This window comes from Vicugna pacos, chromosome 19 (assembly GCF_048564905.1).
Source record: "Vicugna pacos chromosome 19, VicPac4, whole genome shotgun sequence".
NCBI classification, from domain to species: Eukaryota; Metazoa; Chordata; class Mammalia; order Artiodactyla; family Camelidae; genus Vicugna; species Vicugna pacos.
In genome coordinates, this window is record NC_133005.1 from 18,791,527 (window position 1) to 19,944,959 (window position 1,153,433).

A 1,153,433-nucleotide genomic window follows, 5' to 3' on the forward strand; every position below is an offset into this window, starting at 1 on the left:
GTTAAATCTCAGCCCTTTGGTTTTCAAAGATCTTTAGAAACCATTAGGCAATTAATCACTTCAAGGACCCCTGAGGAAATAAAATCCAGTCTTTCTTATTTCAGAAACTGAGAGATGAAGGTAAAGACAGTGGCGTTTGCTCAGTTTAACAAAGAAAGTCTGGTCAATCCTGGGATTAAAATCACCTTCTTAGGTTTTCTGAGACTCTAGTTTGACTTTGAAATGGTATCATTTCTGCTTATTTGGCTTTTTCTTACCCAGGAGGATAACTGATTGACATTATTTACATCCTCCTTTATTGTATCTTTTCCCAAATTCTTTTTTGGGAGTTTTCCAGCACTTTCATAAAAGCTTTCTAACCATATAACACTTTCCTTTGATGCATTGTATCCTGGGATAGATACCACTTCCCAAAGAACTAAGATACTGTTAAATATTTACTCTCCCTCTCATAAAAGTAATAATCCCCCATGATACTCTGTGTCTGTTATATCAACATATCTTAGGGAGAACTGGATACTTAATGGAAGATTTAAAAATTATTAGCTACAACAACATCAAGTTGAGTTTACTGTTTAATGTGCTGTGTAACTATTTTGCCTCTTCACTCATTTTAGTTATGATTAAAAGTAGATTTTGGCATTGAGGGAAGACTACATTCCAATACTTTTTTAACTGAAGTATAGTCAGTTACAACGTGTCAATTTCTGGTGTACAGCATGATGTTTCAGTCATACATGTACATACATACAGTTGTTTTCATATTCTTTTTCATTATAGGTTGCTATAAGATATTGAATATAGTTTCCTGTGCTATACAGTATCCCAATACTTCTAACATGGAGAAAATCTAGGTTTTGGGGTTTTTGGGGTTTTTTTTGTTTGTTTTTTTGAGTATACACACATACACACATACACACACACGAGGTTTAATAAATACATATTTTAGGTAAAAATGTCTTTGAAATGTTTTGTTATCTCACTGACTTGCTGCTTATATTCTACCCTCTAAAATCTTCTTAGGATAGGAAAGCCATCTTTTTTCAATTAAACTTGACCCAGCAGGATGTTTGAAAGCCAAATGTTAGAACAAACAGTTTAGTCAATTAAAGAGCTAGCCCTTGATGGCTTGGTCTGGGAATTCAACTAGCTGTTAAATAATCATCTAATTGAGGCTGTGGAGAGGACATTGGGAAGTCAAGCAGGAATAACTCTCCTGCATCTGGAATTGAGATGAATTATGTGCCCATAAAATATGAGGCGGGTATCAAGTTACTCATTATGTTGCACAAAGAATCAAGGAAACAGAGCAAGCAGTGCAGCTAGTTAAGAAAATCCATAAAATTAAAGCTTATCTGTTTGAAAATCAACTTTGACTAGACAGAGAACACCTATCATTATAAGTACAGTAGGTAAATTGTGATTTGAGTGGAATGTATTTGTATATATAACTTTAGCCGATAAAATGTATTTTCGTAAATTTTCACAGATTAGGCTCTCTAAACAAAGCTGATTAGGTTTCTTCTCTATCATTATCTTAGTGACTCAAAAACATGAGATAATTTTTTTTAAATGTGGCAGGGTGGGGTGGGATGGCAGGAGGCCACTGGTGAAGGGAGACACGGAGTGGACAGGGAAGAAGACTGAAGGTGGCCTTGGATTGGAGATCTGGGACATGTCAGTTATGAAGAATGAGGAAAATACATGTCTTTCTATTCCAAACTAGTCCCTGACACCCTCATGATCTTATTTCTTCAGAACTCCTAGTTTAAAAGAGGAAACATTTGATTAACTTCCTTTTACTGTGAGCCTGTCTTTCCATCTCTGTTCAGAGGAGTTTTTTACATTAAGAGCTGATTGGGTCTGGTTCATGTAACATCAGTTGTTCTAGACGTTTTACAGAAATTTAATGTCAGCACTTCTCACAGGACTGGAATTTCCCCCCAGCTTCTAATGACTGGTAAAGGAAATTTAAAGTTGGAGAAACATTCTCTTTCAAGGATGAGCTTCATATAGAATCTTTCCTAGGCTAGCTACATTCATATCCAGCCTTTCTAAGCCAACAGGAAGGTAATCTAGAGAAACAGAAGAATGTGTAAATTACACCTACACACATCTACCCATATATACACATTTGAAAACAGGAATAAGTGGCATTGTAGTTGAGTCGTTAGGGGCACTTTAACGTAATAACAAACAACATGTATTCTAAGATGACAATGAAGATGAGGATAATGATAGCAACAACAAAATGCAGTAGTAATATACGACGCAATACAACAATAACAAATTCATACAACGCATAATACAGTAATAACAAAGTCGTATGATACACAATACAATGATAACAAATGTATGCAATACATAATACAATAACAAATTCATACGATACACAATACAATACTAGCAAATTCATATGATACACAATATAATAATAACGAATTCAGTGTCCTACTGAGATACATAGACATTTCTAGACCAAAGCACCGTAATAATTGTTTGTAGCTTCAATAGCTTTCATTCCCACACAATCTTCTCTACCAACCCCGAAGACATTATGAGAGCTGTGTCTGAAATTCTCTTTCAAAACTCCTGTTAGAGGCTCTAATTGGAGAAAGGTTTATTACGTCCTTTAATAAGGAATAAGAAAAAAGGAAATATAATGACTTTTCTGAGGATTAAAATAACAGTCACACAGTCCAAAGACTATTTCACAACCATTGTGATCCTTTTACTTCTGAGGAGTAAGACAGACTACAACCATTTGACAGATAAGAAAATATTAGGAGCTAAGTAGAAAGTGAGTGAGAAACACCACATGCTTGTGACTCTTGAACCGTCAGGATTCTTACAATTTTCCAATGCTATTCCAGTAGCTTTGCTGTGGGAAGCCGGAGGAAGCATGGGTCAGGTCTTACTTTGTCATCATCCACAGAAGAGAGAAAGCCTCCATTTCTGAGACCCATCCTTACAGGACAGATAAAACCATCTCGATGTTTCCCCTCCACCACTGTCAGAAACAGAAACAGGCGAGTGTGACGTCAGCCCTGAATGGGAAAAAAATGGTAAGAGCAACCCATTGATTAATACAATTCCTTGGAATTCAGAGCAAAAGAAATTCACAGTCTCTTGGTAATTTCTTCAGCAAATCACTTATCATGTTGAAAGGAGATATGGCTGATTGGGAAAAGAAACATATTGTCTTTATTTAGATACTGCATAATTGTTATTAACAAGTGAATTGATCGTGACTTTCAGGTATAAGATCAACTTACAAAAATAAAATGTTTTCCATTTATCAGCAACAAATTGATAAAATGAAGTTCATAAAAGATACCACTTATTATGGCCTTAAAAATCAAATAAATTAGAATAAAGGTAATAAAAAATACGCAGCTCCTATTCACAGTAAAATAATATTGAGGAGATAAAAGTAAATGGGGAAATATGCCATATTTATATATTAGACCATTCAAATTATTCTACAGATTCAATTCAATCCTAATCAAAATCCCATCAAATGGTTTGTGTGAACTTAGTGTATATGTGTGAGAGTGTGTATGTGTGTAAGAAATATTCTAAAATGTATATCAAAAGCAAAAGTTCAAGAGTATGTAAGACAGCCTGAAAGAACAAATTTGCAATCTTACACTACTGGATATAGTATAGTATAGAATGGTATCAGTACAAGGATATGAAAATAGACTAATGCAACACAACAAACCATCCAGAAAAAGGCATCCCTGTATTTATATGAACACTTGATTAAGACAAAGGCCAAAGAGTGGGAAAATAATGGTCTTTTCACTTAGTTTTGTTGGATTAACTGGATATTTATGTGGAAGAAAATGAATTTTGGCTTCTATTCCATGCTATTTAACAAATGAATTCCAGATAGATTTTTATTCATTTTATTTATTTTTTAAAAAATTTAAAATTTATTATATATATATTTATTGAAGTATAGTCAGTTTAAAATGTTGTGTCAGTTTCTGTTGTACAGCATAATGCTTGAATCATACATGAACATACATATATTCATTTTCATATTCTCTTTCATCATAAGTAGCTACAAGATACTGGATATAGTTCCCTGTGCTATACAGTTTGAACTTGTTTATCTATTTTATATATATTAGTATTGGCAAATCTCGAACTTCCTGCTCTGGTGGAGTTTACGAAGATGTGTTCACTGTGTGGAAATTCATGGAGCTATACACTTATAATTTGGAGATCATATATACATATATAATTACAATTCCAGATACTATCAAGGAATCAATGCAGTTGGAATACTGATGTATTGCTGGTAGGAACGCAAAATGTTACAAACAATTTGTAAAACAGTTTGGTAGATACTTATAAAGTTAAACAGGTAGGTAGAGGGATGGATGGATGGATAGACAGATAGATAGACAGATATACAGGTATAAAATGTATCATTCTGTAACGAATGGCTCCAAAGCTTAAAATAACACATATTTATTATCTTATAAAGTTCCTGGGGGTCTGCATTCTGAAAGCCATTTAGCTGGTGACCAGAATCACTCTTGGAGTCACAGTCAAGGTGAGAGCTTGTGGTTACAGTCATCTAAAGGCTTGACTGAGATTGGAAACTCTGCTTTGGAGATGACTTATTGGCATGGCAAACAGAAAAGAAATAAAAGACATCCAAATTGAAAAGGAAGAAGTAAAACTGTTACTATTTGTGGTTGACAGTGCTGTGTATAGAAAACCCAAAACTCTCTACTAAAATGCTTTAGAACTAATAAATGAGTTCAGTAAAGTTGCAGGGTACAAGGTATAGTCAAAAACAAAAACAAAAACAAAAAACCTCCCATTTAAAATCACATCAAAAGAATAAAACACCCAGGAATAGAATTAACCAAGGAAGTGAAAGACCTATATGCTGAAAAATATAAAACATCAATGAAAGAAATTTAAGATAATACAAAGAAATGAAAAGATATCTCCTGTTCATGGATTAGAAGAATTAATATTGTTAAAAAGCCCATAGTACTCAATCATCTACAGATTTAATGCCATCCTTATCAAAATACCCATTAACATTTTTTCGCAGATGTAAAATAATCCTAAAATTCATATAGAGCTACAAAAGACCCCAAACTGTCAAAGTAGTCTTTAGAAAAAATAACAAGGCTGGAGATATCATCTTCCCTGACTTCAGACTATACTACAAAGTTGCAGTAATCAAAACAGCATGGTGCTGGCACAAAATAAACACATAGATCGATGGAGCAGAATAGAGAGCCCAGAAATAAACCCAGGCACTTAGGGTCAATTAATCTATGACAAAGGAGGCAGGAATATAAAATGGAGAGAAGAGAGTCTCTTCAATAAATGGTACTGGGAAAACTGGACAGCAATATGTAAAAGAAAGAAATTAGAACATTCTCAAACACCTTATACAAAAGTAAACTAATAATGGATTAAAGACCTAAATATAAGACTGGATAACCATAAAATTTCTAGAGGAAAACAGGCAGAACACTCTTTGACATAAATTGTAGCAACATTTTTTGAATCTCTTTCCCAAATCAAAAGAAATAAAGTCAAAAATAAATAAGTGTGACCTAATTAAACTTAAAAACATTTTTACAACAAAGGAAGTCATCAACAATACTAAAAAAGACACTCTATGGAATGGAAGAAAATATTTGCAAATGATATGATCCATAAGGGGTTAATATCCAAAAGTATCTAAACAGTTCATACAAGTCAATACCAAAAAAAAAAAAATCAAAAAATAGACAGAAGTCCCAAACAGACATTTTTCCAAAGATGTACAGTCAGTCAACAGGCACATGAAAAAAATGCTCAACATCACTAACTATCAGAGAAATGAAAATCAAAACCACAATTAGATATCACCTCACACCCATCAGAATGGCCATCACCAAAAAGAACACAAATGCTGATGTGGATAAAGGGAAACCCTAATACACTGTTCATGGGATGTAAATTGGTGCAGCCACTATGAAAAACAGTATGGAGATTCCTCAAAAAAACTAAAAATAGAACTACCATATGATCCAACAATTCCATTCCTAAGGAATGGAAAATAGGAGCACAAATTGGGAAAGTACATGCACCCCAGTGTTCACAGCAGCATTAGTTACAATAGCCAAGAAATAGAAGCAACTTAAGTGTCCATCAACAGATGAATGTATAAAGAACATATGAGATATATATACATGTGTATGTGTATATATATTATATATATAAAATATATATGATAGAATATTACTCAGCCATAAAATATGAAATTCTGCCATTTGGTACAACATGGATGAATCTGGAGAATATTATACTTAGTGAAATAAGTCAGACAAAGACAAACACTGTATGATATAACATATGTGGAATCTGAAAAATGAAACAAAGGAGTGTATATAACAAAACAGAAGTAGACTAACAGATAAAGAAATAAACTAGTGGTTGCCAGTGAGGAGAGGGAAAGGGGAAAAGTGAAATAGGGGTATTTGATTGGGGGTCACAAATTTCTATGTGTAAAATAAATAAGCCACAGGGATATATAGTACAGCATATGGAAATATAACCATTATTTTGTAATAACTTTAAATGGAATATAATCTATAAAAATATTGAATCACTATGTTGTACACCTGAAAGTAATATAATATTGTGCATCAACTATACTTCAATAAAAATAATTTAAAAAATAAATAAGAAAGAAAAGGTAAAATTAAACTTATCCATTTTAAACATTCACTTAATACTTCAGCAGGTCATTGAAAATAAGTTCTCTTCGACATTTCTGGAATATAATGTGCACTATTTTAAATAAACCCCAGAATGGCAGCCCACATCTATCCAGAGAAAAGAAACACACACACACATACACACACACACCCCTTATGAACTGATGGTTAACAAACAATTCCATGTAGGATTTCTTCACACAGCAGACTCCACTCATCACTCTAAAATGTGGTTTTATTTATGAATATATAATTTGACCACAACTTCTTCAGAATCTGGTAATTACACAAAGTTAGAGATACCTGCTCAGTCATCCAATCTCACCTAGAAATGGAAATATTGGCTTGTGTCTAGCATGCCATTAAGCATTCAAAACTGCTCCAGACTTTTTAATTATGTTTACCACAAGCTTCAATGACGAAGCCAAGTTATAGGAGGAAATATGCTATTTTTTTTATAAGACTGAGTGCTATATTAAAAGTCTTTTGAGAAAATATTAATATGTTATGTGTGGCTTGGCAAAATAATTCTTTGGAGATATTTTATGTAATACTCAAGTCAAAACCGTTTTAGCTGATTCCTCTAAGGAAGCAGCAAAAACATACTGCAAAAACAGAAAGGTTAGGAGTTCAGTTTTCAAAACTTCAAAGATTGGCTCCTGCTAATTTGCATTTATTGGCTTTCTGCTACCATGTCATGCTCTTCTTGGTTTGCATGGGGTGTGTTTGTTACTCATTAGCCTCCATAAGTGGAAATATTCCATTATATATTATATATATTATGTTGTATATTATACCCAATAGAAAGGGACTGAAACAAAAGAGAGATAGAGAAATGCTGAGAGAGATGGACAAAAAGAGTGAGGAAGGATGAGAAAATACATGATAAATTGTATATACATGGACCATAGCCCACATACCCATATACATGCACACAAACATAGTCTATGTATTAGTTTACTCTTGCTATGATGAGAAGCATCACAAACTCAGTGGCCTAAAACAAAGCAGAACAAAACAAACTAACTAACTAACTAACTAACAAAATAAATAAATAAACAAATATTACTTTATGTTTCAGTAGATTGGAAGTCTGACAAGGTGTAACCAGGCTAAAATCAAGGTGTTGGCAAGGCTGTGATCACCTATGGAGGCCCTGGGGAAGAATCTGTTTCCTTGTCATTCATGATTTGGCAGAAATCTCTTTCTTGTGGTTTTAGGGCTAAGGTGACTGTTTCCTCATTGGCTGTCAACTGAAGGCTGTTTCCAGCTTCTTACAGGCCACCCACATTCCTTGGCTCGTAGCCTCCTTCATCTTCAAAAGCAGCAACCGCGAGTTGATTCCTTCTCATGCCTCGTCTGTCTCAGTCTCTTTAGCCTTCTCCTCTTCTGTTCTCAAAGGCCCATAAGATTACATCAGGCTCATCCATATAATCTGGAACAATCTTCCTTTTTGGGGATGAGCTGATTAGCATATTTAATCCCATCTGCAAACTCTCTGTTGCCATGTAATGTTAACATATTTCCAAGTTTAGGATATGAGTACACGGACATCTATGAGAGACACTATCCTGTCTAACAGAGTCTATTTTAATAGGAGAATAGAATATGCATCTAAAGTCTATGTGTTGTTGTCTACATTTGCATTGTGAATTGATCTATTTCTTCATTCACCTAAATTGACCTTGCTCCCCAGTGTCTAATAATGACAGTTTAATGCAAAGCATATGATTTCACAATGATTTCAAGAGGAAACTCATCAAATGATCTAGGATAATTTGAACATCAAAGGAAGTAATGATAATCACAAATCATAAAACATATCATAAGATGACATGCCCCCAAGGAAGGGCAGAGAGAGCTCTGCTGGGATTCCCACAACGGCCTCACATGCCCTCCAACCCGAGCTGAAGAAACGCTCCCTCCCCACTCACTCCACATCACAGTGCGGCACTGGAATAAACTTAGCCAAGGAGGTGAAAGACCTACACTCTGAAAAATATAAAATATCAGTGAAAGAAACTGAAGATGATACAGAGAAATGAAAAGATATTCCATGCTATTGGATTGAAACAATTAATAGTCTTAATGTGTCCATACTACCCAAAGCAATCTGCATATTTAATGCAATCCTTATCAAAATACCCGTAACATTTTTCACAGAACTAGAACAAATGATTCTAAAATTCACGTAGAATGACAAAAGACCCCAAACTATCAAAGTTATCTTGAGAAAAAAATAACAAAACTGGAGGTATCACCCACCCAGGCTTCACACTCTACTATAAAGCTATAATAATCAAAACAGTATGGTAATGGCACAGAAACAGACACATAGATCAATGGAACAGAAGAAAGGCAAGAAATAAACCCACACATCTATGGTCAATGAATCTATAACAAAGGAGGCAAGAATATATCATGGAGAAAACGTAGTCTCTTCAATATGTGGTCCAGGGAGAATTGAACTGCAACATGTAAAACAATGAGAGTAGAACATTTCCTCACACCTTATACAAAAATAAACTCAAAATGGATTAAAGACCTAAATGTAAGGCCTGAAACCATAAAACTCCTAGAACAGAACGTAGGCAGACCATTCTTGGACACAAACAGTAACAGTATTTTTTGGATCTGTCTCCTAAGGCAAAAGAAATAAAAGCAAAAGAAACAAATGGGACCTAATTAAACTTCAAAGCATTTTTACAACAAAGGAAACCATCAACCAAACAGGAGTGTACACATGTCAAAATTCATCAAGTTGTACACTTACGATTTATTCATTTCACTGAGTGTAAATTAAATGTCCATAAAGTATTGTTAGCATGAGTAAAAACCTAGGGATATCTAACCACATGCCCTTCACACCTTAGACTCACTGGTCTTCATGATACTTAGCAAACAAGAGCTGTCATCTCTTCAACCACTTACCTAGTGAATTAAGGAAATCCTATCTTTATAAGAAGCTTCCAGGGGCAAACAGTCTTTATTTCTTAAAGAAGAAGAACCAGCACATGGGCTGGCTGCAAAGTCACCCAATCATATCAGTTCTTTATTGGAAGAGTTTGTAGAGCTGTGACTCTTCTCAAAACTGGGACTACAAATCCCCAAGTTCCCCTTAAACATCACCTGGCCTGCGTGGCAACGGGCTGCATGGATCTCCAGAACAAGTGCCCGACAGGTGAATTTCTTAAGAAGATAAAGAATATAAGTGCTCTCACTGAAGTATTCACCTAGAGATATTTCTGTTCCTGAGAATGAAATGCAAATTTGTTTCCAGTAGCCTGAGGTGGGATAGTGGTTTTTATGGTTTTGCTTCAAAACCTGATGAAAATGGGGAGTGAGTTCATCTCTTTTTATAAGGTTCTTTGGTGAGGTTTCCAACATGATCTAATCTTGCCGTGGAAAATGAACTGAAAGGAGTTGACTGGTTATTAGAAATGAGTTCACTAGCCCCATTTTACAGCCATCCAGTGGGTGTCTTCATGGAAGTCTCAAGGCTGCTCCTGTCCCAGCTGGGTTCAGGGACCTCCCTGTGACTTCAGAGGGACTTCCCAGGGCAGAACAGGGAAGAATCACATCCAAGACCTTTCACAGTACAAGTGTGCTTGTCTTTCCATTACCTACCCCAATTTTCAGATCTGTGTAATTTCACTCCCCAAGTTAAAACCAGGTTAAAAACCAATAACCTCTGCTCACTCCCAGACACAATCTATTATGCCTGAGCTAAAACAACACCAACACATCCATTTTCCTCTATTGAAATGACATAGGTAGACTGGACTCATATCAGACCTTTCCTAAGCACACCAGATTGGAATGAAAAGGAGCCAAACTAGTCTAACAAGATTAACCAACTGCCACAGTTAAAGGGAAGAAATCTTTCTGGATAATATTTGGTATGCTGATTTCTAACTTCACACTCAATAAGATGAGCAAAGATCTTTTGTGGGTGTTTTCACATTTGGTTTTGCTAGTCCCATAAATACTTCAGCGCCTACCTTCGTCACGATATTAGATAAACCAAATTTTTAGTAGTCTTGACCCTCAAAATGTTAGAAGGTCATTAAGGTAAATCATATAACATATTAAAACAACAGCAATGGCAACAGAAATCTGAGATGTGCTTACATAATTGCAAACAAAGGTTTAAAAATGCTAAATAGATAAAAAAGGAAATAACAATGTGTTCGATAGAATTTATCGAAAAAGTCATATGGGAAAAGGCCAAGTTTTGAGCTGGACTTTGACAGAGGAAAAGAACTTTCACTTTTGATTCTCAAGCTAGTTTTTTGGAGAAGAATATACTTTAGGACCATGGTTATCAATGGGGGACAGTTTGCTGCTACCACCACCGATTCTGAGGACGTTGACAATGTCTGAGTACCTTTTTGGTTGTCAAAATGAGGGAGGTGCTACTGGAATCCAGCGGGTCAAGGAAGATGCTAAACATGTAACGTTGTTCTGGACAGTCCTCTTCATCCCCATGCCCCCAAACCCAACAAAAAATGATCAGATTCAAATTATCAGTCATTGAAAAATACTATTCAGGATTATTCAGAACTTCCACATCCATAACCTAGGCTATATACCTTAGCTATACTAAGTTGCCTATGTTAACTCAAGAGAGACGGGAGACCAAAACAGTATTGAAGACGTTTCAAATGCAGATTTAAACACATTTTTTAAAGGAAGCAAACTGCACTTAATTCAAATCCATCGTTCTTTTTTTCTCCGCCCAGCATCATGGAGATGTAATTGACATACAACATTGTGTTTAAGGTGTACAACATCATTTGAGACACATATTGCAAAATGATTATCATAATAAGAATAGTTCACACATCCATAATCTTACTTGGTTACCCTTTTGTGTGTGTGTATATGATAAGAAGTTTAGGATCTATTCTCAGGATCTTAGGATCTTAGCAACTTTCAAGTGTACAGTACAATAGAGTATTGTTAACTACAGTCACCATGCTATACATTAGATCTACAAAATTTATTCATCTTATAACTGAAAGTTTGTATACTTTGACCACTGTCACCCATTTCCCCCATCCCCAACCCCACCCTTAGTAACCACCAAACTACTATCTCTTTCCAGGAGTTCAATTTTTTTTTTAAGATTCTACATGTACATGGGAGCAGAGAGTGGGTCAGGGAATGTCCTTGGGGTGGGTCAGCAGAGACTGGGCTCAAAGAACAAGACCCGGTTGGTGGATGGAGGGGAAAAGAAGAGCATATCAAAGTGGGTACAGACTGAATGGAGCACTGGGCTTGTTATGAGGATGGGAATGTAAATCTAGGTCAAAGTGACTTCCCAGGGAAGTTTGGGAAGGGGGTCAAAATATATCACCCCCAAATATGCCATTTTAGCAATAAGGATTATTTTGAGCTAAAGGCAACTGAGAAACAGCAGACACAGTAAAGTTCTCCACCGTCCCGTCTCCACCCACAAGCAAGGCAGAAACTTCCCTTTGTGGAGGAATCTCCCTTCCCCTTCCCACACCAGGAGGCGAATGACTTATCACCAGAGACCGCATGGACTTGAAACTCATTAGCAAACCTGACTGAAACAACCCTTATCTTCCATTAATTTCCCCCGTATCACCTTATCACAATTTACTTCTTTTAGAAGCCCAACCTCCTTTCCTTTGTACTGTCCCTTCTCCACAAATGTATCTTTCCTTGGTAAAATGGTGTGTAAGAACCCAGGCTTAACTGCTTCTTTGGGTTTTACACTTTCTTTTCTGTGACAGCCTCGTGTAAATGTGAAAATCAAAATAGCAAAATCAAATGCAATGTGTATGCTTCTTCTCCTGTTAATCTGTTTTTAGTTTAATTTGCCCAGCCCCAGGTATTGAACCAAGAGGATAAAGTTTTTCTCTCTCTTACACTTGGAGTGTATGTGATTATGGAGGAAAAGCCGAGAGAAGGCCAGATATGAAGCACGCTTGATAAGCCCCTTAAAGGAAGATTCTAGAAGTAGTCACAGAAACACTGGGAAGACTTCTGGGATGGTCAGTCCCTTAGGCTCCTGCAGGAGTGAGAGAATATGAGAGTGAATACCAACCATCCCTCTGGGGTAAAGTCTAGCAATTTCCTTAGAAGTTGTGTATCAAAAGACAAATACCTTGATGGAAGCCCTAGACTTTTTCCAGATGCTTGAGCATTCTTGAGCTAAAACCCTTAACTAGAATCTGATTATTTGATAACAACAATTTAGTAGGGTGATGAACATCTTTATCCCTCATCTGGAAGGCAAATAAAAGTTCTAAATGAGGACTTTGGCCAAAAGGTTGTCAGGAAAGAAATAGTAAAGTCCTTCAAAGAGTTAGAACTGAAAGCTTGAGTCTCTTTATCTGCATATCCTTGTGGAAGATTTATTTCATTATTCAATGAATAGAAGGTAATTTTCTTTCTCTTTCTGTTTACCTTTGGTGCACTTGGCATTTGACTAGACATTTTGGGATTCTGAATCACAGCTTTTCAGGGATTTGACGTTAACCACTAAAAGGCTAAGAAATGGTAGGCTAATTACAATTATGCTCTTTAATCCAGATATTAATGCTGTAGATAAAGAGGATAGAAGGAGAAATAAGATCTGAGTAATTATTCAGTGAATTCTTCCTGAAGAAAGGACACAATGTATATACTCTGTATGCACCAACTACTTGAGTACCTTTTGAAATTTCAATTATTTTCTAATTCTATTCCAATCAGAGAAAAGCTTCTTGAGATGGACAAAACATTTTCTAATTTCTAATTTCCAAGTATTTTCTAATTTAAACGATGTCTAAGTAAATACCTTCGTCACTCTCTTAATTTAAACTTTAGAATAACTCTTATTAATAATACCTATTGTTCTTTAGAAAATTAATCTCCTTCTTAATTACTGTCATTGAGCTGTAAGTTTTTAAATACAGAGGATAAAAATTTGAGGGAAGTAGTAGACATAAAATTCTGCAGGGAAAGAAATTATTATTACTCACAGATCTCCTTTGATAAAAGCATGTCAATTGCCCATATTTGAAAATAATCCGTCCCTCCCTGAGAAAAGTCTTGCAACTTCCCTTGGGTGGACTCCTACTTAGCTTTGGCTGAGGCAGTTCCACTTGTGATTCTGGGATCAGATATTGGATTTACCTGGTATGGGAAGTGTTCATTTCATTTTCTTGGTAAGAAGGGCGATAGGGGTTGGCAGGGAGGACACTACTTATTTTTTTAAAAATCCCCCTTGCTTGCTAATTCATGAGGGGACAATTGTTGTTAGCCTCAGAGTCTGTCACTTAAGGGCTTTAGAGAGCCTTGCATAGGTCATACAAGTGTTCGATATATTTATATATCTAAAAATGATCGCCTAGATAACATGAATTATTAGAAACAGTTTCCTGCAAATCCACTTATACCACATCAGTCCCATTGGGCCAAGAAAAGGCAGACAAAGGCCATGACACAGCTAGTCAAAACACCTGATTATCTCCTCACTTGACACCACTCAGAATAGATCTCAGCATTTCCCTTTTCCTTTTTGAAAACTAGCTTATCTGTCTATCTGTAGAATTCCAACTTTTCTCCAATTCTCCATGATTTAGCAAAGTTTACTAACAATATCTCTGCAATCTTGCATCTATGTTCTCTTAATATCATTGGTCTTTCCTCACCTGGAACAGCCATGTCTTTATTCTTTCCCTGAATGACAATTTTCTCACCCTGAAACAGGAAAGCTTAGCTGAGCATCATGTCTGAAACTAACAGCACTCATCCCAAAGGAAAAGAAAGATGCGCTCCTTTACTGTCTGGCTCTGAACCAGGGTTTCTCAGTCTTAGCCCTGTTGACATTTACAATCAGATCATTCTTTGTGGGGAGATGTCTTGTGCGATGCAAGAGGTTAGCAATATTCCTGGTCTATACCTACCTAGATATGAGTAACAACACCCCTCTCCCAAATCGTGACAATCAAATATGTCCCCAGTTGTTGCCATGTGTCCTACAGCTGAGGGTGGTGTGGAGGGGGTGGAGTTGCCCTTGGTGAAAACTACTGATCTGAACACAAATAAATGTAAAAGAATAACCTTTTTGTCTATGTTTTTTTCTCCCTAATGTGTACTGTTTTTATTTAACTCCATTCAAACTCACTCAGTCAATGAACAACATATAATTAAACTAGGGAAATATGCCTAGAATTCTTGGTTTTTAAAAAGAAAACTGGTTATGGCTTTAGAGCAAAAAATTGGAAGGCAAGTGTTACATACCCAAATTAAGGATAGAAAAACTTAGGGGCTAAGAAATACCAGTCATGTCTTAGTTCAAGGTTGCTGTAACAGATACCATAGACTGGGTAGCGTGAACAACAAACATTTATTTCTCACAGTTCTGGAAGCGGGATATCCAAGACCAAGGTACCAGTCAATTGGGTTCATGTGAGAACTCTGTGGTTTGTACACGGATATCCTCTCGCTGTTTCCCCTTATGGCAGAGTGAGATCATCTCCCTCAGCTGTCTTCTTATAAAGGCACTAATCCCACTCATTAGTGCCCCACCATCATGGCCTCCCAAATGCCCCACCTCCATATACCTCCAAATACCGTAATGGAGTTTAGGGCTTCAACATGTGAACTTTGGGAGGGAACACACGTGTTTAGTACACAGCAAACAGTAAACACAAGAATCATGAATACAAAGGGACTGAAAGTGTTCTTCTTGATATGCATGTAAGTTTCACACATGGCTTTCAAAAATGGCAGAATTCAAACTGGTTAAAAATTGGTCCCCGTCACTGGGACCGACAGCCTTCAACCTCTTCCCCCCCTTTCAATCCTGAAGGCTTTTTTGTCATTTTTGTTTCTCTTACAATACCATTCCACGAGAAAGGGCAGTGCTTTTCCACGGATACAAATTGTCCCAAGGACACATGCAAGAAAGAATATGAGAGAAATGGCAGGATGCCCAGTCCCTTTCATTGGGGGATATCTCGACTGGAGCATCTAACGCCACCTGGTATCAAGATGACCCATTTCTTTCAGCTTGTATTTCAAGCTTACACTTAGGGCTAGAACTTGTTTTCAGGGCTGTTTTATATCAGTTCTGTCAAGGAGACAGCAGGAGGAGATCTTTTTTCCCCCCATGGAAAAGATCAGGTCAGAGTAAAGTGAGGCATTGCTTGTTTTGGCAAACGGTCGCTCTGATTTTCTTCAGTTAGAAAGGTGACGAGTTTGACATGTTTGTGTCTTTGAATCAAGAATAAAGTTAAGGTCAACTTTTGATCTAATATCTATGATCTCATTTTTTATTTAAAAAAAATTAAAAGTAAAAATACACTCACAAGAACAGACAGGAAATTCATGGGTCTCATTAGATCAACTCTATTCTCTTTCTTTAAAAAACAAAAAGTTCTAGTAAATTAAGAAAAAAATCAAAAGCCACTGTTGCAATTGTGTTAAAGTTGTACCAAGCCTATCAAATGTTAGATTCAGTGAAAAATTATGTAAGTGCTGACAGCAAACTGACTCATCTGATACTGTGCTCGGTTAATGGGAAAACAAAACCCTTGATTTCTAAAATTTTAATTTGTATGGCTTCTAGTCATTTTAATATAAACTTGGCAAAAGAAAGGAAATTTTAAAAATCAGGGAAAACAACTTTTCTGAATTAAATCTGTTGGTCTGGGTCAGTGTGTTTCAGTCCCTGCCAAAACTGATTTTCAGTGGCAAGCAGCATTTTCAGTGAAGAGAGGGTGGTGTTACTGAATAGACTGAGCATCGTTTGAAAGTTTATTTCAGATAAAGTTGGACCATAACTTTGACTCCTTGTGCTTTAATACGCTGATCTATAAAATAATGCATCAGTCTTAAATCTGTTGTGTCCAAGGCTGCAAGTTAGGCATTGGGAAATAACCTCAACCACCACCCCTCCCTTCAGAAATATAACAAAGGCTCTTGTTACAAATGACAAATGTTCCTCTTCAAGGAATAAGTTCTTCTTGGAAGCAAATCCATCCCATTGGGAGGTGGCCTAAGAGGTGAACTTTGCATTGACCTAAAAGAGTTAATTGACTATAATTCTAGATTGTCCAAGAAGCACTTTGGCAACGTGGAAGAAAGACAGAGGATAAATCCAAATAATGAATATGATTATGAACCAGATCAGAACTAAACAAACATTCCTCTTTCACAAAGGCAGAGTTTTGATGTATCAATCCCCATCTGTTTCTTTGCCAGCAGATAATTCAATGAATACTGACACCAGAAGTCTCTGATTGTGTGTGCATGAGACCTTGGTTTTAAAATCCCTTAAATAAATGCCACACCCTTGCACATGTGTTGGCTGGCTTTGAGGCACCAAGGTCTAACTGAATTCAAGGTGCAATGGACACCCTGCCCTGCAAGGTGCATTGGAACTCCATAAACCGCTTGCCTCGCCTGGCTCAGGAGTTTGGAGGAAAATCAGCAAGCATCAAAACAGGTACAATTCTATCCTCTGATGTCTATGGGGTGGGGCAACAATGCTCTAGAATATTCTTTTGTGTAAATTTTGTGGGTCTGGAAGTACCCTTTGCAAGCATCTTTCCCATCCCACGGCAGATACAGGTTCACACCCTAAGCAGTGGTCCTATTCAGTCTCCTGTCTTCCACTCTGTATCTTCTGGGTATATTTCAGCTGTAGGAGGAACCTACATGACAGAGAGATGTAGACTAGAAATGATGACATCCAGGGTTGGAGTCTTAAAGTCAATGCTAAAGAAATGAATACCTGGAGACTCCGAAGACCATCTGCCTTTAGAAAGCAGCCTATTCAGGAAAGAGGGTGGGTGTTGAGTTCAAGGGACTCATTCGACTTTTTTAAGGTTATCAGGCAAGCATTGAGTCCATTTTGGGTACCACTTTTTGCACAAACTGGTCCAAAATAAACAACCAGCACAGCTGTGGTGCAGAAAACCTCCTGTGTAAATTATTTTCATGTGTGTGGCTTTTTAAAATGAAGTTCCGTCAATCTTTCCATGGGTTTTGGTCCACATTAGTCCTGACTATAACTGTACTTTTTCCGAAAAGTTAAGGGAGGTGACTGTCTATCAGGGACCATGTCTATTATGGCCACTTCTGTTATCGTTTGATTTTCTTTATTTGTTGTCAGATTGGGCATGAGGCTCAGCAGGTATTTTCTGAATACTCCAAATGTGCTGTGGAAGTTGGTTTGGATTGAAGCAATGCAACTGATGAAATGTGGGTCCTTTCCCACCTCTCCCGTCCTATCTCCCTCTCCCTTCCCCTCCTAAACACTCAGATTCTTGGCTTCACTAATTATAGTTCCAGGGCAGCTCTTGCCTCTGTCACCCACCAGTGCTCCAATTTGAAACACATGCAGAGAATGAGAGGAAGGGGAGTTTGTGGGAGGAGAGATTGGGGAGCCACACCCACTGGGAAGCCACCATCCCATCCTGTTTGCATGTGGTTAAACACCCAGAAAGAGAGGGAGTTTGCCAGGATTTTTTGCAGTACATCCATACTCACTGGTCCAAATACTCTCTGGTTTCTTATTGTCTGACTCATTCTGACTTTGGCATAGATCAGTTTCTTGATCATGATGGAGGAAAAACCAATGAAGGGAAATGTCTCCAGGCATAACCCCCCATATTTAAAATAAAGGGGGGAGGAAGGAAAAAATAAAGCCCCTCATTATTTTCTCAGGACTTAGCACATTCTGAACGTCCTTCACCTGACCCTATGAAAACCTGATTCCAACATAGCAAACACCACACACACACACACACACACACACAAACACACACACACAAACACACACACACACAGGCACACAAAGAAGAGGGAAGAAGTTCAGGTGGTTCATACATTAAGACCACTTAAACATTTCTCTGGAAGGTGAGAAGCTAAGAAATCAGAGAAAAAGTTCATAATAGCCTTTTGGCAATCTCTCTACTCTATAAACTCTACCCATAGGCAGTTGTTGGCTTGTGCCAATTTTGTTTAACAAAAAGTGACTCAGATTAAATATTAGGGGTGGATATTTGGCCACAGCGAAGCCTATATTCTTTCTACCTTTTAACAGAGGATAAAGATGTCTCTCAGATGGCCTTTGTGATGTATACATTCAGCAGTTGCCCTGGCTTCCTTCGTGTCTTTTGTTTCCTAGAAACTTTGAGGTTTTGCACTTACATCTATGACTTTTCTTCTATGTAAATAAGCAACTGAAGTCAGAATCATTTGTGCAAAAGCTAAAGAAAAAAATCAAATAATTGGTGAGCATTACTGCCACTGACAGCAGGTGAAAAACTGGGGAGGATGATAATGTGTGACATCAAAATGAGAGGCAGAAATCTGGGGTCAAGTGGACCTGGGTTTAAATTCTGACTCTTCTCACTTCTAGCTGTACACCCTCGGGCCAGTTATTTCTCTTCCTAAGGCTCAGTTTCATCACCTGCAGAATTATATTGATAAGAGTGTGTGCTTCACAGAATCAGTGTAGAAATTAAATCATATACAGACCTCCCCCCAAATTTGTTATTTACTTTTAAATTTAGGGAGAAAATCAACCACAAGACTCTAAACTGATTGTAAACCATTTCTCCGAACCTACTTTTTTAAATCAAAATGTTCTTAAATTTCACGCGGTGATTTAGTGATGGAATAAATTTCCATATTGTACTCCACTCTCAAAATCTGCTATGTGAAACAAAATCTAACAAATACTAGTAAATACTGTATATTCTGGTATACTGTTTAGGAGCGGACATAGTTACAAACATATTTCCAACCAACTAACCTTATCCAAGAATAAGAAAGATAAAAATACCATGTGTATTTCTGTTTATTAGTAACTATTACTGAGACAAAGGTTCTTCCTCTAGGGTTTGGCTGATTTTTTACAAGAAAACCAGGCCAGTCCTCAAAAATGTCAAACTCCTAGGAAATTTCCAGAGTTGATTGATAACAGCTGATCACACATCTTTCCCATCCGTCCCTTCCCTCCCCAACTCATACATAAAAAAGAAAGAAAGAAAAAGTAAACAAGAAACAAATTCTATCACTGGACTCACATTTTGTCAATGTCACCATGCTATCTTCTCTTTCTCCAGGACCTATTTGGGATGCTATTAGATCTGTTAACACTCCAAGCACCCCCGCAATGCAAAGTCCAGGAACATATCACATTGAAAAGCTGAAGGACTGAAATATATTTTCTTGGGAGTAAGTGAGAAATTGAATCATAATCTTCAAATTAGTTTTAATTGTCCATGAAAATTGCTTCTTGAAATTGTGTTGTCATACTTACTTTTTTTTTTTGAGGTATGGCCAATAATACACCATCTAGAGTTTTATTTCATAAATAAAGACAATTATGTCCTGGGGAAAAGTTAAATTCATAGAGGTATAGCCATTTTTAATCAGTATTCAATATTCTTAAGAAAAACTGCCATTTTAGACTCTTTAGTAAAAGTCATGATATTTTGGTCCTGAGGTGACAGGTTTAAAATGTGACATATGATCATATTTCTATATTTATTTCCACATTTAACTGTTTCCTTCAGTATTAAATCAAGATCAAGAAACCTATTACTGAAAGTGATGGATTGATCAGAAGTCAGGTACAGGTTTTGTTTTTGCTTAGTTTTTCCACTTAATTAAGGCACCATCCTCACTTCACCCATCACCATTGGCAAGATATCTACCAATACAACATGGCGCTTCTAAAGGATCCTGTAAGGACCGTTTAAAAATCCCTTCTCCCATACAATGAATTTTCAGTGGAACACTTTGCCTTCAACTTTTACCTCATGTATTTTCCAACCCTGCATATTTGAGCATGCTTAATTGTTCATGGATCTCCCATATTTGGGCTGTTGGTTTGGTGTGATGTCCTCTAGAACCATTTGATAAAATAATGCTTTCCAATTGCTTTTTGGGATAGACCACCCAGGACCCTCTTCTCACACCAAGAACTACTGCCATTGAAGACTTGTCTAGCCTAACAGAGTTCTGGAATAGATTTCTCTCAACTATTTGCAAGTTTAAAAACAACACCAGTCAGCTACTTTTAACTTTTTTACTAGACTTACTTTATATTCTATACATGTCTGCACTCTTTGAAATTTTTAAAGTATGCAATCTAAATTAATATAGTATTTAATAAAAAGCATGTAAAATTATTATAAATACGATTATTATATGATCGATGTAGGTACACGTTATCTAATTTAAAAATATAAAGTATCAATGACAGGTGTATGTGTGAATGTCGGAAATACCTTGGGGAGGGGAGGGATCTGACTCCAAGCTAGTTCACTTTCTGCGTATGTGATCCCTTGCAAATTAATTAAAGCGAGTGCATTTTACTCTCTGTTCATAAAATGAATCTGGTAACGGGTCACCCTGTTAAAAGGATTAGTGCAGGTCAAAAGCAATGCAGTTGTGCAATCAATGGTAGACAGTATTATTGCTATTATAAAGCCCCACTCTTCCTAGTGGCCTCTGATGTCCCTAACAGTCATTCTGCAGAGTGATTGCCTTTTCAACTCAATGTAAAATTTGCTAATCCATCGATCAGAACTACAGTGCAGACTCTCCTCAGTCATTCGCTACCTTTCCTTTGCTTGGCAACTCTCCAGATTGCTAACAGCTATTGAGTGGCATGGTCCACAGGTACGGTCAGCAGCCTTGTACATCGCTTTTCTTGGACAGGAAAAGCTTTATTACCGTTACTTGTTTTTATGTCTGGTTCATAAATAGAATAAAAGCTGTTCAACCCTGGAGAACTGTTTGAGTACACTCTTGTCTTTCTAAATAAATTAAAGACAAAAAAATAATGAACAAAAATACCTATCAGTTGAGTTCTAAATGGCTGATTTCTAATAATATTCACTAGTAAAAACTCAACATAACCTATGTCTTGGAAGAGTCACCCAGTCATGGTTTATATTAATATCCAGAGAGCCTAATCAATGTCTATTTTTCAACAGTATTTTCCCTTTGTGGTCACACTCTAAGTTATTTTCTTGACTAGTGCTAGACCTCAACATATAGTTCAGATAGATAGGTTAAAGTGTTGTCTGAAATATATCATTAGGCAAAAGGTTCTGGGGAAACAATTAATTAAATGGAATATCTTGGCAGGTGGCTGTGTCTCTTCACTGAAGGATATGCAGCGGCATGTCTAGATGAATGAATAAGCTTCACCCAATGGACGAGAGTTCACACACACTTTAATACTTAATTTGAAAGGGTGCAATTAAGCTGGGAACATGTCTGGAGCTTTGATATGCATTCACTTGGAGAAAAGGAGGAAAATCCCCAGAAACTTGAAGAGGAAAAACAAAAATTGGAAGAATACGACAGGACAACAGGGATCCCATCAAGAAAAAATAATAAGATATTTGTCCTCATACGCATCTCAGAGGAAAGAGCCTTCGATATGAAAAATTGGAATAATTACATGGTCCTATCAATAGGCACTTTCAAAGGAGCCAAACTCTTTAGAAGGTGCCAAATTATTCATGCATCATTTTTTGTTTTATTTGCAGCATAATTATCATCTAAGCACTGTCCTAGCTACCTGTCGGGCAAATTGATATTTTGCCTAATGCAACATTTCCTCTTTTTTAAAAAACTTCTTTAAATATAAGAAGAACATACAAACTGTGCAGCAAAATCAATGCTTAAACTCTGAGGAGGAAATTCTTTTGGAAGTGTGACTGCAGGGCAAGTCATCAAGGAGAATCTCGTCCTCAAGATTGTACTCAAAGTCTAAAGCCGACATTGACCCCTAGTTATGAATTGGCAGCTTATTAGCTAATATTATGAATTTACACTTGTAATTTGTGCCCTCCAAATCCTCTCTCATAATATATATGCATGTGTGTTAGCATGTTACGTAATGTATGTATATACACACATACATAAATATATCCTATAATGCACTTGTGAGTTTGTTCTGGTGCTTGAAACTTTGAAAATAATGCACATAATTAATATTTTATATATAAGCTCTCAACTTCCCCATACATAAGTTATGCTTATGACAGATGACAAAAATTAATAAAGATTAAAATTATTTCAATTGTTAGCCATTATTTATGTGGCATAAAGTGCAGCATATCACATGGGTCCACTGAGTCCTCTATGAAGTAAGTGGTACTTTCCAGAATCCATTCCAGCTGCCAAAGTGCATTAAACGTTGCACACACAACGCTGAAATGCAGTTACATTCCTAATGGAGTGGGATTTAGGAGCTGAGAAGAACCAAGTGGTTGGCCAATGTCTCTGATTCTAAAATAATTGAAGCTGTTAATGTTCATTTCTGAGCTTAAGTGGTGGTTCTTTGATCCTGGGGAGAGGAGGCTGATTTAATTCTCATATTTTACATAGGTTAGTTCAGTCCTCATCAGATTGATGGGAGAGACTTTCCATCAGGATTGCCTTCTGGTCAACGAGATCAGTTCTCCTCCAACACACTCATCACACATAGCCACAATTTTCTAGCATTTGCAAGATTGCAAACAAATTATTCTAGATGAGATAAAAATGAATAAGCTGGAGTTTGCTTAATGAGCTCCTTTTTTTCTCACTCTCCCCACAGAGTTCTGTAAGGCCAGGCAATTGTTCTCTGGGTGGATGTCTCTGCAAAGTGAAAAGTTGAAAGTAGATCGGATAAATGTGAATGCAGATGTTTAGAACAAGGGCTGAGGGGTGAGCCTCAGAAATCTCTTGATCTTAGGAAGGTAGTGGCAACAATTTTGTTAGTATCAAACATGAGACTATGACCCAGGAAAAGAAATCATCCTTAAAAGATGAGTCCAGAAAGCTTACACTCAGCAGAACACGTCCCGTTGTGTGCTGGTGCTCCATGCCTGTTCCAGCCCAAACTCACTCGTTCATATGATCTGACACAGAAAAGTGTTCGCACGTAATGAAAGTGCTAGAGGATGGAAACTTTTGTAAATGTAGTTTTGTTATGTTTTTAAGTAGTACTAATAACTAAATTCAAATAACCAAAAAAAATTGCCTAGTAATTATTCTAATTTAGTAGTTACTAATTATTCTAATATGTAAACTGGTGCCTTAAAGTATGTGAATGTATTTGAAAATGGCTTGTTGTCATTCCCTGGTTCATTAGCCCTTGAATCCTGTTTCATCCTTTTTTTTTTTCAATTTGGGGGTAATTAGGTTTATTTATTCATTTATTTATTATTTTTTAAATTGAGATATTGGAGATTGAACCCAGGACCTTGTCCACGCTAAGCCTGTGTTCTGCCACCGAGCTCTACCTTCCCCTCCACCCATTCTTTAAAATAATAAAAGAAAAAGTTAATGGAAAGTCAATATCTTACTAGATATTACAGGCAGAGGGATTTAAAATGACCCCTCTAACCTTCTTTTTTGTATAGTTAGTTAGTTCATGTAATTGAAAATGTTTCAGAGCCCAATTGTTACACATTTAAAATTAGAATCATTTGAATGCATCAGATTGGTTACACCTTCAAAAAGAGCAGAGGAGTCTGAGTCAGGGAGTGAAAGTCTGCCCTCGGCAAGGGTTTGACTCTTTAGCTGTGGTCCCTGAGTCTGTTCTACTGAAAAGCAATCCACCAGCCTAGGAGTATCTGAGACATCCCTACAGTGATGCACATTCATGCATTTATTTATTCAACAAATATATGTGAAGTACATACCATGAGGCCAGAACTAGTTAGACAATGGGATTTCAAAAAAGAATAAGTGTTTAAAGTGTGTGTGTGTGTAGGATGGTGGGGGTGCAGACATATAAACCCTGCCTACAATGTGACAAGTACACGAATAGATGCATTTCAGGGGCTCAGCAAAGGCAACTATAATTCTCTGAATTAACAGCGTCAAGTTTTCCTACAAGAACCACCATGACACATATGGGGCTGTGTATTCCCAGTGTGTATTCCCACTCCTTCATCTCTCATTTACCAGTCACTCAACTGGGGAGGGGTGTGGGGGATGAGCGAGATAGAAACCACTTTTATTATTATTTATTTTGAGTCATAAATGAGACAGGAGAACAAGGGCAAGCAAGACCAGGAGGACCCAGCCCTTCTAAGTAACACACTGGGAGTTGGCTTTCCACTTGGCCTACCCTAAGTGAACCCTTCATGGGTGAATTCTGAGACCTGATCTCTCTTCAACCTTAATCTCTGAAAAGCAGTCAGTCTTGTTCCTACATAAGGCATTGGACTGGAGTATAAAAAACCAGCACATCCTTGGCAGGGAATCAGGAATTGGGAAAAACCCTAAGAGTCCAAGGTCATGCCAAGAGGTCAACTGATAGATCCTGTGTGGTGGGAACCACTGGCAGGGGATGGCATGCCTGTAGGTAGAGATGACCTTTGAGACGGGCTGAATTCTTTGTAACAGTTAGGAAAACCTCTATATACCAAGTGCTTATGCCCCAAGAGCAAAGCGCATCAGTAATGAACCGTAATGCAACCTCTGCTTGTAACATCATTAACAGTTTCTATGTAAGATCTCTGTAGTTCAGGAATTCTTTGACTTGGAGGAGATGAAATTTAAGAGAAACATTTCCAAAGCCAAAATGAGTTACGATAGACATTGTTGGCCACTGAGAAGAAAAAGTCTGTTAAAGTAAATGGCCTAAGAAATATTGCTTTTTCATAATAATCAATTGCTTAAGTTAAATAGAGTTTAATGTTATTTTTTAACTTAAAAAGTGATTGGTCTTGTGAGAGTACCATCAGGAGATAACATCATGCAGAGGTGATCACTTGCCTTTGGCTTTTATATCTAGTTAGGCTGCAAATGCTTTTTTTTTTTTTTACATTAGAAAAATAATTCCATCCAACTTGTACTCAGTACATTATTCCACTTGTCATAGACATGGATGATTGGGGAAACTTTCTTTGCAATGGGAAAGTCAGACTTTCAGAGCCAGTTAATAAATCAATGCCAATTTGTTATTTCTATGATGACAGGGAACATGGAAATGAATACAGTGATCAGGAAAGAAAAGGAAACATCTTTTTGACTAGGCTGCAAATATATATTTCAATCGACCCATCAACAAAGTGGGTGAGGAGGACCCAAAGCATAAAGCATGGGAAGTGAAGGATTGGGACAGGAGAGTTGCTCTTGAAGTAATAAAATGTGAAGGATCTTGCCTCATGCTGTTGACCTATGGATAGTTTGAGGTGTAGGTAATGAGTACTCTGAACTCCGTAGTGTTAAGTGTAAACAATCCCTTGGGCTCTTATCATCAGCTATTTAAAAAAAAAAACATAGGAAGTGATGTCTGTGGGCTAGAGGTCTGGACCACGGGTACACAGATCCCCAAATGGAAAACTGATACAATGGGAAGAAAACCAGGGGGAATAGCATGGGATAAACTTGAGGGGAGGGGTTCGAAATCCTGAAATCTAGTTCTGTGGAAGAAAAATAAATAGAACTTTATCCATTTGAGACCAAATTGATGAGGCTTATCTTTAAAAGTTAGCATATCATTGTTTACCTGAGATGGCTAAAAAAATCTATTTTTTTGCAAGAAACTTTTATTTTTCCAAGTCACAGCCAATTTTTATTTATCTGTGTAAATAACAGAAAGTTATGTTAAAAATTTGTCCTAATAATAAAATTTAAAAAATAATTTACCTTTTAAACATTAAAAATATTACATATGTTTATATTTGTTATGTCATACTAAATTTCATATAAAATTATCGACAGTTTAAGAAAAAGTTGTGTAAATATCTTAGTTTTGAGCGACCTGGACTAGAATTCAAATATGTTGTTAATTTCCTAAGTAAACAAATACTGAAACATAAATGCATATTATTAGTACAAGAACCAATCAGAAAAGACTACACTTTGATTCCAACTCTATGACATTCTGGAAAAGACAAAAATATGGAGACAGTACAAAGATCAGTTTTTGTCAGGGGTGGGGTCGAAGGGGAGGGACAAACAGGCAAAGCACAGAGGATTTTAGGACAATGAAAATACTCTGTATGATATTATAATGATGGATACATATCATTCATTATATATTTCTCCAAACCCATAGAATAAACACCACCAAGAGTGAATCTTAAGATAAACCATGGACTTCGGGTGATTGGGATGTGTCAGTGTAGGTTCATCCTTGCTAAAAACAGTATCCTATTGGTGAGTGATGCTGGGGAAGGTGATGCAAGTGTCGAGGTAGGGAGTATATGAGAAATCTCTCCACCTTCCTCTCAACTTTTCTGTAAGCTTAAAATTCTCTGAAAATAAAATCTCTAAGTAAAAAAATAAAGTATCTAAATAAATAAAAACTCTAAACAAACAAATAAATAAATGCAAAGGAGGTAGATGGAAACGAGCAAGAACTGGGTTTGTGTAAGAGCTAATGGTTTCAATCCCTGAAGAAACATGTCGGATTTGCAGGGGAAGACTAAAAATACATCCATTCATAATACTGAGATGAAGGACGAAGGCTTCATTGGCCTCATCAATGATCCTAAATGGTATATGTAATTTGGGACTTCATTCTTGCCATTTGTATAATACAAATTGTAGTTATGGCCCTCTGATTTCTAAATGGGGGTGCTAATTATGTATGTTTATATTTGTTATATCATACTAAATTCAACACAGAATTATCAGTAGTTTAAGAAAACGTCTTTTCACAGGCAGGCTCTGAAATATACTCTTACCCCTGATTGAAAAACTTGAGGTCTGAGAGCTGAGGTAACTAAAGCTCTATTTCTAATCAGATTTGGTCTCTTCCACTCTCTCTCTACATGTCCAGTTCCTCAGCATCCCCATTTCCCATCAGGTCAGATTCGACACCATTATCATGTAAATCACCGTCTTCCCCTGCACCACAGCCACCTCTCCCCCTGGGACTGCCCTGCTTCTGCAGTGAATGCTAGCATTCTCCTTTCCTAAGTCTGCCCCGCACCCCCACCCCCACCCCTGGCCAGCTAGCACTGATACACACACTGACAAATATTCTACCAAGTTCTATTTAGTCTTGTTTTCCTACATCAAACTATATTCGCTCTTTGTATCCCGTTGCCAATGCCATCAGTCTATTGTTAATAGCCATACAACTGGTCGCCTTGTCTCTCATCTCTCCAGCTCTTGTTCTCTCTGGGATTCTCTTAGCAAATCACTCTTCCTAAATCATTGTTGGGATATGCCAGTCGTGTGATCTGATACTCCATCGCCTACAGATGAAACTTCAAAGCCTTTAACTACTCTTTCCCACCCAGTTCTCTATTATCACCTCTTTTTTACCCCCACTCTCTAGATTGCTGACCCTTTCCTTCCCCCAAACACTATTTGTATTTTCCCTCCCCTGTGCTGGGACTTCACCTACAGCTACCTCCGCCTGAAATGCATCTGTCACAGGTTCTACTTAATGAAATCCAGGCCATGTTTAAGCCCCAGTTCCATGGAATTCTAGTATCCCCCTCTCCATGGAATTCTGCTCCGGTTACCCAGGCTGACCTCCCTTCTCAAGACTCTCACTTAGTATTTTATCTGTATCTTTCCTACGGGATTTACCATGTGCCTCCCCGAATTACGTTTGCTTGTGAATGCAGTTTATCACCCCTTCTCTTTAACCAAGTTGTGAGATTAGATCTTGTCTGATTCATTCACCTTGAAAGCCCCCCACAGTGTTTTACACATAGTAGGAACACAGTAAATATTTGTTGAGCAAAGAGCCAACAGCTCTGTGGAAACCTAGAGTTTCAAGACCTTTCATAAATTTTCCATTTCCGACGCGTCACTGGAAGTTTGACCCCTACTCATGAGATTTTTAAAGAATCACATGATGAAATGTCCCACTCATTCCTAGTTATTATTATTGTTCTTTAGAAATAGAAATTCCTTTTAGGAATACGTTTGGTAGATGTGGTTAAGAGCAACTTTTAAAAGTGTGACACGTAATCAAAATTCACTGTATGATGAAAAGCCACCAAAATTAAAAATGATCTCATTTTCTCACAACTTCAAACTGAATCTCAAAAAGGAAGAAAAAAATCCGCGTTTGCATTGGTGCCTATAATTAAGCCTGAATACCTAAACACTGCTTATTGAATAGGTCACATCGATCAGAAAATCTGTGCTGAGTTAATTAAGTTTAAACTGCATATTTCTTCAGTCATACAAACACTTTTCATAAAAAAAATAATAACTCCCAAACAGATTTTCAAAACTTACAATTGGAGAAAAGTTCATTTTCAAGAAATTCTCTTTTGATTTCAAAGAAAATATGAATGACTTCAGCAGACCACTAACCAGCTGCTTTTGAAGGAAACAGAACCATGTTTTTTTTGTTGTTGTTTTGTTTTGTTTTGTTTTTTTGGGGTCTATTTTTTCTCATTTTTTATTGAAGTGTAATCAATTTATAATGTAAGTTTCAGGGGTACAGAACCATGTTTTTGGTTAATCATCTTAAGGCTTTTTTTTTCTGGAAATTAGAATAGAAAGGTTTGAAAGTATGTTTTAGTGAGGATAGTGCTGTCATTTATATCAGTTTTTCTTTTCTTTTTAAATCTCCCAGTGAAAGAACAATTCAGTTTAGATAAACTACTTATTTTAAAAAATGCACTCTAAAAATAAAATTGCTGTCTAAGGTTTTCCAGAGGCTTGATCGAGGTTCAGGGGCAGGTTAACATAAGTGTCAGACTTCCATTAAGTTGTCAACCTAACAAGTCCACCCTGCACGTGGGGAAAGACAAGCTCAGTGTGGTCTACAAACCTGTATCTCTGTTTATCTTCCATGGGCGCCGCCTTCTGTTTCTATGGTCCTAATATTGGATAAATGGCTCAGGAGGTAATGATGCTTCAGTCTTTACAAATGTATTCCTAAGTAGAGGTTTAAATATCCATATTTCAATTGTGGCAAAAGTTCCACAAATAGTAAATAACTGTTTTAGAGGTTTTGTTTTATTTTGTTTTGGTTTATTTTGTTTGAAGTCAGTGCCTAGACTTCCATCTCGGTTCTACTACTTATTAGTTATGTGATATTCGGCAAGTCACCTGACATCTCTGCAGCACTGCAGACTAAGGATAAGACTGGTTCTTCCTGTGTAAGCTGTGATAAGGGTTGTACGAAAAAATTCACACCACAAGACACAGAAGCAATCCAAATGTCCATCTACAGATGACAGGAAAAGGAGGTGTGGTGTGTGTATGTGTATATATATATATATACCACACAATGGAATACTACTCAGCCATAAACAAGAATGAAATAATGCCATTTGCAGCAACAAGGATAGACTTGGAGATTGTCATTCTAAGTGAAGTAAGCCAGAAAGAGAAAAAATACCAAATGATGTCACTAATATGTGGAATCTAAAAAAAAAGAAGAAAAATGCATACCAAATGCATGGCACAAATTTTGATCCACAGTAAGCACTCAGTCAATTTCACTTGCTGGTGCTGGCACATTTACTGTTCTGTTACTGTTGTATTATGATCGTTGTTGCTGTATGATCGAACTCCTTTATTTTACAGAAGAATGAGCAGTCGTAGAAGCAACAGGTAGCTGTAGCTTAATGACCCAGAGAGCACGTTCTGATGTTACACTGCCTATGTTTGAAACCCAGCCCCTCTATCTACAAGCTGTGTGACCTTGGTCAACTTGATTAATACCACTGTCTCAGTTTCCCAATTTATAAAATAGGCATAATAATAGTTACCACCTCTTAACGTTGTTGGGCAGATAAATGAGTTAATTCATAAAAAGCAATTGGAATAGCATAAACGCTCAGTAAACACTGTTAGTGCAATGTCATCATGGTCTGTATTCCACGATTCAACTATTATTATTATTAGCAGACCTACATGGCATGCTAGACTGTGGTTAGAACTCTGGCTAACCTGTGACAGGCGCTCAGTGAACATTACCTATCTACAGGTGGCCAGGAGGGAAAAGGCCATTCTGAGTCCAGCCCAAGGACATGGTGACAATGATCTAAACTTTCATTTACATTCTGGTACTTAAACAAACAAATCAGACCTTTGACTTTGTGTTCTAGAAAGAATGAAGGCTTCAACTTTGTCCTATAAAGTAGGGTTGTAAAGTCCGTGGCATTTCCTGACCTGCAGGGCCGCTGGTCTCATAGCAAGCTGACAGCCATGCAGCTGGCTGCAGCCCATTCTCACCTGGCCCTGTCTGCATCCTCTCTCAGGAAACACGCTGACTTCTGGAACTCTTCCTGATAAGACCCTGCTGTCCTGAGATTAGCAGGATCAGGAAATGGAGATGAGAGACACTGCAACAAAGAAGGGATCAAAATGGGACAACTGTGTGTTGCTGGTTGTGGGCTTTGTCGGTGTGGCTGGAAGTTTGCCTTTCAGTCCATGTAGACTGTGAGAAACATCACCTCCACATTTACATCTTGGAAAAAAGAAGGAGGAGGTAATAGGAAGGAGACCATTACAGGGAATTTTGTTTCTCTTTCATTTCCCTCTTTTCAAAGGTGGTATCATGACTTCTGTGTCAACTGGGAGAGAAGTGGATATGTATTGGATGTGTAAAACTGCTGAATATTCAAAAGAGCTTCAATATTGTTTGCCACATCTTTTCATTTAGAAGTGACCCTATCTAAAGAAAAGTTAGAAAGACACTTCTAATATAAAACAATGAAATAGCCATAGAGAATATTTGAGTAGGGAATGCTTTTGTATTCCACTTAAGATATTACAGCAAATACTGACACTGTTCTGGTCTGGACAAGATGAGATAGACTTGTTTCTACTTGTTCCTTCCTGCTAGATGCAGGTATAAACCCTGAAGGTAATGCAAGGCAACATAAGGAAAACCCTGAGAGATGAAACAAGGAAGACTGGCTAGAGACACAATCACTGAAGGAGCAGCCCAGCAGCAAGGCATCTCTGAGGTCCACCTGCCCCACTCACCCAACAGAAGAAGGTAACCAAAGTCCAACGTAGTAACAGAAGGTCACCCACGTAGGTTCATCCCTTCATCAGGCTGAACAGGAATCCCTCCAATAAAATGATGTCAGGCCAGCACCACTGGTAAGAGGAGTAAATAGAGAGCCCTGCTGAAAGCAATGGCCCAGAAAGCATGCTTCTTCTCCACTGGACTGGAGAGCCCATCCTCTACACAGAGAGTTCCAGCAAGGAAATCCTACTACAAAAAGTATCTGGCCTGGAAGCCGCTTAGTCCCTTGAAATTCCCCTCATTCACCCAGAGACATTGGGAGGTCAGGTACACTAGCAAGGGGAATCCAACCTCAAGTGGTCTAGCTGAGCAACAGCTTCATCCCATGGGCCCGAGACTTCCCTGCCCCACGGGGAGACAGTGGGGTAATAGGACTTCAGCAGTAAGGAAGACCTCACAAGTGCCTGGCCAGGAAACCTCTTGCTCCCCCAGGCCTAATTTCCCTCCCATACCCAGGGAACCAAGTGTCCTACACTGGGTATCACCCTGAGGCACCAGCAGAGACAGTTCCCCAGAAACACCAGGTAAAGCAACCAGATCAGAATAGCATTGCATAGACTCTGAAACTTAAATTGTTATTGCAACCAAAGCCCACAAAAGTAGATCAAGACCTATATGTAAAACCTAAACAGGATGACTGCCTACTAAAATAAAAAATGTAAATAGGGCCCAGATTCTCCAAACATAACAGCCAAAATGTCCAGATCACAATAAAAATTTCATCTGTCATATCAATAAACAGGAAAGTCACAACTTAAATTAGAAAAGACAACCAGCTAATGCCAACACCGAGATGAATCCCATGTTGGGATTATCTGACAAGCCTGCATAAAAATGCTTCAACAAACACAAGTTCTCCTCAAATAAACTTAAAAAAAAATCGAAAATGTCAGCAAAGAAAAAAGTTTAAAAAAAAAGCCAAATGGAAGTAACTTATAGAGCTAAAAAACAAAATAACTGAAATTAAAACAACAACTTGCTGGATTGGTTCAATAGGAGAAGAGATAATCCATGAACATGAGGACAAATCAATAAAGTTTATCCAGTCCAAAGAACTGAGGGGAAAAATAGATCAAAAGAAACAAACAAGCAAACAAGCAAAAACCAAAAGAACAGAGTATAAAGGACCATGGGACAACAACAAAAGATACATCATCCATCTCATCAGAGCTGCAGGATGAGAAGAAAATGATAGTAGGGCTGAAAGAGGATTTGAAGAAATAGTGGCTGAAAACTTCCAAATTTGGTGAAAGACACAAGTAGAGACTTAAGAAGCTGAGTGGAACACCAAAGAACACCAAGTCACAAAAGAATTTAACTTGTGAAAATTAAGAGAAAGAAAAGAATCTTGAAAGTAGCCAGAGAGAAACAATGTATTTCCTATGGGAAACATCAGTTTGCATGACAGTGTATTCCTCATATGAAATCACGGAATCCAGGAAGAAGTGGTGTAACATTTTTTCAAGCACTGAAAGGAAAAAACAATCAACCACAAATGCTACACCCAGTGAATTTTTTCTTTTTCAGAAACAAAGATAAAATAAAAGCATTCACAGGTGAAGGAAAGCTAAAATCATTCGTCACTGGCAGCCACATCCTTAATGATGGGAATTACAGAAGTTCTTCAAGAAGAAATCTTGGAGATGAAGAAGGAAGAAAGATGGACAGAGAGAGTGGAAGCATGCATGGGCCCATAGAATACACTATCTTGCTTAAGTGTTTTACAAATCATATTTGATCATTGAATCAAAATCTGTAATATCATTTAATACTCAAGACAATATTGAAAATAGAAAAAGAAGAGGGAATTATATGCAAGAAAGATTTCTATACTTTACTCTAAGTAGTAAAACATTGATATCAATAGATTGTGGTGTCACATATCTTGTAATTCCCAGAACAATCATTAAAAATAGTATTCAAAAAGATACATCCAAACTCAAAAGCCCCATAAATAAATCAAAATGGAATGCTGAAATAACTCATAAGAAGGCAAGAATTGTGAGCAGAGGAGCAAGAAGCAGAAAGAAGCAAACAGAGAAAAAAACAATAAGGTGACAGGCTTAAACTTCAACATGTCAACAATTACCTTAAATATTAATAGTCTAAAAAGACCAATTAAAAGGCAGAGATTGGCAGTGTGGATTAAAGAAAAATCATGATCCAACAATTTATTGTCTTAAAAAACTCACTGCAAAAATGATGACATATGTAGACTTTAGTAAAAGGATGGGAAAAGATATGCCATGCAGATACCAATCAAATATTTTTAAAGTAGAAGCAGCTATATTAATACCAAATAAATTATATTTTAGAGCCAAAAAAAATCACTAGTGACACAAAAGGACATTATATAATGATAAAAGAATCAATCCACCAGGAAAAAACATCCTAAGTATGAACCCATCAAATAACAGAGTTTTAAAATACATGAAGGAAAAACTGACACAGCTGAAAAAGAAATCGACAGAGCCACAGTTATGGCTGGGGACTTCACCCTCATTGTTAGCAACTGACAGAACTACTAGACAAAAAATCAGCAAAGATAGAAAAGAAATGAATAACATAATCAATTAGCAAGATCTAAGGGAAACATAACAATCCACCAAACAACAGCAGACTATGCATTTTTTTAAAGCACGGACAGACCATTCACCAAGACAGTTCATATCCCAGGCCATTAACTACTCCTCAACAAATTAAAAGAAATTAAAATCATACAGAGTACATTGTCAGAGGATAATGGAATCAAGCTCGAAATAACAGAAAGACGAGAGAAAAAAAATCTATAAACACTTACACACTAAATAACCTACTTCTAAAGAAACCATGGGTCAAGGTGGAAGTCTCCAAGGAAATTAAAAGACAGAGAACTGAGTTAACATGAAAATAAAACATATGAAAATGTGAGATACTGTTAGTCCAGTGCTGTGAGGCAAATGGGTAGCACTAAATGCTCATACGACCAAAGAGAAAAGAGCTCAGATTGTAAATCTGAGTTTCTACATTAAGAAACTAAAGAGATGATAAACAATATTCACAAAGCAAGCAGAAGAAAGGAGATAATGAAGATAAGAACCAAAGTCAATGAAATTGGAAACAAAAACAATAATAAAGATGAAACAAACAAACAAAATGGTTCTTCAAAACCATTTTTTAAATTGATATACCTTTAGGAGGACTGCCAAAAATCAAAAGGGAGAAGACACAAGCTACCAATGTCAAGATGAAGATCACTGCAGATCCCATAGTGAGCTGTAGTCATTAGAAGGGTAATGAGAGACTATTGTAAGGAACTTTAATAAATTTGACACCTTAGGAGAAATTAATCAGTTCCTCAGAAACTACTAAGCACAGAAAACATAACAAAAAGAAAGTAGATCTCAATAGTATGACAACCACAAAAGAAATTAAATTTGTTATTTGAAGCCCCTGAAGAAAATCTTCAGACCCAGGTGGTTTCCCTGGAGAATGTTGTTATTTCAAAGAACTAACATCAATTTTATAAAATCTCTCTTTCAGAAACTACAAGAAGAAACTTGTTTCAAGTCATTTTAGGAGACATTATGAACCAAGTTGATATCAAATCTAGACAAAAACAATACAAAAAACAAAAGCCACACAAAACAAGCAAACAAAAACCCCACAGACCAATATCTTTCATGAATATAGATGTGAAAATCCTCGACAAAATATTAGAAAATTAAACCCAATAAAATGCATGGAAAGAACGATGCCTCATGATGAAGTGGAATTTAGATATGCAAGGCTGTATCAACATTCATTTGAAAGCCAATGTGGTCCACAGGATGAGCAGGCAAAAGAAGAAAAATGATACAGAATGTAATGTATCCAATGATGCAGAAAATAAATTTTATGAATTCTAATACCCACTCATGTAAAAATTCTCAGCAAGTTAGGAATGGAGAGGAATTACCTCAACTTGGAAAAAAAGCATCTACAAAACTATCTACAGTCAATATGGTATTTAAGGGAGGAAGATTGAAGTTTTTCTTCCTAAAATCAGGAACAGGCAGAGATGTCAGTCCTCACCAGTCTTAGTCAACAGAGTACTGGAAGTTCTAGCCAGCGAAATAAGGCTAACTAACTAAATAACTAAATAAATAAAAGCACATAGATCGGAAAAGAAGAAATATAACACTTCCTATATACAGAGGATATGATTACCTACATAGAAAATCAGAAAGAATTTACAAAAGTATTCTTGGACTAATAGGTGACTTCAGCAAGATCACTGACCACAAGATCAAAGCACAAAAATCCAAAATCAATCGTATTTTTGTATAGTACCAATGAATACATGGAGACAGGAATTAAAAACACAATACTATTTGCAGTCACTCCAAAGAAAATTAACTGCTTATTTATAAAGTTGACAAAACATATACAGGACCAGCATGCTGAAAATTATAAATGCTGATAAAAGAAATCAAACACAGTGTGAATAAATGTTCATGGATTTGATGACTCAATGTAGTAAAAATTGTAATTCTTCCCATCTGATCTGTAGATTTAATGTAATTCCTAACAAAATCCCAGCCAGATTTTTCTGTAGACATAGGCAAGATTATGCTAAAATGTGTATGAAACTGGCACTAAGAAACAGACTGAGAAACCAGCACAGATCCTCAAGGAGCTATGACAATCTTGACAAAGGAGTTATGTGGAAGCAACCACAGGACCCAGTGTTTACTCAGTAGCCACACTAATCAAGATAATGTGTCATTAGCAGAGTGACAAGCATGTGGATTGAAAAAACAAAATAGTGGATTGAAAAAACAAAATATAGAACCCAGAAACAGAGTCTAAACTTTGACAACATATAAGAACAATTTATAGAATAGTGTTTATAACAAACAGTGATGGAGCAATTAGACATCTGTTGGCAATAAATGAACTTCAGCCTAAACTTCCGATCTCACACAAAAATTAACTAAAAATGCATCATAGACTTAATGTAAAACATAAAACTATAAAAAAACAAAACTTTAAGAAAAGGACATAGGAAAAAAATCTTCAGGATCCAGGATTAGGCAAAGATTACACCAAAATGTGCCAAGTGTCTAGATACAGCACACAGAAGCTAAAAGATAACCAAATTCAATTTCTTTCCTAACAGATAACGGAGTGGGTAGGCTGTCAGCTCACTAACAATTGAGTGAAAGGCAAAAACTAAACAAATGAAATGAAGTAAACAGATGGGTAGAGAGATGATCTCTAGCCAAAGGGACTGGCGGAAAGCTTCAAGAAAGAAAGACAATTTAAATTGGACATTTAATGAAGGATAGGACTCCAGGAAGCAGAAAGGGTGAAGATGTTCCTGAAAGAGAGGAAGAAGCAAATCAAGCCAGCCCTGGAAAGGGCAAATTCATTAAACTCATCCTGGAAGAGAGTGTGTTTGAAGGACACACACAATAGGCACAAAGAGAAGAAAGACTAAGTATACTTGAGATACGGCATTAAACATCCTTCTCTATCATGCCAAGGAGTTTGCATTTTAAGAGACTATAAGGGAATGATCAGATGCATTCTCTAAAGAACTTCAGCTTGCAATGTTATTGCAGAGATGGTAGAGTTAAAAATGACTGAGAGGTTTTGGGTCTGCATGATGAGAAGATAGGGTGTTTTTAGTGTATGTAAAGAGCAAATTTGGGACAAAAGTGATTTGGGGGCATAAATTATCTGAATTATCTTTGTCTAAGAATCAAGTTCTCTTACTTTTCCCCAAGAAATGCTGCCTTAAACCCCGAACTTAAACTACAGTTAGTCACTCAAGCTGGTGTGAACTCTTCCAAAAATGCCCTTGGACATCTTGGGGTAGGGAAGGCAGCCACCAGTAAGATCTCCCTGGCAGAGAATGCTGATTTCCCTATGCCATCACTCTTGCCCTTGACTTGGGGAGGACCCAGGACTGGCTAGGTGGAATTCTTGCTTTTGCTGGTAGTCCTAAGGGTTCTGTGACACATGTGATGTGTGAACTGAGTTAAACTTTATTGGGACAGGAGCGAGGAATTAGCTGGCTACCACATCAACATGGTTAAATTTATCTATTAATCTTTGATGAACCCATTGTCACCAGGAAGGTCAGGGCCCTGGAAAATAAAAGCTAAGTAAATGTTGAATTGGAAGAAAGAGAAAGAAGCTTAATGGGCTTCCCAAATTTTGCTGAGTAGCAGGTTTCAGTTTTATCCAAGTGGTCTCCCAGCGGAGGCTGGAAGTTCTGAGCCAAACGTCCTTCAGAAGAATTCTCCGCATGCATGGCCTTTTCACTGGCTCGGGCTAGAAACTGACTGATGCTAGTTAGGGTATGAAATTGGAGAACATGCCATAAAAATCTTTGCCTAACATCAAGTTCATATTTATATTTTTTAAAAAGAATAATGATGAGAATTAAGAAGAAAGGAAGATATGAAAACAAATATCTGTATGTATATGCATGACTGGGACATTATGCTGCACACCAGAAATTGACCTGTTGTAACTGGCTGGACTTCAATTAAAAAAATTAAATAAAATGAAATGAAATGAAAGAAAAGAAAGGAAGAAAGCTAGCTTTCCATTTTCTGTGAAGGTTCAGAAGGTGCCCTGAAGGAACTGCCGGTGAAGCAGCTCCTCTCTAGGCCACATTGGCTCACAATGTCACTCACAGGGGGTCACCTGCAGCAGCAGAGACTCCCTTCTACCCTGAGTCCAGAACCAAATAAACACATAGCACACCAGCTTTGGAGAGAAACACATCAGCGCTAAACATGCAATTTGGAAAATTGCATGTGACTAATTGCCCGGAAAAAACCTCTTAGCTCTTCACAGAGATTCATAAGGAAGACGTTGGAAGCCTCATCAGAATGGCTTAGAACATTTGTCTTCCCAGGAAAAGGGCAAGAAAAAAATCATTCTGGGGAACATAGGAAAGAGTGGGGACACAGAAGTGTTCATGCTTGCCCCAGGGGAGCAGCACCAAAGAATAAAGAAGAAATGCTGCTTTAAACCCCGAACTTAAACTACATGAGCAGCTCACAGGCCTCCTGAGGCAACATCCTTCTTTTAATCTTAGACTTCCTTGAGATGCATCTGTATGTGTATCCATAGCTATTGATGTATATAGTCGCTTAACTTCAGGTTATTCACAGATTAATATCTATGTATTATAAATGTTGTATTGTTCTGGCTGAGAAAATTATTTCTGTAGACGTCAAGTACATTCTTAATATATATTCAGAACGTTAGACTTACAGGTTTGAGCCCTGAGGTTCGTATCTCCATCCTACCAGTAGGCATGAAGATTTCCAGAGACCTTCCTGTTAATTCAAGTTTCTTCACCTTCGCTCTGACTCCCTCAGCTTAAGGTGATGACACTGTTTTGAGCGTCAAATCAATGATTGGTTATCCTTTTCTTCTTTTCTGGCATGTTTACTTCAATAAAAGGAAAGGTACCCAACAGCTGCCCACCCCCAACCCCCACCCCCACCCCCAAAAAAGAGATTTATGCAGCAAGAGTGGTTTCTAGCCTGCTTTCAAGAAATGCAGGTTAAAAATAACTGCAAATTTGCAAAGGCTTCAAATCAAACCTGAAAAGCTACCCTCAGCCAGGCACCAGCCTCTGCTGGCCACTCATCAGAGTTACTGTTTTTAATTCATTTGTCTCATTAGGGCTCTAGCAAAACATGTAGGTAGAGAGGCAGGTAGGTTGGTAGAGAGAGAGAGGCAGAGACAAAACCAAGTACACCCACCTTCTTGATGACAGGCCTTGACAAAAACAAATAGAACAAAACTGTATACATAAAATTATGAAAAGCATGCTGGGATGTTAGACAAATTCTTCTTGTCCTGATGATTTTCTTTTGCCCGCCTCTGCCATGACAAAAATAAATGCATGAATAAAATACTCTCATCTTTTGATCCCTCTGGAAGTTCTCCACATTCTCATTGCTGAGGTATAAGCTAGAAAACATTTGTGTATTCATGAATCAAGAGCTCAAAGCCTGTCCAACAGAACATTCTGTAAAGATGGAAACATCTCGTCAACCTTGTTGCCCAATATGGCGGCCATCTGCGACTACTGAGTAGGTGGAATGTGGCTGGTCTATCTGAAACGTTCTTCGTATAATTTAATTTTATTCACTGAAATTAGAATAGCTGCACGTGGCTAGGAGTACTGCATGGGACAGTGCGGCATGTCGAGGACACCAGCTGGCTTTCCTTGCTAACAGCAACTCCAAAGATACCGATGCCCGTCAGCCCCATTTTAAACACCTCTGGGTTAGTCTGAAGGGGCTCTCCAGTAGTAGGTGAAAGAATTAGTTAGAATTGCAATAGATTTTCTAAAACAATATAATCCTCTTTTAGATGTATGATAACTGACATAAAGTAGCCAGTTTGCTAAAGGTCCAATCCTGCTTTGATCACAGCAGCATTATTATATGCAATCAGCCTTTTAAACACCCCAAATCATACGTGCCTTGCTTCCCTTGCAGTTTCAGTGTCTATGAGTGAATGGTATTTCATGCTGCTTTTATCTCCTTTTAAGCCAGTGTCTCTTATACTACACATTTCTTCAAGTGAATGCTTTGCCCACTAATTGCCAAACATTCATCTGGACCACTTGTCTTCTTTCTTCTTTCTTGTTTCTTGTCTTCTTTCTTGGATAATTTGTATGAGCTCTTAGCAGCGTACAGTATTGTTAGTGGCTTTTACTTTTTCATTTGTTGCTTCCTGAACTTGTAGCAACTTCTTTGATTCCAACCTTTTAAACTAACTTTCTTTACCTCTTAACGTCTATTCTTGACTCATGGAAGTGCTACTTCACAAAGTTACCTAGAATGAAGGTTCTCATACTTTAGGGCAACTGGAATTACCTGGAGGGCTTGTTAAACACAGATTCCTGAGTCCTAATCCCAGGGTTTCTAATTTAGTAGGTCTGGGGTGAGGCCAGAAAATTTGCATTTGTGACAAGTTCCCAGGTGCCAAGGATGCAGCTTGCCTGGGGACCACACTTTGAGAACCACTAACCTAGACTTTAGGAACTCTTCTGCTGAGCTACCTGAACCTCACAGTTGGTCGTTTCAGCGTGGACCTCAAAAACGCTCTTTATAAAATTTGGTGTGCACATGAATCAGTTGGGATATTGTTCAAATAAAGAGTGTGAATCAACGGGTCTGGAGCAGAGCTTGAGAATCAGCATTTCTAACAAGCCCTCGGGTGATGCCCACACTGCTGGTCCACACTGAGTAACATCCCTCTAGTCTTCCTCACCTTCACTCTCCCCTTTGCTCATTTCCAACCCTGTGTCATTCTGAGAAGCAAAATCTGCCAAGGAACTGGACTTGTCACACTCACTGTTATCTTCCTGCTAGCTGGCTCCGAGCTGCCGCTCCCCAGTCCTGTGTTCCAAGCAGACATCATTGATTCGTCATGGGAATCCTGAAGGCTGAGTCTGCATGTAGCCTCAAAACCTTTCTCAAACCGATGTATGCCAGGCAGCTATTAACAAATCCCAGTAGAGAGGAAACTGGTTGTCTCTCCTTGTTCAAACGCATCTCCCAAGACGATAATGTAGCAAACTTCACCAGGGATTAAGTTTTTTCCACCTTTGGGTGCCAACAAATAATCATGCTTTCAGATTCCTGAGAGTATTTAGTTCCCACAGTTACTCGGTTTCTTCTTCCAAATAACCTTGTTAATTTTTGATCATGTATTTTTCCTGTAGTTTTCAACCATCTCTGATTAGCTCCTGTCTTGGTAGAAGTCATATTCTACTTTATTAATATTAGAGACTTTACCTTCTAAGATGACACTTACACTGTTTAATATCTTTGACAATTTCTTCTTTTAAATTTCTTTCTCCCTTATCTAAAATTAAGTTCATGTCTCTTATCTCAAAACCAGTTACCCCTTATGCTTCTATGACAACAAAGTACCTATCATTTCTCTCTTTGACTTTCATTCCTTAAAAATGGAGTTTATATTCATTCCATAATCAAAGCACCACTCACTCCTTAACCTCCAGAAATGGGTTCCTTTCCCCATCATTCTAGCAATGGTGCCCCAGAGATGTTTTCTCCAGAAATTCAATGACTTTCTCAGTTCTCAGTGCAGTAGTTTCTATTGATTAGATGCTCTGAAGCAAAACCTTTGGTTTTTCCCCCTGGTTCCTGTCCCACCCCTTGTCTATATCCCTGGCTTCACTTCTCTTTCCCCCAGTAAATATCTTGAAACCAAAAATGAATTCTCCTTCTTATATGCTACAGCTTTCTCCCTCGTCTTCCTCAGAAATCTCACCTAGTTTCACAGCTTCAGCAAATACACGTGAAGTAGTGTGCGCTTTTCCTCCCTTGCCCCTGCCCTACCGACTCCTGAGCTTCCTGAAGGTCCTCACAGTTTGCAGATCGCTCAGGCCACCTCCAAACCCAACCTAGGTTTTATAAGTTATATCATATGTATTTTGTGTATTTTTAAAATTCAGCTCTGATGGGTTAGTTCATCAATGTGGTGCGAGGCTGGGACACCACAAAAAACAAAAATTAAAAAACGAAAACAAAACAAACAAAAATTAAAAACAAAAATTATAGTTATTTGTTTGTGGGTTTAAAAAAAAGTGGCTAAAGACACCCAAATCTATTTTTCTTCTAAGTTTCAGTCCGCTTTCCCAAAAGCCTACTAGAAATCTCCACATGGATTTTCTCAACATGTCTGAAATCGATCTCATCTTTTCCTCACCTAAGTCAGTTTCCTCTTTGGGTTTCTTACATTGTTCTTCAAATGTAGGCTCAAAGTCTTGGAATCGGCCTGGACCTGCCCACGTGTCACTCTCTGCACCCAGTAAGCTCTCAGGTCCTATAAATACTTCCTTCAAAATGTTTCTCTAAACATTCCGTTCCTTTTCATTATTGCTGATTCCAATCCAGTGTAGGTCTTTCATTACTAAATCTTCTAAGCATACTTAACATTTTTCAATTCTCTTCATGTCAGTTAATCTAAGAGGCTACTATAATAGAATTTCCCAAAACTCTTTCTTCTTAAGTCACCTTCATGTTCCCAAAGCCCTCATCATACCATCATATCCTACAGCCCCCCAAAATAATAACAATAATAAAATTTTATTTAAAAAATCTATAATCCCATTCAAGAGACTGTAATCAGAATCATTCAGTCTATCCAAACTTACTTCCTTCTACCCACCTCCATGAACTCTCCACTTCAACCATGCTGGCCATGTTCTCTCAAAAGGTACCATCATTGTGTGCAAAGATCCATCCCCCACCCCCCACACCCACAGGATGCGCATTTCCTATGCCCTGAGCTCCTCCATTGCCCATCCCAAACTCCAGCTTCTGGATAGACTTCCTTGACCACTTTGTCCCCAGTATGCTTTGTACGCCTAAAATCTTCCTTGAACAACACAGTTAGCACTTAGCTTTCCTTTTCTTGTATGGCTTGGCCTTTTCCTGTGAATCCTGAATTCCTGCACAGATTCAAAGCTCCCTGAGTGTGGACCTCTGTCTTACATCTGTTATGCCTAGAATGGCAGCCGATAATAGATCAGCAGTGTCACCAGACGGCTGAGTTCAAAAGCACAGATTGCATTCGAATTTCGTCCATTTTATGAATTGGCATTAGAATGTCTATGCAGTTTGAACTTAGCATGGGTTGTCCTCAGGGTGATAATTTTATATTGTGCCCAGAAAAAATATACAGGTAGCGTTTCCTCTAATAATGAGGCCTCCACACAGTCAAAGGCTGTGGTTGAACTAAGTCTTGTTTCATAGTCTAGCTAATAAATGCTTCTAAATATTTTCGAGCTTCCCCACCGTCGCTAAGGCTTAGAGAGGCTATTTGTCATACTTGCAAAGGCTTCAAATGAGGCATGATTTCCAGAAGAAAGCAGCTGTGTAAAATTGGCCTGCAAACAGAAAGACGGCATGGCTGTGGGACACCTAGCCTGCTGTCAACAACCAGAACCTTCGCTGGCATTGGTAAATGGTTTATTGGTTTAATACTAAATTAACTGCCCCTGCATACGGAGCGCATTATGTTTAACAGCAGCCTGGTGTTTGGAACTGCAGTTTACTCCTATGCACCTGTAAAATTAGTATTTCATACAGGTCCACTAAGTTTGTAAAGTTTCATTTGTTTTATGTGCAGTTTTCAAATCTTGACATGGACAGTGGGAACTTGGACTTGAAGAAGATCCGATGGGCAAATTCTTATTCACCACCAAAGAGGGATTCTTTTGTTTTCTATCTACAGCATACACAATTTGAGAGAAAGATTATAAGGTTTTGGTTTATCTTGAGTCATCAGTGAGCGATTAATGCACTTTGGTTGCCCTTTGCTCTGCCCAGGGAAAGTCTAGCTGGGGAGATGAGTAATTGCAGGTTTACTAAGATCAAACCCAAGGACGATTCTTCAGGCTGCTCCTGTTAAAATACCTTAGCTGTTACTAAACCTTGGGTAGGGAGTCATTTTTGGTTTTGCCCAGACATTTTAAGCCTACAATTAGAGAGGATTATTTACAAATAGTATTCATTTAGGGGAAAAATTTCCCCGATTATAAAACATTTTAAAGGAAAACCTGAAAACAACGAAGCTTGGAGTCTGTGCCTCCCTTCTTAAAAGCCACTCCAGGGCTAACCCAGAACTCACCTTTCCCATTCGTTCGGCTCATTTACAGAAACCATTGTCATCCTCTGATTCTGTTTTTGGCACTGAGAGCAGTTTGAACTAAAGTGTATAATAAAAACCAGGCTTAATAAATTCACCTGGAACCGTAGCCTCTCCGTTTTTATCCTTCTAGGACTGATTTTTCTGAGGTGAATTGCCTAGAGGCTGACCTCCTTCAAAGGTGCCTGTTCAAAACCAGATCTTCATTTACATACAAGGTATTTGAATCTCTGTTTTCAGTTCCTCCAGGTACGTCACCTGGATAAATTCGTAGGGAAGGAAGACAGTTTGGAGCTTCCCCAGTACTGGGAGGAGGGAAGAATGAGGTTGACTGCTTCATGGGGTTGCTTTTTGGGGAGATGAACCTTCTGGGGTGATGAAAATGTTTTGGAACTAGACCCAACATTCCAAGTGTACCGAGTAAATACTAATGAGTTGTTCGTTTTAAAATGGTCAGTTTCGTGTATGTGAATTTCATCTCACTCAAAAAGAGAAAAAACTGGATCGTCACCATGGACTTGCTGAACACATGGCTTGCAAACATCCCTCAGGGCACGTCTACCTGTGGTTTTGAGCTCTTCTGAAAGATAGCCGGAGCCTCGCTTTTGGAGGAAACAGAGGGATTCCAACAACTTCTTTCACGTTACAGTGTTATCAAAATTGTCTACTTCTATTTGAAACTTTTGCATCTGTCTCTATTAACAGAATCAAAATTGCCTTCTTTAATTTAGATCTCTTGGATCGTCTCTATCGGAGCCCATTATAAAAAATAGCTGACCTTCACATAGTTTTCCAAAAAACCTTTAGAAAGTGCTCTCATAGACACTGTCCCTTTAAATCTTCACAGCATCTTTGTGAGGTAAGTAATATCCCTTCCTGCCCATCCGTCCCGCCTCCTTTTGCAGCTAAGGAGGCTGAAGCTCATGGAAGTGAGGTGCTCCACGTCGCCGAGTTGATAAATTGCAAAGACGTCCACTGTTCCCTTTCTCAGGGGCCCACAGCATGAGAGGGATGTCTTTACGTCTCTCTGAGAATAGTTCCCTCTCCTACTTGTGCAAATTGTCTTTACAACGTCACTCTTTCTGCACCCAGGCCCCCGAAACTAGTCATCCAAGTCATTCTCCACTCTTTTCTCTCTCACTGCCAACATCCTACCAAGATTCATTGTGAATTTTTTCTGCATCCAGGGCCACACTCATCCTCTCTTTTCACCAGACTACTTCCAGCTTCTCTTAGCTGACTTCCTGGTCCCCAGTTCTATCTGTACAGGGCCCATATAATTGTCTCCCATCATCCACCTCGAGCCCAGAAAGCCTTGGTTGATCAGCACTGTCTATCAGACCACGTCCAGGGCTTTACTTTATGTTCAAGGTCTCTTCACATCTCACTTTCCAGGTCCATCCATCAGGATCCCTTTCAATGTCTCCAACCTAGGGATGCTCAGCTCCCTTCTGTTCCCTGAGATCACTGCATTTCGCTCTCCTGTGCCTTTACTTGTGCTGTTTCTTCTTCTTGAATTCCTTCTTATTTATTTTCCAACCAATAAAAGCATTCAGAATTCAACTGGAGCATTACTAGCTTTGCAAAATATTTCCTGAGTCCCACAGCTGGCCCAGAATTAGTCAATCCTTATTTGGTAGTCAATTAAAAACTACCTTGCATATCACATATGTCCATTTCCTAGGGTGGCCACAATGAATGACCACAATCTTGGTCGTTGCTTAAAATAGCAGAAATTTACTCTCTCACAGGTCTTGAGGCCAGACTTACAAATCTAAGGCAATTCAGAAGTTGCCTATTCCTTTAACTGATTTTCAAACAAATCCTATTCTTTCCAGCTCACCGTTCACACTACCTTCTTCCCTCCTACCAACTCCTTGGCCATTTTCTGATGTGCAAACAAATGGGACTGGGTGACATCAGCTTCCATACAATCATCTCCCAGTTCTGGCCCCAAAGTCATCTTGGTTTAACTTTCCTCTTTCCTAAGTCATTTCCATCTACTTCATACACTTACTATCTGTATACAAATATTTGCCCTTTTCTCTGCCTACTATGTATTTAGGGCTCCAGAAGTCTCCCAGTTTAATCAATGATTGAGTTTTTCACCCTCCATTTTTATTTTATTTTTATTTTTTGAGACCCTCTAGAGGAGAAGATGCCAGAAAATGCCTTCCTCATTCCACTGTTGAAAATAAAAGCTCTCCTCTACCCAGGCTCAGGCTCTTTCTCATTGATTGTTCAAGATTATCATCTTAAATTCTTTACTTTCTTCCAAAAAGATAACCTTGTCCATTACCATCCTCAAACTTTTACAGACCCAGTTTTTTTTTCCCTCTAATTCCATCTTTGACCTGTCATTTTCATATTGAAACAATATTTGATTCCTTATTTCCTTATACTTCAAATAAGATTAAGTTGGATTTTTTTTCTCTTTGCTCTAAATTGTCTCTTATCCCTTCCCCCAGCTTTTGAAATCATGTATATTCCTTTATTTCTGAGGATAAATAACATCACTATAGATTTCAAAAAATGAAGATTAACAAGACACAACTAACAACAAATTACTCAAAGGAGAGATTCCTGGAGACGCAGGCCTGCCAGTCACTCATTAAAAACCAAACTGATTCCCGCAGATTTTCCCTTGCCATTTTAGACTTCTAGAAATGGAAAATGGAACACCACAGTTTGGATGCTCAATGAATTCTGGCATACCAAGCAGGCCTCAACTGGTCTGAGTACAATTTTCTGGGATAAGTTTAATAACAAAAATAGAATTCATTCCCAGCTATCATAATTATGCATTTTATCCATTGCTTTGAAAATTGTACAAGGCAAATTACAAGTCCCATAGTGTCATTCATAAATTAAAATCAATTAAAATATAGATTATGTTATTAAATACATCTGACAGTAGCTTTCATTACTTCATAGATTTATAATTAGCCCTTAGAATACCACTGTGGAGTCATTTTATTTTTTTTCTTCATATGGATGAAGTGATGTATGAGGTAATAAAGTATGGTTTTTTTTTAAAATTGTTTGTTGAAAGAACCAGGAGAATTAAGAAGCTAATCTGGGTTTGGCTAAACCTCTTATTTATCAGCCATGTGATCTCCCATATAAAAATTTTTCATGGTATTGTTGAAAACTTCAAGATATTTTTCACATTAAACCAGATACTTAAATGTAAAAATCATCAATTTCCTTGTATCTATAAATCCCACTCTATAACATTAAACATATTTTAATGAAAGCAAATTTAATTGTAAAAAATGCCTGGTAGCTTGAATGCTATATTTTATACTCTTTGAAATTATTACATTGGTGGGGTAAAAGTAATTATATTTGGTTAAACATTTAAACCAAATAAATTGGTTGTGTATTTTACTTTAAATGTGAACCTATTTAAAAGAATACTTAACAATTGGTGATTCAAATCCAAAGAATAACTTGTTGAATGTAAGACTATACCATGAACTTCATAGCTGGATAAAAATCACTGGATCCAAAATCATTCAATTGCCTGCACGAGCCAGAATTTGGATCAGATTTTTGGAAAATGTGGTCTACTATTAAAGTTCTGAATTGAAACTCTGTAAAGAAAATATAGAGAAACTGAAAATTCAACATGAAGAAGAGAGGAAGAAGAATGCTTTAAAATTATAAAGGAGTTGTGTTACAATGGAAATGTTTATTCCTTAAGGATGGGGAGTTCTTGATTGTACCATAAACCATCTCTTTCTAAACCTAACAGCCACACAGTGATGGCGACCCCAGCATGTTGCCAGCAACAGGGAACAACCCTGTGGCTTCAGAAAGTCTCACACAGAAGATCGGGAATACCGGCCACATTGTTTTCACACCTGCTTGTCCCAGCCTGAGACCTGTGTTTTATTCTACAGCTCAGGCTAAAGGGGCAGCTGTGACTTGGGGGATGTGCTTCTCCTAACAATGTAAGAAGCGTAGAAAGAAGACAAGTGTCCTGGGCCTGAAGGCTGAGGCTAGAGGTGGTATTGTGTCTTCCAACTGCAGGACATTGGACAAAGCCAGGGCTGAGTCCCAGAATCAAAGGGAGAAATGTAGTGTCCTCAGTGAGGTGACTTCAAGGTGAAGATGCAAGACAGGTAGAGAAATAGAGCCAGAAATTCATTCTGCTCTCAAAGAGGTTGCTTTCCAAAGAAGCTCTGATCTGAAAACTCCGAGCTGAGGTCCATGCTTTGACAGTGAAAATAAATTCACTTCCTTCCTTCCATCCATCCTCCCATTCATCCATCAGTCTTCAGGCAAATGTAGACCCTACTGGGAAAGAGAGTGTTACAGGCATCGGAAATGCAAAATGAGTGCAAAATGTTCTCTGCCCTCCAGGTAAAACAGAAGCAGAAACAACATCTTCATGACACATGAGAACCTTCATACACTAAAGGGAGAGTAAATTAGAACAGCTTTTCTGGACGTGAGTTTGAAATATCAATCAGAACATTAGAAAAAAAAAAAAAGGTCACAATCACTTTTCATCTCAACATTTGCTTAAGAAAATAACTGAGGAAGTACAGCCGGGTGTACCTACAACGATATTGATCAAATATTGTTTAAAAGAGCAAATATATGAAAACAGCCTAAATTCACTAGTATCAGATAGATTTCTGGAAGGAAATACACACCGTATTGTAAGTAGCTACCTCCTCTTGGAGGATTACAGGTGATACTTTTCTTCTTGTTGGTTTCTATTTTGTCTACAGTGAACAAGGACTACTTACATAAAATAAATTAAATTAAGATGTGACTAATCAAATAGAACTTGATGTCAGAGTTTGATTATAACTAAAACAGAAAAGTTAAGGTTGCCAACTGACACATAGGCAAATAATTCGACTACAACGCGACTCGGTTCATAACAGCTTGCCAAATGTCAAGTACAAAGAAGCTAACTCTGTCCTGGGGTGGGAGAGTCAGAGGGAAACTTGACAGAAGAGATTTCATTCGATCTAAATCCAGAAGGATGCGTGGGAGCTTGCCAGGAGGAGGAAGGTCAGGGAGAATGTGATTCTGGTGGAGGGGAACCCTTTGCAGGGATCACGTAAAGTTAAAGGTGTAGAAAGGACGCCAACTTGCATTTCCATCACTATGCAAAAAAACTTTAGTGAGATTGAGGAACCCAGAAGACGTGAATACATTTATGAATTCTCACTACCAACGTCATGACATCAAGATGTTTTTGTCATGGAGGAGACATTGCTGAAAGAAAGGATGGCGTGTTTTATTCAGTGGACATGGGGGATCCTAGATTTGTGCTATTGAAGAAATAGCTGTAAACCATGTTCACTTTCTCACGGCCCTTAATTAAATGTTTGACTCAGCACTGAAAAGCTGAGGTAGCCACTGAAAAGACTGTTGAATAACATTTTAGATTTGAAAATGATAGATGTCTCATAATCAAGACATTTCTTCTTGGGAAAAGCAGGATAGAGTTTTTCAAAACCATTGGGAGGATGTGGTCCATTTACTGATTTCCATTTCTGGACTTGATTTATAACCATATAATTTCATCACATTTGGGCTTGAGAGGAGAATTTCTGCCAGGCAGATATTTTAGACAGGACCAACTTGCTGGACATCATCAAATTTCAGAATCGTTACATTTTCCAACAACTATCTTATTCATCCATGCTTTGCATCTGCCCACTGTTTTGTTTCTTTTTTTTCTTTTCCTAGAGATTTTCCATGGTGATTATTTTTTTATGTTAACATAAATTTGAATTTTCTGAACTTCCAATTTTTCATAGAGTCAAGCATATTTTGCTTCCCTCCTCATTTAGTAGCACTAACGGAAAGAAAATGAACTCAAGGACAAATTTAAAATTGTGTTGTAAATTTTGTCACAGGTTCATTTCGATTCTAGAGGATTTATATTTGATTTCTGTCTCATTATTTCATGTATATATCTTATCTCCTCCTTGCAAAAGTTTACTCATTTCATTCAATGCAGCATTGGAGAGCATACTTGTTTGGTATTTTTGTCCCATTCCTCACCCCTGTTAACAGACATATATATAGCACCAAGCTATGTAATTTGGTGAAGTTGGTGAATTTAGAGAAACTCATGTACACTCAATTCTGCTCTTCTAAAATGTTTCTATCCACACATCTTACATTTTCAACTTGTTAAGAATTAGAAGAAACTTTCTACTTCTTTTTTTTAACATTTTTTATTGATTTATAATCATTTTACAATGTTGTGTCAAATTCCAGTGTAGAGCACAATTTTTCAATTATACATGAACATATATATATTCATTGTCACATTTTTTCTCTGTGAGCTACCATAAGATCTTGTGTATATTTCCTTGTGCTATACAGTATAATCTTGTTTATCTATTCTACAATTTTGAAATCCTAGTCTATCTCTTCCTACCCCCCCCACCCCCTTGGCAACCACAAGTCTGTATTTTATGTCTATGAGTCTATTTCTGTTCTGTATTTATGCTTTGCTTTTTGTTTGTTTGTTTGTTTAGAAACTTTCTACTTCTTAATAAAATTTTCAACTCATATTTCTATAGGAAAGATCATTTGCCAGGTACATTTGCACCTAAACCTTAGGCTATCTTCTTGACAGAAAGGTGACTTTTAGGGGGAAGGATGTATAAGGAAGCTAAAATAAAATTTTAGAGTACACACATGCAAGTTAAAGCTCTGTTTAAATAGTCTTTCAACTATATTTGTATTTCAGTTGTTTCTGATTCTTTTTAGGCAAGAAATTTCTGACATTTTCTGGACACTGCAATCATCTGAGAAGCTATTAAAATACTCATAACTCAAGTCTCACCCCAAAGCAGTTAAATCTGAATCTCTGGGGGTGGAGACCAGCATGGATATTACATACACCTCCTCAGGCAATCCTAGGATCAAAGTCATCCTTACTGAATCAGACCTCTCCAAAATTAGTAAAGGTTTTGATTTATTCAAAGAAACCTAATTGATAGTCAAATTAATTTTAGGGTCAACATAATCCAACAGATAAGACGAGGCTGCCAATTAGGCACAAGCTATGGAGTGAACAAACAGGAGGCTTTTAAAACATTTATTTATTTGTTGTTGAATTATTTAATTATTTTATTTGTGAGAGGAAGTAATTAAGTTTATTTGTTTTTGGAGGAGGTACTGGGGATTGAATCTGTTACCAAACGCAAGTTCGTGTGCCCGCTGCACCACGAGGCCAAACAAACTGATACATCAAAGTTCGGAGCAGAGAGAAGTTTACTGCAGGGCCAAGCAAGGAGGATGGGGTGACTCGTGCCTAAGAAAACCCTGAACTCCTCAAAGGGTTTCAGCAAAACATATTTAAAGGCCAGGTGAGGGAGGAGGGTCGCAGGGTGTGTGATCAGCTCGTGCACGATCCTCTGATTGGCTGATGTGGAGGGAACAGGACGGTCAACACTATCAACCCCTAGGCACCAGAAGGTCTGGGGGCAATGTGCCCTCGATCATCAAATGGTTAATTTCTTCCCTTTGGTGGTGGTTTTAAGCATCTGAAAAACTCAGGAAATATACATGAGATGCTATTATCTGGGTGCCTCAGAGAGGAGCCACAGCAGAAGATAGGGGGAGGGGTCTGACCCTGGAAGGTCCCCCAGGGTCCTGCTCAGTTACAGCTCCAGGACTTTGTGCATGCTAAGCATGAGCTCTACCACTGGAGCTATACCTTCTCTCCACAACCAGCAGAAATTTTAAGACCAAGAATCAAAAATTATTATTCCAAAGAGTTTCTAAGTCCAGACATCTGAGTCCACTATTCTTTCAACTTAAGGACATAATGCCCAGACTTCCTCTGCTGCCCGTGCATTTTCTGCTCCTTGACATCTGAACAAAATGGCTAAATTCATCAGATGTCTTGTTCTCAGATGAACCAGGTGATCCAGTATTAGATCCATTAAAATGGATGGACACTGGTAGCCTGCCAAAACATCTCCCCAGCCTAGAGTCTTATTCCAAAGGTTAACCTCGTAGCAGACCTGCAAGGATGCTGCTAACTCCAGCAACACAGGTCAGAAATAAATCCAAGAAGGACAAAGGAGCCCCAACTTGAGATCTTGACCTCTATGCCATTCTCTTCAGTATGAACACTTACTTGTGTTTTTCCTTCTCTCACGTTCCCTCTTCTGAGATGGTATGCCCTCTGACTTCAGATTACAAAAAATGTGGGGTGTTTTTCTTGTGTCTTTTTGTTTGCTTGTTTTTCTTGACCCACTGTTTTCCATAACAGTTTTATCTATTTCTTTGAACTGTTTTAAAAAAAACGCTATGGTCATTCCAACTAGCAATTGTGTTTGCATCATCTTTGAGAATGGCACATAGTTCAGAGAAAAACAGCCAGAGCTGTTCAGTGTTCCTGGCTTATTGTCTGAATCTCTAAAAGCACTGCAGCTGGAAAGAATTCCATTAGTTTGTGGCTAGCATCCATACATCAGCCTCAAGAGCTTCCAAGTAAACAGAGGGGATTTGGCATCGCTATCTTGTGGCAAGCAGCAAAGAACAGAGTGGTACAGAGTTCTTCAAGAAGGAAACATTACCCCAGATGCGAACAAGACAATGAATGAATTGTTCATCGGAACTTTTCAACCTTTCAGCTGCGAGTGGCAATTATAATCACCAATGCATCCAAACACTCAAAGGAGACTTAAACCTGAAAATTACCCATCGTGGCCCAGGCACAATTATGTCTCATTGGTCCGTGAAGTACAGGCATCCCAATTTAACTCAGACACTTAACTATGTTAAACTTCTCTTTTGGGGAAACCCAGAAGATCATGTGGTCCTTTAACACACACATACACACACACACACACACACACACTACACACACATACCCTACACTAAAAAACAACTGGCATTTATCTTCAGAGTCAACTCTTTATACTTATTTCATAACACTCCTTTCACCTCTAATCAGAAAGACCATCTTTCTTCTAATATGGTAAATATGATTTATTTGCAAACCTGCCAAAAAGGATTACAGCTGACTATTTTAAGCCTCTGACTTCACAAAGTTTTGTAGTCCCATAGCTTATTTTGCCCTGCCAAGGGACAGAAGTGTTTGTATGTTCTTTGCTTAGATGCTAAAGTTCTGATGCATGTGTGTTATTAAATAGTTTAAATCATTTCACACAGTGACCAGATCATCAGACAGTCTCCTCTGTTTTAGGTGTGCAATTACACTTCGGTGCTCTTGGAATTTCTCTATCCTGTAAGCTCCACATCACATTGTTGGAAAGTTCTTCCTCTTAATTGGTTGTGTTTCTGTATCACTCATAGTTCAGCCAAAGTGTTCCCTCCCGTGAGCCAGAAAGAAAGTTCCTTCTGGTAGCATTTAGTTTAACCAGCCAATAGTGAATGAAACTGTTTTAATATCACTTGTGTGCGTACCCTATGGGAATCTCTTGATGTCACCTTGCTATATATAATGCAAAAAAACCTTGACCATATTATCTATCTATCTTCTGGAAACTGTTCTAAAGTTAGTAACTGTTAAAAAAGATCAAGTGTATAAAACATCTCTACTGACTTTGACCAATTGAAAAATATGTCTAAATTATTTTAGGAATGATTTTAGATATGTTTAAGGACATAAGAAAAGTACCTTCGTGTATATTAATACAGAATGTTCACCAAAACAAAAGCAATAAGCTTTTTAGGAAAGGAAAGAAAATGACTTTTGCAAATGTTAAAGCTTAGGGAACAGGAGGTGAATCTTAATTAATGTAACTTAGAGCATAATGCCTGATTCTAATAGTACCTAATATATGATTGCTTTATTTTTGAAAACAACTTTTTATGCACAAGCTGATAGGTAAAAACATATATACATATCAGCTCTTGGCCCGTAAATATTTCTATACAATTGCTCTTCTAAAGATAACAGAATGAAAAGTTGAGTAAATTGCATATCTTAGGACATTCTGATATAAGAATTAAGAGCTTAAGTTATTCCACTTAATTCCATTCTCACTATGATAAAAGGGAATTATCTGCACTGGTCTCTACACATTTTGACTTGGAAAAAAAATACAAAATACCTCATGCCATTAAATGTGGCAAGTCCATGTGAATTTGATGGTAAATCAAATAAGTATGTTTTCAATCCTTTTATGCTCAATTAATAAAATGTTGACTTGTAGAAGAGATTTCATGCCCAAGAGGTTTTATGAGGAAAGTCTTAAATCTGACTTTCTTCTTATAAATTGAACATGACACTTTTGTCAGAAGAATGTCCAAATAACAGATGGCCTTTGCAATTCAGGAATCATGAGCACCAATGTTTCCAAAATTCTATTTCATATTCAAAATCCCATATTTCCAAAAACTAAACCAGGCACCCATGGCCTGAGGAAACATGCTAATAGTGGATTTCCTTTAATGATCCTTGTATAAATTGTGAATATTAGTTCTTGTGTAGAAATCATAACATATAATATTATGGATTTTCATCTCAAATTTTTAATATGAAATATAGCCTATGACTATTGGAAATTTAGACATTTTTCCTCTTGACATTTCACAGGGAGTGAACCTCCCTTGTGTGTCTTTCCATAAGAGTGTATTCCAAGGCGTATTCTAAAGCAATGATTTTTCAAACTTTTGACTAGTGGCCAATGCAAAAATAACCTGCATTTTACATTGAGGCTTGGTACACTCATACATGTATCTATATAACTGAAACAGAAGTTGAACAAAAAAAAATTTCCCTTTATTATATTTTTATTTTTTTATTTTTAATTTTTTTGGAGTGGGTAATTAGGTTTATTCAATTTTTTTTTAGTGGAGGCACTGGGGATTGAACCCAGGACTTCGTGCATGCTAAGCACGTGCTCTACCACTGAGCTATACCTTTCATGACCCCTTTACTATAAGTATTATATTTTCTATTCCACTCTGTTTATTTCTGTTCTCAGATGTATGGTTTGATTTTTGTATGCTGGCTATGACCCACTATATTAATTTTATGAACCATCTGTGGTTTCCCATCCAGACTTTGGGAAACATTACTCTAAGAAGAACTGTGGCCGTTCCTCCCTCTGGGCTGAAGGTGGAAAGGCCCTCTTTACACAGTCACATCCCCATTAGACTCCCCATCATAGTCAGGACCCCTCAAAAGTGTGAGTACAATCCAGGCCCTTGAAAGAAAAAGCAGGTGGAAAATCACTATTGTTCAACATATAAAATCTTGCCTGTGAGAAGCTGTGTTTGTGGAGATTGTCTGAAGGACTGGCAGATCATTTCTATAAATGGTTAAGGCAATCTACAGATCTAATGCAACCCCAATCAAATTACCCAGGACATATTTCACAGAACTAGAACAAATCATAATAAAATTTATATGCAACCGTCAAAGACCTAGAATTGCCAAAGCATTATTGAAGAGAAAGAAAGATACTGGAGGAATAACTCTCCCAGATTTCAGACAGTACTACAGAGCTACAGTCATCAAGACAGCATGGTATTGGTACAAAAACAGATATATACACCAATGGAACAAAATAGAGAGCCCAGAAATGAACCCACAAACTTTTGGTCAACTAATCAAAGGAGTCAAGATAAATAAAGACAGTCGCTTCAGCAAATGGTGTTGGGAAAACTGGACAGCAGCATGTAAAACAATGAAGCTAGAACACTCCCTTACACCATACACAAAAATCAACTCAAAATGGATCAAAGACTTAAACATAAGACAAGATACAATAAACCTCCTAGAAGAAAGTCTAGGCAAAACATCATCTGACATACATCTCAAAAATGTTCTCCTAGAACAGTCTACTCAAGCAATAAAAATAAAAGCAATAAACAAATGGGACCTAATGAAACTTACAAGCTTCTGCACAGCAAAGAAAACCATAAGTAAAACAAAAAGACAACCTACGGAATGGGAGAAAATTTTTGCAAATGAAACTGACAAAGGCTTGATCTCCAGAATATATAAGCAGCTCATACGACTTAATAAGAAACAACCAAACAACCCAATCCAAAAATGGGCAAATAATCTTTGACACCTACTTCTGGATTAAGGCACACATTTACAAAATGTGTAAAGTGGGTTTCATCAAGGTTCTGACGGAACCTTTATCCCTTTACCCTCTGAAAGTTGGTCAGAGAATTAAGCCTTAGGAAGAAGTATGTCTAATCCAGGGATGCTCTGGTCCAGCGCATCTCACACTTTTATGGGATGTGTGTGAATCCCCAAAGGATCAGCGTTCAGTGGTGATTCTGGTTCAGGAGGGCTGGGGTGAAGCCTGAGACTCTTCATTTTTAAGAAGCTCTGAGTTGACATTAGTGCTGTTGGTACAGGAAGCATATTTGGGGCGACAAGGGTCTATGTATAGTGATGCCGTTCCTGGAAGTGGCATTTAAATTTTTTGAGGGATCTTGAGATAATTTGCTTTGAATATGTATCAAGAACTGTCATAAAAGATAAAGAAGTTGCTACTGTGTAGCACAGGGAACTATGTTCAATGGCTTGTAGGAACCTGAAATGAAAAAGAATATGAAAAAGAATACACATATATATGTAACTGAGTCACTATGCAGTAAACCAGAAAGTAATGCAGCATGGTAAATCAACTATACTTCAATTTAAAAAAATGGGAAGAAGAAGGGAAAAAAAGTCTTATTTTCTTGGTGAATTTGATTTGCATTCAGAAAAAAATAACTGCATTTTATTCAGTTAGGGTCATTCCTGGATCTGTTACATACACACCATTGATTTCACACTAATTTCTTTTCTTTTTCATTTTTTGCTTTCTCAGTTATGACTAACTTACATTCTGATTCTGTCCCTCACTTGTACCTACTGTTAAGAAATATTTCATATTTTTTAAAAAGAAAACAGGAATGAGAAAGCACCGCTCAAGGCGCCAGGATCTACAGGAGAGCTGAATCAGTGTCCACAGACCTGTTCTGCAGTGAATTGCCCAGTGGGGCCTCTCACCAGCACCTAGTCCTACTGAACTTCTCACAGATGCCACATGAGAACTCCCCTTTAACAGAGGCCAGCGTGCCACGTGGTCTGTACCCCGATACTAGAGACTTGAGCTTCTGCAGTGAGAGAGGGAACACGCAAGGAAAAGCTTCACTTCACCCTCATTTTGTTACTGAGTCCAAACTCTTTCTGTCTGATGCACAACAGGCCAGTAAATCAGGAGACGAGGTGTTGGGGCAAGGAATAATGGCTTTATTCGGAAAGCCAGCGGACTGAGAAGATGGCAGGCTAATAATGTCCTGGAGAACCATCTTCGCCAAGTCAGAAATTAGGCTCTTTATACTAAAAGGGGGAGGGAGTATGATTGGTTGTTGCAAACTTCGTAATGTCGGAATCCTTAGTTCTCGCAGCTGTCCACATGGGTCAGGTCATGGTGTCCCTTGAACCTCCAACAAGACAAGTGTTCTTTTCTATTCTGCAACTTTTCATTTTTATATGAATGGGAAAGTGTTATTCCCTTAAAGGTGGGAGCCTTGAGAATGGACTACCCTGTATATTTCAGGTCTAGGCAATATTCTTTTACAAAAGGTGCAGAACCAGCCTGACTCAGCTCAGGAAACAGAGCACAGGGTTAGAGTTAAAGGAACAGATCTCATATGAAGTCAAATTTGTTCTTCCCTACTACAGTTGGAGGATACTGGGCACTTGGTGAAACTAGCTTGAGATCTTTATTTCCCAACCACCGTCATGGGACAACACCTGTCTAGGTTTTTAAATGGAAGCATGATTACAGCTAGGCAAAAATTACACATCCCAAATGGGCCCAGGACATGAAAAAAAAAATCAATGTGTTTATTACAGCGGTAATTGCTTTGTTTATAATTCTCTGCTGTGGTTAAATCATCATCTGCACAAAGAATTAAATTTAACGTGACTTTTTTAAATGAGCCTGAATTAATGGTACACATCAAAAGCTCATAAATTTTGATTGTTAACAATAACTAAGATGTATAGTTGTGAACAGAGAAAACAATTATTTGTAGACACAAATCTCAGTGATGTCTTAAATTCACTAACTTATCTTTTAGTTACAAAGTAAAAGTGAGATGTATGTCGGGCATGTTTCTGCTCTTTATAAAGAAACAGCCTATTAGACCATGTATACGGGGATTATGAAACAGTCCTTTGAGTGTACTTGGTGTAAGTGAGATTCGTCTCCAATTCTTGCTGATCCTCACACAGATCAATGTTGAAGAGATGCGACCAGGCATGTGACTGTAAGAAAAAGGAAAGAATAACATGATCAGCTTGTCCTTTCCAGCCTGGAAAAGGGAATATTTAAAGAAAACAGAAGTGCTTTTATTACCTGAAGGGCTGTCCCCATAGTTATCAGCAAGCGGCTGATCCTGTTCCCCATGGAAGAGAAAATGAGAAACAAGGTTAGAAACAAAAGAATAATTCATCTCAGTAGAAGCAGGTGAAAACTGGAGCCGCTGAACTTTGGTATCTTCTGTGAATGGGCAGTCTGTAGGCTGGACTCTCCCACTGGGTAGCATGATGGAGCAAAGGCATTAGGAGCCAAGGATGCCCTTGGGGATAACTCTACCATTTCCTCTTTGCCAAAGAAGGAAGTTAGACTCAATATCTAAGACTTGCCATTTCTAGAGAAAATAACGCCTGATGTTCCACAAAATTCAGGATAGGCTAGAAGGTCAGCATCTCTCAGAGGATTAGGGTTCTGTTTGCACCTGTTTTAATCTAGCCACACCTCAGAGTTCATAACACTCATCCACGCACACGCACTCACATGCAATGTGCACGTGCATCCACCCAGCCAGAATAAAACAACACTTTCCACGTGAACTTAAGAAAACGTTAAGAACGTTTACAAACGTTCTCCATCTATGTCCTCATCTGTAAAATGAGGGTGTTGGATTAGATTAGATCACCTTTATGATCTCTTCCAGCTCTAATGATATATCAACCAAGTGACCTCAGAACAGGAAGTGAACATGTGGGGAAAAGCACATGTGGTTTTTAAGATAGGATTCCATGAGCCCCGAAGAAATGTCTTCATGGCCCTATTTTGACATCTCTAAGTTTCTCCCTGGCCCTTAAGCCCAATGAATACCTCACTGTAATCCTTCATTTTGTGAAAGTGCACAAGGTCTTGAAGGCCTGGACTTGGCACACCGTTCCTTCCTCTGCATTCTTTTTGTCCAAAGCACATCACAGAGTCAATCCAGACTCACAGGGTGGGAAAATAAACTCCTCTCTTGGTGGCTGGAGCTACACAGACACTTTGCAAAGGGCTTCGCCATCAGGGACAGTGGAGAATCAGGGATATTTTTGCAATCCATCTAACCCTTGCATCCTATCACCATTATTTTAAAAATCTGCATCCATTTCAAATACTGAGGTAAGTATGGTGGTAAATTATGCCCACAGTCAAACTCATGGACTCACTTCCTTGTATTGTCCAACCTTTGTAAGCCAACCGTAATATTCTCCACCCCTGAGTGTTCTTGACTTTTGGGGATGATGGAATAAAAGTCACCAAATCTTAGTGTCCAATATATCTTTCTGCAATCTAGAGAAGAAGCTCTGTATCTTAACCATTTCAAGATCTCTCTCCTATAAAATTAATGGAGAGCCAAGGGATGGGAGCAGGAGTGGTGAGGGAATTGTTCTAAGCCCCACTTCGATTTCTGTAAGGAGTCTTATGCTTTCCTTAACCTCACACGTTCATTGGCATCTGTATGACAAATCTTCCATTTTTCTTTTTGAATTAAAAATTAAAGTTCCTAAGGGAAATGATGCAACGGGAAATCAACACTTCAATAAACTTGGCTCACACATTTTATTGAAGATGGTAAATCTAATTGTTGCAATAAAGCCTGGGAAAACCAAAAAAAATTATCCTTTCATGCTCCAGTGGTATATATTTCTCTCTATTAGTGTAATACCTGTCTGATTAGTGTCTACTTCCTCAAAAGTAGTAAATTAATCAGGGAGTCATTCCAAACTGAGTTTGCCCTAAATGTCTTGCAAAACTCCTGATGACTTTTTAACCAGTTTTGTGGACTGATGGACACTAACTATAATACTTTTAAGTACTCACTCAAGCAAACATTAAACTTAAAATATAATGTATAAGTTTTAAATTGAAAAAAATTAAATTACATTCTTGGCACTACTTAGAGCTCTGCATTCCAGCCTCTTTTTTTTCTTCTGCTGTTTTTGTTTTTTTTTTTTTAATTAAAAATATTTACATTGTGCCTGATGCGAATTTTGTTTTCCATATGGCAATTACCCTGGGCTCGGTGACCTGTAAAAAGGCAGACCCTTGGACTCTGAAGGCGCCATTTCACTCCATGTCCTGGGACTGACTGGTGTATGATTTCTCTGCCCTCTGGCCCGTCACCCCCCATCTTTACTGGGTCACATCAAGAGGCCATGCCCTGAGGTTGGGAAATAAGGCTGACAAACAAGGTCCACCAGAGGTGAGGAGACCTCTTTCCTTCACCAGTGTTGGAGAGTTAATCTGCTCTAAGCAACAGGATTGCTTGTTTTTGTTTCTCAAAGAGACTTTTTTTAATATGATGAGTAATAAAAAATAAGGGAGAGCAAGCTGAAGTAGCAATAAGGTGTAGAGTGCATTTGTGTTACGTGCATGCAAAGAGGTGTAGTAAAAAGTCCAAAAGCATACATCTAGTCCATGCCTAGGTCCACTGCTTATTAATTGTGACTCTTTAGTTACTTAGCTTTTTTGAACCTCAGTGGACTCATCCCTAAGAAAGAGATAATAAACATGAGTAAAAAATAAGATACTGAGAAAAACATCTTGCATTTCTTTTTTTTTTGCTACTGTGGTAAAGCAGTATAAAATTGGTATTTGCTGGAACTGTAAGGTATTGTGAGCCCACCAGTGAAGCCCTGACAGTGAAAGCTAATTTAAAATGTCACAACAGCAACTCAGCCCACAGAGGCACACTTCACTCTTTGAAGCCAAAACAAAACAGATTCGTCTTGTGTCTTTCATGGAAATATTGGATTCTGCAAGTATATTATAGGAGTCTCTCAATACTCAGTTTAATTACGGAGTAACCCTAGTGGTAAAGAAGTAGATCTCGGTCTTTATCATTCTAGTTAAGGAAAAAAATCAGTGCAGTAATCACATTTCACCATGTATTGGTAATTTAGGCTGCAGTTCTCAACTATTGCTTTTTGATTATTTTTGTTTGGCATCTATCATCTGATACAGTCAAAAAGATCCTTAATAAATATTTTGGACAAATTAAAATCCAATTCTAAATGCACTGTGGTTTTTAATAGTAATTTCTATTAATCCGAGTTTTCCCTTTTTTTCTGTCTCTGTCTCTTCCACTTTCTGTCTTGACATTCTTAAGGCAGGGCCATATTTGAGACTCTCCTAATTCCCACAGGTTCAAAGTTTTGCCAGATTTATTCCTTTTAAGGGTGCTACAAACATAACTATAGAAAACTGTCTGCACAACTCAAAATTCCGCAATAATTTACTGGATATGGTGCAGTTGCCAATGAAACATTCTGCAGTTGTCAGAATTGGATATTTCCTTTTCCTTTGAAAAGGAAATTGAACGTCCCTCTGAAATTTAAGGTAAGATGATGGTCAAAAGTCAACGTCAAATGTGTTGTTTTTAATTCCTTACATCCAACATAAATGGAAAAGAGACGTTCCATTAATTTTCTTTGAGATTCAAATGGAAAAGAAAACAAATTTGAGATGACATTTAAAATCAGGATGAGCCTGCCTGAGTCTTTGCTGGGAAGAAATTATTTTCTAGAATACAGGTTTGTCAACGTCGATATCTGTGAATCTTTTCCCTCCATTGCCTTGCTAACCACAGACACTGCTAATGCTCTTTGAATTATATATTTCTCTTCTCAAGAAGTCTTCGTTACCACTGTGTTTGTCCTACTGCTTGGACAATTAGTCATTGCAGCAAATCTCACTGCTCCTCATTGCTTGTCAACAGAAGAAATGAAACTAATGAAAAAAAATTCCTTCTCCGTCTCAGCAAGCCAATGGCTGATTCTACTACTGGGACCTGGAGTACCAGGACACAAGTCTAAATCTGGAGCACTGGAATCCCTTCCTTCCCTACCTAAGACCCTGTCCATGTTTCCAAAAGACGCCATGAAAACCCATCCACTCATTTATTATGAAGCATATAACCCAGACATGAGCAGCACACAAACCCAGACTGAAATATACCCTGGCAACTGGTTCACGGAACCACCAGTGGTCACTCTGTGGTTCCTTCTGTATGAATCCTGTTGCTTATTTCTTGGAACTAACCAACCAAGATAAAATGACTTAATGAAATCTTCATGGAAGAAACAGGACAAAATAGTAGCCAAAGCATTTCAACTAGATTACTCTAATGCATCACTGACAGAAACTGTTACTGTTCAAATCCAATTTATGTGTTCAAATCCAGTTGCTTCTCTTTCTGCAGAGTTCTTTTTGCAGTTCTTCAGAGGTGTCAGACCAGAGGAAATCAGCAGGACACGGAGGAGTAGGGCAATCACTGTTTAAATAACCAATTACGTCTCTGGCGTTGTTGAAGTAAATTCTTTCCTGACGAAGACTTAAACCTTATGTCAAGTGACAGTGCTAATAAGAAGTTTCTGTCTGTGAAACCACGCAGAAGGACATGCACAGCTGGCAGACTCTTGACCTTGGCACTCAGCTTCAATGCCATTTTGGTGAAGGTCTTCTCTTTCAGTTCTGTGGTTTTGCTTCCACATTAAGAGTTTTGGCCATAGAGCAAGATGGGAAAAAACAAAGCCTTCAGACTCCGTGTCATGACATCTCTGTGTGTGTGGTGTTCACTGCCTCCAGCTGGTATGTCAGGTTGGCCATCGGCCACTTGGTGCTTCCACTACGCACCAGGAAATGATGATTTTTTTTTTCCTCAGGAATTGTTTTGGTTGAGAAAACAGAGTCCATGACCTCCTCATTAATTCATTCCAAGACCTTGAATGTGATTATTTAGCGTCTCAGGGTCTTAATTCTAGCTCTGAAAAATTAAATCAAACATGTTTCCTCCAGCCCATGTGCTGGACAACTCTGAAGTTTGATTGAGTTATGTAAAGTGTTTTAGAAATGATAAAGATTTATGGAAGTGTAAGAAATGATTGCATCACCTGGCCATATTCACTTCCTATCAATAGTTTATTATTTAATCTTCTTACAAGGAGTTAGCCTTATTCTATGTGATGTGAAAATCCTGTTAGAATTCACTATCTGAAAGCAGCAAGCCCTTGCCTGACATGATGACATTTCAGCTCATTTTGTATAGTTTCCACCCACACTTAAATCAGTCTCTGCAATACAAGGACCGTTCATTTTCCGCAGATTAGAACCCCTTTCAACTGCTCATATTCTAATGAAAATTCAGTAGGTGATATTTCTATATCCCATTTCTCGTTATCTATTCATGATCCTACTTCCTCATTTTCCCTCATATTCTCACAGGTTGGCGGGCTGGGTACAGCATTTTCTCACTCACCTCTAGGAGCTCATTTCCTGGCAAGAGGCTCTGGGTCTCAGTTCAGATTGTACACCTCAAACCTTCAGCCCCTAAACAGTTCCTGGTCCCAGATGCAAAATTAATCTCTGTAGTCACATATAACATAGAATACTCACTGCTTCATATGGGAGACCTCCTTTGAGTCATATTCCTTATTCATTCTTGAAATAAAAGGAGACATACATCCTAGAGAAGGGACGGAAGTGGAGGATCAGGTACAAACATTGCCCTGGGTATGAGAGAACAGGTGGGCACATTTCTCCTCTCACCACATCAAAAGGGCATATATTTCAAGAATGGTTATTTCAGGTGTAATCTGCCTCTCAAGTTCTCCAATACATAAGAATGCTTGACACATGCATTATATTAGTTACTTCTGCTACCTCCAGCAAGAGGCAATTCGGGGAGCAGGTTAACTAAACACGCGGCATCTTCTATACACCTTGGAGAGGAAACAGGATTGAGTCATCCAAGCTGCTTGATTTTGCAGTGTAGAGGTGTCGGCTACTAAACTGCTGTGATAACAAACACGTGCAAGGGGAGCATTACTGTTAAGTATTTTTATAAGGAATTAGTCAATGTAATTGCCGGCTGTAAAGAGATTGTTACACAACCTCATTACATGCTGTAAACACTTCATCACACGACATCTTTCCATGTCATAAATACATCATCAGGGTCCATTATGTTCTCTAATGATGACTTCTCACATCCATTCATCATACAAAAAATGAGTAAATGCTCAAGGAGAGCATCCCCTGTGCCATGTTCCCTGCCATGACAACTCCATCTGTAGACGCTCTAATGACGCTGTTGTATGTTTACACGTGCTGTTACACAGCGTGGAGATAAGTGCACTTACTCTTTGCTCTGTATTCTTACAGCCATCTCTAGCTAACCGTAATCAAATCTGACCTGACTTGTATAGTTCATAAAAGAATATTTAAAGAAAGAGGAGACAAAGGAAAAGAAAAAAAGAAAAGGGGAAGAAGGGAAGTAGGAGGAGAAAGAGAAGGGGATGGAAAAGAACAATTTAAAACTATTTAAAATAATTGTACGTTATAAAAAATTAAATAACTAAATGAAAATAAAATAATTGTGTATTACATGCCTATCTGTGTTGGTTAGTGTATGTGTTAGTTTTTTCAGACATGTTTGACTTTAAGTGTTTTTTAATATATATTTTTATTGAAGTATAGTCAGTTTACAATGTTGTGTCAATTTCTGGTGCACAGCACAATGCTTCAGTCACACACTGACATGTTTGACTGTAAATGTGCTTTATAATTAATTTACTTAAAGCAAAGGAACTGGTCACTATGCATAGTGTTGTAATTTAATTTCAATTTATTCTCCAGGGACACATGCTGTGTATTGTCATCAGTTCATAATTTCTACCTTTTTGCATTCCACTGCTTCCCAACACCCATTCCTTAGCATGTGGGACGGAGGAGGACAGCTATAAAATAAGATCAGGCCAAAGCAGTGGTTTCCAGGCTTGTTCTATGAAGCCCTGCGTTATTTCTGGGTCTCCAGAGCTTCCTAGAGAAAGATTAGTGGGCAATGGAGTCTCAACGGCCCCCTCCTACCCCAGCCATACAAACTCCGCTTTCATCTGTCTTCAGATTGGGAATCAGAGTGTAGAATCCACTGAACTAACATTCATGTTTCTTTGGACTTTAAACTCTCAGGATTTTTATTTTTGTGTGATTACCAGGGATCCCTGTGGGATGGAGGTAGCAGACATGAGGAGCTTTCAAGGAGGGCCCTTGGCCTGTGCCTCCCATTTACTGATGCCAATAATTTTAGACTTCTGAAGTTAGCACCAAGCGAAGTCATATACAGCCATTGTGTTTGTGTGTGCCCATGTATATGTGTGTGTTAAGTATTAGTCTGTTAAACACAAACATTTAAAGATCCCAAAGTTTTTGTGACCCTGAATCAGCATTGCCTCATTTTTAAATGTACCAGAGATCTCAAAACCACAGAAACTGCTTACTCATTTCTTGACCACTGTGGGGTTCAAATGATCAACCAGTAAAACACCCTGGTAAAATCCAAGCTAAGGTGAAACAACCCAAATGTCCATCAACAGATGAGTGGACTTAAAAATATGGTGTATGTGTATGGTGGAATATTATATAGCCATGAAAAGAAATGAAGTTCTGATACATGGTACAGCATAGATGAACCTTGAAAATATCGTGAGAGGTGAAATAAGCCAAACACAAAAGAACAAATACTATCAATTCCACTTATATGAGGTAACTAGAATGGGAAAATATAAAGAGAAAAAGTAGATGAATGGTTGCCAGGGGCTGGGCGGATGGGAATAGAAGGGGCTATTATTTAATGGGTGAAGAGTTTCTTTTTAGAAATGATGAAAGAGTTATGGAAATGGATAATGGTGAATGTCATTTAACACTACTGAATTGCATGCTTCAAAATGATTAAAATGGAAAATTTTATATTACCAATTTTATATTATATCATAATAAAGATAAATAAAGAATTAATAGTGAATATTGGTTCAAAGATTCCTTTTAAAATCATCAGAATTGTGTCCTCTAATTCATAATCTCATTATTTTTTAAAATTCTGGCCATACAAAGGGCCAAGATACTTCCAGCTGAGGAGTTCAGCTCTTCACTAAATAAAGAAGTTTTGAGTTACCTCATACCGTTTACTTGCTTGTTCTCTGTACATTTAGATTATAATGTTGCCATGAAGAGGAAAAATTATACCCTAAAAATAGAAGCATTCAGTATGCACTGTGTATAATACATTTATAGCTAGGTTCTTCCCTCGCTGTATATTGGAGAGAGAGAAAGAGGGCGAGGAAGATTGGAAAAACTTAGAAATGAATCACATTGAAAGTAAACAGCCTTTCTTATTTTCCATGCATCCTTCAATTTGAAGAGCTAAACCCCAAGGACTGTATCATCACTTTATACCGACTTCCTAGCGGTGACAGACGAAAATAAAGCTTGACTCAGCCAAGCAGGAAAAGCCTGACTCACTAAACTCAAAAGCCTGCCTCTTGTAGAAGGTGTTCAGAGGCAAATCCTTGCTGAGTTGATCCCTAGAAGAGGAGACTAGATGGGGAATGACCTCCGACACGCATCATGTCATGAAAGGAAAAGATGACTGACTTCATCACTATGTTGATGTTGGGGGAGCTGAAAATATGCACAGTGATATTTAATAGATTCTTGAATAATCTCCCAGCAGAATTTATAAGACCCAAAGGTAATTCCACTCATACCAAAGTTTTAGCTTGCTTTGTCTAAATAACACTGGCCACGGGCCTTGACTAACGGCGTGTCTCTTGGCTGGGTTTGGCTGTACCATGCAGATCATGGTGGGAGAGAATAATTTGCCAAAACGGATCCATGTACTGTTTTATCTCCTAGCGCATTTTTGTGTCCACAGTAAGGGGAACAGGAATTACGCGTTTCCTGGGGCTTCTCTCACAAAATGGGAAAGAGAAAGAGGGGTGTAGATAGAAAGTTTTGCTCTCTGTGGATATGATTTGACAGGATTTGCTTCAGAGTCGGTTTTGGTACCTTAACTCTGGCGAATGGACAGAGGCAATAAACCAGCACAGGGCAAAGCCCGGACCCACCACACACACACACACACACACACACACACACATTCACACACATACTCTCTCTCTCTCTCTGTCTCTCTCACTTTTTTCCTTTCTACTTGCTGTGCAGTTTTTCTGTCCCAATCCATTGATTGCCTGCTATCGTGTGCAGGGAAATACACCCTCTCATAAAACCGCCTCATCCATTCACACAAAGAATCCTCACCAAAGCATTAGGAAATCTCACCAAAGTTTTTGAAGGCATATAAAGAGGACAGTGACCACGGAGACCACCATAAGAAGGCATCAGCTCTGAGCTTCGGTTCCAGGTAAAAGAGGAGATGTGGACAGGGCCCCAGGCTAACTTCTCGCCCTCTGCTTTCCTTTCCACCCCTACTCTCAAATCAGAGGGTGGCCGAAGGGGCCTCCCTCACCGGGAAGCAGGGATGGCGTTGGTGCGGGCCTTGTGGGAATGTTTCAGGAGGAGGAAGGGGTTGGGGACAGGGCGAAGGGACTCTCCGGGGAGGAGGAGGGGGTGGCTGTGCGTGTTTAATAAGTTCAAACCTCTTCCACAAATTAAGTGAAATATTTTAAAAGGAAACAATATTACTTACATTTTATTTGTTTCGGCTACCTGGTTACAACTCCACCCGGGCACAATTAATGGAGGAAATAGAGTATTTTATAAGCCCAGGTCTCTCCGTCAATCTGTGACCAAGAAAAATTCTTTGCCTTAATCACTATACATTCCTTTCAATAGCTTGTAGGTTGCCAAAATAATTATCCTAGACTTAAGAAAAGATTTTGTCTAGTCACTCCCCCAAAAGTTTTGACGGTTGGGAAGTAGAATGCCCCTGTTCGTAAATTAATAGTGAACTTTGTCCTCTTTCACAATATTTGTATGTGTATTTTTAAGTCACTATTTTGGGTATATTTACATGTGCACACATGCATGGGCCATTGAAAACCAAGTTTTCTGTAAATTTGAGAATTGAAGGTAGCACAAAATGCCTTGAAAGTTCTGTTTTCTGGAAATGACTTCCCTTGCTCAACCCAGATGCTGGGCTCATCAAAAAAAGAAGTGGGGGAAACAGCTTTTAATTGATCATGCAAATAACAAAATGGCCTGGAAACTAGGTGTGTTAAAAAGGAAAGGAAAAAAATCCAAAAAAGCACACACACACACACACAAATCACTTGATTTGTCCAAATTTTCAGGAAAAGAAAACTAACTCTAAAAATCTCTGAATGGAAGCATTAACAGAATGCTGGAGATTTCAATTCACAAAGACTTTCTGTTCTCTTCCATCAGATGGAATAATGACAGACACTTTACTAAATTCCTAAAATAATTTTTTTCAGAGCTTTCACAATTCTAATTTTTGAAAATAAACCGAAGGCTTTGTTCTTTTGGGGGAAAATATCCTTAAATATTTGTCCTTTATTTTCCTTCTGCCACATGCAAAAAAAAAAAAAACACAGAAAGAGAGATCTCAAGTTAGAGCATCAGGAGGGTGAAGTGTCAGCATCCCTGAGTGATGGAGACAAGGTGGGGGGGGGGTATCAGAGTATTGCCCTCAAACGTAATTCCATCAATAAATTAAAAAATAAAAATAAATAAATAAAATATTTTTTAGTGCTTTCTGACTATAGTTTTTAGAAACGCCATTCCGTCTTAACTTTCTATTCCAACACCATTAAGAGGCAGCCAGTCCAAGTTCACCAGCTGAAGGGTATGTAGACTGTGTGAACATTCCTAATCTCTGAAGAGCATGGCAAAATAAATAATCACTCGACCCACTTTGTTTCTGCTTTTCCCTTCCCTCCACACCTATAAATATAGTTTATTGTATACATAGCTTTTAGGGTCAAGTATTAATGGTGAGAACCATTAAGAGGCCAAAGGTCAGTGGCTCCTGACTTCAGTGACCCTTAAATTTAATCTAGCGTGGTAGGAATAGAATTAAAAGTGATGAACTTATGAAGTGTGATGAAACTTGCTTTACTCACACAATTGGGCAGCAACAGAGGAATGAAAGAAATTTAAACAATAAAAATGAACTTTGTGATCTAATTACAGCCCCAGAGTTAAAGGTGAACAGCCAACTGCCATGCGTGAAGGCCAAACTCTGACATCTTTAAAATATCGTGTGGTTCTGGGATCCAGCAGCCGCTTTGGAATTTCATCAAACAAACACTGGCCTTTATTTTTATTTAGCTTTATGTCCACTTCAATAAGAGAGATGACAAGACAGCATTTTGGAAAATACAGAAACGCATTTCTTCAGCCCTGCTGAATTTTATCTTTCAAAATAAATCCTTCAAATCAGTCACATTTACACCTATTTTTTATCCCTTTCAACTTGAGAACTTAGTATTATCGCCTTTTCATTTGCTCTCCTTTCTGCCACCTGTTTTTATTTAAATATATCGGTTATTTTCCTTTATGATTTGATAGTTTCAGTTTATCCATTTTTTAAAATACCAGCATAGTGATTTTATATTATCATTTCTCATCAATGATTCCTTTCCTGACTTTTGAAACCTAGTCTAAGAAACCAGCTTCCAAGGGGCTGATTCGTTTGGGGGTGGTTTTCAACTTATTTTAAAGTTTAAAAGTTGCAAAACTAGCGCAGTTAGTTCTTACATACGCTTCACACAGCTTTCCTAAACCTTCATAACTTCCCTCACTGTAGTGTAATTATCAAAATGAGGATATTAATACCGTTCATACTATTAAATAAGCTACAAATGTATTCAAATTTCACCAAGTTTTCCACTGTGATTCGTTTTCTGTCCAGGATCCAATCCAGGTGCATTTATTTGTTATGTGTCCTTTGGCATCTCAGGCCTTTGACAGTTCCTTCCTCTTTCCTTATCTTTCATGACTGACGTTTTTTAAAGTCAGGTATTCCATGGAACGTCTCTCAAAGCAGATTGATCTTCTGTCTTCTAATGATTAGGTTAAAGCTATACATTTTTAGCAAGAGTGTCACAGAAGTGACATTGTGCCCTGCTCAGTGCATTGCATCAGGAAGTAAATGATGTCAATACATCTGATAGCTGGTCATGTAAACCTTAGTCCTTGGCTACCATGGTGGCCGCCAAATCGCTCCATTGTGAAGTTAATGATTTCCTCCTTGTAATGAGTAAATACCTTGTGGGATGATACTTTGAAACTATGCGAATATCTTGTTTTTCATCATATTTTTGCTTCCTAATGTTTGCAGGTTCCTGCCTGCAGTCATTCTTTTTGTGGTTTCTTAACAGTGGTTTTCTATTTCCCACCCTCCTTCTTTGTTAATTGGTTAATTGGAATTCTACTTATAAGAAAGAGCCATCCCTTCTGCCCTATATTTATTACTCAATTATTTACCTATATCAGATGCAAAGATATTTATTTTATTCTGTGCCGTATAATTCGATATTATCATGTTTGGGCTCAAATTAGCCGCAGCTGTGGCCAAGAGCTCCTACCAGGTAGATCCTGTGTCTTCTTGACCTGCTGCCATTTTTTTTTCCAGCACTGCCTCATTTACTGGCAACAGAAGAGATTGCACGTTCTTCTTCTGTTTTCTCTACCCTAAATCTAGAATTCCATCAAGGAGACTCTCTTCCTTTATTGGAGAATGATATTTAGAAACTAAAATCTTGATGAAAGATATGCTTATTGCTACTTAGGAAAAATATATATGTATACTAACCCACATGGACGTAAACATGTATACTTATTTCTCTATCCATCCATCTGTATATGTTTATGTAAGATTGGGAGCTCTCACCGATGCCTCTAACTTTATCCACCACCGCTGTGTTCATTCCAGGCTTCCCTCTCTCCTTTTGTAGTTCTTTCCCTGCCAATGAGAAACCTGGCTCTCAACATCTACAATTTATTTACTTATCTATTCAATTTCAGTGTACACATAGAGTAATTCCAGAGATGCTCGCCTGCACGTATGTTAGAAACGAATTTACTAACTAGAGCAGAATATTGATGGATAGTCCTTTTTGTCTTTTACCTAAACTATGCACACGAAATATTGTCTTTTCTGAGTTACTTAGCTCTTTCCTTCTGCACTCCTTCTGCATGAATGTGTTATTCATTTGTAATTCAGTTAAGTTCATTTATCTTTTTTTATTCCAGTACACGCACACACACATTCACACGCACACTCATACACATACCTGGTGATTTTAATTATTGATTTCTTTTTTGGTCATGCAGGCATTATCATGGTTCAGAGTCAGAGCTACTCAACAAAGTAAACTCAGAGAAGTATCACTCACTCAACAGCCATCCCATTTTCTCCACTCCTTACACACACACACACACACACACACACACACACACATTAGGTAACCAGCCCTTTTATTGTCTGGTTTATCCTTCTTATGTCTCTTTTGGACACAAAGGAGTAGATATTACATGTTTTATAATATCCCATCCTTTCTTACGTGAAGGGTAATATACTACAAGTATCCTTCGTACTTTGCCTTTTTCCCTTAACAGCATGTCCTGGAAATCACTCCATATACGTGTTTAGAAATCTTCCTCATTCCTCTTTACAGCTACACAGTACTCCATTCTGTGGCTGTACCATAATTTATTCAACTACTGTAAGCGAAACATCAAGTTGTTTCTAATATTTTAAAATTATAAAGTGCAGGAATGAATAACCCTGCTTGCAATTATTATTAATTTTTTATTGTTGGAAGTATATCCTCAAGGTAGATTTCTTGTGCTAGGATTGCTGGGTCCAGAGATGAGGGCACACTTAGTTTCGTTAAGCACTGCCAAGGTTCCCTCTAGAATTTCCTCTTCCAGTTTGCATTCGATGGGGATGCCTGTTTCCCACAGCCTTGCCAACAGCATGTGCTGTCCTAATTTGCCGTTTCATCAGTCCAATCGGTGAAAAGAGGTATTGTTTTCATTTGCATTTTTCTCGTTATGGGTGAGGGTGAACATCTTTGAAATTCGTTTAACAGCCATTTTTATTTTCATGTTTTTGGTGACTTGTCTGTTTACATCCATTTCCTATTTTTTCTATCAGGTTTTTAACCCTCTGTCCTTCCATTTTTAAGATCTCTTCGTATACCAGCAATATAAAATCTTCGTGGTATATATTACAAGTATTGTCTTCAATTTTCACCTGTCTTTTAACTAGTTTATGATTTTTATGTACATCTTATGTGGTTAAATTGATGAATCTTTTCTTGTATTTCCTCCAGATTTTGAGTCATAGATAGAAAACCTTTCCCTAAACTGTGGTTAAAAGGAAATCCATCCATGTTTTTTTCCCAGTCCACGTGTGGTTTCATTATTTTATGCTTAGGTACCTCTAACCTATTTGGAGTTTATCCTTGTGTGTGGTGTGAGGTTTGAATATAACTTCTTTTTTCAAATGGCTGACCAGGTGTACCTGTACCATATGTTAATAAGTTAATTTCCACCCCAGTGGTTCAAGATACCACTTATATCAGGTACTAAATTTCCAATAGGTACTTGGGTCTACTGCATGCTTAATATTCTATTCCACTGGATAACTTGTCTATCCATGCTTCAGTACCACACTATTTTAATTTTATAGGTTTCACAGTCTGTTTTTAATTCCTGGCAGGACTAATCCCCCCTTTGTGTCCAGATTCTTCTTTTAATCCAGGTGCTGTAAACTTAGGGTGAATAAAGGGCTAAGAAAAAAGAACACAAGTGAATGATACTGACAGGGTTTAAGCAATAGGGAATGGTGGAGACTGTGGAAAAGAAGACAGTTTTCTGCATTTCCAAACTAAAGGAAACAGCTGATCTTCACCCCCAAGCCAGTTTTCCCAGTGGAACTATAGATCCAGTATGATAAACTTTAATTCTTCAAGATAAGAGAAAACAACAGATTTTTATGAGAAATCTCTGAATTTTAAAATGTTAGCTCTTGGCAATGAATTACAATTTCTTTTAGTTTTATGTTGAGCACTGAGCAGAGCCAAAAAGTAGAGCCATATGTGAGCTACATATGGTCCAAAGATTTCTGGTTTGCACACTCTGCTATGCACAAGAAGCTGCTGATGTAAACAGAATGTTCTGATTAATTTCACCTCAAACTGTTGAAGAAATCAGTTTTTCACAAGACACATATACTCATCTCAAAGATGAGCCAAGGAAACAAAATTGTCCATAGATTAGAATCCAAATATGCAGATAGTTCCTATCCTCAAATTTCTGGAAGGAAAATGTATTAATTATCCTTATGAATATTGTCCAATTGCCAGCTCAGAGTGTTTATTATACAAAGTGACAGTGGTAAGCTGCAAAATAGCTTTGAATGGAGTTTTAGTATACTATTTCTAATTTTACATGAAATGTGTATCTATCTCAAGCCATCAATACATGGGAAGAGAAAGACTAACTGTATTTTTTATTTCAGATTATTCTTCAAATGTAGTTTAAAAGCTTTCTATTATAAGCCATGAAAATAAAAACTAAATTTTACAATACCGTATGGTACAAAATATACAGTATAAAATCTCTTTACCTCATTCTCACCAAAAATAAATCCTTATGAATCCTTCCATGTATACATATGTAAGACAAATAAATTAATTCAATACATCATCATGAATATATTGTTCTATATCTTGCTTTCTTTCACTTTCATATCAGTTTATATAGAACTGCTCATTCACTGTATTGCTGCAAAATATTCCACTATATGGCTTGTATTTAATTCATCCCTTAATCAATGGATATTTATAATGTTTTTATATTTTGCGATTTCAAACAATGCTGAAGTGTTCATCATAATATCCAAGAAATTATGGAAACAACCTAAGTGTCCATTGACAGATGAATGGATAAATATATATATGTATGTACACCATTATATGTGCATATATATAATGGTATGTGTGTGTGTATATATATATGTGTGTGTGTGTGTGTGTTTGCATATATATACGTCAAATGATATGTGTAATGAAATGTTATTTAGCTGTAGAAAAGAACATTCTTCTATTTACAACAGGTCTGAAGTTAGAAGACATTCTATTAAGTGAAATAAGCCAGACAGAAAGAAAAGAATTGCATGATAAATTTTATATGTGGAATCTACAAAAGTCAAATACACAAAAGCAGAGAGCAGAACAGTGGTTACTAGGGTTGGGTGGTGGGGAGGTGGGGGAAATGGGGAGATATTGATCAAATGGCACAAAGTTGCAGTTACGTGGGATGAACAAGTCTACAGACCTAACTATAGCATGATAACCATAGTTAATAACGCTGTACCGAATCCTGGACATTAGCTAAAGAGTAAATTTCAGGTACTGTCATCACACACACACACACAAATGGTAACTATGTGAGGCAATGATATGCTGTCTTGACTATAGTAATTACTTCACTATATATATGTATGTGTGTGTATATATATATATATATATATATATATACATATATATATACAAAATCATCGTGTTGTACACTTTAAACACAGAATTTTTATGAAAGAAAATTAAATTAAAAATTAAGTTACATCTTTTGCAGTAAAAAAATACTTAATAGAATAACTTCTATTTAATTTTATACAATTTGTATCAATAAAAACTGCTTAATTTGGGAAAAAACAATGCTGAAATGAAGATTATTTGTGCGCATGTGCAAGTGTATTTGTTGGGTAAATCCTTAGATATGTAATTACTGGGTGGAAGGATGTGTATCATTCAAAGTTTTTATACTTATTGCCCCAAAATAAAATAAGCTGATTAAATATTCAATTTGTATGGCAAATATTAAATTGTGCATTTCTCTGAAAATTGGTTCCGTAAGTTTAAAATTATTATTTAAACATGAAATGTGGCTATTATTAATTGCAGATATTTTCTGCTTAAAAATCATATGCTATGGTAATTCTGTATTAAATTTTGAAAATGTATTTACTATTATAACATTTATGCTTATTATTGAAGAAACTAGGAAACATAAGTATAAATAAAGCCCAGAAATTTTACAACATCCTACCAGATAATCCCCAATAACATCGTTTCTACACACACCTTAGTGAACACACTAGTAAATATATCAGTAGATGTGCTAAGTTGACCAGAATGGTAACAATATAGAAACTATTTTGTAGAATTCACTAGAAAAGTCATTATAAACATCTTTAAAATGGTATATTTATAAAATTATTTTAAATGGCAAAATTATTTTCCAGTATATAGAATCATGATGTAATAAACCAACCAATTATTGTTCGGTATTTTCATGGTTTCCGAGTCACAATTTCCTTGTTATAAATATGACATAAACTTTCTGAGAGCTGGGACTGACTTTCCATGGACACAGTAGATGCTCAGTAAATATTTGCTGAAAGGGGAAAAGAAACATCAACTAAAACACAATGAAAACTTTTGTTTCTCCTAAATATTTATTATTTCCTTAGGATAAAGGCCTCATATAGGGGAATTAAGGCTTTCATTATTTCCTCTGCCAAGATAGACTCTCTCTCAAAGGGTATGGGTGACCCTAGCTTCCTTCACTTAATATTGAATGTTATGTTATCTTTGTGTGTATGTGTGTGTGTGTGTGTGCGTGTGTGTGCAGCAGTACACACATATGTACGTTTGCACACACACACACACACTGTTACCCTGCAGTATGGTAACTGATATCTCAATTTTGTTATAACTGCTGTACCTTTTAATACCAAGAACAAGTACAGAAAATGACAAATGATGACAAAACGTATAACAAATTCTGTTTACCTGCCACCCCAAAATGAACAAAATTGCATCGTAAGTGCTTTAGATATTTTAAAAAGAAAACATTACATACAGTCAAAAGTGAATTCCTTTATACTCCCTTCCTCAGTTCTCTTCTCCACTTGCCCCTTTCCAGGTGCAAGTATTGTAAATGTATGTGTATTTGATGTATGTTTTCCTATTTTTAAATTGTGTATATGAATTCAAAATGATATATTGCCTTAGTTTATGTTTTCAACTTTTATGTAAATGGCTCTTACGCCGCAGCAAACTTTTAACAATCTCGACGTTGCTTTTCTTTCTTTCATGCTATAAAGTAGTTTGCATACTACAGTTTATTTATTTTAAGTTCTTTGGTTATTATAAAGTAATGATAGATCTATCTTTATAATTTTACATTCTTCTTGTGTAAGCTCTCCATTGCCTACAGTTATCAGCTAAAACCACCTTGAGATTTATGATTTTATATCAAGTGTCCTTTTATACCTTTTCCATGTCTGGATGCTTACAGAGTTCTTTAAAGTCTTCTCACATTTTCAGGATCAAATGAATATGTGCCCTCTTTGCACTGATTTTTCCCAGAATATGAGAATTATTCAGGAGAAGAAAAATGATTTCTATTACTCTGCAAACCCCCGTCCTCAGTTTATATCCTCTTTGATTATCGTTTCTGATCTGATTTGTTTTGACTTGTAACCTTACCTTATCATACCTTCCCTTCCTTGTAAGAATCACCTTTTAATTATCAAGCTATATGACAGCTTCATGGAAAGGATATCTTCTTAGATTCTCCAGAGGATGCAAATTTCCTGAGATGTAATCGTATATGTAAAACTTGCTTACTTTTCCATATCTGGAAACACAGGACTATCGCAAGATTATCGTAAGATTTCTACTATACAAAATATATGAAAGATTCAGCTGGAAGCCTTAGGTCTTGGGTTCTGGGATGTACTCAGTTATCCAGCCCTAAGTATTTCAAATTTCAGCCATGCTTTTACCATGTTCACCTGCACATGTCAACAGCCCTTCTGGAAACAAAAACATTTTCAATTTCCTGGTCTTGAGTCGTTCTTCAAGGAGAATGCATACTCAGTCTGCAGTTTCTGTTTCTACAGTCATTTGGACCATTCCTGCAAGCCAATCAAAAGTGCCCTGCAGACTCTGAAGGTCTGGTTGTGCAACATGAAAAAGTAGGGAGCCACAAAAGTGAAATTCATGGACAGGAGGAGTCCTTGCCCTATAGGTTTATTAGTGATCTGAGTTTATGGATGTGCAACAAATTCTTAAGGGAACGTTTCTTCTTCCATACGTACTGAGCCCTATACTCACACAACCATCTAACGTTTGGTCAGAACCATTAGAAGTCATCAGTACTAATAAGTAGAGACCTAGAGGGATAAGTGACTTCCCCAAGGTCACCCAGCTGATTGGAGACAGAGAGGAAGAGAGAGATGACCCTCCCCATACCTACACTCAGTACATTTTTGTTATACTCCGGCGATTATAGTCTACAGTTTCTTCTAATGCTGGAATTTGATACCCAAGGTCTGAGGACTATCAGATGTCAAAGACTGCAACGCTCGGCCAACGAGGACTCAAGGAGAATGAAACTCCGATGTGCATACAGATCGCTCGGAAGTCTTGTGAAATACAGATTCTGATTCAGGAATGGGGTGGGAGGGGGTGGGAGTGGGTGGGGCCTGAGATCCTGCACTTCCAACCAGCTCCCCGGAGGTGACGTCCAGGTCAAACACAGTTTGATTAGTTGTCGTAGTGTGTTGCTGGTGATTATCAGACAGGATGAGAGCAGTATTTGGGAGGAAGAGAGAGAATGGAATAAAAATCCTGGGAGATAAACAGAGCCGGACACTCAGGGAGCATAGAAGTGACTATAGAAACTCCACACTGACTTTGGATTTATAGTTTGTGTGTTTGAAAAGAACTGATTTACCGTCACCCTCCAAAATCTATGCACAATACCATGATGTGAAACATGGTTGTGGGGGGAAGTTCATTTTAAATCTGCTTCCCACTAAGCACTTCGGTTAGCAACTCTTCATGTTGTTTAGTGTTTTCTCACAAAGAGCCCCCCCCCCGTCTCCCCCTAAGATCATGCCTTCTACACTTTCTGCCCTGCCTCCCCACACACCCAGGGCCGTGCACACAAGGGAAAGACCACTAGGTGGGCATTTAAAGCTACCATCAGCCTTGTCACCGAAAGGCCCAGAGGTGAGAGAAAGATAGAGATCACTTAACTTCAGAGGCAGACACAGAGCCCTCGGTCCATCACCAAGAGCTGCAAAGATAAAACCTGGAAGAATCAGAGCTGGCTTGAGACTGACTCATTCTCTTTCCCCTTACCTGACCAGCTTATCTTGGCCCATTGAGGAATTTATCTTCATTTTGTCTCTTGTAGTTAAACTGTTTGAATAGGAAATGAACTGCTTGAATCTCAGGGGGCTGAGTGTTTAACCACATGGATTAACTGCAAATACTGAAAAGCTGATGGTGACTCAAAACAGGAGATTCTTGATTCCTGCAGTTGTAGCTAAAGGCAGAAATACTGTTTATACCAAATCAGCTGGTTTAAAAAGATGTAAATTATCCACATGAATTAAAATGAGAAAAACTCACCATTGTCCCTTAAGGAAACTGGACAATGTGCTTAAAAGAGTCTTTAACAACCTTGATCTCATTTATAAATGTGTTTTCTTTCCTGGGTATTTGGGTTTTGGAGGGAAGTTCTTCCTGTGTTGGCTGTGACACGCTATGTCCCTGCAGAGTCAGGCCATAGGGGAACAGAAGAAGGGCATTTTTGACAGGTAACAGGAATATCAACTGTGTTTTTACCCCATAACAAGAGGCTTTTTTGTAAAGGGAGTTTGGCTCCATCCATCCTCACAGCGTCAAGGTTTGAAGCTCAAGGTCTTTCTCAAGATGGCTGCCCTAATCAGAGTAGCGACAGACAGCAGGACCGAGAACTTGTGTACGAAAGTCACACGGCAGGCAGAAGGGAACTTTCTCTTCTTCAAAGAAGGAAAGAACAATTTGCTCTGTGGGTAGAAGACAGGGGAGTCAGTGGCCTAATGGATTGTTCAATTGTATCCCCAGAGCGTAATCAATTACATTGATTGATTATAGTCAGACAACGAGAAACTAAAATAATCCTTGTGAAAACACGGGGCATATGTTACTTGCACTGCAAGACACAGGCAACGGGCAGGGCTCAAAAGAGTCACCCAGCCCAGGAGGGGCAGCCATCCGATCTACTGCTCTGTATTTCCAGGTGGTTCTCTCCTTTTCCGTAAACAAAAGAACAAAACAAAGGATGCTGCTACCGTATCAGAGGACAAGGATATGTTCTTGCATCTGATGATGAAAAATGACCTGTTTGAACAATCTGTTGTATTTTTATTTATGCATTTATTTTTTAACGGAAGTACAGTCAGTTACAATGTGTCAGTTTCTGGTGTGCAGCTCACTGCCCCAGTCATGCATATACATATGTATATTCTGAACAATCCATTTTTAAACCCTTGTGAAAACTAATCATCGCTTCTCCTCTCCATGACCCCCAGACAAGGGAGAACTAACAACCTCCCAAGCAGGTTAGCACAGGGCAGAGACCCACCACCTCCTCTGCCCACTACGTAGACACCTCTTCCTCTCTATAGCCTTTCTTCTGAACTCTTGCTTAAACAGTCAACACTATTGTGCAACACCCCTTGTTTCCAAAGTCTGATGAGCAAAACTCGTATTCACATTTCAAAACACAGTGGTTTTTAATTCGATCAAGATTCTAGCTCATAGAATCACAGAATTCCAGAGTTAAGCCAACCTCTATCATTTGACTGTTAAGGAAACTGAGGTCTGATAGTCAGGTGATTTGCTTAAAATCCTATCATCCTAGGGACAGAAATACCAGTTGCTGTGTGTTTACCACGGCACTGTTCTAGGCACTTTTGTGGGGATAAGCTCATCCCTCCTGACAACCATGGATTGAGGTACTGTTATTATACCCATTTTTCAGATTAAAAAAAAAAACTGGAGCACAAAAAGTAACATGCCCAAGGTTCTCCAGTGAGTGAAGAATGGAGCCAGACCCGAAACTCAGTCAGTCTGAAAGCAGATCGGAGCCCAATCCCAGCGTGAAGTGTAGCAGCGGAACTGGGACCGGAAATGAACTTCTCTTTCTCCCTGCTCAGTCTGTCTCGCCTCTGCCCTGTCCCAGCCCAGATCACTTAGCTCCACTCAAACAGGAACATTTCTGTGAGGAGCTGAAGAGACCTGAGGCCTCATTAACGTCCCGAGTCCCTCTCTCAAATGGCCTTCTGGGGCCTCCATCAGTATTATTTTATTTCTGGCTCATAAACTTTCCACCGGGACAGGACACCACATTGGTGAGGTCATTAAAATCTTTATAATAACAATATTATGCTAATGGAAATTATTAGTCCAGTCCTTGTTCCTCCCCCCTCTAAAACCATCTGGTGGGTTTACCTGGCAATTACTTCGAGATGTCATGGTGGATCTTAAAGCATAAAGAATATAAGGATTCATAACTTTCTCTGAGCAATGGAGTTTTCCATGCGGTAACAAGCTGGCATGGCTGGACTATTGGATTTAGACATAAACAGGATACTGGAAAAGACTTGGGGAGAGCACACGGCAGCACTTAGATTAGAATTCAGGTGGTAGAGTAGAAAGTATAGGTATTTCCAAGCCCAAGCTTTTTACTGAGATTTCCTTGCCAATATTTTGATTGCATTATGGATTTCTTTTTAAAAGGGTTTGCTCTTTAATACCAAATAATAAAACACAGGCATTAGAGCCAATTTAAGTAATTTAGAATAATTAGAGTCTTAAGTAGGCAGCACACGATCTGAGCAGAACAATCTCTCCAAACAACAGTGATGTCAGAGGGTTTTGGTTTGGGTCTGTTTTCTCTCTCTCCTCCCTGTGGCTCAAACACGTGGTGGTTTCTCTTCCCGGAGCCCAGTTACCCAGTAACTCCTAAAATGGCTGGAGAAACGCTGGCTGCCCTGCACATTCAACCTTGAAAGCACAACAATCTGGGATTTTAACTCAAACAAATGTGAAAATGGATTATAAATAGGATCCAGCTGTATTTCAAATAGTGAAGAGGGAGAAAAAAAAAATCACTGAGACCAAAAAGTAAGAAAAAGGCAAATAAATGAAAGCATCTTGCCCCTCTTTTCCTTAGGAACCCCCTCCCCGGCCCCCATCCGCATCCCAATCTGCAATCACCATCCTGCTGAAGGAGTCCTCAAGAAGGGTGACAATGTTTTAATTAGATTTAATTAAGTTGTCATTTGTTACCTGGCTTCCTGAAAGTCCTGCCTAATTACACCAGGCCCCATTTTCAGATCTATGCATTTACCTGGAGCCCAGCATTTGGTAAAGGGGAAAAAAAAATGGTTAGCAGCTGCTGTCTTCCCGGAGACGTCCCATCCCACTGCCAACACTGCAGTTTATGTGTTATGGGCACAGATGTCGGCCAGCGCAATCCAAGGTTTCTGCCAGGGTGTTGACAAAGACGACCCGTCCCCGACCCCCAATAATCCTTTACTGTGTCCCACCGTCGTTTTCATATAAGTCAATATTTGAATATGGAAAAATTATGAGCAATTTGTCTCAACTCATTAGCACCACAAAAAATGGAATGAGGTCACCTACCGGCTGGAACCATGGGGCAACCCAGCCCTCTCAATTCAAAATTCCTAGCAATAGACAGTGTTACTGTCAAACTATTTCTTGAGCGTCAGCCTCTACCAGATGATTTAATTAAGCCTGAAAATATCCTCTCCAGGGCTACCATGTATGATCGTGCAAGTTATGCTTTGCACAACCACAGAGGGCGCCATGTATGACAGAGTCATCTTTGGTTTGCATTTTTGCTCCGATGATTTTCCGGCAGATGGCAGTCAAGGGTCCTGAGGAAAAGGCCCCAGTTTCTAATCCATGCATTTGACCTGGGGCAGAGCCGACCCATAAATTTCTCACTGGCCTGAATTGTAAGCAAAGAACAAGCTATTAGGTACTTTAAGACTTTTCACTCCTATCTTAAGAATTAAGTCTATTTTCCTGTCCAATGAAAACACTGTTTATAAATCCCACTCTATAATTGCAAGAAGCATTGGGGGTCATCACACTGCCACACAACTTCTGCCTTTATTAAAGAAAAAAGAAAAAAAAAAACTTTACCTTGGAATTAAATAATTAATTTGGAAGGAATCCATTACACGTGTGCAGCTCCACAGAGGCCAGACCTCCTCTTCCCGTTTCTTTGACTTAGCATTTAGAAGCCTCTGCCCTTCCCCTATCTGCTCACAAGAATCAACAACCCAGGTCAGACGCTGCATTTGCCTACAATGGCAAACGCTCTCCAAACATTTCAGCAAACAATCCCTAAGTTTGTCTACTCCCATCCGAGGATTGTTTGTTTCACCTGCAAACATTGCCAATGTGAAAATGTTTATCCCATTCTTTGTGGAGACGCAATAATTTGTTTGAGAGGAAGCTTAGCCAGATAGCAGACAATTTTGCAAACATGCCGACAGGCCAACTGTGTGACTCAAAATCCTCCCGCGCTTCACTCTTATCTCCTTGAAATGTTCCTCTCTGGGCTCTTAGCAAATATTCTCGTGGGGTCTCTAAGATGCATTCATGTATCTTTTGCACAAGCAGGGTCGTCCAGTGCTTCGTCAAAAATATGTGTGTGGCCTACAAAACTGTACCCTCTCGGGATCGGTTGGAAGAGCACAACCCAAGTCCATGGCTACGGCGTTGAGAACCCGCAGCCACCAAGGTCCCCGAGACATTGCCGCTCAAAGGCACCCACGCTTCATTGTCAACAGGAAGTAAATTAGGAGAGACAAAAATCAAGACAAAGACCAAAAAATGTTTTTGGGCCAGGGGCATCCATAGATAGGTTGAATGTATGTTACATTTATTATTAAATTTAATCTTATTAAAATGTCTTCTAATGAAGACTAGAAGACAAAGATGATGAAGGAGAGGAAGAAAGAATTAGAAGGGAAAGAGGGAAAGAGGGAGGGAGGGAGGGAAGGAAGGTAAAATTAAATTTGGATAAAAGTTCTGGGAGCTCCAGGGCATCAGAGTCATAAAAAAGGCAAGCTCTTTGGCTCATCAGTTTCATGTCCAGTAACTTATGCTATAGAAATAAGAGTATGTAGGAAAGACATGCATAACGTCTGTACAGTAATGCTTCCTGCAGCCTTGTTAAATCACGGACTAACTAGAAACAACTTGGATGTCCAACAAGACTGAGCGATGGCATCAGCCCCTGCTGACTCCTCCTCCCTTGCTGTAGCTGCCCTGCACTTCACTTCCAGCCGCTTCCCTGGTCTGCTTGAGAACCTTCAAGGCTCTGCCCCGTACCTGCAAGTGCTGATTCCCCCTCAGTCATCAATCTCAGCTTTCTGTCACCGGATGCTTTCCCCATTAATTACACAACCCAGCATTCAGTGCACTCACTTCCCAATATTTTTGCCCCTTTGTAACTGCTTATTTGTGCTTTTGTTTGAGGGTTTATTGCCCAATTCCTCGTAACAGCTAACACCTCCGTGATGGCCAAGACCATATCCACTAAAAATGTACCTTGTGTTCCTACTACCACCTTCCCCATAGAAAGGGCTCAAAAATGTTTATTCAAAGAAGAAATCTGTGAGAGTATTAAATATAGTGTTGTCATTATAGGACCTACATAAACACGAATAGCCATTACACTTGATATTGTAGGAAATTATTGAAGATCAGAGAAATAGTAAGTGAGGTAATCACAATACAGACTGGTTTCTATAATATTGTCCAAATTTAAATTTTTAAAAAAATTTCCTTGTGTACATTTCTGAATTTTTCATGCCTTCTACACTGAATATGCACTGTTTTTAGAACCAAGAGGGAAAGCTTTCCAAATGTCTCTTATTTAATTCTATAATCTACTTACATGCTCTCTCTTTACCAGAGTCCCTAATGGTAGGAGGATCTTATTAGAGCAGCTTCTCAGTTGATCGATGCAAGCATCGGTACTGAAGATTTTGATCTCTGAGTCAGTTACGCATTGATGTGTAACAAATACCCCAAACCTAGTAGCAGAAAACAACACAAATCATTTTGTTATCCTCTCACAGTTCTGAGGGTTGACAGTTCTCAGCGGGAAGTTCTCACTCAGGGTTTCCCACACGGTTGCAATGGCAGCTGGACTCCAAGCGCAAGCATCCCAGGGGAGCCAGGAGGAAGTTCTATCACCTTTAAAATCTAGCCTTAAAAGTCACAGACGATCACTTCTGCCATCGTCAAATATTCACAGATTGACAAGGAGGAAACAGATGCCATCGCTTAATGGGAAGAGTAGCTGAGTTACATTACAAGAGCAGCATACAACGGGAGCCATATTTAGAAATGTAATTAACCGCAATCTCTTTACTTCGTAATTCCCCACAACTTTCCTAAATCCTCACACTATACAAGGAAAACCCAGTTGAATGTTTTAAAATAAGCTTATGTTTCCATGTCATAGATTCAATAAATATTGTTGATAAGCATTAGGCAGCATAAGTGGCACTTAGTTAACTTAGTCTGAAGCCTTCGATGTTCATTCGAGGACTTTCGTTGTCTAAGCTTTCATCTTTCACCCTCATTTTTATAATTTGTCTGCAAATAGCAGCTTGCCTTTTCAATATCACAGGATGGTTTTGAGAATAGAAAGAATGGAGGAAACATAGCGTTTCCAAAAGTGAGTTCTTTAAAGTACTAGATTAGGGGAATGTTACAGATTTTTTTAAAAAATTAGTAAATTTTGGGGTTGTTGCACTTAATGTCCTGGAGTAGGTCCGAAATCTACAAAGGAGGGGTCAGAATTCAGAAAGTCAAACAAATACTGTAGTTTCAGCTTTCCCGTACTTTTTTTTTTTTGAACAGGGGATCATTTTTCTTTTATACATCATCTTATAGAATTCCTATTTTGTAGAAATTCAGTTGGATAATGCCAAAGTAAAACAATGTGTGACAAATTTTTACTTAAAATGATGTGACATATTGTTTTCATTGCTCTGTCCTTTTTCTGGGAGAAGTGAGCCAAATATATGAACATAGGAATGGTATATGTCCTTCTGAATTTTAATTTTTTTCATCTGTTAAATGGGGAGAAATATAACCATCTTGAGTACATGATATAAAGGTGAACATCAATACATTTAATGTCCCCAGAGTAATATCTGAAACAAAATACATCCTCAGTTGGTGATAATTCTTTATACACAAAGGAAATAAGATTTTGTCCCTGACCTCAGGGAGCATACAGCCAATAAATAAATATTATATAAATATAAGATATTCATCAAATGGTCTGTCACTTATTTCCATACCTGCCCTCTTAAGCACACCATGATAAGTGACACTCCATTATCATTCTTTTTAAATGAACAGAATACTAAAAAATTTCTGTCTACTAGCCTAGAAAAATGGTAATAAAAGTTTTTCATCTGTCTTGGGCTCTTGGTGGAAATAGAGGCTCAAAGTGACTTAAAAACCATGTATGATGTGAGATTTCAATTTATATCCCAGGCAAATTGGTAGAATCCCAGTCAGTGGTATTGACCCAAACCATGAAGCCACTGGGCCCCTAGTGGACATAGCGACACATCTATATCCCATAGTATCTCTCAAACATGAACTCACTATTAAAAATTATAAAGCATAAGGGGAAATTGACCATTATCTGGGAGAGTCACGATTAACAAACAGGATAATTAGCACCCTAGAAATCAGAAATTATAAAGCAATCTAAAAGTGTACAATATAAATATGTTTAAAGAGCTTAAAGTAGAAATGGTAAATCAACATACTGAAAAAAAAGAGAGCTTCTATGAATAAGGAGTACACGTACTTGCAAAGGCATGAGGTGGAAACTCAAGAAATAAAAAAAAATGAACTCAGATAAAAAGCAGGAAAATCGGTAAACATACAACATGCAAAAAATAATAACTGCACACTGACTAACTTAAATGCACTTGAACTCAAGGAGAAACTAAACAGCAAAGGCAGGAAGGATGGGAATGTGTTGATCAGTATTGTTTTTAGCTCCTTGTATGGTTCTGGGTGACAACTGAGGTATTGGTTGCCTCTAGATTTATCACATGAATAAAACTTCCAAAATACAAAGGTAACCACAGCAAAATGAAAAAAAAGTATAACATCCAAACTAAAGGAAGAAAAAAATAAAATAATCAATTTTAAAAATGAAATCTCAGTGATCCTGATAGAAATCAAGAAATAACAAAAAATATTCAAGATTAAAAACTTAACATCAGTTGGTAGAAGTTAACCAAAATATATCAATGATCACTATAAATGAAACATCCTTGTAAAATGGCAAATATTTCAGAATGCATGTTGTCACATTTCAATTGTAAGTTTTGTTTTCAAGGGATACCCCCAAAGATATTACTAATTTTCATCAACTTTATTTTTATTCTTAATCATTTACTTTTCAGTCTGTTGCATCCAGTTAATTCTGGACTTTCTCTGCTAAATCAAACACTAGAATGTGAATGAATTCCCTATATAACAGAATCCCCTTTTAACTCATTACATCACAATTTTTAGATACATAAAGATGGTTTATTGGAGCTTAATCTATTTAAAATATGGGGACAGAAATTCTTGCTCATTTTACAGAGTGGTTGAACTTATGATAAAGAAGGAAAATGGACACAAACTATGGTGAAGTTATAACAAAATACATTTTGAAGTAAAATATTCAAAACCAAACAATCCAGTTAGAAAATGGACAGAAGACATGAGCAGGCTTTTCATAGCAAAGGATATACAGAAAACAAACATACACATGGAAAGAATATTCAACATCATTAACCATTAGATAAATGCAAATTAAAACTATAATGAGATATCAGTAATAACTATTAGGAACTAAAAATGGTCTTACCATACACCCTAGAAATTGCAGTCTTGTGTTTATCCCAGAGTAATGAAAAAATAATGTGCATTCAAAACCCTGTACATGAAATTTCATAGCAACTTTAGTCATAAGAGTTAACCTATAGGAGCACCTAAGTACATACAAAAATTACTAACAGAGATAAAGGGCGATATTGATGGGAATACAATCATAGTTGGAGATTTTAACACTGCATTAACATCACTAGACAGATCTTCCAGACAGAAAATAAACAAGGCAACAGAGAAATTAAATACTACAATAGAAAAACTAGATTTGGTGGATATTTTCAGAGCATTACACCCCCCAAAAATAGAATATACATTCTTTTCAAGTGCACATGGAACATTTTCCAGGATCAATCATGTACTTGGACACAAAAGAAACCTCACTAAATTTAAGAAGATAGAAATTATCTCAAGCATCTTTACTGACCACAATGCCATGAAACTGGAAATCAACAACAGAGAAACAAAGGAGAAAAAATGGAAAGAATGGAGATTAAACAATATGTTATTGAAAAAACAATGGATCAATGAGGAAATCAAAGCTGAAATTAAAAAATACCTTGAGACAAATGATAATGAAAGCACAACCACTCAAAACCTATGGGACACAGCAAAGGCAGTGCTAAGAGGGAAGTTTATAGCAATACAGGCCTTCCTCAAAAAAGAAGAACAATCTCAAATAAACAAGTTAACCCACCACCTGAATCAATTAGAAAAAGAACAACAAAAAGCCCCAAAAAGCAGCAGAAGGGAGGAAATAATAAAGATCAGAGAGGAATTAAATACAATAGAGATTAACAAGACCATAGAAATATCAACCAAACCAAAAGCTGGTTTTTTGAAAAAGTAAATAAAATCGACAAACCTCTGGCCAAACTCACAAAGAAGAAAAAAGAGAGAGCACAAATTAGCAAAATAAGAAAGGAAAATGGAGAAATTACAACAAACAAAATAGAAATACAGAATATCATATGAGAATATTATGAAAAACTATATGGAAACAAACTGGATAACCTAGAGGAGATGGACAAGTTTCTGGAAACATACTGTCCACCAAAACTGAATCAAGAAGAAACTGAACACTTGAACAATCCGATCACTAGAAAGGAAATAGAAATAGCAATTAAAAACCTCCCTACAAATAAAAGTCCAGGACCGGACGGCTTCACCGGGGAATTCTACCAAACATACAAAGAAGAACTCATACCAGTCCTTCTCAAACTCTTCCAGACGATTAAAAAGGAGGGAATACTCCCAAACTCATTCTACGAAGCCACCATCACCCTGATACCAAAACCAGGCAAAGACACTACAATAAAAGAGAATTATAGGCCAATATCACTGATGAACATAGACACCAAAATCCTCACCAAAATTTTAGCAAATAGAATCCAACAACACATAAAAAAGATTATTCATCATGACCAAGTGGGGTTCATCCCAGGGACACAAGGCTGGTTCAACATACGCAAATCAATCAATGTAATACATCACATCAACAAGAGAAAGGACAAAAACCACATGATCATCTCAATCGATGCAGAAAAAGCATTTGATAAAATTCAACACCCACTTATGATAAAAACTCTCGCCAAAGTGGGTATAGAGGGAACATATCTCAACATAATAAAAGCTATATATGACAAACCTACAGCCAGCATAGTTCTCAACGGTGAAAAACTCAAAAGCTTCCCACTAAAATCTGGGACAAGACAAGGATGCCCACTATCACCACTCCTATTCAACATAGTCCTGGAAGTCCTAGCCACAGCAATCAGGCAAGAGAAGGAAATAAAAGGGATCCAAATTGGAAAAGAAGAGGTAAAAGTGTCATTATATGCTGATGACATGTTACTATATAGAGAAAACCCTAAAAGGTCCACACAAAAGCTACTAGAGCTGATTGAAGAATTCAGCAAGGTAGCAGGTTACAAAATTAATGTTCAAAAATCAGTTGCCTTTCTTTACACTAATGATAAATCAACAGAAAAAGAAAGTAAAGAAACAATCCCCTTTAAAATAGCACCCAAAGTAATAAAATATCTGGGAATAAATCTAACCAAGGAGGTGAAAGAATTATACACAGAAAACTATAAACCATTGATGAAGGAAATTAAAGAAGACTTTAAAAAATGGAAAGATATTCCATGCTCTTGGATTGGAAGAATCAATACTGTTAAAATGGTCACACTGCCCAAGGCAATCTACAGATTTAATGCAATCCCTATCCAATTACCCAGGACATATTTCACAGAACTAGAACAAATCATAATAAAATTTATATGGAACCATCAAAGACCTAGAATTGCTAAAGCATTACTGAAGAGAAAGAAAGAGGCTGGAGGAATAACTCTCCCAGACTTCAGACAATACTATAGAGCTACAGTCATCAAGACAGCATGGTATTGGTATCAAGACAGCATGGTATTGGTACCAAAACAGACATATGGACCAATGGAAAAGAATAGAGAACCCAGAAATGAACCCACAAACCTTTGGTCAACTCATCTTCGATAAAGAAGGCAAGAATATACAATGGAATAAAGACAGTCTCTTCAGCAAATGGTGTTGGGAAAACTGGACAGCAGCATGTATGAACAATGAACAAAGAACAAATGAACAATGAACAAACAATGAAGCTAGAACACACCCTTACACCATATACAAAAATCAACTCAAAATGGATTGAAGACTTAAACATAAGACAAGATACAATAAACCTCCTAGAGGAAAACATAGGCAAAACATTATCTGACATACATTTCAAAAATTTTCTCCTAGAAGAAATAAAAGCAAGAATAAACAAATGGGACCTAATGAAACTTACAAGCTTCTGCAGAGCAAAGGAAACCAGAAATAAAACAAGAAGAAAACCTACGGAATGGGAGAAAATTTTTGCAAGTGAAACCGACAAAGGCTTGATCTCCAAAATATATAAGCAGCTCATATGACTCAATAAGAAAAAAATAAACAAACCAATCCAAAAATGGGCAGAAGACCTAAACAAGCAATTCTCCAAGGAAGACATACAAATGATCAAAAAGCACATGAAAAAATGCTCAATATCACTAATTATCAGAGAAATGCAAATCAAAACTACAATGAGGTATCACCTCACACCAGTCAGAATGGCCGTCATTCAAAAATCCAAAAATGACAAATGCTGGAGAGGCTGTGGAGAAAGGGGAACCCTCCTACACTGCTGGTGGGAATGCGGTTTGGTGCAGCCACTATGGAAAACAGTGTGGAGATTCCTCAAAAGACTAGGAATAGATTTACCATATGACCCAGGAATCCCACTCCTGGGCTTGTATCCAGAAGGAAATCTACTTCAGGATGACACCTGCACTCCAATGTTCATAGCAGCACTATTTACAATAGCCAAAACATGGAAACAGCCTAAATGTCCATCAACAGGTGACTGGATAAAGAAGAGGTGGTATATTTATACAATGGAATACTACTCAGCCATTAAAACCGACAACATAACGCCATTTGCAGCAACATGGATGCTCCTAGAGAATGTCATTCTAAGTGAAGTAAGCCAGAAAGAGAAAGAATAATACCACATGAGATCGCTCATATGTGGAATCTAAAGACTCATGGACAGAGAATACAGACTTGTGGTTACCAGGGGGGTAGAGGGTGGGAAGGGATAGACTGGGATTTCAAAATTGTAGAATAGATAAACAAGATTACACTGTATAGCACAGGGAAATATACACAAAATGTTATGATAAGTCACAGAGAAAAAAAATGTGACAATGAGTGTGTATATGTCCATGAATGACTGAAAAATTGTGCTGAACACTGGAATTTGACACAACATTGTAAAATGATTATAAATCAATAAAAAATGTTAAAAATAAAAAAAACAGATGAATAAATAAAGAAGCTGTGGTATACTTATACAATAAATACTCTCAGCCATGAAAAAGAAGAAAAAAAAAAAGAGTTAACAACCTAGACCTAGATATCTTCGAATGGGTGAATGGTTAAACAAAGTGCGGTACACCCATACTGTGGAATACTACTTAGCAATAAAAAAAGCCACATGCTACTGACACAACCAACGACTTGGATCCACCTTGGGAAACTATACTGAATGAAAACAGCCAATCACATAGAAGTTAGTTACTATACGATTCCAAGTATATAACATTCTTGAAACAAAAAAATTATAGAAGTGAAGAACAGATTAGTGGTTGCCAGGAGTTTGGAATGGGGGTTACAAATGAGATGGTTATAAAGGGGAGGTGGGAGGAAGAAAGCCCTGTGTATCTTGATTCTGGTGGTGATTACAAGAAGCTACACATTTGTTAAAACTGCATAGAAATATATACATACAAACACACACACACACACACACACACACACACACGAGTGCATGTACAACAGGTGAGATGTCAGTTTCCTGGTTTTGATATTCACCATAGTTACGTAAGATGTTGACATTGGGAGAGGCTGGGTAAAGGGTGCACAGGAACCTTCCTGCACATTTCCTTGCAACTTCATGTGACTATATACTCCCACCAAAATGAAAATTAAAAATTAAAAAAAGGAAATTATTGTTTCCTCCTCTTCCTCTTAAGATACTGTAAGGTTGGCTATGTCATTGAGCGAACTGGTATCAGTTACCAAAAATAGTCTTTGTCACTCTCTCTTCTTTTCCTCTCTCCACCCTCCTCTGGTAACAGACCAATAGCTTCTATTCCTCTCTCCACCCTCCTCTGGTAAGAGACCAATAGCTTCTATTCATTAGAAGCTCCTTAATTTAGTTCCTTTTGAAAGTTTTTTTTTTAATCTATTTGTGTATTTGAAAGGAAAAAAATCTATAAAATGTTGTTTGGAAAATGTTTGAAAAAAAATTTAAATTCCAAAGGGAGGTGTTGCGGAAGGGGTCTGGGATAGGCAAAAGCAAAGGAAGAGCTAACAAAGAAAAAAAATCTTTCATGGTCAACTCGGTTTTGGAAAGTTCTATTAACCAACTTCCAGTAACCAAGGAGGTTCTTGGATTTTTCTCTGCCTTCCTCACATCCCTGTCCTTTTCCTTTCCTTTCCCCAGATGTCATTCAATTTTTACTTACTTAATTCAAGCATTGTTGATCTTCAGGTGAATCCCCTTGTGATGACAGGCTTGCTCCTAATTTTCCCCCATCACTGATCTTGAAAAAGCCATTGCCTGGAGGCCCCCATCATTTCTTCGCAATCATTTGTGATACTCACTGAACTGATAACTTCCATTTAGCACCAGAACTGCTCCGGCCCCACACTGGCTGAACAATGGTTTGCCCTTCTCAAGTCTATCCTCTGAACTCCTTCTTTTGAATACCCCTCCTCCATTAGGCCAAGAATGTAAGCATCTGTTTAAAAACCAAAAATAAAAACACAAAACTCCAAACGCTGCACAATCCTACCCCTTGTAAAAAGTGAAAACCAGGAACTGGAAGACCCCAGATATGAGACTCTAGGGGACCTCGGGGTTCCCCTTTGCATCTTTAGCCCACTTTCAACTTAGGCTCTAAGAATAGAAATTAGTCCCTCTTTTCAAAGCACAGTTAGCTTTTTTTCTCCATTATATTCCAATTTTATGCATAGATCATCCCTTTTCCTATCACAGCTTAATTTCCTCACCTCCTGGTCCAATTCCTTCAGATCCTGGCTTCTTCCCCATTAAGTCCTCAGCATGGACGCTTTGTGACACCCTGGACATTCCACGTAGGGATGGCATCCAGCATTTCCTCACAAACACCTTTTCCTGACCCTGCATCTTCCCGCATAGTTGATCATTGACCTCTGTCCCAGTCAGAAATATTTAGATAGCAAGAAACAGATATGCATGCCTCAAGGTATCTCAAGAAAAGGATGGTATTTAGAATCTCACAGAACTCAAATGTTAGCAGGTTATCAGGCAGTCCGGCTGGCTGCCTGGCAGGCTCGCTCCTTTTTATTGTCCACTTACTTATTGTCTCATCTCTGCCTTTGCTCATCTCTCCAGGCTCTGCTATGCAAACTAGTTTGGGAGTTTTTTTGTTATTTTTTTTTTCCTCCTCGGAATTCAACTTGAACATATGTGACTTGGGGCTGCTATGATCCAACACTGACCTCAGTCTGACTCTGAGGCTTCCATCTTAATGTAGGTTTCTGCAGAAGCGGGCTCTGAGGCACTATGTTATTTGAGAGGTGATCCCCAAAAATATAGATAAGGGGGGAGGAAAGAGAGACAGGGAAGGGAAGACAACCTTGGCAGGTGTCTCATCAAGCCCGTTCCCACTGTGGATGCTGGGAAACTCTGGGAATCACGTAAAGCATGCATCTCAGAGCTGCTCCAGCCCACGGGCCAAAAAGCTGGGATGTCTCTACATCAACTCCCTTAAGTCATTGGGCAAGAGCGCTTCCTCAGGGCATCAATTGTCTGATGCTTCTGGCCTGCTGTGACCATGGACCAAGCTGCCTTTGCCTATCAGAAAAACCCTCAAACTTTGGGACATGTGGTCAGAATGCTCTACGATGGTGAGGTCCCAGGGCTTTGGGGAGCACACGACAGAATCTAGTATTTACTGCTGGTAGTTTCTGTGTGTCTTCTTTCAAATTTGAGCAAAATGTGATTGGCTCAGCTTGGCCTAGAGGTCCCTTTGGGCCCAATAAATGTGAGCCATTGGAGCAAGGTTATCTGATATCAGCATGTCTGCATAGGTGTCTCCCGGCAGCTCTGGCTTTGGGGCATCTCCAAAGAAGGTGACAAACCCTGGGAACGTCCCAGTGTGTCTAAGACTACAACACCCTCTGCCATCGTTAACTAGCCCATGTCTTATCCCCACTTCATCTCTTTGGTTGCCAAGTTACCGCAGTGAACATCCATTCCTGCCTTCACAAACAAGGCAATATTCTCATGAAACGATCTGCCCACGCTCTGCACAGCCTGTGTAATTACCCGCGTGCCTGGCCACACACTCTCCTGTGATGCTCTCATAGTCGGCATTCCCTTGGGCAGGGTTTCTCTTTTCTCCCTTTTGCTACAAAGATCATCTTCAAGAAAAACAGCACCTTCACATGAAGAGTCCTCTAAAAGAAAATAATAACAGTTTGACCAGGGTCTTTGAGCCAAACCGTAAGTCCATTCCTGTCCAACATGCACATGGACCTTCCCCCTGCCCTTGGATATTTCAAAGTGCCTGAGGTTAACGTCATTCCTGTCCGCAGCGGTTGACGTGCCTGATGGAAAGAAAGATTGGATATCTCCCTAGTGCAGAAGGAGGATCAGATAAGCTAAGTGGAGATGGTTTCCATAGTTTACCTCTGTTATGGGTAAAAACACAAGCAGGTCTCAGTATCCACAGAAACCAACAGTCTTGCCATGTGGCACAGCTCCTTGTGGACAAATGAGAATGATGATCCGAGGCAATGACCTGCCAAAGAAGCCCGAAGTTTGTACTGAGACAAAGGAGTCCCCTTGGGAGTGCTTGCAGTTCTGAAAAGTAGAGTAACATCCTTCTTGACCCTGTCCTGTTAGGACAATCATCTTGACAATATTGAGCTTCTCCTGGGCAACGATGCAGATCATGTAATTTCACTGATTCCATTTTTAAGATATTCATCCAAAGCTTACTGCTGAGTAGTAAGCTAGAAAGTAGTTTATGCAGGTAGAAGTTCTAATCATCTTAACAGACCCTGTAGGCTTCAAAATGTCATTGTAGTTTCAGAAAAGTTGACAATTCAATACCATCTGAGCAAAATACTTCATTTCAAAACAATTTTCATTTTCTTGTCATATAGACAATTTTACGCCTCTTAAAATTTCCCCTATGTCTATAGGTTACTCAATTTGTTTTGAATTTTTTTTCTTGTTTTATTCTTTTAAATTTTTTTATTGAAAGTATAGTTGACTTACAATATTGTGTTAATTTCTGATGTACAGCATCGTGACTTAGTTCTTTATAAGTTTCTTCTCATCTTCTTTTTCATTTATAAGCTATTACAAGGTATTGGGTATAGCTCCCTGTGCTAGACAGAAGGACATTGTCACTTATCTCTATTGTGCATAGTTGTTAGTATCTGCAAATCCCAAACTCCCAATTTGTCCCTCCCCACCCCCCCTCCTCCTGGTAACCGTAAGTTTGTTTTCTTTGTCTGTGGGTCTGTTTCTGTTTTGTAAATAAGTTCATTTGTGTCTTTTTTTTAGATTCTACATATGAGTGGTATCACACGGTATTTTTCTTTCTCTTTCTGGCTGTTTTGAAGTTTTTATAACCAATACTTTCACCCAACTGAACTTCTCACCACTCCTATGTATGTCTCTTTTATGCAGTTCATTTTCTGAGGAATATATTGGAGGTAAACAATGCCAACACAAATGAAACAAACTAAGATTTAGGTTTCAATTCTCTGAAATAAAACAAGATTTTGTTTTCAATTCTCAGATCTTAAAGAAAAATCATATAAGACCCTGGCACCATCATAATTTTTCTGCTATACTACCTAGAATAATAAACTTAAAAAAAAAAACTCACTTTTAAAAGAAACAATAAAATCACTGTATTATTGGAATTCTACACTGTAACCCAGCACAAAATTTACATATAAATTTTTTACCAATAAATAGTAAGATTTTAGGTTAAATTCCATATTCTTTCATAATTGTTACACTTTTGGAGTCTAAGAGTTTGAAAACTGAGATTAAGAAATAGTATATAAATAGCTACATTGCTTATTCTTGTTTTTCTAATTTGGGGAGAGGAGCCATTGATTCAAACTTTCTCGTGCATGCCTTTCTTGATATGTTTCCTTTCACTGGAGATTAGTCACACCGTCCCACGTGGTGTGGATGCACTTTGTGTTCATTTGTTCTTGAGTGACTGCTTTGCACCAGGGGCTTGTCCAATAACCAAGAATATAGAACATGACACGTAAGACTCCTGTCTCATGAAGTTTATGTTTTCATGGAGAGAAATAAATAACAAATAAATGCAGAAGCAGCATAATTTCAGATTAGTGAAATGAAAAAAAGTAAATATAGATAGAGCGTAATTTGTAGTCAAGGGGGAGGGGCAGCTTTAAGAGTGTGATTAGGAAGGACCCCTATTAGTCAGGATAGCGATCCCTAAAATGCTGATGGCTAAAATCAATAAACCCTTGAAATTTCTCACTTAGGCAGAGTCTCCCATGGTTCTGGGAGACTCCAAAGTGACTTGTTCCCTATGTGATGGTTCAGCGGTGTTCCTCCATTTCAGAACAGACCTCCCATGTCCCGACCTCAGAACAAGACATGGTAGAGTTTCACGCTGGAAAGTAAATGACTCTGCCTGGAAGTCACATGCGTTGCTTTCACTTCCTCCACCGCATTCACTAAAGCCAGTCATCCAGCGTTTGTGCAGCTCCAGGGGCCAGCAGGTTATGATCGACCCCTCGCAATCAGAAGAAGGGAAACTGGAAAGGTTGACAAGATGCTGCTGCATTTATTCTGACACGGGAGTATGAGGAAGAGTCATCACTGAAGACTCTGAGGGACAAGCATTTCAGCCAGAGGGAACAGCAAAGGCAGAATCCAGAGATGGGAATGAGCATGGAGTGTTGAGGAGCAGAGATGAGAGGATAAGAAGCCTGGAGGACATGAGGAGCAGCATCTGAGGAGGACACGGGTCCCCATCATGATTGCCTTGTAGCTCTACTAATGGGCTTGGCTCTTATTCTAGGTACCTTGGAAAGCACTCGCAATATTGCAGGGAGAGGACTAACAGATCTGAGTTAAATCCTACATGCCTGCCTGTACAACCCTCTCTACCTGCCTGGTCCAGCTCAGAGGCCTCCTTCTCTTTGAAGCTTCCTCTTGCTCTCAGTAAGACTTGAGCAACCAGTCCTCTGTTCTCTCTCTTCCTGGTGTAAGCGTCCATTTAATCAGATTTTCCTGCCTTCTCTTTATTCAATGGCAAAATCCTTGAGGGCAGGTTATCGTATCTTTTTGTGTCCTTTAACCATAGATCCACCTGTAATACTCATAACATTGGATGTTCTTCTGAGAATGAATAGACTCTGAGCCCGATTCTGATGCTCCAGGTCAAGAAGGACCACAGAGCAAGAGGGGAGTCTTGGGGCCAGTTAGTGCCCTGGCTTCCAAATGGTTAAGGACACCAGCGGTGCAGCGCCATCCACAACACCCCTAAGGAGAAAGAATTCTAGTGAAGGGGGTGTTGAAGGGAGTGGAGCCCTTCTCGCCCACCCTACATGCCTGCCAAATCTGTGGGGGCCACTGAGGTCTTCTGAGGTATCTCAGGACCATGATGTTAAAGCTGCTGATGTGCATATCTACATATACATCACCTATATTTCTTCAAATGAAAAAAAAAAAAAAACCCAGAGAGAAAGATGGGACAAATGAATTCCTGGAGTCACAAAAATAGTAGCATGGTGGGGCCATGTCACTCTGCCTAAGAACCTCAAAACAGCTGAGGGCTGAGCCACCTTTCTCTCTGTTTAAGCAGATCTCTCGGGAGGAAGGCACTGCTCTCCTTCCAGATCCTCAGAACTCACCTTGACACGTGGGAGGCAGGCTGCTCTCCGGGCAAGGCCATAACCGGGGAACTCCTCTGGTTTCGTGTTCTGACAGCTCGCCTGCCTGCTGCCACCTGGGGCCCCCGTCTAGTCACACAGGATTTTGCCAGCGGGAGGTGCCCGCCTCTGTGTTCTGGGCGTTTTATTGTTCCCAACCCTGCGTATTCGCTCAGATCTTCACGCTGCAGTGGAGCAACCCTCCTACCCTCAGAATGGAAGAGGAGAAGGAGACTTACACAAATATAGCAAGAGTTCCTTCCTCTTCACAACCCAGGAAAACTAGGCACAGGCCTTAAATCTAATCGTCTCCACACTCAAATTAGAATGAAGGATCGTGCCTCCACGTGTCTGGAAGCACCCCTCCCATGCAATTATCTTCAAGTCGGGCTCACCTCGTTTGAAAAGTGCCTTATAAACAGAATTACATTCGTGCATGAACTGTATTATACATGTTACCCCGGCCGTCCCCTACATGATCACTCACAAACTGTTATGTGGTAGAACAGAGACGTGACAAATTCTGAGAAGATATTTTTCACTCTTCGTTTTCTTGAGTGGGAGGAGACTAGCCAATATTTGCACCCTGTGTGATGTAGAATTTCAAAATCAAATTAAACAGCTTCTTATTAAATGCCTGCATCAGTTGATACCTACGTGTACCATATGTGACTGAAATCATCCTCTGGTCAGAAGGAGGCACCTGTATGATGTTCTACTCATTTCAAAACTAATTGGAACATCATTCATATTAGAAACAAATCAGAAGATTGAAACTTTCAGTAACACACAGCTCTCAGTGCCAGAAAACTCAGTTGGCCTTTTGTTACATTAACTTGTTTAAAATATTTTACATTATTACTATATTTATAGCCTTGCAGTTTTAAAATTATATGATTTGATAACAAGGAGGTATAAATTCAGATTGTGGTGGATTAGAGTATTGTCCTCTAAATATTCGCTCCTTTCTCCCCACCTCCATGGAAGGTGCCTTTCCCCACTTTGATGTTGGAGTTGATCAAATTACTTGTTTTGGCCAATATGATGTTAGGAAACAGGACATAAGCAGAGGCTTGACCTGTGCTTGTGTGGTTGGGACTGCTACCTGGCATTTCTAGCAGTCTCCTTGAAAAGAGCAATATGCTCCAAACAGCCACTTTTTCAAAGAGGGTAAGAGATTCACGGGGTAGAATTGACCCAGCTGAGCTTGGAAATAAGCCTGGCTGAACCTAGCTTAGACGAACCCAATTCCCACTAACTCACAAATACATAAGAAGGAAAGAAATGACTGTTGTGGGATGCCTCTGAGTTTTTGGTATTTTGTTACGCAGCATTATTATGGCAATGGCTGACTGATACGTAGGCTCTATAAAAGATAGTATACTCTTCAGAGCCCTGCCCATTGCAAGTAATGGAAACCTAACTCAAATTTTCCTATGTGAAAATAGATTAATGAGTTACACCTGCAGCTGTAGGCAAAGCTGGACTTAGATCCTCATTTAGTATGATTCAAATGGTACACCTGTCCCTGTCTCTCCATGCTGCTTCCCTCTGGGTTGGCTTCATTCTCAGACAAGCTCCCTCCCTATGGTAACAAAGATGCTCTCCAGGAGTGCAAGGGTTGCATTCTACCAGGACGTCTACACTATTTTTAAAATCTCTAACCAAAGACCTAGGGCTGTCTCTCCCTGACTGGACGGTAGATCATGATTGATATGATTATTAGTCTAAGGGGTCAGGTATGGGCTATGTAACCATCGCTGGAGCCAGTGGACGTGGGGAGAAAGCGAGTCAGTCCCACTCAAACCTCAGGGACTGAAAGTGAGGAAGGAATAGGTCCCCAGGGAAAAATTAAGACAGTTTCCAAAATGGCACACAGAGGCCAAAATCAGCCACAATCGTAAGAAACAGAGCCATACAGTACTTGAATACTTTCTTACTTCGCGTCAAGCAGCCCTGCTTTGGAGCTTCACAGGCAAAGTGCCTCGGGCCTCCGGGGAGACGGCCCAGACGTGCCCCAGCTCGGTGTGCGCTCCAGGCCTCAGCCGGGCTGCCCTCGGGGGCACTTCTCATCTCCCTGGTATTTTCCTAGTGTCTTGGCCTATTTGGGTTGCGGTTATTGGGTCAGAAGAGAAGGATTTCATTCTCGCCACACTAACCAGAGGGAAATGATCAAACCTGGCACTAAAATAAAACTAGACTTCCCTCTCTGCCAGTTTTGCATAAAGTAACCTAAACGTATAGCCAAATCTTGGACTGAGAAACAGCAAGCTGTAACTCAGCATCTCTGAGCTGTTCTGGTCCAAGCACAAGAAGCGAGGCTCCCTCAGAGCACGGTTTTCAAACGAAGCCTGGATACTGGCCACCAATTTGCCTTCGTGATTTCTTGAGAGTTACTCTGCCAGTAAGTTATCACTCTGAACTATTTTTAAAGCAAACACGACATCACTTTGAATCAAGCCTCATCAAAGCAAACTAGCCTCGCACTGTTACTGATACCCGGTCTGGAAGTAGCGCTGGGTGACTCCCCAGCAGGTGTGGATATGTTCGCCAGGCTGATACTCAGAGGCCAGTACAGATGCAGGCAAGGGAAGGTGATGTAGTTAGCAGCCAGTTCATTTCTTCACTGCTTTCAGGAGGTACTGACAGCCTTTTTGACAATAGTAATCATTTTATTCCCAAAGACAGAATCATGTCTTAATCCCCTTTGTTTTCCCTCCAGTATCTCAGTCAGTTTGTACTGACAATGTGATGGCAAACCTCTCCTTATGAGGTTTCTATTCTGCAATCAAACCAAATGAATGGCTCAGTCCAACAGTAGATGAGCTACATCTTTTGCTGATAATTCTTTTAATAAATAAGGAACAGCTTTGTGAAGCTATAAATAATAACATGCATAAAATATATTTGTTGGTTTAAATAAACGTGCAGGGAATTAGAGGCAAGGCAGCCTTGATTTTCAAGCTATTCCAAGTCCAAACGTACCACTGTAGGAGGTGAGAGACCATTATGGGGGTTTATAACCACTCTCAGAACTTTTCTAAAAAGCGTAACTAAGGTATGAATAGATTTAAGAAAGCTGTTATTTTGTGAATGAGATTTAGATCATCAATTATTGGAAGAAGCAAGGAGTATTTGCAGGACCACCCAAAATTTCGTCTCCCATGTTTTCCATCAGCCACTTTTTAGCATCATACCCCAAAAATGATTATTAAGAAGGCTGAACATAGATCAAATGCAAGATATTTTTACCCATAGAAGAACAAGATGGCACTCTAAATCATTCAGGAATCTCCCTGGTTCCCTAGTGATCAAGCCTGGGGTAAAGCTTACAGATCTCATATCCTCTGAAGGACTTCAGTTCGCCCCTGACAGTGGGCTAAAGAATTCCAGAGGGCAATTTCCCAATGACCACATTATTTTCATTTTGAGCAACAATAATAAAAATTACAAAGTGTTGGCTTAAATAATGCTTGCTGTTTACAAAGACTTTCACATGACTTATCTTATTTATCAGTTAAATGCTTATCCCAGTTAAAACATTAACTAGGTTGTCTACTGGGAAAAAAAAAAGGCTCAGGCACAGATATACATCTATATACACATTTACCTCAGTGCTCACACCCTCATTACCGGACTAGTGGAGTCACCATCTTGACTTTGAAAAATACCATGACTTCACATGTGCACTAGTTCATCCTGCTTGTGAGATAGGTAGATATTAACTATCATTAAGGCCCTGATTTTTAAGTTAGAAAAACTGAGACAAGCCAGTAATTCAATAGGGAGACTAAGATTGTTAAGAGCAAAGGAAGGAAGCCAGGTTACTGGGGGCCCAGTAAAGAGGACCCCCCCCTTCCTCAGTGGAACAGGACTGGCTGGCTGATTGCAGACAAATCCAGCAGATGGGTCATGATACAGCAGCTGCTCATTCGCTTGTCTCTTCTTCCCACTGACATCCTCACCTACTCTCCACCCCTGCAGGAGCTATCCTCTGTTAAGTTCTCACTGCCAGGTCTGTGCCAAACATCTTGTGTATCCTATGTCTTCACATTCTCACAGTAACTCTAGAAGCTGGGGCTTTAATTGTGCCTGTTTGATAGATGTAGAACTGAAGCTCAGAGAAGCTAAGCAACACGCCCTAGGTCACACAGCCAGGCAAGTTGCAGAGCCAGGGTTTGAACCTAGCTCTGTTTGACTGCGAAGTCTCTTCCTGCCCCTTAGCACCCATAAACTTCACGGCGCTCCTTTGCTGCCCACTCTCCTCCTTCCTTCTTCTCTCCTTTCCATCACTTTCCAGAATCAGAATCACAGAAGCAAAAAAAAAAAAAAAAAAAGCTTTTCCTGACAAGGGCTCCTCTTCTCGATGTCATTCTGATGAGAGTATTTTTATCAGAAACTCTGGGGAAACATTACATCTCATTAGACTCCCTTTATGTCAACCATTAACTCTGAGTTAATTTCACACTTCCAATGGCTATCAGCTTACATCCCTAGCCCCTGCTGATGTAGGTCTTGCAAATAAACCAGCCTAATGCCCACAGATAATACTAAATCTCGTTGCAAGCTGGCCTTTTGTTACTCCTGCAACATTAGTAAAGAGTCAGGCAGGCCACCTTGTGAGTATGTGAAAGTTCTGGGAAAGGGTTTAATCAATGGCACAGCTGCTCTGCCCACAAATGATTTTGCAAAGTAACGTCGAAAGGGCTGTGTATTTCTAGCATGTATCTAAAACTACTTGAAAAGGGGGAGTTTGGCCATTAATACCAGGGGAAATATGTACAAAAACAGGAAAGAAATGATAAGAGACCCTTTGTGCTGGGAGACTTTCGGTGGCATTTTTTTATTTTGTTTTGCTTTGTTTTCTTATTTTCCCTACACGCTACTGCCTAGCACGGGATGTTTTCTTTTTCTCTACATTTTGGGAGGGTTATTCAGATGTTTCACTCTGGACACAGACCCAACAGAGGCAAGCAACAGGTCTACGAGGTCCAAGACAAACTCTGAGTTCCCCTGTCTCCTTTCTACACCCCTCCTTGTCCCCCCTAAATCAAGAACCACAAAATATCTAGCTGGAAGAATCATTTACTCTCCAAACCAGGATTCTTAACCTTGATTGTGCCAGGGATTCATCTGACAATCCGGTGAAGCCCACTGATCGCTTCTCAGAACAATGATTTTTAATGCATGGACTAAAATAAGGAGGATTGTTAAGGAAAAGACTTCTATTGAAATAGCCATAATAATATTTTTAATTGTGTTAAAGTAACGTACAAGTTCTTTGATTTAAAATGTTAACTAGAAAGATCTAGTGGTGGGTCGCATATTTACCACAATTTCAAAGCAGTCATATAAGCATAAGGAACATTTTGAGAAATCTACAACTGTCACGTGACCTGTGACAGTGTGCCGATATCAACGTGGGTTTTCGTCCATATTTATCATTGATGGAAAAGCCACGGTTCAACTAAAGCATTGGCAATGCAAAGAAGTATCGTTTTCCCTCTCTAAGTTCACGGACACCTTAACTTCTACCCAGAGACCCTTTGATGAATACCAAGGTAAGAATTCCTTTCGTAAAGATCTATGCCCTGGTTATAAATCTTCTTTAAGTGTTTTCACCCCTTGGGTTCTGCACCCGCTCCACCTTGCACCTTGACCAGGAGCGCAGCCCTCTCTAAGTGAGGAGCATGTGCTTTACACCTGGATTTTTCACACCTGTCAGGAAGATTGTTTTAAAAGGCACCTTGAGTACGACTGAGTCTCTAGGAAACCTGAAATGAGAGAGATTTTTGCTAGTCTTCTCCGGCTATTAAATTTCGAGCTTTGGAAACAGAAGTCCGCCTCCAAAGGGCTTTGATGGTGCAAAAAGTCCACCTGCAGGCAGCTGGAATAAACTGAGCCGAGGCTTTGCCTACAAAAGGTGAGGTGTTGGTGCAATGTAAACTTTTAAAATGAAAAAGATGCAGAAAAATAGTTTTCATAAAAAAAGGAAAAAGGAAAAGGCCAAGATAATAGCAAAGAAAAAACAAGAGTGAAAAAAAAGGTAGAAATATAAAAGAAAAATGAGGAAACAAGATTTTCATAAGGATCTTAAAGGTGTGACAATCCAGCATTTCCTAGATAGCCCCCCTGTCTTCACTGTCACTGTTACTTGAGTCAGCATGAGCTTTCCAGCGGGACGGGATGGGAGATCAGTCTCAGTACCAGGAGGACTGTGCAGAAAATCAACCATCACTCAAGTGAAAATTACACTCCTTATCTCAGAAGAGTCCATGAAATCCGGGCAGCGGCAAGTGAAGGGCCAGCTCTCAAACACAGTGTTTTTGAAAACGACTATCCTAAACATATATATAGCTATGCAAATCCCACGTTTCCTTTCATGCTATTTTCGGATTGTTTTTCAAATTAAACATTAGACTCTGCTGCACACAGAGGATGTTAGATTAGAGGGCCGGGTGAGTTCCACAAGGTTTGGGTTTTCCGCGTCTGCCTAGAAATAGCTTTCCTCTGGGTGGGCCAGGTGAAATGCAACGTTATTGTTACCTCACTTCCCTTGGCTTTCTGGGTGGAGAAGCCAGATGAAAGAGAAGAAGAGAAGGAGCAAAACAAAGGAGCGGCCGGAGAGACGGAAGGAGGGAGGGACGTGTGCTGTTTTGGACTCAGTGAGGTCAGAGGGATCTACCACCAGATCGTTGTTGTTGTTGAAAGAGCAAATAGAGACGGAGGCTTTGAAAAAAGAAAAAACAAAACAACTGGGCTTATAACAATGATGACAGCAGAAATGGCCGCCTCTCACTTTGAACGTCAGTGCTGGTTTGCCTAAGATGTATCAGACGAGAGCAAATAGACCCCACGCACTCAGGTTACCACTGACTCCGTCCTGTCAACCAGCTGGGGCTTTTGGCTGCACTGAATTCCTTTACACAAGGGCCATGAGCCTTGGCTGGGAATTAAAACAGAAAGGTTCTGCTTGAGTGCTTAATATTGTACCCAAAGTGACTGCGCCATCCCGCTTTTTAAAGGGCTACTTCTGCAGCGTCTTCATTCAATTTTATAACCTGGCGTCACTAGTCAGTTTTCTTTCATTTCGAGTGTAGCAGCCGATTTCTTCCCAGCCAGAGGAGAACGCTTCTAATTATGTGACCAGTTCCTTCACGGAAGTGCACCGTATTATTAGCAAGGTGATTGAAGCAAGAGCAGTTTTGAGAAGCTCCAAGCAGGTCGAGGACAGCAACAGAAGGTCTTAGACCAAAATCTGACCCCTTGCTGCCCAGCGAGAGCTGGTATCTGAATAATTCATAGTTTCTGTACTGGAGGTGGGTGATATTCACACATTTCATAGAACTTACTTTTAGCAAATCTAACAATAGCTGGAAAAGAAGCGAGGGCTTTGCACTTCTGCAGAAAAGCATGGCTTCCAAAAAGCCATTCCCTTCGTCTCCTGTTATAATTTATGTTTTATGACGAAGCTATAAATCAGTCATCGTACCGGTTAATTTTCTTTTTCAGCCGCGATTACGTCTGCTACTTTTGCTTCAGGACATGAAGTAACAAATACAATTGTTATCAAGGAATGAGTTGTGTGGGGTAACAGCTTTGCCCGCTGCTTTCTCCAGGAAGATGGTGATGGAAGGTGATTCCCCGTGGCTCACACCACCTCCTCCCAGCAGCGCACCTGGACAAAGTCCGCACTGGCTCACAACTCTCCTAACAGTCAGGTATGGATGTTACGGAAGGCAGGCTCATGCGCCTGCCGCACCAGGAGGCCAAATGAACTGAAACACGAGTTTAGAACAGAGAAAAGTTTACTGCAGGGCCGAGCAAGGAGGATGGGGTGGCTCATGCCCAAGAAAACCCCAAACTCCCAGAAGGGTTTCAGCAAAGTGTATTTAAAGACCGGGGAAGGGAGGGAGGGTCGCAGGGTGTGTGATCAGCTCGTGCACAATCCTCTGGCTGATGTGGAGGTAATAGGGCGGTCAACACTATCAACCCCTAGGCGCCAGAAGGTCTGGGGGCCACATGCTCTTGATCATCAAGTAGTTAATTTCTTCCCTTTGGTGGTGGTTTTAAGCATCTGAAAATCTCAGGAAATACACATGAGATACTGTTATCTGGGTGCTTCAGAAAGGAGCTGCAGCAGAGGATATGGGGTGTGGTCTGACCCTGGACGGCCCCACAGGGTCCTGGCCGGTTACATAGATGTTTGAAATCACATCCTTCAGAGACGCCCAACAAGGACATTTTCCTAATCCTCTGGCAGCCCCCCGCTTCCCCTGCGTTGTTGCTGTTTCTGTAACGAGTTTTATGAAGCTTCAGAGACTGGAGCTTGTCTCCTCTGCCTTCCCCACGATCCCCTCCCAGGGCCAAAGCTTGCTTCTTTCCCTGTGGTCCCCACCGCCTAACTTCGAAATTCTGAATTTCAGATTAGATGCATGCTTGGTTTATTCCTGTTTTTCTGTCCGACACACATTTTTGAATTCCTTTTATTCCATCTACCATCTGGATCTGCACAGCCTGGGGTCAGGGTGGCAATCGGCTCTAGATGCGGTCATTAGCGTTCACCACGTTTATGGCCAAATGAAAAGAACTGGTCCGTCTCTCAGCAAAGTCAAACAAGTTGTGGGATCGCCTGGGGAGATAAGGAGTCAAGCTACCTGTGCATATTTATGCCCCCAGGGGTGACAGCAGCTTCCCAGCTCCTCCACCTCCCGTCCTAACCCCAAAAGGCCTTCACGGGAAACAGAGCCCACGGCATCCAGCGCCCAGTCCTGTGTGTGAACGTGGCAGGACCTCGCCTGGGGCCCTGTGCTCTCTGCTCAGAGAACATCAGCAGCCCAGCTGCTCCGGTTCCCTCCCGAGCAGCGGCCGAGAGGGGGCTTCATTTCCGTGAGCACCTGTTTTCTCATCTGCAAATCAGGAGATTGAACTCCTGGATCCACAAGGCCCCTCCTTTACTAACTCTCATCATACGTAATGAGACCTACAGGATAGATTGAACAGACGTGTTTGTTCTTTCTCTCTCTTTTTTTTTTTTTGACAATATTTGAAATGATTTTTTCAAAACAATTTTCTTTATCTATTACATGCTCTGAAAGGGTGAGACAAATTTCGAATGTGCCTACTTTAAAAAAAGAAAAAAATGTTAGTTCCAACAATAAGTTGAGCTATAGAGGTAAATTTAATTATTTATTGAGTTCTTAGTAGGTGCCAGATATGTGCTAAATACTGCACAGTTGCCATCACTGGATTACTTGCATGTATTCTTAACCAACCTTGCCAACCAATTCTTTTCTACCTTACCACCCAATCAGAGCAAGCAACTTGGCCCTGATGTGGACTAGGGTCCCTGGTGCAAACATCACTGGATGGGGATTTACGAGACCTGAGTTCAGGGCAAAGTGCCTCTCTCTCTCTCTCTCTCTCTCTCACTGGGACCTGACTCTCATCCAAATACATTAATTTTGGGCTCAATCATTGAAATGGATCTGCCTAATTCTTTCCAGCTTTTAAATTACACCATCTGCAAAAGACTGCTGCAAAAGAATATTCAGCATATTAGCTATTGAGGAAATGCATGTTAAAACCATAATGAGCTATCACTCCACACCTGTCAGAATAGCCAAAATGAAAAACAATAAACACTGGAGAAAAACAAAAAGACTAGGTCTTTTATACATTGTTGGTAGAATATGACATGGTACAGTCACTCTGGAAAACACTTTGTCAGTTTCTTATAAAAGTAAACATATTATGTCCAATATCTTGTAATAACCTATAATGAGAAAGAATATGAAAAGGAATATACATAACTGAATCACTATGCTATAACCAAAAACTGACCCAACATTGTAAACCAACTACACTTCAATAACAATCATTTTAAAAAACCTAAATATGCAAATAAGATACAACCCTGCAATTGGACATTTATTGCAGAAAAATGAAAACTAAAGTTCACAGAAAAGTTATATATGGCTATTCATAGATTTATTCATATTAGCTTAAAACTGGAAACAACCCAGGTGTCCTTCAACAGGTGAATGATTAAACAAACCATGATATGTTCGTACCAGGGAATACTACTCAGCAATGGAAAGGAACAACGCACTGATGCCCACAGCCTCCTGGATGAACCTGCAGGGCGTTCAGCTGAATGGACCAGGACAATGCCAAGCTGTTATACACTGTGTGATTCTGCTCACAGGATATTCTTGAACTGACAAAATTATAGAAATAGAAACAACATGAATGGTCACCAGAGGTCAGGGATGGAGGACGGGTGAATGGGATGTGATGATGGAATTTTTCTGTATCTTGACTGTATCAATGTCCGTATTCTGCCCATTGTACTTTAGTTTTTCAAGATGTTACCACTGGGGGAAACTGACTGAAAGTTACAAGTTATACAATACACAGGAGTTCTCTCTATTATTTCTTATGACAGCGTGCGAATCTGCAACCACCTACAATAAAAGGTTTACTTAAACAAACACTACAGTGTACTCTGGTTGTGTTGTGCTTCCTGGTTTCAACTTGAGCCCTAATGAAAATCTGGGGAAAAAGAGGCAAGGGGCTCCCTTTGTGATGCCAAATGCCAGGAATGTGTGTCTGCCTTCAGCAGCTGTGTGGAAGGGGACTGAGCAGAGAGGCCCCCTCAACTTACAAGAGGCAGGTGGCCGCTCCAGGGAGAAAGTGTCCCTTGGAGACAATACAAAATATCCCCCAGCTGAATGGAACTTCTACTGTCCTGACCACTTGAAAAGCTACTTCCAGGGCTGTGCTGGTGAAGTTAAAGTGGTCTGCTTCTGTGCACAGAAGCAGCGAATCTAATTCTAAAGGTTTTTTCTTCTGAGAAATCCTGGTTTCTGTGTCCAGGACCCTCACACCAGCAAATGTAGATTTATTGAAGCAAACTCTCCACCCTCCACCCCTTTCTAACAATAATATTGCAGTAAGAGGTGTAAAGGCTTCAAAGGCTGACCAAGAAAACTCACTCAAAGTCCACGGAAGGAATACTGGAAGCAACAGAAGTTAGGTTTATCCCACACTCACGATGTATTTTCCTGCAATGTCTCATTTAATCTACAGGGGAGTCCGAAAAATTGGGTGCAGTTATCCTTATGGTTTACAGATGCAGAAGCTAAATTTCAGAGCGGTTAAATGACATGCCCAAGGTAATAAGGGACAGATTAGGATTTCGCCTGAGACAGAACTGAGGTCTTCATGCCCACAGAGGACGGGAGGGCTTCCTAACGGTGTGCAGGAGAACAGATGTGCTCGCATGCGGACAAGGTGTGCCCAGAGACACGATCAGTTACCTTCTATAGAGAAAAGAAGTTAGAACCTATTTTTCAGCACCATTCAAAAATATCCAACAGCTCAAGTTATAACAGCATAGAATTGGAATGGTTCCTTCTACCAATTTCCAGAATTTAATCATTCTTTTGGGGTGCACAGCTTGAATACCCAACACTCACCTCTGGAGAAGTTTCCAGTGTAGCTGCAACATGTCATGACCTGAAGCCTCTGATCCTCACACTGGAATTCCTGTTATTATGACCTTAGTGCCGATCTCGGGTTAGCATCTGGAAAGTTCTTTATTTAGCACACACATGTAGACCCTATACCTCGGCTTCAGATAGAATTTGGTCTTATTTCACATTTTTTCCTTCTGCCTACAGAAGGCATGTGCGATTATTACCTTTATTATTATTATTATCTATAAATAGTTGCTCCTCAATTCAAAAACTCCTTAAATTTCTCAATCATAGCTTAATGATGATAAAGTCTGACCCTTGATAAAACTACAGTAAATTACAATCTGCTTCAAGAAATGAAAAAAAAAACTGTGTTTCTAAAAACAAAAGTTTAACACTATTTAGTTTAATTAGTTAATTAACAAGAACTACAGCTTCCCATGTCCTTTGAAAATGACTATTCAAAATAGTTACTTGTATTGTAATACATGAAAAAGAATATGAAAAGAAACATATGTATACGCATCACTGGGGGACATCGGGCTGTGCACCAGGAATGGACACAACGTAACTGACTGGACTTCGTAAAATAAAAAAAGTTGTTGATTACAGATAAGTGTAAATATTTTATGACTTTTGAATAATTTTAATTATTAAATTCAGTAAAATTCATGTACTTCAATAATTTCTTAGATGCTCACTCCATGGTTAACTTTTCAAATTTGTTGAGACTTGTTTCAAATTTTCTGAAGAAAGCAGACATTTATGTTTTTAAACTCAAATTGTCGGACTCTTTCAAAGCCTATATTTTCTTTAAGTAATTTGTTTAATTTGGCTTTAGTTTGTACAAACATTTACTGTGGACTTGTAAAATCAGGAGTTTTGCGGGATACACCTTTCCTCCAGAAAAGGATTTAACTCACTAACCGGGAAATCAAATGTCAAATATCTCAAACTTAGATTAGTGTAGCCTGGTAATCCTTCTCATCTTCAACCTAAATGTCCTGCTTGCTGGGAAAAGTTATCAAATTAAGCCATGGTGCCCAAGCAAACTACGTCAACTGCTACCACAAAGCACCCAGTTTACCTAGGGGGAAAAATACTGGAACATTTTAAAAGATCTGCAAGCACAAAATAAGAAAGTATCAGATCAAAGAGAGGAAGCTGGTTACAAGGTCAGCTGAGCAATTAATAGGCAGAGACAAAAAGTCTCATCCAAGTCCAGAAGCATTCATCTTCCCTTCCCGCATGAAAATTGTCAAGTTCATGTTTGGGAACAGTAACAAAGGAACCAGAAAAGGTGCCATTTTTGAATAACAGAGTTAGTAGATTGGTGTCATGCCAGATAAATAAAGACAATTGATTCCAAAGATTACTCCTGAAGGGTGGGTGACTCTTTGGAAATCAGTAACCCCGGACAGTTAATGGCTTTGTTGAGAGTCTCTGACAAGAACTCTTGAGACAACATTGTTCTGCAGAATGATAACAATTAGAGTCATGTTAGTAAGTTAACCAAGATTAAAAAAAAAAAAAGTATCCAGGAAGAACTACTCAAAGTAGTAAATGAATAATTCGAAACACATTTGAAGAATTACAGAACAGCTGGAACGTTTGCAGCTGCAATAACAAAAGTGTAAAGGTTTACATCAAGAGTTTGTTTTGAAAACGCCAAGATTCCAGTAACTTATTGTTTTATTCACAGAGAAACTCACTGTTTTGAGAATTCAGATCACATGCAAATGACAAGTTACCAAACTCATTTCCCCACCAATTTCCTGATCCAGATGTTGAGTGATGCTTCAGCTTACAAACCCCAGGCAACAAGAGTAGATTTAACTTCCAGTTAAGTAACTAAGGAATCCACATACATTGATTGAGCACCTACTGTGTGCATCTACTGAGTCAAGCACCAAGAATAGAGTGATGAATAAGACCAGTGGGTTCCTGCCCTCATGGGAGTTAGTTTTTTTTAGCAGCAGAGACAACATTAAAGATAATTAATTACAATTGTAATAAATGCTAGGAAGGGATAATATTGGATGATACGAAAATGTGCAATGTGGCTCACATATGGTCTAGGGTATCAGCAAAGGTATCCTTAAAAAAGACGTTGGAATTGAGGTCTGAATAAAATCTCAGGGAGCTCAACCAGTTGTTGAGCAGACCAGGGTGGCCAGGGAGTAAAGTCGGGGAGCATCAGGGTGTTTCAAGAGAAAATAGTTTTTAAATCTGACAGAGCTGCTCATTGAATGTCATTTATGAGAGTACCAGATATGAAGAATTCAGCTAACTTAATGAAACCATTTTACCAAATAGAAGTTAATGTATTTTAAAGTCATTAAAAAAAAATGGATTCCCTAATTTTTGCCCGACTAGTAATAAGTGCAAAGGCCCCATCCTTATCCTAGAAGAGATAGTAAAAACAATAACAATGATGATTAACATGAAATGAACACTTAATATGGGCCAGGCTCTTTGTATTTTTCAGCTTGTTTAATCATCACAGTAATCGCATGAGGTGGGCACTGTAATACTGAAGTGTAAGCACTCATCAAATACCAAAGTCAAGGTATTTTAATGGGACCAGCAGAGATCAAATTTTCATGCATAAACTGATCAACAGAACATTGATTCAACTATTTAGTTGGGCGATAAAACTAGAAATGATTCAGGACTTCTGTGGAGGCAAACTTCCCTGTGGGCCAAACTACTTGGGAAGCAGAATTTTTAAGAGTATTTTTCAAAAGAAAATATTCTTGTATTCAAAAATCATTTATTGACCATTTATTGTGTACTGGGCATTAGACAATAGGGCTAGAGATAAAAAGCTGAATAAGATGAAATATAAACCCTGCATGCACCCAAAAGGAAAAGGCAGAGGAAGGGAAAAAAAATGTCTGGATAGAGTTGTGTCACAAAGGATTCTCAAAACAGTTGTGTAACTTATCCTCAGTCTCTCTCACCTTCCGTCTCTTACTCTTTTTTCCTCTTCTTCTCTCTGTGTCTCTGTGCCCTTGTCTCTCTCTCTCATTTCTACTTCTAGATACTTCTACATAGTTCTAGAAAGATATGTGTTCTACATCTTTAATGAGGTCATCAGTGCAACCATACGTCTTCATTTGTCTGATAGTCTCAGTTTACGTTTGCTGATCAGGTATAATTATAAACACTGCTTCCTCTTACTGTCAAAAGTATCTTGATTTGAATGATAAATAATTTGATCGCCCTGCAAATAATGTTTTCTTCTGTAGAAACTGAAAACGAAAAACAGAGAGCCTTGTCAACATACCTCCAGTTGATCATCTCCTAGAAAAAAATTTCAAAATTTTGACTTTCTTTTACTGGGAGGAATTTTAGGCAGGAAACTGCTTTCCACTAGGTCAGAGCAACCAGTGCTTAGGCAAAGGTGTGGAATCAGAATTAGGAGAGGAAGAGGGCCCACCTGGGAGACAGCAGCTTCCACAAATGTCCTGTTCAAAAGATCGAGGTTGAAGTTTCCTAAACTTTCTCTGGAAAACCTCCTCCAAATCAGACACCGTCAGACAGATGGCTGGTGCTCACCCCCGGTCCTCCTACAGAGGTCATCTCACTGAGGACATTTGACCACTCTCCTTCCTGTCTGCTTTGACGTTTCACTTATCTAGTAATTAATTCAATAAATGGTCCGCATTTTAATGTACTTTAAGCTGCCTGTGCTCTTCTTAACTGTAAGGCAGCAAACGAACTATGGAATTCAGAGAAAGGTAGACATTTTTGTCAGTTCCCAAGAGAGGAATCCTGGGCAAGTTACTGTCCAATCTCAGTTTCCTCAACTGCTAAGGACAGTGGTTGTGGTAAATTAAATGAGCCAAGGTGTGATCAGCACCAGAGCCACATGGCCCAGGGCAGATGTCACAGGTCAGACTTCTGAGGAAATTCACTCTAAAATGGATAACTGTGTAAAAACTGTTGCAGAAAATTCTTGGTATTAACACACGAGGGCAACCCTGAGGGCAGCTCTGAAGTTGTCCTACTTGGAGGCAAAAAGACCCAAAAGGTACACAGCTGAGAGATGTCAGCTGCCAACAGTCATGTCAGCTGCCAACAGTCCCGGCAGCTGGGGGATGAGGCCTGGGTCCTGGAGAGGCGTCCAGGCAGGACAACACATTGTCCTGGGCAGCCAGCGTTTGGTAAATGACCGCCGGCCACCCCCACCATCTCTTCCAATGTGCATCTCTTCAGGAGTGTGAGGACAGGATGACTTTGGGGAGCACCAGTATCACTTGGGATAACCAGATAAAATGGTCTTTTCACACAGCGATTTCTCAAAATCTGATCTGCAAGGCTGGAGTTAAAAGCCATCGGCAATTGAAGAGATTTTCAGAGCACGCTTCTCAGGGCGGGGCAGGGAGAGATGGGAGGAGAGACGGGAGGACAGTGTCACAGCTGGAAGAGTGCCCGGTTCCTGTTTCTTGCTTGACTTCATTCTATGTATGATTTTGCTAAAGATCTGTCTTTGAAAGCACACCCTCGGAGCGCACATGTGTTACGCAAGAGAGGAGGAAAGGCCCTCCCCTCCCTTCAGGCTGTGGCTACTGAGGGGGATGCTAACAGGCCCGGACAACTTGGCTGCGTGAGCAGCAGGCTCTCTGCCCCTGCACGTTCATCGATGCCCCAGGCAGCAGGATGCTGGGGCTGGAGAACTGGGGTGCCCATGTGCAGGAAGCCTGAATAGAAGAGCTTCCGGTATTCCTTGCTCACAGGGTCTAATGTCTCAGATCCCCGCTGCTCACAAAGTGACAGCAGAATTCACAGACTCAGGGCCCCTCCCAGAACCTTGCATGGAAGCAGTAGCCATTCTCGAAGGCCAACATACAGGACTGACTCAGAAGGAGGATCTCACCAGTCCTGGCATCCTGGATTCCCTTGGACAAGCCTCCCACTCAGGATGGAAGGAGACCATGGGAAACAGCACCAGCCCAGGGAGGGGAAATGCTCAAGGAATTTCCAGGCAGAGAATGCAGGTGTACAGCTGGTTTACCACCTACACAGGCACCCTGTGCTCTTTCCAGAAAAACAGCAGAATCAGGAGTGACAACTCACCTCCAGGACTTTAAAAGGAAAATGAAGGGGAAGCAGGATGGGTAGTTCACCTAAAACTCTAAACACAAGCAACACTGTAAATCCACATTATTGTCCACTTTTAGGCTATTTGCTTCTGTTCTGCTCCATCCAGGAACTCCGTCCTACCCCTGCTTTTTATTTTTCTTTCAAAATCTGCCGTCTTCTAAGTTCCAGCTGAAAACTTCACCATTAAATCTCTTCCAACTACTCCCACCCACAGCTGCCTTTCCCGCCTCAACTCTCTCACTGGATTTGGGTCATAGGATGATCAGAGTCATCCTTACAAACATAGCTGACATTTATGAAGTGTTAATTATATGCCTGCACTGTGCTAAATGCTTTGCGTGGATTATCTCATTTAATCGGCAAAACAAGTCTACGAGGGAGGTCATTTTATTAATTCTATGTTACGTACAAGGCAATTGAATTATTGGCCCCCCTTCTGCCCTCTCTCTCCGCATCTTTGGCTGTATGAGTTCTTTTTATTTGAAGTGAAAAGTGTTTCCTTCTCCTTGTCCTGAGGCTCAGCCCTGTGACTTGTTTTGGTCAATGGGATGTTCAAAGCCATAAGTGAGCAAAGCCTTGAAATGGATGCGCCCAGGGAGTTTTTCTCTTATGCTGTCACCATTGTCATAAGAATAATATGTCATAATAAGAATATTATACTCCAGCCAGACTGCTAATCCAAGGGGGATGACAGACAAGGAAAGCAGACCAGAGCCCAAATGTCAGCATATGACCCAGGCCAGCTAGATCAACCCCTTGGAGCACAACTGCTCAGCCTACATCAGCTGAGTCCTGTGTGGTCCTGCAGGCAAAATAGGTGAGAGTCATTTTAAGTCACTGAGTTTGGGGTGAGTTTGTTACTCAGTGATAGCTAACTGATACAGGCACAAAGAGGTTAAGTTATGCACCCAAGTTCTCATAGGTCGTGGTGGTGAGAAGTTTCCAGCACAGATTGGTTTCGACTCAGCTCTCATCTTTTTATCAACTCTAGCTTCCATCATTATTACTGCCACCATTTCCTGCTCTTCCCCCTCCTTCTCCTCCACATCCTCCTCCTCTTCGTCTTTTTTATCCACATCAAATTACATTTACTGAATGTTACCCAAGAAGCACCATTTGTGTATTATTATCTCACTGAACCCCTCAGTAACCCTCTGATGTAAGTACCATCACAAGTTTTATAGGTGGTCCCATGATGTAAGTTTCTTGCCCAGGATCATACAACTAATAGAACACAGAGCCCACATTCATGTCATGTCCTCCCACCTCACAGTGTTCCAAGCCGCCACACTTTGCCTGACACTGCTACCTTTTGATAAAAATAAAAAATTAGATAAAAATATTCATGATGAGAGAGTCCAAGAACTTCTTTTGTCCAAAATTTTCTAAAAAGTACCTCAAACTCTATGATGATTACTTTCAAAACTTCTTGTCTCCCTTTGGAACAGCTTTATAAATATTAAACTTAGTTTTTATGTACCTTAGAAATTTGTGTTAGACTATTATATTAGAAATTAGCAATCTGGAGTGTAGAGGAAAAAATCACCAATTTATTTATGCAGCAAATGAGTAGGATACCAAAAGCCTTTAGTTCTGAATGCTCACCTTGGGTCTTCTGCTTGGAAGGGCCAGGCATGGCAGCCTAACAGTACGGAGTGGATGGAAATGTGGTGTCTAACTTCTCCTGAAACACACATGTAGTTAAAATTCCTATTTCTAACCTGACTTTTATTCCCACATCTAGAAATATCTGAAGGCAGAGCCAATTTCATGGGTGTGTAACCTGTACAGAGACATAAGGCTTCACATTGAGAAGGTCCCCATGTGTGGTTTAATGCTTTACTGTCATCATCTTTAAATTCTTCATAATTTGTTAACAAAAAGCTCTACTCTTGCATTTTTCACTGAAGGCTGAAAACCACATAGCCCATCGTGTACAGGTGTCTAGTGCCTCCAATAGTCCACAAGCCCAGGAAGCAAAAGATTAAGACGAGAATTGAAGCATAGTCATGAGTCAAACCGCTCTGGGGGCTCTTCCATGCAAATCTAGCCCCACTAACTCTGGGTTGAGGTTGAGGCTGATGAATGGAAGAATTGGTAGAAAACCTCTGAAGCAGTGAACCTCCTTGAGGGGCTTACTTCCCCTCTCTTGGACTGTGCCATGCCCTTAAAGAATAGAAAGCGTGAACTGTAAAATGTCTGCAGTTGGGTTTCGACCATTTGCTTCTTAATTTGGATATTCCTTCTCCCATGCTTACATCATGCTGCCCACGAGTCTTTCTTGCCATGACATCATGGCGAGTTCTCACCATCCCTGAAGCATCCTATCTACATAGGAAGTCCTTTTGAATGAATAACAGTTCTTTTTTTCCTCCCAAACATTTTTTTATTGAGTTATAGTCATTTTACAATGTTGTGTCAAATTCCAGTGTAGAGCACAATTCTTCAGTTATACATGAACATACATATATTCATTGTCACATGTTTTTCCGCTGTGAGCTACCACAAGATCTTGTATATATTTCCCGGTGCTATACAGTATAATCTTGTTTATCTATTCTACATATGCCTGTCAGTATCTACAAATTTTGAACTCCCAGTCTGTCCCTTCTCAACCACCTCCCCCTTGTGAATAACACTGTTTTGACCCTGAGGATAACACAGAATAATCATGCAGTTATTCTGAAACAAACAAATCGCGAATTAGCTCCTGCCTCCACTTTCTTCACTGTTATAAACAACAGACTCAATATAGGGGCTTATAATGAAACTATCAGGGCTTAGTAAGATTCACATTAAATACCCAATCTTAATATCACATGGGTATAAGCTCCCCCTGCCCCAGTCTTATTTTTATATGTGAAACACTAAGAAATGGAGAGATTCAATCAACAGAAATACATGTTGGTTATGAAAAAAAAAAAGGTGACTTTTTTACCCCATGAGATAGGACAGACGAAAGCCTCTATAAAGGTGAGCTAATAGGAAACACCAGATGAATTGTGTTGCACACGGAGTCATCTGAAAAAGTGTTACTAAAAATACCCCCAAAGTATATTGCATTTTATATTGTACCAGGTGGAGCTCAGGTGAGGGAGGCAGTTTATAGAGGAACTGTTGAACACAATTTTATTAGAATGGTTGTTCCCTTGATTATAATAAGTAGAGACATAGGACTTTTTGGTTGGGTTACTTGAAACACACACGTGTCCACCGTCTCCCACAACAGCTTGGAGCAGGCTGCAGGTTCCTTTCTTCAGCTGAGAATGAGGCCTGGACATGTTTTATGACTATTACAGGAAATCCGATTTAAGTGTCACCTTGGATGAAATGCCCTCATTGTTAAGAGGCATTCTCGGCTCCATTTTCTGCTATTATGACGGTAAACACGGATTAAACATAAGGGATAGTGTAGGCTTCCAGTGATTTAAAATCAGATGGAGATAAGACAGTTTTAAAATGTCAAGGTATTTTACCAAATACAACATGGAGTGAGGGGGAAGAAAAAAGACATGTTCTTTTATGTCTCATTCCTTAAGTGGGGGGAGTATCTAAAACATGTATCGATTAAACACGGCTGGAAAATTAAAGTCATGGTATCAATAACATGTACCTAACCACATGTTAGAAAGAAGAAAGATTGTATCGTGCAATACAGGCGTCTTCCTTGTGCAAATCCCATTAGAACCAATAGGGAGTTATTCATGTACTCAAATCCCTCTCGTCCGCCCCCCTCCACCCCCAGACACAGACACCCTTGTTCTGAATGATCTCTATATTTATCTATTTCACATAAATCAAGAATTTAATAAAAAAAAATCCACCAACATGGCCATTTGAGACATGAATCATGAGTGCTGTATGTATAAATCATGTAGACCTTAAAAGCATTTATGATACAGTCCCTTTCATGCAAACCGCCCAAATGTTTGAGAGAGCTAAATCACGGAGAAAAAGGAAAATGTGGTAAATAAAATGGAAAACCAATGGTTAACCAAGCTAATGAACAAAACGTCTAGATACCTCTCATCTCTGAATAGATTCCTTAGAAATCTTAACTAGAACAGGACTTTCAAGGGGCCATTAGATTTGGTAAGGCAACTGAATATGTTTGTCATCAAAGATTTCTTTGAGAAATGCTTCTGGAAAAAAATTTAAAACGTCTAATAAGAAAATAAAGGCCAATGGATTCAGAAGGATACATCAGAAATGAAAAGAGAGATTCAGTGAAGGAAGGCAAAAATAATCACTTGATGTTACTGCTATGTTACACAGAAATGCATCGTTTCCAATCCCACTAATTCCAAATCTTCTTTTTAAAAGAGATGTTAGTTTCTCTGAGTAATAATTTTTAATTCACTCCCTTTGCAACAAGGCCGATTGCTCTAGAGAAATAAGTTTTCAATTATTTACCGTAAGTTTCAAACATGCCTCAATTTTGTAACCTCCTGAATTATGGGGGATCTGCATATCTTATTAAATTACCAAAAAGAAGAACTTTGATCTCACTGGATGAGAGTGAAAGTGTTTCCCATCTTTGTCCCTTCAACAACATACACACATATGGTTTTTTTAAACATTTTTTATTGAGTTATAGTCATTTTACAATGTTGTGTCAAATTGCAGTGTAGAGCACAATTTTTCAGTTATACATGAACATACATATCTTCATTGTCACTTTTTCTCTCTGTGAGCTACCACAAGATCTTGTATATATTTCCCTGTGCTATACAGTATAATCTTGTTTATCTATTCTGCATATGTCTGTCAGTACCTACAAATTTTGAAATCCCAGTCTGTCCCTTCCCACCCCCCGCCCCCTTGGCAACCACAAGTTTGTATTCTACGTCTATGAGTCTGTTTCTGTTTTGTATTTATGTTCTTTTTTTTTTTAGATTCCATATATGCATATGAGTGATTTCATATGGTGTTTTTCTTTCTCTTTCTGGCTTACTTCACTTAGAATGACATTCTCCAGGAGCATCCATGTTGCTGCAAATGGCGTTATGTTGTCAGTTTTTATGGCTGAACTGTATTACATTGTATAAATATACATACGTGCATATGTTTATTTTTTGGTACTTCCTTTCTATTTGATTCTCTTATTTCCTGAAGCATTTAGCTATTTCTGAGCTGATTTTGTTTCTATGTTCCTCTATTACCTTTGTGTCTCCCTCACTAGATTGAGGGCTTCCTGAGCACAGGACTTGTCTATCTTTTGTCAGTATGGCACCTAATTTCATTTCCAGCTTCATGGGTGCTATGGGTAAGACAGATAGATAGGTAGACAGATTGACAGACAGGCAGACAGACAGATAGAAGAGGGGGAGAGAGAGAGAAAGACAGAAAGATAGAAAGAAAGGAAGAAAGGAAGAAAGAAAAAGAAAGAAAGGGAGAGAAAGAAAGAAAGAAAGAAAGAAAGAAAGAAAGAAAGAAAGAAAGAAAGAAAGAAAGAAAGAAAGAAAGAAAGAAAGAAAGAAAGAAAGAAAGAAAGGAAAAGAAAAGAAAAGAAAAGAAAAGAAAAGAAAGGAAAGAAAGGAAAGAAAGAAGGAAAGAAAGAAAGAAGGAAGGAGGGAAGGAAGGAAGGAAGGAAGGAAGGAAAGATAAGGAAGAAAAGGAAGAAAGGAAGAAGGAAAGGCAAGCTAATAGAGTGGAATGAATCAATAGCTGGGCGACAGCTGTAACTGCTGGAGAATGTCTTTGGGGATGCATCAAGGACCATCTTTGGGGACGCGTCTAGTTTAGCAAGGAGAAGATGAGGTTCTTGATGTGTACAGCCTTCAGCCATCAGCCTCTAGCTGCAGCCCTCCCCAGGTAGCCACATCCAATGACTGATTAGTGTGGAAGTACAAAGACCCAGTCATTGTAACTGACTTAGGAGCATTCACAAAGGCCATTGTAGCTCCAGAGCCCCCAGGAAGGTTAACCAAAGCTGCTGATGGGCCGGGATCACAGCCCCACTCTTTCACGTGCCCACTCCTGCTATGCAGTAAGCACCCTGCATGTGAAACCAAGGTTGCTTCTTTTGGGCAAACACTCTCACCTTTTGACTGTTGTGACTGCTAGTCACCCACAAGGACAAAGCATCCGAAAGTGTGAGGCTCAGCTGGAGAAAGGAAGATGTGGAGATGAATAATGATGTGCTACGAGGCCCAAGGCAGCCAGGTCTAAGGTCAGAGACTGTGGCCACTGTAGTAAATAATCAGCCTGCCTCATCCTGCCTGGTTAAGAGAACTTGCTGGAGGACCTCTGCTTGCAAACATCTGGCTTCATCAGAGAGACAGGGGCCTCCTATGAGGGTCTCTCCAAATGCTGCACCTGCCCTCGTATGTCCTCAGGCTCTCCTTCCAGTTCCCGGGGCCTCAGTTTACCCACCTGTACATATTTCCTCCACTACTTCAAAGACATGCTGGGAGATTTAATTAATGTTTGTCAAGCATGTCTTATATAAAAGGAGTCATGTGCCGTGAGTTCAAAGTCATCTTGGCTCTGCTGTTTCTTTCATGTGTGCTTAGAAGATTTTTCAGCCTTGATAAGAACTCAAACACACACACACACACACACACACACACACGCCACTTGCTCAAGTGCTTGGATTTGGGTATTCACATTATGATGCTGTCAGCATTCTCTTCGAGTATCACAGGAAAATGAATAAAAATCAGTCAAAACACTTGCTTCCATGAATTGCACCACCATTCTCTCCAGGGTTAAGGTTTAAAAGCCTGAGGATCATTCTAATGTCCCCTTATTTTGTCACTGCTTCCCCTGCCACATGCAGCCACACCCACGCATGGCCAAGGTTTAGCAATGATTTCTACTGTTTCATTGTTTCCCTGTCCCCTCTCTTTAGTTCCCCTGAAGCCTCCAGTCTGGCAAATTTCGGGTCAGGCAAACCCCCTACAGAGATGAGAGAGCATTCCTTCAACAGATATATCTGCTGGGTCCATCTAATGCCAAATCCATATGGGATTCCCAGTGCTTCAGTTGAGAATCCAAAATTTTAGGGTGACCTTCAACATATGTCATAACATGGTCTCTATCTACCTCCCCAATCATCGCCCAGCACCATCCCCTCCAACCCACACAGCTCTGCTTTTAGTTATACGTACATTAGTTACAATGTACTCTTTCAGTTATAAGTACTCCAAGGGTATAATGGCATCACCCCTCCAGCTGTAGACACAGTGTTTCAGTCCTCCTTCATCATCTAACTCTTTCTCTTTCTTCATCAGGATTTATCATCCCTTCAACCCAACATAAACTTCAACGTTCCTAATCTATGAATCCTTTCACCATACCTGGATTGTAGAAGAATCACTTTCTTATTCAACTTACCCACTAGTCTGTAAATTTCATTTAAAAAAAAAAAGATGATATCTTTCATCTCTGTATCCCCAGTGTTCCTAGCAAACTAGAAATGTCCGAAATCTGTTTATTGAATAATAAAGATGGATTTCAGAAGCACACTGTGTCTAACCAAAAATGAACAAGCAAACCAACCAAAGGGACTCTTGGTTTGTCTGTGGATAGACAATTCCAGAACAGTTGAGATAGAGCAGGATAAGAAATCTTCCCATTATTTTAATTTACAGGTTTCTAAGAAAAATTCTTACAAACATCGTCCAGTTTCACTGGCAACACACAAAGAGGGCAGGCAGAGGAATTAGCTAGTTTGAGGAGGAAGGGACTAAGAACTGATTCATCTGGGGCTAGAGTCAGTGTGGGGCCCCCATTCAGAGCAGGAATAAGGGGAAACAGAATCCAGATTATAGCTGTGCTCCAGGCTTTGGGATCCCAAACCTGGCTGACCACTGGAATCTTGGGAAATAGCTGAAAAATACAGATACCTAATGAATCAGAATCACTGGGAAGGGGGGACAGCCCAGGGATTTGTATTATAAAAAGGGCGACCAGTTGATTCTGAAGATGAGCCAGATTTAGGAGGCACTGACCTATGACTCATTCATTCATTTATTCATTCAAAACATGGACGCATTCACTGGTTCTTTCTCCACGTATTCATTTATCTACTGAAGAGTGTTACTAAATAGAAGGGAAAGAAGGAGTCTAGAAAGAGAGAGGGCTGGCCCCTCACCCTCTCCTCTGATGCGCTATTTTGTCCAGATCTGTTCTTCAAGTTGCTTCTGGTTTTCATTGTTTTTTTAACCCTTTTTCTATATCTGAAAACAGAGATGCTTCAAAATGACAATCCCTCCTTTCTTCTTCCAGGATGACCTTCCCTAAACACCAGTCTGAAGGTCTGTGCACCTTTTTCAAGGGTCAGCATCCTCCACAGAAAAATATGAAAACTATGAGCAATTATATCCACCTCTACCCTTTCCTTTCCCTTCCTTGCCTTGCCCCAGGCTGGCATCGAGGTGCTGCAGCCGGAGGGGGTCTGGCAAGGAGGAGGGTTATTACTCCTGGCAGAGGAAGCCTTAAATTACAGTGAGTGAATAAATGAACACTTTGCAGGCTGGTCCCGAGAGGATGCCAACCCTTGCTTTAATCATTTCGATAGAAATGCAATGAATGAGTCATGACATTCATGGGAGGTTCGACCTAAAGGGAGAGGAGCTGGAGCAAAGAGGGAGAGAGCTTTTCAAATAATTAAGGGGAACGAGTAGGGCAATGTCTAGTTACCAAGACTCGTAAGGGTCTCTGCTTCCAACTCCTCATGAAGGGTTTCCTCCTCGCCACCAAGAAGCTGGGATTCAACCTCCGTGGAATTCCAACACGCGTGTCTTATGTAGTTGGGCACCTAAATTCTTGTTAAAAATCTGTCCAAGAGAATGGAGGGTAACAGCCCCAGAAGCAGGTGACATGAGGCCATGGACGTTTACCATGAGGAACATTCGGGTGAAGGATCACCTGGCCTCCAACTTCACTGTGGAGTTGCTTGGCTTCCTTTAAAAAAGAGACGTACAACCTAGCAGTTCTTCTCACATGGGTGGGAGTAATAATCGTTCAGCTTAAATGAGAATAATTTAGCTTCATCTTAACATTTTTCTAAGGGAGGAAGTTTGGTATTTAATCAATAGAATCCACTCCATTTCCAGAGGGATAAGAGGTCCACAGAAGGTAAAAACATGCCCAAATTCACACAGCCAGTTAGAAATAGTCCCCATACATACAAAACTTGAATAGCAAGATGCCCAGTTCAATGGAAGGTGGTGCCTGTCACCTGCTATGTGAGCCATCCATGTAAGAAACCGTAAGTAGCTAAAACTCGTTTCTAATTGGGTTTGGAGATTTCACTTGAACTTAAACCTTTTTGGTTCAGAAGGTAACTTGGCAGCCTGCAGCTTCTAAGCACTGAGTCTAACTCATTGAGTGGGGCTATAAAACTCATACAAAAGGGCTCTCAGATTCTTTGGCCCTTACAGAATCCAGACAAAGACATCACAAAACTAGAAAATTATAAGCCAATATGTCTGATCAACAGAGATGAAAAAACCCTCAAAAAATTACCAAACCAAATTCAACAATACATTGAAAGGATCATACACACTTACCAAGTAAGATTTATTGCAGGTATATAAAGATGATTCAGCATCTGCAGATAAATCAATGTGATACTCCACATCAACAAAATGAAGGATAAAAACCGTATGATCATCTCAACAGATGCAGAAAAAAATGTGAAAAATTCAACGTCCATTTATGACAAAAACTCTCAACAAAGTGGGTATATATGGAATACACCTCAGTATTATAAAGCCAAGATATGTTAAACCCACAGCTAACATCATATCTAATGGCAAAAAGCTGAAAGCTTTTCCCTTAAGATTAGGAGCAAGACAAGGATGGACACTCTCGCCACTTTCATTCAACATAGTATTGGCTGTCTTAGACAGAGCAATCAAGCAGGAAAAATAGATAAAAGCCATCCATATTGGAAAGGAAGAAGTAAAACTGGCTATTTGCAGAAGACATGATTATACATATACAAAAACCCTAAAGACTTCCACAAAAAGCTGTTAGAACTAATAAACAAATTCAGTAATGTTGCAGAGTACAAAATCAATATACAAAAATCTTCTGGGTTTTTATACACCAACAGTGAAGTGTCAGAAAGACCAATTAAGAAAACAATCCCATTTGCAATTGCATCAAAAAGAATAAAATAGGAGTCAATTCAGCCAAGGAGTTGCAAGATCTGTACACTAAAAACTATAAGACATTGATAAAAGAAATTGAAGAAGACACCAATAAATAGAAAGATATACCATGCTCATGAATTAGAAGAACTATTATTGTTTAAGTGTCCACATTACCCAAAATAATCTACAGATTCAGTACAATCCTGTTCAAAATTCTAATACCATTGTTCACAGAAATAAAGCAAACAAAATAATTCAGAAAATATTTGCACCCCAGAGTTCACTGTAAAATTACTTACAATAGCCAAGATATAGAAGCAAACTAAGTGTCTATCAAATGGATGAATGGATAAAGATGGATAAATAAGATGTAATAGAATAGTACTCAGTCATTAAAAATAATAAAATATTGCCATTTGCCACAACACTTGTAGACCTTGAGGTTATTATGTTAAGTGAAACAAGTTAAAGAAAGACAAACACCTTATGATTTCACCTATATGAGGAATTAAAAAAAAACAGAACAAATAAACAAACAAAACAAAACAAAATTGAAACTCATGGATACAGTGAGTAGAGTGGAGGGGGTTTTGGGACCTGGACAAAATGGATAAAGGGGATCAAGGGGTAAAAACTTCCAGTCATAAAATAAGTAAGTCATGGGGGTGTAACGTACAGCATGGTGACTGTAGTCAATAATACCGTATTGCAAATTTGAAAGTTGAAACTTTTAAAAATTAAAAGTTCTCATCACAAGAAAAAAAATTCTGTTACTTTATATGTTGACAGATGGCAAACGAGGCTTATTGTGGTGATCGCTTCACAGTGCATCCACATGTCAAATCATTATGTGTACACTTGAAATTAACATAATGTGGTATGTCAATTATACCTCAATAATTTAAAAAAGATTCTGTGGGCCGCAAATAGTCCACACAAAACAACGTTATGCAAGGAAAGGACTCAGACTTGGGGATGCAATTCTCTAGCTGTAGTGCTGCCTCCTGTTCGCTATCAGACCCTGTCCTGGAGGACAGATCATCGAAGGAGAAAAAGGGTTGAAAGATTTTCTGAGCATGGTGGGCTCGGGTTTCCTTTGAGCCCCAGATGTTTATGAAAACCACTAGGAAGAGTAGACAATATGAAAACACGTTCATGATACCTCGCTTTAGACAAAAACACGCATTTCTAAATTTAGCCACATGAATCCCAAAAGTACCTCTTCGTAATCACTAACCCCGGCTGACTAACCCCAGTGAAGTTAGCAACCAAATGACGGATTTACACTGATGTTCTTAGCACCCGGTTGTTCAGTCTTCAACTTTGTATCTTAGTAGATGTACGTGTGAGCCTGGGAAACAACTGGACTTTTTCAGTGCCTGTGATGTGAGCCCTCTGAAATAGGGGCTTTCCCAGGAAATTCGATTCAATTTTGTAACCATCCCTTGAGGCAGCCTGGCTCAGTGGTCATGCTATGGACTGGGGAGTTGCTCTGTCCTGATTCGCTCCCAGACCCTCCACCCACAACTGAGTGACCTAGTTTAACCTCCTGGTGCCTCAGTTTCCTGATCTGTAAAGGGTGTATAATAATAAAAGCTACTTCTTGGGTTATAATGAGGATTAAATGTGTTACTACAAGTGAAAAGGCTCAGGATAATTGGTGCAAAGTAAAGACTTAATACTTATAAGGAAGATCTTTATAGTCCTTTTACTGTTAAGGAAATTGAAGCTCAGGGTTGATAACTTGCTCAAGACTTTATTAAGTTGCAAATCCCTTTGTAGGACTGGAGATTGTTTGGCCAGGGGAGCGGTAAGGGGGTGGATCTCTCTTTTTCAATTCACACATTCATTTACATCTAGGTGTATAAGAAGTGATATAGCGAATCATATTATAGAAAATATGAAAATATGTGAAAATTATCCTATTGTAGCCTTAGCTGAAATTTATATTGTTTCCTTTTCCTTTTCCCCATACATTGTTTTGCAAAGCTGTAAACTCAGTATGCCAACAATCTTAACGTTTGACGTTTTATTTAGCATTATATCATGTTAATCTTTGCATTACATCGATAACCATCATTTTCATTATTCTGTCTGGTGACGGCACCACGACGGGCGTAATCATTTTGGAGGTGAGTGCACTGCTGCCCCCACCCCACCCCCAGCACTCCCAGTTTACAGACAAGTTCATGGAAAAGAAAAGTGAGATTCGCCTTGAATGACACTCGAACTATTGCCAGAAGCAGAACGGAAACCTTAATTTCCTGAGTCCTGCTAAGTCTTTTAGCTCCACTCTTGAAATGTGCGGTAGGACGCCCCGGCCCACCACGCCAGGTCGATCTTAATGCCACTAAAACTTAAAAAGTGTCATTGGTATCTATTTACTTTTTTGGTGTATTTTCTATGCCGGTGTCCTTGAGGGACACATAAAGGTTTAAACGGTGCTTAGCGCTGACGTGCTATGTAGCAGACAACGTAGAATGTGCTATTGCCCATTCAGAGCCCAGAATATCCCCTCATCAGCTAACTGGGTTGTCTTAGAGCATCAGCTGAAGCTCTGAGAAACCACGTGAACCATCAAAAAAAAATCCCAACAGCTGTTTTTCTTGGTGAATGTCGGTTCAAATGCCTGCCGTTGCCTGCTCCATGTCCCCCGTTTTCCCACTAAAACTGCTCTTCTGATTGGAGCTAACAACCACGCTGGCCTCGCCGGGGTGGCCCTGGCTGTGGACTTCCCCGTGGGGATCACAACAACGCTTTTATACCTCCTCCGCCCCATCACGAAGGAGCACCCTGCTACCCACTCAGCCTGGTCTGGCACGAGCACCCACTCCCAGTCTAGACGGCAGCCTGAGAGGGGCTAATGCTGGGTTTCACCAGACTGAGCCTCGCATTTGTCATGGCTCTGCCCACGGTGAGTCCTTTGATCTTGATCCTCGCAAACCACAGTCATCGACAAAGGTGGGATGGATTCCTGCTTCTGCAAAGCTCTGATGGAAATTCCCTGGACTGCCAATTCCCTCTCCAGCCCCTTTCTGCTCCTTCAGATTTACCTCCAACATTGAGCCCTAAATCCAGCCGTAAATCCAGCATTAGGAAGGAGGCTCTCAAGCCAGCGTGAATCATCCACTGCCCTGTTGCAAAGACCCGGGGCCACCGCTGACCCACTTGGGAAAGTACATTTATCATCCTTCCTTAGCCGGGCGTCCTAATCACAGATTCCATGCTCAGCATTCTTCATTTAATTTTCTCTGAGAACTGAGTAGGCTGTGATCAGATCCTCAGAGAGGGGCAATCATTTCTAAAGGGCAGATTGTTAAAAAAAAGTTTGCAATTAAAAACAACAACAAATATATGGAGGCTCTTTGTGGTTCCGGGGAAGGAATGTGCCCGGCATGCACGCCACTGTCATCTCCAGCCTCTCTTCTGAAAACAAGACCTATTCCCTGGGCTCTTTGCCACACCGCGTGCTTTTTGTTTCCTGCGTGAATAAAGAAACTCACTTGAAATAGGTTTGCTGGGTTCGCGGGCTTCAGGTCAGGGCTGCTGGCTCCACAAAGTTAAGTATGGCCAAATTCATGAAAATCATAGCATTTTGAAGGTGATGTCAAACCGTCTCATTTTACAAATGACAGCACTGAAATCCAGCAAAGGAAAAGGCGTGCTGGAGGCTCAAATGAGTTAGCAACAGAGTTGATCTTGAACTTAGTTCTTTTGATCTCCTAAGCCAGGGCCTATGTCCCAAAGCCGAAGGGCCAGTCCGGTGGGCCGCGTTTCCAGAGGCAGGCAGGCCAGAGTGCTGATAAGCCTTTCATTCCGGGTCCTGCAAAACACCCACTCCAAGTCACACCCAGAGCTTTGGGGTCTGTTTTCCAGTGCTTTCTCCCTGGGGTCAGCCTGGACCCAGCACACCCAGAAAGGAGGGAATCAGTATGGGAATATTTTAACTCAGGACTAAGGATGGAAGGGGGCCACTCCTTCTGCCTGCAGATTTCAAGTTTCTCAAGACCCAGGGGACAGATAAATATACACATCCACCTCACACACCAGGTCCACACCAGGTCCCTTCCTTCCTTCACAAAACAAAAGAGCAGGCGTGCTGTGTTTAACAGCCTCACTGAAGAAGCAAATAAAGACATTATCACTTTTCTTTTTTTTTTTTTTTTGGCCAAAAAAAAAAAAAAGAGAGAGAGAGAAATAAACTTGATTAGGGATCAAAATATTTGCTGGACAAGGCACTCGGGGGAGGGGGGGCGCTGGCAGCTGGCTTTCTGCGGAGGGAGAAGGTGGTGGTGGTAGGAAGACCATTCTCGCAACAGGCACGCCAGGAAGTGTACACCTGACAGGTGCCTGGCTCGGCCTCCCACCAGCCAAGGTGATCCAATGTCAGCTCTGCTCTGCTTGGCTCCCTTGGACAACAGGTTGGGAGCCAGCTGCCTTCTGCACTTGGCTCGGAAAGCGGCAGGTCACTCTGCTCTGTTCAGCTGAGGCATCCCCAGCAGAGAGCCAGCTGAGGTGGTGGCTTACTCTTCATGCCTCAGAGTAAGAGCTTACAGAGGAAGCAGCTTTACAGCTGGAGCTGGGAAGGCCCTTTGTCAGAAGGAAAGATGATCTTGTCTCTCAGTGCTTTTAGAAACAGTGATCTCCATGCCTGGCAAAGGGAAGCATCTTAATATGAGTGGTGCTCTGCACGGGTTCCCCTCGTCTCCTGCTCTCATCATGCAGTTGTGAAATCAGCACGGGAAGGCTTGTCTAACAGACTCCAAGATCAGCGTTGCCCCCTGCCAGCCCCCCAGTTCCGCCTTGATCACTATCCACAATTCTCTATCTTGGCATTGCGCTTGTTAGTTGCTTCTCTCTCCTTGGATATCCTTCCTTCGCAGTGTTTACACTCTAGAGCTACTGATTATGGCGGCCTTTCCACAATGCCTCCACTGTAATCAGATCCCTCTGGAGGCCAGTGTTACTACAGGGCAGGTGGGAGGGCAGTGAATCCTGGTCTTTGACTTTCCCCAACCACGACCCACACCGGAATGTGTTACCCCTGTAAGAAGGCTGGTCCCTCTTCCCTTGAAGACCCCCGCTCAGAGATTTCTAGTGCCAGAGTTAACCTGCCAATCAGAAGGGGCACACTGCAAGTTTCAATTGTATTTTGCAATGGATAGCCCCTCCAGAACTTCACCCACTCAAAGCACCGGGATTTTATCGTTTAAGGAGTCAGGGTGAACTCATAAAAGTGCCACTAATTTTTCTGACTTCTTGCAAGCTCAGCGATTGGCAAGATTCTCTTTAGCCTCAGAAAACTTTCTTTAAACAAAAGCTTACTCTCAAGAGATAAACTGCGGATCACCCTGGCTGAGAAAGTCCATACTTTTTACCTTATGTCCCACGAAGCCCAATTTGAGAAATGAAACTGTCCTAGTGTCTCCCTCTTTGGGACTTCTTCCTCTCCTGCCCCGCTCTTTAGATTGCTTTGTTAATTTCCTTAAACTGTAATTTATTATGACGTTTTAGAAAACTACATCAAAAATTTGACTTCTTCTCCAATCTTTAAAAAAGTAGTAATAATTATCTGCTGGTTAACCAGTGCAGAATGAACCCTCCTCATCAGGTTCCTCACGTTTTCATTCAAAGTTTTCTCCTCCTTTGCCAGTCTTTCCTGGGTGGTGTGATTCCTCTTATTTGACACTCCCGCCATCCAGCTGGGTCTAAACCATCAGTCTGGGGCACTCTTATCCCACAGAAGTGGTTAATGTCATACTTTGTGGTTGAAATAATCCAAAGACGATCAGAGAAGGGAAATGACTTGCCCAAGTCATTTCATTACCACTCGTTAGTAGCAAAGTCAGAACTGAAGTCTTTGGAAATCTGCTTGGTTCATTCCATCTTCCTTCTGACTCCCCCATAGGCTCTCTGGACTTCACTCTGGTCCACATCTGGGTAGGTTCAGTCACAAGCCCCCTTGAGATATCCTGAATTCCTCTATAAAATAAGTGGATTGCCCTAGGAATGTTTAGTATCACCTTCTAGGTCCCTCTTTCTACAAGGGATGGAAATGTTAGATCACTGACCCTGTTCCAAACCATTCAGGTTTGATTCTGTTAGAGGTAAACCTTTTCTGACAATTCTCAAGTATCCAGGTAAGTTTCTATTAAATGGTTTCCTCTTGCTCATACTTCTGTGTCTGGCCCTGGCCAAAACCCAGGCATGCAGAGGCGGCAAACTTCTTGGAGGAAGGCCTTCCCAAGATCTTGGAAGTTTCAAGAAAGACTTTTGCGGTATTTCTGGCCCAGCCAGAATCAGGAAGTACCGGCTCACTCAGAAGGAAACTCGTTCTTGCCCAACTTCCAACAGCGAACCCCCCCTTCCACCCCCCGCAAGCCTTCTGCACCACACACCCCCTCCCCTTCCCTAAACATGGGGTTTTGCAGAGTCAAGACTTTTGATAGTTCAGATAAGGTTCAAATGAGCTGCTGAACTCCTGAGAGCTGGAAGTGAACCTAGCATTTTATTCTTTGCTCGAGCCTAGTAATGAGCATGGCAGCCTGTCGCTGTCAAGGTGGTTTGGGTCACACAGTGAAAACGGACGTAATTGAAAGCATTAATCAATGAACAATTACATATAATGGTACAGAATGACCACTTGTGAGACCTTACATGATTCTGACCAAGTCCGTGGTAATCACAGGAGGCAACTGCATCACAGTTTTTTAAGAAATAAATGGTGTCTTTTTTTTTTTTAAGATACTTTCGAAGGTGGGGACAAGGAGAACAAGATGAACACTTAGGAAGCCAGTGAACTTCAAATGATCTCCCAGCTGAAAAGTGCATTCTAGTCATTTTTCTAGGTGGGGGTGAATAACAGTTTTAATATATTTCCTCTGAGTGATGCTTCTTGGGTTATTCTTTAAAACGCTTCCTCTAGAAGACAGACTTCATTATCCTTCAGTTATTTCCAATCATCACAAATTTCGGGTCGGTTTCAAAATACTTATTTTTCTCATGAACTTGGGGAAATAGGGGAAGCAATTAGATCTTGTGATTTTTAAGGCCGTACAGAGGATAAGGTAAGAAAATATCATAAATTTTATTTCATGCTTTCTTGCCAATGGACAGAAATGTGCAGTCCATATGAATTCATATAACGAGGGTGGAATGTTGGAAAAACCAATAAAGATTTTGTGGTCTGACCTATAATAAATGTAGTTTGATTTAGAGTCTGTTTTTCACAACATGGCAAAATGAATCATAAAATAATGGGCCCTGAAACTCCTGCATTTTTTAACAATAGCCTGGGGACAGTTTACGGTGTAATGAATTGTAATTAACCCACCTTCAAAATCTTTTATGAGTATTTTGCCAATTAGCTCCGCATGCTTGCTAATGACTCATGGCCAGTGCATGTCTTTACAGAACCGGGTTTTACAGCACACATCTCCGTGTGAACTGAGCACAAGTGTGCAGCGCGGGAAGGATGACACAGGTAGATTGGAATATTCTCAACAGCATCCCGACTTTGCCAAACCAATGGACTCAGCCATCATCTCTCCAAGCCCAAGGTAAACTGTAATGGCTTGTGGTGTCCGAGGGCTTTGGTTTCTGATGGATTGCAAGGAATGCTTCACTCCCCATAGACACATCTGTTGTTACTTACCACTAACATATATAATGCTGCTAATTGTGCAGCCATCTTTGTTTTCTTTACTTAGCGCTCTGGTTAGCATTATTTTCTCTCCGTGGTTCACGGCTTTCTGCCATTGACAACGTGAGTCCACTCTAGAGAAAATAAAACAGCTACCAAGCTGTCTCCTCACACTGCTTTGCTTTGAAATTAGAGAGAGCGTGTGCAGCCAAACTTGCTTGCCATGATCCTAGCTCTGATCTTGCTCGGTCAAGAGTTGGCCTTTACCTTGCAAACCTTGGAGCTTCCACTGGTCTGTGAGCTGTGCAAAGGGACTGCTGTGAGAAGCAGGGGTCTGGCTTTAAACGTCCTGCCCCGAGAAAGTTCATTGTAAGCAAGGTCAAACTTTCCCAACTCTCCATTCTTCAGAGGCCAAGCCAACTAGTTCTAAAGCCAACTTGAGAAGGCTAACCGAGAGTGGCAAAGGAGTGACTGCATGATTTCCTCAACTACATAGAAAGAATGTTGAAGATCTATAACGTTTACCAGTATTTTTCTGCCAGCAAGACCATAGGCCAGAATGAAGAGATAGAGGCTGATTTCTGGAACTGTAACACAATAATGTTATACTTGGGGAACTGAGGCTACATGGAATGATTTTCTCATGATGCCAGGAAAAGTTAACGGTAGCTTTTAAGGAAATGGTCATTCTAGAATAACAGAACTTTGGGTAATTGGAAAAGGCTTCTCTGAAGAAGAGCAGGGACAAGGAAGAAGCGTGAATCCTCCTGAGGGACCCCCGGGAGAGGTGTTGTGTTAGCACAAAAGTGCGTGAATCCCCTCGGAAAGGGGCAGGGAATAGAGTTAAGAGCAGAAGAGACCTCATTGCAATACTTGGATCCTTTAGCATCCCTAGGGATGAACCCAACGTCAAGTTTCTTCTCTCATTAAAGAGTTTAAAAGCTCTTCTTTCCACTTCCCACTCACCCTCTAGGGCCAGCTTTCTCACCCAAATATAAAGGACCAACCCTGGAACATGACTTCTCTCTTGCCAAGACTAAATAAATGAAAGTGACTGTAGTTCCAGGCGATATAACATGTCACAAGCCCCCATTGTACACAAAGACAAGCACTGAGGACTTAGCTCCTTCCTCGGCTTTGATCCTTACACAGGTGATGGGGGCAACCCCCAGGCTGCAAAGAACCAAAGCAGCAGGAGCCGACGGAAGGTCCAAAGGGAAGAGAGTGGCTGCATGCCTGCAGGGTCTCCATCCTCAGCCTGGTCCTTGCCTGCTCTAATCTGGCTGATGCGTCTTTTGCCTCCTCTCATTTACGGATCGACATTGGATCTTAACAAGGCATGTCATTGTCTGTCTAGCAACTTATGAGTGATGAGCTGAATCAACTGGCTCTTGAGAATTTTAATTAAGAAACGTGTAGACGGTGGTGAGCTAGAGCTGGACCACATGGAAATTTGAAAGCAGAGAAAAGCAACTGAAGGAAGTAAGAAAGAAGAAAGAGCTGGAGAGAGAGACACCTGACATGATGAAAGATATGTGGGCTCCTAACAGCTTTCCAGCCCTCTATTTTGGTTTTCAGTTAACCCCAGCTGGGTTTTCTGCCCTTGTGTAAGGCAGTGTACATTCCATCGCTTGGAAATAAAGTCGCTGTTACTGGAACACCTCTACCTAAGGAAAAGGCTCTGGAGTCAGACAGCTTGGGTCTGAATCCCATCTCTGCCACGCACTAGTTCTGCAGACGTGTGATTGTACCAGTTTCTTCCTCCGCAAAATGGGGCATCCGCTGGTCCTCAGCCACAAGGGTGTGAGGATGCAGCCACGTAGAGCACAGTAATGAAAGCAGGTGAAAGCTAAATAAATGTTGCTTATTGTTAAAGGCTTCCTTTTCTCCCTCAAAACTTGTTCTTCCCCCACTACAGCTCATTAAACTGAGAAAGCGACCTCCACAATAGATAAGGGGCATTCTTTTTACCCCAGGGTCCGTATTCTGTGTTTCGCACACACACAGCTCCATCACCAGCCTGTGGAATCAGCTGACTGATCAGTAATCACATAAAGAAATTACCTAAACTGTTAAATCTGTATGAACTCTACTGTTTCATGTCGTAGACTTTAACGTTTCAAGGGCAAGACTGATCATGGTGGATTTGCACACTTCGTTGTTTCAAATGAACGTTTGCAAAGACCAAGTCTGGAGATTCACTCTGCGGTTTGAGAATAGAGTGACTTTAACTGCCATGTTGTAAATGGACTCTGCCCTGAGCATCGTCTCATTAATATCATCTCAGAGGGCGTAAGGAATTAACTTGAGCTCGGTATTGTTTTAATTTAGTCTCAGAAGAGCAGATCTGCAATAAATAGTCTTTCCGTGAGCATCAGCTTTCCATGTTCAGAGGGGTTAACACGGTTCTTACAGCGGGATAGCTGGTCAGTTTCACGTGAGTGGGAGCTGTCTCTACTATGTTCTAGGTAATTAGTCCAGATTAGTTTCAATGCAGTTTTTATACAAATTAGTTGATTTTTTTTAAAAAAAACCTCATATTGATAGACCCTAAAGTGGAAAATATATCATCCACTAATTCCCACCCAACATTCAAAGAATAGTGTCAGGGTTGAGAATTACCCAGCTTCAATTTAAATAGTTGCCTCTGGTTTGAGTTAACATTCAATAGTTAGCACTTCAGGATTTCAAAGCATTCAACTCTTAAATTCAGAATACCAGCATCTCCAATGGACTGCTTAAACCCTTGAAGTTTCTCATTCATTTCAATAGTCTGACAAATATAAGGAGGCTTTACATAGTTGTAGCCTAACTCCTTTATGTAATTCAATTATATTTTGTTTCACCGCATTTTGCCCTAAAGGGAAATGGAAGAGGAGACAGCACACTTCATATCACAGCTGGTCTTCCTAAAATACCCCAGAACAATTCAGAGAGGTCTGTTGGACAAAGAGAGAAAAACTGATGAATACTGCGAATGAACAGTCTTGCTGCTATGGGAGTAAAAGCTAAAAGATTAAACCAATCTCAAAAAATGTTATTTATAGTTCTGAAGTATTTAAAAACTCTAATAAAACACACAGAGACCTCTCCAATTTGAAATGGAAGACTAGTTTCAGGAATGAGATTTAAGAGTCAGCTTTTTCTCAGCATGCAAAAATCTTCCTGTCCGAGTTAAAATTTTGCTTTGATTCAGTATTGTTATGGATTTTTACGTATACAGTTTATAAAAAGAGGAATAATTTGTTTTGCCTTTCAAAATATTAAAGTGCATTTAAATATTTGCTGTTTTAGTGTTCTCTGTGCTTCTGCTCTTTTGCATAAGGTTCAAATTAATACAGTTTTTTTAAGGTGCATTCCTTGATATTATGTACTTCCACTTTAAGTGACTTTGTTCAGAGCCACACTATATAACCACACCATATAAATAATAAATAACCACATAATCATAAACCAATTTTTATGATCCTTATTGGGCTTAATATCATGCTAGGTAATATTATGACTCAAAGGAAATAGACTTTGACACAGCCCTCCAAGAGCTTACAGAGAAAAGAAAAGAAAAAAAAAAAAACTCTCAATGCATTAGATTTGCAAACGGGAAAGAAACTTAAAACCAGTTCAGCAAAGGTCAGCGAGGTATTCCCATCATTTACAGGTCAAGAGGGGGTGTAATTAGAGGGAAGAGATAAGGCTGAGTATGTAATTTGGATGGAGATGAGAGAGTAGATAGGAGACACTTATGTAGGTAGTGATTGTGTTGGAGCAAATTTTTCCATTCCAGTGAAATATTTTTATTCCTTGTATTTAATGGGTTTTTATTTAGCATGTGCTGTGTACACAAAATAAAAGGTGCTGAGAGCAAGGATCTATCAGATTCACTCCTTACACACACTTTTAACCTAACAGGAAGGAGAAGGCTAACATGTCAAATCATCATGTAAAACACTGTGCCAGATCACGTCTTGTTCTAATAACACCACAGAGATGGGTAGTAAATATCCTAAAACTAGAAGTAAGATATACAGAAAGTAAGAGCAATGTGATTTGTTTCATGATATGATTTGGTAAGACCAAGAAAGGGCCCTTGAAGTGGTGGGATTTCCCAGCGAAGGAAGAATTGAACACTCAAAGTCAGAGAAGGAAGAGTTTTCCAAGTCAAAGAACAAGTTATTCTCACCCCAGTAACATTTTAATAAAGGTTTTGAAGAGCAAACCACCTACTGGATATTTGTTTCAGAAGGAGGAGATATGGTCTTGGCCAATGTGGTGTACTTCCTGCTTTGAGAGAATGCAAATAAATCTTGAACCATGAACTTGTCTTCACAGGGACCAGTCTCTTCCCTTTGCCTCGTGTCGGTAGCAGCCAAGAGGTTTGGGAACCACTGACTGCCATTACAATCCCAGAGTAAACCCAGGTGATCCTTCCCAAAAACAAAGAGTGACTCAGGGGTGGTAGAAGTAGAGCAGAGCTTAAGACATTTTTTCAAGGATTTGACAGAACAACCCTTTCTTTCTGCATGACTTAATGTTCAGAATTTAATACACAGAATTTCCAATATTACAGAAGCAAGTCTGAGAACAAGAAGTAAACACAGGTGAGGGAGAAGTCAAAGAGAATCACAGAGAAATAGAACCAGGGTGAAATTTCACTGGACACCCATCCTAACTTTGACCTTTCATTAATGAGAACCAATAAGCCATTGTATTATTTATGAAGTCTATCTTCCACTATTTGCAATGGAAGCTATCAGAGTTTCTATTATTACATATATTAAAACACATATTTCTGTGTGTTTTAAAGGCTCCTGGGAGTCCAATTTATAAACAAAACAGTTATACAATTACACATGCTGAAGAATAATTGTTTCAGTTTGGCCTCAAAATATTTGAGAAGACAGTTGAAAGTATGACGACTCTCAAAGACATTCGTAAAGACAATTGATGAGCAGCCTGGGGCTAGAATGTGAAAGGAATTGTCACTAACTGGAATGTTGGTGACATTGGTCAGATGAAAGCAATAAGTCACCTGTTTACCTGGAAAAAAAAAGGTAGGGATAAATCTTACCCAGATAAATTAGGTACTATCTGTACCTAGTTTAAATATACCCGAGCTCTCTTTACTAACAAGAAACGTGGGCCACTAACTGGATAACGTGAGGCATTTGCTACAATGTTGAACACACATCAAGTGTTCAACGAATGTTACTGTTATTGTTATTGTTATATGGTTTCTGGTATTTAAGGAAGCTAAACTAAGTTTAGGACAACTCTTATATTTCTGCATTTATTTCTGGTTCCCAAAAAAACAAAACCAAAGTTGGTATAAAGGTGTGGAAGGCAGAAGGATAACTCACCAAGTAAGTTATCAGAGGCAATGGAAGGACTACATGCTGGGGCTGTAATTTCTTCTGTAACCAGAAAAGGATGGTATAGTAGAGCCTGGACTGTGGGGAAAGGAAACAGAACAGCTTGGCCTAGACCATGTTCATATATCCTCCATCTTTGTATCTGAGACAGGATTGTACCCAAACAGACAATGGGTGAAGTCAAGGGAAACCCACATCCCTTGCCTTTGGTGAAAGCAAACATTAATTGCGCCTCTCAAGAATGAATAAAAGGAATAAACATGGTCTAAGACAATGAGTACCTGATAATATTTGTGTTGAATCTTAAGGAAATTTGGATATTTCACTATGTTTGGGTCCTAACAAGGATTATTTTCCATGATTCATGCTAATAGAAAAGGAACATCAGGCTGGCATTTCAAAAGATACCGTTCCTGAGAATTACTTACTATAAAAACTAAAACAGCATTTAAACAAAACCGGTGGGCATCTCTATTAGATAGAAGAAAAGAATGTTAAAAAAAATGAGCAGAAAGATAAACAATCTTCTACTGTATAGCACAAGCAACCATATTCAATATCTTGTGGTAACCTATAATGAAAAAGACCATGAAAAGGAATGTATGTATGTACATGCCTGACTGAAACATTACACTGTACCCCAGAAACTGACACAACTTTGTAAACCGACCATACTTCAATTTAAAAAAAAATGAGCAGAAGATTGTACAGCGCAAGAAACTATATTCAATTTCTTATAATAATATACAATGGAAAAGAATCTGAAGTATATATATGTATGTACATATATGTATCATTGAATCACTTTGCTGTGCACCTGAAACTAACATTGTAAATCAACTATATTTTGATAAAAAATAACATTTAAAAAAAAGAGCAGGAGACAAAAAGAATTTGTCAGACTGGCGTCAAAAACTATAGGACAAGATGAAAAGGGAGGACATGGAGGGCAAGAAGGAAAAGAAATTAAAAATAAAGGAATGAAAATCGAACCAACAACTTAAGTATATTCTCAATAGAAAAACTGATAAAATTAAAACATAGCAATCACACACACAAAAAAATTTTTTTAAATGTGTGGGTTTAATTAAGGGGGAAACTAAGCAAGTACGTTGAAGCTGTTAACCAAGTTTAGCAGAGACTGATTCGTGCATAGACAAATCCTGGCAAAAGAGTCAAACAAATGCCTAGATGGGAGGAAAAAAAACTCCTCTGTTAGTGAGCTAGAAAATAGAAAAAAAAAATTGTAGAATTTATTTCTTTTTAATTCTAAGAACTCTTAATAAATGTTATACATTAAAGATATGAAAACATAGATATACCTAAGAGAATATTTTTAAATTTCAGAAAGAATTCACATGGTCATGTGTAAAATTTGAAAATATTTACAAGATAAATGATGTTGGGGAAGGTAAACATGTTGGCAAAGGAAAAATCAAAACTAAGAGTAAAACTGAGGACTTTTAATTAAAATACTTGCTTCTAAGTTGGGGCTCTGATGACTTATTTTACTATGGAGTTCTGTTAAACAATTATAGGAAAAGCTAATTCCTACACTGTATCCTCTAATCCAAAAATATGCAAAGCTAGCTAATTAATTAATGGCATCTTGCTTGCATAGCATGGATATCCAAATCTTACAAATATGGCCTAAAGTAGGCTGATCTCACTTAAGAATAATACACATTTAAAAACCCTAAAGAAGGTATTGACTAACTGAAATCTACAGACAGAAAAGTGTGGGGCGTACACCCGCCATGTGCCACTCCTTCCTCAGAAATGGAATCCACAGGGAATTAAGTGCCAGGCTGCCATACTGGTATGATCCTGAGCAATGGGATGAAGGCAAAGACTTGAAACAAATTAGATTCTCTCTCTTGAAAATCAGACTGATGGAGCTCCGTGACTTTGAATTTGGGGCTCAAAGTTATTCACAGAGGGGCCTCCGAAGAAATTGCCTCCCTCTAAGGTCCTTGAACTTCGGTTATTCAGCTATTCCTTGAGCTATACCAGTCCTAGGCTCGTCTTCAGATCCATTCCTTGGCCCTGTCTGCTCTTTGTCTGCTCTGCCTCCTGGTGGGGCTGACCTCTGTGGAATCTGCATCCTAGCCTTCCGTATTGGCAATTTTCCTCCTGGGCTCAGCCGACAGGAGGCACTGGTGAAAGAATGGAGGGGAAGTGCGATGGAAAAACTGTCCCCATGCCCACTCCTCCTGCCTCAGGTGACATCTGTGGCAGTGGCTGTACCTCCACTACCACTCCAGCCCCTAGAAGGTAAGCCCACTATGGTTCCAGCTTCTCCTGGGTCAACCTGATCCCGGAATTCTGGTAATGCCATTCTGTCTCTTTGTTCTTCCAGCCTTTGGGGTGGTAATGGCTTCCTGTTGTTGGTATTATCTGGGTTATTTCAATATCCAATGTTTAGCTTCTTGGCTCTTCCATGATCTGTAGAACTAGTTTTTTCACTGATATGTTCATTTGGATTGTAAGCAATAGTCAATGATGGATGTTAGGTTTTTTTAAACTTCTGGAATAATGATGTCTTCTGAATGCCATAGGTTTTATGATATATGGCTTCCTAAGGTATTAACTTACACACAATTCATCATCCTGTCTTTCTTCTACTTGAGACTCAAGTGGTTTTGATTTGACTTTCTTCATTGATGGACTTGTCCATCAGCATGGACCGCAGGTGATTCAGAATCAGCAGCTAGCACCCAGCTCACCGTAACATTAATAAAGCATCTGCAATGCAAAGGTAATGCTTTGAGTGAGATATTTATAAGATCCAATAGTTGGAGTGGATATAATAGAAGGCAGACAGAAGAAAAATGAGTAGGAAATAGATTCCCAACCTTCTGAACAATTAATTTGAAATATTTGGGCTCAATGTTATCAAAAATGGTTTATACTTCCTAATATTTTTTCCCTTTAAGCCTATTATGTTCTAATTTAATTATCAGTTTCTATCCTCAACTTTCTACTGTTAACTCTATGCATTAACTAAGTTATCATGTTGAAAGTAAGATTCCAACTTGTAACATTTTTGCTGGTGGAAGGTCTTGCTTTGATGTTGATGGCTGCTGACTCATCAGGGTGGTGGTTGCTGAAGGCTGGGGTGGCTATGGTAATTTCTTAAAATATGACAATGAAATTTGCCACATGGATTGACTTTTCCTTTCACCAGAGATTTCTCTGCAGCAAACAATTATTTGATAGCCATTTACCCACAGCAGAACTTCTTTCAAAATTGGAGTCAGTCCTCTCAAAACCTGCGACTGCTTTACCAACTAATATGCAATACATTTATGTAATTTCCAAACATGAACAGCGGTTGAGAATTTCTCTCCGGCTTCTAAGACAGAATAACCTACAGGGGAGAGTCAGATGGGAAAGACAGATATTTTGGAGAAGACATCTTTTGAGGGAAGACATTATAAACTCTTTAAAAATACTTTATTTTTACACTTATTTTTTCTCTTTTCTTCTGCACGTAAATGGTCTCTTCCTGAATTATCATTACTGATAACGGATTATCTCACACCCGTGAAGATGTGACACCTTCTTGATGAGAAGGTTCTAGCTTTAAACTGTAGAAGGGAAAAGCAAACCAGGATTGTCAGGCTCTTATTCTGAAATCTTTCATCGCGTATGTCAAGTATTCCAATAAATCGATGAAATTACTGGAGGCTATTGAAATAAGACAGAAACAATAATACCGTATTTACAGAGGACAGACTTCAAAATGGAGGCAACACATGGAGCCATGATCCATCTGTAAGGAAGAAAAACAATGTTTTAGATCAACAATTAAAAGTTCACACATTAAAAAAAAAAAAGGCGAGGCGATTATTCGTCCACTTTGGATTGTGTGATAAATTAAAAGTCCCATGACATGGAAACCTGTGAATGTATCCACCCTGTGGCCTCACACAGAGGCCCCTGAATCAAAGTCCATCTGTCTTAAGACTACAGACTTCAGCCTGTGAAGATGGGTTTCTTCAAAATCTGAGGACTTAGTTTTTCTTTTCCTTCCTTTCCTTTCTATTCTTTTATCTTCTTTCCTTTCCTTTTTGTCCTTTCCTTTTCTTTTTTTCTATTTTATTTAAGCTTCAAATTAAGAAATAACTTGTCCCCATCAGGACTGTCAAGAGGACCAGAGGAAGCTGAACACTTGTTGATTTCTGACTTAACCCCAAAAACAAAGCCCCACCCCTGGAACACCTCATCACCCTGAGTACCACAACTTTGAAATGAGCTTCCAAGAAGGTCTTTTAAACATTTTCCCAATTAGAAGGACTCCAGAAATATCGAATTTGACTATTTTAAAGGGTCATGTGAAGGCAAGATATGAAGGGTCAGAGAGCCAAAAGCCAGTCAATTTCCATTCATTCCTTAACTAAAACTATTCCATCAAGGACATCAGCCTTTCTTCTCCTTTGTGGTGACAATAATAATAAAAACCTACCTAAGCCTGAGGAAAAGCCAAAAAAAAAATTATTTTAAAATCCCCAAAGTGGTTCTCTGAGGCTTCGCAATGGGTGCTTTACAGGCAGAAGGGCAATACACTAAGCTACAAGGAAAATTATGCTTGACGTCAAGGAGAGGGTGGCATGTGGGCACCAAATGACCTCAAATTGGAGCTCTCTAATTAGGTAAATCTTGCATAACCAAAAACCAATTTATTTCATGAATAGTTGAATTCACAAATAAGAGCCTCCTAAGACACTTAGGGAATCGTAAGAGAAACATGTGCATGCTGTGCACGCGAGGGTGAAAGCAGCCAGGCACTGCTTTAAGGACTTCCTTCCTGTAGATTGATTTGTTTCATCCGCATCCCCTGAGATAAATGGAATTATTATCCCACTTTGTAGAGGAGCCAACTGGGGCTCTAGCGGTTCAAATAACTCGCCTCAGGTCATGGAGGTCCTCAGTGGTACCGCAGGAATCCGAGCTCGGGCAGTTGAGTTTCAGAGCTCATCCCTTCACCACAACATTGTGTACTGCCTTTCCGGCGGCTCCATGCACAGTCAGTTGCAGACACTTTGTTTTTATGCAAATTGAGGGGAGGATGGCCAGTTGGGGAAATGCTTCCTTTTTCTCTTTTTGTTCTTCGTTGCATAACACGGATTCTGAAAGGCTGATGCTGAAACTTAATGTCTAGAGTGCTTGGTAGGTGGGTGGATGAATACTGTCTGTGCATATGAGGTAAGGAAGGCAATTGAGTAGGAAATTCTAAACACTATTTTGCAACGGCAATGAGAGCCTTACATTTCATTTTGTTTCCCTTGGAGATCATCAAATGCTCACTAAATACGTATACAAAGAGACAGTAAACTTAAGTTTCTTTGCAGACAGACAATTCCTATTTTGAAATCACTTGAAATATGCAATAAATACTATACTCAATTTTTTTAATCTATTTTTTAACACGCTGGTAGATAGAACTGAAAAATTGTTTCCCAGTTCAGGCACTTAATTTTAACTGGATCAGAATAAATACCAGATACCAGAGTGTGTATCCATCTTATTGACTCCTTACCTACGCTTATTAAATTTGTTTTCCAACTGTTCATTCACTTGACTTTTTACCCCAATCTCAGAATGGAGCAGATGTTTAATCATCTTAGAAGTAAAACTCACCCCAAGTTGGAGACTTTCAAAACACCCACTTTAGTGGTTTCCATCCACAATGTAACACAATTAGTGTTCTTGAAAAGACTCACATACTCACGAGTTTTAATCAGCTTGGGCTAAGTTTCAAGGTCTTGGTGAAGTTTAAAGCCAGGCTCCTCTTGCCTTCCCAGGTCTTTCCAGGTCAAGTTACAAAAATTTCACTTACCCCTCTCACCCCCTATCTCCCATGTAAGAACTGGGAAGAGGTATCAGCTCTTAAGAGGTGGGACTGGCATTCCCTCCCAGAAGTCAGGAAACAGCTCTCCTAACCCATCCATGATTTACAAGGGTAATAGAGCAGGAATTCTGTGACAAGGATGGATTTGTACAGCCTCCTTTAGCTCATATTATGGACACTATTGACAGTATCATTGTGTTCAGATAGAGAATGCAGCCAGGTCCTCCAATCCACAACCTGCAGCTAAACCAAATCTTCATTTTACGAAGACAATAGCAAATTCAATTAGAAACTCTAAGCACTCCGTGAATCAATCAGGTCACATACAATTAACTTTAATTGGTACCTCTCCAGAAAAGTACATTCTTTACCTGCAGTCAAGGGATACTCAGAGAGGTGTAAAATTCTTTCTTGACTTTGAAAAACATCAAAGCAATTCCTTCTACTCTAAGCCTCATAGCCAGCCCTGAGCGATGGCAAAAGCTCTGACAACCAACACAGAAGCACGGAGGATTTGAAAGAAAGAAATTCCATCTAAATTTTCTAAAAGAGCAAATGGGATATTGAACAAGAAATGAATAGACACTTAACTTGCAGAGTTTAATTCCCAACTGCTCCCTGTCCCCCAAGAAACACCAAGCTTGCAGCCCAGATTGCAATGGTGATTTTGCAGGCATTTCAAGGAAGAGACCATGAGGAGTAACCCAATATAACATTTCAATCATTGTCTTTCAGGGAGATACTTTGTAAAGATAAGTAACTAAAAGCGAATTAATGATAACCCCTGCTGCCTCGCAGCTGGAATGAAAATGTGGCTGCATGGTCCTTTGGGATAATCAGACCCATAAATTAGACTCTTTAAGAAATAATAACTTATTATAATATCAATAATAATTAGACTTACTGTGGCGATCATTTAACAAAAAGAAAAATGAAAGAATAGGTGATGAAGAGACAGGTTTTAAAGATACTATATATATTTTCGGGGAAGACGGAAGTGATAAATTGAAGTCCTTTCAGTAGCAGAATGTCTAGTAAAGCCATTGGTGTATGACCTGGAAATCAGATCTCGTTTCTGGTTCCAGGTAGGTAGCCGGGCAGGACGTGAACAATCATCAGTTACACTGAGACTTGCTGTTTGCCTCTGTAAATGAAGACGTTGGAACAAGAGCAATCTCCAGGGGCCCCTCCAGTTCAGGGACTGATGTTCGACCATTCGAACGCACCATAGGAAGCTCACACTGGGCCAAGCTTTCTGCAGTACCTCTTCCTTGCCATGCCAGAAACAAAATATGAAATCGAATGTTTCTATTTTTATGCTAAAATGGAAACAGAGGTGGGAAGGATAAAAGGAATCCATCATGCAAAAGAAACAGTTTTTGTTTTAAATTTCAAACCCAACAGACATCCTAGCCCTCCAAGGATATTCCGAGGCTGTAATCTTAGCCCTCTACTTACCTGACCTTTAGCAGCAGGGAGAAGGCAGCAGCACACAGGGCTCGGAAGTCCGCTTCCTGAATCAGTCTCCCTCCCTCCAACTCCTGCCCTTTCTTGTGAATTATTACACCTCCTGGCACCGGGAATATTATTAACTCTGGAGCAGGGAGCTTAATTTTGCAATAAATTTTACAGATTGCTAACTGAAAAACAAGAACAAAAATGAACTACGAGGTAGTGGAAACCGCTGACTCTCTCGGCTCCTTCCTGCCCCCGGGTAATTTACGGCGGCAGAGCCGGGCTCCCACACCGCGGCTGCCACTTCGGCTTGGCTGCTCCGCTCGCCCCGCGCGCGTGGGGCAGCGGGCCAAGGAAGGAAGCCGTGCTCCGCCGTCTGTGGATGTCAGACCACACTGTGCATGCTGGAATTCCCACAGCCACCCCTCCGGTCTCAGCTCCTGGGATCCCAGAGGTAAAAGTAAGTGAGAAAGTTGGGGCAGAGTCATGATGCTTGGTAGAAAGAGAGGAAAGACAAAAATGCTTGGCAATAGATTGGAATTTTTGTTCCACTTCTTCTCTGCTTTTCAGCTCAGCGTATATTCACGGATCGCTCACTGCATGTTAAGGACTTGGTTTATGTGCTGGAGTAAACAGTTGCGTAAGAAATGACTTCTAATTGTATTGGGTGTTGCTGAGTAAAAATCACTCCGAAACAGCACATGTGAGGTCAGCTATGAGGTCAGCCAGGGGCTGGATGGTATAGGGTGGCTTTGGTTAGGATGGCTTGGTTCTGCTCCAAGAGATCTCTTTTCCTCCAGCAGGTTAGCCTGGACTCATCACCCTGCAGGAATCTAAAAAAGAAAGTGAAGTGGGGGAGGGGATAGCTCAGTAGCAGAGTGCATGACAGGCATGCATCAGATCCTGGGTTCAATCCCCTGCACTTCCACTTAAATACATAAATAGCCTAATTACCCACCCCCCCAAAAAAGAAAAAAATAAAATTAAAATAAGCCTCTGCTTACATTCAGTTTGTTACTATTGCTTTGGCCCAAATAAGACGCATGAAGACACAGAGTCAAGTCCATGTGTGGGAGGGCTTGAAAAAGTGCGGCCCTAGTGCAAATCAGATAACCTTGAAGAGCGTGCAGTACAGAGAGGGAAGTGAGCACATAGGTATTGTGCACGCAGTGACCGAGGTCAAGTGGACAGTCACCTCCTATAGCTTAGATGGGCGGAGCATCAAGTTAGGAAAGGTGGCCTGCCTCTAAGGGGGTGACACCTGTAAATTGAGTTCTGAAGAATGCAGAGGAGACTATGCAGTGGTCCAGGCTGGAGAGGAGTCAGAACAAGAGGAACAGTCAGCAGAGGGGGTAGGCGCTTATCACGTGTGGCATGTCTACAGTCTTGGTCGCTCCTTCTTCAATTTAACCATGTTGGCTTTCTAGGAACTACTTCTTTCCTGTCCCTGATACTAAACTCCTGTTTGTCCTTCTCCCCTCCCTGTTCCTTCTCTGTGCCCTTCATAGGCTCCCTCTTCTCTGACTTCTTCTACAAGATGGTTCTTAGCCCATCATTGCACGTATACAGGTGATTTGGCAGAATGCTGATTTTTTTCTTACTCTTTCCTACCCAGACAGCTTCTCTAGCCTCAACTTACATTATTTCCCAGCCTTCTGGATAGTTTCTGGAGGATATATTTCAAGGGCACATCAAGGCCAGTGTCTTTCCTTCAGTCTGGTTTATTGCCTACAGTTGACAGATCTGTTGTTGGCATCCATGTCTGCCCCATTGCCCACATTAGAACACTGAATCCACTTTTACCACCCCTTTTCCTCCCACTGCACCTCACCCTCACATCCAGTCAATCGCCAGGTCCTGCTGACCCTGGCTCAGGGAGATTTCCCAGCTGGCTCTCCTCCTTCCCGCCAGCACACCGCCTCGTTGCGGCTCTCCCCAGCTCTTCACCATTACTCACCTGCACTCACCACAGCAGCTCCCTTCCTCAAATTCATCATCTGCCCAGCTTTCAGCATGACTTACCTGAAATCCGAATCATACATGCAGCTCCTCTGCCTAAAGCTTGCATGCGTCCCCATGGGCTACAAGCATCTTAGGAAGACCTGGGATGCCCTCCCAAAATTACCCCCACCGATACTGAAGTTCTGTTTCCCACCTCTCCCTGCGAGGTGCTCTGCATTCTCCTAGTCCTGAATTTCGTATTCCTTGCAAGGTGTTTCTTACCTCTGTTCTATGCTCTTGAGGTTTCCTCTGTCTTACATGCCTTTCTCCCTCCCTACTTCCCTTTGGTCAATTCTTAAGCATCCTGAGAAACTCAGTAGAAACAATGCTTTCTCCAGAGTCTCTCTGGTCTGCGTTCTCTGTTTTCACCTCCTCCTGCGCCACATCCCTGCTCACTCTCCTCCTCTCATCTGTGTGTGTCTTTCTTGTCACACTTAACATTTTCCATCATCCGTATGCTTCCCCTTCTCACCCACTGGAGGCAGCAGAGTGGAGGGATGAACTGGGGTGTGACGATACCTTCGCTTTTCAATGAGAGCATCTTCCACACACCAGGGGCCCTGTCACTTGTGGACCCACTCACAAGGCAAACACTTGACATGGCCCTTCAGCCCATTTACTGACATGGCAAGCTCCCACCAGCCTTTTCTCTAGTGACTAAAATAACAGAAATGCATTGGTTTGGTTTCAGGGAGTGCTAACTAGCTCCCCCTCAAATCTATGAAATATTTTCTCCATTCTCTGTGTCATTTGTTACAGCCTGACTTTTTCCCTTCAAACAGCATCTGCCACCCATTGGTACCACCTCTTCTTTTTTTTTTTTTTCTTCAGCAAAATATAGAGGTTACACCCAGTGGATTTCAAAAGGCAATAAGCATTGGCCCTCAGGTCCTTAAAGCAGTCTTGTATTTTTGACTTTTGACAATATTCAACAGAACTGCTGCCTGGCACAGCCTGTCAAGCCGTGTAGCTAGTTTCCCAGTTTGGACGGACTCCACTCCACAGAAGGAGAGTCTTACATCAATCCTAACTCCACTGGTTGCTGTGTTCATGCTTCTCTGAGGCCAGAGACAGACGTGACCACCAGGGGTGCCTGGAAGTGAAAAGTCTGGACACCGCTGTGAACCACGGAAAGAATGCAAAGGTACATAGGAGCCTGTAACTGATGGTTGTGAGTCCCTAAGTGATCAAATCAGCTATTTTATTTTCCTTCATTCTTAGCTTTTGACTCCAGAGTAATAACACCCTGGCTGGTAGAGATGATCCTTACATCATCGAATTCATAATGTAGATTTACTTTTGCATCCTGCCATTTAGCATTTCCAAAGTCCACAGGTTTTTGACAAAAACTGGGGAGAAGATCAAGTTTGCAATGAAGAGGGATGGTCCCAAGCTGTCGTGCCTTCTGTGGGTCCAAGCACCCCCTTCCCCATCTGCTCTTAGAATCGTGGAATCACCAAGCTAAACAAAGTCTTGGGAGAGAATGTGCTCTCTTGCCTCCAGATGCATGAGCCAGCCTAGGGACAAGACGGTCTGCTCTCTCTGAGGCTGCTGGGATGAAGGCTGTAAGTGGCAGACCACCTGCAGGACACCGGCTTAGCTCCAGCGGGACAGCCGCTCCGTCTGAGAAGTCCCGCCACCGGCTGACTCCAAAGGAAAGGAGAAGATGAAACAGTTGTCTAGCCCGCTGCTCTTCCAAGTGTGGGTATGAAGCTCCTTGGGATCTCGCTGAAATGAAGATTCTAACTCATTAGTTCTAGCCTGGGGTCTGAGGTCCTGCATCTCGAACAAGCTCAATGGTAATAATGAGGCTACTGGTCTGCGGACCACACTTTAAACAGCAAGGTCCTAGAGGACAGTGACAATCATTGAACTACATTAGAGTTAAAAGAAACATCTTTATAGCGTTTTCGGTCAATGTCCAAACCTTACAGAAGAGGACTCTGAGGCCCGGGGGTATGAAGTGGTTTGTCCAAGGCCACCAGTCAGGAGTGAATGGCAGCACTGATCTCAAGTATGGCCAAGGACCATTAACCCAACAAGACTCTTCTTTGGACTTTTTGGACCCCTCCCTTCCCATGTAGCAAATGATGCTTTTGTTCCACCTACGTTCTTCAGCGTTATCAGTGCATGGTGCATCTGCTTCTTTCTAACTGCAGTATTTGCATCGCTTGCTTGCAAGCATTTTCAGAGCCATAGAAGACCCCTCTGCTCTTGAGTTGCCCTTAATTGTGGTACTTGGCAAATTAGCAGACTGGGAAGCGGTGCTCAGCAGTGATAAGCAAGGGCTGGTGGATGAATACCTCGGCTTCCTCGCGTTTCAGATGGGACGACTTTGAGGCATATTCCACACAGTTTCCGAGATGATCCAGCAGGAAGGGGCTCCAGTTGCCCACAGTGGGTACCTGCTTGTCACCTTGCCTTGTATTCATTTTCTTTCCCTTGTCACTTCCCCACCCCCTACCAGTGACTCCTGCACTTCCTAAATAAACTACTTTCACCTAATCTCCAAGTACCTAAAATTCTGTGATCAATGACTTTTGCAAGTATTCCTATTGCATTATTATTATTAAAAGAATACTTAAGAAGATGACTTTAAATTTGTTTAGTAAATTTAAAATTTTAAAGGTAGATAGATAAAATTGATCTCACATCAAATGATTTAACAGACACCTGGACAACTGAGGAATGAGGAAACTTGTTACAAAGTCCAGTGTTCTTTTATACCTATGTACACACACTGGAAATCATGTTTGAACAATGATTTCCCAAGAAAAAAGAGCATAGCCATATGACAAAGTAGGTTCATTAATGAAATCCGTTTCAGGAAGTCAAACTTAATTTATTGCAGGTAAATTTGCTCACAGACATTTGATATCTCTTAACCTCTCTGCCTCGTGTCACTTTTTATTATATTCTGAGCCTTATGGTAAAATCACGACACAGATCGTGCTCCTTGGTGACTGCTAGTTTACATGTTTAAAAGTTCCTCATTTGGGAATAGGTGTTGGTGCTCACATACAAGCAAAAGCTTAGCTCTTCCTAGAGCTGTGGCGCAAAGCCAGCTACAAAATATTCTTCTGAGAACAATTTCGTACACTCTTGCCGCCTCTTTGCGATTTAACAGAAAACATGCACCAAGCATCAAAACATAAAGATTTATGGACATCACATCCATAAATCTTGCCACATAAGCTTTCTGCTGAGATAGTTTGGGAGAAGAAAGAGCAAGAGGCTTCCCGGTTAACACCTGACCTGATGTCAGGTCACATCAGAATAACTTAGATGTGTTGCAAAGAGGAAGAAAATCCCCAAGATCTACGTGATAGATGTTTTTTCTCAAATTGTGCATTTCTGTTTGAATGTTTTAGAAAGCGGCATTGAGATTCCTTTCTTTATGTAATCAAGGGCTTTTCCCTAAAGCCACCAGGGTCCTATGAAATCTTACTTAAGCTGAATTCTGGAAAATGTCGACATTTACTTGAATGTTTTTCACCTGTGATATTATTTAGGAAGTGCTGGTGAGGGCTGTTTTCCCCAAGTCAGTCCTCACTGGGGAAATTATTTAAGCTCTACTCTAGGGATGCGCTGTCCAGAGCAGCTGCCACTAGCCACATCTATATTTAAACTACTTAAAATTGCATAAAATTTAAAATGCAATTTTTTTTTAATTCACACTAGCCACATTTCAAGTGCTCAGTAATCACACGTGGGGCCACTGGTCACCACGTTGGAGCAGATTAGAACATTTGCACCATCGCAGACAGCTCTGCTCTAGGACCAATGTCTGATCAAATGGAGAGGGAAAAGAAGGGAATGGATTATCTTCTTACCTCTATTCCAAGTCTACAAGGACGTGCTCCCTTTACTAAATAACGATTCGAGACAGTAAAGCCACAAGCTGTGGGAGAAAGGTAAGCTGTTAGCAAGAGGTTGTGAACCTACTACAGGAAATGGGAGTCCCTACCAGCCACCTCCTGAAAGCAAACTGGGCTTCGATGCCTCATTTCTATCCAGTGTAAAAACCCCTTTCATTGCTCTGCATTTTTATAAACACCTTATTAAGGAAATAATGTACAAGCTACACCACTACCTTCGTCTATGCTTTTCCTCCATCTGTAATTATTATGATCAGCCCCCACTGATATTCTAGTACTAACTAATGTACTCTGAATACTTGCAGAGGAAGCAAACAGATTTCAGCAATATAATATTAAGTCTGCCCAGTGACCGACAGAACGTGGATTTTCAAGGTTTGAAAATGTTAGAATGCCACTGATTCAGACTTGTGTTCATTTTCCAAAGTGTACAATACTGAAACATCACTTGGTAATGCACCTCTGATCACAGTCATGCATGAGAGCCCACATATTTGGTTAAAATCAGTCAGAAACAAAGCATCAAATTGTAACCATTGTTTCACTTAATTGCAAGAAATGAAAGGAAAAGAAAAAAGTGTAAATAATCATAGTGTGCATTTACAGTGTTTGGAGTTTGTTTCTTGTAAAATCTATGTCTAGAACAGGAAAATTTGCCTACAGAGTTCAGTTTCCAAGAGCCCATTTCAGTTCAAACCATCTCTTCCTTTCCTTAAACTTCCTAGTTACTAATTTGCCCCCACTGAATATCTCTCTCTCTCTCTCTCATTTTGTCTTCAATTCGGACTCAGAAGTTAAGTTAGTTAGTTTCCGAGTCCATCAGAAATGACAATCTCCCTAAATTGGAAAGGAAACATCGCCCTAGGCGTGTGTATCAGCAGATTACCCCGGGATATGTAACAAGCCTTTCACAATGCATACTGCGCTCTGATGAAACTTTTGCATCCTTCCCCCAGGCAAACACTCTTCAAGTTCTCACAGGACTCAGAAGTCCAGCCATCAGAGAGGAGAGACAAACCAGAGAACTGCAGTTGTCACCGGGGACTCTGTGACCCTTCCTGCCAGGCACCTCTTGCCGAGGGGCCCAGCCAGCCCTCAGGCTCCCAAGCTTGTGCCGCAGTCATCAGTGACAGAAACCACTCCAGGAGCAGCAGCCAGCTCACATCCAAACTTACCCCAGACTTCCTAACGGTATCCCATCACAAAACCATCGTGCATGTGGCACCCATTTAAGGCCAAGTTGGCAGTATTGGATATGAAAAAGAAACCCAAGACCGAATTAGCATCCCACAAGGTTGTTTTTGTAAGTCATGGATCTTAGTGCAGAGGGCTATGGAGTGAAGCCCACAAGACGCCCACGAACCTTTCCTTAAATGAAAGCTGGGCTGCCTAGATCCAATGAACTCCTGGGGGAGAAAAAGCCAGCAAACAAACAAAATGCACAGAAACAACAATCGCCACCCCGAACTCTGTTGCCTTAACTTGTTCTTGTCCCCGGGAAGGTCTTGTTACCTGCGTAATAGGGAGACGCAAACCTGATGCCATATTGGATCTGTTCCTTCAGCTCTGACCCCGAGCTCTGTGTCCTGTGCTGAGTCAGGCTGGTTCTGCACCTTCTGCAAAAGAATGTTGCCTAGAGCCCGAAATAGACAGGGTAGCCCATTCTCAAGGCTCTGATCTTTAAGGGTATGACACATTTCCATTCATATAGAGATAAAATGTTGCAGAACAGAGAATAACATTTGTCCTGTAGGAGGTTTACAGGGACACCATGACCTGACCTAGGTGGACAGCTGCGAGAACAAAGGATTCCGACCCCAAGAAGTTTGCAGTGACCAACCAACCCCTCTTCCATTTTCAGTAGAAAAGGAGCCTGAATTCTGACTTGGGGAAGATGGTCCCCAGGACATAAGTCTTCCATGCTCTCAATCTGCTGGCTTTCTGGATAAAGTCGTTATTCCTTGCTCCAACACCTCGTCTCCCAATTTATTAGTCTGTTGGGCTGCGATCAGAATGAGTTTGGACTCAGTAACACCTGGACCCCCAGAGGTTTTTTTAGAGGGGTTTTCTGGCTTATTGGAACAAAGATCTGAGCCATCTTTCAGATGGGAACCTAAGTTAGGAACCTGTGATTCTAAGTCACTCCTACTTCCAGTTTTGAGAGTAATCTAGGTCTCGTCTCTGCCAGTCTGGAATACCAAAGGGAAGCCTGGTTTTCAGGAAACTTCTGTTTGTGTGAAAATACAAATTCATCATTTACAGATGGGATTCAAGCTGCACTCCTACTCCAGAGAGTCACCTTCCAGAAAACTGAAATAGTGATTGGAAAGTTGTTTTGGGAACGCAAGTCAGGAAGCAGCGGAAGGAACAAGCCTAAACAGTTTTGAGGGATGCTTAATTAATGCAGACCATGACATAGCTCTGTTGTAGTAACAGGAGTTATTGGCAATAGTTATTCTTTTTCCTAAATTTAATTCTAGTGGAACAGCAATGATGATAAGATCGAATATTTATAATCAGAGCTTTCCTGGAATAACAGGGATATACGTGCTTCTTTGAAAGTAAACGAGGAAATCCTAGAAATTTTACAAGAAAATAAGGATGAATTTTTAATAATTTTGGAGTGGGAAAAGTCATTCTAAGTCAGACAAGGAATACAGATGCCATAACAAAAAAATAATACTAAATCTGACAAGCCAGTAAAAAATTATTTACAAAATTAACAAAAAATTGTATCACATTAAAAATTAAAATCAAACTGCAAAAAAGAAAAAACTCTATGTAAGCTGTGACAGAGTTGCAAAATTACTTTCACCATGCTAACATTTTATCCATGCTCCTTACACCCACTGAATGCCTGTAAAACACATGACAAATAGCTAATTTCTAGAACTTACACAGTTCGCCCACAAATCGGTAAGAATGCATTAAGCAGTGATCTTTAAAGGATACCCAAAAAAGCAACTTTTGTAGAAAAAGAAATACAAAAAGCAAACACAGCTATAAGAAGATGCTCAAAAGCACTTATTTTTTTAAGTCACAAAAAAGCTAAAATTTTTTACCAATAAGACTGGCGAAAAATTAAAATTCCTGAGTTCCGGTAGTGTCGAGGCAGTGTTCCGCACTGCTGGGGTCCCTGTAAATGGTACGGCATTTCTGGAAGGAAATGGGACAAAATTCCTTCCAAATGTGCATTCTCTTCAACCTAGAAATTCTCCTACTAAGAGCTCATCAAACAGATACAGTCACAAAAGTATCCATATATTCATATATTTTCATTTTAGCATTGTAAAAATAGCACCCCCTCAAAATAAAATGTTAGACAAACTGAATATCCAGCAACTGGGAATGACTTGATACCTTGCTGTATATTGTTGTATAAGGACCACTGCAGCACTGTTCCAAAAAATGAGTGACATCTATATCCTAAGATAGATCATATCCCCAAATCAGCAAATTCATATGGTTCAACCTAATGGAAAAGGTGTCCCAGATGTATTACTGGAGCGGGGGTAGTAGAATGTATTATAGAAAATGCAGTGTAAAGTACTGTATACAGTAAGAGCTGCATAGAGGCATGTGTGTTTATCCTTTCCCCCCAGAAGTATACAAGAAAGAGTTAAGAATGATGATGAGGTTAGGGGTGCAGGGAGTGGGTATAATTACTATTTTTCATCTTGTACCTTTCTGTACAGTTTGATGTTTTTAACATTCGTCTATACTACTTCGACTGGAAAAAAAAATAACAAAAATAAAATTCCCCGGGCAACCTTGTTGAAATGCTGTTCAGTGAGAAAGAATTAAATCAGCCTTCAGCTTGAAAGAGCTGTCTTCTGGTGACTGGCAGGGCCACAAAAGAGGCTCATTACCATCTCCTTCAAACCCAATGAAAGGGGTAAATTTGGTCCTTGAGTATAAACAGTAATTACCCATGCATTTCCCTTGCAACTTCTTTATAAAGATTTCAAGAGAATGAATTACAGTGGATTGAGTTTCATGTAGCAGTGTTTGCCCAATGCAGGTGACATTCTTTGATCCAGGTGGCATAGATATACAAAAACCACAACAGCCAGGACATAGAGCTCCTTACTTCATAAACCTGCCAAAATAAGGAATTTACCAAGGGAGGTAAACTTTCCAGGTGATAAAATTCCCTCTCTTTTCCATGTCGGGGAAGAATGCCCTGACTTAAACAAGAGATGTTACGAATCCAAATGCATATGCAGGTCTTTTGATTTTTAAACTTATTCTCAGGGTGGAGCTTTGCTTTTAAAAAAACTTTCAGGATATTTTTAAACTTTTATTTAAAAATAAGTTTACACTTCTAGGAAAGTTGCAGGAAGAGTTAAAGAAAACCCGTATAATCTTTATCCAGTTTATATATAGTTTGTATTTTGTTTCACTTGCTTAATCACGTCCTCTTTTATGTACGTGCTTTCTTAATTCCCCTCTTTGTCTTTTCTAAAACACTTCAGTGTAAGTTGCAAACATCATGGCCCTTACCTCCTAAATATATTTCAATGTGTATTTTCTAAGAATGAAAATATAAAAATATTCTCTGACATAACCACAGTCAATTACCAATTCTAGTAAATTTAACATTGATACAATCCTCTTCCTCTTTGATCACCTGTGTTCCAATTTTGTCAACTGACCCAGCCATGTCCTTTGTAGTATATTTTTCCGTCCAGTTCAGGATCCAGTCTTGGATCACATATGTTGTGCTTAGTGGTCAAGCCTTCAGTGCCGTGCTGGTAAATATTTAACAATCAGCACTCCAAAGAAGGTAGGTAAATACCTCCATTTGTAACAATTGCCATTTCTGTGATGTTAACACTCTCACCGTAACCAATCTCAAGCTGTCAAAAATGGTATCACTGAACATATAGTTGGAAAGAAATTTGCAAAACTGGCCCTTTCAAAGTAGTGCCGGCTGACTGGAAGTCCCTTCAGTCTGCTTTAATCTGGAACAGTTCCTCTTCAGTCTTTATCTTTAGGACAGACATTTTTGAAGAATATGGTCCTTTTAAAAAACAATTAATGTTCCTCCTTTGGGGCTTCTCTGTTTCCTTGGTGTTGCCATTCAGTTTCCACATCCCCGGGTACAATATTGCAGCTGATGTGAATCTTTTTTAGGATGTCACACCTGGAGGACGTACAATGTCCACCTGCCTACAATATTATTTTTGATCCCTGGACCAAGATGTTCACTGATTTCTCCCCTTCGTACTCAGTATTTTTCTCCTTATCTAAAGGAGAGACACTTTAAGAACATTACTATCCTCCTCCTCCTCATTAACTTTTCCCACTAGCTTTTGTGCTTAAGTATTTAAATAGAAACATCTTAGAATCCAAGAGAATTTTTTGATCAGAATTACATGGTGTAAAGTGTAAAAATTGGTAAAGGTTTCCTCTGAAGAGAAACTGATGGATATAGATTAATATCCTAGTAAGAATCAGAGTTGAAAAATGGCAAAACCCAAAGCAACAGATTTTCAGTATGTTTGTGTTTTCCTTTAAATACTAAGCTGTAATATCACTTTTTAAAGTGAAATCTGGTTTATTTAGAGAGATTCACACTCCATAGACAGTTAAGTTCTGTGCATTTTATTCTTGGTAAAACATACTTCAATAAAACCTGTTTAAAGGGAGAAAATAACAGAGAAGAAGCAACAGCCATGCTGGAGGGTAAGGTTAATATCAAGCTTGTTAATTGTTGGAAATTTCATATCAATAATAATCTTTTGTTGGCTTGATTTATCAGTTTCTGAACAAAGTGTGTAAAAATGTCCTTCTATCATCACATGTTTGTCTGTTTTCTCCTTGTAGCCTCCAGGGAATGTTTTTCTATTTCTGTTTTTCCATCTGTTTTATCATTTCATTTTATGTTTGTCTCTCATAATATATATTACTAACTTAGTCGACTTTTATTGTTGTTATATACTTGTTTTAAACAGTGAAGCTAATAATTTTATGTACAAGAGTTTAGTCTCCTTACATTTATTCTGGATCTTTAGTTTGTTCCTCTGTCAAAAAGATGATAGCACAACCTACCTCAAAATTATGGGAGGAAAGACAAATACTGTATGATATCACTTATAGGTGGAATCTAACTAAACAAAACAAAAAACCCCAAACTGATAGAAAGAGAGATCAGATTTGTGGTTACCAGAAGCAAGGGGTTGGGGAAAGGGGAACTGGATGAAGGTGGTCAAGAGATACAAATTTCCAGTTATAAATGTACCGTATGACGACTATAGTTAAACCTGCTGTATGTTATATCTGAAAGTTAAGAGAATAATGCTGGGGGGAGAGTAGAGCTCAGTGGTAGAGTGCACGCCTAGCATGCACAGATCTTGGGTTTAATCCCCAGTACCTCCATTAAAATAAATAAACAAACCTAATTACCACCACCCTCCCCCCCAAAAAAAAACAATAAAAATGCTTTAAAAATAAAAAAAGAGAGAGAGAGAATAAATCCTGAGTTCCCATCACAATGAAAAAAACTTCTTTTTCTTTTCTTTTTTTGTATATATGTGAGAGAATGGATAGTAACTAAACTTATTGTGTTATTTCACAATATATGTAAGTCAAATAATTACCCTGTTCACCTTAAACCTATACAGTGCTGTATGGGAATTCTATCTCAATAAAGCTAGAAAAAATAAGACTTAAAAAAAAAGTAAATACATACGTTCAATGCTGCCATGATGTACAGCTTCTGTCTGACATATTGCCTATAAAGACCCCAGAGTTTGTAAAAGCAGTTTACGAGAATACGGTTGTTGAAGACTAGCCATTGAAAGCGTCACTGAAATTACAACCCAGCAGGGCTTTACCATCAGTGGACCACCTTCCCCCACCACCCCGAATCCAGTCATGGCCATCAGCACAATTACAGTAGTGTAAACAAATGAATACATTTTAAGAGTTAATCTTTTGGTAATAACTACTACAAATCAGTGACTCATAACCAGCACTATAGCACTGTTCATTTATTGACCTTTCACAATGACTATGATATGGAGCCATAGAGCAATAAGACAAACCCTATAAGCTACCATTATTCAGTTTAAATATTCAAGGGAGTGCTGTCCTTCAAATTAGCTGCTTGGAATTATGTGAAATAGAAAATGAATAATAATTACATGGTATATGATATTAAATAAAATATATTATGATTAGTTCTAATATTAGTTCTCTTTCCACTTGTTCCAAAGCCTTGAGAGACACTATCTTTGAAAATTATCAGAACAATTCTAAAATCGAGTAACTACCACCTTGGGACAGCATAAAATAAACTGAATAGAGTAATAATGGATTATGTTATCATTTTGGCCATTCATTCTGCCGTATGTTTTGTGCCTATTTTATGCAAGGTCCTATTGCAGGGACTTTAGTTAATTATCAGTACAGCCCTGAACAACAGTAATGATTATCCATATCTTACAGAGACTCGGAAAAATAAACCTACCCTCCGAAACCTCATAATTTATAAGTGACAGGACTAAAATTTTTCTTATTGTTTAACTTAGCTTATGGAACTTATTTCAGTGATACTGTCTCTGAGTCAGATATTTTCAGTATTGCCTGATCCAGCTACAGAATAAAATTTGCTTTCTTACTGTCAAACTCTTCTTTGGGCCTCTCTTTCTTCGTTCTCTTACACATTGACTCTTTGCAAGGGCGCATGGTGGTCTCTCTACCATCCATTTCATGCCTCCCAGAGGCACAGACTGAGGGTGGAGAAAATACGCTCTATTGCTCTGAGCACAGGATTGATCTGGGGGTGGGAGCAGAACTTAAGTCTATCTAATCATAGGGAACTTCTGGGACTTCTCTGAGAATTCTGGGACAGTGCCTCTTCTGCTCCGGGTGATGATGCAGGTTGTGAATGTGGTGCCATGGTAGCTCTTTTAGCACCAAGAGTACAGAAGCAACACACAGACGAGGACTGAAATGAGAGAATCACTGAGGCGAAGAGCTTGAACACTGAACAAACCAGGCTTGCAGCTGATGAACTTTCCAGATGTGAAAACCAATACCATATTGTTAAAGCCAGCTTGGGTTGGGTCTTCTCTTAATTGTAACCAAAAGCATCCTGATCAACTCTCTTGCTCTTCCGTTCTGCATGTAATCATCTTCTCTTTCTTCTTTGTTATAAAAGAGAAGCTTAAACCACATTCCTGGCGACCCCAAGAAAAACGTTATGTAAAAGCTGTGGTCCCAGGAAGGAGGGGCTGTGGGTTATGACAGTCAGACAAGCACCACTAAAGCTTCAGGATGTTGTGTGTCCTACAAGCAATACAGGCTGAAACTCAGATAGAAATTTCAGCTGCCAGGAGTCCAAGGACTCCAAGTTAAAGTTCGCTGGCACTTGTTTGTTTCTTTGAATATCTTTCAAAAAATTCTTACTCAAAGCAACCCTTCTTCCACCTCGCCCTACCCCCAAATTCTCACCATTGGAAAGCAATGCTGAAGCTCAAAATTCAAGTCTTGAACTTTGTAATTCCCCTGAAACCTGTTGACCAAAGATTGAAAAGGAAAATGAGGTCAAAATCTAGGTCAGGGTAGAATACTGCTCCCAGTCCCATATTCTAAAACCCGGGGCTTTCTGCAGGTCAGTAGTCAAGAATTAAAAAATAAAATCGAGAAGATTTCTGTCAAACATTTTAATAAGTTGGAAAGAAAGCATTGCTAGAAACCCTATTGTTCCATTCCAGAAGTATCTATGGCAACCATTTTGAGCCGCTAACTTTACGGATAGTTATTTGTGTCACCAACTGACGGCGTTGTCCAGCCACTCCTTAAGATTGTCTAGACACCTTTCCCTTGGATTTCCTTCAGAATGTTCCCTGGCATACTTGCCTCGTAAATTTCCACTCTTCCAACTTCGATTGTGCTACTTTCATTAGTTAAAGTACAGCTTTCCCAGCAAAGGGATCAGCATGGCATTTGAGTCCACTTCCCCCGATCATTCCAAACAGCCCAAGCGCCAGTATGATTTCACGTGGCCACCTAACTTGATTGTAACCTAGTTCTCTGTGGCCTCAGTCGTTTCTTCATTTTGGGAAAACATGCTCTAATGCCAACGTGGTGCATCTTCTGAGGCACAAAGGAGTGGACAGACCCCCACGAGGACCAGAGTGGAAGTGTCTCAAGGGCAGAGATGGCTTCGCCAATGGGTGGCCTGAGTAGGAGACTGAAAGGAGTAATTATCCCTGCAATCTCCTGGTGACTTATTTTGGGCCAGCTGTGTCATTTGCTGTGTCAAATTGTGTCACTTGATCCTTTTCACGCAGCCCTCTCTCCTCCATTCTGATAGCTGTATCTTTTTTTGCTTCTAGAGTCCTGGATTAACAACATAGACCAAAGAGTATTGCACAAATCCGACTGCCTTTATACCCTGCCTATACCTTTATAAATAACTCTTTCACCAGACTCTCCTCAAATGAGCCTAAACTGAGTGTATCACTTGTTTCTCTCTGGGGAAATAGTAACTACTTTTTATGCAGCATGATTATGCAAGGAAGTCCTAGCCATAGTAATCATGCAAGAAAAAGAAATACAAGGGATCCAAATAGGAAGAGAAGAGGTAAAATTGTCATTATATGCAGATCACATGATACTATATAAAGATAGTTCCAAATAGTGACTTACATTCTGAATATAGGTATCTGGGTAAAATATACATTTTAATGCAGAAAATAAATAAAGCAATATGCAGTGCAATGTGTTCTGGCATCTAACAGAAAACAGTGTATTCAGTGGATCCACATTCTTAACTGGTATTTCTTGATGGTCAGTTTTGTGAATTGCATTGATCTGGGCTCAGGCAGGAATGGGCTGCAACCAGCTTGCATCTGGGGAGCTGGTGGCACAGATCTCATAGACTCTGAGTTTAGGGATAGCATGTTGGTGGCTAGAAATTGGCCATGATGGAAATATTTACACTACAGAACTCAGCAAATGCTAAAAATCAGGGGATTTGGGGAGGGGGAGCTGAGAATGAGCAAACCACTGCCTGTGTGATTCATATAAAAGTTACAATACTATCCATGCCCTTGCTTGTGACCATCTGTCTTAGTTTTGGTTCTCCCAAAACTACAGCCTGAGATACAGACTTGAGTACAGGTAGCTTATTAGAGAGGTGATCCCATAGGAAGTAGGAATGATCCCAGGAGACAGAAATAAGGAATGAAGGAAAGTGAGTTAAAAGCTGGTGAACTGATCTGTTTACACCGATGCAATGAGGTTGCATCTTGTGGGGACCCTCTAAGGAATGGCAGAGAATGTGCCGCAGCTGAAACCCAAGGTCTTCAGAGGGAACGTGGGCACAAAACTAACTCCTACACATTAGCATCTTCCTGGACCAGAGACAACATGAGTTTCCTAAAAGGACACCCATCCCTGGAATATGGAAGCACAAGGCCAGGATGGCTTCATCCAAGAAGATGACCTGTGAATATTCCACGTGAGACCATGTGAAGCAGGGGATGCTGGGCCTCATTTTAATGCCTTGCTCTTTCTCCTGAAATTGTGCCTGCTTGGAATTTCACAATATATCTGTTAGTGAGGAGAGGAAACCCACCTCCTAGGGCCTCAAAGGAGAAAGGAAAAGTGGTAAGTGGATGTCACCAAGGTCAACCATCTGCTTATCAAAGAGAGAGTCAGGTTTCCTTTGTCCCCGGGAAGCTGTAACCTGGCCACGTCCACAGATCTCGCCAGTGAATTAAGTTCTGCTTTTCCTTATTTAAGGGGGTGAGGGGTGGGGCAGGTCTCTAGTCTTTGGACATTTGAAACAAGAGGAAGAAGCCTCCCCAACAGAGGTTAAGGATCTCAAAAGAACAGTGCCTGGTTATAATCTACATTACTCTAAGCGGGAAATATGGGAGAGGCAGGGGGCTGGGAACATTTTGCTTGATTTTTATGCCTTAGAATGCATAGTTTTTACCCACTGCCTTGGGAAGATCCAATTTATCAATTAGAGAATGACTAAAAGAGTGTATTCTTCCCTGATATATTCACAAGAATTTCTGATAAAGAGAGTTCTTATTCTGCGGTCATCACTAATAATTTTAAAGAAAGAAACAAAAGAGATGTCGGAAGATGGTTGCAGGGACTGAAAACTTACGGCCAAGGGCCTGGTTTACCCCAGCGATGTGCTGGGGATGCAGTAGGGCTAGTATATCTTCCTTTCTTCCAGTAAATATTTTTGAATATTTACTACATGCCAGGCATTGCCCAGTTTCTTGAGATGCAACAGTAACTAAATATGTACGTGAACTTTTTTCATCTTTTATTTTCTTCTGCCGGGATACCAAACAGACCCGGATTGCGCTTAGGGCTGTTTTTGCATTTGCCTGGTGTTCTCAGACCCCCTTCCTGTGCCTCTTCCTGCAGTAAAATCACCAGGTAACCCTCTCTGTTGCTCACCTGCCTCTAGCCTCCTTCCTCCCTCCACCCACTTCTGCACACTGGCAGAAGGATCCATTTCCCCAAAGGATGGCCTCTGTCAAGTCTTGTGGATCTATAATTAATATGAGCCCATGCAATTTTCAGGGACAAATCAATGAGTGATTGAGAGCTTCTGTTGACATCAGAAGAGCATTAAGAAAAGAATGACAGCCAAGGCAAACACCTTGGGAAAGAGCTGACAGTATTATGGACCAATATACTTTTCCATTTTGCTTTTGGGAGCCTGAAAAATATTTTGAAGACTATCGTGAAATAAATAGAGCAACAGTAATGACACAAATTAGCCCCCTTGGGGGAAGTGCGTTCTAGCTGGCTTCCTCACGGGCTGGCCATTCATGTCTCCTTCCGGTTGGGATGCTGTTCTGAACCACAGCTCAGACAGGCTCCTGATCCTGACTGGTCTCTGGCCCAGGAAGGCTGGACTGCAAACGCTGGGGGAGAGCTTTCCCTCCACATGGATGGACTTTGCTTATGGTGGCCTGGCCTTGAGAACTGCCTCTGCCCATAGGTTCCTAAACCTAGAACGTCTCCTAACAGATTGGCTCCTTGGGCTACTGAGGACTGTCAGGATGGTTAATATACCACCCTTCTCTCAACCTAGATGCCCTCCAAGTTCTTTGGGGACCAGCCCTGAAGAGCAGCTGTCTTGCTATCTTTCATCGTACCCTCCCTGAAGACTCGTTCCCTTCTTTGAGGAACTTCTTGCCTCTTGACAACGTTAAAGCCTCCCGGAGGATGGCTGTGATTGAACTTGGAATTCACACTTGCTGCTTTCATCCCTGATGCGAAGTCTCGCAGGGGCCATCCATCATTTCTTCTAGGAGTCTGAAATGGGCCTAAGCACAGTAGTGCGTCATTTCCTTATGTGGTAAGTTATTAGAAAGTTAATCTAATCCTGGGCAGAGTTCCAGAGATTTTTGCTTTCAAATTCTGGCTCTGGGACAAAGCAGATGCTTCAGAAAAAGTGAGACAATGGCTATTCTCTGTGGGCGGTTTTAAAATCAGTGGGTTGCACTATTTGATTGTTAAGTGTTTTTCAAACTCTTTGGCTAAATCCAAAGATGAATTTCTAACATATATGTATAAAAAATAAATATATATATATGTTTTTGATCAGTTGCCTATTTCTGAGATGTCACCCTAAAATTTAGTAGCTTAAGACAATAACAATTATTTATTTTGTTCCTGAATACACAATTGGAGATGGTTTGGTGTGGACTGTTCATGTCTGCTCAATGAGACTCCACTGTGGGGCTGGAGGAGGCCCTGGGGGGGATGCTGACCCCCATGGCTCACTCAGTTTGTGCAAGCTGGTGACTGGGATCTTAGCTCGGGGCTGGGGGCCATGGTTCATCTCAACATGGGCTGCTTGGGCTTCCTCACAGCACGGACATCCCAGATGCTCTGAAGTACACATTTTTATGCCATAGCCTCAGAAATCACAAAGTGGTTGCTTGCATGTTATTTATTCCTTGAGATGATTACAATGGCCCATCCAGATACCAAGGAGAGACGATGTCAACTTCACCTCTTGATGATACATTGTCAAGATTCCAGAACATGCGGGATGAGAAATATCTTTGTTAACATTGGTGAAAAAATACAACCTGCACAAATCTCAAGTGATTTTTTTTTTTATGAAACCTGATTGCAAAAACTTTGACCTATGATATCAGTCACAGACAGGTATTTCCAGACGAACTAAATGAGTAGCATTGCTCAAACACGGTTGAAGATTCAGAGCAGAGATGTGGGTTTTCCTCTTTCGAGATCCATTAAATTGTTGCAGAAAAATTCTTGCTCTTTGAGTGCTAGGGGATATCTAGAAAGATGAACAAATAACTCAAATTATCATTAAGATAAGAAAAGGAATACGAGGACATTTGAATATAGTCAGCAATTCAAAGTATGCTTCAGTTCTCAAAGGAACCTGAGGAAGGTATGAAGGGAAACAGAGAAGAAAAAGGAAGAAAAGAAGGAAGGAAGGAAAAGAAGAGAAAAGAAAGAAAGAAAGGAAGGAAGGAAGGAAGGAAGGAAGGAAGAAAGAAGGAAAGAAAGAAAGAAAGAAAGAAAGAAAGAAAGAAAGAAAGAAAGAAAGAAAGAAAGAAAGAGGAAAAGAAAGGGAAAAAGAAAAGAAAGAAAAACTGTATAGCAAGAGGGAAGGGCAAGAAGTACAATTTTATCAGCCTCACACAAGGATTCCCCAGGTGGTTTTTTAAACAACTGACCAATTCCAGGCACCAGACATCCAAGACATTCTCACTGTCTTTAACATGTGCCACCCAATTTCCCAGAATCCTGAGAAAGGAGAACTGGGCAGCCAGTAGCAATTCCTTCTCTTGCTCAATGAGGGAAACTCAGTGACACACACACTAATAGTTTCCAAGATTTAGGAAAGTGAAAAGTAGCTCTGTATTAAAGTACGACTAAGGAAGTGGGCACCACGTGATGTCCAATAGCCACTCACTCCAGGAAGACGCCACATGATTCTAAGAATGTGCGTTGACATGAGACATTCCAGCAGACCACATCTGCATGTAACAGTAGCTTTTACTCTGAGTGGCATGAGGAGACAATGGAAGGTTTTAGGCAGAGAGGGATAGATCTAACTCAAGTTTTCAAAGAATTGCTCTGCAGGGGGAAAATCGATTTTGATCAGAATAAGGGTGAAACAGGAAGAGTACTTAAGAAGCTCTTGCAATAATCTAGGCAAGAGGTGATGGGGGCTTAAAAAAAAGATGGTAGGATGGCCCTGGTGAGATGCGATTGGATTCAGGATTTTTTTGATGTTGCTCTGGATCCATATTATATTGACTTTTTTTTTTTAGCATCATTTGATTTGCTCTCTCTAGGAATTTTGCCCCCTAAATATCAACAATGGAAGCAGAATTTAATAGCAGCTTAAGGAGAATGAACTAATTCATGTTTCTCAAGCATCACTGTGTCTACAAATCATCCGAGGATCTTGTTAAAATGTAGATTCTAATCTTGCAGACCTGGGGTGGGGCCTGAGCAGCTACATTTCTAAGTTCCCAGGTGATGTGATGGTCCAGAGACCACAAAATAAACGACTAACTTACTAAATGGCCATTGGCCACATACAGTCTGGGACCTCCGGGGTAGATACTAAAAATCTCATATTCGCTTGTGACTTCATCCAAAGTCTCTGAGGATAAATCATGAGGACGTTCTATTTGTGCTCTTTACATTTTCTGGAGTAGGCAGATTTCTGTGGATTCCTATTTTTCTCCTATTAAAGGCTGATTTTCAATCTACAGAGGCTGACCCACGCAAAGATTTCTTACACAAATTAGTAGCAGCAAGTGACGTGAGTTGAGTGCGCAGACTGTTGTACGACATGGCAAACTCCAAGCTGTGCGTATTTAACCCTGAAAGATCACAACACGAATGTGAAGTCAGAGCTCATTAAATTAGAGACTGATTTAACCAAACGATTTGTGCAGCCATTACACAGGTGTTCCGTTTCAGAAAGTATTGGAGCACAGAGCCGGGGGGCCTCAAAGCTAATTTCTAACCTAGACTAATCATGCCAGAAATAATGACCCGCTGTTACTGCCTTGTGAATCAGACCCTATGATATTTAAAATAATTAAGATCAAAGCCTCAGTAGAAGGTCACTGAATTCAGCAGTCATAAAATGTTAGCACAAAACTCTAGGCTGTGCTTGTTTGCTTAACAATCTTTAATGCTGAGGTTATAAAATGGCACAAAGAGGGACACTAGTGTCATCTTCCAAATTGTTGCTCTGCCCAGAGGAACTGCCCACAAGCAAGGGAAGCGATGAAATTGTTATTCAAAGCAAAGGTGTGACTCAAAAGCCATTACAAGCATGAAGAGACCTGGTCACTGAAGAGATGGATCTATCTGCTTCGCTGGCTGTGTTCCCAACAGACGAGGTGTGATAAAGATTTGCTTCCCAGCGGTAGTAAGTTGGGGGGAAAAAAAGTGTGAAATGAATTGGTCTGCCTGGGCTGAGTTCCCAGGAAAAGGGTGTCTTTCATACCACAAGCTCCCACCCAAACGGGCTGGGGTGCTTCAAGCCAAAGATTTAGACAGTCAGATAAGTGCTAATTGTGTTAGAGGTTTGGTTAGGAAGTGGGTTGACAATTAAGAGCAGCTCAGGACCTTCAATGGCCCAACCACTAGGCTTGGGAGGCTGTGGGATGGCACACCAGAGCAGAGGAAGGCTTCCTAATCCACTGCTCAGACGTTGACGGACTTTGGCTGGAACAAGTGTGAGACGGCAGAGAGATAGTGGCCCTCGGTGGCAGAGGCAGAGGAAGCTATAAGGCTGATAACTGAGGTTGCATTTATTCACAAGATTGTGCTGGAGATACACAGAGCTGCAGAGCCACAGCAGGGAGCTCCAAGAAAAAGAAGCCCTGCATCTTTAACAGAGGGCGGCATTCGTCAACAACGTTATGCTACTGTTTTCCGTGGGCAAGTTCCCAGCAAGTTGCACTCCTAACACAGTATTTTCATTTAAGCGACACTTTTCCTCAGGCTGATTATTGCCGGACCCTGTTCTCATCGCTTTGCAAATGTTACACCACTTACAACTCATAACCACCCTCTGGGGTGGATAACACGATTATCATCAATTTAAAAACAAGGAAACAGGCTCAGAGAAGCTTGAGGACTCATCAGTGGTGCCCCTTGAGTTCAGGAACAGTGCAGGGGGAGCATCTGGGTGAAATGGATGAAGAGGACGTTACCGGAGAAGAAAGGAAGCCTATTCTTCTTTTTTTTTTTTTAAAGTAACTGTATGTTTTATGTATTATTATATTATTTAATTATTTTATTTTGGTAGGGGGTAGGTAACTAGGTTTATTTGTTTTCAGAGGGGTTACTGGGGATCGAACCCAGGACCTCATGCATGCTAAGCAAGCGTTCTACTGCTTGAGCTGTACCCTCCTCACATTTTTTATTTTTCTATTTGGAAGATGTATTAAAAACCCAAGAGAAAATTTAAGAGGCCTCTTCCCTGCCCTCTTCCCACAAGTGCCGAAATCAAAGCCCATTAATGAAGCTTAAAACTGAAACTTAGTACAGATAAAAGCAACCCTCATTACCCAACGTGCAATTACTGGAGAATTCACAGCTGGGGGACATTTCTGGGGAAGGATGAGGCTTGCCGACTCCGGCTGCTGATTTCCAACCAGGCGTTAAAACCGAGCCCCCATATCTCTCCCTTTAACAGGTTGTAGCGTTGACCGCTCTGCCATAGACACTGGAAAGAAGTCTGAATGTGGAAAACAGACCCTAAGAGTCTTAAGGATGAAGGAAAGTGGAGATCAAACGTGTGTCCCCCTACTAAGCAACAGCTGTCCTTCACAAGTTCACTCCTTTCCCCTTTGCCACTTTCCCAAGGGAAGACCAGTCTCCAGCCACTTGTGGGCAAATTCAACAGCAACATCCTTCTTGGTCCTCAGCGCCTTCCAACCTCCTGCGAAACTCCCTCCCCACAAAGCCTCATGACACCTAACTCCATCACTCCTCATCCCCCAGCAGGGTGGATACTTATTGGCTCCCAGGATACTCTCTCTATCCACTGAAGTCTTTAGTACCCGGACCGCAGTCTTCTTAAATCAGCTGGCAACATGCAAGTAAATGACGCAGCCATTATCAGACACCCACGATGCTCCACCTGCTTGAATCCCGTGACTTAAAGTTCTGCTGCATTTGCCAATCTATTTCCATGACCAGAGCCTGAATTTCAAGATTGCTCCACTTCTGAAATTTTACTTCCAAATACCCTTTCTTCTGAACCCATTCTTCCATCTTCCTCAGTCTTTCCTCCAGCCTGGTTTCTCCCCGTTCCCTGCCTTCCAAGAGCCTCCTCCTGGCTTTCTTTTCCAAGCAGCCTAGCCATCCTGGTTTGGCTTTTCAGCTTCCACTTTACCTATTAACTCCTTTCTTGCCTTGTCCTTTTTTCTGCACCTCCAAACCCTAGATCAATCCAACCAGACGTTCCTCTCCTTTGACACCCAGACAGTCAAATACTGGTGGAAAAATACCATGTAACTTTGCAGATGGGTGACACAGATGAGAGGTACAAGACTTTGAAAACAGATCTATGGAATTATACAGTTTCTTGGAAACTTGATTTAATCCCTGGCCTCCTGCAAGAAGTGACTAATTAGCTCAAGACCCCCTACCTCAGTGCCAAAGCTCATGGGAAGTTAGGCTCAATCCAGGTGGATAACAGTATTACACTTCAGATAACTTGGGCACAGTCCAAATTCTCTTATACAATAAACTCTCAGGTTTAACCAAGTTATTTTATCGTTCTGAAATTTTATTGTATGCAATGCCGTGTAAAATCAGTGACACTTGGGAATCTTTGTGCATTTTAGTGGCATTTGTTTGAAAAGAATTTGACCTATACTGCTAAATAATGTGTTTAATGATGGGGTCCAGAAGTGGTAATGAAATGGAGGTAAAAGACATGCATCACATAGCCGCGAGCCTAAATCACAACTTCAAAGGGCTGGGGCACATTCTCAAGGCTTACGTTCAAATGTCCTTTTACTTAACAATATTACTTTAAAAAAAAAAACAAAAACAAAAACCCTAGGCCTCTATTAATCACTGTCCCTTTCCAAATTTGTCTTCAATTTCAAATCCAAATTCTTCATGCTCCACTAAATAGCTCATAGTAATAGCTCAGGTACCCAATGTCATTCTATTTAGTAATTTTTCCACCTAACTGAAGATTTCTCTCTATTAGCATCATTGAAAGATATACCTGTTAGCCATCTTTCTAAAACTGGTTAAATTATTCTCTTCCATCTTAAGGATAATGCATAAACATGTAGCTATTTCTTGAATTTGCAAAATCCTCTTGTTAAAACTCAATTATAGAACTTGTAACATCTGTTTGGCTGCTGCAAGAGTTTTTATGATTCCCTCCGGGTTTTTGTTTTTGTTCCCAATGTTGAGGTGGCGAGAAAATATCCTACAGATAAATTTGATGCTAAATTATAATAAATATGTGCTGTGATCTCAGAAGTATCAGGAAGTTTAATAATGGCCTCAAAGCATTTCCCTAAGAGATGTCCCTCTCTAGTTAATACCAGAAAGAGTCTCTAAGCCCTATGGAGAGTGACATAGTCTATCAAATATATGAGGAATAACTTATTTGTGATTCTTAAACCGCCTCCCATCACTTTTGGATTCAAAGTCACCAGCTGTTAGCAGAGCTAAATGGCTTTATTATTCTGGGGTTCAAGTACCTCAGCTCTCAACCGAGACCCCATCTTCTCTGCTCCACCAGAGTCCGTGGTTCAAATACCACAGTGTACATGAAAGCACTTTGAACGGAGTAATGGGTGGTATCAGTGGCAGAGCAAAACCATCTGAAATCGGGAGAGCTTTTGGTGACTGGCAGGCACTTCCTTCATCTTTTACCATTTTCTCACCCGCAGCGTGTATCATGCACTCAGTAAATGTTTAACGAACAAACGAACGAAGGAGTAGGCTTTGAGAATTCTCTGCTGTAAGAGAATTAATAACACAAAACAAGTTTGTCCCAAAAGCTAGAAATTCCTTTTTCATAAAATCTGAAGCATGTCCAAATCTGACTTGGTCACCAGCTACCTCTTCGGAAAGCAGAGGGACAAACCCTCCGAATTGTGCCAAAGCACTTTTCCTTAAGAAAGTCTTCAAGTTCATTGAAATTATCAGCTCCACATGTCAACACATTCATTTTCAGAGGGAAACTAACTTTTTAAAATTATTTGCTCATCTATGTGTAAGCCTAGAATACCTATTAAGATAGATTATCCTGAAGACATAGCACTAGACTGTGACCGATAGACCAGACTTCAGGTGTTTGAAAGAGAAAAGAGAAAACAGTTGTGACCACGTCACATGAGAATTTACTAAAGAGACTAGGGTAGGATTAGCTCGTAAAAGAAAAACCAAAAGGAAAAATATGGAAACAACGTAGTCCAAGTCAATTCTCTCTTAATACTTAAGAGAGAAGAGATTCATTCTGATTAGCTCCAGGGGTAACAAGCAAATATTAAACAGACACAGATATTAAGAAAGAGCGTGGTAGCCACTGGAATTCCCTATGGATGAGACAGGTCCTTGGGAGCACTGAGCTTCCTTTACATGGTACCAAATCACGAGGAAAACGAAGCAGCCAGGTGGGATTCCATAATACAGCCAACCTGAGGATTTTCCTTCAGAGCATTTGAAAAACTTTCTCCTCATTTATGACCCAGGAAACGAAGACGACCCATGTGACATGCCACATGACCGGTGTTCTCAGAGTCCATGGTGCAGACATTTCTTCATTTTTTAAAACTGACCAGGTGAGAACCAGTCGGCAGACACATCAGGAACTAATGGGGGAGGGCTCCAGATTTGCGGTTCCATAGCCTGCAAAACTAAAGCCCTTCTCTGCTCTAAGCACAATATATACTTATTGCATTAAAACATAAGCATAAGCCAAAGGCAGGCAGAGGGAAATTGTGAGAAGTGCCCTCCCGGACATTTCTAAATATGCCAGAGATACTTTCAACCGCATGTTACAACTTTACAAACTGTGTGTAAACTTGACCTCTGAAAAAATGCCAAGGTCGATGATGCTGAGAGGGACTTCTTCAGTGAATCATAGCTGGGACAGTCATTTTCCAACTCTGCATGCAATTTTCCACATCTTTTCCGAAATAAGCCATGTAGTGAGTCCACACACAGGGCAGGTTTCCTCCGCCGGCTTCCTGTCCCCCAATCACACATCATTTCCCTGGTGATAGTTCTCTCCCTTGGCTCAGGATGTCCCACCCTAGCATTCTTGTTCTTTCTTTGTACTCTCTTTCCTTCACCACCAGAACTTCTCTAAACCATCCAGGCAAGTCTATAGGCAATTTACAAATGGGGAAACAAGGCAAAATCCTACCCACTATTTCATGCTGATTTTAATTTCTACCTCTGATATGCTGACCCCAACAAATAGAACAGTCTTGGGCAGCTCGGTGAGAATACCTAGGCTTTCTTGCCAGAAATATTTTCCTAGTAACGTAACTACAATTTTTAGATCACAGATTTGTTTAAGCAACTCTATAATATGGATTCTATTAGGATTTTTATTTTAAAAAATAAGGAAACTTTCCCAAAGTTCCTCTGTTTCTAAAAGGAAACAGAGGAAAGTGAGGTTTATCCCATTTCATGGTCCCTTCCGTATAAATGATTGGAAAGTTTTGTTTTTTCCTGTGAATTTCTTAGGGACTGTCTCATCTTTGACAATTCCACCATCATGCCTACTCAAAACATTTTAATAATTCCCTGTGGACTCCAGAATCGAAGTCTACATTTTTTTTTCACTGTTGCTTAAGATGCTCAACATTACAGTCTCTCCACAATTTAAGAGTTACTTCCTGCCATTTTTCTTGGGTTCGGGTGAACCAACTTTGTCAGCCCAGAGTGGAGATGCAAGGGCTTTTCCTTTTTATTGATTCACGAATTAATTTGGATGAAAAGACAACGAAAGGGAATATTTGAAATTAAGACTGGCCCCACACATCTGGGATCTGAAGCAATCTACTCACTCTCTGTAGAACATGCCTCACCCTCAGCCTTCCCACTCATCATCTCTCTCACTGATGACGCTGGAATCATACCATCATTCAAAGTCTGGCCCCTTTCTCTGCTCACGTGACACCATTGCTGATCTTCTAAGCAGAAATTATTCCTTCTTCTCACACTCACTAAGGGTCAAACACACTACTTGCTCAGAGCTTTATATGTATTAAAATTATTAGCAAACGCTGTGTTTCTCATTCTGGGTGGTAAGCATAGAGGGGAGTTAGATCAGGCCTGTTAGACTTTGGTTGCCCTTTTTTCACATACCATGGGCATTCAGTGGGTGTCCCTGAATTAATAATTTAAAGTATAACATACTGCTTTCAGGTTTGGAGTCATATTAGAAATAGCTAGACGTTTTAAAGAAACACATCTAATTTTCAATTTTATTTTTCAGAAGCTGCACTTTATTGATTTTTCAAGTCAGTACCAATTTTGATTAGAATACTCACTTCCACAAATCCCATGAAATAGTGAAAAGGTCTTGGATATTTCAACGTGTGGCATTAGTCACAGTGGCTAATGAAAACTCCTGGTCAGAACACATCCCTTGACTTTGGGTTCAGGACTGAGGGCCCAAGTAGCAGGGTGTGCTTCCCAGGTGGTCATTCAGTTCATGAGCCACATTTCCTGCCTCTGTATAGACAGAGGCCCCCAGACAACAAGCAGAAACCCTCACGATTTTCAAGGCCTTTATCCAATATAACCAGCTTTCTGCCTAACTAGGCATTGATCGGCACCAGACCAGGAGCTGCCCCATCAAGGCATTCACAGTCTAACCTCTCATAAGGACCTATCCCTGAGTGTGGGGCCATCCTACCTGAGACTAGAGTAGAACACCCGTCTGCCATCAGCCCAGAGGGTCCTGGAGGATGACACATCCCCGCCCACCCCTCCACCTGCCTCTCCACTCCCCCTTCCTTCCTCTCTTCCCAGAGATGCTCCCAGCTTCCAGTAAGGAATAATTTTTGGTGAGTGAGTAGCAGAAACAGCATGGGATAAGATAAGAGTCAGAGAAACAGTCTTAGGCCCAGAAAATCACAGGGAGCACAGAACGTACCCTGAGCACAATCTGCAGACTTCCCACTCAGAGGACTGAAAATAAAACCTGAAGACAAATATGCTACTTAAGTATTTAATATTCATTTTATTTTTTAATATTTTTATTTTTATTCATTATTATATTATTTAATTATTTTATTTGGGCAGGGGGAGGTAATTAGGTTTATTTATTTTTAGAGGAGGCGCTGGGGATTGAACCTAGGACCTGGTGCATGCTAAGCATGCACTCTTCCACTTGAGCTATACCCTCCCCTTTCTATCTAATTTTTAAATATGGGAAAAGAAGAAATAACACTTGAATAAATTTGATATGCCAAGGTGGTAGCTTCCACTCCAAAGGTTTATGCTTGTACAGAGCAAGGTTCTATGACATCCTGGATTTTATTTAATTTCTTTTCTTCTTTGCACATTTGCAGAGAAATGGTGATCAGAGATGGCCTTCTGTCTGCGGGCACTATATTCTGTGGTTTGGCATTAAGGGAATGTGTGCACCTGCTTTGTATCGCATCTAATTATAGTCAGGTTTGGTAAAATTCTCTAATTCATCCAGGAATATACGTAATGAATCAGTGTTCCTGGATATTGCTCCAAAAGTCTGATGATGAGTATATAACACACTAATAATAAAAGCTATCATTCATTGAACGCTTTGTCTAAGGCAGGCACGAGTGAAGCCTATCATGTACATCATTTGTCTCATCGCCCTATGATGTAGTCAAGACTATGATGTAGTGGAATCATTACCATCCATCCTGCAGATGAGGAAACGGAGGCGCTGGGAGATGGAGTGAATTGCCAGAGGTTGCTGAGCAGTAAGTGGCAGAGCCAGCCCTCTCACCCAATCAGAATTCAGAGCCAGCGTAAGTAACTAGCACGTTATGTATCCTTCTCAAATGAAAATTACCAAGTGTTTAAAAATACCAGCTGTTAAAACAAACAAAGAAACCCTGTTCCTGGTGGGGATTGGAGCCAAAAAAAAGTACTCACATCGCTCACGGAAATGTCCCTTGATGGAGATATCTTTAAAAGCCATGCGACAATGCTTATTAAAATTAGTAGTGCACATAGCCTTTGACCTTGCAGCCCTTCTCCTAGGAATTACTCCTGTAGGTGTAAAAGCATCGTATGCACAAGGGTATAATGCAAATTCTACTCCGCATGGGGGAATGTTGAATAAACCAGGGCAGAGTCATCCCATGAAAAACAACACAGCCATTAACAGGGGTGAGACAGAGCCACCCAGCCAGGTGACTCAAAGCTACTGAGAGAAAAGCAAGATGCAACATAGATCCAATTTTTGTCAACACATGATCAGAGAGTTTAAGGCAGTGAGACTCTTCGATATGCTACCATTGTAGTAGATACATGTCATTCCATATTTGTCAAACCCCAAAGAATGTACAGCACAAGAGAGAAACTAACCATGGATTTCAGTTAGTAACAATGTATAATGATGTACTGGAGCCGACTCCTTATTTTAACAAATGAACTGCACTCATACAAGATGTTACCCACAGGGGAAAGGAGCTGAAGGATATATAGAATCTCTGTACTTTCCACTCAATATGTATGGAAACCTAAAACTACTCAAAAAAGTGTATTAATTAAAACAATATTAGAAACCACTATTTATTTAAATATACATTCAAATATAATAATGAGTATAGTGAATACTGTATGTTGTTAACCTCAGTTGCAGGGTTAAGGGGCAGAAAAGACATGGATAAGGGAGTTAAGCCGAAGAAAGAGGCAGGTTTTTTAAAATTTTTATACTTACAAGATAAAAACAATAAGCACTCTATTCTACAACTGAATTCATGTCAAATTGTGTTTGTGTGTGTGTGTTTGTGCAGAAGGGGAGACACACAGCTGGACAGACCCAGCTGGGATTTTTTTCTCCAAGTACCTTTAGATGCCTGCATTCTATGATTTCATAAGTGGTTCTTTCTTCATCTCACCTTCAAACCATGACATGGGAATAATAATCGGTAAGAAACTTATCATCCCATGAAGAGATGGATCTTCAAACTGTGCTTTGCCTCAAACAGAATCAAATGTGAATTTGAAGTTGGTAGTAACTTAAATCATGTTTTTGTTTTCTTTTTCTTCCTCATTCCAAAGCCAACACAAAATAATAATAACTACAAGGCAGCCTTAGAGCTTCTTCCCGTGTTCACTCAGCAGAGAGTTCTTCACTTTAGATTTCTTTCAAAAAAGATTTTAAGATCTTTGTTGGAGAGTCTGTATCGTGCACACACATATACACATACACAGCAAGACACCAATGCACTAAAGCAAAACCCCCACCAAAATAAAAACTTCCCCTGTATAGATCTACAGTAATTCACATATTTGAAGAGTGAAACGCTGAAATCTTCTAGCTGAATAATCAAACAGAAGCCCCAGAGCTCCCGAGTGTAGCCTTCTCACTAGGGTTGTAGCAGGAGGTTTCACATACCTCAAGGGACAATTTCCAACCATATCCTTCAAGGCATATTTTCCTCTAATTAAACCTAATCCCTATTACCTCCTGGTGGCCTCTAAGGGTTCAGTTTTCAAGAGCCACTGTGTCGTCTGGTTTGCCTTCCGAGATGGTTACAAATGCTGCTGGCCCCACCCAGGCTCGGCCTGCTGAACCCTGAAAACACCTGAGCAGGAAACAGCCAGGGCCCCCTCTGCAGGGGTTACGTGATGAAATGCAGCTCACAATTAGTTGCCCCTGCAATTTTCACACCTGGAGCTCTTGAGCTTTGAGGGTGCAGGTGGCCTAATGCAGGAGTAATTAGTTCCATGTCATTAATTATTTATATGGAGCTTATCACCCTGGGTTGGCGATTTTTGTTGACTCAGAACTGCAGGTGCACAAAGGAAAAGTGCATTTTGAATGCTTGGCCTCTTAAAAGGCAGAGGGAAAAAACGATGCTCTTTGGGGCAGACTATCTCCGGGGCATGCTCCAGGAAAGGCGCTGTCATTCATAGCAACCACAGGGTTCTGAGAGTTGACAAGTCATTTAAAATGGTGACTCACCACACCATTGCTCCAGTTGCAAGGGTGATTCTACTTGCACAGAATTCTGTTTTTAACATGTATTTTCCCATTTTGTTGTTGTTAAAGAAAAGCAGGGAATAAGAATCTCCTGTCTTATCATTTGGATCTAATTATTCCTGGAAAGCTCGAAGTACGTGAAATCACACTCCCAGAAATTCTTATTAACTCCAACTTCAGAAGGTCCTGGTGAGTCTAATTTCAGTGGTGCTTATCAATGCATAACTTCATTCTCACCAACTGGATTCCTCCAACCTTGGCTTAAGCAGTTGTTGAGACAAAATTTTCCTTGACTGACATGATGCATTCCTTATGATTTTAAACTCATTGACCTTCCTCTATTTTCTTACCCTGTTGTTAGTTTCCCATTTATTTCCAGCTAGGTATTTTTTTCCAATGAAAGAGGGTGGTGCAGGTCATCCCTCCCCGGAAGATTTCTGGTTCAGGTTTTGATTGTGTGATTAAACTGCAGAACTAGTTCCGATCAATTGCTTGTAAACTTTAATCTTCCTTCATAGTGGCTTGAAAACAGAGACTCTCTGAAGTTAATACCTCAGTAGGAAAGGCTTTCTTGATGCCTCCTCCATATCATGGTAAACTTTAGATGCCACCTTCCATCTCAGTTTCTTCTGCACTCACTCACTGTAGCAAATTAAACAGGATCGAGTTTGGATGCTCTCATAGGAGCTCTGGCATCTCCGGACTGTGTTTCCAGCAATCTCCAGATGACGCTGATGGCGAACGGCATCAGTGTGACAAGTTTAACCCTGGTCGGGAAGTTAGAAGGATTCATCTCTAAACTTTGTCATAAACTTAGTTTGATCTCATTAAAAACTTGTGCAGCTCTTTCAAAACTTAAGGTTTAGTTCTCTCATTATTATATAATTTATCATTTAAACCAGGAACTCTGAGAGTAAGAGGAGGTGCTGTTATAATTACATAGGGATGACAGGCATCCATTGGGACTGACCTAGGCAAACTGACACATGGTCCTAAGCAAACTGAGACTTTACTCTTAGGAAAATAAAGATTGGTTTGGACAAGACAGAGGTGGCTCAGGCATCTTCCAGGTCTGAAATGTTTATATCAGAAACTAAAATTTCCAGGCAGGAACCCACGTCTATTGTCTTTTCTCAAAACTCTGAAATAGAGGAATTAATGCACCTCTCGATTGGGTCAGCACCTTTTTAATCATCTCAAAAGTGTATTTGAAGCTTCAGGATAGCAACCTATGGAACAAAGTGGTCAGGATAATGTCTGCAAATCCAAAAGTCTCAAAGTCCTGGGTGCAAAAACATGCCATTTCCGCAGCTAAAACATCCCATTAACCGTGTGTTACTTTGGCTTATTTAGAAATAGCAAAGAGGAACATTTGGTCTAAGTATGCTGTGTTGATGTCTCGTTAGAGGGTTTTGTATTTTGGTTTAGCTTTTCCCTGTTACACAGCAAGGGTATGTGATACCTTGTTAATCATTGCTAAGTGTTCAGCTATTTCTCAAAGCAATCCAGGATCTGGAGGTCAAATGAGGATCAAAGACGTTGCCAAGGTAGCGAACTTCCTCTGCATCCCCTTGCTTTTGATCAGTTTTAAAAAGTTGAGGCATCCCAACTAAGGGTGAAAGTCATCACCACTGACAGTCATGCAGTCCTCTGGTGCAGGCACACACACTCCACTTGCCTTCCCTTGCAGTTGTCCATGTAGATACAAAGATTTGGGCTTGGTTCTTGGCTAGATGTGCATAGTATTTGAATAGGTTCTTGGTCAATCTGTACTTCAGAATTCTCCTCCATAGAACAGTAGAAGCAATGATCAGGCTGAGGGATGTTTTGAGGACCAATGAGGTCAGTAAGAATGTCTAGAATCTGACCTGAAAGGGGAAACAGCAGTAACCGGGTGCCCGCATAGATTTCACCATGAGATAGTCTTGTGCCTCATTGTACAGATGATGGGTGTCCCTGAGAAGCTGCCTGGACAAAAACCTCTGCAAAGCAAATTCCTCTTCCTTTTCCCTTTGATTTTTTACCAACTAGAGAATTTTTCTTGCCAGAGGCATGAAGTACAAAATCACATGTAAGAAAGAGGTAAACCACCAAAAAATGATGACATGAACTATTGTGTGTGTGTGTGTGTGTGCATATAACTAGTCACTTTCTTTTTCTTTCAAATAATAGCTGATTTACAGTGTTGTGTTAGTTTCAGGTGTACAGCAAAGTAATTCAGAATATATAGATTCTTTTTCAGATTCTTTTCCATTATAGGTTATTTAAGTTAGTTCCTTGTGCTATAAAGCAGGTCCTTATTGTTTATCTAATTTTTATAGAGTAGTGTGAATCTTTAAATCGCATACTCCTAATTTATCCCTTTCCCCTTCTCCCTTTGGCAGCCATAAGTTTGTATCCTGTGCCTGTGAGTCTGTTTCTGGTTTTTAAATAAGTTTGTTTGTATCGTTTTTTTAGATTCTACATATAAGTGACATGATATTTGTCTTTGTCTGACTTACTTCACTTAGTATGATAATCTCTGTTCATGTTGCTGCAAATGGTATCATTTCATTCTTTTTATGGCTGAGTAGTATTCCATTATATATCTATCTTCTTTATCCATTCATCTCTCGATAGCCATTCAGGTGGCTTCCCTGTCTTGGCTACTGTAAATAGTGAAGAATATATGAACATCAGCGTGCATGTATCTTTTCAAAATAGGGTTTTTGTCTCTTTTGGATGTATGCCCAGGAGTGGGCTTGCTGGATCATATGGTAAGCCTAGTTTTAGAGTTTTAAGGACCCTCCATACTGTTCTCCATAGTGGCTGCACCAATTTACACTCTACCAACATTGTAGGATGGTTCCCTTTTCTCCACATCCTCTCCAGCATTTATTATTTGTAGACTTTTTTAATGATGGCCATCCTGACTGGTGTGAGATGACACCTCATTGTAGTTTTGATTTGCATTTCTCTGATAATTAGCAATGTTGGGCCTGTTGGCCATCTGTATGTCTTGTTTGTAAAAATGTATATTTAGGTCTTCTGACCATTGTTTCATTGGGTTGTTTGTTTATTTTGGTATTGAGTGGTATGAGCTGTTTTTATATTTTGAAGATTAAGCCCTTGTCAGTTGCATTATTTGCAAATATTTTCTCCTATTCCATAGGTTTTTTTTTTTTTCATTTTGTTTATGGTTTCTTTTGCTGTGTAAGACCTAATAAGTTTAATTAGGTCCTGTTTGTTTATTTTTGCTTTTATTTCTTTTGCCTTGGGAGACTGACCTCAGGAAACATTATTACAATTTACATCAGAGAATGTTTTGCCTATGTTCTCTTCTAGCAGTTTTAGGGTGTGATGTTTTATATTTAAGTCTTCAAGCCATTTTGAGTTGATTTTTGTGTATTGCGTGAGGAAGTATTCTAACATCATTGATTTACATGCCGCTATCCAGTTTTCCCAACACCACTTGCTGAAGAGATGGTCTTTTCTTTATTGTGTATTCTTGCCTTCTTCGCTGATGATTGACCATAGGTGTGTGGGTTTATTTCTGTGCAATGGCCATATTTTTAGAAACATATTGATGGAATGGATATATTTAGTTGGGGGAAGAAAAACCTAAGGAATAATGTCACTCTTACTTTATTGAGAAAAGGATCTTGACATGTGGGGAAAGAAAGAGGTAGATAGGACCTTATTACATCATTAGGTAGATGAACCACCAATGGGGGCAACCCCAGGGAGTTAGATGTTAGCTGTAGGTGAGGAAGAACTTTCTAGCACCTGTACATAGGCAATTGTGTAATGCCCTGTCTGGCCAAATAGGCCTTGCGAGAGTGATCCAGCCAGGGCCAGACGGCCACCCTGAGGCAGCTGCAGAAGACACAGGAAACTCTAGAACCTTTCTCTCCAAGCAGGGGAAGGGGCAAAGCACCCAGCGAAAGTAGCTGGGCTTCTTAGACACAATGCCCAGCTACAAACCGAGAAAACCAAGCCAGGTATCGGGTGAACTCAGTAGAGCTGACAAGTCCTCCCTCACTTCTGTCACCATTGCAGACAAAACAAAACCTACATTTTTGTGGCTCAGTCATTTTCTGAATGCCGTATTTGGAAGGATTCTGGATAAAAGACGTGTGAATATGAATAGGGCAAAAGTGACCACCAAAGCAAAACACCTGAGATTTGTATTATGAACTAACACGTTTTCAGGAGAAAAACAATATCATTAATTAAGATCCTTGTGATTTATGATTTGTGGCAATTCACAGACAACTTTGTCTGTTGTCTGTGTCTCTACAATGTACCTTTCTATTACCTTTCTATCATTCCTATAAAAACAGGGTGTTTAAACAAATGAATAATGCAAGCGAAAGTGGAGTGGGAGGTGTTCAGATTTCCTTAAGATAGCAAATTGTTTTCCAATACACTTATAACTACCCAACTGCATACAGTATGTTAATTATAGTTGACCTTTATGTATCCATTCAGAGTTTTGATTTGGAATAGCTTAATAGCCTGCTTACTATTACTTTGTATACTGAAAGCATTAAAAAACCATATTTATCTTGTGAAATAGCCCTATATTTTGATTTTTCATAGTCATACTGACAATCTCATAGTCATTTCATATTAGAAAGGTAATACTCTCCAAAAATACTTGCATTAAGTAGTGCACTTCTTCTGTAATACAAAAGTATTTCCTTTTACAAAAATAGTTACAGGGAGAAAAACCTAGCCACCTCACCTAAATGCATATTTAAGTAGTTTTATTTGTGCTACCTTTACAGTGGGAATACAAAATAAGTTATTTGCCAACTTCATCAAGATCTAAAACAAATCTAAGTCTTTTATGGAAGTGTGTGTGAGTGTGTATAAGTGTGTGTGGTGTGTGTGTAACTCACTGCAGGACTGCTGTATTGTCATCTACTTACCAAATATTAAATTGAATCCCTTTGTATGTGGGACACCTTTAAGTTACTTGGAATATTCCATTGAGAAAAAAATCAAACAAAAATTCTTGCACTCATAGAACTTAGATTCTAGCTGGGGAAGACAGACAATAATCATAATTAAGAAGTAAACATAGAACCAGACATGGGTTATCAGTAACGTTAGGAGTTTGAGTAAGGGCAGGATGCAATTTTTTAAAGTGTGGCCCAGGTAGACTTTTCTGAGAAGATAGCATTTGAGCACATAATGGGAAGTGGTGAGAAATTTCACCACATGCACATGTGGGGGAAGAGCGGTCCAGGTAGAGAGACCCCAGCAGACTCAAGACATAGCAAGAAGCCCAGTGTGGTGACATGTGACACGAACACGTGAAAGGAGAGTCAGAGGTCAGAGGTCAGGAAGCGAGATGGTACAGGACCCTGGAGGTGATGGTGGTGGTGGTACGCTGGCTCCTCTCCAAGAGAGATGGGTGAAGTGCCAAGCCACATGGTCCAACAATTAGCACATGAATAGGTAATGATCATAATTAGTTACGGTTATGTATTCTGTAGTGTGTCCAAGACAGAGTCATTACCTTGATATTTACTACTTGACAGATGACTAAATGGAAATGCAGAAATGTGATTTATAAGCAGTTTAAATGTCAGTTACAGGAAAACCGAAGCCATAGCTCCACCTCCTCTAATGAGTTTCTTCAGGTAGCACAGTAAGTACAGCCCCCACCTCCTTAAAAACATGACAAGTTGTTGGTCTTCAAGAGCAAGTGAAGTGGAAAGAGCCTTCCTGGGGGACTCGATTTGCATCTCAGGAAGCTACTGACGGTTCAGATTTGAAGTGGGATGGAGGCAAGAGGTTTCTACAAAATTGTCACACATCTGCTTTCAGGGAAACATGAAATGTCCTTTTTAGAGTTGCCCTGATAAGGCTGTGCCTGCAACCACATTCTCACATTTCTGTATCTGTTTCCCTTGATGCATTAGGATGGTTGAGGTCTCACTAACTTAGTAAGTTTATCACAATTTGGAGCTCACAGTAGGCTCAAGCACAGGGTGAGCACGCCCTTACTCATTATGGGTGGTCCCACCCACAGCCTGCAAAGGATGCCCTTCCCAGGATCTGCATCCTTATAGAACAGATGTTCCCTCGAGAACACTCACCCCCAGTTGACCTTTACTCAAATTACCTTGCTCCTTGGACCTGAGAGAGACCTTGAGCCCAATAATGTCCATTCTGCCATATTGGCTGTCATGACAATAGCTCTGAACTCAGAGAGGCCACTGCAGGGGTACAGTTCCCCCTCTCCGAGATGGTACCCATAAAAAAGTGGGAGCCAACGCCAGTGAACCCCACTGACCACAGCTGCTGCCAGCCTTAAAAACCAATGGATTCTGCTGTTCTTACGTATCGGCAATAACCCAGTCATCCCTTCCTAGCTCTCTGATACTTCACTTAACAGGGTCAAATTGGTTAGCGTTTGCTAAGTCTTCTAACTAGTACATTATTCTTTGCCCCTTGCTTTCAAAGTTGTTTTAAGAGGCCCATAGGGGCAGGCAAGTCAGAAAATGAGAACTCTAACAAATGCTGGCAAAGCACCCTTCCCTTGACATAAAGGGAAAGATCTACAGGCTGTTAAAAGAACCTTCCTCTGGTTAATAGAATAACCGAGCTGTGGTACAAATCTATGTTGATGGAAGAAAGAAAAATGGGCTTTTTGAGAGGAGGGATAGAGTGCTAAAACACATTTCTTACTAAATAAATAGCAGTCTTTTGTCTTCAGCATACAATGGCATGCCCCCCTCCCGGTTATCTGCAGAGATCTTGACCTGGCGTGGTTTTTCTGTTGTTGCTCTATTGCACTCGCTGTTGCCACCTGCTGGTGGCATATCATGGTTGACACACAGGGCATGGTGGTGGGGGTATTCAAATGGCAAGCTTAAGATGGAATCAGGAATCTTTGTACCCCGGGAACTCCTTCTTCCCTGAGATAGGAAAAGAACAGTCCTGAAAGCAAAGGGGGAAAAAATCCTATTCACACTTGACTTTCAAGAAGCCCTGGTATGTTTCAGTCCCATTACTTCACCAACACAAGGGACTCAGTCACCAGCCATCATCTTTCTCTCTGTGGGGTCTGATGGACATGCCTCCTTCTGACCTCCTTCTGACCTCCTTCTGATTCCTGGAGATATAATTTTGTATCTTGCTATATTAATTTTGCATCTTGAAGACTAAACGTTTTCAGTGCAATGGAACTTGACCGCAAATGAGATTGCATTTAGTTTTCCATAATAAGTAAACCCTCAAGGCAAAGGATAACCTCTTCTGCCTGTTTCCAAGGAGCCTGAGGGTGACAGGGTTCTGGAACACCGCATCATTTATAAAAAGAGTCCTCAGAAGTATATATGTATGTGAAAATACATCCAGAAAACTCAGAACAAGCAAGTTGTTTGACGTAAAGCAAATCTATTTTTAAAGGCCCATACCGAGCTATAATGTGCTGTATAATATGAAATGGAAGTCCCTTTCCTTAGATTCCTCCACACTCATAAAAAGCCAATACTATGGGACATGTTTCCTTGGAAATTCAGACCCACTGGAAGCCGCCAGGCACAGCTACACGTGTCTAACTTGTAAATTTATGGTCACACAATAGGAAGGCCGCAAATGAGAGTATGGCCAGTGTCAGGAAGCTGAAGAGTTAAGATCCCATAATAATCTTAAGACACCCCCACCGTGTACAAAAGCCACATCATAAAGAGAGTTAAAAGCTTTCTTCAGTAGGAATGCCCAATACTGAATAGGGCCCAGCATGGACAACTTAACACTTAACGTGTATTCTGAGTTTTAATTTGTTAAGGCGAGCTGTGTTTTAATAGAGATACTCACTTTTCATTCCCTGGTCAATGTTCACAATAAGAACAGCAATGTTGAGGGGTCCAAGGCCACGCCCTGCACCCTTCTCTTCTCTGTGCACTGGGTCTAAGTTACCGCATCCAGTTCCACAGCCTTTAAATGCCACCTATAGTCTAGAGATGCTTCAGTCTATTTCCCCATTTCCGATTTCTCCCCAGAACTCTAGATTCATAGCCAACTGCCCATCCGAGAAATAATCAGCATCCTTAACATAACATGACTCGAGCCGAAGTCTTAATTATGTTCCCCAAACCTACTCTTCTCTCTAAATTTCCTCTTCTCAGTAAACAGCATTAAAATCCCCACTGTTGCTCAAGGGAAAATTCTGGAAGCTAACTTGGATCGGACTCTTTACTCTCACTCTTCATATAGGAATTCTTGGCATTGATACAGGGAGAAAATGGGGCGTAAGAGGATGTCCGTGTCCCAGGTCTTGGTCGAGACCCTGACATGTGCCTCACCAAGAGAGGGTCCTTGGCTTCATGCAGGACAGAATTCAAGAGTGAACCATAGTTGAGTAAAGGTAGATGTATTCAAAGAGATACATACTCCATAGACAGAATGCGGGCCATCTTACTCAGAAGGGAGAGCAGCAGCCTCAGAGCAGAGTCAGCTAGGAAAGGGGAGATGGGCCATGAGGTGTGGGGGGTTGTTTTATGGGCTCGGTAACTTCATAAGCTAACAAGTGGGAGGATTATTCCAACTACTTTGGGAAAGGGGCTAGGATTCCCAGGAATTGGACCATCACCCACTTTTTGACCTTTTATGGGCAGCCTTAAAACTGTCAGGGAACCTGTGGGAGTGCCAGTGAGCAGCTGTTGTATTTCAGTGAGTGTTTACTGCAAGTCAAGGTCTACTGGGAGTTGAATCTTCCACCATCTTGGTGCTAATTGCTGTGTCGTTCTTTTAATGATTGTGCCCCGCCCCCCTTTCCTCCTGTCTCAGCATCAAATTCTCTAAAATCCTAATTCTCTCCACCTCCACTGATACCACCTTTATTTATCATCTGTGTGGCATAATAAATGATTTCAGAACATACTAAAATAAGCATTTATTATCTCACGTGGTTTCTGAGGATCAGGAATCCGGGATGGACTTTGCCGGATGGTTCTAGCTCAGGGTCTCTCATGAGGTTGCAAATTGTGGGCCAGGTGATAGTCACATCCGCTGGGGAAGAATGAGCTTCCGAGGTCCCTCAGGTAGTTGCTGGCGTGCCTCAGTTCCTCACTGGCTGCTGGCTGGAGGTTTCAGTACCTCGCTGCACAGGCTTCCCTTTAGGGAAGCTCACGACATGGTAGCCTGTTTCCCTCAGAGGGAGACATCCAAGAGAGACCAAGATGGAAGCCACTGTCTTTTATAACCTAATCTCAGAAGCAACAGAATATTACTTATATACTACATTCTACTGGTCACATTGACTAACTCTGATGAAATGTGGGAGGTGACCGCAAAAGGGTGTCAATACAAGCTTACCTGGAAGATTTTGTGGGTTTGGTTCCAGACCACCACAATAAAGTGACTCTCACAATGAGTCATGCAAACTTTTTGGTTTCCCAAAAATACAAGTTATGTTTACACTGTACTGTAGTCTATTAAGTATGTGATAGCATTAGATCTAAAAAGGAAACAATGTCCATATCTTAATTTAAATGCTCTATTTGCTGAAAAATGCTAACCATCATCTGAAGCTTCAGTTAGTTGTAATGTTTTTTGCTGGTGAAGGGTCTTGCCTTGATGTTCATGGCTGCTGACTGATCAGGATGGTGGCTGCTGAGCTTTGCGGTAACTGTGACAATTTCTTAAAATAAGACAATGAAGATTGCTGCGTGGATTGACTCTTCCTTTCACAAACAGATCCTCTGTAGCACACAGTGCTGTTTGATAGCATTTTACCCACAGCAGACCTCTTTCAAAAGTGGAGTTAATCCTCTCAAAGCCCATCCCTGCTGTATCAACTATGTCTATATAATATTCTAGACCATTTGTTGTCACTTCAACAGTCTTCACAGCATCTTCAGCAGGAGTAAATTCCATCTCAAGAAACCGCTTTCTTTGCTCATCCATGAGAAGCAACTCCTCATCCATTCAAGTTTCATCATGAAATTTCAGCAACTCAGTCACATTTTCAGGCTCTGTGTCTAATCCCACTTCTCTTGCTTTTTCCACTATATCTGCAGAGACTTCCTCCACCAACGTCTTGAACCCCACAGAGTCATCCATGAGTGTTGGAATCAACTTCTTCCAAACTCCTGTGAAGGTTAATGTTTTGACGTTTTTCCCATGAATCACAAATGTTCTTCACGGCACCCAGAATGGTGAATCATTTCCAGAAGGTTTTCAATTGACGCCCAGATCCAACAGAGGAATCACTGTCTTTGGCAGCTATAATCTTACAAAATGTATTTCTCAAATAATAAAACTTGAAAGTTGAAATGAGTCCTTGACTCACAGGCTGCAGAATAGATGTGGTGTTAGCAGACATGAAAACAGCATGAATCTCATTGTCCATCTCCATCAAAGCTCTTGGGGGAACAGGTCCATTGTCCATGAACAGTGCTATTTTGAAAATAATCTTGTTTTCTGAGCAATAGTTCTCAACAATGGGCTTGAAATATTAAGTAAACCACGTTTTCAACCAGCAGGTTTAAAATAGTCAGTAAACCACTCTATGAACCAGATGTGCTGTCATCCAGGCTTTTCATAGAGCACAGGCCGGGTAGATTTAGCATAATTCTAAAGGGCTTAGGGTTTTCAGAATGTTAAATGGGCACTGGTTTCAACCTAAAGTCACTGGCTATGTTAACCTCTAACAAGAGATTTCATCCCGTCCTTTGAAATTTGGAATCTAGGCATTGACTTCTCCTCTCTAGCTATGAAAATCCCACATGGTCTCTCTTCTAATAGAAGGCTGTTGTGTCTGAATTGAAAATATCTCCTGTGGAGTAGCCATCTTCATGAATGACCTGAGCTAGATCTTCTGGATAACTTGCTGCAACTTCTGCATCATCACTTGCTCTTCACCTTTAATGTCATGGAGATGGCTTCCTTCCTTAAACCTCATGAACCAACCTCTGCCAGCTTTGGACTTTTCTTCTGCAGCTTCCTCACCATCCTCAGCCTTCATAGAATTGAAGAGATCTAGGACATGAAAACAGCATGAATCTGGGTTAGGCTGTTGTGGGAATGTTGTGGCTGATTTGAGCTTCCAACCAGACTTCTAAAACTTTCTCTATGTCAGCAATAAAGCTGCCTCCCTTTCTTACCATTCATGTGTTCACTGAGTAGCACAGTTCATTTCCTTCAATAACATTTCCTTTGCATTCACAGCTTGGCTAACTGTTTGGGGCAAGAAGCCTCGCATTTGGCCTGTCTTGCCTTTTGATGTGTCTTCCTCACTAAGCTCAGTCATTTCTGGCTTTTGTTTTAAAGTGAGAGACATGCTACTCTTCCTTCTCCTTGAACACTTATAGGCCATGGTAGGGTCATTAATTGGCCTAGTCTTAATATTGCTGTGTCTCAGGGAATAGAGAGGCCTGAGGAGAGGGACAGATATGGGAAACAGATGACTGGTGGAGCCGTCAGAACACACACACATTTATTGATGAAGTTCTCTGTCTTATTTGGGTGTGGTTCGTGGGTGCCCCCAAACAGCTACAATAGTAACATCAAAGAGGACAATCACAGATCGCCATAACAGATGTAATAACAATGAAAAATGTTGAAATATTGCAAGAATTACCAAAATGTAACACTGAGACACAGAGTGAGCAAAAGCTGTTAGAAAAATGGTCCTGATATACTCACTTGATGCAGGGCTGCCCCAAACTTTGAGCTTGTTAAAATGCAATATCTGCAAAGGACAATAAAGTGCAGTAAAAGGAGAGATGCCTGTCCCCGGAGGAGGGGCTCACTGGGGGCAAATGTGGAGGCTGGCTACCATGTCATTCTAGCCCGCACCTCCACCCTCGACGGCCTAGGGGCCTGGAATAGCTTCCTAATCCATCTCCCTGCTTCTCCTGCCATCTCCATTCATTAACCACTCAGAAGCCAGAAGTATCTTTTTGAAAACCTAAATCAGACCTTGTCATTCTCGTGCTTAAAACCCCCCAACGGCTTCCCGTTTTACTGAGAGTGAGATCTAAACTCTTACCGTGGCCCTGCCGACCTGTCAACCTCATTTACCATCGTCCCCAGCCACCCTGGATACAATCCTGTTCCTCTGACATATCAGGTTGGAGGGATTCAGATCACCGCTTAAATGTCCCTTCCAGGAAAGCTAGCCAACACTATCCTATCCAAAGTCTTCATTCAGGCCCTCCATTGCCTAACTGCCAGCCCTGCTGTGGCTCCACGCACAAACACAGGTGCTCTTCCTACCTGCTAAAAGAACCCTGGCTGCGTGTTTAAGAGCAAACAAGGAGATCTTGATCTCCGGGAATGCAGGCTGCTCTCCTCTACAGGGATGCCATGTGATTGCTCTATAGTCAGCGTGGTGATCATTCCCTTTAAGGATGAAGCAAAAGGGTCTAGAAGTGTCATGTGGTCCTATACTGATTAGTGAGACGTGAAGGATGTCTACCGGGGGCTTCCCTTCTGAGATATATAGAGCAAGCTTGGTGAACACAGCATCTTTTTCTCCTACCACATCTTTTCTGAATGTGATTACCATAAGGATGTAATGTCCCAGAGCTACGAGATAAGCAACCACCTTGTGACTATGTGATAAGCAGCATAATACTGAGAACCTAGCACACTAATAGGAAGATGCGAATTGCCCCAGGACTCTGATCTTTGAACCATAACACCATTCTTGGTCTACCAACCTCTAGACTTCTCGGCATGTAAAATAATTCCACATCCTTATCACTAAGACCCTGCTGGTCGCATCTTTCTGTTACTTACAGATGAAAGCATTCCTAATTGATCAATTCATTCACTAAGAACCCTCCTGCTAAGTGAGATGGCTCACATATTAACATTCTTAGACTCTATGATGTAGCGTGCCCTGATGACAAAGTGTAGTATTTTGATGACAAAATATCTAATGACAAAGAACCGACAGAATTACTGAGGCCTATAATTTTCTTGCTAAACTTTCTTGAAGATCTTAAGCAGTAACAAATGAAGGCTGAAGTACAAAAGTAACTTGTTTTATAAGCCTTTCCATGGAAAAGCTTCCTTTGATAAACTTAAGAATTATAAGAATGGATCTTTAATGAGTCTGGTTACTCCTGAAATATAGTAGTAAGTGTTTCACCTCAGTGATCTGAGCTTGTAAATGATCTGACCTAATGAAAGACCCAGTATTATTAACCCCATTTCACAGATGAAGAAACTGAGGCTCTGGGAGGTGAATTTGCCTGAGGTCATCCAGCTTGCTAGACAGAGCTGGGATTTGAACCCAGGTTCACTGATCTGGTGTCTACCTTCCAGCCTCCAGCAGGGATGCTCAGCCCATCATCAACTCCCTTCCTTCATCTCTCTTTTGATCTACAGAGTCAGTATCTTGGAAAGTGTCTCACCTGAGTGACCTGTCCATCCACGCCTGAGGTGCACCTTCCCCCTTGATCATCTATTAGCATCTGTATCTTAAAGAGCACACAATGGAGAAAATTTAGATACAGTTGCTATTATTCACCCAGATGGAATATTTTAAACCTTCTAGAGCTTATTAAATACCCGGCATGACCAGGAGAAAGTCTTGTGCCTTGAAGTTGAAATTTAATGCCATAGCTCTTTAGTTCATGATAGCCTTTCCCATTCCTTGCCATTTGTCTTGGTCAGCATTCAGTTTGAGCACAATTCCTTGCCCATTTAGCCGACCTCCCTATTTGCACTCTCCACCCTCCCACCCCCCATCCCCACATGCCTCGACTCTTCACATAACAAACAGAATGATCCTTCTCAAATGGAGGACCTCATTCCTCTGCCCAAATTGTCCCCTGGCTCCATGTGCCAGTCAAGGTAAAAGCTGAAATCCTTACCATGGGCAACCAGGTCCTCTCAGATACTGCCCCTTACACCTTCAGACCTCATTGCCCAAGACTCTGCCCGTTGCTGGCTTCCGTTGGATAAACGGGCCTCCTCACTGTCTCTCAAATGAGCCACGTGTTCTTCTACCTCAGGACTTCTGCATATGCCTTTCTCTCTGCTTGGAGAGCTGTTTCTCCCACAATCCACACCTCTACTCGAATGCCTTAATATCAGTGAGACCCTCATTGCCCACCATATGTAAATTATCAACAACTCCCCTCCAACACACACACACACACACACACTTTTCTTCCCTTGTGTGGCCTTTTTACACTTATTATAACATGATACACTATAGAATTTATTTGTCTACTTGCTTTATTGACTGTCTTCCTCCCACTGTCACATAAGTTGCTCAAGAGCGGGGATTTTGTCTTGTTCAGTGTGTTTCCGGAATTCAAGCATGCCTGACATGTGGCAGGTGCTCAGTGAATACTTGCTGAATGAATACATGAAGAGTGAATGAATGAATTCCAACAAATGCATCTTGGGTAGTGAAGTCACATGACTGCTATTATTGTTCTGTGACTTAGTTTCCTCATCTATAAAGCAAAAGAGTGAAGACTTGAGGATCTCCATGCTTTTTCTTTGTTCTTTTGTACCACATAAACCTGCTTCCAGCTTGAGAACCAAGGAGACGGGCATCGGCCCAGAGCCAAGAATTCTGGGTCTTCTGCCTGTTGGCTTCCTGGGTGGCCCTGGACAAGTCACTTAACTCTGTTCTTTATGTTTTCCATTTATAAAACAAGGCTAACCCTTTACCTCCCACAGCGTAGAGCTTGGAGCATTAATTAATGCTTATAAAGTCATCTGGCCTTTCTCAATTCAAAGATTCAATTAGAGTAAATTGTTACTATTAGCTAAATGAAAACAAAATAATGAGACTGTTCTGGGCACTGGAATTCATACATGAAGTCCAGCTTTAAAAAATAAGAAGAAAACATTATTTTCACTTTAAAACAACCCACAAAATGTTCTACTCAAAAGACAGTTTTTCCAAAATTTTAATGGTCTAAAAAGAAATTCAGTTCCAAAGAGGTAACATGCCCACTTTTCCTAACCTACAATGCTTCCAGTTGTCAAAACTCATTCTATATATATGATTAAGATTACAGTTCAAAAATTTATCATTAAAGAAAAAAGGAATATATTTTAGCCCATTGACTAGTTCATGTATCTTATCATTAGAGGCTGAAGGGAAAATAAATATTTTAAGGCACAAAATAGTTCAAAGAAAATTTATTATACCTGTTCATATTTATGACAATATCCAAGATCATTCAAGAAATAAAAGAGCATTTTGAAATACCAACACTGTGAAATAGAGCTTAAACTCTACTAACTGGTTAATTTCAGGCAAGCTGAGGCTCTTTATTAAAAGAGCTGTATTAAATTCAACTTCAAATCATTTTAAATTTCCCCTGCCCAAAGAGAAAGCTTGCCCACGTCTTAGCTGCACTTTAAGCAAACATCCTTTTTTCCAGTGTTACTATCTTAGCATTCTCCATGCAAGAAAGCATCATGGCATTGCATGACCTTCCTTCACTCCTTCCTTCTAAGCTAACTTCCTTCCTCCCCTTCTCCTTTTCCTTTCTTCCTTTTCTTCGTGGACATGAAGGTCCGCCTGCCCACTGCAGGAAATCTGGGAGACGGCTTCCCATTTAAGGACCCAGTTGGCTTCCCCCAGGGAACAGTCATGAACATGGTGGATGTGAGGTTTGGAGGAGAAGGCCCCTCAAGTGTTTACCAGCTCAATAGGCAGGGAATGATGATGGACTGTGAAGCTAACTTACTCACATTTTCTTTAGACCTCACCTCTGAATCTCCGGTTTCCCCATTCTTCAGAGGTGCTAAGGAGAACACATGTGAAGAATTTTCTAAGTAGTAAAAAAATCTTCATAAGCCTTCAAAATGATTATCTACTAGGCCTGATTTTGGGGAAATGGACTTCTTTGGTATGCAGATTAATATTGTGGTCTCTCTTCCCAGAAAAATATGCACAGAAATGAAGAATTTTATATAGGATTTTGGAGTTTGGGGACGTCTCTAAGATTCATGAATCCCAGTCATGGTGGACAAAGTGAACCAGATTAGGAAAACTATCTGAGGAAGTCCACAGATGGGCTCAGTGGTACCATGACTTCTCCATGTTAGAAGAAAATTTTCTATAGAATATTTGGTGATCCAGGAAGCTTTTTTCCCAGCAATTCATGATGTGGGCAGCAACCAATGTAGATACAGAAAGGAGCTCCAAAGAGCTGTACAAAGTGAAAGATCTTTACTGACCAAAGTGAGCAGAATAAAGGAAGTTACAGTGGGCATGCGCCGACTGGTTAAAGCAGGGTTGTTTTTCCTCATACAGAGAAAAGGGAACCAGGTCAGGAGACTTGTGTTAATCAAGCAAGTGCTGATTGGTTGAACTGGGCAGTCCTTTTCTGGGGAACCCAATATAGAAACTTAGGTAAGTTTTGGTTTGCAAACATAAGGCTTAGCATGAGCATCTCCATCTCTGTCCTAATCTAGTTACTTTAACATCCAAAAGTGTGGACATTTTCCTTGACTTCCATCATGCTCTCAGTGGGGTTGGTAACCCACTCGACGTTAAGAATGTCTGATCTTGGGCTACTTGAAACCCTAACTTTCTCCCCGATCAGAGTCTGAATTTCTCAAGGAGAAGGACATGTGATCATCTTTTTATTATGCTTGGTATGTAGAGTGCTTAGTATAGATTTATGGAATGAATTAAGTCAATTAACCAACCAAAAGTCAAGCTGATTCAGTAGAATAGTTGTTGGCATAAAATAGAGGGAAAAGAAACATCAAACAGAGACGAAAAATACATGCAAATAATCTTTTCATTTTATTTCCTAGAAATATGCAGATATTTCCCAGAGTAGGCATTTAAGTCATGCGAAGTATATTTCAGACTTTATCAGCTCCATAAATCAATATTTCCATGTGCAGAAGTGCTACACCCTTCTCAGACATTAATGTGCGTACAGTTCACTCAAGCATCTTTTTCAAATGTTGGTTCCGATTCAGCCCTTTGGGGTGAGGGCCTGAGATTTGCATTTCAAGCAATCTTCCGGGTGATGCTGATGTGAGCGGCTTGCAGAAATCCCACCTGGAGGAGCAAACACATTGTGAACCAGGGAAGTGGATGCTAAGCGTTCTATTTTCCACTCACCTATTACTGTCTTTAACACCAGGCTATAATGACCACTTATGAACGGATTTAAGGCGAGGAAAAGATCCAGGACTGGGTAACTGAACAGACTCTCATGCAGAAATGCCGAGAATCTCCTCTATAATCCAGCTGAAAGCAAGACTGGATTGAATGCAAAGTGAGACGTGGATTGGGTTTTCCCACCATAAACAGGTGGGCTATTTATCTTGATCTAGAATAAGCAAAGATATTTCACTTGTATTTAGGTTTTCATTGACCGGAAACACAAAAGTCAGTCATTTGAACATTTTCTCAAACTGTTCAAGCTGATCAGATTGTCAAGTAAGGTAAACGTTCTTACCCAAAATAAGAATTCCAGGGCAGAATCATTTTATACATAATTTGGCAATGAATTGCCCTTCTTTTTCTTTTTCTTTTGAGCCCTGAGCCACTTACCCTGTCTCCTCCCCCTGGAAAATTACTAGCTGAGGTTCTATTACCCTCAACTTTCTCTTTATGGTTTCTCAATCTCCTGAAATGCGTTTACCAAGGCAAGGTGTTCCTTTTCATCTTATGTCCTCGTAACTCCCTAACATAACTTTTCAAAGTTCTTGAAAGGGCAGATTTTAAGAGCTTTCATGCTCTCTCTCCAAGTACACATGTTAACGGGCATCAATAAAATCAGAGTTCCAGGGGTTTTCTTCTACTTGCAGGATCTTTTATTGAAAATAAATTCCAAAGTTTCTCCTTCCTCCTCACCTATGGTGAATTAGTTTTCTACTGCATTTTAAACTGACAGTATTTTATTTCAAGCAGAAGGAAATTTTTAATTTTCCCATTGACAATGTTAGCCCAGTGGCATTCTTACGTATTGACCCTTTTTCCTCCAAAGGAGGTTTGGAGTGGGTCAGGTTTCCATGTTAGAGAAGGGAAATAAAAAAGTCAGAAATTCTAAGATCTTATCCCAGCCCTGCTTCAGAGCAGTCACGTAGAGGTGGTCAGAGCGCAGCTTCCGAGTCGACATGAACTCTGGCTGGGACCTTGGTCCCAGCTCCTACTCTGGCCCATGGGACTGTGGGAGGGTCGGTTTCTCCTCTGCAACTTCAGCTTCTTCCTCTGTAGAAAGAGGGAACTGTGCTAGTCAGTCTCTATTGATGACTACAGCTCTAAAAGTTGCTTCTATTAGAATCTGCCTGGGAACAATTCCAGAATCCGGAGCAGCAAAACCAGCTCAGTGCTCCTAACAAAGCTGTGGGGAGCTCAGTTTTGCCACCCTGTTTTATCAATTATTGGATGACAGTGCCCTTGGTAAATTTTGCAGCACACGTTCCAATGCCTTTCCAATGGTTACAGAAAATTAAAAACAAACGAACAAACAAAACGCTCTTGAATCGAACTTAAACTGAGTTTTCATCAAGGTAGAGGATCCAAGATTATTCAGAATTTATACTGCTGCTTTATCTCTGGCAGACCAAGTGCAATGTCTGTTGTTTTTCTCTGCAGCCATGTGTAAATGTCTGGTAACAGCACATCAAGAATGGAAGGCTACCATCCTGATGTATTGTCTAACTTGTGTCCATTTTGTCTCAAAAAAGGTATCTTTATAAAATAAACTATAAGGTAGATTATAAGATAAACAGTAATAAAGTGATGTTCACAGCTTTTCATGGTTTGTTTTAGTGCAAAAAAAATTATTCAATTCCTGTTAAGTCTATCAGAAAGACTCTGATCTTTACTCTCTTTTTAATAAATATTAACATGATGTCCACACAAACCAAATGAACATTTTATTTTCACAAAACCCTCTCAAATTCCTAATGATCAAATTTGTTTGGAAGCTGTAATCTAAGTTCATAGCTTGGTAGGTTGGAGGGGAATTAACAGATATTTTTAAAAATCACACCATGCATAAATTTAATGAACAAGAAAACCCTCCTAAACTAAATGTAATTAAAATATATTAATTTTGATGCAAAAAATCTCCTATCATAATAAAACAAGCCTGAACATTATGACTTTTTGTTCCTATGTCATGAAGATATTTTTTTTTTCTTTTTGCTTTTCTAGTAGCTAAAACTACACATTGCTACACTGTAACTGCATTGGAATAAGCTTTTCAACTAGTATCTATCTAGTGTTTAATTTTATTATCCTGTTACAGTATATTGGGCACAAGGGGGCACTGAAGGAGTGAACAATTCCGTCTACCATACTGGAACTGCGACACCTAAGTGTTCACTCACCTTACCCTCTGCCACATTGTAGCAGTAACTTTTTTTTATTTCTTTTTTCTCTCTTTCTCTTTTTAAATACTTATAAGGAATGCATCCACCTACTCTGGTTACATGAGGGAAAATGCAGACATGGACATTTTCTAGCCCATGGACAACACCATTGTAGGTGGCCTTTTTGAAGAGTATACGTGTCATGTCAAGAAACAGCATCATATTTCACTAAAATGCACACATTATGGCAAGAGTCTACCATTTGTACCCTTCCTTCTTACTACTTCTTACTATTGCTGGAAGCAGCTACAAACAACATTTCTCAGCTTCCCCTAGAAGATCAGTGTGGATAATGAGATGGAAGAGGAAGTGGCCATTGCGTGAGACATCTGGGAGAGTTATCCCAAGGGGGCTGGCTGAACCGGAAGGAGTCTTTTTCCTTTTCCTTCTTCTTCCTACCCAGAGAGTAAATGTCATAGCTGACGATGTAGCAGCCATCTTTCAACTCTAAAAAAGATGGCAGAACAGAAAGGAAGAACAAGCTGAAGACCATGGTAGAGCTATGGAATTTCCACTTCAACCCTGCACTGTCTCCTTCCAAACTGCATGTTACATGAAAGGGAAAAAAAAATCTTATCTGGTTTAATTCCCTATGATTTTTAAATAAAAGTATTTGAAAACTGCAATTCTCAAAGGATACATCTGAAAGTATCACGGTTTTGCAATGGAGATTCTTTAAGTATAAATAGAAAAGGAATTGAACCAAAGGAAATATTTTGCTGAGCTTCCATCCAGTCCCTTAAGAGATAACGCATGAATGTGAGAAAGCACGAGCTAAAAAATGTATTTTTAAACATTTTTAATTGGATAAATATAAAATATCAACTCATACTCCATATCAGAATCACAATAAATTCCAATTCTTCTCTAAATTACTGCTGTTTAATCTGCAAAGGCAACTGCCCCTGTTCTAATACCCACTCGACTCCACACTGGAGTTAATGCAAAGCTTTGTCCGTCTCCATTGCTCACTAGAATGGGCAGGCAATTGAGCTTTTAAAAATTTCCCCTCTCAGCACCCTGGTCAGCGGTCACACCCTGAACTCGCACCACTCCCAAAACCCTTAGCTCTCACCCTACACTTACCAGGGACCCTGTCTCCATCCTTCTGGTAAAAGAAGACTAGAGAAGTCAAATATCCAAAAGCAGCTCCTTTTAGAGAAATGTCCCATGTTTCTGAGTCTATTTTGCCCATGAAAGATAAAACTGTTTATTTTTATGACATTGGTAAACTGAAATTTTAAACTTCCTTACCATTTGTACTATTCTGTTATCTCCGTGAGTAGAAAATTTAATCTAGAATTTTTAAGAATGAGTATAAATATTTTTAAAATGTGAAACTTCAAATTATCAGAGTTTGATGATATGACTTTAGAGAGCCTGAAGGACAATGTTAATCCAAAATATTAGTTATTGTTTTACAGAATAAAGGAGGAGGATAAAGCTCTAATTATTAGATGTGTTCCAACAGAAGGCTGCCCTATTCTACATGAAAATGACAGTGCTTAGAATTATAAGCCAGAATATTTTTGATACAGAATTTGCACTATTTAAAAAAAATCCATTTGCAATCCCAAAATGCCTTGATATGTTGCAAGAAAATGATGTGGCTTATGGGAAATAAATCATATTCTACTTTGATTTCTTTAAATAGATTGTGGATTTATATACTATCTAACTCAGCTGAGTCTAGGGACAGACCGTTTTAAATTGCAGAGTAAATTAGACACAAAGAATTGGCTTTTAATCAAAAGAGCAATTAAGTACTGAACAGGCTATATTAAATAAAGTTATACAATTTCAGGTTGGGGGAGCTCTTGTAAAGTAGCAGCAACAGCCATCAGTCATAAACAAATAGCCAGGTGGAAGTTGGTTTCCTCACTGCAAATACTTCCACCTCTGTGTGTTTGTTTAGTCTTCTAAACCTGCAACTGAGATCTCAAATCTTGACATGAACAGTTTCAGTGCTGTGGGTTTTGTTAATGTTAAACAGGAAATATACATGTATCATTGTAAGAAATCACATAAATATCTCCTTCACATTAAAAGTACTTTGTACATCTGTTCCAACTAGCTTGTTGAAGAAATCTATTAACATAAAATCCACCCCCGCCCGCTCCACTGGCATTTGGTTTTTCAGGTGAAGAATCTAGAATAAAGGCATTTTCAGCTATTAGTACAAAAAGGCAGAGATGAAATTCCATGTCATGAGCACTCTTTTCTCTGTTCCGGTATCGACCCATTACATTCTGGCTTCTCATTGTATAATTTGCAGGCCAACAGCAGCAGTGTAACTTGGAAACTTAGGCTCCACCTCAGACCTACTAAATCTATAGGACCCCCCCCCATGGGGTTTATAGGCTCACTGAAGTTTGAGACGCACTCCTGCAGACTGCACCACCACCTGATTGAGTCACCACGTTTTCCTAGAAGCTGGGTGATAATGCGATCAGAATGTGTCACCTCTCCAAGTACGGATGCTACAACAATGCAAGCTAATGCCAGAAGTGCAAGTTTATACACCACACGCGAATTTTTTAACTCAGGCGCTGACTTTTAAACTTCACTCTCTGTAAGCTGACACTTGACCATTTATTTCTCTTAATCCTCATGAGCAAGCAGTTAACACAAATTAAAATTGAAGGTGCTTAATACTAAAACAGAAAGAAGTAAACCAGCAGACAAGAGCACATGAGCCCCCTCTACCCATCCTCCCTTCACTGCTAGAGATGTGTTAGAACACAGGTTTGACTGTGTTCTTTAAATTTGATTCTTTAATTTTAGCTGTAGCAAAGATTATTGTGTATTAAATACACACGTACACATATTCTTAAATAATGGAAGAGATTTTCCAATGGCCATTGTAGCCATTCTCTATTTTGACTTTAAGCACAAACTTGAGAACCTAATTCCATGTAAGGTGTTACCCACTTATCTTTTTGGAAAAGTTTACCAATGCTTTCCTATTACATGTCCTGTCCTAGATTGACTTGTGTCACACTGAGCGATAGTTTGGAAACATTTAAGCAATAATTAAGCCCCATGAAAGATGACACTAATGCATTATGAACTAATCATACAACTAAAGTGTGAAAGGAGAGTATGCATGTTTAAATAGCTTTGATCAGGGTTGGAGAGGAGGTGGGGATGCTGAGGAAGAAACACAGAATAAAAAAAAAGAAACTGGTGTGAGAAACGAAATATCAATGGAATGTTGAAATGGCAAATGAAACCCACAGAAGTCAGGAAATTCAAGAGTTAAGGCTCCCACTGCTCCCTTAATTCTGCCCCTGGTGTTGGGCAAATGCGTTGTATATGTATCTTTCATTACCAGATTCTGTAACACTTCGCAACAGAGCCCATTTAGGACGGTGATGAAGAGGCATGTGGCTCCTTATGAAATGGGCTTTAAATACACTGAAAGGTTAACAACTAGTATAACAAGGCAGTTTTTCCCATAAAAGTTTAATGTTAATTATAAAATCGGATAACATCGTTATGGTGTGAAATATGAAATAAGCAAGGCAGCCCTCCCCTGGGGCACAGCTGATGTGCACTGTGTTCACAGTGGAATTTCCCCACCTTCAGAGTATACAAGTGGTAATAATTCTTTCTCCCTGCAAAACGTATGAAAATTAGCTAATGTAGCAAAATTGCAGAATCTCTACTTTGCTTTACATAGTATAGTAAAGATAACTATGTTAATAAACCAATGTGGGGCAGGAGATAGGGGATAACAAGTAATTCCTTCCCCATCACCAAAAAATATATATATATTTCTGGTTGATTTGGGAAGGCTGTGTTAGGTGGTATGCCCCTTTAGATTTATCTTCCTAATAATGTTTATTCTTGCCAAATGAAGGCCTCTCAGAATGTGTTCAAGGTGGGAAAAGTGTCCCAGGAGTGTGTCTACTTGGAGATTGAAGACAAAGCAGTATAGGAAAAAAATTTGCACAAATTATTTGCAAACTGCCCCTCTCTCACGAAAGTAAACAGTGAGTGTAGAGTGAATTGTGGAGATGTAGCAGTTTCGTGGTTATTAAAGGAATTGCAGAAGCTTTTGAAGAGTAAATTAACCCTTCCAGGAGTAGCTATGTCATTTCTGGAGCTCAGTGCCAAGTAAAAATATCAAACCTATACAAAAAAGAAATTATTGAGAACTTCAAGCATCACCTTTTAGTTGTATGGACTTGACCACATTACTTAATTTCTCTGAGACTCGGTTTTCTCATCTGTAAAATGAGATGGGACAGGATTGCTGTGAGGATAAAATAAGATGATTCACGGTGTTTGGCCCATAGTGACTACTTAGGAATCATGGTTGTTCATAGCATTGCATCATTATAAGGTTGTCGTGAGCACCACAATGAGATAACAGCGAGAACGTCATGCTGTCCAGTGAAGGGTTGGTTGAAAATAGTATGGTAAGTTCATGCAATGATGTGCCCGTGGTTCTCAACCAATGGGGCACCCGCTGGCAACATCAACAGCACATGAGAGCTAGTTAGAAATGCAACTTCCTGGACCCCGGCCCAGACCTACTAAATCAGGAACTCTGTGGGTGGTGCCTGGTCATCTGAGGGGGTGGGGGGCAATCCCTCCAGGCGGTTCTGATAGTCTCTCAAGCTTGAGAACCACTGATTCACTACATGAGTTGGGTCTGAAAGCTGATGAAGAAAGTCTTCCACACTATATTCTTATTAAACTACAAAGCAAGGTGCTGAAGAGTTCCCAAATGGATTTCAGGCTTAGAGATTTTCCAAACCTGAGGCCCGTTTCACCACCCGGCTAGACACTCATGAAGGTGTTCCTCTGGCCAGCCTTGGATGAGCTGGTCTCACTCCTAAGACTTCTACCCATTTTCCCTTTTTTGGCTTTCTATACTGTTAGAATTGTTTTAACCATTTATATACATACATACGTGCATATATACACATATAAATCATGTCATATGGTTTTTAAAAAATATTACCTCTTTATTTTTTAACAAATATTTTCAAGTAAATAAACACATGCATCCTAAATGTGAAAAAAAAAATGCATGGCTCTGGTTAACTAGAATGAGGCCAGAATAAAAAGTGTTTGAAAGTCAGGCCAACTCGTGAGGGCTGTTTCTCTAGAAACAGAGAACCAGCCCCAATCTGTGGACCTCTAACCCACGGAGCTGAGCAAACCCTCCCTGACTGGGGAAATCCTGACAGCAGGGCCTCTAATTTCATGAAAGAAGCCAGGTTGACCTCAAAAACCGTTGGCAAGGAAATTACACGGGAGCCAGGGCACTTCACACGATTCTCTCTTTGGGTTTTCATTCTTTTAGGTTTGGTTTCCATGGAAATCTGCACCTGCTACTTCCCTGGGGTCTCTAAGCCTGAGGACTCTGAGGAAACAACGGGAAGAAAAGTGGGGACAGGGAAGATTTCAGAGGCTTCGCTCACTTAGTGTTTTTGCTTATGGTGTTCTCTGAAGCCTAAGTTGTGAGGCTGCAGAGAAATTCCATTTGCAGTATCCCCATTATTTACCACTTTCTTGCTTTCTGGAACCTTGAAAACGTAAGATAGTAAGGCTTCAGCACGTAGTTATTTTGTGTACAGATATGAAATTGGGTCAAAAGCCAGGAACAATACTGTTTTCCGAGTGTTCTGATAGCAATAAGAATCCTTTATATTTACAAACAAAAATCCTTCCCCAAAGAACCCAGGGCCCTTTAAATCTTTGAAATTTGCCTTGAGCCAGAGAAGTGAGAGCACATATTTCTACTACTTTGAATCCAGAGTGTTAAAGTCACTTCAGCAGGTGGTCACCAGCTGGGAAGCGGTGCGCTCAGCCAGGTGACCTCTCAAAGCCCCTTCTGAAGTAAGAATGTGTGACAATTGCACTTACAGACCAGAATCACCTCTGCTGACCCGTATGTGGAGCTTAGCCCTGATCAGCTACCTGGCTCTGTGCCCTCCCTCTTCCCCCCATAAGAATTTAGGTTGACAAAGGATTACATGAAGTTCTGCTCCCACTGGGAGGGGACAACAGGCTTTTTCAGGGATGTCAGTCAATATCCACTCAGTTCTGTTTGTGGATTCCTGGTGGGGGTGGTGGGGGGGAGCTGTAAGAAGGTGATAGCAAAGGAATAGAAGAAATTACCTGAAGAAGCTTACTACTGTTTAGGAAAACAATATATAATGCGTCTAGTATTTTCAAAGAGCAGGGTACGTGTGTTAATTTAACTCAGCAAATTTAGCCTTGTTTTCTGGGACACTATTTCTAAGTTGACCAAGAGATTCAAGGTAAGGTTGGTATTAAAAAAATTGATGGTATAATATCTATTTTTTGTTTCTGATTTGCTTGCCTGATGGATGATTGGTTTTACCTAGAATACCTTTTTAAAATTTTTTTTGAGCTATTGCTTACATGCCATAAATTGTCTATTTTAAGTAATTCAGTGAATTTTAGTGAATTTATAGAGTTGTGGTACCATCACCACAATCCAGTGTTAGCATACTGCCATCACCCCGGAAAGATCCCTCAGGCCCATTTGCAGTCAGTGTGGACCTCAAAGAACCAATGAACTCCTTTCTGTCCGTAGAGATTTGCCTTTACTGGGCATTTCATATAAAGGGACTCATACAATATATATTGTCTTTTGGCTGTGGCGTCTATCATTTAGCATAATACCTTTTTAAATTTACCCCTGCTGTAGCATGTATGAGTAGTTTTTATTGCTGAATAGTATTCCAGTGTATAACATACTACATTTTGTTATCCATTTAACAATTGATGGGCACTTGGGTGGTTTCCACTTTGGGGCTATTATGCGTAAAGAGCTACTGTGGGAGAACGTCTGTTTTCATTGCTCTTGAGCAGATAGTTAGGGGTGGAATTACTGTGTTGTGTGATACATTTATGTTTAACTTTTTAAGAAAGTGTCAAATTGGTTTCCAAAGTGGCTGCACCAGTTTAAATTTTCATCAGCAGTGTATGAGGATTCTAGCTTGTCTCCATCCTTAACAGTATTTGCTATAGCCTGATTTTTTTTTTAATTAACTTTTCCAGTGTTATCTCACTGTGGTTTTGATTTGAATGTGCTTAATGATTAATGATAGTGAACATCTTTTATGTGCTTATCAGCTATTTGTACATCTTTTTGGTAAAATAATTAGTTCAATTTTAAATTAGGTTGCTACTCCTAGTATTAAATTATAAGAATGCTCTTAATGTTATGGATACAAACCTTTTATCAGATATGTGATTTGCAAATATTTCTATCAAGTTGTGGCTTCTTTTTTCATTTTCTTAATTGTGTCTTTGAGGTGCAAAAGTTTTTAGTTCAAAGTCCACTACGAAATTTTTATTTTATGGATCTTAATTTTGGGGTCATATCTAAGAACTCTTTGCCTATCTCAAAGTCAAAAGTATTTTCTCCTTTTTTTTCTTCTAGAATTTTTATAGTTTTTTGCCTTTAGATGATATGTTACATTAATTGATTTCCAGGTAATAAACAAACCTTGCTTTCTTAGGAAAAATGCCACTTGGTCATGATGTATAATCCTTTATATATGATGCTGGATTTGGTTTGCAAATATTTTGGAACTTTTCATCTATATTCTCAAAGGCCATCAGTCTGTAGATTTCTTTCCTTGTAATGCCTTTGTCTGGTTTTAGCATCAGAGTAATAATGGCCTGATAGAATGAGTATTTTCTGGAAGAGTTTATGAAGGTTTGATAACATTTGTTCTTTAAATATTTGATAGAATTCACCAGTGAAGCCATTTGGATCTGGGCTTTTCTATGTAGGGTGAGTTTTAACTACTAAATTAAATTTAGTACTACTTAGTACTAACATCCTCTCTTTCATTCTTGATTTTGCTAAGTTGTGTCTTCTCTCTTTTTCTCTTGGTCAGGCTAGCTAAGTCAATTTTGTTGATTCTTCTCAACTTTGGGCTTCATTAATTGTCTCTATTGCTTTTCTGGTTTCTATTTTATTCATTTTTACTTCCGCTTTTACTGTTTCCATTATTCTGCTTGCTTTGCATTTAGTCTGCTCTTCTTTTCCTAGTTTCTTAAGGTAGAAGCCTAGGTTATTGATTTGAGATCTTTCTTCCCCTCTGAGCACTGGTGGGGCTGCATCCCACAACGTTTTGGTTTTCATTCAAGTCAAAGTAGTTTCTAATTTCCATGTGATGTCTTTTTTGACCCATGTATTATTTGAAAATGTGTTAATTTCCAAACTGGTGATTTCTAAAACTTGTTTCTGTTGTTGGTTTTAATTTAACTGTGTTCTAGTCAAAGAAAATAATTTGTATGGTTACAATCTTTCTAAATTTAATGAGTCTTGTCTTACAACATAACATATGGTCTATCCTGGAAAATGTTCCATGTGTGCCATCGTTGTGTGCAGTATCTACAGACTGTTACTTGAAGTCGATTGATAGTGTTACTTAAGTCTTCTTCACGTTTGTTGATTTTCTGTCCTATAGAATAACATTTTGTAAATTATTGAAAGCAGAATATTGAAGTTTCCAACTATTATTGGAAGGTCCGTATCTCCTTTCAAGTCTTTCAATTTTTGCTTAATGTACTTCGTGGATCTATTAATTAGTGTTTATACATTGATAGGTGTTATATTTTTGTAATAAATTTACCCTTTTATGTTACAAAATGTAAAATTTTGTCTCTAGCAACGCCTTGTTGTAAAGTCTATTTTTTTCTGATATTAGTAGATCCATTTGAATTAATCTTAAGGTTATTGTTTGCATAGAATATCATTGCCATGCTTTTAATTTTAATCTATGTGGGTCAAAGGGTATGTTTTATAGATAGCATATAGTTGAGATTGAAGTTTTATCCAGTCTGACAATCTCTGCTTTTGATTAGTGTTTTTAATTCATTCACATTTAATGTAATTATTGATATGGTTTGATTTACATCTATCATTTTGCTTTCTGTTTTCTGTCTTATGTCTTTTTTGTTCCTCTGTTTCTGCATCACTACCTTCTTTTGTGATGGTTATTTTCTAGTGCACCATTTTAATTCCTTTGTTACTTTTTTCTTGAATATTTTGGGTTTTTTTTAAATAGTTGGTTTAGGACTTGCACCACAGATCTTAGCTTATTGCAACTTCCTTCAGATTAATACTAAATTAATTCTTATAAAATATATGCACTTAGTCCAATGTATCCATTTCTTCCTCCTTTTTGCTATTATTTTCATATATCATTATATGTTATAAGCTCAGTAATGTAGTTTTGTAAGTATTGTTTTGTGAAATCTTATATATTGTCAACTAGTTAAAAGGAAAAAAGAGAAGAAACTGTATTTATATATCCTCATATATTTTCCTATATATTTAATTTTGCAGTGCTCTTTATTTTTTCACATGGATTCTAGCTGCCATCTAGTGTAATTTCCTTTCAGCCTGAAAGAATTCCTTTAGTATTTGTTCTAAGACAAGTCTGATAGCAACAAATTGACTCATTCTTTATTTATCTGGGAATGTCTTTAATTTTGGAACATCAATTTTGAAGTATAATTGTAATGGATTTAAAATTCTTAGTTGACAATCATATTCTTTCAGCATGTTGAAAACATCATCCCATTGCCTTCTGGCTTCCTATGTTTTGAATGAGAAGTCAGCTGTTAATCATACTGTTTTCTGTCTGCAAGTGATGAGTCATTATTCTCTTGTTCTTTTCAAGATTCTCTTTGTCATTGGTTTTCAACAGTTTGACTATGATGTCTCTAGGCGCGGCTCTCTTTGTATTTATCTTACTTGGAAGTCATCGAGTTTGTTGGATCTGTGAACTAGTTTTTAATAAAGTTTGGAATGTGATGTGGGCCATTGCTTCTTCAATTTTTTTTTTCTGACCTTTTCTTTCTCCTCTTTTTCTGAGACTCCCAGTCTACATATGCTAGTGTGATCGATAGTATCCCATAGATCCCTGAGGCTCTCCTCATTTTTCTTGATTTTTTTTCTTTCTGTTCTCCACTTAAACAATTCTTACTCATTCATCTTCAAATTTACTAATGCTTTTTACCAAAGTCTGAAATCTGTTACAGAATCCCTTTAATTTTTCCCTTCAGTTATTTTACTTTTCAACTGTAGAATTTCCACTTAGTTGTTTTGTATACAATATCTCAATATTTATTAAGATTCTCTCTTTTATTAATCATTGTTATCATACTGTTCTTTAATTCATTGAAAGTTACTTTTAGTTGTTTGAATGTATTTATTATAGATATTTTGAAGTCTTTGCAGAGTCCAGTGACTGGACTCCTCAGAGATGATAAGCATTCTTTTTTTTTTTTAACTGAGAATGGGTCATAATTTGTATGTCTTTGAATTTTTTTGTCAAAAAGGGAGCAATTTGTTAAAAACTAGACATTTTAGATAATGAAATGTAGCAACTCAGGATCTCTATTTTTCCTTTCTGGGGGTTATTATTGTTCCTATTTTTTTTTTTTTTAATTTGTTTAGTAATTTGCCTGAACTAATTCTGTGGAGTCTGCCTCCCATATGGTGTTTGACCACTCATGTCTTTGCTCAGATTGTTTTTCACTCTTTCTTTTATTTGTTGAGCCTGGCTTCCTTGGGTTTGCTCTTGTGTTCGCATAACTTAGTGGTGAGCCAATTATTGGTCAGAGGTTGTCCTCAAACACCTTGAGCCGTTCTACTACTTGACAACAGAGCTATGTGTAGACTGGGAAATGTATTTAAAGTTCAGGTGATCTCTAAAACTTCCCTCACTTACTTTCTGTGTAGGCAAAGCCTCAACATCAGCCAGGATATATAGCTAGGACCTCTTCATTCTCTTCTGAGTACGTGTAGAGCAAAACCATGTAGACAGCCTTCCAGATGACCAGAGATATCTTGGAGCTTATCAAGGCCCACTGTGGCTCTGTCCTTACTGGCTATCCCTTAAATTTTTCCCTCAACCAGGATCACAGCTTCAGGCTAGCTGAACTATTGGCCTTCCTTCTTTGTTTGCTGCCGAGATCACACTATTTTCAATAATACTTAAGGATGTGTTGTTTTCTGCACTCTGTTCCCAATCAAGTCATTCCCTCCAGCAGTGAAGCTGCTGGTCTTCTTAACTCACCACCCTCTAAAAGAACTTCTGAAATGTATCTTACAGAGGGGGTGAAGCCTCCCCAGGCTAAAATGCCATCATGTCATCAATTTCCTCAGTTCTACCCCCAAGGTGCAGTAGATTAAAAACAAATAAATAAATGCTTCTATATTTGTTTTTATATCTTTGATGGACTTATTTCAAGAGTTCTAAATGGTTGTTTTTGCAGTTTTGCTCTTTTATATTACTGATTTCTGTGAAGGTTTCCCATGCCCACCACTTCTATCTGGAAGCCGTGCCCTCTAAAATAAAGTTGTGTATCTTTGGAATCCCAGAAAAGAGATTACTGAGGGGAAGAAATCTAGAAAATGCCACTTTATTACAAAATAAAATAAAAATCAACAATTAACCTGGAGTTTGGACATTTTGATTAAGTGGCATCACAAAGGAATACTCAAAAAAAATACCTTCATCTGGGGATTAAGATAGCTGGGTTCCTATTCTGATGTTGCTGCCTATGAGCTGCAAATTCTAGTGCCTTGTCTCACCTAGCTGAGCCTTCAATTCCTCAGCTGTCAAAAAAGAAGTCCATTTTCTAGGTCTAATATCTGCATTGCAGATGAAAACAACAAAACATGGCTGAAAAAGGCTTAAAGGCCCTCAGTAACAATGAAAGTGAAACAAGTCTCCTGCACCGAAACACCCAGAGCCGCTCCCTTGATAGACCTACTGGGGAGCCTGCACTTGGCTCAGCACACACTCAGAAGATGCAGATGTGTCACTAGACCCAGGCACCCATAGCCCTTTGACATGCTCACATAATCAAAACCTACAGTAACTGTGGGTAAGAATCCTTAATCATTCTAGGCTTCAACTTCTTCATCTGAAAAAAAAAATGAGTACAAAATCATATATTGCTTTGACAGCCAAGAGGAATGAAACAGATATGGCATTTCAAGTTCACAACACAGAGTATGGCACTTAAATGCTCCATATATGGTGGTAGAAATAATTATTTCACATCTCCAGGGACAGTCCTCTGTTGGCAGTGGAGATGGCTGTGTGCATAAAGGTGGGACTCCCCACTAGACCTCTCTCCCCTTTGCTACATTGATGCTAGGATAAATCAAGCTAAGAAAGCCCTTCTTAAAACAAAAACCAGCGCCCGTTACAGCCTCACAATCCCATAATGGGGGATGGGGGGTGTAATGGGATGAGGTAGGAGGGGAAATAAGAAAATGATTAAAAAGGTGGGGGGCACTAAACAGAAGGCCACTGAAGGCCATTAATTTGCTTTGGATGGCAGAAGAAACAAGGTGAGAATACCTGAGGGTAACAAGAAGCAGGCAGGGAGCACAGAAGACTGATTCTGCCTAAGGCCACCTCATAGAACCCGTTTCAGGAAAACAAGGGCTTCTCCCCCCTCTCTTTCACAACAACCCTAAACATCTGCATATCTCCATGACTCACAGTTCTCTCATCTCTATCAGCAAAATATGCAGTTTCACTCCTCCACCTTGCCTCTCAAATTGGTCCCAAGCCCAGAGATTCCCAAAACTATGTCTCATTTATCCCCTTTGACAGGTGGCACTGAGGGTTCTTCACAGACTGACGTGTTGCCAAATTTACCCACTCTGGTGTATGTTGTTTTCTGATATATGAGCCTTCCACAAAGGCTAGAGGAAATATCCTCTCCAGGTGAATCAGTTTGGATGTTAGGGGATATACAGCTCTGATAACTGACAAGGGCAGGGTGAGGATCAGGGATGATTCAATCAGGCCATGTTCCTCTGTCACTCTTGCCCCTGCCCATCCTCACCTTCATCATCAGGCTGCAGCAAGTTCAAGAATCATACCTGGAGCACATAGCAGAAATTAGTCCCTTGTCAGTCACGTTATTTGCAAATATTTTCTGGCATTCTGTAGATTGTCTTTTCATTTCATTTATGGTTTCCTTTGCTGTGCAAAAGCTTTTGAGTTTAATTAGGTCTCATTTGTTTATTTTTGCTTTTACTTCCATGACTGTAGAGGATGGATCTAAAAAAACATTGCTGTGATTTATGTCAAAGAGTGTTCTGCCTGTGCATTCCTCTAGGAATTTCATAGTATACAATCTTACATTTAGGTCTTTAACCCATTTTGAGTTTATTTTTGTATATGGTGTTAGCAGATGTTCTAATTTCATTCTTTTACATATAGCTGTCCAGTTTTCCCAGCACCATGTATCAAACAGACTTGTCTTTTCCCAATTCTACATTCTTGCCTCCTTTGTTGTCTGTTGACTGACCATTAAGTGTGTGAATTTATTCTGGCCTCTCAGTTCTGTTGCATTGATCTACGTGTCTGATTTTGTGTCAGTACCATTCTGTTTTGACTACTGTAGCTTTGTAGTATAACCTAAAGTCAAGGAGTGTGATTCCTCAAGCTCTGTTTTTCCTCAAGATTGTCTTGGCTATTCAGGGTCTTATCTTTTCCACACAAAGTTGAAAGTATTTGTTCTCTTGAACTGTGGGTTCTCAATAATAGGGTTCTTTTTAATTTGTTTGTTTGTTTGTTTTTAAATATTTGCTCTAGTTCAGTGAAAAAATGCCATTGGTATTTTGGCAGGGATTGCACTGAATCTGTAGATTGCCTTGAGAAGTATGGTCATTTTAACATTAATTCTTCCAATCCAAGAATGCAGTATATATTTCCATCTGTTTGTGTCTTCAGTTTATTTCATCAGTGTCATAGTTGTCTAGGTACAGGTCTTTTACCTCCTCAGGTAGGTTTATTCCTAGGTTTTTTTTTTATGTAATAGAAAATGGATTGTTTCTTTAATTTCTCTTTCTGATAGTGTGCTGTTAGTGTACAGAAATGCAACAGATTTCTGTACATTAATTTTGTATCCTGCAACTTCACTAAATTCATTGGTGAGCTCTAGTAGTTTTCTGATGGTGTCCTTAGGATTTTCTATGTTTGGTATCATGTCATCTGCAAACAGTGACAGTTTTGCCTCTTCCTTGGGATTCCTTTTAATTCTTTTTCTTCTCTGATTGCTGTGGCTAGGATTTCCAAAACTATGTTGCAGAAAAGTGGCAAGAGTGTGATTCTTTTCCCTATTCCTAATCTTACAGGAAATGTTTTCAGCTTTTCACCATTGAGTATAAGTTAGCTGTGGGTTTGTCATAAATGGCCATTATTCTTTTGAGGTGTGTTCCATGCCCACTTTCTGGAGAGTTTTACTGTAAATGGGTGTTGAATTTTGTCAAAAGCTTTTTCTGCATCTATTTAATCATATGGCTTTTATTTTTCAATTTGTTGACGTGGTATATCGTACTGATTGATTTGCAGACTTTGAAAAATCCTTGCATCCCTGAGATAAATCCCACTTGATCACGGTGTATGATTTTTTAAAATGTATTGTTGGATTTGGTTTGCTAATATTTTGCTGAGGGTTTTTGCATCTATATTCATCAGTGATACTGGCTTGTAATTTTATTTTTTTGTGATATGTCTGGCTTTGGTATCAGGGTGATGTTGGCCTTGTAGAATGAGTTTGGAAATGTTCCCTTCTCTGCAATTTTCTGTAATAGTTTGAGAAGGATAAGGAAAGTGGCCTTCTGTAGGAGACGTCCTATGTGTCCCAGCTGTGCACTCTCCTCTCATAACCCCAAACTACGTGCTCTAGAGGTTCCCCCTAAGAAAGCTTTGTGCTGTGGTGGGCTGACTATGTGGGTGGTCTGGTAGGCATGGTTGGACCCTAGCCCAGTTGGGTTGCCGGGCCCTAACTTACGCGGATGCTTCTGGCTGCTGGTTAGGAAAGCCTGGTCATGTGGCTGCTAATTGCAGAACACTAGGGGGCCGTGGGGCTAGTGCTGGCTCACTGGTGGGTGGGGTCAGTGTCCAGAAGATTCCAGGGCTGTTGTCCACCCACTGGTGGGTGAAGCCAGGTCCTGGGATTAGTGCTGGACCACTGGCTGGCAGAGCTGTTTCCTGGAGTCTGGCTGCATGGCCCAAGGGTCCTAGGGCTGGTGTCAAATCATCACTGGTGGGGGGAGTACCCTTCCTGACACAGTTGGGTACGGGGTTCGAGGGGTCCTGAAGCTTGTGTTGGCCTGCTAGTGGGCAGGGCTGGGGCCCGGTTGATCCCAGGGTAGGGGTTGGTCTTCTGTGTGTGGTCTGAGTACACAGGATGCAGGACTGTAGCTCTCTTGCATCTGCCATCTGTCCCCTGGTGGGTAAAGCTGGCATAGAGGCCAGTGTAGGCTTCCTGGAGAGCAGGGCCAGTGCCAGCCCACTGGTGGGTGGAGCTGGGTCTAGGGGTGTGTCTAGAGGTGGACGTGGGCTTAGGAAGTCTTTAGACAGCCTGTCCGCTCTTGGACAGTTCTGTGTCCCTGCCAGTTAGCTGTCTGGCCTGAGGCATCCCAACACTGGAGCCTACAGGCTGTTGGGTGGGGCCGAGTCTAATGAGCTAGAGGGAGGATCCAAGGATGGCTCCCAAAGATGTCTGTCACCAGTGTCTATGTCCTCAGAGAAAGTCACAGCCACAGTCCAACACCCACCCCAACCGCGGTGTCTCTGAGAGACTCTCTAAGACCAGCAGGTAGGTCTGGCCCAGTTTCCTATCAAATTACCCCTTTTGCCTTGGGTCCTGGTAAGCATGAGATTTTGTGTGTGCCCTTTAAGAGTCAAGTCTCTAATACTCGAGTCCTTTGGGACTCCTGAAATGAAGCCCCGCTGGCCTTCCAAGCCAAATGTTCTTCCCGGTGCAGAATCCCCAGGCTTAGAATTCTCACTCCTGTGGGAGAACATTATTATTCTCTGCAGTATAATTCTCCAGTTTGTCAGTCACCCATCCAAGGGGTACAGGGCTTGATACACGAGTCAGCCTCTCCAGCCCATCTTGCTGTGGTTCCTTCTTTGTCTTTCGTTGTAGAAAATCTTTTCTGGTAGATTCCAATCATTTTGCCAATGGTTGCTTCGCAGATGGTTGTGATGTTTGTGTGCTCAGGAGAGATGAGCTTATGGCCTTTCTACTCTGCCATCTTGGCCAGTCTCTTTGCAAACCTTTTGTTATGCCTTCTGGTATAGAACAAGGGTAAATAGTATGGGGAAATGACACAAATTATCCAAATTTAGACTAAATACTAAAACGAATGTTGAAATGAGATATTCTTTTGTTAACACAGTACCTCCTGATTCATTAGACAATACAAGAGCACACGATTTAGATTTGAAAGGACTTGTAATTCTTTTTAAGAAGTTTTTCTGAAGTATGTTTGCATCTTTCTAAATGTGTCTTGCCCTTTGCAGCACTCAGCAATGGCTCTGCATTCTGGAGAGGGAGTGAAGACACTTGGTTAGATGCCTTTCTGAATTCCACACATTCACCCCCAGATTGATGGCTCTTGAGAGAAACTGTTATCTCCAAAAGAAAAACTTCAAATGGAAGACTTTAAAACATTAAAAAAAAAATACTCAGACATGTGACCCCTGGCATTTGCCAATTCTAATGCCTTAAAGAAGCAACATTTTTGAAGTTAGAAGGACTAAAAGCCAATCTCACAGCAGTCAATGCCAGTGTAAAGTCTTCGTGGAAAAACCCCCACCCCCGCCCTCCCAGCTATTTATCTGCTGGATAGCAGACCTCAGATGGCTGTCAGAGTCTCAGTGAGTTCCTGTGACAGGGCTAATTCCCAGCCCTCATTTTTCCATCCCCCTTCTCTTATCAGGCAGAAATACATTTATTCCTTCTGGGGCCCGATTTCTGGAGATGACAATTAGCCTTATGGAAGCAAATGCAAACTAGTAACTGAGATTTCTCAGTTGCCCCTAAACTCCAAACCTGCCTCTGGCCAAGCTCACAGGACAGAATATTCCTCTCTGGCCAGGAAGTTTATGTGTGGCTGCCTTTTTTTATGAGAGAAGGATACTTCAGAAGAAGAACAGAGAAAGCAGGAGACAAGCATTCTCACCCATCTTTCCTTTCTCCAAGCAGAAAGTGACGTGTGCTTCACATAAAGGAAGCCCATGGAGCAAGACCTATTGCTCTTTCCCTGGTGATGAAAGTCACAAGAGTGTGTTTCGCCACCTGAGACAACTTTGAAAGCATCAGTGCCGCCAGTGATGTAGCTGAGTGGCCAGAACACACCATGAACAACTTAGGAAAAAAACAAAAACTCTGCAGCTAAAATGTCCACAAAAGCCTAGAAACTGTTGCCTTCCAAGAGACATTTTCCCCACCAAGTTCGGTGGGAGGATTAGGAGAAAGCTCAAAGACAGGCATTCTAGAAGATTCCAGAACAGTAAGTACCGGAAGTGGGACCCCCAAATCGCTGGGTAAAATCAGAACTGTGATGACTTTTGATATTCATGGAAGCAAAGAGAATTTTCCATAGGAATAACTCTACCTTTCCCTCATTCTTCCCTGCCAACCACCCTCTGCTGGGCCCCGTATTCTTTTGAAGAATGTACGCAGTTTTGTCCTCCCTCAATTCCTGCCATACATGCCAGTCTGAACTCATAAGTACTGGATGAACCAAGATGGCTACAAAAGGACCAAGTGAATAGGCCAGTTCACTGTTCCTGAAAGGTCTTTCCCATCTCTCATCCCCTCTTGATTTTAGACTCAAGAAGTTTTGAAGAAGAGGGGAGGGTATAGCTCAGTGGTAGAGCATATGCTTAGCATGCACGAGGTCCTGGGTTCAATCCTCAGTACCTCCACTAAAGTAAATAATTAAATAACCTTAATTACCACCCCCCCCCAAAAAGTTTTGAAGAACGGTGTTAGTGGTCAGAACTACAATGGGGAAAGAGGGCTTGTGAATGCTGTATCTCTTAGGAAATATATTCAAATTAGGAAGCGTTGCTTAGGAAAGTTAATTCTCTGAGTTCATCATTGCCTTTTCAGTGTCTCAAGAACTCTAGATAATGGTTTAACAGAGTAGTCCCAAATCTTTTTTGAAATACCAAGCAATCTAGAGAATTTGCAGAACCAGGAGTGTTCAGAAGAAAGTATTACAAACTTTCATCACTGCAAAGTGATGAAGATTTTCCACATCCTTCCCATTTCTATGCAAATCTTTAATCAAGGAAGCGGCAGTGGTTACTAAATGTCTCTTAAGCTGCAGGACACAGTATGAATAATCGAAGTCATTCATTTCTAAGATGAGACATAAATGAGTAACTGAAGATCAGGTAGTCAATCTGTCAAAATTAACAACATTTCAAAGTTCAATAAAATCCCCCTGAAAAATCCTAGCTTTGTGATTTTAAACAGTTGCTGCTTCCAAGCCAAACAGTAATCCCTTAGTCTTCCCCTTGGTAACTGCTACTTCCTCCCCAACCCTACCACCCTTACTCCCAGTGTTTTTCTTTCTAACAAACAGAGAAAGAAAAGGAAAAGCAAAATAATAACTGTTTAAAATTCCAAGGTTTTACTTCAAGCCAAGGCCACATTTCTAAGCAACTTTGATCAGGTAAATTACCTCTAAGTGTCTCAATTTTTCCCTCCAGAAAACTGAAATAGTGTTTCACCTTTGATCTGCAAATTCGTAAGTGCATTCAGAGATTGAATGATGCCTACCTGCTGGGGTTTCTGTTTCCAGGAGGATGGAGCAGACATACTTCTCCCCACTCCTCCTGCGAAGTTCAAGTAAAAACAACTAAGCTAAAAACAAACATAAGAAGATCTGAAAGGTGGTAAAAGGAAGGCAGGTCAGGGGACCTTGGGATCTGAAGAACATAGGTGGTGAGTTCCCTGAGGTTTCTTTGCACATCATATATCCCAGACTGGAGACTGGAGAAGTGGTACCCCACCAGCATCAATGGTCATAGATGAAAAAAAAAAAAAAACCCAAAGGAAAGCCTATTCTCTCTGGCAGAAGAACAAGGAAAGGGGTAATCTAGAAAGGTTAAAAATATATACATATAAACCCAAAAAACCCGAACTTTCAGATAACAATCAGTCTATTTCAGCCAAGCAGCATAGGAAAAAAAGAAAAGATTGCAGTCCATCCCCTACCTCTACCAGCAAAGGCCAAGTGGAGAGCCCAGACATTCACCCTTGGCAGGTTGAAATGAGCTGCTCCACCCTTCTCTCCCCCAGGGTTTGTCTGAGGAAGCCTCATGGACAGTCAAGATTTGCACCAATATTCAATAGTAACAAGAACCAACCCACCATGTCAGCGGAAGCCACATGGGGACCATGAAATCCCACCCCATCCAGCAGTAACAAGGAGGTCCTCCCCCCTTGGGTGTCAGCGGAGGCAGAGTGGGGAACATGGACTTCCAATCTCACATGTCAGTAAGGTGGTGGCACCCCACACCTTCACCTACCAGGGCACCATCAGGGGAGGCCTGCTACAACACGAGATTTAAATAAGATCTAGAATCTTATAATACCCAAACTATCTGTGTTTCGATAAAAAAATTATCACTTACTATACCAATAACCAGGAGAAACTCAAATGAAATGGGAAGGGAACCGTCAGGTGCTGCCCCAAGATGATACAGATGTTAGAATTACCTGACAAAGATTTTAAAACAACCACAATAAGACTGCCCAATAAACACTGATAAACATACCTTCAATAAATGATTAAATAGAAAATCTCAGCAAAGAAATAGAAGACGTGAGGAAAAAACAAGTGGAAGTTAGAGAACTGAAAAACAAAAATAACTGATATGAAAAACTCAACAACAGAAGGAACAAGGCAGAGGAAAGAATCAATGAACTTGAATAGGACAATAGAAATGACCCAGTCCAAACGATGGAGAGAAAATAGACTGGAAGCAATGAGTAGTCTCAGGGATATGTGGAACTATAACCAAAGACCCTGTTGTCAAAGTTCTAGAAGGAAGGGAGAAAGAGGATGAGGCTGAAAAACTATCCAAACAAATAATGGCAAAAATATTCCCTAAATTTGGCAAAAAAAAAAAAAAACAAGCAAGTTTGATGGGGTCCAACAGATTCAAGAAGCTGAACAAACCTCAAACAGAAAGAAAAGCCAAAAAAAAAAAATCTATTCCAAGACACATCATAGTCGAACTTCTGAAAACTAAAGACAAAATCTTGAAAGCAGCCAGAGAGAAACGGTGCATCACTTACAGGGGAAAAGCAAATCAAACGGCAGTGTGTTTTTCACCAGGAACTATGGAAGCCACAAGAAAGGGTCAAAATACTTTTTAAGTGCTGAAAGAAAAGAACTCTCAACCCAGAATCCTATACCCAGGGAAAATATCCCACAAGAATAAAGGGGAAACTTTAGACAGTCTCAGATGAAGAAAAACTAAAAATGTGTTGCCAGCAGACCTCCTTTAAAAGAACTGCTGAAGAAGAGGGCAGGTTGCTCACAGGTGCAGGGTGAGCGCTGGCCTGGCTGCCCTGCCTCTGGTGGAGTTGCAGCCATTGCCAAGGCCAATGGGGATCTTCCCATCCCCTCCCTGTGGGCAGGGGGTGCCCCAGGAGGAGTGCAAAGCCCCCTCCCCAGCCAATGCTGTAAATAGAAGGGAAATGATACAAGGACTCTTGGAACATCAGTAAGGAAAAAAACTCCATAGAAAGAGCAAATATCTGGGTTAAACACAATAGACTTTCCTTCTCCTCTTGACTTTTCTGAACTATGTTTGATAATTGAAGAACATAGCATAGCACTGTCTAATGTGATCGTCAATGAATGTAGAGGAAATATTTAGAATATCTGTATTATAAGTGGGGATGAGTAAAGAGACATTCAGGGAGGTCAGACTTCATGTTAGTTTGGGATGGAAAAAGATACATGATGTAATATATTTTTGCATATGATTTATACATGAAGCAAAAATTGATAGACTTGAAAGGAAAAATTGACAAATCCACAATTATAGTTGACTATTTCAACACCCCTCTCTCAATAATTCTAGAAAAACTAGACAGGAAGTCGAAGGTAGAGAAGAATTCAACACCACCATCAACAACAAGGTATTTAAGATCTAAAGATCATGGAACACTCCACACAACAACAGCAAAATTCACATTTTCTTCAAGTACCTACATAGCAAATACCAAGATAGACCAAACCTTGGCAATAGAACAAATACCAACAAATGTATAACATGTGAAATCAAATAGAGTGTTCTATGACCATGCTGCAATCAAGCTAGAAATCAGTAGTAGAAAGGTAAAAAGAAAATATTCAAACACTTGGGAACTAAACAGCACACTTCTAAACAATCCAAGGGTCGAAAAGGAGATCTCATTGAAAACAAAAATGCAAATTAAAGTACAACATGTCAAAATTTGTGAGATGCAGATAAAGCAGAGTTGAGAGGGAAATTTGTAGCACTGGGTGCTTATGTGAAGAAAGAAGAAATGTCTCAAATCAATGAACTAAGTTCTCACCTCAAGAGCACAGAAAATGAAGAACAAAAACCCAAATAAGAAGAAGGAAAGACATAACAAAGAGCAGAAATTAATGAACTTGAAAATAGAAAGAAAAATAAAAAGGAGAATCAATGAACAAAGTTTGGTTCTTTGAAAAGATCAATAAACTCTACAAATCTCTAGCAAGATTAACAAAAAAATAAAAAAGAGAAGACACAATTCTGGAAGCAGAAGCCATCACTGCAGACCCGGCAGACATCAAAAGGATAATTAAGGAGTATTACAAACAACCCTACACATAAAGTTGACAACTTAAGTGGACCGATTCCTTGAGAAGCATAAACTAGCATGGATCACAAATATGTAAATTAGATCATGTGACTAGCTTTATAATTATTTAGAAATTGAAATTGAATTCATAATTAAAAACTTCTCCAAAAAGGAAATCTTCAACCCAGATGGTTTCACTGAAGAATTCAACCAACTGCTCAAAGAAGAATTGATGCTAATTTTATACAATCTCCTCTAGAAAACTCAAAAAGAGGGAATACTTCCTAAATCATTCTGTGAAGCCAGTATTACCCTTATAATGAAATCAGAAAAACTGGAACCAAAAATGAAAAACTGCAGACCAATATTCCTAGTGAATATGGACGCACACATCCTTAATAATATATTAAGAGAGAGAATTCAGCAATGTATAAAAGTATTTCACCAAGAAGGGATTATTGCATTGATGCAAGCCTGGCTGAATATTTGAAAATCAATCAATGTCATCTACCACATTAACAGACCAAAGGAAAAACATCATATGATCACAGCAATTGAAGCATCAAATGCATGTGAAAAACCCTCAAAACACAGTGGGGGAATTTCTCCAACTTGATAAAGAAGCATCTTTTTAAAAATACCTACAGTAACATCCCACATCGTGGTGAAAGGAATTCAAGATAAGAGAAACATTAAGATGAAACAGGCTGCCTAACTCTTGGTCAGCATTAGTGAGAAGATGAGCTGGGGTGGGGGCACAGGGGTAGGACAAATGCCTCCTTGTCCTTTTTCTTTTAATTATTTTAATGAAGCATTTGTTCACCTGTTTCAGAGCAGAAAAGTGTATTCCACCTGGTGAATGTTTTAATTCCTAAAAAGTATTAAATAACTGTTTCAGCCTCTGAAATTCCATATGAAATTAACAATGAGTCACGAGAAAAATGCTAACGTCAAAATGAAAAGCAAATGAATCATGGCTTCTGGCTGCAAAGCAGAAGCACTTCGCTCTGGGCTGACAGTCTGCTGAAGGCCAATTGTCTGCCACCCCTTTCCACCTCCTGCCACCCCCACCTGCTGGAGTGGCCCTTCTCCCAGCATCGCAGAGGCTGGGTATGGACAGGAGGAAGCAGGTTCTCCCCTACAGTGAGCATTTTTCTCTAAGGAAGTCCGTGGATTACACATTTCCCTAAATTCAGACCTTCAGCAGAGTTACAGCTGGTCCAGCGAGCTCTCAGATTGGTGACAGCCTGGGACCAATTCCCTCTCCTGTTGTACCAAATCGGGTTGGCTTTTCTAGCTCCTCTTTCGCAAATGCACTTCCTTGCCTCCACAGAAGGTCCTGATACCCAGAGGAACGGAGAAAGAGACAGAGGGACACAGAGAGAGAGAGAGAGAGTACTGAATGTAAAACAGAAGTCTAGGAAAATTCTAATTGTTGTTGGAAGATTAGGTAAGTGATGAGGAAAAAATAAATGTATCAGTTTCCACTTCTGCCAAACAAGGACCACGACTCAACTTACCTCGTTACTGGACAGCCTATGGTGTCCTTTGGGACCCAGAAGTCAGAACCCCACAGATCCACTAGGAAGGAACCTTCTAGAGAGTTCTGTTTTGGCAACAGCTGCTATGGAGGGAGATTAATATTTTTACACCAATGGGGTTGAATCACCACCATCTCCCAGAACATTCTAGAAATGGTCCATAACACACGGACTTGTTCCCATCCCCCAAGGCCCCCATCCCCTTAAGGAAATGTATTAAGGACAGCAGTGCTAACACTTCCAATGTCCTAACTTTAATGATTCTAGGAACAGGGGCTCCTTGAGACACTGCCCACCTTGTGTGAGAACGCACCTGTGTTTGAGGAATATCTAGCCACCCCCTCTCTGCTCCTTCATGCCATGTACTGAAAAGCACCTTAGCGAATTCATGAGGACACCAAGGTAAAGGGGACGTGCAGGCCTCAACGTGGCCCAGTCAGTGAACGTGATATTCCGGCATTAAAGGTGCTCGCAAAAGAGAAAGATAACCTGGAGTTCGCTTAGACATCATTTCATAGGGCATCTTTCCAGAGGTATATTCCCCAGGAATACATTTTCCTTTGGGTTCCCATTGCTGGTAAGAGGATTCTAGAATTCTTAGCCTTCAGTTGCTTTTTTCGGTCAAGTTCTTTCTCCATAGTTCAATAAAAAGAGCTATCAAGAGTAACGTCAGTGCCCTTCTACACAGGTAAAATATCCTGCAGCATCACCAAGGAAGGAGACACTGTGCCATGGCGGTATTTAAAAATAACCCCTCTGCTCATGAAAGCTGCACTGATCTCACATGTGTATTTTTTATACCACAAACAGCCCTTCACTTCTCCAGTTCTCCCCATTTTCTTTTATTTAGCCAAGTGATCTGCAGGTGGGAAATACACGCCAAATCCTTTGAGATGAAGAAATATTGACTGGGATGTTCCCCTGGGCCTATTTTCCTAGTTCTACTTAGCGCATCTGTTGTCATGAGATCTGCAGCCTGAGTCATTTCAGGGCCTTGATGCTTTAGCATCATGATTGTCGTGCCTCATAATATTGACAAGTATGCTGGTGAGGTAGGTAGGTTTGCTGGTTAAAGCAAGTGGTTGAGCAGCATTTAAGTCAGAAGTAAGGTCTCTTTATAGGAGAATGTTTTGTCACATGTAATAGGTACAGGCCAGATGGGCTTCAGAGGAGCCTAATTTCCAAGACAGTCTGCAGTGAACACACCTCAGGGCTCCCTGTTTGATCCCCATGCCAGGAAATCCTGTGTGTAAATGATTCAGTCAAGTTGGTCAAGTTTTCCATGGATGTGACCGAACTGCAGCAGAGAGAACCCTGCAAAGAGGAGACACTGAAAGGCAGCATCTCAGAGGAGGAAGGAGGGGAAAGGGCAGACCTGAAGTCAGGAAAGCGCGTCAGCTACAATTGTGTACACTTGCAAGATGAACTTGTGAACACACGTCCAACTTGGCAGACGTATAAAGATGGGGTATTTAGAACGCGCTCCTGAAACATCACTGAAAGGATGATGATTTCAGTGACTTTGATTTAAAATTAGACTTTTAAGAATGTTTTTTAAACATTTCCAGTACTATCTACCAAAACACCAATGCGGCTTCCTGGAGACAGCATTCTCCATAAACTGAAATCTTGTGTTTCTGAACGTTGCCTTGAACAGCGATCTTTTCTCTACCTCTTTGCCTTGCAACAAACGAAGCAGCTGGGAGCTGGAGCTGACTTTATTAGTGATTTAAAACACACCCTTGGAAACGAAGCTGGCTTTTTTTGTCCATCCAGGTGGGAAGTATGTTCCAGCAAATGGGAACAACACTTAAGAAAATTCTCAAACAGATAATGCTTTAAAGAGCTCGACTTCAGCAAACCTTTCCCCAGCCACCTCTGCAACAAAAGACCAGGGTCTCCTGGTAAAAGAGCTAAGCCTTCCATATAAAGACGAAGATAAAATAGTCCTGCAGCCAAGCTTCGACATCTTTAAAAATGCCTTTTCAAATCTTTAACTTTTGTCTGCTCGGTTGTCTAGCAACCAAGCGACCAAAGAAACTCCACCCAAAACAAAGCGAAACAATGCAGACACTTAACTTCATGAGTGTGTGTGTGTGTGTGTGTGTGTGAAGATTCACAGCGTGCAAAGACAGAAACTTGCTTTCAGACAATTAAACCGAAAAGGTCCTGATTGTAGATGGCAGGAAGGGAAGCTGGCAGTGAGTAAAAAGCAACTTGAAAATGCGTAATGTGGAATGAGGGTATAGTTTCCACACACCGGGGCGAGAGCAAGGTTTACACTCTTAAGTAATAAAAACAAACCATTAAGCTCGGCCCAGCGCTGTCAGGAAGTATAAAACAGTTCTTGAAACTTTGCAGTTACTATACAAAAGCTTTTCATAAACTCTGTTTCCTGATCTTCATTAAACGCTCACATCGAGTTGCCATGGGGCAATTAGCTTGCCTCCTGAAATCAATAAAAAGTCAACAATTTGGAAATAGTTGTACAGTAAGATAGTTCAATAATTATTCTCTCATAGTGTTGTGGCCAAGCGGTTCCAGGGTAAATGCAGTCCAGACGAGAAGCTTTAAGCAATCGGAGGTTTGCAGAGAGGTCCCCTCACAGGACGCACCGCGGCGGGAATGCAGCCCTGGCGCTGCTGGGAGTGGGGCCCGGGAGCGCGGGGCAAACGCGGGCTCCAAGTGGCCGTCAGGTCAGTGCCTGGGGCACCTCGGAGGGACCCAGCCCAAAATGTGGAGGCTGAAACCAGATGATAAACCCAACGGATAAAAATTAGTGATTTACACACAGCATTTGGACCCCAGACAGGAATAAATCAAAAAATTATGTCCCTGGGATGGAGATATACATACATATATATAAATATATGTGTGTGTGTGTATATATTATAGAGAAAAAAGAGAAAAAGAATATATATGTGTGTGTGTATGTCTATATTTATAAAGTGTGTATTTGAAATTAGAGATTCATTCATTCCAGCATTTCTTCAACAAATACTCAAATCTGAGTTGCTTGTAAGAAACCTTCAAAGTGCTTCCCTGAAACAGGAAAATGAGGCTATTAAACAGATGACCTTGTCTAGGACATTTTGCTAAAAAGGAGAGACCAAGACAAAGTGATTTCTTTGCTGAGCCCCTTTGAGGGAAATCAGGTCTTTTTGCTTTTCCTAGCCTGAGCCCATTCATTTCAGCACCTTATTCGAAGCCATCCTTGGCATCACGAATTCCAATATCCACTAAATCCAACCTCAAATACCAGCTGGGGAAGCTATATATTACCCTCTAGGCTCAATGGTGCTGTGCAGTGAACTGTCTTAGAACTTGGGGGGAAAAAATCAAGCATCATTTTTAGCATAAACAAATGCTTCAAATGTATGACATCTTTTTGCTGCCTTCAAAGGGAAAATTTTTAACTCAGACGCTTGGCACTCAGATCACACGGATCAACTCAGTGGACTGACTTAAGCGTTAAACTTTTTAAAAGTACGTTAAGGGCTTGCACCTGCTCCCCCATCCACACAGATGTACTGACACGCATTTGACTGAACTGACTGCGTACGTGCCCAAGCAAGCCAGCCGAGCAGATTTTACAAGATAGGCAACCAAGTGTTTTCATGTCTGAGGGTGGCTCGAACACAAAATTGCCAGTCATCTTGTGGGGGGAAAAGAATGCCTTTGAAAAAAGTATTGAGGACATCGTTTCAGAGAAAATGTGTCCAAAATGTCACCCCATGCACAGGATTTGTTTTTCTTTTCCGTGCTCCTCCTTAGAGAGGGACCTAAACTCTGTCCAACTTTCTCCTGCTGTGATTGGGAAGAGTTCTTAGAGCCTTTCTCTCAACATGTAAGACCTTGGGCTGGTGGTTTAAGGACAGCTTCACCTGGTAGCGTGTCAGAAATGCAGAATCCCAGGCCCCGGCTCTGGACTCCTCGAACAGAACCCATGTCATAACATGATCCCCGGGGCTCTGTGTGCACGTTAACGTCGCATCCTCCCGCAGGCAGTCCTGGTGATTTCGGACGCACGTCAAAATCTAGGAAGTTTTATTTAGAGCATCGGTTCCCTAGTGAGGTAGCAGTTCACTTTGAAGTTTGCAGGGCAGGGAGATGGTCAGAAAACTCTGCCCCAGAGAATACCATAAGGCTGTAATTTATGTCAGTGGGGTGGAGGAAAGAGGAAAAGCAATTTACCTGAGTGAAACAGACCTACATTTATCTCCCATTTTACTCTACCCGCCCCCTGCAAAAAATAAAACAGAAAAGGAACAGAATAGCGCCGGGGCATTCTTGCTTCTTTGTGACTGCCCATCCATGTCACACTTATTCTACATTTAAATTGCTCTTTACTGCAAGGCTATGTTTTTTTTGCTTTATAATAGATTGGTGGTGGGGGTGGGGGTGGTTAGTGGCATCTAACATTCAGTGACCTGATATCTTAACACTAATATGACTCTAAATAGAAATATACTATTTTTAAAAGCGCTTTGAATTGCACAAACGATTTTTCTACCTCCAGTGAAAAATTGAGGAAAACAATATGGGACACTTCCGATTAGCTAGTATTACGTCCCTTGCTCCACAGACCAGCTTGAGAGATCACCTCTCCACTCTTGGCCTCTTAAGGTACAATTTAAAGCAGCAATTCGGGAGTCTGAGATTAACAAAAGTTAGCCACTATATATATACATATAAATAAAATATATATAATACTATAATATATATTATATATACTATATATATATATATTTTAAAAATAAAGCAGCAATTGGAGTAGAAATTATGAAAAACTGGAAACAGACAAATTTGTAAACCACTCATCTTCCTCCTCCCCAGTTTTGAAGACAAAAAAAAAAAAAAAAGTGAACAGAGCAACCTGGGCCCGCGATACAGGGTAAATCCATGACAGGGAGGCACACGCAGCCCAGACAGGCACCAAACCAGATGACACAATTCAAATCAACGAAAGGTGATGTCCCCAAATTCAGAAACTTTCTACATTTTGTTTTTAAAAAACCAACTCTAAAAGGATCCAAAGGTTCCTACAGAATAGTGACTGAAGATTCAAGAAGATAGTCAGTCAGTGTCATGGGGTTAGTTAAGACACTTTCTTCTGCAGAATGAAGGACGTGAGCAAAAATGCAAGAAATGGAGAATATATGTCAGATATTCTGTTTCTCAAATGAGCTGCCAAGAGCTCAGAGTCCTCAACTCTTGCAAATTTCTGAAACCAAACGGAAAATGCCATCATCTATATATGTAATACATATATGTGTATCTTCATATGCTTCATATGTATATTTATATATATTACATGTCTCTATATTTACAGATATATTTGTGTATATATTTCTGTATTTACACATTTGTATATATATTTACACATATATTTGTATATATATTTATATATATTACACATATATGTCTATATAGATTTATACACGTGTATATATCATGCAAGAGAACCCATTTGAGAACCATTTTAACCAAGACAATCAGAACCAATGAAGCAGAGATGTAGAAGGGATGAAACTGCCATTGTAGGGAAATTCTTGTGCTGTTCTTTCACATTCTCATCTACAGGCTTTGGAGGTGAGAAAACATAATTTTTTAAGATGCGAAGACTGTGTGGGGGACAGAGGCGATCTCACCCTCCACACATGGGTGTGGTACCAATGATACACAAGAACAACAGGACAGGGATAAAAAGAAACAAAAAGACTTTAAAAGTGGAAGGTGTAAAAGAGAACTGGTCTGAATTTAAAAGTGTGATCTACATCATCTCAAAATAAACGCTAACCCTATCACACCCAAAATGTAACCCAAAATGTAACATGGTCGTCACAAGTTAATTCCTGGGAAGAACTGATGATAACAGTCTGGTCCTTTACCAAACACTTTTTTGGGGCGGAGGGTAATTCTAAGGCAGTGCTAGGAAAGGAAGTTAGAACGAGGCCTCACCAATCACAGAAGGATCAGAGGTGACACAACGTCCCAGGAATTGACCTTAAGACACTTCCACTAAAATAGCGGGGGGCGTTCTGGGTTCCCTGGCCACGCAAACAGACCCACCAAACCCTTTCTTGGGTCTGATTCCAACCTGAGCACAGAAGCCCTGCCACCGCGAAGTGCTCATTCTGAGCGGCCTAATTTGGCTTCATTCTGTTTGGGCTTTCGTCCAGTTGGCAGATGTCCTTGCAGAGGCTGATCTCAGACACTTTCCCTTTCTAATTTTTTGGCACGGTCGCCCCTGTTACATGGCATATCATCTCTGAAACTTTATCTTGGCTTCCCCAGGTTCTGCTTGTTTTGGAGCTTCAGTTTTTCTCTTAAATCTTTCTGCCCTGAAGAGGTTCGTGTGAAACGCTAAACCACTGATATTCCCAGGAATGATCCAAGGACTTGCCTGCAAATTTCCAACCATTCCTCGCTCGTCCCTACTTTTCTCCATGAACGAGTAACCTCAGAAGCAAAACACACAAACACAAGGTAATCTTTGTGAACGCTGTACAAATGCACCATTTTCTCTTACGGTTGGACTTTATAGAATGAGATGCCAGAGCTTTGATATTTATTATCTGAAATAGGTTTAACATTTGGAGAAATGTGTTCAAACACACAACCTTGGGAAGAAAAGCAAGCTGATCCAACAGAGGACAGGGGTGGGAGGAAAACACTGATGGGCACAGGTTTCCTGTGTGTTGGGCAAAGTGAGAAAACCGTCTTTCTAAGCATAAAGGGCGCCCAAGTGAGGCAAAAGGTAACTAGAAATTAATTTCAAATTCTTCATGAGGGCCACTAGATACCAATTTTAAATATACATGACCACAATATCATTAATGATGAAATCTTACGTTTTATTTAATACTTTGGCCAGACCAGCCCCTTTGAAGGGGTCACTATAGTTTAGGAAAGAAGAACAAACCATCATTCACTTCCCTGCAGGTTCATTGTTTGCCTAATTATTTCTATCGGTCCTGCTTTATTCTTTCTTCAAATTAAGGGGTGGGGGAAGGGTTTCTAGATCAGATCAGCAATGTCTGGTTCTTATCCAAATATTCCACCTAATAAGGACGTAAGTTCTCATGGACTGGACAATCACTCTGCAACATTCCTGAGAATTGAATAATATAATAATCTTGAAAGTCAGCAGAGTGGATTATCCACTTTTGTTTTTTTCTGGACTTGAACTTGTGACCTTAACAGTAGCACTGCAAAAAAAAAAAAAAAAAAAAAAAAAAAGCAAATGTGCTAAGCACTTTGCCAGAGTAACCTTCCATGTAGACTTTTCATCTTAAATACACACAACTGAAAACAACTACAATTTTTTTGGAAAATTATGTACAAACCCAATACTTCTTTTGATTACATATAAATACAAATTAGCTATTTTTCCTAAAAAGTGGTTATAATAGTAAATAAATACAAAATAAATCTGACCATTATACTTCATGTGCTGGGGTTGAACCCATATAAAATGTACAACTAAATACATTTTAAAAATCTTTAAGGAATAATTCTCTGATTAAAATATTTGTTTTCCCAACTTCTTTTTGTAGATATAAATATATTTTCAAAATAGCTGTGTTTTTTTTTTTCTCCATTCCATTCCATAAATAAAGTCTTCATTGGGAAATATTAAAGTGTCAACTTGGTTTTGTTTTTTTTTTGTTTTTTTGTTTCTTTTTTTTTTACTTTTTTCTAAAATATATATATATATGTATATATACATATACATATATATATATATATATATATTTTCTTTTGCTGCGCTAACGACACCCACAACCCTCCACAACCATGTCCTGATAGTTCTTTAATACCACCTTTTCATTTTCGTCAAGGTACAGCATGGAGATGGCGCTGAGCTCCGTGGGGACACAGCATGCCTTGGGAATCTTAGAGTTCACTGAGTTGACCAACGTCTGGACGATGGCGTGGTTAGTGGAGTTCAGGTGATCGGCCAGGGGAAAGGGACACTCCCCGTGGCAGTAAAAGGCATGATACCCCGGGGGAGCCACGATCCAGTCATTCCAGCCCACGTCACTGAAGTCCACGTACAAAGGATGTCTCTTACAGCTGGACTTAAGGCGTTTCCGCTGTTTGTGCTTCGCTTGGCGCTTTTCTCTCTTGTGGAGGGGGTGTCCCTTCCCATCGTGGCCGAAAGTTACTAGCAGGGGCCTGATCTGTGACCAGCTGTGCTCATCTGGGTGCAAAGACCTGCTAATCCGAACGTGCCTCCTGGAGGCCCCGTGGCCCTCCTCTGGGTGGGCCACTTCCACGACAAAGCCGTGGTTGGCCAGCCCCTGCGCGGTCCACCTCATCACCGCGGGGGTGACGTCAAAACTCTCCCACCTGCTGGCGTTCGGGGTCACCAGCCTGGTGTCCAAGAGTCTGGTCACTGGGAACTTCGAGTTGGCTGTCGCAGGTTTTAGAATTTCATAAATATTAATTCGATGATGGAAACTGCTATTGTTTTCCAAAGTTTCCTGCATCTGTTCCCGAAAGACTTGAAGTTCTGCCGAGGTGACAAACTCTTCAGTGGGGATAGAAGTCAAATTAAAGAAGAATCGCCGGGTTGTTTTTCCACTCACTTCTGGTAGTTCTTCCAAAGATTCTAATTTGAGATGAAGAAGGGGGAAAAAAAAAGAGTCATTCAGTAAGACAAGTAAAGATAATCTGACGGAACACGAGGATTTACGAACCTCACTTCGGGATTTGATTTAACCCACGTAAAAGTCTGCAACCAGAAAATTTAAATTCCCCCTTTAGATAAAAAAGGATTCTCCCTTTTCTGTACATTTATGCCAACATGCCTACCAGGAAACAAAATTTCACAATTCATTGTTATGCTTTTAATCCAACACATGAATACTGCTTCCAGGTGGCTGTAATAATGGGGGAGATGGTGAAGCATTTCTTTGGAATTCACAGACTTTAGGGCAAAAAAAAAAAAGAAAAAAAAGTCAGCACTATAGTTAGTCGAGGTCTAATGAGTGAGGATTTGAGGAAATTATTGCATTTCTTAAAAAGAAAAAGGCTTTAATGTCAATCCCTTAAGCGGTATTCTAAAACATTACTCTGCAATTTAGATGATTTACAAATCTCGATATACAGATTTCAGTTTCCTAATTAAAGACTCTGAAACTCAACATCAGCGATGACATTTTGCAAAGTACACCCTACTATTTTACTCAAAAGTCCAGAGACAAAGGCATTTATAGGGATCTACTTCTTTGGGAACGTAAGGGTGGTACCAGGACACTGTAGTAATTAAGGCTAGACAATTTCAAGAGAAGTAACTTCCCAACTCTGTTCTCTCACCTCCTTATGACCTCAAAAATCAAAATCTCATTTCAGATGCTTCTGGAAGAAAAAAGTGACTCCCCTTTGCTTGTAATTCCTTTATCTTTAAAAAAAAATAAACCTTATTAAAAATATACACCTACTCAATAATAGGCTGTAGGATAGAAATAAAACCCAAAAAAAGTATAAAAATCTTCAGAAATACCATTATGATATTCACAATCCAAGGGTTAATCTATTACAGAATAATCATTTTATATCTATTATCATTATTTCAAAATAGTCATTCAGTGGGCTATACAAAAAAGTTCTTTCTGATTTAAAATACTAGAATTTCAATTTTAAGGAGTACTGTTTTTGAAGTAAACAATAAAACATAACATATCACACTGAATGTTGCGCGGTCCGCAGATCATCAAAGGTACACATTACCATTAAATTGAGAGTAAACAGCACTAGAATCTGACCTATCTGGGTTTATTTTCTTCTAGCTTTACCATATCCTGTCATCTCGCTGTCCACAGATTTCACCTGCTTCATTCAGGATCCAACCTGAGTGCGAACAAAGTCTAGCTGGCCATATTTCCATGTCATCACCCTAAGAGGAAACCCTATTTTCATTCATTTTATGATGGTATTTCTCCTAAACCCAGTAGTTATGCCTTGTTCACAGAACTGAGATGCCTCAGCAGAGGACAATCACATCAGATCACTCGCTCAAAGGTTCTACCGGTGTGAACCTTCACCGTCAAAGCTACAGTCACCACTGCAAGCTAAGTGAAAAGCCAGAGGTCAACAGGGACAGTTTATACCGAATTATGGAGGAATGCTTTAATGCGACGCTTCTCCAACTCTAACCTTCAAGCACAACACCTCGGACGCCTTAAATCTTCAAAAGCAGATTCTGATTCAGTGGGTGAGTCAAGGGTGGGGCCAAGATTCAGCATTTCTAGCCAGCTCGCAGGCAAGGGGATGCTGTGTGCTGCCGAAGCGCCCTTTGAGCGTAAAGGCTTTAAAGGGCGTTTTCACATTCAAGTATCCGTTGCCAGAAATTTTTTGTTAAATAATACAAAAATGAATAGATGAACCATTAGCGTCGGCCAAAAAATACGAGTTGAGGCCATAGGTGAGCAGCAGACTCAGAACAGGAAGATCTAAACCTCAGGTATTTGGACAGGGAGCCATCAGGCTTGGGAGCGGGTTCTCCACCAGCCTCTGGTGCCCGCACACCTGCACCTGGAGGGGTACCTTTCGGGAGCCGAGCACACTCTAAACCCCACTGTCAGCTAATGGTACTCGGGGCCAGGCACTATTTTTAAAATAATCCTCCCACCAATCTAACCAGGGCTTTCCTTCGTGGCTTTGAGTATCAAGCACCGTGTTTAGCCCTTTCTTTCCCCTCCTCCCTGCAACTCAGGAGCCCTCTGATGTTTCTGCTGAAGGCTTTCTTGCAGCAGAGAAGCCACCAGCTAGCAGAGGAAAAAGAAGTGTACGAAAATCAGCGGCGTCCTCTAGACATGATGACACAAAGCCTGACTGGGACCCGGGCGACGGACTTCGCTGATACCAGCACACCTAAAAGCATACTCTTTTCTTTGAAAGAAGGGGAAGAAAGGCACATTATGCGGGGCATTTGCTGAACAGCAGGGTTAACAAAGGTGCCCAAAGAAATCACGAATACAACAAAACTGAATTCAAATCCATAAAAACAGAAATTATAAACACACACACACACACACACACACACAGCCAGGATAAAGATGAAGAAACAATCTCCAATGCAAGCCTGAGAGACAAGTAAAGTAAAGAAGATGGGTATAAAAGTGGCATAAAATGGAGCAATAATCCTCCAAAAAGACCAATTAAAGACGGAATTATATAAAACTGCCGCCATTCAACTGGATTTAACATAAAAAAGCAATTTCACGTGCTTCAAAATCTCATTGGAGGTAAGTGGCAAAAAGGATAATCACTTGCAAAGGAAAAAAATTACACTATTAAAATATTAACGAGTAAAGTGAAGATCCTTCTCCAATTTTGCAGCTTCTTCTCAGTCAACCTAATCCCTGAAGGACCCGTGTCCCTCCTTAATACAAAAAGGCCTCCATGACAACACCCCTGACTGCAGACTTAGGTCACAAGAGATAAGTCAGAAGGTCCCCCCAAACCCAAGAGAACAGCTGGCCAAGGTTAGGGCACGTACCACCCTTTCCTTTGATCTGCAAGGGAGCATGACTTGTCTCTTGAAGAGAGAAAAGAATCAGAACCTATCTGCAAGGAAGTAAAGAAAAAAAGCTGCAAACCATCACATCAAGCCGGGGAATTCTGAAAATACAGCCATTTACCTAAATAGGTAATGTATGCTTTTTTGGAGGCTTATACAGTTATTAATTCTCTGTAAATAACCTTTGTTGAATAAGCTGCACTTGCCAAGGGATTTGAGGATTCCAGCCTGTCTTAGACCTGGGTTCCTGAACTTCTAAGTCCTTATCCAAATAGACGGAACTTTGGCTGCAAAAATGAGAGAAAGTAAAGAAAAATAAGGTAACAATGACATTCGACCTCTCCTCCAAAAGTGAAGTTCTAACTTAATCATCCACACTGCCAATTATTCATCTGCAGCTAACTAATCCAAAAGATGGACTGATTCCCTTCGTAGCATGGGTCCGCCTAGCCTCTCATCCCTAGATCAAGGGAGAATAGGACATAAGGAAGGAAGTCACCATGACCATGACTGAATGTTTGTGCCAAGTGTGGCACTAAGAATTTTATATCAATTATCTTACGATGAATCGATTAGAGAGGAACTATGACTAGCTCCATCTCGGAAATGAAATAGTTGGAGCTCAGAGAGGTTTGGTGACTTTCCTAAGGTCACAGAGCTAGTAAGCGAAGAGCATAGCTATGAACTTGAGTCTACAGCAGGTCCCAAGTTTCTGGCCACTAGACGGCACCATCTAACATAGGGGAGGAGTCAAAAACTCAAGCAAAAGCCAAAACTATTAGAGGTAGATTTATATTTAATACAATGATAACCAGAGTGTGAGTTCTGTCCCAACTAAAGGGATAGAAATATACTCCCAAGAATGGTGGAGAGAGCAGAGAAAATTAAGTAAGCAGAAAAGTAGGGTGGCAGGGACCCCTGGGACACACAGATCTTGCCTGGAACCAAGATCTTGATATTTTGTGGCTGACTTTAGTCCAACAGCGTAACGAGTTTTAGCAAAAAGTGAGCTGTCATTATATTTTGAGAACTTGGAAACACTCTCTGGACCAAAACATGCCCGTTAAGGAAGCAACAACAGAAACCTGGGAATGTTCTAGCAAATCAGTAAGGCTGGAAATCGCTACCCTGAAATAAAAGTAGCAGAGGATAATAAAGAATATCTTCCACAATATAAAATAATGATAACAGAATGGATATATCAAGGCGGGGAAAAAAGATAAATTACAAAAGGTTAAAATGAATCAGCTAAAAAACAAAGACAACAAAGGTGGCAGCTAAAAGAGCAAGGTCACAGTCATTAACCCTGATTTGGCCTCTGCCCACCCTTAGCTCCAGCACCTCTGGAATGATCCAGTACCCTCTTGCTGTTGTCTACTTAGTGAAATACACAAAGAGCAACTCTAGAACGAGACAAAACAGCCCAATGAGTAGGGGTCAAGAGGGAAGAGAAAGGAAACATTTAAAAAAAAAGTAGCAGAGAAAACGTTAGTCCAAGAACTATCACTGGGCACAAAGCTTCCATCTCTATGAGCATTTCCAAACAGAATGCCTGTTCTACCTAATGGGGCCCTTTGTAATTACGCTGAGATACCTGAGGATACCAGGGAAGCACCCCAGGTGAGCACTTGGTGGCTTCCGAGGTGTATGCGTCCAAATCCTTTAGCTGCACTGGGAATCTGTGATACAAGTGCTCCTTCACAGGACAATGGTTGTTTCTTGAACTTTCCTTTTAAGTGGATATGGTCACGAAAATTACACTTATGGGAACAGGATTAATTTCTATTTCAAAGCTTTATTCATACATGCAAATAATTCAGTTATTTCATGCAAAACAAGAACTGCGTCCTTCAGAGTCTGGAGAGTGGTCCTTCCATATTCCAATCCGACAAGAAAGCATAAACAATTTTTTTTTTGTGGGGCCAATGAAGCCAACCAATTTCAATGTGTTTTTAACTGCAAGTGAAGCACAAAATGCTCTTTCCAGTTGGAGAAGTGACTTTTCTGCCCTCAGTGGCAGCTTTGAAAGGCCTACACAGCTGAAGCACTCTGTAACAACTTTGGAAAATAATTTTTGCAGCCCTTAAGCTCTTCTGAATAAAAGCCACTGGAGAAAGGACTAGACAAAATTTAATAGGAGAAATGAGAACAGGTAATTTCTGTGTCAGGCCACCTACCACATGTGGTCCCAACTATCTTCACACATTGGTTGAGAAAACTCTATTATGGTATCTCTTGTCTTGTATTTCACCAAATCGCCCAGATCCCACCCACAGATAACACCAACAGGTAATTCTTATAATCAGGTCCTTTGATCCTTTACCAAAGAAATGCCCATGAAGGCTCTATGAACCAAATTCTGCTCTTAAGCCTTCAGCCTTAATCACATGGTTTATTAAAAGATTTTTTTTTTTTTAGTGCCATGCATGGCACAGGATGTTTATAAAAACCAAATCCTGGGTTACACAAAAACGACATGGTCTTCAAAAAAGGGCAATTTGTAGCCTAATGATAGTCATAATAAGAAAAGAAGTAGACTCGTTGAAATTTGGGACAATTATTATGTAGCTTTTCTCTAAGCCATCTAAATGCATCAAGATCTGAAGTTACTGGCAAGTTGATTTTAAGCGGTTGCTAACTTCAGTAGTATTCTGTACATAACATTTACACTTTTAAAGATATAAATTCTGACATAAACTCAAGCATGCTACTTAAGTTTAAAGAGCACACGTATTTAATTTCTAGGCTGTTTAGCGATCAAGCCACTTTTAGAGGAAGGAGAAATATATATGCAGACTTCACTGATGGAATCCTCATGCAACTGACTGTTTTTGGTGTCAGATGACTTGAATGGTCTTTAAAGTTCTAAGAAACACACAGTACCTTCTCGGCCTTAAAAATAAAGACTGGTTTCCATGCTATATCTCCAGGAGAGGTAGCTGAAATAGCTATTCTTACTACTTTTCTATCCAGAAAAACAGTTCTAATCAGCATTGGCTCGGGATGACGAACGGAATCTATAATCACCCCAAGGTTATGAGGATAGAATGTACATAAACAAAAACATTCCTACATGACAACAGACAACTTCTGCTTCCAGTGGACGAATCCTGAAGTTGTAAAATGAGATCTTATTTTATTTCAAATCTGATTTCTGCTAGCAGAGGGCAGCCCACTTAGAAATGTGCTGGAAAATGAACTGATCATCAATTCAGTGTCGCCCTTCGCTGAAGAAGTACCTTTTGTTATGTGACCCGCCTTTGGGACTCCTTCCCACTATCAAGTGCTGTTCTCACAAATATGTCATCCTTCACACTGGGAGAAAATCCCTGGCTGTGACATTCCTGATTTGTTCATATCAAAGAGTAGATTGCCACTTGAAATTGACCACCTCAGCCCGGCAAGGCAAGAAAAAGGGAACTACACACCCAGTTCCCCAATATGCTACAGGTAGTTTATGATACACAACTTTGGACCCTTCTCTAGAACTCAAAGGAACCCGGGCTCTGTTTAGAATGTGTTAAGCCAGAGGGACATTTAAAATTGTAGAAAAAGAATCGAGTGGAACATATTTTTGACTAATTGCCCTAAGAACTCAGGTACAACAGATCTCAAAAGCTGCTCTAAGATATTTCAAATCTACTAAATGCCTTTCTGATGAAACAAGCAGAAATATCCTACCTTAGAAAAACCACATCCAGTATCATAAAAGAAAAAAAAAAAAGTCCACATTTCAATGCACATGAAGGAAAGCAGGCAGCTGCCGCAAAAGCTTTTATCTGAAGGCTGCTAGCCTTGTCTCTCCTCCGGAGTTCATCTCAGATTTAAGCACAAGACAAGAAAGTCATTGTGGACACAGTAAGATTGATTGTGGAATTGATCTCCCACGAGGATTAGATAGGGATTTGAAATCTTGCAAACCAGGCCCAGATCTACTGTAAATTAGAAAGACTTTGGGGCCCTGGGCTTTGATTTTTCAATACTATCTCTGAAAATTCTGCCCTTGGCCCTGTCTAGCCTGAAACCCTGGCTTAAGCAAGAGAAGCAGATTTATAGAGCAAAGGCTTCCCAACAGACGTAAAGGGATCCCAGTCTGCCCCCCTCCTTCTCATTCCTCCCCTATGGAATTCTTGCACGTTTAGCTGACTAGGGGCATGCCTTTTGCCCTCATCTTCCCCATCACTTGATTTCTCTCCAGTTCCTGGAGGAGGAGTCTCTCTTCTGGCTGCAAGCCAGGAAAAGGGTGCGGATTTACCAAAGGGGAATCCCTGGCTCCCCTCTGCCAACAGGCAGTGCATTAAAGCCAGGTTCCGAAAGGTTCTTCCAGAGGCAGAAATGGAAACTTCTGCAGCGCCCTGGCCAAGCTGCCCTTCCAGGGACGCCCGCAGTTTGCCCACGGTGGGGCGCTTTGCGGGAGGACTCCCCGCCTCCGTCTCCGCCCCCAGCACCCGGGCTCCACGCCTCACCTTCGTGGTGGAAGCTGCGCACGGTGTTGGCGAGGCTGGCGGCCCTCTCCAACCGATGGTCCGGGGCGGGCGCTCCCGGCTGGCCCGAGTGCCGGCGGTATAGGTCCAGCATGTAGGGGGGCACTACGGCGTCCCTGCTGGGGGTGGGTCTCTGCTTTAGGCCGAACATGCTGAGCAGCCGCAACTCGAACTCACTCAGAACGTCGTCTGACGGCTGGGACGAGGAGGGGCCAGCAGACGCCGCGAACTTCCTCCGGCCCAGCTCGGGAATGAGGCCGGCCGCGCCGCCCAGGAGGACCTGGGGAAGCAGCAACGCTAGAAGACAGCGGGTCCCGGCCACCATGGTCGACCTGCGGACAGGGCCGACGTGAGTCACGGAGTTCCCCGCCCAGCCCTCCCCTCTTCCGCCCCCGCGGCCCCGGTTCCCGCGTGGTCCACTTTGCCTCCTCCTCCAGGGTGCCCACCTGACTTACAACACTCACAGGGATGCTTCAGAGGAGCTGAAGCTCGGACGTTTGGGAGAATGGAAAACCCCTAGTTCCAGGGCCAGGTGGCTTTTCCTCTCCCGTGCTACTCTCAATCTGTCTGACAAGATTTGTCCGCGCCCCACCCCCACCCCCACCCCCACCCCTCGTCAATGACTGTCACCTTTTTGTGTGTGTGTGTGTGACACTCGCGCTGACAGCCAATGCAGGAGACCTGGGGAAACCACCGCTTGGTCTGACACCTCTCTGTCCCCTAAACTAACCCAAACACACACTGCCCAGCGCTCGCTTGCATATAAACACGCACAAATGGTGCATGTGACTTCCTTAGAAGCGCCGTATAGGACTTCCTGGTACACACGGTCTATAACTTCCAGAGCCAGTAAACTCAAGGGCACAACTTCCGAAGTCACTTGCCACCTGTGGCCCACGCCTCTAACTTCAGAGGTGTCAGGGCAAGCACTCCATTCCCAACCTCCCCCACCCCATGCAGTCAAGAAACACATGTGTCTTCCTAGGATTACGTAGATGACTAATATCTATTAATTCACGTGTCAGTACAAGGTGGCACTTAAGAACTGCCCCCTCGCATCCCTGGAAACAAACAGGGAGAATCACAACTTCTAATATTTCCCAAATGGGACGCGACTCTGAGTTCAAAGATCAGGTCTCCCGGAAAACTTCAAGTTAGAAAGGATCAGAATGGCAAGGCGTACAGGTTGGCCGCTAACGGGTGGAATCCAGGGGCCACCCTCTCGAAGTGATTTCTTTGAGACTTTAAAAAAAAATCATCTAAGTGTTAACTGCCCTAATAAACTGAAGGGGGGGAGGGAGGAGGGGCGGAGGAGTGCGAGCCAGGAGGGCAAAGCCGACGGTCGCCAGGGGCGGTAGGATGGGGGCATCCCCGCAGGGGCTCGGCTGCACGTGGACCAGCCCTATTTACCTCCGGCCGGGCCTGGACCTGGGGAAGGGCTCAGCCGCCGAGGCTGCCCGGGCCCCGCGCCCACCCCCAAGCCCTGGGTCCTGGCCCACGTCGTCTACCTTTAGGAGACCGCAGACCGTCTAAGAAGCACGCGGGGACACGTCCATTGAAAGAGCCTCCACATGGAAAAAGCTCTGGCTGAAGGACCTGGCGCAGGGACCGGGTTCCCTTCCTTCGCCGCCGCCTTCTCCTCCCGGGTGCCGGCCGGGCTGTCCCTGTCCTCACGCGGGGAACGGCGTCTCCGGGTCGGGCCCAGCGGAGGAGTGGACGGGCGGCGGGGTTCGCAGGCGGTGAGGCTGGGTCCGCTGGGGCAGAGGCACCGGCGCGAAGTAGGGAGCGCAAGTTATTCTCCCTGCAAGTTCAAGACGTCTCCAGCCAAGTGCTGACACACAACAACAGCGCGCAGGGGGAGGAGTGCGGGGCAAGGAAGGGAAGGGAGAAAGGAAAAGCTGGTGCTGTCGTTGTCCTTAGGCACCAGCGCCCGCAGGACGCGTGGCCCCGCGCGGGGCCGGCTCCGGGACTCGGGGGTCGAGGGTCGGGCGCTCGGCGCTAGCTCCGCCGCGGCCCATGGCTCGGGCCAGCCATCCTGGGCGACGCCGGGTCCGGGGAAGGGCGCAGCGGCGATCTCGGGGCCGGGCGAGCTGCCCCCCCGCATCACTCTGCCTTCCTCCAGCGCACCCCCATTAGCGCTAGCCAGTTGAAACCACCGCGGGTCCGGCGCTCCGTCGTCCTCCGGCGCATTCTTCGGCGAGTCGAGCCGAGTCCCGGGCCGCCGAGGCGGGTGGCTGTGCTCTCCCCTCGCTCTCCTCGCCCTGGGGCCAAGCCGCTGTGCCCTTTGTGGCCAGCCTGGGGTCCGATCACACCTCGGCCGGCGCGTCTCAGGCCCCCGAGCTCCGGCGGGAGGTGATCGGCATCGCGGCGCTCGGGCTCGGCTCCCGGCTCCCCAGCGCTCAGCGCGCCGGTCTTCGGCTCTGGCGCGGCCGGGGCAGCCGAGGCCACGGCGCAGTGGCGCGCACGGCCGGGCGCTCTAACCCGCGGGGTCTGCGGGCGCGGGTGCCTCGGAGCCCCCAGTAATCCGCGAGGCGCTCGCCCCGAGGTCGTTCCGGTGGGCGGCGGAGCCTGCGGCGGCTGGTGTCCGGCGGAGGCTGCCAATCCCCGGCGGGGTGTGGGAAGCGGAGCGGCGGGCGCAGCGCGAGCCGGGCGCAGCGCTGCGCGGCGGGGCGAGGACTCCGGCGGCGGCGGCGGCGGCGGCGCCGTGGCGCGGCGCTCGCGGCTTTTAAAGGGGACGCCGCCTGCCGCCTGCCGTCTCCCTCCCGGCCCAGGCCGGACACCTCCCCCTCGGTGGCGCGGCTCGCCGGGGATCCCCGAGCGGGCGGGAGCAGCGCGCAGGGGTGTGGACGGCGCGCCGGGGCCGCCGCGGCGGGGTGGGGCCGAGGGCGGGAACCCGCGGCCGCCGAGGGGGCGCTCGCGCCTCCAGCCCCTGCCCTCCAAGGGGAGAGCCGCTGGAGCGCCGGCCCTGCGCTGGGACTCCCGGGGCGAAATCTGAGACAAAGTCGGGCCTTATTTCCCCACCCGGCCCGTTATTCAACTTTCAGTTTGAAGGTTTTCGGTAATAGATGGTTAAAAAAGAAAAGAAAGAAGAGAAGAACTCAACCAAGTTACAAGGCATCTTGGCATAGGCTTGGGGTACACACTTGTGTGTTTCCCCGGGGTGGGAGGTGAATTAAAGAAAGACTAGAGACTGGATACTGGGTGTTACTTCAACTTTAACGCACACAGACCTATGTATCTACATATGTAAATGTATTTATATAAATGTGCACGTATTTTATTCCAATAAGTATAGCAGTAATATACAAATATACACGTGTATGTCTCTATAAATGTATTCATATATGTAAATATATTCTAACGGAAGCACACATATCTATAAATCTGGGTGTATATGTGAAACGAATGTCATTCTGCTATACGTGACATGGGCAACGTGGACTCTGTGTGCCTGGGTGTGGGTGTGTGTGAGTGCGTGTGTGTGGAGAGAGGATGAGAAGAGTTTTATTTCTTTTTACAGTAGCAATCACTCCATGCCTTGTGATATTTATCTCGCCCAGCTCAGAAGCAGGCAATTAGCAGCTCAAAAGAAAGTAAAATAATGCACAATGTGAGCCAAGCATACAAGACAATTCTGGCTGGAGCCCTTCGAACCCTCTGTCCCACCCACTTCCACCTGCCCCAGCAGCAGGTCTGAGACATGTGGTCAAGTGACTTGTCTTCCTCAGCTGAGGTAGTCCCCAAATTTGTTGCACCCGCAGGTTTCGAGGCCAAGGCTTTCTGTCCTTCCCAGGATTCCAGGATCCTCCATGCATAGCTCAGCAGGGTTTACCCAAATGATCCCAGAAAAGGCAGAAAAATTTTGGAAAAAATCAAGTTTGCCCGCACACAACTTTCAGCCTGCAAAGCAGAAAGAGAAAAAACCTAAAGCAGGAGCTCATACCATTCTATTATCCATGTGTCTTATTTTTTCAGTTGGGAAGCTAAAATAATTCTAGGTTCCGCTCACGTAAATCGGATTAGCAACCCACAGAGGGGAATTAGGCACTCGCTGTTTCTGAAAGTATAAAGGTCAAATAAGGTATTTCTGAGGAAGCCTGCCTCCTAGGAAAATAAATGGGGGAGAAGAGGAACAAAATATTCAGGAACATGGTACTTTAATTTTTTTCCCCTGAATATGAAACACTGTGGAAGCTGATTGTCACTCTGAATCACTGGACACCAAACAAGCTGGCGAGAGAACATATTCTACTTACAGACACTCGAAGTCAAAAAGTATTGACTGTGTTTCCAAAACTCTTTCTTTCCCTATCAAGTTTAACTGCGGAGTTCACAATTGTTTCTGTCATCAGTGAGATTTAGAAAACAAAACAAAGCTTATATGAAACCCAAATAGGTGTCTAGCTTTTAAAGAGGAGGACGAAGTTGACAGCTGTTGGTTGCACCTCAAGTAAAGATGAAAAAATCAGTCTCTGGTCAAGACATCAAGGATGTCTCATAGCTTTAGGCCTGCGTGACTTGGGAGCCTTGTCACTTTATGACATAATCTTTGATACTCAAGGATTGGAGGGAAAATTGGCACCTCTGGACACCATCCCATTTCAGTGTTGCCTATCACAGAATCTCCTTTATGTGTGAGTTGTGATTTCATGGGGGCTGCTTAAGGCGGTTCCCAATCACAACTTTCTAAACTCTGGCCCTATTTTCTCTGAAGAGCCAGGCTCTTTCTGGTTGTTATTTGGAGATGGCTGCCCTCTTGTGGTGGAAGTGAGTTTGAATGCTTGGGAGAAAGAAGGCAATAAATAAGTAAATCAGTAAGTAAACAAAGAAATAATCTCCAAAGACGGATTTGGGGATACAAAGTACAGGATGACCATACCTACCCATTTCCCAGGCAATAGGAACAGTTAAAAATGATAACTTTTTTAAACTTTTCTATTCTCTTCGCTAATAGCTGCCTTTCCACCTGCGACCCAGAATGCAGGACTATTCCCTTGAGGTGACCGTGTCTGTTTGCCTTGAAAATGTCACTTACTGCCAGCCCTGGTCAACTCTACCTTTTTCAAAGGTTCATGACAAGTTCTTCAGCTCAGAGGTGAGATTTATTCTTTCTGGGTATATCAAATTTGGTGTATCTGACAGATGTGGGGCGTGGCGAAAGTCAGGGGTCAGTTGTTCGCGGGGAGGGTGATGGTCGTTGCAAATTCAACTATCCCAGAGGGGACAGGCAAGTTCTGTAAAAAAGCAAAGTCTACCAGGTTAGGATCCTATATAAAGGAAGTTGCTGCTTTCCCCTTCCAGTCATTCCTTGCCAGTTTTTCAAGAGATACTAGAAATCGCTTTTGATTGTATGTGGACATGAGCCGGGATGAAATTAAGTGCTTAAAGAGTCATGCTTTGGCAACCTTTCCTTTAGCAGTTGGGCCCAGATGATGTTTAATTTTATTGCATCCTGCAGCTATTAGCATTCACCATTGTTCTTGCCGGCCAACTATTATGCAAATGAACGTTAAAATAATGAGGCTCACATATTGTAAAGGTTCACAGCAGGCAAGAAATGATCCATCTGCCTTGTAATTGTCATTCCACTGAAACCTGTGGCAACTCCCCAGAGAAACATCTTGGCTTAGTAGCATCCCTGTCACTTTGTCACTAGGGTGACACCTGACAGCAATTTTATTTAAGGTCCCCTGGTTGAAGTTCTTTCACGGGAACCAGGAGCCACGGCACAGAGCAACATCGAGGCAATCAAACTTTTACCTGTTTGATGTGTGATTAGATATGGTGGAAGGATGGGTGGCTAAAGTGACTTATTTGCCAACGAGTAGGCCAAGGATCCCTGGTCAGGGTTACTACTCTCAGGCAAATACTGACTATGTCTTAAAAATGAAGAGATAAGGAATTTTGCCCATTTAAGTAGACTCTGTTTTAGGATACACACAGTGGGTGCTCTATAAACATACTGCTTTACAGCCCAAGACGTAATTAGGTGACTTACATTCTAATTCTGGTTTGGCTATGGATGGCTGATCTCTTGGCCCCATCTGTTGATCGGGGTAAATAAATATGTTCTCCCTGCCTCAGATGGCATGATAAAGGTCAAGTGCATAACATGTGTGGGCTGGGAGAATTAAAAAATGCCATGCAAACACAAGATTCTGATTGCTGCTTTATATATCTTTAAATGTATTTTTTGGCCCTCTGCCTGAAATATTATGGCCTGATTTTGAGAGATAGGACTTTACACGCCTTTCTTCTTTCCGCCCCCTCCCCCGCCCCCTCCTTCTTCATTTCATCAGAAATGTTACTACTTGGGTTGATTAAGCCAATAACAAAATTTTACAGTCTGAGTCCCCTCATGAATAATATGTAGCGATGAATAGCTTATCTCCTCACAGAGCTGCTGTGAAAAATAGATGAGACGATGTATCTCAAGGCAACAAAAAGCTGCCGAATTTGAATTACTATACGCGTGCAAATTAAGATTCTTGCTTCTTGGAAGACTGAATTTGTTTCATGTTATTTTCTTTTGTACTCGGTAGATACCGAAAATCAGTGTTAAATGAACACACGCTTCTGAAAAATAATTATAAGCTTCCTAATAGGTTTTCAATATCCATTAAATATTACTTCGTGACATTCACAGCAATATATTTGCATATCTTGACGATGATATTAAAGTGCTTTGATCTGTGTTAATTTATAGTGTGAAGATTCAGTGATAGTATTTCTCTCTGCATATCCAGTCTCCAAATATTTCTTAGGTAGCCATCATGGCAGTGACACCATCACTTAGGAAATATAAAGACACAAAGTGTCTGCCCACGATGCATTTAGAATTCAGCAGAAGAGATGGGACATGTCTGCAGGTAAATAAATACAAGACATACGAAGCAAGAACTTTACAAGAAGTGAGAAGGAAGGGCTGCAGATTTAATGGAGAGCAATCTCGCTTCTGAAACGTGGACTCACTAAATTCACAGAAGCAAGAGCATGTGAGAGAGAAATTCCGGGTGAGCAGAATTTCAGCAGGATCAGCAGGTGCCTTCAAGAATGTCAGCATTAGCAGCAGCAGAATTTCCACCAACACCTTTAGTTACTCAGTTTGATGTGCTAGGTCCTTTCCACTTTTTTTTTTCATTTAATCATCACAAGAACATTGCTCAGTGGATATGATTCTCCATCTTACAGGTGAAGAAACTGTGCGTAAAGAGGCTGAGCATTTTCCCAAGGTCACACAGGCGGCAAGGAGCACAATCAGCAGTCTCTTCTAGAACTCCTGTGTTTGTTTGTGTGGGTTTTCTTCCCCCCACCCTGCCAATGGTCTCTAGATTCTAGACAATATAAATAACCCAAAGCCAAGCCGGGAAAGTGTAGGATTGTGTTCTAAGGAGCATGGCTGGTAGTTCAGCTTTGGAGGTGGGTTTGGATAAGGATAAGGTCATACTAGGAGATAAGTTTAGTCTTCAAGTAGGGAAGGTAATAGAACATTTTTTAGCAAAGAATTTAGCAAAGTTTAACACAGGGACATTGTACCAAGATATGAGCATCATTGAGGAAAAATAATGAGAGATAGTGAAATACTCTGGCTCTACATTAGGAATCCAGACCAGGAGGCTTTACCAAACTTAGGTCTGTGGGGGAACAAGAGGATCATTTACTGGATCCCTGAAATGACTGCAGCTAAAGACAAGCCATTGGCAGAAGTTGGGAGGCCGGGGGTTTGGGTATAGTGTCAACTGGGAAGCAGCTGGCAGGGAGAAGAAGTACCTCAACCTATCTTTTCTCCTACTCTCTGAACAATCTGTGGATATCTCCAATTGGCTGAACTTGGCCAGAAGGAAAAATGTATTAGTTAGCTGTTGCTGTGTAACAGATTACCACAAACTTAGTGGCTTAATGCCCATTTATTATCTCACAGTTTCTGTGGGTCAGGAATGCAGGAGTGGCTTGGCTGGTTCTCTACTCAGGATCTCACATGACTACAGTCAAGGTGTTGGCCAGGCCTGCAGTCTCATTTAAGGCTCAGGGTACTCATCTAAGCTTATGGGGTGGTTGACAGAACTCACTTCCTTGCAGCTGTAGAACTCACTCATGATCGTTTCTTTCATCAAGACCATCAGGAGAACGTCTCTGATGACTAGACTCTCTTCTGCAAGACTTACCTGATTATACTAGGCCGACCCAGTGTAATCTCCCTTTTGATTAACTCATATTAAATTGGTTAGGGATCTTAATTACATATGCAAAAAATCCCATCACTCATTGCCAGATGATATAACCCAGTATCCTTCCATCCTGTCCATAGATTCACATCCTACTCAAGGGGAGGGAATTAAGCAGAGGCTGGGGATCTCAGTCTATGCAGCCACAGAGATCAACTTCTCAGGCACAGACCAAGGTGGATCTGGGGTACAAAGATTATCCAATATAGTAAATTTTTAAACATGAGCCAACTTTAGGTCCTCAAGACTCTTGACTGCTCTAAGGAGTTTGGACTGTGTAAATGGATCACTATGAAATAAATGTACCAGAGGAATGCTATGCTTGGAGATGCATGTTAGGAAAACACAGCTCATGTCTGGTAGACTGTAGTGGTGGGAAAAGGGAAAGACTGCAGATAAAGGAACTAGATAGTAGCTTTTATAATTGTACATTCAAGTGGTAATGGGAGCCTACAGTCCACGTGAGAAACAAAACGATGTCTTTGGGCACAGGAGGAATCAACAGTATCTGTAGGGTCGGAGGAGGGGGTAGCTCAAGTGGTAGAGTGCATGCTTAGCATGCATGAGGTTCTGGGTTCAATCCCCAGTACCTCCAATAAAAATAAATAAACCTGATTACCTCCCTCCATTCCCCCCAAAATAAAATAATTGAATAATATGATCATAAATAAAATCTTTTTCTTAAAAAAACAATATCTGTAGGGTTTGGAGCCCACGTGACAAAAAAGCTAATGGTGCCTTTAAGAGAGAGGAAAGTGGGCAGACGCAGAATGAGAGATGCAGGAGTGGTTCTTTTTGGAATTACCTATGAGACACTGGTTAAAGAGCCTCATGTAAGCATAGGGCAGGTCATTAGACATTGGCCTGGAGCTCCGGAAAAGGATTAGGTGATTGAGCTGCAGATTTCTGAGCTAAGCCTTAACCATTTGGAGAGGAAAAGATTGCCAGGGAAGGGCACTGATGTTGCAGAAAATGTTTTAGCGAAGTGAAAAGTAGACAATGGCAATTTGTCTTAGAGTTCAGAAGAGGGGAGCTCTCAGAAGAAGAGTCAGGTCCACGGTCTTACATGCTGGTGGGGACTGGGGACCAATTGATAGACAGAATTGACAGCAGCTCCTTAGTGACGTCTCTAGATGACAGGTATAAAAGAAGGAGGTGGAGGGGGGCTACGTGTGGCTGAGGCAGGGGTGAACTGGGGAGGCAGTGTCAGTGAGTGAAAGCACGGAAAGGAGGGGAATCATCAGTACGTGAAAAGTATCTCCAGATTGTTCATGACATGTTCATTACCTGGGGGCCTTAACCAAATCAATAGTTAGTACATTGGCTTTGTTGGAGAATTTCCGTATGGTCATTTCCTTTTCACAGGAAGAAATCTCCCAGGGGAATAGCATATTTTAAAATTCTCACAAACACCCGGAGATGCTTCACCTACATCATACTTTATTTGCGTGTTTCTGCGCTTTTCAGAATTTATCAGAGCACGTGAGATCTCATGAGCCTGGCATAGTTACCTCCAAGCTGTCAGTCATGTGTCTCTCTCCGCAGGGGCCACATGGGCCTGGCTGCAAATTCTTTTCATCTCTTGGTTATCTATGAATTCAGTAAGAGAATTTCACAAAGGCAAATGGGATTTGAGGGCAGTGGCTTTAGAATTATGATAAAATACTCAGATTACAACAATGGACATCCAAGAAAGTCCCTCCGACCAGTGACCCTGAAAGGGTAGTCTCGTCCCGGGGCCTGTGGTTCAAATTGTCTTAATGAGACACAAACAATTTTCTCTCCTGCCCTAACTAAGGTAGAACTTGTTTGCTGAGCGAACAATGTGAGATATATGTGGCCTAAGAGATTTTGAGGAATATCATATTTCATCCTCTCCTATTTACTCTATAGTGACTACTCAGTGTCACCAAAGACCAGATGCAGCCTATATGTCGATGTCCACTGCAACCCCTTAGCCCCGACCAGCCCAGCACACACCTGATTGCCAGTGTTCCCGATGGAGCTTGCTTTGCCCACGTGTGGTGCTGGCCAGATGTGCTAGGGAATTAATAGCTCCCAGGAGCAGCCCTCAGCCAGTGACCAATGGGACTCAACCAATGACCAGTGGGATTTAGTATATCAATACCTCACCTCCCTCACACCTCTGGGGGGATAACTCTGAGTTGCGTGATCTAAACCCCCGTGGTAACTGGCTTGATAATGTGCCCTTTACTGGCTGCCTCTCCTTCCCTCCCTTTCTTCTCTATTCCTCTAATTGTGTTTTCTCCACCTCCCTGTACTCAAATTCTTGTCTTAGCATCAGTTTCTGGAGGAGCTTCAAGTAAACCCTGGGTATTCTACCAACCTAAGATAATGTTTCACGTTCAAATTTCACTCTCCCAAGAATGAAATAAAGTGGTTGGCTTTAGCGACCTACCTCCTGCACTTTGTTCATTTATTCATTGAATAACTCTTACTTTTCCAGACACTGCTAAGTTTCTGGGGCTACAAAGATGAATACAGCAAATTAGATAAGTCGATCAAATAGACGTTTACACTTGGTTCAGAGTGTGAACCAAGAACTGGGTTACCACCTTCTCTTGTTGGTCAGAGGTTTCCTGGGAGGACATAACGCTTGAATTGAATCATGAAAACCAAGCAGGTACTGAGCAGATAGGAAAGGAGGAAGGAAGTTCCAGGCAGGAGGAACAGCAGGGGTAAAGGCAAGAAAGCATGAAATATCAAGGTGCATTAAAGGAATGATCAGTGATTTATTGGGACTGGACAGAAGAGGAGAGAAGGGTGCAGCATTCTGCTGGGCAAAGGAATTTGGACTTTCCCCCATACGATATACTTTGAGAAAAATCTCTTTGGTAGAAGTGTGCCTGATAGCTTGGAGTAGTGCCAGGTTGAAGGTAGAAGAACAAATTAAAAGACTGCTATAATTATTTAAGCAAGAAATAAGGAGTCCTTGAACTGAGCAGAAGCCTGAGGTGAAGGAGCAGGCTATAGGAGATTGAAAAGATAGGGTCTGATGGCAGTTAATGGCCCATGAGAAATGAAAAAGGAATTGCAGTGACATTAACCAGCATAGAAAGAGCTCAATTTACAAGTACATAGACTGAGAAAGTTCTCGAAAAAACTTATGTGGCTTCCAGAATCCAAAATTTCAATTTCAAACTATCAATCCTTAAGATTATTTTCCCCAAGGTCATTCATGCCAGTAAGTATATATCCAGCAGTAAACTAAGTCTACCTGCAATGTGAAACTAGTCATTTTAAGCTAGTAGGGTACCACTTTTGTGTTTGAACAATAAATTAATAAAAGACCAATCTGCATGTGTAATGTACCTAAAAGATGGGCTGTGTTTTTGGTCTAATCCAGAGTAGAAGAAGTTATAAGACAATTAAGGAAAACAGCTATGATTACATTCCATGCCTTGAAAATTAACACTAACAGTAGTCATCCTGCTTTCCTAACAATTAGTTTTTGCCAAATCAGAAATTACTGTTTAAACATCTTGTTAGACAAGTAAACAGCAAATGTATAGAAAAAATGGGAACTTTGGGGAAATTAGTTATTTTAATATGCCAACAAATGAGCCTATCATACGTAACGTTTCAAAAGTAAAATCAAAATGCAGTTTTACCTTTTACTTACTTATATGTTACATATAATTGTAAGAAAATGTCACTGAACACAATTTAATCTGTTTTTGAAATTTTTAAATTTGGCTCGTTTCCTATAATGAAAAAACGTCATGATCATAAAACTTGATGTTGACCAAGTATTATCCTTGTACCAGCTGTTAATCTAAAAGTAACACATAGAAGTTATATCACATTTGTCCTGATCACTGGAGAGACCCTTATGGAGTGGTTGTTGCAAGGAAAGAAAGAAGAAAAGGAAGGAAGGGAGAGAGGAAGAAATTAGTTCTACCTGGTACTTGTTCATTTGTCAGACAAGTTGTATAAAGGGGTAAAGACCTCTGGTTATTTGAGCGTTCTTGTTATTTGAATTTAAAGTAAGTTTAAGTTTTTTTAACTTTAGGTAGAGAGTTAATACAGTGTCACAAAGTGCGAAACATAGAATCAGACAGACCCAAAACTATTTTGCTATTTTCAGTGTAAGTGCATTTGCTACCATTTATTTCAGTTATGCATGTTAGGTGATTTTTCATTATGACACTTCCAAGAGATGTCTTAATTGCATTCCCACACGTCCTCCTTCATTTTCAGCAATAAACAAATTAAGCAGTTTTAGATGGGGAGAAACTTTCAGATCAGTTGACTCTTGTTTTATGTCCTATGTCAGTAATAAAAAGTCAAAACTGGGGGCTTCCCTCATTTTGTTAATTTGGTTTCTGCCTTCCATTAAGTCACCAAAGAAGTTGAATGGTAATAGCAGCTCTTCTTCAGTTGTCTTTCGGTCTCTTTTGAAATAACTTGAGTGAGATGGCAACAAATAGCAAATTAAATAATACAGAAGAACAAATAAATTACCTGAGAGACAGAATAATGAAACTCACCCAATTAGAACAGTAGAGAAAGACAAATGAAAAAAAGAACCCAGTATACAAGATCTATGGGATAATATAAAGCATCCCAGTTTATGCATAATGGGGATCCCAGAGGAGGAGAGAAAAGGGGGTTGAAATGTGCTGGGGAAAAAGAATGGCTGAAAACTTCCTAAACTTAAAGAAGGAAACAGATACCCAGGAACAAGAAGCATACAGGGCTCCAAGCAAGAGGGACCCAAACAGATCTAGGCCAAGATGTTTTATAATTAAAGTGGCAAAAGTCAATAAAGAGAGGCTCCTAAAGGCAGCAAGGGAGAAACAAAGAGTTGATCACAAGGAAACTTCCATAGGGCTGTCAGCTGACTTTTCTGCAGAAACGTTGCAGGCCGGAGGGGAGGGGCAAGATATATTCAAAGTTCTGAAAGGTAGAAACTTGCAACCTAGGCTACTCTACCCAGCAAGATTAGCATTTAGAATAAAAGGAGAGAGAAAGAATTTCTCAGACAGGCAAAAACTAAAAGGATACAGCAGTGCTAAACCTATCCTAAAAGAATGCTGAAAGGTCTTGTCTAAATTGAAAAGAAGCAAGAATCTATAGAAAATAGAAAAGCACAAATAGAGATGTGATGACAACTATAATGAACAGCAAAAGAATAAACACGAAGATGTGAAATAGGACATCAAGATCAGAAAATGTGGCAGAGGGGAGTAAGGCAGCCCTAACTAACTAATATAAGCTTGTGTCCTGCCAATTTGCTAATCTCCCTTTACTGGTAACTTTTTATAATGTAGGATTTTCTACATGGACAATTTTATCATCTGCTAATAAAGGCCATTTTAATTCTTCTTTTCAAAAAAAAAATCCACAAATAATAAATACTGTAGAGGGTGCAGAGAAAAGGGAACCCTCCTACACTGTTGGTGGGAATGTAATTTGGTGCAGCCACTATGGAAAATAGTGTGGAGATTTCTTGAATATGTGTAAGCACATTTGACTTTCCTTTATGATTGGATTACCACATTCTGTTGATTCTTATTTTGTAGTTGGCTTTATTCCTTTGATAACTATGTAAGTTTAAAAAGCTAAAGATCTAATCTGTGCTTAGAAACAATAATTAGTACACATATGAAAACTGAAAAAAGAAGTGCAGTATATTGTTTATAGGTATTTACATGAATACAGTGTGTACATGCGGTTGAACTGTAATAATTCTACATAATAAAACTGGAAAAAAAAACCAAAAACTAAATATAGAGTTACCATATGATCCAGCAATCCCACTTCTGGGCATATATCCAGAAAAGACAAAAGCTCTAATTTGAAAAGACACATGCACCCCAACATTCATAGCAGCTCTGTTTACAATAGCCAAGACACAGAAGCAACCTAAATGTCTATCAGCAGATGATTGGATAAAGAAGTTGTGATATATATACATATATATCATGGAATACTACTCAGCCATAAAAAAGAATGAAATAATGCCATTTTGCAGCAAAGTGAATGGACTTAGGGATTATCATACTAAGTGAAGTAAATCAGACAGAGAAAGACAAATATATGATACCACTTACATGTGGACTCTCAAAAACTGATACAAATGAACCTGTTTAGAAAACAGAAAAAGACTCACAGACATAGAAAACGAACTTATGATTACCCAAAGGGAAAGGGTGGGGAGGGATAAATTAGGAGTTTGAGATTAGCAGATACAAACTACTATATATAAAATAAATCAACAACAGGGTCCTATTGTATGGCACAGGGAACTAGATTCAATATCTTGAATAACCTATAATGAAAAAGAAATATACATGTAAATATATATATACACCAGAAATTAACACAACATTGTAAGTCAACTCTACTTCAAAAAAAGAAAACAACTAGTTTAACACATGAATGATAAAAAGCTCTATTTCTTGAATGATCAACTTTAGATACAATCTATTGACTATCTATGTAAAAATGGAAAGATTAATACATTGAAACATCTCCTTAGCTCTACTCCTCACCTCCTGATTTCCTTTTGTTCTGTTATTGGAGATAGATGTCCACTCACCATCCGTCTTCCATTTGTTTGAGGTTGGGTAGAAGTGAGGGGTCCATTTGGGGGGTGGGAGGGGACCCAGGTCCTCTAGTGTCTTTCTGACTCTTACATTTCAAAGGTATTCATGCAAGTAGTGTGTCTTTTCTGGGTCCCCAGTGGTATATTTCTTTCTTTCCTTCTTTTTCTTCTCTTTTTTTTTTTTCCAACTTATTATTGTTCTGTTTCACTCTGCCATTTTACTTTGGACATTGCATATCAGCTCTTTCTTTACCACTTGGTATTCATGTGCTTTAGACTGCTGGATTTAAAAGCAGAGGCCCCTATATAAGAATAGCTTTAAAATCCCATCTATTGACAATAGATGACTTTGCCATGGCCACCAGATGATTATGCTGCAGGTAGGTCTTATCCAACTTTCTCAGTTGCAGTGGCTAGAGAAAGTACGGTTGATACATCGGTAAGAATCTGAGAAGCAGACAGTAGCATAAATGCCAGCCATGCTTAGTGAGCACACACGATGTGCCAGGTACTCTTTTGAGCACTGAGCATGAATGAACTCATTTGATCCTCACATCAGCACTATAACATATGCACTTGAATTATCCTCATTTTACAGAGGAGAACTCAGAAGCACAGGATGGTTAAGTAATTTGTCCAAAGCCACCCAGCTCCAAGTAGTAGAAAGAGGACTCAAATCTTGGAGGTCCAATCCCAGAAGTGATGGTTTTAACCCTTTCCTTACACTGCCAAGGCCAAGTCACATGAGCTTTGCTGTATTGCACATGTAGACCTTTAGAAGAAGTTTGGCTTTCCTAGGAAGACTGAGATAGCTTTCAGACTAAGCCAACTCTGTCAGCTCCAGCCATTCACTTAGTTGTTCCATCTGCAGTACTCTGGTGACTGGGTTTTCTAAGCTCTTGTTGAATTGATTGGAAAATTCAGTTTCTTTTTGTTTTTAATTTACCCAGCTGAATTTCATTTTTTAACAGGACTTACAGTCTATTTTAAGATTACATTTTGCAAAAAAAAAAAAGGTTACATTTTGTGTTTAAGAGATTATTACAAGGTCAGTTAGGTTCATTTTTTGCTGTGTAGCAAACTGTCACAAAACTGATTGGTTTAAAACAATTCTTTATTATTCTCTCTTCTAGTTTTGTGGTTTGCCTGGGCTCAGCTCAGTAATTATTTTTTTTAACACCTTTATTGTGGCATGGTTCCTGTACAGTAAACTACACATAATTTGGATATACAAGTTGATGAATTTTGATAGATGTATATACTTACGAAATCACTATGATATCACTCATATGTGGAATCTGAAAAAAAAAAAAAAAGGACACAAACGCACTTATCTACAAAACAGAAACAAACTCACAGACATAGAGCACAAACTCATGGTGACCAGAGGTTCAAGGGAGTGGGAAGGGATAAATTGGGAATTTGAAAATTGCACATTGTGGGGAGTGATGGAAATGTTAGCTATCTTGATTGTGGTAGTGGTTTCATTGGTGGATAATTCAGTTTCATACTGGTTCTTCCTTAATCACTAAAAAAAATTTATTTTTTTTCTTTCAGTTTTATTGAAATATACTTGACATATAGTACTGTATACCTTTTTGGAGGGGAAGGTAGTGGATTTTATTTGCTTCTTTTTCAAATGGGGACTGAGCCCAGGACCTTACGCTTGCTAGGCAAGCAGTCTACCACTGAGCTATACCCTCCCCACCTTAAAAAGAATTTTATTGATAGTTCCTTTAACACTTTTTGTCTGCACATTTAGAGGTTGTCAAAGAAAATGTAGCAGTGAACTGTTATGCTGCATTGGGTCACCTTTTGTCTACTTAGGCCTTAGTGAGGGAGGAAAGGGCAAATTTGGCAGGCAGCCATGGAATTAGAATGAACATTGGCCATGAAGGTGCAACAGGTCATCCAGCCAGATCACTCCAATATTTGCCTGTCTGTATGTGCAATTCCTGTCTTAGACCAACGCACAGAAGGAAATGTTCCTCTTTTGAAAATTTTCTCTATATACCGATCAAATTGTTCCCTCAGGACACATCATAAAGAAATGTCATTGAATACTCTAATTGTGGCATTCACCAGAGCTATTTTTTAAAAAGCAATACTTGGTCACAAACTCCAATTTTAATCAAAAACAGAATTCTGGTGAGTCGAGTGGTTTTTCCAATAGTTTTCAGCTTAAAATTTTTGATAGTCACTGGCCTCATAAATCGAACCTGTTTTCAAAAGATTTGAGCTAAATTACTTCAGCATTTTACAGTTAAGTTAAAATAGAAAAAAAATCTACACTTTTCTCTGAATACAACACCCTGCACACACACCCTCCCCCTCACACCAACATCACCTTACCAAAATGCTTTTTTTCTCTTCACTGAGTATTACTCAAAAGTATCTGAAAGTTTAAAATTCAGACTTGGCAGCTGTATGATCCTCCCATGGGAGGAAACTCAAGAGAATTTAAAGAAAATTGGCTTAGCAATGTGTTTTGAATATAGGCAACAGAACGTTTTCTATTTGGGTACAACTACATCAATGAAACTTGAGTCAGTGGAAGTCTTGTCCGATGCCTTTTAGAAGGTTGTCACAGCTCAGGGAGGCGTTAGAGGAATACCGATTGGAACAGAGAACTGCCTTAAGGAAAGACTCTATTTCCTTCCATTTCCTGCTGTAGATAAATGAGGACCAAATATAGGAAACCATAAGGTCATTTCAGCAAATAAAAACCAACCCACCATCATACATTGTGGTCATTGCTGCTGGTACATTGCTCGCTGTAATGGCTTCAAAGCGTGTCTGCAGATGCTCTGATGCTTGGGCACTCCTCCCGCCCTGCTGGGTCTGAGTGGGCTTGTCACTGCTCCGAACAAAGGAGAGGGAGGAATGCCAGGTGACTTCTGATACACTCACTCCTGGAGCCCCGAATTACCAAGCAATCACTCTGAAAATCTTGGCTTTACCAGGCTGTTTAACCTCGGGGCAGTTACTTAATCTCTCTGTGCCTCAGTTTCCTCATTTATAAGTTAAGGGGAGATAATAGTCTGGTACACACCACCTGTCCTCGTACCTGTAACTTATACAATCGTTTAAAGAGACAGATGTGTTAATACTTAGAATAGCGCTGGCAGATAACAGACAAAAAATGGAACTACTTGTTAAATAAAACATGCATGTCCTTCCGAACGTGCCTTACAGGTTTAGAAGCAGACTGCCCTCAATGCAATTCAAAAGCAAATCATTCTGCATTTTGGATTTCAGAGAACAGACCCCCATGGTAGCAAGTAAAAAGATTGTCTAAAGCACTAAAGAGCTTGAGCAATTCAGCTCCCCGCTCCCACAACAACAAAAAAGCTAGTGTCGAAAAAGAAGGGATGTTTCCGAAAAAACTCCTTTGCTTGTATTTCCCTTCCTACCTTCTAGGCTGATGTTTGCTGTGTGTACATCATTGAACCAGGCACTTCCCTGCTCATGTTCTAGCACTAAGGTATTTGAACTTGTAAACTTTACAAGTCTAAAATGGTTACCATCACATACTCCCCCACTCTGCAGCTTGCCTCATCCTGTGAGGGATTAGGTTATAAAAATGAATGAAATCATCATTCCTGTTTAGTGGACAATCCCAACGCTAAAGTGAAAAATGAACCGGGGAGAGAGCAAAGAACAGTTAAGGGAAAAGGAAGACATATGGGTACAGAGAGACCACACCAGATATCTCGCAGGGTAAATTACTGGCAAGCACATCACACAGCCTGATGGTCTGTGGTTTTCCTTCACTCATATTTTACGCGAATATGAATGAAAAGGGAGCTAAAATCTGCTCATCAAAGCCCACTTAAGACACAGGTCAATTAACTAAGGCCAATATACAAATATACATGTCTTCAGAGATGCCAAATGTGCTACTCACTTGCCATTCTGCAATGTTTCCCACATTCTGCTCTGGAAACTACATTTCCCAGGCTCTCTTGCACCCTGGCTTCCCGGTTGATTCAGCCAAAGGGAGGCTCCGATGGAAGATCGGGGGATGGAAGGTGGGAGAAGCCAGGATATTTCTCCCCTGCTCCCTCTGCTTTAGACTACATCAGCTCTTCTGTGAATTCAGCTTTCACTGGGAAGACCTCACCATGAATTCTAGCATCCAGTAGATGCACCCAGATTCTGGTCCTGGGAACCACTTTTCCTTCCATTAACCTTAAGGAACCTTAACTTCTTGCTATTAATAATCTCTGATTGCTTCACTATCCCCTGTGAGGGGGCGTCTTACCTCCTCATCTCTGTCCTCAAGTCCTTCTATTAAATCCCTTCTGCTTGAAACACCTAGAGCGATTCCAGTTTTCCTGACTCACAGATACTCATAAAATTGTTTCTGATCTAAAATATATAGGAATAGTGTTGTTTTATTGCCCTGAAATTTTATAGACAGACTGTACCAGTTACCTATATTAAGGCCGTTATGACATTTATGCTAATTTTTTATTTTCTCCTGAGCTAACTGAGCTATGTTTTGATATACATGGGAGTAAATCTAGTCGCATATTTAGAAGACTTGAGAGTTGAGTTGCTCAGGAGAGTGAATGCAATCAGATTCTCTTTAATTCACCTTCCTAAGGGCTCCTCACTGGACCTTCTCTGTTTTTGTCACACCAAATATGCAGTATGTCAAACTCATGCATGGCATATGATACATAAAAACTCACTACCCATTAGGAAAAGCTATTCTCATACCATGACTTTTAACAGATATTAAATCTTTAACATTGATGATTCTTTTCTTCAAGTAATATTTTTATTGACCTCAGGACCACCAAGACTGGTAGGAATACTTCCCCCCAAAAAATTTTATTTTCTTGCAAGGTGTCCATTTGGGGGCCTGGATATAGAATTTTGGTGCTGGGCTCCATCAGGAAATGCCACTGAACCCCCAGGGATCTGAACCTCAGCAGAGAGGCTATGATCTGCAGTCAGAGCTGACTGTTTGACGGAGGCTTTACTGCAGCTGCAGACTTAGCACATATGAAAAGCTTTTCTGTGCTCAGTTTCTGGATGAGGCAGATTGCATCACCGGGAATTCCGGTCCTGTAACACAGAGTGACCAACATGCCTTAATAAGCATTTGCCTTTTTTATTTTCAGGTCAATAACGTCATGCTTTCTGTTCATTATGGAACCAGTTTTTTTTTTAATCTCTTTTTTAAACCAAAGGGAAAGACGTAAAATAAGAATTCCAAAGCTGTGACTCTGATGTGCCCTGCGCATAAGTAGTCAGCCAGCGTAACTCAGTGCAAACGAGGGGCGATGTTCAGGTTTAAATAAAGCAGGGTTTCCAAGGCATGGAGTCTGGCAAGAGGGGTTGTTGTCAGGGGAAAAAATGTGTGTATCCTTCCATGAGGTAGGCACTCTTGGAGGGGGTGGGAAATTGGCCCCATGGACAGCATCCTCTTAGCAAAGAAGTCAAGGGTTCAAAGTTAATGCACTTTGGTTGGAAACATTGACAGCAGAACCTGAGGAAAGCAAATGCAGCAAACAGGACACAGAGCATCTCAGAAAGCCAGAGGATGTAAGCCCAGCCAGCAGGCCAATGCTAGAACCATAACAGCCCCAATCAGGCAGTGCAGAGATGGAAGGAGGGGAGGTGGAGGCAGCACGCTGGTTCACGGGCTAGAAGTGGATTAGACCAAGAGGGAGCTTAGCTCAGCGGAGGGCTGCCCCTTGAGGCGCTTCCTTCATCCCTTGACCCTGGCCTAATTTCAGAGTCAACCTGTCTCCTTAAGGCACTCAGATACTGTAGTGTTGTGAAATGTCCCTCCCAGGTACAGGAGCCACAGGGTTGCTCTGGAATGCCTCAAAGTACTGAAGAATGTCTTCTGACATACCTAGTCTCTTATGCTGAGCCCTTGAGGAGTCCTTATCTGCACAGTGACAAAGAATAATTTAGATGGGTTTTCTTACCAGACGATTGCACAATCCCAGGATTCTCCTTAGCGTTTAGCACACATTATGTTGTTGTGTGTGCGATCCAGGTGGGGGCTTACAAATCAGCAATCGACTTATACTGCTAGTAAAAAGGAGCCTGGGAAATACTTAAAGATCACATGAGCCGGACTTTTTCAGTGGCTCTGCCTAGTGGACTTCGAGTCAAAGATAAATTAGAATTTGACAAAGTGAGAATACAGTTCTGGGGTTATTTTCCCAATGTAATGGCAAAATGCACAAGAAGAGAGTTAGCTGTGTTGACACAGACTGGATGTCAATAAAGGTTATCCTTAGATAATCATGCTGATTAGATTTGTGTGTGTGTGTGTATGTGTGTGTGTAAGAGTGGAGTGTTTGTGCATGAGGATGATGGGGAAGGAGAGGTGACCCTGAGGCATAGGAAGAAGGTGATCAGGAGCCAGGATTGCCCTGGAAAGCAGTTGAGAACCTTCTTAGTGGCTTCTAGAACATTCTACACAGTTTTGTGCTTTTATCATTGTAGAGGGAATTGCAGCAGCTGTCCCTCTACTCCTTACCCCATGTAAACTCTGCCCAGTGGCCTTTCATTCATGGACTCGTTGAGTCTAATAGCTGCTAACTTGTGGCTCGTAGGGGATATCTAGCTCAAAAAGTGTTAGATTTGGCCTATCAAGGACTTTTTAACTTTTGTGAATGTGCTGCTAATATCTAACATTTGGAAAAATTCTCAGAAAAACCTAGAATTCCTGCTTTTCAAAAGAGAGAGATTTGAAAACACCCAGTCTTCATTCCCACATAGCCCCAGTGTGCTGGGCCAGTGCAGTGGGGTAACTCACTGGGCATATGTGTTCCCCAGTTTTCCACAGACCCCACTGCTCCCTATTGTTCCTTGGCCTCTGTTGCCATATATCTTCACACTCACAATATTGCTTTTATTCTAAGGTAGAATGAGATACAGGTAAAATATGTCTTGTGTGAACGTCTCTAGCAAATATAGGAAAAAGAGAGGGACCTAGAGAGTTTACGCATGGCAAGGGATGCTCTCTTATACCTGTGTTACTTCAGTCATGGCTGCTGTAGGCATTTGAGCTTGAGAGCCTGAATTATACTTACTTATAACAGAAAGGTGCAAATGACAGTGACTTCGACAGCAATTGATCCATGATACAAACATGATCACTTGTGGAGAATGTCATTGCTTCTGTCTGTTCTGCAGACAGCCATGTGGATCTAGGTTATAAAATGTATGAGATGACTGGGCTCAAGAGTTTATCTGCTCAGATCATTAGGATTTATTTCAACCATCAAGCCCCCTCTTTCATTTTTGTAAAAACCAGTTCCTGGAAATAGCTTTTAAAGGCTAAACGAACCTATCCTTAGTGATTGTGTGAATAACGACAGAATTTTGTATAAACAGTGAGGTGAGGAAAGAGTCAATGACCTCTTAGGATGTGACAGGTTTAGAGAGAGCCAGGTGACAGAGGAACTGTTCTTGTCTGTCAAGACTTCTTAGCACGTGGGGGCACATGCTGCTTCTGTAGATGAGATTTTTAAGTGGCTCTCCCAGAGCTATGAAACTCCTCTTTTAAAAAAAAAAACAGACAGAAATATTGTACTAGGGAAGTCTGAAGACTTTAATACATTTCAGGTCCTGCAGATTTTTTTAATAGACTACAGAGGTAGTTCAAAGGGGAGGGGAATGCTATTAGAATGGAACAACTGAAGATCCCAAAATATGAAACACACACGTGCATAGACAACAACAATGACATTTACCAAAAGATACATTTTCAAAAAAAAAGATAATAAAGGCAAGTCCTAGATAAGACCAAATTCTGAATGGGATCATAGAAATCAGTTAGATAACACAGGGCCTTTTCCCTGAAGGGCTTGAGGGAGCTCTAAAAATCACAGGATGCCAGGCGTTCTGCCAATCCCAGGTTTAGATCCACCCCCCACCCTGGTGAATCACATCAATAATTAAGCTTAAGAATCAAACATACTTCCTCACACTAGATCTGGCCTCACTCTTGACAATTAGATTTTTCTATAATTTTTAGTCTGGATCTTCAACAGGAAAAAGAAGTGAATTCAATAGACTGAATGTAAGATTGAGGGTTGCAGTGTTGGTCGGTTGCTCTGTTTATTTCCACCCCATCCCACCCCAAATGCACATTCCTCCTTGCTCTCTCCTGCCTCATGCCCCATGAGGTGAGATCTATGGGTGGAATCCCATCTCTTGTGTCCTCTGACTTCTGGCTTCTGGGTGGTCCTGGCAGGAGACTGGAGGGCAAGAGAGAGATGGACAAGTCACAGTCTTCATGCTTGTATGTACTGTCTTCCCACTGAGCCTCATGTTTGAGAGTGGGTATGATCCTACGCCATGCTGCAGCTCCTGTGTAGCTGCTGCCCCTCTTAGCATTGCTTCTCCCTTTCCTTGCATCTTCAGAATTGGGGTAGGGGGGAAGGGTATAGCTCAGTGGTAGAGCACATGCTTAGCATCAGCAAGGTCCTGGGTTCAATCCCCAGTACCTCCTCGAAAAATAAATAAGTAAACCTAATTAACCTCCCCACCAAAAAATTTTTTAAATTGAAAAAAAAAAAGAATTGGGGTAGTAAAAAATTCTTCCTATTGGTGGGTTCTAGGTATCTCAATATCCCTTACTAGTTCCCTTAACTATCTTCACCCTTCTGCACATGTTCTAGGCATTAAACTCTGTAATCAAACTCTTTGTATGAGCTACCTGCTCCTGTGGAGACCCTGACAAGTATAATTTCATTTCCTAGAAATCCTGAGTAACTCTTTCTATATTTGTGGCATTCTGATTAATAATAATAACCATTCTGACAGCAGAGTTAATTGAAAGGTTTCTGCAGATCAGGCAGTGTATTTTATATGCATTGTCTCATTTAAGCCTCATATTCACCCCAGAGGTAAAAAAAATTTTTATTATTCCTATTTGGCACATAGGGAAATTGAAGCTTAGAAAAATTAAATAATTTGTTTAGAGTTCCACAGCAACCAAGACACAGACCTGAGACTCAAACTCAGGTCTCCCTGAAGCTGTCATAGAAAAACAGAGTGGACAAAAAAAAAAAAAAACTGTTCTGAAATCTCTGAGAGGCTGCGGTGGGTGACTTTGGACTTTTTAATACACAGATACAGAGCAGTATCACCCTCAAAGGGTAAAAGCATTAGTGTGCTGATAAATATTTAATAGTGGACTCAGCATGGAGGGTGGGGAGAAAAGCCCTGATTTGTGGCTTTTAGCAATTTCTGTGGTGTAAACACATCCACCATAGCCGATTTCAAAGTGCCAACCTGAAGTCACAAAGTGTGGAGCTGGGAACAGAGGTGCACAGTCGGCTCTTGAGTTGGGGTGAGTAAGTATAGACCCGCTCTAGTGTACCATTGGGTAGAAGTCTCAAGAAAGTGGATCTTAGCTAAATAAAAGGAAGAACCATTCCCAGTGGCTATCAGCTGCCCTGTGAAGGAATGAGGTAGTCATTATCATACGCCACCTGAAGCACAATGGGCTGTTACAGACCTGAAAGAGGGAATTCTTGTACTTGATAGGACCCAAGTTGACCTCTTAGGTCATGTCTAACTCTGATACTGAAAGATTTGTGTCAAGGTTTCATGGATTCTAGGTGAGAAAGGAGAGAAGAAAGAGTTCAAGGCTTTGGAACAAGACAAACCCAAGATTCTGATCCCAACTTAACAAGATATTGACCTTGAACAAAATATTAAACCTCTCTGAGCCTTTGTTTTCTCATCTCTGTAAAGCGGTGATGATAATAACTCTTCCTCTTGGTACATGATTAAGTCATCAAATGCATTTTCCATGTCTCACCTTCATTCTCATTCATCCCTCTCCTACACAAGGCAAAAACATGCATCTATATGGGAATCTCTTTAAGCAAATCTGCTTATAGGATTAACATGCAAGATTCCTACTTCATGGTTTGACCTGTGGTATTAAAAATGTGTATAATACATTGAGCTGTATTACAATGTAGTTCTATTGAAATTGGCTGGAAATTAAAAAGAAAAAGGAAAGGGAATTCTCCTGGAATCTTGACCACCAAATCTAACTGATGGCCATGGAACCTTTCTGAGATACTCATATCAGAAGTCCAGCCAGCTGGAATGTGTTTTGTAACCCTGCCTCCAGTGTAGCATTATCAGAGGAAACAAATGAATGACCTGCCAAATTGGTTTTGGACACACCAACCCACCCTGGCACAGCATGGTAATGTTTGAAAAGAAGAAAAATAGAGCCCACCATTCCAAGCCCTGAGTCACTTTAAGGGGCCAACTCAGTGTGTGACTCCAGATATTCCCTGCCCGTTGAAAAAGGCTGCCAAAACCTCCAGGGAAGAGTGAGGAAGCCCTAAGACAAATCCTTCCTTACTCACTTTTCTAAAAGCCCTTCTAGAAATAGAGATGTCTGAACTTTAATCACATGCTTAAGATGTGGATGACAGAGATGGATGGCAATTGCACCATTTGCACTTAAGGTACCACTATCTAGTGGGCTGAGCAGATACAAAGTTGGAGACTATGGAGAAAGCTGTTAAGCTGCCTTGTCTCAAAGAAGATTTTGCTGTAAAGGGACGTAGTAAGACTTCAGAAAAGATATTCTCCTTGATTTAGTTCCAAAAAAAATTTTTTTCGGAAAAAGTTATTTACGTTTATTCACCACCTAATTTAGGATACTGCTTGATTTCAGAGGAAGATCTGGCCAATCTCAGACCAAACTAAAAGTCTACAAATCTGTTTGAGTTTCATCCTCTTACAAGAACTGAGAGTTTGAGACCTCTCCAGAGAAGAAGAGGATGGAGAAAGGAAGGGAATTTTTCAGCTCCTGCATCATCCCAGGCACTTAGTTATCTCTTCTTGTTAAGTCCTCACTTCAACTCTGTTCTTCTCTTTCTGTACACGTGGGGACTGAGGTTCAGAATCATAAAACAAGATTACAAAGAACCAAATTGGGGTGTGAGATTCAAGTCCAGCTCTAACTCCAAAACCCTTTTTTTTTAAACCATATTACACAACTTCCTGCCCTATTTAACTTCCTGAGTCTTGAGTGATTTTAATCAGCATCAGGCATCTAGGCTACAGCTCTTGGGCATCATAATGACTGGGCAAAAAGTGTAAAGTTCAGTCCAGTCGGGACATAATCCACAGCCATCTGAACTCAGCCTGATGGGTTTGTATGGGTACACATGGCCTGCTGAGCTGGACTCTGTCCTCAAGGGACTCTGCCTCCAATGGAAAGACAGAATAACACAGGAGGAACCTGCAGAGCATAGCACTGCCCAGTGGCTAATCAAGTATTAATGGGGTGGGTCCACGTGTAAGTTCAACAAGCGCTCAACAAAATGAAAAGCCCATCTTAGTGCTGGGCGGGAGAGGTGATGTGGGGATATCATTATAGCAAAGATAGTCTTTGTAGAGGGGAGACTTGATGGTCAAGTTGGCTCTTGCTGGGTTAAGGGATGACTGAAAATTAACTGAAGCACAGAAATGAAAATTAATGGGTGTGGAATGGGCAGTGTTAAAATTGCTATGGAATAGCACTACATGCCTTCCAGAAGAACTAAAATAAAACACTGAACATAATCAAGTACTGATGAAGATGTGGAGCAACCGGAACTCTCATGCATTGCTGATGGGAGTATCGGTCGGTTACAGCCAGTGTGGAAACTGATTGGTGGCTTCTACTAAAACGAATCACATTTACACTCAACATACAACTATTCCTCTTCTAGGAATAAACCCAGCAAAGATGTAGATGTCTGTTCACCAAAAGATATGTACTAGAGTAACTTTCATTACAGCACTATTCATAATAGCCCAACTGGAAATTGCCCTAATATCTATCAGCAGCAGAATGGATATAGAATTTTTGGTGTACTCACCACAATGAGATTTCAACAGCAAAGAGTGTGAACAACCAGCAACTACGCACAATTACAAGGATGAATTTCTCAAACATAACATTGAGCGAAATGAGCCAGACATAAAAGAATAAATTATATATATATTCCACTTATAAATATTTCCCCCAAAAAAGATTAAGTTATGGTAATAGAATTTAGGATAGTGGTTACTTACTTGGTGAGACAGTGATGGGTGAGGGTATGGAGGGGGTGGCTTCCAAGGTGCTGGTGATGTTTCATTTCATAATCTGGACACTTGGTTCCAATGGCGTCCAGATTCTGTTTGTAAAAATTCTCCAGAATGTACACTTATAATGAGGATCATTCTTCCCATGTAGATGGTATGTCAATACAAGTTTAAAAAAATGTATATATGTGTTGGTGACAATCCAGACTAGAATGTGTAATCCCCAGCAGTGTTTAGTTGCTCTTGTTAAATGGGAAGGGAGGGGGACCCTACAGGTATTTCTCCATCTTCACAGTCCCCACATCATGGTGAAGTTCATGGTAGGTTACTGAAAATCCAGCACTGCCTGCTGATAAGTGTGTATATGCACATAGAAGAAGAAAAGCCACTTCTCTTTCCCCATGCCTTCTGCCTCCCACATTTCCAGCCCCCAATCAGCCTCCTGCTAAGTATTAGCTAACCTCCTAAATCAATACCTCTTGATTTAAACGTAATAGGAAAGAATGTTTACTTTTGTATCTGGGTTCAAAGTACAGACTACAGCAGTTGGCTTTCAAGTTTATGTTATAGGCTTAATTTTCTTGCTCAAAATGAAATGAGGAATACATTAAGACTGTAAAAGGGAAAAAAAAAACACATGATTGATGAACTGGCTTATATGACAATAGTTCCTCTAGCAACGAAAATATTTATTACGTTCTCTTCTTATGGAGATCAAGCAATGTGCCTGGATCTAAATGACACAAAAATGGTTTGAATTAGAGTCAAATAATTGCCATTCCGAGTGAACGTAAACTTTTTGGAGGGGGGTGGTGAATGGAGATAAAAAAAATAACTAATAAACTCTGAAGCAAAAGCTCACATCTGAGACTTAAGCTTCAAAGCGCTTAAAAGGGAGGCTTCCCCCTCCCGGAGAGAGAGAGAGATGCACGCAGCAGGAGGAGTGGTTTTCCCAAGCTGATTTTTCTTACGGGGTGACCCAGCCTGGGTCGGAATGTTACCATGTGATCAGCCCAGACTGTGGCAGCACCACAGTCGCAGCACAGAAGTCAGGACTTTCTGCAGCATGATGAAAATAATTGGGGGAGAAAAAAAATGTTAAGCTCCACAAGATTGAATCACAAGCCTCTTGGAAAGGTTAATAAGCTCGCTGCTCCGCTCTCCCCTCCCTTCTCTTCAATGCCTTGCCACCCCCACCCTTCCCACTTGCAGCGACAGCCTGGTTATCAGTTGGGGAAGGAGGATTCAGAATACAGCCTTTGTTCTGAGGCTGAATGGCACCCCTTTCCACTACTGATGCTGCCGAGTCCTTGTTTATGACGATGCCCTGGAGATCCAAAAGGCAGTCTCTGCTTTTGTTCTCACGACTGGAAGCTCCCAAGCTAGCAGACACTTGGGGTCCAAAAGGAAGTCAGTCCCGCAGTATAAAGGTGGACAGGAAGTGGGTGGGTTGGGTGGAGACAACGCTCAGGCTGAGGTCGGACACTATTAGTGCAAGGTGAGCAGTGTAGATCAGCAAGGGAGCAGGAAAGTTCTTTAACCAGAGAAGCAGAAGCAATTGTAGTGAAGCTCACAGACAGAGTGTTGAAGCGTGGAATAAATTCAGCTGCCGTGGGTGGCATGCCAGCTGGGGGGTGGGCAGCAATGGGGTAACTGGATTAGTGCCGGGAAAAAGAGTGAGAAAAGAGAGAGAGATGGAGTCAGAGAACTGCAAGGGATGGGGCTTTCTTCTCCCTAACTTCTATTTGGCCTCAGAATACCCTGCCGTTGAAGGTGGACTTCCTTCAGTGGAGACACCTGGCTCAGGCTACCATCCCCACCCATCACCTCCTAGGGACAGTCCCGGTCTTGAGACTGGAGTCAAGGTATGATCAGTAATGAGGGCACAGGTCCCCCTCCTCCCCCTCATCAGTATCTTTAGTAAGAATAGTTGGTGCCAATGCTGGTTATTAATGGAAGCTGAGAAGGAAGTGTACCTTCCCCAGAGACAATGGATTTTCAAATTTTGTTAAAACCGATTCACATGAGTGAGCACATCCTTACCCTTAGTCTTTAAGAAAGATATTTCAGAAACCGTAGCCAGGGGAGCAATAGGCTCACAAAGCAAGCCCTGACTCCCCTGTGTTGAGTGAAAGCTGTCCTCAGTGAGTGGTAAGATGTGGACAACTGTTTGGATTTGGAACGCATCCGTCACAAAGGCCATCCTCCCTGACAGTTACCATTGGCTCCTTATTGATCTCAGTCTCCCCAGGTGAGTGTGTATCAGTGAAGACACCCAAGGCCATCCCACTGTGAACATTCTGGCCTCTCCAACTGAAGTATTTAGTTAGTTGTTTAGCCTTTTATGTTTTGCTCCATTCCATACCCTCATCCCCATGACCACCATGCCATCAGCCCCTTTGTAGGGACAACTGTTCTCTTCCAACCCTGCAGAATGAACAGTCTCTTTTAACTGATATAAAAACAACCCCAAACTGTTAACCCTTAAATGTTTATTTCTTACTCACAAGAAGCCTTCCACATGATCAGTCTGTGACCCAGGCTCTTTCCATCTTGTGGCTCTGCCACTTTTAAGGGGTCTTGGCATCCTCACTGTTCAAGTACTGAATAGGAAATTCGACAGTAGAAAAGTCATTAGTGTTTTAACCCTTTTGTTTGGAAGTGATACACAGAATCTCTGCTTATTTTCCATTGGGGAAACTTAGTCACATGGCCCAACACAGACTCAAGAGGGGCTGAGAGTTGTGGCCCTTCCCTAAGGAGGGACTTCCTAGCCTAACAAAAGCTTTATTCTAAAAGCATGACTCCCTGATGGACAACTAGTCACGCCTCCCAGGAGGAGTTATGTTACGTATGACTTCCCATCAGCCATGGCTGATTAAACCAAAGGTATGCAACTGTCCTGGTCATAGACTGGCCACTGGCACAAGATGTGGCCCATTGTAAAAATAAATGCCCCAGTTGGCACAATGACTTTTAGCTAAGTCAAACTGATGACTTATTTGAGGAATTTGAACTGCCAAATATGGAAAGCAGACAGTTAAGTGAAAAAAACAAACAAGCAAAAAGAAACGAAGTCTCATTCATGGCAGAGGACAGGGAGAGCCATCTACGAAGTCCTGCTGATGAACACTTTTCCAGCTCTAGCATTTGCAGGACTTGCCTGTTGTTGAAGTCCCACAGGCAGAAAAGAATGGAGCCAGGATTTGAAACTCAGATCTTCCTGGTCTTTAAAGCCTGACTGTCTTAACCTCACTATAATACTGTTCCACTTGATATTTCAGATGGGACTTTTTGATATCTTTTGTAAATTGGCTCATTGTCTAAATTCCCATTCCCTTCCTGTTTTGGAATTATATATTCAAACCCTTTGCCACTTAACTGTGCATTTTATCCCCTAGAAGTAGAATTAATTTCTTTATCCATTGATGGTGGAGCTGGCCATATGATAAATTTTAATCAATCAAATGCAAGTGGAAATGACTTTGTGCCAGTTTACAGAAAAGGTGGTTTGATTCACTTGCTTCTACTCCTGTGATCACAATAAGAAAAGCACTACCCAGATAGCAACAGCCTCATATAACTGAGCCCCCAGTAAGTGACACATGGAGTAAATGTGAACCCAAATCAAAGCCCAAGCCAAACCTAGTCAATCCCCAGCCTGAAGCAAAACAGTTCCAGCTGATCTGTAGACCCATGAGTGAGAAACATAAATGCAGTTGTAAGCCCGTGAGATATGGCATGTTTTGTTATGCAGCTTTATTGAGGCAAGAGCTGACTAATACAGTGCTGAAAAGCAAATATTTTGCTATTTAGCATAGTTGTATATATCTGCACTTTTTGAGCATCTACTATCAACATTAAATATAGCATATTATTAGTTTTTGATCCCAGTGTAAGTCAGTAATCCCTGTTTTAGCCCAAAGGATAATCTACATCACTAACGGTTAGCAAAATTGAAGTTCTTATCATATATGAAAATAGTTATTTTTTTAAGTTACCAAAAAGTTATTTTTTTAGATCAATAACCACCTTTAGTAAAGTTTAAAGATTTAACACTTGTTTAAGGATTTTTCATCCAGATCTTTCACAGCCAACCAGGGGCCACCATTCCTCTTTTGACTCACTAACTAGACCTGGTTTCTCAGTCCTGGCTAAGACCAAAGATCTCTTTGCTCAGTGCTCTATCTGGTTTCTAGGTAAACAAGAGAAGCAAATCAACAATTAAAAAAGAATGACACCATCATTTTCTCATTTAAATGCCTCTTTCTCTGAGCATCAGTCACACAACTTCTGTTTGGGACACACAAGGAGCATGGAACAAGAAAGATGCTGAAAGGTGTGGGGGGGTAGGGAGATGTTGAATGTGTTTACATGAAAAGGCCTTGGGATTTCAGGAAGAAATTATAAATATGTTTCCACTGCTTATGCTTTAAACTAGAAGACAGTCTTCAAGTCCCTTACTTCTGTGTTCAGGGTGAAAATAGGGTTACTTAGATGAGGAATCTTTGGGTTAGAAGTGCCCTGGGATGTATTTTGATCCAGTACTTAGTCAAAATGAAATGCTCAGGTCTTTACTCAATTTAATCAGTTACTACAGAACTCCACATGATATGTCAGTTGCTTGAATGAACATTTTGCCAAGACCAGAAACAGCAAATACCTATTGTCTGTGCTGACACGCTATTGCCCATCTCCTTCCCCACTCATCACAAAGGCACTGCTGTGGCAGACATTACTAATCAACTCCGGGCCCTCTTTCCTCCTAAGCCTAGAAGTGGCCTGAATTTGCTTCTTAGGAGCAGTCATGACTAATCGATGAAGTTGGCACCGGAGATCATAACTAGTTACCTTGCTTGACCTAGATATTTTGTGCATTTCTGATATCATCCTTCTATGCACATTCTCCCTTCTGTCAATTTCCAGTTTGTCAAATCACTTCTAAAATAAAATCAATGCAATGATAAAAGGACAGGGGAGAAAACAGATAATAATCTGAATATCATTTCCTTTCTTTCTCGTTTTTTGTTTTTTATTTTTCTTTGACCTGAGATTGTCTAAAGATGGCAATAAAACATGATAAACAAAGGTTCAGGGAGAGTCAAAATTTTGATTAAAGAGAGTCAAGAAAATTAATAAGGCGCAGCTCTCCTTGGTCTGTTAGAAAAATTCCTTAGGAAGCAGGTACAGTCACTGCAGCTTCACAGAAAGCAGTGGAGAGGCCTTACCTGTGGCAGAAATATCTCCCTGACTTAGCTACACATTGGAGGAAGCTGGTCCAAAAACAAGTGGCTGCTCGTTGGGCAGAAAAGCAAATTTTGTGTTGTGACTGTGTGAGATTACTCATAGTAGACACAGTATAGTTTCAGACCAACTAGGGAAAATGTGTTAAAGAGAAAATACATATTAGCATAAGTGAGTCATCGGTGTTCTCAGACTGAGTGAAATACACAAATCTGAATTGATCAGCTCAGGGCTCCCTACGCTGTCCTTCCCCTCTCCTTCTCCTGCCCCGCATCCCCTCCAGTGTCCCCTTTTCTCCTGTTCTGAATGCATCAGTGTCCCCGGAATTCTGGCAGCCCTCCTAGGCCAGCTGCTGCCTCTGACCTGGACATTCCCAGCCTGCTACAAGGTCATGGGACATGCTGTATTCTGGGAGTCTTCTAGTGGAAGATGTGAAAAGCTTGAGACTACATGTCCCCACTGTCCCTGTGACCCTGTGAGTCCCTGGCTGGTAGGTCCAGTTTTAAAGGCAGGCTTTGACTTTCGGCACTGAGATCCAGGCCCTATGGATTTGGAGTAAATATAATCCCTAATTTATAAATTCACTACTTCACTCAGCCCCTTAACTGACAAAACAGCTCATGGAACACATTTTAACACTCCTGTTTTCTAAAGGCGAAAAATACAGACAGGACTCATTGATAGGATTGCTTGAGTTAAGATGTAATGAATTCAATGCATTATTCTTACATTCTAGAAACAGACATTGTTGCCTCAAAGGAAGAATGTTCACATACTTTTTGCCACTTCTTAACTCTCTCTTTTCAGCTTTCCTATGGCCTTGGCTACTGAGTCCTCGGGCTACTGTTGTGAGGGTGATGCTGGCAGGCCTCTGTTAATCACACCTCTTGATCTTCTGAGGAAAGGCCTCTTTCCTTACTCGCCCACAAATTCACTGGGCACCCCCAGAAGTGTGGTTGTGGGCACACAGCCGGTGTCTGGGCATTCTTTCCTGGCTGCGCCAATAATTGGGGCCTGATTATAATTCTGTTTGGCACAGGGCACATCAGTTGAGAGAGATGGTCTGCTTGCCAGGTGGGACACTGGCAGGGGACTCATACCACCTGCCTCATTTCCTTCCCTTTTTACTTTCTGGGGTGAAAAATAGGTAAAGGGTTGGAGAGAGGGCCCAGGTCAATGAGAAGGAACCAAAAAAGGATGACAATTAATTAATTAATTACCTGGGAGATGCTGAGGGAGATCTGAAGTTGTCCATAAGGAGGAATTCCTGACACAGACTCAAACCTGGAAACCCAGTGAGATCTGCCCATTACTCATGGGCGCATAATAATGTATTCCCAGGGGAGGGGCTGAGAACAGCTATTAAAATGCCACAGCGTTGTCCTCTATGGGAGGGGAGCTCTCTGACATGTGGTCTTTGTCAGGTTTCCCCTGAGAGTCAAAGGGAAAAGAAATGACTGGAGTTTGGCTCCTGCAACGTGAAGTGTTGGGGAACCTAGCCGAGGAAGCTTCTCTCCTCAGTCCAGTGCTGGACGCACCTTCATTCTCCTTGTGTATTTATTTTAAACATGGTGATGGGCCAGCTTGTTAAGCGTGCCGGCTGGCTGGCTGGCTGGCTGGCTGGGGGACTGGCAGGCAGCCGTAAGTGAGCGGAAACAAAAGCTTTGTGGGGTCTGAGGTGGCCACAGGAGCCAGAACCAGGTCTGGAACCAGAACCACCAAAACAGTTGTTTCCAAAGGTGTTGGCAACTCTGCACTTCCTTCTAGGGAGATATGACTTTCCATCGGGGTACATGTGGGGCTTTGGGCATCCTGATTGGTCACTATGACCAAAGAAAAGCCCTAATTGACCGTATTCTATGATGACACATGGTAGGGCTCAGCAAAAGTTTTCTTTTTAATCAAATTTATGGATATATAATTTAATACAATTAAATTACCCATTTTAAGTGTACAAGGAGTTCTGACAAATGTATACATCCATCCAACTAACCACTACTGAAGTCAAGACAGGACATTTCCATCACCCTAAAATGTTCCCTCCTGCCCTCTTCCAGTCAATACTGTCTTCCAACCCCAGAAGACCACCGATCTGCTTTCTGTCACTGTAAATTAATATTGTCTCTTCTAGACCGTCATGCCAATAGAGCCATACGGTACGTATTCTTTTGTATCTGGCTTCTTTGGCTTAGGGCAATATTTTTGAGTTTCATTGATGTTATGAGTATCGAGATATCATTTATTTTTATCGATGGGTGGTATTTCAGTGTATGAACATGCCACAGTATTTATTTGCCATTTAGCTTCTGTTGGACATTTGAGGTTTTTTTTAAATAGAAATAAGATACAGTCCTACAAGGGGTGAAGAGGGTAGAGAAGACAGAAGAAGAGGTTAACAGAAATATGGGCACAACACTCAAACTGGCACTTCGCAAAGACAGCGTCCGAATATCCAACACCTGCAAATTAAAGCCAAGATGAATTACCATCACACCCTCACTAGAATGGCCGAGATGAGAAACACTGGCAATGTAGAGCAAACAAAACTCTCATGTTGTGCTAAGAGTGGTGGAAACTGACCCCGCCTTTTTCGAAAACCGTTTGGCAGAAGGCGCCACACATAACACAGGCAAACGGGCGATCTGCCAATTCCATTCCCAGGTTTACGCACCATAGAAACACATACGTGTGGCACCGAGGGACATACACTCAAATGCTCATAGCAGTGCTATTCATAATAACCCCAAGCAGAGAGTTATCTAACCATCCATCAACAGTAAGATGGATAAATGAGTTGTAGTTTGTTAACAACACAGAGTACTACACAGCAATGACAGTGGACGTATATATATATAACATAAATAAATACATGTGTGTGTATGTTTTATAGTATGTATATATAATACATACACACACATATATAAACACATACAGCTCATAAAATTATGACCCTTTCAGAGACATTATATGGAGCAAAAATGCCAGATACAAAAAAAGTTCATGCCATAGGATACCTTTTCATACACGTCTAAAACTCATCTGCGGTGTTAGAAGTTAGGACAGTGAGGTTGCCCTCGTGCAGGTCGTGACAGAAAAAAAATACAGCAGGAGCTTCCATGGGGCTCGTAATCTCCTGTTTCTGGATCTGGTTACTCAGGTGTGTTCAGCTGGTGGAAATGTATCAATGTCTGCCCTTCATAATGTGTGTATGTTTTCTCTAAGTATGTTATCATCCAATCAAGTATAAAAAATCAGGAAAGCTTCTGTAGTCTCAATCCTCCACCCTCATTTACACACGCACACATTCACATAAAGATGCGCGCACACACACGGCAGGAACTGAGAAACTGTCGGCCACAGGTGCTGCTGACTGTGGCTCATAACATGCGGTCCTGGGGCAGGAGCAGGTGCCTAGTGGTCCAAGTCATTGCCAAGAAGGCCAAAATAATTGTGGCACTAGATCGAGGTGGGCTAGATAATGTATCAAGACCTACTGATAAGTGGGGATGCCTGTGATAACCAAATAATCATGTGTCATACAAACTGGTGTGAATCTGGTCCTCCTTTTAGCAGTGTGAGAAAAAAGAGATGGAAAACCGAACCCATCAGCTCACAGTCTCCGTGCATTTTGGTCCTGGTTTTACAAAAAGTAAATTAAATGGGATCAGGAGAATGAATGGTGAGTTTGCGGTCATGGTTGCAAACCAAGTGGAGCAATATAAAGGGTGACATAAAGTACTTATCCCTTAAAACATCTCCCCCAGTATTGTCTGAAATAGCACTATGGTAGATTGATTCATTTTGGTTAAGGATTTTCAGGGTTTTTTTTTTTTAAACAAAAAATGGCTCATTTTTGAAAAGAATTCTCAATCATAACTAGCCAACACTCCCACTCTGTATTTCAATGGCACCAAATTTTACCTAGTCTTCAGGCAAGATCGTGGCTGTTACCACCACCATGGCTGTTTCAGAAGCACTCAACTCTGCTAGATCTGCTGGTCTAGGTGGAGATAAAACAAACACACAAGCTTTCCTTGCCCTCTTTTTTCTCAACATATGCAAGACACTTTGAAATCTTTCAAAGGGAACTGTAAAATTTGTTCAAGAAATTACCAAAAACATGAATAATAAGTATACAAAATACTCATCTCTGATTTTTAATGCCTAAAGCATGCCTGGGTTTCTCTCTTTGTTTTGCTTCTATTCCAGTCAACAGCTACAGGTCAGTGAAGAGAATTTTTGAGTTGGTGTGAAAAGATTTGGATTTGAAGCCTCAGTCTTGGGTTTACGTGATATGAGCTTAACCGAGACCCTCAGTCCTCGCCAGCCTCAGTTCCCTCCTCCGTCAGTGATGAGTGACGTGCTAAGCTGTGTGCTGGGGTCTCCTGAACCACAAAATACACTGTGTCAGGGCTCTCTTGCTGGACCAAGAGTATCAGCATTACCTGGAATTTGTTAGAAATGCAGCTTCTCGGCCCCCATCTCAGACCTACTGAATTGGAAACTCACGTGGTGGGGCCCCCAAATCTGTGTTTTAACAAAGCCCCCCCGCCAGGTGGTTCTGATGTTCAATCAAGTTTAAGAGCCACTGTACTATTCAGACACGTGTCTGCTTGTAGTTAGAAAACAGCTCTTGTCTCCCAAGATCTTGTTTCAGACTGTAGCTGGGACACTTTGCCTTCTCAGAATGCATGGAGAGGATGCTTCGGACTTTCTGCCCTGAGTGGCTTGACTGGGGCGGAAGATGCTCTCTCAAGATGATTCACTCACATGGTTGGCAAGTTAGGGCTGGCTGTCAGCTGGAAGCCCAGCCGAGGAGATGGGTACAGACTTTTTGTTCCTCTCCGCATGAGCCTTTCCATGAACTGCTTTAATTTCATCACAGCATGGTGGCTGTGAGCATTTTAAGAGAACACGCATTTTTCAACACAGGGCATTTTTCAGACCTGTCTTTGGAAATCATGCACCATCACTTCCACCATACTCCGTTGGTCAAGGCACTTACGAAAGCTTCCCAGATACAGCGGGAGGGTACATATACTCTCCCTCATGGTGGAGGGTGGTGAAGTTTTAGAAAAGTCTTCAGGATGGGAGACATTGCTGGTGTCGGGGGACAGGCACCTCCCCTAAAGAATCTGCCGCTCTCACAGCATCTTTAATACAATTTCAGTAAAATGCAAATCTTCCTGGAGAGATAATGTGATCAACTCCCATTAAACACATCAGTCATGTGTTTACTAGGCATTCAGCTAAGAGGAAAAGAGATACATACTAATTAAAGGTAATAGTAGCTTCCAGTTGTGAGTACTTACCGCGTGCCCAGCACTGCTCTCCACAACTTACACGTGTTGTCTTATTTGATGCTTGTAACAGACCTACGAGGGGGTTCTCATTAGACCAATTTGACAGCTGAGAATTTCAAGCTTCGAGAATTCTGAAGAACTTTGAGATCACACGGTTTGGAAGCAGTGGAGCTAAGATTCCAACGTAAGCAGCCTGGTTTTAACTCCTCGGTCCGATTTTGAGCCCTTTATCTACCAAGTAAAACTTAAAAAAAAAAAACCCAACTTTTTGATCATACAATGATCAAAACAGGGGAATTAACATTATAATATTAATTCAACTACAGGTGTTTTTCAATTTCACTCCTTTTCCCAGTAATGCCCCCTTTATGTTCTGGGGTCTAATCTAGGACCCCGCATTGCACTTAGTCACTATGTCTCTTCACTTTCCCCCAGTCGGTGACAATTCTTCAGTTTTCCCTTGTCTCTCATGATATTTCCACCTTTGAGGAGCCTGCCCATTTGTTTTGTAGAATGTCTCTCCATCTGTGTTTGTCTGATTTATTCCCCCCATGATTGGATTGAAGTTGCAAATATTTTGTCAACAATACCAGAAGAGTGATGTTGGGACCCCCTCAGTGCATCATGTCTGAAGGTACAGTATGATGATGTTTTATGAAAACTGTTCACTTTGAGCCCTCACCAGACAGCATTTTTAGAGAAAGAGATGAGGGGGAAAGGACCACATGGAACTGACACGGCAGTAGGTAATCTAGGCAGAAATGCTGTTAAGAACAGGATGATGAATAATTACAATGAACCTTCATGTATGTGCCAGGCATGAAATTTATCACTTTGTTAAAATGTACTAATTGGACATTCAGAAGACCTGTCTGTGAGGTGGATGCTTTCTCAGGACACTTGGACAGAGCCCATGTGGTGGTGTCAACACCCATTCTTGTGGGGCTCGGGGAAGTCAGAGTGGAAAGAAAGTTTGCCGAGAGGGTATCTGGGTCTTGTAAGAGCAGATCATTGTTTCAGGCCACTTGCTGAACCCTAGCAGCTGAAATTTCAGTCCTTAGTGCACGGAGCTTCTCTTCCATTTTCTGTTGAGAGACAGCCTGGCTGGACAGGGAAGAGGCCAGGGCTTGTGTCCTGGACACTTGGCTCTTATGCTAGCATCCTCACTTACTCACATGAAAGGGATCCCTCCGGCTTCACCTCCATGTACCCAATAGTGCAAGGACAGTGCTGAGCACTTCCTACTCTGCAGGTGCTCAACATGTGAAAGCTGGTTCTCAGGGTATGAAAAAGAAAAGCTTAGAATTTTAGATTTGGGCGCTCCTATCTTTCAGTCTCAGCTCTGCCACTTTCTAGCTGGGTGTCTTCGAGTAAGTTTTGAAACTCACCACATCAATTTCTGGAAAATGTTGTCTGTGTGACTGAATCACTTTGCTGTATACCAAAAACTAACACAACACTGTAAATCAATGGTACTTCAATTAAAAAAAAAACATTTTCTGGAAAATGCTGCGAAGCATCGCGAGTGGGTAAGGTATGGCAAAAATAATGTATAGAATGTTCCTGGCATAATAGGTGTCTCAAACCAGTAACCTATATTTTTTTATTACTGTTGATGACATCTTTAGCTTGTTAGTTCTAATCTTGGCCTCTTTCCAAGCAAAATCCTCTTTTTAGGATGGTGTCATAACCATGAACCCAACTATGTGGGTTGTTGGCTCTTGAACTGGGTTCTTGAGTAGAACCGAAAGATTCAAGGGAAATCCATGGATTCCATGATACCAGGATAGAGCAGCCATGAAAAAAAAAATTTTTAATGGCCGAACCCTTGGCATTAGGGCAAGGAAGGGAGCTTTATTATGACTCAGCAGGGATTGTCTCCAAATTTTCGAAGTGTTTGCAAACTTCTCCTCTCTCTATGGATACACAGGTCTTGGTACGTTTCTAAAGGAAGTACTGATGCAGAACGTAGGCAGCTTGGAAATGGCTACTTGCCGAGATGATTAAGGTTTTATGACAGCAGTTGAACTGGAATGGATTTTCCTTCTAGTCATATAATTGTTGGTTGGCATTTCCAAGTAGAAGAAAAATCCTGGCTTAAAATAAAACAAAGCTGTTATGAGAACGTCTTGGGCTGACCAGAGTCTGGGTTGAGTCTTACTCCAGTGAGAGCAACAGGGTACCAGTTGTGCGGAATGATGTGTCTTTTGCACAAATGTATATGAAAATGAACCATGGTGTTGATGTTTTTTGATTGTAGGGTAAGCGTATGCCACTAGGAAGGGGGAGACTTGGGTCCCAGAGCCCCGTCTGCCATTTACTTGTTATGTGACACTGGAAAGGTAACAGTACCTGTCTTGGACTTGCTTATCTCATCTAGAAATTTGTGAGAATGATACCTATGTACTCAAATGCTATGGATGTATCATATGTAACCTCCATGTGACTGTGGTCAAGAGGCACGTAGCGGGTGCTTAAAAGGCACTTGATGAGTTCAGTAGAATTCATACGTAGTCCATGCTTGGTCTGGTTGCCCTTGGGCACATCTCTGGGATTTCCCTGTAAGATAAAGGCTTTGAACATTAATGGCTGCCAGGGTTATTCTTCTTCCAGACATCTCTGTATCTTGATCTCCCTCCGTGACTGTGCCCACGTACATACTTGTATGAGCCTTCCACCGCACCTGCCAGGTACACATTCTGCAGCACCAATCACCCATCTCAAAAACATGCCCTTTCGATCAGATTGAAAGCCCAATGTCCTTTGTTTCGTAACCTCTAGAAGCCAAATGCTTCTCAAGAAAATGAATATACTGAAATATAACATTTCTACCGCAGCTGCATTTAACATAACGAGCAAACATATTTTATTTAATCAAATGAGAATCTGTAGTTTCCCCCTCTCCTTAAAGCAGTTACAACTACTAAACATCACATGGGAATTTTCAAACTAGAACTCAGACCTTCAAAACAAGTAAGATTTACAATGTACACACCAGCCAGAACAATTCTTCAAAGTTAAGTTTCATAGAGAGCATTCTTAGAGGAATGTTATTCCTTCATGATAAGTCAGAGGAAATCCTGCATCTTCTCATGGGTGGTAGAATTCCATCAACCTCTCATCCTGAGGGAGGTTTGCAGCTTCAAGAAAAAGAATTCTACTCTAAGTCAAATCAATTACAACAAAGTCATCAGCAGACATTTCAAAAGATACTTTGCTGCTTTCTGAAATGTGTTTCCGTGTATTCACTTCCTGGGGCTGCTGTAATAAGGTACCACAAATTGGGTGGCTTAAAACAACAGAAATTTATTCTCTCAGAGGCTGGAGCTAGAAGTCCAAAACCAAGATGTTGGCAGGGCCTTGAGCTCCCTCTGAGACCTGTAGGGGAGAACCCTTTGTTTCTTCCCAGCCTCTGATAGACCCTAGCAACTCTTGACATTCCTTGTCTTGCAGCTGCTGCATTTTAATCACATGACCTTCTCTCTCTGTGTGTCTCTTCTCTTCTCTTAAGGATGCAAATCATATTGGATTAAGGGCCAAGGTGACTCCAGTATGACCTCTTCTTAACTACATCCGGAAAAACCCTATTTCCCAATAAGTTCATGTTCTGAGGTTGCTGGGGATTAGGAGTTCAACATAACATTTTTGAGTATACAATTCAAACCATACCATTCAGATACCTGAAAACACCTGTTCAATAGGGGAAATAGAGCTGAGCACATTTGCAAGGAGTTGGAGGAGCAAAAAAAAGTCAATGGTGGATATACACTAGCCAACACATTTCATACGATGATCATAAAACTATACAGTAATTGCATTAAAAGGACAGCAAAGATCTATTGGCCTCACTTTTTATCCAGTGCATCATGCACTTTTCCACAGCATCTTTGTTGTGTGATCATTTAAATTCTGCTTGAAAATTCCAATGGTGTTGAAAGGTCATTGTTTCATGAAGGCTACCATTTCCCTGTTGGACTTTCTAGGCTATAGAAGATTGGTTTCTTCACTGAGCAAAAATCTGCCTCCTAGGATAATCCAGCACCCGTCAGGAATCTTGCTCTCTAGACTAAACCAGGGCCTGAAAGTGTCACCCCACCTGCTTGTGACAATCTTCCCAGCATTTGATGAGAATTGGGAGTGCTATGTTGTATGCTCTTAGTTTCTTGTCTTCTAATCCACACAACTGAGCTGCCTTGGGACCTTAGTGTCCAAAACCATTCTAGGCCATCTCCTGTGAGTGCCAGCCCACACCTGGATTAGCCAACCTGGGCTCAGCATAGGAAATGTGTCCCTTCTATCCATGGTCCCCATGTTCCTCCTCACAGCCATGGGGCATCCTCGTTTCCATTGACACTTGCAGTATTGGACAATGTGTCTACTTCTTCTTGGGCTATTTTCTCCTTTGACTTGTATTATGACTGATTATTCTGATTTTCCTCTTTATCCCTCTGACTCCCTTGAAGCTACTTCCTTTCTTCCTTTCTTGGTTCTTCTTTCCCCTCCAGTTATGATCTGATCTACCTACATAATCCCAGCTAGCCCCACTGTGCTGGAGTGCATTATTTGTTTACAATATCTTATTCCCTCCTATGCCTTTGCTATGCTTCCCCACATCATTGACTTTAGGCTTAGCCATGTGACTTGCTTTGGCCAATGGAACATGAGTGGGTATTATATATGTCACATCCAAGCATAGTTTTCTTTAAATCATTATTTATTTTTTAGAATTTTCTTTTTTTTTTTTAATTGAGGTACTGGAGATTGAACCCAGGACTTCGTGCATGCTAGGCACACACTCTACCACTGAACTACACCCTCCTTCCTGAGCATAAGTTTTAAATGCCCTTGTGTGGTTAACTCTGTGCCCTATTACTCTGACCTTTCACCATGAGAACAGTTTGTACCAAATCCACATGCAGCCTGGAACAGAGCAACAGAACCACAGAGCTGCAGCTGATTTACAGGTGACATGTTAGGTGAGCAATAAGAGGATTCTATTGTTATAAGCCACTGAGATTTGGGGGCATGTTTGTTATGCAGCACAATCTAATGAAATACGACAAATACAATCACTCTCAAATCGACCATGGCTTCCTTCCAGTACCATACATCCCATATTTCTAACTGTTTTGTTAGCATCTCAAACCTAGTTTGTTTAAAAATTAACTCATTGGGTTTTTCTTTCTTTTTCTTTTCTAAGAAGTTCCTCCTTCCAACTTCCCTATTTCTATAAATATGGGACAGATTCTTATGGTAACTTGGACTTCAAACCTTGGAGCCAGCTTCCAACCTGTCTCTTTCTTGCTACTTCCACATTTAGTTAACTGCCAAGCCTGCTGAATTTTTTCCCTTTATTTCAATTAATATTTATGAAAACCTACTGTAAATCTAGCATGGCCCTTCCTTCTTTCTGTGGAATTTAAAATTGAATAAGACACAGCCCCTGCCCTCAAGAAGTCTTCAGTCTGACCTGGGAGTAGGACCATAAAGATGACTTCAGCACTATAGAATCCACGCTGTGATAAAATTATCATGTAGGTGGAGAGGAGAGGCACAGAGCTCAAGCTGGGCATTCTCGGAAGGCTGTCTGGGGGAAATGAGGCCTGAGCTGGCATTTCAGGAATGAGTAAGCAGTATCGTGGAAAGGGCGATGGGACATGCCTAGCAGATATTCTGAGGAGAACCAGGAAGACATGATCGAGTATGGTGGATTTGGGCAACTCCATGTGGTTCACTATTATGTGGGCTTCCATTGTGAAGTTAGGGGTGGTAGGAGATGAGATGGGAAAATTAAGCAGGGTCCAGGCCATGGAAACGTTTGTATACCATGTCACACAACCTAGCATTTAGCCTACAGAAGACAGGCATGGATAGTTTTTGCCTCCCTAGTGGGGGGGGTGGATTTTTTAAATTTTTAATTAAAACAGAAAACATTATATAGCACCTATTACATACCTAATGCCCTTCTAAGTGCTATGCAAGCATTAGCTCATTTAGTTCTCTTAACAGCCTTGGCAGATAGGCTACTATGATTTACAATTTTCCATATGAAGCAAGAGAGGCAGAAAGAAATGAAGACACTTGTTGCTGGTCATATAGCTAAGAAGTGTGACAGCCCAGACAATTTGATACCAAAGTCGAAATGTTGACCCACTATACTATTTGTTATGGCTGGATGTCGAGAGACCAATCAGAAGTTAGTGGCAAATGTTAGATGAGCTAGGGAGGGCTAGTGGGGTTGTCACAAGGATTAGGTTTAGAAATATTTTTATGTGGTGGAGAATGAGACCTTGAGGTTGACTGGATAAAGGAAGGCTCAGCAGAGGAAGGAGTCAGGATTAACTTGGAAGTTTCTGGTTGCTGGCACTGTAGATGGTGTCATAAGTGAGATGCGGACAATAAGGGGAGGAGTAGGTTTTGTGAGAAAGACAATTAATTCAGTTTGGGACATGTTGAGTATGACAAGTAGGTTGACAGTAGGTTGAGAACTGACCTAGAGGCAAGGCGGAGATGGCAAGCTCCCATTATCACCATGGTAGTGGAGGTACTTTAATCTCATAGCCTCCTAACGGACTTGCTTAGTCACTGCCCCTCCCTCCTCCAAAAAAAATCTGCACTCCACATCAGAGTAGTCTTCTGTATGTATGTTTGACTACATCTTTCTCCACATCACACCTTTCCAAGCCTCCCCACTACTCACTCAGTGACTTTCACCTCCCCAGCCTGCCTTCAAAGTCCCCCCCAAATCAACCTCCACCTACTTGTAATGTTTTTCTCCTTCCATTGTTCCATGCAAAGCATAGCTTCTAACTTCTTGTTCCCAGATGTTCCTCCATGGTTTGGTCAGTCTTTGTGCATGTCACCTTCCTCTCCCAAAGTCTAACCAATAAAACCCTGCCTTATTTCAAGGCTCATACAAAATTCCCTTCCTCCATTAGCCTTCCCTAATTACTCCATCTGGAAGTGGTCTTTCCTGATCCTCAGCCCCTACCATGGTCTATAGTGAACACCTCCCCTTGCACAGATTCATGCACAAGGGCTATTTTACCTGAGGGATTCATTTCCTATTACAAGGTTGAAGTGCTTTGGGCACATTTTGTATTCTCTCTATCTACAAATGTGTCTCAAACGAATAGATACATTAAGGTCAAAGTGAAAAAAAAAATCATGTCTTTGGGTGCGCCAAACTTAAAAAGAGCTTACCTTGACAATTTTATAGACCAATGGCTCTCTTTTCCCTATTCAATCTTATTGAAAGCTGTATCAATTAACATTGCCAATACTTTTATTATCTCAGACATGACACAGGAGGACTGGAGGAGAGGAGGGAATCAAGCCTTTTGAGCATTTTATCCAAAAGTTCTATCAAATTTAACATAGTATGTCACATGATGGTTGTTTAATTAATGAAGATGTCAGAAAAGGCAATATGACAGCAGATGTAAGAAGGCACGAGGAAGGGCATTAACTTCCACCCAAGCTTTTCAGCTCTGATGTCTGTAGCCATATCCTTTCCAAGTCCCCTCCTTTCTACAAAATCATAGAACATATTTTGGTAACACCAGTCAGTGGAAACTAAGATGCACATTGCTTGAAATGTTGCACACATGTTTTTTGCAAGCTTATTACAATTTTCAAATGTGTGTGTATAGTTTCCCAGAAGTAGATCAGAGATTTATCTCTGGGCTGTGAGTGTCCTGTAGGATCTGGAGAAGGAAGACCTGAAAGGGATGTTTTATGGATTTTCGCTCTATGAACCACGCAGGGTCATCCCTAAAATCCCAGGCATGTTTCTTGAGCTCAGAACCTTCGGTGAGAAGAAAACAGTACTCTTGATGAGATAATTATCTATCAGTTATCTATTTTAAGGAACTTGTTAGACAGGAGAAGAGTGAGTCAATCCATGTTTAGACAAAATAATGCATTATTTATTTTTATCCTGGGGCAATCATGCGTGTGCGTGTGCGTGTGCGTGTGCATGTGTGTGTGTAAGAGAGAGTGTGATTCAGTTCCAGTTTCCTACACAACCATGTATGCTTGGTCTACAGCAGTGCTGAAGAAATTCCTTTTTCCACATCTGTATTTAAATGAGGCACTGGCTAAAATTGGATATCATTGTCCTAAGCCTCCGCTCGCACTTAATGAAAAAGCCAGTATGAATTATTTACCAAATGTCATACTTCAGGTTTTAAATTCAATATATTGAGATACATATGCTGCATAATTTAAGAGGTAGACAAATTACAACATGGCACCTGCCCATGCTTCTCCATTCGGTCATTTCTGCTGCTGGGTGAAAATCTCCTTCACATCAATAATTTAGCAGAGACCCTCCCATGCTCTCCTTAAAAAATAAGCCAGCGTCCACTTACAAGGGGAAGCAATCCATTTAACTTGGGACAAATCTCATCTGCTGAATGATTTAGCAGCCCAATGAGAAGCTTCAATAAGTCACTGAAATGTTGTGAGCAGAGGGATCAGCTGTGAGAACAGAAAGTTTCCCCAACAAGCTTTACTCTGTCTCTTGCTGTCTTTGGGTCACTGCTCTTTGGTGTGTGTTCGATTTTTTCAATTGCACTTAACCCCGAGTCTGTTCCCCCTTTATGGGCCAGGAGCTACTCAGCCCATCTTGCCTGTTACCTTGCTTTTTCTCTTTCCTCTGCTTTCTTTCCCATTAGTAATTATTTATTAGTCTCTGAGGTGCAGCCCAGGAGTTTTCACGGTATGTCTCCCACTTCCTCCAGCCCATTTGGTCACTGCTGCATGTTGAGAGGGGAAAGTCGGCTTTGACATGGCCGTTACATGGATCTGGAGCAGCGCACTGGAAAAGCTATACAATTGCCGGTTCCCTGGCATCGTTTCTTCCCAGCTCTTTGGCCAGGATTGGCTAAGGAGGAAGTGTGGTTCGATGCTTTGAATGCACAGTGGTGGAGCAGTCTGAGCCCTGGCCCTGACTCCTGGCTCCCCGACCAGCTCCAGATCTGAAAGCAATGTACCCCTTAGGAAATGTCTATTTGTTGTCCTTTCGCTCTCTCTGAAGTCAAGGTAAGAAACCTATTGGTCGCTGACACTCTTTCAATGGGCATAAATACTTGTGAGACAGGAATCAATTCACTGAGCCTACGAGGAATGAACACTGGTATTTTTACGGTGCTCTGCATTGAAAGTACCATTTTATTATTCCCTGGAGAAGTTTAATTTCTCATGTGAGCATGGACGTTGATCCTCAGAAACAATTTATGTTCACCCTTCATCTGTAATCGTCAGTAATCATCCTGCTTATTTTCAGAGCAGTGCTTCTGGAATTTTAGGTGGCACCCAAATGACCGGAAGAGCTTGTTAATATGCAGTAGGTCTGGGCTGGGGCCTGAGATCTGCATTTCTAGCATGTTCCCAGGCGATGCTGATGCTGCCAGTCTTAGCCTACACTTGGGGTAGCCAGGTGTTCCAGAACTTTCCAGCCCCAAGCTGTTTCCTTCCCCACCACATCTAGACTGTCTTCTCTGATCAGTGCTCCCCTCTCTCCTCTCCCCATCAAAACTTACCAATCCTATGTCCCATTGTCTCAGATCCCCTGTTCTATGTCATCATGATGGAGCCTCTTCATGGTTCTATCACTTCTTTTTCATCCTTGCTCATCCCACTTTGATGTTCAGGCCACACGACTATATCACCATCTCCCTGCCCTTGTCATTGTCATCTACAATCTGACACAACCCATCGTTTGGTGGAGATTGGAACTGGAGGCATAATCATGATCTCTGATCTACCTCTTGTGATCAGGCTACCATGTCCATACAGCTAGCCCATCCAATCCCTGCCTTCCCCATTTCTTCCTTATTTTTTAAAAAATGTAAACTTTACTTCCACTCCACGGCAGCTACCCATTGCAAGAGCCAACCCCTAGACTTGGCTACTACCCAGAACTAAGCATCAGAGAACTTGAACCCTGATCGCCCACTCCCTGACCTCCTGTCCCTCCAAGTCCCTCTGCCCTCCCTAGAGTGATCCCTGATCTCTCAACACCTCCATCCTTGCCGTCTCCACCATCTCCTGACCTCTTGTCCTTGTGTGTGTAGCCTGGGTCTTCTATGCGATCATCTCACCTCCTTTCTCATAAGCACTCAAGTTCCTTGAATTCCTATTTTTTTTTTCATGCTACTATAATGTGTCCTTATTTTTCCTAAACCTGGAAACTTGAACACGGCTAGAGAAAATTACCCAAGTGTGCCAACCGGTGCCACCACAGCTGGGTTCTTGCCCAAATGAATGATTTGACAGACAGTTCATTCACTTATAGTGGGTCAGTTCCTTGAGCCCCTCTTCCAGACTTGCACCCCCCTTCCTCAAGTATGCAATTCAGTTCATGCCCACACTCCTAATCTCAATGAATCACCTTGTTTCTATTACATTAAACTTAGAGAAGATCTCTGAAGCAAACTCCTTCTGTGGTCCACCATCTATGAGCTTATCTTGGCCCACACCCGTCTTTACTTCCTTCTTCCTCTACATTCTCAGGTGATGAGGTGTCTCTCCTTCTGCCAAGTCCCAGACCCAGCACGGATCACTTCTCCCCATCCCATCCCATTTCTTCCAGGCTCCCAGCGATGACCCCACCAGCATCTTCATCTTCAAACTCTGCCTCCTTCCTCCCTCCTTTCGCCATGCCTGCAAATCATTATACGCTAATTATCCTATGAAATTTTCTAGCATCATTTCCCACAATCCCCCGTGTGAGTGGAATTCTAGTGATTTCCACTCTTCTCACATACTTCGTGCTTTGATAGTTTTGCTGACGCTGTCCCTTTAACTGGAATATTCTTTCTCTGTTTTGTAGTCTGGAAAACTTCCACTCATCTTACAAGACTGAAATTGGGTGCTGCCTCCAAGCAGGCTTCCATGACTCCAACAATCCGAATTAGTGGCTCTGCGTCCAGGTTGACGTCCACACTTTAAAGTTTGCTATAACAGCTTTATTTCACTTTCCATATTTTATCCGAATTAATTGCAGGCTGTCTCCTTCGTAAACTAGGTGCTCTTTGAGGGCAAGAAGTCTCGCTTGATTCATTTTTGTATTCCGAATGCCTGGAGCAGCTCCTGGAATAATGAATGTGCTTGAGAAATAAATACTAGTTAAACAAATGAATTAATAAATAAAAATTCCTCATAAAGTGAACACTTTGCATCATGTCCCATTGGTTCCAAATGGCTTCATTTCACAGACCTTTAGATGGGGGTGCATATACGTATTTAATTCACAGGACTAGCTTTGAAAGCTCACTCTAATAGTAATAATACGATTTTTGACATTATACCAACAGTTTACTGAGTTTGTTTTAGGCACTTTGCTAAATGATGCACATACTTTATACAATTAAACCTTTATGACTGCCTTCTGAGGGCAATCCTATTATATTTTAGAGATGGGAAGCTGAGAATCAGAGAGGTTGAGTAACACACCCAATGTCACAGAACTAGGGGCTTGCAAAGCTACTTTATGAACCTCATCCAGGCTGGCTGAGAGATTCGTGCCCTGAGGAACATGTTACTTCCTTTCTAGCCCCCAGCTGCTCTTCCCTAGTCCCTGGTCTCTGCCCTTCCCTTGTCACATGCATTGCTTTTCCTTGGCCTGACTTGCCTGTGCAGTGGAAGCACCCTCCTCCCTCCATCCGTCTCAGAGCACTGGTGACGTTCTGATTTACAGCCGTCCATCTAATCTACAAGCCGTAATGACTGTTTCAAGGAAGCCCAAGGGTTGAGAAAATTCGTCTCTTAATAATCATTAAGTAAGGAAGTGTTCATTAGCATTATTGCCTTAGATAACTAGGACTTTACAGAAGCCAGGAGTTCTGTGGGTTTGCGCTAAAATGCAGTTTGGGATAGTTGGAAATGTTGAAGTTTAATTGGCCATCACTTTCCTTCTTTTGCCACGAGCGACACCCTAGTGTAGAATAAATTCTGCATACTCACTTTTAACAGGGAATGAATGGAAAACCAGGACCAGAGCTGATTAGAAAGCCAAGGAGATTAGAAGCCCTGCTTACATAACCCTGTTGGAAAGTCCTCTGTGCGTGTCTAAGGTACGGGGAATGAAAGTCTCCTTTAGCTAGTAACAGGTGGATGGCTTACTTTATATATCTGCCTTATACACAGACTGCTTCTAGACTCTGGAGCGGGGAGGAAATGGGTTTTAAAAGACTTCTGTAATTAATTACCCAGTAACTCTCATTTTTCACATTATAAGTTAAATTGAGTAATATTTGCTTAATGCATAGAATTACAGTCTAATTCTTAATAGAAGTCTGCATGTCTCGATGCTAAAGATTTATCATGTTCTTTTTTAAGACCAACACTATTTCCATGCTTTGTCAAGCTTTCCTTGATCTTCAGTGTTAAGGTATTTTTGGTGTCTGTTGTAGCGCTAATAAGATGATGCTTGAGGGGTTAGTTCTTAAATCTGATTTTTATTTCCCTCTCATCCCATAAGTGAAGCCCGCATTCATTTGTCACAAGTATCTCACCCATTTAAATTGAAAAAAAAAAACTCTGTAACTAATAAATAACATGCTTTGCATGCATGTATGTGTGTATTTTAATAGTAATAAAACCTTAACAGAGACGATGACTTTGAATTGCCTGAACATTTATTGGGGATCTAGATTAAATTACTTTCAAGTGTGTGTCTTCTGCATATACTACTACAAATGTTACAGTTATAGCTCATTGGTAGAGGTTTTCTTAATCTCTAATACGAGATTGAATCATACTGTGGAATTTTATATGGCCTGGCAAAGGGCTATTTTATCACTTAGAAACATCCTTTGGTTAAATGCCAAGGATGTAACTGAGACCATCTCAGTTTATGATTCCCTTTTAAACCTTTTGACTTTAACCTTCTCATTTCCTGAAATAAAATTGTACATAAAGCAACACCTTTTTTTTATTTGCTCATTTCAGAGAGTAATCACCTTCTCATGAACACATATAAAACAGGCCATGTGATCCAGCAATTCCACTCCTGGGCCTTTATCTGAAGAAAATAAAATGGTTAATTTGGAAAGATGGATGCACCTTGATGTTCAGAGCAGCATTATTTACAATAACCAAGATATGAAGTAACTCAAGTGTTCATCAATAGATGAACAGGTGAAAAAGATGCATATACATACACACAGTGGAATATTACTCAGCCATAGAAAAGGATGGAATTCTGCCATTTGCAATACCATGGATAGACTTGGAGGGTATTATGCTAAGCGAAATAAGTCAGACAGAGAACGACAGGTTATCACTTGCATGTGGAATCTAAAAAAATAAAACGAACAAATGTATATAACAAAATGGAAACAGATTCATAGATCTTGAAAAGAAACTAGTGGGTACAAGCGAGCGTAGAGATGGAAGGGAAGAGGGGCAAGACAGGGGTAGGGGATTAAGAGATACAAACTACTATGTGTAAAACAGATAAGCAACAAGGGTATAATACATAGAATGGGGGATTCTAGCTGCTATCTCCTAATACCTTTAAAAGGAAAATCATCTATAAAATTATCAGATCACTATGCTCCACCTGTGAAACTCATATAGTATAGTAAACTATATTTAAAAAAATATTAAAAAAGTAAACAGGTTTTGCACACCATGCTAAGCAGAGCCTTCCTTGGCACCTGCAGCTGCTCACTGGAGTTATTCTAGACCGGGGGTTCTCGGCTTCCGTGGAGGACAGAGCAGCAAGCAACTCTGCAGACCACAGGACCCCTCGATGTGTGTCTCTCTGATAACACGCCAACAACGGTCAGTGTCGGAGTTAAATCTAGAATAGAATGCTTTACTCATTACCCCTATTGCTAAACCTTTCTCCGTGTAAACAGGATCTGTCGGCCAGTGTTCTTTTGTCCATCTGAGGCAAAAATATTCCCATTGTGACATCACCGGTGGTTGTTGAGGAAAGGACTCGGTATTACAAATAAAGGCATATCGCCCTGGAATGAAACGATGGCGCCAATAGAGGCACAAAGGGCAAAAAATGCTGGTTTCCTTCATAAATTCTTAGCCTTCCCTGTGCAGTGCAATAAAGATGACCTATGGAGAAGGAGGCTTGGGTTCCAGTCCTCTGGGAGAGGTTAGAAAAGTAGCAGATTAACTTGCCTGATACCTTATCAGTCAGTTTTGAGTAAGCAACTAAGTTAACATTCTTGCCTTCCACAAATCATTAAATCATACACCTTGGACCTGGAAATCTCCTAGTTCCTCCAGCGAAGGTATGCCTGGAATGTGAGGAAACGTCAGATGCGGAGGACTTCTCCCAACAAAAGAGAGTTAGCGATTCCCTTGGAACTTTAACCTCTTTTAATCTGAGTGAAGTCCATCCCAGTGGGACCAGGAAGGCGGATTGTTCCCAATCCATGGCTCTGTTTGATGGGTTAAATTGGGACCTAATGGAATTGCACTAAGAGGTCTGGAAGAAACAATGGTGCACCCAATGCTAACACCTTTATAACCCCAGGGCGTCACGCACACAAACACACACCATACAGGACGTGGAAGTGTGTTAAGCTTCGGTTCATTCTTCATGGTTTCAGTTAAGGAGTAGCGGGAGGGATTGGCTTGTAAATAATTTACTTCCCCCCTTTCCTCTCCTCTCTTACCAAGATCCTGCTATTTAGGGATTGAGTTGATGATATAAATTTTAACTCTTGCCTCAGTTTCGCCACACCTCGGAGAAATTCAACATAAAGCATCGAGATACCAAAACCTATCAGAATTAGCAGAAACAGCAAATGAAGAACCATCCTACTGCACCCAGGTCAAAAAGAATTCTTTCTCTATTCTTCCACCAATTGACTCAGCTTGGGGCTTATATAAAATAGACTGAATAAATTCTTGCTGGATATTTAAGTACTTCCCTATTCACTGAGTCACTGAGGATAAATCTCCTGCTTGTAAAAAAAAAATAAAAAATAAAAAATAAGATGTATAGGTATCAGAATAACATAAAAAGCCATGCAGCTCTGCACCCTCTCATGCCGGGAAACAGCTGTCGAGTCTGCGCTCCAGCTGGAGGTCCTGTTCCACCAGCCAGCAGAGTTTGAAATGGTTCTCCCAGGACATTCCCATCTCCCTGGCATGCTTTGGTTAGAGGAGCTCTGATTAACAATTAAATACCAAGGGCAGCTTTGAAAAGAAGCTAAATAATGAAGTACAACCCAAGATGGTGGACTTTTTGCAAAGAGGAATGAGGTTTTATTCATCTTTTTGTCTCTTTTAAGATGATAGCCAAATGTCTGGCACAAAACCTCCCTCAGGGTCTGCTTGACAAGGCTGGGCTCCTCTTCTGTGTTCACTGGGCAGTGGGCGTGTGGGCTGGCGGTCTGAGCAGCACCAGGTGGTTGAAATAAGCCCACCAGCCACTCCAGCATCCAGCCGACAAAGCCATCCACACCAATCTGACCAGGACAGTGGCCTATTAGAAGCCTCATGAGCAGCAAAGAGGTGCAGGGATTGGCATCCTTATCTTCTACGCAGTCTGTCATGAGCATTTGTATCTTTACACTCTCAGTCTCGCCAGCCTTTTTCTCAAAGAGCTGTACTTTGGGAACCCTAGAGTTTCACTCCAAACCAGAAAAGACCCCCAAAGCTGGTACTTTTCTGCCTAAATTTCCCACGTCCAGACCTCAAGTGAACACATTTGAGAGGTTACAGTCTTGAACCCTGCCTCAGTTGCCCAAGGCCGTTCAGTTATCTACAGCTGTGTGTCACATATCACCTTGGTGCACAGTGGTTTAACACAGTCATGATTTTATTACTCATGATTCTGTGTGTCAGGAATTCAGGCAGGGCTGAGTGGTACGGCCTGTCTCTGCTTCATGTGGGGCTGCCTGAACTCGCTCATGCAGATTCACTCAGCTGTCAGCTGGGCTGGAGGATGCGAGATGGCCCCGGTGCTGGCTGTCTGCTAGAACACCTTGGTTTTCCTCCTGGTGGCCTCTTCTCAAGAGGCCTCCATATGGTCTGTCATCTCCAGGGCCTCTCTCTCCACCTAGCCTTTCCCTCCAGCAGGAGAACCTGGGCTTTTTAAGGTGGTATTGCAGAACTGCAAAAGTTACAAGGATTCTTAAGGCCTGAGTTTAGAAGCCCCAGAATGTTCCCTTCTACAGCATCCAGGTGGTCAGAGAAAATTCCTAGTTCAGCCCATATTCAAGAGATGAGGAAACAAAACCCCCTCTTGATGGGAGGATGATGACCATACAGACCTGGCAGGGGGATTGAGGAATGTCACCTCTGGAGGCGGTCTACCAGAAACCCTGTGGTTTGGATTGCTGGCAACAGCTGTTCTCAGTATCCAGCCTGATACGTAAGGTGGCCCTTAAATTCATGCCTTGCCCAATCTGTTTCTCTCTTCACCAGACCATGTACCCAACATGCCTTGGCTAGCCCTAACCCACTGGCGGCATGCCCTGAGGCAGACTCTGGGTGGGCACTCCTCGTCCACGTGTTGGAAGGGGAGCTCGGAGCTTCTGCCATCCAGCCCATTTCCTAAAAGAACTGTACTGGGGAGTCATCCCCACTCTTCCTCCCTGTCTGCAGCCCTGATCTTCAGTCTGACTCACCTGGCAACATCTGGGTCTTTCTCAAACTAATGCCCTCGACTCAAAGTTGAGCTGTCTTTTTACCTGCTCTGGGTATCCCTGCCCAGTTCCGGGATTTACAGTATTAGCCTGTATTACCCTGTCTCTTGGTTAAAACACCTGTGTGGCGTGATATGTGGGGCAGAAAATGGGAAAAGGAAACTGATTTGAATGTATGGATTCAGCCCCACCTTGACATTGACCTTTTGTTCCTCCTCCCTCCCCCTTCAACCTTAGGCCAAATTCCGAGAGATGATATTTGCTCTCTATTGAGAAGGGCTGTGAACAACACACCCCTTAGGATGCTTTTTTCGTTCATGCAAGTGGATAAAAGGTCACATACTTTGTATGCAATTAAGACTTCGGGTGTGCAGTTACAATCAGATGAGGATCACAGGACAATAAATAATCAGGATGTGGCATCAAAGAAAACACAATTAAATATTATCTGAAAAGAATATGCCTAATCTGCATGTAGAGACAAATCTATTCTGTATATAAATTTCACTCACATTTTTGCTCAAATACCCATGATTCCTCTACACCAGTTCACATGACACAGGGGTCCCTAAGGGTCACAGAACGTGTTAAAATATACAGTGAAAGGAGGATTAAACTATCCTTCCAGAAAAAAAATGCACAGGTGGATAATGGTTGGCATTCATTTCAAGACATTTGTCAATCCCCTGAGTATTGCCATCCGTGGACTTCTTGTAAAGAAGATAGGATGAGATACGGGTTTTTGGAAATCTCAAGGAACGTGAAGGTCAACTTAGAATAATTTTATTGGGAATTATGCAGTCAGGACACACGTATGGTCCTTCAGCATTCCATTTTAATTGTCTCACGTGGATCTCATTACATAGATGACCTCCTGACCTTCAGTCATCCTCACCTTCCTTTCGAAAGATCTGATGGAAGTATCCTGTGATAGCCACGCAAGCTTTCAGGCCAGTGTCCCTTCCCTGCTGGCGGAGAGGAGCCCTCTTAATCTACGCCTCATATGCATCATAGTTCTGAGTTTTGTGAAGACGAGGATCCTATCCTGGAGAGTTTTGGCAACTACCCAATTTTCACATGAGTGTAATAAACTGAAATTACCAGCTGCTATATTATCTTGTCTTTTGTCCAAAGGGAAACACCATCTTCTAGAGAACAGAAACAAATCTGCAAAAGGTCTTGTACAGTTTGGGCATTTCTGAAGCTGGACACTAAGTCTGTTTTGATGGATAATGTGCGTAGGAGCCCTGCTCTTAACGATTCACCATAACTGAGAAGGTCTAAGTAGTCATGAAATGTAACCTGACGGTCGAATCTAAAAGCAATTGCAATTTCCCAAGCATAGTGCAGCACCTCTTCTGATGTGTGTAGCTCAAGGGCAGTGCCCAATTCCACAGAAATGCACCTGTTAAGGTGACCTTCACACTACACATTTTACAAATTTGTCTCATTTCTAAATTATCACTAGCTTGATCCTGACTATGAAGAGGAAAATAAAATAATGTAGTAACACCCTGGGCGGGTAGAGTGTATTTTATCAGTGATCTCAAAACACCACATAAGCATTAATTACTTCTCCAAACATGCTGGGAGGGAGATGTGGTTATGACCATCGTGCTGATGAGGGAGCGGATGCTGGGTTAGGGCTCAGTGACTTAGGATAAACCAGCCGATCTTGACCAGGTCTGGAACAGAAAGGAGGAAAACTGGCCGGCTCCAAGACCGAGCGTTGAAGCTACTTGCCCAGCTTTGCTCATCAATTGCCAGTCAAATCCTACGCTGGCCCCATCCCTCAGCACCACCCCCCATTTCTCCCTTGTGCAGTCATCCTTAGGCTCATCCCAGGTAACCAAGCACCTCCCTGAAGCAGGTGTCATCCCAGCTGAGATTTACAAGCCTAGCTTGCTGCAAACCAAAGAAAAAGGAATATCAGGGGAGAACTGATCAAAGCACACTTTTCAGGGCTTCCAGAGGATTCTTAGTTGTAAATATCAGACTATAATCAAACTCACTGTAGCCCTTGAAGATTCAGTTTTGAATGAGCTGCTCTTCCCAGGGGCACTAACAATTTGATGCCGTCTGGCCCCATAATGTTCCAATACAGTAGGTGAAATGCAACTAATTGTAGCTTTTCTTGTTGGACATTTCATACCAAAAACCTGGGAAGGTTAAGAAAGTAACTTCTGCCCATAGAGCTGCCCGCTAGAGTTTGCCCCCATTTTTTTCCTTCCTCCTCATCAATCTTCTTCTAGTTTTCCAAACTTTCTCAATGCAACGTTCTCAAGCCTCAGATCGTGATGAACATCAGAGCCAGACAAAGCCAGGTCAATGCTCACAAAGACCATTTTATCGAGGAATATTCCAGAAGTTCCCCAACCTATCAGAGCCCCTCGGTGGACAACAACACCCCCACTTTTTTGGAGGTTAATTTTGATAAAACAAAAAGTGTATATTATTTGGGATATTTCTATTTCCTGCGCTTCTTCTTTGCCTTCTCCAAAACAGGCAACAGGCAAGAGATTAGGATGTAAACAAAGATGGCCACTGTGGAATGCGTGGGGACAACAAAATAAAATCATGATAAGTTAGTTCCATGTCACGTCACTAGAGAGAAAGGTTATACATAACTGGGGGAAAAAAAATCTTTTTTTCCATTGACCCACTCAAAACAAGCCATGACTTCACCAGGGCTGGATATCTGGTAAGTTCCACTGGGATAGCATGCTCTGGAATTTAGAAATTAGAGGAAGGGGCCAGAGGAAATTTGAAAATAGCCCTAGAGGGTGGTCAAGCCCGGTTCGCAGCTCCGCTGCACTGCGTAACCCCCAGCCCTCTGGGAGCTGTAGCAGCAATGTGTTTTACTTTTCTATTTTGAGCCTGTGACTCACATTACAAATATTGACTTCTATTTCTCTATTAGCATCAGATTTTTTCTTGAATCCTCCAAATTGACTTTGACTATAACTTTGGTTAATATTAAACCTCTTGGGTCAACACATTTTTATAGCTGTGAGCTGCTCCAACCACATGGAGAGGGGATTGGCAAAGAAACCTCACAACCAGGAGCAGGGCACAGAGGAGGCTCCTTCCAGGCAGCCCCCTTCCCGTCCCCCATCCACACGCTACCCCCAACCCTCCTGCCAGATTCGTCTTCCCCAAGTACCAGGGGGATCATGGTTTCCTGGCATAGAAGCCGTTCACGACCCCCTATTCCCAGGAGAGGAAGGTTTGAACTCCATACCTGGGATCTCAAGACTATGGAAAGACTTCACTCTGGCAAACCCCAAAGACGCCGCCCAACACATCACCTCCACACACAGACGTAATCTCTTCCTTGTTTTAATCCTCCAAGCACTCTGGGTCTTTCTTAAGGCACAAAAGTAAACTCGCACATAAGTAATTTCTCCCTCAGCTTCTCCTGCCTCCTCCTCCTTAGGCGCTGACATACCATCTTTGCACCCTCTAGTCACCTCGCTCCAGAGCTGGACACATGGGAGATAATGAATAAACATTTGCTAAGCTGAATTCTGTCTCAAGGTTTATCTGTTTCCTTTAGGCACATGATTAATGGTCACATGAAGCAGCTAAAATAGCCACACTGCAAGGTGGCTGGAGCAGTATGTCTCAGGGAAAATCGGGTGGTTTTGGCTAACGCCCAGCTAAAATAACATGCATTACTATTCTTTTTTCACTTTGTCTAGGATAGTAAAAGAAATTACAGCCAAAGTTGCAATAAACATGAAAACACAAGTCAGAGAGAGAGAGAGCAATAAAAATGGAAACCCGCAGGGACACAGCATCCTAATAGCCTTTCTCTGATGAGGTCTTGTTAGGGAGACACTAAAGAACAGAATTAAGGCATGAGATGTAGTTTCCCTTGCCTTTGCATTTGTTTGGATGGGCGACTGTAAGGAGAAAACAGTGGCAGAGCAGGAGGAGGAAGCAGAATACAGGAAGAACAGGGGGGAAATTTTAAATTAAAAAGAAATTAAAAGCTAAAAGCCAGGTATCTCACACCGAAGGAAAGGAATCTCTTGACAATGTATGGTGACTTTGACCTCTCTCCTTCCCTGAGCTGGAAATAACCAGATAAAAGTCCAGTCCCTTTGTTTATAGAGGAGGAAGTGGGGGGCCAGAGGGGCCAAATTATTTTACTTCCTCAAAGTACAGGACTTCAGCTGAAGGGGGCATCTTGGCCATGATGACTAAAGCATCCTCATTAGGTTCGTTAAAAAATAACTGGGCACTTATATGTGGAATCCAGAAAAGAAAAATGACACAAATGAACTTATTTACAAAACAGAAACAGACTCACAGACATAGAAAACGAACTTATGGTGACCAGGGGGAAAGGGGGTGGGGAGGGACAAACTGGGAGTTTGGGACTTGCAGATACTAACTACTATATATAAAATAGGTAAACAATAAGGTCGTACTATATAGCACAAGGAACTATATTCAATAATTTGTAATACGGAAAAGGATTTTAAAAGGAATATATGTACATTTATAACCGAATCACTATGCCATACACCAGAAACTAACACAACATTGTAAATCAACTCTATTTCAATTAAAAACAAAATGGGGCACCTGGGTTGCTGATGGAGCCCGTCTGGCCCACAAGTGTTTATCATGTCCGTCCCTTCTCAACATCTGGTGATGCTATAGGTGCTGAAGATGCAGGGGAGAATTTTTGATTTTGTCAAAACATATCCAAAGGTTAATATATGCCCTTTCTATGCTAAAGAGCTGAAGACAAAGCTGAGTGGTTGTAAAAGCTGGTCCCTATGCAGCGTTCCTGGCAATGTTGGACAAGAACCTTGATTTTCTAAAGGTTTGAGAAAAAAATCTTTAACTCAAATGCCATCGCTCATGCCCATTCATGAATTTGCTTTTGCACAAACATGGCCGTGGTTGATGAAATTTTCCATCAGTTGCCGGCGTATTGGCCTCTTTGGCGGGTGCAGGCAGGCTGTGTGCACACCAATCCCCCCCCTCATTCACTCTCCAGGGTTTCTGTAATAAAAATACTTGACCTTTATGCAATCTGGACCTTCTATCAGCTGCTTTTTATCAACCTCACTTTTCTGAAACCCTAACACCCATTTGGTTTTAGAAAAATAAAGGTAACAGGAGGCTATTTGACAATGAACCTTTCTGAAAGGCTCTGAGTGATTTGTGAGTTTTCTTATGGTTTATAGTAATAGACAAACAAGGGACACATACTTCCATTTTATCATATCCCTGCGGATGGTGAAAGTCCGTATTTTCCTGTTGCTAAAACTTCATGGAAAAAAAAGAAACCCTAAAAAAATCCCTCAAAAGGAAAGCAGCAACATTTCTTTTATGACTCACTTTCAGTGTCAATAGAAAGATTTGTTTCCTCGGAAGGTGCACTTTAAAAAGGAAAAACAACTGAACATTCTAAAACAAAAATAATAAAAATTCTTGCCACACATTTTAAGAGCCAGAGAATATCATTATAGGACCCAGAGAAAATGCTGCTCACCAAAATAGATTCATTCATTCACTTGTAAATTCTCACCAATTTCTTCCTTCTCTCAAAGCAAACAACTGTTCCATCCTCCCTCTTTTAAAAATAGGCATGTGTGGTAGGCCTGTGATAAAACTAAAAACTGCATATTCACTTAAGTTTGTTGGAAATCTAGGCTGAAGTATGAACAGGCCTGTCTACCAGGGTTTAGCAAATCTTGCTAGAAAGAGTCCACCTTTCTTCAGAAATCCAACAAGATGCATATCAACTTTGTCCCCGACTGTGTTAATACACAGTCCATGGGCCAGTAGCCAATGCAGTGTTGGTCAGTGTTAAATAATATCAACAACAATAATAATAGCTAACATTTAATGAGTGTTTGCCAAGCGCCATGCACTATATACGCCATACACTATATACACCATACACTATATAAATACCTTATATGCATCACTCCACTGACTCCTCTCATCATCTCACTGGGCATAAACCACAAGCTTTCACCATTTTACAAATGAGAAAATAATATTTCCTGGGTGTTGATTCAAAGTGGAGTGGGTGGCGGGCCAAATTTCGAGGCCAAAAATAGTGTAAATCCTTAGAAAAAAATCTCCTATGCGCAGTGCCTTGGATCTTAATTTACTTTGCTCCCTGGAGCTTGGAAGAGAAAGACAGAAGGTGGTGAGTTCAGGGAGTTGTGATGACCAGCTCTGAAGTCTTCTGGGAAAGCTAGATGGACAGTAATACAGAGGGGAGGGCCTCCTGCAGGCCCCGCCCCTCATCGCTGCCTCCCCTGCACAAGGCAGGCGACTGGCATTTAGTGTGTTCCATATACATTTACTGGATGGAGGAAAGGTTGCCTTTCGCCCACCTGCTGAAATGATTTCTGGAAGATTCAACCCCTCTGCTCCTAATGGCAGATGCCCCACAAGACGAAAGGAAGAGAGAGACTGAGAGGCTGAGAGCGGAGGGAGAAACGGAGAGGACATGGGCTAAATCACAGCCCTCTGGCTAGCACTTGTGCTTAACCCGCTCCTTCTTTGGAATATCAAAGAGCTGCAGCAGCATTCAAGGCAGCGCCGGGGACGGATGTCCTCCCTCTCGGCTCAGGCCATCTATCTACTGATGCCTGCAGCTTCAAGGCTGTCGAAAAGCCTTGACAACTTCTCACTTACAAGCACTAAATCAGGTGTGATTAGCCCATGGATTAAATGCTCAGCTTCCCTTTCCTGATTTCTCTCAGCTCGGGACATGATGGCCCCAAAAATACACTCTCCCTGCTGCCGACCAGGCTGCAGAGTCTGCCCTTCCCATTTCTGACCCCTTTTGCTATCAGAACTTTTATTCCTGTTGAGCTTTCTAACCCATCAGCTGGCACAAGCAGAGAGGCCAGCGAGCATCTGTGGGCCTCATGCTTCCTGCGGGCCCCACCCCTGACCCCCTGAACGCAAGGTCCCACCTCGCCCGCAGGCCAGGCTCCTGCCTCCCTCGGCTCCCCCGGCGCCCAGCACCCTGTTCCCAAGGGAACACATCCCCTCTGGTTTCTCAAGGTCTCTTCTGGGGCTGCTCATTCGCCCAAAAGTCTCCCTCAAATCAGGTCTTCTCCCATTTTCATCACAAGCATATTTCATGTAAAGGAATTAAGGCCACCCAGTGTGCCCTTTCTGGATCTCGCTTCCAGATACGGGACCGCAGATTGAAACTGATCAGATAGGAGCAATTGTGCTGACATGATATTTGTCTTTTAGGCAACTTTGCCTTATCTCTGTGGGAAAGCACATGTTTCCAAAGGTTCTTCAAGACCTAACACAGCAGTGGGAATTGCGGCACAGTGAAAATCTTGTGAATGCCTCCCGATCGCATCAGCAGGTAAGGGTTAGTGCTCTGAACTCGGAGTATATTTCCCGCAGCCTCAGCCTTCCCTGCTGTCTCTCTGCACTTAGAAGCCTGGCCTCCCTGTGGCCCTCAGGGACAACTTGATAAACCATTGACCTCAATTATTAAGTGTGGAGCAGAAACAGTATTAAACCTGACTCTCCCTTCCCAGTTGAGCTATCATGTGTCTCTCAGTCACTTGGCAGGAACCTCTTCCTCACCCCATGTCCTTCCTATTACCCTGCGGTATGTCCTGATCCCTCCTGAGTAACCCCAGAAACTCAGCTCCTGCTTCTCAAGAGTGAAATTGTTGGACACCTATGCGGGTGGTTTTTGCAGGTCAGCACTTAATCAGCGAGCTCCTTCCTTCTCCAGGAGTCTGATAATAACCCCGGGGTCAAGAGGGTCATTCCCTCTCTCACCAATCACTGCTGATTCCCGGGAAGCCGAGCTGTGCTCCCCAGGAAGGAAGATGAGTTATTCCCAAGCAAAGAGTTACTTTTTGTGTTTTGCTTTGTTTTAGGAAACTGAGTCTTAGAGGAGTCAAGATAGGAATCTGGAAAGGACGTCGTCTCTATTGACCAGCCCAGCCTGCAGTTTCTAGAATACCTGGTTGCTGCATCGTCAGCCAAAAGAATGCCCGGGAGAAACTCCACTGGCTAGGACAGCAATCACAGTAGCAGATGATGCGTATTTAGCAAGCACCACATGACACCCATGTCTTCAGGATCATTTAATCCTTACAGCGACCCAATGCAGTAGGTATGGTTTAGTTTCATTCTAGAGGCAAAATAGAGGGGAAGAGGCAGTAGTTGGCTGATAAATGTTAACAACTGAACTTCCAGGCAAAAAAAGGCCCGGCGTGTAACATTTGCCAGTGTCTGTGGGCTCAGTCGTCACCAGGTCATGGGAGATTTTAAAGCACCAACCTGACGTCAGTGAATGCACAGCTAGGAAGAGTTATGCACCATCAGGCTTCTCGAGCTGGCCCCAGTGCACACCGGACAGAGAGGTGAAACTGCTCCTCAAAGTCACCAAGCAAAGACGTGGGAGAGCTGACTTCCGAAATCCAAAACCCAGACCGTTAACCACTCATGAAGCATAGTCAGAACCAAGCAGAAGGTCCCTGTCTGATTAGCAGGTTGTTTGCAATGTCTATGCTAATTCATCGGGCAGTTTCACAGATCATCAGAATGGTATTCGCTGGCACAGACGAAATGGCCATCGACATGTCTTGACTGTCTCTGTCTCTCCTGCACATGAGATAACACCTGCCTGCTCCAGGCACCGCCAGATGCCAATGGATTGTACTGACTGGCATCAAGGGGCGTGGGGTGAACTTCGGAAGTCCTTGGAGGACCGAAGGTCGGTATTCTGGGTTGGGGGGTGGGAGGGAAGAGTGGGAGCATCACGGGTGGCAGGTGGAGATTGGCAGAGCCGGGTGAGGACTGTGGGGCAGGGCCCTAGAGTAGACTTTCTCCATGTATCTTTTCTCCAAGGCTGGTCCCAGCTCCTGTGCTCAGAACTCTAAGTGGAGCGTGGTTGGGACACCCCAATGGTTGAGAATTGTTTCCCTTCTTGGCTGCATGAGGCCACCAGTGAGTCATTCTGGTCTGGCTTTCAAGTAAAAGGTGGAGGCAGGAGAGGCCGGGCATCCTTTGCAGACCAATGCAGGCAGCCGCCTGAGGTGTCAAGCCAGAAGGTGGGGCGTCTCACTGCTTCACAGCCAGATCAAGGCACTGGATTGCAATTTCACTGCCTTCCAAATGCAGACTGGAAGACTCTGCCGTGAGCTGCCAATTTAGCTGAGCCGAGAGGTGGAGGAGGATGGTTGGGGCTCTTCTGTCATGTGTCAATGTGAAACTGAGTTAAGGTATAAGCTGTGGGTGGGCCAAACCCTGGCATGACTGCTGGCTTAATAAAGCGTTCATCTGGGCCAGACGTAGCCTGTTGACACGTGTGACCTTAGCTGACCCTCACTGGAATCGAGTAGACAGTTATATCCCCATTTCTCAAAGGAAGAAACCTTCCCCAAGTGTGCCCCCTGGCCTGGCAGGGAGCCCCTGGCCCACTCCGATGGTTTAGCTGGGAAGACTTTGTACAGAAGCGTGGACAGGGTTAAGGGGCAGAGCTGGTGGGCCTCCGGGGCCAGCAAGAGTGGGGAGGCTTTGCTACCCCCAGACTTAGGGCAGAAGGGAGGGAGCCACATGGCTGGAATCCGTTAAGGGCTGCAGCCATCAGAGGGGAGTCACTTCACTGGGGTCATAGCCGTCCCTAAAGAGCACAGCCACTGGGAAATCCACGACCTGACCTGAAAGAACGCAGAGAATAAATCTCCCAGTTTTCCTCCGGCATCAGCTGGAAGCTAGGGGGCAAAGGAAGTGGTCCCAGCTTCCTGGACACACAGAGCAGGGCAAGGAAGAGCAGAGGATGTGTCTGAGGGGACACGAAGACTAACCAGCACATTGTGTGACTTCCCCAGGCTCACAGAGGGAGTCTGCTGGCAGCCTGAGAGAGAACACAGCATCCCGGAACAGAAGAGAGACCCCAGCAGACAGAGAGACCAGAGTCTGTGTGACTGTGATCAAGCCACTTTGGTTACCCAGGCCTCTGTTTTGTCACCTCTAAAATGAGACATTGGACTTGACCATAAGACACTGCCACTCAAATATTTATAATCTGTAGCTTTCCCCGAATGATGCTGTTCAGACCAGTGCCTTGCTGAAACTGGATTTGATTTCTCTCTGAATGCAAAATTCTTGGGGCACATCCACATGAAACAACAAAAAAGCACCAGAGCATGGAAGCTTCTAAGTCAGCATTTGGCAGCCCGGAGAACAGAGCCGGTGAGAGGCAGAGAATTCCGGAGTCCTCGGCGCGGCCACCACAGCCACTGCAGGGCTGCAGGGTCCTTCCAGGACTTTAGTGTCCACTGCAGGGAACGGGGGCTGCCACGGGGTTCAGTAGGGCTGGCAAGTTACGCAGTGCTGGTGGGCGAATGGTACACACACACACAGCCGTCACCACTACACGCACGGACCGTTTCCAGGCGTATTTTAGGATGATCCACATGTGCAGGTTGTGACTCCTTAATATGACAGAACAGGACAGTGTGGACGCATCTGAGGAGCATCCCTGTAACTCTTGAAGTTCTTGTCTTCAGGTCACCACGAGCCAACCTACTCCACGTTGAAGAAATTCAGGGAGATGGAAGAGGCTCGTAAGGCATTTTGTTGTTTAGTCTACTCATATTCTAAAAGGAATTATCCATTACTGAGAATTCATGTAAAGGATATAAAATGATGACCCCGTGTCTGGAACATGGTTGGACACCCAGCTTTGTGGAATTAACCCTTTGCCATTACTCTCCTTTCATATAATTGGCACTTTGATGATATTTTTATTTCCTGTAAGAGGATCAGTTGAAGGACAGCTGACCAGTGAACAAGTCTGTATGCAGGTAACTGCTTCTCTGAGTTTTCTGACTGTCCAGCCAGACTACCAGCCCTGCCCACCTGAGGTCTCCTGTCGGCAGTTCCCAAACCCACAGGTGGGCTCCCGTGTGCCTCTCTGCCTGAGTTCCGTCTCTGGCTCCAGACTGTGCTTCACCCCTGTTCAAGGTATTCATGCCCCGGGAGCAACCCTTACCTAGAGAGGGATGAGAGTTGGTGAAGATATACCCCAGGTTCTTTGCCCCCCATCTGGACAATTCTGAAGCACAGTCCACGTCTCTCAGAGGACACGTGGTGGGATTAAACCCTGGTTGTTCCTAAAGGTAACCACTCATTGACTCACCCTTCCTAGACTTCCTCCCTTCCCTCTATCACCTCACTTACTCCCCAATGCTTCCTGGAATTACTTCTCAATAAAGTTCCTGCATCCAAAGTCTTACCCAAGGTCTGCTTTGGTGGAAGCCAAACTAATGTAATGCTTTTGTGACAATCAGAGAAGGATACCCTCTCCTCCGGTGTGTTGGGCGGAACACAGGCTGGGTTCCAACAGATCTGGCTCCTCTTCATGCCCCTTGTGCAGTGAACAACCTGCACCACAGCACATGGGTCTCTGGTCTCGCAGACTCGCAGGGTTATTGTAAAAATTGAGGAAGACAAGCTTGCGGGAATGAAGGATGCACAGTAGGTGCACTACGTGTGGTAGCTTCCTTCGTCTGTTTTTGATATTTTCTTTTGAAACACTGGTTTCCTCAATATTCTATTACTTTTTAACATTCTCTTCAGTCCTGCCCTTCACACGCTACAGCCAAGTGTCCCTGTATATTTTGGGGGCTTTTTTTTTTTTTTTTTTTTTTTTGGTTTTAAAAGATCACATATTACAAAGAAAAGAAACAAGAAAGAGCTCAGGTCTTACTTGTTTCTTTCTGACATTCAAACGTGATAAGCAAAAACTTGCTAGTGGCTGGGCTGCAGGTGGCCTGAGAGGTGGGTTGAATCACTGGAAATGGTGCAGAACAAGCAGCCGACAGAAAATGTTGCCTTGAGCCCAAAGCAGTCCCGCAGTGTCGCCCTGAGAGCCCGAAGCCTGAAACGAAGGAGAGGGATCACCCCAGGACACAGGGCTTTGCCTGCTCAGGGCTACCTGCTTGCCTGCTTTACCCAAATTGATTCATTAATTCAGTGAAACAAATAGTTTGACTAATATTTTTTCTTCTGAATCAACCCTTATTTGGGCATCTTGCAAACACAGGCTTTCTGTGCAGTAAGATCAGGTAACGTCAGCTCGGCGCTGGCGGTCACACTCAGCCTGGGCATGACGCGCATTTTGAGAGTAATGAGAAGGAGGTAATTTAAAGTTCATTATTGTTTTGGACAAGAAAAAGATAATTAAGCATTTATTATTTGACCTTGGGAAAAGGACTGCTCCGCTTGCCCCGGGAGGGGATGTCACTCACTGAAATTCCTGGTTATTTGTGTATCTGTTTAAAACCTCAAAAGATCTGAGTACCAGTCACAGGATGCTGGAGCGCATGCTCACTTTTTATCTAGCTGTTTCAAACGTGTATGGTTAAGAGATGTACCTGCTGGAGTTCTGTCTCCACCGGGATTGCCTGTCACAGAGTCTAAACAACAGAAGGGCAAGTAGCTGGATGTGATTGTTGGCTGGGTACCAAGGTCTGTGCAGAAGGGAGACCCTGAAAGCAGCAGGGGAGCCTCCGGGGTGGCACTGCTGCGCTCCCGCCCTCCCCGAGCCTGGGAGCGCTGGGGGATGGGTGATTGACGGGCGAGAGCTTAGAGGCCCAGGAGTGAATGAGTCAGCAGCGGAGCGGGAGCAGTGGAACAGGGGTTTTCTCTTGAATTCTTGCTTATTTTGGGACAGCACGATGCTCTTCTCAGAGGGAGCAAACAAAGTGTTAGTGGAGGGAGCCGGGCTTATGTAACTCACTTCTAAAACAAGTGGGCGACGTCACCGAAGGGATCAACACCTTCATTAAAGAGGTTAAACAGAATTGATGCAAACACAGCTGGCCTTCTTTCAATGTACACTGATACTATCCTTAGCTCTGCCACTAATTAGCTGTGTGAATTTGGGCGAGCATTCTGGGCCTCAGTTTCCTCGAATATAAAATGATGGGGTTGTCTTTGGCAGTGGCGCAGGTACTTTCTAGATCTGACCTCCCACAATTCTACTGAATATTAATAATGCTAGCACTCTCAGTGACAACAGTAGCTAATATTTATTGAGGGCCTTCTGTGTGTCCGGCACCATGCTAGAGGCTTTAAAAATATTCTATCAAAACATATGATCTCACCATTTCCTCCAAACAACTTAAGAAGCAGAGAACATTATTATCCTGATTTTGCATATGGAGAATCTTCGCTTCCAAGAGGTTAAGGTCCTTGGACAAAGTCATGTACAACCAGTACAGAGGTGATTGGACCAAGGTCCCAGCAGAAAAGGGATGCCATGTTCAGAAGGGTTTAACTGAGAATAATTTAGTAAAGGGGTCCTTTAGAGGGAGTGAGGGTGTGGGCAGAGCTAAAGGAACTGACAGGGGGTGACCTAGCACGGGGACTGGCAGCAGCAGGGAGCTGAAGGGAGCAGAGGGAGGAAACAGATTTCCCTGGGGATGCAGAGAAGACGGGTCACTGAGGGATAAGAGAAGACGGGTAGCCACAGAGGACCGTAGAGAAGCTGGGAAGGTGAGAGAAGAATAAATACCCCAGCTTCCCTCTCTCTTCTTGCCTTCCCACATCCTGCTAGACTCTCCCATTACCAGAACACAACCAAAGCCAGAGGGTGGCAGAGCCTGAGACTGCAGTCTGTAGGGTTGGCCTCCTGATGCAGGAGCAGAGCAGACAAGAGGAGAGGATGGGTCTGGGGATCCAACAGAGAAACAGGAGCAGACCAGAGCCAGGAATACAGCCCAGCTCTCTCTGAGTCTGGAGACTGAACTTCCTCCCTAGGTCCAGCTGAGTGACAGGTGCATAGGAAGAAGCATGGCGTGTTCTAGACCACATGATAGGACCACTGGAGCTTGGGGAGCCCTAAACTCATGGCGGCTGCCTAGGTGGTCCTGGTTTTCAGTGCTAATGGCATCACAGCAACTGTAGGAGCCTGACTGCATTTAGGGTCTTTCCCCTTAAGGCTTACCCGTGGGTTATGTTACAGGAATGGGCATGTGGAGGGGGGTGATCCTATAAGTCTTCTCATAAATAAAGTAATAATGGTCAACTTTGGAATGTAGTTCCCAGAAAGAAGCAGGCTCAGACATCCACAAACAGATGGAGACGTTCACTCTTTGATCTCTGCCACTCTTGGTGTGAAACCATCCATGCCTTCAACCCTCCCCCCATCTCATCCCCTTCCACCCACCGCGCAGCGGACCCTGTGGGCACATCGCCACCGGACTGTTTTTGTGCACAGGCTGCTCCCTCTGCCTGCAGTGACTTCTCCTCTCTTCGCCTGTTGAAACCAGATTTCTTCTCCAGGAAGTGGACCAAAGTTCACCTTGCCTCTGTGAAGCCTTCCTCACCTCCCTGTTCACTCTCTTATCTGCATTTCTTTGCACTCATTTCTATTGCAGCACTTAGCATTATGTTGTAAAGATTTCTTGTTTGTTCCTGCACTGGACTGTGAACCCTCAAGGAAGCATCTTAGTTAAAAACAAAGCAAAGCAACACAAAAAAAGATGAACACTGGCTAATGCGTATTTAGCACCTGCTATACTTCAAGAGAGCGTGTGTTAGCTCCGTTAAGCCCCACGACAACTGTCCAAGATAGCTGGGATTTTCGCTCCCATTTCATTCATGAGGAAACAGGCCTAGAAAGATTAATTTGCCTCAAAAGTCACAAGGCTTTATGTGAGCTTAGAGGTGCTTCTGGAAGTCATGGAAGTCTAGACTTCTTCTCTCAAAAAACTTAAAGTCTGACCCATTCCCTATAAAGACATAAGAAGTGAAGGATATTTACCTCCACCATCAATGTTTATGTATAACATTGCACTGACACATTCATTACTTATCTTAACATTTGTTAATTCTGGAACCTTACTACTGTATAGGGTGCTTGTTATATTGGCCTCTGTGTTTTTCTGAATTAAAAAGTTTTCTAAATTGAGCACATGCATAGAATACTTACATGTTTTATATGTAGTAGATATTAAATAAAGATTTGTCAGTAATGATGAAAATGAGAAGGTAACCTGTTAACACTCACAAAAGGCTAACACAAGGCAAATGTAAGTTCAGACAATAAAAGCTATGTGAATTTCTAAGTGAGCTGTCATAGAATATGAAAGGATGTCTGGGGTCTGAAGTAAGCCTTGGATCAAGTTCTGGAGGGTACCAAAAAGTGCTCCTGGCTCTTGAAAAATATTTACTGATTAAATCATAATTCCATTAAAAAATTCAAGGCTGTTCAACTGAGAATCATTAAAGATGGCATGACAGTACTGTGGCAAAGGATAATTGTAACAGCAATCACACTGAATCACACACACACAGTGGGTTGCTGGTAGCTTCTACCTAGTCCTGAAAGCTTTCAGTGACCACACCCCCTGGAATCTGATTTCACTCTTGTTTTGTAAGCATGCATGTATCTATGCGTGCATGTGTCTGACTTAGCAAACAAACATGGGGTGAAAACTGAAATAGAAATTCTAGATATCAAAAACAAGCAGAGGTTTGGCTCCAAACTAAGGTGAGATTGCAACATTCCTAGCGCGTGCATCTGGGAGCAGAAGGCTGACTCAACAGTCTCGTAGCAGCACGTGCCCGTGAAGAGTGGGCGGCTCCCGCCCTCACCTGCAGACCTGGTCTCGTGAGGGCCTGGCTGTGGGCTTCAAAGGGAATTAAAAGGAGCTTAGCAGATACTAACTAATATATATTAAATAGAAATACAAGAAGTTTCTACTGTATAGCACAGGGCACTATATTCAATATCTTGTAGTAACCTATAATGAAAAAGAACATGAAAAGGAATGTATGTATGTATATGCCTGACTGAAACATTATGCTGTACCCCAGAAATTGACACAACATTGCAAACTGACTATACTTCAATATATATATATATATATATTTTTTTTTCAGAAGAGCTAAGCTTTTGGTTTTAGACTGGGGAAGTTACATAGGGGTTGACATGAGTGTAAAATGGCCATTTAGACTATTTGTACACATTCTGTGATTTTATTATATTAGTGGGAGAGGATGAAGTGAAACCTGACAAGTGTGAGGGGACAGGAAAAAAGAAGGGTAAAGGGGTAATGTTTTAACAGCTTCCTAACAAGTTCTGTCTCTGGATTCTTTTCATTCCATCTCCTCATTGGATTTTCCAACCCGTTCCCAACCCCAGCCTCCTAAGAGCCAAGGACAGTTGTGTATTTATAAAAGGCTTCTCGGGGAGTTTGATATCTCACTGACACCTCCCGTTCCCACAGGGAACTACCACTGAAATTCATTCGCCCCAAGGTCCCCACAGTTAGCTTTACATGTCACTCAACCAGCATGAAATTTTTCACCAAATTTTACCTGCTCAACTCTCTCAAAGCTTCAAAAGACCAGCCTTTGACAGTCTGGCCCCTGCCTACATTCGAATCTTCACCTTCCAAAATGGCCAACCACTCTATCCATAGGTCCCTGGATGACCCCACAAGGAGATTCGGCATGCTTAGCAACAATAACAAAAGCATCAATCTGTTGAAGAAATTTGAGGTTTAATGTTTCTAAATAAAGCACCCAAGCCAGTTGTTAAAGGTCAACCGAAAGGTAGCTCATTAGGGTTTAACACTGATGGGATCACGTGACTTTTGGAAGGAGCTTCGTACCTTGGTCCCGTCACTCCTTAGGTCCCCCAAGGGTCTTACTCTGGTTTTAACCTGAACATTTCTGGCTCTTTCCCACCTTCTTCCATTTCCTTCTCTCCCTGTTTAAAACATCCTCCCAGCCACACAAGCTGGTACTCTGTGTCTACACGACAGCCTCGTCTCTTCCCATGAAATCACAATCACGACTAACACTTAGGACCACTTATTACCTGCTAGGCACTGTTCAAAGTTCTTTGCATAAATACCTCATTTAATCCTCAGACACATTTCTGGGTGGTGCTATTGCTATCTCTACCTGGCAGAGGAAGAACCTGAGGCTCAGAGAGGTTAAGTAGCTTGCCCAAAGGCACACAGCTAGCAGGTAACAGCGCCAAAGGCAAACAGGAAGAGTCTATCCCCACTGTAGTCGGCTTCCTGGCCTCTCCACCCCTCGGTGGCAGCCCTCATCTCACTCTGTTGTGACCTTTGGTTTACCTGTCCATTGATCTGCCTGTCTGTCTGTCTGTTTCCCACTAGACTGTAAGCTTTCTGGGTGCAGGACCCATCGATGATTCATTGTAGCATCATGGCTCGGGGATCCTGAAAGTTAGCTGGGGGAATGAGGCGAAAAGCAAAGGAGTTCTTTCAGCAACCCTGGGACCATTGTCAGACCCCAGGCTGACGCTTGCCAGGGCTCTTCACATTTTCCATGGGAGCCTAACCCAGTTTCCCACTTTTCCTCATAGTGTTCAGTTCCATGGCAAGGAAACATCCTGACCCCATGCCTGAGAAGGCTGCATGCGTTACAGTACATTAAAAAAAAAAGAAGCCTTAGAAATAGCAAGTGTTTTGAAAACCCTTTACTATATTCCCATTTCCCCTACCTACCTCCACCCAAAAAAAGCTGGAGTTATGAAACGCATGCTAAATATTGAGCCATTAAACTTAGGAATATTGAGAGAACTGTTTTCTTAAAAGCTTATTTTTTCTCCTTGTTTTGCCCTGAGTGTTTTTAGCAGTTCAAACAGGTTGGGTTGCCCACAAGGAGCAGGGCACAGGTTTTTTCCACCCGTAGGTTGAGGTATTCATTCCCACTTTAAACCTCTCTAAATTTATGTGCCAGTATTTTCCAGGGAGATGTATTTGTAGGTATGTTCGGGGTAGAATTGGACATTCACAGTATTGACTGAGACTGGGAGATGACAGCTGGACAAATTCGAGGTTTCAAGCTTCATCCTCAGCCTGACCTTTGGCAGCAATGGAAATGTTTGCACTTTGCAAAGCTTGTCACTCTCTCTGTGTGTGAGTGTGTGTGAGCGCATTTGTGTGTGTGAGAGAGAGATTGCACTTTTGAGAAAACCTGATAGTATTGTAATAATGGCCAGAATGGGTCAAGCCCAAGGGTTCTGGGCTCCCGCTGTCCACAGTTTTGTCTCTGAAAGAGACATCACGACATGTTATTATATTGTCATCAGTGCCCTTACGGCTCTCAGGAGGCCGCTCTCTCCAACGCCCTCCCTATGTCACTAGCATCTTTGCGACCTCCACTGAAATACCATTTTTCCTTTCTTATTTAGTGGGTGGGGCATGTCAGGTTTACTGAGGTATAATTTATTTACTCTCTTTAGTATATAATTTTATGAATTTTGACAAACACATATAGTCATGTAACCATCACGATGATCAAGATATAGAACAGTTTTCTCACCAAAAATAAAAATCCTTTGTGTGGCTTCCTTTGCAGCCAGCTTCTTCTGTAATGCCCAGGCCCTGGCAGTCTATCCGTTTTCTGACTTCAAATTTTTTATTTTTCTAGACTATCATATAAATAAGATCATACAGCACATAGTCCCTTGTGTCTGGCTTCTTTCACACAATATAATGTATGGAAAATTTGCACACGCCATGGCACATAGCAGTAGTTCAGTTGTTTTGTTTTATTTTTTTCTGAGTAGCATCCTTTAGCATGGATGCACCACAGTATATCATGGTGAACCAGTTATTCATTCACCAGTTGATCGTCTCTAGATTTCAGCATTTATGAGTAAAGCTATAAACACTTGCTTCTAGTTGTGTGGCCAAAACTAAGTTTTCATTTCTCTTGCCTAAATACCCAGGTGTGGGATTTCTGGGTTATCTAGTAAGTGTCCAAATATATAAGGAATTATAAGAAACTGCCAAATGTTTCCAGAGTTAATCTGCCATTTCTTCACTCATCTAAACATTTCAAGAGACTTCAACAGGGTTCCTGACCCTGTTCATGAATGCCAAAACATTATGGCAGGAAATATGCCAATGACTTAAGTATAAAATGGGTCAGTAACTCATGATCCCAGTCCAGTCAACACGACTGCCATTTTCCAGGGCTTTGGGGCTGACCTTCGCCATAGAATTATGGCCTGAAAGAATTAACGCACCTCCCTTGGATGACTCTGTTCCCAGGTTGAGAGTAAGTCATTCTGGCTCCTGGGAGGACTGGACCTATTATTAACACCCATTTCCGGGAGATGCTGGTGAGGCCTGGGGAGCTGAAGAAAGCCCTGGAATTTAGACATTCTAGCAACTAAGTCCCACTGTGACCGTGACTCACGGGGTGATTCGGGTACATCAGTTTGATGTTCTAGACTCAGTTTCCTCAAGTCAGAGATAGGACTGCCCTGTTGACTCAACACATTGCTTGGGGGTAAAGGGGATTCCAAAGAGGAAGAGTGTCATACAGGGAGACTGAAACTGCTTGTCTCGCGGCTTCCTGGTCCTGGGCTCCCCTCTCCCCCAGGACGATAAAGCCCATTGTTACACCATCCCCTTGATGGAGACTCCCTCATGAAGAGGAGTCACATGACCAGTCCTATGAGACAGTGAGTCAGAGGAGTTTAAAGAGTCCTCAGGGCTCCTCACCATCTTTCTGAAGGTGCCCACTGACTCACTGATTCCCTTCCTTCTGGAATAATTTTACAAGTTGAAAACACTGTTGGGCATGCTGTTCACAGATGGAGTCACCTCCAAGTTGGCCATTCACCTTTAGGTGTCCCCTTCCCCACCAATCAGAATTCTCTACAAAACTGGTCCAGGATGGCCTTAAGGAGATGAAATTGATAGGGGGTCCTGAGATACAGCTACAGCTAACTTTGTCCACCGACAATCTCTTGACGGCTCGACCACTGCCCTGAGTGCCAGCTTGACTTCCCATGGCCAACACCTGCTTGTCGGTCACGGGTCCCCCTTTGGGCTGCCAGAACCCACTTTGCCCTGCACGCTGCCAACAGAGGTGCCCAGAGGCGGTCCTGGCCAATGACTGATGAGCACTGGGGCCTTTTGGCGGGGATAATACTGAAGCGTGCATTTGCAGCATTTTTCAGAGTTCTCCACAAACTTAAGCTTCCATTGCTCTCATGGAGAGTGCCTTAATAATACACCCTTTATTGCCTGCCTGTTCTCCCCCAGGTCAATCTCAGTGCAGTTCCTTGTTCTTTCCAAATAAACTGCTTGCCCTCCAATTCCTGTCTTGGCTCTGGTTCTAGGGAATCCAAACTAAGATGGTCATCAACGTTTGATATTTACATAGTGCACGTGCACTCTTTTTCTGAGGAAGGAATCTGTAGTCTTTTTCGGATTCTAAGAGGAGTCTGTGACTCTTCTTAAGTGATTAAGAGCGCTGCTTTTTCACCTTGGACAATCTCTTCTCCCTTCCTCCTTGCAATGTGCTCCACCCACCCACAAGCTTCAGTGTTATTACTCCCTCGCTTAACCAATCCACAAAAAAGAATCTTAAACTTATGCACATTAATATTTAACTGATAACCACTAGGGGCAAATAAGTTCCAGAGACATTTTCACTTGAAGTGTCCCTGAAGCACAGAACAGAAGTGACAGGTTTTGTATCTGTAAGGAATCCAAATAATTCTGAATACTTTAGCAGAAAATTTTAACAAAGCAGTAAGGGAAAAGACTCAGGGCAATTGTTGAGCATTCTGCTAATAAAACATTGTTTAATATGTTTTCATCACACAGAAGAGGCTCTGACAATTGAATTTATGTATTAACACCTAGTCTCATATGTACACTAAAGATAATTATAAATCTTAGAAGCATGTAGGACAAACACAATTGCTTTTAACTGTCTATAAAAGTAAAGGTGTGTACCTTTCTAGAAAAGGTTAGCAGCTGAGGGATGTCATTCAAATATTTTTACTTGCTGACTTATGCTCTGTGATTCTTTCAGTGGTTCTTTGTCCTCAAGTTATTCCTAATGTGCTGGCCACACACATGTGAATGCGCGCACGCACACACACACTCACATTGCTTTCAAACCAAATACACAATTTTTTTCTTCATATCCAGTATCAACATCAAGGAATCTCAAACACAGCGGCTGACAGTCTGAGGCTTACTTTCTGATTTCAAGGAGCTGCCAAAATGTACAAAATGAAACACTCTGGTTCACAGCAGGGCTCTTTGTCAGTTTACCTGATCTGAAATTCAACACTATCATAACTCCTAAAATTCTCACTTACTTGCCTTAGGAAAAAGGGGGAAAAAAAGTCATTTTCCTCAGCAGAGGGCTATCGTCTGTTTGACAAAGTTTGCCTTTGATCTTCCTGTGTCTACCCTAGCCAACAAACACAGATCAAATCCCACTTCTGTGACGTGGGGAAGAAATACCACCTCAGGACTTATTAAAGAACGGTATGAATTCGGCCACTGCAATGCGAGCGTTGTCAGACCGAGCCACGGGCTTGTGAATAGAATCCAGTCACTGCGAATTAGTAGGAGGTGTTTCCACTTCTCACTGCCACCATCTGCAGAAGGAGAAATGCCTTCACCGAGTCACACCCACTGCCTGCAAGCACAAGGGACAATTAGGAATCCCCTGGCAAGATAAATAGAACTGTCTTTTTTTTTTTTTAACTGAAGTATAGTCAGTTACAATGTGTCAATTTCTGGTGTACAGTACAATGTTTCAGTCATACATATGCATGCATATACTCGTTTTCATACCCTTTTTTATTATGTTACAACAAGATATTGAATATAGCTCCTTGTGCTATACAGAAGAAATTTGTTATCTATTTTATATACAGTAGTTAATATTTGCAAATCTCAAACTCCCAATTTATCCCTTCCCACCCACTTTCCTTCCAGTAATCATAAATTTGTTGTCTACATCTGTGAGTCTTAAATAAAACTATGTTTTAAGCTGAATGAGCTAGAACTTTCAAAAATTAACTTCACTTTTTCATAAATTTCCTCCCTCCCTCTCTCTCTCCTTCCCTCATTCCTTCTTCCTCCTTTGCTCTTATATTCTCTGCTTCTGCTTTGATCGAACTACTAAATGGACACAGAAAAGCGTGACAGCTTGAGTAATTTTCAGAGCATGAACTTAGTTTTATAGACCAGCTCCCAGGTTAAGAACAAGAGGTTTCCAGCACCCAAGAAACCCCCGTGTCCCTTTTCTGTTATTATGTCTTATCACTAATGGTAACGACTCTCTGGACCTCCCACCCCAGAGATTCACTTTGCCAGTTTTTAAACTCTTATCAGTGGAGTCATCCAGACGTGCCTGGCTTGTCATTACTGTCGTTCAATGTTATGTTTGCAATATTCATCCATGTTATCCAAATTCTAGTTTGTTCATACTCAATGCTGTATAGTATTCCTTTGTATATATATCTCACTATTTATGCATTCTACTATTTAATGGCTAATTGGGTGATTTCCAGCCATGTAATATATAGGCTATTACAGATAGTGCAATAATAAATTTTCTTGAGCAAATCTTTTGATAATAAACACCCATTTCTTTAGTGTCCACATTCAGGAGTAGAATTGCTGAGTAACATCGGATCAACTTCAAGGGCCAAACCATCTTCTGAAGAACTTGTGTGCTTGGTGTTTTTCAGAACATGTTAGTTCTTCTGGTGTGTGCAGTCTTTTATTTTTAGCAAGATTTTTATTTTTTGCTTTTTGTTTGTTTTTGAGAATATAGCATGTTCCAAGGCATGTCCCAAGCACTGGGACAGGTACAAAGAACTGGACCCTGATCTTAGAAATGTGTCTGATAAGAGAGACAGAGAGAGAAAATAAATCCTAGAATTCACGGAGATGAAAGATTTAATAAAGATAACTGTCAGATGCAGTGGATGCATCAAGGAAGGCTCAACTAGCTCTTTAGAGGAGGTGATAAAGAGTTAGTGAGCTGGTACTAAACGGCTGAGTAGAACCCAGGCGAGACAGGGAACTGAGATTTATTTGTTAGGTTTTCATGAGGTCAGAGAGCATTTTAAAAAGAGGAGTAACCTAATCAGATTTTTTAAGTAAAATATTGGCCACCATATTGTGTCTGCAAGGGCAGAAAAAACATGCTGGTGACATTTACATCAAATTGGCTGTAAGGTTAACAATAATAAAGCCTCTGCCGTCGGTGACTGGGTTCAGATCCTGCTCCAGCGTTTAATGACTGTGTGATGGTGGGTAATTCAGCCACAGTGTGCAGTAATTGTTCCAACACTTCCTACCTTCTGGAGTAGTTATGAAGGAGATTAGCCAAGCAAAGGCCTCAGCCGAGCCTGCCAAAGCAGAAGCGCTCTAAAGGTATTAATTACCAGGTTAGATAAAGAGATTAAAAAAAAAAAAAAGAACCAGGCTGATGACTTAAGCCATTCCCGTGGAGCATCATGGATGCTTTATGTACAACATGGAAAGCTACAAAAGCTGACCTGTCTGAAAACATCCTCCTATTCTAATTATGCCACCACGTGTTCAACAAGTAGGTCTAGTGAATGTTTTATGTACGGCATGGAATGGTGATAAAGCTGATATTTTTGGAAACATTCTAATTACACAGTTACATATGCAATAAATGGGCATTAAGACTCTGCAGGAGGTACTCTTTGTGCTGGACACTCTGAGTCCAAAAGGAAATAGAGCTGCCTCTGCTTCCGGGAGACGGCATGACCTAGTGTGACTCTAACGTGTAGAAGAGGAAGTCCTCCACCCTTTCTGAGATGACAAAGAGGGATGATGGAGATGGTAAGTAAGTGGAGTTCTGAGAGGCAAGCTGGACACAGGGCAGAAATGTGTGGGCACAGCAGGGGACAGGGGACGGCATGACAAACAAAGAGAATAGAATTTATTAGAAGAAGAGGTAAAAAGAGGCTATCTGAGGCCACTCATTCTGCCTACGGCATGCTAATATTATGACAGGAATAATTCATCTGCTATTTCATTCCATGCAGCCATTTATATCAGAGGATCCTGCCATCTTGGAGTTCATATTCTGCTTTGTTGAAAGAGACAACGAAGAAGTAAATGAATAAATGAATAAAATGACAGACAGTATACTAAATGCTGGAGAGGAAACAGAACAGGTGATATGATGATGTGGACGGTTTAGGTAAGAGGGATGGGGACCAGAAAGTGTTTTCGAAGAGATGACATTGGAGCTGAGGTTTTAAAAGACTGTGGAAAGAATACTCCAAGGAGAAGGGGCTTGAAACCCAAGGTCTCCAGGTGGGATTCAGCTGGAGAAACTGAGTTTGGTGACACAGACAAGGGCCAGCTCACATGGAATCTCGGAGGACAACGTTAGGTGTGGATTTTATTCTAACTTGCAGTGGGAAGCCACTGAGTGAAATGGATGTAGAACGGTTACGCAGAGAAGTGGCACAACCAGAAAAGCACACTGTGTGGCATGTGACATTGGAAAAAAAGCAGAGGAAAAGGGAAGTCTGTCCACTTGCTTGAAGAGCCCTTCAAGGTCGAGTCCAAGGTCTTTCTTTTACATCAGAAAGTCTAGACATGGATACCTCAGACATAAGTTTCATTTCCCTTAGTCACTTTTATCTGGGAAGATACCACATCACACTGACAACCTCCTAGGAATATGCTGACTGGCCAACCCCTGAACAAAGCTGCATCCAATCAAAAATATAGATTGTTCCTTCCCTGACAGCCTCTAGGGTGGGACTGATGTCTCTACTTTAAAAAAAGAAAATCCAAAATAAATAGAAGAATGCAAAATGTTAATCAAAAGTAAACAAAAGGATTGGATTAAAAAAAAAGCCCCCCCATCTCCCCCTCTTCTACTGACTTTTATTGTCTTTGCCGTGGGGCCCGCAAGGGAATTTTAGGTGAAACTCCCCCCTTCAGCCTCCAGGAAACGGTGCTTTGTTCAAGCAAAGCAGTTGCCCTGCCGTGCGGCTCTTTGTAGTCCACCGTGACCAGGCCGTGGCTTGTTCACGTCCAGCTAGAAGAGTGTCAGAACACCTAACCCTCTTCCTGCCTCCCTGATTTCTCAGTAGAAGAGACAGTCACATGAACGCTCCATATTATGGGCCCCAAGAAGCAGGCACAGGAGGCATGACTCAGGAACACGGGTTAGTTTGGAAAATGGAGGTTTTCACCACACAGGTGGTTTAAGTGATGTGTATTAGCTGGATCTACAATGGACCAAGACAGCACACTGAAGAGAGATGGCCAGGGATGGGAGTCATTGCAAAATAGTAATGTAACCTTCTTTCCTTGGATTTTTTTATTATGAATCTTTGGCTGTACAGAGGAAGTCAATAATTCCTAGCTTGAGCATCTTTTAGAATGGTGGTAGCTAGATAGCTGGGTATGAAAGATAAAATGAGGCTCAAGTCGAATCTTGGTCTTAGAACCCACACATGGCTTCCGGCCTTGGGCGTTTCCAGGACCCAGTCATTGAAATCCAGAACATTTAATTAGTTATTACCTCTGAGCACACTGTTTAGCAACGTCATGCTACTTGTCCTCTGTCCCTGAAGATAATTCTGGAAACTCGCCTTACTAAGGCTTGAAAACAAATTTAAGCATTAGATTAATAAAAGAAAATTTGACTGAAAAAAAAGAAACAATAAATTCCAAAGCCAAAACTAGAGTTGTAGAATCCTTTCACTGCTCATCCACCACTGGCACAGCTTAATAGAATTTTCATTTATTTCTAAGAACCAGCGCTGTGGAAATATCTATTCAAGTTTCTAAAGCACATCCCCTTTCAACATACATGTTGATGGAGTTAAAGGTACCTTTCTTCTCCGTAATGTTCTTATTCAGAAAGATGATTTGTTTCCACCAGACCTAACAAAACCTCAGGTCAGGGCTTCTACTCAAAGTAATCATAGAGTCTTTTCTGTTTCAAACATTTTATCACCTTTTTGTTCCACGAAGTGATGCATTTGGAGCTACAAAATATTGATCAACAGACTAGCCCTCAACATTCGTGTCTGTAATAATTAAAATTAGTTAAACGCCTAGAGGAATAAATCTCATCCTCTTTGTCCGGAAGCAGTCTTCCTTAGTTGATTTAGAAATTTCAGTTGTGATTGTTGCAATTGTAAATTTCATTTTGTGCTTAAAGCTTGATTATCCCAATCACTTAGAAGTAACATCAAGCTGGGGTCAGACATCAAAGGCAAAGCTCTGTTTGCTTCTCTACCTTCCAATGACCTTAATTTATGCCTCCCTATTTTTCTTTTATAGCAATTCTGCATTTTTACTCTAGTATTCTTTAAAAAAAATTTAGGTCTATATTCAGAGGTAATAGATCATGAGGCTAAATGTAACTGAAATTAAACTAATAAAAGGTGAGACATGTGCTTCAAGTTGCTATGAGAACAGTTCAGAAAGTTACCAGCTCTGCAGCCCCCAGTAACTGCTTAATAATGTCCATTCTTAGTATTGCTAATAAATCATTAGGTGACGCTTCTCCTCTCCATTGTCTTCACCTCCCATTTCCCTCCCCACCGCTACCCACGTAAAAAAAAAAAAAATACCATCAAGAAAAACCAAATTCTTCCTTTTGTGAAGTTTCCTGTATTGGCTGTCAAAGAAAAGTACCATATGAGATAGCTCATATGTGGAATCTTAAAAAAAAAGAAAATAAAGAAAGAAAGAAAAGAAAAAGACAAATGAACATAAATACAAAACAGAAACAGACTCATAGACATAGAATACAAACTTGTGGTTGCCAAGGGGGCAGGGGGGTGGGAAGGGATAGACTGGGATTTCAAAATGCAGAATAGATAAACAAGATTATACTGTATAGCACAGGGAAATATATACAAGATCTTGTGGTAGCTCACAGCGAAAAAAAAGTGACAATGAATATATGTATGTTCATGTATAACTGAAAACTGTGCCCTACACTGGAAATTGACACAAAATTGTAAACTGACTATAACTCAATAAAATAAAATTTTTAAAAAATGACAATAGAGAATGATACAAGCCTGGAACACCCTGTAGGTTCTTGTTGTTTGTCAGTGAGAAATAAACACACATCATTTTTTTCTGTAAGATGATATGCTTGATATGGTCAATAAAACTTTAAAACTGCCAGTGATTAAAAAGAACTTCTCCAACTGAAATATTTTATTGGTTATTTTGATGTCCTGCAATAAGTACTTTTGATAAATTTGATGTATCATACACACACACACACACACCACATAAGGGTATTTTAAATTTAAGTGCATTTATTTATTTATTTATGTGTTTATATGCTCAGCCATTCTTAAAACTGAACAAATGCCCTGCTTTGAGAATTTCTAGCTTGAAGGAAGTGTATACAATTGAGACCTACTAATATAGTCACTTGTTTATGATTTTAAATCAAGTTATTTATGCTCTTACATATGAAATATCTATATCTACTGCTTCTGAGCATGGACTGAATTTATCAGCTCTTCATTCTTGGACAACTTGCCTTCATTCATGTAATCTTAAAGCATTAGCATCAAGAGAAAATAAACTCAGTTCCACTTAACCCAAGCCCTTCATTTTCTAATTGAGAAAACCGAGAGGTGGGGAAGATAAATGACTTTCTTCTATTCTTCATTTAACAGTTATTCATTGCGTGTCTCGTAACTAAGGACTTAAGGTAACCTATAGATAAAAGACAAGAGGATAGAAAATAAATACAGTCGGATCTAAACAGTGGCTGAATGTAGCCACATATATGGTTCTAGGTGCCCAAGTGGCAAAAACAGTGCAATCTTCACAAAATACAGAACACCTCTGAGCTGCCATCAGTCATTTACTCAGGGGAGGCACCGGGTTCCTGCAGAAGGCTGCGACCTGTGCTTCAATACACTGTACTGGTAACTAGAAAGCAAGCAACTGACTCCCAACCTTATCTCTCCCCACCATGCCTCCCAAATGAATTTTTAACGGTATCTGAGAAAGATTATTGACAATGAAACATCCCTCCCACATTTTGCAATTTCTCTTTCTCTGGAAGTGATTGCTTGGTTACTCATTCGTCCTTTTTGACAGTCTCGCCTGTCTGGTCAGCACACACCTGCATCTCATTGCTTCATCCAGACTCTGAGCAACAAGACGGCAGGGGATGACTTTCCTTCTACTTGTCTGCCATGGGGACAGCAGAGTGTCCCACAAGTAGTAACTGTCAAAAGACTAAACATGGAGAATGAGAAGAATTATATGTATGTGTGTGTGTGTGTGTGTGTATATTCATGATACTGTATAGTGATTACCTATGGGTAATTACTGTTAGCAGACACTATGCAAATGATTTTTCATTCATCACCTAATGTAATTTTTACAACTTGGAAATGTTAGTTCTAACAACAGTGAAATGTAGGGGATATTGATCCACCTCACTGTAAAGTTCAAAAACTGAGGCTGAACAAAGTAACTTGGTTAGTGTGTGGAGAAGCCTGAATTTAAATTCAGTTCTGTATGATTCCAAAGTATGTGCTGTTATTTCCATATACATTACCTCTGATTTTACTTAAAGTCCTCTGCCACTGGTCCCAACCACCCTATCCAACACCATTCATCACTCCCTTCCCTCCTGCTCAATAATGTCTAAACAGGTCCCATTTATAGTTTATCATTTGTCTAAAAGAAACTTCAAACTCTATCTCCTGAATTCCATTGGGAAAAATCTTTCTTACTTCTGATCTACTATAGCTGTGCTCTGTAACCATCCTTAAGACATGTTACCATATTCTTATTTGATGTTTAATGGACTCTGCCAGCTGACAAGCTCCTTGAAGAAAGGAAACCAATCTTTATATTTTTTCCTAGCACCGACATTGCAATCAGTAATTTTTAAATTAATTAATTAATTAATTAATTAATAGACATCAATTTCCTCCTTCCAAATTTGGACTGAGCACCAAATAGTTCATGGAGAAGACGTCTGAACTCAGAAAGTAATTTCATCTTATGCATAACATCCTTTCAAAATGGGAAGATGATTGCTAGAAAATTAATTTGTAGAGGAAGCTTCTTGCTTATAAAGGGTAGTTTATAACCAAGGGGAGAAGAAAAAGGGAAACAATGAGAAGGAAAAAAGACTGAATAAAACAGAGGATAGACCACAGTGGGAGAAGGAAGTGAAGAGAGAGGGAGTGACAAGGACAGTCAGCCCTGTACCACGGATATACCACGGATATGAAACCTGTAGATACAGAGGACTGACAATGGGCCTGGAGCATCCACAGCAGAGGGTCCTGGAACCAACCCCTGTGCACACTGAGGAACGACTGTATAAGCAAAAAAGGAAGGAGGAAGAAGAAGAGGACAAGGAGAAGGAGGGAAAAAACCAACAAGAAAGCAGGGAGTAGGAAATTAGAATAGAGAGTGACGTGAAACTAGGATGCTGAAATAAGTCATTCAGAGCTGATCCAGAGAGGGCAAAAGTTTCAACGTTTGGTTAGGTTTTCTAACTAATGTTTGAAAACTTACAAGTCTTATTAAGATCCTGATTGCAGTGAAGATTTGCCCAAATCTGAAAATTTTGCCTAAACATAGATAGCTTTGGTTTAATACATTCTGTTCTTTCAACACGTTTTTTTCCCCCTTATTCCTTCTTCTTTCCTATGAAAGAAGAAAGAACACCACTGAACAATCCTTTTGCTATTAAATGACATACGGTATCTCTTCTTTTCCAAGCTTCCTTGCCAGGGTCAGGAAGGATTCATGGCTTTTGAAAGATCATCAAACACTCTGGTCCTGAAGCTAATCTGAAGTGTCTAGAGACAGGATGTGTCCACGGTGTCCATGAGACGCCTCGGGTAAAGTTTAAGGCATCTTGGAGAGGAGTGTCTTCTTGGTCTCTGGCTGAAATTCTACACTCTCCAAGAGCAAGTCTCCTTCCTTCTTTGGCTGTTTCAATCTTCATATACTTGTGGCAGGAACATTTCCCTTGGAATCTTCCAGAGGTTTCATAGTCTTCCTAAATGTGTCCTAAGGCAATCATTGGGAAGTAAGATGCCCAGAAGTCCAGAAAGATTTGCTTCATTCCATCAGTGTATTCAGGCTCAAAAGCATTCTTCTGGCTCTTGTTGAAATTTTAGTGGGGTCATTTACTCCCCTACTGCAGCAAGGTGCCAAATTCAAAGATGGCATTCCAGGTGAGGCCTCACCAGGATCCCAAGAGAGGAAATGTTCCTGTGGAATGGAGACTTTCCTCCTGCTGCTGAAAGCAAACCAAGCTCCTTTCCACTCAAATATCACGTTGCGAATTCCTCTGAAATTTGCCCTCTCTCATGTCCCCCTAGGTCTTTTCTTGGTCTCGCTGATTTTTGGGGTCTGAACTCCCCTGGAATACCTGTGTTTCTCATTAATTTTGACAGATGTGTTTCCCTTCTCTCTGAATGGAATCTTGGCATCCTCAAGTCGGTCTAGATTTCTAACCTCCACTCCTCATGTTTGTTTCTGTGGTCTTGGAGGACATTCTCCTCCACCTCATCTCATCCCTCGCAGGTAATGCCCTTGGTCCAATGAGGCAGAGTGAAGCTGAGCGCAGTCAACAGCACAGGCCGGTTCCTTACTCACTGGCTTGGCTTCCCACCGTTGAGCACATCCTGAGTCATTCGTAGTTGAACCAGCCTTTCCCCCTGCAAGGTTACATCAGTGGCAATCCTTTGCGGCGCTCATGCTAATGGGCTCTGGTTTTGAATTCTGGCATACCAGAAACAACGTATTCATTGGACGCGCGCAGCTTAAGCCATTTCATTCAAGTGCCATAGGGTACCACATTCCACCAACCAGAGTTGAAAAACAGACATTACATTCCTTCCACCGCTTCAGCCTGCAAGAGAAGAATTTTTCCATCCCCTCAGAAACCCATGAAAAGCCCCACTCTGTAGGTCTACTCTAAGCTCTCTTAGGAAAAATTGGCTAAATGGAATTTCCTAAACAGTTCCATGAGCTGTTCAAGGGCTGCACACAGAAAGAGCTCTGGGGGCAAACAAGATGGGGAAAACGTCCTAATGGCTACGTATGTATATTAGAGAACGTGCAGATACACATTAAAGTTTCTTAGAAGATAGGAAATAAAAAAAATGATTTTACTTTCTCTAAACAGAAGTTTTCTAAACTTATTAGACAGTGACTCATTTTAATTAAATACCCATCGCAGATACACAGGACAAAGGTTACAGATACATGAGTCTGCTGCCTGGTCACCCATGAGGATTTGGGTTTCCCCACTCAGTTTCCTTTTTTCTCTCTTTGAAGGGGGTGGGTAATCAGGTTTTATTCACTTATTTATTTTATTTTTCAGAGGAGGTACTGGGGATTGAACCCAGGACCTCGTGCATGCTAAGCATGCACTCTACCACTTGAGCTATACCCTCCCCCTTCCACTCAGTTTCTTTTATTTCTTCACTCTCTGCAGTTGCCCAAGGTGCTCTTCAGGCTTCAGCCATCAAGAAACAAGAGAAAAGTTGGAGGAATAGAAGGATAAGAACCTCAAAGAACAGAACTTTATGGAAGATTATGTTTTCCAAAGATGGTTGCACTGACGTATTCCATCCATGTGCTTTCCTTACACTGTGACTTCAGCTGAGAGGTGGATCTATGCTGCTTTCCCTTGAACCTGGACAGGCCCTATTACCGCTGTGACAGATGGAGTGTTGCTGGAGGGATGTGCTCTGTCTTCTGAAGCTAGGTTGTCCTAAGTGATGCAGCTTTCACTGGGCACTCCCTGTCGGCAGGCTCACCAGCCTCCCTGTTGTGAGACATCCCAGGTCACATGGAGAGGAGACACACAGGTTTTTTGCCCAACGGCATCAGCTAAGGTCTCAGTTAAGAGCTAGTACCAGCTGTCAGACATGTAATGATAAACCTTTTGGATGATTTCAGGCCCCCTCTTTTGAGCTTCCCCAGTTGACGGCAAGTGGAACAGAGATGAGTTATTCCCAGAGAGCCCTGCTCCAATGAAAGAATCAGAGGAAAATAAGTGTTGCGTTGGTTAAAGTCACTAAGCTCTAGGTTAATTTGTTATGTAGCCATAGAGGCTGGAATGAGCTGGGAGAGCCCTTGGGGGGCGGAGATGGGTCAATATGTTTAGTTCAGTTTTTGAGATGCATTATGATGGTGACAATTACCAATCAATGACAAGTAACTGCTAACAAGACAGCAGTTCTTTCCTAGAGTTTGGGGGACCCATAAATACAACTTAAAGTTCTGAGTTCCTTTTCCCTTATCAAAAAAATCACTCAAACACTTATCATATTTCCTCTTGAGACACTGTTTATTCAGTAGTTTCACTAGTTCTGGAGGGGCTGTCGGCTGAACCTCCAAGTTTCCCCATGGCTGTCTCCCTGTCCTCTTCAGAATTAACCAAACTGTCACCCCTTGAGAGAAGCCCTCTCTCTGTCCCCTTCACAGCATTTCCCGTGATATGAATATTTCACTGCTTTGATGGCGTGTTGACGGGTTGTCTCTTCCCACTAGAATAGAATTTTCTTTCTTGCTTTAGTCACCACCATATCTTCAATACAGTGCCTGTCTAGAGAAGGTATTTGCTAAGTGAGTGGGTAAAAGTAAAAGGTTGAGAGGTCCCTGTCCTGGCTTCCAGGGTTGCCTTGCCGCTCCATAAGCATGGAAGCCAGACCCCCGTGCCCAGTGCGTCGGCCACAGTGATGGCGGTATGCGGATTGCCTCCAAGAGCCCCTGCTCCACTCCTCTGGGGTTCAAGTCTTGAGGGTCTCCCTTGACCTGAGGTTCAACTCTGGCAAATCCTTATGTTATTTAAGCTGATTTTTTTTTAACCACAGAAATTGCATTCAATCATTTGAAGATCTAGGTTATAGTTTCATCTGATAAAGCCATTTGTTTTGGGAACATTAGGTCCTTGCAGACACACCTTTGTCCTCAGTCTGGTCTATCTGTTCCAGACATTGTCCAAACAGACTAATTGGGGTAAATATGACCAGACCCCATTCATAGCACTTTGCAACTCCTCTCCCAAGAAAAGGCTTAGAGGGATAATAATGTAATTTAATTGTCTAAACGAGGACACTTTGGAGAGTAAAATGGAATTCTGTTAATAATTACATCCAGGAAAAGACGTCATACTTTGTTTTCTAAAGTCCAGATGGTGTCAAGAAAACAAAGATACATATGTATACCTGTAAAATTTTCAGCATTGGCAGAATGAAGACCCATCAGTATTTTGGCTTCTAACATGCATTTTATGATCAAAAAGGGTTTGTTGTGTTTTGAGGGGGAGGGAGGTAATTAAGTTTACTTATTTATATATTTTTAATGGAGGTACTGGGGATTGAACCCAGGACCTTGTGCATGTAAAGCACGCACTCTACCACTGAGCTATACGCTCCCCCATAAAAGGTTTTGATGTCATCATTTTATTCATTTTCTTTATTTTCACAGTGCCTTTTTGATGCAAGTGACAATAGTCAGGGACAGGAAACAGAATTTCTCTGGAAAACATTTAACTGCAAAGAAATTAATATGGGGCTATGCACAGAGATGTGTGTAGGGTGTTTTTTTTTACATTGTTTGCATACATATACACACACACATATCTGTAAATATCACTTTAGCTACATTCACTTCATTATATATACATATATGTCTGTATATGTACACATATTAATTAATATATGTTTAACTAATAGACTTCACTTCTTAGAGCAGTCTTAGGTTTACAGAAAAATTGAAATTATAGAGAATTCCCAGATACTTCCTCTACCTGGAACTGTTTCCCCTGTTATTAACATCTTGCAATAACGTGGTCCATTTGTTACAACTGATGAACCAATACTGATGCAACATTACCAGCTAAAGTTCAAAGTGAACGTTAGAGATCACCTTTTGTGTTTCACCTTCTATGGATTTTAACACATGCATAATTACATGCATCTACCATTGCAGTATCGCAGAAAAGTGCAGAATGCTCTGGAAGTCTCCTGGGCTCCACCTCCTCGCCCCTCCCTCTCCCCAGTACCTCTAGCAAACACTGATCTTTTTCTTGTCGGTATCGTTTTGCTTTTTCCAGAATGTGCCATAATCAGAACCATAGAGGATGTAACCTTTTCAGATTGGCTTCTTTCACTTAATTAATATGGACTTTTTCCCCATTCCTTTCTGTGACTTGATAGCTCAATTTTTTTTATTACTGAATAATACTTCATTGTCTGGAGGTACCAGTTTATTTACCTACTCACTTAGAAAGGACATCATGGTGGCTTCCAATTTTTGGAATAAAGTTGCTGTAAACATCCATGTGAAGGTTTTTGTGTGAACATTAGCTTTCAACTAATTTGAGTAAGCAGCTAGGAGCATGATTTCTGAAGTGTACAGATTCTGTAAGATTATGTTGAATTTTGTGAGACACTGACAGTCTTCCAAAGTACCCTTTTGTATTCCCACCAACAACAAACGAGGGTTCCTGCTGCTCTTTGAGACATGGATAGCTTTAATGGAAGCAACAGAAGATGTTGAAGAACTCAGACTAGCAACAGCTGGAAGCCGTTAGCACTCCTAGACCTGAAGGGGAGGGGAAGGGAAGCCAGGTTGGAGGAGCCCAGGGAGAACTGGAACCAGGAAGGAGCCATAATCACAGAGGTCTGGAGACACCACCAGGGAAGCAGTGCCAAGGCCAGGTGGGGCCAGGGGATACGTACCCCGATTTTTTCTCCTCCAACAGCCTTCTCCTGCCAGCACTCCCATTAGCTGAGCCGGGTAGAAACTAGAGAACAAGAGAATTCCCCTGACTTTGTCAGTAAATGTCAGCCCCCAGGGATGCAGAGCAGGGCAGAAAGAGTGGCTGACGGCTCTGCAAGATGGGGGGAGTACACACAGCACCACACAACTACGGTCAAGATAGTAACATGGATGGCCGTGGAGATCGTCATTCTAAATGAAGTAAGCCAGAAAGAGAAAGAAAAATACCATATGATATCACTCATAAGTGGAATCTTTAAAAAAAAAAAAAGACAAACAAACTTAGATACAAAACAGAAGCAGTCTCACAGACATAGAAAACAAACTTATGGTTACCAGGCTGGATGGGGGATGGGAAGGGACAAACTGGGAGTTTGAGATTTGCAGATACTAACTACTATATATAAAATAGATAAACAGGAAGTTTATACTGTACAGCACAGGGAACTATATTCACTATCTTGTAGCAACTTGTGGTTAAAAAAATTTGAAAACGAATATATGTATGGTCCTATGTGACTGAAGTGTCATACTGTACACCAGAAATTGACACAACATTGTAAAATGACTATACTTCAATAAAAATATATTTTAAAAAAGACAGTATAGTGAGCAACAATGTCATGAGCAGTGTTGTTTTTTGAAGGTTTTTTAAATGATGTATGACTATTTTTTTTTTTTTGGTAGAGTGTGTTACTGAGTCATTTCTAAAATGTCTTGAAACAGAATCTGGAGCTAAAATCACCAGTGGTGTGGAGTATGTCCCTCCAGGACTTCCTGTCCAACCTGTTCCCCCTGGTGAGCGTCCCCCTAACCATCCTGGCAGGTGGGTGTCCACGCGACTTCAGATCTTCAGAATGAAGGAGTCCTGTCCTTGTCTATCAGTTATGGTGCTAAATAATACTGCTTTCGCGTGATTGCTCCCAGGTGAAATTCCCTCAAAACCTAATGTCTGTTCTCGGAATCTACACAGCAGTGTTATGGTCAACAGCGCTGTTGGCTGTCTCTTGGTAGCGTCCCTTGTCTATGAAGTCCCTTTTGTTCAATCAGACAAAGAACTTTCCTATGAATGTGGAAAAAAACAAAACCAAAAACATTCACTGTTTTTGCTTTTGAACCTTTGATATGCAGGGTCCCCTGGAGCACAGGCAGAGGGAGGGACAGCAGGGAGGGGGCATTTCTTTTCTGGTTCAGAGTTTCCCAACCTCAGCACCAATCGACATTTGGGGTCAGACAGCTCCCTGATGTCAGGAGCTGTCCTGTGCATTGTGGGATGTCTGGCAGCAATCTCCCTAGTTGTGACAATCACAAATATCTCCAGATATTGCTAAGTGGCCCCCATTGGGCAAAGTCTCTTCCAGTTGAAAACTACTATCCCAGTAGAAAGGAGGAGCTACTTTCGACCTGCATTGTTGCCATAGTAACTTAATGGTGATCTCCACTTCTTGACAGTTATGGTTCCGTTCTTTGTAACCAAAACCTAGGGCCCAAACTGTTACGAAATGCCACCTTCCAGAAAATTCTGTCAGGAGTAGATGCCTTTTCTGACCCAAACCGTCATTCCTAATTCACTCCCTTTTCACTCACACTCACATAATTCCTGGTTGGATCCTAGCTCTCCTTAGCAAATCTCAGCATCTCTTGTGGCCATATGGTTGGGTCACTGATGATACATACAGATGCAGTGGAATTTCAAACGACAGTTGGAATAAAGACTGGGTGCTCTAGAATTTCTATGCTGCACACAGTTAGAAGTACTGATGTGTGCCTTCACCCAATCATGTCACTGAATAGTGACCCCTCATAATTAACCATATTTACCCGATGGTCCTTATTAATTCAGTGCTCTCATTTCTATCTAGAATATTAGCAGCTTTTCTCTTTTCTGCCTTTATCTCCCTTCAAGTGTTTGAAGAGGAAGAAATTCTCAAACTACCCAACCTCTTCTTACATTGGAGGCAGTTTTATTTATTTATGTTTTTATATCCTGCCTCATTCCAAAAAAAGGTTTCGAGGAGAATGAAGACATTGGATGGCATGGGTCAGTGAGAGAGCAACTGGAAACGACATTCCCCAATTCAACACTATTTTCTGAAACAATGTCAAGCCCTTACAAGGATGGGAAAATAACGAAGTCACATACCGTGAAAGTCAAGGATTCTCTCTTAGGGAATAAGTGTCCTCAAGCTACTGTCCTCCCAGTCCATGTGTGAGCTTAACAGTTTGGAATGTCAACAAGAAGGGAGGCTGGGGGCAGAGGGCTGCAAGAGGCTTCACAGGCCACACATTGATCAATGCAAGGAAAGGAGTCAAAGCTGGATGCTCTTTGGAAAGGGTGCACAAACTAACCATGCTGAATCAATATGCAAGAGAGATTTATCTTCCCTAGACATGGACAGACTACAACCAAGAATCCTGAGCCAGCAGATCTCCTGAATATAATACTTTATAGCGGATGGGGCTGAAAATCTGTTCAATAAATGGTGATACCTTGTGTTGTCTGTCTTTCAACATCCCTCACTGACAAACCTTCCAAATGTTCAGTCCAGCCAGGGAGATGCAATTGTTCACTTTATTTACAATAGTCTTCAGGACCAAATCTGGGTTTGAATTTTTCTATGCTGACTCATAGTTTAAAGAAAAAAGAAAGAAAAAAAGGAGTGAAAGAACAGAATGCAATGGGTCCAGCTGAGGACACTTAGTCTGCCTGCTGTGGTCTTTCAAAAGAAGGACTAGATGTTTGAAAGCCAGCTTTTGAGTGACAGCCCAATCATCAGAGACAGTTCAAGCTCATCAAACCAGAGATGTCATCTGAAACCCTTGCCACGAGTTGTTCAGGACACCCTCAGTCATTAGCATGCTTCAAAAGAGCAGACATCAAGTCACATGTACTCATTCACTCTGCAGAGTCAGCAGTCACTTCAGCTGGGACAGCAGGGAACTTGGACCCAAGCATCTTGGCCAGAAACAGGACTGGAAGCATAGGCACAACTCTGATAGAACAAAGACACGGAGGATGAGGATGTCGGTTTGGCTAGTGTAGAGCAGCACTGTGCAAAAGAAGTATGATGCAAACCATGTATGTACCTTCAAATATTCTAGTAACCACATTTTAAAAAGTAAAAACAAGCAGGGAAAATGAACTTTAGTAATACATATCATGTAACCCAATATGTCTAAAATATCATTTCAACATGAAATCAATATAGAAATATTTAATGAAATAGTTCACATTTTTTTATTCATACTGTCTTAGAAATCCGATGTGTATTTTACACCACGTGCTGCTGACAACACATGTGGCCATTGGTATGTTATTCGGTGCAAGTCTAAGGAAACGGCATACAAGTTCTAACTTCTCAGTTCCCTATGACATCAGGACATGCCACAGTCTATCAATGGAGTGACTTCGTCAGCATGACTTGGAAACACGGTACAGTTGCACATAGCAACAGTAGGAGAGCTGGATCCCGTCTCAGTGGCTAGTTAGTTGTGTGATTGTCAACAAGTCACTTGAACTTCCCTTTCCTCATCGTCTGATTGAGGAAGTTGCACTAGTTGATCTGCCAAGTACACCTAAAGGCTCAGACGTCTGGAATTATGAAGGACATCAGTGGTGGTTTTAAAGATATGTTCACAATGTTTTTTGATACTTGTCCCCACAAGAGAGGAAGCCTAACCCTCCACCTTTTCAGTATATGTTGGACTTGGTGACATGCTCCTAGTAGATGGAAGCAGATCACCCTCTGGTCAAGCCTTGAAATGAGTGCAAGCAAGAGGGCAGCTTGATTATGACCTCATGAGAGACCCAGAGCCATAAGCATCCAGTTAAGCTACTCTGGGATTTCTGACCTACAAAAACTGTGACATAAATATCTGTGTTGCTTTAAGGTGCTAAATTTGGGGAAATTTGTTACACAGACAGAGCTAGCTAATATAATACTGCTGGAATATGAAAGACAAGTTGAATGAGCTAAAAAAAAAAAACAGGTTGACTACAAGCAAGATGGCACAAGGCCACTCTTTCCATCAGGCATGGACACTTCCAGGAAGCAGCAGTGGAGAGCAGACCCGCCAACTGTAATAAGTCATGTTAATTGAGCACTTTTGTTTGCTCCACACTGTTTGTCCAGGATTATATAGGTTGTAAAAGACAAAATTATGATTTAAACATTGTCTACAATGCTTCATGAAATTAGGTGGATGTTCTCCCCAAGGCCTGGTTGACAGAAAAGATGTACAGACACTCAGTGAAAAGCCCTAAAATAATGATGACCCCTAGGAAAGTGTGCAAGTCCTGGGCTAAGCCATCTACATTAAGTAATTTTGGTTACTAGCAGCCACAATTACACATCTGGGGTGCTCTGAGATAAGAAGGCTGACTATGACAGTGGCTCAAATTTTCTTAAAAACTAAGAATTTCTAATATTATAAATGATGATGTAGCAGTTAGTGAAGGAGAACTGATGGCATCTGGATTTGGAAGACTTGTTATTTTGGGGAATCAGTTTTTCAGGGAGCAACAATGGGGAGGTGAGACGTTTTAAGTACATGATATACAAGGGACAGTGAACAGAGTGGCTCTTTTAACTGGGAACGAAAAACATGTTAAACCATGGTAGATGACCCTGAAGTTCAAGGTTAGTGAGAATTTCCTATCAGGGAAGACTGTGAACTTTAAGCCTGTGGAGTCTCCTTTCCCAGAATCTCCCCTCTAAGCTTTCTAGACTATAACACTGAAGAAGGGGAAAGATGGACTCTGTTGGAGAGGCATGACTTTGGGATCAGAGGTGATTTGCAGCCCTTGAGCTTGGGCATGTGTGGGTTTCAAAAACTCAGAAGACCACCATGCCTATACTCTAAATTCCTCAACTATAAAATAAAAATTTATAGCAGTATCTGCGTGTTATGAATGCTATTGATGATTGATACCTCAAACTGACCTAAGTCAACTGGATCTTTCACAATGATTCATCCTTTTTTTATTAATATGGATAGCTTTCAATAATTAGGTATAAGTGAGGCCACCTCCCCCTAAACCTCCCCACCAGTTACTATATAACAATAAAAGCAATTCTCAGAGAGAAATTTGCCCCCCAGTACAAATATCTATTTGCAAGCAGGTACCAAGTGGTAGGAATTCTTGACTTCGTTCTTTGTTCTGCTGGATATTTCTACAGAGCCTTGGCCAGAAGGTTCACTTGAAACAGATGAAAAAATATTCCAGTGGCAGAATTCATGCCAAGTAACAAAATCCTTCCATAGACAGTTAGAGTCAGGACCATTTCAAATTCCTAAGCTGAAGATTTTATTCAAAGGTGTGTGGACTCTTGGACTCATCCACCCAGTTCGTGCAAGGGGGTAAGAGCATCTCCCCCACAACTTACATGGCGGGTACAACCCCAAATCCACTAATGAGAAACTAACTCTAAAAGCCATTGTGCTAATGTCCCAGGTTCTGATGGTCACTAAAAACAAGGAGCATTTCAGAGCTTATAGGAGGGCTTTTGAAGTAGAGTGGAATGCTAGTAAACCGCAACTCAACATGGCGGTGTTTGTTGATTGACATTGAATAAATACTGCCGCCATAATGATTTTAAGTTATTACCATGACATCCCTGAATGCAGTTAGAAAAAGATGCATAGGACTGGTTTAAGCTGGCTCCTGGACACCACTGAATACAGTCTTATGATTTGAGTTTTCCAAATGCTGACTACCCTAAGAAACATTCCATGTGAACAAATAGCTTTGTGTAGTTTATCTCATGTTGCGTAAAAAATTACCTCAAAACTTAGCAGCTTAAAGCCAAACATATTTATTTCAGTTTTTGTGGCTCAGGAATCTCGGTATGACTCAGTTGATATTCCTTTGCCTCAGGGTCTCTTAAAAGGCTGTGATCAAGGTATTGGCTTCATTTATGGTCTCACTGGAAGGCTTGACAGGGGAAGGATCTACTTCTAAGCTTAATGTAGAGGGTGTGGCCTCAGTTCCTGCTCGCAGTTAGCTAGTGTCTGCCATGTGGATCCCTCCTGCCCCCTGAGCACAGTCAGCATGGACAAAACACCAAAGAGAGAGAGAGTGAAAGCAAGATGGAGATCACAATGCTTTTATAATCTCATCTCAGAAGTGACTCCCATCACTTTCCCATATTCCACGTGTTGGAAGCCCACGGTGAAAGGTAAGGTTTTACACAAAGGTGTGAATTCCAGGAGGTGGGACTCATTGGGAGCTGTTTTAAAAACAACATACCACAAACTCCTAGAGTTCAGACAAAAATTAACTCCCAAGAATATGTCCCATTGTTCATGCTGAAAGTATTTCAAATTAGATTATAAACAACAAAAACTAAGGAATGTAAATTGAATAATAAGCCCAGTGAATGTTCAATAACTCTTCCTCCTCCTTCTTGTCCCTACAGCATGGGAGAACTGAAAAGGCAGTTAGAGACTGCAGACTGGTAGCTGAAAAGCTCTTATTTTGCCAACAAAACCTTGAAGAGAAGAAGACACTTGCCCTCATCACCATTTCCCATTGCCTTACGTACAACAGATTCATGCTGTTGTGTTGCCAGTCTGGTCCCTGCATGATTTGCATCAGGGAACCCTTGACATTGATGACTGTAATGTGCAGATATACCTCTTTTTAAAACTATTCTAAATGTCTTCCCTTCCACTAAGCACGTTTGCCACTCAACAAACACCTCTCCAGTGTTTCTTGTGCTTAAGAAACAGTACTAGGCAAGCCTCACAACACAGAGCTGGGTGAAATACAGCATCTTGGCCTGACCGCATGAGCCATGTCTCACTTTATTTTCTCATTTCAAACTTTGGTGTTCCAAAGATGGTCAACCTGGTGGGAGAAACCACAGCAAAGGGTGGGGAAAATTCAGAAAACAAAACCTCATTCATTCCTGGAGCAAAGGAGTCCTCATCAGACCACACTGAAGCTATGGATGGGGGCCCAGGAAGATCCCCAGAGCAGAGCAGGCATCGTAGACACAACAGTGGTTCTCCAAGTGCGGTCCCCAAACCAGCCGCTTAGCCATTCCTGGGAACTTATTAGACATGCAAATCTTGGGCCCCACCCCAGACTTTCTGAATCAGTAACTCTTGGGGTGGGGCCTAGCAATTTGTGTTTTATCAAGTCTGCAAAGTGATTCTGATGATTCCTCTGGTTTGAGAATCACGGCGCTAGGGCAGTCAGAGCTGAAAGCTATCTGACGGCTCATGTGCTCAAACCCCTGACTATACAGATGAGGAAACGGAGGTGCGAAAAGGTGACACAACTGGTTAATTTCGCCGAGCTAATGAGCAGCTACCTCCCTCGAGCACAGGTAACTTGAGTCCTGAGGTTTCAAGCAGGGCCAGGGGCCGGGCTCCCTGTCACCCCGGGGCTCCCGCCTAAACCCATTCCTTGGCTCCGAGTGTAGCCAGCGCCTCCGTCCAGTCATGCACGGCACGTCCTGCCAGGTCTGCAGGTGTGGTCCATGTACTCAGAGGTGTGCCACTGGAAGAGTTAAACAATTACCAACCCTTGCCGGCCTTGCTGCTCTTTAATGCCACATACCTGCCCCATTACCTGCAAAGGTGAGCTCAGACAGAGGCTATGCTCACACACCTCCCTGGACCCGTGCCAACGCGGAGGGGCCTGGGACTGGGCTCCTGGGGCTGCCACCTTGTTTACACAATTAACGTTTGGACAAGAAACTCGAACCTCCCCGACGTACCACACCCTGGAGCACAGGATGGTGAAGGGCACAGAATTCCTGGTATATTCCAGGTATAACCCTCTGAATCACCATGTGGAATGAACAGACCTCGCAAAGGCACATTATGTGAGTCGGAGAATAGGTTGCAGATGAAATAACAGGAAGAAGTATTTATCAGAGCAAACGATCCCTTATTAAGTAAGAAGAAGGAGAGACTTTTAGCTCCATCCTTCCACGCACATGGAGGCTGGAGAGCAAGAGACGAGAAATTAGTCCTCTAGAATTTTTCTAGGTTATCATTTCTATGAATAGGACTAGAGAACAATAATAATAAAACTGTAAAGCTCATGTCCATACCCAAGTTATTGGATACTTTTTAGGTTTTTTTTTTTAAATCCTCATGTCAATTTCCAAACATTTATTTTTAAAAATTTTTAAACATTTTTTATTGAGTTATAGTCATTTTACAATGTTGTGTCAAATTCCATTGTAGAGCACAGTTTTTCAATTATACATGAACATACATATATTCATTGTCACATTTTTTTTTGCTGTGAGCTACCACAAGATCTTGTATATATTTCCCTGTGCTACACAGTACAATCTTGTTTATCTATTCTACATATGCCTGTCAGTATCTACTAATTTTGAGCTCCCCGTCTGTCCCTTCCCAACCCCTCTACCTTGGCAACCACAAGTTTGTATTCTATGTCTATGAGTCTGTTTCTGTTTTGTATTTATGTTCATTTGTCTTTTTCTTTCTTTCTTTCTTTCTTTCTTTTTTAAGATTCCACATATGAGCGATATCAATATTGTATTTTTCTTTCTCTTTCTGGCTTACTTCACTTAGAATGACATTCTCCAGGGACATCCATGTTGCTGCAAATGGCATTATGTTGTTGTTTTTTATGGCTGAATAGTATTCCATTGTATAAATATACCACATTTTCTTTATCCAGTCATCTGTTGATGGACATTTAGTCTGTTTCCATGTCTTGGCTGTTGTAAATAGTGCTCCTGTGAACAGTGGGGTGTTATAATGTCCAAACATATTTAGAAAGACCTGATCATGAGGAATGGAGGGAGGGAAGAATGGGTTACCCTGGGTCTAAAGCTAACATGTTTACAAGCAAATAAAGAATTTAGATGACATTTTGTAGGGACGATCTCTGAATTCATACCCACTGATTGCAATGCAGAAGTCTGTTCTAAATAGCGCTTCTCAGTGGTGGAGGGTGGGGTGGGAGGAAGCTCAGGGTCCTGAACTGCAAAAGCATTTTAAAAAATGCCAATGTTCCTCCTTGGGATACAGCATTAGCCTCCTGGGGCTGGGAATGGGGGACCCATGTTCCCAGATGTTCTGATATACCATCTCAGCACACCCCAAACAACCCCCTCCAGCTCCAACAAGGATGCAAAAATGTGAATGCATAATTCATAGAAATTCTAAAAATCCACAGTACTAGATTGTGTTCCTGAAGGAGAGAAGCCAAATAATCATCTCTGAATTCTTACACACTCAAAGCAGAAATCCAAAACTAGTGGCCCCTGTATTGTCTAACCTACAGACACAATTTTTACGGTGTTGTACACACAGTGTTCAATTCATTTTAAAAAATAAAGTTTTGAACTAGCTACTGCAACAGGTTATATTTTTCAAAGATGATTGCAACACTATTTCCTGGCCATGTGTTTTTTTTAGAATGCACCCCATTAAAAGGCAAAGCCTTGACTCTGGCGGGCTTTTGACTGCTTTGCCCAGCAATAGTACAGCTGAAGCGATGCTGTATGATGTCTAAGACCAGGTCATAAAAGGCCACGCAGCTTTCTCCTTGTCTGTAGGGATGCTGGTGCTTGACGCTCTGCCGGGGAGAAGTCCCACGCCTCTGGGGCTGCCATGATGTGAGGAAGTTGGGCCACATGGGGAAGCGACACATGGTTGATCCAAGTAGCAGTTTGGCTCACTGAGTCTTCCCAGCCCAAGAACTAGACACGAGTAAATGGCCCTTTCGATGATTCCAGCCCCCAGCCTTCGAGTCCTCCCAGCTGAGGCTTCAGACATGGTGGAGCCGAAACAAGACAAGCCCACTTTGCCTGTGAATTGCGAGCCAAAGAATCCATGAGAATAATAAAATGGTTGTTTGTGAGCGGATAAGTTTTAAGTTAATTTGTTGTGCAGAAATAGTAACCGGAACAGTTTCCAACATACAGTCATAAAGAGATTTCCCATAACATTTCCAAGTTTCTTGAAAAATTGGAGGATATGGCAGATGGACACCAGGTGTGCCCAAAACGAGGAGTGAGGTCGCTGACCTAGGAGCTCGCAGTTGGGAACGTACCGATGGACACGGATTCTGCAGAGTCACCATCTCGGCCACTGTGACCTAAGTTTTGATGACAGGAGTTCTTACACTCATCCCATTGTTTTTCTTACACGGCAGAACTGCGTACTTCAAAGCGGGTAAATAAGACCGAGGGGGCCCTGAGTCTTTTATATCGGCACCTCCTTGCCTGGTTCCTGGATGTGCTTTGAGTTTGCAACCCCTGCCTTGGAATCCAGTAAGCACATAATAAATATTTGTTCAGTTTCGAAATCACTCCATCCTTCTTGTTGATTCTATAGTCATCTTTAGATTCTGCTGATAAAAATTTCTTTCTCCATAGGTTCAATGCCATTTAAGACATATTTCTCTTCCTTCTTCCTTTTCTTTCTTTCCTCCCTCCCTCCTTTCTTTCTTCTTTCTTCCTCCCTTCCTTCCCTCCTTCTTCTCTCCTCCTCTTTCTCTCACTCACTCTCATTCTCTTCCTCTCCTTCCTTCTCTTCTTCCTCCCTTCCTTCCTTCCACACTTTCACAGCTGCATCCCTGTTTATAAATCCTAACACTACCCCCTGGCTGTCCATTTGCCTTCCAGTCAGAGTGTAGAAAAATAAAATAATAGCGTTCAAACCGAAAAAGTCTTGTTCCTTAGCAGAAGTACCATTTTGTTCAAGGAGCGCTTGCCTTAGGGCATTTAGGGAATTCTTTAAAATATCGAATTAGGTATAGAGTATACCCACCTTACACCCAGCAGCTCAGATTGAGGGCGCCAAGACACAAGTCTGGGCCTCAGCCAGCACGTCCGTCACAGGATTCTGGTGCAGATGCAGCTTTAGAAATCAGTCCAGCTTTCTTTAAGTGGCTGCCATGGAAGGTAGGCTCTGACGTCAAACCCTGGGATTGGAAAAACGGATCTGATGGGACCAGAGTGACGGTACCGCAGGAAGGTCAGTGAACAAGCACGTGGAGGTGGCGCTGGAGATGATGGTGAAAATGAGGTGGCAAGACAATGAGAAGCTGGGACCAGGGCCTCCAAGGGCACAGAGACGAGGGGGTCAGCTAAGCAAGGTGGGCTGAAGCAGGGCTTCCATCATGGGGTCTGTGGACCTGGACAGGGAGAAAATTCCACCTTGTCTGTACCACTCTCTGAATGGAACAGAGCCCTTCCCGTGGCACTAAATGTAGGCAACAAACCAAGGCAGGCTTCGCAGGACACATGCTTTGCCCTAAAAGAAATCGCAGATATTTTTCTATCACAGAGATATCTCATCATGACATATTCAGTCATCACTTACTTCAAAATATGATCGTTTTTAGGCCCTCTGCTAGATCTTGCTGTAATAGACTACTTCAGAAATACATCTGTTACTACGTCACAATTGAAAAAAAAGTTTTGATATCTAATTAGTTTCCTTTGGAATCCCCCAAATTGTATTTTACAAATTTAAAACTTTCCTCAGGAAGGAGCTCAGAGGCTTCACCAGAGTGTCAAAGACCATGTACCTGAATTAAACCACGGAGAGGCCAGCCTGGCCCCTACAAGCCTGCGAGAGGATCCAGGCTGCCACTTTCCACCCACACCTCTCCCCGAGGCAGGAGGGGGCTAAGGAAGGTGACAGAGAGAGGAGCCCCCCATCCTAGGTGCGCTCAGCATCCGGGCCACTCCTCCTAGGACTTGCTGCAACAGACTGTCCCCTGGTCTGCTGGGGGGATCCATGGTACCAGGCCTGGACTGGGACATCCGAGGATAAGGGTCCGTCTTCTCCTGGAGTCTGGGCTGGCCCCTGTGTGTCCCCAGGCCCGCAACCTGCCATCCACTTAGGCAGCCTTGGAAGTACCATGTTTCCACAGGCTGGAACAAGGCAGCCGTTCTTGCTGACAAGCAAAGGATGTCTCTCTTCATACGGGGCCTGAGAAGGACACACAAACCTCGCATCTGAAACAGCGATCCTTTGTCACAAGCTGCTGGGCCAGTGCCGCGCAAAGCCGTTTCCTCTTCTTCACAAAAAAACTATGAAGCAGGGTCTTTTCCCAACGTTCATAGCTAATATCTTCATTTTCCAGAGGAAGAAAAAGCGGTTCTGCAAGATCAAACACCAGATAATCCAAGTATCTATTGTTATTATTAAATATAAATATATTTTAATATAAAATAAAATACAGTAAATATAAACATCATTATTTACTATTAAAATAAACAAGCAATACTATATTATTAACATTATTAGTAATAATATCACTGATTAATCATTCAATATAGATTATACTTATTAATGTGGGCTCATTTTAACATCCATACTAATTTATTTTGTATTGATGAATTAATTATGACTAATTACTTATTGCAAATAACATTCATAAGAGCTAACAGTGATAATAACAATATTGCAACTAATAGTTATAATTAACAATATTTTATCTTGCCATTACCCAACCATGGACTATGTGTTGTGCTTTAATTTTCTCATATAAGCTTTATACAACCTTCTAAGATGGAGACCACTGTCACTGCTATTTTGTGGACGAAGTCCTCAAGGGCTAAGAACTTACCCCACGTCCCACAGCAAGGAGCTCGCTAGGTCCTCGGAGGACTGGAATTGGGATCCAGGCTTCTCTGACAGAAAGGTCACGTTTTCTCCTTGGTTTCAGGGCTCTGGGTCCTCACTGTGCCGCTCACATTAACACCCCCGAAAACCTACACATTCTTGGCGAGCTGGCTTTATGGAACCCTCCAAGGATAGTGAGAGATGGGCGGTTTCAATGTCTCAGAAGCGTGGAGCCACTGGGGCCGTTTCTTCAGGCCAGAATCTTGCCAACGTCCCCCACTCTCCCCCATGTCTTCTGAAACTTGAGTCAGCAGCTGAGCAAAGCCACAAAGACGGTCCCAGGAGGTGTGGTGTGACCAGGAATAAACACAGGCAGGGAACATTCGAACCAAAACGCACTGAAACTTGACAGCCAGGACATGCCAGGACACGCCAGCTCCTGGCTCATAAAGGTTGCAGCTTTTATTGTGTGTGTTCAGTCCCTTGGTTAAAATACTACTACGAAAATTATACCACCTGCTGACATGACTGGGGTTCCCTGCCGTTTGGGGGTACCGCACTACACAGGCTTGACTGAGGGAAAGGGCTAGGAAACCACAGGCAAATGGACATTTTCTTGCCCTTGAAGGGAGGAGATGCAGGGTAGGGTTAAGGGGTGGAATTTCCCTGGCTCATTCCATGACGCCAAGACCAAGGTTAGAAATGAACTGAACCACCTTGTAAAAAGCATTATATATAAAGTCATCTGTTTACCCCGGCCGCTGCTGTCACAGGCCCGCGTTCCTATCAAGGGTTTAAAGCAAACACTGTGAGCAGCTAAAAGAACAACACGGTTTCTGATTCTCTCCTAAGACCCGATTCACTTACAAAATGGGCTTATGAACTTAAAATTATGGGAGGTGGGGAGGGAGCGGGAAGACAAGAACCCTTTTATTTAGCATATTATTCACAATGAAAATTGGCACAGAAGCCAACCACATACATTAACATAGCTTGGGCAAGTTTAAAGCTTATGAATACATTTCTGTGGAAAAATGTGAATATGGAAAATCCCCTCTCTTATTTTGCCCTTTCCAAAAAAGCAATGAGTTCTGGGCTCCATGTGTATCTGTAACCTCACTTAGAAACTGGGGAATGCCAAGTGGGACTGACTGGGGGAGCCTGGGCTGCAGGGAGCCCAGGGTCTGCTACCTTGGAAACCAGAGGAGAGGAAGCGGGGAGGCCCAGGACTCTCTTGCAAGTCAGATTTCCTCCCGAGTCACAGCGGGGAAGCCCAAGAGAAGAAGCTGAGGTTCTCAGTGTCTCTCTGGTGATACGGGTGTCTGCTGGAGGAGAGGCATTATAATCAGAAGAAGAGAGGGACTGAGATCTGTTTCTAATCATGCTCAAAATACACCAATTCAAAGGGAAGTTGTAGTTAGAGAATTGTACACAGCAGTAACCAGGAGTCTGGCGTGGCGATCTTGTAGTGGAATTTTATTCATAGAGTGTTTCCTTAAGGACCCTGTTAAGTATTAAGAAACAAGGTAATTCATCCTCCTCAAAACTGTCCTGAGGATAGAGGCGTCTGCTGATAGTTCTTGTTTCAGTTATTTTGTAGGCTCCCATGGACGCTTTGCTTGACAGCTTTCCTGGGGAGTGAGGGATTTAACTACTCACTCACAAACAGGGGAAACAGTTGAGAAATAAACAGGCTAAGGAAATTGTCCACAACTGCAGAGCAACATCTGTCAGTACATCTATCTGCTTGCCATCCATCCATCCATCCGACCCATCCACCCATCCAGTCATCCACCCACCCATCCATCCACCCATCTATCCAACAAATAATTTATTGAAGGTCCAAAGGGCCCTTGCCGATGCACATGTGAAGGTCTACAGAAGCCCTGGGTAAAAACTTACAATTTCTGAAACTCTTTAGCTTAGCCTGGAGAGCTAGAGCAGAGTTGGTTCTGGTGGAAGAGGCAGAGTGTGCAAAGGCCATGAAGTAGGGAAGAAATAATTTATGAACCAAGTGAAATGCAAAGTAGACAGACAGACAGACAGACAGACAGATATTATATATGCAACCGCTTTGCTGGAAATGTTCATATAAGGAAATCTAACAATCAGAGCAGAGTTGGTTCTGGTGGAAGAGGCAGAGCGTGCAAAGGCCGTGAAGTAGGGAAGAAATAATTTATGAACCAAGTGAAATGCAAAGTAGACAGATAGACAGACAGACAGACAGATATTATATATGCAACCACTTTGCTGGAAATGTTCATATAAGGAAATCTAACAATCAGAAAACGATTGATACATTTCTAGGAAGCACTCAGCAGGTAATTATTGAGCACCTACTCTGTGGCAGACTCTGTACCAGGCCCTGGGAACACAGATAAGCTCTTTTTATTCTCACATCTGCTTCCAGTCCAGCTATGAAGGAGACACGTAACATTGTATCCTCATTGCGGTAAGCGCTGCAAGCTCTATGAGAGCTGTTGGCAGAGAACACGGCTGGTCTGCAGGCTCAGAGCGGAAGAGGCACGTACAAAGGCCCTGTGGTAGGACCCGGCTTCTGAGGAAACATCTGAAGGCCAGTATGGCTGGAGAGGTCGGTCATCTAAGGACTCAAAGGCTATGCTGAAGGCAATGTAAAGTCACTTACAGCTTAAAACAAGGAAGACTCTCTCATATTTGCTTTGTAACCTATGCTTCTGGTTTCTGGGAGTAGAAAGGCAGCCATTCAGGCAAGGTGGTGGTGGCATATGAATTAGGACCTTGCAGGTAGAGAAGGAAAATCTGAGAGATGGGCTTAAAAGCTGTATGGAGAAGAAAGTGCTGCAGAAGGGAAAGAAAGCGGACCCTCTCCCTGGGAAGCAAAGGAAGCAGATGCCTCCCCCCGAGGCTGCTGGAGGCAGGGTGAGCATGGCAGGGGTCAGGGTGGGAACAGGACAGAGGGAGGCCCCTGCCAGCAGGGGGCGTGGGTGTGGCTGGGCTTTTTTTCTAAGACCAGCTCCCCAGCCAACCAAGAGGAGAGATTTAAACTAGCTTCCAGAATGTCAGATATGTCCGTGTGCATTCTTATCTTTCCCGCAGACTAGACTTTTTCCATTCTTTTTGTGCTGTGACATTTTTAGTCCTTAAATTCAAAAATGGAAGAAAGAAATGGGAAGTCATTGATACTGGGAATTATGGTTTTTCAGGTCCATTTGTAATGAAATTCTGCAAAGACACTGATTAATATTTAAAAATTACATCTCAAAGATAATATTAAAATTATTTTCAACTTAATTTTTGAAAATCACAAAAAATAAGAGTTCTGGTGGCCTGAAATCATAGTGCTGTTCCCTTTGGCCCAATCACAGACGCCATAGCTTTTCAGAGAGTGCAAACTTCTTGCACGCACACGGGAATATGATGTGACGGCCACCACTGCCCGTACTTGAGGTGTCACTCTGCCTGTGGGTCACCCATCACTGCCTTTATTGTAGGAAATCAGCAATTACTTTGGATTTTTTGTTATTGAGTTTCAAAAATGGCTAATCAGCATCCTTTAAATGATTAAGAAGTTGGGTCTGGATATCATATCGTATGAATCCGTCACAATTTTACTCAATTTAGTGTACAAATTTGGCAAGTGATTTTCTTTTAAAGTAGAGCCAATATCATGTTGTCAATCTTTACTCAAAGATTAATTCTGACCATCACTTCTTAGAGCAAAATGGACCAAGATCTCTAAAAGGAAATAATAAGATAATGATAAGTTTATGGATCTCATAACCACCTCCAAATATCCCAGGTTGCTTGTGCGTGCGTGTGTGTGTGTGGAGGGGCAGTTATAGGAAGAAGGTAGGTAGGCAGAGAACAGAAGGTGGTTCTTGTTATTTTTCAAAACCAGTTCATCTTTTCTAATGAGTCATATCCCTGTGTCTAAGCCAAGTTCTTCCATGTCCCCACTGGCCTCGGCTTTGGGAATCCTGGCTATGACTCATGGGTCACGATCCTGAAGACAGAGTCCTGTATTTCTCCAAAAACAATTTACGCCCCTCAGCCTGTGATGCAATGATACAACTCCGTATAAATCAGTGGGAGCTTTTATGGGTTGACTAATATGTTAACACCCTGTGATCCAGGAACAAAGTTACCTAAGTTTTTTTTTTTTTTTTGTCCGGGGCATGTAAATTGTGTCTTAAGCAGCGTTCAAGAGTTTTCAGTGTCTTTTAAGATGGTGTGGCAGAATGGGACAACACATGAATGATTAATACACTTGACTTTGTGCAACGCTTAACCATGTGTTGGAAAAAGATCGATTTCTGTGCATTTATGTCAGCTCTCAACTTTCTGCCATCATTCTTGGAACTGCAAAGCACCATCCCCACCTCCCGGGACAGGAACTAGAAATTATAAATCTCTGAACTTCATGACTTGTGAACACAACGTCAATCACCTTCAGTTTCATTTGAAGGAATGAGTGAAATCCTTATAATACTTTTTTTCCTAACACTAAAATTTCAGCTTTGCAATGTTTGTTACCCGGTCTATAGGCTGCAAGAACCACTTCTCGGCATCTTAATAAGTTCTTTTTTTATATTTATTTTTTGGGGGGTTCATTAGGTTTATTTACTTATTATTAGTTTTTTTTTTAAATTTTAATGTAGGTACTGGGAATTGAATCCAGGACCTAGTGTACGCTAAGCATGTGTTCTACCAGTGAGCTATACACTCCCTGCCTCTTAATGAGTTCTTAACAGAGGCCAACCGATATCTTCCAGTATTATGAAGACAGATAGGGAAACACCATTTCTAGGGGAAAAAAATGCAAAGAAACAAAATCTTAAGACAAACTCTTTTCAATTCAATATATCTCTTATTAAATGGTTAGAGCTTTGAAACGAACCCTGAATGGCAAATGTGTGTTCTACAGTAAATTACAGTGCTGGGGCCACTGGGTTGAAAAAGGTACTAGTTCTGAGAAGAAAATGACCAGATGGATTTAGTAGCATCTGACACAGGCCAGATTTGGAGAGTAGTGGTTTTAGCGCCATTCACCTGCCATCCATGTCCAAATTCCCAAACCAAAATACTAAAAATTATTGTACTGTAAATAAGATGAAATGAAATGCAATACTAAGATAACACATTATCTAATGTATTCCCATTGCCGTAAGTACTTTGTATTCTTCCTTGTTTAAGAAAGCTTCAATACCAAAAATCAGAGGAGCTGACCGGTGAAGGTCATCTTGACACCAGACACTTAAGTTCTCTCACCCGGAAGCCCTGTGGCTTCAACATTCAGCGCATGTCAGTGACTTCCTAATGTTTATTCCTTCAGACCCAGAATCCTTCCTGAGCTTTGGATTACATTTTTCTACTGTTTATTAGACATCTTCATCCCCAAAATGGCAAACTCAAGAAAAAATTAATACTCTGAAAAGATTCATCTTTGGACATTTTCTAGTCCATTCATGGCCTCATCGTGAATCTAAGCTGGAACCTTACAGTTATTCTTCTATTTCTTTCAACTATTTCACACAATCAGTCACCAAATCCTACCAATTTTAACACTTGACATCTATCTGTGTATTAAATCTAACACCTTTTCATTTGGCACTAGTTTTCTATGATTGCATGACCAATTATCCAAAAATTAGCAGTTTAAAATACCCCAGTTTATTATGTCACAATTTTCCTTGGTAAGAAGTCCAGGAATGGGTTAGCTGAGTCCTCTGGGTAGGGTTTCACCAGCTGCGTTCTCATCTGAAGGCTCTGGGCAGGTATCTGTCTCCAGATTCTTTCAGGTTGATGACAGAATCCCATTCTTTGTGGTTATGGAACTGAGATCCCACTTCCCTGCTGGTGGTCAGCTGGGGACTTGCTCTCAACAATTTGAGGCCCACGCTTCATGCTTCATCTTCAAAGCCAGCAGCAGAGAATCCCTCTATATCAAACTTCTCTCACATTTGGACTCTGTCTCACTAGGAAGACCCCAGTCCCTTTTTATGACTCAGCTGATTAAGTCAGGCTCACTAGAGACAATCTCCCTTTCTTAAAGTCAGCCAATTTGGGACCTTAATTATTTCTGCAAAATCCCTTCAGAGCAACACTGAGATAAATGCTTGATTGAATACCTGGGAGAAGGTGGGTGTACACCAAGGCATGTGGATTTGGAGGGATTATGGGGGTAATTCTGCCCTCCACATTTTCCAAGGTCACTGCTTTAGTTGTGGCCCTGACAATTTCTGTGTCGACTATTACTATGACCATCTGACTCTGCCTTGGACTGGATTCTCTCCAAAGCAGAACGTGAGATAATGTGACAAGTTTGGGTGGCTTATTTGCAAGGTAATCCCGGGAAACACTCATGAGGAAGCAAGGGAGTGAAACAGAAAAGGAAGAAAACCAACACAAGGTATTGTTGTGGGGCTGTGTTACCGCTGTGAGTGACTGGGGTTCAGCACCACTGCTAAGTGTGAGGAAGCTGGGGCATCCATCTCCCAACTTCCATCATGATGGCTTGAGAGTTGCTCCCACTTGCTCAATAAATGCTCTCTGAAATTTTTTCTTCTTGTCTAACTAAAAAAAAACAAAAACAAAAAAGATCTGATCCTGTCACTCCTCTTTCTAAAAATATCTGTTTATACAGCCAACCAATATTTATCTTGTTTGTTGCAAAATATGACATGCAGTGCCTTATGATGGTCACTGTGGATTCGATAGTGAAAAGACAGCCATGTAGGGAGCTTATATTGGAATGATCCAAAAAAAAAAATTCCAAATACTGGGTCTTTCACAATCTGATGTCAAACTGTTTTGGCAGCATCTTCTCCAATCTGCTTCATTTAAATTAGCCTCCATTCAGGCTACCCAAAGTTCTCAGTGTTCTTGGAAAATTTTGTGCTCTTTCATGGTTTCATCAACTTTGCTCAACCTAAAATGTTTTTCCCTTCCTCCCTTCCAGGGAAACTCCTATAAAATACCTGAATCAAAATCTGCTTCCTCTGTGCACCGTTCTAATACCTCGGCCTCAGTAACATCTATCGCTCGTATTACTTACAACTTGGGGCCTGTTGCACAGGAGGGACTTCTGGAATAAATGCATCAAAAACCATGAACAAGTAAAGTAATATTAGATTGTATTCTTTCCAACATGAAGAATTGTTTAAAGATTACTTTTTGTTTTAGATTTCCATATATGTCATTGTTCTTAGTTTCATTTCATTTTTATCTATCTAGATAGATTATGTAGATAGGTAGATAAAAGATTAGATAGATAGATAGATAGATAGATAGATAGATAGATAGATAGACAGACAGATAGATAGATACAGAGATAGATACAGAGATACAGAGATAAATAGGTAAGAGATGGATAGACATACATCTATGAATAGGGAGTTAGCTATACAAAGAAACCAAGTAGTAATTTTAAGGAATAATTTTTACTTGGCTTTTGATATTCTAGGATTCAACCCAAGAGCCAGCAGGTCAATGTGTCCTTAGGGCTGTTTTTGTGGCTGTTGTTGTGTTTGGTTTTTGTCCTATTGAGGTATAATTGACAAATAAAATTATATGTATTTAAGATGAACACCTGAATGTTTTAATATACCTATACGTTGTTAAATGACCCCTACAATCAAGCTAATTAACATATCCATCATCTCACATAGTTATCTTTGTGTATGTGGTTATGTGTGGTGAGAACATTTAAGATCCACCCTCTTAGCAAATTTCAAGTGCATATTATAGTATTGTTAACTGGAGCCACCATGCTGCACATTAGATCTCCAGAACTTGCATCTTGCATAACTGAAACTTTGTACCCTTTGACCCACATTCCATCTCTCTCATCCACCAACCCCTGGCCACAACAGTTCTACTCTGTTGCTTCTATAGTTATTTTAAATTCCACGTATAAGTGAGATCATGCGTTATTTGTCCGTCTGTGACTGGCTTACTTCACTTAGCATAGTGTCCTACAGGTTTATTTATGTTGTTGCAAATAGAAGGATTTCCTTCTTTTTTAAGGCTGATAATAATCCATTGTATATACCACATTCTCTTTGTCCCTTACTTTGTGATGACACTTGGGTTGTTTCCATAGCTTGGTTATTTATTGTGGATAACACTGCAGTGACCATAAAGGTGAGGAGATCTCTTTGAGATACTGATTTCATTTCCTTTGAATAGAAAACAAATTCAATACTGGATCATATGGTAGTTCTATTTTTAATTTTTTGAGGACTGTCCATACTGTTTTCTCCATCCTGTTTTCCAAATTGGCTGTACCAATTTACATTCCCACCAGCAGTGTACAAAGGTTTCATTTTCTCCACACTCTCATCAACTCTTGTGATCCCTTATCTTTTTGAGAATAGCATCCTAACAGGTGGGAGGTGCTATCTCATTGTGGTTTTGACTTGTGTTTCCTCAATGACCAGTGATGTGGAGCACTGTCTCCAAGTCTGTTGGTGCATCGAAAAATCAATTCTTTCCTATTTTCAAATCAGGTTATTTGTCCTCTAGTTACTGAGTTCAGTGCCTTATATATTTTGGATATTCACCCTCACCAGATATATGGTTTGCACATGTTTTTCTCCCATTCCATAGTTGCCTTTTCACTCTGTTCCTTGTTCCTTTGCTGCATAGGAGCTTTTTAGTTTGATGCCATCCCATTTGTACTTTTTTGCTTTTGTCACTTGTGCTTTTGGGGTCCTATCCAAAAAAAATGATTTCCCAGACCACTATCAAGAAGCTTCTTCTGTGTTTTCTTCTAGTAATTTTACTGTTTCAGGTCTTATACTGAAGTCTTTCGTCCATTTTGAGTTTATTTTTGTATGCAGTGTGAGATAGGAGTCCAGTTTTATTCTTCTGTGTGTTGATATCAAATTTTCCCAGCATCATTTATTGAAATGACCGTCATCTCCTATTGTCTGTTCTTGGCAGCCTTGTTGAACATCAATTGATCATAAATGGATGGATTTATTTCTGAACTCCCTATTCCGTTCCATTGGCCTATATGTCTATTTTATGCCAGCACCATCTTTTTTGATGTAATATAATTTGAAATCAGGAAGTGTGATGTTTCCAGCTTTGTTCTTCTTGCTCAAGATTGCTTTGACTATTTGCAGTCTTTTGTGGTTCTATATGAATGTTAGAATGTGTTTTTCTATTTGCTGTAAAGAAGGCCAGTGGGATTTTGATAGGGTTGAACTGAATCTATAGTTCACTTTGGGTTGTGTGGATATTTTAACAATGTTAATTCTTCCAAACCATGAACAGGGAATGTTTTTCCATTTATCTGTGTCTTCTTTCATTTCCTTCATCAATGTTTTATAATTTTCAGTGTCCAAGTCTTCTATTTCTTTGGCTGAGTGCATTTCTAAGTATGTTTTTGTGGCTTTTGCTATTGTAAATGGGGTTGTTTTCTTGATTTCCTTTTTAAATAGTTTGCTGTTTGTGTATAGAAACATCACTGATTTCTGTATGTTGATTTTGTCTCCTGCAACTTGGGTCTGGTTTTAAAGCTGAAGGTCTTGTAGACATTGGGGGTGGATAAGCTCTGCCAAGTTTTAAATTTTATGCCAATAATATCCCCTTTCTTTTGACAAATAATCTTTTCAACATATCTTTGCATGTTTTCTTTGTTTTTTTTTTTCTTTTCTTCCTAGACAAAGTATTTGGGAGCATGTTGATAAGTATCCCTGACTTAAAAGGCTATATATTTTTTTAAAACTAGCTTTATTCCTGTGAAGCCTCCAGCACACTGCAGACATAAGTAATTTCTGTTAAGCGATATGAAGCCATTTAAAATCACAGTGGGCCCATATACCAAAAGATGCATTTTAACCAAAAATGCCCCACATTCACTCTACCACTGCAAATAAACTTGAGGACTCAGAAATTTGAGGTACATAGTTGGGATTCCTTTTGTTTCCCTTGAGTCCCTCTTGGTTCAAGAAAACTGCCAATTCTAGAAATATTTCTCTTACTTGAAACTTTCCTTTTAATAACTGTTATTGAGTGCCTATTATAAGCTAAGCACTGTGCTGTGCATTGAAGTTTCAACGATAAGAAGATTGAAAGAAATGCATTGAGGAAGAAATGTTGATTAATTTGCCTCAATAAATATTCTACCCAACAGGCCTGACTAATTTTCTAAATTCAGCTAGGAAAGGCCTGACTTAATGAGGCTTTACACTTACCTGGTAATAGCTAATTTTTAGATTTCAGATAATTCGGGGGCCTATGTTCCCAATACTGAAAGAATACTTTCCTGGGTTACGCAGGCAAGCTCCAGGTCTCCCAGAGGTCAAGAAAAGCTTAAGATACTTTCTTTTTTTTTTTTAAAGTCCCTATAATACTAAAAAAAAAAAAAAAAAAAATTAAATGTTATCATTTCATTTGAAAAACCTGCAAAATATTTTAGGTATTTACCTTGAATTGGTAACACTTTTAATTAAAAATACAATACAATATGATAGTGACAGTCACAAAATTGGTATACATATTCATAAATAATATTACTTCACAGTTCATTAGAGGTTAAATGGTTCTGAGGAAAGGACACATGTTAAAGCTGTAGAATGAAGATCTTTGGATTCACCTTTGACCTCTACAGCAGTACTCCTGTGTGCACAACCTCCTTTGGAGAAAATGGCAAAAGATTTATTTATGCACTCACTTGAACACCAAAAGCAGGAATGTGAGGTCTCACCAAAGGGCCCAGTGACGTCCCCTTTGAGAAAAGAGACGAGTGACCGAGGTCCTGGAGTCACCGTCACCCAGGACCCTGGCACACATGAGGAAGGATGCTTTGCTTCAGAACTACTCCCTGTCCTTGAGAACTAAGGCAGACTTTCCTTTCCTCAGCCACAGACCCGAATCCTTCCTGCCATTAATCACGACAACCACTTTTGATGTGAATAGAAAGTATTCTATTACCACTTAAAAAGCCAGTACTCTGGGCTTGTGATACATAAAGGTGATTCCCTATCAGAGGAGACTGTAATACCAGGGTTAGTGGACACGAGACAGATATGTGGGAGTGAAATAAGGAAGGAAAGGAGGGGGAGAAGGAAAAAGGGGGAAGAGAGGAAGGGGGGGAGGAAGGAAGGAAGGAAAGGAGGGGAGGAGAGATGGGGAAGGAGAGATGGGGGAGGAGAGATGGGGGAGGAAGAAGAAGTCAAGAACGTGATTCCTCAAGGAAGAAGGGACAGGAGACCTTGCCTCCCAGACAGAAGCAGAAAGGTGCAAAATCTCCAAGGGCCTTTCCAACACAGACGTTGAATCTCTGGCTTTAGTCCTTCCCAACAATGAAACGATAGGAGAATTCAGGGACCGGGCACTGCTCCGGCATAACTGTGGACAGATTTTCCCCCATATGTTTACAGAATTCCGAAAGGACAGAAATAGCCATTGAGCTCTAAGCAGTTTTTGTAAAATTACCCTCGCTCTGAGAGGTTTTCATTCTACCCTGGGGACTCTTTGGTGAAATCTAAATAAGTGGAAAGATTCAGCTATTTTGGAGTTTTCCTTGTGCTAAATAATATTCTGTAGATTGGATTAAAAGCAGAAAAAAAATGTAGATATTTTCACATTCACATAAATCAAAATGGCTGAATGTTGAAAAACAAACAAAAAAGGGCCCTCAGGCTGAAACCAATTATGGAAATTCTTAGCCGAAAGGGATAATTTATTAGATCATTTATAATGAGCACAACGAGCAAGTGAAAACTGGTGTCCCTGACCTCAGCTACCACAAACACTACGATGTTTTCTATTTATAAAAATGATCACAATAAGGTTTGTGGAGGCTCCTGGTGGGAGGAGCTGGCCGAAGGGTCCACAAGGGCCCTGCCTGACCCGCCCTGATCCCAGAGACGGTAGCTACACGGTCTCCGTGGTGACAACTGTGGATGGCTTTTCTTTTTTCCTTGACTCCATTCATTGATTTCATGGGCTTTTAGGAGATTATTTTTTAAACTAATTAATTTGCAAAAGTAGAATGAGAAAACCTTCTTGACCTGGATGGTTCCGCCTTGTTCTCCAGATAGCAGCTCAAACATCACTTCCTCACAGAAGCCATCTCTAAGCATAAACGCCCAGCAAAATCAAGCTAAATATTATGCATGATGGCCCCCAATCACTTTCTGTCTCTCTCTTAGACTGGAATCCCCAGAAGCCCAGAAACAATTTCTATTCCACTCAGCATGATAGCCCCACGCCTAACCTTTAGTGGGTACTCAGCTAACATTTGTTGAATGACTGAGTAAAGGAAAGCAAACCAACCCTAAACATCTACATAATATAATTGCTTCATTAGAAAGATTTTGATGGCAAGTTACAGAATGCCCAATTGAACTCAATAAGATGCCCAGAGGTAGACGTTTCTAGAGTGGGAACTCACCCATGTCAGGGCACTGAATCAACTTCACTGGGTTTTTCCCTCATTGTCACAAAATGGCTGCCACAATGATGAGCACTCATCCTCAAATAACTGGGGTTAAAGCCACTAAATAGAGAGAGAAGAGATCACTTCTCAAACATCAGTCTCTTATTAAGAAAGAAAATCTTTCTTCAGAGATCTTCTGACCAGACTTCTTCTTCAGTCCCCTTTGGCCAGTACACGATCACATATCCTTAGCCTATCTGCAAGAAAGCCTGAGAAAACAAGAGTCTGGCATTTTCCATATCCAGGATCTGGAGAAGTAGTGTACCCTGCCCTTGTTAGATTTTTTCATTCCCAATAAATGTAAAAGTTGCTTTCAAGGACCTGCCAGATCAACCAAAACCCTCAGGGAGCACCATTAAGTAGATGTTTGGAGAACCAAGAGGAATATGGGCTTTTATTTATGTGCAGATGCTGGAGACAGATCTCACGTCTTTTACTTCCTCTGTCCTTTTAGCTCTATTTCTAAGCCTGGTTTAAAAATTCCTCAATTAGCTGCAAAGTGCTGAGAGATCCTGTTACAGCTTTGTTGCAGGAATTGGACAGAGCTGGGAATAGAAGGCAGCCCATACCATTGACTTGGAGATGAAGGATGAGTTCCTTCTCCAACTCAGAAAGATAGGAACATGAAAGCTCCACTCAGGTTTTCCCAGACCCAGAAGATTAGTTAGTCCATTGTTCCTTGGAACCATTAGTCAGATCGGTGAATTCATTCCTTGGTGGGAGCTCAAACCAGCCTTGGCCAATCGCTGCAATCCTGAGCTCTCCTCAGCAGGGGACATCCTAACTTACTGTGTTCCCCAGGATCACCTGACATTCTGAGCAACCCTCTGGATAATCTACCTGGTGGTTTGGTATTATAGGAAATTCTTGGTCTCTTTTGTGACTCTTTCACAGGAAAAACACGTCCACTGTACTGTTAAGGCTTTTTTCCTAGTCGCATCATGACCTACCATACATTATCTTCTCTTCAACTCATTTCCTATATTTACAAACCTTGCTAGTTTCAAAAGTTTAAAACCCTATGTCTCGAAGAACACCCCTCCCTTTTCCTTCCCTCCTGCCAGGCCCCATACACCAGGCCTCTCTTGCCTTTGCAGTGATCTGCACGTTGCTCTATGACTGATACAATCAGCCTCTCATGACACTTCCATGAGTATCAGCCGAGGATGCTTTGTTCACGTGCGTAAATATTAGAGATGGCAGCAGTCCTTTTGAAAATTTGAAAAAGGTTCCATTTTGAGAACTTGGCATTTCCCAAAGTCGCTGAAAATGTTTGATAGAACTAAAGCATATTAAACGTTAAGAAAAAAAAGGAAAAGGTAGGCAGTGCATTCCCTTGTGTAGTCCAAAGTCCATCTGCCACAAAATTAACTGAGGAGCTGGTTATGAAATTGCAAACTCTTGGTCTTCTTAAGTGTACTAAGTCAGGCTCACAAGCAGTGGGGTTTCAAAAAGTGTGTTTCTGGAATCTTTCTTTTTGTCTTCTTCTCAAGGTGATTCACATACATCCTTGAAGAACTGTTAGCATAGGGCATTTCGCATCTATCAATTTCCCCAATTCATCAATCAGCCTGAAACAGAGGAGGTGAATGGGTCATCAAAATGTGGCAAAGGGAAGGTGTTAGTTTCGAGACACAGTGTAGGTCATGGCTGTCACTGAAAGCATCCTTGTACCATGGACCTCGCTGGCAGACTGGGGAAGCCATGATACATCCCTTCTCAGATTAATGTTGTCAAAAGCATGAAACAAAACACATGCGATTATAAAGAAAATTAATTATATTAAAGTGTAATCCTATCTATGGACCCCTTGGGGACTCTGTGAACACCAGATGAAGGATCCTCACGCCAAGGGACAAAGTAATTCAACTGCTAAGTGGAAACGACAGATCAGATTGGGTTAGAAGCTATCTGAGGCTTGCAGCCTAAGTTAGGATTCGTCTCGGCAGGAGAATCTAAAAGCGCTTCACAGAGAAGAGGTGTTGAAGATGAGAACAAGAGTGTTTAGGGATGGAACCCTCCGCAAAGGGGTAAAACACATACACCATCTCCTCTGTCTTCTCTTTCTCCCTTAACCTGCATACAAACAAAAAATACTCTTCCATTTTAAAAGTCGTACCTTGGTCCTACATCTCCCTCTAGCTATCGTGCTCATTCTCTCTTTTTTCTTAGTGAAATATCTAGAAGCCATCTACACTTCACTCCCCTCTCGCCGAGGATCTGCCTTCTGTCCCCATGTCACCATTCTTGTTGTTTCTGCCAAAGTCACCAACCTCCAATGCTGCTGACCACCCGCTCTGTTTACAGTCTACTAATTTAACTTCCCAGCTCCCCTCTCCCTGGCTTTCTCATCAGCCAGATGTTTCTTTCTGGGCTCCTATTTTTCCATCATCTCGAAAATGCCTCTCATCACCAATCTGTCCTCAATCCTCTTTCCTTCACTTTCTTTCCACCGTCATCTGGCCTCGTCACCCCCGCCCCGCCCCGCCCTGCCCGGGTTAGGTCTTCACCTTTATCACTGGTTTACTGCAGAGTTTGCCCTAACTCACCTCCCTGGCTTCTGCTTCCTCATCCATCTGCTCTCTACCTGCTCTCTAGGTGAAAGCATCTCTCCTTCTTTGGAGCTGACCCTTCTCTGGTTTCATAACATTGTTTGCCTTACTTTTTCCCCCCAAATGCCCTCTTGGAAGCCACTGCTGTCTAGCTGACGTATCTTTCTGTGTGTCCCGGTCAATTATCTCCCCTTCTAGACTATAAGTTCCTGGAGAGTTCACAGGACTTAGCCTGCCTGGGTCCTTTCTGTCCATCCTCCCATCACACATACAGAAGAACTCAAACATTCTTCATCAAATTAGGGAAGTTGCCTTAAGGAAGAAAAGGACTGATTTGAAAAATGAAAGCATTGAGCAATCTATCTACTAATCTGTGGATAGCCACAAACTACTACCACACATTCTCTGCCTCTTTAGACAATAAATACCATGAGGATGTTTATACAATGATACAGAGTAATAAAGGACCTGGTAGAGAGAAAAAGATGTTCAGCTAATCATGTCTTGCATTTCAGCATGGTAAAATAGAAAACCCCCGAATCCCCTAACAGCTGCTAAGAGCCAGGGTTTGTCTCATTCATTTACCATTTTATTCATTCATTCAACACATAATTTTGAGTGTCCCCCACATGCCAGTATGCCAGGCACTGGGAATTCAGCAGTAAACAAATATCCACAGATCCATCCTCACAAAACCAAGAGTGTGATGGGAGAGGCAGAGAGGCAGACAGTAAATAAATACATGCTTATAAGCTGTGAGAAATGCAAGAAGGAAAACTTTCTTGAAGGATCGATGGAACAAAGGACAAATACACACTCTATTTCTACAGGGTCTTTGGGTCACTGGAGAGCTGAACTTGCCCTTGTCTGAATCTTGAAGATTTCATTCACCCTCTTTACTGAAGGTTTAAGCTAGAATTAACCCAAGAAGTTAACTCCTTCTTTTCCCTCCAAGTTGGCCTTGACCCTCCAGGGAGAGCACTCCCATGGCATGAGGGGTGCCCATCTCCCCTGGTCTGGAGTGAGCCTGTCTTTCTTCACACCAACATGACCTTTCATGATCAAACCCGCTCACTGACAACATGGCGGGGAAACAAAAAAGGGCTCCTTCTAGCAAAAGACTTTTTCATTGCCCAACATTATTCCCATCCCTTTTCGCATCTCTCTGGAAAACGTCATCACCTCCTCCAGGCAAGTGGCCTAGGGGGGGTTCAGCCCGGTTTTCTTGAGATCCACGGCTATGCTCCTTTTCTTAGAGGTGGGCATGACAGCAGAAGAGAAAGAGTGGTGCTTCCCTGGTCGGTCCCTGGACAGACAGCCAAGGACACTAGGACAGTGTTCTTGCTCTTCTCTTTCCTCCTTCCTTCCATGCGTCTTACTTTCATCCCAACCTCCCAGAATTAGCATATATCACACCAAGGAAAGGACAGAGAAAAAGCAGCAGAAAGAACAAGAAAGGAAGGAAGAAAAATTCAAATAGCAAAAGAGAGGTAAGCAGGAGGGGTGATTTTTTCACAGGAAAGAATAAATTGAAGCACTGATGTTCAGATGGAAGGTGTGACCAGCCCACTTCACCCCCGACTATCACTCAACTGAATAAATGGTGAACACCTGCTGTGTATCAGGCAATGCGCACAAGTCCTAATATAATAAATGCAAAGAACTCTGGAACTGTTAAGCACATTCTGTGAGCTTGAGAGTGGGTTATTGGCATAGATTCCCCATAGTTGCCCCGATTGATCTGGGCCAGTGGTTTTCCACCTTGGTAGCATATTAAAGTTTTTTTTTATTTTAATAGAAATTCCCAGGCCCCACCTCAGAGATTCTGATTTACTGATCTTGGGTGGGCTCAAGGCAATAGTAATTTTTCAAAAGTTGATTTTAATATGCAGCCAGGGCTGAAAGCCATTGGCCGAGGCAATAGGTCAGATCATTCTGAAAGCTATCCAGTCTAGTCTTCCAGAGCACAAAGAAGGACCTCTTTTCTTATACTCAACTCACATTCTGGAGAACACTCTTTGATACGCTGGAAGGAATTTTTCTCCCTCCGACAAGAACTAATCTTGACTCCCAGCATCCCCATACGTCTAAGCTCTCCTGTGGATGCAACGCGTGGACAGTGTCTTCTGTTCAATAACGGGGCTCTCCTTGGGCTGGGTTCCCAGTCAATATCCCTGCACGTCTTCTCCAAGCCCCTCCCTTCACAAACCGTGTCTTTGTAGGACAGCGTGAAATGTCAGTTTCTGTTGGTAATCTACATAATTGCATTACTCAGCCACCAAACCTACTCCTGTGAAAAAAAAGACTTAAGAGATACTTTTTCTCTGAGCCAGAAAGGTGGGACAGTGGCACTCCCTTGGTTGCAGCTGGTTTTGGAAGGAGCCTTTATTTACATGACAAATGTCTCTGAAGATAATCGTCCCACCTCCTTGCTGGGCCTTCCTTCTTGGCGGAGCAGGTGCTCGTCAGGAAACAAAATCTCGTCCTTGACGGTGGAATTGGCACTGCCTTCTAAGTAGGCCAAGGAATTTGGAGCTTGTCTAACCAGAAATTCTTACCCACTCCTGAAAAATGTGTATCCTGTTCGTCCAAAGGCTGTTAATTAGCACCTGCTTCTACTTCTGAACTCCTGTGGGATCTGGCATGATGCGCTCGTAGTTCCTCTGATCTGTACCGGCCACTGCCCCCTCGTGAACCAGGGCAGTCACATGATGTGTCACCTGAATGACCAGAGAGGGTGTTACATCCTTGAACCTAGGTGTGACTGCCCAACAAAACCATTAGAGAGTGCGTAAGAAAGGATGCAGCTGGAACTTGGCCAGGAACTGAATCCAATTAACCTGACAGCCATAGATTCCTTCCCTGAAAAACTAGAGCATCATAGACTATTAAAGCTGAAGAAGACCTTAGAAATCACCTAATCCGGATGTTGTTTACATTAGAGGGCTCACTGCCTCTGATTAGAATCAAAAGCAACAGGACTTCTTTCTAGAAAAATGTGTGTACAGAGTTTTCACAAGACTTCAAGAGGCTGGGTCACAAACTCCATCAACTGGGCCTATGACTCCCTATTGAAGAACCCTGATGTAATCTTAACTCCCACCTCACCTCCCACCAAACACACATTTTATAGATGAGGACGCTGTCCAGAGACACATGCGGTTCTCCTAAGAGCTCATAGTTTAGTGGCAGAGACACAAGCTCTAAATTCTCATTCTGGTCCCTCAGGACCTACCCAAGACCCCTGTCCCAGCACCTCCTTAGAAAACATTTGGGGGCTTACTTTTTCTGAGACCACTGTCCTTTGTCTTAGGATTTCTATTCATGGGCCTTCCTCTGTCTGTAGGCTGTGCCCATTGGCAAAATGGGCAACCATATCCCTTTGACTGGCAGACTATTTCTCAGGAGTAACCACTTAACCTACTCAAAATTCTTCCAAGCTTAAAGCCTTGGGGTTGGAGAGCTTTAGAGCCACGTCTTCACTAGAGCACCACCTGGTGGAGCATTGCAATAAATCCTGCCTAAGCAAGCAGGAGATGCCAATCACGCAGGGAATAAATAGCCTTTATCATTCCTTCCATATTTGATGTCAAGAGACCAGTTTTACCCACTTTTTTTGCTTAAGAGCATTTTAAAATATCACCAAATAAAACTGTATTCAAAAATTAACTGATTACTCCAAAAAATCAAATTTTTATTTCCTAGCTCTTTACATAAAGTTGATCATCTTGTTCGTCCCTTTAACTACAGATAAATTCCAAAAGCAGGGGCAAGAAGTTTTTCTCTTGGAGTCATGATCGCCAGCTTCATTCGGCAAACAGACATGACCTCGAGTTGGTGAGGTTTTCCTACATCACCATGATCGAGAGACAATGGATTCCATTTCTATCTCCACCACGTAGGAGCTGCGGCCTCTCAGGTAGACCATTTACTTGTTCTCTTCTGTGATATAATCCGAGGCATTGACGGTGGCACTTACTAGCTCGATGGCTTGGACACGTTATCACTCAAACTTCCTGGATTCCAGTTTCCTCTTTTCTAAAGTAGGAAGACAATAATGTCACTCATCTCTTAAGATTGTTGTAAGGATTTAATTGCATACTTTGTTCAGTTTTGTGACATCTTATGTCCAGAACATGATAGTGGCTTTGTAGAAAGAGCTTATCACAGTAACTGAGACATCTGAAGCGACCGACACACTTTCCCAAAGACACTGGTTGTTGGGGAATGTATGATATTATACATATCAAGCACTCAGTATAGTGCTTTTGTTTATTAAAATTCAATGGAAATAACTTAATGGTTAAAACATAACTTCACAGATTGCAGTATCACGCATCAAATGGGCATAATATTAAGACCTAGAAAATTAGATGTCAGTGAAGGATGGGAACCAAGCAAGAACTATCAAGTTCACCCACTTCCTTTATAGATGATGAAACTGAGGCTTAGAGTTACTAAGGAACCGTTCAAAGACACACGGCTATGACATGTAGCCCAGAGCACAAGTCCAGGGTTCAAGCTCTCAGCTCTCTCTCTCTTAGCAAGACAGTCAAATGAGAAAGGAAAAGGAAAGATTTTGAAGAGTTAAGTGCACAGGACAAGCCTTTTTATTAGTCAATTTAAATGGGTCTCTAATCTTTGCATGCTGGGCACTACATCTCAGGCTCCAACGATGGGCTAAAAATACCAAATTCTCAAAGCCCTGACCTCAGCGGCCATCAGTCAGACTTCTCCTTCTGGAAGGCCCAGAACCAATACGCATCTCTGCGTGTGGTTGGACCTGTCTGCCCTGGCAACACCGGGGCTCCAGGCCACCCAGCACCATCCCATCGGGGAGCTGGGACCTTCTCAGTGATTGGAAGCGTCACAATCCTAAGACTGGAAGAGCGGCAGACGGAACAGCAAGCCTGGCGCTGACACCAGGCAGTTCACGTGTCGAAGCCCTCACACCGACCAGCCCTTCCCAGCCCTGGGACAGAGCTCAAGAACAGGGGGAGGGTGCAGCTCAGAGGGAGGGTGTGTGCTTAGCGTGCAGGAGGTCCTAGGTTCAATCCCCAGTACCGCCACTTTAAACATAAATCATTAATTAAATAAGCCTAATTCTCCCCCTTCCCCAAAAGGAAATACATTAAAATGTTCTTTTAAGTTTTATATAGTCTTTTGATTTTGTAAATTTTTCAAAAGAAAAAAATATGTTAAATCAAGACCAAGTAGGATTCCTGTCTTTTCACTCTGACTCCTGCTCCATACCCCTTCCCTTGGTGTTAGGTGATGCTGAGTGAGAGTGTGTGTCTTGGCGATCTACGTAAGGGAAACCTGAGCTGAGGATGTATTTAGTGTCAGTTTAGTGGGAAATAGTGAAGTGGGTTGCAGTCCCTTTCAGGATTTAAGTACGTTACTGTTTTCTACCCTGGTGTGGGAATGGCCCCCTCAGGGCCTCCCACTGCCCACTGCGCAAACTCATCGGGTGTCATGACAAGCAGGTGCAGGACCCAGGATGTGCACATCATTTCATAGCATAAAAGAGTCCTGTGGTACATGGCACATGACACAGTGGCTTTATGGACAGTGGAAGAGACACAGGCCTTGAATGCAGGGGGTCAGAAGGCAGTCTGTGGACTTGTGAGGTTGTAAGCGAAGGACTCCATTTTCACTGAGCATTTGTCAAAACGCAAGTTCTCTCCTACCAGAAGACACTCAGTTTTCCAGCACATACAATGATATATGCACCTATATAAATTTTCTTTCCTTTTGGATGGGAAGCAAGTAAAATAGAATTTATCAGAATTTCTGTGTTTGCAGGGCACAACCTAGTGGTAGCACTAAAAAGAATGGGGCTACCTATGCATGACGTGGCAAGTTCTATGCATTTCATCAATAATAGTGAATAAATTTTGATCAACCGTGCTACCCTAAAGATTAAATGATCCTTCTACTCTCCGTACAAAAAAAATTACCAAATCCGTTGCCATATGAAGGGGCAATAGATGGAATGTAGCCAAATGTGCATGAAAAAAAAAAGTTAAAGCAGTTAATTCAAAACCTTTTGTGTCATTTTGTGTCATTGTACACAAGACATCTCCAGCTTTCTAGCATTTGTCATTTCTGGTGATTTATGTTTTTATTTTAAATAAAATAATAAAATACTTTAAATATTTTTATGATCATTTCTTCCTCTCCTTTGACCCCTGGGAAAAAAAAAAGTTTACATGAACTTCAGCTCCACAAAACCTGTATCTGTATTCTGATCGGGGGCAAAGAGAAAGAAAGAGGGTAGGAAGGGGATGTGGGGAGGAACAAAGACAGTTAGAAGGAGGGCAAAGAAGTCTCAGAGGGACAAGAATCGGCCTTGATGGATCAACCAGGTCGAATGTGCTTTGCCCTGTGAGTAGGCCTCTTACCCCGCAAAAGACAAACGACCATCCATTTTTCCAGTCTTTTCTTTACATGTGATTTTCCCAAGAAGGAAAGGCAGGGGATTCTGGTTGCGAGTTCATTTTGCCAATTTGTGCCTGGACACTTGAAGACACAGAATAACATCCATTTTGTTTGGCCCACGGGCTGGATGGTCCACAATTAGCCTGCTCCAGGCATTTTCTTTGGTTGACTTTCTCAGAGTAAACAACCTCAAATGCTCCATTAGCTAAGGTTAAGAAAATGTCCCCACCGCTGGACAAGTCAGTAGGATTACAAGGCATCCCATGAGAAGAGCGGCAACAGGACAACAGCGATGAAGCTGGCAAATTAACAAGCAGACCTTCAAGGCCGTCACTCTATACAATATCAAGAAAAACATGTAGAGGGGTGATCATGCCTCAGTTTCTCCTGGCTTTGGTCATGTCAACCCATCTCTCAGATTTACTCTGAAGAATAATTTACTTAGTGTTTTTTTTTTTTGAAATTATGCAATGTTCCCTTCCTGAACTCCCCTGTGCTCTTTGAGATGTTACTGGGAAAACAGGATGTAGTTACATAATAAAAGTCTGCACCACCCACACTATTCCACTCTTACTAAGCAAAATTATACATCTGAAGGCTCTTATCTTACGGGAGGAATCTTGTCCATATCATATCGGCTTCACCTGGTCTCTTATCTCAGCTCAAATTTCTCAACTAATTATGAAAAGAAACAAAAGTCACCTTGATTCTACAAAGTGACCACAAGTCTGGAAACGCTGGCAAAGATGTAATAAATGGTTTGTTAATATTACATGAAGATACATGGTATAATAAAAGATTGTGTTTCTCCCAAATTTATGGCTTTAGTGCTTTAGGGTACTGCAAGAAAATAATTCTGCAGCTCCACACTGCAGCATACAAAGCGTTAACACCGCATGGCATCGGGCTGATGGCAGATTGCAAAGTGTAAGATTTTTCAGATATGAGCAGTCACAGGGTAAAGAAATATGAAAGGGGAGAGGAACTGTCATCCTTTGGCCTGGTGCCAGCATCCCAGACAGTTGCCATATGGGGCTCTGAGTCCACTCAGCAAAGCTCAGTGTTGCTCTGAAGTTCACTGGAGATGAAAGGAATGTCCCGGCTTGATGAGGGAAGGACAGGGAGGCGTCCTTGGGGACTTCTCATTCCATGCCTGTGGCTTCTCTGGAAAGGACAGTTTCACGCTTCATTATCTTCCTTAGTCATGGCTCGTGTGATTGCAAGAAATGGAAATCCATTCAAACAAGTCAAAGCAAGGGAGTCCTGCTGGGCAAAGCGAATGAATGAGCCATGGCTGTACACAACTCCATGGTGAATTCCATGAGCATAACGTTAAGCAAAAGATGCCAGAGACAAGTATTGTTTGGACTTGAGGATTTTATTTGTATAAAAACACAAAACTAATCTACAGTGTGACTACTGCAAGGAGGCCTTGGACAAGATTGGAAGCAATTAGAGATGGAAACAAGTTGTTGGTTCTGGCACTTCTTAAAAGAGAGGTCGTGGGCCAGGAAGGCAGTGCAAGAGCCCTTCCCCGCACCTTCAGGTTTCCTTCCCGAGCCACAGTAGGAAGTGGGGGTAGTGCAAGGTCGTACCTGCCGCTGTGGGGTGGAGACATTTATTACCAGCACTAACTCCTGCCACTCTTGCCCACCTCCTCTCATTTGTCAATCAAGTCATGAGCTCTGAAAAGGTTCTTTTGTCTTGTGGCCCCTCAAATGCAGTGTTCTTGTTCTGTGAATTTCTCAGAGAAATTCACAATCCAATTAGAGGAAGCAGAAAGTGAAAAAGACAACAAACAGAAGCAAAAGAAGCATAATGGAATAACCCCCTCTTAAGTAAGACAGACTCAATCTGGGAAATTTACACCAGATTGAAGGAAGTGAAGGTTACACACTCAGAGAGAGAGAGATGCAGATAAACAGGTGCTAAGGATCTAGCAAAGATGTCATAATTCATAAACATTTAATAAGCTTTCAGAGAACACATAAATCACTTACGTAGCCGTATCTTCTCTTCACACATGCCTTAGAACCAGTGAGGACATGTAAAGGACTCCATGAAGGCAAATAATGGAAAAGAAAAAGGGATCCTGGAGGATACATGTGGAAGGCAAGAGGTGTCTACAGCTGTGGGGTCCACAGGACCCCAGTGGGCCAGTCAGTGATGGAAAATGAAAGGTACACCAATAATTACATAATCTTCACTGTCAATTGCGCGCATGCACTGATGACAGTCAACATTTGCACCAATGCACCCTCCCACATATTATGACCGTAAGTACTTAGTTATATTTGGGTGGGGAATGGTAGACCAGGCGTAAGGGTTGGAGGGTAGAATTTACAGCAGATTGTTTAAATAGCAGCTTAACCTTGGATGAAACACCAGATCAAGGCTCTAGACCCAGTCCTCTGATATTTCACATCTGGAGGTTTTTAAAATCACTAACAGAAAGAGGCTGGGGTGTTAAGAATAGACTTTTCAGAAAAAATAAAGGTTTGGGGGCAGAGAGCAAAAAGTGTAAAGCTTAAGAATGAATATTATAATGAGTAAACTGGGTTATTTAGTTACTTGCTCTTAAATCCTCTCCCCATCCTTTCTCTGTAAACTTTATTTCCTGGACTCTCTTATCAACTGCCTTCTAACTTGGTTTAGTCAATAAAAAGCACTGGGGAGATTAAAGAGCAGAAGGAAAGGGGAAGACAGGGTGTTTCTTCCCTTTTTTCCTCAGTTTCAGCCAGGGTTTCTGGCTGTGGCTGTGTCTCCCCCTTGTCTCTGCTTCTATCACGAAGCCTCTTCTATCAATTAGCTCCTGCGGGAGGCTCTGATTCTTGGGCTCCAGTAAGTCTAGTTCTTCCCTTTATCCTTCTGGTCCTACCAGTAATAGCAGCTTCAAGCTGTTGCCTTTGTTTGGGTTTTCAGTTCTTCCAACACCATTGTAACTAGTTCCCCACATTAAATTCCTTCGGCAGGAGTACCTTGCATGGCCTCCATGCTCATGACTCAACCATGACTGGTACACCAGAAAGTCCTTCTTCTGCTATAGAATGCAGGCTCTTCCCCTACAAGAACTTCCACCAGGAGTCGCTGGAGGAAGGGGGCCATGGATGAAGGCTTAGAATTCCACAGGAACTGTTTTCCAATTTTTAAAGAAAGTTATACAGTGACAGGAGAGGCATCAAAGATCACCAGGGAAAATGACAGACGAGCTGGTAAGAGGACCAAAGGATTCTGCATTCTGCTGTCCACACCCAGAAGAGGGACAGGTACCCAGAAGAGGGACAGATACCCAATAAGAAAAACCTTTGGGGGACACTATTAGGTACCAAAAGTACATGGTTTTGTAAGATGTGTAATGGCAAATGGTACAGGAAAGGAATAAACTAAACTGTGACTTGGAGCACACTGGGCAAGTGTGGTGAGGGTAGAATGTCTGATGTGGGAAACACAGGAGGATTACAGACACCTCAGAGGTCCTTTTTCTTGAAGTCACCCAAAAGGAAGGGCTGCTGTGAAGCTCGTCCGAACTGTGTAAGTCTCTCTCATGGCCGCCATTGTAGCCACTGTAGATGACAGACAGAGGACTTCCCAACCTGATTACAGAGCTTCCATTACAGGGAGAAAGAATCCAAAAATCAGGCCCAGTAGCCCCTTTATTTGTGGTCATTCTCAGGCAGACGGGCTGGTCCTAGACCTTTTTTTCCCACAAATCTATTCCTTACCCTATCCTTGATCTGCTCTTTGTCTTGGAAGGAAGGGGTTGAGCGTATCAAGCTGTTTACCCAGCAGCTGGTTTCTAGATGGATTTGGGCAATGAGCACCATTACTAGGAGATTAAAGGCAAGAGAAAGAGAGGAACTAGGGAGCTTCTCCTCCTCCTTCGCTGCCACGGGCAGCATCCCTGCCAAGGGCTAACTTTTCCTGGTGGACACAGGTCATTTGATGTGGCCTTCTATGGTTCTATTTCCCACCATATGATCCCAGTCCTTGGGTGCCAGTAAAACCACCTCTTCCCTCTGCTCTTCCAGCCTCGGGGTGGTAGAAGATTCCAAATATTGTTGATTTCTGGGTTGCCTCCCTGTACTTTGTTTGACTTTCCCAGGGTCCATAACTTGTGTAACTGACTTCTTGCATTGTATTACTTCTGTTTAAAATACTCAAGTGGTTTCTGATCTCTAGTTAGACCCTGACTGATACACTGACCCTGCAAAGATGCTACACAGGATAAAGCTAATTAAGACAAGCAGAGTGGTACCAAGCAACTACAGCTCTTGGTCCCAGATCCAAAAAGCAAAGTTCATATAGTTCCCTGAGGTCAATTGCATGGTTAATTCTTCTCTTGCAGCTCTCTAAACCAGAGAGCATCAAAACAAGTTGTTAAAAAAAATTTCACATTTTAGTGATTTTTTTTCCTATATCTGAGAACCCCAAATTGTTGCCTTGAAAAAAAAAATCTTGTATTACTCTTCTTCCTCTATTTTATGAGTAAGGGCTTGGAATTTCAAGGCTTAGAACACTTAGGCAGCTGTGGGGTTTGCACGGCCCAGCAGGTCAGATTATGAATGAACTTTTAATTTATATTTCTAAAATTTAAATCTTTTTTTTGATAATTTCATATAAATGTAACAATACGTGATTTCTTTCACTCAGAAAAATATCTCTGAGATACATCCATGTTGTCGCACATACAAGAGCGCGTTCCTTTTTATTCCTGGGTAGCATCCCATCGCGAGGATGTAGTGCAGTTTCTTTATCCATTCATTTGCTGAGGCTATTTGAGTTGCTTACAGTTTGGGACAACTATAAATACAGCCACTATAAATATTCACATACAGATTTTTTGTGTGAATATTAGCTTTTATCTCTCTAGAGCAGACACTGAGGAGTAGGATTGCTGAGTCAGTAAGTGTATGCTTAATTACACAAGAAAACACCAATTTTCTAGAGCTGCTGTACTATTTTGCAATCCCACCAGCCATGTGTGAGATTTTTCAGTTGCTCTGCATCTTTGTCATCATCTGACAGTGTCAGTATTTCTTAAATTTGGGCCATTCTATTCGGTAGGGTAGGTAGAAGTATCTCCTCGTAGCTTTATTTTTCATTTCCCCAATGGCTAATCGTGTTGAACATCTTTTCACGTGTTTATCTGCCATCCCTATATGCTCTTAGGTGAAGTGTCTACATTTTTAATCCATTTTTTAATGCAGTATTTGTTTTATTGCTGTTGAGCTTTGAGAGTTCTCTCTATATTCTGGAATGTATGATTTGCATACATTTTCCCAGTCCATGGTTTACCCTTTCATTTTTGTACAGGTGTCTTTTGATAAATTTTTTTTTTCATTTTGAAAAAGTTCAATTTAATTTTTACTTTTATGAATTGTGCTTTTGGTCTCAGGTCTAAAAATTCTTTGCCTAAATGTCCACTTTGCTCCAGGTCACAGAGATTTTCTTCTGTTTTCTTCTAAAAGTTTATAGTTGGTTAAGGTATGAGTTTGGCAAAAATGAGTAAAAAGTGTTCTGTGATGGTCAGTTGGCTATACGGAATTTGTAATAAAGATCATTATATATTTTAATTATTTTAGCTTGTGTGCTATATATCCTGTATATCAGTAACATTATAATAAACGTGTCTGTGTGTACTTTTTTTTTTCTGAAAGGCTGGTTGTTACACACCAGCACAGCACAGCCCTGGGAGCACTGTTACATAGTACAAACTGGTGGTTTTTTATCATGGATTTTGCATTTTGGTACACCTGGATTCCAACTCTGTGGATACCATTTACTGGTTAACTTCATGTGAGTCACTTAAACTTCCTAGACCTCAGTTTAAATATATGTAAAATATCTAAGTGAGTTTAACACTGACTTTGTAAGGCGTTTCACAGATTAAATCCTCTAGTTTTGCATAGTGCTTAACAAGAAACTTTCAACAAATAGTAATTATTGTATATTGGCCAATTTTTCAAATCCTAATGTTCATAATGATCCCACTGGATGATTTAAGAAAGATTCGGTTTCACTCAATATATGTTATTTTGAAAGACAAGAAAATAAGCAATTTGTTTTAGATTGGTTTTCATCCAAAGTGGTGAAAATAAAAATTCAACTGCTTAGGCACTTGAAAAAGGACATGGTATGTGGACATTGATTCCCTTGGCTAACAATCACAGATTATTTCTGCAGAGCTTTATGTCTCCCAAAGCACATCCTAACACACCAGCCTCGTCAGGCCTTCACAACCAGAAGATCCCTGTTGACCAGAAGCATTTCTGCAGCTGTTGTCTGGTGCAGTTAGAAGCTCTTTTTGTTTGATGGCAAACCAGAAACACTTTTCCTCGTCTTGAAAAATCAATTAAAGCTTCCCTTAGAGTTTTTGACCTCAGGCCAAGCTGACCAGCCTGAGGGCAGTTTAAGAAACTCCTCTGCTGTCCTTACTAACCTGTCACCAGCAGGCTGGCTGCTTTTCCTGTTTGCCAATTGTCTTGGTACCAGAAAAACGTTCCCTCCCTTCAGCCAGCCTCCGAGCCTCACTCTAAAGTGACAGCAAGATAACAGGAAGTGAGGGAAACTGGTTTGTGCTGTGGTCGACAGTCCGGAGGTTAATGTGTCACTAAAGGAAGGTTCAGAAAGAGAACATTTAAGATAACACAGTCCTTCCCCACAGTTTAAAACAGTCCCAGTGCTTGTGTGCAAGTTATTCTTATGCAGAAATGCTTTCCTGACAGTTCTGCGAAACAAACGCACAAGTGTATTCATTTGTATTCGTGTTTGTATTTGATATATTTGTATATGTATTCACAGCCACACTCATCCACATACATATAACATGCAAGTCTTTGTTAAAAAAAAACATGTAAGGACTAGTTTCTTCTGCATCAAGGCCAAAAGAATTCTCTATTTGATACGCGCACTTAATAGAGTACATATTTAAAGTCTTGCTTTGCCCCTAGGCAGTAAAGACTTAGCCAAGGTACACTTTGCTTTTTCTTATACCAAATCTCTGAGAAGAAACTAGATACACCACCAGATAATGTATATGATAACACTCTAGATGTGACATGGTCCACTTACTCGTATGTGTAATAAACAGAACGTGAATTATAGAGAAATTGACTTTGGAATACATTATGTGAGTAACTTCCTTGGCAATAAATGATCCCACCTTCCTCTGGGCATCTTCCTCTGGTTGTGTAGTTTGTCACTGTCAATGCCCAAAATTAAACATAAGACACTCAGAAAGGACCCAAGTGGCGCATGATACAGCGGGATCAAAATCACTGGGGAAGTTCAGCTTTTACACAGCAGGCTAGAATTGCATTAGATTTTTAGATAACTTAATTAAGGAATAATTGACTGTGTAGACAACTAAGACTTGCATGGTTCATCACTGAAGCAAATTACCCAATCTTTACTTATGTAACTCGTATTTTGGTGCCAAGGTTGGATTTTCCATCTATTCTAATTAAATTAAATTTTGTTAGTTTAAGCCTACTTCACCAGCTTATTGAAATCTTTTGAGGGGGGATGGTGTAGCTCAAGCGGTAGCGTGCATGCTTAGCATGCACAAGGTCCTGGGTTCAACCCCCGGCACCACCTTTAAAAATAAATAAGTAAACCTAATTACGTCCCTCTGCCAAAGGGGAAAAAAAAAGAAAGAAATCTTTTGAACTTCCATTCTATTAATATTTCTCTCAATTTTGTGCTTTAAACGATGCTTGGGTTTTAAAAGCTGGTCATTAATTTTGCCTGCTCAGAATCCCCCCTCTTTACTTGTAACAAAATCTCTCTCTCTTTTTTCTTTCCTCTTCTTTTCTTCTTTCTGTTTTTTAATTTTTTTTTTTAAATTCTTTATCCAGGTAGTTTGAGTGGAGCTGATCCGATGCCTGGGCTCCACAGGTGGGGATGTGATTTTGACCTGGCTTATTGGAATATTCCATCACCCTGGCCACTGTTATTGATTCAAGATTAGGTGCATGACTAAGTCGGGCCATCAGAGCGATCTCAGGGCTGCTGGGAATTACTCTCTCCTGAAGTTGCTAACCTGATAGGATGTAAGAATGGCGGGATGCAGGTCATCTTTAATATCATACTGAGAAGTTTATATAACATGAAGCCAACAGAGAAGAAGCAGAGCCAAGAGACTGTGAGGAAAAGACAGTATTTTTTATCACATCAGTCAAGTTTCATAACCCAAGTTGTGCTAATAGCCCTGCTCCTGAAGTTTTCTGGTTGAGTTTCTGTCATTTGCGACTAAGAGAGCCTTGTCTCTTTTCTCCCCCACACAAATGCCTCATTAGCATGTTGAACTAGACAACAGTATAGCACTGTCTGTCAAGAGCTCAATCTGTGTTGAGGTTCAATTCAGTGTTGGTTTTCATATTATTCCACCAGTTCTGAACACATCATCCATCAGCTTCCATTTTCCTCTCTTATCCCAAGGATACCGTGAGACTCTCACAAGGACCTTGATGAATAAATCATCTACATAATATCTACTTGTCCAAAAACACTTTTAAAAAATGAAAGAGGCAAGTATGTCCTGAATCCAATCTGCTTTTCAGCTGTAGAGGACAACTGCCAGTTTTTTGTGTTTGGAATCCTGTTTTCTTTCCAAAAAGCACACTGATTTCCTTTTAGAGAATGAACTATAACCCTCTGTGTCTGTAGCCTTGGCAGACAGGCAGACCTAGCTTCCTGTCTCAGCCTGTGATCTCGCCCAAGGCTCCAGATAATTTCTTTATCTGCCTTTACCGGGCAAAGGGGCAGACATGTGACTATGCTTGGCCAATCAGAGCTTTCCTTCCGAGACGCTGAATTTTGAGTATTTTACACTGGGATGTTATGGTTGTTTGTTCTTTTTAACTATGGAGCACAGACCAGACTTTTTTTTTTTTCTCTGTAAGATGAGCCTCCAACTTTCTGTTACCTACAAACTGATACATGAACAATAATTGTTTTTCTAAGAGCTCACCAGCCTTCTATTTAATGATCAAACCTACACATTTCTCCAGAAATGTCTTTAATTGCTCTAACTGATCTTTTTCTCTCCTTGAAAATGTGTAGACGTTTGATCTTTCCTGTAGAAAATGTCTTTCATGCGGGAACCTCTTTCATTACCCATGACCTCCCAAAAGAAGGTGAGAGAGATTGTGCACACTACATGCTGCCTTAATACCCCTGAATGGATTTCACTTGAAGATTTGAGCTTGTGTAAAGAAATGTGGTAATTTCTTCCTAGATTCTTCTCTAACTTGGCTTCAACGGACTCAGCATAATTTTCTAAACCCTTTACACTTTAGAAGTTATAATTTTTGTCAAGAAAATGGAGGAGGGGGAGGAGAAAGAAGAGTAGAAATGTTAGCTCTTGCTCCAATCTGAAATAAAAGTTTTTGCCTCCATCACTTTGAATTTACCACTTATTTGTTGCTTAATCTTGAGTATATTGTCTTAATCATCATAAGGCTCAAGTAATTAATCTATGAATTGGAGATTGTGAACACTACTTTTATGGTTTGCTAAAGGAATTGCAAATAGTAGATATTCACTAAAGGCAAGTTCTACCCTCCTGTCTTGCAAGCAGAGCATCTGCAATTTCTGCCCTCTTGTTCTTGCTGCACACATAATTCTGAGAGCCTTTCTCTTGTATGCGGCATTTCCTTCAAGACGTGGGACATCCCAAGATTCAGGTTTCCCTTATTCAATCAAGCCTAGGCTGGAAACAGGTCTTATCTCCTTGGTATTTGCTCTCAGTTATGAGTTCTGATTTCAGTGAGGAGTTCCCTAAAAACCTGGACAGAAGAGGAAGAAGCTTGCCATTGAGAGTTTACGCTATATAAATTTACCAATGATAGACCAACGCAAAGATCAGCAAAGTCACTTTACAATGCTATAATGTTGCCTGGGTCCGTGGTTCCCACATATTGGGATTTCATAGACAAGTCCAATTTTAAAATGAATTAAAAGCCAGGATTGTCATATTATAAATTTGCCAAGGAAGGGCAAATTCAGAACTACAAATAATGAAATATCATGAGGCGTGAAATCCTTCCCTCAAGAAACTAGGGAGTAAAATGGTCCCCATGCTAAATATTTAATCAAATCCTAACAAGCCGTTATGTCAGAGTTCTGCCTAGTCTTTGTGTTTCTGGAAGAGCAAAAATGGGCTATAGCTAAGCATGGCCAGTTTCTTATTTAAGGAAGTCCAGGTGGCGACAGTTTGAAGATGGGTGTGGGCAGGAGGCTGAGGTGCTGGTGACAGAAAGGAAATGACCCTGTTTCACATAACAAAGGGAAGCTCTAGTGATCAGGTTTGTTTGTAGAGAGGCAGCCCTGCCCATTATGGGGGTGGTGGACGAATGCTTTTCTTTGTCCTCATGAACTTAGTTCATATGTTGTAAACTGGTTGGTTGATGATAGGTCTAATCTGGTGTGAAATTGTATTTTCTTGGCCCACATCTTATTTTAAAAATTGAATGCTTGCAGACAGGTATGTACTTTTCAGCCCAACAACAATTATATTGCTCTGTATATTATAGCTGCTTCACTGTACTTGTTGACCTTGACTTTTCAGCTCTTTTTTAGGCATATGACTCTTCCACCTATAATTTACACCAGGGATTGATAAACGACATCCGTAAAGGATCAGACAATAAATATATTAAATTTTGTGGGCCACATGGTCTTTGTTGCAAATTCTCAACTTTGCCCTTGTAGTATGAAAGCAGATGAAGCAATAGGTGAATAAAGAGGTATGGTTGTGTTCAAATAAAACTTTCTGTACAAAAGGAGGCAGAGAGCTGCATTAGGCTCCAGGCTCATAGTTTACCAAATCCCTGATCATGTTTTTGATAACTAATATTTGATCTTGGAAGATGTTATGTATTTTCGAAGACATAGGTGAGTATGTGTACAGCCAGTCTGATTGGTCAGTCAGGAAGAATGAATGGATGTATCTCTAAGTCATTTGACTAGGCTTTTTTCTGGACTTGGAGTTTCAAAGACTACCTTGAGCACTTTCCTATGGCCCTTACCTCGAGGTGGTGTTCTAAACTGAATAAATAAGACTTATGAAAGTGTGACACTATTGGTGGAGATCATGTGGAGAAAAATCCATTAAAAGTTGAATTTAGAAAAAGTAGTATTTTGAAGAAAACCCTCAACATGAAATATGGAGAGTAACATTATTCAATGCATGTGTCCATCCAAGAGATTCCACAAAGAATTTAATTTACCAATAGCTTTTACCTTGAGTCCAACAGATAATCATATTTGGTAGGCAATTTTAGGAGTTTTTTAATCTGTTCCTATTTTTTAAATCTCTGATCCTTACAAAATCTCAGTTGGATTTATCAATATTCATTTTTCTCCTCTTTTGGCACACAGCTAAATTACAATCCCCTTAGAGTAAAGATCCCCTTGTAGTCAGGTGAAGGCCATATGATTGAGCTTATATCAGTGGAATGTGGGTGAAGTAGGTTTGTCCTTTCCAGGACAGGCTAATAAAACATTAGTGTATTTCTAGGTCTGTTGATCATCAGTCCTGTTGCAGCCATCTTGCAGCCATGAGGATAAAGCCAACACAGAGGACAGGAAAGAAAGCTCCAGCCAACCTCCTGTTGTTCTGACCACCTAAGCTGAGTGAAGTCACTTTCAGACACGTGAGTGAATCCATCTTGGACGTTCTAGTCCCAGTCAAGCTCATCCTTGAGTTTATTTGCGTGAAGGATCCCAGGTGATGTCATATGGAGCACAAGAATCAAAGAGACAAGCAAAGTCAATACCCAGAATTGCAAGAAATAATAAATGTTGATTTTTAAGCTATTAAGTTCGGGTGTGTTTTTTTCACATAGTAGTAAGTAACTGTTTTCATGCATTGCAGATGCTATAGCAAAATACCACGGACTAGTGGCTTATAAACAACAGAAATTTACTTCTCACAGTTTGGAGGCTGAAAGTCCAAGATCAGAGTGCCAGCGTGGTCAGGTGATGGCCCTCTTCTGGGCTGCAGACTTCTCTTTGTTTTCTCAAATGCAAAGGGAGCAAGGGAACTCTTTTTCATAAGGGCACTAATTCCACTCTTTAAGATTCCACCCCCATGACCTAATCACCTCTCAAAGGCCCCACCTCCTAAAACTATCCCCTTGGAGTTTAGGTGTCAACATACGAATCAGGACACACTCAAACCATAGCAGTAACCTTGTAACCATCTCTCGTGTTTCTGTATTCATAGGGAACTCACCTGTGCTACCACTGTTTAATATATGTAGGGCTTCTGTCTTATTTTAAAGGTCATATCACTAAGAACATTTAGTTATAGATTTTAAAATGTTCGTTAACGTCTTTCATTTCTCTTAGCCATGTTCTTTTAGATTTGTGCATATTTTCAGCCTTAGAGAAGGAAAAAAATTATGTCTTTTTTGGGATATACATCTCTGGGGACCCTTTGCATTTGAGAAGAACTCTGCTATGTTCCTTGGGAAGGAATCTGAGTCAACCACAGCCCTGACCAAAAGCAACCAGTAACACATCTGCACACAAGAGGCACTCATTCAGGCCAAAAATGCCAGTTGAATTGAAATGACCAGGATACACTACTATCTCCATGTCAGTGCCCCTATCTCACCTCCGGTGGGCATTAAGGTGATAGAGACCCTTACGCTATCCTTGGGCCATGTAATAGATATATAAACTTTTAAAAAAGCATTTTGATATTTGGGATCCATTCCTAATGATAAACAGCAATGGCCTGTAAATTTAGGATAAGTAAGGAAAGATAAGTTTATGCAAATTTAGAGGCTAGTCAGGTTCCTGCCTCACTTTACAGAAAGTTGCAGAATGAAAGATGACCAGATAGGCCTGGTTTAGAGGACTAGAGAGAGCCTGGGGATACCATCCTCTTTACAATTAGCCTCTTTACAGTTAGGCAGTTCAAAATCTAAACCACACGGACAAATAGCAGTCTCTCCTTTGGAGAATTCCAAAGAAGGAGATACCACCATTTCTCCATGCAATACAACGATTTGTGAAAGAAGACCCTATTCCACTCCATCCCCATCTTTCCAAACTCCCAGTGTGAATCCAAGCACACACAGCACACCTAAGTGCACGCACACACACACAGAGATTCAGACAAATTTAGCCCAAATTTTTAATGCCATAATTTCAACCCATTTTATCTTTCTCTGGACTTCATCAACAAGCAAGCAGTCCTCCCCACCTTCTTGGACTGCCCATAATGAGGTCAGGGATGATGATGGAACTTTACTGCAGTGGAAATGGCTGCAGCTTAATGTTGGAGACTTACTATACAATCTTTTGCAAAATGCAAAGTGTAAAACGGGAAAAGATTACCCGCAGACTCAGTTCTCTTCTAAATCATTGAATTAATATGTGATTTATAATCCCTCTGAAGTTCCTTTCCCTAGGGCAGTGATAAGGCTCAGTTTAGCAGTGAGTGTTTGAAAGGTAAAAACATACAAGAAGCAGAAACAGTAGGGAGTGAGGGCAGTTCTAGAATGGTTTCGCTCTTGTGCCATCCTGGGCACAAGAAAAGCAACATAGCATAAGTGAAATTCTTTCACAAAATTCATTATATCTACTGTCCTAGCAAAGAGGGGGTCCTTTTGATAAAAGGCATTAATATATTTAGTTGAAACACTAAGTTAGTTATTAAATCATTTTTCCTATCCCTGGTTGAGATAAGGACACTCTAAATGATAACATTGGATTATGACTATCAAAAAGGCTTATGCCATTTTGGTTATGTGAATCCATGTAATTCAGGAAGGCAATTTCATTTCTCTTGCTTTGGGGCATGATCATGGAGCTCTGAAGAAGTGCGTGTGCCCCTAAGCCCATAGGTGTGTCACCCCCTGAAACTGACAGTTCTCTGCAACTGTGAACGTTGGCTTAAAATACGTATAATTATTTATTTGACGGTTATGTAATGCAATATGAGCCAAAGTCGTGCCTCTCACACTTTAACATGCACACAGATCTCCTGCAGATCTTGTCAAAAAGCAGATTCTGATTCAACAGGTCTGGAATAGGGCCCACAAGGAGTCTTGCTAATAAGCTCCCACCGAAATGTACTAGGCTCTCTCTGGAACACACCAGCTATTCTATTGAAAAGTGAAACCTTTAGTCAACCGCTTACAGGTGGACCATCTTTTTCATGACTTCAAATTTCACTATCCCATTTATCTGGGCCTACAGAATTAATACCCATTTCTTCATTACTCTTTCATATTTCATCGCCTAAGAATTTGGAGCAGCAAGAAGTAATTATAATGATGCAATAGTAAGTGGAATAAAATCTCAGAAACAAATACTGTCTGAAGTACACAGACAACATTTTTAGAACACGTATGTACAAATAAAACGAAGGAAAATTCAGCTAAATGTGATAATGGCTGCATGTGGATGGTTGCATGGTGTGTGCACATGCTTTTGTGTGTCTATTCTTATTTTTTTTTCATTTTCTTCTAATTTCATTGTATTTTTGAAAAAAATTTTAGATAGGCCATTTTCCATATCACAAAAATCCTCCCTTTCTAGAAAGATAGATCAAACCAGGTTTATGACAGAGGGGCTGTGGTTCTGATAATGTTGCAGTAATGGATAAAGTTGTTTGGATATTGTTGCCTAAAAGGCTACAGACCCAAAAGCCAAAATAGAGAAAAAAATGTAAAAATAAACTTCCAAGAATTTAAAAAATTATTGGAGTCTTTGTTCCCTTAAATCCGGAAAGCTTTCCTTGAATGACTTGGGAAGAAACTGCAGGCGTAAAGGAAAATTAACTGAATTGGCTTGGTTTTTTTATTATTCTCTTTGGAGAAAAATCATCCGTCGCCATGACCTTCAACATCAATGCCAGAGCCCAGGCAGGTGGTGGGGGAGGGGCAGGGAGAGGGCAGCCTTTGGGGACTGCTGGCCTCAGTGTGTTCCCAGCTCTGCTACTTCCAAGCTTTTGACTATGTTCAAGACACTTTATCTCCTCTGAGGTACAGTTTCCTCACCTGTTAATAAGGCAGTTATAGCGTTTGCCTCTGAACCTTGTGAGAATTATCAATGTACATAAAGAACTTAGTGCGATTTCTGCTTCATAACTGTTACCGTTAAAACAAACATTTGAGTTTTAACAATGTTCATTGATAAATAGAATGCTGTTTGCAGAGAATAAATTGCAGGAGGGAAAAAAGACATGTGGTTGAGTAGCGTATTTCAGAGAGTTCTAGAACACATGCAACTTAAACCTTCCAAGGATAAACATAATAAATGTTTAATGCCATACCTAGCTTGTGAATTTCCTGGCAAATTTAAAATATTATAGAGTCATCTTTTTTATGGTCACTGTGAGCACTTCACAATGTTTTGAGGTCCCCTGGTAACAAACAATTTTATGTTTCTCTTGTTTTCCAGACAGATTTTAAAGATCTTACTGAGGCTCTGGTAAATATTTTACAACTGGCTCTTCAAGGCAAAATAAAGCCCTGATTTGAAGTGTTTGCCAGATTCTATGGAATAAATACTCCAATCACGGCCAATTTCAACTCGCCCAGGTGATGTCACGGAGCTGGGAGTTGGGAAGAAACGCACCATAGAACAGCATTTCTACAGTATTTCTATCACACAGACACAATAGACAGAATTCATCTCAATAGCACAGATTATGGTCAAATGTAGTAAGTGACAAACAAGAGAAGGTTTTTGAGAATTCATGACTTTAGTTTTTAATAAAAGTGATTAAAGTGTAAGTTTATATGGTTTGGTTTTTAATAATGGCTGTGTTTAACAACCAGCTCTCCTAAAATTCCAAAAAATTTAGCAATGGGCTCTCTTGAGCCACTATGGGCTGGCTATAGCTCACTGTCCTGTGCTAATTCTAGTACAGGATACGAGGATGAACAACTAGGTCAGAACTATCCAAGCATTTACTGAGTGTCCCTTCTCTGTACAAGTCTTGTTCACAAAATTTACTTCACTTGTATATATGTGTGAGGTTGAATCAGGTCATTATTCCATTTTACTGAAGACAAAACTGAGGCCCAGAGTTGTTAGCAAACCAACCAGAGTTAGAATGAGGAAGGGGTACAGCAGGAATCACAAACTGAGTTTCCAAAAGGGAGCAAGCAGGTAACTGAGCCAGGTTGGGTGTAAGAAAAATCTGAATCTGAGTATCAGGGGGTGGGTGGAGCCTATGACATGAAATATTAACATCTGGCATATTTAAACCACTTTCTAAGTTCCAAGTACTTGATACTGGATCTCTGCATATATTAACTCATTTAATCTTCAGAACAACCATGAGGTGGGTATCTTACTATCCCCACTGTCTAGAGGAGGAAATTGAGATGCAGAAGGTAGTCTAGACTCGCACAGCAGATGTGGGAGAGCTGGAATAGTTCCACCAACCCGCCCCCAGAGCCCCCACACTAGCCTTCTACAAAGGTCTCATTTAAAAGCAGCCACTGGTCAGCATGGGTGTATCGTTACGTAAATACATAAGCCAGGGGTGCCAGGTCTTCCAATTTATTGAGAAAAAGATGAAAATCTGGATTTTTACATGAAATAGGCCAATCTTTACTTAATTCTGGAAGTCTTGGTTGGCAGGTTTTTGCCTATTTTCCTCCACTATTTCTCCTTCCCCTTGGGATACTATTATACGGATGTTGAAACCCACTTCTCTCCACCATGGCTGTTAACATTTACATACATAATTCTACCTCCTTATTCATTCTTGTTATCTCCTGACAGAAATTTTCTACTTTCTCTTCTGGCTCAATTAATCATCCTTTGCCTCTCAATCCAGTCAATCAGTTTGATTCTCTAGAGCAGTGGTTCTCACACTTGAATGCCTCAGAATCACCTAGGGGTGTGTCTTAAAACAGAGATGCCTGGACGCTACAACCAGAGTTTCTGCTCCAGCAGATCTCAGGTGGATACAAGAGTGTGTATTTCTAACATGTGTCCAGGTGATATTGATGCTGTTGTTCTGGGGCTCACACGTGGGAACCACTGCTTTACTACAACTCTTCTGTCTCTCTCGTCTCCCATTTCCATTCCCATTTTCCTTATAACTGCTTGTTTCTCTTCCACGTTATCAAACCCTGACAAATTGCTTTGAACATATTCATTCTACTTATTTTATTTTATTTCTTCTAATTTTATTGAGCTACAACTGGCATATAGCACTGTATAAGTTTAAGGTGTACAGCACAATGATTTGACTTACATGCATCATAAAATGATTACAAGTTTAGTGAACATCTAACATCTCATGTAGATTAAAGTTTAGAAAATCAAAGAATAGAAGAAAATTCCTTTATGATAAGAACTCAATAACTTTCTCTTATTTACTCTCTTAATAACTTTCAGATATAACATACAGCACTGTTCATTTTATTTATCATGTTGTACATTACATCCCTCATACTTATTTATCTTGTAACTGGAAGTTTCTATCTTGTGACTGCCTTCATCCAGCTCCCCTCTTTCCCCATTCACTTCATTTTATTTATATTAAATTCTTTTTCTGTCTAATATGTTAATTCTATTTTGTCTGCTGTAAGCTATTCAGGAGTTTTGCTTTCCTGCTTTTCTTTTGTCATACGTATAGTCTCTGTATATTAATACATATTAAGTATGTATATTTCACTATGTTTCATATATTCATATATGCATATATGTATGTGTATATACATGTGTATATATAAATATGTGTGGGTGTGTGTGTATAAATACATATCCCGTCTTCTGTGACCATTTCCCTGGGCAATATTAATGGTGTGTGCCAAGGCAAGGGAATAAGGGCATGCCCTAGCTTGTACCCCTCCTAAGAATTTTGGAGAATGGTTTGGGTCATGCAGCTCAGAAAGGAGCCTGAAGCCATGGGATAGACCACTCTTCACTTGCCACCACACCACCAGGTGATCCTGACACTGGGATCTGTGCTCTCTTTTCCAAGGTGCTTATGAATACTTTTCACCCAGGTGTTGTGGTTGGGGGTGGAGTGGGGCAGGAGGAGAGAATGCTCAGTGTCTGTAGGTCAGACGGATCTGGTGTTAGTCACCTCCCATTTTAGCCCAGCTGAAGTCAATCTAGATTGTAATGATGAGTTGTCTGTCAATTTAAAAATATGTTTTTTTGGAAGTCAAGATTTTGGGTTTTTTGGTCAAGTGCTAATATCTTAGTAGGAAACTTGGAGAGTTCGCTTGGGGTGATGTAATCAGAAACTAGAAGTCTAGATACTTAGGATTTTCAAGCGCCTTTTAAAATTTTGAAATCTGTACAATACTTTTGCATATCTAAGTTAAGGTCAGATCTTAGACCCTAGGAAAGCACTGGCTGTTTGCTTCTTTTCCACTAGAAAAAAAATGTATTGGAGTTAAAACATTTTCGAGACCTGTCAATTATTGCTCATAAATATAAATTTCTTATACATGTCCAGAACAAGGAAATCCGTAAATGGGGAATTCCTGTTCATGGACGTGACAGGATGGAGTGGTGGTTATCAGAACAATCCAAGAATACAGATATGGTGGCATAATTCCCAGATCTATTCCACAATTATAGGGCTGGTCAGTTAACACCACTTTCTCTAACAGTGAAGCAAGACAGATGTAATTTGCCACCTTAAGGCTCAGGCTGTTGCAGTAGTTTTGATGACTTCTGGGAAGGCACTGGAAATTGCTCAACATTGTTAGTAAAAATCTGATGCACATTTGATTTCCACATATGCTTGGAACTTAGAAAGCACAGAAATCCAAGTAGCACAATCTTCTAATGGAGAACTGTGAAATGTCACCAAACACAAAGACCACAATCATCAACGCCAGGGTGAATTCTCTGGGACAATTGCTCATGGCACCATGTTCTCTCTGTTTAAACTGTTTCCTGATACAATGTTTTCTCTATCACATTAGGGCTGTGTATGGTGTGTTTGTGGTAGATTGCAAAGCCCTCTTTCACTTTGTGGTTAAGTTGCAAAAATAACCACAGATTCCTCCCTGCTCCATGCCCACATCTTTTGCAATGTGACTTTTGCCGCTCCAGTTATCAAAGAATAGGACTCATCGCTCAGTCTTGAAACTGGGGTGGCCACGTGACTTGTTCTGACCAGTGGAACAGTGGCAAACATGATACAGGTTGGGGCTTGAAAACCACTTGTGCATTGAAGGTCTCTCTCTAGGGTGTCTTGGAAACCCAGCTGCCATGGAAACAAGGCAGAGCTAGCCTGCTGGAGAACAAATGGGCACCTGGTGGAGAACTGAGGCACTCTAGCCCACAATCAACAAGGCAGTTAATGGATAAATGAGCCCAGTCAAGATCAGCCAATCTCATCCAGATCAACAGAACCACCCAGCTGAGCCCATCACAAAGTTAAGACCTGCAGAATCGGCTAAAAATTACTTAGAAGTCACTGAATCTGGAGTTACCTATTATGCAGCAAAAACTAACTAGGGACAAAGAAGCTAACGTGCAGACAGAAATGTGCCTGTTTGAGACTTTTATCCTTAGGCGACCCTGAGAGCTCTTAGGTCTCTGAGGATATTGTATGTAACATTCAAAAAACGCATGTCAACTAGAATGACATCTCTATGAGGGCAAGGACTAGGTGCTTCCTTAATATTTAGTGCAAGGCCTATGAGGGTCTTCTAAAGTATTTATTGAATGTGTATTCATGCACGAATCTGTGTAGGTATTGTGTCTTCCTCTAAACTGTGTAGAAGTTTCTTCGGTTAACCCTGCCCCCATATCTCCTTGTAATTTAGTAGTCTGGGCACACCAACCAAACTTGCAGCTGTCAACACTGGCAACTCTTTGCCTTAAGCTCCCTCTTGCCTCCAAAACCTGTTCTGCCCATGTTCAGAAAAGGCTAGAACTGCTGGGTAATCAGGGCCCCCCAAAAGCACCCCTCAGTGAATGATTAATGAGTGTTGGCAGGTAAATAGTCCATTTCCCTCAGAGGATGACTTTGAGTTTCACCTTCTACACTGGCTCCCAGAATTCCCCAGGGTTTTCATTTCCGGCTGCCCGATGTATATCTTGTTTGATAATGTTTCCTTTACTGTCTTTTTTTTCCCCTACCGGTGTTTCCAGAAATCACTTTCCAAATAAATTACTTTGCTTCTGGGAAAAACTAAACTAGAAACATGGAGACTCCTGGGTCTCCAGGTTTGTTCTTACCTATATTGAGGAGAACAGAAGGATAAAGAAGACTCTTACCTTTCGGAGATGGATGGTACCTTAGGCATTTGCTATATATGGAAATGACACATGTCACAAGCATAATAAAGACATGTAGAAATGCCCTTCTGTGACCACACAAAACCAACAATGTCAAGACTATTTTGTAATTGTCAAAAGTTGAAAAGGATCTTCAGGGAAAAAAAAAAAAGAAATGTTGATGCTACTTTTAAAAAATCTAGATTTTTGGAAAACATTGATATTTTCCAAAGAATATGGATCTCATGAGAAAATAAGAGGAAAGAATATAACTTTGCTGTGCACTAAGGCCAATGCAATAAAAGGCAACCAATTTTTTTCCTTTCAAAAAATGCTTGTAAGTTTCTTCATTTTAAAATACACCGAATTTCAGCACTTTTGTTTGGTGGTAGAAATTTCAGATTAGATCTTTGAGGACACACAGAGAGATGATAAGATACACCTACCATATGCAATAAGAACTAAAGCCAATTATAAATTTTAATTTTCTATAAACAAATTTGATGTAAGAGCTACTTTTTCCTTATCTCCCCATAAAATATGATCAACCTGCCTTCTAACAGCTCTAGTTTGTCCTATAAAACTAAAATCCTCATATCTTTTAATGAACCAGCTTCTGAGATTGATTCAATATTTAGATAAATTTTCAGTTATTAAAGGAAAAAAAAAGAATAAACAAATGGGACCTAATGAAACTTACAAGCTTCTGCACAGCAAAGGAAACCAGAAGTAAAACAAGAAGAAAACCTACGGAATGGGAGAAAATTTTTGCAAGTGAAACTGACAAAGGCTTGATCTCCAGAATATATAAGCAGCTCATACAACTCAATAAGAAAAAAATAAACAACCTAATCCAAAAATGGGCAGAAGACCTAAACAAGCAATTCTCCAAGGAAGACATACAAATGATCAAAAAGCACATGAAAAAATGTTCAATATCACTAATTATCAGAGAAATGCAAATCAAAACTACAATGAGGTATCACCTCACACCAGTCAGAATGGCCGTCATTCAAAAATCCACAAATGACAAATGCTGGAGAGGCTGTGGAGAAAGGGGAACCCTCCTACACTGCTGGTGGGAATGCAGTTTGGTGCAGCCACTGTGGAAAACAGTGTGGAGATTCCTCAAAAGACTAGGAATAGACTTACCATATGACCCAGGAATCCCACTCCTGAGCTTGTATCCAGAAGGAAATCTACTTCAGGATGACACCTGCACCCCAGTGTTCATAGTAGCACTATTTACAATAGCCAAAACATGGAAACAGCCTAAATGTCCATCAACAGGTGACTGGATAAAGAAGAGGTGGTATATTTATACAATGGAATACTACTCAGCCATAAAAACCGACAACATAATGCCATTTGCAGCAACATGGATGCTCCTGGAGAATGTCATTCTAAGTGAAGTAAGCCAGAAAGAGAAAGAAAAATACCATATGAGATCGCTCATATGTGGAATCTAAAAAAAAAAAACAAAAACAAACAAACAAACAAAAACAAAGCATAAATACAGGACAGAAATAGACTCATGGACAGAGAATACAGACTTGTGGTTACCAGGGGGGTAGAGGGTGGGAAGGGATAGACTGGGATTTCAAAATTGTAGAATAGATAAACAAGATTACACTGTATAACACAGGGAAATATACACAAAATGTTATGATAAATCACAGAGAAAAAAAAAAGAAAAAAAAAAACCCAGATTACTTTAACTTCAGTGCAATTACCAAATCTTATGTTCTCTAAACTTCATGCACAAATAGGGAAGCCAAGCTGAATTTCACCATGGATCTACCCATGTTGGTTATGATGTATGGGGCTGGAATCAATAGCCAAACTTTTGAAAGATCTTAATTCCCAGGTCTCTATTCTCGAATGGCTTATTTTTCACCTAATTGGCTATAATGAATGATTACGAAGATGTGGCATGAATACACTTTTCTTCCAAGCTATAATCTCTTTGAAAGTATAACTGATCTTTGTATTTTCCAGCCTTCCCATCCTCAGGCCCCAACAGAATTCATTTTTGACACACTCATCTGAGAACATAATCACTCATTATTTTAATTATTATATAACTATTGCAATGTCTAACCTTACCCAATGACATTTAAGGAACTTCATGGAACAATTATATTATATATGTTTTTAAAAGTATCCCTTAGTTGCACCATGAACGAGGTCAAATGTACTGTAGGAATTCAAACTTTTATCGACCGATTTAATGTTTTCCATAATTCCCTGGCCAAATGTGAAATATATATTAGGAGAAAATTTGCATTGATATTAAAATATTGACAGCATCCATTAGCCTCATCATAATTTATCCCAGTGGCATTTATTCTCATTAGTTTTGACACCTTGCTAGTTTTGACACAATTTCAACATAGCTCCATCAACTATTGCTCCTTTAAAGCATGCCAAAGTTTGTGCTGATCAAAAGAGAATGGCCCACGGTGACACAACAAAGCAGCATGAAAATTATATTGAGAAACTCAAGTCAGTTACCAAATATTAGAAATGTTGAGTGGAGGGAAAAAATGTTAATGATGATATATACATATATTATTTTATATATAGAATTTTGACTTGTCTATCAATTTCCTTTTCAAACTCCCCTGTAAAGCATTGAACATAGAATGGAAAAGGAATTCGAGAGGTGAGATGGAAGGACTAGATGGCAGCCTACTTCTGAAATCTTTTGGAATTTCAAACTGCAAAAAAAAATTAATAAATTGGCATCAGTATACATAAGCATTAAGTCTCCTTAAAAATATATATACAAACTTACCACCTTCATGAGAATGGTGGCACTCAGAATCAGAAGGTAATATTTCTCTTTTAAACAAAAAACAAAATTATTATCTAAACATTCAAACAAATAATAACCTGATACATACACATTCTTAAACAACTGATTATTTAAGTAATTATAAATCAATTTAGCCTTTCCAGGTGAAGAACTGTCCAATAGCAGTCCTTTTATTCCCTGTACTAATATTCTCTTTACTCAAACCATTAAATGTTTGTTTTATAGTATTCTAACAATATGAACAAATATTTATTGTACACTTATGAGGTACCAAGCTTTCTTGTAAGTATTCTATAATGTATTTTAAATGAACATATAGAGATGAAACACCCCAGGGAGGTAAATACTGTCATTTTTTTTTCATTTTATATATGAAGAAATTAAGGCACAGAGAGGTTGAGTGATAGGCTCAAAGTCACTCAGCTGGTAGATGATGGAGCCTTAGAGACAACAATGGTTGGAAATCTGATTCACACATCAGGTCTACAGTACTGCACAATTCAGAAACCAAGGTCTGAGATCTAGTTAAAGGCACTGACGAGGAAAAGTTAACAACCTCCATGAAATTCACTCAACCTGCATCTACAAATGGAGAGGGGGATGAGCTGAACTTCAGGGCCCGTCTAGCACTAACGTAAGCTAGATCTCCCTGTACATCATCTGTGCACACTGCAAGCATGACCAGCTTCACCAACTACAGCTGTCACTCAGCCTTGGCATCCCTGAACAGACCTGCACTGTCCGACGTGGTAGCCGTGAACCACCTATGCTGTTGAGCACTTGAAATGTGGCTAGTCTGCTTCAGATGTGCTGTCGCTGTAAACTATGCACCAGATTTCAAAGATATGCTACCAAAAAAGGTAAAACACCTCACTAATACTTTTATATTTATTTTAGGTCAAAATGATCATTTCTGGAAAAAGTGAGTTTAAATAAAATATATGACTAAAACTAGTATCTCCTGTTCCTTTTGACTTTATTTTTAATTACTAGCAAATTTTAAATTGTATATGGGCCCCACAATGCCCTTCTGTGGGCAACAGTGGCTTAGATGGTAAGTGATAAAGTGGAGGAGGGTATGATGTGTGTTACGGTCAAGTCCAGAGTTTACTTGTGCTAATTTAGTTCAAGGCAAAATAAAGAGAGTTCCTGAACTAAGGGATTCTGAATACTTTCTTTTTTTAAAATGGCTTTATTTGTAATAAACTGATCTTTAAAAGATTTGTGACAATATTAAGATGGTATAAAATATTGAGAAAGTATGACAGTCACCTGGACAGTATTTCTCTTTCATTCTTTTCTTCTTCCTTCCTTTCTCTCCCTTCCCCTCTCCCTCCCCTTTCTCTTCCTCCATCTTCTTTTCCTCCTCTTTCTCCCTCACTCTATCCCTCTCTCTCCAAGGCCCCCCATATCTTTCTCTGACCTCTCTCATTTTCTTTCTTCCATGTGGATGTGGTAATAAATACTTTAACACTTGGCTCCAGGAAAAACCTGATTTATAGAGTCTGCCAATTTCCATGGTGTAAATACTCCCACCATGACAGATTTCAAACAGCCAATGCAATGTTGCTAAATGCACAATTAGGAAGAGATATGCAGTATTGCATTAGACACCATTTCTACCATGCAGACACAATAGGTAGAAATAACCTCAAGACCATATATAAAATTTAAATGTGCTAAAATAATTATGAAGTGGTGACTTATATGTATTTCTTACCTTTTTTTTAATAGAACTTATTTAATTGTAAGTCAACCTGATTTAATTTTTAATAACAGCTGTGTTGAACATTGACTTGCTAAAAAAAACAAAATTCTAAGCATTCGACAATTGATTATCTTGGGAGGCAATGCCAGCTAACTCCAGCCCATCCCTGATGTGGCATTTATTTGAAAATCAGATGCAGAGGAACAACACTTTTTTCAAGACTCAAAAAAAAAAAAAACCACCAAAATTTTCTTACTCCCAATCACTCAACTACCCACAAAGGCACAACCTGGTTAATGCTTATCATTTAGAAAGATATGGTATAGAAAGAAACAAAAGTTAAGTTGTTTAGCTGAGACTAATTGTGTTAATCTGGGTCTCATATAATCCATCCCTGAGAGAAACAACAGGATACTCTTTAAAAGCCCTCCAGACCAAAGAGCCCCATCTCTCCTTGGGAACTCTCTGCGGAAGTTCCTTCTTACAACTAGCCCAAATCCCTTTTGCTGCAGCAGAGGTTCATTCCTGTCTGCTCCGTCTTTAGTGAAGGTGAAAACAGCTGGTTACCATCCCCTGTGTTATAACTCTTCATGTAAGGAAATGAAACACCCCAAACCGGCTTCCAAATCTGTTCAGCTGTAAAAACAGGCTCTTCTTGAGCAAAAACAAACAATAAATTAAATGGAATTGGGAGTTGAGAAGTGCTGCGTATTTCACTCCAGGGAAACACCTCGAGCCAGGTTATACCCTCGTCAGCACCTAGTGATCAAAGGCGCCTTTTCCCTGGAAACAAATTCAAGGAGTGAAACAGATGGGATTATTAATCACGTTGCTGTTAACCTTTTGGGCCATCTTAAAGAACATCCTTAAGCAGGAGGCGCCCTGGGCTTTATCTTGTAATAAGACTGTAAGATTCTAAGATCTTGGCAAGATGCACACTGCGTTCTATGCTGAGGCCTTGTTTGGTATGTCCAAGACATTTTTTTTTAACGAAGAGAATTCAATAAATCAGAGTAGCTGCAGGAGCTACATCTTAGGCGGGACAAGTAGGCCAGCAGAAGCTGAAATTCCAATTAATATTCAAAGCTGTGCCACCTACATTTTAATGCTAGGATTCTTATCTCTCTGGAAGGAAACAAGAAGGAGAGGCTGAAGAATTGATCCCACAGTGTAGAGCTGGCCTAAGCAAGGAGCAGGGAGCATTTGGAAAAGAAAGAAACAATAGCCCTCGTTCATGTTCGTTCATGGGAGAGTCATAGGATCAGGGAGAGAACAGAATCGTGAAGTCCTGAAACCAAGGACATTCAGGAGATGATTTCATTGCGTTGATTTGCACTCTACTCTCTTTTTGATTGCTGCTTTTGATTTTTTTGTTGTTTTTTGGGGTTTTTTTTTTTTTGAAGTATAGTCAGTTATAATGTGTCAATTTCTGGTGTACAGTAATTATGCATTTATATACATATAGTCGTTTTCATATTCTTTTTCATTAAAGGTTATTACAAGATATTGAATATAGTTTCCTGTGCTATACAAAATAATTTGTTTTTATCTATTTTTATATATGATGGTTAACATTTGCAAATCTCAAACTCCCAAACTTACTCCTTCCCATCCCCTTTCCCCTGGTAACCATAAGACTGTTTACTATCACTGTGAGTCTGTTTTGTAGATGAGTTCATTAGTGTCCTCTTTTTCTTTTTTTTTTTTTTTTAGATTCCACATATGAGTGATATCATAGCAATTTAAAGCCATGGTTACGATGTTAGTGCCTGATTGACTTGCGTGTTCTCAGGCAGACATGGACTTCTTTATTTATGTAGCTCAAAGGGAGCATTCCTTCTCCACCTCCACCTCTTACCCAGTGCATCATTCCTTTTCTGCTTTGAGTCCAGATTTCAAAGCCAAATTCAGTCCAGATCAGCCACATTTGTCCCTGGACTGTGTCAAATCCCCAGAAAGGAAGGACAGATTGAATTTCTTTTGGTTGGATTCCCAAACTAGACAGTGTGGGGAGTTGTTTCTTGCAACTGAAGTTCAGTCCTGCTACATTCCCACCAGCAGTGTGGGAGGGTTCCCTTTTCTCCACACCCTCTCCAGCATTTGTCGTTTGTGGACTTTTTGATGATGGCCATTCTGACTGATGTGAGGTGATACTTCATTGTAGTTTTGACATGCCTTTCTCAGATAATTAGCAGTACTGAGCATCTTTTTCATGTGCTTGTTGGCCATCTGTATGTCTTCTTTGGAGAAATGTCTATTTAGGTCTTCTGCCTATGTTTGGATTGGGTTGCTTGGTTTTGCTATTGAGTAGTATGAGCTGTTTGTATATTCTGGAAATTAAGCCCTTGTCAGTTGCATTGTTTGCAAATATTTTCTTCCAGTGCGTAGGTTGTTTTTTTCATTTTGTTTATGGTTTCCTTTGCTGTGCAAAAGCTTATAAGTTTGATTAGGTCCCATTTGTTTATTTTTTCTTTTATTTCCATTGCCTTGGAAGACCAACCTAGGAAAACATTGCAACGATTTATGTCAGACAATGCTTTGCCTATGTTCTCTTGTAGGAGGTTCATGGTGTCCTGTCTTACGTCTAAGTCTTTAAGCCCTTTTGAGTTTATTTTTGTGTATGGTGTGAGGGAGTGTTCTAACTTCACTGATTTACATGCAGCTGTCCAGTTTTCCCAACACCACTTGCCAAAGAGACTGTCTTTTCTCCATTGTATACTCTTGCCTTCTTTGTTGAAGGTGACACACCTATGGCCACAGTATCTTTTCTTTTTAATTTGAATTCATTGACCAACACTTTAAATCTGGGGAATTCAACTTATAAATCTCCACTTCTAGCTGCCCTAGAGGATCATGCCACAACATGCCACCTTTCCCACATAGCCGCAAGTGGTCACAGCTGAGTTGGATTGCCCCCTCTAGACAGGATGCACCTTTGGTCTGCTGCAGTCCCCACTGCTCCCTGGCAGCAAAGCTTCCATTGCTATTTATCATTGTGTTTGTTCTGCCAGGTCCCTGTTTCCAGGCTTTCTTTCGTCTCATTTCTTTCCTACATGCGACTGGCTTGAACTATTTTAAGAAATGAGAGGCAAAGCCACGACCCACATAAGGTGTTAATACAAATAAGAACTTGATTTTGTGACAAAAGAGATTTTATAAGAAAGACAAAGAAAGGGAATGTCCTGGAAATAGTGCTATTGCTTGGCCATTGACTTTCTTGTTACCTCTGGCACCTAGCTGGCAGCATCTACTGATTATGGAGGTTTGAGGACTATGCAAGGAAATGAACTAAGACACTTGTCAATAGTCTCCCAATGCCGGTCCAAAGATGGCCTTTAGCAGTTTTTTTCTTCTATTATTTCTTTTCCATCATTATTACAATATAAGTATGTTACAGAGTTTGAGAAAGAGACAAGAAAGAAGTCTCTCTCATTACAGTCCCACTACCCTCTCCCCTCGTCTTATTAAACACTGTTACCTGTTAATTATGAATCCTTCCGGAAAATGTCTGGTCATCTGTGCACATCCACTGTTTTACACAAATGGGGCTATACTGTGCTCATTTTTACTTAACAATATTAGCACATATATTTCTTCATCATTCTCCTTGAAAATTATCCTTATTGTTTTTGTAAAAAATGATACCCATCTGTAGGAATTCATTCAAGCAGTAAAAAAAGAACAAATGAAATTTAAAATTACTTGACATTATTTCACGCAGAAGCAGTGGTTACTAACATTTGAAGATCTTTATTATAGGCATTTTTCTATGTATGTATTCAGGCTGAAGGACGGATGGATGGATGGATGGATAGATAGATGGATGAACACAGGAGTGAGGGAAAAAAAAGAAGGGAGGGAGGGGGAGGAAGGAAGGGCATCAGATTGGCAAATCAGTCAATAGATAGGAAAATGGGATCATGTTATGATGGCATTTTGAAATAAAACCTTTAACTATGATTTTTCTTGAATTTTAAAATGAAGAAAGAGAAAGCCAAGGAGCTCTTTAACTTCAGAAAAGAATGTTTCTTCACAAAACAGATCAGTTCCTGAATTCTCTCTTTAAAAGAAACCATGTGAAAAACATTGTCTTTGATAGTATCTACTGACTTTATCTTGTGAAAAAATGTGGAAACCAACATTCCTAATGTTAACATGTATGTTCCCTTTTATATTTGAGTTGTATGAAACTTATCGTCTGTTCTGTAACAGTCATTTCAATAGTTGTTTAGTTTTATTTTTATGTTTACATAGCACCTGTGCTCATCACTGCCAACCTTTTATTGTGGCTTTCTCCATTTCTGATGTTTTGATTGATTCTTTGATTTATTGACTGGATTAAACAGTCTAATACTTGATCTTTTTTTTCCCCCAAGAAGGGCTCTTGGGTGTTCTATTACATGAATTATTGCATATTGGAAAATGCTTGTGTATTGACTTTATACTTGAAGGACAACTTGCTGGACCTGTAATTCTCAGCTCGCATTTTTTTCTCAGAATCTTGTAGACTTTATTCTGCTGTCTTCTGGCATTGAGGATTTCCTGTATAGATTTTTGAGAACAATCTGACATCTCCCCAATTAGTGATTGCTTTTTCTGTCTAGTTACTCATGAAAGCCTTTCCCTACATTTGTATTTTAATAACTTCCTAATGATTGATCTTGTCGATTATTATATCACTAATGTTTTGGACAACATGTCCCCATTACATCTGAAGATTTAAGCCTAGTGGGAAAATTTTAGGAAACTGAAGATACACGGGGGTTCAGTAACTTGCTCAAGATCACATAACCAATTAACAGTAGGGTCTAGATGTAAATCCTGCTGTCTGATTCCAGAACCCAGTCCCCCAGCTCCTACAGTACAGTTTATCCTGATGAAGAAGTATCCTGGATACCTCCCCTCTAAGCCAGTCAGCAATTTACTCCAAGGACGTTTGCACGGGCAGGTACTGGACAATGTAGTCAGTGCCCCACCATTTGGAAGTCACCGTCTAGAGAGAGGACGACACAGTAGTTTTCAGTCACAGTGGTACTGCTTCCTCCCCCTTCCCTCGTTTCTCCCACCCCCAGCTTGGGCAACGACCATACTGCTCTCTATTTCCATGAGTTTTTCTTTTTAAAAAAAGTGTTAATTTTTATACCAGTGACTCATTTACTTTGCAACTGGGAAGTCTGTACCTCTGAATTTCTCTCACCTATTTCTTCCCTCCCCCAACCCCCCTCCACTCTGGCAATCACCTGTTTGTCCTCTGCATCTATAATTCTGCTTCTATGTTGATATATTTGTTCATTTATTTTTTTCCTTCTGGATGAAGAGAAAAGAAGTAAAGGGAAGAGATGGAGGAACAAGGGTAACAGACCAAAAGCAGAGAGAAATAAGCAGAGGGGGCCGATGGAGACTGATGAAAGTGGATTGGTTCCTGCTACTACACACGCCCAGGGCAGCAGAACAAAACTGGGTCCTCTTCTGACATCCCCTCTCCTGATAACAACTTTCCCTAACGGTACTAGGTTTCCTTAATTTCTGGACTCAGTACGGCAGCACTAAGAAGAGAGCAGATGGAGCCCAGGTACCTGATGAGGTCTGCCCTCCAGACAATCAGCCTCGGTGGCAATGCACACAGTGTGGCAAGGTTCCTCACCCCGACTCTCCCCCAGCCTAACTGGTTGGATGCCCTGAGACCTCCAGCATGAGAATCACTCATTTGGGTTTACATTCTCTCTACAAAAGGCCTTTGTTATCAGGGAAGGATTAACTTTTGCCAGCCTTTGACATATTAAGAGAACACAGTAGCTTCACAAATTTGGAAGAGGCTTTCGAAAGCAGCAAGTCTCGTCTCTCGTTTCGGAGGCCGGGCAGTTGGTGCTTGAGTTTTAGATCAGTGAACTGTGAAACTGGAAAACAACGAATGTAGAGGCACGGAACACGGGGGCCTGAAAGATCTGTGCACAACTAGATGGGTAACTGGAGCAAGGTAGTGGGTGCTGTGGGTGCCTTGCCCGGATCCCTTATACTGGGCGGGTGCACTTACCTCCCAGCTGTGGGAGCCATTGGCAGATAATGGCTCACCCTCTACCCACCCCCCATTCGCCCTCTCTAGAGAACTGACATGGACCACAAGGAGCCTCCTTGCCTAGCACACTGCATCCCTTTCCTAGGGCAGCCCACAGCCAATGGCTGATGAGACAGGAGTACAAAAGAACAGCTTCCACACCTTGCGGTGGGAGTTTCTGCAGCGTGATTCATGATGCCGTGCTCCCCATGGGTCAGGCCGAGGATGGATCAAAGCCAGTTGATATCTGCCTGCCTCCTACTGAAGCCAGCCTGCTTCCCTTCCCTTCTTTCTCTTCAGAACACTCTCTCAGTAAGTCATACGTAGCTGAATCTTTGTCTTGGACTCTGCGCTTAGGGAAGCCAACCAAAGACAAACAGGACACCGACTGGGGAAAGGAGTGACTAAATCCTGACCTACTTAACAACTGGCCTGAAGGAGACTCTGTTCCCCTAGTAACCAAGGATTTCCCTCTTGTTTCCTCTGTCTAGCATTTCAGGTGGAAAAAGATGGACAGACTCTGAAATTCATCCTTTAATATACTAGGTGTGCACTTTGGTCCGAAGAAGGGTTTGCACCTCTCTTTGGTGACACAATGACTGTTCCCTGAGTCTCCAGGACAATAGGATTTAGTGATGTCTCTAGTGTGAGGCATCCCAGGACTAAACATACAGCCCAATGACCCACACTGCTCCTTCCAGTTTAGAGTAAAATGATTCATTCATCTTCTGCTTTATCAATTAATGCCCTGGATGGAAACTCTCCTCCAAGGTGAGATGAGACATAGGAATTGAAATACTTAAGAGACAATGAGTATTTTATTTGGAAGTAAAACAGTTAACAGGACCAGCCATGTTTGGGAGCTGCTGCCTGGAATTTCTCTCTGTAAGCAAGAGGTGTCATCTCAAAACTCTGCACTTGTCCTGCCAAGTGACTGAATTAGCTTAAAGCTTTTTTACTTTTTGCCTGGGGACATCGCACTAGGATTATCACCTTCCTCCTGCACCTCAGTCAGGCCTCTTCATCCAGGACACCTCCAGAATGGTGCTACATCCTTGTGAAATCAGCTCGGCGAGGTAAGGCAGGAAGGACTATCAGTTCTCAAAAACAGTGGCTGAAGGGAATCAGATGGTCGTACAAACATCGATTGGTGCCAGCCAAGAATATTACACAGAGTCTTTTAGCAAGTGTGCTTCATTTTCAGTTGCCTCCTTTGCTCGAAGGGGAAGCTGCCTGGAGCAGGTGGATTGACACTCTTCACTCACTACTATTAAAGATTCAATTAATGTTCAAATTGCAGATATTCTGACTCCAGATATTGTAACCCAAGATCACCACCGATCTAAGAGGAAAGTGTGATACTGATTTTCTTTCTATTTTACTTTTTATTTTTTTATGTCACCGAGAATAAACATTAGTAAAATATAGGGTTTACAAAGCTAGAGCCATGTCTTGAAAACCAGTCTGTAGTCAAAGAGACACACCCTTACAGTCAGCAGGAGCAAGTGGGCAGAATGTCTCGCTGCCGTGACAAAGAATCCCCAACCTCGGTGGCTGAGAACCATGAAGGATTATTTGTTGCTCAGGCTACTTGTCTACTGTAGGTCAGCTGGGAACCCAAGCTAACAGGAGAGTCTCTATATGGAAGATAATGAATTGCTTTGATAGGTCACCCTGGAAATTCATTGCTAAGCTCAGACATGACACATGACACTTACTCTCAACTCATTGTCCAGAAATGGTCTCAAGCACAGCTAGACGTACTCAGTCAGGAGATTTAGTGGCTATACCAAACCTGCATTCTGACCCTTAGAATAGCCCCAAAGGAAACCTGTCCGTCCAGAAGATGCCCTGCCATTGAGTTGCACTCCACTAACAAGCATTGGTTGAATCCCCATCATGTGCCTAGTACTGGGCTCGCTGTTATGTGAGTCACAGAAATGCTTAAAACATTTTATTTGTCTTCTAGCTGTCCCGGTATAACTGTAAGATGAATCCAGAAATGAGAAAATATATATGTATATAATAATACAAAATCGGGCAAAACCATATGCCAAATCAAGTGATAACCCAAATAAAACCTCTCACATTGGCCTTTTTCTCTACCTGTATGTGGAAAACTTGATCTGCCACACCAGCTCTGGCCAACAGAAATACAATGTGAGCCACATTTGTCATTTTAAATTCTCAAATAACTAATTCATAGAAATCAGAAAGAACAAATAAAACTGAATTTAACTGTATCTTTTGTTAAACACAATGTATTAAAAATAATTATTATTTCAACATATAATGAACGTAAAAATCACTAAGGAGATATCATTTTCTTCTCATTAAACCTTCCAAATCTGGTGTGTATTTTACCCTTTCATATTCATATTCATATTTTACCCAGCATATCTCAGTTCAGACTCTCAGTCACTCATGTAACTAATGGCTAATGTGTTGGACAGAGAAGTTCTAGACAATAACCAAAATTAAAATAAGGACTGCTCACCTGCTTGGCCAAGATTTTTTTTTTTTTTAACTGCTGGTACATGCTTGAAGATTTTCTGGATGGTTAAAATGATGCTCTTTCTTTATGGCCCATATTTAGCTTACTTTTACTCTACAAAGCGATACAGTTGTATGAACTTAAAGCAGCTAAGACTGAGGAGAGTGTGGTGCAAAGGGAGCACGAATCCACCCAAAGTTAAGGAATTCAAGCAACAAACCAAAAGCATGTCCTACCACGGCTGCAGGTGGGGGAAGGGGTGAAGAAGAGGGGCAGGCACGTTGAGGGCGTGTTAATAAAAGCCTGCTTGTTGAGACTGGTGGGAGGGGAGCCCTTTTCTTAAAAGGTTAACCAGAAAGCAGAGCCACTGTATTTCAGCAGGCTAATTACCAAGGGTGACTTTGACCTTTTCCGTTTCTGGAGATTTACGATAGAACATTTTCCTTTGACATGGCGCAGGCTCTTTGAATCCAGGTTGAGTGTGATCAGGTGTGCTTCTAGTGGAACCCTTCCTGTGCATAAAGGCATGTCTGTGTTCCCAGGCGCGCTCCGAGCGTCCGCTCGGGAAGACCTGACACCAGGGAGCTGTCGGTCCGTTCCTTCGCGACAAACCTCACCCATCTTGAGACCACGTTTGCCTTTGCAGTTGAAGAAACACAGAAATAGACCATTTTCACAACGGAAACTTTTGTTGACAGTCAGGGCTGTGGAAGCTGAGCCTTGAAAATTCAGTTAATCTAATAAAGCTCTTGACATTCATGGGCTTAGCTAGTGGGAGAGTTTGAAATTCCTTCTCAGGGCCAACAGGGTCCCTTGGTGAGCTGGAGTCTTTCAGGTGGTTTTTGCTTTGGGCCCCAACATGCCAATTTCACACCGAGGTTCCAATGCTTCAGGACAGACTTTTACATTTGAGTTTGGGTTCATTCTGATCAGGTCACTCTTCTAAGCCAGGTGTCCAAACTCACTGACCTTCGCTGTTGACTGGCTTGGTTTCTTACTGCTAATGAAGTAAAAGGTATCTTTATAACCCAGTCACCCTATAAAGCTTGTGAAACTAGCAAAGGAGGAGAATCTGGTAAAGAGGTCAATTGACCCAAATGGTTTTCTGCTCCCAAAAATAAAACCTGAATGGTAAATACTATTTTGTGAATGAGCTATGGGTACATCTTTATAACCAAAAGGTAGCACTATTAAATGTAAAGTCTTGCTTGCATCTGACGCTACAGATGCCAGATTTTCTTTTCTCTGAAAATCGCCCCTTTCAGATCTTATTTCACCCTCATGTACCCACAAGCCACTGATCAGTCTGGTCCCTTCTAGCCACATTCTGAAACCTGGCCTCAGGTGAGTTGGTTTGTATTAATAACCCTGCTGAACCATAATGAGAAAGATGAAAAATGCTTATTTGGAAAATCAGCTGGTGTTGGAGGTCACCAATGGTTGAGGTGACGGAGGCATCAGTGATTTTTGGATTCTTTTGATCCTCCTGACTTTTATTTTACTGAAATTGTGGGGGAAACATAGAACATGAAATAGAGCTGACTTCTTTGTTAATTACTCATTGATAAAGGGCAATCAACCCTGGTGATAGGAAAGAAAAAGGAGCTTCTTTCTCTGATTTTGACTTTCAACATGCCCGAGCTTTCGGAAAGATAAATAGAAGTAATGTTACTTTGCTACTAGTTCCATTTTTCAGACCCACTTTTCAAAAGCTATTGAAAAGAAACTCAATCCAAACAAGAAGTGCGCAATGACGCTTACATCCCCCCCGGGGGAAGCAGGGCATACGGCTATTTATAATAATGACAACTGACAGCAAGGGCTTTAAAAAAAAATGCCTTTCCTTCTGTTGTCAGTTTTGGAATGGCGTTGGAGGCAAACAAAGTCCTGATAACATTGGTGTATTGTTCCTGTAGGTCCTAACCTCAGCAGGCTGCATCAGTATCTTCTGTCTGAAGAAGTCACTTTCTTTTCATCAAACACATTCCAGAAGTCAGTGGTAAAAGCACTGCCGGGGGAGAGCAGATTGATCCATTAACTCTCACCCAGTTCCTTGGCTGAACCCTCACTCTGCATTCCAGTTATAAAGACTTGGTAAGTTATCAAACAGGAAACAAACTCTGAAAGGAATTGCGTCTTTGGAGCTTCTCGCCAAAGCTCCTGCTTGTTGCCTGTGCATCCCGGAGAGGGCGAGAGCCCCACTTCCCCAGCAGGTCTCTGGACTTCTCAAATGTCGTGTGCCTCAATGACGTGGGGACCTGGTTCAAATGCATGGCTGCCTGTGGAGTGGTGGCATCTGAGAGTCTGCATTTCTGTGCTTCTAATAAACTCCCAGGTGATGCTCATGCTCCCAGTACATGGACCACGTTTTGAGTAGCAAGGAGCTAAAAATCACTTTGGGCATCTCAAGTGTCAGAAGTCAGGATACCATGTTTCCACTCATTTGAGCTCTGGCTTCAAAAGTTATCCAATAAGGCATTGTATGTGCTTTGCCCAGTGACAGCGGGGGGGGGGGGGTGCAGTAGGAATAAATATACAATAAACTACAAAGAGGGTGGTTTATTGAGACACCGACCACTCAAATGCTGTGATGAAAAACACACTATAGCTCTACACCCACAGGTCTAATGAGAAGGTCGAATCCAGGCAAGGAAAGTGCGTGTCTCCCAGGTGAGAAAAGAGACAGAACATAACTGTCACATTAGCTGTACTCAAAGTCAAAGCTTAAGGAGGAACACTGGTTATCTCCTCTTTGCTAAGCTCAGCTTCTGGGTGACGGAACAGCTCACGAGGCACGACCGGTCCATCTAAGGGGACACCTCCACCTGGAGTGTGACCTTTTAGGTGCTACTCCGTGCGACTGAAATGAAGATCAAGGGTGAGATTTAAAGTCCAACAAGATTCTGCCTTAACTGGTCTGGATTTGTGGCAAGTCGTAGCTCCTCACAGCAGCCTGGGTTTCACTTCTCTCTCCTTTGAGGGGCCTGGGGTGACTGCTGAGTTTAGTTTTAGTTTTCTCCAAGTGGGCCTCCTTACCTTAAACTCCAAACTCGCTGAGGAGGTTTGACGTCAGACCTCCCTGGCCCCAGTACCCTGTGCACCAGCCGTGTCATCTTGGGACATTACACTTACCTTCCACAGAGGTTATTTTCTCTTTCTGCAAAATTGGAATGATGAAAACCTACCCCATAACACTGCTGCGAATCCTAAATAAACTAATGTACAGAGCAAGTATGTCTAGTATAAATAAATGTGAATAAACCAACAAATGCACCTGTCCTGGCAATTGTTAAAAAAAAAAAAGTGAACAATCTTTGTCTCCAGAAGGGGTTGAAATTCTATTTGTAGTCCATTGCTACTCAGAGTAGAGCAAACAGTAGAAACGCTGAAGGATTTCCTTCAGTGGCTAATTTGACGGCTGGGAAATATTTTTGGAGCGGGAAGACCATAATTTAAAGTAAACTGACATCAATAAATATTTCCTTAGCATTTAGCTGTAAGAGCTCTGAATCCTCCATCTGTTCAGAAATTTCTAATTTCAAAATAATATGGTGCTTTGGGAGTTCGTGAGTCCACACAAACGTCAGAAGGACCAGGTGCCACCGTAGTTTTCCACACTTAGGGAGGAGTGTACACGGATCTTATTTCTTTGTGAAATGAGAACACTGATCTCCATTACCCCTTCATTCCTGTGTCCCCTCTGATGATATTTGGAAGAGGCTCTGATGGGACATTAGTTCTGACTATGGGGTGAGACTGGCATTAGGATGGCCCACTGCCCAGCGACCCAGATGACACCTTCCCTATTCACGTGGCTGCATTTCTAAGCAGCTGCAACATGCATCCATCTCAACCAATTGTTTTCAAGCTCAGATGATTCTGAGATTACAGCATTGGATGAAGAGTTTCTTGCCAAATATTTGTTGAAGTGGCTAATAATGCCTCCAAATAGGTTCCAGGCAAGTGCTTGATTTAAAGTCAATCTTCTCTTTTCTGTTCACATCTAGAATGGTCCAAATACAAATACTGTAGAAAGATCCACAGTCCTCGCCCTGCTGTCCTACATCCGCTGTAGATGGCACCCACCGAGATGACCAGGAGGACACCTGACTGTCTAGCACGAAGCCCACTGAGATGATTTGCAAATAAACATCTTAAAATGACAGTAGCCTTGCTTCTCTTCCACCTGAGAATCCTCCTTACCTCTCCATCTCATTCCATCCTCCACCCTGTGGCCCGAATAATATTTTCAAGAAGCAATGCTGACTGTGCCACTTTCCTGCTTAAAACCCTTCCTCGGCCGGCCCCTGGGAATGACGTCTGAACGGCGCATGAAGTTCTTCATGATCTGACTCCTGCTTCTCTTTCCAGTCGAGTCCCTCAGACACTGCCCATCCTTCCCTCCCCGCCTTCCCAGTGCCTGATTCTGCACCTCTAAGCCCAGATGCACTCTGGACTGCCCTCCACACACACCTGGTCTTCTGCCTGACATACTCTCTCCCGTCCTGCCCCTCGCCCCCGACAAGGACCTAACCCGCGGTTAATTCTGACTCCTCCTTAAGCTGAACATCATTTCCTGGGACCGGTGCCTCAACTCTGTATTTTTGAACGTGTCCAAGTCCTACCTGCTTACTAGCCGTGCATGCCCTTTCCAAGCTACTAAGGATCCCATCTTATTCATGGCTATATAGTCCCAAAGTCTAGAATGGGAACTCACTGCCAATTCCCAGCATCTGGAATGCGGTGTGCCACACAGAAAGGGCTCTGCCAATATGCGCCCAATTACTAAACGAATGTGTCAATGAGCGACATCCTTTTTCTGTACCAGCGCACACATACTAGAGCGGCGATGCTCCAAGTATGAGTCACAGACCAGCAGCATCAGTGTCCCTCGGGTCCTTGTTAGAAACGCAAACTCTCAGGCCTCTCTGCAGATCTGGTGAATCAGAGATGTGGGGGATGGCGTTCAGCCGTCTTTATTTTAACAAGCCCTCTGGCTGATGCTGAAGTGCGCTAACACGAGAGAACCGCTGTTGTAGAGCAGTTGTACTGCACGGTCTGGCTGCACATTAAATTACCTGGGATGTTTTTAAAAATGCTTCCACTGTCCTCCCAAAGTTTTTTACTCACTGAGGTTGATGTGGATTCTGGAATAGCTTTTCAAAGCTCATCAAGTGATTCTGACATGCAGCTGGCATTGAGATGATCACTGTCCTAGATTTTCCATTGCCTCTTCTTTACATGAACGTTAAAATTACCTATAAAAATGGGGCATCAGTTGAGTACCACTCTGCCACTGTCTCTGGCCTCCACCGAAACAATGCAGTTGGATTCTGCATCAGATCCAGCCCAGCAGCCCAAATCTCGGGATTCAAAGTGTAGTGCGTGGAACAATGATTGCATCCCCAGTAGCTTGTTAGAAATACAGAATCTGAACCTCCACCCAGACCTGCTGCGTCAGAATCTGCATTTTAACGGGCTCCCAGGTGATTTGTGTCTACATTAAAATCTGAGAGGCACCAGCCCGAGAGACAAGAGTATTGGGCATGGATGCTAGAGCACAGAGGGAAAATCTCTTTCTGCAAGTCTTTATAATGAGGGTATATAGCACATAGTTAAAGGTACTTTGTCACAGACTTCCAATAAATCTTCTGATCAGGGCCAGCCATGGAACTCTCAAGGTCAGATGGCTTCACCACTTAATAGCACGGAATGGACTTCATGAGTCACGGCTTTTGTTGACAATTGTTGGGTAGAGAAGGTCATTTCCGCGTGAGTGTTTGAAAAACTGGGCCATTCAGGAAGACCCACACATACACAGTTCAAAATAATGAATTATGGGTGCTCCCAAACCAGTCATATTTACTGAGTGCGTACCATGTACCAGGCATCATACTAAGTACTCAAAACATATCAATTTATTTACTCTTTCCCAAAGCCCCATGAAGTAGGTGCTGGTAATTATCCCCATCACAGAAATGAAAGAAGCAGAGGCATGGAGAACTCAGGCACAGCTTACGAGTGTAACCGAGAACTGAAATCCAAACCCATCTTTCTCTGGAATCTGCATTATTAACCACAACACTATGTTCAACAATTACTCTAAAGGAGACAGAACAATGACCCCAAACAACTGGTTTTTTAAAACATTAGTTGAAAGGCTCCTGACTGTTCCTCCAACAATTAGAAGAGCCAGAATTAAATAGGATGGCTGCTGTGCCAACCCACAGAAGTCAAATATAACCAGGCAGCAAATTAGAGTAAACATTTAGGAATCCCTTGCATGTGGCACACGACTCCACCCACCCTTCTTGGCACCAGCAGGACGTTGATTATACGGATCCTGCTGGCATTTCTTGTCCTCATGCGAGTCATGCAGTGTCCTCCTTACTGCTGAATGCGAACATGACCAGACTTATTTGGGTAATTTGGCACATACGGTGATGACTCAGTAGTAGAGACCAAGGCACAGGCTCCAGCTTATGCATTCATTCCTTCATCCCTCCCTCCCCTTACCCTTTTCATCCAATCACCTGCTGTAAATGGATAGGGACAAGATGTTTGTCATGAGAGAGCTGAAGGTAATTTTCCAAAAACTGGGATTTCTTGAGGAAGTAACCAACTGGCCTGGAGCCATTAACTGCAACCAGTTAATAAGCTCTGGGAAATACATCTCATCTAAACAGTTTTTGCCATGGAAGATAAGGCAGGGAAGGGCGGAGCAGGCACCTAGGTGCCTATATTTGGAGCAGAATGTATACCCTACAGATGCCAGCCAATCAGTTTGGCTCATCTCTCCTGGCATTCCATTCTACTGACTCTCCCCTACTAACACAGTGGAGTTTTCACACGTTAACTCAATTTGTAAGCATGGGAGTTTTCATGGGAAACTCCCTGAGCTCAGGTCAGAGGTGAGATCCCTGAACATGTGCATAGATTTTCTTTGTCTTGGGTCACAAACACTGAGGTTACCAGAGAGCCTCTGATGAGTCTATGGTCACAGAACCTCGACTGATGGACATGGACAGAGTAACTCAGACCTTTCATGCCAGAGTTTGTGGCCCTGGCAGCATACTCTTAACTGAAAACATTTCCCGTGTCTCTAATTCATGTCACAACTTTCTTTGGAATAACTGAAAAGATCACTTATAAAATCACAAACATTACTACTGAAAGAAACTTAGAATCTTGTCTAAGCCCTTTGTTTTGTAGATGGGGAAGCAGAGGTCCAAATTACTTGGCCATTTTCCAATATCATGTCATAAATGGCAGACCCCAGGGTAGAATTTGGAGTTGCTGATTTCCATGCCAAGTGCCAGCTCTGCTACTGAGTTAGAGTTAGACCGAATCTGGCTGTTCAGAATCATCTAGGGATCACTGAAGGGTACAGATCTCCTGGCTCCACTTTCAGATTTGTTGATTTAGTAGACATTTAGAAAGGGGTCCAGGAATCTGTACTTTAGCATCCTGAATATTTTGGTGCACAATCAGGAATGAGCTAGACTGTGCAAAATAAATCTCAAAATCAGACTTTTCCTAAATATATGAACAAAAATGATGAAGTATTCTTAGACCTTCAGGTTGTCCGCAGCCCTTTGGATTGGGTTTCCAAGCAAAGCTTCACAGAAGTTGACTTTCCCAAAAGTGATTTTTTCTCTTTTTATCAGAACATCAAAATAGGGCCATTATTGTGCCCACAATCTCAGAAAAGGAAAACATAATCTAAAATCCCATAGTTAATCAACAATAAACCTAAATTTGAACCAAAATCTTCTGTGCATGTTTTTACCCTGGCCCAAGCTAATTTACAGACACGATCTTGGAGATTATGATGCAAACACAAAACTGATGATAGAAGAAATCTCTCAAAGCCCCAGTGAATGAATGCCCTCCAGTATTAGGGACTTTCTTCCATCCCCTCTTTCTCTTTCCTCTCCCCTTCCCTCACAGGATGATGAGAACTGCAGAAAACATTCATGATATTTATTTACCGGGAGGCCATCGCTGAGCCTTTAAATGACCCCACTGGTCAACAAGTAGGTGGGTTAGAAAGGAGACCATCACCACTCCTGGCAAAAAAGATGTAATCTCAGTCAGTTTTCAAGGTCTGGATATAATACTCCTTTAAGAAATATAAGATCTTTAGTCATTTATATTTGTTTTATGTGATAAAATAAGCAGAGCTGGATTTTTAATAATGAAAGCATCATACTTAAAACCAGGAGATTACACAATTAGTTTAGTAGTGTTTGCTGTAGGAAAATATCTTAGAAAAGACTGTGGGATGTATAAAGCCTGTCTTTGAGAGGACGGGGTCCAAATTCCCATTTCTGTACAGGGAACTACCTGTGCTCCATCTCCTTGGTCTTTAAGAGCTTTTTCAACAACAAGGAGTTAGTGACTGACAGCAGATTGGAAGGTAGAAGCGCTTAAAGGAGGTTTGAGTTGTGGATTATGAATATTCCATGACCCTTTCTTTTCGGATTTCGTTATTTTTTTGTCCACTTTAGACCCTACCACTATTTACTAGCATCTTACTAAGAAGTTAAAACCCAATCTAGCTCATTTTTCCCCTCTTTTTTTCTGGTTTGGGGATCCAGGCGGTTCTGCAGACCCGAACTATTCATGCAGAGCTCTCAGATCAGAGTACATGCATGAAGCTCACCCAATTAGTTCGTTCCCTTCCCTGGTCACGGTGATTGGTTCAGAGGTAGCCAGGTGACTAGGACTGGCCAATCACAGTGAACCACAGGACTTTTCTTCTGGAGGGGAGAGAAATGTGGAATTCTGGAGCAAAACGCTCTCTCTTTTGTGCTGGACGTGAACAAGGAAGCATGTAGGGCTGAGAGAATCCATGTTGGAAGATGCAGAGGAGAGGAATACACTGGAATACAGATTGGTTTAGGAATTTTAACTTTAAAAAACTCTTTCAGCCCATTTGTATTATTATTTTTACTCTCAGCCTGCCTTTCCCTGTCTCTCTCCATCTCTCTTTCTCTTGTCATCAATCATGTATCTATCTATCTATCTAAACTATTTGAAAGTAACTTATAGTCATGATGCTTCTTTTACCTTAAAAATACTTCAGCAGGTATCACCTAAGAAAAAGGGCATGGTCGTATCCCCTTATATAACAGCCGTGCAATTAATAAAATCAGGAAGTTTAACATTAATACAATACTAATATCTAAATTCACAGTTAATAATCAAATTTTGCCAGTTGTCCCAATAATATCTTTCATAGATATTTTTATTTTTCCTGCTTTAGGACCCAATCCAAGGTCATTGCACTTAATTGTCATTTGCTTTTACACTCTAATTTGAAATCGTTTCTTCTTGTTGTTGTTGGCTTTTATGACATTGACATTCTTAAAGATTCTAGGTCAGTTTTTATTAGAATATTCCTCCACTGGCATTTGAGGTAGGGATTATTTTAAACACGCTTATGTTTAAGGGACCTCAGTGCATTTGTGTATACTGCATGCAAGTTACAGATACCGGCGTATTCTTCACGCATACTTTGATTATCGGCAGGGTATAATACAGTTTGAATAAGTAGGCGTACATTTGTAACGTATCAGGTGAAGAAGAGGCAGAAGAACAATTTTGCGATTTTGAAAACCATGCAATTTGACAGCCTAGTCCCTACATTTTCTCCTAAGTACCAACAATCTGAGGAAGATCGGGAATTACTCAACTCCTATATTAAGTGTGACACATATTTACATGCAAGTAACTAAGCAGCAGCCCTATTTCGCTGTACTCTCCAATGAAAGGGACAGGATTAAAATGTTAGAAAAAGGGGCTTTTAGAAAAAGGGGCTTTTACAACCAAGAGGAGAGATCAGCGAGAAATATGAAACACAAGCGACAACATAACATCTGGGTGGTGAAGTGGGAAGAGCTGTAGACTAGGCATCAAGAAGCCAGGACACTAGTCCTAGCTTGGCCATTCACTCTGAGTGATCTCTGGCGAGATGCCGTCGCCCTGCAGTACAGCTTCTTTATCTATAAAACAAGGGGGCTAGACTGGATGCTCTGTTATGCCCCTTCCACCTCTGTGGGTCTCTGAAAGGTTCATATCTGCATTACTCAAAAGTCTGATCCAATGCCAGACTGGGCAGCAGTTCAGAGAAAGGAACTATCAATGTGAGGGGCAGTGATGGGAGGTTCCTGGGAGGGGTAGAGGCAGGAGCGGGGGCGGGGGTGCAGAGGCTCCTGGAGCATGGGAAGGCATTTGATGAGCGGAGGGAGAAAGAAGACATGCTAAAATGGAGAGCAATCCAAGTGAATGCACAGTCCAAGAAATGAGCACGGAATGTTCTTGAAACAGACTTGCCTGATTCAGGTGTGAACTGGGGACCTGAATGGACAGACAACTCCCATGCAGCAGGCAGCCTCTCTACTGTGGCCACTTTTAGGACCACAGAACGTTCACTGGTGCACTTTGTAATGATGCCTATGGATGTGGAAGAGTCAGTGGAGTCTACGTAACTATTAGCTTGCAGTGGCTTCATGAGACATACTTTCACTCCATTTTGTGCCTATGTCTATGCAGCAAGTTCTCTTATGTGCAGATGGCAACGTTTACCCCCACCCCCACCTGAATTATCTGTCGTTTCACGGATAAGAAATACAGCACCGCCCAGACAATTTTGTCTCCTGCGCTGTCATTGCTGCTGGCGGTTGGTTAACTCAGCAGTGGAGATGGTGCCCTTTGTTGAAAACTAATCATAGGTGCATTAGCTCCTAGAGTCGTCATTAATTCTTGGGGAGGGGCTATTATTTCCCCAATTTCACACATGCTACAGTTAGGCTCAAAAAGAGTTTATGAACTTGCTAAGAGCTGAGATATGAATCTAAAATTATGCTTTTAATCTCTGTGTTGATTTACATACAGTCTTTCCCTTGATCCTTGTAAAGATGCTTTTCTTTGCTGAAACCTTGATTGGGCTTGGGAGCTGAGGAAAGGATCAGCTGATCTTGGAGATGCCCCATTCCCCTCAAGCAGATCTGTCCAGCATTCACCCGATTGTTGGTGGCAACTTCAGCCAAATACTTAGGAGGGTGATTTATACAGGCAAGAGTGTGATCGTTAGAAAATGTCAATGGACTGGTTACAAATGTTGCCATCTAAACAATATTACTAAAACCATTATTGAAAACTATTGCAGGTAGTTTGAGATGCCTTGACATGTATTTGGGATCAGAAAGGTTATTTTAACATATCTTGGTTAGGAAAAAAAAAAGTTAATTCTATTTTACATGGAGATCATGAACCAAGGTTATGGACAGGCAGCAGAAAAAAATGAAGAAAAGGAAATTACTTAAAAGGGATACGTGATAAATCCCCCATGCCCCCTGGGGTGGTTTTTGAATGAGTATTATTTAATGGTAGCAGTGGCTATGGGCATGTGCGTACTTGGATGTGCATGCATGTGCATACACTCAGAGGGCTTTTTTTAATTTAATGTTTCATATCCTTTGTAGTGTTTTAACCTTCTATAGACTTAATGGAAGAAGATTATAAGTCTCCATATATTTCAGGGCAGAGTTGTAAATTGTTGGTGATGGTTGTAAAGTTTGTTCTTACTTGTAAACTGAGTTCCTGTTCTTTCTCTTTCTTTCTTTTCTTTCTCTCATTCTAACTCTCTTCCCTTTTTTCCTTCTTTTTCTTTCTTCCTTCCTTCCTCCTTCCCTCCCTCCCTCTCTCCCTTCCTTCCTTCTTTCCTTTCTTCTGGTTTCACAGTTTCAATTCTCAAGGTGGTGAATTCTACTCAGCGGAAGATAAAAATGATCAGAAAGTATTCTGCAGTAATGCACAAAAGTGAAGTGCCATTCAGAAGCATCATATCAAATCCTGTGATGAAAAAAGGATTCAAAGATTTGATTTCATTTTTAACTAAATTAATAATCTTCCCAATGGAATATTCTATTGTACTCAGAAGACGTGGGAATCCTATACTTATGTCTTCAATATTAAAAAGTCAACTTCAAAATACACATTTCAGGGTTTTTCAAATAGTGATTTCTATTCACCAGAAACAGGATTTTTTTTAAAAAAAATGTATTTCAAACTGAATTTTTGTAAGTGGAGTTGTATCTTTCTCCTGGTTTTTATGGTAATATTGGAGATCTGTTCTTCCAGAATAATTTTGCCTGTTATCAGATGAACTTCACCAAAATCTGTATCTGTTTTCTATAGCTGCCATAACAAGTTCTACAAATTTAGTGACTTAAAACAACATACATTTATTTTCTTACAGTCCTGGCGGCCAGGATACCAGAAAGTCTCCCCAGGCTGAAGCTAAGGTATCAGCAGGGTGGCTTCCTTTTGAGGCTCCAGGGAGGGTCTGTTTCCTTTCCTTTCTTGCTATAACCTGCACATATCCCAACCCATCTAATGCTCCCAACACCTCGGAGAGGTTGGTCCATTGATTTCCAGTTTTACAGATGAGGAAAATGCAGCACAAATGGCAAAGTGACTTGTCCACAGACATGCAGAGGTGGGGCAGAGGTGGAATTTGAATCCATGCAGTCAAGGTCTCAGAGTCTGTGCTGTGATGCCAGTACTTCCTTTTCATCACAAAATATCATCAAATTTAAGACCATAGGAAACATTAAGCTCATACGACTTAATAATAATAAAACAAAAAACAAGCTATCCAATCCCAAAATGAGCAAAGACCTAAACAAGCAATTCTCCAATGAAAACATGCAAATGGACAATAAGCACATGAAAAAATGCTTAAAATTGCTAATTATTAGAGAAATGCAAATCAACACTACAATGAGGTATCACCTCACACCAGTCAGAATGGCCATCATTCAAAAGTCCACAAATGACAAATGCTGGAGAGGCTGTGGAGAAAAGGGAACCCTCCTTACACAGTTGGTGGGAATGCAGTTTGGTGCAGCCATTGAGGAAAACAGTATGGAGATTCCTCAAAAGACTAAAAATAGACTTACCATGTGACCCAGCAATCCCAGTCCTGGGCATAGATCCAGAGAGAACCTTGATTCCAAAAGACACCTGCACCCCCATAGTAGCACTATTTACAATAGACAAGACATGGAAGCAACCAAAATGTCCATCAACAGATGACTGGATAAAGAAGATGTGGTATATTTATACAATGGAATACTACTCAACCATAAAAAGATAAAATAATGCCATTTGCAGGAACATGGATGGACCTGGAGAATATCATTCTAAGTGAAGTAAGCCAGAAAGAGAAAGAAAAATGCCATATGATATCACTCATACATGGAATCTTAAAAAAAAAAAAAAGACAGACAAATGAACATATATATAAAACAGAAACAGACTCACAGAATGGAATACAGACTTGTGGTTGCCAGGAGGGAGAGAGGTGGGAAGGGATAAACTGGGAGTTCAAGATCTGCAGATACTGACGGTTACATACTGTATAGCACAGGGAAATATATTCAATATCTTGTAGTAGCTTACAGTGAAAAAGAATATGAAAATGAATATATGTATATCCATGTATGACATTGTGCTGTACACCAGAAATTGACACATTGTAAACTGACTATACCTCAATTAAAAAAAAGAAAAAAAATTCTGGTTGAATTATCATGTATGCTAAATTCATGGGTTGTAATATTCTTGGTTACACCAAGGCCCTATTTGCTCACTGGGTGTGAAAGGAACTCTGACAAGGTCATTACAAGCAACTACAAAACCATGTCATCTCTTTGTTATTAAGCAGGTGACATTCAGTGTTTTGGTTAACTATATCTGTGTATAGTTCTTTGTGAGGCAACAGTGGTGTATTTGACCAAGTCTTCTGAAATAAATTTCTAAATCATCCCTTAGCTTCTCTGTGTATGGGACTGTCTGATCTCCGAAAAGTACAGCTCAGCACCAGATACCTCCCGCTGTTCACTGACTCGGCACAGTGAGACCTGCTCTTGGATCAGACACTCTGTTTGATGCCAAGGCTGACGAGACACACTCTCTGTTCTCAAGCAAGTCACTAACAAGGGAGGAAGGCGGTAAGAAGATGGGCACTGTGATATGGACGGTCACAGCATTACGTCCAAAATGCTACGGATGTTTTCCAGGAGTATCGCTTAAAGAAGCCATACTTTCCAGAATGAGTAGGGATGTTGAGGGGCATGGCATCTTCAAGGATATGCCAGGAGCACAATGTGTCTTCCAGGGTTTGAGGGGTCCCAAGGGGACAGATTGAGAAGCTCTTTTATCTATGCTCACAAGTCAAAAATTTCCTCTGCACCTCCATTATACTCTCCCTGAAAAATCTTCCCAGGGCAGTTGAAGAAAATCAGGTATTAGGGATCCCAGAATTCCTCCATTAACATAGGTGAGAGAGGAACATTTGCAGCTTCAAAGGCCCTTTGACAGGGCTGTTGCTTCCTCTATCTTGGGGGTTTTATCTGCTCTTGCCAGTCTTGGGGGATGAGAGGGCACAAGACTCTACCCTCCTTCAACCAGGGCAACTTGCTTTGATCTGTTAAACATATTGTTTTTCCACCACAGGATTTCTTCTGGGAAGAAAAGAAACTTACATGCTGAAACAGACTTTCTCGCGGCATCCCCAGTCAGTGGCAAGTGGAGGCACCTGCCAGACACCTGGCTTCTAGTCCTCACCCCACCAACAACTAACAGTGTGTCCCTTGTCACTGGGTTTGAAAGCTGCAATGGTAGATCTTTTTTTTTTTTTTACATGAATTCATAGAATCCTGGAGTGTGGAGGACCTCAGACGCCCTGAGAAACAGAATCTTGCCAGAGGTCAGTGCATAGCAGTGTGGGAGGAGAGACTTAGAGTGTGTCGACCTCTCCCCATCCCCACACCACGTCCTCCCACCCCCACTCCCTCCCCCACCCCACTGTCACCACCACCATCTCTCACCTAGACCCCTGCAAGCAGCCTCCTAACCGGTCTTTCTGTTTCCAACCCTGAATCTTCTCAACAATGGTGGCCAGAGTCATCTGACAACTTCTGAGATCAAGCCCTGGGATAAGTGAGATCTGTTCTATCAACCTCACAGAGTCAAAGGATCAAACAAGTTGTAACAATTCTTTGAAATACGGAAGATAGTTGCTGTTTTATCTCTAACATCGAAGTTAAATGTAATAAAATAAACCTGCATGAGGAGCAAGGTGAAGCAAGTAGCCTCCCCAAATGTTTCAGAGGGGGCCCTCTCATCACTCATTGCTTTCTTCCTTGATTTCCTCTTCCATAATCACTTCCAGGGAAACAAGGACACAGCTTTGCAGGAAGGGCAGCAGGCTGAGTTCCTCCAAGCAGGGGAGACAAGTACCACAGGGAAACAAAACTGAACACTGCCATCTGCTGGGAGAAAAAGGCACACGGTGGAGAAAGCGCATGAAGCAAGAGAGAATGAGAAGAAACCAGAACAGACCAAAGGTATTGCTTCAGCTGGGCTACTGCAGGGGGACAGGCTAGAGAGATGAGAGAAAGTAACAAAGGCAGAGATGGAAGCAGAAAGCACAAGGGAGAAACTCAAATGGTCCTTAGGGCGCACCCTTATATCATTTCACAGGGGACAAAGGAGAAACCTAAGAGATTTGAGTGACTTCCTTGCAGTGACCTAACTACTCAGTAACACCACCAAGACTGGACCCTTTGCTCAGCCCCTGGTGCACACTGTTTTAATCTTACACCCGCAAGCCAGCAGGCACACAAGCAAAGACAGGAACTGCTGTTGTTACATTTTTGGTTACTTGGGAAATATGCATCTCTCTCTCCGTCTGGGAATGTATGTAATTAATTACTCACATTCCAATTTGTTGCAGAAGGCATTCACAGAGGATAAATCAGGAGGCGGTGATGGGTACCAAACTCATTTATGGATGAGATGAATGGACAGGAACTGGGCGTCTACAGAGAGCATGAGTCCTGAGAGGGAAGGGCCACCTCAGGCTGGGAGGAGGAGGAGGAGATAAGGAGCTGGTCCTCTCACTAACCTCCTAGAAAAGAGCATTGCCTGGAGGAAGCAGTTTCCACCAGTTACTCTTTTTCCTTTGATGAGTTCTAGTGACAAAGCTAAACTATCCAAGAAATTATTTTATCAAGCCCTTTTATTTTGTAGCGAAGAAAACAGAGGCTCGGGAGGACGAAATGATTTGGTGACATGTCTTCTGACCCAACCCCAGTTGTTCTCCCAACCATTTTCCTTGTCTCACCAATGATGTTATCAACTTATGAGAGCAAAGATCACATATTTTGCCTTTGGTCCTCCGTGGTATACCAAATTCAATCACCTGGTCACTAACAAGCTTTGGTTGGCAGACACTCAGAAAAGTTTAAACTGTCTGCTTTATGTAATACTCCCAGAGTCCAAAGGAAATACACCAGCGAAGTTCTCAGTATTGATCCCCCAGACACTTGTCTCCCCCCTCAGAGGAAGTGCTTCCTTCTTCAAACCAAAATTATTTAAATTCCAACCCAAACTCACAGGGTTGCTCTAGCCCCAGATGTGGTCCTCCCCATCTCAGGTCATCTGGGGTGCACTGCAATCTTCAGCAGGACATTCCTCAGGGTCTGAGTTACTCAATCAGGGGCCAGGTGGAGGAGGTGGTGAGGCTGGAGATGCAAGGTCGAGGGTGCACTGGGTTTCCACCTCTGGTCACTTTCAAGATCTCTCCAGCAGTCGGAGAAGCAAATAAGAATCCCTTCCGATCATTCAGGGATAAAATGAAACATCTTCCAAACCAAGAGCTCAGAGATACTAAAGTTAGCTCTACATTAAGGAAGAAATATATTTCCCGAAATATAATATCGTTGGTCCAAATGCTGCCCACAGTGGAAAGAAGCCTCCACCTGAGATAAGTGGATTCCATTTGTGCAGCCGCAGGCTTCTGAGCTGTGGTCTGCAGCCTAGAATAGTTTTAAAAGTGATCTCTCCAGAGTCAGACTGCCTGGGGTTCAGCCCTGTCCTTCAATCTTATATCTAAGTGACCTTGGGCAGCGTATTTAATTCCTCTGTGTTTCAGCACTTCATTCTTATGTGAGAGCAATGGTGGCAGCCACCGCAGAGTTGTTGGGTAGATGAAATGAATTAATGCCTGTCAAGTTCTTATGAAAGCAACTGGCCACTACTGAGTTCTCAGTAAATGTCTCCATCGTTACAACTTGCACTGAGAAATGGCAGCCCATTTCAGCACTGCTCCTCCGATCCTTTGGCTGAGCCTTCTAAATGACTGGTTTTCTGCATTGTAGGCATAATCGTATTCTAAGTGAAGCCTTTCCCTCATTAGTCTTTGTCAGAAGTGAGCCCATATGAGGATTCATGATTCTGTCTCATGAAAGGCAATTTTCTCTTTCTCTTCCATTAATAATCATTTGAATAACAAAGAAGACAATAATGCATCCAGCATGCTTTGAACACTTACCATGTATCAGGCCCTTGGCTAAAGGCATTACATTATCTCGTGGCCTGCGATACGGAGCTTTATTATCCCCATTCCACAGAAAGGAAGACCGAGGCCCACAAAGGTGATTCGCCTGGCTGCTGAGCAGTGGGGCTGTCACTCCTGGAGCCTGAGGGCCTCAGCTTCACGGGTACACTTTAGTGACGAAGCTTCAGAAACACTCTTCTAGCTCTCACCCCTTCTCCTAGGTCAGATGGAGGAGACTTCACTCTAATCCTAATGATCGTCAGCATTTTGATATATGTCTAGAACTGATAAGAGGCCATTAATGCACGTGTACTTGGAATTCCGCTAATACCCCAACAATCAGCGATGGTTTTAGAGAGAAGCCAGGAGCTGGTGTTCCCCGGGAAAGCAAGAGAAAGGAGAGGGAAGACCTTAAGGCAAAGATCTTTATTGAAGAAGCAAACTAAGGCCAGTGCTGCTGAAACCTGGGTGAGAACTCGGGGGACTGACAGAGAGCAGGGTTCTGAGGGGTTCCCCGAGGGCTATCTCTGCCTGTGGGGAACAAGAGGACAACAGAACTTTCTGGTCCCTGCTGACTGCATGGGGAGAGAGGACTGTGGCCCGGAAAAGTCAGTTCCTCCCCTAGACATGGTGACAGCTGAGATGTATGAAGACAGCTCAGGGGGGGGTTCATGTTGGTCAAAGAGATGAGTTTCAGCCTCAGGCAAGCAACAAACTCAGGCTCTCAGTTGAGAAATGGATGGGTGAGTAAAAGGAAAAAGGGTAAGACTTTCACCATCCTGGGCTGTTTTTTTCGGTGTGTAAAGTTCTATGAAGGACTGAGTGTGTGCCATTAGTGGAGGGGGCTGTTCCCTGGGTGGACTGAGCGTGGTTAGGGAGCAGTGATCGATCTGTCAAGGAGGCTACGAGCAGCAACAACACCCTCCTCCAAGGCATGGAGGGACCGGGAGCTACTGAAATTATCTAGGAGAGCGAGGCAGGGCAGCTGCTCCGGCTGGGGAAATTTTATGGGCGTTGGCCCATTGTCCTGGGGGAACTAACTCAGCCTTACCTGTGGCCAAAGCCTTCAGAGCCAGGGGGCCACAGGTCTTGCAGCAAAAATGTCAGCAAGGAGGGAACAAATCCCTGTAGGCTTGGAGGTCTGCACCTCCAAGACGGCTAATGTGCCCCGGGCACGGAGGCAGAGATCAGATAAACGCCATGACTGTCAGGAAAGACAGCCATGTCTCCAGCAAGACAGATAAGACAAAGTGGCTTCGACTTGCCACACAGTCTCCTCCATCCAAATTCCACGCACAACCTGGAGCGAAACCAGGAAAGTTGAAGACTAGGAAGGATGGCAGGTGACCGCCCCGTTCTCAGAAGATGCAGCACCCACTGTATGCAAGCCCCTTTGTTTCCTGAGTCTTCTCTTTCAAGGTCCCACTTGCTGGTCCCAGAATGCTTGGGAATGAGAAGGAAAGGATTTCGGAAAGCAGGTTGGGTTCAGATGGCAGATGGCCTGGAGGAGAAGCTGTGTTTATGTCAGAGGACAGTGGGAGCCATGAACACTTGCGGCTGAGTCCAGTACAGACGACTTCAGAGGACACGGAAGCCAGGGGCCCCTTAGTGAGCTGGTGGCCGTACCAAGCCTTGAGCAGGTGGTGGGTGCCTCTCCCCGCCGCCCCACTTAAAGAGTTCAACTCTGGCCTTTCCCTGGCTGCACCCCTCCCCACGGGGCAAACAACCTGCAGGGCCAAGTGGATGTACCCTCCGGGGGCCCACACCCCTCCTTCTAGACCACACCCTGAGAGAAGTCATGGGACCGGAGAATTCCTGCCCGGATAGCTGGGAGCCTGGCTTCAGGACCTGCAGGGGTCTCTTTCCTGCTTCTGTCCCCCTGAGGGGTGACTGGTGTGCACAGATCAGGCCTGAGGGCTGGCACAGGGCTGCTGTTGGTAGGCCGATGGAAAAGTGGGTGGGGTGTGTATACACGTCTGTGGGCCCTCGTGTGATGACAGAGCCAGGGAAGACAGGAAACCAGACCCCAGACTGGAGGCTCCATTTTATTACCCTTGCTCTGGGCCCAAAAGTGTGAGGGACAAGCCTGGCTGGCTCCGCCCCCTGGTGGGAGGTAGTGAGTGACCGATGGAGGACGGCCAATGGGAAGAACTGTTATAGAAAGAAACCCTTCCAGCTTAGCTGTCTGCTGGGGGCTGCCCTGCCCCTCTGTGGTATCTCTGAGGCTGCTCTTCAGGTCCCGTAATTACAGGTCTGGCCAAGGGATGGGATGGGGTGGGGCGGAGGTAAAGTGGGTGAGGTACTTTCGGAAAAGGTGGTTAAGTGTCTGAGGCTGCAAAACCCGGGCACTGGCCAGGTACAAGGAACAATGTTTGGCAGAGAACAAGGGGTGGGGCCTCTCCTGGCTGCCAGGCCTGGCCAGGCGCTGGGTCTGCTGCAGACATGTGGGCATGGGTTCCCGCACTTTCCATTCTTCGGTTCTCGGTGGGTGAGGGCTGAGGTAAGAGCACATCTGGGGATGCAGCTGACCTTCAGGGAGATGACCTCATCTCTGCCTTCTGTTACTTGTGTTCAGAGTGGCTTTGGGAATCGCGGCCTTTTGCTCAGTAGCTATTTTAATAATATGATTCTTAGAAACATCCCTGGAGGTTTGCAACCCACACCACCACAGGCAAAGATTCCCCTGCCTTTTAGGAGACAAAATGCTTTACAGCAGGGAGTGAATGTTGAACGATACACGATATGCCCCTGAGGTCCCTTCTAAGGCTAAGATGCCAGGACATCGCTCTCCTGGCCTTTCGTGCCCCGCTGGTCAACATCTGTATCAGTGTCTCTGTGCTGGTTGGGCATGCCTGGAGAGAGGAAGTCAGACTCTAGCAGGCATTGTGTTGCTACTGAATAAGCACCCTGATCAATTCTGTGATCGGTGATGAGTGTTGATAAAGTAAGGCTTGAGGCATGTTGTGATGTCCAATTAGGCTAATTAGTACCTTTAGCTCATTCTTTTTATTCATAACGGTGGATAATTATAAGCCGTCTTCTTTCTAATTTGTGTTAGGATGCTTCACAAGGAGAAAACAGTTAAATCCTGAAAAAATCACAAAGCAGGAGATTCTCTCTTCTGGAGAGATTATTATAGATCTGGCATAAAGCCAGGTACTGAAGCATCCCACTGTCGGCATGAGTGAATTCCTTGGGAACCCTCTGGTTCGACAGGTGGCCCAGGATCCAAAAGCAAACGGGCTAACTCTGTTGACCAAGAAAGACACCCTGATGAAGAGGGAGCAGTAAGAGTATGCAGGTCCAGCGTGGAGAAGTCCAACTTTAGGGGCAAGTCGAGGGGGAACAAAACAGCTCAGAAGAGGTGAGTAGGGACAGGAGCTAACAACAAGTGGATGCGAGGCGTTTCGGCCAAGCGCAGAGTTGCAGGGAGAAACAGCAGGAGGCCTTAATCCCAGGAAGACGGCAAGATTGTTTCTTTCTGGCTCCACTAGATCCTCACGGTACAAACAAAAGGAGTAAAGAGGTGGGGCCACCATCTAGGTAGCAAAGGAACGGCTGTCCCACTCCTGACACCTGGCACAGGGAAGGGGAAGGGGCTGCACTGTGGACCTGGGAAGTGGCCAACAGAAGTCTTTTTCGGAGCAGCGGGGCCCAGTGCAGCCTCCCTAGCAGCGCGGTGGGAATTACAGCGGCCACAGTGTGCTGGCTGACAAAGCTCCCAGAAGAAACAGCTGTGAGTTGTGCAAGGGCAGAGACTGGGTTTAGATTCCCTCAGAGGCTGGTTTTGAGAAAAGGTTTTGAGTACGAGTCATTTATTTGGAAGGTGATCTCAGACAACACTGGTTTAAAGAAGAGGAAAAGGGTGCAGGAAGGGAGGTTCGTCCATTTGCATGTGCTGTCAAGTGGATTACCCTGCAGGCAACTGGGGCCCAGTTCCACCGGGTATCTCTGGGAGACAGTGTAGATAACCAGTTTCATGGTTATCTTGCTCAAGGGGCAAGGAGTATCCACCAACTGCTGTCGGTTTCTGGCTGAAGGACTCTCCAGAGAGGTTTAATTTCTCAGCACTTTGGCCTGCCTCACACGGGTGATATTTTTGTCAAGGTCCTAGGACCCTAGGCCATCCATCAGACAGAGTTCCTAGTCTTGGTGGCATGCCCTCTTTTTCACCCAACTCTCTCTCTCTAGCTCCCTCTCTCTATCCATCCAAGAAACATTGAATTTGATTTCTTGGGGATATCCACTCTGCCAAATGAGAAACCACAAAATTTCTCTTACTCAAAAGAGGTGCAGACACAGAGACAGGGGTCTTAGAAAGGCCATTTTCAATTTATCTTAGATACACACCTTTATTCTTGGCCAGCAGGCCACCCTGCCTCCACCAGAACTCACAGTTATGGGCTAAGTACTTCGGATGGAGTCCGTCCTTTAATTCTCACTCAGTTCTACAAGTTAGCTGCTGCTGTAATGATCACCCTCACTTCAGAGATGGGGGAAAAAGCCACACAGCAATTCACCTTCAGGCCTGTCTACTCCCTGATCTGAGATTCTTAATGACCACATCCATCCTCCTGCCTCCAGCTACTCCAAGATAACTCATGGTGCCTTCGTGGCACACACACAACTGAGGGACTCACTCCCAAAAAAGATGACAGAGAAACCATACAAGAAATATTCTTCTGAATATATCTTTTAAATTAAGAGTGTTTTTTATAAAACTGTAAAATACATAAAGAAAACTGCCCGAATCACGAGTATCCAGCAAGCTGAATCCAGCAAGCTACAAAGCAAACACAGGGGTCAGGCTTCAGCAGTGAAGACATGATCGGAACCCAGTAGGGCCCCTCCGTCCCCCTCCCATTTTCCATCGCCCTCAGAGGTAACCACTCTCTCGACTTCTGACATCGAAAATTATCTTTGCATGATTTTGAACTTTACACAGATGGGATCTATCACACTCTATGTGTGAGGTTCATCGGTATTGCTGTGCGCAGCTATAACTCATTCATTCTCATTGCCTCATATGTGAATATGCCACAAATGTACTCATCCACTCCATGGCTTGTGGACAAGTGGGTAGTTCTCAGTTTGGGACTCCTGCAGATAGTAAATGTATGAAATTCCTTGTACACATCTTGGTGCACCTATGTCTGCACTGCTATTGGGTATGCGAAGAGTGAAGTTGGTGGGTCACGGGTAGGTTCACTTTCAAGGGAAACTTGGTTGTGAAAATTAGGCTTCCTTCAAAAAGCTCCCTTCTTTCCAGGATCAGACTGCTGAGGCAGTCCTTGGAGGCCTTCAAACACTTTTTTTGGTTTTTTTTGCATTTTATACAGCTTTTCTGGTTTTTCCCAGCAGGGCATTTGTCCACTACAAGTTGCTCTTATTCAGGGAGCAAAAGTGTACTCTTAATATATTTTAATAATCTATTTATATGCATTTATTTAGATTCATCTCCTGTCTATTAATGTGAAAATAACTGTATAGACTAAGACTTACAAGAAAAAAAATGTGAATACAAGTGACATTATCATTATTGTCACTCTCACATCTTCCCTAACTCTGGCTTGTTTTATTTGGCTCGTATTTTCCACTGTCCTTAGAAGCTGTTTATAGTCTGTCCTTAACTTTTAGATGTAGCAACAGATGCATGTTGGAGCATTAGGTGCTAAACACCTGATTAGCACCTTTCATGGTCGCTTTTGATTACTAACTGTCCCCGGATCACGCCTCTCTGGCCTCTGGCTTTTCAAGGTGCCCTCTGTCTTGCTGCTCTTTCTCATTGCATAGGTCTCGTGTCTAGCCCCTTCCTGTGGGTCAGAATCCTTGGGAGGGGGCTGTCAAAAACACAGATTGCTTGGGCCCTACCCCGGGAATTTCTGATTCAGTAGGTCAAGTGAGGCCCAAGAATTTGCATTTCGAACACGTGCCCAGGCAATGCCGATGCCGCTGGTCCAGAAACCACTTTTTGAGATAGGCTGTTCTCGTGCCGTCTCTATTTTTCCTCAAGTAATTGTGAACTGTCTTTTCAAAAGAAGTTATTGTATCTGCCCCAGCTGTTTCTAATTTCCTCCTGCTGGATCGCACCCATCGACTGGAGAGTGATAAAACACAGGATTTTAAAGGAACTGGACCCATGATCCTCCGGCATCCATTTTAAGAAAACAAAGCAATGGTATAAATAGTTAAACAGGTCTTTCGCCCCAATAACTAGGAATCAAAAGCTCCTTTTCAACTGAGCGTTACATTTGGAGGAGCTTTCTTAAAATTTTGGACATATTTGGGAGGAGGGGAGTTAAACGGAAGGTTCCTGTCCGACTCAAATCTCCCCCCTTCCATCATTTAAAAAAATGTCATTTATGACTGCAGGCCTGTGAAGCCAAATTTATTTATAATTCTCAGTAGCCCTCAGGCTCTGGGGCAATCTAAAGACACAGACCTTTCTTTGTCTTTCAGTGAAATATCTGTTGAATATATATTTTATGCATATTTGTCCAGCTTGAGGCAAAACAACAGCAACTCTCAGCTATCAGGAAGTGTGCTGTGATGTTCAGTAGGTAAAACAAACATGAGGTTGACTTCACACAACGGCATTCATGGCATTTTGTCCACTTTAAACCTCTCTCGGACGGGGTGGACAACAGCAGCCCGAGGTTTTCACATGCTGCTCTGTAATCAAAGCGCCATCTACCCGCAGTGGAAGGGGAGGGTGGAGGGACTGGTCCCTTGTGTCTGAGATGAACCAGGCAAGACTGTTCCTCCGTCTCACTGTGCACACTCAGGGCACGGCAGTTTCCATGTAAGGGAAAACGACTGCTTTTAACAGAAGATAAATTAAGCCCTAGGGTTAGACTGGGACCTTTAAGGTCAGGATTCAGATGATAAAAGAAAACGGAGGTTTGCCCAGTTGTGGCAGAGGGCTGAGTAAGAGGTGAGGTTTATCGGCTTTCCTGCAGCGGTGCTAATGAGTGCTAAGGGGTCTCAGTGAAGATACCCCGTGGCTGTTAAAGTGTGTATGCAATGCAGACAGTTCATCAGCAGAGCAGGCATCTTCCCCTCACACAAACGGAAAAGCCATTTTGGTGTCTTTGGATTTCTGATGAAAGCCTGAGGGGGAAAAGAACAGGAAGGGGAAACAAAATTTTAGAACACCTACTATACACCAGGCGATACTCTAGTTCTTTATCAAGGGTCATTCATCTGGTATAATCCCCATGATAACTTTCAAAACACGGTGCCACGTTTTCCGGTGAGGAAACTGAGTCACAGAGTAGTTGGATGACGCAAAGTCTGTGCCTTGGTTTCCTTTTCTGTAAACAAGGCTGATCAGTGAAGAAACAGATGTTCAAGTCCATGGTTGCCTGACCCTAAGCCCCATTCTTCCTCGACTAGCATTGGTAGCTTTTCTCAGGGAGTGCATTTCAGAATTTCTACGCCAAGCATACGTAGATTCAAAAAAACTCCACGTTATTCTGAACCAATCCCTAATCCAGAGCATGTCCTATTGTTTTCTTCTCCTTTGGACAAATCTTTTAAAAACCACCAAAATGACGAAAGTGCTTTTTAGTCTAGTGAAAAAACACTGGAGTGGGAATTTGGAAATGTGGGTCATTTCTGCCACTGGTAACTGTCATTTTTAGGCAAATGACTGAACATATGTCCTTCATTTAATCAACATTCATTTATTAAGCAAAAATTTCGTAATATTTCCAATGGCGTGGGCGCCGTACAGATGAAGTGTGTGTAAGCCATGCCCTCCACTTGCAAGTTGCCCTAGGTCTAGTGAGGAATCCAGGCATGGAAACATGTTCGACATCCATAATGAGATCCGATGGCATAAGTTCCACTCAGTGGTTGTGAGACTATGGCTCCCAAACTCTCACATGTGCCTGGATGGTCAGAGGGGTCAGGAAAGCTTCAGAAAGAAAGGAGACGATTGAAGGGGTTTGTCAGGTTGATATACAGAAGCAGAGAGGGGAGATTTCAGGGTAAAGGAACAATATGTGCAAACATATGAGGGTCACGTTCATAGACCTGAATATCTAGAGAGAGCTGAATCACAGAGGACGTGACATGCTGTGCGTAAGAGTAAACTTTCTCTTGTAAGTGATGGTGAGACATGGAAGGTTTTGTGGGGCCATCAGGTGGTTAAATTTGTGTTTCAGGGAAAAGGCTAGTACTGTGACAAATGAATTCAAGCGAGTGAGATGAAACTAGAGGCGAGGAAACCAACTAGCTGTCACAAAAGTTCGGGGAAGAGATAACGCAGGCTTGATCTAGAGAAGAGGTGAGAGAAAGAGAGAGGGCGAGGTAGGTGCTGGTTCAAGAGACATTCTTAACGGACAAATCTTGGCAGTCAACATAATTAGAGTTGTGAGAAAGATGATAGAATCAACTCCATGAAGACATGGATTATGTGTGTTTTGTTCACCATCATGTATGCTGTGATACAGTGAGGAGTCGCTCTACAAATAAATGAAAGCACAAGTAAATTAATGATGACTTACAAGTCTTGGGCTTGGTTGGTTTTGGTGAATGCTGGGACCATTATAACCAAAATAAGTGGGCAATAATAGAGAAATTTGGAACGTAAAAGAAACAGAGTTTAGTTTTGGGATATTTGAGGTACATTTGTGAAATACACTTGGAAATTAGAATCTTGAGTTCCAGGGATGAAAATTCAAGACTGGAGATCATGGTTTGGAAGTCAGAAATATAGATATGGTATTTTCAATCCACCAGAAAGAAGTACAATTACTCAGGCAAAACTACAATTACTCATTCATTTGCTGATCCACTCATTTATTCTATGTATATTTATTGAGAGCCTACCTAGCATCAGGCTTTGGGCAAGGCTCAGGAAATAAATAGGTCTCAGTTGGTCTCTGCCTTCAGAAGCATATTATAGCTGGGGAGACACATACAAAGTAAGAAAACAGACAAATCAGAAAATGTCTGTTTGTCATAAGTACTATGAAAGAAAACAAGTGGTTGAGACAGAGAATAAAGACAGAAAGGCTTCTTAGAGGAGTGGCATTTAAATTGAGCCTGTGTTATTCTGGGTTCTCCAGAAACAAACAAACAACAGAACCAATAGGAAGATAGGAAGATAGATAGATAGATAGATAGATAGATAGATAGATAGATAGATAGATAGATAGATAGATTATAAGGAATTGACTCTCACATGGGTATATAGATGCTGAGAGATCCTAAGATCTGCAGCTGGCAAGCTGGAGACCCAGGAGAGCAGATGGTGTATTTCCAGTCCAAGTATGAGATCAAAGGCAGGGAAAAGACCAATGTCCCAGTTTGAAGGCCCTCAGGCAGAAAGTGCAAATTCCTGGTTCCTCAGCCTTATCATTTGATTTATGCCATCAACAGATTAGAGGCAGCCCACCCACGCTGGGAAGGGCAATCTGCTTCCCTCAGTCTACTGATTCAAAGGTCAGTCTCATCCAGGAACACTTTCACAGCTATACTCAGCAATGATGTTTAACCAAGTATCTGGGCATCCCTGGCCCAGCGAAGATGACACATAAAATTAACCATCTCCAGCCTAAAGAAAGAGAACAGTTCAACCATGAAAATTCTGCAGGAAAGAGTGTTTTAGGCAGATGAGAGTGGGTGTAAAGGCCTTGGGTGAAGAAGCATTTGCTGTGAAAAGCATTGCCCAAAAACTGAAAGGCAATGCACATGGCCTGACATTAGAGAGTGAGGTGGAAAACAAAGTGTAGAGAAATTGATCAGACAGGGCGCAGATTATCCACAAACCTTAAGGCATGGGAAGAATTTGGGGCATTATTTTAAAAGCAATGGAAAACCAATGAAGGGTTTTAAGTAGAGATAATTAGATTTTGTCCTAAGGTTACATTTTTACAACATTAATAGATTGTATGAGTCAGGAATAAGAAGAGATAAGACTGAAGATCTTGCTACCTTCTAGGAAGCTTTGGAGAGTTAAGATAATCTGGAAGGTGTGACTATATTCTGAAAAACAAAGCAAAACATGACAAGTGTGTACAAGTTAAAAAGTTAAACACATAGAGAATATTATTTTAAGAAGTTACAGTCATTCCATAGAATTCAGTTCAAGTGAGTTCAGGGAGTAAAGAAATAAAGCTAATCTTATAAATATTGAATTACTTTATATTTTAGGATTTTTAAAATGATTATCTATCTTGTTAATATCTAACCCCTAGATTTGTCAGCTTTTCCAAGTTGTATTCTGAGTGTGTCTTTTAAGTAGCTTGCATTTTACAAATACTACCTGTAAATCACAGCCTTTTAAGAAGTAGATTTAATCTGCTTATATTTATGTCAATTACTGATGTATTTTGGTCTTATTCAACCTCTTACATTGTTTTATATTTACTAAGATTTGTCTGCCTGTTTGCTCTCTTTTCATGCTTTCTGTTTGAACATATTTGCTTTCAGTTTCTCCTATATAGTTTGGAAGCTACACTTATATAGCTTACCTGTTCACTAACATACACACTTAGCTTTGTATTTTCTTAACAAATTCTATAGCTAATCAATATCCTTGTGCTTCTCCTAACAAGATAAGAAATGAATACATCCATGTCATAGTCTACATTGATATCAACTATAAAGCACTGCTGAATAATGGAACATTCTGACCAAACTCTAAGTAGAGACCACTGACATCTCTCCTTTGTCTTTCATGTTGATACTGTATAGTATTTTAGTTCCACTTGATGCTAAGCACAAACCAAATCAGTTACTACTGTTATCACTAATATTACTAATTGCTCATGGATTTACCAAAACATTCCATAATTTCTATGTTTATAACTATGTCTTGCATTCAACTTCTTCGGAATGGAATTTTTGTTTTTCACCAAAACGTATCCTTTCAAGTTTGTTCCACAAGGGCCGTGGATCTTTATGAATGTTAGTCTCTGTTTCATCCCCATCTTGAGTGAGACTTGTGGTCCAAGCAGAACCAAGGTTAACAGTTAACGTTCTTGAATATTTTGACTTATATTACCCCATTATCCTCTAGCGTCATTTGTTGCTGATAAGAAATGCCCCTTATTTCCCTTTTACTTTCAAAACTAAACATGAAAGTAAATACCTGTTTTTGAAGAAGCTGTGTCTTCTCTGAGTAAGGGAAGAGTGATAATGAGTTTCAAAACTTATGGACTGCTTGGTTCAATCCACCTGCTCAGGGAAGCCCCGTGATGGTCTTAGATGCCTCTCCACTCCACTTGAAAGTCATGGCAGGTGGCGGAATATGGACCTGGAGGTTCCCTCTGTATCACCTTCTGAATTGGCAGCAAAGGATACAGTGTTCTCCCATGTTAGTGAAAACAGCCAGTCTCTATAGTTTTCCAGATTCCAATAGAACCAGGGAAAGAAAATCAGCAAGTCACCAAAAGGTAGAATTGTAAGGAATTCTGCAGTTATTTTGTAGACATTCAGTGATGCTTTTAGTTGATGATAGAGCCAGCAATACGGCCCAGTCTCTTGGCCTCCAATTATGTATTTTTTTCTAAGACCCCACAGAGCTCCTCAAGATGGAGAAAGAATGGCTAAAGGAGGCACCCCTCCTGCTATGAATAGAGCTTTGCTCTTCTGGAATCGCCAGGTTCCTACACTCTTCCTCTGTCTCCCTGCTTTAGCAGCAGTATTCGGAGTGGGTACATTATATCTGCTTTCCCAATTATAAGAATTCAGTAAAAGTGTCTGATTTTTTAATTAAAATTGATCTTTACAATAGGTGAATCTTCACTGCTAATGCCAATAGTTACCACAGTTTAATCCAACGCAAGTGATCTGGCACAGACCAAGCACTGGACTTCAAGCACCCTCAAAGGCTCTCATTTCCACCTTCTTTACATTTGAGATGTTGTCAACAAGTCACCACAATAGCCAGGTAGAAGGCGAAAAAGCTCAAGAGTAGGCATGTATAGGGGCAAAGGGTGTGCTGGAAATCTCTATACCTTTCTCTCAGTTTTGCTGTGAATATAAAACTACTCTTAAAAAAAATAAAGGCTTTAAATTAAAATTTTTTTAAAGGTTCAAGGATGCAGACCAATTTTTGAGATACATTAGAAAAGATAAAAATATCTTGCCAAAGCATTTAAGGCTATTTGGTGTCCCATATGCAGAACATTCATATCCGTGGCATTTCCTGTGGAATTTCCAGCACGAAAGAGGCAGTTTACACAGTACTATCAAAAATCATTGATATAATACCAAAACTACTACTATATCAAGTAGATATTGTTATTTATTATCAAAAATAAAATTATGATTTACATATCTTGTATTTTTGTCAAACCCTAATTAATTACTTCTTATCCAGAATCTAACCACCTGTCACAAACTTCATCGGCACCTCCCCAGTTTTAGCCATGGTCCTCTCCCGTATTATTGCACTAGCTTGCAAATTGGGTTCTTTCCTCGTTTCACCCTATTTTCAACCAACAGCCAGAGTGATGCTGTAACATGTTGATCGACTGCACAAAAGATTCCAGTGATGTCCCATCTCATCAGAGTAAAAGCTACTTTAATGGCCCACAGGACTCTACTTGATCAAGCCCCCATCAGCTGGCTCTTCTACTCTCTTCTCCTCCCTGCTAAGCCCTCTGCAATCATCCTGAGCTTCAGAGTGTTTACTAAACTCATTAAATATGCTCCAACGATAGGGCCTTTGCATTTGCTATTTACTCTCCTTCCTCATCTTTACACATAGCTAATTCCCTTGCCCCCTTAGGTTTTTTTTTTTAATCACATTTACTATCAGTGAGGTCTGCACAAAAAAAATCCCATTCCAGAATTTCCCATCCCCTCCCCAGCTTTAGTCTTCACCACAGAACACGAAAAACACAAACTCCAAATACATACAATGACACAAATTCATACTAATCACCTTAGAATTATACCACTTATAGTGTGTGTTATGCATGCACTTTATAGTTACTTCCTTAGAAAATAACCACAAGACTTAGCCATAAAAAAGAATGAAATGCCATTTGCAACAACATGGCAGGACCTAGAGATGATCATAACAAGTGAAGTGAGACAGAGGAAGACAAGTATCATATGACAGCACTTAGATGTGGAATCTTAAAAAACGATACAAATAAACATATTTACAAGATCTATTTACCAGAAGCAGATTCACAGAGACAGAAAACAAAGGGTTTTGTTACCAAAGGGATGGGTGGGAGGGATAAATTAGGAGTTTAGAATTAACATATATACACTACTGTATATAAAACAGATAAACAACAAGGACCCACTACATTCAATTTCTTGTAATAAGCTAGGATGAAAAAGAATCTGAAAAATATTTATATGTATAATGGAGTCACTTTACCGTACCCTGGAAACTAACACAACATTGTAAATCAACTAGACTTCAATAAAAGAAGAAACTAACCACGAGAGAAACCTATCAAGTATACACATGACCCGTCTGGAACAGCATGCAGCCCTGTCTGTGGGTATCTTCTTCCAGACACTATCTGTTTTGCAATTGGCACTTAATGGGGTCTTGCTCCTTTTTGAGGGAAAGATATCACAGACCTCTTCTAAGGTAGGAATGACCTTCCCATCTGACCTGATTATAGACATTCTCTTGCCAACAATGTCTAAAGCCAGCTGTAGGCAGGATGTGTTGGGAGAAGGGGGCAAGGGAGAGAATTCCTTTCCGCACTCGGCTGTACAACACCTTTGGGTCATATTGGGTCAAGGAAGTGAGCGGAGGGAGCGTATGGCATTCCTGACCCCCTTTCATCTCAGAGACCCAGGAATGATGGCATCGAGGAATATGAGATGTGTGTGTTTGTTCACATGTTCAACCATATATCGAGTACCTTTGCATGCTCTGCTGTGTACTAGACACAGGGAGGGTCACATGATCTATAAGCTCACGCAGTATGCTGTCAGAGAGAGGGTATAAGCCAGACAAGTTTGTCAACCTGTAACAGACAGAAATGAAGTGATAACTTGAATCTAATCCAATAAGAGACTGCACAACCAAGATACACTTCAAAGGAAATAACACATTTGCAGAGACTTTGGAAAAGTCTTCATGGTGAAAGTTTGGCTGGAAGGACAGAAAAGCATGTGGATTGGCAAAATGGAGGAGTCAAGTTATTTCAAGAGAAGAAATAGTTTAAATTAGATAGGCAAAAATTAGAATAATTTGATTCAGAGAGAGAAATCCATTAGCCTGCTGATGGAGAGATTATAGGGATGTGTGAACATCTGCATGAGAAGCTGAGCTCCCACATTTACACGTTAATCTAGAAAATTCTCAGACTTTGATTGGCAGTGGAGGCAAAAGACTCATTATCCTTTGCCATCAGGTAGTTCTAAAATGTGTTTCTAAGTGTTTCACCGCAAGAAATATTTCCATGCAGATGACAGCCGCAGGAATCAATCAGAACACACCAATGATGTCATGTCTGATTCTTATTAAATACATTGATGAAGCATCAATTCATTCCAGAACCTAAAGTGTTCTCACTGTCATAAGCCAAGCATGAACATCATTAAAAAACAAAAGTTCCTTGCTGACAGCACCCTAGAGTGATCCCTGTAGCAAATCTGGGGGACATTTAAACCAAATTGATGGCATCCCAAATTGCTGTGGTGGGGAGTCACAATTTGAAGTTGACTCTGATGTTTTAAATCTTACTTCTGAGAAATGGGGCCAACCATGTGCTCTCCTTCCCTGTCTCAGGGGTTTAAGAAAACAAAAAAGTCATGGTGGAAATACTTCAGAATGAAAGTCAGGAGAACAAGAACAAATTGTTATGACCTCTTTGCTATGACCTGGACACTGCTAACCTGCTGCACCAATTCAGGATCTATCTGATCCTCAGTTCACCTTGCGCTAACTGCTCATGGCTGGGATGCTATGGCTCATTCATATTTTTCACTTAAGGAGGCTCCCCTGATGGTTAAAATGTGAAAATATTTGCCCACCTCCTTCCTGCTTAGTATATGGAAGAAGAAAACCTTCCTCTGACAATGGAGGAGCACGAAAGGGTCGATGGTTATTCTCAGTGTAAAGTCCTGAAATGTGGATGTTGAATAAATTAAGAAGAATATTCAATGATGTGGGGACAACTCTGGAATTTGATTTTTTGAAATTGCAGTTAGGGCCCTATTTTCTAAAGGCATGCCTCATTCCTGAAAAAGTGCAATGCAGCAGAAGGGAATGCATGAAGGTTACTGACAGCCTCTCAATGCTAGAAAGCAAGATGCTCTTACTTTACTGACTTCTAGAAAGCGCTTTCTCACTTTTACTTACTTTCTAGAAAGCCCATGCTCTTAGATCTGATTCTCAAGAAGCAGAACCTACTGCAGGGATCCCAGTGCACAGGGTTTCTTGCAGGGCTGGGGAGGAAACCAGGAGAACCAGGATGGGGCAAGGCAAGAGTCGAGGTGGAGTTGAATCCCAGCCTAAGCCCAAGGGGAGCTCCGGACTGTGGACCACAGACTTGAGCCCACCTTGGGAATGGCCTCTTTTAGTTACATGTATGTCAGTCATTGGCTTTCAGCTGTCCCCAGGGTCTGGGGAACGTCATGTAACTTCCAAGGCAAGGCATCTCCATTTGGCCGAGGGCAGTTCCAGAGAAGGGAGTAGCAATCAGCCTTTCACTGCCGGCATTCACAGTGGCCGGGGGATGGGTGCAGCCTGGTGGGGTGATCTGAGGGGGGAACCCACAGCATCCACAGCTTCACTGTTCCCTAACAGGCAGGATGGGACATACTTGATGGGGGCGAGGGAAGGCTCCGTGGAAATAGGAACACTTAAAACTGAGTCGTGAAGGATAAATAAAACTTCAAGGGGCAGAGATCTACTTGGAAAGTCTCTTCCTTGGTCTTCTGATAATAGATGGTAAACCCCACAGACACCATGCAAGATATTCTGGTATTTGCAGTCCCTCCTGCGGCCCTGGCTAGGTGCCCACTGCCATCTTTTCTCCTTTCCCATAGAACACAGTTGTAACCCAGAGGAGGCTGCCCAGCTGCAGGCCACATCCCTTACCCTTCTTGCCGCTGGGCGGGGCTATGTGACGAACTCTGGTCACTGAGGAATAAGTGGAAGTGGTGAGGGACACTTCCAGGCTAAGTCATTTAGGAAAAAATGTGCTTCCTCCACCCTCTCTTTGCCATTTCCATCAACTGCTCTATGGGATGGCAGTCCCAGGGGAGCCTGGTTCCCCGTTCTCTGTGTTGAGAACCATCTGCTAATTAGAACCTTCTACATGAGCCATTATACCTTTTATTGAATTCAAGCCTCTATTCATCACACCAATATCTTAACTAATATTCCTCATTCTTAAGAAATTAATAAAAACCCTTCAGCCAGATGAAACTAGAAAACAATTTCTCTTCTGATGCAAGAGGCATTTCTTTTCCAGTCAGATCTTGGGTTCTGCTATCTTTCTTCTGTGCATTTCATAGAGTTTTGTCATGGACTGGTCACTTCCTTGTATCAGGACATATTTTAAGTTGCAGAAAATTCTGTTCCCTCTGTATGGTTGTTCAAGTTTTGTGATAAAAAGAGTGGTTACATCTATGGCGTGTTAAAAAAGGCTCCACTTGCTCTGATGCTCTGCATCCTGTTGCCAGCACTGGAGTTAGCCAGGCATGCATCACTGTGCTGGTGTAGACCGGTAGTGCTTTGGGATATCGAGATAGCAGCTTCTACATTCTGACTCCAAGTTCTCTTGAATAAGGAGACGATACTGGGAGACTGTCAAGGGGGAGGGAGAGTGTTATCCTCTAGCATTTTGGCAAGAAGTGTTACTTCCTATTTGTGGATCCTACTAAAAATGCATGCCCACTTAGAGAGATGCATTAGGTCCGTGATACTTGTGGAGGAAGAAGGAGCTCAGGGATTTGACAGTTTATCAATTTCACACTCAATGTTGAATTGACCACGTTGACAGGCAGCGAATACTATCATTCCCTCAGACTTGATACAGAGCTTTAAAATTCCTTTTAAATTCACAGCAATTCATCACTATTGTCAGAGAAAGGAATGTGACAGATGAGGTTGCCTGCAAGCTCAGGTACAAGCTAAGTACACTGCATGTGTGAAAAATAATTAGAAACAGCTTTTCTATTGACAAATCGTTCGCATTTATAAAGCTTGGGAGTAATTAAATGATAATATCAACATATCCATAAATATTAATTTTAAAAAGCAGTCTATACCTGTAACACATACTCACTCTAATAAAACAGCATTTGATAGAGGCAGCATCTGTTTCCAGATTTAGCTCAGATAGAAATGCAGTCAGCACATACTACATGACACTTAGTTTCTTTGGAGATATAATTTCATATTTTATATTCAATCCTTATGTGAATTTAATATTTCATCCAGAAAGAAGCAGGCACAGAGAAAGGACATAAATCAGAAACCAGGTCAAAAATCCATATAGCTGGAGTATGAAATATGACATGAAAAATTGGAGAGCCTCAGCCCAGTGGATCTCCAATATCTACATTATTTTTTAATATTTCTATTGGATTCTAATATTTATCAATAAAATAAGTTACTACAGTTTTAACCTTTGAACAATGCAAGGGTTGGGACGCACATCTGCCATGCAGTCCAAAATCCACATAAAACTCTACAGTGGGACCTCCCTCCATACGCATGGTTCCTCATCCTCATATTCAACCAACCAAGGATTGCGGAGTCCTGTAATATCTACTATTGAAAAAAAAAATCTGCCAATAAGGGGATCTTTGCCATTCAAACCTATGTTGTTCAAGGATCAACTGGATCACCAAATATGAGTGAGGGGGAAAAAAATCCCAAATCTTTTAGTCTCCCAGGTTAGAAATTCTCTGCAAAACTAACTAAATTAGAGTGACTTCTTTTGAAGCTCTGAAAAAGAATTCTTTGATTGGAAGCAGGTACTATATTTTCTGCATCCCATGAAGGATGTTTTTATAATAACAGTTTGCATTTCATAAGACACTAGAGTCTGGTCATGGTTTAACTTATCCATGAATCACTGAAAACAAGTTAACGATCTTCCCCCTCAGCTTCCACCCCTGCTTGTCACACAAACTATTCCTTCAGACCTGTTTTAACTGTGAAAAGCATGTTTCCTGACACAGAGCTTGTCTTTACGAAAGTCTATCTGAGTAATCCGCAGCGTCTGAGAAACGTCCTATGACCGCTTTTTGACCCATTGACACAGCTGTTGGTTTTCCCATTTTCCTTACTACAATGCCCTGGATAGCATTTCAGATGCACACAGTCACGACCTTTATTGTTGGCCAGATGGGCTGTGAAATGTATGCTAATGTTCATAATAGGATTACACAAGGTTGTTTATTCTCTGAAAAATAATATGAGCATTATCCTCTATTTTTTTTCCCCCAGTGGGTTTGCCCTTTGATAGGAATTAGGAAGTCTAATTTTGATTAAGTAAATATCGGCTTTCAGCTTTGCCAACGATGGTTCATTTAGGCAAATACTTTAATGGTATTAAGGGTGGAAAACAGGAAGAATTAGCCAGGTAAACTGAAGTACAAAGAACACATTATAATACAGGACCATGCATGGCAACTTGCAACATATATGTATTTTATGCTAGAATTATGTATAGTGATTCACCTTAATTCAAATATGGGACAAAGGACTGTATGTGGGCTGTGAAAGTGACACTTAAAAATACAGAATGCAGGGCGTAACTACAGTGCCACTGTCCTTCAAACCTTTTGCTTTGTATATTCTTGCCCAGGTATGACTCTGGGTCTCCACCAAATACAGATGCTCAGTTTAGAATTTTGGTTCAGGCAGTTTGTTTGGGAGAGCATCCCGGGTCGCACAGTGAAGGCGGGGAGGCAGATGGATAGGAAGGAATGCCAGCAAAGGTGTGTGATAGAGTGGACACAGCTGTGGGCACCTGGGGTACAAGTTCACTGTGGATCATGGGAGAGGCTCTGTGCCTCCAACGCCTCCAAAGAGGGGCAAGGGAAGGCAGGTATTTGGTTGTCCATCACCTTCCTCATTGGTTGAGGGCCACATGCCATCCAAACATGGCCAAGCTGCCAGAGAGGCACAGGGCCAAGAAATTCAGGAAGACACAGGCCTGCCTAGAAACTCATTGAAGAGAACTCTCTTATGGGTTGAGGGGATGTGGGCAGGGAATCCACAGATTCCACTACGTATGCAAAAGCCAGTGTGTCCCTGTGAATGAGGGGGGCTACATCTGAGCTCAGATGCTGGAAGGAGGGTTTGGGGTCTTGTTCTACCATTCATTTGTGGTGAGTAGTTTTTGCGTGCTTGGAGGTTTGGGCCACAGTTTAACAGTTTGACCTCTTGGGGGCTACACCCTGGAAATCCATTTCCTCTTCAGAAAGAGAGATAAGAGAGATTTATTGCAAAGATTAAATCATAATAATAATGGTTGCATGAAAAGCATCTAGAAAAGTGCCTGGCTTATAATAAATGCACCGCAGATTCTAGGCCCCAGCCTCATTCTCCCGCTCCTATTTCTGTGCCCCTCCTTCATCCGTAGCATTGCTGTTGCATAATAGACAGCAAATCCCTTTGGGAATTAGGAATGTGTGTCAGGGGTCCCCGGTCACTCTCAAGTTTGATAAATTCACTCTAAGGATCTACAGAACTCAGGAAAGCTGCTATACTCATGGTAGGGCTTATTATGGTGAAATAATATAGATTATAATAAGAACAGAAGAAGGCACGTAGGGCAGAGGCCAGAAGAAGCCAGGCACAAGCTCCTTGTTGTCCTCTCTCCAGCGGAGGCATGTGGACAGCATCTAATTCTCCCAGTAGTGATGTGTGGCAACACGTGAGAAAGCTGTCACCAGAAAACAAACATGTTAGCAAGACCCAGATGCACTGCGCTGTTTGTACTCTACCTGGTGCCACTGTTTCGCTAGTAAAATTAGATTGTTGCCATCCTGGCTGCAGTCGCCTGAATCCCACCCAGACACAGAACCAATCCCTCTCCCTCCATCCAATAAATTGCAGATAGTATGTCAAATGATCCAGGGAACAATCAAGCATCTTTAAAAAGTGACCAGTGAAAGAAGAAAAAAAAATGGAGACGACTCTGCCTTGTAAAATCTGGCAATTATATGGTTCACCATAAAGAGGAGTTTCATTTTGTGAAAGACCCATGATGGGCTTTACTCAAGGATGTTTAATTTCTAAAAGCCCCAAATCAACACAATTACAAGACGGAAGAAGTCCAAGAGCAGGATCTCACATCCTGGTGTCATAAGGGCAAACGTACGCAAAAAGCAGAAGACAGTGGTTTCCAGATAAACGTAATCATTAGGAAGTTTGATTTTTCCTATTAAATTGTATTTGTTCAAGGTGGAGGTCTAGAACAGCGCTGTCAAACTACAACCCGAGGCCCGAAAGTGAGATACGTACGTGATTGTAAGTTTCCTATTGGCCACACTTTGTTTAAAAAAATAAAAAGAAATGTTAAATTTGTTTTAACAATATATTCCATTTGATCCTGTAGGTCCAAAATAAATCATGTAATCAATATAAAATTATTAATGAGCTAGTGAAATCCACACTCCTTGAAATCCAGTGTGTATCCACCTACAGTACATATCATTCAGCCTAGTCCCTTTTGTGGAGTGTGACTTCCACATTGCACAGAACCGGAAAACAAGCACCTCTGTATCCTCCAGTCAGTGGGTCTGGTAACGACCTCCTATTTGTGCATATTTTACTAAACACTATCAACCTTTAGTTGAACAGAGAATTAGAAAAACTTTAGTTATCCTACTTAGCATCATGATTCTCTTTCCCTTAATTGTGTTGGCTGAATATTTTATCAATTATTTTATACATAACTTCTTGAGTATATGGCACCTTACTGAACATTTTAATGCTAGATCATCCTTATATTAAACATGAGGAAATGTGTTCAGAAAAATATGGCAATTTGCTTGGAGTCTCAGAACTAAGAACAGGCGTGGGGGTCAAAATCTTAGTCTGTTTCTCCACTGAGCTTTCCTGCGCGTCATCCTCCATAGTACAGGGGCGGGAAGAGTAATGGCTTGTAGCCAAGGTGAATTGTGGGACCTCAAGTGACTCAGAAAGGCCTGGAAATAAAGGAGCAGAGCTATATACGCCTTTCAGAGCTCGCTCCTCCAGAGGGAAAAGAATGAAAGCCTTTGGAAAGATTTGCAATTGCATCTGTGTCTTAGATCTTATGATAAGATGTAAGGCCACCACCTTATACCAGCGAAGAATGAAACTATTATTTCACAGTCATTTACAAACACATTTCAATTCACGAAGTCACATTTCATGTTAATTTCTAGGAACTTCAACCAAGTCTGGAGTCATTTGGGGGAAACTGCAGTGCTGGAATCCAGAACATCTCCTGAATCAGCCTAGTGTTTCCAGATATTTAAGGCCATCAACCCCAGGGAATTTTTTTCACCCTTCATCAACCTAGAGTTGTGAGGCAAACTACTGAGGAAAGTAACTTGGCCACAGGCTTTGATCTCTGAAAGATCTGAGCAATTAATTGACTCCTTTGTCAACCTAGAAATAATAATTAAATCCTCCTCTAATTTACCACACAGCATATCGGTGTTAATCACTCCTGGGCCTCCTTTGCTGACTTCAGTTATTTAATCAATTTCCATACCACTAGCATTTTACATAGTTACTGGTATATTATTTGATGGCAACTCAGTACGTTATCAAAAATTCCACTGAGAGAAAAAATGATATTTAAAAAGGGCAGACTAATGAACACAGGAACTACTCGGTCCTTTGTATCAGCAGTTTTCAACCTTGACTTCACATTGGAATCACCCAGGGAGCTTTAAGAAAATGCCTGGTGTCCCAGCAGAAATCCTGATTTAATTGGTCCAGGATGTGGTGTGGGTACCAGGAATTTTAAAGCTCCCCGGTGATGCTAACATACAGCAGGGTTGAGAATCACTGCTCTACACTCCCTAAACATTATCCCTCAGTTATGTTAGCAGTGTAAGCTTAAGCTACGCAAATGGACCGTATTTCCTAAGATTCACATAAAAATGCCTTTAGAGAATAAATAGGCAACAGTGTGTCCTCAGGTTTAATGGAGAGTAAATAAAAACATCCAGTCAAACAATATTTCTGCTGTAGATTTTTTGTAACACCTTAAAGATATGAAATAACACACAGGATAAATTTTTCCTTGGATTAAATTTCCTCCTCCAAATAAACTTCTTTCCAGAAAATGGTATACTTTATTAATGAGATGAGATAAAGTGAGTTTTAATTTCAGGTACTGGAAATATCTATACTTTTGCTTCTTGAAAAAATTTTTTTTCTTTAGAAAGAATTGTTTTTGCCATGAATTGTGCTCAAATTCATAAGCCACATCCACTTAGTTTTGGAAGTGGCTGGAGTACCATAAAGAATGATAATACATGTTTCTCTCCATTGAATAAATCATCGACGAACTTTTTGCATTCATTTTCTTCCCACAGCTTTTCCTGTGACCATATCTTTACAACATCTTCTCCATTGTGCTCAAAGGTCACATGGCTCAGTCCTTCTTAGATAGAAGGCCATGCTCTGAATCCTTTTCTCTTTATCTCCCCCACCACCCATTAGAGTTTTCCTCTCCTAGATACCAATTTCCTCCCTAGTAACACGCTACACACTAAACTTCATGCCAGTCTGCTTCCTGTGCTGCTCCATCCAGGGCACACCCCAGAGGTCGCTGCACACACCATCCCCATTTTACAGACGAGTAAACTAACATCGAGTGAGATTAAGTTACCTCCCAAACTCCTATAGTGAATAGATGAGAGAGAACCGGGATCTGAAGCTGAGAAGTTTGACACCTGAGCCTACAGCCGCAAAAGCGTGGCTACCAAACCAAGGCTACTAGATAGGGTGTTGTTAGAACACTTTACAAAGAAGCATTGTTGTTTTGTTTCCATCTTTAGGAAACCTTTGGATGGCTCTTGGGATCCACACCTGGAGGAGGAGGAAAAGGAAGCAGGAATGGACAGAAGGAGAAACTGAGCTGCAATGAAGCTTTAACAGAGGCCTCAGCCTTTGGGGATCTCAGGAGCTAAGGTGACCCCTTAGTTGGGGATAGGGGTCTGGGCTCTTATTCCCCTCACAGTGATCCGTCATTGATCACTTGGAAGTGCATCAGACCTTGGGAGAGATACCTAAGGCCCCTTTCTGGCTATATCCCAGCAGCCAATGAATATGGTCCCCATTCCTGAAGGGGGATCTTTGGGGAGCATCACAGCATTCACTCCAGGGTTGTTCTAAGGTGACCACATCCAAGTGGTTAACCTAGAGATGTTTTTCCCAAAGACAACTGGCCAGCCTCAACATGTTCAAGCCAAGTAAATAGATTTATAAAAAAAATAGATCAATTCTTTTTCATAGGAGTGAGCTTGGTAGCAGTGATTCAAAGTGCCTGGGCATGCTGAAGAGATCTCAGAGAACATGCTCTGCCCTGCCACCTGACTGCCCAAGGGCTGCTCAGCCCTCGGGAGACACCTGCTACCAAAGTACAGCCTAACAATTTGTGATCTAGCCTCTCCCTAAATAACACCCAATTATTCAAATAAGCAAAATATTCAAATGAAAAGTAATGTTAAAAATAGATACAACTTTTTTTTTTTTTTTTTTACCACTGGCTCTCAGTTAGTCTCACTAATGAGCTATAAATTGATTCACTGTATACTTCGGAGGTTCAGCCTCAGGACACATCTCTCAGGCTCCCCGATTCCCTTTTATAAATAAAGAAGTCGCCGTATCCACATATATCCTGATATCTGAAATAGTGGTTGAAATATGAAATAAATTTTTACTTAAATATTTAGTTTTCTTATTTTCCAGGAATCTTTTCAACATCCGGCTCTCGTTGCTACTGGGAATTAAGAGTTCCGGCTAACAGAGGAGCATTCTGTGGACAGACACTTCATTTTTTGTGAAGGCATCCTTGGGGTTCCTGGAAGATCGTATCCGAGTGGGCAACTTCTCCATTTTACCACCCGATATTTGGACCACTGTGACAGAGACGGAATGCTCCCTGACAAGTTGAAAGTGATACCCCTGACACTTTCAGCCCTCATGACCTGTTCTTCCTCTTGCCGTAATAAAGAACAAGTTGGATTTTGCTTCCAAGCAACACTTCCTCACACTTCCTGTGTAGGACTTTCAATCTAAATGTCTCCATATCTTTTAACTTTTTCTCAGAGGTCAAGCTTTGAAAATCTTTTTTTTGTAATTGATTTATTTTATTTTGTTTTATTGAGTTATAGTCAGTTTACCATGTTGTGTCAATTTCCAGCGTAGAGCAAAATTTTTCAGTTATTCATAAATAAACATATATTCATTGTCACATTCTTTTTCACCATTAGCTACCACAAGATCCTGAATATATTTCCCTGTGCTATACAGTATAATCTTGTTTATCTATTCTATATATACCTGTCAGTATCTACAAATTTTGAACTCCCCATTTGTCCCTTCTCAATCATCTACCCCTGGCAACCATAAGTTTTTATTCTATGTCTATGAGTCTGTTTCTGTTTTGTATTTATGTTCATTTGTCTTTTTCTTTTTAGATTCCACATATGAGCGATCTCACATGGTATTTTTCTTTCTCTTTCTGACTTACTTCACTTAGAATGACATTCTCCAGGGACATCCATGTTGCTGCAAATGGCATTATGTTGTCGGTTTTTATGGCTGAATAGTATTCCATTGTATAAATATACCACCTCTTCTTTATCCAGTCATCTATTGATGGACATTTAGGCTGTTTCCATGTCTTGACTATTGCAGATAGTGCTGCTATGAACATTGGGGTGCGGGTGTCATTTTGAAGTAGGATTCCTTCTGGATATATGCCCAGGAATGGCATTCCTGGGTCATACAGTAAGTCTATTCCTAGTCTTTTGAGGAATCTCCATACTGTTTTCCACAGTGGCTGCACCAAACTGCATTCCCACCGGCAGTGTAGGAGGGTTCCCTTTTCTCCACAGCCTCTCCAGCATTTGTCATTTGTGGATTTTTGAATGATGGCCATTCTGACTGGTGTGAGGTGATACCTCATTGTAGTTTTGATTTGCATTTCTCTGATAATTAGTGATACTGAGCATTTTTTCATATGCCTATTGATCATTCGTATGTCTTCATTGGAGAATGCCTGTTTAGGTCTTCTGCCCATTTTAAGCTCAGAAAATCTTTTAACATCCTGATATTCTTTCCTGAACACACTCTGGTCATTCAAACCTTTCACACGACATACTGCTCAACACAGAGATTAATTTCTCTCTGGAAGGTCAGAGCATCACAGAGAGGAGTGGGCCTGTCACTCACTCTGTAATAATTCTCTTAAGTGTGGATGCTTTGAACAGCATTAGCTATTTTAGCAACCACATCAAAATATTTACTCATCTTGGCTCATGAAATTTTAAGAGTAAAGGAAAAATTAATAAATGAGACTACACTAAAATTTAAAACATCTGCTTGTCAAAAGGCTATGAAGAAAATGAAAAAGCAAATTACAGAATGGGGCAAAACACAAATTATATATATACATATATCATATGTATATATAAATTATATATATATATACAGACACACCTATGTAAACATGTAAATTTCATATACTGCTGGCATGGTTCATGGTACACTCTCTCAGGAAAGCCGAACGTACATATGTCTGTATCTAGCAATGCTACCACAGGTATATATTCAACAGAAATGCACACACAGTTTCATCAAAAGACACATGTAAGAATATTTATACAAGTACCATTCACAGTAGCCAGAACAGGAAATAGAATAAATAAATAACTGTATAATCATACCACAGAATACATGACAGTAATGAAAATGAGCAAACAATTGCTACCTAGGACCACATGGATGAATCTTATAAGCATAAGACTGAAGGAGAGAAGCCATATTTTTGAGTACATACTGCATGAGTCCGATTACATAAAATTCAAAAACAGACAAAACTAATTTATAGTGTGAGAAGGCAGGGTGCCCCTTGGGAGGCAGTAGTTCTTAGAAGAAAGTGCAAGAGGAATTTCTGGGATATTAATTACAGTCTGTCTCTTGACCTGGGTGCTAGTTACACAAGTGTGCTCTCTTGATGAAAATTCAGTGAGATGCATTTATTATTATTTGTGCACTGTTTTGTAATACTTTGACAGAAAGGGTTACTTCGAAATGAACTTGTAAGGTAAATAATTGATGTTTCACTGCAGTGAATCTAGGTTCATCTTAGAAAGTGATTGCTACTTCATAGCAATGGCTTCACCAGGCTGTTTGTTTCATCTAAAGAGCTGGTTTCCACAACAGTCAGATGCTATGCCAAAAAGAGTAAATAAAATAGAGGGCCACTAGTCATAAAGAAATTCTGACACTTTTAGCTACGGAGTTACCATTTCTGGTGCTCGTTATTGCTTCGTGTAGATTCAGATATCTATCTGTATCATTTTCCTTCTCATTGAAAGACTTCCACCATTTCTCTCAGGGATGGGTCTGTTGTGTTGAATAATTTTCAGCTTTTACATGTCTGAAAAAGTCTCCAATTCACCTTCATCTTTGGAAATAATCTCCTTTCTCTTCCATACCATTTTACCCCAAGTTTCTGAATAAAACAGAAACACTGGGTAATGTTTAAAATGCCTTCTTTAAATGAGAGAGAATTATACAATGAGTGACCGAGCATCTCCCCAGGGGTTCATACTTGCTTACTGACTAGGAAGGAATTGCACGACACATTTATAACTCGGGAAGATGCAGCGGCTGTGCCTCCAGACCCAGGTCTAGCTCATCTTAACCCCCAGCCGCTGGATCGTGGAAGCAGCATGCGTGCAGCTCCGAGAAAATGAGACAGCTTCAGCTAAGAGTGTATGCAGCTGTCCATCCTCGGCTGTGGGCAGGAATGACTCGACATTATTCCAGGCAGAAAGGATGCAAAATATAATGAAGGAGATGCTGGGCTCTGACTGTAGCCTGGGAAAGAGTACGATCATCTAGGAGACCAAGTCCGAACCTCATGCCCAAACTGCAGGTGACCACCAGCAGAAGTTTTCATCAGGAAAACAGGGTGTAAGGGCAAATTACAGAGTGGGATTCACAGGATATTTTTATACAAATGAAATACAGTTAAAATCAACAGCGATGACAGTCTTTATAGGAAAAAAGGCATAATGCAAAACAAGCCTGAGAGATGTCTTTTATCTGATTTCAGGGAAAGCAGTGTGTCTGTTCCTAACCAAGAATAAACCCTCTGTCCTTTGGATCGCAGCCCATCCTTTACATTTCTCCTCTAGTCTCTCTAGTCTATATTTTTCCTTTTAACAGCTTTGAAATATAATTCACATACCATAAATGTCATCCATTCCAAGTATGCAATTAAATGTTTTCCGTATATTCGCGGACTTGTGCAAATAGCGGTACAATCTGATCTTAGAACACTTCATCACTCCAAAAAAGAAACCCCATATCCATTGGCCATCACTCCCCAAACCCCCTTCCCAAGCCTCTGGCAGCTGAACTAATCAGCTTTCTGTCTCTCTTGATTTGCCTATTGTGGGATTTCAGAGAAATAGAATCATACAATATGTGGTGTTTGGTGACTGGCTTCTTTCCTTTAACCTGATGTTTTCAAGATTCATCCATGTTGTATATATGAATTCATTTATCCCACTCTTTATGGATGCATGTATATGCATACTTTATAATGATGCATATGTGATTTTTATATGTACTTCATACGTGTGATGACATATGCTACATAGATGACACCTATAACAATGAATTTACATACATCACATGTATACATGAAGGGTGTACATGTAACTATTAGATATAGATGTAGATGTATACATCTCATGCTTAGCTGATAGGATGTATTCTATGTGTACGTATGTAAATACAGTTTGCCCTTGAACAAGTTGGCGGTTAGAGGTGCTGACCCTCCATGCAGTAAAAAAATCCATGTATGACTTTACAGTAGGCTTTCTCTATCCAAGGGTCTGCATCAACAAAGTCAGTCAGGTGCAGATCATGTAGGACTGTAATACCTATTTAGTGGGGGAAAAAAAATCCATGCATATAAGTGGATCCACACATCTCAAACCCATGTGTTCAAGAGTCAACTATATAGATATTTACCCTGCCATACCATATTCTGATAGGATGACAGGCTGGGTATATATATTTACCTCTCATCACTCCCAAGTCTTCAGAGAAATAACAATGTAGACATGTAATGTAGAATAAATCTAAAAGAATAAGGAGAAAGGAAGAAAATGTGAGTGGAGCAGTCATTGAAAGATAGATTTCAATCAATTTGTGGAAGGAAAGCACAGGAAAACAAGCTTAAGACAAATTAGAAAGGGCACATCTTAATCCAGGAAGTAAAAAACTTACACACTGAAAACTACGAAACATTGCTGAAAGAAATTAAAAAAGACACAAATAAATGTAAAGGCACCTGTGTTCATGAAGTTGGAAGGCTTAATATTGTTAAGATGTCAATACTATTCAAAGTGAACTACAGATTTAATACAATTTCTTTCAAAATCCCAATGGCAGAAACAGAAAGTCCATTGCAAAATGTGTGTGGAATCTCAAGAGACACCAAATAGCAAAAATAGTCTTGAAAAAGAGGGACAAAATGGAGCTCTCACATTTCTTGATTTCAAAATTTATTAAGAAGTTACAGTAATCAAAACAGTGTGGTCCTGGCCCAGAGACACATACAGACAATGGAATAAAGTAGAGAGCCCAGAAATAAACCTTCATATATATGACAAATGATTTTTGGCAAGGATTCCAAGATCATTCAATGGAGAAAGAACAGACTCTTCAACAAATGGTGTTGGGAAAACTGGATATACAGATGCAAAAGAATGAAGTTGGATCCTTATCTTATGCCATGTACAAAAATTAACTCAAATTAGATTAAGAACCTACATGTAAAACCTAAAGCTATCAAATTCTCAGAAGAAAACACAGGGTAAAAGCTTTATGACACTGGATTTGGTAATGATTTCTTGCATATGAGACCAAAAGCACAAGCAACAAAAGAAAAAAATAGATACACTGAATCACATCAAAATTTAAAACTTCTGGTTATCAAATGGCAAGAGGGAAAAGGTAGCCTAGAGAATGGGAGAAAATATTTGAAAATCATATATCTGGTAAGGGAGTAATAGCCAGAATATATAAAGAGCTCTACAACTGAACAACAACAACAACAAAAATAACTCTATTTAAAAATGGGCAAAAACTTCTTTAATAGACATTTCTTGGAAGATGATATACAAATGGCAAAAAAACACACGAAAAGATGCTCAGCATCACTAATCATCAGTAAAATGCAAATCAAAACCACAATGAGATATCACTTTATACTCATTAGGGTAAGAGAAGAGAAAGAAAGAGAGAGAAGGCAGTGGGTGGGGAAAGAGAGAGAGAAAGTAGAGGGTAAGGGTGGGGAGAAGAAAAGTATTGGCAAGGATGTGGAAAAATTAGAAGCCTTGTGTACCATTGGTTGGAATATAAAATGGTACAACAGCTATAGAAAAAAGTATGGCAGTTCCTCAAAAAAGAAAAAAATGGAATTAACATGATTCAGTAATTCCACCTCTGCATATATATTCAAAAGAATTAAAAGCAAAGTCTCAAAGAGATATTTGCACAACCCACATTTATAGCAGCATTATTCACAGCAGCCAAAAGCTGAAAGCAACCTAAGTCTCCATCAACAGATGAATGAATATACAAATTGTGGTACATAAATACAAGGGAATATTATTAAGCCTTGAAAAAGGAGGAGATCCTGACATATGCTACAATATTGATGAATCTTGAGGACATTATGCTAAGTGAAATAAGCCAGTCACAAAAAGACAACTACTGTATGATTCCACAGATATGAGATATCTAAAGTAATCAATTTCCTAGAAACAGAAAGTAGAATGGTGGTTTCCAGAGGTTGAGGGGAGGGGAGAGTGAGGAGTTGTTTTATGGGTATAGAGTTTTAGTTTTGCAAGATGGAAAAGTTCTGGAAACTGGTTACACAACAATGTGAAAGCACTTGATACCACTGAGTTGTATACTTAAAAATGGTTTAGATGATAAATTTTATATCATGTGTATTTTACCATAATTTTTAAAAATTAGGATGGGAACAAATGGCACAGAACAGGCTTATGAAGGGGCTGCATGGGAGTGGAAACTAATCCGTCAAGGGATCCCAGAGAAACATCAAAGGTAGAATCAGTACATGGGTCAAGAAGTCAACTGAAAACAAAGAAATTAACATAATTGATATCAATGTGTATGCCTAAAGCCACCCATATTGTCAGCCTATTATAAGCAGGAGTCTAAGTATTTAGTCCCACTCAAATTTAAGGGGAAGGTTTCTCTGTAGAAAGAAACTGAATGGAACCCCTGAGAAGAACTTGGCCTTCTCTTGTGGATGCTCTTGCCCAAGGGGAAAAAAAATCTCCCATGCACATTTATTCCGGCATTTTGGTTGCTGAGAGCTTGAGAGCTGCCTGACTCCCTCACAGCTAACATACTCTTATAGATATAAAATGCTACTATTCAGTCTCACCACTCAAGAAAGAGGCCTATTGGAAACAAAGATATCTATACAACAGCAGAGGAAACTTATATTCACAGGCCAGTATCATAAATCCAGGCTTTCACTTTTCAAAGTAAAAACCAACATCACGAATAACAAAGTCCATGACAACATACAGAAAACCCAACCGTGGAGAGCAGATGTTACTCTAAGAACAAAGGAGAATTTATCAACAACATTTGAATTGATATGGACAGACAGATAATTCAGCCATAAGATAAGAACAAAATATTATGAAGGAGAAACAATAAACAAGAATGTTTAGGGATAAAATTGTGACTTTAAAAAATAAAATCAGCAGAAGAAGTTGAACATAAGGTTGAGAAGATTTCAAAGAATGAAGAGCAAAATAAAAGTGGAAGTTATGAGTGAAAAAAAAATGAGATATAGAGGTTGAATAGCCAATGAGTCCCATAGAAATAGGATAGAGAAAATGGGAAAAGGAAATTTTCAAATAACAATGGGAAAATCCCTGAGGTTGAAAAAAATATTAAAATATTCCAATGAGTCCCGAGAAAAGCAAATGAGCAAAAACTCACACAACAAGCCCTGACTCAGATATAGCTTCAAGAAATTTCAGCATATCAATGAAAAAGAGATGATCCTAGAAGCTTCCAAGTAGGAAGAAATACCCAGGTCACCCATAATAGAAATAAACATCCTGAGCAATAAAAAATAGGGGGGCAATGCCTTCCAGCCACAAGGCAAAATGACTATTGAGCTGTCATTCTACAGCTCAACTTACTATCCATTGAGTGTGAGATCAGGACAAGGACATTTTAAACATGCAAAGACTCAAGAAGCAAGTAGTTTCTATAATTCCTTTCTTAGGGAGTTACTTAAGGACTGCAAAACCTAGCAAGAGAAACTATGGGATCCAAAAAACTGTGGGACAATCCTGGAGAGAAGAGAGGTAACATGATGAATTCTCTGAGCAGACCCAGAAAGAAAATCAAAAAAAAAAAAAAAAAGAGAGAGAGAGAGAAAGGAAAAGGGAATGAAAAAAATAAAAAGGGAGACAAGAAAGACAAAAGAAAGAAGAGAGATAATATTCAGATACCCTCTCTGATTAAAAGCTTACATTAACTTGAAGATATAAAGACACATTCTTCTCATCTCAAAAAATTATAAAGGAATTTAGAAACCACAAGGAAAACAAAACACCCACTAAAACAATTATCATAGTATTGAAAAATTTTAAGTGGGTGATTTTAATTAATTAAATAAAATATATTTGATCTTTCTGTTCAAAATATTCTCCTTAAAGTGGCCCAATAGTAACACAATTTCTGAGATCTTGAATACAATGGAATTGTACTTGCTGTCACACCTGAATTATAGTTTAGTTATATAGTCTATATCCAAAAAGCAGTTTTTCTTAAATGTTTGAGGACACTTAAAATTTTTCTCTTAAGTTCTCATCTATTTCATGTTTTATTTTTGCTTCATCCAGAGTCAGTTGTCTTATTCAACTATTTTTTTCAGAATCCCCACCACCAGCTACCATTTTGTATTTTGTTTGTCACCTTTATCTGCAGCTGAGGTGGTAAAACATAGCACTTTCTGGGTACATTGCCACCCTCAATAATATAAGGATTCTATTAGTAAAAAGGAAAGGGGAAACTAACATTGTTTGGGCAGCTGGAAGCCCTCCCATTTATACACAACCAAATTAACTACAGATGTAGAAATAAAACTTATTGTGTTACTTCATAGTTTTTGAAAATTCTGTATGCCAATATATATCTTCTCTGCTAGGATCAGGATCAATTAACATTCAGTGACTTGTCTTTATTCAGTGGCTTTTACATACCTTATCTCACATAATCTTTAAAATAATTCTGTGAGCTTGATATTGTTACTTTCAATTTACAGATCAAAACACAGAGGTTTGGGGTGATAAAAGAGCTTATCCAAGGCCGTAAGGCCAGGAAATAATAGATTTAGAACCCAAGCAAGTCACCTGATTCTGCTTTGAGGGCTATTTCCATGATACCACCCCCTCCAAGTAATTTAACTGGGTTAAATTTCCTTCTTAGGGTCAGTCTTGCAATGGGGATTATACACATTTATGTCCAACAGCCATCTCGTCCACCTGCCTTAGTTAGTTCAAGCCCATTAGCTAAAAAAGAAAGGGTTCATCAATTTTATCCAATATTAAGACAAGCAACCAAAAGGTCCATGTACCAAAATGGCGAACAATATCCAAACATAAGTAGGAACTTGAAGTTATGGCCTATGGTGCTGAGAAATGCAGGAAGTGAGCACTTAACTTTTATTGACTTAAACAGCCTATGCAATTCATTTACCATTTTTCATTCATTTATTCAACACGTACTACTGGTAAGGTGAATTCCTATGAAGAAGCAGCCAGATATAAAGCCACATGTCTCAAAAGTTTCTAGATACATCCTGAATGAATAGAGATTGAACTCCTTGTTCTTTAGTATCCAGAAGCATCTGAGGACTCAGATTTCATGAGCATAACTTTCTTTGAAGCATTCCAATTTCTAACTAAAAAAGTCAAAAAAGTCATGAGTAGTTAGCCTGGTGCAGTTGGTGGGGGTCACTAATTTTAAAAGCATATTAGATGCAGTAGAATCCAATCTCAGAACAGCTGTCTGTGAGGTTTGCTCCAAGACAAATCTAGATCTTAACTAAAAGATGATTGTAACAAAATATGGAAGGCAGGGTAAGACCTTAAGAGGGGAAAATAATAATGGAAGATTGCTAGAGGACTTGTCTCTTCAGAGAGGTAATTAATACTGACTAACAGTAAGATCAACAGAGAAGTATTAAGCAATTTAAGAGTAATGTCTAAGACAAAAGAAACAGATAGATAAATCTCAAACACTAAATACTGCATCAGTTCTCTTAAAGAAAGTATATAAAAAGGAACAAGGAAATATCAGGAAATAAGAACAAATTTTAAAACTATAAACAAAATGTTAGAAAAGTAATCAAATATTTGTTATCAAAATAGATGTGATATCTGTTGATAATCTGATTAAATATGGAGGATAAAAGGCATTTTTATTTCTTGACATATGCTAAAAAGAACAACAAAAATTTTTCAAAAAAACCTTATCTTTAATATAATAAGAAAAAGACACTACCAGAACAAAAGCTACAGATCAGATATACCCTCAAACATTGATATTCAGGTTTTAAGGCAGAATATTAGGGAGGCGGCCACAGAATCCCTCAGACACTGAGCAAGAAACACGTTTCTTGCTTAATAAGGCAAATATTGAAAGGCCTGTCTAGTGATTCTTGGTTAGCAACGAAATCAAAGTCTGTGGACTGGGCATGGGAAAAGGCAGAGAATATCCCTCAAGAGACCCAACCTGACACCAAAGTACAGCAGGAGAAGCAAAGTTGAAGGAGAAACGAACATGCCACTTCTAATTGTGTATAATCTATCCTGGGAGTCTAGAGAGACTTTTGGAGGTGAGGCACAATCAAGAAAGAGAAGAGAAAGTTATCCCCAGGTTACAGGACAGGGAATGTGACTAGATGGACACTGCTCTGAGCTACACAGAAAATGAGAGAGATATGCTCCCCAGAAAAAGATTTAAAAAAAAAAAAGATTCAGCAAAGAGATGTTCAAGAAAATAAATCCAAATATAAATCAAAGGCTCTTCTACCTTCCTGCCTATCCTCAAAACATACTTGAAAATAGTTTCACTCTTTGAAAGAGAAGTAACAAGGAGAAAAGAACCAGGTATGGTCTTGTAAATTAAAAATGCAATGCAAAAAAAAAAAAAAAAGTAAAGGAGTATATGTAAAAGATTCAGCACACACAGCCTAAGAGGAACTATTTAATCAAGCAGATCCCCATACTGAAGCAGATTATAAACATAATTTCAAAAAATTAAGAAAGGCACATATTACAGATACAGGTATTCAAATAATACAAGGAAGTAAAAAGTGAACTTTCTAAATAGAAGATAAAAAGAAAAGAAACAGAAGAAAATAAAATGGAGCTGCTCCCCAGCTCTATATAACTAAAACTATGAAAAAATGTTTAATTAAATTCTTTGGACATTATCCTACAGGCATACAGCCAATGGCAAAACATTTATTCAAGCAAATCTAAATATTGGTAAGAACAGTGAGAATTTGTGACACCTGAGCCATGACCTGCTACCTCCCTGCCCACCCACAGTTCAATGTGACTGAAGCTCCACTCCAGCTCACAATCAAGGGCTATAGTATGTCCCCACTAGGGCTAGGCCATCAATATTTATTATCCCCTCCCAATTTCACATTTCAGAGACTAAACTGCAGATAAGTTCAGCCAAGGAGTTAGTGGATCCTCTTCTCTAACAAAGCCACCAATCACAGGAGAGAGCCTCTAAGCCAGGCACAGCACACTGAGTACCGGGGCCTGGATCACTCTCTCCCAAATCATTCACAGAGCAGAGGTTCCAGATCAGGAGAAGCAACCTAAGAAGACTAGCGACTTCCACCTAGTGTCCAGCTAATAAATCAGGAATGTCACTGTAAGAAAATAAAGACACTGTTTCCACCACCTGCTCTGGAGCAGTGGCCCAGAGATTTTGCCCAGGGGACAGGCAGGCCCTCAGAATAGAGAGGTTCTAAGCTCAAAGAATCTGACCTTATTTGAAACAGAGTACAGGGAAGTTCAAGCCCAACAGCACTCTCAAAAACAGTGGAGATTTTAGTGTAGAAAATTCAGAGGAGGATGATAGCTTCTTGGGAGCAACAAGCCAAACTGTAGGTCAGGTAGATCACCAGAGAAAACCAAGGAAACAGACAACTAAGAAAAGCCCTCCTGCAGTCAGAACAGACTTCAAAGACTGACTAAAAACTACTCCTGAAAGGAAGTCCAAAATTAATTGGATGAGACTGTGTGCAATTTACACCTCAGGGCATTACTGAAAGCAATATAGCAATCCATCAGCAATTAGAGGATCCTAACAGCTTTCTGTGCATGACAGCAATAGAGGCAGGTGGTTTAAACAGATCAGATTTCAAAAGTTATTATAAATGTGTTTAAAATGTACATATATAAGCATTAGCATATTAAATATATTTAAATATATGTTGCATAATATATAAATATAATGTTGAAAGCCACATTTGAGACCAAAAAATATCAACAAATCATAATTTTTAAAATACTTTGGACATACAGGACAACTCGATGAAATTATATTACATGGAGACAAAAAGAACAAAGATTAAAAATTAATAGAAGACAGGTTAGAGGTCTATCACACATACATAATTGAATTCTCTGAAGAAGATAATAGAAAGAAATCAAATAAAAAATGAGCAGAGATATAATAGAAGAAAACTTGACTGAAAGAAAGCAGATTTGAATTTGCTGCTTAAAAAAGACATGTCATGTTCCAGAAAAAACTGATACAAGCAACAACAGTCAGACCTGGAACAGTTAATGAACTTCAAGGAAAACAAAATGTGTGGACATCCACATTCTCCAAACTCAGTGAAAGAAAAATATAGTTACCAATACAGGCATTATTCATAAAACGCTTCAATTTAAATTTTTCAAAATAATTTCTAAAAAACCTAGGATAAGAAGGAACTCATAACTGAATTTCTAGGTACTAGCATAAGGATAGAAAATGATCAATGGCATGGAATTGAGATTCCAGAAATAAACACACACATCTGTGATGAACTGATTTTCTACAAGGGTGCCAAGACCATTCACTGAGGGGAAAGAATATTCTTTTCAACAAATAGTGCTGGGACAAATGCAGAAGAACAAAGTCCTTACTTCAAAGTATGTACAAAAATTAACTCAAAATGGATCAAAGACCTATACATTAAAGCTAAAATTATAAAATTCTTAGAAGAAAATATAGAGTCAAATCTTCAAGACTTTGGATTTGGCAATGGCTTCTTAGATATGACACCAAAAGCACAGGCAAAAAAAAAAAAAAAAAGAAACTTCATCAAAATTAAAAATTTTTGTGCATCAAAAGACATTATCAAGAAAGTAAAAAGACACAGAATTAGGGAAAATATTTTACATTAATATATGTGGTAAGAGTCTAGTATTCAGAGAGTATAAAGAACTCTTACAACTCAAGGATAACAAAAAAAGTCAAAGAACCTAATTTTAAAATGGGCAAAGGACTTGAGTAGACATTTCTTCAGAGAAATATACAAATGGCCAATAACACATGAAAAGATGTTCAACATTATTAGCCATGAGGAAAATGCAAATCAAACTCACAATAAGATATGATCTCCTATACATCAGAATGGCTAGAATAAAAAAAAAGACAGACAATAACAAGTGTTGGTGAGAATATGGGGAATCTGCAACCCTCAAACATTTGCTCTTGAGAATGTAAAATGGTGTGTCTACAGTGAAAACAGTTTGGTGGTTCATCAATAAGTTAAACATACAATTATCATATGATCCAGCGATTCGACTTCAAAAGAATTGAAAATAGATGTTCAAACAAAATCTTGTATATGAATATTAACAGCACTATCCACAATAGCCAAAAGGTGGAAACAACCCAAATGTCCATCAACCAATGGATGGATAAACAAAATGTAATATTCATACAATGGAATATCATTCAGCCATAAACTGAAATGAGGTTCAAATACCTGCTACAACGGGGATGACCCCTGAAAACATTATGCTAAGTGAAAGAAGCCAGTCACAAAAGGCCAACTGTATGATTCTGTTTCTATGAAATGGCCAGAATTAAGGGATAACCACTGAGGTCAGAAGGAAAGTGACAGAAGCCTAGGCAACTTTCCTTGTTCATTTCATTTGTCTACAAAATCAGACCCTTGGAGTAGTATGTACAAAAGGTCCCTTCCAGGTCTTGTATTTGTCATCATTGTATAAGTTACACCATTGCCATTAACAACAGTCTTTTTTATCTTTCTTTCAAGAAAGTAAGATTGCTTCATACAGGAATTCCACTTCATGTTCTCAACCTCTAAGAAACACTGGAGGTGTAGGCAGATTGGAAAGACTAATCTCTTCCATTATTAAGTAAATCACTAGGCAGAGCAGTTAGTAATTTTTCTCATGTAGTTTCCTCTTTTTCTCTTATGCAAGTGCTTCAAAAATCCCTCTAAAATAGATAGATAGATAGATAGATAGATAGATAGATAGATAGATAGCTAGCTAGCTAGCTAGCTAGCTATGTATGTATATATATATATATCTACATGCTCTAAGCACTAAGTCAACACCATATAATACCTAAATTAAGAACCTTAGATTATATATAAGAAATTTGCTTTTTTTCTCTTCTTAATATTACTCCTTACTCTCTGAATTGCTTGAATGTAAAGAGAACACAAGCTCTGGCTTGAACGGTGAAGAAAAAAAATGACTACTGTCTGGTTTATACAATAACAGCATAGAAGGGCAAAAGGGGAGACTGATAAGGTAACGCATTTTCGCTAAATCAGAAAGTCCATTTTCACCAATTCCACTTTCACAAAGTTTCTCCCCAAGGGCTGCAGATCTTTTAATCCAACAAATACCTACCCCAGGACAAAGACAGCTCTAGATTGAAGCAAAGGAGACTGTGTGCCTCTATTTCATCCCCAAATTATCAGAATCTCAACCAAAAAAGTTGGCTTTGGTCAAACACAGAATGTTCACTTTTGCTGCTTCCTGGGAAGATGATCTGGTTTGTATTTGTGATGAAGCCGTGGAAAGAGCCTGTGGCTTGCCCACTTTCAGTTTTCAAAGGCTCTCTGATATTCACCAAGCTCCACAATAGCTCTCAGTTCCAACCCATTAGTTCTGAGACAACTCTACAAAGCCGCATGCGGAAGACAGAAAACGGTCCAACTTCCCCCTTCGCTCTGCAGACAAAATAGAATCATCTCAGAGGGTAGAAAAACCACATGGACTCAGACTGCTCAACTGATCCAGTGCATCCCAGACAACCTGAAACCAACAAGCATCATGCAACACTGGTTATTTACAAGACGTCAGGAAACAAGCAACCCAGAGCTCTTGAAGAAAGCCGGCATGCCCCCACTGCTCCCAGCCCCATGCCTCGCTCCACAATGTTCTCCCTCTATTGTTTGGTGCTGAATACACCCAGCTCGCCCAGCTTTTCATCAGCTCTTAAATCCACTGCTGCTCAAGCATGAAATATCTTTGGGTTCCATTAAAAAAAAAATAAATGTGCTAACAAGCTGTTAAACCACATTTTACAACAAACGCATCAAGCTGATGACTTAGCTTCAAAAATATGAACTAACCGGAATAATAAAGGCTTTTGTAGAACTTGGATAAATGAAGTGATTACCTCACAGGGAGGGAAATCTGTGAGGCACATCCATGTAATCAAAAAAATCAGTTCCTGGTCCTCAGAGGAGAATTCCAAATGCTCTGCCTTGCCTCCCAACAGTCCTGAGCCCAAAGGGTTTGGACAGGAGGAAAAACAACACAGGTACAAAAAAAAGCAGCGGGCGGGAGTGGGAGAGAGAAAGAAATTCAGTCAGTTCTTTGATTAACAAGACTTCTTGCTGGACTTAAGTACAAACAGCTGCCTGGACTCCAACAGCCAAGCCTAAATCTAAACACTCCACTGTTTACATAACCTAAACTTAATCAAGCGACCATATAATCCACCAATTTAAAGTATCCCTAAGAGTTTCAATGTAATGTTGGTTTTCTAATAAGCCAGCCCGTCAACAAGCTGTTTAAAAATGCCAGCTATTCCAGCTCAATCTCCAGTCTTGCAGCATCTCCTGCCTGGTCACCCTGCAAGGCTCTTCAGGGAAGAATGCTTAGATGATTTGGCCTTGTAAACCATTTCCTGTTATTCTTCTGTTGGTATAGTACACCATATCCATTTAATAAATCCAGAATCCAGATTGTGTTTTTTTTAAGTTTGGTTTGATAGGGTTTAATACTACAGCAATATTATTACTAATAAGGAAATTTATTTCTTTATTCTTCTATGGGATTATGTACTGTAGAAGAAGTGTTCTGAGATGGACAGGTAAAGGTAATTTTCATGAGAAACAGAATGAGAGAAGGGAACTTCTCATGAGAAGGATACTAGAAAAAGGAAAATGCTCATGAGGTTAAACGGAGGCTGAAAAGTCAGATGTCAACAGAGGCCAATGATGTAACCTAAATGCGAGAAGCTGGCTGGGCCCTAGGGTGGTGGAAGCAACACAAAGTGCTGGGGACTGTGTGCAAACTGGAGTTCATACTCCCCATTTAAAGAAGGCCTGTGCTATCCAGCTCCAACCCATCTTGAAAACTAACATGTGTATTAAGATAGTCACGCACTATGTAATTCACATACTATGTAATTCACATATTTGAAGTGGACAATTGGATGGTTTTTCAATACCATCACAGATTATGCAGCCATTACTATAATAGCTTTTAGAACATTTTCATCCCCCCAAAGAAACCCTGTACCCTTTAAAATCACTCCCCATTTCCTTCCAGCTCCCCTAGCCCTGGACAACCACTAGCCTACTGTCTATCTATAAATTTGCCCATTCTGGATTTTCCATATAAATGGGATCATATAATACGTGGTCTTCTGTGACTGGTTTCTTTCATTTAGCATAATGTTTTCAAGGACTCCAATCCATTTTTTGCCACCAATATGGGCCCAATGTGGCCAGATCTTCCAAATATTAAGAGAAGTTGGAAATCTGGATTCTAAACATGAATATTCCCAATGTTTCCTAGTAATCCACTACAAACACAAGCTGTAAAATGTTTTCCTCATAGTGCAGACCAAATAAATACGTCTGCAGGCTGAATTCACAAATGGGATACCGTTTTGGTTTAGGGGGAGGGGGTTCTTGGGACAGAGGGAGGGAAAAATTAAGAGTGAGCCAAGATTAAAGAAAGCAAGAAAGGGTCAGACTCACCTAGGCAAGGAGTGAAGACAGAAAGGTCTGGAGAGGAGAAATCTGAGACTTCCCACAGGGCAGAGATTGTGGTTCTGAATCTGGTCAGCATCCCAGGAAAAGCTCAAGAGATTCCTCAACCTTCCACAACCTCAGCCAGACTTCTCCGGCTCTGCCTGGAGACAGGGCTGACCAGGCTTCAGACAGTGAGCTCCCTGTGTCCGTAGCACTCATGGGCCCTGAAAGAACTAATTCAGATTGTTTCTTGAGCGAATCTATCATCTCTAACAGGATAATTCATTAAGATACTCATTTGAGTTTCCCATCCTCTCTCTCTTTCTCAATGCGTGCATGCGCATGTGCGTGCACACACACACACACATACACACAACCCCCTCTAGTTGGCTAAGCCCTTTTCTGCTCTCCTGCCTTCAGGGATGTTTGGGTTTATATGGCAACTGAAAGGGAAGTTCTTCGAGATCATCTTTCTAATTGTCCTTATAAGACCTAAACTCTTGAGGTAATAATGCTAGATGTTCAGTACACAGGGAACAAGAGAGAAGAGAGAATTCCTAAATAAAGGAGAAGCCAAAGGAGTGGAGGAGGAAAGCCTTCCCCAGACCGGGAAAGGTGGGCGGTTGGTGGGTCACAGGAGCATCCATCTCACCCACATACTGGGAGCATCCTGGGAGAATGTCAGGGGAGAATGGTTGCTCATTTAGAAGAGCTGAAGCTGGATACTGGGGGTTACTCATGTGGGCAAAGAATTCTATGCTTAAATTATTACAGAAGGAGCAGAAGTGTGTCTTTCAAGTTCCGTGAGGGCTTGGGCAGATGAGGACATCAGCAGTGATCATTATGGCCAGGAGCTGAGAGGGCTCTTGGCTCTACTTCTAGGTTAATGCACTGTTTCCTCAGAAGGTTATTTCAATTAAAAGTACTAGCATTGATCTGACAAACATCTATTTTTCTAGGAACAGAAATCTCATACCAATGCCCACAAAATTCAACCCATTGTCAAGGTTTAGTTATTCATAGACAACCTTAGGAGAGTAGACAGAATATCTGTGTGTGGGGAGAGAAACAGTGACCAGAACCATCTCTGAAGGCCTGTCTCTTTCTACTCAATGACCATATGTCTGGCATTGAGGACACAGTCATTTTCTTAACTATTCCTGGGTTTTACTCTCATTAGGGATTCCCTCTTGCAGGTCTGCACTGAGTTTAACTTGGGTAAAATTCAACTGCATTTTAAAAGTGTTTATTGTCTACAAATAATGTACTAGGATAAGGTCAAGGAAAGCATGTATTTTGCCCCCAGAAACGTCACAGCGAGGCAAGAATTGTACACATCTCACTTCAATTCGATTAGTGGAGACCATTAACACTAGCCAAGTGCTAATAAGGTACATTGCACTAGAAGGAACCTGGGATCCTATCCCCAGACAAAAATCTTACCAAGTAATTTTTTAAAGTTTATGAAACTTAACCATCAAAATTCCTTTAGTAGGGAAGGATTGGAATTATTATTACAGATGAGTTAAACAATAAAATAAATAGAATTGAATGAATAGTTGTGTATGTTTATAAGTCTGTAAGACTTACGTCCCAATATTTTCTCAATTACCAATAATTTCATCTTTTTCTCACCTGTTTGAGCAGTGCTAGGTTCAGTTGTGATGATTTCTGTTGTGCCTTTAAGGCCCACATTCTCCCAATTAGTAGTGAGAGCCCAGGAATTCTATTAGAAATTTCCGTTCCCGTGGTTTATTAACTACTTCAGTGATGTTAATTTACCTCTGCTTGCACTTGACTTGTAGTTTGCCAAACTGGATCTAAATATTCCCCTTAGTCAACCTTAGGTGATCTACACCTGTTAGGTCAATTTCTCCTCCAAGCAGGTCCTTCTTAGTTGAATATAATACAAGTTAATCAAGCAAGAATAGTTCTTTGTACATGAATGTCTCCTGAGGGACAATTCTTAGCTTGTCTATAAGAGATTTCCACTTATGCATAAGTTTCAAAGTAAATTTAAAGAGATGCTGACCAATATTTACAGCTTTTGAAAAATGAAATGGTATGGAATAGAACAGAACAGAAAACATCAGTTGTATCCAAGGAGTAAGATGAACATTTAATTCAAGAAACTTGTTTACACACACACACACACACACAGAGGTATATATACAGACATATACATACACACATATATATAAAGTGCATTACATAATATAAATAAATAATGCATTTTAAAATTATACATCACAATTGCAGAAATTTTGAAAATCATCGATCTATAATACTTTTTTATTTTCTCCTACACTATATCACAATACTATGACATCTGATACATTTCCCCACATTTTCGGCTAAAAACAGCTTCATCCAATAAACATGCACCCCATCCTTGATGTTCTCCAGAATATGGTCTGCACATACTGTATATGCTCAATAAATATTAAAGAATTCGCAGTTGGGTAGAAGTTGCAAATCTAGTCAAGTACAGATTTGGGGGAAATTCTTGACTTTCAAAGGTTAGTATTTTACTGACATGGAACATTTTCTGGATATTCCTAGTCTTGGATGAAAAGAGAATAAACTAATAATAGTAAAACCTAGGTTAACTAGTACCCAGTTGATTCTGGTCCCTCTACCAGAATTCTAGTTTATTACGTGCTTTCTTCAGAAGCAGGCAACACATAAGAATAAAAAGCCCTATTGAAATTTTAGTTTAGAAATATTTCACGGTTTTGGAATATAAGAGTCGTTAGAGATTTGTGCCCAATAATCCACATCTACAGCATTATAAGGATTATCATCTGCTTCTCAAAGTAATCACGCTGGGGCACAGCAAGATACCCTAACTCATCAAAGAGATTTTTGTTAGTGTTCACCATGCTCAACTGTAAGGCAAGAAGGCGGACCAACAAACTCTATGAAGGTTTCCAACAAAAAATGTCAAAACACAAAGGGTTGTTCATTTAACATTAAGTTAAGAAGAAGATGTCATTCCTCCAGTGGCAAGGATTAGATGCCCGTGTAGATAATATGTTCACGGAAGACCTCTCCTGGGAACAGGCAGGAGCTTTTTTAGGAGCTCTCCATATTTCATTTTAATTTAATCTTCCAATAAACTATAAAACATAGGTATTTGCATACTCACAGTAAAGAATGGGATAATGACTTTCAGTGAATTTAGGTAATAGCCTAGGGTCACCCACTCAATTATTGATACCCTGAATTTAAACTTTCTCTCAAGCTCATTTTCTTTAAACCATACCATGACACCCACAGATATAAGAAAACTGGCTGGTCCAAGCATTACTGTCAGAGAGTTAGAAGCTATGGCCATGCTCTCCAAACACCTTTTCATTCATTTGTACCTTGGCTTTGCTATTCCCTCTGCCTTAGAAGACTGCCTGTTTCTGAATTTCCTCTATTCCACCTCCTCCTGTGACATTAAAATCAACCCATACAGAACCTTCCTTAATTGGCCATGTAAAATTAATTATTGTACATGCCAAGACTTCCTTGATTGCAAGCAATCAAAAACTCAACTCATGCTAATGTAAGCATAAAGACGTTAATAGCTGGAAATTTCAGTGTCATCAGGACCTGGTCTCTCCGTCTATTTGTTCCATAGTCTTCTGTATTATTTCCATTGACAAACAAGGTCTTTCCTCCTCATGGCAATATGGCAGCCAATAGTGCCAGACTCCCACCCTCACAATTCCAAGCCCAGGAAAGAATAAAAGGAATCTCTCCAAGAAGCTTAAACCAAGTTTTGCACCTGGTTTTCACATCATGTGCCCTTCTCTGAAACAGTTACTGTGGTGACCAGGACACAATGCTCTGATCGGCCAGGCCAGGTTAGGTATCCAGCTATGTAGTCAAGGTTGAAGTCAAGATCCTCAGTGGAACATATGGGCACTATACCCCAAAACAAGTCTCAAAAATGATAGATACACACGGTAATCACAGGGCACCCCAGCCATTTGTTCATATCCCTGAGATACTCCTTATCCATTAAACTGTAATGTTTAATGTGTTTGTCTCTCCTCCATTGGCTATAATTATCTTTATATATAAAATAGTAACTGAAAACCATTTTTCCTTGGGTTAATTTATAAGCATTTGAACTTTAATTCAATTACCTTCTATCATAGTGAATAAATTTCAATAATTAGTTCTATTGAATAACCCTGCGCTCCTTTATCAACAATAGTATTAGCTATTATAATAATTATTATTATTATTATTGTTATTATTACAGGTAGTATATTTAGCAGTTATTATATGCCAGATATTACACTAGGTGTTTTGCATGTAGTCTTTTTTTCTAATCTTAATGACAATCTATGAGATAACTATTACCATTACCTCCAAGATACGGATCGGATAACAGACTTTAAAACTTCAACATACCCAAGGTCACTGAGCCAATTTGTGGTGAAGTCAGATTCTAACTTAAGTCTGAGTCCAGGGAGACCCTTTGCTAACTAGCATGTGGCACTGCCTTAACTAGCATGTGAACTTCATTTGACCCATTCCTTTGATACTGTTGTCAGTTAAAACCTAAATAGTTCTTTCTTCTCAAAGATACCACCACAGGCATCATGCTTTTAATTTCACAACGTCAGTAAAGAGCTACCTTCTTTGACTTTAAATGGTGATAATGAGGCTTCCAGAGAAAGAACTTTATAATGCCCTGATTAGACTTTATCTGAACCAAATCTCATGTTTTCTGCCTCTCATTTCTGTCCTCTTCTTTGGAACATTAAACATACAGTGTTTATTTATTTGTATGTTTAATGGAAATATTATAAATATTATGTTATAGAGAATAAAATACTACTGAGGTAAAAGTGCATTTAATATATTAACTTTAAAAAAGTTTTGACTTCCAGGCCTCTATAAAGCATTTCCCACAGTGAAACCTCACTCCTTTAGAAGACCAAATGCTAGTAATGGAAAAAATGATTCTATTAAAATAAGAACATTGTACAGGAGAAAATAAATCTGTGATCAGTAGGTTGAGGTTTTTCGACAGTATTTCAGAGATCCCTGGTAATTCCCAAGTGTTTCAGTAGCAACAGAAGTTAAGTAAACAAAGGATAGAAGTATACATCACTCTCAAAATAATCTGAACAATTATGACTCAGGAAAGAGTCATACTGCAGACTTTCAGAAATCAGCACAATGTGCTCTTGTGGCCGAGAAGGCTACAGAATCCTGAGCATCATCAGAAAGAGTATTGGAAACAGAGCAGAAAATTTTATCTGTCTCATCTATGGAAACGTGGTTTACCCACACCTGGCATCATAAGTATTGTTTGGTCATTGTAGCTCAAGAAAACTGAGAATTGGCATAGAGACAACGAGAGAAGAGCTATTAAATTGGAGAAGGAGCTTCTTTATGAGAACAGACTAAGAAATAGTATTCTTCAGTTTGGAAAGACAAAACTCTGAAAGAACATAGCAAAGAGCCTAAAAGCATAATGTGTTTGGCTCGCAAGAAAACAGTTTAACCTCAACATCAGGGGAAAAACAGTCAAATTTAAGAGTAATAGAGAAAAATTCTCTGTGATTAATAAGCCTATCAAGTTTATTATCCCAAGAGATGCCGCAGGTAACAAAAATAAGGAATTTCACAAGATCACTTCATTGATAACACCATGAATTTAGTCAGAAGGACAAAAAGCAGTTAATTTGTGGATAGTAAATTTACAATAGTTTACTAGGTGGACAAGAGATTATGGCCCAGGTTTTTAGTTCTTATATTAACATGAAAAGGAATCATGAAAATGCTTTCAAGAAACATTCTTTCTTACTACTGATAAAAACAGAAACTACACTCTTGGATTATAAAATTAAGTCAATTAAATTAACAAGCCCTAAGACTCTGTCAGGATCCCTCTAAGGACTTAAGTCCCTCCACCATACCAGTAAGACCTCTCTGTAACTAGACTCAGTTAGCTCTGGATGCTCCCTTTCCAACTGTTACTCAGAATTATATGAATGGAGCCTGGACCTCCTTCACTGTAGTGTGAAGCTTGATGGACAGTCATACAGAAGGCTCAGTGAAAAGCCATATGACTAGTTGACTGGGTTGGAAGGACTCATGGTTCCCAACGATGTCTCCTCACTTCTGCTCATGTTGTCCTCATTCCACTGCTCATCTCTCAGTGGAAGTATGAGAACCATAACAAGTATATTCAAAGTATAATGCTTTTTTGCCCCAATGTTCACAGCAGCACTATATACAATGGCCAAGACATGGAAACAAACTAAATGTCCATCAACAGATGACTGGATGAAGAAGTTATGGTATATTTACACAATGGAATACTACTCAGTGATAAAGAAAAGAATAAAATAATGCCATTTGCAGCAACATGGAAGGATCTGGAGATCATCATTCTAAGTGAAGTAAGCCAGAAAGAGAAAGAAAAATATCATATAGTATCACTCATAATGTGGAATCTAAAAAAAGAAAAAAATGAAAAAAAGAGGATACTAATGAACTCATCAACAAAACAGAAACAGCCTTGCAGACATAGTAAACAATTTTATGATTACCTGGGGGAAAGGGGGTAGGAAGGGATAAATTTGGGAGTTTGAGATTTGCAAAGGTTAACCACTATATATAAAAATAGATTTAAAATTTTTTCTTCTGTATAGCACAGAGAGCAAGCAATATGCAATATCTTGTAATAACTGCTGAGAAAAATAATATGAAAACAAATATATGTATATATATACATGACTGGGATGTGATGCTGTACACCAGAAACTGACACATTGTAACTTACTATACTTCAATTTTTTTAAAGTATAATGCTTTGACTGCATTGTAAAAGTTATCTCCAAAGAAAACTTATTAAAGAGGGTCTTGGGTTATGGGTTAATACTTCTTTTCACAGCCCAGAGAGAGGAGTGAGAATCTTGAAAGGCAGATCCAATGATCAATTTATATTTGGCTTCCTCTATAGCCTGAAATGCTATGGTTCCAACAGACATTTGGTGAATTGAATTTTAAAAAGTTAGAAGTCAAGTTAGCCAGAAGGTGTGGAAGGGGAAGAATCACAGAAAAGTTGTGATAAAGGATCAGCACAGATAGAAGCAAGACTAGAATGGACTTACAGAAGAGCATGAATTGTTTAGCTTCACATGCTCTTTTATTTTAATTGAGTCCCCTTGTCTTTTGAAGATCACTTGCTGGCAATTTAAGGAAATAATCACCCATTTAGTTCCAAGCATTCCTCAATAAAACAAACTCCTGGTTTTTGGGCTGTGTGTTAGCCACTGCTATCAAACAGAAGGAACAAGCCTGCTTGAGAAGAAATCATGTGTTTGGCTAATGCCTACATGTTCGCTTCAGTGAGCTGTGATTCAAATGACATCTCCAGAGGTGGACTTGTTTGTTTGTAAGATTGTTGCTTTAATTTGGTCATTACTTCTAAAGTTTCCAGGGAAAAACCCCAAAGGGTAGTTTTTCCCTTAAATATAATGTGTTTCATTCTTTTAAACATTTATTACTACTAGACCTGGAATCTGGTTTCTCTATTATTTGGGGGATGTCTGGCTGTTTCCCAAGAAGGCAGTTTGATGACTCCAGGACACCAAGTACCCAGAATGGTTCCACTGGGTAATTCAGTAAGTGCCAGGCACTCTCCCTCAAGACTATTAAACATGAGCCTTGCATTCTAATATAAATGGACAGAAAGTATTTTAATAGTGGACCCTTAATAGTGAAAATTGCAGCCACACAAATGGAAGAGACTGACAATCCAATAACCAATTACATTTAGTTCTGAAACAAGTTACATATTCATTTGAAGTAAATTGGCCTTTCTGATTATGATTATTTGGGAAGGGGGATATAGGAGGGGCAGGAAGTAAAAGACCTCAGGAGGATTTCAGGCAATGAAACTGGCTTCCAATCCACTAATCATGCTTTTAGGGGAACGGAGCAGTAGCTTACACTCCCAGATATTTCAATCCTTGTGTGACTGTATATGCCCATTATTTCCTGTGTTTTTGCCCAGCAACTTACCATGAGAAGTTCTTGCTAAGGAACAATACTGATTAGACTTTCCATTTGTCAACCTACCTTACAAAGTAATGATGCTTCTAAAGAGGAACTAGCCCATCCAAAGAAAGTCAAGACAGCCATCTTGCTTTAATAAAGCTCAGGGACCTTGAAATAATATCATCTGGAAAATTCAGAATTTACTCTAAACCCTTTGTCAGACTTTCCTTAAGACTCTGGGTAAATTATCCCAAACTTCAAGTAAAAATACAAAAAAAAAAAATTAAAACATAAGTAATTTACAATATATATGTCTAACTTTCATTTCAACTTTAGCTCAAGGTCGCAGCTAAGATTTGTCTTTACTTCATCATAAACAACTCTATGAGGTAAATTTTATTCATAATTTTATGAATATATATGAAGCAGTTGAGGATCAGAGACATTAAATAATTTGGCCAGTGTCACACAGCTAACGAGAAACAGGGCTGGGATTTGATTCCACAGTCAGAAGAAGAACCATTGATTCTTGTCAGTAAAGACCTTGGTATGAAGTACATTCTCAACATTTTAGAGCTTCTTATGAAAAATGGTTGCCTATCCAAAGTCAATCACATTTGAGTGTCGTTGACAATAATAAACAATATTTCTAAAAATTTTTCAGATGTCTATTGAATGCCTGCTATATTTAAGGCACTATTCTAGGCACTGAGTTGACTGTTGTATAGAACACTCTCCAGGTATTAAAACTTAAAGGGACTATGAAAATGATCAAATCCGAACATCATTTTTTTATATTAGGATATTTAAAACTCAAGACACTAGATTGCTGGCTTGTAGTATTAAGCCTAGAATTAAGACTAGAACTTAAATTCCTGAAACCTACAATACTGTTTCATCTTTGATACAATTCTGAGAGATTCAAGTCTTTGCCCTGAAGGAACTTGCAGTCACCTGGGAAGATAAAATGCAAAACCGTGAAAGGATAAATAATGGCACAAATTCAAATTCCAACGAAGATTCTAAGGCAAGTTCCCACAAGAGTACATTACAGCCAAACCAGGGTTAGGATTCATGAGTGAGAGCTAAGTGTAAGCTGGAAGTCATCCTCAAGGAGAAGATAAACTTGACCATGTGAAAGTCACTGGTGGAAGATACATGGGGAATTGCTTACCTGGTAGGAATTATACATTAATAATAAATGTATAGCAGAGGGAGAATAAGACAGAATGGGACTCCAAGTAGAGCTTCTGTGAGCCTCCTACCCTTGATAATCACATATACCGCTCTGATGTGTGTGGGTTTCTATAGGGCTCCATCCACCAGTGAACTCTAACTCATTATAGTGCCTGGTACATAGTAGGAGTTCTGCAATACCTTTGATGAAGGAAAGAAGGAAGGAAGGAAGGGAGGGAGGGAGGAAGGAAGGAAAGAAGGAAGGAAGGGAAGAAGGAAGGAAGGAAAGAAAGGAACAAGGAAGGAAAAGAGGGAGAGAGAGAGGAATAGAGGCTATAATTAGAATTACAGAATGAATCACACCAGGAAAGATTAAAAAAAATAGTCCCATTGGGATTAAAAAAAACATAAAGGGCTTCACTCACTCTCTATGCACATCCAAAGTTATCAACAGTCCAAAATAAGCTTAGCTAGAGCCTGCTATCAGCACAGTACTAGGAACAGCCCACTTACCAGCCCACTAACATCATCTAGTAATGGTAAATTGCTCCAGATTGCAGAGGGCACCCACCAGCTAAAAGATCCTTTCCAATCTGAGGTAGGGAAGAGGTGTTGAAGAGAAAAGAAAGAGGAAGGAGTTTGAGGATGTGTGTTAATAAGGGTTTTTTTTTCAAACATCCAAACTTTGTGATAAAATGCTTCTAGCTTAGAAGCACAGACAATGCACAGACAATGCAACTTTTCTCAGACCCAGACCAAATGGCTGACTGGCTGAATATCTAAGCTAATCTAAGGCTGCGTCCCCTCAGCAGGTGAGAGACAAGCTGAATGATAGCTGATTGGGCATCATGGAAGGATGAGCCTCTGAACCATGATCAACAGTGTGGTGCTGTCCTGCCAAGGCCAGGATGCTGGGATGCTGCAACTCACTGGAAAGTGCTCAAAGCTGGACTATGCTGAAAAGACAGTCTTGAGGCTGAGCTGTGCTGAACAGTCGATGAAGTTTGGTATTAACTGACCCGTTTTATTTTACATGGGAAGACCAAGATAATCACCTTCCTTTTAACAAGAATATTTCACAGCTCACATGCTGATGGTTTGAGAACCCTTCATGCTCTGCTAGCTAAAGTGGGGATGGGACAGAGAGTCCCTCTGAAGCTTTTGGTTACAAAGGTATTAGAGGAAGCAACACCTAGATGTTCTACCTGTGTGGGGACACTTATTCAGTCTCTTAACAAGCCCTGGCAGCTCTGACCTGTAGCTCAGCAGTAACACTTGGCCAAGTGTATCTCAGTGTATGCTATCAGTAGCCCAGGGGACCAGACAGGAGAGTGTGAATGTTGGCAGCAAATGTTGGCCAGGCCAAGGCAATCATAAAGTGGAGAATGAACCACTCTGAGGCAGCAGGAATGATTGTACATGAGGATAACTGCGGGTTTTTTCTTAAAAGTGAGCTTGCAGACTCCAGATGGATGAAGCAGGTCAAAATACTGACTCCGAAATCCAGGAAAATCCAGCAGTGCCCTGGAAATGTGGGAGTATTTGCTGGAAAATTATTTTAGTGGGGGAGGGGTGTAATTAGGTTTATTTAATTTATTTATTTTTAAGGTGTCGGTACTGGGGATTGAACCCAGGACCTTGTGCATGCTAAGCATGTGCTCTACCACTGAGCTATACCTTCTCCCTGGAAATGTTTTTTATGAAATTGTTTTCTTAATGAAATTCTTAAAAGGGTTGTGGGGAGGAGTCATTTATTTTAGGATACTGCTTTTTGTCTACAAAGACTCCTCGTTTATTTCTCTGAGAGGGGCCAGGGGTTTGTGTTATGTGGACAGTTTCCCTGGGGAAATGTGGAGTAGCCACTTGAAAGCTCTCAGGTAGAACCAGCCAGCGATGTGTGAGAAGAAAGTGTGTGTGGCCTCAGTTGAAGAGCCCTCCTGTGACCTGTGCACACGACCTCCCCAGCCTTACTGGTTGGTGGTTCTCTGTCCCAGGAACTCCAATCTTCCCACTATCCCCCAATTCATTGTGTTGTTTTTTTTCTTTTGTGCATAGAAATCACCTTTATCTTCAAAACTGGATACAGTCATCAACCCCTGGCTCAGGAAATGAATGTCATTCCAGCTACAGGGGTCCTCCCTCCCCTCCCATATCCTTAGAATGCAGAAGGTATTGTAAAATATTTTTTAAATGTGTCTCCTCTTTACACAAGGATTTGACCTGAGTACCTACTAATGACATCTGCTGAGTCAGCATGTGGTCTGTGAGGATGCTCTGTGTCCTCGTAAGAGGCTGGACTTCACATACAGGGAGGAGACAAGTGCGTGGGGCATAAAAGTAGTCCAGAGGTGACAGACCTCTGAGCGAGGGAGCTTAGTTAGAATAAATTCTTATGGACATCATTATAACCCCTTAGCTATAATTAATACCAACCCCTCTTCTTCTCCTGGGGTGACTTCCTCTGGAGTGACACACACCTATAGCCACCACCAGAGGGGCCCCACACCAGCCTCATATGTGGAGCAAAACCCCATCAAGACTTCCTTTTAACTCAACAAGAAAAATACTGCATCAGAAAAATTTTCAGCAAATACCACCAGGTATCCAAGAGATTACTTAAAACACTTTCCTTTTTTAGATTGTAAACCCAAAGCAGAGAATTATTTCTCCTCTTTAGTAATTCTCCACAAGTCTCTGACATCAGGGGTGGTCCCTGGGCGTCTACTGAACTTCCAAGTTAATGACCCAGATTCATGCTGGCCGTGGGAGTTGACTAACAAAGGCACTCTTTTTTGGAAGTGGGGGGGAAGTAATCTATCTTTCTATATTTTTTCTTTTTCAACATTTTAAATTTTTAATTAATTTCGAATTTACAGAAAAATTGCAAAGCAGTACCAGGAAGTTCTACATCCAGGTATTTTACCCAGATATTCCATTATCAATATTTTGCTACATTTGCTTTGTAATTCTCTCTCTCAGTGCATGATGCACCCAGAAACATAAATTTTTTCTGAATCATTTGACAATAAGCTATGGACATCATGCACTTTGACCCCTAAATACTTCAGCGTGTATCTCCTAAGAATAGGGACGTGCTCTTACACAAGGCACAGCGTAATTACCCAAATTAGGACATTTAATATTGACAAAAATAGTCTGTAATCCATATTCCATCTAATCCATAATCCATATTCAAATTTCACCAACTGACCCAAGATGTCCTTTATCTCTGGTCTCCTCCTCCACCCCCTGCCCCAACACAACACAGAATCCAGTCCTGGCTCACCTGTGGCATTTGGTTGTCATATTACTTTAGTTTCCATTAAGAGGCTAACTAGGCAGAGTCCCTAAGTCTTTCTTTGCCTACATAATATTTACATCCTGGATGAATAGAGGACTGTCATTTTATAGCTTGCCTCTTAGTTTGAGTTGATCTGATGTCTCCCAGGATTAGTTAGGTCCGTTTATGAAAATTTGGCAGGAATACTGCACAAGTGATGTGTTCTTCTCATTAGCGCCCATCTAGACATGTCTAATGTGAGTTTGTTCCATTGCTAGTGATGTCAGCTTCGAGCACATAGTTACCACGGTGTTTACCAGGTTTTTTCCACTGATAACTTACTACGTTTCCGTTTGAAATTGGTATGTAAAACTAAGGGAGATAATTTGAGACCACATCCTCTGTCTCATCAAGATTTTACCCTTTTTAAAATGCATCCATTGATGAGTCTTACAAAACTGTGATTGTCAAACTCCATTCTGGAGAAGAGAAAGCTCTTCCTTATGATCAAATGCTAACTAGCAAATTCACTTTTACATGTTGGGGTTGGCGAACTACCTGGCATCTGCATAGTAGCTAACCTGTTAGACCAGGGTTTTCTGGCTGGCCTCAGTTATTTTTCTAGAGTAACAATTGGGCCTTTTATTGAGGATTCCCCAGGGTATAGCAGGGGACTTCTGTGCTATAATGGGGATACTACTATATTCACTTATCTATTTATTTAATTTAACACTTACGTAGTATATATTAATGCTAGGCACTCTTTTAAATGCTTTATAAATATTAACTATTTAAGACATTATTATAACCCAATAAGGTAGATACTACTATTTTCCCATTTTACAGATGAGGAAATGGAGGCAGTGGACTCGAGTAATATGTTCTAGTTTGAGTAGCTTATAAGATCAATGTATTGGACCAGTCTGGCTCCAGAAATGTGTATTCTTAAGCCATTATAATATAATCATCTCAGCACACATGCAGAAATTCTTTCTCCAATTCTAAGATGCTTTGACTTAATACCAGTAAAAAGAAACTACTGTTTTCAACAGCAAACAAATAGCTTGCCTTTTTTTTTAAACTAAATGATCAGATATTGTTGCTAAAGTTCCCCAAAAGGGACGGATCATAAAGACAGAGCTACCCAGAAAATCCAGTTGGAGGAGGGGTTAAGGATTGATCGTGAAGCTGGACGGGGATGGTGAAATTGAACCTGTCCTGGAGATGTGGGGAGGGACAGCTTCCATATGGCCGTGGAGCACCTGTCTTGATGTCTCCTAAAGTGGAAGGAGAATCTGAGTCCTTGAGGGAGTCTTTTAGTGCACCAAGGCCTGGGGAAGAGACAACGCCAACTTGGGCAGCTCATCTGGGGAGACAGGAAAAATGTATGGTTGAGGAAGGTGGCAGTGGGCGGGGTGAGGTCTGGGACATGAGGCAAGAATGTCAGCGAGAGAATCAGTGTGCTGTCTGGGTCACCAGTAACCTGATGCTCAAGTCACCGCCTTGTCAGCCAAGTGACTGCTGAGGGCAACTGGGATTCCAGCAATTCTGCTCATACGACTCCAGGAGCAACTAGACCTCTCCAGCCTATGGGGAGGGATGCTCACATACATATTCCCACTGCCTTTCTCCAAGCAGCACAGCAGCTGTTACAGCCAGATCAGATGGTTCTAGCAAGTGTCTTAAAATGTTGTAGGTTACAGTTTGCTAACTGTGGTCCCTTCATGCATTGTGAGTTTGGAGGCCAAGGAGAGCAAGGTACCGTTCCCACTTCAACCATTCAGCTCAACTGTTAATTGCTTTATATTCTGGGGTCTTCGGGGGTATTTCATTTGAAGAAAAAGGGGTGTACTAGGACTTTTAAAAAAGACTGTAATGCAACTAAAATATCACCATGATGACTTGCATTAGCACTTATTTAATAAAGAATTTTTTCAAAAGCACACAGAAGAATCTGTTCTAGTTATTAGTGACCTCTCTCAAGGTGTAAGATAAATGGAAAACTCCATCTGAACTTCTACCATATGCAGGCAATCCTCCAAGTTGTAAGTGTTTGGTGTGGTAAATAATGCTCACCAAAGCATCCATATGCCTCCTGATATTCCCCAGGCCCCTTGCAGTTGGGAAGAGCCATGTGACTAGATCTCATCCTGATCTGTGGATATAAGAGAGGTACATTGCATCTGGGCCAAAGCGTATAAGAGCTGGTGTGAAATTTTTGTGTGTTTTCTAAATACGTCACCATGATCATAGAGGCCTTGTGTTGTGATGAGGAAACTTAAATAGAAGGAACCTGGGCCATTTAATCACTACCTAGAAGACAGCTGCCTTGGAGCAAGAAATAAATGTGTTCCATTAAGCCACTGACATGTGGAGTTTGTCACTACAACCCTACTTTTCCTATCCTGACTAATACAACTGAAAAATACATTGATTTAGGGCAGAGAGAAGCTTTCTATTCAAATAACCACATAAATGTGTTTAAAGCAGTGGTTTCCAGCCAAGGGGTGGTTGGATCCTCTGTCTCCAGGATGTTGGACAATTATCTGGAGATGCTGGTCATTGTTACAACCGGGGAAGAGAAATGTGCTACGGGTACTGAGTGGACAGAGGAGAGGAATCCTGCCAACTGTCCTGCAATGCACAGGACAACATCTGGCCCAAAATCTCAACAGTGCTGATGCTGAGAACTCCTGGCCTCAAGGAAAGGGCTGGCATCTTCATTTTATAAGGAAAGTATTTACTTGCTACACAAAAATCTACCCCCCCAAAAAAGATATACTTATACCTATTCTATTTTTAAAGGTTGGCCAGAAATCATATATTTAATAGAATTTTGAGATTTATCCCAATAGAAGAAATTTCTATTTGTTTAAAAATTTCACTACACTGCCCTTTTTCTCCATCTTCATAAAACAAGGAAATACCAAACAGCAGTTTAAATGGATCTACAGTGTATCCTTAGCATGTCTTCACTTCTTCCTTTTCTAGACTCAGAGATTCTCGTTCAAGAGAGATTTCTTAATCCATTCTCTTCCTTTTTTAAGAAAAATAAACTGTTGAGTGTCTATTCCAGAACTCGAAACTACGGTTCTCAGTTCTTTCCACTACTTCACAGTGTTTTCCTTCATTTAAAAAAAAACAAAACAAAACACGAGGTGGAGGTCTGAGGAAAGTGAATAAGCCTCTCGAGCCACAGGTAGGGTTGGATGGGTGGCAGAGCATCGTGTTCGAGGCCGATGCATAGTTTCCAGGTGAGAGTGTTTGGTTTCGACAGGACAAGCAGAATCAGAGAGGCAGAAAGAAAGGCTCCCCAGTGAGCTCACCAATACAGCATGTCCCCATTCATTTGCTGCTCTACAGACCCATTTGGCCACGTCTGTCCGCATCATCTTGTCTCCCAGGTAAGCATACAGACGTGCAAGGTAGAAGAACTCAATCACAGCTTGGCAAGAGCTGTGAGAAATTCCACAAAGTAATGGAATGAAAGCTGGACTCAGGATTGGGATAGCCAACGCCAGCCAACTGACTAACTAATTAGCTATGTGCCCTTGGTCAAGCTACGTGGGCCTAAATTTTCTCACCTTGACGTGAAGGGCGTGAATTAAATCAGAATAATCACATTATCAACAATAAAATAACAGCTACTATTGTTGAAGGCTTTCTGTAAGTCAGGATCCGTGCCAAAGGCATTTCATTACATTCTCAAGACCAACCTGGGCATTATCACCCCCTTTACAGATGAGGAAACCGGGACTCAGAGAGGTTAAGCAACATACTGAACACAATCAGTAAGAACCAGGATTTGAACCATGATCTACCTGACTACAAAGCTAACATTCCAAATGTCTACATTTGCTATTCCCAGCTCCCAGTTTCCAAACCCTGCATCCTTAGGATCCCTCCCTGAATTGTTTAAGTTTCTGAGTGATTTGTGGCATCTCAATCCAGCAGAAGCAGAAGTCAGGGTCCTTTGGCTGGAATTAATTAGCCTAGACATTGTTATTACTCATCCACAAAACCCAAAGTTGAAACAGGTTGTTTGTAAACGTCACTAGGTTTGATTCTCACTCTAATGAAAAAAAAAAGTGCAAATAAAAAAATTGAGAAGCCAGAAGCCCACAGAATCCAAACTTCAATTGACATTTTGCAGAACATACAGGTAAGCTGGAAATATACAAGGTAAATGATTACCAAAAATAGCTTTATTAGATGGTCTTTGCAGGCATAGACAATACGGTTTATTTTCTATTGTGCTATGTGCATGCATTCTCTGTCTCTAAAAATCAACTATGGCTTAGCACAGAAATAAAGCAGATATCACCTCTTGGATATCCCCTAACTTTGCCAGACTGCAGGACTCGGCCTTTAAAAAGATGTCCAAACCACAACTTTTAAAAGGATGTCCCTAACTCGAATTCTTCACCCTCACCTTTCATATATTTGAGGAGTCCTGTCTGGCTATGGGAGAGGAGGAGGAGGAGGAGGTGGTTTAGGGTATCTTTCTCCTTGTCATCTTTTGTCCCAGTGTTCTTCTTCTAATGTGTTTGTAAACACTCTCACCTCATGACCCTTGGCTGCCATTCACTCCTCTCCATCCCGTGTAACATTAACACCCAAATGTTAATCTACTTAGTCAATTTCCTCAGTATGTCACTCATACAAGACAGGATTTGTGTAATGGAATTGTATTAAAGAGTGAGGATAATGGTGAGGGAGCGAGGACAATTAGAAAAACCCATAGGTGTTCTTAAAAATATATAAGCCATTTTCACAGCTTGAATTGTCCATTTCTCATCCTTGGGGCCCCAAACCCCTTGAATAACCCTAGCTTTGCCTCATTTCATGAACCCTGCCCCTTCTTCCCTCATGGGCTTCCTATGAAAACTGTAAAAATTCTTTTTATTTTATTACATGGTGCAATTTTGTTCTTTCAGCCTCAATGTAACCTATCTTGAGCAAGCCTGACGTTGTGAACTTTGTTTAGAAGGTTCAAGGTTGTGAAATCGGTCACCTTCCTTGGGAAAAGTCTGGCTTCTTGGCTGGAGGATGTTTGTGGTTAAAGTGACAGTTGTTATTACAAAGCCTCCCAGAGATAGGTGCGACAGAGGGGGCTATTTGGGAAACCAGGCAGCCTCTCCCTGCTCGGGAAGATCCCTGTTTTCATCACTTCTCTGGTGTTCAAATGCCATAAAGCATCGCCCACCATTAGATTCCTGTGGGAGGGATCTGAGTTCAGCGATTAAAAGCAGTCCAATAATAAGAACATACATGGTTTATTACCAAACACTAACTGGGTTCACTTTCATCATTTAGCAGAGTGCACATTTTGGTTTTTACTTACTGAGTCATAAATATAATTGGAAGTAGATAAGAAGCAAAGTCACATACATGCTTAAATAAATAAGACAAAGCAATTATAGAAATTACTTTGTGCTGAATTAAAGTAAATTAAAAAGTAGACACATACACATGTATATATACAGATGGGATCTGTGCCTGAGTCAGAAAATCCTACATTTCAGACAAGAATTGTTTGGCTGAGGTACGTGATCATGCACACAATACCCTTTCATCCATTCTACTTATGATGACTTCCAAACTGTGCCATCTTACGCTGTGAGCAAAAATAGGAAGAAAAAGAAACCATACTTCTGGTGAGGGGCCAAGCCTTTCGGAGGGGTGGAAAAGAAGAGACCCTGAGAGACACTGGGTTATCTGGTGCCATCTCCCCCAGGGATGCTCTTGATAACTCTCCTTTTGATCTACTCCCCCTTTTCCAGCCAGCTTCTGACACACAGGCTCAATGATAAGCACAGGGGAAGCCAGCCAACTTTCTTTTTATCCAAGTCAGTGACTATGAGGCACTCATCATTTACAGTAGTTCTCTTGAGACCTGAGAGCTGACCTCATGCTTGTAATCTATTGGGAGGTTCCTGAACTCATCTTGCTCTCCATCCCAGCATGGGTTCTCCAGTGATAACTAGCAGTGGATGAGATAACTTTTTTATTCTGAAGCTGATAAAGGCTAAGTGGTAAAGTCAGTGGGTTTCTCTTCTCTAGTCTATCTTCAGTCCCCATTGCCCAAACTCTGGCTTCTTTCTCTTAGTTAGGGGTTCCAACCAGGCCCTCAATGCCCATTCAGATATCACTTGTAGAAGGTATTTTGGGAACCAAGTGCAAGAATGACCCACCCTCATTAGGAGATCAAGATGGTGGAGTGGGAGGACACTGAGCTCACCTCCCCAGTAAACTCATCAAAATTATTCTATATATGGAGCAATTCCCACTGAAAACTAACTGGAGACTGGCAGAAAGACTCTTGTACAACCAAGGGTGTAAGAAATAGCCACATGGAATCTGGTAGGAAGGGAAGATAAGTGATCAGGTCAGGACCTGTGCCCCTAGGAGGGTACTTAGAAGAGGAGGGAGGTTACACAGGTGGAGATCTTCTCTGGGAAGAACAGGATTTTGGTTCCTCAAAAAACTAAAAATAGAACTACCATATGATCCAGCTATCCCACTCCTGATTATATATCTGAAGAAAATAAAAACATTAATTCAAAAAGATATATGCACCTTAATGTTCACAGAAGCATTATTTATAATAGCCAAGAGATGGAAGCAACCTACATGTACATCAACATGAGTGGATAAAGATGTGGTATATCCATACCATGGTGGAATATTAATATCCATTAATATTAATTATACTCATACAATGGAATATTAATCAGTCATAAAAACGAATGAACTTCTGCCATTTGCAACAATGTGGATGGGCCCAGAGGGTATTATGCTTAGTGAAATAAGTCAGACAGAGAAAGACAAATACTCTATGTTATCACTTAAATGTACAATCTAAAAAATAAGACAAAGGAATGCATATTTCAAAAACCAAAAAACCAAAACAGACTCACCAATTCATAGAACAAACTAGTGATTACCAGTGGGGAGAGGGGAGAGGATTAAGAGATGCAAATTAATATGTATAAAATCGATCTGCAACAAGGATATATGGTACAGCAGAGGAAAATATAACCATCATTTTACAATAACTTTAAATGGAGTATAATCTATAAAAATACTGAATCACTATGTTGTACACCTGAAATTAGTAATCACATTGTAAATCAACTATACTTCAATTTGAAAAAAAAAAGAGTGGCCCATCCTCACTTTCTGTTCCAGTTCCAAACAAACACACCATCTAGTGCGTCAAGAGTCCTGTAAGTGTGACATGGGGCTTGAATTCCAGGACAGACCCTGTCACTTATTTGCTGTACAGCTGCGACCTGGTCACTTAACTCTAGACTGATTCAGATTCTTAATCTTAAAAATAAAAAAATCAGAGAAGAAGACCTAGAAAGGGCTGACCAGGGCCACAAGTACACATAGTAAGAGCATCCACATCTTTTATTTAAACAACTACCTGTACACTGAGTCAGATCCAATCCTTATCACAAGCAGTGGGAAGCACCTACATGGTCTCAGGTCTAAATTAGTATAAATAACCATGATTCACCAGAAGACTCCACTAAATCCTCAAAGTCCTCATCCATGGACAACTGGAAAGACTGTTGGACTTTGGATATGAAAAGCAATGGTTTATTGATTCTCTGTGACTTTACTCACACTGTGAATCACTGAACCATGCTTCACTTGGGCCTGGGAGTTTGGCAAAGAATGGCAGGACAGAGAAGGATTTTTCTTTTCCTCTGTGCCCTAAGATTCTGAATCATCAGGTGTCTTTCCAGGTCCATTTGTCTCCTGCAAATGACTGTGCTCTCTGATGTATGAAGCCCTATTGTTTAGAGCATGTTAATAAAATTTGGTCTTTCAAAGACCAATTATTGAACCCATCTGAAAAGTTCAGGATGAGCTAAGTTATGCTGCAGTAACAAAAACAAAGAAAACTCAGTCGCTTAAAACATCAAAGGATTAATTTATTGTTCATGCTACATGTCCATCATGGGTCAACTGGGGGCTATGTTCAGCAATGCCCTCATGCTGGGAACCAGGCTGACAAAAGAGCCTCTATTTGGAATATTACTGATCACCGTGGCAAATGGAAAGAGAGAGCATGATGAATTACACAGTGACTCTTAAAGCTTTCTCCAAGAGGTAACGTGCACTCACTTCTGCTCCTGTCATTGGCAAAAGCAAATAACATGACTATACCTGACACCGAGATCTAAATGGAAAATGAGAGGTATTTATAAATAGCATTCATGATGACCTCAGGGTTTTTTTCTGTTTCATCATACTCAGGAACCCTGATCTTGTGATAATGGACCTGTGTAGACAGTGCCCACATATGCCCATGTTAACCAGCTGAAAAGACCCAAGAGATCTTCCTTCTCCTTGCATATTTATCCACTGCCCTCAGTAGAGCTAGAGGCCTCCTGACAAACAGAAGGAATAAGCTAAGGGATCACTCTTGAATTCTTAAAAAAGTACACCTAGAAACAACTTGGGGGAAACAAATTTGCTTAGCCAAAGAGGGACAATCACAAATCTCAAGTAGAACTTTCTGTCACCTTTGAAAATCAATTTCCTAGAAGCCTACGCATAAAGATGGAGGATTTCACCTATTAGCAATACACCAGACACTGACAGGTTCTACATTTATTATTTATCGGTATGTTCATTTTGGTTTTTGCTTACTGAACCATAAATATAATTGAAAGTAGGTAGGTAGGGATGTGATGTAAATAATTAAGACAAGAATTGGAATTACTTTATTCTGAATTAAGGTAAATTAAAAAGTAGATACATAAAGACACACAAATGAAAAATAATTAACTAAATGAATGCATCAGGAGTGTATGAGAGTTTCAGTTGCTTCACCTCACTGGCACCACGATGTTGTCAGCCTTTACGTTTTAATCATTTTGGTTTTAACTGGTATTTCTTTGGTGGCTAAAAAATTTCAGTAATCATTTGTTGAATGAACTAAAGAAGGAATATAGCAGAAGACTCCTAAAGAATGAAAGAGACAGCAACGTCCTCTCAAGGGTAGGGGATGACATTTGAATTTGAGACTCTCAGAGCTGCCTTCAGATTTCACTTCAGAGCAGGGAGGCTCTTTTTTATGCTGAAGTTTTTCCGAATCAGGAAAGAGGTAGAGAGCAGTGGGGAGAATGTGACTATCCCAAGCCCCATGTGTAGACTCCTGGGAATGGCCTGATTCCTGCCACCATCATGAAAACACAGAAACCCTGATAATAAGAGTAAAGGTTATGTCGGCAGCTGAAACAGCTGGTGGTGCTAGCATCGTCCTTTTGTCCTTCTCTCACCTGCTGGTCTGCCTCCCTACCTGGTCACAGCTGAAGGAGGACAGCCTGGTTCAAATGAAGAATCAGAACTTATTTGGGAAGCCTGCCCTATGAGAAGACCATGATTTTCAAATGTGACCTCAGAATTCTGACGTCAAAGGAATTTTCCTAAAACAGTAGCAGAAAATCTATTTTTAGAGTAACGATTCCTCCTAGAGATGATAGAGTTGGGTAATGTTCACTAACAAAATTAATACTCAATTTTTTATGAGTAATAGGTATAGAATTTTTAAAATAAGGTTGAAATGTATGTGAATGACTTATTAACATGACTACTGGGGGAACGGCAAATCAAGAGAGATGTAAAGAAAACTGTGGATACCGTTTTATAGATGCTCTAATGATTGTCTGTTTATTTCCATTGTGAATGACTCCAAAATTTATAGAACTAGGGCAGCTTATAAAGAATTTCCTTGTTACGTAAATATCAAAGGTCCCCAAAGCTCTTCTCTTGCAACTTGAGTGACAAGGTTAACATAACAATTGAAAAAGGAGTCACATCTCTGTAAGCTTCATGTAGGAAAAGTTATCTCTATTCATTCTGAAACAAATGCAAAGTTGTCATTCCTTTGGGGACAGTAAGTTGGAACAACATTTGAGAAATTCTAAAAGCCAAGACGACCTCATTTTTCAGTTGGCAACTAAAGAATTCTTAAAGATAGATCTAATCAACTCATCTACGAAAATTAAATATTCAAGGAAGAAGACATTGTATTATAGAAATAATAATTGAGCAAGCATTTGTATTTTAAAATAAAAGTAATCTAATGCAAGTTTAGACACAGACATAACTATGGTTGTGGCTACAGACACATTGCTGCTTCATTAAATCATAAGAAAAACAAAACATCAACTGAGAAATCTATGTATTAAATGAAGGTGCATTACATTTATGAAATTAGAAAAGTGTCTAATAATAATGTATATTTACTGTAAATGGACTACTACTAAGACATTATTTTAATTAAAAGGCTTTTAATTAAAATTAATAAATATTTGCACATTATTTTTAAAAAGTAATTTTTTATATCCCCCATCCATTCTGGCCTCTGATTGAGTTCTAAAATATTTTATTCATTTGCATTTTCCAGTGTTGTTTACTAATAATGGTTGGTGGACAAGATGTCTCATTATTTAATGACCAACAAATGTAAAGTAGTAGACAAAGATTAAGGTCAACTAAAACTGAAATGAGTACTAATGGTGAGAGAGGAAGGCAGAAGGTAGAAAAGGACAACGGGCCCTTAAGAAGGTCAGGTGCCTCTGCCCATATCCAGGAGCAAGCCCCAGAGGGCAGAGAAAGGCCAAGTGGTCCTTCAAACACTCTTTAAAGTGCCACTTTCTAGGTTGACCCATTCATCCAAAGGGCAAGGTACTGCTGAGCATTATCTGCTGAGATGCCCTCCTCAAGGAGCTGTGTGTCAGGAAATATCAGCAGGCAGTTTCTAAACTAGTCCATAATCACCATTCCCTTGAACTCGGAGGTCCAAGCAACCTACGTCATTGAACAATGTTAAGCATCACTGAACATAAGATACGGAACAAGAAAACACAGCAATGCCTTCTGAGGCGCTGGGTGAGGGAGTGGCCTCTGGAACTGGGAACATGTAGGCGAGGCGTGGTGGGGAATTCTCTTGGTTTGGGCCCTGATGGCTACCCAAGGTCTCTTGGTTTGGGCCCTGATGGCTACCCAAGGTATGTTTCAGTATTTAGGAAAATTTGGACTTCAGAGACTCAAGTTGTAGAGATGATTATTCCAAGAAGTGGAAGTGAGATAGGGCAGGAGGCAAAGGCAGAGAAGAAATGGGATGACATTGGAGTCTCAAGTGAGCAGGGTGAGGGTCAAGCTATCAGAATTTAGCAAATCGAGTCCAACTTTTCTTCGCTCTCCTGTAGAGTATGGAAGAGTAGATGTACTTGGTAAGAAGCAGGAACAATGAAACACATACCTTCTTAATGATTGCCTTAGCACGTCATAATAAGGAATGGTTGATTCGCAAGGTATTTTCAATTAATTTAAAGGTGCTACCCTAGCAGTGAATTTCTGGAGCTTGATAATATCTATAGTGGAGAATGGAGCAAAGGGAATGGAAAGCCAAGTCCGACCAAAGTTCTTTCTAAGATGGAAAAGTAGGTGCTGCAAGGGTTTTGTTTGGTGTGTGTAGATGAGGATCCAGGCAAGAAAGATTGGGAACAATCGCTTTGAGGAATGGAGATTCAGGTGCAAGTGAATAAAGGGGATTTAGAGAGCACAGCTCAAAATAACATGCATTGTAATACTGTGCAGAATCTCTTTTAGGGACTCAAGTAAATATTATGTGTTGTTGGGGTTATGTGAAACTTTAAACACACTTGGCACTTTATCTTGGTCACTTACTAACAGAATTACCTTGAGTAAGTCTCCTGGTCCATTTAAGCCCCCATTTCATTATCTGTAAGTTGGACCAATAATAGGGCCAGCCCCACAGGATTTTTCTGAGGATTATGTGTGATACTATGTTAAAGGCTTTGCATATGTGGTCCTTTGAAAAACTGTTCTTATTTCTTCACCCTTTTCTGTATCCAGACCTTTTCCTATGTGACTTGGCAGTTCTTTCCACTAAAGGAAAATTTATATCCCTGTACTATTTAGGTTGGCCATGTGATTTATGTGACTAAAGGACTGCCTTCAGAGGAATCCCCTATGGGATTTTGCAGCCCCTGACATGAGAAGAATGTGCACCCAGTGGCTGCTGCCTCGTTGGTCTGGGTCTCAGAATGAACACACGGAGCACAACTGAGCCAAACCTGCATAACTCTGAGTGTGTGAATAAATGCCTATTGTATACCATTGAGTTTTGAGCTGGTTTGTCATGCAGCAGTAGGTGACTGATACAACACAGTCCTTGAGTGTGGCTGAGTAATCTGCATTTCCTAGGTCATGCATAATAAATGAATTTGTAAATAACTGCAGTATCCTTACTGTTCTAAAGTCATAACATTTTAAAAACAACCACCTGACATTTACCTTTGAGAGGTGCACATTCACTGCTGGTTGGCTTTGTGGGAAACCTGTTCTTTCTTTTGAGAGTTCTCAAATTTCCTCTTCTAGGCTTTTGCTCAAAGATTATCTTATCCTCTCTTTCTCCACAGACCTCTTCTAAATAGACTTCCCTTCTTCCCCTTGCCTAGATTTTTCTGCATCTTTCAGTACCAGCCTTAAACCTGACTTCTTCACCAGTCTCTCTTGGATTCTCCAGCCCAGTTGATAGCCTTTTCTGCACACTTGCTGCTCTAGTAATCAATGCCATATAGTTAAGACTAACTCCTTAAACATTTCATGGGTTTCTTTCCTCCTCCAGGCTACACTGACAACTCCTGGAGGCAGGGGCTGTCTTCACTCCTGTATCTCCCACGATCTCTAACATAAAGAGAGATGTACAGTCAAGGCTTTCGCATCATGTCAAAGGATATTACTCTATTGACTTCATGGATTTTTAAAAGCTAGCTCTAGTGAAATTGAATATTTCATTACAAGATAAGATTTTCCTTGGGACAAAAGACATGAAACTACATTTCAAAACAGGAGAAGAGCACTTTTTCCTTTCTTTTTTTTAAGGTGTTCCAACATCAAGCTTTGCATTGTTCTTATTTGGGGGCAGGGTTTGTGAGTTTCACAGAAACATGGTCATTGTTTCCAAATTGGAAAAAGATTTCTGTTTCCAAAGTCTCACTTATCCCAACTAAATCTGCCCCACCCTCCTTTTCTTTATCTTGAAACATGTAAAGTAACAAGATCTTTAGCAGGGTTTCAACCTGCGGTTTCAGGGAGTACTAGCAGAATTTCACACCTTTGCCCACAGCTTAAAATGCACGGAGATAATTAAACAGTAAGACGTGCAGCTGACTATGATTCATACACAACTTCTTTCTCCTTTATCTTTCTTTTAATCAGACGGACAATTACTTATGAAAAATGGCACTCAGTAATCATGTAATTTGCTAACCATGATTTTTGAGATTGGGAATAAACATCAATCGAGTGGAATTTTCCTCTAGTCTGATATTGTGATTTAGATTTACTTTACTTAAATAACATCTTAAAAGAACACTGAACTGCTAGACAGCATTCCCTAAAGCTAAGCATGTGTCTACCCCACAACTCAGCACTTCTGAAACTCTTCGGTATATCCAACAGAAATCACAGTGTATATCCACCAACAGACGTGTATAAGAATTCTCAATGAAGCTCCAAACTGGAAACGATCCAATGTCTGTCAACAGTAGAATGGGTCAATAAATTGTAGTCAGGTAATATATTCATTCAACAAAATGTTATATAACCATAAAAAAAGAATCCAACATCAAGGATGAATGATATAGACAAGATTGTGAATTAAAAAAAAATAGATGCAAAGGAATAAATTCTGTATTATTCCATGTGTGCCAAGTTCAAGAGAAGGCAACATTTATCTATGGGAATGGAAGTTAGAATTGTGTTTCTTGAGGCAGGGTAGGTATTGCCTGGGAAGGGGCAGAAGGAAGCCTTTTGGACTTGCTAGAAATGTTCTACATCTTAATCTGCATGGTGGTTATGTTACCAGCTCAGACCAAGGGCTGGGCTACTTCCTAGGGATCTTGTCAGTGGGAAGGGGGCAGGGTTCTCATGGGGCAGGTGCAGCTGGGCTGTCCGGGGCTCCAGGTCACGGTGCCCGGCGCAGCATCTCTGCACATGGCCCAGTGAACGGAAGTGTCAGCGCAGCCGTTCTGCACCAGGGGCTCTGGTCTGAAGCGCCAGGTGCAAAGCCTCTGCTGGTGGCACCCTGTGAGCAAGTGAAACTGGACTAAGCACAAAGGAAAAGAAAAAAAGAAATGATTAGACTCTATCTTTTCCTTTTTTAAATCTGTTTTTATACATAGTGGCCAACATTTGTAATTGTCAAACTCCCCAATTTATTCCCTCCCTCCCCCTTTCCCTGGTAAATTACCTAGATTCTATTGTTAATGGGCTCTGCTGGTGACAGTTTCATAGCTGTGTATATTATAAAAACTCATCAAGCTATAAACTATAAATATATGCACAATATAATAGAAATATATCATACCTCAGTTTTTTAAAAAATATTTTAAAAAAAGAAAATTTCACCTAGAATTAGAGAAAAATGAATATTTTAAATGCCGGTGTTTATAACTTACCAAGCTTAATTTGGCAAGCCTCTAGGTTTCAACATAGCATGATATTAAGACAGACAGACGTAACTAGTCGGTGAAGCGTTAAACTGGACATCATGAAACGTGTGTCTGGTGAAAGTTTCAGTGACTTATATACCTCGCCTGGGAGTGGACAAAGGTACCTACAGACCAACAAGGACAAGCCGTTTGACACACTGACTGGCTAAACACCCATCAGTGGTTTGTCTTATGCCATCCTGTCTCCAGATTGACAAGATAGGGTTAGTGCTGCGGCAGGGGAAGCAGGAACAAAGGCAGGCGCTGATGCTGCCGTAACAATGGGTGCCTATTCTCCCCCTGCACCTGAGAACACCAGTGAACTTGGTCATTGTTCAGCAGCAGAAACCTCGGGGTTTCTCTCACCCTTAAATGTTTGTCATGTGACCCCATCACTCCCTTACCAAGTGATCCTGCCCTGTGTCCCTTGACAATGGAATCCTCCAAACCCATAAACTGTGTCATCGTGACTGACCAACCAGAGGTCACCGCTCCTCACCACCCTCCTTTATCCCAAGCTGTTTGCTCTTATTGTTCATGGAGGAAAAAGAAAAAAAAAGAATGAAAGGGAGGAAAGACAGCAATCCAAATGCAGTAATAAGTAGCACAAAAGATTCATTTGTGTAAGGGTAAAGATTACCAGGACTAATAGCTCCAGGGGTTTGGGGAAAGCGGGTCTGATTCACGGAGCCAACAGGGAAAAGTTGAGCACAGACAAATTGCTTGCTACAAAGGGAATACTGTGTGGGAGGGTGTGGAAATAACTATGTTACTTTCTGTGGTGTTTCACCAAGAACCAGGAGGACAGCCAGATGTGGCAGAATAATACACCTGTCTCCTTGCCTCTAGACATTGAAAGTTTAGCTTTGGTTCAGGACTAAATACGGTGAAGTGTCACTGTACCAGATTTATCAAATTTATTCAATTTATCAGATTTTACTTCTTGTTGTACTTTTTCATCTCAATGGGAAGGAAAAAACGCTTTCTCGAGAGGTCACACAAACATTTTCTTCAGCTATTTTCTTGAGTCCTAGCATCTTATGAGAATTTATTCTCCGAAAAGTGACCTGGAGACATTATCAGATCTTTACTAAGTTTTCTAGATTAATGCTCTGGAGAAATGCTTAAGAGCAAGGGTTAAAACAAGAAGGGTATGCTGGTTAATGTTTAGTTAATATTCATATCTCCCTTGACATAAACCCTCTGGATAAAAAAGAGGAAATTATTTTTTCTACCATTCTTTTTACATTGTTATTGTATTTAAAATACTAAATGAATAGAATTGCATGGAAAGAAAGGTAAACAACACATGAAATGAGAACATGGTCCAGTGATCTTTTCAAACTGGTTTGAAACTAAACCTCTGCAAACTAAATCTTTTTTTTTAACTGAAGAATAGTCTAGTTGACAATGTTGCATCAATTTCTGGTGTACAGCATAATGTTTCAGTCATATGTATCCATACATGTATTCCTTTTCATATTCTTTTTTATTATAGGTTACTATAAGATATTGAATATGGTTCCCTGTACTATACGGTAGAAACTTGTTATTTATCTATTTTTATATAGTAGTTAGCATCTGCAAATCCTAAACTTCCCAATTTATCCCTTCCCACCCTCTTCCTCCCCACCCTGCTCACAATACCCTTAAGATTGTTTTCTATGTCTGTGGGACCTAATTAATCTCATAAGCTTTTGCACAGCAAAGGAAACTATAACCAAAACAAAAAGACAACCTACGAAACAGGAGAAAATTATTGCAATGATGCAACTGACAAGGGCTTAATTGCTAAGTCTTCGTCCCAACATCATTTATTTTAACAGTTCTACAATTAAGATAGACGTTTGAAAACTGCCAGACACATGAGCCTTGTCCCATTGTTTCTAACACTAAGCTAAGAAACGTTTCAGTGCACAGAAAGGGATGTGCTGACCTTATCATCAGAAGGTCACTCACATAAATTACTGTCTTACCTGCTGACGGGAATCAGCATGAATCTTACCCAGCCTCTCTTAGTAACTATCTGATCAAGAACAAGCAAGTAACTTAAGTACACAGGAATCGTGAAAGCATTTAAGAATTATCAAAGAAAGCTGAGAATCATTTATTTTCCCCAGTGCATTTTGCCCCAGAGTTGGAAGCATCCCATAAACAGCCACATGTTTAACAGAAGAAGTTAAATGTTCAAGGGCACCATCATCTGACTTAGAACATTCCATCTTCGCAGCAAGGAATGGGTTTCCACAATCCACCTTTGCTTTGTACCAAAGAAAGTCCACTTCTGCAGCGAGCGCTCTCCAGATGGAAATGTGGAACCATGGCCCAGGGAAGAAGCTCACATCGCTAAGGGCCTGATCAAGGTATCAATGAAACTGTACTGAACTGAATGCAGCCATTTTGTTTGGTTTTTCCCTCCAGCTCTCCTACCTGTCCTGCACAAATTGTTCAACAGCCTTCCCCAGTGACAGGAACAGGAGCTGTCTTCAGGAGAGGAAGAGAGGAGTGGTGACACACTGGCCCACAGCGCACAAAAGCCCACTGACAGATGGGAAGGAAGAAAGGAAAGCGCCGAGAGGATTAAACACAGAAGGATTTTATAAGCAGTAAAGGCAATAATGATTCCCTCTGGAAGGAGGCCACCACATATTAACTGGGGCCATTCTATCTGCTGGAGGGCACGAGGGACAATGTGAGGGGTGAACAAAATGCCCAGGACGCATCTGGGTACATAGGATAGCTGGTGGTCAGATGAACAGCCAAGCGCGGGCGCCGTCAGCTCAGCTCGTCTAGGCCTCTGGAGGCCAGATTTTGAAAGCCTAAGAGGGTTATGCCGATTTCAGCGTACACTCTTATCCCTGGGATCTGGAAGGCAATTATAAAGTCGTCTGTCACGAGCGAGCTACCCCACAAACACTACTCGGCTGCTATTACGCCTGGCAGTGGGGCCAACTTCTGGTTCAAAAATAGTCCGTTTGTCAGTTTCCTCTGCTCCCTGCTATTGTGAAAGAGGCGGAATTAGAAGGCATTGCCGGGATGCCGGTTGAATCACTTTGGAATTGTGGCATTGGTTTGTCAGAGGAAAGAGGGGACAGGAGAGGACAGTGGATCGTGCGAGAGGAAATGTCCACTGTGGGACACTGTCTGTGTGGAATTCCCTGAGCTGAGCTGCACGCCAGACCTACACAAACCTACACAAACCCTTTCGAGATCTTTCACAGTCCCAGCCCCCACACACGGCCTTGTTTTGCCAGTCCTCACCGCAAAATAGAAGTTTTGCACCACAGCCCACGGAGAAGCACAATGGCCATTGACAAATGCCTGTGGAGCCTTCACGTGGCTGTTCTGAGCACTCCCTGTACCTTGACTGAGACTGACTCAACGGCCTCTGAATCACTCCCCATAAAGAAAACTCAAACATACCTTTCCCCTTTTAGACTAAGGGAGCCCAGCCCAAAAGTGCACACAGGTATCTAAACAGACAAACAGCTGCCTTCTCAAAAGACAGCAAGTCTACGCTCAAACGTCATGACAGCCCCACAGTAGCAACAATTGTTAAGGGGATTCAACAATCCTTAAAGGAACTGCTCAGAAAGTCTGTGTTTCCTCTCCTAATCTAGATATAGAGGAGTCTTTGAGTCAAGCATTTGTTTCTGGAACGTGCTTACTGTGGACCCTTGAAGGCTCATTAGGTCACGATCGAAGCGGTAGGATGATGAATCAATGATGCATCCAAGATGGAACAACACTGCCGTGGTAAAAGGCATTGTACAAAAGCATGCCAGCATAATGATCTCAGAGGTCCAAGATAAATGCCCCTTATTTGTAGGTTCAGAACATCTGTGTCTATATACGTACATTCTGTCTCATTCAGAGAAAGGCACCTGCTTCTTCTGACATGATTAAGTATATAAATAGCTCCCTTCACATTAAACATCTGTTTGATTGTATGTGTATATGTACGTGCATCTATAAGGTGCAAATGTTTATGAACATGAAATATATTTTAACTATATACGGTATAATGTGTATATGCTTGTATCCATTTAAACCATATGAAATTGCCTTTTTTGTGGATTAAAAAATATTTCAGTTGAACATCTGCAATTTCACATGGTTCAACCCAATAAATACACAAGGTGGTCATTAAGCCCCTGTTGTCTCCTCACCAAGCTTACCTTCTGAACACTGATTTGGAGGCTGGGGCTGGGGCTGGGCTTCTGCAGACAGCGTTCCTGTGTTGCCACCTGCTGAATACTGAAGCGGGCCAGTCAAGGGCACGAGGGAGAGCCTGCAGGATGACAGAGGGAAAAAGCCCTGCCTTCTCCTGTTGGCTTGCTGCTCCAGTGAACATCCCTCTAGCTTCGCTTCTTCACCTGGCCCTGGCTTTTGAGTCCAGCCCCCAGTCCTATGGTTTCATGTATTTATTTTTGTCCCCCCGTCCAATAACTAGTCTCTTTGCATCCCCTCAACTGCTGCTTCCCAGAGCCCTTTTCCAAGCTTCTCGTAACCCCGGCTCCTTCTAATTCCTGTAGCCTACTATGGAGAAGCTGTTTACAACATCTATTTCTTTGGCAAATTTTAGTCTTCTAGTATCTGTTTAACAAGTTTCATATATTAAATGTTCTCCATTAGACTCACTGGTATGGTTTCTGCTTTCCTGATTGAATCTCGTCTGATACAGTATGTGTACATATTTAAAATAAAATGTCTCTTTTACGCATGTATGCTTATATATCATGTATACGGAAAGAAACATACAGACATAGAGAAACAGAAAAGCTTAAAATGACAATGAGATCATGCACATTTTAATATACTCAGACAATACTGGCCTATTAGAATTATATATCTTCTCCAGCCTAGCCTCCCCAGAAGCTCATAGAAAATGCATCCAAGTGTCAAGAAAACCATGTGTAGCCTCTATACCAGCACATTTTAAAAATTATTATGCTGCCAACCTGCCAAACCAGGAAGACTTTGATGACAAATAGTAAAAAATGAAGAGTCCATTTTTTGTCTATGGGTCATTTGAAAATATGGATTTGATGGCTGATTCATTCTGATATTTCACACATATTTTTTAAAAATCTGCCCCATTTTGACACAAATGGCTTTCTAAGATGCCTGCCCTGATTAATGGGTCTGCTGCCTTCAACACTGTGCTCTCTGGGGTGTCTGCCCTACCATCAGGGTCACGTGGGGAAGAGGGGATGACTTTTAACACAACTGTCCGCATCAGCTCTGACTGTTACAAGGGCCTCAAATTTCCACAATGCAGGAAGGTCTTTGGTGTGGTCAACTTTTCTGTTCCTAATTTTAACACACAGACCACTCAGGAAGAAAGAGGGTTTTTAAAAAGTCCCAAGAAAAGCACATGGTTTCCATCCAGCAGTTACTGACTTCAGATCCATTTCAAAAAAAAAATATTTCGTATAACACACATCACGTTGGGTAGAAGGGCAATTTTCTAATCAAGATGTTTTGTCATTTCCTCTTGAGTTCACATGCTCACAATAAGCGTGGTATTTTAGATCATCTATGCATTGACATATACAACTGGTCGTCTTTCAGGAACTAAGACGCATGCATACCCTCAAGAATGCAAGTGCACCCACACACAACCCACACACCACAGCCTCTCAACATGCAAACCAACGTTAGAGTATTAAACAAGCTTAAGGATTTTTTTTAATTAACAGATTAAAAAATTTCCAATGCCAAGATCATCTGTTGCTAAGGACAGCCATCAGCAATGTACAAATATTTGGGCACCATCTTCAACTCTGCAATAAGCAAAGTAACTAAGCAACCTGCCTGGCATGTCACAGGCACATCTGGGGTTACGGTCTCTGCCCTGAGAACTTTCCAGTGACATCCTTAGCAGATGCCTCCAGCCCACTCTGGAAGGCACCTGAAGCTCCCTCACCTCTCATACATGCGATAGCATGTGCATCTCTCTGCCAGAGGGTGAATAATGAGACTTGGAAGTTAAGGGACGCAACTTCTCTGCCCTTTGGTTCAGCAATTCAGAGAGTTCACAGTGGGAACGAAGCCCACTGCTCAGGGTAATAACCTACTGGTGAATAGACCCTTTATTGACTTTCCTCTCACTCCTCTACTCCAGCCATCCTTCCTGGTACAATCACCTCCCAAAGAAATATTCGGACCCAAATTCTTGTCTCAGAGCCTACCTGTGGGAAGTGCAAACTGAGAAAGCCACTCAGCTGCTCAGGGCTGTCTTGGCCCCTCACTGCAGCATCACACGTTAACCGTTCATCCTCCTCAGGCCAGGATGGCAAAATCCTGAAGGTCTCCTCTTTCCTGAGAGGATGGTTTCTCGACTCCCTCACAATCACCTCATCCTCTGTGTGAAGGAGATTAGGTTCCTAGTGTGCTCCTTGCTTGTAAGTTCCGTGGATGTAAGTACAACGTGGTGACCATAGTACAATATTGTACTGCATATATGAAAGTTGCTAAGAGGGAAGGTCTTAAAAGCTCCCATCACAAGGGAAAAAACTGTAACTATGCAAATAAGAGGTGATGACTGTTAACTCCTCTTACTGTGATAACCTTGATATAGAAACAGACATATGGATCAATGGAACAGAATAGAGAGCCCAGAAATGAACCCACAAACTTTTGGTCAATTTATCTTTGACAAAGGAGGCAAGAACATACAATGGAAAAAAGACAGTCTCTTCAGCAAATGATGCTGGGAGAACTGGACAGCAGCATGTAAATCAATGAAGTTAGAACACTGCCTTACACCCTACACAAAAATAAACTCAAAATGGATCAAAGATTTAAACATAAGACAAGACAATACACTATCAACCTCTTAAAAGAAAACATAGGCAAAACATTATCTCACATACATCTCAGCAATATTCTCCTAGGGAAGTCTACTCAAGCAATAGATATAAAAATAAAAATAAACAAATGAGACCTAATTAAACTTACAGGTTTTACACAGCAGAGGAAACCATAAGCAACAAAATGACAACCTATGGAATGGGAGAAAATATTTGCAGAAGATGAGACTGACAAAGGCTTCATCTCCATAATACATAAACAGCTCATACAACTTAATAAGAAAAAAACAAACAACCCAATCCAAAAATGGGCAAAAGAACTTACTGTGGTAACCATTTTGCAATATACACATATATCAAATCACTATGTTGTACAATGTTATATGTAAATTATATCTCAATAAAACTGGGAAATGTTTTTAAATTATTTTTTTAAAATACATAGCTATGACAAAACAAAGAAAGAAAAAATAGGTGATGGTAATGCCTGCAAGAACATTTGCTTCCCTATCATACTGAGAATCAAATGTAGATTCCTTGGCCCCAGCCCAAGGAAAATGCCCAAGTGACAGAGAGAAACTTGATACCATCTTTCTCATAAAATGAACAAAATACCCACAAAATATTATGCATGGTGTACACACACCACCCAAGTCACTGCAAGCATTAACCAGACTTTGACCTACCTTCCTTATTTCCAAATTGTGGGATAAAATAATGCAGTTGGAGTTCAGGGAGTGTCAACATGTTTCCTACACTTTGTAACAAAGTTCATCAAGCTTCTACATAAAGAGTGACAGGAGGTACTATAATCTCCATCTGAAACAGGCCAATGGCCTCTATCTTGTGTTGGTATTGACATATTTCCTAGAAGAGCTGCTAACTTAAAGTGTCATTTTTTTGTCACTTCCAAATATATCAAAGAGTGTTACAGTCCTCCTATTACCTTGCAGGTGACAGTGAACATCTGCTTCTCACAGGACTGATTTTAAACTCTGTCTTCCGGGATCATTCTTATCTGTGTGGCCAAGCTAGTGTTACGGCTCTTAATAAGGTAAATTTGACAGTGTGCTGCCCAGTTATGACAAATGAAGCCCCGTCAATGGGATACGCTTTGGGGAGGGGGTTCTCAACCTTGAGTACACATAAGAGAATCCCAGTTGCCCAAATTTTACTCAGGGCTCAACACTGGAGAATCTCTGGATGTTCAGCTGACCCTGTGATTTTAAGACTTTTGAAAACTCTTCATAGGAAATCCTTCATGCATCATAACTTCCACACATGCAGAGAACTATAGAAAAGAGACCAGTTAACTGAACTGCAATCTTGGTTCTGACAGAAACCACTCATATGCCTTTAGATAAATCTGTGTCACTATCCCGCAGATTCTTTACCTATAAAATGGATATAATACCCCACAGCTTACCTTCATAAGAAAGAGTGGGGGAAATCTTACACAACCATGTTTAAGAAACAGAAAAAAAAATGAAAAAGAAAGAAATCATTGTTAGGGTACAAGGATCCTGTGGTGCAGAAATGCCAAATTGCTTAAATAAAACATTTTTAGAGGCTCTTTCCAGAAGAGCAAACATTTAAGGGGGAAAAGAAAGATAAGGAAGGAAGAAAAGAAAAAAAGACAAGATAGAATAAGATTGATAGTGTGAGTGTATTTTGTTTAAGAAAAAGAGAAAAGTTTGAATAGGAGGTTTTCTTTTTTTTTAAACATTTTTTAATGAGTTATAGTCATTTTACAATGTGTCAAATTCCAGTGTAGAGCACAATTTTTCAATTATACATAAACAAACATATATTCATTGTCACATTTCGTTTTTGCTGTGAGCTACCACAAGATCTTGTATATATTTCCCTGTGTAATACAGTATAATCTTGTTTATCTATGCTGCATATGCCTGTCAGTATCTATAAATTTTGAACTCCCAGTCTGTCCCTTCCCACCCCCCACCCCCTTGGCAACCACAAGTTTGTATTCTATGTCTATTTAGTCTGTTTCTGTTTTGTATTTATGTTCTTTTTCTTTTCTTTTTTTTTTTTTAGATTCCACATATGAGTGATCTCATATGATATTTTTCTTTCTCTTTCTGGCTTACTTCACTTAGAATGACATTCTCCAGGAACATTGGTATTGCTGCAAATGGTGTTATGTTGTCATTTTTATGGCTGAATAGTATTCCATTGTATAAATATACCACATTTTCTTTATCCAGTCATCTGTTGATGGACATTTAGGCTGTTTCCATGTCTTGGCTGTTGTAAATAGTGCTGCTATGAACATTGGGGTGCAGGTGTCTTTTTGAAGTAGGGTTCCTTCTGGATATATGCCCAGGAGCCAGATTACTGGGTCATATGGTAAGTCTATTCCTTGAATAGGAGGTTTTCAATCTTTTTCTGTAATTAGGAAATAACTGAAATTCTGTAAAGCTCAGTGAAATAGAAATAAAGTAATGGACATAATCCTACAAGTACGCTTAGAAACATGAAAAATACTATGAAGACATCACATTGCACTACAAAACTGATACTGTTTGACATTTGCTGGCACTTCTATTAAATTGTTCTTGGGAACACTGGACTATTTATGGGGCAATATCAACAGAATCAGAAATATCAGTTGAGCACATTCATTCTATTTTGGTCTTTATATTGATTCTTGACATTACTCAATTAAAGAGGTGGGCACTAGGCATTTAGTTCAGTGTAAACTGATGACTGTAAATTTCTCGGATGTAATCATGGAACCCATCTCAAAGTTGAGTCCCTCCACTAGTGCCGGGGCCAAATCTGGTTGTAGATTTTTTTGGGTAGAGAGGCCTCAGTCCTATAGTAAGGATTGTTAGTCTGCTACTTGGCTTTCTTGCCCTTGTTCTACAAGTACCTGCCACTGTTTTACTTCCAGTAGTGCTGGGCTCAGGACTGCTGCCTCAGCTATCTGTCCCATCCCTTCCCAGATCTGGAATTTCAAGCTTTAAACCCAATCCTCACAGCTTGCATCTCATCACCTGACCCCAGGTCTTTCTGATGAGGACAAGCTTTCTGTCAGCCCCCATTGCTGGAACAATCTTCTTGGTCTGACCCACGCCTCCCTCTGCCATTGTGTCCACCTGCTGACCTGCCACCAAGCCACCTGCATGCCACCTGCTGCCTCGATTTCCTCTGTCACCTTCCTCATTGCTGCACAGGTATCTGGAATACTGAGCCCAGTCCTGCTCAGAAGGACTTTCAGCGCTGACTTGGAAAACACAGTGGGCATCGAAATCACCAGATTTCTATTAGGGACACCAGCAACCCCTTTGTAGGACCACTAACCTTTATTTTCCCAGTCTAGACACAGCAAGATTGAAGCCAAATCTTTATTCCAGTGTCTGCAAACATTCAGTGACAGAGGATTTTGTCCAGAGCATAGCAACCAAGTTCCTAGGTGAGATTCATGTAAACTTTTGAGTATAACCACAGACACGAGTCCACATGTGAATGCCATCTGACATATTCTCTTATTTTAAAAAATAGTTGAGAAAAATTACACTAGACAACTGGTAACCCTTGAAATTTAAAGCTGAGCAACAGCTCCCTCCCGCAAAAATCATCTTCTCGCTCTAAGGCTTTACTACTCAGACCCTAAACGACATTGCTTCATTGCTTCCTGGAGTCAAAACCCACTTACATGATCAAGCTCCATCCCAGCATTTTAATATTCATAAAGCTCCCGGGCCACCAGCTTTCCTTTCTGGTCTACCAGGACACTTACATTTGGGGACCAGCCCTAGACCACCATGTGTGACAAGTCTATCCCTAAAATAATTCAGTAGACTATCAAATAAGTAGTTAAAGAACAAAAACCTTTTCTGTGGCCAAATATCTTAGGGGAACTCGGTTAAACAATATTAAACCAATTTATTTATTGTAAACTTCCGATACATTTTCAGATGATTAGACGGCTCCCCATGAGAAACTGAAATGCGACTCTTTATTTTCTAAGGGGGCAGTTCACAAAATTAGTCCCCCTGCGAAACACAGTTTATGGATTTTCCTTCTGAGCCAATAGTTTGTCTGTTCATCTTTGGGCCCCTCCACTATGCCTGTTGCAGCCCTGAAGAGAAACTAAACGAATTAAAATAGAATGATGTGGAGGGGAGTAGGGTGGAATACAACTGAGTGGAGTGGCGTGGAATGCCTGAAAGCTCTGGTTCTCACCAGAAGAACACAACAGAATCGCAGCTAAATGTATTTTCACAAAAATTGTACACAAAGTAAATCTGGTCCTAGTCGTTGCTATCAAAGAAGATGGCTGAGCAGATAAATGTTTAACAAGCATATACGCTAATAGAACAGATACCCAACAAATGAAATATTCTGCACAAGACACCCAACAGGTGGACATTGCTAGAGTCAGGAGGCCTTCAGAGATCTGCTTCCATAGAAAGTTGAAGACCTGGTCTTGCTTTCTTCTCAATTTCTCCAGGTTTTCCTTAGTTTCCCTGGAGTGATGAAATCCTGTGCCAATCCTCTCTGAAGCCTGACCATACCCTCCAAACCAGTCAGTACTGCCTCTTCAGAGCCCTGGCTGCTGCCCTAATAGGTCCTCTTCATCCTTGGATTCCTACTCTTTTGTTCTCCTGGGGCTAATACTAAGGGGCCCTCAGTGAAGCCCAGGTTCTAGAAACTTCTCCCTCACCAACTGTATCTAGTTTCAGCCAGTCCTCCAAGTGGTCCAAGGCTCGATGCAGCTCTGCCTTCTAGACAAAGCCTAAGCCAACCACTTCCACTCTACTAAATGAACTTCTGCTTGCCTATTCCAGAAAGCAGGAGAAAACTGCCTCAGAAGAAGAGGCAAATCTTCCTAATCCAAGATAGTTCTTCACTAAGGTAAGTCTCCTTGAGGCTACTCCATGTCCTTGCAACTTCCCAGGACAGTAGGTCTGAGCCAATTTGTTTCCAATGCCCTCAAAATTAGATACACTTACTAGAATCCAAGAATCAAGGCTGTGCTGCAAGAATCCATGATTGGATCTAGCTGCATCCTCCAAGTTCAAAAGGTCTTTTATAGCAGCTTTCCCCTATCTTTAATAACAAATAAACAAAAACAAAACAAAACAAAACAAAAATACAAAAATAACAGTACCTGCCATATGCCTGATTATTTAGAAGACCACCTAAAATGACATTTCCCTCAGACCTAACGGATGGAAAAACACATATTGAGATTCTTGAGTTCCTACTTGCAATTAGTTCTGGTCACTTGGCTTTAGTCCTTTCTGATCTAACCCCTCCCATCTTATTTCACAATTGTAGTAAGTAGAAATTTCTCTAGCCCCCATATCTGAGTCCCAGAGTTGGCTGGTGTCTCTTGTCTTTTACCAACTTCCAGTGTTTCTCAGAAATAATAGTTCTACCTACATAGTCTATCAAGTCCCTGTAGAAAGTAGATCTACCTAATGTCTTTATTCCAGGCTCTGCTATCATCTGAGATCTCAGAATTCATCTGCCAGATGCTTCTGGAAGCTCCAGTGGCACAATGGGTTAGTGCACAGTACTTATACAGATGCTCCTGGTTCTCATATCATCAATTTTCTTGGATCCACCAGTACTTTCAGGTGCCGGTAGGTCCTCCCTAGACAGTCTCCCGAGGCTGCTGCTCAGCCTGGACCCAAGCCTTGGGCTACTGAACTTTTGATTACATCCTGCTTTTCCCACATCTGACTTCACTCTCATATGTGCAGCAAAGTAGGTAGATTTCGAAAGGGAAGACGATTAAACCCAGATTCTAGAAAATCCAGCTTATATTCTATAGAAGCACCATTTCTAAAGGGGTCAGTTCTTCAAAATCAGAGACACAACTACCAACTATCCAACAGATTCCAGCTCCAGAGAATTTGGTTTCACAAGAAAGGCTTTTCAGGGGAATGATTTACGTTCACATGGCACGAGCACTCTCTGTTGACATCTGAATTTCCAGGATGAAATGTGTCTCTTGGCTGCATAGAAGTCTCCATGTCTCTAATTATGCTCCTGGCTTGGAAGCTGCCAGGGTGCTTGGACCAGCAGAGAATTCCTGATGTGTGATGCTTCCATGGGAAGTACTCGTTCAGCAGCAGAAGGCTAACACATCTGATGGGCAGGCTGCCCACTGGGCCATCTTGTCTGCCAACACTCCCACATTTATTAAGGTTCTTTTGTGAGATAAAGAGGTTGGACACCTGGATCCTTCCAAAAACAAAACAAAATTAAAGCTGCAATTACCTGTCTGCCCTGTGCAAGGCAATCTACCCTGCTATCCTTTTGGTTTTACTGGTGACAGGCAGATGTCACCCAGTGCAATTTGGAAACCTGAGCAAAGAGAATTCAGATAAGATTCAAAAGAAGAACTTAATCCAAAAGTACAACCTATCTGCCAGAGAGTGAATATAAGAGCTAATACACAGGGAACTGAAAACAAGCAAAGAGACTCATTATAATGATCCTGGCCAGGCTCCACCCTCCAGCACTCTTTCTCCTCTTAGCTGAGACTGACTGGGCCCCAAGCTGCAGGCTAGTCCTGCTCCAGATTTGGGGGCCTTCATGGGAATTTAAGGTACTCTATGAACTCCTGGAATTAAATTCCAGGTAAAATTTGCTGTTTCAAGTTTAACAGTTGATCTGTTTCATGTGTACAATCAAGCCATCATCTCGGGTCCCTGTCTGAAGGCCCATGCTTGATTTTTCTGTTTTGCTGAAGACACAGAGACCTGAAACCAATTTGTGGTTACCTCCCCTAAGAAAGTGCCACTACATCTCCTTGATGTGAGCAGATAATTTGCCTGCTTGGAGCCCCACATAATGACCTTCTCCTTGTCAGCCAATCTCTGGGCTCTGCTTACTTGATAAGCTGCATCCTTTATCTCCAGAGACTTCACTGTATTTAACCATAAAACATAATTATTGCCCAATCCATGGACATTCCTTCGGACCCGCTAATGATCCCCTGTCACCTACATCTAGTTTTGCTCCTAAAGGTCTCCCCGATCCCTTGTTCAATCTTCTCCCAGATTCCTTCTTCTATTTTCAGCATTTATAGTTTTCATCTTCCTGAGAGTCACAGTTCTCCACTCTATCCTGCAGTCCAGTGTGTTATTTACAAGGCTATCTTGTCTGCTCTAAGATCCTTGAAGATGGGGGCAAAATCTTACTCTTAATTACAGTTCCTACAGTGTTTCATAGTTTTTGTTCACTTGTTTTGTTGTTTTGTTTGTTTTCTAACATAGTACATGCTTAATGAGAGTCTGATGAATCAGAGTTTGATGAATCAGAACCTCTCATCTTAAAAAAAAAAAAAGAGGTACCCAGCCATGGCTTTTAATATGATCAAGAAAACTAAGATATGGAATAGATGCAGTACCATAGCCACATGTCCAACGGAGTAGGGGGCCATCAATACTGGCTCAAGTAAACAAAGAAACACAGGTCATCCACAATGGCCCAGACTCTTCGCCAACTTTCTAAAGGAACCTAATGGGTCCAAATGTATTTTGTAAAGAAAGAGAATGAATGCTAACTTGGAAAGAAGGAGATTTAAGTCCAGGAAGAATACAATTTGATAGTCAAATTGCTGTGATAATGACTCCATGGTAACACCTGGCCCCTCTACCTTCTATAGGAGACTGGTCGTCTACACTAGAGAAAGTAAAATGGTTAACAGCATCAGGTACAGTTGTAAGCGATTTACATGGGATAACTCATTTTACCCTCATGAACTGCCACATGAGATTCCTATTACTCTAAACTCAATTTACAGCCCGGAAGTTGATGCATAACAACAGCAACAACAAACAGTGGGGTGAATTACAGTTAAAGAGTCGAAAATTTATGTCATAAAACTTGACCTTAAAAATGACGTAATTCACCAGAATCTGGAGGAGAGAGGGGAGTGGAATTAGAGGAAGTGTAAGCATGGTAATTCTTTAAAATATTCCATGGTAGGTATGGATAGAGTCTCAAATTGAAATATTAGATTAAAATTTTTTTAAACTTCAACCCCTGAATGCTTTTCATATTTATTTCTTCTGATTATTAATTTAGGAATGAATACTTGTTATTAAAAATGTTTTTTCTAAGGCTTAGTAACTTTTTCAGTGGCATCCAAGTTTTACCTTAATTACTATTTCTTATGGTAAATGGAATAGTTTTAGTTCAAATAATATGTATTACATTAACTCCTCTCTCTCTCACTCTCTCGCTCTTTTTCTCCTTCCATCTCTAACTCTCCTCCTGAAATCAAGAACATTAAATATTTTTCCATTTCTATCACTCTATCTATCTATCTATCTATCTATCTATCTATCTATCTATCTATAGATAGATAGATAAATATTCCACACTAGCTGAGGTGGGGAATTCAAAAGAAATATTTGATAGTTGCACTTATAGATAAGACACATATCTGGAGAAAAAGTCATGCCTCACATTTTATTGTCTAAAGTTGGCAACTATAGAAATGGTCTCACAGTTGTTACCAATATAGCAAAGTAGGAAAACTCTGAGCTCACCTCCCACAAAGGGCACACCAAAATTACAGCCATTAACAGAGCAGCTATCTATGAGAATGGCCTGAAGACTAGTAGAAAAGATTTTCCACAACTCAAGATGTAAAGAAGGATCTATAATGAGATGAGTGGGAAGGGCAGGGATGTGGTCTAGTCAAGGCCCACACCCACAGGTAAGTGACTCAGAAACAGGAAGATAATCACAAATGCAGAGGTTCTCCCCAAGGAACAAGGGGTCCAAGCCCCCCTTGGGGTTCCCCATCCTAGGAGTCCTGCACCAGGAAGATGAGCCCCAAGAATGTCTGACTTGAAGACAAGTGGAGCTTGTGCATGGGAGAACTGGAGGGTTGTAAGAAACAGAAACTATGCTCTTATAGGGCATGCACAAAAATCTCACACATTCTGAGACCCAGTGCCATGGCACTAATTAGAAAAGAGCCTACATCAGATGCACTTGCTGGTCTTTGAGATCCTCCTGGAGAGGCAGGAGCAACTGGGACTCCCCCTGGGGACACAAATACTGGCAGCAGTCATTTTTAGAAGCTCACTGATTTCAAACTGCACTAAAAAGCTATAGTCATCAAAACAATATGGTACTGGCACAAAAACAAGATACATAGATCAATGGAACCACATAGAGAGTCCAGAAATGAACCCACACTTATACGGACAATAAATCTATGGCAAAAGAGGCAAGAATATACAATGGGGAAAAAATACCCTCTTCAATGCATGATGTTAGGAAAACTGAACAGCTACACACACAAGAATCAAACTGGACTACTTAGTCACACTATAAACAAAAATAAAATCAAAATGAGTTACAGACTTAAATATAAAACATGAAACCATAAAACTCCTAGAAGAAAACTTAGTCAATATGCCCTTTGACATAAATCATAGCAGTATTTTTTGGATCTATCTCCTAAGCCAAAAGAAACAGAAGGGTCACGTGTGTTTCTAAGTTTATAAACAGAAGCTTGATGCAGCCCACCTTTGGGGTCATTTACTTCTACAGTATTCTAACATCTTCCTTAGCCTAAGTTTATTTTTTTCTATTTCAAGGAAATGTAGAAAGAAAATCAAATTAGGTTTTAAAACATTGTGCTAAAGGAAAAAAGCCAGACACAAAGGACCACGTGTTGTATGACTCCATTTATATTAAATGTCCAGAATAGGCAAACCTACAGAGTCGGGAAGTAGATTAGTGTTTGTTAAGGTGAGGGTTAGGGGACAAGGGAGTTGGGGTGGGGGGCAGGATTTGAAAGCTAAGAGGTGCAGAGTTTCTTTTGGGGATAATGGGAAGATTTTAAAATAGATTGTATTTATAGATGTGTAACTCTGAATATGCCAGAAACCAATGAACTGTATACTTTAAATGAGTGAACTGTATGGTATGTGTATTGTCTCTCAGTAAAGGTGTTTTAAAAGTTCAGTTAGCTTGACTTCATGTATACCCTTTCTAGAGAAAGACGTTCTAAATAGCGCAGGAAATGACTCAGTGTATTATTTCCTATAATACTTCTTTAGCATTCTGCTTCCCTGGGCAGAGAGCTTACATAAATGTGGTAGTAAGTAATGGCCATATCATTCAACAAATTATCAGTTCCTGCAAGCAAGTGTGGACAGATGTCTACAAATAAACACTCAAATGAAAATGTGAACACAACATTGTGAAGAATGATCACGACTCAGATGAATTATTGGCCATATGGCAAACTCTGCTTCTTCCTACTGAATTTGCACTCAATATATTCCTCTGTGGCCACCCTTGTTCTGTTTTATCATTGAGATTCCAAGTGCTTTGAGGGTTGAAACTGCCTTATCCATCTCTGGTAAAGTGTTCAGAACAGCAGCGTGCACATAACAAATTCTTAATATACATTATTGACTGAATAATCCAACTTTTAAAAAATCTATCATTACCAGAAATACAGACTTTGGCTGAAAATAGTGAAAAGTGCTGCCTCAACTAATTGACTATATGTACCAAGACAGAGAATATGTACTTCTTCAACAGGTTGGTTTAAAAAAAATTTGTTGGCTATTATAATTGTGGGTGTCTATGACTTCTGAAATATTCTTTTTCCTCTCCATATAAGTAGACTTAAATCAGAGCTGCTGCATTGAGAGTCTGATTCTTCTCTTTCTCAAAAGGCAAACTCAAGAAATGTTTCTTCAATATTAATGTGTATATGAATCACCTAGGGATCTATGTATGAAGCAGGTTCTGATTCAGTGGGTCTGGGTGGGACCTAGGAATCTGTGTCTCTAAGGAGCTCCAAGGCGATGCTGATACAGCTGGCCAGGGACCACCTTTAAACAGCAAGGGGCTATGACGCACGGGCTCAGCAGAGAAGCTCTGATGGTGCTTCCATGACAAAGGAGTCCTTTCTTTTATTATGATATAGATGTGAGTCTATAAAATAGAGGTTGGAAACTAGTGACCAAGGTGGGAAATTGAGCTCCAGGATGGAGATGTCTTTTTCTCACACAATGATTTGAAAATATTGCCACATTAAATATGGGGAAATTTCACATGAAAATCTAGATTCTCGGTTTCTCCTAAAATGTCAGAAATACTTCTTCACTGCTTCCATGCTCCCATAAGACTCCATAAACATATACACCCTTGTCGTCTACAGTCCCCCTCTAACCCACTGGCCACTGCGGATGCTGGGGTTTTAGCCCCCCCTCTAAATATGAAGGAAATAAGACACTGGTTCAAAAGCCCCCAATCTCTCTGTATAACAAGATTAACAAGAGGAGACAAAATGATGGGGATTGTTTACAGCCCAGGTGTTGGTCATGCTAATAGTGGGTGACTGTACAGAAATGTGGCTCTGAAGTTTAAATCTGAATTCTTGGAAATTCCATTTGATATGTTACATTCCCAAAAAGAAAATATTTTGAATTTCAGACAGAAGAGTAAAGGGTAACCCAGACTCTTCTGAGAAACACTGAGCAACTTCTAGAAAGACCACAATGTATTCAAATTCCTCTGGCTCATACTCTCCTGGTTGGGAATCTAATTCCTCATACTCTAGGGGCTTTATCCAGCTCTGTTGACTTACCCATGGTTTCACATTGAAAAAAGTAAATTCCAGTGTGGTTGGAATCATGGTAAACAAATTCCTTTTCCTTGTATTGCTTCTTCTTTTCCTTTTGCTTAGGATATTGCTCTTTGTTTATGGAAGGTTCTGAAATATTCTGACTCTAATGATGCATTCTGTTTCCCTTTCATGGTGGAACTTCACCCAGAGACCTTCTCCACCATCACTCCTGGTCAGCAGACCTAAAGGCTACATCAAAAATATCTCCTCTCGACAGCAGCATGTAAATCAGTGAAGCTAGAACACTCCCTTACACCATACACAAAAATAAACTCAAAATGGATCAAAGACTTAAACATAAGACAAGGTACAATAAACCTCCTAGAAGAAAATATAGGTGAAACATTATCTCACATACATCTCAAAAATGTTCTCCTAGGGCGGTCTACCCAAGCAATAGAAATAAAAGCAACAATAAACAAATGGGACCTAATTAAACTTACAAGCTTCTCCACCGCAAAGGAAACCATAAAAAAAAAAAAAAAGACAACCTACGGAATGGGACAAAATTTTTGCAAATGAAACCGACAAAGGCTTGATCTCCAGAATATATAAGCAGCCCATATGACTTAATAAGAAAGAAACAAACAACCCAATCCAAAAATGGGAAAAAGACCTAAACAAGCAATTCTCCAAGGAAGACATACAAATGATCAGTAGGCACATGAAAAAAAATCCTCAGTATTACTAATTATCAGAGAAATGCAAATCAAAACTACAATCAGGTATCACCTCACACCAGTCACAACGGCCATCATACAAAAGTCCACAAATGGCAAACGCTGGAGAGGCTGTGGAGAAAAGGGAACCCTCCTACACTGCTGCTGGGAATGCAGATTGGTGCAGCCACTGTGGAAAACAGTATGGAGATTCCTCAAAAGACTAGGAATAGACTTACCATATGACCCAGGAACCCTGATCCTGGGCATATATCCAGAAGGAACCCTACTTCAAAATGACACCTGCACCCCAATGTTCATAGCAGCATTATTTACAATAGCGAAGACATGGAAACAGCCTAAATATCCATCAGCAGATGACTAGATAAAGAAGAAGTGGTATATTTATACAATGGAATACTATTCAGCCATAAAAATGACAACATAACGCCATTTGCAGCAACATGGATGTCCCTGGAGAATGTCATTCTAAGTGAAGTAAGCCAGAAAGAGAAAGAAAAATACCATATGAGATTGTTTATATGTGGAATCTAAAAAAAAAACAAAACATAAATACGAAACAGAAACCAACTCAATAGACACAGAATACAAACTTGTGGTTGCCAAGGGGGCCGGGGGTGGGAGGCACAAACTGGGATTTAAAAATGTAGAATAGATAAACAAGATTATACTGTATAGCACAGGGAAATATATACAAGATCTTGTGGTAGCTCACAGTGAAAAAAATGTGATAATGAATATATGTATGTTCATGTATAACTGAAAATTGTGTCTACACTGGAATTTGACACAACATTGTAAAATGACTACCAATAAAAAAAAGTAAAAAAAAATTAACAATTTACTCAAATGTTCGAATTAACAAGTAATGACTTCTTACTGTGATCATTATTTAAACACCCACAACATATGTTACTGTATCTTTTCCCTGCAAGGGTTAGAATTACATAAAAACTATATTGATATAATATGTAATATGTGGGGCTAGGGAGAGGGGGTGGGTGGACTATGACACTATCCATCAAGGCAGTAAACTCCTGGGTGTCTTCCAAACTTCCTGAAAGAAACAGGCTTCTCAGCACAACTTGGACCCAAGAGAAAATCCAGCCCTTCATCTCAGAACCCAAGGTTCAGTAGTCCCCTCTTAACTGTGGAGTATAAGTACCAAGACCCCCTCCCAGTGGATGCTGAAACCACGGATAGCACTGAACCCTTTATATACTATATTTTTCCTGCACGTGCACACCTGTGATAAAGTTTAATTTATAAATTAAGCACAGTAAGATATTAACAACTAATAATAAAATAGAACAATTATAACAACATACTGTAGTAAAATTAATGTGAATGTGGTCTCTCTCTCTCAAAATATGTCTTTGTACAAATTTAATGCCTTTTCCAACTTAACTAAGCACTCACACCCTGTGGCCATAACTTCTACGGCTTGGGGTGCAACAGCAAAACTAGCATGAATTTCTTTTCCCTTCTTCACAATTTCAAGGATAGAAGATTTGTTCTTACCATAGATCTTAACAATCTCAGCATAGGACTTTTTTTCTTTCTTTATTAATTTGAGAACTTTCACCTTTTCACTTTTCCCTTTGGCATATTCATATTGCCAGCATCACTACTCCTGTGCTTTGGGGCCATTATTACATGAAAGTTATGTGAACACCGACACTGTGATCCACTGTGACAGTTGATCTGATAGCCAGGACAACTACGAAGTGACTAAACAGCGGGACACACTGGAAAGAGAGGCGATTCACATCCCAGGCAGAACAGAGAGGATGGTCTGAGATTTCTTCACACCACTCAGAATGGTGGGCAATTTAAAACTTACAAATTGTTTATTTCTGGAAATTTCCACTTGATATTTTCAGACCATGGTTGAACACAAGCAACTGAAATCTTAGAAAGCAAAAGCAAAACCAGGGGTAAGGGGGTCTACTGTCTGCAAGGAGCACACAGGCTACAGCTGGTCCTAAGGCACTTGGGCTGCCCACCCTGAACACTGCCATCCAGAAAGCAAGAGTGAGTCAATTTAGTGCACTTCACAAAGTGAGATTTAGAAAAGAAAGAAACACATGAAAACATACATACACACCCACACTCCTAGAAAGACCCAAGCACTCACCCACAGCCTCGTGGCCAGGTATTTCTCCCAGCAGCTTTGAGGCATCTTGAACTTGTCCCTGAGACCATTGCTGCCTGTTCCTGGAGCACTTCCCCCACCAAGAAAACAGTATCAACACATTGGTTTCTCTTTTGACCCAGGCCAGCTACCAATACTTCACCATGGAAAAGCTGGCGCCTTCTCCCAAACCCCTCCATCAGGGACTCTCCTGTTTGAACATCACAAGGGACTGCCAGGTCCGGAGGCAGGCCTGATGTGTATGTAGGTGAAGTGCAGCTTCCCAAGGAGGCGAACAGGAGCCCGCAGGGTGTGCTGCTGTGGTTTTGGCTGTGCGTGGGAAGTAAGTGTGGGTCCTTAGTTGGAGGGCAGGGAGAGGATGGGCTGGGACTCACTGAATGTCAGGGGTGGTGGGTTCAGCCCAAGGTGCTGCTGCCATGACAACCCTTCCCAGAAGAAGAAGATCTCATGGGATCTTGAGAGATCTACAGGGACCAGCATGGGAGTCCTGGGAAGAGAAACACCTGTTGCCCTGGGTGCTGGAGGCCCCTTATCCAGACTCCTCTTAAAAAGTCTGCCTCATCCCAGCTATCAACCAAACCCCAATTCATAAGGACACTTCACCTGCCCCCTCACCCACTCAGAGTCACAGAGCAGTGGTGCCTTGTTCAGGAGTCCAGCCAGGTGCAAGCAAAGGGCTTGGGCCAAAAAATCTGCAGAGGGGGACTACCAGATGCCAAAACAGGAGTGACCTGTGTGTGCACAGCTGCAAATCTAGAGCCTCCCAGAAAAGTTAAGGCCCAGGGACAATGATGCAAGTTTCTAGTGCAGAACCATGGGGTCCAATATGACATCTGCCAAGATTCAAGGAACAACCATCCAAATATGCCTTTCCATTCTAAAGTCAGAAGATAAGGTGTGTCAGACCAGCAGAGGGACTGAACAGGAGCCCACCTGACAGTACCCAGTGCGGTCCAACCCATGTCCACCGCCATCCTTCTCTTTCTCCTCTTTCTGCAGACCTGAGTATGGTGCCCTCCAAACAACCCTCTCCCATGTCCTCACTTGTCCAAGTGAAGAGGACTTCCACTGTGGCTTCAACAGTTGATTCTAATTCATTGCTGGCTGTTGCTTGAATGGCATAAAATATGTTCCTCCGAAAGCAGAGCCCGAGATAAATCCCTTAAAGAGAAACGAGGAAGTCAGGAGAGTGAAGCAGGGAAGGAGGACACACCGATACAAGGGGTATTACTGAGGTCACCATTGTAAGCAGTGGAGGCTTGATTTTGACACTCTGAGTAGGTGAATGAATGGACCCAAAGAATTGGCAATGGAGATAGAAGTCTTTGACCTTCCTAATCAAGTCCTTGCTCAAGTTCAGAGGTCACAGGATGACAGGTAAAGCCAAAGGAAGAGAGTGAGACCAACTAGACCGCATATTAGTTTATGGGAAACCCAAGCGTGAGTGGCTTTGGGTGGACAAGGATTCCGCCATCTGAGACGGATGTTAGCAGTTTCCAGCTTTCAGGGATTTATGCTGATGAATGTCGAGGTGGTGAAAAGGAGCAGCTACCGCAGCTGTTGTCGTTGGACATCCTGCTGAAAGAAACATCTCCACGTGGATGTTTCTCAGATATCTTAAACCTATATCCAAAACCAAACTCCTAATTTCCACCCCACCCTTCAAAAAGTCTTCCTTCAGGCTTTTCCATCTCAGCTAATGAAGACCTCCTTGACTCCCCGTTCACATGCATCACTAAATCCTGTCATCTCTCTCCTCAAACTGCACTGAAGTCAAAACACTTCTACCCTCCCTGAGACCCTCGGTTCTCCACTTCAGGATACCATCATCACTAGCCTAGATTCTTGCAATAGCTTTCTGCTATTCCCATCAGAATAATTATATCCCACCAGGATCACTTACTTTCCTGGAAGCCTTCTCTGACCTGCATCTTTATGACACTATCAAAGGTCATGATTCCGCATGGCGGCTCTCCAATAAAGGCACAAACTCTATTTATAGCAACATTTGGGCCCTTCTTCATTTTACTCCAAGCTTTGTTCTTAGCTTCTTGGCTTCTGCTTGGCTCTGAGTTTCACCTTCTATTCCAGATTTGCTCATGCCTCTTAGATGTGTTGACTGAACCTAGTTTCCTTTGCCATTTTTTAAAAAAATACTAAATATAGCTCACACTGAGCCTCCTGGGCCATCATTCCTTAAGTCCCCTAGAGTAGACTAGTCCATCTTTGCTCCTGTTCTCTGTACGCAAACCAGACACCACCCAGAATAACATACATCCAGGAACATCTTAATTATCTTAATTCCCTGGGAAAAAACTACATGCAAATGAATAAAGACTAGGTGAGGATTTTCTTAAGACAAAAGGGGATCAAGGGACTGGGTAGTTATGCCATATATGGGAATTCTGGCATATCAGGAACCAAATGTTTGGGCATTGAATACCCTAGAAGATCCCTCTAGCTACCTGGATTTATTAGAATTATCAATATTTTTGAAGAAGACTACTACCACAAAAATTGGGAAATCAAGCATCAACAATTGGAAAATCTTAAACCTGCTAAAGTCATACATGTTCTGAAGTACCTGCCATTATAATATTGCATTATTCCCAGTTGAAAGAATCTAAATTTCCTAAATCCATCTAAATGAGATGTTGGGCTCTAAAAATCAGCAGTAGGGCATACATTTCTACTTTTTAAGAATTTTGCATCCAAAATTAAGGTAGGAAGAACTGGGTATTTTTGTATGGATACCTGATGGTACCCAGTCTTCTATATCATGGAAAACTACATTCCAAATTTTCAATGTCCGAAGTTCTTTGTAATAATAAAGAGAACCATAAGTCCTTGCATATTTGAAACCATTTTTCTCATTTTTTATACTCAAGATGGGTATAGATGGCTATATAGAATTCTTTGTCAAATTTCTTTTCTTTGAAGGTTTTGTAGGCTTTATTCTCTTGACTTACACTGTATTTCTCATGATTTATTTCTTTGTTCAATATTATGTTTGAAAGGCTTATCCATTCTGCTGTAAGTAGCTAGAATTCATTCACATTCATGCTCTAGAGTACTCCAATATATCAACAGTCAAAGTTGATTTATCCTTTTTAAAAATTAATGGACATTTGGGATAGTTTTCTTTGGTGGCCAATGCAATTCAAACATTGCTGCTGTGTATGTCTAGGTCACAGCATGTGCCAATTTTGGACTACATTAGATAATGCCAAACTGCTCTCCACAGTGGGTATAAAAATTCCTATTCCCACCAGCCATGTAAAAGAGTTTCCATTGCCCCATTTTCTTTTTTTTATTAAAGTATAGTTGATTTACAATATTATATTAGTTTCAGGTGTACAACAAAGTGATTCAATATTTTCATAGGTTATACCCCATTTGAAGCTATTACAAAATAATGGCTATATGTCCCTGTGCTTTATTATATATCCTTATTGCTTTATTTTATACATAGTAATTTTTGTCTCTTAATCACATACCCCTATCTTGAGATGCTCCTCTGTCTTCCTTCTCCTCTCTAGTAACCACTAGCTTGCTCTCTGTATCTGTGAGTCTGTTTCTGTTTGTTACATTCATTCAGTTTATTTTTCAGATTCCACATACAAGTGATAACAGACTATCTGTCTTTCTTTGTCTGACTTATTTCACTAAACATAATACTCTCTAAGTCCATCCACATTGTTACAAATGGCAGAATTTCATTTTTATGGCCAAGTAATATTCCATTGTGTGTTTGTGTGTCTGTTTGTTTATATATACTGCATTTCCTTATCCATTCATCTGTTGATGGGCACTTAGGTTGCTTTCATACCTTGGCTATTGTAAATAATGTTGCTATGAATATTGGGGTGTATGTATCTTTTCAAATTAGTGGGTTTTTCCTTCAGATATATACTCAGTGGTGAAACTGCTGGATCATATGGTAGTTCTATTTTTAGTTTTTTGAGAAACCTCTGTACTGTTGTCCATAGTGGCTGCACAAATTTGCAATCCCAAAAAGGAACTAGGGCTCCTTTTTATCCACATCCTTGCCAGCAACTGTTATTTTTAGACATTTTGTTGATAGCCATTTTGACAGATCTGAAGTCATATCTCATTGTGGTTTTGATTTGCATTTCTCTGATGATTAGTGATGTCAAGCATCTTTTCATGTCCCTGTTAGCCATCTGGATATCTTCTTTGGAAAAATGTCTAATCAGATATTCTTCTCATTTTTTAATTACATTCTTGGTTTTTGATATTGAGTCATATGAGCTATTTATAAATTTTGGATATTAACCCTTTAACTGTCACATCATTTGCAAACATTTTCTCCTGTTCAGTTGGTCGCCTTCCATTGCCTTCCATGCTTATATGCTGGCTGGTTCTTTTGCTGTCTTTATCTTTCAGTCATTTTAATTTGGCATATGTATCTGTTTTATGACCAGTATGGCATAGGTCACTAGCAATCACTCTCTGTCCTTCTTCTTGGGAGCAGACTTAGACTGCAATTTCCCAGACTACCTTGCCATTAGGTCAGTCATGTGACTAAGCTCTTTCCAGTGGGATGTGAATGGAAGTAATTTTGTCTTTCTCAGGCATGACCTATGAAACCTGCGGTATGAACTCCACTGTGTTCTTTTTTTTTTTCACTCTGGTGACCTGTAGTGGCCACATCCAAAGTATCCTTGGAAAATTGCTGTTGAAGAAAGAAGTATGACCTCCAGTTTATAAAGTAAGTGATGGAAAGTTCTCTTGTTGATTCAAACACTACTCTTTCATTGTTTCAAGAAGAGAAATGAACTTATTTTTCTGTAAGCAGCTAAAATTTTAATAAAAATATTCTCCACTTAACCATCTAAAAATATTACTGTCTTGTCTTTTATATTCAGATCGTTAAACTGGAATTTATTTTTGTGATGGGTGCAAAGTTGAAATATTTTTCTCTTTTTTCCAGTATGGATATCCAGTTTACCCAGCACAATTTATTGACAGATCTATTATTTTATCATTAATCTGAAATACTACCTCAGCCACATTTCACATATCCACATACGTATGGGTCTGTGGGAGGACTCTCTGTGCGTGGCGTATTTAGTATGACAGATCTGTTTATGTCCTGCCAAACCACACTACCTGAATGTCCACAGCTTTATGACCTTGATACCTTGTTGTTTTCATCAAAAGTACATTATATATTCCTATCTTTTTGCCTTTCTGAATAAATATTAGAGTCATATTGCAAAATTCCATGTCTTTAAAATTGGACTACAATGATTTTTTAAGACTTCATTTTTAGAGCAATTTTAGGTTTACAGAAAAATGAAAAGGAAGGTACAGACATTTCCCGTATGCCCTCTGCCTGCACACATGTGTGCCTCCCCCGTTATCCAATATTCCCCACCACAGTAGTACATTTGTTCCAGTTAATAAACTTACACTGGCACATCATTATCATCCTAAGTCTATACTTCACATTAAGGTTCACTCTTGCTATTGTACATTTTATGGGTTTGGACAAACGTATAATGACATGTATTCATCATTACAATACCATACAGAGGATTTTCACTGCCCTAAAAATCTTCTGTGCTCTGACTATGTCCCTCTCCCACTCCTCTCAACTCCTAGCAACCACTTATCTTTTTCACTATCTCCATAGTTTTGTCATTTCCAGGATGTCACATAGTTACAATAATAAGATTGTCTTCTTTCACTCAGTAATATGAATTTAAGTTCCTCTTTCCCTGGTTTGATAGATCATTTCTTTTTAGTGCTGAATAATATTCCATTGTCTAAATGTACCACAGTTTATCCTTTCACCTGTTGAAAGATATCTTGGTTGCTTTCAAGTTTTGGATATTATGGAAAAAAGATGTGATAAAGATTCATGTTTAGGCTTTTGTGTAGAAATAAGTATTCATCTCCTTTAGATAAATACCAAGGAGCAGAATTGCTGGAACATACAATAAGAAAATACTTAGTTTTGTTAAAAAAAAAAAAACAAAAAACCTGCCAAGCTGTCTTCCAAAGTGGCTGTACCATTTTGCATTCACACCAGCAATGAATGAGCATTCCTATTGCTCCACATCCTTGTCAGCATTTGGTGTTGTCAGTGTTCTAGATTTTGGCCATTCTAATAGGCATGTAGTGGTGTCTTATTGATTTAATTTGCATTTCTTTGATGCCATATAACATGAAACATCTTTTCATATGCTTGTTTACCATCTGTAAATCTTCTTTAATGAGATGTCTGTTAAGAACTTTGGCTCATTTTTTAAATTGGGTTGTTTGTTTTCTTATTGCTGAGTTTTAAGAGTTCTTTGTATATTTTGAATAACAGTCCTTTATCAGATGTGTCTTTTGCAAATATCTTCTCCCACTCTGTGGCTTGTTTTCTCATTCTCTTGACATTGTCTTTCACAGAGAAGTTTTTAATTTTAATGAAGTCCAGCCTATCAATTTTTCCTTTCATGGATTGCACCCTTGCTGTTATATCTACCACAATAAATTTTTAGATTAATTTGGAAGGAATTTATGCATATATCTAGTCAGTCACCCAATCCATGAATATGGGATAGCTCTTTATTTAGTCTTTAATGACTCTGAATTAATTTTTATAGCTTTATCCACCAAAGGTTTTCACATCTTTTGTTAGATCTTGTCCGTTACTTTATATTTTAAATATATTGTCTAATTTTTTTTAATTATAACTGATTTTTATGTTATTTTGTGTCCAGCAAATTTGTTACTCTTACTGGAACATGGTTGTGTATTTGAAAACAGCTTTTTCCCACTGTCAACTTCAACAATTTAGTTTCTATTAACCTCCGTAGTGAAACTGCCAAATACTTGTTGGAAATTACAGAAGAAGTTCTCCCACTGCTCAGGCAGGAAGCTCTGTTCAAAAGTACATAAAGAGCTGCCTACTCCAGTTAACAAGAACTTAATTAGAAATTAATATGCAGACTGCTAGCCTTCATTTAGATCAGAATTCTCAGTCTTTAATGGACATCAGAATCACCTAGTAAGGGGCCCATTAAAACATTATTGCTGAATCCCACACTCGTAATTTTTGGTTCAGCAGATCTGGGGTGGGGATTTGCATTTCTAACAAGTCCCAGGTAAGACTGATACCCCCATTCCAGGGAACCACACTTTGATGCTGTTGTTTTGGGGTTTTGTTTGTTGTTTGTTGTTTGTTTGGAAGGAGGATAATTAGGTTTATTTGCTTGTTTGTTTATTTTTAATGGAAGTACCGGGGATTGAACCCAGGACCTGGTGCATGCTAAGCACGTGCTCTACCACTGAGCTATATATCCTCCCCTCAAGGCGACCACACTTTGAGAATCACTGTTGTCAACTGTCAGCTGAACAAGGATCCACATCAAACTGAATTAAAGGGAACATTCACTATCAAGGTTGGCGAAAGTAGGATGTTTTGCCGCTCAGGGCTTTGGTTTTTTTTTTTAATTTTTTATTGATTTATAATCATTTTACAATGTTGTGTCAAATTCTGGTGTCAAGCACAATTTTTCAGTCATACATGAACATACATATATTCATTGCCACATTTTTTTCTCTGTGAGCTACCATAAGATCTTGTGCATATTTCCCTATGCTATACAGTATAATCTTGTTTATCTACTCTACAATTTTGAAATCTCGTCTATCCCTTCCCACCCTCCGCCCCCTTGGCGACCACAAGTTTGTATTCTGTGCCTATGAGTCTATTTCTGTTTTGTATTTATGCTGTTTTTGTTTTTTAGATTCCACATATGAGCGATCTCATATGATATTTTTCTTTTTCTTTCTAGCTTACTTCACTTAGGATGACATTCTCCAGGGACATCCATGTTGCTGCAAATGGCATTATGTTGTCGTTTTTAATGGCTGAATAGTATTCCATTGTATAAATATACCACCTCTTCTTTATCCAGTCATCTGTTGATGGACATTTAGGCTGTTTCCATGTCTTCGCTATTGTAAATAATGCTGCTATGAACATTGGGGTGCAGGTGTCATTTTGAAGTAGGGTTCCTTCTGGATATAAGCCCAGGAGCGGGATTCCTGGGTCATATGGTAAGTCTATTCCTAGTCTTTTGAGGAATCTCCATACTGTTTTCCATAGTGGCTGCACCAAACTGCATTCCCACCAGCAGTGTAGGAGGGTTCCCCTTCAGGGCTTGGTTTTTATCCTCACCTGTTAGGACCAGTTTATGTCACATGGATATGTGTTGAGCAAGCAGGGAAGGAAGATATTTTACACTCTTCTGTTATGTTTCCTGGAACTGGAAAAGGTTTGGCAGAATAATTTCATGACTAGCTTTACAAAAGGATGTAGAGAGACCGAAAAATCCAGGACATCATAGGTCAACAGGAAATCAGTCACTGGGGAGATTCACTTTATGATCCGAGGGCATTAAAGAAGATCCAGAGAACTATCAGATATGAGAGAAGGTGACCAGACAAGTCAGTGATTTAAGTCCAACAAGGTACTAAGTAAGAGATGAGAAAAAAAAAGATTGGCTTCACACAGAATTTTTCTCAACTGGGGCTGCTGTTAGCAAGCTGTCCACACACCTGGCAAGAGAAGCTCCTTATCTGTTCCAAGGAAACATATCAGAAAAGGCTCCATGGAGAAAGGTGGGCCCCAGGTATCTCTTGAAGAATCAGAAGGATTTTCCTGGGCAGAGAGCTCTGGGTAAGGTGGAATGGAAATTAATGGCTGGCAGACAATCCATACTCAACATGACCAAGGGACATTTTGGCTGGAAAAGACTATTTGATTGGGGACTTCGTAGGTGATGAGACAGGAGTATATAGGCTGAGCTTGTATCTTGGATGGCCTTAAATGTTATGAGCTTTGAAATTATCTTACATCTTGGCAGCACTAAAAGTTTTTGAATAATGAGCAAAACAACCAAAAGGGTAACACCTGAAGTCCACTCTGGCAGAACTGTGTACACCGTTGAAAAGGGAAAGCCCGTGAAGCGGCTCCTGAAACAGCCTCAGGATTTAAGCATTTCATTTTTATCAGATATTTGTTGAAGGAATAGACACTGACGACAGACATGGGGCACTTGCTGGGTAGTGTCGCTGGTGGAGAGAAACTCCGGAGAAGAAACAGGCAAGACACTATGTCCTAGACAATGAGCAGCACACAAAAGAAACACCTTGGGAGTAATACCTTTATGGAATCTCTACTTTTTTTTTCTGGCAGGCTTAACATTGACAAGGAAGGTTTGATTTATTTCAGAAGCTGCTCTCGTTCAAGAACACTTTAGTTGATTTTTGCTTCTTGAGTATCTATCTCCCCTAATAGCTCTCTTGAATTCCTGATGACTGTAATGCAGATTGGATTCTTCCTTATAATACTCAAGTCCTACTTCTTGAAAATATCCTAGGGAAATATATAATTTTTGTTAGTCAACTCAATAGATTTTATATATATATATATATATATATATATATATATATATATATATATATATATATATATTGACTAATATATATATTAGTTGACTAACAAAGATCCACAGAGAACAGAGAACTGTAAGTCAATGTAAGTTCTTTTAAAATGACACAGTGACACATCACATTTTTATTTGTGAGTGGCATAGAGGCTCCTGGGTTCATTAAGAGAATTAGAACCAGCAATTCTGTTTCAGTGGGTAAGTTAAAATATATTAACACGACAAATGCAGACTGAGGAACTGCCAGATGGGAGCCATCTGAGCTTCAGCTAACAATCCATGAGCCAAACTATGGGTTCTTAACAACATCCCCCACTGTATACTTGCTCTATTACTCCCGGGCTCAGGCCAGTCTGATGTCATACTGTAGCACAGTGCAGAGGGGAGGCGTATGGATGGCATAGCACTGAGTTAACAGACCTGAACTCCAGAACATTTTAATAAGCTGAGTTACCTAAAGGCTTAGGCAGGGAATGAACCACTTAACAGGAGATTAAATGGGTTCTTCTTACCTCCTGGTTTCCTGAAAAAGCCAAACCTAATCAAATTCCAGTGGCACAAACAGGGCCACATGGATAATTGAGGGGGTTAAAGAATGCTTTTTATATTAAAAGCAGTGTTTGTCTCTAGCATTCTATTACCTACAAACCAACATGGTTTCAATTTAAGCTTCTGTTAATCCTGACCATTTCTTTCAAGTGTTTCTTATTTAAAATAGAAATTCCATGTTGAAGATTTTAATAACATTAACTGTCAAAGGCAGCTGTGAGCGGTTTTCTTTTCAGTGCTCAGCCAGATGTTGATATTTGTGATCACTGGATGCCCTTTGTTTTCCTCCCTTTCCCTTATTAAATGTATCATTAGTAAAATGCAAGTCCAAGGGAAATCACTTTTCACTGAGACTCCACTCTAAAGGGGCGAGGAAAACAGTGCCCAGAGAAGCCAAAGGATCACCACAGACAGCCACCCTCCATGGAGACGGATGCCAAGAGGGTTACATTATTGCACTAGTGACTTAATGAAGAGTTATTACTTTATAGTTTCTTCCATTGTCAGAGCAGATGTTTTTGTCACACAAGCCACAAAAGACAGGACAAGAAAAGTGAATGTCAGCTGTCTCAAAATAAACCATATGCTTAGAGGCAGGTTTAAAGCATATTGAAATACGCTGACTTCAAAGTGTTCCCAGAGAAAGGCCAGTAACACGTGGGCCATGTTTGGAGGGACACTGGAGAAGCCATATTCAATGAGAAACGGGCACATCTTCCAAAAGAAATCCTAAGATTGTCTTAGCATAAGAGAAAGCCAGATGTTTCCAAACAGTATGGCAGGAGGTACAACCACTGGCTCATGTGTGTGATGGATAATTTAGTACAACTAAAACTGATGAAGACACATCTGGAGACAGCTAGCATGCAGGAACCTTCAGCCTCTTCACTTGTTAAGTGTGGGCAGAGTAATTGGCCAGAGAACAGTTGTTCCTTGTAAGAACACTAGCTCTAATATTACCATCACAGAAGGTACACGGATCCACATTTCTGATCGCATCATCAACACTCTCCTACACACAAACTTTGTTCCTGGGAGTTCATCTATGTCCCATAGCCTAATATGACTCTGCTGTTTCTGCCACATCAGCACAGACTTCACGACCCTCTCAAATGCATGCTCGTCTTCCCTCTTCCCACCCAACTCTAACCAAACTTCCAGGCCTGCCTGGCTCAAATGCACCACTTCTGTGAAGACTTCACCAACCACCAACCTCTGGGAATGTGGGTCACGTATTGTCTGAACTCTTCATGGCACATGTAAAGCACATCCTTCAGATACTGTCTATTTTTTTCTTATTCACATTTGGAAAGATTTTTATGACTTCCAGATTGGTTTCAGATGGAGATACTGAAGTCAAACATCACATGGACAACATGTGTGATAGTGGCATGGCTTCCAAATTAGTAAATGATTTACCAACTGACTGGCAGTGTAACATTATTCTTGGACCTTCTGTAGCTAAGTCTGGTTATCTACTGATTCATGGTATGATTTCATTGTTCTAACTAATACTAATAGTAAAATAGATTGGTTGTAAGAAAAAAGGCCACCAAAAGCTAAAATATTGAGTCAAATCTGAGAAGATTAAATTCCATATGAACCTCCCTTCCCCCCATGGTAACTATATTCCATATCTTGTAGTAACTTATGGTGAAAAAGAATATGAAAATGAATATATGTATGTTCATGTATGACTGAAGCTTTATGCTGTACACCAGAAATTTATACAACATTGTAAACTGACTATACATCAACAAAAATACACATATACAAAAAATTCCCTATGAACAATGTTTAGTCCTATGATTAGTTTAAAAAAGCAACTGTAAATTATATGTGTTAATATCAGCATGGGTGAAAAAGACTTAAAGATCACAGATTACTGTAAACTCATTACAAGTCAACCAATGGTGAGGCTGTCAAAGTCTTTGAATCTCGGATTGCATTAAAAGAAGTATGTCCAAAACAGAGGAAACTGTCACATCCTCTTGAGCCCTATCCCATTCCACATTGTTCACATTTTGAGTATGGAGTTTGGTTCTTAAAAAGTATCAGAAGCATGTCTGTAGTACAGTCACCACAATAATAATGAAGAACAGTGAGGGGCTGGAGGAGCTTTGAAATTTCAGTCACATTAAAAGAGGCCTTGAGATAAAACCAACTTCAAATACTTCAAGCATTGTCATGGGAGAGAAAGACTAGGCTTGTTTCAACTGGTCTTATATGAAAGAACTATAAACAGTTGTAGAATACATGATTAAGTCGGATCGAGGTTCAAAATAAAAACTTTTGTAACTATTAAATCATCTCCAAACTAAGTTATATGAAGTTCCTCTTTGCTGAAGGCCATCAAGACGGAGGCGTCTAGCCCTAAGATGAGGATATTACAGACAGCATGCAGATGGGAGATCTCATCCAACCTTGAAGTTCTCCTCTGTGAGTACACATGGGGGAAAACTACGTAGAAAATTGCTATGATCTGAACGTGTGCCCCCCAAGTTCATATGTTGAAATCCCAATCCCCATAGATGATGGAATTAAGGGTGGGGACTGTGGGAGGTACTTAAGTTATGAGAGTGGAGCCCTCATAAGAGGGATTAGTGCCCTTATAAAAGAAGTTCCAAAGCAACCCCCAGCACCTTCCACCATATTAACTCACGGCAAAAGGACAGCAACCGCAAACCAGGACGAGCGCTTTTACCAAAACATGACCATCCTGGTGCCTTGCTCTCGGACTTCCAGCCTCTAGAACTATAAGCAATAAATGTCTGTCATTTATAAGCTACCCAGTCTGTGGCATTTTGTTAGAGCATCCCAAATGGACCATGACAAAAGTGAAGTTCATTTCTTCTGACTCAGCTTCTCACAGAAGCCATGTTTCTGGGTTTCTACGACCATCAAATCACATTTTATACCTAGAATGACCCTCATCTAAGAACTGAGTAGTTGTTCAATGAAAGGATGTTTACCCTGAAAATGGTGCCATGGGACCATTGCTACCACCAGTTTTCAATAATTCTGTCCCCGAAAAACATGGTCTATTTTATTTGTTTTGACAAGACTGGCCAAAGTACTGCATTTTGGAGCAAGTTCGCGCCTTCCTTCCTGCCAGGCTCACTCTTCTGCATCTTTCCTGTCCGTGTGGAAAGGCCTAGAGGCCCCATTCCCACCCACTCTACCTAACTCAGCCACATAGACATTACAGCCCCATGCCTCTTCGACAGACAACAATGGAGGGTAACTACACCTTTCTCCTGCAGCATACTCAGGCTTACTGAACATAATTAAATTGTTTACCATACATATGAACAATAACAGTAAAAATGAATAGTCTTACTTCATAGATGGAGAAACTGAGTATCTAAAGAGAGACGAAAATCTGCTATCAGAAAAGGGTGACACACTATTCAGTAATCACCCAGGAGATGGGTTGATTTTGTTTGTTCACTTCCTTTTCTTGCTTAATTTCAGAGACTTCCAACATCACTTTGAGAATAGTTGTCTGAACACCTAGAATGAAATTTGTAGTGGAATTTTTTTAAACACTCAATCTATTAGGAAAATGAGGGCTCAGAACATAAGCCTATAGCCATGGTCACTTCCTTTATGTAACTTTCTTTTTTATGATGAACAAAACTATGCAAACATATTTTGGCTAGCTTTATTATTAAAAAGCTAATTAGGATGAATTTTTACCTTCAATGATTTTAACGATTCCCATGCAAAAGTCTTCTTTTTCTTAGCCCAAGGCCGGGCTTGTTGCAATGCAAATGGAACAGCAAATCTTGCTTTGGCCAAAAGAAAACAACCACGGTTACCTGACGGGAGTTACCATTTGTGTCCATGTTATCAGTGAATTAGTGCCACATTGGCTGTTTTCAGGATGAGGCTGACCTTTGCACTGCAGGTTAGAGAGGCAAATGGAGATAATTTGACTGAAACAAAATACTGGTCAAGGTTAAGTGAGGAATCCCAAGTGGCCACCTACCCAAGTACTGTAACATGTAATTTCGAGGGGAGGAAATTATAAATTATAAGTCTGGCAGGATTTATAAAACAGTAAACATTTTCTGCCAAACTGTCATCAAAACAATAAAAAATACATAAGTCCAGAGTTCTAACCTCAACATCACAACAGTCAGGGAAGAAAGTGAATTGTTGTCAAAGTTTGAGAGAGAAAAAGATTGGGAGTTAAGTCCATGACATATGCATTTTTTTTTTAAGTGTCAGGCTAAAGAAGAGACAGCTTGGTTGGTTGCATCTTTGTAAGAAGATATATAGTTATGATTCAGATAATCTAAAATAACAGAATAATACTAATCACTATTGGTCCCTTATAATGAGTTAGACATAGCACTAAAAACGTCTTATCAATTGTCTTTTTAATCCTCCCGGTGTCCTACAAGGTGCACGCTATCACAGCACGGTGTACTGCAGGAGGTTCTGAAACTCCACGGTACAACAGAATCACCTGAAGGGCTTCATGAAAACTGATTTTGGGGGAGCCTCTCTTTCAGTTGGTCTGGGGTTCAGCCAGACCATCTGCTTCTCTGCCTAGTTCCTAGGCAAGGCAGCAGCTACGTGAGATGCGCGTAATAATAGCACCTACCTTGTAGGGTTCAAGGGGGCTCTTTTGAGCTAGACCATGAATTCACGGCACATAGCAGGTACTAAGCAAATGTTTACCAAATTATTTCACACATGGCAAAAACGGAAGCACCTAGAGATTGTTACCCAAGTGTCACAATTAGTAACGTGAACTAAGTCTGGTTTCAGTGTGTTTTTCAGTGTAGTAAACTCTCTCTCAAATAGTATGCTGAAAAAAAAAAACCTTTCTAAGTACTTTAAACATGTATCTCGTGTGCTGGGAGCTTTTAAGAACACTGACACTCAGACACACTCCAGGTCCGTGACATGAGCATCTCTGGGAGCAGGATCCTGGCATCAATAGTATTAACATCTCCCCCTACAACCCCAAGTGATCCTAATGTGAACAGTGTACTTTGGCTTGGACTCACAGTGAGGTGCTTTGACTTACTGGGGCCTGGAGCAGGGGCAGTCGTAAAAGTTCCCCGGGTGATTCTAATGTGTAATAAGGCTGTAAACCAATGATATTCTAGAGACATACACTTGCTTCTCTCTTTCTGAGAGGTTTCAAAACGGTGAAAATACTAATCCCTGGCTTGAAGCTGTTTCAATCTGATGGTAAATCACAAGTGAATTTCAATTTAATTCCAGCAGCCAGTGTGAAGTTCAGGAGAGCTGCAATCAACAATCTTTAAAACTTGTTGAACAGAAGGCTAAGGAGCATTAGCATTGAATTGAACATTGAATTATTTTAATGAAAAAATTCTCCTATAAATATATATACACATGAATACATCCAAGTGAAATTAGCCCGAACTGTCCAAGGCATCTTGATATATATATTTGTACCAATATTGTTACTCCAAGTTCCTAGTTCAAGGTCATCACTGCTTATGAACTTCCCTCTGTAACCACTTATGTTATGCTTCTGTCATAATTTATGTCCTCCAACATTTGTAAATCTTAGATGTTTTATAGCAGCATCTTCTAATGTGGGACTTCACCTGCTTTGGCCATTACTGCTGATTCTATATTACTGTGTTACCATAAGCAAAATCATGGCAACAAAGCCTAGGCTGTCTTAGAGTCCATCTACGGCTTCTAGATACGGATTAGCAAATTATTAAAAATTCACTTCCCTTAAACTGAAATAACAATTACCTCTTGTAATATCCTAAAACCAATGCTCTTTCCATGGTCCTTCTTTGCCAGGATTCTTGGAATTAAGAAGACTGACTAAAGAGAGGGTGTGGACAAGTTGGTGTATAGTCTAATCTACTTACTGTCAAATATATATAAATATATATATATATGTATACACACACACACACACACACACATACAAATATATCAAAAAGGTACCTATATAAAGACAGAATAATTCATGTTACCAACCCTAAAAGGCCTTTGCATCTAAAATCGTATTTTAAAAATAGATTTGAATGTTTCGCTTCAACATAGAAGACGAAAAGTACCTTGCAACTTCCCTCACATCTCAAAAAGAAAAACTACAAACATGTGCGTGAACACACACACACACACATACCACAGTCATGCTCAAGGTAACAAATATACAAAATAAATAAAAATAAAAAATATTTTAAATTTGAGTAATTCAACTATTTGTTGAGAGGTTAAAAAAAACAGATCTGCTTATATTGATTTGGAATAAAGTTCAAACAACAGAAAGTGTAAAAGGAAAATTGATGGAAAATTATAACATGAAAAAACATAATATGTTCTCATGAGAAACCTCTGCATGTACGTATTTGTAAAAACATAAAGGGATATTTGCCAAATTGTTAGTACTATCTGAGTTTGAGCAAGAATGATGATGGAAAGGGTAGAATTCTAGGAGAGAAGAGCTCTTTTTTAATTTATATAATTCTGAGTAATCATCTGAATTTGCCAAATAGGCACATACTGAACAATATATAAAAATGAAATAAAATAATAATAAAGACTATCTTTAAATTGAGGCTGTAAAGAGCAATCCACATGAAAATGTGGGAAACGTGTTATGATGATGAAAATAAAGATCACTGTAAATGGAAGTAGAAGACTTAAACTCCAGTCTGCATCCACCCCTTTACTAGTTAAGCAGTACTGGGTGGGCCCGTAACTTCTCCAGACCAGTCTCCACATTTATGACCGTTTATATGATTCATACAGGGCTGTTTTCAGGAAGAAATGATAGCACAGTTATACTATTTGAAAGCTGCAATGTATACAAAGTTAGATGCTGATCATTGTTGCCAAGTCTGGGATTCCATTTCCACTCCACAAAGTACTTTTTTTTCTGTGCAATAGAGGACCTAGAACTTACAGTCCAAAATTCATGTCCACCTGCAACCTCATAATGTGACATTTGGAATTAGGGTCTTTGCAGATGTAATCAGGTTAATTTGCATTTATACTAGAGGGCCAATCCAAAGGCTGGGGTCTTTATAAGAAGAGAAAACAGTGACACAGACACACAGGGAGAACACCATATGACTATGATGGCAGAGACTGGAGCGATGTGTCCTCCAGCTCAGGAATGCCAAGGATTGCTGGTAACCAGCACAGCTAGGAAGATGCAAGGAGGGGTTCTCCCCCACAGCCTTCACAGAGAGTGTGACCCTGCTGACACCTTGATTTCAGACTTCTAGCCTCCAAAACAAAAAGAATAAAATTCTGCTGTTCAAAGCCACCCAGTTTACAGTACTTTGTTATGGCAGTCCTAGGAGACTAGTCAAGGTGGAAAATTCTTGATTTTGCCAAGGTGAAGCAGCTTAGTAACTTCCAGATTAAAAACGGTCCCTTTGGAGTAAATAGTGGCTCAGGCTTGGGGTTTTCTCTGTCCCCTCTTTCTCCTTCACTCCCACCTGAGTGTGATCTAAGTGGCCTGTGGGCTGTTTCGTTTTCACATGTCCCTAGCCTCTGCTGAGGTCTCTCCTTCCCTTGGTTTCTGAATTCATATTCGACCTCTGCTCTGCTGCTTCCACTGCTAATTCATCTTCCTCAGCCTGTGGAATAGGAAAGCTCTTGTCAGAGACTCACGGACTTTCCCTCATCCATCCCACACTGATGATAACTCAAGATTAGACAGGGAAGATCAAACCAGCCACTAACAAGAAGAAAAAAGCCTGAGAAAACTGTGGTCGATACTCAGAGTGCTGTAAATATCCTCAATCCAGGTGAGCACCGCTCACGAATCTGACCTCCACACCCTCAGCAGAGAAGGGAGCCAAAGGGAGCCCCTCCTGTGCAAGCCCAGACCTTCAGCACTGGTTGGGTTTGGCAAAACTCCACCCCTGGTCAGTGGCTGAACTCAACCCATCCCTTGGTGACTTACGATGAGCACCGGGGAGATGAAGGGAGCCTGCTCTCTGTCTTGAGATCAGCCATCAGCACACACAGAAGGACTTCTAGTGTCCCTTCCTCTTTATCACAGCACGTGCATGCAAGCATGCGCGTACACGCACACACACACACACTCAACATCACAAGATTTTCTCAGGGGCCAGCCAGCTCCACTGCTGTATCAGCAAAATTCACATTTGGTGTTAGAATACATAGAATAATGGCAACTTGCACTGTCTTGACTTACAACCTTCAATGTGTAGGAGTTGTCAAGCCATGATGGGATGTGAAATCTTCAGTCAAATCTCCTTTCATTGTTTGGGTGGTCAAGTCTCACATCACACGGTTGTAAAGGGTTGAAATCCATTTACCCATCTTGTGTGTCAAGTGTGTATTTGGTCTCATATACACAGCCAGCAAAAGGAAAATTTCAAAGACAAAATCAAGAAATATTTGCTTCTCTGGCTTTGAAACTTCAAACTCAGCAAGATATTCTATTTTAAAAAAGCAAAGGTAACACCAGATTCCCATAAAAATAAATAATTGTATTCAATCCCTAAAATAAATAGCAATCAAACTAGAAGAGGGGAGGGGAGGAAGGGTGGGAGGAAAGGGAAACTTACAAGTCAATATTCCATTCTTTTGATATACTGTATGACACTTTCATTTCAGGCCAGCATATATTTGACATGATCAAGCCTTCTTCCTAGATTTCCTGTCCTGGGAACACTGATAGGATAAGGCAATTATTGAGTTACAATAAATGATTTCCTTCAGTATGCTTGTTCCTAGATCCCGTCAACTGCAACGTGAACCAGTTTTGGTGCACTCGCCAGGTGGTGCAACTGAAATGCTGTATTGCATATGCAATTCCTGATTGTTGTACTTACTCATCAGAGTGAAAGAAAGTAAGAAAGTAAGAAAATAAGGAAGGAATGAAGGAAGGAAGGAAGAAAGGAAGGAAGGGAGGAAGGGAGGAAGGGAATAAATCAATCTTTGAAATGACACTGCAAAGCCCATTTTTCGGTCAGGGATTATACCCAAATGGAAGCAAGCTGGCTCTCCCACTCAACTACAATTTCATTTCTAATTTACATCTATCCTGCCTTAGAGTTTGGAACACCTTTTAGCACAAGTTTAGAATGAGGGAAGAAGGGACCGGGTGGTTCAAGAAACCACAGAAAGAGTCTAATCCTCACAGAAATGAGCTTCTTTAAAAGTGACCAGTTTTTCTGCCAGATTCCATCTTCTGAAGTCTCCCAAAGGCAGTTCTAGCTAAATAAATCTCAAGGCCCACCTTAATTACAGACATTCACCCATATGCCCAAGGAACAATGCTGTCATAGTGGAGAATCTTGAAAACTTTGAAAGGAAATGCAACTTTCCATTAAAGGTCTGAAAACAAACTCCCAGCTGACCATTTCAGGGGTAGAGACCAGAGACTGCCCTTGAACTCTCATTTCTAGAGGGGGAGAGTGCTAATATGTTTGGTTAAATTCATTCATTCATTCTTACCAACTTAATCTCATTGGGGTGAGCCATTGCTCCCCTGAACTTCTCAACAGGGTCCACCCTCAGGGAGCACCGCCCTAGTAAGACCTGTAAGCCTAATCAACTTATGAGCCAAACATGAGGTTTGTATTTCCAACGAGATTCATGGACCCAGACAGCACCTTATATGACATCTGTCCTTTGATTTTGTATGTGGAGGAGAGGTGACACACAATTTAAAAAGACAAAGAACTCCTGATATTCCAAGCCTAAGTCTAGAATATGCTCACTGAGAAACGTTTATCTTCCTAACATGAGATTTAAGTGATATTTTAAAAATATGGAAATATAGTGCAAAAAATATAAATGGTGGGTTTAGCTCGAAAAGAGTAAAATATCTATCCCAGCAGATTTTTCATTCACCAAGTGGAGACTATAATAATGACAGGATGGGCTAACATTTTACGTGATGCCTGACTTAAAGAAGGTCTTTGATAAATGACAACTATTATGGTTATTATGGTTGTTAAAATGGAGAATTTGAATATTCTTCCTGTATCCAACTTTCTGCTTAAAGAAAAACATAAGCTCTTTTACAAATTTATGCCCAAATTAGCTGGTGGTAACATGGATTCAAAACTAAGTCTTAAGTCATATTCTAAGAAATGCACATGAACAGCTACTTTAAGACAGCTCACAAACGTGACTTTAACGGTGCAGATTTCTTCAGATTCATGTTTGCTCTAGCATATCCTGTCACTGTTCTTTATTACAACATGTGTGAAAACTTTTCTGCAGATTCTCTTGACACGATACTGTCTGCCCTTCTCTTGGCTTCAATATATTATATACAAATTAAGTTATCTGTTTTTTTTTTCTCTTGAGGATAGAACAATTATAACAGTACTCCTTTCCTTTATCCCAACTATAAACTCAAACTGGCAATAGTTATTTAGAAGTTATGAGTTGAATTGTGTTCCCCCCTCAAAAGAAGCTGTAATCCTAAGCCCCAGTAACCATGAATGTGATCATATTTGGAAACAGGGTCTTTGCAGATGATGGAGTTAAGATGAGGTCATGAGGGTGAACTCTAATTCGATATGACTGATAACCTTTTAAGAAGAGAAATTTGGACACAGACACAACACAAGGAGCAGGCTGTGCAAAGATGGAGGCAGGGATCTTTGGCATCTGGAAACAAAGAAGTGCCAAACATGTCCAGCAAACCACCAGAAGCTAGAAAAGAGGCAAGAAACAGACTCTCTCCCATAGCCCTCAGAAGGGGCCAACCCTGCGAGTACCTTGATCTTGGACTTCAAACCTCCATTATCAAGAGACAATAAATTGCTTAAGCCATCCAGTGTAAGAGACTTTGTTATGGCAGTGCTAGCAGACCAGCACAGAAGCCAACCGTCTATCAGGTTTTCGAATCTGTTTTTGTCAACTTTTCTTATAACATCCTTAAAACTTGAAAAATCACATATAATAGAGAACTTGTATATCTCTGAAAATATGTCCATAGGCCACAAAGATCTACAGTTTTGAGTTTGAGGAACAATGTAAAACAGAACTTGATAATATTAATACCACATGTTATACACGCACCTTCCCATCTCACTGGCAACAAAATCCAAAGGCAGAAAGACTTGCTCCTTGACATTATGCCAGATCTATGCACAAAATATTTTAAAGGGCAGAGTTCAAAGACAAAAAATTGTAATGATGTGCTTTTTCAAAGCAGTCACATCCATTACACTACAGCCCTTCCCCATTGTCCAGTAAGACCACACAGTGGCTGCCGTTTATCAATATAGCAATGAGTTACCATTCCATTGGAGGCTGACTTTGGTTTCACAGTCTTAAAGAAAAAAAAAAGTTTTTAAAAACCACCAAAAGACTTGAGAAGAAAATCTGATATCCATCAGTTTGTTTCCTGCATTTAGCAGAAACCTGCTTATTTGTTTAGTTCTGGGCAGGAGATAATACTTCCCCAGATTTTTCTTTTTAATATTCCAAATGCTTCAGTTTGAAGCCTTCAGGCTCTACTGAATTCTATTTAGCCTATATTTAGAACAAAGCAAACACATGTGATTCTTTAGAGCTAAGCACTTCTGCCAGTGGGCCCTGGAAAATTGCTAACCCCAAAATAAAACAATACCGCTTTCTTTAAATACTTCTGCTTACACTTACAGTGAGGAGATATTGACAGCAAGCGTCAGTTTGAGTGACTGAAAATAAACAGAAGTGAAGAAAACAGGGACTTCTGGTATTAAAGCCAGATTTATTTAGAGGAAATATATGACAAGTATCATTATTTTCTCAAATAGCAATCTCAGGGTATCTCACCCATGAAGGAAAGTTGTTCTGTCATTTTCATGACTTCTAGAGACGCTGGTTAACCGCTCTCCCCAATCTGATCACACTGGCACTGATTCTAAATCATCGCCAATATGGAAAAGCAAAGAAGATAATGTGGTTTACCCAGAGAGACAACCTACAATAGAGGAAAAGACACTGTAAGTTAAAGTGACCCTGTCTCTGCAAACGTCTAACTTTACGCTCCGCAAGCAGTAACACTTACCAATACTGGACATGCCCACAATGAGACACCCTGCGCAAGAACAGCAGGAAATCCCATTGAGTGGCTCTCCCGTTTTTCCTACAACACTGGTCCTACCACAAGTTCAAAATTAAGAATGTAGTCGGGGAGTGAGGAAATGTGCATTTTCACTCTGATCCTACCTTTGTGTAAGTTTGAAAACCCAGAAGCCTTCTGAGCCTCGGTTTCCCCATCAGTTGGTATCAACAGTACTAGGGGAGTATTGTTGGCAGTTATCTTTTTCACATTCAACATATTTTTAACTTTACCGAGGTATATTTTACATATCATAAATTCATCCATTTCAAGTGTACAACTCAATCATTGTTAGTAACTTCACTGAATGGTGCAACCTTCATCACAGGTCAGTTTCAGGGTATTTCCTCTCCCCCAGTAAGATCCTTCCTGGCCATTTACAGTTAAAACTAGTCTCAAGAAACCACTAATTCATTTGTTGTCTCTAATCTTGTTGCCTTTTCCAGACATTTCATATAAAGGAAATCATACAATGTGATAATTGTGCTTGGCTTCTTTCGTTCCACATAATATTTTTGAGATTCATCCTTAATGTAGGATATGTCAGTTGCCCATTGCTTTTCTTTGATGAATCACATTTCATTCTATGGATTTAAGACATTTTGTCTCTCCATTCACTTTCCAGTTGTTATTATAATTCACTTGCTTTTTAAAATAATATTTAACTTTCAGCAACATTTTTATTTCCACTACACGGCTTTCCTCTCTCTCTCAGTTTTCACTGTTTATCAACTTTATCACTCCTAGAGTACAATGTCAAGTAAGCTGATTCTTTTCCAGGGTGTCTGGGGTGGAACTGAGCCCTGCCAATACCTAGGACCAGCTTGCCAGCCATGCGAACGAGCCATCTTGGAAGTGAATTTTCCAGCCCCAGGCAATTCCCAGTTGACATCTTGACGGCAGCTTCAAGAGAGACCCCAAGCCAAAGCCACCCAGCTAATATGCTTTCCAATTCCTGACCCACAGAAAACATGTGAGATAATAAATGTTCATTGCTGTTTTAAGCCACTTAAGTTTGGGGTAATTTGTTACAAAGCAATAGATAAGAAATATAAATACCAGATGATCTTCTGTCTCCCAGAAATAAATCAAAAACTTTGGTTTGCTTACATTTTCCTACAACCTTCTTCATCTACTCTCAGTTACTTTATGAATTTATTTCTCTAATTTTTCACTGCCATTTTAATAGGTTTAGGGAAAGTGACAGGAATATATGCATGTAGTCCACCATCTTGTACCAGATCTCAGACTATTTTGTTTGAAATGATGCATATTTTTCTAAATAAAACCTGAAAATAAACTGCTAAGGGGGCTGAGAACTACTTTTCTCTCCATACTATAATTGTTGATCACAACCTGCCCTTTTGTACTTGCTGACAAGCTACTTTCTTGACATGATAAGAAAGTTTGTTAAAATTCCTGAAGAAGTTTAAAAGTATGTGATCATGAAAATCACTTGGGGAACTTATCTAAAATGCAGAGTTCCAGACCTACTCACAAAGATCCTTGAATGTAACATTTTCTGTGCATTTTTAAGGGAACACCATTAAAAAAATGGAATCGAATAGACAGTCCAGAAATAGATCAAAGTAATCATAGGACTTTAATACATGACAAAGATGGCACTGTAAATAACTAGGGCTAAGATAAACTTTTGATAACTGGTGTTAGGATCACTGGTTTACCATTTGAAAACAGATCAGAATTAAATTCCTACCTCACACCATACATAAGAATAAACTACTCTTAAGTGGAGAATAGAGTATAAAAAATGAAACCATACACATTCTAGAATTAAAAATGGGTGAATTCATCTATAACTTGGCTACAGGGAAAGGCATTCTAATTATGACTAAAATCTTGATGCAATAAAAAACACCTTCCAAAATTCTGTTGCAGATATCCCCAAAATGTAATGCAGAAAGATACCAGAGATACAAGTGGCTGAGAAAATATATTTGTGTATCATGTTTACTAGGCTTATATGAAAAGTTGCATAAAATTTCTGTGATATACTTTATTTGTACAATTTTTTTTTAGTTCCTAGAAAGTCAAGGCATCCCTGTCCACTACTTAACTCCTAACCAGATCTCTTATTAAAATTCCCTAATCTTAGCCAGATGGAACCCAGAAGGACAGGGCTTATCCAACATTTGCCAAGATCAGGAATGTGGCCCTTCCTCCCTTTGAGTGTTTCCATTATCTCTGTGCAATTTTCTCCTCCACACACCATAAATGGCTTACTCTATAATCAAGAAGATCTTCTGAGTTCTGCTGCATAGCTTAGACAAGTTAAAATATTTTAGCTTCTCTGAGAAAAAGTCAGCCCCCAACAAATCATAAAACTTGTCACTTGAATTCGTCAACTGGACCAGAAAAAAAAAATGCTCCCTCCAACTCCAGTCAATACTTATTAGTAAAAGAATGTAGGATGGCTTTGTAGCTAAGTATTATTTTTCAAAGCAGTGAATTCTATAGCTTTACATTAAGAATTTAATTACAGCTTACATATGTACTTGTAAGACTTGCCAGATTTCACTTGGCAAACCAGCAACTGTATTAACACTTAACCTTTCCTTAAAGGAAAGGAAATGTACTTAGAAGTGACTAGAATTCCAAAACGTTAGAATTTACCAGGGAACTGAATTCAGCATTTATTTGTATATGCACTTGGTGTGACAACCGACTGCTGAATTGCTAACGTGTCAGTGAATCAGCTTGTTACCCTCTGGTAGCTTTTAGAAGTTTCTCTATTTAGGGCTTTTCCACCATGCATCTCTAAAGAACCCCCTTGTCCTGTTGCTTCAGTGGTCACTGTGACAGGAGAAAGCCTTTCAGAAGCATTAGGAGGTATAAAACAAGCAAGCTGTGCATGGTGTGAGGTAAGGGTAAGATTTCATTTTTGTCTTCCTTATGGATAACCAGTTGCTTCAGCATCATTCAGTGAATGACTTGTCCTTTCCTGACGGATATCCTCCATTGCCATCCCTGTGATCTATAGAAATTTATATGAATTGTTCTCTATTCTCTTAACTTTTTCCTCCTTGTTTATCTTTGTACCATACTACTCTATCTAAATCATGTAGTTCTATAATAAATCTTCATACAGTGAAGGGCCATTCACCATTCCACCTTGCCCACACTCACCTCACTGAAATTCTTCAGGAGGCTCTTGGCTATTCTTGGCCCTTCGCTTTTCCATATAAAGTTTAGGAATAACTTGTAAAGTTCCACAAAATACCTTTTTGAGTTTTCACTGGAAGTGAACACAATCTGCATATAATCTGAGGGAGAGTTGAGATCTTAAAAATACTAAATATTCCTTTCCAAGAACATGGTATTTTTATTACTTATTACATTCTTCTTAAATGTCTTTCACTAAAATTTTATAATTTTCTTCAAAAGGTCCCACATTAAATTTAGATTTAATACTAGATATTGTAGATAGATGATAGACTTAGGTAGATGATGAGGAGGAGGAGGATAGACAGACAGACAGACAGAATTATTATAAGTCACCCTTTTGAATTTCATTTTCTATTTTCTGCAGGTATGTAGGAGTGCAAATTACTTCTATATATCCGTTTGATATCCAACAACTTTGTTAAATTCTTAATGATTCTAACCATTTCCTATTTTTTATTTTGGATTTTCCCTTTCCAATTTTTATACCATTTATTTACTTTTTTTCTATTACAATGCTCACCCAACTGATTTTGCTTAGTATTTGCCTAGTAGATTTTTTCCACCCAGATGCCATTACATTTTAATTATGTCACATATAAGCAATTATTACTGGGTTCGGCTTTTTATACAGCCTATTACTTTTGAAATGGTTACTGATCTATTTGGATTCATTACTAACAGCTTATTTTGTGCTTTATGTTTCTCTTTCCTCTGTTTTCTTACCTTTTTGTACTATTATTTCCCCCACTCTATGTTTTTTTTCCTCTCTTGCTTTTTCTTTTCTTTAATGATTACCCTAAAGAGTATGAATAAGGGAATTTAACTCAATACAATGTAAGGTTAAATCAGTATAAAAGCAAAGCCTTAGAATCAATTATATTTCTCTTAATCATGTTTCTTATTCAAAATTTTAACTTTGTCTTGCTCTTCTAACCTATAACTAAGATATTATTTTTATATAGTAAATGTTTATTTAAACAAACATGTATACCATATTTTTTGGCTTACAATTTCTTCCATCTCAGGAGCATCCATTTGAGATCTTTTTTTTCTTTTTTCTGGAACACGTATCTTCTAAACGATAATCTATCAGTTAACATATTTCTGTGTTAATTTTTCCTTTGTCCTTGAGATGTTGGCCTAGAAGATACTAAATTTTAAGTTGACAGTAGTTCTCTCACAGGAAGTTGAAGGTATTGTTTAATTGTCTTCTGTTTTACATTGTTTCTGTCAAGAGGTTAGCTGTTAAATCTTATTTTTGCCATTTGTAAGCAATTTTTCTTTTTTCCCTGGCTGCTTTTAAAATAATGTTTTTGTCTTTAGTCCTACAGTTTTACAACAACTTGTTTAAGGTTATCTTGCTTTTTATTTATACTGATTGAGACTCATTAGACTTCTTGAATCAGAGGATTCATACCATAAATCAATTCTGGAAAATACTAAGCCATTATTTCTGTAAATATTGCCTTTCCTCCATTCTTTATATTCTTTTTTTCCAAAACTCCATCTACAAGTATGTCAGATATTCTTTTTCTTTGCTTATTTTTTCTAATCATATATATATATGTATAATCATATATATGTGTATATATATATATATCATGTGTGTATGTAATTTATTCATTTTTAAAGTCTAGTTTATTCATTTTTTCTACAAAAATGCATTTACATCTAAAAAAATGATTAAAATGAACATATTTACAAACAGAAATATACTCACCAACACAGAAAACAAACTTATCATTACCAAAGGGGAAAGAGGCAGGAGGAGAGAATTTGGGATCAACAGATAGACACTACTCTATAAAAATAAACAACAAGGACTTACTTTATAGCACAGGGAACTATATTCAATATCTGTAATAATCTACAATGGAAAAGAATCTGAAATATATATTTATACTTCAATTAAAAATTTTTTAAAGAAAGAAAGGAAAAGCACTGGAAATGGAATAAATGAAAGTAAAAAAATCATGTCTTCTTATTAGTAATTTCTATAAAAGAAAATTTCCTAATGCAAAAATAGTAACAATATGGTATGCATTTTCACATATGTAAAGTCAAATATATGACAAAAATAGGATAAAGGATGGGAGGAGGAATTGGGAACATACCATTATTAGGTCCTCACACTACATATGAGGTGTCTTAGCATTATTTGAAAACAGTTTAATTTAAAATGTATGTTACAAACCTTAGGGCACCCACTAAAATTTGTAAAAAAGAGTTATAAATAATAAGCCAATAGAGACAAAATGCAATCATAAATCATGCTGAACACAATAGAAAAAAAAAGAAAATGTTTAAAATCTGCAAAATAGTAGACTTTAATAAAATCATGTTGATAATCATTTTTTGAATATGAACGATATAAACTCCCAGTTAAAAGAGATTACCAGAACGGATACAGAAGCAAGATCTAACTGTATACTGCTTACAAGAATGAACAGGCCCCTTTTAGCTTCTCTAGGTCATTCCTCTACACGATCGACCCCTATAATGATTAAAGAAGATACAGAAATCAGATGGTTTCACATAAAAAGCTGATCCAAGCCTTTGGTATCTCTTGCTAACTTCTGCTGTTCTCCAAGCTCCACCCAATTCTGCAGACAACAGAGATCCCATGAGGGGATCTTGTTAAAAACTAAAAAAATAGTTAAGAAATTACTTTTGATTTAGATACTCCCTTTCTTCCATCACTAGCTTATAATTCCGTAGGCTATTACTAGGTGTTTATTTCATATCCTTTCAACAGAATTTATGTCAAGATTTATAAAGGGTTTGGGAAATACTTTTTTTAAAAAACCTCTTTGTTCAGATGCCTAAACTCTAAAGAATAGTTTATAAATAGCAGACACAAGAGAAGGAAATTATCAAAGGGTCACAAACTTCAGCTGAAAGAGGAGGGGCAAACTCTTGACCAATTATGTGACAGAGAATTAGAGAACTGTTCATTCACTGGAATGTGACCATAGTAATTCCTTTTTAACTGAAGAAGATGGGTTCCATATTTCTTTGTCAGAAACAGTAACTAGAGGTAGAAAACCTAAAACTTCACTATGGGATTTGAGTTAAGAGTACATTAAACTCAAAAGTACGCAAGCGTTTCAGTCAATCTAAAAATACATGTGTGGGTGCAAAAGTAGGGAAATGGGGGCTGAGACTGTGAAGCTTCTGAGAACTGAAGGAAGGAGCCCAATTATGTTCCAGGAGAACATAATTAGAAAAAAGTAATAGCAAATATTTATGATGTACCATTCGGTTACATGAATTTATTTAAGAGAATAAAATGTCTGGAAGAAATGACTCCTGAATGATGCCCGGAGCCCTCTCATACCATGATAATATCCATCACTCTTTATCTTAATGACTTGTTTTAATTGCCCATCTTCTCCCCTACTAGGCTTTGCGGTATGTTTGAGAAGAGCTATATCTCCCATATGTTCCCAATGTATTTCCTGGCCTTGTTATATAAATGAGAACACTTATGGGATAAGAAAGACATGTCACCTATGTTCAGCCCCCTCATTATTATACTCAAGCCAACCTAAAATAATTCAGTCAGAAAACCATAAATATCATCTAAGCAAAACTGGTATGAGAGCCTCACTGTTGCAATCAGCCTTCACAAACACACTCAGTCCCAAGTTCTGCTCACCATGCTGGAAATTTCTTTAGCAAAGAAAAAGCAATAAAACTAAAAAGTCAAGGACTGGTTGAGAATATTTTGGTATATAATTAACCAATCAACCAGTGAAAATAAAGAACGTCTCTCTGTATTAGTCAGACTTCCATTGTAATTATGCTGCATAACAGTAACACCCAAACTCAGTGACTTATAAAAAATAGTTCTTTAGTTTCACTCTAATGTCTGTAGAATGGCTGGTGCTGCTTTAATTTCATCTTTGGTGGACAGTATTTAGTTTAGGCTTCCAGTCGGGCTTAAATCTCCACCTTATGGTTAACCAGCAGCTATACAGGACAGGTTCTCTTCAAGGAAGAGGGCAGAAGTATAAGAGATAAAGCCAAACAATGAAAGTACATTTATATTCTCTGATCACATCACATTGATTCCCATCCCCCTAGCACAAAATAGCCATATAGCCAAGTCCTGTAACAATGGAGTGGAGAAATACTCCACCTACTCTAGAGAGAAATACTACAATGTTTCATGGCAAAGGGATTGAGCATATAACTCTGTAACAGAGAGGCAGTGAAGAATTGGGAACAGTTATTCAAGACAGTACTTGTAACTTCCATATTTTAATAACAAGAAGGGAAAGAATAGAACCAAAGGGAACTGTATGCCTAAGGGTCGTTAACCTCCAAACAGTGCAAAGCTTCACATTCTGAAGAAATAGTTAACAGACACATTTGAGCCTATGCTGGACTCTGCTTCCATTCTCCAGGTACAACACAAGTTGTGTATGTCCTCAAGCTCTTCTTCCAGTTCCTTAGCACAGCAAGCTTTTGGACACACCATGGCTGCCCTCTGCGAGAGCCCTCCTACCTTTACTCTTTCCTTAGCTAATCCCTACTCACAGCGAAGGTTTCAGCTGAAATGTTGTCTTTTCAGGAAGCTTTTTCCTACCACCTCCTCACTATCCCCAACCTAAGTCAGCATATCATTACAATCTTTTGCAGAAGGCTTCCCCTGCTCTATTGTGCCCACCTCAATTTGCAATCATGTGACTTTGTTTTAGTTACATCCCTCATCGCGAGTCACGTGAGGGCAGGACCATGACTGCACCACTGTCGCTAACACCAACCCAAGAAGAGAAGAAGTGATAAATAAATATTTATTAACTCAATGAATTGTGCATATTTTTTCCCAAATGACAGTTTTTATTAACAGCTCATATTTCAATCACATATGCTAAAGCAAACATTTCCTCTTAACTATTTAGCCACCTATGGTCAAGTATGCTGACCTAGAGATCTTTTAGTGTTGCATTACCCAATATGGTAGCCACTAGTCACATGAGACTATTTACATTTCAATTGATTTGTGTTCATTAAAATTTAAAATTCAGTTCCTCCATTGCCCTAGCCACATTTCATGCTCTCAAAAACCACATGATGGAATACCCAGAAGTGGGATTTCCACTCATATGGTAGTTCTATTTTTAATTTTTTGAGGAACCTCCATACTGTTTTCATTAGTGGGTACACCATTCTCACCAACAGTGTACAAGGATTTCATTTCTCCACATTCTCACCAATACTTGTTGCCTTTTTTTTTTTTTGATGATAGCCTTCCAAACTGTTGATACTTCATTGTGGTTTTGACTAACATTTTCCTGATGGTTCATGATGGGTATCTTTACCTATACCTCTCGACTGTTTGAATGTCTTTTTTGGAGAAATGTCAACTCAACTCCTTCACCTAACTTTTAACTGAGTTACAAGTTTTTTGCTATTGAGTTGTAGGAGTTCCTTTTATATTTTGGAAATACACCCCTTATCTGATACATGGCTTGCAGATATTTTCCCCCATCCCCCAGGATGCTTTATCACCTGTAAGTTGCTTTCTCTGCTGTGCAGAAGCTTTTTAGTTTGATGTCTATTCCACTTGTCCATTTTTGCTTTTTTTTTGGCCTGTGCTTTTTATGTCTTATCCATGAAATCATTGCCAATATTACCACTCCCATGTTTATGTGATATTATAGCATTATTCACAATAGCCAAAATATGGAAATAACCTAAAATGTCCATCAGCAGATGAATGGATAAAGAAAATAGAACATACAACAGAATAGTATTCAGCCTTAAAAACAAAAAGGGAAATTCTACAATATGTGGCAACATGTTTGAATTCTGAAGACATTATGCTAAGTGAAATGATCTAGTCACAAGAGGACAAAATCTTGCATGATTCCACTTATACGAGGCAACTAAAATAGTCAAACTCAGAATCAGAGAGTGGAATGGTGGTTGCCACGGGCCAAGGATTGGGTGTTGTTTAATCAACAGGCTTAAAGCAAATTCTAGGGGTCTGCTGTGCAACACTGTACCTGTAGACAACAGTACTGTATTGTACACTCACAATTTTGTTAAGAGGGTAGGTCTTATGTCTTTGTACCACAATAAAATAAAATCAACTTAAAAGTCTCATGGGATTAGCAGAGACCATACTGAACAACACAGATAAAGAACATTTCATCACTGCAAAATAAAATTTACTGCACAGGGATGCTGTTCAAATACATAACCAAATTATTCTCTGTTAAGATATTCTAAAGAAATGTTATTATACTTCCCCAAAAGTCTGATTTCTAAGTTTACAAACCCTGAGATTCTGACTCAACAAATCAAAAGCACACTTGCTCAGCAAACAACTCCTTAAGAGGTATTTACAACTGAACTAGGTACACTTTTTTTTTTTTTGGTGCGGGGCAGCAGGGAGTAATTTATTAGGTTTGTTTATTTTTACACGAGGTAAACTGGGTACACTGGGGATTGAACCCAGGACCTCATGCATGCTGAGCATGTGCTCTACCACTTGAGCTACACCCTCTCCTCTGAACTGGGTAAACTTCTTAAGTTTCAAAAAAATTTTTTCCACTAATGTTGGCAAAAAGACATTATAGTTTACAGAGTCAAACTAATTATCTGTCTGTCCCTGCTAAAATCAGCTCACCCAGGTTTGCAAACTTGACACTTAACTATGATTCTCTCAACTTCTTTCCCACTCATTGTATACTTATAATGTCAACTATTCTCTCCTTTGCTCTCTCTGTGTGCTTCTTTTCGTCTATATGTGCTGTGGTGTATATAGGTCAGACTCTTGTAAGATCTTATTTAAATGATTGGCAATTGATCTTGCTTCTAGACACTCCCGTGTCTGTAATCAGTTGCCAGTGAAACATAACTGTATTGTGTCACCTTCCTGCTCAAGTTAACTTTCGAAGATACTTATTCTTCAACATTTAAGACTCTTGACAGTCTATGCTCAACTTACCTTTCTAATAATATTCCCCACCACTCCCAACAGCTGCAGCCAGATCCAGCCACTCACCTCCCAAGCACAACAAAGCCATTTCAATTCTTCCGCTGAGAGTTCCTTTCCTTCCTTCATGGCTTCCTCAAATATCTCTAACTCCCATTGTTTCCTCTTTTCAATAACTTTCAAGGAACTATATTCAGTATCTTATAATAACCTTTAATGAAAAAGAATATGTAAGTATATGTATATATATGCATGACTGGGACATCATTTGTACGCCAGAAACTGACACATTGTAACTGACTACGCTTCAATAAAAACAAAAAATAGTTCTCGTTTACTTTGCTATTTTGGCTCTGAGTCATGTACCGCCTGTGTCGTCACTTGTATTACAGCATCATCACAAGTTATTTTTATTTTATTTAAAAAGCAGCATGTTGATATATCTTTTTCTCTCCTACTATAATAAGCTCTTGAGATCATAGATTTTCAGTTACATCCTTTATGTCCCGCAGAAGCTAGGACAATGATCAGGAGAGAGACAAAGGCAGAGAGAGAGTGAGATGTGTATGTGTGTGTGCATATGTGTGTATATATATAAAACAAGTGTGGATGTATATACCGTATATGGATAGATGTGTGTATAAATCCATGATGAATGAATGAATGAACAATCCCTACTGCATTCTCATAGGTTTGCCTTGACTTCTTAACATGTGTCTCTAATTTTTCTTGTAAATATTCAGGATATCACATAGGAAAATCATGAATCATGCCAGAAACCACTTAACAATGTGGGTTCAAAACTGCCATGCAAAGGCAATTACTTCCTTTAAAATGTTGTCTTACTTGGTCTCTTCCTTTTTCCTTACTAGTTTTTCACAGACCTTCTGCTCTCTCCTCATTTAAAAAAAAAAACTTAAAACTCAAGCTCTATGGTCTGAAACTCATTTTATAAGAAATATATTTCTTTTGGCAATAAAGATTAAAAAACAGTGCAAAAAAGAATACAAGGCTATATCAGTATTCAGCTGTATTTGTATGGCAAAAAAAAAGAAAAATGTAAACCCTATATTCAACTTAAGTAGAAGCTTTTCAGTGGCTTAAAGATGGAAGCAAAAGTGACAAAATCCATGAAGTCAGAGGGAGGGTATGGCTCAGTAGTAAAGCAAATGCGTAGCATGCATGAGCTCCTGGGTTCGATCCCCAGTACCTCTGTTAAATAAAAAGAAAATAATAACTAAATAAATCAACTTATCCCCCCCAAAAAAACAAACAAAAAATCAAAATGCATGAAGTCGTGTTGGGGCCACCCTTGAGCATAAATGAATCTCTTCTGCACAGTATTGACATCTCTCTCTAAACTTTCCCTTCTTAAGTTCTTTGGAGGAAAACACTAGAGTCAATTCTCAAGTATTTACACTGGAAGAAACAAAACAAAAATTTGGCATAATCCCACATAATGAGTAAACTAAAATTTTTTAAATTTGACACTAAAACATATTCTAACATTTTAATATGTGTGAATCAAGCTTTCTAGGAATTTGATATCAAATAGAATCCTGATGCCACATTGCGAAGTCCTTAGCGTGTTTAAAAGTTGTCCAGAATCTTCCATACTTGTCATTTTCCCACCCTTTTTCCCCATTCTCCTCCCCACCTCCCCATCTTTCCTCTCAGCAACGCACCCAGACTAGGACTCAGCTAATAAAAAGATCTGTCTTCTTTCATATCTCCCTTGTTTAAGAGAAACTGTTGGTCTTTTGACCAAACTTGTTGGTCAAGCACTTGAATTTCAGGGGACTCTTCTGAGTAAGTGAAAGGAGTAGACATTTGAGATGTTAAGAATATTTTGAGGATGTTAGGTTCAATCACCTGAGTAGCTCGCCTCTATAATCCCCCTCCCCTCTTCATTGTCATTTTTATCCAGAATTTTAGTTCCACTTTTAATAAAATTAGTGACTACTTTTCTTATAGTCAATAATATTTACCAATATTGTTTATAAATTTCCTTATCACAATGGCTTTTTTTTAAAAAAATCTAAATATTTTCAGTGAAATATGGTGGGTGATAAACTCTCTTAGTTTTTGCACATCGGGGAATATGCTCATTTCATACTTTCCAATGATAGTTTAGCTTTATATAGAATTCCAGCTTTTTTCCCTTTGCATTCTGGTAATACTACTATACTGCTTTTAAGCATTTATTTCTGAAGCTGAGATGCCGGTCATCGCTCTAACTGTCATTCAGTACAAGGTAATCTGTCTTTTCTCTCTCTGGTAACCTCAAATTTTTCCATTTATTCTTGATGCTCTGCAACTTCAATTAATCTTTCTGAATTTATTCCATGTCATCTGACCAGCACCGAGTGTGAACTTTCAGTCTGAGGAGTCATGTCTTCCTGGCGGTATTAAAGGTGTCCGTCGTCATCCATCTTAATATTTCTTCTCAACCATCTCTTTTTCCTTCTGGTGAAAATTACATACACTAAGGGTCTCTCATTCTACCTCCCACTGCCCTAATTTCCCTCCCAGGATCTTACTGTCTACATCAGACTGTGCAGCATTATGAGTGAATTCCTCAGTCACATCACCCAATTCACAAATTCTAGTTACACTGCAACTAAGCAGCTAGAGTATTTTTAAAATTTCAATGACTATACATTTTTTCCGAGCCATGATTTCTAACAAGTTTTTATCCATATCCACTTTACTGCAGGGCTGACTGTTTTTGCTTTACAGGGTTTTTTTGTTGTTGCTTCCCTTAAACTTATTTATTATAAAGTCATTTTGCATTTTATCAGAAGTTAACTTGCGTTCCAAGTGCTTATCTTGTTAGCTGTCTTTTTTGATACTGGTTATTCTCATGTGCTTTTTAGTTTTCAGGTTTGTTTTAAAGGTGGAGTGGGTAGGGTTACTGATGGCCCTGATCTGCCCAGGGCTGACAGTATCCCTGGAGCATGGGAACTTCAGTATGAAAACTGGAAAAGCCCCCCGAAAACCAAGAAGAGTTGGTGATCTTAATTTGCTCCCCTCTCTCTGGCTAGTGGTTTTGATTTTGCCTCCTTCCAGTCCCTGAGGACTGGTACATCCAGAACTAAGTCCTCTACTGGCAGCTGACAATGCTTAGCCCACAAAATGATACATTTTTTCTGAACCAATAAAAGGCTTAGTCCAACAGCTTTACAAAAACTTGAACTATAAGCACTGATCCTGGCTCTTTTGAGCCTTTTTTATGACGAGGAACACCAATGCCACCTCCAGTTTCATATAAGGAGATTAAATCAGTCCCTAAACACAAGTTGGTGCTACAACCATCCACTCTCAGGGCTCAAATTCCCTGCCACCCTGGCCTCTTCCCAAACCAGGTGCACTGCTTTCCCTCTGTTTCATTGTGTGCCTACATCTTCTTACAGTTTATCAGTAATATTGTCTATTATGTCTTTTTTCTGGAACAGAGGATAAAGTTTAAAATTCAACTTCACAAAACCATTTTGTCCAAAACTATTGTAAATGCAGAGCACTTAAATATCAAGCCTGTAGACAATGTTGTGGTGCCTTTCAAACCCTGTATGGCCCCCAGTGCCTCTCAGAAATCCCTCTGTACTTCCTAGGATGCAACAACCATGAACGTGTGAAAGGACTTTGGCAGCTCTTGGAAGCTGAGATATTCACCAACTTCAGGTGCTGAAAATGCAGCTGAGAATCAGAAATTTCAGAAGGAATGCTTCACACATAACAAAAACAGGTGTCTCGGAGTTTACAGGAGAAATTACAGGCCCATTAGCCACAGGGAAGTTTATAACTCACCAGCATGTGGGATCCTTGGGAGAAAGGGCTTTATTCATCTTTATACCCTGAGCACTTAGCACAGTACCTGTCACATATTAGGCACTCAACACGTTCCGAGCGAAGTTGTTTGAACTCTAAGGAGAGCTCCTTGGGCCTTTACTCAGAGCTTTTACTTTATAAATACTTATAACCTCTTTGACAGTGCATCAGAAGACAAATAAAAGCAAGAGAGAAAAACAGAATAAAACGTTAAAGGCAGACATGGGATTCAAACAGACTAGTGAAAACAGACGGTTATATGTTAATATACCCCAAGAGCATCACTACATTATAACATGATATAAAAACTAAAATATATAATGATTCTCTTGAATCAGGAAGAAAAGATTAAATTACATAAGTATGTTTTGCTTAAGAAGACAGAGTAACAAAATGTATATTTTAGAATGATTCCCATGTACAATGAGTAAATTCTTTAAAGAGGTGTTTATGCTTGAAGGTATTAAACCCTAAACTCTTTGGAACACTCAGCTGCTGCGAACAATGCCCTCCTTGAGAGTTAAAAACAGTTGAAATCTTTCTGCATAATGAAATCTCAGTTACCTGCCATTATTATGGAATGACCAGTTCCAGAAAAGCATTTTCTTCCCATTAATAAGAGTTTAGCTCCTGCAAGCAAACCACAATGCTACCCTTGGTGGTATTTGAGCTGTAAGTAACTTTTTGGTGTCTCACACCTCTCTCAAAACCTCAACTGTGCCTTAAGGATTACAGAGGTAGAGGGACCTTTTTGCTTCTGCAGAAGTGTTTGGCTTCACTTTTTATCGTGGAATTTCTACGGAGTTGCTTGTTCGTTTCAGCACCCCTTTCGATTTTCAGGCCTCCCATCAGTCTCTTACCTCCATGGCCACCAGAACTTAAATCCTGTCCAATCTTTTTCCTACTCCTTACTGATTACTCTAGGAGCACTAATTAAATTAGATACCCTATGTGGCATAGCTAACATGGTGGCTGGCTCATGACCAACCCTGAACTGGAGCTAGAGGACAATCATGGTAATTCTCATACCATCATTTTGTGGATGGAGAAGCAGAACCTGGGAGGTCAGTAACAAGTCCATTTAGATAGTGACAGGGTGAGAATGTACTCCAGGTCTGAATGATTCCAAGAACTACAGGCGTATCTGCCTCAACATAAGATTGCTTCTTTCTGTCACCCAGCTCCACCTGCCAAGAGGAAAAGCAAGTGCAAACAGGGTGGGAGAAAAGACAGCAAGAAGAATGGATGGCTATAACCTTAGGTTCATGAGCTCTGATTTCCAAATATCTGGGAGATATAAAAGGAATTGAATCACAAACATCCATACCTTTGAAAACTGCCTAACTGATAAGATAATTTTGCTTTCCATGTAAGAATTCTGTACCACCATTCTGTAAATCTCTAGAGGCTAGATTTTGTGGTCTGTGATCCCAAAGAAAGCTGAAGATAAAAACGTTAGTGGAAATGTTTTTTGAATTATCAGTTCTATTTCCAAGTGGAAAAAAATATATTCTAAGGAGGTAAAATGGTGACATGGGGACCTCAGTTGGCCTTTTACAGTCACACAGAGGACTGTTTCTAAGACTCTAATAGCTGTGCAGGTTTTTCTCTTAATTCTTTTTTGAAAAATGTACTTTTCACAGTTTGGATTTCATACCTATGAAATATGATCCTCAGTCATCTTAGAAGCAAGCTTTTGATGAAATTTTCATCGTGTTCCTGTTACTACATTGTCTCTAAACAGGGAATGAAGCTGATTGGGTAAATAAATAAAATTAAGGTATACATTATTTATAAAATTATTATCAATTGGTCCAAAGACCTCTTCAAATCAACGAGGAAAAAAATCACCAAGGACGAAAGATGGGGAGGAGTTTCACGGAAGAGGAAATCCGAATGATCAACAAAAGTGTGAAGATTCTTCAGCCTCAGCAGAAATCAGTTATATCATGAAAGACAAATCTCAGCGATGATGAGATACTACTTTATGCTCATCCAATGAACAAAGTTGAAGAGTCCAAAAGTAACAATCGCTGGTGAAAACAAAAGAAAATGAGACTGGGGTGGAAACTGGTCCAGTTACTTGGGAGAGAAATTTGCAAAACCTAACACATTTAAAGATGTTCCTACCATACAATCTATCAATCTATGTATCTACCCTAAAAGAACTCTCAGACATATTCATAAAGAAATGTGCAAACGATGTTTGCTACAAAATTGTCATAACAGTAAAAAATTATGGAAGGAACAAACATATCACAGGTACATAGGTTAAGTAACTATTCATAATGGAATGCCATGTAACGTTAAAAATGAATGAACTAGATGTATATGTACCAACAGGGAAACATTTCAGAACTTTATAATGAATGAAAAATGCGAGCAGTAAATGACAACATTTTTGCACATTTTAAGCCCACGAGAAAATACCATAAATTGTGTAATCATACATTTGTAAGAAAAAGTAGGAAAACAAGGATGGGAATAGAGAACAGTTTCAGGAGGTAAAGCAAAGAAGAAATTGGATGAATTTGGTGCTGTATCCATACTATTTTATTATTTAAAAGCAAAAAGATTTGAAATAAATATATCTAACCAATCTCTGAAATGTGGTAGGTAAATCCATGATGGGTGTTAATATTACTTTCTATACTTTAGTGGAGGACTGAACATATCATAATTCATCATTAAAAATCTAAGCAACATATACATATTGTATATATGGCATAATTAATTCAAATAATAAAAAGAGACATGCACAGAAAAACATCAAAATATTGACCATCATCTAGGCAACACTGAGGAGAAACCATTGGTGAATGTTTCTCCTCTTCTTTCTTGTGTCCAAATTTTGTTTACTGTGCATATGTCACTTTTAAGTTTTTTAAACATATTGATTTGACTATAAAATCTAATTAGATTTTCTTATCTTTTAAATAAAGGAGACATTTTGTCTTTTTAAAGAGATAAAGTAAATGACTCATAGTCCTTTTGAGGCTACACATTAGTAATGAATGCCTTTAAATTTAGCATTGTAAATATTGAATTCAGTAGTTACAATAACTTAAATGAGTCAGTGTTTATTTACATAGTCAAGCCAACGCTTCTAAAATAGTTTTAGCTGCTGTTTAAAAAAGAAATGTTACTGCAAGTTTTGGTCATCGTGAATTTTTTTTTTTCCCGAGTAATTGCATCCTCCTCAGTTTGTCAGTTTGTAAGTGATACCCAACCCAAAGCTGCATCAGCCTGGAAAATCCTGCACACTGGCAAGTGGACAACTAACAAGATGCTTTTTAGAAATAAACATATATTAAATGGCTCTGGTTTTTTAAAGGCCAGCAAGTATCTAATACCTATTTACAATGTCAGCGCTAGAAGGGAGCTTAAAAATTAGCTAATTTAACCCAACAATCTTACAAAAGTAGAATTCACATGTGAGAGGTTAAGAGGTTAATGTCACACAGCTTAGGAGGGGCAGGGCCATGCCCTCAGCCCAGGTGTTTGATCATATGGGACACCCTGACCAAGTCACCAAACTGCGGAGAGTCCCTTCTAACTATTCTAGACAATACTGCTCCTTAAAAAGCATTCAACTCTATCACATCTGAAAGCTCAGAGAAAATACCACAGAACCCCTGGAGAAAGAGGTTAATCATTTTTAAACTGAGAATGCACCCTCCAAAATCCCAAATCTGAGGTGGTGCTTTTAAATTATTGTTATAGAGCGGAATACAAGTTTTCCAGCCCAAGGGGTACACAGTCCCAGTGTTCATCACTATTGCACATTCCCAGCCATCACCGATCCACTTGTGAGATTGCTCTACCCTTCCTTCCTTCCTTCCTTCCATCCTTCCTTCCCTCCTACAACAAAACATTTCTTGATCGCTTCCTATTATTCAGGCACACAGTGATGACCTCTGTGGTCACTATCGTCACAAAGCATATCGTCTAGAACCAGGGAGTTCAATATGGTAGCAACTAACCACAAGTGGCTACTTAATTAAATTAATTAAAATGAAAATTTCAGTCCCTCAGCCACACTAGTCGCATTTCTACTACTCAGTCACCTCAGTGCAGATACAGAACATTTCCATCATTACAGAAAGGATTGTTGGAAGCACTGGTCCAGAAGGAAATTAAGCAGTCACAGTGCATGTTGTCAGCAGTATGATAAGGGAAGTTCAGGAAGCAATAGGAGCACCAGAAAAAGAGTTGAGACGGTGATGAGAAAGGATTAAGAAACGAACAAAAATGTGTACTCCATGGACTCCACCTGGATTAGAATTTCTGGCTGGCTCTGTCCTCTCTGCACCCTGCCTCTTCTCACCCTTCCCCCTCTTTGTCATTCTGGCTGGAGGGAGCATGAGGTTCAATCCCAACAGACAAAACAAAATGCCACCCCCTCGATCCCGTCCAATCCATTCCTCAAGGCTTCTCTCAGGGACTAAATCTTCCACTTAACACTCGCCCATTCAAAACCAAATACTTCCAACAAAGGTTCTAGGGGAAGCTTTTTGTCCCGCTTATGACCTCGTGATGTCTAATGCCAAAGGACCAGGTCATGTCTGAAAAGGCGGAAGTTGATCAGCTTCTCAAAAGGGTGCTTCCTTTGAGCTCCTGTAACAATACGGCAAGCTCTTCTGTCTGGCTACCCAGGCAATCAACTAATTATGAGATCTGTTTACACACTGTTTTTGAAATATTCTAATCATCCCCTAGCTGTCCTCAGAGCCAAGAGTTAACTCAAACACAGGTGCAGAAAAGCCAACACAAAGGAAAAGAAATAATATACAAGATCAAGTGAGAAATCAGACCCTCCATGGGTTGCTTATGTAATGGCTGGTGTCATGTCCACAATGGACACACCAGCGACAAACATGTGACCACAGGAAATCCCTGCCAGTCAGACTGGGTTTGGGAAAGCCAACTGGATAGTAAAAGGTTCATTCAAAGAATTTTTTTTTAAGATAAATTACACTCATTTCTGGACAAGCAAAGAAGGATTGACAGGCCTCTGGGGGCATGTTTGCTTTTTCCAGAAAATGGATAATAGTTATTTAAACTTCCAAATCAATTATTTGCATGTAAAAGCCTTATGTAACAAATTACCACAAATTTGGTGGTTTAAGTAAATGCATGCTCAATGCATTATTCTGGAGGTCAGAAGTCTGAAATGGGTCTCCATGGGCTAAAATCAAGGTGTTAGCAGGGCTCCATTCCTTGCTGGAGGCTCTAAGGAAGAATTAATTTTCTTGCTTTCTCCGCATCTTTCCCACATTCCTTGGCTCGTGGCTCCCTTTTATCTCCAAAACCAGCAATAGACCTAGCTGAGTCTTTCTCACACTGCATCACTCTGACTCTGACACCACTGTCATGTTTTCTTCTCTGATTCTAATTTTCCTGCCTCCTTCTTCACTTATAAAACCCTTCCAACTACAGTAAGCCAACCTGGAAAATTCTGGATAATGTCCTTATGTCAAGATCCACAACTTAATCACCGCTGCAAAGTCCATTTCTCCATGTAAGATGACATCTTCACATGGACCACAGACTAAGAAGCGGACATCAGTGGGAGGGTCATCATTCTGTCTAACAGATCCTCATCCTGGGATCATCCCCTGGCTAATTACCGGCATGAATTGGGATATAAATATTTAAATCCTTTGCCCCTCAGATGGAGTAACTTTGAGATGCATGTTTTACAGTGGTCCTCAAAGTTCCCTAATAGGACTAAATTTCAATTCAACATGGTGAGGAATTGTTTAATTCATAATGGTTGCGTCTCTTTCCTTTTTTGCTTCCGCAACTGAGGTTTCCTGGGACCACCTCTCAAATAAACTACCTGCACTAAGATCCTTGTCCCAGAGTCTTCTTCTGGGAGAACCCAAACCAAGACATTGTGTGAGCTGGACCCCTACTTTCCTTCTGTAGCTCAGTTTCCTTGAGAAAAAGGGTGTAGTATCATCTCCCCTGATTTTTCTCTCAAGGCATGTGTATGAATAAGACAGGAATAGCACTTACGAAAAAGTTTTGGAAAAGCCTTAAATGAGGGAGCACAGATGTGTGGTATCTTAATTTAAATCAATCCTAAATTTTTTTTTCTTCATATAGTGAATTGGTAATCATTAGTGAATGCCTCGAAGGCAGTGGTTCTCCACTGGAAGCAATACTGCCCACTGAGGACATTTGGCAATATCTGAAGACACTTTTGATTGTCACAGCTCTGGCGGGGGGGGGGGGAGGAGGAGGTTTGCTACTGGCATCTAGTGAGTAGAGGTTGAGGGTGCCACACATCTTATAGTGCAGAGGACAGCCCCCCACAAGAGAGAATTATCTAGTCTACATGTCAATAGTGCCACCGTTTCCTGCTCTTAAGTCAGAAGATTAAACTGGTTTATGTCATTATTAGGTTTGTAAACACCAGAATCATTTTTCTACCTCTTCAAAGCTTCTGGTTGCTCACTTCATTCTTTTACTCCAACCATTGGCTAGAGAAGCCATTATCTAAACCACCTAATGTCACTCTTCGTAAACACCTTATTTTTTTTTTTTTGGTGGCATCTGTTAATGTTTTTGTCACAGAACCATAGCAAACCACGTTGTAGATGAATCCCAAAGCTATTCTAACTACATCATAAAAGTCACTGATGCACAGCAGACAGGCCACTTCATCATCAAAACCAGGGTCTGCCTTACCCAGTGGAATAGTGTGGAGTTGAACTTGCTAAAAATATTTCCTTTCCCTTTTTCCCCAAGCCATTTACTTCCACTGTAACACACACACACACACACACACACACACACACACACACACAAAATTAAAGCTGAGACATTAGTTACTAGAAAACCAGAGCATCTTTATCCATCTTTTCTTGTTTCTTATTGTTTTTTTCCAAATAGCATTTTCATCTTCCTTCTTCCCTCTTTCTCTTTCTTATATTCATTTTACTTCGTCTCCTCCACTATTATTTCAATCTCACCACCTTTTCATTTGATTTTCACTCTCTCTTTTCTCTTTTTCTTCCTGTCCCACCCCTTGTCAACTTTGCTCTTGTCCTTGGAACTAAAATTCTTCCATTTAACCGAGTGGCACTTGCAGGATTAACGGCCTTTCCCAGCGACACTGTAAACATGTAAACTTGAGCCATCTGGGCCTTTTAATGTTTCCTGCAAAGTCTGTCACTGCATCCATCGTCTGTTTTGACTGGCTGCACAAGAAGTCATTGTGAGCTAATATGTCCCTAGGGCACTTCAGTCACTTAATATTAATTGTTTTCTCCCTCACGAATGTCTTTTTCTCAGTAATAGGCTGATCTTTTTTCCCTAAACACAAGCTGAATTCCCTCCTAATTGTTTACTTACTGTTTTTTAACTTAATTATACCATGCTGTCATAGCATAGAATTACAGAAATCTTAACAAGGAAAAGATCTTCTATTCAAATAAAACTGTTTAAAAATTAGAGGATGAAACAATCTCTAGAAGATTTCCACCAGGTCAAAGAACTCAGGAAACATTAAACACACACACACACACACAAGGTGAAAATATACAAGGACCTTCGTTTTGATTGTCTATGATGCTCCCCTTACTCTTATACTACAGGTATCATTTTTTTGTTTCATTTATCTATTTAGGTGTTTACTTTGGAGGGTTTTTTTTTAATATAGGTAAGAAGTCTAAGCAATCTCTTTAAATGTCAATATTTAAATAACCATGACCTTGCAAGAATAATTTGGAAATAGTTAAATAATTTAGTGCCAAAAAATCCCATTGTTGCAGTCATGTATCAGATCAAATGTCATGTCGTAATCTACGACTACATATAGAAACATAATTACAGTAACAGTAACAGTCAGTTTGTTAAGTATCTCCTATTGTGATTTTTGGACAGTATCCCTAAATGAAACCACCTTTTTTCGAACTCATCTCTTCATCTTCCAATTTTTATCTTTCTTCTGATCTCTTCCTCCTCTTTCCTAGATTTTTACTTTCCTTCTTTATCCACTCCATTGTCTTTTCCACCCTCATCATCTTCTTCATGCAGCTGTGATGATCAACAATTTTCTGAAATGGAACAAAGGCCTTGACACTCAGAGAAGTGAAACAGCTTGTCTGGAATCCTGCACATTGTACGTGGAAGGCTGACTCAACCCAGGCCTCTCTAGTGCAAAAATCTAGGATTGTATAAGAATGCTTTAAAAGGATCATGCACTTCACTTTATTCTTTGCACTTTTTTAAAACTTCGTTTGGCCTACTTTAGGCATTCATGCAGTGCACTTCTCTTCCTAACACAAGCATACCCACCACCCTACCCCTTTAACTGTTTTGTTTTGGGTTTTTTTTTTTTTTTTGAGATATTCCCAAGCCTGTTTAGAGTATTTTAATTCCCCATGTTGGACTACGTGACAAGATCCTCTCCAGGAATAGAAGATAGATCATACAGCCTAGAAAAAAATTGAGGCTAAACTTAATCCCAAAGGCATACCTGGCACTTTCCATTTACAGAAGTCCTGGATAAGGTAGTGGGCCTGAGATTCACCATGATTAACCAAGAGTATAATGACTAATAAAAGCACTCTTTAAATCATTTGAAACTTTTGACCAATATGATATATAGACAGACAGATAGATAGATAGATAGATAGATATAGACATAGATATATACACACACACATACATACACACACACACACACACACACCTATATACAGAGAGATAGATATTCTCCAATATATCATGACCATAAAACTATAAAATATATCTTACTTTCTGTTGAGAAGCTTTCCCAGTTTTGGGTATAGATTTTACATATTTCTAGATAAGTAATTTATATTCTAACGTAGTGTACTGTTCAAACTAGGTTAATTTTTTTTAACCCCTGTGAAGGCTACTTCTTAGAAACAAAATCCCTCTGATATACAAGCAGTGTGCCCTCCAGCCTGCCTCTTGGTAACACCTGTGAGTTCTGAGAAGCCACAAGAAATATCAGAAAGTGTTAAAGACATTGACATGATTCAACTCCCCACAAGTGGATCTGGCTGGCCCAAGCGTCAGATTCGCATTCTTTGAAGCAGCTGATAGCAAGAAATTCAGCTGACAACAAAAGCAAACAGAAGAAAGAGGAAAAAAATTAAAGAAAAAATACAGAAGAACGTCTTTGAAATAATAGTGTTCAATAGCAATAACAGTTTGGATCTAGGAAGTAATGCCAAGAATAAATGCACTTGGCAAAGATTTTATTTGTTCTTTCCCAAAACAGGTTTCTGGCTTGACAGTGTGTTCTGAACCCCATCTAAGGCAAAGCACTATGAAAGAAAGACTGGTGACCCATTAGTGTGTCGACAGAAAGAACTGACATAGAAATGAAGATGAGTATATAATGTTGGCTGAAATCAGTTAAACAAAACTCACATAGAATACCTTATTATCTCATCTTCCCTTGTCACACCACTAAACACACCCAAATGATAGCACAAGAAAATAAGAGCCTTTTCAGTTTTAAAAATTTAATTTTTCCTCCTAAATGATCAAACGTTTAGGACGCTGTGTAAGACAATAAGCATTAGAGTAAGTGGCCCCCAACTCTGCACATAGGACATCACCACAAATAATATGCTTTTTGTTAAGCAAAGCAAGCTGGGTTTGATTAATTTTCTCTTTCCCTGCTTCTATAGCACCTTTTCATTTTTTTCCTAATAAAAACAATTTAGAACAAGAAACGTTTGTTCACGGAAGCTAGTTTACATAATTAATGCCAGAACTCCAAAGTACAAACAAACTGGACAGAGGTTGTCAACAGCTGCATCATTCAAAGGCTTTGCGTCCTCTCTCTTCTGGTCCTTGTGTGTTCATGAAGGCAGCCTACCCACATCTTACCCATGTCTGTTAGGCTCCCCATGTGAGTCCCACACTGTATAATAATAAAAGATTAACTTCTGTAAAACTGTGGTTGTGACTGGGGCTTGGTCATTATTGTATTCCATCAGAGGGAAAGCTTCAGCATCTGAAAAGAAAAGTTTCCATTGTAAGGTTCTACTCGCAACTATCCAGCCCTTCTCCTTGGTGGCCTCAGGCAAACCTTATAACCCACATCTTCCTCATTTTGAAAATTAGCTACTTCCATATGACCCAGGAATCCCACTCCTGGGCACATATCCAGAAGGAACCCTACTTCAAAAAGACACCTGCACCCCAATGTTCATAGCAGCACTATGTACAATAGCCAAGACATGGAAACATCTAAATGTCCATCAACAGATGACTAGATAAAGAAGAGGTGGTATATTTATACAATGGAATACTATTCAGCCATAAAGGACAGCAGAATGCCATTTGCAGCAACATGGATGTCCCTGGAGAATGTCATTTTAAGTGAAGTAAGCCAGATAGAGAAAGAAAAATACCATATGAGATCGCTCATATGTGGAATCTAAAAAAAAAACAAAACATAAATGCAAAACAGAAACAGATTCATAGACATAGAATACAAACTTGTGGTTGCCAAGGGGGCGGAGGGTGGGAAGGGACAGATGGGATTTCAGAATTTTCAGATACTGACAGGCATATGCAGAATAGATAAACAAGATTATACTGTATAGCACAGGGAAATATATACAAGATCTTGTGGTAGCTCACAGAGAAAAAAACGTGTGACAATGAATATATGTATGTTCATGTATAACTGAAAATTGTGCTCTACACTGGAATTTGACACAACATTGTAAAATGACGATAACTCAATAAAAAATGTTAAAAAAAAAGAAAGAAAATTAGCTACTTCCCATCTCCAAGGGATTTTGCAAAACTGAGCAAGATTAAAATGCTTATGATGCCAAACAGATACTTATGGGTGAATGAATCCATCAAACGTTCTCTTATAAATTTGAAAGACATATTAAGCCTAGTCCTCCTTTTTATATGAATAAACATGAGCATTGTTTAAGGTATGAATAAAACATATTTTTTCAAGAAGTTCAGAAGTTTGAGGTCAAGAAAATCATGTAAACAATGATACTTATGACTGACTTCTAAACAGAAATAATGGACGCCAGAAAACAGTGGAATAATCTATTTGAGGTATGAGAAGAAACTGCAAGCCTGGATTTATACAGGCAGAGAAAATACCCTATAAAAGTGAAGGCAAAATAAATACATTTTAAGACAACCCCAAACAGAAAATTTATCACCAGAAGTCTTGTGCTAAGAGAAGGACCACTGAGAGTTGTTGAAGTAGAAAGAAAATCATCTCTGGCAAAAATGCAGGGAAAAAATGAGAAGGAATGTGGACCAATGGAAGCCACAGACGTGGGGTTAGAAACACAAGCCCCAACATCCAATTTCTGAGTGTTTCTTGACACCAAGTCACCGAACTTATCTATCACATCTACATATCCTTGTAGGTGTATGAACTGGGAGAAGAACTGACTGGGATTCTGGTAAACAGACAAAAGAAACAAAACAGCAACAACAATTAGAATAAGAGACTAAAATACAGGACAGCTACCATTTTTATATGTTCCTTTGTTTTGCTTTAATTTGGTTACTTGGTTTCCGTATTTGTTAGCCATTGTCTTTGACTTTTTGGTGTTTGGCCATTACTTAAGTTTGCTCTTTGAGTCTCATTTGCTTCCAAAACTACCTCTTTACAGAGCAGGAATGGGCATCTAATACCAAACAAACAGGCAACATCTCAAAAGCCAGCTCGCTAGCCTGAGCCTCAGGATGCTCTTGTCAAATGATTCATCCGTCTGGACTCAGGGCAGAACAAAAAGTGAAGGTTAAGCTATGAGTCACCCCACAGTGGTTCACACCTGCTTCCGCGGTTTACAAAGTCAAGCCTTAAAGGGACTGCTGCAATCTTCAAAGAATCCGAATGCACACTTTAGGAAGAGAACTCGCTAAAAAAACTGCAATTACAAACAAAAATTGGCTGAGAAAGGAATTGTAGAGATCATTCAAGTCAGAGGTTCCTAAGCTCTTTGGGATCATATAGTCTTTGAAAATCCATGGAAAGCTATGGACTTTTTTGCCTCCAAACCACATTTAAGATCTTGCATAGAATTTTAAGGAATTTATATATGTCTGTGTGTGTATATATGTATACATATAATGAATCTCACCCATGAATCCACTCAAAGTCCCAGGGCTATGCATTTTTAAGTCCCTGATTTAAGCTAAGCAGGAATAGGTGGTCTAGAAAGGTTAAGTTGTCTACCTAAAGTGACAAGAGTCAGGAGAGCAGCTCAGGGGCCAGAACACGGGTACCCCTGGCTCACAGTCAACGACCCACACCACTGCTCCAGAGTAAAGAAAGATCTAAACTTTTAAAAATACGGTTGTTCTGGGGCAGGTTGGACTTTCTCGAAACACACATTGATTAGGAAGTTGCATTGGGGAGAAATGATCTTGACTATAAATGAAAGACAGTCAGATTTTCTATTTGGGTTCCAAATTAATTGTCTTTATTTTTCTATTCTGGATCAGCTTTAAAACTGAGAATCAGGTGATTAGAAACATAAATTCCTAGGAAGAGGCATTATGTTAGCATTTTCCTTCCGGTGTACCCAGAGTGGCACACAGGGGAAGAGAGTCCCAAATTCTGAGGCCACACTATCTATTCTAAAATCTTTAATATAAACAGATAGTAGGAGCCTCTTTTATCTATTTGATCATTTCAAGCAATTAAACCGGCACATATTTCTTATACTTTTAGGCATCATGCCCTTTCTATTTCTAACAAAATTTTAGAGACACTCACTCCTAGAATTGTTGCAAATGTCTGTCATTGAAATCCTACAATGAAGTGGCAGCCTGTTAGTTCTCAGGGAATTGCCCTTACACAGAATCTACAAGACACCCTGTTCTGGGGGCTTCCTCTTCCAACTGTTCATAGAGAAACTGGTCGTGTTAGCAAGAGCCGCAGCCTGGCAATGAGATTATGTTGCCTGTGTTCAAAACGGTTCTGATTCTTTCTGACTGTGTGACTCTAAGGAAGTCATTTAACCTCTCTAAACATTGTTGTCCTGATGGGTAAAGCAGGAATCATAATCAAACCGACTTACAATGTTGCTGAAGTTAGAAGCCTATCAGGCACGTAAAACGATTGGCCAGTGCCTGGAGCACAGTAAACCTGGGTCCACATTAACTCGTGTTGCTGTTATTAACGTCTCAGGTCAAGGCACAGGGCCAGGGAGAGGAAGAGACAGGATGGGAGAGGGTGACCAATGCCTGAAACTGAAGAAGACATTGTAAAGCAGTTTGGTTTGACCTTGATTTAAAATACAGAAACAACTGAAGCCCTTCTAGCCCTAGACGTCTAACCTACTTACTTCCAACCAGGACGCATGAAAGCGTTGCTATCAAAGGGTCTTGGTTCAGTGCAGAATCAAAGGACATCATTAAAAAGATTCCATTACAAGGTGCAGCCCTAGGGGTAGTAATAAGGCGAGATTCCAGCGTCACCGAACCCCGGTGATCATGACGTTCTCGTCTGCTGTGGGAGGTGACTCCCGGGTTCAGCCAGTTGCTTGTCAGCTTCCAGCCTCTGAGAAAAGAGAGGCTGAAGGTGGTCACTGAAGTGTCCCTGTGTAATAAGCAGAGGAGGTGGGAGCCTTCTCTGGAGGGATTTTGGTTCTCTTTCATGGCAGTCGTTTCTGGTTTATCATATACTTTATTTTGCATTTGTTCAGAAGACATTAGTCTTTCTAGTCAGAGCTTAGTCTGATTTTCTTTTTATTTAAATAATGGTGGTTCAATATACACCTATTCATCTCCTATTTAAAAAAAATTCAGAAAGAACAATCATTCTTCCACGCCTCCTTTTGCTGCTTTGCTTGCCTTGGGATTGTAAGAGTCCACGGTGGCTGAGCTTAAATGTCTATAACCTGGTTGTCCCCCTAGAGACATCTGGAGGCAGATTCTACTTCTGGCTTCTCAGTGCTCCGATGGGCTCCCGGGTGATGAAGCGAACTCTCCGCAGAGTGGGACACAGAATTCCACTCCGAAAATAAACAAAAGCCTCTTGCTTCCTACCTCGAGGTTGAGGCTCAAGTTGCTTCAAACAGCTTGTTTACATAGGAGCCCAGAGTGTGGCCTGAGCTCTGATCCCTTCCCTGATAAGAGCCTCAGCATGTTCTGTGTCCAAGCTGTTTGGGTTCAAGTGCAGGATAAGACCCCCGAATGGAAAAGTGTGCTGGGTCCCTGCAACTCTGGCAAAGAAGTTGGGCCTGTTTTTCCAGGATGCAATCCCCATCCAACAGCCTCCAAACGCCCAGCACTGCTGGAGAAAAGCACACACCAGATCAATAGGGACGGAAGACGCTTTTCATTATTTCCAACCTCAGGAAACAACTCTCATCACTGTCATCGACCTTCCTTCCACCTCTAAGCTTATAAAAATATTTTAAGATGCTCTTACCCTAAAAAAAAGGTATTAAATTTTAAAACTCTAAACCATTACCCAATTCTACAAACCCCACAAGTTATTCCTATATCTTTTCCTGCCTTCTCCACCTTTTAAAAGAGTAGTCATCTATCTGCAAAAAAATATATACTTTGAACCTTAAGAAAAAGTGTCAACATTAAACTATTTTTGACCTTCAAAATCTTTCATATGATTCAACCCAATAGCCCCAGTCTGTTAACAGCGTTTATCACGGGAGGACTGATAAGGCATGGAGGGAGCTTGAGAAGTTATTATTTTCTACTTTATACGTTTCTATATTTTCCAAATTTCTTCAACCACCTTCTATTAGTTTTAAAATCATTATATAAAAAGAAGTGGTCAAAAATCTCCATCTCCAACTTCCTCAAGGCACATCGATTCCACAGCCCCTTGACATCTGCTCTTTCCACCGGCCCCTCTTGCTTCTCTCACCAAGGATGACAAAGTCACCCAGTAACCAAATTTAGCCAATGGCCCAGATGAACCTGTTATGACATCTGACATTTTCCCATTTCTACACTCTCCCCTCCATTTAGCACTGGTTTTCCTGCTTCTCCAGTCTCCATCCACTCCATCTCAGTCTCCTCCAGTTTACTCACTGGACAAATATTTACTGAGTACTACTAGGTGCCACTCCCTAAAGCTAGCAAAATTACAGTGAATACAACAACTTTTGCCCCTGTCCATCTGTAAAATGTTGGCTTCTCCAGGGTTCTATCCACCTCTCTTGTTTTTCATTCTTTCCCTGAACCATTTCTTCAGCTGTCTGGTTTTGTTCTCTTCGGCGAACTCTGTGCTGATGGCTCACAAAGCCCCCGCTTCTCCCCACTCCCCTTCTTCAGCGGAATGTTCCAGTGCACCTCACCTGTGATGCATTCTGGACCCAATTCAGCCAGCACTGTTCTTCCTCCAGCATCTCCTAGGTAGGTCCTGGTCTCCCTGTTCATCCAGACATGCACTCTAGAGTTATCCTTAAATCCTCCTTGTTTTCAGCTGGCTCCTTCTAAAAGCAGGCGCTAGGGGCAGTATCTGAGCACAAAGAACTTATTTAAAAGGTGACTCCAGGAAGCAGGAATGAGAGAGTAGAGAGTGTGAAGCAGGGAAGGAGAAAGAATCAATAAGAGGAGTGTTACTGAGTGGGTTCTTGCTGTGGACAACTGGAGTGCGATTCCACACAGGGATTTCTGAGGAACCGTGTGGAGTAAGTTTCCAGATTTTCCCACTGAAGGTTGAGAACCTGCATTATTTTTATAAATTCATTTCCCAGTGGTGAAGCGTTGCTGGGAGTGAGACATGGCTTGGGTGTTTCCTGCACTTTGAGTGTGCCTAGAACCGTGTACCACAGATGCAGGTGAAAGCTGATGCAAGGCAAGGAGCTTACAACAGTAAGGGGCATGTATACATCCGCCACCCTCCCCCTGTCCTCACATCCAGTTTCCAACTCCTAATAATTCAGCCACTTAAATATTGTTGTAATTTGTCTCTTTTCCTCCATCACCAATTAGTTCAGACTATCTCGTCATCAACACAATTAGAGCCATCTTTCCTTTCTGTCTCCCCTCAAGACGGCCACCAAACGTGTCTATCTAAAAAACACTTCTGATCATATAGATTCCTTGTTTAGAAATTCAAGATGACCCCAATATCTACATGTCAAATATCTATACAAATGGAAACCCCCCGAAAAAAATTTTGAAGGCATAGTTGTCAACATCTATGACAGAATGTGTTTTCAAAATCAGACTTTCAGAATTCAAGTATTATTTTACTATTCACATAACTTCTACTTAGATCAAAACATTTAGAACCAGATGACTCAGATGATTTTACTATTGCTAAAAGACAAAAAATGAACAGGTCTAAAGTCAGCAAGCTTCCTACTTAATCACTAAAAAATTATGTGGCTGCTAGAATCCACTTATATTTTCTTTTAGCAACGAGCTTGATAAGCTATTACCTTGGACAATGAAGGCAGGCAGAAATGTGCTCTATTTTGTGTTACTGGTATAGATGTAGGTTAAGAAGAAAGACCAAAAAAGAAATACTGTATTGAGTCATTCAACAAATATTTATTTTGAACTCAGAGGGTAAACCACAAAACATAATGCAAGTACTCTGCTTTCAAGGAACTCATATTCAATTTCAGAACTCATATTCAATTTCAAATTTTGTTATACACAGTATAGTAGGCTACTAAGATACACAACACCATAGATGACTCTCAGATATAGTATGTTGAGTGGAAAACACCAGTCACAAAAGGACTAAGTGATTCCGTTTATATTAAGCTCAAAATTAAGCAAAACCAATTTATGGTGAAGGAAGTCAGAACTTAGGTTACCCTTGGAGAGAGGGTTATTAGTGGGTGTGGTGCAAAATTTCTTCCCCTCATCTAGCTTCATTAAGTACTAGATGCAAAACATTCGGAGTGAGCAATAAGATAGTAATTAATGAGACCAATATATAAGCGAAGGTAACTCATAGGTCACAGGGATTCTCAAAACTCTTTTCCATCTCAGTAGGCATCTGAATGAGAACCTCTCGTGACACAAGAGATTGCGGGGCAGGGCCACACCCAGATAAGATATGCCTGAGCTATTTGTACTTCCCTGAGTTAAAGCTATAACTCAACTTCCTTCTCATAAGTAATCGTAACACATCAACATGTCAGATACTTGGTTGAGGGTGTTCAGAAAAACACTGTACAACCTACCATCATTTTTCCAATTGTATAATGAAATGGTGAGTTTTTAAAAAGCGATTTAGGACATGGCTTTGTCTTTAATAGCAGCAGCAAAGGAAACACTATAGTAAGTCTCTTCAGTTTCAATAAGTCAGTTGAAACTGAGCTGCCGTTTCTGTTGCTTGGACACTATGATATGGCCAAAGGCATGTAGAAACTGTCCCAAAACTGCCTCTGATCTTCTTTCTCCACATTCAGATTAGAACCAGCCCAAATCCACCATCACCATACTGTCCAGATATCTTCTTACGTATAACCAACTTCCTCCTTCTCTAGCAAATCCAAAATGTGGGTTTTGTTTTTTGTTTTTGTTTTTTTATTGATAGAGAAGAATGGCTTTTTCTTAAGTTCAAAAAATCGTTCTCATTTTGGCCTGGAAATTTCTGAGCGAACCGGAGGTGAAGAAAGTCACTCAGTAGGGTTTTCACCCAGTCGTCTAAGAGGGTGACCTGGAGCCACCTCCATTATTCCCCCTAAGTTTAAATAACACCATAAAAGCATGCATGTGACTTGGGCTTCCTCATGGTATGGTGGCCTCAGGGTAGCAGAACCCCAACAGAGTGTTCCCAACAGCCAGAATGGAAGTTACGTGGCCTTTTGCTGTCTGACAGCAGAAGTGACATATCATCAACTCCACAGTACTTCTCCCGTCCAAGAAGTCACGAGCCCACCAGATTCAAGGGGAGGGGAAACAGATTCTATCTTTTAATGAGAAAAATGCCAAAGAACTTGCAAATTTAACACCACGGGAAGGAGGGAAGGGAAAGTGTCTCCTCATGGACTACATGGGGAATGTACAGATCACTCACAGTAGCTACCCTGTCTCTCTGCCCCCGTGTCTGAGATGATCACAAACTCAGGCCTGGTAATTATCCTGCTTCCACTACTGACACACTTCGCCTGAGCAGATGAAAAATTAAGGCAAGAAGACAGAAGAGATCTTTAAGTGACACTGATATTTATCTTCTGGGAGTGATTTTAGTAGAACAAAAGGACCTAAATCTCCAAAAAGCTATTTCCCCCAACATTCAAGTCAAACCTGAAGTACTCATCTTAAAACTTAAAACTCTGAAATTCAAGCCCCCTCCTCCTCTTTACTTCCCTGCCCCAGAGAGATGGTGGTCTCTCTCTCTTGATTTAACCGTCTCTCTCTCTTGACTTAATATGAATTGATAATTAACTGAGACGTGCAAAAAAGGTGTGATTAAAGACAAAGGCCCAGGGTTTCCTGCCTAAAGTGGGGTCCAGAAGCAGAGAGAGCCAGAAACACACTACCTTCTTGGTTCTGTCCATGAGCGTTCTGAGAAAAGAAACATGGCAGTGAAGGAGGGTAACATAACCACAGGTTTCAGCACTTTCTGCTGCATCCCACTTCCAATGATTTGAGGCGGCCTGTCATAACCTAAATTTAAAAACAGGCTTCTGTTGAGAATCAAATTTCTTCTTAGAATAGAAGCCTCCAGGGACTTTTTTGTATTGGGCTTTTCTGAATTATGAAAGGTGGGTTAAAGACATATAATTTAATCCTAAACCATGGCTCAAAAAAACATGCTTTTCTCCCCAAACATGGAATTCAAAGGGGGAAAATTGGCTTTAAAATAAATTTTCCTTTTCCTGGTTGCTTCTTTAGAAAGAGCCAGAAGCGTAAGACTAAGGAGAGAGAGGAGGTCCAAGGGGAGGTCAGAAATACTGCTGTCCCGAGCCACTGCCCAAGCGCGAGACGGAATTCCATGAACATTGAGAGTTGCAATCTTTTTTCCAAGGCTGTCAAGTTTCCTAGCACTGAGATGATCCCATCTCATGGTCACATGCCTATGATCTGGGACTGTGAATTGGGGTTAATGTGAAGGGGGAGAGGAGGAAAGGTAAAAGGGAACATTTCCTCCTTTTCTCTTCCTTTCTATCTTCCTACATCAACAAAACAAAACAAAAAACAAAAACAAAAACAAAAAGGAGAGAGGAAGAGCACATGAAGAAAATCGCAAAACAACTTTGCAACAGCTTATACCTCTTGGAAGTTTCCAGATCCAATACACTGAAGAAGTCATATTCCTCCATTGCTGAAATGGTCCTGAGTCTAAAGGCCAGGGTGGCTCATCAGGACCTGGGAACCACCCCTCAAGTTTGGTTTACATAAAGTGCCTCTTGGTGGAATCAGTTGCTAAGGTCTAGCTACTAATTCAGATCCAAATACTTGAAAGTCCTAAATCAGCTGCCACCAGTGGCTACGGGTCCTTGACAAACTCAAAATCTATTGGCCAAATTCCCTGTGGATTGATTCCAACAAGCAATCCTCTGCCTAAGAATCATGAACTGAAGTGTGTATCAGCCAAGACTTGATCAAAGAAATAGAACCACTGGAGATGGCAAAATAAGGGATGTATCACAGGGATCTGACCTTATACAGTGGTGGGAGTTGAACAGCCTACAGGGATCTGTGCCTTCTGTGTTTGGTGTGGAGGCTTAAAGTCAGCAGGGCAAGTAGTTATTACGAAAACATGGATACCAAGGGCGGAAACAAGGACAACTGGAACCTTCAAGGATGGGCTGGAATCCTTGAGGACAGATTAGAATTCGTGTTGTTCCTTCACCTCCTCAAGGCTTCCACCTCTGATGACGAAGTGTCCTGTAGGAGGAGATGACATTACCCACCATGGAACTAGACTCTCACCTGGCACATGAGAAAGAACAGCTGAAGGAGGATCCAGCAGGAGCAACAAGTGCTCCAGGACAGGCTCTCAGGATGAGTCTGCAGGAAAATGATGGCAGGCACAACCGGCAGCACTGCCTTGTGCCACACGTGGACCTTCCAAGTATAAGAAGAATATGGCTGTTGCCTCACTCCCACCTTCTACATCTTTCACCAAAGGTATTGTGTCCTATTTTAACCCAGAACTAAGCAAGGAAGGGAATTCTGCAATGTAGTTTCAGCCAAGCTAAGATGACACACTTCTAACCTACCCCAACTTGACTGGTTTTCTAGCACCCACCTGTCACCCACCAACTTGGCTTTAATTGACTGTCTTCTCTGCCACATGACAGGCAAAGGAGAGGGGAAGAGAACAGAAAAAGTAAGTAAGAAAGAGGGGACAAGTTGCACTAAGCATGATGGACAAAACGAGATGAAGAGCCTCTTGACTTCCTGTGATACAAAGAAGTGATGGGTGATGAGATAATCATAGCTAATTAATTGCCCATGATTGGAACATCTCAGCTAAAAAGTTTCCTTGATACCAACCAACTTCTACTTTCCAATCTACTATTGCAATATCTATTAAACTAAGGTCATCCAGTGGGAAATGGATGGTCCAGAGGGTCTGGAGGTCCTAATTACCTACCTTAGCATATCTTTCGAGACTGAAGTCCTTGTGATGTCATCCAAAACCACATGCCAGGTAAGTATATGATAAATAATTTACCCTGGGATTGAGGAGGACTTTCAAAACCACTACGCTAAAAAATACAACCTGCTGTGATATTTTGAGTAGTTCATCTCATTTTCAAGTATAGGTACTAGCTGTATCAACTCCAGTCCCCCATGTCTACCACTCCCATAATGGATCCCATGGTTCAAGGCTTCTTGGATTCCCTGGGGATCTGAGCCAGTTCCCCAGGAAGCCAAAAGATAATAGAGAAAGGGCAAAAAGCATTGCACTTGGGCTGTGGACACCAACCAGTTGATGCTCATTAGCCTGTGTCCAATTATGCTCAGGACATGGGTCACAGCTTCTTTTCACATGTCCATGACACTGTGACTCATGCTCTTGTTGAACTTTTAGGCAGGAAATCTCTATTGGTAATAAACTACAATCAAGTGTCTTTGACTTTATTACCTCATGACAAAAATAGGCAGAACAAGAGCACTGTTATTCACATTTATTGGGTATGGTGGGAAAAATGCAATCAAAGAAATGTGAAGGAAAACAAACATGGAGTTCTCTCCTCCAAAAGAAATATGGCTTCCCACAAAAACTAGCAAAATCTGCACACAATATGTGATTTAGCCCTCAAAGCATGTGTAATACAGTGGAGGAAGCATCAGAGATCAAGAGATGATCTAAAAATGTGTGACAAAAGGGTTTGAGAATGCCCCAAGCTCTTAGGAAGATGGATGGACTGGGAGTAATTTTAAGGGTACAGGTATAAGATGCCACTGGAATATGGTCAAGAGAAACTAATCAATTATATTGACTCATGTGGTAGTCTGATGAAAGGTCATGGAATTGCAAGTAAGGCAGTCTTAGATCACATGAAAAAAAGTAATTCAAAGTTGTCAGGGTCCATCAGGAAGGTCCCTCAGGAAGGCCCAGAGGAAGGGGGATGATGCTGGCTTTGCACATATTAGCACTGCTGTTTTCTATAATGATTGAAAGCAACGATTCTCTAAGTGTGACCCCAGACCAGCATTATCAGCATCTCCCAGGGACTTGTTAGAAATGCAAATTCTTACACACACACACACACACACACACACACACACAAGAAACTCTAGGGGAGGTGGAACCCAAATCAAGGCAATTTTGATGCATAGTAAAGTTTAAGCCACTGGTTTAGAGTGTGTAGTGGATTTACCTTGACTCAGAAACACTGCAAGGAAGAAATGACTCTTGCTTCTGTTTCCATGGTCTCCAAACACTCACATAGCTTCCCTGACAGCTAGCATACTTTCAGGGAGCAAACACCCTCACCAAGCTTACTAAGTCATTTCAGTCCATTTGGTGCTATATTTTCCAAGCTAAATTAATAAATTAACATTCTGATTTTTATATATCAGTCACCTGTAGGGTGTTTTTGACCTGAGCCAGCACTCCAGTCTAAAAATCTGATGCTAACGAGCCTCGTTGACAACACCACCCTCTGGTGCTTAAATACTATCAAAATGGAGAATGTGAAGCCTTTCTGAAGCAGAATCCCTACATATCAAACATAAAAAAAGAAGAAGGACTGCTCTAGTAGTAGCTGGAGTGAAGAGCGAGGACTCCCTGTGTCTCCCCTTCACAGCTTCTGGGATGAACTCCTCAGAGGTCTCAACCTCCAAGGTCATTATTGGAAAACTAAGTATCAGAGAAAGAAGTATCTCTTGGGGAGGCTTCCCAGAGCAAACAGGACTTGAGCTGGGTGCATCCACAATGAGCAGCCACGATCCAATGCCAAGTCAGAACAGAGCTCAGTCACACAGGAGCACATTAGTGGCTTTCAGGTTCCTATGACAATTATCTGTGATTGGCTTTCTGGAATGGCTCGCTTTGTGCCGCCAGGATGAGCTCATAAAAGAGGCAGTTAATTTGAATGAACCTATCACCCCCCAGGTAGTCCAAAGCCAAAGCGGATGAGAGAGCACCATTGCACACACACAAGTCCGCAAATTGTGGCTTCAGTGAGGAGTTCCTACTGTTTTTCTAAAAATATTTGCTGGAATGCCAGCAAAACTGAGCAGTCCTCAAAGCCACATTGGCCCAAGTGATGGCCGGAAGAGAGGCACACAAGACAGAATCCAACAGAACTGAGGGGGAAGGCTTACTGAAAACTCTAGCAATAGAAACAGGATGTGAGAGCAAAAAAAAATCCATAGAAAAATGACAAATTTTTCCAGCTATTTCTGTGAAAACACCCCACCAAAGAAATTCACTTCTTAAGCACTCATCATGACTCTTTTATACAGTTTACTAACAAAAATTCGAGCACCTAACAGGTAAAGACAGTTTCCTAGCTCACTTTAAAGAGGCACAAGACATACCATATATCGCTAATAAGTAGATCATGAGTGATGTCAGAGAAAGAGTAAAGGAAATATATTCAGAAATAAAAAGAGAACGTGGTGATAATGAAGACAAGATAAATGTCAAAGTGAAAAAATAAAATAATTTTACAAGGGCTGATCAAAAAAAAGAGTGTAAATTTTCTAGAGACACAATAAGCTTTCTTGCAAAGAATAAATCCAGCTCTCAAAAAGCATAATTAATGGAACATAGTCACAAGACTGAATGAACAAAAAGCAAATCTGAGTGCCAAGCACAGTATCTTGAATGCATAAGGTGCTCAATGAACTTTGCTCAAAATTGGCATAAATAATATATACGTAAGTGTTTGTATGTTAAATATTAAATAACATTTAGCTTACAACTAGACATAATGTCATAAGATCTTGGACTTCCAAGGGAGACAATGGCTCTGGCCTTAGGAGGGGGATCTGATCTGTGTGCTTCCAACAAAATAAAATGAATAAGATTCCATAGTTCAAGTTTCTACTGCATATCACAGGGAACTATATTCAATATCTTCTAGTAACCTATAATGAAAAAGAATATGAAAAGGAATGCATGTATGTGCATGTATGACTGAAACATTACGCTGTACACCAGAAATTGACACAACATTGTAAACTGACTATACTTCAATAAAAAAGAATGCAAATTAAAAACAAAACAAAAAAAGATAAACATACACACAAAAAGAAAAATGAGGGGAACTAGCCCTTTTCAGAAAATAAAACTGTAAAGCTAGAATATTAAAATAGTGAGGATCAAGTGAATTAAATAAAACATTCATGAACAGAGCCCCCGAAAAAGTGGGATTTAGTTCACAATAATGATGGTGTTTCTAAACTTTTTCCCCCCAGATGAATTATTCAGTAAATAGATTTCAGGCAACTAGCCTTCTGGAAGAAAAGCAATGAGGGTGCATCACTGCATCACACCTCACCAAAAAATTCTAAATGGATCAAACATATGAACATTAAAAGACAAAGAATAAAAGAACAATGGGTAAGATTTTTATAAATATGATGGAAAATCTAAAATCACTAAAGAAAAGATTGATATATCCAATTATATAAAAAATCAAACATTCCTGCAAGCCAAAAATAAACAACATAATCAAAACTTTTAAAAAGCAACAAACAGGAGAACATATTTGCTACTAATATCAGAAGAAGGGCTAACTTCCTCAAGAGAAAACCAGAAAAAAATACAAATACAAGGTTTGCAGAAAAGAAGACAGCAAAAACTTTCCAACCTCACTCATAAAATTAGAACCATAAATCTACAATGAAACATCTTTCTCCTTACATCAGATAGGTAGGGATCAGAAAGTCTGACTTCCTCCTGTGTTACACAGTGTGGAGCAGAGATTCGCAAACTTTTTCTGTAAAAGTCAGATAGTGGATATCATCACCTTTGTGGGCCATACGCTGTCTGCTGCATCTTCTCAGCTCTGCTGTTTAAAAGCAGCTGTAGACAAGGGGCATGGTTATGATCCAACAAAATTTTATTCCCCAAAACAGGCGGCCATAGTTTGTCTATGGAGAAAAACAAGCATCCACATACAGTGCCGATGGGACTGTAAGCTGGTACCACTTTCCCGGAGGGCAGCCTGGCATTGCAGTTAAAGTGCACACAGTTTTTGATCCAGCAATTCTAGTTCTGGGCCTGCAGCTCACAGGTATCCTCACATATGCATGACCTGATCTAACCACAGGGATATTAACTGCAGCCCGAAACTGAGAACAAGTTAAAGGCGTCCATACCATGGAATAATAGTCAACTGTTAAAAACAACAGGGAGTCCTCATTGACAAAAATAGACTGAACTCCAAGGTATAATGTTAAGTTCAAAAAACGAGATGCAGGACAGGGCATAAAGATTCCATCACATGGGTGGGAAGGAGAACACACACACACTTACAAATGCATGAATTATCTTATCATTTGTGAAACTATAAGAAAGCATCCCTCTAAGAGGAACTGAGTGACTGGGAACAGGGTAAGAATGAGACTGACTGTTTACCATATGAATGCTTCTGAACTCAGAATTTTGAGCAATGTTCTCATATTACTCATATAAAAATTAAAGCTGGGGTGAGGGAGGGTGTAGCTCAAGTGGTAGAGCACATGCTTAGCATATAAGAAGGTCCTGGGTTCAATCCCCAGCAGTCCCTCTAAAAAGAAATAAGTAACTAAACCTAACTACCTCCCCTCCAAAAAATAAAATAAAATAAAATTTTTAGAAGGTCTTAAAAAATTAAAGCTAAATTTATGAGTTTCCACTTAATCAGGCCCATTAACAGTGGATAGGCAAGACAAGAGATGAAAAGGAATCCCTGAAAATATGCCCAAGAAACATATATTCCAGATTATTCTCGCCCAGACTTTTTCCCTTAGATTTTGTGGTCTTTTTATCTTCAGTCCTTAGGACCTCTTACTTTGTCAAATCCCAAACATTCCATCTCTCTTTTAACCTATGTGCACAGTGTGTCTGAGTCAGCCATTCCTGCCTCCTGCGCTCCGTCTCTGCTGAGGATTCACCCGAAGTAAGGTCAGGGAAGGTTCCTTTCTCCAGGTGAATGAGCCTGGCTGGTGACTGCCAAGGCCAGAAGGAGAGGGCAGACAAGGACACTTCTGAGGAGCAAACCCTGGCCAGACCAGCTCCCGTCACTCACCTAATTGGGAAAAGGCATCTTTCCCAAGGCTTCTCGCACACCTGGCCCTAGTTTGGAAACTTCAGGATGGCACCAATGAGAAGATGTCGTGGGAACATCACTATTTCCATAATGACCACAGAGACAGGCATGCCTGTTGACTGACAACACTTACAAGGGCTGCAGATGACAGTGAGTGCAATGTTAATTCCACCATCTCCAAGACTCGGGTTGCTATGCCTCAGCACCTGGCCTCATTGAACCAGGCCCACGTCTCCCTTCCCCTGAATCTCCTGTATGAAATAGGTTGGCCTCACTCTTTCCAATTTATCTAGGAAAGAGGACTGCATGGCCTGAAGTTGAAGGTCAAGTTCACCAGAAGCAGAGCTGTGACAGGGATTTAGAGAGCGTGCACTCTCAGGAGGGAAGTCAGGGAGCTGAGCAAGGCTATGGGTCCAGGCTCATCCTGACCCCATGGGGGACCCTGCAGCACAAGTGACACCCCAGAGTTGACCCTCTTATGGCTGCAAACCAAAGGGGAAGGGTGTAGCTTTCCTAATAAAAGGGGTCCTGTTTGTCTGGGGGCAATCCTCTGGAAAAGCAAACAGCACACACAGCAGCTGGAAGGTAAGTTCCAGCCCAGCAAAGAAGATTGGGTGGGGTGCCCTCAGCACACTTTTCATGCCTGCTGGATCTCTGAACAGCAGAGAACACCTGCTCTGACCAGAATGAATTTCCAAGGGGAAGTCCTGGATCCATCATCCACAGTCTTTGTCCATCAAGTAACAGACATCCCCGTATTTGGGTGATGCCGCGGCATGCGTCACGCAAATGTCAGCAGCCTTTGGGTAATGCGGTGGTTTGCCAGGGCTGCCATAACAAAGTAGCATAAACCGAGTGGCTTAAACAAGAGAAATGCACTGTCTCATGGCTCCAGGGGTCAGAAGTTCCCGATCAAGGTGCTGGCAAGGCCATGCTCCCTGAAACCTGTCGGGGAAGGAGGCTTCCTCACCTCTTCCAGCTTCTGGGAGCCCCAGATGTACTCTGACTTGCAGTAGCATAACTTCAGTCTTCCATGGTGTGGTCCCTAGGCATGCATCTGTCCCCAGATTTCCCCTTTTTCAGTAAGGACATCAGTCATGTTGGATTAGAGGCCCACCGTACTCCAGTATGACCTCATCTTAACTGAATTTATCTTCAACAGCTTTATTTCCAAATAAGGTCACATTCTGAGGTATCAGAGGTTAGGACTTCAACATATGAATTGGGTTTGGGGAGGGGACACAATTCAACCCATCATATAAGTGTATAACCACATTAGCATTTCTACCTAAGAGTTTGGCTTCCAGTCTGGGCCTGCTCCCGCCATACCATACTTCTACCTTAAGTCCAGTCACTAAAACCCAGTCTTGTGTGACCCATTATGTAATGGGAACCCCGTATTTTAACCTCCATCATAATTAACTTAGCCTTGGAAATTCCAAGTGAGGACCCAAGCCAGTCCCTCTTCTGTGTGATGGCAAGTGTCCGAGCATGGACACAACGCAATTACTCTTCTCATTTGTAACTTCCATCTCTTGGTTTGGCCACTGTTTGGTCAACGGAGAGCAGAGAGACCACCTCCATGTATGTAAAAAACTTTTCAGTCTTGGAGATGCGAGACCAGAGGGGTTGAACTGTGTGCAACACTTTGTGGGTAAAATGTTTGTTTTTAACATTCACAATGAGGTACATACAATTGTTATTTTAAAAATTGTGAACATTGAGAAACAACACAGAGGAATAGGTTCTTATTTCAATATACTGGATATCAAGAGAGTGGGACTATAGACATGAATCACTGTGTTGTCCCTGGCTACTAATCAGAGGGTCAAATGAAGTCACCATAGGCACACCCATGCAGAGGTGCGCCATTGAAACTTCCATTCTGGAGATCAGTACTAGGGAGGTGCAACGCCATCAGCAAAATTGGAGGAATGTGGGCAGCAGATGATGCATGGACCACTGGGGGATAAACAGGAAGGCAGAAGAGAATATATGCACATGATAGTCACTGTAGGAGTGAGGCGAGAGTTACACATACGAGTGAAAAGATGAAGGAATCCTCACTAAAAGATGTTGTCTGGATCTACTCTCATCAGCCTTCACACACTCCTTCTTTCCAGCCAAGTGTTTTCTTGACCCGATGCTTGGGTTCTGAACGTCCCACGCTGCTGTCCGGGTCTGAGACTTGCTTCATTATCAAGGTGATGTCACAAGCTCCTGGCAATCAGGTTACTTATTAGTTTCTCTTGCCTGTCTTTAACTTCCTGACCCATCACTTGGCCCCAACCTCTGGAAACAGTGCACACCTTGCTCCCACTTGCTGCCCAACCTACTGCAGCCTGAGCTAACCTATGCCCTTTGATTTTCCACACGATGTTCTTGCAACTTCAAATATTTGTGTGGCCCATAATCTTTACCTATTGCCAAGTTTTCTAGGCCCTTTGAATTAAGCAGTTTTCTTTAAATCAGTAATTTTTGTACCCTAGCTAGCCATGCTGCATGTGACTGGATAATACTGGGCTGGCATCTTTCATTTAAATTTTGTTTTCAGACCTGGGCTTACAGCAGACTAGCCATGCATGCAGAAATAAGTGTCACACACTACTTCTTCATGATTTCATATAATAGTCTTGGGAAATAACTTCTTGGGTATGCATCCACACCTGCAAATGGTACACCAAATTATGTTTCATCGTTTTACAAAGGGGGTATATTACTTGCATTAATGGTCCCAATTCCTCACCCTTCCTTATATCCATGCCCTTTGTAAACTTGCAGCATCCTCCTACTCTGATGCTGGGTTGGCCAAGTATCTTGATGTGGCCAGTGGGATGTTGGCAGACATATTGCAGAGGCTTGAAAAAGTACTTTCATATGTTCACAGTTGCTCTTGCTCCTCTGCCATTGCTATCAGAACATTTCAGCGCTAAGATGGAAGGTAAGATACATAGAGAGGATCTGAGCTGTCATCACTGCTGAGGCCATCTTCAGACTGGGCAAGTCCAGTCAAGACTAGAAGAACCACCCAACCGGACTGCAGACAATGTATCTCATTTGGGGGCCACAGGTTTTAGATGCTTTGTCACTGACACAATAGCTTGCAAAATATCATTTCATACCCAATCCCATTCCATGGCAATTAATCCACTTGAACATAAATTCCATGAGGGCACAGATCTTGTCTGTTTAGGTCACTCATGTTCCCTAAGTACTTAGTATAGTGCCTGATACACAGTAGGTTTTCAATAAGCATCTATTGAATCGATGAATGAATAAATTAGTGAAAATAATTATGGTAAGAGTAATAATGATAACAGGTACAATTTAGTTAAACCCTATTATGTTGTAAGCCCTCTACTAGGTGCCTAGTCAATGGCTTCCTTTAATTCTTTTGTCAACACTGTAAAGTAACTATTATTTATCCCATTTTAAAGATGAGAGAATTGGGGTTCAAAGCAATTGAGTAACTTGTTCAAGAACACACATTTCAAAAGTGGCACTGGCATGACTCAAATGCAGGACTGTTTAAATTTAAAACTCATGTTATTCATAGAATGTATAGGTATTGAATTATTAAAACTATGTAATAGGTATAGTTGAAAGAATTTGAGTGGCTTAACTGAGTTTTAAAATAAGTAAATTATAGTGGATCCTGGAACCTTCTCTCTGCTCAGATGCTTTCCAGGAATCATAAAATTTTGAGCCAAGTGAGCACATGTCTAAGGTCCCCTAGAAGAATACGGAGTTATCCTCTGAGAATCTGACTGTGAAAAGAGAAGCAAAATCAGTGAAAGAAGAAATATATAAAGTAGTATAAATAAAATTACTGCACACCTGAACGAGACATGGATAGAAAACTTAATTGATATTGTTAATAAAAGTGACACAAGCTCAGTGAAGGACTGGATCCACGTGGAAGTGAGAACACATGTCTGCCTTCCCTCTTCCATGAACCCATGAGCGAGAAGATTTTGCAGAATGGAAATCAATGACAGCATTAGCAGTTAAAGAAAGAAAGAAAGAAAGAAAAAACTAGTTGAGTGTATTAGGCAAGATTCTCCAAGGAAACAGACTCCATAGGGTTTGTGTGTGTGTGCACGCATGTGTGTGTGTAGAATAAGGAACTGGCATTTGCAATATGCAATTATGGAGGCTAGAAAGTGCAAGATATAGGCAATATAGCCAGCAGACAGACAGAACCGCAGGAAGAAAATGAAAAATCTACTATCATTGCACATGTTTTACGGTGTAAAGACATTTTACCGTGACCTACAATGAGTGAGCTACAAAAAAAGTAAAGAAATTACTGCTGTTCAGATGTTTCATAATTAATAATAATTAGCTATATTTAATAATGATTAATGTCTCATCTAGTGGATATAGAGAAACTCTTATTCTCAGAAATGGGAGAATATACATTTTTCCAAGCACACAAGGAACATTTATGAACTCTGACCACATGCTAGAACTGTCTTCATTTTATTTTTTTGGAGGGGGAGGTAATTAGGTTTATTTACTTCTTTATTTTTAACGGAGGTACTAGGGATTGAACCTAAGACCTCCCGCATGCTAAGCAAGTGCTCTACCCCTGAGCTGTAACCTTCCCCTAGACCTTCCTTTAAAGGGCCAGATATTAAATATTTCCGGCTTTGCAAGCCATATGGTGTTTATTACAACTGTCCACTCTGCCATCACAGTGAAAGATGCAACGGGAAATATGTAAAAGAATCAGTGTGGCTGTGTTCCAATGAAACTTGACCTGCAGAAACAGGTGATGCGGATTCCTTCTAGAGAAGTGAGAAGGAGAGCACCTATGTTAACGTAGTTTATGTGATTAGCCCAACCTCGCATCAAGTAGAAAACCAGACAGGAATGATACAAGAAATAAGCCAATTTCACTGAAGATCCTAATGCAAAGAAAACTGACTATCCTTTAGGAAAAAGAAAAAAATTGCATCTCAACGTAATCTCAGATAGATTACAGACCTGAATGTAAAAGGCAAAACAAAAACAGAAGAAAATGAAAGAGAATATCTTTATTTCTCTTATATTCTTAAATAAGAGAAACAAGATGTAAAAACATACTGATATATTCTACTACATTTACATCAAAAGCTTTTATTCAACAAAAGATACCATGAAAACAGGGAAAAGATAAGCCACAAACTGGGAAAAGACATTTGCAACATATACAATTGACAAAGGATTGGTTTTCATAATATATAAAGAATTTCTACAAATGAATACCAGATAAGGTAACTGAAGAGAAAAATGGCTCAGACAGATCTACCATAGGAGAGGAAATGTGAATCCCATAAACAGAAAGTTGATCAACCTTATCAGTAATTAGGAAAATGAAAACTAAAAGCAAACTGAGACACCATTTAAAACTCAAAAGGTTGGCAAAATGTATAAATTTGGGAAATATCAAGTTCTGAACAAGGTATGGAGTAAAAGAAAATCCCATAAACTGCTGGCTAAGTGTGTACTGATGAGAATCTCTTTGGAAAATGATTTGTCATTATCTAGCAAAAGGCAACACTATTCTCCCGACCCACTGTATTAGTCAGGGCGACTTAACTTTGTCATAACTCTGTAACAAACTTAAACTTATAGAAGATGCTTGCGAGGACATCATGCTTGCGGATGACGACTGCTTAATGATTGTTACTTTATCAGATTGGTGATGTTTTCATTAGCCATTCTCAAGAAGAAACACAGGAAACGTTAGAAGAAGCAAAGTAAAATTTGCAAGAAGAAACTGACGCCTTAGAATCCAGAGTGAAATCAATCCAGCAGATGTTAGCAGATTTGTAAATTCAGCTACATGCAAAATTTGGGAGTAACATTAAACCTTGAAATTGATGAAAGTTAAACAGTTTATAACACTTTTTAAATTTGTTTAAACTTGAATATTGTTTAAAATGATAATGTCCCTTCTCCAAATGATATGGAAAGCAAAACTTTTTTAAATTTTCTTTTATTCAATGGAAGCTTGCCTATTTTCACGTCTTGCTTATTCATTTTATATGTTTAAAAGAAGACAGTAGTCATCTATGTATTTTGCATAACAATTATGTTAAGAGTAGGATCTTAATGTCATGTTATTAAAATCAGTTAAACAATAAAAAAAAACAGTTAATGTTTTGTTCACAACATAGTCAGGTGAACAGCAAGGCGGGAGAAGGTCGGTGCTGGTAACCAACCCACACAGTCACGTGGGGAAAGAAGGTTAAGGGTTCCTGAACAGAGGTTTTCATGGGCCAGCCCTAGAAGTAGCAAACATCACCCATTTACATCCAGTAGCCGGAATTCTGTCAAATGCCTTATCTAACAACAAGAGAATCTGAACTCTCGTAGTCTGCATTCACCAGAAGAACCAAAGAACACAGAGCAGGTCTCCCCTGCTATCCAAGCAGAGTGTTCCTACGAAATCTTTTTTCTGAAATGGCTTAAAGTAATTGCTTCCTTGGTTACCTTAGGACGCATCTTGCTAACAAGCGCACAAATAAATCAAGATAAAGCACAGATGCTCACAGACACAGTGCACAGCCACAGTGGCCCGATGCTGAGATGCCAATTACAGTTTCTGGGGAAGGAGTCTGGCGGCGCCCCACCTCTGTATCCGCCCCGCTGCAGGACAGGTGCCAAATGCGCTATTTTCCATTTTCATCTTTTTTCGTACAATCAAAAATCCTTTTCAGATTTCTTTGGTTAATGAAAACAGGAACTAAAGTGAAGTGGCATAAAATAAACTTTCAAAAAGCAAGAGCTACCCATATTGGTAAGCACTAGCAAATTCTGCCACCCCCAGCACTGCCATTCTTAGCTATTTACCCGGCCTGACTCACTTCTGCATAAGCACGTTATTATATACATAATGGAATTTCACAGTATCATTGTTCTTGTTGACAAAAAAAATTGGAAGCAATCCAAATGACTACAATAATAGAACTGGACGAACTTATAATAAAGGAGGGAGTGGGGACAAGTTAAGGAGGAAACTGTTTGAAAATACAGGATGGAACAGACGATTGGTCTAAAACGGAAGCAGGAATATCTTATGCATCAGCGTACATGAGTAGAGAAGCAAACAGACTGTCAAGTTTCAATTTAGAAGATATCATTCTCATTTGAATGGACCTAATTTCTCTAAAATATGAGGCAACTTCACAAGCTAAGATGCAGTGAGGAAGGAAGGGATGTTGAAAAGAGGATGTGAAACAGTTATCTCTGAGAGTTGAAAACTAAATTTACTAAAATGTATAGTAGAATTGTCTGGAAGAATTGAGTGCCCACTTGGGATCTGTGGTCATAAGCTGAAGTGAGTCTGGATGACAAGGCCACTTGATTTCCTCCAGCTATGCTCAGCTGCTTGAGTGTAAGGAGGAAATGAATGGGTAACTGGGCTTAACTAGGGTGGAGTCTTGCAGAGGTGTGTGATGGCAGAGAGAGAACAGGGCATGAGAATGTCTACAATTCTATTCCATGAGATCTAAGCCAGATAAGACAGAAGAACCTGAAGTGGGTAACAGATGATGAAAAATGGCAGATGAAAAGAAGCCCTGAGGAAAGGTGAGATGGGAGGGTAAAATCTGTCCCCAGAGGATGGGAGATTTGAAACTGAGATTTCAGGAGGGCTCACTGTGGATGATGAGGTCTGGGTAATGACCAGGATGGGTGGTAGGATGAAGTGAAAGACCATTGCATAAGAGAGGTCAAGGGATTGATGAGGCAGGGTGTTAGAAGGAATCACCTACGTCAATACTGGAGCTGCCAAGATTAATAACAAGAGTAATAATGGAAAGGGAGACAGTGATTGAGGTGCTGACATTAGAAATGAATAAAGCAGGGGATAAAACATGGTTACCTATACAGCAGACAAGATATTAATATCCAGAACACAGGAACAACTTGTATACAACAATTTATAAAAGAAAAACAAGCCAACATAAAAATGAGCAAAGACTGAATAGACAGTTCTCAAAAGAAGAGAGAATGGTACTCAGTAAACATAAAAAGATGTGTTCACTTGCAACAGGAAGATGCAAATTAAAATAAGATTATTTTAACTCCTTAGCAAAAAAAAAATTAAGTGATTAGCAATACAATACAATATTGAATTGGTGGATGAAGAAATGGGCCTTCAAACACTTTTATGATAAGAACAAATGGATGCAGGTTTTTTAGAAAACAATTTTGTGGCTTCTCTCACTGAGCCAACAAAGGCCATTTCTGGACATACACATGTGAACGCATGTGTAGGTTTATAATTCATTGTTCATGTAAAAACGTGGAAACAACCCAAATGTTCAACAATAGTGCCTCCTGGATCACCTTTCAAATAAGCTACTTGCTCTCATCTCCTTGCCTAAGGATTCGTGTCTGGAAGCACCCAAACTAAGAGTCCCCACAGGGTGGTTTATCTCCCTGTTTTATTCAGGAAGGTTGACAGCTGTACTATCCAGTCACCGCCTTTCCTTTCTCACTTGGGGTGCTGAGAGACAGGCTTCCTCCTGGTCTCTGACAGATATTTTACAAATTAACTAACATGCAAAACTTCTCAAGACATAGGAACAACTCATGATTTAATCCCCTACTTGGTTCTAACTTACATAAATTACTCATTAGGATAGAGTGGGCTCCACCTTGCTGGACCACACTTTCCTAATAACTGTTATCAAATTCATATATTTACAGATGCATTTTCACATAACAAACAGCCAGACCTTGGCCTTCTGAGGTAGTACTGTATGAAGGCTCCAAGCTATAGTGGGCCCCACTGAGCAATGAGTAGAAAGCTAACTTTTTCCCCTAATAAAGACAGAAGGATTGAAATTCTGAAGGCAGTCTGCCTTAGCCCAGACTGCAATAACCAAATACCCTAAACTGAGTGACTTAAGCCACAGACACTTATTGCTCACATTTCTGGTGGCTGGGAAGTCCGAGATCAAGGTGCCAGCAGATCTGGTTCTTAGTGAGGGCTCTCCTTCTGGGTTATAGAAAGACACCTTCTCTCTGTGTCCTCATATAGCTGGGAGAGAGGCAGCTGTGGTCTCTTCCTTTTCTTGTAAGGGCAGTAATGCTGTCGCAGGGGTCCCAGCCTCATGACCTCATCTAAACTTATTACCTCCCAAAGGCCCCACCACCAAATACCAGCACACTGGGGGTTAGGGCTTCAACACAGACATTTTGCCTGGGGGCAGGGGAGGACATAAATATTCAGTTTATAACAAAGTCCAAGGGAGATGGTGAAATCCCATGAAAACAGACAAACACAGACATGTATAGGAGGTTTTTCATTTGGGGAGGGGGAGGGGTCAGAAGTATCATTGAAAGAGGCACTTATAAGTCTTCAGCATGTAGAGGGTATTTAAAGTCATATGACTATAGAATCCACAAGGAAGTGACAGCAAATAGAGAAGACAGACGAGGACTGAGCCCAGGATACTGCAACCCTTAGAGTTCAGAGAGAGAAAAAAAGAATCAGCAAAGGAGACTGGGAAGAACAACAAAGGAGGAGACAAAGCATCAGCGTAGAGCGTCTTGATGTTCAAGTGAAGGATGGTGTCAAACTATGCCGATAGATATGACAGGTCTAGTAAGATGAAGACTAAAACCTTAACCTTTGTTTTTTTAATCAACTTCTGTCATTGGTGACTTTGCTTGTCATTTGTGGCCTTGGCAAGAGCAGTTTTTGTGGAATAGTGAAGGTAAAAACCTGACTGGAGTATATTTAAGAAAGAATAAGAGGAGAGGAATTATCAACTTCAAATGTAGACAGCTCTTAAAGGGGTTTTCTGCAAAAAGGAACAAAGAAAGTATTCATTTGTAGGGGGAGTGGAAACAAGAGAATGATTTTTCTTAAGATGGAAAAAATAGTGTAATTATATGCTGATGAAAATGATTCAGTAAAATGATGTGTCAGGAAGAGTTGGGAAACTTTCTAGAGCGATGGAGTGGGATTTGGTGTTTCAGGTGAAGAGCTTGGCTTCAGATAGGGGAATGGATAATACATACAGGAATGCACAGAAAGAAATCAATGCAGATGCTGGGAGGTAGGGAGATATATGTGGTGGTGGGCCATGGAAGTTCTAATTGTTTCTTGGGAATTGAGACTCAAGCCAATTTTATTTAAATTTCAAAAGACAAGATGACTGACTTTTTCCATTAGTAAATACTTTTCCATTAGTAAATACATCTGATTACCATATAATTGTAAAAATGGTTGCATAAGAAAATTGTCAAAGTCTAGAAAACAAAAGATGATAAACTGAGATGTTCTTCCTTGAAAAATTACTAACAAATGCAAATTGGGTTGTCCAGGGAGTGAATGATAATAAATCCAATGGGAGAAAGAATTGCCTTTCAACTGATGATGCTTAACAAGTGGATAAATAGGTGGAAAAACATGAACCTCAATCTTACCTCATCCCACTCACAAAAATTAATCCAAGATGCATCATAAGTCTACATATAAAAGTTACAATTATAATATCTTCTCTATAGAAAATGTTAGAGAATAAACTTAATACAAACAAATGTATCTTAGGACGCACAAATCTTTAATCATAAAAAATTATCATTCAATTTCAAAGTTAATAACTTATGCTCATCTAAAGAAATCATTAAGAAAATGAAAAGGCAAGCCATAGACTAGGAGGAAATAATTACAATACATATATCTGGCAAAGAACTTGTATCCAGAACATACAACAAACTCCTACAAATCAATATTAAAATGGAAAACTATCTAATTTTTTAAAAAATGCTGGAGTAGGCACTGCACAAAAGATGATATATGAATGGCAAAAAAGCACATGAAAAAGTGATCAGCATCATTAGAAAATTCAAATTAAAGTTACAGTGAGACGTACCGCCATACACGTGTTTGAAAAGCTAAGTTTTTTTTTAATGACAATATCATAGTTTGAGAAGGATGTGGAGCAACTGGAACTGTCACTGACAATGTGAGTGCAAAACAATACAAGAACTTTGAAAAACTGTAGTTTCTTATAAGGTTAAACACAGATCTATCCTGCAATCTCACAATTCCACTCCTAGACATTGACCCAAGATAAAGGAAAACATTTATCCACAAAAAGACTCATATAAGAATTTCCATCACAGCATTATTCGTAATCACCACAAGTTGGAAGCAGCCTAAATGTCCATCAACAGAAAGATGGACAAACAAAACTATAGAAAAATGCAACAACATGGATGAATCTTAAAAACACTATGTTGAGTGAAATAAGCCAGAGGAAAAAAAGTGTATTCTGCATGATTCAATTAATAAGAAATTTAAGAACAAGCAAAGCTCATCTATGATGACAGTGGTTGCCTTTAGGGGTTGGGAGTTGTCTAGAAAGGGGAATCATGGGACTTCCTGGGGTAATGGGAAGGTTCTATATTATTATTGGGATGTTAGTCAACACAGATGTATATATTTGCCACAATGCATCACATTATACACGAAATCTTTTCATTTCACTGTCTGTAAATTTCACCTCAATTAAAGAACTTTCAATGGCCACCTTGGCTTTTTCTGTTTTTCTTTTGGGTCCACCCATTCTGCCTGTTTTGTGTCCCTATATCTAGAAAAGCTGAGCTCACTCCCAAAAATGCCCTCCTCTCCCTGGTTCGTGCCTCAGAGAGCACAATGTTTGGGTTTTAGCCTGAATGAATAGGCCAGACTTAGGTTTGGGGCTCTCTTTACTTAATTTTCCATCATCCACCTAAAATCAGGAGAGATTGCTCTCAAATTTGGTATGAGAAGAGGAATTCAAAAATGATCCTCAGGTGGCATGAAAGACAGTATAGCCTTTTCTTTCATTCCATTGAATGTATATAAACAATGCGGGGAGAGGAACACAGTAATGAGAGGACATGATAAGGGAGACGACATAAATGTCCATCGGGAGAAGGAGATTTGGGGAGCTAAAGAAAGGGTGAGGTAAGGCAGGCATCAGCAAAAGTCCCCACCTAGATTGTCCCAACTTGTTTTGGGACAAGTTTATGGAAATCTGTGTTTTCTATAAACAACACAGGCAGATTTAAGGATTCTCATACTGATTTTGCAGGGACGCAGAGACAATATTTTCACAAGAATGGACAACTTTAAAAAAATCTTTGCCAGTGTATTAACCATAAGATAGAGGTGGGGAAATAGGTCATACAATCATTAAACTGGCTAGGTATGCGTTCAAAGGTTCACTAAAAGTATGCCACGTGAGAGGTGAAGCCCAGCACCCAGGGGTGGCCCGTCCTCTTACCACCTGCCTCATCCTCTCAAAATAACAGACAGTAGAACAAGAGACTCTTCTGAACTTGAGGAACGTGGGTGGTAGTACCGTTCGAAGGCTTGAGAGCTCAAGACACTGATAATTCTTAGAAACTGAAACTGGCATCCCCAGTGGGCAATGGTTGTGTCCAGTTTAATTTGTTGCATGTCAAACTATTTCTACAACACTTGAGATTACTTAGTGATCATTTATTCCCTGAGTATGGGGAATGTGGCACTACACAGAGCTATACTGCAATAAATTTCAGAGGATACTTGTTCCTTCTCAAGTTACTCACCATCACACATCCTGGAAATCACTCAAAGACGCAAAACCTCTGCGTAGGAAGGATGCAGTTCAAAGAGAGCAAAAGCCTAAACCCTTGATTCTTTCATTTTATAAAGTCACAGAGTTAGATCTTAAACAAGAGCATCTATTCTGTTTATAGCAGGTGTAACAAATACCTGGCACTCATGCCACCACTCCTGTTTTTGTACGCATCGCAGGCACCACGAATCAAGTGTGGTACTTCTTCGCATCTAGCAAAGCACGGCATCAGAATCTTTTCAAGGGGGAGGATATAGCTCAAGTGCTCAGCATGCATGATGTCCTCGGTTCAATCCCAGTACCTCCTCTAAGAATAAATAAATAAACCTCTTTACCAAAAAAAAAAAACCTTAAAAAAAGATAAAAGAATCTTTTCAGCATAGCCACCACTAACTGAAACAAGTTAACACATGAATATTAATCTACTTGCCATCCCAATCTAGACTTTCCCAAATGCTCTACTTTCTAGTTTGCCTGCATCAATCCAAGTCATAATTCCCCCCTAAATACAGCACACCCAGCAGTGGAAAGTGACTAGAATTCTGGGGACTTTTACAGATGAGGTGAAGGAAGCTCAGAGAGTTTATGTTCTAAACCCAGGACCGCAGTCCAGCTACCACACCAAAGCTCTCTGCTCTTTCTCCCCAACCACACGCCTCCCTCCTTATGACACATAAGATGCCCATCCTTCATCTTCTATTTACACAAAAGGTCCCTGCCTCCTGTCATACCAACTCTCCTCCCTCTCACTCACTTAAATTGTCCTATTAGCCTTTCAAGTCCTCTTGAACTGGTCTTTTCTCATTCTTTTCTTTGCCCTGTTTCAAACTCACCTCTGCTCTGTGAGTAATCCTAATTACCCAAACACTGGTACCATCCCTACAATAAAAATCTCCATTAATCCCATCTTTCCTAGTGAGCACTTCAGTCAAAACAGGTCTTCTAATGCTGTTCTCATCACCACGACCTGCTCAGTTCTTTAAACACGGAAAACTTCACACTTACTTGGAATAATCCAAAAAAGCATTGAGTAGATAGGAACTTCAAGAGGTCATAACCCCTATCCCCCTGCCTCAGGCAAGATGATACCCAAACCATGCCAGAAGGAGCCTGCTTTGAAAGTAAGCATTTGAAAGAAGACAAGCCCTTCTGCTTAATGAGCTGCATGACTCACTTCATCTTGGGTAATGGGGGATTATCTGCTACACAGGGAGGATAAGCCACACTAGTAAAAGGTGCATTAAAACTAGGAGATCTGCAGAAGTTGTAAGAGACAAAATGTGCGTGCCTCCGTAATCCTCAAAACTAGCCCAAGAAGAAAGGAATGGTACTTTATATAATTCCTTATAAAGACTGCTTACTGCTACAGCTGGACTGTTCAGAGGCTAACTTCAGCTGGACATCCTTCCCCCAGGACGCCCCCCCCATCCCACCAGTGGACTGTAAGACCTGTAAGAGCAGAGAACACGTCTGTTCGTTCATTATTGTACCTTCATCCCCTGGAATGTGCCTGGCATAGGGTTGGCACTTAATCAGAATTTGTTAGTTGAATGAGTATTGCTAGTGTCACTGTCCCATAATTAGTTGTGTCCAAAATGATGTATCCATCCATCCTATAAACTGTAATTATACTGAGCCCAGCACCGTATTGCTTAATTGGAACATGGTGGTAATTAGGATGTAAACTCTGTCCTCAAGGAGTTTTCAGTCCAGATTTAGAGAGAAGCAGTGACAACAAGGCGTAATGAATGGTGAGCCTGAGAGAACTGGAAACCACAGAACACCTAAGAGAAGCACCTCACCCAAGCAGGTCGAGCAGGGGAGGTACCAAGAGCACGGAAACAGCCATCTTGGGTGGCCTGACCATACAAAAGGTCAAAGAAGACACGTGTTACAAAGTGCTACACATGACACAAAATGTAATCAAATGTTCTTGATTACAAAAACCATGTGTCAGAAAAAGCAAATGAAATTCCATTCACCGTCACTCCACCTGTCCTTCTCTAGGTGAGAAGAAGGACCTGAAAACGCAAGGGTACCCCACAGCCAGGTGTGTGTGACAAAATCCTTTCCTCAGACGAGTTTTGTTTGAACTGACTCAAAGAGTAGAACTTTCTAGAACTGTGTAGACAGACTCCAGGGAATAAAATATCATGTGGGTTTCATTCAGAGGGAATCATAGGAACAGTGTTTCTACGCGACAGTTTTTAAGGTGATCCTAACACACACCCACCTTTAGTTAAGGCACAACCACTTACTTGTTAATGAAATGTTTCTAGTTAGTTCCTAAGAATGAGATGAGTTACCTGCTGAATTCATCCAGCCCAGGATTCTTGCTCCCAAATGTCTGGGGCAAGAATTCATGCTCTTTCGACCTACAAGTTCTGAAATAGTGAATTCTCTGACCAGTAGGGGAAGCCACATTTCCTTCTCAACTATATAGCACACATTTCATGGATTGGCAGCCACCCATGGAACTTTCTCGGCACAGAAAGGGTGCAGGAAGGAAGTTTTGTTTCCTTTCAGAATATTGGCACAGTTGACATCAGACGTGGAACATGCAGCCTCAAAAGACTCTTCATCATTATCTAGGACACAGTCATGGATGCTCTGTGACTGCATCTTCTGATGGACAGCACATAACCAGGATATGTGTCAAAAATGTGATCCCAACCCTACCAGCAAATGTGGGCAGGAAGAACATTTCAAAATCAATTCTCTCGCCTCTTCTGCATTCTTTGGTCTGGTCCTGTTGGAAATAGTTTGCCAAAACACTGAGGATTCTTTCCATATTTCAGCGTAAGTACAGTAATAAAAAAAAATTAGAAGAGAACTTGCTTTAAAAAGAAGTGAAAACCTTTCTTCTTTGCAAACTCATGCCCGTCTGCTCAATGTCCTTTCATTTTCTCTCAGTGTCTTTTGACCTTTTCTAACCAACAGGATTCCATCTTCTTCTTTCTAACTCAGTCACCCCCTCCAGCCACACCCACATTTGTGAGACACAGAACTCACTTTCGAGTCCTTGGCCTCATACCCCTGGAAATTTGGCAAAGCTTGTTTAAAAACCATATCCCCTCTCTGAGACTCTATCTCCAGATTTCCTTTCCTTTCTGACATTCATGGTGTAACTAAGTAGCCAAAAGTCAGGAAGGGACAGAGCTGTCAAAAAAGGCAGGAGATAAATGACACTTGTGGTTCTCACTGTTTGGAAAACTTAGGATCTGGTGAGTGGTCACACCTTGCTCCGTATACATTTGCTGGCTCGTCTAGGCCACTTACCAACCGCCCTTTTACTTACTCACACTTCAGCTTCAACCCCAACCCCTACCACTCATTTCTCAGCTTCACCTGTAACTTGCCTGGTTAACTGCTACTTATTTGTATCAAGCAGGGTCCCAACATTACACAAAATTCTACTCAGAACCTTCAACTCAGGAGCATGTTGGAGCTGATTTACACCAACTTGCAGGAGAAAACTTAATTCTCAAGAGTTTTGCAAGCTGGCTGTTAAACACGGTCATTATTTTTAATTAAATTAACTTACAATTACTTGAACTACATTAAAGATGAAGACAATAAATAAATATTCAAAACGCATGCCTTCCTCATTATTTTATCACATTATGTACTATCTTGAGATTATTTATATTTACTATATGTATACAGTTGTCCCTCTCATCCATGAGGGACACATTCCAAGACCTCCAGTGGGTGCCTGAAACTGCCAATAGTACTGAACTCTATACATACAATGTTTTTTTCCTAAACATACATACCCATAATAAGGTTTCATTTATGAATTAGGCATAGTAATAGATTTAAAATAATAACTGTTATTAAATACAGCAATTATAACAACATACTCTAATAAAAGTTACATGAATGTGGTCTCTCTCTCTCTCTCTCTCTCCCAATATCTTATTGTACAAATTTAATGCCTTTTGCATCTTAATTAAGTATTCACTACGCACTGGGGCCATAAGTTTTGCAGTTTGAGGTGGGACAGCAAAACTAGCACGGATTTTCTTTCCTTCACAATTTCATGGATGGAAGATTTATTCTTACCGTAGATCTCAGCAACCTCAGCACACAACTTTTTTTCTTTCCTTATTGAGCTGAGAACTTTCACTTCTCACTTGAAGCAAACACGTTATGGATACTGTTTGGCGTATCCAAACTGGCAGCGTCACTCCTCTCGCACTTTGGGGCCATTATCAAGTAAAATACGGGTTACTTGACCACCAGCCCCGTGATACCATGACAGCTGATCTGATAACCAAGAGGGCTACTAAGTGACTAACGGGCGGGACACGCTGGACAAAGAGATGATTCACACCCCGGGCGGGACAGAGTAGGAGGGCATGGGATTTCAGCACACGACTTGGAACAGCACCCAATTTAAAACTTATGAATCGTTTACTTCTGGAATTTTCCATTTAATAATTTTGGACCATAGTTGACCACAGGTAACTGAAACCACACGCAGCACTAAATCTCAGATAAGAAGGGACTACTGCACAGTCAAACTACTTAGCATCTCTTTCCAGCTCTGTGTTCAATGGCATCGTGTCAGGCCGTGGTGGGCACACTTATTCCACAGGAATTGTCAAAAGCTGCAAATCAGAGACCTAGTTGTTAAATACTTACTAGTGTTTATAACTGAAGGTTGAACCAAAGGATCCATTCAGGTTAAGAAGTAGGATTAAGGGAACCAGCTAGGGATGTTGAGGCCTCTGGAGACTAGCAGCAGAGGGACACATGATCACTCTCAGTCCTGAAGGAGTGAAGGGAGGAAACAGAGCCATTACCAGGGGGAAAGGACCACCTGGACAACACCACAATCCCCAAGGGACCAGCTACTGCCAGAGAACAGGGAGGAGGCACGGGGTAAACCCCTTCCTCTCCTCCCACCTCTGACCACGTGCCACTGGCTGACCACATCAAGCCTCCGGCTGGCTCAGAAGCCTGCGGACTGCAGCCCGCACGTGTCATGCTGGGTTCGGCAGAGAGAGAGAGTATTAAGAATGATGTTCTTAGTAAGTACTCTTGGTACGATCATCTGTGCAAAGGAGGGGAAGGACACAGGACTGGGCAGAGAAGGCGGGCTGCAATGCAGACCCCACAGAGTCCTCAGGTGAGCCCACGGGAGCTCTGGAGCTAGGATGGTCCCGCAAGTTTCTCTCAAGTAGGAGCAGGGAGGGCTGGTCTTTCTATCCTGGAGGTGATCAGTCATGGGATACAGGAGGCAGGTTTCATAAGGAGGCACAGTCCCCAAAGAGAGCTGACACCTGAGGTTTGTCTTCCAACAGCTGAGGGAGTAAGTCCTTCATAACTGAAATGGCATGTTACAGGATCCACCACGGCAGTGGTCAGCTCCCTGGGCAAAGGAAGGAGATGGGGTCTGGGGAGCTGGAGGAGAGAGGGATGAGTAACAACCACGTATTACCCTTCAAATCCCAGCTTTTAAATCAGCCCCTCGCAGAAGCAGTTCCTGACCCTCCTGCTCTGTGTATACCTGTAGTCCTTCTGCAAACTTTGATCATGTTTCTCAGCAAACAAGTACTAAGCCAGTCTGTTTACTAGTCTGTCCTCTTGTGAGCCCCATGACCACAGGCACTGTACCCTGTTTATCCTTATGCCCATTCTGGGCTGTGGATGCTCAATAAAATAACCTGTCAAATGGTATGCAGCTAACAAAGCTTAACAAGTCCAGACTTCATAATTACAAAGACATCTCAGATGGAAAAAAAAAAAAGTTATCCAGAGGAAGAGAAATCAAGCTGCTACAAGGAAAAAGAACAAAAACAAACAAACAAACAAACATTATCCTTATGACAACATTCCATGGCATATTAATTTCCAAATTACCACTGCTGATATGTCCCTGGAAGGTTTCCAACTAGTTAGCAAGCCAGATTTATATCTACAGACATAAAATGATTGATTCATCAATGTATGTGGGGGTGGGAGGGGAGGGAGGGAATAAATACCGTGGGAATAATTGTATTTTTAAGATGAAGTGGGGCAGGAGGGAGGGAGAGTCAAGGGTGGGCAGTGAGGCACCAACATGACAAAGATTAGTTTGAGCCCAGGCATCAGATCGTTAAAGGGCCCCTCTGAGCTTCCCCTCCAAAGGGACAGATAAGAAACAAGACATTCAAGTAGCTGGCGGGGTCGCCTGTGAGTGTCTCCCTTGTCCGGCAGGCTTGTCAGTTCTGGCATCGTCAGAAGACGTGTGCCATGGCCATCAGCTTTGTGTCACCACGCTCCTCTGTCTTTCATCACCTTCTGGAGCATGAATGGTGCTTTTCTTTTTTCCTTTCTTTTTTTTTTTAAATTTCTTAGCCTAATGTGAGGTACAACACTGCTGTCCCCCAAAGTCATGCGTTTGAAAAAATACATTCTGCTGGCTTTTGGCACTGCTTGAAGCTCTAGAGAATTAAGCTGAATATTCTAGGCAATGGTGGAATCCATTAAGTGACTTAGAACCTACATTTTCAAGGGGGCAAAAAAGGAATTATAAAGAGAAGGAGGAAACTTAAAACTTGATTGGTGAAATGAATAGAAAATAGCTGAAATAGAAAAATCCACATTGAGGAGTGTTTCCTGCATCTGCGTGATTAATCTGTGAAAATACCAGGTTTTATTAAGTTAAATGAAGTACTTTATGAGCAGCTCCTTTACGTGTCTTTTAATCTTCATGACAACCCTGGGAAGTAAAACCATTCCCATCAGGATTTTACAGATAAATAAACAGAAGCTTTGAGAGACTAAGTGATTTGTCCAAGGTAAGGAGTCGAGCTGAAAATTCAAATCTGTGTTTGATCCATCTCAGAGTCACTCAGCAGAGCAAGTGGGAGGACAATTTGGATAACTGGTGACACACGGCGCCACCTTTTCACGACTAGCCCTGGAAGGCCAAGGGGGCGGGGCTAAACCAAGGAGACCGTCATGCGTCCTCCGCCACCCCAACAGGGTAAAGAGGAAGCTCTAACAAAGATAAAAGAACAGCAACCCTTGGCTTGATGGGTCTTGGTTTTAATGGTATTTAAGAGAAACACAGAGAGGAGGACCCAGGGAAAGTAACCACCACACACTGTGTGATGAGACAATGAGTCTCCATCCTCATGTTCCCATAAAGAGAAGATTCTGCCCCTTTTCCCATCAAGAGGACAACCTTAGTCCTGCAGGGGAGAAGTTTCCCTTTCCAGGGTATCTCCTGATCAGAGACTGGAAGTTTCTTGGGGCCACGGCGAGGTTACTCTGCTTAGAAACGCCGTCTGCCTGCCCCCCTTCTTCCTTCTCAGAGTTAGCAGTTTGGAAAGATACTTTTAGAACAGAATGAGGATTTTAAGAGGCAATTTATCTTGCAAAAAGATCCAAAGGAACTTCTGAACAACGTAGTTCATGGCAGCCAGAGATGGTGTCAGCAAATCAGCCAGCTTTTTCGAGTATATAATGGCTAACAATATTGTGCAGTTGTGTGCATCAGGTACCACGCCAAGCGTATTACAATCTCATTGAGTCCCCACAGCAACCCTATTTATGGAGAAAGAAGCTGAATATCAGAAAGGACAAGGAATGTGCTGAAGCTTACATAGCTATTACTTTGAGGAGCTAGGAAACAGCTGTAATTTTGAAGTCCATATTCATCATCAGTAAAATGTATGGTCTCCTAGAAGCTAAGAAAAGATCTAGAAGCAGGAAAGTGGAAGACAATAACGACCCTACAAAGCAGGACAGATGTGGCAGTAAAAAGCGAGCATCCAACCCATATATTAAAAGGCTTGTGTGCCCCTAAAATGTGAAAGTCAGCTGTTTTCTTTTCTTACAGCAGTATGCCATGGTGGCCAACTGTTGGAACTTCCAATACTTAGAACCTGAGTTAGAGGCAAATATAGTGAATTGGTCTAGCTCCTTCCAGGGTAATGACTTCAATCAAATGTGTGTCATGATCTCCTAAAATTATTCCATCAGGGTGCCCCAATCACAATTTGTTATAGATGTGAACACAACTTATTACACATGTGAGGTTTATCAGTACCCAAATGGCAATTCAGCTAGACAAGAACCCAAATAAATACTGTCACTCTAAAAATCAGTTTGGCAGCGGTGTGCTGAAGCCAGCTCATACTAGCTCACAAGAGCCAATTGTGACATTTTCAGGAATGTTGTGAGCTGATTATTATACACAACCACCTTTGAAATTTAAATTAGGTAAGCTTACAACAAAATAAGCTATATTAAAAAATAAAAGCAATAAATATTCAACCCTCATCATTCCCTAATTATTTACTGCATCTTAGTTATGATCTATGCTCTTAAGATTATTGTCAACTATTGAATCTGTGGGGCAGAAATTCTATATAGTTACATACTATATGCTTCTCTTCTCCATTCCATGTTCAGTCACGTCGCATTGGTAGCTTGAAATTGGCCAGGGTGAGAATACTTACACCATGGAAACAGGAAAATACTAAAAAATCAGGGCATTGATTGTTTTGGGGAGAGCTGATTGTTAAACGCCTACCAGCACACCACTACCTGTTTATGTGAGAGTACAGCTGAACTAGGGAGAGACAGCCACATCAGACTGCTCTGCATCTCTGGGAAAGCAAGAACTGCCAGTGAGGAGTATTATTTTCCTACTACTGTGTAACAAATTTCTCCAAAAGCTCATGGCTGAAAACAATAAGCATTTATCATCTCTCACAGTTTCTCTGTGTCAGAAATCTGAAGGCAGCTTAGCTGGGTGGCTCTGGCTTGGAGTCTCTAATGAGGTCGCGGTCCCAATGTCTGCCAGAACTGCTGGCATCTGAAGACCTGAAGTTTTGCCAGATCCCCATTTTGCAGGATCTACTGCCAAGGTGGCTCACTCACAGGGCTGGCAAGTTAGTGTGAGGCCTCAGTTCTTTCCCACATGGGCCTCTCCACAGAACTGCTTGAGTTTCCTGACAACATGGTGGCTGGCTTCCCCCAGAGCAAGCAAGCAGTCTAAGAGACTAGAGCAGAGGCCTCCATGTTTTTCATGACCTGGCCGTGAAAATCACGCACCATCATCTCTGCCATGTGCTGTTGGTCACGTCGAGCAGCTCTGACACAGATGGAAGGAGATTACCCAGGGCATGAACACCAGGAGGAGAGGACCACTGTGAGCCATTTTAGAGATGCTGGTTTTGTCTGTGCTCTGACATGTTATGGAGTGGTCTCGAATTGCTTGCTCCATCAGGATCCCAGCGTGGCTTTGTCTGATGTCTATGTTTTGTAAAATCGTTTATAAATGATTTATGCTTGAAACTACCAAGGTCTAGTTATGAGTCTCAGACCAGCTTCTGGCTCAGAGCCTGGTTTTCTCTTTCTCAGTACACGTGTAGAAAAGGAACGAAGGAAGGAAGGGAGGGAGGGTGAGAGGGAAAAAAGAAAGTTGAGCAAGTGCTATGATACCCCATGCACTTGATGACTTCGTTTTCATTTTATAACTGAGGAAATGTAGGTTGCAAGAGGTTAACAGATTTTCTGAGATTCCACAGAAGCTAATTATAGAGCTGTAGTAATTACTGAAGACACTAGTAATTTCACACTAATTTTTTTTTATTTTTAAACAAACAAGGGAAATTAGTTTGGTAGACAGTTCACATAAGCTTCCAAATCTGGAATCCTTTGCTTTAGGACCATATACAAATTCTACATGAACTCACCCAATTCTCTGCTGACAAGTATTTCTCAACATTTGTGTGCAAAATCCTCCAATCTGTTGCTCCAAAACCATTGTTGATAGTACCATATTTGGACTATTTCCTTCCAAAGTAGTCAACCTTCACCACAAAAAGGAGCAATTGCATAAATACACTAACACATCAGAGAATCTTTAACAAAAACCCATTCTAACTTTGGAACATGGATTTGTCACTGGAAATTCCAAATGCTCTTGGTCTTCAGTCAATTCCAAGGAAGTCCTAGCCCACAGGAACTCTCCAACACCCGACAAAGAGAAGTAGCTTACAGATCTTACAACAGGAAGTCAGACAGGACTAAAGCTTTGCCTTAGATAACCTACAAAGTAGATGAATCACATTCAGTTTAAAGTGAAGCTAAAAACAGAAAATCCCACACTCCTGTGTTTGTAAAGAAGCTTACGATAACTCAATATTTTGACATTATGCCTACACCCAAAATACTAGAAACCATCTCACATTTACAAAGTCAAGTGAAAATAACACTGTGCACCTGTTTGGATTGCACTGTTTCAGGTTTCTGATGATTAGTAATAAGTAATCAAAATGAGTCACCGTCATCAATATTCTGAGACTGATGAATAAATTAATAAATCTACATCCTGTAACAGATCTGTGGGAATACTTCTGTTCTACAGAAAAATTTATGGCAGAGTATAAATCCCACATGTAATTTACTATACAATTTCAGTATATTCATTGCTATGGGAGAAAACATATGTCATTAATAATATTCCTTTCAGTTGAGGAAAAATGAACTCTTTACTCAGAAACAAATCAATAAAATGCTAGTATTCTGAGACTTTAATTCAGGAGCTAACTTTGGTACTTTTTATTCGTAAAAAAAAAATCAAACCAGCATTTTGGGTTTAATGAATCTAAATCCAGACTCCTCCTATAAAATCAAACAGTTTACCTATAGCCAAACTAAACTCTTTATTTAAAAGAACACAGTACATTTGCTAAGACCTTCTCTTTAAACTGGCTTTAGCACACTGCCTAAGTTTTAGCAAGAATTCCAGCATGTACCCTATAAAACAGAATCATTTCAAGAGCCGCTTCTTTTGTGCGGGATGGTAATAATATTCTCCCCTTGCAGAATCTCACCACACGCCATTTCAAAGGCAGGAAGAAAAGGGAATACCTGAAAGGCTAATTACAGAGCTGGGCAGATACATGATAAAGCATTAAAATAAATGAGATAGATGAGTTATCAGAGGGCAGAGCTGAAGACTGACGAACCCTATTTAGTACACTAATCCCAAGTGTTTATTCTGCATTCTTCTGGCCTTTAAAGATGACAGGTTGTGATCAATTGCTTCCCTTGAAGGCTGGCTGCTTTCCTGCCCTAGCATTTAATGTCTGTTTGATGTTCCTCACTTTGTGTCAATGCATGAGCTACTGTTAAGATATATAGCAGCGATTAAAATAATTCATCCATCTGCTTATAATTAAAGACCAAGTTAAATGTAATGACAACTTTATCTAGCAAGTTTGCTATCATCTAAAAAGGAGGCTGGCCCCTCAACAATTTCTCCAGCAGATGAATTATTCTAGTTAGTGGCAGTTCAAATTTTTTCCTTCAAAGAATGGAGATTTTAATCAGTGATGTCATTGGACAAGTGAAATGGGAGAAAATATGGAAATATCTTTAATTTTCTTTCTATCTTAACAAAAATAGGATATTTTGGTGGCTTACTCAAAGGTTGGAGGAGAAAAGTGACTTCTGAATTAATATTTTTAAATTAATCAGTCACAAAGGTGAGAAGACACTGGAAAAACAGCAAGTACTCCAGATTATTTTTTTTTAATGAGACCAGCTGAACACACTGCTATCTTAGAACAAAGAACAAATCTCTTAGGGTATTCTTTTAAAACCTACTGCCATTCTAGAGTAAACAGAACACTCCAGTTATATTTTTAAATAAATTTTTAGACATGAAACTCAGGGAGGTGAAAGTAGTGACTGAAATATTCACTCATTTTCTCTACCGCCCTGAAAATAAATAAAATTACTGATTTGTATTTTAGCTTTCTGCCTTTTCCCAACTAGGTATATGCACATACACATACATACACACACACGGATCTATCACAAAATTGAAGTCATATTATTACTGGCTGTTGTGAAAGGTGCTTTTTTTCAGGTACTAATACATGATGAATATTTTCAAATTATTGAAAGAATTTTAAAAAACCAAACTAGCAATTTTATATTCAACAGAATACGGAAATCAAACTCCAGTCTTAACTATCCTTTAATCGCTGACTGGTAAGCACAATTTAACTGACTACCAAAAACGCTAAAGATGAAAATGAAAATGCTAATAGAGTAGAACTGGAAAGTATTTCTCTTTTTCAATAATCGTAGTTGGCCATCAAAAATTTAGTAGAATTTTATACCAGTAAATGGCTCAGAAATGACCTCATTCAAATGACTTTTCCAAGTCATCTGAGCAAGCTGTTTTAGATTTTACTTTTACTTTTCTAGTTAATATGATGCTTGAAAGGATGTCTTCTGGTGATCAAGAAATCCAAACTTGGGAAATCCACCAGGAAATGTTGCAGTTTAACTCATCATAGGAATTCAAGAAAGATCATTTATTTAGAAAAGTAACAGCTAAAAGTACTTACTATAAAATAATTATGCGAAAAATCATGTCTAATGTACCACACGAAACATGGTAGGTAATTAAGAAATGACTGGGAAAAAATATGAGAATGAATATATGTATGTATATGCAAGACTAGGACATTGTGCTGTACACTAGAAATTGACACATTGTGATTGACTGTAATTCAATAAAAAAATAAAATAAAATAAAAAGAAATGTTTATTGAAAATTTGAAAATATGACTTATTTTTGCTTCCAAGTGTTTTCTGTTACATGAGGCCTAAAATAAGATGTCTCCAAGAATTTTGGAAATAACTCGACTTCTTTGGAGATAAACAGAAGAGCAGCATATCAAGAGACAGTGCGTAGTTACATCGAGTTACCTGATTGGTTTTCAGGCCAATAGCGACTGCAGCCAGAGGGACACATTAACACATCCAAAGAATGAATGCATATATTGATCCAAGTAGAAACTGATTAGACAGGAAAGTTTATTTCCAGTGCCCAGCAAAACACAACCCAAGAGACAGGAAGTTCTAGCCACTGGAGTTAGTGTGTTTCTAATCCCAAAGGTAAAGTTACTCCTGGGGTAGAAATGGATGCAGCATGAAGCCAACAGATTTGGTTTTACCCCACCTTACCGACAAGGTGACTTGTACCGTGCACTGTAAGCAGCAGACTGTCTTAGCCCACTGCTATCAATCATTTGTTCTTTTAACTCCCCTTCCTCTGATGACCTGCTCCCCAGACATCCTTCAGGTTCCCAAGTCAGTTACAGAGAAAGAGAGGGAACTTACCCTGTGCAGGTGAGCATTTCTAGTCTGTACCACAGTGATTTCCTACAGTAAATGAACCACATAGCTTGATGATAGAGAAAAAAATGAGCTGATCATAAATCTCCATTATCCTGGTCCCCGTGACAGGTGTCTCATTTTATCTCATTTGGATAAATTATCGTTCTAAGTTTCGTGAATGTTTTAGTAATGAAGAGTCAGTGTCTCGAAGCTTGACATTCTCTGTATAGACAGGATACCAGGTCATTCAGAGGCCTGGCCAGCTTCTCCTTGGAGGCCTCTGACCCCACTTCAGCTTGTCTCATCTAATATCAACACGTGGAAGCGTACAGGGAGACTCTCTGGTAGCAAAGAAAGGAGCTTCTTTTTGAGATGACAAAACAGGACTGGAATTGGGGCATTTTAGGAAAACTCCAGCATTAAAATCAGAGCATTTTTATCCCATATGAGGTATTCTCCCTTCCAGTTACATGGTGGAAAGATAAAATCAAGTTCATGAAAAGTTTTAGGTTTTAAATCTGGTTCACTAGCAATATGAAGGGGTGCCGAGAGTACCAGCAGGTTCTTCCACGCTCTCAAATAAAGTCCGTACTTGGCTCAGGCCAGGGAACGACTCAGGGCTGCAACCAAGAAGCTGAACTTTCCCCAAGAAGCCAGAAGCTTGTTGGCTGCAGAAACCCTGAGAGAGAGCTGCTACAGTCACACAGAGGAAACAGAAGCAAACTGGACCACTCCGAGTGCCCAGGCAACGCTGGGGACCTTTCTAGGAGTAGGTCAAGGACTCTACAGAAGGGTACAGAGACCTGAGCCCCAGACAAAGACAGCCATCCTTCTGCAAAGTTCCTGCAGCTAAGAAGCAACAAAGCTCATCCAGGCCCCAAGGGATGCTCTGTGCCCTTTGAGGAAAAGGAGAATGAGTTGAGATGATGGAAATGACTCTGCGATCCTCAGTACCCTCTTTGTCCACACCCAAAATACTAAGTTCCCATGTGAATTTTGGGAAGATTCAAAGGCTCCCTCCCCTGACGACAGTGTAACTCATGCCTTCTGTCTACTAAACTTCCCACTCCCAGGCTTCATTCTGTCGCCTAAGTCTATGGATCCTATTAGAATGCAAATGCTCTAAGGCTGGATGTGACCTGAAACTGGTATCTTCAATATGGAAACGAAGGTCAGCAGCTTACTAGGGTGAAATGTGGTAAGTGATAAAGACTTCCTGTAGGATAGAGAACTGCTCTCCCAAGGAGGAGGAGGGCGACCTGTGTGATCACCAGGCACCAGTCTCTCCCTCACAATACTGTGAAAAGCTTCATACTTAACACTCGGATTTCATTTTCCAAAAAGAGCTAGAACAGAAGCTACAGCGGTTCATCATCTTTCTTCTGATTAAGGCTACAACGCAATGATTTTTATTTTAAAAATACTAATCTTCCTTGGCTGCACAATGAAGGATTTTATGCCTATTTGCGTAGCAGAATAAAATGCTAACATGTTCTGGAGTGCTTTCCGCTGTTATAATTACTGCTCACCCTAAAAGCCTGGAGAGGTATAGGTGACAAGATCAAACTTGTTTCCCCTTAAACTGAGCCAGGTTTAAACCAAAGTCCCCAAAGATGAAAGGCTCAATGCCTTGTTCAGTTTCAAAGGCCAATATATGTTTAATCATTTCATAATGTAAAAGCAATATTCAAAAGAAAACAATTTTAAATTGTGAGCCATGTGAGAAATGAGGAACATACATAAAGAAGGAGGCACCTTTTTTCGTCCAAAACAGTAATTTCTACAAGAAGTGCAAAAATACCAATCCGATACAGGAGTGAATCTTCCCTATTAGAGTTTTCAACCTCATAGATTTTGCCTCCTTCCTTGCCTCGAAAAAGTTGTTTCACTCCATTTTCCCAAGTGCTCACTAACAATATAACTATGACAAAAGTTTTAAAAAGATAATACATCTTAACTCAGTATCAGCCCTGTTTAAAGTGGATTTTTAATGACTGTGTGCTCTGTATTTTTGATAATGCTAACCTGAAGTTTGGCTAATGTCCAGAGCTAGGGAAAAAAAAAATTGGACACACGTATGAGTTATGTTTCTGTTTATATTCCCGTCCCAAAGCTATGATTTAAGCAGGGGGTTCTGCCTTAATCACAGACACCTAGTAAATGAAAGTTGCTTATACATCTCAAGTAAGTTTGAATCTCTTTGGTTTGGCAGAAAGTCAAACTCACCAAATATTTCTATGTAGAACCATCTCAAATCAAACAAAAGACATAGTTAGACAATCAAATAAAGATCTGTGAGTTTGCATAAAGAATATCTGGGTCATTTGTTAACTAGTTGGTATGCAGTCCTCCAATTATAATATAGATCTATGTGGTTACATTTTATAACTAGTACATATAATATTGCACTATAGCATATAATAGTAAGAGTTTTGAAGATAAATAATAAAGATTTCATACCCTTATATTCTTCTATCACTGAAAAAAAAAAGCTATTATGTTAAGAAAAACCTCAATAAGCTGTTCTCATTACGGCTTCCTATCTAGAAAGAAGAAGTGTTATAAAATTTCTCTTCTAAAATTAGTCCAAACTGTAGCAGACAGGTGTGGGTAAGTTTTCAGGTAAGGATGTAGGTCTAAATCTCTGAACTGAACAATTTCAGCCATTGTTAGGAGCCTGTTGATACACTCAGTTACCCAAATAAGATACAGCCTCCTGAAGAAAAGTCACCAAGAAGTGACATAGATCATACAGAAACCGATTCATGAGGTGTCATACGAAAGTTGACATATTTTTAAAGACCGGACGATTAGAAATAAAAGGTAAGTTTTATTTATGCACATTCATTAGCATTTCCTGAGTAGTGTAAACTTCACATTCCAAGTTAGAAAGGCAGCTATATAAGGAGACTTTTGATTCTCAAGAAGAGATTTAAAACTCGGTTTGGCCCTAGCCATAGAATCAAGGCAACACTGAACTAGAGTATTCCCTCCTGCCTTTGAGTCCAGTTGTAAAGTGCAGACTAGAATCAGCCAATTCAGATGCAAATGCAACGAGATGGTGGCTTCCCTCAAGACGGCAAAGATGATAAACGGAGTGTTTCTGAAGGCTCCCTCGGGGCCGGCTTTAAGGACACATGACATGTGCAGTCACGTAGGGTGCTACTGGCAGAAGGGTCCTGCACTTAGCTTAATGCTCTTATTACCTACTATATCCTGGCCGCATTGGGATAGATGCCTCATCGTTAATTATAGGTCTCCAAACCATGAGAAGCTGCATGTGGGCTTGCTTATCAATTAGAGATCCTGGTTTGGAGCATAATGAAGTTACTAGAACAGATTTTGTGTTCTGTACTTCAGGAATGGGTTGAGATCATTTTATGTAGTCTTAAGAACTTGGAAAATGTACATGAGAAGAAGGGTATGGTATAGATATTGGGTAACCAAAGGGATAGATCACAGGGAGAACCTCTGGGTGGCCCATCCCAAATCCTCACCTCTCCCTTTCCTTTGGGGTTTCCTGTGATTCGAGGTAAGTTCATTCTGCCCACAGTGCCAGATGTGGAGGGCATACCCTAACCTACGCCATTCAGAACATTCCATCTCCCAAGTCACAGTCTTTAGTTGACAGGTTGGCATGTGGCCCTAACCCAGTCTAAGTGGAGTGAATCTCAGGACACAGACACCCTCTTTTCCTCCAAATGGCATGGTTTCCGGATATGGGGCTTGAAACCGCTGAAACTATTTTGCTAGCACAAGAAAATTCAGCCTAAAAATAGAGCCAACACAGAGGGGACAGCATAGCTGAGAGATTTTCAAATAAAAGGAGCTGAATTTCTCATCAAACTGTGCCTGAAGTCTGCCCTACTTTGGCACTTTTTAATTACGCAGGTTGAATTTTTCCTTTTATTGTTTAAGCCGATAACAACCCAATGATAGTGTTGCTGGATTTGCAAATAGAAATGCAGGATGCTTCTGAAAAGAAAAAAAAAAACGTGTGTGTGTGTGTGAGTGTGTGTGTGTGTGTGTGTGTGCGTGTGTGTCTGAATCATTTTGCTGTACACCTGAAATTAACATTGTAGATCAACAATACCTCAAAAAAATTTTTTTAAATAAAGAAATGCAAGATGCTCAGCTAAATTTGACTTTCATATAAACATATAATAAATAAATAGTTGAGGCATACTTATACCAAAAAAATTCATTGTTTATTTTAAATTCAAATTTAATTGGGTGTCCTGTATTTTCATCTGGAAAGCTTATCAATTAGTTATCTATTCAATCATTGTGACTGATACAAACTTAAATGTTTATCAATAAGCGAATGGATACATAAATTATAGTATATTTATTCTAGCAAATATTACGCAGTAGTTAAAAAGAAGGAGGTGGATCTCCTTGTGTTAACCCTAACATGGTGAAACCCACAAGACATATGTAAGAGTAAACAAACAAGTTGCAGAACAGTATCCATAGAAAAACCTTGTATGTTAAACAAAAAAACACAAACAACAATGTATTTCTATAGTTACAAGTACTGGCATCGGAAAACATGTTTCCATCTCAGAGCCTTTGTTTTTGTTCATCCCTATACCAGAGATTCAGATTGCTTAATGGCACATTGCATCTGGGTGTGCTCCCTCCGCACTCCCTGCATTCACAAGGGCTCCCACACTTCATTAGAGTATGCCACTCACTTCTGCAAGCCTGCTCCCTCACTGCCCTCGGCAGGGGCTCAATGCCGTCTTCCCAGAGAGACCCTGGTCTCCCCTAGCTCTAATTTTTTGTCTCTTTTCCTTGATTTAATTTTCTTCATATCACTTTTTTAAGTTATATTATGTGTTTGTGTGTTATTATTTGTTTTTAATCTCCACAAGATGACCTCCACCCATATTCATATTTTTTAATATATGTACACAAGTAATGATAACAAGGAGTGGACTGATTCACATTTGGGTCCCTGAAGCAGGGCTGCCTGTGACTACAGTCAGAATTGCCATCTACTTGATCTACTTTAAAAGGTAGAACCAAGGAGGGAGGGTGTAGCTCAGTGGTAGAGTGCATGCTTAGCATGCATGAGGTCCTGGGTTCAATCCCCAGTACCTCCATTAAACATTAATAATAATAAATATATATGTAAGTAAATAAAATAAGTAAACCTAATTACCTACCTCCCCACTCCAAATAAAAAACAAAATAAAAAAATAAAAGACAGAAACAGACAGGGACACTCCCACACACTAACTAAAACTAGCAAAGTGTCTCCTGGACACTTGCTAAACAGATTATCTTCATCATCCAAAAGTTTTCATTCCTGGGCTGCTTCTGGCTAAAAATGTTGACCCTTGATGAAACAGAAATTCTTCTCAGAGAGATAAATGTTTAAACTTCCTAATTAACATCCAAATTTTAACAAAGGACCCTAGCAGAGGATGGAAAGAGGAGAACTTTGAGAGTGGTGCATGAAGAAGGAAATCCCCATGAAAGAAGAAAGAAAACGAAAAATAAAGGTAGACTGCCAGGATCACAATTTGTTCAATATCTTCCAGGTTCTAGTGACATATTTCTTTTAAAATAGTGCAATGCTATGTTAATTATGCCAATGGCACTGTGGTTCCCACAAGGAAGTCAGCATGTCCGTGACACCTGCTGTGATGCCGTGACCCAGGGCTTAGCATCCATCACCTAATCAAGCTCATGAAAAAATTAGTTGTCAGCTGATACTTTCCTTAGGATCTGCTACTTAACTTTCACTGGAAACTGGAAACCTTGCACAAAGTTTTGTCCTCTACGGAACACAAATTATATTCTATTTATCCCTCTCAGCATACAATAGTAGCTTTTAACATCCCTAATGGTTACTAGAAGGCTTTTGCTACACAAAGGAAACACAAAAGAAAAATGAAGCTTATTTTCAACTTTTATTAATGAATTCCATCCAATCCAGGAGACCCACCTACTTAGTGCAACTGTGGTTATTAACATATTTCTCAAAGTCTAACTCTGGGATGAATGCACAAACCACATGTATCCACAGATAGACGGCACTTGTATATGGATGTCACAGAACCAAAACAGGTACTATTGGCAACAAAGATAAGAGATGACAGAATTTGTTCCATTAGTTGCTAATCAAAGGCACAAATGAATGTCAAAGCAAGAATTTTATATCTTAAATCAGAGTTAAAATTTATGTGATCCTCGGAAAAAAAACAAAGGGTAGCTTTAAAATGATTAGCTCTTCTTAAAGTCTGCCAGGCAAAAACCACTTTGAAACTCTACGTTTCAAGTCTTCGAATAGATAATGATACATCTTTAAAGATCAACTAAGTTACTTCCTGATTAAAAAAATAAATAAAACAAAATTAAGGGACCATTTTGGTCTCTTTATTTTATTTTTTATTTTGAAATATCTAAAATAATTCTTCTTTTTTGAAAGTTCGCTAAACTAAAAGAAAAAGTCATGGGTAAGAAAAGCGTAAGAAAGGCTGATTTCTGTACATAAACTGATGCTAAACTTTGTTGGTGCTTCGGAGGGTGATCCTATGTGCTTACATAGAACTTCACATCTTTTAATGAATTTTGGGAATCTCCTTTAAGAAAAAAATGTCACTCCAACCACTAATTGATTAAAAATTACTATGCAATTTTAAGCATAACTAGAAATGTCACTATTGACCCTCCTGTGGTGACCTTGTGTTTCCATATCCAGCAAAGTCTAGAAATAGGAAAAAGATGATGTGTTTACAATTCCTCTTAAACTTCAAAAGAGAAAGCTTGGATCCTTTTTTTACCTGAATTATTTCTCATTTCCTTTAAGCAGATTCATTTATCTTCAATACACAAATTTACAGAATGTAGAAATGATAGCTCTTTAGTTTAGCTAAATGAAGCCCACAACAAACCACTGGCAAAAAGAAAACCCTCAGAAGACCACCTATTGGCCCCGTGATTGACTTATTTTAGTATTTCCCTCAACCTTTCAAATCACAAGTTTCACACCACTGAGGGTTACTATTACACGGTTATTTTTTTTAACAGTACTTATGTTTAATGCCTGAGCTGTTTGACAATTCTCTTAAAGCCAATTCAGCTAAGAAGATACTCACAGTGGGCATTTCATTCATCAAACTCCAAAAATAATTTGCAGACACAAAATTCTACATTCTGATCTTAGAATAATATCAGAGTAAGCCACCATCTCAATACAAAATGCTTTCTGAGGTAAGAAGCAACTCAGGTAAGTTGTTTCGGTAAATGCCTACCTGCCAAAAACTGGACCTCCAACTCCTCCCCAGAATCCGTTTAAGCACAAGTGAAAGAAGTCATATAAGAAAAAATAAACAGTGCCAACAAACAGATGACATCCCAGAGAGGTGATGCTTAAGTCCACAAAACAAGCTGTACAAGATTGTTCAGACCAGCTTATTCATAACAGCCCGATACTGGAAACAACTCAGATAGCCATCAGCTGCGGAATGGGCAAATAAACTGATACAGCCACACAATGGAATACTACTCAGCAATAAAAATGAATAGTCTATCAATATATCCAGCAACATGGATAAATCTAAAAATAGCAAACAAAAAAAAAACACTTACGCTAAGCAAAAGAAGCAAGACACAAAAAAGTATACACTACATATATGATTCTATTTATATGAAGTTTCAAAACCGATATTTATCCATAGTGGTAGTAGTCAGAATAGAAGATGTTTGTTTTTTGTGGGGAGTTCCCTAGGAGGGTTGGAGTGAGCAGGGAGAGATTAACTGAGAAGGAGCATCAGGGAACTTTCTGGGGTTATGGAAATATTCTAGACCTTGACAGTAAAGGTGGCTGCATGTGCCAAAATTCAACAAGCTACACACAATGATGTGTACCATTTTAATTATATGTCTAGCTGCAGGTCTGTGTGGGTTCAATTTTTTGGGGACCCTCTGTGCTTCCTTCTTTAGGTTTGCAAAGTTTTCAGCCAAATAGGTTTTAGATCCCCTTTTATCTTTTTTCTCCTTCTGGGACCCCCGTTATGTATAGATCGGCATGCTTTATATTACCCAATAGGTCTCTTATACTCCGTTCATTTTTTTTTTATTATTTGTTTTTCTATCTGCTATTCTGATTGCGTGATTTCCACTTTTCTATCTTCCAGATTCCTTATTCGTTCTTCTGCATTATTTGGTCTGCTACTTACTGCCTTTAGCTTGGCTTTTATCCCAGCAATTGAGTTTTCTGATTTTAACTGGCTACCCCTTATAGTTTCTAGTTGCTTTTTATAGTGATCTGCATTTCAATCAATAGCCTTTCTTAATTCCTTCAGTATTTCTATTATCTCCTTATTGAACGAAAGCTCTGGTAGACTGGAGAGATCTATTTCATTGTGTCTTCTTTCAGGGTATTTCTCTTGCTCTTTTAATTGGGAGAGGTTCCTCTGCTTCTTTATTTTACTTATGTTTCTCTGACTCTATGAATTTGGGAGTACCAGTTATCTACTCTGGTCTTAAAGGGCTGTTTTTATATGGGTGCATCTCTCTGTAGTCTGTGTGCATCTAATATTTTTGTTACAAGGGCTGTTTTCAGAATGAGTGGCTGCCACGTCTTTCCTCGTATGTGCTGGCTGTTACCCCCTTGATAGGGGGTGTGATCGGTCTTGTGGTGACCAGAGCTTGCAATGTATGTTAAGTGGGACCTCCTCTTGGCTCTATAGTTGTCACAGCCCTGTTGAGGGCCGAGTCTGCTCTCTAGTTGTTGGAGTAGAAGCCCCCAGATCCATTTCTGAGCTGCTGTGTGTGAAGTGGTGGGGCTGGAGTGCTTCTGCCAGGAGAGGAGCCTCTGAGCATCCCTCTGCAGGAGCTGTCCACCGGGAAGTGTGCTCTGGGGCGTGGAGTCGCCTGTCACCTACTGTGCAGGCTCAGCAAGTACACTGCTATCAGCCCTGCCCCCAGCCCTGCCTAAGCCATGGAATGCAGGCAGTCTAAGAGAAATAATAACTTTCTTGTTACAAAAATTTACATCCATTTAAGAGGTGAGCATTTTTTTTTCCCAAAAAGCAGAAAAGAAATTCCAAGCAGTGAGGTTACCAGCATCCAAACAAGATGAAGCACGGGGTTTATATCCCAAACTGAGAAGCCCACAGCCAAGGGCAAAAGAGGTAGATCCCCACAAAAAGAGAAAAGGGTAAGAATCAAACAGAAATATCATGCAAGCAAATGCTGGCAAACTGGAGAGGAAATCCCAGAGGGGGTTATTTACTCAAGTAGATGTTAAGCAACAAGACAGAATTTCTGAGATTTGTAAGTCACTTTTTCCAGTGGCTTCGACTTTTGTCTCAGTTAGTTACCAGCCAGGGAAGACAACTATGGAGCAACTGGCATGTTGAGCAATTTCTCTTCCAGACTGTTATTCTCTTGGGAGGCTCCCCAACCTTCTATCCATCTTATAAGGGCCACCTCTCAATCAGCTTTACCTGGCCTCAATCTAATTACCCCAGATCTAACTCATACAATAGATTAATTAATTCTCATATGCTTTATTTTGCTCAGTATCACACCCATTTGAATTTTTAATGGGCACAATCTATATTATAATCTACAAAGGGATCCATGAATTAAAGTTGGAAGGAGAATGGGGGTTTTCTGGGCATTCCCCAAATTACTGGTTCCATTTCTTCTAGCAGAGTATCCAAACAAAATTAGACACAGGACATACCCTGAAAGAGAAGAGAGGAAACTCCCACATGGGTGGAAGACTTTGAAGCCATATGACCAGATTGAACAACCATTGGACCACAGATTTTGGGATCTGGGCTCTAGCCCTGGCTTTGTCATGGACAAACTGCAAATCCTGTTGCCAACCTATCAGTCTCCCAATTGCCTCATCTGTTTTACATGTGAGTGGGACAGAGGGTTGCCATTACAACTATATACAACCAAAAACTGGCTGTGACAATTTAGGAAGCAAAGATATTGAGATATTTAGCAGTGACCTGCCAATGATACTGATAAGGTTGATCCTCATTTTTCACAGATTTCAATTTGCAAATCTACATACTCACTAGAATTTATCTATAACCCCAAACCAATATTCATCACATTTTCACAGTCATTTGCAGACAAGCACAGAATAGCAAAATATTTGAGTCACCTAACCTGCATGATCGCAGGTGAGATGGAAAAAAATCAACCTTCTTGTGTCAGCTCTAATACTGTAAACAAGTGTTCTTTTCTCAGTCTATTTAGTGTGCCACATTTTTCACATTTTTGTATTTTTTGTTGGAGAGTTCCCTGTTTAAGATGGCCCACAAGCACAGTGCTGAGTGTTGTCTCACATTCTTAATTGCAAGAAGGCTGTGATGTGCCTTCTGGAGAAAATATGTGTGTCAATTAGGCCTCCTTCTAGCATGAGTTATAGTACCATTGGCCATAAGCTCAGTCTTAATGGATCAACTCTGTATATGAAGCAAGTGTCTTTAAACAGAAGCACATATAAGACAAGGCTGTGGAATGAGGGGGTTGATGAAAATATGATCGGAGGAGCACAGGAACCTAACCCCATATCTCTCCTCAGAGAAATGGTTCAGTATTTGCTAATTCAGAGTTCGTGGAGAGTCTTCTAGAACATGAGTACTATGAATGAAAATCAGCTGTACAGATGGGGAGGAAATTAGAGAAAGAACATAGAGTCACAGTGGAGGAGGAAGTAGGAAAAACACACCTGCCTCCTGAATACTTGTTACTCTTACTGTGATTTCTAATTCAGTTATTTTTCAAGGATGTGGTCTCCCTAGAAACCAAGAGAGCCAGGTTCCAGGTGACTTTTCACATTGCCATCTGGGCAAAGAGGATGTGAGAGACGGCATGTTTCCTCCTGCCTTTGAGGGGCAGAAGACTAGCAATCATACTCAGGTAACAACAGAAGAGAAGAAGGAAGAATAACAGAGCTGGTAGAACCTCATGCCTTTAAATAAGCAATGATACTCAAGAAACCAGTTGGGAAACATGTGACTCAATTGGCAATGTTGCAGTTAAAAACATTTGGTCAGCAACGTCAAGTTTAATCAGCTCCCCTCAAATCTTAATCAGCTATTTATGGACTAGACTTGGTGGCAACCAGCCCTTCCCCACAAATCATCTTTCAATATCTCAAACACTCAAAGACACAATCTCCATGGAATACCAAACTTTTTGACCCCCCAGTGTCTTCTATAAGAAAGATCGGGAATTCATGACCTAAGAAGTCTATTACAGAAACTTGACAAAGAAAAACAGTAAACATACAAAAAGAAGGAAATAATAAAGATAAAAAGCAGAAAATAATGAAGTAGAGCACAGAGAAAGCTTAGAGATAATTGACAAAGCCAAATGCTATGGGTTTTTTTTAAATAATAAAATATATCTTGGACTGAAGAGAATGTAATTTCTGTTTGCAAGGCAGGACACAAGTTTTCTATAAATCTCTACATCTATTAAATTGAGCTTTTGACTATAATCTTCAAACCTTTCACATTCTTGCTCACTTGTAGTTTTATTTTACCTGTAAATACATCACCATAATCCTGTTTTAAATCTCCTTTTTCTTGTATTTTTAGGAGATTTATTTTATGCTCTTGGATGTCACATTTTTGAAAAATAAAGTCATGGATTGGTCACTTATCTCTGGGTCCCAAGCAGTGTCTTCATGGTGAAATTGGGCAACTTGGGATCTCTGATTCTTTCATACGATTTAATTCTATAGTTGTATACATTTCTCAAAGTCAGACAGAGAGAGAGAGAGCAAAAACCATTTTAGCTACTACATAAACAATAAGGACCTACTGTAGAGCACAGGGAACTATATTCAGTTTCTTATAATGAGCTGTAATGGAAAGAATCTGGGAAAAAATGAATATGTATGTATATGTATAACTGAATCACTTTGCCGTACACATGAAACTAACATCGTAAATCGATCACACTTCAATCAAAAAATAAGAATTCTAAAAAAAACTAAAAATAAAACATTTTAGCTTCAAACATCATCACAATTTTTAACCAAAGCACAAAGTTCTAGTTGGGAAATTAACCCATCCCATCAAGAGGCAGGGTCTATTTCCCCATCCCTTGAATCTGAATTTGCCTTGTGATTTGCTGGGTCCAATAGAATATGCCAAAAATTACATCATGTTGGTTCTAAATTGAGGCCTTAAGAGAACGTGAACGTGTTCATTATCTCTTGGACTACTGCTTCCACTACAAGAACAAGCCCAGACTAACCTGCTGGAGGATAAGAGACCACATGGAGCAGAACTGAACAGCCAACTGACTCCAGATGCATAGGCACACTCAGACAAAATTGCCCAGTGATTTGAGACTTAAGTCTGTCCCATAGACGTAAGAGGAAGATAAATGTTTATTATTGTATGGTACTGAATCCTGGTTATTGCTTGTGTTGCTGCATTATAATGACAATAAATAACTGGAAAATTTTCCAAAACATGTATCGCACTGAGTGGAAATTCACTTTTCATGAAACTTATTTATGTATTTATTTGTTTATGCCTTTGTTTATATTCTGTTGAATAAGATCTTTGCTTTACTGAAAGGTTTATGCGTTTGTATTTAGTTTGTTTGTCTATGTGGCAGGGAAAATTATTTTTCTTCCTGCTTCCTTAAGAATGTTATGTGAAGACCTAAATTGAAGGACCGTGTTTGCAGGACAGTCACCTCTGTCATCTAAGTTCCCAAACATCTGATAGTTACAACAGCAAATATAGCTGCCCTCCTTGTTATGTGGGTCAAGAGAATCAACCATAAACTTAGGGATCCTGCCACGCCCCCCACAAACATGCCATGGAACAGTAAAAAGCAGCCTCTTTTGAAAATACTCAGGTCTCGAGAGAATACATATACCACCATCCAAGCTCGAACAGAACTCAATCTCAAAAAAAAAAGTAAAGTGGGGATGAAATAAAGCCAGCTGATCTCCTGTGTGATTTTCAAAAATCAGTGAGCATCAGGTAACTCTATTTCATAACAGACACTGATCACAATTTTAGGTGTCATTTACTCTCTGTGAGGCAAATAGTACTTTCCAAGTTGGAAAATGAAAGAAGAAATGGTGCTGAATATAATTCTCATAAAAGAACTTCAAGAACAAGGATTAGATTTCATTGTCATTTCACAAGCATCTACGATGCATACCATGTGGATAATCATACATATTTCACATTATACTTTCATAAATAATTTTAAACAGAACGTATGGCAAAATGGAAGTAGAATTTGGATTGAAACCACTCTGCTATGTTACGAGACAACATAAACCATTTGGCATGCATTTCAGCTAATTGTTCTAATATTTTTTTCAAAATTATTGTTGAAAAATGAATACATTACTGTAGAGAATTTATAAACTATAGCCAAGCAAAAAAGGAAGTTAAAATCACCGATAATCCTACCGTCTAGACTTTTTTACATAAATCTATGCTTTTTCCCAAATACGTATCTTCATAATTACATCAATAGTGACTATATTTCACCAAAACTGAATCATGTTCTATACATTTACTTTTTCCACTTAACATTATATGGCAAATCCTGTCCATGTCATTAAAAATTGTTTGGCAAGATCATTCATTATATGGACATATCATTTTTACAACCAATTTCCCATTGTTGGACGTTGGTGTCATCTGCATTCTTTTCACTATTTTATCACCATGTTGTAATAAACAAATATCCTTATAGCTGAGTAGCTGAGCACATCTGTGGTCCTTTAAATAAATTCCTTGAAGTCATCCCTATTAATATATTTTCACAGCTAGTTTTCACAGCACTGATAAAACAGTCCTTATCTCCCAGGGTTAGATTATGTTTGTCTCTGACAATCACTTTGGTGTTGCCATATTGATTCAAGCATTGCTCTTGCTGGCCCTCTGCCTTTTATGACTTAACCTCCTCTGAGTTGTTTACATTACAGAAGGGCATTCTACAAATTAAAGAAGCAGGAAAACTTTCCTCTCAGCACCTCTCTTCCTAAACACAGCAATCGTTTGCCTCCAAAATGTCAAATCTCTTAGGTCCTCATCAATCCCTCCCTTCCTAACATCCCTAGCACATTAGAAAGTCAGACTAACTAATTCATACCAAGTTTGAAATGCCTAAGGAAGTTTAAGGTGTTGTCTCTTCAGTGTTGCAGATTTTATATGTGAAAAAAATTCATTATCCAATAGAAATGTAACTTCCACGCACCAGAAATAGGCCTACTTAGGAAATTTAGATACAAGAGGGACTTCCCTAGTATGCTTGGATTTATGAGTTACGCAGTGTTAAGCAAAAAAGGTAAGAGGTAAGCGAAAAAGGGCAGGCACAATATGCTCCATTTGTACCAAATGTTGTGCATGTGTGTTGGAGGTTGAGGTGGGGTAGATGCTTGCTCTTGTAAGCATGGAATAACTCTACAAAGACATGCAAGAAGTGAGTAACGGTGGTTGGTTTGAGAGAGAAAAACTATGTGATTAACAGACAAGAATGATTGAAAATATATCTGAAATCTGAAATATAATGAAATACATTTATATGTATCTCTATATATATTGAAATAAAATTAAAATTCTTCTTGCCTTAAAAACACTATACCTCTAATGCATTATGTATGCCTCCAATCTTAATTAAATTAAAAAACAAACATAAATTCATGACATAGATTGCTACTTACTCTGTGAATAGACAAATTCTACAAAGGGTTGAAAGGAATTTTCATGATAAATTATGTCAACCCATTCTGCACACACCCAAGAGAAAGACAGGAGCCAAGAGATTTTGACCAGAGAGTGTCATTTGACTTACAAAAAAAAAAAAAGTCATCAAATCAAACTCAGCAGAGAAAGGGAATGATCATTGGAAATAAAAAGAACCAATAGGATAGAGTCTATTCTTCTCAAACGTGAAGATCATGCACTCTTTCATTCTAATTATTAAATAAAACTATTTTCTTTTGCCCTGTCTATAGTAGCAACACTCTGGTTATAGTGGAATGAAGGGGAAAAGGACAAAAAGACAAACTGACATATTATGCTGGCAGATAACCATCGGCATAAGAGAAAGGAGCATTCAGAAGACCCACTTTCAGCTCCCAAGACCCTTTATTTCACACTTCTGTCATCTCTGGTTGCCTTTCCAGCAATCTGTCAACAGTTTCCCTCTGCCAAAGACACACATTTAGCATCCAAAAGGAATGATAAAGTACATCCAGCTCCCAACCTATGGAGCTTAGGTTTGGCTCAAAAATAAAACCATTCGTATATTCTTAGAGGGACAAAAGCTAATCAGACCATTTTCCAAAGGCACAATTTTTATATTTTACAAAGAAATTGACTAGCACGTGAAGATATCTGTTGATGTCTTACACAACTCTGTTCACAAGATTTGGGCATTTCTTCATGTGTTTATTGACCTTCTCCTGAAGAGGCATGCTGGGGACTGAGGACAGAAGGATGAGTAAGAAATGATCCTGGCCACCAAGAAGATTTGGGGCTGATAAAGAAAGACAAAGCAGTAAACTGTCAATTACAATTTGATGTGATCCATGCCCTAATAAAAGTGTGCCCAGGACATCATGGGAGCACAAGAGAGGTGGACCTCAGATTAGCAGGGGTTTTTTTCAGAAGACATTGAACTGAATTCTAAAGGCAGGCAGGAAGTAGCAGGCTGAAGAATTAGAGAAAAAACATCCCAGTACAGATTCGCCTGTAGGTATTGATTCCCTGGTGTATTGGCCCTGACTCTCTTGGCTATCCCATCCAGTCCTCAGCTCTCCCCTTTGTACTAAATCTCAGGAGCTGGCTCCTGCAGGCTTTGTTTCCCAGGCTTTGTCAGTTCCTGAGATTCAGCACAGAGGAAAGGAGGGCTGAGAACTGGATCGAAGGGAAAATAGGCACAGGACTGCCACAGCAGATAAGCAATATTCACAGTAGAATCCTCATTGGGTTTGTTCGGTGAAAGGCAGTGACAGGAGACGGAAAGGCAGACAAAGGGAGAGGCCAGAATCTTCCTCCTCTGCCTTGAACAGTATCTCCAGCACAGCCAAGTCCCACTGTGATTCCTGCTTCCATTGCATAGACCCACCTGAGGTTCTAGCTTCTAAGAGCTGATCCCTCCAAGCTAACTCTCCCTCCCCCCTCTCCTCCCTCCTGCTAAGAGATGGTGAGGGCTTCTTGCTGTTGCTAATCTCTAGTGGCTTCGCTGACCCCCGTTTGGCTTCTTAGCTCTTCTATAAGCTGTGACCCTAATTCCCTGATATTACTATTCCCTGTGTCACTAAAGTCCCTCTGTTTTAAATACTCAGGGCATTTTCTGGGGAGACCCTAAGGGATGAACTGTCCATCTCTCCACAGAATCTGAGCTACTCAAGGGTAAAAACAGCCTTTGAATAATTTTGCCCCAAGTATTTAAAGGAGACACACCAAAAGAAGGAAGAGAGGGGATGGGGGATGGTATCAGAGGAAGAAAGAAATAAACAATCATAGCTAAGGATGCCCTCATTTCCAGACCAAAAGAACTACAGTCTTTAACAGACACATAGATTCACGTGACACCCTGAGCCATCACGAGCATCAATACCCTGCATTACTGAAGCACGATTCTAATGAACGGTTGTCAGCAAGTTGAGTAACATCTAATTAGTACTGGGAGGAAGGTGTGACCTTGAAAGACCTTGTCGGCCGATGGGTCTTTCTGTGATGTGGACACCTCTTGCCCTACTAAGAAATGGAGGAAAGTCCCAGATACTCTTGGTTGACCAGAACCCAAAGCTAAATCAAGCAGCTGTTAAAATCTGGCCTTTTCCTCGTGTTGTGTATACTTCCCTAATGTGAAGATAATCTCAGCTCTCTCATCCACGCTCTTGAGGACAAAAAAATTGTACCTTGTTTATCAAGGCAGGCTGGCCGGTCACTGATCAAGTTCAAAAACCTAGTACTTAATATCCATATTCTGTCCATCCTATTTCCATTCTGCTTCAAGAAGCAGAGGAAGGAAGAGCCAAACTAAACTCCTGGCCAAGAGCAGCATGAAGTCATTTTAGGATATTGACTCTTCTGAGATGCTGGAGTAAAACATAAGGATCATGTTTATCCTACATCAGTTTCCTGTCTACACTATTTATTTTTAAGCTGTAAACATACTTGGAGGGTAGTGAGGTAGACTCTAGACGAATTACTAAGAAATCAGACACAATTTCTGTAAATCGTCAGAGGGATATTGGTGAGAAATTCCAGACACGATACCAGTATATATTTTGGGGGATGGCGGATGGCATAGTTCTGTGGGTTTGCGCAAAATGCATGGGAGGTTCTGGTGACAAATCTGTGGTCCTTGTCCAACATTAGCAGAGCCGACTATGAAGATTATTGTTAATTTTTACTAACCACATCTCCAGCTGTTTTAATGGAAGGCTCTTTAGCCTTTTCTTGGTCATAAGCAAGAAATCATTTGTGTTTGCAGAATCATTAATATTCTCCCAGGAGTCCTTTTCCTGTCTCCACCTTGCATTGGATGATGCACCGGTGGGCTGTGGCATCATTTGGGGTCTTTCCAGAAACTACAAAGTACCCCAGGAGTCTGTAAGCCTACAAACACTTCTAGAGCCATGAGGCTCCTCAGTGCATCTCAAATCCACCCAACTGCCAGCAGAGCACAGGGACCAGAGCTAATACTGGGCCTTCACTGTCAGCATGGTTGCTGAAAAGGCTACCAAATTCTACATAGACCAAGAGCTGTGATTCCACACACCTGCTGTGACCTTACCGAAACTTACGTGATTTTACTAGGATTCAGATGGCATTAATCTCAATTATCTCATCTGTAACACAGTTTGCTCACATAGGTGTGAGAAAAACAACATGAAAATAAGGACTGAAGATCTCTGAAAAAACTAAGTTTCCTGCACATAAGAAAGATAGAATAATTATTCCAAAGTCACCAACTACCATCTATGATGTTGGTCATGTTACTGCACTTCTCTAAGCCTCAGTTCTCTTAGCTCTAAAATTGTGATAATAATACCACATATGCCATGGATATACATGGGATTAACTGAAATACTGGACACAAAGCTCTTTGCTCAGTAAGCGGTATATAGTAAGCCATCCAAAAAGTGCTCTCCTTTATTAACAACTACCCATGTCTAGAGGTCCCTTTTGATATCGACCTGCTACTGCCCAGGTGTTGGGCATTGTCTCATGTCTGTGACCTGCCCCACAGCTTCCAGGACCCTCCATGTTTACCTAAGTTACCTGGAGTTGTTGCTTGACTGGGGGAAAACTCTGTTATTGTTTGTTTGCAGGAGCAATGGAATAACTCCTTAATCAAACTGTGAGCTCCCAAAAAGTAGAAAGTGTACCTTAGTCTTTGTATTCAGCAAGTACTGAGTTTACCTTTACTTTATGGCCATGATTAAACAGTGAAAGACTCTAGAGGGATACTGCGGCAAGACGGTCACCATATTCGTTCTTTAAAAAAGGAACATATCAATTAATTCATATTGTTCCATCCACTTTTGGGAGGGAATATATATATACACAAAACCTGCCTTCCCGTCTTCCTTCCTTTTCACCTAACTTGTTTACTCTTTTAATCCATACAAAGAAGGAAACAAGAATATTAGCCATAAAATATTAACTGCTGGTTATCTGTGGGCATTGAGATTGCATCTTAGTCAAGCAACAACTCCAGGGAACTTAGGTAAACATGGAGGGTCCTGGAAGCTGTGGGGCAGGTCACAGGCATGAGACAATGCCCAACACCAGGGCAGTAGCAGGTCGGTATCAAAAGGGACTTCTAGACATCGGTAGTTGTTAATAAAGGAGAGCCTCTGGTGCTGGAGTTCATCAGCTCCAAGCATTTTTCCATCCTTGTATGTCTCCCTTCTAGAATCAAAGTCTTAGGAGGGGAGAATCTGATTGGCCTAAATGAGTCACATGACTGTACTTGGCTCTGACTAATGGGAAGGGTGACCCGTGCTGTTACCAACAAAAGGGGGAGAGGTGCTGGATTGGCAGAAACAACCGATGACCACTGCAATCATGGATTCTTTTTTTGTTGTTGTTGTTCATCTGTGATTTCTAGGTTTTTTTTTTACAAGAAACATTGAACATTTTTATATTTTTATATATTTATATATATTTTATAATAAGAAAATCTTTAAAAATTTGTTGTTTTGATAGTTAAAAAAATATGATGGAGCAACACTGCAAGAGAATGCTGGTACCCTAGAAAGGATTCAGAGGTGAACATTTGAAAAGGTAAAAGGATGGAAAACCATGCAAAATGGGTTTTGGGGAGGAGCTGGGGATGTTTTCATCAGGGGACAAGGAGACTCAGGTGCATATGAGAGCACTTTCCATCACTTGAGGGGACAGCATCAGGATGTGGTGGGTGTGTCCTACAAGGCTCCAGAGGTGAGGGTGTGCTTCTGAGGGAATTCACAGCCCAGAGATAGGAAAGGTGGCCTCAAGAGTTCACATATGACCTCACCAAGCGTATCTATGGAGGAGCTCAGTGACTCATGACATGGTTGGTTTAACTGGATGAGAGGCATCTGGCATCCCTTCCAACTCTTATTTCCAGGGTTCCACAACTCACGATCAGCATGCATTTGTAGAGTAAACAAGTTAGGTGAAAAGGAAGGAAGACAGGAAGGCAGGTATTATATATATATATATATATATATTTTCCCCCCCAGAAGTGGATGGAACAATATGAATTAATTGATATGTTCTTTTTTTTAAAGAACAAAATATGGTGACCATCTTGCCACAGTCTCCCTCTAGAGTCTTCCACTGTTTAATCATGGCCATAAAGTAAAGTTAAACTCAGTACTTGCTGAATACAAAGACTAAGGTACACTTTCTACTCTTTGGGAGCTCACAGTTTGATTAAGGAGTTATTCCATTGCTCCTGCAAACAAACAATAACAGAAAAGTCCACAGAGTTTTCCCCCAGTCAAGTCCTTAGGGCAGGGAGTGCTGGACTCCAGCACAGGCTTTCCTGCCGGGGAAGCAGGAACAGGGTGCGCCCTTCAGGTGGCCAGATCCGGCCATAGCTGCTCAGGCTTTGCTAATCAGTCCACCTCTCGGCCCCTCCAGCGGCAGCTGTGTTGTCAGGTCTGGCCCCCTCTGATCTGTCACCACCGGGAAATGTGGAACTCGCACCTCCTGAGATTCGAGTGTGATGGGAGTGGAGGGTACTGAACTTTGGTCCTTCGGAGCTCCCCGGCCCCCTGGGCTATCTCTAAAACAAGGGAGATTTCTGGGAGAATCAAGTCGCACCTTGTCCTGACACTCGACTCACAAAGTGCTAGGGTGCTGGCTCATGGCCAATATGGAGAGGGAACTTCGATGCCCACAGACATGCAAAAGGGAGGAAGCAGGGGGTGGGACAGTGGGGACAATGACCAGAACCTGTGTGAGAAAGGAGCAGATTGCAGGGAAGGGTCCTAGAGACATGACACAGAGTCCTCTCTAGGACTGTCCTAGGGCCTCCTTATCTTGCCTTCCTTTCACTGCCCTGTGTGCCCCTCTGTGTGACCACCTACCCAAAGCACATCGCTGACACTTGAGGGTATTCAAGGTGGCTGGAACAGGCCAAATCATGCCTCTGAGGACCTTCAATATCCAAGCCACTCCTTGTCTTAAGCCGGAAAAGCTCAGGAACCTCCTGCAACCCCCTAATCAAGATGCCACTCAATGAACTCCCAGATTTTGTCCACTCAAAGGGCCAGAAAACTGAAGCTTATAATAAGGGCTTCTAGAAGTCTTCCAGGTTTAGCTGGATCTGGGGAGCATAGAACCTGACTCTAGGCCAGAGCAGCTTTCCAGCCTCAAACTCTCACTCCAGAGGAGCCCCAGAGCTTCAGAAACCCCCAAACTGTCCTGGAGTCTATGAGTGGCAGCCCAGACATGAGGTTTTCCATTGGGCTGGAGGGCAGATTAGCTGGGAGGAAGGCAGAGCAGGCTCAAAATCCAGCTGCAGGGTCTTGGGAGAGCTTCTCAACCTTTCTTTTTTTTTTCATATTATCTTTTTTCATTGAAATATAGTCAGTTTACAATGTTGTGTCAATTTCTGGTGTACAGCATAATGTTTCATCCACATATTTGTTTTCATATTCTTTTTCATTATAGGTTACTACAAGATGTTGAATATAGTTCCCTGTGCTAGACAGAAGAAACTTGTTGTTTACCTATTTTATATATATCAACCTTTCTTAATGCCATTTGCAAAATGGGCACCATAGCAGTCCCCACCTTAGGGGCTTATTCTGATGTTTTAATGAGATGGAGCATGTATGGTTCTAAGCACACTGCCTGGCATGTAGTAAAAGCTCAATAAATTTCAGCCACTGCTACAATATTTTTTTCCATGTTCAGGCCGGCAAAAAAGTCCAAAATATGAAGTGAGGAGCCCATTTTTCCTACCCCTGCCTTTTCCCACGCAAAGATCATAAATCAGCTCTGGCCAATAAAACCTCTTGTGATGACAGAAGTGTTCTACATCTGCATTATCCAGCACATAAGGTAGTGAGCATGTGGTTATTGTGAATGAGAAACTGGATTTATTCACTTGAGTGCATTTCAAGTCATCTAAGTTTCAACAGCCACATGTGGCTGGTGGCTCCCTCACTGAACAGTGCAGCCCGAAATGACCAAATAAGAAGTGATAAGTCACACTGACAGGGATTCGATTCCAAGTTTAAGTTAAAAGAGACAATCAATGGCTTAAGCAACTGGGAGAGCTTTTCCAAGGGCCTGGAAGGATCAAGGGTGGCACCGGGTGTTGGAAAGACTGTGCAAAGGAAAGGAAATGGCCAAGGGGCAGCTGGAGCATCAGTCCCCCATCCAGTCCACAGAGGGCCGGCCTTGCGCACAGCTGGCTGGTGCAGGAAAGATGGGGTTTCTGTGTTTCACATGTGGTTAATCTCTTGGGGCCAAGGTGGCTGTTCTTGCTATCAGGCAGATTAACTGTGTATTTATGGCCCCGCTTGGAGAGTCCAAAATAAGCCGTAAACAGTTCCAAACAGCACAGTCAGATCCTGCCGAGGGCCTGCTTTTTCTGTTTACAAGAGAGCAACTTGTTGTAAACTGCGAGAAGGGTGGGGGTAGGGGAGGAGAAGGGAAAGAAACAGAAAAGCCCCCCTCTTCGTGGGATGCAATGCCAGAGTGATAAGGGGAGCGGGTCCCAGGCTTGAGACCAGACGTCCTCTTGGCTCTGCACTCTGGACCAAAGGAGAAACTCGAGATGATACAGGGAAGGGATGAGAGCTGTCAAGAAGGCAGCTGCCGGCATGAAGGCGCTTGGAGCTGCTCCTCTTTTATCAGGAGCAGCTGTAAGTGACGGATCCAACCTCCAGTTTACGTGCCCGCTTGTCTTGCTTTGACTTGGGAACTAAAAAGTAAATCATTAAAAAAAAAAAACTACTCTGGTTGGACACTGAGGATTTTGCTCCTGAGCTGATTTCAAACAGACTCAAGAATGCTATCGTTGCGGTCTTCCCCACTCATGAAGAAATTGTGTAAGACAGCAATTACAGTGCTACCTCTGGTAGCAAAACAAGAGAACACTCTTACCTACACAGCCGTCAGAGGCCATCTCAAGCCTAATTTAAGTAGAAATTCAAATTCCCCTTTGTTTTAATCTGCCTGGAGGAGACACAGCTGCTCACCCTAAAAATGTATCTTTGATCAAGAAATTCCACTTCTAAGAGTTTATTCTAAAGAAAAAGAACCAGAGATGTTCACAAACATCAATGCACACGGATGTTTATTACAATGGTATTAATAACAAAAGGAATTATGGCAAATACCCAAAATAGGGGTGGATATTGGTTGTATTGTATTGGTACAATACAATTGGATATTGTATTGGTGCCATACAATCTTACACAGCCATGACAAAGTCGCCATGCCACAGATAATTAGTAACAGAGGGAAAAGCATGTTTTTATGGTGTCAAATGAAAAGAGTGGAATTGTTCATAGTGTGTGATCCCAGTTTCCTTAGATACATGGCTTTAACTGTGGGTATGGCTATTTAGAAAGAAACTGAGAATAAATCAAAATATTTGTGGAGATCATCTTTGGATAGTGAAATTATGAATCATCTTTACCTTCCTCTTTCATACTGAAGTTTCTGTAACTAGTACAGCATAAGATGAGAAGCATTTCACATCTCACAGCTTCCCAGCAGCCAGGAGAATGAGAAGGTTCTAAGGTCAGCAAGACCGATAATCATAGCTCCTTGGGACTTTCTGGTCTTTTTCTCTTTTCTGACCCAATGCACATAACACTGAACTTCATTTACAGTCTCCTGGTAAATTTAAAGTAATTCCAGGCTTCCAGAAGAGTTTTCCTCAACATTCACCAAAAGATTTTATTTTCCCCACATGTGCAGAAAGAAACGGGCTTCCCCCGATGTGTTTATGTGCTGGTTAAGAGGGAAGTATTTCTTCTCATACCATTAGCGTCTTACAGACATTCTTTTTCTATTCCCAATTCTCATTAGTCGTAACTGACCCTCTGCCTCGTTCTGAGCTGCTTTCCAACTGAGAAATATGGAGGATATAAACTCCATATGCCCAGGAATTTTGTCTGGACTACTCAAGCCTCTAACTCCACTACTGAAAACAGTGTCTGGTACATAGTAGATACTAACTTAATACTGAATCAAATGGATGAAGGGATGGATGGGTGGGTGTGTGGATGGCTGGATGAAACTTTTCATGCCAAAACTAAACGGAGTGAGATGAAACAGTAGGTAAACCACTAGGTCAAATTCTGCATCTTGGAGCCCTAAAAAGAGTAACAGGTTCCAATCAATAAATGAACCGAAGGTCCCCAATGAGATCGGTCCGAAAAGAAGGAACTCAGCAGCCCTAATTCCTTCTAGCAAACTGTCTTAACACTTGGAGTCAAACAATCAGTTGTACTTAGTCTGGAGTCAGTGATGCTGGTATTCAAGGCACAGTTTTTCTTTTTTTATTATTTTATTTTATAAGGCACAGTTTCCCTTGTTTTCTACCTCATGACCTTTCTGTTGCCTATAATGACAGATTTTCTTTTCCAAAAACGCCTGCAACAATGTCTCCCCTTTCATGCACTCTGCTGAAAAGTAAATTTGTCTTTCCCCCATCTTGAAGTGAAGTCTGTTCCTTAGTCCCCTGGAATCTGAATGCAGTCTGTGACTGCTTTCGTCAGTAGACTATGGAAGCAATGAGCTGCAAAGTCTTCACGTGGTCTGTCAAGAAGCCCTGAGACCACATGGGAAGAGAGAGGGACCCTGCTGAACCCAGCCCTCCAGACATCCCTGCCAAGGCACAGGTGTGTGAGTGGAGCCATCTCGGACCTTCCAGGAAGACCAGCCACTGGCTGGATTCCACAAAGTGATTCTGCTCAACGCCACATGGAGCTAAAGAATCGCTCTGGTGGGTCCACTCCAATGCCTGACCCACAAAAATCACAAGATAATCATAAAATAAATGTTATTTCACTAAGTTTTGGTACAGTTTGTTATGTTGCCATAGATAACTGGAATATTTACCTTTAATCATATCCTTCACCTCCACCAAGAGATGGTTTTAATTCCTTTAGTCAAAGTGGCAGGATTACTTTATGGAGAAATTAACTTTTTTCTTGTAGGCTTGTTAGAGTGAGAAATCAACGGTATTTTTTCCTCACAAATCGCTCCATCCCACCCCACAAAAATAAGAGTGGTTAAGGGGACAAAACCAGGCTTCACGTCCTGAAAGTCTATGTTATCTCTTGCTTAGAGAATAAAGAGACTTTTGTTTCCATTAAAAGGTGGAGATTCTCCCCTCCTCCCTTGAACCTTGTCTGTCTTTATGCCAGCACCATACTGTTTTGATTATGTAGCTTTGTAATATTTTGAAATCTGAAGAGTGAGGTATCTAGCTTTTTCCTTCTTTCTCAAGATAGTTTTGGTTATTCAGGATCCTTTGTGATCCCATATAAATTTGAGAATTGTTTTTCCTATTTCAGTTTAAAAAAAAAAGCCACTGGGATTTTGATAGGATTGATTCAGTTTGTTGAGCACTGAGCGTAGAATGGACATTTTAACAAAACTAAGTCTTCCTATTCATGAACATGAGATGTCTTTTCATTTATTTGTGTAATCTTTAGTTTCTTTAAGCACTGCTTTATAGTTTTCAGTATACAAGTCTTTCACCTTTATAGTTAAGTATATTCTTATGTACAATCCCTATTACAAATGGGATTGTTTTCTTAATTTCCTTTGCAGATGATACATTGTTAGTTGCTATAAAAATGCAACTGACTTTTGTATTTTGATTTTGTATCCTGCAACTTGAAGAAATCATTTATTAGTTCTAACAGCTTTTTTTCTTTTCAGAATTTCTCTGGTTTTTTACATTTAAGATCATGTAATCTGTGAGGAGAGAATTTTATTTCCTTTTTTCCAATTCAAATGCATTTTATTTCTTTTTCTTCCCTAATTGCACTGGCCAGTTCTTCCAATATTATGTTGGACAGAAATGGCAAGAGTAGACATCCTTGTCTTACTCCCGATCTTAGAGGAAAAGCTCTCAGTTTTCCACCAATGATTACGATGTTAGCTGTGGGCTTTTCATATATTGGCCTCTTTGTTTTAAATTGTCTCTGAGTTCCTTGCTTTGTCCTACTTGTGGACACCTGGAATCATGAAAAGTGGTAGACTGATTAATGCTTAAATTCGACTACACTCACAAGGTTCAGTTCTAAGACCTTTCTACTTTTCCAGTTTGGACCTTTTCTCAGTAAACATGAAACAGAAGAATTCCAATTCCCTTATCCTCATCTTTAAAAATGCTTTTGAAAAAATATGATATTTAAGTGTGCTACATTATTTTACAGCCCTCTCTTATCACAAGTACACAAAAGGATACATTAAAAGAGATTCTACCTAAATTGGCATTAAGTTTGTCCTGGCACCATTTGCTTCCTGGGAGCTGGTATATTTGTTATGCAACTCAGAAGACTAGGCTAATTGTTGACCTAACAATAGTGCAGCTGCAAGCTGAAAAAACACTCAGGTCCCCACAGGACAGCTTAAAAAAAAAAATGTGTATCACTTGCAGCAGGCAAAGTGACTAAATTCACCCCCATGAGCAAAATCAAGAATCTCACCCATTTTTCCCAGGGAAAAAAAAGCTTTTCTTTATGCATGAACTATGTCTGCAGTTTAATGGACAAATAGGATTAATCTGATTCCCTGAATACAGCAACATTAATAAACAGAAACTAATAACAAAAAACTAACACACAAAGAAAAAAAACTGGTTGACTAATTCTATGGCAAAGACTCATCTTTGTCCACAAACCTCATGACTTGGGATCCACATTACCTCAAAATGCACTATCCAACACAACATGGAGATATTAAGCCTTGAAATATGACTGGTATGATTGAGAAACTGAGTTTTTCATTTTTATTTTAATTTATTTAAATGAAAATTTTAAAACTCATGATCAACTCAATTCTTGGAAAACTTTTTATTATATTTAGAATAACTTGGTATGTGAATCTACTTTTCAACCATAAGTTTTATAAACTCAAAGCACAGATCACATATTTCTGATATAAATTTAGGGCCCAAATTGAAATGTACTCTAAGTAGGAAAATCTCACCAATTCCATAGATTTAGTGTGACAAGGAGATGTAAAAAATCTTATTAATATTTTTGAAATGATAGTATTTGGGACATACTAAATTAAATAAAATATATAGTTGAAATTAATTTTACCAATTTCTTTTTACTTTTTTAAAATGTGGCTACTACAAAATTTTAAATTACATGTGTGACTTGCATTGTATTTCTATTAGACAGCCTTGACCTACAGAATTTCCTTAACTCAACAATTCACTTTTGGGAGGGGAATGCAGTCAAAGAGTAAAAAATTCTATGACTTGTTTTTTACTGTCTAAACAGGTGTCAATTGCAGTTTTTTACTCAAATTTTTATCTGTGCCTGACATGCTCCAAGTACTGTGTTATTTACTAAGGAGCAGAAGTAAAAATCACAACCCCAGCCTTCCAGGATCTTAGAGTCTGGTGAGGTAATGAGCAAATAAATTCAAAACTTGGAACCATGTGATGAGTCAGGAAAGATGTACCCTGGAGGACGTGGAAATGCAAAAAAGAATCATATGACTTGGCCAGCGGGAGAAGACATCTCGGAGGCAAGGAGCATTCAACCAGGATTTGTTTGTGCTGAGTGTTCACTGCCTCCTCTTGTACTGACAGTTTATGCACAGAGTTGATGTTATATGCATGTCACAGAGCTATGCTTTGTTGATGACTCCTCCCCAGATGGATTCGTATCTTCTTGAACATGCAATTTGTTCAAATATAATGAAGAGATGGGAGCATGCACTGGGGCAGCCTGGAGTTTCAATTCGGGTTTGTTGTTTCGGAAACTCAGTGTGTTCTCTGCTTTTAGGGAGGTATTTTCCCTTAGTGTTCAGAATCCTCTGCTTAAGGGAAAGCAGATCATTCCAGAAAGCAAGAAAGCACAAAGACTATCAAAGCAATATCAAAAAGACTCAAGAGACAATTTGAAAAGGTACTTGCTGACCAAAGTTGGAACCATTTGAATAGCAGTAAGGAAGCAGGCAACCTGGGTTGTTATAAAATGAAGTTAATAATAATGGTAGAATCATAGTCCTCTTATATAAAAGTCAGCTGTTGCTGCATAACAAAGAAACACAAAAATCTCAGTGGCACATAACAGGCATTTATTTCTTACCCATGTGTCTCTGCAGGTTGGCTTGGGTTGAGCTTGGGTTCACTCAGCTGCATTTGGCTTCAGGTCAAAGCTTGTTTTAGGTCTACTCCATATTTCTCACCCTCTTGGGAAAAAAAAGACTGGGACTGGGAGGTAGGGATGTTCTTTGGCGAAAGTGCAAAAGGAAGGCCATCAGCCCAATTTCATCTTAAACCTCACATTAGTTAACATCCCATTGACCAAACAAGCAAAATGGCCAAGTGTAAAATCAAGGCACTGGGGAACCTACTCTGCCCACCATGAGACCATGGCAAGGATACCATGTAAATGAATATTACTACCGAGGACTGAAGATTTGGGACCAATAGCCTGTGCAATGACCTAAATACTCATAGCTGTATATGGGCAGGAAGCATAGCATGCCAGTCAATGGAATGTCTGATGATCATTCATTCTATCTGCATCTTCAGAAAGCAATTTTCTAACATCAAGTCTGTCTTTATTCTAGTCTACCCTGTAAGTTTCCCCAAGGTGTTCATTCTTTGTCTTGCATATCCATTAGTAATATGCCTATCATTGCACTTGGCATTGTCTTTTTCAAAAGTCACATCCCAAATCTGAAAGAATGTAAGGATGGAAGCACCAGGAGAGGAGAGAAGCTCTGTGTGCGCGCATTGTTGTTCTTATTGAAAGGCGCCAAGGAGACTAGAAGAGTATTTAGATTTGGATTGCATTCGAGCTAGTCGTCCGAGTTAGAGGTTCTTGCACATGTCTGGGCTACATCAGGATACGCCAACATAAGGTCTCAGGAGATTCTGGGAGGAAGAAGAGCATGTAACCTCACAGTGAAATCTGAATGAGTCCTGGGCATTTCTAGAGAACTCTGTGGCTTATTTCTGTTCTCCCTTTCTTCCATCAGGGAGGAAAACTTTCCTACCAAACACACTCACAGACACCCCTCGGGCTAACACCAGGAAAACTGCAGAGACAAGGCTTTGTTGACATGAGAGGCTGTGATGTAGTGAGCCAAAATCGCTGCCTGCTGGGTCGAGACAACAAGGCAGTGTTAAGGGGCTGTATTTAGACAAGCACTTGAGCCCACCAAGAGTAAGAAAAACCTACCACTGTCAGCCGGCCCTGGAGATGCACCCGACTTCCCAAACAACAGTATCCCCCAACGCAGCCCAACAGAAATGTTGATTTAAATTATTCGTGCTAATGTGAGTGTGGGATACGGTGATGTGATTCTTGGCCTGCTGACAGGAAGCTGTGAACGATGTGGTAATGGTATATATATATCCCAGCCTGGATGCCCGAGAAGAAAGGCAGGACTGTGAAATCACAGCAGGACCCTGCCATGTGCTGCCCTGCTGAGTGCGACAGACACACACAGGGCTGTGTCCAGGTCTGCCCGGGGAGGTAGCCAGACAAGCCCCAGGAGTCCACAAAAATCCGCAAGCTCCTCGCAGAAAATTGGGTGGAGAATATCAAACAGAGAGAAATCTCAGCTCTTTAGATTTTAATTACAAGCGATAGAAAATTGCTAGATAGATAAGGCCTTGTTGGGGTCCCCAGTGAAGCTTGAAAAATGTCTGTACATGTGGGTTCTCACGTTTGCCACTAACTTCCTGTGTGACCTGCCTTCAGGGTCCCCATCTTGACACTAGAGTGGGTGATTCTGAGACGCTTAGCTCCACGAAATCAAAAAGAAAAGAAATTGTGCATGGAGTTTGAAAAGAAAATGATGGCTCCAAAAATTTGGTCAATAATCTAAGAATGGTTATAACATGAAGAGTGTGCGTTTTTAAAAAATTAGTCTGGAAAATACAATACAACGACCCCTCAACATGCTCATAATTTCCATCATGAGAGATCGGAAGTGGTTCACTACAGACAAGGAAGTAACTGAGAATGAAGTAAAAGGCCTTTAAAAATCATTTTAAAAAATCTTTAAAAGTCTCATCTGCTTGGGAGATGACATGGCATTTAGAGGTCATGCCCTATACAGCATTTCTTTCTTTTTGTTTTCAGTCACATGGTCCTTTGGGCATAGATTCCCCCTGTCCCAGTGTTACCAAACTATAACATATGAAGAGATGGCATGATTTTGTAAACAAGGGTTTGATTTTCTAATTTCTACACAAGGAATATAGTGTGATATTGATCTCACCCACAGTCACAACGTGAATCTTCAAGTGGGCTCCAGATAACACACAGAGATGCGTTGCTCCATCCTCATACACACAGCGAGAACGCCCCCTTGCCCTCGCACCCACCCTCGCACAACCAGGACAGTGTGCGTGCTGGACACTGAGTGGCATCCACGCTGCTCATTCTGCTACTTTCAATGTCACATTAAATGTCTTCTGAATGCCCCTGCTGTGGGATGGGTTTAATCTGAATCCCACACACAGCCTATGATTTGGAGGCAACCCCCGGCCTTTCTATTCCTGGTCTTAGGCTGGTGACACAAGGAAGATGGCTTTGTCATACAGCACAAGAATATTCTGTTTTGATGTTTAAGTTTGACGCATCCAATCTTCAGCACCTTTTCACTAAGTGTAGTTCTTTCCACTCCCTTCCAAACCTCACCATTGATCTCAACCCCAGTGGTAATTCGGTAGGTGTAAGGCCTGGGAAAAAAACAGTCCCTCAAAACTGGCTTGTACAGAAGAAGGAGGGAATCACCATGTTGATCTGGAAAAATTTCTTAAACTATTTAAGTGCCCATGAAAAACCCCCTTCCCTCTCCCACACCTGGGGTCCCAGAAAGTCAAGAAACATGACAAAAACACGTGCTATCGCCCTGATGTTTTCTTAACGCATACATTCAGTTGGGGGATTAGTGGAGGAAAAAAACTGTATGAAACTGAATCAGATTTTATAGTAAGGTGGTAAAAAGCAAATCCATTGGGACTGAATTAACTCTGGCAAATTACAGAAGAAAAAAAAATCAGGTAAGTCGTTTTAAATTTACACCCGAGCAAACAAATTAATTTTGTTGTGATTCCAGACCACTTTTTGCCTTCATCTGAAGGAAAGAAGTAGCTCATTTTTACAGCCTGGGATGTAACAACTGCTGGTCTTTATGCTCTCGATAATTCCTTGAGGTTGCTTTGTTTTTGTTTTTGTTTTTGTTTTTTTTAACTCTAAAAATGTTTGAAATTAAACTACACCCTCATTAGCTGGAAACCTTAAATTGGTAGCAAGGACCAGCTTCTCTCCTAGAAACGTTTTTTTTCCTAACATCTCACCCTAGCGGCTCCTCCCCACATGACCAGGCTCATTCGATCCCATAAAGACGGACACCCACAGCTGAATTTGAGTCCAGACACCATATTTTGGGGAATGACTAAAAATACCAGCCCACCTATTTTTAGCAGGGAGAATAAACATTATCTGTGTGTCTCTTTGGCTCCCAGGAGATTGTTTTTAGTCACAGAATTGAATACCCCTCCTTCCCGCCATGGATTATTTTTAAAATGCGGGCTCAGAAATAACCCACATACACAGCATCGAAGGCCTGACTGTCCTCAAAACTAGAAACATACTGTCCAGAATCAAAGCTAATGCATTAAGTGTTCAATCAACAAAGGTCAGAGGCCTGGAGAATCGACGTATTTTTACTGAAGACTTGCCAAACTCTGACACTGTGCTAAGGACCAACACTTTGGGGTAGAAAAAAGCAGACACTCATAATCTATAAAATGACCTGAGTGAGAAGTTGTCATGGGAATCAGGGGTGAACAAGGCATGAACTGATAGGGTGGACTAGATGGGAAGGACTATTCAGAGGCAAGGGAAGAGCCTTCATTAATTTGGTCAATTGGGGTAATTCAGAGAAAGTTAAAGTTCATGCCTCTTCTACTGCTTTTTAAACTGTTGGCGCTCCCATGTCAAAGACTGCAGATATTGGTGACAAGAAAAGAATGTATGCCCGGCACTCCCCTTAGAGGGGTCCCTACCCCAGACCCCAGGTTTTAGAGGGTCCCACTCTGGATCTTGTCCAGTGAAATCTTCTCAATAGGACAGAATCCACGAGGCCAAGGGGATGTGCTCATGGGGAGCCCACACTTATCCTGTTATAGGTTGAAAAGTGTCCTCTGAAAATCTGTCTGTTGAAGTCTTTATCTCCAGCACCCCAGCACCCCAGCACTCAATCTTATTTGGAAATAGGTCTCTGCTGATGTGATCAAGTTGGGATGAGGTCATTAGGATGGGCCCTAAGCAAACATGACTGGTGTTCTTGTAAAAAGTGGGTATTTGGACACAGACATGAACACAGGGAGAATGGATTTTGAAGATGAAGGCAGAGGTCAAGGTAACACATCTACAAACTAAGAATTGCCAAAGATTCCCAGCAAACCTGCAAAGGCTAGGAGCTGGGGGAGAGGATGCAACAGTTTCTCTCACAGCCTTCAGAAACAAGCAGCCCTTGCTGACACCTAAATCTTAGACCTTCAGCCTCAAGAACTGTGAGATAATATATGTCTGTGGTTTAAGCCACCCAGTGTGGGGTCCTCTGTTAGAGCAGCCCTAGCAATCTGACACCCCTCCTTCTAGACTGCACCCCAGTCCCCAAGCCCTGAGAATCTCCCGACCCCCTTCCAGGGCCTTCACTGGCCAAGCCCACCCTCCTGCAGGCAGCATGTGCGACTTAATACATGCTCCTCTGGGTCCAAGAGGTGGCCAGAGGACAGCTGGTGTATGTGGCATACACACCGGCTTGCATGTGAGAGGCCTCTACTGGTGCAGGAGCTCAAGGTGGGAAAGAAAGGGCTGAAGGCTGCATGCTGAAGGCCCAGAGCTGAGGTCAGCTGTCCTCAGCCAGCACAATTTAACAGAGAATCCAAGGATTTTAATAAGTCTAAATTTAAACCTTGCCTTCCAGATAAAGATGAAGATACATCTGTCAAGATAGGAAGCTAAATTATGTTCATTTGTAATGGTTTGTTAGCTTGATTTCTAGCTTTCAAAGTTGGAGCACATGGGCCTCTTCTTGGGCTGAGTCTCACAAAGGGAGGTTTGGGGAGGGCGGGCCTATTGATTTCAGACCAAGATGCTCTAGTCCACTCCCTCAGTCTGAAATAACCCCCACAGGGCATCAGCCTTACATTTGGAAATGCAATCACTGTACATCTAAGGGTAAACCCTGTGCCCTCCTGTCTGATGAAATTTTATTTGCTTTGCCAAAAAAGACATGTTGAACACAGAGCCTAAAAATAAAAATTCTTTAGCTAAAATTTCCCACCAGACCTGATTTTTTTTTTAAGCACTTTATAAATGAAAAAGGAAAAATGTTTTGGGAAGGCCTGATGTTAGACAGCAAAGCAGTCTGGGTGCATCTAGCTTCACTGAAGCTCAATGCATCCACATTCAGTGAATTTCAGGCCAGGTCACTTACCCTCCATCTCAGAGGCCTGCCCCCAGCTCGCACGGAGATCTGCCAGGCCAAGACCATTTGCGGGAAATCATGTTAGAGGATGTAGTATAAATATAGATTAACTGATACCATGGCTTGAGATCTTAAAATCTGGAGGAAATTGAATATCTGGGACCTACAAATCTAAGCACATAATGGTGCCAATTGGCTCATATTTTCAAGGGATTGGAACCTGATTGCAGGAGATGTATAACTAAAACAGAAGTATATTTTTTAAAGGAGTCTCTTAAGAAAATTACAGAAGTTAGGATAGTTAAGCCAATGGCTAAATCAGGTCATAGTGACCCACAAGGATATGCATAAAAGGAAAATTACACAGCCACAGTAACCTGGGCCACAGTCACAGTTTTTTGTGGGTTACACGCTGGGGCAACATGCAGAGAACATAACTGAGAATGTTCTGGGTATAATACAGGCGGAAAAAACGGCTTTCTAGAATTGTTTTGAGGCTCACCTGGGAGACCCCAATTAGCATTGCAACAAGAGATTTGGCTCTGTTAACAGATAAGTAAAATAATCCAAGTTCAGGACAAAATTATGTAGAAATTGATGCTAGGGTCCCAAGTCCATTAAATTTATTTCTGTCTCTTTTTTTTTTTCCAAAAAAGAAAAAGAAAACTTGTTTCCTGACCTAGTGCTCAGCCCATGAACAGTCTGTCCAGTTGCCTTGGAAAGCAGGAAACAGTTAATAAAAAAAGCAAGCAGGCCAGTTCATAAAAGTGGGCAACAGACTCCAACACCTCATATTCTCACTACTTTCCCTTATAAAATAATAGAAAAAGCATCATAAAATCAATATTAACTTATTTAAGTAGCTATAAAAGAGCTCTCTGGTTATTTGGTCCAACTATAAAATTATCTCACCATCTCAGTAAACTGTCGATCCTTTGAGAGCATCTAACATTGCTGTCTATTAATCCTTAACGATAAATACTTTGATTACAACTGGCATATCTTTCTTAAGGTTGGAGAGGAGTTTTAAAGCAAACATATCAGGTATTGCAATGGAACACTTTCAGAGTTACCAAAAGTTACTCAATATATTCATGCAAAGACACAGTGAAACAGCAATAAAACGCAAACACCTTTTCCCAAATAAAACACCACACAGGCCCAACGCAGTATCTGGAAACTACCTGCCCCAAATGTTCTTGTATTTTCTTGACATATTTAAAATATTAAATCATGGGTTCCCTCGCAGGATGATTTTTAGGTTAAAGAATACAGCAAGTAGATGATTTCTCAGCTTTTATGTTTTATTTTTGTTTAGAGTGGTAGCTCTCAGCCTCCTCTAGCTGGCTTGTACTGCCAAGATTTTGTTCTACCTATGTACAGTCCCTAAATCACACTCCCTTAATTTTGCAGACGCATGTTAGGAATTTCCATCAGACCTCATGGTCTCTGCTTCTCCGAACAACTGGCTTGTTTCTTATATTGCGGACACTGTCATTGCTGAGGACTGATGGTGTTTCTCTCTTTGCCTTGGCCACCAGGGAAGCTGTTCATCTCCCTTACCCCTGCTAGACAATTTTTCTACCCTTATTTCTTCCCTTACTCCAATTATGTTTGTTCATTTTATATTAAAATTGCATGATTTTTGCCTTAACTTCTTTATATAAAAAGATAGTCCATATTTCTTTGTCTTCTACTTCCTTAAAACTATTACATGAAATTATTTTCTTTAAGTTCTGTCTCTTCCCCTCAACTTGGGGCAGATTTTTTTTCAGGAAACCCTTCTAGAAAACCTGACTCAAGTATCTTTAAAAATATTACCTTAACTGCTTCACCCTCGTGTTAAATAAGCACTTACAAACACATATCCCCAACGGGTAGCTAGACCTCTAGGCTGCTAGGGTTAGTCCTGTGTATTTTATCTCATTCTTCCATATTTCTTTTTAGTTACAGTATTTATTTTATTTCTCCTGGGGGAGGTAAAGCTCCTGGAGATTGGAGATTGTACTTATACGACCACCGCTTGCTGCTCAACAACCTCCTAATTCCTAGGTGGTTCCCCATTGCCTAGAAGTCCATCGGGCACACCATTAGTTTTTAATTGTAATAGTTGAGATAAGATAAGTTATGCCGCAGTAACAAAACAAACAAACAAAAAAATCTCAGCGGCTGTTCACACCAAAAAGCTTATCACTCAAACAAAATAAACTTCAAGTCCAGGTGACCCTCCAGGGCAATCATCTTCCATGCGGTACCTCAGCCATCCCTTCTGCTTTGATTTATGAGGGAAAGTCATCATTAACATGAAGGTGTATCCATGATCAGAAAGACAGAGGAAAAGAGAAACAGGAGAATTGCAGACGGACTGAAAGTGATACACTTCACTTACCCTCATATTTTGTTGGCCAGAACAAGTCACCTGGCCCTGCCTAACTGCAAGGGACTGGGAACCTAGTCTACTGCATGCCCAGCCCAGGGAAGAAAGGAGAACCAGATGTTAGCAAGCCCGAGTGACATCGACCACATGTGCCCACTTTAAAAAACGAAAAAGAAAATTCAAGTTGCTAACTTGTCACAAAGACTCAGGAATAAACTCAAGTTTCTACTAGATGAAATTATTTTAAGTGATTAAACCCAGTAATGTGTCAGCCATTATAAGACATGTATTATAAAATCAAGCCAATTCATCCAAACAAAAATGACCACTTCAACCAGTCATTTAATGATCACCAACTGTATGTGAAAGGTAATGTTAAATACGGTATACCATTTGAAATGACAAGCTTAATGGAAAATAATCAAAATGCCAATCTATTGTCAGTCTCAGAAACAAGAATGAGGTGAAACTGGAAGGTCGGATCACTCCCTCAGATTTGGAAGCCATCAAATAAGTAAAGATTTTAAATAATTAGTCGTTCAGTATAGACACGATGGATGTGTACCCAGAAACATGGATGACTTGAAGTTATCAGAAACATGTTTTCTGAAACACTTAAAATCTAGAAAGTAAATGAAAACTGAAAGGTAGAGACTCATGCAACAGATGTTCAGAGAGAAAAAAGCTATTAAATACCTATACTGAACAGTGTCTCCAAAGCCCATCCCAGACTGGCCAGAATTCACTTTCTGTTAATGGCAGCAAAGTCCATCCTTCCCTCTCCTTTGACCCCCATCCAAAGTTCTCCCAAGCGTTCATGTCAATTCTTAACTTCTCAGAGTCTCCTCACTCAAACTCTGCTTCCCTCTTGCCTAACCCATTGCCGCCGTCCCCTGCTTTGATACCGCCTCATCCAACTCAACTTATACATGGAGCGAAAGCAGGCACCTCCGCACTCTGGTTGAATCACCCTCCTCCAAAACCTTTGCTGGCTTTCCACGGGCTCAGCGAGAGTCCAACACCTTTCCATTTACGCAAGCAAAGCCCTTGCAGCTCAACTTCTCTCTCCAGCTTTATCTGCAAGTCCTCCTCCAACGAGCATTTTGCTCTAAATAAATGAGACAATTCATGGTTCCCTAAATATACTTTAAGCTTCACATTTTCAAATTCCATCAGATCAGAAGAAAATCCATTAGTTCATTTAAAGTTTTCACAAAAAAAGAAAAGCTGGCTCCTAGTGTAACTTAACCAAAGTTATAAAACTACTCTATTCGATTTGTAGGACATAACAACTTAACTCTTCGTTTTAGTCTTACTGCCTTTAATGTTTCAAGTAATTGTTCAGAGTTATTTCCTCCTTAATATGAAGAACACTTCAAGATGCAAGATACTCTCTTCTAGAATAAAAAATATAAAAAAAAAATTTAAAAAATCTAGACTTTACTTTTTTGATTTTCTAGTCTTCATTCTTAGGATTATAAAAATAATACAAACGTTTCAAAAACTTCAACCATTATGGAAATACATAACCTTAATAAGGAGTATTTATTAAGTACCAGGTAGTGTGCTAAATGCTTTATGTGAATTATGTAATTTAATCCTCACAACAATCTTCTGAGATAAGAATTATGATTATTCGCATTTTTATAGCTAAAGAAACTGAGGTTTGAGGAGGTTAATAATGACCAGAGCCAAGAAACAAGTGGTACAGCTGTGATTTGACCAAGCCACATTCCCAGGAATCAAAACCCTCTTATAATCCTGCCCTCAGATTAAAATTATATCCTCAGTTAAAATCTTCTATTTGAGCTTCAGAGAGTAAATAAAATACAATGAACTCCCTCCAGTAAAGACACTGACCTATCAAACAAAGAACTGGAAAGTCCCTGGCTCACTCAACTCTACACAAAGGTTGAATTTTTGAGAAGCACCTACAGCACCACCTGTCCAGTATCTCCTCTCCCCAGTGCTGACTCCCTGACCTGACATCCCTCTTATGGTTTAAGGTATTGCTCTCTCCCTCAGATGAGAATACTTTCCAAATGTCATCTGTTTGTATTACCATTAATAAAAGTAAACGTATTGCCTGGAATGGGTAACACAAATAAACACTAAACCACCATAAACCGTATTTCACAAATAATTTCAGGCCATTACTGGACACCAAACAAAAACCTAGTGTCATGAGCAGCAAAAAGAAGGAAAATGGACAATGCCCCTCTGTAAGATATGCTCCCTGTACCTTCAAAGTGCCAAGGGGAGAAAAAAGATGCATAAACTCACTTTTTGTCTTCTTTAGTGTCTTTGGATTGGAAAGAAAGAAGATTGATAAGACAGGTAGACGTGCAGCCACCTCTAGCTGGTAAGGCTGCTTTGTGCAAAGTACAGAGAACATCCCCTAGACCCTCCGGACTCTTACCACCTGCCAATATACTGTCATTGTGATCATATCAATCTGTGACGCCTGCATGTGAACGGCACCCTCTGGGCTTGTCCCAAGGACAATTCACACAATTTATGTAGAGCCTATAAGATAATTTGAAATAATCCGAGCATAAGATCCCAGAAGGATAAGCTAATTAAAGACACACAATACATTGATCCAAGTGAGAGCAGGACAAGCATCTCTTACACAAAAAGGCAGCAGCCAGCGTGTCTGTCCACGTGAACTGGGGACAGAGCGAAACGAAGACTTCGGGTGCAGCATGAAAAAATCAAGCCACAGAGAGGAAGAACTGCCTAACAGGAGTGATGGAAACAGTCTAGGTTGCTTAAGATAACCTAGCAACTCCTCTTGGGGACTCAGAAATATATATTCATTTGCACGTGTATACCTGCCCCGGAGCACACATTCACAATTCTCCCTCAGTTTTGAGAAGGAATACCAGACCTTTTTTGGCTGACACAATTTCTACGCTAGGATAAAGATTAACAGATTGGAGTCAAAAAACCTAGGTATGCATCCCAGCTGCACCCCTGACTTATCAGTGGAGGGTTTAGCCAATCCACTAGGTTTATTTAAGTCTCAGATTATACATCGTCCCCAGTTCCCTGCCCCATAGGAGGCTCCCTTATAAAACACCTGAAGTATCTTTCCCACCATTTCCCCAGTAAATGCTATCTCAGTCCACTTATTAGTCTCCTTCCCATCATTTAACCACAACTTTCACTTTTTATTTGTCTATTTACTCATTTTATTTTCTGTCATCCCCATTAGAACATTAGAAGCATGAGCAAATTTGTGTGTATTAGTCACACTCATGGATACTCCTAGCACCCAGAGCACTGCCCAGTATATGGTAGCTGCTCAACCATTGGCAAATCCATGAGCCTTTTTCCTCGTCTATAGATCAGAGGTTTGCTGTGTCTGTTGTGAGGAGCACAACGTAAAGGAAGCAGCTGGCTTCTGCATTGCGAAGTCTGTCCCAGAGTGCCTGCTGTCATAAGACATGATGCCTCCACTTCCCCCAGTTACCAGTCATTGTCCGCAGCAGCATCAGGAAGAGCCCTGAAAGCAGGACAGCCTGGTGTTTGCAACCGTTGATCCATCAATCCCTAGCAATGTCTCCGTTTTTTGTCTCATCACTATTTTGTGTCATAATTCACTGTCACTGGGGGAGGGTGAGGCAGGCAGTCTGGACCGAGAGCTTCACACTTCCCTCACAATCATCCTTCACACAGCCTTCTCTTCACACAACACCCAGAGCAATCGCGAGCTGAAGGTAATTTTCATCATTTCTTTGTGAAGCTCCTCGGAGACCCAATCACAGCAATCAGACCTGGAATAGCTAATTTTCTCTATCAACATGGCCAGGCCACGGTGCACAACTGTTCGGTCAAACACCAGTCTAGGTGTTTTGTAGCTGTAACTAACATTTACCATCAGTAGACCTTAAGTAAAGCAGGTTACCCTCCATAATGGGGGTGGGTCTCATGCCATCAATTGAGGACCTTGAGAGAAGAGACCGAGGTTTCCCAGAGAAGGAATTCTGCCCCAAGACTGTAACACAGAAACCATGCCAGGGTTTCCAGCCAGCTCGCCTGCCCTGTGAATCCTGGACTTGCCAAACCCCACAGTCACATGAGCCAATTCCTTAAAATAAATCTCTCTCATCTCCATATACATAAGTATATATATTTATATGTATATATGTATTTATATAAATTATATGTGAAAGCTTGTTTATGTGTGTTTGTATTTCTGGGGTTACAATCCATTACTTTCATCAGATTCTCAGCATGATATTCCCAAAACTCATATATACATATATATATACGTGTATATATATACAGAGAGAGAGAAAGAGAGAGAGAGAGAGGGAACCAATACTATATAAGCTACATACATACATATTTTATCTTGTGTGTGTGTGTATATATATACATATATATATGTATACACACATTATATATATATTTATATATATATACACACACACATAAATAAAAACATTAGAGCATTTCTCAGAACTTGTGATTTTTACGTGAAAAGAAATCTACCTTTTTCACAGCGGTGAAAAGCCTTTTTTTCAATCCTATCTCAAGGAAACAGTCAAGAACATGAGGGCACCCAACGAAGGGAATGGCCCTTGAGGGTGACCTGTTACAAGTGCCTTCTGGCCTCTCAGAATCACTTAACCTAGGCCACCCCTCCGTAATTCAGAGAAAATTGAAACCACAGTTTAGAGCCTCAAAAAAGTTCATGGAGTGGGGAGTGAAGAGCAACCTGGAGTTCTGACGCAAATGGAAAAGGCTGTTTTCCACCCCCGGTTACCCCTCTGGGCCCTTTTCTCCACCTGGAAAAAAAATAATGGTACATGATTGAACAGAATAAGCGCCTCTCCCTCACTCTCGAATTCATTTTTTTTAAAGAATCTCTTTTCTAAAAATACAAGGAATTCTATGAATCTTTCTTTCTGCTTCTGAAATATTTTCTACAGAATCTCTCTAGTCCTTGCAAAGCGGTGATTATGAATGACTAAACAGTCTTGCATATATTTCTGGAATACTTGGAAATGCCTCTGTTATTTTTGGAAATGTGTGCTTGTTCAGGTTATTCCAGCAATGGGCAGCTCCTGAAAAAATTCTTTCGTGATAAAAAGCCTGTAGCTCCACCTACTGCTTCCTCAAAGATGACAAGCGGGGCCTTGGCAAGAAAAAATAAAAATCAGGATCGCATGAAAACAGCTTTATCTTCCATATAAAGCTCATCTATTTAACTGTTTCAGGTAAGAGTTAGTTAACACGGTTCACCACTGACAACACAAGTGCACGCAGCCCGTACGTCACGCATCACAAGCAGGAACTAAAGCAGGCAGGGAGTAAATTGTTTGAGTATTTTGAAACACCTGTCAAAGTCGTTGCCAACATCTGCTGAGAAGCAAGATGAACTGGGGAAGTCCTTGGGGAACACATCACTCTGGGGAAAGCACTGCCTTGAAGACACAGGCAAAGTAATCACAAACATGAGGCCAGGTTGTATTACTTCATCTAGCTTCGCCTGGATTTGAAGAAAATGGTGACATGGGACCCAAAGGCAGCAGAGGAGTGAGGGAATCCAAGTCTTTAGATGGATGCTCCTGGGGAAAGGGTCCAGCTTTCCGCTGCCTGGTCCTTCCTCGTGGCTCACTCCACCGGATCTGGTCCAAGAAACAATTTCCGATGGAACTAATTCTTTTGTTTTGACTTTTTCCACTGCTACCAAACCCTCCAAATCAACTCCCCTACATTACAGCAAACCTTCCTGTCTAACTTCTAGAGCCTCAACTGCAAGAGATCATGCTTTGCTTCTCTCAATAGGCGATTAAGAAATGCCAACTAGGAAACAGCTTTATTCCTCCTGTGAGTCTCAGATGTTTTTCAGGTAAAACCCAATGTTTCTCTACCACAGCTAAACAGGAATGCATATTTCCCATTTTCCATTTTCCATAGTGAACTGTAACCAAACTAGGACATACAACTGGGAAGAACACTGGGAATTACTAAGTCAGGCATGTCCAGGCACACAACCTCTTTATCATTAAATCTAGAAAGTTTTTTTTTTCTGTTTCGTTAATCAGAATCAGCTGTTTAAAAGTATGTATAGCTTTGGTTTCATGGTCATGAAATATCTTGTAATTATATCATCAATAACATTTGATTTTGCACCTTTACATTCTGGGGTGCATTTTTTGTTTTTTATGGGGTTATTTTGACACCTATTTAAAAATAATTATTATTAACTATTACTTTTTTAAAGTTAGAATGAACCTACCTTTAAGATCTTCAGAAACCCCCACCCTCTACCAAACAGCAATCACTCCTGTCAGAAAGTATCAGCAAGAATAAACAAATGGGACCTAATGAAACTTACAAGCTTCTGCAGAGCAAAGGAAACCAGAGATAAAACAAGAAGAAAACCTACGGAATGGGAGAAAATTTTTGCAAGTGAAACCGACAAAGGCTTGATCTCCAAAATATATAAGCAGCTCATACGACTCAATAAGAAAAAAATAAACAACCCAATCCAAAAATGGGCAGAAGACCTAAACAAGCAATTCGCCAAGGAAGACATACAAACGATCAAAAAACACATGAAAAAATGTTCAATATCACTAATTATCAGAGAAATGCAAATCAAAACTACAATGAGGTATCACCTCACACCAGTCAGAATGGCCGTCATTCAAAACTCCAAAAATGACAAATGCTGGAGAGGCTGTGGAGAAAGGGGAACCCTCCTACACTGCTGGTGGGAATGCAGTTTGGTGCAGCCACTATGGAAAACAGTGTGGAGATTCCTCAAAAGACTAGGAATAGACTTACCATATGACCCAGGAATCCCACTCCTGGGCTTGTACCCAGAAGGAAATCTACTTCAGGATGACACCTGCACCCCAATGTTCATAGCAGCACTATTTACAATAGCCAAAACATGGAAACAACCTAAATGTCCATCAACAGGTGACTGGATAAAGAAGATGTGGTATATTTATACAATGGAATACTACTCAGCCATAAAAAACGACAACATAATGCCATTTGCAGCAACATGGATGCTCCTAGAGAATGTCATTCTAAGTGAAGTAAGCCAGAAAGAGAAAGAAAAATACCATATGAGATCGCTCATATGTGGAATCTAAAAAACAGAAACAAACAAACAAACAAAAACAAAGCATAAATACAGGACAGAAATGGACTCATGGACAGAGAATACAGACTTGTGGTTACCGGGGGGGGCAGGGTAGAGGGTGGGAAGGGATAGACTGGGATTTCAAAATTGTAGAACAGATAAACAAGATTACACTGTATAGCACAGGGAAATATACACAAAATGTTATGATAAATCACAGAGAAAAAAATGTGACAATGAGTGTGTATATGTCCATGTATGACTGAAAAATTGTACTGAACACTGGAATTTGACACAACACTGTAAAATGATTATGAATCAATAAAAATGTAAAAAAAAAAAAGAAAATGAGGAAAAAAAAATTAACATACAGTAAACTTAGCATCTTAGGTTTGTATATTTTCCAAGTACTTGCTGGTGAATAATACCAACAGGCTTTCAGCACCACAAAAAAAAAAAAAAAAAAGAAAGTATCATATAACTAACCAAAACTCTCCGTGCCCCGGCTCTTTCAGTCTTATCCTCAGTGTAACTGTCCAGCAATGAACCTTAATAGCCTATGTTGGAAAAAAAATTCAAATTCTTGAATCCTGTGAGACTTTGGCTTATTCAGCAAATATTCACTCTCTTTCTTGTTTCTCTGTGGCAAAAGTTTACTTCCCTGCCCTAGTGACTTTGGTTTGCCATATAACTTGCCTTGACCAATGGGATGTTAACAGGACACAAACAGAGGTCTTAGGTAAGCTTCTAGTTTGGTTTGGGCTCCTACACTCCTGGGACAGCTGTGAGAAAATCATGCCCCAGGTAGGCATGCCTCTTTAGCCTGAGCCTTCATAAAAAAATACATATCGAGCAGATCTGAACCCAACTCCCAGCCTGGATCTAACACTGTGGTAGAGTAACTCACCTGAGCCCACTTCAGACCAACTAAACACCACAGCTCCCCTGCAGACCCATGAGCATGAGAATTAACGGCTGTAGTATATCATTGAGTTTGGGGATGGTTTTGTTTGTCACACAGCATTGCTATGGCATCGCTGACTAATACAAATACCATATTAAAGTCCTTCTCTACTATCTCCTCCAGATTAAACAACCTCAGTTTTACATCACCCTATCCTAAGGCCCTATTTTAAAATTATTCCGTTATCTTGTTCTCTCCTTTCTTTTTCGTCTAGATAAGAAACTTCAGCTCTCCTGTGTGACTTAAGGAACACCTTTCCTCCAGGAAACCTGTGGAAGATCCTAGTCAGCCTGGCTTGGAGGCACTTGTTTGGACTTACGGTGTGACCACCCAAAAGAAGATTACATACAATAAAAATCGAAACAAATGGCAAAGTGGACAGAATAAAATGACCTGCAAAATGGACCCTCTCCCCAAAATGTATACTCTTATAAATTTTAAACAGTCTTTTCAACTTTGATGACAACAAACCTAGAAGAAAATAAAGTAAGCACTCCTCTGCTCAAGGCCAGCTTCAGGGGCACAAGATCTGTGCAGTCACACAGGGCCCTCACCTGGTTTACTGCTCTGTTCTCACTGTCTTGAAATCAGTGTTTTAAGAAGGAGCTCCTCAATTTTATTTTGCACTGGGCCCCACATTAATGTATGCAGCCCATTCTGATTCCACCTATAAGATCATTCCTAGCTTCCAGCCTGCTCCTTCATTTCCTCTGCTAAGGCTTTTGTGCAGGCTCTCACCTCCTCTGCCTTGGATGCTTGCAAGAGTTCCTAATTAATTTGCTTTCCTTCTTTCTCTTGCTTCCCTTCTCTCCCCTTACCTCCTTACCTCATCCTGTGTTACTGCCCCAGATTTCCTTGTCGTTCCCTGTCTTTGCTCATCCCTCTGCCTGGAATGTCCTTCCCTTTAATTCTCTCATCTCTGAAAGCACTAGACCAGATCTGACCCCTGTAGTCTTCCCTGGCCTTTTTCCTACCCCATACAAATTCTTAACTCCTCATTTGGGTAGCATCTGAATATCCCTTTATTTTTTTCTTGCTCATTGAGTCTTTTTTTTTTAAGGCTTTCTCTTTTTCTGTTTTTGTTTGTTTTTTGGAGGGAAGCTAATGAGGTTTATTTATCTATTTATTTTTAATGGAGGTACTTGGGATTGAACCCAGGACCTCATACATGCTAAGCATGCACTCTACCACTGAGCTATACCCTTCCCCCTGGAATATCCTTTTTTTTTAAAGTATAGTTGACATACGATATTATATAACTTATAGGTGTATAATATAGTGATTCACAATTTTTAAAGGTTATACTCCATGTATAGTTATTATAAAACAGTGGCTATGTTCCCTGTGCTGGACAATATATCCTTGTAGCTCATTTTTTTGTACTTCTTAATCCCTTACCCCCCGCCCCATCTTGCCCCCTCTCCCATCACTCTCCCCATTGGTAACCACTAGTTCTTTGTCTATATCTGTGAATCTCTTTCTTTTTTGTTACATTCACTAGTTTGTTGTATTTTTCAAATTCCACATATAAGTAATATCAGACGGTATTTGTCTTTCTCTGTCTGACTTATTTCACTTAGCAACATACCCTCCAAGTCCATCCATGTGAACACACTTCTATGATAACACTTAATCTAAGTATCACAATGGCTTATTCACTACTTTCCAGACAAATTGTGCTTCCAGAGTCAGGAATCATCTCCTATTCTTTCCACCCTCAGCTCAATGACTAGCACACAGAGGCACCAACAGCAGGCATTCAAGAGATCACTGAATTTGAACTGTCACTTAAGGAATGAGGAAACTTAGACCCAAAGTCACCCAGGGAGTTAACGGCAAAGCCAGGATTCAATCTTGGGCCAGCTGATTCTTGGTTCAATACACCATGTTGTCTTCTTCTGGTGAATTTTATCCAGTAAAATATCAGTCATTTCCCCACCAATCCATGAAGCAACACAACCTTTTGTGCTTATCCAGGATAAGCAATACTGTGCCCCTCCTAGACATTCCTCCAAAATACAGGTTGTTCATCCTGGGTGAGCACTTGGAGATTGTTACTCCAATTCTTCAGTTCACCGCAGAGAAAGAAGAAATGAAAGCCATGAAGAGACTCTCCCTGGTAACATTTAGTCACCAAGTGTGCTGAGTCTCAGGCCAGTGCTAATTCCACTCATCAAATCATCTTGTAATTAGAGACAAGAATCCAGATTAACACGCTTGATCACGGCAAATAAGTGTATTGGTTCCCTAACAGCTGCCATTGGCCTAATTTGCTTCTCCCTTGGGCTGAGCAGAGGACCATCTGAGACGTACATAGGTCCACGAAGACTTTCAGCATTCATCACCACCACCATGCAGGTTCCATCCAAGCACATTTGGGTCCCACTGTGCTCAAACACAGCTGGAGAAGCCTCTGCACCCACTCCTGCTCTACACACCCTCCAGACGTAACACCATGTCTGGACTCACGTGATTTCTCCATTCGGAAAAACCAGTTCTTAGGGAAAAGGTTTGTATTAATAAAAGCTGAAAGGAGATTCCCTAAGTACCTCCAAATAGTCAGTGGATGTTTTTTTAAAGAATAATTACTGCCTCTTTTTCAACAGCTCTGAATAGAAAATGAGCAAATTATTCCAACTCCAACCCAAGGAACCCAAAGTAGACACGAGGAAGAGAAAGGAGGGGGGACACAGGGAGGGAGGCTGGAAACAGATTTCTGGTAACACAAACCCTTTAGAAAAGAACAGATTAAAATTCTACCAATCAACAGAGGGTTAAGCAAAGCAAAAAATATTCCTAATAGCCTCACCGGCAACTTTGGAAACACCTTAAAAAGAAGTGATGTCTGTTGGTCTCTGTAATTTGTTCTAAGAGAAAGTTTGGGATTACAGCGGCTGATTGAGGGCATGTAATCTGGGAAGAAGAACTGAACCGGGGGCCAGTGCTCTTGGTCTGCTGATGCCTGCTTCCTCCTAGTCCCTTGTTGTGGGCACGTTCCGTGTGCAGTAAGAGAAAGACAACTGAGCCATGGATCAGAAGGCTTGTCTGAAACACGTCATCCTCAGCACTTTCATGTCTTTATCTGAAATATGGGGATAAGGAAGGAGCAAGGGTTTTACTTATGGGCAGATCAGTTCAAATCCCAGCTCAGCCACTTCTCACAATGCCATTTAATGTCTCTTGAGTTTCATTTTCTTCTTCTCTAAGATGGAAAGTATATCATCTATCTTACGAGAATTTTCTGAGAATTCAAATGACTCCAAGGTACAATCTCTCCACTATAATCAATTAAAAAAATTTTTTTTCATATATTCCTTCCCACCTTCTCCGACACAGAGTTTTTGGGAGAACACAATATACAAGCCTCATGTATAAGCATCACATAATAAATATTAATTTTCTTTTCCCTCCACTCCCACCCCACCATCATTATAATGAGGGTTTTGTAATAGCTAGTTCCTCAAATCCCTTCTAATCCCTTAATTCTAGTAATAAATTCTCTGCTTCACCACTTTGCTTCATCTGTATATCTTTAGATCCAGCAGAATAATCAAGTTAGCACAGTTATTTAGTTAGTATTTGTAGCATTAAGTTTTCCCTGTATAAATCAGGTTCAAGGTAAGGTACATGCTCTCTGTTTCTAGAACTGTACACTAAAGGAAGTGACCCGGCTTCCTAACTCACTGGGAGGTTATGAGAGGGACGTACATCCAGCAGAACAGGGCTCACCGCCACAGAGAAGCCCACCCCTCACACCTTGCCCCACTTCACCTAGGGAGCATCTTCATGACATCAGATGACTGCTTTCTAGAATTCAGCAGCAATCTCAACTTGTTGCATTTTAAAAGCTCCATATCAGTGTGCTATTTTTAGAGATCACCCACAGCTCAAAGGGAGCCATCAAGGATCTCCTTTTGAACCCATATTTGATTATTGGCCAAATTTCCATATCCTGTTCTAGGCCATGTCAAAAACATATGTTTTGATGAAAGGGTGATCAGGAAAGTGCTCTCACATTATAGATGAAATGGGTTCTGTTTAATATGAATTACTGGCACTAGAAACCCTTGTTTCGAAGCTGAAGGTGCAATCACCTGCAGCTGCGCCAAACCCAGTAAGACAGGCTGGGCCTCGCTGACCACAGACCACAGGACTCAGTTCTGGGAAGGACTGCCCTAAAATGCGGGACTGGTGAAATTCCAGGAGAGGGTCTCTATCACCCAAGTTTGGCATATATCACCCACCAGATACGAAAACAGACAAGGAAATTCACAGAGAGGCTACACTCCATCCCGTGCGGGGGCCCTCTTGACCCCAGTAAGTCTGCAGTAAGATGACTCTCAGATGTACTTCCTCCTTTGCCATCTGTCTTCTCCCTCTGCCTGCTTCTTCAAGGATTAAATACTGATATTGAGTCACTTCAAAAAAAATGGAAGAATTCATCCTCCCTCCTGTCCAATTTCTACCCTTATTATTGTAAGTCGACCTATAGTTTTGACTTATTGTCTGATATCTGTATATTTATGTTAATAGTATAAAAATGCATCTACAGTATATACAGCACTAAGATGTTCAACATGTCATCTTGCTATAAAGGAGCCAACAGGCCCGTAGAGGAACTATGACCTACACAGGAATAAGTACTAAGCAATGAGACAAAAGTCAGTGTCCTCGGAGTGTAGAATTGAGAGGCAAGAAAGATGATTTCCAGCTGGGTCGGTCGGTAAAGGAATGGCCCGTGAACAGGTCCTTGAAGGATTTAGTAGGTGATGATTGTTGGGGGAAGTGCTTTACAGGTAGCAGGAATGGAAGAAGAAAAGAAGCATCCTAGAAACCAAAAGCAAGACATGAACTTGACCATCAAAGAAACTCCAACCAAACCCCTTCTGTAATGAGTGAGATTGTAGACAAATGCATAAAACCACTTGAAAAGCAAGGTTCCCAGGCTTCACATAATCTAAAGTGTTAAATGGCACGGTGCACAGTGAGTTGGGATGAAGATACCTAGCAGAGCTGGGTAACGAACTGGACACCAAAGAACGGACTTGGTTTGGTGCAGGCAACAGAGAAGGTATTCCAGGTAAGTAAAACAACTGATCTAAGATGCCACCTCTACAGACACCCTCCTTCCATCTTCCCAAACACATTCCTTCATCAATATTCAGAGGTGCTTGTATATCGTGAGCCTCCTACTGGCTTTTACGGTATTGTGGAGATGACATTAAATAAGCACAGAAATAATTAGAATTTAATTGCAATTGTGATAAATACAGTGAAGAAAAAGTACCGGGTATTTTGGGCATCTGTACATGGAATGCAAAACTTTCCTGCCTCTTAGAGGTCACTTTTCAAATTCCAAACAGGTGCCAGCATATCCCATTTTCTCCAAAGCAAGTGCCTGGCCAATGGCATCTTCTCACAGTGCTCTGAGGCTCTGTGGACCTCCTGTGTGGGTTCTCTGGTCCCCTTTGCCTTGTGATCACCAGAAATGGCACTGCCAGTTTATCTCCAGCACCTGCCGCACCAGGTGGGTGTCTGCCGTGGGAGCTGTCGGTGCCGTGCCCAGATCCCCTGTACCCACTAGGTGTCCGCATCTCCCAGCTGCTGTCAGTGTTGGCCGCTCACAGCTCACAGCTGCTCTCATCTGAGGAAAAGCACCCTCAGCTGATGGGACCTGAGTCACCAGGAAATGCCTACAGGTTGCCTGCCACACATGCGAGCACACGTGCACGTGGGGCAGCCCCTTAGTGGCTGACAGACACAGGGTCTGAAGCCCAAGCCTCTAGCCACAACCCTGTGGTGCCATTCACGCTCCAGAGCCCTCCGCGGGATCAGGCTGCAGGGAGACGCCAGCCCAGCGGACATCTCTGCCCAGCTTCTCCCTCGGCCCCATCCAGCTTCCCTCACTCTTCGCAGGTTCCCCCGAGACCTCTCCCTCAATAAATAACTTCCTCAGGAACCCCCAATTCCAACTCTGCTCTTAGGAAACCCACCTACAACTCTGTCCATTTCTGGATGCTCCAGTGCCTTCTAATTGCAAATTTCCACCCTTTTGATTTCTCCTCTAATGCTCTGCTTAAGGTGCCAGAAAGCAGAGACATCAGGAGACCAGTGGCCAAACAAGGAAGAGAAAGGAACGAAAGGTCCTGGGCTAATCTGTCCCTGAAATAAATCCTAGTTAGTAACACGGCCAGACACGTTCTATAGGAATTCTCACTCTTAGAGGCTTCTCATCCAATAAAGCATTTTAAACATTTTTATGTCCCTCATAACATGTTTTCCCCATTATAAAAGTTTTTAATATGCTGAGAGCACTTTATTGAGGTATGATTTACAGGTAGTAGCATGCACAAACCTTGAGACCATACCTTAATGAATCCTGCAGTTTAATTCATGTAAGTATCACCCAGCTCAGGACATAGCACTTTTTCTGCACCCCAGAACGTTCTCCAGTTGCCCTTGCCTTTAAACCACTCCCCATCAGATGCAACTTCTGTTCTGATTTCTGCCACTATAACAAGTTTTCATATAAATGGAATCACACAGTACACACTCTTTCCTGCCTGGCTATTTTTATTTAACAAATTTTTTTTAATCTCCATCCATACGGCTGTGTGTGTCAGCATGTCCCTTTTTATTGCTGAGTTGTATTCCATTGAATGTACACACCACAATTTGTTTTTCTCCATTCACCCATTGATGGGTGTATGTGTTGTTTCCAAGGTTTGGCAATTCTGAGTAAGTCTGCTAAGAATCTCCTTGCATACCCTGTGCTGGAAGGATTTGTAATTAGCTATAGAAAGTATATATAGTGAATTCTCCTTTCCCATCATGCAGTTAGGAAGCAATAAAGCTATTCCACTGGAGCTGTGGGGAGTCAGGAGGTAATAAATCTGCAGACTAAGATTATGAAAAGGAGATTAGTGGCAACTGTGATACCCAGGAGTCAGGAAAGAAGGGTTTCAAAGGCTGGCACAGAGCGGGTGTTCCAGCCTAATGCTCCCTCACATGTAGGGTCTTCATGTATTTGATCTCAGCAAGGAATCAACAGCTAGCTGTGTTTGTTCATCCACACTGAACAGATTAGCAAAGCTTGGGCCTTCCTCTAGAACTGCATGGGGCCATCAGACCCAGCTCATCGCAGAGTCAGAGATTCAAATGCATGCTCGGTCCAACATGAAATCCTGACATGAACCTCCTAGGGACAAGCCCCACTTAAGGGATTTATTTTCCAGTGGGGGAAATTCTCAAAATCCTATATGAGGTTCTACACAGCCAAGTCTAAACTCACTCCTTACTTTACTCACTTCTTGACAGCTAGCTTCCACGTATGGAGTATCTTGTGTTTGTCTGGAATAGCAAATGCAGTGACTTCGCAAAAACTCAGTCATTTAACCTTCACAGTACCCTAAAAACTAGGTCCTATTATTATTCCCATCTTATAATTGGAGAAACAGGCAAAGGGAGGTTAAATAATTTGCCCAAATTATGCAGCCACCAGAATCATGCTGCTGTATCCGTTGGCGTGTTTCACATCATTCTTAGCACTAAACCATGCACAAATGGGCACTCTATAGAGCAGCAAATATATTTATCTAGAGGCCAAGGCCTCAAGAATACAGTATACAGCTAAGACAAGGGAAGAAAGGAAAAAACAGTCCATGGGCTTTCCAGGATCCTGAGAAGCTGGATGCAGACATACTACAGTAAGTCCGAGACTTTAAGAGCAGCCCTGTTGCTCCTGAGGTTGGCTGAAGAACCAGGAAGGTCCTGAATGCCATAAACAGTTCCTATTTGGGGCATAGTTTGCAGCAAGTTTTCCCTGGGCAGCAATACAGGTCCTATGTGTTAAAGAACTGGGTGTTGAGAGAATGCACTTGGCCTACGGCAAGGACCTCCAGGCTTGGCATGGAGAGACGCAGCAGTAGCTATGCTGCATGAACCCCTGCACTGATGGGTCCCTTGGCTTCTAATGAGATTCCATGTCCTTAGAAACAATCCATCCTTACAGTGATGGGGAGTGGTCTCCTCCCCCAAATCAACAGCCCCCAAGGGATGTCATAATGAAGGCTCATAGGAGAGCAGACACCTTAGGTCCTCAGTGAGAGCCTATTCACTCTTATTTGACATATAAGTCTAAAAAACATAAAAGAGAGAGAAAACAGGGTGGATGCAAGCTCACACACAGCAAGAGAAAGGATCCCTGGATCCTGACAAGCAGAGGGCAAGAACTCCAAGACCGTGATGCAGCTTAAGGAAACAGTCCTACCTACCTTGCTGAAGACTCCATCATATGTATTAATTATACTTTTCTATTTTCTGTATTTCTGGTGATTGGACACCTGGGGCCTTGTTGACTCTGGAGAGACTGTACTTCCCAAGGCTAGCCGATTCCCAGAGGCAGAAAACAATTCGTTTGGGAACATGCCTCTCCTATAAAAATAATAATAAAATTAATAATCAACCCAGAGCTCAAACCCCAACCACCTTCTTTATCAGGTTCTCATATTCAGGCCACTCTCCACCTGCCCCAGTCACCCCAGGCAACCAGGAACAGCCCTTATGCCCCAGAGTCTGCTGAAATTATTCAAACTAGCCAACCTTATGCCTGTTAACCCTGCCTCATTCATTCCTTCCAGTGGAAACTACAATAAAGTTTCTTTCCCAAGTTTTCTGTTTCTTCCCCATGTGGCAAGACATGCCATGTGTCCTGTTTCTAAGGAGCTGTAAGTATAAAAACGTCTTCCTTTATGACAGTCATTTCCATGTCCACATGTCTTACCATATCTGATTAAAACAAACCCCAGGTACTCGTAAAACTTCATATTACATCATAGTACATAACATGAAATTTATACTGACAACCCGAAGTCACCAAGAAAATGATAAAATCCTGGTTCTAAAGGACAAAGCACGAATGCATGCAATCCATTCTACATAAATAGAATACCATTTCTTTCAGCTTTGTTCTGTTTTGTTTTGCTTTGCTGCTTTCATTGTGAAAGTGATACATGCTCACAGTAAAAAAAGAGAAAGAGAGAGAGACAGATGACAGATCACTAAACAGTAAGGAAAGACACACAGTGTGTTAAATGAAAAACAGTAGTTCTCCTCCACCTCCTGCCTGCCCCTATTTTTACCATTAACAGTGTTGTGTGCATCTTTGCAAGTATTTTCATGAGAACTCATATTTCTACTTATTTTTATTTTCACTAAATCAGATGGTACTAGACATTGTTCTGTAACTTGCTTTAATTTCTTTAACCATAATTCTTGTTCATCTTTCTTCTTTCTTGTAATCTTAGCCCCCAAAGATCTACATTTTGGAAAGTGATTTAAAAGTTTTACAAGTAATGAAGCTAACTACACTGAAATTTGACACAATGTTGTAAAATAACTATAACTCAATAAAAAAAAGTTTTAAAAAATACACTGAAATTTGACATAACATTATAAAATGACTATAATTGAATAAAAAATGTTTTAAAAAAAACTAATGAAGCTGATATGCAGAGAGCAAGATCACTTTGTACAGCAGAGTACAGAAAACCTCTTTATTCTTTTCTATGCCAATTTCAGGATCCACTCCTACATTTCAGCAGCTGTATATTAAGTAGGGTCTAACCCTGCCCTGTCAAACACAGTAGCCATTAATCATATTTAAATCTAATTTACATTAAATTAAATTAAAAAGTTCCTCAGTTGCACTAGCCATTATTTCAAGTGCCGAATGGCCACAATGGCTAGTGGCTGCCATATTAAACAAGGCAGATATGGAAGAATGTTTCTATAATGACAGAAAGTTCTATTGGACATCAGTGGCGTAACCTTCATGCATTTACCACAGAGAGAGTTTTGTGCAGGATACTGACAATAGGAGAGCTAAGAAGTCCAACGGGACCAGAGAGGCACCCAGGTACTGGGGACAGCAGGAAGCCACTTCGCCCCCAAGGGCAGCAGGTGTCTCAGGAAAACATGGGGTTTCCAGTGCCCCATCACCAGGTGATCTGGCAGAAGATGAGAACAAGGCAGGCCTGCCTGGCAAGAAGCTGAGTCCATGGACAAAACCACTGCTGGAGACGCTGCTCAAAGCATAGAGAGGAGAGAAAAACCTTCCTCCCACCACCTTCCCGCCTCCTTTAAGTACCTCCCATTGGCTCAACCCAGCATGAAGCCAGCAGTCACTGGAGCCTGGAAAAGGCAGCCTGCAAGGTAAGGGAGGAAGTGTGCAGCAGGCAGGGCCCCGGAGGCGAGGCAGAGTCTGGTCCATCAGGACAGCGGCAGACGCCATAAGGGAAACGGAGGTCTCATGGATGGAGCTGGGGTGGTACCCAGGGAATAGGGCATGAAGGCCCTTGGACGGGGCCCTTCGGGCTTTGGACTTTATGGACTTTGGTGGGTCTTAGGAAAAGAGAGTCATGATCAGACTCGTGTTTGAGGAAGATCGTTCGGCTAGGTCAGCGACCCTCAAAGTGTGGCCTGGACTCAGCCTCGACACCACCTTTAAACTAGTTAGAAATGCACATTCTAGGCCCAGCCCCACCCAGGCCTGGTGAGTCGGAGCTCTGACGGGGGGACCCGGCAGCCTGTGTACTAAGGAGTCCTCAGGGAACTCTGATTTCTACTAGAGTTTGAGAACCCCAGTGTTAGCCTGGAGGGGGAGGACTAGATGAGATGAAGTAAGAGACGGTGAAGGTCGGGTTAAGACTGGGACGGGGATGGGGTGCTCGCTGAACAATTAAAGGGGCAGGACTGGCAGGCCTGGTGACAGGACGGGCATGGCAACAGGGAGAGAGGAATCCATCAGGAACAAGCAGAGCAGGCGGCTGCCCATGTGATGAGGCTCAGGGGACACCAGACACATCAAGCAGAAACACCTCCGACCCAAATACGTTTAATCACGGGACAGCACCCGACTGCCCCGGGCCCTGCCCTGGGCGCTGCGCCAAGTGCCAGGGAACAACAGAGCAAGTCCAGCTCCCCACCCCCTGCTCCTATCCAGGGCCTGACAGCTGACGATCTCTGAGGTCCTTCCCTGATACCTGAGCTTCCACCTCAAGATTCAAGCATCTGCCTTCTGTTAAAATGCAGAAGCTCGCTACAGGGACCCCCATAAGAAAAGGCCAACCACCCCACCAAGGGGGGATCCTCTCCAGCCAGGGCTGCACCTCTCTCCTATCTTCACCCCGAACAGGGACCAGAGCATGGGGTTTGGAGCATCACTGTCCAACTGAAACATAACCCAAGCCATGTAGGTGATTTTAAATTTTCTAGTAACCTCGTTAGAAAGAAGTACAAAGAAACCAGCCACATTAGGTTTAATAACATATTCTCCCTAAGCCATCATTTCAACCAGTAGTCAACATTTAACAAATGATGAACAAGATAGCTTACATTCCCTTTTTCACCCCATACTAAGTTTTGGGGATTTGGTGAGTAGTTTACATCCCCAGGGGGTCTCAATTTCAACTCCCCCTATTCCCAGTAGCCACATGAATCTTGTAGCTCCCATACTGGGAAGTGAAAGGTTAGAAGACAGTAATTTTTTTATTTGGGCTTTTCTGAAAAAATAAAATAAACGTGGACATTCTTTCCCATGGAACAGACAACCAAGGATTTGTTACAGGCAGCGGTGTCATTGTGAGAGCTTTTGTTCTGTGGGAAGGAAATAGGGAGCCAGTGGAGGTGACGGAGGGAAAGCAAGCCAACTAGCTGGGCAGACAGAGGGGCATGAAGACAATTTGCCTGGAAACCTGAGGTGGGAGGGGATGGGCATGAGAATATCCCAGAGAGAGAGACGAATGTGGATAAGAAGGTAAGAGGCCAATAAAAATATGGTCACCTGCCTCCATTGGCCCTTGTGACAAATAGAGTGTGCTCTCAGTGGCACTGCTGTTTCCACCATGAACATCTGTCTCCCTGATTCCACAAAAGTCTAAGTCCGCACTGTGTATGTTTATGAAGCACGGAGTGAATGATGCCAACCCAGCTTTTCCACTTTTACTGTGTGACCTTAGGGAAGTTAATTAATTTCTCTGTTCCTCTGTTTCCTCATCCATAAGATGGAGTTCATCGTAATACCTTCCTTAGAGACCTGTCATGAAGATTAAACCAAACTACAGCAACAAAGTGTTTCACATAGAACCGAGCCACATGGAAAACATTTTGAAAAGGTAAACTATTATAATTATTTGTATTGGTCTATATGTCTGTTTTTGTACCAGTACCATGCTGTCTTGATGACTGTAGCTCTATAGTATTGTCTGAAGTCTGGGAGAGTTATTCCGCCAGCCTCTTTCTTTATCTTCAGTAATGCTTTGGCAATTCTAGGTCTTTGATGGTTCCATATAAATTTTGTTACAATTTGTTCTAGTTCTGTGAAATATGTCCTGGGTAATTTGATAGGGATTGTATTAAATCTGTAGATTGCCTTGGGCAGTGTGACCATTTTAACAATATTGATTCTTCCAATCCAAGAGCATGGGGTATCTTTCCATTTTTTAGAGTCTTCTTTAATTTCCTTCATCAATGGTTTATAGTTTTCTGTATACAATTCTTTCACCTCCTTGGTTAGATTTATTCCTAGGTATTTTATTACTTTGGGTGCTGTTTTAAAGGGGACTGTTTCTTTACTTTCTTTTTCTGTTGATTCATCGTTAGTGTAAAGAAATGCAACTGATTTTTTAACGTTAATCTTGTAACCTGTTACTTTGCTGAATTCTTCGATCAGCTCTAGTAGTTTTTGTGTGGACCTTTTAAGGTTTTCTATGTAAGACAAGATACAATAAACCTCCTAGAAGAAAATATAAGCAAAACATTACCTGACATACATCTCAAAAATGCTCTTCTAGAACAGTCTACTCAAGCAATAGAAACAAAAGCAAGAATAAACAAATGGGACCTAATGAAACTCACAAGCTTCTCCACAGCAAAGGAAACCATAAGTAAAACAAAAAGACAACCTATGGAATGGGAGAAAATTTTTGCAAATGAAACCAACAAAGGCTTGATCTCCAGAATATATAAGCAGCTCATACAACTTAATAAGAAACAACCAAACAACCCAATCCAAAAATGGGCAAAAGACCTAAACAAGCAATTCTCCAAGGAAGACATACAGATGATCAGTAGGCACATGAAAAAATGCTCAATATCACTAATTATCAAGAGAAATGTAAATCAAAACTACAATGAGGTATCATCTCACACCAATCCAAATGGCCATCATTCAAAAGTCCACAGATGACAAATGCTGGAGAGGCTGTGGAGAAAAGGGAACCCTCCTACACTGCTGGTGGGAATGCAGTTTGGTGCAGCCACTGTGGAAAACAGTGTGGAGATTCCTCAAAAGACTAGGAATAGACTTACCATATGACCCAGGAATCCCACTCCTGGGCATATATCCAGAAGGAATCCTACTTCAGGATGACACCTGCACCCCAATGTTCATAGCAGCACTATTTACAATAGCCAAGACATGGAGACAGCCTAAATGTCCATCAACGGATGACTGGATAAAGAAGAGGTGGTATATTTACACAATGGAATACTACTCAGCATAAAAACTGACAACATAACGCCATTTGCAGCAACATGGATGCTCCTGGAGAATGTCATTCTAAGTGAAGTAAGCCAGAAAGAGAAAGAAAAATACCATATGAGATCACTTATACGTGGAATCTAAAAAAAAACAAAAACAAAAACAAACAAAGCATAAATACAAAACAGAAACAGACTCATAAGACATAGAATACAAACTTGTAGTTGCCAAGGGGGCGGAGGGTGGGAAGGGATAGACGGGATTTCAAAATTGTAGAGTAGATAAACAAGATTATACTGTATAGCATAGGGAAATATACACAAGATCTTATGGTAGCTCACAGAGAAAAAAATGTGACAATGAATATATATATGTTCATGTATAACTGAAAAATTGTGCTGTACACTGGAATTTGACACAACATTATAAAATGATTATAAATCAATAAAAATGTTAAAAAATAATTATTATTATTTGTAATAAAAATGGAAGTGTTTGATTCTTCGGTACTTTTCAAAATTGGAACCAAGTAACAAGGAGTGTTACTATCATTGATGAAATCTTTTTTTTTTTAATGTTTGCTTTTAGTTTTTAAAAGAGAGACTATTTGATGGCAGAGAGAGAATGTAGAAGTTGAGTGAGGGCAAGGTCTCAGCCTGGAACTCAGGACTCATTACCTTTTGGGCTCAGATGGGCCTGGGCAGGTAAGAAAAAACATGAGCCACGTGGCACAATAGGCTCCCCATGGAAAGAGTGAGGAAACCAATACCAGAAAGCGAAACCCCAAGCCTGGTCGGCAAGGGCCGCGCTGCTGGGAACCCAGGCAGGCAGACAAGGCTGCGCGCTGCGCGTGGGAACTGGACCCCTGCGCCCTGCTCACGGGCAGCGGCTGCCCTGCCTCCTCTCTGCCTGGTCTTGGCCAGTGTCTCCTGTCTCCATTCCTCGGGGTAGACCCACACCTCTTGCTTTATTTGTATTGCAGGGTACGCCTATATCCCATCACACAGGCCTCGGGGCTCTACTCAATTAAAAAGAAGTTCCCAGCCCCTTACAAGGCTGGGAACACCTAGCTTCCCATGCTGCCCGGGAGACATGTCCCAGTCACCACCGCGAGCGAGGCTGTGTGTTCCTGTGCAGCTAGGAGGTGGCTGTGGTGACCACGGTTGACCTCAATCCTGCTCAGCAACTCTGCTCCTTCTCAACTCTATAGAGACCCAGGGAGCCTCCAAGGAGACAGCCATGAAGGGCCATGCTTTCCCCATCCCACCCTACTGCCCTGACTAGGAAGTTTTAGGGGGAGGAGATTGATGCTAAATAAAGAAGGGCACCTTCAAAGAATTGGAATCAACCCCCATGCATAAACTATGGTGAAATTCGCCTGCCCCACCCCTTCCCTAGGACAGTAGATGGGAATCTGGCTTCCAGAATAGAGACATTTCCATAGGGAAGGGAACAAAAGCACATACCCAAGACACAGCACCGGGAAAACAGGCTCTTCCCCACAAGTCCTCCCTCAGAAGGAACAGAGCTGGGCATTCTGGCTGGCCCGTATAACGCTCCCCAACAGAGGTACAACCAACCAACAGAAATCCAAGCACCTTTCATGCTGAGATCAGACAGAATTAAACACTGTTTTATTTTACTTTATAATTTTTCTTCCATTGGACTTCGCTGACTCTAAGTCTTAACAAAACAAATGTGCAGACAGGGGCAAAATAAATCCCAGGGGACTGAAGTTTCCTGCATATTTACATCCATTTCCTGCATCACGTTCAGCAAGGGCTAAGAGGTATATCCACTGAAAAGAAATTAAATGTGAGAAAAGAAGCAGGTTTAACAATGAAACAACAGAGCAACACTTTTTAGATATAAAGTCCTTAGAGATCATTTCAATCACGCTTTCCCGCCAAACCTCTGGGTCACGCAGCCCCCATCATCAGGCTGTCCCTCGTCATTAAGCAGCTCTGATGTCTTAGCAAAATAGAGCCTCCCCGCAACCGTCAGCCCCGCCACGTATCCCAGAACAAACTTCTGCAGGACCAACTGAATGGCCAGCTGGTCCTGGTCAGGATCAAGTGTTGGTTTCACATCTGGTGCTGAGCCAGGCACTAGGAGTCGTAGGTGATGAGTTCCCTCAAGGACCCTGCAATAGAGGGTGAAGACGGACGCAATCCCACCCCAGTAAACGGAGAAGGGCACGCATGGAGACTTGCACAAGGCCGAGGGGCGGGAAGAGAAGCCACCACTGAGTGCGGTCACCAAAGGACAGTTCCAGAGAGAAGGTAATTAGGCTTCTTGGGTCCTTAAATTGTGCTGAAGTTCACAGGTGGACAAACGTGCAGCGCAAACCCCACACCGCAGCCACGGAACATGCCCAACGGTCTGGGGCTCAGGAAGGGCATGGGACGGCTTAGCCAGCGTTGGGTCATGAGTGGCCTGAGCTGCTGGATGGTTTGAAGCTGGGAAGTAACAGATCAGGTGTGCCCCTTGGAAAGTTATCTCTGGCAGCACCATGGAAGGCTGGTTCTGGGGGGGGAGAGATTAAAACGGAGAGGCCCCTCAGAATGCCACTGTAATCAACTAAGTGAGATACTACAGATTTGAACTAAATTCCAGAAGTAAAGAAGGAGGCAACTCAAGGGTTGTTTAGGAAGCAGAGCCAAGGCTCTCAGCAGCCCCCGACTGTAGGGTGAGGACAGAAGGGGGTCCTGGTGGGCTCCTATAGTGGGCGCTGCCTTAGTTTGGGTTACCCCAACAACACATCCTGATACAAGAATCTGGTTGTTCACCTGGGAAGCAATAGCCGGAATCCCAAGGGAGGGACAGGAAGAAGTTAGAGAAGGAATTTAAAAAGGGTGTGTAGCAGACAGCTATGGCCTTGAGAGCTCAATCCCCTGGCACCCTCTCACTCACCATGTAGGACACAGCTCCGAACTGACCCAGGGAGCGGGGGTTGGAGACTCCTGGGTTCACAGCCACCAATTCCCATCGCTCAGTCCTGAGGGTCCCGAAACCTCAGGCTTTGTGCCCTGCCCCGCCCAAGCCAGGATGAGCAAGCCCGAAGGCAGAGAGCACAAGCGCTTGAGGGAAGAAGCCACTGGTGTGAGGGAAAGGGCCCACCAAGGTTGCACGTGACCTCTCAGGGAGCAGCACAGTCTGCTAGGTGTCTAGAAGGTCACAGCTTCAGGCTGTCTAGCAGGGCAACAGTGAATCATTTCTGAGTTATCATGTCCATTTTACCCCTTAAAACAATTTTCAGTGGGCTGTAATTAGGCCACTGGAAGAAAGCTTGCTAGGTGAGTTCCATCTGGTCATCGAGTGTTGTTCCATGGCCACAGAGGCTCCAGGAAGTACATCCAGAATGATGGACCGATAACAGAAGCATCAAGACTGCAACCACGATATTTGACATAACTACTTGTGATTAGCAGAGTGGATGAGAAATTTGGTGCAGGACCTGAGAATGTCAGTAACGTAAGAAGCTTCCAAATTACGAACTGATTCTGAGTGAATGTGGCTGTCTCATGCCTGCAGGGAGGGAAGCCAAGTATTGTCTGATACTCATCTTCTGAGGCTTGGAGCTGTCGGATTTGGTTTCTAGATCAACCACACTCTGGTTATCTTCTGAGGACATTTTGGGCTTTTGTTTTGTTTTGTTTTGGCATTCTTACGGATCCCAGTCTCTCCCCATGTTAAAGAAGGTGGCTGCCAAGAGACCGCAAGGGACCATCCCCAAAGAAATGCACGTGAATGTGAAGAGGAACTATAGCCCTAGAGAAACCTCCGCACGTTTTTAAACTTATCTTGGGAAAGATCAGACATTTCCTACCCACAGATTTGAATCAGCCTGAACTCAAGTATTTAATTTCCATATTTAGAGCAGTAGTTGCCATTGGTATATAATACGAACCATCCCCTGCAGCTGTGACTCAGGCATATACTGATTACTGCTAAACTACCCAGAATTCGAGCTCAATTTCACAAGACAGAAATATGACTTTTTTTTCTTCTTTTGGTCATAAAAGATCACCCAAGGAAGTAGCATGACAAAATGTTTCCTGATGCTGTTACAGGCGTATGGCTGAAACTCAACCTCACACACATCTGTACAGAAACGCACTGAGCAACCCACAAATAGCTGGGCTCGCTGGCAACATTAACACCAAGCATCAGCAAGCCTTCTGTCGTTAATTATTTGAGACATCTCCCGCTTCGCTTTTGTAACATCCTGAGCTGTTTATCAAAAAGGTCATAACATGAGAAAGTATTCGTGCCATCTTTAATAAAGAAAAAAAATCTGACTGGACAGGGAGAGGAGGAAAAACACTGTTGCAACAGAGCAACAATCAAATCACATCTATAATGGGCTTTAGAAGAAAAGATCTACAGTTTAGCAGTACAAAGCAGTATTATTCATGTTGTTATTAAAAGCTGCTCTCTAATCCTTCACACATATGTAATACATCTCATCCAAGGATCTCGAAGTCCATTATAAATAAACAAGAAGCTACACTTTATAAAATCTGGCCAAGGCCACAAAAAAGATGGAACTCTCTGGTCACGCATAAGCCAGTATTTTTGGAACAACTCACCAGCTAATGATATAAAGTCTCTTGATCTCACCAAAGTTTGGGGAAATAATCGGGTTTAGGGATGCAAAAGGCACTCAGTAAATGTTTGTAGATATAAAGATTAATAAAAGATCTGCTACAGGAACATTATAGAGATTAGTTAATTCATGAGGTTTTTAAATAAATGTATTTTACGTGTAAATATTACTGCAAACCATGTAATCCCCTATAAATTCACTCTTATCCTCAGGGCCTAGAAGTCTGAGTATCAAAGCAGAGAAATATTAGTTACCTCCCTGATACCTATAGCTTCATTACTATGTCTGAAAATCTCTGCAGAACTAATCACTTGGGTAATTGCAAGTCTGAATTCCAGTGAACAAGGAGGAAAGCTACCTAAGTAGGAAAACAGAAAGCTCACAATGTTTAGGAAGCACAAACACTGTAATTAGCTGGTGAGTTTAGCCCCTCCACTCATTCAACAAATGCTCACCAAAGTCACGGAAGTCAAGGGGAAATGTCTGACTGTCCAATGTATGCCAGGCCTTGTGTTTGACACTGGCTTAGACCACAATATAGAAAAAGGAGAGATATGGGAGGGAGATAAAAGAAACTCTTAAACCAGTGAGTGCTATCCAGAGTGACTGTCAATGAGACCTGTACCCTAGAACAAGAGTTTTCGACCTTGGTCCTACTGACATTTGGGGCCAGATAATTCCTGGTTGTGAGGAGCTGTGCCCTGTAGGATATTCAGAAGCATCCCTGGCCTCTACCCACCAGATGCTAGTAGCACTGTACTCCCCTCCCCAACCCTGCCCTAGTCATGACAACCAAAAATGTCTCTAGACAGTGCCAAGGGGACTTTGGAGGACAAGACTGTCTCCTAGTTGAGAACCACAGCCCTAGAGGCCTCAGAAAATAATTGACCTTCTTTCACTTATATATTGACATTAACTGGACAATTCTGGTTGAAATACTTAATTGTATCTTCAACCAACACATCTCCAGGTATTTTTAATATCTTTGGCATCCAGATCAATCTGTGTCCACAGGCAACTCGTCTAATGAGCCATTGTATTTCAACAAGGTATCTGCCTCCATTTCTTCATTATAAACTCAGGCTCCAAAAGTAGCATTTATACTGGAAAAAAAAAACTCAAAACGCAACATTTGCTAATATTGTAATAGATTGCATATAAGATGACATCGATCACCACTATGTCATATGTCAAAGAATGACTCAGAGACATGTAGTTAATTATCTGCATGCCAAGTAATTCACGTGTATATAAAGGACCTGGCCATTAGACTGCTGCCAGTGAACAAAGGTAAAAACCAAAATTGAAAAAAGAAAAAAAACAGTGGTGAGAGAGAAAAAGAAAACACAATGAGATCAGCGGGCCTTATTTTGCACTTTGGAAATAAATTAATTAGCTGGCAGCCAGCGAAGAGGTCTGTCTGGGCCGTCTGCCCTTGAACAGGCCATCCAAGGTATCAAACAAAGCAGTTTAAGCTGATGATGGATTCTCCGAGAGACCGTGAGGATGTCGCTGAGAGGTACGCAGGAGAGGCTGCCTCGCAACACATCTGCCGGACCCTCCATCAACTGGGCGAGCACTGCGTCATGTCTCTATTCAGAATAACTCTCATGGGAAGGCTAATTTTAATACAGCAGCTCTAGTTTTTGCTCTATAACTGGATGGAGAGGAAATGTTACATCAAACAAGCTTCAAGTTCCTAAGAGCTAGAGATCCTAGGCCCTGAGATTCCTCTTCAGACGTGGATTTTTTTTCTGTTCTCCTGAGTGAACAGACCATGTACCAGGCTTTTCCACCCGTTCACCAAAGTGCAGAAACTGCACATCTCAGGCTCCTGCACTGGAAAAGATTCTAGCCACTGAGAAATGACACGACAGGGCCCCTTGAAGTACCACGATCTTGTTAATGTTTCTAGAAAGGCTACCCTTCCTTTCCCGTGTCACGCTGAATCACTTTAGGAGAGAAGCAGCCCTTGCTTGGCAGCTCTGTGACCCTTGAGCTCAGTGCCCGGCACAAAGTGGCCAGTCAATAAATGGCAAAGATTGCTGGAGACTTTCTTACCATTGTTACCACTTATTGAACACTTACTATGTTCCAGGTACTGGCCCAGGCACTATACACATCTTTTATTTCATTTACTCTTCACATCAACGTTAAATTTTTATAAGAACTATTATTATCCCCAGATAAAGTCTAGAAGGTTAGATTCTTATTGTTGCAAGCCCATATAATAATTTTTAACATTTCAGTGATCTCTATATTTTTCTTTGGAAAAGAAAATATTCTTCCCTTTTCTTCACCAAAGGATCTCTGTCTTTGCCTGCCCCAACTCCACCCCAAGGCCTTTAGTCATAACCTCTCCTTAAAATATACTTCAAATTTTTTATTTCTCTGTTGAGTGATGGAGCCCAGAATGAGAAGTAATTGATTCCATTTTTGAGGCTTCATCTGTTCTAAGCCACGGCTCTGTTTCTGAGCATACTACCTGCCAGACCCTGGAAGTCATTCAAAGATATGACGAGGATGTGATTTTTGCGCTTTGAGATCCTCCCAAAAGGAAACCAAAAAATGCCTAACACAACAATGAGACATGAGCAGTAGACTAAGGGGGCCAAAGGGAGAGAGTAATTGACCCTGTCTGGGGCCATGAAGGAAACAGCTCTTAAACTGAGTTTTGAGGAGTGGGAGTTGGTCAATGAGGGGAAGAGGAAGAAGTGTTCTGGTCAAAGGAAATGGTCTCATCCAAAAGTTGCCCACTTTCCCTTTGCACTATATACACATTCACTTCTGCAGTAAATCTTTTCACAGGTAGTACGTGCCAGATTCAGCAACAGGTGTCAGAGATCCAACAGTGAACAGAGGAGGCAAGGCTTGGGCCCGTGTGGACCTAAGATTCTAATGAGCAGCGGTGTGGCAGCTGGTTTCCAAAGATGGCCAGCATCAATTCCCTTCCCTCCTGTGTCCACATGCCGGTCCTCCTTCCTGCCATCAGGAGGTGGGACTTACGTCTCCTCCCCTAAAATCTGGGCTCAGGCTGTGGCTGCTCTGACCAAAGGTGGAGGGAGTGACATTCTGGGGCTTCCAAGCTCAGGCAATAAAAAGGCCTAGAAGTTTCCACTTTCCCCCTTTTGAGCCCTGAGCTGCCACGTATGGAGCGCAGACTCCCATTCTGCAACGAGAGGCCACACTGAGGAGTACCAAGGCATCTTATACCCGACTCCATGCCACTGTCTAACCACAGCTGCACGAGAGAGCCTATTCCAAGCATTCCAATCCTGCATAACAAACCCCTCCAAAAGTTAATGGCTCAAAACAATAACATTCATTTCATTCACACATCTTTGATTTGGGCAGAGCCTGGCATCTCCACATGGTGCTGCACGTGGCAGCAGCCAGAGTAAACGTGACTGAGAGCCGAAGGACTCACATCCGAGCTGGCTAAATTACATGACTGGCAAGTTGGTGCTGCTGTCAGCTGGAATCTCACCCAGGACTGAGGCTCCACATGGCCTGGGCTTCCTCAGGGTAAGGTGGCTGGGTTCCAAGTGCAAGTGTCCCAAGAGAGCGCCATCGGAAGCTGGCTCACCTTTCATGAACTAGCCTTGAAGTCCCTTCTGGGACTTTAAGCATCCCTTCTGTTACACTCTATTCTATAGGTTGATCAACTCACAATGGCCTACCTACCTTAAGAGGAGGGACATCGACTCCACCATTTGATCAGAGTGTGGCAAGATGCTGGAACAGCATATAGAATGGGGACCATTGTTATAGACATTTTTTATCTATAGAGACCAAGCAAGGCCAGTAGAAGAACTGAGTAACTTAACCCCAATCCATGGAACCATGAGATACAATAAAATGTATGTTGTTTTAAGCCACTGAGTTTAGGGTAGTTTGTAAGCAGAGCAAAAAAACCACCAGACAGCTGAAACACATTTTAAAAATTATGCATACATACATATTTGGGTAGGAAAGATCAGATTCTAAAAATAGAATTGAATACACATCTAACAGAGTGATGGGAAAGACAGGGATTCAGGTCTACTCTAGATTAGATATCAAAGGTGACCTTTCTTACAAATTTTTCTCTGGTTTGAAAGTTTTACAATGAGAATGGATTAATGGACAATTTCAAAAATAATTTTTTTAACATAAGTAGATGGAATTAGGTTAATGTAGAAGACAGAACAGAGAAATATGCCAACCTAAAATAGAACTCCCAAAGAAATTTATATAGGTTACATAACTTCTTTCCCAAAAAGTCTCAAAGAATCACCAAGCTCTGAGCTAATAAGGCAGAGAGTGGGAACAGGTTATGGCTCAATCCCACAAGAGTTTAAATAAAGTCCAACCCATATGGGTTGGTCAAACCCTCAAGAAGTTTGCTTTTAAGGTCATTATTGCTTGGAAAGATCTTCAATCTCCATGGAGACTACAGATAGACTCCCTCCTGCTAAGGCTGGTAGATGTTTCTCCAGCACTGGGACAGATCATACCTTTTCACTTGAGCACCAGACAGTTTTTGACATGCATTAAGAGTGTACATCATACAGAAAATAATACATCCCTTCTAGCATTAGGCTCACACTCAGCCTAATGAGATGCTCAACCTGAGTGGCATGTGGGAACTGAAGCACAGTGAGGGAACAGCAGATTGACAACACCAGCTCATGCTCTTCATCACTGAGTAGACAGGAAGATTCATTTCTCTCTCTCTCTCTCTCTCTCTCTCTCTCCCTCTCTCTCTCTCTCTCTCTTTCTCTCTCTCTCAATAGCTGATATCAAAAACACCACGTGTACGTATGTCCTGATTCCATGCACAGAACTGCTAGCTGTTGCTTTTGCCTCCAGGTCAGTCACAATAAATGTCTTCCAAGAAAAGGGTGGGCAGAAGGCTCCAGCACAGAAATTAGGTCCAAAGAAAGACATCCATAACTCCACAATAGGCACAAAGGGAAAAGCACAAAGGGTAGCAATGTACAGAAACTAAAAACATCAACCATGCCTAGAGCAAAGGCATTTCAGCTTTGGGTATCTTAGGGTTCCCCAAGCCTGCATGCCATCCAGATGGGTCACAGATCCACAACACAGTCCATGTAGTGCAGACACCAAATAGAGTTTTTATCAAGGGAAAAAACAACTATAAGCAGAGAAGTAGTAGAGAGCACACAATCTCTGAGCCTCTCATTAATCCACAGCTTAGGCCAGGCAGGGATAAAGCGTGTGAACACGGCCAACATCCCAACAGCAGGGGACTCTAATCCATAATAGTCGATGTTTTTATAGGGCCAGGGGAAGAGACCAGCTATGACAATATGTTACTTTGGAATCTTCTGGCTAGAGGAGAGGCCTTGTTAGAAGAAATTGGGAGAGGGTGTTTCAGGACCTTCTGAGCCAGCTCTTTGCTAAACTATCAAAAGGAAATCAGACCTCAGGTCTATCCAGAGTCTCTCCTCACTGCTTTTTGTTCATGCAAGTTAAAAAGAAATGTGCCTACTGTGGAAAGAGATCTCCAGGTTGTACTTGTGCCTGACACCTTTAGTAACCAATCTTGCTCTCTCTTTATGAACAGACTACTATCACCAGATATTTGAAGATGCTGAAGTACAAAGATGTAAGCAGAAATCAATAAAACAAGAAACAGATGAGAATTTTTTTAAGTTCTAGTTATGAGAAGACAGCGGACTCATAACATAAGAGCAAGCTACTCAAAAAAAAGAAGCATTCAGAGAACAAATAAGAGCTCTTCAACATTCAAAAACATGATTTCCAAAATACTATATTCAACAGAAGGACTGAATAATAGGATGGAGATGATTAGAAATCAACCAAAATAGTGTGCTAGATGATAACTTTCTCAACATAGTACAAAAAGAAAGAGGGAGAGAGAAAGACACAGAGAGAGAAAAGGAAGGAACAAAGGGATAAGAAGCAAGATGGCAGAGTAGAAGGACACTTGTACCTCACCCTCTCCCACAAATACACCAAAACTCACATTTACGGACCCACTCAGCCAACCAGAGCACTTGCCAAACTCCAACAGAACACTGCCCTCTTCGAAAGACAAAGACGCCAAAAATCTGGTAGCAGAAAAGGAAAACAGAAAGAAGAAAAAACATAACAGATTGGGACTGGTCCCCCGGGGAGGGAGCGCCAAAGGGAGAATAGCACTTGTTCGCTGGGTCTCCCTCCTCCAACGGAGAGGCCGGCAGGACGGAGGGGGAGCCTCCAAGGCTCAGATCTGCCCAAGCACCCCTTGACCAACAGAACTAAGTTAAATGGGCACAAAGAGGTCCCAGTGACACCCAGCCTGAGACGTGAGCCAGCAGCTGGGGGCTGGGACAGGCCACCCAGGCCAGGCGGAGGACTGGGGTGGCTGCACCGAGGCAGCCCTGGGGGACTGCAGAGCATGGCACACCATGGCTGGTAGGGGATACTGAGCAGAACCACCTCGGTCCCCCATAAATTGCAAAAAAAGCAAAGCAACAAGGCTGGTGTGCCCTGGGGGGAGGGGCACCATAGCGTTTGTCTCCTCAGACCCGAGGCACCATTACTGGCGCTTCTCATGAGAAAAGAGGTGGGGTGCAGCCACAGCCGCCATCTCCTTCTGTGCGCAGCGCCTAGGCGGGGACTAACTGAGACCTGAATTCACACCAGGGGGCTCTGCAACCTCCTAGGTAGGACTGAGACTTGTTTACAGCCCAAGGCAGATAGGATCTTTCTGCCCTGGCACCTCAGAGAACTTGTGCCGCCAAGACAAACAAGGAGCTGAGATTTGGCACAGAGTAGGGGCGGGGCTGTTTCACGGTCTTCCCCAAGCCCGCCTACAGAGCGCCAACCCCAGGCGGAGAAGGCAGCTGCACAGAGCAGTAGAGCGACCGGCGCAGGGAGAGGGTGGGCAGCCACCCGCCTTCCTGGCAGGCACGCAGCACCTGACCATGGTGCTGGGAGGGGGCACAATCCGCCCACCTGCCTCACCAGAGCGCAGCATCTGACTGCGACATCGAGAGGGGGAGTGACCCGCTCACCCACCAGCCACAGTGCCAGAAGATATGAGCAATATGAAAAAGCAGAGAAACCACTCCCAATTAAAAGATTAAGAGAAATCCCCTGAAAGCACGATCAAGGAAATAGACATTGATGGCCTACTAGATCAAGATTTCAAAAAAGGAGTGATCAAAGTACTGAAGGAACTAAAAGAAATAGTGTTTAGAGATATAAAATATGTCAAAAATGAAATAGAAGCTATAAAGAAGAACCAAGTAGAATTAGTAAACTCATTTGCTGAGATGAGAGCTGACCTAAAGGCTGTACAAAGCAGGCTAGATAATGCAGAGGAACGAATAAGTGACCTAGAAGACAGGACATCAGAAAGCACCCTATCAGACGGCTGAGAGAAAAACAAATAAAGAAAACAATATAAGGGACCTGTGGGATAATATAAAGTGTGCCAATCTACGCATAATAGAGGTTCCAGAGGGGGAAGAAAGAACAAAGGGGATTGAAAAGGTATTTGAAGAAATCATGACTGAAAACTTCCCAAACCTAAAGAAGGAATCATATACCCAAGTACAGGAGGCTCAGAGGGTCCCAAACAGGAAGAACCCAAACAGACCCACACCAAGACATATCATAATCAAGAGACCAGAGTCAAGGATAAAGAAATGATCCTAAAGGCAGCAAGAGAAAAACAAAGAGTGAGTTACAAGGGAGTCCCCATAAGGCTTTCACCTGATTTCTCTATACAAACACTACAGGCCAGAAGGGAGTGGCAAGATACATTCAAAGTCCCGAATGAAAAAAAGATGCAGCCTAGGATACTCTATCCAGCAAGGCTATCCTTTAGAATAGATAAAGAACTTCACAGACAAGCAAAAACTAAGAGAATTTAGCAACGCTAAAGCCATGCTAGAAGAAATATTGACAGGTCTACTCTAAATAGAAAAGCAGCAAGATGCTACAAAAATGAGAAACTCATAACTGGAAAGATGATAACTACCATGAATTACAAATAGAATAAACATAAAATTGTAAAAGAAGACATCTAAATCATTAAGAGTGGGAGAGGGAAGCAAGGAAAGCCACTGTGGAAAACAGTATGGAGATTCCTTACCATATGACCCAGGAATCCCGCTCCTGGGCATATATCCAGAAGGAACCCTACTTCAGGATGACACCTGCACCCCAATGTTCATAGCAGCACTATTTACAATAGCCAAGACATGGAGACAGCCTAAATGTCCATCAACGGATGACTGGATAAAGAAGAGGTGGTATATTTACACGATGGAATACTATTCAGCCACAAAAACTGACAACATAACGCCATTTGCAGCAACATGGATGCTCCTGGAGAATGTCATTCTAAGTGAAGTAGGCCAGGAGAGGGAGGAATGCCGTGTGAGATCACTCGTATATGGAATCTAAAGAAAAAACATAAATACAAAACAGAAACAGACTCATAGATGTAGAATACAAACTTGTGGTTGCCAAGGGAGCAGGGGGTGGGAAGGGACAGACTGGGATTTTAAAATGTAGAATAGATAAACAAGATTATACTGTATAGCACAGGGAGATATATACAAGGTCTTGTGGTAGCTCACAGTGAAAAAAAAATGTGACAATGAATATATGTATGTTCATGTATAACTGAAAATTGTGCTCTACACTGGAATTTGACACAAGACTGTAAAATGACTATTACTCAATTAAAAAATGTTTAAAAAATCAATTTAATAAACTGTTAAATAAAATTTTAAAAAGGGAAGGAACAAAGAAAAGAAGGAAGGGAAGAAGGAAGGGGAGGATGGAGGGAAGGGAAAAGAAGGAAAGAAAAAGATTAGATTGAAAATGTAAAACTACAATTTAAGAAATATGGAAGAGTTCCAGCATGCCAACATTCATCTGGTAGGAATTCAAGAAAGAGAATGGGGAACAGAAGACATAATCAAAGAAATAATAAGAGAAAAAATTCCTGAACTAAAGGGCTTGAGTCATCAGGCTGAAATGGGTCATCAAAGAATAATCAGAAATAATTTTAAGTCACAGGTAGAGGTACAGACTGGTAAAATATTTATATTAAAAGATAAACTGAAAATCACAAAAGTAAAAAAGTATCCTAGAAACAAAAGAACGGTTATTGAGCTGGCAACTGATTTCTCATCAACAGAGAGGGCTAGCAGACAATGGAGCATTGTGTTTAGATTTCTGAAGCAAAATTATTTAGAACTGAGAATTCTACGCCCAGCCAAGTCTTTGTTCATGTGTGAGGACAAAATTAAGGCTTTATCTGGGTAAGGGATCAAAATAGTCAATATTCATATATCCTCTCTGAAAAATTATTCAAGGAAATATTCCAGTGAAATGAAAAAAATAAATCCAAGAAAGAGAAAGACATGGGACACCTGGAACAGTAGTGAGAAAGACATACAACAAAACCAGGAAATTTACAATTGAATCTCAGTAACTGCTGGTAAAGAACACTTAACACAGTATTGATGATAAAATGTCTTATATAGCAAGAACATAATATAAGATATAAAAATCTAAGATTTATTGCCAAAAAACCAAAAGGGAGGAAGGGATTGAGGATAAATTTGCTAAAGACTTTGTTCAGGTTACAGGTTATAAATATTGATGAATGCTTGATCTTACAGTCATCAGTATGAATGTAAAACTAACAAACAGAAAAATAAAAACAAGATGTTGCTTCAATTATCTATTACTACTTTAGCATCTGTGACATAAAACAACCATAATCATTCCTTTTTTCTCTTTCACGGTTTAGGGAATGACTGAGCACAACTAGGCATGAAGGCTCTCACCTGCACGTGTCAGCTGGTGCTGAGTCTGGAGCTGGAGACTCAGATCTCAGCTCGAGCTGTTACCCAGAACACCTGCTGTTGCCAGCACATGGCCTCACCATGCGGTCTGAGCCTCCTCCTGGCATGATGTCTGGGCTCCAATGGTGAGCATCCTGAGAGAGAGAGAGAGAGAAATTGAGAGTGAGAGAGAGAGGCAGGCAGAAGTTATAATGGCTGTATCACTCCTCCACATTCACATTTGCTAGAAGTACATCATTACGGGCAAGGTCAAATTCAAGAGAAGAGGTTTAGACTCCACTTCTTACTGCAAAAGTGTCAAAGAACTTGACAGATTTCTGAGTTGTTTCCAATGTATTATTTCAAAAAAATAACTAGTGGTTTAAGAAAGAAGCAAAAAAACAAATGTTGTAGTCCTGTTGAAAGTCAGAGGAAGGGGTAAAATAGGGGTGGGGAGTTAAGAGATATAAACTATTATGTATAAAATAAGCTACAAGAATACATTGTACCACACAGAGAATATGCCAATATTTTATAATAACTATAAATGGAATATAACCTTTAAAAATGGTGAATCGCTGTGTACACCTGTAACATATAATATTGTAATCAACTATTCTTCAATAAAATAAGTCAGGGGGAAAATGTATCAATAAAGATTAAAAAACTACTGAACACAAAATGATATGGCTGTTTTAACATTTAAAAAATTACAATGAATGTGAATGGCTAATTTCTGCTGTTAAAAACAGAAAACCTCCGAATTAGATTTAAAATTAACAAAACCAGGGGACAGCTACCGTAAGTCGTTTTAAGAAACATACCTAACTTAAGAAAGGAAATTTGAAAATAAAACGATGAACAAAAATACATCAAGCAAATTAAATATCACACAAAACAGAAATAATGGCAAAAAAATATTAACTGGGAATGATATAAGCTAATAAAATGCGATATATTCTAATAAAATTATCAAGAAGATAAAATACTCCTAATTTTACTTAAGGACATCGTTTTGAAACATATGAAACGGAAGTGTTGGAAAGGTGAAGAACAACTGGAAAAACAGAGTCAAAGACTTTAACATCATCAGAGATGAATAAATCAAGCACACAATAAATGACTTAATTATCCAGGCCACGCAGCAGTCGTCACGGGCACTCGGGAGGCAGCAGATGCGGTGACGCAGGCGGAGCTGAGCCACCTGTCTGCCCAGGACCAGGAGGGCCAAGCCACCACCATTCCCATCGTGCTGACGCATTAGGAGCGGGCCACTCAGCAGCACCACCTCCCCGCTGGGGCCCTAGCCCCTGCCAACATCCTCAACCATCCGACCATTGAGAGCAACTGCCCCAACGAGCTAGCCGGGGCCGACCCCAGCACCGTGGGCCTGCTGCCCTCCGCGGCCACTGAGAGCCTGGCTCCGTCCAGCACATTTGTAGCCCCCCAGCCGGTGGTGGTCGCCAGCCCTGCGAAGCTGCTGGCCGCGCCTCCCCTGACTGAAGTAGCCAATGGCATCGAGCCCCTGTGTGTAAAGCCAGACCTACCGCCCCCGCCCAGCAAAGCTCCCGTGAAAAAGGAGAACCAGTGGTTTGATGTGGGGGTCATTAAGGGCACCAATGTCATGTTGACACACTATTTTCTGCCACCAGAAGATGCCGTCCAGTCTGACAATGTCTCGGGCATCGTCCCCGACTATACAACCTGCTGAAGAAGCAGGAGCCGCAGCTGGGCACTGCCCATTAGTCCCATGTAGCCGGGATCAACGCCTGTGGCTGGGGGCCCTTCAGTGAGGTCTCAGCCTTTAAGGCGTGTCTGCCTGGCCTGCAAGAGGGCCCACTGTGCCATTTAAATCGGCAAAAGTCCAGATGGTGCTCCCCTCACCCGGAAGCCGCCCTCTTGACCTCCGGCAAGGCCATGGAGTACCCGGTGCGCCCGGCCATCCAGGGCTCGCCCCGGCCCCGCTGGCCTCCGTGAGGGCGCGACCCCACCTGCCTCGGGCAGGCCTCCAGCCTCGCCCACGCCCACATCCACGACACCACCGAGCCCGCCATCACCTTCCGCATCGCCGCCGCGTGGAACCAGGAGGGCCACGGCCCGGCCACCCAAGTCAGGTGGTGGCCAGAAACCAGTCAGGGCAGCTCTGGCGCTAGGCCGGCCAGCAAGTGGCCCATGGCCTCTCCGGAAAGGAAACCCGCTCCAGAGAAATCGAAGGCAGCGGGTCGGCGAGAGCTCCAGACCCCTCCTGCTTCAGGAGCGCCACCGTCAGGGCCTGCCCGTCCCCGACGCCCGGCGCTCGCACTGCCCGCTCAGGGCCACTGGCTGCCGTGCTCGCTCCCTTTCTCTCTGTTTTAAAATCATCTCAGGAAAGCACGTTTTACCGTGACTGCTGGGCGGCAGCGGAAGGCGGACACGGAAGAGCGGAGAGCGAGTGAGGGCGCGGCCCCCCCAAGCCAGCCGTGGGCGCCAGCCCCGCGACCTTCCTCCCCTCTCGGGCCGCGCGGCCAGGCCTTCCGCCGCCGGGAGCTGAGCGAGAGGGACCGGAGGCCCCTCGAGGGAGGGACGGACAAACTCAGAGCCAAGACGACGGAAAGCGCGCGCCCCGAAGCCTGCACGCCTCTTGCTGCTTGTGGCCTTGCTGGAGGGCGCTGCTGAGGCCTGGGGGGGCGGGCGTGGGGGCCCAGGAGAGGCGCCCCCAGGCCCCAACCCCTGCCCCGGCTCCAGGAGCCCTTGCGGGGCCCCCGGACTGGGTGTTCGTCTGCTTCTACTTTATTTTGTTACTTTAGCATTTCCCGCCCTTCGGCTTAGCCAACCCCGGCCCTGCCCTGCAGGCCCACGGGAAGCTGACACGTTTTCTCAGAGGCCTTCGGACTGCCCCCTCTTCTCCCCGCCCCCTTCTTTCCCATTTAAAAAAGAGAAGGAAGAAAGAGGGAGAAAAAGGAAGAAGGAAAGAAGGAAGGAAGGAAGGAAGGGAGGGAGGGAGGAAGGGACGGAGGGAGGAAGGGAGGAAAGGGCGGGCTGGAGAAGGAACCCCGTAGGGGCCTGAGCAGTGTTCTGTGACAACCTCCCGCCTCCCATTTGGGGCGCAGAGAAGCCCCCACCCAGCCTGGCCTCGGCCTCTCCGGGGTCGGTGCTCGAAGCCACATCACCAACTGCTGCATTTGTTGTTTTGTTTTGTTTTTTAAGTTGAAATTTATGTAGTTAATATTTTTATTGTAATTATAGCCTTAGTGTGGGGGGGTTGTCTCTTTTTTGTTGTTATTGTTAGCTACAGAATGTGTATCTTTTTTTTTTTTTTTCAAACGTTTTTCTTCCTTGGCCAAGCCTAGGCAGGGATCTTTCTGGAGGAAAAGCCGGGGGCAGCCAGGGCAGGAGAGGCCTGGAGTCTCCCCTGTGGGCCTGGTGTTTGCTACCCAGCCGGATTTCCTATTGCTGACCCCTGCCCTCTGTCCCTTCGCATGTCCCCAGGCCTCTGGGACAAAGGAGGGTGAGCTGTCAAGCCTTACTCCCCCAGGCGACTGCTCCACACCTAGAGGCTTGATCTTGAGAGTCTGCTGGAGCCAGTTGTTCGGTCTCTCAGGAGGATGTCCCGGAGGCGGGGCCGCTGCCTGCTACCCAGTCCTGGGTTCACAGCACTCTTCATGACCCCCAGGCTCGCCTGGCATGCCCAGCTTAAAGCATCTGACATCTACAACCGCCACTTCCTGCAGCCACCCCTCTTCCTTGGCAAAGCTGTAAGGAAAAGGGTGCATGAAGGAGGGGAGCTCAGCCTCAGAGTCAGCCTGGGAGGGCAAGCTGTGTGGTGTCACCGATATGACTTTGCAGTGCAGTCCCCAACCGGGGCCCATCCTCCTACGGCCAGACTTGGGGGTGCTTGGGGCTCTGCTTCAAGTGGCTAGTGAGACAGCTTTCTGCCCCATCCCCAGGCTTTAGGTAAGGAGCGATGCTTGCAAACAGGTCACACACAGGAAGGATTTAAAACAAGCAGCCAATCTTTTCAGACGCCTTTCTCTCTCTGCCCTGGAGATACAGCTGTGGCTGGTGGGACTCCGGCCTCTGCAAACCCCACCCCTAGCCCATGGGCCTGTGGTTTGTTGTTATTATAGTATATTTCGCTGTCACCTTGGAGCCCACTCGCCTGGCCCCATTGTTCCCCCCCCCCGCCCTCTTCCCAAGCGCCCTTTGATTTCTCTTGTTCCTGAAGACTACACCCGTTCATCTATTGTAGAGTAACCCCGGCGACTCGATATTACCATAGTACCATGTTGTTTTGTGCTATTTTGAACAGTGAAAAGACATTTTTTGAAATAAAAAATAAATAAATAAAAAATGACTTAATCAGCAAGCCTGACTTGATATGAATACACGTACTCAAAAAGATACACATTCTTTTCCGAAACCCATGAAACACTGTTAAATTGGCCTGAAGGACTCCAATAAATTTTCAGTTAAATCCAGAAAGCAAAACTCATCTATGCGATAGTACATAAATGCAGTACAAGAAAACTGGAAATAAGCTGCAAAAGCCACCCAACTGAGAATTTAAAACATTCCTCGATACCACCCTTAAATTAAAAGGCAGATCAAAGTCTGTATATATTATTTTCAGTGAGTAAAAACACAGCAATTCCTCAGGAATGCTGTAAATCAATATTTATAGCCTCATACTTAACCATGCATCAGAATTAGCTAGGGAGCTTGTTAAAATACAGGTTTCTGGGCCCCCGTCCCAGAGTCTCTGATCAAAAGTGCTGGAGTGAGGCCTGAGACTTTGCATTTGGAGCAAGTTCTCAGGTGACACTGGGGCTGCTGGTCCTGGGACCACACTTTGAGAACCACTGTTTTACAGTTTCACTTAAACATCCTCTGCAGAGGAGGCCTTCTCTGATTCCCCTAGCTCACCACATTTCACCCGTTTCACATTTTAGCATCTGATTACAAGTTTTTTCTATTTTGTTTAATGGTTTACCATCATTTTTCCTCTAAGAGCATAACAGATGATAATGATACTAATATGGTAATGATAGTGAACTAGCAAAATTGTGTAAATCTAGAGAAGGTGCCAAATACAGCATGATACATTTGTACGGAATCAAAGGCCAGGAATGTCAACAAGTCAGTAAGTGTTTCCATGTCCACAACCAGAATTTCCCCTGATGATCCCATGGTTCTCAAACTTGTCTGCACATTGGCATCACCTGGAGTGTTTAGATAAGGACTAATGCCTAGATCCCAACCCAGAGACTGTGATTTAATTGGTCTGGAGTGTGGCCTAAGCAGCCAGGGGTTTTAAGAGCTTCCAGTGGTACCTATATGCAGCCAAGATTGAGAACCACTGAATCTATAACAAGGAAATCAAGTCATAGAGGACTGCATCCTTCTCTTACGTTTAAAGGACAATCAAGCTATACATAATTTTGGATACCAATTCCAGCTTTCTCATGGATTCAATGGGAGTTTTGTCTGCTGAGGAAAAGCAGATACAGCCCTCCAGCCCCTTCCAGCCACAGTTTCCACAGAATAGACATTGCTTTATGGTTCGTTACCGCCCCACCCCCAACATATTTCACAGCAATTGTAACAACGGTATGAATTACAAGTGATACGCTTTGAATGTTATTATCCGTTTCCCCATATCTTGACATTTGAGATGTAACCGAGAACTTTGCGTACCCTTGGACTGGTTGAAGGCGGAGATTCTGATTAATGTCCTTTCAACTCCCATAAGAAACACATGGCTTGTATTAGAGACAAGATGAATGAATTGATACATTGGGAACGGCCCTCACATTAGAAGAACATGACTGACTAAAGCCAGGAATGTCCTAATGATTAAATCTATCCATGGATGTGAATCAACTTATCTCCTTCGGGGAGAAGCTCTTTCAAATGGCAAAGCAAAAATCTTCTCCGTCACTGAACAGAAATCATTATTCATTCAAGTAACTGTGAACATTAGAAATGTAATGAGCCTCTAGTGCAAAAATAAATTTACCCTATTCTCTGCTCCGATCACTTAAATTCCCTATCCTTCAAATATTTAGCTTAAAAATACAAAAATCCATTGCCAAAATTTGTATTTTTACTAATGTTAAACTTGCCAGATGAAATCCAGGACACTCAGTTAAACTGGAATTTCAAATAAAAAACAAATAATTTTTTTTCAGTGTAAAAATGTCCTAACATTGCACACACTTATCCTAAAAAATGTATTTGTTGTTAATCTGGAATTCTAATTTAACTGGATGTCCTGTATTTTCATTTGCTAAATCTGGCAACATCAACTACTGTGGACTTCACAGGCAAGAGTCACATTCTTCAGTTTTAGGGGATTTTGGTGGCTATTTGGTCAGAAGACACAGTCTTATCACTAAATCAATGCATTAAATTTCCCTGTTGTTAAAAAAAAAAATCTCTTCATAGATAGACAGTACCAATAACTTAACCTCAGTCTGACATGAATGAAAACCATTTCTAAGTGGTTATAGTTTCTAAAACAGAACTCTATCTACAATAAATGTAATTATTTCACTAAAATTGTTTGCATGTGTTTCTTTTCTGCACTGGGCCATGTTCCTGTACCATCTTAGTTGCCTTCATCTGTTACTTTGCAGACCTTTCTTTGCCCATGTCTTTGATTTAAATTTATCATGACACATTTTTAAACAATAGCAGGAAACCTCACTTATGACTTTAATTATAAAATGGTGTTATAAAATTATATCCACATTTTATTTTTGGCAGACACAGCCCTCACTGAACTTGAATATCTCAAGTTGGCCTCTGCAGTTCTCTTTGGTTGATTTCAGTGCTTACTGTATGTAATTGATATAAAAACACAGGTTTAAGAAGTAGTTATTGGAACTTGTTAAAAGAAGTAGCCACATTCATAAATACTTTCATTTTGCTGTATAACATGCCAAGAGAATTAAATACACACTTTGGGGAATATGGGAGAAATTCCGACTTTTTAAAGAAAAACTGATGTATTCTGTTCTTATGTTAATTGTTTGACTATAAGGCCTACAGCTTTGTTTCTCTTCAAATCCCAACTGTGTCTAATAAGAAAAAAAAAATAAAGTGAACTAGACAAACATGCATCTCTATAAATATCTGTTGGCACTAAAATAATTCCATTGTCCTTTCACAGTGAAAAGAAATAAAAAATGTGTCCGTCCTAGAAAATAACACAATAAAATCATAAAAAGCCATCTTTGGAAACCTCAAGTTTAATGCTGACTGAGATAATCTCAATAAATTTTAAAAGTAGGAACTTTAAAAATCAAAACTGCACTCACTGGGCCATGTTCTTTTCCATTAATGCAGGCAAGTTTCCATACTCCTTTGGCTTGAAGGCAAATGTAGTTTATAGCATAAAAGGCCTGCTTTTTGTTTGCATTTCTCATTGACATACTACCAAAAAATAGATTCCACTTAGCACAGAACAAACAAGTAGAAGGAAAAAAAGAAAGAGAGAATTCAATAAACTGTATTTCTAGTACTAATAAAGTGGGGAGGGGGAATTCATAGCCCTCCACCTTTTATTTTTAAATACCTATTTTTTGACAAATATATGACAATAATGCAAATGTGGAGGAACCTGAAAAATGTGTCTCAGAAAAAAGAACCTGTGACAAGCAATAGCATAAATTAGGATGATATGAACTATGAAGTTTCTTCAAGATATGGCCCCAACTTTCAAGTTGTTCACTATCTACCTTAAGCAATACACGCAGGAAATTATTAATAAAGTGCTAAATGGTGTGTTACAAGTGCTAAGAACAATAAAGACCAGAAAGGAGAGAAAGTGGTATAACTCAGAAGGGTCTTGAGGCTTAAATAATATTTAGAGAAACATAGATTAGATAAGACAGCACACGTGGGGCCTGGCTGCTGGGAATAAGATAATACATCACCTGGTGATCGCCACAATAGCAAAAGTCAAAAAAGTGAAAGCTAGGACTAACAATGGTGTTGGTCATATACAGCACAGTCAGAGCATCTTCAAAGAAAGAACTATTTCAAGGAAGAAGAATATAAACCAGCAAACTCAAGGGAATCACATTAACTACAGACATTCAGAAATGGAGTAACATTTCATCTACAAAACAGAAACAGACTCGCAGACATAGTAAACCATCTTATGGTTACCGGGGGAAAAGGGGTGGGAAGGGATAAATTTGGGAGTTTGAGATTTACAAATGTTATCCACTATATATAAAAGTATATTTAAAAAACAAATTTCTTCTGTATAGCACAGGAAACTATATTCAATATCTTGTAACAACCTTTAATGAAAAAGAATATAAAAACAAATATACATATGTATATGCATGACTGGGACATTATGCTGTAATACCAGAAACTGACACACTGTAACTGACTATACGTCAATCAAAAAAAAAAAAAAAGGAAAGAAAGAAATGGAGTGACATAAAAAAAAAAAGACAATTTTTTCTTGGAACCACCAATGACACTGCCCCCTAAAAGACTCTGAAGATGCACTTCCTTTGCTTCTCTTCCTCTATTCCCGCCTTACAACCTCTTACACCTCTGATCAGCAATGCCATCTACAAGACAAATCCACAGTAAACATCGGCATTGCAGTTAATGCTAAATAGCATCCCTAATAAATGTTTATACTTACACAGAAAACAGTAGCTGTCATTCCAAAAATACAATCACTGTGTACTAGGCATTGTGCAAAGTGTTTGATCAGCACTATGTCATCAGCCAAATCCTGTTTAATCGTAATGCATATGGTTCTGTTTACTTCATCTTAAAACTAAGGAAACCATGGGCAGAGATAGGGCATAACTTGTCTAAGGTCACACAATTAATAAGAGGTAAACTGAGGTTGAAATCCATGTCAGCCCAGCTCCCACGCTCACATTCTTCCCACTACATCCATGTTACAGAAATTGCCTGGAGAGCTTTTATTTCCCAAACTTTTTATTATGAAAGTCTTAAGACACTAGGAAAGTTGAAAGAATTTGACACACATCCATATACCTACCCCCTAGATTCTACAATTAACATTTGGCTATGCTTGCTTTGTCACACATGTGTCCACCCATCCATTCCTCTATCCACCCATCCATCTTGTTTTTGATGCTCTTAAAAATCAATTACAGACATCAATGCATTTTACCCTCAGACATTTCATCAGGCATACCATTAATTGGAGTTCAACATTGTCTTCAGTCATTTTCCTTTTGAGATAAACTTAAATGCAATTAAATGCACACATTTTAAGTGTACAAGTCAATGAGTTTTGACAAATGCACACATCTGGACAAGCCAAGCCCCTATCAAAATATAAAACATTACCGTCACCCAAAATATTCCTTCTCAGTCAATGCCCACCCCACCCCACCCCACAGGCAACCATTGTTCTTATTTTTTTCCATAGATTATTTTGCTTGCCCTTGGAATGTGTTTTTAATGGATAGCTCTGGGCTCCACCCCAATGTACTGAAAGAGAACTTTTATGTGTGAAGTTTAGAAATCTGTGTATTTCACAAGCTCATCTGAAGCTTGAGAGCCACTGTGCTATTCCAGCCTACCTCACTCTGTGAGACGTGATATCATCTTGTATTATTTATGATCTTTCTATTTTATGTTCTTTCTATGTTCACCTAAGGGAAACTTTAATTCCAAATAGTTCTTCCCTGATTTCTTCTTATTCTCAATGATTATGCTCACAACAAATCACACCTGTTCAAGGTAAGAAACAATCTGATTTACAGAAGTACTGCAGAAAGCAAGGTGGAGACCTTAATTGCGGGAATGAGCCACTGTTACTGGGAGATTCCAGGAGTATTCATGAATTAAATGTGGTATTTTCAACAGTTTGCATAGGCAGCTTATTATTAATTTTGTAATATTAATTTATATTCATCTTGAATTTGTATAGGTCTCAGGTCTAGCTGCAACGTTAAGTTTGATGCAGGCCCTTTGGCAACTAAGTAGTTATTGAACTAGTTCTGAAAAGTTTTATTTTGATAAAAACATTGCGTTTCAATTACACTTTCACAAATTAAATCAATTTGATATCCATTCGCTACAATTTACCTTTTGGCTACTAATTTTGATAAGTAAACTTTTCTATTTTAGAAGAAAAATAACTTTTGAAAATGAATAAAATTGTAATTTTGGAATTTTTTTTACATTTACTTTAATTTACATTTTGGTAAAGATATTAAAATTTTGCACACTAATCATAATTTCTTTTTTTAATCTTTTAGATAATACTAATTCTGTCAACTCAATATCAATTTCGTGAAAATCTTGATTACAAATCGTGATTTTTTTCTGAAAAATGAAGAAAATTTTACATAAGTAATTTAATAATTATGCAGATCTTTATTACTTATCCAAGCATTGCTGATCTGTCAACAGAATACTGAACCATGGAAGATAATAAGTAAATTTGTCACCTTTGGTATTTTGTAGACTTTCAGTCATGTTAGTTAAAATAGGAGAATAGAATACATTTTAATTTTGTGTGTTATCTTAATTTATTGTTTCCAGTTCTAGCAACTGAACAAAATGCAGACTACACTGATGCAGATACTTTTCCTCCTACAGATACAAAAACATGTGGATAAAATACAAAAAGAGAGGGGGGGGAAGAAATCTGCAGGTGCATGAGGTAAAGAGGAGTAAGTACACGTGCTGACACCAGGCCTGTATCAGAATCCTTTACACACCCTCGCAGCTGGAAGGGAGGATCTTATCATTCATGAGAAGACAAAGTTATGACCTTGGGCACAGTTGAGGTAAGGTACTTATGAATTATCTGAGTAAAAGGAGACAGTGAAAAGGCTGTTCCTTTTGTGAAAGGGGAACTATTAAAAAAAATCAGCTTTTTGACCTAATGAAGGGTCAAGGAAACTTGTCTTTTCCCAATTTTGAATGAAATAAAGTAGAATTTTCCCATAAGAAATTAAAATGTCAAGCTTGAGACATCTTAGAGTTTATACTATTCAAGTGATGCTAGAATTCCAACCTGACTGGATGCTAGAATTCCAATCTAAAAATCCAAAGGATGTTAGGCAGAGGCAAAGCAAAGCTCCTGTGTAGGCTGCACACAACACCCACAAACATGCATGCCCAAAACTTTTAAACCTTGATGAAAACAAATTCACATCCAAAAATTGCTCAGCACACCAAGAAACAATCTGTTAGTACAGAAAGTCAGCAGATATGATGAACTGGAATATGTGTCATAGCAAGAATTTGAGATAACAGAATTAGCTGAGAAAGATTAGAAAATAAGTATGTTTCTAACAGAGAGCTCAGAGAAGAAATGGAAACTGTAATGAAAGAACAGAAAACTCTGGGGGACAACAGCTCAGAGATCTGGAGAAAGAACCAATGATATTTAAATTAAAACTCAACAGATGGGCTAAAATACAGTGTAGTTAAACTGAAAAAGGAAAAAAAGAATTACTATCATAGAAGAGAGACAACAGAGGATTATCCAAAAGTTTAAAAAAAAAAAAAGTGTGGAAAGATGGAGCAAAATGAGAAGATACAACTTACATAAAACTGGAGTTCCAGAAGGTTCCAGAAAGAGAGAACAGAGGTGCTGTTTGAAAGGATAACAGCTGAGAATCTTCTAGAACTGATGAAAAACATAAATCCTGAGAATAAAGAATCACAAAAACTTGTAAGCATAAAAAATTTAAAAATTCACACTAGGTATATTGTTAAAATATATTAAGTACAAAAAATAAAAATAAATCCATACCTAGATACATTTTAATAAATCTGGAAATCAAAAAAGACAGAGAAATTCTTAGAAGGAAAAAAATGGGGAGAAAGTAACTACATGGAACAATTAGAAGGCTTTTCCACAGTAACAACAGGTGTCAGGAGACAATGAAAAATATCTTCTTTGTGTAGAAAGAGCTAACCATGGCGTTAAAACTCTATAACCAGGCAATCGAGATGAAAAATAAAAGTGAAACAAATACATTTTTAGGTATTTAAAGCCTAAGAGAATGTGTTATTCAAGATTTGCACTGAAAAAGAGCCACTTAAGCCTGGCCTTCAGTAACAGGTTAATTGAACCCAGAAGGAAAACGTGAGATGCAAGAAGAAATTGTGAGCAAAGAATCTGTTAAATAAAGAGTGACAATAATAACCATAATAATGACTAATTGGGGCACTTAAAAAAGTGTAAAGCTAAACATAAGACAAAGGAATCCTGAAAAGTCAGAGAGGGTATAATCAAGAGTTAATAAAAAGAGTTAATCATTCTAAGGGGCTTGTATTGATCAGGATAAAGACAGAAATGCTGATTATGCTTAGACTTGGTTAAATCAAGTATGCAAGTTTGAATTTAAGTGTAATCCCTAAAACCATGGAAATGGAATCTATAATTTCCAAACTATTGGAGAAGAAAAAGCAGAGAAGGAAAACTCAATAAAAATACATACTACAAAAAAAAGAGAAAAGTAAAGAAAAACAATAATACACAAAAATAACCATAATATACAAACACATAAAGTAAGCCGACAGACATAAATTCCAGTGTAACAATATTCACAATAAATATGAATAAGTTAAACTTGCCAGTTAAAAAATAAAGATTCTCAGGTTTTTAGTCAGATTTTTAATCCAGCTATATATGCTGTTCGCCAGAGACAGGATGACATAGATGACATGGAAATTATGAAAAAGAGGGATAGAAACGGTAAGTCAGGACGTCCAGTTAAATATTAGAACTTCAAATCAATTATTTATCTTTACGCTCTTTGAAAGCTCCCAAAAGGAATAAAGGAATAAATCCACACAGGCAACAGAGGGGATGAGGAATGTCAAGAAAGTATAGGAAGAAGGAAATCAGACGGGAAGTGGTAACTGATTCAGCAGAGCAGGGAAGGCTGACACCCAGGAGCCAGTCTGCAGGAGATAAGAAGCCACGTTAAATGTCTGACTCACACAGCAGAAGCCCAGAAGGGCCCCAGATGGAGGCATCCGAAAGCCCAATGAGGGGCAGCATGGAAAAGAGGAAGCCTAGCTGAAATCCACAGGAAACTGGTGCCCTCCTCCAAACACGCAGCCTCTCCACTCCAGCAGGAGACAAATGTACTCCCTGGAAGGGTTGTACCAGAGAGCCTTGGAGCTGGGAGAAGAGTCACAAGGAAGGGAAGCCAAAATCAGGCACAAAAAGCAAAGAAAAAGAACATTATAGGAGAGTCTCCCTTATGAACGTCAACACAAAGACCCTAAACACAAAAGTCCAGATTGAACCTAATAAGGTACAAAAAAAACAGAATAATTCATGACCAAACTGGACATGAAAGAATGGCTTCACCTTTTAAAAACGGTGGGCTGTAACTCACTACAGTAACAGGGTAAGAAGAAAACCCCATAGAATCATCACAATAGGTCCTAGTAAATGTCTTTTCAGAATGTAATGCCTGTTGATGATTTTTACAAAAAGTTTTAAAATCTCTCAAATAAAAAGGAATTGAACAGAACCAACCAACCCAATAATGGGAATCTCCCCCAAAATTCGTAACAAAGATCATACTTAAAGGTGGAATGTTGGGGAACATTTCCTCTCACACCAGAACCAACACAAGCAGGCAATTACCACTGTTTGGTCTATCTTGTGCAGAAAGAGGAATTTAAAGTATATGGATGCAACAAACTGCACGCTGCATGCAGAGACTCTGAAGATTACAAAGAGAGAAAGATAGCTGTCCTAGCAAACTGCAGGACAACAGTACGGCCGACCCTCGAACGATGCGGGATGAGGGATGCCAACAGATACACACATGTGTAACAGAGAGTTGGCGCACGTATTGGTGGATTCAACCAACCGCAGATCGTGTAGTACTGTAGTTTTTATATTGAAAAACATTCACCTATAAGTGGACCCATACAGTTTAAACCCATGTTGTGTGAGTTTTTTGTTGCTGTGAACAGCTTAAACCAAAGCCATTACTTTAAACATTTTCTGAGGGTCATGACTCTAGAAGCAGCGTAGAGGCTCAGATCTCCCTAGAGATTGTCATGCAGGTGTCTGCCAAGGCTGTGCTCCTCTGAGATTTGACTGAGACTGGAGGGTCCATTTCCAAGATGGCTCGTTCAAAAGGCAGAGGGCCTCAGTTCCTCTCCACGTGGACCTTCTAGAGCTGCCTGCCTGTTCCCGATCCAAAATCAAACCAAAGCGAGTTACCATTTCACATTCATCAACTTGATAAAAAATGTAAGCCTAGCATTCCAAATTTTGGAGAGGATGTAGAGAAACAGAAATTCTCGTACACTACTCCTAAAAATATCAAGTTGGTAGAAGCGTTTTTGGAAACTGATTTAACAAGATCAAGTACAGCAGGGACTCTTTCCTGCCCTCCTCTGCAGGCCCTGCATCGTGGAGTCAGGGAGATAGAAGCATCCAGAGGCTTCCCAGGTTTCTGGAAGGTAGGGAAGAGCGGAGGAAGGACAGTGAGCTCAGTAAAGAACAGGTGGAGTTTCAGATACCAGAAGCGTCAGTTGAGGATGCCAACGGGCAGGTAGCTGTGTTTCTGGAACTAAGGGAAGATGTCTATCCCACAGATAAGGACTGCGGAGTCTTTAGTGAACAGGCTGAAGGAAGAGTGAAATGGAGGCCCATGAGCCGTGAATGCCTCAGAATGGTTTGCTTCACACGTGCAACACTTTTAGCTAGGCAGGTGTTAAGCCAAGTCACTATTCAAGCAGCCCCACCCCCACCTCTGCTTCAAACAATCTGGCTTCACATGTCTGCAACTGGATTGGAAGCTCTGTGATGAGGGATATAAGGAACCACAGGTCTGTGCTCAAATTTGAACATCTTAATCTTTTAATACTTCCATGACCTGAGAAAATAGATGATCATTTACATTAATTATCTTTTATGCTTATTCAAAAATTCAGTCATTGGGTTCAATATAGACTACATTTCTTTTTAAGTGAGTTTTATGGCTGTGTGCAAACAGCCTGTGTTATAATGTCTGCATATTACAGGACAAATACGGGGTTAAATCAGTAACTGACAAAGAATAGAAAGCTAGGTCTTCTTTGATGTCATGTCTACTAAAGTTTTGATACACAACAAAGAAAGGAGTAGTGGAAGAAGAACTTGATTTACATTCAGAATTAAGACTTAATGAATAGGGGGGAGGGTATAATGATAGAGCATCTGCCTGGCATGCAGGATGTCCTGGGTTCAATCCCTGGTACTTCCACTGGGGGAAAAAAAAAAAAGACTTCATGAATGGGATTTAACCACTCTCAGGGACTATATCTAAAAAGATCATACAGAAATTGATTTTAAAAATATATATCCTAGAGATAATTATTAAATTTTCAAGGCCAATGTGAGTTTTTTGCAGATTCTAGAATTGTAGAGACAGCATTTGAAGGTAATAAAATGATGTGATTTAATAATATTAGAATTGATTTTATTCACAGAGACATTGGGATTAATAGTGCACTGCACATTGCTCCTATCTTTTTCCTGGTTTCTAAACCTTGGAAGTGACCCTCCCCTTTGGACCACCTATGTCACTTTTCCCCTTTAGCATCAACTGAAAATGAAAGTAAAACCCCAACCACCTAAACAAGAGAAGATTCAGGATTTCATTCAACAGGAGCAGCGTCAGTCTTGGGTAAGGTCCCAGTTCCTTGGCTGGCTGTTCAGAATTTCCCAGTTCTCCAGTTTCTGCCCCTGGTACACAAACATCCCTAGTGTGGGTTTTCTACATGTGGGGATCAGCAAGCAAAAGGATTCAAACACTGCCATTCACCTGGTAAGTGACAAATGCAGCTCATCCCTGACCTGGAAAATCCCAGTCTGTTTCTAGAGTGAGGCAATTACATGGATTCTAAAGAACTGAGGGCTGATGCTTACCAACACTCCTGGCCCTCAGCCACCAGCAAGTCTGAGCATACAATACAGTTAATGGTGGAGGTCGCTGTCAACCAGCTGGGAAGATGTCAGACCAGCTAATCTTCTACGGACTTCAGGTGGCCTCAGAGAGGGGCAAACTGGACTGCCTGGCTGTCTTACATCTGTGCCCCATACAGTCCTAGGACCACACTAGGAAACGGTTAGAAAATGAAAATCATTTGCCAATAAGGGGGACCTATCCAAACTGTAAATCCTTGTTCTCTAAACAGAAACAAGATTCCATAATCTCCAAAGCTGGCAGCCAGGGCTGGTTCCCAGGCTACCAGAGGCTCCCAGTGCCAAGGACAGTGTGTCCTGGTACTCAGGGCATTTAGAAAGCATACCATGCAGGATGCGGACGTATGTACTTCAGACATGGTCTCCATTCTTACTGAATCTTTGTCACCTACGCGTAAGTTTTACATCATAAGGTAAGTTAACATCTGCTTTGCGAAGGGAAATCCCATGGAAGAGTGGTTCTCAAACTTGAAGGCGCGTTGGAACCACCTGGGGAAATTTAAAAATACTGATGCCTGGGTCCCACCCTCAGAGACTATTCTGATGGAATTGTCATGAGTTGTGGCCTGGACACTAGGAATTTTAAAAGTTCTTCTCATGATTCAAACCTGACGAAAGTTTGAGAACCACTAACGCTGAAGAACTATTTGGAAGATTCCCTTGGCCATCCATTGGGTGTCTTCCCTTTGAGGGTCCCCATTCACTACAGAAACAGTAAAATGGATCTGGACCCAAACTGGTTTTGCTTTCTAGACTTCTGTTTGGCTTTAAGTCTAATTTGATTTCAAAGTCTCAAGCAACTACACGTTCACAATCCCTTTTCATCACTCTTGAAATCCATAAAGCTCAGAGAACAAACGTTTTGTTATAATCCATTTAATCACAAAATCCAAGCTCAACTGATGTGGGATTATTAACAGTCTTTATTCAGCTCACTTAGTGTGAACAGTCATATGCTTCTCTACATATATAGTCATGGAATGGATTATTATATATTGCTATTTTGGTATTAAGAACTATGCAATATATTTACCATAACATCTTTCTAAAATCCAAGGGTTTCAGGTAACAGAGGCATTATGCTAGGTGCAAACTAAACAACAAAAAATCTATATGTGGTCCCAAGCCTCAAATTACTCACATAAACACAGATCATATTGCAATGGAGAAATCTTGTCTAGGTATATAAAGTTTTCTGGGATGCAAAAGGGTGGAGCGATTATTTCTTAAGTGAGATAAAGGAGAAAGCCACAGAAGAAGTGGCATTTGAGCCAGATCTTGGTGAATGAGCAGGGTTGCCAGGTTGAGAGCCTCCAGTCAGGAAGTGTTAGGAGACACCAATGAGTGGAATGTATGGGGAAGGGTAATAGAGATGAACTTGGAAAAAGGGAAGCCCCAGGTTCTTAAGGGTTTTGTAAGTCAAAGATTTTGGATTATAACCCAGTGGTTCTAAAACTTTAATGTGCATAAGAATCACTGGGAGATCTTGTTAAAATTCAGATTCAGGAGGTCTGGGATGTGGCTGGAGAGCTTGCATTTCTAACAAGCTCCCAAAGGATGCTGGTCTCAGCAGAAGACTTGAGTAGCAAGGTTCTGGAATGAAACAACCCAACACAGTAGCCACTAGTCACATTTGTTAGTTAAATTTAAACCGTAGTTATTTTAAATTAAATAATATTTTAAATCTAGTCCCTCAGTTTCACTAACCACATTTCAAATGCTCAATAGTCACTGAGGCTAATGGCTGCTGTACTGCACAGTGCAGAAACAGAACATTTCTGCCATCACAAAGGGTTCCATTGGTCAGAGCTGATTCTGAAAGATAATATGGCATGAGGCATGATTAAGTATTTTCAGACAGAGATGTCAACTGAAAAAAAAAAACCAGAACAAAAGAGCAGTGAGTTTTAGTTTTATTTGGGGACCTCCCTGAGGACTATAGCCCAGGAGACAGCCTCTCAAATGACTCTGAGGAACTGCTCTGAAGAGGCAGGGGAGAAGCCAGGATACATAAGAATTTTTTGCTGGGAAAAACATGTAGTCAAACATAAAAAGAAAATGACTTCTAATCACAAAGAACAGACATCTCAAATTGACTTCAGTGTTTTTCTACGTATGGGAAGATGCAAGAATCTGGAGTCACTGAAGGTTTGCCTTAGATACGCATCTTAAGTCTGTAGGGGCCCATGTATCCAAAGCACAAGAATGCTTGCTGTTTCTCTCCATCCTGAATTCCCCACAGGGTGCACTGTCGGTGGGCAACTGCGGTGGCTAAGGACTTGATCCTTGCAGAACTGGCATGATGGGCAACATTTTCCCTTGACAGGGATATCAGACCAGCGAGTGAAAATGACCAAAATTTAACACATCGCTTACCATGAGCCCGAAAACTGTCTGTGGTGGTTTAAAATTATGTCCACTAATTCCTTGCTACTCATCCCTTTAAGAGGTAAAAACTCATTCTCCTTCCCTTGAGTGTGACTTCGCTTCTAATGATCAAAATGTGACACGTGATGGTATGATTTAAGGGGCCCTGTGGCAATGCCCATGCGGTGAGAAACTGAGGCTCCAGCAAACAGCCACGAGATTAGCCATTTTGGAAGAAGGTAATTCTCCAGCCCCTGTCAAGACCACTGCATCCCCAGCTGACAGCTTGACTGCAACCTACACGAGACCCTGAGCCAAAACTACCCAACTAAGGTACTCTCAAATTCCTGAACCACACGAAGTGTGAGAAAATAACTGCTTGTTTTTTTAAGCCACTAAGTTTGGGGGTGATTCATTACAAAACAAGAGATAGCTAATATACAACTCTGAACACTTTGCATATTTTAACTCACAAATAACCCTTTAGTAGAACATGACATCTTAACCCCACTTACAGATTGGGAAACTAAGGCACAGAGAGGCTAATAAAATTGTCTATGGTCACACAGCTAAGAGGCACAGGAATGGGGACTGCAGTCCAGGAGGTCAGGCTCCAGTCCATGTCATTCTGTCTACTCTTAGACTGCTCTATCTCAGACCAGACAGAACATACCTCTGGGGGAAGCATGGGACACAGACTCGGGGAGCCACTGAAAGGGAGGCCTTCCTCTCATTCTGGTTGCATATTAGGGTCCCCCAGGGAACATTTACCAATACCCAGCCTCCACCCAAGATGAACTGAGGCGTGACCAATGGGTGCACCCCAAGCATTGGCAGTTTTTAAAGCCCTCCAGGTGATTCCAACGTGCAGCCAGGGTTAAGAGCCACCAATAGAGCAGGGCTATTCCAAGTGTGGGTCCAGGATCTTGTGAGAAGCCAAATTTGTGTTTCAGCAAGATTGCCCAGGTGCCTGTACCACCTTGAAGTTTGAGAAGCACTGCTCTCTAATCCTTTCCCCAGGCCACACCTGGTGACAGGCAGCAGCTGAACATCAAATGGACTGGCACATGTGGTTTTGCTGTAGGAACTGAAATTGGGTGCACAGAGAAAAACTAAGCCTAGCATTTTACAAAGTGGTTCCTTAAAATACCAAAAAGACAGGAAGAATGAAAACTTAAAGAGACAGGTGAGAAAAGCAGGAGAGCACAAATAACTTCTCTTGGTGTCAAAGAGAAATAAAGAACTCCAGGGGGTGATCAGTGAAAAATTAGGGTGTCAGAGAAGGGCCTGCCCTAAAAGACAAAAATCAAACAAGACAGCAAAATTGCCTCTCATTGGTTTGAGGCCAGGGGTAACATTACACTCACTGTATGGCTTTAGGGGTTTTGTGAAAGGAACATGAAAGCTGCTTCATGCTAACCTTATCAGTCTGCAGTGAATATCATGCCAGTAAATGTGAACAATTTAAAAGAAAGAGAACAAAATTTCTTACTGTTTTCCTATTCAGTTATCAGCAATATAATTATAGCTAATCCTCAGTTATGAATGATCAACTTTATGATCTATCCACAGGCTTAAAATTTTACCAATGCCATCTGTTATTTAAAAAGCCAATCACATAGAGAATTTCCTTCATCCTCCACAGCCTCCAGGAAGATGGGAAGAGACAGAGCCGTATCAACCTACAGACGAGAAAATGAAGGGTTAGGGAGACTCTAGGTAGCATCCTCCTGCCTCAGAATGGGAAACTAGAAACCACTCCCCATGTCGACGTTCAACTCATACAAGTTTCTCCTATATTCAAAAGGAGACATAGCTCAAAGGGTAAATCAAAATTACTTGCTGAATACCATTATGGAAAACAGTATGGAGATTCCTCAAAAGACTAAAAGTAGACTTACCAAATGATCTAGCAATCCCACTCCTGGGGCATATATCCAGAAGAAACCTTAATTCAAAAAGATACAGGCACCCCAGTGTTCATAGCAGCACAACTTACAATAGCCAAGACATTTAAACAACCTAAATGTCCATTGACAGATGATTGAATAAATAAGTTGTGATATATTTATACAATGGAATACTACTCAGTCATAAAAAATAATAAAATAATGTCATTTGCAGCAACATGGTTGGTCCTGGAGAATGTCATTCTAAGTGAAGTAAGCCAGAAAGAGAAAGAAAAATACCATGTGATATCACGTATATGTGAAGTCTAAAAACGAAAGGCACAAATAAACTTATCTACAAAACAGAAACAGACTCACTGACATAGAAAACAAACTTATGGCTACCAGTGGGAGAAGGGAGTGGGAAGGGATAAATTGGGAGTTCGAGATTTGCAGATACTAGCTACTACATATAAAATAGATACAAACAATAAGTTCATACTGTATCGCACAGAGAACTATATTCAATATCTTATAATAACCTATGGTGTAAAATAATATAAAAATGAACATATGTATGTTCATGTATGACTGAAGCATCATGCTGTACACCAGAAATTGACACAACATTGTAAACTAACTATACTTCAATTATATATATATATATATATATATATATATATACACACAAAAAAATTTTTTTAATTACTTGCTGCATAGATAGCAGCCAGCAGTGGTTATCAAACATCGGCATCCGCTGGATTACCTGGAGGGCTTATTTCAGCACAGATTGCTGGGCACCACCTCCAGAGTTTCTGGTTCAGTGGGTTGGACTGTGGTCAGAGAATCTGCCCTGCTAACCGGTCCCCTAGTGATGCTGATGCTACTGATCCCAGGTGCACGTGTTGAGAACCCCTGGCCAGCAGCAAGCAGGGAACATGATAGTCTACTGGGAAAGAGTTGGAACTCCGAGCCAGTGCCAAGATTTAAATCCCAACTCTGCTTCTTCCAAAATGAGTAGCCTTAGGCAAGTTACTTAACTCCTCTTTGCCTCCATTTCTTTCATTGTAAATTGAAGATAGCAGCAGGGCCATCTCCTCCGGTTTTCATAATGATTTTAAACGTTAATTCATATAAAGGACTCAGAACAGTGCTTAGCATATTATAAAAGCTCTGTTAGTTTCAAAGCATGTGGAAAACAAATTATTTTTGTACTAGCTTTACTCAGCATAACGTGTGCTTCACCAGCAGAGCTAAAAAAACAAAACTCATTTTATTTACTTATGTATTCATTTGTTTTACTACAAAATACAATGATCAGTCTGGTTCTCAAATTCTACAGCTGAAACAGTGAATCATCAAATGAAAGGACAACGTGATTTTCTGTGACTTAAAACAAAAGTCCAGAGGCATAAGCAGGCTTTGTAGCTACATCAGACTCGGAAGGACAGACGGTTATTTAGAAAACACTGCAATTATTAAATAAGAGTTTAAGAACCCATGTTGCGGCATAAAAGGAAGACTGACAGAAAAAGGAGGTAGGGAAGTCAGGACAGAGCGATTTGGAGCCCGAAGAGGATGGAAGACAAGGGAAGAAGTGGGGGCAGTCACCACTGGGTGGACAGGACAGAAGATGAGTCTGGAGCACTAGAGAACAAAGTTGGCGAGAACGCCGTGTCCAGAGCACTGGATCGAGAATTAGGTCCTTACGAGAGGGAGGCAGGAGGGTCAGAGTCATAGAAGGTGATGAGGCGATGAAAGCAGAGAGAGAAATTCAAAGATGCTACACTGCTGGTTTTCAAGATGGAGGAAGATGCCTTGAACCAAAGAATGCAGATGCCACAAGAAGCTGGGAAAAGGAATGAAACAAATTCTCCCCTAGAGCTTCCAGAAGGAACTGCTGGCATTGATTTTTAGCCCACTAAGACTTATTTTGGACATCTGACCTCCAGGGTTGTAAGATAATAAATTTAGGTTGTTTTAAGCCACCAAGTTTGTGATCATTTAAGGGCAGCCATACAAAACTAACAGCATCCCTCAGGACTTTCTAAGAGGTGGCCAAATGCCTCTCTGTCCATCCATCTCTGTCACACACCTCCAACCTAAATCAGAAAAAAACTCGAAGTCTGAAAGACCGTGTTGGCAGAATTCATTAGACTAGCAAATGCTTTGGCTTTGCCTCCTCCATCCTGCCCTGGACCAAGTGAAGAGAGACCCCTAGAAGAACTCCTTAGAAAGAATGCAGTGTCAGTGAGGTTAGGGACACTGGATTCTCACTCCCTGGCAGAGAAAAAACTAAAAGGCCCATCATGGTGTGGCCACTAGAGTAGATCATGTGAAAGGGTTCTCAGGAGAACTTGCTACATCACCAGGGAGTTGAGGGTGCATGCAAACAAAGACTGGTGTCTGCTTGCTGCCAAGAGAAATACAAATGTTGGGGCAAGGGACTGGCGGAAGCTGCTGCAATGAGCAAGACAAAGAGAAAGAAGTCAGCACTGGGCAAGTTTCCGATCTTCCTTTAGTGGCGTGAGAATGCTTGAGGAGATGGACCGAGGAGATGATGTGCAAGACATCCAGGCTCAAGGCATCTGATGGTGCCCAGAAAGAGGTCAGACTTGGGGAAGAGAGAGAGGCTGTGTGGGCTATGTACCTGGGAGGCAGAGGGCAGGAGCTGAGGAGGGGTCCCAGAAGGTCAAGCAAAAAGTGAATCAGGAGCTCCAGGAATGCAAAGTATGAGATCCCCAGTGAAAGTGGCCAAGAAACCCACAAAAGTGTCCCACCAAAGAGCCTAGCATCTGGGCACCGGCCATACCAGAGGAAAGGGTGGCCAGCAGGTATCCGCCAAGAGAATGTCCTGAGCCCCTGAGCACCGGCTGGCACAAGAAGGCCCTGGAAGACACGGTGCAAAGATGGGATGGCCGACGAATAAACCATCACTGCTTCCCTTTTTCCAGACCCCAAGCTTGAGTCTTCAGGCCTGAGCTGTAGGGAAAGAACACATTTTGAACTGAATGCAAGATTGAAAGCGTTGACCTAACTTGCACTGTACTTTATAACACAAAAATGAGACTGTTCTTACAGCTGAAAGTGAATAAAAAGCTGTCATGGGAAGAGAGAAGGCAAGGGAAATGCAACAGAGAATGTTTGAAGTCACTGATGGACGAAAAATAAATTCATTTCCTGTTTTTGCTTCCATTAAGTTAAGCCCATTCAATAAACCAGCTATATAAGCCAAAACAAAATATTGTACAAATTATTACCAGCCCATTCTTCTCTTTATGATAGAAAAATTAAACAGAGAGTATCAATTACTTTTTCCTATCTCCTTTATATCACTTGGTCATTAGAAAGTAACTTTTTCGAGGCTAGCTTTGTGGATATCTAGGATGCTTTCATTTACAAATAGACTCGACTGAAGATTGTGTGAACAAATATGAACTTTTTTATTTTACATAACTAAAATTGAGGCAGCCGATTGGCTGAAGGGCTCCGGGATTGGTTAATTCGATGGCTCGATGACTTTTTAAGCCTCAGAGTCTAAGATTATCTTAGCATCCCTTCATGTTTACAAAATTACTGCGCGAACTCCACGATCACATTCTCACTGGACAATGTCCAGAAATAGGAAATCAAACATACTTTTTCCTTTGCTCCCTTTTAGGATGAAAGAAAACAGGTCTAGGTGCCGTTCAGCTGGCTTCCTCTAGGTGCCATTGACTGGAATCGCATCACATGCTGCTCTCAAACCAGTCACTGGAGAGGAGAATGAAACCACCATGATTGGCTTGAGTTGAACAAAGTTCATCCTTTGGGACCAGAATGGACTGAGGCACATGGAGGGAGAGGAAGACGTGATGGTTGACAGGCAACCAGCACATGATCTACCAAGTCAAAAGAGGTACTGTCTCAGGAAAGGTTTCAGAAGCAGAGGCTGAGCTGAGAGAGGATGCTCTCCGGAGAAGGGAGTGGAGAAAGCAGGACGACACAAGGGAGGTTACTAAGCAAGGAGCAGGTAGTCCCACCTGGACTTTACCTTCAGCCTGATTCCATGGGGAGCCCAGAAGTGTGAGTCACACCACAAAACTGGTTCCTACCTTGAAGAAAGGGAGCTGACATTTTCAGCCAGTCATTGTTTGTAAATTGCTGAAAAGGACCATAAATTCCATGGCAAGGTGACTTCCTTCAATGGAGGACAATTCTGTAGGGAAAGGAGCAGCTGTGGGTCACCAGCAGCCAACTCAGCACCTGGAGGTGCCTGCGCCGGTCCAGTAAACGAAATCTGGGTAAAGCACTAATCGTGCCCACCATAGACGCTGTCACTGGAAACAGACCTGAGGACTGAGAGACTTAACTGTCCCTCCAGAATGGCACTCTCCCCACGCAAGACGCCTACAGAAAGTGTAGTCACCCTGGCCTGTGTTTCCTCTGGAGGACCCCAAACCTACTAGTATGTTCCAAGGTCCAGCACTCAGCTCCACGAGCTGCAGCCTGAATTGCAGATTTCATGGGACGTGGACCCCGAGATGAAGACCATTCCCCTATTCACCCCCACCCCCCGCTGCAACCCCTGCCCCCTCTTCAGAAGATGCTGCAAGCCAGGCTATGGGGATAACAAGCTTCAAAACTGCTGGTTCTGGTTCTCATTGTGGGTCTGAGAGGTTCCATCCCTGAGGTGGAGAAAGCACTTGAACTTGGAGAGTGGCTTGCTCCTCATCTGGGGGAGCGGCCTGCAGTGAGCAAAGGAATCTCCCAGAGCCTGTGACCTGGTCTCAGGTCTACAGCATATCACTCAACCCACACACTTTCAACAAACCTTCCACTGCCAGCTCTCCGGTAGGAGAAGGGTAAGCAACCTCCCATTTCCGAATTTCACTCTAGATTTCCTCTGAGTTGAGGAGACCCAAGTTACAACAATGCCCCTTTTTCACGAGAAATGGAAAGACTTTAGAGGAAACCAAGACAATGAGCGAGTCTTTCCAAACAATCGATTTTAAAAATTACGGGTGGAATTGCAACGTACAGATTAATTTCCTCTTAAAATGTAGCTGAATTTCAAAAGTAGGAAGAAAGGAGGCCTGAGCAAATCAATTTTGGCAGAAGCTAAAAGAGTTGAAAACAACCTCAATATTCTGGACGCCATCTACAACAGGAAACGGAAAGAATTCTAAAGGCCACCAACAATTAATATTAGAGACGTCAGTTTTCCTCAGAAGCAAGCATTTGAAACAAGAATAAATATTTTGTCTCGTGTTTTCACTTCCTGCATTTATGTCTTATCCCCTCTCTGTCTCACAAATTCTTTTCCAAGAAGGGCTGACTCAGGCCCACCCTTGGAGACCTACCCCCGCCCCCTACTTTGCACACAGAAGGCACTAAATCAATATTTGTTGAATTTATGAGAGAATAAAATCGAGTTAAATTTAGTTAAACTATTTTATGACCTGCTACCACCCTCACTGATAGCACAACTTATCACTTACCGACTAAGAAAAATATTGGAACGAATCTTCTTAACACTTTGACGCCTTATGTATAAATGACTTGCCAAAAATAAGCTTTAAAAAGGCTTTGGAAGTAAAATCTGTTCCCTCATGCACAGCAGGATCTGCAAATAATTCTGAGGGTAAAGAAAAATCCATTACGTAAGGATGCCCTCTACTGGGAAACACTCTTCTCCACTGAGCACATAGGACAAACTCTTTCTCCCATCAACTCACCTACCACTCACGTTTCTCACCAAAGGAGAAAAAGGCCCCGGGGCCAAGCCCGACATCTTAACATGCTGAAAGCCTCGCAGACATTGAGGAACAGTCTTAAAATGCCATCTTCTCATTTTAGATAGAATCATTTCAAACTAAAGAACGGGGTAAAGAAATCTTAGAAGGTAAACTTTGGAGAGAAAGGCAGTCAGGTTCCAGCTCTCAGTGAACATTTCATATGTGCTCAGTTTTATTCCATCAATACTAGCCTCTCAGATTGCCTGATTTTTTTTTTTTTTTTGCAGATTTGTTTACGATCAGAAGCAATGAGCCCAGCCCCCTGGCTGAATCTCATCTACAGAAATTATATTCTGATTTTTGTTTTCATTCCATTTCGACTGAAAGGAGGATTGCTCACTTCCTGGCCTAACTGGTAAATGTTAGAAACGGACTGACTGACTAGTCATTGGGTTTTTTAAGTGTGGACAGTGCTTTATTCAGTGTGCTCTCTCCCCTCTCATCCTCCTCCTCTATCTCATTATTCTATTTGAATACTTTATTGTCTCATGAAAGAATGTACCTAGGAGGCCTCCTTTGCTGAAGCTTTTCACATTTCCCTCTGCTCTGCAAGGCTGCCTGGAAATTCTCTCCTCCCGTTGAACCTCGAGGCCAGCAGCACATTACGGGTTAAAACCAGCAGCCCAGCAGCCCTAGCACTAACCTGAGGAGTTAGTGCAGAGGGCTGGAGCCACAGCAAGCACTGGGGTGGGAGGTAACATGGATAAGTCAGAGGCAGCTGGAAGGGACAGTTGCTGACTAAGAAACAGGTTCTAAAGTCAACCAAACTCTTGTATCCTTCTTTGTATTGGAGCAAGTAACCAAAGAACAGTCAGCCGGTCCTCAGGATGGGAACAGTATCTCAGAAGCACCCTCTTCTAGGGAAAAAGAGGGTCCATATGCGAGGGCTAGAGTGTGTGCCATCTCTCCCACCTCCTGTCCCTCTACTGATGCTCGAACTCCAGCCCACCCACCTCTCACCCCTTCAGGCCAGTTATTTGGGGGAAAAGGAGCCAAGAGTTGCTTGCAAATCTCACAGAGAAGGTACTGTGATTTAGCTAAGGTAGTTCAGGCTCAAACTGCATAACATCGTACAGAGCCTTCCTGGGAACTGGTTAATAGAACTGCCGCATCATACATTTTCCATCTCTAGAAAAGGCTGGCTGGCTGGCTGGCTGTCCACCCCCGTGTCCCACAGGGACACATCCATCATCTCTGTGGAAATCACAAGGTCAAGCCTGGCCCACAACCTCTTCAAGCTCAGCACTGGGTTTCATCAGCACACAGAGAACGGATCCACCAGGGAATCACTCGGGGAGTTTCGAAAATTATGACGCCTAGGTCACACCATCAGAGATTTTCACTTCACTGGTCTGGATTAGGAGTTTTAGAGGCTCTCCAGGTGATTCTAGTGGATGACCAAGGTTGAGGACCCCTGTCCCAGAGATACAGACTCACTAACCAAGCTCAAGGACATCCTCTCAATGGACGGTGAGACATCATTGTCATGGGAACGGAAAGGCCCATAGGATGACTGCATTCTTCACCTGTCAGTAGAGCTGTGCAGGGCACTAATTCATAATCAGAAGGTTGTCTGATGAGGGTGAAAGGGGAGAAAGGGAGTTAGAGGGATCAACTGTATTCAGACCTGCCGTGTCCACCTAGCTGGAAGGACGGTCTTGCAAACAGAACCAGAATGCTTCAGATCAGTTGGCCGGAGCAGCGGCTCTCACACTTCCACATGCATCAGCATCACCTGAGGTCCGGGCTTACTGAAGCAGGACAAGACTGAAGTAGGACAAAACTTTGTAAATTTACCAAATGCCCCAGGTGACTTTGATACAACCAAAATTTGAGAACCACTGGGCTGGTGCTATTTGCATCCATTCCCACTTTGCCAATGGCTTTGCTGGTGAGATGGGAAAGGGATGAGCAGTGCCCACATCTGTCTCTTTCATTGTCCCTTTCTACTCTGTATAAGTGACTGATGTCCCTTCAGTCATAAGCTAGTCATGAATACACTGAAGGTGGCCAGTCTTGCCTCCTGGAAGTTCCCCCCTTTTCTCCCTTTGCACATCTCTGCTCTGGTTTTAGACTTGAACTCTCAGAGGGAAAGCTGAATTGCTCTGTCTTCAAGTTCTTAAGAAATGACAGCCAGGAGTTTACGACAATGCTTGGTTCTGATTGTTACTCCTTTCGCTCAGCTGAAGTAAGTCTGAAAGCAAAGCAGGAAGAAACCAGCGGTGTAGTCATAGCAGGGAAGAGGGGACAGAGAAGGTCGTACCCAGACCAGGGTGGGTGAAGCCCCGGGCTTGCCTGAAAATCTGCTCACCCTCTCAAGCATCCGAGAATCAACCCATATAGATTCCTAAATAGATTAAAAGCACATATGAATGGAACTAGCTAGAATAAAACAACAGGGAGGTGTCCCCACTTCTTATGAAAATGGAAAACTTTCTGAAGGAATGAAAAGCTGAGTAATTTTATTGTGCTTTGCCAAGTCCCTGCATTCTGAACATTTCCTCATTCTTGGCCTCATCTGAGAAAAAGATGCTCGGTGTCAAACTTCATAGAGAAAATAGAAACCAGGTGGGGCCTTCATGGTCTTTGCACAGCCCAGTTCTTTCTCTTACCCTCTCCTCCCGTTACGATATGTCTTAACACACTTGAATTTAGTAAGTAAGATTCAGGCCCATTACACAGATGAGTTTCCAATGTGATTCGCCAAGAAATTCAAAGTTTGCTAAGTAAACAAGCAAAGAGGGCATTTGAGAATAAGTAGTGATATCCATTTGTCGCATATCCCAAATTCCACACTAGGACCACATGCAGTAATGCTGATAATTCAAGAGGATTAGGAGGCTATTTCTTAAAACATGCTGTAGTGTCTTTATTGACAATGGACAACATCTGACTTAACAGAAATGGGAAACAACATTTCTGAAGTACATCTATTAATCACAGATGGTAGCATGCCAGTTATCAGTTTGGAAACTCTCAGCTCCAAATTCATCATTTTTTGCCTGCTTTACAAAAATGGAGCTGGACCCTGTAAGCATTTCTCCTTCGCCAGCTGGCATGATATTAAGCTTTGTCAGTAGAGGGCACCAGGGGCCCTCGCAAGAGGAAGAGATTTTTTCCTTCCAGGTCTGGTGTGCTCCTCTCTCCCAGGTCTTGCAGCCTGTGCTTGCTCCAGCATCTCGTTTGTAAAGTGAATGACTTCTCTGGCATGCAGCAACCAGCACTACCCAGGAGCCAGCAGCTCCCCAGCACTGCCAGGGCACCTCTCTACGGACAACTCTCCCAGTACCCCAGAAGGCAGATCTCCAGCAAGTTCCACTGATACAGCATCATAGACAATTTTCCCACCATCCAGGGAGCCACAGCCTTGTCTTCCAAATAAGTCTGTGTCCACCCTGAGAGAAGGAAGAGCTCTTTTCTTGGGGGCACTATCTCAGCCCCAGTGGTGGTGGCTACTCCTTACACCTGCCATTCTTGCATACTTTACAGTCCTTACTTCTTACTCACCAATCCCTCATTACTCCAGTTTTCTGTTACAGTTAATTATTCTCCATATTAAATGTCCACTTTCAAACAGTGTGTGCTTTGTCTCCTGGTTTGACTCTGACTGGTACAAACTGTATTGTTTTCAAGTATTTAACACTAAAGACTGGACAGGCATACATCCAGAAGGAACCCTAATTCAAAAAGGCACTTGCACCCCACTATTCACAGCAGCACTATTTACAATAGCCAAGATATGGAAACAACCTAAATGCCCATCAACAGATGACTAGATAAAAAAGTTGCGGTTTATTTATACAATGGAATACTATTCAGCCATAAAAATGACAACATAATGCCATTTGCAGCAACATGGATGGACCTGGAGAATGTTATTCTAAGTGAAGTAAGCTAGAAAGAGAAAAAATATCATATGAGGTCACTCATATGTAGAAGAAGAAGAAGGAGGAGGAGGAGAAGAAAGAAGAAGAAGAAGGAGAAGGAGGAGGAGGAGAAGGAGAAGGAGAAGACGAAGAAGGAGAAGGAGGAGAAGGAGAAGGAGAAGGAGAAGAAGAAGAAGAAGAAGAAGAAGAAGAAGAAGAAGAAGAAGAAGAAGAAGAAGAAGAAGAAGAAGAAGAAGAAGAAGAAGAAGAAGAAGGAGAAGGAGAAGGAGAAGGAGAAGGAGAAGGAGAAGGAGAAGGAGAAGGAGAAGGAGAAGGAGAAGGAGACGAAGACGAAGAAGAAGAAGAAGAAGAAGAAGAAGAAGAAGAAGAAGAAGAAGACGACAAATGAACTTAAATATAAAACAGAAACAGACTCATCGACATAGAATACAAACTTGTGGTTGCCAGGGAGTAAGGGGGTAGGAAGGGATACTGACAGGTATATATAGAAGAGATAAACAAGTTTATACTGTATAGCACAGGGAAATATATAAAAGATCTTGTAGTAGCTCACAGTTAAAAAAGAATATGAAAATGAATATTTGTACATTCAAGTATAACTGAAAAATTGTGCTCTACACCAGAAATTGGCACATAGTAAACTGGCTGTAACTCAATAAAAAAGAATTAAAAAAAAAAAAAGACTGGACAGAAAAGGCCCCATTTTATAGCATCCGTAGAGAAAGCAGCCCTGCCCTGGTGCACTTCTAAGCCTTCCGTCTCAAGCCACTCCATGCTCCAGAAACCTCTTACAAATGGAAGGTTGACATCATAACTGCAAGCTCAGTTCACTTCACTCCAGTTGCCTTCTAGGTTATTGACAACATGCTTTGCAGCCTGAAAATTGTATTGAAATATAAATGAGCAAACATAAAGAAAAGGAAGGCTCCTAAGTTTACGATGCTGGCTCACTGAGCAAAGTAACTCATAATACAAACGACTGTGGCATGGCTCCAGCAGAGAACCAGATACTCTTATTTAGATGTCATGGGGGTATGTATGGGTAGGCTGCTTAAAGTGTTGGTTTCTGGTCCCCAGAGATAACAATTTATCAAAAATTCCTTTTATCTTAAGCTCACAATATAGAAGGAAGGGGGTTAAGAACTGGCTTCATTGGGAGAAGAAACTCTGGTAGGACTGACCATGCAAGTGAGGGGTTTCCTTTAAAAGCTACATTAATTCAATGTAACTCGCGAAAGTGTGCCCTCTTGGCATTTAAATTGTTTCATTCATGCTGAAAGATATTTTAGCCCTATCTATCAAAATTAAAATACACATATCCTCATTTCTGGAAAACATAAAGAACTCCTAAAAACTAAAACAAAACAGGCAGACACTCTAATAGAAAAACGGGCAAAGGACCTGAACAAGTACTTTACAGAAAGGACTATTCAAATTCCAAATAAATGTATTAAAAGGTGATCAACTGTTATTAGTCATCAGATAAAAGCATACTGAAATCTTAGACAACATAGAAGAAATGGACAAATTTCTAAAAACATGCAGTCTACCAAAACTGAATCAAAAAGAAATAAATAATTTGAACAGACTGATTACTAGAAGTGAAATAAAATTGGTAATTTTAAAAAACTTCCTGCAAACAGAAGTCCAGGACCAGAGGACTTCATTGGGGAATTCTACCAAACATACAAAGAAGAACTTGTACTGATCTTTTTCAAACTCTTCCATAAGACTGAAGAGGAGAGAATACTCCCAAATGCATTCAATGAAGCCATCATTACCCTGATACCAAAATCAGACAAAAACACTACCAAAAAAGAAAATTAGAGGCCAGTATTTTTGACGAATACAGATGCAAAAATTCTCAACAAAATATTAGCAAACCGAATCAACAACACATAAAAAAGATCGTCATACACTACAATCAAGTTGGATTCATCTCAGAGTCACAGGGATGATGGTTCAGCATAATGCAAATCAATCAATGTGATACATCACATCAACCAAAAAAAAGACAAAAATCACATGATCATCTCAATGGATACAGAAAAAGCATTTGACAAAATTCTTCATCCATTCATATAAAAACTCTTACCAAAAGTGGATAGAGCGAGAGCATAATAAGGTTATTTATGACAAATCCAAAGTCAATATAATACTGAACAGTGAAAAGTTGAAAGCCTCCCCACTAAAATCTGGAACAGGACAAGGATGCCCACTCTCACCACTGCTATTGAACATAGTATTGGAAGCCTTAGCCACAGCAATCAGAAATGAAAAAGAAATAAAAGGGGTCCAAATTGAAAGGGAAGAAGTAAAATTGTCACTATATGCAGATGACATGATACTATATATAGAAAACTCTGAAGATTTCACACAAAAACTATTAGAGCTAATGAATGAATTCAGCAAGGTAGCAAGATACGAGATTAACATACAGAAATCTGTTGCATTTCTTTACACTACCAATAAAATATCAGAAAAGGAAAGGTGAAAAACAAATCCCTTTTAAAATCACATCAAAAAAATAAAATACTTAGAAATAAATCTGACCAAGGAGGTGAAAGACTTATACATGGAGAACTATAAGACACTGATTAAGAAAATTAAAAATGATTTAAAGAAATGAAAAGATATCCCATGCTCTTGGATTAGAAGAATTAATATTGTTAAAATGGCCACACTACCCAAAGCAATCTACAGATTTAATGCAATCCCTATCAAATTACTCAGGAGATTTTTCACAGAACTAGAAGAAATAATCCTAAAATTTATATGGAATCACTAAAGACCTAGAATTGACACAGCACTACTGAAGAAAAAGAACAAAGCTAGAGGAATAACCCTCCCAGACTTCAGACAATACTATAAAGTTACAGTAATCAAAACACCATGATATTGGCACAAAAACAGACATATGGATCAATGGAACAGAATAGAGAGCCCAGAAGTAAACCCACACACTTATGGTCAACTCATCTTCGACAAAGGAGGCAAGAATATACAATGAAGAAAAGACAGTCTCTTCAGCAAGTCGTGTTAGGAAAGCTGGACCACCATGTGCAAATCAATGAAGTTAGAACACTCCCTCACACTGTACACAAAACATACTCAAAACGGCTTAAAGACTTGAACATAAGACAGGATACTATAAATCTCCTAGAACTGAAGAGAAGCAAAACATTCTCTGACATAAATTGCAGCAATGTTTTCCTAGGTCAGTCTACCAAGGCAATCGAAATAAAAGCAAAAATAAACAAATGGGACCAAATTAAACTCAAAAGCTTGTGCACAGCAAAGGAAACCACAAACAAAAAGAAAATGCAACCTATTGGATGGGATAAAATATTGCAAACAATGGGACTAACAAGGGCTTAACTTCCAGAATATACAAACAGCTCATACAACTCAATAACAAAAAAATAAACTACCCCAATCAAATAAATGGGCTGAAGACTAAACAGACCTAAACAGACATTTCCAATGAAGACATACAAATGGCCAATAGACACATGAAAAGATGCTCAATATCGCTAATTATCAGAGAAATGCAAATCAAAACTACAATGAGGTATCATCTCATACTGGTCAGAATGACCATTTAAAAGTCTACAAATGATAAATGCTGGAGAGTTTGTGGAGAAAAGGGAACTCTTCTACACTGTTGGTGGGAATGTAATTTGGTGCAGCCACTATGGAAAACACCATGGAGGTTCCTCAAAAAACTAAAAATGGACTTACCATATGAACCAGCAATCCCACTCCTGGGCATATATCCAAAGGGAACTCAAACTGGAAAAGATATATGCACCCCAATGTTCATAGCAGCACTATTTGCAATAGCCAAGACATGAAAGCAACCTAAATGTCCATCAACAGATGACTGGATAAAGAAGTTGTGGTATATATGTACAATAGAATATTACTTGGCTATTAAAAACAATGAAATAATGCCACTTGCAGCAACATGGATGGACCTAGAGATTATCATACTAAGTGAAGTAAGTCAGACAGAGAAAGACAAATACCATATGATATCACTTACATGTGGAATCCGAAAAAAAAAAAAGGACACAAATGAACTCATTCACAAAACAGAAACAGACTCACAGACACAGAAAACAAACTTACGGTTACCGAAGGGGAAAGGGGGTAGGGATAAGTTAGGAGTATGAGATTAACAGATACAAAGTACTATATATAAAATAGATAAACAACAAGTTTCTGCTGTATAGCACAGGGAACTATATTCAATATCTGTAATAACCTATAATGAAAAAGGATATATATATGTATAACTGAATCACTATGTTGTACACCAGAAACTAACATAACATTGCAAATCAGCAATACTTCAATTTTTTAAAAAAAAAGCATACTGAACCGCAGTGCAACACCAAGATATACTCACCAGAATGGCTAAAATTTAAAAGATCGAACATACTAAGTGTTGAAGAGGAAGAGAAGGAAGCCAACTCCCACACATTACTGGAGGGAGTACAAATTTCCACAATCACTTACTAAGGTAGAACATATGCTGACCCTGGGTCCCAGCACTTCCACTTCTAAATGTACACCCCACAGAACGCAGACATATGTTCATCAAAAGACTTGTACAAGACTGTTCATTTCAGCACTGCCTTTAGTAGCCAAAAACTATAAATTATGAGGGACAGTATAGCTCAGTGGTAGAGTGTGTGCTTAGGATGTACGAGGTCCTGAGTCCAATTGCCAGTACCTCCATTAAAAAAATAAATAAATAAAATTTTAAAGTTAAATAAATGCATAGACAGATATATTAATACTTCACAGCCATACATACTTCACAGCCCCAGATTTTTATTTGTCTGAGATTTTCCTAGAGAAACGCTTACAAATGTGTTCAAGGGGTGGATCAGTTTGGGTCCCCTGAGAAGCAGGTGCCAAGACAAGAATCAAGAGATCTTTTGGAGGAAACACTGTGAAGAATAAAGGGGAGAGGGACAGGGGGAGGTGGAAAGACCCTTCAAACTGTGGCAAAGATCTGATGTCTAAGAAAGGAGAAAAGGGAGAAAGGATTGGGGAGGGTGATGCTCAGACCACAGCACAGTTCTAGGAAAACTTAAGCCAGATCACTGGGGAGACTCTCAGCCAAAGTTGCCCCGGAATCACACTGCAGGCAAGTAGGCCACCTCCGCCATCCTCAGTCACTGGCTGAGAACAGCCTGGTGGCTGTGTGGTTGGTAGTGATGGAGGCAGAGGTGTGACAGCTGGAAGGGTCAATCAGCTCTGCTTCCTACAATCACTCTCTGGAAGAGTGACAGCCACACAGGAGGCGTGCACAAAGGACAGCCTTTTAGGCAGTGATAGAGTGCGTTCCTAGCGTGCACAAGGTCCTGGGTTCAATCCCCAGTATCTCCATCAAAGATAAATAAGTAAAAACCTAGTATTTCATTTATTTAAAGATAAATAAATAAAAACCTAATATTTTTATTTATTTAAAGATAAAGACCTAATCTTTTATTTATTTATTTAAAGATAAATAAATAAGTAAAAACCTAATTACCTCCCCCCTAAAAATTAATCAAAGGTAAATAAATAAATAAAAGCCTTTTAAAAAAAAAAAAGAGCAGTCTTTAAGCATTGCTCGTACACCAAAAAAAAAAAAAAGTAAATAGCTGTAGTAGGCCATTGCTAGAGAGGGAATAAAATAACTAAATATCCATATTGTAGAATATTAGATGAGTTAACAGTAACAGCTAGATAGGTTTTTATGTGCTGACAAGAATACATATCACCAAATGAAAAAAAGAATAAACTGCAGAATACTTTTCTTTCTTCTGTGACTACAGAAGGCCCCACTTTAATTATGAAAAGCATTATTACTTATCACTACACACAAAAGAATTCTGATGAACTTTCTGTCATTGTTTTTCTGCTTTTAAATATTGTACATTTAAGCAAGTATACATACAAGATATCACTCCTTTAGCTGCCTTCGGTAAACCCATGAATTAATGTGTTTATTTTTTCCACTGTTCCTTTCTCAGCCTCTGTTTGCCTTAGGCCTTTGAAAATATATTTCAATAGAAGTTTGTATCTTTCAAGAAAAGGATCAGCCTTGGATATCAATGGACTTGCACGGTTTTGATCTTTGTCCACGTCATGGCTTCCACCTTTGAAATCTCATCCCTCCCTTTGTTCATTTCTTCGTAGGAACAAGATAGTCATATTATTTGGGGATATTTGAACCCCAAAGTATTATGTTTTGTTTGTGACGATTCTGGTATGAATTGGTGAGTTCGCCCTGCTTTTCTAGGTTGGTTGGTTTCTGTCCCAATAGCTTGGGAGAATTTGCTTTTGGGTCGCTCCCTTCTTACATCTGATTGGTCTCTGCCACACCTTCCCCTCTGCTTCTAAGGACCAGTTTTACACATCTCCCAGGTGGCGTGCTGATGTAAGTGGCCCAGAACCGGAGTCATTTAACCTACAATGAATCATGGATAATAACAGCACAGGCCCAGGCGTCAGACCTCCCCGGGTTCACACTTGGCTCTGTCACTTACTTGCTAAAAGGCGTCTGTCTGTCAAGTGAGCTAACCAGTCCCCACTTGAAAGTAGGAAAAGTAACAGCAGTAACCTGGAAAGAGGGTTTCGAGGGTTAAATAAGAAAAGTTCACGTAAGTTCACAGAGCTCGACTGATCATCCAACTGACCAACTAAGCCTCAGAACCAACCTTTAATAGACAGTCCTGGACATCAAACAATTAAATTAGCAGAGGTGGGGCCCTGGCAGGAAAGAAGAAAGTGCTTTGCGTGTCTTTAAAGCAAAAAGTTTATAGCCGTTCTCTGTATTTAGCAATAGGCACTGGGAAGAATTCCAGACACCTGCTAAGTGACCAAATTCTACTTCTTAGGTTTGTGGGGACCTGGACGCAGTTAAGAGGACCATGACTCAGCAGAGTGACGCTCCCTCTGCCAAGTCAGAATGTCACCATTACCGAATCTCAGCAGGAAACAGAATCCAGGGTCCCTCAAGTTCAACGAATTCCAAGTAATTAAAATCAAACGCAAAGGACTGGGATTTTAACACAACATGTTTATAATGTGTGTCACCGAAATGGGTCAGCTGCTTACGGGGGCCGTAAATAGTCCTGTCATTTCCCAATTTCCAGCTCTCACATTTTAAAAGTTTTTTTTTTGAGATCAAAACAATAAAAACAGAAAGATCAGAAGATGATATATGACAGGATGTTAAGCAACGATGAATGACCTTTTAACGCACACACTCACTTAGTCACTGCTCTCAGATGGTCGGCCTTTCAAGTTGGAATTACAAATAATTCCTTCCGTCAGCGAGTCGCAAACAACCTACTTATCAAAAATTGTCAAATAAATCTGTCGTTCATTAGGGGTTACCAGGCATTCGTAGATGTGGCAGACTTCCCAAAGTAACAGCCCCTCAACATCCTTGATTGTCTCTGAGGAGGAGAAAAGGCAAACGGCTGACCCGTGGCTGGGGACTTGGACATTCCACAGCCTGACGTGGCAGCCAAGGAGTCGACAGAAGCCAAGGAGGCCAGCTGCGGGCTGCAGGCTCAACACTTGGCCAGCACACATAGAAACTGTTTCTTCTCAGGGCCCACCTGTCAGACAGGCTGTGCAGGTGTTGGCTGAACAGTAGTTTTGCCTCTCTGGCCCTTCCATTATTCCTAAAGAGAGAGGGCTGTAAAAAAGAGACCAGAACACCCATCCGGAGTCATGGACTCATTGAACTTTTAACCCAGAAAAATCGTAATGACCGTCTAACCCTTCCCTCTTCATTTAACTCGGGAGAAAATGGTGCCCTAGGAAAGTCACTGGGTTTGCCCGGGACTCATAAAGGCAGACCCTGGCCCTCTCAACCCTAGCCATTTACTGAGCTCTGTAAGGGACAGTAAATCATAGAAAGAGATACAACCTGTCTTCAAAGACGTCCTCTTTGGTTTAAAGTGAAGGACCTAGCATATAACCCTTCCTCCAGGTAAAACAATTAAATTCCAGCTGGTGAATTATCATTTTAACAACTACAATGTCAAATAAGTTTGAAATAGATTGTTCTAACATTTTAAACCAAAAGAAAAAATCATTCAATTGAAATACACAATCAAATCTTTAATCCATTTATAGTACTTTTTCCCCAAAATTCTAACGACTGCCTAAAGAGAAAGCTTCTAACCCTGATTCGCCAAAACAAACATTAACGTGACTGGTCCGACCAAATGCATTCCAGAGCCAGTGCTTGCCATTAGAAATTGCCTTCCAGAGAATTCTATCCTGAAACATATTTTTTTAAACCTCCTTTTTACAGGCGCCTCAACCCTGTTCCTGCTGCTGCTTCTTGCTAAGTTCTCATAAGATCATACGGTGTGTTCATTTTCTCTCTCACTCCCTAGTCTAGCAGAGGAATTCATAGTGTGTCTGTTGAAAGCATGGGCTGAAACATCATTAATTCAGATCTGGATTTCTGATTTGGGAACTTAAGCGAGTTGTTTAAAGTCTCAGTTTCTTCAGCTGTAAAATGGGTATAATAATAGGGTTTAACCACGGGGCTGTTGTGAGGATTAAAATAAAGTCATGCCACCAAATATTCGAGCGTTTACTCTGTGCCAGGCTCTGTGCAAGGCCCTAAGAGTTCAGGAGTGAGCAGTGACCGAAGTCTTCACTGGAGCCTGGAACATGAGAGGGATGAACTTCAAGCAAATAATCACACTAAGACAACTTGTCTCCATAACAGGCAAAGTGAGCAAAAAGGGGGATGATGCCCATGAGAATTTTCAGAATATGTGTGTAAAGCAGAGGGGACAAAGGATCTATACTTCCTCCCACATGCTTGCTCTGGGAAGCCTTTAATTGAGCCCCATGATTGTGGATGGACCATATATCCACAGTCACAGGATATGTTTTCACCCCAGCTCTTCCCAGGAAGTTGACCAGGAGTCCCACCAAAGAGGAAAACCGTGAACAGGCCCCATCTATTCCCAAAGCACATGGAGAAGCAGCCTCGTGTTCTCACCGGGACCCCAAGGGGGTCTGTGCTCCCTGGGACGACATCGGCTGGGGGCATCCTGCAGCTTTTTCTCTGCCTTGAGGTGGCCGAAGTGGGAAAGTGACAAGGATCCAGAGATTGAAGGAGATGGGGGTGGTGGGGTCACCCTGGGGCCTGAAAGGCCATTGCCTTCGGAAAAGTAGTTCAAGCAGAGTTTGTGAGAATTTCTGTAAGTATTTCAAGGAGCAGCCTCACTAGGAAGGGCTTATAGAAGAAGAGAAAATTCTAGTGTTTTTTTTTTTAAAAAAAAAACTTTTGACCTATTCCACTTAAGTTTTAAAAACTGTTAAATTGAACTTTTAAAAATAAAATATACCCAAATGAAAGAGAACTTTTATTCAACTGCTGGGGGAGAGGAGGGGCTTATTTTGAGCAGCACATCTTTCCATGTCTCTTTCTGTTTCTAATTTCTGTGCTTTAGGACCAGGAAATGTGTCCATCCCTTGGAAGGCCCCATTTGAAAGAAATCCCTGGCAGCCTGCTCTCAGGAGCTGACTTGGGAGGTCAACCAGACTTCTGCAGCCTCTTGCCAAGGCCCACAGGCATGGAGCAAGGAAAGGTCAGGCAAAAGGGGGAGGCCTGTGTCATTGCCTGATGTTGGCATCACTTCGGGTCAGGGGAATGTCCAGCAGGAGCAAATTCCATGAGCCCAGAGCCCAGAATGAGTGGGTTTTCCTGATGGTTCCTGTCAACTCCCCTTAAACTGACAGAATGCATGTTTCTGATGGCTAGAGGCTAGCCAATGCTGGGGCAGGGTGTGTGTGTGTGTGTTTGTGTGTGTGTCTGTATGTGTGTGTGTGTGTGTGTATGTGTGGAGCCTGAGAGAAACCAGGTCCCAGGCTGATGTTTTATAAATGTGGGGCTGAGTACTTGACAAGAGAGCAAGTCAGGAGAGACATGGAAGGACATCAGAGAAAACAAAGGCCGCAGAAACCCGAAGTCTCCTTTCCGCCATACTGGAGCCACTGGTTCTAGGGGAGAAGAGTGTGGCCATCTTAACAGTGACAGAGAGACCCTGCAACACTTCTCATCTGTCACGTTTGTTCTCTCAGCACACTCTGGGGCAGCTGGAATTGCACCCATTGGACAAATAAGGAAATGATGCCCCCTGAGGCAGCAAGAGCATCCCTGAGCCAGACCCAAATCTTCTGGCATCATGCACGTGTGATCCATTAGCCCAGCTGCATCCTAGAACCTCACACCTTAATGTGGTGACAGAAGACATCCCTCTTGTTCTTAGAAGATGAAGCTGGACAAACTGAAAAGTCAACACTGTTCTTGGACTTATCAGAAAACTGAGGTCACAGGGCAAACCACCACCTCAAACTATGAAGAGATGGGCACATCCAGAGGAATAGTGCAACTGAGATCTGCTTGCCTGAAGCAGAAGCCCCCAGAGGCAGAAACTGGTAGGAAAATTCAAATGGCAATTTCGATGAATTGATGGGAGACTGAGTGTGGACTAGCATGGGAGTAAGACAATCCCAGGCTGCAGCCGTGGGGGGCCCCCACACTTCTATGAGGCTCCCCCTAGGAGCCCCATCAGATTCTCATGGTGAGGATCTGGAAGGATCTCCTCATGGTTCTGTCAGGAATTGGGAAGCGTAATGATAGGGACTCTACTCTCCAGGGTAAAAGACTTTGCCAGAGCCTTATCCCAGCTGATGGAAGAGCATTCCTCCCACCCAAGCTTCTCCAGCTCCTGTCTCATCTCAGGGGGAAAAAACATAATCAACAGGGGACAAGCCTTCAGGGAAACAGACTGGAACTGCTGCAGTCATGGAAGGGAGTAGCGGGCAGGACTAGGTGGGGGCTGGACCACTGGAGGAGGGACAGAGGCACCTGAGAAGGTCACAACCCCAAAACACGGGTCCACTAAAAGATGGAGACTTCATCACAAACTTGTGAAAAGCTCTCCCCTCAACACAACCTCCCACTGTAAGGCTTCAGTATAAAAACAATGGATTGTAGGTGAAAGAGTTGCAAGGTGCAGACTCCTCCTGAATGAATGTACAAATGCTCAAAGCCAGCAGAAAAGACAAAACAAAGACACCAGAAGAACCTGAAGCCTCTATCTTTTGTTCAACTGAAGTATCTATAGACACAGCAAATATTAAAAAACAGCCCTAATCCTAGCCTGATTATCATAAAACTTCATGCTAAAGGTCTATCTACCTCAGTTCTTGTTCAGTATGTGCCCAGCTTTCAACAAAAAATTATAAGGCATGCAAAAGACAAGAAAAAACCAAGTCTGAAGACAAAGCAATCACAAGAACCAGACTCAGATAAAACACAGATGTTGGAATTATCAGACAGGGAATTTTAAATAACTATGTTTAATAGCTGAGGGCTGTAGTGGAAAATGCAGACAACATGCTAGATGGGTGATGAACCAAAGAGATGGAAACTTTTAAGAGATAATCAAAAGGAAATACTAAAAACCAAAACCACAGTAACAGAAATGAAGAACGTCTTTAATGGTATTATCAGCAGACTCAACAGGGCCAAGGAAAGAATGAGTGAACTTGAAGACAGCTCAAAATAAACTCCTAAAACTTAAATGCAAAGAGAAAAAAAATGAAAGAAAAAAAACAGAACAAAATATTAAAGGACTATGGGACAATTTCAAAAGGTATAACATATACATAATTGGAATACCAGAAGGAGAATAAAAAGAATGGAGTAGAAAAATATTTGAAGTAATAATGGCCAAGAACTTTCCAAAACTAACAGACACCAAACCACAGATCTAGGAAGCTCAGAGAACACCACACAGAATAAATACAAAACAAAATTTTTATATTATATTATATTATATTATATTATATTATATTATATTATATTATATATTCAACCTGCCAAAAAGCCAAAGACAGAGAAAAACTGTGAAGGAATATAGAGGAAGGAAAAGAAAACCAAACCTACAGAGGAATATGAATAAGAATTACAATGGACTTCTCACCAGAAATCACACAATCACAAAAAGAGTGAAATCTTTAAATTTTTGGAGGGAAGAGGGAATTGCCAATCTAAAATTCTATATCCAGTGAAGTTATCCTTCCAAAGTAAGGAGAAATAAAGACATTCTCAGACAAAAATGGAACTTATATCTGCATAAATAAAGAGTGTTAGAGAGGAATAAATTAAATTAAATTAAATACTGATTTTCTCATTCTTAATTGATCTAAAATAGAAGTGTTTCTTTAAAACACTAATATTAACAATGTATTTGGTGATTATTCCATATGGGTAAATGCAGTGAATGACAGCAGTGTCACCAAGGATGAGACCATGCAACTGTGGATACTCTTTTATAAGGTAACTGCAATACATGTGAAGCAGTATAGCATTATTTTTTAACGTACTTAAGTTATTTTAAAATGTATACTGTAAAGTCTAGGGCAACTCCTAAACATTTTTAAAAGAAGTATAAATGATATGCTGAGAGAGGAAATAAAATAGAATTCTACAAAATGCTCAATTAAAACCACAGAGAGCAGAAAAAGAAAGGGGAAAAAACAAGTGCAATTAATAAAAAGCAATTACAAAGATTATAGATACTAATCCAACTGTATCAATAATCACTTTAAATATGAATGGTCTAAATATACCAATTAAAAGACAGAGAATGTCAGAGCAGATACAAAAACACAACCCATGTTTTCTACAAGAAACCCACTTTAAAGTCAGATAGGTTAAAAGCACGGGATGGAGAAAGATATACTATCACTAATCAAAAGAAATCTGGAGTCATTTTATTAATTTAAGACAGGGCAGATTTTAGAACAAAGAAGGTTATCAAGGATAAAGAGGGCTGTTACACAACGATAAAGAGATCAATTCTCCAAGAAGACATAACAGTCCTAAATGTATATGCACCTAAAAGTAAAGCATTAAAATACATGAGGCAAAAACTAACACTGCAAGGAGAAATAGACAAATCCAATATTATAGTTGGAGACTTCAACGTATTTTTGTTAATAATGACATTTCAAGCTGGCTGAAAATCAGTAAGACTACAGATGACCTGAATAGCACTATCAATCAACTTGAGTGAATTGACATTTATAGGATATTCCCTATAACAACAGCAAAATACACATTCTTCTTAAAGCTCAACATGGAACATTCTGAGCCATTAGCAAATTCAAAAGAATAGAAATCATACAAAATATGTTCTCATACCATACTAGTGGAATTAAACTAGGTATCAATACAGAAAGATAGCCATAAAATCCTCAAAGATTTAAAAATTAAACACCATGTTTCTAAATAAATCATGGGTCAAATAAGTCACCTCAAGATAAATTTTTAAAATATTTTTAACCAAATAAAAATTCAACTACCTACAAAATTTGTGGGATGCAGCGAAAGCAGAGCTTACAGAGAAATTTACAGCATTAAATGCACATTTTAGAAAAGTCAAAAGACCTAATACCAATAACCTCGGCATTTATCTTAGGAAACTAAAGTACAGTAAATTAAAAACAAAACAAGTAAAAGCAAAGAAATAATTTTAAAATTAGAGAGAAAATCAACAAAATTGAAAATAGGAAAACAAGAGAAATTCAACAAAACCAACAAAGCTACGGCAATTAAAACAGCGTGGTATTGGCATAAAAACAGACATTTGGATCAATGGAACAAAACAGAATGGAAACCCACATACCTGCAGTCAATCTCTGACAAAGGAGGCAAGAATACACGATGGAGAAAAGAAAGTTTCTTCAGCAAATAGTGTTGGGAAGGCTGGACAGCCATATGTAAGTGAACAAAGTTAGAACACTCCTTCACACCATGCTCAAAAATAAACTCAAAATGGCTTAAAGACTTAAACATAAGCCAAGACACCATAAACTTCCTAGAAGAAAACATAGGCAAAACATTCTCTGACATATATCTCAGCAATGTTTTCCTAGGTCAGTCTACCAAGGCAATAGAAATACAAGCAAAAAAAAAAAAAATAGGACCTAATTAAAGTTACAAGCTTTTGCACAGCAAAGGAAACCATAAAAAAAAAACAAAAAGATAAACTACAGAATGAAGAAAATATTTTCAAATGTTGTGACTGACAGGGCTTAATTTCTAGAATAAACAAAGAGCTCATACATCTCAATAACAACAACAACAAAAAAAAACCCCAAAACGGGCAGAAGACCTAAACAGACATTTCTCCAATGAAGACATGCAGATGGCCAATAGGCACATGAAAAGATGTTCAATATCACTAAATATCAGGGAAATGCAAATCAAAACTACAGTGAGATATCACCTCACGCCAGTCAGAATGACCATCATTCAAAAGTCCACAAACGATAAATGCTGGAGAGGGTGTGGAGAAAAGACAACCCTCCTTTGCTGTGGGCGGGAATGTAATTTGGTGCAGTCACTATGGAAAACGGTATGGAGGTTCTTTAAAAAACTAAAAATAGACTTACTGTATGATCCAACAATCCCACTCCTGGGCATATATCCAGAGGACACTCTAACTGGAAAAGACACATGCACCCCAATGTTCATAGCAGCACTATTTACCATAGCCAAAACATGGAAGAAACCTAAATGTCCATCAACAGATGACTGGATAAAGAAGTTGTGGTATGTATATACAATGGAATATTACTTGACTATAAAAAATGAAATGATGCCATTTGCAGCAACATGGATAGACCTAGAGATTATCATACTAAGTGAAATAAGCCGGAAAGAGAAAGACAAATGCCATATGATATCACTTACATGTGGAATCTAAAAAAAAAGGACACAAATGAACTTATTTACAAAACAGAAACAGACTTACAGACATAGAAAACAAATTTATGGTTACCAAAAAGTAAGGGAGGAGGAGGGATAAATTAAGCATTCTGGATTGGCAGATACAGGCTAATATATACAGAATAGATGGATAGCAAGGTCCCACTGCATAACACAGGTAACTGTATTCAATAACTTGCAATAACCTATAATGAAAGAGAATATGAAAAAGAATATATAACAGAATCACTATGCTGTACACCAGAAACTAACACCACAGTGTCAATCAACTATACTTCAGGGAAAAAAGAGTTATAGCTTTTTTAGTTTTGGTTTTTTGTCCTTAAAGTACTGCTTTAAGGCCTTATAATCCCTTCCTGGGGGTGGTGATAGCCCCGAGGCAATCCTGACAAGCTAGAGGGGCAGCTGCCCTACACATTGAATAGTTGATTCCTTTGCCCAGCAGACAAGTGCGTGCACTGTAGAAAGATATTTCCACTGGAAATCTAAGGTTGAAAAGACTGATAGTTAGGACAGAGCTGTATGGGGAGGTCTTCTACTTCTGTAAGAACTACACTTGTGGCCTGATCCTGAGATGCTATCGTAGCTGCATCTTTACGACCCTGACCTGGTTTTGCACACGCTACTTGTTGACTGGGGAGGAAGCACCGTCAGGCACAAGGAGATGGACTAGGGGCAGGGCGAGCCAGAACAGGACCCCGCATCATCCTCTCTCTTTCAATGGTGTGTGTTCCATTCCAGGTGTGGTGTGTTTCAGCATGCCTGGCTTACAGCAGGACAACAGATCCCAGTGGAGACTGAGTAGTTCTCCCTCACCCAGGGGTGTGAAGTAACTTACTCATCCCAGCGGGTCATCCCATCACTAATTCCAGTACACAATGCCTTTCCGTTTCCCAGGCATGGGGCAGCTTGGTGTTCTCAGCACGCTGATCCACGGTGAGAGGTCAGTGGCTCTCACCGTGACTCCTAAAGGACTTCCACACTTTTACCACGTTGAGTGTCTCAGTAGGGGTCCCCAGTCTGGCATGTCGGGTAACAGGCCTCACTGGTCGATCATCCAAATGTTTTAAAGGCTAGGACAGTACCTTAGTCCACCCAGCCAAGGTGGTTTCACCTGTTGGTGAATATTCCATTTTCCCTTTCCATTAACCCTGCTGCTTGTGGGCTACAGGGGAGATGGAATTTCCACTCAATGTCATGTTCCTTTGCCCAGTCTTGTACAGCATGACCTTTGAAATGTGACCCCTGATCACTGTGTAGTCAGCAAGGGCACCTGTCCATGGTACTCAGCTTCTCTAACCCCATAACGGTGGCAGCCTGGTTTGTGCAGTGACAGGGGAAAGCTTGGGTCAGGCCAGATGCAGTGTCCACACAAACCAAGGCAAATTTGGAACCCTCAGTTGGAGGGAGGTGGCCAATACAGTCGATTTGCCCATCCCTCGCTAGTTGGGAGCTCTGGTGAGTGGCTCCAGAGAATGTCTCCTTTGGCAGTTGACTTGGGCATTGTTTAGAACACCCAGGATATGCTGTTACTGCATTAACCAAGTCACCATAGTTCCAAGGCAACACAGCATTCTTGGCAATAGGCCGCCCAGGCATTTCTGTGTACCAAATCTGCTGTATCTGTTGAGGGTCCGTTGCTTGGGTTGGTACCTAAGCTAGGGCATTAGCTTCCTGATTACCAAGAGGTACCAGTGCCTTATGAGCCAGGCTGTGAAAGAGTGAGGACTGCCTCAGGCTCTTGCAGGTAAGCCCAGATGTCTTTCCATATATCCTGACCCCACAAGGGATTATTCATGATCACCCACCCTTCAGCTTCCCAGTGTCCAAGCAATAGGATGAATCCCTTTAGAACAGCCCAACTGTCAGTGCTAAGGATTAACGACCAGGATTTATGAGTGATCACCAGCCAAACTGCTCTGAGTTCAGCCCACTGGCTGCTGTGGTTCATTCCTGTTTCCATCCAGATGGTGTCAGTGTTGGGCTGAAAGTGATTGCAGTCCATGGGGATGGTCTGCCCTGACTAGACTCATCAGTACACAGGCATCAGCGGTAATTTCCTCCACCCCCTCTCTATATGCTGCAGGGGCCCCACGGGAACGGGGAGGGGGCACCTGGAGGAGCTACGTGCTCTACGGGGCCTCGTAGCACCCACATAGCTAGATAGGGGGCTGGCAGACAGGATGCTCCTCTGCTCTAAATCAGCTGGTCACTTAGTCAAAGTGGGAGTTCGAGCCATGACTGAGGTGGGTCAATGTAATGCGTTCTCAACCCACCCCTTGATAGGAAGAGAAGTCCTTAAGATGGGTTCTTACCATCATAAGAGGCCCTGCTGGGGGGGGCGCCATGTGCACTATAGGAGCAGTCGTTCTCCGGAGGTTTATGGGGCTTCTGCCCCTTCCAGAGCTGGGACCAAAATCCCAAGAGCATTCTCTCCTGTTGTCTCTGCCACAATGCCCAGCCCATACCCTGCGGAGTCACAGACACATCCAACTCAAACAGTCACCCTGCTTGGGAGATGCCCAGAGCTCTAATCTGCTTTACTAGTATTGTTGGCTTCTCAGAGGAAGCTCACTGCTCTGATCCCCAGTCCACAAGTGCCCTTTCTGTACCAGGCGGCATAATGGATGGAAGCACTGCACCAGGTGGGGAACTGAGGTCCTCCCAACCCCGAACCCCTGCAGAGGCTTGCACCTCTCTCACATTCTTAGGGTCTGGACAGGCTTGTACTTCATCAGTCATAGCTTGTGGGTCAATGTGAATCTTACATGACCAAATGGCTCCCAGAAACTTAATGGCAGTTCCTGGGCCTTAAATTTTCTGTGGGCACAGCCAGAGGAGTCACAGAATGCTAGGGCTTTGGAATTGGGAAAGCCTTTAGAGATCTCGAAGGTCTTCTACAGATGAAGACAAAAAGGTCTGTGGGGCAGTCCGCTGGAGGCCAGGGGAAGAGCATTCCAGGCAGAGGGAACAGCCCCAGCAAAGCCCACGGTCAAGGGCAGGGCCGGCGTGCTCAAGGAGAAGCAAGGAAGCCAGGTCGGCTGGACTGTAGCAAGCATGAGGGAAGGTAGTAGGAGATGAGCTCTGACAGGTGACCCAGGTGTTTGGCTTCTTAGCAGCCAATATAGGCTGGAGGGTGAAGACCGCATAGGTGTCAGCTAACAAGCTATGGGTACATAACTCTGCTATGGATGAAACCTGGACTCAAGTGAGGGGAGACTAAAGACAGAATCTTTCTTGTTTTCTCCAGTGGCCCCATTCCCAGCTTTTCTTCCAGCCCTCCTACTGGTCCTTCACTCATCAGATTGGCCTGCCCTGTCCCGGAAAGGCTGACTCCTCAGATCAGTTTTGGGGAAGAGGAGAAAGGACAAGGTCAAAAGTGATACCCAGGCTGGGCTCAGGAAGATTCTTAACAGAGTGGGCGGGGAAGGAGTGGAGAAGGGGCCAGGGCCGTAAACACTGTCATGTTCCCTCTGCCCCCCAACACACACACACACACACACACACACACACGTACACGCACACGCACACGAAGAATCAACACACATAGAGTTTACTTCATAATCCAGCCCCATGCCCCCCGTAATTATAACACCACCAAGGAAACCTTTTAAAGAAGAAATCATCCAAACGAGGTCATCTTAAAAAAAACACAGAAGGTGTGGTAGGCAGAATAATGGCGCCCAGAGAGGCCCACATCCTAATCCCCAAGACTTGTGAATGTTATCTTAAATGGCAAAAGAAAGTAGTAAAGGACTTTGAAATGGAGAAATTACCCTGAATTATCTGGGTGGGCTTAATGCAATTACAAAGGTCCTAATAAAAGGAAGCCATGTGGGTCCAAGTCAAAGAAGGAGAATGATGATGGAAGTAATAAGGGGTCACAAGCCAAGGAGTGTGGCGACCCCTACAAAGGAGAAAAAGCAAGGAAATGGATTCTCCCCTTGAGCCTCCAGAAGGAACGCAATCCTGCCAACACCCTGATGTTAGTCCCGGGAGACCCACTTCAGACTTCTCACCTCCAGAGCTACCAGATGACAAATTTTTGTCAGTAACTTGTTACAGCAGCAATAGGAAACTAGTCCTGACGCAAATGAAATGCTGGTTCTCGTTTACTTGTTCATCTTAGTGCAATAAATACTTATTCAGAGCTGCACTGTTCTTGGATCTAGGAATACACCAGTTTAAAAAAAAGAAGACACAACATCCATGGTCCCTTGGACCTTACATTCGGGGGGGGTGGAAGAGACAGACAATAAATACACAAGTGAATGTCTAATGTATCTGATGATATAATATGTCCTATGGCTAAAAATAAATCAAAATAAGGGGAATAGAACGTGTTGTGTGATGAGAGGGAGGGATGACTTTATACAAGATGTTTGGAGAATGCTGTTCTGACAAAGTGACATTTGACACCTGTGTATCTGGAGCAAAAGCATTCCAGGCAGGAGGAAGAGCGAATGCAAAGGCCCTGAGGCAGCGAGTATGATATAAACAATTGCACTTTCTACTTTCTACTGGTGGCATAATCCTAGGAACTACTACTGTAGTTTGTTGTCTATATTTATAATCAAAGGAAATGATACTTTTACGTTAGAGGTTAGCGATTTTTTTTTTTTCCTATTCAAATTCACACTGAATTTGGCTTCAAATGTGGTTGAAAACACTGGTAGAATCAAGAAATTTATCTAACTTTTTAAATAAATAGTACTGCAGTAAGTTAAAGTAGGGCCCTATCCTCAAATCCCTAGAAACTCTCTCTTTTCAATTCAATTCAAATTTTAAGTACCTACTGTGTACAGAGACTTTCATGTGCCCGATATAAGCAAGTTTAACAGCAAAAGTCATGGAAAGTCAATGACAACATGGAAGTAAAGCAAGTATTCCTATAATTATTAGAGGAAAACCTGCCCTCTAACTTAAAAATGGATATATTTGTGTTCTAAATGTAATGAAATCAAACCAAGATGGGGGTGGGGCGGGAGGAAATGAGGCACATGGGGTTTGAAACATGACAACAGTGACATCTAGCGGGAGCTACGTGGTAAAGCACCTCAAGTACCTTGTAAGAAATGCTGCAGGCAGAAATAAGCAAAAACACAGTCATCAAAAATTTATTGAGCAGCTTTTGTAGATTACTATGTCATTAGGCCCAGGCTGGCATCCCACTCATGTTCTCATGTTCCTTTCCTTCCCCTGGCTCCGTCCCACACTGTGATGGCCTCGTGAGTACACACCTAAGGCAAGTCCCAGGTACAGAAGAGGTAAAGAAAATGACTCTAGCTGCTCTTCCCTTTCTCAGAAAGACTGATTAGAAACTCAGTGCTAAAGTAAAAAGCCATGCAAATATGAGATGACCAAATCTCGGCAAGGGGTATTTGTCCATGGGGACAAAGAAAAAGGTGTGCACAGAAGTAGGTTATAATAGTGGAGACCTGGGGGTGGGGTCATTCAATTTCCCCTAAATTACTTCCGTGTTCTCTGCCCTTGAATCATTCCTTTTTCCTTCCTCTGACAAACCCCAAATGCTTCAGATGTAGTGAAAGGGCCATGAGAGAAGCAGAAGGGTAGAGGAAGAAGTAAGATGGACAGCGTTTGGAAGAAAATGAGGTCCCTGGGCCACCCCTCAGACCTGGAGCAGCACACACTCATGGCGGATCCACCCTGCAGAGGAAGGGCAGCCCCAGGCATCGCTCTCCTCTGTCCTGAGCCCCGAAACCCTGGGGCCTGGGTGGTCAGAGTGCAACAGCTGGAGAAGTAGCCCGTGCAGTGACATGAGTGGGGCCATTTGTGCTGGGAATCCCTGAGTCTGAGATACCGACTGTAAGGCCTCCAAGGGTACAGGGAGGTCTCCAGGGGACACTCCACTAAGCGTCATGGACTCTTCAACCAGTGGGACAGACATGGCCAGAGGAGAGCTGTGGGAGCGGGGAGGGTTCTTGCCAAGGGTTAAGGATGTTCCTGCTCTTACCTTCCACCTTTTTACTGCATTTCCTGGTTGTGACCATTTTCACGACTGCAGCAACTCTTTAGACATTCATGCAGCCTGTGTGGGAGATAAGTGAGAACAATTCTCTTCCCAGAAAAATGCAAGAGAGGTGTTCATTGTGGCCCTGGAAGCCACAAGGCAAGACCTAGGCTCAAACTGGGCTCAGGACAAAAAAAAAAAAAAAAAAGTCTCCTTCAAGTAAATGCTTAGAGAAGACAGATTTTCAGAGATGAGTGTAACTGGAGTCCAGACAGCCCTTAAAGGAAGTTCTGCCTTTTCTAAAATAATCTCAGGATCTTCTTGAGATGCTAGAGGTCAGGGAAGTGAGACCTAGTAATGACAGATTACATTTCCCATCAGCCTAGTGGGAGGGAAAAAGAGGCATGGAAGAGGGAGTGGTTTAAAATGTTTTCCAAATAATCAGCATAAAAAAGTCTCCCTGCCAACTAAAGTCCAGGACCACATGGCTTCACCAAGGAATTCTACCAAACATACAAAAAAGAACTCATACCAATCCTTCTCAAACTCATCCAAAAGATTGAAGAGGAGGAAATACTCCCAAACTCATTCTGTGAAGCCATCACCCTGACACCAAAATCAAAGACACTACTAAGAGAGAAAATTACAGGCCAATATCGTTGATGAACAGAGACGTAAAAATTCTCAACAAAATATTAGCAAACAGACTCCAACAACACATAAAAAAGATCATACACTATGATCGAGCTGGATTCATCCCAGGGACACAAGGATGATTCAACATATGCAAATCAATCAATGTGATACATCACATCAACAAAAGAAGGGACAAAAACCATATAATTGTCTCAATAGATGCAGAAAAAGCATTAGATAAAATTCATTTATGATAAAAAAAAAAACTTTTACCAAAGTGTGTATAAAAGGAATATATCTCAACATCATAAAAGCTATTTATGACAAACCCACAGCCAACGTAATACTCAACAGTGAAAAGTTGAAAGCCTTCCTGCTAAAATGTGGAAGAAGACAAGGATGCCCACTCTCACCACTTCCATTCAGCATAGAATTGGAAGTCCCAGCCACAGCAGTCAGACAAGGAAAAGGGGGGGGGGATCCAAATTGGACAGGAATAGGTAAAATTGTCTCTATATGCAGAAAACCCTAAAAGCTCCACATAAAAACTACCAGCGCTGATAAAAGAATTCAGCAAGGGAGCAGGATACAAGGTTAACATGCAGAGATCTGCTGCATTTCTTTACACTAACAATGAAGTATCAGAAAAGGAAAGTAAAGAAACAATCCTTTTTAAAGTGTATCAAAAAAAAAAAAAAAACTTAGGGATAAACTTAACCAAAGAGGTGAAAGTCTTATAGGCAGAGAACCAAAGAACGCTGATTAAGAAAATTCAAGATGACTTAAAGAAATGGAAATGTAGCCCATGCTCTTGGATTGGAAGAATTAATACTGTTAAAACGGCCACACTACCCAAAGCAATCTACAGATTTAATGCCATCTCTATCAAATTACCCAGGACATTTTTCACAGAACTAGAACAAATAATCCTAAAATTTATATGGAATCACATAAGACCCAGAATTGCCAAAGCACTACTGAAGTAAAAGAACAAAGCTGGAGGAATAACCCTCTCAGACTTCAGACCACGGTACAAAGCTATAGTCATCAGAACAGCATGGTATTGGTACAAAAACAGACATATGGAGCAATGGAACAGAACTAAGATAAACCACCACACCTACAGTCAATTAATCTTCAACAAAGGAGGCAAGAATATACAATGGAGAAAAGACAGTCTCTTCAGCAAGTGGTGTTGGGAAAAGCTGGACAGCTGCATGTAAATCAGTGAAGTTAGAACATTCCCTCACACCATACACAAAAATACTCAAAACGACTTAAAGACTTAAACATCAGACAAGACACTATAGACCTCCTAGAAGAAAAGGTAGGCAAACATTTTCTGACATAAATTTTAGGAATGTTCTCCTAGGCCAGTCTAACAAGAAAATTGAAATACAAGCAAAAATAAACAAACAGGACTGATTTAAACTTACAAGCTTTTGCACAGCAAAGGAAATCATAAACAAAACAAAAAGACAACCTACAGAATGGGAGAAAATATTTGCAAATGATGCAACTGACAAGGGCTCAATTCCATAATATACAAACAGCTTATACAACTCAATAACAAAAAATGAACTACTCAATCAAAAAAATGGGCAGAAGACCTAAATAGACATTTCTCCAATGAAAACATACAAATAGCCAATAGGCAAATGAAAAGATGCTCAATATCGCTAATTATCAGGGAAATGTAAATGAAAACTACCATGAGGTATCACCTCACACCAGTCAGAATGGCCATCATTCAAAAGCCCACAAACAATAAATGCTGGAGAGGGTGTGGAGAAAAGGGAACCCTCCTTCACTGTTGATGAGAATGTAGGTTGGTACAGCCATTATGGAAAACAGAATGGAGATTCCTCAAAAAACTAAAAACAGACTTACCATATGATTCAGCAATCCCACTCCTGGGCATATATCCAGGAACATACATGCACCCCAATGTTCACAGCAGCACTGTTTACAGTAGCCAGGGCAGGGAATCAACCTAATTTCCACCAACGGATGACTGGATAAAGAAGTTATGGTATATACATACATACAATGGAATACTACTTAGCCTTTAAAAAGAATAAAATAATGCCATTTGCAGCAATATTGATGCACCTGGTGATCATCATTCTAAATGAAGTAAGCCACAAAGAGAAAGAAAAATACCATATGATACCACTTATATGTGGAATCTAAAAAAAGGGCACAAACGAACTTATTTACAAAACAGAAACAGATTCACAGACATTTAAAAAAAAAACAAACATGGTTACCAGGGAGATAGGAGGTGGGAAGGGATAAATTGGAAGTTGGAGATTTGCAGATACTAATTAATATATATATATATAATAGATGAACAACAAATTTATACTGTACAGCACAGGGAACCGTATTCAATCTCTTGTAGTAACCTATGGTGAAGAAGAGTTTAAGAACAAATGTATGTATGTTCCTATGTGATGGAACTACTGTGCTGTACACCAGAAATTGACACAACATTGTGAAATGGCTGTACTTCAATAAAAATATATTTTAAAAATGAAAAAAAAATTTAAAGAACTCAAAAGCAAGGGGAAACAACTGATAAACAACAAGGCCCTACTGTATAGCACAGGGAACTATATTCAATATCTTGTAGTAACCTGAAATGAAAAAGAATATGAAGAGGAATATATGTATGTATATGTATGACTGAAACATTATGCTGTACCTCGGAAATTGATGCAACATTGCAAACTGACTATATTTCAATAAAATTTTTTAAAATTTTGTAAAATGCTATTCATTTTACATGTGTTAATAAATTACAATCTGTACTGGATTAAAAGCAATAGTACCACACCCCACTCCTTGCCATCCAGTGTCCTGTTCCCCAGAGGCTACTGTTCCTAATTCCTTTAGTTCTTTCTTCTGGGTGTCAAATCCATATCTCTACACCATAGAGCTTCATTCCTCAAAGGTCCCATATTTGTTAATGGCTGACCAGCTGAAATGTATTTGTAACTCCAAAATTAATATTCAAGGCGCTTTTGCAGTGGACAATAAAAAACGTGAGTCAACTCTAACAGGCTGGTGCCCATCTGAGGTGGAGCAAGGCAGCATTCTGCCTTCTTGTTTCTGCTTTCATATAGGTGTTATCAGAAATACTCAATAAACAATCTATAATAGGAATAGAAAAGAGTTTTATTTGACCCAAACTGAGGACCATCATCAGGGAGACAGCCTCTCAGATAATTCTGAGAAACCGCTCTCGAAAAGTATGGTTTTCAGCAAAGTTTTATTTCTTGTCAGAACAAAGAACATCAAAAAAAGTCAGGGATACATTCCTTCCAGATTTCAAAAATAAACAGATCAGCACATACACAGTGAGTCAGTATGTCCTTGGCATCCGGGAAGGGAGTCTTATCATCAAAGGAGTAACAGCATCGGTGGCCCAAGAAGGGAAGCATTTAATCTTTATTTTTAACGTGAACCTTCTTTACTTCTGGTCAATGCAAACTTTTCTTTAATGATTAAACTACATGTACAATGTATATCTGATGGGCCACAAACAGGCTGTTTTAGTTAGCATCAAGTTTGAGCTAAATCATTTATAACCCAGAATGATTTCCCCATACGTCAATATGGGAAATTTTCTTCCATTACAGGGATGACCAGAGGATGGAGACCAGCAGGCAGTGCCATGTCCTGCAAACAAAGCTCCAGCTCTGGGACCACCGGGATGGAGTTTGAATCCCAACTCTGGCACCCATTAATGGGGCAGTCTCAGGTCAGTCGCTTAACACTTTTGAACCTCAGAACATTTTTAAAAATAGAATCTACCAGCATGAGTTGGTTTAGATTTAAGACTACGATCGGTGAGACACGTGTACGTGTGTATGTGGGTATACATAATTTCCCTAAGAGCAATGGTTCAGTATTGGCTAATTCAGTGTTCGTGGCAACTTTACAGAACATAATTCCCATGAACAATGAGAATATAATATGTGTCTACTGCTAATTCTAACTGATCCATTTTAAATATCATCTGTGGACTTTTAGGTTTAATAGATGAGTATTCAGTTCTCTTACAAAGCTCCCACCTCCCAATATAGGTACATCTAGATTTATTTTTATTTTGGTTTTCTCTTGGTTACTTCTGTTATTTCAAGTAATATACTGATACTTGTTTATCAGCCACATCTTGCCAGCCCACGTTGTAACAGGAGGCTCTCGGCACCTCCAACATCTGTCTTCATCTTTCCTCTCTTCCACATCCAGACTCCATCCTCTGTGCCTGCATTTTTGCATTGTTGAGTTTGACTTCTCTCCAACCAGTTCTCTAATTCTCTGACACAAAATGAGTGTCCCTCAATTCAATTCAGTTCTGACACTAACCACCCAGAGTAGCCTCAGACCCCACAGGTTTAAGAGCCCAGTGCCACCAGACTGCCCTCGCTTCAGTCGCCAGCTGGAAGAACTGCATTCCCAAGTTACCTGTCCTCTGTCTGACGGGACTGCGAAGGCAGGGATTCCCACAATCCCCACCCTCACTGCCCAATAATCTGCTCGAAAGACTCACAGAGCTCAGAAAAAGGCTGCACTTCCTAGTTCAGTTAATTAGAAAGGATACAAATGAAAAGGCAGTTGAAGAGGTACTTGGGGGTGAGGTCCAGAAGGGTGGGAAGTGCACGGGCCTCCGTCCTCCTGCAGCTGGGGTGCATCGCCCTCCTGGCACGTGGATGTGCACCGACTCAGAAGCTCACTACAACCGGGTATTGAAGGTTTCATGGAGGTTTCACTACAAAGGCATGATTGTGGCAGCTGGTGATTAGAGGGTGGTGCTGAAAGTTTCAAGATTTTAATCAAGGCCTGGTCTTTCTGGCGACCAGCCCCCATCCTAAGGCTGTCTGGGGTCCTGCCAAGAGTCACCATGTTACAACAAAAGACACTCCTGTCACCCTTATCACTCAAGAAATTCCAAAGCTTTTAGGAGCTCTGTGTCAGGAACCGGATGAAGACGAAATATCTTTTGTATTATATCACATTGACAATATTTACATTCTGTTCCAGAACTATATTAAAAGTTACGAGACTTTTCTTATTTGCTTTGTCATAGATTAATTTTTTGAAATTGAAAAAGTTATTCATTACATTTCCTTTTTCATATTCATTTGTTTCCTGAATTTGCTAATTGATTTTATTTCTTCTTGTACTGTTTTCATTTACCACATCCCAAATCTTTTTCCAAGTTTCTCACAGCATCAGCTATTCTGTGATGTCTTCGTTTGCCCCAGAGACTCCCTCCCGGGGCACTCAGTTCTCCTTTCCTGGATTGGGTCTCCTGTTTCTGGCATCCTAGGTCTTCCTCTTTCTTGATTCACATTCTTATTTTCTAGAGTTCATTTTGAGAATGTTTCTAAGACAGGTTATGTGAAAGTGAAATTTTTCGAGCCCTAGCATGTCTGAAACATATTTGATTGATAGTCTGACTGGGCAGAGAATGTACATTTGGGTTCCCTTGCAGATAAGCCAGTTTTTCTTACTAAAAGCTTTTAGGTTTTGTTTTTTTAGATTTCCATAGTGATCTTACATTTCACAATGCCATGCTTTGGTGTAGTTATTTCTTATTTATTTGATGGTTTCCACTAGACACTTTAAACTGGACCTTGGTGTTCCTCACATTTGGGCAGTTTCTCACACTATTTCTGTAATAATTTAGTCCACTATATTTCTGCTCTTTTCTTGTATTGATCCTCTAGGTTTCTTATTTTTTTACACATTTTTTCCTATATTGCTCCTATGTTTCCAATTATTTCAATAAAACTGTAAAAATAAATAAATAAAATAAACACTTTGAAGTCTGCTTTGCTCTCATATTGGAGGATTTCCTTAAATGTTGGATAACATTTGAGAATGAGGATTTTTTTTTTTGATCTGTTTGGAGGCTCAGTGTCCAGGGTTTCACTGATAAGCTTTGCTTTAAGGTAGGTGAGTGGGGAATTGGCCTTTATACCAATTAACCTTCTTAAAGGAGACATTTAACTTCTAAAGAGCAGAGCCCTCTGGATTTTGGCCAGCAGAGTGGAGATCTGGCAGCCGTATGCTCAGCCTAAATGCGATAATAAGGAAATTGACTGCTCTTCATAGAGAGTTTCTATTCATTCCCTTGTTTTTGACAACACATCCTCCTTCCACTGTCTGTCACTCCTGGCATTTCCAGGACCTGAGCGTCTCTGAGAATATTCTGGAACACCTCCATTGCATCCCCATTTTCACATACACTGCCCTGCTTCATGACTAACCGCTCCTTCTTCAATTTTCTTTCTTCTAGGGAATCTTGAAATCCCTCACCGGCTGATGGCCTTTCTCCTGTTCACCTTTGTCTTTGTAGGTTTAAACCTTTTAATAAAAAGCGTTAGACCTTTTCAATTTTAATACTATAATTTTAGCAGGAAGTCAATAGGAAGCAAAGATGAATATGAGGAGCCAATCAACCATCTTCAACCAAAAAAATCAATAAATGTAGTTAGATTTAGAAAAATAAAGGACTATGGCTGTTCTCACACTCAGCATTCTGGATTTTTCAAAATCATACCTGCTACTGTAACAATAGCTGGTGTTTATTGAGCATCTATTACTAGAAAGTTGGACAGAGATTATTCCAATATTTATGGAGCACCCTACAAGTGCACTGATTTGGATAAAAGCTCACTGTGACCCTTCTACTAACCTAGGTATAAAATGCTGCATTTTCCTTCTGTTGCAGTTTGGAAAAGTTAATAAATTCCTACAGGTTCACCTCAGTGAGATTCCTCCCCATCCGGGTCCCTTACCTGTAAGCAAGACAGGAGGAGAGGTGCGCACAGCCCTACCTCCCCAGGATGCAATGCAACATCTTCGGAGTCTCTAATTCCTCCTCTTCCTTATTCATGAATTACTCTAGTGATAAATAAATTTATTGAGCCATGTTTCGGGCTCTGTGCTCAGTGCTTTAGAAACATTCTCTTATTTCACAGCACCTTACGAGATGGCTATTAGTGTTATGCTCGTTTTGCAGAAGCAGACACTGAGGCCCAGAGAACCGGGCTAACACACGCCCAAGCCCTCAGATCTGCTGTGTCAGCAGCACCCATAGGTGAACCTGGATCGGTCAGTTTCCAAATCCTGAACCACCATGCTGTAAATTCACTGCCAGGGTAAGAATACTAGACAGGGTCCCCACATCCCAACCCCGTTTGAAAACCTGAGTTACAACAAACAATCATCTGTACATGGCCTTTCCTCCGTCTGCTCACTGGAAGGTCATGGCTGGATCCAGAACCCCCAACACTCTTTACCCTCTTAATGTGCTGTTCAGGGTCAGAGCAAGATCCTATTGCCACCCTCCACCTCCTCATTTTGAATAATTTTAGACTTACAGAAAAGTTACAAGAATAGTACACAGAGAACCTGTATGCCTTGTACATAACAACAGTATCATTATGGAAACCAGGAAATCAGTACTGAAATAATACCATTAAGTAATCCATTGCCCGATTCACATTTCACAGGCGCTCCCACTGACGTCTGTTCTTTGTTCCCAGGTTAAACCCTAGAATCTGACAAAAGAAATTTTCACATCTTGAGATACAGACAAGTCATCCTGGCTTATATATGAGTTAACTTGAATTTTATGCTGGCTAAAGTAGCCTGTTTTTGCCTATCAAACATATATCGTACATTTGCTTTAATTATTAAAGAAAAGGGTACATTGACCAGAAGTAAAGAATGTCCATGTTAAAAATAAAGATTAAATGTCCCTCTTCCTGGGACGCCAAACGCTGGTCCTCCTCTGACAGTAAGACTCTATTCTCCGGTGCTGAGGCCCTACTGTACATGCACGTGCTGGTCTGGGTTTTGGGGGTTTTTTATGAAATAGTGAAGAAATGTGTCCCTGACTTGTTTGACATTCTTTGTTCTGACAAGATATAAAACTGACCCTTTTAAATATTAGCAATTTAGTTTGTAAACTATCCTTCAATCTGGGTTTATCTGACGTTTTCTCGTAATTAAATTGAGCTTATCTACCTGGGACAAGAACACCACAGAAGTGACACTGTGCCTTCTCAGGTGTGCCAGGTCGATACGCATTATTACGGATGGTGTGCATTTTGATCACTTGATTACGGGGATACCTGCCAGTTTCTCCTACTCTAATGTTACTGTGTATCTTTCCCTATGTAATAGACAAAAACTTTGTCGGGAGATACTTTGAGACCACAGAAAATCCTGTTTCTCATCATAATTTTACTCACTAGTTTTAAAATCCATCAATGATCCTTTTCTATGATTATTAGATGGAAGCTTCAAGTACATCCTGTCTTTGCATCTCACTCACTTCCAAATTAAAGCTATACCTGTGTGTACCTGAGTGAAATGGTCTAGGTCACAGGCCTCTACGCCGGCTGCAAGAGAGGCTGGGGATTTGAGTTCTGATTTCTAGACTGGAGAAATGATAAAGGAATTTCTGCAGATGTAAAGAGGACTTTCCAAGGGTGGTTGGTAAGCAGCCATGAATATGAATGATGTCTGCTATTATCAGCAAGATATTTTAAAGTGAGAAAAACCATAGACACTATGGATGGAGTACCATCACTTGTATAAAAAGCAAACATAGTCTGCACACATAAACTACCTCTGGGAGGTTCACGAGGAAACTAGTAACAGTTTTCTCCGGGGAAGGGAACTTTATTATCAGGAGAGAAGGAAAACAATGATTAGTAGATATTCTTTTGTGCCCTTTGACTGAGATGGATGCAAAGGATGGAAGAAGAAAGAGGGGAGGGAGGGGGAGAGGTACCATCTTTCATGCTCCTTCTTAGTGCCGGGTTCCAGAGTGGCCCACAGCAAGGCCTTCTTTTGTTTCTTTGCTGTTCTTCACCCTTCTTCCTCTGGTGCCTGTAGACACATCAGGACACACCCTCTCTGCCCTCGCAGGGAGAACATTTTAGAACTTGCCTGGGCATAGAAAGTGCTGATTATCCATCCAGCTGGAAAGGAGGGTGTAGCTGTAACAGGCACATTCTGCTTCTTTGCACTAAATACAACATGTTCTCCACAAATGTAAACACAGCCCCTGAGTCCCAAGGACTCGGGGAAAATAAAAATGCATTTTAGGTGACTGTGGCCGTTTCTTAGTTGCCAGATGTGCAGTATGTTCATAAGCCGAAAGAAATTTACACTGGGTAACAGCTGATTTGTTTTGTCAAATAAACCCATCAATCAGGAAACTAACTCCACCTCTTCTCTCCTTCAAGCAGCTTTCTCATTCTAACTTAATTATACAGAATCTTTTACACCTCGAGGGCTCGTCTGGTAGAAATGGTGTGAGAGGAATTGTCACCTGTGATTAAAAAGTTCAGGTAGCTAGGACATTCAAAGGCCCTTCACTGCTTTATTTCCCTTTTCTGTTCTGTGAGTAAGAACACAGACACATCTCCCATTCATTCCTGTGTACTTGTTACTGAGTCCAAGCTTGTTCTGCTCGCCACATGACAGGCCAATAAATCGAGAGACGAGTTGTTAGGGTAAGGAATAGTGACTTGTACTTGAAAAGCCAGCAGACTGAGAAAATGATGGACTATTGTCCCAAGGAACCATCCTCCCTGAGTTAGAATTCAGGCTTCCTTTATACTAAAAGGGGAGAAGGTGTGGCAGGTTGTTGCAAAACTCCGTACCAGAATCCTCGGTGCTTGCATTTGTCCACTAGCTGAGGGCTCCATGTTCCTGTTACCCTCCAGCAAGACAAATGTTATTCCCTGTTTTGCAACTTTTTATCTCTATATGAGTAAAAAGTGTTAAATCTTCAAAAGTCAAGCCTGGGACGAAAGAAATAAAAGCAAAAATAAACAAGTGGGACCTAATTAAACATATAAGTTTTTGCACAACAAAGGAAACTATAAACAAAACAAAAAGACAACCTACAGAATGGGAGAAAAAGATTTGCAAATGATGCGACTGACAAGGGCTTAACTTCCAGAATATACAAACAGCCCACAAAACTCAATAACAACAACAACAAAAAAAATCCAAAAATGGGCATAAAGCCCAAACAGGTATTTCTCCAATGAAGGCACACAAATAGCCAATAGGCACATGAAAAGATGCTGAATATCGCTAATTACTAGGGAAATACAAATCAAAACTACAATGAGGTATCATCTCACACCAGTCAGAATGACCATCATTAAAAAGTCCACAAATGATAAATACTGGAGAGGGTGTGGAGAAAAGGGAACTCTCCCACACTGTTGGTGGGAATGTAGTTTAGTGCAGCCATTACGGAAAACAGTATGGAGATTCCTCAAAAAACTAAAAACAGATGTAATATGATCCAGCAATCCCACTCCTGGGCATGTATCCAGAGGGAACTCTAATTGGAAAAGACACATGCATTCCCAATGTTCACAGCAACATTATATACAATAAATAGTCAACACATGGAAGCAACCTAAATGTCCACCAACAGATGACTGGATAAAGAAGTTGTGATATATTTATACAATGGAATACTACTCAGCCACAAAAAAGAATAAACAATGCCATTTGCAGCAACTATGGATGGATCTGGAAATCATCATTCTAACTGAAGCCAGAAAGAGAAAGACAAATACTGTATATCACTTACGTGTGGAATCTTAAAAAATGACACAAATGAACTTACTTACAAAACAGAAACAGACTCACAGACACAGAAAACAAACTTACAGTTACCAGGGGGAAAAGGGGTGGGAAGGGATAAATTGAGAATTCGAGATTTGCAGACACTAATTATGATATATAAAATAGATAAACAACAAGTTTCTACTGTATATCATGGGGAACTAGATTTAATATCTTGCAGTAACCTACGATGAAAAAGAATATGAAAAGAAATATATGTATGTGTATGTATGACTGAACTATTATGCTGTACACCAGAAATTGAAACAACATTGTAAAATGACTATAATTCAATAAAAAAAAGAATGCAAATTTTAAAAAAGAAATTAAAAAAAAAAGTCAAGCCTGGGAGACAGCGCCTTGAGAATGGGCTATCATGCGTATTTCAGTTCTGCTCTTCTCTGTTACACACTCATAATCTGTATGATAATGCAGACATGACAGCTTACTTATTGAGAGTAATAATTCTCAGGTCAGTTTTCAGTAACTATCTGATAATAATTATTGTTTCAATATTTGCACCTGTGAACATGGGGATTTTTGAGATCAGGAGATACAGCTCCTAAAGCACAGTAACTATCTGCTAATGAAAAAAAATTCCTTGAAACAGTTTTCTAGAGACTACAGGTTATTATAGGCAAGTATTAAGCTTTATCCAACCCTTGCAATTCCATCTCAGAAGTCACCTCCTTTCTGAAGCCTCAGCTCATACTCTCCACCACGTCTGGCAGAGGGAAACACCCCTCTTCTGAATTCCTTAGCATCATTGTTATGATCTGAAGATAAAGTTTATGCTTAATCTGAGTATTTTCAGCACATGTTCCAGTGCCTAGCTCACAGTAATGCAGTGACTGAATGAATAAATAAGCTTATTCATTGCTTGATGAATATGTATGAATTAAATAACGGACTCAAAGTGTTGATTCAGCTTGTTTTTTAAGAGGGGTTCAGGTGAGTACTGCTTGTTTATATATGTAGGAAATTTTGAAGTCCAGAATACACTTTTTATACACTTCTAAACCAGAACCTTGGGGGGATGAATTGGGCCTACATCACGAGAATAATAACAAGGTAGTAAGCAAAAAAATTAAAAAATAAAGCCTAGGACATTCAATATGGATGAAACTCAGAAACGTAATACTGAACAAAAGAAACCAGACACAAAGTAGTATATATTCTCTGATTCCATTTGCATATGGTACAGACATCAGCAAAACCCATCTAAGGATCAGAAGTCAAGATAATGGTTACTGGCAGTGGCAGGCGGTAGTAACTAAAATGTGGGATGAGGGGGCTTCTGGGGACTGGCGATGTCTTGTGTTTTGATCTGAGCGTTCACTGTACGAGCGTGTTCGGTATGTGAAAATTCATCAGCTGTGTATTCATGATTTGTGTTCTTGCATACAAACATATAATATCTCAGCTAAAAGCTTAGAAAATAATTTAGGCCAAGCAGAAAGCATAAAACCGATTAAACTCTTTAGCATACTCCAGATATTTCTCAACTACAATGAGAAACTAATTTGAGATAAATAAAGCCATTACTACTTCATCATCACATCCAAGCGCCTGAAGACAGTCTATGATCTAATCAGCCATGCACACACAGTCTCCCGAAAGCAAGTCTTAGAAAATTTCTGCCCAAGAGAAGAGTATATTTGCCCAGTCGGTGTTGGGCACCCAGAGAAGAGGGACCAGATGACCGCTGGCCACATTCCCATAGTTGACAAACTACCAAATTAGGGAATTCAGTTTCGAATTTTTGATCATTCTAAGGATAAAAATCCCATATTTGCCGACGATTGTTCAACTGACCTTTTCAAATTAAATTTAAAGTACTTTCAAAAGCATAATAATGGCTAATATGGTAATGTCCAAACAAAAACAAGGATTCCACTTCTAAATTTTATAACATTTTAAATTAACATATAAGTTATCTAAAGCTTTATGTACTTGATGAAAATCGCTAAAGGTTGTATTATGCTGCGTGAAAGTTCTCCTTGGACTGAACTTAATTCTGTCACGGAATGGTGACTAGAATGCCATCCCTCTAGCCATTTTACAGACGAGGAAACTATCATTTCCAGGTCTGTTTTACAACCGCTGAATCCTCCAAGCTCAGCCCCAGGCCTGGGGCGTAGTAAACACTCCACAGTTGTGTGTAATCTGGAAGAAGGCAGTTTGGAGAGGGTGTGTAAAACGCCCAAAGTCACCCACCTTTCCGGCTCCCTTTGGAAGTCTGTCCGACCGGAAGGTGAGTGGCGGGCTGGGCGGTGAGTCCGAGGTGAGCCACCCAGACTTCCGCGCGGGGCGTGGCCTTGGGGTGCCCCCCGGGTCTTCCGACGTGCGTGTGTGGGGCGCCTCACCCTCTTACTCAGAGATGATCCGCTTCTTCCACCTGGCGGCCACAGGTCCGCCGGGCTCCTTAAGGAGGGGCGGCGGTTCCCGGCTTCCGGAGGTGGACGCACCCCGGGGTGTTAGTGATGGTTACACCCGGAGGGCCGGGGAGGACTTAATCGCCCGCTAGTCCCGGGCGGGCCTCGGGAAACTGACGGCGGCCCAAGGGCGTGGAGGGTGAGAGGTCGCAAGAGGGGCGCGGGGCCGAGCATCCGTCCGGGTTCTGCGCGCCCTCCCGCCGCGTGGCAGCCCCGCGACCCCCCCTGTGCGGCTCACGTCTGCGGAGCGCCCCCTCCCCCGCAGCGGGACCTGGCGGGCGGGGGCTGGGCGTGCCGCCGCCTGCCCGCCGCGTCGGCGGGCCGGTGCCCCGGGGGCCGCGCGGGGCGGAGACGGGCGGCGGGGGCGGGCGCCAGTCTCGGCTGCAGGTCCGCCGCAGATCCTCGCCCGCTGCAGCCTCTGGGAGCCGCCGCCGCCGCCACCGCCACCACCGCGCGCCCCCCGGCCCCGCCTGGGTGGTCTCTGCCCGGGCCTCCAGGGGCGCGGCGCTGCACATGCCCGGCTGCGAGGCCGCACGCCGCGGGTTCGGGAAGGGAGGTGGGTGCCGAGGGGCCCGGGCGGGGCGGGGGCGGCTGCGACGGGCAACGCTGGTTCTAGAGACCCCTGCCCCCGTCCTTTCTGCAGTGCTTGCACTTAATAGCTGCTGAATTTAAAATCATGTTCAGCTGTGACCACCTTCTCGGGCCTTGCGCGTCTCGCCTCGCAGCAGCGGGTCCTGCCTTCACGGGGGTAAGGGGCGGTTTCTCCCACCCACCCCACTCCTCTGGGCCCCAGGACCCTGCGGAGCTGGCAAAAGTCAGGCCGAGTGGCCCTCGAACCCACCCGCTTTGTGATCTTCCAGGGGAAGCAACAGGGGCGATTTCCCGTCTTTCAGTCTCTCTGCTTGCCTGTCTCTGTCAGTCTTGCTTGAGTTTCCTGTAAAGAACACAATGAAGTGGACCCCTGGGCTTCCCAGGGAAGGCAGGTCTGCTGGCGCGCTTTGCTGCTTCTTCCTGTCCTTTAACTTAGATGTGCTTTCCCAGTTAAAGTTTGCTGCTTTCCTCAACAAGTAACAGCTTGTTGCACAAGGTGCACTCAAACATGAAGGCGCAGAAAGATAGGAGAGGAATGTGGGGAAACCAGACTGTCTAATTTTAACCTGATTTCGTTGTAAGGAAATCACCATCTATTGCCTAAATGAGAAGTGTTTTGATTGCCCAGGTTAGGAAAAGAACTCTCTGCTCACAAAACAAGCAGTAAGGAGCCACCTTTAAAAAAAAAAAAAAAGAAAAGGCTATATTCTTTATGTACAAAACACTTTAAATAACTAACCTCAAATCATACTATTTTAGAAACTGTAGGATCTTAAGGTCAAGTACTTCAATGCCATGTTAAGTTTGGATGTGAAGGAAGTATCTTTATTGTCTCCTCACTGGGAAAGAGCTATGTTAGTAGAAATGCTTACTGAAATTTAAGTTCATATGGTTTTAAGATGTTTTATTTCATATTGGCATTGCAGCATTACCAAAGACGTGTCCCGCTGTGGTGGTTAAGAGTTTGGAGTTAGAACCTGGATTTCTGTTTGCACTCCACCACTTAACTTGCTGTGTGGTTTTTGATAAGTTCCCTAACCTCTCTGAGCCTGAGTTGCCTCATCTCTAAATGGGATTGCTGAGAGGATGAAGGTGATAATACAAGGATAGTAGTTAACACAGATAACTACTCGATAAGTAAATGATAAATGATACCTGAGGCTAATGACAGTGAGGCGAGTGGCTAGGCCCAGTATAATCCTTGCACAGCACTGCCCATGCAGAAGGTCTTTATGGGTGCCTCTGTGCATTGGGAGGTGCAAGCGTTACATCACTGAGATCCTTCTAGTCATAAGAACATAAAGAGCTAAGTCTGAACTCTTGAGTTTGATTCGAACAAATGAAATCTGCCCTAAACCTATTTAGATTTGCAGCTTTTATGTTTTGTGATTCTGTTTCGCTTACAAATGTGAACGGTTTCGTATGAACACAAAACTGGTGTAACACTGGTTGTTTAAGTACTGCTTTCTTATACTCTTTTTTTGCTTTTTTATTGAGCTATAGTTGATGTACAATATTATATAAGTTACAGGTATACAATATAGTGATTCACAATTTTTAAAGGTTATACTCCATTTATAATTATTATAAAATAGTGGCTATATTCCCTGTGTTGTATAATATATCCTTGTAGCTTATTTGTTTTATACATAATAGTTTGTACTTATTCCCCTACCCCTAACTTGCCCCTCCCTCCTTCTCTCTGCCTACTGGTAGCCACTAGTTTGTTCTCTATATCTGTGAGTCTGTTTCCTTTTTGTTATATTCACTAGCTTGTTTTATTTTTTTAGATTCCACATATAATTGACATCATACAGTATTTGGCTTTCTCTGTCTGACCTATTTAACTTAGCATAATACCCTCCAAGTCCATCCATGTTGTTGCAAATGGCAAAATTGTATTCTTTTTTATGGTTCAGTAGTAGTCCATCATATATACATACACATATAGAGAGATATATACTATATCTTCTTTCTCTATTCTTCTGTTGATGGACACTTAGGTTGCTTCCATATCTTGGATATTGTAAATAATACTGCAGTGACCATCGGAGTGCATATATCTTTTCAAACTAGTGTTTTGGGATTTTTTTGGATGTATACCCAAGAGTGGAATTAACTGGGTCATATGATAGTTCTATTTTTAGTTTTTTGACAGACCTCCATACTGTTTTCCGTAGCAGCTGCACCAACTTACATTCCCACCAACAGTGTACAAGGGTTCCCTTTTCTCCACGTCCTTGCCAACATTTGTGGTTTGTGTTCTTTTTGATGATGGCCACTCTGACAGCTATGAGGTGTATCTCATTGTGGTTTCATTTGCATTTCTTTAATGATTAACAATGTTGAGCATCTTTTCATGTGCCTGTTGGCCATTGGTATGTCTTCTTTGGAAAAATATCTGTTCAAGTCTTTTGCCCATTTTTTAATCAGGTTGTGTTTTTTTTTATGTTGAGTTGTATAAACTGTTTGTATATTGTGGATATTAACCCCCTGTTGGTCATATCATTTGCAAATATTTTCTCCCATTCAGTAGGTTGTCTTTTCATTTTGTAGATGGTTTCCTTTGCTGTGCAAAAGCTTTTTAAGTCTAATTAGTTCCCCCTTATTTTTGCTTTTATTTCCTTTGCTTTAGGAGTCAGATCCAAAAAAAAAATATTGCTACAATTTATGTCAAAGAGTGTCCAGCCTAGGGTTTCTTCTAGGAGTTTCATGATTTCTGGCCTTACATTTAGGTTTTTAATGCATTTTGAGTCTATTTCTGTATATGATGTTAGAGAATGTTCTAATTTCATTCTTTCATGTGTAGCTGTCCAGTTGTCCCAGCACCACTTATTGAAGAGACTGCCTTTTCTCTGTTATATACTCTTGCCTCTTTTGTTGTAGATTAATTGATCATAAGTTTGTGGGTTGATTTCTTGGCTCTTTGCTCTGTTCTGTTGATCTGCGTATCTGGTGGTTTTGTTTGTTTGTTTGTTTTTCTTGTACCAGACTGTTTTGATTATTGTAGCTTTGTAGTATAGTCTGAAGTCATGGAGGATGATTCCTCCAGCTTTGTTCTTCTTTCTCAAGATTGTTTTGGCTATTTGGAGTCTTTTGTGTTTCTGTACAAATTTTAAAATTATTTGTTCTAGTTCTATGAAAAAATTCCCTTAGTATTTTGATAGGGATTGCATTGAATCTGTAGATTAGCTTAGGTGGTATGGTCATTTTAACAATATTGATTCTTCCAATCCAAGAATATGGTATATCTTTCCATCTGCTTGTGTTGTCTTCAGTTTCTTTCATCAGTGTCTAATAGTTTTCTGAGTACAGGTCTTTTACCTCCTTAGGTAGATTTATTCCTAGGTATTTTGTTCTTTTTGATGCAATGGTAAATAGAATTATTTCCTTAATTTCTCTTGCTGATAGTTGTTAGTAAAAGAAATGCAAAAGATTTCTGTGTATTTATTTTGTGTCCTGCAACTTTACCAAATTTATTGATGAGCTCTAATAGTTTTCTGGTGGCATCTTTAGGATTTTCTCTATATGGTATCACATCATCTGCAAGCAGTGACACTTTTATTTCTTCTTTTCCAATTTGAATTCCTTTTATTTCTTTTTTCTGATTGCTGTGGCTAGGACTTCCAATACTATGTTGAATGAAAATGGCAAGAGTGGGCATTCTTGTCTTATTCCTCATCTTAGAGGAATTGCTTTCAGCTTTTCAATGTCAAATATGATATTATTTACACTCAATGGTGTTTGTCATATATGACCTTTATTATGTCAAGTTTTGTTCCCTTTTATGCCCATTTGCTGGAGAGTTTTTATCATAATTATTGCTTATTATTAAAAATAATGTTTCTCAGGGGTCACCATAGTCCTGGCTTAATATTGCTAATATATATTAGAGACAAAGGTTTTAATGACATTCTTTTTAAAAATCAGTTTTATTGAGGTATGATTTGCATACAACCAAAAGCATCAAACTGTACACTTAAAATCAATGCATGTTATTGTATGCAAATTATACTTCAATAAAGTTTTTTTAATTGTCAAGGATTGTCATAATTTGTTGCCTGTTGCTAAAATATGTTCAGAGAAGATCAAGAAAAGTCAGTAGAGAAGAATGAATGGATTAGACAGGCACAGAAAGTAAATAGCCAGGTGGTCCTGGGGGTGGAAAGGTGAAGTACATAAATTTAGAAAGCTTGAGATCATTTTTATAGGAGTTTTTGTCTTTAAAGTTAAGATGCTAAATTTCATATCAGGAACCCCACAGCATTTTTAAGAGGGGGTAAAATGAAAAAAAAAGAAAGAAAGTTTTCTCTGCAGTATCTACTTGGCAAGCCCCAGTCTCCTTCTCACATTCTGGTCTATCTGTCTTTCTACGCGCAGACACCTGCATTTGCCAAGATGCTGTCATCCAGTGACTTTGCCTCTGCTTCTTGGGAGCTCGTGGTCCGAGTTGACCATCCAAATGAAGAGGAGCAGAAGGACATCACGCTGAGAGTGTCTGGAGACTTGCACATTGGGGGAGTGATGCTCAAGTTAGTGGAACAGATCAGTACGTTACCACTTCTTTATTGTTTCCCTACATTTGAAACCCTCTCTGTTGCATCACCACTAAATGGGTAGTCTGGATTGTCTGATCATCTAAGTTTTTCTGATTATCCATCCCGTAATGTATCCTCTCTACAAGAGGAAGAGAAATAGGGAGCCATGAAAGAGCCCAAACAGCCCCTTGGACCCCTTTGTGAAAACTTGAGTCTTTGATAGTAAACTAAATCTCCCCAGTAGGTGTAATAACATATTTACACAAGAACAGTGACATCTAGGGTGACTTTACTCCTGGGGCCTTAGGCTAGTGTGTCATTCTCTGTTGATGCTTAATTGCTCCATGATACAGGCAGTTTGGTGCCAATGTGTCTTTTTTTTTTTAATTGAAGTATAGTTGATTTACAGTGTTGTGTTAGTTTCTGGTGTACAGCAAAGTGATTCAGTTATATATATAAATACGAAATATATATAAGATATATATGTTTTACATATATAAGAATGAAAAATAAGAATATGAACAAGAATATATGGAACATAGAATAGAATAGAGAATATATATTATTATGTGTGTTCCTATTCTTCTTTCACCATCTGTCCACCATTTGCTACTCGCCCTGTTTAAACAAGGAAAGAAGTAAGTCTTCAGGGTCAGAGTCTTCACATCAAGTGTCAACATGATGGACCTAGAATTTAATATTGTTCTATTTTCTTTGTATTTATTTCTGTCTTCTATGTAAGCCATAGATGTTGGCTTTTCATTTACACTAGTGATACAGTATTTTTAAGTGATTCTTCATTAGAGTATAGAATTTCATCAGGAACAAAGTTTGTTTGTTTCTGTGCCGTCCAGTTTCTTAATATAAAGAAGGTTAAGGTCCAGCCTGTCTTCTACCTGCCCCGCCTTAGGGACTTTGAAGAGATGCCAAGAGCTGCTGAGCCGTGGGCTGTAGGCGGAGCGGGTGGGCGCTGGAGGTGGGGTGCCGTTTTGCTCGCGATGGAATTGCCTCCGGGCTGCGGGGTGCCAGCTCTCACTCTGCTCCACGGGGTTTCCCGTTCTTGCAGACATACCCCGGGACTGGTCAGACTTTGCCCTTTGGTGGGAACAGAAGCACTGCTGGCTTCTGAAAACGCACTGGACTCTGGACAAATGCGGGGTCCAGGCAGACGCAAAGCTCCTCTTCACGCCTCAGCACAAGATGCTCCGCCTCCGCCTGCCGAATATGAGGACGGTGCGGCTGTGGGTCAGCTTCTCGGCCGTGGTGTTTAAAGCTGTCGGTGACATCTGCAGAGCCCTGAGTGAGTTTCGGGGGCGGGGAGGGGGCCGCGCCTGTGCCCTCTGGACGCAGCAAAGGGGGACAGGAAAATTGCGTGCGGCTTCCGCCCACAAGCGGTCGGCTTTACGGAACACTTCCCTTGTTAGGAGCACACTTCCAAAGCCCAGTTCTGGGCACTTTAGCCATTTCAATGGGGTTAAACCAAGTGGAACATTATTGGAATAAATCAGATTCACTTCCACAGAGCTTAAAACTGTTTCAAAAGAGGTTTATAAACAGAAGAGACGACCCCATTAAGATTTCCCCACCAAAACTCATTTCTCTAAGCCATTCCGAAGTCATCCTTATACTTAAGGCAAACAAAGAGTCCTACTAAATCATTATCACCACAGAGCTGATGCATCTTTATTGTTTTTGAGGTAATGGTGTTGCAATGTCTTATTGCTTCCCTAACACTTGGCTCTGGTAATAGCTCTGGCTAAAAAAATCATGTGTGGACTTTAAACAGAATTAAACAGGATTAAAACAGAAAAGTGCTCTTAATTATGGATCGGAAACTAATTCTTATGGGTCGGTGTCCCATGAGTTTAACAGCCATTAGGACCAACACTGCCCAAAACATTTCGTCTCGGTGGGACTTCAATACTGGGAGTGAACCGTGTGTCATGAGGTGTTCTTATTTTATGGTTTTTGAAAGTGCGTAGGTATATTCTTTGGTCCCAAGGCTAATATTAAGTGTTTGAACACAGTCTGTATAATATATGAGTAAATAATCTGTCTTCCCCCTTAAACTGTAAACTACTCATTCATTCTTTCGACAAATATATATAGTTTGATTTGGCAGACGCTGTGGTGCGTGCTAGGGATTGGTTAGCAATAAAAATAGCCCCAAATCCCTACCTGCCTTGAGCTGGCATTGCAGCATACAGAGACAGAAAATAAATCTTGTGAAAAAAAACAGGATGTTAAAAGGAGACAGGTAGGATGGGGAAAAAAGGAAAAAGTGTAATAGTGTGGACAGGATTGAAAGTGCCAGTGTTGGGTAGTGCGCTGGTGTGATATAAAATAGGTTGAAGACAGACTGTTTCTTGAGCACGTCTGTGTTTCTAATCCCCAGCACATCTGCTGCTTAGTAACTGTTGACTGAACAAATGAATGGAAGCTTCCGTTACAGAATGTAAATTTCAGAATTGTCCCTGATGGGTAGTGAGCAAATGATAAGCACAGGGCATGGTGTTTCTGGGGATGGTCTAACGAGGGTTTGAAAACAAAGTCAATGAGTAAATAAAATTGTACATTCCACCTGCCACAGTGGACTGCAAGCACACATTGTAGCGGGGGCCAAAACCTTGAGGTTGTGAAATAAACAAGCATTCATTCATTCTTCTCTTTTCCAGATTATATCTCCATGGTAGTTCTAAAGGTCCCAATTCAGTATTTCTAATAATCACTTTTTATATTTCACCAATTGAAGCTAAACCAAATTTAGCAATATGATAACTTTTCCTTGGAAGAAAAGAAAAGACACAAATCTTGGGCTTGGCGATTATCAGTAGGGTTTTTTTGTTTTGTTTCTAATGCTTCCACCAGAAATTTTGATTCATCTCCAGGTTTTGCGTGTAAATTATGTATTTGGAATGGTCGCAGGTGTGTGTGGCAACCTGACAATCAGGCTTCCTGGTTACTGGGAGGGACTCGGGCTGAGCTGCCAGCCGCAGCCTCGGAGCTAAGCAGTGTTTGAACTCACAAGTAGGCAGACCTATGAAATCAGTACATCTACCTCCAGGAAAGCTGACCAGAGACTCCAGCATCCGCTCTCCTTGGCTTTTATCTGGGATCATAGCATCCCAGTGTGCTTACTAGTTATCAGATTGGAAATGGCAATTATATTTGATTAATGGAGGAAAATGGGGACTATCTTCTTAGTTTGAGTTCTCCAGAAGCAGACCCTGAAATGAGAATTCAAGTACAAATATTATTTATTTTAAGGGGATGCCTGGAAACCCTGGCTGGGGGTTGGGAAGCGAGACTGGGAAGAGAAGACCCATAATAAGTGAATGTCGCTAATCCATTCACACTGCAGGCAACTGGAGACCACCTTGGAGCTGTGCCACCCAAGGGGTGAGGGAGCTGGGATATTGATACCCCTCTTGTCATACATTTAGGTCTGCTCTTGGGGAACAGCAGGTCTCTGGACTGGTGTGGCCTGGTGCATCTGTATCTGAGTTGTGCAGACTCTGGCATCCCAAGCAAGCCCTTGGACAGAGAGACACATGTCCTAGCTGGCACTGGGAGTTGGGTCAAAGCTGAGGCCAAGAGAAGGGCAGGGCGCTAATGATGTCTGCACAGGGAGGAAAGGAGCTATTGGGCGTGTGTAAAGAAAGGCTCTGAGGATCACTGGTCCATAAAGAAAAAGGGTGGGGTCCTTGGTTGTTGTTTAAAAACTAACAAAAGAAAAAGAAAGGAAGGAAGGAAGGAAGGAAGGAAGGAGGGACAGAAAAACTGGTAAACAAAATACATGACACAAGAACAGTGAAACTGTGCTAGACTGAATCTGCTTCCCCTGTTTGATAGACACACACACATCCATTTTGGGGATCACTGGTCCCATTCAATTTCTTCAAAGGGGATGCGAAAGTAAACTAAACTAAAGTTCCATTTACTTCTGAGGAATTCCCTGAGAAGTGGTTTCAGATGGCCAGCATGGCTCTGAGTCTTAGAAGGAATTCTCTTTTTACTTGCTGCTTTTCTTCTTTTCTTTTTCACATTGACTGTTTTTTAGATATTAGAAGATCAGAAGAACTTTCCTTGTTAAAGCCTTCTGGTGACTATTTTAAAAAGAAGAAAAAAAAAGAAAAAAATAATAAGGACCCTGTAATTGAAGATATTTTAAACTTAGAGGGCTCTCCAACAATTTCGGGTCCACGAGGTAAGATTCGTCAGAGGTGTTTTGTTGTTTTAATTCATTATTAAATCCAAAAATGTTTGTAATTCTTAAGTCCCAAGAACTCTCCTCCCCTCTGGTCGGCCTTTCCTCTCTCCCCCAAAGAAGGACTAAAACTGAGGGTTCCTGTGATGAGGAAAGAATTTCCAACTACTTTTAGAACGAACAGAAATGTGTTAACAAGGTATGTTTTCTAGCTCATTATGTTAATTGTATACATTATGTTGCTGATGGAGGCAAAACTTCAGTAGAAATGGCCGTAAAATTGTGGGATAGAGATTTGTTGGATCACTCAAATATGCTTCTCTTCCTGGTCCTACCTGCACATGACTCTTCCTGAATTCAGCTCACATTTTGCTTTGGGCGTGGAACAGGAGGGACGGTAACAATTTTGGAAAGGCGTCATCCTTTTATTTTTACAGGCATATCTCAGAGATATTGCCAGTTGGGTTCCAGACCACCGCAATAAAGCAAGTCACACAAACTTTTTGTTTGTCTCCCAGTGTTTTCCCAGTGTTTCCCAGGTTGTGTTTACACCATCCTGTTACCTATTAATTGTGCAATGATAGCATTATGTCTCAAAAAAACAATGTACACACCTTAATTAAAAAATACTTCATGAATGGTCTCTAAAGAAGGAGAATCCAGAATAAAAGTGGAGCTCAAGAAGCATATTATCTTTTCAGGATACTTTAAAATTCTGTATCATTTAGGGATTTTTTTTTTTTGAGTTATAGTCAGTTTACAGTGTTGTGTCAGTTTCTGGTGTACAGCACAATTAAATTTAACTTTAAAAAGTAGAACAACAAAAACAACAAAATAAAGTGTGTAACAGATTAAAAAAATACTTCATTGCTAAAAATGCTAAACATCATCTGAGCCTTCAGCGAGTCATAGTAATAACATCAGAGATCACAGATCCCCATAACAAATATAACAATAATGAAAAAGTTGGAGAATTATCAAATTGTGACACAGAGACACAAATTGAGCAAATCCGGTTGGAAAAATGGTGCCAAAGCACTTGCTCAACACACAGTTGCCACAAACCTTCCATTTGTTAAAAGAAAAAGGAAAAAAAAAAACAGTATCTGTGAAGCACAGTAAAATGAAAATTCTTATTCCTGTAATAAGAATAAATCTCTAGCTTGCTTGCAGCACCAGGGTTTTGTTTCTGTTTTTGTTTTTGACTAGTATATTACAATGCAAAGAATGAAAGGGATTATTTGTGCTTTCCTCATGCAAATTAGAGTCAGATGATTTATAAACCATCAACTAGCCAAGTTCTTAAAAGTGGTAAATACTGTGATTTGTTTAACGGATTTACAAAAAAAAAAAAAGTATGAACATGCATTCTGTGAGAGCTCCAGTTTTCCAATAGTGCAAAACTCACTACTGAAACAGAATTTCTAATTATTGAGAAGGAGATAGACCCCAACATTTGTCTGGGCTGATTTGGGAACTTTTTATAGCCTGTGAGTTCCCAGGCTTTCCAGGAGCTAAATATTCAGGCAAGAGCTTTAAGTAACTTCTCTCCCATCAGTCATGACTCATCTGATTATTTTAAGGGATACAAACATTTAAGTTCAAAATCCATTTTAGTACAAGCAGTGCTAGTACTTAGTTTTCTGAAGACTCCTACCCCAGATCGCAGAGCCCAATTCCTACTCCCCTTTGCTTTGCAGTGAGTCCCGGCTTATACAGTAAAACCATGACCCCCACGTATGACCCCGTCAGCGGAACGCCAGCATCATCCACCATGACTTGGTTCAGTGACAGCCCTTTGGCTGAGCAAAACTGCAGCATCCTGGCCTTCAGCCAGCCCCCTCAGTCACCAGAAGCGCTCGCTGATATGTACCAGCCTCGGTCTCTGGTCGACAAAGCCAAGCTGAACGCAGGGTAAGCACGTGACTTGGTTTTGCTTCTTTGTGGACTGATGTTGGCACAGTAAGAGAGAGGCTACAGAGATGGGGGAGAGGGGAGTGTTCAATTTTTAAGTTACACCTAGCGATTGTACACTGTGAGCAAGTCAGTGCTGGTTTTAGCATCGGAAGGGGAAAATATGGCCTTTTGTATATCAACACACTTAAAGTGTGACAGCATTTATGTGTTGGGGTAACTCAGCGGTTTACCATATGTGAATACTGGTCTTTGCCCGTACATGTGTGCAAAGTCTATTTTATGGATTTTATGGGGTATAGAACAGTGTATGAGTGGGTGGTCCCCACTGGGCAGCCTGTAAACCCATGTGGCCCCACGGCCCACTCTGTCTTCTAGAACATACAGCACCCCTTCTCCATTCTCCATTCTGATGAGCGATTTCTTCAGTTTCTCTTTGATGTGGTCTCAGAAACTCAAACTCATTCTTAAACCACCATTTCTTTCGCTCCCTGTTTACCTGTCCACAAGGTAAAGTCAAATTTGTTAACAGCTGTCCACTCCCTGTGAGATCTGGCCCCAACAGACGTCTGTCTGTCCTGCTGTGCGCGCATGCACCCCCGCCCCCACGGTGCGTGCTCACTGTCACCGCCTTGCCTCCAGCCTCCAGCGTTTGCTCCGCTCCAGGACTCTCGCCTTTCCTCCTGCTCTACCGCTCAGTCCCTGCTTGTCCTTTAAGGCCCAGCCACATCCTGTCTCCTGCTCAGTTGTCGCCATTGAAGACCCTCCACCATTCACTCCCCTCAGATCTCATGCTGATACTTCACTCACTCCAGAGTCACCTTGTTCCTTTATTATGAGGCTTGGTCTCCCCCACTGGACCGTCAGCTCCTTTAGGATGGAGGGTGCATCGTGGTTTTCCTTATTCCCCCATAGGGGAATGTACAATATGTAATAGAATATTACATGTATGAATATATATAGCCAACATATATAAACATATGTGATAGAAGTTCAGGCCACTTTCGTTCAGTGGTATTATATGACTCCCATTCCCACCTCGTTTCATTGTTGACTTTTAATCACCGTTACCCAGTGTTCATCTTTCAGACTCTAGAATGGTACTACCCTGTATGGGAGTCCCTAGCCACATATGGACATTTGCATCTACATTTGAATTTCATTTGAAATGTAGCGCTAGCCACATTTAAATCTTCATAGCCACATGTGGCTAGTGGCTACTCAAGTGGACAGGACAATATAGAATATTTCCATCATTACAGAAAGTTCTAGACGGATAGAGCCAGCTTGGGGTCGGACCAGCTGGTGCAGACTTGGGCACAGTCAGCAGGCAGCAAGTCCCTGCAGTAGAAGTGCAGGCAGCAGCCAGCAAGTCCAGATGCTCGTTCTGGCTCCATCACGGGGCGCGTGACCTTGAACGTACAGCTTAATGTTACTGAGGCTCATTTTCCTCATCTGTAAAACTGAGCAAACAAGAAGCGCCCTGGCTGGGGGAGGGTACAGCTCAACGGTAGAGGTGTGTGCTGAGCACGCACAAGGCCCTGGGTTCAATCCCCAGTACCTCCACTAAAAAATAAAATACAGTAAAGAAAATTAATTTAAAAATACAGAAAGAAACCTAATTAATTACCTTCCCCCCACCGGCAAAAAAAAAAAAAAAAGTGCCCTGGCTCCTTCGCTGGGTTACTTTAAAATGTCAGAGAGAAAATATATACAAAAAGCACTTGGAAAACTATGAAAAAATGGACATGTGAACTATTATCAAGTTCTCACCCTTACTGGTTTTTGGTTATATTACTAACCCAGACTTTGTTCAAGGATACGCACACGCACACATATACATTACGTGTACATGTAGACATAAACGTTTTATATGATACTATAATACGTATGTGTACACTCAAGTGACTTTTAAACCCACGCTGTTGTTTTCTAGTTGGCTGGACTCCTCGCGTTCCCTTATGGAACAAGGCATCCAGGAGGATGAGCAGCTGCTGTTACGATTTAAATACTACACTTTCTTTGACTTGAATCCCAAAGTAAGATCCCTTTTCTCCATTCTCTCTCTTTTTTTAATGTGAATGCATAGAAGTGTAAAGTTGAGTCATTGAAGTTGTCCAGATTAGGATTAATTTGTGTCCTCTTCTGCTTTAGCTCTGCACCATTAGACCAGTAAATGTATACTGGTCTCTGGATGTTCACCTTTTAGTCCCTAGTGAGCATGACGAGCTGCCCCGGAGTTGGAGGGAGTCTCTACGGGGACTTCGTGCCCAGCAATGGGGTGCACTGTCCCTCTCCATTCACAGAGACCAAGGAACAGGAGAGAGTGGCTCATGGAGCCGGAGCCCTTCGTGCTTAGGAAGGAAGGCGTTGTCAGGACCCAGGCTGAGAGCGGGTCCTGGTGAACGAGGCAGGTCGTGGGGATGGCACACGCCAGGCTCCCCGGCGCGATGCTGAAGGAATCTTGGGTGACGAGGAGGCGGGACCATCTGCAGAAATAAAGCCCCCAGCTGGTTGCCAACTCCCATTTTAAGTGCACATCTCCCGCCTGTGGGTTCCTGGGACAGTTGAGGTGGTGAAATTAGTCCTGTGAACATCTGCCCTTTCCTCGCGCCGTTCTCCCTTCCGTGGAGCTGTGAGTCAGCACATCAGTGGCCGTTTACTACTGGGCGCTTGTTTGGGGGGCCTGCCTCGAGCCCCCCTTCTGTGTCCATCCCTTCCTTATGCACAGCAGGGTTTCTGCCTCGTGTCACTGTCTTCTCCTTGGTCCTGGTTTTAAGCCTGGTCCTCAAAGGCCCGTCTCGGCTCCCACTGCCTCCCTAACTGGCGGCTTCTTCAAAACAAGCCCTATTCAATGTCGTTTCTGGGGAGCTCTTGTTCAGCCTTTGGTTTAAATCCGACTTAATGCCCACGGACCTCGCTTGTGTCTGGAGTGCAGAACTTCCCGTGAATCATGGTAAGATTTGGCTCTTTTGGGGTAAAACCTTCGGGAGAAATTAATGTTACAGCTTCTCCTAACCCATTGTTTTGATTTTTTTAAGGGCACCGTAAATTATACAGCTATATTCAGGTTTTCTTTTTTGCATTGTCTGCTAGAACCAAATCTCTGCATTTTCTGTGATGTCATTTTTAGCTCTCATTCCTGCTCAGCTTTACCCTTTTCCTTGCCTAGTTCCTAGCCAGCTTTAAGGTACTTTGTTGTATGCTATCTATTCTGATAAACTGCCTTAAGTTTTCTTCTGAAACTAGATGACACATAAATGAAACATACTTTTGCATTTTCTAATTGCTGAGTCAGTAAAGGGGCCCCATCTTATCGATTCAAACATGTGCCCCTGTTGTTTATTTATTTATTTATTTATGGAGCAACTGCCATGTGCCAAGAACCACCCCAGCAGCTGAGAACCCAAAACTTCTGGACGTTAGAAAGAGATTTTCAAAGTTATGAAGTAAAATAATCAGATTACAAAATGGGATAATTAAAATGAACTACCAGTGACCAAAATCTTTTCCCAAATGGATGTAAGTAACATATCTGTTCAATGAATTGAATAAATGATAAGGTCTAGTGGCAGTTCTCAGAACTGGCGTAGTGTCAAAGTGGTGATGCGAGTGAGCATCATTTGGAAACAGCAGTGTGATGAAATATGAAAAATCAGTGATGCTGGCAATCATGACGTCACAAGTCCTCCGTAATACTGAGGTGTGTTGCTTACATTCCTCATGGAAGGATATGCTAAATTCCCATTGGAAGTTGGTGCAGTTCAGAGGTGTAGTTTTCCTCATTCAGGCTCATGGACCACCACGTGATTTAGGCGCTCAAATCCAAGAACCCCAGATTCAGAAACCCTGCCCTGAGATCACATTCAAGTCTTACCCCTTCTGAAAAGGAGCTTTTCTCTACTCCTGGTCACAGAGGCCTTTCCCTTCTTTGAGCCACAACTGAGTGAAATTTCAGGACTCACAGCTCGATTTGTAGCATCTTCATGGATTTTCTCTGCAAGTAAACTGCAGGCTCCTTGGGGACAGGGACCTTTCTGGTGTTTCTTTTGCCCTCCATCCCCACGTGCTGCAGGAGAGTGAGGCTTTTCTAGCCACCTACTCCATGAGGGTCGTTGGAGACCCTCCTATCAATTTCCTTGCCGAGAGATTTCCCATTAAATAAATCCCTTGCTTTGGCAGTAAGCTCAATGCTAAAAATAAAGGAGCTCAGTCAACTATTCCTTAAAAAAATGGTCAGGAGCCTGTGAGTGACTTCACAGTCAAAGAATTCAGACATGACACAGCATCAGCATAAATATCAGAGGTGGATGGAGCAGTGTTAAATATGTGTCTAAAAAGTGGAAGATTAAACAAAATCATACTCCCAGAAGGAGGCAAGGACCCCAAAGGCAGAGGTCACCGGGGCCGACGTCCTAGGCTCTTTGCCTCCAGCCTCCACTTGTTTAATTGGTAAGGAGTTCTCTCTCCATAGCCTGTGAACAAAACCCATTTGAATCTAGCGGCCAAATATGGGAAAACTGAGGCTGGCGGAATATGACTTGGAGCCCCGGAACAGCGATCCCCATGCACTGTAGAGTTGGCGCAGTACCCCTTACCCCCGGCTCCTAAAGAATGGAGTGCGGAGTGCTGTGAAGGGTACCACCAAGTTTAGGGCCCCTACTGTGTGCTGAGTATAGGGAGGCAGAAACTTCAGATAGAATTCATGCTTTCAAAGAGTCTACAGTCAAACCTTGAAAAGCAAAGATAGCGCCCATGAACCACCGCAGACAGACAAGGCACCTGCAGTCAAGAGCCCAGTTATACAACAGGACCTGGCAGCATCTCTCCCCTGGCTTTTGGAGGAGAGAGGTGGACAGGCAGGCTGCAGGACTGAGGCAGCAGATGCTGATTAAAATCTCAGATTTTAGGAATATATCTAATAGGAAAATACTACAGCACAACATTTCAAACATAATATACTTTAAAAATGCAAACTCCAGAAGCCATAAAGAAGAGATTGGTACATTTTAATGAAAACAATGAAAATTTTATGCACGGCAAAAAACTACAAAGTTAAAAAGTCATTGCAACACACACTACAAACAAAAGGTTAGCCTCTCTTAATAGAAAAGAGCTCTCCCAAATCAGTCATAGAAAGGCCACAACCCGGTAGACTAATGAGCAAAGGATATGAACACATAGTTCATAGAAAAGGAACTACAGTGGCTCTTAGCCTTATACTGGCAAAGATCAAGAACTTTTTGATACACTGTCTTCGTAGGAGTGTGGGGAAATGGGCTCTCATCTATTTGTTGCTTGGAGGTCATAGTACAAATTAATCTACTCTCTGTAGAAGACAATTTGGCAACATCTAGCAGAATTACAATCCTGCACAGCTTCCACCCTGCAAATCCACCCCTTCGTAGTTATACCACAGTTATACTCAAATATGTGAATTGGAAAGTCTGTACCCAAAAACAGTTATTATTACATTATTTGTTTTAGGAAAAAATGGGAAATCACCTAACCACCCATCAGTAGGGAACTGGTTAAATAAATACATTATGGTCCATCCTTCTAGCGTTGTTGTTAAGAAGAATGAATCAGCTTTCTTTTGACGGGGGACATACTCAGAGAATATTACTGAATGAGAAAGAGCAAAGGGCAGAACAATAGAGAAACTACCATTTGTGGTGAACGAGGCAGGGAAAGAGACTAACTTTTCATTGTACACCCTCTGTCCCTTTTGAATTCATTCAAAATGAATTCCATCATTATATGCTCTTTTGCCCCCATTTAAATGCATTTTTAAAATATGTGAATTTAAAAAAAAAGTTTATAACTCCAATAGTTTATAGTATTTTTTTTTTAATATTCAGTAGAGAAAAGGCACACGGGTTTTAATGAGAGGCCCAGAAGGCACCAAAAGTGGCGACCCGGCTTCTAAGGGGTCTTAAGTTACTAGCTCCAAACAGTAGTCCCTTCCTGAGAGCATGAAAACTCTGGGAGGTGGGTTTTGGTATCTGTTTGTATTGTTGGTTGGTGGAAGGAGAGAAGAGTTGACTGGAATTGACCAGATGGGTAGAAATATTCTTTCAAGGAACTGTTTTATTTGGCTTGATGGTAGAGGCAAGTGAAGCATTTTTAGGTGTGGAAGCATTTATTAAATTTTTTTCAATCTTTCTTGACTGCATTTGAGAGAAAAGCCTCATTGGATGATTTAACTTACTCTCACTAAAACCCCCACGGCGTCAGGAGTGCAGCACCGTGACTGACTGACTGACTGACAGACAGACAGACAGACAGATATGACTGTTAGTCCAGTTCAGATTTCAGCAACCTATTTAGATTTTGTGTTTCAGCTGTGAATTACAGGCAGGGGCCCTTTTAGGGGAGGGAGGGGTTGGTTGCCTGGTTTTTTTGATGCGCACTGTGCGTGCTTCGTTTAGTTGCCGTATCTTTTGATTGTAGAGTAATTTACATGCCATAAAATTAACCCATTTCAAGGGTACAGTATGAATTTTAGTAAATGTATATAGTTTAAATCACCACAATCTAGTTTTAAAACACGTGCAGCAGGCAAAAACCATTCCTTCATACCCGTTTGTGGTGGTCCCGGCCCCCAGCCCCAGCCCACCACTGGTCTGCTTTCTGTCTCATCTTTGGCCTTTTCTAGAACTTTCACACGTGGAATCATACAGTGTGTAGTCTCGTGTCTGGTCTATTACACTTGGCACAATGGCTCTGAGGTTGATCTGTGTTTTCGCGTGAGCGGATGTCCCATCCTGTGGGTGGACACATTTGGAAACATTGTGTATATCCGTTTCCCAGTTGAGAGACACGGGGTTGTTTCCAGTTTGGAGCTGGTACGAATAATGCTGCCCTGAGTGTTTCCAGGCGTGGCAGGTTTTGGTTTGTTTTGGGGGGATTCTGGGGTGAACTTCTGAGGTGTTCCATGACACCTGGCAAAGCTCACAAAACACAGACTTAAGATTCTTATGATTCCAGCCTCCTGAGAATACACACCTGGCCCTGCACTGGCCCTTCTTTCCGAGCAGCTTTAGAAAATGCTGAGAAGGAGGGAGCCTGGGCTGCAGGTCACCGTCACTCACCTGAGTGCAGCATTCCTTGTGGTCTCGGCTCACTTTGAATTTTTTACACTCCCCATCACCTTTTTCTTAGTGTGCGTAAGGTTACTGCAAAAGGGAAAACAAACTAATGCTAACCAGCCCGTGATAAATCTGTTTAGGTACTGACTATCTTTCTATTTCTACTCTGTGCTTTCTTCAATATTTTTATCTTTTTTAAAAGATACACATAAGTGTAAACTCAATATTAAAAAAAAAAAGAAAATCAAACATAGGAGTTACTGTTTAATCAGTACAGAATTCCAGTTTTGCAAGATGAACAGAGTCCTGGAGATGGATGGTGGTGATGGTTGCCCAGCAGTGCGAATGTAGTCACTGAACTGCACACTTAACAATGCTTAGGACGGTACATTTTTAGTGTATTTTACCACAATTAAAAGTAATTTTTAAAAATCAAACAGAAGAAGGACTTATTTCAAGTAAAAATGGAAAATACTCCTTAACTGTGACCTTTCTCCTAAGAGGTGGCCGCAGTTAACAGCTTAATGATTAACCATCCTTGCACATTTTTCCACATACATTTATAAACGTATTTTTGAACAGACTTGCAGGATCTTTGCCCCCTACATAAATTGGATCTTGTATTTGCCCTGTAGCTTGCTTCTTTTCACTTCATAGAATATCACGGCCACCTTTCCATGTCAGAGTCTATGTGTCCGACTCACTTTTTTTCACCACTACAAAATAATCAAAGGAAAAGCTAAACTCTAGTTTATCAGGACCTGGGGGTTGCCCGAAATTTTTGCTCATTCAAAAACTGTGAGCATTTTTGTACAAGTATCTTTGATGAGGGCTCTGCATTTCTTTACAATTGTAACCATGGACATGCTCACCAAAGGGCAAAAAGACATCTAAAGATCTCGCCAGATGGCCTCCTACTGTTCTCACAGGTGTCAGTGCCAGTTTGCACCACACCCTCACCAACACCAGACATTATCAATACCTACAGCCTGGTAAATCTGATAGGAAGGCAGGAATTATGTCGTCTTGTTTTAATATGAATTCTCTGCTTATTAGTGAGGTTGGGCATCTTTTCCAATGCTTATATGGCCATGTTGATTTCTTCTGTCAATTGCCTGTTTACATATATTTGCCCCATTTTCTATTGAATTCTTTGTATTTTTCATATTGATTTATAGGAGCACTTGGTATGTAATGGATACTGTCTTTTCATTTATTGCAAATATTTTCTTTCAATCTATAGTATATCTTATAAACATATCATCTTTAGGGTATTTTTCACCATTAAAAATGTTTAATTTTTGATTGTCAAGCCAGCCTTATGCATCATAGCCTAAAGGCTTCCTGTCTTGCTTAGAAAGGGCTTCCTCACTCAAAGATTACAAAAAGTTTTCTCTTGTTTCCTTCTAATAGTTTTGATCACTAGCTTTAGATTTTTAATAATTGCTTTTAGATATATAATTCACATACCACACATTTCACATACCAAGAGTTCACCCATTTAATACGTACAAGTCAGTGATTTTTCGTATATTCACAGAGTTGTGCAGCCATCGCCACTATCTAATTTCAGAACACTTTCATCATCCCACCGAGGAACCCATCACCCAGTAGGAGTCTCTTCCCATTTCCCTCCAACTCCCCCCAAGCCCTAAGCAGCCATCAGTCTACTTTCTGTCTATGGATTTGCCTGTTCTGGGCATTTCCTGTAAATGGAGTTGCACAGTGTACAAAATCTGTGGCACTTTGTGAGTTTCTTTCACTTAGCATCGTATGTTCAAGGTCCGTCCTTATTGTAATATGTATCAGTATTTTATTTCTTTTTATTGCCAAATAATATTCCATTATATGTATATGCTACATTGTATTTATCCATTTGTCAATTGATGGACATTTTGAATTGTCACTTTTTGACTATTATGAATAGTGCCGCTGTGAACATTCATATATAAGTTTGGGGTTTTTTCCTTTTGCCTTTTTTAAATGGTGGTAAAATAAAAATAATGTAACATATGCCATTTTAGCTGTTTTTAGGTCTATGATTCAGTGGGTTTAAGTGCATTCACAGCATTGTGCAACTGTCACCACTTTTTGCAGAACTGTTTGTCATCCCATATAGAAGCTCTGTCCCTATTAAACGAAACTCCCCATTCTCCCCTTTCTCTAGCCCCCAGTAACCTGTATTCTGCTTCCTGTGTGTGTGAATTTGCTTACTCTTGGTACTTCATGTAAGTGGAATCATACGATAATTGTCCTTTTGTGTCTGTCTGATTTCACTGAACTTCAGGGTCCATGTATGTTATAGCATGTATCAGAATTTCTTCCCTTTTTAAGGCTGAATAATATTCCATTGTATTCTATTGTACGTATAGACTACATTTTGTTTAGTCATTCCTCATTGATAGATATTTTGGTTGTTTCCACCTTTTGGCTATTGTGAATAATGCTACTATGAACATTATTTTATAAGTATCTCTTTGAGTCCCTGTTTTTATTTTTTTCAATATGTACTTATGAGCAGATTAGCTGGATCATATTCTATGTTCAGCTTTTTGAGGAACCACCAAACTTTCCGGTGGAGGCTGCACCATTTTACATTCCCACCAGCAATGCACAGTTCTGATTTCTCCACATTCTTGCCAATATTTGTTATTATCTGTCTTTTAGATTAGAGTCATCCTAGTGAATGGGAGGTGGTATCTCATTGTGGTTTTGTATGTTTAGACTCTTTAATCTATCTGTAATTTATATATTGTGGATGGGGTAAGATTGTTTTGTGATTTTTTTGTTTTTTGTTCTCCAAATGGCTAGGCTATTTATGGACTATTATAGTGTTGAATTCTTTCTCCCCCTGCTGATATAAAATGCCTTTTACTTTATACCACATGTATCTACGTACATAGGTCTGTTTCTAGATATTGCTTTATCAACATTTTGTCCATCACTGTACCAATACCACACTAGTTTAGTGACCGCAGCTTTATTGTATGTTTTAATATCTGTGAGGACAAGTGTCTCCCCAACATTGTTCTTTCTCAAAATGTTCTTGGAGACATTTGAACACTGTCTCTTCCAGCTCAACTGGAAGAGCTTGTACAAAGTTCCACCAAAAACCCCGGCCAAATTTGGTTAGGATTGTGCAGAGTATGCAGATCAGCCTGGGGACCCTTCTCCTTTATATTATCACAAAAACGATTCCTCTGTCTGTTTTTCCCACCAAGAGAAGTGTGATAAAAAGGAAAAATGATGGAATCTAAGATGGATGGGTCAGTTTGGCCCCTTAAAGAAGCTCTGGAAAATATTTTGAGAAGGAAATTTCTCAATTCAGAAGTGAAATGAGCTAGGGCAGTGGAAAGATGGGGATTGTACCTAGCAAACCCGAAGGAAGGTTCACGGCATCTGAGTAACAAGGAATGGCTTCTGTTAGTCCAGGGTAGCCGTGTTGTTAGGATGTGAACATGCCCCTCACACACACAGACTCACATACCTGTCTCTTTCTCTAGTATGATGCGGTCCGAATAAACCAACTCTATGAGCAAGCCAGGTGGGCCATTCTCTTAGAAGAAATTGACTGCACGGAGGAAGAAATGTTGATCTTCGCAGCACTCCAGGTATGGGAGCATTGGCACCTGTCTTTGGCAGGAGAGAAAGCAGATTTGCTCTGCTTAAAGTTTCATTGTCTTCATACTAATTTTTTTCTTTGAAAAAGAGCTGAAACGAGGGTAGTAAATTTAAATTCAAACTATTTCTCATACCCCACCCACGTGCAAATCTTAAAGGCATCAGTCTTGAGGTCCTTCTCTCTTCCGTACTACGAGGTCACCCAGTGATGGAGAAGAACTGAGTCTGAACATGACTCACCATAAATCTCAAAATAATTTAAGTTGAAATGTCGTTTTCCCTGCATCGACAGGAGCTCTCCTCCCAGGAGATCCTCAGTGTTACAGGGGAGTTGTCTTCAAAGAAGAAATGGCTGATGGATTCATTGGCATTTATAACGTTTCTAAAACCTCTGTCTTCATTGTAGTATCACATCAGCAAATTATCGTCATCAGCTGAAACACAGGATTTTACAAGCGAGTCTGAGGTCGACGAAGTAGAAGCAGCACTTTCTAATTTGGAAGTGACCCTGGAAGGTGGAAAAGCGGACAACACTTTGGTATGAGCTTTTCTGATAACTCCGGATTGTGACTTTGCTCTGACTGATCGACAAATACAGACGACCAACTTTTTAAATTAGAAATAAGAGAATAATCTGTCTGATTCTGGAAAAGGAAAATAACTCTCTTTATCTGACAAACTTAAACCTAGCAAGAGCTGACCAGTGTTTCTCAGATCAGCTGTGAGAGACTGTAAGATATTTTCAGGGCTCCCAATGACAATTTCTTTGTATTGTATTTCTTCCTAAGGATAAGCTAGCTTGGTATGAGGGAAAGACTGCTGAGGGCTCCATTTCACTAGTGGGGAGCATGAAATTGGCCCCTTAATAAAAGTCTAGAAGAGTGGCTAACTTGAAAATAGAAAACAAAAATGCTTCACAGATAAGATGCCTTATTATCTATTTTCCTAGTCATATATTTCAACTGGGCAAGGTTGGACATTATAAAAAGTTCCTGAACCTTTTTGACTTTAGGAAATAAATAAAAACCCCTTCAGTGAAACATAAATAACGCTGTTTTTAATCATCTCTTACTCCTTATTCAGGAAATGTGGCTGAATGTCACCTTTACAATTGGAACACCCCTCCTTGTTTGATTTATTCATTGGGAGCCACCCTTGTGTTTAACTTCTTCAATCATGGGAGTAATTGTTAGTTGAATCACATTGAATCAGAGAGGTAGATTCACTGTTAATTGTACATAAATAGCAATAGATTAAAATGAGTCACTATTTTTATGTATGTAACGTGCATTCTCTTATGATTAAATTCCTTAAAATGGGAAGTTGGTATCATGCAAAAGCAAGTATTTTGAACAAACTGAATTCCAAGATTCTGTCGAGATTCAGAGCCCTGGATTCCACTTATGGGAGACACAGGCCTGGTGAAACTGGGGTCCTCTTTTTGTCTAAAGCGATACAATGGAAAGTGATCCTTCTTAGAGGAAAAGAAAAATTCCCTCCTCGCTTCCCTCGATATTTTTATGTGACGCCAAGTGACAGGCTTTTCAGTTTGAAAATAGGCACCAGTCTGCCCTGCAGAGTGGACTTTGAGCCACGCTCCCTCTGAGAGTTTAATCAGTGAACTAGGCATCACTAGGCTCACCTGCTGTGATGTAAAAACTGTGAAATATTTCATTTGTTCATGAAAGTAGTAGTTTCTCACTCAAATTTTTAACTTGAATGGTAGTGCTCGGTCAGTTTCCTTAATCTCTTTTTTTTTTGAGGGGGGGAGGTAATTAAGTTTGTTTATGTATTTATTCTTAGAGGAGGTACTGGGGATTGAACCAAGGACCTCATGAAGGCTAAGCATGCGCTCTACCACCTGAGCTACACCCTCCGCCTGTCTGTTTTTTCATTTGTATAATATATGACACAGAAAAGTGAAAAAAAAATGTACAGCTTAACAAATTAGAAGTCAGTCGTTACCCAAGTCACCACTCAACTCGAGAATTAGAACTCTGCCCGTCACCAGAAGCCCCACATGTGCCCCAGCCTGGTCCCAACCCTCCCCAGCCCAACCCCCGAGGTCACTACTGGAAATGCACCTAGTGCGACGAGGAGCGGAGGTTTTCACTTTATTTCATTTTAATTAATTCAAATGTGAATGGCTGCTACGGGCTGGGACAGCGCGGGTACCAGGGCTCAGCACCACGTGTCTGATCACTGCTTGTGAAATGTTATTTCCGTTTCCTCAGGAGGACATTACTGATATCCCTAAACTGGCAGACAATCTCAGATTATTTAGGTAAGTCACCCTTGAAGAGGAAAGAGGTTAACTCACGGCAAAATCTTGCAGGTAAAGAGTCCACGGGCCTAAATTGAACATCCATTAGGCAGATTTGAGCGTCAGAGGTAAGAGATGAGCTTGGCATCAGACAGACAATGGATAGAAGCCTAGCTCCACCGCACACACCGGCTGGGTGATCTCAGGCATCCTTGAGCCTCAGTTTCCTGATCTATAAAGTGGGGCTATACCTCCTCTTGGATTTGTTGGGAGGATTAAATTAAATCATGCGTATGAAGCCTTGAGCGTGATGCCCAGCTTGTAGTATCTGCTCACTAAATAGTGGTGTAAACATGGCCAGTGTCAGTGACAGTGAGCACATGTGCCAGACTGGAGTTCCTTCTCCAGTCCACCTGCCAGACTGAGGACTGACACCATTTGAAGGCTCTCCATGATTTAAAAATCAGTTGTCTCTAGAACTTTGATCCTGGGCTTATAAAGAATGGTCACCTTAGTTTATCTACCTTTGCCTGTTAAAGTATTTCTGATAAACTCCCCAGTCACCTCAGGACAAGCTGAAACTGTTCAAAAGGCAGACAAGTTTTTTATTTCATGGAAAGAAAGGACTGCCGCATTTGTGATGGTGCCAAGGTGTGTTGGGATGAAAGGGGTAAGGTCCCTTTGAAGTTCTATCAGTTGCTCACGGCACTTTATGGTTTGTTGACTTTTCTTAACAAACTGACACTTCACTGAGTCAGTTGGCTTGAAAAGAAACACCAGTTGCTTTTGTTAACACCCCATGCAAAGAAAGACTTGGAAAGAATGAACAATGAATCAGCTATAAATGAGAAACAAGCATCCAAAGGTAACAGTATTTGTCACTACAAGGGTTCTTTTTTTAATGTGATCATAGCACATGGTCCAAAACAATAGGGTTATTCATGTAACTTCTGGGCACAAGTAGCTGCAACCACACATATTGTTATAGTCAGAGCGACAGAAAAAAAAATAATTCGAATCCACAAATATATCTTTATAAATTATTAATAATTGTTCTTGAAAGAAATTCGGTTGCCATATTCTCTGTTAAGAGCAAATTGAGCTCTTCACAAACCAAACGATAACAGCCTTCTTCCTAGAGATGTTGTCGATGAAGGAAATGATGTTCCGAAGCTAAGCCCTTAGGACGACTCATGTTAAAACTCACAAAGTTGCCCTCATATTTGGCCAGTGGGACACTTTATCTCCCAAAGGTCTCAAGGGGTTGAATGTAATATATAATATGGTTTATGGGAGAAATAAATGAAGGAGGGAAAGAGGAATGAAACAAAAAAAGGAGACAGGAAGGGAGGAAGGAGGTCAGAGAAAGAAGCACTGTTCCTGGTGCGTGTGTGATCCTTAAAGACTCTCCATTTCCCTGGACCTCCTTTCCTCATCCGGAGAAGAGCATTGAACTAGCCCTTTGATTTTTAATGTTTTTTCTTTAACAGTGAAGCTCTCTTTTTCCCTAAACAACATCTTTTGAGTCACTATGTAAATTGTGGACCTCACTTTCTGGCAACACGGCATCTGATCTAATGCAAACCTCAATCTTGCTTTAAATTCATCAAATGTCGGACAAAATAAAAATGGAAGAATTATCAATACAAAGTTGATCTTGAAGTGAGACTGGGAGATCTCAGCTTACAGGAAATGAAGAGGGGATCTAGTTCTGCAAATGAAGCCTCAGCTGTACAGAAGGATTTGGCCATGGACACTGATCGTCATAGCTTGGAGCTGGGATCTTAATCTCCATACAGGACTAGGAGATGAAGCCTTAAGATGCAATTGACTTATGTAAGGCAGTGAGCCAGGACTGAAGCCACTGCCTAAAGACAGAAACTTGCAAGAGTTGCCTTCTCTGTTAAACAGAAAGTAGAAAAACTGCCCATCAGCCACAGGAAGAGTAAGGAAGTTCATCCTTGCATGGAGTTCTGTGTGGGGAGATGAAACGCCTCTTGGAAAATCAGAGCTAATGTCTGTGCCATACCCAGATGTAGATCTAAATTTAAATGCCTTATATGATGAGAATCCTGAAAATAAAATAGAAACTGGTCCAGAATCACAAAACTTACAAAGCCCTACCAATGTAACTTGGTAGGCAAAAACACTTGGAGGGAAATACGCACAATCTAGCACACGTGGGACTTCTACTGAGAATGGTAATACTACCGCCACCCCACCACACACACACACACACAAAACTCTCAGTAAAACAATCAGTAGACCCAACAAATAGTAGCATTAGCAGTTTCGATAATTTTAGATAATAAAACAATCAGAAGAAACCACAAAACGGGTATGTTCAGAACCACTGGAAGGTAAACATTGTAACGAAAGGCAATTTTAGAAACTCTAGAAACGGAAAATACAGTTATAGAAATTTAAAATGGAATGTGTGCTTTATACATCAAGTTTAAAACACGAAGAGAGGACTTACAAAGGTAGAAATGGAAAATATGACACAAAGAATGAGAAGATTCAACGTAACAGCTACTAGGAGTTTCAGAAGGAAAAAATGACGAAGGAGCAAAAACGTTCGAAAGAAAATGCTTGAGAATTTTCATAACTGTTGAAGACAAAAATCCTTAAACTCAGGAATCACAAATCCTAACCAAATAAATCCGTATAAATGTACTTCTTGATGCGGCCAAACACTGGCAAGAGAAAGTCTTTAAAATCAGAGAGAAAAGATAAATTTCCTACAAAGGGGAAAAGGGGGAGGGTGGGGCACACAGACTTCTTGTTGGCTGGAAGATACTTCGAAAGGGCTAAGAGACGGTACCAGTCAATCTAGAACGTTATGCCCAAGCCAGTCTTTCAAGATTCTCCTCGCTGCAAACCACTAAATATAAACCAGACAAGATACAGTCCTAATAGTCAATTACATATTTCATGAAAACAACGATTTATGCCCAAACTGTAAGATTTAACCTCAGCTGGAGAGACTTCTTTGGAATAAATAGAATGGCTTCACAACAGGGGTTATAGAGAGAGAAGTTACACGTAAATTCACTCATGCATTCATTCATGGTCAAGTTACTGTGGCAAGGAAGTTCCGGTCAGACGTACACGCCATGCTATAGAAGATTGTCATGAAGAGGAGACTCAAAATCAGGAAAGATGGAAATTAGTAGCCTTGTTTCAAAAAGAACCCTCACAAACAGGTAGATGGCATAAAATTTGAACATTGAGATTTAGCAAACACAGCCAACAGTGTACTTCCTCACCTGGGGTTTGTATAATTGAGTAATCATCTCCCTTCTTGAAATAAGCTGAAATTTTCTTATCTATTTACTTTTAATTTATGTGTGTGTAGGTTTTGTAACGTGTATATTATATGACAAGTATTACAAATAAATAATCATAAGTATGTTAGAGGGTCGGTACCCAAAGTACTTAAAGATGGGGATGCCCAGTTTTAGTTTGGAGAACACTCATCTAGTGTGTCTCAAACTAGGGAACCACATCAGGAGAGCTTACTTAAAATGCAGGTGCCTGGGCCCTCACCTGGACCTGCTGAATGTGACTCTGGGACGGGCCAGGCTTGCGTATCTCCAACAGTTTCCCTTCCAATTCTAATGAGCACCAGAGTTTGAGAACTGTTTTTTCTAGAAAATAAATCCCACTCCTTAGCTGGACGCTGAAACCCACATGGCCCTGGCCTCCCTGGTGTTCCTGTCTCCCCCATCCCCATCAGGGAGATGCTGTTGCCATGGAAACTGCCCCGTGCCCATTTCTGTTGCTCAGCCCAGCGTCCAGTGTGAGGCTGATGTCCAGGACGTGTTGACCCAACTCGTACTAGCAAGGCGCCCAGCTCTGACTCACCTCTGCACTTTGCACCTGCAGTTTCCTGAACTTCCTTTTTGAAATTTCTTTTCCCTGTTCCTCCCATCAAATTCTTACTGATCCTTCATTCTGCCCTTTAATCCTCTGTAACTCATGACTCCCATGTCCTTGTTGTATGACTTACCATATCTTATTACATTTATTTACTTGTGCATCTCCCTCTTGAAACTGTGAGCTCCTTGAGGGCTCAAGAAGCTGTGTCTTGGGGTTTTTTTGATCATTTTTGGGGGTAGCATTCCTTGTTGCTTACTTTTTGGTTTTTTAAAATTTATTGTTATTGAAGTAACATTGGTTTATAACATACAAGTTTCATACGTACCACATTATATTTCTACTTCTGTATACCCTTCAGTGTATACGGTGTACTCACCACCGAAAATGTAGTTTCTATCCATCACATACAGTTGGCCCCTTTATTACCCAGTGCACCCTCCTTCCTCCTCTCCCCTCTAATAACCACTACTCTGATTTCTGTATCCATGTGTTTGTTTTCCTTTGGTTTATACCTTTATTTTATCTTTTCATTTGTTTACTCACTTTTGGTATCCCACATATGAGTGAAATCACACAGTATTTGTCCCTCTCTGTCTGGCTGATTTCACTCAGCCTGACAAGTCACACTGCAGTGGTATGGATGTGTGGGCTGAACTGCAGAACATCATCTCCTTCATCCAAAACATCCAGAGAAAGAACATTGTCCTCATTTGGTTCGTGCCAAGAGCTCAGTTTGCTCCATACAGAGATTGTGGCAATGGAATTTCTTTGAAGAACAATTACTAGTAATTCACAAAGGTGTATTTGTGGATTCAAAGTATTACTTGTCCAAAATTATATATGAGTGGGGTCTAACACCAAGCTTCCTCTCTTCCTTCTGTTCTTGAATGCAGAAATCCACCCCTCTGGCATGAGACACCCCAGTCCACCCCCAAGACCAGGATTGTTCCACTGAACCACATACAATTCCTGTTACCTTTTCTCTGCACCCCCTCCCCCGCTCCCCAGCTCTCGCTCTCAACGTTTTCTAGTTTGAATGACCCAGCTGAGACCTGCCCCTGGCACCACCCACCCGCATTGTCTAGCCCAGAGTACAAAGTTTCCTGGCCACAACGGATATCATAGTTGGAGATCTTCCCCCAGAATATTTTTAATACTTGTAATATCTATATAGGTTAGCTGTAGATTTTGGTGATTCCCATGGTTCACGGGGAATTTTCCAGTGGTTTCTCTTACGGGTCAAGAGGAAAGTACGGGACAGTTTGCTTACTATTATATCTGATTTTTATGTCTGGTAATTTGAAGATTGTGCTGTCCGTATGGACAGCTTTTTCAGATGCAAGAACTAAACTGAAATTTGGGTGTCACCAGATTTGTGGATGTTTTTACATCATCATCATCATCACACTAGTACTAGGAGTAGTAATAATTATTGAGCACTTCAGTTCACAGACCTTTGTGAAGTTCAGGTACTTTGCAGAGATGACCTCTTACCATCGTCACAAAAACCCTGTAAGTTGGAGGCTGATACTCACATCACACAGAAGTGGTCACGTGCCCCAGGCAGATAGATGCATTGTCTTTCCCAGGGTCACACTGTTGGGCGGTAGCAGAGCCAGAGCGTGGCCCTGGGTGGTCTAACTCCTGAGATTCTGCGTTAACTTCTACATCTCCCCTCAAAACTCCATTTTCAGTTTTTAAAAATGAGTTAGCAGTTTGAAAATTATTCTTAAAAATAAAGAGGATGTTGTTTGAAAGGGTCTTTAGAGCCTCTTAATTCACTTGAATTTATAATGTGTCCTGCATTTCTGGATGTTTTTTTAAATGCTTACTGTTCTTTGATTTGCAGGCCCAAGAAACTAATATTAAAAGCGTTCAAACAATACTGGTTCGTCTTTAAAGACACATCTATAGCCTACTTTAAAAACAAGGAACTTGAACAAGGAGAACCAATAGAAAAACTAAATCTTAGAGGTAAGAGGGTAATACGTCTTGGTATGGCTTGTCATGGCCAGCAAGCAGATGAAGGCTGAGGATCCCCCCAGGGAAGCGGGGTTCACTCCCAGGGGAATCTCTGCATGTCACTGGTTTCAAACCAGGAGCCTGTCTGCAGCTCCTCTTCCCCGTGAAGTGTGGACCCGGAATGCAGCCCAGTGAATGGTTATTTTCATTATGCTGTTCCCTCTTTGCCAGTGTGTCCAAGTCTCTGACGGGGTGATAACCAGTGTCGTAAAGGTAGCACCTGACACATTGTGCAATCCTAAAGAACTTTCTGAATTCCAGAACAGTTATGTTTAATTCAGTGTCACCTTCATGCCTATTATAATTTCTAATTAACAGTGGCTGTGAGCATATTGGTAGCTCCATTAACTGAAAATGTAATTAACTAGTGCACCCAATTCCCTTCTCATTGTGACAGAGAATTCCCCTGCTTTGATTTATTTCAAAGTTCACCTTCAGTCATTGTTTCTATGAGTTAGAATAGCCTAATCGACCTGAAAGATGAATCTAACCAATGACATATTTAAGAAATTTGTAAGAGAAAATATTTTTATCGATCCATGCTAATTGTTCACAAGCCTTATTTCGTTAGCCTTTAATTAATGTTATCAGCTTGCTCCTCAGTGTTTCAGAAGAGAACTAAATCTGAGGGGCTTATGTTCAAAGCATTTTTTTTAGATGCACATCTGATATTTGTATGAGATTTCTCAGAGCTCAGTTCTGTCCCTGCCTTTTCTCATTCAGGCTGTGAAGTCGTTCCAGACGTAAATGTAGCAGGGAGAAGATTTGGAATCAAGTTACTAATCCCTGTTGCTGACGGTATGAATGAAGTGTATCTGAGATGTGACCACGTAAGTAAAACCACGAAAATGTGAAGTCACCTCACCTCTATTGAGCCTCAGGACAAACCGTCTGAGGGGTCTTCTCAGAACACTCATCAGTCAGCTACTGCTTTGTAACAAGCAACCACAAAATCACAAAGACCCACACCAGTAAACATTGGCTTCTGAAGCATCTGCAGGTAGACTAGGGGTTGGGTGACCAGGCTGGTGTGAGCTGGACAGACCTGCTTCCAGCCATCCTCCTGGCCCTGATTCAGGCTGAGCCCACAGGATTTGTTCTGAGTCCCAGACTGCCTGGGAGGCTCTTCTCAGAGTAGGGGTAGAAGTGCCAGAGGGAACTGGGAACATGGGGGACCTCCTGAAGCTTACATGTGGAGTTGGTACACTCACTTGCACCCACATTCCATTGGCTAAAGCATGTCCATGGGCAGGACCTAAGTCAGGGGGTGGGAAGTTACACTCTGGCTCTGGTGGGAGGGACTGTAAAATTACATGGCAAGAGGTGTGGACACCAGGAGGGTGGAGATTGAGGTCAGTGATTCAGTAAACCACACCTACTATTGCTCTGAAGAATTAATTCCGCTCTTTACCTGCATCCCTTGGCTTCTGGGACCACTCCCCTTCACTCGCTGCGGTACAAGTGAGTACAGACATAAAGAACAGTAGAAGCCACCGCTCAGTGGTTCAGATCCATCGATGAACCTGATTCCTTACACAAGGGGTTAGAATCTTTACTTGGGGTAGGCCAAGGTGGAAATAAGATGGGAAATCAGGTCATGATTTTTCCTCATTTTCTTCTGTCATAGATATCAGACGTGATATGAAAATGAAAGTAGATCTCAAGGACGCTGTTCAGTAGTTTGGGTTTTCAGCTGTCTGTGCTCCACTGCGCTCCTTTGTGTCCTTGGTTCATCTTTAAATGCAAAGTTCCACACATGGAATTTCTCAAAGGGGATATTCCCGTTCTGTAGCCCCTTGGTATCTAGAAATGCAACTCAGGACTCAAAAGCTTCCATTGGATGTTCAACTGGGTGACTTAACAGCCACTCAGAATGCGTGCCACTTCACGTCTTCTCTTGCAGGGAAGGTGCTGGTTTTGTATTGATTAGAGAAGTGAAAGCGCAGGTCCTGCTCTGTCCCCAGCAGGGCCGCTTTGCACTTGAACGTGCTTCTTAGCCCTCTGGTATCTGCTGCAGGAGAATCAATATGCCCAGTGGATGGCTGCCTGCATCTTGGCCTCGAAGGGCAAAACCATGGCGGACAGCTCCTACCAGCCAGAGGTCCTCAACATCCTTTCATTTCTGAGGATGAAAAACCGGAACTCAGCATCTCAGGTGGCTCCCGGGCTCGAAAACATGGACATGAACCCGGAATGTTTTGTGTCACCTCGGTGTGCAAAAAAACACAAGTCTAAACAGGTACTCCTACTCTGGTTGGGGTGATTGCCGTGGATTCTGTATTTTCTGAAACAAAAGGAAGAATTAAAATGGTCAAGACCATCACAAAAAATCAGCTGGTGGGGGAATCTGATTATGAACTGGATATGAGGTGATACTAAGAAATTATTCTGAATTTTGTTAGTGGTGACTGTACGGCTTACTGAACATAGTAATATTCCCAGAACTAACCTAATTTTAAGACGATGACTGAGTCTTCACAAATGACAAATTTAAATTATGCTTCCATGAGAGGGGGTTAAAAGTTACATAGATAAACTGATTTAAGAAGAACCACTGTTTGGGGGCACTCCACAGACCCCCCAGAAAGAAGAATTAAGAACCTCCATCTGTGTGAAGCCTAGAAGCTTATATGTTGGCTCTCTTCATGTTTCTCCCCAGTGATTTGCGTGTATTACAGAAAAGGAGAGTGAATGAATGAATGAATGAATGAGAAGGAATTGTCTTTGCGGAGCTGCAGTCGGGCCTTGCATTCATTCTTGTCAGTGGGGGTCTGGAACCAGCAGGCTGATGGCTGTAGGCAGTCAGGGTCTGCGGAGGAGAATTTGACGTCTCCCGCTTCTGCTTAGCTGGCAGCCCGCATCCTGGAAGCCCACCAGAACGTGGCCCAGATGCTCCTGGTGGAAGCCAAGCTGCGGTTCATCCAGGCGTGGCAGTCTCTACCTGAATTTGGCCTCACCTACTACCTAGTCAGGTGATTACCGTGTTCTCTTGCCTCTCTCACTTTCTGTTCAATTTTAAGTGGTTTCCTTGGGGCCCAGTTGATTCTTATTTGGTCTAGAATGTAGAACTCACTTTTATCATTATTATTTAGAATACTGTCCTTCCACAAATGGCCCGAACGCTTTTGGCTGCTCATAACGGTCTTCCATGCCTCTCTGCTTCTCCTGTGTCCCCTGTGCTTTCAGCTTAGCAGCCAGAGCGATCCTTTTAAGATCTCAGTCAGACCATGTCAGGCCTCCGCTCACCACCATCAGAAGGCATCGTGCCACACTCAGAGTAAAAGCCAGATCCTGACAGTGGCCTCACAAGACCTTAACTCTGGAATTTCACATCCCCTCCCCTCCTTTGCTGTGCCCAGCCACACTGGCCTCCTGGCAGGGCCTTGACATGCAAAAGAAAAAAAAAAAGCCCTGGCCTTTGCACTGTCTGTGCCCTCTGCTCTGATACTCATTCCCCAGATAGCCTGGCTCACTTGCTCACGGATATCAAATTTCCCTTCTCACTTAGCTCTTCCCTGACTGTCTCTTTAAAGTGTAGCAACCTCATTGCCGGTATTCCCTGTGCCACTTCTGTGCTTTGTTCTCCTTTGTGACCTTACCTGCCTCGTTCATGACTCTCTCCCCACAGAGAATACAAGTTCCAAGTTCCATGAAGCCAGTAATTTTCCCTCTATGTAGGTCACTGCTGTAGTCCCTGCTGTAGTCCCGCTGCCCAGAAGGGAGCTGGATGTGGCTGGTGCTAACTTTGAATTAACAGACTCTTTTTGGAGGGGTCATTAGGTCTATTTATTATTAGGGTTTCTTTTTTTTTCTTTTTCATAGAGGTACTGGGGATTGAACCCAGGATTGAACCCAGGCCCTCCTGCATGCCAGGCATGCACTCTACCATTTGAGCCACACCTTTCCCCCTTGACTTAGTTGACTTAACCTCCTCTTAGTTTGCTTTCCTCTGATGTCAGTCTCACCTTTCATTCCTCCTTTTCAGTCATAATAAAAATGCCCTTCTGTGGAAAGTTAACCCCTCATTGTCTACTCTTCAGAAATGATTTAGAAATGTTGATATTGTGTTTAAGAAGTTGCATGTGAATGGACATCGGGTTACAGGAAGCAAGCGCTTCTTTGAATTAATTTTCTTTTCAGATTTAAAGGAAGCAAGAAAGATGACATTCTGGGAGTTTCATATAATAGGCTGATTAGAATTGATGCTGCCACTGGGATTCCAATTACAACATGGAGATTCACAAATATGAAACAGTGGAATGTAAACTGGGAAATCCGGCAGGTAAAGTGAAAGTTTCTCATATATTCAGTGTTGAGCCTATAAATGTGTCTTCCCTCCGAACTGCAGATTATTCTGTTTTTTGAAAAGGTGTTCTTAGAAACCACAAGCATGTGGTAATTGTCTGCTAAAATAATCACATGCAGTTCTGGGCAGTTTCTGAACAACTACAAGCCAAATACTTTTGGATTAACACAAGTCGGCTTGGTCTCCATACAGATTCTAAAATTGCTGAGAAGTCTGATTAATTTCCTTCAAGTCAGCAGGGGATTATGTAAGATTTAGGCTGATAACTACTTAGCAGAAACCACCTGAGATTGTAACCATCATACAAAATAAATCCAAAACAGGCCTCATCTGACTGGCTGCCAAGAGGTGTAACTGGTTGAGAATTCAGCCCATGTGGATAGTATTCCTGTCCCCAAAAGGAAAAAGTGCCAGAGAAGCCCACAAGGTGCACAGATGATGGAGGAAAGCTTAGCCTGTGGGTTCAGGAGCCCTCACCCCCGTCAGCTCCACCCTAGGAACCAGGTCAGGCCAAACCTGCATCATGGGACCTACTAGACAAAGTCAGGGACAGCTGAGTGTCGTGGTGATCTTAGACATTCTGCTCTTGCTAATCCAGACTCTCTTACCTCATTCCTTTGGCATTTCCCATTTTTCCAGTAGAAGACCATCAATGTAGAGGGAGGTTAAGAGACTCACATCTTTTTTTTAAGAACCGTGGCTGCTTCTCAGCTGGGCTGTTGACTATCTAGGCGCTCATTTGTAGAAGGAAGGTCTGAGATTAGGGAGCCCCTCAGGAATGGCTCGAACACCTTGTTGCACGCTCAGGACCACGTGAATCTGACTCTGGGAGTAAGAGCTGAGATCATTGAGTCTTAAAAGTCCAAGCTGATTCCAATGAGCAGCTGGTTCCAATGAGTGGAGAACAGGTGAAGATGCAGTTTTTCCTAGTGCTTAGAGCTTAGGACTTGCAGCTGGGAAGGGGTGAGGGCTGTGGCTTAGGAAAACTCACGTGGGCCCTTCCTTCTCCATTAAAAAATCTTCAAACCCCCTGCCCCTCGACACAGGGAGTGCTTAGACAGTTCTTACACCTAAACAAAAGGCAGACAGACAGAAAATAGTCTTTGTTGGGAGTTAGAATGTTCTGCCAGGTGTGCTGGAAGTGCCACTAGAGGGCGCTCGGGGAGCACCGCGTTTTCTATAAGCCGTTAAGGGGAGCGGCGGTTTTGCGGGGCTTTGGGAAATCCACCTGTCGCGACCTCAGCCAGCGGCCGGCAAAGCAGCTGCTTTTCCTGTCCCCCTGTCAAAGTGTGAGCGTCCCGGCTCCCTCCTCTTCCAGGTGGCCATCGAGTTTGACCAGAACGTGTCCATTGCGTTCACCTGCCTGAGCGCGGATTGCAAGATCGTGCATGAGTACATCGGCGGCTACATCTTCCTGTCCACCCGCTCCAAGGACCAGAATGAAACGCTCGACGAGGACCTGTTCCACAAGTTGACCGGTGGCCAGGAATGAGCAGATCAGGCCTGGGGGGGGGGGTCTACACAGCCCTGGGGGGCCAAAGGCAGGCCTCCCTGGATGCTGGGTCCCCTGCCTGCACTGGGTGTCTATGTTCCAGACTGACAGCCTGTGTCACCACCAGGCATCCAGACCCTCCCCTCAGTTCAGACACCCTGCCTGCACATCCCTCATCTCACTTGGCCCTGTGCTGCCAGCGGTGGAAGAGGCCTCAGTTAACCTCTCCTGGACGTGAGGGGTGGGAGAGAGGAGGGTGCTGGGACGTTGCTCGAAGGCCCAGCGTGTGGCGACAGTTCTGTAACTCGCAGAGCCTGCGGGTGTTACGGCTCCAAGTTGTCCATGTGCTTACCTGCTTTGTTGCCAAGTTAGCAGAAAAACAAAGGTTAAAAGCGCCTGTGGCAAGGACATCTTATTCCACAAACTCAGGTATGAAAAGAAATATTGGGGAAGGAGGGTAGAGCTCAGTGGTAGAGCCCATGCGTAGTATGCATGAGATCCTGGGTTCAATCCCCAATACCTCCGTTGAGTAAATAAATAAACCTAGTTACCTACCCCCTGCCCTGCAAAAAAAAAGAAATATGTCCTTCTTTAACAGAAGTACTTTTAACTCCCATCTGGTGAAAATGGCAGAGGGAGTCCATGCGTACACTTTTATCCCAGAGGTCAAGGTCCTGGGAAAGGAGGGGTGACCTGGGACCAGTTGGTGACAAGAGGTCAGAGTAGTGGCCCTCGGTGTCATCAGTCCACAATGACACGTTGCCAAGGTGACCATTAACCCATCTGGTCTTGGACAGTGGTGCTCTCGGGCTCCTGCCCCACCCACAAGTCCCATTCCATCCCTGGGGCTCCCTCCGCCACCTTTAAGTCCCTCCTGAAGGCATGGTGACACAGGAGCTCAGGGAAACCCATTCCTCAAATCCAGCATGTATCTCACCTGCTTCTGCTCTAGGCTGGAAGATGGGTCCAGTTCTAACCTCTTCATAAAAACCACCTCCCAGCAGTGAGGCTTCCAGCGAAGTCTCCATCCCAACCCTTCAGGGAGAGACAGGCAAGACCCAGGCAGACCCTTTCACAAAGACCTCTGTGTTCAAGGGCTGGGCCCCTCACTGGCTTCCGCCTCCTGGACCTTTGGCTGGTCCGTGGGGAAGAGAAGCCTTTTCTCATCACCTGTCAGGGTTCTCCTGGATTTGGTGTCTGGTTATATGACTCATGGCCTTTCCCCTAAAGGCCTTTTTTTTTTCCAAGTTTACACGTATAAATTTCATTATCTCCAAGCCACAATGCCAGTCACACATGTGCACCCTTTAAAACGGTAACAAACAACAACACACTTAGAGAACAAAACACAGCAAAAAAACACAGTGGACCACCAGAGACAAATGTCCCAGTGTCTTAAGGTCCAGGAATCTGGACATGCTACCCCCTGGACTGAAGAGACATCTTCAGGTTTAAGGCAAAGGGAACAGCCTACACAAGGCACAACCGCCAGCTGCCACTGGAAGAATCTTAGTTATTTCTTCCTTGGGGGTTTGAGTGCCTCTCTCCTGTCCCCACCCCTAGACTTTTTTTTCTCTGCTTTTTGCTCTGGCATCTCTGCCTTGGGACATGACTGTGGGCCAATTAACAGTTGCCTCAAATGAATAAACCTAATTACCACCCCCTAAGTGGGGAGGGTGTAGCTCAAGTGGTAGAGCGCATGCTTGACATGCACGAGGTCCCAGGTTCAATCCCCAGTACCTCCTCCAAATAGAAATAAACGAACAGGTGCCTCAATTGTCAGCTTCTCTTTTGGTTTGGCAGTGTTGGGAGGACTGAGTTTTAAAAAGGTAACAAGCAGTACTGGGGCTAGAGGGAAATACCAGACTTTTTTTTTTTTAACGTGTAAATATTCTCCTGTCACAGAGGACATGGGTTGCCAGGGTGAGGCAGAGACTCTCTTCACATTTTGAAGTTCTTTCAGGATGCAAAGCTCAGGGGGCCTGGCTAGACCTCAGATGCCCCAAAACACTGGGTGTTGCTTTGTTTTCCAACAAAGCCATCTGAGAAGACAGATCTCCACAGTTCTGGGGGCCACCTCGAGTCAGCCTTGGCGGGGGACCCTTAGGCCCTGAGATAGAAGCTGTCACTGGAAATCCCTCTTTCAGCCTCTCCTTGGAGGTGAATGTTAGTTAAGAATGTTCAAACACCAGCTGAGCTTCTGAGGCCTAGCCGAAAGCTGGGAGGTGGCTTAGGCACTTGGAAAATCTGGCCCATGTCATAAAGAATTTAGTCTGAAGTGTTTTGTAGAGGAACCAGTGCTGCGTGTACTGCGGTGAACTTGGTGGTGACTTCTCCACAGTCCTGGGCTTCGCGGTTTTAGATCCTAGCTGGGTCCTACAGTAAGACAGTGCTCCCTGATGTGACGTTTCACCTGCCTGCTGCCACACACAGCTCTGCCTAATTTACCAACAACCCTCTTCCTTAGCTTTTCCTCCTTGTCTGGCATCTCCGTGGAAACACTCAAAAGAGTTGCCTGGTTTTAACCGAACTTCCAGGGGAGCATTTCTTCCTTGAGTACACTGCCACCTCCCGGAGTAAACAAGTGTGACAAGAAACCCTAAAAATGCTGCTGTTCCAAAGAGGACACTTTTATTTTTAAAGACTTTTTTTTCTTACATTAGGTGCAAAGGTCACCTGACTTCCTATGATAAAATTTGAAATTAACATGTGCCTTTCAGCCCTGTTTGCTTTTTTATCTATACTACATGGGTAACTATGCATTTTTTTGTTATCTTATGTGCATTTTTTTAATTAAAAGTTTTATCTGGATTTGAATGCAGGCTAGGAGCATCCTTTCAGTGTGTTGTCTCTTAAAAAGGTGAGTATTTTTTCCACTACAAAAAAGAAGTGCAACTTTCAGGTTTAACACTTGCTTTTCCTCACAGTTGCAAGATTTGAGCTTATTCTCTGCAGTGAGATTGACTTAGAATCCTCCCGTAACCACCAGTTTCAACTCCTTTCTCATTGACAGTCACCAGATTTCCTGACATATCATGAGTTTTTTTTATCCAGGTCTACCTTTTGGAAGAAGCATCATAGAGCAAAGAAAAGCCATAGGCAGAGGAGCATCAGAGGGCCTCTGATTTGATGGCCAGATGTCAAGGGCATATCTTTGATCTCGTGGTACATCGTACATGGTACCTGTTAGAGGCAGACGGTCCATAAGGGGTAGGGATGTGCTGTTTGTAGATGTCCCTTCATGCAGTTCTCACATCCACACATAGGGGGCAGGAACAACGTGCCTTCTCATTTTACAGAGAAGCCACGCTCCGAAGGTAAAATAACTTCCCGCCAGTAAGCAGTGGAACCAGGATTCAAACGACGTTTGTCTTAACTCCAAAGACCACTGAGCTTAACCCAGCAAACCCCACCCTTCCATTTCCAGCCCCGCTCAGCTCTGAAACGCTTGCCCCACCCTCAGCCCCAGTGCGGACCTCTCCTGACTCAGTGTCCCCATGTCACACTGTAGAAGAGGGCCAGGGAGGTTAGGGGTTGGCTGCCCCAGAGTAGCTGGGGAGGTGCAGGTGGATCAAAAAGGTCTAGAAGCCACAGAAATGAGCTACCTAGTGAGTATTTTATGATTCTGGGAAAGTCTCGTTTTCAGTTCCAGGGTGGAAAAAGTAAGCAAATGAGTTTCATTTGAAAACTCATCTTTGAGTTGTAAACACTAGAAGCCAAGGCGTTCTGCAATTTTTGTTTTCCGGAATCACTAAAAAAAAAAAAAAAAAATTTTTTTTTAAATGTGCTTGTAGTAAAGACTTCTTTTCCCTTCCATACATTCAGCAAAGGGTGAAATGGGAAAGGAGGTGCCCTTCGACCCCTCCAGCCTCCCTGAGAGATTCTGGGGTGACACGGGGAGGGGAGGAGGCAGGGAAATCACATGAAATAATGAAATTATAAATTTTTCATTATTCTCCCACACAAATACATGACTTTATGAAATCACATGAGAGATGATCATGTGAATAAATGAAATGTGTATGATTTTTTTCATCATTTCCCACACAAACATGATGTTCCCACTTCCTCCCCTTTCCCCGCTGTCACCCCAGAATCTCTGGGAATGGCAGGGGTGGGAAGAAGCTGCCTCCTCTTCTATTTTGCCCCCTCCTCCCCTTCATGCCGCTTCCTCCAAGAGCCGTTGAGCCCTGGACGTCCCAGACAAGCTGAAGGGCAGCACTTAGCCCTTTCCTGTGTTCAAGTTTCCCCTTTCTCAACACTTGCAGCTCATTGAAGCCGTGTGGCAATGCTGAGTGCTGTCAGAAGGGGACAAAATCAGCCTCTCCCGTCCTCCGTCCTCACAAATGCCCGTGCTGCTCTGGACCCCGCTGGCCTTGGGGTGATAGGTCCTCAGACTTGGTTACAGTGGAACCCTTCCTGATGAATGAAAGGTCAGATTCTAATGAATTAAGCCCCACGTGAGCCCAGGTTGCATGGAAGCCACTTCGGAAAACACTGGATTAGATGATTTAGAAGGAGCCTCCAGGAGCCTCCCCGCATTTACCCAAACATCCTGTGTTACATCAAGACCTGGTTACCTCACAAGAGGGGCTATGAAAACACACATGGCGGGGAGGATGTAGTGCAAGTGGTAGAGCGCATGCTTAGCATGCATGAGGTCCTGGTTTCAATCCCCAGTGCCTCCTCTAAAAATGAAGAAATAAACCTAATCACCTCCACCCTCAGAAAAAAAGGCCTAAATAAATAAATCACTCTTAAATAACATTTTAAAAAGGACACTCATAAACAGGATGGGAATTCGAGATTTCATCTGGATTCACTAGTCACACTGTCAAAAAGATTTCTGACTAAGTGAATTTACTTCCTTCTGACTCGCCGTGTGACCTTGAAGACCTCGAATTCCCCTACGTGCCTCGGTTTCTTTGCTCATGACAGAGGAAACATCCTGCAGCCACTCCCCAGCAGGGGACCCCCAGCTGACCAGTGCTGTCGGGGACCCTGCAGGGGGTCGTTTTGAAATTTGGAAGGTGAGGCCTTGGCTGCTCTGAGATCCCTGGGACGGAAGGATGGGCCCTGGGGAGGAGGCAGAAGACCTTCTGTGAGTGGAGCCCTGGCCTCAGGGAGGGGCGGGTCCAAAGCCCCAAGCCTGTGTCCTCCGACTCAAGGGCTGTGTCGTCAGAGGCCTTGGTGGCCCCAAACAGGTCCCCTGATAGGATGAGGGGAAGACAAATGAGGTTCCAGAAGGGAAACAAGCATATGTGTGTATTTATTTATATTTATATTTATATACATATGTATGTGTATCTCCTTGAGAAAAGAGCAGGTGATGCAGCAGGGCCGGGGGCCCAGGCTCAATACGTGGGGCGTGGTGACAGGCTGGCTGGTTTGTGCCCAGCACCTCACTGGTAAAGGCAACCCCTACTTGTGGCCACCATGGCGATTAAGACGGAGCAGGGACACTCCTGCAGGCGACAGGACGGGAAGTGGGGGAGCCAGTGCCGAACAGTCAGATGTTCCTTTTTTTTTTCTCCCCAAATAGTCAGATATTCCTGCTCGCTAAGCACGCGCTTTACCGCCGAGCTGTACCCTCCCCCATGTTACTATCTCATTTGAAGGTATTTTCTCACTTGCTTTGCTGATCACATCCAGAAAATTCTCTTACAGAGTCTGAGTTTGATCATGTTTTTCACCATAATCAAAATCCAGAAGCATCAGCCTGGTCAAAAAGGAAAGTGAAACAGCAGCAGTAGAGGGAGATCAAGCCTTGGTCCGAGGGGTGTGTCCCTTCAGCTGTGAAGCCAGGGTCCGGGTCCGGGTCTGGGTCGGGGTCCAGGTGCTTCCTTGCCACCCTCTGTATTCCGGCACTCTGTGATCATGGTCCATTTCGGTCCCCCCACCCCACCCAGGTCACGGCACGCCCCCTACTCCGATGTAACGCTCCAGGCCTTTCTACCATGCACATGTTTTTCTTTCAAAACTCTTGCATCACTCTGCCAACTTGACCCCAGTATCTGTGTCAGGCCACATAGTTACAAAACTCGAATTTCAGGGCTTGTTGGCAGGCTGCCATGGCTGTCAAATATGCCCCAGGGGCTAAAGAGATACCGAGGGGTTAAATGGCGATGCCACTTTAGAGCCAGTGAAGTCAGCTTCCACCTCCCCAAAGAGTGGTCTCAACGACAGTGAAGCTCACAGCACACGACTGAAGGCTCAGGAAGCTAGCACGGACCCAGGGCTGCCACTTGCGCTGCCATGAGTCTTTCAATTCATCCTTTAAGTGAGGTAGGTATTAGCCCCATTGTATAGATTAGGAAAAGTGTGGTGGCGTCCTGGTAAATTGTTTTTTTTAATGAACAAAGTCGATGTATTTAAAAGGAAGACTACAGAATTTGACACTGAGAGAGATATCAAAGACCCACAAGATTTATAACTGATAAATACCAAAATGATTGGCTATAAACCATGTAAAAATACATTCCCTGGTCCCCAAACAGAACATAAGTTAAGTATGGCAATTATAAAATGTTTACATACATTTTCCTTATAATTTGTAAGAACCATTCTAAAGAATTTATTTGTATAACAAATTTACCATATCCATTGATAAAAAAATTATTAATTTGAATTTATTATTGTTTGCCTTTTTCTATACGTAACAGTGGCTTTTGTCCCAAGTTCTCCTTGAACTTTTTATTTACCATAAAGGTCTTTTTATTCCTAATTCTTTCTACAAACAGAAGAGGGAGGCTAATCCGTCATGGATCCTGTAGAAAACAACGTGAAGAAAAGTTCTAGAGTGAACAAAAATACCGGTGAATATATTATCTTTCTGAAAAGGGGAGGATTGGGTGGCCAGCTGAGATCCATTTCTGCACCAATGAAACAAATGGAAGTGAAACCTGAGAACAAGCAGAACTGAAGCTCAGTGCCAACGTGCTGTGTCTGTGAGGCCAGCTGAGGACAGTCCCCAAAGCTCAGTGAAGCCCAGTGCACACGTGGGCTCCCTGAGGCAGCCCAGATGGTTGCTGTGAATCCCAGATGGGTGTAGATGGCACTTCAAATGACAATGGTATAGCTCGATACAAAATTTCCTGGTAAATTTTTAATAACTCTGTGGGCGAGAGGGAGACCTGGTTTGCTAGTTTCCCTGGCGTAGACTCCCAACACAGCCAACATGACACCAAGATGACATCACTGAATACAAAATTGGGAAGAGGTTCAAACACCTGGCTCTCTCTCAAACACAGGGCTGAGCCAACCTCAGCACACACTGGAACAGGGTACAGAGGTCAAACAACTGGTCAAGGTCACCCAGCTAAAACAGCTAAAATGTGGGACGGGAGGATGTGGACCCACGCCTCTGACGTTAGCACAACTTTTGATATTCCCACGTGAACAGTGAGGTCTCATGAGCGGAGAGCCCTAGGTTGTCTTTCTCTGTGATAATATAGCCCTGAAGTGAGTTTTCCCAGAACATACAAAACTCCCTAGAAGTTCTTCCCTCCCGGTTACGTTACACCAGATTCCAAACGTCACAATGGTGACAGTTTCCACTAAAAAATCTTCAGACCCCAACTGCTTGACGGTATGACATTTGACTGCACATCTGGGTCAGAGGTGGGGTTTAGGAGGGGAAAGAGTTCTGCCTTCGTCCCAAAAGAGCAAAACACCAAACCATGACCTGAGACAACCCCCCAGCCCCCACGTCCGTAATGGGCTGGCCTTTGCAGATAAATGATTAACGTCAAGTCCACCAGGGAGAGGCGACTCTTCCTCGGGGACCGAGCTCTGTTTTTAGAGGCTGAGTGGAATGTTTTTATTCTGACCTTTTCCTCCCTTTATGAATGGTTCTGTGAATCAGGTAGACATCAGGAGAGCAAAGGGGCAGCCAAACACTTTGCAAGAAGCTGTTGAATAATCCGCTCCTTATAACCTGGCCAAGTCCAGCCTAGGATAAGGGGCTGTAAACGCAAGTGAATTTGGGGGTAAAGAATGTGCACAACCCAGGCACCGCTGGTCACATGTCTCCAAAATGTGTGAAGCAATACCCAGTATATCTGAGAATGTAATGCAGTCTATGGGCCAATAATTGTCAAGCCATGCTCGGGTCTAACCAATCATAATTCAACTAATTTAGTTAAATGGACACACACGTAATTTTTGGCGTATTTCAGTTAGAATTGTTCAGCTACAAGTGACAGAAAATCCAAAATAATAAAGGCTCAAAAACAAGAAAGAAGTTTTCTGTCTCTTCCACCTAAAACTCCTAAGGCAAGCGGACGCCAAAAAGGCATGCCACACCATGTCGGGGACCCGCGTCCTTTTAGGCTTTTACTCGCTCTACACAGCTTCTGCTCACAAAGTCATCCCATCGTCTAATGTGGCCGCTTAGCTCCACTGTGTCCCATGGCTTCAATTAGCTAGAAGGGAGGTCGAAATATTTGGTCTTTATTCAAAGTAACCATGAACTCAGTTAAAAATCAGGGTTTTTTTCTGATAAAGGTGAGGATATTTATCGGGAGTCAAGGAGCTCCCTCGGCCATAAGCACATGGCACTGTGCTAGGCACTGCCAGCTGCTACAGATACTCCACTGAAAAGAGTTTCTAGTCTAGCAAGAGACGGACGTTGGAGCAAATAACTACATAATGCTACGTAACAGGTTCTATTCTTGACATGTGAAAAGGACATATGAGAACAAAAAGAAAAGAATGGTTAGTTTTGTTGAATCAAAGGCAAAGTAGGAAGGATTTCCCAGAGAAGGAGTCATTTAGACTTGGCCTTGGAAGGCTGAGTAAGAGTTCGCCAAGTGGGGAGAAGGGCAGGAATTAGGTCAAGCTTGGCAGAGCAGCCACTAGCAGAGAGAGAGAGCCAGTGAATGTTCTTGTCCATGAGGGGCCATGCTCATACTTGCATTTTAGAAACACATGCCTGGCAGCTGATGGAGACTGGATGGAAGGCGGGGAGCCACACTGGAAGTTGGAGGGTCAGCTCAGAGGCTGCTGTGATGACCAAGTTAAAAGACACTGAGGAGACGTGTTGGGGTATAGCTCAGTGTCAGAGTGTATGGTTCAATCCCCAGTACCTCCATTTGAGGGAGAAAAAAACACAGAACTGGAGCTAAGCCAGTGGAAAGAGAAGTAGATGTGAGAGCTGTCTCAGAACTAAAATCAGTGGACTTTGCAATTGTGGCCAACACTATATTTGCAAGGTATTTGGTTATTACCTACCAAAACCACTTTCCCCTCTTCCTTGCTAACAGAATCTGAATTCAACTGAGTGAATGTGTCCAGCCCCACGGATGGATCTTTATTGGTCTGCACCAGTCGTGACAATCCTGTTCCACACTTTCCAGTTCCCTTTGTAGGTAGGGGTGGCCATGTGGCTGGTTCTGACCAATGAAGCCCAAGGGAAAGTACACTATGGAGATCCTGATAAAAGGGAGATGCAGCTGGCTTCACTTTGACCTGTCCCCATTTCTTCCTGCCTTGAATGTGGATGTGATGTCCGGAGGTACAGCAGCTGTTTTGCAATCTGAAGGCAACAAGCCTGAGGATGAAAGGGTATCCTAAAGACGGTGGAGCCTGAAAACAGAAGGAGTCTACGTCATCAGAGGACAGCTGAAAGGACACCAACAGCCTCTAATTCTGGACTTTCTGTTGTGTGAGAAAAATAAACAAATGTGTTTAAGTCACTGTTAAGTAGCTTTTCTATAACTTTCAGATGAATGTATTCCCAGATGATTGTTGTGAACAGTAAACGGGTGATTTTGTAGACTAATGGAATGGAGGGTTGAGCCTGACCTACAGTTTCTAATGTGGCTAGTTGGGTGCAATGAAAACCAATTGATAAGTAAATATAAAGGAGGGAGAGGAGGCATAGATAATAATCCATGGACATGAACAGTAAGTTTGGTCTGGGTGATTCTAAGATCTCAGTCACTCCTGACATTATGTGATTCTGTGAAGTATGTGTGGACCTTCACCATGGTGCATCCTCAGAACTCCCCTTTGGAAGTTCTTAGCAAAGCCTCATTCACCTTATTTGGGATTCCCTGGCTATAAATGAACCTTCATTACTTTCATGGGGATTCAATTCAATTCAGTTTGGGGAAATATCTAAAATTAAACAAGGTAAGTTATGAGATTGTGATAAATAAAATATTTTGGTGAATGCTTTAATAAGTAGAAGTAATTCTGTTGATTGTTTTGTATGTGAGTCATAAACTCCTTCTGAAAACAATTCCAGAACAAGAATTACAAATATATTTTCAACACTGAAAGCACCATTTGCAAAAAGACACCACCTACCAAGTAACTTTGGTCAAGACCAACTCTTGCCAGATTTTTTTTTTTAATTACTCTCAGGAGTTTGTGATCCAAACAGCCTCTCAGGTAAAACAAGCAAGTATTTTCCATGTTCTCAACACTCCTAAAAAAAGAAATGATCTTAAAAAAAGAAAGAAATGATCTCAGAGTTCTAATCTTGGGTTCTTTCTCAGACTTACTTTATGCAGTTAAGCCTAGTTCCTTCCAAGCAATAAAATGGAAAGAACAGCTCATGCCTCCCATCTAAAGGGGTGTGGTGAACAAGAGTTGGTCATCAACTTCCCAGAATTTGGAGCATCTCTTATAGGTTCCATAAATACTGGGCATAATTAATAATCACCCATAAAGTGATTTTGTCATCCATTTATTACTGAGGATTAATAATCATGTACTTACAGTCTGTATTCTTTTCAACAATTACAGAAAGCCATCACTGTTAAAATCTGCTTTTCAAACACCTAACATTCCTAATCTCTGAAATTCCTATGTTGTGCCTTTTCTTCTCAGCTTTCCTCAACACCTCCATTCAGCCAATGATTTGTAACATAATAACCATACGTTGCTGAGCACAGTGAGGTCACCAGAGGAACAGAGCTCATCTTTTCCCTCTGCATCTGTCCTCACAACGTCTTTCTTCCCTCCTGCCCCAGTTTGAATCTTTTCCACGACAGACTTTAACAGGATCTCAAATGATATTTTAAAATTTCTAAGCATTCTATAAATCCTCACGCTGAAATCTTACAGCCATTGAGTGATGCCTTATTAGGAAAACAAATATGAGTCTCAACCCTCATTACTATTTTATTTCCTCCAGCTCATTTCCTCACAGGCAGCAGCACCCACTTAGATATCTGGGTCCCCCGCCTCTTCTCTGTACACCACTCGGTGAGAGCTGGCTGCCCGGAGACTTGACAACCTGGTACCATCTCCTCCCACAATCACCTCCCCCAATTCCGCCAGCTTATCTCTGTTGTCAGAGAAGAATGAGCCTTCAAGCTTGTACATTCCGATTCCAGCTCTTGGGGGAAGAACCCTCAGCACAGTCATCTGGCGCCTGAAGGGCAGGGCAGGGGCACCTGGTGGTGCAGTCACCTGTCACCTAGGCCAGCCCACCTCACCCCACCCAGGCTGCCAGAACTGAACAGAGCTGGACAGGACCCCTTGGAAAGCACCCGTTCTGGGTCTCTGGTGCAACCTATATTAGGAGCATGTATTTCTGGGGTTCTGGGGATGGAACGGGGACAGCAGGGGTCAGAGCCCCTAGAAATTCTGCCCAGTCACCTCTCATCAGGTGTGTTACTAAGCCATACCTCTGGGAAAAGGCCACAGTGCTAATGCCAGGGCAGATGAGCTCGGCCAGCTGTGCAAACGAGCCCAGAGCCCAGAATAGAACAGTGAGGATAAGGCTGCCCTTCCTTCTCACTGGGCTATTGGACTCAGTTATGTGAGCCCAGACAAGCCAATTTCCCTCAGTGGGGCTCAGTTTTCTCTCTCTAAAATGCACCGAGCAGAGTAGAAACAGACAAGTTCTAAGGTCACTTCTAAGGCCAACGATCCATGACTCTGATTTTTATCTAAATCCAGAAAAGAAGTGTGCCCAAGTGTATAATTAGTGGCTCATTGTGTTTTTCTTGGGTTTGCTAACAATCTAACCTTGTGATCTTTTTCCACGAGATCTTTCCCCCAAAGATTCTTGAGAGTATTGAGAATCTGGATTGGAAATTTTTTTTGTGTGACTCAATTCTTTCCTTCCATTCCCACCCACGCCCACACCCACCATGTCCCATCTCAACCCTCACGTGAGCCCTTCTTAAAGCTGGGATGCTGGCAGACCTGGGCTGCAAATCCCAGGCACTTGAATTTAATGTTTACTGGTTTGAGTCCGGCCCCATCCCCTCCCAGGCACAATGGAGGCCATCCTGACTCACCATGTATTCTTTTTTTTTAATTTAATTTTTTAAATTAAAGTATAGTTGATTTACAATGTTTCAGATGTACAGCAAAGTGACTCAGTTATACATGTATATATATTCTTTTTCAGATTCGTTTCCATTATAGCTTACTACAAGGTATTGAATATAGCTCCCTGTGCTATACAGTAGGTCCCTATTATTTGTCTATTTTATATATAGTAGTGTGTACCTGTTAATCCCAAACTCCTAATTTATCCCTCCCCAACCTTTTCCCCCTTTGGTAACTATAAGTTTGTTTTCTACATCTGTGAATGTATTCCTGTTTTTAAAATAAGTTCATTTGTATCATTTTTTTAAGATTCCACATATAAATGATATCCTATGGCATTTTTCTTTCTCTTTCTGGCTTACTTCACTTAGAATGACAATCTCGGGGTCCATCCATGTTGTGCAAGTGGCATTATTTTATTTTTATGGCTGAGTAGTATTCCATTGTATAAATATACTACATCTTCTTTATCCAGTCATCTGTTGATGGACATTAAGGTTGTTTCCATGTCTTGGCTATTGTCAATAGTGTGCCTACAAACACTGGGGTGCAGTTACCATGTACTCTTTTCCCATCCATTTGTTGAATGTTTCTCCCGAGTACCAGACTCCACCCTGGGCACCTGTGCTACTGAGAACAATGAGGCCCAATTCTCAAGAAGTTGAGTCCTAAATTAGGGAGGGGCCACATCAGTCAACTTGATGGTAGTTAACAAGGTCACGTGGGAGAGAACACAAATGAGGGCCTCCCTGGGCGAAACCCTGAAGGCGCTAAAGCAGATGCTGTCGGTGCCCACCCGCATCCCCTAGCCCTCCTTACAGTTCGCAGGGCAAGCCAGATGTGCTAGGCAGCTAAAGCCATGGGAACAACCTTCAAGCCAACAAGCGGCATAGGCTGGTGGGTAAATACCCCACCTCCTTGACACATGACGAAATAATCTCGAGGCAGCTCTCCAGAGCCTCCCAGATGATCCCAGTGGGACCACGTGACCTGCTGTTAACACACCTGTGGTGCCTGCCCTTCCCTGTCTCACTTCCCAACTCCCTCTCCACGCCTCTTGGAATGGTGTCCTGAATAAACCACCTGCATCCAAATCCTTCCCGGCTTCTGAGGCAAGCCACGGTAGGTCTGGCAGAGTGAGCAGGATTGGAGAGTAAGGCGGTGGGGAGAGGGCGCCCAGGCAGAGGAGCCGCTTGGGTACCGCTTGGGGGATGGAGGGCGGATGTGGCCTGGCATTCGGCATGGGGTGGCATGGGGAGGACACACAATTGTTGGCTCCAGGACTTTGTCGTGGGACCTTATCACCCTTGTCCAAGGGGGACCAACACTTTAGTCATCTTTTCCCGGCCTCTCAGAGGTTCTGGAAGAGAGAAGGTCACCCTTGTCCAAGGGGGACCAACACTTTAGTCATCTTTTCCCAGCCTCTCAGAGGTTCTGGAAGAGAGAAGGTCACGCTTGTCCAAGGGGGACCAACACTTCAGTCATCTTTTCCCGGCCTCTCAGAGGTTCTGGAAGAGAGAAGGGGCTGGAGAAGATGGCCAGGACCTTCCTGAGAGGTGCCCTGTGGCACTGCCCAGGTGTCTGCCTCAGTCCTGGGTCCACAGGGGCTCAGGAGGTTGCCTCTGTTTCTTTGAAGAATGAACTACTCCACTATGAAAGGAAATTTCCCCACTGTCCTGGCTTCTAGCATGATTTGGGTCTATCTAAACATTTGGAAGAGATTCTCTTCTGCTTACAGGGGATATTCAGTGTCCGAGGCTGAGGCCTGTAGAAGGCAATATAAAGCAGTGGTTAAGCCAGACAGACTGCCTACGGTGTGCTCTGGAGCCCAGCCAGCCTCTGTGAGCCTCAGTTTCCCCATCCGTAGCATGAGAAAACTCGTACCCGGGACGTTTCAGTGAGATAGTGCCTGTGACATTAAGGTTCTGAGTACAGCCACCGGGGCAAGGCTAACCTGCCACCTGGGTCCATAAGCAAATTCTGCAGCTCAAAAGCCCAGCTGGGCAGCCCACTGAGAGTGTGTCTGCTTGGGCTGGGTATGACCGGAGCAACCAAGAAGTCCAAGGGCCAAGCTCAGACATCAGGTCAGCCTGTCCTTGCTGCCACTGGTGAGCTAGCCAGCAAGCAAGACCCCAGGGGGCTCCTCAGCCCCAGCCTGTCCAGACCCCTTGCCCCACCAGTGCGCAGAGCAGCATGCTGATGTCACTGTCTGGGGTCCTCTTTATAGTCCTCCATGGAAAGGCACTTCCTCCTCAGGGTTTCTCTTCAAACCGGCATGTCTCAGTGGATTTCTGTTGGCCTCAGGTTGTCAGTTGCCTTGAGGGCAGACCCGGCTGGTTACACTGAGAGAAGCTGAGGTTTTAGCTGATCTGCTCGATGCTCTCTGTGCCCATGAACCAAGCAAAGGCAGAGGTAAGGGCCTCACCTGAGGCCGCCCACTGATCCCCAGGCTGGTCCTGTCACCTCCCCACCTTTCCCTGACTTCTCCGTCCCACTGACCTCCCCTGTCATTTATGTACAGTGTTTCTACTGGGCCTCAAGCTCCCTAAGTAGCAACTGCCCCATCCCAGACAGAGTTGCACAAAACAGACCTCTCCCCGCCTCCCCGCCCGGCTGATGAAGGTATACTTCTGAGCACCAGGGCCAAGGGCTGGCACTTAGGCTGAAAGGATATTTTTCAGGCTTTGGGTGGAGAAGGCCTCAAAGGAGATCCCAGTGGATAACTTGCAATTACGCAATTAAACAAGCCACTTCCCAGAGGTCCTGGAGTTCCTCAGAGCAGCTCAGATAAGGACTGACAGGAGGAAGGATGAAGTTTTGGTCTCAGGGTCTGCGTATACAAGCTGAAGATGATTAAACACCGGGCCGGGGGTAAGGGCAGTGCTGTGCCGATCAAAGACCCTCAGACAAAGTGACCAGTCTTGGAATTCTGGGGGAGAAAGGCACTGTCTGCTTTCAACAAATGTGCTCTAAGCAAACCACATTTAGCATCCCCACGGCTTCAGGGAGACCTGGGGCTTTTGGTAACCAGAATCAATCACCCCAGCATTTCTGCTCTCTTGATCGGTCCCCACCCCTTCTGAGAGACAAACATGCATGCTGTCACCAAACTGGGTCCCAGAGAAACCAAACCAACCCTTCTCGAGGGCTCCTGGTCTGTGATCCGGTCTGTGCCCGTCCCAGCTCTCTCTCTCTCTGGGGACCCCCTCTCCTGTAAACCTCTGCAGGCCTTCCTGTGGACTGGGGTGCCTTTCTCTTTTGGAGATGGAACTTCCTCCTCATACCAGCTCACCATTTAGCCTCCAACCATCCCAGGAAATGGGAACCACCTGGCAAGAGGATCAGATTCCTGGGATGCCTCTGCCTCACTGTGCCCATCAGCGCACAGCTGACGATTCCCTCTGGCGGAAATTGCTGACTCCCGCCATCTCTCAGGCCAGGGAAAGGTGACGGGGGTAAGGCCAGGTGAAGATGGGGGAGGGCTGGGAGGAGGTGCTGTGCCTGGAAAGGGGCAGGCCCAGACCAGGGAGGAGGAGGAGACCAGCATCGAGGATGTTGGCTGAAGACCACAATGTCTCAGTGAGGAAGGAGGGGCCACAGAGGTGGGGGTATCTCAGGCTCCCTGAATGGCCAGGGGTGTCTGGGAAACAGCCCTCCTTCTGAAATTCAAAGTTGAGCTGCTAAGCCACTGGCTCCTGGAATCTATAAGACAAAACTGAAGACTGCAAACAGACGTCCAGAGCTGCCACACCCTAAAAGGACAGCTTCTAGGTGAGTATGACACACTGCTGGACACACGGACTCCTAGCTTCCGTTTCCAGGCTCTTTCTCACTGCCTTGACCCCCCAGCAAGCAAGAGGGAGGCCTTTCCCCTGGAGCCAGGGTGGTTGCTCAGGGACCTAGCAGTCGGCAGAGACGGCTGGAGCAGGAATACACCTGCAAAAAATGAAAGGATTTATCAAGCAGTGACCAGGATCGGATTGGAAGTAGCTTTACTGCTCCCACGCCAGCCCACAGCTGCCTGATCTACCCCTACCTGATCTCCCAGCTGCCCTGTGCAGTCCTGGGTACTCCAGAAAGCCCACATCTAGCAGCCCTCAGCTAGATCCCTTCTGGGCAGGGCTGACCTCAGGAGCCCATGCTTTTCCTCAGGAGCCCATGCTTTTGTTGGGACCAACGGTGGGCCTAGGAAATGCTCTCCTCCAGGTTCCCAAGCTTCCCAGCTGCCTGGAGGCACTTTTTTTTTTTCCCTGGAGGCAACCCTGAGTACCCTCCCAAGAAAGACCCCTAAACTTATTTTTGGCAAACCACATCACAAGCAAACTGGGTTCACCTGTGGCTGGGTAGTTCTAAGGGGAAAAACTGGGGCAACCAAGTTTCGTTGGAAATAAAACCTTCAAGTCCAAAGTCAGAGCATCTCCCCAGCTGAGGTCATCCACTGGCGCATTATTGATACACGATTATGCGACAGCGTCTGCGCACCTGGGGAGAATTTAGAGATAAAGGCCATCTTCCCTTCCCCCCAGAAGGTCATGGGATGGGGACAGGCAAAGGAAGAAGGTTCAGTAACAGATGAGGGAGGCCTTCCGCCAGAGCTCACTTGTGGCTGCTAACCTTCGGGGGAACTAGAGAGAAAGGCAAAGCTGTGGGAAGGGCAGGAGGCGCCGCGGTGTGCGGCAGATGACAGCAAAGCCAGTCACTACCTGGGGAACACCTCCTGCCCTTCAGGGAACACCCAGGGCTGGGCTCCTCCCGGGGGGCACATGTGCCCCTTCGTTCGGGGTTTCCGCTGCATTTAATGGGCTGTCCGCTGGTCTCTCCCCAGCCACGCGCCATGTGGTGGGCCCTGCTGCTGCTGCTGCCGCCGACGGCGCCGCGCCTGAGCCGGGCAGAGCCTCTCCAGAAAAACGCGGTTTTCCGGCTCACTCACCGGGGCCCCTGGGGGAGCCGGGCCGGCAACGCCACGGTCTCGCCCTGCGAGGGGCTCCCGGCGGCGGGGATCGCGACCCTGAGTCTCGCGAACCGCAGCCTGGAGCGCCTGCCGGGCTGCCTGCCGCGCACGCTGCGCAGCCTCGACGGCAGCCACAACCTGCTGCGCGCCCTGAGCGCGCCGGAGCTCGGCCGCCTGCCGGGCCTGCGGGAGCTGGCGCTGCGCCACAACCGCATCGCCGCGCTGCGCTGGGGCCCCGGCGCGCCCGCCGCGCTGCGCGCGCTCGACCTCAGCCACAACCGGCTGGCCGCCCTGCCGCCGTGCGCCGCGCCCGCGCTGCCCGGCCTCCGCGCGCTGGCGCTGGCCGGGAACCCGCTGCGGGCGCTGCAGCCCGGGGCCTTCGCCTGCTTCCCCGCGCTGCGCCTGCTCAACCTCTCCGGCACCGCGCTGGGCCGCGGCGACCAGGCCGGCATCGCCGACGCCGCCTTCGCCGGGGCGGGCGGCGCGCCCCTGGCCGCGCTCGAGGTCCTGGACCTCAGCGGCACGTTCCTCCCGCGCGGTGAGTGCGGGCGCCCGGCCCGCGATCGCTCCGGGCAGGGGAGGGAGGGCCGCGAGCTTCCTCCAGGGGCGCTGCCCTGGCCCACTGCTCGCAGTACCGCTCGGCAGACCCTCCCCGAGATTCCCCGAGTTCAAGGCAGCCTGTTCACGCCTTGCGTCCCGAGAGATGGGGACTACTGTCCCTGTTCTGCCTGCGAGGGGGCCAGGGCAGAGAAAGCGGAATGGCTGGCCCACGGCCCCACAGCTCACTAGCAGTGCCTCCACATCCAAAGCCAGACGTTCGGGGTCCAGAGCCCACGCTTTTCGCCGCTCTGTCCCACCGCTCCCCAGCGGGGCCGGGCAGTGCTGGTAGCGTGGGGAGTGGATGCAGCGCTTTGGGGCTGATTCATTAATGGACCAACTTAGCACCAATTAGTTCATGTGAAGCACCGGATGCTCTGAGGATGCATTCATTGATTTCTACTCGGTTGGCTCAAACTGCGTCTGTGAATGTTAAATCCTTCAAACAAGACGCAGGAGGGAAGTGATAATACTGGTTCTCCCGCACATGGCGAACTCTGACGGGTTCACAAGATTGGTTTTATTCAAAACAAAAACACTTCACGTGTCTATAATCACTTGTTTCTCCACAGACAAGAGAACAAAGGGCAAGAACAGTAAACAGAGGCGAAGGGGCACACTCTCCATTTATTACAGGTTCTGAACCTCCTCCTCTCCACCTTCCTTACATTCCTCAAAGATTCCCCGCCTCCAGGCAGCCGTCAGAGTAAAGGCTGGGCTGTGTCCCTGTGGAGTTTAACAAGAGGGTGGGCCAACATCAGACTTGGAGACAGTGTCCTGGGGTCAAGCCCTAGCCATGGCCCTTCTGAGCTGTGTGGCCTTTGGCCATTCTTCTCTGGGGCTTCAGCCGCCTAGGGCTGAAAAATGTAGAACTGGCCATCTCTGATGGCCCTTCGGGCTGAAAACTCAGCCCACGCTTCTGAGATTCCTAAAGCTGCCCGCCGTGCCCATGCTCAGCAATGATCTTCACCACTCACCTTGTCGCTCATTATTTCCTCAACTCCTAGCCAGCCTCCTGAGTTTGTGCCTTCTCAGCAGCAGGCAGCTTTCCCTCTGTTTTAGTTCAGTCGGGATGGATCAGAGACTTGCCAAAGCTCAAGTCCCTCTACCTGAGGAAGATGCCCAGACTGAGGAGCTTGGAGGGAGACATATTCAAGACCACCCCTGAGCTGCAGCTGCTGGACTGTCAAGATTCGCCAGCACTTACGTCTGTCCATACGCACATCTTTCAAGACACTCCTCGCCTACAGGTCCTCCTATTCCAGAAGTAAGTGTTTCTGAATCACATGGTTGATTTTTGCCTGTTCCACTAAGTTGAATAGGTGTAACTATTTTATAGAACAGACTAGACCTTCCATTTCCTTCCTCTGCTCTTTCAAATCCTCTCCAGGGTCTTGTTCTTCCTCATCCTTTGGATGATATTGTAGGCGCATCCCAGATAGTCCATCCAGGAAGCTCAGTCCTGTCCAGAGTAATGTTAAAGCTCTAAACTCTCATGCATGTAAAGTTTCCTTTGAGCCCAGGAATGAGAAACTTGCAGTGGGAAGAGGGGATCAGGGTTTTGTCTATTTCTCCATCCACCTGCTTCCCCATGCGTTTATGCATGTCGGCCCCTCCAGGTCCACAGAGGAAAAGTGAAAGGGTAGAAAAGTCCTGCTTGCATCAGGACCTGAGTTTGGTGCCCTCTGGCCCAGTGATGTCCAAAGTGTCACTATATGAACCCTCCTTCCCAAGAGCAACTACTGTCCTGACTTCTAACAGAAAAGGTAGTGTCCCTTTGAAGATGATCCCAGGCCACCTCCTTTCCTGGGGGCCCACACTTGGGCCTGGGGAAGAAAGCCCCATTGCCCCACCATCACTCTCAGAGTAGCTTTTTTCCCTCTGCCAGCTCCAGTCACAGCCAGAGTACTTCACTTTGGGGCTTGTCATGAGGGAAAAGGAGATGGACAGTGCAGAGCTCAGTGTCTGGCACGCTGTGTGCTCTATAACATTAGTGAAGATGATGGTGGTTGTGATGAAGGTGATATGATGATGACAGTCATGGTGATGAGGGTAACAGTGACTGTGATGATGGTGATGATGTTGGTAATGATGCTGAATTGGTGATGGTGATGGTGACGGTGGTGATGATGATGTGGATAAGAGTGATATCTCTGGCTCAGACTCCTCTTTTGAGCTTCAGACTGATGCAGCGTTGTTTAACTTTATCAGATGTGGAACCAAACTGCCTGGGCTCAATCCTGACTCCACCACTTACTAGCTGTGTGAGTTGACGCAAGTTACCAAAGGTCTCTGTGGCTTGGTTTCCTCATCTGCGAAATGGGGATAATGAACGTATCTTCCCCCAATGGATTAGTGAGAGGAAATGCCTTGATATATACCTAGAGCAACGCCTGGCACAGAACAAGAGGTTTGTGTTATTACTGCTGGGCATCTCCACTGGATGTCTCGTAGGTCTTTCAGCATACAGCAGACAGCTAGATAACATGAGCCCTGAGCTCCTGGAAGTCCTGGGCTGGAGATACCTAACGGAGCATCCTTGGCACAGAGATGGCAGAGGAGGCATCAGGTGATGGTGGTGATGATGCTGATAGGGATAGTGGTGAAGATACCAGTAAACGATGATGTTGATGGATGATGATGGTGGTGGCGATGATGACAGCATAACAGCATGGCCCCTGCTTTCAGGAAGCACAGAGTTCAGTGTAGGCAGCAGACATCCGACAGCTGTCATGATACACTGGGATCAGTAACAGAGGCACACGCCCGTACAGTGTTATCAGGCAAGTGGGGTTAATGATCAGCTCCAGCAGGCTGGAGGAAGAACGTAATTGATCCATATCTTCAACGGTGAGTCCAAACTCACCAGGTGGAGAAAGGCAACCCAGACCCCCAAGAAAAGCAGGCATCCCTGATTCAGAAGTGGTGACTGCCTCCTCTCATCCCTGCGCTTCTCGGTTCCCTGCAGTCTGACCGCCCACTTCAGCTTCACGATGGAATGGATCCAGCGGCATTTCAGCTGCTAAGCCCAGGGGACACTTCTCTATCCATCAAGCCCCTTGTCGATTCTTTCCTCTCTATTGAGGCTCTCTGTCCCCTTGTCCTCAGGATGCTGCCCTGGTGCTTCTCCAGCCTTCCTGAATAGAGCTGCTTAAGGTCCTTGGCTAGTTCCACTTCTTATAACTTTTTTTAAACACCTTTATTGTGGTATGGTCCCTGTCCAGTAAACTACACATATTTCAGGTGTACAATCTGATGAATTTTGATACACGTATACAGCCATGCAACCACCACCACAACCAAGATAGTTAACAGCTCCATCACTCCCCAAGAGGTACAATTTTCAAATTTCCAATTTATCCCTTCCCACCCCCTTTACCCCTGGTCACCATAAGTTTGTTCTCTATGTGTGTGAGCCTGTTTCTGTTTTGTAGATGAGTTCATTTGTGTCTTTTTTTTTTTAGATTCCATATGTAAACGATATCATATGGCTTTTCTTTCTCTTTTTGGCTTACTTCACTTAGAATGATGATCTCCAGGTCCATCCATGTTGCTGCAAATGGCATTATTTCATTCTTTTTTATGGCTGAGTAGTAGTCCATTGTGTGTGTGTGAGTGTATATATACATATATATACATACATACACACACACACACCCACACACACTACATCTTCTTTATCCAGTCATCTGTAGATGGACATTTGGGTTGTTTCCATGTCTTGGCTATTGTAAATAGTGCTGCTCTGAACACTGGGGTGCATGTGTCTTTTTGAATTATATTTTTCTCTGGATATATGCCCAGGAGTGGGATTGCTGGATCATACAGTAAGTCTATTTTTAGTTTTTTAAGGAACCTCCAGACTGTCCTCCATAGTGGCTGTACCAGTTTACATTCCCACCAACAGTGTAGGAGGGTTCCATTTTTCCACACCCTCCTGGCTGCTCTGCTGGCATGCCCAATGCCCTCTGACAATGCTACTCACAGGAGGGAGAGCCCCTTGGTGAGATTCCAGCAAAAAAAGAGAAAAGGGATTGTTTAGAAGACAAGCGGAAACTTCCTCCAGACTCGGGCTCTGCCAGTCCAGGTGCAGAGAGCGCCCGGATGCAGACACGTGCCGGGATGTGATGCAGGCACTCCCGTTCCTCAGCCTGTGGTTGGGGCTGCAGCTTGTCTTTGTCACGTGCAGGCTGCACTGGGTGGCAGCAAGTGCCGCCAGATAAGGAAGGGACTCCTTTTCCTGATGTATAAGATGATTGAAGTATTATCTACCTCATGAACTGACATAATTACATCAGTGAGATAATGTATCTGAAGCACTCAGCACTGTTACCGTCCCAAATATTTTTCTTTTTCCTCTTCTCCTTCAGGAAAAAAGAAAAACACTTCCTTTGCAAGATGAAGTGCTCAGTAAACCCATTCTAAGATTTCCACTCTAGCTCTGTGAAACCTGCTAAAAGCAAACACTTGCATGCACATATAGAGGGTATGGCTTACGTTTCAGTATAAATGGCACACACATATATTCAGTGTCTCACAGGGGACAGCAGTCAGGCACCCACCAGCCAGAAGTATTCAGGCAGATCTGGGTGGTGGGTCCTTCCTTGCTCAGAACATCTGCATCTGCCCCAGAGCAGGAGGAGAAGGTGGACAGTTTCCAGGCAGATGGAGAAAAGCCAGCCTTTGGTTGGAAGAGGCCTGAAGATAAAATGTAGCTCCTGCTGCTCAGATTATAACTGAGAATGCGTACAGGAGGCCGGGAGACTCTGGGAGTTGTGAGAGTTGAGGCCAAACACTCTGTGGGACTCTAGGCAGAAAGAGCAGAGAGTCAGGGGGGACCGGCCGTTGCTAGGTGTGGTAGACTGTTTGCAAAAATGGCCCCAGTAATTCCTCCCGTCCCTGTCCTCGCTCCCCTTTGCAGTGTGACTTTGCAGCTCCTCCCATCAAAAAGTGGAGTCTGTGCTCCAGCCCTGGAAGCTGGACGTGACCGTGCGTGACTTGTTAGGCCAGAGGGACGTTAGCAAATGTGATGTAAACAGAGACATGAAAGCAGTTGAGCATTGGGGCTTGCTGGTGGGGACCCCTCCACCACCACGTGCACAAGCCCGGGCTAGCCTCCTGGGTGATGAGAGACACAGGGCGAGAGGCCCCCCCACAGACCCAGCTGAGGCTGCATATACGTGAGGCCATCCTAGACCTTCCAGGCCCAGCTGACCTGGCCCAGCCCATAATGAACCACTGAGTCAACCCACAGAATCATGAGAAAGAATATTTATTGTTTTGAGCTAAGTTAGCAAGAGCTAGCTAATACACTTGCAGAGGACTGGTGTTGAGTGCCATCAGCTGCAACAGTATATGGTCAAGAGTGTTCTCATTCATTAAAACTTCCTGCCACTTCTTGTGACTAGTCTGTAATAAGAATATCTTACTTTCATGTAGAGATTTACATTTATAAACACTTTCATCATCACAGACTTTTTGGTGTAACCAACAACAGGGAGGATTGTCTCCATTTGCTATAAGGGGTGATACTGACTGGGTTGGGTTGGTTTTCTACAGATGGGGGGAAAAAAAAATCCAGGGTCATTAAGAGTTTGCCCAAAGCAGTATCATCTAGCCCCTAACAGAATGGTTTTCCCTTGACACCACCGCGGCTCTCTGGGAATAGTTTTGACCGGACTGTGAAAGCCTGACTTAAATTGATTTTTGTGTATTTCAGCTGCAACTTGAGTTCCTTCCCCCCGTGGAACCTCCATTCCTCCGAGGTCCTGTCCATTAACCTCTTCGGCAACCCCCTCACTTGCAGCTGTGAGTTATCATGGCTCCTCATTGAGGCAAAGAAGATTGTCCTAAGCAGGTAACACATTTACAAAACAGATGACTGAGGGCTGAGGGTCAGCCCTCCAGAGCTGAAGTTCTCACAGCTCACGTCTTGCTCATGTGCTCATTGTAACCATGCAGGGCTGGTTGGCAGTGTTGGGTGGGGTGGCTGTTGCCCCACGTAGTCACACTCAAGGACCCAGGAGATGGAGGCTCTGCCTCCCTTCCAGGCAGCCAGAGAGGCAGAGGGTGTGGAGCAGCTGACTCAGGAGGTTTTAATGAGCCAGGCCAGGTGCTCATTACTTTCACTCACATCCCATTGGCCAGAGGGAAGTCAGCAGGCCACACCTACTGCAAGGAAGGCTGGGAAATGTAGTCTAGCTGTGTGCCAGGTAGGGGAAAAAAATGGGCTACGTAAACTGCTAGCTTGTCACTGCCAAAGCAGGGTTAGCATTGCCCCATTTTACAGATGAGAGATCAGGGCCCAAAGAGGAGTGGTACTTGCTTAGATTCGTGCAGCCAGTGGCTGGAGGAGGCAGGATCTGCTTTCCTCCAAAAATGTGCTCTTAACCACTGGGCCCCTCGGAGTCTCTAAGACGGAGCCTGGCCTGTGTCATTCAGTCCAAGGCCAGTGGGCTTATAGAGTTCTCCCAGGACAGGAGAAAAAGAATTTCTATGGAGACTTCCCACTGGCTGCTGGCTGGAAGAACTGTCTTACGTTGGGGGAACCATGCCCAGGCTGGCCACAGGGAGAGGATGGGGGCTACGGTCATCTCTAGTCTTGAGGACCCTCAAACCAGCTCCACCAGTCAATCCATCCTCCTTGCCGCTCACTTGGAGAGCCGTATCCTGCGGGGTTCTTTTCTCACCTCCCACCCAAGCCTGGACATCAAGTGGCTCCGTCTGCCCCCCTCTCCCCTTCCTGTCACCTCCAAAGATAAGCACCCAGGTACTTTGCAGTGAAGGGTCCTGCTCTGGTATTAATGAAGCGGTTGAGGGTGCTGGCTCTTCACACTGCCTACCACTGCTGATTTTGGCTGTTACTTAACTTCTCTCTGCCTCTACCTCCTCATCTGTAAAATGGGGATAACAGTGCCCACCTCATGGGGTAGTGCAGATTAAATAGTCCCCAGCACATGGCAAGCCCTCAAAAACTGTTAGCTAGTATGAGTATTGTTACTAGTTCTCACTGCCAGGAAGCAGACAGGTGAAAATCAAATGGCAGATCACACTTAGAGCATTCCGACTGCCCTCCACAGCGCTCACCCTGGCCTTAGGCTCTGCATTTGCTAGCCGTGCTGCCTTGGGCAGTTACTTTATCTTTGTGAGTTCCCATTTCCTTCTCTGCGTGGAGGGTTGCCCTGAAGGTCAGCGAGGTGATGCGAGTTGAATGTGTCCCACACGGTACCTGGCAGATGCGCCACAAGGCTTGGGAGAGGGATTATCTGCACTGAGGACTCAAAACCCAGCATTGAAGTAGCCCTGATGCCAAATACCTTCTAATCGGTTGGCCTCCCCTCTAGGGCAGCAGACACTCTGTGTGCACCAGCTCCAGGATCCGATGGCACTTTCTCAGTCCCACTCTCGCTGTCCCAGCTGCCCAGTGTGTGCCATTTGGACCAAAACACCACCCTCCTTGATTCCAACCCACCCTCCTCGTTCTGTTCCACACACGCACCATCTATACAGGGTCCCTCCACCCTGCAGAGCACAACCCCCTCCACTCAACCTACGGGAGGCCGACAGAGTGTCACCAAGGTTCCCTCCCTCCCTGTGGATTCTCTCACACGAGCCACCGGGCCGTACAGCCGTTTGGAGGAGGGGGCCGTCCCCTCCACTACCACCTCTCCAGCAGGTTCCAGCAACTCCGGCCATCCACGCAGGGCTGCGGGCACCGCCGGGCCAGAGCACCGAGAACATGCTACGCGTCTTGTTCGGGAGCCTAACATTTCAGCTGCCTTCACCCCATGGGCCAGCAAACACGCTGCTCTCTTCCCTGCCTCCCGGAACCCACTGAGCACTCCCCAGCCCCACCAGGCAACATGGGCCACCCCGGTGGCTCCGCGCCCGCGTCCTTCCGAGGGCGGGATTGCAGTCCTGAGGCTGGACCTCCAGGAGGAGGAGGTGGGGGCACCGGCCTGGGATGCCCCCTGCGATTACCACCCCTGCAGGCACCTCCAGACGCCGTGCGCAGAGCTGCAGCGGCGCTGGCGGTGCCGGTGCCCGGGCCTCAGCGGGGATGACACCCTCCCGGACCCCCCCAGGCTGCTGCCGGTGGCCGAGACCACCGACACGTCGGCGCTGGTGCGCTGGTGCGCCCCCAACTCGGTGGTGAGGGCCTACCAGATCCGCTACTCGCCCGAGGGCCGGCCGGGGAACCAGTCGGTGGTGGGGGACGTCTGCGCCACCGCGCGCCAGCACGCCCTGCACGGGCTGTCGCCGGCCACCGCCTACCGCGTGTGCGTCCTGGCGGCCAACGGCGCGGGCTTGAGCCCGCCTGGGGCGTGCGCCGCCTTCAGCACCAGGCGCAGCCCCGCGCTGGTCGCCGCCGGGCTGGGCGCCGCGGGCGGCCTGCTGCTGCTGAGCACCGCGCTGCTGGCCGCCGGCCTCTGCCGCCGGCGCGGGACCCCGCGCGGGCCGCGCCGCCACGCGCGCCTGGTGGCCTACCGCAACCCTGCCTTCGCCGCCGCGCCCCCGGCCGCGCTCCCGCGGGCGCGCGCGCGCTGAGCCCCGGCTGCCTGCGCGCCGAGAAGACGCAGAGGGTCCGGAGCGGCCCGTCGGCTCCGAATGTCTCTACCTCCCGCGAAGCCAGCACTCCTCGGGCACACGTGGCGCCCGCCGCGCTGAGTTTCTCATCCCCGGGAACCCTGCCTTCCCTTCCTTCAACTTCCCTCTGTTCCCAGAAACGTGATGGTTCACGCCGCCGGGCATCCCTGTGCGCGGTTTTATTTGGGTTTTTCAGCAGTCGGTGCCCCTCAGCGTCCAGTAGACTAGAACTGTGTGTGGAAGTAGAAAGAGAGAAAACAAACGTCCAGCCTCTTTTGTCACATTGGAAGCGACAGCCTCCAGTCATTTCAGGGAAGTTCCCTCATGGTCAAGTTCTGGGTAAGGCTCTGTTATTCAAGGGAACGAGTCCAGTGGATTCATAATCTGAGAAGTGGGGGTGAGGGAGAAGAACCACGGGCTACGTTTCCCGGGGACTTCCCAGTTTATTAGCTGCATTTTAGGATGTGGCATCAAATGTACTTCTAGCTTTAAAGAAACTGCAGTCTTCCAGGAATGTTTGTTAAACACGAGAAAGGCTGTCCTTTCAAAGTCCATGTTTGCTGCATTTCACCTAAGACCGAGCGGGCAAAGGAACTGTGAACACCGTTTTTTAAGGAAGCATAATACATAAGCTCACTTTCAGAAACTTTTTTTCTTAAGAGAGAATAAAAGAGCTAAAGGAAAACCTCAAGGCTCTAGTTAGAAGCCAAAGCATTTCTCTGCTCAAATTGTGTCAAAGCCCTTTTATATGATTTGTATCTCAATGTGGATCTTACTATATCATTTTTTACTTCTATAAAAACTTGGGGAGGGGGAAATGATTTTATTAAAGTGGGGTTCATATTTCTAATTTTTATTTTCTACATTAGCATTTATGTAAGTTTCCTGTGGCCACCGTAACAGACTACCACAAACTGGGTGGCTTAAAACAACAGAAATTTATTCTTATAGGTTAGGAAAGAAATCCTACAATCAAGGTATCAGCAGGGTTGGTTCCTCCTGGGGACTGAGAGAGAATTGTCCCATGCCCCTTCCTAGCGTTTGGTGGATGCCAGCAGTCCCTGGGTTCCTGGGCCTGCAGATACATCAGTCCTATCCATGCCTGGTTGACTCATGGCACGGCATTCCCTGCGTGTCTCTGTGTCTAAATCCCATCCCCTCCTTTTCCCCCCATTATCTTTTGCCCAGCCTATTGAGACATAACTGAGATCTAACAGTTTTTAAGCTTATGGTGTACAATGCAATGATTTTGATACTGGTATATTATCGGGAAATGATTACAGTACGGTTAGTGAACACATCTGTCACTTCATATAGTTATCTTTGTGTGTGTAGTGAGAACTTTTTATCTACTTTCTTAGCAACTTTCAAATATACAGTACAGTATTAACTATAGTTGTCATCCTGTCTTCTGGCCACAGTCAGTCCCCAGAACTTACTTGTTTTATAATTGGAAGTCTGTACCATTTGGCCACCTTCACCCATTCCCTCCTGCCCCTGGGCACCACCGGTTTACTCTGAGTTGATTTTTTTTTTTAAACTATCACATATGAGGCTCTGTTGTGCAATGGATAGTGCATTGGACTTTAAACTATGACATATGAGATCATACTGAATTTGTCTTTCTCTGTCTTATTTCACTTAGTATAATGCCCTCAGGGTCCATCCATGTTGTTCCAAATGGCAGGATTTCCTTTTTTTTAAATTGAAGTATAGTCAGTTATGTGTCAATTTCTGGTGTACAGTATAATGTCCCAGTCATGCATATATATACATATATTTGTTTTCATATTCTTTTTCATTAAAGGCTATTACAAGATATTGAATATAGTTCCCTGTGCTATACAGAAATTTGTTTAGCTATTTTTATATAAAAAGGTTATCATTTGCAAATCTCAAACTCCCAAATTTATCCCTTCCCACCCCCTTTTCCCCAGTAACCATAAGATTGTTCACTATGTCTGCAAATCTGTTTCTGTTTTGTAGATGAGTTCACTAGCAACCTCTTTCTTCTAGTTCTTAGATTCCACATATGAGTGATATCATATGGTATTTTTCTTTCTCTTTCTGGCATACTTCACTTAGAATAACAATCTCTAGGTGCATCCATGTTGTTGCAAATGGCATTATTTCATTCTTTTTTATTGCTGAGTAGTATTCCATTGTATAAATATACCACAGCTTCTTTGTCCAGTCATCTGTTGATGGACATTTAGGTTGCTTTCATGTCTCGGCTGTTGTAAATAGTGCTGCTATGAACATTGGGGTGCATGTATCTTTTCAATGAGTACCCTATGGATGTATGCCCAGGAGTGGGATTGCTGGATCATATGGTAGTTCTATTTTCAGCTTTTTAAGGAATCTCCACACTTTTTTCCATACTGGCTGCACCAAATTACACTTCCCACCAGCAGTGTAGGAGGGCTCCCTTTCCACCACAGCCTCTCCAGCATTTATCATTTGTGGACTTTTTAATGACAGCCATTCTGACTGTTGTGAGGTGATACCTCACTGTAGTTTTGATTTGCATTTCTCTGATAATTAGTGATATTGAGTATTATTCATGTGCCTGTTGGTTGAATAATAATTCCATTATATATTTTTCCTTTATCTATTCATCCATTGACACTTAAATTGTTTCCTTGTCTTGGCTATTGCAAATAATGCTACAGTGAACATGAGGATGAAGATCTCTCTAGGAGATAATGATTTTATTTCCTTCAGATCAGTACCCAGAAGTCAAATTTCCCTCTTATAAGGACACTAGGCATTGGCTGAAGACTCACCCAAATCCAGCATGACCTCATCCTAACATTGTATCTACAAAGACCTTATTCCCAAATAAGGTCACATTCACAGGTACTGGGGGTTAGAACTTGAATGTATTTTTTTGAGGCACAATTCAACCCACAACAGCATTTATTTCTATTGTACAAAAAACAAAGAACAAAAAATCAAGTTTGACTCCCATGTATCTTCTGCTGCCGAAACACACTGCAGCACAAAAACCATGCCGCAGAAACTGAGCATTATCTAAGTGTGACCCGAATAACTGAACTGTTCTATGTATTTCTAGGTGTTTGAAGTTTTGGAAAGCCTTCCGTTCCCAAAATTCAAAAGTGGATCCCTAGTTTCATCATATACGTAACCAGGAGAAATGGGTATCTACCAGCTCCTGATTTAACGCAAGGCAAAAGCCCAAAATGTGACTAACAGGAAGGTCCTCAGGCATGTAAGTCAATTACCTTGACTTTTTTGGCTTAATATTAAGACGGAGTCTGTTATATGAAGGCACGAAAACGAATTTCTGTCGTGCTCTGAGTCTGTATGCACAAGTATACTCAAACATACCTAATACAACTCCAGTGTTTTACAGACCAGCAGAATTTACATTTTACAGCAAGTATCCAAAGCCCTGAGGCGGCCGGGACCATCCTTCTACAGGCTGAAATGGAAAAAGTGTATTAACCAGAACCAGACTAAGACCTTAACACTGAAGAGACTATGGATCCAACTGATAAGTCGGTCCAAATAGTATCAACACTAGACTGTAAATGAGCACAACGAAAACACAAAATTCTGATTTCTCCCCTTCTTTATTTCAGGGTTTCCTTTTTCTGAACATCATTTGGTGTGCTCATGCTGTGCTAGTGCTGAGATGTGCTCAACGTGCCTCTTGGGTGGTCGGGCCAGCGGTGGTTCTTCCACCTTGAGCCTCACTGCCTCCCAGGCCATTATGAGAGGTTCCGGAAGGGGAGAAAGGCCAGTCCCAGGTCACCCTTCTCTTCCATCTCACCGCCTTCCGCTGGATTCAGTAGCAGAGTCGGTATTTGCCAAGCCAAGGGTGAGGGCTAATCTGGAAATAAGGAAGCCAGGACCAGCAGGCAACAGGGAGGCACACCGACCCAAGGATGCCACAACCAAGAGGCATGAATTTTGCTTATCACCTCCCACCTTAATACAGCTCAACAGGCTATGTTTAGACCTTCTCACTGTGTGATTTCATATTACATTTGGGTCAGAACCCAGGACAATGAGTGGCAGTAGGTCTCCACTGTTAAGAGGAAGCAACCAGCACAACCACTGTCTTCCTTTCCCTCCTCCTGCATCTCCCATTCTCCTGAACATGACAGTGCAGCAAGAATAGGTCTTTTAAATCAGATGGTCCCAAATGAGTTATTTTTACAACGTAAGTGCAAATGATGTATCTGAATGGACTTTGAAAACTTACACAACAGCAGAGGGCCATAGGATACTGTACAGACAACCCAAGTTGAAGGTACACTTTTTTCCAACTCTTTTATTCCTTTAACATCTTAACAAAAGATTCCCCAGAGTTTAAAAAAAAAAAAACTTTGAAAAATATACAGTTTCATATTATTTACATAACATATGAGTACAAGTTCCCATATGATACAAACACTGTTGTGTTAGAAATACAGTGGGAAGGCATGATGGAACTCACTGCCTCGTGGACGGCTAGGGTGACAGACAAGCTTTCATTTTCCAGCTGCCTTTGTCACTTATCCTGATGCATAAACTGTTAGGCACCTGAGAGGCTGGAAGAATACTAAACATGAACTTCAGTACCTTCTATTTTGATCTTATTATTTTCAAAACTGACTGCATTTTAAATCTCTTCACAAATTTACTTCATCCACAACTAAGCTACCTGTATTTTGTCATTATCCTAAGCAATCAAATATTAACCACATACACTGTTAATGTGTACACAGATCTAAAAATCAAACATAAAACTATGTAGCCAAGTTATATAGGATGTATATTTAAACCCAACAAATTCCTGAGGGCTTTGTGAGCCATCTAAATTCTATTAAAGAGAAGTGGCAACTCCTCTGTTTCTATGCTCTGGATTATTTTAATGGAGTAAAAAAAAATGGCTGACAATAACTGGAATAATTGCAACCTTATAAATTAATCAAGAGACCTAAGATAAAAAAATTCTATAGTTTTATTTGTATTTAAAAATACATTGGAAATTCTGCTTATACCCATGATCAAGCTCATTTTCAATGCACATTAAATTTTGACGACATGGTTTGTTCTGACAAGTCCTTTTTCAAGCTGAACACCAAAATAAGGAAACTCCTGGAGATTTCCACTGGCCCTGCTGCCGAAGATGTATCCTGCTTCCTTGCTAACGATGACGGATGGCTTTCATCTGCCCTTTATCACCTGAACAGTTTTCCGACCGTAATGATAATAACTGTAAGCTGATGCAGCTGTGGTGAAAGCGGTAAAACACCTTTTATGGAAGAAAGGAGTAAAATTTAATGTCTAACAACAGCAATGGTCATTTTTACCCAGACATTATTCTAGGTAATTTTATTTTCAGAGCAACCTCATCTCACAGAGGAAACAGTGCCCCAGAGAGCTTGCTCAGGGCCTCAGAACCGAGTCCAACTTGGTTTCAACTTGAGAGCCCTTGGGCTCATCCCGCGGCTCCATGCTGCTGAGAGCATTAGTGCTACTTCTTGCAGATCCTGGGAATTCTAATATCTGAGTCACTTAAAATACCCTGCAGCTTTCTTTACTGATTTTCCGTTAAGGGAACTGCCAGATTCATCAGATTCTCTTTCAAATGACACGAGAGATGCTCGCGCCTGCTGAGTGCTCACAGATAATGGGCTGCTTTCTGGGGCACGCAGGCGCCTCTGCCCCCACCAGGTGGGCTGCAGGACCATCAAGACTCTATTTCTGTTTGGTTGCAAACCTGTTCATGCCAGTTTGATGTCCTAAAATCACACATAAACTTAATGAAACACACAGGTGGGAGAGTTGCTACTTCTGAGAACCAAGCTGGAGGCTTTGGAAAGGCTTGATAACAAGGCAAGCTGCTAAAAAATACTGTCAAAGAAGGTAGACAATGCAACTGTTAAAATACTGAAGAAAATGGTAAAGAACTCTAGAAAGTCCTGTACTTGGACTGCTTCGTAAATGTCTTACATTCCTCTATCACTTTAAAGGAGGCAGAACATGAGCGTCAGAGAGGCTGTATTACAGACGCAGTGTTTTCAAGAAAGAGAAACTCCCACTGAGGAGCCTATAGTCAAGGGAAAGGCCCCGGGCCTACACCCGGAGGCGAGGACGAGCCAGAATGAATGTCCAATTACGTGTTTTAGAAAATAAAAAGTTTCGCGTGTGTATCATTTTTAAAGTTTTAGCTTAACTGACTTTGGTTAACCAACCATTTTCTGGCTCAGACTGCATCAAGCAAAAAGGTTTTAATTACCTTTGCAAAGTTAAAAGGAGTAAAATACAGCGCTTCAACGTCAGTGCGGCACAATCCAACTCCGAAACTTAACTGTGGCACATTTTCAAGGCTACACATAAGCTTAACAAAGTAAAACTCAAACTCCTTTCTGCAAGTTTCTCCCCCTGTCTGCCCCCTTCACAGGCCGGATGCACTTCCCTTCCCCTGCCCCACAGGGCTGACCCTGCCCAGGTCTGTCCTTCACCACCGTGGCCTCCCCTGTCTCTCTCCACCTAGACAGACCTCATGTCACAAATGCCACTTCCTCCCTGAAGCTTCCCCTCCGCTTCCTACCTGGAAGGATTTTTCCGTTCTTCGAAGCCCCAATACATTATCTGTACCTCTCATCCTTTCTAACTTCCATGAAAGCACCTACAGTAGAACTTCTACATCCTATACTTGATAGTAAACTTCTTAACAATGATATCAATCACAAAATATAGCCCACAGTTGTACCCAGTCAGTGCTTAATAAACACGTTTAAGAACAAAGCAATTCAAGGGCTGTCACAATAAGCCATTTTGTTGACATTTTCAAGAGTAATTCTAAATTTAGCTTACCACAGGATCTGAAGATAAATGCTGTCAGCATAATTGAAAACCGGAGCTGCCAAAGAAGCTGCCACCAAGATTAACTGGACTGCTGTGTTTACCTTAAAAAAAAAAAAGTCATAAATGAACAGTGCCAACCTGATCCTGCTTCAGGCTCACACGAGAAAGGCATATAACCCGCGCAGTGTGACACAACGCATGCGCAGCGTGCCTGGTGTTGTAATGGCCCTGCCAGCGACGCCGGCATTCATACGGGGGCTGAAGGTCCGCGCAGCTGCCCTTTACAGTGAGGGGAAGGGCAATCGTCAGAAAATAGCACCATCTTGAATCCCCACAGCAATTCAGTGTCACAAAGTTCTTTTCCTTTTCTCAGCTGCCCAGTACAACAGCCCTGTGCGTAGGAAAATAATGAACCTACTCTTCACAGGTGAAAGGGGGATGAGTTAAGTGACTTGCCTGCAGTCACAGCAGGTTACAGATCCAAACCCAGGACCCAGACTTCCCCGCACTTCATTCATTGCTCTCTTCACTTGCCTGCTTGCCAAATCTATGAGGCTGGAAAACTGAAATGCATTCATCTCCATGAGAGAGGCTCTCCAGAGGAAACGAGTAGGTCTCCCCACCCAGGAAGACAGCACAGCAGAGAGGAGGAACACAGAACCAGGGAGACACTGCAGACTCCCTGCACTCATCGTGAGAAGTGGGCTGGGGAGGCACGTGACGGATGGACCTGTGGGTCATGTGCCCAGAGACACACCTACGCTTGATCGTCCAGCCTGCAGCCAAATTACAGGGATTCCACTCCACTTTAAAAATTAGTAATGAAAATTGGAGAGTTTCTTACAAGACCAAGGAGTTGGGGCATCTGTCCCTGGCACCTCTTTAAGACACTCACTGAACTGATACAAATACAAGTTGCATAAGTAAGGAAGTAAGTAACCAACCCATATTTGAAGGTAAAAACCCACCACAGAGAGTCTCTGGGTTAAGAATGATCACTCCTCTGTCCCGAAGACAATCAGCACCCCTACCCTGTCACACCTCTGTCACAAGGGATGGGGCAAAAGAATAATTAGGGCAAACATATAAAGGCTGCTGGTGAAACAAAAGGGCCTTGAGCAGCATTCATAGTGTCCTCTGTGTGCAGAGACTGGCACACAGTTACTGTCCTGAAGAGGGCTCGGGAAAACGGGTGGACAACTAAGAGCAGGAGTGGTTTATTAGTGAAACTTTCTTCTGTCCCTTTCCAAGGAACAATCGATCTTGCAAATAAAAGGACCTTATTGTACGGTCTTTTCACTGCCGGGAGGGGTGAGTAGTGAAACCTGAAAGGAATCTTCATAATCTCTTTGCATCTCCATCAACACGCAACTGCATTTCCACTCTTTCCACCTCCCCTAAATGGTGGCCCTAATACCTCACTCAGAGGCAAGTTCTCAGACCACCAACACAAAGCACAATATATATACTAAAGGTCCAGAAAGCCTGAGAACAAAAGAATTGGGTTAATGACCCCACTCTCTTTCCTCTGTAGTCAATGCGTGAAAATTCGTCTTCTCCTCAGCTGCTCCAGACCGAGGTTTATATTCATTATAATAAAAACCCACAAGAGAATAATAACTTGAAAGGACACTGTGTGTCTCCTACCTTGCTGATGAAGGTTGGTTTTAACCTAGCAGTGGCATAGCAAGGATTGAAGTACTTAGACAGTGTGCGCTGGCAGAGGACAAAAAAATAAAGTTTATTCAATGTGACGTTCAAGTTTAAAATAAACATTTTGTTCTTATATGCAATAGTTCCTGAGTGCACAGCACATGCCTGGCTATATGCTAGACAAACCCTTTATCTGCATCTTCTTCAACATCTACGTTCTTTAAAAAAATCATACACAGTGTACTGAAAATAGGTTTTTAAATTTATAGATTTATTTCTCAATTCCTATAAAATTCTAACACAATAACTATCATAAAGTCTGACTATTTTTTTTAAACTAAATAAACTGAACAAATCTCCCTTATCACTATTTTCTTTATAGGTTAAAAACCAAACCAATAAAATGCTGCCATTTTCACTGAACTGGAACAAAAAAGATGAGGTTGTTATGCTCATGAGGTGGCTGTAAGCTATGCTATACTTCTGTGTTCAAATATTTGTAGAACCAATGAACAAATATGTAAACAAACCACTCCATAACCATAAAACTGTCATCTTAAAACCCAGTTCTAGATAATCCACAGTAGAAGCAAAATTAGGCAGGAAAGGTGCTTGTCTATACACAACACTCCAAACAGAGTTTGCTGCGAGGGACGGTGGCCTGAGTCTTATGGGCGATAAGCTAAAATAATTCTGACTTAAAAAAACGCTTTTAAAAAGTTGATTGTCCATCTGTTCACTGAACAATTACCGTAATAGGTGATACAAATAACCAGATGATACTTATGTCTGTTTTCTTTAAATTCTTAGTAAATGGACTGAAAAAATGATTGCCTTAAATTATTTCCACAAAGTGAAACTCAGCACATAATAGTGGGTTTTTTTTTGCATTAAGTTATAAGTAATACTAAAAGAATAATTTTTTTTTTGAAACAAACTCACCGGTGTTGGAAGAGTTCGATATCTGACATAAAACACAGCAGCAATCAACATTACATCTCTTGAAATTATCATGTAAGTAAGTGGAACTGAAAATCAAATATAAAATAATTTTGATTGGGAGTTTGAAAATTAAGACATTATACTCACAATGAAGCCTTACCATAAACTGGTATTTCACAAAGCAAAAAAAAAAACTGTATTAAGAAACACTTACTGACGCCTGTTTAGGGTCTTTATGGTGAACTGCTGATTTTTATGTTCCTTAACCTGTCTTCAAAGCAAGCTCAAAGACAGACTATGGCTTTTAAAGTCTATGCCGGTCAGGATGTGATCCTCTCACCTCTTTCTGTATTTTTCTTCCTTTGCATATGTTTTAAAATTGCAGTTATCAGTGTCAGCTCTACGCAGCCCCCACTATTTCCTTTGTCACTCTCCAGCTCTGGGAGTTTGGAAAAGATCACCATGCTCACTATAATTACGTGGAATGAGATGGTAACGAGGTTGGAAAGGGTGTTGGGACTCAACCACTGTGGCGTCTCGGGAACTTTGCTTGCTTCTGCATGCTAGATCACTTTATGAACAGTAAAATTTGCTATACCACTTTTGGAGAAAAAATATTTTCATTTTTGTCTGGCCAGTTCTATCCAGGCAGTTGCTGGTTTTTCTTCTGCTCATTCACTGAATTCTAATTAAACATGAATTCAACTTGTTGACAGCTTTCTCATTGTTCCTAAGATTCTACAGCATGGCCCGGAGCCAGCAGAAGGACATTTAAAACAGACACCCAAGGAATTCCTTCTCCCTTGTGAATGAGAATGGGAGGGCAGAGGTCTTGTTTCACTTTACATCCTTCCACGTTTCAGGATGTTTTAACCATGGACATGTCACATTTTTATTAAAAAAAATTATTTTAAGAAAAGGAAAAATCTTGAGGCTAACCCTTAAATTGTTTCAATTACTAAAATAGAATCATTCACATCCCTTCCATAATATTTTCAAACAGCTCTTTCTGAATTACTTTTAAAGCTGTACCTATAGTCCTCTTCAATTTTGACATTCTATTGGTTCAGCAAATTAAGAAAAAAACTCACTAATTAATTACAGATTTAAGAATTTAAATCTCTGGTCACGGCTATGATGTAAGTGTTGATCCTTGGCCTAGAACTCATTGACAAGACTATTCCAAAGAGAAAATGCTTATCCACTCAAGTCATGGCATTTGGAGCACACAGAAGACACAGAAGACTGTATGAGCCAAGTAGCAAAGCAAGCAAGCCATCATTTTTAGGAGGATTTTTGTGCCCATAAACCAAACTTTTCTATAGTAACAACCAGCTGACAAAATCAAATAACAATCAGATTTTAAAATGCAGCAAACTCATGCAAATTATACACAGTAAACACAGCATCAGAAGAAAATAAACACCTGCTACTGCAGTTCATCACCACAGGGGGGAAAAGAACATAATTTAATCCTAAATTAGAGGTTTCTGCAGAAGAGCAGAGGCAATTCAATACACTGCAAAGCCTTGGGTTCTAGTTCTACTGACTACCAAAATTACCATTTATTGAGCATCTGGCACTGTTTATGTACTTTATACATACAATGACATTTAATTTACATATCAACTCCATGAAATGTGAACCATCATTATCCCCATTATGCCAAACAGAAGACAAGCCTCAGGCAGATTATCTAACCTGGCCGAGGTCACCAGGTGGTCAGCAGTACTGCCAGGAATGCTCTCCGGACTCTGTTTACCATTTGTAACAGTCTAGGGGAGGAAAGGGCTGATTACAAAATCAAGGGTTCCTCAAACTGACTACTCATCACAGAATCACCTTGGGAGAGCTTTGTAAAAGCACAGATGAAAGCTCCCTAGAGGTTCACAAGAGCAGCCAGACCGGGACCAAGCTGTACCAGGTGATCCTTAAGGCCTTTGCCAGTTGACGGCCTGTATACATACAGGCTCTTACTTAGATTTTGGGGGGTGGGGCTGGGGATGGGGGTGGATTTTATCCAGTCCCCTGGCTTTTGAATCTTCTAATGTTCCTGCTTTCTCCCCTAACCTTCCCTTCCCTTTTCTTCTAGGCCTAAAGCAGCTTTCATTTTGTCTATCATAGTATGATAGTGTGTTAATGGGGATGTAAAATGTGGCAGGGAATCCTCCAAGGCTTTCCTATTTGTTAACTCTGTCTGAAATATAGTTTCTGCAACAAGGAGGTACATCATGGGCAAACTTTATTAGTGTTAAAGGGAAATAATAAAATCATTCACTTTTATATAGCAGAAGTGATTACTATCAATAGCATAATTATTGCATTGAAAAGAATTCCACCAATGCCTACAGTGCACCCAATTAACATCTCAGGCCCCAATTAAATGTAAGTGAGCAGCCAAGAATCATCAGACATTTTAGCAAAGTCTCCATCATGAAAGAGAGACTAAAACAGAAAAAAAAAAAAAAAGGAAATTAGAAAGAAATTAATACAATATAGGAGTTAAAAAAAACTTACACACACACATAGAAACAGATAAAGAGAAGATAGCCTGATATGACGACACTCATCTATGAAATAAGAAAAAGATATATATACATATACACATGTGTTTTAAAGAACACATAGAACAAGAGCTCTTGGAAATTAAAAACGATGGCAGTAAAAATGTCAACAGAAAGGGTAAATGACAAAGTTGGGGAAATCTCCCGGAGAGCATAAAAAGAGTTTTCAGAAAGAAGAGAACATAGCGTGAGATCTTCAGAACTGAAGCGTAAGTTTTCAGACTGAAGGGCTAGGCTACATAAGAACATTTAAAAAAATCTTGAAAGTGAAAGCCTACAAGATGCTAAAAAAGTATCAGGCTAATGCTTGTTAAAGAATGAGAGCAGAACTTAAATGTCCACACACACACACACACAAATAAAGGCAAAATAATATACTTTAGACAAAAGGAAAATGATTCCAGGTGGAAGGTCTGAAATATATTAAACATAAAACAAAAAAAGTAAATATGAAGATTCATCTAAATGAACACTGATTATAAATAACAGTATCATTTGGGTTGAAAAAACATATAAAATTAAAGTATGCTAATAATCTAAACTGAGGAAAGAAGGAAGGGAGCTAAAGTATTGTCAGGCCCTTCCAGTGTCCACAGGAAGTACAGCCGTCCCTGGGTATCCACGGTGGGCTGGTTCCAGGAACCACCCTGCTTCCCCCAGTGATGACCAAAATCCACAGATGCTCAAATCCCTTATATAAAATGGTGCAGAATTTGTATATAACCTAGGCACACCCTCCCATACACTTTAAAGCACTTCTAGATTACTTAATACCTAACACAATGTAAGTGCTATGTAAACAGATTCCAGTGTGCAGCAAAGTTTTCTTGGAACTTTCTGGATTTTTAAAAAATATTTTCAATCTGAGGTTGATTGAATCTGTGGATGCAGAACCTGCAGATACAGAAGGCCAAATGTAAAGATTTGTGAACATTAAACTTTGATAAGGTACAAATGAATTATAATTTTGAGAATAGCTAAATGTTAAGAGTGTAAAACTTTCCAACTGGTACAGGAAAAACTGATAAAATAATAAAAATTTAGATAAAAGTATAACAAAACATACGGGCCATATAAAACACAAAATAAAATGAAGGACTGCTACCCAAAATTAATAATCATGGTAAATGGGTTAAATGTTTCAGTTGAAAGATAAAATATTTTTAGACTGGATAAAATAAAGAAAACCTATCTATACGTTATTTACAAGACATACCTAAAATATAAAGATGTGGTCAAGTTGAAAGTTAAAAGATTTAGCCATCATGCAAACACTGACCAAAAGTAAACTAGTGTAGCTACAGTAATGTTCAACAAAAGAGGCTTCAAGGCAAAAATCATTTCTAGAGACATAGAGAGTGACTTCAAAATAAAACATTCAATTCACCAAGAAGATACAACAATTCTAATTCATACGCACTTAATAGCATGACTCCAAAAGACACAAAGCAAAAATCGGAGCTACAAAGGAAAACAGTGGAAAACTAGACACACAGTAGGCAACTCTACTCTCTCAGTAACTGACAGAAAAGCAGACTAAATGTAAAAAATAAGTCAGTAAAGAAGTAGAGTTAAACATCAGGATTAAAAACTTGACCAAATGGACGTATGTAGCCCATCAGGCCCAATGACCGCAGAACTCACATCCATTTGAGACACGCATGAATTGTTTGTAAAACTTGACTGTATCCCAGGCTGAAGGGCTAAAATCACGGAGCATGTTAAAGATACCTACAAAGTCCCACAAATTAAGAAATAAACTTGGGGAGGTGGTAGAACGCACACTTAGCATGCACAAGGTCCTGGGTTCAATCCCCCAGTGAAAGAAAGAAAAGAAAGAAAAGGAAAGGAAAAGAAAAAACTTTTATTAGTACCAGAGGCCAAAGAAAAATCGTTAACGGAAACAGATTACTTTGAACTTGATAATGACAAGAACACTAGTACCAACATATGAGATACCATGAAAGAGATACTTGGAAGACAATGTATAGCCTTAAATGCAAACTTGAAAGAAGAAAAGCAGAGGAGTGAGTTAAACATCCATCTACAGCTGTGCTGTTCAATACAAGAGCCACGAGCCACATGTACAGACAGAGCACCAGAAACGTGGCTGGTCTGAATTAAGAGAGGCTGTAAGTGCAACTGCACACTGGCTTTTGAAGACAGAGTATGAAAAAAAATCTCATTAATGGTTTTTCATCGACTATATAATGAGATGACAATATTTTTGATCTAGTGGGTTAAATAAAATATATTTTTAAAATCTGGGTGGGTGGCTCAGGCAGTGCATGCTCCGAGCACTCTGTCCCCACTGTAACGGGAAGGCAACCACACATACACAACATGAAAAAATTTCACTTGTTTCTTTTTGCTCTGAATATGACTGCTAGACAAAGTCAAATTAGATCTATGGTTCCCATTATGTTTCTACCAGACAGAACTGATCTAAAGAATTTAGAAAAAGAACAGCAGAGAAAAACTGAAGAAGGATATAGAAATAAAAAAGCAAGATTTAATGGAGCAGTAAACAAATCAGAGAAGTTTGACAAAGCTCAAAGTTGGTTCTTTGATCACTTCTTCTAAATAAAGCTGTAAATTCAATGCAATCTCAATAAAATCCCAAAAACTTTTTCTGGGGAACCTGAAAAGCTGATTCTAAAATTTACAGACAAATGCAAATAGGTTAAGAATATCAAGGTGGAGGAAATTGCTCCATCAAATATCAAAACTTTCAGCAAAGTAATCATAATTAGGGATGGTACTGGTGCAAAGGTAGGCAAATCAATGGGGAATGAACTACACAACCCAAAATGGACCCAGGAATATCTATGCACATGGCAGTGTCTGGAAAGCACAGACTTTTCATGAAAAGTGCTGGGATAACTGGTGTCCGTAGAAGCAGTGAGAAAATTAATTTTAAGACAGAATTTTTTCAACCATCAACTGGGAATAATGTAAAGAAATCTTAAAAGCCTTCTACTACAATACATAATCATATATAAACAAAAAGGCATTAGAATGGCATGCGACTTCTCAATAGCAGGATGGAATCTGGAAGTCTATATAGAACAGGGTCTTAAATTCTGAGTGAAAATAACCTGCAACTGAGAATTACACTCAAATCTCAGTCAAGTATGGAGGACAGAATAAGGACACTGGAGACCTCTATAAACCTGGCTGCCAAGCTGCAGCCTAGCACAGGAAAACAACTGGAGATTCCGCATCACCAAAAGGAGGGCCCTAGCAAGGAAGCCACAGGAGCCTGGAAAAACAGACCCAACAGAGAAGAGAGAAAATGATAATGAATGAGAACGAAGGGAAGTCTCTGCTTGGAAGGCAACCTACACAAGCTGTACCAACATGACCCCTCATACCACAACCTGGAAATAATTTCTATGTTCAACACAGACGTACCTGGCCAAACTTGGTAAAACATTCCAACAAAATACAAAGTAACTCTGAAAAATGGGAGGCACGAAAATACACACACACACACACACAATCAATTTTGAAGGGAATGCTCCTTAGGTTCTTTTTTTCCTACAAATTATCTGTATTATTTACAGCATACCCCTGCTCATATACACACCCCAACCCATATACACACCCTAAGTCTGACTTTCAAAGCAGCACATAAATAAAGTCTAATTCATTTTTAAATTTGGTACATAGATGTAAAAGTCTAAAGGTAGAGGAGAAAAAAGAATCTCTCGATTGAGGAGATTGCCCTAGACTGAAATGCCACTACACTTCTTCCAACCAGATGTCAGTGACGGCGTGCTATCAAAGGACCACGTGGCAGCTTCTTTGTTCTCTGATTCTAACTCTTAGAAACAGTTTAATCTGAACCAAAGGATAAAAACTGAGAAACACAGCTAGAAGCAGAAAATGAACAATTAGAAAAGCACATGCAAAATACAAAAGACCATAAAATTTTGTTACAAAGAATAGTCAACATATAAACTACGTGGATAATTTGGAATTGCGTAATAGTGTCTACGTAGTAATAACAATAATGTGGAATTTTACAGACATCGTTAGGATTTCAGAGCTCTCATTTATGATTAAGTTGTAATTAATAAATACTAGACTTAGGAAAACTTTAAAGTGCTTTCAGAACGCTAGGCACTAAGAATATTATACAGTTTCCAAAGATTCTAGGCTAGCATGAGTTGGTACTGTGAAATATTTGCTCATTTTTAACTTTGAACAATTTTGCTAAGAAAACAATGATTACTACTAGTATAAAAGGATATAAATTCTAAAGTAAAACCAACAGCTTGGCAAGTAAAACAGTTCAATGGTTTAAAATTAGGGAAACAGTGTAAAGTCGAAAAACATATTTTTGGAACAAAAATTACTTGTCTCTCAATCAAGAAAAATGCTAAGCTGACTAATGGCATTCTTCCCTGTGCTACTTAAGAGTACGCATGGCGGCGCTCTTACCTGGGATAAGATCTGCATAGGTCAAGCTAACATATAAGATACTGATAAGTATTTTATCAGCAAGTGGATCAAGAGCACTTCCCAAAGCTGATTTTTGACTGGCCCAGTTTCGAGCAATAAATCCATCCAACTGAAAATAGAAGTTTTTTTTTTTAATAAATGTCATAATAGGTACAGAGTAGATATCTTGAAGGTTAAGAGACACCAGAACAACAACTATACTTTCATAAAATGTAGATATAACCTCTTCTGTTTCTTACCCCCAAACCTTCGTTTTACTGGTTTAGCTTTAAATTACCAACTGCTCAGAAAATAATTCCACTTTTCTACAGTACTTTTCTTTCCCAAGGCCTTCAGCTATTTCTCAATGTTTTCACAATGCCCCTTATGAAATGAACCCAGACACAAATTCAGAGATGTGCAGAACCCAAACAAAACTCAAAGAAAGCATGACCAACAGAGCACGGACTCGGAGCCCCCTCTTGAGCCTTGGGCTATTGCACTACAGCCAGAACAGCTGCTTTGACTTGCAAGGACTACCTTTAACTGCGAGACTTTCTAACCTTCATTCTACCTACTTTTCTATAATGAGATCCAACTCCCTAAATTTTAACTGTTATTATTTTTCAGTATTTTTTCTTTAGTGCCACTGTTAATTCCATGTCTGACTGTATTTGCATGACCTGTATTTAAATAAAAAATTCAATCCTCTGTACCTGGCCTACTTAAAATTTTTGATATGAAAATTACTTATTCACTATTCTTGGAGACAAATTGTATTTGTTTCCAAGGTCGTACTTGGTGGCCAGTGTGCCAAAGGGGCCTGAAGGCTGATTTTGTCTGACCCCCCAGAGATTTTTAAAACATAAGTTAGTTGCCAACATTTAAATATTTAAAGTCTTACCTCAAAAAATCCAGATCTCCAGGCTCACTTGAGAAATGGGAAGATCTGGCCACCCTGGGGCCACAAAATGGACTGAAACCAAGTATTGCCTATTAGACAAGGCAGATACTTTCTGGTTTTCCAAGCCCCTACCTGGCTTTTACTTATTTTATTTAATGTCAAGCTTCAACAAACGTTTGAATTTTCTAGTCCTATTTCCATGGAAAAAGATCAAATTAATTTAGACATAATTTAACACGCTACATTGTAAAGGATAAATCAGTCCTCCGTATCTCAAGTATTCCAAAGAATTAGAGACCGCAGCAGTCCAGGCCAGTGGCTACTGTGGTTCAAGAACTGGCTCTCCCACTCACTCACTCACCGTGCGACTTTGGGCAAGTTATTTGGCCTACGCCTCAGTTTCCTCATCTGTAAAACAGAGAGTGCTATCCACTTCAAAGGGCTGGTTGTTTCAGTACATAACGTGATTAATACTTGTTCAGCACTCAGCACTTGGTAAATCCTCAAAAGAAGCAGTTACTAGCTATTACCACCTCTACTGAAAAAATCTACTTTCTTAAGTGCACTGGAGGTAACGCTATCTAACAGAAAGTGCCTGGAGCTGGGAGTTAGGGCCTTGGGAGATTCAGGTGTCAGTTCAGTTTTTGATCTCAGGGAATCTCCCATTTTTTTCACCATCACCACCCTCTCGTCCTCACTGTTCCTCTACCCACATTAGATTCCAAGGTCACCAACATCACCTCTTCTTTATAAACCTCTATAACTCCCTCTTCTACTCTCCCTCACCCCTGCTTAAATACAACTATCATGCCGTCCAGGCCTGCACCAGAGCAGCTGAACATTGATCAAGAAAACACATAAATGGCATGACTGATTTCACTTTCTTCCATGACCACAAATCTCCCCAGGGCACCCAATACTGCCTGGCAAACCTACACCAGCTAACTGTGTTTACCTTCCCTTTTCACACTGTCTGCTCTTACCTCAAACTGACTCCATCCCTCCTAAAGCCTCTCTCTCTAGTTCATGACCATGTCTGTATTTCCTTGAAAAACAGAAACGGACTGTCAGCACTCCCTCATATTCCCACCTCCAAATCCACCACCTACCAGCATCCATTCACATCCTCTCTGCCCACCCTGGTCCCTGATCCCAGGCCCTCGCACCTTCTGTGAGTTGCCTCCCTCCTTCCCCACCCCCCTGCATCACCAATCCCTTATCCTGCCCAGTCATGTAATTAATTAGTTAATTAACAACAAAAATTTCCCCAGTATCTCTCTCTTTAAAAATTACCCTTTCTTGACTCTATTTCTCTTCCCCTATGAAGCAGAACTTCCTCAGAGTGACAGCTACTGTCATCACCACTTCACATATGCTCGCCAACCCACCCTGACTGTCCCACCCTGGAGAGATGGACTCATAAAGGTCACCAACGAATTCTATGTTTTCACCTTACTTGACCTTAACATAACTGAAATACTTTCTTCACTTGACTTCGGGACACCTTATTGCCTAATTTTCTTCCTTTCTTAGTGTTTCTTCTCAGTGTCCTCTATTGGCTCCTCTCTACTGCTCCATATATTGCTCTTTTCTCTGACTCCGTCTCTTCTTTTACTGCAGCCAGACTTGACCATCCATATGAGGGTAACTCTTACATCTACCTCTAACCATGATTTCCTACAATCCCGAACTACTGCATTCAGCTACCCAACTGTTATCTCCACGTGGACCAGCACAACAACTCTTTTTGCAACCCTGTCCTACCCTGAGTGTTGACCATCACAAAAGATGTTAACGTCCATGCACCTGCTTGTTGAAAACAAACAAAAGTAACACCCTAGCACTCATATTTAATTCCCCTCTCTCACCCCACATAGCCAATCCATTAACATATCAACTCTATCTTCAAAACACATTCCCAACCCACTCCCCTGGACTACTGTAAGCTTCTAACCAGCCAGCTTCTACTTATGCCTTCCTGTAACCCATCTCCACATACAACAGAAATCAGGCCTTGTCACTCCCCTGCTTAAACGCTCCGTGAGTCCAGCCATCTTCCAGCAGCTGTTCCAGAGGCATCAACACCTCCCTGGACTAAATGTAACACAGCGCCAGTTAACTCAGGCTTACACACACACTGCCTTGCGTATTTAGAAAAGTGTAAATGAGGCCTCTTCCATTCAGTGAATATTGCAATCTCATGTGGCAACCAAAAAAAAACCCTACAAACCAAAAAAGAGCAAATCCAGTAACTGAAAAAAATCTTGTCTGTTACGGGGAAAAAAAAATTCCATCATCAGTATAATGGACTTTGACTTGGAGCCCAGATTAATAAGTAGAGGCCTCCACGCTTCAGAGATAAAAGCAGGGACAAAAGGAGAGACTGCAAGAATGGGGAGAAGTTGTGACAAACAGGAGCTAAACTCTGGAAAGAGAGAAGTGGTAGCGGTTTCGGTCTCAAGAGACTGTATTTTGATGGGTGTCTGGAAATACCACATAACAATGCAAATGTCCTCCGCTGTTTACCCTGCAAAATCTTCAGCTAATTCTATACTGCTCAGTAGCCCTACTGGGCAGGTGGAATTTTGTTTCTATGAACCTCAAAGGGAATAGGTGATGTTACAAAGAAAGATGCAATACAACTTTCACTAATAGAAAACTAGTTTCTCTTTATTCTCACTAAATATTGGGCAAACAAATATACATCAGTTTAAAGAGGTACCAAGTCATTACTGCCTGTCTGGGTACTCACTTGGATCTCAGACCAGCCTTGTACAAGGATCTACAATATAGACCCACAGTATCTCCTTCTACATGCTTTTGTCCTGATTTAACACTTCCCCTCTACCTTTCCCCCACTGCCTTCAATTGTGTTTTTGCAGGACATGCAGTTCTGTAAGCTACTTCAAATTCTTCATGCAAGGGTGGGTGATAAATACAAATAACGTTATCCATGATGATGACTGGCCAGTCCACCAAAGCCTACGCAACATAACACCACAGTGCAGACTTCTGTTAGAAAATTATTTTCCAAGTTCTAGTTTGAGATAACCTGAATAAATCTTTTCCTTCCTCCAAACCGACACAGTAGTATGCAGGCGCTTTTCCTCCTCTGTCCATCTGCTAGGAGAGTAGAAGAAGGGAGAATGCCTAATGCTCACCCAGGGCAGAGTCTTCTGCAAGGTGGTCAGAGGGTGTAGAGCAGGGACCAGGGACTTAATCTGTGGGGTGCCTATGGCCTCCTGCCAGCATCAACCTGAACAGACATCTGGCTTCTAGAAGCTTCCTGGTCAAACAACTGTCCACTGTTTCTCTCTCCACCAGTACAATCAACCGTTACTGCAGATCAGGGTATTTCTACTACACAAGTAAAAAAAATGGTGTCACATCTTCTGTCCTTTATTTCTATCCCTACAGTAAGTACCTGGCTTTCTGAGAATTTCTAAGGCTTTTTCTTTTATGATAAAGTTAAAAACCGCAAGTAAAAAGCTCCTTCTCCTATGACCCCCTACAACCTCCACTTCCGTCTTCAGATCATATAAAGAATAACAGAGTCCCCCATAGATGCTAAAGACAAGCCCTTACACAACGTACTAGCTGAAATTCATCTTGAAGATTTCCTTCCCCTAAAAAGGCAGACTAAGGCCATGTTATTTCAGTGTAGTAGAGAACCTGGGATTTGGAAGGGGAGCAAAACAGGGGAGTGCCTTTACAACTTACCAAGTCAGTTAGCCCAGCTAAAGCAAAAACTCCTAGTGCAATATTAAAATCTTCTTCAATAATCAAATAGCCCAAAACTGGGGCCAAGCCAATTCTCGTCATTGACAACATATTTGGGATTGTCCATGGGTTTTCATACTGAAACACAAAGACAACAAATTTAAATTAAACACTGTAAATTCACACTTTAAATAACCATATACATTGGAAAAATATACTTCATAAACTTTAAGGTTAGAAGCTACATAAACTTTAAATTTAGTACTTTAAATTGAGTTTTAAAATCCATTCTGTTTTTTTAGACATTTCTCTAAAACTGTCAAGAATGCAGAAGATGAAGAAATGTCATGTAGCCAAACACAGACTAAAGAGTCTACTATGTACAGGTTTTCTTCCTAAAGAAGGAAGGAATAAACAAGTCTTAACAACCATGTAACTCAAGCCTTTAACGCATGACTTCACCATTAGAATTCAAAACTAAAAATATACTGCTTTTAAAATGAAATTTCAGGAAGATCTTATACTTCAAGTAGATAAACAGTCTAGAAAGTTTCAGAAAAAAGCCAAATTATCAACCATGGGCATTGTGGCTGAAAAACATTCACTGCAGATAACTTCCTCTCACTTCTCTACATGTACCTAAATGCCATACACAGTGTATGGTGACACGAATGAAGGGAAAAAAATTTAATTCCATAACCTCATCACTAAACTGGAGAATTGCTGGAAGAAAATGGAACAAGGAACGGGGATTGAGACTCTCAGGAAATAGAGAAATTCTGTAAATCTGTTAGAAATAGCCACAGAAAGGTTAAGATCCCCAAGTAGAGGCTGAGGGCTCTCAAAGCTCCCCTTTGGGAGCTTTATGATTTCTTGAAACTTCATCTGGAGCCAAGGTGTTTGATGTTGGCACTAACAAAATGGCACCTTGGCAGCTGCTCTGAAGAATGTTCCTTCCTTGCCAAACAAAATCTGTTTCATGAGAGGATATGTCAACTTTATAAAAAGCCTCAGCCTAGCGTAACTAAGACACACTGCACAAAACGGGGCCCAGAAATGCCAAGAAAATGTTCCATAAACCTGGATTTTTCCCTCCAGTGTCAAGACTGCCAACTCTACCCCATGGGACTATGTTCTCACAAGACTAACCCTACTTAACCTCTTTCTTAATCAGTAACCAATTTGCCTGAACCTTAATGTTGACTTTTTTAAAAAGTGACAGTTTCCACTTCTAAAGACCTCTTTTTAAAATACTTTGAACCATTCTGCAAGAAAAGGAAGTTCCCTAAAGATACTAAGTTTGTGTTTACAAGTAAAACCCAGCAAGAAATGTTCATCTCAGCTTGGAGTGATAACAGGGTTATTGGGGTCAGGTAACAGAAGACTACCAGTGAAAGCTACAGAAAAATTCAAATTCTCCAGGAAACAATCACCAAACCTCTACTCAAGGACCTTTTATTGACAGTAAACCACATTATATCAATTAAATGGCACCATTCTTAGAACATATTCCAAGCTCAAGTTCAAAGGTCAAGTGTTTCAGAGTCCAGAGGAAAAAGGTAAGTCTGCTGACCATACTATAGCACAGACTAAGTCAAATACTGACCCAGCAACTCACTGGGGGGGTGGGGGTGGGGGAGTTCATGATTGAGAAAAAGGAAAAATAAAGCAAATGGTTAGAATAAAGAAGCCCAAAACTAATCCCAGAGACAGCCATGGGGCAAAATTAAAGACATAGCTGCAAACAGCCAGGTCATTTCATTTGATGAATAAACCAGACAATGCAATTGGAACAGCGAAAGGGATTCTTTTTAGCTCTATATTTCAGTTAAAATAAAGTAGCTCATTAATTTCTAATCATTAACTTTGTAAACATTCCTACATTAAAATTAAGAGAGCTAATCTCAGATTACCCAACCAGATAACCTGTGGCATACTCGAACAACTACTGCCGTTCTGGGAAGGACTTCAGCCAGGAAATGGCAACCTCAAAGCATCCAGCATTCAAACCCCAAAATGCTTTAGCTATTAAGGGAGCTGAGACCCCTGCCAGGATGTGGCCACCTCGACCCATGCTGTACAACGGATAAAAGCAGCACAGGGGCCCCCTGAAGACATAACAATTGAAGATGTAATAATTGCATGAGTCTTGCTAACATGACATCAAAAGCTCTCCCACACTCATGCTCCGATGTCTTCTGCTTGGTCAGTATTTCAACAAGTAGGCGGAACCATATTTCTTGCCGTTTCTTCAGGAAGAGTGTTTTAATCTTTTTCTATAATTAGAGATTAGAGGATCAAAATTACGACCTAAACTATTTAGTTATCCTTCATATATAGAGTTACCAAAGGTCAACTGAGACGTAATCAAACGTGCGCATACAAAAAGGCTGTATACCTTTCTCAAAATTCCCAGAGACTTGCCCTAAACATTGGGGATTCGCTTCAGAAAATACAAACATGGGCTTTCAAAAAGAAGAGCGAAGGCTATTTTTACCAATGCAATATCCAGAGGCGCGTCCAGCTACGGGTGCGGATAGAGGGCAGGAGAGAGACTTCTAACTTGGCCACCGAAACTGAAGGAGGACCCGGTTGGTACCCCTGAAATTCATCGCGACCGAAACACCTGCCCGTAACTTCTCTTCAGGGAACGGTTTAAAAGTTCTGAAACGGAAGTATCCGACCAAGACTTGCCAGAGCCCTTAATCCGCGTGCAGGACGGAGCCCCCTAGAGCCGACGACCCCGACCCAGAGTCATCCTGCTCCGTACGTACCAGACTGGCGGCGCTCGCCGGGCCCCACCGGCCGCTCCGGGCCTCGGCGGCGGCGTCCTTTCCGGCCGCGGGCTCGGGGGCCGTCTTCCCCCCGCCCGAGCAGTGGGCCCGTCCGCCGGCGCCAGGCAGCCGCAGGCCGAGCGCGGCCGGGCGCAGCCACCAGCGCTCCGCCAAGCAGCCCAGGCAGCCGGGCGCGGGCGGCAGCAAGGCCCAGCGGGTGCGCCCTTTGCCCGGCCGCACCCCCGGCGCCCACGCGGCACCGCGCAGGGCCCCCCACGAGGCGCGCGCCACCCGCGAGGCCAGCATGGCCCTGCGGCCGCGCCACGGGGTCGCAGGCGGCGAGAGCTCAGCAGCCCGGGGCACCGGCGAGCTGCTTCGCCATCGGGTCCCCGCAAGCTCGGAGGACCTCGGCTGCTTCCATACTAGTTTACCAGCCCCAGCACTCTCCGCTTATTGTACAGGTGGCCTGGAGCCGCCAAGAACGGACGCCTTCGCGACGCTTTTGCGACACTGCCGCTGGGCTTCCCGGCGCTCCCGTCGGCGGCCGTAGTCGCGTGCCGTTAGGCCCCGTGGGCTGCCGGGTAGCGGCCGCGCGCGACGCCCCCCTGTGTCCGCCCACGAGCGGGGACCGAGGCCGGTGCGGAGCGGGCAGAGGAACGCGCCGGAGGGGGCCGGAGCGCGGCCGCCGTGGCCAGGAGAGGACGGGTCATCTCACGCCGCGGCCGGAAACCCGAGGTGTGCGCGGCTCCAGGGGCCCGCGAGGGAGGTTTAAATACTACTAAAGTATCTGGTACAGAGGAAGTGTTTAATACTAACTATCTGCTCTTTTGCCTCGTTTGAGGGTTGCATTTGCCAAAAATATGGGTATTAGAAAATGCCAGTAATAGCAATTACTAGTCGTTTACCGGAAGTGTTTACCTATAGGCCGTAGTACATCATCCCGTTTAATCCTCCCGTTGTAGGTTCCATGAATACCTTTACTTTTCCAGGTAAGGGAATTTAGGCTTAGAGAGGTTAAACCTGCTTATTAGAGGATGAGCCAGAATAATTAAGAATCAGTTCATCGTTAATTAACTGGCTAATATACACTAATTACTAGTTAGTATCTAAATTATATCATACATTCAAAGACACATGCACCCCAATGTTCATAGCAGCACTGTTTACAATAGCCAAGACATGGAAACCACCTAAGTATCCATGGACAGATGACTAGATAAAGAAGCTGCGGTATATTTATACAATTTATACTCAGCCATAAAAAAAAAATAATTTAAATAATGCCATTTGCAGCAGTATGGGTGGACCTGGAGATTGTCATTCTAAGTGAAGCCAGAAAGAGAAAAATACCATGTGATATCACTTATATGTGGAATATAAAAAAAAAAAGACAAATGGACTTATTTACAAAATAGAAACAGGCTCACAGACATAGAAAACAAATACGGGTGAGGGTGGGAAGGGATAAACTGGCAGTTCGAAATCTACATATACTACTACATATAAAATAGATAAACAGCAAGTTTATACTGTATAGCACAGGGGACTATATTCAATATTCTTGTAGTAACCTATGGTGAAAAGAATATGAAAATGAAAATACGTATGTATATGTGCGACTGGACTATTATGCTGTATACCAGAAATTGACACCTTGTAAGCTGATTTCAGTAAAAAAAATTGTATCATACATTCTACTAATTATTGATATACTGTTATACTACTACTATTTATTAATCATGCAGTGTTACAGAGTTATTTTCTTCTTGGGTTCTCTGACAGATTGAATTTGAATGGTTCTTGCCCCCTCTCCGTCCTCCTCAGCCCTGTCTGATGACAGACCCACATTGAAGTTGATCTTAAACTTAATTCAGGTAGTTTAAGAAAGACCAATTGAAGCTGAACATCATTGTAGATCTGAGTATTTATCAAAAGAAATCTTCAGTTTCTTAGGCACATGAAATATTGATATTGAGAGAAAAAATTAAAATGTACTGACTAGCAAATGTCAAAAGGGTAATTTTCAAAACAATCATATTGGAATCGAATACCTTCAATTCTCATACATAGACATTCTGGATAATCCTGTCAAGGGGGAGTGGGCAGTATTTCAGTCTCCTGTCCTTTCCACTCACCAAATTGCCTTTAGTCACATTTCCCACTTTTCCTTAATTTAGGACACTTTCTTATTGTCTCTTGGGATTTTTCTTTCTGCTCCATAAGCGTTCAGTCCCTGCTGCATCTGCCTGTAACAGCTGGCACTGAGGATATGATCTCAGTGATTTGCTTTTCTGTTCATGTTTTTTTCATTTGTTGCTACGGCAGGTTTTATTTCTTTTCCTTTTGATATTCGCTTTATCTTTTGGTTTTTTTTTTTAATTCAATTCTGGTTAATGTTAATTATCTATTCAACCTCTGTACTGTCAATTTATGTGAATCTAGTTTTATCCAGGACTGTCAAGAATAACACCTGATCTGTTCACTTATTGCCTTATTGTGTGAGTATTTTGCCTATTAAGATAGTCACAGAAATTAAACCATGAAATATCATTCATGGTTTTCTGTTTAAAATACAATTTTAGTCATGTATTTTTGTATATTTCCATGTATGGAATTACATTATATTAAGAAAAAGAGAAAAGAAGAAAAAATAATAGAAAAACAAAAAGAATTACATTTACTGAATTGTAAGTTTTTAAAATAGAACTTTTGTCTATTGTCTGTGTAGCAATTTCATTATGTTCTTCTGTTTTTCACTTCAATGTAAAATCAGACAAAAAGTTAACCCCAAAATAAAATAAAACCCACACTTTAAATATAGTAAACTAGGAAATGGGGAAATGTTGGTCAAAGGATACAAACTTCCATTATAAGATAAGTAAATTCTGGGGATCTAATGTACAGCATGGTGACTATAGTTAACAACGCTGTACTATGAGGGGAGGGTATAGCTCAGTGATAAAGCCTGTGCTTATCATGCACAAGGTCTTGGGTTCAATCCCCAGTACCTCCATTAACAACAAAAAACCCAAAACAATACTATAGTGTATACTTCAAAGTTGCTAAGAAAGTAGATCGTAAATGCTCTCATTGCACACACAAATAATTATGTGAGGTGACAGAGGTGTTAACTAACCTTACTGTGGTAATCATTCCCCAATATATACATATATATGTAGCAGATATATACATGTATCAAATCATATTAAATTTATACAATGTTATGTGACAATTACATCTCAATAAGCTGGAAAAAATTTTAATAAAATACAGGAAACTATTATATATATGTGTGTGTGTATTTAGAAAGTCAATTTTACTATGGACAACTGACATTACTACTAAGTCTTTATAAAGTAGGACAGTAAAGTGTCTGGCATTTTGGCCTAAAGGTCAATGACAGCCCAGTACAGTCCAGGACTAAAAAGTAACAGTGCTTCCAACAAACCATTTCCATAATGTTCTAAGATAGGAGAATGTCCAGCTATATCAGTCTTTGATTTCATTTTCTAGAACATAACAGGTTTGTCAACAAATGAACAGATTAATCTGGGATGAACAATGGAGAAAATGCAGAAACCCAGTAAAACAACAAGCCAGATCTAAGCTCTTAGGATACACACAGTAAATTATAGTGGAGCATATTTGCAAAAACATTCAGTTTAGAGGAGGCTAGGGGGCAGAGGAGACCCCAAAGTCCTACAGTTAGTGTTTGGCTTATAATTAGTTAATTCCCTATTTTATAAATTCTATGTAGTTCATTTCTATCCAATAAGATCAACTAAATAAGTGGGCAACTCCTGTGTCTAAAGGGATTGGGAATCTTTCTCACTGGACTTTACCCCCAAATTAGGAAAAAATGATTAGAAAAGTAATTCTGTAACCAAAATCCAAATAAATATCCATATATAAACCCTAAGTCTCTTGTTTGAAATTAATTTCAAAATTTTATCTCTTTACCCTTTTATCAGGATTATTTTTTTAAAAAAGCAAAATATACTGGTGGTCTTATCCCAACTTCTGTAGTCAATCATAATTTCTAACAGTAAGAGAACAAAAGAACAGGAGAAGAGAAAGGATTGTAAATAATTAACCATAAATAAGCATGCTTGTTAATTCTTTGACAACATAACTGCTAGCAACAATAGCTACTAACATCTACTGTGCAGTCACAGTGGAGCTGCACTGCGTATGGTTCCTTATCCTTTCATTGATCCTTTGCTGAGGAAGTAGTGAAAATAAAAATGCTGCCTCTAGAGGGTAGTATTGTCTTGCCACTCATGCTTTCCTTGGTAAGTTGCAAAGCGCTGCTGGTCCCGCTGTGCTGAATACAGGAGACAATGGAATGACATAACCTGCCCTTTGTTTTACAGCTGTTTTTTTGGTGTCATGACTAGATCTCAGCTCCGTTAGAACACTGTGTATACGCTATTGTATCGGTGGCCTATTGCTGTTGTAACACATTACCACCAACACAGTGCCTTAACACAAATTTGTTCTCTTACAGTTCTGAAGATCGGAAGTCTAACACGGATCGCACAAGGCTAAAAGCACAGCATTGACTTGGCTCTGGGTGGCATCTGTTTCCTTGCTTTCCCCAGACTGTAGAGGCCACCCACATTCCTTGTCCGATGCCCCCCTTTCTCCATCTAAAAAGCCAACAGTGTTGCAGCTCTTTGTGTCTTTTTTTCAGTCACATCCTCCTCTGACTGACTCCACCTGCCTCCTTCCACTTTTAAGTTTCCTTCTGATTACATTGAGCCTACCTAAGTAATTCAGGATATTCTCCCAATTTTAAGGCCCGCTGATCAACAATCTTAATTTTCCTTTGCCATGTAACCTAACACGGTCAGATTCTGGGGACTAGGATGTGGATGTCATCGGTGGAGGGGACGACATTATTCTGCCTGCCAAACGTGAATATTGTGTTTCAAGATGCTTTTCGGACTGAGAAGGACAGCCTTTTTCAATACTATACATAATATACCATCCCCGAGGAAGAGAAGTTTTCAGGCTGTCCAGTGTCAATATATCTAGATGAGATCAGTCGAAACTGTTATTCATTTATGGAAGCAAGACTAAGGTTTTGTAGTCTTCACAAATTATTCAGCGACTTTGCGAGTCTGTGTACTAAGAATAGTTTCAGTTTTAATGTCAAAATGTCACTCAATTTTTTTAACCTTTTTGATTATTTTTATGTCTATTTTATCAAATTTTATATCTACATGGTAGCTAATTCCATTGTGTAGAGAAGCAGATGATGAAAATAAGTACCCTCTACCTTTCCAGCCATAGGCCCGCTCTCCAGAGCAAACCTGGTATAGCTTTTTGGATTTTAGTTCTTCCAAAAGACCTCTGTAACTTCTGGTGACTTCTGTAACTTTAAATAAAACTAGTATGTAGTTTTTGTGAATTAATATTGCCTCATAAGTTTTAAAGTACACAGTACATGAGCTGGGTGGAGTTCTTTGGATAAATGTGTATCAGTGAGAGTTTAGTTGCAGGAAACACAAACCATTCTTGGCACATTAAAAAGTAGGATTGTTAAAATGGAGATGCTTGTAACATTGTTGGAAAGGCTGGAGGGTCTCCAGAATTGACTCCCAGACAAACACTGCAGGTCTGGCTTGCCAGGGGAGCTGCTACCCCCACAACAATGAGAAAGGTGGAGAATCAGGGCCTGCCAGCATCACACAACCGCCTCTTAACAACTGCTAACGTTCTGCTGCACAGAAACTAAACGTCTCCTCAACTACACGTGCGAGCAGAAAACAAGCAAGAAGACGGCTCTCCAATTTCACCTTCCAAATCTCACACAAGGACATCTAATCAATGGAACCCGGCTCATATTCAGAACTAGCTGCGAAAGGACTTTGGGAAATGTGACTTCTCTGCTTTTCAGCCTCTGCTTTATAGGAAGGCACACCAGGAGGATGGGACGGATGTTGGGTATCGGATGACTTTATTTACTGCCATCCATTTCTTTGTCTAGTCAACACGCATACATATTTTCTACCCGTTCATAAACATCTGTGTAACAATGACAACTGTAACTTATCAATGTAAAAACTATTATTCCCCTTCTTTATAAAAGGAGCTTTAAAGATCTATCACTCACTGTGTGGTATTTATTCCTCTTCCAGTTCAGCTACATTCACCTTGATAACCTCTATCCTAAGGACTAAATTACCAAGTTGACTACTACCAATATATTAATTTCAAATAACAGGAAAGTGAGGAGGGCGATTGGTTAATGTATAAATACAGGCCCTATGAAGAATCCTTTGTTGCTGTTCTGCTGTGGGTGGGGACACTCTTCCAGTTTTCTGCGGGGGCAGCAGTTTCCCAGGGTTCCCAGTACAGACGGGGCACCTGTGGGGCATGGAGGCGGCAGCTCTTTCCTCTAGTGCCTCGTGTGGCAGTGGGGTGGTAGCAGCTTCCTCTCCGGGCCAGTTTTAGAAATTGCTCTTTGAAGTTCATCCTCTTAATTCAGTAGCTTTCCAACAATTCTGTGAGCTAAGCAAAATTCTTTCAAAAACCTCTTTTTCCTGCTTAATCATCAGTTTCCACTGTTTGCAACCAAGAGCCTGCAAAGCATGGTTCATGGGCCAAATCTGACCCACTAGTTGTTATTCATGGACTAAAAACTTAATACTTAGTACTCTTGATACATGAAAACTGTATGAAATCCAAATTTCAGTGTCTATTAACGAAGTCGTACCGGCACATACCCACACTCATTTGTTTACGTAGTGCTACAGTGGCAGAGGTGAATAGTTGTGACAGGTTATAAGGCCCTGAAAGCCTACAATTTTTCCTGTCAGGCCCTTTACAGGAAAAGGTGGTTGACTGCTGGTTTGCAGTTAAAACCTGACTGAAACACCTCGGTATGAAGTTCTTTCTTAAAAATGTTTGTAGACATTGCTCTATTTGTTTCAGTGGTTAAGGTTGCTTTGGAGAATTTGAGGACAGCCAGATTTTTTTTTCTCCTTCCAAGTGGCTTATCTGTGTGACTTCATTTAACTTCTACTCTATTACTTCCCGTATTCCAGCTAGGTCTGGAGAGAAGCCGCCGCCGCCAACGTGTACTCAGTATTCCCAACACTGCAAATGTGTTTTTTTTTGGGTTTTTTTTTTGCAAATGTGGGGTTTTTACTTTTGGCTCCAAGAGATGTGCAAAGTACACTTTAAGAAATACTTTGTTGCTTCACTCTAAAATCTTCCACCATAGACATCATCTCTGCCTCCTCTTTCATGCCAGGCTGCCTGGGTCATCCTGACAGCTTCTGGCAGCCCTTCCCAGTGCTGGGGTTTGGGGTCTCTGTCGCTTCCTAGTTCACAGAAGAAGATGGATTATATATTTGCTTCTCAGTTTCCTCACTGCTTTTGAGCAACTTCCCAGGACAAACGGGAGAATGCCTCCATCTTTTTACTAGAAACTCTTCTTTTATTCTCTTGTTCTTTTTCTGTACACTTAAATTAAGCTGTTTAACTGTTTATAAGTGGTAACCATTTATGAGTGTCCTCATTTATAAGTGGGATAATCACCCACTTTGTGTGTGTCTACCTCAAGGAGTATGTGTTCAAAATGTTTTACCTGCTAGGGCAGGAGTACTGAATAAAGCAAAATCTGTCTTTACAAAGCTGGACAAGAGTGACTTGGGCCAGGATGGTGGAACTGGAAGCAATGAAAGGTAATCAGATTTCAGGTATTTTGAAGATAGTGCTGAGAGGACTTGTTGATGGACTGATAACGGGGATAAGACAGAGTTAAGATAACGCCAACACTTGGGGGCACGAGAAACCAGCAGGATAGTTCCTGAACACTACAAACTTTCAGAACACCAGGGGAAAAGGGAAGATAAAAATAGCTTCTCAAGGGGGTAGAGGGTGGGAAGGGATAGACTGGGATTTCAAAATTGTAGAATAGATAAACAAGATTACACTGTATAGCACAGGGAAATATACACAAAATGTTATGATAAATCACAGAGAAAAAAATGTGACAATGAGTGTGTATATGTCCATGAATGACTGAAAGGTTGTGCTGAACACTGGAATTTGGCACAACACTGTAAAATGATTATGAATCAATAAAAAATGTAAAAAAAAAATAGCTTCTCAAGAGGAAATAAAGGTCACATACCAAGAATAAAAATCAGAATGGCTTTGGATTTCCACACAGCAACACTGGAAACTAAAAGCAATAGCGCAATTTCTAAAATTCTGAGTGAAAATGATTTCCAAACTAAAATCTATGCCCAAAATATCAATCTAGGAATAAGGGTAGAATATGCCTTTAAAAACTGGTCCTCAGGAAGCTACTAGAAAATGGGCTCCACCAAAAGGGAGGAATAAAACAAGAAAGAGGAAGACACAGAAGCCAGGAAATGGGAGAGAAAACGAGAAGTTCCAAGATGACAGATGTGTAGTTCAGACTGGAAAGGCCAAAGAATTCTAGGAGAAGGGTCTCCAAGAAGATAAAATAGATTATTTGATTTGTCTGCATAGTTTGAGAAGAGACTCAGACTTGCAGTGGAGCCTCAGGGTCAATACAGTGGTAGGTACATAGAAAGGTAAGTAGTTGAAAAACAAATTAATTCTAGGGAAAACAAAAAGTTGTACAAGAAAGGAAATGAGTAATATTCAATAGTCATAATAATATTAAGGCTAAATACAAATTTAACAAAAAATTATATTTAACTAAATTGGAAAGAAATGGTGTGTGTGTATATATATATCCAGAACGGTTTAAGAGAACCACATTCTCACCTTCTAAGCTAAAAAAATCAATAAAAGTTTTTAAATTGAGAACTCAAGAATTAGCATTACTAAGCTGTCTTTTAGAAAAATGGAGGTAAATGGGAGAATAGTTGAAACTGAACAGAAAATTAGGGCATGTGGAAGAGTGGAACAGAGGCTGCTAGGTTTTAACAGAAGCTATTTATTTAAAATTTTTTTTCAGTAGCTAAGATGTTAAGCTTAAGATGTCAATATATGGATGGAAACTAGACTTTTGGTGAGCATGCAGTAGTGCATACAAAAAGTCTAATTATAATGTTGTACACATGAAACTTACATAATGTTGCAAACCAAAGTTGCTCCATTAAAAAAAGGTCAATACAAAATATTTCCAATTTTTTCTGAAATTCAAAGTTGGTTTCAATTTATTTCTAAGATATTCATTCATTTTTTTTGTGTGTGTCAGAACTACTTAAACATTAAAATGTAACTTTGTAAACAGTTACCCAGATGGACATTTGATATGCAAAACTATGAAATATTTGTAAGAATAAAAAAAGTCAAAAATAAAACTATAAAGAATTTATAATTATATCATTTAGATAAAATGTAAACATTTTATTTTTAACCTTTTGGAGAAATGAAAAATGAACATGCTGGCTTTATCATTTCTTAAATTAGTCCAAAACTCTTTTCCTGTTATTACTTTTAGGATGTCATTTTTCAAAGAACAGTGTGTGTGTGTGTGTGTGCACGCACATATTCTTCTTAATAAATCCAGGAGGGCCTGACTTGGTAGTCCTTTCACATAGTTTGAAGCTGGTAAACTTTAGGGCCTTTTTTCAAGAGGTAACCTTGGTCATTTAACGATCCAATAAAATGTTCAAAATCAGCAACCTAGAAGAAAATATCAAAAGAGTTTTAGCCCATTAAGTAATGTGCAAAAACATGATTTTTAAAATTAATCTCTCAAACAGTAATATACAATTGCTAAGTTTCTTGGGCAAATAAAATTATTTGCACTTCTTACAGAGAAAACTGTCTACATATGAACATTGGATTCTATAATGCCTAGCTAATCAAAAATAAAAACCCCAGTATATAGAGAGTCTTTTGCATTTGTTTTAGCTTAGTTTCAAAACAAAAATCAGACTAACTTTTGAAATTAAGTAAGCAATTTTCCATATAAGCTGTTTTACGTGTTTAAAGTGCTATTATACCCATTTTTCACTAAAACTTTTAAGAAGGCAGAGCAGGTGCAATTATGTCCATTTAACAAATGAGAAAACTGAGGTTTAAATATGTTAAGATGACTTGCCCACAAGGATTGTCAGAAGAACATGGAAACTGAGTCTTGCTATGTTTCCCTCTATCAAGACACTGAAAACTCTTTTGAAAAGTAGGGTTTTTTTCTTTTAAAGCTCTGAGCAACGAATTTCGTATCTTAAAGAAAACAAGCTCGTATTTTTAAGTACTACAAAATCACTTATTCCATTCTTTTAATCCAAATCTTTTGACAGTTCTACTATATATTAATAAAGACCTTCTGAAATTATTATAAAACAGCTTTACTAAGTATTTGGTTAATCATACCTGAATGTTTAGCTCTTTGGCAATCTGCCGAAGTTGATGAAATTGAAATAAATTATTGTAAGTTCTTTCAGCAATGTTGTTGAGAGCAGAAATAAATCTTTTTGCTGTTGACCTGTTGCTCATTCCAGAACCATGCTGGGATCGATCAAAATCTAGGTTCCCAAACTCATCAGAGTAAGTTCCTAGCATGCTTAAGGAAGGGGAAGAAAAACAGAGTTACCCAATATGGCACAGCTATAGACATTTTTGTCCTGGTCCTCCAAGTTATAAGAAGACAAATGTGCAAGTAGCCATGAGGCTCACGTAGCAAAGATTTAAACATGTATTTATTTGTTAATTTCTAGATTACCAGGTTGCTTATAAATGACAACTGGAGGGTCTCCAGCACAATGAAGTCAACTGGAGAGGCAATAAAGCCAGCTTGGTAAAATTTTCACCTGTAAGACCCCTTGAACCTTGGTACTGAGTCATGTAAAAGAGAAAATTGATGGTTCAAGCACTGTGTGATGCTAAACCAATAAGATATTAAGACAAAGAAGGTAGTATGTTAGGAACTGGTTGAAAGGGCTGGTAGTCATTAATTGTTCATAATTTTACTCATTATTAGGCAGTTGCTCTGGGGCCAGCAATAAAAAATTAGAAGCTGTCAATCTAGAGTTCTTTAAAGCTTTCAAAGACTGCAAACATAACCTCACTGTTGCTGACAAACTCGGACACATTGATGTAAGAAAAGTTTCTGCTTCTTCCACAGGCTGCCTATAAGGGCAAGAAACAAGTTGCTGGTTAATGCTTAGATCTGCAGGAGGGGGTGTGGGATACAGCAAGATTCTAGAGGCAGCAGAGGGAATAGGGTGTCCTCCAGGGACAGGCCAGTATCAGCCTGGGAATGAAGAGACAGTGAGGTAAAGAGAGGGAGGAAAGGATCTGCAGCTCAGTGCTACTGGGCAGTTTATCCGGAGAACACTCAAGACCAGGACCATGAAATTCTTTGAAAAGGGTAATTTTGGAAACTTCTGATTTGTGATGTGAGATCTGTCAGTTTTTAAAGCTTTTGGTGGGTGGAATGAGTCACAGAAAAGGGGGTCTGCTCAGTCTCATCTTAATATCAAAGCTAGCACTATCGGTCGTAAATAGTGTTTACTGAGTGCCCACTGAGTGCCAGAACCACATTTATCACTTTATATACATATACACAGCCTTATTGCATGACACCTCAGAACACAATCCTTTATGGTGTGTTTTACATAAAAGGAGACTGAAAAGCAGAGTGTAACTCGCCATTGCAATCCCAGGTCAGATTCTAAAGCCTGTGCCCTGGTAGCAATGCTGTACCACTTACTCAGAACCAAAGAGGAACAACTGGGCAAACTCCAAGCAAGCCCAAAATAGCAGCTCTTAGGGAAAAGAAGAGTAGAAATTACTTAGCAAAATAATTTCATTTTAAAATAATACTTTTGGGGCCTCAGAAAAATAGATTCCTAACATTTATATTTAAGTGTTATGAGAGAGCATATTAAAAAGAACCAATTTCTAAATTATGATAAATTCACACAATAGAATACTATGTAGTTGCAAAAAAAGCTCTTTAGACAATATGGAATAATCTCCAAAATGCATTTTAAATGAAAAAAATTAAGGTATAGAATGTATTTGGTGTGCTACCATTTATCTATAAAAGGGGAAAAAGTATAAAGATATTGAGTTGCAATGTGCAGTTTATTATCTGAAAGTCACACAAAAATTGGTATTTGTTGTCACTGGGGCAAGAGGAAGAACTAGGTAGCTAGAAACAGGGTAAAAGAAAACTGTTTCCACCATATACTTTTTGAACTTTGAAATTTTGAGGCACGTGAATGTGTAAAACCTATTAAAAATTTTTTTTAACTTAAAGAAAAGGCCTATTTAAACAATAAACTTTTGCTTTTATTGATTAAAGAAAACCAACCCATGTCTAAGATAGTCATATATTATCAGTTAAAATATTTATTTTTTTCTACCTCTCAAGAATCATGATCTGCCAAATGATATAAAATGCAAAGGACACAGATTGGCAATATTTGTCAAATCCTAATGTGTTTATTTACCCTCAGACTCATAAATATCATATAGGGATACACTACCCCCATATGAAGCATCTCATAGATATTGCTCATTGTAGCACTGTTTGTAATAGCAAAAGAATGGAAAATGTGTCTAGCAATGGGGGACTAATTAAATAAACTATGGTGAATCTAAACTATACTATGTGGCTGTGAAAAAAAAAATAGAAAGCCTCAATGTCCTAAAAAGGAAAGATCTCTAGATATATTGTCAAATTTGGGGGAAAAAAAAGTACATGAGAACAGATTGGCGGTTGCCAGAGGCAGGGTCACAGGGGTTTAAAAGGGTGAAGGAGGTCAAAAGGAACAAACTTCCAGGCACAAAACAAACTGAAGTGCTGGGGATGGAATGTGCAGTATGGTGACTACAGTTAGTAATACTGTATTGTGTATTCGAAAGTTGCTAAGAGAACAGATCATTAAAGTTTTCATCACAAGAAAAAAATGTAACTATGTGCGGTGATGGATGTTAACTAGACAGGCTGCACTGATCCTTCTGACACACACACACACACACACACACACACATGCAGAATCAGTATGCTCCATAACTGAAACTAGTAATGCCATATGTGAAGTGTATCTCAACTTAAAAAGAAGTATAGTGTAAGTCACGTGCTATTTACAAGAGAGTAATGGGTGTCCTGGTGAAGAGAAAGGATGGATAATAAACAGGATGGGAGCAAGTGTATATCTGAATTGATCTTAGAACTGAAATGTTCTAAATAGGAATGTTATCACCTATTCAAAAAAATTTTTTTAATGTAAAGATTATTTGCCCAGAAATATTTTAAACCAAGAAAGTACAATTTGCTCTGAGGAAAATATATGATTAAATGGGCTAAATAAAAATAATTTTGCTTGGCCTAATATATAATTTGAGATGGAAAGATGACCAGTATTTTATTTAAAACAATATTTAAAATTTAATCTTACCTATATTTCATAATTTCAACTATGTCCTCAGCATCTTCTTTGGTTGCTTCCTCTCTCAATTCCAACCTTGCACGTGCCTTTGAAAGAAAACAACCATTTTCAGGTAATAAAAAATAAATCTATTTAACATTGATTGAGCAGGTTATACTATGTCTAAGCTTATTTCATTTATTCATTTTACATAAAAACTTGGGGAGGGAGGTTATAATATGAAAAGTCAGAATTTAAGAAAGTCATCTGAGAACTTGAGTATGGAAATAATCACTCATTTTAAAACCTACTTTTATCTCCTAACGCATCTTTCTGAGTGTTCATTCCAGAAGATTTGATTATGAAATACACTTGGTTTCTCCTTGCCTTTTCCTTTCAGGAAATCATGACTAATTAATTTGTTAAAACAACAAAGGTGAGTTAATTAGATTCTAGAAGTAAAAAGTCCAAACTCTGACCCAACTAATTTTAACTGCCAGAGATCTCTTAGCATTCCATAGCTGTCAGATGTCACTGCTGTTAGAAAAACAGGCACTTCATCTACAGACCTGTTGTGTATCAAATCAAACATTCCTAAGATATCTGACACATTCCATGTTCCCATATGCTCAATTTTGAATCTCTAAATCCAACCACTCTTCAAAGTTCAGGAGTCTCCTAAGTGTCATGAAAGGGGAAACAATGCTGCATGGTAAGTAACTGGTCCTGCCTAGAAAGAAGTAGTTGACCTACGATGTGTTAAATACATAACTAAACCTTTAAAAACCTTTTATCCATCATTTCTAATGTCTCTCAGTAGAAAGAAAAGTGAATCAATTACATAAAAAATCGAGAGAAGTCCTATTACCCTCAACCCGCTTTTTAAGCCAAAAGAGCATGAACTCAAAATAAATGAACCTCTGTTAGACGAATCAAAGATTCCAGCTGCCTAGTAGTGATTGGTGAGCTATTTAACCGCTGGCTCTGTTTCCGGAGCTCAAGGTAAAAGTCCTGAAGAATCTGAGCAGCCTCTGCGGATAGCCTTGGATAGACATATTGCCGAGCATAACCAATGTACTTTCTCAACAGCTGGTGGGGAATTGGATCTATTGTTTCTCCAGGAACCACCTAAAGCATGATAAAACGGCCCAAGATTAGAAGGATAAGTAGCAAATAAAATCTTTCTGCTAAAGTAACTTGTTTAGATAAATGTAATATTCTAAAACTCTCCAAATAAGCCACACTGTAGTTCTAGCTCTCCATCTGGTTAACTTAGTAATCAAATGAACTTTACATAAACTCTCCTATTATAATAGAAAAGGTATTTCAGAGAAAAGTTTATATACTACTGACCTACCATAAGCAACACACTGAACTCTGACATTCAAACAGAACCCAACTGAATGATTAAGGAGAAGAAACATACCTTTAGTCTTTCTGATAGAGGTTTATCAGAAACCACTTCCAGTATAGAAGTGTTTGAGTCTTGACTATGCATACGAGTTACCGTGGCACTGCTAACAGCTCTCTGCTTTCCAGCTCTTATTGCAATCACGTGTTCGGAGAGTAAATGATCATGATCCTCATTTGGGGTGTCTAACAGGATAAAGACCAAATCAAATCTGGATAGGAGGGCACTCCCCATTCTAAGAGATGTGAAAGAAAGAAACAGTGATTGGAATGAAAACAAACAGAAACCTAGAAAACTGTTCACTCATTTGTTTACTAATAGAGTTCCATGTAGAACTTAATTTAAAAAAATGAAGTTTTAGGTTAAAGAAACAAGCAATAATTTCTGGATTCAATATACCTACCAACTCCAGAGACACACCAGGTCACATGCTCTTCAACACGTGCACAGCCATTTATGTACCTGTACCAGTATGCTGAGGACATGGCCTTTTCTCATACCATCAACACCACTAAATTCTTCTCCATGTATCACTGCCTAGGATTTAGGATCATTGAATTTGTAAGCTAGAATGCTACATGATCCATTGAAGGTTATCCAGTTAAGTAGTTCTTAATTTTTTATATCTTCTGTCTCACCAAAATACTTGAGTTTATCAGAGCACCTATGCCCATTTAGAAGCGAAAATGCCACTTTTTCTTAAAGGGGCATGTATGTCTATTGGTCACTATAATAAAAGTGCTGTGTTCTACTTACTCATCTCTAAATCTATCAATCAGATAACTCTTCTACTTGAAACAAACCCCCCCTGAAATTCAGAGTGATTAAAGAATTTGACCAACATCCCAGTAGCACCACCCAAAACCAGAATCCAAGTCCCCTGCATCCTTGTTCAATAGGATCTTCTGATCTTTCCAACATAAAACTCTTGTTGTTTTACTAAGAAACACCAATAGGTTGATTTTTTTTTGTGGTGGTGGTACAGAAATACCCAGAAGCTCCAAGTACAATTGTGTATTTTACTATGCACCATTTCTATATTAAAAGCATTCATTATTAAATATTAGGAAACTAGCCTTTTGTTTCCCACTTGAATTTAAAGTTCTGATTTTTCATATGAGGCATTTTTGTCTTTTTCTCACTTATGTATCACTTGAGTCTATTTCTCTTTCCCATTCATTTTGTCCAACCTGTACAGAATCAATGAGAAGGGAAGGCATACACATATACAAACACTGGTTTTGGAAAAAAGTGGGATCCCACCACACACGTGAGTATGCAGTGCGCTCCTGGCACTTAACAGCACAGCACAGACTTGTTCCCCTGCCTGTACATGTCAAGCTGCCTTCATTCTCCCGAATGCAACTTTCCACTGTAAGTCTTACTTGTAGTTCGTTTTAAGTTGTTTCCAGTCTTTGGCAGTAATAAACAATGCTGAAAGACACATCCTGTCAGCATATCTTTGCGTACTCGTGTGCCTATTTCTGTGAGTACAATTCCTAAAAGGATTGGCTGGAACAAAGCGAATGTATATTTAAAAGAATGATAAACATGCCACGCTGTCCCTCAAAATGCTAAATGTGTATGTAAGAACCCATTTCCCCATCCCGTTGCCAATAATGATTAATATTTAAAGAGTCTGCCAAGCTGGCAGACATCAATAGTACTTCATTGTTTTAATGTGTGGTGTTCAAATATATTTTTGCACATTTATTGGAAACTTGTAACTTCTCTGAACTATTCATTTATGCCCTCAGTTACCTTTTTTGTATCTATAGGAATTTAATATATTAATGGTATCAGTATTTGAAGAGACTTACTTTAAATTCTCAGAAACGGTTTTGGCTTTATTGTAGTGTCCTCCAACTGGGTTTGCAGCAGCAATGATGGAAGTTCTTGCAGGGAGGCTACAAACCACGCCAGCCTTAGCGAGACTGATACTTTGCTGCTCCATGGCTTCTAACAAGGCTTGATGCTGATTTCCCATCTTATCAAACTCATCTATTCCACAGATGCCTACAATCACCGTAAAATAATACAGACAGAAAAAAAATGTTCCTCTGGCCAAGTTTCAAACCTGACAGGATGGAAACTACTCCACAATAAAAAATATTTTCAGTAGCCTACAACAGTTAAAACTACAAAATGTCATATGGTGCAGAATTTGCTTGTTTTACAGCTAATAAAATACTGGTTTTATTTAACTGCTAGGTAATATTTACTCATTAACATTAGCATAGGCAAGGCACTTTGTTGGGTTACAAAAATGAAGATATGAAACTGACTCTCAAAAAGCTTAAAGACAAATTTGAACTGGTAAGATGAGATAAACACACATTTAAGATGGCATGTTTTGACAACTATAATAGATAACAATAATTAACTCACTGGTTGGGACATGTTGTCCAAATGACTCTTAGAATATAAAGAAATTAACCGAAATGATAAAGGCTTTTTAAAAGGGCCCCAGAATTATTATTATTTGCCTTGGCTTCTTACCTTGATCACCAAGTACCAGGGCACCAGCTTCCAAAGCAAAATCTCCCGAGGAACTATCTTTTGAAAGAGTTACAGTCAAACCAGAGGTGGTTGTGGTATTGCCACAAACATACACGCCACGTGGAGCAACGCTGCACACCGCCTAATGAAACAGAGCTTAAGAGCATCAACCAAAGTAAAAGGGAAATAGTAGCTTTATTACTCATAAATGTTAGCTATATGCCAGGTATTCTTCTAAAAACTGTACTGTACAACCTTGACCACCACAGTAAAAGGTATTATACTCCTGTTTCTGATGTAGAAACCAAGGTCTGAAGACAGTAATGCATACACTTACGTACGAAGGTATGAAATCAGGATTCAATCAAACCCAGGCAGCCTAATTCTGAAGTCTGTGGTCATGTGAATACTCTACACAATTCCATTTTATGCTTCATTTTCAAGTTCAAATAGCAAAAACATCAAGTTGCGACTTTAGTTTCAGAGACACGAATGCTTCTTTAAACATCAGGTAATAAAATGGCTCAATAATGCCCACCTTCTGAGTAAACAAGACATGGTATGACGGAGAACTAGTTAAATAGCACAACAGCTAAAAGCACGGACCTCTGGAGTCAGGCAGATCTATTTAAATCCTGGCTTTAGCATGTACCGACTGGCGGTGCTGCTCACGAACCTCTCTGAACCTCAGCTTCATTCTGCTTTATCATGTACCGCCCTGAGGTATACACTAGTGTGTATCTGCTAATCCCGAACTCCTCATTTATCCCTCCCCACCTTTCCCCTTTGGTAATCATAAGTGTGTTTTCTATGCCTGTGAGTCTGTTTCTGTTTTGTCATTTTATTTGATTCCACATTTAAACAGTATCATACGATATTTGGCTTTTCCTGTCTGACTTACTTTGCCAAGTATAATCTCTAGGTCCATCCATGATGCTGCAAATGGCAATATTTTATTGTTTCCTAAGACTGAGTAGTATCCCATTGTATATACATACCACAACTTCTTTATCTAATCACCTGTCAATGGACATTTAGGTTGCTTCCAGGTCTTGGCTATTGCAAGCAGTGCTGCTATGAACACTGGGGTGCATGTATCTTTTCAAATTAGTTTTCTCTGGATATATGCCCCAGAATGAGATTGCTGGATCATATGGTAATCCTATTTTTAGTTTTCTAAGGAATCTCCATACTGTTTTCCATAGCAGCTGCACCAAATTACATTCCCATCAATAGTGCAGGAGGGCTCCCTTTTCTTCACACCGTCTCCAGCATTTATTATTTGTGGACTTTTTAACGATGGCCATTTTGACCAATGTGAGATGATTCCTCACTGCAGTTCTGATTTGCATTTCTCTGACAAATTAGCAACATAAGCATCTTTTCACCTGCCTTTTGTGTATTCTGGAAGTTAAACCCTTGTCTGTCGCACCATTTGCAACTCTTTTCTCCTAGTCTGTAGCTGTATTTTTGTTTTGTTTATGGTTTCCTTTGCTGTGCAAAAGCTTGTTAGTTTAACTAGGTCCCATTTGTTTATTTTTATTGCCTTGGTAGAATGACCTAGGAAAATATTGCTATAATTTACATTAGAGAATGTTTGGCCTATGTTCTTTTCTAGGAGATTTACAGTGTTCTGTCTTGTTTAAGTCTTTCAGCCACTTTGAGTTTATTTTTGTGTAGGGAGTGAGGGAGAGTTCTAACTTCATTGATTTACATGTGGCTGTCCAGCTTTCCCAACACTACGTGAAGACATTGTCTTTTCTCCATTGTCTATTCTTGCCTCCTTTGTGGAAGATTGACTGTAGGTGTGTGGGTTTATTTCTGGGCTCTCTATTCTGTTCCATTGATCCATGTCTGTTTCTGTGCCAATACCACACTGTTTTGACTACTGTAGTTTTGTAGTATTGTCTCAAGTCTGGGAGGGTTATACCTCCAGCTTCATTCTTTTTCTTCAATACTGTTTTTGCAATTCTGGGTTTTTTGTGATTCCAGCATTTTAGTTTTTTAATGTGACTTTTAAAAGAATTATTTTTACTTTCCTTTTCTGATATTTCATCATTAGCCATTAGCAACAGATTTCTGTATGTTAACCTTGTATCCTGATACTTTACTGAATTCGTTTATCAGCTGTAGTAGTTTTTGTGTGGATTCTTTAGGGTTTTTATATTCAGTAACATGTCATCTGCATATAATGACAATTTTACCCCTTCCCTCCCAATTTGGATCCCTTTTACTTCTTTTTCTTGTCTGATTGTTATGGCTAGGACTTTCAGTTCTATGCTGAACAGAAGCAGTGAGAGTGGGCATCCTTGTTCCAGATTTTAGTGAGAAGCTTTTCAACTTTTCACCATTGAGTTTTATGCTGGCTTTTATTACGATGAGATATGTTGAGATATGTTCCCTCTACACCCACTTTGGGGAAAGTTTTTATCATAAATGATGTTGAATTTCATCAAATGCTTTTTCTGCATTTTTTGAAATGATGATGTGATCTTTGTCCTTTCCTTTGCTGATGTGGTGTATTACACTGATTGACTTGCATCCCTGTATACCTTGTGTGCATCCAATATTTTTGTTAGTATGGATGGCTCCACATCTTTCCTCTGGGTGTGCTGGCTCTTATCCACTTGATACGGGGTATGATCAGTGTTGCGGTGACCAGAGCCTACACTGGATATTCAGTGGGGCCTCCTCTTTGCTCTGTGGTTGTCACCTGCTGGGGGCAGGGTCTGCTCCCCAGTTGTTGAAGTAGAAGCCCACAGATCTATTTCTTTGCTGCTGTGTGAGGTAGGTAGGGCTGGATCACTTCCGCTGGGAGATGAGCTGCTGAGTCCTCCTCCACAGGAGATGTCCACCAGGAAGTGCACTCTGTGGTGTCACCTGCCATCTGCTGTGCAGGCTCACAAAGTACACTGTTGTTGGTGCTGCCCTCGGCCCTGCCTCAGCTGTGGGAATTCAGGCAGTCTGCCCTGGTGTCCCTTGGGCACAGTGCTCAAAAAGTCACCAGGGCAGATCCACTGAAGTCAGGCTCCAGGACCCACTGCACCCTGGGTCCGCTGTGGGCTACAGTGTCAGCCCTGATTCAGCCCTGCCCCCATGTGGACAAGTCCACTGAATGCTGACCCTGCCAATATTCTGCCCGAATGTCCCACCCACATCACTGAGTTTACAAAGGCACCAGTGTCATAAATCTACCAAAGCCAGCGAGGCTCAAATTTCAGCCCCGTGGCTTCCAAAGTTGAACAGCCCCTGGGAATGGGTTCAGATTTCAGCCTCACTTCTGCTTGGGGGCAGCCTGCCAGCTAATGCGCCATTCCAGAGCAAGCCAAGAAGACAACTACTGTGCCGTCTCGCCCCTCCCTTCAGGAGAACATATTAACAATGGGGGTTTTATGGCAGGGCCACTCCCTGTGAGCACTATGAGAAGGAGGCTGCTATGGCAGGGACCTTCCCCTCTCTTCACACAAGCCAGCCATGGGGATTTTTACGCCGGACTTGGGCTCCTTTGCACACACTCCCAGTTTCAGCCTGTACCACTCCAGCCCTCTCCCTGGGTCTATCCTCTGAAGCCCAGGTTTCAGCATCCAGTCCTGGCACACACCAGCAGGCAGGTGTCTCGGGTTGGGAACTGCACGAATCCTCTGTGCCAGTTTCTTCTGTTCTGCCTGCTGCCCTCTCCTCAGAGCCTCTGAAGCTCCCTTTCTGCCCCAGCTGGTCTCTCCACTGGTGAAGGGGATTGCCAGGGTGAGGGCACTTTCCCTATTTCACCAATCCCTCCCTGGGGTGCAAGTCCCATCCCAATTTTATTTTTTTCATTCTACCCAGTTGTGTGGAGATTTTTTTCTTATAGCTTTACTTGTATAAGATCTTCTGCCAGAAATCAGTACATATTCTGTGAGAAATATTGCAGGTATTAATGTATTTTTAATGTGTTTGTGGGAGAAGGTGAGCTCCGCATCCTTATATTCTGTCATCTTGAAGCCCCTCCTCAAAATCAAGTTTGAAGGAAAGTGGGTTTATAAAGCAATGAGGAGATCAGAGTTTCCCATCCGTGCTGCACAGAATCACCTGTGGTTATTATATACAGACACTAGGACCCTAATCTGGAGATTTTTAATTCTTAATAACTGCGGAAACCAGTATTTTCAAGTTTCAAAGATGATTCTGATATGCAGCCAGGGATTCTAACCCTTGTACAATGTTTCAGTAGCCAGAGGACTACAAAGAAACTCTTTACCAAAGAACCAGGGAGCTCTTGGTCTGGGCACATTTTTCTTCTTTTCAAGGGGGTGAGGGGTAAAGAGAGGAACACGGGCATTCTTAGAAAGGACTCTGGCTGGCTTACCAAGTGTCACTCTAAGGATGCCACAAGCATTCCCACAAGCCGCACCTTCCAGGGCTGTAATAAGCCCTGCTGGGGAGAACTACTAGGCTGACTGGGAAAGGCAGACTCTTCCTGGGGACCAAGGACAGACTGGTCACAGAAGTTGCCTTGCTTTAGACTCAGAGAAGCAGTGGGATGGAGGGGGCAGATCTCCTACCTTTATCAGACTATTCTTAAAGCCCAATACAGTGTTTGCAGAGTGGTGTGAAGAGGGAATGAGTGACCCCGGCTTTACTTCCTTGAACTATTCTGTTCATAGGTGAGGTCACAACAAAGACTAGCAAAGCAAAGCATGATATAAAAACAGGGCTTAGGGAAATGGTTAACATTTCACAATAGTTGACATCTTAACAGACCAGCATGCTTGTGCAGCCTGTGTGGCAGGAGACTGGCTTGGTTTGAAAGGATGGTCAGATACAAGTGATACATTACTCACACAACCCCAACTTGCTCACACTACCAGACAAACGATATCCTCTGGAACACAAATACTCCTTGTTTTAAGAAAATCCACTTGTGAATTATTCATGCCTTTTATAAGCAAAAGGTCAAATACTAAAGGACTGATTCCCTACCTGTAGCATCTGACTCTTTCCCAAGCCTGGGTCTCCAACAACAAGGACATGTGGGTCTCCTCGAATCGGAATTCTGTTTTTGTCATCTGCATATTTCTGGCTTCCTCCGAAGAGTGCTAATGCCAAGCCTGCTTTAACAAGCTCAGGTGTGAAAGAAGAGAGAGAAGAAACAAAAACAAGTGAGAAAAACATAAAGGGGGTGACTAGCAAAAAGGGGTGCTCCTCCTCCTCCCGTTACACTTGTTTGGGAATTTTTTATAAAAGTATGATTGCACTTTGCTTTTTCTTCCCCCCTAAGAAAAGTAAGTCTAAAAATACTAACTTCTTTTTTTTTAACATTTTTTATTGATTTATAATCATTTTACAATGTTGTGTCAAATTCCAGTGTTCAGCACAATTTAAAAATACTAACTTCTTTAATGTAAATGACTAAAGAGCAAAAATTAGAAAGAATATAAAATCAGGTATCTTAAAAGTCACTGAGTAGAGACCCACCTTGCCAGGCATGAATCCATTCCACAAAACTGAGAAACATTCATGAGCTTCTGCTGTAACATTTACAGTGTCCAGAATCACTTTAAAAGAAGCCCACTCCTATTAACTCTAATTGGTAAGCAGCTCTTACAAGGGGCTGTAGTTTGCCTCATTTATGGATAAGGATGATTCAGAGTGAAATATAAATAACTGGCCAACAGAAATCAGCTATTTAGGTGAAATCTTTATATCCTATTTTTGCAAAATGTATGTATTTTTGAGTAAAGATGAAGTAAAATACTTACTTCATGACCAAAAATGACAGGGCAAAGCGAGCTGAAAAACAGAATGCGACTTATAAATTCTAATTTACATCTCAGTGACATATTAGATCTATTTTACAATTAGCTTACCTTGCTTTATTTAGCATCAAAAAAATAAAAAAATTAAAAATGTATATCACCTCAAACAACACAAGAAATTTTATTCTAACAGTAAATGTCTCAAAAATTTTGGTGACTCTTATAAAGGGAAGAATGCTTTAAAAATTGTGCCTGTGTAAGGGGGACAGGATACTTGTAAAGCATTTTAAAGTAACCAAATATACTGTTGATCTTTTTACATTACTTGCCTTTAAAATGCATCATAATCATGGTCTCCTGCTTTAGGGTTCAGAATTATACTGCATTTTACATGAATGGACATCTTCAGACCTGTGCAGCCAAGTCACTAAAAGAACGAGACTAAAGGGTGAACTGAATACGTAATATTTTAAGATGGGATAAAATTTCACTTTTTTAGTTCAGTTCAAAGAATCTGAATAAATTAGACTGCATAGGAATATATGAAGCGTTATAATGAATATAAAGAAATATTTTACAGTTATAAATTGTACAAACAAGGAACCAACAAAAATGGACAGGGTGGAAGAGAGACAATCAGAAGTAAACTGTGAATCATTATCCCTATTAACATACGTTAACACAGAAGTCAGTGTCCTGCCAGAACCCCTGGCGATCACTGCTCAGCGTGCTCCCGCACGGTCACTGCTGGCTTCCCAGCCAGCACCTGCACCTGTCTGCAGAAGGGCTTTCTACGGCCACTGAAGCATCGTCAGCAGGCAGCCCCAAATCTAGGCCCTTAGGTGGAAAACTACTGAGGCTAGCTCTACAGTCTATTGTCTCAGAGGCCTCAGAAGGATCAAGTCTTTATTACACCTTCATTAAGGCCCCTTGTACTGACTGCCATCCCTTCTCTGCCTCACTTCCCCATTCTGCTCCCAGTATTTCTGGGAATCACCTCCCAGGTAAACTACTTACGCAAATCATTAGTTTAGAAGGAACCCAAACTAAAACAGACTTTTACTGTCTTCTCCATTCTTTTTTCATAGTCCTACATTTATTAATCTAGCAAGAGTGACAAAATTTTTCTTAAAAGGCCAGAAAGTAAATAGTTTCAGTTTTAGTGTCTGGGTCACAACTATCTAACTTGCATGAAAGCAACCATCAACCATATGTAAATTAATGAGTGGGGTTGTGGTCTATTAAAACTTTATTTACCAAAACAGGCAGCCTACCTAGTTTGCCAACCCCCTGCAAGATTAACAAATATAGGTACATTAAAAATTCTATTTTTGATGTTGAAATCACAAACTTAGAACTAACACGTAAAAACAAACTGTGGGGAGGAAACCCAGGTTTTTCATACTAACTTACTTTCTGTAAGTGTGGCAGAAGAGGGACCCCGGCACGTGTTCATTTTGGACTGTTCTGATCCTCAACCAGATTGCTCCTGGACCACCTGCTGAAGACCACTCACTACTCTATCACTCACCGCCAGATCACACGGCCACCCTAGCTCAGAACACTCTCTTCCCCTAGGGTGGGTTTGCATGGCCATCTATTCTGAGAAGGTCTCTGAGGATTTATGGACAAAAAACCCCTGAGGAACTCTATACTTTTCCCAGCTGGTTAATTAACATATTAAAGGCAGAAAGAAAAAGTGTCAAAGTCCCCTAAAGCCCAAAGCCTAGAGGAAGAGAAAAGCATGACAAGATCAATTTTTCAATGCAAGGCATTTCAAAACCTCAGTTCTCTACCTCTGTTACATCTACTATTTGGTACATCTACTATTTGGTCTCTCATTTTCTCCTATTTCTTCAAAATCCAAAAGCTGTCAAAATGTTTTAAAATAACAGCATGTTGTGTTAATTATGTTAAGTACATTATGAAATCTTATTTAATCTTCAGAACAACCTTCTGAGGCAGGTTTTATTATTTCCACTTTAAGAAAATAAAATGAAGGAGAAATTAAGTAACATGCCTCAGATCACACTGGAAGTAAGTGGCTGAAGTGAGATTCTAACTTGGCCATCTCCCCCAAAATGCTCTTAACCACTAAGGCAAATGTGCCTCTACTTTGCTTCTTCTCCACTGTACAGCAATAACATGGAAGTAAAAAATTTAGGAAATACTCTTCTAATGTAAGTGACTTCTAGGTGAATCTCTTTCTTGCTTTTTGAAAGTAAACAAACAACCCCCAACATATGACTAATTGAAATGACTTTGGAATTCATTGTTCCAATGAGTTCTTCTGTTGAGTGTGAGACAGTAAATTTTCCTTACTGTTCTCTTCTGTTGAGTGTGAGACAGTAAATTTTCCTTACTGTTCAGAGATCAGCAAATTTATCTGCAGAGGTCCAAACAGTAAGTATCTGTGAGCCATTCTCTGTCACTTCTACTCAACTCTGCCACTGTAGCTCAAAAGCAGTCAGATACTGTGTAAATGAACAAGTGTGGTTACGTTCCAATAAAAATTTATTTATGGACAGTAAAAACTGAATTTCACATAATTTTGTGTGCCACGAAATAGTCTTCGTTTGATTTTTTTTTTCAGCAATGAAAAAATGTAAAAGCCACTCTTAGCTCACGGGCTGTACAAAAATGAGTGGTTAGCTGGATCTGGCCTATAAAATGTAATTTACAACCATTTTGACTAGTTTTTGGTTACTTGTAGCCAAGAGCACCCGCAACATTCACATAGATGATAGATCCTAAGATAACCTCATACATACTTGACAATGAGTTTAAACAGGTTTTCTTCAGATTGAATCTCCTGGATGGCATAAAAGTCTTTAAGTGAGAACTCCATCAACATTCCGTGTTTACACCCAACCTCAGAAGCCTTGGCTTTCTGTCCTTTGCTATTGCTAACAGAATTTGCTTCAATGTACAAAAGGAACATGCATTTGTCATTCTTATTTCGAGAACCTGTAAATTGCGAAATATGAAATACAGAAATTAGTATTTTCATTCCCTACAAACATTCAAGTCTAATATAAAAGAAAGGCACATTAAGTTATAAATAAACCTTTATTTTAGAGGAAAAGTTTCACGTATGTAAGAATCAAGGAATTCTCTAAATTACTGGAAATTAAGAACTGTCTTTAAAAGGGAAAAGATGAATGCTGACAAACTACTGAGGGTCAATCAAATTGAGCAAAGAGTTTTACCACACCTTCTTCTGCATTTGAGACTTTGACAACTCCAGTAATGGTCACTGTGTCTCCCGGGACACAGCTATCCACAAGATCATGAACAAGCTCACATTCTATTGTTCGTGGAATCCGACCTGCTTCTCGCTGATCGTCAGACATCAACTCCTGGATTCTGAAAAGTTAAACAGGGGAGAAGGGTATAACTCAAGTGGTAGAGCGCATGCTTAGGTTCAATCCCCAGTATCTCCATTAAAGAAAAAAAAATTAAATAAATAAACCTAATTACCTTCACCTCAGCCAAAAAAAAAAAAGTTAAATAATTTTCAGTTAGTACATTTACTGACTTTGGGTTATTTCTCAGCATATTAACGATTCAGGGTCCATGTGGTTCTGAGAAAGAAGGCAGTTAGTTTTTAAAAAAAAAAAGTCCAATGGTGTATTTAAAATTACTTCAGCAGGTTCCAATTAAAGATGGCAGGATAAACACATGCATTCACCTACCTTCCCTCCAAAATGTCCACCAAAATGACAGTCACTAAGAGTGAAGAGATGTTTTGGGCGTGTCATCAGCAATAAGATAATAATGAAATTTTAGAAAACAGCAAATGATAAAATATTGGTGAATAAAACAAATGAATTCCAGAATACACACAGGAAAAATTTACAAGGGTATAAGACAAGTGGGAGCCACTGTTCTCAGCACAGGCCTAGAGAGGCTTCCAAGTTGGGGCTGGCAGGAATGGAGAGTGGGAGTAGATGGCTGAAAGAAAACAGGACAACTGAAATACAAGTCATGGAAGAGCTGCTCAGAATTTTTTTGGAAGGTGGGTGGGCAGATGGGGAAGAGGAGGATGAGGGCATCCAGTGAAGCTCTGAGCTTTCTCTACCAGGCAAAAACCAGAGCACTGCTGTAGGGAAAGGGAGCCGTCCCCTCGTGAGGGGAGCTATGGCGTCCAGAGAGGATATCAGAGCTCAAGCATAAACCTCTCCATTATGGCATCTGAGGGGCCCAATTCAAATTCCAAAACCCATTCATAAAGCAAAATCTGATAACCAAATAGTTTCTCCTTCCTCATCAGATATTTGAGAACGAAATGGCAATAATGCAAGAAGGAAAGAACATTAAAAACAAACAAAAAACTGCCTAAGAGTTTCTGAAGAAATGTTACCATCATGAAACAAGAAGAAGCTGTTATAAAAAAGAAACTATTGGAAAACAAGTGAGATCAGAAAAATTAAAGACATGTATACAAAAATCAAACATTTACAGGAATACAAGGAAAAGTCAGAGGAATTTAGAAAACAGCACGAAGAAAACAAAGGGTAAAGGAAAAGTTAAAAGACAGGTGAACAATCCAATGGATGCAGCTGATAGGAAGCCCAGGAGAGAAAACGAATATCCTGGAGATGAAGACAGCTACAGAAGGGCCAACCAGTGTCAAGCAGGATGAAGAGGCTCACACTTTTTCAGACCACCGTGGATAAAAAGATTATTTAGAGTGGGAAAAGTACTAAACAACAAAGTTATCGTCCAAATATGAAGCACAATAAAATTTGGGATAATTCGGTGGAGTATAAGAAAAGCTAATCCATTCTGATTTTGATGCTTGGATCATTTTCCTTTAAGGGACAAAAAGACCAACAAAACAAAACAACTCAGTGACATAAATTACATTTCCTTCTCTTGGCATCTGATCACCTTACTTGGTTCTTTGTTGAGTATCTACATTACTATAAAAATGTAAGTGCTGTTTGTTGTTCTGTTAGATATAACCTAAAGACAAAACCTGGAAGATAATTACGATTAAGAAACGGAAGTAAACTTTGACAATTTAAAAGTAACATCATAGTTTAAAAAAGTCTAGAGGTAGAAGGGGAGAAGGGAAAGCAGGTACCACATCTCTGATGTCCTCAGCTCACACAGACTGGATGACTAAAGAGAAGGAAGAGGGTAAGAATGTCAACTAAAATCACGTGTAAGGCAACAAGAAGCTGCGGGAGCTGTGGCCCTCCGTATGAGGCTTTAAAAACACATACACACGTTACTGTAAAACTTCAAAATTTAATCACTTAAATAGTGAATGTAGCTGCAAACCCTGCGGCATGTTTACCCACCACCTTTATCCTCAATGCACACTTAAATACCGGCGGACTGTGACGACAACTGTCAGAATGACACCCTCTGCTAAGATCGCCTTGCTTTAAAAAATTACAATTTTAGATTTTTCTCATTAAAAGAATATGTATTTCAATGTGTCACCTTTAGTAAAAATCTGAAACACAGACAAACAAAAATAAGAAAATAACACTCTAATCTCACCTCCCAGATGGTATACACTCAACATGTTTTTATATTTCTTGCCAGTGTTTAAATAAAATCAGTATTATATAGTAGACAGCATTCTGTGACTGGCATTATAGCTTAATTCATTGTAAACATTTTTTGACACCATTTCAAAATATTCTCCTACATTATCATAATTAATGGCTACACAATAATTCATTGTACACTCTTCCTTTTTTCTAATATTTTCTTCAGATGTTTAGGCTGTTCTCCATTTTTGGTTATCTACACCATGAGAATATATTTTCAGCAAGCTACTTCTGCATGTAGCATGACTGTTTCCATCAGATGAGCTCCTAGAACTGGGGCTGCTGCAACTATAAGGCTTCTGATTCTGATACACACTAATACACACTATAAGGCCATCACCTTGATGCATCCAAATGTTTCAGTGCACTAGTGGAGACACAATAACTTAACTCCTTACGGACATCCAAGCTAAGGCTCAGAAAAAACTGGAACAGAATTTACTGTATATGGCAGGAAGGGGGCCTATCTTCTAGGCCAAAATGTCATTTTATATATCTAGTGTAAAACAACTCATTATATAAGCTAATATTGTATTAACAAAGTTTTGCTATAACTAACTCATTTTAAATGAACTTGAATAATATTTACTTTTAAAAATTCAAGAAAAGGATTTATGGGGAAAGGGTATAGCTCAAGTAGTAGAGCACATGCCTAGCATGTACAAGGCCCTGGGTTCAATCCCCAGTACCTCCTCTAAAAATAAGTAAATAAACCTAATTACCACCCCTCCATAAAAAGGATTTAAATGCCCTCCTTTTGTCAATTATCTACTTCTAAGTTTGATTTCCTAATATTAGATCATCATTCAAATGCAATTAAAATACTTAAGTCTATTTTTCATCTGCTATTTTCACCTGAAAATGAAGAGATTTCGTTCAAATAATTAACTTACTCTGAATCTTCTGTGCATCTGGTGTGAACCTTACTGCACTTCTGAGGCCCTCATCACCCGCTTCAGTGGTGAAAGCTCTACAGACGTGGGCAGGAAACCAGGCTCCCCCGTTCACAGGGCACGTGAAACACTCAACAGTCTTAAACATTTCCTCTTTTATAAAATGGAGTAAAGATCTCAGCACGGTGCACAGTTAACTATTGTATGTAGTGGTCTTGGTTTTCATATGGCAGAGGAGGTGGAGCTAAGACAGCATGGTAGCAATCTACTTCACTTTTCCCTAGGTTCTTGGTCTTTTCAGACCATCTCTTTCAGCTACATTTCCTGGATACCACCCTGACTTCAAATCTATTATTTTCTACTAAGGGATGAGTTATGGGACCACAGCCAGAAAAAAATGGAATAAATTATTAAAGTAAAAATATACACAGAGAAAACTATCTAACTTTCATAAAAGTTTTTTTTTAAAAGACATAGTAAAATGCCTCATGGATAGCGTGAACAGAAAATGAAACATATCCATCTCTGAGGGATCCTTTCTGTTGAAACTTCAAAACAATACTATTTCTGGCACAGTTCATTATGGAATGAAACATACAGCTTTGCTTATATGTACATCCAGTTCAATGAATCACATAAACGAGATATAAAATGAACTATTTCTCAGGAGCAAAAGGACATTATACTTGTGCACTAAATCCTTTCTGGAATCTGATATAGAACACATTTCAAATAAAGACAACTGTCATTTCAACACATGCCTCTTCATCAAATAAACCTTTTATTATATACTTTATCACTATCCACAGATAAGAATCAAAGTAGAATACAGGGATGTCGTAGGCTGATTTAGCAGCATGGGCTATCTAGTATCTGCCTTCATGTTACAGTCTGATCGCTTACTTGATTGACTGCCAGTCCATGGTAACCGTGAGAGGAGAGCTCCGGAGAGCAGTAAATGACTTGCCTCGACAGGTAGGCACAGGACACTGCAACGAGATTCACACACATTTAACTTTTGAACAACTACAATAATATCTCAGGAAAATTCAAGTTAAAATGCTTCATTTAATATCGTTTTAAAAGTTGGTCTCAGAACAGTATTAAAGTAAAAACGAACTAAAAGCTGCGATGGCTTTCTATTCCCTTCTGAATGGATTCCGTTTTTGAGGCACTTTTTCCGCTGGTCTCCCTCGATTACTGCTCTTCCTCTTTTTGCGGTGGGCATGAAAGGCTCCCTACTTGCCTCTCACACCAGGCACTTCTTCCTTCCTTCGTGCCCGCGTCGTCTCCCAATCCCTGACTGCCCCCTTGTATCCAGTGTCCCATACACAGGCCCAATCCTCGCCTTTTCAAAAGCCTCTCCGAGTCTTCTTTAATCCCCAGTTCTCCTATCTCGCCACCTTTTGCACTGTTTGTACAGTGTAATATTAATTGTACCACAAAGGCAGTCTTTAACATATAAGTAAGTTATGTTCAAGTTTCTGTAAGACATTTGTTTGCTGTTTGTACCTCAAGACACATTCAGAGACCGTGGCAGACTGTGTTTTCCAAATACAGTTGTAACAGTATCTCTCCTCAAATCCTTCTGGAACCTTACTACTCCCCTGTGAAGAGATGGAGTCTGACCCCTCCCTGCAAAGTGGACAAGCTGTGACTCACTTTATACCAACCGGATGTGACAGGAGTGATGCTGCTTGACTTCTGAGGCTACCTCAAGAGGCAAAGCCATTTCTGCCTGGCAGCTGGACCTCTGTCTTTCTAGCTATCAGCAGTCATGTGAGCAGAATCGGTGTCCTGAGCTACCATACTGTGCGCGAGAGGCCAAAACCAGGCTGCACAGAAGGACAACATGGAGGAGAGACACAGGCCAGCCCCCAGCCACTCCAGCCATGGCTGTTTCAGCTCCAGTCACCATTAAACTACAACTCCATGAGAGACTCAGAGCCAGAACTACCCAGCCAACCAGTTCTCCCAAACTCCTGACCCACAGAAACCATGTGAAATAATGATTGTCATTATTTTCAGCTACTACATTTTAGGGTGATTTGTTATGCAGCAAAAGTGACTGGAACAAAGATTACCTGGAACAACCATTTTTCTGATCACTTCAATTCACTGAAGTTCAGACACACACACACAGGACCAAGCCAGCATCCCTACTTACAATGTCAGAGGGCATGAAAATAATGTATCCAGAAAATACCCAATTTAAACCAGTATTTAAATTCTGCCTTCTGAGCTAAAGGCAATACCTGAATCTTAAGCCCAAACAGTAGATGACACCCATTTATCAACAATAATGATTATTCAGAACCAATAGCTGAATCTAACATACTCTGCTCTTCCCACAAGAGAAGGAAGCCTTAGGAATTTCAATTTGAGTGAAAATGTAATAAATGTTAAACTTATTAAAGTCTAAGGATGACAAAGGCAACTCTAGACAAGAAAAATAGATATGGCAGGTCTCCCTACCTTATCAAAAGTTTTAATAAGATCAGTGTATATAGGATCATGAAGAGCTGGTATAGGACCAGTGAAATGAAACAGACTCATCTACGGAAGCACAGTGTGCTGCAGAGGACACATTATACATCAGTAGAAATACAGCGCTTAAAAAATGGTGACAACTGACTGTTCACCTAAAAGAATTAAATTAGATCCTTAGCTTTATGCCATTCACAAAATTAACTTCCAGATGGAAAAAAGATCTAAATACAAAAAACAAGACTTTAAAATATTAAAAGAAAATGGAAGAGATATGCTTATAATGCTAAAACTGAGGGAGGCCTTCTTAAGCAGCACATAATACGTAAAAGTCGTAATAGGAAAGACTAATCAATTTAACAGTGTCAAAATATAAAACTATAAAACAAAAAGTACACCACAAAGTTAAAAGATAAACCAAAGACAAATATCTGTTCTGAAAGAATGTTCTCTGTAGCATCATTTATAATTGTATAAATCTGAGAACAGCACAAATGTCCACCAGGAGAATGGATGAACAGTGGCTACTCATTTACTCCACAACAGTAAAAGTGAAAGAATTAGGTATGCACTAAGAGAGGGAGAACTCTAAAATAACTGAGTGAAAAATAAACTGCAATTTGTTACACTGAGTATACCACTTATGTGAACATACACAACAAAACAAACTCTACATATACAGACTTAAAGAATACAGACTTGAAGAATCCGTGCCGATTTCAGGACAGTGGCTGCCTCTCTTCAGGGATGGAGCAAAGTTAATGGGACTGAGGATACATAACATTTTTTGTTAAAAAAATTGCTAAATATTTGCCAACTCATAATGGTGGGTATACAGATATTACTCACATTTTTCTCTATACTTTTCTATAGTTTTAAAACCTACAGTTGAAAAAAGAGTTAAAGAAAAAAGGAACACTTTACATTCAAACAGCAGAATGCAGGAAAGAAAACAATATGTATACCTATTAAGTCAAAATATAAAAATATGAATGGAGAGAATACACATTAACTTTAGGATAATGATCATCTCTAGGAATGATATAAGCCAGGGGGTAAAAAAGAGACACAAATTGTACCAGTAATCCTTTATATCTTTAAATTCTGGGTGGTGGTTAGAGATTTATTTTCTAAATACCATAAAGTACTTCATAATTTAAAAACAAAATAAAAATAAAAATAAAAATAAGCTCTATATTTAGAAATACTGGGAAATGTTTTCTGTAAATTGATTTGCCTTCTGTACCAAGATACTAAAGGAAGGAGTTAAAGAACATGGTATCACCTTTGTGGGAAGATTAAACTTTCCATCTGGAAGAGAAAAACTCTGAATTCCTCCACATGCAGCACAAAGAAAAGCCATCTTGGTGCAAAGAGGCTTTATATTACTGACGCGAACCACCGTCCCTCTCAGAGCGATGTATTTTCCATAGTAATTTGCTCGGACATTCTTGAGCTGTGTCCACGGCTCATAGTTGTATACCCTGCAAACAAACACAGGAACGTATTTATGTACGAACTCACAATGAACAGAAAGTTGAGGTTTCTGTGTTTGCACAAGTTCCTTTTAGGAGCAACTATGGAACTCTCAAAGCATATCAGTCCCATATGTATCAGGGATTTTACAAGTATTAAGTCATTCTTAAAAATACAAAAACGTTAAGTTTTCTCCTTTCTTCTTGTCTCATTGACTGTTCTCTTGAGAAAATGAAAAAAATGCCAAAAGGAAAGTCTACAGAGTCAGCAACTTCTGAGTCTCTTACTTCTTTTTCAAGAACTATCAGAAGGAAAAAAAAAAACTGTTAGGAATGTCTTTTTTAAATTCTGGGAAGAAAAAAAAAAAAACCCTGATGATTACATTACTCATTTCCTCTAATGAGAATTTAAAATCTTACAATACCATAAAGGTGAATTCAAGAAAAACAAAATTCCGTTTGTTCCCTGTATTCTAGTAATTTTAACAAAATAAACTCACACTACTTAGTGTATTACACAGATTATTAAATGTAAACTGCAGGATCTTGGTAAGTACACACCCAAAATCAACATTTACAAAAATCTGCAGGTTGGCAAATCAAGTTATTTGGGCAGAAGAGGTTTATTTCTACTATGATCGCTTCAAATTCAGTGGGTTCACTTGGGTGTGGTGACCAATGAGTAAGGAACTCATGCTCTTTTTAATGATTTCTTCAGCTTTATAAAATGAGGTTCTCATTCTTAAATAGTCTTCAATGCCTGATTCTAAATACTTTAATACCAGCAAATTTCTCACCTTGCATGAATGTGTGGCACATTGACCATGGTTTCCCCATTTCTAGACAATCCTTCTTGGGCTTGTAATTCAGCTGCATGCCTTTCTAGGTCCTTCGTTAATACCTAAACAAGACAGACATTTATTCAAATGTTTGAAAACAAAAGATCTTCTTGAAGCAGAACTCCTTTTACAGAGACTATAAAGTTATGAATATAAACAGTTCAGAACAGAATATTAACAGAACGCTAATAGCCCTTTAAAATTCTGCTATTTAGCCATGATTACTTACTTTACAGTGGATTGTTTTACGTGGGGTTTTGCTGTCCCTGGACTGGAAAACTCCAGCATCTCTGCTTGCTACCTTCAGTCTCAACTAAACGTAATATTAAAAGTCCTTACAGTAGCCCCTAAAGCTATTACGTTCTGGGTGAACTGTGGTGAAAAAATATTTTCTACTTTTCCATATTCACTGATTAAGATAGAGAAAGTAAAGATGGCTTTTGAAATAACCAGTACTCACTCCCTTGGTATTTGGCATTAAGGTATAATAAACATCTACTTGTACAAAGCAGTATGCTGCCAGTCTGAGAAAAGAGACGCAAATATACGGCTGTAATTGTTATTAGGCCCATAAAGGTTTATAGACAAAACACCACACAGATTTTGAAAAGGGGTCATAAGAAGGGTTTCACAGAATGACAACTGAGTTAGGCCTAAGACACCTGGCTATGGTGAGGTAAGGGGCATTCTATGCCGAGCGGACATCACATGCAGGAGGCATGGGATTCACAGAATCCTGGAGGGAGCTGTTTTGCTGGATGGTCGAAGGAGAGTAGGGAGAAAAATTTGAACCAGATTACGGAAGGCCTTCAATGCCACACAAAGGATCTGGAAATCCTTTGGCAGGAAAGAGTCACCAGTTTCCAAGGACAAATAGTGTTTTACCATATATGGCAACAGTTTAGGAAAGACAATAAAGGCTTAAGAGAGATTGTAAAGATTAAAAAAAAAAAAGAGGCAGACTTAAGAGACACTTTAGAAACAGAAATGAAAGCATTTGGTAACTTAGATGTGAAGAACTAATGAGCAGGAGGAGTCTGAAAACAATAGCCAAGGTTCCCAGACCTCGGTCACCAGCAGTGCACACATCTTTACCTGGATCCCCTTAGCTCCTCTGCTTTATGTCCAGTCCTCAGTAGCCCTTTAAGACCCATCATAAACCCCACCATGCCTACACAGTCCTCCTCTGAGCTTTCCCTATTCCTCCCCAGCAGCTGAGGGTCTGTACCTCTGAACACACTCAGCACTTTCCCTGTGCCTGTCCTGAGATGTACTACATTTTATTTTTACCTCGAATCATTTACCTGTTTGCCAGTCTAACAAATGCTTTCACGTATGTTGTCTCATCTACCTCTGAGAACAACTTAGGCAGGCCCAGCAAATATTGCTGAGTTTTCAGTCTATACATGGGGACACTTAGGTAGATTAAATGGCTTGTCCCATGCCACAGAACCTGAACATGAGACTAATCTTCTTGATCCAAGTTCATAACGGGTAACACCATGATGCCTTATCCTTCCTATGAGATTGGAAAGCTCCTTGAAAACAAGGTCTAATTTCTATACAATCTTTGATGAAATTAAGTTACTTCAAATAAGTCAGAAGTAAATGTTATACTTAGGTAAGCTGTTGTATACAGATTGGGTCTTTTGGACAGGACTACAATCTTTCAGTTCTAGCCAAGGTCTCTTGGTTAAAAACTAAGTATCTTTTAGAAAAGGTGCCGTTACTGAAAAAACTTCCTTTAAAATTTTGATAAAAGTTTCACAAAATAAACACTTACCTGATGTATTGCCAGACCCATGCAAGCCAGGGTTTTCTCAGGTGTATCCCTTAATTCAGTTGCTATAGTTGGTATTAATTTAGCTATTTCTTCGTCTCTTATCAGTTCTTTAAAATCCACCAAAATACTTCCCTTTCTTTCTATTTCATCCTATAAAACATTAAAGTATGAAAATAATAATTGCTTTTCTGGAGTCAGTTATCATAACTTTGAGAAAGTATGTGTTAATGCTGTGATAGTAAGTACACCGTGATAGTAAGTACTGTAAGTCTTGTGTCAAGAACAGTTCTAATATTTTAAATATATTAACTTATTTTTGCCTCTTAACAACTCTTTGTGGGAGGGATTAATAATACTATTATCCTCAAATGATACATGAGGAAACCAAGGCACAAAGAAAGTAATTCACCCAAGACAGCACTGCTGGTAAGTGGCAAGCCGGGAGCTGGTCAAGGCAGTCCGGTGTCTATAATCACAATCACCAGCACCTCAAATACACTGTTCTGTAAGATGACACGGGAGGTGGACTAGCAGCTTTGTTGTACAGGAATCTTACCTTATCATATAAATCAATACGTCTTGTGAAAAAGTTTTCAAATGCTTGAATCTTCTCAATAAAAGGAGAGCTGTCGCTGTAAACTAATCCAACAAATATGGCATCAGTACTAATAATAACCACACGTGAACAAGCATGTTTCCTGAGACAGAAGAAATACTATATACACGGTAGATGACTTCTTTCAGTTGCTTTGCATACTGGTAACATTTAGATCAGAACTGGTATAGAATGTATACTTAAGATTCTAAAACAAGTTTAGGTCTGCATAATGTGAAATGCAGACAGGAAGTGTCTCTTCTAAAAGCAGCAGTATCTGAAAATCTTTATGTTGAAGCTGTGATACCTAATAGAGCCTATTAGTTCAAATAGCTTACATATTAAAGCCGAAGCTAGACACACTAACTAAACTTTCACTCTGAAACAGAGCTAAAGACAATGTCTTTGCAAAGAAAATCTTACTAGTCCAAATAGCCACTAGTCAAATCTCTTCATGAGATCAGGGGAGGCAGACCACCACTTGACTGGTCCTCAAAGTATAAAGCTATCTTTCACGTGGTAAAGTTCTGTAACAGTTTCAAATTAGTCTCCCACAGAGCAACAGTACAGTGAAGTAGTTTGAAAGTACAGCTGGCCAAAGGTGCCTCCTGAACCCCATCTTTAGGACCAGTTCAAACATCACTTCTAGTGTTCTGAGCTAACTGGTAGGGGAATATTGCAAGTGTTGATGGCTAATGCATCTTAAGGCCACATAAGACAGATTTGAAACATATCTGTCTACATAATAGGAAAAAAACAGACTCTCAATACAGAAAACATTTGTAAAGCACGTTATTTATTCACAACATGAATACTGAGTGTCTGTTATGGGGCAAGATCTTGCCCTTAAGCAGCACACAGTCTAGTGGGGAAAAAACAGTTACATATGAAACCATAAAACTGACATCTCACAAGAGATATAACAAGCATATGATACTATCAAAGCACAGGAAAGATAATTCTCCAAACCCATGCAGACAGATATATGACGTTAGCTGGGGTTCCTGATTATGAAAGGGTGACTCCTTAACTGTGTCTCTACACAAACTGTGTTGGTTGTTGTCTCTCCATTGCAGCCAACCCTCGGTGAGTCTATGATCAAGATCTGCATACTGTGGGGTGCTCAGCGGTAGAGCATGTGCTTAGCATGCATGAGGTTCTGGGTTCAACCCTCAGTACCCCCAATTTTAAAAAAATTAAAAATTAAAAAAAAATTTTTAATTAAAAAAAAGAATCTGCCAACTGTTAGGTTCTGCCCCCGGAGGCACTTTAGAGACTGAAGGTGGCAGGCAGAAAAAAGGAATTTGTTCCTGTTTCCAATTCTTTTCAGCATCTCTCCAGCTGCCGAGATAGCTACAGCTCCAGCCTCCTGCTCTGAGCACCAACGGTGCCATCTGCCTACCAGAATTACCAGCAGCAACTGGCTTAACTGACCTCAGGTGCCTGAGCACAGCTCTGAAGGGTACGCTTTAGAGGTCCAAGCACAGCTTTCCAGGATGCCTTTCAAAGGTCAAAGCCACAGCTATGTCCTTCTTTGAATTTCTAGTTTCTAGTCACCTTAGAACTACTTATCTTTTATTCCCTCAGTCTTAAGGGTGGTTGTTGCTTTCCAAAGTTACTACTATTTGGGGACTTACCTTAGTGTTCCCTTTTTGCTCTTTTAGTCTTCTACCTGTGTATCAAATTCTCTGTATTAAATCCCCCTTCTGAAATACCTAGTGTGGTTTGTTTTTCTGACTGATACAAAAATGGAAAATAATGCTCTTAAAGCAGAAACATGATTTAATGGTTTGGGTGAACTAAGATTAAAGAAGGAAAAAAATATGTATGTGTCTGTGTACCAGAAAGTCAAATGAATTATAATAATATGAGATGCAGCATCCAAAGACTAGTTAAGAAAATAAGATCTGTGGTACTTTTTGCACCTTTAACTCTACCTTCAGAGAAGTAAAGTTTCCAGCCTTTATATGGTATGAAATGATCCAATGTTGATTGCAGTAGTAAAGACTGTGTGGTTTGTTCTGGAAAATAAAAAAAAAAAAGCCCACAAAAGCAGGATACTAGGTTAACAGAAACAGCAAACTTTTTTTTTCTTTTTTCTTTTTTTACAATTTGTTTGTCCTTCTAACAATGAGAACCTGACATGTTATTAACAGAGTATCTAAGTTATGGGTTTCAGTAAGACTTTTGAATATTAACATCTAAATATTCAAAGAGGTAAGGTCAATTAAAAAACAGACTGAAATTTGACTTTAACAGCTTTTCATGACAGACATGAACGGATTCCTTCACAACGGAAACAAAACTGATCTACCACTGGCCTCCCCTACCGGAAGGGGGTTGTCCTGGGGCTTTACTCAGCTCAGGTCTGCGTTCTCGTTCTCTCCATTTTCCTGAGAAGTTCCCCCCACCTCTTCCTCTCTTCCAGCTTTGAAATCTTCCTCGTCCAAATCCTCTGCCTCTATACTCTCCATTCATGTCTTCTAAAGATAAGAGATTAGAAAAGTTCTCATCAAAACTACAGGTGAAAATAGTGCTCCTAAAAAAGACCTAACATAATAAATAAACAAAAATTGATATGTATTCTAGGTTGAGACTAGGAAATAGGCTTTGCGATGCTGCACAGCGTGGTACAAACCCCAAACACTCTGCAGTGACTCTTCTTTTTTTCTTTAATGGTAACGTAAAGCTATCACTTATTGAATATCTATTATAGACTAGGTCCTCTGAAAATTTTCTCTTTAGTTCTTACAATTACTTTATAAAGTAGGTACCGTTATTTCCATAATATAGATGAGGAATCTGAGGGTCAGACAGACTCAATGGCTTATTCAAGGCTCAAAGTTGCTAAGTGGTACAGTCAAAAGTCAAACCCAAGTACACTTTGGTTCTGGCCCAGAACCTTTCTAATACATCATCCCTGCTGCAAGCCATTCTTTCACAAATTTAACAAATTAATGGAAGTAAAAGAAGAGAAAAATGAAAAAAAATTCAAAAAGGAGAAATCATAAGAAATACATACTCCCAAATTAGCCAAGGCTTATAAAAGATGTCAAAACACCGAATATCTTTGTCCATTTTAATTGTCTTGCTTCTCATTTGTTTAGGAAAGATGGTTATGCACTTATTTATCAACGGCTGACACCAGCCTCCTACATCCAGTAGCGTGTGAATCTTTGGGAAGAGGAGAATGCCACCTCCAACCACAGAACAACTAAAACTTCAGACACTTGCCAACCTGAGCCCCAAAAGCAGTGGTGGGTACATGTCCAGCCAATCAGAAACCCTGCCTGATCTCCCAACAGGGACTATGATTCAAAGAAGGAATACTGAGATCTCACTCCAGGGACAACAGCAGCAGCATCTGCTGTCTGGCGGGAGCAGCTCCTGTGGTGGCCACAGCAGTGTCCTTTAGAGGATGCTCTTGGGCATGAGCTTAGCTGTGGTCCAGTCACTCTGTTTCCTGTGGTACCTGGCCATTTCCTGAGCCTGTTTCTCTAGCACTCCCGTTGATTCTTTTTTTTTTTTCTATTACTGTTTTTAAAAAATAATCTACAGAATGCAGTGATCCAATCATAAAGGACAGTCAAATGTGCTTTCACATATTCAAGAAATCAATCAACTAAGTTATAAACAGTTCATTTGTGTCTTTTTTTTTTTTTTACATTCCACATATAAGCAGTATCATAAGGCATTTTTCTTTCTCTTTCTGGCTTCCTTCACTCAGAATGACGATCTCCAGGTCCATCCATGTTGCTGCAAATGGCATTATTTTATTCTTTTTTAAGGCTGAGTAGTTGCAGTTACTCTTCTAATCCTCAAATCTTTTTAAGGTATACACATGTGTTTAAGTATACTGAATGCTTACACCTTTTCTTATTTTTATCATTGGACTTATCACAGGATGAAAATAAGAAAAGGTACCATACCCATTTTCAAGGAGCTCCCACAATAGAAATGAAAGTGAGACAGGTAATTAACTCTAAGATACCTTGTTTGTAGCATTTTAAGACGTTATAGGGCAGCACTGGCTGAAGATACTCCTGACCTGTGACACTACGACTACATCATCACAGCTCCTTATATATGGCCAGTACAGCAGTGTCATATCCACTTTTATCAGATACATGGATATTTCTACATAGACATCTAAGACAGACCTTTCTGGGGAAGCACGGGAGTGGGACAGGGTACACAGGTTTCAATCTTTCTTTCTCTGTAGGGGACAAAATGGGAAACAAGCTAACTTTCCAGGAGACTTACAACTGTGTTAAAGAGACAATGGAAGCAAATTCATTTCTAGGTCAATAGCGATTAGACAGGTTATTTGCAATTTCTAGATAAATTTGCTGAAATGCAATGAAGTTTTTCTGAAAGTATATCCATATTTATAATTATAATCTTTTTGCCTAATTATTCCTTCCCTTTTTTTTCTACTTTGTACATAGTGAGATACTCATTTTTACTATACTCAAACTCATATAGTTCCTGGTTGAGTAACAATAAATCAAAATACAAGTGACTTTAAAAACAGGTTTTAAAATAATTCATATAAGTAGAGGACAGGGCAGTGAAACCACTCTGTATGATACTGTTAGTGATGTGTATATGAAATCATCCATTTGTCAAAACCCATGAAACTGCAACAAAAAGAATGAACACTAATGCAAACTATGAATTTTAATAATAATGCATCAGTTTGGGCCCATCAACTGCAACAAATGTATTGCAAGATGCTAAGGAACTGTGGGTAAGGGAAAGGAAGAGGAGCTACACGGGAACTCTCTGTAGTTTCTGTGCTAATTTTCTGTAAGCCTAAAACTGTTTAAAAAATAAAGTCTATCTAAGAAAACAGTTTACTTATACAACTCAATGTCATAAAAATGAATAACCCAATCCAAAAAATGGGCAGAAGACCTGAAATTTTTCCAAAGAAGACGTACAGATGACCAACAGGCACATGAAAAGATGTTCAATATCGCTAATCATCTGAAAATGCAAACAAAAACTACAGTGAGGTATGTTCACTGTCAGAATGGCTATTATCAAACAGACAACAAATAACAAGTGTTGGAGAGGATGTGGAGAAAGGGGGAACTCAGGTACTGTTGGTGGGAATATAAATTGGTGCAGCCACTATGGAAAACACTGTGAAGCTTCCTCAAAAAATTAAAAACAGAACTATCATATGACTCAGCAACTTCACTCCTGGGTACATAACTGAAAAAAATAAAAACACTAATTTGAAAAGATATATACACCCCAATATTCATTATAGCATTATTTACAATAGCCAAGCTATGGAAGCAATCTAAGTGTCCATCAACAGATGAATGGATAAAGAAGATATGGTAGGTATGTGTGTACACACACACACACACACACACACACACACACACACACAAGAATATTCCTCAGCTATTAAAAAAAAATAACAAAATTCTGCCATTTGCAACAACATGGATGGACCTGGAGGGTCTTATGTTTAATGAAGGAAGTCAGACAGAAAAAGACAGATACTATATGTTTTCACTTACATGTGCAATCTAAAAAATAAAAGGAATGAATATAACAAAATAGAAATAAACTCGGAGATACACAGAACAAATTAGTGGTTTCCACTGGGGAGAGGGAAGGAGGGAGGGGCAAAATAGATGAAAGGGATTAAGAGGATAGGTATAAAATACTACTAGATATAAAATAAATAAGCTAAAAGGATGCAATGTATATCACACAGAATACAGCCAGCATTTTATAATAACTTTAAATGGAGTACAAGCTATAAAAATACTGAATCACTTTGTTGTACGCCTGAAACTAATGTAACATTGTAAATCAATTATACTTCAATTAAAAAATGAAAATAGCTCATATCATACGGATAAAAATAAATAGGAATATACCCATAGAGTGCACTGCCATTCATTAAGAGAGTGTATTTGCATCTTTAAATGATTTAACTGATAAGTTAATAACTAACAAGATCATGTTAGGGCACTAACAGGACTCTGATAATCATCTAAACCACATCATACGTTAAGAAACTGAAGCCCAGAGAAATTAAGCGAACTCATCAAGAACAACATTGTTTCGTGAAAGTACTGAGCTTTGTTTCCACATTCCAAACTAAAGCGCTCCTTCGACGACGCTACGTGATGTATCTTTCTCTAACGAGGTTATACAGTGAAAATAACTAGTATATATTCCAACACAAATGCGAGAGGTAGGTCTGTAGAATGAATAAAGGAGCCACCCATCGGGCTGCTATGCTTGGTTAAAAACCCCACTTAATTTACATCTTCTCAGAATAAAACAAACCAAAAAAAATTTTTTTAATAAAAAATTTACATCTTCTCAGACTAAGTCCTTACTTGCAAAAGACAGAGGTCCCAAAGCTCTCTTAACTCACAGCTGGGCCGGCTCTCCCTTCCTCCCAGGAGATAAAAGAACGGCGGGGAGGAGAGAGACTCGGAGGTCCGAGCTCCTCAAGTTACCCTGTCCTAGTCCCGCTGTCTCACCACCCGCAACTCTGCCGACGACCCCGCGCGGGGCGTCTGTCGGAGGGGCTCCGGGACCTCAGCTTTACCACCGAGGCTGCGAAGGGTCGCCGGAAGACGCCTGGTGCAGAGCGCCACAACACAGCGGCAAACCCAAGTCCCTTCTTCCAAGTTCTTTTTTGGCGCGTCTGTGACGCAACTTCCGCCCGATGCTGTGGCGAGACCGAGGGGCGGGACGGAAGTCAGCCAATCAAGGGATCGGCCAGACGGAAGCCGCGAAGCTACCGGAAGCTGTCTCAAGGTTCTGACCGGAAAGCGGAAGCAGCGCGCAGCACGTGTGGGCGGTGCCGGTCGGAGGGCTTTGCGTCCCCTGGGTTTGTGGGAGGTGAGACCGCTAGCGGCGACAGGCCAGGGCCGGGGTGCGGAGCGCGGGGACCCGGGGAGATCCTTCGGAGCTTGGTGACCCGCCGAGTGTCATGGAGGGCTCTGAGGAGCAACCAGGCTCACAGCCACCGCATTCCGGGGACCACCGCATCCGCGACGGCGACTTCGTTGTTCTGAAACGGGAAGATGTGTTCAAGGCAGTACAAGTCCAGCGGAGAAAGTGAGTAAGGCTGCGGGCCTTTGGTGTTCCCCACCCTCACCTTCTAGACACCCTCTCCCTCCAGGGTCCCATTCTTGACTCTCTGGATCCCCAAGTGTCTCTCTCGTTATCTCCTCTCGGGTCTTCCCAAAGAGGTCTTTGCCCCCAGGATCCCATCCTTGGCCCTCGGGATCTCCGTCACCCATCCTGTCTTCCTACAGAGGCCTCCCTTCGTGGTCTCATACCTGGTCCTATGTTTTAAGCATCCTTCTTAGTCTTTCCGCAGAGCCCCTTTCCCATTCTTGGCCCTCGGGTGCCCCGCCCCTTTCTCCACGAACCCCCGACCATGTCCTGTGGTTCTTTCTCTAGGTTTTTGAGATCTTCTCTCCTGTCTTCTCACAGCCTTCACCCTCTGATCTCATCCTTGCCTCCCAGAGCTCCCCTCATCACTACTGTATTTTTTATTCTTGAAACCAGTACTTTTTTTTTTCTATTAGTAATGTGTGCTTGCTCCTAGGTACATAATTTTTGGAAAGTGCTAGTAATTATTCAGACCTTTTATTTGAAGTGTAGCTGTGCAGCAAAGTCCTTAGGTTATAAGTTAAATTTATGATCCTGAAGTTTCACAGCTGTATGGGGAAGTGCAGGTAAAGACTAATAGGGGTGCTTAGTTTTTCTTTCTCATATTGTCCTTTTAAGGTGCTTTATTGTGAAATGTAGTTGTTTGAGTGTGCTTGTTAACAATGTGCTGTTTTAGGCAAGAGCTTTTCATTACCAGAGAGACAGATAGCAACATCTTTATTTCTGGAAAGTACTTTTTAGACATATATTTTGAAACACTTTTCATCAGTTTCCTTGGCAGAAGCCATAGCATTAATTTCCATTTTACTTAGAAAATGACCCTTTGGGCTCAACTACATCCCAGACCAGACTGCCCCTTTATTCTTCCCTTGGGGCTGCACTCATCTTCTCTCCTGTCTCTCCTGTCTCCTGCCCCAACCGGGCAGAAGCAATCTCTGCAAATCCCACTCTTTCCCAGTGAAGAAAGACATGTGGCTCTAGGTCCTTCTGACTGGGCCCCACTGTTCTTGACTAGGGCAGTGACCTCCTGTCAGGATAATCAGTTTGAGTGACACCCCCTTCTTTGCATATCAGACCTGCTGCCAGAGGAGTAAACCCAAGCCAGCTCAGACCCAGTGTTTCATTAGCACTGGGCTATTCAAAGGATGAGGCAAGGAAGAATGTACACTGGGCTGAGCTGAGTTTCAGCTTCTCTGAGAGGATTTATGTCAGCAAATATTTTGTGTCTATTATGTGTTAGTCACTGATGACCCGGCAAAGAACAAGAATTGGCCCTATCTGAATACTTAGGATCTTGGAGAAATTCACTCAGATGATTCAAGTGAATCGACTTAATGAAGATGTGACACATACACATACAGAGGTGTGACAAGGTTTAGAGACACAATTGAGGCTGGTGATGCACCCAGCGGTCTAGAATGGTGGAAAGTCTTTAGCAAGGGAACCTGCATGATGCATCTGTGCATTCTGTCATGATCAGCCTCCTGAGGGACAGAGAAAGAAGAGAAGGTGTGGGATGGGGCACGAAGAAAATTAACCAGTACACGTCTTTTAGGATTCAGAGTTCTGTTGATGTGGGCTATGTTCTGAAGGTAAGCAGGGCTTCCTGAGATCCATTTGTTCTTTGCTGGGTAAACCGCGTGGATTAGTGGAAGGAACCAGGCTTGGGGATCAGGCAGACTTGGATTTGAATCCCAGCTCCCACTGTGTAACTGAATGTTGGACGAAACACCTTTCCTTGAGCTTTAAGATCGCTCATCTAGAAAGAGCTATGTCCCAGGATTACTGAATTGAAAATTAAATCAAAAAGTGTGAAACACCTTACCACAATGTTCATAGCAGCACTGTTTACAATGGACAGGACATGGAAACCATCTAAATGTCCATTGACAGATGACTGGATAAAGAAGTTGTGGTGTATTTATACAATGGAATGCTATTCAGCCATAAAAAAGAATAAAATAATGCCATTTGCAGCAACATGGATGGACTTGGAGATCATCATTCTAGGTGAAGTAAGCCAGAAAGAGAAAGAAAAATACCATATGATATCACTCATATATGGAATCTTAAAAAAAAAAAGAAAAGACACAAATGAAATTATCTACAAAACAGAAACAGACTCACAGATGTAGAAAACAAATTTATGGTTACCAGGGGGAAAGTGGGTGGGAAGGGATAAATGGGGAGTTCACGATTTGCACATACTAACTACTATATATAAAACAGATAAACAACAAGTTTCTTCTGTGTAACACAAGGAACTATATTCAATATCTTGTAACCTATTATGAAAAAGAATATGAAAACGAGTATATGTGTATATATATGACTGCAACATTATGCTGTACACCAGAAATTGACACAACATTGTAAACTGAGTATACTTCAATTTAAAAAAAGTTTGAAACACCTGACACATGCTGCCTAGTCCCTGACCAACACTCAGTGGAAATTCAGTGTTTTTGTGAATTCTTTATTAATTTTGTGTGTCTGCCCCAACCCAATTCTCTCTAGTCATTTGTCAGTTCATGGTCAGAGATCATGCTGCTGATCGTCCTTTGTGGAGTTTGATTTTGAGATAAACTAGATTGACTGTATCTTTCCTATGCTGAATGCAAATGAGATTCAGCTAATTGACTGCATTTCTTCCCCAGGAAAGTAACTTTTGAAAAGCAGTGGTTCTACTTGGATAACGTCATTGGCCATAGTTATGGAACCACATTTGAAGTGACCAATGGAGGAAGTCTTCAGCCTAAGAAGAAGAAGGAAGAGCCTACTTCAGGTGCACTGTACTACTTAGGATGTATGAAATAGATGCTCTTAAGCTGGCTATTTAGAACCTATCAACCCCAATTAATTCTAAAGTGCTAGTCCAGGCTGTCCCTAAAGAAATCTAAACTCATAATCTAAAAACTGTAGCTTGGTGGAATGAATTAGGGTCTGCCTTTGGCTTTGACATACCTGGGTTCTGGCTCCAGCCCATTGCTAACCAGCTCTTGGACCTTGGCCGGGCATTTAATCCCTTGAGTCCTTGCGGCTTCAGTATAAGAGCAGTTGTGGAACCCTTTCTGTGCCCAGAAGTTAAGTAACAGCTCACGAGGTAGTTAACCTATAGAGTAGAGGGTAAAGGGTATGGCTTTGAATTTAGCTGAGTTTAGGTTCTGGCTTTATCACTTGCTTTGTAACCTTGAGCTAGTTATTTGGTTTTTCTGTTTTATATCCTCATCTGTAAAATAGGGCCGTAAACATATTTAATATCTAAGCTGCATTGATTGTTCAGTCATATGACACATAGGAAATTCTTAACAGTGCCTTACCTGTTCAAAAACAAATGGCCCCATAATTTTAACTGTTATCGTTAATTAAGATTAAATACTTAAATAATCATTAAAATAAATGTACTTAAAATATTTTATCAATAGAATTAAAATACTTCATTAAACTTAAATAATTAAAATACTATTGAAGTTCTGGTTCAAGCCAGTGGATTAAATGCTTTTAAATTAGCATTCATATTTTTATTAAGCATCAAAATTCTAGGCATGATTAGACACGCAATTGTAACAGTTCATGGGACAGACCATCCCATAAAATTTATTTAGCTTTGGGGAACACCAAAAATAATCAAGTAGACAAGCAAACAGCATGAATTCAGATGGTGATGTGTGCTATGAAGATGATAAGCAGGGAGGTGTAGTGAAGGCAGATTAAATGAGATGAGACTTGGCTGAGATAATGAGCTCAGACCTGAGTGATGGAAAAGATCCACCCACTTGGAGATGTCATAAGAGCCCGTTCCAGGCAGAGAGAGCAGCAAGCGCTGCAAAGCTCTACAGTGGCACCATGCTGATGTGTCTAAGGGACAGAAAGAGGGGCCATGTGGTTAAGAAATGAGACCAGAAAAGGTAACCAGAGGCCAGATCATATACAGCCTTGCAGGTCATCTTTGGAATGTATTAGAATTGCTACAGGAAGCCACTGTGTGGCTTTGTGCATTGGAATAGATGAGCCAGTGTGCATTTTAAACAGAGAAGTCTGACATACAAGGGCAAGAGTGGAAGCAAGAATATGAGTTAGAGGCTTGGAATTGTCATGACAGGAAAGGATAGTGGATAGGGTAGGGACAGTGGAACTGGAAGGCCAAATTTAAGTGGCTGATGGGCTGGTTGTGGATATGAACTTAGAAGAAGAAAGATTTCTGAATGATTTTAGATCCCACATGTCACAAGAGCAATTTTCTTCCTTAGAGACCAAAGAAGCGGGCACTGATAATCGAAATATAATTGATGATGGGAAATCCCAGAAACTTACTCAAGATGACATAAAAGCTTTGAAAGACAAAGGCATTAAAGGAGAGGTAAAAGTCAAAGGATTTCTTTTGTTTGTTTTGTTTTCATTTGGTACTTAGGAAATTGCTTGATTTTTAAAGCAGATTTTTCTTAAGGAGAAATGTAAAAATACTGTACACTTTTGTTAAAAATAGCTTGAAGTGCTTATGCAATTCAGTATCTCAAAGATTTTGTTTCTTATAGGCAGGAATGTAAGTGAGGGACATCACTAATATTGTTAGCAAAAGAGAATTTGATAACAACTTAGTGCATATCAGAGCTTAACTTTGTTCATTCCCGGTAATGTTTTCAGCCAGTGTCTTCAGGAATGACTGTTTCTTTTACCTCTTTTCTCCCTTTCTTGTGTATCTCTGTTCTTTTACTTCAATTTAAATGGATTTATAAAATACTTATATTTTAATACAAATTCTATATAGAGTATAAAAATATACAGTTCATCCTTTTGGACTACTGTGGAAAAGGGCCTGGAGATTCAGACCTTTGGATACATTCTGGGGTAAGAAACCTTTGAAGTTATCTATTCGGTGAAAATAAAGTTTCAGGAAATCTGCTTGCTCCTTTTCTTATAGGAAATAGTTCAGCAGTTAATTGAAAATAGTACTACATTCCGAGACAAGACAGAATTTGCTCAAGATAAATATATAAAAAAGAAGAAAAAGAAGTAAGTAGTTTTGTTTGAAAAAGACAAAAATATAGAACCTTTCTATAGATTTATAGAACATATTATTAAAAATAAAATGTTTTCAAAACAGTTTTTTAAAACTGATGTTCTGTTGTTTCTTTCGCCAGGTATGAAGCCATCATTACTGTTGTGAAGCCATCCACCCGCATTCTTTCAGTTATGTATTATGCAAGAGAGCCTGGAAAAATTAAGTACGCTTTGTTTCCTTTCAAAAGTATAATTGGGGGAAAATATATCTTTAAGAAAGTCATGATTTTAAGTAAAATGAAAATCTTGCTCATCTGCATAAAGTGTCCTCCTACTTCATAAATTGTAAGTCCTTTTTACTGTTGCCTCCAAAGCAATCAGTAATCTTATCAACATAATTTTTATGAAACAAACAAACAAAACTTGAAAAATGATGATTAAATAGCAGACTTTGCTTAGCTAAAAATGAATGAATCTTTTTTCCTTAGCCACATGAGATATGATACACTAGCCCAGATGTTGACGTTGGGAAATATCCGTGCTGGCAATAAAATGATTGTGATGGAAACATGTGCTGGCTTGGTGCTGGGTGCAATGATGGAACGAATGGGAGGTAAGAGTTAACATTTTCAAGTTCATTAAAACCCCACTGTGGTTTGAGTAAAGGGGTCTAAAAAATTCAAACTCATAGAAATCGAGGCTGAGTTACTGTGAAGTTAGTGAAGTGACTGGGGTGTGCCCGCACAGCTCCGGTCTCGGGGACCTTCCTGCACAGTTCACATCTCCCAGCCTGAGTGGTGTTGGCACCCCCGATGGCAGTGCCCTTTCCAGCTGCTGTATCAGTGGGGATGGTTCAAGCCTGAAGCTGGCTAGGACCTCCAGGACAGTCATTTTAGTAAACTATTGGATTATTGGTGCTCATTTTATTGGCCTGAATTGAGGGGATTGGGTGGGAAGAACACTAGGGGTGTATTCTGCCCCGGAAGAGTACATGACAGCCTAATTTGCCTGCCCTTTCCCTGACCCATAGAAGATAAGAACTGGTAACTGCCTTGTTTGGAGCTTGGACTGAGGGGAAACTGAGAATCACTCACCAATGATGTGACATACAAAGTTGTATGATCACAGCGATTTACCGTACGCTTCTTTAAGACTTCCCATTTACCTGTTTGGAATTATATTACCTCCAGTGGGAGTATTCATAGACTCCAAACAGAAGAGCTGCACAATCTTCAGCCTATGAACAGTGCAAAGTGGAGAGACCTTCAGTCTTCTCACCGTGGCCCACGCCGAGGGTTGTGTAGCCTAGAGTTGCTCCATTGAGCAAGTGTTTGTCTCTTTTGTCTGTTTAGGTTTTGGCTCCATTATTCAGCTGTACCCTGGAGGTGGACCTGTTCGGGCAGCAACAGCATGTTTTGGATTTCCAAAGTCTTTCCTCAGTGGTCTTTATGAATTCCCCCTCAACAAAGTGGACAGTCTCTTAAATGGGACATTTTCTGCCGAGATGTTATCTTCAGAGCCAAAAGACAGTGCTTCCGTTGAAGAAAGTAATGGCACGCTGGAGGACAAACAGCCTTCAGAGCAAGAGAATGAAGACAGCATGGCAGAGGCCCCAGAGAGCAGTCACTCAGAAGAACAAGAAACAATGGAAATTGTCTCTCAAGTTCCAGAATATAAAGAGCCTAAAGAGAGAGGAAACAAAAAGGATTATGTAAGAATGTTAAGCGTTTCCCCTACTCTTGTAGTGTCTTCTTCAGGGCTTCAGTGAACTTCACATAATCACTGAGGTTCGGTTTGGCTTTGGAGTATCAGCTCCCAAGGTATCAAAACAGAGAAAGAGAGTGTGTGAGTACACACATGTATGATTTCATCTGTGGGATGGAGCTGGAGGATGCAGAAGCACTGTGCAGGTGGTTCAGTGATGCTTTTGTAACACAGGCTCTTGTGTGTTTTCAACTTCCTTGTAAATGACCTCCTTCTGTTGCTTTAGTCCAAGTTAATAAGTATTAGGTGTTTTGACAGACCAGAGTTCCCATAAACCTGATTGAATGACCTCAGTATGTTGGTTTCTTATTTTTCTTCTTGAAGATTCAGGAAAAGCAGAGGAGACAAGAAGAGCAGAGGAAAAGACATTTAGAAGCTGCCGCTCTGCTGAGTGAAAGAAACGCAGATGGGTGCGTTGATGGGAGGACGCAGGCGACGTCTTGGTGCTCATGGGCTCTGCTTCAAGCAGATTAGAGTTCTTTGTCTACTTGCCTGCTTTGATTATAGTGGGAGCAGAGGTGATGGTTCTGTCCTGGGTTTTTTAAGATAAGAGGCTGCATCTGGCAGAGGTGGGAAATCAATTATGCTGGTTTTGAAGTTTTAGAAGGAATTTCTCCAGTGATGGCACATCAGATGGGACTGTGTGATCCCACTGCGTGCAGGTCGTGAAGCATTCACATTGATGTGATACTGGCCAAGGAAAACCTGACAGGAAGAGGTAGATTTGGGTAGCTGCAAAACCAGTATTACAACATTGGATTTGTTTACAGGTGATTTTTTTTTTTAAATCAGGAATGTCATTAAATGCCACTTAGCGATGCCAAGCACCATGAGAGCTTATAATCCAGTTTGTGTTTCTTAGAAAGTGATAGCTCATGATTTTAGTGACTGAAATCTCTAGAATGTATTTAAAGCTCTTCCTTGTGTGAGTCATGCAAATAAATACACAGACATTTTAAATGCATTTTAAAACCTGTGCTCCGCTTCGGGAGCACAGAGAAATAATTTGTCTGACATTTTCCTTGCAGTTTAATTGTAGCTAGTCGTTTCCATCCCACTCCATTGCTCCTGTCTTTGCTGGACTTTGTGGCTCCTTCAAGGCCGTTCGTGGTCTACTGCCAGTATAAAGAGGTAATACTGAAACGGAGTGGGCAGGAGTTCTTGCATCTGATTGTTGATTCTCAGAAAGTAGCCCTCAAAATAATTCTTAACAGAGCTCTGTTTATGCCTTTAGCCTCTGTTGGAATGCTACACAAAACTGCGGGAAAGAGGAGGGGTTATCAACCTCAGGCTGTCTGAAACCTGGCTCAGAAATTACCAGGTACGTGAATTTTTGACAGGGAACAGGCTGTTGGAGAAGGAAGTCTCTGGCTGGGTGTGTATAAGGTAGCTAGTTCTCCATGGACCCAGCTCCACTGCTGATCATGAAGAGCCAAGAGGGAGGAACAGAATCCAGTCCCCCACCAGAAACTTGCTTCCAATTTAAGCGAAACGGCTTCAGTTTTATTTTTCAAAGAAAATTACCTACACCGTTGTTTTCACTTTTATCTGCACTGTCACATGAAGGAAGGGACTCCTTAGGAGTTGGTCTGATTAAATCTTCATGAGGATCTATGTCATTTAAATTCTCATTTGTGGCACATGTGTTGTTAGCATGGGCCTTATCTGCTTAGGAAAACACGAATGTCTGTTTTTCTGTCTTGATTAGGTTTTGCCAGATCGAAGTCATCCGAAACTACTGATGAGCGGAGGTGGGGGTTACCTTCTCTCAGGCTTCACTGTTGCCATGGACAGCCTTAAAGCAGAGCCCAGTCTCAAACCCAACACAGGCACCGCAGAGTCACACACGACTGAAGAGCCAGCAGCTAAAAAACGGAAATGTCCAGAGTCCGACTCTTAACCTTTCAAAAATTGCTTTGGTCTTTGTTCTCAGGCATTATACAGTTAGTAAGTAAACTTTAAATACCATTACTAATTGTTTTTTCATATCCTAAGAATAAGAACGTGTCTGTACACCTGTTCCAGGGAAGGACAGATAAGCCTCTTGTCCACCTCTGGCACAGGTGGGTTTGGTCTATCAAAACCTAGATCCAGAATACGCAGGCCTGGGGTAAGCAGTGGACTGGTATATGGCCAACTGTGTTTATTTCACAAAAATCCTCTAAGAACTTTTAGCACTCTGCGCAAATATCTTGAGAATTGAGACATCCCAAAAATATATTTATACAAGACTTTGTATATGTGTTAAGCTAAGTGGAGTAACACACTATCACTGAAACTTGGGTACTGAAAGGAAGGAATTTGTGGCAATTTCCTCCGTTCATTACGTTCTCTTCAACCTGAGCAATATGAATGTGTGTGATTTACAGTACCAAAAATGTCCACCCTTTTCCCTCCAATGGAATATACTTTTAAGAAATGTTATATTTTGTTATTTTAATAGTTGATGACCTAGGAAAGCTCTCAGTATTTATTTGACTGCTGTTTTTGTCAATAGAAAGGTGTAGTAGGGTACTTTTTTCCCATTAATTTGCCAATGCCCTCATTCTTTGTTCCAAGAAAAGTGACTAGAACTTTTGTGTACTATTCAGTTAAAGAAAACAAATGGTTTTTCCCCCTCCCCAGAGACTTACGGAGATAGCTAGGTACGTGTATATGGATGTTGGTGTATGCATATACATACGTATGTTTATATATACACACGCATACACATGGAGACAGAGAATGCACTTCCTGTGTGAACTGTAACAAAGGTTAGCGCAGGGCTTAGACCAGTCCTCATTGCATTAGTGTCACTCCTTGTCAAATGTATTTTTAAGTGCCTTTTTTGGTGATTATTAATGCTGGTTTGTAGAGCTCTGGCGTGACTAAGTGGTTAGTCTTTCTAAGCTCTGAAAAAATGTAATGAAATTATTCGGTCATCCACTGCCGCCAAGAGAAGTGTTTAGTGTCCATTTGAGAGCGTGAGTCTCGCTCACTAAACACGCTCATCATGTGTCTTATTCACGTCGTCATAGAATAGATGCGGATCATCCAGCGAGAAGCATCTCAAAAAAAAAGAAAAAAGAAGTAGCTTCTTCCTAGTAGCATGTGCTGTTCTAAAAATGGCCAGTGTGATTACCAACAAGTACAGTTTTGATTCCTTTTTCTTAAAACAATTGCTTTTCAAGAATAAAAGTATTTCCTACTGTGATGCGTCTGACTCACATTGTCAATGCTGTCAGTGCCACCGCATTCACTGGCTTTCAGCAGATTGTGACACATGGTCTGTGTGAGAAAACATGCCTGAATCAGCATCTCAGTGAACATGTCCCTGCAAGCAGTTGTCCTCCGCACCCAACCAGTTAAGTTTGCTCAAAGAGAACACATTATATGCACAGATCAGCAGCAGCTGGTCTCTGCTGGTCACTGTTGTTAGGACTGTCTCCTGCTTGAAACTCAGCTGGTGTGCAGGTCCCACCCCATTTCATTCAGTCTGGGAGTCTGCACTGCCATGGCCCTGTGTGCCCACATAACTACCCCTGGAGTTGACTTGTGGACTTAGGCACCAGGTGAACTCAAAGTTAACCTTCACCTGCTACTTTTTTTCTCATTCATGTGATCTGCTTCATCTTTGAGTACTGATGATTTAATTCAGTGGTTTGAAAACTTAGTGTGCACCAGAGTGCCCTGGAGGGGTTATTAAAACACAGGTTACTGATCTCCACCAAGTTTCTAAGTATGTCTGGGATGGGGCAGAAAATTTCCATTTCTATGTTTCTGGGTGACAGACACTAGTGCTGCTAGGCCAGGAACCACTTCTGTGTGCACCCACGTCACTAGTGTAGCTAAGTACGCAGTGTTTTTGTCTGGTTTGTAAAGTGGACATCCACCTTTGGAGCAGATGAGTGGGTAATTCTATGACTACTGGACATCCAGTCACCAGGAGAGTTGTGTGAAACAGCACTTCAGTGAGTGGCAATCAGAAAGTAAAGACAACAGTTTGCAATGGACGCCTTGCTTCTCCGTTAGATTAGGGTACTTAGGAATATACAGTGGTGCCAGTTAGAAAATGTTTTAGCTTAGAGGTACACTAAAATTGTATGAAGCAAATCTTTTTTTTTTAGCTTTATTGAATTAAAATTCACATAACATTGTATCAGTTTAAGGTGTACCATGTGTAATTTGACATACTTATGTACTGCAGGATTATAACCACCATAGCATTAGCTAACATCACCTGTGACATAATTACCATTGGGCGGGGGGGGGGGGACAAGAACATTAAAATTTTACTCTCTTTGCAACTTTTAAGTATGCAATTATTGTTAATTATAGTCACTATGCTGTATATTAGAGCACTGGAATTTATTCATCGAATAACTGGAAATCTGTGCCTTTTGATCAATATCTCCCTAATTCCTCCACCCCCTAACTCCTGACAACCCCACCATTTTACTCTCCATTTCCATGAGTTTGATTTTTTTAGATTCCACATATAAGTGCCATCGTACAGTATTTGCTTTCTCTGTCCAGCTTATTTCACTTAGCATAATGCCCTCCAGGTCTATCCATGTCACAAGTGGCAGAATTTCCCTCTTTCTCATGGCTAAATAATATTCCATTCATTATTCATCTCCATTCATCTGTTGACACATCTCCATTCATTGATAGCAAAGATTATACGTATAAAATCTTTTTGGATTCTTTTCCATTATAGGTTATTACAAGGTACTGAATATAGTTCCCTATGCTGCACAGTAAATCCTTGTTGCCTATCTATTTTATATGTGATAGTGTGTATTTCTTAATCCCATTCTCCTAATTTATCCCTTCCTTCCTTCCCCTTTGGTAACCATAAGTTTGTTTTCTGTGTCTGTAAGTCTGGTTTCCGTTTTGTAAATAAGTTCACTTGCATTATTTTTTTAGATTCCACATATAAGTGGTATCATATAATATTTATCTTTGTCTAACTTCACTTAGTATGATAATCTCCAGGCCCATCTTTGTTGCTGCAAATGGCATTTCATTGTTTTTATGGCTGAGTAATAGTCCATTGTGTGTATATTACCACATCTTTTTTATCCGTTCATCTGTTGGTGGACACTTAGGTTGCTTCCATGTCTTGGCTATTGTAAACATTGTAAATAGCTGCTATGAACATTGGGGCGCATGTATCTTTTTGAATTAGAGTTTCCATCTTTTTCGTATATATGCCCAAGAGTAGGATTGCTGGATCATATAGTAAGTCTATTTTTAGTTTTTTAAGGAACCTCCATACTGTTTTCCATAATGACTAGTACCAATTTACATTCCTACCAACAGTGTAGGAGGGTTCCCTTTTTTCCATACCCTCTCCAGCATTTATTATTTCTAGACCTTTTGATGATGGCCATTCTGATTGGTGTGAGGTGATACCTTATTGCAGTTTTGCTTTGCATTTCTCTAATAATTAGCAATGGTGAACATTTCGTGTGCCTGTTGGCCATCTGTATATCTTCACTCTCTGTCTGGTGCCTGCCTATGAGATACAATAGCCAACTCTCCCATTATTGACAGATTGGCCCCATGTAGGAGATTAACCTCATCAGTTAGCCCAGTCTGAGTTCCTGGTTGTCTCTCAAAAGTTTGTGATTTCCAAGCTGCCATCTTTCTTATTGGCTCCCAGTAACTGAGAGTGTACCACGACCCATCAGTATCTCAAAGGCAAGAATTCCTGTCAACACCTAGATATAGGCTGATCAGAAGTGGACCTTCAGGCAGCATCTGGGAAAGGACGTAGTTAAGCCCTTTTGGGGGAGGAACTTAAGAGATGGGTATTTTTGCTTGGTCCCTCTACACTATGCCTAGATGTGTAGCTGCAGGGGGTGCTTCTGTACCCATTTAAAAACTACTTCTTTAAAATCCTGTGAGACTTGTGCATGCGATTCTCATTGGCTATTAAAGCCAGGTGATTTGGGGTTCCACTCCTCAGGTGCCAGTCACAAAAGCTGGGGTGACGGGTACAAGCTACCTCCAGAGAGCGTGGCAATCGGATATTGAGGTTGGAGTAACCCAGAGGGAGAAGTTAGGGAAAGTGCCTACTGGCTCCCCTGGCCTCTGGGGAGGATCACAGCCAGCCCCTAAATGTGTGCTAAGTTAGACAGCAGACCTTCAGGCAGCAGCTTGTGAAGTATGTAGTCACATCCTCAGGGAAAGACCTGGAGATGCATATGTTCTCTGCCACCTCTGCACCGAGCCCTGGGGCAATGGCCACATTAAGGACAGGCTTTGTTGGCTACAGTCGTGTGGCTTTCATGGACCCAAGCCCTCTCAGTTTTCAGAGCTAGGTGTTTGGGGGGCCCGTTCCTTGAGTGGGAATCTTAAATGTTGGAGTGCTTTAGATGGGGTCCAAACCCTTCAATCCTCAGGGAGAAGCTGGAAGTTGGGGTTGGGGGTTCCCTCCCAGTTGTGTGGTTCTGTGCGGGGGTGGAGTCCATTGTGAGAGTGTGTCTCAGTCTCTCCTACTGGCTTTGATGTGGCTTTTCTCCTTCATCTGATGTATAGGAGCCACCTAGCTAGCTTCTGGATTTCTCTCAGAGGGCACTACAGTGTGTATAGCTGTACATTTAGTGGATCCTAGGGAGGAGGGAAGTTGAGGACCCTTCTATGTTGCCATCTTGGTCACCTCTCTCGTAGGAAGCGGATCTTAATAGGTAATCATTCATTTATTGATTGTATATGGAAAAGCCAAAAATATATTCTATTTTGTATATTTTTTTTATTGAAGTATAGTCAGTTTACAAAGTTGTGTCAAGTTCTCGTGTACAGCATAATGCTTCAGTCATACATGAACATACATATATTCATTTTCGTATTTTTTACTTTGTTACTACAAGATATTGAATATAGTTCCCTGTGCTATACAGCATGAACTTGTTTATCCATTCTACATAAATAAATATCAGTTAGTATCTGCAAATCTTTAACTCCCAGTTTATCCCCTCCCACCCTGGTAACCACAAGTTTATTCTCTATGTCTGAGAGTCTGTTTCTGATTTCTGGGGGTTTTTTCTTAACATTTTTTTATTGAGTTATAATCATTTTACAAAGTTATGTCAAATTCCAGTGTAGAGCACAATTTTTCAGTTATACATGAACATATATATATTCATTGTTACATTTTTTTCTCTGTGAGCTACCACAAGATCTTGTATATATTTCCCTGTGCTATACAGTATAATCATGTTTATCTATTCTACATTTTGAAATCCCAGTCTGTCCCTTCCCACGCCCCACCCCCTTGGCAACCACAAGTTTGTATTCTATGTCTATGAGTCTGTTTCTGTTTTGTTTTTGTTTTTTTTAGATTCCACATATGAGCAATCTCACATGGTATGTTTCTTTCTCTTTCTGGCTGATTTCACTTAGAATGACAATCTCCAGGTCAAAAATATGTATTTTTTAAATTTTAGTATTAAATCTTAAAATAGATAGGGTGTTTGCATTTTGTTTCAAATCATTGGCTGTAACGATTGCAAGAGCAATAGTAAATACTAAGAAGCAGGTCCTGAAAATCTGGTTATTAAGACTGATGTTCTAAAAGTTCCTGATTTGGGAATGTATTTAAGTGCAGTGCTGGAAAGGATCTGGTATCTTTACTTGAAATATAATGTTGCTTCTAGGCTAGTATTAATTTTTGTAAAATAAATTACAGATTTTTCATGGACAGGTCAGATGGCAAGAACTGTAAGTCCTAAATAGCTACTTAAAGAGCAATTGATACATTGTTAACTGGCCCCGTTAACATTTATTAGCCACTGCTTTTTGACTATGAGGAAGTGCCAAATCCTTGAAGCGCAGGAAATTAATATCATGTACTCCTTTTATTTTGGCCTCTTTCACTGTTCCATTAATAACCTGGGCTTTTGGCATTTAGCTGAGATATCAAAACAGAACTGGAAAGATTTTGACATTTCATTTTCACATTGCCAAAAAGTTAACAAGGCACTGAAGATACTTAATTTCAAAATGTAGGTGCGCTCAATATGTTGTATGTTTGTCCACTTAATGTTGTCATTCTAAACCAACACCCTTGGAAAAGCAGAGAAATGAATCCAGGCGGTGGAGGAAGTGAGAGCACAAGGCCACTTGCCTTCTGGGAATACTCTCCCCAAACAAGTAAGTCTAAGTAAAGTGGCCTCTCACCTTTCTCTCCCATCAACTGCAAGTGACACAAAGTAGCTAAAGCCATATGATGACCGATTCGAGGAAGAGAAGAGCCAAAATAAGAAAGAGTATGATTGCTTTAAACCAGGGGTCAACAGAACACAGCCCACAGACCCAATCTGTTTCCCCCCCCAGTTTTCATATGGCTTCAAGCTAAAATCTGTTCCTTCCATTTTTAAACGTTTAGGGGAGAAAGCTAAAGCAGAATAATTTTGTGCTAAGTGAAAATTACATGAAATTCAAATTGCAGTGCCCATAAATGAAGTTTTATTGGAACGCGGCTACGCTCATTTGTTTTGAGTATTTTCCATGGCTGCTTTTGTGCTTATGACCGAGGTGAACAGTTGTGACAGGGACCATATGGCCCTCAAAACCTAAAATATGTGCCATCTGGCCCTGTGAGGAAAAGTGTGCTCGCCACGAATTTAAGTGAAGCGATGATCTGACAGGAGAGCAGGGTTTCGGAGTGTGGAGGGGGGCTGGTTTGGAGCCAGCAGACCACTGGTGCTGGGGCTGAACATGGTCCCCAGGGGGCAGTCCCGGAGCGGATGGCTTCACCCCAACTGCTGGGGACCTGCGAGCACTGGGATGCTGTCTATGAGAGACCTGCAAACTTTCCAAGAGTATGGAGATATGGGAGATCTGGTTTGGGAAGAAAGTATGAATCGACTAAAGTAGATACAAAACCGCAAGATTCCCCTTGAAGTTTCAGTGCTTGATAGTGGAACTGGAAATGGCAAAAATCTGGTTTCCTTAATATTACTGGAATTGATTACTCTTCCTTCAGCAATACAGCTTTCCGGAAGAATTATAGAGAAAGAAGCTTTATCTAACATTAAGTTAAATGTAGAAGACTTTTGGAATCTTCCAACAAAGCTGTCTGGATTTCATATTAATATTGACAATGGAACTTTTGATGCTTTGAGCAACTGACAATGCGATTGAGCAGGAGAAGCATTGTGTGAAATCTCTCTCTAGGCTGTTGAAAAGTGAAAGTCTTTTTTCCTGATAATCTCAAAGGATTTAAACTTTGAAGAGCTACTGACACCCAAGTTCAGCTTTGGAGGCAGATCTGGAAACAGTGTAGCAGCACTGATTTTCCAAAAAATGTGAGGCTTTTCATTGGACAAATTGTTAGCTTTTTTAAAAAAAAGTTCCACATCAAAGAAAACCTGACACAGAAAATCTAAGTGCAAATAAATGCTTAGTAAGCACACGATTTGCACATGTTGAGTAGATAAAATGGGTTGGTGAAAAAAAAAATCATGACCATGTAAATGGTTGGTCAACCAAGTATAATTTAAAATTTTCTTTTGTAGATATTTTTCTTTTTTATTAAAATTTTTTTTCCTGTAACTGCTGAAGAGCTAAAAATTTTTAAGCAGTAAATGAATTTACAGGGGGTAAAAAAAAAAAAGATGTAAAGTGGAATCCAAAGCTCTTTCTCATTCCCCTGGAACTACTGGCAGCATTTGATGCATTCCACACTACCCCCCCCCCATATGACAGTTTTCCTCTCTTGGCTTCTAGGGCATATGGTGGATCCCTGATACATTTTTAGCCTTTCTTCTGCCATCTCTGTTGCTGCCCTGGCTCAGGAAGCCATGGGGAAAGAGCGGCCTGGTGGCCAGCCTGGCAAAAACAACTCCAGACCCCCATTCTGAGTGGCCGCCACCAGCTACCAGGCTTCCTTCCAAGGCACTAAGCTCATAAGAGCACCCCCCATCTTCCCTCTTCCCTCCCCTCCCCGAGACTGAGCAGGCTACAGCCAGCAGAGGCAGTTGGGTTCTTTAATATCAAAACAGCAAAAACAAAGTTGAGAGAACCCCACTTTTTACTCCCCAAGCCACACAAGAGCCTTCCTGACACCTTATAACCCTGTGCCTTGCACCAAGTAGAAAATAAACTCCAAGCAGCTGTCAAAAAAAAAAAAGAAAGAAAGAAAGAAAAGAAAAGAAACAAACCTCAAATATGAAAAAACTCTAAAATAACTACAGGTGGCTACATCTGCAGAGGGATTTGGGGGGAGGGTGGACGAAGTCCATTTGTTTGCTAGGTACTTAGGGTGCCTGGCAAAGTACCACATGCTGGGTGGCTTAAAACAGAAATTTATTCTCTCACAATTCTGGAGTCCAGAAGTCCCAAATCAAGATGTCAGCAGGGCCATGCTCCCACTGACATTTCTAGGGGAGAATTCTTCCCTGCCTCTTCCAGCTTCTCACCCCAGACATTACTTGGCTTGTGGCTGCATCACTCCAATCTCTACCACTATTGTCATTCACGTGGACGTCTCTCTTCTATGTCTGTGTTAATGGCATTCTCCTCTGTGCATGACTGTATCTAAATTTCCTTCTTCCTGTAAGGATACTGGTCATTGTAGATATGGGCCCACCCTAATGACCTCATCATAGCTAGATTACATTTGCAGAAACTATTTCCAAATAAGGTCACAGTCATGAGTGCCAGGGGTTAGGACTTCAACATAGGATTTTGAGGCACACAATTCAACTCATAACACTCACTTTAAGTCTTTGAAGACTACCTGATGTTTTTACCATCAACATCTATTATTTTGATAAAGGAGGGAAAAACAGTGGCCTGGGTAATCCTTGACTTCTTTTCAAAGAAATGGCAGCACCCAGAGCTCCTAACTGCAGGCTGCTGAGCACCGTGGTCAGGTGGGATTCTCTTGGGCATCTCCTGCGTCCTTGATAGGTCATCTGTGCCTGTACAGTCCTCTGACCTGAAGTGTTTGCACATTAATATGAAGGGGTGTGCTGGTGCACAGGAACTCACCAGGCAGTGGGCCAGGGGGAAGCTGTGGGAGCCATGTCTAAGCCTGGGGCGCCATGCGGGGCTGTGCTCCATCCGCCAGCAGCTCCTCCTCATGAGCAGTGCCCACCGTTGTGTGTGTGTGTGTGTGTGTGTGTGTGTGTGTGTGTGTGTGTGTGTGTGTGCGCGCGCATGCACGCACGCACACTCATGCGCAGATGTGACTTGCCAAGCTGGCATTTGGTGCATTGCAATATTTCTCTCATCTAGTGAGTGAATGTGTTCATTTTGGGCCCCTTGAATTCTCTTTATTTAGGCAATGATTTGTTTCCTAGTGGACTGCAGTAGAGAAAATGGGGAGACATATTGCACTTGGGTGTGTTGCAACGTGTTAAGCATTTCCCAGCATCTTCCATCAAGATACAGTTGCAGATGGGTTATAACCATAATATATTAAAACTGAAGTTGTGTTATTTGCCATAATATAAACTTGGCTTTGAATAATTTCTTTGGTTGGGGTTTCCCAGAAGCAACCCCCTGAGATAAGAAGTTGAGGACAAGCAGTTTATCTGGGAGACGATACCAGGAAACACCAGTAGGGTCGCCAGTGGGCGTGTGACAGGGAGGTAAAAACATGATTAAGGGTGTATCAGTGAGCAGGTCACCACTGTGGCACCCGGGGCTCCATCCCCTGGGGAGTTCTGGGAGGCATCATAGACTATGTGGCTCAGAGTTAGTACATCTGAGGAGTGTGGGGGCTGGCCTGCTTGTTATGGGTTGAATTTTGCCCCCAGAAAAAGATGTGTTGAAGTTCCAACCCTCAGTTCCTCCCAATGTGACCTTATTGGAAATAGGGTCGATGTAAATGCAGCTAGTTAAGATGAGTTCATCCTGGAGTAGGATGGGCCCATCATCCTACAGGACTGGAATCCTTATAAAAAGAGCATCATGTGAACAGAGACTCAGAAAGAAGATGGTCGCGTGAAGATAGAGGCGGAGATTGGAGTGATGCAGCCACCAGCCAGGGAATGCGATAAAGCTGAAACTCTCTCGGAAAAGTCTGTCACTGAAAGTTAACCTTGAGGAGACTCTGGTTAAATGATCACAGGCTATTCTTGACTTAGCCAAGTGGAGGAGAACCAGGTCTTTGGGATGAATAAAAGTCATGAGTGGTGCCCAGACTAATTTTTGCCACCTCCCAGAGAACAGCTCTTCACCTGAACTGCCAAAACTGTAGTCATCAACCAAGTAGAAGCCACCATTTGTGGGGAATGAAACGACAAGTAAAAGGAAGGAAAAGAAGAAATTGGCCAACTGTCCTGCTTTGAGAAGCTGCAGCGAAAATAATGGTAGCAGCCAGCGTTCCTTATTTACTAATGAACCTGAGCGCAGAGAGGGAAAGTAACTTGCCCAAAGTCACACAGCTATGTAGAGTCAGAGCACTGTCTTCTTACAGATAAGCCCTGAGGGTCCAAGGATCTGTCTGGCTCAGCCCAGACATTGTGATTCCCAGTCTGGAGTTCTCCCTACTACCCAGGCTTTCTCCTCAGCCCTGAAAAATGATCCTTGGCGGGCGCCTCCCAGAGCTCTCTAAATTATAGGATTTTTAAGTTAGTGTCTTATTTTTGAAACAGGTTCTTCAAGCCTATTTAATCTTTTTACAGCCTAGGGGAGCAGATACCTTTTACTAATCTCTTTCTCTTTATATCCTGAACATTCTTTTCCTTCAAAGGGTTGCATTTCCTCCCACTTATTTTTTTTTCCATTCTCCATCCAAAGGCCAACAAACCAACCCATCTTAGTGCTATGTTTGAGAATTTACTTTAAAGAATGGATCTGAAAGCCACGCTCCTCCCTGTTAACCCAAAGGAAGCTGAGAGCATGAAGCTTTTGGCCTCAGGTGAATCTTTTATTATTTCAAACTGAGACAAGCATTTTTTTTTCAAGGACAGTAGCACAGTCATTGTCACAAGCATGTTAATACATCTATTTTTCAATAAAGAATATGCTACAAGTCATGCTATTCATATTTTCCATAGCATTCTGGCAAAAATTAAAGACATTTCCAGTTGTGTCAAACATTTGATGAAAAGTAAATTCTACTTTCTGCCTTTGGGTAAATACATGTTGTCTTTCAGTGAAGTGTTGGAAAACAGATAATACGAGGGCTGCTTCTTAAATCTGCCTTTTGCTCCAATGCCCATCAGCCCCTTCGGTTACCACTGAACTTCTCGGCTATTTTCTGTAGCTCCAGATCCATCGCAGCCAAATTTTCAAGTTCTTTTTCCTAGAAAATACAGAAAAGTTAAGGCACGAGGTCCCAGATCAATTTACTATGTTGTTGTTTGAGGGAGTAGGAAAGGGGCATTTTTGATAAGTCAGAGGCTATACCAGCTACCCTACATCAGTGGTTCCCAAAGTGTGGGCCCCTAACCAGCAGCAGCAGCATCACCAGGGAACGTGTCAGAAATACAGGTTCTTGGGGATAGGGGGTAGAGCTCAGTGGTAGAGCATGTGCTTGGCGTGCACAAGGTCCTGGGTTCAATCCCCAGTGCCTCTGTTAAGAGGGAAAATAAAAAATAATAACAAATGAAATAAATATAGTTTTTATTTTATAAAAGTATTTTTTAAAAAAAGAGAACAAAGTTTAAGAAAGAAAGAAAGGAAGGAAGAAAGGAAGGAAGGAAGAAAGGAAGAAAGAAAGAAAGAAAAAGGAAGGAAGAGGAAAGAAAGAAAAAAAAAGAAAAGTTCTTGGGCCCCACCCAGGACCACCCGAATCAGAAACTTTAAGGGCTGGGAATCCCTCATGATTCTAATGGACATTGAAGTTTGAGAAGCACTGACCTACATAACAAATATTGGGAAAAAACATTGTTAGGGAAGGCAGGGCTCTGATATCACCTCTCCCACATGTCGATGTCTGATGGTTGTAAGCTGGGAGATGACAAAGATAGAACAAAGCCACTAATTTCTGTATCATCTATTCTTTCCTACCCTGAGAAATAGTGATGAAAAGTCAAATGACTAAGGAGAAGACACAGACCAGTGGTTTTCAACCTCGGCTGAACACTGGAACCACCTGGGAGCTTTAAAAAATCCTGATGCCCAGGAAGCATCCAGTACCAAACAGACAGACCCTCTGGAGTTGGGTCCCAGATGGCAGTGATTTTTCAAGCTCTCCAGGCGGTTACAACGCGCAGCCAAGACTGAGAAGCACTGCAGCCGGGGGAGGTGGACAGGAATGTGGACAGTGGCCAGATGCCAGGTGGAGACCAAACCTGGAGCTTGTCTCTGCTCCTCTGCTAGGGGTACAGTCTCACGATGACTAATTCCCGGCAGTGTCTTCCCACTGACATCAGATAGTCTTGTACATAACACATTCACATTAACCATCTGTAAGATTTAAGCCAAAGCCCCGTACTGTACCTCCTCCTCCGTCAGAGCTCCTTGGCCAGCCCTCTCCTTCTCATTCTCTGCCGGGTGGTGTGGGCTCGTCTGCTCCTCGGAGTCATAGAAGTCTGGAAACTCAGCGGACTTCTTCCTGTAGTGAAGGAGCCGGTCCAGCTCGGCCACTCTGTCATACTGCCTTTTCACGTCCAGCTTGGGGGCGAGGTTTCTCGTCTCATATCCCCAGTTTACATCCTCCTCAAAGGGCTTTTTCTCCCACCAGTCATAGTTGTATTCTGGGAAGAAATTCTTCTCGTTCAAGGTCAGCCCGTTTTCCTCTTCTCCCTCCAGAAAATTCTCATCCCTGTTGTCTCTTCTCTGAAAATGGCTGCTCTGCCACTGCGGAGGGTCGTAGTATGGACTGAGTAGCTCCCCTAATCGCTTCTCAGTGATGTGCCGGGGAGCATACTGTCTGCCTGGAAGCCTCGCGTCCTCCCTGTTCTCCTCCGTGCCTCGCAGGTCCCCCTGCGGGGGCCACTTCCCCTGGGCTCCCTCCTCGCCGTAGTTGAGGTAGCTTCTCAGCTCGCCTTGGGCATGCCGCCTTGCCTGGTCCATCTGGCTCTCCTGAGCGCGGCTGCGGGCTTCACCCAAGAGCCGTTTGTCTTCTGTTGTGTCCGGGGTGGCGTAGGCGCCCGGCTCCCCGCCCCGGGCTGTGTGGCTGCGTCCCCCGCGGTGGCCTCGCTCTCCCTCACTCCCGTCGCTGGATCCGAGCGCCCTGTTACTAAGCTCTGAGCGGGGACGGTTCCCCTCGTCCTCCTCCTCTCGGTTCTCGTCACTGGGAGGCCTGGGGGCCCGGGGCTCTCCACTCCCTCGGCCCCCAGCTCGCGCCCCCTCCAGGTCCCCGGGAGCCTGGACGGCTGGGTAGCTCCTCCCTTCCTCCCCCAACTCAGGTTCTTCCTCGGAAGCCCGGCGGCGGTGGGTTGGACGCCAGGCTCTCTTTGCCCCGCCGCTGGCCGTGCCCACGTCCGACTCCTCGGGTTCCTGGCGGGGGTGACCGCTTTCCTCCCGGGGGGGATTCCCTTCCTGGGAGGACCTGTCCGGCCTGCTCCTCCCGTGATGGTGCCTTGGCCTCGAGCGTTTGTCCACCTCGGGGCTGGCATCTTCCTCACTTTCCTCGGATTCCTCCTGGCCCTCGGGTCGGCTTGCAGGCTCTCGGGGCCGTTTCTCGGGGCCCCCTGTCTCCTCCTCACTCTCCTGGCTGCTCCTCTCCCGGCTGTGCGTCTTCTCAGGGCCTCGGGCACTACCGTGTCTGGACACAAACTTTTCAGATGTCTCAGCCCCCGCTGGGTTCGGCTGGTTGAGAAAAGCCATCTGTGTCTCTCCTGGCTCCTCGAGGTGCCTCTCCTCACTGCCATCTTCCCCATGCTCCCTTTTCTGATACGTCTCCCCCTTGCCCTTCTCAGAGTGGCGTGACCTTGCTTCTGTGGCGACATGGCTGTCAGAGGGATAGAGGCTCCCTTGGGGCTCGCCTGCACCCTCTCGGCTGTGCCCACCTCCCTCTGTGTCGGCCGCTGGAGGGCCTTGGGTGTCCTCCCCTGGAGCTCCCACGTCCTCCCTGCTGGAGGCCCTGTGGGCTTCAGAGGTGTCAGCTGGGTCTCTTAACAATCTGACTTCAAACCTTGTGTTTTCATTTTCACTTTTCTCTTCATCTTTGACCTCTTTTCCACCTATAATGAAAATAGAAAAGACCAAGAATAACTTCAGAATTGCTTGTGCTCAGTAAGCACCAGGCTCAGTAAGCACCAGGCTCAGTGATCACTACAAATCCTGAAAACTCTGACACTCAGGTCATTTTTAAAGTTAATAAAGAATATATTGAGAAGGAGGGTATAGCTCAGTGGGAGAGTGTCTGCCTAGCAGGCACAAGGTCCTGGGTTCAATCCCCAGTACCTCCATTAAATAAATAAATAATAAACCTAATTACCCCCTTCCACAACAAAAGTAAAATAAATAACTTAATTTAAAAAAAAAAGACTATACTCAGATTACTTTTAAAAGCCAATGGTATGAAAACTCCTTAGCTGTGTTTAAATCTAATAACAAATTCTCTATGTATTTATTTTTTCACAGCACCCAGCAAGCATCTTTCATTTGTTCAATGACCAAATTGAAACCCAAATATGGGTTTATAAACTACTAGAATTTAGAACCAGAAGAAACCTTAGAATTCGTGTAGTTCAGCCTTTTCTTTCTGCGGACAAAGACACTGAGGCTCAGTGAGGTGTAATTCAGGACCATTCTTTCCATATTTGCTCTAACTAGGAGTTAAAAAGTTAGTATTGTGTAAATAGCTCTGACTAGAATCCAGCCAAGTAAAGTTAAATAGCTAAAGTGGGAAATATCAGATTCAAAGGATTAAATTTTTTAAATTATTGGTTTATCAGACTTATGATCCAATCAACTGTGTAGGCTCAACACAGCAGTAAGTGACAATATAACTTAGTAATTGGTGATAAGCAGGGTGTGTATTTCTTCCCTGAGAAAACTGCACGGCCGTGGAAAGGACCATTTCTTCCCTCACTCAGATCCCATCTGTTCAATGTGTGCTCAAATGTTGAGAATGAACTCCAGTATATTGAGTTATCTTTGTATTGCACGAGTCAACAGTAGTTGGTATAACATTTTAACTGAATGCTGTTTTCTCCCATCTTTTCCAAATGTTGACAGCTCCTTTACTAAATCCTCCTTAACTCAAGGGCATCCCTTGAAAGGAGATATGCAGTTAACACTGTCTGAGTTGTTAGCTGGGAGGGCTTGAATTTCAACTTCTGTCATTGAGTTGACATAGAACACCTGAAGCCAAGGCTGCGCACAGCTCTGGGCTGCTGTCTGCACCATCCAGTGTGGGAGCCACCAACCCTTTGAGGACTTGAAATGTGGCTGGTCCAAGCTAAGACATGAAAATGTAAGCAACCACCAGATGTCAAAGACTTCAAATGAAGAAAAGAATGTAAAGTATCTCACATTTTCATATTGATAATATGTTGAAATGGTAAGATTTTGAATGTACTGGCTAATACATATTATAAATATATGGGATGTATACAAATTATATATTGAATAAAATAGATTGGACAAAACTAAATATATTATTCAAACTTATTTCACCTGTCTCTTTTTACTTTTTTTAAATGTGGCTACTAGAAAATCTGAAATTATATTTGTGGTTCACATGATATTTCCATTGAACGGCTCTGATGAGTCATTTTGAACTGACATTCACAAAATAGGAAGAGTTGTTCTGTTTTGCAAAAATGTCCAAGAAATGGCAGACAGTCTATACCTCTCTGCTCAAAGTCCAGCCTGGTGTGGTAATATTTTCATGTTTTGTAAGGCAACTGACCTTTGTAATTACCTTCATAATGTCCCTGACCTTTCACACCAGGACACCTGAGGGCTGGCCCCCCACCAGTGTCTTTGCCCTGTAAGAGCCAGCAGTGGTGTGAGCCGCACTGGGGCGGGGCGGACCAGGTAGGAACAGGTAAGCAGGGAGGCTTTGAAGCAGATCCCGACGTCATTCTGAGAGTTGGCTGAAATAGCTCTGCTGATCAGACAGAATCTCAGCTTTCCAGGGCAGAGGCTGTGTGGTCCCTTTCCTACTGCTTGCTGGTCAGGAGGAGAAGTATTTTTATTTTTTTCCAATTAAATGTGTGCTGCTGTAGCAGTTTGCTTGAGGCTTAGCACTTCCTCCTAAATTTAGCTTTAAGCCCCTGCAGGTGAGATCAGAGAAGGGCTGTGATGATGAACCAGTCTTGTCAGTGTGTTAAAACCAAGGTGTTAGGCTCACCCTTACTTCAGATAAAAAGAAGAAAATGTACCTTGCATCCCTAAGTGTCATGTTGCAAAGATGATCAGACCAATCAGGTCAAAGAGATTCTTACACCTGTTAAAATATTGGACTATGCGTTCCCTAAGGTCTCTTCAAGCCATAAAACAATGATTCTTCCCTACTCCCCAAATGTTTGTTTGCTCACTAAGTGTATGCTGGCCCCAGAGACATGCTGGAGAGTGAGGATGCAGGCGGAGATGGGCTGGGGGTGGGAGGGAAGCTGCGTGAAGGAATTCACCCACCCAGTTGGCAGAGAGCTCCACCAGTCTGAGGCATATTGGCAGGAGAGAGAAAACAAGAATAGGACAGAAGTTATGAACCGTTAGCCCTGAGGCAAGTTCTGCTTGGCCTAAATAGCATTTTTGGTAAATTTGAATCCAGAGGTAATACTTACATGCCAGGAGATATTGTTTGAAAAATCCAAGTTTTAAGTTTTTTGGAAAAAAGTTTCCAAGATCTGATAATGGAATCTGTATTTTTCTCACTACAGTGTTGAAGCTGAGAAATATCTTCTCCCCCTTAGAACAGGCATGTGTCTTTCAGTTTGTGAGTCACTTCCCTGTCTTGTTTCACTCCTTTATGTTATCTGTCTGTCTGGCCCTGACTGGTGTTTGAGTCTGGTTCCCCAGAGGAGTTCTTAAATTTTCCTAATCTTAGCATTCAGTGGCTCTCTGGGTGTGATATCTCCAGGGTCCTGATAGACATGGGCCATTTGATTTTTATCAGTCTTCCTGGGGCTCTCTCAAGAGATGTCAAAAGACCCCAGGGCACAATTAGTGATGAGCAGAAACTGGAATCCTACATCCACAGCCTGAGGGCTAAAAATCTGAATCTCGGCAAGTTAGCAGAGCCCTATAATTGACAACTCTTCCTAAGCAATCATGGTTCTTGGATGACCTAGTGTAATACACCCCAAATTTTTGCATCCATTTGGTAAACAAAGGGGAAGAGAGATAGCAGAGGGATCCGCCCACAGGAGCAGACTTTAGTTTCTGCCCAGGGACCCACCCTGCTTTCCTTCATTCCCTGCAATGGCTAATAAGCTCATTCTAATAAACCCATCGCCATAATTGCTGGAAAGGAAAGTTGGGGAGGAACTTAGAAAGAGGTATGTAGGCTGGGAGTGGCAGGGAATCTTCCTTCCACAATGCAAGGGGTCCCTACCCCGGCTATTTTACCCTGAAGCCCCCAATGATGGATTGAGTCCTCCCCTCCCAGGTTACTCTTTTGGCCAATCACTAATACTTGTTTTTATAATTTTGTACGTGAGGCCCCGTGTGTAGCAATAGTAAAAGAGTATTATTTTGCAATGAGAGATTTTGAGGGGTGAAAAGAAAGAAAGAAAGAAAGAAAACTCACTGTTCCCAGCCTGACTAAAACTTTAAAAGCAGAGAAAGGTGTTGAAGAGAATAGAGCTTTTCAGATTTGTTTGGATCAGTTTGACCTCATGCTAGAAGAGACTGCATAGTTTTGCAAAATTTATATTTTCATGTCAACTCCCAGTGAATACTGCTCATGTCACAGTTCACATTTTGTTTTCAACATAAGCTGTTTTGTATAGAGAAAACGTCCCAGTCTAGACTCTGAAGGCCGTTGCTCTGACTACTTGGATGCTGAGTATACCCTCACCCCTTCCAGTTCTCAGGTCCAGAACTCCTGATACCATTGGGTAATACCTCTCATTATAAAAGGGGATGGGAAGGGATAAATTGGGAGTTTGAGGTTTGCAAATATTAACCATTATATATAAAATACATAAAAAACCATGTTTCTTCTGTAAAGCACTAGAGAACTGTATTCATATCTTGTAGTAACCTATAATGAAAAAGAATATGAAAATGAATACATGTATGTATATGTATGACTGAAACATTATGCTGTACACCAGAAACTGACACATTGTAACTGACTGTGCATCAAAAAAAAAAGTAAAAAGCTATGCATTAAAATGGCCTAACCAATCAGTCATGTAAACAGGCCAGATGCTTCCCAGTCACCTTTCCAAGCTTCTAACTCCTCATTGTCAGAAGAGTAGAAGGCAAAGAGGAGAATAATTTTTGTTTCCTTCTGTCCTATCATCTTTCAATACTTCCAGAACACTCAACCCCCACCCTTGTCTAATCCTGAGCAAGCACTCCCCTTACCTCCTTCCACCCAAAGGAAAGTCTGTTCTAAAAATCCAAACTCTGGAATCAAGAGCTGATGGACATCTCAAAGACTATCATTGAGTTCAACTCCCTCATTTTACTTTGAGGAAATAAGCCCAGAGAGGCGAGGGATCTTCCCCATGATCACACAGCTATTAAGTGAAAGAGCAGGGACTAGAAGCCATATCTTAACCCACAGATACTGATCTAGCCCGTACTCTTCCCACCGCCCCCTGCTCCCTGTTTCCTGTGGAGGTAAAGTGGAAAGTGAAAAGGAGGCAGGAGCAAGGACCACTGAAGGGACAGATTGCTCCTGCAGGGTAGGACACTTACTCTTCCTCAGGATTTGTCGGCACTCAGGGGTGATGGGTGGAGCGTTGGACTTTGACAGGGCACTTGAGAGGACCTCGATGATGCAGCGAGTCACCTAGAGGGAAACCCGAAAGCAGGTTGGCAAAGCTGGCGTCACTGGGATGCCGGACTACTCAACCCAGGGTTGCTGTCGAGAGAGGCCTGGCTATGTGACCTATGCTGATGCAGAATCCTTGGGTCGGGAATGTGGATTTGCAGGACTGTAATGAAGCCTCCTAGGCCTCCCCACAGAGCAATGCCAGAAGGCACTGGGTCAAGGCTATCCAGAGAAGAAAAATAAAACCCCACTTCTGAACAGGTTAGAAGAAAAATGGTGTGATGACAGCTATTCAGGGCACTAAAACATCCAGGAAGGAGGGAAAAGCTCGGAGCAGAAGAGGTATCCCCTACTCCTATTCCCTCAGGGATGAAAACTCAGCTTTGTTGCACTGGGCTTTTGCTGTTGGTTTATTTTTGTTTCTTGTTTTGTTTAGTTTGGTGTGATAAGGAGCAGAACCTAGAGTCTAGATTAGTCCAGACTTCCATTGCAACTTACCATTTCTTCATTGTGGTTCCTGTTATCCACTGGCATAGAACTGACAGCTTTGAAGGAGAAAAAGAATGGGAAATGACTTGAGTTGATTTTTTGGAAGCTCTGTGTCTCCAAACTCACAAAATCACCCCACCCCCAGCACTGTTACTTGGAGAAAGGAGCGGAGTCAGAGCTGAGCAGAGTGGAGAGAGTCGGGGATGACTGCCCCAGGAACCAGAATTGCCCCCATTGCATGTATACACATACACGCACACCCACAGAGCTGTTTTCCCTAACAATGTCATAAATATGATTTGGAAATGAATGCTATCTTATATCCAATATAAATCAAATCCAGACAAGAGGAGCCTTTGAAATACTGACAATGTTCTGTTTCTTGATCTGAGGTGTGGATTACACAGGTGTGCTTGATGAGTGAAAAATTCAGTAAGCTGTATACTTATGATCCATGCAGTTTTCCATGTGTACATTATACCTCAATAAAAAGTTTAAAACAAACCTAGTTTAAATGAAAAAAAGTTGCCTTCCTCAACCCTTCAAGCCTACTCAAAACGGGAAAAGATTTGTGATTCCCACTGCCTCTTCCTGTCCCCAAGAATATATTTTCCCTGACATCCACTTCTTTACAAAACCGTGGTCATGATTATATCATACAATTAATTACTTTGTTTTTAACCTGTCGCTTCAGCCTTTTCCTGAACAGGTGTGCTTATGTGTCTCTATCAGTGTTTTTTCTCTTCCCGCATGTTGACTGCAGCCATGCAAAGAACACGGGAGGTAGCTAATTCTACCAGTACAGTATTGAGTCCATAATATCACACGCAAATAGGTGTTCAACAACTGGTTTATGAGGACATTGCAAAAAGACAAATTTTAATTTGTTTAAATAAATTTCATGAGATTCTGTGTGTTTTAAATCGGCGATTGCAATGCTTTTGTCTTCTTAGGAAATGCGGCAGGTGTTTTAAATTTTCCAGTGCCATGTTTTTTTTCTCTTTCAGAGTTGCTTTGATTTTTTTATCCTTTGCTTTCACTTTGTTCTGTCTAAGCCCTTTCCAGTGGAGAAGCTCAAAGCATTCACGTATAGGCCCATCTCCACGGTTCTCCTGGCTCTCCCGGAGGAGAAACTGCTATTATGGCTGAAGAAGCTCAGTGTAAACAATTCTTCTAGCTCCCTGAGACAAGCAAACAGCTAGCTGGAGCAAGAGCAAAACTCCTGGACATCAGAGATGGAAGCTGCTCAAATGGAGTTTATTCATAACCGGCAACCTGAGCTTTCTTCCCCAAATATTTGCTCTCCAAGTCTCTTTAACTATCTTCTCCCATTCAATTACATATCATAGGGCTTAATATAAAAGTAAAACTCCTATTTCACTTACTCACCTCACTGAGTTTTCCTTTTCAAAGTATGGTTTGGGATCTACTTCAGTTGTTTCAAGAGGTCTAACGTTATGCAGCATGTTAAAATCACTTGTAAAATATTTGAGAAGTGGTTAACAAGGTATGAAGACCCCATAGTCTTCCAGAAATGTAGTTCAGACACAATCTGGATGGCCCACCTTTGGCACCCAGGGTCTAGTATGCTGGGCCATTAATTTTATTCCTCAAATGGCTGTTATTTGAAAACATTCCCACTTTGGCACTTACTCTTTCCACCTGAGATCTATAAAATCCTCTGAAAAGAAATAACAGAGAATTACTTCTATAATAAACTAGAATATTCCTTTTAAAAATCTAGCCTTCCTACACTTTCTTTGGTAATGTAGTTTCTTGCTAATAAATTTTCTCTTTTTCCCTCCCAAATGCATAATAGATGCTTTTATTAACTATTGGTATTGCTGAAGTATCAACAGCCATCTGATTTAGGGGGAGAGAAATATTTTTCTTTTGTGACTCTAAACAATTTGTAGCTCATGTTTATTTTTAATAGATCAGTCCTGTTTTCCTGATGGAAGCTCTTCAGATATCTTTGTGATGGAAAGGAACTAAGGTCTTCTTATGAAAGCATAACATGCATCTGGTAAGACATCGAAGTTCCACTGCATTTCTTCCAATAGAATCTATGGCAGCAATGTAATAATCAAAGATATGTTGGTACCCCTAAAGTAGCTTAATTTATTTTTATATAAGGTAAGAGTTAGGGGGCACAAAAGAAAGCCCAATGATTATGATAAAAGTGAAGTAGTCAAATAGCAGAAAAATTTTCAAATAATATATGATAAATCTGAGAATAACTTTCAAAGTATTAATATCTCATAAGACTACCAAACTAAGGTTCAATCCCAGAATGAAAATACAGCTATGAAATAACAAGTTATGCAAACTCTTTTGAATGCAGAAACCATATTACCCTGTATAATATGAATATCATGTAGCTCCCTCACACATATTAATTTTTAGAGTGCACAGTAGCTACCATAGGAAGGTGTAGCTCTCCCTCCAGAAGCTCTTAAGGGTAGGGGATGAACCAGATGGCTTCCTCTATTTTCTCCTGTGATTTTACTAAATATCAAATTCTACTTGAAGTCTACCAAGTATTGAAGGTGGTGGGAATGGGGAATGACTGCTAATCAGTATGGCATCTCTTTCCAGGGTGATGGAAAAGTTCTGACATTTAATAATGGTTAAGTAATCTGTGAATGTACTGAAAAAAAATCAATGAATTATGCACTTTAAAAGTATGGCTTTTATGGAGTGTAAATAAATAACTCAATAAAAATTTTAAGAATATAATGTCCCCATTTTAGTATTCTCTTGAATATTCTCTTGAATAGGAGCTGTAAGTATATTCCCACTATAGTTAAATAAGTCTAAAAAGTGACAGTGCTTTTTAGGTCTTTAGTACAATATATAGCATAGATTCAGCCTTTAAAAAATTCCTTTATGCAAATATTTTTGACCAGAAAGGACTCTAAATAAACATTCATTTGGCTTTATTTAATTAACTTGAGAGCATTTATAGGCAATTTATAAGAGTGACAAGAATTTTAGGAAATTCTGAATGTATGCAGCTTTCAATAGAATATATTACCACTGGCTTTCATTTTGTCTTTACATTTGGGATCCAGTGATAGCTGTCAATGAAACCTTCTTATTCATGAATGGCAATACCTCAATTCTAATTAGGAATCTCAATCTCAGATAAGAACAATATTCTATGAGATCAGTAAAACAGCAGAAGAAAACCTCCAGTTTAATCTGTGGTGGCATATTTACTTCTCAATGGTCTTAATACTCATAGTGACTTCACTGCAACACAGACACACACAGACACACACAGACACACACACACACACACACAATTTCCACCCCCCCAAATCTCTACAAATCATTTCTTTAAGATTCAGAGTAATTTGAAAGATTAATCCCACAATCTTCTACACATAAACAGACACTGTGAAATATCTACTACTTGAAATTTCATCCTCCCAAATTGACAAAAAAAATTTTCTACTACTCCAATGACATTTTTCTGGTTTTTTATACTCACTGTTTTTCAGGAGTACAAAAGTCTAACTATCTACTGCAGTTTCCATTTATAACTTACAAATGGATTTCCTCTCCCCAGAGACAAAAATGACAAACACAGAAAAATATCACATTAAACCGTTGCATACTTACACGTGAACACACACATACATTACATATGAATGAGTTAAGAAAAAATACAAGATATCTTATACACATATATACATAAAAGACCTATTTTTGTCTCATTGTATTTTAATAATAATAATGAAATAAATTATACAGTTGTCGACTAGTATCATAATACAAGTACTCCTGTCTCTCCGATGTCATCTGGCTTTAAAAAGTCAAACTAAGTATTTAATTACAGATACAGAATAAGACTATAATAACGTCTCTCTTAAGAAAGTAGAGAGACTGTGACATTTTAGAAGTGAGCACAAAATGTGGGGTTTCCTTGGAGGCGCAGGCATGCTTTTCTATCTACAGAATACTCTGATTTGGAAAGACTGAGACTCGTTTGGTTGGGCTAGGAAGCCCTCTGGCTATTTCCAAGTAAGACGGTGGGGTAGGGAGTTGAAGGGAAACCACCCAGGGAAGAGAGGAAATTAAGGACCTCAAGCAAGAGGGATAAACCTTCCATCAACACTCCCTTTCCCCCGGTATCCGCCAGCCGAGATGCCCAGAGCGCCCGCCGAGACACGGACTGGCGCTGTCCGCGGTGCTGAACGGCCCGCCAAGCCCACTCACCGGCCAACATCGTGGCTCCCAGGAAGCCAAGAAGCACCGCGGGCTGCATGGCCCGGCTCGCCCGAATCTGCGCGGAGAAGAGAATGGCAGCCGGAGCGGTGAGTGAGATGCGGACGGAAGGCGAGATGAAGAGACTCCGGGAAAGCGGCCTTGTGTCCTGGTTCCCGCAGTGTGGCACGGTTGGCGCAGGCCCCGCTCTTTTAAAGGGCAAGCCGGGGCCGCAGGGCCGGGAGGGGCGGGCACCCAGGAGGCGGCTCCCGCTCTCTCAGCCCTGACGTCACGAGGCGGCCCACCGGGGCAGAGGCACAAGTAGGAGGAAATTCACGCCAGTCCAGTTGCCTGTGTGCTCTGGGTCTGGGGCGGGGTGAGGAGTAAGGCAGAAGAAGGAATGGAGGGGTGAGGGTAGGTAGTTCAAATCTGAGTCCAGGGGAGAGGTGAGAGATCCTGCTTAGATTGCCAAAGCTTGTTCTTCACCTTCCCTCTCCCCCAAACTTCCATATCTAGGAACACGTATTTCAGGCTGTGCATGTCTTTTCATTGTTGTCAGTTGGTCAATGGCCAGTTCCAATAGTCAGACTTTCTTTTTTTTTTCATTATTTTATAAACTTTTAATAATTTTACCGTTGACATTTACCATGTACCAGAAGGTGAAAAAAGCCTTTGGGAGGAGGATTTCTCGGGATTTCTCTCAAAGCAGGATAATGGAGGAAACATAATATTTTCCTTAGGAATCAGGGCTTTACACTAGACATGGTATGAAGTAGGGGTTCAGTCGCCTTTTTTTAAATTGAAGTATAGTCAGTTTACAATGTTGTGTCAATTTCTGGTGTATAGCTTAATAGTTCAGACATACATATACATACATACATTCATTTGCATATCCTTTTTCATTATAGGTACCTTTTTAAAAAACCATATCATTACCTAATTGTTCTGGGAAATTTTTTATAGAAGTGATCATATATCTCACCTGTTCCGTGGTTTAACTTTGGAAAAAAACCTAGAGTTCATATGTGCATGAGTATGTTTCTGGATTCTTCCAGAATATCATCCCATTCCATTTCAATTCTTTATCCTTGGAGCTGTCCCATACTTCTTCTATCATCAAAACTTTTTTTTTTAAATTTGCTTGTTTGTTTTGTTTTGTATTTTTAAATAAAGTTTGTAATCCAATGGACACACAAAACAAAATTGTGCTGAGTGAAGCTTTTTAATAAGTCTTGACATCTAGTGGAAAAGGTCTTCCCACTTTGTTTTCCTTTAGGAGGGTATTGGTTCTTCTTGGTCCTTTACATTCTCATATAAATTTTGGAATTAGTTTTCAATTTTTATGAGAAACAATCTGCTAGGATTTTGATAGGAATTGCATCAAATCTATAGATCAGCTTGGTAACAGCTGGTAACAACTGACATCTTTAATCTGTAGATCAATCTGAGAACAGATGACATCTTTGCAATATTGGACAGACAGATTTATGATTGCTGATATTGTTCTGGATATACTTTTAGCTCAAGTGGTACAACACTATTACCACAGGGAGAAAGAAGAGAGTCTGAAGAAAGTTTGTCGGAGACCTTTAACGTTTCATGATGCTTCTTCGATCTCTGGCAAGTTAGCGGCTCCAAGAAAACAGCTCATATAAAGTGAGTTTGTCTGCAGAAAAGGAGAGTGACATCTCATTTCCTTGCTAGATGCTTCCTGAGCTGCAGAAACCCATAGACTCCCTCTAATGCCACTAGAGAAGAGTGAGAAAGAGATTGTAGGGCAATTTAATTTGTGTCCCCAGGAGATTGAGAGTTAAGGGAACAAGGTGGAGACAGACAGGAGAGCAGCTGGAGCCGCTGTGATAGCAAGTTGGAGAGCGGGGACAGTGGTTGGAGCAAGTGAATGCCCAGAGTTCTTCTCTAGGCCAAGTGGACTCTATGGAATGATACTGGTCTCAAGTCATCCCCAAAAGTCCCAGCTTGAAGGAGCAAGGGGATCCCCAGTATGTACTAATGATAGTAGCTGAGAGGCATTGTGAGGGGTCAAGAGCATCACCCCTGTAGGGACTGCGGGAGTGGGGAGGTTGCCATGGAGAATTGACAAAGGTCCCTCGTGAAAGGGGCAGCGAGCGTCTGGAGGTGTGCCATGACAGAGGGCATTGAAAACCAAGGGATGACTACAGGCAGCACTGGCCATTTCTGACCCCTCTTCCATTTTCTGTCATCCTCCGCCCTGTCCCAAACCAGTAGGAGCTGAGGGTAGGAAAGAAAGAAACAGGGAAAGAAAAGGATAGGCCAACCCCTCCTTCTTCCCTGCGACTGATTCCAGGTCAGGAAGCAGCTGGGAGCTACAGGAGCTTTGAATTGGGTGAAAAATAGAAGTTTCAACCGTTGTAATGGCCCAGAGTTCATGAAAAGCTGTTGTTCCCACCTGAGAGATTTTGTTCAAGTATCAGGAAGGCAGATTTGAGAGAAATGCTTGAAGGCAGCTGTGAGAAAAGATTGAAGCTGTTTCCTGATTGTTCCTTTCAAGTTCAGCATGTTCAAATGGTTTACGTGTAGCACAGGACAGAAAAATCCTTGCACATGATTTGCACATATGAGTACTGTAGTATAAGGGGGAATGCTCTGATTGGACAAGGAATCGTGAAGAATCCTCAAAAGATAAAAGCAGATGGGTACAGAGTGAAGGAAAAGAGTCACAGCTCCTGAGATAGGACTAATGTAAAAGATTGCAGAGGGTTTGGAGTTCTGCCAAGCCCAGAAGCAGGAGGGAACCCGGGGGTAACTACTACAGTGTTTGATTTGGGTACCTGGTAGAAGCACTTGAACCAAGCAGTGAGTAGCAGAGATGCCTGGGCTTGCATTCTTGCCACCTGTTAGGGGCAACTTGTTTTCATCTCTGATACCTTAATATCCTAGAGCCTCTTCCTCCTCTTCTGAAAAAGCCTCCTGTCTGTGACATCCTTCATAGGGATTTTTGAACTTTGATTTCATTCCAAAATATGTATTTCTATTTGTGGAATTTCCAGCACCGAGTCAAAAATAGTGGTCATGACCTTGAAATCATGGTACCTTCATGCCAACACATCTGATATTGGAAACCAGGAGTCCTGTGCTGGTTGTTATGAGATCTCTCTCTCGTACTCTGCTGAATTCCCCAGCCCTCCTTCCTGTGCTCATCCTCAGGAGCCATGAAATATAAGTTGCTTCTGCCTTGTGATTCTGAGAAATCTGGCAGACTTAATAAGCCCTCTTAGCCCTGAAAGGAGGCATTCTTCTGCTGATGCTGAATTTTTAATTATTTATGGCAAACATTAGAGCATACCAGCTCCCAGGCAGGCCGCTCCTCTACAAAAATGTATCCTGTAGATGTAAACTCCAGAAAAACTCATGTAGGCTAATTTCAATTATATACCTATGAATATTTTATTTCCCAATAATTCATGACAATCCACAAGGAATGATTACTGTTAAGTAAGTATGCATAATCAGAAACTTCCCAAGATTTAATTGCCCATATTTTTGTTCTGAGTAATATATGTATATGTGTATATATATATATATATATATATATATATATATATATATATACACACACACACACACACATATATATATATATATATATCACCTCTTATCAGTTCTAGTAAACGATTGTTCTCCATCTCCTCCTCCCTTTCCTCTAGCTGTCTTTCCTTTCTTTTACATTCATTCATGAAGCTGAGAATAAAGCACCAACTAATAGTATACTGCCAGGTAAAAACAGTACGGCCTGAAACTGTAAATTACCAATGGATGGACCAGTCTCAACTCAATCTTTTTGTCTTTTAGAAGGCATATTATCCTATCAGGTATGAAAATAAATGTTGGAAGACTTACTGGACTTGGTCCTTTGCCCCTAGAAGTACAGACTTTATAGCTAACTTAGAAAAGGAGAAAGAAATTTTACAGGCATATGACCTAAGGGGCAAAGTGGCACCCTATGTCCTGCAAACTAAACCAAAAGTCTCAGGGTTCATCAGACCTGAGTCCTGGGCCAGTTTCAAGTGTAGAGGCAGAAGAGGAAAAGACCAAAAGACCCCACTGCACCTACAGCCCAAGGAGAGATGGAAGGAAGGTCAGAGCAGCACAAGGGAGTTGCCTCAAAGGAAACTGCTGAGTCACTGAAAAGTGAACCTGAACTCTGCCCACTCATGAATTCACCCAAAACTCCATGAAATGGACAGACACAGTTTCTTCAAAAGCTAGAGCAGTGGTTTGTTTGCATAATAAGTCAGTGTTTTGTTGTGATATCTGGACACTGTTTTGACGGTGGGAGTGTAGAAGAAGAAGGAAAACAAGAAGAGAATATAAGGGAAAGGTTGTCATACACGAAATTCCCACCCTCTGCTCTAGGTCAGCCCACACACAGATATTCTGGGATGCTGCTGCTTCTGGATTTGAGGGAAAAGGGCAGAAAGAGATAATGCAAGCTGTCACGTCAGTCAATGGCCCCCACGCCTCTCATTTCCATACCCTCTTTTCCATTTCTCCTTGTCCTTCTAGACAAAAGAGAGATACCTAGAGAACTTTGGGAGGCTAGGAGGATGTCACTTGGGGACCAAGCTCTGTCTCCTTGTCATTCTGCCCTAGAGTAGGCATCCAAATGACCCAGCTTCCATCATCTTTCGGTCCTTCCAGGACCTGATAACATTCCACCATAACAGTTCTAAAAGGGAAGTGGTAATTTGCACAAAATACACTATTACAAAGCGCTAAGGGATACTGGGAGGCCCCAAACCAATATTCCCCCCAGAGTCATTTCAGGACAACTTGTCCTTAAAGACATCCAGGAGGAGAGAATCCATGAGCAGAATGTCAGACTCAGTGAGAGGTTCTCCAGAGACTTCAATGAAGGACGTGCTCGGGATCCCTCAGCTCACAACCTGTGGGTTGTGGCCCACTCAGTGCACCAACTTGGCTCTTGTTCCCAGTGGAATCAATAACTCCAATAACTACCTTCTTAGGGGTGGGTCTGCTGAAGTTGCTGTTTCTGTGAACACTGCACAGTGAGTGGCAGGAAGGCCTTCCAGCTCCTGGTAGAAGGGTGCAGGTCTTATTATTATTTTTTTTAATCTCTGTGACCTGACAGCATTTGATCCAGCCTCAGTGGGTTAAGGAGGTGCTGATCTCGGCATGTCACTTGGCTGCCTCTGTTCTTCTCAACTGTTCACAACAAATACACTTCACCTTGGGCCTGTGGGCTCAATCTTGCCTGAATCAGAGGACCGCACTTAGCCTCTGTTATGAGAGATTCACAGAGTTCAGCATTGGGCCACATTTCTGTCTGGTTTCGCCCAATCTGGAATCTGACTTTTTATAACTAATCTTACTTCTGATTCATCTCTAACCTGTCCTCAAGCACTTCTGCTGTAGTCCAGAATCATGTAATGTGTGAATAGGAGTTCAAGATCTTTAATATAAAGTCGCATGGGAAGCCTCAGATGGTCTTTCAACTCATTCAGTAAACTTTGGTAGGGTGTTCATACACCAGACAACAACTTAGTAAATGTTTTTGCCTTCATCACGGTCCCAGCCTTTCTTCCCAGACATTTCCACGTTGCCATCTCACAGCTGGCCGACCCACACTTTGGCTGATGCTCTCCATGGTCCTGAAAGAATCTGACTTTTTCCCTTGGAGGTAAGAAATACTATATTCCCTCAAGATCACAAGTCTCTACATACCCCGAACTCATCATGTTAACAAATTGTAAATCTCTCCGAAACATCGAAGCTGACAAGGACCTGCACTGGCCATGAACGGTGGCATTTCCAAATATCTAGGACATTTGCTGAATGGATGAAAGCGGGAGTCAGTTAGAGAGAGTGACTCAGTTATTCCAGGGCTGCGGTCAGAGTTTGAGCTGTTAACCTGTTACCAGGCAGGGCTGAAAGAGGACTAAACCACACAAGGGCCCTGTAACATGAGTCGAGAGATACTGAACAAATAAATAGTGAAATAAGAAATGTGAACCAATTAGAAATTCGTTTTGGGGGTGGCAGAGGATGTGCACCTCCAGGTTGACTCTGGGAAGATTTACTCTGCGTTTTAAATGGATGGGGGAAGAGAAAGTTGGTCCACAAGTCTGGAGGATGAGAGAACACGGTGACGCAGATGCTGTGGGACCCTGCATGTATCACCTTGGGCCTTGACATTTTGTGCACACTAGCCTGACTTCCAACTGCCAGCATCTGCCTCTTTAGCGGAGGACTTTGTCTGGCGGCTTGAGTCTGCTCTGCCCACACACACACAGCAGGTCCAAAATGCTGGAGAACTGGTTTCCTCTCAGAGACTGGATATTGGCCCTTTTATATCCCAGCTCCCTGAGTCCTTGTACAGGATAACTGAGGCTTACATTCTAGACTGGCCTCCAAAGTTCCCCAACAGGGTTGAGTTCTAACTGTCCACAATGGCGGCTTCCTTAAGATTGCACCTCCCACTGGCTTCCTTCCCTCCCCTGTCTCAGTTGCCCGCTCCCCTATTCAAATAGACTACTTGCACTTGAATTTGTGCCTTAGAGTCTGCTTCTGAGGGAACCTAAGTCAAGACACACAGGCAGTGGACTAATGCTCTGAATGTCCCTTGGGCTCAATATTTTCTATCTCATAATCCGTTAAGGCAATCAGAAAGCAGAGAAGACAGAGGCTGTCAAACACTCTTACCTTAGCCTAGAAAAGTCAAGGACATCTTTTCCTGGTAACAAAAAAATTCTGTGCATTTAGAAACAGCTGTCACAGTGTCAACTCTGGCTTCATATTACTTAACTGCACAATACCACCTCCCATTACAGAATTTGAGAGCCATCCGAAATACACTGAGAACAGCAGAAGAACCCTAGATGTTGCCTCAACAAATCTATGTACCAGCTCATCTCTGTCCCAATCTAATACATAGCAACATGAAATACTTTCAAGAGCAAGTCCAATCACTAATGGAATCCTCGTAGAAGTTTTAATGCCCTTGGAAGCCACAGCGCTCACACTGAGCATCTGAGTTAAAGTCAGGCAGGCAGATTGATCTTTGGTTTTCCCCCAGAAATTAGGTGAGGAGACAGTCAGTAAACCACTAGGACACAAAAGAAACTGCTCCCCTTGAATGACATTAAAGCCTTTGCAAAATCAGCACTCAGAATAGTGCTGTTTGTCTGGGGATTTAGTCCATTTTTGGAGGTGGTAGGTAATATCACCATATTTTGTAGAAATAAAGTAACAATTATTGTCTATGTCTATATAGTAACAGAAAGTCAACTGGGGAGACAGAGTGGCTATTTGCCATTATGGGGGGATTACTAGCATTCCAAGGCCCTTTCCTCTGTGATGTGGGTCATGGTGGGGCACAGGGTTCACGTCCTACTATAGAAGGGAGCCAAGCCAGATGGCTCTTCCCTGACCGCTGGCTGCCAGAGGACTGTCATATGATCCAGCCTCAGCATGTCAGGCATTCCCATCCAGGACTTTTAATTTAGAATTAGAAACAGTTTAGAATTCCATAGTGGCAGAGGCACCTGGGCTCCTGGCCTAAGCTGTGGTGGCATCCATCAGCCAGAGTGGCAGCAGGACAAGCGTTAGGGACATTCAAATCGGATTGTCCCTGCAACATGACCTCAGCTGGTTCCTGCTGCCCAGCACCTTGTTAACCAGTCTTCTGGTCATTTGTGTTAGCTACCCAGTATCCTTTCACTAAAGTCAGCCAGAGTCCACTTCTGTCGTGTGCAGTCCAGAACCCTGACAGGCACAGAAAGTGGTATCTCCTTGTATACAGTCTCCCCTGTAGGTCAGAGACCTGGCTCTTGTCCACTGGCATCTAGGTACCTAGTCAAAGGGACTTTTATCTCCTTCCCTGCCAAGGGCTTGACTGCATAATTGTTAAGTTTCCTTTCTTGTTCTAAAAGTCCATGAATCTGCGTGAAGTGTTGGGCAGGGAAGACTCAAAACTACTTGAGCTTCTGCACCCTTAGTGGTAAAGAGGGGGTTTCTGGAAAAAGAGGCCACTGTGTGGAACCCACAGAAAATCTGGTCCAAATCAAATAATCAAAGAGTATCTCAAGTCTATGTGTGTTCATATGCCCCCAAAGAGGTGATTGTATCTGGTAAACATCGTTTGGGGCATGCCCAAGCCAAGGAAATCTGTGGTCCATTTAACAACGTTCACAGGTGTCTGTGATATGAATGGTCCCATGGGAGACAAAGAATCAGCGAGAAGACAGAGTGGCTGGCACTTTTACATACTCAGTAACCTGAATAATTGTGCAGCCAATGAAACCAGTCTGGGGAGTGGGAAATATGGTCATAACATGCATAGATTATGGAGGGGGACAGTGGAAGTCATTTGTTTTTAAGCCCTCCCCATGGTCATACTACAACGAAACAGGGAAAAGCCACTTGAAACATTATGTGTCAAAGAAACTTTTATAGTTAATAGTAAACCAATCAATTTGGAGAGTGGTTCAAAAGTTTTTAAAGGAGACACTATTATAGTTTGAAATGGCCTAAGAGATACATCAACTAAAACAGTAGTAGTTCCTTGTTTAAATCCTGATTCAAACAAAACTAAGAACTGGGGCTAAGTATTGCACGACGTTAAGAAGTTATAATCTTAGGGATATTAGTGGTATTGTGGTGTGTTTTTTCCCCCAAATCCTTATGCATTACAGATATATGCTGAATTTATGGGTGAAATAAAAGAACGCCTCAGATTTGCTCAAAAATATTCTAGCACAGTACTACGCGAAGTGCGGTCTATCGATCAATGCCAGTTTGCAAATTGTGTCCTGTTAGTCTGTGTTAAGTGCAGACATTGACAATGCGTGTTTAGAAACTGCTATAGCACGTTGCATTGTCATGGGCTCCAAGCGGTGATGTGTGGACTTGTCTCATCGACCAGCGTAGAGCCCTGTTTGGCTATTGTTGAACTTGCAGTGGGGAACTAACTGCACATGGCACGAACACAAACTGCTGGCATTGGTAGCAGCACAGATTGGACATTAAACAAAGGGGCTCTTCACCACTGACAGCTTAAGAAGAAACACATTAGCACACACATAAAGATTGGGGAGGGGAAAGTAGAGATAGATAAAAAGAATGCCAAAAGCCGATGACTGTTGAAGACAGGTGATGGGCACAGGACACAATTCTCTCTACTTTTGTGAAAGTTTGAAAATCTATATCATTTGGCGGGGGTAGGGTATGGCTCAGTGGTAGAGTGTGTGCTTAGCATGCATGTGGTCCTGGGGTCAATCCCCAGTGCCTTCATTAAATAAATAAGGCAATAAATAAGGCTAACAACCTCTCTCCCCCCCAAAATAAAAATAAATAAAAGACATCATTTGGTTTATTAAAAATTTTAAAAATACCCAGCCTGTTAATGGAGATATTTTAAACATATACATTTTCAATGCATATATTTATATCTAAACATCCAGTGTGTGTGTGTGTGTGTGTGTATAATATGTGTGTATTTCAAATAAAATAATACAGAAATGACACAGAATACATAGCTCACATAGCTTACATAACTTTATTTGGCAGAACTCTTAGGTAAACAAACACAGTAGTTTGCTGGATCATGAGCTTGGTGAGCTTTTATTATAAAATAAATTCTGGTTGTATAATAAACTCCTTGAGGCCAAGAATCCTGAGAGGTACCGCTCTGTGTCTCCACAGCACTCAACCCAGGGCAGTGCCGAGTAAATGGTCCTTAGTAAACACTGGCTGGAGGGTTACACTCAGGAAATGAATTGTTACGAAGTGTAGTCTAATTCTCCATGCAGTAATAACACACTGCTCAATCAATTTGAAAATCAGTTTCCTGAATCCACCATCAAGGAGATTTGTCATGGAACATTTGAGACTAAGGAGGACTTGGAGCTTTGCTAATGTCCTCATTTTGCAAAAGGAAATGAGGGCTCGAGATGTTATAAGAGCCTGGCTGAATATCCAGCTTGTTAATGGCAGCACTGTGGCCTCTGACGCCCACAGTTGGACTCTTCCTTCTGCCGTGATGTTTCTCAGAAGGTACCAATCCACCTCCCATTCCCCGCCCCTTGCTCCTGGTTTTAAATGATATGGTCTCAGTTGTAGGAAAGAAAAGGAAATTGTCAAGCTGGCTTCATCAGAAGGCTGAACAGGAAATGTGGCTACAGAACAAGTTCATGTTCTGATCAGTATTTACCCAGCACAGCTCTGTGCCCCTGGCCTTCAGGAACTTTCTATTTGGAGAAGGAAGATGTCCACACGTAAATAGTCAGAGGGTGGTCCTGTTGTGTAGTATTAAAGCGTAAATGAGTAGCAGGGTAGAGCCATGGGGGCTGGAGAAGGGATGAAATGTTTCAGAGGCCATCGAACTTGGGTGGGAAGTCTGAGAACCAGCCAAGGAGAAGGCAGGATACCTGGGTTAGAACAGCACGAACCTGGGTTTCTGCTTCACTCTGTTGATGTTAAGGAGCTTGGAAGGTTTCTGTGGGGAACAGGACAAGCTCCAATACCGACTGGATTTAGAAAGACCAATATGGTAGCAACAGTGTGTGGGAGAGGTTGACAGCAGGGAGAGCCGAGAGGAGGGCCTTAAGGAGATGAAAGCTTGGAGCAGGTGATGGCAGTGGGAAGAGAAAGAAAAGGCAGATGTCAGAATTTAGATTTTTATGCAAAAAAAAAAAAAGCTACCAAAAAACGCCCCCAAGGTGTGATGTGCAAGGTGCTGTTCTAAGCCCATACAAATCTGAACTTCTTTGAGCATCCTGAGTTAGGTATTTCTGTTACAGAGGAAGAAACTGAGGCACCGTAAGGTTAAGGAACATGCTCAAGGACACATGCTGGTACGTGGTAAAGTCAGGAGTCACACCCAGGCTGTCTGGCTGCCGGGTCTCAGCTCCTCACCACCACTGCACGCTGCCGTGAAGTAAAGGTGTTTAGAAGGAAAGTCATGACGAATCCACACTTTCCTAAGTGACTTAGAAAGTGTCAAAGCCTTGGACAAGTTAGACATGTTAAACGAGTCTATTAGCCCAGGAGAAAGAGGATGCATACGCTTGGTGTTTTATACATCTTGTTTAAGTTGTCAAAGCCACATCTGCGTAGAGGGTCCCATGGGCTATTAGAATTACAGGACAGGAGCTCGGGAGAAACAAGATTGTCAGTTCCTTTCTTTCAGCCCTTGAAAAGTGTGCCACTTCATCCTGGCCTCTGTGATTAAGGATGAGAAATCTGCTGTAAGTAATGCATCATTTCTCTCAGTTATCCTTACGATTCTTTCCTTTAGTTTTCAGAAGTTTAATTGTGATGTGTTCTGATGTGGATTTCTTTAGCTTTATCCCATTTCAGGTTCACGTAGCTCTTGAATATGTAGGTTTCTATCTTTCACCATTATTTCTTTGAATATTTGCTTAGTCCCACAATCTTTCTTGTCTCCTACTAGGATTCTGAGGATATAGATGTTAGAGCTTTTGTTACTGTCCCCACAGGTCCCTTCTTTTCCCCCAGTCTCTTTTATCTCTGTTTTTCAGATTGAGTACATTTGATTGAATTGCCCTCAAGTTTGGTGATTCCATCTTTTGTCATCTTCACTCTACTTTTTTTTCCCTGATGGTTGTACTTTTCAGTTCCATAATCACTTGGTTCTTTTTTTGTAGCTTCTATTTCTTTGCTGAGGTTTTCTATTTTTTTTTTCACATTTCGAGGGATTTCATAATTACTTGCTGAAACTATTTTATGGTGTCTGCTTTGAAGTCTTTGCCAGAGAGTTCCAACATCTAATTCGTCTCACTATTGGTGTCAGCTGATTATCTTTTCTCACTCAAGTTGTGATTTTTCCTTTTTCTTGGTGTGTCAAGTGATTTTTTTTTATAGTATCCTGGACATTTTGCGTACAATGTTAGGAGACTGTTGATCTTATATAAATCTTCTATTTTAGTAAGCAGCCACCCTGTTTAGTTTTTCCAACCCCTTCCTCTGCCACCCAAGATTTATTTTTGTAGGCTATCATTTCAACGGTAGTTTAGTTTCCTGAGCACTTGCAATGCTGTTCTGGTCTACTTTGTTCTTCTGGTTCTGCTTAAGCTCCCCATGGATCCCTACATGTGATGCCTACATGGGTAAAGGTACTTCCCTGGGCTGCCTGGTGTCATTAGGCAGATGGAGGGTGATGCCCTGGGTCCGCTTCTGCCACTGGCACTGGGCCTGCTGGCACTACTAATGCAGGTGGAGGGGCCTGCCAGCTATCACCTGGTGCAGGGGCAGTGGATGAGCTTGGTTCCTGGATTTCTCTGTTTCCACTGATGTGGGCAGATTGGGTCCACCGCTGCTGCGGGTGGGGTAGGGCACGGGATGGAGTGGCCCACCTGTGTTTTTCTGTTGCCACTGCTATGGGCAGATCAGTCTGCTGCTCTCTGACTAGGGAGATGGAGATGAGTTGGAAATTCATTTCTGCTTCTTGCTGCTGCTGTGAGTGGGTTGGTCCTGCTGCTGCCCCTGGGTGTGAGTCTCCCCAGTAAGTCTCTGGTATGATTCTCTTTTCCTGGTCCTTTAGCCAGAGGGAGCAGGTTATCTTCCTTCTTCCTTCTCTCCCCTTCTCCTTCCCTCCCTCCCTCCCTCCCTTCCTTCCCTCCTTCTGTCTCTTTTTTTCTTGCTTGTTTGTTTTCTCTTGCTGTCTCTCTCTGTCTCTCTTTCTTTTTTGTCTATTGTCTGTTGTTGGTTTCAGGTTACAGGCTGGCTGGTGCCCAGGATATATGGGAGATAAAGACAAAACCCAGGGAACTCATTGTGGTGTTGATCTGCAAGTCACGAGGTCCCTAGCCAGCCCACCTTCTTCTTTCCACCTTTAAGTGTCCTTGTATGATTGTCTGTCAAATTCTTTCCATGGCATTTAGTTGTATTTAGAGGAGATGAGCCAGGAAAAATGAGTCTATATCTTCTCCTGGAACTTGCCTTAGGATTCTGAGCAAATGTTAGTTAATTTGAGCCATTGTATTAGTTGCTGACTTCTACTGTAACAAATTAGCACAACCGCAGGGGCTTAAAACAACACAAATACATTATCTTCTGTTCTGGAAGTCAGAAGTCCAATAGTGAGTCTGCGGGGAAAATCAAGCATTACTTCTGGAGGCTCCAGGGGAGAATCCATTCTTTGTCTTGCTAGGGAAAGCTACCTGTGGTCCCTTCCAGCAATGGCATCACTCTGACCTCTACTTCCATTGCCACATCTCCTTCTCTGACTCTGATATTCCTGCCTCCCCTTGATAAGGACCCTTGTGATCACATGAGGTCCACCTGGATACTCCAGGATGACCTTCTCATTTCAAGATCCTTAACTTAATCACACCTGCAAAGTCCTTTTTGCCATATAAGGTAATGTATTCCCAGGTTTCAGAGATTGGGACATGGACATCTCTGGGGGCCAGTCTTCTGCCTCCCACAGCCACTACATTTCTGGTGTGTTACAGAGCTAACGGACACACCTTTGTTTCCAGCCTCCCAGCTCTCCTGCATGGAGGCAGCAAGAGTTATGTTTCTTCTGCGTGTCTCCAAAGATATTTTAGGCATCCACAAACATTTCTCTTTGCCTCCATTTCCTCTGACAAATGGTGGTTTAGTATATAGAGTCTTTTTCTCCAATTAATAATATAATTTGGAGATATTTCTACATCAGAATAAAAAGAACTTCTTCATTCTTTTTATGGCTGCATAATAGTCCATAATGTGAAAATGCTATAATTCATCTAACCACCCTTACTATGGGACATTAAAAGCCCTGCTGGGATTTAAGGGGATGACTAACAACACCCTTATTTTCAAGGGAGGTGGGTGCTAGCCACAGTCATGGCTGAGAGGGGCTTCAGCTGAGCAGCAGTAGCGTGGAGGCCAGATTAGAAAAAGATAACAAACTAGTGAGCATGGAGCAAATGGGGCCATCTTACAATTCCACTGGGCTTTCAGGCACATTTTACACACATACATATTGAATAGTCATTAACTTACAAGAGCCCCATAAAGACTGAGACATAATAATAATCTATTAGCTACAATTTGCAGAGAAGTAAATTTAAACTCAGAGAGGTTAAGTGACACTCTTGGGGTTGCACAGCAGCAGAGCCATCTCAGGGTCTTCTCTATTTCCAAATTCCAGCATCCTGTGACTTAGCTGTTTCTTGAGTCCAGAAGATGGGAGCAAAGGGACGAGGAGGAGCTGGACAGAGGCCAACATGATTAAATGAAGGGATTTTTTTTGTGCATGAGTGTGTGTGTGTGTTAATAATATTTTTTAAGATAAAGGAAACCTGTAAATACATGGCAGAAAAGGGAGAGGAAATGGGAGAGGACTGAGGATACAAGGAGGTGAAAATCAGGGGAGGGTTAGGCACTGCATCCTTGTTGCCAGGAGTTCTAACTCAAATATCTGAGAATCCACACTTTACATCCAAATGGGCCACACACCTTTTAGAGAGTCAGTGTGGCGACAAGCATAAATCAGGATCCAGGGCATCTTGCAAAGGTAATCGGAACACTTCCACAGTTTTAATACACATGAATTACAGTCTCATGAAATAATGAGTGCTTAAGGCATCTGACATTAAGGTGCAAATACTGAAGGAAGCAGAGGAACAAAATAACAAGAGGTGGAGGGATCCTACATCTTGTGTCTTCTGTGACGGCACCGCCAGTGCGACAGCAGTTGGACAGGACTCACTTGGGTGGATCTGGAGAATTCTTACTCTGATGCACAGCTTGCAGGGATCTAAGAAAAAAGCAATGAGAAAATAAGGCCAGTGGGTTGCAAACAGGTAAATAAGCCTGACTCTGGTCCACAAGCCTACTCATCCCAAAGGGGCTGTCATCTGGACCACCTCAGTATGTTCTTTCTCTGAATGTAAACTTGCTCAAGGAGACTGAGCTCTCAGACGCATAGGGAAAGTGGTTTTCCCCTGAAAAAGAAACATCTTTGTTAACCCTGGACAGGATTGATCTTTTCAATTTTTTGCCAATCATATGAATTTTATTTTGTTTATTTTATTTTATTTTATTTTAGCAGGAAACGTTATTTATTTTGCAATTTATAAAATGTGGGAACATACACATAACAGAAAATTTACCATTTTAAGCATGCTTGAGTGTGTATGAAGTACATTCACAACGTTGGGCGACCATCACCGTCAGCCATTCCTGATCTTTGTCATCGTCCCAAACAGAAAATTTTAAGCTTTGAACACTAACTGTCCATTCCCTGGGGGGGACCCCAGGCCCTGGTCAACTCGATTCTACTTTCTGTCTCTATGAATTTGCCTGTTCTAGGAGCCTCACTTCAGTGGAATCATACAATATTCATCCTTTTGTGTCTGGCTTATTTCTTTTAGCATATACTGTTTTCAAGGTTTGTCCATGTTATAGTATGTATCAGAATTTCACTCCTTTTTATGCTGAATAGTATTCCATTGTATGCATGGATGGATCCCATTTTGTTTATCAATTCACCTGTTGATGAGTATTTGGATTGTTTCTACCTTTTGGCTACTGTGAATAATGGTGCTATGAACATTGGTGAACAAGCGTTTGTTTGAGTCTCTGCTTTCAATTCTTTTGGATATTTCTCTAGACGTAGAATGACTAGATCATATGGCAATTCTGTGTTTAACTTTTTGAGGAACCACTAAATTGTTTTCCATAGTGACTGCACCATTTCACATTCCTACCAGCAGTGCACCAGGGTTCCAATTTCTCTACATCCTCTCCAACATTTCTTATTTTCAGTTGTTTTTTTTTTGATAATAGGCATTCTGATAGATATGAAGTGGTCAATCATATAAATTTTAAAATGGCAACATCTTTTAAAACCTGCATTTTTGTCATGACTCATATCAAGTGGCTATTCACATTATCAACTGAAAAAAACAGGCACAACTTAAAGCTGCAAATTATGTTTCATTCAGGGACCTTACTAAGAACGAAAGCCTTGGAAGGCAGCTTCTCAGAGACCTCTGAGGAACTGTTCCAAAGAGGTAAGGGAGGAGCCAGGATATGTAGGAGTTTTTGCTGAAAAAAAAAAAAAAAAACCCCATGTAATCCAACATCAAAAGATTACCACTAATCACAAAAACCAGACATCTCAAGTTATTGACGTGAGTGCTTTTCTCTGTATGGGAAGATGCAAGAGTCTGGGGTCATTGAAATTATTCCTTTGATATGCATCTTAATTGTCTAGGGCCAGTATCCTGTTTTTCTCCATCCTGAGTTTCCCTCAGGGTGCACCGAAGGGATAAAGCCTCAGCCTGCTTAGAAATTCATCTGCCACTCTGCCCTCTGCGGACTGTGCCCCAGCCACAGAAACTGCCTTCTGTCTGGACACTTCGCGCTCATGCTAGGCTGTTTCACGTTAATTTTGCACATGCGGTTCCCTCGGCTTGGATGCTCCAGGCTTTGTGCGGCTGGCTCTGGCGAATCCGGCAGCTCTCAGTTCAAAAGCCACTTCTTCAGAGTCTTTCTCAGACCACCCAGTTTAGAGTGCCCCCACGAGGCTCTCCTACAACATCACCTTAATTGCCCCAGAGCACTTCTCACTATTTGAAGTTACCTGGTCTTTGTCACCCTCCCTGGGGGGTAGGTACCGACCTTCTAGGTGGGGCTCACTGCCATAGCTCCAGCTCAGTCATCGTTGTAGAATGGATGAGCTGTTTGGTCAAACAAGGGAGACTTTTATCATTTTGATAGAGGTTGCCAAGTTGCCCCGAGAAAAACGCTGCCAACTCACCTTCCCGTCGATGGTCAGTCAGGGTCTCCCTGCACCCCTGCCAGCACTGGAGTCCTTCCAACGTTTTACCACCCTCTGAAATACAAAAGTCAAGAAACAAAAACTAACACCAAACAACTAAGGGTATCTTATTTAAATCAATTGAAATTTATTTAATTTCATAAATTGTAGTTCTTCCTGTTTGAGGGTATTTATGCAAGATTTTATGCCTCTTAGCCACTTAGGTATGTATTTTTTAACTGTTGGTTCATGTCATTTGTCAGGTTTTTTATTTGGTGGTTTTTCTAATGATCTGTAAGGATTCTGTTTGTTAAAGAAAAAGTCTCTCTCTTAGGTGTGTTCCCAGTATTTTTCCTCACTTTGATCTGTTTAGGACAATATTCTTTTGCCTGCAGAATTTGAATATTTCTAGAAGGTCAGCTTTACCAAATTTTTCCTTTAGGAATTTCAGGCTTTGTGCCATTCTTAGAAAGATCTTCTCTATCCCAAGATACCTAGATCTCTCTTATGTGTGTGTGTGTGTGTGTGTGTGTGTGTGTGTGTGTGTGTGTGCATCTCACTCATTTTTCATTCTAGCATTTTTATGATTTAAAAAAAATTGAAATCTTTAATCCATCTGGAATTCATTATGACACCAGGAGTGAGATGAGGAATCTAACCTTTTTTACTTTCCTCCCCCAGGGTGGGGAGCCAAGAATTCTAAGACCATTTGCTTTAAATTCCACCTTTTCCTTATGGATTTGAAATGCTACCTTCATCATATATTCAGTTTCCACCTGCATTTATATCCATTTACGGACTGAACTCTTTGTCTATTTTTGTTTCCTTGTTGCTTTAACCATTGTAGAGTTAAAACTGTTTTCATGTTTGACAAGTCTACTTTGTTCTCTTTAATTTGCTGGCTACTGATGCATGGTTTGCTTTTTAAAGGGATTTGCACTATGGCTGCGGGGTAAAGAGAGGCAAAGGTAGATGTGGGTTTGTTAGAGCAGGCAGATAGCTAGATATGAGCAGAGAAAGGGGGACACAGACCAAATGGCAGGAATTGGGCAGAAAGGAGGGACACAGGCCAAATGCAGGAAACCACAGATCATGTAAGCAGCAGGGATCCTTGGGCAGAGAAAGAAAAGCAGGAACCTTGGGGCTGATAAGGGATTATGCCTTTTGGGATGACAAGCGGCCTGGAGAAGAACGAAGAAAGGTGAGAAAAGGCAGAAATTTCTAGTGTCTGAATGTAACATTTTGCTCATTATGCCCTCATTTCAATAAAATTAGCCTTGCAGATCAGAAGTATCCATCATGCACCGACGCCATGACACTTCCAATTCAGACCAAAAAAGGACAAAAATCCCTCCTCCCTTTGGGAAGGTGGAGTTGGGATGATAATCAGGGAATACGACCCCAAACCCTTCCCTTCCCCAGTGAATATTCCGCTCATTCATTTTTACACCCTATGTAACTAACTTGCCAAAGAAACTCAGGGCAGCCGCTCACCTGAGCCTGCCCACTCTCCCTTGAGAGTGTACTATCCATCCTTTAATAAATCCTCACTTTACCTTTTTTAACCTCTAAGTCTTGCCTCTGAATTCTTTCTGGGACAGGACAAGAACCTGGAACACCGGTTGCATCTATCGGCAACATCTTGACCTGGTGGAAGTTGCTTGCAGTATTCCAGGAGACAGATGCTAGAATAGAGACTAGAACACAGAAGAAAGCATAGATTATCTGTCCCATGGTATTCCAAATTTCGGTCATTTTCCAGTATACCATTTTTATAATTATTGACACGTCTGTACATCAGCTACACTATCATTAATTTAACTTTTTCCCTAATTCTGAAACCAAGCAGGACCCTGTGGGGCCTTTCTGGGTACAAACTATTCCTGTCTTCCCCATTTCTTGTTTGTAGGAAATAGGCTTCATTCAGCCTCCTTGACTGAGTTTCTAAGGGCAGTTTCAAACGGTTGCTAGTCAGGGAGGTGAGGGAATGCAGAGACAAGGGTGGAGCAGTCAAGAAGCTGCTCAATGCAGCAATAGGGCAGGGTCCTCGTTCCTCCTCAAGGAATATATATAACAATGCCTTTGAGTCCTCTGTAAGAACTAAGGCCCCACCCAGATGGAGGAAGGTAACTTCAGGCTGAGTACAAGATTCTGGGAAGACCACCCTCCTACCCCACCACCAGCCAATCAGAAGAAAGTGTGAGCACAGTGGAAAATAACAAAGACTCTGACCCCCTTCCCCAAATGATTAACTTCCGTTTCTCTCTTTAACAACGTTTATGTTCTGGCAGAATCTTTGGAGCTGGTTTTTGGACATGAGTCCACTTTCTCATCAGGTTGTCGGCCTCTTGAATAAAGCAACCTTTCCTTTCTAACCAATACTCGTCTCTCGAATATTGACTTTCAAGTGGTGAGCAGCCAAACCTGGGTTTGGTAGCAGAACAATTCACTTTAAAATGTTAAATGCTTACATTAGATGTAGCCTATGTAATATCCATGAAAGCATAGATCAGACGCAGCCTATTTTTCTAACATGTTAAATCGAATAGATAACGAAGGAAATAAACATTGTTTGTCCATGTAGCACCTGCAATTCTCTTGTGTACTATCAGTAGTTTGAGAACACTGACCTGAGCAAACCATTCTCATCAGTTCTTCGAAGACGACACTGTCCTCTCAGGAGAGGACTGCCTGAGCGGGCTGGCAATGCCTGTTGCTTGAGCCGGATGCTAGTTGCACAGGTGGGTCCAGGTGGTAAAATCTTTCAGATGTTCACTTTTACATGTGATTATAAACACTTTTACATGTGATTGCAAGTTTTAAAAGTAAGCTGTAAAAAAGTTTTAAAGTATCACTGTGTTGTTTTGTGCTAAGTACTAGTAACAAGGTCTATTACATACGTAAGTCATGCAAAGAAACAGACTTTGAAGTGAATGACAGTTACATGAACTTAAAACACTGGTAGTGGTTCTCTTCCTTCAAGTTCTGATGCTCCTGCCAGCAAGTCCATCCTCAGAGACCTCTGAAAAGATCACAGATCGTATCATAGTTAAGTCAGTTCACAGGATGATGAGATGTCAGTGAAGTGATCTGTGGGGCAGAATTAGACAATAATGCCAGAGGCCAAAGCCTTAATATCTTTATCTCTTTGTCTTTATTAAGGGTAAACAGAGATAAATGGAAAATGCCATCCTAACCTCATGAAGATCAAATTAAGGGGCCAGACTGCAAGGAATCAAATATTTTGTACCGACCTGTCACAAGCACTTACTCAGATACAAACAAACACACACCACACTTTTTTCACCCTAAAGTGATTCTGGCTTTTAGACTTCGAAATTCTCTGCTTTCAGAGTTTACCTTTTTTCTGAGCATCCACAGCACTGATATAAATAAAGTTTACAAAGTCACTGATACTAAAATCTCATTGCCAAATAGAAGCTGCTGCTTGCCAGCATGGAGATTCAAATAGCTTGGATCTTTTGTCCCTTAAAAACTGTATACAATAACCCAGTTTCATTCTGCTGGTAGTCATGGAAACCAATCTCCAACATTTCAGGGGCTGAATAATGCTAAAAACTACAGCATTCTTCAAAAGCACCTATGAATTTGCTTCACATCAAAAAACAGTAAAACTAGCAACTTCAAAATGCAACCCCTACAGATTTTCAACCCCTACAGTCCCGCTGGTTGCATAGTTATCTGGAGGCCAGCTGGAATCGGAGGAGCCCATGGAGAAAGACGCAGACAACTGCTTGTTGGAGGAAAACCTGGAGTCCTGGTCTCTCAAGACCTATTCATTTTGCATTTCCTACCATTTAAGTCTCCTTCCAGAGGTGCCTCTGCCCTTCAGTGTGGATCCTGTTTCTTACCTCTGATCATCCCAGAACCGGAAACCGCAGTATGTAGTTCCTGACTATTAAAAGGCTTCTCTCTCCATTCCAGAGTTCCCAAGAGACCTGGCTGGAGAGGGCACGCCCACTCTTAGCATACGCTTGTAAGATGATCTATTTGTATCATCTGCTGTCTGGAATCTTATGGAGTCTTATGCCAATTAAATTTCACTTAAAATTTCCCCAAATCTTAGTATTGCCAACTTCTCTTGTTGTTCCCCAGATCAAGTGATATAACCCTTTCTGTCAGAGCAATTTGTTTGAAGGACCGTCAAGGGAGAGATGAGCAGGAGACTGCCAACCACAATATCAGAGAGCTTAGTGCCAGGTGATATCATCCTACCAACCGAATCCTATAATGGGGATCAGGACGCTGCTGAGGAACAGAGCACCTGCCAGCCCGGGCTATTTAAAGCTGTTCCCTGGCGAAGCAAGGACAGGACAGGGGTGAGAGGCCAACTGTTCGGAGGGTGACAGAGGGTGCTGGCAGCAGGCAGACAGAGGTAAAATTAATGAGAGGAAGAAGTCCACTTGCACAAAGGATTCCTTTTTCCTCTTCCACCACAAATTGACAAGGTCGCATCCACCAGCCTACCATAACGTAACTGAGCCGACACGATCTCTGGTGGGTGGCACACACTGTTTTTTTTCTCATCTTTCACATTTGCAATCTGGTGGAGAAGAAAAGATTTTTTTTTTAATTTGAGAATCTCAGCTGTTATTTTAGATGGTTCAAATGTTCCTTGTACACCCGGTTAGTGTTATAAAACAGGAATTTCTGACTTTGGAGCAGCAAGGGTAGGATTAAGATGTGATGCACTTCGGGGAACCATATTTAAATCTTTGTATTATTTCAGGACATATGTTCTGAATCACATGGTCACAGTTTTACAACTTGATAAAATTCTTATACTTGATTCAGCACAGGGCTTTGTATCTTTCCAAAAAGTCATTGAATGAAATTCTGTCCTCTTAGGTTGGGTTCCTCCAGAAGTAAACTCTGAGTCAAGGATTCAGGTACAAGACATTTATTAAGGAAAAGCTCCCAGGGGACACCAGTAAGTGAATGGCAGAAGGAGGGCAGGGGAAGAGAAGGAGCCAGGCAAGATCGAGATTTCACGAGAAGCCCCAGCCTTGGGCTGACCAGGAGGGGAGCTCTGGAACCTGAGTTATGCCTCAAAGCATGTCCTTCCTGGAGGCAACGAAGCTGGGTTTTTGGACTCCTACACCAGCTGGTCACTGGCCTTAGGTCAAAGGGAGTGGTAGGTTTGGGTGGGAGGTAGGGTGGCCACAGAGGCAATAAAGTCCCCAGACACTGCTGGCTCTCCATATGGACTGAAGTGGCTCCAGGACCAGATGACAGATGGCAGCCTTCGCCAGCAAAGCACTTAGCTGGGAGCCGGGTACACGGGGCTGGCGGGAGACCTGAGGGGTTCTGGGTGGTGCACCAGCGGTATCAGCCCCGGGGCTACCTTCCACGAGCCTGCTCCCACCACCAGGCACCAGTCATGGGTCTTTCATAATATTCTGCTGCAAGAGGAAATGAATAACATCTTTTGAAAGTCCTGGGGTTGGCTTTTCATCCTCCAGAGACTCACTTCCTTCTCCTGATGGGTAGAAGTGGGCGGCCCTGGAACGCCTCTGCAAGGCTGAGCAGCCGTCCCGGTTGAAGATGACCCGGGCCATCTGCAAACTGCGGAGGGTGTACTTCTGGTTCTCCTGGCCCTTCAGTTCGCTGATTTTCTGAGACAGGCACCGGCAGACAGACGCGGAGAGCGGATTTCCAGAGGCCGCCTGTGGATGGCCAAACGCTTCATAGAATGTATCCAGAGACTGCTGAAGTCCATCATCCTGCAGCTTGGTCTCTGGCTGGCCCTTCACAGAAGGGTCAAGACAGGAGTTCTCAGAGGTCCAGCAATCATTTTGTTCAGTATTTAGGTTACAGGTGTCTGCAAGACAAAACACATTTCAATACTCAAACACATATTTTAAAATATCAGAAAGCAAGGCAAGACCAGATGCTGTCTCTTCAATTTAACACACTTGCTGTTCCTGAGTAACTGGCGACGGTAGCTGATATCAGAATCTATTTCCATTACGCCACTTGTTTGCTCAAAATAAGAACATCTTATTTGCATATATCAACGTTCTTAACCTGGGAGTCCTTATAGAGAAATTCAGGGTGGCTGTGAACTAGGATGGGAAAAAATCCTGTCTTATTTTCTTTTACCTCTACCTGCAATTAAGCATTTCCTTCCACAATGAATGTAGGCAACACACATATTAGCAGCAGTACCTGTGACCCTTACCAGCAGATCATAGCTATTTTTATTTCCTATTAGTGTTTGTTGAAGATGTTTTAAAATACCATTTATGCTTATCACTATGCTATGGCCCAAACCACGTCCCTCCAAGATTCATATGTTGAAGCCCTAATCCCCAGTGAGACTATAATTGGAGATGGGGCTTTTAGGAGATTGTTAAGGTTACATGAGGTCATAAGGGTGAGGCCCTAATCAGATAGCACTGGTGGCCTCACAAGAAGAGGAAAAGATCTCCCCCCCTCTCTCTTTCCCCCTCTCACCCCCTACATGGGCAAAAACCAAGGGAAGGCCATGTGAGCATGTGGGGACCCAATGAAAAGGTGGCCTTCTGTAAGCCAGAGAGTCTTCACCTCTACCTGACCATGCGGGCACCCTGATCTCAGACTTCCAGCCTCCAGAACTGTGAGAAAATACATTTCTGTTGTGTGAGCCACCCAGTTTATGGTGCTTGATTGTGGCAGCCCAGGTAGACTGACACACTGCTTTGAAATTACCACAGTTATGAGTTCTGACACTGGATCTTATTATGCAAGCATTAATTAAAAAGCATTATTAACCATGACAATACTCATATACTTGTTCTTTAAATATTTTAATAACTACATTTCAATATTTTTTCCTTAGTAATCCTATAGATTTTACTTTATGTATTTAAAAACATTATTCTGAGAATGGGTTGAGAGGTTTTACCAGATACCAAAGGGATCCACAGCATAAACACAGTGAATACCCTGAATGCAGATGGTCTGGGTATTTACACAGTTCAGACATTTTCTTTTTCTACTCCCCACAATAATCCTATAGACTCTTTACCTCTAAATTAAAAGACCACCTTTGTGCTTTTTAGAGGACAAGTAACAAATAAACTAAGTGATTTAATAATAGACAATAAGATAAAATGACTATAACTCAATAAAAATGTTTAAAAAAATAATAATAGACAATAAGAAACCAGAATTGATCTAACTAGTTCTTGATCAAACTTTCTGTACCTCTCTGGGCACCCTAATTCTTAACATAGAAATCTCTTAGGTATTTTGAAACAAAGAATGTTCCTTTCAGCGTGTTCCAGAAAAGACTATTCAAAAGATTAATTCGCAAGTTGCAGAATTCCTCATATAGCTATCAGTTTTATTCTTTAAAGTTTCACACTTTAAAGCAAAATATATTTTCCTTTTTTCACTATGATATAAGCTTAGGAAGTTACTAGGTTTAATTCCACAAACACTCCCACCTTTGCTAACTCAATTAGCAGTTATAATAAAAATATTTCTACTTGATAATGATGAAGAAAGTTGAATCATGCACGTGGGTGGAGTTTTAGAAAAGGAGGCAGGATGGGGGGCTTTGACTCTAGTTTTGCTACCAGCTAGATAGGTCATCTTCCTAAGCTTCCGCTTTCTCATCTACAAAAGAAGAGTTTTACTAAGTGACCTCTGTCTTAGAACTTCCATGGTAATGCAAGGAATGGAGAAGTACATGATCCAAAGCAGTAGGGTATCCAAAACGAACGTGGGCACGTGTTCTGTGAGACACACGCACGCAGGACCACACATGGACAAGCATTCACTAACTCAACAAACATGTACAGAAAGTCGATGATATAAATGTAACTCATCGCAAGTTGCTACAAGATACATAGAGGATGCTGAAGACCGTGTCTTCACCTGAGATGGGGGGACCTTCACTAGGAAGAGGAGACATACTTCTAGACATCAAATGACTGAAAAATACTCACAAGATATACACAAGCCCAGCATCACTTCTCAGATAGTCCTGCCAAAGGTGCATCACCTGAAGCAATTATGGGGAAGCAGCAGACAAAACCAAATCAAGAGACACTCTGCAAAATGACTGGCCTGTACTCTTTAGAAGTTCCTGAAAACCTAGGAAAGACTGAGCAACTGTTCCAGGCTGACAGAGACTAAGAGACAGGACAACCAAACACAGCACCTCCTTCCTCTGGCTGCTTTCACTGCAGAACATTCTTGGGACCCTTGAACGGGGTCTGATGGTAGTAACGTATCAGTTACCTTCCTGATTTTGATGGTTTCACTGGGGTTATGTAGGAGAATGTCCTGGTTTTGTAGGAAAATCAGGGGTGATGGGCATTAGATTGGCAACTTACTCAAATAATTCATGAAAAAAATTACTTGTACTTGCAAGTATTCTCTGAGTTTCAGATTGTTTTGAGAAAAATATTAAAACAAACTTCTGGAGGAATAGTTGTTAAAATCTCTCTGGGTAACCTACTTTAATGTTAAAACAAGCAAAAATAGCCTTAGTCCAGAGCTTGTCAGATGTACTTGCTAACAGGTGGTACTGCTATAGGGAGCCAAGGGGTGAGGAGCAAGGGTCCCACAGCAGCAGGGTGAGGTGTCCCTTCCCGCCTTCTCCCCCACGGATGATCTGGTCCTGGGGTATAAGGCAGGAAGCCAGGGGCTGAGAAGGGTTAAGGAGGAGAATGAAGGAGAGAAGGGAGAGTTCCCAGTAACACTTGGAAAGGTGGAGAGTTCCCGAAACTGCCCACCAGGGGCAGCCGTTTATACGGAAACCTCCTTGTAGCTGAGCACGGACTTATTAAGTAACTGGTCAATCACTCTGGTATGCAGATTTACAATTTTTCATCTGGGCTTCATTTTTATATGCCATTTAATTTTTGAAATTCAGCATCCATGAAAGAACCTAAAAAAATTAGCCAGTCTCTTCCATTTTTCATGCAAGTGTCAGGCAGACTGAAATCCATCTTCAAAGAAGCCGTCCCTCTCCTTTCCAGAAGAGCAGTGACAATGCAGGTTGAGTTATTTACTAGGACAGTTCTTTTGAATACTGTCTCTGGTTCATTTCGGTCTTGATTTCCTTTTAATATTTGTTTTACTACCAACTACAAAGCCATCTCTCTAATCATGTGGCCATTGTGGACTTTTGGACACATACTGTTTCTTCACCAGGATATAAAGCTAATCACTTCTTTTCCTGACGCACCTACACGTGGACAGAATGATGGATCTTTGACAAAGTCGCTCCGTTCCTGCTCAGCAGTGCATCCTCACAGCTATATTCAAACCCCATCTTATTCTACCTGTTGCTAGAGCTCAGACTTGTAGGGGTCTCAACTGGGGACAGTGATGTTTACTCTAGGGACAGACTGGGGATGTTTTTGTGTCAGTGATTGGAAAGTGCTACTTGCATTTAGTGAGTAGGGTCAGGGATGCAAACATTCTGCAATGCACAGGACAGTCCCATACATCAAAGAACCATCCTTCCCCAAATGCCAACAGTGCTCCCCCCAGAGAGGAACACTGGCTCAAAGAATTGTGGAAGGAGTGGGAAGTGAATGCTGAGTTGCACTGCATTGTCACCAACTTGCCTTGTGTTCCCCGAGGCACTTGGCTATCCATCCCCACACAGTGAACGCCTTTCTTGCTGGCACTTATTTGCACCATACATTCCTTCCCTCTCAGACCTTGAGATGGCTTTCTTCCCCCCGAGTTCCAACGATTTTGGCATTACTTAAATTGGGTGAAATTTCTTTTTTACTTCAATATGCTTTCCAGCGTGAATAGATTTCTTTAGGATTTGCTAGAAGAAAGGGAGAAGGCTGGGACTCGATCTAACAATGCTTTTGTGTGCATTGCTTCAAGGTCACCTAGCTATCAGAGCATGTTTGTTAAATTTTCTTTCAACCAAGGAGAGAAGAGATAACAAAAAGATGTTTGACATTCTTATAAATCTAAAAATATGTTTATGTCTTTAGGAGTCATAGACGCTAATTGGAGTTCAGTAATCCAAGACCAACAGTTAGCAGGGAGCAGGAGATTAATGGTTGCATTCTGCGAGATGCCATTAGCCTTCAGAAGCCCAGGTATTTAATGGGGGTTTCTTCCAGCGAATCTTCCACGGCTACTTCTGTGGTTGATAAATACACCGCAGGATTTTCTCTCTATGAAACACTTTAGCCTTCAACTTTAACAAGTTTCCTTTAAGTAGATTTGATATTTAGAATTCTGTCTCTTTCGTGCACCAGCATCAGTAGCCACCCACTCTGCCTTATTTGTCCACAGTTTCTTTTACCAGCAACTGCTAATTGGGAGGATCTGTGATTCCAAGGTTGTACAGAGCTGAGACTTAATAAAAAACACAGAGAGTTATCAGGATTTAAGGAAAGAAGAAATATGTGGTTTGTATGGTCGCCTGTGTTGCTTGGAGAGGGAGCCACCCCTCTCTTAGGGCGCTGCATGGCACACTCCTGAGAGTGGCCCTGCTGCCATGGTTTGTCTGTTGGAGGCTCCCTGGGTTCCGTGTGGCTCTAGGAAAAAGTCACGGGCATGAGGACAAGGTGAGTGGGAGGAGGGGGCATGTCCTGGTCATCAGTGGTCACTTATTAGCACACTTCGGCTGCAGTGACTCATCTCCTTCATGACAGTTGTCAGAAGGTCTCTACACAGGTGACACCAATTTTAGCATATTAGGGGCTGTGGCCCGAGGATCTGGGGCCCCACTCTGCTGGGCTGCATCCTCCTGCTCCAGATCTCACTTCCTTTTCCTTCATACCCTCTTCTATTCCTCTCATTCCTGCCACCTGACTCTGTACTCTGTGCAGGAGAAGAGGAGTGAACAGGATCACTGGATGAACAAGAAGAAGTCCTACCTCCAGCCCTACAGGCTCATGGAACTCTGACTGGTGCTAGATTGCCCTGCATCATTTGCTCGAGAAATCCACTTCTCTCCTGATTCTTGAGTACATCAAGAACATTCCCTCTTCAGAACCGGTGCACTTGCTGTTCCTCCACATGGAACATGCTTTCTCCACACATCTGCATGCTTGGTTTCCTCCCCACCTTCCTGTCTCTGCTCAGATGTTACCTTCTCAGCGAGGCTTTCTGTATTAGTTAGGCTGGGCTGGGTTATGCTACATAACAAGCAAGCCCCAACTCTCAGTGGGCATAAAACAACAAGGGGTTATTTCTTATTACTTGCACTCTGTGTCATACTACAGGTAGATCTCTATCATCCTTGCTGTTACCCTGGAAGCCAGGCCAAGGGGGCAGCCACTGTCTCAGCATTGCTTAGTGACTGTGCAGTGGAGGGAAAGGAGCACAGTGAAGATGGTCACTGGGTGAGCCCTGTCGCTTCTGTTCACATATCATTGCTGTTGTTAAGTTGTATGGCCAAGCCTGATTTCTAAAGAATGATGGAAAAGTCTACTGTAGGGAGAGGCAGTGAACAATAATTCAGTCTACCATACTTTCCTTGACCACTTTATTTAAAATTGTACTTCCTCCACCCTCCTAGACCCTGGCTGTCCCTAACTCCCTTGTTTGCCTTATACTTTCTATACAAACCTAACAGCATCTAACGATATATGATTTGTTTATTTGTGTGTTATTACTAGGGTGACCAGTATTCACTAGGGTGACTGGCAGGTTTGCCCAGGACAACCCCAGTTTATTGCCTGTTGTCTTAATTAATTATTAATAGCACCCTCTTGCACTCTCAGAAGGGCCCTGGATTACACAATCCATGATGTGACTACAGGTATCATGAATACAGTGCACACACAAGCTGATGCTGGAGGAGTGAGGCAGATATATCTGGGTCAACAGTGAGATGTTCCACTGCCCATCCCTGGGGTGGGGGTGGGGCTGAGTTTTGATGCCAGAAATAATCCCAGTCTGTGGTATAAATAACACTTCTACAGACTTTTGTTGTTTTGCTTTTGGTAACTCTTCCATGGACTTGTTCTCCTGCTCCGAGACAATCCTCTCTTCCTTTCCCCTCTTTTTCACACTTGGCATTTCTCCTACCCCCTTGCTGTTGAAGAACATCTTGATTACTGCCCTGCAAGTGAAGGGCCTCAATTCACTCACCCCAATGGCAAACCTGCTTAGATTCCTCTTTCTGGTTGCATCTGTCTGCCACTCTTCCAGGAATAATACCAACCTTGGAGGCAACTTCCTTCCTATCTTATTAATAACATAAAATTAATGTCAAAAAAAAAATCAACCAGCTTAAGCCTCCTTTTGCCTGATTGCAACCCTGATGGTTTATACGTTTTAGAATTTGCAACTGTTCTTTTAAGGACAAAAACCACATACTCCTAAGAGGGGCAGGGAGTTGTGAACATCAAGATATTTAATCCAAATTAATACTTCAAAGGGTGAATGGTCTGGTCAGGTGCTTTGGAAATCACATCTACGTCTGTACATATTTACATCTGAAAGCGAAAACTGGATGAATCACCTGTGCTGTCACCTTTCATCTTAATGACGAACAGATGCAATGCACAGGGGACAGAGGCCTCTAAAAGGCAACCGCTGAGAAATAAAACGATGCTGGAAAAGTACAAAAGTAAGTGCGATGAGTGAACAGCCTTAACATTAAGTGCCCGGGGCAATTAATAAGGTCAGTCTGTACTGTCTGATTTGTGAGTTACCTTTCCTTTACCTTGGCATTTTATGTTTTTTTCCTAAGAAATTAAAATGTTCTAAAAATTACAGGGAATTATAACATCCAAGTTCGCACCACTCCGAATTGACACTTAACATTTGGTCATATTTGCTTCAAGTCTTTTTTCTTATGAAAGAATTAGACAATTCAATTAAAGTTAACCACTTCTACACAGAAACTGATTCCTTCCAGCCCATTTTTATACCTGACGTATTTATGTATCCACACGCAAGACAGAGCGTTGCTTTGTGTGTGACGGTCATTTTAATTTTATTTCCAATGTACAAAGTTTTGCTTTTTTTCACTCAGCCTTATGCTTTTTTACTTCTAGCCACGGTTGATATACATATATGTGCATCTGCTTTATAGTATTTTAATATAGGAACCTGTGGCATTAATTTTCATCCGTTCTCTTGCTGAAGGACACGTAGGCTGTGTCTGATTTTTCACTATCACAAACAAGGCCTGACCGAGCCCCTGTGCACTTGTGGGAGGCTTTCTCTGGAAATACGCCCAGAAGCGGAATTGCTGAGTTGAAGGACATGGGCGTTTTCAGTTTCACTAGTTCCTGCCAAATTGCTCTCCAAACTGGTTGTAGCATTTACAGTCCCACCAGCAGTGTCTAGGTTTTCCTGCTTCTCCGTGGCTTTGCCGAAGCCTGATAACTGTCAGGCGGTTCAAGTCGTGTGTCCTTATTTGGGCTCACATTTCCCTGATGACTCGTTAGGCTGAGCGGCTCTTCGGTACATCATGGGCCACTCGGGTTTCCTTACGGCGAACTGCCTGTTCATATCCTTTACCATTTTTCTACTGGGTTTTTGTCTCTTTTCCATCTTCTTTTTAATAGTGTACAAAATGAACTGCAAAGAAAACAGTATCTTTTCTCCAATTAATCTCTTGACTAGATTGTTCCAGTCTAAAAGGGATTAAAAAAAAATGTGAACGTGAAAAAAAGACTTCGTGAGAAGCTTTGCGTTCTCTTTTTGTTTTGATGGCAAAACTTCTCAAGCAAAACAACAGTCATGGTGTCGCTTATCACCATCAAAAAGTGGTACTGCGTTTCTAGTCCATTTAATAAAAAAAAGTCATACACCAAACCTCATCCGGGGGAGTGGGGGATGCGCCCAGCTTACACAGTCTCATTTTCCAAATAAGAAAATCGAGACAAGGACCAAGTCTCCGGAGTCACTTGATGAAGGGGCTGGCAAAGAGAACATGAAAAAGGCTAGTCTGCTCATTCATTTTCTTCATTAAAGTCATCTTCCTATGGCTACCATTATACCACTGCCATAATGGGGACCAGTGATAGCTGTACATGTGGGAGATGATGGCCAGGCAGGGGGTTCAAAAGCCTCCCTAGATGATTCGTAATCAAAGTTTAGGAACCAAAGGAGCCTAAAAATGCTTAACAATTCTCTCCTTTACAGTGAGACGGAGGCTTAGCCTGAGGCTTCATTTAAAACAGCTTGGTTTTGCATTTTGTTAAGTAGTAACCAAGTTAATGGAACAGAAGCTGACCCTTTTACAGCTAGAAAAGCCATGGGGAGTTGCCTGGTCCAATTTTCACTTTCTGGACCAGAGCCTTTTAGTCTGAGCTGGAACAAGACCTGTGAGCCCTCTACCCCGTCCACGCTCTGGGCATCGGGAGCCCTCAGGAGGGATGACAAGGCCGTCAAACAAGGGACCTGAGAGACACTCCTTCAGGAGCCATTAGGAATCTGCAGCTTCACAGGAACATTTACAGCAATCATTTTAGTGTTTTCCGCCCACCAACCCAATGGCTTTTAAAATCTCATTTACATGGGATGTTTCAGCAGATTTGTTTCATAGCCTGGCCTAGATAGTAAGGAACAATTGTGAGCAGAAAGAAAAAGCAAATGATTTGGATCTAGGTTGCCGTGGCAACACTGCTATTTTTGAATATGACTGTTTACTTCAGCGGACTTAAGTTAAATGTGAGCTGCTAATTAAGATGATGCTCGGAAACTTAAACCTGAACCTCCACTGTAAGAAGAAGAAAAAAAAAAGCACTTTGAAAATGATGCTTGAAGTGTTGCTGGAGACACATTTAGCAAGAAGATCATTCCCCTTTGCTGGGGAAGCAGAAACCTGATTCTTTTTCCTCGAAGAGGAATGAGGGCCTACTCACAATCTGTCCAAATCTGCAAGTTAATATTTCCTAATTTTAAGATTTAAAGAGGAACAGAACAGAATTCGTATCAAAACAAAGCCAGTTCCAGGGTTGACACCAGCAGAAAGACTTTCTGGGACTGTGATGGATGAGGGAAGTCCGATGATTTTCTACACATGGCCGTGTTTATGTCTGTATCTGTGTAAACAGATTTCACTTCACATCAAATCAAAATCAAGTGTATCTATGAAGGAACAGATTGAATTGTAAACAAATACACCAGAATATAAACATGTATTGAGTGATTCCCCCTGCAGAGTAATCACCCCCAGGGAGGGGAGGCAAGCTCTTATTTTAAAAATGCTGACATTACTGAGAACATGTTGGAGCCTCTTAGAAAGTGTCCTTGTTTGCTCTGGAAGCTTCTTCCGGATGTCCTCATGGGTGGCACATCTCCATCCTCAGAGGATGGAATTACCTTTTTGGAAAATGTCAAGAGGCATTAGGAGTGAAATCTGGCCCATGACGTGGGTGATCATGCAGGGTAACATGGCATAAGAAGCAAGGTTTAGTTCCAAAAGGAAATTGCTTTTCTTATGTTTCACATGCGGATTCTGAAAGCAGCTCTCACAAGGGGATTCCAAAGTCAGTTCTATGCTATGGCAGGCAGCACGGTTTCAATATACACTCAGATTTGTTACCTTAAAGGACAGACTAATGTGGATTTAAGTTCTGGCCTTGGTAAAAAAAAAAAAAAAAGCTCATAGTCATAGACCAGAACTCTGAGGGGGGAGGGTATAGCTCATTGGTAGAGTGTATGCTTAGCATGCATGAGGTCCTGGGTTCAATCCCCTGTCCCTCCATTAAAAAATAATAATAAACAAATAAATAAATAAACCTAATTACCTCCCCCAGCCCCCCCCCCAAAAGAACTCTGAATGCTTTTGTCCTGACAAATAAGATGCTGGCGAGTGTGGACTTTGTATTTAGAAGATTTGCATTTGAGTCCTACGATGGCCATTTACTGGCAATGTGACCTTGGACAAATTACTTAACATCTCTGGATTTCTACACCCTCATCTTTATTTATTTACTTATTTATTTAACTTTTTCTTATTGAGCTATAGTCATTTTACAATATTGTGTCAAATTCCAGTGTAGAGTGCAATTTTTCAGTTATGCATGAACATGCATATATTCATTGTCACATTTTTTTTTCGCTGTGAGCTACCACAAGATCTTGTATATATTTCCCTGTGCTATACAGTATAATCATGTTTATCTATTCTACATTTTGAAATCCCAGTCTGTCCCTTCCCACCTCTCGTCCCCTTGGCAACCACAAGTTTGTATTCTATGTCTATGAGTCTGTTTCTGTTTTGTATTTATATTTTTTTTTTTAGATTTCACATATGAGTGGTCTCATATGGTATTTTTCTTTCTCTTTCTGGCTTACTTCACTTAGAATGACATTCTCCAGGGATATTCATGTTGCTGCAAATGATGTTATGTTGTCGGTTTTTATGGCTGAATAGTATTCCATTGTAGCCCTCATCATTAAAATGGGGATAATAATAGCTCCTCCTTCATAGGACTGTTGTAAGAATTAAATGATTTATTAATATAAAGCCTAGCTTGCAGTAAGTGCTCAAGAAATAAAAGCTACTTTGTAACTACCATAGTGACGAGAGTTGTTACATGTATCAGGGTATTTGTCATTTAGCATCTCAGATTTTTAAAAAAATTTTTTTGTTTTTTGGGGGGAGTTTGTTTTTTGGGGGGAGTAATTAGGTTTTGTTTGTTTGTTTATTCATTCATTCATTCATTCATTTATATGGAGGTACTGGGGATTGAACACACGACCTCTTGCATGATAAGTATGTACTCTACCACTGAGCTATACCCTCCTCTCTAGCATCTGGGATTTTAAAAAGTGAATTGTAAATGCTCCAATATGTCTATTTTGCAGTGATAAATACATATCATAACAAAAGTCCAGACAAACAAGCATTTATCCCCGACTGGAAGGAACATCACCTTTACCAATAGCTACTGCCCCATCCTGGCGTCAGAGCTGACGGGGTGAATCATAGTGAACACCACCCATCTCACAGCAGTAGGACTGTGACTGCAGAGAGGTCCCAAGTGCATGCTTGGCAAAGCAAACACAATCCCAGCGTGGGTGGAAACAGCAGGTGCCTCAGTGTGTGGGCATGTCAAACACAGAAGCCCAGGCTGCCGGAGCCCTCCAGCTGTCCCCCACCACGTCCCCCCAGGAGCACCAGCACCAGAGAGTGGGCGGGACTGAAATGACTCAACCTCCAGGGAGCCTGATGGTGGTGGTGGTTTTTGGAAGTAGATGGAAATCAAGTGAAGAGATTCAGGGAAAAGTTTAGGTTAATAAATACACTGAAGAAAGAGAGACCAGCTACCTTAAAAAAAAAAAAGACTGAGAAACTAGGCAGATAGATCTTGGGTTCACAGAAGAACTGCTGGTTGAGTCAGAACTGAAGGGCTTAGTTACATTTTCAAAAGCGAGACGAGCCTGGGAAATACAATGAGCAGCTCCAGGAGCTCCTCACTGCTCAGTCTCCTTCCCTCACCTCCCTCCTCCCACTGACAGTTGAATCTGAAGAAGGGCAAAGCTTTGACCCCCCTATTCTGTAACAAATAACTTCAGAGAACACGGAAAACTCAGAGGAAGTGGGGAAAAAAGCCACAAATAAAAATTTAAAATAGCATAATATACAACCTATGCAGAAAAGGCTTATGAACAGCAGAGAAACGAAAGCTGAGGCTGACTGAATGGCAGCAAATATGGGCTGTGAGAGGCTCAGGATGTACTTATGTTGAACATGTTTCTAACACGGAAACATGAGCTACACGAGGGCTAAGAGTGGGTGCAAATATGGAACTGAATTTCCATCTTTACAAGGACATGAAAAATCCTTCCTGTTACCAAATACCTAAAAATGCTGGCTAAAATACTTTTAAAAAATCTCTTAAAATGCATGATTGAGCTGGAATAAAGTAAAGAAAGTCCCTGGAGATCAAAAACAAAACAAGAGCGGATGTTCCAAGGGTAAGTGAATCCTGAGCTGGTGGCTCAGCTTCAATGGCCACACAGCATTCAGGATACAAAGCCTAGATCGTGGCAAGATGGGGTGCTTGAAAGGAGATCACTGCACAGGGCTGACAGCCCTGACGTTCCACCCTCAGAGAAAAGATGAACTAGAACAAAACATACCTTGTAAAAGGATGCAGTAAAAAAAAAAAAACTTGTCTGTTTTGGCTTTGCTCTAAGTGGGGAGAAATGGAACCATCTCTCCAGAGAGTTAACCATGAGCCAGACCTCACATCTGTTTGTGGCCTGAGTTGACACTATTCTGTGGTCTAAAATCCTCTAAGCCAGGGCTTTATTTTAGTATGGTTCCAGACAGATGTGCCCTCATATGTTTAGAGAAAGCAAGTGAAGATCCTCTTTAAAGGAATGTACTCCCACTTCAAATCTCAAAAGAAACCCTACACAGAAAGTTCCATGGAATATGAGTTTACAATAAAAATGATACTCACAAAATACATATTGAAACAAGTTACCTTTATTGAGAGGGAGTAAACAAAAAGAACCAGTACCAGAATGAGACTCACAGAAACAGATTATGGAGTTAATAAGAAAGAAAATAGGGAATAGAAAGTTTGAGTAAAGAACAAGAGACTATGAAAAACAAGCAGGTAAATTAGAAAAGGAAACAAAAAAGCTTAGGAAATGTAAAATTATAATAATAGGTATTTATACCTCGGTAGATGGGTAAAACTGAAGATAAGACACTGTTGGACAGAGAATTAGAAAATGAACATCAGATGTGAAGATATTACACAGAATTTAACACAGAGAGACAGACAGGAGAAACAAAACAAAACAAAACAAATTTAAGAGTTATGTAAGTCAAAGTGAAATGTTCTAACATGCATCTAATTGGAATTTGAGAAAGAGATAACAGAACGTGGGAAAGGCAATGGACAATGAGTTAATGGGTGAGAATTTCTTAGAATTGATAAAAGCATGAATTCTCAAATTTAGCAATCCCAATGATTTGCAAGCAGGACAAATAGAAAGAACTCTATGGATAGGTACAAAATAAAACTGTGTAGATTATCAAAGGCAAAAATAAAAACCCTAGAACCATCCACAAGGAAAAGACAAATTACCTATAAATGAATGATGAGGAAGCTGACTCCACAGCAACAATGCAAGCAAGAAGGCAGAGGAATAACATCCTCAGAGTTCTAGAAGATAACTAGCAATCCAGGGCCACTCGGGAGGTGGTGAGGAAGTGAAGACATCAGGCTCTTAACTGGCCGTTGAACACAATGGTCAGTGTCACAGCCCGAGTGCCCGCAGATCCAAAGCGCATTTTCTAGGAGGGCTTACAATGGACAACAATCTACCACCGAGGATGATTCATGGGGATTTCACCTGAAGGCAGAAGAATGAGCTGCATAGACGTTTCATGTTTTCTATTCCTTTGGTGACGTGAGTCTGTGTAATTCACTAATACGGTCCAGCGATCCTTGCCACAGCATCCCAAAGCTAGACTTTGATCCCAGATTACGTATGATCACCTTCAAAAGTGCAGTTCATGTCCACTCTGCATTTTGTTTTTGAAAGTTTCGTTCTGTGATAAGTTAATTATGCAAAATCATTCAACTTCAAAGTTGTACTATTAAAAGTTGGTTTTATTAAAAATGTTGATGCTCTGAATGTTTTGCAGGTGTCGTTTTCTCTATAATCAACTGTTTCCATTTGTTTTTCAAAAATTACAAACTTGAACTGTGTGTTGAAGTCCTAACCACCCTTCATGTGGTGGTGTCTGGAGGTGGGGCCTTTGGGACGTAATTAGGTTTAGATGTGATCATGAGGGTGGGGTCCCCGTGACGGGGCTGGTGCCCTTCTAAAGAAGAAGAAGACAGAGTTCTCCCTTCGTGCTGAAGAAGGCAATGAGGACAGTGGGAAGGCAGCTATCGACAAGTCAGGAAGCGAGCCCCCACCAGGACCCAACCTGCCAGCACCTCGATCTTGGACGTCCTTGCTCCAGAACCAGGAGATGTAAATGCCTGCTATGGAAGCTACTCACTCTTTGTGGTGTCACTCCGGCCACCTGAGCCTGTGAAAACACAAGTCTGCTTCTTCCCGGGCAACGTTAACCCACCACACTGCCATTACCCATGCGGGCTTCACGAGGCCATCCCTGGAGGCACCCGGGGACACTGAGCACCTGCTCTGGGCACCCCGGCTCCGGTATCTCCAGTTCCACGTGTGAGGATGACCCCACTCCTTCTCCACATCCCAGCCTGTGATGAAGTCCACCTCACCTCCTGGAGATGTCATATTTCCTCTACCTCACATAATCTGCAGTTAGAGAAACCAAAGCCAGCTGTGTGTTAGCTGCTGAGAAGAAAAGCGAAAAGCGTGATTTAGAGAAAGTTATTTGCTGTGGTACAGAAAGAACAACCCGGCATTGAGGCTGCATTTTTTTTCATTTTTCAACCAGTCGAGTCAGGATGGCACAACTCCAGCCTGAAAACTATGTCTGTTTCTCCCCAGCTATATTCTAGATGATTAAGAAGTCTTTACTATCCTGTTTGCTTTCTGCCCTGGACCTCATGAGAAATGTTGATTCTTGAGAATGTGAGTTTTTGCTGCAGAGCCAAAAAATATTGACCATCTCTCCCTTTAAAAAAATAAATAAATAAAATTATGAACTTGATCTTCCTAACTCAGCTCGTGCTGCTGCCCTCGTGCCCTCAGCACTGCAATACTAATTGTTCAGCCACTGGCCCACAGACCAAGCACTCTTCTGGAAAACGGGGGAAAAATAACTATTTTCACTGTCTCGTGATACTCAATTTCTCTGAAGAGATCACATGAAAAAAGCAGTATAGCTTAATTTAAAGAAAGCAGTTAAACTTTCTTTTAGCCAATGAACTACGTCAATCGTAAGAAGATTGACATCACAAAGTTATTACTGGTGATATTTACTGCCTTATTTTTTTTTAAATTTTTTTTTGGTGGGGAGGAGGTAATTAGGTTTTTTTTTTTTTTTAATTTATTTTTAACTGAGGCATTGGGGATTGAATCCAGGACCTTGTGCATGCTAAATGCGCACTCTGCCACTGAGCTGTACCCTCCTCCTCCTGACTGCATGGGAAGATTTTGCTACCTAAGGTCCTCCTTAAATTCATTTCATTTCACACATAAATGAAATCGTTTTCTTGCATAAACCTAGAAAGGGGTACACATTTATAGGGGACTATGAAGAAGAAAAAAGAAAAAAATGACCTGGTTATACTGGTTTTTCCGGATGACTGAATATTTTTGATCTCTGAGTGGCAAAATCTCAAATGCATTTGAAACTTTAACTCCTAAAGGGAGCCAAACTCCCCCCCCTATGCAAGCAATAAATCCTTCATGTACATTTGTTTTCCTATACCTTGACCTGAGTAGTGGTTAATTGGGTATATACATATGTAGAAATCTATCAAGTTGTAACACATAAAACCTGTGTACTTCACTGTATAAAAATTGTATCTCAATTAAAAAAAATCTATACACACACATTCCCTGTCTTCAGTAAGTTTCAAATGTGACACATATATTAAGGTTTAAATAAAAAGATTCATAGGTGGTTCTAATGTTCATTTAACTTCTAATGTTCAGTTAGATTCAGCTGCCCTAAAACAGCTGGAACATGTCTTGATGAGAATAACCATTCAAAAAAAAAAAAAAAAAGACTAGCTGTTCAGCAAATGTTTGTTTCAACAATGAATAAATGAATGAATCAACAAACGGTGTTGTTCACGGTTGTTGAGAGAAAGCCCTAAGAATATAAAAAAAAAAAAAAGGCAGGCCAGATGTTTTAAGCACTTTAAATGCCTTATTAAACCTCACACAGCTCTAGCAGTAACTCGATCTTTCGCTGCAGCCAACGTCAATCACTTTGTCTACTTTAAGCAGAACAAGATGTATTAAGAAGAAGAACACAGTTCACATCACTGCTGGGAAAGCTGCAGAAACAGACACGGAGCTGAACTTTTAGGAGCTCCTCCTCTGGACAGCCGAAGGGGCTGCTGAAACATAAAGAAGCAGGAAGCTGCTGCCACAGAGGCTGCTCCAAACTCAGATTCTGCTACAATTTGGAAGCTTCCCAGTCGGGCAGCTGCCTGTTGAGCCAGGAAGCTATTACTGCAGTTGCCAGTTCCAGAACCACGCAGCCTCTGCCACACCCCACACCAGCCAGAAAGGGATGTCCCATCCCCCACCCTCTTCCCCCGTCATCTAGGTGTGAATTCGGAGGTTTATGGGGATGCATTGGATTAGCAGATCTAACTCCAGAACTCTAGCTGCAAGAGATTCTAGAAACGAAAACTTCCATCTTCTAGAAGACAAAGAAATCATGCTAGGAGGAGGCTGGAAGGGGCATCAAGCGGACCAATGGATAGACCGGCAGATAATGAGACTGAGGCACAGAGAAGAAGAAACGTGATCAAAGACACACAGCTGGTAAATGGCCAGGATTCAAAATCAGAAAGTCTGGTCCCAAAGACTAGTAAGACACAGAAGAGAATAATAGCACGGTGCAGAGGCAAGCTCACGGGTGTGAGGCCTCCAGTCCTGCCCACACACTTTCTTTCCTCATGAAGAGCAACTTCAAATTCAGTATTTATTAATCCTGACATCATTTCTAGAATTTTGTCTTGTAGTTTCTTATCTTCAAAATTCAAAAATGTATCATTAATTTATTTGACCATTTTATTTTGGTCTAGAAAGTGTTCTTACGTGTGTCAGGGTGGGGAGAGGGTGAGGGAGAAAACAAAACAAAACAAAAAACGTTTTGGCACCAACGAGTGACTGAAGCCATCCATACTCAGGCTTCAATAACCACCTCCAACTCCGGCGCTTCGTCATCATTCCATGGTACAAATTAAAGGAATATTTTTTTCCATTTATATATTTTTATTTGGAAATGTTTCAATCAGTACAGTGAAACTAAGTTTTAGAGACCCTGGGTGTCATTAGTTCGGATATCCATTCATATATTACAAAAGAGAGACATGGAAATTATTTACATGATGAAAAGATTTTAGAACTTCAGTGGAACAGGCAGCTCCATGTGATGCCATTATAGTAGTGACATTTCAGTCTACATATTTTCCAAGAATGTCACCATCTCTAGATAAGAAATAACCATTGTCATCTAGACTACATTGGTGTCCTCCATACTCTGGGAGAAGTAATGTATCTCCAACTTGCACGCTCACTGGTTGAATCTCTCCACCTTTTCCTTTAGAGCCCGATCCAACAGCTACTACTGTTGCCTGCAATACTTTTCCTTGAGATAAAAAGCATAATGCCTCCTTTGGTTACAGTTTTGGCTGCACTCCTTTCAACTAATACGCGGTCAAAGAGAGGAAGAAACTTTCTAAATGCCTGTCCTGCCACAACTCCGGCCACTGCAGTTCGTGCTCTGCAGCCGCAAGGAGAAACCATAAAGGGACATTTAAAAGTATCCTGATGTTATCTTCAGACTTCCTAATGAAACATTTACTGATTCTATTTTCATCAAAAGGTTTGAGAACTACGTTGGATGGAACTGAATGATGGTAATTTAGTCTCTGCTTCAAAAACTGACCATTATTCAGCTGTTATAGACTGGAAACATTGGGACCAAAGTTTGTGGTGTATTCTCTGTTACCTGAAACTGTATTTCCACACATCCTTAGCACAGTTCTGCCTGTTAGTCTGCCTGCCTATCTATCTATAATCTATCTCCATCTACTCACCCACCCACCCATCCCTCAGTGAGAATGACCCAGATTGCAGAATAAAAACATTAAACTGTATCCAAAATAAATATATCGGTAAATACAGACTAAGGCTGAGAGGTGTGAGGAGGGTCAGTTCTAAATCATAGGATGGAAATGTTGAAATCTGCCCACAAAGGAGAATGTGTCAGCTATTTTTAAAAGATTATAATTTGGAACAAAGACCCTTCTGGGGTGGAGGAAAGAGAAAATGCTTCATTTGACATGAAAACTTATAAATTGCAAATCTGTCGGTTTGGGAAGGGTAACATTTGCTGAAGGTTAAGTACATGGCAAAGGTACGTCATTAAATCTAAAATAATTAAAAAGCTCATTTTAGTATCACGTACATCTACTCCATCTTTAATAAGCACACAGCCTCACCAACCAGGAGCCGCAGTCCAGTCTATCTCCATGGTGCAGAAGGAAATGATAAATGTCTTCAGCTTGACTTCCAAGTGCGCCTGAATTAATCATTCCATGTGCAAGGGAAAATGGATTTGGTTAAACAAATGAGCCTGCCAGCCAAGGACATCAGCCAGATGCTGGACTAAATTTCATATTAATCAAATGTACATCAAACTGAATCAGTGACCTGTGCACAGAAGTAGGGCTGCTTAAAACGTATATTTTAATTCCTCATTTTTATGTTTATAAAAGTAATATATACTCAGAGCTTTTAAAAGTCACATGAGGCTAAAAGTTTGACCTTGACTTCCCTGCCCCTCTATCCTCCTTCCTGTCCCTCAGGGTCTCTATATTTCAACTTGCTGCTCCCTGGTTTTTAAATTCTTTTTATGTCTAGTAAATATGGTTTTGTATGCTAACGTGTCAGTCTTAGACATTGTACGTCGATGTCATTAGCGTCATGCACATGCACTCATATATGCACATTCAGTGTGTAAGTCACTCTAACTACATAAAGTTGATCACTGCTTTATTGTACAATGTTACTGTTTCTGTGCTTAATTGTTATTTCTCTTTCGCATTTACTTGCTTTGCTTTGTAACTATCCCTAACTCTACCCACACCCTCCGAGAGCCTCGCAGGGTAATTTCCACATGTCCCCCTGGCAGAATAGTCTTTTGGTTGCCCAGCCCTCTGAGAGCTCTCCACCCTCTGGCTCCAGCCTGCTCCACAGCTGTTGACCTGGGCCTGCCTCCCCTCTGTTGCTCTCCTAAAAGTTTTGTACTATTTCTATGGCGATTTCCTCTGCCCCACGTTCTGGGGTTTTTTTTGTTTTTTGGGGTTTTTTTTGCACATTTCTTCTGCTCTATCATTGTCTCTGTTTCTTCCGAGTTCTTTATTTCTCCTTAGTCTTGGTTTTTATATCTTATGATGGAGGACTTCCATAAGTATCTGATCTTTAATATTCGATTGTGATCTTTGGTTGTAAGTTCATAATTTAAGGGTGAGGCAATGAAAAGCTAACTGGAAGCTCTTGCCGTGGTAGGGCTTAAGAGACTGGTGGACTTCATATAGGGTGACTAGGAGTGACTCAGGTTTTCCAGAGGTGGATCCTCTCATCTCCACACTGGCCAGAGAGTGATGGATAAGGATGCTGCTTTAGACAGGAAGTTCCAGACAGTCCTCTCTGAGCAGACGGCATTTAACTGGAGCCCTAAATGCAATGAGGGAGGAAGCAATGTGACTATCTGGGCAGATGGGTTTCAGACAGAGGAGATGGCAAATGCAGAGTCCCTTGGAAAGAAACAGGTTTAGCAAGGGTGAGGACCAGCCAGGAGGCCATTGTGGGTACAGCGGGGTAAGCAAGATGGATACAGAAGGGACAATGTGCATTTATAATTTATGGAGATAATTTTCACATAGACCTTGTCAGAGATGTTAATAAGCCTAATATCAAAATATTTAGTGATATTTTATAAAAATGAATCTGAATCACTTTTACAGTATGAGACATCAGTTAAAAAAATCACCGTGTTCGGTTAATCAGGCAGGCCAAGAGTTATGTGAAATCACTTATCCTCGTTCAACCTTGTGAAGATTGTGAAAGGTGAAAACTCTATACCTCATAAACACTTACACTAGAGACTCTGAATAAGATATAAATCTGTACACACGCCTGCAATAAATCACCTTTGATTTATGTTGTTCATGCAGTTCATGTTGTTGAGAAAAATCGAAAGCTTAAAAAAGAAATAAAAACAAAAACAAACCCAACCAGTTGCCAAGGCAACAAGAAAACAAATTAGGCAGAAAATTTATTTTCCATCTCAGCCATACCGCATTCAGAAGCTGAGTATCTCCCTGCCCTGCTTTTGAAGTTCTGTTTAACCTTTCTTCAGTCATTCTTGGAGATGGAATGAGAACGGAGAATCCACAGAACCGTGGCCTTCACCAAAGCTGGGCAGCGGGGCAATGCGCTCAGAAGAGGCTCTACAAGAGAGGGGGCATGCACCCTGTGGGTCACAGGCTAAGGCGTAAGAATTACTTTCTTTACTTGGAATTATCCTGCGACTTTGCCTGTATTGAATCGTTTTACGGAGAACTTCCACTTACGAGCTAGACACCAAATGGTTGTTGAGAGACTGGAAGGTCAAATAATGTGCTGGAGGATGGCCAAATCCTTCCCGGCGAACTTCTGCAGTTTCAAAGAGTGACTCAGAGCTGACATTAAACGCCATCTGTGCTCCTCCACCAGCCACCCCGCTAAAAGCCCTGCCGCTCGCAGGCTGCCAAGCCTGGCCTTGATTCTCCCAGCTTCCTCTACCTGGAGACGGCTGCTCCTCGGGGACCGCTGCCCGTACGCCCCCTCTGTGAAGCCTCCCCAGTTCCCGGGGCAGAGCTGGCTGGTCCCACCCCACGTCCCGCAGTGCTCAGTGTTCGGCTCTCAGCGGCTCTTCCACATCCTACGGAAAGCTCGTGGGCATCTGTTTTCTTATCTGACCATGGCTTCCTAGACACAGGGACCCTCTCCTAGCTATAGTGGGACACTGTGCCTGACAAAGCCTGGGCGACATGGTCTTAGGGAATGAGACAGAATGAATTAATAACTGCTCCCGATTTTAATGCTAAAGAACAGTCCCCAAATACCAACAAAACAAGTAGTGGGCAGAATCTGGAAAGCTGGCGGTGGGTGGGAGGAGGCAACTGTGTCTGGTCCCAGCTCGGGCCCTGGCCGGCCACATGACTACTGAACCTCTCTCATTTTTCCAAAGGTGTCTTTAGAATACCACCTGTGTCCTGAGAGAGGGCAGCAGGTGTTCCACCAAAAAAAAGGGGGCTGGATTTTCTAATAAGTTCAAGATGGTGGGATTGAAAACACCACTGCAGACTTTGCACAAGAGTGTCTTCCTTGGAGGGGGACGGACGGAAGCGCCTGACAAATGCTGATGCCCTTTCATTCCTGTGCTCTTCTCACCCATCTACACTCTGTAGAGTTTCTTTTCCATCAGACTATAGATTACTTGTAATTAAAAAAAAAATTAAGCTACTTTACTAAAAGAGTTGGTCAAATTAGAATGTAACCCAATTGGATGAATTTGTATATTTTTCCCTATAAGTATTATGGAAACCATCCCTTTCCTAGGTCTTCTTCTGCATAAAAGTTACACACTATTAATTTCTCTATCAAAAAAAATTTTTTTTTAAACTTTGGAAAGTCATATTTGAAGAAAAGGATTCACAGGATAGGAGAACCGCTCACCCTGGGTGCAGGAAGGCTCCACTGTAAACCTTCCTCTCGCAGGCAGCTCTGTTCCAGCCCCCGGGGAGAAGGCTTAGGCATGAATGGTAGCTCCCCATCCGCCTTTCCAAACCCTGAGCGCTGCCTTCCTGATAAGGTGGGCATAAATTCCACACCTACGAACTCGCCCTGAAGCAGACATACGCATTCCAAAGGTCACAAAGATGAAGGGAATCAAATGTAAACAGGTGTGAAGTTTTGTCTCTTCAATGCGGAGGGCGGCAGACACATCTTAAATGAATGGGATTCCAGGCAAGAGAGTGTTAACGGCCATTTCAGGTAAGGGAGCCCAGGCCAAGGGTTAGACAAAACAGAAATGATAAACATGCAAATTCAAACTTCACCCTCTTTCTCTTTTCTACATCTCTTTCTGCAACTAGCCTTTCTGTAGCTATTCCGTGTGTGTGTGTTTCTCTGTCTCTCTCATGCACACAGCACAGGACTCACATTAGATGGACTCTGTGCAGGACAACCATTTATAATCACACGGTTAAGCAGAGGCTGAGAGATAACGCGAATGTCACGAGGATCCAACCAGAGCTGAGCCAGACAAATGCTGCGTCCACTAAGGTATCTGCAAGGTCAAGAGGAACAGTCTGTCAGTGTTCCAGGGGTGCTTTTTCTTGCCAATGAATACTCTCATTTAAATGACTATCATTTAAATACTTTAAGAGCCTAAAGAGAAACAGGAACAAAAACTCAGAGGAGTTTGGAGCGAAAAACTGAAGGAAGAGGCAGGAAGGACAGAAACAGGAGTCTCTCTTAGGCTATTTTGAGAGAAAAATGCCACCGTACAAGCCTGCACGGCATGTGCACCCAGGAGCACGGCAGATGGGGAGGTCCGGGTTGTGACAAGGAGGACAGAGAGGTCAGCCGCCTGGCACTGGGGTAGGGAAGGCAGTTACCACGTGGTTCCAGAAACATGAAGACCAGCACAGCCTTGGACGACTGACTGCCCAGAAACCTCTACCTGGAGAACCAGATCTTCGGCAGAGACCTAGGATGAATGGGATTTTAAGGTCTAAAAGATGTTGAAGTCTACGAGATCTAAAAGATCTCATGCTGCTTTCAGGATGCGACTGCGCACAATGACATTAGCACATGGAATGGCTCTACCCTGGGAGAACTCTAGGTCTCTTCAGTGATTCCAAACCACTGGAATGTATCCGCCAGCCATGCTCATCCCACAAATGTAAGCAGTGGATGAGAGAAGTTAAATATCGTGACATACTGTTGTACAGCAAGGCATGAAAGAAAGCTCAGCTCTTCATCCAAGGGACCCCTTCACACATGGAGAGTAAAGAAAACCAATGCGGGAACACATGTGGTTTCTACTCTACCCGAGAATCCTTCAAAAATTTGGAGAAGCCTCTCCTAAACTCACTTCCATTCCCCTTAGGATATGAAAATAAAACAAAATAAAATAGGAGAGAAGAGAACAGGGAGCACGAAAGCAGTGGCATCATAAGAAAAGCAAAATAAAACACAGCAAAGTAGCAAGAGTTTCTCTCTGCATGGAAGGATTACGGGTGTTTATCTTTTTCTCTGTGCTTTTTAAAAGTATTTCTCAATCTTCTGCAACAAACACGTAAACAAGGAAACTAAAATTTAAAGAGAGAGAGATCAAAGGGATTGGAGGAATCACACTGAGATGATGCAAAGGAAGCAACACAATTATTGCCACTTAAATGCAAATGCCTGCTCTGCCTCAGGCAGGGTCTCTGTTCATCTTCCTGTTTTTTTCAAGGGCAACCGTCATTTGTCAAATATTTATTAAATGTGCGCCCCATGCCTGACCCTGGAGAAATGAAAGGTGGGGCTGTTGTCCTCAACAAACTTGGAGTCAAGAAAGAATCCGAAGAAATAAAACACCTAGAGCACTATAAAAATGTTCTTTTGATGACGACTGTCATCTAGCTTATAGAGAAGAGAGGCAGTGCTGGAAAGAGTTTCCTGAACTGGGAAACTGGAGCTGACTCTAAAAGGAAAAGGGATTTGGCTGAACTGCCACGGTTCTCCACAAAATGACCACAGCTAGGCTGAAGTGTCTCCGTGGTTCCTACTGGTAGTATGTTTCTGCTTAAAGACAACGCAGTACTTGTGTGCCCTCGAACCTTCTGTCAAAGTGTCACTGTCAAGTTCTACCTTTTCTAATGAGTCAGCATGAAAATTATAGCAATGTCCTATTTTCAAATGGAAACATTTTACACGTTTTATTAAATAATAATATAAGTCTATGAAAGTGCCTAAATCATAGTTCTATTAATTTCCACAAACTGAACATACCCAGTATAACCAGCACTCAGATCAAGAAACAGAACAGCACCAGAACCCGAGGAGCCCCCTCCAGTTACTACCCTTCCAAGGGTTACTGTCATTCTGACTTCTAATGCCTAGGTTGCTTTGCCTTCTTTATACTGCACACAAATGGACTTAACACTGTAGATACAGTTGGTATCTGGCTTCCTTCACTCAGCCTTCTGTTTGTGACACCCCTCCATGCTGTTGTGTAGAGCAGCGATCAGTGCATCTTCAATGACGTGTGTGTTCCATTGTATGAATACACTGTACTGACCCATTCTGCTGCCGCTGGGCATTTGTGTGGTTTTCTGGTTAGGGCTGTTGTAATGAGTGCCGCCAGGACTGCTTCAGTGCATGCCCTTCCAGGCACACACGGGGGCATCTCAGCTAGGTGTGCACCTGGGAGTGGAGCTGCTGGGATGCAGGGTATACAAATGTCCCGTTTTTAGAGATACTGCAAGTACGTGTCATAGTCTATCTGAGAAATAAGGGCCCATCTCTGCTGTTTGCTTGCTCCTGGCTTTGAAGATGGAGGCAGGCCTGATCCAAGTCTGATCTTCTATCATTGGAGATGGAGGGCCCCTAAAGCATTCTGTTTTCATCTGCCTTAAAAATACTGTCTTCATGGACTTTGCCTATGCTTATTTTTTTCCTAAAGAAAAGGCTGTGAACCAAGAAGGGCAGGAGAAATTACACTGCTGTTAAAGGCAAATTATATGATAAAGGACAAGCTGTCTACCAAAACACAACTTATAATTAAAATTATCTTCAAAATAAATCCAATTATCCACATAAACCCAACCACTCACTGGTAAATTAATGACAAAATGACAATGTTGAGCTTTTAATTGCTACTATTGCAAAACCCCAAGCCTACCTTCCGTTATCAGGCAGAAAAGAGGCAATTATTTTGCAACAGATGCGCCAGTGAAACCTGTTACAATGCGGCCCTGGAGTTAACAGCTCCCAAGTTTATGAAGTCCATCTGTCTAGTTTTTTCAAGCTTTCACTTTAGACAATCCTCCCAACTAATTGCTTTTTGTTTTGTTTTGTTTTTGATCAGGGTCTTTTTCTAAGATTTTCAGTATATAAGCTTCATAAGAGCCCAGTTATCTCAAACATCAAGTTTAATTTCATTTTCAGAACTTTTTCTTTTTTTCCAGAATGTTAAAGCTCAAACAAACCACAGATGGAAAGATTACTGAGCAATGGTAGGGTTTAAATAAATTAAGGTTTCCAGGCTGTATTGCTACTTCCTATTTCCAAAAAGTAATCTTTTTCAGGTTATCAAACATCATTTATGACCTTTAAAGAGCTTCCTGAAGTCATTCATTCATAATAAAATCTGGTTAGCCTATTATGATAGTGAATAATGTAAAATGATGCCAGTTTTCAATTGTAAGACCTGATAATGTCTTTGACACAATTTCAATATTACTGAATAGGTTTGAAATGGTCCAAATAACAATCAAATATATTTTGCTTGGCACTGTGAGATTAAGAAACTACAAATACACACAATTAGAAAAGAGGAATAAGAAACAGAATAATTTTGGGAAGAAAATTTCCCCCAAGATTATATTCCCTGTGGAGATAAAAGGAAATGGGGATTTGTTCTTGGCACAAGACGGGCTTCCATTCAAGTAGAAAGGGCGGGTACTCTGACGGGAAAGCAGTAAGGAATGACTTGAGGGTCACGGAAAGCAGCTTCATGGGCCCTTCCATGGCACCTGGAATCCCCACTCTGCTGGCCTCCTGAGGTTACGACACATCACAGAGTATTGCGACCAATGTGTTTATTCATTCAACAGATACTTGTGAAGGATCAATTACGTACCATACACTGCTCTATGGTCTGGAGATTGTGTGATGAACAACACAGGTTATGGCCCCTGCCCTCATGGAGCCAAAGACCTAGAAGAGGAGGGAACACAAGGAATAAATGACTCCACAGATAAATTCTAAGAAGTGGCACACAGGGGCCCCAGCAACTAAATCTGTAAGGAGAGGGCGTCGGAGGCGGGCGTCCTGGTTACGTACAACATGCGACACAGTTAACCAGTGTTAAAGATGCTGAATCCATTATTCATAACCAACACCATCTGGAGCCAGCTAAGTGCTGTTTACTGCATCTCCTCATTAGTCATTTCAATACAACTAATTTTTTTTGAGCACTTGTTTCTATTTCAGCCACTTGGAGGCACCACAAAGGGATGCAGAGTTGAGTACGGTGTGGTCTCTTGAAAGAGCAGACGATCAAGCCTACCGAGGAAGCGGGCCCACGAGTAGTCCACCAGACCACAACGTGAAATGCAGCGTCATGAAGCGCTAAGGGACTCTAACGGGAGGCAGGGGACGACTGCAGAGAACCAGGGTATTTGGGCTGGAGCCTAGGATGATGTAGCGCTTCTCCAGGCCTAGAAGGAGGAACGGGCATTCTGGGCATAAGGGAATGGGCATGAAGAGTTGAAAGGCGGTGCAACAGGTCATGGTGTGTTTGATGAACAGCCTGCAGACTGGCAGGGGGGACCTGAGCAGGGGGGTATGACAACAGAGACAGGAGGGCCTATGGGTGGAGAGATGGGTGTGGGCCGACTGCAAGGGGCCGAGTGGGGGCTGTAGACCAGGGCACCTTGGGGCACTATGCAGATATCTGCCACCCACCCTCTGGTCTAGAGCCACTCCTTACCCGGTGTCACCCTGCTCTGCCCTGGGAGGCTGACTACGTGGACTGCATTGTTAGGTGCCCTTGCCCTCCGTCTTGGAGTTGGGAGCCAAAGGGAGTCCCGGCAGGAGATGCAGGGAGGGAGAAAGGTGACACCAACTGTTTCCAGACTGGCTTCCTGCCTCAGTGGTTGCCATGGGCTGGAAGCATCCCTTCTCCAAGCTCACAGTCCCCTGCAGGCAGCCACTCAGCAGGCTCCTGTGAGCACTCTCAGGCCCACTGCACTTCCCCTAGCATTGTCCCCACACCTGCTCACACCTTTGTACATGATCTCTTTATGAAGCCTTCCTCACGTTACCTGGTTGGACTGTTACCTGTTCCCACCAGGACCTGAACGGATGCAGTCATGCAGCAAGGAAATTGGGAAGTGGCTGATGAAGGCATTAGAGGCAAATACAGAGAGGGAGATGCCTGTGGGAGAAGGAGGGGACCGGGGATGTAAGGTCATGACCACAGTGAAGAGTGAGGTGGTGGGGGAGGTGGAAGGCCAGAGGAGTCACATACCACAGCACTTAAGTGACACCTGCTGTGTGCCAGATGCTATTCCACAGGCTCTAACAGAACTCAGTTAAGTCTTACAGCTGCCTTAAGAGGCATCCCATTTAACAGATGAGGAAACCGAGGCCCAGAGAGGCTAAGTGACTGGCTCAAGGTCCAAAGCTATTAAGTTTGGATTTAAACCAGGGGAGCCTGATACCAGAGTCATGTTCTGTGCTAGACTGACCGCTCTGGCTGGGGGAAAGAAAGGGAACTCAGAATTTAAGATCTTGGAGGAAGCAAGGCACTGGCGACACCAACTCTTGGGAAAGCCAACCATGTAGCTTGCTAAAGTAAGGCCACTCGAAGAAAACCTTGCTATCCTATACAAACTCTGCCCCCAATGACAATGCAGAATCCTGTCCAAGTATCAGATGGCAGAAATCTAAATTTAAAAAAAAATGACCATGTCCAAATAAATTACAGCTAGTTCTTCCATAAAACCATAATTATTTTATGTTCCTAAGAAGCCTCACATTATCAAAAAACATATCACATAAATAGTTATTTCAAAATGGGAAAAGGAGGATGGTGGTTAGAGTTGATAAGACTAGATAATTTCTCCTGTTTCGAGTTTTGACAATAAAGTTTAATTATATTTTGTTACCATCTAAAAAGAATGACTTGATTACAGACCGACAGAGAACCAAAAGTAAAACCCGAACAGCACAGAAAAATAACCTTCAGTCAAGTTCACAACCAACGAAGATAAGAAAGAGCCCTGGACGCCAGCTGGCCTCCAGCCATTCACACAGCAGCCGCGTGCCCTGTGCTCTGGGGCAGCACTTCCTTCCTCCGGGCCCAGGGCTCCTCTGATGGTGCTCACATCTCACCCCCTAGTGGTCCAGAAAATGCAGACCATGCCTCCCACACTCGGATGCATAATAATCAGACCTCAGAATGAAAACTTACACCATAAGGAAAATATTGATCAGCAATGTTTGTTTAGGGTCTCCCGCAGCAGGTAAGACCATGAAATTATCAGTGCTCTGGAAGATGAGGCCAGCTAGAGACACATAACTCCAGCCCCGCCGGTCCTGTGACTTTTAAGTTGCATTTCACACCTTAACTCGCTGTCTGAACTCAAATCATTTCCACAGCAGTCGCCTTCCTTTCCTTAAAGGAGAAAGAGAGGAAGGGAAGAGGTTCCCTACACAGACTCATATATTTTTCATTTGCACGGTGGGCTGCGAGGTTGTAATGAGGAATCCAATAACGAGCTCTTAGAAATGTTGCCGGAGGCCTGCAGCCACACGGTGCGTGTCCAACAACGGCTGCTGACCGTGCTGCCAGCCTCTGCCTCTCTCTGCTCGTCCTGCACAGTCAAGATGGGGCCCCAGGGAACGGTTTGTTTCCGTAGTTGTTCGCTCGACATCACAGGTAGTTTGCCGTGATCATGTGCACACTCGGCTTTTCCATGCAAGTGGGGTAGCTGGCAGATGACACTTGTTAACCAATGCTTCATACCTTCCTATTAACAGGCGCCAAGAAAACCTACACTACTGTGAATATTTATCCTTTCGGGTTCAAACTGCTAGTTTGTTTTTAAGGACCACACCCTCTCTTTGGGGTACAACAGGAGAGATTCAATAAAGTCCTTTGAAAGGGATATGGTTTAGCTAAGGGTCTTGTCAATTTTTAAAACGTCCTATTTTCCTGATGTCTCAACACCCCACAAACAGGCTGTGAGCACCCACCAGGCAACTGGGGGTTGTGATAAGGCTGGACTCTGCGACAGGTTCCCCTTCTTGCCCTCCCCTGACTGTGACCAAGTGACATTCAAATACACCGATAAAATCCCTTCACACCTTTTGCTTGTGCGGGGATCGGGCCGGACCCTGATGGGGCCCTTGCCCACCTGCTCTCACTTGCCCTCGTGCCCTACCTGCTTGTTTAGTCTGCTCCCGGCCGCTCCCCCATGTGGCCCCCTGCCTAGGCTGCGTGCCTCCCTCCTCCAGGACCTGTGAGTATTATAAATGCTTTCATTTCATGTGCCTATCACTTATGTGGCTGTGTTGACATCATTCTTAAAGACCCCACAAAGGGCACCGAGTCCCCATTCAACAACACACTAAGCATCCAGTGGTTTTGAAAAGGAAGCTAAGCCTCTGATGACCGTGGCAGTTGGGAAGACACTATATCTCAATCTACATTGTAGAAAATTGGAGATTTCACCATTAAATTGTTCCATGGATACATAGTTCCCTTAAAAATGCCTGTTTGGGAAAGAGAGATTTTTTTCAGCTGGATATGGCCAATTCATCTATCAGTGTATATAATATTAACTAAATATGTTTCTTTCTATTTTAAATATGTTTCTATTTTAAAATATTTAATCTAGATTTTTAAAAATAGGATTTATCCAATGACTGATAATATTTCTCTCCCTGTTACCACTTGTTTTCATATTGCTCAATTCCCTGAGCCCCCTCCTTTGCCGAGAAGTTGTTCATTTCACTTAAACCATGACCACAGGTGAAATTCATGTCAAAGTTACAGCCCACTTCAAACTACGTTTGATACCCACCATAAAAAGCAGCACCTCTAGTCCTCTTGACTAAAGGGTAAAAGTAGACAGCTGTGGGCTTTAGATCCTTGTGCAAGATGGTGGCTTGGCTGGTTTTGGAGATTCTACATGGCTGTTGCTTCACTGGGGAAATAACACTAGATCACGGCAAAAAGTAGATACACAGGCTAATAACCCGACCCAGATCTGGACTACAGTGTTTAAAAATACAGCTCTTCAATTATGGTGGGAGAGGAATATTCATTCATTCATTCATCATTTAACACCATTTCTTAGGTGGCTGCTACGCATCAGGCATTATTCTAGCTGCTGGGGATACCGCAGTGAACAAGAGAGAAAAAGCACTTGCTCTCATGCGGTTTATGTTACCACTAGTCAAACAATAAATGAACAAATACAGAATTTAACTGGAGACAGTGACAAATACCACGATGAAAGACAGATTAGAGGAAGGTGGTAGAGAATGATGTGGATGGGGGGGCGGCCAGGATGGATGGGGGAGGCCAGAAAGGCTTCTGGATATTATTTAAAGGGATCAGTACAGTTGAGCCAAGTCTCTCCCCCAACACACACCATAAACAGGCTCCTACCCAAGAGACGCCACCTCTGGTGGGTGTGTCAGCAGGATGCAACACGAAACACATGGGACATTAATGTTCATAGTGGCATCATTTGTAAGAGTAAAAATATTAATAGCCAGCAAAAAAATTAATAAATTATGGTATATCTATATAATGGAATGTTTTTCAGCCATTAAAAAAGATGTTTTTGAATTTAAATGACATAAGAAAAGGCTCAGGGTGTAATGTCTATAGGAAACTGCAACAACTGGCAAAAACTGAATCAGGTCTGTGGGTTAGACAATAGCTCTGTATAAATGTTGATTTTTTTCTGATATTGATAATGGTGCTATAGTTACATAAGAGAATGTCCCTGTTGTTAGGATATTTACACTGCACTGGAGTATTTATGGGTAAAGGAGCAGCCTGCCTGCACTTACTCTCAAATGATTAAGAGAAAAAATAATACACAGAGAGAGAATGATAAAGCAAATGTGGGAGAACATTCTCAATGGGAGAAAATGGGTGGAGGGTATAATTTTTTAGAAAGGCAAATAACCCAATGGAAAAAGAGCCAATGATATGCACAGATAATTCACAGGAGAATAAATTAAATTGTGTAGGATGATGCTCAAATCTCACTAATAATCAGAGAAATGCAAAGTAGGACAATGAGTTCCTGGCTTTCACCCATGTCAGCAAGGGTGTGGGAAAACAGTCACTCTCAGACTCTTTTGGCACAGCCTTTTGGAGTGTTATCAGCACTTACCTAACAAATTTGGAAATGTGTGTGCCCTTTGATGCAGCAACTCTACCTTCCAGGCACCTACTCTACAGAGTGAAAAGAGCAGCGTGCAAAATTATACACCGAGAATCATCCTCATTTGGTTTTTAAAACCCTCAACTGTCCCCTGGGGGGCAAAATCTCCGCCGGTTGAGAATCGCTGTTGTGAATCCTTGAGTTATCTACACAAATGAGGGAGGATGGATGCACTGTTCTAAGACACAGGATAACAGTAAGTTAGAAGAAGATTAGTCCTAGCCTGGAGCTGGAGCTTCTGAGGGCCCCCTGTACTGAGCCATTCTCGGTGGCAGAGGGACAGTCCCTTCAGGAGCAAGCTGGACGGTGGCACTGGGGACCCACCTCATGCGAGACAAACAGCTTTTTCCAACACGGAAGGTGCTAATCAGACACCAGACCATAGGGATGGGCCCATAAAGGGAGACAGGGAATTAAGTGTGAACTCGGAGCAAATAAATCTAATTCTAAGGATCTACTGAAGGATATTTAATGCTATTGATATTCCCTCTAAACAGTAGTTAGTATTCATTTCATGGAATTAACGTGGGTTGCCTACTTTCGTGCAAACCTATACATTCAGATCCTTTCTCCTATTTAGTCATACATCTAGTTCTTTGGTGATTTTTTTTTAAGCTGTCACTTTAATCACTTATGAACACAGTTTTAGAAAGAAAAATCCACCCCAACGTTTCTCACCTCCTCTTATGAGAAATTCTTTTTTAGTTCCACCTTTGGAAGTACATTCTAATAATGTATGTGCCACAGCTCTGGATCTACCACTAAAGAAATGTGTTTAAAAATGCCACCCCCTTAATTCCTTCGTGGCATATTAATTTGATGTTCTAAAACAAAATATTTTACCATGAATTAACTCCTAGCAAATAATAAGATCAACCTAACTAAACTGGCTTCTGTCACACTTCCACCATCTTTAAATGTGTTTGCTATGCATTTTTTGTTTGTTGGTTTCCTAGACACTTTTACAGAGATCTTTTGTTAGTTATTAGGCTTCACTATAAATATTCTCTATTAAAAGCTACTAAATCACTACTCTTTTAAATACAGCAATACATTTCTCAAGCTATGATTCAACTAATGAGAGGATTCATTCACCAAATTCATTGGGTAAGATATGTATGAGGAAATCTACTACAAGATTCTTTGTGAGAATAAAAAAGTGAGGCCAACCTAAACACCCATCAACAGACATCATGTTAAATAAATTATGGTCCAACCATACAGTGGAGTACTATGCAGCCACCAAAAATACGAGATCTCCCTGTACTGATATGACAAGATACCTTAATACAGCATTAAATGAAAAGAGTAAGATACAAAATAGTACATATGGTAAAATTCCATTTGTATTTCTAAAAAATAGATATGTGTATTGTTTGTGTGTGTTAACGTGTGTATGTGTGTGTATATGTATGTATGTGTATGTATAACTATATGTATATGCTTATTTTTTCAATTTTTAAAATTTTTTACCGATATGTAGTTGATTTACAATGTTAGTTTCAGGTGTACAGCAAAGCCATTCAGTTATACATATACACACACATATATTTTTTTTTCAGATTCTTTTTCATTATATGTTATTACAAGAAACTGAAGACAGTTCCCTGTGCTATACAGTAGGTCCTTGTTGTTTATCTATTTTATATAAGCACTGTGTATCTGTTAATCCCAAACTCCTGATTTATCCCTCCCTCACCCTTTCCCCTTTGGTAACCATAGTTTGTTGTATATGCTTAGAATTGCATAGAAATTATCTGGAAAGATACACAAAAGTTATCTGTGATCATCTCTAGGGAGAAGTGTTGAAGAGACACAGGACTTTCACGTTTCATTGCATAGCCTTCAGTACTATTTATTTTCATAGCTTTTTTAAAAAAGGATGACTAATACCTTCATCACTAGTATCATAACTACCATGCATATACCAAAGTGGGGACCTCACTGCCTGGAATCACTAACGGTTTCTAGGGAGCACGAATCCTGAAGCCTGATAAGAAAGGCTGTATGCCTGAAAGGAAGACTCCAGCGCATCACTTTTGCAGCAATGTTCAACTACTCCTAGGCTGCCTGGCTTACCAAACTGGGAACATTCCACAGAAGCAGGACTCTAACTTAGGAAACTGCTCTGAATAACGCAGCATCCTGTATAGGAAGAGGGACGGATATTATTTTCAGAAGTCAGGAGTTTTCACTATATTTCTGGACTTTAATTTTTTTTTTAAACCAAAGTGGTATCATTGTCCCAATTCTGAATCACAATTTAAGCACAATCAAATGTGGCCAAGAGCTGCCCTTGGCCCAGCACAGGAAAGGGACACAAAGCAAAGGCTGAGCAGAGAGAGCAGGGCCCTGCGGGGCTGCAGCTGAGAGCAGTGGGCACTGTCCTGGCAATGGCCGCTAGCCAGCTGACTTCTAAGCCCATGTGATCTGAACACAATGGGAATTTAAGGCAGAAAACTACAGATGATGGTTACAGGACCACTCACTTGCTCCTAGGTATTAAAAGCAAGTCGTGCCATGAAAGATACAATGTGTGGTGTTCCAGTGGAGAAGATGGAGACAGAGGGCTGGGAACCATCACTGCCACTCTGCACCTTCTCCCACCCCAGGTTACTCGGTTTACAGCCCTGGGTGCAGAGAAACAAAAGCAGGGGATACAAATAAGGAATGTTGGTACCTTGGTAACAAATAACAAATCACCTTGGATACAAATAAGGAATGTTGGTAACAGATCAGCACACCACAGGCAGGCAAGATGGCTAGGAAGGCCAATTCTCCCAGCACACTGAAGTGGCACGGTGACGCTAAGTCTCTCTGTCCATGACCAGAAACAGATGCCAATAACTTCAACAGCTCCTGCGTCAACACCATGGACCTCTGTTCCACTTCCGTCAAGATGACTGTTTGATTTCTTTTAGGCGTAAACCTAATTCTTTCAAAACGTGGGAAGTAGTTTATCAAAACTCATGCCTGACTGGTAACAGTGGAAATGGACACCAGGTATTTATTGGAGACAACCTGCTTTCTCACAGTAATGCAGGGAAATGATTGGTGCTTCTTCACCATCACAAGAGATGGGAGATATGACAGAAGAAAAAGAGACAAGTAAATGTTTTAATTCTCAACAGGGAGGAAGAAGCTATAATCCACAAATCTATGCTTTACGGACCCCTGAGCCGGACACTTAAGAGTTAAGTGTGGGGCTGGGACTGTTACTTGTGACACCAATTGTGTGTCCAATCCCACTGGTTAGGCATCATGATCTCCGTAAAACAGATGAAAAAACTGAAGCTCAGAGAAGTTCTTAACACGTCTAAGGACACCAAGCGAAAAGCGATAAAGCCTTTCAAATCCCCAAAGCTGTAGTTTCTCTCCAACCAGCAGAGAAAAGGGGGTCGCCAGGCCAGGCCGCCGGTCCTGCCACATTAGGCTTACCTCTTCACCTCTGCCTGGTCACAAATTAAGCAGGGAGTTCAAGCATTTACTTTCTTATTTTGTTGTCTGTCCCAAATAAATGACCTTTCTCCTATCTTAAGACACTGAAAAACGTACCACTTGTAGAAAGCTCTGATTTATTTCAAAAACTAGAGGGGAAGTTGGGGCACTGATTGATAAGTGGCAGTGAGTAGGGGAAACACAGTCATGTTGCTGCAGCTTCACGACCGTTAGACCAAGAGTTGGGCATGAAGGGACAGCTTTCCTAGTCCAGCAAGACAGAATCACCTTCCGGGAGGGGAAAGGGGCTCAGGCGGTTAGGGATGTAAGGGTCTTGCTTCTCCCTCAGCTGATCGCCATGGGATGTTGCCTGGGTTCCTGCTGCCTGGACTCCAAGATTGCCCAGGCTGGACAAAGGTTTTATTCACAAGCAGCACATAACTCTCTTTTTAGTAAATAAACTGCCCAAGAGTCTTTGAATAGGTGGAATCTCGTGGGTTGTTTGTTGTTTTTTCCCCCCAGGCTTCAAACACTTCAAGTTTGCCAAGTCAATAGAAAATGTCTCGAGAACCTACTTCTGAGCGCAAATCCCTCTCAAATGCACCAGCACGTGTATCCACGTACCCACGCCAGTCACACGGTGCCAGGAGCACTGGTGTACGTGGGTAGGTGGCAGACACCTTCATCCAGCGCAACGCCTGTGATGGAATCCCTGCCGGGTCGTCACTGAGATGTTCTCTTACAGTCAGAGCAGCTCCAAGACAGTGAAAGACGATACAGGATGTGGCAGACCCTGAACCAACAAAACCAGCCTGCAGGGACCTTAACATCATGTAAAAAACACACAGGAGTCTGAGCGGAAGCTAGATTATCCTTTTCTTGAACAATACTGATGTTTTGCATTAATTTTAATGATCCAGCCACAGGAACGGGCACTCTTCTGAGAGAGGAGGCAAGAGACAGGCTCCCAGTCCCCATGCAGCAAACCCACTGTCACCTCTTCTTGTCATTCTTGTTTTATTCCTTTAAATGTGACAGTCAAGGTCTTGGCTTCCAGAAGGTTACCCCCAAAACATGCTACGTTTGAACCCCCTCTTTTTTTTTTTTCCTGTGCAGGAAGTTTTCAATTTTTTCTATCAGATTTTTGAAGGGAACTTCAGTCAAACACAGGGAAGAACAAACGTGCTCAAGGCTCTCTGGCTGTCGAGAAGGTCATGTTGAAATTCACCCCTCTTGAGTGACATGGGCTGTGGGCTTGCTGAGTGAGGGTGAGAAGCCAGGACAGTGAGAAGGGAAGGCCAGGGCTGGCGTTCCAGCCAGAGGGCAGCCAGAGCGCGATGTCACCCACTCCCCTTGACTGGCCCTGGCCTGGGGTGTGTGTGACAGAGAACTCAATGGTGTGACCACCAGGAGAAACCTCGAGAAGCGTTGCTGTATTACAAGGGGGTGGCTTGAAGGAGCCACTTGGTTAAGGGACAGGATTGAGCACAGTGGTCACTGACAAAGCTCTGCACTGAGACTGCCTCATTCCATCGTAGCCTTGGTTAAACAACCTAGCTGGGCCTCAGTTTTCTCAGCTCTAAAATGGGGATAAAATCAGTATCTCTCTTCTTGCTTATTGAAGGATCAGCTGGGACAGGGCCAAGTAAACAACAAATGTTGACTGTTGTGACAACTGTTTGTAGGTGACTTTATATCCCTTTGTCCATTTTTTTATGTAATCAGCCTTTGCAGTGAGCACTTCCTGAGGGTGAGAGATGGACTATAATCACTATGTTAATTCTTTTCCTTAAGAACTTGCAGCCTCATGTCTTAAAAGTATATTCTTAGTTCTGCTACTGAACTATCTCAGAACTTCTATTTTCAAAGGACCAAAGCACGTTTATCTCCTCCACATTTTTCTAAGATTCTATTTTGTGTAGACATCACATGAAGTCTACAATGATTTCAACACTTCTAAGCTCAGGAGACAAAATGACAAAGCAGATTTTCCAACCTCTGCCACTGATAACACTGACTGACTGAAAATGTCTCTTATACATATGATGCTCCATTCAGTGCTTTCATAACTACTTTTAATTTTATTTATGTGGTTCTTTATTTATATCCCTACCTTATCCCATCAAGGGCTGAAGATGGCTTTAAGGACACACAGTCTGACAAGATTGCATAAAATAAAGCCAGAGCCAAGGAAGAAAAACGAGGAGAGCACACCTAAAGCCCTGGGAACCGAGATGAAAAAGACTTTACTCCCATTTCACAGAGAAGGGAACCAGGGCACAAAGCCACTAAGGGGCTTTCTGAAGCTGTGTGGGTTAAAAGCTAGAAATACCTGAGACTAAGGCAGCCGTAAAAATGGTGTCCTGGGACTCTGGAGTACTGGGAAATTAACTCAAAACAAAACAAACTAATGGCAAAGAGCCCACCATCCAGGTCAGCAAAGCTCCAGGGAGAAGTCCTGGGAGCTAGATGTGGACAGAACTTGGAGGGGAGGCAGCGATGACAGCCGGGATGGTAATCGTTGGTGCTCACAAGGTGCTGGGCACCATTCTAAGGACTTTCTAAGCATCACCTCATTTAATGCTGACCACAGTGCCTAATGACATAGGTACTAGGATGATTCAAAGTTTGTAAATGAGGAAAATGAAGCCTAGAAAGACAACGTAAATTGCCCAAAGTCATGGAGCAGGTGCAGTGCGTGGCAGATCTGCACCCAGGCAGTCTGGCCAGTGCCCACCCCTTACCTCCAGTGTCTCATGCAGACGGAGGCTGCTGGCAGGAAGGCTGAGCCTGGAGGACCAGGGGCATCCTTCCACAAAGCTGAGAGGGTGGGAAGAGCAGGCATGGTGTGTGGGTTCAGAAAGCTGCAAGGAAACAGGAGGACACACCTAGAAAACAAGGGAAGCCAGGATCTAAATCTCCAGGCTGGGACGCCCTTTATCTGGATCCTGCCAGCTTGCGGGGTGGGAGAAATTCCTTAAGGTGACCTCTCAAAGGGTCAGGACACTGACTTGTTTCCAAAACCAAACTTATCTGTGAGACAAGCTAGTAGTAGGATGATGTCAATGATGATTATTAACAACAACGACAACACCATTTGCTTTTTTCCTGTGGTAAGTTTAGAGCCATCACTCCATCAATTAGTATTTCCTGAGCGCCCACTAACTACCAGGCACTGTACTAGGCACAGTGACTTTGAACACAGGACTTTATTGAGAAGATGATGTAATTTCCATAGCACATTAAATATTTTTTAAACATTAAAATTTTTCTAAATTTTAAAATAGAGCACTCCTAATTCTCCCAGCTCTAGGATGTGGGTGGGTATCAGTCTCCCAGACTGTTCATATTATGGGACTCTAATCAGTTGCTCTGCTTTGTGTACAGGTTCCCTCCTCCACCCCGTAGCCTCAGGAGTCGCCCCACCTCCGCACACGCTAAGCTGTGTCTTCTTCCTCCATCAGCTCCCCTCCACCAGCTCCCCTCCACCTTGGCCTTTCAACGAGTCAGTAAAGCTCTATGACAGGCATTTCCAGTTCTCCCCTCTCTGGGCCGCTGCCAGGATTGTGCTTCCTGGCTCCTTTGTGGAAATGGGGCCACATCATTTGTTTGTTCTGGGCAATGTATTGTGAGTCGAATCCTTGATGCTAGTCACTTCCGCGAGGATCATTTAATGGCCAATGTGAGGCTCTTTGAAGTTCTTTTTTCCCTTGTACATGACAATGGTAACATGTGAGATGGTGGCTAGGTTGCTGGGTGATGTGACATCCTGACTGCCCCAAATGATCATGTGGCATTGAGACAGGAGGGGAGGGGGCAGGGCACAGCCATTCAAGGAATGACAGCAATTAACACCAAAATGGCGGAAGATTCAACTCCCAGTTGGCCTTGAGGATTAAGATGGCGGGAGATTTGACTTCTAGTAGACCTTGAGCTTCACTGTACGCTCATTATAACATATTAGCATGATAAATATCATGCCCACAGGTGCCATGACAGTCCCAAGACTAACCACAGAAGGTCAAAGAGTGGGTGGTGGCCAAATTCCTGGGTGGCCTTCACTCAAGATGCTAAGCTCCAGGGGCCTCACTCAGTTCTCAGGACGACTGAGGAAGCAGGCAATGCTATCAATCTCATTCTACTGATGAGGAAACGGAGCAAAGACAAGTATGGCAACTCACCCAAGGTCAGGAAGCTAACAGGTCAAGGTCAAACCCAAACTAGCCTGGCTCCCAAACCAAAAATAAGAATGCAGAATACAGTTTTTTAAAGTGAGGGCAACATTTACAACCAAAGGGAAAAGGATATCAGTAAGTAAACAGCATTAAGACAACTTGGCTCCCCTTTTGGAAAATAATAAAGCTGTCACCTTGCCCCACACCTTACATCAAAATAAAGATTTCAAAGTTAAAAAAATAAATAAATAAACCTTAAAAATACCAAGAGGTACCTACTTTTATAATCTTGGGAGTAAGAATGATTTTCTAAATATTACACCAAAGCAGAAGCATCGATTGATAAAACTGACTATATATATGAACCTAAAATCTACATAAAAAAACAACATATTTATCTGTAATTGCCAGAAATTGGAGATTAATTAACGACCATTAGTAGGGAGATAGTTAAAAATATTATAGTATGTTTGTACTACAGAACACTATGTAGACCTTCAAAGGACTGAGGTAGTAACATTAAAGAATGGCTGTGATAAAATGTGTAAATTTAAAAGATGACTTGTGGAACAATATGCTTTTGTTATAGATTTTTTGGGTAAAAGTTATACGTAAATAACTTCACTAAAATACATACATTGACATGCACAGATATAGCCACACTGGGATACATTTATGGGTAGACCACCAAAAACATCTGAATACGCTCAACACTACTGGTTACTGCTAGGATGTGGGAAGCAGAGGATGAGAATAAGGAATGTTCCGTTTCTGCTTTCTTTTGGTCTGCTGAGTGGTATTCCACAGGATGAATGCACCATGATTTAACTATTCTCCTGCTGAAGGATTATCTAGGCGGCTGAAGTTTTCAGCTATTATGAACAAACCTGCTGTGAACATTCATGTATGGGTTTTTACATGAATCTTATGTTTTCATTTCTCTCAGATAAATGTCCAGGAGGGCAACTGCAAGTTTAATTTCATAAGAAACTGCCAAGCCTTTTTCCAGAGTGGCTGTGCCATTTTCACATTCCCACCAGCGACGTAAGAACATTCCAGTTCCTCTACCTCCTCACCAGCCTTAGCTGTTGTCTTTATTTTTTCACTTAGCATTCTCGTAGGTTCCACCATGGTTTTAGTTTGTACTTCCCTGATGGCTAGTGACGCTGAACATACGTGCACGTGCTTATTTGCCACCTGGACACCCTCTTCGGAGAAACGTCTCTTCATGACTTTTGTCCCTTTTCTAATTGGGTTGTTTCTTCTTTTCCCATTGAGTTTTGAGAGTTCTCTATATTCTCTATAAACACCAGTCCTTCGTCAGGCATGGGATTTGCAAATCCTTCCTCTCAGTGTGTATCTTATCTTTTCATCCTCTTCACGGGGGTTTTCAGAGAGCAAAAGTTTTTCATTTTGATGAGATCCATTGATCAATTTTCTTTTTTTTGCTGTTGCATTTTTCATTCTCCCATTTCCATTTGCTTCTTTGTATAATTTCTTTGCTGAGATTTCCTACTTTTCATCTGGTTCTGGAGAATTTGTAATTGATTGTCAAGCATTTGTATGTTGGTTGATTTAAAACCCTCGGTCATTTAATTTCAGAGTGGTGTGATTCACCTCACGGGTGGTGTCTGGGACTGCTTTTTCATTTAAGTTGTGACCTTTCAGTTCTTGGTGTGACAGGTGGTTTGAGGTTGTATCCTGAAGATTTTTGTCTATTATGTTTAGAGAATATGCTGTTTAGAGAATCTTGGTCCTATTTAGATCCTTGGTTTGAACAGGCACTCATCTTCCTCATTAGGCTCAGCACGCAGGTCCTGGCCTACTGCTGTGCACTGTGGTTTGATTTTCAGAACCTCTGCTGCTCATTTTGGTGTGTCTGGTGCTGCCGGAGCTTCCCCGGGTCCCTGCTGGTGCACAGACGGCCCGGCCTATGGGTGTCCCTTGGCAGGGGGAGATCTCAGGCCCCTGAGCAGGCTTCCCAGGGTAGGCTGCTTGTTGAAGTGGGCTCCCCCTCTGCTGCTCCCCAGCTGCCCCAGTGAATGTGAGTGAAGGAAGGGCTTCCCAGGCCAGGTCACTTGCTGGGTTGCCAGAATCCTCTTTTTGTGCCTCCTGGATACCTAGGTCCAGCTTAGAAAAGGGGAGGCGTCTCAGGCCCAGTGGAGGAGAGCGCTACCTCTGGCCACTTATTGTACTGGGTCCCTCATAGAGCCCCCCTTGCTGGGTGCTGGGCTCCCCTGATGATGTTGGATGGACAACTGGTCAGTCGTGGGGACAGGAGCCTACGTGGCCCCTTCTCGTTGCCAGATGCAGGTCAGGAGGCAATGGTCCTGGTCACTTTCTTCTGCTGGGTGGGAAGAGATGCCTGCCCCTGTGCTGTTCTTTCCGCACTGGGGCCCTGGACCAACTCATCTTCTTACCACTGCAAATGCTCTCCCTTGGTTGCCTCTTGCGTTCCCAGGGTTGACAGCTGTACTCAGCATGGGGAAGCAGGGAGAAATGGGTCTATGTCATCCTGTTAGATTGTAAGTCTCCAAAGATTTTTAAAATCTCATAACATTTAATGCCAATATAATTTCATCGAATAAGGCACATTTAAGTCGTTTGGTCTTACCTTTTCAAAAAAAGCACAACTTTACTTGGCAAATGTGCAAACAAATTCTATCAAGCAAGGTAAATGAAGCAGTGTCCTCAAATTATATGACAACGTGAAGTAACTAGACCTCACACTGGTGGTGTTAAGACAAGTTAGCTTCTCAGACTTCAAATGAGTAAAGCAATCTCTATCAACTTTTGTTTTAAGGTGCAAAAAACTGCAAAGAATGAATTACAAAGGCTTAACACTTTTGGTACATTTAAATTCTTTTTCTAGGTATGGCTCAAGAACATGAAAAAAGGAGCCACTAGAGAGCAGCAGACTCAAACTCTTCCCCATCGCAAGACAAGGCCGAGCTCTAGACCCAGTTTAGGTTTTCCTAGTTAAGAACACTGGGATATTTTAACCCATTTTCCTCCAAATTTTACTTCTAAAATGGCATTGGCCCCTGGGTAACTTCCTCATCTTTTTATTTATAGTGTGCCTAACATTTCCTAAGATTTTCCAAAAATTTTTTTGTCAAACATAATAAAGACATAACAACAACTACTGAATATATTATGAAGAAATAGGAAATGGGGCCAAATCTGTTTGTTTTTAGAATTTATTTAAATTTTCCACTCAGTTGTATTCTTTTGTAAGCAGAAAAAAAACCCACAATACTATAATACGACGTGGTAAAAATATAATTTTCTTAAGAAAACAGCTTTAAAAGGCAGTCTTTCAGGGTTTCCTTAAAACTGTGCTCTCACGTGCTGTAATGAGAGAGATATTTGCTGAAACAATTCTACCTGGAACATACTTTCTCCATCATGGGGAAACGTAGTGATAATTTTCTGTTTTCCGTAGAATTTTATCTCCTCACAGATACTAGTTTGTCTGCTGTTCTCTTATCAAACAAAAAAGCTGGGGGCTGTAGAGGGAGACCAGTTTGGACTAGTCTGAACCCTTTTCAAATGAGCCGAGCAAATCTGCAGGGCTTACCTGAGAATACACGCCATTCAGTGTAGAAGCTTTCTTGTCCTATAGTACACGTAAGATTAATCACAGCTTAAATTTGATGGTAAAATTATAAACTGGTGATCAAGGGAGTGTGATACTTTGTATCTGTTTAAAAATCTTGTCAAACTTCACTTAAGTGTGTTGTTCATTTATTCACTGAACCAGCTTTTAATGAGCACCTACTATGTGCCAGGCACAGCACCCTTACTCCCTAATCACCCGTCAGGGTCTAGGTTTAGAAGGCACCAGCTGCAGACACTGTGATGAGACCAGGCAGAGAACAAAACACGGACCCTGACCAGCAAGTACCAGGGTCCCAGGATGAATTAAAAAGCACTTAACCTTCAGAGCTGTTTTCTAATAAGCTGGGTTTCTATAACTTTCAGCCTTTTAGCAAAACCCAGCTCCATCAAGAACTCCAGGAAGCTTGAGGGTCCAGAAAGGCAGCCACTCAGTAAACAAAGAGCTTGGTTTACAACTTCAAAAGGCAAAGGGCCAAGAATAAGAAGAGTTTCAAGGCCAGATGAGAAAATTTCTTCTGGACAGAAAGTTACTGAGGGTTCCATCCTTTACAGCAAAGTAAAAAATCCAGATTTTGGTTTTTTTCTTTGGTTTTAACATAAGAAATTGGATCCTGCCAGGTGTGAGAAATTTATCTGAAAAGGCAATGCCTTCCTTGTAGTTAGTCTGCAGGTAGAGCTTCTTCAATGACGGGAAGACGAGAGGTTGAATGGAGAAACTTCGGGGACCGTGGACACAGCACCGGTGAAATAAGCCAGAGCCCTGGTTGACCGGGAGGGCGCTGATGCTAGTTGAAGACATTCCGAGTCAGCAGAAAGAGGCCAGCAGGGACTTTTCAGAAAAGGTAACTGCAACTATTTAAGACCATATTTATTACTTAGTACTTACTCATATCTTGATGTTTGCATTTCTTTAAAGTTCTGCCTTTGAAGTCAGTGTGACCCAGGTTTGAGTCTCAGTTTTCTACAATTTGGGGGGTTATAAATTAATATGTAACCTTTCGATGGCTCCATTTCCTCATGGGTAACGTGGAGAGCACAACAGTATTTATTTATTTACCGTTTATCCCTTGGGGTTGGTTGTGAGACTCAGAAAGAACAAGGCATGTGAAATGCATAGCACAGTGCCTGGAATGTAAGTGTACAGTAAATGATAAACTACTATCTTCATGTCTTCCCTTAATTGTGCAGAGTCTTCTTTGTCCCATAAATAATACGATTGCACCGAGTAACGGTATACGCGTATCTTCACCAAGTTGTTGTCTCCTATTTTAAGATGACACAGCTGAGGGATGAGCCGTGAATGAGTGTTCACCTGGAGAAGCCCGTGAAGAAAGTATCGGGTCAGATCACGGGGTCACTGCTGGACAGCTGGACTGGAAAGATAAATGCCTGCCGGTGTGGCTTTTGACAGGAACGTGGCCTGTTTTTTTAAAAACTGTATTTGCAGGCAGAGTACACAGAAGTAAACTGGTCTCTTCTCCCGCAGCAAGTGACCTTGAAACTCGAAAGTAAGGCTGATGAGAGATGACACAGATAGCAAATGACATTCCTGAGCCCGAAAGATTACTCCACTCTTACACTATTAAGATCTCCACTGACTTGTTGAACGTCATCTACAATTAAGCAGTCTAAAATAGAGAACTGTATTTTTTAATTTTTAAGAAAGGGATAGAAAAAAAGAGAAAGGGATAGAAAAGTCACAGTTAGAAGTAGTCTGTACAGAGAGTCACCAAGGAAATAGGAGTTGCTGGGTTACTGTGTGACTCTGGGCAACTTCTTTCATTATCCTGGGGTTCAACCTCCCCCTGCAGAAAATGAGACGACTAGGTGAGCCTGGTGGTTTTCGAACCCTTTTTTTGGCCCTGACAGCCGTTCTTTCAATGAATGATTATCTGGAAGTGCACAGTGTGAATAAGCTGATACGGATGAACAAGAGCATTGAGTCCAGGGCCCCTGGAAGCTCGCTGCCCTCTCCCAGGCCTGACCTCCCAGCTCCCAGGGGGCTGCCTGGAGCACAGTTTGAAAACCATTGGCCTGGAAGCTGGACCATTCTTTAACTGTGGGTCTTAATCACATACACTTATGGTTTATCCTTCACTCCTTGAGCCAGTTAGGACACACTCCTGCCCTCCAACAGTGGCCAGCAAAGAATTCAAAACCCATTCAGAACCTGAAAATTAAGCTTAGGTGGCCGAATCTGCAAAACTCAATCCAGAAAGTGGTAACCAGTGCAGAGATGCACTGTCATGAAGGATTAAACTTCCCAAATAAAATCCATCCACGTGGTAGGTGACAGGAAGTTCTAGATCTTGCTCTGTGATTTCTCAGAGAACTGGCTCATCAGTCCCTTTCTCTCCCTTCCTGACTGTATCTGAGGTCCCGTTCAGAGGGAGCTGGGTCATCAGCCACCAGGTTAGATACGATTTAATGCAGCTATAAATTAGAAAACGTTTTTAACATTATTTACATGTTTGAAATATACTCTGACTCTTATTTAAAATGACAACATCACATCTAGAATTCTACAATTATTATGTAAATTCTACTTTTGAGAGTTTCAATTTAAGAGCTTATGATTTCTTACGGAAATAAAATTTTCTAGAATTACAAATGGATACCATATGAATCACAGAAAGGAAAAAGACATACTTATCTACTCTTAAATATTAAATTCCTTGGATGAAATGCCTAAATATACAGGCTATAAAATGGCTTTTGAAGACTGGGATGTTGACAGATTCCAAAACAAGGACAAGGGGCATCAAACCACTGTTTACTTTAAACTCACAGCCTCTTGTCAGCAGGGCCTTTAATCATCAAAGACATTGTTTAATACTCAACTTTGTATACATTCAACTGATTTCCCCAACAACTGCTCTTAGAAGTTCAAGTTGGAGGAAAGGGCAGAGGTTTCCCACTCCCACACTGCAATGTCAAAGAGACAACTGCAGAGAAACACTGTGTCCTGCACCAGAACGCACCCTGGGCGCTCTCCAGAACAAAGGTTTTTGGGGGGCCCTGATGAGACATGCCACGTGAGCTACCCAGTTTATCAAGCTACAGAGGTACACACAGGACTGCACCTCCAGGAAGCCTCTGGGACCCTGCACTTGAGAGGTTTCGCCCAGACCATGTGCCATATCACTCCACGCTTCCGTTCCATTTACTCTACGCTTTCCTTGAGCCCGGTAAGAAACGAAAAAGGGAACAAGTACCTAAGAGGCAGGGAGTTCAAGTCCATCAACAAATAGGTACTTGCAGCTAAGTGATAGATTCAGTTCATCGGTCTCTGGCATGGACGGGAGCGAGCAGGGAGGGGAGCGCACACTTCGAGGGGGGAAGCAGTGCAGCTGAGGCCCTTAGCATAAAGTCAGGCCCCGCAGGAAGAGCGGGCCTGTGCTCATGAGTAGCTGGGGACACCAGCAGGGGCCTAAATCCATCTGCTGTGCACCTGTACGGACTTGCCAATGGTTAAAATATTGCAGCAGGGCTGAACTGGTTGTTAAATATTTTGAGCAGATACCCCAGACATCAGATGACACAGAGATCTGAAAATGAGGCACAGGGGGCTGAACTGAAGATGGCGGGGAAGCCGAAGTGGATCAGGACACCTCAAGGGGACTTAAACAGAGGAAGGTGAAGAAAAGGAGGTTTCATGAGGACCTTCTGGGCAGTGTGGGTCTTCCGCCTGCCTCACCAGGAAGGGCAGGGGGATGGAGTTTCGTAAGCCTGAGCCCGGCCGGGGTGACAAGTTGTAGTTTGCTCCCTGGCAGTTCATGAGAAGTGGCTAGTTGGTCACTTTTGGACAGACGAGCTCTGTTTATTTAGACAGACAGAGCCCGGTCTCACCTGGCTTTGGGGACCCAGACTGAAATGACCAAGGCATTGAGGGTTTTCTGACTAATACTCTCGGATTCTTATCAACCCATTAGCTTCTTAGAAAGTGCTCTTAAGCCTCATGTCCCCTGACACGAATTACCTCCTCTGGGGCGTGGACAGGGTTAGATCAGGGCATCTGAGCAGGAGCAATCGGGACAGAGGTCACCTGCCCAGAGTGAGGAACAGTCATGAGGGGACGTGGGAGGGAGGCGTGCAGGGCTTCCTACAAGCAGTCGGGCTGGGACGAGCAGGGCAGGGACAGGTCCAGGTCCACAGCCAGAGCCAGCTGCACGGTGACCCAGGAATCCTTACAAAAGGAGCCAGGCCCGAGCTCCATGGGAGCAGCCAACAGGAACCAGGTACCAGGGTGGGTGCAGCCCGGGCCGAGTTACCCTGGGGACTGTAACTGGAAACCCTTGATGGTTCACCAGTCCCTAGAAGAGCAATTTCCTAACAACATCCAGCAGCAAACAAGCAAACCAGGAATGCAAGTGGGCTTGGGAACCGGGTGCGTTAAGGAGCTGAGATAGACGATAGCCGTGGGAACACCAGCAGAAACCCGTGTGAAGGCAGGCCGTGCCTCTGAGCAAACTAACGCTCAGAGCAGAGCAATCAGGCTGGGCACTTAGGAGAGCGACTTCCCTCAGTTTGGGACCGTTCCACCTGAAGGTCACTGCTTCGTGGTGACCAGATTCCCAGCGACAACCTGAGTGGAAAACCTCTTTCCCACAAAAGGCAGCTCTGGAATGTTTACAACAAAATAATCAGTTTTCGATGCTGTGCAAATGTCCCCTAGTAACAGCAGCATGAAGGGCCTTTTGTGGCGGGTGAGCCTGAGCCCAGTTATTCCAGTGTCACATAAACACCAGAGAAGGCGCTATTAAATAATCGGGCGGCTGTCCTCCATTGGACCCCAGCGTGATCCTTGCTCCCATCCTGGCTCCAAGATACCATTTTCACTTATTTGTTGGGAAGCTCGGGGCGATCTAGTCCATTTTTAAAACAGTCGTTATGAGTATCGTGAATAATGAATGGACTAACATACAAAAGCCCTGCAGAATGGCCGAGCGTACAGCCAAAGAAAATTGTTCTTAAGTATTTAAGTCTGAATGAAATGGCACCAAAACTTCACATTCTTCCCTAAAACTACCCCCTCTCAATGTGAGCTGTTTGCTCTATCAAGCTAACAAACTCACCTTAATTACTTCCTGCAGCTCCTCATCTCCAGGGTGTCATCTCCTTGGCTATTTCCCAGGTTAGAAAAGAGCAAAATTTTTTTTTCAATGAAAATATGACTTTCAACACTGCCTTTGGATTCACCCCAGCTTTGCCACTTACTAAGTGACATCGGGCAAGTTTCCTGACTTCTCCAAGCCTCCATTTCCTCACGTGTAAACTAGGGTTGATTTCCACTTGTCAGATTTGTCATAAAAACTGAAAGTGGCAAAGTTTGTGAGACTTAGTGTGGAGCCAACAACACAGAAGCCGACAGGCAGCAGGTCTCCGTAAATGGGAGCCATCACTGCTCACGCACCTAGCTCTGCAGAGAGAAAGGACCAGGCACAGACCCCCACCCCAGGTAGCACGTGCAGACCAATGTGTGTGTCTTAAACACATGCTGCAGAGGATCAAGGATCCACTGGGAAGGTCAAGCTCAAGCTGTGTGGGGGGAGGGGGAGCGGAGTGTGCAGAGGTTGAGGTGGGGAACCTAAACAGGATGCATTCAAGGACATCAGACGCACACTCCCAAATCTCTCCTCTTCCTGCCCTTGATTCCAGAAATTGAGACTTTCCTTTAGGTTTAGGCTCAGTGCTCTTAATTAAAAAAAATTTTTTTTTAAATTAAGGTATAATCAGTTTACAATGTGTCAATTTCTGGTGTACAGCACAATGTTTCAGTCATACATGAATATATATATATATATTCACTTTCATATTCTTTTCACCATAAGCTACTACAAGATACTGAATGTATTTTCCTGTGCTATACAGTATACACTTGTTTATCTGTTTTACATATACCAGTCAGAATCTGCAAATCTCAAACTCCCTGTTTATCCCTTCCCACCCCTCTCCCCACTGGCAACCACAAGTCTGTATTCTATGTCTGAATCTGTTTCTGTTTTATATGTAAGTTCATTTGTCTTTTTTTTTTTTAGATCCCACATATGAGTGATATCATGTGGTATTTTTCTTTCTCTTTCTGGCTTACTTTACTAAGAATGACATTCTCCAAGGCCACCCATGTTGCTGCAAATGGCATTATTTTATCATTTTTATGGCTGAGTAGTATTCCATTGTATAAATATACCACAACTTCTTTATCCAGTCATCTGTCAATGGACATTTAGGTTGTTTCCATGTCTTGGCTATTGTAAATAGTGCTGCTATGAACACTGAGGTACAGGTGTCCTTTTAAATTAAGGTTCCCTCTGGATATATTAGGCTCGGTACTCTTAAACAAAGAACTTCCTGTAAAAGCTAACACTTGAAGCTGCAGTCAGTGTTTCCTAGTCTGGTTAAGCTTCAGATTGTTTTGAGAGATTCTGATGGTGACACAGGAAGGCTGTGGACACCTAAGCGACAGGTGGAGGCCCAAGCAGGGAGAGAAAGTGGAAAGAACCAGGACTCTGAGGGCACAGACAAGGAGTGACTCACCTGTGTGTGCATGCCTTACAGAAGCAGCATGGAGTTGAGACCGCTGCACAGGTGTCTGTAACTTACTCTGCACACATCAAATGCCTGACGGTTAGGCCACGTCTCCGGCACTTACACATTTGAACTTTTCTTCTGGGAGGCAGAGAAAATGTGACAATCTCTTCCTCCAATGCTGATCACACTATGGGGCTAAATTCAGGCCTCACCTAATTCGGGGCTGCCTCTGACCCCCAACCCTTATACATGGAACTTTCCAAAGTTATCCATAACCAGCCGTAAGCTACGTGTTTGTGGGGAGGCCCACCACATGCCAGGGCCTAGGCCTCACACACACTCACCCTCATTATGCTGACCCACAACAAGGCAGGTGCCGCGGTCTCCATTTCACAAACGAGGAAACCAACACAGAGAGAAGCCAAGTGACTTGCCCACGGCCAAACCACAGAAAGCAGCAGAACCAGAATTCAAAGCAGACAGTCTAACCCAGCACCACCACAACCACCACCACTGACACCATGCAAAATGGCCATCTCGGCATCGGAGAGCTCCTTCCCGGGCTTAGACCTGTGTGAGGGTTTCCAAAAGAACCTTTTTTTTTTTTTTTGCATGAAATGTCTCAATCTTTAACAAATACTCCAATACTAATATTCCAGTGGTCCATTCACTTTAAATTCATAACAGCTGCTTCCTTAGGGAAGGAGAGGAGTGTAGAGGTAGCAGGATGGGAGGGGAAGAGGAATGGTTAAATGAACTAATAACCTGAGCCTGGAAAGAAAAAGGATAAGGCGTGATCTAATTCTCGGTAGGAACTAGATTAAACTGGAGGCTGACTGACCCTGATTACGCTATGTCCTGAAAGTCAGAACAGAATCTTTACAGGGTGTTTGAAAGTTTTTTCCTCCCTACAGAATGCTTAAGGACAACGACAGGTACAAACGCTACTTACTGCCTATATTGAACTCATCATCCTTAAGGTCCACATTTTCTTAGAACCTGAGTGCTCTTTAAAAATATTTTTTTGCGGTTTCTTAATATTAAAAACAACAATAATACTGCAAAAAATAGTACCAATTGACCGAGCACCCATGTTCAGCAAACATCACGATAGGTCCTTTACATTGTTCCCCGAGTGAAACCTAACTCACCGAGGTAAGCATTTTCATCTCCATTTTGTAGATGGTTCTGGAGCTCAGAGGGGTTAGGAAATATGACCCAAGTAACACAGCCAGTAAGTGGCAGAGCTTTGAATCCAGGTCTGTGGACCTCTGGGTCTGGATTAGGCAATAAACACAGAGAGGAGGGGCTTTACAGCCAGAGATGGTCACTAACTATGCCGAGGAATTATCATTTTAAACTTAGATAATAGACTGTTTGGCAATTTAATCAGGGAAACTTGTAGAAAAGTTGTTACCTAAATCCAGAGTATATTTCCGAAGAGGAATACTAAAATCCCAATTACTGTTACCTATGACACACCACAAGGCCACGTGGCTATTTTCTGAGGTTTTAAAAGAAAAAACAAACAAAAAAACCAATTCTACTCTCTCCCTACTGAACCAAGTGCTCCCTGGCCTCTGAACGCCTCTGGATGGAGATCAGAAAGAGGCTCAGACAAAAAGGCCTCCAGGAAATGGCTCCTGTCGTGGTCACACCAGGGAGGCTGTCCTTTGAAGTCTCTCCCAGCAGTTTTGCTTAGATAAGATGTTTTTCTAACTGAGACAATGAATCATTCCTCAAAGACCTGCTATTAGAAGAGAGAGAAGCAAACTATCACATACCTCCACACGTCAGGATTTTGTTTGTGTTTTAGTGTTAGTTTGTTCTCAACTCTGCTTCTTACCTGGATCCACATCAGAAGAGCAAGGCATAGAAAGGGCTTCCGCAGAACCAAGAGCCTCACTGTTGGCCTCCTGGCTGGGTCTCTGCAACACGTAATCCCTTATGTCATAAACTGATGGCAAGTCCAAAGCACTGCTCTCCTCCGACTGGCCGTCTGGAGTGGCTTCCTGGGCTGCCATGGTCCTGCCATGGAAAAAAATAAAACAGTTCAGTACAGAAGGCATGGCGAACAGGAGCAGCCATTATAGTCACGGCTTAAAGTACCTTAAAAGCCAAACAACAGAACAGTAGAACCAGACTAATTTGCTTTCCTGTTATTAATGGCCTTCCTTGTCTTTACTTTAGATCCAGGGTGCATTTACCATGTTTATTCATCATGAGATACTCAGCACAGAAAGAAACCATGAATAATTCCAGTCGGAAAATAAACTGCATGTCTGATAAGGATGAAATACTGCCCAGCACTAAACTTCAAGGACTACACAGGTACTTAATGAACAGGGAAACTGTCCGATGATGTATTAAATGGAAAAAGACTTTTAAACTGTAGGTGGTGGATGATTTTATTTAAAAAGCCAGATTTTACAAATAAACAAATAAACAAACAAACAAACAAACAAACAAAAACAAATAAAATACCACATGGATTCTGTGTGTATGAAACACACAAACCTATAGCTAGGGAAGAAACCAAGTCTGGAAGGGTGTATTCCAAATTAATTTCAGTGGTAATTAATTCAGTGGTTTCATCGCTGGGTAGTGAGATTACAGGTGATTTGCATTTTCTTCCACGGCCTTCAGACAACTGTTACCATGCCAGGCCCTGGGGATGCAAAGGTGAATGTGACGGAGGCTTCCTTCACGTTGCTCAGGTTGGGATGATCCCATCACAGAGACAGTGTTAACACAATGACAAGGTGGAGAGGAGCCCAGAAGGAGGCAGTAGGCTTCCTGGTGGCAGTTGTCCCCAGGCATGGGGCTTGGCCAGGCCATGGCCGGGGGACAGCATGAACCCCAGAAGAACCAGTTTGGGCAACACAAGCAGCATGGGGTGCCGAGAGTCCAAAGTGAGAGTCAGGGACAATGACACATCGGGTAACTGGGGAGGGACAAACCCTGTGGTCTAGAGTGGACAGCATGGGGCCTCTGTTCTTCCTGTGCCGGCTCTGGGAAGGACAGTAAGGCCTGGATGCTGTCAGCAACTTGGATACACAAAGTCTCTAGCTGAGCTCTGGAGACTTCAAAGGTGGCTTATTGTGTTCAGCATTCAGACATTTCCTGTTAAAAATTGGGTGTTCCTTACCCTTTCTGGGTTGATGTCTACCTGTGGGCACTGGGTTCTCTACCAGAGGGCTCTCTGCAGTGCATCCAGCCCTGCCCAACTCTCTATAAGTTAACTGTAGGCCTGAGGAGATTCCAGACCCTCTGCTCCCCTCTGCCTCTTAAGTTGTTATCGGTAAGTCTTATAGTCAACACACATCCCCAGCCACCATACACCCTGCAGAGGAGTTGCATGGTCAGATCTGCAGATCTGGCAGCTGGACAGCAGGGGGATTTGCAAGGGCCTAAGCCCGGTGGCAGCACTGTCAGAAGCAACAGGAATTCATTCACCTGCAGTGGTCCCAGTGTGAGTGGAAGGACATGTGAACCAGGGCAGGGCGCCACCAGTCAGGAGCAGGGGCAGACTGGGGACATACTTAGGAATGAGAATGAGAGCCGAACTTAGTAACTAACTGGATAAAGGGGCTAAAGAGGAACTGAGAGTCAACAAAGAATGGCAGCTCTGGCGATTGGGTTGCAATATCAACTGAGTCAGAGAACTGAATAGGCTTGGGAGGAGCAGGTATTCCAAATTATGGAATACTATCCAGCTGTTAAAACAACAGAACTTGAAAGATGCATGTTTGAATGACAGAAGCAATTTCAGAATAAGACGAACAGTGTAATAATGTGAGTAGTTAACATTTACTGAGTGCTTGTTGGATGCCAGGCATTGTGCTAATAACAGCTTCACCTGCAACAGCCCTGGAAGCAGGTGATCCTGTTACCACCCTCACTCACAGTCCCACAGTCAGCCTGAAACACAGAGTGAGTAGCTCACCCAAGGAAACCCACCTAGAAGGAGCCAATCTAGGATGAACCCAGCTCCAAGCCCTCCCAGCCTTCCCGGCCTGCACAGCCTCCATTCTGCAGCCCGAGCCACCGCCTGATCAGGCAAAGACAGGGGGTGTACAAAAACAAATCAACAGAGAGACCTGGCAAGACCCTCCTTGTCTGGAGGCACCAGTCACATGCTGTTGTGGCCATTCGCTCAGGCAGAGAGCGAGCCAGGACACCAGCTGATTGCTTCTGACAGGAGTGAAGTGATCAAGGTTTCCCAAAGAAGCAAGAACATCCTGTCTCTTCACACATGCTATATCAGCCAACCAAGCCTGAAGTTTCCGCAAACTCTTCTGCTGCAGGCATCTGTGGCTCCTCCTCCTGCCCACCTGTTACCAAACACTGCCCTGGAGGCTTCTGGAAGGTCAATGAATGACATCTGCATACCCTGCCTGCCTGCAAAGATGCCTCAAAATCAAGCATTAATAGAAGGTACGGCGGGACAGGGAGGGTATAGCTCAGTGGTAGAGCGTGTGCTTAGCATGCACGCGGTCCTGGGTTCAATCCCCCATATCTCCATCAAAATAAATAAATAAATAAACCTAATCACCTCCCCCCCAAAACAAAAGCAAACAAAAATAAAATAAAATATTTATTAAAAAAAAACCAGAAGGTATCATTAGTGATATGAAATGAAAGGAATCCTTTTTGAAAATAAAGAGCACCTTGATGTGATATCTGTCTTTTCTTTTAGAATCACTTATATTAAATGTCAAATATATTCCAAACTGGGCACGTGAGCAAAAAAAAAAGCCTACCAAAAGGCAGAATCCTGTTTATGACAAAGTAAGTACCTGTGCATGTAAAAAATTATTTGAGACGCAATGAATTTACACAGGAGAAAGCAGGCAATAGGGACAGACGAGACCCTTTTTACGGTCTGAAGCCACATAGGCTGGCAAGGAGAATGCAGTGATTATCCTCTGCCCTAAAACTTCTGTTATGTGGTTCAACTTCCTTCTCCAGAAGTGCTTATTTTCCTCTCTTAAAAGTGCCTTAATTACAAATCTAAATATTCTTTCCCAGTCCTGGGGATTATAGGATGCCCCAGGACTGCAGGGACAGTACATAAAGACCTGCTTACCAAGAGAATTCCCATTACCGTTTTCCCAGTACTCTACATATTTGCACAAACCTACCAATACAACTCAGTCAGGGTCCATGTAAAAGAAGTAGTTTAACTTCATTTACTTTTTTTTCAATTAAGCCTCTTTCAGTACTTTAAATGAAAAATTTCAAACAACAGAAAAGTTGGAAGAATTATATAACGAACATCCAAATAGCTACTTCCTAGATTTCTTTATTCTTATTCAATTTATTTAAACAAACAACCTGTTTCTTCTACCCCCAACTTCTGTCAACCACTAATCTTTCTCTTTATCTGTAACAATATATACACACATATATACATTACATATATATAACTTTTTTCAGATTCCACATATAAGAAAAATCATAAAGTATTTGTCTTTCTCTGACTTATTTCATGTAGCATAATGCCCTCCGGGTCCATTCATGTTGTTGCAACAGCAAGATTTCATTCTTTTTTATGGCTTTGTATGCTGCAGGCATAAAGGCTCTCCACCAGATTCTCTCATAACCCCTGCTTCTTCGCACGGCATTGTCTTTCCTTCTCTTGGATAACTCTTCTGAAAAATGGAAGCAGAAGGAACACTTCCAAATTTACTCTACAGTCCAGTATTATCCTGACAGCAAAACTAGACAGAGATATCACAAGAAAACTACAGACCAGTATGATAAACATAGACACAAAAATCCTTGACAAAATCCTAGTAAAATGAACCCAGCAACATCTAAGAAGGATTATACTCCATAACCAAGCAGAACTTATTCCGGAAATGCAAAGTTGCTTTAACATGTGAAAATCAGTCAATGTAATATACTATATTAGTAGAATAAGGGACAAAACCCACAACAGATAAACACACACACGCGTGCGCACACACACACACACACACACAAAATCACTTGACAAAGTCAAATATCCATTCATGATCAAAACACTCGACAAACTAGGTACAGAAGGGAACTTCTTTAATCTGATAAAGGGCATTTTTGAAAAACCCATAGCTACCATCACTTCAAGGTGAAAGACCGAATACTTTCCCCTTAGATCAGGAACAGTTCAATATTTTCTGCTCTCATCACTTCTATTCAACATTGTACAGGAGATGTTAGCTGCACAATTAGGTGAGAAAATGAAATAAAAGCCTTCCAGATTGGAAAGAGAGAAGCAAAACTATTTTCTATTAGCAGAAGACATGATCTTGTGTATAGAAAGTCACAACGAATCCACTTAAAAAAATGGCTAGACTAATTAAACAAGTTAAACAAGACTGCAGGATACAAGATCAATATAGAAAAATCATTTGTATTTATAAACACTAGCAATGAACAATCTGAAAATGAAACTAAGAATATAATTTCATTTACAATAGCGTCAAAAAGAATAAAATACTTAGGTATACTTTTTTTTTAATTTGTAAGGCATGTACACTGAAAACTTTTAAAAATGTTGAAAGAAACTGAAGATGTAAATGAGTGCAAAGACATCCTATGTTCACAGAATGGAATACTATTTTAAAACGGCAATATTGCTCAAATTGATGTATAAATCAATGCAATTCTTAGTGAAATCTCACGTGGATTTTTTTTTTCTTTTTCGCAGACACTGACAAAAATTCGTATGGAAATGTAAGGGACCCATAATACCAAAACAATCCTGAAAACTAGGAACAGAGTTGGAGCACTGATAGTTTCCGATTTAAAAATCAGCTACAAGCTGCAGTAATTATGATTATGTAACTGGAAAAAGGACAGACATGTATATCAATGGAATAAAACTGACTGTCCAGAAGTAAAATGTTATATTTACGCTCAATAGATTTCCCACAGGATGCCAAGACAATTCTGCAGGGCCAGAACAGTCTTTTCAACCCTGGGACAGCTGAATATCCACATACAAAAAGGTAAAAAGGCTCAAGTACTTTGGAAAACAGTTCAGCAGTTCCCCAAACGGTTAGTCACACTTGGGTCGGGAAATTCCATTCCTAGGTGTTTGTCTGCTCAAGAGAAATAAAGACTTATGCCCACACAGATTTTACACGAACGTTCACAGCAGCTTTATTCATAATAGCCAAAAAGTGGAAACAAGCCAAATGTCCATCAGCTGATGACTGGATGAATAAAACGTGGTATATGAATACAAGGAATAGTTTCCAGCAGTAAAGGAATTAAGTTCTGATACAAGCAACAACAAGAACTTTTAAAGCACCATATTTAGTGAAAGGAGCTAGTCAAGAAAGACCATGCATTTTATTTCCACTTAAATCAAATATGCAAACTGACAAATCTCTAGAGACAAAAAGTAGACCAGTAATTACCTAGGACTGAGAGCTCTAGTGAATGGAGAGGGACTGCTAATGGGTACAGGGCTTTTCTTTTGGGTCATGAAAACAGTCTAAAATTAACCTGTGGTGATGGATGCACAATTCTGGGGATATATGAAAAACACTGAATTTTACACTTTAAATAGGCAAATTTTATAATGTGTGAATCATATCTCAAGAAAATTGTTTTTTTTGTTGTTGTTGTTGTTTGTTTTTAAAAAAGGGACCGAACCGCATGTAGCTCCACACGCAGCCCGCACATTCTGGGTCTTGCCCAGAGCACTGGCTGCCGGGACCTCGTGGAGTCCGGGGAGGAGAAATTTGGGCGTGTGCCAGGGAAAGCAGCCATAACTTCCCCATTATGGAGAACTGTCTCATGCCTTGTGGAGACCCCCTCCCTCACCCCCAATCCAAGTCACTCCTGAGTCCACAGAGAAAACTGACCCAGAAAAGGCGCCAGATCTCGATTACACTCACCACCCCGCCACAGCAGCAGCCTCGAACCGGAAGCGGTGGCGCCATATTTGTTATGGGAAAAGCGAAGTTTGAACGGAAGTCGTCGGAACCATCTTTGCTGAGGGCAGTGAAGGGCAAGGGAAGGCAGCTGTGGTCGTGGTGACTGAGGGCAATGAGCCAGCCAATTATACTTTCCCTGCATGGCTAGTTTGAGCAATTTCTAGAGGTTTATTGATAAATGTGCTTGGTGGACACAAAAGGGAACAGGAAAAATATTTTAAAATTTTTGAAACTTAAATGTCTACATTAAAAAAACATAAAAAGTAGAGAGAAAGTAACAAAGAGAATGCTAATATTTAAGTATGTTGCATGTAGTTAGCTGTATACAACTTCCAGAATTGCAGGGCCACTGAGAAGAGAATGAGGGTTATTGTTCCACTTGACCATTTTATGAAGTGTCCTCTACACTCACTGCCTCCTATAGGTGCCTACATTGAGATAGAACCCCATAAATTAGGAGCCCTACACTTAGGATGAATATTTTAAATAACACTAACTGAGCTTTGGCCAACTACATACCAGATACTTTAAGCTTAAAACATCCTAGATGACTTACTGACATTTCAAAGGCAAATTAAAAGATACAACTAGAAGTAAAACTGACTTTCCTTCACATTCAGACAAACCTAACATAGCAACAGTAAATTTCATTTTCCTTCCAAATTTGTGCTTTGAAATCAGTGTATAATTTTGATTTTCACTTTTTTTCCATGTAATATATCTCATAAAAGCATTCTTTCTAAGTAACATGATAGATTGTAACTAGAAAAAGCCTGGAATGACATTGTTACTGTCCTATTTGTTTTAGAAAATGACAAAATTCAAATACAATTGAATAACATTAATTATCCGGATTACTATGCAACCATTAAAAATGATTTTTAAAATAGCAAAAGGAAATCTGAGGTGGGGAGGGTATAGCTTAGTGGTAGAGCACATGCTTAGCCTGCATGAGGTCCTGGGTTCAATCCAGTACCTCTATTAACATAAATAAATAAACCTAATTATCCCTCACCTAAATAAATAAATAAATACATCAAAAAAAAAAAAAAATCCTAGACCATGCATTGCAATCTCAGTTTTCATGTCTCTTTAGTCTCCTTTAACCTCTGTTTCTCAGTCTTTCTTTGTATTTCTTGGCATTGACATTTTTGAAGAATACAGGTCAGTTATGCTGCAGAATGTCCCTCAGTTTAAGTTCGATGCTGTCACCTGGTTCTCAATGGCATTGAACATTGCTGATCACTCCCTCTGTCTGCAAAGCCCTTTTCCCTGTGTTTCTCTGATACCACCTTCTTCCAATTTTTCCCTTTCCTCTCTCAAAAGTCCATCTAAATCTCCCTTACAAGCTGTTCTTTCTCTTCAATGTGGACCTCTCTCAGGGTTTTTGACTTTTGTCCTATTTCCTTCTGTGCAGATGATTCCCAAACTTCTAAGCCTAGTTCCCTCCTAAGATTCAAATTAACATATCCTCTAGCACCTTTAACTCAACCTCCCTGTACCTTCTAACTGATGTGCTTCTGTTACCCAAACACTGGGTTTGCCTTTTGGTGGGTGTTGAGCCAAAAGACACAACCAAGCTAAAGACTGGGAGAAGGAAAGATTTATTACTTGCAGCAAGTAAGGAGAACACCAAGATTTTTCCCAAAGCAAAACTGGAAAATATTTAAGCTAAGGGTACATGCATATTCATGAAGGGGCTTGAGCAGAGGCTAATTCAACATAGAATTGGGGCAAAAGTCAACAGGGTCCAGGCTTTAGATGATTGAAGTCATAAGGATCAGTAAAGGTGGACATCCCTTAGGTTGCAATTGATCTGGTGGTTGAACCCTCCAGGGGAGCTTAAATTCTGCAAAACAGCTCAAGAAAGGGCTTGAGGCTAATCTTTACCACTGAAACAGTACTGGGAGTCTTTACAACAGATTCATTATCTTTACTGTTGTAACTTCTCTTACCTGATGACAGTCATTTGTTCCTGCATTTTTTTGTTCCCTTAAGATCATTAATTGTTGAGACCTGTTAAAAGGTAAGCATTTTGGCCAGGCTTAGATCACAAAATGGCTTAGCCCCGAAATGACTTCTTTTATGTCAAGAAAGCCATGCCTGGTTCTTTCTCTGGGGACCCCCCCCCCCCACCGCCATGTATCCCCTTACACTCCTACCCCAGAATCTCCTGTCTCAGTGAGTTGGATGATTTCATTGCCAAAGACAAACTTTTTTCTCCTCCTTCGTTAGCATGTTATCCATAGTAATCAAAGCCTCTCTTGCAGATTCTTCGGTTACCAAACTCAGGTTCACCTGCTCGCCCCTTGAAAAGCCAATACTCGAGAGACAATCACTGATTGGAAAGGAAGGGTTGCTTTATTCAGGAGGCCAGTCACCTGGGGAGAAGATGAGCTCAGGTCTAAAAACCAAATCTGAAGATTCTGCTAGACTATTTTACAGATAGAAAGGGTAAGTTAGGCACAGTTAATCATCTGGGTAGGGGGACAGAGTTAATTATCTTCTACTGGTGCTAAGTCTGACGTTACCATCCTCCACTTGGGTGGAGGCGTTAGTTCCTGCAGAAGAACTCAAAGATATTACATGTATTCCTTGAGGAGGAACCAGGACCTGTTTTATCCCTGCACTGTTGTTTGTTCATTGCTCCTCCTTTGTTTTTGCATTCCCTCCCTTCCCTGATTAGCAGCTGTTTGAATCTGCCCTTTGGAACTCAGGGAACGTCTAGGAGGCTGGACCTCTTTCCTAAAAACAAGAAACAAGGATATGGAGAGCATTTGTACCTGGGAGGGCCCCCTATGGCCCTGTTTGGTTTCACTTTCTCTTAAAGATCTATTGACTTATCTTTTCATTCTCTCTGTCCTCACTGCAGCTTTCTGGGTACAGTTCCCCATTATCCACCACATGGATGACAACAGTTTCCTGACTCCACTGCAGCCAGAGTTTTCTTTTTAAAATGAGGTGTAGTCACCACTCTTGCCCTCAGCCTAAAACTCAGATTTCTTAACCAGGCTTAGAGGACCTCCACTTTTTATCTCCCTTTACTATCCCTCAACCCTCTGAGACAGGAGGGAAGGGGGCAGGGCATAGCCATTCAAGAAATGACATGGCAGTTAACACCAAAATAGTGGAAGATTCAACTCCCAGTAGGCCTTGAGGCTCAAGATGGCGGGAGACTTGACTTTTAGTAGACTTTGAGCTTCATTCCACGCCCATCGTAATATATTAACATGGTAAATGGCACTCCCATAGGCGCCATGATAGCTTCGAGGCTAACCTTGAAAGAGCAAAAGGGTGGGTTCTGGCCCAATTCCCGGGAATCTCAGCCCCTTCCCCCAAAAGTAATTGGAATAATCCTCCCACTTGTTAGCATATGAAGCTACTGAGCCCATAAAAATTAGCAACACTGCCTTGTGGCCTTTTGCTCCCTTGTATTCCAAGAATTCCAACCCCCACACCTCAGGGCCATTCTCTCATCTTTTGAAACAGCCTATACTCTATGCAGTATGTACTTCTCTAAATAAATCTACCTTTATTCAACTATGGCTCACTCTTGAATTCTATTCTGTGCAAGCCAAGGACCCATGCTTGGCAGGACTCGTCCCAGGGGCTCCACTGAGACCTGGGGCACGGCCCTCCTCTCGCCCCACATTTGCTTTTCCTGTATCACTTTTTCTCACCTCTGAGCTTTTACTTATACAATTTTCTACTTTAGGAGCACTCTTTTCTTGTCTTCTTTTGTCTCTCATGCTTCCAATCTCAGTTTAGGGAATTCTTCCAGACACCTTCTCTGACTTGTCAAGTGTGAATTTGCTGTCCCTCCCAGGAAAGCTGACATTCCTCCATTTACCTTGATCACTCTAAATTCCTTTGCCCTTTTTATTTCTTCCACTAGACTTTAAGTGCCTCAAAGGCAAGTACCACGTCTATTTCATACTTGTAATCCAGAGCCTCACATCTAGTGACTCACATGTCAGTGCTCAAGAAAGTGCTGTTATATGCAAGAATGAATAAACCTCTTCCCAAATTTCCTCCTTTCCCCAATCCCCGACCCCCACCCTACTCAACCATTCCATCTTCCAAGAAGTCTAAAAAATGTGACTTCTTTCACAACCCCTGGAGCCTTTTGCCACTGCCATTCTTTCCCTGAAAAACAAGTTTTTTGGCTTATAAACTAATTCTCATTTCATCTCCTGTGGCCTTTCCATGATAAGCTTTATCTTTCTGATGGGCTTCCTGGAGCAAATTTCTGAAGTCTGGAGTGACTTTCTTTGCCATATAGCTTACCTCTGACCATCCTTTTTTCACCACTTTCACTTGGTCAGTGCACAAGAAATGAAAACGAATTGAACTCATCATCAAAACAAAATAGTCAATAATTGGGATATTTAATCTGCAGAGACAGCAAAATAGTTTGCTGCATTCCAAAATGGCCAAAGGGAATGCTGTTTTGCCATTGATTATATAATGACTGTATAAATTGAGTTATGTCACAGTCTTATGAAACTCTTACATTTCATGGTTGATTTTTCTGCCATCAGCTAAGGCAGCTACTTCAGCCAAATCTCTTTCAGCAGAAAGAAGTCACTTTAGGTGAAAGACTGAAATAGCTCTTTCAAAGTGGAGTAATGTTGTTTGCAATGACTTTATCTCTCTTTGTCACTCTGAACCTTGATCTAGTCGCTCTTCCATCTGGGGATTTAGCATAAGAAAGAAGACAGGAAATCTTATTTCAAAAGTTAGGTAATTGATGAATTTCAAATCATCTTATTGTTTTCCAGTCCTGCAGCATTATAAAGCCAAAATGAAGCAATACATTGATAACCAAGGGAAGACAATCAGATAGACTGTAAATTCTCTTACTAGACTAGAAACGCTATAAAGGTGGAGGTGTGGATTTTATTGGCCAATGAATACCAAGCACTGGACAGTGACTGTCTCGTTCAGTACCCTCTTGTATATCTATAATGGACACAAGCTTGGATATTAAGATCTAAAATCAATATTAGCACAATACTAGGGAAATGGTTTCAAAACTGAGTCCCCCTAAAACCAAGTTCCATTACTAAATTTATGATGAATCTCTCTGTCCAAAACTTTATTCCCTTTCTTGTCCCCTCTGACCTCAGTCCTGTGCTAACTGAACACTAGTCACCCAGAGTCAGATGACTAAATTGAGTTTGTCAATAACATCGTTAATGCGCTAAATTGCTATTGTAGACACCATCATTAGTGTACAAACTGAGGTTGTTTCTCCAGGGCAAGGTGAACTCACAGATCCCTGAGCCATGAACCACCTGGCTAGAGAATCTTAAACCAGAAAGATCTTAACTTTCAAAACCACGATTAAGAAGTGTCACAGATATGTCATAGATGATAATCAATCCCAGGCTGTTTGTTCTTCCCCTTTAAAAAGCCCCTAACCCTAAGACCAAGTTGGAGTGGATCTGAGGCTTGTCTCCCACTCTCTTGCTTGGTGTCCTGCAGTCAGTGCTGTACTTCCCTTCACCACAACCCCTTGTCAGCAGGTTGGTTTTGTTGAGCGTCAAGTGAGTGGAGCAGATTTTGGTTTAGTAACAATGTATGCTCCAAAAGTTCGCCTGAGTTGCGCAAGTCTTTGTTTTCCAGTCCTGGGAAGTGTCTTTCTATCAGTGAGAAGGTCTTCCTAAGCATTATACAAACCCCAGAAGGTGTAAGAAAAAGCGTGAAGATTTGACTATATAGAAATGTGAAACAACCCTAAACGCACAGTGGAGCCACAGGCAAATCAGACAAGGAGTGAATACCCATATTATGCAAAGAGGTGGCTCCAGGGGACCTGGTCTGTTCTGTAAGGATGTCCAAGGTCAGCTGTTAGATGGGACAAGCAGGGTTCTAAGGCAGCTGCATGAAAGTGCATAGAAAACTTGCAGTCAAGATACACTGGCCACCTCTGGGAAGTACCTCTAGGAAGTAGGATTGGGTGGGGCTGAGTGAAGAGTGGATAGTGTCATTTTCTACTTTATGTATATACGTATTTTGTAGACTTTTTTTTACAACCAGCACAAATTACTTTTGTAATTCAAAATTATAATGTGCTAGTAATAGTACTAAATAATAGTACTAAGTTCAGTAGAGAGCTCTGGACTGTGCTAAGGGCAAGAATGAAATGGATTTCCACATTTAATCTTTATAAAGGGGGATGGTATAGCTCAGTGGTACAGTGCTTGGCTAGCATGCATGAGGTCCTGGGTTCAATCCCCAGTACCTCCCTCCATCAATAAAATAAATAAACCTAACTACTTCCCACCACAAAACAAAAGACAAAAATAAAATAAAATTTGAGTTGTATTGTTTTTAAAAAATGCTGTGAGTAAGATACTACTATTATGTCCATTTTACATATGAAGAAATCGAGGCATAGAGAATGTAGGTAACTTGTGACAGAGCTTGTAAGTGGCTGGCTGAAAAGCTATTAAAATATATAAACTGCAAAGAATGAGATTGCCTATTATAAAAGGAACCAGGGTTCCTATTCCCAGCTTTAGAGAATAATTTTAAAGTAAATTTTAATTAAACAAAATTTAACTGGTGCGTGTTGAACTCTAAAGTTATTTTTTAAAAGCATTCTTGAAATAGAGCAGACTCAGCCCTGAATTGAATATCTGTGACCCAAATCCTTTGTGTGCTTTAGAAACATGCCTTGTATGTGCTATAAAACCCCTGTGGCAGAGTGCCTCATTGCTAAAGGGGCCATTTAAAGGTCAAGAGAGGGGCAATCATTGACAAAGCATATAAGAGAAGAAATGTGTAATTATAAAGCTTAAATGCTCCAAATCGATGGACAGAGAAAATAAAAATGTAAAGATATCCTTTTCATTGGGTTTATTATCTTCAAGTGGCTCCCTCCTTTGTTGTAAGAGAAGCAGAGTGCTCACTTCCGGTCTGCCCGTGACCCCCAGGAGTCAGCAGCCTCACAGTTCCTGTGGTTCCCAGATGCTCCTGTTCTATAAAAAGGAGGCAATAAAACCCATCTCCCCTCAGTGCCTGAAGGCAGCGTGTGAAACATACTCCCTGTTTGCTGTCAAAGCTTTTGTCATAGCTCCCCACCTCTTCTGTGAAAGAAAGAAGCACTCACCTACTATCCCCCGATAACATCTGGTTATAAATACGCATTATCCAGAAGTCCCTGGAGCAGACTGAAATCCACTAACCTCCAAGGAAGACAACGAGCCAGATGTTCCTGCAGTTCCAAAGGGCAGAGCCAGCCTCTCAGGAGGGTGAAATGGGAGGCTACCTATTAGGTCATTTGAACAGTACAGGCTAGAACATCCCTGCTCCAGGATATCTTTTGTCACATTATTTACATGAAGTTCCACTATTAGAAATGCATTCCTTTGAATCATATAGAGTCCTCCCTCAGAATGAAAATAGCCTTCATATTAGCTCTCCATGTGGTCAGGATTCCAAGTTGAATCATTGGGCATCATGCTAAAAGGCCCCTGGCCCTTGAGTCAGGAGGTGAGAGGGGCCTGCCCAGGAGAGAGGCAGACCATCTCACCCTGGGCCAGCCCTAGGACCCCCAGGGCTCCAGACCTTCCAGGTCAGCATGTCCACATATAAACAAAGCCAGGCTGACAATCGACTTTCCTGCAGACATGAGCTTCCCAGGCAGGAAACCTGGAGACTTTTCCTTCCTCTGAACCCCAGAAGACTGGCTTTTTGGTTTTTGTTTTAAATTACATCATCATTACAGATTTTCTAATCCTTTCCATAGAAAAGCGAGTCAATATTCTGCTCAGATTAAGGATCCCAAGGTCCTTAACAAGAATGCCTCTTCCCCTCTGCAAAATGAACTCACTGCATCCACATTCGTTCTCCTAGCATATAGCCTGCCTCAACTCCGACACCGCCAAACTAGGGCTGTTCCCATCAGCCCTGGGCATCAGGAGGTTTTCATAACAGAAGACTATTCATGTGGATTTAATCTATAGACTGCCTGGGGCCGAGGGGGCGGGCAAAGAGGGAACTAGCAAATCGCACATGTTTGGGCATCTACTGGCCCACAACCAGTCAGTCAGTGGTGAGACAGACACACCCCATGCACCAGCCCCTTCAGAGAATCAGCTCAGAGATTAATAGCATTAGGAAGCATTAGAACTTTGAGCTCTGAACAAGGGTTTGCTCACCCAACCATGTCACAAAAGGCAGTGAGAGTCTGCTCTGAGTTAAAAGTGGTAAGATAAACGTGTTGCTAGTTTCCTTCTAACAGTTCTCCCTAACTTTCCTCCCAGAATCTTCCCAGCTTCTCTGCTTCTCTGTACCTGACATCGCTCACCCGTTTTACCCAGCAAACTTAATAGTGTGGACATGATGTCTTCAATATACATTTAACTGCTTCCCCCTGACGGGTCCTTCATTTCCTCCTTCCTGGATCTCTAGGGAAAAAGTTCTCATGACGATGGAGTTGAATTAAAAGAAAACTCCTTTCCCCGAGGAGACAATAGAAAGTCAAACAACTCAGTTTTCAAGGACTGCCTGGAAAAGTCACTCATGGAGCACAACGGCGCCTTTGTGAATTCACCCTCACCCGCTGCACTCACCCAATAGGGGCTGGTCTTTCGGCGGATTTCTCCGGGCAGTGCAGGCTCCTCCCCTTCACCATGATTATTTCAAATTTCTCTGCTCTCCTCAGCTGCTAACTTGCTCCCTAACGCTGTTAAACATCCAAGCCCCGCCAGATCTGGACCACCTGCTCCTCTTTCCCTCCCTTTAACTCAGAGATAGATGACAGTCCTTTTTTGTCCTTCTATGCCCCACCCTCCCTCCTGAAGTTTCGCAGGACATCACACCAGTGATCTTCGCTCCCTCCCTCCCCTCCTCTTCTCTAGCCAATTGCTCCCTCTCCATTGATCCTTTACATCTCTATCTACATATCCATTCCTTTACCTGTAATACACGTAGTATGTACAAGTTGCAAATATTTCCTCCAAGGTTGTCACTGGTCTTTTGACTTTGTTTATGATTTTTGTTTGTTTGTTTGTTTGCTTAATGTGTTTTCAGCCATGCAAACGTTCTTCTTTTTAAATAAACACATTTATCAATCTTTCCTTTTATTGCATCTAGATTTTGAGTTAGAAATATCTTTCCCCACCCTCAAGATATAAAGGAATTCATACATTTTTCTTCTAGAACTTGTACACTTTCACTTTCACACTTAGATATCCAATCCATTCAGAATTTATTCTTGCATATGATGTGAGATATGGATTCAATTATATAATTTCCACATGGATATTTAGGTATCCCAACACTGTTTATTAAAAAGTTTTATGGGGAAGGTATGGCTCAGTAGTAGAGCATGTGCTTAGCATACACGAGGTCATGGATTCAATCCACAGTACATCCACTAAAAAAAAAATACATTTAATTACCTTCCCCTCCAAAAATTAAAGCAAATAAAACAAATACATTGGAAAAAAAAAAGAATTTTAGCCCCAGAGATTTGAGATGCCATCTTTATCGTATTCTGAATTTCCACACATATTTATGGATTTTCTGTTTTCTCTGTTTAGTTACACGTCTGCCATAAAAACAAAACAAAACAAAACAAAACAAAAGAACTAACCATTTCTCAATCCTACATCCGTCTCTATCTTTTGCCTTGGCTCGCCCTCCCCTTCACAAATTTTTCAAAAGAATTTTCCATGCTATGCCTCCATTTTCTTACCATTCACCCCTCAGTTTCCTCCAATGTGTCTTTCACCCTCATCATTCCATCAGAACATTTGTGCCCGAGTCATCGCCACGGTGCTAAATTCCTTGGGTAGTTTTAAGCATCTTATTTGACATTGTTGAACACTCTTTCTTTGAAATGCTTTCCAGGTTGGCTTTCAGGTCTCTGAAGCTCCTGGTTTCTTCCTTCATCCCTGGCCAGCCTGGTCTAGTTTCCTTTGCAGGCTCTTGCTAACCTACCTGGCCATTCAAAATGCCCACTTCTCACCCCTTTCTACACGCTCTCTCTAGGTCATCTCATTCCTGCCTACAGCTTCAGTTCTAATCAACCCACACCCACCTCCGACCAAGTTCTCACATCTAAGTGAACCCAAGTCTATTTTTCCAACCTCCTTTATGATACTTTTCACTTGAATATTTCAGAGGCATCTCAAAGTCAATGTGTTCAAAACTAGACTCAAGAAAGACCCATTTCATCTGATTCTCATCCTCAAACCTGGTTCATTTTCTTCCTCTCTCACTAAATCACATCACCATCCATCAGGTGAAGAAACCTGGAAACTCAAGTGTCATCCTTGACACGTCTTTCCTCACATCCCAGATCTGAAGCATTGCCAAGTCCTCCTAAAGACTTCTCCTATCAGTCCATTTCTCCCCACAATACATCTTCAACTGGGTTATCCTGACCTCAAACTGGATTCCTGCCATGGCCACCAAATTGGTCTCCATGCTTCCTACTATTACCTCCACCCCCTGTGTTTCATGGTTCACTCAGACGAGTCTATTTGAAATCAAACCACTTCACTTGCTTTCCATTGCTTTTAAGATAAGCCAAAATTGTAACACAGGCTGCAAGAACCTCTGTAGTCTGGCCTCTGATTACCTGTCCCATCATACTCCCTTCCCCATGCTCTCTGAGCTCCACTAAGCAAGCTGACTTTCAGTACCTTTCAAATTCTTCCCCACAGAGGGGCTTCTCCTTTGCTAGGCCATCCTCTGCATCCTTTCCCCATCCCAGCTCATCCCATGCTCTCCCAAACTGGAATCAGTGCTCCCATTATAACTTCTCTGGGTCCCACGTACCTCCCCCCCCCCCCGGAAATGTTTTAATCACGGTTAACCATTTTCTGTTTACATGGGAGATTCATTTTTAATATCTGTGAGGACAGGACCACATCAGTCATTTGTTTCCAGTTTATCCCAATAGATACCTCTGTGCATAGAAAATAAATGAATAAACTCAAATCAACTATATTTCTTTCAAAGTCCTTATTTTCTACACTTTAAACTTTTAAATAAATAAGATTTTGTTTTTCAAGAATATATTTTTACGAAACATGGGACAGCAGCCAAGTGTAGAATCTGATATTATGTCTAGGATATTGCAAATCAGGAAACACGAGTTTTAATAGCAGTTTTAAAAACTTCAGTGGTGAATTCTGAAGAAGGTTTTAAATACTGTGTACTTCCCCAAAGCATGCAAAGTACAGCCACCTTGCTTCTATTTTTTCATTATGTTAATTGCCTTCATGCTCCTCTCTCCCACTGGATGGTCAAATTCTTGATGGAATACCCCATTGTTACTGACTTTTGTGTCTCCATCATGTCCGTCATTATGGACCACATAGAAGGTGCTCAATCAATGTGGAATAAATTGATTAATAAATGTGCAACATTTTATGGCATGGTTATTAAAAGCACTGTGAAGATAATGTGGTGCTAACAATAGTTGAGGAAGAATCGAGGGGATTTCCTCTGCAACTTAACCAGAAGTAAAATACAAGCAGAAGTACCCCAAATAGGATAAGCCAATGGTCAAAGACTTGAACAAGCAGAGATGATGTCAGGTAAAACTATGAGGTACATGTTCAAAGAGACATTAGGAAAAGGCCAAACAGAAAGTTGAAGAGGACACAGGCATCTGGAATTGACAGAATATCAATATAGGCGAGGCTTTCCAAAAGAGCAGTGAGTATGGACAATTTAGAATTACTTCAGTTGTATAAAACAGAAATTTTACTTAAACATGACAGAAGGTTTTTCTTCATGTAAATGAAGTCCAGAGGCAGCTATTCTAGTGCTGATATATTGGCTCCATGACCATCTGGGACCCAGGCTCCTTCTATCTTTGCTTTGCCATTTAAACTTATGGCTTCTCATGATCCAAAATAGTTGCTTTGGTGCAAGCCATTGTCTCTGCCTTCCAGCCACAGAGAAACAAGAAGAGAGAAGAAAGCCAAATACCCAGTTAAAAATTAGGGAGAATGATTAATGGGGGTCAATTAACGGTCTGTGCCTCAGCCTAAAATCAGAAGAACTCAAAGAGGACTTTGTGATGCAGAGAATGAAGTAAGAAGAAAATCTGTGGATTGAGCCGGTAGTCACATTTCTAGTCCCCACACACTGACTGCCAAGTGCTACACAGCTGCATAGGTGGTGACCAAATGAGTGATCCTGGTGCCTGAGGGGGAATCACAGCACCCATTTAATCCCTCACTGGTGCTGGTCAGCTCCCTCCTTCACTCCCACAGAGACTGTTCCAAACCTGCATCAGTCTTCTAAAGCCACTGTCCTCCCTCCTCTCTGAGCTCTGTCAACCCAGAAGAAATGGATGCTTTTAAGCATGGGTGCCTCAGCTTTCCATCCCACATCGACAGCTGTATCTCTATCATTCACCCCTAAACACCTATCTTCTAGATTTTTTGTTTGTTTTCTTTCTTTCTTTACTTCTGTGCCCTTTCTCCTGGTCAAGAGAATTCCTGCCTCTCAGGAACCTCTCTCTATATATATCTGAGAGATTTTGAGATTGAGAGATTACCCTGGATTATCTTGGTGGGACCAGTGTCATCACAAGGGTCCTTATAAGAGGGAGGCAGGAAGTTCGGAGTCAGGGAAGATGTGACAATGGAAGCAGAGGTGAGAGAGAGACACACAGACAGACAGAGATGAGACAGAGTTGAAGATGCTCTGCTGCTGGCTTGGAGAGGGAGGAAGCAGCCACAAACCAAAAAATGCAGGCAGCCTCTCGAAGCTGAAAAACAGCAAGGAAACAGATTCTTTCCTAGAGCTTGTAGAAGGAATCCAGTTCTGCTGACCCACTTTAGCCTCTGACATTAAAAACTGAAAAAAGGACACTTATGAACTCATCTACAAAATAGAAACAGAATTGCAGACATAGTAAACAATCTTATGGTTACCGGGGAAAGGCGGTGGGAGGGGATAAATTTGGGAGTTTGATATTTACAAAGGTTAGCCACTATATATAAAAATAGATTTTTTAAAAAAGGTTCTTGTGTATAGTGCAGGGAACTATGCTCACTATCTTGTAATAACCTTTAATGGAAAACGAATATATGTATGTATATGCATGACTGGGACATTGTGCTGTACACCCGAGATTGACACATTGTAATTGACTGTACTTCAATAAAAAAAAAAAAAAGAAAGAAAGAAAACGGAAAGGTAATAAATTTCTGTTATTTTAGACCACTAAATTTGTAATAATTTCTTATAATAGAAATTGATAGAAACCATTTATTTTTGCTGTTGCTTATTTCAGCAACTAAACAAGACTTTCAGTAAAAAGCTATTTCAGGAAGAATTATTTCTCTAAATATTTATAGACAAGATTGGATCAGTGTGACGGGAGTTGAAATGAAGGCCTGGACAGCGACTTCCGGAAACAATACATGAAGATACGGAGAAAAACAAAACTCTGAGATCACTGACCAAAAAGCAGATTTCCTTCTGCTTAGGACATAAGTACTCACATGGAATGTAACATAAATACACTGCATTTGATACTTGAACTTGTTCAGTTTGTTGTGACAGGCCTGGATTGTATTTATGTAAATCAAAATATGCTTTAAATTTGGCAGGAATCTACTGGCCCTTCTGACCCCAGGTTATAAGAAACAATGATGAATACCAAGTGTCAGTAGACTATTCATGTCTCATGAGCAGTACTGTGAAATTGGGTATGCCCAAATGCTGCAATTCCCTACAGCTGAAAACATGGAACACTTTGCTTTCTCATATCTTTGTTGTCTCATATCTCATAAATTACAAGATTCTCTTGAGAAATGTCTGAATCACATCTTCCATTTGCCCTTTCAGGTTTACTCACTACCCTTCTCCACCCTGCTCTTTACCCTGGGAGGCTGTCCTAACATGGATTCATGCAATAGGCTCTCTGGGCTCCTTGCCTTCTGGCTTGAGAGTTTGGTAAACAAAGAATCCCAGCTTATGACCAAAGGAAGTAAGAAAGGTAAAGAGAGAGTGTATGTTCTTTCCAGTTCTTCCAGTTTCCTCCTAAGTAAGCTGGTCCTGGAATCCTTGATTAAAAGTCTGCTTCTGGGGAAATCCAGCCTCAGACACCATGGTGTCAGGAAACTGCCACCATCCTAAGGATGCGCTCCCATAGTCTTGCTTGTCCTGCCATAGCTGGCCAGACCCAAGCTGCACCCATCAGATTCCCTCTCCCTGGGATTTTGAATTGGAACAGAGAGGATGTTGGTCAGTGCCTGCAGGAGGGTGGGACGCTCACACGCGAACAGGAGCTTTGCAAAGTCAAAGTGTACCTGAGGCAGGAAGCCCCATAAAAAGACTGGCAGGACCCCTAGTCAAGGCTGCTGCTCTCCTCCCACTAGCATCTGGTTCCCTGGCCCAGAGGCTTTATCTCACTTTTTGCCTCTAAAGCAGCTAACTTACACCTAATATCCTATTGGTTCCCTGAGCTCACTTTCCTTCACTCCTGATTGGTTATTACTCTCACTTCTGATTGGTTATTACTCTCACTTCTGATTGGTCCACTTCCCTAACTTCTGATTGGTTCATTCGTAGTACTTCATTTGCATGGAGCTCACTCCTGATTGGTCTATTTCTACAAAGCTTGTTTCTGGTTGGTCAACTTCTGTTGTACTTTATTTGCATATGATGTTGCAAAGTGTAAAACTGGCAGCCTATATAAGGCTTGTGTAAAGTTGTCCCGGTCCGGGTCCCCAACTTTCTTAGTGCTGCTTGGTTTCTCACCGGGATCCAGGTTGCTGTCACAAGTGAACTGTAACACGTTTTACCCCAACATACCAATGGACAGGAGAAGCAGAGAAGGCCAGTTTGCAGGTTGGGGGTGTGGGGTAGAGTGTTAGGGCCTGGGGGGACACACAGAAAGTGAGACAGAGAGAGAGAGAAAGGGAGGTAGAAGAGAAGACAGTGGGCCAGAGAATCAGAAAGGAGGTAGGACTTCCTGTTCCAAGCTCCCTCCCTTCCTAAAGCGCTCCTACGTCTGGCTCCTGGTCTGTGAGTTATGCCAATATAGGCATAATATAGGTATAAATTCCCCCTTGTCTCCTAAGTTAGCTCAAGTAACTTCTAAAACATACTACAAAGAGTCAATTAATCCATAAAAGCATCATAAAATCACACCCACACTCTCAGTGAGCCAGAAAGTTCTGCTCCACTACACTCCCAGTGAGAAGTCCCTTCTCACAGCCCTGAAAGCGCAATGAGTGTTAATCTCCCCACAGGTAAATGAGCAAGTCTTCAACCACCCTCTGGCCCAAAACCTGGCCTGATGGCCTTGCTGGCACACAGAGCAAGATGTTTGTGGTCCAAGACAACCCAGAATGGAACGATTTATGCCCTAATTATTCTGGCTGGAGCAGCACAAACTCACCTAGCTGCTCCAGACTTAGTGATACGTGGCAGTGAGAGGAAGTCAGACGTGCATGAGCAGGAACAGATTATGTTGCTAATTCTGCAAGCTCCCCAGCTCCTCCTTGCTGCCTGCTAGGGCTCCAAATTCTCAGCCTCTTCACCTTCCCTGCCCGGCCACCTGCGTCTGGGTGTCTCCAGATGGTGCTGTTTTGGGGGAGCAGCAGGACTCTGACCAAAAGGGTCCTGTCTTGAGCAGCCTGCCACCATTCATAAAATCCTCATTATTGAGTTGTACTTTTGGTTAAGATATTATTTCCAGAATGTCACTGCTAAAGCACAGAGGTACTATTAAAGCACAGAAAAAAGCCTGGAAACGTAGTCATTGCCGTTTGGGCTCCACCACTCCGGGTAGGCCATGGAGCAGCTCAGTGGCTCCAGGCTTGGTCACCGAGATCCCCACTGCCACTCCACCCTTCACAGATGTCCATCCACACAGATCTGTCCCATGCGGTCCTGCCACCTCGCAGGACATCTTGCATGGGCAGGGGCTGGATCTACCTCCTTGTCTCCCAACGGCAGCATGGAGGCGAGTGTGGCCAGAATAGGGGATCCAACATCACCCTCCACTGTGTGCTGGAAAAAGAAAAATCTCTTTCTCTTCTCTCTCTGGGACAATCCGTATAACTCCCCAAGGGACCACCTCTTCTTTTTCTTTTTTTAAGGGGTGGGGGAATTAGGTTCATTTATTTATCTAATGTTTTGAGGCGGGAAGGTAATTAGCTTTTCACTTATTTGTTTGTTTACTTATTTTTTTAAATGGCGGTCCTGGGGATTGAACCCAGGACCTCCTGCATGCTAAGCACGTGCTCTACCACTGAGCTCTACCTTATCCTCTAAGAGACCACCTCTTCTAAACAAAAGTCTGAGACTGGGGAACGTTTTCAACCCCTGTGTTCCTGGTCAAAACCTGAAAGGTTGTTCTTGCTGTTCCTTCTGAACAGCAGGAAGATTTCTTCTCCCAGTTTTTGGTGATCTGAGAGAAGATATAAGAAAGGGCTTGCATAAAAGAAAGAAGCATTCAAGGGCCTTAAACTCTGCTGAAATTGGATTCATTCATTTGTTGAACAAATATCTGTTGAGTGCCTAACACTAGGCACTGGGAATACAAAAACCAGTCTCCTTTTTTTTTTTTTAAACTTAGAGATGAAAAATGATGGCTATAGATCAGATAGTCACTCCAAGTCACTCCAGTGTCTCCATCTAGGGGCAATTATGCCTTCCAGGGGACATCTGGGGGTGTCTGCAGATATTTTTGTCACAACTGGAGGGGTTTTTGCTGGAGGCTAGTGAGTAGAGTCCAGGAATGCTGTTAAACATCCTCTAATACACAGAACAATCTCTCCATAGTAAAAAAAAAAAATTATCTGGCTCAGAATGTCAATCGAGGTAAGGTTGAGAAACCCTGTACTGAGGCAGTGGTTCTCAAAGTGTGGTCCCTGACAGGCAGCATCGGCAACATTTGGGAACTTGTTAGAAATACAGATTTTTCATCCCCACTGTAAATCTACTGAATCAGAAATTCTGGAGTGGCAGCCAGCATACTGTGTCTTAAGAAGCCCTCCGGGGGATTCTGATGCACACTGATGTTTGAGAAACACTGAATTAAGGAATGAAAGAATCTATCATTACAAAATGAGGCAAATACCCTGAAGCTTTTACCAGTGCTACTCAGAAAGTGATTTGCCCACTCCTGGCAGCATCGGCATCATCACAGAACTTGTTAGAAACAAATTCTTGGTCCTCAGCCTACAACCGCTGAATGATGGGGAGCTATGTAGGGGCCAGATCAAGAAAACCACTAGAGGCCATTCTAAGTAATTAAGATTTTACATGATGGGAAATTGGGGCTTTCTGAATGATTCAAGTTCCAACAAGAAACAGGAATAGGCTGGAGAAAAGATCGGGAAACAGTTGGGAGGTTACCGAGGTAGCTCCCCAGGCAAATGATCCATGGCGGGGGGAGCAGGGGTAGAATGGAGGAAGTACACAAGGGAAAATCTCAGGAAGCAGAGGGCAGAGGATGTGATGATTGATTGGATTAGGGAAGGAAGGTGCGTCCAGAATGCTTTTGATTGCAAGTAACAAAAATTCTCACTTTAGAATGGCTTAAAGAAAGAGGACTTTACTTTTTTTTTTTTTTTTTCATAACAAGAAGTCTAGACTGAGGCCACTTCTGCCTTTGGTTTAGTGATTCAACAATATCAAGGTTGGTGTCTCTGATTCTCTTGGCCTTTCCTTAATATTTGTCACCTCATGGTCACAAGATGTTTGTTGCCTCTCCAGGTATCTTATCTGTGTTCAGGGACAGAAGGAGGAAATAAGACAGAATTTGTTCCTTTTAACGAGAAAGCAAAATTTTTGCAAAACCCCCAGCAGATTTCTATTTATTGGCCAGAACTGCATCACATGACCTTTTATAGCTACCAGGCAGTGTTAGAAAATGTTTATCATCAACCTCTCCATGGCAGAGAAAGAGTTTGGGAAGTGGTATCAAACCCTACAACCTACAGTCTCTGTAAGGGAGGAAGGAGGAAACTAGAATGACTCTGGCTTGAGTGAATCGGGGGACGCTGGCAGCAGTCCCTAGGATAAGGAAGACATGGGAAGAAACAAGTTTGGGGTGGGAAGAATCACCCATGCAAATTCCTTTAGCAGCTAAGGGAACATACAGAGGTCTCTGGGATAAGGACGTGGGTATCTTTGAGGGGCCATAATCCACCCACCACATTGTTATTAGGGCCAGTCCCTTGATAGCACAATTTATAAACATTCCAAACTAGTGAAGAAGGAGGCTCTCTGTGGCTCAACACATCTGCAGGTGATTGCAGGACCCCCTATCGTGTTCACATCTACCAGCAGAAATTTACAGGCAAAGAGCACTGTCACCCAGCAACTCACCAGAGGTACCTTCCCTGTTGGAGTTAAGAATGAGTTTGGAATGGAGTTGGGTGCCAGAGAAAGCAAGAGAAGAAAGAGGAGAAGGAGAAATTGAGGCAGAAAATTCTCTCAGCCAGCTGCACAGAGGGTTTGCACTGAACCTCTAAACAGAAAATTTGGTTCCAGGAGGGAAAAAGGGATGTTAGTCACCAGTGTTACATTTAACCCAAGGAGTCATTTGTTAGTTTGGGACTGACTCTCCAGAGAGACTTCCTGCCTCGGTGAGTCTTTGCTTTGCCAAATTCTCTCCAAGCTTCTCCCCAAGTCTGCTGTTGATCTGACCAACTTCCCTCCCACTCACTCTAACTCCTCTCTTGTTTAGATTTAATATCATCTCAGGTTTAAAGAAGGACTTGTTATTGTCAGAGTGTGTACACTTACCAGTCATTCTCATTTCCTCTATCTTGGCTCTTTGTTAATAAACAAAGCATAATTTGCCCCCCTCACCAGTCTGTAGGAAAAAGGATATTAATTATTTTTGTTCAAACTAAGTAAACAGATTCAAAGGCCAGAGATATTTTTAGCATCTACACTAGCATATGAGAAAAATTAAAAAGTAGTATATGCTCAGTGTGGCACCTTGTACTTTCCAAAGATGGCCACAAATTAGTATCTCCCTTCTCCCTCATTCTTATATCTGACACTCCTTCCATCAATAGGTACAGCCTGTGTTCCTGCCCCTGTAATCTGGGCAAGCACGTGACTAAATGGAACTGACCCTATGTGTGACTTTCAAAGCCAGATCATAAGAGATAGCACAGCTTTTCCCAGTTTCTCCTGAGATGGTCACTCTGGGAACCCAGCCCCTTTGCTGTGAGGAAGCCCAGAGATGTGGAGAGACCAGCCCAGCACAGCCTAGCTGAGTGCTCAGCCATCAAGCACTGCCAGACATGTGAGTAAGCAAAGCTTTCAGATGATGTCAACTTCAAACTGTCAAGTCACTCTCTGCTGTTTGAATCTTCCCAGATGAGGCCCCAAGCATGGGGGAGCAGAGATGAGATATCCTCACTGTGCCCTTTCTGAATTCCTGATCCACGGAGCCATAACTATAATAAAATGCTGGTTGTTTTGTGCTATTAAGCTTGGAGCAGTCTACATGGCAGCCACAGTTACTAGAGCACTCAGGTAGGTTGGATGCAGAAATACAGAAAGACATTCTTGCCAGCAAACACAATAACTTAACAGGATGCCTGAATCTTACAATTTCCCCCCTACCATGCTTCTTAAGAATAACAAATGTCTCAGGGCATTAATTTAATCCAGAGCTGGCCTTTCCTTCTTCCTCCCATGCAATTCATTTTTTCCAAGCAATTCATGTGGCTGGAGTTCAAAGCTGCAGAGATTTCATGAAACTTCACAGAACCCAGAAACAAGTCGTATTTAAAAGGATGTACTTAGTTTTTTCTTCAAAAGTGTTTTTGGGAAATGTAGTCAATGAGGCAACAAAGCATGAAGGAAACTCCTTTTTGGGGAGAGGGAAAGAGCCCGAGGACGAAGATTGAGAGTGAGGCGGCAAATCGTAACTATTCAGTAGAAAAAATAGTCCTCATTTTCGCTTTTCTGAGGTTTCCTCATTCTTAGAATTTTGGAGATTATAGATCTGTCTGAATGGAGCCCTTCTCTGAGGTAGTTTTGGGATCTATTTTGCTAGGTTAAGTCTCGCTTCGACTCTGTCTGCCCTTCAAAAATATTGGTGGACTCTTGAGTTCAGGAAGTAATTGTTTCCTGATAAAGTGTTTTGTGAGGTCAGTTATGTGGAGGAAGCTGTTCATTCTTTTATTCAACAAATATTTGTATTGGCTCTGTTGACGGGACGGAGCACGTGGTTGAGATGGACATTTGGGGTGGGGCAGAGGCATGGTTTGATCAGTCTGAAATAAAGGATGTGTGACTATTAAGTGCTGCAATGCTGACACCAAGGAGCTTGCTCATTTCTCTGTAGAGTCATTTAAACTTACCTTGTGTTCTTTGAAATTCTTTTTAGAAATGTGAAGTAGAGAATTGTTTATTTAATAATTACGTCAGATACTTAATCTTATTAATATCAGCTACTTATTCTTTTGAATGTAACTGCTTTTTTGATGGCTAGCTCAAGAAAGTCAAGGCTGGCTGTCACGTGTGGGTTGATGGATACAGACTGTGAATTTCATGACAGTTTATTAACACTTGATTTCACTCCAACACACAGCTTATGGGAAGAGAAGACTGAGAAAGCATGGATGGTTGAAATCCTCTGACAGTCTCTAAACCACAATATTAACGCCGTCCACCTCTTTCCCCCAGCCTTGTAGGGCAGAAAGCGATTTGCAAATAGGCTGAGTACTGTTTCGTTACCCACCTCTCCCTGCCCTGTTGCTGCTGCTGCTGCTGTTAGTCAGCAAGAAAAAGGTGATGGTCTTTCTGATGATGACTAAGGGCATAATAATCGTCCTCATAACACACTGGCATCTCTAAGAAGGCTTCTGATTGTGTTTCATTGGTTCTATCCCAAGTAGGAGTCAGAACTTCAGAAATATTAACTAACTCCTTTGGTCTTTGTAACAATTTTAAGAAGTTTCTATTATTATGTCTCATTTAAAGATAAGGAAACTGAGGCACAGGTAACACATCTGAATTCATACTAAATAAGTCAGGATTTGACTCTGGCTCCAGAGCCCATGCTCTCAGTCATTACATAATGATGCTTCTAAAAGTTTATGCCACTCTTTATTATTAAAAAAAATACCCCCAAGCAAAAAAGAATTCTAAGAGGCCAAATTGCTGTTGCAATTGGTCTTTGTTCTGGGTTCATCTATCCAGTAATCAACAGAAGCAACAATTCTAGTCTTTAGTAGCTATTTTTACACAAAGAGCTTTAGAACATATTGTTTTGGAGAACCCATTCTTGGAAAGGATGCATGTATGACTAGCAGACAGCACAATCTGATTTGCACAACATTTTCCAGTAAAACAGTTGGTTTTCAGAAGCTGCCAAGGTTTCTAAATCAAAACTTGGGACAATGTTCATAATGGAAATACTCAGAGGCCAGGAAATGGCTAACTTCTCATGGTCATCTGAGGCAATCTGGGAGGACTTAACTGGTTACTTACATATGTGCTATCATTCCATCATATCTCTGTTTATAACTTTACAAACCACCATCTTTGTGGATATGAATGACTGCTAAGGCCAAGTGGAAATTTCAGAATAATCAGAGGGTTCATTTATGTCATCAACATTAGTTGGCTTGTCTGCAGCATTTCCCTTGAAAATTTCCACCATTGCCTCATCACCACCCCTACATACAAACACGCACACACACACACACACACACGCACACACGCACACACACGATGTGATATACGAGAGAAAAAGTCTTGTGTTACAACTTCTTTCATCAAGAGATGGAGTCACTCTTTTTGGTGACTTGAATCTAGATTTGGCTATATAACTTTGTTTGTTCAATGGTACATTGCAAATGGATTACAAACAGAGGCTTGAAAAGTGCATTCCTTTGGGGCTTACCTCTGGTGCTGGGAGCTCTTCTGACATCATGTAAACAAGCCCATGCCAGCCACTGGATGATGAACGACATATGGCGAAGTCATCCTGTCACCCCCAGTTGATATCAAAACAAGTGCTACACAAGTGAGTGAACTGCCTCCCTCTATCCCTTGCTCCATCCCCAAGCCAATCAGCCCACCAACCAGCAGACAGTTGAGTAGGCCATCCTGGGCCATCCAGGCCCAGCTTAGCGGGCCCAGGCAGACAAAAGGCTCATTTGACCAGCAGAACTGTGGGCCAATATAATAGTTGCTGTTTGGGGATGGTTTATAAAATAGCAAAGGTTAACTGCTACTCATCCTTACCTACCCACATGGCTATTTGGGAACCTGTTGTTTTCTTACATGATTTGTCTCTCCTCCCTCCCTTTCCTCACTCAGCCACAGTTGATTGGCTCGAGGATGATGATTGACTCAAGCTTGGCCAATCAGTTTCCACCCCTGGGATTTTTTTCGAACTATGTCTAAGAAAATGAAGTAATCTTCCTCCAAGAGTAGAATTTGCAAGATGTGAAATTAGGGATTTGTTCATAGCCATGTTTCCTACTGGATAGACAATGCTATTCTGTAGTGAATAGGAATAAAACCAGCACAGAGAAAAAGTAGAAATGAAAGATGGAGAGAAAATGCATTTAAATACTTAAACATCATCCCTGATATGGTCACAGTTGGATGAGTTGAGTCTTCCTTGGGTTTCATGAGCCAAAAACTTCCAACTTTTCCCTAAGCAATTTGAGTTGGGTTTCTATCACTGGCTCCCACAAGCAGCTTGATTGATATATCCTGTTATTTGTGTATATTGCATTATTACTTATGCAATAAAGAGATCAGTGATTATATCCTTATGTTCAGTAGGATTTTAGGGACTGTTTTGTTTATCTCTTGCTATAAAACAAGTCACCCCAAAATTAGCAGCTGAAAACAACAGGCATTTTATTATCTCTCATGGATCTGTTGGTTGACTGGGATCAACTAGGTGGTGCTTCTGCTGGTTTCATTTGGAGACTCTCATGTGGCTGTAGTCAGATGGTGGCTGGGGCGGAGTCACTCGGAAGCTGAAGGCTCAATAGTTGAAACATACAAAAATCACTTCTTTACTTACACATCTGGCATCTCAGGGCTCCTCCTCCTGCACATGGCCTTTATCTCCACCTGACAACTCATCTTCCAGGACTGTGTGACAGTTTCTGCCTTTCCAGCAGGATAGCTAGACTATCCTGGTGGCTTGGGTCTCCCCTGAGCTTGTTCTTAGAGATTAAATTTCCTTACGACCCAGGTTTGGAAGCTGCACAACATCACTTCCACTGCTTTCTATTGATCAAGCCAGGCAGTTTCCAGTTTTCCAGTTTCCAGGAGAGGGAATTAGACTCTACTTCTTGAAGATAAGAGTGGCAAAGAAATTACAGCCATTTTAACCTACCACAATAACTCTGATTTTAACAGATGTTATTTAAATTTCAGCTTCAAAGTGTGTGATATTTGGAGACTCAAGGTAAAGAAAACCTAAACTTTAAAAACATTAATGGCCAATAAAAATTTCCCCTACAGCCTCGTATTTCCACATTTATGGATTTTCTTTTAGACTAGCCCCTGCTTGAAAAGGTGATTCAGCTCTTCTGTTAAATATAACTTTCTCCCAAAAGTGAGTTATTTGTGTAATTACATGTTTAATGTTGGCCTCCCTCACTAGCTGAGGGAGTTTGAGAAAGCAAGTACCATGTCTCATCGGCACACAGTGTCTACCTGTCACACGATGAATGCTCCTTAAATGTTTCTTGAATGAATAAATGCAGTGATTCTAAACCAAAGGTGATTTTGCTCCCAGGGGACAATTGGACGGGTCTGGAGACATTTTTTTATTGTCACAACTGGATGAGGTGTTGCTATTGGCATCTTGAGGGTAGAGACGGTGGGTGCTGCTAAACATCCCACAGTGCACAGGACAGCCTCCAACAACAAAGAATTATCTGGCTCAAAATGTCAATAGTGCTGAGTGTAAAAACTCATGATGTGAAATTGATTGTGTTGTCATAGCCTAGTCTATTGGGAGTCTACTGAGCCATGGATTTCCCAGTCTTGTGTGCGTTATCCCAGTTAATTACCCCTAGTTTCCAGATGATAACTGGTTCCACAGTGGAAGAAGAGCCAGGACTAGAAGCCCATGCCAGCCCTCACCGGCCACCTCCTCCAGGAATCCTCACTGTCCTTCTGCTCCAGCTTCAGAGTGTAATCCTGAATTGGATACAGATGACGTGATACACTAGCTATCTCACATTTGCAGCCCCCAGATCCAATCTGGACCTTTCTCCATTCTTTCTTATGTCCTAGAAGTCTGGCCATGTGGGCTACATTAATGGGCCCCTTCCCTCTGGCTTCCCTTTGGATTCAGCCAAAAAGGGTGATGGTAGAAGGAGAGTGAGGCTGGAGAACTTGCTTTCCTGGATTCCTCCCCGCTGGTTGCTGTAGACTGGCTGCATCCTTCTGCTGAAAACCAGAGCTTCCACCAAGAGGCTACTGCTCTCTAATGTAACTGCTACTGCCTGTTGACCCTTCAGGCCCAGGGCTGTGGGCACCACCCCCCCTTACTAGCCTCACCATGCTGTCCACTCATTTTGATTTCCCTTAATCTGCCCACATCTTTCTAAATAGTCTGTGAAATTCTCATCAGTTACCCAATTTGCATGTGACATCAGTCTCCTTCTGGGAAATACACTGGGAATTGCAAGACTGCCAGATGCTTTCCTTTAAGGAAGACTTTCTATCTCTAAAGGCCTACTGCCTGTCTCATCTGTTGGTTTTCGTCATCTTGGACACCAGCAAGAACCCTAAGCAAGCTGAGGGCACCATGATCATTTGGATAATAGTAGTCTATGGAGTTACTCTACCACGAGTTGAATCCTACAGTTAATGCTCCTTCTTGTCCTTACTATCCACCACTGCATCTCAACACTCCAGGTCCCAGGACTAAATAAAACTAGGTCCTTCCATTTACCCAAGTGCATCGTGCTACTGAGGCTGGCAAGCACCTGGGACTGGTTTCCTGCTGAGTTGCTGTGTGTTGGCCCTGAATGACCCGTCCTTTCCTCACCCTTTGCCCAGCTCTGAACTCTTGGCACCTGCCTGCTGCTGGCATGAAGTCTGCAGCGTCTTTGCCAGGGATGACTGTCTCTCTGGCCCCTGCTTCCCTGCCTCTCTCTCTCTGCAATATCTATATGGTGCAATATTTATTATAATTACTTTTAAATTTGTTTTCCTTATAGATTTCCAATATTATCAGATGCTTTCTCAGGCACCTTAAAAACTTATTCAGAGTCATCTAAGTAAGAAAAGGAGAAAAGAACTCATTTCTATAGCTATGTGTCATATCTTGCTTTGGCAATTACTCTCGCTACATTAAAAAGTATCTCAAAACCGAGCAGTTTAAAAACAACCATTTTATTCTGTTTGTAGAGTCCATGGGTTAGGGTTTCGGGTAGCATGGGAGTCTCTGCTCTATGATGTCTGGAGTCTCAACTGGGAGGACTTGAGGACTGGGGATGATGACAGCTGGGCCAGAAGTCATCTGGAGTTCTGTTCAATCTCGTCTGACTTCTGGGCCAGGATGACACAATACTGCAATCGCCAACCGAAGGGGTAACCTGTGGCCTCACTGTGTGCGGCACATGGCAGCCTCAGTGTTTTCCGACTTCTTACGTGGTAGCCCAGCCTCCACGAGTGAATGATCCAGTGAACAAGGCAGAAATTGCATGGCTGTTTATGAACCAGCCTCAGAAGCCAAAGCAAGTCACTTCTGTTGTTTGCCACTGGTGGAAGACATCACAAACACACCCAGATTCACAGGGAGAGGAAATAGACTGCAACCTTTGGTGACAGAGTGGTGAGGTCACACTGGAAAGAAGTAAATGAGGCAGATGATACTGCTCAGCCATCTTTAGAAAGTGCAGTCTGCCCTAAAAAACCTGCAAAGCAATCGTTTCTTTTAATCTCAGCAACTCAGAGATCAGTGGTGGTTCTCCCACTTTACAGAGAAGGAAACAGAGGCAAAGAAGGTGAGGAACTTGCCCAAAGAGGAAGTGGCAGACTGGCATAGATGCTGATCATTGAATGATAAAGCCTGCTTTTCAAAATATATACCAGGATTACATACAGACATAATGGATGTGTGTTTTCTATCAAGCAGAAACAATATATAATCTTGAAGTCATCTTTAGGCCTTTTCCTCCCTTAAATATAGTGTTAAAGATCTGGATTTCCATGTTTTCCCTGGCTTCCTGTGAAATATGATAACAATTTATATTTTCCAAAAATGGCCAGAACAATATTGCCTGGGTCCTTCTAGAACTTGCAACTCTGCTATCAAGTGGTAGATTTAATTCCTCCTCTCCTTGAAGCTGGGAGGCCTTGTGACTGTCCAGGCAATTGAGCACAGTAAAAAGTCATGCTGCTACGTGACTTCCAAAGCTAGGTCATAAAAACTCTCTGCCTGGGATGCTTGATCTGGGGAAGCCAGCCATCAGGCTGTGAGGAGCCCCAAGTAGCCCAAGGCAGAGAGAGCACATGGAGAAGCCTATGGTGAAGAAACAGATCGCCCAGCCCATAGTCAGCATCCTGCTTCAAGATGTGAGCGAAGGAGCCTTCGGATGACTCCGGCTCCAGCCTCTGACTCTTCCATCTGAGGCCCCAGACATTGCGGAGCCACACAATCCTGTCTGAAATTCTAGTACATAATTATCTGTGAGCATAAGAAATGCTTGCTTAACACCACTGAGCTTTGAGGCCATTTGTTATGCAGTCATGACTACAGGAACACTGTATCATCTCCTTACGGTTTACTGTACTTTATTGGCTTGGGCTGTCTTTATTGGTTTTGCCTCTTCATAGCCAAGTAAGTCTCCCCAAATTATTAATGAAGTGATTCTTGACTCTGACATTAATATAGGATTACAAGATATAGAAGATTGAGAATTAAGATCCCTGACTAATATCAGGAAATCCTTGAAGCTTTTTTTTTAAATTGAAATATAATTGACACATAACATTATATTAGTTTCAAGTGTATAACATAATGATTCAATATTTGTATATATTGAGAAATGACCACCACGATAAGTCTAGTTTACATCCATCAACACATACAGTTATAATTTTTCCCTTCTGATGAGAACTGACTATTCTTCAATTAAAAAATAAATTTAGGGGGGTGGGAAGGGACAGACTGGGAGTTTGAAATTTGTAAATATTATCAGGCATATGTAGAATAGATAAACAAGATTATACTGTATAGCACAGGGAAATATATACAAGATCTTGTGGTAGCTCACAGTGAAAAAGAATGTGACAATGAATGTATGTATGCTCATGTATAATTGAAAAATTGTGCTCTACACTGGAAATTGACAAAACATTGTAAACTGACTATAACTCAATAAAATACAATGTTAGAAAAATAGTAAAGTAATACATTTACATATTCAAAAAATAAAAATAAATTTAAAAGATAAAATATATATGTAAATTTTAAAAAAGATCTGCTCTTTGAGTAACTTTCAAATATACAATATGGTATTATTAACTATAGTCACCAGGCTGTACATTACATTTCCAAGATTTATTAATTTTGTTTTGAACACCTTCACCCTTTTCACCTAGTCCCCCAACCTTTTCTCTGGCAACCACCTACCTATTCTCTCTCTGATTTATGAGTTCTTCCTTTTTTTTTTTTAATTTCTGATGTCTTACAGTATTTGTCTTTCTCCCTCTGACTGATTTCACTTAGTGTAGTGCCCTCAAGCTCCAACCATGTTGTCACTAATGACAAGATTTTCTTTCTTTTTCATGGCTGAATAATATCCCATTGTGTGTGTGCATACACGTGTATGTGTATACATATACATCTTTCACATTTCCCTATCCATCCATCCATCCATCCATCCACATTTGGGTTGTTTCCATGTCTTGGCTATTTCAAACAATGTTGCAGTGAACATGGGGGTGCAGATATACTTTGAGTCAGTGTTTTCATTTCCTTCAGGTAAGTACCCAGAAGTGAAATTATGGGATCATATGGTAGTTCTAGAAACAGGCACAATTAATCAATGGTGATAAAAATCAGAATGGCCTTTGTTGTAATTCTTTAAAATTAACTTTCCAACAACAGTTTGCCACGGAGAACATATTTTGAAATTTCAAACTCTGCCTTGTTTCAGTAGCTTCTAAGTAATCGTGTTCAACTCATCTCTGGGGACACTCCAGGTTCCAGGGAAGACATGAGTCCTGCCTGTTGTCTCTGGTGTGCTTGATACATATAGTATTTCCTCTTCTGGGTGGGGCTCTGGGTACTTGCAAGGGACGCTGTCCTCTTGTTCCCTGCCTCGCCTCTTCTCCAGGGCAGACGCATTTCCAGAGTCTCTCCAGCTCTGTCTGCTCCATGCTGCAGTGTGAGCCGCACCAGCTGGGAACCAGTGTCACCACTGCTGCCACGGGGCTAGGAGTACAGGACAACCTGCAGGCCTGAATACCTGTGGGCAGAACTTCAGTTTCAAATCACTACTCTCACTTTGAATTCTATCCAAAGCAAGACCCCGAGACAAGATCTTGGGTGCGGGTGGTTTATTTGGGAGGTGACTCCAGGAAGCTCAGTGAGAGGGGAGGGAGAAAAGCCATGAAAGGGTAGATTAATATGCAAGTCACAATTTAGGACACTTTGGACTCAGTTCCCCTGGGGACCCTCTAAGAAACTGTATAGAACGTGCCTCAGACATATCACTCCGAAGGATGGGGAAGGTGGCGGGTTTATGCACTGTCGTAGACCGAATCTCTGTGCCCCTCACCCCAAATTTGTATGTTGAAGCCCTAACTCTGGGAGTAGCTGTATTTGGTGGGGTGTCTTTATGGAAATAATTAAGGTTAAATTAAGTCATAAATGTGGGGCCCTGATCTGGTAGGATTAGTGTCCTCATAGAAGAGCCACCAGAGCTTGCTCTCATAGATCTCTCTCTCTCTCTCTCTCCCTCCCTCCCCTCCTCTCTCCCTGTACCCACACTTGCTGAGGAAAGCCCAGGGGAGAACACAGAGAGAAGGCAGCCATCTGTAAGTCCAAAAGCAAGGCCTCACCAGAAACTGAATGGGCCGCTTGGTCTTGGACTTCTAGCATCCAGACCTGTGAGATAATTCATTTCTGTGTTCTAAGCCAGCATGCTGGTATTTTGTCATGACAGCCCGAGCAGACTAAGACCTGGGTGTTCCATTCTCAGTGACTGAGGGTTGCCCTTGAGGGCACTGAAGTTGGCTTGACAAGGTGGGGAGTTTCGTCAGTACATAGAACTTTCCACCTCGGCTGCAAGTGAACTCAAGAGGACCGTGGGAATGTGGCAGGTCCAGACAGTGTCTGCTCTACCGTGGTTTCCAATTTTCGACTTAACAAAAAGCACTGCTGTATTGATTATTCTTGTGCATGTCCCATTTTACACATGTTGAAGACTAAACTAGGACTAAATTTGCTCATTCACACGGAATGGGTGTTATAAATGGCTACGGATATGACCAAATTATTCTCTTAGAGGATTGTATTATTTTACATTCCATCTGCAATGTCTGATTCTTCAGGACCTTTCCAGCACAGCAAGCCTCGTAGGTGGACCAAAGTGTCTCCCTGTGGTTTTCATTTGTAAATTTCTTTTGAATCATTGTCATAGAGCATGAGACAAACGTGATGGGGAAGGATGCTTTCCTGGCTCATTGTCAACCTTAGGTCTTACATCTGTTTTTCACTGAGAGCATGGATAACACAAGGAACCTCAAAGGTTGTAGTGTCTTTGGCCTGGCTGGGGCAGGAAGGAAATCCCCTTAAGTAGAATCTGGTCTTGGTATCATTTGATCTTAGTGGTGGCCATGGAAACAAAGGCAGCAGAATTTGTTTCAAAGCATCAAAGGCTTGGAGCAGATTAAAGCTCAGGAAACCACAGCGAGGGTGGGGTTGGGAGGCAATTGTGCGTGCTGCTGGGTAGCTATGTTTGTGAGCTCACCTAAGTTTCTCCTGCCTTCTCCCAGGAGAGGTGGGATCAGAGACAGAGAAAAGCCATGTGTGCTGTTACAGTGTTCTTGTATTTTTATCTCTGCATTGGGGGCCACTGTTATTTTGCTGGGCTTCACCAAAGACTCTATATTCCTCCAGAAGGGAGAAGGACCATAGCGTTCAAGCAGTTGAAAACATTATTTGCTGTCACCTCCACTGTTCCCATACACAAATCAGACAGGGGATGACTGCGTGGAATGCTGGAGAGAAGTCACAAAGCCAGGCTGGCCTGCACCCCCTTCCTTCCCCTGGATGCCAGTTCTCCCTTGAGTTTGCATCCTGCAGCTTGTAACTCATGTCCCCATAGTCATTGAAGGGACTGTATTCAATTTCTGTTCAGAAATGTGTACTATATGAAACTGTTTTTAGTGACATAAAAATTGCAGTAAGAGAATCAAGGAAGTCCTGGGGCCTTTCGCGGAGAGCTGACATACCAGATATCAGTGGCATTTCTGAACCTGTAGCCTACTCATTCCTGGAAGTCTCCACAGGGTTGCCAGCCAGAGGTATCTTTTTCTCTCTGTCTGATGAGATGAAGTCTTTGTTCCATGCTGATCGCATTACTGGCATGTTTCTATTTTAGGCTAACCTTGAAATGACATGGGTTCTTTGCTAATACAGAATCAAATAATTGCTTTACTTACAGCAGGCCTTCTGATTTCTCTGCTCCATCCCTGGGGCAGGCTGTCAAAAGGACACCTCCAGCATATGGTGGGGAAGCGGAATAGACGCCTCTGTTTTCAGGAAAGGCAGCTACTTCCCAGCCTGGGCACAGCAGATGCCTGTGCCCCTAAAATCTGCATGTGCTGTAGTTAAAAATGACTGTACGTTTCCTTTTTTCAGTGTACTGAGCTGATTCCAGGCAAATATCATCTGACAGAAAGGAACGAGCTACGCTTGCAGCTCAGCCGCATGAAAGAGTCGTCGTCTCCAGTCCCCAAGCCTCCCTCGACAGCCGGCCTCACCGTCTTTCCCTCCCCTTGCCTTTCCCCACTGTGCGCTAAGCACCCCCCACCCCCGACGCCCCTGTTTTTCTAGGCACGGGTTCTAACACGTAGGTTTGGGGATCCCTGTGAAACTGTAGCTGGAGAAAGAGGCAGCCAGGTGGTTCATTCATTGATTCAGCAATATTTTCTGTGTTGTTCCCTTTTCCCACTTAAGTCCTTTAAAATCTTTTTTAGTGGATTTTGAATTAGTCCAAGGATTGAATCGGCACCTGCATGTATCAAATCAGATTAAGCCTGAAGCAAACCTGGGCTTTTGAAAGTAAACACAATTTCTAGAGAAAAATCAAGCATGGCAAAGGTGTTCAGTAGAACTGGTCTAATCAAATAAGGAAATGAATTCCACCTGACTCCTCTTCCTAATTTTAAATTCACTTCTCAAGAAGGAAGCCTGCTCACCTCAATCAACCACAGAATGCTGATCGGCTACAATGTGATAACTAAGTTCTCCCAATGGTATAGACGATGTAACATCCTTGGTACTACTGTTAAACCCATTACAAGGATGAACAGGGAGAGTCAGAGAAGTAATGTAATTACGATTTCACAGGGAGACTGGAAGGGCAGAACCACCTTCAAAGCTCAAACTTCTGGCTTTTATTTATGTATGTTATTTCTAACAGTACACTCCATAATATGTGCTCCTTAAAAAATACTAAAAGTGAATGAATAAATGATTGGCTGAATAAATGAACAAATGAATAAAATCAAAGATGCGAACAAACAAACCAGCAAAATCTTTCTAATAGAGAAAAGATTTAGTCCCAAACTCTCCAGTCAAGATGAGGTCAACAGTTTTTAGAAAAATATTTCCAAGTTTTTTACTTAATTCAGGAAAGATTTGTTCACCTTTTCTGAGAGAAATTTATTGAATTGATTACAGTGTACACATCACTTTTGAGATGAAAAGAATTCAAGAGGAGTTTGGTTGGGTACTGCGGCTTTGACTTCATGTCCCATAACTGAGTGGTGCTGGTATTAACCAAATTGTTAACAACAAAAACAATAATTGGATTCAACCATGCTCTGAATAAAAGCTGGATTATAATTTTGTAATAAATGCTGTGCAACCACACATGGTATCAGTAATGTAGTATTTATAATGACATATAATACAATACACAATTATATTATAATATACAGTTGTTACAGTAGATTCAGTGCCCGTATGTTATAAACCAATAATTGAAAGGAAAGCCAGAATTAAGGGATGAAGTTGAGAAAAGGTCAATCATGTGTCAATTTCTTAAGCCTTTATATTTTGTAGGCTTCTTGAAATAGTTCAAGAAGTGGATTCACCCACCCAGAATGCACCAGCACAAGGCATTCTGCTGGCTTTCCAGCAAGGATGCAGTCGGCAACTGTACTGGCATCTTCATCTCACCAATCAGGTAACGGATAAGGAGGTTAAGAAGCTCACCTAAGGTTTTACGCTATGCGTCAGTAACAAAACCAGCCTTCAAATCAAGCAGCATCAGACACTCAGTGCGACGTGCCAGTTGCATGTTCTGTGAATTGGCAGCCTTGCAGAACTTTGAATGTGACCCTCCTTCTTCTCATATTCTGAATGTTAATGTAACTCTTTGTTTCTCAGAAATTTCCTCTTCAGAGACTAAAGAGTTTGAATACAGTATAAACACATAAACCCCACAAGACAAAGGTTTTTGTTTTTTTTTTGAAGGGATGGCTCTTAGGAGTGGACTTCAGCAAAATCACTCTTGGCCTCCTACATGAGTTTTTGTGCTGGTGAAATCATTTCAAGTTATGCCAGTTTCAGCCCTGCAAGGTTACAAAGAGAGAGAGAGAGACAGCACGTCTGTTTCTCTTTCTTCTCCAATAGCGCAGGCAGCTGATGGGCTGAATAGCACATTCCAGACCTACCTTGAAGTGAAGCCACGTTCCAGGAAAAGGCCTCCCACAGCTCGAGTCCTGGGGCCATGTCCTGATGTGCATTACCCTAGGCACGTGCATGTATTCATAAAGTATACGTGTGTGCATGGTTGTGTAAGCCAGTTCCTTGCACTGTGTCCCGTGGTTCAATTTAAAGTCCATCAAATAGTAACACAAGGCCAACTACTCCCACAGGACGCATGACCCTGTGCGTGGTACCCAAGGCTGCTCAGGGTGCAACAGGCTGCTGTAGGCTGAGATGCATAGCACCCCAGCCCCTCGGGGTCTCAGATGGCTGAACTACATCCTCCACCATCCTCTGGGAATCCTGTCTTCTTCCAAATCAAGAACATAAAAGAGGCAACTTCTAGCTTGGATACAACCTCAGCCAATCATCTCCCTCAGATACAATGAGTGACCAACCAGCTAAGAGAAGCAACTGGGAGCGTAACCTTTACAGTTAGATCCAAGTTCAAATCCTGCCCCTGTCACTTAGTGGCTATGGGACATTGGGCAAGGTACATGATTGCTCCAGCGTCCTAGTTTATTCACTGGAAGCAGATCCTGAGGCTAAGTTTCAAGAGCAAATAATTTATCTGGCTGATGATCCAGGAAACCGACATGGGTGTGGGGGAAATGAGATCAGAAAGGGAAGACAGACAACATAGGACAGGGTGTTGCTGGCGAGGAAGGTACCTTCCTCAACCTTCTAGGTTCTTCTGGCTGGTCTAAGAATTAAACTGACATGAGAGGTTAACAGGAGAAAATGGAACAAACATTTAATGACATGTATATGTGGGAGAGCACTAGAAAAACTGAGTTAACTCACTAAAATCGCTGAAGTCCTCACCTTAAATACCACCTTCAGTTAAAGACAAAAGAGAACGTTTAAGTAGTAGCTTGGGAATTCACAGGAGGAGGGCAATTCCTGGGGATGGAAAAGCAAACGTTTGGTAAATAAATGTGTGCTGGGCCACAAAGAGACAGTGGGACACAGAGTGGACTCTGGTCTCTAGGTTCTGTTCCCCAGCACAAAAAGCCCATATTCTTCGCAGATATCTCCAGTAATAGCCCTAGTCTGGAAATAGCCCTGCTATCTAAATTTTTAATTATTTATTTTTATTGAAGTACAGTCAGTTTACAATGTTGTGTCAATTTCTGGTGTACAGCATAGTTTTTCAGTCCTGTATATACATACATATATTCCTTTTCACATTCTTTTCCATTATAGGTTGCTACAAGATATTGAATATAATTTTTGTATGATACAGTAGAAACTTGTTGTTTATCTATTTTATATATAGTCATTACTATCCGCAGATCTTGAACTTCCAATTTATCCCTTCTTACCTTTCCTGTTGGTAACCATAAATTTGTATTCTATGTCTGTGAATCTGTCTTTGTTTTGTAAATAAGATCATTTGTGTCATTTTTTAAAATTCCACATATAAGTGATATAAGGGATACGGCATTTTTCTTTCTCTATCTGGCTTACTTCACTTAGAGTGACAATTTCCAGGTCCATCCATGTTGCTGCAAATGGCATTATTTGATTCTTTTTTATGGCTGAGTAATATTCTATTGTATAAATATACCACAACTTCTTTATCTAGTCATCTGTTGATGGGCATTTAGGTTATCTCCATGTCTTGACTATTGTAAATAGTGCTGCTATGAACATTGGGATGTATGTATCTTTTTGAATTAGAGCTTCCTCCAGATACATGCCTGGGAGTGGGATTGCTGGATCTCATGGTAAGCCTACTTTTAGTTTAAAATTTTAAAGCCAATTAGAGGAAAGGTCAAAGTTTCCTCCCAAGTCTTTCTTAATCCACATACCAAAGAGATATTTTAGGGTGGCAAGTTTTGCTCCCCTACTGTGTGTTACCAACATGTCACCACTTTAGACAGCTGCAGCTCGATGCCAGTGGGGGCCCTGGGAGATGGTACAGAGCATGCACCTAAGAGTCTTCTCAACCGCAGCACAAAGGGGTTGGGTCTTTATCAGGCATGGATTGAGGGCTGTTTAGGGGCCTGGGGAACATTCCTTGGCATTTGTGGCTTGTCCCCCTCTCTCGACTCTGGAAGCCAGAGAAAACCCTCAGGCAAACAGTTGTAAGTGTGGGCAGTTGGAACTCTGTCCCTGGATCCCAACTATGACAAGTGTGAGGGGATACGGGCAGAGCACTATATTTTCTGTTGGCTCTAAAACCCACCTCTCAGGTCCCACACATAATGCCCTTTAATCCGTGGAAGCTGCTATCACTACAGCCAGAATTGAGTGAGGATGTGGAGAGAAGGTGTGGTAAACTGAGTAACGGCCCCTCCCTCAAGATGCCCACATCCTGATCCTTGGAAACTGTGGGTATGCTAACTTACACGGAAACAAAAGGGGCTTTGCAGATGTGATTAAATTTAGGATCTCGAAATGAGATGACTGTCCTAGATTATCAAAGTGGGTACAATGTCATCACAAGGGTCTTTGTAAGAGGGAGGCAAGAGGGTCAGAATCAGAAAAGGAGATGTGATGATGGAAACAGAGGATAGAGTGATGGGGAGCCATGAGCCAAGGAAGGCAGGCAGCCTCTAGGACCTGAAAAGGGCACGGAAATGTAACCCCCCTGAACCTCAAGAAAGAATGCAGCCTTGCTGACCCGTTTTAAACGTCTATCTAATTAAGCAAGGAGGTCATTACACGCACTGCCTCTGATACCTTAGCAGCCTAAGTAAACAAACCAAAACTTAAGCCTGTAAATGCCTCACGGTTAAGAAATCAAAATCTAAGGGCAACTCATCACAAACAGCCAACTAGTCTTTCCCAACAAAGGCAACCGCTTAAGCTACAGTCAATCAGATAATTTCCTTGCTTTGCTTCCACTTTTTGTCTATGAAAGTCCTTCCCTGAGCCCCTGCCGGTGGAGTCATCCTAACCACTTCCAGTCTGATGCTGCCCAATCCGAATTTATCTTTGCTCAAATAAACTCTTAAAATTTTTAATATGCTATTCTTCGAACAGTTTTGACCTGCAGCACTATAAGATAATAAATTTGTGCTGTTTTAAGCCACTAAGCTGGTGGTAATCTGCCACAACAGCCAAGGGAGACAAATACAGAGTGGTCCCCTAGGGGTAAGACTAGATAACACACAGTAATGTTTCCTATGAGCCAGCACTAAGCACTTGAAATACACTCATTTAATCCATAAACCAACTGTAGGTGTATTTACTAAGTGGACTTTAACTCATTTTGCCATAGTGAATGTCCTTTCATACCTCTTCTTTTCTGTAGCTTTAATGTCAAAAAGCTTTAATTTTATCATTACAGTTTCCTGAAGCATACAACCAAATCTTTTTCAGAAAAAAAATTCATCAAATGGGCAAAAGGAGAAACACAAAAGAGTGAAGGCTGACTCAGTTCTGCCTGAAGCAGGTGGAATAAAAATTGGCCGAGGCTCCTTTAAATCCACCTGATTACAAATGGATACTTTTTACCCTTTGCAGTGTGCTCTGGCTGGGTAAGGTCATTTAATTATTCAAAGGAAGACACCACTGTATTTTCACCGCAGAAGTTGCAGCTTGGACTAAAATCTTACTTCCATCATCTCCAACAGTGAAGTTTCCAGGTTGAAGTAATGATCATGTCAGTGATGTGTCATTCCTGGAGTCCATTCTCTTTGCTCTGCAAGAAAATCTGGAGCTGGGCTTTGGGTTGTAGAAAAATGAAGTTCCTCATTCACTAAAGCTGCATCAGCAGGAAAATCCACTGGAGCCTCTAGGCCAATGAACGTATTGATGTGACTATAAAAATTACCATGAAGATAACAATGCAAATTTTTGTATTCTGGGAAAATTCTTGGAGTTTGGAGAAAGAATCTCTATTAACTTGCCGGTCAGTATGCTATTATTAGTCTTTCTCTCTCTCTCTCCCTTTTCCTTGATTTCTCAGTTATTTCCAAATAATGCCAGATATAAGGGGGAAAGGCACCTACACTATCACCACATAGAGAAAGAAAGACTGATGACTTATTAACAGGAAAGTCATTTAGTCAAGACTTTTAGAAACAGATTAGCAACACCATTAAGAGGGAAAGAAAGGTTTATTTGACTGAATCTTCCTTGGGTCTTTTGGAAGATTCAGGCTTTTATTGTATTAGCTTCCTACCTGTTACTTTATATGTCTTCATTTTTTGGCCATAAATTTCTCAGGGCAAGACCTCAGCTTTATCTTTGTTTCTCCAAATCCCAGGCAGTTCCAGACACAAACATCTTCAGTGCTTACTGAATGGAATGACAAGTTGACTATATACATTTGTATGTGAATATATAAAAGTTCTTACTTTACTGTTGTCAAGTCATTTCAGATTATAGCTGAACACCCAGCACAGAGCCTGAGAGAGGTCAGTAATCACTTGTCAAATATCAACAAAGGCAAAGCTGTGAAACCTGAGCCTCAGCCTCCCTGAGTTCCACCTGAGCCCCACTCACCCCCTTCTCCAGGACTCTCAGAACAGCCAGCCCTACTTTGGTGATTTCATTCACCCATGTGTCATGAAACTGAACTCAACAGAGCTTGGGTCTGCTCACCTGACTCGCAGCAAAGCCAGTCTACTGACAGAGGTTGTGCTGAAGGAAAGTACAGCATTTATTGCAGGGCGCCAAGCAAGGGAGTGGGAGACAAGCCTCAGAGCCACTCCAACTTGGTCTTGGAACTAGGGCATTTTTTTAAGGGGAAGAATAGAGAGTGGGATTAATCATTGTTTTGTGACATTTCTTAATCTAGTTTGAGAATCAAGATGTCTCTGGTTTACAATTCTCGGGCCAGGTGGTCCATGGACCTGGGGGTCCAGTAGCTCACCTTGCCCTGGAGAAACAACCTGACTTTGCACATTAATGATGGTATATATAATAGCATTTTAATGCATTAATGATGTTATTGACAACAGCAAATTTAGTCATCTGACTCTGGCTGATTAGTGTTCAGTTAGTACAAGATTGAGATCAGAGGGGACAAGAAAGGGAATACAGTTTTGGATAGGGAGATTAATCATAAACTTGGCAAGGGAAATATATTTTAGGGGGACTTGGTTTCACATGTTTAGTCACTTTAGTGTCATTCAACAACTATTTCTTGTGCTCTGATGGAGATGTGGAGAAAGATATAGCAGTCTACAGCCTGCACAAAATAGTTCAACTCCAATCACCAAATTACTTTGGCAGTTGTGATGTGGTTCACTTCTTGCATTCTTGTCTTCATAGGTAAATCATCATTAGGACAAGAAAAACACTTCTAGAACAAGAGATACAGGAATAGCAAAGAAACAAAAACAGGGTTAAAAGGAAGAGAGCAAAACACTGGAATGAGGACCACTGTGAGGAAATCCTGCAGCATGAGGGATTAACCTGGAATTGAAAGGGGGAGAGAAAATGTACTTTCTCCTTAAACCCAGAGTAAGAAAATATATTCAAAAACAGAACTACAGAAAAAAAAATGTACATTTTCAACTTGGAAAGGTCATAATGAAATCAGAAGAGGTTTCTTGAGTTTTAAAATCCAAGAGTCTCTAATATCCGTGGGAGTAGTTCTGACATACTTCTAGATGAGGTCATGATTTCTCAAGTGGCCAGAGAGATGTCTCCTGCTGGGTGACCTTGGGTGAGTTGCTTGACCTCCCTACGCTTCCATTTTTGCATCCACATCCTCATGGAGCTGTGATGAATCAATGTTGTAAAGGGCCTAGAATGATGCCCGGCACCTAGTAAGTATACTGTAATTATTATCTGTCATCATAGCTTTTTGTTGTTGTTAGAACAACTCAGCAAAATAAAATTCCAGCCAATCGTCAGACACATTGCTTCACACATACATCAAACAGGCCAAACAAATAATAAACAGCAACTACATTGACCAAAAAGATAAAAAATAAGAAACTTTTTATCTTTGGCCTTTTAAACCATCTTAGACAAACCAGCTACGTATAGTTCAGCTAAATACATTGTAGGGGAGGAAAATCTTCTACTCTCTTAGGTTCAGTACCTGGAGACTGTGAATTAAACTGACAAAAGCCAGATGATGGGACAAAAAATTTACCTTGTATGCATACAGGAGCCAACCAAAGAAGCAGTTGACTTGTCAAATGGTTAAAATTAAAGGCTTGTATACCTAACTTAGTAGAGGAAAGAGAGTGAGGGGAAATGGCTAATATGGGAAGAACAAATAGATTTCTTAAGGAAAGACATATGGGTTTTTAGAAGAATAGATGGGAGGTGTCTGTGATAATGTCTGTCTATATAGGGATGAGTGGTCTTTCTGTCTTCTTCAGAGCCATAGAACTCCCCCTTTTCTAAGAGATTTATAGTAGCTTCATTTCCCAGAAGTTGCTGCTTTCAGTCAGAGACAAGAAGCTTTAAGGAGGCTTTTTTCTGCTTCTGTTGAATCTTAAAAGTCTTCAGCTCAAAATAATCTTTATAGTAACTCGGGTTCCAAAAAAATTAATGAGTACTCAGAATAAGTTTTTTTTCTCCTTTGAGATTATAATGAACACGGTCACACCATAAGTCAAGTCTGAAGTAAGACAGAGAATGTTCTGACACCCTGTTTTGTCATCCAAGATCATTAAACAAAGCTGACCCCTAACAGAAATATAAAATGTAAATTAAAAATACCCCCCAAAATGCTTCTGAAACTACTTTTAAGGAAACAAAGCAGAGCCTTGGAACTTTCTGTTTCTTTTTTCCTCCCTTGTTGCAGATTCCCATTATGGTTCTGGTTGGGTAGTGGACAACATGTGTCACCTGCGGGTGGTCCTGCCCACTGTGATGAGACGGGAGAATTTTCTCCAAGGTGATATTGGTGCTCAGATTGGGCCACCTCAAAATACGCCACAGTAGCACACTGATGATTTTGAATTGAAACTGCTTGAGAAGTAGTCGTTGCAAGAAGGCAATCTGAACCTCTTTTGTCTCCCTGAAAAGCAGGAAATAAACCTCATATGAAAGGTGCACTCCTTGCACATAGAGGTAGAAAATTCAGAGCCAAGAAACTGTACATACCAAACTCATTACTTCTTAAATTTACTACCTCAAGCTCAAACTCTGATTAGATCCTTTGCTAATTTAGCACCCCAGACCTAAGTTCCTCTGTCCTGGACAATTCCTCACAAATGTACGATTTCTTTGTCTGAAAGGTATAAAAACTGCCTACTTTGGCCACTTTTTTGGTCTCATTTCTGTGGGACCTCCATGCATATAAATTCAAATGTATTTCTTGTTCTCCTGTTAATCTGTCTTGTGCTGATTTCCCTATAGGTCCAGTTACAAGAACTCAAGAAGGTGAGGTTTCCTCTTTCCAGACAGTTACCACATTTAGATTCTAAGACAAGAGGAAGGTGACGGATTGGACATGTTACAGTGGCCTTTCTCATTTCTCTCTCTGTCTCTGTTTCTCAGTCTCTTTATCTCCCTCTCAACTTCTCCCTTGTTTCTGTCCAGTCATCCTCACCGGTGTCAACATCATCAACTGTTTACCACAACTGTCTCAGCCCCTCATCATCATCTCCATCTTCATTCTCCCAGCAACTTCTTCATCCTCGTCCTCGCCGCCATCAGTCTCCTGCTCTCTCGATATTATTACCGTTAGCAGGGGCATCTCTTCTGCTTTCAGCCCTGGGCAGTGCTCTTGGAGCTGCTGGGGCACACAGGGCCTCTGATGCAGCCTGCAGACTCAGGTTACAAGAGGCACACAGAAGTGGCTGTGGGAGCGAGACCAGGACCATCTCAAAGAGGGCTTTTCAGAGCGACCAGTCAAATGCAACTCTTTTTAAGGGACACACAGGCTGACATAATCATCAGACTGCGTACCAGAATCATTCAGAATATCCATATATGAACTTACTTCAAGGCTTTTAAGTTAAGGTTTCACCTTAAAGAGCCCAGCCCGCAACACCCAGGACAGAACGTCCAGTGAATCCCCCATTCTGCCCTCTTTACCCTTCAGAGATTTTACATTCATCCCATTCTCCCAACACCTGACGCTCCCAGCACCATCTGCCTCTCAGGTGAAGAAAGGGAGGCCTGACGTCTCAGCCCAAGTTCCCTACGCAAGTCCTGCCAGAGTTCCGGCTCCCGGATGGGATCACCTCCCACAACTCTGCCCCAACTGGGCCTTTCTTCCTTTTTTCTTTTTTTGTCGTCTTTTTGTTTGTTTGTTTTAATTTTTAAAATTTGTTTGGGGGGGACATAATTAGGTTTGTTTATTTATTTATATTTTTAATGGAGGTGCTGGGGATTGAACCCAGGACCTCATGCATGCTAAATGTGCACTCTACTACTGAGCTATACCCTCCCTCCTGGGCCTTTCTGATGACAGTACCCTTGGATGCAGGTGCGGAGATGATGCAGAGGATGGAGAACACCCAACAGATAGATGCTCTGCTCTGTTAAGAGGCAAGTTTCTGAGCATCTCTTTTTCTTGACCTTCCTGCCCTGTCTTTCCCTGGTGTCCCCCCCTCACACCTCCCTGCCGATCCAGAGGAAAGGGATCTTGTACCACAGCTACCACTGGCATCCTTCTTTTTTCCTGGGGCTTTTGGATTTAAATGGGGCCTTCAGAAAAACTCTCCTCTTTATAAAGAAACTGTTTCCTAATTTGCTATTCTTTTTAGCATCCCCGAGGCAAGGCCAGCACTGTCTGCCACCCTTCCCGCTGCCACAAGTGTCTATATTTTATTCTACTGCAGGATGGGAACAATGCTAGAGTGGAAGACAGAAGGCCTGGGCTCTAGGCTTGGTTCCTTTCCTGGCCATTTAGGCATTTACTTTCTCCAAACCTCCGCTTTTTAATCTGTAAACTGGGAACTATGCCACTCTATTTAATGTGAATTATTAATGTTGATATGAACGCAAAGATCAAATAAAACCCTGTGTGTGAAAGTGTCTTTTTTTTTAAATTAACATATAGTTGATAACAATGTTGTGTTAGTTTCAGATATACAGCAAAGCGAAAGTGTTTTGAAGGCCTTAAAACGCTCCACTCATGGGCCAGGGTAATTTATTGAAAAGCAAATTTGTTTTTTATTTTCCACGTGCAGCCAAGCCCTCACCATCTGCGAAGTAAAAGCGGCTCTTCCTATTTCCGGGAAAGGTTGAAGTTCACTGAAGATAGGGGTGGGAAGTGAGTGCCTTTGAGAGAGAGTGGGGAAGTGGTACAGGGTGGTTGTAAGGATGCTCTGGTGCCTTCCCAAGTTCCCCTGTTCGGGATCAAGAGCCTCACCCCCTCAGCTGCCAAGGGGGTTGGCCTGCGGCAGCTGCCTTGACCAAGGTCATGTGCCTTGACCAAGCCCGTGCCCAAAGACCAGTTGCCTCAATTTAGGACAGTTCTGACAGGCCTCCAGCTCTAGGGCTCCAGGTGGGATCAGTTGAGACCTCTATAGTGAGAGCATCACGGCCAGCCTCCCTGTCTGCCCAGACCTCTCTCCTGTGCTCGCTTAAATGGACTGTCCCTGAAAGCACTCCCCAGTGAACTTCCTACAAGCAGCTCTTCCCCTCAGGTACAAAGTGCTAGACCCCATTCTAGCTCTGCCAGCCCCTGGGGATGGAGGCCAGCTTCCCTGAGAGAACGGCTGCCTGCCGCCTCTCAGGGGAAGGGGCGCAGAGAGGCGATAAACATCTTCCTCAAGTCTGCGCCTGCACCCTCTACCTGATCGCCCTCTGGCACACAGGTTAAGTGATACTCACATTAGCTGGCAGAGCGCGTGACCCCCGTCGGAAGTCACCAGACATCTGTTCAACTGCAAGGCTCTGTGTCCTCCTCTGGGCTCACGCCTGCTGTCTTACGTGTCTTGGAGCACAATCTTTCTGGAGTCAACCATCTTCATATTTCCCTTGGCACCTAAATCAACTCCCAGGGTTATTGCCAAAATTCAAATAAACAACCCTGACCTCAGCCTGAACTGAAGGGAAAAAAAAGAGATAACCTCAGATAACCTTTTCTCCCCGTTTTAGGCACACAGACCTTTTAGCACATGGCTCAGGAGAATTTCTATCTTAAGCTATTTATATCCCCTACCCACAAGTCTTGAAATGGAACCTTGTAACCAGCCAGGAAGGACGTGTCAGGGACGGTCATTTATGTCATGGTGCTAACGTGCTGACGCGGACCTCGCTAGTCGGGGATGACCTGGGTGGCCTAGGCACCGACCAACCAAATGGATGCCAGCCAGTCAGAACACATGCCTGTAAACAAGCTGTGCTGGTTTGTACTGGCAGGGCTCTGCCTTGCAGAAACCTGCAACGCTAACTCCCCATAAAACATCCACGATAAGTGCTGTCTTAGTTGGACTCCCCCAAAAACAAAGTCTGAGGGAAGGATGCAAGTGCGGACAATCTATTTGGGAGGTGACCCCAGGAAACAGAAGTGAGGGAGTGGGGACAATGAGACAGGGAGGGAGACAAGCTAACACAGGGTATTAATGTGCCGGTTGCCACTGTGGGCAACTGAGGCTCAGTCTTCTGGGACCTTCTGAAGAGCCAGGGAGAAAGTATATCAGAAGTGTTGCACCAGAGGATGGAGGCTGCGGCATTTACCCATTGACCCCATCCTCTGTTAGATGAACATCGCTCCGGGGTTGTTAATTCCCTTGCACTTTCAAGTTACCTGAATTTCCAGTGTCTCAGAGAAAGCAGAGAGCTTCGTGCTTTAGGATGGATGCTGGCAAAGTGTACCAAACTGACTACCAAAGAGGCACTGAAATCAGGTGAGCTGACAGGGTGTGACATAGGCCATCACAAACATCTTAATAAAAATATAAAGGAAGTGCACCACGATGGGGGCCCACAACCCCTTAAGTCTTAAATGATGGTAAAGGACAGATGGTTTTCAACTGCCCAGCATCCCTTCCTTTGGGAGACCACCTTTCTCCTCATTTCATTGTGACTGTGTTTGTTCTGTGTGGTATGCAGAATTACAGGGCCCCGAAGATACCCACGTTACAACCCCTGGAATCTGTAAATATGTTAGATTACGCGGCAAAGGGGAATTAAGTTTGTAGAAGGAATTAAGAATGCTAATCAACTGACCTTGACATGGGAGATTATCCTGGGTTATCTGGCGAACCTGATGTAATCACAAGGGTCTTTATTATTGGAGGAGAGAGATGGAAAAATGTGAACCAGAAAGAAGACACGGCCAGGATGTTACTGGCTTTGAAACTGGAGGAATCGGGCGGGAGCCAAGATGTGCACGTGGTCTCCAAAAAGTGAAAATGGAGTCTCCTCTAGAGCCTGAGAAAGGAAGGCAGCCTGGCCAACATGCTAATTTTAGCCCAGTGATTCCCATTTTAGGCTTTTGACCTCCAGGACCGTAAGAAAATAAATCTGTGTTATTTCAAGTCACAAAGTTTGTGATAAATTGTTACAGCCGGGATCAAAAACTAATACACTCCGTATGCTTTGATAAGGCTAACTGGGCCAATTCCTCACCCCATTCACTAGTAGAATCATGACCCAGCATCCATCGCCTGGTCCACAGTGATTTATTCAGGAACAAGCATGTAACCCAGGCAGGACCAGACCTTCCCCAGTCCTAATGGGAAAGACACATCCTCTTTAACTGGGATACGTTATGGTCTTTATTGTTCTACACGCAAGGATCCTTGTGATTACATCAGTCCCACCAAGATCACAGCAAAAGAAGGAAAAGCCAGGAGGATGGCTGTCTGTGGGAAGCTTTCCAAAGTCTAGCCAGGAAATGACACGCTTCACATCCACTGATCTTCCTTTAACCGGAGCACAGTTCCCAGGCTCTGCGCAACTGCAAGGGAGGTTGGGGAAAGTGGTCTCCGGGTCCCGGGGGAGGAGGAAAAGGATTTCAAGAACAGTTAGGCATCTCTGCCTCATAGGCTTGGCTGTCAAGATCCTTCCTTTTTAATCCAACTGGAATTTATATTCATACTAATAGAGTCGCCATGAACATAATCACTTATTTAAATAAGCCTGCTCAAATTCTGCTTTCCTGGAAAGAACCCATGGTGACCACCTTCTCTTGAGCTCCTCGACCTAGAATATTGTGTATCAATACTTTTTCTGCAGTGTTTATCAAGGAGAAAGAGAGAAGGGCAGATGCTGAGGGTAAAGGGGGTGCTATCAGAATTTTTCCACCCACACAGTGTGCTCCCCTGCAGATTGTGTACCTGTTGCCAAGGAAGCCTGGCTCTGGCTCAGTGAGGCTCAGTGCCAGAGTGAACCACAGCCAGTCCAGGGGGGCTGGGGGTGTGGGTGGGGGTGGAGGAGAAGGACAGAGGTATACATTTATCACCACAGCATGCACATCTGGTCAAAACCCTTGCTGGTTGGAATTTATTATTAGATAAATGCATATAATACTACATGTCAGACCATGACCCCTAGACTACAGCCACATTCAATAAACTCAACTTTAACTGCAACTAAAGGTGTCAGATTACCACCTCCCCCTCTTTATTTCTCCACATGGACCCATTGGCAGCCTGGTGGACCTCTTGCTTAGAATGTTTTTGAATTCATAAAATAAAATATGTAAGGATTCAAAAGAAACCAATTATGTTGAAATGCTTTATCAAAATATTTAAAAATTAACAAAGGTTTCACACATATGCCTCTTTATTAATGCTCTAAATATCAAAATCTAACTGCAGGTCTAAAACCCAAGATTTTGAAGGAGTGATGAGTCTGCAATCTGGAAATATCTGTGTACTTTAGTAATGACAAGGTCACACGTCCTGCCGATAACACTGTGTTTCGTTACCCGCATTCATCATTGAAAGAAAGGGTCAATTTTAGTTAGAAGTTAGTGCAAACAGAGATAATTTTTTTCCTGTCCAAGTTTATGGCCCTCCCAAATTTTACCCACAGACTCCTGAGAAATCATGGACCCCCAGATTCAAAAGTCTTCGATTATGTTTCCATATTCCCTGCAATAAGTCACATTTTTAAACACAGACTACAAAGGTGACTCACACCTGCTACCCAGCTTTCGGTTCAGATGCCCCACTGCCCCCGCCCATTCCCGGTGCGTTCTCCTCTTAGACACAGCCAGCCAATCAACATTCACCACATGCGACACAATGCTAGTGTTTGTCGTCACTGAGGGCTGACTGGTCACCAACCTCTTCTGTTTTAATTCTTTCTTTCAATTTTTTATTGCAATAAAATACATGTAACATAAAAATTACGATCTTAACCATTTTCAAGCATATGGTTCAGTGGTATTAAATACATTTATATCATTGTGCAACCATCACCAATCATGAATTTCCATAGTTTTTCTCACCTTATGAAATTGAAACTCTGTGCATATTAAACCCTAACTCTCCATTCCCCCTTCCCCCAGCCCCTAGCAATCAGCATTCTACTTTCTGTTGCTATGATTTTGACTCTCCCAGTTACCTCATATAAGTAAAACCGTACAGTATTTGTCCTTTTGTGACTGGTTTACTTCACTTGGAATAATGTCCTCAAGGTTTGTTCATGTTGTACCATGTGTCCAAGTTTCCTTCCTTTTTAAGGCTGAATAATATTCCATTGTATGTACATAGCACAGTTTCCTTATCCATTCATCTGCTGATGGACCGTCAGATTGCTTTCATCTCTTGGCTATTGTGAATAATACTGCTATGGCCTGGGTGTACAAATACCTCTTTCAAACTCTGCTTTCTTTAGGGGCATACACCCAGAAGTGGAAATGCTGGATCATATGGTGATTCTATGTTTAATTTTTTGAGAAATTGCAATATTATTTTTCACAGTGTCTCTGCCATTTTACATTTCCACCAACAGTGCATAGAGTTCCAATTTCTCCACATCCTCGCCAAACCTTGTTATGTTCTGTTTTCGTTTTTTGGTTTCCATAATAACTACCGTAAATGGGTGTGAGGTGGTCTCTCTTTGTGGTTTTGATTTGCATTTCCCTAATGATTTGCAACGTTGAGCATCTTTGCATGTGCTTATTGGCCATCCACATTTCTTCTTTGACAAATGTCTATTCAAGTCCTTTGCCCACTTTGAATTGGATTGTTTATTTGTTGCTGAAGTTTAGGAATTCTCTATGTATTCTGGATATTAACCCTTTATAAGATCTATGGTTTGCACATATTTTCTTCCATTCTGTAGGCTGCCTTTTCAGTCTGTTGATACGTTCTTTTATGCAGACAGGCTCTTAATTTTTATGGAGTCCAATTTATCCATTTTTGCTTATGCTGCCTGTGCCTTTCAGATCATACCTAAGAAATTATTGCCAAATCCAATGTTGTGAAGATTTTGCCCCATGTTTTCTTTGAAGAGTTTTATAGTTTTTGCTCTTCCAGTTAGATCTGTGATCCATTTTGAGTTAATTTTTGTGTATGGGGTTAGGTAAGGGTCCACCATACTCTTTTAAACCATTATCTAATGTAGTCCTTGTGACAACCCAAGGAGGTGGGTAATATATGTACACATTGTATGGCCACCAAGAAGAGCAGTGAAGTCACCTGCCCGAGGAGACACAGCTAGTAAGGAGGTGGACTCAAGATTCAAACCCCTGTTTGTCTGACTCCAGACGCGACTCCGCTGAACATTTTACAACAATCTTTTGCTTGTGTTTTGTGCCTCTGTGTGCATATCTATTTCCCTCTGCCTGGAACACTTTCTCTGGTCTTTGCCAGGTAAGCCCTCCCCCTTTGTAGCAGATGTTACAGGTGTCTTTTTGGTCCCCGCTGGGTCAGGTCATGCCAGCCAGATTTCCAGCTGCCAGCACCTGCACCTTTTTGCCTGAGAGTTTTCGGAAGTCGCTGGTGCCTGCTCCGCAGATACACCTGGCAGATCGGAAGAGCCGGGGAACTGGTGCCCCCCAGGAGAAGCTCCTCAACAACCATTTTATGTTCTCAGGAGTCCACACTGGGGGCTGGGCTCAGCTCAATATTTCTTTTGTTGAAGTCCCCAGTGGAACCCAGCCTCCGTTGCCTATAGCAGGAAGCCACGCTTGAAAGCTTTTCTCTCTTCCTTCTCACCTTCCTCTCTTCCTCATTTGGGCTTTCTGTGATCAATCCCCAAAGAAAGGGCTTGTACCCAAGTCTCTATTGCATGGCTGTTACTGTCACAAATATAACATTTTCCTTTTTATTGTTACTTCCTGGGGTTGTCTGCTTAGGGTGTTTCATCCTGGTCTCAATCCATCTGTCTGTATGTTACTTTTGCAAAATGTGTTCTGCTATTATTAAAAATACAAGGGAGGAAGGTATAGCTCAGTGGCAGAGTGCTTGTTTAGCATGCGTGAAGTCTTGGGTTCAATCTCCAGTAACTCCAATCAAATAAATAATAAACAAACAAACCTAATTACCTCCCCTGCTAAAAAAAATTTAAAAATAGAAAAAAAGAAATACCAAAAACAATATTGTGAAGACCACAGTGTATCATAAATGTTTATACTTGCTTAGTTATTAAAAATACAACCAGACCCCACTACTGCTTCACTGGATGGTCCACATTCAAGGTCTTCTTACGATCAGAAATCAATCTTTTTAACTAAATTTGTCCTGCTTCAGCCCTTTGTTGCCTCTCTGAGGAAAAATAATCCAATAATCTAGATAGATTTCATGCTGGGGCTATAGACTTTTATTTCCTCATTTTCTCTACTACATTCTGTAACTTCCTTTTTTTTGCCCCCCAAACTCCTGGTCTGAACTCAAAAGCACTGGTTGGCAACCAATTTCCGTTTCTTGACAAAGAAAGTCTTGTTTACATTCAGAGTTTCCTATTCTGTTACATAAGGGTCCAACAGTCATTTCCTCCTTATGCTGTACAAGCAGTTTATATCAAGCTGCGTTTACACACAGCAACAGAACAATTGCAGAAATCTTAGGATCAGAGTCCTTCTGCACAGCCAGAGCCTAAACGCAGAATGTTCTCAGGTATATGTGAAATCTAACAAACAAAAACCAGACTTAAAGAAAAAGAGATAAGATTTGTGGTTACCAGAGGTGGGGATAGGGGAAGTGGAAGAAGGTGGTCAAAAAATACAAATTTCCAGTTGTAAGCATTAGGGATGTAATGTACAAAATGGTGACAATAACTAACACTGCTGTCTGGTATATATGAAAGTTGTCAAAAGAATACATTCTCATCACAAGGAAAAAAACCATTTTTTTTTCTTTTCACTTCTCCCTTTTTTGTGTCTCTGTAAGATGATGGAGGATACCATAACTTATGTGGTAATCATTTCACAATATATGTAAGTCAATCATCAGACCTTAGCATCTTACACTTACCCAGTGCTGTATGTCAATTACATCTCAATAAAGCTGGGGGGGAAAAGCATGTCAGGTTTTGAGGGCCCACAATTTACCCTCTATTTTCAAAGAAAATAATTTTGAGTGGTGGAGTTATCTGTAATTAAGTTGTTTTTTCTGTTTAATTTTCTGTATTTTCCGAAATTTTGTAATGGTCATGTTTTACCATCAGCACCTTCGGAAAACCTCTTTTGGGTTAACAGATCACCTCCAGGAAACTAATTGTGAGAGGCTGCACATGAATTCATGGCATCCAATAAGATCCATGTCAACCAGGATTCTTTGGTTGCAAGTAACAAACCCCAACTCTAATCACGGTAGACACCAAAGTGGGGCTGGGAAATGTTACTTCCTTGTGTAAGCAGAAAGCACAGGGTGCCAACTTTTTGCAATTCATCCACACAGAGTGAACATTAGTAGTACTAATATGTCCTTCATGATAATTGTTTTGTCCTGACTTCACTGTCACTCTTGGAAATGACAAGGCATAGGGATGTAAAGAGTGCTCTTGCACAGGGAAACGCAAATTAAATCAGCAGTGAGCTCTGATTTCAGAGCCATTAGACGGGCAAAGTTTTCAAGTCTGATAATGTCAACTGTGGTCAGAGTGGAAAATCAGGAACCGGGCTTTTACACTCGGCCTGTGGGGGTGAAAAATTGGAATAATTGCAATAGGGAGCAACTTTGCAAAACTTAGTAAAAATTAATGTGGGCATAATGGCAACTCAACAGATATACTTTTATACATATATGACCAAACGAGTTTCTTGCACATGAAACAGCAGGACCCGGTGGGGGTCCTCCCTGGTACAAATCCTTTTCTTATCCCCTGTTTCTTGTTTGTTACAAAATCAAATGGCTTTGGTTATTCCAACTGCCTCCCAGGAACGGGGGTGGGGGGTGGTGCGAGGAGGGGGGACATTGTGCAGTAATTCACAGAATGTTGTACTTTCATCTGGAATGAAGTGGAAATATCACAGCATTGCTCCGAGACATGAGAAGTCAGATTCATGCGGTAGATGACTCCAATGCTTACACTGCTGAAGTCATGTGGAGAGTCTCCAACTGGTTCTCCAATCTGTTTTCCTGGATTCCCCGGAGACTAAGATCTATTTTCTCAGGGATATTGCAGTTCCTTCTCTCCCTGTTGTTTATGGTTCTAGGAGCCAATTTACTTTTTTGACTTATACTTTGTTGTATTCCTCTTCTTTGTAAAACTGCAGTGAAGACTCTTCTAAAACCCCCTGAGAATTGGTATGATCACGTTCGTTCCTTCCATCAGAAGAATCCCTGGACAATGCCCCAATTCAGCGGGAAGCAGCCAGAGGAGATGGGCACCCATTTCCCTATTTCCTTGGAAATGGAAGGAATGAACCAACAGCAGGGATTTGAAAGAGCAGAAAACTAACAAGATGGCTATTGAGTTGTTCAAGCCTGTGCTTCTAGCTAAACTGATCTTATGACTAACACGTTCCTCACCCCACCCCCCATGCAGTCTTTTCTTAGAAGAACTTATCCTTTTACTCTAGAGGTCTGTGCGGTGCCAACTGGTGCCTGACGAGGCCCTGCGGCCCTTGAAGTTCCAGCCCTTAGGAATCCATCCGCTCCTCTCTGGAAGATAAAGTACATCCTTTCCTGACATGTGTTTGCCCTAGCAAAACCTACCAAAATTAACTGCCCTGGGTAATGTCTAAACACACAGTGAGAAACTCCAGACTAATTGGTCTATCTCAAACCTATGTCTCCATCTTATTGGAGTCATAAATCCCACTGCCTTGCCATATACCAAAGCCCTTCCCTCACTTACAGCCAATCAAAAATCTGTTCCCCTGTCCCTCTTGTGTTCACAGCCCCTTCCTCTGTAAGAGACCCTGCACATTCACCCCAGTGCTCACACAGGCATCTCTTGTCTGTGGCCCACTGTTGCCTATAGCAGCCGTTAAAATTTTCTTTGTCTCTTAAAATTTTCTTTGTCCCTGGTAAATTCTTTTGCTGCCCATGACACCAGCCCACCATGTCCCTTGACAGTCTTGAAAGAAGGTCATGGACTGAATCTTGAGAAAATGGGCAGACCCTTCTAAATTCCTCCATAACAATAGCAAGTTCTTATCAGGATGAAAAGAATGTAGCCCCGCTCACACCCTGACTGTTATACCCTCCTGTTCCCATTTTTCTATAAAACCCAGGGCCCTTACCCCGAGGGGGGCTCACAGTCTTTACAGGATTAGCCTGCTGTGACTCGCTTTGCCTGGCAAAGCAATAAAGCAATTCTTTTCTAATTCTCCCAAAACTTTGCCTCCGACTTTCAATTTAGCTGTCAGGGTACAGAGGCAGGTTTTTCGGCAACACACATTTGGGTCAGGCCATGTGGACACCAGCCTGTTCGTTATAGCATCACTTGTGACAGTAAAATGATGGAATACTGTAAAGCAGTTAAAATGAATGTATAGATTAGAACTCCACTTTTTTTCAATGTGGACGGACATCAAAAACATGATGGTGAATGAAAAAAGCAAGCTGCAAAAGCTGTAAAAGTATGATACTATTTAAGTAAATTTGTAAAGTATACAAGTAGTTTTGTTTTGTTGTGGACACATACTCCCTGAAACAGAGCGGGGTTCTGTGGGATCCTCCCTGGTGCAGACCCTTTTCATGTCCCCTGTTTCTTGTTTGTAGGAAATAGGCTTCATTCAGCTTCCTTGACCTTCCCTGAGTTCAAAGGGGCAGATTCAAACTAATCAGAGAGAGAACAGAGACAAGGGAGGAACCGTCAAGAAACAATAGTGCAGCCTCGGGGCAGGTCCCGGTTCCTCCTCAAGGGATACACATAACCGTATCATTGAGTTCTTCTGCAAGAACTGCGGTCCCCGCCCAGGTGGAGGATGGCAACTTCAGGCTGAGCACAAGGTTCTTGGAACACCGCCCTATGACCTCACCACCAGCCAATCAGAAGAAAGCCACACACCCAGAGCCCTGACCTCCAATTTTGCCTGTGAAAACTTTTCCCCGAAAACCATCTGGGAGTTCGGGAAGGGGGTGGGTTTGATTGTGAACTAACTGTTCTCCTCGCTTGGCCCTGCAATAAACATTTCTCTGCTCGAAACTCCAGTGTTTCAGTTTGTTTGGCCTCACTGTGTGTTGGGCACACAAATTTTGGTTTGGTAACATCTCCGGTTGTTAGATCCACCATTCTGTCTCCTCCACCACACTCAGGCCCTGGGAGGCCTTAGGGACGTCACTCACGAGCCCTCTTTTCTCTGGCTTTAGTTGAGTTCATCCAATGGGGGGGCACCAGTAGGAATCTGAGGGGAGGAGGAAGGGAGGCTGGGTATTAACTCTACCCCCTGCTCTGCCCACTCCCTCCCTACCGGGCAGGCTGCAGATCTGCAGGGGCCGTGTTTATTCACTGAAGAGTACGCTCCTGTGGCCCCATCCTTTGGCTGCAGTTCTTTCTCGCCCTGTAGCAGGAACCTGTCTTTGTTCCTTGAAGCCCAGGCGAGACCATGACTCCCTTGAGTTGCTATCGCCAAAGGGCTTCACCGTCCTTTGCTGAGTTCCCTTACCACCGCCGACACATTTGCAAATAGAACTTAGCTCAACTGCCCAATTGTATGTACCTGCCGAGATTCTGAATGATGCACATGTGTATGTGGGGAGATTTAAAACTATGCCTGTAAATGTTATACACTCAGCTCAGAAGGCTGATGATCCCTTCAAAAGGAAGTGGAATTGAGGATGGGGAGGAGGAGAAGGGAAAGGTTTAGCTGTATCTGAAGGTTTTTTTTAAAAATAAATTTAAAGAAATCACATCCGAAGCTATTACATAAAAATATTTAATTCAGTTAAATCTGGGAGGTTAACACATGGATGTTATAGAGTGTTTTGATTAAAATCTTTCTGAAAACATTTTCTTTTAATAAGGAGCTTTAGAAAGTGCAATGCTTCCTCATTCAGGATGAAGCAAGAGTGTTACAGGAGGCCCAAGGTTCATGGCACCCTCACCCTGGATACTCTTCTCACCAGCATGTCTTCCAAAGACACAAGATAAATCCTGCACAATTGGATGAGATCATTCCATCTTCTTTGCTTGGAGATTGTGGAAAAGTGTAGAATTGCAATTAGAGCTATGATACCTGATGAAAGCGAGGTAAAATTGGCCTCCAGTCAAGTCTAGAAGCCATCACGGTAGGTGACAGCCATGACTGCCAACCGAACAGATCATTTGTACCTTCTACAAATCATTGTTAACCAAGGCCTCAGCGCATTTGTTTTCATATTGCTAAGGAAGTTTACTTGTGTAGCCAAAATAGCAACAGAACAGTATTGGGAACTGCACAGTTGTTTGACTTCCTTGAGTGAAACATTTGTAACTCTAAATCTTAGAGCTTAGAGTCAAAGCCTGTGTTGCCTTGCCTTAGACACTGTTCTGTGTGTGTGTCTGTGTGTGTGTGTGTTCATGTGCAAAGTGTGTGTCTGTGTGTGTGTGTGTGTTCATGTGCAAAGTTGTGGTTTTAAGATTTTAAAATACTTGTATTTCTTTTTAAAAATTGAAGTATAGTCAGTTTACAATGTGTCAATTTCTGGTTATAGCATAATGTTTCAGTTATACATATGCATACATATATTCGTTTTCATATTCTTTTTCATTATAGATTACTATAAGATATTGAATATAGTTTCCTATGCTAGACAGTAAAAACTGGTTGTTTATCTAATTTATATATACTAGTTAATATTTGCAAATCTCAAACTCTCAATTTATCTCTTCCCACCCCCCTGTTCTCCTGGTAACCATAAGACTGTTTACTACATCTTTGAGTCTGTTTCTATTTTGTAGATAAGTTCATTAGTGTCTTTTTTTTTTCTTTTTTTAGACTCCACATATAAGTGATCTCATATGGTACTTTTCTTTCTCATTCTGGCTTACTTCACTTACAATGATGGTCTCCAGTTCCATCCATGTTGCTGCAAACGGCATTATTTTATTCTTTTTTATGGTTGAGTAGTTTTATTGCTTCTTAGAGTATTTGCACAATGTACCTTTATTGCTGTGAAAAAATAAACACTACAAAGTGTGAAGTTGACAGAGTAAGTCCTGTGGCTGTCTCAGTCTCACCCAAGTCCCTCCTTTTCCCAGAAACAGACACTGCTATTCAATGTGGTGTTTTTCCTCCTAGACTGTTATCTATGCATGTAGAGGCATGTGCATATAAAAATATTATCTTTAATATTAAAGTTTTGAAATCATTCTTGATGTTTTACCACTTGTTTTTCCCATCGAGTATTTGAGCGCTAGGAGTATTGATAGATTTCTATGAGACAAGTACAGTTCAAAATTCTCTACATGCATCGATCTGCTTAATTCCCCCCCTCCCCCGTCATATCCCTAGGAAGAACATACTATTACTTTTCCCATTTTACAGGTGGGAAAGTGGAAGGATAGAATGCTTCACTGAGCGTAGACAGGCAGGAAGTGCCAGCACCATGATTTGAACCCAGGCAGGCTGGTGTTAGAGCCTTTTCGCGGGTTACCCCCATGCTATATTGCCCTCATATTTAAGATTGTGTCCTGTCACTACATATAAGTCTTCCTAAAACTTGTTGGCTGCTGCATGGTTTTCAATAGCATGGAGGAATCGTAGTTTACAAAACCATTCTCACACGCCGGACATTTGTATTGTTTCACAGTGTTTTGTGACTCACGCCTCGTCTTGAACATTCTCTTTGTGCACACGGGTAACTATTTCTCTGGGCTGGGTACCTAAAATCAGAATTTTAAGGGTCTGCACACTTAAAGTGTTGACATAAAACACTAAGTTCTCTTCAGGAAGAGAATTTTCAATAGATCATCTCCTCATAGACACTGGATACTACTAGCCTTTTAAATTTTCCAAGAGAATCCACATTCTCATAAACGCTAGATATTACCAATTTTTAAAATATTTTTTAAACTGATAGGCAAAAATGACTTTTCTTGCTGGTTGTAACATCTATATCCTTGGTTTGTAGTGAGACTGAGATTTTCATATTTGTTTATTTGAAAATTTTTATTTCAACTTCCATACATTGCTGTTATCTGTTGTCCAATTTTTACTGGGTTCTCTTTTTCTTTTTGATTTGTGTGGTGTATATGTATATAATTTTAAAATTCTTTTTTGGATATGCATATTCAAATATATTCTCTCAGGCTAGCCCTTGTCTTTTAAATTCATTTTTGGCATCTTCAAGAAGTATTTAATATTTATAAAGACAAGTTCATTGGTCTTCTTTTTGGTTTCTCAGTTTGAGTCTTTCTCACTTTCTCACCTTTAGAAAAAATACATAAACATATAATACAGGCTTATTATAGAAAATATAGGCACTACAGATAAAAATGAAAAGTTAAAATCGAGTATAATTCTATCCCCCAGATACAAACAAAAAATGCCATTGTCTTGTGTATTTCCTTTTAATATTTTAAATATAAGAACAGATAAGAGGATATTTTGTGGTTGACTTTATTCCTTTCGTAACTATGTAAGTTTAAAAAGGTGAAACTCTAAACATTCTTAGAAACAATGAACAGTACATATATGTAAATTTTAAAAATATGTACCGTATATTGTGTATATGTATTTACATGCAATATATTGTATATGTGCAGTCAAATTGCAAATTCTACTTAATAAAACTGAAAAATGAAAAAAATAAATATTAAAAAATTTTTAAAGAAAGAACAGATAAGAGGGAGGTTATAGCTCAGTGGTAAGTGTGTGTGCTTAGCATGCATGAGGTCTTGGGTTCAATCCCCAGTACCTCCATTAGATAAATAAATAAAGCTAATTTTCTCCTCCTAAAAATAAAAATAATAAAAATTTTAAAACACTTTTTAATGAAAAAAAGAAGAACAGATATAGTTACACTATTAAAAGAAGAAGAAAAAGAAAAACCTGCATCATGTTTTTTAAAAAGGTTCTGACGTAAGCATTTTTAGTGGCTAGTGAACTGTTTTAAGACACTTTCAAGACCGTGTAGTTATTATTGTACACCAAGGAAAGCTCTCCATCCTTACAATCTGGGCGGGAGAAATGCAGAGGGGACATTTCCAAGCTGCTAGTAAAATTAACCTCTTTTATTTCAAGGTGTGGGGAGGCTATCCAAACCAGTATAGGCAGTGCCATTTGTTGGGGAGAGGTCTCTGCCCCTCAAGAACCCTCTGCCCCTTGTGTTGTAAATGGGTAACCAAGGCCCTCAGGATCCAACCCTTCCTCCCTCCATCACAGCCCCATCTGAGCACTTGAGCCCCAGTGTCACCTGGAACTTTGTCTGAGTCCCAGATTCTCACGGGTCTCATTTACTGTCTTGCTGGAGCAAGGCACAAAAGAGGCTGAACACAAAGTTCCCATTGTTTTCAAAGGAGACTTTGCACTCACTGAGCTCCCGCGGCTGTGAGAAAAATCTATGACTTTCAGCCTCTAAAGTTAAAGATAGGGGGCATTTTTTAGTTTAAAAATTGCATTTTAGGAGTATTGCTTTACTCTCATGTCCAGTTCTGACATAAACATCATTATAACAACGTAAAGGGGAGAAAACAATCGTTCATCAATTCACAACCACCTGTTTTCATTTTCAGTGCCTTCCCACAAAAGCAGTATGTTTAAAAAAAAAATTCAATTTTTCCCTTCTAACTTCAAATCACTCAGAGTACAGGACCGATTCTCTGCCTGTCCTGTGTCCATTTCTATTACACGTGATCTCTCTCTGGCTGGTAAGTCCCTCACAGTTTAACTCATGTATATTGTCAATTCATTGGAAAGTCTAAGTTAGAGAGGTATTGAAAATTTCACTTTCTTCAATCACATTTTCAACCATGCTCTTTTGAGTCTCCCTTCCCATTCTTGGTATCTATAGAGGATGCCATCAGTGACTTGACCAGATGGCTCTCACCATTCACACCAAGTGTTTCTTGATGCAAGCACTTGGATTTTCCACCTGAGCTAACTCTAAGGAGGGCAAGGAATTAACACCTCTGGGAGGACCCCTCAACCAGTGACTGATGAGAGCTGGTGAGTAAGTACCCCAGCTCCCTCGCCCCTCATGGAGGACAACTCTGAGGTGTGCTCCCAGAGGTCCTTGTGGAGTTGAGGCCCAGTTGTCCATTCTTTACTAACATATTCATGGCTCCCTTTCTTTCCCTATGTTGCTTCCCTCCTCCCCTACAGGTGCTTCCTGGATCATCTCCCAAATAAACTGCTTGCAGGCACATCCTTGTCGTCTGGCCTGCTTCTATGGGAAGCCTGCAACAATGTGCACACAATCCATTCCCAATTTCTGGCTGTAGCTAGTGGGACCCAAGCCGGGCACCTGCCTGGGCTGATCACATTCTTTCTCCCTGGAATCTTGTACTGGAAGAGAGAGAATGCTGATTGTTGTCTGCAGGAGGTTGGGGGCTCTCTCAAGTGAACTAGGGAACTTTGTGGCGTTCTAGTGTTCTAATGGGTAAGAGAAGCTAAGAAAGCCCACCTGAGGGGAGAGAGGGATGGAGGAAGGAAGGGAGATAGATGGAGGGGGAGAGAGAGACAGGATGGACAAGAGAATCAGAAGTGAGAGCCAGGCTCACCAGGCTCAAATCAAGCTATCAGCAGGGTTGCATTACCTTCTGAGGCTTTAGGGAGAAATCTGTTTCTTTGCTCATCCAGTTTGTTGGCAGAATTCAGGCCCTTGCATATGTGGGATTGAGGTCCTCTTTTTCTTTCTTGCCTGTGAGTGAGGGCTGTTCCTACATTCCTTGGCTCATAGACCCCCTTTCTCTACATTCAAAGCCAGAGATGATGGGCCAAGTCCCTTTCATACTTCAAATCTCTCCTGTCTCTTCTTCCATAGCATCTCTCTGACCAACTCTTCTGCCTTCTTCTTCCACTTTTAAGGGTCATGGGACTACATTGGACCCACCCAAACAATCCAGGATAATCTCCATATGCAAAGGTCCATAAACTTAATTCTATCCACAGAGTCCCTTATAATGTAGGTCTGTAACTTGCACAGACGTAACATCAGGGGTTAGAGGTCGACATTTCTGGAGGGGGCATTATTTCCTTTACCATAGTGACCCCAGAAGAGAGCGTCAGAAGAACCACCCAGCTGAGCCCAACTCAGAGGTTGACACGCAGAATCATCAGCAAGTAAAATGGGTAGTTTCTGCTAATGGAGCAATAATGAACTGACGCATCCTATATACAATAATATCAGGTCACAAACAGCCAAAAGAAAATGTGTTTGGAACATGTACTCAGAATTCCAAAGGGGTCCCTCAAGCCTTAAAAACTCTCAGAGGCAAAGTTCTCAGGGTTCAGTTCCCTGGCACAAACTTCTTGCTGCTAAGCTGCTTCCCAAAATGGGAAATGGGTGATAAGACTTGGGAGTCCAATGGACTCTCAAAGGACATTATCAGTAAAATCTAGAAGTTGGACCCAGGGGGTCATTAAATGTCTGCCTGTGCTCCATGCTTTCCTGATTATCTCACTCCTGGCTTCATGGTGAAAACCAGTAGTGCTGACAGATGGGTCCTTTCTGGGCTGCCACGGGCCCTGGAAAGTGTGGGACACATTTCACTTCATCATACAGCATCAGTTGAAAAAAAAAGTTTTATTGTGAAAAGGCAAAAGCCACAAGATCAGGGTGAGAAAGACAAATGCACGATCTTCAGTTTCTCATCAAATCAAAGAGCAATCTGCCAGAGCCAGGACAGCTGCTGGACACAGCATGGGCCCCTTCCAGTGAAATGACAGCATCCAGGCTCTGCTGCTCATTGGAATGAGATATTTGGCCAGGGGAGGAGAATGCAATAACCCTCATACTACAAGGCCCCCAACTGCCCAAGCTGCAAAGTACTTGGCATTCCCAGACAATTTCATTCAACAGCTGACATCTCAAATCCAAGCCACTTGGCACTAGCCTGCGCCGTAGGCAGGAGGGAAGTTTTTCCACTAGAATAGAACCCACAGCATGTCCACCAATGCCCTGGCCCTGGTCATACCTTCCTTGAGATATGAAAGGAGGTGGGACTGCCTACTTCTCTGTTTACTAGTTTTCCCTTTCCCTGCTTCCTTAACTGATTAGATTCTGCCCCCAATTCTGATTCACGGTCAGGGAGGTGATGGTGGGAGGCACACCGCCAACAAGCCAAGCTCCAGACATGAGCTGGGTCTCCTACGATTCAACTCAACTCTGACAGGTAAGAGTTCAGTCCTACAAAACTGTCTTTCCTCCCCAACTTCAGACACCCATTGCAAGCCCAGGTAACTACCCGCATTTCTAACTGGATATAAATCAGAGGTCCCCAGGATCCTCTCCTCAGGTTTGATTAACTTGCTAGAGCGGCTCACAGAACACAGAGAAATATTTCACTTGCTAGATTACAAGTTTATTATAAAAGGGTATATACCAGTTTACTATAAACTCAGGAACAGCCCTACAGAAGAGATGCATAGGGCAAAGTGTGGGAAAAGGGCGGAAAGTTCCATTCCCTGTCTGAAAGAGCCACATTCCCCAGTCTCCATGTGTTCACCCTATTCTTTTGGGTTTCTATAGAGGCTTCACTACACAGACAATTGATTAAATCATTGATTAAATCGTTGACCACTGGTGATCAATTCAGCCTCTATCCTCTCTCTCCTCTCTGGAGGTCAGACTGGATAAAGAAGATGTGGTGTAGACATAGAATACAAACTTGTAGTTGCCAAGGGGCCAGGGGGTGGGAAGGGACAGACTGGGATTTCAAAATGTAGAATAGATAAACAAGATTATACTGTATAGCACAGGGAAATATATACAAGACCTTGTGGTAGCTCACAGTGAAAATAAATGTGACAATGAATATACGTATGTTCATGTATAACTGAAAAATTGTGCTGTATGCTGGAATTTGACACAACATTGTAAAATGACTATCACTCAATAAAAAAATTAAAAAAAGAAGAAGAAGATGTGGTGAATATATATAATGGAACACTACTCAGCTGTAAAAAAAGAATGAAATAATGCCACTCACATCAACATCAATGGACCCAGAGATCATCATACTAAATGAAGTCAGAAAGTGAAAAACAAATACCATATTACATCATTTACATGTGATATCTAAACAAATGACATAAATTATCTTATTTACAAAACAGAAACATACTCACAGACACAGAAAACAAACAAATGGTTTCTGGGAAGGGGAAGGGTTAAATTCAGAGTTGGGGATTTGCAGATACTAACTACTATGTATAAAGTAGATAAGGTGGGGAGGGTATAGCTCAATGGTAGACTATTTGCTTAGCATGCACAATGTCCTGGGTTCAATCCCCAGTATCTCAGTTAAAAAAAAGTAAAATAGATAAACAGCAAGGTCCTACTGCATATAGCACAAGGAACTATATTCAGTATCTTGTAATAACCTATAATAAAAAAGAATATGAAGAGGAATATACATGTATAACTGAATCACTATGCTGTACACCAGAAGCTAACACAACTCCACTTCAATCTGAAAAAGTAAAAATAAAAATCTCTCCCTGTAAAAAAAAATAAATAAATTATAAATTAAAGTCACCTCATGGAAATAACAAAAGGCACCTTTGCACCTTTTATCATTTAGGAAATTCCAAGGGTTTTAGGAGCTCTGTGCCAGAAATGGAGACGAACACCAAATGCATATTTGTTCTTTATCACATTAACTCATCCTGTGTGACACTGTAGAATTGGTCCCTCCCCCTCGTATGACAGGTGTCAACCCCAAAGGGTTCCACCTTGGTATGACATTAGCTTTAAACAAATATACAGATTTCCTCGTGTCATTTAAGATCAACTAAATTAGAATTTCCAGGGATGGGCCCGGGAGCTGGGATTTTTTGTGTGCCGTGGGCCTTGTTTCCATCTGGCAAAGCTTATGGACTCCTTCTCGGAATCAAATTTTAAAAATATAATATAAAAACCCAACAGTAGTTGATTGAGGCCTGGGATCAGGAAAGGAAACACATCAGAACATTCGGGGGTGGCAGTGATGTTCTATACTTTGACTGTGGTGACAGTTAAACTCTTTGTTGAAGGGTGGAGCTACATTGCACAAGAAGAAGGGTGGACTAGGAAGGAGGGTGTTAGTTCCCCTGAAACCTGAGAGGAAATGTGTACAGATCTGCTGAGATAGGGCCTCTGAAAGGGCTGGCTGCCAAGTGTGCAAAGGGTTGAGGGGCCTGGGTGGTACTCAGGAGCTTTGGCCAAGAGCCCTCCCCCCAATGAGGGGAGGAGATGCTGGAGGGGGCAGTGGGACTCCACTACATCTGGATCAAATGGCAAGATACCTAGACTGGGTAAACCCTAGGTGTTGGTATGATCCTAAGGGAGTGAGGAAGAACTCTTCACCAAAAGTCTGGGATTAGATTTCTCCACTACTAAAGCCAAAAGAGGTTGAGCCAGATCTGATTTTGTTTGAGAATTTAAAGGAAGGTGACAGTTCCTGAGTTTGATTCCCATGGAGCAAATTCATACAGATTCATATATATGAGCATAAAATCATATTAAGAGACGGATGTTAGGAAAGATGTAATATCCAGAAGAAGGGACAACTAAAGTTGGTTTGGGCACTGATGGAAGCAGTGAGACGACAGTTTGGCAGCAACAGGGCTCCTCACTCCCTTGGGATCTTACCAGGGAGCCCGAGGCTTCTCACCCTGCTTTGGTGAGACTCACTTCCTTGGGCTCAGTGACTTTGCAAAGAAATGTACTTCAGTAGTCTGTTGTGTAGGAAATTAAAAGTCAACTTAAGCAACATGTCCCAATTTGCAAAATTTGTTCAAAACAGTTTGCATTTGCCAGACAATTTGTCTTGAACAGTTGCCTTGCCTACGAAAGGCAGCCAGCAGAAGATAACATTGCACCACATCAACACGAGCAAAGGCTATGATCTTATAAACACGTGCCCTAAATACTACACGCAATTCACCCAACCTTGGACTTAGCAGTTGCATGGGTTTGTTTGTTTGTTTGTTTGTTTTGTTTTTGCTAAATTTTATTATTTATTTGCTTGTTTGTTTAATTTATTGAAGTATTGTCAGTTACAATGTGTCAGTTTCTGATGTACAGCATAATGTTTCACTCATACATACATATATTTGTTTTTATATATTTTTTCATTACAGGTTACTATGAGCAATTGCATGTTGATGTAATGATACAGAGTTTTCAGGTAGGAAAAACCCAACAGATCCAAGGTGTGTTTTTTCAAAGTAAACTGGAAGGATGGGTGATATGTTAACATCAGATTAATATATATTATTTATTGCTTTTATTGCTTCAGTAGAACCATCTCCTTACATATTATCTTGGTTTCATGATAGTTGAGAAAAGCACTTGCATATATAAATATGAAACTGCGATTATAATGGGTGTACAATTTTTTAATGAATAGAATTTATCTTTTTAGAGCAATTTCAGGTTCACAGCAGAATTGAGCAGAAGATACAGAGTTTGCACATAGCCCTCCCCCACATATATATACTTAACGGGAGTATAATTATTGTTGGTCTTTAATGATCAATCAGTATCAGTGGATTAAGAGCTTTTGAGATATTTAAGGCTTGTCCCAGTCCAGGATGAAGAGGGACTTGGAAGAATGTTTCAACCTGCTTCGGCTGCCATAACAAAACACGATAGACTGGATGGCTTAAACCACAGAAATGCATCTTTCTGTAGTCCTAGAGGCTGGAAGCCTGAGAGCTGGGTACCAGAGGGGTCCAGTTTTAGTGAGGGGTCCCTTCTGGCTTACATGTGTCTGCCTCCTTGCCTCTCCTCAGTGCTTGTATGTGAAGAAAGAGAACGACTTCTCTCTCCCTTCCACTTCTTATAGGGATACCCACTCCATTAGACCTGGACTCCATCCTTATGACCTCATTTAACCTTAGTTTCCTCCTAAAAGCCCCATCTCTGAACACAGTCATGTTAGGAGTTAGGGTTTTAACATAAGGGGTCACAATTCAGTTCATAGCAAAGAGTGAGCAGTCCTACCCTCATCTCAGCATGGAAATTTCAATTTAGCCACCACGGAACCTATAATGCATGAAGCAATAACAATGGGTAAGAAGGTAGCTCAGAAAGAGGAGGGCTCAAAAAAGTCTTTCTAAACAGGGGAGGGTATAATGCAGTGGTAGAGTGCATGCCTAGCATGCGTGAGATCCTGGGTTCAATTCCCAGTACCTCTGCTAAAAATAAGTAAATAAACTTAATTTAAACATTTAAAAAAAAAAGATCTTTCTAAATTTGAGACTCTCTTGAGACCTTCAAGCCTACGTGCAGATTTTCCAAACCCAGGTATTTTCCAGCTCAATGGATTCCTATTGCTCTAAAGAAAATGTCCAGACTCTTTACCACTGCCTTCTGACCCCCGACTCAATTCCACCTCCCAGCCTCTTCTCTTGCCACCCACTGAGCTTCCTTCAGTCCCAAGGAACTCCCCTTTGTCTTCAGGCCCGTGCCCACGCAGTTCCCTCTACCTGGAAGACTTATCTACCCAGCATCTCACATCTCATCCTCCTCCCTTCAGTTTGTGCCTGCTGGCTCCTCTCATCCTTGAGGTCTCAGGTCAGAGGATGCTTCCTAAGAAAACCCCCACCAGCGCTGGTTATGTGCATTTTGTTTTCCCTGTAGACCGTGGTAGAGAGAACGGCATTGTGAACCCTCAAGTACCCAACACTCGTCTTCATTTGGTGATGGAATATCATCAAATATTCCATCAGGATTCACATTCCCCCAATCATCGCATAAATAATTTAATAGCTGTTTGTATGACTCAAGATACGATGTTCACACTTTGCAAAATAATATTTACATTATTTCACTGAAGTAGTAGGCATATAATATTCATCCATTGCCCATCCCTTACTCTATCGGTTGAACCACCAAGTGTTATCTACCCCTGCACACACACACCCCCGACCCAGGAAGCCCACCTGGGATGCAAACCTCCAGTTCTCTTTCGTGTCTACAGAGCTAACCCCTAACCACAAACTATTACTGACATTGTACCCTCAAAGCTAACTCACCCAAATTTATTGACAGATGGCCCAGATATATCACCAATATGTCATTTTCAGCACAATCTGACCTCATTGTAGGATTCTTCCAGAGCTGGAAGACTAACAATGTGTTTTAAAGGAAGAGAAGGGAAAGGATGCGAGATGCTCCAGTTGGCAGCTCCAGGCTCTGCCAGCACCACCTCTGAAGGCATCTCAGGAACTTTATAAGTCGGAGGAAATGTTCATGCACATGCACCCTGTGAGACATACTGTACCAAAAGCTGGATCTAAGTTTAGGTGGATTCCAAGCTCTTTTCCCTCCCCAAATCCTCTAAAAATAGCGTCTCTGTTTCTTAGGAAATCTGTCTTGCTCCTGAACACAAATATGCTTTGATTTAATTCCAGCAGAAAAAAAGGCATTCCTGACTGAAATAAAAAACAGGGCTCTTAGCAAGGGACATGACTGGGTAAGAGAGTATCTGAATTTGCTTTCCTTGTCTTTTAGAATGTATGTAATGCTCCCTCCCCCCGTTTCTGTATTCTATCTTGAAAACACAGTGGAGAGGGGACTTCGCCTATATATTTGGTGAGTATAGGAGGAGGTGGGTAACAGGCAGCATATCAAGTCCTGCTTTGTAGCACAGAACATGTTGGAGAGAGAAATGCTGAAACACAGAGAGAATAGGGGAGGATTTATATTTCCATTTTGGCAGTTGATCACACTCAGCCTTATTCAGCGAAGCTGCTTCAGTGCTCGTTGCCATGGGAACCAGACATGATTAAGTAGTTTATTGGATGCAGCCTCCATGGACCAATGTTCTAAAGCTGGGTCAGGGTTTCAGCCTCACTTTAGGTGTATTTTCTTCCAATAGGTGTGTTTCTAATTTCACTTCCAATGATCACTCGAAACTGAGATAAAACAGAGATAAAATTCAGGAAGCTAATATTTGTAGAATTTTGGTAATTTTGTGAGAAATAAAATAATTCAGCATGTTTGCCAGAAGAAGGCCATAACTGTAAATTTTACGTGTATGCACGCTGAATTTTGCATCACAGTTGTAAAAGGGATCATCTTGCTTTGTGAGATCGCTACGGCATCCCGGATTTGCAGTCTTTTCTCTTTCCTGACTGTGCTGGTTCAGAAAAACATTCATCATGGTGGTGACGTCCTTGTAACCTTTCCAAGTTCTTCACATTCCTCATTTGTTCCAACCGGACAGTTCTCTGGTGAGAGTCTGGCCAGACAGCTCGTCTCCATAACCACCTAATGAGGTGTAGCAGTACCGCTTTCCTCCTTGTGTTCAGCCCCCTCAGTTACTCACATGACACACACGGATAGGCAGCTGACACTTAGATACTCTGTGTTTGGGCTTCTTTCCAGGAACGCTGTACAGCGGTCAGCGTGTAGAAGTCAGCACACACCGAACAGCAGGCAGATGGGGGCAGAGCCTGCACACCTGGGCTTTGCTGCTCAGAAGCTGAGTGGCTTGTTTCCTTTCCCACGGCTGCTTCAGGGTTACTGAGACGCGCTGCGCAGATTCCTCTTCGGGCCGAAAGGACTTCTTCCCCCAGCTGCTGGGAGTGTTGTCAGCTAACAGCCAGGTCCCTGTCCAGGAATTGCCTTGTCCTGAGAAAAACCGGCTCCCTTCGGGCCATGCTTCCCTCCTGGGCATCCCACAAACAATATCTGGTTCCTGGGGGCAGGGGGTGTGAAAGCCCAGCCCCCTCACGCCCAGCCACCTCGCTCCAGCTCAGACCCCTCTGAAGGGGCACCCAGATCTCATCGTCCAGCTCCTCCTCCTGCTCAACCCTGCTTCTTTCACTTCCTTTCCAAGGGTGCTGCATGCTAGGGCACTTCCTGAGAGATGTGCATGGCCATCTTACAGTCTGCTTCCCTGGGTGAAAATCTGCAACAACTCTGATCTTCCTTTGAGATGTTCCCTCCCCTATTTTTCACAGTGCTGCTTTGGGGTGATTATTATTCCATATCCAGCCTCAGGTTTAAAGCATTTGGAAAAGCCCATTGGTTCCTCCATCCCCCTCCAACCACATGATTCCTGATTTAGGGCAATGAAACAATGGGAAGAGGTCTGATGAAGACTTCTAAAAATGGTCACAGAAGCTGTGGTATATTTATACAATGGAATACTACTCAGCCATAAACAAGAATAAAATAATGCCATTTGCAGCAACATGGATGGACCTGGAGATTGTCATTCTAAGTGAAGTAAACCAGAAAGAGAAAGAAAAATATCATATGATATCACTTATGTGTGGAATCTTAAAAAAATGAACTTATTTATGAAACAGAAACAGACTCACAGACATAAGAAACAAAATTATAGTGACCGGCGGCAGGGGGGAAGGGTGTGGGAAGGGATAAACTGGGAGTTTGAGATTTGCAGATGCTAACTAATATATACAAAACAGAGAAATAACAAGTTCATACAGTATAGCACAGGGAACTATATTCAATATCTTGTAGTAACTTATGGTGAAAAAGAATATGAAAATAAATGTGTGTATTTTCATGTATGACTGAAGCATTATGTTGCACACCAGAAATTGACACAACATTGTAAAATGACTATATTTCAATAAAAATATATATATACCAAAAAAAAAGGACTTCTAATAATGAAGCTTTCCTAATTTTCCAAAGGATCTACCAGAAGAGATATTCTCTGTCATCAGATATGAGCAAGGAAGCACGTGGCCTTGGAGTTAATTCTTAATATGATGAGAAGCTTGCTGAGATTACAGCCAACGTGGGAAAGTGGAGGCAAGAAATAATCCCTAGCTGAGCCACAGGCTCACACTACACCTGCAACAGTTGCATCTGAAGCCAGCCTACGCCTGGATTTCTCAACCTGTGAACCAATAAATCACACTATTGTTTAAGTTAACTGCAAATGCCCCAACTGTAAAATGGCACTGAGGATGTTTGGAGAGTAAATTATCAATGTAGCCAGCGCATTGGATGTACCCCATGGATGTTAGTGATTCATTCAGCTTCCAAAATCCATGGCTGATTTTCATGATGGAAGACAATGCATTTCTTATCAGCATTGGTTCCTCAGAGGTACGAAGGTCTTTACTGAACAACATCTGGGACTCTCCTTCTCCTGTAGTTTGATGTTTGATCCAGAGTGGAGATGTCGAATTTGTAAGCACTGGCAATTTTAAGAACTGAAATCTCATGTGGAAACCATAGATGTGCATATACATAATACTTTTTAAAAATACAGCACTTGCTATGTGTCAGGTCCCATGCTTGGCACTTTCCTTTTAGGTTCTCTGTGCAGGCTTATGCAGTATATGAATTCACTGAAACTTCCCAACAACCCTGGGATGTGCACACTATCATCATCCATTGTACCTTCTGCAAGACCTCTCCAGTGCATTCACAAGGGTACAGAGGTTGGGGGAATTTGATGACTATGACTCTTTATTTTTTCTGAATAATGGATACTTTGAATGCAGCTTTGGGTCACAAGATTTTTTTTTTTTTGAAAAGCAGGAAATAGAATATACATAGCATAAATAGTCTAAAGTAATAACTACACACACAGAGATAGTCAAAGCTTTAGATGTGTAGCTGAGAGCAATTGTTGAGAAATGAAGCAGCTCTTTCATATTGTACATAGTCCTGGAAAAAAAAAAACAATTTGAAAGGGGAAAGGGGAAGGGAAGGCAGATTAAGGAAAGAAATGCATATATAGAAATGTGAGATTTTACATTCATTGGGAAGATATAACTGCAAATTATAGGGTGAGTTAGGAAAATGTTTTACTCCTCCCTTTTGGGTTTAGATTTGCACTGAGAATTAATGTCTGTCGTTGGAGACTCTGTCTGTGTGTTTATGTGTGTAGAGACTTCAGTTCCTGGATGGGCAGCTAAGAAATGAAGAGTTGTATCTGCAACCACACTGGTAGGAAGATGGGAGCTCAAGGTTAGGGCTGAGGGACCTACGTCCATTCTGGACTCTTCAAAGGGACCTGGGATACCAAAACCTCCAAGAACTCATGTGACTCTCATGCCCCTAAGGTGTTGAAATCAGCCTCAGGACCATGTACCACTCAGGGAAGAACACTGACAATCATTTTCTAATTAAGTCCTTTATTGAGACTATAAGAATGTCTTATTCTTCCTCCTACACTGTTGGTGGGAATGTAAATTGGTGCAGCCGCTATGGAGGACAGTATGGAGGTTCCTTAAAAAACTAAAAATAAAGTTACTATATGATCCAACAATCCCACTCCTGCGCATATATCAGGAGAAAAATATAATTCAAAAAGACACATGCGCCCCAATGTTCACAGCAGTACCATTTATGACAGCCAAGTCAAACAACCCAAATGTCCCTCATCAGATGACTGGATAAAGAAGATTTGGTGTCTATATATACAATGAAACACTGCTCAGCCATAAAAAAAAGAATAAAGTAATACCATTTGCAGCAACATGGATGGATCTGGAGATCGTCATTCTAAGAGAAGTAAGCCAGAAAGAGAAAGTAAAATGCCATATGATGTCGCTTATAATTGGAATCTGAAAAAAAGGACAAAATGAACTTATCTACAAAACAGAAACAGACTCACAGATATAGAGAACAAATTTACGGTTACCAAGGTAAAAAGGATGAGAAGGGATAAATTGGGAATTTGAAAATTGCACCTCTTGGGCACAGATGGGAAATGTTAGCTATCTTGATTGTGGTGGTGGTTCCATGAGTGTATACATCTATCAAAATTCACCAAATTGTACATCTGAAATATGTGTGGTTTACTGTACAGGAACCATACCACAATAAAGGATTTTTTTTAAAAAAGATGACCATGTCTTCCCTAAATAAAGCCAGCTTTATTTCAAAAAAAAAAAAAGAATGTTCTACTCTGTTTTATCAACTTCAAGGTAGAAGATTGGTCATAATTTTTTCAAAAAGTGAGGGCACTGGAGGAGGTAATCCCTTCAGTCCATTCCAGCTCTGAAATATTTTGGTTGCGTGTCATGCATTTCCTGAAAGTGGAGATGTTTGGAGGAGGTCGGGCCCACAGGACCCAATTAAAAGGAGAAGGCACCAAGCTCAGGGTGGCCAATTTGGCTGACTCATCGACAGCAGAAATGGGCCCTGTCTGCATTTGTTGAGCAATAAAAGGAGAGCTATGTCTTATAGTTAGTGGTGTCTTATAATTTTTTCCAGGAGTTCAGCAGACACTGTGAATTAGAGATGGAACTGGTATAATTTTATACATAGATGTTAAGCTGTGAGACTTGATGCAGGACTCAGGATAAAGAACTCCCTTGAGAAGCAGCCAAGGAAATGATCTTAACAGATACAGCATGCTTGGCTGGTTTAGGACAGTCTCTTAACCCTATCATCCGATTCGTATAGTTCAAAAACCAAAACAAAAATGCTTCTCTCAATACCTCTTAAAATTTCTGATTGAGTTCTGAGTAGGGACTGGTGTTAAACTGTCAGGAGAAAATATAAAAGGTGTTTAGCTCTGAAATAAGCTTTATTCCTCGTAGGAACAAACACAAAACAACTGGGCACACTTCCTCCTCATAGTTTCCTCGGGAGCAGATGATCCTGGGATCTCTGACCCTTGTGGTATGTGGTGACTTACTCTCTATACGCAAAAATCATTTTAGTTGTCTGAAGAAGATTTTCCAAAACAGGCCTGTTCCCTGAAAAGTAGATTTCTTCCCAGAGAATTTATCTATCCACTCACTGTTTTATGATTTCTTTCTCAAGAGCTTGAAACATTTTTGTTCCCCCTGGGTGACGATTTGAATTCACTTAACAGAATATAGGTCCCTTTGTGAGCTAGAATTTCAGGATCTGTAACTCAACAAAGGTGACTTACAGCTTTTATGAATGTTGGAAAGTAAGAACTTCAGTGGATTAAATTCCACTGAAAACTTCCTGGTGATTTGTAGCCAACATTTAGTGATTTATTAACAAAATAAAAGAGAAGCTGTTTAAGGTATTAGAACAGATTCACTCAAATTCCTGAGTGAATTTTAGCTGAGTAAATGGCAACTTCAATTGCAGAATTATTAGAACTGTTTCTAGCTCAAAGTTTTGCCATAGACATAAAAGTGAGAGATTGCACTTTAAAGGATATAGTTTCTTACTGTTGATATTTTCTATGAATGTAGGAGTTTTAAAGTGCCAAGATCTAGAGTTTCATTTATGTGCTTACACAGAAGAATTTAAGATGAAATCAAACCTTCTTCTCCAGTCCATCAAGACAATGTCTCCCGTGGGACTTTGGTCTTAGAAGAGGGAAAAAAAGAACAACAGTAAACTCCAAGGAGAAACACAGGAAGTGAGACTTGTCGTGAGAAAATTCTTCTAGTCCCTGCATGTTAGGTCGAAGGCAGCTGTGTCATGTGGGTCACAACCACAGCAAAACAGGAACTGTCCAGCTCACCACTTTCCACTGAAGGGTCTCAAGAATGTCCCTGCTTTGGGTTTCTGCTGCTGATTCACCTTATCTATTTTCAGATGTGGGTGCTATAGGGTGGGATTGGTCACATCCAGCAGGACCCCAATCAGGAGAGTAGTTCATTGTTTCTGCCACCTCTGATTTGTTTCAAATCTAACAAGTTCCATAAAAGTCTCCCAATGTCCTCCTTTGTGGAAAAATTGGGCTGGCATCATCACTATGGTAGTAACTGTGATGATGGGAAAGAAAAAGGAGCTTAAAAGAGAATAAAGAAAATAAAGAGACTTACTTCAGGTGGGATGGTGAGGGGAGGCCTCTCCAAGTGGACAATAATTCAGCTAACATCTGAAGGAAGAGAAAGAGCCAGAATCAGAAGAGCATGGGAAGAGCGTCTAGGAAGAAGAAACAGCATATACAAAGGCCCTAAGGCTGCACGGGGCTGGTGTAGTGCGCTAAAGAGAGAGTGGTCTGAAATAAGCTTGGGAAGGTGGGTAAGAGGCAGATCATGTAGCAGCTTAGAAAGCACTGAAAGTTTATACCTAATTCTAAGTGTAGTAGGAATCCACTGAAGAATGTTAAATAGACCATGGCATGAACAAATTTTTATCTTACGATGCACCTACTCTGCATGCACAGAATGGGTTGGATAGGGCAAGGAGATTGGGTGGTAATGGAGGATAGGTTTGAAATGTACTTTGAGGATAAAATCAACAGTACTTCTGATGAACTGAATACGGAGAGTGTGGGGAAGGATGATTCAAGATACGATGAAGTTTCTCACCAGGTGCCTAAATGAGAGACGACACCATTTGTGCGACAGGTAAGGCTTAGGGTGGGGCAACAGTTCGGGAGGTGAGGAATCCAAAACACCAGGAGACACACTGTGATGTCTTTGAAATGACCTAGTGGGAATACCAAGAAGGCAGTTGGATATGGGAATCTTGAGTTCCAGGAAGTGAGATCCATGGTTGGATAGATTAATGTTGACATTGTTGGCATTTGGATGGCATCAAAGCCATGTTATTGGATAAAATTATGCAGACAGAGCTAAGAAAAACAAGAGGAATGCCCAGAAATTCCAATATTTAGAAGATGGAGAGTGGAAAAAGAACTTACACAGATGGCAGTGAAATGGCAGACAAGGAAAAAGTGATATCCCAGAAACCAAGAGGAGAGTATTTCCGGAAACAGTAGGGTGGTCGGACTGGGTCAGCGCTGCTTAGAGATCAGTAAATACAAAAACAGAAAAATGTCCCTCATCTTGGGCAACAAGGAGGTCATTGTTAACCCTGATGAAAGCAGGTTGGATGAAATGGTGGGGGCAAAAGCCAGACCACACGGAATGAGGGAGGGGAAGAAGCAGAGAGACATTTTTCCAAGAAATTTGGCTCTGATGAAAGTAGTTTCAAAACTCTCAACATTGTAAAATGACTATAACTCAATAAAAAAGTAAAAAAAAACAAAAAAACCTGTCTGCTTCCCCTCCATGTTGTGAAAGGACAAAGCTCTAATGTTCTTGTCATATACAATCTGGCTTTCTCTTCCTGTTTTGATTGCAAAATTCTCTTTGGTTCAGTTTTCAATTAGCACTAACTGGAAAATCACCTTCTTTCATCCCAGCATGAAACCTGGACATTATTGTCCCGTAAAGTAATTACTAATTACATTGGCAAAAGTAAATTTCCTGAAACACTATGTCCTTGCTAAATAAAGGTATCATTTAGGCAACCCTGATTTCTTGTTAGAAGCTGAAAATATCTTTCTCTCTTCATAAAACCAATTAATTATTCAGAAATATTCCCCTTATAGTTCAGCCAAGAAATTGGAAATGAACTTTTAAGGGCAGGGGCAGCTTGTCTCCTGTCATTAGTACAGGAATCACTTTGGGAGAGGAAAAATTGATCATTCGTCTCACCTCTGTTTTACCTCTTACCTTTAGCAAGATGTGTCAGGGACTATAACCTTTCTAGACTCTCTAACCTATTCCCAGCTCCGGGACCCAAATTATTACTTGGCTTTTCCTTAAAATGCAACCGGTTCCAACATTACGTACCTCTTTTGTCTCTCCTTCTCTCCTCTCTTTGGCTTAATGGAACTCAGTTTCCAAGATGACCCTCAATGGTCTCCCACCTCCTAGTTTTCATTTCCTTGTATAGTCCCCTCCTTCACTGAACAGGGATGACCTCTGTGACCAATAGGATATTACGGAAGTGACAGAGAACGACTTCCAAGGCTAGGTCACAAAAAACCTTGTGACCTCCACCTTCCTTTCTCTTGGACTGCTTACTCTGGGAGAAGGCAGCCACCGTATCATGAGAACAGGAAAGCAATTCATGGAGAGGTCCTCATGGGGAGGATCTGAAGGTTCCTGCCCATAATGAGAACTATGTGAGTGCACCATCTTGGAAATGAATCTTTCCACTCCAGCCGACTCTTCAGAAGGCTACAGCCCTAGACAACATCTTGCTGTAGCCTCCTGTGAGATCTACAGCCAGAACCACTTATCTGAGCTGCTTCTAAATGACTGACCCAGGGAAACTGATATAAAATGTTTGCTTTATAAAACACCAAGTTTGGGGTTTGTATAGCAATAGACAACTAACACATCACTGAAATTAAATGACTGGGAGGAGCTCCACAGCCTTCCTGAAGAGTTTATATATTCTAAAGAGGATTGTTTTAAACTCAAATCTGTAATTGATCATTTTAGACAACAACAAAAAAAAATGTGCAGTGAAGGATTCAAGGCAGGGAGAAAAGGGAAGAGTTAATTTTTCTGTGCATATGTGTGTTTCAGGAAGCAGCAAAGGGCAGAAGATATTAATATATAGTTAAGTAGGTCCTGATAACCTGCCTACAGAGCAAACCCCTCCTAAACCTGTACTTCTTGTCAGAGCTTCTTTCCTTCCTTCCCTTAAAAAAAAATCTATCTATCTACCTATCTATCTATCTATCTATTTCATTGAAGTAGATCATCACAGTAGATTAGTAATAGCCACTCCTGAGGGAAGCCAGTCACCACATAAGGTGTCTGATTATCCTTAGACCACCACGCTGGGAGGAAGCCCAAGCTAGCTACCTGGAGAAGTACTTTTCTCAGAGAGAGAAGCCTGAGCTCTTCCAGTCTTCCCAGCTAAGATGCCAGACATGTGAGTAGAGAAGACATCTTGGATGTCTACTCGGTCAGCCTTCCAGCCGACTCCAGCCCCCGCTGCCCTCTGACTGCAACCGCATAGGAAACCCTGAGCAAGAACCTCCGAGCTGAGCCCAGTCAGCCAACAGAACTGAGAAAGATAATAAGATGGTTGGTTGAAGCCACTAGATTTTGGAACGGTTTCTTCCGCAGCAAACATCGTTAGAACAATGAAAGAGGAAATCGATCAGAGAACAGTAGGAGTGCCTGTTTATGCTGGTGATCGTTAGTTTGTAATGAAGCCATTTTTCTGGCTGTGTGACTTTCTCCAGCTCAGGCTCTCAGGTGCAGGATCAGAGGGAATGGACAGTAGGACTTATGCAAGATGATGATAATGATAGTGATTTAGTGGCTAAAACAGTAATTTGTTATGATTTTTTAGAGTTCTGGGCCTGAAGTGCTCAGCAGGGCAGTCCTTACTCGGAGTGTCTCCGATGGTGCCAGCCAGAGGGCTTCTTTTTCTACCCAGTCTCTCCAGACGGGCTTCCTCGCAGTTTGGTGGTTTCAGGGCACTCAGATTTCTTAAGTAGTAGTTGGCATCCCTCAGAGCAAGCATTATAAGAGACACCAGCAGAAGCTGCAAGGCTTTGCAAGATTATTATTTTGCCAATGGCATGAAGAGACATCAGACACCCAACGGGTGAAAAATGGGTATGTAATGAGACAACGTTTAATTTAAAAAGGGTAAAAGGAATCCAAGAAATAGAGCTGTGATGCCCAGAGTCTTGTTGTCTAGGGCCAGTGTTGACCAAAGAATTAAGTTATTAAACAGACAAACAAAAAAAAGCTAGTAATTGACCATTAGCATTTTCTCTTCTGAGCTCTTGGCACCTTGTTTCACCCACACTTTCGTGTCTTCCATTGTAGTTACTTAGGCACTTGAGTTTTCCCCAGCTATGAAATGGTGACATCCAGTGAGACAAGGGCCATCTTACACTTATGAGCACCATGGTAGTCCCATGCCATATACTTCAAACAGATCTTCTGTAAAAAGTTTGTGGTGCTGCTAGGTATTTGGTTTTTAAGAAGAAACATCGACAGCCTCTTATTGGTCATATTTTTCTTGATCGTAAAGCAGAGTGCTGGAAGCTTTCAAAACCACCAGAGATATCCTTTCCGTCACTGTCTTTGGTCACTTTGATGACTCTTCTTGATTGGGTATCCTCCTCAATTTGGGGGTAGCTCTTGATTTTGGTGAAGGCTTTAAAAGGCAAATACTTCAGACTCAGATGTTACGTATGCCTTTGAATAATGAAAATGCTTACTCTTCAGGGAGGTAAGGAAGGCAGGATAATTTTTATCCATATGAGCCCTTGGCAGGACCTGTCTGGCGGCAAGATGGTGTCTGATAGGTTAGAGAAGGCAGTTTGGAGCTGAGTGCTTCCAGGCTTATCAAGAGTATGATTTCTACTGAATAGTCAAGAATAAGGAAATTTATTATCAGAACATGCAGGGACATGCTATTAAGACAGTCAGTAGAACCGAACTTTATTCTCTTGGCTTGTACCACCCACTATTTTGAGACTGTTCTACTTGGAGAGCCAAGTGTGAGGCATTGTCTGCTGTTTCTGCAGAATCAGTCTCAGTGTTTGCAGGTAAGTCACAAACTCCACAACCACTCCCAAACAATTAAAACAGGCTTAAACCCATCCTGTCTGGTAAGTAGCTGCAACTTCACAAAACAAAGGTGAGAAAAGTAAATCTAGACTCAGCCCAAGATTTCGTCCCATGACTGCGTTGACTGAGCGTAAAGTGGGCCGGGTTTTTAATCTCACTAAATATCCAGAAACTCACAAAAGATTTAGAGCAGAAACAATCGAATGTCCACTAAAGCCTAAGGACTTAGGGCTAGGGAAATCTGGCTTTCATTTCACTAAAAAGGTAAAGGACAAAAGTTATTTTCCTCATACTTTGAAAAAAAGGTTTTAGATGACTCAATATCTTGAAAACAAAATCAGTGGTAATTCTATAATCTCAGATAAAATAAGTGTGTAGGATATTTTGTGAATCAATCATTCAACTCAGAAAACTTTTTTGTCATTTAAATAAGACTTTAAAGAGGGAACAATATGTCTCTTCCATATGTATTTTGTTAGTAGCTTTCAATCCTTTTGTTATTAAAAAAAGTTGACACTCTGAAATTAAAACAGGTAGATTTTTATGGTCTAGGGAAGGAAATACAATTTTTCCTCTGTGATTCTAGTTCTTGGCTAAGATACCTTCTGTAATAAAAGACAGAGTAACAGGCGAAAAATGGATTTAATTTAATTTTGTACATATAGGGGAGCCCCAGAGATATAAGACCCTCTGACAGTCAGGCTATTGAGGTTCATAGTCTGAGCTAAAGAGAAAGAAATAGTAGGGGAGGGTATAGCTCAGTGGTAGAGTGCGTGCCTAGCATGCAAAAGGTTCTGGGTTCAATCCCTAGCACCTCTTCCAAAAGTAACATATAAATATATAACCCTACTTACATTCCCCTTTAAAATAGAAAGAAAGAAGTAGGGATCTGGGACTTCAAAGGGGAAAAATTCACAGAAATATGGGAAGTGCAAATGTTTGGTAAACTGCCATGCCATGTGGTTAAGTCAAAAAATCAAGTTAAACTTTTTTCTTCCAGTTTTATTGAGATATAATTGGCATACAGTGCTGTGTAAGTTTAAGGTGGACAGCATAATGTTTTGTCTTACATACATCATGAAATGATTAACATAACTTCAGTGAATATCCATCATTTCATATAGATACAAAACTAAAGAATAGAAAAAATTTTTTTCCTTGTGACGAGAACTCTTAGAATTCACTCTCAACAACTTCCATATATAACATACAGCAGTGTTAATTATATTTATCATGATGGGTCCCTAGTATTTATTTATCTTATAACTGCAAGTTTGTACCTTTGACTGCCTTCATCCGGTTCCCACTTCTCCCACCCCTTATTTCTGGTAACCGCAAATCAGGTAACCGCAGATCTATGAGTTTGTTTGTTTTTGAGGTAAAATTGACCTATAACATTATGTTAGTTCTTGTTACACAACACAATAATTTGGTATTTCTATCTGATCGGCACTGTAAGTCTATTCATGTCTGTAACCGTACAAAGATATTACAGTTATTAATTATATTCCTCACATTGTATGTTTCATACCTGTGACTCATTTATTTTGCAACTTGAATTTTGTACCCTTAATCTCCCTCACCTATTTCTTTCCTCTCCGCACACCCGTTCCCTCTGGTAACCACCTGTTTGTTCTCTGTATCTATGACTCTGTCTCTGTTTTATGTTTGTTCATTTGTTTTGTGTTTTAGATTCCACATGTAACTGAAATCATACATTATTTGTCTTTGTCTGTCTTACTTACCTCACTCAGCATAACACCCTGCTGCCACAAATGGCAAAATCTCATTCTTTTTCATGTCTGAGTAATATTCCACTATTTCTATCTATCTATCTATCTATCTATCTATCTATCTATCTATCTATCTATCTATCTACCTACCTACCTACCTATCACATTTTTTAAATCCATTCATCTGTTGATGGGCACTTAGGTTGCTTCCATACCTTGGCTATTGTGAATAATGCTGCAATGAATATAGGGGTGCATATATCTTTTCTAATTTTCATGTTCTTCAGATAAATACCCAGGATTGGAATTCCTGGATTATTATGGTTGTTTCATTTTTAATTTCTTGAGGAATCTCCATACTACTTTCCATAGTGGCTGCACTAATTTACATTCCAACCAACAGTGCCTAAGGGTACATTTTTTCTACACCCTTGCAAACACTTGTTATCTCTTGTCTTTTTTGATAATAGCCATTCTGACAGGTATGAGGTGATATCTCAGTGTGGCTTTGATTTCCCTGATAATTAGTGATATTGAGTATCTTACCATATGCCCATTGGCCATCTATATGTCTTCTTTGGGAAAAAAATCTATTCATATCCTCTGCCCATTTTTTTCATCAGGTTAGTTATTTTTTTTCAATATTAGTTTGTATAAGTTCTTATATATTTTAAATATTAACCACGAATCAGATATAGTTTGCAAATATCTTCTTCCATTCAGCAGGCAGCCTTTTCAGTTTGTTCATTTCCTTCGCTATGCAAAAGCCGTTTGCCTTCACGGAGTCCCATTTGCTTATTTTTGCTTTTGTTTCTCTTGCCTGAGGAGACATATCAAAAACTATCATTAAGATCCATGTCAAGAGTGTACTGCTTATGGCTTCTCCTAGAAGTTTTATGGTTTCAGGTCTTACATTTAAATCTTTACTCCATTTTGAATTTATTTTTTGTGTACAGTGTGAGAGATTAGCCCAGTTTGATTCTTTTGCATGTAGCTATCCAGTTTTCCCAACACCATTTATTGAAAAGACTCTCTTTCACCCCTGCTAGTGCCAGCTCACTGGTGGGTAATACTGGTCTTTGGGCTAGTGCCAGCCCACACGTGGGTGGAGCTGGGTCCCAGGGTCTCTGACCATAAGGTGCTGGGTGTTTAGGCATTGGTATCAGCCCAGTGGTGGTGGGGCAGGGTCCTAACAGCTGGCTGTGGAGTCCCGGTGAGGTCCCAAGGAGAGTGTCAGAGGACTGGTGTGTGGGGTGGGGTCCTGGGTCTTCTGGTGGACAGGGCTAGGTTCCAGGGTGGCTGTGGTCTCAGAGGGTCTTAAGGCAGATGGCCTGCTGGTGGTTAGTGCTGTGTCCCTGTCTGGCTAGCTACTTGCCCTGGTAATGACAGGCTGGTAGGTGTGGCTGGGTCCTAGAACTAATAACCTAGAGAGAGGACCCCACAATGGTACTTGCTAGCACCAGTATCCTTGTGGTAGGAAAAGTTCGCTGCTGCCAGTGTCCGTGGCCCCAGTGTGAGTCCCAGTTGCCTCCTGCCTCTCCAGGAAGCTCTCCAAGGTCAGGAGGTGGGTCTGACCCAGGTCCTTTCAAATTACTGCTCTGCCCTGGGTTCAAGAGTGTGTGAGATTTTGTGTATCCCTTAAAGATGGTGTCTCTATTTCCCACGGCCCTCTGGCTCTCCCAAAAGTACTGGCCTTCAGAGCCAAATGTTCTGGGGGCTCGTCTTCCCTGTGTTAAGACCCCAAGTCCTGATGTGGGGCCTGGACCCCTCACTCCTTGAGGAAAACCTCTGAGATTATAAGTATCCCATTTATGGGTCACCCACCCACATGGGTCTTGACCTTATCATGTCTCTACCCCTCTTATTTATCTCATTGTAGTTCTGAAACAGAGCAGAACCCTGTAGGCTCTCCCTGATTCGTCTTTTCTGTGCCTTCATTTCTTGTTTGCAGGAAATAGGCTCCCTTCAGCCTCCTTGACTTTCCCTGAGTTCCAAAGTGCAGACTGAAATAGTTGCTAATCAGGAGGGAGGGAAGGGAGTGCAGAGACCAGGGAGGAACAGTCAAGAAACAATAATGCAGACTTTGGGCAAGATCCTGGTTCCTCCTCAAGGGGTATACACATAACAATATCTCTGGTGGGAGTACATGGAAACTGGCAAATACTACAAATCAGAATTTTTTTTTTTTTGGAGAGCCAACTGTTACACATTTACTATCAAACCACTGACTTAAACATTCTTTATCTGCCATTGGATCAATTAGCTAAGCCAGGGAGACTGGCCTCAGCACAGAGCTGGCCACTGAGTATGCACTTTTATAGATAGGTGCAGTTTCCAAGTGACAATGAAATGTGAGCCCCATGGTCAGTACAAGGGAGGCCTGAGTTAACTCTAAGCCTGGTGAAAATCTATATGACAGGAGACACTGGGGGGAAAGAAGCTGATGTGGAATTCACTAGAGAAAGAAACTGAACCTCCTACTCAGCAGAGCCTGCGGGTGCTGTGTGTGTGTGAACCTCACGGACTTCCGTGTGCGTTAGGTCAGCGCTCATCAGACTTTTAGAAGTTCTGGTCCACCAATATGAATTTTTAAAAAATTCTGGGTCTAGACATAGGATTACTAGCTTTTAATTTTTCTAAATTTGATATTATAAAATTGAACAAACCCCTGTCATTTTTCTATTTTGATGTATATTTTAACCTTTAAAATGTAGATAAAATGGCATTTACCACAGGATATCTTTTTATGAGATAAACTCGGCTTCATGGAGAACTAATGACATTTCCTTTACATGTCTCACTCTTCTGTGGCTGGTAAGCATGTCTTCGGAATCACGACCCATTTCACATGGACTTCGGGGAAATCACTCCTCTGCGGATAGTTGTGATGGTTTAGAGCACAGGAAGAGAAAGTCTCTCAAGGGCACAGAAACAAAGAAGGGAATGAGGGACTTAATGAAAGGGACGCAGTGGAGATCACACTGTCTGTCTTTCAGAGTCTGTTCTCTCTGCTTCCCTCTTTACGTGTGTTCTGCCTGCCTCTTCCGCTTCACATTGCCTTCCCCTGTTGACTCATCTTGGACTTGGCCTGGTTACTTACAAACTCCTGGCCTGAATACACAGCGTTCACTGAGGATATCCTTCTCAGTATCTGTTATGGGATAAAATATGCCCCACAGAAAGATATGGTCAAGTCCAAGCCCCATATTTCTGAACAGGACCTTATTTGGAAATAGAGGCTGTCAAGTTAAGATGAGGTCACTGGGGTGGGTTAATCCAGTATGACTGATGTCCTTAGAAGAGGAGAAGAAACAGAGATGGATACACATACAGGGAAGACACACAGGGGAAATGCCACATGATGATGGAGGCAGAGATTGGAGTAATGCATCTACGAGTCAAAAAATGCCACGGGTAGCTGGCAACACCAGAAGCCAAGAGAAAGGCATGGAACGGATTCTCTCCTAGTGTCTTTAGAGAAAGCATCACTCTGCTGGCACTTTAATTTTGCACTTCTGACCTCCAGAACTGTGACAGAATAAATTTCTGTTGTTTTAAGTCACTACGTTTGTGGTACTTTGTCACAGGAGTCCTAAGAAACATGTAATACCGTAGCCAAAGTTGCTGAGAGAAGCTAATTAGCTTTCCTCATGGCCTAATCCTGGTCCAGCCAGAGGCCAGCCTAGCTTTGCTTCTAGACTTGGGTAACTATGAGTGGGTAACTTTGACCTACATGTCTAATACAGTAAAGCTGGCAGGACCCACTCCAGAAAGGCCAGGGAGTGTGGCCAGTGGCTTGATAACACAGAAGGGAAAGCAAGATTCAGCTTTGGTACCTTCTTGGGTTTGAAGCTTGGGTTTCGGGAGGTCACAGTGAACTCACAATGAACAGAAAGTCTCCCATTTCTTCAGCCATAATGAAGGGTTTTTCTCATTTTACCATGGGGGAAAAGGAAGTTTTCTGGGGTAAAACACCAGAAATAATGTTGACCAATACTGTCTTATTTTGACAAAATATCTTAACTTCTCCATGCTGGCCATTCTTGCAAAATATGGTTCCACAGAGAAGAAACACTGGTTAATGGCCTAGCTACTCCAAGACACAAGTATGCCAAACAAAATGGGCTATTCATAAAACTATTAATCTGGGCTCTTTATGGCAGTAATAGGCAGGTCAGAGATTTAAAACAAATGAACAAACAAACAAAAAAACCCACATCAACACCCAAAGATGTATCTGGTGTACTGTGTTTCCCTAATCAGATTGAAACAGTTGAAATGGGAAAAATCTTTTTTCTGGGGCTCTTTTGCCATTCTTAGAATTCCTTCACATTGCAGCTGGAAAAATAGGCCTCATGGAGTACAGATCCAAGTTATGAATCATTCCCCCTACATAAATAAACAAAACCTGAATTTGAGCCAGACCAGTAAATCCATTATCTTTTAATCTGGGAGCTGAGGTGTACTGGTAAAATTCCAGCAACCGGTTCTCCTGGGGGAAAGGCCCAAATCTGCAATGTTTGCTGGTTTCTGACTCCCATGATGGCTAATTTCAAGTCACCGAACTGAAAACCGTGAACTTGAGGTTGGGAGGAGATGTGCACCACCCACTTGCAGCTAGCTCCTGCACACAATTCCCTGGGAGTTTGTTTAACAATGCTTGACATCTGCAGAGAACTTAAAAATGTTTTTCTTTGTACCAGGTGTTTCACGTAAGAACTCCTTCACAGTTGACATTCTTTTAAAATTCTTACACTTGATGAGGTAGATACTATCTTAGTTTTATAGGCCATAAAGTTCAAAGCCTAAGAGAATGAGTGGTTTGTAGAAAGCCAGGTAGCAGAGCTGAACTAGGCAAGTTATTTAATCTCAATGGCTTTTGTTTCCTTTTCTACAGTGTGGGTTAAATATAATAGTACCTCATATGTGGTTGGGAGGATTTACTAAGATAATGCATGTAAAATTCTTAGCACATTGACTGATATGCATTCTCTATTTCAAATGCAATAAATATCCAATGTAGAATATTAAAAAGTACCAGTATGCAAAAAAAAGAGGAGAATTTAAAATATATTCTAACTGCTAATAATCTCGGTGTAGAATTCCAGTTCTGGCTTAAGATGATTTATGAAGGGCAGTCCGAGCATACAAAATTCTTTTTCAGTGATAAAGCATTTGAGAAGTCGTTGAGTGCAATTCTGTTTGGATCATGATGGAAGCCTAGGTTGCATAGCAATGTATGCAAATTACTTTTAAAAATAAATTAGAGCAGGAATAATAATGTCACTGTCACTTGAGTGTGCTATGATGTTCTCTCTGGAGTGGGAGTCCTAAGAAAGAAGATGAAGCCAAGGTCGAGGGCATTTAATAATTATGGATGGGATGCCCATGGGGGCACGTGGTGGCTGTAAATTATACCCCTCAAGAATTCTGCACAAAAGATGGCGGAGAGAACTGAGTTGGACAAATTCACAGTTAGGGAGAGCTAATGTGTTTCTTCCAAGCCGAGTCATTGGTTAATAGCTCCCTGGAGCACGATGCTGAAAAGGACAGTGGAGCCTCTCCTCTGGGGGTGGGGGGTTGGAGGCTGGGTGCTATTTCCAGTAGATGGCAGTTTATCTGATTTGACTGAGGATTTTCAGTGGAAACAAGAAGTGATACTTTTTTTGGTTCTGAAAATTTCACCATTTTTTGTTCAAAAAAAAAAAAGCCTTGTTTTATTTTTGTTTTCCTTATTACCGTAATTTGTTACCATAACTGAGTATTTAGGAGGTGGGCTTGTAGCTTAGTTTGCGTGTACAGGAAAAGTCTTTTCTGTTGTTCTCAGGCATGATTTAAAATGAACACATATGCACATAGAATGTTTCAAAAACTGAGAAAAACACAGAAAAGCAACAACTTCTCATATTTCCACTACCTTTTTGTGCATTCCTTCAACCTTCTAAAAATGGTATACCAACATATATCTCTATAAATACATATCAACAAATACTTTTTTTAAAAAAAGTCATGCAATATACTCTACCGCTTGCTGTTTTGTTTAACAATAGATTGTAGACATCTTTTCAAGTGAGTACATAAGGAGTAACCAAATTCTTTTAGTGACTGTGTATTTCTTGTGTAAATAAATGAGCTTCAGTTACGTAACCATTGCCAAATACCTGATTGAGGGATATTTATGTTTTTAAACAATGATGTTACATTGTTAAATCATAATGGTACGTTGTTTAAATTTGTGTGCGTGTGTGTGAATTTGTGTGCATGGGTGGCAATTTCAAGCTATGCAACTTGAATATTCTTGGTATATCTTTATGTACCTACATTAATATTTCTGTAAATATACATTCCAAGAAGTTGAAAGCTATATACACAAATTTTTCATAGTTATTAATGTTCCAGACTTTTCATTTCCTCACATCTTCCAAACCTGGCTGGGTTACAAATTCTTACTTTTATCATTGATAAATTTCTGTGGTTTCTCCTTGGATTCTTGGAAACCTGGCAGGCTAAAGGCCACAAAACTAGAGATATGGTAGTGCTGATTGCTCTGTTAGCTGCTAGGAAAGTTTTAGATCTGGAGTCAGAGAAGACTATTCCAGGGTTAGGGCAGGAAGAGACTCATGCCCTCAGATCAAAGGACTGTACACAGTGTGCGGCTGCAGTGGCAGTTTGGTGGCAAAGCAAGATGGCAGATCCCTTCATTTCAGCTCAAGGTAGCATCCTTTGTACTAGAATCAGGGTAAGGAGGGTTTGCATCTCTAAGAGTAGTTTGGTGCTCATCTCTGTGCCAAATTTAAATAGTCCTGTGAGATTAAAGATTTGTGATTTTGAAATCCCTCCATACTCTAGAGATTAGATACTCCTTTGGGCGGCTGAGCCTAATCACAAGAAAGCGTGGGCTTTTATTTCTTCAGGCAACAGACTTTATCAAGTCCATTTGATAGGCATTGTTCTAGACACTTCAAAACAGAATAAGATTTACATAAATTCAAGGAGTTTACAAATTAGTTGGGGTGGGTGGGGAGACTAAAAACCAGAAAATACCTTCCATAAAGTTCAGTACAGATGTGGTTGATATTTGCCTATGCAAATTGCAAATTCACCCACATAAATTTTTGCCACCTCCACCCCCCCCCCCAAAAAAAAGAAAAGAAAGAAAGAAAGCAAGCAGGAGGAAAGGAGAGTCTTGTACCTAAGACTTCCAAGATAAGGTGCAGTTCACTTGATTGCTTCTTGGAGCTAATTTTACAGTGGTCAAGTGGGTGGGTGTGAAGGAGGATTAATAAATGGCCGCATTTAGGCTAACAGATGGCTTATTCTTATGCTCGCCCTTAAAATGGTCAACTGACCTAAATGACCAGTTGCTACTCACAGTTCCAGGCCTATTGTTAAAACTGAAGCTATTGATCTTACTGTTTCTACTTTATTCCAGTAATTCAAAGTAATAATCAAGCTTGGTCTCTGGGTCCTTCTCCAAGGAGAAGGTCACAGAACTGTAACCTTACAAAATAGCCTGAATTACCAAGAAGACCACACCTTGAGTGCTTACGAGATAAAGAGATCTAATCTGCTGGCTTCTATAGAATTGGTCGTCTGGAGGCATCATGCCACCATGCTAAGTCATCTGATAAGAAAATGATTCTGTTGCTTCTTATCAATGCTTTATTGTTTGAGTTCTGGCTATATAACCATGCCACCGCAACTCCAAGGCAGGGTCACTGTTTTGAAGGAACTAGGCCGCTGTGAGTCCCCTTTGTCTGGCAAAGCAATAAAACTGCCTCTTTTCTTCTTCTTTTTCTTCCAAGACCTTGTCTCTGGGTTATTTGGCTCGTCACAGATGGGGGGCTGATCTTTTGGCAACAGGTGGGGCAGTGGAAAAAGGATCTTCTGGAGTAGATCTTCTCAAACTGTGTTCATATGACTCCCTAGAAGCCTTGTTAAAATGCAGATTCTGATTCAGCAGGTTGAGGATGCCGAGATCAAGACTCAGCAGTTCTAACATCCTCTCAAGGAATGCCAGCACTGCCGGTTCCATGACCACACTTTGAATGGCCAAGTTCTAGGCTGAAGTAGCCCTAAATCCTTTAATATGACTGGGAAGGAAGGGGATGGTTTGTGTCAAAGATAAAGTTTTAGAAGTAGGTAGGATCTGGCTAATTATGAAGAGCCATTGGGATATTAAAAAGAGATGAATCAGGGGAGGTCGTGAAATATATTACAGCTCAGCAGACTAAGGGAATAAATCTCCTAAACTTTCCCCTTCTTCATCTTCTCCCCCTACCCTGCTCTTCCCCCTCATCAACATCATCATGTGTTTAAGCCATAAAAGCGGAGAATTACCTGGAGCAAGCAAAGGGGATGCCTTCTGAAACAGTAGATTCATAATATAGTTTATGACATGAACTTGTTGGTTAGAACACTGACAACATACATCAATAGTATTTGAAAAGATATCCTTGAGGGAATCTTGGTTTGGCATACAGTTGGCTGTTATCTGTGTGTTCTGCATCTATGAATTCAACCGCTTGTAAATCAAAAATACCTGAAAAAAAAAAAAGTCCATCAAGTTCCAAAACGCAAAACTTGAATTTGTCCCATGCTGGCAACTATTTACATAGTATTTTCATTATATTTACAATTATTTAGGTAGCACAATGTGTTAGATATTATAAGTAATCTGGAGATGATTTAAAGTATAAGGGAGGATGTGTCTAGGTTAAATGCAAATACTACACCATTTTATATAAAGAACTTGAACATCCAAGGGTTTTAGTATCCATGAAAGGGGCGTGTCCTGAAACCAATCTCCCACAGACACCAAGGGATGCCTGTACTGAGGAATGAGCACTATTTTGAAGACGAAAGGAGATTTCTGACTGTTACAGAATTCTTAGGTTTCTGAATTTCTTAAGATTTGCGAGATGAGTTTTGATCTCCTACAAAAGGAATTTTGCCTGTTTGCCTTACTTACACAGTGGGTGCCTGCTTTGGCCAGACTTCTGTGATTTGAATCATGAACCGATGACTTGACAATGGCTCCTCTGGACTGGGATCTGGGACTTTAAAAAAATAATAATCATTGATTTTTTTTTTTGTTTTTAATGAATAATACATTTTATTTTGATATTGATAGACTTAATCATTGATTTTAATGACAAGTTTTATCAGACTCTGATACCATTTTCCTGAAGAAATTTTTTGTAATAAACTCCCTACCTGGAACTTCTCTCCCCAAACCCAGTAAAATAAACAGCTCTAAACCAATTACTTAGTTGAATTTACCAATGCTCATTTCTATAGTTGGCTGGGTAATAAAATAACTTAGGAGACAATTTTCATTTCTGATGGGCTTTGGTTGATGACACACACTATAACTGAGTCCTCTTACCATGAATCTCAGATATAATATTTGCATTAAATAAAGGCTACTTATTCAGATTTTTTAAAAAAATGCCTGGTGTTTAATTAAACCTGAGGAACAAAAAGATGGCTTCAGAAGTCATTATTGGTAACCAGACAAGGTGATGGTACAAGGGGACGCCATGCTATGGAACCCAAAGCAGTAAGTCCCTGCTTCTCCAACCGGTACACGTAAGCATTGTTTATTATTAAATATTGAAATCTGGATTAACAAATTACTTCATATTTTTCCTGAAATTTACAGTGATTTCTATAAGCATGTTTATACCTGCTGTGTGCCAGGAACTATGCTGGGATCAATAATACATACTCATTGCCCTTGCAGGCCTGCTTATAGGAAGGCAAAATAGAGATGTAGCAGATAAAAGCAATAAAGTGTTAGTTCTCACCCTTGTTTTCATTTTATAGGTAAAATAACAAAGGTATGGTGTGAGCCAGCAAGTCAAGAGTGGAATGGAGAGCAGAATCGAATCGTTGCCTCTCATCTCTCCAACTAAATCATTCACATAATAAATGCGCCAGCAGCGCCAAGAACTTCTGCCTTCCTGACTCCAGTCCCAGCTCGTTCTGGCCTGCTGCCAGCCTGGAGTGAGCAGCTGGGTTTTCCAGCCTGGTGTGTGGTAGCAGTGCTGTTTGTGTTCTTCAGTTCAGAGTAAGGCTATGTGAAAACAGCAGCTCATTCTGTGGACAGTCATCCATATTTTCACTAAAATGATAAAGTGACAGTCAGTCAATTGTGGAACAATTTGAGCAGTGAAGGGAATTCTGTTGGGGGATCCATTTTAACACAGAAGGCACAGGAGTGAGAGGTTTTATTCGGAGAGACAAAAAATAATAAGAAGTGGGACAGGCTGAACACAAAATATTCAGTGTTCTATAATAAAACTTTTTTTGGATATTCAAAATTGAAATATAGTTGATGTGCAATATCATATTAGTTCAGGGGTACTACGTAGTGAGCTGACATTTGCATACATCATGAAATGATCACCGCAATAAATCTAGTAACCATCACCCTGGTACAAAGTTATTACAATATAATTGATCATATTCTTTATGCTGTACTTTACATCCTGATGGCTTATTTATATTATAACTAGAAGTTTGTACCTCTTAAGTCCCTTCCAACCCCCACCCCCCACCTCCCTCCTGTCTGGCACCTACCCATTTGTTCTCTATATCTATGAGTCTTTTTGTTTTCTTTGTTTTTTTTCTTAGTTTTTTGATTCCACATATGAGATCATACTTGTCTTTTTCTGACTGACTCCTTTCACTTAGCATAATACCCTCTAGGCCCATTCATGTTGTCACAAATGGCAAGATTTCTCTCTCTCTGTCTTTTTTAATGGCTGAGTAATATTCTGCTGGTATATATACATATATACCATTATCATCTTTATCCATTCCTCTTTTGATGAACACTTAGGTTGCTTCCATATCTTGGCTATTGGAAATAATGCTGCAATGAACATAGGAGTGCATATGTATTTTTGAATTAGTATTTTTGTTTTCTTCAGGTAAATACCTAGAGGTGAAGTTGGCGGATCATGTTGCAGTTCTAGTTTTTATTTTTTGAGGAACTTCCATATTGTTTTTCATAGTGGCCACACCAATTTACATTTCCACCAACAGTGCACAAGGGTTTCCTTTCTTTCATATCCTCACCAACACTTGTCACCTCTTGTCCTTTTGATAATAGCCATTCTGACAAGTGTGAGATGGTATCTCATTGTGGTTTTGGTCTGCATTTCCCTGATGGTTAGTGATGTTGCACATCTTCTCCTGTGTCTGTTGGCCATCTGTATGTCTTCTTAGGAAAAATATTTATTCAGTTCCTCTGTCCATTATTTAATCAGATTTTTTTTGATGTTGAATTGTATGAGCTCTTTGTGTACTTTAGATATTGACTCCTTTCCTGATGTATCATTTGCAAATATCTTTCCCCATTCAGTAGGCTGCCGTTTTGTTTCCTTGATAGTTTCCTTCACCTACAAAACAGCTTGTTAAGCTTTGATGAGTCCTGTTTATTTTTGTTTTTGTTTCCCTTGCCTGAGGAGATAGATCAAAAAATATATATATATTGCTAAGGCATATGTCAACGAGGTACTACCTATGTTTCCTTCTAGCAGTTTTATGGTTTCAATCTGATATAACTTTTGCTACTTAGTTTTACAAAGTATTAACTCCTAAAGATTCTAAGGGCAGAAGACTTCCAGAGTTGCAATTATGTTAAGTTGTTACACATGTAATTTTTCTCTAGCGACTGCTTCATAATATCCAGTTACACAAATACGCTGATTGTTTGCAAACAGTATCTCGCTACTCAGGATATTTCTGTAGAATGTTACACTAGCTAAACATGAAAATTTGAACTAATCCTTGAATGGAGATGGTGGTCCACAAATGACTTATTTATACATGAAAAGTTACTTTAGTCGAAGTTGAATGGAAGTCTTTCCCAATCATTTATGAAAAAAATGGTTATTCTACTGTCCCTTTTTGTGGAGGGGACTGTATATAATTGATAAATATTTCTACATTTTTCTTCCATTAAATAAAAAAATTTTTTGAAGCTCTCCATTTTAAATTACATGCATTTAAAATATGGGTAAGGAAATCTGACGGGTGTATAACCATATCCTATCTATCTAAAAAATTAACTTAATTGCCACAATTCTGTGAGTTAGGGTGTATATTACCTTATTTCATTCATTCTGCCGTCCCCCTTTACAAATTTAACCTCTGAATGCAGCAACGTGGATGGACCTAGAGATTATCATACTAAATCAGACAGAGAAAGACAAATATCATATGATATCACTTACATGTGGAATCTAGAAAAATGACACAAACTTATTTACAAAACAGAAACAGACTCACAGACATAGAAAAAAAAAACTTATTTTACCAACAGGGATGGGGTAGTATAGGGATAAATGAGAAGTTTGGGATGTCAGATACAAACTACTATATATAAAAGAGATAAACAGCAAGGTCCTACTGTATAGCACAGGGAACTATATGTATTACCTTGTAATAGCCTATAATGAAAAAGAATATGAAAAGGAATATATATATATATATTTGAATCACTTTGCTGCACACCAGAAACTAACACATTGTAAGTCAACTATACTTCAATTTAAAAAATAATAATAATAACCTCTAAAATCACCGATGGCCAGACAGCAGCCCTGACATACCTGTCACCCCTGGACACACTTGAATGTGGTTGTTTTTCCTGAAGACTATTAGAAGATGGAGTACAAATCTTGACTATTATCTGTAGACCTTTGTTGATAACTTCTCTTACTATCAAATACAGCAGTGGCATCAAAACTTGCCCAGTGGATATCAGTGCTTGGATCCTAGGGATAATATTTGCACATTAAAAAAATGCACTTAAAAAATGCTGTATCACTATGTTATTGAATAATATTGTTTAGAAAACAAGGGCATTACAGTATTATTTATGGTTGAGCTATAAATATGAAGAAGTTTGAGAACTATGTAAATAATTTATTTCACAAATTATAGGCTTGCAAAATTAGACCTGGTAAAATAATGGCCACAAAAGAAAATTCACAGTCTTGGGAGCTATATTTGGTTTAAAAAAATTGATAAACATAAACTTTTTCTTTTTGCTGTAAAATGCATATAAAAATTGAATCCAATAAATATAATTTCAGTAAGATAAAAATGGAACAAACTAGCAACAGCTTGACTGTACCTTCTGAAAAATTTAAGTAAGAGAGTAAATGGGTTTAATAGTTTCCCCAGAAATAAAAACTCAAATTCATCAATAGTAGTAAAAATGTTTTTTCTGCAAAGATTTATATTCAATTACAGATAGTGTTACATAAGTTTGTGTGCCCGAGGCACCATGAGGTGCCTCTGACATCGAAATGTCAGAGTTTGGAGCAGAGAAAGGTTTACCGCAGGGCCAAGCAAGGAGAACGGGTGGCTTGTGCTCAAAAAAACCTTAACTCGCTGATGGTTTAGGGGGAAAAGTTTTTATAGGCAAGATTTGGGATGAGAGGATTGGTTGGTGGTGAGGTAACAGGGTGGTGTTCCAGGAATCTTGTGCTCAGCCAGAAGTAGCTGCACCTGGGTGGGCGCCTCAGTTCCTACAGAAGAACTCAAAGATATTGTTATGTGTATCCCTTGAGGAGGAACCAGGACCCTGCCCTAAGGCTGCATTATTGTTTCATGACTATTCCTCCCTTGTCTCTGCACTCCCTTCCTTCTCTGAGGGAACTGTTTGAATCTGCCCTCTGGAATTCAGGGAAGGTCAAAGGGGACATGGAAAGGATTTATACAAGGGAGGAACCCACAGGGTCCTGCTGGTTCAATAATAATGGGTAAGATTCAAGTTCAAGTCTGGGACTTACATCTAGAAGTTTTTCCATCAGTGCCACTACTACTTTTAAGAAAAGGTATCAAGTGGATCACACAGTGCTAACTTCAGACAAATGACGTAATATGTTTCATTATTTAATAAAGTAAAATTATGTTAAATATTTTATAAAATTTAGTACATATAAAGCACTTCTGGAATTAATGAGATAAGACCCAGGGTAATATCATTAGCCATTTTTTTTTGAAAAATTGTAACATTCCACAGAAGCAGACGGAGGAAGAAATGCATTGATTAGATTCTACTCCAAAATCTCAAACAGAACTGGGTATATATGATGTAATCTAAAATATGCTGCATTATTAAAAAGTTTTTAGGCAAGGATCTGAAAAGTGGTAGCTCTAGGAATACCTTCTTCCCCTGTGTGGATCCCAATTTCTCCCTTATTTTTCAGATTATTTTATGTTGCTGGCTTGTTTAATATCTTCTAGAAATTCCTCAATTTGGAGCCCACTGATGGCAACTTTCAAATATGCATAATTCCTCTCTTCAATAGAATTTAGGGAAGGAGCATGGATTCGATCCATTAACTTGAACGATAAACATCAGGCAAATAATAGTTTGATTAAATGGTGATTATAGGAAAATAAAGATCTACTATAAATATTTAAAGGACGCAAATTTTACGTAAGAAAGAAATTCATCATTGAAGTATGACTAACAGCAGAGGAATGAAATCAACTCCAAGCTATTGGGAAATGTACAGCAGCTGACTCTAGCAAATACTGGTACATAATTAGGAGGAAATTTTAATCCTTTAAGAAATTTGGGGCTAAAACGAGTGCCATCAAGAAACCATTTCATTCTGTGCCTCACACAAACCAGGCACTTATTAATTATTTATTAACAGACTGGAAAACATTGTGAGAAATGCCCTGGGATCTAATCCAAGCTCAATTATCAAATTCGATTTATAAAACTAGAAGCTATTGAAAAGCTAGAGCTCATGGAATCCAAACACCTTTTCAATAGGCCCATTCCAACCAACTTGCAACTTGAGCTACCTCTTATTATAAGAGTCCTTCAAAATCTCCTAAAAACGTGTTTTTTAAAAAAATTTTCAGTATCTCACTTGACTTAAATGACATCTGTTAACGATTTTCTATTATGGGTTAACCAGCGGTTAACCTTGATGTTGGAAAGGTAGTAATTTAAGTTAGGTGAGTAGCAAATGCTGATTAATTTTTCTGGGACCGTCAAAGGAGAGCGTTTTTCGCTTTTTCTTCTTGGTAGAGAAGATTTTTTTCAGAAAATAAAGGGTTACAACTTTTGCAGAAAGGGTCTCTATAGCTTCCGGAAAAGTTCCTTCAAACTTCAATTTACACACAAATAACCTCTCCTTAAGTGCAATTTTATTTTTTATATATATTTTTATTAAAGTAAGGTCAATTACAATGTGTCAATTTCTGGTGTACAGCACAATGTCCCAATCGCATTTATGCGCTTTTAATAGGCAGCTCTGAGACGGGCCCGAGGGACCAATTCTGACAGCTTCCAGATGATGCTGCTGGTCCGAACACCAAGCCTTGCGTAGCGAAGGTACACATTCTCACCCATCTTAGGTCACCTAATTCTCGTTAACGCTTAAGATTTTATCCAAGGGGGCTTCTTATTTTATAATGAAAGGTAGTTTCCAGAGAACGTCAGGCCTGCTCATTTTCCTCGCTTTCCAATGGGTGGGGGGGAAAATGCAATTCAGAGTCGCAGCTCCACCTTCCACCTTCGGTTGTCGCAAGACGGCTTTGGGGACTGAGGTACGCATCCTCGACCTGAGGCCAGGTCTCCTCGGCGCCGCCGTCCGCCGTGGCTCCGGGCCAATGGAAAAAGCCGACGCCGGGGACCCCGGGGGAAGCCCAGCCGAGCCGCCCCCCGCCGCCGACGTGGGGCCCTTTCCAGGAACGAGCGGGCCCGCCCCTCGCGCGCGGCCGCCCATTGGTCAGGACGGCGCCGAACGTGACGTCAGGCCCCGCCCCGCCGCCCTCCGGCCCCGCCCCGCGGGGTGGCCCGGCGGTTTGGTCTGGAGCAGCTGAAACCGGTTTGAGCGGAGCCGCTTCCTGCAGCTCGGCGCCGCAGCGGGCCACCTGGGGGAGCGCTGGAGAGGCGCGGGCCGCGGGCTCCCGGCACCTCGGCCCGCGGCACTCGCTCTTGGGCGCGGCGGAGGCGGCGGCGGCGGCGCGAAGCCGCGGACCCGGCAGGTGAGGCGGGAGGCCGGGCGGCTCCGGCTCTCGGCACGGGGGCCGCGGCGGTCGCTCACGTGGCGCCGAGCTGTCAGGGCTGCGAGGCCGGGGGCGCGCCGGGGCGGGGGGGGGTTCGCCGGGCCCCGGGGGTCGAGGCGTGGGCAGGGACCCCCAGCCCGGGCGGGGACTGCCCGACGGGGAAACCGCGGCCTGGACTTCTGCTCCGGTAAGCCGATGGGTAGCACCTATTTATCCTGTTTATTGTTCGCTGCCACGATTCCGCTGGGCTGGCTGCCTGGTGCTCAGTTCCCCTCCGGAAATTTTGTGAAGTGTTGTCGATATACCATAATGCAGAGGGCATAGCACCGCCACGAGTGTTCAGAGAACCGAGTTAAGGAACGGAGAAACAGATGCAGCTGGAGTCGTCTGTGTGCCCCTTAACTCACAGCGTGCCCCTCGCCGACCACCGCTCTGCGGCTTTATCCTTAAGTGATTAATAGTGTTATGACAACTGCTTATTTTCTGAAATTGCTTAACTAGGTAGTTTAGGACATGCTAGTATAATTGAGTTATTGCAAGAAACCAAGGTGCCTTACTCCTTTAGGAAAAGGTTCCAGGAAGAGACATCAGTGTCCTTGATACAATTTTAAGACAGCTGCCCCTTCTCTTAAAAGCTGTACTTTTTCCAGGGCTCTTCAAATTGCTTTGATGATTTCTGGGAGAAAGCGTCCATCAGTTAGGTGCTTCATCAGCCCCCCCTCACCCCACTGCTCCGTTATAAAGAAAATCGGACATAAATTCAGTCATGAATTGTAGAGAAATCTTTCTCCTTGAGGCAGCTGTCCAGACTGATGTAACACAGAGAAGAACTGATAGAACCAAGCGGGATGTTCGGACTTGATGTCTCTTCATACTCATACTCATACTCATACTGTTGCCCTTCCTATTTCTGCCCAATTCTTACCCACTACGTTACCCCTTCTTGTTTCTCCGTCTTGCTACATTTCTGACAGTTGTGACTTAGCTAAGTAGTAAACGCAAGCTATCACTCCTTTTTGCAACTCCTAACATTCTGGATACGAATAACACAAGATAAATAAAACAAAACAGGTAAAACTGGATGTGGCTCAGTCAGTTCTCAACTAGGAAGAACCAATATTCGTCCTAGACAAAATAAGACAGAAAAGTTGGACTCAGAAATAATGACCACAAAAGAAATCCCAGTGGCAGGGTGAGTAAAATTTGATATGTACAAAAAGTAAGTAGACGAATCCAATCTTTGTGTATAACTGAATCAGGAAAAAATATGAAATATGTATGAAAATAATAAAGTAAAATGAAATGAAAAGATTTTGGAAAAATTTTACGGCATTGTTTAGAAAGATGATCAAAGACTTAATGAAATCTCCAGAAGTGCTTTCTCAATAAAAATCCATTCATGTCTTCATAGATTTGATTAAAATATTGGCTCAAAGTATACTGGGATCAAAGTAGCAGGGGCATGATGATCCTCTTACCCAGATGAACAGAAATTAACCCAGAAAAATCTAGGTATTTTGTATACTCCTTTCTTAAAGCCAGTTGTGTGGATCAAAGCTGCTGGAGCCTCGGAAAGAGCAGAGAATTGGAAACAGCATTTTCTCTGAAAAAACTTTGAAGGAAAACAGTGAAATATGTTCTTTGTGGCCAGAAAAACACATTTTAGCTAAAAATGACTTCAGTTTAGCTCTAAACTAAATGTTTCTGTACCTTTGCTTAAATCTCCTTTTTGTTCCCCAAGCTGGCAAACCAGTAAAGGAATGTGTTGGGGTAGTTTATTTGACAAAAAAAGAATAAAGTAAAATTTATTTTGCCAGGTAATAAAAACTCTGATACTTTTAAAATGTAAATTACAATGTCATCTTGCTAATCACTGGAGTCTTTAAAAAAGCATTAACGTAGTGTTAAGTACTACTCAAAGTCTCAATGCTGCTTAATACTTATCTGCAAAAAAGCATAAAATGGATATGATGTTTAAAAACAAAACCAAAAACCTGTCTCAGGAAGCTTAGTGTCTACGTGAGGCTATAGGTAAATTGGTTAAATTACTTGCAGTCAGTTCATGTTTGTAAAAATGACTAGCATTTTTCATCACTCTTGTTTTATGTATATCTAGAAGACTCCCCCACCTAAGTTGAGTTTTTTTGTTGTTTTGGGGGTTTTTTTTTGGCTTATTCGGAAGGAGAGGAAGTGGTGGTGGTTGTGTAAATTTTTCGTTCCACAGCACTGTTTTACTTTAGCGGTAGCAGGATGCCAAAATTGTTTGCTTCAGTCCTGCACCAGAATTTTGGCCTCTGTCCATGATCAAGTAAACTGCTGCAGCTCCAACGAGTCTTATTTGGTGTGGTATTAAGTTTAGGGGATGGGGCAAATGGAAATGAACAGATTATATGACTTTCAGCAATGGTGGAAGATGATGCTTTGTTGACATCTGGGGAAGTTTTTGGGGGGATATTTTCCTGCTTGAGTATGTAGCTTTGTATAGTGTATATACTGCAGCTATTTCCAGCCAAGTTACTGTAGCCACTCATACTAGCAACCTTAAGAATGAGAGGCTCAGTTTTAATCATCCATTGATTTCCTTTTCATTAAATTAAATTTACATGTTTCCCATTTAATGCAGTAGATATTTAGAGATAATTTTATACCAGTTGTTGGTTTTGATACATAGGAATAATTACATATGACTTCCCTAAAGTTGGTTAAAATAGTTACTTACAATTGATCAAAAACTGAGTACCAACTTTGTAACTATGTAGATGGGATTGTCCTTAGTTAACTGTGGCAGTAAACACTGGGTGAAAGTACAAGTTACACTTTGAGGTGGATTATTCAGCCGTTTGCTGGATGATGGGGCTTTTTGCTGTCTTGAAATTCAGTAATTTAAAAGCCAAGCTTTTTTTTGTTTTTTTGCTAACCTTAAGGTTTCTTGGTATGTTATAAGTTAATTAAATGATTACACTGCTTCAATGAATCATTTTATTTACTTTACTTAGAAAGATATATTTGTACTCTTAGGGTTATACTCAGATTCATATCACGTGTCATGTTAAAAGACAACTATTAAGATATTTGGGTAATGATAGGTTAATGAGAGGGTAACAATCTAGAGCTATTTTTAGATTTAGGAACATGCTTTGGCAATGCTAGAACTGGATGTATATGCTTCAAATAGATCGTGTTTACTCTTAGACACAGAAAGTAGATTAAGGTACCTAATTTGATCAAGGACAGGTTTTTCTCCAGTGTGTAGTCTTGGGTTTTCTAACTGAAATGGTAGAGTTGCCAAATAGGGACTTATTTATCCAAGTGACATGAAGCCATATTGACTGGTGGTCTTGCTGAGTATAGGCATTCAGTACTTACATTTTATAATTGGTGTAAGTGGAATGATACATGGTTTAGAGCTAACGTTGAGCCTGGACTCTTGATTCTCACCGCAGCTCCCTGTGATATTAGATATTAGAGGTGAGATTTCTCATTCTTAGCTATATCGGTATTTGGAGCTGGACAATTACTTGTGGAGACCTGTTCTGTGCATTGCATGGTGCTGAGCAGCACTCCTTGCCTCTGCCCACTAGGTGGCAACCAGAAATGTCTCCTGACCTTGTCAAATATCCCTTGGAGGGCAAAATTCCCTCCAGTGACAACTGCTGCTATAGCTCTATCTACCTTGACTCAGAAGTGTGGTTAACCGTGGATGCCAGTGAACCTTAAGTGCCCATTGCAGAGTTGTGTGTGTGGGTCACAGGGAGGGGAAGGGAGCATAGGGAAATGAGAGCTAAATAGCTCGGAAAAGTAATTCAGGATTTTTTTTTAATAAAGTAATGTGTAAATACAAATAAACAAAATTTAAGTTGATGAATTAATGGAAATGACATTAAGGACATGATTGGAATTCTTTTAGGAACGTTGGTGGATTAGGGTGCAGAAGTTTGGGGGGGAATTGGAGAAGTTACATACAATATGATGTGACCTTGTGTGAAGTATATCTTTTTTATATTTAAAGTCTATAAATTACATGAGAATTGACATACATTAAAAAAATTTTTTAAATTTCCTATCTTCTCTCAGGTACTTAAATTAAGGGATACTAAACAGAATGGTTAGGCTGGGAAACATAGTGAAGAAAGGAAAAATAAGCTAGAGAGAAAATGTGGATAAGCGGTAGAGGACATCACAGGTTTAGGGGTTACTGTGTAAGTAATGGAAGTGATTCCAAGCCAGGGACTTGAGGAAGAGTATTCTAATTGACAAAAAATGTATTGTAGGAAAGCGATTGGGAAGCCAGAATGTAAAGTAGATTAGAGTTTTGAATGACGTTTAAACTTTAGGGGAAAACAAGGCATGTATGTAAGATCAATTAGAATCTACTGGATTTGATAATAGTTTGCAGAGTTGAGACTCTAAATTCAAGTCTACAGAACTAGCATAATGATGGTCCTGTGGTTGACAGAGAAAACCTGAGGAGTGATTTGCGTGGGGAGAGTTGTCTCTTTTTAAATTTTTTTGTTTTTTTTTTTGATGGGGGGTGATTAGACTTTTTTTTTAATGGGGTACTGGGGATTGAACCTAGGACCTCAGAACTAACAGTAAGCATGCACTCTACCACTGAGCCATACCCCCCCCCTCCTTTTTTAAAAAAAGCTCATGTACGCTTTAGAAGCAGATTCTCAATGTTGCAGAACATAGCTAGTTTGTTTCAGTAGGTGGTACTTAAGTTCTTTGGTTGTTTCCTTGTTATTAAGATTGGAACCTTCTTAAAGTAGAAATCCCCTGGAGCCAAGCTTTTATCCATCGCTAGTTGGGTTTTGTTTGTTTTCCTCCACTATAAACTTGAGCCTGGTCAGGAAAGATAGGTTGAGTTCAGAACAGCTGCTTATCAAAAGAGAAAGTATGTGACAAGGTAGTCTTGTATTCTTGAAAAAAATAAGTTTGGAGACAGTTGATTTGCAGTTTTTCTGGTCCATACATTCTTAAAGAATCGGTTTGTAACACTAGGCCCTAAAACTTGCTAGGTACTTCCTACATCATTCAGGCTCTCTATATAAGGTCTCTGAAATCCTTTGATCAGAGTTGAGATTCATTTTTGTTTCTGTGCTTTTTAACTTGTTTCTTGGTGGCAGCTATCTAGAGCTGATGTTTTCATATACTAACAATGATGTCTTCTTTTTTTCCCTAGCACGACATCCTGAAGTAAATCCATCAGAATGACACCTTCTCAGGTTACCTTTGAAATAAGAGGAACTCTTTTACCAGGTATTGTAAAACTTTACTTTAAAACATTTTTTAATTAAATGAGCATTTTTCTTATCTAGATTATCTTAAATACGGAGTTGTTACTAGAGTGGGCCTAATTTTTAGATGCAAATATTTTTAGGGCATGCCTGATATCAGAAATGTGCTCGGAACATAGTAAACTCAAGGAAAAAAAAAATACCTTCCCAAATAATGTATCTTATTCTCATGTTTTTCAAGAAAGCATGAATTTAATTTTGCACAGGACAGGGATGGTTGAGCTATGATTTTTAAGTAGTAGGAAAATGAGGGAAATATTTCTAGTGTGAGAAGTTGGTGAAATATTTAGCTAAGTTTCTTCCCTACTTGTAAAGCTGTACCAGATTACCTTGGCTAAGCTTCATTGTATTTATTGTATTTGTTAAGCTTCATTGCATTTCTTGCTGTTAAAGCAGTGTGAAATGATGTGAGTGTCAGACAGCATGGCGAAGCAGTGTCACACCTGGGTTTGATACTTCCTTGTTTAGTATACTCTGGCGATACTGGCCATTTCCTCAAATCTGTTGTATTCCTTCCCTTCTTTGGGGCATTCTTAAATTATTTCCTTTGCCTAGATCTGTTCCCTTCCCCTGCCTTCCTGACTCTCCTTACCCCAACCTCCCACATTCAACTAGGTTAAGGTCTCTGTGAAATTCAAGGTTCCAGGACTTTTTGTAGTATTTCTTACTGATTTTATGGAATTATTTGAGTAATTTTGCTTGTGGATAGATGGTAATTAGCTCTATGAAAAACATTTTTTCTGGTTTCTGGACTTTGATTCGTGCTGAATTCCTGTACCAAGCATAGTGTCTGGCTCAGAGCAGAGGTAAATATATTTTCAAGGAATGAATGAATGATTCATTCTGTATATCCAGCATCTTTGTTCTAGCAGCCATCACAGCAGTTGACAGTGTGTGTTTGTCCAAGTTCAGATTCTTAGCCAAGGTAATCTGGTACAGCTTCCCTCTGGGCAAGATTCTGCAGATCAAAGATGGATAGTTAGTTGATGGAGTTGGCTCCCTGGGGTCAAGTGCTCGCCTCTTGTACAGTGTGTAGCCTCCTCTGTGGAGAGAAGACCTCAGAAATCTATCATACTTTCATACATAGGCAGTTAAAGCTAGAAGGAGCTGGCCGTGTCAGGCAGATGGACTGACCACAGAATTAGCCTCAGAATGGTCTGCTTGACAAGGTGGAACTCTTGTTCTCAAGGACTAGAGGAAAGAGAATGGTGGATGTGAACGCAGATGAATCTGTAGGTGGGAAGGAAAGATAGAGGGATGGTGAGAGGGCGGTGTTGGGGTAGACTCTCCTCTCCCCCCAAACCTCATACCACCTTGGTGCTCTCTGCTGAATGTGGAGAGAGGGCAGAGAGAGGTGAAGTTAGAGGGAACAAGTAAAAAGAATATATGGGAGTGCTGTTTGAAATTCCTTTCATTAGCATTCAAGTCTTTGTAATCTTTTATAAATGAAAGCCAATTAAAAAAAGTGTTCTAGTAAACGTTTTCTTCATAGAAGCCATATTCAGAGGCAGTCAGCAAAGAGACAGAGCAGCACTGCAGGAGGGAACTGGTGAGATGAAGGCGCCCTTGTGGGGGGAAAGTGGCACCAATTGTCCAAGTTTTACTTTCTCCACGTAGAATACACGTTCTTTCCAGAGCAAAGAACAGCTGCTGTTTTGTGTGGGGATAAGAAATAACTGACTGCATGAAAAAGTTTTAATGAGACTCTCCTTTATAAAGGAAGTAGAAGAAGGCCCCGTCAGTGATTTTATGATAACCTGTACTTCGAGCTAGGAGCCAATGTAGTGTATGCTGTACCCGTGCAGAGCAGCAAGAATGGTCTTGGGAATGAATATTTGTGCCTTGTATTTAGCAACAGTGTTTATCCTTTAAAAAAAAAAAGAGAAAAGGTCAGTATAACCTAAGTTAATTGTGAAAAAAATCTGGTTGGAGGACTGATGAAAAAATAACATGAAATCTTTATACATAGCTGCCCTATGCTTTTACCCATATGTATTAAGAACGCTGAAAGCTCCTGAAGGACTACCACACCTGGAATTTTAGTTTTAGGCAGTTACGCGTGTGGCTAAGGCCCACTGTAATCCTGGTCTTCCTAGAGTAGTGCCTTAGCTTGGAAGCCAGGTTCCCCTCAGAATGTGGAGGCGTTTGTCTTGACCTTTGTTCTTTTGGGCTCAGTTAATTGTAGTCAGTTCATTTTTTTTAATGAATGTTAATAATAGTAGTTCAGAATGTGTTGATGTATAAATCAAAGACTTCTGCATACTTTTATCCAAGGAGTTGTAGAGTTTTGCTAAATATAGGAAATTTAGCAAATGTAGGTAGAGCTCTATGTTTGGTTTATCTATTGAGAAATGTTCAGATGAAGTGAGTATTTTATTAAGGAATACTAGATTTTCACTATATAAGTCTTTGTTGTGAGGATTTTTTGTTGTTACATTGCTTTTGTCCCTTTGATAGTTTTCTTGATCTTTAACTTGTTAGTAGCTATTTTTAGAATTCCTGAAAAAAACTGCTATTTCTCTAGAATACTTATATGCATTTAGTGTTTGCACCTTTAAATCGGAAGCTGTCTTGAAGACAAGGACTGTGGTTTGATCACTTTGTCTTCTTGGTGCTTGTTACTGGCTCAGTAAGTAGTTGAACAATGAAGAAAAGTCTGTCCTGTACATCTTCCTTTCCTCTGGCCTTGGTTCTGTAGAGGGGGGTCAAGTTAATAAGGCAGGTGCTTTGTGGTACCTGGGTCTACACCACGTCTCCAGTGAGGCTCTTCCATCTCTGCTAACGCGGACTCTGCATCCAGGTAAACTAGTGCAACTGACTGCTCTTTTCTTCCTAAAACTAGAATTTGAGACTTTCCTATTTATTCCGCTGTAACTGGTTGTGCGTTTTTTTAGGAGAAGTTTTTGCAATATGTGGAAGCTGTGAGGCTTTGGGAAACTGGAATCCTCAAAATGCGGTGGCTCTTCTTCCAGAGAATGAGACAGGTGAAAGGTAAGCATGAATGTGTCAGGTTACAGAATAGTCGTGACATTCAGGTTATAAACTTGGGGGTTTCTAAGACACCTTGGTGTATGTTTTTCTTTTAGTTTTAATTTTTATCAGTTATCATATATGCATAAAGAGTGAAATTGTTTTACAAAGTTTGCTGTGAAAAAAACAAGTTCCTCTGTTTCTCAATTTCCACCTCTCAGATGTTTGCAGCTCTTGGCTGGTTCTTTTACTACCACATTTCTAAATAACTAGCGTATATTGCTATTTCTTAATTTAAAAATACTTTAAGGCATTATCTTTTGACTTCTTAGTACATATTCTTGATAAAAGATCTAACTTTTGCTTTAGCCTATGAAATAATTTTCTTGAGATGTTTATAGCATTAAAAATAGGAGGGAGTGGAACATTCATGTAGATGTCCTAGCTAACGTGATGAAATGAGTTCGCTGCTGACATTAAGCACAGCACTCAACTTAGCGTGGGTGTACTGATGCCCTGGAGCAGGGAAAGGAGGATCTGGGGGCCGGTTTCAATTCTGCAGGTATCTGTGATCTTGGGCAGATCTAATAGCTCTGGTCCTCGTTACCTCACCTGCATGGTAGCAGGGTTAGGGTAGAATCAGTGATGTCAACAATGGTTGTACTCCACCTGAGGATATTTTGAAGTGTTACAGGTTGTCACGGGTTGTCAAGATGTACGTGTGGGGGTAAAGAAGGAGCGATGAGGGGATTCTAAATAGTATACAAATACATGCAGTGCCCCCAGAGAGCAGTGCAGTGCTACTAAAAATGTAGCCTGTGGACCAGTTGTAGACAAAAGACTTTGTCAGTGCGTGATGTGAGAAATACGAAACTTGAGAGCAAGCATTTAGGAATGTTTATGGCAATTTGACATCGCTGAGCATCCATCCATGTCATCGTGGGCTCATCTCATTGAACTGAGTGTGTAGACCAGAAGCCTTGGTCATGGGACAGGTAGAGTAAAGCAAGCAAACAGAAGCTGATCGTTCACACTGATGGCAAAACAAAGGAAAATAACAAGGAAGATAAAACAAGACCATAATGTAAGCTAAGGAAGAGAAAACAAAACATGTACACAGAGCACCCTTTTCCCTGTTGTCATTAGTGTGACACATTTTCTCAGCCAGTTCTGTTGTTTTTATACGTTGAGTTCCATTGATAAATGATATTGGAGCCAGAGACAAACGAGATGTTTATTTTCTTCAAGGGGTTATTTTTCCTTGATTTTTGGATCAGTCACTCCTGTCTGAAGTGAAACCTGTCTTTCTGAAGTCGTTTACCTCTGCTCTGAACTCTTGAGCTGCTCTGTCACCTGTTTATTCCAGACTTGGAATGTGATGTGAACAGAAGGAGAACAGTTAACTTCTTAACTTTAAGGAACCAGCCGTTTTGACATGGTTGTACACTGAAATTAACTGATTCATACATGGCAGATAAAGAATGCTTCACAAAGAGAGAGCAAGTTGATGACACAAGGTGATATATGTAGATGATACAAAAGGTAAACAAATCTTTGCATTTAGACAACATTCATGTGTTTCAGAATTGTTTCTTTGGGATATCAGTGTGCTCTGCATCTAAGTCCTCTGTTCTCTTTTTCTCAGTCTCTTAAGCCTCTGTACCTACAAACTTGTGGTGCCGAGTTCTGTTGGGAGTTCTTTTTTCTGCTTGGAAACAATTTGAAGGTTGTGGTATTGTTTCCTAATAATGCAGAAAATGTGGATTATTTGTGATTTTATTTGCCCTCATAGATTTTATGGTATTTTGGAGAGAGGATATGAGGATGATTCAGAATCAGGCAGGGGCAGTAAACCTTCTCACTGCCCCTCGTTGCTGGTTTTTCTTGAGTTTCATCTGATTGTGTTCATTCTTGATGTCAGTGAACAGTTCTGGTTCATTTTAACTTTCCTATATTTGCTTAGAGCAGTGAAGTAAGAAGACTCATTGGTTTGCTCTCTCCATCTCATCTTTTCATTTAGTGCTTCTTAACCAGGGGAGCACGTTGGAATCACTTAAAAAAAAAACCTTAAAGAATCTAAAGCCCTTTAAAAAAATACACATGCTTAGACCCTACTCCTGGAAGATTGTTAATAAGTGCATGAGGGGGTCCCCAGCATATTTTTTCAAAGCTTCCCACTAATTCTGTGCACACCTGGGGCTGGTTTCACATACGTAGGCTGACTGTTTTATGGATGAGATAATACTGGAAGCATGCAGTTTTTTTGTAGCGGAGATGGGAAGTTAGTTTCACCTCAGCGTTCGTGGAATCTGCCTGGAGCCCTGTGTTGAAAAGGATCCTGAGGCTTATCAGAGAAAAGTAGTAGCGGCAGGTGTGCCAAACATTAGGCTGCCCTTGCCTCACAGCAGCATTTCTCGACCAACCACCCAGAGTCTATCAAACTCCCCATGACCAGGCTCCACCCCAGCCCGATGGAACCAGAGTCTCCCATGGTGCAGCCAGGGCATGTGTGTTTTATTACACCAGGTTAACCTGATTGTTGAAGCTGGGACCATGGGTGACAGCTGATTGTGGATATCTTGTTAGGAACCAGGGCTGAGTCAGAGTGAGGATAATGCCCTAAAACCTGCCTTGGCAGAGCCAGGTGGGGAGCAGTGCTAGCCATCTGGTATCATGGGAGAACATTTGGAGCTGCCGTTTATAGTCACTGAGCTGTTCATGCTGAATTAATGTTTGGGTAATGATCTGTGACTCAGGCTCTCAACCTTAAGTGTTCGTCATCAGAGTCACCTGGAGGCTTGTTACAAATTGCTTGGTCCCTCCCCCAGAGTTTCTAATTCAGTAGATCTAGATGTGGCCCAAGAATCTGCATTTCTAACAGGCTTCCAGGTGATACCATTGGTCCTGGGACCATGCTTTGGATACCATTGGTCTGAAGCTAAAAATCAGTTATAGTCATGAATTGTAGTGAATTCTTTCACTGAATCCAAGCTTTAGAACTAGCCTTAGAATATGTCAGCATAGCATAATTCAGAGGAAGACACTGCGTTGAAACAAGTAAGATACAGACACTGATTGCTTGGCTAAGGGAATAGCCAGAGGCCGGGCAGGACAGAGCAAGGAACAGCTGGGAGCATGAGCTCAGAACCTCCTAGCAGCTGTGTAACACCCCTAGGTAAGTGGGGTGTCAGAGGAGATCCGGAGATCTGCACTGCTTGCGTTTTCTGATTGAAATACTTCTCCTGGCTCTTAGGACAGCTCATCACTTAAGTCTCAGCTCAGACAGCTCTTCCTTGTTGAGATCTCTCCCTCCAAAACCTCTTGTCACCTCGGGAAGGCCAGCTGGCCCTTCCTGTATATGTTATTTGGTTATTTTGTTTGTCTACTCACAACAAGCAAGCAATCTCGTTGAGGATGGGGCTCTTTCTACCTTAATTATCGCTGTGTTCCTAGTCCCTGGTTCAGATTAGACCTGGAGTAGCATTTTGTCTAGGAATAAATAAATGATACTGGTCACAGATCTTACCTTTAAGGGGGTTTATGAATTATGAAGTCTTTATGTATTTTAGTTTGATGCTAATTTTGCTGCCTTTTTTCCCCTCATAGCATGTTATGGAAAGCAACCATTGTACTCAGTAGAGGAGTATCAGTTCAGTATCGCTACTTCAAAGGGTGCTTTTTAGAACCAAAGGTATGTTTTCTTTATCTAGTTTCCAATTTCTTTAGAAAACTGACTTCTTTCAAAAGCAACTAACTTAAGTTTGGAAACATTAACAGTAAAATGAGTTTGTTTTGATCAAATAAGGAAAAGAACTCTAGTAATAACATTTTAGTACCAAAAAGAAAGGAAGTAGCCACTTCAGAGGCAGACGAATGTCTGCTAATGGAATTTTTAAAAGACTAATAGTAAGTATGTTCTGCAATATTTTTATCATGGAATTGGTTTTAATGGTAAATGTTCTTGGTAGGTGTGCATTTTCTGTAACTTTTATAAACTAGTTAGTAACCAATAGTAAGGGTTTTTCTTTTGTTTTTTTTTTTAAATTCCTCTGTGGTATAAATAATAGATTAAAAAATGTGTTTCACAGCAGTCATCTCTGAGTGGCTGCATTGTTTAACTCCCGTCAAAACTGAAGTCGTTCCTTTTAGATTTTTTCAGTGATGGTATTGATAGACCAGGATCTTTTCTGAACACCTTTGGAGTATCTATTAAATCTGAATCTGCTTGCTAACGATGATTTATTATTTTGGGATCATTTTCATATTTAGAAAAGAAAGTTGATTCTTTCTCTCTCATTTTAAAGATACTTATTTGCTGAAAGCATTCTTTTCCTTCATATTTTTACCTTTGAACACACTTTGGGCTGCATATGAACAAGGGCTGAGGCAGGAGTCTAAGAAGCAAAACACGGATTAGGCCTTTTTAAAATTGCATTTCCCTTCGGGGTCCTTGAATACCTGTTACATGTACAAAAAAAATGCAAGCAGCCATTGTTTTTTCCTTCTTTTAGCCACCATTATTAAAAAAAAAAATGACAAACCCACTTCAGCTGTCTTTTGCACCTATTACGTTTCTTATTCCAAGAATATATTGTGAATACTCAGTAATTAAAATTAAATTACATTATGGTCGATCATTGTGTTGGCTTATCTTGACAACAGTCTCACTTTAATGGCTTAAGAGAAGATCATGTATTGGCGTGGGGTTGTATATCGGGGCAAAGTTCTTTAGTGTAAAGTGAACAATTGTGCATAGATTTGTGGGTCATGGCGCTCATCACTTGGGAAGCTTACTTGAGGATCTTGGTATGTGAAATTTGTAACATGTAAAATAAAGTAAATTTTACAGAAGGGGGCATTTGGACGAGATATATCACAAGGAGTCCTTTGGGCATAGTTTCCTAAAGTAAGACTGTTGTCAACACAGGTCAAATTAAGCCAACCTACAGTATTTTCTCTTTTCATTGAAAACTGTAACCAAAAGCAGCAAATCGTTCCAAAATGCTTTTTTCAAAAAATTGGCAAGAAGTCTGCTTACAGTAAGAAACAAGTTTTTCCCCTTGTAATACTTGCAAAAGTTTACAGTATGTGTTGGTGAGTGTGTTTCTTTAAGTAGGTGCTCTGTATCGTGTACACATGTACCGTGTGATGCAGGGGCTGCCATGGTAAGTATGTTTTTCATGGAATAGAGTAAATAGCTACATAAAATCCCATGCATATGGCTTGAGGTTTTTTCCTCCCCCTACATGCCAGTTTAAAGTGACATTTCTTTTTAACGTTGGTGGCGCTTTTAAAATGAAACAATTTTTAATAGAAACAGTTATGAAACTTTGTCTCGATAGTCCATTGTCAAACGATAGAACTGATGTTCAAGGAATCTTAAATTCTGAAATGATGTAAATTATTAGAATATATATTTTATAAACACAAAGAATGATTGGAAAGCAGAATAATTATGAAAGCATTGAGAAACTGAAGTGGTAATAGGATTAATTTTACTGGGTCAAAAGTTTTAGGTCATCTATCCAAGCACTTCTAGAACCTAAGCTACAAATCTTGTGATCTTGTCACTTGACCTTCAAAATTCAGCTTTCTTATCTGTGAAAGGAAGGGTTTGAACTCTAGATTTCTTAGGTCCTTGGAATCACAAAAATGTTAACTATAAATAAAACTTTACCATTCATATTTTCTCTTTGGTAATTTGCTCTGGCATAGTGCTTTCGCTTTAGAAGTTAAGAATCTTGAAGTCATTTTTCTCTTAATTTTCACAGCTATATGTTCTAACACTTTATAGAATTAAAGTAAGATGTTACTATGTTGAATTCTAAAATATTACAGGTGACAAATATGATTTAAACATAGGAAACAAAAATAGTAGATATTTCTGGAATGAAAACATTAGTGTTGAGTCTGCAGATAATCCATTAATTTCATGTCTTCACAAAGATAATTTCTGAATTAACATGTAACTTAAACATTTTTCAATCCATGTTCACTCCTTCTTGTTTGTGGCTGGAATTAGGGGTTGTTTCCTCATTCTGAGATGTTAGCCAGTTTTTAATTTATTGTCTTTGAAAATTTTCCTTCATTTCACTGGAAATAGCTCTTTATATTTCGGTAACGTATCTGTCTCTAATTTTTATGTGTTAACATTCACTTATTAGATTCATTACACTTTTTTTTTTTTTTATAATGGAGGTGCTGGAGAATTGAACCCAGGACCTCTTGCATGCTAACCATGCACTCTACCACTGAGCTATTCCCACCCTCTCTTCATTACAAACTATTTTACTTTGTTCTTAATCTCCCTTGATTTTTGTTTAAATCCTTTAAAAAAAAGAATCAGTCATCTGTGATAGACAGTTGTTTTCAGAATAGCCCGGGTTGTCTTTTTGTTCAGTGATTTCTTAGTATAATAAAATCCTCTGGATGCTAAATACCCTCAGTTGATAACTTTGAATTTGAAGCATCCCAGAGATCTCTTGTGGCCTAGCCTTCTTTGTTTACTCATTACAGGAGACCAGTTTTTTCATTGGTCTTATTAACAATACTGATTTTTAGGGGGAGGGTATGGCTCAGTGGTAGAGTGCGTGCATGCACGAGGTCCTGAGTTCAATCCCCAGTACCTACATTAAAAGTAAATAAACCTAATTGCCTCCCCATCCAAAAAAAAACAAAAGTGATTTTTAAATAACTATTGGTTTGGCTTCTGACATCATAGATAAAAATTCAAAGCCCCTTTTACATGCACTTTTTTTTCATTTTTTTCAAAATTGTGGAAAGAAAATCTGAAAGGTTGAGATTGACATTTTCAGTTTTTTGAAAGCATTGATATTACACAATAATAGTCATTTTGCTTGGTGGTTTGTTAAAAACAAAAATCCCAGTCTGTATGTTAGGTAATCTTGTTTCTCTTAATGCTTGATGTTGCTGAGTGATCTCAATAACTGTTTAAGAGAGCAATCATTATGACTTTTCCATGGAAACAGATTTTTTTTTGTATTTTTGTTAATAGGCACATTTAAAAAACATTCCAGCAATCACCTGATTAAAACATGCTAAAATATAAAATAACTCTACGAGTACCATTCATGGAATACTGTCTTGGACTGATATTGTTACTTTTTTCTCCAAAGATCCACCTTCCACTTGAAGTGCTTAAAATTGTAGCAGTCTTTTACAGAATGGAGTTCTTTATTTCCCTAAGATCTTGAAGAATGACTTAGTTACATTTAGCATAAAGGAATACAGGTTTTGGAATCATTACTGAGATCTTTAATTTCCCAATGCGCAGGTCTTAGTTTTTTTGTTTATTTTAAAGAACATCAGTAAGCTAAAATTTAAGATAACCTTCTCAAGTTTAATAGTCCTAAAAATTTTGGAAATTTGTATTTTAAAACTTGGTTCATTTTTCCAATATTGTAGCTTTTTTTTTGTACCAACCAACACGGATTTTAGTGTAAACACCAGTAGACACAATTATAAATCATCTGTTGAATTTGGCTCCTCAAGACTCCATTCTGTTCAAATCTAGGTTGTTATGATTAGTGGGTTTGTTACTAAAACAGATGGGGGTGGAGTTTTTAAAATTACTACTAAAATATGTTCCCTATCAAATGTTTAACCCACAGGGCTATTTTTACATGATTTAATATACATACACAGTCAGCACTTTGTGAAGTTCCCTGACCCCTAAATTAAAACAAAAGCAAACTCTCTTTTCTTCCCCCTCATTTTAATCCTTGCTAACATTTAATATGTATGGCACCTTTTCAAGTCGCTTTTGATTAGTGACTTTTATAAGAATATCGATCTATACCATTTTTGTAGCAAAGAGGAATTTTTTTTTTTTTTGAGGGAGGTGCAGGACATGGGAGGAGTGGAGGAAGGGAATAGGTTAGTTCTTTCTGGCTGCCCATTGCTAAACAGCATTCCTGCTTTTAATGTATGCATTTGCGTCTTTTGAGGATTAGAAAGTTTGACGTTTGAAAAACAAACTCAGAAAAATGTGACAAGAAAAAGTTGTAGTTAAAAAGATCTAGCAGATATAGGAACAAATGAATCTCATTTTTTAGTGTAATGAAATGAAATTCACCATATTTTAAGATAGTTTTATATTTACATTTTTTAAATGTCCGTGCAGTTTATCAATTCATAAGTGAACCTTTATAACAAGGAGGTATGCAGCTAGATAAAATGAGTGTTTCCTGTATTATCCCAGGATTAATGAATGAATAGCTAATGCAATTTTAGTTTTCTAACTTCTGAAGTTTGCAAGTTTTAAAAAAGATTTTAACCTCTGGTTATTTTAAGTGGTAAAATGATCCCTTGTGTCTAATTACTTAATAATGTGCCTAATTTGTTACATACTTATTTATTATCACTTGGCACATTTATTATTAAATGAAATCAATATTGTAGTCCTATAAAATGTTATAGAATATTTAATGCCATTTAAGGATGTAGAGGGATGCTTGTATGTTCTAGACTTTGAGTGTGTACATACACACACACACACACACACAAACACACACACACAATATGCCTAGAAAAGGGTTTGAGGATTATATGTGAAGATGTTGATAGTGATTACCCCAAAGTGCTGTGGTAATGGATGGTTTCTGTTTCTTTTTGCTTCTCTATATTTTACTTAATTTCTTCAGAAGATGTGTTAAAGAAGAAAAAAATTAAAATACCTTGTAAGGTTATATTTTGAAGTTTTGCTTTTTAAATGTGTATTTAAGGATTGTATTTTGGCACATAAGTTTAATTTGTCGAGTTGTTTTTTATTTTTATTTTTTAGTGATTAAAGGAAAATTAGGAAGCATTACACAGGGAATCTTTGTTGGTAGTTCATTCTTGCTTTTAAATTGCTATAGATGTTATCAATAATACGTAAAGCTTTATTTTCTTTTTTAATAAGAGAACTTGATAACAAAAGACAATATTAGGAATTGTCACACTGTGTGAATTTATAGACTTTAAGGCTGGATGTTCGTTCCCTTTAATCAGACTGGTTCTTCAGATTTACCCATGCCTGTGTCCTTCCCTTTAAGGTTTCCTGTGCTCCGTAGAAACACTGGTTACTATGATATGAGAAAATCTAATATTCCTCCTGTTACCTACTTACTAATAAATACATGTAGTGAAGAGCTTTATTATGCCCGCTAGTTCCTTGAGTAACTTGTGAAACTGATCTTGAAGTATTTGTTCTTACTCTTTCTACTGTCATAGTTCAGGCTTTTTGCGAACACTTGGAGAGTTACTTAAGATGAGCTACTTCATCCAGTAATACCTCATTGACTGCTGGCATACCAAACATAAAGTATATTTACTGTTAACTTGGGACAGAATATCAGTTAAAGATTAAAATTGAGTCGTGTAGGCAGATTTAAGAATGGGTTTAAGTTGATTTTATATGCCCGTTTATCTCATTTTTCTTTGTTTACTGCCTCACCCTCATTTTCTTCCAGCACTCATCATGTTTTGTGACATTCCTGATTTTTGCCATATAATATTGATATTAACAAGATGAATCTCTTGGTTTCATATTTAGTATAAGACTTAGACCACAAACATCAAATGGCATCATGGGTAGAAAATAAGATATAAGAAATTATTGCAGACATTTAACTTTTAAATTGCAGACTATCGGTGGTCCATGTCAAGTCATAGTTCACAAGTGGGAGACTCATCTACAACCACGAGCAATAACCCCTTTAGGTATGGGCATTAACTGCATCTGTTTGAGGCATATGCGTAAAGTTACTAATATGCTGCACAATGGCTTAGTGGGATTTAATAAACTTTTATTCTGAAGTTAAGGTCAATGCATTGTCAGTACTACAAGTTTCACTTAGCATATCATGGATCTTACTTTCAAAACTAAACTGTTCTTAATTACCTTTCTTTATAAACTTTATTAGAAATGCTTGCCTAGTTATTTTTAAGTTCTTGGGTTGGATGAGTTTATTGGGGAATATTTGTTTTTCATTTGGAGTGGTTACAAAGTATAGACAATAGCATTCTTCTTGACTGAGCATCCGTGTCTTTATTTGATTACTTGCTCAGTGAACTTGAGAGCATTTTGAGGAAAGAATTGATCCAAAACAAAGATTCTTCAAATTTTAACATTGGATAGTAATAGAATAAGTTTTATTTATTATATATATTTTTTATTTATTATATTATTTATTATATATAATTTATTATATATTTATTATATATATATATTTTTTTAAACTAGTAAATACTTAGATAAATTTGTATGAATGAAGGCAGGCTTCTTGGTTGTAGCAGAATCTTTCCCCCAATACCCTGCTGGCTATGTTACAGTTGCTGTTCAGATAGGGGTTTTTTTGTTTGTTTAATATTATTCAGTTTTCTTGTGCCTCAAAATGGCATTTCTCTTCATACAAGAATTTTTGAATTTTGTTTTCCATACTGAGATTAAAATTTGAAGTTCATTTCACATACATTAAATTACCCACTTGGAATCATTTGTAAACTGACTTAATGGTGAGAAATCTTTTAGTTTCTAAAGAAAAATAGTATTTAAAGGTAATTAATGCCTTGCTAGTTACTAGCTTGGATTAGAAAGTAGTGAGAGATTCTACTAGACCCTGTAGCAGGGACACTTCTCATGTAAACAGATATTACTTCCTCGTCATTGGATTTTCTTTTTCTATGTTTTAATACATTTTTTATAATATATGTAGAATTTTTATGATAGTGTACTTTAGAATTATAGTAGTCCCATACTGAGGTTGGAAATTATTAGGTACTGAACATTTTTTTAAAAAAATGCATTTTGAAGCATCTTGCAGTTAAATATACTTTCTTATTTTGAGAAATGGGATGATTTTGTTTCTGGTCTTTTGAAAATTTTACTTTATGTATTTGGAAGATACAACTTCTGAACCTAAGAGCTATGTGAAATCTACCAGAGAGTCTTTATTGGGAACTACCATACTTATTTTTACAAATACTTCAGACTTAACGTTTAAAGTAAACTGAGAAAGGAAGTAGCAGGGAAGATAATTAGTGTTTTACTCAGAGGGTGGGGCTTAACAGCATTTCTCATTTAGTTGAAATTTCTCTTAGAAGATAATGTGCCAGCATTTATTCTTTTGGTAGTTCCTCACAGCTCTGTGTATACAGGTAAGTTTACTCTGTTTGAAAAGCTTTTAGCTGGCTATAGAGAATAGTTGGGATTTGAGGAGCATTATATTTTAGATAAGTTCGGAATACGCACTACGTAAGAATAAGCATTTTAATTGTGCCAAGATCTTTGGTTTGAAAAATCAACCAGGAGATACTGTTGTCCAGCAACCTGTCAGTCTCATACATTGGTGGGTGTAAACATTTGTCTCAGTGCCTCTAGAGCACCTGTCCGAGGAGTTTTCTTTCTCTTCCTTAACGTTGTGAATAATCACCATGAGTGTAAGAACTGCTGCTGTTTGATAGCCTCCTTAAAAGGGATTTCTTTATTGAGGGCTACAATAAATATGCTTATTCATTTTGGGCTGCTTTTAAATTTTAGAATTTTTTAAAAAATCCTTAAGGTGGGTGATTTCTCAGTTGTTCATTCTGTAAACATCAAAAATTTTAACTAGGTTTTCCATTTTCCTTCAATTCTAGAAAGTGAAATTATTATTGACGATGGACAATTTGGAATCCACAGTAAGTGAGACTGTTCTGAAAATCCTTATTCATATGGTTGAGATGCTACCTTACATTTCATTAGAGACAGCACAGGGAAATACAACAGTATGATACTGTAAATAGACTAGGTTCAAGAGACAAATACATTCTGTTAAATAAGTTTCCAATATAATTCTCATGCTTTAAAATTTTATCCTTTTGTTTTTTATTTGACTGGTGACTTCAGGTATATGGATAATATAATTAAATAAAAGTATTACACTTAACTTTTAATATATCATCACTTAACTACGTTGTTTGAAAATGTTATTAAATGATTCTAACCGTTTAAAATGTGAAACTTTACTCATAACCTAAGTTTGTGCATTTTGTGTTTGTATATGCATTTATAGTAAAATCCAGGTTACGCAGAATGTTCTAACCTCTCTGGCTGAGTCTTTAACAATTAATTAGAAATCCTCTGACTTCCGACTATGTTGAAATGTGCATTCGTATAACTTCCGCATCAGTTTATTTACTGATCCTTTATCCTAAGGATTCAAGTTTTTCCGTCAGTGACTGGAATTCTCACAGTGTATCAGCATTATGCTAAACTGCATTTTCATTTTAGATACTATACTGTAGGAGTCAAAAGATGTAAAGGGAGAGGGCAGAATGTGTGCTTGCACCGTGAGCCAGAGATAATTGCTGATAATCAGTTTGCTTTGCTGTTGGGTACAGGAAGGAATAGGGCTGAGTGTTTTGGTTGTGGTTTTACTACATATGTGTGTTTACGTACTTTAGAAATGTACATGCTTTTGCCATATTTGGATAAGAATTTAACTGCTTCTTGATTTTGAGAGTATATTATATCATAACGTAAACTTGAATAGGTTTAGTGTTTTAGAGTTTCATTTACAAAGGATGCTATTTATGCTACATGTTTCGGAGAGCTTTTATAGAGGAGTTTTCTCATTTCTTCAGCTATAATGCATGATGTATCCATCTATTATATGTTAGTTACTATGTGTGGTTATATATGCTTGGCACTTCTTTCCTCATTTTTTGTTTTTGTTGTCACCATCTTCCTAAATTCATCTTTAGTTAGCTCTCAGGATAGGAAGCGATTTCTCCAACTGTGTCCATTTCTGAAAAGAGTTCAAAATTAAGAGTTTTTAAAATTAAAATTAAAGTTTCCCATTGTTTAAAATTTGATAGTTATGGAACATTTAAAAAATCATACCTAAGGAGAAAAGTTTTTTAATTTTTTTTTTAATGTCCTTTTGATGAGGAACTTAGGTCCAAAACAGTTGTCAGCTCTTTGTGGTGTTTATGAAAATTGTATTACCTCTGTTAGCAAGAAATTTCAAGGTAAACAGTGCTAACAGTGTTACCACAATCATGCAATTTATCTATGGCAGAATATATAAATGTGAGAAGACAGAATTGACGCAACAGTTTTGTTTTTACCTCCTCGTATCTCCACTCCGAGCACTAGTGATGTAACTAGTTTCAGCTGGTACCTCGTGGGAAGCTAGAAGTGTAACAGTGACCCCAGTGGAACAGCTGCGGGGTTAGAAGCCATCTTGGAACATGTATTTTTTCTGAATAGATTTGTGGTTGATAATGTATTCAGTAAGAACATTTTAATTTATTTTAGTTGTTAAAGTTCAGCTAATCGTTAATATTCATTTAACATCTCCCCCTACTTCATATAAAAGTTCTTTTTCAATGACAGATTTAAGACTACTTGTATATTTGCTTGGGAGAGAAATGTCAGTGGTATATAACCCAAGTGTATTAAAATGTGAATGTGAACTTGACTTGTCAGTATGTATTGTGCTTATCAGATTGTTTTTAAAAATATGTATAATAATTACTCTTCTTCATACTTTACCAGATGGTGTTGAGACTCTGGATTCTGGATGGTTGACGTGTCAGACTGAAATAAGATTACGTTTGCATTATTCTGAAAAGCCACCTGTCTCAATAACCAAGAAAAAATTTAAAAAGTCTAGATTTAGGTATGACTGTGTATCTGTTACTTAGGTTATTTATCTTCATTTAATACTGTAACATTCTGATCCATTTGGTTGTAACCTTTGAGTGTGTAAACTAAGAAAATAACACTTGAAGACAATTTCATATTCACTCATAACTGCAGGGTCTTGTGAGTGTGAGCTGCTTCCCTGCCTCATGGTTGCTGCAGGTACGTGTCTTAGTCTCCAAATTTCAAACCGGAAATTTTTGTTTTCACATAGATACAGATAAGTGATTTCCAAGCTTATGTGTATTTGTAGTTTCTACCATTTAAATTTTTCTTAGTGGAGCAATAAATAGTTTCTTTTCTTCTTTACTTTTTTCCCCCTTTTAGTGGAGAATGTTTGTTCCTTCAGGCTCACCAGCAGAATCACTTGTTTAGAACTATTCCTGAGAGTTTCGTTTCTGAAAAGAGATGAGAATTTTTGTTTGAATTAGTGAAGTGGTGCTACTTTTGAGTTTACAGGGTGATTACAGAGCATTATTACTAATTAAATAATGTGTAGATGTCCCCTCTGGGAGACCTCAGAGTAAGTGCCTGTAAGAAAAGCCTGGACAGTGGTTGGAGGCAGGAGGTCAGACACAGAGAGCAGGCCTCCCTGATACAGTCCTGTTATTTGTGTTAGCAGTTGGACCCACTGAAATCTAGACTGAAAAGTTTTCCTAGCTCAGCTGTATTCTATACAATAACATGGTTTCCTACAGTATTAGTATTAAAATTGTTTAGTCTATGTACATTTCAACTGGTGCAAGAAATACTCTAGAATTGAGTGGACTTTTTGGCATGACAAGTGCTCTGTGAAACTAATTGCTTCTCATTGGGAGTAAACTAGTCTTTGTGACCCAATGGCTTGAGTAACTGGTCTTTTGTTCTCATTGCTGTGGGGCCTGTAAGAGTTTTAGGCTCTTGGTTAATTTTTTTGTTCATTTGTGTCATTAAAGAAGTACATACATGTAAATACACATACAATACAAACCACACATACATACAAATATGTGTATATGTATATATATTTAATACGATAATTTTCTTTAATGTACTATCCACAGAGTACCTGGACTCGCTGTGGTAAGGTAGAAGAAAGGGGGAAATTAAAAATTTACAACCTCCAATAAAAAAGTAAAAAAAATTTACAACCTCCCTTCCATTTATAAAACAGATAAACAAGGATTTACTGAATGGGAAAAAAGGAAACATTACAGCCTCCAACTCTCAACGTTCTTTTAATACACACTAACACAATATGGCTCAGTTTTGTACTTGTTTTATCTATACATTTGTGAAACTTCTGAAGAAGTTGAGACAGCCAGTTATAAATGGGATAATAGTGAATACCTCTTTAAATTTATTTTTTAAAAACCCAAAGAATTAATGAAAGCAAACTTAGATATAATAAGCATTTATATCATTTTAATAATTTGTGGAAATATGTGTAGATAAAAAGTCACTATTTTATGAAACATAACTACTGTCCTAACCTATAGTATGTGTAATCTTTGTATGATATTTTTATTATTTGAAGATTTAGTGTATTTGGGGAGCACATTAAAATTTACCATTTAGGTAACATTGGTATGAATTTTTCTTCTTTTCTACTTTTTTGTTTGTTTTGGGGGGGAGGTAATTAGGTTTACTTATTTATTTTTAAAGGAGGTACTGGGGATTGAACCCAGGACTGTGTATGCTAAGCATGTGCTCTACCACTTGAGCTGTATCTGCCCCCTCTTTTTCACTTTTTGAATTTCATTATTTTCTCCTTTTGTGTAGGGTGAAGCTGACACTAGAGGGTCTGGAGGAAGATGACGATGATAGGGTATCTCCCACTGTTCTTCACAAAATGTCCAATAGCCTGGAGATAGCCTTAATAAGCGACAATGAGTTCAAGTGCAGGCACTCCCAGCCCGAGTGTGGGTACGGGTTACAGCCTGATCGCTGGACAGAGTACAGTATACAGACAATGGAACCAGATAACCTGGAACTAATCTTTGATTTTTTTGAGGTGAGTATATTTCACTGAAGGAGGTGAGAAAGAATACAGGCATAAGCTTATTTTTAAATTTATTTTGATTTTTATTGTAGTCTGATTTGTGTAAACATACAACTTTTTAGATGTTTACATTTTAACAGATTTAAAAAACTTGGAGCTGACAGACTCAAGTACTGTTAAGAATATAATTGAGAACGTCAGCAGAATTGATGTTTAAGATCAAGATGTCTTGATGTCTGTATCTATTCTAAATATAAATGAATTGTCTCAAAAGGAGCCCCTAAGGATGGAGGGACAGGCAGGCTGTGTAACTCTTTGTGGGCAAACTGATGTAACTAGTATCATGAGTTCTCTTCATGACTGAAGCCTGAGGTTTATGGAAGCATTTTATTGTAAGAATTCATCATAACAGTGACTCACTTTTGCAACCTTACATGATATTGTAAATACATAAGAAAAAATAGTTGCTATGAAAATTGTGCCAGCTTGTTCAGAATCTGTTGTGCCAACTTTCCAGAGCTGCCTATGGCACTTAGACTAGTGCTGTCTGGCTTACTGGCTGTTCAGATGCTCCCCAGGAATAACGAGACTGGGTTCTCCCCTAAGGGCCTTGCTCCATTGTGCCTGGGTCTTCTTAGGCTCTTGCTTTTTGGCCCTAACATTCCCATTTCCGTTAGATTAGAGTTTGAGTCTTTAAGGATAGGAAATAGTCCTTTGTGAGTGACTTTGGCTACCTTGCATTATATGGAATTTAAGATATTTCCTTTGAGAAAACTATAATAAAAAACTTTGTTTAAAAACCCCTGTGATTAGATCTTACCTAATTAATAAGATCTGTGAGACGTTAATAAAAATACGAAGTTTTAGTTGAATGTTTTCTTGTTCTTTCAATACCTGCCTTTTAAGAATCTAACAGCCTAACTTCCTTTTCATTTGGTTAGCAGTTTTGGAAATACTAATTTATTCATAGACTAGGCTGATAAAACACCCTGTCTAACCTCTAAGCGAGTATGCAGTGTCCTAGAGAGTTACTAGTCCTCTGTGTCAACTGTGTAGATGCATTTTAAAGAATAAAACATACAGTAAAATCTCACTCAGGGCTATCTTAACCTTTGAATGTAAAAGTACTTAGAAACTTCCAGTCGGTGCTTTAAATTCACCTGAAACATGTTAGAGGATCAGAAGTGCAAATCAGTAGTTTTGATTAAGAAAATAACACAATCTTAAAATACTATATTCTAAAAGAAAACGTATTACTCATTACAATGAAGCTAAATTACCTCAATATATATGTGATTGTATTTTTTGTTGATCATCCCCCATAGATTCTGAGTTGATTTTTGAGGGTGTTTTTGTGATCTTAGAAAATACTGAAGTGCAAGAATTTGAGTTATTTTAACCTCATTTTCTAGGAAGATCTCAGTGAACACGTGGTTCAGGGAGATGCTTTTCCTGGGCACGTGGGTACAGCGTGCCTCCTGTCGTCTACCATCGCAGAGAGCGGGAAGAGCGCCGGGATCCTTACTCTTCCCATCATGAGCAGAAATTCCAGAAAAACCATAGGCAGAGTGAGAGGTAAGCCTGAAGACGCAGAGTGGACCTTTACAAATAAGTAAGGTTAAGTTAGGAATTTCATTAGTTTCATGAGCTTTTGGGAATGGTAAAGAATTAATTTAATAAGATGTTCTAGAATATTAACTAATAGAATAACAATAAGGACATATCTCCTGGAAGCTTCACTTTGAATGGATTTTGACTTTTTATTTGATTGACTGACAAAGCTGGTTTCAGTGGTATTGAAACATAATTGAGCTCATTGTGGCCTTTTTAATTGTTTCTATTTCTTCCCCCTTTTTTTCCTACGAAAGTTGACTATATAATTATTAAGCCATTACCAGGATACAGTTGTGACATGAAATCTTCATTTTCCAAATATTGGAAGCCAAGAATACCATTGGATGTTGGCCATCGAGGTGCAGGGAATTCTACAACAACAGCTCAGTAGGTCGACTGTTTGAGTAGTAGTAGCATTTGGTAGCTCATGCTTGGCAAAGTTAAAGGGGTTTGACCTTCTGAAGGTCAGGTGATCCTTTTAATTATCACTCTGGGATTTACGTAATTTGGTAATTGGGGTTTCCAATTTAAATTAATTGGAGACTATCTGCTACAATTCTGGTCATTCTTTTTTAATATTCTACTGAATTGATGATGAGAGAGAGATTAAAACTAGGAAGCCAGGAGGGAAAGCTTGATGCAGTCAGCCTGATGACATCATGTGTCTGTGTTGTAGTCGTGACTTTCAGCATGCTGTCCTCTGGGTCTTAGTTTCCTCACCTGTTCTCAGTGTAGTTTCCATACTTCTGTTCTGTTGGTGTGTCAGCTTTTTCCATGCAAGGAACAAGTTTCTAAGTCTCTGCTAGTTCATGTCCATTACAGAGGACTGTTTTCTCTAATTTATCACCTCATTTGGGGAGGGATGTGGTGGTATATGATATGTCTGTATTCAGCTTGTAAATACCTGTAATTGTTGGAGATTGATTTGTGGAATAAATGCACACACCAAACAAATGATGGTCACAGTCTCACTTTGGGTTGGCAAAGTTAGCCTCAAAATAGAGAATAAGTACTATGTCCATTTAGCTGACTTTGTAGTAATAGTTTTCTGTATCTTTTCTATAGTAATGATAATTATATTTCTATATTTCTTCTTTCAGGCTTGCTAAAGTTCAAGAAAATACTATTGCTTCTTTAAGAAATGCGGCTAGTCATGTAAGTGAACCTCTCTTTCTTTAAACAACTTTGGGCTTTGGTCCAAAGGTTGAAAAATAGAGAAATGCAGATCTGGGAAGCCTCCTCCAGTTGGTGTCAGTAGTTTAAAATGGAGAACATGTATGCTTCTGAGTAAGTTTCTGAGTGAATATGAAGTATTTCTAGCATTTGTATTTAGATTCATGGTGAAGATTAGGATGGAACAATGGAATCCTAAGCATCCTTTTTTTGAAATAACAAATTTTGAGTGATTGACACAAGGAAAACAGTCCCCGCTAAGCACTGGTTTTCATCAGTTGAATCAATGTGCTCCTTTAGATACTCACTTTGGAAACAAATGCTTACAGAAGAATTTGATAGTGATTTCACAGAACTTTTTTTTTATAAGTCTGTCAGTTAACATTGTAGATACCAGCTTGATTATGTCAAATTTTTTAACTCCTTTGATACAATTCTAAAGGGATAGTCTTTTTTTTGTCAGTTTTTTTAGTTTCAGTTTTTTAGTTTTTTTCAGCACCTGCAACTTGACATTTTAAATAAAAACCTGTGTATTCCCATCCTTTCCCCCATTCCTCTGCACCTGACTGAAAAGCCTCATGTTGTAAAGTTAAACTAAGGGGAAAATGGAGGAAAGTCTCATTTTATTTCCGTTTTGTGTGTGTGTGTGTGTGTGTGTGTGTCCTCCGTATACCTTTTAAAAAGTAGTTCAGCAAATAAACTTGATTTGTCAGATGTTTATCACTCATACGAGCAAATACCTATTCTAAGACATACTTTTTCCATATTTTAACGACTCTAACATTGAGATGGGTTTTATAACTGTCTAGCTTGTCCTGGTTTGGCGTTGTTTTTCTCCCTCTTAGTGGTATATAAAATAATGATGCATTTTGTATTTCATGACATCTTGTTGGGCTGTAGTCTAATCTAATCTAAACATGGTATTACTAGCTGTAAACGCTTGAAGATCCCTGTTAAAGAACTTTCAGGGTTTCTGTGCTTTTTGAGAGGGAATTTCATTAAGCCCTTTTCTTCTTTTGAAATCCTTTGTACTCATGTAGATCACATTTTAGAGTGTCTTATGTTATTATTGGCCTGTTTTAATTTTTTTTTAATGGAGGTACTAAAGATTGAATCCAGGATCTTGTGCATGAAATCACATGCTCTTACACTGAGCGAAACCCTGTTTTAATAGTAGAAACATCTTTGAAGCAGTCTCGGTTGTTATTGGCTTACTTCTTAAACCTTGCTTACATAAATTTTGGGATCAAGTTTTATCTCAGTAAAATTATCATGAAGGATGGTGATCATGTAAAATTAAACATCTAACCTGCAAATCTGCAATTTCATATGTTTAATCATTGTACCTGTTTAGGGATTGCAGGGTTATTTCTCTTTGGGAGAAATGGGTTTGTGTTGTTATCTTGTTGACAATAGAAGGAGCTAAGCTTATTTCCTGTTTCGGAAGTCATCGAGGAAGTAGGGTTCTATGGTTCTATTCTCTGATCCGTGTATACTCACATGTGCGCACCATCCTTGACCTAAAGCTGGGTAAGGGATGGACATGTCTGTCAGTTCTTAAACAACCCTTCTCTGGGCCAAAGGCACATTACAGAATCCTCAGACTTTGTTTCCTTTGATCTCAGCTGGCTTTCTTTTGGTGAATGCACAAATTTTTATGTCAGTTTATGTTCTCAGCCTTCATTTGGAACAATTTGTAGTCAGAATGGATCTCACTGTTTTTAAATGTATACCCGTAAGTCTTAATTTGTGTCCACCTCTCTTCTGCTTAGGCTTCTATCAGTTGGCATGCACATCATTCTTGTTGCCCATTTCTGCTTGCTCTGTCTTTTCAGTAGGAGTTGTCGTTTCCTCTTTATTCTGTCCCCTCACTTTCAGTCTGCATGTGGCCTTCACCCTAAAGTGGGTCTCTTGTAGGCAGCATATTGTAGGCTCTTGTTATCCAGTCTGCCACTCTGTGTCTTTTGACTGAAGCATTTAGTCCATCTGCATTTATGGTGATTATTGATAGATGTGTGTTTATTGCCATTTTAAACCTTGTTTTCCAGTTGATTTTGTATTTCTTCTTTGTTTCTTTTTTTCTTTTTGGTTTTCCTTTTCCATTGTGATGATTTTCGTTTGTATTATGCTTGATTTCTTTCCATTTTTTGTGACTCTTGTAAGGTTTTGATTTGTGGTTACCCTGTTTTTCAAGTATGTTAACCCATTACTATATCTTCTTGCTTTAGACTGGTAATCATACAGGCTGAAACATATTCTAAACAGAAAAAAAATCTCCCCTTTCCCACATTTTATGATGTTGATGTCTTTTACATCTTTATGTTTATTCTTTTGCTGTTCATTGTAATTATGTGATTTTCTCTTTTCTGTAGATTTTGAGTATTTCTTTTAGGATTGGCTTAATTATTGCTGTATTCTTTTAGTTTTTGCTTGTCTGAGAAATCCTTTCTCTCTCCTATTCTGAATGGTAATCTTGCTGGGTAGAGTATCCTATGTTGCATTTTTTTCTCTTTCAGGACTTTGAATATATCTCACAACTCCCTTCTGGCCAGCAACGTTTCTGTAGAGAAATCAGCTGATAACCTTATGGGGGATTCCCTTGTAACTAACTGTTTCTCTTGCTGCCTTTAGAATCTTCTGTTTATCTTTAACTTTAGCAATTTTGATTATAATACTTGTTGTTGATCTGTTTGGGTTCAACTTGTTTGGGACCCTCCATGCTTCCTGTAATTGGAATATCTGTTTCCTTTTTTAGGTTTGAGAAGTTTTCAGCCATAATTTCTTCAGATATGTTTTCAATCCCCTTTTCTTTTTCTTCTTCTACTGGGACCCCTGTCATGCAGAGATTGGTACACTTTATATTATCCCATAGATTCCTTATGTTGCTTTTGTTTGTGGGTTGTTTTTTTTTTTTATCATTTGTTCTTCTGTCTTCTGTTCTGATCGGGTGTTTTCCATTAGATAGAATTATCTTCTAGATCACTTGTTCATTCCTCTGCATTATGTAATCTGCTACTTATTGTCTTTAGCTCAGCTTTCGACTCAGCAATTACCTAATTTTATTTGGGGGCTCTTTCTAATTCCTAGTTTCTTTTTATAGTAATCTACATTTCTGTCAATAGCCTCTCAATTTCTTAGTTCTTTTACCATCTCCTTTTTAAACTCAAGTTCTGGTAAACTGTAGAGGTCTGTTTCATTGTTCTTTCAGGTTCTTTCATTGTTCCTCAGCATCTTCATCTTATATTTCTCTGACTATGAATTTAGGAGTAACCATTATCTACTGTGATCTTGAAGTGCTGTGTTTATGTATGAGCATCCCTGTGTGGACTGTCTGTGTCTAAAATTTTTGTTGTGAGGGCTGTTTTTAGTATGGATGGCTCCCATGTCTTTCCTCTGTGTGTGCTGGCTGTTATCCCCTTGAGAGGGGCTGTGATTGGTGTTGTGGTGACCAGAACCTGCACTGGATGTTGAGCAGGGCCTCCTTTTTGCTCTGTGGTTGTCACAGCCCTGTCAGGGGCCAGTTCAGCTCCCCAGCTGTTGGAGTACAAGCCCCTAGGTCCATTTCTGAGTGTGTGTTAGGTGGATGAGAATGGAGAGCTTCTGCTGGGAGAGGAGCCACCACGTATTCCTCCATGAGAGATGTCCACCAGGAAGTGCACCCTGTGTTTTTGCTGTCGCCTGTCGCACAGACGTAGAGAGGACATTGTTGTTGGCGTTGACCTGTTTTGCGGCTCCCTCCCTGGGGCGCAGATCCCATTCCAATTCTCTTTTTCCTTTTACCAAGTTTTGTGAAGATCTTTTTTTGTAGCTCCACTTGTACAAGATCTTCCGCCAGAGTTGAGTGGGTATTGTGAGAATTGTGCCACATGCAGATGTATCTTTGATGTCCTTGTAAGAGAGTGTGAACTCTGTGTTCTCTTCCACCATCTTGAAGCCCCTCTCCTCCTCAATCTGATTATTGAGGTGTTTTCTTAAGAAAAGCTATTAAATCTGCTACTCGAGTTCAACAAGGAGCAGAACCAGGAGCCTGTGGCTTATTCTTTTTCCTACCTCATCTCTGAGGCTTCGTCATCCAGTTAAGGTATGCGGGGTCAGCAAGGTGCGAGGTAGCTGTGCTCCAGGCTCCTCTTAGGCTCTGTTTCTGCTAATAGCAGGAGCAGAGGTGACACCTGTGGAGGCTGTCCACTGCCACAGAGGAGCCCACTTGTGTTCAAGTGGGTCTCAGTGCTTGTTTGTTTTGCCGGGAAAAAATTGGTGTGCTGTTGCAAAAAAGAAATTATAATTGTTTTAAAAGAAGAATTTCTTTTTAGAAAAATCTTGAAGGATAGCATTAAATAACTCATGAAGAAGGGTTTTTTTGATTTGGTTTTTTAAAATATAAGTCTGTAATTTTAAAGTGAACAATAAACTTATGTCCTTATAGTTTTAGATGTATTGTGGGCCAAATAATGTTTTTCAAATGCCTGTGTTTTGTTTTGTTTGTTTATTTCTGTCAGGGTGCAGCCTTTGTGGAATTTGATGTACATCTTTCAAAAGATTTTGTGCCTGTGGTGTATCATGATCTCACCTGTTGTTTGACTATGAAAAAGGTATGTTAAATTCCTTTATAAAACTCAGTCAGATAAAAGGTTTAAAAATGTGGAAGTTTTATATACACATAGTATGCCATTTTATATATAAGGGACTTGATCGCTTGTGGATTTTGATATCCATGAGGGTCCTGGAAGCAATCCCCTGCAGATACTTATGGATGTAATTATTTGTTAAGAAGAGTTGGTCGGTTCATTTTCTTGGTAAATTACTGCCAGTCTTTTCCTCTCTCAAGCTCCTACAACATCACGAGAGACGAGAAGATGGGAATATTAATTTTCTAGTGTGAGGACTCTGTATTGCTGAATTTGCTTTTGTATATTTATCAAAAAGACATTTCAGGTGGTTTCTGTATCAGTCTACCACTGTCCCTATATTGAGGTAGGAAAGGAAGCTATCACAGTGTTTGTTTTCTGGGCTCCCTTTGTTTCTGCTTTGAATGTTCCCTCAAATTTATAGGCTTATATGATTTGGCTAAAGTGGGAAGAGCCATGGTGAAAAATAAAATTGAAGAAGTGCTTTGGAGCCAGATAGTGGAGGGCCTCAGTGAGGGGTTTTAGACTTGGGATCTCGGGAGATGAGAAAGACTTGAGAGTCAAATAGGGAAATGTTCAGAACTAAACTTGCAGAGGAATATTTTGGTACCCAATGTTAGGGCAACTTAAGAGGACAGAGACTAGAGGCAGGTCGGAGTGGTAATGTGGGCCAAAGGTTAAGATAAGCCTGAACTGGAGTAGAGACAGTGAAAATGGAGAAGAGGGCGTGATAGAGGAGAAAGTCCAGAAGGAGATTTGAAAACGCATATAATTGTAAAAATCTTAAAGATTGTAATTGCTGTTGTTCAAAAATAATTGTGATAGTTATATAGTGCCTGGACTTCAGTGTACAAATTAACCAAGTGATTTCTCAGGTACGTAAACTAGGAGGGTTCCTTTGGCATTTTCTTTAAAACTGTGCTGGATATCATTTTCCATCGAGTTACTCTGAAGGTAAAGCTAGTTTGCTGACATGTACAGACGCTGTATGTTGTAGTGTAAATGTATGACAAGGCCCCTGGCTCTGCCTGCTAGTCGATTCTGATCAGTCATATGAGTGAGGGTTACTGTGATGTGTAGAAAAGGACCCTTCCCTTTCTGTGAAAAGGTGTTATCAGTGTGTGTTTTCTAGGCTCCCTAGAGGATAAGAAGGAGATACACCTATTTAGACGACAGAGATAGAATTACTAGAATTGGGGCAGGTTGTTTTTGCTGTGGGGAAACATATGCGAAGTGAAACAAGAAGGAATGGAGTGGTGAAGGAACTCAGTAACCAAGATTGAAGTTTGAGTCTAGCTGTAATTTCTGAAAATCCATGAGGGTTAATTGACAAGTGTAGCTGATCCCACATTTTCACCAGACTTTGTCTTGCTCTTAAAGTTGAACCTGGTTGAGTTAACTGGGAAACGAAAGCAATGAATCATATACATTTTTGGTATTAATTTTTAAGGTGGTATTTTCCTTATAAAACCAATTCATGTTCATTTGTAAAAGTACTTCAGAAGATTGTGAAATGAAAATTAAATCATCCTTTCCTTTTTCTCTTTGGTCGTACTCCCTCACTCTTAATAGTTTCTTGTGTATCTTTCCAGGAAACGTTTATGCATATGTAGTCTCATACCATATGTACATTAATGAATATAAATGTAGTAGATTTTAGTTTATTTGTTGGATTGATTTATTGGTGGTACATTAACTCATATTTCCTTAAGATAGAAGTGCCTATACAGTGTGACATTTGATATGGTATTAACATCTAATAAATTAGATTTGCTTATTGGGAAAACATTTATAATAGAGTTCCTCATTACTGCTTATAACTAATCAGACAATTTTCTCATGACAGTTGATTTCTGTGGCTATTTTAAACCAAACTAATTTAAAAGGTTTGGAAAAAATTGGAAACCTACTGACAGAAACTAATCCTTAGATAGTGCTTGCATGTTGATTTCCTAGTCACGTTGCGTGGGTATATGTCAAATAAAACATATACAGCATGACAGGAAATAGGGGAAATGACTGACTTCTGGCTTGGTTCTCAGTGTGCCATCAGTGCCACAGCTTCCTCCCAGCTCTTTTTCTCGTCCAGGCACCCTCACCTACATTAAAAACAAAAGCTGGGGGGTTGGGGAAGCTGGTAGGTAGTGGTAGGTAGGAAAGGCTCCCCTGCACGAGCTCCCAGCGGCCACCAAACAATTGTTCTCTCATCAGTAAATTAAGATACTAGATCTGTCTAGGGTAAACATTCAGTAATAGTTTGGGACCCATTTCTCTTTCTTTTTTCTTCTTTCTTCTTTCTTTCTTTCTTCTTCTACTTCTTCTTCTTTTTTTTTTTTTTTTTTTTAGAAATTTGATGCTGATCCAGTTGAATTATTTGAAATTCCAGTAAAAGAGTTAACGTTTGACCAACTCCAGTTGTTAAAGGTAGCAGTAATAGTGTAAAATGTAAATTATCTTTTAGTTTTGGTGTTATTTGTACTTGTCTGTGTATCGTAATGTTCTCTTTGCATATGGAGATGCCTATATATGTAAATAGCATGTGTAGAGTGTGCTTTGGTTTCCTGTTCTATTAGGAAGAATGGGTTTGTGCTAATCTGTCTTATCCTACGATTATCGTGGACCCTACCGGTTTTTGCATTCACGGAGGGGCTAGGCCATCAGTATAGGCTGTTGGGTCAGCCGTCGTCTGAGGTTGTCTCTGGTCCACTTTCACCCTTATTTTACACTTGGCCTTTAATGCTGTTTTTGATCTTTATACCTGTGCTACTAAGATCCTTGTGTTTTTCACCATGTAATTTTACATGATCCCTCTTCCTATTCTCATTTGATACCTAAATAAATGGTTGATTGAGTATAAGCAGTTTCCTAACGTAATAATTTTAATACTCTTCTTCCCTACTTGAGTATTTGATCACAATCTTATGTGCATGTATATAAATGTAAAACATAAAGTGGTAAGTGCTTATTATTAAACTGAAGATTCTGCATGTTATAAGTTTCTCTAACTTGCTAGCTTTGCAAGTTATAGTTCTATTAACCATATCTTTACAAGCCAAGGCCCTTTTTTTTTTCTGATTGCATTTCTTGTGTGTGTATGTGTTTTGTAGCTCGCTCATGTGACTGCACTGAAATCTAAAGATCTGAAAGGTATGTACCAGTATGAAAACACTGTTTTCATTTTTAGCTTGTGTAGTGTGGTTCCCTATCCATTTTAATGTACTCTTTGTGACTTTAATGAATAGAATACTGGACAATAAATGTAATTTTGTAGACATGAAGGCTTTATATATATTAATTTTCAAGTGAATTTGTGTCGTGCATAGTAAGCATGATTTTTTTTTTTTTTTACTTTTATGAGTTTTCTTAGCTTGATGATCAGAGTTCTTTATAATCTTGAACCTGGCCATCTTTCCTGACATTCTTAAGCATTACACAGTACAGAATATATCACATACACAATCTGGCTCCAGAGCAAGGATCCAGCTCTAGCCTTTACCAGCTGTCACTTCGGGCAGGTTACTTTATTTGACCACTCTGTGCCTCAGTTTCCTCAAAGCTTGTCCTGCTTACAGAATCCCTTTGTATTTCCACTTTACTTTCTGCTCCTGTAGAACTTAATAGTCTGTGTCATCATTTGAGCCTTAGCGTGTCCTTTTTCTAACCCTTTATTTTTGTATATATCCTGTCTCTTCCGCTAGAATATAAGCCTCTTAAGGGTGGGAAAAGTGTTTTTATATTCCCTGTGACACATACAGTACTCTGCATGTAATAGGTACTCACTAGATGTTTATTTGTCACTGTGATAGCAGGGTAGTTGGAATGCCCTTATGAGGAAACTGCAGTGCCAAAGACTGCAGAGATCCCCAGAGCACAAATAGAACTTCACAAGCTTGTAAATAGTTTATAACTATTAATAGTAAAATGAATTTTACCTTTATTTGACTGGAAAATTTGAATTTGTGATACACTGGACTGGGTTTGGTCGGTGGGGGTTGTGTGTTTTTTTTGTTTTTTTTTTTTTGGTTTTGAGGGGCTTTTTTAAAAAAGAAAATCTTGACAGTAAATTTTTTTCTCTTGGGAAAAATTCTTGTGTGTCTTGACATAATGGATTGTTGATTAAATGGTGATGGTGCCAAACACAGTGGTGCCTGTAGACTCTCTTCGTTGCTAACTTCTGAGCTGATTTTGGTATTTCAGCTGGAAGTCTTAGCAAGATGATACAGCAACCCCTAATTCCATTGAGAATTAACAAATTACTGTTTGTGACTTCTTTAAAAGTCATATTGCAGTTTTTATAAGAAAATAATCACTGTTGGGGTAACAAATTATGGTGTTTCTATTAAATGTTGCTATTTCAAAAATGAGGTTTTAATGGTTAAAACTAATAAATACAAGAGCCTTTTAAAAAATACTACATATAAAAGGATCTGATAACTGCTTAAGCATCACTTTTTTCACCCCTTAGAATTTGGGAAAAGGTCTTAGTGATAAAATGGCATTATTGTCTATGGATCTTTTTATAATTTAAAATTTCAGAATCTGTGGTCGAGGAAGAAAGTTCCTTTTCTGAAAACCAGCCGTTTCCTTCTCTTAAGATGGTAAGTTCCTTGGGAAACCTAGGACGAGGCTATCGTTACTTCTATTGTATCTGAATAATTTACTTTGGTCTCTTAAATGGGCACTAAAAGGCTACATAAAAGGTAACACTAATAGAAACTTGTCATTTCTACTTTTCAGAGAAGATGCATTCTTGTAAAGGGTGCCCTATGCTACTTTTTTTTCCCTTAAGAGTAACTTGGTCAAATGAATAAAATTCCCACCTCAATAGGTTAATTTGGTAAGAATAGGAAATTCACATGTTTCTGTATATAAACAGGAAGGGGAGGGCACAGAAAGAGGGGAGGAAGGGAGGATTGATGATGGAAGAGACATTTTTATAATATTTCAAACTGATCCTTAGCTTTTGGAGGCAAACAAGATTCTCCAACCAAAGGAATTTAGTACCCTGGTTACTTAAAATGAGATATAGATTTCAAGAATTCGCTTTGAAAAAGTGTAACAAAGACCAGCATGAAGATTTAAAAACTAGACCCTATTCATAGAGGACTTCTTTGACAGCATCAGGCAAGCCCACATGGATGCCAGACACTGTCTTTGGCCAAGCCGAGTCTGCCTTTGTTCTTGCTGGCTCCATGTCTTAATTTTTACTCTTCTTTACAGTCTTTTTCTGGTGGTGTATCAGATTCAGTAGATTTCTTAAACAAAAATATGTGTTTCAGTTTATCATGATTATTCACCCCCTAAAATGGTCATTGTCCTACTGCATTTAAAACATGATTTAAATGATTTTCCAGGTATTTATGAAGGCCAGTTAAGTCATTCCTTCTAGTCCAAAATGCTGAAATTATTTGATTTTTGGAGATTTTATGATTTCTAAACTTGTGATTTCGTAGAACAGAAAAACAGGTTTTAAATAATGGTGTAGCAAAGGTTTGACAGCTTTTACATAGCTAAATAAGTTAAACACATTTATTCACTCACTTTGCCATCACTGTAATTTAATCAGAGAAAGTTTAAAACCAAGAAAGGCTGAATATAATCTCATGTTAAAGGAGAATTTTTCTGCAGATTTGATGTTGACCAGTCTTAACACTAATACACGCTATTGTCCTTATTTTTTCTAATTTTGCATTAGTCCAGAAGAAACGTGACAGATACATTAAATAAGGCTACACATATCCAAGAAGAAAGCCAAAAAAACCCACAGGAAATTGAGTACAAACTGTTGTATTTACTATAGTTTTCAGGCAGCTGATTCGTGTAGACCCAGGGCTGGATCCTAGGTCAGCAGACTCCAGGTTATGATCTTATTCTGTTAGCATTCTTTTATTTACTATTATAAAAATAATTCTATATATACTATATACATTAAGTGGTTTCTAAACACTTGAAATAAATCAAAGTTAAAAACATAATCTGTTTCAAATTTGTTTTGCCCCGGGCATGCTTATGTATTTGTCTGACTTTCATGTTTGTTTGAAGATTAAACAATTCTTTGCAAGTTAATAACCAAGCTTCATATTTTAGATTGGATTTTCTGGTTATGGTGCCCAAATGGTCTTATTGCAAAGTGCCTAGGTAATTTAGTTTAGATAAATTAACTTCATATTATTTGTTCATTTATATAGATTTAGCCTTAGTTATTTATGGGCCACTTTATTTTGGAGATAAAATCTTTTGGGGGTTATCACCATGGTATTAGTAAAGCATCAACACCTTCAAAACAAGCTAGAAATCATGGTTTTTCATATAACCGTGTCTTAAATGGATTAACACGCTTGAATGGAATTCAGGAAACATGATAAATGTCTTTCAATTCATGAGGCTGTCTGTCTTATTTCGGCTCACTAGATGCTCAGTAGTAATGGTGAAAAGGATGTTAGGTTAAAGATCACCTTTGTGGTAGTAGTGATCAGTTACCACAGACGTTTCCAAAGACTGTTGCTTTTGCTGTTTAATTTCTTTTGACTTTCTTATCAGCCAGGTTGGTTTATTTATCAGCCAACTTACCAACTCATCAATCAGTTCGTCAGTTTGACTATGGGAAAAGATAGTGGTTTCTGTTCAAAGGCACAAAATATTTTATCCTTACCAGTGATACGTTTTGTTACAGATTGCTTTTTGTAATAATAAATCTATTTTTCTTTTTTCCTTCTTATTCACTGTTCATCTTACCAAAAACAAAACAAAAATTTACCACCAACAAACAAAACTCTAGGTTTTAGAGTCTTTGCCAGAAGATGTAGGATTTAATATAGAAATAAAATGGATCTGCCAACAAAGGGTAAGTCATTCTCTCTCTAACACGTTCTTTGTTCCTCCCTCTCCTGTTTCTTTAAATGTATTCTTTGCTGTCTCTGTTTTAATGGAATAAGTGAAACTGAAATCTTACTGTGGCTTCTTCCAGTGAGCACAGTGCTTTCTGGACCTTTTAAATAAAGTATATCTTACACTTACACTAGTATCTGAGTACTTAAATGTAGTGGTGAAGTTTTACAGTAGAAATTTCAGTTTACCTGTGCCTCAAGTGCACACCACTGTGCACGGTTTCTGGGCACACTTGTATAGTGACCAGTGAGAGCTGTCTGGACAATCAGGACTTTGTAACTCTGATGAGTTTTTGTTTTCTTATCCCCGCCATCTAAATACATACCTTAAGTAATTTCTAAGCAATTTTCTGTTTAAAAAATAGGAGTAATAATTAACCAGGAAAAGACATTTCTGCAGATGTGTTTTAAATCACTCACTCTGAGTTTTAGTCATTCTTTTTTTCAGCAGTTATTTTTTGAGAAGCTGCTATGGGCCAGGTATTTTCTGGATGCTGTAGTTAAGTTGTGAAGATAACAGAAAAAAGCCTTGCTTTCCTGGAACGTAATCATCTTCTCATTGAGGAAAACAACTTAACTGTTGAATGTATTAGATGGGGGTGTGGGCAGTTGGATAGGATACGTGGAGAGAGGGCTGGGTGGAGTAGGGGGCGTTGGAAGCAGTTAATTCAGGCACCATGATTGGGCGATTGGAGCAATATCTTGGTATTTATTTTGGCCAGAATAATGTATAACTGTTGCCCTTAAATCATGTCTTCTAAGCAGCTGTGTCTGAGAAGCTGATCCTGGCTAACATAGAACAACCTGTAGTGCTCAGCCTTGGTTTTCCTAATAGGTGATTTTTAGTTTTTATAGCTTTTTAAATATTATTGTAATGACTAATATTTAAAATGTATCAGCAGGGCTATTGATATTTTACTATAGTTAGAAAATTATGTTTATTATTTGTAGAGGATACTTGGTATGCCTAACACTCAGAGAATGAGGTTTTTAGCTGGTAATTCTTAATTACCAGAAGTTTTTTGTGAGTGAGTTAGCAAATAAAGTGGAGCGCTTTTGTCCACTTATGGTTTATGGTTTAGTCACAGTAGATGTCCAGTTTTTATTTTGTTCATCTTATTACGGCAAGAGTCAGTCGATACTGTGATTACTTTGTATGTAGGTGTCTCTGTGCCTGATTATGATCATTCTCACAGGCCTGTGCCTTCCTCGCTTGTGAAACAAGTTGGGCTAGATACTCTGAAGCCATTTTCCTAGCACTGTGATTCTAGGGTATTCACTGACCGTTGTTTTCCTATTCTTCCATTAGGATGGAATGTGGGATGGTAACTTATCGTCATATTTTGACATGAATCTGTTTTTGGATATAATTTTAAAAATTGTCTTAGAAAATTCTGGGAAGCGGAGAATAGTATTTTCTTCATTTGATGCAGATATTTGCACAATGTGAGTAATTCAGTTTTTTCCTCCTAAATTCTTAGACGGTAGCTAGAATTTAGGGTACAGAGATTATAGTTGGAAGTAGGGAAGTTGCCCTTCTTCACCCTTGGTTTGTCTTCTCGGTTCCATTACGTACATAGTCTCACGACCCGCGGGACTACCTCGTGGAACACCCTCCGTGCCCCTGGGCTCTCGCACCTCACGCCCTGTGTTTCCGTTTACAGTCATACAACATCCTTCTTACCAAAGTGTAAGCCCTCAGGGGCTTTCTTGTTGCCCATTTCTGAGGCTATTTTAACTCTTCTACAGAATGATTTAAATTTTCCCCTTTCTGGCTGAAAGTCAGTGTATATTATTGGTGGTTATATCAGTAATGAGAGTATGCTGTTTTACTTTTTGTTTCTTTATCTTTTTAGTACTTTCTGTAATTTCAAAACTATAATTATCTCCCCATTAAAAATTTTTTTAATTATCTTTCTTAGGGTTCGGCAAAAGCAGAACAAATACCCCATATTATTTTTGACCCAAGGGAAATCTGATATTTACCCTGAACTCATGGACCTCAGATCTCGGACAACCCCCATTGCAATGAGCTTTGCACAGTTTGAAAATCTACTGGTAAACTATGTTTAAATTTTAAATATTTATTAAAAATGTTTCCGAGCCCTGGTAAATAAAGTTGTGTGTTACTTTACACATCAGATTGGTTAGTTGTTCCCTATGTATAATGAGCAGATAGCTGTACTTAAAATGAAGATAATTAGATCTCAGAATGAAAGGCAATTAAATGACCAACTAAAAAGGTTTCCCTCCAGGTCTAGGTTAAATGAGTTTTGTGGTTTAGTTTTCTATGTGGCTTTTGTGAATCATCTAAAATGGTTAGACTGTAAACTTGTTTGATAACATAAGTTGTAAGAAAAAATTCTAACATTTTCTTTCCCTGTCCATTCTGCCTTGGAGAACACTGATCTAGCGTGTGACCATTCAGCATTTGCCTTTAGTAAGTTAATGCTTAAAACACAAGTAACTTACTTTTTTTCTTTTAGGGGATAAATGCACATACTGAAGACCTGCTCAGAAACCCATCCTACGTTCAAGAGGCAAAAGCTAAGGGGCTAGTTATATTCTGCTGGGGTGATGATACCAACGACCCCGAAAACAGAAAGAAATTGAAGGAATTTGGAGTTAATGGTCTGATTTATGATAGGTATTTGTTTTTCATGAACATCTTATAAAATTATAAATAATATTAAACTTAGTTAAAATTCTGTCGTTCAGCGTGAGGTTTATCTTAACATTTGTTTGTCAGTGGAATTTTTCAAACTTTGGAGTATGCCACCGTCAGCTGGAAAGCTTATTAAAAATTCATGTGACTGGACCTTAACCCAGATATGTTGAGCCATCTTGGGCTGGGGGTGGTTGCCCTAAGCCTCTTCTCTGACTACACCAGCTTTCTTGGTGATCTCATGCAGTCCTTGTGCAGCTGGTGTCATCCATTGTGCTGGACACTTGGCAGCCCTTTTAGTCCTTTGATACATGTCCTTGAAGCAGTGATAATTTTTGTGAATTATTTGCTTGATTTTTGTTTCTTCCATTTTATAAGGTTTTTTTTTCTTTATAGAAATCCTTTTCTTTGCATATTATACACTCTTGGACCAGACTAAAAATTCTTATGTTTTCTCCTACTTTCTGCCTTTGTCTTTTTGTTCCACTTTCAAAGATTTCCTCAACCTTATCTCCCACCCATCCTATTGAGTTTTTCATGTCTGCTATTGTGTTTTTCATTTTCAGTTATATGTATGTGTATATAAAACACATCATGTTCTCGTTTGATGAAAGTACTACTTTTCTCTGAAGGCATCCAGTATTTTTTTTTGGCGGGGGGAGGCTTTTTGGAATTTTCTTTTGCTCGCTGCCTCACATATTTGGAAATCCTTGGCTGCTTCTCCTAATAAGGAATTGGAAGGTCCAAAGCCTGTCGGAAGCTTTTAGTGTGTGAATGGGGCTGATGGGGTTTCACTGTGGGGTGATCTGGGGGGACTGTTTGGTCATACATCTGTCAGTAGATTAAAAACTTTACTTTGGGGCTAGTCACATTCCTTGAATCTATACATTCTACCTAGCGGGTCCAGGTCTGGCTGTGCGGTTCTTGGAATCCAGTGAGGGAAGAGAGATGGGGTAGGAGGGGTGGCTCTGTATGTAGTGTTTGTTGTGGGTGTACCATCTCTAATTTCCCTGATGCTGGTGCCTGTTTTATAAAATGCCCAAACTCTCACCTGGTCTTGTGTCCATTCCAGATTTCCTGTCCAATTCCGGAAATACACGTCGGCCCGGTGCTGTCAGGTGTGGGAGGGGCAGCCTCCCCCAAAGGGAGTGGGAGGAAGGGAACCACTCGCTGCTGCTCCAGGCTTGGCCTCACCTCCCTGTTTGCGCCCCGCCCTTCACTCCCAGTTCTGGGGGGGTTTGGGACTGCTATTAACTCAGCCTTTCGTCTTCTCCACCTCTGGCTTGTGATGTGGACTTTTCCATCCTGCTAACTGAAACAGAACGTATGGAATGATCTTAGATGCTTCTGTTCAGTCTGATACCTTGACCCAGAGGTCACTCTTCATTCTCTTATGCATGTCTTTAATTATCAGAAAGTCTTTGTTTTAAGGTAGTTGGTACTTAATAGAATCAATGCTTTTAAAATCTTATTTAGAAATTCTTCCCTACTGTAATGTTAGAGTGCCTTATAGTGCCTCGCTTAGTTGCCTGGCTTTCACGCTGAGGCATGAAAGACAGTCATTTCTCTGCCAGTGAGCAGTGCCAGCACTGCCATCGTCACATGGGGCTTATTCTGGGCTCTCCACTCTGCGTACGTCTGCCAGATCTACGTAGCTTCAGGATAACTCTCACACTGGTGAGCAGTCCTTGCCATCTTGATCTGCAGTGCTCTGAAGTCAGAACTGGGTATGAATTCCATCTCTGCCTCGTATTAATTCCCGTCTGTAAAATAAGGCATTGCTGATTGATTAACTTGGAGAGAAGATATTTGAAGAATCACTAAAAGCTACAGGTTTCATTTTCTGATTCAGTTGCTTTATAATCAGCCCTTTTGCATCAGGGGGAACAAAAGGCAGTGCTGCTATTCTGCATTATTGGAAAGACTGGGAGAAGAGAAATATTTTTAAATAGAACTGGTGCTTACATCGTTTAAAGAAAAAATAAAATAAAATAAACGTAAATGGATGTTCCAGGCATTCTGTAAATTCTCCTGAAAAGGTTGAGTCAGACCAGTCTTAAGTAAACCATAAAGTAACACTATTTTTTTAACATTTTTTATTGATTTATAATCATTTTACAGTGTTGTGTCAAATTCCAGTGTTCAGCACAATTTTTCAGTCATTCATGGGCATATACACACTCATTGTCACATTTTTTTCTCTGTGATTTATCATAACATTTTGTGTATATTTCCCTGTGCTATACAGTGTAATCTTGTTTATCTAAAATAACACTATTTTATGTTTTGTGTTTGTTTCATTGTAGGATCTATGATTGGATGCCTGAACAGCCAAATATATTCCAAGTGGAGCAGTTGGAACGTCTGAAGCAAGAATTGCCAGAGCTTAAGAGCTGTTTGTGTCCCACTGTTAGCCGCTTTGTTCCCTCGTCTTTGTGCGGGGAGCCTGACATCCACGTGGGTGCCAACGGCATCAACAGTGTGCAGAGCGCTTAGTGTTTTATCGCGTCAGATCGCGTGGGGCTCCGCGCCGCTGTTCTGGGTATTCGCTGTGCATCACGGAGCATTGTTTCTCTCTGCCTTTTAGGTTTGCAGTCCAATGAAGCAATAATGTAATATCTTACTATTTCACTACAGTTCTTGCTAGAATTTCAAGTATGCTATTTAAATCACTTGGCCAGGTATAATTACCAGTCTCTTTACAAGGAGAAAATTTACTGGTTGGTAAATATTTTAAATTAAGTATGTAAAAATGTATAATGTTAAACAAATGTTCCTTAAAAATATAGTACTTTGAAATGAACTATTTAAGTATGTCGTATTTACATTTACTACAAGTTTTCATTTGATCAGGTCTAAAATATTTAGCACTCGGAACATGACTGCATAATTATACCTGACCATGGGAAAAATAAGTACCTCAAATGCATGTATTTGCACTGGTGGTTCCAGCTGCACAGACCTTTGTGCCATTTGTGTACATATGTATTTTCTACGTGGATTGACCTGCACACGTGTACCATGTTCATTCGGTGTGAACCTGAGGCTGCTGCCGTTTCCCCACTTTAACCAAACCAATGCCTGTGTGAACAGCCTGGAGGTGATCCTTGAAAACTTGTTTCATGAATCTTTCATAAGTTGTTTTGCATAAATATTAAAATTTCAAAATGCTGCAGGGTAATTTAATGTACAAAATATTAGCAGTAGTATGGGTTGCACACTTAGTACAATAGATCATAATGTATAAATTCTCGTCAATGCATGCTTTAGGTTTTAAGCATGAGATTGTACACGTTTACTGTAAGTCCTTGCATCTGTGGTGCTAGGTGAGTGTGAGAGGGTGTCAAGGACTGAAAAATACTTTGTTGCCTAAAAGAAAGAAAGAAAAAAGCCTCTTTGTAGGCATCTTAAACATGCTTACGTGTCTCTCACTACCTATTACACACCGTTGCTTTATGGGTTTGTTTTGTCTGTGTGTGTGATTCGGTAGTTAAATCTCCAAGCAGAAAAACAAATGTCCTGAATTCTCATATTGATACTCTTTATTGGTTAATGTATATCATGCATGTAATTTATTTAGAAATGTAGAAGATTTGTACGCATGTTACTAGGATTATACAAAGGATTTTTTCATTAGAAGCAGATTGTTTTGACATAACTGTAACTTAAGGATGAATGTTAAATAAAATATACAGAATTATTTTCTTCATTATAAAATGAGATTTTAAGAAAGTGTTACTTTTGCAGAATTGGCTCTGTGGCATTACTGTGAGAAATTGGAGTTGTGTCCACCCTGAACGGGACAGCTTGGTCGAATCTACCTTGTGCTGCGCGTTAGTCACTAGGTGGTGTTTTCACGTACTGGCATATTTTGGCAGTAGCTGAGAACTGAAAACTTGGCTTATATGTGGTATCTTTTATTTTTTAGGCCAAGCAATGCAGTTTTGGTCAGACCTTAATTGTGTGATGACGATCGGCTGTAAAACCCTCGGGTATTGTGTTTGTACCGCTGATACTTGACAGAGAACAGTTTAGGAAATAGAGTCTTCCGCAGGCGTTCTGTGTATGTTTCTTCTGTTGAATGAATTTTTCCACCATTTGATGTGGAAATTCACTTGATGTGAATTAGACACTTTTAGAAAATTACTGAAAAAGAATTAGCTTTCTTGATCTGCAGACCTTTGTACAATACAATTAACCATTACCTTATGATAACTTGATTAGCCGTACGTGTGTATTTCTAGTCTGTCTGTCTGCTCCTTCCTCCCCTCTGCCTTTCCAGTTCGAGCTCCATTTTGAAGACTCGCAGGTCATGAAGGAAAAGAAGAGAGGAGGAGGAAAGGAAGTGATGGGGTGGGGTGGGGGGTCAGTTTGCTGGACAGTGTGATTTGCTGAGAAGAGCTTACAGTGACTGCTCATGGCATGGGCAGAACCTCACTGCTCACTTTCTTTCCTGTCTCTTCCCAACCTTATAAACACCAGGGTTAGTAGATGATTAACGCATAGCAAGCAGTGGCTCCCTGTCTCCATAGGACTTAGTCCAGGCTTCCGTATCCCTAGCTGTCGCCCGGTACGCTCTGCTCCAGCTACGCCGCACCTGCACTAGGCCCTGGCCTCGCCGAATTCCTTACTCCTCCCTGTCGTAGCCAGGTGCCCTCTGCCCGGAAGCCTTCTCCTCCCCAGACACTCTCTGCCAAACTCATTTCTCCTTAAGCCATCGATGGACCTCTCTCCGCTGCAGAACTTAGAAGGGATGAATCCGCCTTTTTTACTCCACAGTCGATGCTCATTCCTTGATCACGCCGTGGATCGCGGCGCATTCTCAGTAGACACAGTTGTTTGCCTCAACGGGCTACTGGCTCTTCAAGGGCAGGGACCTTGTCTTACAAATTTTTATTTCCACAGTGCATGGAATAGTAGAAAGTAAGCACTGGGATCGTTGGGATAGTATAATTTGTATCAAATGTCCTTTTGAATCAAGAGGTTTAGTCATCTTTACGAAGAATGTACATTTTGAATTGGTTTACATTTTGACTGTTGGAACAGTATGTTGATGTCAGTTTTAAATGTAGAGTTATAATGTTAAATTATTTTATATTTTCTGGAAATTGAAAAGTTTGCTAAAATGCCGCCATTGTTCTTTGGTATTTTCCACTCTGGAATCATGTACTGTAACTGGATGTAAATGTGAGGAACTGCTGCGCCCTGTGTCAGCGGTGCCTCAGGGCTGCCACCGCCGCCCGTTTACCTCACTCCCATTCTCCTGAGACGCTCATCTGTCTGCTCCCCGAACCCCGCGCTTAGGCCTACCTCAGTCCCCCCTCCCCTGTCCTCCTTCAGTGTGCAGCTCAGGGGCCACCTCCTCCGAAACACTCCTCAGCTTTTGATCAGAATCGTGATGCAGACAAATGCAGACAGCCTCTAAATCTCACTGCTGTATTTGGCAGCTGCGGTAACGCACCCAGACAAGTTAACTGACTTACCAGGTTGGGGCTAGAACTGGGCTTTGCGACTCCTTATCCCGAGTCCTTAAACGGCGCTGCCTTCTGAGTTCTCGTGGCATTTATTAGCTGTGCTTTCTTACGGTCCCACTTTTTATGTGCCTGTTCTTTCTCCCTGATAAGATTGTAAGCCCCTTAAGGGCAAGGACTTCTTTGCATTTCCAGCACTACCATAGTTTTCTATCCTTAGGTATGAACTAGATAAATAAATGGTGGTGGCTACAACCTAGTTTCCTAGCTCAGATTGTTTCACAGTGTACATTTCCGAATGATCTGCTTGGCCGCATTGTCTGGAGTGTGCGTGTGCTCCCGTGTGCATGCGTGGGCTTGTGTGCTGGCATGTTCACACATGGCATTCTCACCCCAGCCCAGTTGCTTGGGGTCGCATATTTGAGGGGTTACCACTACCAATTTTCTATTCCATGCTGAGAGAGGACAATGCGGGAAACAAGTGGAGGATGAGGCAGTTTTCCCCCAGGCTTTCTTGTCCCATCCTGGGGCAGCACACCTCGATCCTGCAGCTGGTGGCCTGGTGGTGAGGAGGCGGCTGCCGTGGACAGGACTTGGTGACCTTGGGAGGCTCTTGGATTAGTCCGGAAGGACTTCTGTTGTCCTTTGAGCCTTGGCTCTTTCTCTTCACAGCTTGAGTATATTTTGTCTCCCATATTATTACTGGGCTGGCACTCTGTGCAGTCCTGTTAACTTGAATTTTGACACAAGTGATTTGCTCCCTTGTATTTTAGGTTTGGATCATGTGCTTTGGGGGTAGAAAGCTGAGTATGTGTATTAGAAATATTACATCATTTGGTGTTCATGAGTGGAAATTCATTCACATCTAATCCCTTGGTGGGTTTGTATAGTTTGAGAAATGGATTTGAAATGTTTTCGAAGTAAGAGAGCATATGATTCAGATCACACGAGTGTATGCTGGAGGTAAGGAGGGAGAGGTCATGAATCAGCAGACTTGCTGCAGCCCTCCATCCCTCACAGAAGCGGGTGGGTGTCGGGAGTTGTGAAGCTGGTTTGGGGCACGGCCTCTGTACTCAGAGGCCAGGTGTGTTCCAAGGATGAAGGAGCCGCCCCAACAATGGAAAGGGTTTTTCCTTGTCAGAGGCTTTGCATCTTTGTAGGAGATAAAAGTTTATTGATTTTAAAGGAAAATGACATGAAAATGAAATACTTGTTTAAATAATGAAGGAAGTAATATTAGTACAAGAGTAACAAAAGGAGGAGTACAGAATTAATTTGTCTAATCCTCTACTAAATGACCTCTACCTGTTTTCCTTAAACAGAGATGAAGATGGGATGGGTGAAATTCTGAAACTGACTTAGAAGGCCAAACAATGTAATTTCACAGTAAGAAAACTAAAAGCCTCATGAAAGTTCCGTGGCATCACTTCTTTTTCTTTGGTTGGGGGTGGGGTGCTGGCGGCAGGGGGAGCATTTTCTTTGATTAGATTGCCAAAGATCTGTGTGCATCTATAGATTTTTTTTTAAACTAGGCATAGTAGTATGGAGCAATCTTTTTTTATTAATTACTGCTCCTAAATTTAGTTTTCAAAATTCTATCTAATTTTGATTAAGTTGTACCTTCTATTGCTTCTTGAGTTGTCTACCTCAATATTAAATACAATTCGGGTTCTATAACTGGAACAATAGAACTGACCTTGGAGAAATGTTTTTAAATGTGAGAAAGAGGGAGAGTGAGCAGGTGAGATTCCAGGGTCCCTGTGTCCCCTTTCCTCCCTTGAGGCAGAGTTGGGGGGTCCCCAGGCAAGCCTCCTGGTAAGTAGGAGCCACACCAGTGGAACCATCACCACGCGTGCGTGGGGTTTTGGTGGGGGGTTGCACGGCTCTGGTGCAGGGGATGTGGGGAGAGCCTGAGCGTGCTGGCTGGTGAGGGGACAGCAAGGTCCTGGGGGTAGCGGCAGCCTGGCCTTAGAAGGTGGTGAGTGATGGAGGGGACCTTGTCAACAAGCCACAACATACGAATGCTAGTCCCTCCCCAAGGCCAAGTGGAGCACATGTGCAGGTGGATCTAGGATAAATTCCTAGAAATGGAATTCTTGGGCATAAGCCGCGTGGATCCTGTGGTTGTGTTTAAAAAGTTCCTGCCTGTTAGAAATCGAAAATAATGTCACTACAGGTAAAGTAATATGTCATAGATTTGCTTTAAAATAATCTAATCCAGCCAAAAATTAAGTGACTGATGGGGAGGTGGTGACATGAAACAAGAATGGCAGAATGTTAGTTGTTAAAGTTGACTGGTGGCTACTGTGTTCATTTGCTAGGGCTGCCCTAACAAAATGCCATACACTGGGGGCTTAAACAACAGGAATGTGTTTTCTCACAGTTCTGGAGGCTAGAAGTCCAAGATCAAAGTTTGGTTTGGTTTATCTGCCTGTCTGTCTGTCTGTCTATCTAATTCTCAGAGGGAAACTCCCACTTCCAGCAATATGGCAGATTAGATACTCTGAAACAGCTTCTCACCACAAAACAAAAACGTGCTTAGAATAATAGACAAATTCTCCAGAAAGCAAGAAAAACCAAAGTCGAAGCTGTGGTTACCCAGAAGAGTCTGCTATTCCAGAAAACTGCAGAGTAGATTTCAGAGACGCTGTGGATGGACAGATGATAATGTCTTTGGCCCCTGCAAGGTGGGGGCGGGGACTGAGACCCTATAAATGGCTACAGTTTGAAAGTGTGATCTAGAAAGTAAATGACTCCCAGCAAATCACTCTCAGTCTGTCGCAGGCCTCTGCTCAGGGTTAAGGGGGAGAAAAGTCTTCCCAAAATTTCAGATCACAGGTCTGTCCTTACACAATTTCCAGGCTTGAATTTATAACACCACATGATCAGAAATGATTTTCAAAATACTTCCTGGTCGGTTATACCCTGGGGACACCTTGCAGAAGCAAATGCAAATTCTATTTGGAAGAAATCCCTCTCATCCTTCAGATTAAGGTAAGGCATATATTAATAGGCAAAAATTTGCCAAACATACAGTCAACCCACAATGAGTGAGTCAGTAGAAACGTCAAACAGCTTATTTGGCCTCCCAAGGACTCCCAGCAGCAGACTTCCTCTCCTGCTTAGACCTGGAGCAGGTAGAGCTGCGGAGGTAGAGATGGCAGAGCAGGACACCGACTTGGGACTGCCGGGGCAGGGTTTGCCTCATTTGCTTTGTGGGAGGAGGTGTGTCACATGAAATGGACTTTCATAGGTGAGACCAGGAGGCTGACTGTTCAATGGCTATGACCCATTAGGTCACCATCTCTCTCCATGACCTCTTTCCCAGTTCCCTGGGATTGAACTGGTCCATTTGCATCTTCCTTTTTGTCTTCACCACCCGGGATACTTCATCTCAGTTATTTTTCATGTATTTCCTCTCTTGGACCATAAGACATTTGAGCCCACAGAAAACACATCTACCCTGTGACGTTAGCGCCAAGCACTAATCCAGAAATAAGGCATACGTGTAATATTTATTGAATGGGTAGGTATTTAGTAGAGGAGAGAGGAGATTGTTGCTTTATGTTTATTAAGTGTTTTATTCTTCACAGCCACCCAGTGAGACGGGTACCATTACTTCTCCCACTGTCCCGAGAGGAGACTCTGGTCCATCAAGAGAGAACTAACAAAGTCCTCACCATCAGCACTGGCAAGAGTGATGGGGAGGAAGGGAGGTTCCGATCCAGAAGATACGGAGCATTAGAGCCTGCAGGACTCAGTGTGGTTGCATGGTGTGAGGGCAGGGGAGATGTTGGTCATGAGTCCTAGGTTTCTGTCTTGAGCAACTGGGTGGATAATCCTGCCATGTGCTGACATGAGGGCATCTAGCAGTTTCTCCTTTGGGCCTGTCTGGACTGAAGTGTCTGGGCACACCCAACGGGAAAGTGCCTTGAGCAGCTGGATATATTGGTCTGGAACTGAGCAGGATGTCAGGTAGAGATTCAGAGTTATCCCCGTGTAGATCTGCCTGCCACTGTTCCCTGTTTCCCGGCTACACACACACACACACACACACATGCACACACACACGAGCCAGGAAGATTCCTTTACACTTTGTTACACAGTCAGAAATCCCATCAACAGTTTATTAAAGTCACAGGCCTATTTTAAAAATGCAAGAACTCCAGGGCAAGGTTTCCACAGTGTAGTGTCTACAATAGAATTCTGGAGCCAAAGGTACGATGTAAGAGGAGTTATACAAAAAGACGGTTCTCCAGGTAAAAGGTTGGGGAGACCTTCCCACCCCACACCTTTGGGAATTCTGACCAACAGCATATCAGCAGCTCTGGGGAATCAGTAATAGAGAAATAGGTTTCACTTTAAAAAGTCACTTGTCTATACACTCGTTCTGGGAAATGCTGCTGTGGTAAGATTTTGACCCAATCAGTCATTTACGTCTCAGTGTGGATTAATTTCTGGATGCAGGCGCTGAGGGAGGGGCTGTTCTGACCGAGTAGGAGGACAGGCAGGTCATTTTGGAGCATAGGACACTTGGGTCTTAGCCTGCCCTCCATACAGCAAGACAGCATGGGGGACAAGAGCCAGGGGGACAAAGGATTTAGAGGACAATGTGAGAGGCTGCCAAGGAGAAGAGAAACTACTAAACAGCACTTGGCCTAGTGTGGCCCTGGGCCAGGAGAGGACAAGCCTCTTGTCCTCCTCTCCTGTCTTGTCCCCGTGACTCACAGTGCGTTCAGCAACACGCACGTGCAGTGGGCTGGCTGGGGACCCTCCACTGCCTGTTAGAACTTGCCCAACAGGTGAATGGCATCCACGTTTCTAGGGACCAACGTATAAGCAATCTTTAGCAGCACAGTTTCTTGTGTCAGTAAGTGTCTCTATTTGAGGTAGCACTGAAGATCTGTCTCCGCTGACTTTGAGGTCACGGTTGGGGGAATGGACATGATGAAGATATTCCAGGCTAGGTGCTGGGAGAAGGTGGAAGTCACGGGGGTGGTGGAGGAAGAGGAGCCCATGCTCCAGGCCTGTTTTAAGGGCTCTGCCCGAAGTGCAGGATTCGTGCACCATGGCTCAACCCTGTCCCCACTGGAGGAATCTGCAGGCACCCACAGACCAACGCCAAGGAGGAGCCAGCCGAGCAGCGTGAGCTCCAAGTTCTGTGAGTACCATCTTCCCTTCCAGAGGAACTTCACTGTTGTCCCAAAAGAGTTTTGAGTCTGGACCCAACAATTCTATCAGCACATTGGTAACAGTTTGGGTGAGGATGCCTTTGGCTCAAGAGGACTCGCGAAAAATATTTGCTTCTCTTGCAATTATTTCTAAGTTTAGGAAAAGTTAGGAAATAAGGCAGCTGATGGCTGGTGATGCCAAAAATGCAGAAAGCAGCACTGCCTCCCTCTGCTGCAGTCCTTGTGCTGTGTCCTGTGGGGGAGGTCACGTGTGGACAGGGCTCACCGCTGCAGCTTCCGGGGCTGAGTCCTCAGTTTCCACCGCGAGGTACCATTTGGGGTGTGGACACTGCTTTACAGAATCCAAAGACACGCACAAGATACATAGAATTTCACCGAGTCATTGCTGGCTCTTTGCCGGGCACGGAAGCCTCAGCACTGAGCATGTTGTTAACTCTTCATGAGGCTTAACATCTAATGCACTGGAATCCTGGCTCCACTGGCACAAATCTCTCTCAATCTCGAGTTATTCTCACCTTTACGTTACCCAGACCAGTCCCCTTACACCAAACCAACCTCTTTGTCCAGCCAGATCGCATCTGTGCCAGTGAGAGTGTAGCGGGTGCCAAGAATGAGCAGCATTAGAGCTTGATCAAAGCCCAACGCACAAAGCTCCCTCCCGTTCCACCTGCACCCCCGCCCGGTTTCTGTGTCACTCTGCGCTTCACTCAGCCTTCTCTGCACCACGTGGCCTGATCTTCCAGGCCAGCTGTGTCCCTGCTCCAGGGCACTGAGCAGCTTGCAGAAGAATAGAGGCTTATCCAGAACCTTCTGGCCTCACCGCCCACCTGTAGCACGCAGCACAGTGCTTCGTACTTCTGCTTTATGTGCCCTTTGTCTTAGTCTCCTTGGGCTTCCGTGACGAAACACCACAGACTGAGGTGGCACACATAACAGAAACTGATTTCTCATAGTTCTGGAGGCTGAAAGTCCAAAGACCAGGGTGCCAGCATGGTCACTTCCTGGAGAAGACTCTCTCCCTGGCTTGCAGTGGCCTCCTTCTTCCTGGGTCCTCGCGTGGCCTTTCCTTGGTGTGTGCCCATGGCGAGAGAATGCCCTTCCCTTCCTCTTCCTACAAGGACACCGATTCCATTGCGAGCGCCTCGCTCTCAAGACATCATCTAAACCCGATTACTTCCCAAAGGTCTCATCTCCAAATACCATCACACTGAGGGTTCAACACATGGATCTGGGGGGACACAGTCTAGTACCCGGCACCCTTCCTTCCCCAGGACAGAATTTAACACCAACACTTGGTTCAGAGCTTGGCACTCACGAGACCCCAAGAGATAAATGGACAAATAAATAAAAATGACCTAATGTAACACCTCAAGTCTGTCCCCTGCTGGCAGAGTTGGGTCAGGCCCCCCCTGCTCCTGAATGCTGAGGCGGCCCCAGGGAGCCTGGCAGCGCAGAGTGACGCAGTGGGGCTCTTTTCCAGGCTCCTTAGAAAACCCCCCCGAGCACGGGATGAACGATACATTGTGAGATACAATCTCATTCTCTTTCTTTTCTTAAAAATGTCTTTTTGATTTGTAACTTCATTACTTTGAGCAAATTTAGAATATAGATAAGCAAAAATCTAAAAAAATAATAAAAATAAAGGCCACACATCATCCCTGAGAGATGACACTACTTTGACTAGGCTATTTCAGACCCTTCTCTAAGCGTGCGTGTGTGTGTGCTCACACGGTGTATATTGCTTGTGATCTGCCGATTCCCACTGAGTTGTACATCTTGGGAATAATTGAATTGCTTTAGTAGCCTTTTCAGCATCATTTCAAAAGGCCACTTGGCACGTGGTCTTTGTTGCTGCAGGGAGAGGGCTGCTCACAAGGGAGAGGCTTTGCTGCCCCTGGGGGGCTGACCGTGTGACCGGGGCCCTGGGAGACCCCAGTGGCAGGAGTGATGGGCAGGAAGGGGTGGTGAGCTGCGCCAGCTGCCTTCTGCTGCGAGAGAGCTGCAGAGGCAGCCCGGACCCGCAGAGCCGCCCCAGGACTCCGTACCCCGGAACGAGCCCCTCTTGGGAGCAGGGAGGCTGGCGCTCTGCAGCCATGAGGGATCTGCGCTCAGAGCAGCCGTGTGGCCCCGGTGTAGGAAGGTCAGGTCCTCTCTTCCTCCCCCTCCCGGCACTGGGGGTGTCAGTGCTGCTGCCTGAGGAAGAAGCAAGCTCTGGGTGGGGGGGGTGGGGACAGAGAGACAGACTGTTTCTCTTTGTCACTCTGTCTGAACCCCCTGAAAGCCTGTGTCTAGGCTGCAGGCAGTCAGAGCCATGTGTCTGGGGAATCAGTTCTGCCCGGGCTCTGGTGAAACACAGAGTGGGTGATGGGGAGACGGGGTGCTCAGGACACACTGAAAGGTCCAGGGACAGTTTCCTGCCACTGATACGAGTCTCTGCCACTTTCAGGTCCACAGATGCACCAAAAAAATGCAGAAACACCCACACTTGAGAGAGTGGAAGGGACAGTGGGGTCCGATACGGCAGCCACCAGTCACGTGGCCACTGAGCGCTTGCAGTGTGGCTAGTGCGGATGAGGAACTGAATTTTTAATTGAATTTAATTCCAATTAGGTTAAAAACTGAAGCCAAATAAACTGCTTTTCTCTGTTAATCACACCTTTATTGTTTTGGTAGGCCTACATTTCACTTGAATCATTGAAAATCCAAATTGAGATAAGCTCTAAGAGCAAATACACAACAGACTTCAAAGACAGTATTAAGACGATGTAAAATCATTTAGTAATATTTTTACACTTTGCATGTGGAAGTCTACTGGGTTACATAAATACGTTTTTGCATGTTAAAGCTGTTCTTTTTAAATTAAAATGTATTATTAAAATTAGTTTTACCTGCTTCTTTCTACTTATTTTAATGTGACTACTAGAAAATTCAGAATTACATCTGCGGCTCAGTGCCAGCTTAGAGAAAGATGATGACGGGAACTCCTAGAGAGGCGGTGGGGACCTAGGGCACTTAGCTTACAACCGACCACGTGTGGTGGTGGTGGTGACCAATGGCATGGGTTCCCGCTGAGAGACACCAGCTTCGAGGATCCTCTAAGACCACCACGCAGAGATCTCGAAGAGGCAACGGGCTGTGGGGTCTGCAGTTCACAGGAGAGGTGAGGCTGGAGATACGAAGCTGAGGGTTGTTGGGGGACATAGTGGTCGGTGTCACAGGAGGTAAAAGACTTCACCAAAGACAATGGGTGAAAGCGGGAAAGGCATTTATCGGGTACACTGTCACAGACAGGAGCGGCCGCACAGGCAAGAGCTGCCTGCGTGAGCACCGGGGGTGAGCGGGCAGGGTCTGCCAGTGAGGGAGGGGCTGTGAGCACAGAGGGACAGGGGAAGAGATTTCTGATTGACTGTAAGCGAGGTAAGAGAGTTAGGGTCCACGAAGAGACGGTGACTCGTGGTGGCCAGTGCAGGGTTTTCATTCTCTCATTTTGTTCTTGCATTATGATAGGTCTCAGTCCAGTATCTATTTTGGTGCTAAAACTGCTCAATCTCAGGTGGTGGAAGTCCCTGCAGATTGGCTCACGTGTTCCTCTGACTCCACTCCAGGCGTCCTTGGGGTAATGAGATGCCCCGTGCTCCTCCTCCATGCCCTGCCCTAGACGTGTTAAAATCTATTTTCTGCTGGCCCAGAGTGACTCATGTGCCATTCCACAGCCTCCCCTGGTACTGCCTGTTCCTTGGGTGTATCCGGGCCTTTCCCCTCATTAACAGTTGTGGTCATTCGAGTCTGGTCTTCATCACCTCTTCACTTGGCATGACACCCTCAGAGTTTTACTCTGTGAGTTTACGTAGCCCCAGAAGGAAAGGGGGAGAAAGCAGGACACTCTGGAGGCTCAGGTTGGCCCTTGGAAGAGTCCAGTTTTGATTCAGGCACTCACTTCCCCTCTCTTCTCCAAACACTGCTTCCCTTGGCCAGAGGGGACACCGGAGCTGAGGCAGGGTCTGGAATGGGCATTTTGACATCTGACATCCAAAGAACAAATTCGCATTATTCACTTCTGACTCTTCCTCCATTTCTGTGTGTCAGAGATAAGGTGAGACTCGGGGACAGGGAGGAGGAGTGGAGTGAAGCTCTGAGCTGGAGGCGAGGCCCAGGGCAGGAGTGGGGCTCAGGTTGGGTGAGGCTCAGGGATGTGGGCCATCAGGAAGGATGGGGAAGACAAGGGAGCGTGGGGCAGGTTGAAACTCAAGGGTGGAGTGAAATTACCTATTGTCCATATTCTAGCTGGAAGTTCAGGTGAATAAGCTGAAAGGCCAGTGCTTTGCTTTTTATGCTGAAGTGGCTGTAAAACCACTTTGTTCTGAGATTCCTCAGGACTCCGACTGCATCCTCTGTCATTTACATATCAAAATACCACATCTCCAAATGGCACCAGAATCATGGCCCCAGTTCAGTATAACTGGGGAGCCACGACAGGCCCACAGAGGGAGGGATGGCAGGCTTGGGGTCAGGCAGAGGATGTGGGGCGATGGCCCCTGCAAGGCCAGCAGCCAGGACTGGGACGTCCCAGTGATGACTCACCACAGGGCCAGGTCACTGGTGAGAACTGAAGTAGGGACATGGACGATGCCACCAGACCATCTAGGAAGTAAATGGCCCCAGACTGATAAGTGCCTTTCTCCCTCCCTCCCACTGCTCACCCAACTTTGGAGGGACGCCCAGAACTTGTCCTGGCACCACGGATCAAGTTGACTAGATTATGGAGTCAGAAGAAGCCAGTGGGTTTTTTTTTATACAACAAATGTTCATTAAATTTCAGCGTTAGCTTTGAAGGTCATCTCACTTGAAAAGGCAGTTGGTGACACATCCCATCTCATGACAAGGAAGGCAGTCCTCACCAATTCTAAGACAGCTCAGCTTTAACACTGTTCTGATGGTCAAGCACTCAAAGTATAGATGAAATGTGTTTACTCTGTGGTATCTGGCACATAGCGGGAACTCAGTAAAGGTCTGTGTAATAAACAAATGAATGGATGATAGGGTCTTTTTTTTTTTTTTAGTAGAATCAGGAGCTGGAGATACTCCTCTGGGTATAAGTGGCAGGAAACTGTCCCTGGACCTTTCAGTTTGTCCTGAGCACCCCGTCTCCCCATCACCCACTCTGTATTTCACCAGAGCCCGGGCAGAACTGATTCCCCAGACACATGGCTCTGACTGCCTGCAGCCTAGACACAGGCTTTCAGGGGGTTCAGACAGAGTGACAAAGAGAAACAGTCTGTCTCTCTGTCCCCACCCCACCCAGAGCTTGCTTCTTCCTCAGGCAGCAGCACTGACACCCCCAGTGCCGGGAAGGGGAGGAAGAGAGAGACCTGACCTTCCTACACCGGGGCCACACGGCTGCTCTGAGCGCAGATCCCTCATGGCTGCAGAGCGCCAGCCTCCCTGCTCCCAAGAGGGGCTCGTTCCAGGGTACGGAGTCCTGGGGCGGCTCCGCGGTTCCAGGCTGCCTCTGCAGCTCTCTCGCAGCAGAAGGCAGCTGGCGCAGCTCACCACCCCTTCCTGCCCATCACTCCTGCCACTGGGGTCTCCCAGGGCCCCGGTCACACGGTTAGCCCCCCAGGGGCAGCAAAGCCTCTCCCTTGTGAGCAGCCCTCTCCCTGCAGCAACAAAGACCACGTGCCAAGTGGCCTTTTGAAATGATGCTGAAAAGGCTACTAAAGCAATTCAATTATTCCCAAGATGTACAACTCAGTGGGAATCGGCAGATCACAAGCAATATACACCTTGTGAGCACACACACATGCACGCTTAGAGAAGGGTCTGAAATAGCCTAGTCAAAGTAGTGTCATCTCTCAGGGATGATGTGTGGCCTTTATTTTTATTATTTTTTTAGATTTTTGCTTATCTATATTCTAAATTTGCTCAAAGTAATGAAGTTACAAATCAAAAAGACATTTTTAAGAAAAGAAAGAAAATGAGATTGTTTCTCACAAAGTATTGTTCATCCAGTGCTCGGAGGGGTTTTCTAAGGAGCCTGGAAAAGAGCCCCAATGCATCACTCTGTGCTGCCAGGCTCTCTGGGCCCACCCCAGTATTCAGGAGCAGAGGGGGCTTGACCCGACTCTGCCGGCAGGGGACAGACTTGAGGTGTTATATTAGGTCATTTTTATTTATTCGTCCATTTATCTCTTGGGGTCTCGTGAGTGCCAAGCTCTGAACCAAGTGTTGGTGTTAAATTCTGTCCTGGGGAAGAGAAGTATGCTGGGTACTGGACTATGTCACCCCAGATCCATGTGTTAAACCTTCAGTGTGATGGTATCTGGAAATGGGACTTTTGTGTTTCCATACAAATTTAAGAATTATTTCTTCTAGTTCTGTGAAAAGTGCCATTGGTGTTTGTTAGGGATTGCCCAAATATTCTTGATGGAAGAGAAAGAAGACCCCTTCAAGTTAGAGTATTGGTCCTAGACGACAGCGCTCCTGAAGCAGCAAAAGCTTAGACACGAGCGCCACCTAGAGGATCCCTTGTGTACTGGGGGAATGCTGGGAGGCAGGTAGCAGGGGCGAGGGAGCAGGGGGTTAAATGTACACCTCCGTCTTTACTAGTTCCGTTCCATTTCCGAGATTCCTAATGGTTCTAATCCTTACTTTTCCCATTTGTAAAATGAGGATAATAATCTCTACAGCAGATGGCTGCAGTCAAGTTTAACGCAAAATGCTTATAAAACCCTGCAAGCTGTTAAATTCTCGATTAATGAACAGTAGCGATTAAGAGATGCACGGACAGTGTTCAGCACAGCCAGCCTCAAGCCTTGAACCCAATCAGGAAACCTGTACTAAACAAATCCTTTTATCCAGTCTCATGAATTTCTGGCTTCAAGTGCAAAATACATACTCTTTACCAAAAGGTGAAGAATTCCAGCTACATCATCTCTTGTCATCTTTGAATCTATGTGTCTACCTCAAAATTCTTCATATATTTTCAGCACATTGTCATAAACGACATGCTTCATCTTAAACCTTTAAGTACAGGGTTTTCCAGGACGGCAGGGGTATGACCAGAGGAAGGTTTCATTGCAGGGTTCTCCGTGGGTGCAGCAGCCAAATGCTATGTGCCTGTGCTGCCATCTTGTGGTCTGTTGAGGAACAAGTCTCTGGTGTGTCCTGGAGCTGTCAACTGACTTGTGGTCTAACCTTTCTGAGGATTACACACTGCGTGTTACATATGTTATGTAATATTACATAAACACCCATAAATTCACACAAAATATTGTGTTCCACAAAGTGGGTCACTTTGCCCACGAAGTTTTTCACAGGTTGTTCTAAATGTAGAACAGATGACAAGGCACATTCCTGCCAAAGAAGGAAAAACACACGCCCCTCCCCAGTCCTAGGAAGCTGCCCTTTTGGGTCCAAGTTTCCTAAGGGCTTTGGACTGAGGCAGAGCTGGGAACCCTAGGGCCTTAGAGATGCAGTTCAATGTTTATCAAGTATAGACTGGACTATTCAGTCCCGCCTGCGTGTCATCACTGTTCTCTCAACACGAACCCTAACTCGCCCGAATCATGTGCCCATTCTCTGGAAAATCACAAACAGTCCAAGTCTAAACTTCTGAGGCATCTGCCTTAAAACTCCTCTCGACGTTCACCCACTGAAAGTCATCTGGATTGTGCCCAAGCTGGAGAGATTACGAGTAAAGCTACTATCAACATCTGCGTATAAGTTTTCGTGCGAACATACGTTCTCCATTCTTTTGGGTGCTGCAGCTTTGTAGGACCGTCGGAGGTGAGGGAGCATGACACCTCCAGCTTTGCTCTTTTTTCTCAAGATTGCTTTGGATATTCGAGGTCTTTTGTGGCTCCACAAAAATTTTAGGTTTATTTATTCTAGTTCTGTGGAAAATGTCATGGGTATTTTGACAGGGATTGCATTAAATCTGTAGATTGCTTTGGGTAGTATGCCCATTTTAACAATACTAATTCCTCCAATCCATGAACATGGGATATCTTTCCATTTCTTTGTTTTCATCTTCAGTGACCTTCATCAGTGTTTTATAGTTTTCAGAGTATAGGGCACCTCCTGGGTTAAGTTTATTCGAAGGTATTTTATTTTTTTGATGTGATTTTTAAAGAGAGATTGTTTTCTTGCTTTTCTCTTCTGAGTCTTCTTCCTTTTTGATCCATGGATTATTTAGAATGTGTGGTTCAGTTTCCAAGCGCTTTGGAGATTTTCTTGTTGTCTGTTACGGATTTCTAGTTTGATTGCTGGGCAAACGGCCTTTTATTTCCTTCTGTGCCCTCCTGGCCAATCCTAGCTCCCCTCCTGGTGTGTGGGTAAGTGTTACAAAGGGACCCGCATGACGTCACTGCCCCTTCCCCAGTTACTTTATTCTGGGAGTCGCCTCTCAACCTGGCCCAGCCCAACCCTAGTCTCAGGGACCCATCCCGCAACGACTCTTCCCTCTTTCTGGTTCCTACTTCCATCTGACCCCATCCCACCACCATCTGCCCAGAGTGAAGTTGATCACATATCCCAAACTCGCTCAAGAGAAAAAAATAACTGAGTTGAAGAGAGTAAGACATTGCCACAGGTTGATAGCTCAGATGTGCAGACGCAATGAGCAGGAACTCAGAGAAATGGAGCCTCCAGGTGAGAGCCAGGCACTGGGGGGACTCAGACAAGAAAAGGTGAGACGCTGAAGCCTGGGGCTCTGGACCTGGGGATCAGTGTGGCAGCAACAGGGCAAACAGGAAACCAGGGCCTCAGCAGCTTTGGGGAACATGGGTAACGTTTGGCTGAGGGAGCCCAGATATTCCTGAATCCTTGGTGGCCAGCACTAGGACCAGCCTGAGGAAGATACACTGTGACAGGTAGGGGGCGCTCTGTCTTTAGAAGACAGTGGTGCTTGTGGCGTTGTCCTGGAAGGGACTGGGCAGGTAGGAGGTGGATGGTCCTCTGTATGAACAGAGGCCTGGGACCCCTCCTGCAGGAAACACCGTCTGTGAGTCTTTCCTGGCCAGGAAAGAGGCTCCTTTCTATTACTGCCTATTTTTAAAATCAAACTTATTCATTCATATAGATTGAAGAAATAACTTCTAAGGGGTTTTATTTCAGGAGATAGCCACCTCCTTTCCTGGCTTGTCCCCTTAGAAAACCATTTTCTTCTATCTGAGCTGAGCTACAGTGACCTTCTCTCATAGCCCCCCACCCACCCCAGCCCCGCCAGCTCGTTCCTGATACCCCACTGTCACCCTTCTGCCTTGGGAACAGCTAGATCTCACAATTGCTGCCTTGCAATTTGTTGCAACATTTTGGGTCACAGTTGTCTTTGACCTAAAGCCGCGTTTTTCTGGTGAGTGTTTTCAGGAAGCCTTGTTTTCTTTCCTTTCTGATTCTTCTGTTTATAGTTGGGTTTTTTTTTTTAACTTCTCTCCAGCTCTTTCTTACTTATTTTTGAATAAGGTACATTTTTCCCCAAGTCAGTTTTTAGCAGGAAGTTCATCCAGAGGAGGATTGAATGCTGTGGCCCAGGGCCTCATGAATTATCATTAGAAGCCAAGGTTTTTGTGCGTGGGTGTTTTTCTCCATCTTAAGAAACGAAATGAGGGGTGAGGGTATAGCTCAAGAGGTAGAGCACATGCTTAGCATGCATGAGGTCCTGGGTCAATCCCCGGTACCTCCTCTAAAAAGAAGTAAATAAATAGACCTAATTACCTCCCCCTACAAACAGAAAAAAATGAATTTTAAAAAAGAAATGCAGGAGTCAACACGAAAGAACAAACTGCATTTGTGAGGAGACCTGATCACAGAACCTTCCCCAGGGTAGCGCTCCCTTAGCTCCAGAAACAGACCCCTGCGTGGATTCTGCAGGCCCCGGGCACCCACCCCAAGTCCCATGTGCAGAAACCACTATCTGGAATTTGATGGTTCTCGATCCATTGCTTTTCTTTGCAGTTTGATGGCAGTTCTTTGCATTGGTCTTCTGACTCGTTCGGCTGCTCTGTACCACGTGCCTGGCTTTCTTGCATCTGGTAGCGTAGAGCAGTGGTTCGCACATCTTTGCGTCTGTGAAGAATTCCAGTGTAACATCTCTACCACAAGTTATTTCTCCACTCTTCTGTTAATGTACGCTTGGGTTGTTTTTACTTTTACTTCTTTGAATAAGACTTACCTATCCCCTGGGACGCACGCGCGCGCGCGCGCACACACACACACACACACTTTTATCTAGTAGTGGCATTGCAGTGTCAAAGTTATACTTCAACTTCATTGCTTAAAGCCATACTCTTTTCCAAAGTGGCTGCACCAGACCCAGTATAAACGAGTTCTTCCTATTCCACTTCCTGGCAAATACATTAATTTGTGTGTTAATATTAACCCTTTGCTTTTCACCCAGCGGACAGAAAATGGTAAGGCTGTTCACAAGAATAAGCCTCCTCTTCCTCCTCCATCAAAAGGTTTTTCAGTCATAGCAATTGTCACCACCCAGTATCACTCTCTACATCTATTTATTGCTGTTTTCCCCTCCTCTTTTTTTTTTAACTTTAAAAAAAATCTTTTTTGTAGGGGGGAGTAGTTAGGTTTATTTATTGATCTTAATGGATGCACTGGGGATTGAACTCAGGACCTCAGGCGTGCTAAGATGTGCTCTACCACTGAGCTCAACCCTCCCTCCTCCCCTCCTCTTAAAAATGTAAGTTCCAGGAGACAGAGATTTCACTTGCCTTTCCAAAACTCTTCTTTGAGGTCTAGAGCAGTCTAAGACACAGATTAGTTACTCAATAAATACTTGTTAAATGATGGAATGAATAAAAACATGAAATAAACCAGGATTACTAAGGAAAAAGCACTAAAAATACCTACAACCTTAAAATTACACAGACACTTGTGAAGAGACCCAGCATCCAAAACGAATCTGCATACTAACTACTGTATATAAAGTAGATAAACAGCAAGTTCATGCTGTACAGCACAGGGGACTCTATTCAATACCTGACAGTAACTTACGGTGAAAAAGAATATGAAAACGAACATACGCATGTTCATGTATGACTGAAGCATTATGCTGCACACCAGAAATTGACACAACATTGTACACTGACTGTACTTCAATAAAAATATGTATAGACAAGAATGAATCTGCAGAATTACCTGGAAAGCGTTCCATTTCCCTCTTCCTCGTATGGGTTAAGTTCTCTGTTTAGAACTCCTTTTTGGCCACGGATTGATCGTGTTTGGTCATTTGACTTTTTCCATCCCTCTCTACCCACTTTTCAGTCCCACTGCCATTCACAGGCAAATTTCTTGAGATGACAACAACAAGTTTTGGACAATTTTAGCCCAATCCTACCTGATCTCAGAGCCCACCAGTCCTTCCCAGTCCTTCTCCCGTGGTTGCCAGGTCTCCCATCCTCATCTGACCCTTCACATCTGGACACGGCCAGCCCCTCTTTCCTTCCTGACCCACTCTTTGCCGTGGGCCTCAGGGGCACCACAGTCCCACAGCTCTAGCGCAACACAGTAGTTTCCCCATTGGATTTTGTTCCCTCACTGTCTTTGTTTGGGATCCTAGAGGCAGAGCCTGGGTGCAGGACTTAGAAGCACGTGACTCTTTGGGGGCTGCTCCCAGGAGAAACTGAAAGGGAGCGAGCAAGGGGTTTTGCCTGCTGGTGCATGCAGTGAAATCTAGCTTCCACCTGATTCTGGGAGGCTGTGGACTGTGAATTGCACTGCAGAGTCTGTCCTGTCTTGAAACAAGGGACTGGCTCTTGTCCCTCTCACCCTAGGCAGGCATTTGTCCCAGGCCTTGGGGGAAGGTGGCAGGCACAACGCCCAGCTCGGGCAGCAAGGAGGATTCAAGGATGGACCTCCAGAGGACGTAGGAGGGGTGATCCACTAAGTCAAGAGCCCTCAGCCCCTGGGGTTGGACACGCCAACCAAAACCGATAAGCCAGGTTCCAGGGGTTCTTGGCGGGCACAGCTGACTCTCCCTTGTAGGAATAACCCCAGATCAGCCCTGGGTTTTCTCCTTTTCTGCCCATCGAGCATGTCCCTGCCATGGCTTCAGTTGCCATCTCTACACTGTCCACTCCCCAGCACACACCCCTACGTACGCCTTTCCTCTGAGCTCCAGACCTGATCGCTGGACTGCTCCTGACCATCTCCTCTTGGTTTATTGGGCATATCAAACTCAACCTCTCAGATATCTGATGTACAGATATTCCTTGGCCCTTCTGACGTCTGGGAGTGGGCTCAGCGGGCCCTGCTTGGGACTGCATCTCAGGGCTGAGCAGTGCCCGGCCTGGTAGGCACTGAGCACATATGTGTACAGGGGGTGGTGGGGGAGGATGAATAAACCAAGGAGCTGAAAGGATGGGGAGGGAAGGCCAGGGGAGGGGAGAGCAGTGAGTGGGCCTTCCAGAAGGCTCAAGGAAGTCACTGCGGGAAACGCAGTAAATCCACTGAAAAGCTCCCTTAGATTTGAGTGGGGTCTCTGGGATAAGAGATGGGGCAGCTCTAAGGGGCTTAGGAAAGAACTGGAGCTTGAGATTTGGGATTGGAAGGTTGTTGATAAGGAAGCAGGGGACTGAGGAAGACACATGGGGGGACTGATGGAGGAACCCTCGCTTTGGTTCAAGGAACCAGCCTGGGATTCTTGAGGGCCTTGGGCCTGAACCGAGGTGGGAATTCTCCACCCTCCTGGGTGTCACTGACCCACAGCCAAGAGAGACCGTCTTCCTCACGGCAGTGCCCCCGGGCGCAGGGACCGCCCTGGAGGGATTGCTGAGCAAAGGGTGCTGACAGCCCTTCAGACTTCATCTGCACCACCCTCCCCGCTGGGTCTCCAGCCTGCCTGACTTTGAACTGGATCAGAAACAAAAGCTTTCCTGAGTCGCCACCTGCTGGACTTCGGACTGGAAATGCACCGTCAGCTCTCGGCTTTCAAACTGGAACTGGAAGGTTGGCTCTCCTGGTTTTGAGCCTGCCGGCCCAGACTGTGTGTGTGTGTGTGTGTGTATATATATATATATATATATGTGTGTGTGTGTGTGTGTGTGTGTGTGTGTATATCTCCTATTCTATATTTTTCTGCTGAACGCTGACTAATACAGCCCTCCAGACTGATCTACAGTTCCAACACAATACCCATCAAAACTCCAGCTGGATTCTTTACAGAAGTTGTCAAGCTGATCCTAATATTCATGCAAAAATTCAAGGGACTCAGAATAGTTAAAACAGTCTTGGGGGAGAAGACAAAGTTGGAAGATTCACACTTCCTGATTTCAAAACTTACTATAAAGCTGCAGTAATCAAAACAATGTGGCCTTAACATTAAGGATAGACGTATAGATCAATGGAATAGAACTGAGAGTCCAGAAATAAACCTTTATATTTACAGTGAATTGCTTTTTGAGAAAGATGACAAAACAATTGAATAGGGAATGAATAATCTTTTCAACAGAATGGTGCTGAGACAACCAGATAGCCACAGGCAAAATATAAAGTTGGACCCCTATCTTGTACATACACAGGAATTAATTCAAAATGGATCAAAGACTTAACTGTGACAGCTAAACTATGAAACTTTTAGGAGAAGACATAAGAGGAAATCTTTGTGAACTTGGATTAGGCCATGATTTTCGCTATGGAGAACAGCATGAAGATTCCTTAAGAAACTAAAAGTAGACTTACCATATGATCCAGCAATCCCACTCTTGGGCATATATCTGGAAAAAACTCTAATTTGAAAAGATATATGCACCCCAATATTCATAGCAGCACTATTTACAATAGCCAAGACTTGGAAGCAATCTAAATGTCCATCAACAGATGACTGGATAAAGAAAATGTGGTATATTCATACAATGGAATACTACTCAGCCATAAAAAAAGAATGTTGTAATGCCATTTGCAGCAATATGGATGGACCTGGAGACTGTCAAAGTGGAGTAAGCTATACAGAAAAAGAATTATATCATATTACTTATGTGTGGAATCTAAAAAAAAATGGCACAAACGAATGTATTTGCAAAATAGAAGGAGACTCACAGACACAGAAAACAAACAGGGTTACTGGGGATGGGGGTGGGGAGAGGGGGAAGGAGGGATAAATTGGAACTTTGGGATTGGCAGATACAAACTACGATGTGCAGGCTAAACAACAAAGTTCTGCTGTATACTACGGGGAGCTACATTCAATGGTTTGCAGTAACCTGTAATGAAAAAGAATATGAAAAAGAACTTGTAGATATGCATGTATAACTGAATTGCTATGCTGTACACCAGAAACCAGCACAACATTGTGAATCAACTACACTTTAATAAAGAAAAACGGAAAGGGGACCATTTGGTGGTTCCTCCAAAGGTTGAACATGCAGTTACACTTAGACCCAGAAATTCCAACTCAAAGTATATACTCAAGAGAAACGAAAACCTATCTCCACACATAAAATTTACACAAATGCTCATAGCAGCTTGATTCATAATAGACAAAGGGTAGAAACAGTCCAAGGTCCCATCCATTTATTTATGGATACATAAAATGTGATTTATACTTAAAATGGAATATTTTTGAGCAAGAAAGGAATGAAGTTCTGATACATGATTCAAGAACAAAATTTGAAAACATACTAAATGAAAGAAAACAGTCACAAGAGATCACATATTGTGTGATTCCATTTAAAAGACATGTCCAGACTGGCAAACGTGTAGAGACAGCAGATCACCTAGACACTAGCTGTTTAGGACGGAGGGTGTCTTGGAGGGTAGAGACAACTGTGAAGGGGTACAGAGTTTCTCTTCTGGGTGATAAAAGTTTTCTAAAATTAGACTCCGATGATGGACGCACAGCTCTGTGAATGTACTGAAAACTGGTGAACATTTTAAATGGATGAATTCTATGGTATGTGAATTATATCTCAATAATTCTGTAAAAATAGAAAAAAGAGAAAAGACAGAAAAGTGACCCAAAGAGGCTGTGGATGAACCCCCAGGCATTCCCCATCCAGGCGGCCCCCACCTCCTGTCTGATGCCCACCTGTCAGCTCCTCTTGGATCCGAGGTTCCCTCCGTCTGATGGGCAGCTGGTGACACTGACAGATAGCTGGCCATCCAGTTGGTCACATGGGCCCCACTGGTCGGCCAATCAGGATCATCCAGCAGTTGGCTCCTTGAAGACAGAATCAGTTAAACCGACCCAGACTCTGTCAGACCCCTCAGCTGGTCAGGGATTCCTGTTGATCTGGGGTTGGCAGGTCTGTGGTCAGGGAGGTGATGGACAGTCAGCAGGGCCAGACTGAGCAGGGACAGAGTGTGATCCTGCCCCGGGCCCTGAGAAGGGCAGACGGCTGGCTGCATGTGAGCAGGCGGAGGGGCATACGGGGAGGGCAGAGTCCGCGTTGCCTGGTAAGAGCTGACAGCACTCAGCAGGGCTGGGGCAGGACGGGCGGCCCTCCCAGATCAGGCCATCTCTCGGGGGGCCGGACTCCCTCCTGAAAGCTCAGGGCAGGTCTCCTTCGGAGCAGACCTGGGACAGGCTGGGGACCTGGGAAGAGGTACAGGGAGGAGTTCTGGGCCCAGGGATTAGGGCAGGCTCCTGGGGTCTGAGCTGTTGGGTTCGAGATGGGGCTGCCTATCCTCTGGGGAAGGGCACCAACTGTGGATGATGTTGGAGATCACTTCTGAATCTCGATTTGGGTTTTACCAGATTCCTTCTGGCGGCACAGGTGAAGGTGCCATGGGAGCCGTGGCCTGAATCAGGAGGGGAGGGGCCCCTGGGCTGAGCGCAAGTTCAGCCTTCAGTGCCCCACCCTGTCATCCTCCAAACCTGCCCTTGGAGAGTGGGCTGCAGAGGTGTGAGTACACCTGGGCCACATCCCAGCTCTGTCATGACACCAAAGCCACCCTGTGCAGGTGATGTCACCTCTTCCTGCCTCTGTCCCTTATATTTAGATCCAGGAACAGCCCCTCCCTTGGGGGTCCACGAGCATTCAGGACAGCCCCTTTCTGAGCAGCCAGTCCCCATCCTCCTGCAGGGGATGCCCCAGGGAAGGGACACCCCCCTGCTGATCCCTTGGGGAACCAGGGCTAGTATGTGGCGCCCAGGAGGACACTGCCTGCCCCCTGAGAGCCCAAGTGACTGGTGGGACAGCCGATGGGCCCTCAGGCAGGTTAACCTCCTCTCCTGGCTGTCAGCCAGGTAGCCTGTTCAGTTTTGGTTTTAAGTGACCAGAGAAAGGCACACAATATAGAACACACTGTCACATTGATCCTTTCTTTCAACTGAAAGAAAAACACACACAGTTGTGGTTTTTGGTGGGAAAATGCCTCCCTCCAACTCTGGGAGCTCCAGGGAAGCAGAAAGGCCAGGTTTCAGCGTCTCTGGTTTAAGAATTAGGTCCAAAAATGTAAGAAAGGGATGAAGATGACATCTGGGCTGAGGTCAGTGTCCTAGAGGTCCCTGTCCAACCCTTGCCCCAGCCACCCAGTTGATTTGTGGTAAAGACAGGACCCGAATGAGCTTGAAATGGCTCCAGCGGTCCACACAGAGGGGAAGGGTAAGCGGTGTTGCAAGGTCAGCTCTAGGCCAGACTGCTGGGTTCCAGCTCCGGCTCCCTCGTGAAGGACACTGTAGCCTGGGGCGTTTAGTTATGTCACTTCTCTGTGCATCCATTTCCTCATCTGTAAAGTGGGAGCAATGATGGCATTTCTGCATGGGAGCGAGTCTAGGATCTGGCGTTAGTCAATGTAACGGGCTTAGAGCATGGCCTGGCCCCCAGGAAGCCGCCCACACGTCACTGTGAAGGAATTAAACAAGCCCAGAGCATCTGGCTAGCAGGGCAGAAGCATGTCGGTCAGTGGTGGTGTGGGAGCCACCCCTGGACACACGGTTATTGCCTGCTCCTCTGTGCAGAGATCGCATGTGGAACGTCTTTGGGCAGAGTGGGCGAGTGGAGGGAGCAGAGCCCCAGGCAGGATGGGCTAGGTCAGCACAGTCCTGGGACCGCAAAACTGAAGGGGCCCACAAGGGTAGTTCCCTGGGATGATCTGAAGGATCGCCTAGGCACTCAGCTAAGGAGGGGGTTTGCTGAGTAGGTACCCACAAACCACAGATGCCCCAACACGGGCATCGCTGCCAGACGCGCTGAGACACGTTCACATTCAGACAAAGCCCTGCTCTCCTCCCCGCAGCCCAAGAGCAGAACGAGGCCACTGGAGCGGCTGACACGCCGACGTCTCCCCCAGGATGAGGACGGGGGCCAGCACCCTCCCCCTCAACAGCTCTCAGCTCTTCACAGACAGGACAGGAGCACAACTCCACATCTGCTGAGGGGGCCACGGCCAGAGAGACAGCCAGACACCCCCACCACCTGGGCCGGGCTGAGAGGTTCAGAGGCAGCGATGGGACTGAAGGACCGAGTCTCCAGGCTCCACAGGTCAGGAGCATCCTGCACCCCGACCGCCCTGAGGGTCCTCAGTGGACAGGTGAGCTCTCACCTGGGCTCTGCCATGGCGCAGGTGGCAGGCCACCTCTGCCACCCAGGGGCCGAGTTTCCCTCATAAAATCCCCCATTTCTGCCATCCCAGGCTGCCATAGGAGGCACAGCCTCCCCCCACCAACCCCCCTGGGCTTGGGCCCTGCAGTTTGGAAAGCAGGAATATGGTCGATTGCTTTCCTGACCCTTCAGGGACCAGAGACAGGGATCAAAGTGAAACTTCTGTTATCCTGTTGGTTGTGATAACAGTTTTTATAAGTTTCCAATGTCCGAAAACAGGGGAGGCATTGCAAGGGTAACAGTCGGCAGGCCTCAGAGCTGAGCTGCTCTTGCTGATTCTGCTCCGGCTGGTGTTTGATGGCACTGCACGTGCCCAGTGGTCAGACAACAAGAGTGGCCGTCGGGAGGGGGGTCCCAGAGGCTGGACCCAGGTGACTCCTGCCCGGGCCAGTGGCCCTGGTCACTCTGCCCGGGCCGAGGAGGAATCACAGGGCTGGCAGTGAGATCTGCTCTCCCCGCTACCTACCCTGTCCATCTTAGCCTCCCATTTTGAATAGAAAACGAGGAACACAGGGAAAGAGCCATGGATGGAACCAACAGAGACTCGCTAGGGATGACGGAAGCCCCAGCCTCTCACTCTCTCCCTTTGCCAATTCTCAGGTGCTGAATCGGTCTGGATGCTGAGGGAGCTGCAGGTGGCTGCGTGGCTGGCTCCTTCTTCTCAGAAGGATCCTGGCGCCCATCCTGTGGCCTCAGGTTCAGGCTCCCACCCTGAGGGAGGCCATGGAGCCCAGATGCTGCCTTCTACCTGGGGCAGGACAGGACTTGGCTGTCCCTGGGGTGGTTTTGCACCTGCCGGCATCTCCTGGAAACTTCTGCACAGCGGGACTCCCCTCTGCTGCCACCTTGGCCTTAGCCCTCACATCCGCCAGGAGAGGGCCTGGACTCTGAGAGAAACCTGGAATCTGGACACGTCCCCTGCCGGTCAGGCTCAGTCCATTTCCTGCGCGTTCAGGCCTCAGCCACCACCTCCTTGTCTGAGCAGAGAGGCCCAGGGAGAGTCTGGGGGAGGTGCAGGGAGTCTGAAGAGCCAGCATTTACTGGATACGGCCCATCAGTCAGATGCCCAAGTTCAGAGGCCGGCTGGGCCACGTGCTGGCTCTTGGGCAAGTTTCATGAACCTCATGGTGCCTTCGCTCTCCTCCCAGGAGGGTGAGGGTTTAGGAACTGACTCTGCTGATGTGCTTGGCGGGGGGCGGGGGGCAGTCTCTACTGATCTCTGTGCAAAGACCCAGGGCGGCCTTCCGGGCCTTCGGGGCTCTGGTGAGGGTTGCTCCTCCGAGCTCTTTGCTGCTGGGAGAGACCTGGGGCAGGATGAGTTCTCAGAGCTTGGCTGCCATGAGGGTCAAGTGAGATCAAGGTCAAGTATTTTCTTCAACAGCCATACAGCTGGCCGTGGTTAATTCCTCCAGACTCTCCAAGTCGGAGTCCCTTTGAAGTGGCCAGTGGATCCACTTCCCAAGTGAGAATCACCAGGTTGTTGGTGTGATGTTTGGGTTAGTTTTAATTACATAAAAGATGTGACTGTATTTCATGGACGCTCCTGTTATTAGCAAGTTATAATCACCGGGAGATGACGGGAAGCCCATCTTCAAAGCCAAGTTCAATTCTAAGCCCATCTCTCTCATTAAAAGGGGAGGAGGTCATTGCAGGTGGAACATGCTGGGATGGGGGAACCTCACCAGCGTCCCGTGTTTTGTCCACACAGTGAATTTGGGTTTGAAGACCTCTCTCTGGAAGTGTTTCATAATCAGATCGTCCTGGAGGTGTTATCACAGGCTTCGGTCTTTGAAATATTTCTCTTGCTGGACCGCAACTTTTGTTGATTTCTCTGTTCCCTTCCTGTGGCCTTTTGGGGCTCAGTTGCTGATTGTTCACAGGGCCTTACAGAGCAACTATCCCCCCGTGGCTCTCCTGCCCCGAGAGCTGCTGCTCGCCACCCCCCACCCGACCATTCTTTTCTGGAGTCTCTTTATTCCAATGAGCTATGGTGGTGTTTCCAAAGCTGCCCTGCTTGTTGAACTTCCCTTTAGAATTTGATCATATTTTAATCCTTTCTTGCATTTGAACTTCTCCTCATCAGTGTTCAGTCCGTACCTTCTTTTTATGGTGAATTCTGAAAGAAAAAAAATGGCCCATGAATAGGCTCTCAGAACTCCTTGAGAAACTCTGGCGCAGTCTTAGGTCCTCAGCCTTGTGGTGTTTCACACCCTCTGCTTTGATGAACTGCGCATTCTGGCGGCTTCCAGATGCACTCTTGGGCATCGGTGTTTCTGGACTCGCTGGCACCCGTTCGGCCACCCCCTTCAACTTGCCTAAATTCTCCTCAGGTGCTTTCATTCTTCATGGTTTTTTTCCGCTAGATAATGAATGTCATTCATTTCTCTCACTGATAGCGTTAATCCCCGTGGACACTGCCTTCCTGATCAGTGATGTCATCACGGTGTTTCATCCAATGGCCCAGTTAGACATTAGCCTCCCCAGAAGAGGGTTTGTACTTGATTTTTAGGGCTTCACGCTGAGGCACTGACCTGTCACCTTCCTCAACCCCAGAGCAGTTCATCTTCCTGAAGCAGCCATTTCTTCCCTGGTTACCTGGGCATCACTACTGCACAAGACAGGAGAGTCGGATTTGAAGGCTACTGGGGGGAAAGGATCCAGAAGTATTAGAAGCTGGAGAATCATCTCTTCCTGCACAGACTACTGTCTGTCTGGTCTTGGGGCTGGCAACCATGACTACCTTGCCAACACCCAATACTCCTGCTTCACATCCCCTAGCCACTCGCTCCGCAATTCATCCTCAGAATGTCCTACAGGCTGCATGTTCTCCAACGGCCTGCTCCAGAGGGAATCATCCCCGCAACAGTCTTTCCTCCTCCCAGCTCTGGTCTGCCTCTCACTTCCATTCTGCCTGCCCATGGATCCATGCAGAGTCAGGAGATAAACCATATTTTACAAGTGAAGGAAATGATTGCTCACAGCAGTGGTCTACAGAAGATCACATTTTGAGTTAAAAGTGGGGTAGACCTTTGAAATGGGCTCCATGGGGCTGTCTTCTCTCCCAGGGTTCCCAATGTCCAAAAGTTCCAGTGAGCTGGGATGAACAGGGGACCTGGGGAAGGCTGTCTGACCCTGCCACCTAAGCCCCAGCCAGTGCCCATGGGCTGAGGTTTTCATGGTGATGGTAAACACACAGGGCTGAGGTTTCCATGGTGATGGTAAACACACCTCACCTACTGCCTCTTCCATTACTGCTATGTCGCCTCTCATCCTGTTCCACGTTGAATGTCTAGCTGTGATCCACAGAATAAAGCAGGGGTGGAGCCCTGAGGTTACAGGGCAGACCCTGGGAGGGGCAACATTGGAGTCAGAACAGGAGCTGGGGGTTCTGCGTTCTGGGGCTTCAGACCTTGGGAGCAGAGCAGCAGTGCCTAGGGGAACCAAGTGTGTACTGGAAAGCAAGAATACAGGCATACTTTGGAGAATCCTGATGTGCATGTGTCTTGGGCCCGCAGAGCTAGGACTGGCTGGAGGGAAGATGGTGCTAGAAGGTTGTCTGACAACAGGGCACTGGAGCCCCAAACACTGCTGCAGGGATAGTGCCAAGGGGACTCAAACATGGGGTAAGAGTAGAAAAAGTACTTTTTGTCATTTTCCAAAATATGGCAATTGTATGTTCACTTGATATTGAGCATCAAATAGCTCTTTGTGAAGAACTCTCTCTACTCTGCCTACTCCCAAGAGAAACCATTTTCAACAATTTGAGCTTCCCCTCCCCACCATCCCCCACCGCCCTCAAATATCACCAATTGTTTTATTTTATGCTTCTGCCCTTATATCTATTCCCTGAGCTCTTGTATTTCTACTTTTGCCTCTTGCACATAGGCATGATTGATTCATTAAGTTTTTAATCTGAAATTTTTGCCCAAGTTTTTTAACTTGCTTTGTGCACTCACTTTCTGGTGACTTTTCTTTCTCAGCCATTTGAAGCTTTTTAATTTAGTGATTTTGATTAAATCTTGCATGAATTCCTTTTTGATAACTCTATTTTCTACATCTCTTTTTAAGAATTCATGTTGGGGACAGCCCAGGTCTGTGTCCCAGGCTCTAATACATTTTCTTATAATTTAAAGATTTTGCATATAGTTATTCCTCAACTTAAATAAAATATCTATTATAAATGAGAGGTTATGTAAAATGTATACAGAGTATTAATAAAGTAAATAGCAGTATACCCATCTCTCAGCAACATTACCATTATTTCTGAGGTCTTCTGTGTGCCACAAACAATTATATCTTTTTCTTCACCCTAAGAGTAACCACTATCCTGAATTTTGTTTATTGATCACTTGCTTTTCTTTAAACAATTTTTTTTACAATTGTTTGTATGCTCAAAATTCATTAAGTAGTTTTACATGTTCTTGAAAATATTTGTAGTTCTACACCATGTGGCTGTTCTAGTTAACCATTGCTCAACTGTGTCGTTTGACTAACGGTCCCAGAATTCAGTAGTGTATGGCTATTAGCGGTTACTCCTCATTATGTCCCTAGGGGTTGGCTGGGTCTGACTGAGCCAGGTTCAGCTCGTTTGCAGCTTGGGTCCAAGCCTGCTCCACGTGGCTCCCATTCTCCTGGGACCAGTGTCTTTCTGAAGCATGCTGTTCACATGGCAAAAGGCAGGAGCAGAAGGGAGCAAGGCCAAGCACGCAGACATTTCTAGCCTTGGCTGTGTCGTGCTCACCAACAACCCAATGGCCGAGGCAAGTCATATGGCATAGACTGAAATCCAGAGATGGGGAAGTCCCGTCTGCCCACCAAACGGCCTTGGAAAAGGTCTGTAACACAACTGCAGGAAGTCACAAATAGAGGTGGTAACTCAATCGATCACAACTTGTATTGGTTGCGTAGTTTCATCTGGGAACATGGAGATGTACTTTCTTCATTTTAACTGATGGGTAGTACCCATTGTCATGATTGTATTTACGTGTCCGTGGTACTGTTCATGGACATCTGAGTTTTACGAACACAAACAAAGCTGCTGTGAGCGCTTGTGCGTGCCTCCTGGGGCAGGTGTGGGAGACTTGCTCAACATTAAACTACCACATAGCAAAATACCCCAAAACTTTGAAATAAAGCAAAAAGATGATCGTGTGGCCTTTAAATAGGATTCTAAGAGTATTTTTATTAAGCAACCTGGAGATCATCTAACTCTCTCAAGGGTGTAACTTATCAGTGATTGATTTGGTAATGAAGTTTTATAACTTAGTGCAAGGAGAGGTACACTTACAGGAAAATGATAAGTTGTGATGACTTTTGTATTTGGTAAAGATGATAACCCTGAAGGTTGCAGTTTTGTTGTCCTTTGGCACAATAACGTTTTGTATTTAGCAGTTTTTCCTCTAATTATATAAATACTGGTTTCTTATATCCTCACTAAATTGGTTTTGTCATTCTTCTGCTTCCGTCATTAAAGAATTAAATAAAACTTTGACATATGCTCATCATCTATTTGATGAGAATCATGGGGGTTTTTTTCCTACTGAAGCCTTTAATTTTGAATTTATTGTTGCTTAAGGAAACCAGCTTTGCCCATAATTCACTACTCTGGACTTAGAATACTAACTTGTATTTGGCCACTTAGGAACGAGGCCAAACTGCATTCTTCTTAGGTCCGTTCTGTTGATAAATGGTACTTAATTGATTTCTTTCATATCATGTTTGACAAGAACTCATAATTGCATTAATTATGCCCCAAAAGATAAGGGACCCATGGTCATTGAGATGGGCACCTCTGAAAAGATTTGTCTGTTTCCTGTCCCGTTCTAGCCAGATTTTTTGGAACACCCTGGGGAAAGATTGAAATTTCCCACCAATCTGAGATTGCATGTGAGTTTTAACAGCATTAACTGGGAAAACAAGATTCTGAACATGGTACCTAATAGTACAAACCTCTTTGGATAAAATCATTCATCAAACGAGCACTGTGAGTCACTGGGGTAAGCATGTGCTCTTTTATTATTATTATTATTATTATTATTATTATTATTTTATTATTATTTTATTATTTTTAAGAACTAATACCAAAGACCATCTTTCATTACAATATGTTTATGGTAATTCCATGGAAATATTAATTTCAAGACATTTCCGGGTCAAAGAACTCAGACCCTCACCCAATATAACAAATTTATACAATATTTAAAGGGTAAAAGCTCCTTTTGGTTAAGGGACACTAATTAATGACACCACAAGTACCTGTCCCAGAAAAAGTTGCCAAATCCACTTCTTGGCTCTCTCATTGGTAAGAATGTCCCCTCTGGTACTCAGCACAAGAGGAGTGGGTCTCTACACCAGATGCTGAAGCCTAGATTCAGAGTCCAAGGTGGTGCCTGGGGCTTCAAGTTCTGCTCCTGCCTCATGTAGCCTCTTTCTCAGGCTGAGGTGCCGCTGCCACCACCAGCTTTAAAACACTGCACTGATCACATTCTTTAGCACCCAAAACCGCCTAGCAGGCCAGTGTGCCTGGTCCCACACTCAGCTGTGGGTGATCACACACTGGGAACCTTTCACTACTTGCAGCCTCCGGGAGGGGAGCTGCTCCCATCTCCAATGCCCTGCAGCGGGCCTGCCGTCCTGTTCTCTGGGGCTGGCTCATTCCCAGCAGTGAGCCCCGGGAAAGGGATCCAGGCCTTCGGTGACCTCAAGCTCCCAACAGCGATGGCCCTGCTGGACGATGTACCTGATCCTTGAGCCTCGGATCAACAGTTGGACATGGGGCCACAGCGCCCACCCAGAGGCCGGGGTGGAAAAAGCCTCCCACCACCACGCAGTTATGCTTCCCAAGAACGTCATTCCAGACATTAGAAAGACTCTGGCTCTCTTACCTTCACCACCCGTGGACAGGTCTATGGACACACCACCCACTTCCGTGATGCCTACAGTGGAGGCATGAGCTTCTGGATGGGACCTCAGAGGCAAAAAGAAAGAAAGAAAGAAAGAGAGAAAAGAAAGAAAGGAAGAAAGAAAGAGAGAAAGGAAGAAAGGGAGAGAGAAAAGGGAGAGAGAAAAGGGGGGGAAAAGGACATTGCTGAATCTGTTGCAGAAAACAGTACCACGTCTCGATAATACTAATTCCATGGCATGTCAGTGCCGTGAAAGCCTGATAAGTGTTTGTAAATTCGTCATGCTGCCTGGGGTCTTGAAGCAATGTTTGAACTCTTTCCAGTGGACTGAGCATCGCTCCTGTTTTTCCTGCAAGTCCTGCTGCGGCCGTGCTATGGGTTGCAAGCTCTGGGCTACTGATACAGTTAAGGGAAGGCAAGGTGAACCCTCACAGAGACCGAACACAGGGGCCAGGGTGGTTGTCTTCTGCAGGATCCGGCCATACGAGTTTCAAAGTCCATGCCGCCTCAACTGAAGTGCTACATCCCGGGCTTTGAGTCCACGCAGCTGTTGCAGAAAGAGGACCTCCTGAAGGGCAGCTGTGGTTGCCATGTCGTGGGAAGCTGAACAGCACTGCTGCGTCTCAGCAACATCTGCATCGTGAGACAACAGGTCTCATTTTAAAGATGTTAGGATTGGCGGCCTCTTCTCATGAGCTTCTGAATTCATCTTGTCACTTACGATCTTTCTTCCTTATGAAGGATTTTTTCAAAACCCATCTCCACAGGTGCCCGGCTCCCTGTGGGAGAGCTGCCCCCCCCACCTCCCAGGTCAGGGAGCCCCGCAAGCCCCAGAGCCCGCGCCGACAATCATGTTTCTAAAACCTTGAGAATGCCTCTCTGCAGCACCTGTGCCTGACGCTGCCTCCTGGCACACTTCATTTGAGAGACAATCACTGCTTGTCATTGGGTTCCAGCAGACACTGAAAAGCTGAAAAAGTAACAGCAGCTGTTGCTACCCTGACATCCCTATTCTGAAATGGGTCAGAAATAAGAACCCCAGCAAAGTGGGTTTTGCCCACTAGTGGGCATTACTGGAAATGGCGTGTCCGGCAAAGCAAACCGGGTATTAATGGCAGCTTAATTACATGAATTACATGAATTACAGCTACATGAAGAAGCGCCCACTTATTGGCCAAACGTGGCTATCTCAGATGTGGCGTAAAGGCAAGGATCATAGCCTATGACCATAAATCTCTACAATAACCCAGAATCTCTTTTATGCCACCACTGAGCAGCCAAGATGGAGGAAGCCCCTACTTAATATTTTGGACGCTTTTAAAAATATGTATCTTCTTAAAAATATTTAAGACATACAAATGATTAAAAAGCACATGAAAAAATGTTCAATATCACTAATTATTAGAGAAATGCAAATCAAAACTACAATGAGGTATCACCTCACACCAGTCAGAATGGCCGTCATTCAAAAATCCACAAATGACAAATGCTGGAGAGGCTGTGGAGAAAGGGGAACCCTCCTACACTGCTGGTGGGAATGCAGTTTGGTGCAGCCACTATGGAAAACAGTGTGGAGATTCCTCAAATGACTAGGAATAGACTTACCATATGACCCAGGAATCCCACTCCTGGGCTTGTATCCAGAAGGAAATCTACTTCAGGATGACACCTGCATCCCAATGTTCATAGCAGCACTATTTACAATAGCCAAAACATGGAAACAGCCTAAATGTCCATCAACAGGTGACTGGATAAAGAAGAGGTGGTATATTTATACAATGGAATACTACTCAGCCATAAAAACCGACAACATAACACCATTTGCAGCAACATGGATGTTCCTAGAGAATGTCATTCTAAGTGAAGTAAGCCAGAAAGAGAAAGAAAAATACCATATGAGATCACTCATATGTGGAATCTAAAAAACAAAAACAAAAACAAACAAACAAAAACAAGGCATAAATACAGGACAGAAATAGACTCATGGACAGAGAATACAGACTTGTGGTTACCAGGGGGGTAGAGGGTAGGAAGGGATAGACTGGGGTTTCAAAATTGTAGAATAGATAAACAAGATTACACTGTATAGCACAGGGAAATATACACAAAATGTTATGATAAATTACAGAGTAAAAAATGTGACAGTGAGTGTGTGTATGTCCATGAATGACTGAAAAATTGTGCTGAACACTGGAGTTTGACACAACATTGTAAAATGATTATAAATCAATAAAAAAATGTTAAAAAAATATTTTGGTGAGCTTAATATTACTTGAACACAATACCAGCTGTAAGACAGGAATGGTACCTAGTTGTGTTCTGGGTGATTGAAATCCAAGCTGGACTGTCCTACATTTTCAACCAGGAAGGGAATGAGAGCTACTAAAGAATCCTCTGCACCTACTCTCAGCTCTAGTTCCATCTTCAGCACAGACTTACAGATAAGGGCTAGCATAATATTCATAGCTCACTGAACCAGCACAGCCAATCTGGCTAGAAGGGGGCTAAGGGCAGAAAGATTAGTGACCAAATGAATATTGAGAACCATGACTTTATTGATCAAGTTTCTGGCTTCAAGCCTTCTTTGCCGAGAATTTGAGAACTGTTCCAAAGCAGGGGAGCCATGGGTGGTGTTTAAGCTGGCGAGGGCCCAGGTGGAGCTGAGCCTGAGGGAAGACTGGATGTGGGGGTGGCTTGGAGGCCTGGGGCAGGAGGGGAGGCTGCATCACCCCTGGGAAGTGGGAGGTTGCTGAGGGCAGCACTCAGGACTCATTCACCTCTGGAGTTTGCATAATGCCCTGTAAATATTCGCTGATGTGTCTTGGATTGAATCGAATGGAAAAAGAACAGAATGAGACAAGATGGGATAGAAGTGAACCAAAAATCTAAGAAAGAGGATGACATGGGGCTGGTGGTGGGGCATAGGAATAGAGAGGGGTGCGGTGTGTGGTGACTGGCCTGGGGACGCCAAAGGCAGAAAGGGCACACATGAATCAAAAGCCTCTTCCATCCCTCCCTTTCCCCAAAGAAACAGCCAGCTCACAGGTATGACTTGGCACCTTTGTCACTGAAGATACCAGTCAAGGGCTCTGACCCGCCTACTTGTCCGTTTCAAACTGAAACGCTGAATCACAGAGTAAGTGGAAGAGGAGCCAAAACTGAAGGCGCGGATTTCATAAGGAGCTTGCAAGGTGCTCCCCTCCAAGAAGACGGCGGCATCCTGAGTTGCAAAACCAAACTCCTTCCTTTTAAGATGAGGCATGGGATCCACAGGTCCTGTGGGAACTTCCCTGGACCAGGTACCCTCCTAATTGGAGAGGAGGGAAAGCCCAACGAGGCTCCAGAGGGCAGCAATATTTGCAGGAAGTCGTTTCTTTGTTGGAGAAAAGAGGGCAGCTTCTTCCTGTGATCGGGCCCCCAGCTGCCTGGCACTGTTAGCAAGGTCTGTTCCTCTGGAGTTGGAGCTGCAAAGTTAAAGGTGGATCTTTCCTGTGAACCAGCAATTCTATTCCTAGATTATATATCAGTGTCATTCTCAAATTGCTGAAAACAATTCTTATGTAAATAAATGATAAGTGTATATCAAGATTTTATTTAACCCATGAATGAAGGAAGCAGCATAGTGCAAAATTAATTCAACAAGGACATGAGAACTAGTATTTCTATAATCTATTGAGAAAGAAATGCTGAAATAAAACTGTTAAATTTGATACCAAACTAATTACTGGCCCACAAGGCAATAATCTTTTAACACTTTGTCTTACCTCTTTTATTAAATATTTAAAAAATCAATACACCGAACCAGTTTTCTATAGAGTAAGCCTTTAAAATCACAAGGTTATAAAACATTAGAGCCCCAATCAACTGCAAAAGTCAACAAAGTTTCATTCCACGAGAGTCAGATGACCTTCAGGGAGGCTTAATTAAATGTCACATCGTCATCTTCCTATTTTACTTCAAATTTTTGGATAATTATGCTAAATAGTTACATAAACTACAGCAGCTTTTGCACACCTGCCTCATTTGCACGCTTTTGGACACATTTACCAAAAAATTGTTCAAAACAGCATTATTTTCATTAGCAACATCTGGAAACCACTGACGTGTTTATTAAGAGAGCAATGGAAAAATAGTCTTCACAATGAATTACTGTACAGGAGGTCGGAAAGCTGCAGGCAGACACTGAGGGTGTGCAGGGCAGCTCCTTTCACAGAGGGGTGGTGCCCAGGCAGGCACGTGGGGCTCCTGCAGGAACCAGGAGAGCTGGTGCCCCATCACAGAAACCAGTGTGGAAAGGAAACATTTGTTTATAGAATCTACACAAAGATAGCTTTCATCATGCCACTCCCTGGCTCCCTAACCCTCCGTGGCTCCCCTGTGCCTTAAGAAAACTATCTTTAGGTCTCATAGAAGACAAATAAACCTAAGCCCTCCAAACCAGGTAAAATATGTCAAGTGCCCTCCTTTAAACTGCCCCCAAGCACTCCTGTCTTTGTCCCCAGCTTCCCCCCACCATTCTTGTCTAGACGCTACCTTCATCGCCACTGGAGTTCCAGTCCCTCCTTTCTCCAGCTTCTACCTGCCCCCGGGGCCCTCCTCTGATTCTCCAACAGTAGCCCTGTCTGCAGGTCCCATTTGATCCACAGGAAAGTCCCTTTTTGTTCTCTCTCCAGGGACTTTTCCTGCCTTAGGCTTTTCTGATTTCCCTCAGCTCCTGTTCAAGAACTATTTTTTCCTTATTGACCACATGGTGCCCAATATGTGCACAGGCCAGCGTAAGTTTCCAGAATCCCCCTGATGGCAGAGCGTGGAACCTGAGGAACAGGCAGCGAGGAGGACCATGCCAGACATGGAAAGGGGAAGAGAGGGCGGGTGCTTGGAGGGGGCCTAGAGGCTGGCCCGACCTTCTGCTGGAAAGTGGACATCTTGGGTGTCATGATTGGAGAGTTACTGGGACTGTGTGAGTGAGGAGGGAGGGAAGGAGAGCAAGGCCCAGAGAAGGGGAAATGGGGAGGGAGGCACTGGCCACGACCTGTCCCCTCCAGTCCCTACCCCGACCCATCCCTGACTTCAGAAATCCAGCTTCTCTTTGTAAACCTCGACCCGGGCTTCCCCAGAAAACCCTCCCTGATCTCAGTGGCCGACACTCCTTCCTTGCTCTGTGTCCCCTACCCTTTGCCCGTTTCCGTGCGCCTTGGCCACTCTGGCTCCCGAGTCTGGTCAGTGTGTCTGTCCTTCAGCGATACGTTCCTTAGCGGCTCGAACAATGAATACCTTCTTGGGGGTTCCCTTAGCTCCAGTCACAGTGAGACTGACACAGATAAACAATATTGGCCAGAAGTCAGTCCAGGGATGCAGTTAGAAGTAAAAGTATCTTGTACAGAGTAGGCAGGAGAGCATATTAATGAAGAGGAGCAAAGTCCCAGTAGGAGCCGCGGAAAAAAACACTTGGGCTGCAAAGACTTCCCATTTCAGATGGTGAATGAAAATGGTTGCTATCCGGTCGGCCACCAGAGGGCGCTCCGGGCACAAAGATCTTGAGGCCGCTCTTCAGTCCTTTGATTTAATCGTCCCCACACTGGAAATCAGGTCTGTCTAGTTCTAGAGACAGGGACATCTAAGTTCCATGCAGCTTGCCACTCAAGCCACTCTTGTAGAGGGACACATTTAAAGAAGAAGCGAGGCCTCCTGCCCATGACCTGCATTAACTCACCGGCTGTAAGTGAAAACCCTCTTGGAAGAGAGGCGGCCAGCCCCAGCTGACATCTGAATGCGACACCATGGAAGACCTTGAGTGTGAACCGTCTGGCTGAGCTGCTTCTGAATTCCTGACTTACTCACTGAAACCGTGAGAAATAACAGTTATTGTTGTTTTAAATCCTCAATTTGGGCACAATATATTAACATAGCCACGTTGACAAGAGCTGAACCTTTCTAAGCATTGGGAGCTTTCATTTGGGAGATGCTTGTACAGCCTTATCAGTTGTTAAAATATTTAACCCTTCCTATGTTGCCTTGTGAAGAACTCTGTACTTGATCTTGCATTTCTAGTTCTCCAAGGTCCTTTACAAAGACAAATTAAATCCTCTTCAGAGGAAAGTAACATTATCCTTGGCCTCAAACTATTTCAACAAATATTTTGCAAATACCATGTCCAACACCCAGCTGAAGCTAAACTGACACATGATCAAAAGCAGAAATTTTTAGCTGCCTAGAAGGCATCCTTCACCGAAGGCTCATGGGACAGAAAACAAGCATTTATGATGACAATAAATTCAGTGGATGGTAGGGAGAGAGAAACCAAAAGTTGGGAGGTGTATAAATGGGCTAATAAAAGAGGAAAGAGACTTCCACTGCTGGGCCTGAGCTCTGGGAATGGCAGAAAGCAAACCCTTCTCCTTACCGTTCTTCAGAGGGTGGGTAGCTGGACCTCAAATGAGGCAGCCAGGGGCCCCCTGGAACCCAGATTCTCATTTATCTCGAAATCCCATCTCCGAGTTTAGCTACAAAATGACGAACTTGCCTTTCAAGGTGACCTGAACCATGGACATATGAAAGGGACCAAAATGTTCAGAAGACAGAGGTATCCTTACCTGAGTGTTCTAGACTGCATGAGACCCAGAGACTCCTAGAAAACATGACTAAAGGATGTACTCCTCCAGAAGTGAAGTCCAAGAAGGTGAAGACTTGGAGAAGCTGCATCAGGTTTAGGGGGGAAAATGATGGTAACGTTTTGTAATAAATAATGTAAAAATTAAAGCTCACTATAATACAGCAGCTAGGGCTGCACCAAGTCCCTCATTACACAGATGAGGAAATTAAGGACCAGGAGAAGGCGAGTGCTAGGCTGCTAACTCACTCTGTGTGTGGCCTTTCCCTACATCCCCCTTCCCAGGTGGGTTTTGTCAAATACTGTTTCCACCTTACTCTCAGGATATTGGTGCTCTGAATTTTACAGGCCAGCTGGCACTTCTTTCTCGACAAGCTAATACTGGCCCACCGAAACTGAAAACCTCAATTTGACATCATTTCTAGTATCCCTTTACTTTTCTTTTTTTAATGCTAATTCCAACATCCACTGCTTTCTTCCAGGCAGGCATCCACAAAAGGTCTTTATTCTGACCCTGCCGACTCATCATAGCATACTGGTTTGAGTGGTGCCACCTAGAATATCTTATTTCTCTGTTCCTACTTTCCCTTTATAATGCAATTTTGATTAGTGATTCCCCAGTGTGGTCAGAATTTCCCAAGGGCTCCCAGCCCCGTGAAGGGATAAGCTCTCTGACCCGAGAGATGTTCAAAGAGCGTCTGAGTGACCCCTCTGCCCAGGCTTGTGATTCAACGAAGTTGGTGCAGATCATTTTGAAGGTTCTTTCTAGCGCTAATCAGTATCAATAAAATCTTCTGATTTCTCATTATTTCTGAGGTGCGGACTCTGCCTTACCAACTACCCCCCTCCCACTTCCACTCATGGTGAGTTCGATTCCTGTCCCTTCTTTTCTGCACTTCCAAGGCAACCTCTGCCATGGTCTGGAGAGACCCAGCTTTCAAGCCCAACTCAGCTGTGAAAGCCTGAGCAAATTCATTAACTCCTCTGAACCTCAGTCTCCATCGCTCCCTGTGTCGTGGAGTTGCTGTGAGAAAGTATGGTAGTGAATATGGAGGACCAGCCCAGCATCCAGCACAAAGATCTTCAGTAAACAGAAGCCTCTGGCTCCTGGCCACTCTGTCATATGATCACTGATTCACGTGTCCTCCTTTCCTTCAGACTCCTGGAAGACAGGGACTGTGTCTTCTCTGGCTGTAGCCCGAGCCCCTAGCCTGGAGCCTTGTGGCTAGTGGGCACTCAGTGAATTCATGACTCAAACATGCTGAGGCAGAGAAACAGTGCTGTGGGTAGAGAGTGGCTCAGAGAAGATTTAGACTCCCAAGGATGTCTGAGACCAAAACACAGACAAATAAATGCTGAGATCTTAGAACTGAGTGGTAATTTTTTGTTTTTCTTGACCTTCTAATATGACTGCTACTGCTTTAGTGTATGTCAAAACAATTGACCTAGCGGGGCAAAAAGTCATTAAGTGTAGAAGCCCTTCAATTAAGGGATATTTTATTTTCCATGGGGTCTTTGAGAGCTCGGAGGGAAAGAGACCAATAGTAAAATAATAGTACGCAGACTGCTGCAATTAAATGTGATTTACACAACTTAAGTATCACTTTCAGATAGTGTCAAATTAAAGCATTTAAGAGGATTGCTGAAAAAAGACTTTTTTCCCCTTCTCTAAGTGAAATGCTGGCACAGGAGGCCTCCTTAGGGGACCTGCCAGATGCTGTTTTATGTGCTTGGCGTGTTGGTGCCGAGCATCTCCTTAGTGTTTCTCGATTCCACATTGTCTGCGAAATTGCCACTTCACTAACACTGCCTCAGAAACTGCTTTTGAAATGATGCAGGTAGCTGTCAATCCACGTCTCCTGCCTGGTTTGTATCTTAGACATGCAAGAGGTATTTTCAAGGGTACCTTTATTTAACCTCAAATGTCCTGTGTTTTCAGGCAAAATGTTGGTTAGTCAAGAAAACTACAGGGATGACATTTGAAAATCACTGTATTTAATGCATCCCTTTGTTTACACTGTTAGGAGTTTACGATTCCTGAAGTCATTACCATGATAGATGCCCTAAGTCTTCAAAATAATTTTGTTGTAGTTGAGACAACAGTCTCTTACCATTTGGGGTTCAATGGGATTTGCATGAGTGTGTGTTATAGGTATAGAGTTAGAGACAAAAATGACAGGGCAGGAGAAATGTAGTTTAACTTGTGAATTAAAAAAAGCAATACACGTACACGGAGAGAGGATTGAGCCTTACTAAGGAAATCTTAATATAGCATGGACTTTAGTTAATAATAATGTGTCACGATTCACTAATATCACTAATGTATTCACTGTAACAAACATACCGTTGTAATGCAAAGTGCCAGCCACTGGGGGAGACCGGGCACGGGGCACGGAGGAACTGTCTGTACTGCCTTCTGTATTTTTCTGAAGTTATTTCCTAACACATATGCTCCCAAGATACAATCTTTGACTGAAGAAGACTCGGTCTAGCAAATGGCCTTTCCCATAATGGGACTGTGACTTTCAGACCGAGATGGTATCATTAACTTTTTGCCTTAAGAAATTTAAGAACTTAATTTAAAAATTGGAACGTCCCTCTTTTAAGGTGAAGCCATCAACAGTTTCTAAACTTAATAGAGCACAGTAAGACCCGAGGGGGATGAAAGCACCCAATTAACTGTGCCTGATATAATTACATATATTTATAACTGTGCCTTATATAATTTTTTATATATTTGTATATAATTATAAAAGTAGAAGAAATGTGAGCCCTACTCCGTGACTGTTGCAGTGTAACTTGGGAGGAAGTCCCAAGGCTCCAGCTCTGGGCTCCGTGTTTTGATTCCTCAGCGTTGGTACAGGAGGGGCTTTACGCGGCCAGGGCTGGGTTTCCTTGGGTCTGACTTCACCATGGCATCAGATGGCATCGTTGTGTCCATTCTGTCCCCTTGAGTCTCACTTTGGCTGCTGCTCTTTGTTCAGAGGAAGAATGCTGGAAGACAGAGCATGTAACGTTCGTTGTGCCATTCTTTTTATTTCTTTGGGCAGCGGGGGGTGGGCAGCTGTGATGAAGACGAGGAGCCGCATGGAACGGGGCGTGGTTGGCGGTGGGTCACTAAGTCACTGGTACAGAAGTCAGGTTCACCGAGGAGGATGAGGCCACCTTGGCATCTTCTCCTGCCGGGGTGCCACGTGCTTCCCTCGCACTTCTGGATTGTCACATGGGGGTGAGCCGGCCACGGTGAGAGGCCTGATGGGGGCAGCAGTATGGAGGGGTGCCTGGCAAGGCCCAGAGACAGGACCGTGTCAGGAGCCTCGACCCCCAACATTTCAATGCATAACAGGACAACCCAGATGAGAGCAGTAACTCTCTTAGCACCTAGTCTATTTTGTTCCAGGCCAGGATAACATCTTACGTATTCTCAGCCGGGTGAGTACCAAGAGAGGTGAATGAGAGTCTCATGGAATCCATTCTAAGCCTTGGCTCATTTAACCTTCACCAAGACATGTCACCTCTTGGTCCCAGCCAGTGGGAATGAGAGCCCTGGCCCACCCTGCTCACGAGACTGTGGGACGAGTCACAGGTCACACACAGCAGGCGGGCCCCGTCACCACACAGCTAGCCATCTGGGACACTTTCCCGGGTTCCCCAAACTGCTCTACCTTTCTCTAATGTTTTAAATACAACTGTGGGAAAGGGAACACTTGGATAGTCAGCAAGTGTCAGGAGGCTGAGGGTTCTGTCAAGGCATGTTGGCAAACCAGGGGAGGAGGCACAAGCCTTGTTCCTAGTCTGTGTTTCCTGGCCTCTAGCCAAGCTCCCCCTCGTAATGGAGAGGCTCACTGCAGATGAGTGCGGGCTGCCGACAGCGAGACACGGCCTGGGCAGAACGCCCAACAGACAGCTCAGCTCTGTGGGTGCCAGCCGAGGGCCGACATGGCAGACAGTGCTTCTGTTTGTGTCTTGAGTCAGAATGGTGGGTGTGGGGTACTTGTGGGATGGCAGGAACCCCGGACTTGGGGCATGCTCTTCTAGGGCTTTTGTTGTTGTTGTTTGGGGTGGGGGGTGAGGCAATTGGGTTTTTTAATTAATTTATTTATTTTTAAATTATTATCATTGTTATTTTTTTTAATGGAGGTACTGGGAATTGAACCCAGGACCTTGTGTGCGCTAAGCATACTCTCTACCACTGAGCTATCCCCTCCCCCTTCTTTCAGGGCTTTGAATACACAGCCTCTTCTGCTGTCCCCTCAGAGCCGTGGCTGCCCAAGCTTGTTGGAGTCGAGGGCCATGAGCAGGAGGGCAGGCACATTCTCGCATGGCTCAGAGGATGGCAACAAACTCTGGACCCTTCTGTTCTAGCCATGAACTTGGTCATTTGGCTTATGGGCAGTGCCAGGGACTGGGACAGTGTGACCTTGCCTGGGGGCTCTTGTTTCCCTCGGGTCCCTGAGGTGAGAGGAGGAAGTGGCATGGTGGAAGGTGGGCTTGGAGAGGTGGGGTTGAAATCCTCTCTCTGTGTCTTCACTGGTTACTTAACTTTGCTGCACCTTCAATTCCCATCTGTAAAATGGGCATGATGTCCAGCTCACAGGGTTGCCTTGAAGAAAGTGTGTACCCTGCATGGTGCTTGGAGCTAAGTTCTCGATACTTCAGTACTTCACACTTTCCTGTCCAGCTACTGTAACAAAACACCATAAACCAAGTGGCTTGTATATAACAGATGTATTTCTCACAGGTGTGGCGGCTGGAAGTCTGAGGTGCCAGCAGCCTCGGTTCCTAGTGACAGCCATCTTCCAATTTGCAGACTGCTGACTTCTCATTCCTCACGTGGCAGAAATAGGGTATTAGATCTGTGGCCTGTTACGGGCACTAACATGAAGGCTCCATCCTCAAAACTTTGCTACTTCCCGAAGGCCCCACCTCAAAAATACCAGCACACTGGGGATTCGATTTCAACACATGAAGTTTTGAAGGGACACAAACAATCAGTCTGCTCCCCGCTACCTTTCCAACGACTGGTCGTGCTGTGCTCAGAGGATGTCACCCGCAGTGTCTGAAAAGCTGCATTTCAGGCACCCACAAAGGGCGCCCCTCATAGGCTTCATTGGCCAGAGCTCTTGGGCCGGGGCCGGGGGTGGGGGGCGGTGGCCACTGCAGTCAGCACTGGTGTGCTTCCCCCTGCCCCCTCCTCACACTGCAGGATGAACACTCTGGGACAGACCAGTGCTGAGACCCAGCTCCCCTGACAGCACGTTGAGCATTTTCTGATGTTAAATCTCCAGACACAGTCTTCAAAGATGAGCTCTTCCAAGTTATGAAATCATCAGTCAAAAAAACATCACGGGTGATGAAGTCGGCACCTGAGAAGAACGCGTTGCTGGCACGGTGCAGGGGGAAGCAGACTTCATGGCCAAGATCAGCGTAGGGACAGTCCTGACCTGTCCCACAGACCCTGAGCTGCAGCTTCTTCATCCGTTAGAATGAAAATACCAGTCCTCAGGCAAGGTTGTTCATGTATTAATAAAATAGCAAATAGTAAATACTATTTGTAAATACTGGTAAATAGCAAATACTACATTGATAATGGAATGATTGAATAACCAAGAGCACACACACTTGTTTAGAAAAGGTCAAAAGTAAGGAAGGTGTAGCTACAGAAACAGCCCAAACTGGCCCTATCCTGTTTCTAACAAAATGCTGAGTTGCTTTTCAGAGAAGATGGAACAAAACTGCAGGTCATGCAGTCAAAGCTCGCAGAGAAGATTCTGACCTCGAATAACACCCAGAACCAAAGTTCTTCCCCCGCGGGGCCAAAGGACCAGGACATGACCCGATCCTGATGGCAGAGCCCTTTCAGAAGCAGAGGGTCCGCTGTCCAGGAAGGTCCGGTGCTGAAGCCCGTCTGCCAAACACCTTACCAGAAACAGCCAAGCTCCAAAGCTCTCCAATCCAAACCTGCCCTGCCTGGACCAGCGCTTCCACACACCAACTCTCCTCCCCTAACTCATACCAGCCAGACCAAACCCTAGATCTGGGAGACAGATTTGAGTCGTGCCTCCTGTCTCCACGCCATCCACCTCACAATAAAGCTTTTCTTTTCTCCAAAGCCAGTGCCATACTCCTGGCTTCTATGCTCTTGGGACACGGAGCCTTTTGCTCTGTAACAAGGGGGCAGTTCTTCATTGGGAGGGGATAGAGGGTGTTGGGAAGAGTCCTGAGGTCTGGAACGGAGTCCAGAGGAGGAAGCCAAGAAATTTCTGTAGGAAAATGCACTCGAATAATGGCCCTGTGTGGGGCCTGCGCTCTCCGAGGGGCTGAGTGTCATCCTACGGACTGGGGGTGGGGGTGGGGTGGGGGTGTTGGGGAGCCTCCTGTTTTCTTCCTGGAGAGCTCTGTGTTAGAGGACCGGGCCACTGGGAACCGGGGGCAGGTAGGGACAGGCGTTGGGCACAGAAGGGAGCAGTGCCCCACTGTGCCATGGGCTCTCTCCTGGGCCCCGGGCCATCAGCAGTTTGGGCACCTGGAAGCTGGTGATGGTGTCCTGGGTGGAGGTGGGGGCTACTCCCAGACTAGTTAAAGAGGAGCTGCAATTTTGGTTGCCTTCTGAAGTGGACAGTTTCTTATGTACTTGGGGTGTTTGTCTTTGGGAGATGGAAAGGTAGATTATTTACCACAAAATTATCCTTTTCTCTTCAGACTCCGCAAAACCAACAGACCCATGAACAAACCAGATACTGCTTTTCTTTTGTGTTTAACTCAAATTTCTGTGTGGAGGCTGAGACAGCGAATGCTTAATTTATATAATACATTCAGTTACAGAACAACTAAGAGAAATATTCAGGGAAAAAAACCCCAAGGTGCTACTGACTTTGTGTACATCTTGGCTGTAAACAGAATTGGGACTTCCTAATGTGGTTTTGTTGCAAGAAAAGATTTTTATCAGCAAAACGCTGGTTGGAGTGGCAGCTGTTGTGCAGTTTATTTCTTTCCACCATCTTCTCACTTCATTGCTAATTTTCACAGCAACGACTTTCTTCTAACGGCTCTTTTTTTTTTTTGGTCTGCAAATATCCTAGAATTCATTCTTTCCCCCTTGGTAGACAAAAGAAATGTAAAGTCAATTCTTGAGTAGGGTTAGAATGACCTACACCAGATCTCTTTAAAAAGAAGTCTGTGTCAAAGGTCAAGTGTGAATGCAGAAATAAATGAGGTGCTGCCTGGTTAAATGTGCGCTGAGTCCCAGAGATCCTGAGTTAGGCAGCTTGCCCTGCCAAGGACACCACATCCTTCTGTCAGTAAGTAAAGTATTTCTACTCGTATCAGAAGGCTCATGCTACAAAGTGACTCTTTTCTCTCTTTTGTCAAGAAATAAAGAATTAAGAAAGTCAGAAGGGACAGTCTGAGACCTCGAAATCTTAGAAAGCAATGTAATACTTTCTGATTATGTTGGAAACAGGCTACTTTAAAACTTTTTTTTAAATAGGAAGAAGATCACTAAACAAAATTAAACTGAAATAGCTTTGGATATTCTGTAGCCCCAGAGCATTTATTTGTATTAGGTATATGCTCTGAAATGATTTTTGTTTAAATGAATTCAAGGTAAAATCGAATGTCCTGTTCCTCTGGGAACTCAGAAAAAAAAACAGGTTGATTAAGAGGTGATTAAGAACAGGTAGCTGTTGCAGATAAAACTGGCTAATTATACTTCAGCTTCTGTTTTTCCTTAAATTTTGTTCTATTAGTTCATTATTTTCACAAGTATATGATAAGAGTATGTAGATGTAATAATATGTGATTAAGCCTCACACTGTGATTATTAAGTGTGATACTTTGCTCTCTTAATACTTGCAGTTCCTATTTTTAAAGTGCAATAAAGGGTACAATTTCCCTTTCGCTTTATGAAATTTGCTTAATGGAAACTCAGGGTTTTTTTTTTTTCCATAAGCCCTTGCTGATTACCTGAGGGTAGTTTACCTGAATTTCAAGTGTATCACCTGGGGAAGAAATACTCAACTTTTGAGGTTCTCAATTCAATTATTGTTCAGCCTCCACTGCATTTACACAGTGGAGCAGCAGCTTGGAGTCATTGCATCCTTTCTTTTGAAAATATACTATTGAAAGGAGATAGAACTTGACCTATATGGAAAGCAAAATCATTTTTGGGACAGAGTATGGCCAGGACAGCAAAACAATTCAAAGGCTGCAAACCTCTATTTTCGTGATGGACAGTAAGTTAAGTAGTCTGTGTAAACACTTGAATGGAGCCCTAGGATGCCCAAGTTTGGAACCAGCTTTGACATCGTCCTCAGATTGCTCTCCAGTGAGGAGTAATAAGGGGCCACAGATAAAAGTGCTTGGACTGGGAGAGGGAGACAGGCTCAAGACCTGATTCTCCCATACATCTGTGTGACCCTGGGAAGATGGCATGAAGCTTTGATTTCCCCATCTCTAAAATGCTAATGACTATGCCTCCCCCTCCCCTTACAGAGTTGCTATAAGGTCCAGGTGAGTTCAGGTATGTGACTGTATAGGGGACTGAGTATGTACAAGGCATGGACCATGTCCCTCATGACTTTCACATTCTCCCATCACAGCTTTTGTAGATCTTTGAAGACACAAACAGAGTGACATAAATGTACACAATAGAAAAACAGAAAGTTTTTTTTAATACAAGACCACTTTTCCAGCTCAGATGAATGGGAAGAGGATTGAGTCTCATCTCCTTCCTCCAAATTTGACTTGATAGGGTTGCTTAAGACTCCGTGGTGTGCTGGAGATGGCTCCGGTCATCGGCTGGGGAGAGCCGATTCTGTGCATCTCTGCCCAACTCCACGTTCAGAGTTGTCAGGTTGGCAGCTTGAAATTGGCTATGCTGAGCAGTAATTCTGATGGGAACATTTGGAAATAGAATTTAGGAAGCAAGTTAAGGAGTTAAATGTGTTTGATTGGGAGAATGGCCAACGATCTCAGGCAGTTGCATCTTGGGGTAGCAGGGTTGGGGTAGGAGGTTCTATAAGAACGTAAGAGGCAGCCATCTGGGTTTTAGAGGTGAAGTTTAGTCCATTTAAAAAATTCCACTGCCTTGATTTTTTAACCCAAAATTCCTAGAGAGTTGGTGCATCACTGTGTCCTCCCAGTGGCTTGGAGCAGCCAGAGAAGCCAAGCAATGGCTGGGATAGGGTTGGTCTTGCCAAAAATTTAAGCCAGAGCCAGAACAATGAGCACACTGGGCTCTCAAAGCTGGAGTGAAAATGCTTTAAATTCTTCAGTCTTTCATGGCCTGTAAGCAGATGTTCATGAGGGAAGAGGAGATACAGGGAGAGGATGCTCCGACTTTGCTTCTATTCTAAGACCTGCCAGCCTCTGAGCACTCTGTATTTGGTAGCCTAAATTTAAGTTGGCAAGCTCTTCTTGATAAATGATGTTTTTTCTTTCAAAACAAAACCAAGAGCAAGCAAAAGGTCTCTTACCTCGCCTCCTCTGCTGCAGATGGGCACTGGGAGCTGTGCTGTTGCTGTGGCCTGGTGCAAAGGCAAAGGAATGAGCTTGAGTATCTAGCTCACTCTTAGAAGGGAAAGCCTCTCGGATCATTCAAACCAAAGCTTCAGCTCAACTTATTTCTCATACAGGCACACACGTTTAATGACTCTATGTCACCAAATAATTTTTTAATATTAAGAAGTTGAAGAAAATCATGGTTTAATAAATGGTGACTGAGTTACAGGGCTGTGAGGCTGAGCTGAGATAGCCCGTGTGAAGACACTTTGGAAACTAGACCTATGGGGACAGGTGAGAGCAAGGGTTACATACTGAGCTTTACAATTTCACACCTGGTAACAAGTCAGCTCTTAGTCCTGCTAAGTCTTCTTGCTCCAATAAGCTGTGCTCCCTCTTTGCATTACTTTGAAACTGGCCAAGATGTCATAAGTCTTACACTCTCTTGTTCCGTGTGATTGACACAAAGTCCTATGCTGTAGTTGAAGAAGTTTTGAGACAGATGCCCAAGCCAACAACAGGGACTGAGAAGTGTATTATAGAAGCAGGTGACCTTTAATGGATGACATTGATTTGTGAGTCATAGGTTGTGGTTGCATTCATAAGGTGATGCACGAGTTAGCACGTCAGGGATAGTTATATTTTCCAGGGCACCTGGTTTTCTCTTACTGGACTGTGTGGACTGAATTAGGAATGTTTTGAGCTGCAAGTAGAATAATCAATTAACGGTGGCTTTAGTAACTTGCATATCAAGAGGCTGGAGTTAGGAAGCCCAGGGTTGGTCAGAGACTCGGGCTTTTTGCCCTTAGGCTTACTGCCTTGTGGTCACAAGCTGACTGGCACAGTTCCAAGCTTCACCTCATTATTCAAGGCAGGAAGAAGGCAGGACCAGTGATCGTCAGAGATGCAGAAAGTTACCCAGATGCTCCTAGTACACATCTACTTTGTTTCACTGGGGGAAATGCCTTGGGAAGAGAACCAGAAGAGAGTAGAAATTCAGAAACTAAGGGAGGAGAGAGGTACAAACAGGAGGAGGGATTTCAGCATGAAGATTACACAGCATTATATACAATACATCCTGGGCTAAATTCTCTGCTTCAAATCATCTTGTGGAGATTTAGAGAGAAGGAAGAATGGAGTCATTTGGAATGTACAAGAGAGAAGATGGGATTTGAGCTTAAATTTGAAGGACAGCTGGATTTTAAGATGCCTAACTGAAAGAACTAGTGAAAGAACTTGTGGGGATAAAATAGGAATGTGTTCACTGGTGGGATGTTAGTATTTATACAAAAGGATCCTGATATTCAGTAGCTATAAGACTACCGTAGAGGGGGAGGGTATAGCTCAAGTGGTAAAGCACATGCTTAGCATGCACAAGGTCCTAGGTTCAATCCCCAGTACTTCCTCCAAAAATAAATAAACCTAATTACCTCCCCCCTGCCCTGCCAAAATAAACATAATTTAATAATATGGTAATAAATAAATATAATATTTTTAAAAAGACTACCAGAATATGCTGATGCTGGAAAAGGTACAAGATACAATGAAATATGTTCAGTTCTTCCCTCTTTCTGGTCTCTGGTTATCAAGCCATTTTTCCTGCTGCTCTGAACCAAGTGTTGTTGTCCAGCACGGGAGGGTGTATTAATCAGTCATTGCTTTATTAATGTTGTGTAACAAAAAACCCTAAAATCTCAGTGGCTTACTGAAATACATATTTAGTTCTGTCTCACTGACCTGAAGGTTCACTATGACTCTGTTGGATTTGATTGGCCTTGGCTGGACCCAGCTGGGCTGGGCTCCAGTCTGTGGTTGGATTCCAGTATGCTCCACAAGTCTCATTCTGGGGCCAGCAGGGCAGCTACCTGAGACATGCTCTTGTTGTGACAGAGGAAGGGATCAAAGGAGTCAAGTGAGACCATATAAGCACTTCTAAAGCCTGTGCTTATATCATATCTGTTCACATGCTAAAGTAAGTCGCAAGGCCAAGGCCAACATCAGTGGGGTAGGGAAGTGCATTCCACTTCAGAAAGAGGAGGAGAAAAGGAATATTTGCTGGCCAATAACACGATCTACCAGGAGGGGACGGTGAGAGGAAGGTGTAGACCACACAGATCAGGACAATTATAAGGCCATTCGCCAAGAGCCAGCTCAGAGCCAGTGTGCCCTTACCAAACATTGTTGAGCCCCCGGCCTGTGCCAGGCACTGCACTGGGTACTGGGGACACAATATATGAACAATTAAGGTACGGTCCCTGGTGAGTAAAATGTCACACAATTACCTGGCCCTTAAAAATACAGAAGTGACTTAAATGGAAGCAAAGGAGGGATGTTTCTGACTTCTCCTTCACTGCTGGGTGGCAGCCACCAACCCTTTCAGCTCCCTCCAGGTGTCAGCTGCTTTCCCAGTGCCAGGAAGTCACGCATAGGGGTGCCAAGTAAGTGTTCCCCACGAGATGCATGTGGCAATTAAGCCATCAGCCACTGCAGAAGCCTGCACTCTGAGAGTGCTTCTCTCCAACAGAAAGTGAATCAAATTACAGGGAAGGCGCCTGCCTCTACCCCCCAGCCCTCCTGCTTTCCCACACTGTTCCCCATGCTAGGAAAATGCGGCAGTGATCTCTCTAAAGAGCTAATTGCCGATTCTAAAGAACAAACTCAAAAGTCCATGTATGGATTTTACCCACCTGAGGGGGCATGGTTCACAGAGCAGACCCCAACACACAGAGCAGGGCCTGTGGGATGTCCCAGGAGAATCAGTGTCACAGCCCAGAATCCTTAGAGATATCTCCCTTCATAATGACCCAGCCCCAAAACTAGACATTCCCTTCCGCTGTCACCGTCCAGCACAACACGATCCTCCAGGGGGTTGAGTGGTCCTGGGGGCCTCCTTCCTGGGGCAGACCACACCTTATGTGTGCATCCCCGTGGCCTTGAGGAAAAGCCAAAGGCTGCTGCTAGGAGGGGTGTGAAAGGAACTTGGACCACAGGCTAAGTGTCCAGACACAAGAAGTCCCTCCTGAGGGACAGCTGAGGGCAGAAGAGAAAGGGTGAGGGCCACAAGCCAGGGGTCAGTTATCTTGACATCACCACATTCTAGCTTAGAAATCCAAGGAACACAAGAATTCTGACAGTAAACCTGGCCTTACAGGTGACTATAGAGATACGTCATAATAAAGGGTAAAACATTTTATTTACAGTTTATAAACTTGTTTTGTAACTTGAAATATCTGGACAGATGGTTTGAGGACCTCTGTTTGTATTCTTTCCTCAGGCCCCACAAATGCCCAAGGCAAGTCTGTGGTCTAGGGACATGCAAGGGCCAGGTCAGTGTCGCTCAGCTCTTTCCTCAGGTGTCTGAGATGAGAAATCACCGGAGTCATCTCTCAAAGCAGCGGGCATTTCAGGTCTGGCTTAGTTAAATCTGGGGTCTCATTTCAGCCAGCTGCCAGCTTGTGATTTATCTTCCAATGCCTTATCTGGCCCAAATCATATTTACTCGTGTATTTTTCATAAGCATGATTCATGGTTCATGGCTTCCCAACCCCAGAATTTCATCTGAAGTACGCTGTGTACCACATTCATTTATTTTAAATTTCCTGTACATTCAAAATGACACAAAATCACCAGCATGAATCGCTTTATTATTAACAATGGAAGAAGAGGCAGATTAAAGCAAGGATCTATCAGTCATGAGGAGCCTTATAGTCAAAGAACAAAGAATGAAGATGATCGGAGGGAGATGTCTGGGGATAAGCGGGGTGGGGATTGTCTGGAGAAGGGCAGAGAGCAGGAGAACCCTGAGAATTTCGGTGGAGCTCCTTTGAAAGGATTTACAGTCTATTTGACTCATGGAAAGCTTAAAATATTGAATTGATTAATATGGCCAAATACAAAACTAACAAGAGCAAAAGTGCTGATGACATGAGCAGATGTTTCTGGAGACAGATACAGAGGAAGTTTTCTATAGGGCGGAGACACACTTCGCACAAAGCAGAGGCAAGACGTGGACACTGCTTCCTGCCCATCCACCTGTGAATTGTGGCTACTCCAGGTGTGGGCTGCAGCCCAGTAGCATCAGCATCACCTGAGAGCTTGTTAGAAATGCAGAGTCCAAGGCCCCACCCCAGACTTGCAGAATCAGAATGTGCTCTTTAACAAGATCCATAGTCATTCCCATTCCCATTAAAATATGAGTTAACCATAAACTCTGCTTTGAGTAGACTATAAAAATAGTTTGCCACTGGCCCCTCTGTATGTCTCTTCCCTCTGCCTGAAATCCTGGGCGCCCCCAGGCAGCCAGGTGGAGGTGTTCTTGGGCAGAGGAGCCGCCCTCGAGGATTTGACTCTCCACCCCAGGAACTGTCACCCCTGTCATTGCATTCTTGCACTGTAAGACTCTCCCTCTCGTGGCCAAATCTCACATGACAATCATCTGACAACTTCTAACAAAGCAGAAGAGGTGATCAAAGGAGCAGCAATGCTCTTCAAAGATTCAGGTGCCTTCATGCCATGAAAAGTTTTAAGAAAGAGGACCCTGATTTTGAGCCCAGTTCAAATGTGCTTGGAATAGTGAAGAACGCCTATTTTTGCTCCAAGAAAATTTTACTCAAAAAGGTGGAAATCATCTCCACTCTAAATTTTTTTTTTCATGTTCAGGTTTTTTGTTTTTTGTTTTTTTTTGGGGGGGGGGTTGAGTATACATCCCACTCCATCCCTGCCCATCATCTAAATTGAATTTAACTCATGTTTTAAGGCACCCTAGCCCTTGAAGGGAAGTTCACTCAGTTTAACATTTATAACATTAGTCTCCTGTGATTTGCTTTTTTCTACTCTGAATTTTTTTCATACCTGTGTATGTGTGTTGTGTATTTTGTTTTCCTTTCATCATCAATTTGGATATTTTTGTGAAATAGATGGATTTTCAGAAACAGAACTTCAGTTTATAACTTTGTGCCTCTAGGAAATAAAGGTTTGATTTATGAGGTGTGGATTTGCACCTACAGCTCAGGAATTTAATTAACTCATAAGTCAGGTGAATTGTGTTTCCTCTCCTAGCAAAGAGCCAGTCCCCTTGTGGGTGTGGGTGTGCTGGGCATGAACAGGATCCCCCAGGAACTCTACCAATGCAGAGTGGCCATTTTGGGGAATGCCCAGGCAATGGGGCCATTTGGGGAAGTGCCAAGGACCTGGAGCAAGATTGCCAGGGTCTGGAGTCTGAAACCACCTTTTATTTGCCGTCTTCCCTCTATTTCATTATTTCTAAAATAGAGATATTGGTCAATGCAGCTCCAGATTAATGAGATTATTGATGTGAACTGTTTATCACAGTGCCTAGTACTTAATGAATGTACAGTATGAGCAATTAGCCATTCTTCCCCAGGGTGTGAAAAAGAAGACAGGTTTCCCCACTGCCAGGCATGATCCTGGATGGGCAGTCATTCCTGGGGCTGAAATCTGGCAGGATAGTCTTTGACAAAGTAGGACCCGTGGGGAGCCCAAGCCTCGTCACCAGTAGCAGATGGCTTCCAGGTGTCCGTTGGCCACACCAGACATCCAGGCTGCCACTTGTCCTGTGTGGTCATGCAAGTGCCTTCTGGGGATTACAGAACACTTGAATGAGCTTCTGGATGGAAGAGCGGTGGCTTCCCTGGGTGGGGCCATGGGATAAAGAGCTTTGTGAACCTCTGTAGATTTGGGCAGGAAGCAAACAAGTCCTCTCCCCTGTGGCTTGCCTACACTCACTGTCAAATAACCCTTCGGGCATCTGAATTTTTAAATGGTCTGCTCAGAATTACTGACATGTTGATCTCATGAGCAAGTGGCCTCAGTATCTCCCTGCAGTGGACACACATAGATCCTATCATAAACAAGCCTCAGGGTTTTGGCTTCTTTCTCCAGCTGTCTCCACTAAGAGGCAAAGCACACTGGGAAGTAAGGGAGGCTTTGTGGGGACTGGAATCTTCTATATCTCAATCTGGGTGGTGGTCACATGAGTGAATCCATTTGCAAAACATTCACTGAGTTCTGTACTTACAATGCGTGCACTTCATCCGCTATAATATACATATGTAACTATATTTCAACTGAAAAATTTAAAGAAAAATAAGAATATCGGGTGAAGCTGTGAAAGCCAACAGGCAGCAAACAAACACCTAAAATAATGAGTGTAGACTCTCAGGAAGGAAATGATCTTCAGCTCTTGAGTGCTAGCCGTAGGGTCCCTGGATGCTTCGCTTCCACTTTTGCTTCTGATTTTCAAGGATTTGGCTTTTGACCTTAATTGAAAGCCAGTGGCATAGTTAACAGCAAAGAGAGGTGAGTTCATTGTTTTTCTGACAATCTGTTCCAACAAGACA

General features: G+C 41.4%; 9 protein-coding genes, 7 long non-coding RNA genes, 3 other non-coding genes and 3 pseudogenes across 44 annotated transcripts; 9 read left to right on the plus strand and 13 right to left on the minus strand.

Moving 5' to 3' along the window:
• Window positions 1–58,431: 58,431 nt before the first annotated feature.
• On the minus strand, window positions 58,432–84,350 carry LOC140687252 (uncharacterized). The gene is made up of 3 exons (XR_012061433.1): window positions 84,264–84,350; window positions 58,716–58,755; window positions 58,432–58,624 (listed from the first exon to the last, which is right to left on the minus strand). It is a non-coding gene; the product is annotated as an uncharacterized lncRNA (long non-coding RNA).
• A 127,161-nt stretch (window positions 84,351–211,511) lies between these two features.
• Window positions 211,512–218,518, minus strand: LOC116279130 (uncharacterized). Its single transcript, XR_004188476.2, has 3 exons — window positions 218,439–218,518; window positions 213,871–213,926; window positions 211,512–211,620 (listed from the first exon to the last, which is right to left on the minus strand). It is a non-coding gene; the product is annotated as an uncharacterized lncRNA (long non-coding RNA).
• A 7,596-nt stretch (window positions 218,519–226,114) lies between these two features.
• BMP2 (bone morphogenetic protein 2) lies at window positions 226,115–236,121 on the minus strand. Of its 2 annotated transcripts, none has more exons than XM_006207373.4 (3): window positions 235,982–236,121; window positions 234,456–234,805; window positions 226,115–227,076 (listed from the first exon to the last, which is right to left on the minus strand). In XM_006207373.4, exons 2-3 carry the CDS (start codon window positions 234,796–234,798, stop codon window positions 226,232–226,234), a joined length of 1,188 nt encoding a protein of 395 aa, XP_006207435.1. In that variant the 5' UTR covers window positions 234,799–234,805; window positions 235,982–236,121; the 3' UTR covers window positions 226,115–226,231. The 2 variants fall into 2 exon arrangements, with proteins under 2 accessions (XP_006207435.1, XP_072799935.1); XM_072943834.1 differs by lacking the exon at window positions 235,982–236,121 and adding an exon at window positions 235,104–235,435.
• Window positions 236,122–254,152: 18,031 nt separating this feature from the next.
• LOC140687339 (uncharacterized) lies at window positions 254,153–271,981 on the minus strand. The gene is made up of 3 exons (XR_012061553.1): window positions 271,910–271,981; window positions 263,861–263,956; window positions 254,153–254,345 (listed from the first exon to the last, which is right to left on the minus strand). It is a non-coding gene; the product is annotated as an uncharacterized lncRNA (long non-coding RNA).
• A 49,724-nt stretch (window positions 271,982–321,705) lies between these two features.
• TRNAV-UAC (transfer RNA valine (anticodon UAC)) lies at window positions 321,706–321,778 on the minus strand. The gene has a single exon. It is a non-coding gene; the product is annotated as a tRNA-Val (tRNA).
• Window positions 321,779–354,454: 32,676 nt separating this feature from the next.
• LOC140687393 (uncharacterized) lies at window positions 354,455–720,341 on the minus strand. Of its 7 annotated transcripts, XR_012061647.1 has the most exons (6): window positions 719,940–720,341; window positions 655,731–655,882; window positions 636,031–636,190; window positions 575,649–575,775; window positions 436,067–436,126; window positions 426,719–427,680 (listed from the first exon to the last, which is right to left on the minus strand). It is a non-coding gene; the product is annotated as an uncharacterized lncRNA (long non-coding RNA). The 7 variants fall into 7 exon arrangements; XR_012061648.1 differs by lacking the exons at window positions 426,719–427,680; window positions 575,649–575,775 and adding an exon at window positions 354,455–354,722; XR_012061651.1 differs by lacking the exon at window positions 575,649–575,775.
• Window positions 720,342–720,528: 187 nt separating this feature from the next.
• FERMT1 (FERM domain containing kindlin 1) lies at window positions 720,529–758,894 on the plus strand. 2 transcript variants are annotated; one of them, XM_072943836.1, is made up of 15 exons: window positions 720,529–720,713; window positions 725,129–725,297; window positions 726,353–726,586; window positions 729,347–729,493; window positions 731,194–731,407; window positions 733,344–733,446; window positions 742,002–742,109; window positions 742,526–742,657; window positions 744,354–744,403; window positions 750,114–750,238; window positions 751,010–751,116; window positions 752,304–752,525; window positions 753,134–753,258; window positions 754,427–754,568; window positions 755,911–758,894. In XM_072943836.1, the coding sequence occupies exons 2-15, from the start codon at window positions 725,147–725,149 to the stop codon at window positions 756,082–756,084; spliced, it is 2,034 nt and encodes a 677-aa protein (XP_072799937.1). In that variant the 5' UTR covers window positions 720,529–720,713; window positions 725,129–725,146; the 3' UTR covers window positions 756,085–758,894. The 2 variants fall into 2 exon arrangements, with proteins under 2 accessions (XP_072799937.1, XP_072799936.1); XM_072943835.1 differs by lacking the exon at window positions 720,529–720,713 and adding an exon at window positions 720,742–720,905.
• A 14,315-nt stretch (window positions 758,895–773,209) lies between these two features.
• LRRN4 (leucine rich repeat neuronal 4) lies at window positions 773,210–782,470 on the plus strand. Its single transcript, XM_072944636.1, has 4 exons — window positions 773,210–773,864; window positions 774,986–775,190; window positions 779,643–779,780; window positions 781,267–782,470. Exons 1-4 carry the CDS (start codon window positions 773,210–773,212, stop codon window positions 782,468–782,470), a joined length of 2,202 nt encoding a protein of 733 aa, XP_072800737.1.
• Window positions 782,471–787,463: 4,993 nt separating this feature from the next.
• Window positions 787,464–806,802, minus strand: CRLS1 (cardiolipin synthase 1). Of its 6 annotated transcripts, none has more exons than XM_006207371.3 (7): window positions 806,338–806,802; window positions 803,564–803,701; window positions 798,940–799,069; window positions 791,930–792,015; window positions 790,982–791,050; window positions 789,344–789,435; window positions 787,464–787,775 (listed from the first exon to the last, which is right to left on the minus strand). In XM_006207371.3, exons 1-7 carry the CDS (start codon window positions 806,641–806,643, stop codon window positions 787,688–787,690), a joined length of 909 nt encoding a protein of 302 aa, XP_006207433.2. In that variant the 5' UTR covers window positions 806,644–806,802; the 3' UTR covers window positions 787,464–787,687. The 6 variants fall into 6 exon arrangements, with proteins under 6 accessions (XP_006207433.2, XP_015097337.1, XP_072799939.1 ...); XM_015241851.3 differs by lacking the exon at window positions 806,338–806,802 and adding an exon at window positions 806,061–806,186; XM_072943838.1 differs by lacking the exon at window positions 806,338–806,802 and adding an exon at window positions 805,501–805,646.
• A 32-nt stretch (window positions 806,803–806,834) lies between these two features.
• On the plus strand, window positions 806,835–812,447 carry LOC107033819 (uncharacterized). Its single transcript, XR_004188464.2, has 2 exons — window positions 806,835–807,072; window positions 810,845–812,447. It is a non-coding gene; the product is annotated as an uncharacterized lncRNA (long non-coding RNA).
• Window positions 809,278–809,350, plus strand: TRNAD-AUC (transfer RNA aspartic acid (anticodon AUC)). Its single transcript has one exon. It is a non-coding gene; the product is annotated as a tRNA-Asp (tRNA).
• A 3,235-nt stretch (window positions 812,448–815,682) lies between the features above and the next one.
• MCM8 (minichromosome maintenance 8 homologous recombination repair factor) lies at window positions 815,683–849,646 on the minus strand. 6 transcript variants are annotated; one of them, XM_072943842.1, is made up of 19 exons: window positions 849,456–849,646; window positions 845,292–845,444; window positions 844,887–844,982; window positions 842,923–843,005; window positions 842,367–842,516; window positions 840,542–840,645; window positions 839,555–839,753; window positions 836,686–836,771; window positions 832,537–832,688; window positions 832,094–832,289; window positions 829,326–829,356; window positions 828,547–828,687; window positions 823,588–823,729; window positions 822,909–823,104; window positions 821,104–821,323; window positions 820,596–820,805; window positions 819,708–819,784; window positions 816,673–816,862; window positions 815,683–815,976 (listed from the first exon to the last, which is right to left on the minus strand). In XM_072943842.1, the coding sequence occupies exons 2-19, from the start codon at window positions 845,437–845,439 to the stop codon at window positions 815,884–815,886; spliced, it is 2,514 nt and encodes an 837-aa protein (XP_072799943.1). In that variant the 5' UTR covers window positions 845,440–845,444; window positions 849,456–849,646; the 3' UTR covers window positions 815,683–815,883. The 6 variants fall into 6 exon arrangements, with proteins under 6 accessions (XP_072799943.1, XP_006207430.1, XP_072799942.1 ...); XM_006207368.4 differs by having other exon boundaries at window positions 844,899–844,982; window positions 849,333–849,646; XM_072943841.1 differs by having other exon boundaries at window positions 849,333–849,646.
• A 44-nt stretch (window positions 849,647–849,690) lies between these two features.
• Window positions 849,691–859,493, plus strand: TRMT6 (tRNA methyltransferase 6 non-catalytic subunit). Its single transcript, XM_006207365.4, has 11 exons — window positions 849,691–850,062; window positions 852,780–852,907; window positions 854,373–854,482; window positions 855,044–855,135; window positions 855,264–855,347; window positions 855,612–855,736; window positions 856,476–856,834; window positions 857,212–857,297; window positions 857,916–858,018; window positions 858,122–858,208; window positions 858,596–859,493. Exons 1-11 carry the CDS (start codon window positions 849,935–849,937, stop codon window positions 858,785–858,787), a joined length of 1,494 nt encoding a protein of 497 aa, XP_006207427.1. The 5' UTR covers window positions 849,691–849,934; the 3' UTR covers window positions 858,788–859,493.
• A 5,076-nt stretch (window positions 859,494–864,569) lies between these two features.
• Window positions 864,570–866,187, plus strand: LOC107033810 (EEF1A lysine methyltransferase 2-like; annotated as a pseudogene).
• A 3,684-nt stretch (window positions 866,188–869,871) lies between these two features.
• CHGB (chromogranin B) lies at window positions 869,872–882,479 on the minus strand. Its single transcript, XM_006207364.4, has 5 exons — window positions 882,392–882,479; window positions 878,177–878,223; window positions 877,603–877,696; window positions 871,273–872,960; window positions 869,872–870,133 (listed from the first exon to the last, which is right to left on the minus strand). Exons 1-5 carry the CDS (start codon window positions 882,438–882,440, stop codon window positions 870,050–870,052), a joined length of 1,962 nt encoding a protein of 653 aa, XP_006207426.1. The 5' UTR covers window positions 882,441–882,479; the 3' UTR covers window positions 869,872–870,049.
• TRNAA-GGC (transfer RNA alanine (anticodon GGC)) lies at window positions 870,335–870,406 on the plus strand. Its single transcript has one exon. It is a non-coding gene; the product is annotated as a tRNA-Ala (tRNA).
• Window positions 882,480–904,093: 21,614 nt separating the features above from the next.
• SHLD1 (shieldin complex subunit 1) lies at window positions 904,094–961,676 on the minus strand. 7 transcript variants are annotated; one of them, XM_031675077.2, is made up of 4 exons: window positions 961,614–961,676; window positions 955,601–955,782; window positions 930,658–930,734; window positions 904,849–904,995 (listed from the first exon to the last, which is right to left on the minus strand). In XM_031675077.2, exons 2-4 carry the CDS (start codon window positions 955,776–955,778, stop codon window positions 904,981–904,983), a joined length of 270 nt encoding a protein of 89 aa, XP_031530937.2. In that variant the 5' UTR covers window positions 955,779–955,782; window positions 961,614–961,676; the 3' UTR covers window positions 904,849–904,980. The 7 variants fall into 7 exon arrangements, with proteins under 7 accessions (XP_006207479.1, XP_031530937.2, XP_072799661.1 ...); XM_072943560.1 differs by lacking the exon at window positions 904,849–904,995 and adding an exon at window positions 925,172–925,210; XM_072943561.1 differs by lacking the exon at window positions 904,849–904,995 and adding an exon at window positions 928,771–929,484.
• LOC102532935 (10 kDa heat shock protein, mitochondrial pseudogene) lies at window positions 922,024–922,777 on the minus strand (annotated as a pseudogene).
• A 93,062-nt stretch (window positions 961,677–1,054,738) lies between the features above and the next one.
• GPCPD1 (glycerophosphocholine phosphodiesterase 1) lies at window positions 1,054,739–1,101,573 on the plus strand. Its single transcript, XM_072943846.1, has 20 exons — window positions 1,054,739–1,054,920; window positions 1,060,124–1,060,200; window positions 1,063,133–1,063,229; window positions 1,066,815–1,066,899; window positions 1,072,856–1,072,931; window positions 1,074,849–1,074,890; window positions 1,076,752–1,076,875; window positions 1,078,660–1,078,891; window positions 1,080,292–1,080,454; window positions 1,080,748–1,080,880; window positions 1,081,594–1,081,648; window positions 1,086,163–1,086,255; window positions 1,088,638–1,088,715; window positions 1,089,399–1,089,438; window positions 1,090,828–1,090,889; window positions 1,093,070–1,093,135; window positions 1,094,488–1,094,624; window positions 1,095,101–1,095,236; window positions 1,095,665–1,095,825; window positions 1,098,150–1,101,573. The coding sequence occupies exons 2-20, from the start codon at window positions 1,060,152–1,060,154 to the stop codon at window positions 1,098,337–1,098,339; spliced, it is 2,019 nt and encodes a 672-aa protein (XP_072799947.1). The 5' UTR covers window positions 1,054,739–1,054,920; window positions 1,060,124–1,060,151; the 3' UTR covers window positions 1,098,340–1,101,573.
• Window positions 1,101,574–1,121,708: 20,135 nt separating this feature from the next.
• LOC140687394 (uncharacterized) lies at window positions 1,121,709–1,129,494 on the plus strand. 2 transcript variants are annotated; one of them, XR_012061655.1, is made up of 3 exons: window positions 1,121,709–1,121,911; window positions 1,123,697–1,123,990; window positions 1,124,662–1,129,494. It is a non-coding gene; the product is annotated as an uncharacterized lncRNA (long non-coding RNA). The 2 variants fall into 2 exon arrangements; XR_012061654.1 differs by having other exon boundaries at window positions 1,123,697–1,123,941.
• Window positions 1,129,495–1,129,773: 279 nt separating this feature from the next.
• On the minus strand, window positions 1,129,774–1,131,672 carry LOC140687507 (mitochondrial nicotinamide adenine dinucleotide transporter SLC25A51-like; annotated as a pseudogene).
• A 14,543-nt stretch (window positions 1,131,673–1,146,215) lies between these two features.
• LOC140687253 (uncharacterized) lies at window positions 1,146,216–1,150,093 on the minus strand. Its single transcript, XR_012061434.1, has 3 exons — window positions 1,149,762–1,150,093; window positions 1,147,050–1,147,100; window positions 1,146,216–1,146,464 (listed from the first exon to the last, which is right to left on the minus strand). It is a non-coding gene; the product is annotated as an uncharacterized lncRNA (long non-coding RNA).
• Window positions 1,150,094–1,153,433: the final 3,340 nt, after the last annotated feature.

Bases quoted from the DNA above. Each gene is read 5' to 3' on its own strand.
- SHLD1 (XM_006207417.4), bottom strand. From the start codon at position 955,778: ATGGCAGCCCAGGAAGCCACTCCAGACGGCCAGTCGGAGGAGAGCAGT. The intron at 904,996-955,600 runs GTAAGAAGCAGA...TTTGTCTTGCAG, and splicing joins CTCTTCTGATGTGGATCCAG to ACACCTGTAACCTAAATACT.
- TRMT6 (XM_006207365.4), top strand. From the start codon at position 849,935: ATGGAGGGCTCTGAGGAGCAACCAGGCTCACAGCCACCGCATTCCGGG. The intron at 850,063-852,779 runs GTGAGTAAGGCT...TTTCTTCCCCAG, and splicing joins GTACAAGTCCAGCGGAGAAA to GAAAGTAACTTTTGAAAAGC. The intron at 854,483-855,043 runs GTAAAAGTCAAA...CTTTTCTTATAG, and splicing joins ACAAAGGCATTAAAGGAGAG to GAAATAGTTCAGCAGTTAAT.
- LRRN4 (XM_072944636.1), top strand. From the start codon at position 773,210: ATGTGGTGGGCCCTGCTGCTGCTGCTGCCGCCGACGGCGCCGCGCCTG. The intron at 773,865-774,985 runs GTGAGTGCGGGC...CCTCTGTTTTAG, and splicing joins CGGCACGTTCCTCCCGCGCG to TTCAGTCGGGATGGATCAGA. The intron at 775,191-779,642 runs GTAAGTGTTTCT...TGTGTATTTCAG, and splicing joins CAGGTCCTCCTATTCCAGAA to CTGCAACTTGAGTTCCTTCC.
- MCM8 (XM_072943842.1), bottom strand. From the start codon at position 845,439: ATGAATGGAGAGTATAGAGGCAGAGGATTTGGACGAGGAAGATTTCAA. The intron at 832,689-836,685 runs GTAAGCGATCAG...TTAACTTTTCAG, and splicing joins ATGGACTGGCAGTCAATCAA to AATCCAGGAGTTGATGTCTG. The intron at 819,785-820,595 runs GTTCATTTATTT...TTTCTTTCAAAG, and splicing joins CTTTGATTCGTCTAACAGAG to GCACGTGCAAGGTTGGAATT.
- BMP2 (XM_006207373.4), bottom strand. From the start codon at position 234,798: ATGGTGGCCGGGACCCGCTGTCTTCTAGCGTTGCTGCTTCCCCAGGTC. The intron at 227,077-234,455 runs GTGAGGCGTGGA...ATCTCAAATTAG, and splicing joins GCGCAGCTTCCACCACGAAG to AATCTTTGGAAGAACTACCA.
- GPCPD1 (XM_072943846.1), top strand. From the start codon at position 1,060,152: ATGACACCTTCTCAGGTTACCTTTGAAATAAGAGGAACTCTTTTACCA. The intron at 1,066,900-1,072,855 runs GTATGTTTTCTT...TTTAAATTGCAG, and splicing joins GGTGCTTTTTAGAACCAAAG to ACTATCGGTGGTCCATGTCA. The intron at 1,080,881-1,081,593 runs GTAGGTCGACTG...TTCTTCTTTCAG, and splicing joins AATTCTACAACAACAGCTCA to GCTTGCTAAAGTTCAAGAAA.
- CRLS1 (XM_006207371.3), bottom strand. From the start codon at position 806,643: ATGCTGGCCTCGCGGGTGGCGCGCGCCTCGTGGGGGGCCCTGCGCGGT. The intron at 803,702-806,337 runs GTACGTACGGAG...TTTGTGTTTCAG, and splicing joins CGGCGAGCGCCGCCAGTCTG to TATGAAAACCCATGGACAAT. The intron at 792,016-798,939 runs GTAAGAGCGCCG...TTTGATTTTCAG, and splicing joins CTATGCAGATCTTATCCCAG to TTCCACTTACTTACATGATA.
- FERMT1 (XM_072943835.1), top strand. From the start codon at position 720,834: ATGTTCAGCTGTGACCACCTTCTCGGGCCTTGCGCGTCTCGCCTCGCA. The intron at 733,447-742,001 runs GTAAGATCCCTT...CTCTTTCTCTAG, and splicing joins TCTTTGACTTGAATCCCAAA to TATGATGCGGTCCGAATAAA. The intron at 742,110-742,525 runs GTATGGGAGCAT...TCTTCATTGTAG, and splicing joins TGATCTTCGCAGCACTCCAG to TATCACATCAGCAAATTATC.
- CHGB (XM_006207364.4), bottom strand. From the start codon at position 882,440: ATGCAGCCCGCGGTGCTTCTTGGCTTCCTGGGAGCCACGATGTTGGCC. The intron at 878,224-882,391 runs GTGAGTGGGCTT...TCTCCTTCAAAG, and splicing joins GGGAGCCACGATGTTGGCCG to CTGTCAGTTCTATGCCAGTG. The intron at 870,134-871,272 runs GTACAGTACGGG...TGTATTTTCTAG, and splicing joins GAGCTCTGACGGAGGAGGAG to GAAAAAGAACTTGAAAATTT.